This window comes from Podarcis muralis, chromosome 7 (assembly GCF_964188315.1).
Source record: "Podarcis muralis chromosome 7, rPodMur119.hap1.1, whole genome shotgun sequence".
Taxonomy (NCBI): domain Eukaryota; kingdom Metazoa; phylum Chordata; class Lepidosauria; order Squamata; family Lacertidae; genus Podarcis; species Podarcis muralis.
In genome coordinates, this window is record NC_135661.1 from 58,496,467 (window position 1) to 59,626,589 (window position 1,130,123).

Here is a 1,130,123-nt window from a genome sequence, read left to right on the forward strand (position 1 = left end):
GCCCCGCCTGGCCCAGGAATGCTGTCCCAGCAACGCTGTATCACTGATATCAACAGGATAACTCCTGCAATCTTTACCACTAACTTCAGAAGAGCCCAACACACTTTAATAGACTATACGGTGAACCAAGGTTGTAGGGGAACTTTTCTATCCAAGAAACTTAGCAGAACAATTTTGTGCCTGTCATCTCAGAAGTAAATCCCACTGTGTTCAATGGGACTTACGGGTAAATGCGCATAGGGTTGTGACTGTGCTGACTGGGGCTGGTAGGCGCTGCGGTTCAAAACATCTGGAAGGCACCAGGGTGGCAAAGGCAGTGTAATGGGGTGACCTTTCCATTCTATCAAGCACACAAATAATCCTAGAATAATCTAGGACCAAATGCACCAGCACCTCAAGGCTCCTGCTTGTTCTCCCCACCATTTATATACAAATAAAACCAGAGGGCTTTTGTTAATGAAGGACACTCCTGTCATATGCTATATAAACAAAAAGAGCTGGTGCCCTTCATATGCTTTGAGCTTCAATCAGCCCCAGCCAGCACAGCTGTATTGTGCTAGTGCTATGGGAGCTGTTGGGAATTGTAGTTCAAAGCACCTGGAGGGCACCAGTTTTGGGAAGGCTGCCATAGTAGCTAAGAAACTCAAGTTTCCAGATAATTTGACCTGAACCCCTCTTGTCCAGCTATAATCATTAGCTTTATATTGCCATCTGTGCACATGACACTTTACAAAGAATAGACCCTTGGCCTGAAAACTACACAAGCGAGACAGCAGTGAAAGGGGAGGCAACTAGGCCTAAACTGTTCATCTCCTTTTCATCCTATCTTTCCTCCAAGGAGTGCTTGCCATCCCCAGGGAGACTTGCCTGGCACATTGGTTGTTATCTTACATACAACATAAACCCTATCTTATTCACTCAGGTCTTTGGTGGGTAATTTTAATTACTGGTTGTGGGTCACCACCACCATAATTTTAGAAATATTTTTAACTGCCACCCTAGGGAGTTCTTGCTTCTCTTATTAGTTGCACAACTAACTAAAGACTAATTTGTTTTGAGACAATTTTTAGTAGTGAGCAACAAATAATAATAATAATAATAATAATAATAATAATAATAATATACATAATGGCAAACTGTTCTTATTTGTAGGAGAAAGGCAGTACACAATTTGTTGAAAAGAAATAAATACATTTAAGCCATGAACATCTAGTCTTCCTTGTATCTTTAGTCTTTAGTGTGTGTTGAAATTTAGCCTATACCTATCTTAGCAAGGCCACTCTTGTGCTCCTATATAGCTTGTGCTATTTATAGAGTAGGATGGATATTCCTCTTTTTTCTCTTTCTTTCTCATCTATCTATTCCTCCACTCCCTTGCTCCACAGGGAATTTCCAGAGGAAATACGCTTGGCTGATAAAGCAGCCAGTGAATTCATGCCATCTGCTTTCAATCAGTGACTCTCTGAGAGTCGGCTTCACACAAGTTGGTGGGTCCAATTATTCTAGCATAAGGCTACCATATACCTATATTTCAGAAAGAATGCTTAATGCAGTACACACGCATATAGAATCATAGAATCATAGAATCATAGAATCATAGAGTTGGAAGAGACCACAAGGGCCATCGAGTCCAACCCCCTGCCAAGCAGGAAACACCATCAGAGCACTCCTGACATATGGTTGTCAAGCCTCTGCTTAAAGACCTCCAAAGAAGGAGACTCCACCACACTCCTTGGCAGCAAATTCCACTGTCGAACAGCTCTTACTGTCAGGAAGTTCTTCCTAATGTTTAGGTGGAATCTTCTTTCTTGTAGTTTGGATCCATTGCTCCGTGTCCGCTTCTCTGGAGCAGCAGAAAACAGCCTTTCTCCCTCCTCTATGTGACATCCTTTTATATATTTGAACATGGCTATCATATCACCCCTTAACCTCCTCTTCTCCAGGCTAAACATGCCCAGCTCCCTTAGCCGTTCCTCATAAGGCATCATTTCCAGGCCTTTGACCATTTTGGTTGCCCTCCTCTGGACACGTTCCAGTTTGTCAGTGTCCTTCTTGAACTGTGGTGCCCAGAACTGGACACAGTACTCCAGGTGAGGTCTGACCAGAGCAGAATACAGTGGCACTATTACTTCCCTTGATCTAGATGCTATACTCCTATTGATGAGGCCCAGAATTGCATTGGCTTTTTTAGCTGCCGCGTCACACTGTTGGCTCATGTCAAGTTTGTGGTCAACCAAGACTCCTAGATCCTTTTCACATGTACTGCTCTCAAGCCAGGTGTCACCCATCTTGTATTTGTGCCTCTCATTTTTTTTGCCCAAGTGCAATACTTTACATTTCTCCCTGTTAAAATTCATCTTGTTTGTTTGGCCCAGTTCTCTAATCTGTCAAGGTCGTTTTGAAGTGTGATCCTGTCCTCTGGGGTGTTAGCCACCCCTCCCAGTTTGGTGTCATCTGCAAATTTGATCAGGATGCCCTTGAGTCCATCATCCAAGTCGTTGATAAAGATGTTGAATAAGACCGGGCCCAAGACAGAACCCTGTGGCACCCCACTAGTCACTCTTCTCCAGGATGAAGAGGAACCATTGATGAGCACCCTTTGGGTTCGGTCAGTCAGCCAGTTACAAATCCACTGAGTGGTAGCATAGTCAAGACCGCATTTTACCAGCTTCTTTACAAGAATATCATGGGGCACCTTGTCAAATGCCTTGCTGAAATCAAGGTAGACTACATCCACTGCGTTCCCTTCATCTACCAGGCTTGTAATTCTGTCAAAAAACGAGATCAGGTTAGTCTGACATGACTTATTTTTCAGAAATCCATGCTGACTATTGGTGATCACAGCATTCCTTTCTAGGTGCTCACAGACTGTTTGCTTAATGATCTGCTCCAGAATCTTCCCTGGTATTGATGTCAGACTGACTGGGCGGTAATTATTTGGGTCCTCTCTTTTCCCCTTTTTGAAAATAGGGACAACATTTGCCCTCCTCCAGTCTGCCGGGACTTCGCCTGTTCTCCAGGAATTCTCAAAGATGACTGCCAGTGGTTCTGAAATCACATCTGCCAGTTCTTTTAATACTCTTGGATGCAGTTCATCTGGCCCTGGAGACTTGAATACATCTAGACTAGCCAAGTATTCTTGTACTATCTCCTTAGTTATTCTGGGCTGTGTTTCCTCTGCTGAATCATTTGCTCCAAATTCTTCAGGTCGGGCATTGTTTTCTTTATCGGAGAAGACTGAGGCAAATAAGGCATTGAGGAGTTCAGCCCTTTCTGTGTCCCCTGTTTGCATTTCACCATCTTCTCCTCTGAGTGACCCCACGGTTTCTTTGTTCTTCCTTTTGCTACGAACATACCCATAAAAGCCTTTTTTGTTGCTTTTAACCTCTCTAGCAAGCCTGAGTTCATTTTGTGCTTTAGCTTTTCTGACTTTGTGTCTACACGTGCTGGCTATTTGTTTGAATTCCTCTTTGGTGGTTTCCCCCCTTTTCCATTTTTTGTACACATCCTTTTTTAATATATATGTGCTAGCATTCTCCCTCCAAGCTGGGAGTAGATTTGGAGCTGTAGGGGGTATAGATTGTGGACTGGGGAAATGCTGAGTACCACCTAGTCTGCAAACTAGGGGTTGTGCCTATGATGCTGTTGCTTGTATCCTGAGAAAATTCCTTTTATCCAGAGTGTAGCCTTCTGTTATTTTACATCTCTATAGATCCCAATCACAAAACATAAATTTGTAGTAGCACATCTCTTTGTTTAAAGCACCCCTCTCCCTGGCCACAAATTCTCCCTTCCTCCTCTCCCTCCCTCCATTTGGAGTCTTTCTGGGGCAACTGCCAAGAAATGCAGCAAGCCCAGGTGGGATCCAAGGGGTAGAGGACACAGAGGGGCTTTTTGTCTGCCTTCTTCCAGCTGCTACCTTTGACAGTTGTTTTGCAGCTGCCCTCACTTAAATTATTTATTTACTTAACTACATTTGTAGAACCATATTTGTATAAGCTCAAAACATAAAATGTTCACATACAATAAAAATAACAAAATCAAACAACAAAATTCTGCCTACAAAATTCCAGCAGAAAGCATAAAACCAGATGTCTGAAAATCACACATGCACAAAACCAAAGCCACAGATTTTTTTATAAAAAACAAACAAACCCCTGAGGGAATTAAAAAAAAGTCTTCACCTGACACCAGAATGTAACCACAAATAAGCCCCCCTTTTCCCTTGTGTGCCATGTTTTTCTTTTCTAGATTATAAACCTGTAGGCTAGGGATTGCTTGTTTTGGTAGTATGTAAGCCTCTCTGGGAGCCTTTTTGGCTGAAAAGCAGGGTACAGATGCTCTAAATAAAGAATATATGATAGGGGTTTAGAGGAGTCAAAACATTTCACAAATGTACAGTGACAGGCTGATGGGAGTTGCAGCCCAAAACATCTGAAGAACACCAGGTGTCATGAACTGGCAGGACAATGAGGAGAGAGGACAACCCAACAAGATGTGTAGCCATGACTGGTACACACCGGGGCAAGCTGGGGGTGGAGAAGGAGAGGTTGGGGGCATAGAAAGTACTCAAGGCCAACAGAGGGTGGCTAGGGGATGGGGGTCAGTACACAGGAAGCAGAGGAGCAGGACTCATCCACAGAGCCAGAGGGGCCCCTGTGTCTATGAACACAGCAGGCTTGGAGGCATAAGAAGCAGCGGGGGGTAGCTGGCTATGTAGGGGCTTGTTAGCTCTGGAAGGAGGTGTGTGAGTCCTCAGCTGGAGTAAGCTCAGGAAAGGTAGGGTCACATGCTTTGTCAAACCCAGATGCTGCAGTCAACATTCATGGTATAAAATTGAAGTATAAAATTGGTATAAAAATGAAGTAGGAGGTGAGGAGGTCTGCTCAGCTTCCCACATTGAGGGACCTTGGTTTGGATGTTCTAGGAACTACAGGATTACTTTTTGGGACTGTATGTACCAGTGGAGTCTTGCTGCCAGGTGTGCTAGGGGTTCAGGACACCAGGAGGGTAAAGACTGTGCTAGAGCCTTCATACTGTTAAGGCATTACATTTTCTCAATCAACAGAAAGCAAAATTAAAACATGTTTCCCATGCAATGCTCTTTCTTAGGGCCAAGATGCTTTTGTAAAGTTTACTCACAAGTGAATCCCATTCAGCAAAGATCCTTTGGAATGTTAACTGAAAGTGTCCTCCTAGCATGTTATGCCCAATATCAGTTTGTTCCCAACCTAGGGGGTGTGTTCTATTCACAATACAACAGTTATTTAAAATTATTTCAAGAAACTGCATTATGAGCCCCTTGTGGTCCATGTGCATCAGCTGGAAAAGTGGAATAAGCCCCACCCATGGTGCTGATGCACCCAGTGGCCCTCCACACTGGTGCCATTCCGTCAGTGTATGAGGGAGGTTTATATATATGTACACTGAGATATGTGTGCAGAGATCCTCCATGCAAGGGGAGGAGGATGGCCTTGCTTGGGCCTTGCTTTGGAACTCTTCAAGTCGTTGCCCTAGAAGTGAATACAAAACTAAGCTAGATGGATCAGTGGTGTGACTGAGCATCTAGACAGGTCTTTGGTCTGATCCAGCAGGACTCTTCTTAGGCATAGAAATTTATCAAATAAATATGGACCATAAAGAAGGCTGATCGGCAAAGAATTGATGCTATTGAATTATGGTGCTGGAGGAGATTCTTGAGAGTCCCATGGACTGCAAGAAGATCAAACCTATCCATTCTTAAGGAAATCAGCCCTGAGTGCTCACTGGAAGGACAGATCCTGAAGCTGAGACTCCAATACTTTGGCCACCTCATGAGAAGAGAAGACTCCCTGGAAAAGACCCTGATGTTGGGAAAGATTGAGGGCACAAGGAGAAGGGGATGACAGAGGACGAGATGGTTGGACAGTGTTTTCGAAGTACCAACATGAGTTTGACCAAGCTGCGGGAGGCAGTGGAAGACAGGAGTGCCTGGCGTGCTCTGGTCCATGGGGTCATGAAGAGTTGGACACGACTAAACGACTAAACAACAACAGCAACAGGTATATTTATCTCTTAATTTGGCTTTGTTCAAATATTTTATCAGCCTTGAAGCTTGCTATAGGGAAGGGTCATAACTCAGCAGTAAGTACGGTACATTTTTCTCATTCAGAAGGCCACATGTTCAACCCCTTGGCTGCCAATTAGCCACTGGGCAACATTCAAGGTGCTAGTGGTAGTGGTATACAAAGCCTTCTACAACCTGGGACCAGGTTACCTAAAATATTATCACCTCCCTTGAATACTTTACCAACTATTGTACTTGCAGGAGAGGGCATCCTACTGATATCACCTCAGCAAAAGCTCATTTTGTGTGATGTCAGAATTGGGCTTCTAGTGTGGTGGCATCTCCTACCCTTTGGAACTTAATCCCATTACATATCAGATGGGCGCCATCTCTACTGTCTTGTTGGAATCTGTTGAAGACTTGCCTCTGTGATGGACAGGCCCTGGGTCTGCCTCCAGGTGACCCAGAGACCAGTGTTTGCTGGTAGGACCACCACTCAATCCAAACAGAGAGTGGGGGAATTTAAGTGAGGTGACAGTTTAACCATCAGGTAGGGACTCTCCATGTGTATGAGAGAGGGACTATATGTGAGGATAGACAGTGACTGTCAGTGTGGGCAGTTGGGGTTTGAACTATCTGAGTTCGGTTAACTGGGCAACCCAGTTTTAAATCCTTAAATCCTTCGGTTAACTGGGCAACCCAGTTTTAAATATTAAATCCTAGAAGGGGCTGAGCAGATGGGAAAAGCCTAGCTTGCCCACTGCTTTTTTTTCCTTCCTTTTTAAAAAAATGTTTAGGGGTACTCTCATTTTCCTACTCATATTGAAATACTGCCTCTCAATGAGGCCAAACTTAGATTCACAAACTATTTAAGGGTATGCGTACCCCTGTGTCCCCCCAGAAAAAAAGCACTGACCTTGCCACTTGTTCCGATTCAGCAATAAACCATGGAAACCATATGGGGCAAACAGAGGTGTAGGTGACTTCATGAACTCTGGTGTTTTGTGCCTAACATGTGAAACCACCAAGCCCGAAATCTAGAGAGAGTGTAATTAAATAAACATTTCAGTTTTATTCCAGAAGTGCCTCCTCATCCTTTGAAGCTCTGAGGATTGAGTGGACACTGGGCAGAAGTACAATACCTAGCTGCTGTTTGATCATAAATGCTATGACAAATAGCTATTCAAGACCTCTTATGCATTAATAACAGGGAGTTTTTATCTATTAACTCAGAAAATTGGAAATTGGTCATGTTGCCCTGCTCTTATCTTCAGTGAGGGTCTCATTCAACAACCCTTCTGAGTGGAGATGGTTATTTCAGCCAGTATCCATACTTGATTTGAAATTGTTTTTATATTTGTAATTCTTTTAATATTACTCTTTGAGTTGGTCCAGAGGGTGCAACTGGTGCAGAATGTGGCGGCTAGGTTGCTTGTAGCGGCGAAACTACCACCAACATATAGCAGCACCCTGCTTATCGGATTTGCACTTGCTGCCAGTCTGTTACCAAACCAAGTTCAAACTGGGATACTAACATTTAAGTCCCCACATAGCTGAGAACCAGGTTACTTGAGAGGCTGCCTATTTTGCATCCAACAGGCCACCATGGTCTGCAGGAAAGTTTAACCTGCATGTTCCAAAAAACTCGGAAGCCCCTTCCACAGAAACTCGGAACAGGGCTTTTGTGTGGTTGACTGTTTTGTGGAAGAGCATACCTGTCCAGTTCTGCCAGGCAACCACTATCTGCACTTTCCAGAAACAACTTAAGGCATTTTTGTTCCGATGGGCTTTCCCTAGCTGGATAAATGTACTACGAGTCTTGTTTTAAATGTATTTGTTGTTCTTGTGCTTTTAAATATCTTATGTGTAAACTCACCTCGAGATGGTGGTTTAGAAGGCGATTAATTTATTACTCATTATAATGTAAATGATTTTAACTATTTTTGTACATGCAGTTGTTTTAACTGTTTTACAGATTTTTTTATGGTATTGTGACATTTATCCAAGATGCTTTAAAGGAAGTAATTCGTGATAGAAATAATATGATAGCTGCATTAGTATGTAATGAGAGTGTCTAATAACTATAAAGGAATTCCTTCTGGCTTGCTGGGTAGACTTCCATCCTCCCTTTGGCCCTATTAAGAAAAGCTGAGGGGCCTCAGTTGTCCCCAATCTGAGGCTATGTGCATTATCTTGCTAGCATCTTAGAGGTTCACGATTATGGAGATATAATAACCAAAGCAAGCAAGCAAGCAAGCAAGCAAGCAAACCTTTAAACCAATACACAGAAATATTTCCTTCCCATTGTTACAGGAAAAATCTGAGGGCTCCCTTGGACAAAAATAAAACACCAACCAGAGCAAATTGAAGCAAATCAGCAGCCTGTAGGCCTGGTCTTTATTGAAGAAAGACTGTCGCGACAGGGTGCTCCCCTCACTCGCAGGTGAGAGGAAAGACCCAGAAAAATAGTGTGCAAGGTCTTATAAAAACTTTTGAAATTCCCCTCCTCTAGGTCAAGCCCACCCCCCAGAAACATCATGCATATATTACAGAAAGGAGGGGTTGAGGGAGGAGTTGGTGGTAACCTGAGTATCTTGTCACCTGGCTGGTTCCTCCTTTCCCCCCTCCCCATGAGTCACTTCCAGGAGACAAAGGGGAGTTTGCAGTTTCCTGCCCCCTGAGGGAAGATCTGATCATTGTCCTTTGTTTCAGTCCATGCTGAATCCACTCCCATATGCAAGTTCTTTGTGGTCTTGATTGTCTTCTGTCTGGGATCATCTGGGCAGGGCTCCTGCAGATGTGCTGAGACAGTGAAGGGATTTTGGCTGACCAGGGTCAAACCCCCCTCCCCTTTTGTTAGTTCTTGTCATATGGAGTAAAATAAAAATGGAACAGTGCAAATCCAATGTATGGTTGATTTTCTATGAATTTATAACAGAAATGTGGCGTATGTAGTGTGTGAGTGTGTGTGTGTATGAAGTTTGTACAAGCAGAATGATTGGGGTGGGGGGGGTTCCTGCTACAGTTCCCCCCTTCGGAGATAAGATTGCAAAGGTGGCTACTTTGCAATCCTTTTCTCCGCACAATTTAAGGTGGTAAATATTAACCTGCTATTCTCCATGTGTCCATGTGAACGTGAAAGGGACTTGGATGTCATGCTTCTTAAGGATATTTGCATAGAAATATAATGGTGTAACAGTGCACATAGTTAGACGTAGGATATCATGTAAAATTAATATTTTGTTGCTCAGTTACTTGTGGCATTCTAGTACCTTGGAAGAGATATTTTCTCAATAGTGGCGTATGCTTTACATTTAGCAGGAAGGTCCACTAATGACTGAAAAATGCAGTTTGCTTTGTCCCCCGCCATTTTTGTGTTCTCAGGTGTCAAGGTAGCTCTTCTATGGTCTCACACCAGCATGGTGTCACAGCAGTGGCAATCCCTGGTGAATCCACTTAGGGCTTTCATATTAACCATGTTGTCTGGCACTCACCACAGCTGGCACAGGTTTGGGCACGTCCTGAGGGAAATGTCTTCGCCTTGGCCAGTCTATGGGATTTTTTTATTATAGGCTGTGGTCTTGCACTCATGGGACGTTGCTCACTTGCACTTAAAGGACCAAAAGCTAATTGCAGCCTGGATACACTTGCCCAATTCAAACTGAGTCCAATTTGAATTTATCTTGCCCCATGGTTCTCAACTTTTCAAACCAATCTGTTAAACCCATTCTTAAAGGGCACTTGTCCAAATAAGTCAATTTAACTCTATAAGGGATTATTCCTACTAAACCAAAGCATATCCACCTTCATGTATCTTAGAAGCTTCTCATTAGTAAAGCGAGTTTTAGCACATTTTTTAAATGGGTAGGGAAGGTTGGCATAGTGCCAGGTAGAACAACGAAATATGGTTATAAATTTATCTAATTCTAAACATTGGACTACATAATAGCCTGGTCTCTTAAAAGGCATAAAATGTTTGAGAATCCTCCACTGGGTTGTAAGGAATAAGACATTAAACATAAAAACAATTATACAGAAAAATAGGCCCAAAAATAGCCCCCCCCCTTTGTGGAAATCACACTGTCAGACACATTTCAACATTCCTACATAATAACATATAATACAAAACAAACTAATTAAATATCAGTTGCATATCTTGACACAATTGTGATCTTTTACGTATGTATCTTTTGAATCCTGGAGCACAGAGGCTTGAGTTTCAAAAGTGAGAAAATGTCCTTGCAATTCAACTCCTCCCCCCTTTGTCAGCCCCACTTCCCCTTTGAAAGAAATTGCTGTGGCCACTTTGAGAACTTTGGCGTCTGTCGTTGCTGCTGCAGGTAATAGTCTTGTGGTGGCGAAGCTTTTCCTTGGATCTGTAGTAGCACATCTGTAGAAGTGATATCCTGTAAGGGGCAGGGTTTTGGAGACTTAAAAGACAAGAGTTAGAAAAGAAGGGGCAAACACTTTGTTAATGGGGTTCACATATCCTGTTAAAAGGGGAAATTATTTCATGTGAGAAGTCTGTCAGGAAATGCTGTTCCTAAAATGCATAGGCATATACACACACACACACAAAAACTGTTATAAAATTTAAATCCCATTGGGGAGGCAAACTACTCAAGAGAGGAACTCACAGTGGGAGTGCTTTGATATTTACCTGTGAAAAGAAATCAGCATGTCAAGACCTGAAACCTGGCAACCTCTTGACCCTTGATGGTCCAGTACCCAACCCCTTTGTCTTAATTAGCCCCTAGAGCAAAAGACACATCAAGGATGATCTCCCCCAATGGTTCCAAGTTCTTTTCATAAGGAAATTTGGATAAGCTTCTCCCTGCAGGCAAGCTCTCAAAACCTCCTCTCTCCACCCTACAGTTCCCCCTCCTTCCTCTCTCTCTCTCTCTCTTTTTTTGACTGATCTAGCCTCTGTGTATGTGCAGAGTTCATGTCTCAGCAAACCTTTTATACTATTGAAAATGTTGCATCCTTTGGCTAAATTACCATTTGAATAAGGGAAGGAAAAGGGTAAGGAGTAGATTTTAAAAATAGGGTTAGATTTTAAAACAAAAAGGGGAAACTCAGCAATTCAAGTATTCACCAAAGCTAGCAATTGCAGCCCAAGCAAAGGACTGCTTCCTTTATGTACAGGAAAGGGCTAATATCCCTCTGGTATTCACCAAAGCTAGCAATTGCAGCCCAAGCAAAGGACTGCTTCCTTTATGTACAGGAAAGGGCTAATATCCCTCTGGCTATTCGTGGAACAATGCCACGCCCTTATATATGGGGGAAATGGCCAGAGAGTCAGAATTCATAGGATTTTATTAATATTATTATTATTATTTTAAATATTCTCAGTCATTTCAGCCACACCATTTGCAGACAAATTTTTTCCTGCCCTTTATTTACAGGATTGGTCAAGGCCCCCATATGTATTTGTATGTGCTTAAACTTTGAATTGACTCTGAAGTCTGATCCCCCCCCCAATGATAAACACTGTAATCAGCTTGATATTACCAGTTGTGCTTCAAAACATCACAGCTTCACCTCTCACCTTTTAAGACTAAAGAGCAAAACTAGGCTGAATTTCAACTCCATCAGCACGCCAGAATTTAAGAATTACCCTCCAATGCTTGCAGACACATGTTCCTTCCACACAGCCACAAATTGGGAGAGTTGAAAGAGACCCTGGGGTCATCTAGTCCAACCCTCCAAATATAGAGTTCACAGCAAGATTCCACAGCAGGATTTGTACTATCAAAGAGACATACACATTTAAGTACAGGTTTACAACTGGGAAAGGAAACATCTATGCTCCTATCATGTACTAAGGAAGAGGAAAATAAAAGTACCCAACTTTACACAGAACCCCTTTTAGCAGATCTTGAGATAGTTTGAGTGAGTTTGCTTCCTTAGACTAAAGAATGCAAGTTCTTAGAGAAATTATCTTTAAAGGAAGATTGAAGTGAACATTTTTCCTAAGATAGGGAGAGGATCTCTTATAAAGCAAAGTTAATTCAATCGATATAACCACTCACAAATAATTAAAACAGCCATAGATTTGATTTAAAGGGAACACAAAAGTGAATAGGAAAGTGAGATGCAGGGTACCTTGGGAAAGATTGCTCCCCCCCTCTTTGCAGTTTCCTTTAAAGGAAGCTTACTCGGGAGTAAATTTACCTGGCACAGAAGTAAGAAGGGAGGAAAAAACTGAAACAGATAGAATGAAACAAGGGGGGGCATTTTCTGAGAAAAGAGGCCAAGAAGTCTTATAGAGACTGATATTTGGACTGGACTCATAGAATTTTGCTAGCCATGGAAGCCTCTACATTTAATAACAATTTTCTTAGAAAGAACACCATCCTTTCATAGGCATGTGCTTAATGAAATACATACACTGCATTTTAGCTTGAGAGAGCAGTTGGCTCAACTAGGCTTTTGCAGCAGAAACATTAGGTTTTTTTCACAGCACATTTCAAAATACTGAAACAAAAGACTGGAACACGGATGTAGACTCACAAACTCAAAAGTTACAACAAAACATCATTTACCACTAGACTTAAAATCACCCTCCTCTTTTAAACTAGTGGAAGGAGGGGAGGTAATCCTCCTTTCAGAACACAGGTAGCATGTATACAGGATTTTACCACTTGGGAGGAAAACTCTTTTTTTTAGAGCTTTTCTCAAATAACAAACATTTGCACACTTCATATGTAAATACAAACCCTTGGAATATTTCTAAATCCTTGAGATCATCTCTTATTCATTTATTATTATTATTTTATTAACTAAGATCTCTAATGCGTGGGCTCTCAGGCTGGGCTGTTATTATATCTACTGCCTTCTGAGCACCATTAAGTTTTCATTTTATGTTCTAGCTTTAGGTCATAGTTTAACAACACAAATTTGATGTTTTCAGCTCTCCCTATGGGTTCACACCCTGATTTTGTTGAAGGATCCCTGAGGTGGCTGCTGTGCCCTGGGTTCCAGGTGGTGAGCCTAAGCCACCCACTAAAAGTTACAACGGTCTCATACTTTGTACTTGAAAGACCATATTGCCCCTTTTTTATTTTTATTTTTTCCCCAATTGGAGATGACAAGCTGGAGGGGCATATTAGAATCCTCTCTGGGGCAAAAAGGCTTCATGGAAGCTTTGTTGCCAGGAGGAGTCCAGCTAGGGTGTTTAGTGAGCTCCCATTCTCTCATATGTTATTATTGGGCTTTTTTTCCGTTAACGAAGTACACTAAAGACAGAAAGAGTGGAAACACACACACAAGGGAGGAGGACAATGGGAAGAAAGATTCTTTCAGTATTTGGAGTATCCTTGACTTAACACAATCCCTACTTATTTCTTGACCACAAATTATTTGCTGAAAACGTCAAGCCTGAACGGAAACCTAAACCACGGGTCTCTGCCCGGAAACCTTAACCACGGGTCTCTGCCCGGAAACCTTAACCACGGGTCTCTGCCCGGAAACCTTAACCACGGGTCTCTGCCCGGAAACCTTAACCACGGATCTCTGCCCGGAAACCTAAACCACAGCACTGTTTTTTTCAAGACTAACCCTAGTGTGGGGCCCCAATTGTGAACCTCCCCTCTACCTTCCACAACAGCCTCCTGCCTAGCCTTTGGACTAAGTTCAGATTCCTTACTGAACGCCTGCGCAGTGCAGTGCCAGATCAGGACCCGAGAAAACAAAGTTTTGAAAGGAAACAAATGACCTTGCGTTCTCACGTACCCGGGTCATCCCTAACGAAGGTCGCCGGGCAGGAGGGGCAGCTTCATTTGCATAAACAGGGAAAGCAGAGAGAGGTTTGTAGGGACGCCCCTGGACGACTCCGAAAAAGGACGTCAGAGAAACAATAAGCACCACGTTCTCCTGGCCACACTCCGAGAGGAAAACGGGGGAGAAAAAGGAGAGAGAGATTTGTAGGGGACGCCTCTGGCAGACTCCGAAAAACGACGTCAGAAAAACAATAAACACCACGTTTTCCTGGCCACACTCCGAGAGGAAAACGGAGAGAGAGAGAAAAGGAGATTCAGGATTTGTAGGTGTAACGTTGGAAATAAAGGAGAAAAGTCCGGCTGTTGTGGAGACGTTACTTTCCACCCCCCTCCCAATGTATTTTCTTCAGAACCATACTCACGTTCGAAGATGTCCCCCGTGGATCCCAGGATCCTTTCCCCTTAGCCGGCTTGACCTTGCCTTTGCTTCCTCTAGTTGGGCTTTTGGTGACGATTGATTACCGCCCGCAAAGAGGAGGCAGGGAGAGGAAGAAGGATCCCGGGGCTAAGGTTGCCCAGTGGCGCCCGATCCCCTCTATCTCCCTCCTCACCTTTGCAGGAGAACCAAGTGTCCCTGAGAATGGTCGCCAACTGTTACAGGAAAAATCTGAGGGCTCCCTTGGACAAAAATAAAACACCAACCAGAGCAAATTGAAGCAAATCAGCAGCCTGTAGGCCTGGTCTTTATTGAAGAAAGACTGTCGTGACAGGGTGCTCCCCTCACTCGCAGGTGAGAGGAAAGACCCAGAAAAATAGTGTGCAAGGTCTTATAAAAACTTTTGAAATTCCCCTCCTCTAGGTCAAGCCCACCCCCCAGAAACATCATGCATATATTACAGAAAGGAGGGGTTGAGGGAGGAGTTGGTGGTAACCTGAGTATCTTGTCACCTGGCTGGTTCCTCCTTTCCCCCCTCCCCATGAGTCACTTCCAGGAGACAAAGGGGAGTTTGCAGTTTCCTGCCCCCTGAGGGAAGATGTGATCATTGTCCTTTGTTTCAGTCCATGCTGAATCCACTCCCATATGCAAGTTCTTGGTGATTTTGATTGTCTTCTGTCTGGGATCATCTGGGCAGGGCTCCTGCAGATGTGCTGAGACAGTGAAGGGATTTTGGCTGACCAGGGTCAAACCCCCCTCCCCTTTTGTTAGTTCTTGTCATATGGAGTAAAATAAAAATGGAACAGTGCAAATCCAATGTATGGTTGATTTTCTATGAATTTATAACAGAAATGTGGCGTATGTAGTGTGTGAGTGTGTGTGTGTATGAAGTTTGTACAAGCAGAATGATTGGGGTGGGGGGGGTTCCTGCTACACCATTGACACCTAACCCACCCCGCGCCCGCTTTATCACAGCGCCTCAAGATGAGGGAACTACAATCCCCATCAGGCCATAGGCACGGGGCATGCTCTGTGGGAGGAGAAGGGTAGGGGGCGATGAAACCGCCGCACAGGCGCAGCTGAACTTGCTGTGCTAGCTCCGCCTTCTTTCGCTCGCGGCTGAAGCTGCGATTGGCGGCTGGCGATGCTCGGGGAGTTTGGGCGGCTCCTGCGAAGCGTGTGTCTATGTATGTGTGTGTGTCAGGCTAGGTAGAGCCGTGCAAGGCAAGGGACCGGCTAGAAGGTGAGCAGCACAGGGAGAATGGAAGCGGCTGCTACTGCGGTTTTTGGTGTCGCTGCTCCGCCTTTGCATTGAGGGGGAAGAGGAGGAAGCCTTTCCTGGCTAGCCGTGCGTGAGCATAGGTGGGCGCTGCCAGAAAGGGCCACTGCCCTTCTCCTTCTCCGGAGACTGCTGGACCTGGGTGGTACCCGCCTCTTCTCCCCCCTCCCATTCCCCCCCCATTACAGGCTTAATGTGGGGGGGGGGGAGTATTGGCCCAAGAAGCCTATCCTCAGCTTCTCCTGTACCTGTGATATTTCATCTTCTGTAGAAATCAGTAGGAGGTGAAGGCTGTAATAACAGAGAGAGAAACCTTTTTGTCACCTGTGAGCGTCTGTGTGTCTCCAGGCAAAGGTGCTGTTTGCTGGGGTAACGGAGCAAAAAAGGGGTGGGGAAAGTTGGCAGTGCTAGAAAGACGTTGGAGCCAGCTTTGTATGAGAATTGCACCTTTCCTCCTTGTCCTTGTAGTTCTGGGAGAGAGGTAGTGGAAGCACCCGGTACCCTGGCTGCTCTTACGTCCTATGCTCCAAGGTTGAGATCTTATATCGAAAACAGTTGCCAGGGCTGAGTCTTGAATGACGCTGAAGAGGGTGCTTTCGTGTGTGTCTTTGGGACTTGCCTGCTTAAAAGGAGACCCGCTGGGGCTGAGTCTCTGTGGCAAGCATGTGTGCGGTGACCTGGAATTTCCCACTGAAGGCAGATTCTGGGTGCTCAGTAGGGAAGGGCAATCTGTACAAGCTCAGAGGCACTGTCCCTATTGCTTAGTGGCACTGGACCAATTTGAGACATTTGAAGTGGGAGCTGGATGGCACTTATTTTGCAGGTTGAAAGATCCAGCCTCAAAGTGCTGGACTTGGTGTCCCTGAGCTTTACAGAGCTGTGATCTTGTGTTGCCTATGAAGGGAATTCTCCAGTGCTAAATTTCTAGGAACAAATATGTGTGGGCAGCTTGTGGGTACCTTGATGGTAAGGGGAATGCACTCTGTACGGTGGTACCTCAGGTTAAGTACTTAATTCGTTCCGGAGGTCCGTTCTTAACCTGAAACTGTTCTTAACCTGAAGACCACTTTAGTTAATGGGGCCTCCTGCTGCCGCCGCGCTGCCAGAGCACGATTTCTGTTCTTATCCTGAAGCAAAGTTCTTAACCTGAGGTACTATTTCTGGGTTAGCGGAGTCTGTAACCTGAAGCGTATGTAACCCGAGGTACCACTGTACATGCTTTGGGGCTCTTTATTTTACTTCTTTTAAGTCCTTGCATTTCCAAAAGTGTGTTCTGTATTCATCATTTTGGTTTGGTCTGTGGCTGTATTGGCATTTTTCGTAAAAGGGTCCCATTCCATCCCCTCACTGTTTGCACACAGTGAGGGTGGGACAGAGGATAGTGTAGGCATAGGCAAACTTGGCCCTCCAGATGTTTTGGGACTACAACTCCCACCATCCCTAGCTAACAGGACCCGTGGTCAGGGATGATGGGAATTGTAGGCTCAAAACATCTGGAGGGCCAAGTTTGCCTATGCCTGGGATAGTGTGATAAGTTTGGTCCCCTGGATTGTCAAGGCTACCTTCTTGCCAACACATGTTGCAGTCCCCGCTTATACTTGCATGCTCTCAAATTTAGAAGAAAATGAGATCTTATTCTATGTACTGACTTTGTTGGCATCCATTTGTCTCAAGGGACAAAGGAGTGCTCCTCCAGGAGTGAAGTCAAACCACTGTGTTTGCAGCACTTAAATGACCTCCCTGGGGCGCAAGCCTGGGTAATGTGTATGGAGGACCTGGGAAGCCCAGACAACAATAAGCCCTCCACCTCTGAGCATAACTGATGTCCAGAGGAAAACAATTGGCACCAGCCTGGTTGCAGGACTTGCCAGAAGGAGGCATATAAGGTGCCATCCAACTTAGGGACAGATCTCTGGATTTGTGTAGGGTTTAATCCTTCTCCCAAAAATATCCTGCAAGGCAGTGGAGGCTTAGGATCAGAATTTCCTTCTCCCATCTGTCCCTGGCTTCCCTCTACAGCTTATGCAGAAACCACCTTCTTGACTGTTGGACCCAGTATTGGATTTGTTTGCTCAATCCTCCAGAGCCTGTCTTCACATGCAGGGAAGTCCCTAACTCAGGGAGGGTTTGAGGCCCATCAGCTACCATCACCTGGTTTAGCTGGCCAGTGGAAGCTGTTCCCAGGTAGTGGCTGTTGTCACATGCTGACAGTTTCTAGGAGCTATATCTGAGAGCTGAGTTCAGGGTAGGGACTAAAGGTGGACAAATCACCCTAGAAAAGCATGATGTGTCCCCAAGCTGAAGTATTGCCCCACCCCTAATATCCCATAGACCCCTGTACAGTGGTACCTTGGTTGTCGAACTTAATCCATTCTGGGGGTCTATTGGACACCTGGAACTGTTCGAAAACCAAGGTGCGGCTTCTGATTGGCTGCAGGAGCTTCCTGCACTCAATCAGAAGCCACATTGGATGTTTGGCTTCCAAAAAATGTTCGCAAACCAGAACACTTACTTCCAGGTTTCTGGTGTTTGGGAGCCGATTTGTTTGGGAGCCAAGCCGTTTGACAACCAAGGCACCAGTGTACTGACTGCAGCAACACTAATGTGGTGGTTTTAGGGATGAAACTCATCTATAGTCTCAAAAGGAATTTATAGTTGCATGCCTTGATTCTCTTGCCTGCAAAATGGGTGCCTCATCCCAACTGTGTTTCTCTCATTTTTATTCTAGTAATAGCAAAGAAAGGCTACCATTGTGTCAGTAACACAATAATTGTGATTTTCCCCCCTGCCATTTATTCTTAACCTCTGTAGTGAGGACTGTTTTCTTCTGTCTGCAGCCAATTTGTGAAGGAAAATAGGTTTGGAATAGTTATGGCAAAAAAAATGTGGAAAGTGAGATTTCTGGAGAAGATTATTAAGGAGAGTTAGACTGGAGAAGCGGAGGTGAGGGGTACTGAAGGAGATGTGGTAGCTCAGAACTGACAAAAGCATGCAAGTATTTCAGGGGTGAAAAGGCTGAGTGATCTCCCGGATGCTCCAGTTTTTGGTGTGTGTTTTCCTTGCTGGCTGTGCTGAAAATTCTTTGTTCCTAGGACTGACTGGCTTCCCCTGGAGGGTTATGCTACACAAGCCACATGGTTGAGGAGGAAGAAGAGTCTGCTTGGGTCCTAATGCCCTCTCTGTAGAAGGGTGACCTTGCATAGTTTTGGACTCTCGCAAGAGGAATGTAGCGAGAGAAGCTGCATTCCTGTTCCCACTTTCTCTGCTCCTTCAGGCACAGTGATTAGATATCCCATTAAAAAGCACAGGTTTTTCTCTCTACTTCTCCATTCCACTTGTGCATTTTAAGAACTCATATATGGACAAATAAGTCCTATAATCCTGGTACACCAGCTGGCTGCTTAACACCCCTGATGAATTTGATGTTCAGATTCAGGCCTATCTGCCTTTTGTGGCAGGCGCTGTGGGTTAAACGACAGAGCCTAGGACTTGCTGATCAGAAGGTCAGCGGTTCGAATCCCCGCGATGGGGTGAGCTCCCGTTGCTCAGTCCCTGCTCCTGCCAACCTAGCAGTTCGAAAGCATGTCAAAGTGCAAGTAGATAAATAGGTACCGCTCCGGTGGGAAGGTAAACAGCGTTTCTGTGTGCTGCTCTGCTTCGCCAGAAGCGGCTTAGTCATGCTGGCCACATGACCCGGAAGCTGGACGCCGGCTCCCTTGGCCAATAAAGCGAGATGAGCCTCGCAACCCCAGAGTCGGCCACGACTAGACCTAATGGCCAGGGGTCCCTTTACCTTTACCCTTTTAAGGGCTCCTAAAATATGTTAAATGGTGAAGGAGTTGATAGCCAGACTGGGAAATGCATTTTTCTGCCTGCAACTGTGGAGAGCATCTTTTGGACCAGACAGTAGTGAGCTAGAGATGAACCAGTTGTCCAACTTGTAATTGGGCAGTTCCATACATCAATAGATCATTGAAAGCCACTTTTAGCATAATGTGTGAATTGGCAATGCATGCTGACAAACCCCTGAATGGATACAATTCTCCTAAATCAAGCCATTTTCAGACAATCTCATGCTGATTAGTCTGTGGGGAGATTAGACGATGTTGCATCAAGCAAATGTTATCTCACACGATTTCCTCACCACTTAACACAAAAAGTTCAAAGTGGGTTTGTTGTGCAAGAGCTCCAGAGCAACTTCAAATGCACTTCCTGAATTTGCCAATATTTGATTGAATCTCATCTGAAAATAGCAGTAGTCTGAAAGCGCCCTAGTGTGCTCAGCTTCTGGTTGAGGTGATGTGTTCAGTATAGGTCAATGTAGATGGAGTATTCAGATTACTGGGTTTTTAAAGGTTTCTTGCCAGCATATGCATCAGCTGTTCTGGATGGGGTGGGGAGATACACTACTATGGGGAGGGACTGTGCACGAAAGGAAAGGCATTTCTGTGCTGATGTTCTGTTCCTGCATTTTCTTTCAGAGTCAAGAGGTAGTTCTTTGCTGTAGGAGCAATGGAGATGCAATCTTACTACACCAAACTCTTGGGAGAGCTCAATGAGCAGCGGAAGAGGGACTTCTTTTGTGACTGTAGCATCATTGTGGAGGGGAGGATTTTCAAAGCCCACAAAAACATTCTGTTTGCCAACAGTGGTTACTTCAGAGCTTTGCTGATCCACTACATCCAAGACAGTGGCCGACACAGCACTGCTTCCCTGGACATTGTTACATCAGAGGCCTTCTCAATTATCCTGGACTTCCTTTATTCAGGGAAGTTGGATCTTTGTGGGGAAAACGTGATTGAAGTTATGTCTGCAGCCAGTTACCTGCAGATGACTGATGTTGTCAACTTCTGCAAGACATACATCAGGTCGTCACTGGACATCTGCAGGAAAATAGAGAGAGAAGCTGCCTTTTATCAGGCTGACAGTGGGAGCTCTAGTTCTGCTCGAGAGGGCACGTCGTATGGGGCAAAGAGCCAGTGCTCAGCGTCAGTTTCATCTCTGCAGGAGAAAGAGAGGGTTCCAGATTGCCAGCGAGACCCTCCCTGCGGGGAATGTTGCAGCTGCCACCCCATTCAGCTTGTAGTCCGGGACCCTGTAAGCAGTGACTCTCCAGATGACACAAATTCTTCACTGCCCAAAGTGGTAGAACCCAAAGTAGAGTTTGATGCAGACGAAGTGGAAGTGGAAGTTGGCGAGCGACTGCAGCAGTACCCAACACCGCTGACGATTGAGCAGATAGAGGAGGGGCTCCATAGTGGCCAGGCCATGGACCTGGCATGCAACAACTATCACATGAAGCAGTTTCTAGAAGCTCTGCTGCGCAACAGTGCAGCCCAGAGGAAGGACGATGTGGTCCATCATTTTGTCCGCGGGTTTGAGGGTAGGCCAGAGGATGCAGGAGTGCCCATGAGTTCCGTGGTGGACATTCACAATGACTGGTATGGAGAGGATGCAGGTGAGATCAGATCCCATGAGGCTGGATGAGATTCTTCTGTTGCAGTGGATAGCTTTCTGGATGAAACTGTAGAAAGTTATACCTGCAAGGGGGAGCAAAGAATAAACATACATCCTGTTTTGATGACTTGTAACATTGCCTTGGCAGTGCACAGTACCAAGAGTTCACTTTCATTAGGGCCAACCAGAATGTTACAAAATCACAAGCAAGTTTTTCAGAATGGGCTGGATATTGGGCAAAAAGGGGTGGGGTGGGCAAGGGGCTGCAGGAGAGTAAAGGAGGAGGGTACAATATACAAGCCTACAAATCTGCAGCATGTAACAGTCTTAAACTCGAGAGCAGAAGTCTGTTAACCAGACTGAATTAGCTGAGACTTTGCTTGGTGTAAAACAGATTTCAGGTGGTACTGAGGACTGTTGGGGAAAAAAGAAGCAATTACTATTTGTCCCTTTATCTATATTTTAAAAGCCTCAAACAGTTCCCTGGGTCTGTCTCCAGCACCAAATGGAATGCAGGGGTCTTTTGTAAGCAGGTTAAGAATTCCATTGTGGTCTTTTTGTTAGCAAAGATGGAGAATAATTTTAGATGGTACACTAAACAGTAATTCAAAGCCAAATTACGTGGCATCACTTCATGGTTGGAGGGCATATATAGCCTGCTGCCCCCCTCCCCAATGTCCTAGCTTCAGGTCGTAAAATACCTTTTTTCTTTCAGTTTGAAGATTTCTCTCCTGGAAGGTTAATAGAGTAATCCTATTCGAGTTTACTCCAAAGTAAGTCCCATAGAATTAATTGCAGCAGGAAATTGCTGGACTGCAGACTTTTGGTAGAAATAAGCAGTGTTTATAACAAGCTTGAAATATCAAGCCTTGGGTGAACAGGCACAAACATCCTTATGAATAAAAAGCAAATTTTGTAGCATTTATTTTTTGCTGTTGATATGCAGAAAAATGGTTTGCAGTAGTATGTTGAGGCTGGGCAGGCTAGTAAAAAACCATGAAAAAGAAATGTTTGTTGACTCGGGCTTGACCTATGCAGACAGTGGAGCAATAAGAATCTCCCTGCGAGTAAACAGTCAGAACATCGGGAAGAAAGATTCCAGGCCTGCTAGCTATCACTTTGTGCTAGTTTTATACTTATAGGGAGTTGCATTTAGAAATGTTTTACCACCTGCAGCCTGAAGTAGTGCAACCTGCAGGGGTAGTCCAGGTATCAGCCTTGTAAGGGAAGTTTGGCCTTAATTTCTGCCAGAATGAAATGGCCGACTATACTGCCTTGCTTCAGGCGTGTGGGTGAGGGTGTGTGAAGTATGAAAGCAACTTGATGCAAGTAGAAAGCTAGCATAACAGGTAACAAGCAGGACCAGAATCTTTCCTCCTGATATTTTTGTTTTCTATTTGCAGATTTTTATGTGTGCATTTTTCCAGGACAAGAGTTGCTATGTTTCTGTGTGGAATTTGGATGCATTTCCCCCAAAGAAAGCAATTCTTTTGCTGGGAGATTACATTTCCTTAGGTTCTTCTTGACCCAGCGCCCTCCAGCTGTTTTGGACTACAACTCCCTTGGCTGGGGTTGATGGGAGTTGTAGTCCAAAACATCTGAAGGCACCAGGTTGGAGGAAGGCTGCACTAAGTGAATTCCCACCACACCCTGATGCTGGGTCAGCTGTAGCAGTAGTGTTGTGTGGCATGTGTGTAACCTCCTCTTTCTCCCTCATATATTCTAAACCATAAAAAATGTGCTTTTCTTCAGTTACCAGCATTTTAAATTCTGACCCCTCTTCAAGAACAGCGAGTTGACACCTCTGAAATGCTTCTGTTTCCAAAGGTGATGTGCTGGTCGTGCCGATCAAGCTGCACAAGTGCCCATTCTGCCCATACACGGCCAAACAGAAAGGGATCCTGAAGCGGCACATCCGTTCACACACGGGCGAGAGGCCCTACCCATGCGAGATATGCGGCAAGCGTTTCACACGGCAGGAGCACCTCCGGAGTCATGCTCTGAGTGTAAGTCAGAGATGTGCAACAAGAGGCGAGTTAAAGAGGAAACTAAATTGTGGCGTGGCTGGTGCTGCTGTCACTCCCAGGACTCTGACAGCAGAATCCTTAACACCCGTTGATTTTAAAAAGCAGACTTCAACTAGTGCTAATACGCCCAGGAACCTCACCAAAATGCTGGAGAGGATGCACCTCCACAGGCACATACCTCCACATGTGGTGGGAATGTTCCAAAACCCAACTATTCTGGACAAGAGCCATACGAGAAATATGCAAAATAACTAAGCAAGTATTAGAAGTCACCCCAGAATTGGCCCTACTAAACATCTTCCAAGATAATAATGCCCACTACATCATAAAGAGCAGCCAGAATCATCATAGCCAGACACTGGAGAGACCTGTCAGGAGTAAGCATGGACCAATGGTACCAAATAGTATGGGAAACAGCCCTATTAGAAAAACTAATCAATAAACTGAAACTGACACGGGGACAAATAGAAGAAGACGCCTTCACCCCGGTATGGCTCCCCTTTATCACATACGCAGCCCAACAAGACAGTGACAAGAATCCACCAACAGCATACGAATCAATATGGCTAACTTGATTCAAAAACACCCGCCCACCCCACTCACACATGAAAACAAAGTTCACCACAGCCAGTCACAAAAAACAGCCACACCCTAGGCCAATCCCAACCTCTCTCACCACCAAACAAACACAAGCGAATAGTAAAGAGAACCCGCATAAGCAATGCTGGCACAAAACCTCACACATGCATTAAGTAAAATAGAAACATCGTCACCCAACTCCACCCCCACTCACCATGGCCCCCTCCACCTCTGTCCCCCTTTTCATCCTAATGTAACACTAATGTCTCAACAAATGAAACTGATCTGTAGAAAATGTAACTTGAAAATAGAGACATTGCACATAACTTTGTAAACCAAGAAATCTTTAATAAAAAATAAATTTTAAAAAGCAGAGTTCAAACCACTTGTAGGGAACCTCTGCCCCCAACCCCCAGTATAATTGGGCCTGGCATGGCGCTGACTTTTGTCCAGGAGACGATTTTCTCCAAACTGATAGCCACCTGCTCCACACCTGGCATTGTATGTGGCAACCATTTTGACGTCCACTTTGTCCCATTTGCAGGTGGGGTTTGGATTCAGACCGCCCCTGGAAATGGACTTTTGCCCTGATCAGCAGTTAAATGGATCCCTTCTGAACCTTGATAGGTGGTTGGGGCTGCTGACCTGTCAAAATTGATCTGTGGGGAGTGCAGAGCCTGGCCAGAAGGCCAGATCCAGTTCAACCTGTCATGCTTGTGCCAGCCACTGACCCTTCCTGCTTTGTGTCATGATGCTCCAGGTCCATCGGTCAAACAAGCCAATCATCTGCAAGGGCTGCAGGAGAACGTTTACAAGCAGCCTGTCCCAAGGCTTGCGCCGCTTTGGATTGTGCGACAGCTGCACTTGTGTTACGACTACGCACGAGGATTCGATGCCCATTAACCTCAGTCTGATGGAACCTTCGTCTGAAGGCCAAGAAAAGAGCGACCCAGACAACGACTGGCCCATCTATGTGGAATCTGGTGATGAAAACGACCCCCCTGAAGATGATGATGCTGACCCTGATCCTGACGACAAGCAGGATCTCCATCGAGAAGCACTTATGTAGCAGCAAAAAGAGGGTGGGGAGATGTAAATTCTTTTTCTTATTTGATTTGTCATCTTGACAGCCGGAAAACTGCATATTTATCCCAAGTTGTGAAGTTTGTGGGGGTTTTTTATATGAATAAATTCCATTTCCTAGAACAGGTAGGAACAACTGGACTTTTAAAATTCTGAAATGTCTTTTTAACTTGTTAGTGCTGTGCGCTATACCTTTGAAAGGAATTGTGTGTCCAGGCTGAGCAGAGGCTATGTTCCTTGCAGACCTTCTTCCATCGTTTGGATATGAGGCCAGGCTTTGTCCCTTTATGGCCAGTAATCTTCCATGTTCCTGTGATCTTGCCTCTTCCCCCACCCCACCCAGTTTTTGCCTCTCCCTCTCTCTCTCTCTCCTCTCAGGATCTGGGTTTCAAACTTAATTCCGAGCTGCTGCTCTCTTTCCTGGACTTTTAATTCTACCTTAGAAATGTAGATGAGGACTTAATCAATGCAAACAAGGCTAAAAGTCCACCACCATTAAAGCATATCCAAGAATGAACAGTTGTGTATACATAAATCTAGAAATGGCTCTTTTTATACAGTATTTTATTTTTTACTATACGTTTATAAAAAGTAAATACTGACACTTCTGTTCATCCTCAAGAAACCTGCGAGGAAGGTATCTAGTCAGGCAGCAGATAAACAGTATGCAGATTTCTATGGCAACCTTCTTGAGGGTCTGAGCCATTCAACCAGGCACTGACCGTTTTCGTAGTGCTTGAACCGGGAAAGGCCTTTCAGGGTTAGGCCATATATCTACTACTAGCCTCATACTTTTGATGAGTTTTGAAGTGGGACCAAACTCAGTGGTACAGAAAGCCCCAGGTAGGATCCTGGCAACATCACCAGCTAGAAGGATCAGGTAGCAGCAGGCAGTAGGAAACAAAGTCACTGCCTGAGGCCCCATTCTGGAGAGGAACTGCTGCTGCTGTCACAAATCAGCATAGAAAATAATGGGCTGGGTGGACATACCTTCCTATGAATTAGAGTATTTTTGTTACCAATCTGTCTGGAGACAGGTCCATCTGTTAAACATTTATTTAAGTAGGTAATTACTGAAGATGTTCTTCTCATTGTGCAGGCCCATTTTTTTCCCTTAAGAAAAAACCAAAACAAAACCAGCATGCCTGCGTGCCTTTAATGGATTTGCAAAATCGCACCTGCTTATATCTCTTAAGCACCAGGAGAGCAGACATGGCAGCAGCAGGAAGTCCCTCACAATGAGGGGAAATGTGAGAGGGATAAATATAAAATCCTGAAGAGGATCTCATGAAATGCCTGAGAGCTGGCCATAAAGATGCTTGTTGGAATTGCAAGAACCTCAGTTTCCTCCCCCTCATTTAAGCAACAAACTACTCAAGGCTACAAGAACACCAGAGTTCTGGTCATTGTAGATGGAGATGGCATGAGTTGCCCCCTTCTCAAATAACTATACTCATGCAATTATTGTAAAAAATGTGAATAAGCAAGGTAGCTGGCCGCTCTTCTGCTTATACGACTTCTCTGACGTAGCCCCTGTGCTCTGGCTGTCCTACAAACCCCCCGCCCCCCCGTATATGTTCCTGCTACTTGTACAGTCAGTTGGTCGTATTTGTTGATCATCGTGGTTTCTACATTTGTACTGTCTCATGAATTGGTCTTGAGTACTATTCCTTGTTAAAATTTTCAGCTTGGGCTCCACCCTTTTCCTGTTGAATGGCAGGAATTGGGCTTCTTGAAGGATGTGAGGTTACTTGTTTTACTTTTCTAGTGCTGAATTTCTCTAGGCTATTAAACTGGCTGGAAAACTGTGAAATGTCTGTAGACATAAGATAATGAAGATACCAAAACTATCCAGTTAAAATCAAGGTGCATAACTGTACATGGCAGTTCCTAGCCATCTTGGTCATTTGAAAGATTTGGGATTATACCTAAACCTGCTTACCTGAATGACAATGGCACACTCAGGTTGGCCACCAGTCTTACAGGTCTGCCTTAATGAGGCTGGTGTTCCTGTTCTGTGTTGGGCAGCTCTGATACGGACTGTCCTGCAAACAGCATTCTGTCTAATTTGTGATGCTTGATGGATTATATTAACTTTTAACATGCAGGTTTCTCCCACCTGCTTCTTCTTGAAATGAAGGTGTAAATTTTCTTGTGCATTCATAAAACACTACTGTAGAAGGGGTTATGATGTCATAAATGTAGCATTTTTATATCATCATGAGATTGTGCAGGATGAAACAAGGCAAGGAAAGAAGCAATAATCTTTCTTTTTTTAAAAAAAAGTTGTAACTGTATAGCAAAAGAAAAAAGAAAAAAAGATATTTACAATAGGCTCCCTTTTTCCTTAAAAGAACCAAGGCTCTGAAGACCACTTTTGTAAGGTGTCTTTCTGAATAGGTGAGATTTGCATAGTTATTGGAAAACACAGTGAGGGGGGGGGATGTAGTCTGATCTTTCAAGAAATTGGTCTTGAGAAACAATTTGAAAGGTTCAGCCCTGAATGTTAGCAATGGCTTTCCCCAAAGCTGAGCACAAGGGAGCCTGGAGTTTACAAAGCAGTTGAAGGTGCTCTTGAACCTCTAATGAACAGAGTTGCTCATTGAATGCAGGTTAGGGACACAATTTGTGCTCCTAACTCAGGCTTTGCCAACCTGGTGTCCTCCAGATGTTGAACTACAACTCAGCACGTACAGCACAGTGTGTTGGCAGAGGCTAGCTGTATTGCAACATTTGGAGAGCCTCAGGTTGGTGAAGGCTATTCTTAACCCATTAGCTCAGAACATTTGGGATACTTGCTCCTTTCTGTCCTCATTCGGACAGCTTATCACTTTGTTTTGAGTTCTTTAGAAACCACTGAAGACTTGTGATGCCCAAGATTTGTAATGGCTTGTATGCTAAAACTGATATGAGTGGCTTTTCACACAGTGCGTCCTGGAGGTGCATAAGCAGAACTAGGAGGAAATGGACCACCCTTCTAGATTTGAGAGATGTGGATTCCTTTTAGGCTGCTTCTTTTGATTCTTAGAGGTTTTCTTGTGTACCTTGTGAGTAAAGAATGAATCTGTTGACATTTTTGTGTTATGGGAGTTGGAGTGGAACAGATTCCAATCTCATTCCTGTTAGGAGACTGCCAAAATAAGATTTCTAATTGTTTCCAAGTGGATCCCATGTGTCATCTTGTGTTTAATTGAAAATGATGCACTTGACTTGCTCATCTGTGGCAGGTGTTTTGTAAGTGTAGTACATGCTGTGATTCTAGCTCACTTCCATGACGTGTCCTTGGAACCCTCCATTAAAAGTGTGCAAGCAAAAGAGATACTGCAGTTCTAAGAGACAATTTCATGGTGCTTAAAGAAGAAATAAAAAGCCACCTGAGCTTGCCATAACTAATTTTGCAGAGGGAGTTTCCTCCCCCCCCAAGTGTAATTTCCCTAGTCCCCCCCCCCCCTACATAAATATGCAGTTGGTATATTAATGGCACATTGTACTGCTAGGTAAACCTCTTCATCTTGCAATCTTACTCCTGTCCTAAATGTTCATACTGTACTTGGAATTAAATCCCATTGATTTCAGTGGAAGTTGCTTTTTAAGCATTTATGGTGTCTGCCTTTCAGAAATTCATATGCTTGATTTTGTTAACAGTGAATGGTAACTTTATAGCCATAGCCCTTTTTAAACTTTTTTTTTTTACAAATGAAAGTTGAGATTAGGACCAATCTAAGAATATAAACATATATTAGAAATTATGACTCTTTAGGGAAATAATTCCTTTAATTTATGAAGTTTTAATCAAGGACTGCAAGCTAAATGGAAGCAAAAAACAAATTACTTTAAGTAAACAGAAAAGATCTTGGCTGAATTTCAAGCAGACAGCTCAATGTTCTCACATTCTGCATATGATATGACTCTTCCTGTCATCTGTGTTAACTTGATTCTGTTCTGCAGGCATCCTATTGAAATCAATTGGACCAATGCAACAATGGATTGTGTGTGAATTTCTGAAAGTGCAGTCATATCACAGTTTGGATTTGCTGTAAGTGGATGTACTGACACAGCAACATGGAAGAGCCCTGCTGGATCAGGCCAAAAGTCCATCCAGCATCCTGTTCTCTCAGCAGTCAACCAGATGCCTGTGGAAATCCCACAGAGAGGAGCCAAGCGCAAGAGCAACTCTTCCCACTTGTGATTTCCAGCAATTGGTATTCAGAGGCAAACTGTCCTGGAAGGTGGTACACAGCCATTCATGGCTGCATGAGTTTGTCTAATCCTCTTTTAAAACCATCCATGCCTGTGACTATTCCTATAGTTTTAACTGTGTCCTGTGGGAAGAAGTACACCATCAGTTTACAGGTTACTTTATATAGCTTCGTAAGGAAAATATTTGTAAAAGCTGCTCTGTGCTCCCAACGAGCTTTCAAAATCCTACACAGAACAGAGCAAGGGTAGGGAGAGATAAGGCTAGGGAGTGACTAATGCCATGATTACGGCTCAAGTACAAAGCTCTTTAAAAAAGTTTCCCTGAACATCTCAAAGAAAGATGCCACATTCTTAGTTGGTCAGGTAAGAGCTTGCACATAACTTAAGTCATATGCGCTTCATTGGCAGCAGGTGTTTTTTGCACATGTAGTTCTGATGTGTGTGTGCACCAAGAGCTGGGAGGGGGTCTTCTGTTTAACGCAGTCAGCACAGCTCTGTGTTCACATTTCCACTGCCTGCACGGAGCTGCAACTGATATTACAGGGAATGGAGTGACTCATATTCCCCAAACTTGAGTTCTATGTGCCTGTGGAGCTTTGGACTGGAATATGGCCCATTTGACCTGTAAATTATAAACGACTCAGAAGCCATTTTGGCATATAAGTGGCTATATAAATAATAAATAGTAAGGGGGCCAAAGGTGTAAGAATTAAAGTGGTCTTGGTGGTATGCAGGGAAACGACCTGATCCGATTGCTTTCTTAACATACCAGGGCTCAAGAGACTAATCAGAACTGTGTGTTTATCTGTGGGTCCCTAAAGGGAAAGTAGTACTGAAGTGCCATCACTGCCTGCCTAATTTCTGGTGTCTCCTTTCTGATGTTTGACTTGTGTCAGGGTAGATCAGAAATAAACCAAAGTTGAGAATCTGCAGAGACCACCACTATAGCAGCTATTTTTATTTTGTCTTTTTCTTCCCGGGGAGGCGGGAGAAACAAATATGAAGTGCTTTTGTAATTTTGTTTCTGCAGTGGTGCATTATCAAGTCTTGTATGTTTAAACTGTTTATGTACTATACATGTTTATATAACTGTAGTCCAGTACTTTTATAGCTGAAAATGTGAAAAAATAAATATCAAAATAACATTGAAATAACGGTGCCGCCTTCTATTTGTATGTAAGGTACTCAGCTGTGTAAGAAGGTAGTTTGGGGTGCACAAATAGTAGGGTGGTTTTCCAACCCACCCACTTCAGATGTAGACTTGGAACAGAGCATTTGCCTGGTGCTCCTGTGGTTGGAGTATCAGACTAGGAATTATTATTATTATTATTATTAAAATTATATACCTCCCTTCACCCGAAGATCTCAGGGCAGTTCTCAAGATAAAAGTACAAAATAAATTGATTATACAAGAACTAAACTAAACAATAACCCCCCTTCCACAAATACATTTTAAAGGCTGTAGAATATTAATCAGCCAAAGGCCAAAGAGGAAATTATTCATATGACACCTAAAGATGTATAATGAAGGTGCCAGACAAACCTTCCTGGGAACGGGGAGACCAGGGTTCAAATTGCCAGTCAGCCCAACCACTAACTCTTAGCCTCATCAAGGTAGGCTAAAATGGGCAAGTCTCATATGCTAGCTTGAGTTGCTTGGATATAAGTGTATAAATTATACCATCTAGGGTAGCCATATTTCAAAAAGTGAAAATCCGGACACAAGTTGTTTGACTTCCCCCCTCTCCCCGCCACCAAAATCTACCCTTCAGATCTGCCATGCATCCAGATTTTCCCAGACATTTTTTAAAAAAGCAATTTCCGCCTGGACGCTGTTTACAAGGGCCAAATACCAGCTATGACCGGGAAGTTCTGGCCGTATGGCAGCCCTACCCTTGGCAGACTGTAAATGCAAGAACCCCAACCGCATACATAAAGGGGATCTGCTGGTTGAAGCAGCCTTTCTTATGCACACAACCAATAGGGATGCCCTTCTGGATATGAACTGTCATATGCACTGTGATGCTCATCCAGTCTCAGTGAATTGGTTGAATAGGTCTTTAGTGAGTCTGGGCGATGTGTGGTCTTTTCTAATGGGGAGGAAAGGAAACCAGCTTCTTTTATGGACAACTAGAACTTGAATTAGAGAGATTGTCATGAGAAGCTGCCTTATACCATGTCAAACCGTTGATCCATCTAGCTCAGTATTGTCTGGTAGTGACTTCGCAGGAGGTGCTGGAGATGGAATCAAAGACCTGCATGCAAAGCAGATGCACTGCTAATGAGCTGCTGTCCTGACCCATAAATAGAAACCAGTGGGACACTCACCCAAAGGGGGGGGGGGACCATGCAGTCACCAGTGCAAGCCCTTTTTCTGGATTTATTTTTTCCTAGGGGAAATCCCTTCATAGAAACATGCTGTCAGCTCTTGGTGGCTGTTTCAAAGCCCATCTTGAGCTCAAAATGGATCAAAAGGTGGTGGATATGAATAATCCTAAAAGCGTTCCCTTTTTTAAAAAAAAGTGTTGCAATTTTCAAAGTCATTTGCATGCCCAATTATTTTTCCTGCTGGGAGGTTTGTCGGTTTTAGGTCCCCAAACCATTTCCCTTGATCCAGGAGGAACTGCCTCTACCCTTCCAGCTAAGTGAGGGGACAGATTCAAGAGCACCGTGAAAGGGCAGGAGGTCGGTAGAGTTTATTCGTTAACCAAAGGCGTTTAACCATTCAAGAGTCCCAGTACACAGAGACCAAGTGTTTCTTGTTCAGCAGCCCCGGATGGCTCGCTGGGTTTCCAGCCAAATCCACGCAGCACACCGTGTCTTGGCCCAGCTCCGCCTCGGGGCTTACCTATTCTCCAGCTAAGCCCTCACTTTCCAGCTTTGAGGGCGAGAAAGGAACCGCACCATTAAAACCAAGGCGGTTCGGAGCTGCAGCAGCAGCGGTCGTTGACCTTTTGAGCAGAACAGAGCCCGGCGAGGGAGGCCCGTCTCGAGGGGCTCCTCCAGTAAGTGCCCATTTCGCGTGGCTCCTTTGGGCTTCGAGAGGCGCGCCCGCCTGGAGCCGCCTTCGAGACCCCGGGGAGGCGAGCGCGCTTGCGCCCACTGGAGAAGCGGGGGGCAGCCGGGCGCCCAGCTGGGGCTGGCAAGGCGAGGCGGCGGAGGAGGAGGCGGCGGCGGAGGGGAGGGGGAGGCGCCCGCGCCGTCGGCAGGCGCAGAGCGGCGTGCGCGCCTGGCCCCTGCCGCGCTCGCTGCGTTGCCCCTTTAATTGTGTCCCCAGCCCTCGGGCGTCTCTCTCCAACGCCCACGTCAGCAACTACCTTTTGTTTCTCTCCCGGCCGGGCTGCTCAGCGCTTTGGGGCGGCGGCGCCCGGCGAGGTTTCGCGCCCTCACCCGTCGAACCCCGAGCCAGCGCCGCTTGCAGAGCCCCGCCGCCCCGCGAACGCCCGCCTCGCCGCCGCCCAGCCCGTGCCTCTGCCGAGCGGTAAGTCAGCGGCGCCTCCGCGGCAGCGCCAGCAGGCCGAGCAGGGCGTCCTCCGGGCTGAGGCGGCTCTAGAGTGAGCCGGGCGCGCCTCTGCTTCCCCGGCTAGCGGAGGATGTCCGGCCGCGCTGCCTCTCCCCCCTCCTGCGCGGCGCCCCAGTCGGGCAGCGCCCGGCCAGCCCCGTCAGGCGGGCGCCATTTGCTGCCGATGCCGCCCCGGGCGCGGCGTTCGGCTCGCAACAAAGGGCTGGCGAGGGACCGACAGAGTCCTCCCTGCCGCGCGTGCGGAGCTCCGAGCCGGGCAGGGGCACCTTCTGCGCCCGGGCATCGAGTGGCGGCGGCGGCAGCGGGAAAGGCCACGCTAGGCAGCCCGGCTGCGGCGACGGCTGGGAATTCCGCATCGCCTCCCGGCGCCCTTCCCAGGAAAGGCGGGCGGGCGGGCGGGCGGGTTGGGTGGTGGTGGCGGTGGTCCTCCTCCCGGCAGGGCGCGCGGACCGGTCCCCCTCTGGAGGCGACGCCGGGGATCGGTCCCTGGTGACTTGGCGGGCGCGCCTCCAGCGCCGTCGGGCGTCCCTGGCTCCCGATGGCCGAGCCTCTAGCTCGGGGTGGGCGGGCGAGAGACTGACGGCGCCCTCTGCCAATGTGCGGCGCTGGCGCCCCTTGTGCTGCCGGGCAGGGCTAGGGGAGGACCGGCGCTGCCGCGGTGTCAGCCGCCTGCTCGGAGGCAGCTCCTCTGATTGCAGCTTCCGCGCCGCCGCCTAGGCGCCCTTTCTGGCGGCCAGCGCGGCGCACCTGGCGAGCGGAGGGTCAGCCCTGCCGGTGGATGCGGGTCTGCGACGAGAGGGAGGCGGCGGGAGCAGTGGCTCCCGCCGGCCCCTGAACGCCACACACTCGGCATGCCAGCAAGTCCCGTTTCCCCACTTTTCGCCTCCAGGCTGGAAGGACGCCTGTCGTCTCGGGGGCCCGGATTTGGCGAGCGGAGTCTCCAGTTGCTGACCTCTGCGCTAGAGTCGCGGAGCCCCGCGGTGCGAAGGGCTGGGGCGCTGAGCGGTGTGACAAGGCGTCGCGCTGCTAGCTGCGGGCTTGGAAAGCAGCAGTCCAACCCAACTGGCGTGCCCGTTGCAGGTGAAGCCCAGATCGGCTGCCTTGGGAATAGCGATCCAGCTGGCTACTGTCGGGACTGAGAAGCAAGCGCCAGCCCCCTCCCCCCCCCCCCCCACGACACAAACGGGGCATGCAATTAGGGCATAACGGGGTGAGGGACAACTTCCATGTGACAGTTTGATGATGGGAAGAAAGTAGTGATTGCTTAGGAATGGTGGGTTGCGCTTGCTGGACCTCTAAATAATGAGAGCTTGCAATGTTAGGCAAACTGGCCTTGCATGTGATTCCGGTTTCACAAGCTGTGTGAGGGGATGCAAACCTGTTGGCATTTAAACCAACTGACCTTACTGCTCTGGGGTTTCATGTAGGCAGATGTTGTGAGTCTGGGGGCTTCCAGACAGGGGCTTAATTTGCAAACTGGTTGTTGACAGCAGGGTTTCTCTCCCCCCCCCCCCCACAATTTATTGGATTTCCCCCAGAATGGGTAAATCCAGATTAAAGTGGGTGGGAGGAATACAGACTGCCATTTTGATGCCGTATTTTATCTAGAAAATTCAAACAAGCAATTGAAATGTGCCTGCTTGAGGAGTATCCATCTCACAGTCATCACCCAGAGAGATTCAGTCTCTTATATGTGGCCAAAATGTCCAGCTCATCATAACTGAGGTGAAGGACACTGGCTCCTTCCATCATGCTCAGCTCCACAGAGGCAAAGATGCTGGTGTACAACCGTGCCCTTATGGTGCAGCTATTTTTTGGGCTCTGGATACACAAGTTAGGAAGCTGCTACAGGTGCGAGAGAAAATGCTGTGTACTGAGCACCCCTTTCCTGGCCCCTCTGGATGTTGATGGACTCCAAATCCCATCAGCCCCAGTCATCGAGGATGATGGGAACTGTAGTCCAGCAACATCTGAAGGGCTGCATATCCCCCACACCTCATTCAGAAGTACTTAAGAGTTTCAGGGGGACTCTGGTTCAGACCAGGTGTGATGTGAAGTGCCTCTCAGTACAGTATTATTGTACATTTAAATGTTTTATCTTCTCCCTTAGTTCTAAAAAGCTCAAGCAAGCGTACCTCTATTTTATCCTCATAACAACCCTGTGAGGTAGGTTAGCTGACAGAGAAAGTGACCAGCTCCAGCTCCCAGTGAGCTTCATGACCAATTGGGGATTTTTGAACCTGGGTCTCCCAAGCTGCACCCCAGCACTCCAGCCAGCACACAACACTGATTTGTATTTATTTTTACTTGAATTCAGTTGCAGAAATGACCATGTTGGTAACTACAGTATGTTTGAGACCATAGCCTGGGGCAGATTAGCCCTTTCACTGCCCTGCCCCACTAAAGACACTAAAAACAGGCCAACCAGTAGTGGACAGTTCTTGGAAGTGTGCTGGTCAGTGGTGGAGCATGTGCTTTGCATACAGAAAGTCCCTGGTTCAATCCTTGGCATCTCCGAGTTGGGCTGGGAAAGGCTCCCATTCGCTACTCATTGCAGACAAGACTTGAGTAAAGTTGTCTAATGGTCTGACCTCCCAGTGGCACCTTCCCAATGCTCACATCCAGTTTGGCCCTTGAAGATTGCATTCTGTCACTGACCATCTTGTGCTCCACCATGTCTCTGTGAATGACTGATAATCTTGCAGCTGCGGTTTATATGTTGCCAACAGAGACCTGTTTATTCTTTTTTTTTTTTTTTTGTAGAGCAACACAACCCTGTTTGAGAATGGAGATTTCTTCCCATCAGTTTCATCTCCTGCAACAATTAAACGAACAGCGCAGGCAAGACTTATTTTGTGACTGCAGCATTTTGGTTGAGGGGAAGGTCTTCAAAGCCCACCGGAATGTGCTGTTTGCCAGTAGTGGCTACTTCAAAATGCTCCTTTCACAGTGCTCAAAGGAAACCAGTCAACCAACAACCGCAACTTTCCAGGCATTTTCTCCCGAAACATTTTCCGTGATCCTGGATTTTGTATATTCAGGCAAACTCTCCCTCACTGGCCAGAATGTGATTGAGGTCATGTCAGCTGCCAGCTATCTGCAAATGACTGATGTTATTAGTGTTTGCAAGACATTCATTAAATCCTCCTTGGACATCAGCGAGAAGGAAAAAGATCGCTATTTTAGTCTCTCGGACAAGGAAGTGAACTCGAATGGCGTGGAGCGTTTATGCCTGTATGGGACTGGGTGGAGAACGGAGAGCAGTCCCCCTCATTCGCACTTAAGCCCAGATCAAGGGACATGTATAGTGGGTGGAAATTCTTGGACCAATTTCAATTATTATCCAGCCACTCAGAGAAATGCCCAACAGCTGTCCAAGCATGACCAAAGGCAAGAACCCATGAAGAAAACCAGTAGACATATAGGGCTGCCACAACCCTCCGATGTCCCTCACTATAAGGCAAGTAAACTTGAAGAGCGAGTTTCAGAGCCTATAAGCCACACTTCTCCATCTGAAGAGGACGTCCAAATTGATTCAGAAGGTGACTCTGGCCATTCCAGCTACCAGTACGGCCAGGGATCCGACACCGTCCCCAGAGGCTCGGCTGTGTCACAGCAAGAGCATGATTCTCCACACCCTGCTGGCAAGTCAAAATCTTCCAAAGGGGATGAGCCATACCCTAGCATGCCCTCGGTATTGGGTGTGATGGGGAACTGGGCAGATGGTAAGGATATTAATTTAGCATACAGTCAGTGGTCTTCTTGGCCCTTGGCTGCATAAAAGTTTATTATTTTACCTTTTAAAAATGAGTGTCCTTTATCGGAGGTGAACTAAATTTTGCATGCAAGGAGAATGATTCAAATGGATCCAGCTATCATAATTGCAACAATGACCTCATTGTGTGTTGAGCAGTCTCCTTTTTCTGTTCAGCTTACTCAAGGTAGAGGTCAAGTTTTGTGGGATACGGTTTTGACGACATGAAAAATAAAACTGCTTCTTGCACCCGCTGAAATCCTTCATTTTTGTGTTTGGGCTTGTGGTACCTGAAGCAGATTTCCTCCCCTCTCTCCCTGCAGCCAAGGGCCTGCACTTTTTAAAAAGTCTTGCTGCACCACTGAGGCACCAGTTCTTCCCTCCATCTCTTCCCCCATCGTAATGCCACCTGTAGCAAGATGCTTCTTCTCCCCGCTGCCTGGCAGGGCCAGTTGTGGTGCCACCCTCCTCAGTAAGATCATAATTTATTAGCAGTGCTTCCTAGGATTGTGTGTGTTCTTTCAATAAAGCATATCTGCAACCCAGCTCTTTTGCTTTGTGCTTTCTGCACTGGTGGCAAGGAAGACTGGGTCTTGCTTAATTTCCAGTGGGGCTGTTATGGGAGACAGAAAAAAATACATCTCTTACACCACTTTTGCGGAGAGAGTGCAGAGTGGGGAAGGCTTTTCCCACTCTGCAGAAGAGGGCTTGGTGTAGCCCCAAGGAAGTATTGCTGTCTGAATCAGATGACCAAATGCCTCCCACCAACACCACCACTTGGACTAGTGCTTTAAAGGTTTTGCTTGACCATTCAGATATCAGTTCCATCTGTTCCCCTAAATTGTATAGCCTTTGCTGTATGGTAAGGCCAGCCATGATGGAGCAGGGGAACTGCCCCTGGCAAGGAGATTCATAAAGCCCCTTCAAGAGGGCTCTGTGTGTTCCGGTGACTGCAATGTGCAAGAGCAGAATGCCGTATTGGGTGCACAACAGAAGGGCTGTAGCTCAGTGGGTGTAAAGCACATGCCCTGCATGCACGAGGCCCCAGGTTCGATCCTTGGTGTCTCCCTTTAGAGCTGGGAAAGATTCCCACCTGAAACCCTGGAGAGCTGCTGGCCTGTAGACAATACTGAGCTAGATTGACTGGTCTGATTCTACATAAGGCAGCTTCTTGTACTAAATTCAGCATCCTGAAAATCCTAAAAAGGTGAAAGTGTGTGGGTCTCAGAATCCAGAGTGTTGCTGGACATGGTCTCTTGTGGTTGCATGGTGTTGGGGCAGGACCCGACAGAGTTCACTACAGCTTCTAATAACTAGCAGCAGCAAGATTGGGTAGAATAAACACAGGCAGATTAAGTAAAATTGCATAATTTATACCCATTGCAGAACTTTAAAAAAATAATAATAATAATACAGTGTTTGCAGTCTTGAAGTCAGTTACTTTATTTTGACCAAAAGTGTCACTGTGCTAGGCGTGTTACAATTTTTGCAGCATTTTAAAAGCATTGCTTGGTACTCACAGATGATCTGCCTAGGATGAGGTTCAAATGCCCCTTCTGCACTCACGTGGTAAAGCGGAAAGCAGACCTGAAGCGCCACCTTCGCTGCCATACGGGAGAACGGCCGTATCCGTGTGAAGCATGTGGAAAGAGATTCAGCAGGCTGGATCACCTGAGCAGCCATTTCCGAACAGTACGTTGGCACATGTTGTATTTTGAGATGATACACCCCCGGTAACTACTTAATATAGAGATGCATTGACTTGCATCTGTCTGTTTTTAGGAAACTTGCTTTATTCTGACGCCGGGCTTGTCTACATATCTAATTTCCTAGGAGGACCTATTTCTCAGTATGCCTCAAATCTTAATCCCAATGGGGCCAGGACCTAAACAAAAAAATGTTAATATTGGTGTGATTCAGCCACAGTAAATCTCTTTGAATGCCCTTTAATTTCAGTGGTAGAGTTCACCATATGCTGGGTGTCTCCCACTGAAGCCAATAGAATGGCAAAGTGATAGTTAAACTCTGGAACTCACTCTCACAGGAGGCAGTGGTGACCACCAACTTGGATGGCTTTAAAAGAGGAATAGACAAATGCATGGAGTGGGCTCTCGATAGCTACTAGCCATGATGCTTATGCTCTGCCTCCACAGTCAGAGGCAGCAATATTCCTGGAAGCCATAGGAGGCCAGAGGGCTCTAGGGCTCTGGTCCTTCTCATGGGTTTCCCATAGGCATTTGGTTGGCCACTGTGAGAACAGGATGCTGGCCTAGATGGGCCACTGGCCTAATTCAGCAGCAAGGCTCTTCTTATGTGGTCAACTTCAGCTGGATCATGCCCTATATTGTTTCTACTGAATTTCTAGAGTGCCCTGTCTTGAGAGCTAAAGGCAGAAAATCCTAACATGATGATAAAAATGTGTGAGTAAAATGCCTTGTAACACGAATGTGATATGATGAGTAAAATTGCACAATATAAAACATTGTACCGTTTCTTTTCTGCCTACCTTAATCTAAGCAACCATTTCTCCACCACCATCCGGAATTTTCACTTTCAGTGATTTAAAGAAATACAAAATACACAAGTACATATTCTACGGAATTTATTGCTCAGTTAATCACTTAGTACCTTCCCCCTTTCTTCTTCCTGTTGCAATAGATGCTTATTGTGGATTACTGAAATTATAATAAATAAAAAAACTTGAGTGAATAGACATAATCATGTAGGGCTGCTGATAGGTGGCACAGGGGGTACTAATGCACTGGACCCTATAGCCAGCAGGAGCCCCAGAGCATTCATTAAAAAAAGTATGTGTCTAGCCCTTTTAGAAAAAATGTTTTGAAGCAAAATGTGCAGGTATCCTTATAAGTGATATCTGTGAGATGTTCCAGTCTGGCTGCTCCTGACTTTCAATGAGTAAAGTCAGAGCTGGAATTGATGAGTTAGTTGTTGGGACACCAGGCTATAGGACTCTAAAGAGCTGCTGTTTTTACCTTTAGTGTACTTTTCTTGTCCCCCCCCCCCCTATATTCCAGTGCTCTTTCCTTTTTTCCCTAGCAGCCAGCAATTTCCTGTGGTGGGCTTGTCTGAGATCAGATACTCCCTAGATGTTATTTTCTATAAATACTACTATACAATAACTGTGTGTGGATGTTAAACTCTGCCCCCAAATGACATGTAAGATGTGAAGCCTTTGCAACGAGGCATAGGCAGCAGAGCTGAAGACTTAAGATCTCACTAAGAATAAAATGTAACTTGCAGTACAGCACTGTTCATGTCTCCTGAAAGCCTCTTTGTGTTTAACTGAGCAAACCCACTGCTTAGCGGGCACAGTATTGCAGCCTAGGCTTTGGTGTAGGGTGGGCATTGGGAGAATTCAGTGTTCTTCTGCCTTTAACAATTGTGGGGTAGGCAAGTTAAACATTTTCTAGTATGGAAATACAATTATGGGAACAGCTTCACTTACGGGTATAGGGCGATACACAAATTTAATAAATAAATAAATAAATATGGGTACACAAGGGAGTAATTTGTAAGAGAGCACAGTATGTGAAGTGATACAATGATTTTACCACTACACACTGTGGATGTTAAAGCAGGAAGTTACCTTAGCTCACAGTTTCTGTGCCTTGGGGATCATGAATTAATTTTGAATAGCCATATCTTGAACCGAAATGATTTTTTGTATCCCGGAATTCTTCCTTTTCACCACGCTAGGCTGCCTGGATTAAATTTTAGTAGCTGCCTCTCGATACTGAGAGCATTGCTGTATGGAAGGGGAACAAATCATTTTTCTATTTCCCTTTTGAGCAGTGATCAGCATTCTCCCTTTCAATTTTCACAGATCCATCAAGCTTGCAAGCCCATCTGCAGAAAATGCAAGCGTCACGTGACTGAGATGACGGGGCAAGTGGTCCAAGAAGGGACGAGGCGCTACAGACTTTGCAATGAGTGCCTCTCCGAAGCTGGCATAGACAGCATCCGCATTGATTTGGACACTGAGCCACCACCTGAGTTCCCGCTAGAAGAGGACAAGGATTCTAACTGGAATTACGGTGAAGACAACAGATCCGATGTGGAAATTGTAGAGGACGGGTCTACCGATTTGGTCATCCAGCAAGTGGACGATAGCGATGATGAAGCTGAGGAAAAAGATATAAAACCAAACATTAGGTAGTTATGAATGGACTGGATGTTAAATAAAAGTTCCCCCTTTACGTTGTCATTCCTTTGTTTTGACCATTGACTCCCAACCAGCCTGTGGTTAACATACAATCTATTATATAGGCTTTCTATGACTTGGGCTAAACTTGCATGCATTTATGGACATGCCATTGTGTCTATATTGAATTTAGTTACTCAAGGGTATCAATATTTTGTTCCATAAGCAAGCATACATCCTGAGATGGTACCATGTATGAACAATTACCTGCTGAAGTGCGACAGTGATAACTTTTGATAGAATAAAATGGATCTCTTCTAAAACCTTTTTCAATGTTGGGGAGCACTTCAAAATAAAGTTAACAGCTTCATTGTAAGTTACTCTATTAAAGCTTTTGACAGCGTGAGGGTTTTGTTTTTTAAAAACTGCAAGCATAACAAGGTGCAAAGATAATTAATTTATATTTAAATATACACAGTCACACACACTGCAATCCTATGCATGTCTACTCAGAAGCAAGCAAGTTAAATGGAGCCTTTTCCTAGGTGAATGTACATAGAATGCATAGAACTGCAAATGTTGCTAGATCACCCAGCTATTTGAGTTGTTGCCTTGTTCTAACCTGGCACATCGCTCCCATCCCCCATTCTTCCAAAGGAAATTTAAGTGGAGAACAATGCATAATCCTTCTCCAAAATGCACAACTTCCTTCAGATGATTATTTACTGAGAAACATTAGGGTAATTCAGCCTTTCAGAACCAACTCTCTTGATTTCAACATCTTTGAAAAGCCAGCTTTTTTATGTCTTGCAAGCAGCAGTCACTATTTTCAAATGCAGAACCAAAACATGTGGCAATTCAAATGTTTCTTTGAAGTTCTTTGTGCGTACCCATCTTTGCCCACCCATTTTTCAAACTGGATATTTTAAACCTGCACTATCACTAAATTTGAAACGGGTACCAATGTTCTATCAATTCATCTCACAGTGTGACCCTTTTAAATAAATCGCTATAATTGGTTCATTTACAGAAGGGAGTCTTGAGTCAAAGGGTGCTTCCAGATGGGTGCTTGCTGTACTATGGGTGTTCCACATGCATTTCTTTTTATTTTTTTGCAGCATCCACATGCTGGCATCAAAATGCCAGCTATATTTTTTGCCATTTAGTTGTGATTTACCCTTTCTAGGAAAAATCAGGTAAGTTATTTTTAAAAAACACCACTGTTGCTAGTGCCATGTTTATGATATCTGAATAACCCATTTACAGCATTGCCTAGAAGCACCCTAAAGAAAGCATATTGAGTAAGCAACATGGTATTCCAGAATCAAGCTATAAGCAGGATGTGGGAAGCAGGTGAATCTTCTGAACATATTTATTTTCCTCTTGAAATGCGGCTGCTGGGGGCTCTGATTCCTGTGCTGTATGACAGGGAAGCTCCTATAGCAGGCATAGGCAAACGGCCCGCTAGATGTTTTGGGACTACAACTCCCATCAGCTAACAGGACCAGTAGTCAGGGATGATGGGAGTTATAGTCCCCAAACATCTAGAGGGCCGAGTTTGCCTATGCCTGTCCTATAGCGTTCCCATTTGATGGTCAGGGAGGCTTGCAGCACCTATTCCAGACAGGCTTCCTTGGCGCACGTGCAGGCAGCCCCGAACAGCTGAAGTTGCAAGTGTGGAAGGGAGGAGAGGAGCTGAATTAGGCGTGGACTGTTTACGCTCCATTCATGAATTTATATACCTCGCCTTTCTGCAACAGCACACGAAAGGCGGAACGAAAAAGGTGCCGAATAAGAGATGAACGATGCAACCTGAAACCATGACCGAATGCACCCTAAAAACAAAACCAACCAACGAAACAAAATGCAGTTGAAACCTAACAAGCCGCAGCTGTAAACGCAAGTAGCTCAATCCAAGACTGAGCATTTGGGGGTGGAGGGTGTTTCTCCTCCAGCTCCTCTTTCTCCCCACAGCTTTAAATCCAACCTGCCCCGCAACGGTGCTAAGGCAGGGAGGGCAGCCTGGACCTTGGCTTCGTTTTCTCCGTAGCATCATCGGGGGGTGGGGGATCGCGGGGGTCAGTAGGCGAGGCTGAAGCGCAGCCGGGAGAGGAGACTATGTCTTAAAGGGGCGCGTTGCCCCTTTAAACGCCGCCCCTGCACCTCTTTCTCCGACGCCCACACCCGCGTTGGGAGACACCCCCCACCACGACCCACGAAGAAAGAACAAGGCTCCCTGCTGCAAGCGATCGGCCCCTGTGAGGCTGGTGGCTGCAGTGTCCTGGTTTCTGACATTTCTCTCCCACGCTCCTTCCAGGGGGGGGGGGCTTTCCTGGCTGTCTTCCAGCCACTGACCAGTCCAAAACCAGCTGAGCTTCTGCCACGCGTAGCGTCCCCGCGGCTCAACCTCCCAGCCTGTGTCCACCCCAGGAAGGAATCGATCTCACGCACTGTTTCTCTTTCCTGCAAAAGGGACTGTCATTGGGTTTTTGGGTCGACAGCACCGGCGCCCTCGGAGGAGGCCCCTAGAGGAAGAGCGAAGAGGGTCTTTCCCGCCAACCCCACCTGCCACTTGCCCCGTCGTGGCTGATTCTAGAGGACCCAGCTGTGTGGCTGGCAGCACCTAGTGTTGGTGATGGACCGGGACCATTGCCCGGCCACCTGGCCTCCCTCCCCTCCCTCAAACACCCGGTAATTCAACATCTACTAGCCAGGATGGCTGCTGCCCATTGGGACCGGTAGGGCAGAAGGCAGGGAGCCCAACAGTAGGTGGCGCCAGAGCCAATGACAAGCAGAGCCAATTCATACTAGTTTTGTCTTTCTCCTCCTCCCTGCTGAGTTTTGCAAAGGCAGCACTCAGACTAAGGAGGGGGGGACTGGCTGGCAGTGCCCCCCTCTGGACTAGTTGTAAATAAGAAGGCAGAGAGGTGGGGCAGTGTCCCATCAGCCCCCTTGGGCCAGCCTCCACTAGACTGTGTACCTCCAATGTCAGAGGCTTAACACTGCAAAATAGGTCATTCAGATATCACAAAGGGGGCCATGGGCCACTTTTTTAAAAACAAAGAAAGAAACATTTTTTTTATTTTTTAAAACAGAAAAACCAACCATCGCCATCACTTAGCTTAAGTCTGCAATATAGTCCATACAAACAATGTCTGCATCAATTTAACACAAACACTTCAAAAGCCAGACTATACAACGTGTTGTCTATAATGTGGGGTGCCGATACAAAAACTCTCATCTGTAAGTCACATTACTGGCAAAAAAATGGCAAAAAACTGCCCCACCTGCAATAATACATCTCTTCAGTACTGATTTCTACAGCCACAGCAGGCACTACAACTCTCCAAGGGTTTGACTTTACCCCCAAAGGCACACTCCTCCATTGTTTCCCAGGAAAGAAGGGTGCCAACAATATGGTTGTCCTGACTCATGGACTACCTTCTCAGGGTCGCCAGGTGGCTTTTCAGCTTTGTGGGAGGGGCTACCAGGAACTGGGTGGCAGGGACTTACCAAGCTGCTTCTGCTTCTCCTCTCCTCCCCTTGAAGGGCAAGATGCTTCTCCAGGAGGGTTTTCCCTGCTGTGTGGCTGGCGGCCAGGGGAGGCCAGGGCAAGGTCACCTGAGGAGGAGGACCAAGAAGAGCTTCCATGTGCGGTTGTTTGATGAATGCTGGTGAAAACTCACACGAAGTGCTTGCAGGATCAGCACCCTGGTGTATTGCTTTGCTGTTTCCCTGGCATCAGCCTACCTTCCCTGGTGTCATGGCAACCCTTGTGTCACACTGCAGAGTCATGTTCTCGCCTGCAGAAAGGTCATTAAAGACCCGAGCGACAGAGGATCTCTGTCTTCCCTGCTGAATGGTTTCTTCCTGTGCCCTGACCTTCTTGCTTTGAGCTGAAAGGCCAGCTATGGTGGCTGGTCAGTTACTGTGGAAACTTTCAGGGTGTAGAGCTGGAACAGCCCTTTAAGAGGGAAGTCTTCTACTTGCCAGTTTAGTGTTGAACAATAGATATGAATTCCCAGGTGCAGCAGAACTACCACGTGGACTGTGAGGCTGCTGTTAACCACATGGTGAACCTGGAGCTCCATGCCAGTTACGTCTATCTTTCCATGGTACCTGCTTGCTTTTTCATCTCTCTTGCGCTTTGAGGGAGCATCACCAGAGAGAAGCCCCTTTGCCTTATGCATGTCAAGTGGCCTCATGTGTGCCGTTGCAGGGGGCTGAGAGTTGTGTCACCCAAGTATGTTTTAACTGAATATTTCATGGGGCTGGTGCCAAAAGCATCACTCAACAGTGGCTGGTGCTTGGTGGGGTGGAAAGCAGGGAGGTCAGCAGCAGGTGGCGCTAGAGTGAATGTCAAGCAAAGCCAACAAACACTAGTTTTGTCCCTACCCTTCTCCTCCCTGTTGAATTCTACAAGGGCAAGAGTGAGACCAAGGAGGAGGAGGAGGAAGCTGGCAAGCAGTGGAACCCTGGACTGGTTCCACGTCAGAAGCCAGGAAGGTGTGGGTAGTCTGAGAGCAGACTGAAGTTGGCGTGGCAGTGCTGCATTCACCCCCATGGACCAGATTCCACTGGCATGACAGCTGGTTGGACCTGGTCACACAGGAAGGCACAGAAAAGAGTCTGCAGACAGGCCGTGATTACCTGGAGCAACAAAGATATCTGAAATCAGGGCCACTGTAGTCATCATGCAGCTACCCTCTCACTGGCATTGCCTGTAAGCACATGGTGGCTGGGGGAATGTTGGTGTTGGCCCTGCCTGAAATCCAAACACTGTTTCTCCCATGAATCATATTTGCAACTCCCAGCATTTTAAGCAAAGCTACTGTTGGTCCCTGGTATGGCAATTAGTGTCCCCTATTTCCTGTCACGGGTCAGGTCAAAGTGTAAAGGCTGAGGCATTTTCCTGGGCTGCTTTAGCATAACAGCCTTGTTAACAACAAGGTGCATCATAATAAAGACTGAACAGTTTTGCCAATATTGACATTGATTTATAATTCTTAAGATTTTAAGAAACCGGCTGGAATTGTCAGAAAATTCTAACACTTGCCAATGGAGTGTTCTCAGTGAATGGTCAAATTTCATGCTCCCTTCCATGTTTTAGCAGCAAAGAATTAAGAAAGCCGCCAGGCACCTTTGCCTAAACCTGATCCACAGATGGTTGAAACAGCAGCTAAATTGCTGCATAGTCCGCTTAATGGATGACTGGACTTTTCTGTTTTTCTCCCCCTCCCTGACCTCAGTCCTACTACTTCAGCCGTGATGATGTTGCCCTCAAGCATGTAGCTACATTCTTGAAAGAGGAATCACTCAAGAAGAGGGGATATGCAGAGATGTTTTTGAAATACCAGAACAAGCGAGGGGGGTGCATCATTCTTCATGACATTCAGGTGTGTGGTGTCTGCTTTCTTGATTAAAGTGGCCAGCAATTGAGGCAAACTAGTCCATTCCCTGTGGTGCCACAGTCAGGGCATCCGCCTCTGTTTGGTTTACCAGTGTCAGGATGTCTATCTATATGCTTGTATATTTTATTTTACATATTTTGCTTTTTAAAATTAAAAAAATAGTCTTTTCACATGGAATAAACATACTTTAAAATACAATAAACTCAAACAGTATCAGCAAATCTCTTGTTCCTTGGAAAAAGGTGTAACAGCAGCTTGAAGCTGGAACCACTACTTAGAACCCATTCATAATGTATTTTAAAGACTCTAATCCACTAGGCCTTTCCAGATGTTTCTGTGGGGCTGGGCAGGTTGTCTTGACTGATGGTCACATCTCAAATGGGAGATGGATGGATTCTATATGTTGTAGAAGGATGAGGAACTTATCTTGCCTTTGTCCTGGTTACAGGCTACACCTGAGCACATACCACAAGTCTATTGTCAGGCCTGTTGCAGAGCACCAAAATTTAGCTATTTCTAAATGAGTGGCTACCAGCAACAGTGCCAACATCACCCAATGAGATAAATGTTGATTTGATTAATTTATTATTCCTAGCAAGGCTAACAAAGGCGTTGGATTTATACTACAGATTAATCTGATTTCTTCAAAGACTGCTGACCAAAAGCAGAACACCTTGTCACGGCACCACCAAATATGGATGATGTCTATCTATATGCTTGTTGATACTCCCAAAGAACTCTGATAGGAAATTAGGGCAAGGCCTGTCTTGCTAACCCAATTCTTCTTCGGCCTCTCCTTAACAGAAGCCGGAGCAGGATGAGTGGCAGTCCAGCCTTGAAGCCTTCCAGAGTGCCCTGCGGCTGGAAGGAAAGGTGAACCAAGGTCTCCTGGACTTACACAAGCTGGCTCTGGAGAAGGAGGATCCTCATGTATGTCACCTGTGGTTAGTGAGCAAAATTAAAATGGGTAGACATTTGGGGAGAATGGAGGACCCTGAAAAGGCACTTAAAAGCTCATTCTAGTCACCTGGTGCCCTCTGGATTTTTGGAGTACAACTTCCACCAGCCTCCAGCTAGCATTGCCATGCAAGTCTGGGCTGATGGGAGTTGCAGCCGAAACCAACTGAAGGGCACCGGGTGGGGGAAGGCTACACTAGAATCTCTAAACAAAACATGTAGACCAGGAGCTGGCCCAACATTCATAGACAGGCAGCCCCCTTGGAAAGACCATTTCATATTCTCAAATATTGGCTTGAGCCAATGACAGCTCAGGCAGAAGCCTTTCCCAGCCACACTATGATAATACACAAGGTCACTTTCATGAGTGAACTTGGGCCCTGGGCCCTTGAGCCTTTTAAAGCAGGTGCTTCACCCCTGAGCTATGAGCCCTCTGCTCACAGCGCTCGTCTTATCTAGTATCAAAGCCTTTGAGCATTCAAAAATCTCCTTTTTTTCTGAGCTAGCAGATCCCAGATGTGATGAGGATGATCTGGGTTGGGACTCACCACCAGTGACTGTTTCAAAAGGAAAAGGAAGCGCAAGCCCTGAGCAATTCTTCTCCCTCCCTTGCTTGCCTTCTCTGTGCAGCTGTGTCACTTTCTAAAGTCTCAGTTTTTGGAGGAACAAGTGAAGGCCATCAAGCAGTTGGCAGACCATCTATCTAACTTGAGGCGCCTGGGAGTGCCCCAGGATGGTTTGGGAGAGCACCTCTTTAACAAGCTCACCCTGGGGGCGTGCAACTGAAATGGCAAAGGACATGCCCCAAATCAGCGGCTATTTGTTATACACGATGCCCTTGCAATAAAACATGGATGTCAGTTGAACCCAATCAGAAAGGTGTGTGTGTGTGTGATTTTGTGGGGGGGGGGGTATGTGGGACTTGCAAGATAATGTTGCAGCACAGAGTGCTCCTTTTCAGGAGCCCAGCTAGCCATGTAACCATTATTTATTAATTATTATTATTATTAATTAAATTTATATTCCACCCTATACCTGCAGGTCTCTTGTTGGAAGTTTCTATTCATTACTTCTAATGCAATAATATTGCCAACCAATAAAACTACTGTATGCACACAAGTGTGAACTTACGTTTTGTAAAATGGATTTTATTTTTACATGTTTTTTAAAAATAGTTCTTTTAAATTAAAACCAAGATTCTCCTGTTTCTGTCATTTACGTAAATAGATGGGTGCCTGCTCCAATCAATACACCAATAACCTCACACAATTGTAGAGCTAAGTGGAACACATCAAAACTGAAATCACACACAAATTAACACAGAGTACCACTCTGTCTACACCTCTTATGATGTCTTCTCTTCTTATATGCAGCTATCATCAGCCTAATGCCCACCAGCTGTTTTGAACTACAAGGCCTATCAGCCTCAGCCTGCAAAGCCATGCTAGCTGAGACTGATGGGCATTGACGAAGGCTGCCTTCTAGAAATATTTTGTACCCTCTCCTGACAAAAAATGCTGGATTTGTATCATGGTGCAAAGGGATGGCCCAGTGTAAGACACCTGCCACCAAGATATGTTCCTCTGCAAGCCCCATGAAACAAATGCTGCTTATAGGAGACTGGGACCCGTTGCTTCAATCCCAAGGTGTGTGTGTGATAAGTCTGCAATTCAAGTTATGCGTGTGTGTTCATATAGATTGTCAAAAACAATGCTCTCCTTGGGGGTGGGGGAAAATTGTTTGTGTGCTCTGTTCCTTTCCTCTTTCCTTTCAGTGGAGACATAATAGCTCTGATCTTTAACTGTGGTTAAGGCATTGGAAGTGTGGCATTGACTGCGAGGCTCCCTTTTCCCCAGCATGCATGAATTCCCTTCTTCATCCCATGGTTTGGTTTAACCAGCAGCAGTTGGTGAGGCAGTGCAGGTGGGGTATCTTGGTTCTCCTGGCCTGCCAACACAGCAGGTCACTGTGGAGAGGGGAGGACTGAGGCATAGGGAGCTTGGATCCACTGCCATGTGCCACACCAGCCCAATCTCCCCACACCTCACCCTCTGATAAGCACCAGCAACCTGCTGTTAGGAAGCCAGCCAAGCAAACGTGCCTCACCAGCCACTACAGCTCTAACCATGGTGTAGTGCAGGCACCCCCAAACTCGGCCCTCCAGATGTTTTGGGACTACAACTCCCATCATCCCTAGCTAACAGGACCAGTGGCCAGGGGTGATGGGAATTGTAGTCCAAAAACATCTGGAGGGCCAGGTTTGGGGGTGCCTGGTGTAGTGTAATGTCTGAAGCAGCATTAATTAGGAATGCTAACCAGGAATTTTTTTGGTAACCCTGTTCTGGAACAACCTATCTGCTAGGGCAAACCATACCGTTGTTGGTGGGAACTAACACATGAACAAGAGAAGAGGAAGCCTGAGAGGCAGGCTTCTGCCATCTCCTAACCGCGGTTGAAGGTGACTGGGAACATTATGACAGCATCAGACTACTGTTTCAAATGGCTTTGTAAGGGGAGAGGATTTAGGCTAATTTCCTGGCAACTTCTCACTGGAGGAAAGCAGCATTTTATGGTGGGTATTTTACAATGGGCTATAAATGACAAAAGAAGCAATAGAAGAGGTAGTATTATTAAGACAGAAGAGAGTGAATAATCTTAAATCCCTGCATTTCCTGTCACTAAAGAATATTAGTCTCCCACCAGAGTAGATAAGGAATTAGAACCCAGCATTTAAAAACCACATTATAGGCTGCAGTACCAGATCATGCTTGGGCTAGTAATCAACACATGCACACCATCTTTTCAATGCTTCCTGCTTGATGCATCAGCCTCAGTAACACAGCAGAGCTGGACATTACTCGGGAGTCTTCTATTCAAGCTGCTACATCCAACCTGATGCTCCTCACCACTTTGGTTCATTTAGCCCTCTGCCGAGTCATTTCCAGGAGGACAAACACTTCAATTAGGATGTACAGCACTTCTGGTAGATAAACCAGGGTGATGCAGTTTTTTGTGGTACTTTGTTTAGATATCAATAATGACAAAGACCTCGGGTGTTTCATCCTCATGAATCTGCATTGCTGAATAGGTTATAGCTTTGACCTCTGTGCCCTGCAAGGGAAGAAAAAAGACAATTTGAGTCTATGAGCTCAGCTGCACAATGATAGGCAGAATCTCTGGTAGGTCTAAGAATACATGAATGGAAGGGGTGATTTGTTAGCTAAGCCTGATTTGTCTCTGGGCCTCTAGTACTCAGGAAGGAAAACGACAACATTCATAACATACCTGGGGATGCTTGGGCAAAGAGAACTCTTCTCCCCACCTTAAAGAGGGAAAAAGGGTAACGATTATTACAAGGTTACTGAATTATGTCACAGTGCAGGAAACCTCTCTGGTCATTTTACGAAAGACATGTGGAACAATGATGAATGTTTAGGAAAAGAGGAGGCCATTTTGACACTCCTAGCAGCCAGAATGATTTCCCACCCAAGAACCTAGAGAGCTATGGCATACAAGGCTCTCTACTCCAGTTCCCAAATGGCCCATACCCAGGAGACAGTGCAGGGATCCATTGGAGGAACACTGTCCCACATGCTGAAGTGTGAATCAGGAATTAAGAAGGCCAAGACAGCTCCTGGCATCTTCAAAGGCCTCCATTTCTTCTTCAGAACCAGGGATTAGTTTGAGCCCTTACAGCAAAGCAACATTGCCAAAGCGGAAACATGCATTCTCTTTAAAGAAAGCAAACTCTTCGCTGTCCCCATCCAGGAAGGATCCTGGAGAAGCCCATGGTGAGAGTCAGTGGGGAAATAAAAAGGCTCCTGGCACATGCAAAAGGACACCTGGTACATACTCTATGGAAACTTTCACACAGAGCCAACATGTCTTGACTCCCTGGCATTTCCATCAGCATTTTTAAATGGCATGATTCCACTTAACTCACCCAATAGATCTTATTCTGAATCTTATTCGGTCAATGTGGAGCACTTTAACTTCCTACAAAATGGGGGAGGGGAACAAACATATAATTAGTTGATTTCAAACAATTTTAATCTTTCACATAGCTCTAGTAATAACTGGAAAGGGTACCAGGTATTTCAGTTCCTTGCAGAAAAATAAATCCCAACCATCTACACAATCTCAAGGCATATGAAAAGCAATACATTTCAGAAGTCAAAGGTGCTTCTCTTTCAGTCTGTATAACAATTTCTTTCTCCCCATTCTAGCATCTTCAACTTCTTCTATAATCTAACTAGTTTTTCAAAGAATTTCCAGAACTTCGATCCATAAACTGTAAGCACATTGCAGAGTTCACCACCCGCTACTTTGAGGAACATCATTGTCCCTTCTTTTCTGTTGTTGACTATCAAGCCTGGAGAAGACTTCGGTGAAAGTTGAATGCTGGCTCCCTGCTTTATGATTACAGTTGGTGCTAATAAGGATAGTACAGTAATGTTCCTTTTTAGATTTTCTCCTTAGTTTCTTGATGCTACCTCAGAAATTAATGGATTCAGGCAGAATGGATTCAATACCTTGGCAATGCAACAACATGTGACCAAACTGTGACACTGTGCAGAACACATTCCTATAATTGAGAAATATCTCAAGACTGTAAGGAGGAAGAGAGCCAACACTCACCCTGGGAATGAAAAACTCATTGGCGCTGAATTTATAAAGCCACTCATCCAGAAAGTGGAAGAGAAGAGACAGCATGTCATGTCCTGTTGGAGAGAAGCGGGGGGGGGGGGCATATTGGGAGCTTTAAGGTGCAGGACTCCCTCCAACCCAGTATGTGTGGCAAGCCTTCCTAATGACAGACAGATGTCAGTGTAGGCTCAAACTCCCACTCAAATCCCCTTGCACCACAGATCATGGCTCAGCAAGAGATCAGAGAGCCAACCCTTGCGTGGGGACCAATAGGACAGCTCACAAACCATGGACCGTATCTTTAGGCGTCAGGCAAAAATGTTTTTCTCTAACCAGGCCTTCAGCTTGGGCCAATTAACATTCTGTGTCTTTTTTAATGTGTTTGTGGAAGGGGTGTGCGCGTTATTGGTTTGCTTTTGTTTTTATTATGTATTTTGTGTTCTCATTTTGTATTTTTATGCAGTGAACTGCCCTGTGATCTTCAGATGAAGGGTGGTACACAAATTTAATAAACAAATAAAAAATAAATAAATGTCATGGTTTTTTGTTGTTGCTCTGCTTGCCTCTGAGACTGAACATCATCTGGATAGCTCAGTTAGTTAAAGCGTGGTGCTGATAATGCCAAGGCTGCAGGTTTGATTCCTGTAAGGGACAGCTGCATATTCTTGCATTGCAGGGGAGTTGGACTAAATGGTCCTGAGGGTCCCTTCCAATTCTATGACTCTATAATTCAAATTCTATTATTTGAAGCTGAACTTTCTGCTTGCCTGTTTCCTGCTTGCAAAAGCATCACCATTTATACTTATAGGCCTGCTATGCTGAGTTTAAGCAGTCCAATTTCAGTGAATCCTGAATAAGCACAGGCCTCAAACTATAGGGTGTTACTCTGTTATAAATGTGTTTGGGAAACAGCAAGTGACAGTTACGCTGGCAAAACAGTAAAGACAATCATTTGCCACTGTGTTTATTAATCTGTACTGCTGTAGTTCTCAAAGCATCACCTTACCCTCTGCTTCCACCTCTACTGTGTCCAGAGGTTCAACCGTCTCTGTATCCGTCATGTATCCAAACATGGCCATGGCGCATTGTTCAAATGCTTCTTCCAAGGTATCTCCCCAGGCATGCAACCTAAAAACACACATACACATTACAGGGCAGTAGTTATAAGCAAAGGATGAGAATGTACAAGGAAGAAACTTGCACTAAATATAGGAAAGAACAGTTGGCTCCACTTCTAACAAGTTCACTATTTGCAGTTTAAGAATTGTCCATTCTAAGAATCCGCGTATAGTAGTCACCCTTGAAAACTTTGTACTGTACTTTGAATTTATGAATTCCTAGCTTCATCCTCTGCACAACTAGGAACTTCCTTTGTAGGTGGAAAATAGAGCAGCAGGAACATCCAGCACACAATAGAAGGTGTGCAGCATCAATCCCTGCTTCCCCATATTTGTTGCTGTTGGAGCTTTCAAGAATTGTGCTAAAATATGAACATTGTGGGAATGGGGGGGGGGGCTGTGAGAGGTAATCTGCTGCAGACTCTAAGAAATCTGGTTTGCCATTTCTTGCACTTGGCACTTTTTTGGGTATTTTTTCTTATTAACATAGAGTGATAGCAAAAATCCAAAACAGCCTTGTGCTGAAATACAGAAGCCATGACAAGAAAATATAACAACAAAACTCTAGGCATACATCTCGTTTAGAGGAGTTACAGATGGCACACCACCCAACCTACTTCACTCTGTAGCAGACAAGAACTGTGTAAAGAAGTAACGCACACACACAACTCATGAGTTAATTATATATGTTGCCATACTTCCCAGCTCTTGGCACTTTTGATGAACTGGATCTTGGTTATATTATTATATGGAAAGGCAATATACAAACTGAAAATACTGACAACACTGTTCCCCCATTGAAATCCCTGAGGCTTTTGGGTTTTCTCATATAACCCCATCTATTGGGATAATGCCAGATACCTTTGAAGAAAAGCTGTTGATTCAAGAGGTAGAACGTCTGCTTTGCACAGAAAAGGTCCAGATTTCAATTCCTGGCACCTCTTGGGAAAGCCAGGAAAAGTCTTTCTCTGAAACCCTGGAAGGCTGCTGCCAGTCAATGATCGCAGATGCACCTGAGCTTAATGGACCAAAAATCTGACTCAGCAGCGGACAGCTAACCCTGTTCCATGTACCTGGGCAGATTTTATCTAAGCAGCACACTTGTGCTTGTTTATACAGAAAAGGTCAGATGTGCTATCATCAGCAATGGGGAGAATAACTGGTGAAATACGGTATTAGCAGGGTGGGAAAGTACATGCATTATGCAACCGAGGAATATTTCCCCCTTAAAAGATTATTTGGGTCATTTTGCTTTTTTTTTTTTTTTGCCTTCTCATTGTCCCTGTTAGATTGTAAGCTTATAAATAAATACTTACTGCACATCAGCAGTATGATCCAGATCTAAATAGGGATTAAAAATATGAAAAAATATGAAGCTACCTGGGGCAACTTAAAATAATTTATTCAATTAAAAAAAGAAAAAAAAGAAAAAACTGATCTAAAAGACCAAGATAGGGAGAATAAGCAGTCAGAACAAGAATATTCTAAGCACAGTAAATTCATTTACACGTACAGCATAACAATACATCGCAAGAAGCTGACCCTTCTAGAGTGAGGACAGGGGGTGCAGCAGGTTCGTGTCACCAAAAAGAAAGTTAAGACAAAGTGAACTGCACAGAAGTATATTAAGCCCTCCACAGCAAGCAGTCTCAGATTTTATTTTCGAGAGCAAAACTTCGCCTTGTCTGCCAAGTTTCAACACGCTCTCTTAGCCTGGGGAACACCAACGCTTTACAGGAGGGCAAAACTTTCAGCATGCTGGACAAACCACAAAGTGACAGTGTGGGTCCAAATAAATAGCATTGCCTTGCTAAAGATTTTGGTTTATTTTCTCCTACAGACCCAACAGAGCTACGCTGTTTATGGGTGTGCGGAGCCAACGTTGTTGCTCCAATCCGCCGCCCCCTCACTTCTCTCTCCGGGGCGCAATACAAGACTCCGGAGAAGAATCCCACCCAGCAATGCCCTGCAGCCTGTACTCGGCACCCTCTTCCCGCCCCCGGTTCAAGATGCACAGGCACTCGGTTTGTGGAAACTCTGGAGCTGAGCCCAGCGCTGCATTTCCACCAAAGAACTATAAATCCACGCACAGACTAAGACCGCTCAGGAATATACTCACATTCATACTTCTTATTGAGAGGAGGGTACTTCGTCTTAACGATTTTCTGGTCCTCTGTCAAGTTGTAGTCCCGGTAGTTATCTGCCATGGCTTGCTGCTTTTGCCACGCAAAATTCAATTCACTTCCTCCTGTTAGGACAGAAGAGGCGAAAGATGGCCTCCTTCCTGCCTAAAGCATGTCAGCCGCAGCCAAGCCCGCATTTAAAGGAACAGTTCCCTTCATTACAGATCTCTCTGTATCATATTTGTATATCTGTATCCATGCTGCTTTATTAGTACTTCCCCCTCCCCTGAAAAGCGGCAATTTGAAATTTTGTGCTTTTAATTCTTAGACCTACACATCGACCTGGCAAAAAGACAATTAAACAAGATGCTCCCTTTTCCTGAGCTATACTTGCTGTTTTTAAACGAAACATTCAAACCTGTGTGTCCTTCAACAGCTGACTGCTGTCAAGCAGAAATTCATTAGGAGAAGCTTTTCCTGGCATATATGCCAGTGCAAGGGCAGGGAAAGCTTCACCTGCTGGATATGTGCCTGGCCTTATACAGCTGCGAAAGGCACAAGAGTGGCCTAAGAAGAAGATAGTTGACAATCCTTTGGTTCTTTTTTTTTTATTGCTAGCGTAGTAACGGTGCCATAATTTTAAGGTTGGCATGTGTATATTAATTTTATTCAGTACGCTTTCATTCCACCCTCCCAGAACCATAGAGTACAGGATTCTTCCCTTCACAACCTGGTTATCACCACTGTAAAATAGGCAAGGCTGAATGATGGGGACTGGCACACCATCACTTAAAGGGAATTTGGACCTGGGTATCGTCAGTCCTTGTTTGACACTATTCTGGAACAAAGCAGTACACAATAGATGATCACTCTTTTTTTAATAAATAAAAATATATTAAGAAATATGCTACATGCTTTAAGCAAATCACGTTCCTCTCACTCTTTTGGTTAATCTCATATTGGAAGTACTTCATCTGTTTTGAGGTGATTATAACAAGCCCCACTATGCAATGGGCCTTACTCCCTGGATGATGTGCATATACGTGTTTACTTACTTATACCCACTTATATATAATGTAACAAATACAATTAGACCATTTTGCTTTTTTGTTGGCATATAAAGGGCAGGCATAAATACACAAAGCACCTGACGAAATTTATTTTATTTCTATGTGCCAAAGCACTTGTGAAGTTGGGCATTTTATGATGTTAGCTGCTCTGAGCCCAGCCTTGGCCGGGGAAGGCAGGATACAAATAAAAATTTATTATTATTATTTTTAGATTGTTACTCCCATTTTATAAGTGGGAGTGCGGAAGCAGCCACATGTACCTCAAAAGCCAATAACATTCAGTAGATTTTTTTCAGCTATCACATTTCCCTAATCTCAGCCCAAAAGGCAATGTTTGCTCCTCCAATCGACTCGTACAACCACCCCCGTTTCGCAAGAGCGGCCTAGCAACTCTCAGGCCGCCTAACCAAAAACAAAATGGCGGCCCCTACGGAAGCTTCGGCAAGCCACTGCCCTTCTTCCGCAACGACGAAACGTGAGGAGGGGAGGGGAGGAGAGAGCGCGTGCGCCATCCTTCCCTCAGCGAGCACGCCCACTCGGCCCCGCCCCTCCTCCCCCATTCCCGCCGTCGTGATTCGCCGAGAAGATCGCGGCGGCTGGGTCTGCGATTGGACGGAGTTGGCGCGAACCCGTCTCGCGCGCCACTGCCATTCTGAAGTGAATTGTGAAGGGGGGGAAAGGAGGAGAACTACGACGACTCAGGAAACAATAGAGGAGCGCTCAGCAGCCCAGCGCGGGGAGCACGAGGCGCCTAGTGAAGGGCGGGCTGAGTCCTGAGGTAAACTAGGAAGGCCGCGACGTCGCCGGCGCTCCCGAAGAGAGTCGGAATCATGGCGGATAAAGAAGGTGAGCGGAGCGGGCGCTGCTGAGGCGGGAGACTCGACTAGGCCTCACTCCCCCCCTTCCCCCTCCCTTTCCGGCCTCTGCGCGGGCCCTGGCAGAAAAGCGCCTCGTCCAATCCCCGCGCCTGCTTCCTCGGCCCTGCCCCCTTTCCCTGGGAGCCGCCCAATGGGGCGCTCCTCCCTCCTTTCCTGGCAGCTTCCCTCCCGCCCCCTCCTCTTCCCTCGCCTCCTTCGTGGTTCTCGGGTTATTTGCGTGGAGCTGCTTTGTAATGAGGCGGGGAGGGCTGCAGGATGGCTCAGGTGGGCTTTTCGCAAGGGCGGCTCGCCGGCCTCTCAACCCCCCCTCCCCCCATGGGCCTCGAACAAACTGCGGCGGTTCCGCCGGCGGCGCTTCTCCAGCCGGGGAGGGAGACGCTCGCGAGGTGGTGGAGGAGGAGGAGAATTGGGGCGCGGGAGGGGTCCCACCGCCTCGTAAATTTCTGCTTCTGGGGTGGTGGTGGTGTTATGTAGCATCATGTGTAGAATGTTCCTTTTTCTCCACGGGGCACAGGGCTGCGTACATGGCTTCCTTCCCGTCTCCTCTTCCCCCGCCCCCGCTTTAGATTCTCAGCAACCTGTGAGGTACATTAGGTTGGCGGGAGGGGGGGGGGAGGAGAGTGTGTCTTAAAGGCACAGGGCCCTAGAAAAGAAAGAGAACGATGCCATTTCTTTTCACACTTTCTCTTTGTGTTCCAAACAGCCTAGATGGGTTGTTCTGTTTTTAAGAAGTGCTCTTCTTTAGAGAAGGGAGTGAGCAGATTTCCACGTTGCTGGTTTTTTGTTTTTTAAACTAGAACTCTGAGATACACCTGAAGCCAGATTCAGGCTAGTGTCTAGGGGGAAAGAGGCACAATGCACAGCTAAAGAAGAACATGCATAATCCAGGGATTCGCTTTTAGTAACAGAAGTTAAGCTTTCATCCTTCAGCAAGCCACTACCTATCCCAGCCCCCAACTTCTTTTGTTTAATAGTGCCATTTAGTCAGGGGAACCTTTTTCATTCTTGGCATTGCTCAGATTTTGAGAGTGAGAAGTGCTTGCAGCAAATTGTCCAGAGGTCACTCCTCTACTTTCTGTTTAGCCTTGTTTTAGCAGTGTTCAAAGTGCCTCAGTTCTGTCACCTAAGTAATCAGTACAAAAGCCCTGTAAAGTAGATCTTGCTCCTCTTGCAGGTGGGAGGTTGAGAATACAGTAATTTGTCTAAAGCCATCAATTGACTTAATGATATTATAAATGAACTTTGTGTGGAGATGGTTCCCAATGTGTTGGCATCAGTCTTTCTAGAGACACAATGGAGTGTGTCTCCAGGGGTGAAGTCAAACATTGAGGGGTGCAAACCTGTGCAGTGTGTATGGAGGTCCTGGGCTGCCCAGAGGTCAAGATCCCTGTCCTGGCCTTGCTGATGTGGTCCAAAGGAAATCCGAGCAATATGTTTGGCATCAACTTGGCTGCAGGAGTTGCCAGAAAGAGGTGTACAACCTACAGTTCAGCAATCCTTACAGCCACATCGTAGGAGTTATATCTTAGCTGCATATTACAAGTTGGGGACTGATAAATGCTGCTTAGAGAATTCCTGCCTAATTTTGAATCACAGATTTCCTATCTGAGGTCTTACATAACTACTGCTTTGCAATAGAATTTAACTTCTTGTTGCTGTTCAGATGTTAGTTTGAAAAAAAACTAAAGCACAGTAGAATAGTAGCTCTGATGCTCTTTAGGAGAAAGCTTTTTTCTATCCTGTTTGAAGGAAAGTGAATGCAGCATTGCATGAGTTTACTTGTAAACTATGTTATGATGCAACTGACAAACATGACTTACTTAGTGAAAATGATTCCTCCTGGCATAGAAAAACAATACCATGATTAACAGTGCATGATTATGTAGAAGTAAGTTCAATTGTGCCTAATGGGACGTATTCCCAAGGAAGTAAGCATAAGGTTGCAGCCATGGGTGATCTTGCTGTCCTGCTATGCTCCCTCAGTGATTGATCAGGGTGACACAGTTTGGGGCATGGAAGAAATTCCTGAGTACAGAAGATGTGAATATCTTCCTCTCTACCCTAAATTCTAAATATATTTTGCTGGAGAGCTATGGTATGTGCCCATAAGGTTTTTAGGTTTGTTTACCAGCATTAATTAATGCATTCTTTTCTTATAATTATCAGCTGCCTTTGATGATGCTGTGGAGGAGCGAGTGATCAATGAAGAATATAAAATCTGGAAAAAGAACACTCCATTTCTCTATGATCTTGTAATGACCCATGCTTTGGAATGGCCCAGCTTGACTGCTCAATGGCTTCCTGATGTAACCAGGTAACACACATGACTGCAGCATAAACACTCATTTAGTTGATTAAGGTCTATGCAACATAGAGGCTTCCTTTTGAGTAAACATCCATAGGACTATGCCTGTGTTTCTTTAGTATATGAACAAGTTTGTTTAAGTAAGGGCCAGTTTGTGCACACCAACATTAAATCAGGAAATTTATAACTGTAGCTTCTTGTCTTGTTCAATCTAAGAAACTGGTTAACAGCTCTGGAAGAAGCCATAATATTATATCAACTTCAAATCCTGGTTTAGTATACTGGATTCTGAAGCTGGAAACTATAGTTAATTGGATGTACTGGTTTGGTTGTGGCAGAGGGAGGAGCAAAGAAGTTGAGCATTTCTGACTGATAAACAGATGCATGATGGAATGCAGCCAGCATGTTAGCTTCTTTGAATTTGAGTGTCCCAGAAAGGCAATAAATATTTTAACATCTATTGTAACTCTAATTGCTACATTGTTTTCCTGCTTGCAATGTTTCATATTGTTGGGTAAGGAAAACCAGCAACTCTAGTCTTAACAGTTTCTGTAGTAGTAGTACGGGAAATTCACATTGACTCTATTGGTGTTCCTAACATTCATGCCAGTGACCCTAATGAGGAGTCAGTCCAAGTAAACAAACACCCTTTGACCTCATTGTTCCATTGTTCTTTTATGGCATTGTAGACCTGAAGGCAAAGACTTCAGTATTCACCGGCTAGTTCTTGGGACCCATACCTCTGATGAACAAAATCACCTTGTGATAGCCAGCGTGCAGCTCCCTAATGATGATGCACAGTTTGATGCCTCACACTATGATAGTGAGAAGGGAGGTAAGAGAACAAAATGGGAAAGAAAAGTGGGTTTCTTCCTGAATCTTCCTAATGATTTATCTTATTAGATTAACAAGGCACAGATCTTGGAGAGGACTGTTTGTGTTAGGCTAAGATAAAAAACTAAACTAACAAATGGCCCAGTGACGCTTTAGTTTCCAGGATGTATTTTCTGTCCAGAAAATTGGATATACATTAAACAGTGCAACTTAGTAGATGAAATACTTGTCTGAAATTGAAGTCTTGCTGTTACAGGAATTATGTTTCAATATTTGGTTGATTAGCAATATGTTGGCTTACTGCTGTCTTGAACTTTTTTGCTTAATGAGTGATATAACATGTTACAGAGTGTAAATATGATATGTCAGCAGTGTTGTACCTATTTAAATATATATTAATTGGAAGCTTTCTAAAATCATATTGCTTAAATATACTTTGGGATATTGTTTTCCAAATGTAAACAAAAGACATACTGTATTCAAAAAATACCTTTTTTTAGTTCCATAATGTCCATATGGCATAGATTCTTGGTTTTAATTGGTTTATTTTCTAGTATGAATGACTTGAAACATGTAGCTATTATAGAAATGCCTTCTTTATTTTCAGAGTTTGGAGGATTTGGCTCTGTTAGTGGGAAAATTGAAATTGAAATAAAAATTAACCATGAAGGAGAAGTGAATAGAGCACGCTACATGCCCCAGAATCCTTGCATTATTGCCACAAAGACTCCATCCAGTGATGTACTTGTGTTTGATTATACCAAGCATCCATCTAAACCAGGTATTTGTCTGTTGTCATATCTGAACCTTGCTCCTTTTATATATGTACTTTGGGGATAAAATAAATTGATAGGCCTTGTCGATTCCAAGTATTGTATTGAGATTCTTTTAAAAGTGTTCTCATTTGTTGTATATTAATGTATGCTTTGTTTACTGCCATTTAATTTAGTTTTGTTGGTTGAATCTAGCCTAGGAATGTATAGCAGGAAAATTAATGATGTTCAGGATACAGAGACTGCTCTTTAGTTGTTCACTACAGTTGTTGGTCTCAGAACTGCCTCAGAAAGCAAGACACTTGCAAGTGAGGCCATACTAATCTGATTTCATGCTGGAACAGAATTTAAGAGTCATGTTTTCAGATAATTTATTAAGATTTGTGATGGACAAGCATAGTTTGAAAAACTTGAAAGCAGAACAAAGAAAAGGTTTAATTAGGAAAAACAGTATAAGTTCAGACAAATAGAATTAACATAGGCTGCTGAAATCTGTGATGGGGGGGTGAATTTTAAGTGACATCTTGTATTGTCCAACTAAATCAGGGTGGATAATTTTTTAGCTCCAATTTGACATGTGGGCAGGGGTGCCCACCTTTTAATAAGCAGCTTTGCAAGGCTTCCACCTCTCCTTTTTTAAACTTCCAGTCTCAGAACTTTAAAAGGAGTGTTGGAAAGGCCTGTAGGGGCTGTATTAAAGTCTTTTGCCAGAGCGCTTTTTGAATCATCCTTCCCCTATCTCCTTTAAATGAAAGAAGAGGATGGTGGAGACTTTAAAAAGTACTATTAAGGACTGCTTTAAAGCGGCCCCTGTGGTGCCATTTCTACTATAAGCCAGGAAGAAGATCTGACCATGTGTTTTAAGTGATTAATTTATCCTTATCTGCTATTTTATAATACTACATGAATAATGCAAGCAATAACCCTATCTCCTTTGCAGACCCTTCTGGTGAGTGTAATCCAGATCTACGTCTTCGTGGGCATCAAAAAGAAGGCTATGGTTTGTCTTGGAATCCAAACCTTAGTGGTCATCTGCTTAGTGCATCTGATGATCATGTGAGTATTGTATACTTAGTTAGTCCAGGTATACATAATGTACATATCTGCCAAATGAATGTTTCTTATGTTAATGTATTTTCCCATTTTATCTCTTTAAGACCATTTGCTTGTGGGACATAAGTGCTGTTCCAAAGGAAGGGAAAGTGGTGGATGCGAAGACTATCTTTACAGGCCATACAGCTGTGGTGGAAGATGTTTCCTGGCATTTGCTGCATGAATCTCTCTTTGGATCTGTTGCTGATGATCAGAAACTTATGATGTAAGCAAAGTTATATATTTTGTTCACATTGAATTATTTCCCCTTGAATTCTCTTTAAAAGTTGGAGGGATAGGCTCTTGTTAATATTTACACTTGCAATTAGTGTGTGTTAATCGGTCCATCAAAGGTGTTTCTTATCTTGAATTTCGTTTTTTACAGTTGGGACACCCGGTCAAACAACACTTCCAAGCCAAGCCATTCGGTGGATGCTCACACTGCTGAAGTGAACTGTCTGTCTTTCAATCCTTATAGCGAGTTCATCTTGGCCACGGGATCAGCTGATAAGGTGTCTGTCCAGAATTTGCAGAAAACATTGCCTAATCCATAGTTGCAGAATTAAGGGGATTGTTATACTGTAGAACAGTATGTGTTGTGTCGAATGGTCCTAGTCTGTGGGGCTGTGGGCTGTGTACAGTACAATAAAGGAATATTCTTATTTATTAATTATGCTCTGGTTTTCCTGGTCAGACTGTTGCATTATGGGATCTGCGAAACCTGAAACTGAAGTTGCACTCCTTTGAGTCACACAAAGATGAAATATTCCAGGTAAGCTCACATAATATGTGACATCATTTTCTGATCATTTGACAACATGGCTGCTCTTAAAAGGGTATTTGATTTTTCCTTCTCTGAATTGGCCTTGCTGTTAAAGTTTCAGACCAACTATTGACAGGTTTGCTCATCTCTGTGTTAGTTCAGTTAGAAAACTTACTGCAGATATGTTGATTTTTCTGCTTGTGGAAAAAGCATGTTTCTGATCCTTAAGCAGCAGATTTAAAAAATTGGAATGGACTATTCGGGCAGTGAGGTTTAAGTGACTGACTTGGCTGACAGAAAAAAACATTGGCAGTTACAAAGAGAGGGTTAGAAGACCAGAATAAGTGTAGGACAAGGTTACTTATTTGATGACTCAGAGTACTAATTTTCTTCATTTGTTATGGTGATAAAGTATGCATCAGTAAAGTGTGCAAGTAATGACTAATGAAGACATTTGGAGACTTTTTGAGTTCCCTAAATGCATCCCATTTGATGCATTGCACTTATTCCCAGGAGTGGAAAATATAACTAATAGGTCTGGTGATACATCTTAAAGACTTGGGTGGTTTCATGATATAAAATCCCTGCCTTCTTTCAGACATTTTCTGAAAACTGCTGTCGAAACAGACCTTCAGAATATGATACTGTATTTTCTTTAAACCAACCAGTATCTACTGAGTTTTTAAATTATGTTTTATAGATAGATTTAATTTCATTTTATATGTTGTAGTCTGCCTTGTTATATTTTATGAAAGAGTGGATTATACATTTTCAACTAATTAAAGCGTGTTTAGCTTTCTGGTCATTATGATTGATGGTATCCCTCCTCTGCTCAACTAATTGTGTAGCATATCTGAACTATGAGCAGTTTTCAAGAGCAGAATAATAAATAGGGATATTAAAGTGATTGGCTGGCATTAATGAACAGTTATTGTTTGATATGCTGTGTAAGAACAATAAAAATTGCATCAAAACTGTGATAGATACTAAGGCAAAATGTTCTATCTCATCCTAATTGATGCAGGTTCAGTGGTCACCACATAATGAAACCATTCTGGCTTCCAGTGGTACCGATCGCAGACTGAATGTTTGGGATTTAAGGTAAGCCTCAGATGTGTGTAGTGTTGTGGAAATGCTGAGTTCACCAGAAGTGCTTTTTGTGTGTCTCTAAATACTGTCTTCTGTTTCAGTAAAATTGGAGAAGAGCAGTCTCCCGAAGATGCAGAGGATGGCCCACCTGAGCTGTTGGTAAGTGAGAGTTTTGGTGTTGCCACCAATTCTCCCCCCACTCCCCAAGAAAAAAATGAGATTTTATGCCTTTGTTTGGGCTTGGTCAGCTGGTGAGAGGCTGGCACTTGTGTACACCATCCTTGATCAGAGTTGAGTAGTCCTAATGTGGTGTTTTATTCTGCTTTGCATGTACTTTTCCTTCCATGAACTATTTTTTAGCTTCCTGAGTGGCAGCTTCTTGCTGACACTCTCAGCTAATCTATGAATGAGATGCTTTCTGAGTCCAGGATACTTTCTGTGACTCTTCTTCCATCTCAAACCCCCTCCCCCTAGCTGTGAATGAATTAAGCTCTGCAGTTGAGAGGGTGAGGGGGGGGGAATAGAAATAAAAATGGATTTAGCTCATTTGTGGAGTTGTTACTTCATTGTATTTTAGACCTAGGTTTGGATTTTTATTTTAAAATTTGCCTTACTGATAGTCCAGCCTTTATTGAAGATTGGAGGGTTTTATGTTGGTAACCTACTATAGGTATCTATATGATTCACACATAAGAATTGCAACCCTGTTCTTGAAATATGTATTCTGTATTGGAATTATGTACTTAAATAACTATCTTATTCTCAATGTTAGTTTATTCATGGTGGTCACACTGCAAAGATATCTGACTTCTCCTGGAATCCAAATGAACCCTGGGTAATTTGTTCGGTATCAGAAGACAATATCATGCAAGTCTGGCAAATGGTAAGTACTTGGTTGATTATTTGAGGGGAAAGTGAATCGAAAACTGTGTGCACAGAGCACCCATAAGATGCATATATCGTAGATTCCGGCGTATTAGGTGACTCGGCATATTAGACGACCCCCCAAATTGGCAGCTGCAATTTGGGGGTTTGTCTTATAAGCCCAGTTGCCTAATACGCTGGGCAGCTATGCGCTAGGAGAAAGCCGCCCGGCGCGGAGCCGAGCCAGCCGCCCGCTGCTTCTGAAGCAGCAGCCAGGAGTGCAGCCTGCCACCCTAGCACAGAGCGGAGCCCGCCACTGCTGCGGCTGCTTTGGAGCTGCCATCGCAGCGGGGGGCGGATACGCCCCCTGACTTCTTAACCTCTTTTTTGGGGTTAAAAAGTCGTCTTGTACACAGGAATTTATGGTAATCTCAAACTGTAGAAGGAAGTCTGTCTTCTTAATAAATATTTGGCAGAATAATGACTGAATCCTTGTGTCTGATAAAGGTATTGAATTTGCTATGTGTTGGAAGTTACTTAGGGTAAAGTTTGTCATTGTAGTGTTTAGATTGTGCCCTTAGAATAGGAATTTGCTTAACTGTCAGATTGATACTTCTATCTAATTTTTCATTCCTCTCTCTCTGTATAGGCAGAGAACATATATAATGATGAAGATCCTGAAGGAAGTGTGGATCCAGAAGGGCAAGGCTCTTAGATACTTGACCCCTTCAATCCTTGCTGTTTGTTTCCTGTTGTTGTCCTCTCCCTGCCCTGTTCTCCTAAGTTTCTTGAGATTGTCAGCTGTGCCGTTTTGCGAGAGACAAACACATGCACTGTGCATTCAACAGCCCATCTGTAGATATTATCCATCAGCCTTGCTTCTAACTCAGAAAGTGAACTGTTGCTGTTGAAAGTTGAACCTGACTTGAGCTAGCATCACAGAGTGGCTTCTTGGTTGACAATTTTTCACCTGAAAACTCATTGATTGAGAGCTGGTGTACACAGCCTGCTACAAGAAATTTTAACATAAACTATGCCTGAATTGTTTCAGTACAAGCGTTGGTAAGATCTGAATGTTTTCTACTGAGGGGAATTTTAGAGTAGAAGCTTCTCTCTATTTTATTTTTATTGGTCCCTCCTGATAAAAGAATATGTTTAGAGCTTTAGCTCTAGTCTTGTTTCAGATACAGATAAATCCAGTGCAGGGTCACCTATTCTTAACTTTGTTTCTAGCTGCTGTCCTTGATTAGAGTAAGTCGGTCTGTCCAGATAATGCCTGAGTTTTCTTCATAATACTTTGGTCCTTCTATCCTTTTCTGATGGGGCAACTTAGGATGTGGATATGAATATGGTAGTCACCTATAACTGCACATTACTTTGCCCTCTTGTGTGTTTCTTGAACTGTGTTCTATTATCTTTCCTTTCTGTGGTTTTTTTTTTAACTGGGGGGACCACCAAGTTATGAAAGTGTTTGTTTTCAGCTGATATATGTAATAAAGACTGATATAAAGAATGATTACATGATATTTCACCTTGTATCAGCACATCTCCTGTGAGGGTGAACTGTTCCACCAGCAGCCCATTTAACTTTCCATGAACCATACAAGTGCTTCAGATTAAATAAATTTGGTTTTCTATGTGGGATGTGATTGTCTTTTCTTTTTAAAAATATCGACACTTTTAAGTTTTCTGGAACCAAAGTGGTGGCTTAATTGTGCGGCTTCTAAATTGTTAATGAAGTACAGTTATGCTAAAGAATGGAACGGAATGATACATTATGAAGTTGAAATCTTGAAATACATGGAAATCACTTTGCAACTGGCAATGAGAGTATGATGTAAAATTGTAGAACTTGCTGCTGCCTGTGTTTTGAGGAGGGTTGAGAGTGGTGAGCTGCCTGTTGAAAGAACCAATTTGATATGATCTGCTAAAATAATACAATAAGCTGGCCACCGGAAAGCGCTGGGTATGTATCATTTAGTAGTTTGCAGCTGGAGATGTTTAGGTAACTCCTTTCCAGGTTAAAGTTGATTCCTACAGGTGTCTCTGGTTCTTGTTTCAAACTGGATTTCCTTTGCCAGCTCAACTCTCTGAAATACCCTCCACCCTGGGCTGGATGTCAGAACCTCTCAGTTTTCATTCCCACCCAGCAGTTCTTGCTTGAAGGCATTCAGTAAACTTGTCATTTTTTCCACCTACCTGACACTGTTGAGATGCAGAAGGAAGGCTTGTGCCCAAATCTCCTGACACTGTAGGCCTAACTTTGTACTTTGGCTTGGATGCTGTGTCAGTGGGAGAATGGAAGTAATGCAGTTACTTTGGCCCCAGTGGTTCACATCATGGTCGTCACCTTTTACAGGTTTTATACATAACAGTCAATAGCGCTCCACTAGTGTATGTTGCAGGTCCTTTTATCCTAAGTGTAGAACTTAGAATTGGGTAGTGTAGAATAGTGTAGAATAAAGTGTAGAATAGGGATGACTATTCACCTGCAGTCTTCTTAAGTGGATTTTCAGTCTGTTGAACCCTGTTGCTATGTTATCAAAACAACACTGATTTTTCATCCATTAATAGCAAAATGCTCTATGTGCGTATAAAAAAGCATTTAATTAGGACTTCTGCTTCCTATCCATAACATGTCAAAATTACAAACTGTTGCCTAAAATAACTAAACAATCCTGTTCTCAAACAGGTTTTGTACAGAATTATAACATTAAAGAAAGGCTGATTAATGTACTGACACGTCAGCTTTACACAAACCTTAAACTTGGAAGTTGTGCATAATGCACATCTGGTATCCTGCTGATGTGACATCTGTCCAGTGTAACTACCAGGTTTCTGACCATTTGCAGCCCTTTTTATAATAATAAAGATGCAAACCATCATAGTTTTGCTTATTGGCTGTGTCATCAGATGGAGAGGATGTACTATCATTCCCACTAAAGAGACAGCAAGTAAGTAAGGAAGGGGAAGGGTGTCCATGCTTATAAATCCATGATTCAATCTTGGTCTTGTTTAGCTTCAGGCTTGCAGAGTTGTCCATAGATTTCTAAGCAGTCTCTGTAGGGATTGAAATTGAGTAACTAGTTGCTCAATGAAATAACATTTCACAAGGAAATTAGATTTCTTTGCTGTTCTTTCCCTTGTGGGACTCTCATCGTTCCACTCAGCTTATTCCAGAGGTCGAGTGGGAGACCTGTGCTCATGACACCCCACATCTTTTGCCCTCCATCCAATCCTACCTTTCCAACAGCCTCTCTGATATTGCTGCCTAAATGTTTCAGCAGTATTTCTAACTGCACTATCTCCTGTGACGTGACCTCATTCATTTTCATTTGTCACCATCTACCCTACTGATTAAGACATGAACCCTTGAGTTTCTCTTTTGACACTTCACTTTTGCCTCCTGGCTCAGTCTGTTGCAGAGTGGTATACAATGGTGGTTGCAAACCTGGTGCTTGTGGCATCAGTTTGCCCAGTAGTGCTGCTGTTGTGTGTGTATGATTGCACTAGCTCTTAAAGTGGTTCATCTTTGCCTCATGTCTGTTGGCCTGAGCACACCCTCTTTTGCCCATTCAGTCACCTTCCCTTCCCTTTCTGGCCCCTACAAGAAAATAGGAGAGGGAACAACACACTGACTAGAAGAAGCAGCTGACTACAAATAGGTAGATCAGGTTGTTGACCTGAGGGGCAGGGCGTGTATGTGCTTGAATCAATAGGGCATTTGCTACTCCCATCTACCTTGTGGTAGCAGGCACTCTGTCTACAGAGGCCATTCACCCCCTTTTCTCTTTTTGCTAAATGGGTGCTAGAGCTGGCAAGCCCTTTATCTGCCTTGTCCTTATGACACTGGCTCATTTTCTTGTGGAGGCACTTTCCCCTCCTTATTTTCTCATCACCTCCCATTTTTGTTTTGCTAAACAGAGAGGTTGCAAACTAGCTGATCTTTACCTGTGCACCTTATGCTTATGGTGTTAATGTGTTCTCTGGCTATACATGCTGTTTAGGGTCTTTTTGCTGAACATTGAGGAATATTGGTCACAATTTGCATTTGTGCTTTTTTCCAAGGAGAGGGAGAAGACAATGGTTCCAGCAGGACATTTGCCTTTTGTGGTGCTGGGCACATTTTAAAGCAGTAACCTTTTAAAAGGTTGTAAAACTTATGCAGACAGAGCATTACTGCATATGTTTACATTTATGAAAATAAATGATAAGCACCAGTACTACTCTCAGAAGAAGAGACCAGAAAGATGCTGTACAAAGACAGAATGGTTCCAGAAAACAAGTAATTTTGGAATGCTTTCGGAAATATAGAGACCCTTTTGCTGGCAAGCACTACTGTGCCGTTTTGGGTGTCTCTTACAATCACTTCAGTTAAAAAGGCTACATTTTGTTTGAGAAAATGAGAGCGAAAAGGCAGGCTTGTGCTTGAAAGTTTCCCCTGAAAACCTTTGTTAAATGGACAGGGAAATGTCCACATTCTCTACACACTGTCCAGAATTAAAATCTTCAGCCTTCTCCATGCCTAAACTATCCTATGTTATATAGTGTTGTCCGTTGCAAAGAAAGGAGCTTTTGAATGGCCTATCCAACAAGAATTTCACATTCTATTACAAAGTCTAGACCACCTCTTGTTAAGCAGAATTAAGATAGTAATTCTTTGTTCACCTGGAAATCACACCATGACCAACCTGTGCTCTTGTGAGTTGAATCATCTTGGATCATGAAATGTTACATGGTTATATAAACTAGGTGCCTCTTACACCTTTGGAACCCTAGATTTGTTCCCTTACTATCAGACTCTATCCATTAAGTCTTGCTGGGGCCTAGGGCAGACTTTTCACTTTATTTGGATTTTACTCTGCCACTGATAATACTTGTGTTCTTCTCCTGTGTTTTGGACTGAGCATAGGGAAGGGAAGTTTATAAAGGCCACACAATTCTCTCATATTCTTCTACCTTTCAATTCCCCCAAAATGGCAACATCACATTTCCCTCCTCCTTCACACCTAACTATTCTCATTTGTTACACCTGCTTAATAACCTATATTTATGAAGAAGCTGATCTTGTGTTTGTTGCTCTGAACCCCTTACAAAGGAACTTCTCTACCCAGACTATGTGGACTGAAGTCGTTCATGCCATTCTCCTGCATGTTTTGGATAGGGACTGATTTCTAGGCCAGCCCTACCAAAGTGACAGGAGCCTGTCTGCCAGAATAGAGCTAGGCCCTCAGTGGGAAGCAGTCCCCTACTATATTTGAGATATATGTCCCAGGTCAGTCATATTCTAGAACATCCTATTCCCCAAACACAAAGGGTTAGTCTGCACAACACAGAGAGATATCTTGAGCAAGCATGGTAACTGGAAGGACCTATAGTGAGAATTTGTCACTCCTTTCTCACTGCTGCTTTCAGATTTTCTTGCAGGCTTTGCTTTCATGTGGATAGTGTTTCAAGAAAGATAGTAAAACCTACTTGTAAATTGATAGTTCCTGGTGTAAGCTGGCCCTCAGCTCTTCCAATTCTTGGTTCTTCTTCTGCTGAAGTTGGACTCCATTCTTCAGCTCCCTCAGCCTTTCTTCCATCTCTTCCACCTGGTCCTGTGGATGGAAAAGCATTGAAATGTTTCAGAAAGGAATGTAGCCTGCATTTAAAATTCATCATGTAGTGTTTTGTACCTGATGTAATCAGGGCCAACATATGGCTGATAACTTAATTATTCTAGAGGGCATCACATTTTGCTGTCCAAACACATATTTCACATCAGAAGGAGGAAAACCACAGCATTCTATCAGAACGGATCAGTTTAAATTGTTCATTCCCTTTTGTGAATTATATGCTTAAAATAAAAATTTGTTTTTAAGATAATAAAAGTGTCTGTGGCTTATATAAATTATGCAAGTTAATTTGACTAACTTGTTCTGTTAGTCATGTGCATAGCTGGGAACCAGGAAAAACTCTTGCTAAGCCTTCCTTTGACTGTGCAGGTTTTACCTGATGTTGCTTATAAACTTTCAGTCTCATCTCTGTAGCCTGAAAACTAAAAATGTCTCTTTTTATATATTAAAAAGGAGACATCTTTGGTTCTTGAGAGACTGAACTCTATGCTTTTTCTTAGGTAGTTTGGATTCCCTCCCCTTTTTTTGCAGCCTTCAAGTAGAATTCTCATCTTTTTTAAAGCTGTCAGACTGAAATTAAGTTTACTCATCGTTAAACTATCTAAAGACCATCCACCTCACATAAGTGGTTCTGCAAAAGAATGCAATGTGTGGATGGAGCCACCCAGTTTTTGTATTATATATAATTTGCCTTGTAGCTCCTTGGTTGAAAGGCAGAATAAAAATAAAATATTCTCAATTTTCCAGTTGTGCATAACTTGAAGTAGGATTGAAGAAGGAAGGAGTTGCCTTCACAATGCAAGCATAACATATTGCTCAGAAACCAACTGAAAGCAGAGTCCGACTCATTACTGATGGCATGCCCTTGCCCCCAGCTGACTGAGATAATGCCAGCCAAACGGCAACTATGCTGATTTGCACTAGCTAAAACTGGCAGCATAAGAACTCAAAGATTCATGAAGTTGGTGCAGTTCAGATAAATATGGTAAGTGTTGTGTGAAATCTTGGGAGGATTCCTCCAGAGCAGATTTTGGGGACAGTGGAGGAAGGATGGAGAAGCCTCATTGTCCTAGTGGACGCCTTCGTACTACAACCGATCTCTCCCAAAGTTTCCACCCACCTTGTATCACTGTGAAGTCTAGAAATTTGCTGGTGGAGAGAGAATCTCATGTTACTTGCAATGCAAAATGCAGAATATATGCTGAATGCCAGACTGGTTTGTGGGATTATTTCAGCCATACAAAAATATACCACAGCCACTGCTCAGGACAAATTTGTTAGAAGGCTCCGTGTTTGAGCCCGGAAGTCTAAATTATTCCTATTTTATTGGAGTTACTTTCCTCCATGGATTGAAGATTTGTATTTTTAAACTACCTGCATGTTATCTTATACTTCAGCTGTGACATTTCCAGGGTTGACTGCTAGCCAGTGCTTGATTTTCAACCGTCCCCCAATCAAGACAGGGAGCCTTAGAACTCCGGCACAAATGGCGTATATAGTGAAAGGGTTTAGTCCCAAATGCTGGCATTGTGGTCAGGAAAAAGGACTATATTCACACATGTGGTGGGAATGTAATCTGGTTAAGGAATATTGGCAAAAGATTATAAAGGTAATTTCTGATTATTTCAAATAAACATAGAAGTTAATAGGGATTTTCGGGAATACTGGGAAATAACAAAGTAATAAGCAAGAGTTGTACAAGATTATGATTTTAGCTGGAATGGCAGTTATTGCTTTGGGATGGAAAGAAAAGGCCAAATGGAATATGGAAAAATGGAATGATTATGTTTTTGAATACGTACAATCAGAAATATTTGCACAGATAGTGGCAGAGGATAGATGGGCAAATAAATGCCAAAGAATCACAAATAAATGGGCATTTTACAGGACCTGGATAGAAAAAGGGGAAGCCAACCATAACATACAAGCTCGAATGAACAGACTGTGTATATTGATAAAGATATGAAGAAGGAAGGCCTGACCAGGGGCGGGGGGAGGGCTGGGGGGGGAGGAAGGGGGGGGAAAGTAAACCGGATGGTATTTTGAATTGATTTTGTTATGTAAGCCTTTTTTCAGAAACCATATATATTAATGTTAAGTAGTTATGCATTGTAGTATGAATGAATTTTGTTTTGTATTCTTTGTTTTATAGAATACATATAATAATGTTATGTTACTAAGCAAATTTAATAAAACAGTAAAAGGAAAAAAAAAGACAGGGAGCCTTAGTCTTCAACCATTAGTGGGGGTGCAGGGTGTCTACACAGATGGCGCCAAGGATGGAGTCACAGTGGCAAGCCATGCATTATTTCAAAGGCATTTTCCTTACACTTCCCGTATTGCAGTACTCAGGCCTGGTTCTAAAGCTGAACCCTTGGTACAAATAAAGCACTGCTGAGATTCCTGATGTTACACAAGACTCAGTTGCCCTCAGAATTCAACTTGGCTGAATGTGTCATAGGCCGTTCCTACCCATTGAATGCTTCTTGCCTGCCTTCCCACAAAAATAGGCTGCTATTTGTGTGGTTCCAGAGAGGGATCTCATCACATGGTTTGAAGCAGGGGTGGTTAACCTTCTTTAGGCTGAGCCCACATGCCGTCAGTGGGTGTGGCCAAAAGTGCCCACAGAGGGGCACAGCCCTCCTTCCCCAGCTGATCCTAAATAGCTGAGAGGAGGTTATTGCCCCCTCTCCACTCATTAAGCAACCAGCGAGGGAGTGATTTGAGCTCTGTTCCACCCATTTCAGTGCTGTGTGTGTATATAAATATGTGTATACGTAAATAAAATTTGGCACTGCCCAAAGTGACATCTAGGAGAGGGCAGGTGTCGGATCTGGCCTGAAATGGGGTTTAGACACCCCTTGTAACACTCAAAAAAGAAGTAAATAGAAAAATGATTGGAGCCCAGTTTTTCAATATGTCCAGTGTAAGAAGAGGAAATGAAAAAACCAAGAGCGATCAGGGTGTTGCTCTTCCTTCAGCTTCGAAACAGAATAAGCAATGTTAAAAGGAAGTTTAAGTAAAAGGTTCTGCGGCATCTGTTTTCGCATGTACCTTGGTGAAAAGCTGCTAAAACCTCTGCAGGGATTATGGGAGGGATTATACAGGGTGAGTCTTTTAAAAGAGGCCCCGTGGAACATGTTTAGTCTGTATCCATGGGGCCTCTTTTAAAGGACTCACCCCGTAGAACCCAGCCTTTGGAGGAGCTTGCGTATGTGAGTAGAAGGGGTGGTAAAGAGCAGTCACATTTGCATGGCAAGGAATGTGTCTCACTCAATTCCTGTAAACTTCATTGGACCTTAGAAAACCCTAAACCTTTTAATATGCAGCATTTTCTACCATCTGTAAATAAACTTGAGTCAAGGAAGGCAACTGAGCCTCGTAGGAGCTGTTGATGGTTTGGTAAAATCCAGATATGGATGCTGGCCAGGCTAGTCTCCCCCCTCTTCCATTTAGAAGTAGTTCTTATTTTTAAAGAAATAGCATTTACACATCAGCCTTGTTTCTTGGCATGACTGTGTCAGTGCATTAAGTGAAAGGTCTACCTAGTCCATGGTTCTGTTTCCACAGTGGCCAACTGCATGCCTCTGAAAGTTCAGAAACAGGGATTTAAGGCCACAGTGATTTCTCTGTTGTGTCATTACCAGATGCTGGTATTCTGAAGTACACTGCCTCTGAATGCGGAGGTGTCATTTAGCGACATGGCTGAGAACCACCAACATGTCTGTCCTCCAGGCATTTGTCTAATTCATCTAAAATAGTGCCTTTCACTACAGATCAAGTATGGAACATAGCAAGTCGGTTCATCTAGCTCATAACTGTCTAACACTGAGTGACATCAGTCTTTCCCAGCCCTACCTGGAGATGCCACAGATTGCATCTGGGACCGTCTATAGGAGCTGTGTCACTGAGCCATGACTCCTGTATTAATTCCATATATAAATTATGTGTTAATGTGACATTTTAATAAGTGTTAAATGTGTGAGGTGCATCTAAGACTTAGCATCTGTACATGCATTTCCTGGAAGGCAATACTTTATGCTCGGTAATTGTTTTTTAAAAAATCAATAAAGTTTGTAATAATAATAAAAAACACGTGGGGAGATATTTTGGGATAGTCTCAGCTGGGAAAGAAATGATTAAGCCCACTCTAGATGCAATCCATCCTGCTGAAAATCTCTCTCCGCCCCCCATTCTGGATTTAGGCTTGGGAGAAAAGCATTTCTGATTGCAGTCTTAAGGAAGAGAGGATGCTGTGGGCTGGTTGACTTCAAAGCCCTCCTATTGGCTCCCAATAGGTTCTTTTCCAAGCCAAATTGTGATGTCTGTTTGAGGGGCTCCCTTGTATGAAAAACATCTTGCATGCACAGTATTAATATAGTCTACCTGATGTGCTAGTTCTTTTTACAGGAAGGAAAACGTTTAACCTGCTCCTTCACTATTTCTCTCTCTTTGAGCTGATAGCTAGATATACCGCTATAAAGGACCAGTCAGACAGAAATTTCCCTGGTACAGCCTGACAGGAGTGGCATCTCATTCTCCCAATAGTGTGAGCTCAGATATTCTGGAGTGTGTGTCATGGCAGGCGGCATTTCATCAGATAGGCAGGTGCTACATCGACCTGCTTGGCAACTAGCTTTAGAGCAGGGGAGGCTGCAAGGCTGTTAGGCAGCCTTTTCCAACTGGTGCCCTCCAGGTGTTTTGGACAGTGACTTCCATCCTCCTTCCCCATTGGCTAATGTGAGCTGGAGTCCAAATCATCTGGAGGGTACCATGCTGGGAAAGGCTGCCATCAGGCATACCTTGTACTGAAGAACTTCTTCGTCCCGTTTTTGCTTAATGAGCAGGATCTGTTGCTCCAGGTTTTTGTTCTGCAGCAGTAACTTGCTGACCTCTCCCTGCAGTGGCCTCAGAGTTTCCTTTAATCTGTGAATCTCGCCCTGTGTCTTTTGCAAAGCCTTTCTGCTGGCTTCTCTCCTTTCTAAGAGGCGCATCAGCTTAGGCTCATACTGTTCTTCCAGGCCCTGACGGCTCTCTGCCACAAAGCTCTCAAACTCCATGGAAAGCCTCCTGCTTGCCTGCAGGTAGCAGCTGCTTCTCCGCCTCCTCGGAGCCTTCAGCTGTTCTCTCAACTGCTCCTTCTCTTTCTCACAAGTCTCTCTCAATTGGGATAGCTCCTCTGAAAGCTGGCTGACCCTGCTTTCCAGTTCTTCCCGGTAGACAGCAAACTGGGCCACGTCGTGCCTCCTGTTTTCCAGCTGGTACTGGCACGCCACACATTCCCGAGTCACCCTAAAAAGCTTCTGTTTCACTTGCCGAATTTCGTCCCGCAGACTGTCCCTTTCAAGCTCCACCTTGGCATGCAGCCTGTAGGCTTCGAGGATCTCTCCATGGGCTTGTCTGATTTCCTCAAGAGCTGGTTCCCGTAGGAGCATCAGTTCCCGAATAAGCTGGTCCCTCTCCCTCTCCAGCTCTTCCACTGCTTCAATGCACTCCTGAAAATGCTTTCCGAGATCCTCAATGCTTATGTCTTCTGCATCATAATATACTTCCTCGTCTTCCATGTCTTCCTGCAGCACCACTGGAGAGCCTGTGCTTTCTGTGTCTTGAAGGAATGGTATGTTGATGGGGTCCATATACATCATCTCAGGGGTGTCTTCTCCATCAAGCTCTAAGAGTGCTCCTGGAACCCCAGCACCTAGCTCTGAGAAGACTTCTGCGTTGTCCAAATCCAGAACAGGCTCGGAGTCTGCCATCACTTCCCTGGAAATAAAAAGCAATAATGGAATCAGACCTACAAACGGCTGAATGACGGAGCTCATTGAGCATAGGTAGGCATTTGAGAAGAAGCAAATGCGCCATCCCTCAGCTGAGAATCCTGCAACTGCACAAAGCTTTGAAGAATTTGATGCTTTGTTACCAAGGCCAAGAAGTTAGATTCCTCCCCCAACTTCTCACCATATACCCCAGCTGTTCCCCTAGAACAATGTTTCTCATAGTGTGGTACATATACCCCCAGTGGTACACAAAAGGTTTTCAAAGGGTACATGGCATACATTTTTATTTTGCTTTTTACCAGAGTTTTTTTTAGCTGCAGAAAACAATTCATTAGAATTTAGTATGAGAATGGTGTGCTGTATTAAAACTACCCCCAAAGTATCTTTGCCCAAGAAGGGGTATGCTGGAAAGACTAAACTCTCAAAAGGGGTATGCAGTTATTGTAAATTTGGGCAGGTGTGGAGGATTCCCTGGTCCTGAATGGGGTAACTGTGCCCCTGAAGGACCAGGTGCGCAGCCTGGGAGTCATTTTGGACTCACAGCTGTCCATGGAGGCACAGGTCAAATCTGTGTCCAGGGTAGCTGTCTACCAGCTCCATCTGGTACGTAGGCTGAGACCCTATCTGCCTGCGGACTGCCTTGCCAGAGTAGTACATGCTCTGGTTATCTCCCGCTTGGACTACTGCAATGTGCTCTACGTGGGGCTACCTTTGAAGGTGACCCGGAAACTACAACTAATCCAGAATGCGACAGCTAGACTGGTGACTGGGAGCGGCCGCCAAGACCATATAACATCGGTCTTGAAAGACCTACATTGGCTCCCAGTACGTTTCCGAGCACAATTCAAAGTGTTGGTGCTGACCTTTAAAGCCCTAAACAGCCTCGGTCCAGTATATCTGAAGGAGCATCTCCACCCCCATCGTTTAGCCCGGACACTGAGGTCCAGCACCGAGGGCCTTCTGACGGTTCCCTCACTGCGAGAAGCCAAGTTACAGGGAACCAGGCAGAGGGCCTTCTCGGTAGTGGCGCCCTCCCTGTGGAATGCCCTCTCTCCAGATGTCAAAGAGAACAACAACTACCAGATTTTTAGAAGATATCTGAAGGCAGCCCTGTTTAGGGAAGCTTTTAATGTTTGATGTATTACAGTATTTTTATATATTTTTTTTGAAGCCGCCCAGAGTGGCTGGGGAAGCCCAGCCAGATGGGCGGGGTATAAATAATAAATTATTATTATTACTATTATTATAACCCATAATTCTCTTGGTGCATCAGGGGGAAAAAATCCAGGCACAACAGTTATCTAATAAAAATATCAGGACCATTAAAAAAATCACAAAGGCTTTTAAAATTTGCTCTTAATGAAGTAGTATACCATTGTTGTTCCTGTAACAATTCTACATGTTTAGAGACAACTTGTAACCTTGTTGAACAAGCCTCTATATGCTGAGTTGAATGTGGTAAACTAGGTATGACTGAATAAATTTTGGAATCAAAATCTGCTTTCTACCTTGGCAGTAAAAATATGACAATAATTTAAAAATTGTCAAGTCTTCTGCTCATTAATGATACTCCGGATCTGCTACCCAATGGGATCACCTTACTCTCCTTAGTGATAGCTTAACTCTAACTCCATGGGTTTTAATGAATTTAAACCTGCTTAAATTTAAACTGTGTTGCAATGTGTTTGTTTAACGTATGTATCTGTGATGCTGCATATGTTACTTCCTTCAAGTTCTCCTCAAAACTCAGCTTTTCCACAAAGCTTTGGTCACCCCTTCCTTGCCCCCATGCCATACTGTAACTAAGGCTAAGTAAATACACCTGCCACCATTCTTCCCCCTATTGCATTGTTTTCTAGACTGTAACCAGCATGGGGCAGAGACTTATTCTCTTACTCTTTATAAAGTGCCATGTATATGTATAAAAAGATAGATACAAATATGGGTCTAAAATATAAATAACAAGTAATGGCTTGTTCTAAGAGAAGATTGGGGGTAGGGGAACCCTGACAGAAATACACTGACCAGAACAGCTATATTAAGTGAATAAATAAATATACTTTGAGCATGTGTTGTATTGCGTTTTGACAAATGGAGAGCAAATGAGCTAGATGTGGGTTTTTTGTTTTGTTTTGCTTTGTTTTGTTTTTTGCCAGGCTACTTAAGTACCAAGGGGTCAGTTGGAGGGGAAACTATGTTGCTTTAAGTCATTGATTACTGAAAAGAGGGCAGCTTTTTTTATTTTAATTGAAAATGCTGACGCAGCCTCAGATGTACAGAAGAGAGTGCCCAAATGAGCTCGCATGCACGCTCTGCAAGATGGCTGAGGATGGATCAAAATATCACAGCAGGCAAGGGATATTATTGAGGGCCCTGGTTTCCAAGCAAGCAAGCGTTGTAGAGTAGAGTCATCCCCTGAAGGAAGAGGGTGTGTGCAGCAGCTGTCCACAGATGAAAGACCTCTTCACAAGATAAGGCTTGGGTGAATGTGCACTGTGTCAAAATGGCAGAGAAGGAGGTGTTTAATCTGCTGTCCTTAAGAATGTGGGGCGCCTGAACAACTTAAAGAGGTAAATGTTCTGAAATAGAATCAGCTGTAGTGAAATACCCGATGGGCAATGTGAGCAGCACATTGAAGGGCCAGTTGGGTAACATGCACTTTAACAAGGGGAGCAGGGAAACTTCCATGGAATATTTAATGGGAGAGCACCTGCAGGGTGGCCCTGCCATCAGGATGTCAGAGGAGGAGACAAAGGACACATCCCAGGGGCACTAGCCCCCTGCCCTCCAGAGGCCCATTGACATTTCAGTAAGGTTGGTACAGGAGAGCTTCATGGCAGATGGTACCCTACCTCCTGTTAAGTTGTTGGGGAAGGGAGTGCCATTTCCATGTTCTACTTCAGCTCTGAGCACCACTGGAGATTATTTTCAGAGATAAACCTTCTCTTTTCCCAAATAAGGCATTTTTCCACCCTTGTGAAAACAGCAAAGTGAAGCAGCCTTCACTTCCATGCTTGCTATTTCTGAATTAGAACCGGAATCTGTCACCAATCATCTATCTAGCAGCAGCACGATTCCTTCCTTGTGAATATTTTTTCACAGGCAAATGGTCTCGCTTTCCACCCAGGCAGATTCAGACAGTCCCTGCTTCTCCCCCCTCCTCTCTGTAGCAGGCTGTCGTGCATCCAGGCTGATATTTCTTACTTGGGCAAAGAAAAGAAACGTACAAAGCCAGGGGAGACAGCCTCTTTCTCAGTGGTCCAACAGCGGGTGAAGGCACTGTACCTTTCTTCCTTTTTCCAGTCAGGCCTGCGCTGGCCACAAATGGTCTGGTAGGCAACCTAACTGAGCCCACCCTTAATAAACCTGATGCTTTCGAATCTGAATTATTCTCCAACCACACCCCGTTTCCAAAACCGTTAGGTTGCTCCCCTCTCCCCCTTAAATGAGCCTAGTCCTTTTTAGCTGGGAGCATCTCCTTTCCAGCTACTAGAACAGAAAAGAGAGCCCACGCTCACCAATGAATGGTAGCAATTTAGCTCTTCTTACCTTTCTCTCCAGGAACCAAGTTCCTTGTGCCCCCGGCCGGACAGGGTTTTGGCATGGGGTGGGTGTGAGGTTATTAATAAACAGTGCAAGAAACCGGAGCCCCCGGGGCCACCCCCACCTCAGTCTCTCTGGAAACGGCTGTGCAATTCTAGTGGAAAGGCTGACACCAGATCCCTGCCTACGGAGTGGGGGGGTGGGGGAGGAGGCGGGGAAGAGGAGGCGGCCGGCTGGCAGGCCTCTCCACTCGCCTCCCAGTGCCAGAGGCAGAGTGGTTGGCGCTTGGCTCTGTCTGAACTTTCAGCAGCGGCAAGAGGAAGGCTGTGTTGGGAGGGGCTGGGAAGGAGCAAGCCTCTTTAACCCTCTCTAGTTCCATCACCCCCCCCCCCTTTGCATGTATGTTGGCAGCCACATGTGAATGCTTACATGAAATACAGGAATGTCTAGAAACTGAGGAGACACCTGTGCATGCCAAGGGTCATGGATGTGTGCTTTCCAGTACTCGCTCCTGTTATGTTCCCAAGGTGTGGTGGGCAGGAAGACTAAATGTCTGGTTTTGTGATGGGAGAGGGAGAGGGGGAGAGGAGGAAAGGATGAGACCAGAGTAGTAATGGGTGGGTGTTAGGAAATGCATAGCCTTGCTGCGCAATCTTTTGTATGCCAGCTCAGTCCCACTGCGTTCTGTAGGGCTGCTTCTTAGGTAGGCATGTACAGTGGTACCTCGGGTTACAGACGCTTCAGGTTACAGACGCTTCAGGTTACAGACTCTGCTAACCCAGAAATAGTACCTCGGGTTAAGAACTTTGCTTCAGGATGAGAACAGAAATTGTGCGGTGGCAGCGGGAGGCCCCATTAGCTAAAGTGGTACCTCAGGTTAAGAACAGTTTCATGTTAAGAACGGACCTCCAGAACGAATTAAGTTCTTAGAATCATAGAAACATAGAATCATAGAGTTGGAATAGACCACAAGGGCCATCGAGTCCAACCCCCTGCCAAGCAGGAAACACCATCAGAGCACTCCTGACATATGGTTGTCAAGCCTCTGCTTAAAGACCTCCAAAGAAGGAGACTCCTCTTAACCAGAGGTACCACTGTAATAGGATTGCAGGTTAAGAATGAACTTTAATTGGGCAAAGATGACTAAGGTAGCAAGCTCTAAAGGGTGGCTGGCAAAATATGAGGGGTTTGAAGGAGCAGAAGGCATCACAGAGGAGTGGCAGGAGAACAGTCCTAGTATTACTGTACATTAATATGGCATCATCCCTGCAAAAGGCATTTGGCCTTATGTAGCTCCCCCAAGCCCTACTTGCTAACTGAGCTCTTCCTGCCTGGAGGACAATTGTCCAGGCAGCAAAATGCATCATTCAACACCCACGGGCAATAAGCCCGCCCTGCTGCTGCTGCTCAGTCCTCCTCACTCAGCTTTCTTCAGCTTCCTTGTCCAGGGATAAGGTTACTCGCCCTGGCTTGCTCCCTTCTTGGCTTTGAATTTCAGGTCAGAAGTGCAGTTGCACTGTGAACCCATGCCTCTCTTGGCTAACTACACAAAGCATATTTAAGAGGAATAAAGGGTTATTTTTTAAAATAATAATAAAACACCGAGTAGTGCAAGCCACATGTCTCTCCCCTCTATTTGTGGAGGCGTTTGACTCAATAGCGTAGGAATGCTGTTAACTTGAACAATGTTTCGTGTGTGTATAAATACCCACCTAAATCTATCTAACGTTAAAACTGCCAGCAAGGTTACCAGTGAGGGTCAGCTGGGCTGGTAGAAAAGAGCCTTCTATGGCATAAAAATAACAAAAAAGGAGTCAACTTGTGAAATGGCAAGCCCAGACACCTCTTTCTAGTTTATCCTAGAAATAACCTGTTTGGGGAAGGGGAGTAGAGGGACATGGGAACTGTTGTGGGCTGCAATCAGATGCCTTGAGTTAGCCCTGCTGCTCTCTGTTTGTGGACATAGCTAGCAACCAGATGGTGGTGTGTCATCTGCAGGGGAAGGGGGTAAGCAAGATGATAAAGCCTGAGGCGATGACCATTTCCAAGGACAATGCAACTTATGGCAGATTCAGAACGTGCTGTGCTCCAGAAGCAGAGATAGCCCTGTCCTAGGGAAAAATGTAGTGGTAAATTTTGGACAGCAGAGTGGGGTTTAGGAGAATTGGGGCAGGAAGGGAAGTACTTAGAAAATGAGTTTAGTGGCAACCCTACCCGCTAGGGGACTAGGTAATATCAGTAATTTGAATAGGCAATTCTCCTTCAGACCCTAGTTTAAACACTCTTCATTAAATTTTCTGTAGTATTTCCCCACTAAGCCACATTTAAAGGAACAGCCCTATAATACACTTTTGTACCTAGCCAGTATATAGGAGTTTGGTGCACTAACTTTTTGCCCAATTTGAGCCTTCATGAGTTCAGAATGACTGGAAGAGATCTGCAATGTACTGAAATAATTTGTGAGCGCATCATGGAAAAGATGCAAATTAGATAGCACAAAATGTAGATAGAATGAATCTTGTTACTCAGGTTCTACTTAAGCAAGAAAAATTAGCTCCCAGAGCCCTGATATTTGATCTACTAGTGCATGGTCTGGTTGTTGCATACTTTCAAAGAGCTGGATAAATGGATAAAACTTTGGTGTATAACAGACAGTTCCTACATCAAATTTTTATCCATCTATCCTGCTCTTTGAAAGTATGCAACAATCAGACCATGCACTATTAGGACGGAATAGATTTTATCACCCACCCACTGACATTTTCTATCAGTGACAACACTCACAGTACCTTTCTGCTCTGTGTGTGATGTGTTTTGCTTCGTGTGAACTAGCCAAAGTCAGTGCATAGATGTTTAAGAATTCTTTAATACTGACAACTGCACATTCCTTCACAGGAAAGCCATATTTTCCTTATTTGGCAGCATTAAAGAAAACCTGCATGCACATAGCTAATGAAAACAAAATTATCATGTATAACTATCTAACAGGGTAGGAATCAATGCTTTCAGTGAGGATAAGTTATATGGAAGCAAAGTTGTAAACAAACAAACAAACAAGGTACAGCCAATATAACACCCACCACTATAAAGTAACACATTAGTTTAACTACACACATTGCAGAGAGAAAGGAATGTTGCTACAACAAGCCAATTTGAAATGGAGAGCAGAGGAATAAAAATCCACAGAACTAAAACGGTGCAAAATCATAACATTGTTTAGAAAACTGGGTATGTAAAAAGGCATCTGCTTGGTGCTGGAATGATATTAAAGTAGCCATTTTGGGATGGTGTTCCACAACTAAGGGACCACTGCTGAAAAGTTCCTCACCTGGTTGTATCTCACCTGGCATCAACACACAAAGGAGCCCCAGGTGATGATCTCAGGGTCCAGGAGCATGTGAGATGAGGCAATACTTCAGGTACCAAGGACACAGGCCATGAATAGCTTCAACAGTCAAAACCAGCAGTTTAAATTGAGCCTGGAGATTGACTAGGAGTCAGTGAAGGTGATAAGCATAATATTTCCATAACAACCTGCCCAGTCCTCATTAGCACCCAGGCAGCGATAATTTCTACCAACTAAAGTTCCTGGGTTGTTTTCAAAAGTAGCTCCACATACAACAACAGGAGATTATCAGGGCATGGATAATTGAAGCTGCATTCTGTCCAGGTAGGGCTGTAGCTGGTGCAGCAGTCTAAGGCTCTGGGTGCTCCAAGCCTCAGAGGCCACGTGCCCCTAATGACAAAGGTGGGTTGACAAGCACCCCAAAGCTTCAGACCTGTCATTTTAGGGGAGAGCTGGGGGACAACTTCTGGCCCTCCAGATGTTGGGTTAAACACCTGTTATCCCTGATCATTGGCCGTGCTGGGTGATAGCAACACTTTAACAGTCGTTGGTACAATTAATGAACAGCCTAGCTGGAATGCAATGATCTCATTCACATGTAACATTAAGCCAAACTATGGCTTAGTACAAATCAGCAAATGTGTGTGCTGCTGAAAACGATACCATGGCCACATTGTTCCTCCTGTAGTGAATCTGCTGCTTGCATTGCACTGACCTAAGTTGTGGTTTCATAGAATTGTAGTCTTGGAAGGGACTCCGATGGTCATCTAGTCCAACCCCTGCCATGCAGGAATCTCAGCTAAAGCATCCATGACAGCCATCCATCCTCTGCTTTAAAACCTGCAGTGAAGGAGATTCCACTGTTCTACTGTCAAACAGCTCTTACTGTCAGAAAGTTCTTCCTAACATTTAGTTGGAATCTCATTTCTTGTCATTTGAATCCATTGGTTCAGACCTGGCCCTCTGGAGCAGCAGGAAACAAGCTTGCTCCTTCTTCCCTGTGACAGCCCTTTAGATATTTGAAGATGGCTATCACACCTCTTCTCAGGTTCCTGCAAAATACTGACAGTCTGAAGGGGCTGAGGGAGAGAGAGGTGGTGCCATGGGGAGTTGCAGGTACAGTGGATGCTCGTGTTGCGAACGTGATCCGTGTGGGAGGCACGTTCGCAACCCACAGCACTGCGTCTGCGCATGCACGGGTTGCGATTTGGCACTTCTGCGCATGCGCAACCTGAAGCGTCTGTAACCCGAGGTACGACTGTATAAGGAAGAGTCTTAAACTGCACTCCTTTATCCAAATTTCCAATTATCTAGTCAGCAACTCTTTCGGAGAATGGCCTATAATATCCTTTTCTCAGGTGACCAGCCACTTAAGCACATTTGGCACAAATGAGGTTTTCTTCCACCTCCTCCACACCCTTTCCTCAAGCCCAGCAGAAGCATTCATTCTGTTGGTTGTCCTGCACCTCTTCCCTGTATCTCCCTTCTTCTTCCTTCTCCTCCTTCCATCATCAGCCAACTGCATTTTCAGCCTTCCAAGTCATTAAGCAAAATCGATTTGTATTTAGCAATCTCTGTGGCTCGCTGCTAGCTAGAGACTCCCCACCTCCAGCTCCTCCTCCACAAGGAGGTTTGTGTGCAAACCACACTCCATTGGCAAATCAAGATCCGCTGATTTAATTGCTTCATTTTCTTCAGACTGACTTCCACAACCATGAAAAAGAGAGAACACAAAGCTTGCCTCTTTCCGTCCAAATCCTTGCTCTTTTGTCTTTTGTCTTGTTCTCTCTCTCTCTCTCTCTCTCTCTCTCTCCCTTCTCCCATATCGCCTGCCAAAATAAGGCAGAATCACACACACATTTACAGTATAGTAGAGAAGTTAGTCTGCAGTCTCCATCTTCGAACTTCATAGCAATAACATCCAACCTTGTTGTTGTGGTTGTTGTGGTTGTTATTTCTGGTTTGATTTTTAGTTTTCCTCATCCCCCTGCCCCTTGCCTTGCATAGCATCTTGCCTGATGAAGAATTCTGCAAAAACCTGACACATATTTGTGACTTTTTAGTTGGTACTGATAAAGTTACTATCCAATTCTGGGTTATTTATGTCAGTCATCCATTTGACTTGCTATGGTTCTGGGGCATTGTTGTTTGATGAGGGTACTGGGAATTATTTGCTTAAATATCTCATGCCCACCTGCCCCACAGAATTCCCAGAGCTGCTTAGTGAAAGGGAATGACTGTCACACCAGTGTATATGCCTGTAGTGCAGCCTTCCCCAGCCTGCCGCTGCCCCCCTCCCCAGGCAATGATGGCTGGGGCTAATGGGAGCTGTAGATCAGAACACCCGGTGGGAGAAGGCTGCTGCAGTGTCCGTCACCCCAAGATCCACTACCACCCTATGCATGTTCTTAGCACTCCATTGGTTTACCCAGCGGTGACCCTGCTATGGCACAACTCCTGGGGCGTGGCTGCTATTTTCAGGTGGGATGTAATCACATACAGTGGTACCTTGGGTTATATACACTTCAGGTTACATACGCTTCAGGTTACAGACTCCACTAACCCAGAAATAGTACCTCAGGTTAAGAACTTTGCTTCAGAATGAGAACAGAAATCGTGCAGCAGCGGCACAGCGGCAGCGGGAGGCCCTGTTAGCTAAAGTGGTGCTTCAGGTTACGAACAGTTTCAGGTTAAGAACGGACCTCCAGAACGAATTAAGTTCTTAACCCGAGGTACCACTGCACCAGCAAATTCAGGTAGGGCAGTTAAAGTTGATTTGGCGTTCTTGCAGAAGAAATCTGTTTCCTGCTCTAAACTGGACTTTTTTCAATAATGAAAGTAACGGCAAATTGCATGGGAAGGTGTCTCATGACAGTTGTTTGATGCCACATTGCATAGCCTCCAGATGAGCAAACTGGAATGAATGCTCAGTGAACAGCTGGCATAATGTAAACTCCCTGCAAATATCAGGATGAATGCTGAATGAGCAGGTTGTCTGGAAGCAACCTTTTCATTTAAATGGAGCCCTTTCACTCTTTTACCCCAGGTGTAGAGATCTCCCCCTTTAGTGTTCCTCCTTCTTTGCTGTCTCCCTTTCCTGATTCCATCAGAGCTCTTCAGTGATTGTTTCCCTCATTTTCTGTGTGCTGTTTTTACTGCCGCTGGCTGCTGGGAGGTGCAGGCAGAAAATGGGGCTTGGATCTTCTCCAGTTTTTCAGGCGGAACTTTAAGTCCCGCCATTATTCACCCTTCAGCTTTTTGCTTCTGCTGCAGGGGAAGCCCAGCCCATCCATTACAGAACAGTTGTTATTTATGTAATTGCAGAAGCACTTAAGGCTCAGGGTTGGCATCCACAGACTAAGCGAAAAGGGAAAGTTGTATCAAGAGGCACCCTGAGAACAGGTTCAGCATAACAGCAAACCACCCCTTGCCAGGCCCTCATTGCCAAGAGGTAGTCAAACGGCTTTCTCTCAGCCTCAGCCCACACACACCCGCCCAATACTCAGCAAACAAATTAGACATGGCCTACCAAACAGGGTTGTTGTAAGGACTCATAGAATTGGAGAGTTGGAGGGGACCCTGAGGATCATCTAGTCCAACCCCTGGCAATACAGGAATCTCAATTAGATCATACAGGATAGATGGCCATCCAACCTCTGCTTTAAAACTCAGGACAAAAGGGAGAACAAGCTAAGAGGAAGGCGCTTTTTGGCAAACCCTCACCATGATCAACTCCTGCCTGGAAACCTATGTCCCCACTGTGGAAGGATGTGTGGATCCAGAATTGGCCTCCACAGTCACCTACGGACTCACTGCTAAGACTGTTCATGGAAGGCAATCTTACTCGGCTATGAGTGATCGCCAAAGAAGAAGAAGCTTAAAAACCTGCAAGGAAGGAGAGTCCAAAACCTCCCAAGGGCGTCTGTTCCACTGTCTATGCTTATGAAGTGTTTTATGCTGCAACAATAATTTTTCTTCTTCAAAAATGTGACATAAATAGTCTCATATTTACTTGAAACACTTATAACAATATTATCCTGCCTTTCCTCCAAGAAGCATGGTCCTACACCCCCATTTTATTCTCATAACAACCCTGTGAGGTAGGTTAGGATGCAGGTAGTTACTGGTCCAAGGCTGCTTCCACTATGGTACTACAAGCTTCCCCAACCTGGTGCCCTCCAGATGATTTGGGGTACAATACCACCAGCCCCAGCCACCATGATCCACAGAGAGCATTAGAGTGATTTTGTTCTAGCAGAGCTCTTCCTGTGACTTCATGTTGAGGGTTCGTAAAGGAATTCCACAAGGGGGACTTTTCTTGCCCTACAAACAGAGTGGTCAGAGGAAGCCTAGGACAGGCCCCCTAAGGGTTGTGTAGTAGAAGAGGGGATTTTGGCAGGGTCAGCTGCTTGCATGGCCAATATCCAAAGGGCCCTGGCCTCATTTTCCTCTGGTCATCCTACACAGAAATGAAGGGAAGGGCTGGGAAAGTGCCCAAAGGCAGGAGAGTCAGCTCCCTGGGGTCTCAGTTCTCAGTCAGGAGGGTACCGCAGATATGGATGATTGGTCCCTTTCCCACTAGGGGAAATGCTTTGCTCAGCTGCCTTTAGCCAGCTTTCCTACTTCACCTGAATGCTGCAGGCCCAGGAGATGCCCTGGAATCATGACTTTCTCCCTCTGCCTGTTCCTGAGAGAAGAGGCTGCTGATAACATTTGGATCATGTTCTCCTGGGGAAAATCTGAATCACCACATTTGCTGCAGCTGTCGGTGACGATTTTCCAAAGAAGGGAAGATTTGCTAGGAGAGTGGTCTCAGTTTTGCATCATGTCCAGAGTTGCAAGAGTCGCCCTTCCCACTCTCTCTGCCTCCTCCTCCCCCTGGGACCTGGCTCTGCCCCTCCCCTCCAGAGGCTGATGCTGCTGGCAAGAAAGGCTCAGAAACAAAACATGGGCTTGCGATGAGGATTTTGGTGACCCTTTTGGGAGGTCGAGGCACCCCTTTGGCCACAAGAGGCCGCTACAGATACAGATATCGGCGGTGAGATTTTTCTCTCTGTGTGTTTGGCTCACACATAACAAAGTAAATAGAATGCAGTGGAAATGAAAGGTTTCAAGGCAATACTCGCTGGTCACTAGATCTCCCAATTCTCTACCTAAACCAGCTGCTTATCATACATTTCCTCAAATTTATCTCTTACTTTGTCAACAGTGTGAATAAATTCTGTATCCTCACCCCTTGGCCAGTTTCCCTCTCTAATCCTAGCCTACCTCACAGGATCGTTGTGATGATGAAATAGGGAGAAGGATGGACCATGTGCACCACCCTGAATTCCTTGGAGAAAAAGTGGGATAAAAAACACAATAAATAAAGGGTGAGAAACAGGTCAGTGGCCCAAACAGATAAAGTGGTACCCCTGAATGCTAGCATGTCAAAATTTTGCTCTCTGCCCTTTTATTTGGGTGTCCATGGGGTCACGAAGAGTCGGACATGACTAAACGACTAAACAACAACAACCTGCATCATAGGTAAAGGTAAAGGGACCCCTGACCACCAGGTCCAGTCGTGACCGACTCTGGGGTTGCGGCGTACATCTTCCGGGTCATGTGGCCAGCATGACTAAGCCGCTTCAGCCAAACCAGAGCAGCGCACGGAAACGCCGTTTACCTTCCCGCTGGAGTGGTACCTATTTATCTATTTGCACTTTGACGTGCTTTTGAACTGCTAGGTTGGCAGGAGCAGGGACCGAGCAACGGGAGCTCATCCCGTCGCTGGGATTCGAACTGCTGACCTTCTGATTGGCAAGTCCTAGGCTCTGTGGTTTAAACCACAGCGCCACCCGCGTCCCAACCTGCATCACGCACCAGGTTAAAAACATATATAATGCAAAAACAAAACTCCGAAGAAAGTGTTGCCATGTCAACAGCCACAGCTGCAAATTCTTATCAGGCTGGGTGTGGCAAGAGTATTTTCCACTCTTCCCTCCTCCTCCCCCGCCTTTCTTACCTGCCTTGGAACCCATTCAAGGATATTGGGCAACAGGTGAGCATGCAATTGGCTGCAAGACAGAGCACGGATGGGGAGGGGGCCAACTGAGCAGGCAGGAAGTCATCAAGAACAAAGGCGTCCCAGAGTGACCTGGGCTGGATATCCAAGCAGCAGGAAGGGCAGTGTGGGAGGGGACCAGAGCACAACCAATGAGGTGGGATAGGTCTAAGAGCAGCCAGCCTGATGTGCAGCTTCATCCTGACAGGGGCCATGGCCAGGTGTAGGAAAGACTACAGGCTCTCCTGCGCCTTGAGAAATGGAGGAAATGCAATGCCGGCAGTTGTTCTTTGTCATGCAGACTGCACCTACTAAAACTGCCTATTCCACTTGGCTACTCATGTGGGAGCCCAATCCCATTTTCATTCTGGGCCTCTGGATGATGCCGGTTTGGTGAAAGTACCAGACAGGTTTGCCAATTAGCCACAGCTACAGAGACAATGTTCTTCCCCCTGTGCCTACACCGTTTTGAGCACTTAATTCTCCCCTCCCTCTTTTATAAATGCCACCATTAAAAGCACCTCAAGGACTGGATTTTGTATTGTAACTGAACTCAAAAAGAACAAACCTTTTGCCTGCAACTTTGTGATTGCAGAAAATGAGCCTACAAGGAAGGGAGACGACTCACCATGGTTTATCCATCTAATTGTCTGTCTGTCTGTCTATCTGTAGAAGTTATGTGGTTTTCTATTTTGCTAGCCCTGTTTTGGAAAACAACAAGCTGTGGTGTGTGGATTTGTAATCAGGCCAGTGAAGAGGACTTGGCAGCTAGCTGGAGGTGTCTTAGCTCAGGGGTGCAGCACCCTCTTTGTGAGCAGAAGCCCCCGGGCATCTGCCGCTGGCATCTCCAGTCAAAAGGATCCTAGGGACCAAGACAGGGAAAGATCCTTTCCCACCTAAGATCCCAGTGAGCCAAGGAAGGCATCACTGAGTTAATGGCCCAACAGTGCAAAGCAGCCTCCCACATCAAGGCCACCACCCTGCGTTGAGTAATCATGGCAGTGTGTAATCAGAACCAGTGTGGTGTAGTGGTTAGAGCAGGCTTCCTCAACCTCGGCCCTCCAGATGTTTTGAGACTACAATTCCCAGCATCCTTGACCACTGGTCCTGCTAGCTAGGGATCATGGGAGTTGTAGGCCAAAAACATCTGGAGGGCCGAGGTTGAGGAAGCCTGGGATGGAGTGTTGATCTAGGTAGGACCTGGGAGACCTGGGTTCAAATACCTACTCAGCCATGAAGCTGCCCTTTCATCAGTAATAATCTCTCAACCTAACCTTCCCCCACATGGGGATAGTGGGGTAACTGTGTATACCACCTTGAATTCTTTGGAGGAAAGGCAGTAATAATAAATAATTTTAACTAAATACTGCAGATGGGAAGCTGAGGCTGAGCAAGAGGAGCTTGCCTAAGACCCACCAGTGGGACTACAGTGGTGCCTTGGGTTACATATGCTTCAGGTTACAGACTCCGCTAACCCAGAAATAGTGCTTCAGGTTAAGAACTTTGCTTCAGGATGAGAACAGAAATCTTGCTACGGCAGCAGCAGGAGGCCCCATTAGCTAAAGTGGTGCTTCAGATTAAGTACAGTTTCAGGTTAAGAACGGACCTCTGGAACAAATTAAGTACTTAACCTGAGGTACCACTGTATAGCAGTGGCTGGATTCAAAGCAGGAAATTCTGACTCATTTCTCTCTTCCTCACTGCAGTAGTCACTGCCGATGGAAATGTTAAAGATATACGCCTCCCTTTTTTACTTTGTTGCTAATTATGGGCGCTGTTGTCTGCTGCTTTTGTATGGCCCTGATTACATGTGGATTAATGCTAATCATTTTGGATACTGGGCATCACCTCTGCAAATCGGGTATTTGCACCCAACAGGGTGCAAATTGGTCCAGGGTGGGCATTTTCAGGAGTGGTTGGATCATCACTTCTTTCAAGTGTGCCGGAATCAGTCCCTCTCGCAAAGATGTGTTGGCCACACCCTGTCATATCCCATCAACGTGGTTTAATAAGCCCAGAGGTGCAAGGGTGAAGGGAGCATGTCATTGGACACATCATTGGAAGCACCAGGTGCACATCATCAGGCTGCATAAACTGAATCTGCAGATATTGTGATGGACACGGCACTGGAGGAAACTGCAATAAATGTGGCATTGAGATTTCTTTTCGGTTTTGATCATTATTGATCATTATTTTGCAACAATTTGGGACCCACAATCCCAAACAAGACAGTATCAAATGAATAATAGTATCAAATGAATAGTAAGTTTGCAAAAATTTGATACTATGCCTTTTCCTGTGGCATTAAGATTTCTAGGGAGGCAAGTGACTTTATCCTCAAAGTGCTTTGCAAACCGGTCACCATGGGCTTCCAAAGGGTCTAAAACCTCCTTCTTTTCATCCAGCTGTCCATCAAGAGCATTGGACAGCAGACTGAGTTGGCCTCCTAGTCAGTCTTTCCCACTTGGTGAAATGTACTGTATTTCTATTTAAATTATATAAACTGTTTCTAAATTTACACATAAAATAGCATATGGGAATTTTATGCAAACAAGGGTCTGCCATCTTTTTTGATGAAGCATTTTCTCTTTTTTTCGTGATGCCCATCAGTTTTTAGGATGGGAAGGTAGCCATCTTCCGTACTAGGGAGGAAGCCCCACTGAACACAGTGAAACTTACGTCTGAGTAAACATGATTTAGGGTAGCACTGTAAGGCCACAGGCAGACAATGGTTCTTCAGAGAGGTGCTTCCCATGGTTTACACACATTTCCCTTATCCCTCTGCCACCTCTCATCAAACAGGTTTTGTGGAGTTTTGAAGCAATTCCAAACCTGCTAGACTCTACAGAGAAATGTACACACCACAATCAACAATGACTCTTTCAGCTCTTTGGAAACAAGCGTCTTTCTCCAGGCTTCAGTTTTCTTCTTTGGTTTTCTCTACAAGACACGGACAGAGAAGCAAATGAGCAAAAGTAATGGTAGTTGGAAAAACTCACCCATGCCATATGAATCAGCATACTGCTACTTGTGGTTCATTTTCTGAATTGAGGGCTTGTGGGGGGTGGGGAATGAAAGGCACCTGGATCCTTCAAATGTCATAACAACTGCAGATTCGTAAATAAAAACCTGAGAATCTGGGGAAGGCTTTGTGCAGCAGTGAGTGTTTGTATCTGGACACAGCCTGTTCCCTTCCATGTCATACATTCTGTATAGAAATTTGCCGTGCTGTTCTCTAGGCCAGCGTTTTCCTGTCTATATATCTCCCAGATGTTCGCCTTCTGATCCTGCCTGCCTGCCTGTGTATGTATTGTTTCCATGACTCTTGCCTTGGGTGTTTCTATGATTGTGTGTGTGTGTGTGTGTGTGTGTGTGTGTGTGTGTGTGTGTGTATGCTCTCTCTCTCTCTGTCTCTCTCTCCAAGGCTCTGGCTCTGTGTGTGGGCCTCCCACCCAGATGCCCAAAGCCTCCTGGATCATCCACGGTCTCCTGGGGTGGGGGTAGGGGGTGGGGAGCGGATGAGTGATATGACTCAGTACAGCCCTTGTTCTTATAATTTCAGGGTGTGGCACCATTTGCTCTCTTTGTTCTCATACAGGGTTTTTTGTTTTGTTTTTTTGTCTTGGCATCAGAGGGATTTTTGCTGTGCAATCATCCAACATCCGCTCTGCTGACTGGGGAGGAAGCAACGGGGAATGGAAGAGCTCTGGCTGAGCTTGCTCCAGGCTCATTCGTTTTGCCACTTGTGCTTCTCCCTCTCTGGACACATCTACGGAGACTGAGGCTGCTCAATGCCCTGTTCTGTAGTTTGGCTTGCATACTTCCCTCCCTTCCCCTGTTCCTCTCCTCTATTCATGCCCCCTCCAGCGGTGAGGCAGGCCAGCCCTGCTTCCTGGCTTCCCATCCAAAAGATCCTCCTCCCACATCTGGGATGTGAACTTGTTGCTCAGACTGCCTGTTAAGCTTCCTTGTGATGTTTAGTGGCTCCTGAAGCATTTCCTAACTTGTACCTGCCTTGGGGATCAACCCGGGAGGCCTTTTGGAAGAAAGGCAGCTGTCTTCCAGAGGGTGCAACCTTTTGGGACACCCCATCTTGAGGAGTCCTACCCCAGGGAGATCTGCCATGCATTGCCCCTGTTCTGTATTCAGTGTCTGGTGACACCTTGCTCAGTTGCCCTTTTAGGATTATTGGTCTGAATCTGATTGGGTCTTATGCTGGCATTTTATCCTGCTCCCCTGTGGTTTGTCTTACAGTGTACTATTTTATTGTTTTCTCCTGTAAGACGGTTTTGAGAGCCTCGGCTGTGGGTTGGCCAGTGCAAGATTTAAATAACAAATATCACTGGGACATCACAGCAGACATTGTAAGAGGTGGAGTTGGGTGTGCTGTGGCGGCTGTGGCAGGGGATGGTTATAGTAAAATATGCAGGGATGTATGATATGTAAAATGAACCATGGATAGAGAAGGAAAGTCATTGACTATTTAAAGTTTGTAATATGTTAATTTGAAATTGTAAAACAGAAAATTTGATTAAAATTATTACAGAAAAAAGATGGAAGTTAATGTGCCAAGGTGAACTATCTTGAGCAGTGATGGCCAAACTTGGCCCTCTGGCTGTTTTGGGACTACAATTCCCATCATCCCTGACCACTGGTCCTGTTAGCTAGGGATGATGGGAGTTGTAGTACCAAAACAGCTGGAGGGCCAAGTTTGGCCATCACTGATCTTGGGCCTTTGCTAGCTGGAGAAAAGTTTGAGGGCTCATCCAAACTCAATCTTTACTGCTGAATTGGACCAAATGTCAGTTGGGTTTCCTGTAGATTTACGTTTGCTCTGATTCAGCACTAATGAGCGGGTTTTCCAGGGGGAAGTTGTGGGGCAAACAAAACTGCTTGGACACGTGCCTAGAAAGCATGGAACAAGCAGAAAGCCACTCAGAGCCGTGCTTTTTAGGCACGGGACGAGCAGATGCGTGCTAAGTCCATTTGGATTGGTCCAAGGCCTGAAATGCCTTTTCACTGGCAGGGTTATGTTCTTTTCTGGGGGGAAAAAAATTTACCCCAGAGAATTTTTAGAAAGTGGAACAAGGGTAAGGGACAAGTAAGGGTGATTGTGTATGGACAGCGGCCCAGAATTCTCTAGCCAATGTGCTACAGTGTGTGCTTAGATTTACAGGCATGATTCCTTCCTGCTAACGCTGAAATACTCCAGAGAACTACAAATCTATAAATGGGATCTGCTGGTTCTAAGCATACATGTAAATATACGTGTTCAGTCTGACTAGCAACAACAAAGTTCTGGCAAGGACAAGAAACTAAACTCAGCTTCCCAGAGCCTGTTATGAATAAGCTACTCTCCCCTCCCAGGGGCACCTGCTGCCCCGTCCCACCCCCACCCCCTCCTCCTTTCCTAGAGCTGGATAAATATAGTCACAGTTTGCAAGCACACTGGGGGGAAAATATATATATATAATGGGCCATGCAAATAAGTGGGTAAATATGAGGTTGTAGGCTCTGTCTCTAACCAGACAGGAGCTGTGATTTAATGTACACTCAGTTGGCAGTAAGCCCCACTGAACACAATGGAACGTACTTCAGAGTAAGGTGGCAGAGGGTTGAGGTGAACAGCATTGAAGTGTGGCCTGAAGCTAAAGAGCCGTAGTTCAGGGAAGAGCATCAGCTTTACATTCAGAAAGTCTTGCGCTCAATCTCTGGCATCTCCAAGTAGGACTGGGAATGTCTCTTGCCTAAAATCCCAGGGAGTCACTGCCAGTCAGTGTAGACAATATAGATCTAGATGGACAGCTAGATGGAGTGCCAATTTAAATGCTCCCACACCTGAGGAAGAAAGCTAGCACAGTAAAAAGGAGTTTCCAGCTCCCCATCTATCCACTAGGCTTATTTCCTACTTTGCCAGGAGATGTTTCGTGTACCTGTCTTTTAGAAGAAGAAGAGTTTGGATTTGATATCCCGCCTTTCACTCCCCTTCAGGAGTCTCAAAGCGGCTAACATTCTCCTTTCCCTTCATCCCCTGCAACAAACACTCTGTGAGGTGAGTGGGGCTAAGAGACTTCAGAGAAGTGTGACTGGCCCAAGGTCACCCAGCAGCTGCATGTGGAGGAGCGGAGACGAGAACCCGGTTCCCCAGATTACAAGAGTACCGCTCTTAACCACTACACCACACTGGCTCAGTGGGGGGACATTAAAAATTACACCCTACGCCTCCCATTTGGATGTATTTCCTCCTGGCTTTGCAACACATGTACATATAACCAAAGAGAGATTTGAACATATGTCAACCACCATGAAGGTCTATGTCATCAGTTCAGGGTTGCTGGGTTGTTGTTTTTTTTTGGCTACTGATGAGCACAGTAACCCTCTTGGAAACTACTCAGAAGAGAGCTCACATCAGGGTTCCTACAAAGCTGGAATGACAGCGCTCCCTATGCTTGCTGTGTCATGACTGAGGCTTTTACCATGAAGCCAAAGAACTGAGTCCTGGATTCTGCAGAAAGTTGCAAGCCTTTAGATACCGTGGCTGAATGTTGGAGGGGAGGAGTCTGACATTATGTCTTTCCCAGCCTCATTACTTCCAGAGTCATCCATCTGCAAGCTTGTGTGTGTTTATATGAGATGGGTATTATTTTCTTCTTCAGTTGCCTTTGATTTCAGGTTATTTGCAGCACTGGGGGATTAAAATGCAGATTTAAAATAACACAGATCCAGAGTCTGACTGCTTCAAGAGAGACGAAGGGCTGCTTAAGGCAATGCCACAGACTAGACTTTGGGGAAGCATATTTTCCCCCCAGGGGGTGCTGGGCGGGCGCAACCCCTCATTGATCATGAAGCTCTTCTCTTGCGGTGTGAAGTGCCACCATTTATTCTGTAAGAAGTGGCTCATCCATAGTTTCTGTTCTTTGTTCAGAGAAGCCCAGAGTCAAGGACTCCTCTGGTCTTAGTGGGCCCCCATGCTTCAGTTCCTTCCTGACCGGCTTGCACAGTTGGCTTCCTCATCTAACAGTTGGCATGGCAGTGAGAAATGTTCAGCCTGACTCTAATATGGCATTCTCCTATGTGCAGAGTTATTTATGATCGAACCTTTAAACATTCATCCATCTAATAGCCTGAAATGGTACATTCTAAGAGAAGCTGGTGAATTAATATGTATGACAAGATCCCCTGGTCCTCCTGGCATAGAGAACTATTCTGTGATACACACCAACCGAGTGTGAGATTCCAGGGTTCTGGGTTCCTTGTTTCCTTTTGGAAAGGAGGCACAGCAGGGACTGTGGTGTCTTTATGATATATAGTTTATTGTCACATATATACAACATGAGCTTAAAATGGAGGGACTCACAGCATTAACACTCCAAGAGGTTCTTGCTTCTCCCATGGCCACCGTCTTGGATGCCGGCAGAAATCAGCTCAACTTGCTGCGTTTAACAGACTGCAACTATTTTTCCTCCAGCTGCAATCCTGAAAACAACTGCTCTCCTTCCAACTCTAAAACTCCACTTCAAAGGCTTTTGGCTTTCTAACTAATTCTGAGTTGAGGGGAGGGACACAGAGCCACTCCATTTGTCTCCCTAAAGTTGCATCTTCTGTGGGCCATTACCAGGCAGGCTACTGGCTTGTATTTTAACATGCCAAATCCAGTGTAAGTAGAAGGGGAGTCCAGGCACCCCAGAAACTTATAACAGTGTGTATGGCAAGATGTCCTGGTCTTCCTGGCATGTAGAGCTATTCTAGCAATAGACAAGGCATTGGTGGGTACTCTTTCCTGAAAGAAGCCACATTCTTAGCCAAGCTGTACAAACTATGCAAATCAAACATATTTGCATATTTGTGTTTCTGTTGCCTTCCTTATACTGCTTCTTTGCTACTACTCATGGAGAGAGGGAAGGGCACTGAAACCCCACCCTCAGCTTCTGTGATTTCATAATCTCTTCTCACTCGGGGGTGCCAAATTGAATAAAATATAAAGGGACAGGTAAGCCCTAGCCCACATAATTGATCACAATATGTGGCACATACACACCATTTAAATGGCAAAACCCATCAATGAGTGGGAGGGCTCAGCCACCTCAAATATTTTATGATGGCTGTGTGTGTGTGTGTGTGTGTGTGTGAAGGGACCTCGGCCCCTAGGAGTTGGCTCATAGGCCTCACATCCACAGGAACTAGAAACCTGCTTTGCAATGGTTAGAGTTACTGAGCAGCAGGAGAGCTCAGGTTTATGGAAAGCTGCATTATGTGCCTGGCTCTATATTCGGCAAGCTTTTTCTGCAGAGGTCCTGTGGCTGGGACGGGGCGATAGGGGATTGGGGGGGCAACTCCCATCTCTTGCGGGGGCACAATTAGTGCCAGCACCGTCCGTTAAGAGTTTGGGTGTAATCTTCGACACCTCCCTTTCCATGGAGGCGCAGATTGCAGCTATAACAAAGGCGGCATTTTTCCATCTCCGCCAAGCTAAGCAGTTGGCTCCTTACCTCTCTCGCCCTGACCTAGCCACTGTGATCCACGCGACGGTCACCTCCAGACTGGATTATTGTAACTCGCTCTATGTGGGGCTGCCCTTGAGACTGACCCAGAAACTCCAGCGGGTGCAGAATGCTGCAGCGAGACTCCTTACGAGGTCTTCGCTGCGAGATCACATTCACCCGGTGCTATACCAGCTGCACTGGCTCCCGGTGGAGTACAGGATCAGGTTTAAGGTGCTGGTTTTAACCTTTAAAGCCCTATATGGCCTAGGACCCTCGTACCTACGGGACTCAACTAGAGCCAGGGCTTTTTCGGCTGTGGCTCCGATCTGGTGGAACACTCTGTCACAAGAGACCAGGGCCCTGCGGGACTTGACATCTTTCCGCAGGGCCTGCAAGACAGAGCTGTTCCACCAGGCCTTTGGCCAGGGCACAGCCTGACTCCCTCCCTCGGCAATCTTCGCGGAGCTCTGGCCCAATGGTTGCTAGTGGCTTGAATTAATTAATTTTTATAATGAATGATTTTAGAATGTTGTTTATGGTGTACTTTTGTACTGTTTTATTGTTGTTAGCCGCCCTGAGCCCGGCTTCGGCTGGGGAGGGCGGGATATAAATAAAATTTATTATTATTATTATTATTATTATTATTATTATTATTATTATTATGTGGAACAGGAAAAAACCACACACACAGTGTTACATGTATGTAACAACAGAGTCTTGACGGCAAAGGCTATGGGAGCTCTCCCTCCCATCTGCTCTGGGGAAGGAATTCTACACACACACACACACACACACGCACACGCACACACACCCCAATTTAACCACCGAGTTCCTTTCCAGCAGCTGTTGCAAATTATGCCAAACATCCAGTGCAACCTTGGTTCTGCTGGCTAGGATGAGTCCCTCGGTCAGTACTGATCTCTCAGAGGTTTTCTTTGCTGTCCTGGGGGTCCAGTATGTGGGACAGGGAAGGGATGCATCCTGCATCAGCAGCTTTTATGGGAAGGATGTGGAACTGGAGATGTTGGGGGAGGCAGGAAGAGGAAAGAGAAACGGGGCTGGTGGGTGGGTGGAGGAATCCTCCCTGTGTCAGCAGAGAAAGATGAAAAAGCAGAGGCCAGAGGGTGCCACCCACCCACTGCTTCCCATGTCCTGGAGGAAAAGATTTCTCCAGACAATGGAGTCACTATGAGAGACTGTGGCACACACAGAGCATGCGGGGGGGGGGGGGGTCGGTCTGCTCTGGATCTGAAGGACAAAGGCACATTAAAGGGGTTTCTTCTTCCATTGGAAACAGCCAAGTTCAAAGATGGCGTGGGATGAAGATGGATCAACAAAGAATCTGTGTGTGTGTGTGTGTGTGTGTGTGTGTGTGTGCTGCATGTAACTGGAGAAGACACACATGTATCAGATCCCTGGTCAGGATAAGGCAGAGGCTCTGAGCAGTGAGAAGGACTTACCCAAAAGGTGCTTCTCCTTCTCTGTTACTCTTTTTCAGGCTTTGGCCCACACTCCTCTCTGCTCCACTTCATTCACTATTTTGCCATGAGATGTGTGAACTCTGAGGTCTGCAGAAGTACATCCCCCCCCCCCAAGTCCTAGAAGGAGGACTCCCTCCCCATCTCAAAAAAGCCTATTGAGGAGTGAGTAACCTTTGCTGCTTGAAGCGACATAACGCTGAGCATCATATGGAAGTAAAAACCAGAAAACTGGAGGTGAGGGAGTGAATTGGCCTGCTTGTGTCCCCTTTCAGTTCTTCGTACCCTGGAGGGGAGTGTGGCACCTGTTAGGGGATAAAGAGGAAACACTGCAACTTTTTGTTTCAGATACAGTCTTCCCAATGATTACCACCTGGTCTCCCTACCCCTCAGCACTGCATACAGACAGACTGGGAAGGGCAGGGGGCTTTTCCTTACTAGCCAGCCCTCAAAGTCTGTCCAGCTGCTTGGCGTTTCTTAGCCCCATTTCCCAGGAGTCCAGCTCTAGGGGGGAAAGTTAAGAACAAGGAGACTCTGGATTTACTTACTCACCTCCCCACCCCAAATAATCTTGTGGACTATTTTTAGAACACAAAAATGTAGCTTAGTCATGCAATCTTAGCACACGGGGAAAGCTTTTAGCGAGAAATTCCAGAGAATAGTCTTTTAAAACCACTGAAGCCAAATGCCAAAATATAAATTTATTAGGGAAGACAACAATTGCACACCGGACTTTGCAAACGTTACCAGTAACATCAATCCAACTTAGCTAGTTGCAGGTTACCTTCCTGAACAGAACCTTGGGTTTCAGAACATTTGCAGAATTCATTTGCAGAAGAGGTGCTCTGACAGTAAGCATATTTGGACCCACAACCAGATGTTTGGACTTCCACCTGGTCAGCAACCTTAACTGCACAGGGTTCCTCATGTTTGGTAACCCCCATGTACACACAGCTGCACAAACCCAGAAGCCCCCTTTCCCATGTTCAATAAATGTGCAAGTGTTGGGTGACTCTGGAGACAAAGCTAGCTGGCGCCATCCCCTGTTCAGTTGTTTGGAGTTGTCTGAAAAGGGCTGCTTTTGAGCTTAAATCTGAATCTCTTGTCTCTTAGGCCGTAACCATTTCTTGAACTCTGTACAGCCACTGAGAATGCCTTGTTCTGAGTTGCTCTCTCCCACTACTACACAAACATCTCAATTCTTCTTCTTTGGCGATCACTCCAGGTAAGATTGTCTTCTATAAACACAGGTTTAACAATGAGTCTGTAAGTGACTGTGGAGGCCAATTCTGGATCCACACGTCCTTCCACAGTGGGGACATTGGTTTCCGGACGGGAGTTGATCATGGTGTGGATTTGCCAAGCGTGCCTTCCTCCTAGCACATCTCTCCCTTGCGTCCCGAGTTCGAGTGTCTTCAAAGCCCACGACGCCTTTGATAAAGGCTGTTCTCCAACTGGAGTGCTCGAAGTCCAGTGTTTCCACTATATTTTTTAAGATTTGCCTTGAGACAGTCTTTAAACCTCTTTTGTTGACCACCAGCATTACACTTTCCATTTTTAAGTTTGGAATAGAGTAGTTGCTTTGGAAGACGATCATCAGGCATCCACACAACATGACCAGTCCAACAAAGTTGATGTTGGAGAATCATTGCTTCAACACTGGTGATCTTTGCTTCTTCCAGTACACTGATATTAGTTCACCTGTCTTCCCAAGTGATGTGTAAAATTTTTTGGAGACACTGTTGATGAAATCTTTTGAGCAGTTGGAGATGGCGTTTATAAGTAGCCCCTGTTTCACAAGCATATAGTTTACAATCATTTTGGTTTCCCAGCGAATGTCCCGGTCCTCAAACACTCTGCACTTCAGTTGGGAGAAAGCCGCACTTGCAGAGCTCAGGTGATGCTGGATTTCAGCATCATTGTTGGCTCTTGTGGAAAGATAACTGCCTAGGTAGGAGAAGTGATTGACATTTTCCAAAGTTACACCATTGAGTTGGATTTGTAGTGCTGCAGAGGGGTTATTTTGTACTTGTTGGTGCAGCACTTTGGTTTTTTGGATGGTGAGTGATAGGCCAGGCTTTTCGTAAGCTTCTGCAAAGATATTTAGGATGGTTTGGAGGTCATCCTCTGAGCCTGCGCACACTACGTTGTCATCAGCATACTGAAGCTCTCAATAAGCAACATTACAAACTTACTCTTAAGTCTTTACTCCATGTGTTTGTGCTAACATGTTGGTAACATTTTTATTTTTGCTTTTTGGGTTAAAGAATAGTGCTTTTGCAATTGCTTCAGTAACCAGTTTCACTTTTGCCCCATTAAAAGTGCCCCATTAAATCTATTTATCTCCTCCACCCCCGCTCATTGCTACATTTCGGGAAAACATATTCAGCCACTGTGACTGTGAGAGAAACCCCAGTAGGGATAGCATGCCTTATTAAAATAATTTTTCCTTCTTCTCTGCTGCCAGTGAGAGAGACACAATAAAATGCTGCTTGTAACACCTGGGCACCCAGGTGTCAAAGCCAGGTGTTGGCCTAGCAGCCGAGAGTGTTCTTGGCTTCCTCCTGGACCCCAAGATCAAGATATAGGGTCCTGCTCTGTGTCCCATCTGAGAGATGCTTGGAGGGCAACAATGGGAGGTCTCTCCCGTGGTAGCCCCACCTCACCCCCTTATGGAATGCCCTCCGCAGGGAAGATTGTCTGGGGCCAATGTGGCTATCTATTCCCCACCCAGTGAAGACCTTATTATTCCTGCAGGCATTGAGGCAGCATGAATGGACTGACTTTTGGTGGCTAGTCTGGGGTTGGTTTTTGTGTCGGATGTTGGTGGCCATTTTAGGGTACAGCAGTACCTCGGGTTACATACGCGTCAGGTTACATACGCTTCAGGTTACAGACTCCGCTAACCCAGAAATATTACCTCGGGTTAAGAACTTTGCTTCAGGATGAGAACAGAAATTGTGTTCCGGCGGCGCGGCAGCAGCAGGAGGCCCCATTAGCTAAAGTGGTGCTTCAGGTTAAGAACAGTTTCAGGTTAAGAATGGACCTCCAGAACGAATTAAGTACTTAACCCGAGGTACCAATGTATTAGGTGATTATTTTGGATCAACACTTTCAGTATATCAGCCCATGCATTATTTTAATGAACCTTCTGTACAAAGTGCTTTACTAGACTGTAAAATGCAAAAAACACACAATATATAATATAATCTACTGTACTTTTATGCTATTGTCTTGTAAATGGGTTTGGGACTCCGTTTAAGGACTCCATACCCTCTCTTCATTTCCATAAAGTGATATATATCTAAAAACTAACATGCCCCAAGGGATCCCCTCAGCGGCCAGGGTCTTGGTCCCAGGAGGTATAAACTTCTTAGCAGTAAATGCTCACCAAGGACAGCAGTGGGATAAGGTGCAGCCCAGACCATGCAAAGCAAGGTCAAGCACAGAGAATCAGTCTAGGTTCAAAGCATCATCCAGAGACAAAGTCAGGCAGTGGTGCAAGGTCAATAGCAGAGGAGTTCACATAAGATACAACACAGCAGTGTATGAAACTCAGGAGTGAGAGCAGCCAGACCTACATTGTTTCCAGAAATTGGAAGGGTCAAGGAGGAGACCTTATACACTCTGGCTTTCTAGACAAGAGTATACTACTACTGCTGGTAATAAAGGCATTTCAGGGATTGCATACTCATGAGCCGAGCAAAGACTCTGGTCTGTCGATGCATGCTATGCTGTTTCTCTTTTGCCTGGCCCTTATGGTGACACTGTTCTTGAGGATTGAGTGGTGGCTCCACCTCCTTCTCCCAACAACAATTCTTCAACACTGATTGCAGGCGACCTTGCCTGCTCCCCAAGGCCCTTGACCTGCAGAGTGTCTGGTTCGTTTTCTTAGAACTCAAGTGTCCAGCATCAGGTCTAGGCTAGACATGACACCAACTTCAATCTTTTTCTCACATTTCCAGTATTTTCCTGCATATTTCTTCACTGAGGGGTCTTGGTTTTTCTGAATCCCAGTGTTAAGAGTGTCATGGTGCAGGCTTCCCAGTGAACTCGTGTCACATAAATTCATATCCAAGGTCACCCCATTTCAGGCTTTCACTTTTCCTATTTTGCACGCATAAATGTTTTGATGGTCACAGTAAAATGGAGAATGAGATACCAAAGTGAAATATTTGCCTGGAAGTAAGGTTGCAACTCCCCCGCTTTTCTACTGGCCATTCTCTTGCACCATTAATAGGAGTCTGATATGCCGAAATTAAGCAATGAAGATTTTCCAGGCTGTCAGCTTGATCTCCATTCTGGGAAAAGATCCACTCCTTACCTTTCTACCTGCCAGGCAGCAGGAGCAGTAAAGGTAGTGTCAACCCTAAGGGCACCTAAGCCTTTTAGCACATTGAAGGTCAGTTTAGAGATTGAGCTGGGCAATGCAATCCTCTACTTTTCCCTGCAATCTGCATCTCCGCCCAGTTTCAAGATAGCTATAAACTCTTAAGAAAGTTCAGCGCTGTTTCACATGCAAACAGAGCAGCCGCCCTTATCAATTCTGGGCCCTTTGAATTCCAGGGCGACCAGTGAGATATCACTGTGCTTTGCATGCTGGGATGGGGGAATGCCTTCGGAAACCTCCCATTTGCAAAAGTGAGTTATTTACAGACAATTAAAAAAGTAACACCAGCACTGTACATATATTTTATTTTCATTTATTCATTCGAACATTGGTATTATGCAGGGGGAGGGGAGCAAGAAGCATGATAAAAGCTTAGCTCTCGCTTTTGCACCACACACACACACACACACACACACACACACACACACACTTGCTTATGAGAGATTAATGGCCACTGAGTTCAATGAAGGAAGTGTGCATTAAAATGCAGCCTAATGATGCTGTCGCTTTCTTAGGAATCAATCCAACTGGGTTCAGTGGCACTTACTCCCAGGAAAGTGTGCACAGGTTTGCTGCCTTAAGGCTCATCCTCAGGTCTGTTTGCCCCATGTTTACTTCCCTTTGATTTCCGGGAATGGGTTTGAGAGGCTTTCGTTTCATCTCGTTGCCTTCCGTGGGAAAACCCACTGCTTAGCACTAAACAAATGTCAATCCAGAGAAAATGCAACTGTTGTTGTTATTGTTGTTGTTAAGATTTTATATACCACCATTCATCAAAAAATCTCAAGGTGATTAGCAAAATAAAAGCACAAATTAATACTCAAAACAGAAGCAACAAAACAATAACAAATCCCCCCCCCCATTCAGTAGTAAACAGTGGGATTTTCTGGGGAAAGTGGCAGGACGAAGGAAAAACCTCTCAGACCCATGCCTAGAAATCACGGGACAAACAGAAGTGTGTGGCTTGAAGCTTGTGGAACAATTGATTATTTGTTCTGGTGCAGAACCTGCAGGTGTATCCTTGAATGAGCATACACATGTTATGCTCAGTTTAAGGCCGCCTTCCCCAACCTGGTGCCCTCAAGATGTTTCGGAATGCAACTCTTGCCAGCACAGCTGTGATCCCATCAGCCGCACTATCTGACAGATGTGCTGGCTGAGGTTGATGGCAGCCGTAGCCTAAAATATCTGGAGGGCACCAGTTATGGGAAGGTTGATTTATACTGTGGAATCTACAGCAATTCATCTACTGTATTTCAAAATCTCTTGTTGAGAGGGATCGGCCTCAAACATCTCTAAGGGGAAAAAAGCAGACTGAACTATTTCTGTGAGTTTGGTGGATGCTGGAGTTGCTCAGCATCACCTCAGCAGGAGAGGCAGTCACCTTTTTTGGGGGGCAGGGAGGGAGGCAAATTTCTTGTGATGCCTTTTTGAAGCACAAAGAGTCACCTCCTTTCAAATCTGTCTGAGCCGGTGATTCAGACTGCCGGTTGGGGTATTGAGTAGCTAGGATAATACAAAATCATTTACACAGTGATAAACTGGGACACTAGCAGGCCTGGATTTGTGTATTGCTCCTCGCTGAATGGAGCAGGCTGATTAGAGAGGGGAGGCTGTCCATGGACACATTCCCATCCCAGAGTAATTGCTGGAAGTAGGGAGAGGAAGTAATAGGATTTGTAACACTGATATGGGGTTTCTTAGTCACATGAGTCAATAAAGCAAAGAGCTCAGTTCTCCTTTGACAAAGGCATGAGGGGGACAAATTCTTATGGGCAATATAACCCAGCAGCAAGTTCTCTGTAAGCCTCATTGAAGTTACACAGAGCTGTGCAAGAGCATGTAAACCCATTTCAACCATTTAGAGTTTAGGCAACAGACTAATGTGTTGAGCAAAAGGCCTTTGCAGTTCATCAACTCTCAAAATGGAGAATGCAGATTTTAGACATTGCAAGTACAACTGAACATATGCGCTGTGTTTAATTGATAGACCATGTAAGGTAAAAAGGTAAAAAGTAAACAATCCCTGAATGGTGAAGTCCAGTCAAAGGCAACTATGGGAGTGCGGTACTCATTTCGCTTCAGGCCGAGGGAGCCGGTGTTTGTCCACAGACAGCCTTCCGGGTCATGTGGCCAGCATGACTAAACTGCTTCTGGCGCAACGGAACACAATGATGGAAACCAGAGAACACAGAAACGCTCTTTACCTTCCCACCATAGTGGTACCTATTTATCTACTTGAAATGGCATGCTTTCAAACTGCTAGACTGGAAGAAGCAAGGACAGAGCAATGGGAGCTCACTACCATTGAGCAGATTTGAATTGCTGACCTTCCAATCAGGAAGCCCACAGAGCCACCCACATCCCCTGATAGATAATGTAAGGGTTGCATTGGCTACAGTGTTGGCGTCAGGAAAAAAAATGGAATATTTAAATGAGAAATGACCAGAGGAGGAATGACCACTGGGAGGAGCAGAGAGAGAAGAAACACCATGGTGCACCTGTAGCAACACAACCGGACGCCTTTATCTGCCACAGCGGCAACAAGACATGTCCTATATTGGTCTCTACAGCCACAGCAGGTGCTGTAACTCTCCAATGGTTTGGCCTCAAACCGAAGGCACACTCCTCCACTGTCAACAGAGACAGACAGATGCCAAAAAGATGACCTTGAAGGGCTGCGGTTGGTACTGGTGCATTCACACGGAAACAGCTTCCTTTGGTGTTCTCAGGGGCCACCCTATTCTTCAGGCAACAACTGGGGGGGCAGGAAGGCTGTAAACCCCTTAGCTTGAGAAATGAGCAGTCTGACTTCCTGATGAGCATCACTAAGCAGCAAAGACTTCATAACAACGAGAATGCAAGAGCTCAAGAACAGCATTACACAGAAATAAGTGCTGTTACATATGCACAATTCCCCAAAGAGATGGGATGACACTGAAGTGCTTCCTTCTGTTTCTTACATTTCCTACTTATTATGAGTGAAGCTGTGGGCAAACTAATCTGTCATATCTCAATTAAAAAATTTGTACATTAGAACATATGCACACACCACAAAACCTGCTACAAAAATCAGGCCTGCTGATATGATGTGAAGCACTTTTAGGATTCTCTTAACTTTGTCCCAACACAGAACTGCAATGCTCAGGACTCCTTGTGGAAACTGTTCATTGTTATTTTGGTGCAGAAGCAGACACGGAACCAGAAGCAATTCCAACAGAGTCAAATGGAGTTTCCTCATGATTATAGAGGCTTGGGATTGGTGGAGCTATTGGTGAAGAAATAAGTCCTGAGATTTACTGCTAGTCACCATGCTCAGGGCTGCCATTTTGCTTTGTGCCTACTGAACTTGGAGCAAACAAGGTGGTTCACACAATATCAAATGCTATTATTTATTAGTGGCCATAAGTCACAGCATGGCTCACAAAAGCACAGAAGCACGGCCACCAATTCCGCCGCCGTGTTGAGGCAGTTGCTCCAGCCGGGAGGGAGCCAGGACGTGCCCAGGCAAGAGACAAATTGAGCAGTGCCTTTGACACACTCACGGTTGAGGTAAAAATTAACAGAAACCTTGGGGAGGGTTTTTTTCCAGCTCCTCAAGGCTCTGCCTCTAACAAGAGCTCATAAATTACAGCTGAAAGGTGTTGTTTGCTGTGACCAGAGAGAAGGAAAGCAGCGATGTCAAGTGCAGGTTAGCAGAGGTGTGACTGTCCAGGCTAGAGAAAATTCCAGCAAAGGCCTTGCCCTCAAGCGAAAGCACAAAGTGAGTGTTAATGAGTAATGAGGATAAGCTCTGTGTGTTTCACCTCTCTGGAAAGTTCCAGAATCACAAAGCAGACCTATCTGAAGCAGCAGATATAGGAGGTCCCAGGCTGTGCTGGCTGAGGCTGATGGGAGTTCTAGTCCAAAAGAGCTGGTTTGTGAAGGCTGCCATAGCTTATTTACTGCCTGGACTGTGAGCAAGTCTCAGTCTCTCTTTCTCTCTCTGCTTCATCTGTAACATGTCAAAACAGTGGTCTACCTCACAGAGGTATTTTGTGAGGGGACCAAGGGAGGCATCTGTACGCTGAGTGCAAGCAAAAATGATCGAGAGGAGTGACACAATTTTCTCATGGAAGTGAACACTGAGATCCTCACCAGCACTTCCCTCCCACCCAAATTCCAGTGTGAGTTTCTACCTGAGAAAAACAGTATTGGCAAAGTGTTTATCAGAGAAGCTGAAAATGAGCTGAACAGCACCTTCTGAGCTCCTGAAGAAAACTAGTTTCCTGTCTTGTTCCTGCTGTGCCATCTTAAGAGCAAAAAGCCTTGGAGCCTGAGGCTTAAAAATGGACTAAAACTGGCTCAAAGTGCAAATCTGAAATGAAACTTGGCTCTGTCCTCCTCATCCTCATGTGGAAATTGAGAGTCAGTGAATAATAGCCTTTCCCAGTTTTGATCTTTGGAGTAGCTGGATTGGTGACTCGCAAGGGGTGGGGGTGGGGGTTGGAGAGAAGGAGGGGAAAAAGACTATAACTTTGGGCACTGGAAAGTGACACGGAGCCTCTTTCCACTCTGCTCTCAGTTTCCACGATGGGGTGGGGGAAAGTTTGTGAGCATTGCCATTCCGCATACAAAGCTGCCTGCATGCTGGACATCCAAATCTTATCACCCAGGAAAATTCTCCCCAGTGTTTTGGAAGGGCCTACAAGAGGCCATTGATCACTTTGGCAGAAGCCTCAAAAAAAGCTGCTGCTTGGTTTAACAGTAGTCACTCTTTTACTGTGAATCATACTTCAATTTAGGTATTTTGAATAGGATCTTTGATCTATAAAACAAGCATTCCATAGGTTGGTGGGAGGAAGAGAAGAAGATAAAATTCCAGGGAAGGAGAGATTCCCAAGGACAGGGAGGCAACTAGGTGAGCTGTGTGTCCGCTCCTCACCAAAGGACACTCATTGTATCTGTGGGAGTGTTGAGACCCTCCCATCCTGCTCCCCCACCCCAAAGAAGTGAGCTCAAAGTACAGCTTATTTTTCTTATTTTTCTGTTTGCTGCCTAATTATGGTTCTGTATGTGTACTTCTGGGAAGGTGTTGTGGTCAGTTCTGAAGTGCAGGTGCTCCTTAAGACAACCCCCACAGCCTTAACAAGTTTGGTAATGTACTGACAATCTGGTCTCATCCAGACTTCCTGTTCTGCTGGATTTTTAAGCACAGGTCCACACTTTAAAGCTCCATGTCCAAGCACTCTTTTAGTTTGTTTCTTCCAGAGCTTTCCCCATGAAAACCCACTTTTCAAGGCTGAATTGGAGCAAATGGCCATCTGTGAAAAACCCAAATTGCTGTTTGTTCTGATTCAGCAGTAAAGAGCGGGTTTTCATGGGGAAAGCACCATGGCTAAAGAGACAGAGAGTGTGTAAGAGAGAGACATGGAGCTTTAAAGCACAGGCCTCTATCTAGAAAGTATGGAACAAAGGTTAAGTGTGGCTGTGCGATCAGTGCAGACCTTTCAGCCCTGGTGTACTATGCTGATGTGGAGCTGTTTTGGCCCAAAGCTGGGCCCTGGTCCTTCTGCACTTAGGTCTTGGGAAAGACCTGAAGAATCACTGCTAGCCAGAGAAGGCAATGCTGGCTAGGACCAATGGTGGTATGAGGCAGCTTCAAATGTTCATATGTGACTGTAGTGAACAGGTGGTTGGTGATGGGATGAGATTTGGGCCAGGGAAGCCAAGGTCGATGGTGCCCAAAGTGGGAGGTAAACAATTAAATGGGAAATTTAAACCTGTCTCAGTTATGCCCAACAGTGCCCCACATTGAGCACTGGAGACAAATGGCAGAAGTGTGCCTTTCCAGAAGTCTGTGAAACAGGCTTAAAAGGTTTGCATGCTCTGTTTGGTTTGTTATCACAACACTCTGTACAGGTGAGGTTGGAGGAAGGACAGTTGCTGCAAATAGCATCTCTCTGCAGATGGCCATGGGATGATGCTTGAAGTCCCTCTTCCAACGTGCCTCCTTTAAAATACAATACTTTATGGCCATTCCTTGAACTTACCAAAGGGTTTGCAGTAATTTAGGCAGGCTGCTGTGTCAGTCCTCAGAAACATGGCTTTGTTTTCAAGAGGAGCCCAAACATCCTGCTCAATTAAGGAATGGACAAAGGAGCTTTATGCATGTACAGAAACAGCGATTTCTCTATAAAAGGCTTTTGCTTAAAAAAAGATCTAGACTGTGCCTCACATAGTGCTTATATGGTAAGTACATGTGTTCATTCCAGGGGTGCTTCCTATACACGTCTTGGAGTTCAAAAGTGTGGGGAATGTTGTGCACGCATCCAAACATACATACATACATACATACATACATACATGGTGCACTCTTTTAATACGGAGCATTATTGGGGAACCTCATTTGTTGCCTGGTGGTGTGTGCATATGTAAGCAGTAGCCTTTGGTTTCTTCTCCACTTCCTGCTACAGAGATTTATTGCAATAGTTCCAGAAACAGAAAAATAATGTAGGGTGGAAAAAACAAAAGAACCGCTGTGCACCAGTTATTATTGTTAGTAATTATTATTGCTACTCACCCTTCACCAAAGGTCCCAGGACAGGTTGCAGCAATATGAAATACAACATTAAAAACAGTTTAAAACAGTAATAATAGGATGCATCACAGCATCTTTAGGATGCATCAAAGAAGCAAACCACACGCTCAGAGAAGCTGAGTCATATACACACAGCTCTCATTCCTAGCCCTTCTTGGCAGCCTTCCTCAGCCAGCTTGCAATTTGCCTGTTTGTTAGCAAATGTGTTGATACACTTGAGAAACTATGAATCTGTCTTGCAGAAATTCTAGTTTATGCCACAGTCCACATGCTTAGATTTGCTTGTACTGGAAGAGGTTCCTGCTTCTATAGGTTGCGTTCAGACACCAAAACCAGAGGGCAGACTTCCCCCCTATAGAAGGACCAAGCTGGCTCATGCAACATGGCAAGCCAAACTATGACTTGGCAAGATTGCACGAACATGCAGGTGCCCAGAGTCCTTCCTGCTACTTTTTGCTGCTTAGTCGGTGAGTCATCTGAACTGGGACTGGTAGTTAAGGTTTGTACTTGGCTACAGCTCATGGTTAGTGAGGAGAGAGCTTAACCCACAAGTCCTGCTTTGGCCAACATGCTAAGCCACACCTTGGCACAGCAGCAGAAAAAAAGGCTGGGGAAGAGCAAAGTGACTGCAAGTTCCTTTCAGGGAGTCTGCCTGTTCTCACTATACCATAGCCTGGCCTACTGAACCAGGTCTTCATTGTTGCATTATGAAACAAAGGAGAAAGCCCCCAAAGATATGAAAAAGCAGCCGACAAAAGCACATGAACCCCTAGAGCAATGAAAATGGCATAAAAGTTATTTATAAATAAACAAAACAAGATCACTTTTGTCTGTTGTTTTTCATTGTATTCTGCACAACTCTGCAATATTTTGACTCTACACAATTATGCTTGTTACTCTGTCCTTGCTGTTTTCCTTCAGGCAGGGCCGGCTCACCCAAGACGCAAGGTGAGGCCACAGCCTCAGGTGGCAGGGTACATGGGGGCAGCAGACTCCGATGCAGATGTTTACCCCCCCCATGTTCCTGATGCAGAGCTTTGCTCATCCCTTCTTCCTTGGCTGGGAGGGAGGTGCTTTTTTGTGGTTTGCCTCAGGTGCCAAAATGCCTTGGGCTGGCCCTGCCTTCAGGAACAGCCATTGCTCAGTGGCAGAGCACAAGCTCTGCATGTAGAAGCTCCCAGATTCATTCCCTTGTATCTCCAAATAGGGCTGGGAAGGAGCCATGCCTGAGACTCCGGAATGAAAGCCACTGCCAGCCAGTGTCAATAAAATGACAATACTGACCTAGGCAGACCAATGGCCCTGCTTGGAATCAGGCAAGTGTAGCACACAGGGTGGTTAGCATGATAAGAGCAGCTGCAAGTCTGACCTGGAAAGGTGGATTTAGGATAGGATAGGAGTGATGAGCCCCATAGATGGGTTCACGAAAAACACAGATAACCCAGTTGACTTAATGGTGCTGTTCTATTTTATTTTTTTATCCTGAATGATTAGACAAAGAACAGGAGTGGGAAACGGACGGCATGTCTACTGTAGACAAATAAAGGAGTGGTCCAAAGTCCATGGTTTTCTTCAAAGAACCTAGAGGTTGCTTGCTGAGGGTGGTAGGAATTCTTTGTTAAAGATAACAGAATCATCAAGGGTTTTTTTGGGGGTATGGTAGACCATCTAGCCCACCCCCCTGCTTGAGTCAGGATCACAAGCCTAAGGACACCTTGGTTGGAGCCATAACAGTGTAACTCATGACCCCTTTAGCTTTTGCAACTGAAGGTATGTGCAGCTGCCTGTGATTAAGACGACCAGCTCTGCTCCACAGTGGCCAGTCTTTCTACCAGTCTTGCCCATGGGATGGAGACAGAGTGCTCCCCACAGCACACAGGAATCCCCTGCATCTTGACCAGATGAGAAACAGGCACCAGCAGTGCAGGACTGGAAAGACTATGTCCCAGCCAGGCTGGTGTCCCTTCACGCTCTCGTGCCACAGGTTGACCCCTCATGGGCTAGGATGCCATTTCTGCACGCCTGGCCCTGGCAGGCACACATCATTCTCTTCTGGTGAACAGACATTGGCTCTAGTCGCTGCAGTCTTCTGCCAGTCACTGGCTATCTGGGCTTTCCTTTCATACCCAGAAGGAATTGGCATGGTAGTTGGAAGCATGAGGAGGACAAGTGGTTTCCACTAGAACAAGGTGCGCCCATTATGTGTCCCTAGATAAGATGTTTCTGGATCCAACCATTTTGATGGAGGAATTAGAACACATGGGAGTCAAATGGCACAGCAACAGAGCTGGCAGAGTTTGGATCATTTCCTCTTGGGGTGCCTTAAGGGTCCCAGGGACATTGGTGATCACCAGAAATATTACTTTGTGAAATCCCCCCTTTATTTTGTGATGGTGCTACAGACATCTAGCATGGAATTTGCAGCAAATTGGCCGCATCAGAGGTGTGTGCGTGCAGGATTAGAGAGAGTTTCCATGGAGGGTGCCCAGTATGCTAATTACAGTACAGGCCAAAAAAGTAGAACTTTTAGTCTAAGACGACAGAGATCTTTAGGGACATTTTAGACCTGCGGTGAAAACTCAGGGCTTACCTCTGCACATGCTCAACTGCACTTTCGTCTTGATTCCTACAGAATCTAAGAGCCGGACTCTGGTATGGAAAATAGACTCCGGGGCTGATTGGCGTGGAAACTCCTCATAGGCAGCGGCTAAGACTCTGGTATGGAAAATAGGTCCCGGGACTGAATGGAAGCGTGGGATCTCCTTTCAGGCAGAAGCCCGGCCAGCCCCCCGCATACCCCACGCCCTTTGCCAGGTCCAAACCTCTCGGGTCTCCCTCTCTTACTCACCTAGACAAGGGAGGGCCCCCATCCTCGCCAAGGCGCGTGTGTCCCCGAGCTGGAGACGGGAGCGGCGGCGGCGAGCTGCAACGAGCGCGGCGCGGAGGCGGAGTGTCGGAGGAGGGGGGGGAGCCTCTCCACACCCCGGCGCGCTCGGCAGGCCCCGCCCGGCCACCCCACACGCCCTCCCGTCCGGGAGAAACTTTCCCCGGCGGCGGCTGCCTTTGCGCCTTGCCGAGCGGGGGACGCGCGCACGAGGGGCGGGCATCGGGGCGCGGCGGAGCCGGGAGAGGCTCCCCGGGGCCCGAGAGCGGGAGCAGCGGCGCGTCGGGGAAACTTTGGCGCGGGAGCGCGGGGCGCAGCCGCTGGGCCCCCCTCCGGAGGCGAGAAAGAGGCAGGGCGTCCTGTGTAGCGAAGCGGGGGCCTCCCATGGCCAGCCCGGCGGCGGCACCGGCTCCCTGCCGCCAGTGACCCCCGGAAAGCAAGCGGCGGCCGCGGCGGTGCAGTCGTGCGCCCCCCGCGTCCTCTTCACGTTTGGGCGCCCGCCAGGGAGATGTCCGGGAAGAGCGCACCTGCGGCGGCGGCGCTCGCCGAGGACACCTGGATCCCCGCGGAGAAGGGAGGCGGTTCCCCCGCCGCCTCACCCCCCAAGAAGAAGAAGCCCAAGTCCGGCTCGTCTAGCCTGCGCAGGGCCTTCAGCTGGCTGCGGGGCAGGCGGAAGAAGAAGCCGAAGGGCCCTCCTGGCGCGCCCCCTGCGGAGGGCAAGAAGCACGACGAGCGCCACAAGGGCAAAGGTAAGGCGCGTCGGCAGCGCGGGTCGCTAGCCGGATCCCAGCTGCGGGGCGGGAGGGGTCTGAAGAGCGCTCTGCACATGCTTAACGGGTCTTCCCGTGCTCTTGCTTCACACTTGCTAGGGTGGAGCCGGGGTGAGTGCCAACCTGAGCCAAGCCCTGGCCTGGGGCTGGTCGTGCTTCCACGGTGGCGACGGGAAGGCGCTCTGCACATGGTTAGCTAGACTCTGTTTTATGAATATTTCCGCATGCTCAAGGGATACGCCGTGGGACGGAAATCGCGTGCTAACTTGGACTCGGCCCCTGTGATTTCCTGGCCTAGACGAAGCTCTGAATTTTTGCCAAAGGTTGTACAAGAATAGAGCTGAGTTCAACTGCTTTAGCTCTGCACGTGAACAGTGTTACAGTGAATATGTCGCCCATTCCCAGTCCGCTCCATGTAACTAAAAATCGATTCCAAGGTGAAGCCCAAGTTGCCTAAAGTTGCTTTCCCTTCCTGAAACGTTTGTCCTGCTTTATCAATCCTTCACATGATCCATGACTCTGCCCCACCTTACTGAAACCAGGCCCCAGTTTTAGCCCATGGCTGAGTGGGCTGCCAACAAATCCCCAGGCAAGCCTTTATAATGCCATTCTGACCAGCCTTCCGCCATTCCTTGACTTACTTCCTCATGCCAACTTAACCCATTCCCTCCTTGCCTTGCTTGAAACAGGTGTGGGTGGCGCTTCGAGGACTGGGGCACAGGCTCAGGGCACAAAGTTGCATAAATGTGCAGAGTGCCCCTGGGCAAGTCAAGATGGCCAGTGGCTGGGCTCTCACCTGCATGGTACTCACCACCACAACTGAGAGAAAATGTGTGTGTTTTTTAAGTTCAGAAGGAGGAGGAAAGGGGCATGGGATCTGCAGCATGGCACAAAACAATCTGAGACGTAGCCCCTTGTGCTACAACCCAGGGGGATTTTCTTGTCCCCATTTCCATCTTTTTATTTTAAAGAGTGCCTGTTTGGAGCTGTGGGTCATCATTTTGACTTTCCTCTTCAGCAGCAAAAGTGTCTTTCTGTCAGCACGGAGTGCAGCAGGTCCTAGTTTTGGGTAACCTGTTTGTGTATTTGCAGGGAGAGAGCTGCATTTGGTTCTTCTGGGGCCTGGGCAATTGCAGCCAGCTCGTTCTTTCTAGCAGTGTGAGGTGTGGGCCTCTCCTTCCTACCCCCCATTGCAAATTCCATTTCTACCCAAGGCTGTTGCTGGTTCAGTGGGCATGTTCCTTCTCCCTCTGACTCATGAGGTCAGAGATCCTGAGAGAAATCTGGAGCAGCTCCAGATGCTTCCCCAGTCCGCACGGCTGTTTTGCACAAGCTGAACTGCGGCTCTGGCCCCACCCTGAGCCTGTCTCCACTATGGTTTTTTTTGGGCTTTTTTAAGAATAATAGAATTGTAGAGTTGGAAGGGTCATCTAGTCCAACTCCCTGCAATGCAGGAATCTCAACATAGTTTCTCCCCTGTGAATGTTTGTTGATGTTTTCTAAGGTTTCCACTATCAGTGAAGCTCTTTCCTCTCTCCATACATCCAAACGGTTTCTCCCCTGTGCACACTGTGATGTACACCCAGGTTGGTGGGAAACAAAGGAAGGAGGCTGCTGTACTGTTGTTGGAAGCGCCCCCTCCCCAATTTACTTTGATGTGGAGTGAAGAGGTGCAGAAAAACTCCACACGATGTGTTGGCATGGTTGGTCTTTGTGAACATGCCTGTGCTGAGTTGGAGTGAACCAGATCCCACAGGTGGCATAAACAGTAATAATAACAACACTGACAAACCTATTGCAATGTCCCAATGGAGCATTTAAGCAAGTGAAAAGAGACTCCTCCTACTCTGGCCAGGTTAAACCACTGTTCTGAGGATGGGGAGGGGGGGCGACCTCTGGGCTGCTGCCATCACCACCCTTTAGAATCAGAAGAAACCCTTTTGGGAAATGGGTGTGTACCTGTGGTGCTGACCCAGGGAGGCATGCCTGATTGTGACGTTGCCAAACTCTGCATGCTGATTGCCCTGTGTCCATGACATCATAAGCAGCTGGATGTTGTTTTTGTCCTGGCACTCTGGCAGATGTGGCATTTGGCATTCTAAAGAGCTCAGGAAGCCTCTTGGCCAAAGAGGGATGATGAGCAGCTACTTTTTAGACCCATCGACCCAGAAGCTTCTCTTGGTACCGGCTTGGTTCAGAGGAACTCTGGCCTTGTCTGGGTGGTCCTTTGCTTTACTCAGCCCCAACCACACTGCTTTTCTTGTAGTGGCAGCCTGCTCATGTTAAGAGACCTGTGATGTGCTCTCAGTGTGAACTTGCGCTATTATCTGCCCATTCCCTTCCAGCGCTGCCCATCCCCTGCCATGTGTCTGTTGGCTTCCAGCCCCTGGTGAGCTGCTCCAGATGCCAGTCTTTTCACAGAATCATAGAAATGTAGAGTTGGAACTTGGAAGAGTCCTCCAAGGGGCATCTAGTCCAACCCCCTAAAATGCAGGAGTCCAACCTGCCTTGGCCCTTGAGCTGCTTGCTCCTTTGTCCCCTTGTCCAGGTGCGCTTGTGCTTTTCAGCCCTGGTAGGGCAGACAAAAAGCCCAAGGGACAAGGTGATCACGAATCAGCACTGTAGCACTTTTCCAAAGCAAACAGGCACCATCTTGGTGTGGAACATGAGTGAGACATGGAAGTCCTCTCCTGGTGTCCCTCCACTTGGCACCAGGGTACCATGTTCAGCTCTGAATGCAGAACTGAGGTGAATACTGGTTGTTGAACTCTCAAGAACGGCATGAGAGAAGCTGGAAAGAATCCAAAGAAGAGCATCTACCATGACCAGAGGTCTGGAGAATATGGGGAACGGCTTCAGTGCAGAAGCGATGGCTTGCTAGGTCAGGCCAAAAGTCCAGCTAGTGCAGCTTTATGTTCCCAGCAGTGGGCAGCCAGATGCCCTCCTTCCTCTCTGCCCCAGGAAGCTTACAAGTGATTGGGCACCCTTTGCTGTTTTGGCTCAGCACCTAGGACCCCAGTTGCTGCTTCAGTTTGAAGAATATAAGTCTCTTGAGAGGAGACTGTTTTCAAAATACACAATGAGTTACCTTGAGAGGACCAGGATCAGTTTCTTCCCTTGTCTTCTGGTTGTATTTGCTGGGATTGTATTTGCAAGAATTTGGGAATCTGACATTTGTGCATGGGATCCATGAGGCTTTACTGAGGAAAAGTCTGAAATGAGATACTTTTGTGAACATCCCCTAGAAAAGGCAGATAGTCACTTTAAGTGCCTTAAATTTATCTTTTTATGGCTCCTGTCTCTCTTGTGCTTGAGGCGACTCACTACATTATATAAAAACAGCACACATCAGATCCCCGTAAATCAAAGAGTAAAAACCTTCAAGGACAGTAACATAGGTGAGCAGCAGTTTCCTCTGACACGCCTCCATCAGCTCCCAAGAGCTCTCTTGAGGGGGCCATTCTGACAGACCCTCTTGAAAGCCAGACCTTCTTGGGCAGTGAACATGGTGGGAATGAATGGCCTCATTTGAATATAGCAATACTGCAAGTATTTATTTTTCTTAAAGTACATATCCTGCCTTTCTCCCACCGCAGAGCTTACATTGATATGTACACGAGGTTCCCAGGCAGTCTCCCATCCAAGCACTGACCTGATAAACTTCAGCAAGGTGCTGCTGCCTTCAGAACATACCTTGGCTTTTGGTGTTTTGGGATTGAGCTGTGTGGTAGTGTAGTGTAGTGGTTAGAGTGTCAGACTAGGACCCCTCAGAGGTTTTATTATGATCAGTCAGTATATAAATTTTGTTAAATAAAAAATAAATAAGATAATTTTATGGGAGTTGAAGTCCAGCAACATCTGGGGTCCCAAGAAAGCTGCTTTAGGGAGACACAAACCACACTCACTCTGTTGGGAAGTAACACCACACCAAGAGTTCCTGCCTGTTACTCTTGCTTGTGATTGGAAGGAGGGATTGGGCAGTGGAGAGCATCCGCCTGCTTGAGCCCAATAAGCCATACACCAGGGCTTACCATGACGTGCAGACTTGCCCCGATGTGCGTTTGACCTTCTCAAGACAGGCGTACTCTTCTCTGGATCAGCTTAGAAACCCCAAAGTGAGTTGGCTGCAGTTTCGCTTTCTATGGCAGTTCACCACCCATCCTCACAATTCCTGCCTCTGCCTCTTCTTCTGAGTTCTGTTTCTCTACCCTCTTACAGGCACAATTTCCAAATATTGATTCTCAGCACTTTTGCTAGAGTTCCCCCCAAGAAAAGGCCAGAGAAGTCACAGCCCTCAAGATTCAGTGCCATTGCATGATAGCAAATGCAGATGTACAGACCTCTCACTTCTTTACTGCTGGCGCCCTCTTCAATATTTGTACATGGGCACTGGAGGGCTTAGAGTTACAGGGAAGCATGCTGAAGGGGCTCACTGTCCAGTCAGTGCAGAAAACATTGCCCCCCTGAGTCCTACCCTTAAGAGGGACCCATGAATTTCACTCTGATCCTCAGTCTAATCCAGCCTTCCCCAACCTGGTGCCCTCCAGATGCTTCATTTTTATCTGCCACAGCTTATGTGAGCTGTAATCCAAAACACCAGGAGGAGATCAGATTGGTCTAATACTAGGGAAAACAGCTTATGTCTCTGCTTGTGGGTCTGTAGGTTGGTGGTTCGAGTCCAGCCAGGGATAGCTGTGGGCAGGATTCCTGCATTGCAAGGGGTTGGACTAGATCCTCAGGATCCCTTCCAATTCTACAATTCTATGAGTCTATGATTCTTTGACCCTCCGGGTTCATAGAACCTTTCCAGCTATGATTCTATGACTTAAGGCATCCAGCCCCCTGCCTGCCTCCCTCCCCCCTGCAATGTAAGGATTAGGGTTACTATAACCCCTTATATTGCAATTTATAATTTGATGTGCACTCTGCTTTGCATGGGTATCTCTAGCAGGCAATCACAAGTTGGAGCAGCTTTTGTGCAGGGCAAGTTTTGTTTCTCAGATTCTGGGGGAGTGGAGAGTGCTATTGACACTTTGGTTTATTTAATTGCAGACTGTTGGTAAAAAAGAAAGGCAATACGTCACCTGCCTAATGCTTAGAAGTGAAGCCAGAATATCCTGCAGGTTCAGGGATTACTTATTGATCAGTTCCTTCATAAAAGCAGAAGCATCTGGTTGGCCACTGTGGAAAAAGGATGCTGGGCTGGATAGGGCTATGGCAGGCATAGGCAAACTCGGCCCTCCAGATGTTTTGAGACTACAACTCCCATCATCCACGACCTGTTAGCTAGGGATGATGGGAGTTGTAGTCCCCAAATATCTGGAGGGCTGAGTTTGCCTATGCCTGGGCTACGGCCTCATCCAGGCTCTTCTTGCATCTTTGAAGATGTAAGCATACCTCTTTGGTGGGACAGAGGGATGCTGCTCCAGTGGTCAGACTGTTGGTTTGGATAGAGTAAGTGACTGGAGCATAGCTTTGCAATGGGGAGCAGGGCTGTGTGTTGCACAGGCCACAAATTCAGAATCATGGCTGTTCTAGGTGGGGGCAAATAACCACACTAGTTTCTCAAAATATATACCTTTCTATACATCCTGCCTCTGGGAGACCATTCCAAAGCCCTGAGGCCACTGGAAGAAAGGCTTCCTGAGACTGACCTGGCCTCCTGAAGCGATGGAACTCAAGGCTGGGAACCTGAAGTTGTTATTTACCGGCTCAGTGACACATGTGAAAGGAGGGGATCCTGCAGACCCCAGGCTTAGAGGGGTTTTTAAGGTCAATATGACCACAAATAGTCTCTAGAACTGTTGGACCTCTTGGCAAGGAAATGCAAAAAAAGAAAAGGCCAAAGTTATTTTTTGTGGTGCCCTGAAACAAATGTTGGATTTAGTTGATTTTAGTATTGTATTTTTTATTTTATTTTGGCTTATATTTCTTCACAAGCCATTTTGTTTGTGTGGGGAGGGGTGAATTCCTGAAAAGTGGTCTACAAATCTGTTAGATGAAAAACAAAGAGGGACAACTGCTTGAAAGCAAGGTTCAAATTGAGTGCCTCCTGAGCAACCAAAAGTGCTTGAAACATGTGGGCAGAAGGATCTGCCGGTGGAAATATTTAGGATTACGTAGGTGAGAGGGAAACAACCATCGGGGTTCTTTCCTTGCCCTCTTTCAGCCACGCAAGATGGCTTGTTACGATTCCCATGAGCTACTGCTGCTGGATGAAATCACCAAAGACTGTCATCACAACATACTCTCTGCTTTCAAGAAGCATAACGCGGAAGAGCCACACCCTGTTCAACCCTTTCAGCTCCGGCTGCTGAAGCTGCTCACCTCCTACCAGGCAGGGCTCAGAAGCTGCCATGGCCTAGTTAGGAGATGAGCTTCCCAGGGCGATGGTGACTGCCGGCCACGTGGCCTTGGGTTGGTCACGTTCTGTGTTGTGGTGGGTGGCAAGGCCTTCCGGTGCAATTCCAGCTGGGCAGGAACTTGGGGACTGGTTTATAGCACCTTCTGACAGTAGAGTGAAAGACCTATAAAAATTGAGATGGTTATTATTAGGTTTTTACTAGTTTCTTTCATGTAATTTGGGGTGCTGCAGCGCATCCCACTATTGGGCAGTGTGGCTGAAGCTTCATCTGCTCAGGTGGGGACTGGATCTGCTGCATGTGGATGGCGGTCAGGCTGGGCACTGCCAGCAGTTACAGCAGGAGGCGGCTGATGGCCCAGATGGCAAGAGGACCATTAAGTTTCCAGCTGAGGGTGTAGACCAGCCTTCCCCAACCTGGTGCCTTCCAGATCTTTCAGACTACAACTCTCACCAGCCCCTAGCATTTTATGACTATGCTGGATGAGGCTGATGAGAGTCTGAAATGTCTGGAGGGAACCAGGTTGGGAAAGGTTGGCAGAGAGAGAATTTCGGCTCCATGCTGACTTTTCTGCTCTTGAAATTATGCTGGTGCGTACATTTATGTTCCCGCTCCTTGATTTGATATCTCTTTTGTTCTCAGTCTTCTGTCTGGCAAGACAGGCACTAGGTATGTAACCACACTAAGAGATGTGTCTGAAATGTAGGGAATGGAAGAGAAATCAGTTTGGCCCACATTTTGAAGCAAACCAACCTAATATGCTAGTCTTGAACACAGCTGTCCATTGGATTACACCCTTCTCTGAATTTTGTAGTTCTGGTTCAAAAGTGCACAAGAATGCCTATTTCATATGGGTGGGTGGGGAAAAATAGTACAAAATGCATATTTTAGGGGAAGAATTGTGTGTATATGTTTTCAATCTCCAAAAAGCCTATGGATGGAATGGACCTAGGATTGACTCCATGCAAAAGTAGCATCCCTTTCCAGGATAAACATTTAATGAGAGTGTATTATCAACACTTCCTCTTGTCCTATGCCTAGAAAGTATGGGTCTGAGTGGTGTTCCCCTTGCTCTGCTCCTTTCCCAAGGAAAGCCTGCCCTTAAGTTCACAACAACAACAATCTGCAGAAACCCAATGGCTGTTTGATCCAATTGAGCACTAAAGAGTTGTTTTTCCCAGAGGAAAGCAGCGGGACAAGAGGAAATGTTTAAAAGCCCTGAGTCAGACCACTGCCCTCAGAAGTGCTGGCTCTTTTCCTGTCCTGGACCTTGGATCCTTTTTAACTGGGATTGAACCCAGGTCTTTCTCTGTGCCAGGATTGCTCATCACCACTTGTGCAATCCAAAGGTTGCATGCCTGGCACGCTCTGCAGCATTGCAAGGGATCCTGCACAAGTCTTGGACCACTTGCTGCTTCCCTGCCACTGATGTTGCCATGTGCTGCTTCCACAGGCAACAACTTTGCCTGCTTGCAGAGTGACGGTCTGGCTGAGCTTGCTGACAGCAACCTTGGTTTGCTGCTCAACCTTGAACTGAACTCGGATCCTTGCACACCATTCAGCTTGTCACCAGCACTGCTAAGGAAAGGGCAGCTGCTTTGCCCCTTCTAATTGCTTCTGTTCCTTCTTTCTGTATATTGCATCTAGTTTACAGGATACTCTGCAAGGCATTCCCCTCTTGCTCCCTTTTTACAGGCTGGGGTGTGGATTTTCCCTGATGGAGCTGGGCCTTCCAGGTGTTGAAAAATCTATGCTCAACTCTGTTTGTTTTTTCCCTTTGTGAACCAGACCCCACCACTGTGGGTCAGCCAAGACCAGACACCTGTTGCTCTAGGCACCCAAGAGGGATCATCGCAAAGGGCCTTGGCTCCACAAATATGTAAAGGGCCTCTATGCTGAAATCCAAACCAGTTTGAAAGTGATTTAGATGTCACACCTCCTTCCCTCCACTCACATGTACTGGTGTTATGCTCAGTTTTGTGCAGGGAGGGCAGGGCACCAGTTCCCTGGCTGAGATTCCGGGCAGTTAAGGCGTTTTCCAAGGGCTTAGTATATGTACTGTGGCAATAGAGGTTTTGTATACCAAAAGCAAATAATTAAACTTGGCCCAGTGGCATATTGGGAGCCAGTGCAATTTGTTTAGCAAAGGCATTACATGTTGGGGCTTAGGGTGCTGTGTTAAGCAATCTGCAGCAGCTGCAGCTTCTGGACCCACCTTAAGGGCAGCCCCACATAGAGTGCCTTGCAGTAATCCAGCTTTGATATTAGCAGTGCATGTGGTCAAGGAATGGTCATAGTTGGGATACTAGCCGAAGCTGGCGAAAGAATACTCTATCGCTTTCCAACATACTTGAGCTTACCTTATTGTATCCTCCTCACAACTACTCTATGGAGTAGGCTTAGGCAGGGGGAGAGGGGCTGAAGTCACCCAGTGAGCTTCCTGGCTTGTTGGGGCTTGGTGTCCAGTTGAAGGGCAGCCCACTCTCCTTGGCTGTGCAATGCCTCCTATTCTGGACTAATGAATACAGCAGGCAGGGGGGTAAGTGCAGGTATGTGGCACAGAGCCACAAAAATATCCCAGCACTGCCGTCTGCCCACAAGCCAGGCATGAAACAGGATTTCTTGGCTAAGCTGCCCATTCTGAAGACTCGCAGGGCGTGTTCACGCATGAAGTGCTTGGTGAAATTTTGTCTGGTGCTTGTGTTCTTTCTTTTTTCTTAAGAAGAAAACTCTCAAATGCTGGGCCAGGTGATTTCCTGGGACCAGTTTGTTCCCATCTATCTACTGCAGTAGGGACACGGGTGGCACTGTGGGCGCTGTAGGACTTGCTGATCAGAAGGTCCGCCGTTCGAATCCCCGTGACGGGGTGAGCTCCCGTTGCTTGGTCCCTGCTCCTGCCCACCTAGCAGTTCGAAAACATGTCAAAGTGCAAGTAGATAAATAGGTACTGCTCCGGCAGGAAGGTAAACGGCGTTTCCGTGTGCTGCTCTGGTTCGCCAGAAGTGGCTTAGTCATGCTGGCCACATGACTCGGAAGCTGTACGCCAGCTCCCTCAGCCAGTAAAGCGAGATGAGTGCCGCAACCCCAGAGTCGGTCACGACTGGACCTAATGGTCAGGGGTCCCTTTACCTTTATCTACTGCAGTAGAACCCCCAGAGCCTCACACATACATCTCCCTTGCTTCATATGTTAAAACAGCCTTTCCTAATGGCTGGCTGGGACTGATGGGAGTTGTAGTCCAAAAGCATCTGAAAGGCTGCATTAAGTCTTCTCCCTACCACCATATGAGGGCTCTTGAGTTGCCCCCTCCTCCTTAATGATTGCTCCAGCATCCTGTGTTAGCCACACATCCATCCACTCTGACTGTGCCTGCAAGCTTTAACAAATTAATTGGTGCAATTTGTCAACGGATGGTTTAAAAGGCACCTTTGCTGTAATTTTGTAATTTGTATATTTATATAGATGCCATTGATTAAAGACCAGGCTGATTACAGAATCTTTTCTTGACCTCTCTACCCGCTGCGAGCTGAGATTGGGGGAAGGCCAGAGCTGGAAAACTCCTTTTAAAAATTCCTCGCTGTCATGTTGCACAGAGTGTGAAAGCAGCCTCTGCCAACCTGGCGCCCTCCAGGTGTTGTTGGACTGCAAGCTGGTGTGCTGACCTGGGGCTGATGAGAGTTGTAGTCCAACAACATTTGGAGGGTGCTGGGTTGGCAAGGACAGGGGCAATTTAAAAAAAAAAAAGATTTCTATGTGACTGCCTCAAACTATATCTGATTTCTCTGTGCTCTGGAGACCAGCTAGGGAATTCACACAGGTGCCAGCTGTCAGAAAAGAAAAAGCAGACTGCATTTGTGCAGTGCAGAGTTGTCATAATGAAACAAACTTGTCTGCAAGGAAGGAGTTCCTCTTTGTGCCTGTCAGTTGGAAGTGGGCTTCTGTGACCAAAGAGAAGAGCCATTGTTAATATTTCCCAAAGTCTTCACTGTCGTTTTAGCAGCCTGCAACTGCATATTTATTTGTCCTCACGGGCTGCAATTGCAAGGCAGAGTTGGTCTGTTTTAATAAACAGAAAACATGTGTGCACACAGATGCCTCTTCCTTCCACAGCTCAACCCTGGGTTATAATAGGGGGCCCAGACTGAGGCTGTTGGTGCTTAGATCTGGGTTCGGGTTCTTTTTGTTTTAAAAGCAAGCGGAGCTCTTGGCTTGGCTGTTATTTTGTGGCAAGGAGTTCCACAAGTCAGTTGGTGGGAAGAAAAGCTGCTCCCTGCTTTTCCCCCATTCCTTTCTTGGCCTGGGCATCCTTACCTGGAAACAAGTAAGCAGAAAGCTTCCATAACAGAATGCAGAGAACTGTAGTTTCTGCTCAGAGTTGCAATTCCCAACACACTTCGCAAACTTCATTTCCCGGGGTTCTTTTGTGGGATCCCTGAGGTTTAAGTGTGTGTCTCATGTGGTGTGCACAGGATGAGAGAATGCATAACATTGTGCTGTTGAAGTATCTTCCCTTCCCTCCTTTAGGCAGGCTCCTGGTAACTTTTATTTTTAAAAGCCTGAAACAGTCGGGGACCCTCCCTCTTTATACAAACATTCATCCCAACTGCTGCTTTTAAACTGCATTTTCCCCTACAGCTACCTGGCTGAGTTCCTCTCTTCTGTTAATAAATAGTATCCTTGCCATCTCTTGGCTCCTCAAAAAGGAAGGGTACAGTCCGCTTAACCCTTTCATGAATGACAGGTTACACAACCCGGAAGTTAAAATTCAGCCTACTTTGAAAAATGCCTTTTCCAACAAATGGGATTATTCTCCTTCTCCTCCAACCCCAGCTGTGCATTTACACACATAGGATCTGACATTGCATTGCTGCAAAACCTGCAAGCATTGAAATACGTGGTCTTGTGTGCACTTCATTTTCATCACAGAGCAGTGCTAGTTTGAAGCTCATGTCTCTTTTCCTGTACTAGGAATGCCTGGGAATTTGAGTGGGTGTGAAATTTAAAGAGAGTTTGAGGTTACTTCGTTGAATCACAAGGGATGAAAGAGACCTGTAAGCTTGGTCCAAAGGCAGGATGCCTATGGGCATCAACGCCACCCCCTCCGCCCCGAGATCTGACTCCCATAATCCAGGCCACAAATGGCATACCAAGGCATCTGCAAAGCAACTAGATCCAGATGACTCAAGCAAGCGAGTCCAGTTCAGTACTGTAGAGAAAAGGGCCATTCTGCTTCCATACAGTTCCTCTTCTGAGGAACACTGGCCAAGCTACCCAGTGTTGGAAACTCAGATATATTAGCTAGACGCCAAATGGCTCATTAAACCAGGGTTTCAGTCGCCAAAACGGAATGCCTAGTTGTCATTTTTGGGCTAGACATCTCAAAAGTCGTATTTTTCAATATGACTTTTTGGCTCCTGAAATTCTTTCTGATCAAATATAACAAATAAAATTCTACAGGATGTGTTGTCAGTATCTGAAAACAGTCAAGACCCAAGGATCCCCAGGCATGCACCTCCAGATGGTGGAGATGTCAGGCGCCATCCTGGCAACCAAACATCTTCACTTGGTCGCAAGTGGCCAATAGCCAGGTGCAAAATGGTAGATGGTAGATTTCGAGGGCTGATGATAGTTCTGTTGGAGGCAGCATGCTTCTGAATGCCAGTTGCTGTGATGCACAAGTTGGGAGAGTACACTTGCTCTCAAGTCCTGCTTTTCAGCTTCCCATTAGGGCATCTGGTTGACCACTGAAAGAACAGGATGCTGAACTAGATACCCAGCCCCTTAATCTACTAGGGCTCTTTTTTCAGTTCTTCTAGGTAGGCTTATTGATCTGCCCGGCGCAATGGCACCTCCTGCATCAGTTGTGGACCCCTTGTCTTAACTGTGTAATATCAGTGGGGCGGGGGAGCGGCACAGCACACTTGGCCTGGTTTCCAGGCCGTTCCCAGACCAAATGATGCCTAGCAGCAGGGCTGGGGAAAATCCATCAGAGCTGGGCACAAAGTGGTAGAGGGCACAGCTCAGTGGCAGAGTCCCCTGGGAAAGGGGAAGAGTCCTGCTAGGGAGCCTAGAGAGTCTTCCCTAAGCGGAGCAGGGAATGCCAGATGGATCAGTGCTCCACTTCATTCCAAGGCAGCCTGAAGCAGAGCCGGCCTGGTCATTAGGCAAAGTGCGGCAAAATGTCTTGGGCCAGCTGTGGCTTCATGTGAACATGAAACAGCAGGTGAGAGCAGGATATAATAAATCAGCATCTATCTATCTATCTATCTATCTATCTATCTATCTATCTATCATCTATCTATCTATCATCTATCTATATCTATCTACCTATCTATCTATCTATCTATCTATCTATCTATCTATCTATCTATCTATCAGATTTCTTACCTGCCATGAAGCTGTAGGGTTGGTCACAACAATATAACTTGCAGTTCAAAAAACAGTTACTATAAAACCATTACAATGATAAAAAACAAGGAAAACCATTACAGATGAACAGAAGAGTATACATTCAGCAGAAATAGGTGAGTCCCACAAAACAGAATATTTTAGCTGTCAAAAGCTGGGGGAAAGTGTTGTATCTTTTAGCATTAAGTCGGAAAATGTGGAAAGGGAGCATTTTCACTGAGACGGTTTCAAGGAGAAAGGGTTTAACTCTCCCTAATTTGCAAGGGCCGGATGCTGCAATTTCTTCTCCCACCCTCCATTGCTTGGCTGCTGTTTACTTTTCTGTAAAAAAAACCCTCAATAGTGCATGTTAATTGCACTATTAAGTCATTAATTGCCCAATTAAGTCACATCTAATTTGGTCCTCAGGTAACAGTGCTAAAGGGATCCTGGCTCAGAGGTAGAGAACAATTCTGGGTTCAGAGGGACCATTGGCTTGGCCAGGCATAAGACAGCTTGCTAAATTCCTAAGATAGCAGTGGCTTTCCCAAATGAAACCACCCAATGAGGCTGAGATGGGCCTGTAATGGAGACTGCACTCCTACCTGGCACTGTCTCTCTCTAGCTGCATCAGTCTACTAAGCAACCAGGACGCATAGGAAGAATGCAGAGATGTGAGATGTTGGTGACAAGGTGATGTGTGACAAGATGCCATTTATTTCGTAGGGTTCAGTTGCATGCTGTGCTAGAAAGGCTCCCTGGTTCTTTCAGCTGTTACTAAGCACACTGTTGCTGGCCTCAACCTTAATTGCTTAAATAGTTTCCAAGTGTTTGTGAAATAATTTTGTTAATCTGCAGGGCGCAGAAGGCCAAGAGTGACATTTCTGAAAATGTGGGCAACAGGAATCCAGTGTCTGGTTTGAGCTGGAAACCAGGGTGAGCTTCTCAGACTGAACAAAGAGAGGTGTGCCTCTTCTACCTGGAGGGGAGGGGGAAGTGCAAGAAATGCTTTTGCAAACAGCATAATCTGAGATCTGATTTTTTAAACTCACCAAATTGTTTTGGAGTCAGATTTCTGTGTATGAGGAACGTGCTCTTTCTTAAGACAATATGATCATTGACATGGTCTCTGGCACAGGAGAGGGTGAGAAATGAAGGTGAAGAGCTGAACAAATATGAATTAGAACGGATTTGACTTGTCAAACCGGTGTAGGTGCCTTTGAGTTTCTGTATTTCTCCAGCTTCAGGTGAGGAAGTCAGGGGCAATTCAGTTAGGGCTGCCATCTTAGGCACCCTTACCTGGGTGCAAGTCCCATGGAACCCAGTGAGCTGACTGCACGGAATCAGGTGGAATGGGAAACTTTTCTTTCCATCGATTTGGATCTTGGTTTCAGCAGGAGGAAGGCACAAGCCGCAGGGACCGAAATCAGGTCTCAGCAGGAAATAGCTGGCAAACGTTTAGCTTATTTCTGTTAATGATTTCAGATCTTAACTTAGGCTTTTTGGTGTTAGGCTTTTGTTTTCACCCAGAAGGGTTTTTGTTTCCTTCTTGAGGGACCCAGAAACTCAAGTGCCTTTCTGTAAACTGCTTAGACTCTCCCAAAACTTGGTTTCACCCGCTAACCCCCAGTGACCCATAACATACTCAGGAGTTTCATTTAATCAGCTTTACTCATTAAGCTTTCCTTCCATCCCCTTTTACAGATTTCAGCCCTTGGCAGGGAGGGGGTGTCCTGCTGAAATAAATTCCAGATTTGGTGCCCATTTTTAGGGCAGTGCAAGGCTGCCAGTTTGCATACATCTGCTTTTCATACATTCTGTTTTCTTTGAATTTTGAATTATTGGCAAGGGGCAGGACAGATGCTGCCATGGCATCTTAGGCAAAGGTGAAGGACCCCTGGACCGTTAAGTCCAGTCGAATTTGACTATGGGGTGTGGAGCTCATCTCGCTTCAGGCCGAGGGAGCCAGCGTTTGTCCGCAGACAGCTTTCTGGGTCATGTAGCCAGCATGACTAAACTGCTTCTGGTGCAACGGGACACAGTGACGAGTGCCAGAGCAGCACACAGAAATGCCATTTACCGGCCCCTTCCCACTGCAGTGGTACCTATTTATCTACTTGTATTGGTATGCTTTTGAACTGCTGGGACAGAGCAAAGAGAGCTCACCCCATCACACGGATTCGAACCACCAACCTTCTGATCGGCAAGCCCAAGAGGCTCATTGGTTTAGACCACAGCGCCACCCACTCCCTTTCATGGCATCTTAAAGGACAGGGTGGGCAAAGAATAACAGCTGCAGGGGTGTCCTGTGACCATTGGCTGGGGCCGTAAGTCAGTGATGGTAGAGCAGAATTTGCATTTGGGTGAAGGAGAAATCCATTTGAAATAGATTTACACATGGATTTTGCTGGGTCCGATCCAATTGGGCTTCGCTTGCAATGGATTGCCTCTCATATTCAGGACCTGCTTATATGCCATCTGCCTGTGCAATATCTGGTGTCCTTTCTTTTTTTTTGTAAGCCTGACTACATAGAAAATGACTCATTCTTTAAAACATAGATTGTACATATAAATGTATATAAAACAGTCAAGCCCTATGCTGTACAATATTTTGTGCAGAAGAATGTTACCAGTATATTAATCCATATGAGCTTTACAAAGTAATATGCATTGTTGTATGCATCTGTATATGTCCTGGTTACTTTCTTCTTTATAACTTGTGTATAGTATTGTACGCATAATAATATAATTTGTGAGATTTCCTTGTATTTGTAGCAGAACAGGGGACCTCATATCTAGTCAAGATTAAGGAGCAAGTTGGGGTTTGGGGTGGGGAATCTCTTGAGATAGTCAGAAGATTGCACCCCTTTTTGGCATGCCGAAAGCCCAAAGATTAGAATCTATGGCATTTTAAAATAATTTTTTGAATAGGGCTGCTGGGAAAGAAATACAGCCCCCCCCCCTATTTTTCTGAGACCTTAGAGTCCCACTGCTGGCCTGATGCTAGGCCTGGCTCAGTAGTACAAGACAGCTTCCTGCATTCTCTGAAAGACTTGCCGAAGGCCCTTCCAGGATGCTGACATTTCTTTAAAAGCACTTGTGATGTGATATGTAATTTGAGTATTTTCCACCTGCCAATCTGCCTCGATCAGGGATAGACAATGTGGTGCCCTCCAGATGTTCAGCAATCAGCTGTAGTTGGTAGATTGGGATCTCTTGTGCCCTTGGCAAGGAGCTGTATTGGCACCCCCCCCAGCCAACCCCCCCCCAACACACTTTACCGCAATAGCCACATTAGAAGTGACTACATTTTACTTGACCCAAATACTCGAAGCATCCAGAGTGAGTGCGAGGGTGAAGGGCAAAAAATAAAAATAAAAGTGCATGTCTTTATGCTGTGAGAAGAATGGGAAGTTTCTCCCACATTTCAACTTGCTGCGACAGGGGCGTCACGTCAGCACACACATTTACACCATGCACTCCATAGTCTGATAGGTGATTTTTTGCACCCAAGCTCATCCCAGGCCTGTGTCCCAGCAGAGTTTGGTTTCACCAATCCCTAGGTACGCCTCTGGCAGGCAGTATGGTCAATGTTCAGGGCTGACGGGAGTTTTGAGTCCATCAACATCTGGAAACCCCTGGCCTAGTACCACAGAAGACCATGGGATATATTGGGGAACCCCTAATCACAGCAGGATCTTCAGCCTTGCTCCAAACTGCGAGCAAATGTTAGGCCATGCCATAAAATGCATGTACTGCTGGACTGTGAAGAAAAAAACTCAGAGCAGTTCACAAAAGAATAAAACAATAAAATTGTCAATAAAAATGGTTAAAGCAGCTGTTTAAAATGTTCAAAAGATAATTAATCAATAAGCAAAGAACTGATTAAAACACAAGTCAGCATTCTACATATCTGGGCAAGCTTGCCTGAAAAGAAAAGTTTTTAGTAGGCACTGAAAAGAAGTGAAGGTGCTTGCCTGCCTCATATCAATAGGCAGGGAGTTCCAAAGTGTAGGTGCTGCCCCACTAAAAGATTGATATATTACAACTGCAGAATGAGGATTATGAGGCACCTGCAACCGTACCAGTTCCACTCTTATGCTCAGGGGGTTCTCTGGTGGATGTTGCTACACCTTCACTGGTAAACGTAAGCGAAGGCGGCTGCAAACGGGGGGATATTTAACCTGGTGCCCACCAGAGATGGGCTGAATAATACTAATAATAATAATTTATTATTTATACCCCGCCCATCTGGCTGAGTTTCCCCAGCCACTCTGGGCGGCTCCCAATCAGTGTTAAAAACAGTACAGCGTTACATATTAAAAACTTCCCTGAACAAGGCTGCCTTGTCTTCTGAATATCAGGTAATTATTTATCTCTTTGACATCTAATGGGAGGGCGTTCCACAGGGCGGGCGCCACTACCGAGAAGGCCCTCTGTCTGGTTCCCTGTAGCCTCACTTCTCGCAATGAGGGAACCGCCAGAAGGCCCTCGGCGCTGGAACGGTGGGGGTGGAGACGCTCCTTCAGGTATACAGGACCGAGGCCGTTTAGGGCTTTAAAGGTCAGCACCAACACTTTGAATCGTGCTCGGAAACATACTGGGAGCCAATGCAGGTCTCTCAGAACCGGTGTTATATGGTCCCGGCGGCCACTCCCAGTCACCAGTCTAGCTGCCGCATTCTGGATTAATTGCAGTTTCCGGGTCACCTTCAAAGGTAGCCCCACGTAGAGCGCGTTGCAGTAGTCCAAGCGTGAGATAACTAGAGCATGCACCACTCTGGCGAGACAGTTCGCGGGTAGGTAGGGTCTTAGCCTGCGTACCAGGTGGAGCTGGTAGACAGCTGCCCTGGACACAGAGTTAACCTGCGCCTCCATGGACAGCTGTGAGTCCAAAATGACTCCCAGGCTACGCACCTGGTCCTTTAGGGGCACAGTTACCCCATTCAAGACCAGGGAATCCCCCACACCAACCCGCTCCCTGTCCCCCAAAAACAGTACTTCTGTCTTGTCAGGATTCAACCTCAGTCTGTTAGCCGCCATCCATCCTCCAACCACCTCCAGGCACTCACACAGGACCTTCACCGCCTTCACTGGTTCTGATTTAAAGGAGAGGTAGAGCTGGGTGTCATCTGCGTACTGATGAACACCCAGTCCAAACCCCCTGATGATCTCTCCCAGCGGCTTCATATAGATATTAAAAAGCATGGGGGAGAGGACAGAACCCTGAGGCACCCCACAAGTGAGAGCCCAGGGGTCTGAACACTCATCCCCCACCACCACTTTCTGGACACGGCCCAGGAGGAAGGAGCGGAACCACTGTATGACAGTGCCCCCAGCTCCCAACCCCTCTAGACGGTCCAGAAGGATGTTATGGTCGATGGTGTCAAAGGCCGCTGAGAGATCCAGCAGAACTAGGAAACAGCTCTCACCTTTGTCCCTAGCCCGCCGGAGATCATCAACCAGTGCGACCAAGGCAGTTTCAGTCCCATGGTGAGACCTGAATCCCGATTGGAAGGGATCCAAATGGTCCGTTTCCTCCAGGCGTGCTTGGAGTTGTTCAGCAACCACCCGCTCAATCACCTTGCCCAAGAATGGCAGATTTGAGACTGGGCGATAGTTGGCCAAATTGGCCGGGTCTAAAGATGTTTTTTTAAGAAGCGGTTTAATGACCGCCTCTTTCAGCGGGTCTGGGAAGGCTCCCTCACAGAGGGAAGCATTCACCACCCCGCAGAGCCCATCGCCCAGCCCTTCCCGGCTCGCTTTTATCAGCCAGGATGGGCAAGGATCAAGGAGACAGGTGGTCGGTTTCACTTTTCCAAGCAGCCTGTCCACATCCTCGGAGGTAACAGACTGGAATTGATCCCATGTAACAGGACCAGACAGAACTCTAGCACTCTCCCGCCCTGGCCCTGCTCCCACGGTGGAGTCTACCTCCTTCTGAATCTGAGCGATTTTATCTGCAAAAAACTTTGCAAAAGCATTGCAGGAGATCTTGGGGTCCCTACCAGGCCCCGGTGGTACAGGTGGTTCCGATAGATTGCGAACCACCTGAAAAAGTCTCCTGCTGCTGTTTTCTGCAGATGCAATGGAGGCGGCGAAGAAAGCCCTCTTCGCCGTCGCCATTGCCACTTGGTAGGCTCGACGTTGAGCTCTAACCCGTGTCCGGTCTGATTCAGAATGAGTTTTCCGCCACCGGCGCTCTAGCCGTCTCAACGATTGTTTCATCACCCTCAGCTCCGGGGAAAACCATGGGGCTGTCCGGGCTCCATGCAATCGGAGAGGGCGCTTCGGAGCCAGACAGTCAATAGCCCTGGTTAACTCCGCATTCCAGCGTGCCACCAGGGAATCAGCTGAAAGGCCATCAACTTGGGATAAAGCATCCCCTACCACTCTCTGGAAGCCAATTGGATCCATTAAGTGGCGGGGGCGGACCATCCGAATCGGTCCCACCTCCCTGCAGAGGGGAAGGGTTGCGGAGAAGTCCAGTTGCACCAGGAATGAAGCAGCTGTCACCATTTTCATTTTGCGGGGAAGGTAGTGGCAGAGGACAGCCTACCTAAGGCCCTCTTATGCATGGCACTAGCACTTGCATGGGCCAGAATGTGCAAACTCGTAAGCTTCACAGAACTGTTTGTCATAGGTGATAAATAATGGCCGGGTTTGCACATTACATTTAACTGTGGTTGAAGAAACCATGAGTTGTCCCAGCGACAATCAACCAAACCATAGCTTGTTTGTCCAAAGTCGGTTTTGTTTCCCAGCTGCTCTTGCTTTGTGCCTTAGCAGTTTGGCAGTTTTGTAGGGAAATTGCCAAGGAAATCGAAAGGTGACAGAAAATTAAAGCGGGACAGACTGTTGGGGAAAGAGAACAAATGAATGTGCATGGGTGAAGGAGTAAATTGAGATAGATAGATAGATAGATAGATAGATAGATAGATAGATAAGCTTCAGGCAAGTAAAATTATAATGCTTTTGACTGTAAAGGTCTTCCACAGGTATGGTGAAGGATAGCTAGATTCTGAGTCACTTTTTTGTCCTCCCCTAAAATGCTGCCGCCTTGTGGACTCTGTCAGTCAAGGCTTCCACCTGTGCCTGGGCATGGCCCCAGAACATGTAAACCAGGAACAGGGCTTTGGAGCATGTGCAGTATCTCTCTCCTGCTCCAGTGAGCACCCCCAAGTCAGAGGGGTGCAATATTCAGACAAACTTTTAGCTGGGTCACCCCTCACTTTTTGGAAATAAAACCCTTCTGGTGACAGTGGAGGAGTGAGATCGAGAGATGGAGCTAGGAGGCAGCAAAGCTGTCAGGGCAGGAAGAAGACAAGCGGCCACCCCCCCACGCGCCCCTCCCCTTTGCCTGCTGCGATTGGCTCCGTGACCAAGCAAGGGAGGGAGCAAGTGGGTGCTGAAAGCAGGCAGCGACCCAGAGACACAGGGATGGGAAGGCAGAGCTGAGCCCTGTGCGCCTCTCCCTCTTTCTCTCTCTCTCTCTCTGCGCCACGGAAACCCAGCCAAGGAGAAAGAAGGCTTGCCTGGCTCAGTCATGTAAGCACCCTGTTCCTCCTCCTCCTCCTCCTCCCAGCAACAAGGGGGTGGGTGGGGCAGGGTGAGGAGGAAGAGACGGGGAAAGGTGCCTGTTGCACCTACGGGCACCATGGGCAACTCGTACCACAAGTGGAGCCCCCCAAACGCCAAGGGCTGGTCTCTCTGGAACTTTGGCCGCTCCGCAGGGCTGAAGACAGGTACGGGCTTGTCAGGTGGGGAGCCTGCGGGAGGCCTGGCAGGGAGGGTGTGGCTGGGGAGTTGCTGTGGGGCAGCCACTTTGGGGAAGGGACCGAAAGGGGCAAATATCCTCCTGACTTACCCCCGCCCCTGCCCAAATCTCCAGAGTACAAAACTCCTCCGTGGGCCCTTAACTTCCAGGTTCATCCCTCCTCAAAGTGGCAGATACGGTGGGGGCGGACTTTGGCTTTTCTCAGGTATGAGGGGGACCTAACCTGGCATGTGCTCAGAGGCATTCCTGTCATCACATGCTCCAGAGCAGCTTCCTGTGGCTGCTGGGAGTTGTAGTCCAAAACACGGAGCCGTGGCCTAGCTATGAAGTCAGATTCTAGGGTTGAATCGGAGCTCTCATTGCTCCGGCAGCTCTGAAATCTGAGGTCCAGAGATGCTCTCCTACACCTGGCTCTTTACCCTGCTGTCCCAGAGTTCCTGGTGCCTCTTGCTTGGGGACCCAGCTAGGAAATTGCAGCTGGGAAATACACTTCACCATTGCAAGATCCTCATGTCAAAATGCTAGGGAGACGGTCTCCCGGTTTCATTGAAAAAGCAATTTGCGAAGGTGTTCTACAGTCCTGAAGGAACCAAATCTGAAATTAAACCAGGGCTCAGTTTTTATTTTATTTATCACAAGATCTGCATAACACTTGTCCGTTGGCAGATTTGTAAGGCAGCTACGAAAGCACCAGAAAAGACCCAGCAATATTTTTTTTAAAATGATGAGTGTAACAAGCGTGCATTTGCAAACACATGTGTCACATAGGAACACTGAACAGAGAGCCAGGTTGGGCTGTGGCTTTTGGTTTGATCGTGCATTGAGTGGCAAACTTTGGGTTGTTGTTGTGGTTTCTCCTTGTTGGAGCTCCTTTGCTGTTTCAAAAGAGCTGCTTCCCTGCCATGTTCTGAGAAACCTGGGGGCTGTCCTTGGGCCATCTCTGGTGTTGCAACCAGCCCTGAGGCTGCTTTGTGGGTTTCTAGGGCTGGTGCTTTGCTAATATAATCACCCCACAGAGGAGATCACTCCCCTGGAATCAGCCTAACTAATGTGGAAGAACTGTTCTTCTGTAGAGTCACTGGCCTGGATTAGAATATCCTCTCCATCCATTAGGAAAAAATCAGAAGGCCAGGGAAACGCAAGCTCTTCCTCTTGCTTAAAATCTTTTAGAGCCTTCCACCCTTTTACTACTTGGTGTGTGAATGCCATCCTCAAAACTAAGGTTGCCAACTGTTTTTCTATCCTCTGTGCCTGAACCTCTAAAAGAAGCCTTACAGGTATTAGCAGAATAGAAAGCTTATCTCCATGTTGTGAAGAGCTCAGTCTATAGGTTTCTGCAGATTATTCTGATATTAAAGGCAAAGGAGCAGGGCTCCTCCACCCCACCCAGGCCAGCTTGTAACCCCAGTATCCACCTTCTCATTCACACCCAATATTACCAGCCGGTATCCGAAGGCCATTGTACAAATCCAGGTTTGACTGCACTTGGAGTAATGTTTCAGTTCTGGTCACCTCACCTCCAAAAGGACATTGTAGAGTCGATTCAGAAAAGGGCAACCAAAACATTCAAGGGAATGGAGCAACTCCTCTATGAGGAAAGGTTGCAACATTTGGGATTTTTTAGTTCAGAGGAAAGGGCAAATAAGAGGTGACATGATATAAGTTCATAAAATGATGCGTGGCAAGGAGAAAGCGGAGAGAGGAAAGTTTCCCTCCCCCTCTCATAGCACTAGAACTCGTGGACATTCAATGAAGCCAAATGTGAATATTCGGGACAGATATTTAGAAAGTATTTCTTCATGTAGCACATAGTTAACTGTGGCGTTCCCTCCTGTGAGAGGCAGTGATGGCCACCGAGTTGGATGGCTTTAAAAGCGGAATGGACAGATTCATGGAGGAGAAAGCTATCTGTGGCTCCTCGCCATGATAGCTGTGCTCTGCCACTGCTGTCAGAGGGAGTAAATTTCTGAATACCAGTTGCTGGAAACTGCAGGGGGGGGGGGGACGGACAGTGCTGCTGTGCTCAGGTCCTGCTTGCATTCTTCCCATGGGTAGCTGGTTGGCCACTGGGCTAGATGGACTATTGGCAGCAGTGATGGACACTGGACTCTCAAATTTCAGCAGTGCCCTGTGTGATGCAAAAAATCGGCACCCCGCCCACCACCTTTCACGCTCCATTCTACAGCATTAATGTGGTGCCTCTTGCAGTGTGGCGCCCCGTGTGGCCGAACCCTAAAACCGCCTCTGCCAGCAGACATTTATATTTTCATCCAGCTGTTTCTCTGTGTTTCAGCCTCCCCCAATCTGAATGCCCTCCTGGCTGGGGCTGATGGGAGTTGTGGTCCAAAACAGCTAGAGGGTACCCAGGTTGAGGACTGCTGCTGTATTCATTGCTTGTTCTCCTTGCCCCACCTCTTAGTCTCCCTCCCCATTGTCAAAGTATAGATTAAACATGCAGAGCAGCTGACACCCCTCTTATTTGCTTATGCCAACTTGCAAAGTGTCAGATACATTGATGGATTACAATAATAATAATATTATGTTAATATCTTGATACATTTTTTTAATGCCGCCTTGGGTACTCCTGTGTGTAGAAAGACGGGATAAAAAGTCCCCTGCTTGTTTCAAGGATATTAAGAAGCAGCTAATTGGTGCTCAGGTGTCCTTGAGTGTGCTGAGCGCTGGTCTTTTGGAGCATAAGGAGAGACTGTGGCTGTGAATACACTTTGTACTTTCCCCCCCTAGCAGGCTGGTAGTATAAATGTTGTTTGCCTAATTAACAGCCGCTGGATTAGGGACTCAAAAGTTCACTTTATTTTTCAGTCTGTTGATGCGCTTGTGGTTATAGCATGTGATGGGGAGGTCAGGACTCCTGAGTTTTTGTTTTTGGTGTTGCTGCTGATTCAGGGAAGCCAAGGCCTCTTACCTCCACCCCCACAAAACAGGAATTTCTGTTTAGCTGATGTTTTTCCCCCAAATGAAAACCTTGACACAAATGGGGTGATAATCCCTGTAAACAGGATAGTTTAGTTCCTTAATTTTTTACCATACAGTGCTGTTAGTTTATTCCCCTGCACTAAAGGCCCCTCTCCCCTTCTCTGTTTAACAACAAAGCTTACTGTTTTTTTAGAGGACAGGTTGTTGCAAATGCATTTCCCCATAAACAAAACAGGCAAATGTTAGAGGATCTTCCCTGGTGATGCTGATGTTATTGTACAGGGATGATGTTTGTTTTCCCTCCAGGCGCCCTTGGGTTCCTGATCAATCTGCCTGCTAAGATAAACTGTACTGAAGAACTGAGAAATGAAACTTTTAAATGTTCATTAAATCTGTGCTAGGAAAAGGAGCTTGCCTCGTTCTTCACCCACCCTTTTAGTATGGATAAATCGTAATTCATCTCTAAAATGTGAGACTCTTAAGTTTGTGAGTTGCTTGTTGGTGATGGAAAGGCAGAAGCACTGGGTATTTAAAATAATAAAATCTTCCGCTTCCCATGCTGAGCCTTGGCACCAATAGCACAGCCCAGGGTTGGCTTGAGCATGATTGACTCAGATTAAGTCCTGCTTTCCTGGCTGTATTCAAAGCCGTGTGGTCACCTGGTCATGTGCCTCTAAAAGCCACCTGACATGCAAGAACCTAGCAAGTGAAACTTCCTCCGCAACTTATTTGATGCGAGGCTCCAGTGAAAGGCCCAGGGGGAGCAGGACCAATAAAAATAGTTGGCGGCCCTAACTCAGAGTTGCCACTTGTAGCCAAGTATGAGAAGCACCTTTATGAGTTTGATTTGGGATGTGGGATGGCACCTGACTTGGCCCGATGTCTTGGCAGAAGAAAGGTTGCTGAGAGTCAGACATGGATTTTGCAGACTTCCTGGGCTGCTTTCTGAAACCCTTCTGTGAAGTGACCTTGGCCAAGACAGCTCTGCTTATTTGCCTGCTGATGCGTCAGACTTTCCAGGCAAGGTATTTTGCAAGATGTCGTTGGAAAAACACTGTGTGACACGTGTAGCAGTAATAGTGGTGGAAGAACACCTATTGCAATGCCAACGTTTTGGCTCTTGGCACTGTACCAGGCCTTGCTGAAGAGAGGGAGAAAGCCCTGGGCATGGATGGATGGAGTGGCGGCTGAGTCATCCTTCAAAGTTGGCATTGCAGGAGTACCCTTGACGCTGCTCTTTGGGTGATCAGATGCCAAGGAGGAGAGCTGAACTTTTGTACTTTCCATTGAAAAAGGAATCTGGGCAGATGTGGCCTTTCTGTCTTGCAGGGACTTGAGACAAACAGGTGCCTACAGAAATCCCTGTTCTGTGCTCCTGTTAAACCGCCTGCCCTTCCCATTCCACATGTGCAGTCTGCAAAATTTCCCCATTTTGGAACTACGATTACATAAAGGAACAGGCTGAGGGCCAAACTAGTCATCACACCATTTGAGCAATGAGCAATTGTGCAAGTGCTTTTTTATATTTTAAAAACTGGATAGCAGATACGGCATTGGGATTGGGAATGCAGGAGGGTGGATCTGGCAAAGTGTTAAAGGCCCCCTTCCCCTGCATCCAGCAGCATCCTAATCTGCAGTTTAGTACGGACAAGCCAACACCATCCACAAATTGCTAATTGCCTGAATGGTGTCATGTCTAGTATGTGGAGTCCTTTGACCTTGACCTTCGCGATACTCTGTGAAGTGGGCGAGACTGCTCCGCAGCAGATGGTTTGAGGTTTGCATTGGGCTCAACTTGTTGCTTGTTCCAGCGCTTTCCTTCTGATTTCTCAGGGTTGACTGTAAATGTCTTACAGTGTATGGCCGAAGCTGAGGTTGGTTGCTGAAGTGGCATACAAGGTATACACAGCGGGCCCAGGTTCAAAACACTCTCCAGGACATACAGGGAATCCACACAGTTTAGAGGTGACCTAGGAAGCTTGTGCATGCAGATGCTGGGCAGAAGAAAGGGAAGGGAAATAATTTTAAAATGTCATTTTTTAAAAGAGAGGGACTTAATTTAGGGTTAGCCCGTGCATTAAGCAGCACGGCAACAAGCAGGAATTCTGCAAACTTTCCCGCTTATTGTGTTGTGGCTTCCAGAGACTGGGATTCAGAAGCATTATGGCCCCCAGCTGTGAAAGCAGAGCATTAGCTGTTGATAGCCTTGCCCTCCATTAATCTGCCCAATCCTCTTTTAAACCCATCCAAGTTGGTGTGGCCATCACTTTTCATGTTGAACTTGTTGCTCATGAGATGCTGCTGGACTCCAGCTCCCATCATCCTGGCCTATTGAGCATGCTGGTTGAGTCTGATGGGAATTTGAGTTCAAGAACATCTGGCATAGACAATTCTGAGCTAAGTGGACCAATGGTATTAAGGCAACAGCTTCCTGTGTTCCTAAAGCAGACTTTGCCAACCTGGTACCCTCCAGATGTTGTTGGACAACAACTCCCATCAGCCCCAGCCAGCCAACAAGGCTGTACAAAACATTTCACATCCTGTATAGAAAGGGATGAGTGGCATGATCCCAGACAATAATGATAATGTTGATGATGATAATTGTTGTTGTTTCTGTTTCCCTAAAGGAGCCGAGGGTGGCAAACAGCACCCCCCTTAAAAAACAAAAACAAACCCAAACAAATCTCCTCACAGCTGAATAAGTTCAAGGCTGCCATTTGCTTACAGCAGGGGTTTGCTGTCAAGATAGAACATGAGGGCATGGGGCCACAGCACTATACTTAAACCTTTCCTGGGGTTAGGGTAAGAAAGAGAAGTTTAAATATTGCCAGTGCCTCAGAAGAGAGCAGTCTTTTATCTCAGGTAGGCCTGTGTGTTGTCAGTCCCCATAGCAATCCAGCGAGATGTGGGCAAGGCCAGACGGAGGCCCTTCCTTTCAATGCCACATTCATCCCCTGACAAAGGAGGAGACGGGGCCTCTGCTGATAAGGCATATTGTGGCAGAAGAGTCGGCCACATGTGTGAACAGAGAGAGGGCGATAGCAGGGAGTGGTGGCGGTGGGGCAGGCGATTGTCTGGAAAACGTGGAGCGCGTTTTGGTCTGTTCTCAGTCCTAGCGCCATAGCAACCGATCATCGGAGGCCGCAGAGCAAAAGAATGTGCATTGTGTGGCTTCAGCGGTTTTTCAGGCGCTCAGCTGGGATCGATTGGTGGAGGCCGAGTTGTGTCTGCCCCTGCAGGATGGTCTAAGGCTGCCTGCCCCCCCCCCAATTCTCCGTGTGTAGCAAAAAAAGGAGGGGCAATGGTGCGGTTGGCTCCCTGTACTTCCAGTCTCTCAGAAATGGGAGAGTCTTGGCCGAAAAGCGGGCAGGAGAAGTTGTTGCCTCAAAACAGTGAATTAATTGGGGAAGGTGTTGTCATTGTGGGACACAGTCCACCAGGGCATCCTTGAAATGAGGGAGAGCAAGTAGAGGTGTGTGTGTGTGCATGCGCTCAATGCCCATGACTGTGCCTTGGTTCCTCGTGTGTAGGGATTATATGTGTAGGACTATTATGGGAATAAAAAATGTGGGTGGGGGAGGGTTAGAGCCATTTTGGAGGAAATATTACATAAAAATGCATTAAATAAGTTGGATTTGATTCCCTTGCCCCCGATCAACTATGTTTACAGAAGTACATCTGTGAAATTGTGTCATGTTCAGAACAATAGATTTCACCTGGAAATGTCACTGGACAGGCTGGTGCACTCTGCACATGTTTAGCGGTGTTCCCTTCTTTGTTTTGTTGGCTGAGCCCTGGCACTGACTGCAGACTGTAGGGTTGTTCATTTGCCCAGCTGGTTTTTCCTTTGCTCCAGGAAGCTTGCAATGTTTCTTCTTCCTCATACCAGGACCTTAGCAATTAAGTGCTTGGATGCATTAAGCAGCCTTTGATCTGAGCGATGGTCCAAGACTTCTTCCGCTATGCCTTTGGCTGCTGCATCTCCTCTAGGTGGCCAGAAGGGGGCAGAAGCAAACTCAGAACCGAGGGGTGGGGGTGGAATTCAAGCAAACACCCACTGAATATTTTGGTTCTGCCATCACTGGGCATCGCTTTGACCCCTAATCCCTAAGATTGAGGGACCTGGTTCAGTTATTTAGTAACGACAGAAAGGCACTCTGCACAGGCCTTGTGGCACCCTTTTAAAAAAAATTATTCATAGACTGAGCCCTGGCACAAGTTAAGCCCAGAATTAATTTGGAGAGTTAATCAGGGGGTGTATGTGTGTATTTTCAGGTAACTAAAATGAGATCTCAGGTTGGGCTCAAGTCTTAGCCCTTGAATGCTCAGTTCCTCTTTCAGTACCACCCTGGTTTGGTGCCCCAAATATTGCACTGCAGTGCATTGCCTTGGAAACTGCCCGGTTTCCTTTAGGAACTTCTGTTGCCCATGCTGAGCTGGGAAGTACCGTAGTTCCCTCCTGCCCCATTTGACTTCTGCTACCACATTAGCTGGAACCCCTGCTAGGAAGACCTTGGAGGCTATGGAGATAGGAGAGCAGGATCACGCCCTTATGGGGGATGGGCACACCAGGCATGCCACTGAGTCATCCTGGTGGAATGCAGCCTGTGGCCAGATGCCACCCATTGGGAACAAGGTGTGTGTGTGTGTGGGGGGGGAAACATCTGGTTTACAGGAAGGGCTGCTGCTCAGTGTATCCAAAAGGTCCCAGGTTCAATCCCTGATCTGATGGCATCTCCAAGTAGGGCTCAGAATGTCCCTTGCCTGGAACTTAGAGACCTTCTGCCAGTCGGTATAGAGAGTGTTGAATCCTGAGGACCAGTGGGTCTAACTTGTGGCAAGGCAGCATCCTGTATGCTTATGTGACTTGAAGCACAGAGGGGGCGGGGTTTCCCTGTCTGGAAGTCCCTGTCTGGAAGTGCTTCGAGGGGCTAGTGTAGGACTGGGGAGTAGATTGACTGACCCCACCTGAAAGCCACCAGCCCCTTTGGACTGCTTCCTCCTGGACCTTTGAAGGTGACTTCCACCATGCCCCTTCGCAGGCACAGAGATGCACCACTGGGCATTTTTGTGGGAGAGCCATCACTATTGTGCCATTCAAACATGTGTAGTCCTACCCAGGCAAATTCACAGGACTGTAGAAGTGTCTAGTCCCAACTCCCTGCAGTGCAGGAATCACTGGCAAAGAATCCCTGACAGATGGCCACCCAAACTCTGCTTAAAACTTCCAACGAAGGAGTGTCCACCACCTTCCTAGGGAGTCCGTTCCACTCTTACCACCAGAAAGTTATTCCTAGGATTTAGTTGGAATCTCCATTCTTGTCATTGGAATCCATTGGCTTGGGTCATCCCTTCTGAAGCAGCAGAAAGCAAGCTTGCTCAGTTTTCCATGTGACAGCCCTTCAGATATTTGAAGGAGGCTATCATATCCCCTCTGTCTCCTCAGCTGTTAATCCTCTTTAGAAGGGTGTGTGTGTGTGCAGAAGGAACTTCTTTTTTTTCATCTAAGCCAGTTTCCAGAATGAGAAGAGAGGTGTGCCGTTTGAGAGGAAGAGCCCCAGCTGATGGGCAGCAGAATAGCACCTGCTTGGCAAGTAAAATGTCCCAAGGTCAAGCCAGTGGCATCTCCGGTCAAAAGGGTAGCAAGGCTGGGGAAGGCAGTTCCTGTTATTGTTTGTTGCTGTTGTTGTTAATTTTTTACTTGCCCTTCACCAGCAGGTCCTAGGGCAGGTCATAGCCATTTCAAAGTCAGAATTAAAAACAATTAAAACAAATTGCAGCCACTGGAAGAGGGTGGGCCCTGAAAACATACATCTCACGTGTCAAAGGACAGGGTGAAAACAGTGCATCTTCGGCATTCCCCGAAAGCTGCCGTCTGCACCTACCTCTGTGGGGAGGAGGAGGGTTCCATTAAGGGGCTGATAGCTGAGGTAGAGCCAGCCCTTCTCCAACACAGTGCCCTCCATATATTTTGGACTACAACTCCCATCAGCACCTGCCAGCACAGCTGTGTCATCCAAGGCATAAATTGTGCATGCCAATTGCCAGGGCCACGAGGTTGGCAAAGGCTGAGTACTGAGCTAAATGCCGTAGTGGGCTGACTCAACACAGGGTACCTCCATGTGGCAGAATTGTACCCCATTGCCCTATTTGTGATGTTGTAAGGGATCCTAGGGCGCCTGTACCTTATAGATTCTGCTCCGCTCCAATAACACTCAAACAGAGCTATTACATCAGTTGTGTTCTAGGCTTTTTGTTCCTTGGGACTCTTGCATATCTAGTTTAGGAGAGGCAGTTGTGATGCAGCCCCTTCCCGTAGCTCCCTGAGTGATGTGTGGTCTGAATGTGATATCTATCGGTCTATGTCTGTCTGTCTGTCTATCTATCTATCATCTATCTATCTGTCTATCTATCTATCAGCTATCTATCTATCTGGAATTTGCCATATATACATACATATATATACCGTATTTTTTGCTCTATAAGACTCACTTTTCCCCTCCTAAAAAGTAAGGGGAAATGTTTGTGCATCTTATGGAGCGAATGTAGGCTGAACAGCTATCACAAAAGCCAGAACAGCAAGAGGGATTGCTGCTTTCACTGTGCAGCAATCCCTCTTGCTGTTCTGGCTTCTGAGATTCAGAATATTTTTTTTCTTGTTTTCCTCCTCCAAAAACTAGGTGCGTCTTGTGGTCTGGTGCGTCTTATAGAGTGAAAAAAATGGTGTGTGTGTGTGTGTATATATATATGAATGAATATATTCATTATATATTCAAAATATATTATTTTTTTGTTGCAGTTTAATCCTGAATATATCCAAGAACAACCATACTGGTGACCTCCAGTTCCCATCCGTCCAGCAGTACCATGCAGGGACTGATAGGAATTATAGTCCAAAACACCTGGAAAGCCTCCGGTTGAGGAAGGCTGCACAAGAGCATTTCTTTGAGTTTTGCTGTGAACACGATACACTGCCCACGGAAATCCCACAGCAGAGTGTGATTTAGCTGTGAATCCTACACTGGAGGGGATTGCACTCAATAACCCTTTGGGTCTCTTCCAACTCAACAGTTACATTATTAAATTTCTATACCGCCCTTCATCTGAGGATTACAATAGAGAAACACAAAAATGCATACCATAATAATAGACAAAAAGCATACCCCCCGCCAGTATTATTGTTTATTTAATTTCTATGATTCTGTGACTCCCTGGTAGGGAAAGGAGATCACTTGTCCTGCCTGAAATTGAGCTTGTGTGGCGTGGGAAGACTGAGAAGGGACTGGGACATCCCTTCCCTCTCAGATGGTGACCTCTGCTTCCCATCTGCCTAGGAAATATCATCTGGCCCTGGGCTGCTGCATGAACAGGCTCAGTTCCTGCAGCAGGAAGAGTTCCACATGCTGTGTTGCTCCTGGGGTTCCCTCTCCTTGGATGCCGCCCTTCTGTGGCCTAGCCTGCCTTCTCAAGTGGCATCGCAGCATGAAGGCAGGCAGGCAGGCAGGCAGGCAGGCAGGCAGGCAGGCAACCTCCTGCCTTTTGCTGTCTCTCCGGCTCTTCCTGTTCAGCCTGGGAAGTCTCCATTTAGACATAAACCTGTTTGGTAGCTTTTCTAAGAATGGAGGGGAAGGCAGGGAGGCCGACGGGCTGACCCAGGGAGGAGCAGGGGGTGATGATGTGGCAGCCTGCCATCCAGGTGCTAATGCTATAGTGCCCAGCTCTCCTTTAGCCAAGGCCCAAAAGCACACTCTGCCTGAACTCTCCAGGGCGGGGAGATGTGCTGCCCTTGTTGTGCACTGTGGCACAACAAGAAAACCACCCCATTCTCTGGCTCGCTTTGCAGTCGTGAAGTGCCAGTGCAGTGCCCATGAGTGTGTTTCCTGGTGGTGCCCACAGCCTCCCCCTCTCTGGCTGAAATTAGGCTTGAAAGAAGCCATTCATTGTAGTCAACAGGGGGGGGGTTGTAGTACAAACCGGAGGTTTGTATATATTATGAAACAGAAAGTGATTAAAATAAGTATGCAAAGTGAATGCCAACAGATATGAAGGATGTGCAGGTACCTGGATGGACAGCTCATTGGATTACTTCCGGGAGAAAGAAAGGCAGGGAAAATTACTGTTGTGGTATAAGGAAAGAGGCTGGGCACAAAGCAGGAGGAGAAACCGAGATCAAAGTGGATATAATTATTATATTCCATGGTGCAACCTGCTTGGCTTCCGTGGGCGCTGAAGCCATCTACAGAGGTCATCTGAACTTTGCGTCTTCAGGACGCGTGTGGCGATTGTAGCATTTTGGGTGTCGTGTGGGAACCTCAGAGAACCATTCCCCTCTCTTTGCAATGCAGGGACATCCATGCCTCAAAACCAACCCTGGACCTCTTGATGCCATTATTCATAAATCATTTTCTAGAGCACTTTTTGGCATGCGCGGAAGTCCATAGCTATGATCTCATCTATGCTCGGTTGTCTCCTGCTGGCTGTTTCCTCCTCATGCTTGCTGCTTTCCGAACACATGACAAATTTGGCCCCAGGAATCTCCTGCTGCTGCTCCAAGCCGGGCCTGAGTTTTGTGATGTATGAAAATTGGAATGTGTTTGGGGAGAGTGACGGAGCTGGGGTTACAGAGTTCAGGCGGCAACATGCACGTTATTCTTCATTTCGGTGACACATGCTTGAGCAAATGGGAATGTAAGAAAGAAGCATGTGCAAAAAAATTATTTATGCCAGTGCTTATTGGAACTAAAGACCTTCACTTGAACATCCACTTTCATTTGCAGAGGAGAAGCATGTGTATGAGGGATGATCTTGCCACTTCATGGCCTGTGCAAAACCCTCCGGACAAGGGCTTCATAGTGTTGATCATCATGCAGGGTACAGAATGGACAGGAATTAATAAACTATAACTGAAGTAAGAGCAGAGAAAATGAGGTGGGAGGGCTGACAAGAAATATATTATTGGTGCAAGAAAGAAAGTGATCGGGAACTCTGAATTATAGGGGTGGGTCACACATGTCCCTACCCTGACAGTGAATTTTACTGAATGCAGTGGGATTTTCCACTGGAATGGTGGTTGCATGTGTGTGAGCTTGTTCTGTAGGACAATGTTGACTTTGGGACACCAATTGGCAACGTCAAACAGCTGGCTGGATCACACTTGCATGTCTTGTTACATGACAACCACAACATTGCATGTTTGGGATTTTGTTTAGTTTAGTTCAGTTTCCCTTTAGAGACAAGGTGAGCAAGAGGTGACACGGAGAAAGTGAGCAGAGGAATGTTTTCCTCCCTGTCTAATAACACTAGAACTCATGGACATCCAGAAATGACTGGCTCATCTTTTAAAAATGTAAACGATTAAATAGGCCTGTTAGCATAAAAAGGCCTCCCAAGAGATGCCTGAAAGTTCGCAGTGAGGATGTTTTATAGTGCAACCCCTAGTGTGGCTGTGCCATATCATCAATAGTCCAAAATGCACTTGCTTTTCTGTATTACTTCCTCTCCTCTCCCCCAGAATGCAGGGCACAAAGTGCTCCACATCCATTCTCTCAGTAACAGCCTTCCAAGGGTGTCTAGTATTGCTGGGGCCGTAACTTCAGTGGTGTGGCCTGAAAGGCCCTGTTGATTATGATTGCCTGTGGATGCAAAGCGGTGTCACTGTAGGCTGGGTTGGGCAACCCTTTGTCTCTCAAGAGCTACTTTCTCAAGGGGGTAATCTGCCAAGGGGGAGGCTGCATGCTGATGGGGAGGCCACCCTCTTTTCTCTCCTCCACATCCAGAGGACTGCAGGGGGAAGGACTGAGTTTGCAGAGGGCTTCTGAACTTAGGCCAAGGGCTGTGGATTGTCCTCCTTGGCATCTTTGTTGTGAAAGGGTTAAATCAGCCTTTGTCAACCAAGTGCTGCAGCTGGGGCTGATGGGAATTGTAGTCCCAAACCTCTGGAGGGCACCAGGCTGGCAAAGGCTGCCCTGTATACCTTACACTGGAGAACAGAGGGGGAAGCCAGTTCAGTTTTAGACCAGAAGGCCTGTGTAGACACCCTTAAGGAGTTCAATGACTCATCATTTGAACCAGGGACATCCTGGTTCACAGTCTTTTCGGTGCTGCCCCAGCATCACACAGCACCACAATCTAAAGGTGCCTCATTTATGCCAGAGGTTCAGGACCGATGAGCAAGTCTGATTTGAGATGAGCCACTGGCTCTGTCTGGGCATGTTGCTGGCAGAACAAGAGGCTGCAATTGAAAGTCAAATTCAGCAGGAAATCAGCAGCTATTTCTGGAAAGCCTGGGAGGGCTTCTCTCCCTGTTTAGCCTCTTTCTTTTGATATTCTAGTGCCCAATCAGTCTGGGAGAGAATCACAAGAGACAAGGAGCTTGCTTGGGGTGAGTGAGGGGAGCGGGTCACAGTGAAACCATTTTGCTCCTTGGGAGAAGAGCAAGGCAGGTGTGCAACAGTTACCTGCACTTCAGATGCTTCTGTTTTAATTCAGTTCAACTGCTGCAGCTTCCCCCAAAGAATCTTGGGAACTGCAGTTTGGTGCAGGGTGGGGCGGGTGATGATGCTTCAGAAGCCAAGAAGCTCCTAATCACACAAGGCTAAGAGTCAAAGGGGCACGTGGCACGTTAAAGACTATTATGGTTTTCTGCATCCTTTGCCCTACAGGTGTTTTGTACTGAAATAGACCATCACCCCAGGCATTCTGGCTGGAAATTGTCCAAAACATCTGGAGGGCAAGCACCAAGTTGGCAAAAGCTGCCCTACTTCTTCAGAGTCAGCTTAAGAGCTGCATTGTCCAGAGCACCAGGAAGAACTTTTCTTTCTTTCTTTCTTTCTTTCTTTCTTTCTTTCTTTCTTTCTTTCTCTGGAAATATTCTCTCCCACCCCTTTTGCTAATGGCATATGAATGTTTATTTCTGCCTCAATGGTGGTGTGGCTTGATCATCTTATGCCCTGGACTCTAGGTAGCCATGTGCATTACTTCCATTGTGAAGCACCACATTTCAGATCCTCCCCACTGCCATTCCCTGCTTTGCAACTGCTTCTACGTTCCTGACATGTTAGAGCAAGAAACAAACAAAAAAGCAACTTAACAAGCCTGGTTTTTTTTTAAAAGGAAAGAAATGCTCTGAGCATGTGCAGTTACACCTTTGAAGCATAGCACAACAGGAGTAATCAATCAATCAATCAATCAATCAATCAAAACAGAGGGTTTTTGTTATGCTCTGTTGACCCATAAACAAAGTGCAACTACAAAATCACAGCCTCCATGGAGCCCATTACTAATTATTAACACTGGCAAGCTAGCAAGTCTGAGAGGCAGGACAGCATTCTGACTTATTGCTCGCTGTTCTGGGATAGATTTATGAAGTCCCCTTAAGGAAGATGCTCAGTAGGGTCTGTAACAAAGGGAGCCGCCGCCTGGTAAGAGGATAAGTTATGAGTTCTCTAACCTCTTGATAAAAATCTACAGTGGATGAGAGACTGTTTGAATCTCCAAACAGTTACAAAGACAGCACATGCCCTTGAAGGGAACTCTGGCAAATCTAAGATTTTGGAGGATGAAACAATAAAATGAGTGAATGAAATTGCTTTTTTATACTTAGGTATATTAAGGGAATTTGTATATGGCATATGCGCTTGATTGAGGCAGAACCAAGTGAGGCCCAGTGACTACAGGAATGAAATGGAGTTTGATTCTCTGCCTTGAGGCTAAACACATTTATTTGTGAATAAGTACTCTTCTGATGCAGAAAAGGAATACCGTATTTTTTGCTCTATAAGACTCACTTTTCCCCTCCTAAAAAGTAATAATAATAATAATAATAATAATAATAATAATAATATCTTTATTGTCATTGCCCCCTCTCGGGGACAACGAAATTACTTGGCTGCTCCATCCACCCAGGTAGGGCACTCCACACAAAATCAAAACAACTATAAAAACACTAATTAAAACAATACAGTATAATACAGCAAGGAAGATTAGATGACTTTCAAAGTCCAGGCTTCCCATTCAGGGCCGAGATCGCTCTGGAGAAGAAGGGGAAATGTGTGTGTGTCTTATGGAGCGATTGCAGGCTGCGCAGCTATCCCAGAAGCCAGAACAGCAAGAGGGATTGCTGCTTTCACTGTGCAGCAATCCCTCTTGCTGTTCTGGCTTCTGGGATTCAGAATATTTTTTTTCTTGTTTTCCTCCTCCAAAAACTAGGTGCGTCTTGTGGTCTGGTGCGTCTTATAGAGCGAAAAATACGGTATATATATATGGAAAAGAACAAAAAAACCATGAACGTGCTGCAATAGCAACCAGTGCCAGTTCTGCTATGCTCCTACCACCCTCTGTTGGTGGTCATTTTGAGGCAGCAGGGGCTGGGCTAAAGAGCCCTAGACTTGGGCTCAGAGACCCAGCCCTGCTCAGCAGGTAAACAGAGACTGCCTGGACCTGGGTTGCTATAGGGTTTTTATTTTCTATTTTTTGCCCTTTAATAATTTCACACAGGCTGATAAATAAGTATTGTAGAGCAGGGGTAGGGGATGTCTTTCAGCCCACAGGCTGCCTTCTCTTATGGGGAACCTTCCAGGAGCCGTCTAGGGGCAGGTGATAACAGTAGCAACAACAACAACATTTATACCCCACCCATTTAATTGGGTTGCAATGGATGTGGCTATTAACGTTGTACAGTAAGGCTGCATTACAGAGCCACACCATATATTTACAGCATGTCCAACACACATTTAAAGTGCATGACTTCCGCCAAAAGAATTCTGGGAACTGTAGTTTGCTGGGAATTGCCACTGTGAGCAGGGAAGCTAAAGTAAGCTCTGTGAGCGGGGAGCCATGTGCATTGAGTGGCTCTGCCCATACAACCCATCCCCTGCTGCAAAGAAAAGGCAAGGACACATCCTGACTAGGCAAAAGCACTTGAGGGCACGGAGCAGGGCTGGGGAAGGGTGCAGCCTTGAGGGGAGTCCCAACAGCTGGACAAAGAGGCCCAGAGGGCCAAATCATTCACCACTCGCAAGCCTAAGGTTTCCAACTCTTGAAGTGGAAGGTGGCATTTGCCTAGCAGAGTCCCGGTCCTGGCTGCATTTCCTTGAGCTACACTGTAAGGAGAAATCTCAAGATTGAGACCCAGAGATTCATGGGTAATGGTGAGGGAGAAGGGGAAGGCCCAGAAAGAATGCAGGAGTCTCTGTATCTGTCTCAGAAGCCCTGGGCTGGACACAGCCACCTTAAATAGATGATTAGCTTGGCTGGTGTCTGAGGTGGTTGTTTCGTGATGCCATCAAGTTACATATTTTTGGAGCAATATAAACCTAAGTAAAAAGCTCCTGCCTGAAGGAAATTACAGTCGCAAGTAGACAGAGAGAAGGCAAGGCTGAGGAGAGGAATGTCTGTAATTCCACCTAGATGGTTCCTCAGGGTTGGGTTCAGTTGGGGGTGAGCACTGATAAGTCCTCGCCCCCAGGAACTCTCCCCAGGTCATACACCTTACTGCCCCTGCCTCCCACCCCCAACTCAGTGCTCTCCATATGTTTTGGACTATAACTCCCATCAGCCTCAGCAGGGGCTGATGGGAGATGTAGTCCAAAGCATGGCACAGGGGCAGGCATTGGCTTGAGTAGGGTCCCTCTCCATCCTTCCCCCCCCATCCCTGTCTTAGCTCCCCATTTGGTCACCCAAGTGCCAGATGACAATGGCTGTTGCTCCTGGAGAATGAGCCAGCAGCACCTCTTCTCTCTCCCGGCCCTGCATGCTTGGAGCGCCCCTTGCCTGAGTGCCTTGCCGCCTGCCAGATGGCGTGGGCCTGACCTGCCGGGGTCTCCTCTCTTTCTAAGTGGCCTGATGAATATTCAGCTGTGGGGTGGGGGGGTGAGGTTCTCCAGAAGGGTGAAAAGAGGACCCTGACAGCTGGCAATGAAAGGACTGAATTTGCTCTGAAAAGAAAGTAAGAGGAAGAGCTGAGGCTGAGCGGAGTTTAAGAAACAGAGAGTCTGGGAGAGGCAGGCATCCCCAGCTGGAGAAAACTGCTGCAGAGAAAGGAGCCTGCATTGATGGCACACATTTCTGCATTTGGAACTTCTGGCTCTTCAGTCCTGGTGCCTGAAATCTGTCTGTGGGGGAAATTTACTCTGCACGCCCTCAGTTGCACATGGGGATGAGGGCCTCTCCTGTGTGGGGAAACTGCTCCTTGCTATGGGTGTGGGGGACGAGTGTTAGTACAATGGAGTCCAGGCACAATGCAATGTTCACACATGGCAAAGAGGAAAGGGAGGGGAGAGAGAGTCGCAACAGTTCCAACTTGTAGCAAGAGGATCATAGGAAGCGGCCTTATACGGTGGTACCTCTGGTTACATACTTAATTTGTTCTGGAGGTATGTTCTTAACCTGAAACTGTTCTTAACCTGAAGCACCACTTTAGCTAACGGGGCCTCCTGCTGCTGCTGCTGTTGCGCCGGAGCACGATTTCTGTTCTCAACCTGAAGCAAAGTTCTTAACCCGAGGTACTATTTGTGGGTTAGCGGAGTCTGTAACCTGAAGCGTATGTAACCTGAAGCGTATGTAACCTGAAGCATATGTAACCTGCGGTACCACTGTACTGAGTCAGGCTCACTGGTCCATCCTGCTCTGTGTTGTGCAGTCAGGGGACTTCAACCTTTTCAGACCTGGTTTTAACCCAAATGTGCATTTGGGAACCTGTTTTTTTTTTAAAAAAATTACCATATGTTTGCATAGTGCTCCTGTTGCAACCCACCTTGAATCAGGCCCTGTCCCACCCATCTGTTGAAGAGCAGTGGTCTACACACTGACTGGCAGCAAGCGTCTCTCCAGGGGTTCCAGCAGGCATCTCTCCCAGAGACGCCAGCGATTGACTCTGGGACTTTCTGCATGCAAGGCAGAAAGCCTAACTTTCTAAGCTGGTCTTCCTAAGGCTCCCAGAGGGGATTCATGTGTGCACATTTGCAGCTGCTTCCTCACTTTCTGGCTGCTCCTGAGGAGCCTGGAGTGAGGCCACTGTGAGGGGGCTGCCTGAGACAATGCCCCCTCTTACTGTGGCCCTTTTGCCCCCCACCTCCAGTCAACAGGTGAGGAATGGGTGCTCCTGCGAAGCTGCCCAAGTTGTGTACAGTTCACATGTTCGCTACTCACTAGTTGTTACTGTTTTTACATTTCCAAACCTATTCTCAAAGCTTTTTTGTTATTATGCTCCAAAAGGCAAGCCTTTACAGGTGAGCGGTTTCCCGAGTGCTTGCGCAGCCTCAAGCTAAAGCGGTTTTGAATGGGGTACCCTGGGAGGAGGGAATTGGGCCTGCAAGACTCGGCTGTAAGCCTGGAGGGTCCGCGTCCCTTCCTGCCGCCCAGATATTGCGGGGGGGGGGAGGGGCTGGGAAGCGGAGAAGCCCCCCCGCCCGCCCCCTCCATTGTTGCCCGCGCCGCCTTCTGAGGACCCCGACGGCGCTGGCGGCGGCGGCGGCAGCAGGAGCGGCGCTCTCTCTCCTTCGGCGCCCAAACCCTCCCGGGGCGAAGCGGCGGCAGCGGCTGCGCTGGTCCCGCCCCGGCGAGGGAGGCGGCCGACGAGGGATGCTGAAGGAGAAAGGGACGAAGAGGCGCCTCGCCTCACCGTCGAGGGTTGGCTGAAGAAGAAGAGGACGCCGCCGGAGCAGCTGCAGCAGCCGCCCGGAGCGGGCCGGGCCGGGGGTCGGGATGGTGGTCTTCCTCGGGAGGAACCTCCCGTCGCTGCTGAAGCTCTTCAAGAAGAAGGGTGAGCCGGGCGCGGCCGGGGCAGGGAGGCGTCCCGCCGGCGGGCTGGGCACCGGGGAGGGAAGCGAGCGAGCCCGAGACCCCCACCCTCCTCAGTCTTTGTGAACTTCTTCGGGGTCTGCAGCCGAGCGCAGGATCGGGCTTGCCCGGGGATTTCCCATTAAGCCCCCGGCCCTCACCCCCGCGCAAGGGTGCGTAGATTTACTCGAGAGTAAGTCTCACCACCATCCGCTGCGCGCGCGCTTAGGATCGCAGCCCTGCAGTGCAATCCTTACGGGTCTACTCGGAAGTAAGCCCCACGCGCTTCTTTGGAATCGGGACTTTGGGGTGGGGGGTAAACTCGGGGAGGCGGCTGACTTGGGGGGGGGCAGCTGAAAGACCGGAAACTCTGGGCGGCGGAGCTTGCCCTTTGTCACCGTCGGGATGTTCGGCCCGGGGTTGGCTTTGCAAAGGGGGCTTGTGTCTGTGGAGCTTCGGGGAGGGGGCCGGGGGGAGGGATGTGCCACCCTCTGCACGGCGTCCTTGGGATCCGCTGCCTGCGTCTGCCCCAGCCAGCGGTGGGGAATCTGCGTGGTGATGGAGGAAGCATCCCCTACCCCACCCAGCCTGTCTCTCCTGTGTTCTTTTCCAACAGGGTGGAGGTCCGTTCCCCCCACTCCCCGGTTGTTCTCAGTTGCCTTGTTGAAGCCAACAGCATCCAAGCTTTTAGGAAGCAGGGCTTGTTTGCCCATCTCTGCAGCGATTCTGCAGCCTCCTGCCTCTCCCCCCACCTTTCTCCGCTCAGATTTTGTTTTTCTCCTCTTTGGATGCTGGAAGCAAGAGAGGAGGATGAGTTAAATCTGATTCGGCAGGAACTGAACAGTTGCGCGTGTGGCGGCGGCGGGGGGAGCTCCCTTCCCTTTACTCTTTTTTCCCTCTCGCTGGCCGAGGGGTAGAAATTGCAAGGTCAACGCAGCGTTCCTGAAGCATCTCAAGGTGCACTTTGAGAAGCAGCCTAGCCCAGTGGTTAGCCCAGGTGTAACCTTGTGTGGTCTCCCAGTTCCACATGGCTTTTCTTTATCACAATGCTGGCCGTACATTAAATATGTGGCTGTCTGAAGAGACACAGAGATAATTTATGTTCATATTCCCCACCCCAATCTACTGTTTTGCGGGTTTTTGAGACTACAACTCCCATTAGCCCCAGCCAGCATGAGTTGTAGTTCAAAACAGCTGGAGGGGCACCAGGTTGGAGAACATTTTAAAGCACCAGGTATTCTACTTGTGGGAAAAAGTTGCAGGAATCCAGTTGACCTGGGTTCAGAAGTTCTTCTCATTGTAAGGTCAGGCAACATTTAACAAAAGATTGGAGGGACTTTTGCGAACTAAGAGCATTACTTAGAAGTGAGGAGTACCTCCCTTCATGGGCATAGCCAGGATTTTTGTTGGGGGGACAGGCCTTTTGCTTGTGTGGAGGGGGGGCAGAACCCCCACTGTGTATTATTGATTTTTGGGGGGGCAGCTGCCCCTCCCTGCCCCCCCCCGCTACACCCATGCCTCTCTTGAAACTGAAACCATTTTTGGTGACACATCCCACAGCAATATGAACAGCCTTGGAACAACCCCAGCTTCTACGGGCTTCACTGAATAAGGAGGTTTAGGCACATATTAGACCTTTGCATGCTTTTATGTGCTTTGATGGGCAGATCCTGATTCACCTGCTGCCCATATCTGCTCTCAGAACACTACAGTACTGCTAAGTCTCAGTTTAGATGATGAGATCAAGTCCTGTGCAGTTCCTGGTTGCTGTTTGGCATCCTGTCTCTGGTATCCTTTTGACCTCAGAGCCCCTCCCCATTCTGTTCCCCAGCTGTGTGGTTCTCCATGGGTCAGGCACCCTAGACAGGTTCCTTTTGCTTTCCAGAGAGAGGTTGGTGCGGAGAACCTGCTTTATTTGCTTTGTTTTGCATTTGCCCAGGGAAGAGAATGGAGGTATGAGCAATACTTTAGCAAAGAGGCTCCATCAGTATTGATCTTGCTCTTAACACAGAGAACAAAGATGGAGCTTGGGGGGGGGGGGCGAGTGGCAGAACCAAATCCAGTGCAGAGTCAGCATCTCCAGGCCTGCAGGGATCGAGGTGACCTTGGAGAAAAAACGGTTCACTTCTCTCTCATCTCAGCATGGGGCTGGGGGCCTTGTGTAGGCAGGGAGATTCTCCCATTCTTTATTTTGTCTGGGTTTTCTGTGTGTCGGCGATGATGAAGCTGTGGCCCTCCAGATGTTGTTGGACTCCATCCTCTGACATGACCAGTGGGCAGGGATGGTGGGAGCAACTCCCGAAGGGCCACAGGTGCTCAAAGCTTTTCTTAGCTCCTGTTGAAATCTTGTGATGTTGGTAGTCTTTTAGGGGTTGGTGTGTGGAGTTCCCTGCTCCCATTCCATAGCCCAGTCCACTGAGTTCTTAGCCAAGGGGCAGATCCTGGTAGCTCATATCCGGCAGGCACTTTTCTGCTTGTTGTCTCTCCTGATGACTTCAGGCTCTCCAGCAATGAAGCAGTCTCTTTCCTGTGGGCTTGGAATGAACTTTCTGCGTTAAGGTTGAGCCTCTCATCATCAAGACGCAGAGGAATGTTAAGTAGCCTAATTGCTAGCTTTGTGTTTGTTTCTGATTGATGCTTAGCGCTTGAGAGGCACATAATTGCTGCCATGTTTAGAGGTTCAGTCTTCAGCATCCCAAATATGAAAGGATATTGGGGGTGCGAGCTGGGAAGGACTTCCCTTCTGGGATATTGCCGGGTGTGGGCTATGGCAGGGGTGGGGAGATGGGCCACAAATCTTTTTCTGAATGGCCCAAGTGGTTCTTGTGGGTAATGAACTTGGGGAGAAATTGAATGCGTATGCATGATCTGGGTTACTCGGTGGAATATTTGTTCCTCAAAAAGTCAGATAAATTTATCTAGGGAGCAATAGATAGGGACCATTGAGTAGATTTGTAGCAAGATCAGGTGGGGAAATTAACGGGGTAAGTTAATTGAATTGGACCTGATTTGGATGGCTTGGGATGAGGTGCAAATGAATTTATTTGGGGTGATTTGCATAGGAAATTCTTTGGTTTTCATTCTACAACAAATGGAGATCTATACGTATCAATGAGCACATGCATGTCCTATGCAAGTGCTTCCAGTCTCTTTAAGTACATAGCAACACTGCTTCACTCTACCTGGACCAGGAATAAACAGGACTGGGTTACTTAGACAGGTGGTCCAATTTGTAAGGTGGTTTCAAGGTGCTCTAACACCACACATAGCTCTTCTAGGATACTCCCAACTGCACCTTTTTCAGGCAGCCCTAAGTGTGAAAAAAGGTGTAGTGAGTGTACAAACAGGTATTGGAAGAGAGGAATAGTCACTTCCACCAAAGGGCAACCTCATAATCTGGTTCATCTCCCCTTGGGACAAGCCCCTTAACTGATTGCCCTCTGTTTAAATGCCAAGCTGTATGCTGTGGTGGAGTTCCATGTTTGGCACACTGAAAATAATTAATATTTTTGTACAAGCAGTTGTGAGGGGCCCTGATTTGAATCAGGGCTGTGGAGGAGGGGTCTAATCAGAGGCCCCCAGTCTAAATCTGCCTCCGTTGGAGTTGCTATTAGCCAGAGAGGGAAATTGTGTTGGTTTAAAACCCACCACCCTTTGTGATGGGCCTATACGCACTGAGACTAGAGTGGCAGACTGGGCTGGGGGATGTTGCTGGAGGTGCTGCGCACTTTTCCATATATCTCCATGTTTTGCAATACCTCCCCTGTGCAAGCTGTGTGGCCGTTGCCATTCTGGTGCCCACCAGATATTCGGATGACAGTTCCTATCAGCCAGGTGATGGCTGGGCTCTAGTTAGGCGTTCCCAGAGTATCAGCCAGCAAGTTGGGTTATATATAACTATCTAAATACCTCTTAAGAGCTGAGTGGGTGGGCAGAAATGCCTGGGGAGTTCCCGGGGTGTGTTTTGACTTGCCAGGGTAGAGGCATGCAAAAGCCTCCTATAATTGTTTGGAGACAGTGAAGAGTTTTGCACGAGGGCTTTCCTCTTGGCACAGTTTCCTTTGGCAGCTAGATTCCCCACCCCCACTCTGAAGACTCAGGCAGGGTAATGGTGTTTTGTCTTTCAAACCATTTTCATAGAAAAGGTTAAGACTAGAGTGGAACATACTGTCTGTCTTTCTAATAGTAAATGGAAAGGCAGGACTTTTTGCACGGCTTCATTCTGTCCTGGTGTAGGATATTCCATTTAATCCCAAAACTGCCAGTAAGGAGTGTGTTGTTTTCACCAACCATCCTGTGAAAGGAAAGAGCTTCCTTTCCAGTCGGCCTCTCCTGTCTAAATGATGGTGCCTGCTGTCAGTTCTCCCTACCATACCTCTTCCTAAATATGCCTTTTAACAAGCTATTCCATCGCCTGCTTTTGGCTCTTCCACACACAACTTTTGGCCAGTGTGTCCTAGGCTGTAAATAAGTGCTCTGTACAGGAACAGAGTTGTGTGTTCAATAAAAGAGTCGTGGGAATACTCATCCATCAAAACGGGATACTTGCTTTTATTGTGGTAAAAGATCAGCAGCTGATATTCTTGGCACCATACTGTAGTCTAAAAAGACAAAGTTGTTCCCTTTGTGGCATCCTGCTTTCTAGCTGGCCAATAATAATATAGTTGCTTTATTTCTAAAAGAATCCCAGGTTGTGGGGTTCTGACTAGTCAGTGGTTGTCCAGACTTAAAAGTCGTGATTTTTGCCTTGATTGGATTAAAGAAACAATCTGGGTGGTTTGGGAGAGTAACCTTTGCCTTGGTAGAAAGGGCAGGGGGCCGTTTTTATGCTTGCGTGCAATTCCTTTCTCAGGAGGCAGGCCAGGAAATAAAAAACAGAGAGAACCACCAGCAGCTTAATCCCCTACTCAAACCCCGGGGAAACATTTTCCATGCAGGTCCCAGCTTCAATCCCTGGCATCTTCAGGTAGGGCTGGGGAAGAACCCCTCCCTGAAATTCCCAAGAGCTGCTGCGAATCAGTATAGATGGTCCTGTGTTTGATGGACCAATGGGCTGACTCCAAATAAGGCAGCATCCTGTGTTCCTATGGCGACTGGCACACAGGAGCAAACTGTTCCTCTTTCAATAGGCTTGTTCGGGAATACACCCGATATCTGCTTCTCTGTCCTCCCGTCCCTCTGAACTCACCCCCCCCCTTCTTCTGGAAGGTAGCTGCTGTTGTTTTGGTGTGTGGCAAAATGTGCTGAGCACTGCCCCTTTAAGCTGGACTGCCTCGCTGGTGCTGTGTGTGTGTGTGTGTGTGTGTGCAAGGTGCACAGATATTTCTGGTATCAGTCATGTGATCCTGCCCTGGGGTGCTTTCGCTTATTCAGAGCACTGGCTTTAAAGGCTCAGGCTTTGGACATGCAGAGCCTGCAGCCTCCCACTGCTGAGAGCAAGGGCAGTGAATGCTGGTGTCAGATCACCTCTGTCAGTGGAGAAGGGTTGTAAAGAGATCCCAGGGGCTGTCATGGTTACACTGGGCAGGGGGTGGCTCTCCTGCAGCAGAGATGCAGGCGTCACTAGTTATTCCTCCCAGCAAAGTATTGGTACCTCTGGATGTGAACGGGATCTGTTCCGGAGCCCCGTTCACATCCTGAAGCGAACGCAACCCGCGTCTGCGCGGGTTGCAACTCGCCGCTTCTACGCATGCGCGTGATGCCATTTTGAGCGTCTGCACATGCACGAGCGGCGAAACCCAGAAGTAATGTGTTCCGTTACTTCCGAGTCGCCACAGAGCGCAACCCGAAAATGCTCAACTTGAAGCAACTTCAACCCGAGGTATGACTGTATTGCTTAAAATATCCCTCCAGTTTATCCTGTTCCTCCACTAGGCAAAGTGGCTCATCATTGGAACGTAAACATCCACAATAGATCACTGAAATCATGTATGACAAGAGCAAGAGGCCAATGGCTGCAATCCTGAGTGCACATTTACTTGGGAGTAAGTCTCTCTGAACTCTATTGGACTTGCTTCTGAGTAATGCACAGCAAAGCTCTGCAAAGCTGGTGTCTGCTTGACTGGTCACTGGCTGTTCTTGAACCCTTGACCCTCGCAAGAGTTCCATGCAATGGCTGGGACGAGGCGGGGGGGGGGCACAATCAGCACAGGTACCACTTCTGATGTTTTTGCAAAACTCCCCAGCCCCTGGCTTGCATGTGCTTGGTTAAAATACATGTCACTAATTATGCATAGCTCAGGCATTAAAATACAAAAGACTTAGATGAACAGTGGCTAATACTGTCTTGGTAGTGATGACAATGGTCTCAACCATAATTGTAGAAGTTGTGACAGCTGATAGTAATTAGCTGTTTATAACTTTGGTGTTATGACATAACTGTGGTGTTGTGACAGTGTAATCATTGTGACAATGATTATGTATTGATAAAAAGATTAGATGTCCACATTCCCATGTCTCTGGGTTAGCGGCACCATTCCTTGCCTTTGTGGGATCATGGCTATCCACATTTTACTGCGGGGCAACTGAGTCTAAGACTTGCCCCTGCCTTATGGACAGGGTGCTCCACCAGCAGTGATGAAGTGCATGGTGTGTGTGTGTGTAATAGGTTGAAAGCCTTTCCTCCTGGTGCTCAGGATTTGGCACTTAGGGTGCCTGGATTTAGTTTCTAGCCTGGGAAGGTTTCAGTTGGTGGAACCAGATCTCAATGGTAGCACACCTGCCTTGCATGCAGAAGGTCCCAGAAGGTTTGACTTCCTGGCACCGCTGGCTAAGAGACTCAGCTCGCAGTTGATGGGCAAGACTCTGCCTGATGCCATGGAGAACCATTGCCACTTAGAGCGAGCCATGCAGGACTATGTGGGCAAGTAGCCCAGCCTGATGAGTTTACACCTCCTTTTTGAATTGTGTTGTGGTGGCAGATCTTGGTGGAACAGAAATCCACCTGTTGTTCTTGTTACATCAGGGATTCCAGGATTCTCCCCTTTCTCTTTCCAGGGGCTGCCAAAGCTGAAAATGAGAAGCGTCTGAGTGTCCAGTACAAGGCAAGGGACGAGCGGCCTGACAATGTTTTCTTCCCCAGCAACCGACCTCCACACCTTGAGGAGCTACATATCCAGGCCCAGGCTGGGCTCAAGTCATTGCAGAACCAAGGTACTGGGTTGCGGGGTTGGCAGGAGGGAGTGAATGGGGACGGATGTGTTAGGATGGACACCTAGGCCATTTTGTCTCTGAGGACTCTGAGCTCTCATAGAATCATAGAGTTGGAAGGGACCACAAGGGTCATCTCATTCAACCTCTTGCAGTGCAGAAATCATTGGCCCAACGTGAGGCTCGGAGCCATGAGATTAAGAGTCTCATGCTCTACTGATTGACCCCTTTGCTCTGTTTTCCTTTCATAATACTCTTGGCACAAAACCTCCCTGGCCCAGGGTCCTCTGGCTGGGGAGCAGTTGTTTCTTTGCTCTCTTTTGTCACTTGGGATGCTAAACTATAGCATCAGCCCTCCCTCACGGTAAATGGTACTCATGTTCAGAACAGCCTGGGACTGGGCTGTTGCGAAACCACAGCTTAGTTTGGTCAGAAACAAGTAGCTGTGTTGGCCTGATAGGAGAAAAACTGCAGAGACAGTTAAAATTGTGCCTCAAAATGCAGCATGCAAACTGTAGAGCAGGGTCACCGATGTAGTGGCCACTAGGTGTTGCTAGACTACAAATCCCATCATCCCTCAATATTGACCATGCACAGAACTCTACCACAGGCAGTGTGTGTGTGTGTGTGTGTGTGTGTGTGTGTGTGTGTGTGTGTGTTTTGTGGGGTGGAATACAAGGGGAAAATATAAGAAATCTCTTAACACAGATACCTCCCCCCTTTTTAATTAAATACAAACTAGCAACCATTTGGCCTAATGTGTAACTTGAAAGTTTGAGTGGTGCAGAATAGCTTTGTGTGGGCTTCTCAAAATGGATCAGCATCCTGTCCCAGCTGAATCTGAATCAAACTTTGTGCCCTGAGCTGATTTATAGGGTCTGGGCTTAGGCCTGTAATTTGCCACCAAAAAAGCAACCACCTCTGTGTACATGCAAAGTACATTTCCGATTTCCGTAACTGCTAAAGAACTGCACCCTCCATGAGCACACCTGAGCCAATGGGAAGAGGTCCCTCTGCTCCAGGCATGGTACATCTTGTTTAGAACTGTGGCTGTGAGGAGTCCCATCTGCCTCCTTATACTACTGGGTGGGGTTCCTCCCTCTGCCCCTGATTGTGGTTCTGCCCACGCTGGAGATCAAACAGCACCTGCCAAGCATGGAAAGGCGGTTGCAGCTGCGCAGTGCCGGATGGGCAGGTTGCCGTCTCGGAGCAGAGTCCAGTGCCTGTGAGGCCAGTGGCCTGCCTGCCAGGGAGAGCGGCTGCCTGCTCTCTTCCTCTGAGGCTGGGCTGGGTCATGAGCAGGATCTCCAGGAGGGAGCTTGAGAAGCCCCTTCCCTCCCAGGGCAGCAGGAGAGGCAAGCAGGTGGGAGACTATTCCTTCCTGCGTCCTCTTCTCTGCTCTCCGCTCCCGGCACTCTGGATCAGCGCTTAGTGGCCTCCAGCCCTCCCCGGGCTGGCAGACGATTGTTTTTCTGTTGTTGCCTTTCAGAGAAACACAAGCAGAGCAAGAGGGTCTGGGACCACAGTGACACCAGCAGCATCCAGGTAAGCCGGTTGCATGTCAGGCAGCAGCTTGCGTTGCCCTCTTTCCTCCACAACCCCCATGTGCACGTCACACCCTTGCAGCGCCGTTGCATATTTTCCATTGGCCTGTGTTGTGCTAACTTGCAGCGTCTTCACCACCACACCTGCCACCCTGAGGATCAGATACCCGGGAAGCCTTGGGGTTGTTTTCCCATACCCCTCTTCCCTCCGCTGCAAACAGAAAAGCATTTGTGCTGTGTTCCTCCAGCCGCGGCATCCTCTTTATAAAATGATCCTGATTTTGCACAATATGAGATCAAGAGCTGATCTTGTGCCTTCTTGAAATTGCCCAGAGGTGGATGAGGGAGTCTGGCAGCTGATGGACCCTGCAGTGGGACCTGGGATCGCTCGGGAAGTTCTTCTTGTGGAAGGAGCCAGCAAATGCGGAGCCTCCACCAGCACCGAACTCGGGTGGGGTGAAAGCTGGCCTCTTCTCTTCTGTTTATCTTGGCTGTAACCTGGTGGACTTTGTCCCCAGCACTTTCCTGCAGCTGCACTTCCCTCCTCCTGGCTGCTGATTCCAGCAAATCCTGCCTTCAGCTCTGCTTTCCTCGCAGATGACCCTTCCTGAAGGGGTCTTTGCTTCTTGCTCATGTAGCCCTTTTGGAGTTCAGGGAATAAAACTAGACAGGTTAGAAAGAGGAAGCCAGACTTCAGCAGAGAAGACTCTTCTGACCTCTTTGTTCCTTGTGTTCTAGGTTATGCAGAATAGGTGAGAAACACCTCTCTGTGTGTTGCACAAAGCAGTACCAAATCTGTGATTATTAATCAGCAAAAGCTTTAAATCTTTTTCTTTTTCTTTTTTAAAAAAGAAACAATGTTCTGGCTGATTGGTAAACCATATTGGAATATCCCTTTTTCTTCTCAAAAATATATTTGGTTGTGCAAAGGAATTTGAAGCAGCAAACAATCTCCTGCATGTTCTGGCCACTTGAGTGTTCAAGCGGACAGCTGGTGCTAAATTGAAATTCTGTAACCTGACAGTAAAACCAACCAACCAACCAACCAACCAAGAAACCGAATTCTGCAATCTGCATGAAGTATGTAAAGCCCCCATTCCTCTGGCTTTTGAGATTTCAGCAGGCTTTCCAGAGCACTGTCAAGCATTTCCACACAGCCACAAGGCCTAGAAAATTTAAAAAGGGCACTTGAGACTCTTAGCTTCATGCTGCACCCCGTGCCACATCCTTTGTTTACATGGAATGGCAGGGCTTACGATGTCCTGATCATATAGCTGAGGAATACTGGCTAAGTGGGAAACAAGCACCCAGGCCTTGTCATTGTCGGAGAGCATGCCTGCGGTTGGAGCTTCACCGACTGTTTTTACAAATGTGCAAAACCAAGGCAACTTCTGATGTGCCCTTTTACACTGATTTCATGGTCCTTTAATCAGAAAGGAGTTTGTGCCCTTGAAAGCAATGCCAAGGCCGGCCCAATGGCTTGGCTTCTGTCAAGCAGCGCCACCTGGCGGACAGGAAGGATGGTCCTGTCTGCAACTTGCTCCCTCGCTCATTTCATAGAATCAGAGAACTGTAGAGTTGTAAGGGACCATCAAGGGTCATCTGGTCCAACTCCATGCAATGCAGGAATCTTTTGCCCAATGTGGGGCTTGAATCCACAGCACTGAGATTATAAGAGGCTCATGCTTTACTGACTGAGCAATTAATGCTTCTGTTTTTTTATGGAAGCAAGAGTGGGGCACAGCAGGCAGACTCCTGGGGTCTGCCTCTTCCTTGCCCATGGAAGGATCCTGGGTAGGATGCCTGTGAGACCCATCTCTGGGCTCCAAGGGGGAACCTTCTATTAAGGTTACCAGATTTTTTTCAATGAATCTGGGGACACTTTTCAATTTCAATGGATTTTGTATGGGGAATGATTTGTAAATCCAGGGACTGTCCCTGGGAAATGGGAACCTTACCTTCTATGGGTGAACAGGACTTGGTGGGAAATTCACCCTCTTGCCTTCATTTCCTTCCCTCTCGGCATGCAGTCTTCCCGCTCATCCACAGAGGGTGACGACCTCTCGATCCGGAGTCAGACCCCATCATGTGCCACGGAAAGCACCTCCGAGGATGCCCTCTCGGTCCGCTCAGAGATGATCCAGAGGAAAGGTACTACTGCCAGAAGCCTTGGGTTCAGGAGCTGGGCTTGGTGCAGGGAGGGAAACTGCAGCTGTTTTTTCCAGAGACCACCACCCCCCCTGCTAAATTTCAGAGGGTCTGCTTGAAGGAAGGGTCAAATTTAAAGTTGAGCTGTGAAATATGCCTGTGTTGGGAACAAGCAGAGATGAGAAACTTTGCACATTAAGGCCCTCCACATTGGCAGACGTGAGCCATTTGACAGAGCATGCAGGGTTGATATAAGGTCTCTTTTGCTTCCTTTAATTCATTCTCCCCCTCCATTTTAGGCTCCACCTTTCGGCCACATGATTCGTTCCCCAAATCCTCAGCGAAGGGCGAGAAGAGGAAGAAAGAGCGGAGGACCACTGTTCTGGGTCTCCCCCAACATGTGCAGAAAGAGCTGGGTAAGCCCAGTCACCTTGGCAACTTAAAATGTAAAAATAGTTTGGCTGCAAGGGGGGAGACTCTGCCTTTGCTCTGCAAAATCTGAATGTGAAAAGTGGAAAAACCGCAATCAGGGTGACTGATGGAAACTGGATAAGTATGCATGGACTTAAGTGCACACTTGAGTCTGGCGGTGTAAGCTGGGAAACTGCTTTGGCCAAACTTGTGGATTGTTAGGCTTGGCTGGGTGTGGAAAAGTGATTTGTGCACACTTGAGGTGGGATGAGATGTGGGAGCAGGGAGAGGCTCAGGAAGCTGGATGCTGTTTTGGGGCAGAAGTCTGACGAGAAACACAGATGTCTGGTTAAATATATGCAAAGCATGTGCTTTGTACTCTTAACATGCAAAATGAGTTAAAATATTAAACCTCAGCAGCACCACTATGTGAGTTAGTAACTGCAGGGGTTTGCTTCCAAGGGTTCTGAAAATGTGTATGCTCAAAACACTTGGAACTGCTCCAGTGTCAGCATCCCTTCCAGAGCCTGTGCGCTGAGCGGGCCTTGACCTCCAAGCAAGGCTGAGAGCTTAAAAGCCCTTCCTGCGCTGTGAAAACGAGGCACAAAAGAGCTTTTAAGCTCTCTGCATTGCATGCATTTAACTTGTGCAATTTGAACCGGCCTGCCTTCAACTGTGCAAGGTTTAAATGACACACGTTAACTGCGCATAAGATGCCACCATGCTATATTTTGCAATGTGGAGACTGGAAGTTGAGAGGGAGTTGACATGTTCCTGGTCATCCACTGAGCTGACGGCTCACTTGGTGCTGGGACCCTTCCAGCACCAGGACAGACCCTTCTTTCCCCCCCATTCTCTTCTCCTGGCTGGTGGGACCTGAACCCAGGAGCTTCAGCATGCAGTGCTGGTGTCCCACCACTGGGACTTCCTCCTCCACCTCATCAGTTACCCAATAAGGTGACTGAGAAGCATTTATGGGACTTGAGAGCACTGGGGTTCATTTCTTCTGCTAGCGCTATATAGTTTTCCCCCACTGGCCCCTCATTCCTCATCTCCTTTGTGTTATCTGCTTCAGGCCTGAGCAACGGATATGAAGCGAAGAAACGCCCGGGCAGCATTGCTGTCCGACCTGATGCGACCCCTCCGGCCCTCTCGAACGGTGGCGAGGTCCACGGCAATGCCATCCACATCCCCACCGTGGATGGGAAACTACGGCCCACTGCCATCCCCAAGGGCGGTGCCCACATCTCCCTGCAGGTCCTGGAGGCCGACACCGCCCTCCAGCGTCACATCAACTGCGTCTATTACGATGACTCACTCCTGGGGCGCAAGACGGCGGCGAAGCTGTCCCCCTTGGCCAGGCCCAAGTCTCTGGCTGTGCCCTGGATGACCACGCAGCCAGGCTCCCCTGAGCTGCTGGGTCCCGTCATGTCCATCTCTCCACAGGGCACCTACCTGTCGAAGATCATCCCCAACGCCGTCATGCCTCCCATGGTGGACGTCATCGCCCTCTCGCGTAACAAGGTGCGCACGCTGAGCCGCTGCAGCCTCTCGACTGCCAGCCCGGCCTCCGTGCGCTCAGTGGGACGCTTCCCTTCTGGCCCCCGCAGCCGCGAGAACTCCTCCTCCAGTGACAACTGGAGCCATTCCCAGTCCACGGAAACCATCGTTTCGAACACCTCCACCATCTCCTCACACGGGGGCACCGACAGCAGGAAAGGCGAGGCCAGGCCTGACGGACAGGTCCGGGCGGCGGCTAGGCCCGACTTGGACCAGCTCAGTACCTTCAGCTCCATGAGCGGCACCAGCTCAAACTGCCACGGCGGCAAGGCCGCCCCTGCCTCCCCCCACCTCCTCGGGGTGCGGCCCCCCGGAAGCAGCGGGCGGGCCTCCCCTGCCTACAGCACCGGCAGTGCGGCGGAGGGCTCAGACAGCATGAGTGTGTGGAGCGACCGTTCCTCCACCCGCAGCGTCTCCCTCAGGAAGATGAAGAGAGCCCCCGCACCCCCGCGCAGGACGTACTCCCTGCACAAGAAGGCTCAGCAGCTGGAGGCCGAGGGGGCACCCAGAGCGATGGGCCTGCCCCCCATGCCAGAGCGCAGGACCCCACGGGAAGGCAGCGAGGCATGGGCTGCGGGGCGGCTAGGGAGCCCCAGCCTAACCGGGGACGACGAAGTGTTCTCCCCGTCCTCGCAGAGCGAGACCAGCAGCCTCCGTTCCGACAGCCTGGCCTGCTCTCCCAACATCTCTCACCGGAGCCCGACCATCCGAGAGGAGGGGCAAGTGGATGAGACGTCGGAAGTCCCCTCGAAGCACAGCTCCCCCGACCACTTTGGCCGCACGATGTCGCCCTCCAGCGGGTACTCGAGTCAGAGCGGCACGCCCACCCTCCACACCAGGGGCCTCGTCGCCCATGCCTCACCCTCCGGGAAGAAGAGGCCCCAACCAAAGAAGCCGGAGCGGGTCTGCTCCCTGCAATCCCCGGGGCCCTCCGTCTCCTCCTCCCTGACATCCTTGTCCTCCTCTGCCTCGGATCCAGCCGCTGTGGAGGGGACGGCCCCGCCTTCAGCAGGACCCTCTGCCAATGCTGCCCCCGCTCTGAATAAAATGGACAGGTTCCTTATCCCTCCTCACCCCAAGGTGCCAGCTCCCTTCTCCCCTCCACCCACCCAGGGCCAACTGGCGGAACCCAAACCTGCCAGTGCCCCGGCCCCAGCGGGCCAACCTCACCAACAGCCCGCTGTCCTCACGAAAGCTAGTCGCGGGTCGCCTCCTCCGTCGCCCCCTCCAGCCTACCACCCGCCACCACCCCCAGCGAAGAAGGCCAGTGCCATTCCGGAGGCCCCAGCTGCCCCTGCACCTTCTGAGACCGTGCCGGATGCTCCTGCGGATCCTCTGTGGCCCCCTCCACCCCCACCCGTGCCCGACGCCCATGACCTCTCCATGGCTGACTTTCCTCCCCCGGACGAGGCCTACTTTGTGCCGCCCCTGCCAGAGCCCCAGCTGCAAGCTGTGGGGACACCCTCCCTTGAAGTCACTGTGGCAGCTCCTGCGGAGAAGGAGCAGCCGGCCAACCAAAGAGCAGCCCTTGCGGAGGAGAGCCAAGCGCCCGCCTCTTCGCCCTCCTTCTCCACAAGAGTGTCCTCCAAGATCCAGCAGCAGGGGGCGCTGGACGCTGCACCACTGCCAGCTCCTCAAGCAGAGCCGCCACCACCTCCCAAGTTCCCCGCGGCAGGAGAAACTTCCCTCCACTGGAAGCCCACTGGCCCGGCGGCAACAACCTCCAGCCTCCAAGCCCAGCCCAGCCTTAAGAAGCCTGCCGCCAGCGCCCACCCCGACCTCAAAAAAGAGCCGGCGTCTCGCAGCAAGAGCAACTCCACGCCAAAGGAGGACGCCAGCCTCCCCATTGTGACCCCTTCTCTGCTGCAGATGGTCCGCCTGCGCTCGGTCCACATGGACACCCATGCCCCTGCTGCGAGCCCAGCTGCAGCCAACCCAGTGGCGGAGCAGAATGGGCCGAGCACTGGGGTCAGTGGGAAGCTGGGGCAACCTGCCCCACAGAAGCCTGTCCGCAAGTCGCTCTCCTTGAGGGCCCCGAAGGACAGCGGTCCGTCTTCAAACCCCCTGCACGATGCCGTGCGCCTGAAGGCCTCCACACTGTCTTCCAGAGACGCGCCAGGCCTCAGAGGGGCTGAGAGGAAGGCTGGCCACCGGCTGACGCTGCCGGCTTTCCCCACCGCAACAGCTGCTCCCACCGGCGAGGCGAAAGAGGACCAAGTGTCCCCCCACCACAAGTCCCCGGCTTCGACGGCCAGCTTCATCTTCGCCAAGAGCCCCAAGAAGCTGGTCATCGACACCTCGGCCTCCCCAGAGGCCCAGGCCAACCTGAAGAAGAACCTGGTTGCGGAACTGATGAACGTCTCTGGTCAGCGGTCCACGGCAGCCCTGGGGCTCCCCCAGCAGGGCTCAGGAAAGCCCCAGGCCCGGAAGATCCCTCCGCCCATAGCCAGGAAGCCCTCGCTAGGGCCAGGCCAGCTGCCGTCTCCCCGGAGCCCCAAGCCAGCAGGAGCTGAGGAGTTGAGCTCCACCCTGCCAGTGGCTGGGGACAGGACTAAGAGTGAGGGGTCTGGTCACCAGGCCGCTCTCCTTGGGGATAGCAGTGACAGCCCCCCGGCAGGGCCTGCGACACCACTGCAGAGCCCCACAGCACAAGGTAAGGGGCTGAGCAGGGTGGGGATTGAGTGGTCCCGATTCAGCTGTGGCAACACACTTGATATTGGAAGGTCTGTCCTGGGGGTTGTTGGGCAACCGTTATTGACTGACCATGGTGCTTTACACTCACACCGTTTGACCAATGCAGGCCCTGATTTCTCGCCCTTTTTCTGCCAGTCGTGTTGACTATGTCTCCAGCTTCTTCCTGGGCAAGAACAGGAGGGGGTGGGTTGCCATCATGCCTTGCTTGGGGGCTCCTAGTAGTAGGAAAGAGAATGCTATGCTAGAGAATTTTTTAAAAATCTAATTATGTATTTTGTTTTACAGTTGCCCAGTGATGTAAGTGCAGCATTACTGCTGTTTGTTACAGTGTAATCCTTCCTAAAACATAGTACAATTGCGTCTTTCACAGGGGTTATGTTCTGGGGATGGTGCATATACGTAAAACGACACACCTGGTAGCATTTACCCCCACCCCCCAAACAAAGCAGAGAGCTTTTCAGTTTTTGTCTCTGGTGTGGATTCTACACAGCTCTCTTGCTTCCTTTCTCCACAGCTGAGGAACTGAGGTTGAGGGAGGGTTGTAGGCTTGGTGGGGGGGCAGTCCCGTCGCAAGGCGCTGGATTCCAGCTCTGAAACCCATTGCCTCTGCTTTTCTCCTTGCAGATTTACAGGAGGAGATGGCGTGAAGGGAGACCCTGCAGCGTGGTTGCCCCTGAAATACAGGAATTGAAAATAATTAACACACACAGAAAGAAAAAAAAAATCTCAGGGACCTGAGCAGGCCAGAGGAGGTCCTGGATGCGACGAAAAGGAAGACAAAACAGCCTTAGCCTCTGATGGCCTTGATATTTATGCAAAAATTGTGTTGGTTTCACTTTTTCTTCAGTAATACGGCTTTATTTTACATACAGAGACAAAAGTAGCACAACACCCTTCCTTGCTGCCGCCTCCTCCCTCAATGGGGCAGCTTTTCTCAGCTGGGGTTTTACTTTTCCCATTGTGGGGTGGTTGTTTTATTGGTGCATAAGGAAAATGGCTTTTAAGAACAATGGACAATGAGGACGGTTTGCGCTTCCTGCTCCCCCTGCCCCATCCCAACGAGAAGCTGGCAGAGTCGAACCAACCTGGGCTGTGTGTGTGTGTGTGTCCCAGAAGAGCCCCCTCCCTTCTTTTCTTTTTGTGGTGGGGTTGGGAGCATCGCCTGCTTTTGCACCCCTGGAATTGTACAAAACAAGCACTTTCTCAAATCGAGGCTGGAGACTACAAGGACGGCTGCGTATGGAGAGCTGCGCAGGCTTCCCAAATGCTGCTGGGGCCCAGATCCTTTCTGCTTCTCTCCTGTGTGCTCCTGCAAAGAGATTGCACTGAAGGGACCCTGCAAGTTAGCCTTGCTGTTCTAGTGGCGGGCCATGTGGTGATGTACCTGGCTAGCCCAGGTAGGGTTCCTTGATGCAAACTGGTCCCTATCAGGCAACAGCTGATTCTGGGTGGAGGGTGAGCTGCACTCTTCCCATGGGAGACAGCTAGGAGGGGACCTAGTATAATTCCACCATAGCACAAATAGGGACACATAATTCTTCAACACTTTCTCCTTTCTCAGACGCCACTTCTGTTACCTTCTTTGTGCCTAGAACTGTCCCCCAAGGGTGGGTCGTCTCCTTGAGGGTCCAGGTACGAGAAACCTTTTGAGAGGCTCACAAGACCTGAACTGCCTAGCAGGGCATGTGCAAGAGGTGTGTGCTGGGCTAGCTGGTTGGTGCCTTTAGCAAACAGCTGGGGTGGCGGGAGGGGCAGCCAGAGCCCCTTGGAGCTTAGCTCTTCACTGCCAAAACGCTAAAGGTCCGGGGCATTTTGCAGCAAAACATTCCAGGCCTAGAGCATCCTACCTTGGAGCAAGGGGATTGAATGGGTGATTCGGGGTGGGGTAGGGTGGGCAAAGGCTCTTCCATTCGGCAAGCAAAGCTCTCCTCCTCCCCATTCAGCATGGTGGACGTGGTGTGATTCTGGCTTTGGCAGTATCATTTTCTTTGGTGAATTTGAAACTTCCTGGAGGGGAAGGGATGGCAGGAGGTCATCAGGTAAGTATTAAGGCAGCTTTGAGAGCCAGCCTGGGTCAGGGGTGTGTGTGCATCCCTTGCTAGAAGCCCGCTGGCTTGCAGAGTCCAGCTTCACCCAGGGCACACCTCCTGCTGCAGGCAAATAGTGTGTTGAAGTGGATATGGTTGCCCCCTCTCGTCAGTGGCGTGTTGCCCTGATGTTGGCCACGAAAAGGTGCAAACTCTGCAAGCGGTGCCAGGGGCAGGGAGAACCTCTCTACTCCCAGTTGCTACATGAAGCTACCAAGAAGGGCTGGGCATCCCAGGATCACTACTAAACCTCTAAGGAACACAAGAATTCATTCAAAGGGTTTGTAGGCTGACTAAGCGCTCTGTGTGCACATAATCTTTGATGACAAAAGGGCGTTGGATGGTTGCTGCCGGCCAGGGTAGACCGAGCCATCTTTGCCAAGTTGCTGCCTTCCAGATGTTCAGGAATGGCAACTCCCACCAGCCCCTGCCAGAGCAGTAGCTTCTGCTGCTGGGAATTGTGATCTAAGACACCCAGAATGTAAGTTAGGAAAGGGCTGGAATAGAGCACTGAGCTGGCCAGGCAACATGGTCTGAAGTAGTTGCCTGTGTTTGAAAAGCCCTTCTCCGAAATGTGATGGCAGGTGATGGTTTTTAGGCACCCCAAACTTGTGGCTGTTCATTCATTTTGCCCCCCCCCCAGCCTAGGGCCATTATTAGGTGGCAAGGTGGCACCTTGACTCAGCTGTGTGTTGCCACTATACCACCCCCCCTGCTCCTGCCCCCACCAACCTGCCTCCTTTTCCTGGTGCTGTACTTACGACCGTGTGTGCCTGATGTTATAAACCCCAGCAGTGAGCCTCTCCCAGGAAGCGCTCTTTTCCTCTGCTGGAGACCTCCCCACCTCCCCTGAACACCTTCTCCAGGCTACATCAGCTGTCAGGAGCTCATGCCTAGCTAAGAGGCTTTCCTTCTCGCCCCTCAAGCGGGGTGTAGGGGTGGGAATATCGTAATTTCCCTCTGAACCTCAAGTTACTCTTGCCCCAAGGCTGCAGCCTCCTCCCAGATTGTTCTGCCAAGAGCCAACACAGCACTTTGAAGGCAGGAGAACAGACAAATCAGAAGAGGAGTTTGGTGTGGGTGGGGGTGCCCCAGTGGGGCTGGGCACAGCATTTAGAAATGACACCAAGCACCTGAATTTGTCCCCCACCCTCAATGCCTTTGTTTTCTATTCTTTAGGAACATTAGACAACTGATTTATATAGACTTTTGAAGAAGAAGAAAATCTTGGGTCATTTGCTTTTGATTTTATCCCTCATGATTGTAAAACAGGAGTGGGAGAGGGAGCTACCTTTGAGAAAGGGATGAGAGGGGGAAAGATGGTGAAATACATTTTTAAAGACTGTCTTTGTAAAGATAAATTAAAGCTTGCTTGCTTGCTTGCTGTCTCTCTTACCTTTTCGCTGTGGTGTGAATATATTTGTTGTGGGAGGATGAGATTTTATTACCAACAAGAAAGAGGGAAGAGTCTGGAGTATGTGCGTGCGGAAGGTGCTGGTGTGCAATGGAGGAATCCCAAGAGCAGCCAGGGCAAGTGAGGTCTAACCTAAGGTTACCAGATTCCCCCCCCCCCCTCATGAATCCAGGGACACTTTTCAACTTCCTGCTAAATAGATGGATTTTGTCAGGGGACTGATTTGTAAATCCAGGGACTGTCCCCAGGAAAGGGGAATGTCTGGTAACCTTAGTCTTAATAATCACACCCTGCAGCAGAGGGGATGCAGTAAGTGTGTGCAACCATCCACAAGTGATCAACCCACTTGCTGGCCATCCTGCCTGATCAAGCAGAAGTTTCTCTGTCTTCCATCTGGTGGGGGTGGGAAGGCGGCTTTGCAGCTGAGTGCATGAGTGCACATCATGCCGGCTGGAGCTAATGGAGGTTGTAGTCCAGAACAAACCTCCGTAAGCATAAAAAATGCAAGTGTGCCGGTTACAGCAAACGGAGGTTTGCTCAAATCCCTCTCATTAAGCATGTACAGGCTCACTCACAATAAAAGCAAAGTCTCCGAGTGCTACCACAGTAAATATTTCTTATGGAATAAGTTTCTATAACCTACATGCACAAAATGATCTCCTTGTGCAGATAGATTCATGGTAAAAGGTAGAGGCAGATGGTCTTGAGTCTGGACACTTCTACCATGAAAAGTGTTCCTGGTTTGCTTTTTATGGCAGCTGCTCCAGCTCCTCATGTCCCTCTCTCACACACGCTATCTGCCTTTGCCAACCTGGTAATCTGCAGATATTCTAACCTACAACACCCATCAGCCCAATCAAAATTGTCCAAAACATCTAGAGGCACCAGGATGGGGGAGTCCGATTTAAAGTACTACAAGACTCTTAGCTATAAAACATGCCCATCCCTCTGCTAGTCAAATAACCAGTTAACTACAACTACATGGGGTTTTTATTACCTTGTGACATTTCCCTGTGAAAAATAAAGAACTATTTGATCCGTTACCAAGCATGTTAGAAAGCAAGTCATCTTGGACTGAATGCACCTGCTACCACAGAAAAGCACCAGGAACCAGATGGTGCGACCATTTTATTTGGGGAAATGACAGATGATTTGGAATTCAGTGTTTATGCCAGATGGACCTAACCGTTGCCAATCTGGTAAGAGATCCTCTCCAAATTTTGCCAGCCTGAGTCCAAGCTCAACATCAAAGACCTCCTGTTTTAAGCAGAATATGACAAACATCCTGGAAGGCATGTGGACCGACCCATCATAAGAGGGCAGATCTGTGCCAGCAGCATTTCCTCTTTCTCCTACATCTGGAGAGGTTTCCGTCACCACCAGAAGTCAGAAGGACGAGGCCATTGGCTCTTTTCTCCTCATTATAAATAAGACGTGCCTGGAGAGAGGGCCTCATTGCACTGGCCACCCGCTTCTAGGTGCCCTTCCCCATTCTGTCCATGTCAAAAGATGGAAGCCATGTCGATTTTTTCATGGGTCAGGTCCAGCTGGGTTGGAATCTCATGGCTGGGAGTGCAATGTAAGTATGGAGGATGTTTGTCGGGCAATAACTGGCACGCATAAGCTGAAAGTGCGAGGCAGAGGCAGCTAGCGGATGCTGCCGCTTTTCAGAGTTTTGCAGGTGAGGTTCCCCAGTTTGGTCATTAAGTTCTTCCCCTTCCACTGGGCCACAGAAGCCTCAGAAATCTGGAAGTCCGCCTGAGAAGAGAAAGAAGAGGCAGGGTGATTTCTCCAGTCCTGTCATGCTGAGGGGCCACAGCTCTGTGGCAGAATACTTGACAGTGCAGAAGGTCCCAAGTTCAATCCCTGGCAGGTCCAGAAAAAAACTTCTAATCAGGAATCCCGCAGAACTGCTGTCAGCCAGCATAGGCAATACCGAGTAGGATGGGCCAAATGTTTTATGCAATAGGAGCAGCAGCAGGAACAGCCTCCTATGTCGACATCAGCTTTGGCTGGCCTGCTGCTCTTCAGATGTTCCAGACTACAAGAGTTCCAGGCAGCTGAGGGAAGTTGTAGTTCAAAACAACTGGAGGGCACCAGGTTCACACAGGCTTGTCTACCTTAGTTAAACATGGTGGACAAGGGAAGCCAGACCTTACTAGCCTAGAGGAGGAGGAGGAGGTGACAACCCCCTTGATCCTTTCGAGCAAATGTTATTTTTATTCTAAAATATTCACATACTACAACCATATATTATCAAGCTAACCAACACACCGCCCACTCCCTCATTAACTGCTTGGGACTGCTTTTATTATTAAATTTAAAAAATGTATTAGATTCCCTCTCCAGTTTAAAAATGCATAATGGGGCACCAGCATTTTGTTTTCCGAAAAGAAGTTGCAGGAACAGGTTTATTCAGAGCCCCCAAATTTTGCACCAGTTGGGAGGCTCAATTCTCCATATTTAAGCAGATCAGGGTCGACTTGCCCTTTTTGCAGACTCTGTGCTGCTCCCTACTAGTACGAGACGACCCTCTGCAGGCACGGCACACGGCTCCGGAGCCCTTTCTACCTGCCCTGTGGCAGAAACTGCCCTCCTGCAAGGACAGTCACTTAGGATTGCAGCGCAATTCCTGGACTAAGGAATGTCTGGCTTTGCTTTAAGCCAGTGTGCCTCACGCTGGTTGGAGCCAACAGGAGGAGTAGTCCCCAAAACACCTGGAGGGCACACAGTTGCTCAGCTGCCCGATATGGAGCCACCTGCCACTCGAAGGAGCCTCTTCCCTGCTCACCTGCAGCTTCTCAAAGACCTTCTTCTTGGGTTTCAGCTCCTCATCAGGCTGGCCTTCTTCGTAGCCCTCCACAAACACCCGCTCACCGGGGCAGGAGCCAGCTGGGGGGTCCAGGGGCTCTATTTGGCAGGGCTCCCCAGCGCTGGAAGAGGAGGACAATCATGTTAGTGGCAAGCAGGCTTCAGTTGGCCTCTCGCCTCGCCTAACAGGAAGAAATAGCCAAGGGACAACTAATGCCTGCTTACGCCCCCAATAAGTGGAATGTTGATTCATTTGCAGCCCCCTCTGCATGAGCCAAAGTCTGCCTGCCCCACCTTCTACTGCACACACCTGCAAGCGCAGAGCAGCATGGCCTGGGACTCCAGTCCCCGCATCTTCTGAGGCTTCAGGTTGCACACCAAGACCACCAGCCTGTCCTGCAGCTCCTCTTTGGGCACGTGCTCCACCAGGCCACTGACCACCGTCCGTGGCTCAGGCTCCCCCACATCAATCTTCTCCACGTACAGCGTGTTGGCATCAGGATGCTGTGAAGGGAGAAGGGCGGCGTCACAGCCCTTTTGTGAAAAGCTGAATGGCCCCCTCCAGGGTTGCAGGCACCCCACAATCTCCCATGCACCCCAAGCCCAGTACAGAAGCCCGGGGAGCGTGATGGAGACCTCTGCACGCGCTCTCAAGAGTCCTGATGCCAGCACCCTTCTGTCAAGAAGAGCCCGTTTAGTCCTGCATCTTGCTCTCCCAGAGGCCAACCAATTGCCTCTAGGAAGCCCCCTGGCAGGCTTACCTTCTCTACGCTGAGCACTCTGCCAACACGAAGGTCCACCCGAGATGGCACCACTTCCTCCGGGTCAGAGTTCTTCGTGGGGCCTTTCGCTGAAGGCTCTGCAGACAGGGAAGGGAAGCGAGGTTTTTAGGGAAGCTGCAGTTACAAAGACTGGCAGCAGCCTGGAGAGACTAGGCCTCAAAAATAGTGATGGACAGGAGACTGATAGATGGGAAATGAAGGGCCCTGTGAGAGAAGCAGGGTAGAGAGAATCTTCTGGTGTGGGAGGCTGGGAGAAGAGGGGGAAGCTCCCAGGACGGAGCTGGGAGGGTTCACTCTTTTGTGGATAGAATAGGGGGTAGGATCCAGTTGTGACAGAGGGCTTTTTATTTACTTTTTCCTCTTTATTTTCTTCCTTATTCTTGTTTTTTTAATCTTTTCTCTTTAGATTAGCTTGGCTTTTATTGTATTTTATGTAAGAAACTTGCAATAAAAATTGATTTTTTTAAAAAGATGCTGGTATCCTCTTGCATGAGGAGAGGAGAATTAAAGCAATGGGAAGGCATGGGAAACAGAGTGGTGCAAACGACCCAAGTAACTGAGCAGGAGTCTATTTCAGAGAGAAGTCAGACTCACATCCAGTGTTTGCATATGCCAAAAAGGACCAAGACAGACAAGGGGGTCTGGTCAATTGAAGTGAACCCAGGAAGGAGCCACGCCACAGGAGAGGCACTTAGCAGGCCCACTTGCTTTGCAGACAGCGAAGGAGGCAAGTCAGATCTTCCAGACCCAGGCAGGGCCTTGTGGGGGCGGAGCGGCATCTGCATCAACCTGCCGAAAAGAACTTGCAGGGCTCAGAGAGTGCTGGAGCATCTGTGGGAATCTCTGGAGCCTCAGAGGTGGAGCCCCTGCTTTGCATGCAGAAGGTCCCAGGTTCAATCCCAAGCAGCATCTCCTCCAGGGAGGGCTGGGAATGCCCCCTGCTTAAAACCCCGGAGAGCCTCTGCCAGCCAGGGTCAACAGTACTGAACTAGATGGACCAATGACAGATGCCTTTCAGCCCTTACTTGCTTTGGATGGATCAGGATACGCAGAGCTGGCCAGTTTCTTCATTTGTGAGCTGTTGAACTTCTCTCTGATGGGCTCAAGGAGCTTGTTCAAGGCCACCTCCACGGAGTTCTTCAAGTCCCCAGGGTGGACAACCTGCACCCACGGAGGAAGATGGAGACCCAGTTAGTCCTGCTCTCCCTAGAGGGTTCTCATCAGTCCCCAGCGCAGTTCCCAACAGTGGGTGCAAATCCCAAAGCACAATCTGTTGGGCAGGACCCAGCGGAATGGATGAGAGTGGTGTAAAATGAAAGCCAATGGGGCTTCATGGGAAAAACATTCCACATATTGCTCAGCTGGTAAGACAGAAATTAAAAGGGGCAGAGAGTCTGATTTATGCAGAACAGCAGTGTTTCTGTACACCTGACCTATGCAAATTCTGTGAGAATGTCTGGTTTGCAGTCATTACGACTGCAGAGTTGTTGCTTTAGGGGATGTGCAACACAATTCTTTGTCAGTCTAGAGCCCCTCCCTGTGACTCAGCTTCCCCCCACGGGCCTCTGATGCAACCCCCCGGGTGGGCATGCAGAGCAAAAGGTCGGGGTCTCCCACCACCAACACACAACTGCTGCCAGGTCTCAGAGTCTGCCTGGCAGGATAGCCCAAGCCCTTCATGCAAGTATAGCAGAGCCGCTCCACGAGGAGGTGCTTCCCACATACAAACCAACAGCAAGGACCCCAGCAGCCCCCCACCCCACCCCTGGCAGCTGGCCACCTCCCTACCCCACCGCCACCCCAGTGTGTCACCTGGTCAGCAAAGTCTTTCTCGAGGTCTCCGTAGTGGGTGTAAGTTTGATTCCCTCCCCACTTCTCATCTCGAAGAATCACAAACTCTGCGGCGGGGGAAAAGAAAGATTTGAAGATCCACTTTAACAGAGTGGTGTGCATTTGAGGAGTCACAAGAACACTGCAGGTATGGGGGCTTAGTATCCAAGGTCCTCAAAATGTCAGTTTTTTAAAAAGCTTCAAAGCCCTTCAGGTTGCAGGGGACACACTGATGATGGCGAAGGAGGACCAAGACCAAGGTTCCCTTCCCTGCCCTCCCCGCTAGCAGCAGCAAGGTAAATCCCGGTTCTTCCCTGAGCACATGACCACAAAAAGTATTTCAAAGGAGCTGATGGCAAAGTAGATGGATCCTCTGTTGGGTGACTTACTCCCAAGTATAAGCGGGTCTAGAAAGGGTTTGAGGCCCCAACCATCAGGCTATACTGGTCACCCTCATGTACGTTCCAGTTCTGGATGATGCATGTTCAGGAGAACCAATTGGTATGGGCTGTTAGGGGAGCAGGGAAGATGGTCATGGGCAGGGAAGACAAGCCCTACAAGGGAAGGGCAAAAAACCCTGGGCATGTTTAGCCTGGAGGAGAGTGAGTGGGAATGTGACAGCCCTTTCAAACACCTATGGTGTATTTCTCTCACACATACAGAGCAGAGACAAGGGCTTGTTCTTTGCTGCTTGCTGCCCAGAAGCCAGAGCTCATGTTGCAGGAGGGGAGGGTTTGGGTAGCATGCTAGGATAAAGAGCATTTTGACAATGGAGCCAATGAGCTAAAGGGATGGGCGGGATTTCCCTGGCCAAGAGGTCTTCAGGCAGAGGTGAGCTGGCCGTCTGCCTAGCTTGGACATTCTGGTATGGAGCAGGGGGTGGACTAGCTGGCATCCAGGGTCCCCTCCAGCTCTGTGATGCTACGGCTTCCCTTCACAGGAAAGGAACTGGCCTGCATGCAAGCACCACACAGACCTTCCGTGGTGCCACTAAAATGCCCTTTTAGTGATTAAAAGGGAGCCTTTCCATTACAGCCAGGAGAGAAGAGAAACTGCCAGACATAAGCAGCAGGGCATGCTGAATTTTTCAACTTTCAAATTCCAAAAAGGAAGGGTGCTAAAATGTTGTAACATGACTTGGGAATTCAAAAGATATTTTGGTTAAATTAACAGAATTTAGTTTTGCCTGGTACATAAAATGTGTGTAAAATTGCATAGAAATCATTAAAAATGATGGCCAATCTACTCGCTGTTATTAATATTAAGCATTACCTGACGTTTTCAGAAGGTAAAATTAAATTTCTTTGGTTTTCCAAAAACAGTTTACGTGCTTCATCGTCAAATGTAGACTTACCAAGCTAAAAAGAATAGATTTGAATTCCTCATACCAAGGACATAGTTTTAAGACCCCTCACTGAAGAAATTTGAAGAAAAAAAAGTTTCACCCCCTAAAATGACACGCTCTAATATTCAGGCTCTGCTACATACTTGGGGCTTCAGGTAAGCAGGGAGGGGACACAGGTGGAAGATGAAGGGATGTGACCCAGCTCTTCACCTCTAGATTCGCCTTTCAGCCAATCAGGTTGCCTGCTACTCCCCATAATAAAATCCCCTAGCTCCTCCCCCTTTTTGCTGCTTGGAGACACTTACCTGATCTGAGTGGGAAGAGCACATGCTTGATGAAGGACAAGACCCCGTTGTTCTCCACATTCCCCGGCTCGCAAAAGGCCTTCTTGAGCTTCTTCTTCACATCCTCCTTTCGATCCAAGAGATCAATCTTGGACTCCTGGATGAGGGAAGGGAGGGGATGCTCCTTGAATTAGCTCCCAGGCACAGCAGGCCACAGAAGTGTACTGGGACTAGTCAGTTTTTCACAGATGGAGGAATCATCCTGAGATGGGAAAGAGCCTGGGACCACAGCTACAACTTTTAGCCCACCTATCTGCTAGAGCAAATCCTTTTGAGTTAAAGGATTTAACTGGATTAACTGACCAGCAGATTTTCCATTTTTACATAAACGCAACAGATTTCACCAATCTGGTGCCCTCCAGATGCTTCAGACAATAACTCTCATCTTTGTGCTGGCTGGGGCTGATGGGAATTGTAGTCCCAAGCATCTAAGAGCAGAAGGCACCAAGACAGCAAAGACAGATTTGCGAAAACCATGAAGCGTGAACATCACCTAGGAATATTGTGTTCTAGTTTTTTCTCAATTGACACTAGATAATTCAGTGCAATTCTGTTACAATTGATTTTGACAGCTCGATGACTACGCTCTTTAGCGACGAAACGTCAGATTACCAGAACGACGTCTGAGCACTGAACCACTGGTATATCACAAGTGGACTCTTTATTACTGCTTTTATAATTGTTTAAGATAAAATCTATTTTGGAAAGAGAGGAAATGAGCACTGAACCACTGATATATTACAAGTGAACACTTTATTTACTGTGTCTGCTATTGTTTAAGATAAGAAACTACTTTTGTCATTTTAATGGACATTCATTGCTTGTTTACAGACAGCTGCCTTGGTGATATTATCTTGCATGGATTGCAGCAGTCATTGTATAACCACCCTGTTCCTAGTTTTTTCTCAAGCAGGGCATCCTCAATACAGATGCCTGCTGCTCCCTCCCCACCCCTCTTAACCCCGGGCTCCCAACCAGAGTGTGATGCTCAAAACTGCCAAGTAGGAAATAACTTAGGTGGTGCTTTAGGATCTCTTTATGATGAACTGGCCACCAGTTACTTAATTTTCAAATTGAATCTTTTACTACCAAAGGTAGAATATTGCTTTTGGATGTTTTATCCGATTTCCTTTTTCCTTTCCGTAATGCTGAAGTATTTCAAAGACTAGAAAAAAGAACCCTGCCAATGGGGACTATCGGCAAGGCATCCCTGCACATTTTAAGAACTCCTCCTTGCAGGATTTGGCTGCTAGGGGCAAGAGTCAAGCCGAAGAACCCACCTCTTCTGAAGAACTCATCTTGCTGCCTGTCAGTCCTGGCACCATGGGGTTCATCAGGTGGATGCGCTTGGCATAGCCCAAGGAGGGGAGGTACTAAGAGAGAAACAAACATACAGGGATTTAAAACAAAGGCTGAAGATGGAGGGAAAGTGGGATGTTCAAGTGTACTATCTGCCTCCCTGGAACCCAATACCTTCTCTGTGGACTGCAGTTTACACTGTGTTCTTACACAGCACATTTTCCATATCCTAGTAGGTTCTGCCCCCATGTTAACCAGCCAGGGGGAAACAGGGAGAGAAAGGAGGTGCCTTTTGCATTTTCCACCTCAAGACCCAAAATATCCACACCTAGCTTACCCTGGGGGCGCAGCGTGTGATCAAAGGGAACACAGGTTTAGCTAGCTGAACCATCCCGGGGCCTTCAACACCAATTGCACAGTGCTCCGAAGAGGCAGCCAGGCAAGTGTCTCACCTTCTCTGCAAAAGTGAAGATTTTCCTCTGATCCACTCCTCCAAACTGCGCATCGACTTTGAGGTATTCTTCATCCAGTGCCTGCGGGGACACACAAACATAGATAACTCCCTGCAGACCCCACTGATTTGGGCAGACTGGTTGCTTCTTTCCTGCCCCAGGGATACCCCTGGGTACTAGCATCTCTTGCTGCTGCTGGAGCCAGAGACAAACTGTGAAGAAAACAAGAATTCCACCTCTGGTCCAAGCACAACCCATTTCCCAGATTAGGATTTTATTCCACAGGCTTCAGGCTGAGTGAAGCAAGCACCTGGCATCCTCTTAGGTCCTCTACTAGTCTGTTCCTGAAGCATATTGATCTTCGCAAATTGATACTTCACATATCAAGGACTTCAGAACTATGTTCATAAAAAAACCTGCCACCAAACAGGTGCACCCCAACCTTCATGAGGCATGGTGTCTCCACAAATAGAACCATCCATACTTACTGGAACTTTTACTTTCTTCCTCCCCATCCCTTTTCGGGTCCAGTATTGCAGTGTTCCCCAGCCTTGGGCCTCCAGCTGTTTTTGGACTACAACTCCCATCATCCCTCGCTAGCAAGACCGGTGGTCAAGGATGATGGGAATTGTAGTCCAAAAACAGCTGGAGGCCCAAGGTTGGGGAACACTGCAGTATTGGACCACTTCGACCGGATATCCCCAGCCGATGTGGATAGACTCCTTCGAGCTGGAAAGCCCACCACCTGTCCTCTCGAACCATGCCCGTCTTGGCTGATTAGAGCGTGTCCAGATGAGGTGCGGGCCCTCCTGGGGGATATCATCAATTTATCCCTTGGCACGGGGACATTCCCAGGGGAACTGAAGGAGGCAGTGGTGCACCCGCTCTTAAAGAAAACATCATTAGATCCTTTAGATCTATCCAATTACCGCCCGGTTTCGAATCTTCTGTTCCTGGGTAAGGTGATTGAGAGAGCGGTTGCTGAACAGCTTGGTGGGTTTCTGGATGAAACATCGGCTCTGGATCCATTCCAGTCCGGCTTCCGTGCTGGTCATGGGACCGAGACAGCTCTGGTTGCCCTAACAGAGGATCTTCGTAGACAACTGGGTCGAGGCGGGTCGGGGCTGCTGATTCTTCTAGATCTGTCAGCAGCTTTCGACATGGTCGATCACGAACTCCTGGACCACCGCCTTGCTGACGTGGGGATCCAGGGCACAGTCCTTCAATGGCTGCGCTCGTTTCTCTCTGGTCGGGGACAGAGGGTGGCGCTTGGGGGGGAATTGTCATTGCGCCACTCCTTGGTGTGTGGAGTACCTCAGGGTGCGATACTCTCCCCAATGCTTTTCAACATCTTTATGCGCCCCCTCGCCCAGCTTGTCGGGAGTTTTGGGCTGGGTTGCCATCAGTATGCCGATGACACCCAACTCTATCTGTTGATGGATGGCCATCCTGACTCGGCCCCAGACACACTGACCAGATGTTTGGAAGCTGTGGCTGGATGGTTACGTGGGAGCCGGTTGAAGCTAAATCCTTCGAAGACAGAGGTCCTGTGGCTGGGACGGGATGATATGGGATCGGGGGGGCAACTCCCATCTCTTGCGGGGGCGCAATTAGTGCCAGCACCGTCCATTAAGAGTTTGGGTGTAATCTTCGACACCACCCTTTCCATGGAGGCGCAGATTGCAGCTATAACAACTCCTTACGGGGTCTTCGCTGCGAGATCACATTCACCCGGTGCTATACCAGCTGCACTGGCTCCCGGTGGAGTACAGGATCAGGTTTAAGGTGCTGGTTTTAACCTTTAAAGCCCTATACGGCCTAGGACCCTCGTACCTACGGGACCGCCTCTCCTGGTATGCCCCGCAGAGAAACTTACGGTCTTCAAATAAAAACATCTTGAAGGTCCCAGGCCACAGAGAAGTTAGGCTGGCCTCAACCAGAGCCAGGGCTTTTTCGGCTGTGGCTCCGATCTGGTGGAACACTCTGTCACAAGAGACCAGGGCCCTGTGGGACTTGACATCTTTCCGCAGGGCCTGCAAGACAGAGCTGTTCCACCAGGCCTTTGGCAAGGGCACAGCCTGACTCCCTCCCTCAGCAATCTTCGCGGAGCTCTGGCCCAATGGTTGCCAGTGGCTTGATTTGAATTAATTTTATAATGAATGATTTTAGAGTGTTGTTTGTGCTGTACTTTTGTACTGTTTTATTGTTGTTAGCCGCCCTGAGCCCGGCTTTGGCTGGGGAGGGCGGGATATAAATAAAATTTATTATTATTATTATTATTATTATTATTATTATTATTATTATTATTAGTGGAAGAATAGCACAACTTATGGAAACACACATACAGTGGTATCTTGGTTTAAGAACAGCTTAGCTTATGAACAACTTGGATTAAGAATGCTGCAAACCCAGAAGTAGGTGTTCTGGTTTGTGAACTTTGCCTTTGAAGCAGAACATGTTTCACTTCCTGTTGAGTGTGTTCCATTTGTAAATTGAGTCCCCTGCTGCTATGGGAAAGCATGCCTTGGTTTAAGAACGGACTTCTGGAATGGATTAAGTTCGTAAACCAAGGTACCACTGTATGGCCTTGGGCATGTGAGGATATTCATTCTGAGCTATTAAAGCAAGAAAAGGGGTGCTACTCTTATGCTACCCTTATGCTATTCATATAATCAGTTATCAGTAATCAATATATTCACATATGCTCACACATAACAAGGCTTACAGTGATTTTTATAATCCATTTTGAATCAAGAAAGCTTTTCCTAAGCTAACTGCAAACTGCTTGGAACCGCAAGTCCAGAACCGACCTTTTACCTAGAAACATCCTTGCACCCTAGAGAAAAGGGGAAGCCATGAATCAGAAGACACTGGTACAAACTCCCCCTCAAATCCAGGCTAAAATGGTCTACAAAACAGGAAGGGCCAAACCACAAAAACTCCCTACATGAGGCAGAATGCATAGGGGGAGGTAGCGCCAGGAGATTCCCTCCCTGAGTCTCATTTCCCCGTTCTGTCAGAACTAGGGAAAAGGTCAGACTGTGCATCATTGTGCAGACAATGGAAAGCAGAAGTTGGGAGTGAACTCTGTGCACGGCCAGGGGCATGGCAAGAAGCGCTAATTGGTTATTTTTCGCTGGCGTGCGTGACTGTCTCATGATTGTCTCATGATCTGTGATTTGCTCAGGTATATAACCTCAGGATTTGTATGCTTCGGGGTCCCAGTCCTTTGGAAAAGATTCCAACTGGGTCCTTATTGCTCAGCAATAAAACCTCACCTTCTTTTTCTCCAAAAGCTGTGTCTGTCTGATTCTTGTTCCACCCTAAGTGGGTACCACTACATTTTCACGTGCTTCACTATGGTAGGTAAAGGGACCCTTGACCATTAGGTCCAGTTGTGGACGACTCTGGGGTTGTGGCGCTCATCTCACTATTGACAGAGGGAGCTGGTGTACAGCTTCCAGGCCACGTGGCCACCATGACTAAGCCGCTTCTGGCGAACCAGAGCAGCACACGGAAAGCTGTTTACCTTCCAGCCGGAGCGGTACCTATTTATCTACTTGCACTTTGACGTGCTTTCAAACTGCTAGGTTGACAGGAGCAGGGACTGAACAAAGGGAGCTCACCCCATCGCAGGGATTCAAACCGCCGACCTTCTGATTGGCAAGCTCTAGGCTCTGTGGTTTAACCCACAGCACCACCCATGTCCCTTGAGCTATGGTAGCCAAGAACAAAAGAAGCCCACATCTCTTCCCCCCGCCTCCTCCAAGATGACGTTAAACAGGTACCTGCAGTCCTGGATAGAGGAGGCCACTGAGCAACGGATGCTCCACCTGCTTGACCACTTCTGCCCCGGCTTTCTTGGCATCATGTTGGGTGACGACAGAGGACAGGCGGTAAACATCTAGCGTGTATTCTCTAAATACAAAAGGCAGGAAGTTAGTGTGGTGGAATGTCCTTCCCTTTTCAGAACTACAAGCAGCTTAGGAGCCTTACCACTTGCAGGTGGATCAGATGTAATGTTAAGGACATAATATGAGATTGGCTGCTGGATCGGGACGAAGGGGGCCCATTTAGTCCAGCTTCCTGTTCTCACAGTGGTCAGACAGAGGCCCCAGTGGGGAGCCCAGAAGGGGGACCTGAGAACAGCAACACTGTGTATGTTTCCCAGCAACTGGCATTCAGGGGCATGCTGCCTCCGACAGTGGGGGCAGAACACAGCCATCGGGGTTAGTAGTCACTGACAGTCTTCTCTTCCGTGAATGTGTCCAGTCCTCTCCCAAAACTAATCAAGTTGGTAGCTCTGACTGCCTCTTGCGGGAGATAATCTGGTCTCCGTCTCTCCTCTACCCTCCCTGTGCAGATGAGGCGGCAATGGAGATGGGGGGGGGGGAATCTCTATGCATCTCTCTCGTTTATGCATAATTTTATATGTCTCTATGCCGTCTCCTTTTACTGGCACAACTTTTCTTCACAGGGGAGTCACCTTGATTATTTTCTGAAACTTTTCTAACCCCACAATATTCTTTATGAGGTGAGACAATGAGAATGGCACACAATATTCCAAATGTGGCCACACCGTAGATTTGTATAATTGCATTATGCTATTGGCAGTTTTGTTTTCAGTTCCCTTCATAATGATCCCTAGCATGAAATTTGCCTTTTCTTACAGCTGCTGCACACTGGGTTGGCATCTTCACTGAGCTATCTACTAGGCCTCAAGGTCTTAGTTCCTGGCCAGTCACAGCCAGTTCAGGCCCCCATGAAATGAATATTTCTTTGTCCCAATGTGTATCACTTTACTCTAGTTTGCACTTAACTGCATATGACATTATGCTGCCCATTCACTCAGTATGCAGAGGCCCTTTGGAAGCTTCCACAATCTCATTTTGTTTTAACTAACCTGAACAGTTTACCGTACTTTTTGCTCCATAAGACGCACTTTTTCCCTCCTAAAAAGTAAGGAGAAATGTGTGTGCGTCTTATGGGGCGAATGCGGGGGCGGCAGGAAAAGCCCCCAAGAACCGCACACAAGCTCCGCGCGGCTCTTGTGGGCTTTTCCCCAGGAGGGAGAAGGGACTGATGCGGCCAGTCAGTGCCTTCTCCCTCCTTGTAGAAAAGCCCGCAGGAGCTGCGTGCTCCTTAAAGGGTGCGCGGCTCCTGTGGGCTTTTGCGGGGGTGTTGCCATAGCCACGTGCAGCCCCTCCGGCCGGGAGAGGCTGCGCGCGGCTATGGGGGAAGGGAAGACAGCCTAGAGAGGTATGCCTGAACCCAGTCAGACTGTGGTTAGCCTTAACGATGGTGGTTAGTTGAAAACTGAAGCGAAAGCTTTCCATCTTCACCTTGTGGCTGTGCCAGAGGAGTGGGGACCACACAAGCCCAATGCTGATGAACGTAATACTAAGCTTAGCTTTACATCCAAATCCCAACATTAAACTGGCCAAAGGACTGCCAGACACATAAAATATTCAGTCTAGAGCTAAATATCAAGATGGAGGATTTCCTGGGGAAGGCATTCCTAATCCTAGACAGCACAACAGAGAAGGCACCAAATAAGCCCCACATAGTGATGGGATATGCAGCGGGGCCTCTCTTGATGAGCTCAGAGAATCGGCAGACGTGTGGCATTTTAAAAGAGAATGTGCAGCACCCTCAGTTTCTCCTATGCCACCTATGGGACTCTGGCAAATCTCCCCTTCCAAATCATCCAATTGGCATCCAATTAAACCTTAGCAGGTTTAGGAACTTTTCTCAATGAAAACTTTAAAACCACCTGGGGAGTTCTTACAGGTGCTAATCCCTCTGACCAAGGAAGTTCCCATTTGTTGTTCTGCAGCTCCACACTGCCTCAAGACAAACTTACTTGCTGAGCTGATAGTCAGTCCCCCGGATGAACTTGAGCTTTTCCAGAGGCACACCTATGCTCTCCAGCATTGCCTTGATCACGTTCTCATAATATTGGGTGCGCAGTTCCAGAAGCTCCCATGGTGCCTTCATATTGTCAAGGTATCCATGGAGGTCAGCAAACAGAATTGTCACCTGAGAGAGAAGGGGCATATCAAGCAGGAGTGCCTTGGCCTTAACGCTAACCCTTCCTCTATATGCACTTTGAGAACCAACAGGAGCTCAGACCCAATGCCTGCACACCTAGATCAGCCATCCCCAATCCTGAGCTGTCCAGATACTTTGGACTACAACTCCCATCAACCCCAACATAATTCAGCCATGCTGGCTGGGTGCCAGGTTGGAGAAGGCATGAAGGGGAAAATTGCCTTCCAGAGGCCTTTGAAAGGCAGCAGATCCTTCCTCCCCACTAGGATGACTGCCCCATTGCTACTTGAAAGCAGCCAACAGACCAAATGTAAAGCAGAGCCCAGTCTCACCTCACATCCAGCCTTGAGGAAGTCCGCTATTTTGGTCATGGGTACAAAATAGGCTATATGAGGCTTGCCCGTCGTGGCTGTCCCCCAGTATATCTTCACCTCCCGTTCTTTCAAGATGGCCTTCAGCTTATCCTCTCCGAGAACTTCCTGCAAGCAAAAGAGAGATGTGTTCAGCATCTCAGCTGGAAAAGCAAGAAGCAAGCGAGAAGGGAATGCTAGGGAAGCCAAAACCCTGCAATGAAAGGGGATATATCTTTATTTAAAACATTTATATTCCAGCTTTTATTATCAGATTCTAGAGTGGTTTACAAAATATAATAAATGATATATATTAAAACAAGAATAACTCAAAACATCAATATAACACCCACAGTAGAAAACTATAAAATCATATTGAACAATAGGGGGCAGGTAAAGCACTAGATCAGCAATTCTCAAAGTGCAGAGCATGAAACAAGTCTCTTGCGAGCCCAAAGGATCCACTAATAGAGTAGGCATGGCTTATTCTCTTCCAATAAGCCTCCACTGGGGACAGATAATCCTGCCCCCAACACTGAATTGGGCGTATCACAGTCAATCACTTGCTCTCAGGAGAGGCAGGTGCATTGCTCTGGGCAATGAGTGATTTAAATATGGGAGTCATCCATTATAGTAGAGGAAAGTTTGCAGGTATGGTTAGGGTTAGTCACAAAGTGAGTCTTGTGTGACTCAACAGCTTGCTTCTACAGATGATCCTAACAAAATGACAGGCTTTTCCCATTACCTGTTCTGCATTCCTCTCTTTCTTTTAATGCTCAGATTGAGCAGACATGTAGCAGTGCAAATTGTAGGGAAAGCCCTATTGCTAACACATTAAAACCTCATGAGATACCATCACAAGTGGCAAACCCAAGTGAAAAAGCAATAAACCAAGGTCAAACAGCAACCCAGCTCCACAACCACAGGAAACAGTTAAGACATGTGGTTTCTAATCCTCATTACCATACATGTTCCAAAGACTGGAGTAAGATATTAATAACCCAGTTCTTCTACCGCAGACAAGCACTTCTGTGATTTGCTGGAAAACCTTATTTGTACATGGGACCTAGGAATCATCCAGAACTTTCAGGTTACCAGTAGGGCTGGGTATATATCAATATATTGTCCAAAACTGGTTTGAAGTCCATATCGTGGTATCGGTTTCATAATTTTTGATCTGACAATATATCATGTCATATCGTGTGCTATGCAAAAAATCACAATGTGGGAGAATAAGAATAATAATAATAAATTTTATTTATATCCCGCCCTCCCCAGCCGAAGCCAGGCTCAGGGCGGCTAACAACAATAAAACAGTACAAAAGTACAGCATAAACAACATTCTAAAATCATTCATTATAAAATTAATTAATTCAAGCCACTGGCAACCATTGGGCCAGAGCTCCGCGAAGATTGCCGAGGGAGGGAGTCAGGATGTGCCCTGGCCAAAGGCCTGGTGGAACAGCTCTGTCTTGCAGGCCCTGTGGAAAGATGTCAAGTCCCACAGGGCCCTGGTCTCTTGTGACAGAGTGTTCCACCAGATCGGAGCCACAGCCGAAAAAGCCCTGGCTCTAGTTGAGGCCAGCCTAACTTCTCTGTGGCCTGGGACCTTCAAGATTTTTTATTTGAAGACCGTAAGTTTCTCTGTGGTGCATACCAGGAGAGGCGGTCCCGTAGGTACGAGGGTCCTAGGTCGTATAGGGCTTTAAAGGTTAAAACCAGCACCTTAAACCTGATCCTGTACTCCACCGGGAGCCAGTGCAGCTGGTATAGCACCGGGTGAATGTGATCTTGCAGCGAAGACCTCGTAAGGAGTCTCGCTGCAGCATTCTGCACCCGCTGGAGTTTCTGGGTCAGTCTCAAGGGCAGCCCCACGTAGAGCGAGTTACAATAATCCAGTCTGGAGGTGACCGTCGCATGGATCACAGTGGCTAGGTCAGGGCGAGAGAGATAAGGAGCCAACTGCTTAGCTTGGCGGAGATGGAAAAATGCCGCCTTTGTTATAGCTGCAATCTGCGCCTCCATGGAAAGGGAGGTGTCGAAGATTACACCCAAACTCTTAACGGACGGTGCTGGCACTAATTGTGCCCCCGCAAGAGATGGGAGTTGCCCCCCCAATCCCATATCGCCCCGTCCCAGCCACAGGACCTCTGTCTTCGAAGGATTTAGCTTCAACCGGCTCCCACGTAACCATCCAGCCACAGCTTCCAAACATCTGGTCAGTGTGTCTGGGGCCGAGTCAGGATGGCCATCCATCAACAGATAGAGTTGGGTGTCATCGGCATACTGATGGCAACCCAGCCCAAAACTCCGAACAAGCTGGGCCATGAAGCCAACCAATGCCTCTAAATGGCTCCATCCTTATTTCAGAAATCGTGATATATCAGTATATTGCGATGTTTAGCTAGTGATCTATCATGATGTTGAAAACCAGATATTGCTCAGCCTTAGTTACCAGACATCTGAGTCAACAAGGTACAATGTAAAAAATCCAGATTAGGAATAAGGTACTGTGGCAGATCAAGATCTACTCAAAGATGGCTGGATGATATGCTATGGGATTCAGACTGCTTTATCAACAGCAAAAAGTCCTCCAACCCACCCAGCTGTCAGAATTCCTAATTTGTAGTAACTCAGATGTAGCTTTGTATTTGTATATGCCTAGCGTGCCAATGGGGAGGCACCAAGCACCAGAAGACTCTCCCCTAGAAATCTTAGTGTTGTGCCCAGCCCAAAGCTTTGTTTTCACACAAACTGCACTCAAGTTTTGAAATTTCTAATTCTCTTCCCAGAGAAATTCCATCCAGATACGAGGCTAGGGCATCTCATAGGGGAGAGGCTCCCAGTGTAAATAATTTGGGGTGGAAGAAGGCTTATTTCAGGAAGCAAATGTTCCCAATCCTTAAGTTTATTTATAACAAAAGAAAATAATTGGGGTGTGTGTAATAAAAAACCTATTTTGGAGAACAGAGTGGGGCAAACCTTTGATGCTTATTCAAATTACTTTTGCACCCATATGTGGAATATTTTTTTAAAAGCCTCATTTTCAACCATTCCTACCGAAGTACCTGCAAATTTCGGGTGATCAAGTGATACTTCTCCTGTGCTGTCAGTTCATGCCCCATTGTGCCAGCAGTTGCTCACCCACCCTTATGAGCTGAAATTGGAAAAAGAAATGCATGTTAGGCAATCAAAGAAAAACAGGTGTGAGCATCAAGGAGGTCTCCTGCTTCCTCACCAGGCATTCCCAACACAAGCCAAATTTCTCCTCTCCCAATGGCAGAAGGTTAGGGGAAGAGAAGAAGCCGGCAGAGTCTGATACAATTTCATGTCCCTCAAGGCAAGAGAAGAGGGTCAGAAAGCACCACATAACAGCTGAACCAGAAGCCTCCTTGTGCATGCCCCCCCCTTATTTAATGGGGTGGTCTTGGTAAAAGAGAATCCCTAGGAATTCCTACATATTGCTTGTGTAAAGCAGAGGCTGCTGATCCCCACCTGAATCAAGTATGCTTAAAAAACAACAACCAAAAACAAACAAGGTAGGGGATCCTGGAAATGACAGGCCAGTTAGTTAAATTTCCATTCTGGGCTCACTGGTGGAAAGCACTGTTGAACATAAAATTACCCAGCAAAACCAGAATGGCTTCTCCAAGGGTAAGTCTATTTTGGGAATCTATTAAGAATTCTTTGAAAGCGTCAATTAAGCCTATAGATAGATCCTGATCAGTCTCAATGTGATTTGCGATTAAAACTACTGAAAATGCCACGATCACTTGCCACCCTCATCCATGAATTTGTCTGATTTATTAGTATCACTGCTATTATGTAAAGCAGTGCTTTTATCCTGCTCTTCTCAAAGGGGGGGGGGGGGGAGTCTCCCAGGGCAGCTAGCAGGCCCTAACCCCTAGGTTGCAATCTGAAAGAAACGGCAAGAAAGGGGGGAAAACTGAGGAGGGGAGATGGAAAAAGAAGCAGCAAAATCAGGCCCTGGGTCGTCGTCCCCCTTCAAATCCCCTTCAAAGCCATCAGCCCATATGGTGGCAGCGAGTCCCACATACTAACTCGGGGCCTTCCACGCCATCCCTCGTGATCTCCCCTCCCCCCACCTACCCCTCCTTGGGCGCCCGGGAGCTCCCAACGCCCCCCCCCCTCCCTCCGCTCCCTCACCTTTCCTTTCCTCTCTCTCTCTGACACACGCCAGCCGGGATCTGCCTCCGCGTTGCATCAGCTTCCTTGCTCTCGGCGCTCTGCTTGCCAGCCTGGTGGCCTCTGCCCCGCCCCGAGACTGGAAGGGAGGGGGCGGGGCTCCCACCGCGGCTGCGCCTCTGGCTCGCTCGACTCCTTCCTCCTGCGAGTGGGCTTGAAAGAGCGGCCGGTGGATGAATCGGTCGGCGACCCTGAAGCCTTGTGTGAAGTAGAGGAGGAGCAAAAGCGACGGCAGGGAGCTTAGGCGCCGCATCCGGCTCATTGCGGGAAGTCAAGATGGCGGCGGGTAAGTGTGGGAAGCAGCTCTTTCCCTCCGCCGCCGCCGCCGCCCCCCTCTCACCGGGAATAAGGGGGGCCCCGCTGGGGGGTGACGTTGTAGAACGCAGAGCTCTTATTTTGGGAAGGTTTGAGGGGGCGGACTAAGTGGGTTGGGGGCTGGTCTGGGCTTCCGCTCCCTCCCCTATCCACGGAGGTACTTGCGGTGCAAGGAGGCGCTCTGAGCCACTGCTCTGGGAAAGGAAGGAGGGCGAGGCGGCCTGGCCAAGTGCAGGGGAGACCCGCAGTGGAGAGCAGGGGGAGGAGGAGGCACCGAGGAAGGGAGGCGGGGGAGACTCCCTCGCTTTGCAGAAACTGCAAAAAACGAGGCAGGAGTTGGGTTTGTTTTTGTAGCTCAGGACGTGCTTCGCTTCTGGTGTGCCTATGGCGGCCTCCCCAATTATCCCCTAGTCCGTCTTTCCAGGTGCTGCCCCCTCTCCACAAAGGGCCATAGAACTGTAGAGTTGGCAGGGGTCCCAAGGGTCATCTAGTCCAACCCTCAGCAAGGACCTCTGCTTGAAAACCTCCATTGAAGGAAAAGCCACCAGCTTCCCAGGCAGTCCATTCCAATGTCAAGCAGCTGTCACCACCCGCAAGTTCTTAGTGTTTAGTCAGAATCTCCTTTCTTGCAGTTAGAATCAGGTGGTTCGGGTCCTGCCCTCTGGAGCAGCAGAAGACAAACTTGCTCCATCTCCCCTTAAGGGGTCCCTGTGCCAGTCTGAGAAAAGGGGTGGTGCTCTATCACTGAATTATGGTCATTTCCCATTACCTAAATAGCAGAATTCAGCAGAGTTGTGTTGCCCCAACAGGCTTTAATGAATTCTAAAGCACATCTTCATTTTAGTGTAGAGTTGCTGTCTTGTTTTGCCCACAGATACAAAGTAACATGAAAGATTAGTGTAACAGCAGCTCATTTGTTCATAAGCTGGTGAGGTGCAGATTTCCTGGTACATGCTGTGGAAACTTTAAATCTCAAAGTAGACTTCCCTAGAGAGTCTCTGCCAGCCAGAGTAAACAATACTGAGCTTGAGGGACAAACTGGCTGAATTGGTCATTTAAGGCAGGTTCTTCTGTTCCTTTGTAACACGGTTAAAAGTTACCGTATTTGTCGCTCTATAAGATGCACCAGACCACAAGACGCACCTAGTTTTTGGAGAAGGAAAGCAAGAAAAAAAATATTCTGAATCTCAGAAGCCAGAACAGCAAGAGGGATCACTGCGCAGTGAAAGCAGCAATCCCTCTTGCTGTTCTGGCTTCTGGGATAGCTGCGCAGCCTGCATTCGCTCCATAAGACGCACACACATTTCCCCTTACTTTTTAGGAGGGAAAAAGTGAGTCTTATAAGAGCAAAAAATACGGTATCCTGACGTGTTTGTAAACTGTAAAAGTATCAAATCTGAAAGTGACTGAATTTTCTTCTTGTTCCAATTTAATGTTTTAAAAATACTTGATTGTTATTGGACAGTGGCCTTGTTTGCACTTTAATAATAATAAATTAATAATAATAATAAATTTTATTTATACCCCACCCTCCCCGGCCAAGACTGGGCTCAGGGCTGCTAACATCAGGTATAAAAACAAAAGTGAATATGCAGTCTGCAAGTGCACAGGGAGACAAATGAGGCAACATTGCTCCTCCTTGCACCTGCAGTGCTACTGGGAGCTACTAGGGTTGTGTCTGAACATTGGTTTAGTAGTTCCAAACAAATCACAAGCCAGAATTCAGATATAATCGTGTTTGGATGTGAGCTGTATCTTAGATCTCAATAATGCAGGAGTGGGGAAGAGCAAGGTGACTGATCAGTTGCTTACAATGTTTTTTTGCCTCACTTGGAAGCAATCCTCATAGAGAGCAGTAACACTTTCAAATAAATGTACTTAAAGCGGAAACCTTAATTTTGCAAAGGGTTCAAAGAACCATGTAAAGTTAGATAACTAGTATTCCTATTTACAGGTGATTGTAAAATAGAGTTCTTTTTGAACTCATACCTGATCTAGCATCTCCAACTCTTTAGCACTGGACCATGTTGGCTCTTAAATTTACATTTATAAAATGTAAACTTTGGAGTGTGTGTAATAAAAAAGTATACCATTTAACTATCTCTATGAAAATTTCTTTGTTTCATTTTTTAGTCAGCTTTTCTGATTTGTATGTGAGTTAAATAATGTTTTATTAGAACAGCTGTAATGAATCTGAGTGAGACATTTGTTAGGTAGTGTAGTCTTCAGAGGAGAAGAGCAATTGCAGTGGAGTAGATTTCTTCTAGCACAGATGCAGTTGCAGGGGAAGGAGAGCATGAGATTTCTTCAACTAGCTTCTATTTTGTCCTTTTCTTTCTTGCAGGCAACTGAGAACCACTTTGGCTGAAGGGAAGCCTTGAGTATAGATTTCCCTTGCTTGGCTTCTTCTAGTCTGGAGTGAACATGGTAGCAAAGGGTTACTTTTAAAAAGGAAAGAAAGAAAGAATCAGTGCAAGCAGCATCATGGCAAGTAGCACTTTCCGCTCCCGTTTAAATCTAAAAGTCACTTTCTTAAATGATTTAGTTTCCAGGAGCAAGCGGTCCTTCGAAGAGTTTCAAGAGGAGGAGCAACCAGACACAAAGAGACACAAACTCTCCTGCTTGCCTTTTGGTGCACTTGCAGACCCTTCCTCATCAAGCAATGGAATAGCAGTTTCTGCAGTGTGTTCTGTGACCACCAATGGACAGCCTGATAATAGCAACACAGATGACATACTAGATGACAGCTTACTGGATCCTTCAGATGGGGAACTCTCAGACTTTTCCACTGGACTCACTTCTGAAGCTGAAGATGAACTTTTGTCAGATAGTCAACCACGCTGCCCGGAGACCTCGAATTCCAAAGCATTTGAACCAGATGCAGAACATGTTAGAATTTTGTGTGCATTAGGATCTTCTAGGCCTTCTGGTACTCTAGATCTAGAGTCTAGAAAAACAGAGCCACTGTCTCCAGCTGACCCTTTAGTCTGTTCAAGTGCTTGCAGAAATGACTCTGAAAGTCCAGAAAGTGGGAATGACTTGAGCACAGGGTCTCAAAACCAAGCTGGATTTGGTTTGGATTCAAACAGTTCTGTTCTTCCAGAAGCTGTGCCAGTTGCAGCAGCTGCCTTGAGTCTGCAAAAAGAGAACAATGTGTCTGGGGTATTGGATAAAGAAGCTGCTCAGGCAGCGGTAGACGATAACTTGGAAAGAGTGAGACAACTCATGGCGAAACCTGAGAGAGCTGAAGGGCCCTGCAAGGAACAGGCTTCCCTAAATCAAAATGACCTAGGAAAAGAGAGTGCAAACAGCCCACCACAAGAGGCTGGAGATTTGGATTCTGCTGGCTTGCATGAAGAAGCTGCACCATCCTGTTCCACATCCATCGGTGATCAAAGAAAGGCATATATGGAAGGTCCCAGCATCAAAGAGCCAAACTGGTCAGCACCGCTTCTCCTGGTGCCTACAGCTAGGCTTGCTTTCTTGAGTCTTGGTGTGCTATGCTCTCCTTTCTCCTCTGCATCTGTTGTGCGGCTCTGCACCCTGGGTGGAAGGGGGTTGTATGTGATGTTTGTATGTGTACAAGAATGCTAAAGCCTGACAGGGCTTTTCATGTATCATTTATTTAATAATAATAATAATTAATAATGTATCCCTTTGCCTTGCACTAGATCAGGCATCCCCAAACTCGGCCCTCCAGATGTTTTGGGACTACAGTTCCCATCATCCCTGACCACTGGTCCTGTTAGCTAGGGATGATGGGAGTTGTAGTCCCAAAACATCTGGAGGGCCGAGTTTGGGAATGCCTGCACTAGATAGTAGCAAGCACACAATTAACTGCTGAAAGGGGTTCTTGTGTTGTTTATATGTCCCAAGCACCACATAGATTGCTCTGTTTATATTCTTCTATTTCCACCCTTCTCCCTTCTTCCTTCTGCTGCAATGCTCTGTTTCCAGTTTTCCTGCCAAAACATGGAATTCTCAGCCGTGGAAGGTGTTGCCCACTTGCTGAGATCTTTGACAGCAATGAGGGCTATAAACCTTTCCACAAAACCAGGAATTTAATATTCTCAAGAGATCTTGCATATATGTGGTGGTGGTACATGATGCCTACAGTCTTATGATGCCTTACATCTTGCAAATGGAGAGAGTTGTGGAAATGTGTCTTATTTAGATTATGGCATCCATGTAATGCTGCCTTGTGTATAAACTGATTCTGCCTTATTTAATAGTTTATTTATGATATATATATATTTATTCTTGAAGATGAGCTAAGCATTGCCTCCTCTTCCCCACATAATTTTGTTGTTTAACAGATTTTCATCGAACTTTACATGGGGTGTTTTAATTTTTGTGAAAACCATTGTGGGAGATTTAATTTTTCAAAAAGTATACCCTCCCAAGCTTGGAACATTTTTTCATTTGTTCAATTTAAAAAGTATGTGCTGCTGAACTGTAAATTAAACCTGTAAATTGACTCCAAAAGATATGCATTAAAATAGTAAACAAAATTTAATGTTAAAAACAAGTTTATGAAAAGCCAGATTAATAAAATCAATAGCTTAAAGTTTATGCTAAATTATGGATTGAAAGTACCCTTCAGTTATTGCAAGGTGTAAGGAACAACCTCTAAAATCATGCCCTCTAGTCTTAGTGTGCTTAAATTCTCTCAGTAACACATCATATTTGTCTAGCAGATGGCTTTGCAATTCTTAGCAGTTTTGTCATTTTCTCCCCCATCCTCCAGTCCTGTAAGGCCCCGATATCGGATATACATTGAAGAGGCAAAACTTGAGTCCAGCAAGAACAAATACATCAATGCTGTCCTTGCCCATGCTCAGCATGCTGAACTCATAGGTAAGCTGGAGGTGGAATCAACATTTTTCTGGGGTTCCTTTTTTCTGCTGGCATAAAGTGTTGCCATTGGGTAAGGGTTGATTCCGAAAGTGTGTCTCTCCCCCCCTTCTCTCTCTGCTGGAGCTGGAGACCTGGTGGCATGGAATTTTGTGCAATTAATTTTTGCTTTTGTACAGTGGTGCCTCGCAAGACGAAATTAATCCGTTCCGCGAGTCTCTTCGTCTTGCGGTTTTTTCATCTTGCGAAGTACGGCTATTAGCGGCTTAGCGGCTATTAACGGCTTAGCGGCTTTAAGAAAAAGGAAACAAACTCGCAAGACGTTTCGTCTTGCGAAGCAAGCCCATAGGGAAATTCGTCTTGCGAAGCACCTCAAAAACCGGAAAACTCTTTTGTCTAGCGAGTTTTTCGTCTTGCGAGGCATTCGTCTTGCGGGGCACCACTGTACCTGCCCCTCAACCTAATTGGGGTGAGACAGGAGTTTTTCACCTGACCTTCCCTCATATTTATTTATTTATTTATTTATTGCATTTATATCTATCCTTCCTTTATCCTGGCTTTCAGGGGATTAACTCATCTTATTACTGCAAAAAACTCTGTGAGGTAGTTTCACTTAAGAACGAGCTGAAAGTCTGAGACGTCTTTGTGGCTGATCAAGGGTTTGAACCCACATCCCACAAGTCAGTCCATCCGTCCGTCCCCCCCCCCCCCCAATTCTAGCTACAGTGGCCTGACACTCCTGGGGCAGGCAACTTGCCTTTCTTGCCAAAATATCATATGGCCAATTTGCTCAGCAGCACTTTTGTGATACTGGATGCCAGTTCCTTCTGCCACAGTGTGCACTGCATTGTAAATTAGTGGTGGGCAGGATGGAGGTCAAGGGAAGGACACAGGTTGTTCTAGATGGCCTTTAGATTCTTCGAGACACTCTCCCTGGAGTTGTAAAGAGGAAGGCACCCCCCCTCTGCCCCCTATCTTCCAATGGTGGTTTATTTATTGGTTTCTTCGGGGGCAAATGAAGAGACCTTTTCAGGAAGACCAGTTATGCTGCTTCTTGCCCAAACCCATTCAGTCTGTCTGTCTGTCTCTCTGCACATGCAATACTAACAAGGTGCTGGGCTGCTTCCAGTGTATGGATTGAGGACAAATCATGTGGGCAGAAGGAAAACTCTAATTAGGATCCTACTTTTCTTTTTTCACTGTGCCTTTCAAATTAATATGCAATGTGTACATTCAGAGTTCTGGCACGTCACACCAAAATTGCTCACGAATGCTTCATGTAATGTGCACAAGCTGTTTGTTTATTAGCACAAACATGTATTATCTTGGGTAGCTTTAGGCATAGAATTGGTGGTCTGGCATGGGAAGGAGAGGCAATCCTAGGCTAGAGCAGGAATCAAGGCTCTTGGCTGCTGCTCAAAAAGGGCTCTTTAAGTAGCTCTGAGTTTTGCTATGAGCCTGGAGATGGCTTGAGAGCAGTTTCCCTGTGGCACAGTGCACCAGTAAACGCTAAATGGGAGGGGGAACTGGGGGGGGGGACCCTTTCCTGCGCCACTGCCTGGTAAGGACAGGCAGAAAACAGCTGAGTGATGGATTTAACTCCTAAAAGAGGCCCCTCTTACAAGTCAGAACTTAGGCTGCTGTGTGGCTCTCCTGGCAGAGAGCCTGGGAAAATGAGCAAGGACAAAGGATTACCTCTTGTATGTGCGGGTTGGGTTATGACCATGGATGTTGCACTTCTCCCATGGTATGTGTCCACATGTGTGAGAACACAATGCAAGGCCAAAGTCATTCCTGCTTCTTGCCAGCAGGTGGTGCCAGAACACAGTGGAGGAAGTAGAGCACAGCCGGAATGCAGCCAGAGAATGACTTGACTGTGGCTGACTGGGCCTGTTAACCTGTTGTTGTTACCCTGGGCATGCAGCTTCCACTGGCTCTTGGGGACAGTAGGGGGTGGCAGTGACCTCACCAGTCTTTCAGTTGAGCCTTGACTTGGTTTTTAAAACATGGGTGCATTAAAGGTTAGGGCTTACTTCATGCATGGATGCATTGAATCGGTTATGAGGCTTTTTAAATGCTGGTGAATGTAAACATTGGAAGCTATTTCAATATCCCGGCTTGTGATGGGGAGGCAAACTCCCGTTGCTAGCAACTCTTTGCAAGTAGCACTAGACACCCTCAGCTTCTGCACAGCCTTCAGGCAACTAAATCATCACTGGTGTTGAAGACATTGTTTGCTCCAGTGAGCCAGGGAGGAGCAGGGTATAGGTTTGTGGAAAGATTTCTTACTTCCTGCCTTTCCCTGACTGAAATTCTCCGCTCAGGAAATTAGCTTTTACAGGTCATTAGCAGCATAATGGGGCATTTCAAACAGTGCATCTACAACCTGCTGTCCAGAACACTTCTGAGGCCTCCCTTATCCTGAGTTGGTATGACTCATCCTTATTTGGAAGATCCATTCTAAAGAACAGTGTGTTTCAGTATTTCACAGGAAATTTAATTTGTGCTTCCACAGTAGCCATTTCTTCCCCAAAACTCAACATGCATGTTTAGACCATCACCATAGGATCCTTACATATTTGACTTCCGTTGTTTAATTCACTGCCTAGCATAGCGTTCCCCAGTCTGGTGCCCTCGAGGTGTTTTGGACTACCAGCACCCAGCAGCCTCAGTCATACATGGTTCAGCTGTCTGGAGTTGAGAGCCAGAGGGCACCCAGTTGGGGAAAGCTGACCTAGAATGTGGCTAGTGCCAAAGATGCATCTTTTAACTTTATTGAACCTCAGGGGTGGCCTATGTGGTACCCTCTACAGCAGCTTCCATCATCCCTAGCCATTGGCCATAGTGGCTGGAGCTAATAGGAATGGAAGTCCAACAACATCTAGAGGGCATTGCATTACCTACCCCTGTGGTACCTGATGCAAACACACTGGGTTGCATTGCCTTGCTCTGCCAAATTTCAGATGAAGTCAATGAGTTGCAGCAGCTGATGTACACCGTGACTGCTGAAAACCGCTACGGGGAACCCGGATTTGCACACCCAACAGACCTGACCGTAAGGTACTGTGTCACCCTTCATGAAACCAAGGGCAGCAGGACCCCAGTGGCAGGTTTACCTCCTTAAGAAACAGAATAACTTGCTTAAAACTGTTTTCAAGAAGATAAAAAAGCTGCTGAACGAAGAGTCTGTGGCACTTTAAAGAGTGATGCATTTGTTATAAGCTTTTGTGCACTAGAATCCTCTTCAGATGCATTAAGTCACAGTTACCTGTTTGGGGGGTGGGAATAGCAAACATTCGGGTCAAACAGCATTGAAAGGGGAGAGAAATGCAGAGTGGTAATTTGCAACCACAGTAGTTGGTGTATGAAACAGGGGAGGACTATTGCTTTCCTATCCTGGTTGGGGGCTTCCCAGATGGCCCTGGCTTACCTCTGTCGGAAACAGTGCCGGTCTACATACGGACTGATTCAGCAAGGTGTAGTAGAAGAAAATCTTCCAAAGGACAGATGGGGTTCAGGCTGGGTGGGATGGGGTGCCTCCTTTGCATTTGCACTTGCTTTACATTGATTTATACTTACTGTTGTTCTACCCCTAACCTGCAGGAACTATGCACAGCGAGCTAAGAGTACAGACCACAGATGTTCCCTTGACCAGTGGGTCGATAGGAACAATCGCAACCTCCGTCGTTTTGAGAGTGTCCCTGATCGCTTCAGGCGCAGCCCTATCCCAAGCTAGAAGTGTCTCACCATTGAAATTAAGTTGTCTTTTATCTGCACTTCGAAGTTGATTGTCAGCTTCATTATTATTATTATTAATTTCAGTTTTTAAGTTAAGGCCAGTTTATAGTTTGTTTTTGTTAGAAATTTTTGTTCAATTTGACCTTGAACTTGTCCTCTGCCAAATGTTTTATATTTTGATGTTTCACCAAGCAGTTTGATACTGTATGTTGTGGCAATTTTTATAAATGCTTGTGCCTTTGAAATATCTTGCAGTGTGTTCTCTTTCTTCCCCCCTGCCTCCCAGTGGGTGATTGACTGGTTTGCATGTGCAGCTCAGTTATATGTTTCTGTACCATTTTTAGAAGTCTGGAGGTGAATTAAGACATGAAGGGTTACAGGCAAAGCATTCATTTCACATTACACACAAGAGTTTTGTAATCGTGGCAGCTTACACATTCAGTTGCCAAGGCCTCAAGTAGTGAGAGATGGAGAGGACCTTTAGGGGTGAATGAGAGGTATTATTCTTCCTGTCTGTGAAATGGGTCTTACAGATGGGCTCAGAACAAATTGACGTCCTTCAGTGCTGCATCATTCCCTTAAAGAGGGAACTTGTGTGGTTTATCACATATCAATTTGGAAGCAAAGCAGAGCCTCCCCAAAACAAGGTAGTGATTTCTGTGCATTTGGAGGCAGGCATCAGTTATCTGCTCACTACCACACCAGTGTGACTGCCTGCTGCCCCCAGTAAGAGAATGCTACCACACTCTCAGACAGACTCTCACTTGTGCAATAATTTTAGCTAAAAAAAGAAACCGCATGTTTCCTGCTACTCCGGTCTTTGAGGCAAGTTCCCACCTCTACCCCTCTCTGCTTGCTAAGGAGCAAGAGGAAGAGATGGGGTCTTTTCTGTCATATAGGAAGCTTTGGAGTAGGAGAAATGCATGTTTTCATCCTTTTTGGAGCTTCAGGGAGCTTTCGATGAGACTCTCCTCTCTCCAGCAAGTACAGGTTTCGAGTGAAGGGTAAATCTTCACCAGGGAATGGGAGGTATAAGATAAAAAATGTCCCTTTTGCCTTCCCTGCTTCTAAAGTTTTCAACCCCCAAGACTCATGCGCTCTCACGCACCTCGGCCTGAACAAGATCACTGTTCCAGACTGGCTTGAACGCTGAAGACAAGCACCTCCTGCAAGATTTTGTTTCAGGTTCAGCTCATGGGACACTTTGTAGGTGTGTGCGGTGTGCTGGCCTTTTGTATCATTGAGCAACTCTGAAGCTTGTTTTTAAAAAGTGTTGGACAAACCCAAAGAAAAGGGTTGGTCTGTTGGTAGCTAACAGCCAACATAGCTTTGCAAGGAATGCCCCTTCATAATGAGGAAGGGGGGAGACAGAGAAGGTGTTTTGACTTTTCTACCTCCAGTATCAAAAGGTAATGTGACTTTTTAAAGTACAGGATGAAGGAGCAGGAAAAAATAATTGCAATGAGGGAGTGTGAAAGAGAGTAGTTTTTTTGCTCTGCCCAAAACTGCCACTACTGTGACAGTTTTGCAAGCAGTGCCTTGTGCAGGAGGAGACCTGGAAATCAATTGTCCTTTTAAGGAACAAAGGTAGAGGTGCTGAACTTCAGTCATCCTCTGACAAAAAGCTTCTAAGGAGGACTGTATGTGTTTTCAAACATCTTGGGATATTTCTAGGGCAACTGTCACAGTCTAATTGTTTGCTAGAAATTAGTCTCTCCCCAGCCCTCCGCTCCCTGCAAACAGTCTGTGAAACTATTACTATGCTGTATGGCAAAGCATCATCTTGAGTCCTTTTGGAATCAATTGCATAAAGCCTGAATCAATTGAGAGTGCATCAGGGCCCGGTCTTGGTGTGTGGGTACTCTTAAGTATATTTTGTTGGAAGTTGCCCAGAGTGGTTGGGGCGACCTAGTCAAATGGGTGTCATATACATAATAAATTGCAAATGAAGTCCCCGTATTGTGCGAGTTCACTCCTTCATTGCATTCACATGCGCTCCTAAAGCTGGAAGTAGGCGGCGAATTCTAATGATGTAATTTGCACTACAGCTGGAACTGGGACAGAAAATCGCTCACAGCTGAAATCTGGATTTCCCACCTGCCAAGACATTTAATTGGATGTCCATTCTGAACTGGAGCTTGGCAATTGTTGGAAACAAATGCGGGGCAGGGGAGAGAGATTACCATTTTCCATGGAGTGTTATGTTGTAGTCAATCTGGTACGTAGGATACCTTATAACAAGTCAGACCCTTATTCGAACAACAATCAACAGCGGATCCCAAGGGTTTCAGGCAGGGGTCTTTAGACTCTACTTGGAGACTGAACCTGGGACATTCCATGTATGGTGCAAGTCCTCTGCCATGATCCCTTACAAACCATTCCTGTGGTTCAGTCCATACTCTTCTCAAATAATGCAGTACCACCTTGGATCTCATTTTAATGCATTTTATCTCTGTCCTCCTGAAATCTCCCCAAATACAGCCAGCTCTGTTGTATCCTACAGCATGTTCTGATTGCATCTCTGCTTTAAAGATCTCTCTGCAGAGAGTCTGAAGGTGCTTTTTGATCGCTTGACACTCATCTCTCTGAAGCGTGGAATTGCTTTCAGCCTGTGTTTGTTTCTTCTCTCGCTAATGGCATTTATTGCCGCACATTTTAAAAGGCTGCAATTACAGGGGATAATGATATCACACACATACTCATATGCACACCCCAACACTTTACCACTCGCAGGATGCCAATTTGGATGCTGAACATGGAAAGGGTAGGTGAGTCTTGACATCCATTTTCCCACTTTAGGTTCTAGTTGTGGGAGGGGGTGGGAGGGGAAGCTGTACTGCTTTAAGGTGTGTCAGACCTGTGTAGAAGTCCTGACAAGAAGTCCAAAAGGCATGTGGTGGATGATGTGCCAGATTGGGACTTCACACCCAAGTCATACTATGCTGTCCAGGGGGGGTGGAAATACTGTAATGTGGAGGGCATACTCTAGGAGGTCTGGAGGTAAGAACCATCAGTGGACCCTCTAGCTCAGTGATGGCCAAACTTGGCCTTCCAGCTGTTTTGGGACTACAGTTCCCATCATCCCTGACCACTGGTCCTGTTAGCTAGGGATGTTGGGAGTTGTAGTCTCAAAACAGCTGGAGGGCCATGTTTGGCCATCACTGCCCTAGCTGCTGTGGCTAACCTTTGACCACCAGATGTTGCAGGACCAGATGCCATCTTTCTTAACCATTGGCCATGCTGTCTGGGGTTGATGGGTGATGTAGCCCAATGACACCTGGAGGACCACAGGTTTGCCTCAGCATCCCCCTTGCCGCTCTTCATTTTCTCCCCCTTCTGCCTTCACCTGTTCCCAATGAGCCATGGGAGATCTTGCCCTCCCCCTTCCGTAGTATGTCCTAAAAGAGTTGGGGGGAAGCCATGGTACTGGGAAGATCAGAGACAGCGTCTTGTCTCTTTTGTGCTGCTCCTAGCTTCTGGGGCCTCTGAGTGAAGTCACAACCCCGTGCCCCTTTCTCCAGCTCCCCTCTGGGCTGTAGAGGAAGTGAGAGGTGAGCTCTTGCTTTGTAGCCCTTTTGGCAGACAAGCAGGAAATGAAGATGGCTGTTGGCGGGCCCTCTACTGGCCTCTGCCTGACCCAACCAACACCTGGCACTGGCCATGAAAGGATGTGATCAGGGAAGTCGCTGTGCAGCCCTTGGAACACAAGGGGCACACACACCGGTGGAAACTCGGTACCACAAATAGAGCACAGAGCAGTAGCCAAATTAGGTCGAATGTCCACTGCTTGCTCAGGAGTCCAGCTGGAAGGAGGCTCTCCTTTGGCAGCCAAAGATGGAGCGCTAAATCAAACCACAGTCCCAAACTACTTTCACTCCCTCTGCGGGTGGGGCCTGAGAAACAGCTGAGTGTCATGGGAGCAAACTGTAGTATCCTAATAACTAGAGCAATGTCAAGCCTGTGGGGAATGTCCTACATGGGGAGATAACTCACTCGGGATGGAGTTCAGATTGTGGGTATGTTTGAAATGCTTCCCCATCTCAAAAATTGTGCCTCTGTGGGAAGTGAACATATCAGAGAGCGAAGTTCTAGGCTAGCCCTGAAAAGCTACATTTCTATGTGCAGGGAGTTGTTTTTGTTTTAGTGCAGGAAGCCTCCCTTGCTACTTGCTAACTCAAACTGTAGAACTCCTGTACAAGGTGTTACTGTGTGCTTATTTTGGGAAAGTCTCATCCCACGAATCTGCCATTTCAGAAAATGAACCCTTCGAAATCTGGCTAAGAAAGCTCCCATCTCCCCATGCAAAAAAACCCAAACCCCAATATATCATGTTTTTCACAAGGCCAGACTGAGGATCGGCGACCTTTCGAAATGTCGATCTCTTTACACTCAAAGGAGATGTTCCTGTCACTGTACATTTAAAAACATGGTTTATTGCTCAAAACTGTTATCACAGGTAACAACCTTTCTGTGTCTAACAAGGCAGACAATCTGCTCTCGGCCATCGTTTTGGCAAGAACTGAGGGGAGTGAGGCCTTTCCTCTGTTTTGCAACACATTGTGAGTAGCTGTTAATTAGGTGGTTCTGGACAACAACTCCCATTAGCCCCTGTCAGCCCAGCTGCGTCCCCAGCGTCCTCAGCACTCTACAGCCAGCATGATGGAAATTGTAGTCCAAAACCTCTGGAAAGCACCAGGGTGGTGCGGGATGCCATCTGCCGGCACCTTGTGTGGAAGTCGATGGGAGGGGCTGGTTGCAAGTGGCTCTGCGTGGATGTTGGAAGCTTTAGAGCAGGCGCTGACTTAGTCACCGATGAGAAGAGACACAATTTTGAAGAGGCACATTAACACCATGACAGAAACTGAAGCAACTAGACTTCTCCACCTGCAGATGAGCAGGCCCTTCCTGAGCTGAGTGAAGGCAGAGATGAGGGGGACCGAGGAGGGCCTGGAAAAACACAGCAATGGAAAAAAGTCATGATGTCATCATGGAGACATCATCTCTAGGAACACTACCTAGCATTGATACCATGCTTTAGAGAGACCAAAGCACTTTGTCAGACTTGTTATCTCCACAGTCCTTACAGCAACCCTGCAAGGTGGGCTTGAAGAGCCTTGCTGGATGGTTCCAGGGTGTGTCCATCCAGGCCAGCAGCCTATCTCTCACTGTGAGCCAGCAAAAAGCCCCTGAGAAGCCCCATAGCAGGGTATGAGCAGAACAGCCTCTCCCTCTTTCCCCTGACAAACGGGCATTAAGTGATGCACACAGTCTCAACATGGGGATTCCCGATTTATCCTCCACTAAAAGGCCAGTATTATCCCTATGCAACCAATTAGAGGTTGAGGGGAAGGATAGTGAGCTAGCTGCTAGTGTCTTGTTCAAGCCAAACACAGAGTTTGTGACTGAAGAAAAATCTGAAGCAGAGATCTGAGTCTGACTGCCTCCTTTTTCTTCCTTTCTTCTTCCTTGTCTCCTGTGCCTTGAGCCTGACATGCAGACATTTAGCAAGTGGAACGGATTCCATGGCTTTATCAATGTGCCAAGAAGTAATACATCCCTTATTAATTTGGGAACGCGGAGTGTGGGCAGGGTTATTGTTACATGCACAGGAGCAGGGCCAGGGAAGACAATGGCACCCCAACCTGTGGTCACAGCTCTGTCTGGTAATCACTCTGCATACAAGCCCTTCTCCCTCCCTCCCGGCTAGTTTGCACATAAAACACTAATCCTTTGTTTGTTTAAGAAACAGTTAACTGTAACACAGATGATCCTTCAAACCAGGATTTGTTTCTTCAAAGTTTAGTATGTTTTCCACCCGCTCTTGCCTCACACCTTTGTAACTTGCCACATGTCTGAGTGATGGGGCAAAGCAAACCATGATTAAGGACGGGTCCTGAGTATGCACATAAGACCAAAGCCATGGTTAAAACTATTCAAGGCTTGTAAGCCAACATCCACGGTTTGCTGGTAGTTGACCATCATTAAGTTGCTTGGCAAGATTAGGATGGTCAAGCAAAAACCATGGTTAATAATGTATAGTTTAATAAATTGTGGCTTAGTGTTATGTGTGAACCAGGCCAACCGTGGAACCGAACTCCCCTGATAGGCCAGTTATTGAGCTCAGCAGAGGAGGAATTAAACCTCAGGCCAAGCCAACTTGGCATTTTGAATGAGCAATCAGAAGCCCATCTCTTCTCCCAGCGTGGACGCAAGGCTTCCTGGAGCAACATGCAGAGGGCTTAATACTGAAGCACAACAGGGGAATCTTCCTCCTCCTCCTCCCTTATCACCTTCCACAGCATTGCCACATGCACAGATCTGTCCACTTTCAGCCATGAAAAACTTATTAATTGCCGAAAATTGTCCTCCACTTCTCCCACCTTTCTGTCCGGAAAGACCAAGGCAGGAATCTGGCAATTTGATTAACCCTAGGGGCAAGAAAGAAGTAATGGAAAAGAGAATTTAGGATATGCCTTGCCCTTGTTATACTGTGGGTGAGATGACTACCCTACAGCACACCAGATGGGTTTGGGGTCAGAGCTCCAACTCAGAATGAGGCAAGTTTTTTGAAATTCCAGTTGGTGAACACGTATGGCTTCCTACACACAAGAACTGTGCCTGGTTTTTTTAGTCTAGCTCCCCCTGCTACATGCATTGATCATGCACATATTCCTGGTGCATATCACATTCAAATCCTTGCTCAGCAATGAAGGATACTTGGCGGCCTTGGGTGTGTCACAGCTTAACCTACCTCACAGGGTTGTTGTGAGGCCAAAATACTGCTCTGAGAAAGGAAAGGTCAGGTTCAAGTAAGTGAACCAAATTGATGATTCTCACATTTTGATTTTGTAGAAGACATTTTTAAGGGATTAAAAAAAGTAAGTCTCGTTGATAAGACACAATAAGGCAGTGATGCTAAGTAATGACAAAAGTCATAATTTACAGCCCCCTTAAAAACAACCACAGCCCACCCCCTAAATCTAACAGCATCCATAAAGGAGGACGAACCACCTTGAGCTTTTGCTGGCCAGTTGGAGTGAGTTTCTACATGGAGTTTTTCCCTCTCCAACCAATTTCAGCTCCTGTCTGAGAGGCTTTGGCCTCCGTGGTCTCTCATGCACTGAAAAGCAGTGCAGTCGCCCTGGACACTGCACTTCAAGGGATGCCACAACAGTACCATAGAAATGAGTGCAAGAGGTGGGGGGTGCCAAATTTTAGCATTGCACAGGGTGCCACTGAAATTTGAGAGCCCCAAATCCACCCCTGCACTGACAAAGTTGCTGGGATGACTTGCAGAGCAGCCATCCCATGTTGGTGCGAGGCTCCCCTATACAAAGGTGCTTGCCTTTGCATCAAGCAATCTTGGCACAATGCGAATTAAATTGGTGTGTTTGTTTGTTTTCAAGGATCGAAGTGTAGCTGCTTTGGCACACTGTGGGCGGATTACATCAGACCCGGCTAAGAAGAAATGGTTTGATAAGCACAGATCCGAAGAGCAGATTACAACAGGTTTCACAGCCATTTCCTGCTTTCCAGGGAACCCCTGGGAATCGTAGTTGGCATCTATCAATTTTGGTGATGATGGGCCTTGGCATCGGCAACAGATAATTCCCTGCACTAAAACTAGAGGGTCATCCAATAAAAGTGACAGTGATTTTAGCAGAGGGGAAAGAAAGCAGGGCTTCTTCACACAGAGGATAATTCCCTCCAGGCATCTGCTAATGGTGGTCACCAGCTTTCATCCCCTTAGTTTAGGACTGGGGGAATCCATGGAGGGGCCAAGCTGTCACTGGTGATTAGCTTTACAGGCATAAAATCAATCCCCCATGTCCACAGGCAGGACTAGCTACAAGGGGCCAGCAAGAGAGGAGGGCCACCACCACAGTTGTGCCCTGCTTGTGGGCTTCTTAATCGGCTCCGGGCTGAGTGAATTCCCAACTAGGTAGCCCAGGGACTTGGGACCTGTTGGCTGATGGTAGATCCCATCAGCCCCTGCAGCCAGCCTGGCCACCCGTCAGGGATGGTGGGAGTTGTAGTCAGTAGCATCTAGAGGGCCACAGGTTCCCCACTCCCAAGACCACACCTCAGGCCTGGCTCAGCAAGGTTCTTCTGAATTTGTATAATCTCCAGCTCCTCACCAAACTAGTATTCCCAGGATTCTTTGGAAAAGCCATGACAATAAAGTGGAATAAAACCAAAACAAGTTTGCAGCCTAGATGGGGCTCACCCTGGGAGAAAAACAACAGATGTTTCCACCATTCTTCTCTATAGTCGTCGTCAGATTTCTTTGCTGTTCTACAGAACTGGAAGATTTGGGGTTAGGGTTTTGTGTGTGTGTGTGTGTGGTTTTGTTTTTTGCATTCTCTGTTGGTTATCCAGTTGGAGAAACAACATTAAATATACACCAAAACTTGGGGGGAAATAAGAAACTCACAACTGCTCAAAGTAACTTATAATAAGCAGCTAGCGGAGTCCTGAGAGTCCAGGTGGAAAAATGTGTGCTTCTGGTTTCTTTGTCTTTTTGTTTAAAGCAGCCTTCGCTAACCTAATGCCCACCAGCTGTTTGGGACAACAGCTCACTTTGTTGGCTAGCTGGGACTGATGGGACTTGTAGTCCAAAATAGCTGGTAGGCACCAGATTGCCAGAGACTGTATTAAAGACACAAAATTGAATGCCTGCAAACAGTTGTTTCTACTTAAAGCACAAATGGCAAGACGTCTGCGTGGGATTCCTAGCCAAAGTCATTGGTTTGGTCTGTGGTCAGAGGGGACAGAGCGTTCTCCAGCGTTGTCACGAAGAGATGGAGGCAGTCGTGTCTGGAATCCAGGATAGCATTTCCTACGGTAAAACTGAGCTGTGGTAAGAAGAAAGCAAACCAGGAATGAGCTGGAGCATTTCCCAAGAGACGAATGTTTCAGGACAAGACAGAGACAGACGGTCAAGGTGAAAGATGACGCTCCTCCTAGCCCCACCAGCAAATGCCCATTTGTTGGTGTGTGGGACACAGCCTAGTTCAAAGTATGCTGTAGCTCAGTACATTACCGAGTTTCTTTTCTATCCCACATGGAGATGGGCTTGTTGGGTTTTTTCCTCCAGGGTATGGAAGGAAAGGCTTGTGCTACAGTCTGCAGCAGCTGAACAGAACTCTTTCCAAACAGCTCTGAAAACCTTTCACTTCCCCAGTTGCCAAATCTTGGAGGGAGGGAGGGAAAGAGACAGAGAAGGAGAAACGGAGTCCATCCATCAGGCTGTCATGCTTCAATGATATTCACTGAGGGCTTGTTTTTTGGAAACTAGAGGGGAGAGAAAGAAAGAAAGAGAGAAATATAAGGTACCCAGGAATGTGAAGTCAATATACCCTGGGGGAAATTGAGAATCTGTAGTCTGAGGGCTGGAGGTGAAGCTAGGATTAAACAGATGGTGTGTGTTTCACTTCCATTTTAGTCCTACAGTGCAAAGCAGAAATCGAGGGGGCCTGGAGTCAGTCATGGTTATGTTGAAAAGGCTAGCAGGATCAATGGAAGGCTTGCATTTGGAAAACCATGAGTTCAAGAAATGCCAACATTAGATACCTTGTTGCATTACTGCCTCTGACAGTTTTCTGGTGGGGAGGCATCATTGCAAAAATCTCAGGGGCATCTCTCCTTGGCAGCTACAGCAGCTCATGAACAAGGAAAGGAGAGCTGAGAGGGTGTGTAGCCAGGGAACAAAGATGGAAGAGGTCAAGGAGGAATCTCCTGTAGCTCTGAACTAAGAGGAGGCGCTTCCTCGCTACAGGGAATAAGCAATCAATCCACCTTTCACACTAAATCTGTATAAATCAGTGTTTGCCATCCTGGTGCCCTCCAGCAATTCTGATGGAAGTTGGTAGTCCAAAATTAACTGGGGAAGGCCACTATAATTAATAACTATAATTCTGAAGATATAGTGTTTCTTTTGTTTTGGGATGTTGCATGCACCTCAGCAGGCACCATCTTTGAAGGAGCATTTCCCTTATTTCTCTCTTGGGGGGTGAGAGAGAGAGAGAGAGAGAGAGAGAGAGAGAGAGAGAGAGAGAGAGAGACTCTTCTAAAGACTTATAAGTGTTATTTGTTAATAGATTTATACCCTCCTGTTCTGAAGATTTTTCTTTCCCAGGGCAGCTTTACAACATACAGTCAAGCCAAAGCAAAATGCAATCAATAAAAAACTCTTGATTCAGCATTTTAGCACCAGACCAGAAAGACTGGGTGACGCTCACCAGTTGTGTCAGGGGGGCATACATGTTGGAGCTGCCATGAGAAAGTATCTCCCTTTCTGACTTCCTTTGGAAACACCTAGAGTTGTGCAATTGTCATTGTCCCTTTGATTAACACACTGAGGTTTTCCAACATGGCGGGGGGCCCTTATGTGTCCTTAAGTGACCTTTTCTGCTACTGAAGAGACCGTTGCTGTGGCATGAATAATTCCTCCAACAGCAGAGTTAGCAGAACATGAAGGAGGTTTGTCAAAAGTTGATGCAGGGTCATGGCTGGCAAGGGCAAATGGCTACGGCACGGGGAAGCTGGAAGCATCAGCACAATTAGTAGAGGTGAAGAAGATTTTATGAAGTTTGGTCCATTAGAGGCAAACCCTAATCCTTAGTTGGCATTGGCCTTTGACAGCATCCCCCACCTACCTGGTGGATATTCCAAGCTCCTTCCTTGAGTCTCGCTTTCTGTTTTTGAAAACCTGAGTGTCTCTCTAGCTCTGTTCTTTCCAGAAATAAAATGGAAACGGTGCCAGAAGCCTTTGAACTGATTGCTCAGGGAAATGTTAACCCCTCCAGGGTTCTGGCCAGTGCCTACAGAAGCACTGAACTGAGATAACTGACTTGGCACATATTGGCCAGTCCACCTAGGAGCTGGATGTGAGGGTTTGTATATTGTGTTGGGCTGCAGGGACAGGACAGTGGTCTTGCTGGTGTCCGCCCAGCTGCCTCCCTGACTGAGCTGCCAGAGGTGGTCTCTGGTGTGGTGTGGAGAATCCCAGGACACTAGCTTTGGGGGGTCTTCAATATCCATGTCAATACTGCCTTGTCTGGGCTAGCTCAGGACTTGATGGCTGCTGTGACAACCAGGGGGCTGTCTCAACACCTCATGCACTTGACATATTGCAAGTCATACTCTAAATCTGGTTTTTACTTTAGCGAGATGGAGAAGGATCCAACGGGGTTTTTTTGGGGGGGCCTGTTGATTATCACCTGGTTGTTATGGGTGGATCACTCCCTGGTAAAGTTTTGCTGGTAAAGGTCCAGCTCACCCATGAGGCAGGGTGAAGGAGCCACCTCGGGTGGCAGAAACCCCTGAAGCAGCTCCCCTGTGGGCACACTGCTCGCTCCACCACCTCTGCCAACATTGGTGTCGATTTCCAGAAAGATCTTGAGAGATCTCACTGAAATCTCGCAAGATATTTAGATGTCACATGGTGCCACTATCGCCCCAAGCAAATTAAAAAGAGACGAAAAAGCAGGAAGCAGACACACACACCCAAGGTGCATACATCTCAATTTAAAAGTAAAACTTTAAACTCAATTTAAAATTAAAAAAACCAGGAGGGGCATGGGACCTTGGCAGCCACCAGGGTATTTTTGAGGTTGCCATGGTGCCCGTGGCCGTCACTGGGCTGGCTGTGTGTTCAGAGGCAGAACATGGACTTTCAGCTCCAGTCAAAGCAAAGGCTACTTTTAGAGAGGTTGGTTGCCTTGCCTCTCCCCCCTCCCCAATTCCTGGCCCTTCTCACCTTGCTACGCAGGAGGCCCCCGCTCTGGTGTTCGGGGGTGCTGTTTTCTGAGGTGCTCTTGGTTTTCTCCTTGTTGTTATTTGGTTCGTTGTCTTTGATGATGTCGTACTGCCTGCAGAACAGGGCGATCACCCCTGAGGGGGAGAAAAAGCATCACAGGTCCCTCTGCCTTCCAGAAGGGCAACCAGGAGTATCGCCTGAACACCGTTTGTTCCTGCGGCAAACCGTGAACCGCCTGGGGCCCTGCCCAAGAAGCTGTGGCTGACTCAGCTCCCTTAACCAGGCCAAGGTCTGCAAGGGAGTGCAGCTGGAAATAAAAAGGTAGCGCCTGCCAGCTCCCATCTCACCCCAATCCGACATGAAGTTTAACTACATGGAACTGTATTTGTGCAGAATGTTCCATGTCACTCCTTAGTTGTCTCCTCATTAAAAATGTAGACCTATCTCCCCCAACCTGGTGCCCACCAGATGTTTTGAACTACAACTCCCAACAGCCTCAGCAGCACAGCCATATGATGCTAGGGCTGAAGGGGACTGTAGTCCAAAACATTGGGAGGGCACAAGGTTGGCGAAGGCTGCTTTAGACCTTCTCTGGCTGTCTCTTTGGTGTTACTCTGTCAAGGTCTATTATTGGCATTTGTACATATTTTTATATCACAACTGAAGAAACAAACATTATTCCTCCCTGTCAACTGAAAACAAAATAACTGGGACAGGCATGATGGTGACGGAAGTGTTATAAAATATCAGCCACATTAGAGGGAGTGAATATGAGGGAAATTATTCACTCCCTCTATCTCAGGCTGTTTTGTGGAGCCTTTAGGGTTCCGTCAACATTTCTGATAAAGTTAATTATTGGCAGATTAAAACCAACCAAAACACAGCAAATATGAACGTTCCATGGCCTCACAGCAGCTCAACCAATAGCACCAGAGGCTTCATGGCCACAAGGATAATACAGCAAAGGCTCTCCAAATAGCTAATATCTATAGTTGCTCAGGGATGCGGGTGGCGCCTGTGGGTTAAACTACAGAGCCTAGGACTTGCCAATCAGAAGATCGGCGGTTCGAATCCCCACAACGGCATGAGCTCCCATTGCTCGGTCCCTGCTCCTGCTAACCTAGCAGTTCGAAAGCACGTCAAAGTGCAAGTAGATAAATAGGTACCGCTCTGGCGGGAAGGTAAACGGCATTTCCATGCACTGCTCTGGTTTGCCAGAAGCGGCTTAGTCATGCTGCCCACATGACCCAGAAGCTGTACGCCGGCTCCCTCGGCCAGTAAAGCGAGATGAGTGCCACAATCCCAGAGTTGGCCATGACTAGACCTAATGGTCAGGGGTCTCTTTACCTTTACCTATAGTTGCTCAGCTTGCACCAGTGAGTTGCCCATCGGGATAGACTAGTAGTAGCCAATATGTTTGCCCTCCTAGCCACCCCTGATTATAGGCCATGCTTTCTGGGGATGATGGGAGTTGTTGTCCACTGCCTACCTGTTATACGTATAACCTCCGGAGGAATTATTTCAGGTGGCAAGTCAAAGGGTGGGCTGGCTGACCTCAAAGGTTACACAATTCTGTTTTAAGCAAAGTAGTTTTGGAGCCTCACTTGTGCGAAGGGGCTGGAAGGCAGCCCTGTCTGCTAGCAAGCAAAAAGCAGGTGTTTGTTTGGCAGGGCACACACACAAGGGTGGTGGGGAAGAGGAGGGCAGTGGAAAATTCCTTCATCTCAGAATCCAGGCTGGGCACCGGTGACAAACGGAGGGGATGGCAGCATTTCCCACAACAGCCTCCGTGCTTTAGTGTGCTTGAATTGGCAGGCTTTCTGCTTGCGCGTTGCAAACACGATGTGACGGCTGTAGCAGGAAAGGGCAGCAGTGCAAATGACCCATCTCTGCCCCCGTAACACGCTCCGAAAAGAGGACACGTTTCTACGCTCTTGGTAAAGACTAGATTCAAGAGGAAATGCTGCCTTGTGCTTGTAAGCGAGGCCTTGGTGCTGGTTCTCCTCTTTGAGGAAGGCTTTTTTGGAGAGATTAACATGGCCAAATCATCAGCCCTGCAACTCAGTTCAGGGGATAGAGCAGCCTTCCTTACCCTGCTGCATCAGGTCAGAGGTTTTGGCCTACAATTCCCATCAGTCCCAACAGGCGTCACATGATGCTAGGACTGATGGGAGCTGTAGTCCAAGAGCAGGTTGCACCAAGATTGTGTAGGATCAGCTCAAAACATCCCTGCAAAAGTGGAGTATTGTGTTCAGAGAATCCTAACATTGGAAGGGACCACAAGGGTCATCTGGTCCAACCCCCTGCAATGCAGGAGTCTTTTGGCCCAACATGGGGCTCAAACCCACAACCCTGAGATTAAGAGTCTCGTGTTCTACCAGCTGAGCTATCCAAGGAAGTATTCCACTCCAATAAGCATGTTCCCTCCCATGAAATTTATGCAGACGCCTATCAGCTCTGGATTGAAGTGATGGCGAGCCGGCCTGGAAGCCAGACCATCTCATTCGGAAACCCCTATAATACCAAATAAATGGAAGGCTGATAGGAATGGAAGGGGGAGCCTTAGATTTGTTCCTTCTGCCTAAGCTCTCAACATAAAGCAATTAATAAGTTATTGCAGAATATGTCAGCTTGCAAAGCTACTTCTGTAGGGCTGTCTGTTCAACAGCTTTGTTTTGTACCCCTCTGTGCACATCTTGTCTACAAGAAACCAGAAAGTCCTTTGGCCAGGAAGCTGGAGAGTAGGAAGGGAGAGGCAAAATTTGTCCCCAGAGAAGGATGTAAATTATCCCGTTTGCTGTCTCATTGATTTGCTGGCCTGCTTGCTTCACCTGAAACGGCCCTCCTTCCCCCGTGCTTCCAGCGAAAGCAATTGCAAAGCTCCCTGGCAGAGTGTTTCTGCTTTTCATAAATGTTTCATACTGCAGAAGGGGCAAAAGCAGCTGTCGATGGAGCTAGGGGGCTGAGCACAGAAAGCAAACAAGCCTGAGCTGCCTTTTGCATTAGCTCGTGCTTGGCAAGTCCCAGCTGGCAGGAGAAGGCAATGCAGAAGCGGCATGAAGAGGAGCCACCTCAGAGCTTGCTTTCAAAATGCCAGGGACAGGTGAAGCTAGCAGGGAGCTGGGTTGCTGTACTACAACTGGGAGTGAGAGCACTGTGGGTCCAAACAACTCTTCCTCTTTCTTGGCCTCAGCCTCTGCAATACTGGGGAGATGATGAAAAGAATCCCATTGGACTATCTTACCGAGCTGACCAATTTATTGTTACATGCAACCCTACCCCTCTCATCCTAAGGTGATGTGACATCCAGCCCAGTGAGGGAGGGGAAAGCCCCCCACTTGTCTCCATGGCAACAGAGCTCATTGTTGAGATACAGATGATGGGCACTTGGCTGAGCAGCCCAGGCCATCATCTTGACAAACAAACTGGTCTGACAGGCTTCCTCTTATAGATTTTAGCCTCTCATACACAAGATCACAGATCTGAAGGAACCTACTGTATGTCTACCACCCAGACTGACTCCTTCCTGAAACCTTCAACATTATTGAGCCTCCCGACTTGTAGGCAAGTAGGTTTTGCAATATCCATTCTTAAGTGAGCCGTTTGTGGGAGTGGTATACAAGAGCACAACAAGCAATTGTTATTCCACACTTTCCAGCACATTTTCTCATCACTTTCCTTACTGCAAAAGTCCTTTTATTTGGGGGGTGGGATGGAAGCTATAGGAGGAAGCTTGCAGAACTGGTCAGACCAGTCCCTTTGTCAGTGTAATGGCCTTAGCTGCTCAGCTCAGTATCCTGCATTTGCATCTGAAAACAGCAAGCTCCCTTGCCATAGAAACAAATGGGTGGGCCTTTCCCCACCTCTCCTGGCTGGATGCCAGGGTCATCCTAGGATGGAGAACAATAGGCCAAGCGGGGCCGTGTGGGGGTGAGTTTGGCTGGGCTGGAAGCTGGACAGAGAGGCTTGTCTTGTTCTGTGCTGAACCCAAAGCTGTGGCTTGGGGCTTCCCTGGAAACCTAAAGGAGAGGCAAGATCTATGGAAGTGTTAATTAATTAATTAATAATAATAATAATAATAATAATAATAATAATAATAATAATAATATATTTATACTCCACCCATCTGGCTGTGGGCACCTCCATCCTATACTCAGGTTGTATATATATGTAAATAAAACCATATATCCTAAAGACACTGCAGTCTCCAATGACCTTATTGCACCCTGGATAAGTGGGATAGAAATGTAAATAATAATATTAATAATAATAATAGGACTTTTATGATGGACTTTTATCTTTGTAAGCTGATTTGCTCAGGGAACATTTATTTATTTTTGGCTGAGGAGGTAAAACAGCCTGATATTCAGCGCTTTTTTCCCTAGAAAAATAGGTGCCGGTACTCACCATGAAGTTGTTACAGTATGTGTCACACTTTTTAACAACAATGGGGAAAAGTGCCGGTACCACGCACCTTTGAGTATCCCCTGGAGAAAAGCACTGCTTATATTTATGCCCATTCTGCAGATGGAAGGTGGGCTGATGTTGAGAGTGAGAATTTGTTCATGGCCAAGGCAGTATTTAAACTGGGGGCTTATCGCTCACCCCCTTAAGTCGGTTCCATGCAGCCTGCTTAATGAGCATTCAGCCTGGCTTGTGTGCAGAGAGATTAGGCGGTGGCAGCTATTGAATGATAATCCACCTTGTTATCCTCCTCTTTCCAGTGCCTTTCCCTATCATGGTCCTTATCCCATCCAATCTGTCCAGGTGGAGGGGAGGTTTTGTTTCACAAGAGCTCCAGATCAGTTTTAATTGTGCAGCCTGATGTGACTGAATCCCACCCGTAAACAGTGACTGTATGGGAAACGGCCTTAGACACTACTCTGCATTGGCTCTGGGAATTATTCGTCAATATGTGCAAATACACCTAAATATACAGAGCAGTTGAGACGGATGGAAGAAGAGAGACAATAAAGAAAAGGAGTCTCTGGGCATGTGCAGAAAGTACAGGCTTCCTCACCTGAGGCATCTGATCAAGATCTGTATTATGAGGCATCTGATCAAGATCTGTATTTTAAAATGAGCTTAAAAAGATATATTTGCAAATGTTTGTATCTTTCATGCCAGGCAGAAAAGCAGCTGGCTGAGTACTTTGGCAGTTGTTTATCCTCTTGAACAGGGCCCCACAGATTTATAGCAGTACTTCAAAGTTGTAAAAGGAAAATTACAGGCTAGGAGCAAAAGGTCATACTGGCCATACATATTACAGAATACAATCAAGCTGCAAAAACACTAATTAAGAGTTGGTAAATAGTAAGAATTATTGTGCCTCCCATCAGATTCGAGCCACATCTTCCTAAGGTTAAAGGGCAAGAGCTAATAGGAACAGCAGCTGGCTTGAAATAGGAACAGCAGCTGGCTCGAAAGGGGGGTGTAAATTTAAGGGGTTGCTTTTGGAAACTGTTTTTTACTAAGTTCCTTTTCAGTTCTAAAAAGCTATATATGTTAATGTATGAAATATATTGGCTTAAATGTAAGTATGCAAAGGATTTAGAAAGTAAGAAATGTTAGATTCTTATGTTAGATTCTTATTTCATTGATGGTGTGTGAGAAGGTGAACCCAAAATCTCTGTTACCATGAGCCATCTGTTTTAGCCATCTGTTTTGCAGTGAATAGGGCAATAGGGCAAAGATGATCTGGTAATTAAGGTGCCTTGTCGAGGCAAATGTAAGATATATGGCTACTTGTCTGCCATTTATGGATAGAAGGAAATACAGCTCTTTGTCTCCCATAAAAGGTAATAGGAAATGGGTGTATCTTTTATGATTGGTTCTAGCAAACAGCCAATAGGAATTTCAACCAGGCTGATTGGACAGAGGCAGCCAAAGGAGGAGCAAGGGGGCTGGGCTGAGGAAATATAAGTGCTGGCCATCAGGGCTGGAGTGGGCAGAGCTTTTGGTAACCATATACCACTGTGCCTATCATTTATTTGTCTGACAAATAAATTATTATTTTAATTTCTCTATTGCTGTGTTGAATATTTCATTCCAGCTAAGCGTTAACCACAAGCAGGGTGCTACACACCTACACCACACATCTGGGTTTATAGGGGGTAAAAATGTGAGGATATGAGTTCAAGGCATGTCCAAGCCTTCTGTTCTTACAAATGACTCACACTGGCAACAACCCACTAGCAAACTTGCAGAATTATAGCAGAAGGGGCTTGAATATTTATGGAGACTATAAACTAGACTCTTTTATTTATTTTGACAGAGCAGGAACCATGATGGGATGGTGGGGAGTTGCCCCTCTAACTCTTCCATATGTAGTCTTTCCTTATGACATCTCTTAAGAAGTCTAAAAGGAAAAGCCCAGTATTGCAGGTTAATCTTAATTCCAAAAGCAGACCTTAGATTCAACACACATTTAAAGCACGTCACATTCCTCAAACCTGGGAAGCATGGTTCCCCCTTGCAGACCTGCGATTCCCTCCTTATCAAATTCCCAGGGTTCTTTGTGGGATGTTCTGTGTTTTACATGTGTTTTACATGTGTTTGGATGTGCTTTGAATGTACGGTGTGGATCCTTGTTTCCTCATAAACTGGTCACACATCAACACCTACAGTTCTATGTTTCTATAACAGAGGGAGCAGTTTTGCTTACAGGAAAGTTTTCTTTTTGTCTCTCCACGCCTGCCCTGCCCCTCAATTCCTGGTAGTAGATTTTAAGAGGATTGGGGCTTACTGCCATTCTGCTGGTTTATGCTCTAATAATGCTTCAGGCCATTTATTGTTTTAACAATTCTGTCATTTTAACAGGGGTAGTTAAACAGGCACTCTAGTAAAAAATACTAATAACACAGAGAAACAGGAGAGGATTGCAAGGCAGACACAGGGTGATTTACACTTGATTTGTCTTTTTAGACTTCTTCAGCATTTCAGAGAAGGCACATAGTGAGAAATCTTGACTGGCTGGCAATTTTCAAGCCTCTGATGGGACAAATAAAGGCAAAAGAGTCTTGTGGCACTGGGGACTATCCAGGGAGGTGAGTGGCTATTTTGAAATTATTTCAGTTCCTAACAAGTCCTACCCCCAGGGACTCAGCTGTTTCTCAGCTAAAGAAATAGCTATTTGAGTGTGCACCAGATGGCGACAGAAAGCAGGAAATTTTAAAACGCAATTTTCCATAGAGATTTTTTTTCTTTTGTTTTAACAATCTAACTTCTGACTTTTTTTATAGCGTTTCCCCCCCTGTGTTTAGATCCACCCCAGGAAACAAGCTGGATAAGAGCACATTGGAAACACAACAGAATCTAGAAAGATAACAACCATACATGTGTGCAAGCTGGGCTAAAGTTGGTAAAATTCTAATTATCTCCATACTTGATTATTGTCAAAGCACATGTAACCCAAATAATTGCATATTCTTCCTCATTCATCCCTCCCTCTGCCCTCTTTCCTCTGCTGTCTGATCTGTGTTCAGTTTTAGACTGGAAACATAATTGGGGCAGTGGCCTCTCCTCTTGTACTTTTTAAAGCATCCCATGCACACAGACGAGGATATTTTGTGAAAATGATTGCCCAGTTATGTCCACCTGTGCACATGTCTTCAGGGTCTTTTTGTGTGCACAAAATTCTCTGTCCAACCCCCCCCCCCAATACATGCATTTATTCTGCATGCATTTAGGGGACTCCTACTGACCTGCCCACATGAACAAGACCACAACAATGATGAGGATCTCCCCGGCTCGCAGCTGCTGGTTTTTCTCTCCCATCTCCTTCATCGTCACCTCATCTGCACAGGATGGGGGAAGAGAGAGAGAGAGAGATGGCAGGTGGACCTTAGCTCCATTCCAAACATACCCGCAGATTTTTACTACCCTAAGCAAAGAATTGGGCAAAGAGTTGACTTGTGAAGCACAGCTTTCAAGTATGCAAGGTATCCCTAGGTGAGAGGACCATGTGGCTTCCCCCAATGTACCTCAGAGCCTCTGATAGCAGCCTTTGCCAACCTGGTGGTGTCCAGGCATTTTGGACCACACCTTCCATCAGCCCCAGGCGGCAGCATCCTGTGGCATTGCAGAGGCTTTTTAGATAGACACCTCTCAGCTTGGAGAAACAAACCATGGCACCCTCAGCCCCTCCCTCACAAGGAACCTGGTCAAGGTCTCCCCAGCTATGAGAAGATATGCTGTGCTTCTATTTAATTCATAGTTATTATTTCTACATGTGTATAAACAAATAAAAGCAGATCTGTGTCCTCTTTTTGAGCGATGTGAGTGGTCATCCTGTCCTAACTCAGAGTAGACCCCTTACTGGCCCTACGTCATTCATATCCTTTCATTTTACTGGGTCTGCACTGAGTAAACCTTATTTTGGTACAACCCAGAGGATTTCAGAATGTTCAAGGTTTTCTCACACTTGAGTGATGAGCAACTTCTACCCCCTTCTGCCTTGCTAGGTGCTAGGTCAATCGCCGTCATCCCGCGCCCCCTGCCCCCGCGCACTATTCTGTTCCTCCTTGCTGTTTTCCCAGCCACCAAACTGATTTTTGCAAACCTGGAAAGGCTGCTGTGGTGCCTGATGTGGGTGTATACCTCCCTAACCCTTTTGCACAAATCCGCACAATGCAGAGCCCACCCCCCAATACACACGCAACAGATTCGCCTTTTGTTCCAGCTGGGCAGGTGCTTGAAAAGGCCCAGTAACCCAAGGGCTGTATTGTGCACCTGGCAGGTCGCAAGGCAGGGCTGATGCATTCCCTCTTGGGCAGAGGTGTTGGCAGCGGCAGCAGCAAATGTTGCACAGCCCCAGTTTAGGCCTTCCAGCTGCTTGCTTCCACTTCCCAGCTGTGCTGAAAGCAAGATGTTCATCTGACCAGCTAGAGGGCCCTGGAGGAAGGGGCCACAGCAGTGGACACCCTCCCCTGGAAGAAGCAGGGTGCACAAAATGAGAATTATCTCCTGCTGGCTCTCACCTTCTTCTGGTACTCCATCCCAGCTGACAGCAGTGGCTCAGTGGGGTCCCTTTGCCACTTCTTGCAGCTCCACTTCGCTGCCCTCCTGCAAACAGTGTCCCTTGTCTCCCACCTCCCGGGGCCCACAGCCTCCTCCTGACTTGCCTTTATTTTTGGAAGCCAGTTTCTCCGCTTCCCTGGGGGTCTTGAAGTGGACTGGTTCGCTGGCTGGACTCTGGCCTTGGATGCTGATGGACTGGACGTGCACAATGTACTCGGTGTCCTCCTCCAGGTCCCAGAGGGAGCACGAGCGGGTGGTGGTGTTCACCTCCTGGATGAAGCGCAGCATCCTGACATCCTTCTTCTGCAGGGGGAGAAAGCAAAACACCCACATATTCCAAAGGGCCAAATGGGAAATGGCAGCAGCAGGTCCCATGGTTTAAACCAGAGCCTGTCCCAATCAGAGGCGTAGCAAGGTCAGGTGGTACCCGGTGCGGAAAATTCTTTGCCACCCCCCCATTCAAATTATTAAAAGAAGGAAAAATAAGATACTAAGAGTCGCAAGTGTTATTTTCTGGTTCATTTACTGAACATTGTGAGCATAAACAGCTTTGGCTTAGCAGCCCAGGAGGTCGTCCGCAGTGCCCGCGCGCCCCAGAGCCCAACCGCTGTTGGCAGAGGCTAAGGCCACTGGTTCAAGGACCTGCCTCCCAGCTGCTTTTGGTTCCTATGTTTTTGCAAGAGATCATTGCGACACAGTTTAGTGACTCCTTTCGACCACTCTCCTCTCCTCTTATCAGGGTGGTTGAAACAGGAAGCAGCGGCCTGCAGAGGCCGCCACAGCGACCCAAAAAACCCCAACCACTGCTGGCGGGTGGCTAAGGAAGTCGGCCTTGGCAGTACCAGCCCTTTCCTTGCCTTCGCCCTGCCCCCAGCCGGAGTCGATTGGCCAGCTGGGTTGGGGGCGGGGTGAAGGTCCCAAGGCAAGGAGGTGGCATCTGGGACCCGGGGAGCCCTGCCAACCTCTCAGAGAGGTGCTACAATAAGCTTATTTTAAAAATACTTGTTTTCTCCAATTTGTCACCCCCCTCAGTTGTGGCACCCAGAGCAGACCGCCCCACCGCACCCCCCTTCCTATGTCACTGGTCCCAATCATATGCTTGCTGCTTTGAAATAACTCGTTTTTGCTTGCAGGACAAGGTGTCAGAAGACCTTTAAATCCTGATGACAGGGGAATGTCTGAATGGAAGGAGGGAAGAGAGAGTTATTGCTTCTTTCTGAAGTTTGATTGACAAGGAAACTCTTTAGGCAGTGAGTTGCATCAGCTTCTTAATTACTGTAACAGTTTGTTAAGGTTTCATATAAATTTATTCAGGTTTGTGTATATCTTCTATTTTTTACATCTGTTAAAAATAGGAACTGAAAGGGAATGCTGTGATTTGCCAGGGATAGTCAGAATATTATTTATTTTATTTTTTGTCAACTAGTGCTACTTTTATAAGGATACGTACATCCCATTGTTAAATTCTTGTTTTAAGATCCGATGACTAGATGCAAAGAAACAATTCGGAATCTGAGGTTGCTTCCAGACAACCTCTTTACTGATACAACTGCACAAAGTTGCTGGTAGGTTAGACAACATTGGCTGTTTATTGAACCTCCATTCTGATCTTGCAAAAAGTCCAGTTTTAAGGGAAGGGATTTTGCCACCTACCTGCTGGGAGATGGCAAATCCTATGACCACCTCTTCTTCCAGGACGTCCCAGGTCACAACAGCTGAGTTGGCTTTCAGGAGCTTGACTGTGACATTGACTGGAGCAGAGGGGCTGTCTGCAAGGAGAGGGAGATTCACATCACATGAATGGAGAAGATGCTTAGCAGGAGGGAAGGAAGCTGGAAGGACTTCTTCACACCACACATGATTAGCTAATGGAATTGACTGACAGAAGAAACATAATAAATAACAACAACAATCTATGGCTTTTTAAACTGCGGGGGGTTTATTGCTTTTATTTGTTACTATGTTGAGCATTTTTGTGTTTTTATGTTATAAACCACCCTGTGTTCCTTTGCTGAAGGGCAGTATTATTATTAGGCACTCACTCCCACCTGAAGAAGAGCTGATGGTTGCTCATACTCGGGTGGTTTGGAAAAATGCAGAAGGGAAATTTGTGGAGGCAACATGTCTGGATAGCTAGTAGCCCTTACAGCTAAATGGAACCTTAGTATTTAGAGGCCATGCTTTGCAATGCTTCTTACCAGTAGCAGTGGATCTGTATCAAGAAGCAATCACTGCACAATTAACTCCCATGGAAACACATCACCTGTAGTCTCCCTAATAAATGATGCATCTGGCAACTTTGCCCAGGACTGTTAAGAGACACTCCAGCAAGACCTCTGGATCCATTAGCCTTCTCCTGCACAGACCCCTGCCAGTCTTACAACAACACCTTAAAAGATTGGGAGAATGTAGGCAGCATGCTTTGAATGAAGAAGAAGAATTATGCAGGAATAATGGTAATGAAGACTCTGCCGTGTGTGTGTGTGTGTGTGTGTGTGCGCGCGCGCGCGCGCATGGATCTACATATGCAGCACAGATAAGCCCCTAACTAGATAGGCGCTAGGAAAAACACACTGGTTTACACATTAGAATATGCCCTAGGGAAAGGAGGGAATGCAGGCAAAGGCTGTTTTGTGTACATTTAGCCTCACAATGGTCCTAAGAAATAGGTAAGACTATGGGCTTTCCATACCTCATCTTACTGTGGATTTCATCTATGTGGTGCTCCCCTCTAACTGTTATTGCCCCAAGCTTTCCCCTCCATATATCCAGAGAGTCCCTATATGCAATTGATGCAGCTTTCCTATATGAATTTTCAAAGCAAAGGGATTCTCTGGATTTAGGGAAGAGAAAGTGTGGGACAGCAGTAGCTGGATAAGAATGTCACACGGGCAAGGAGGCACAAGAGATTCACAATATGCATAAGGATGAGATATGGGTGGGTCCTGAGATGTAGAGAGACAAGTGAATTCACCCGGAGACAGGAAAACTCACTTGAGAAATCTCACATGAGGGGGTGGGCAAAGGGAAGCAAGTAAGAAGGTATCTTCTTCCCCTCTCTCTCACTAACTGCATTGCTCTAATTCCAAAATTATACTGGAGCAAGATATTTAGTTGCCATTGGAAAGCCCAATCCCAAGTGAAAAGCAAGCCAGTAAATTTGGAGCCTGTTACTTAACAGGGTCTGCAAGATTCCCAGCAGGTGTGAGGAGGCCAGCAAGAAACTAGCCAGTGGCCCATTCGCTTACCTAGAGCCTGTCACTGTTTTTGATCATAGCTACTCTTTGGGATTCGGGAGGAATACAAGGTTCTTAGAAAAAGAAAAAAGAAAGCATATATCTAGTTATAGGATGAGCATGTCCATTTCTGCTACAGCTGTCTCATCACTGCCTTAAGCTTTACTTTTAAAGCATTACTGTCAGGGCTGCCTCAGGTCCCAGCTCACAAGAGACCAACGCCAAGTCCAGTTTATATACAAAAATGTTTATTGAAGTCCATTGTACGCTCCACAGCCGAGGCGCGCAGCCCCACGTCTGTTACGCTTAGACCGCTGAAGTCCCCTCTGAGTCAGTCCCTCCTCTGCACCAGTTTAAGAGGGCTGTGCTGCTCCACCTCTTCCTTTTTTTCCTTTTCCGCAGGGTCTTCCTGCCCCCTGGGGTTTCGCCCCTCCTGGATTCCCCTGACGCTGAATCCCCAGACAGCTCTTCCCCCCTCCTGCGTGCTTTGGGACCTGGCTCCTCCCCCGGGCTCCCTGTTCTTCCGCGCGCCTCCACATTTGTTTTTTTTTTTTTTTAAATATTTTTATTGCGTTTCTTTTCATAAATTTGTAGATTCCAAACCATACAGAGTAAATCAAATACAAGAAACAATTTTTGATTTTTTTACAAAGAAAAAACATTGTACTTCCCCACACCTTCCAGATCTGCATTCTTTGTAATGACAATATCAGCAATTTGTTACCTTATTTCAAACCTTGTTACAACTTTCAATTATTATGTATCCGTATTCAATACATTGTATCTCAAATTTGTTACCTTAAAAATAAACATAATATGTTTGGTTCACTTTGTCTTTTTTTTTTTTCTCTTTTATCACTTATTTTGCCATTTGCTTAATCATATTTGCTAAAGCATAACATTTCCAATAACATGCACAATCTTAAGATTCATACAATTTGTAATGTTTTTGCAAATAGTCTTTAAGTTTTTTCCAATCCGCCTCAACCGATTCTTCATCCAAATCTCGGATTCTGCCGGTCATTTCAGCTAATTCCATGTAGTCCATCAACTGCGTCTGCCATTCTTCCATAGTGGGTAAATCTTGTGTCTTCCAGTTCTTAGCGATGAGAATTCTTGCTGCTGTAGTAGCATACATAAATAACGTTCTGTCTTTCTTATGCACTTTCTGGTCCACCATGCCCAGCAGGAAGGCCTCTGAATTCTTGGGAAAGGTATACCTAAATACCTTTTTCAATTCATTATAAATCATTTCCCAGAAAGCCTTCACTTTTGGGCAGGTCCACCAGAGATGAAAAAAAGTACCTTCTGCCTCCTTACATTTCCAACATTTGTTATCTGACAGGTGATATATCTTAGCAAGTTTGACTGGGGTCATGTACCACCGGTATACCATTTTCATAATGTTTTCTTTCAGGGCAGTACATGCCGTGAATTTTATTCCGGTGTTCCATAACTTTTCCCAGTCTTCAAACATAATGTTATGTCCAACATCCTGTGCCCATTTTATCATAGCAGATTTAACTGTCTCATCCTGTGTGTTCCATTTAAGCAGCAAGTTATACATTCTTGATAATATCTTAGTTTTTGGTTCTAACAATTCTATCTCCAAATTCGATTTTTCCACTTGGAACCCAACTTTTTTATCCATTTTAAATACCTCTTGAATTTGAGCATAGTGTAGCCAGTCTCGCACCTTATTTTTTAATTTGTCCTGGCTCTGCAACTTCCAATTGTCTCCAGTTTTTTCAATTATTTCCCAATACTTCGGCCAATGAGCCTCCATATTGGGCCTTTTTCAGGCCTTGGCCTCCATTGGTGATAGCCACCTCGGAGTTTTACTTTCTAATAAGTCTTTATATTTCATCCAGACTGCAAAAATTGCTTTTCTGACAATATGGTTTTTGAACAGTTTATGAACTTTGACCTTGTCATACCACAAATATGCATGCCAACCAAAAGCATTATCAAAACCTTCCAGATCTAGGACATCAGTGTTTTCCAGCAAAAACCAATCCTTCAACCAGCAGAAGGCTGCAGCTTCGTAGTATAACCTCAAGTCCGGCAGGGCAAACCCTCCTCTTTCTTTCGAGTCAGTTAATATTTTGAACTTTATTCGAGGCTTTTTGCCCTGCCAGACAAACTTAGATATGTCCTTCTGCCATTTTCCAAAACATTCCACTCTGTCCACGATCTGTAGGGTTTGGAACAAAAATAACATTTTCGGCAATACATTCATTTTTATAGCTGCGATTCTACCCAACAAGGAAAGTTTCAATCTTGACCAAATTTCTAAATCCTTTTTAATTTCCGACCAACATTTTTCATAATTATCTTTAAATAAATTCAAGTTTTTGGAAGACAAATGAATCCCTAGGTATTTCACTTTTTTCACCACATTTAGTTCTGTTTCTCTCTGGAACCCCTCTGTTTCTGTAGATGTCAAATTTTTGGTCAAAACCTTTGTTTTTTGTTTGTTTAACTTAAATCCCGCCACCCGGCCAAACTCTGCTATAAGTTCTAGAACTCTTTTTGTACTGGGTTCTGGCTCCTGTAATGTCAAAACTAAGTCATCTGCAAAAGCTTTCAATTTATATTGTTTCACTCCGACCTCTATCCCTTGTACCAGCCGGTCCTCCCTAATCATGTTCAGTAGCACCTCCAGGACTGAGATAAATAAAAGAGGGGATAGAGGGCACCCTTGTCGTGTCCCTTTTTCAATTTTAAATTCCTCCGTCACCACATTGTTCACTATTAATTTAGCTTTCTGTTCTGAATAAATAGCATCTATTCCATTTTCAAACCCCCGTCCCACTCCCATCCCTTCCAAGTTTTTCTTCATAAACATCCAAGATATGTTGTCAAATGCTTTCTCCGCATCAATAAAGATTAACACCGCCCTTGTGTTCCTGTTGGTTTGCAAAAGTTCCAAAATGTCAATGATGTTTCTGGTGTTTTCATACAAATGTCTACCAGGGAGAAAGCCTGCTTGGTCCTTATGAATTACTTCATTTAAAACCTTTTTAAGTCTATTTGCCAAAATGTCTGCAAATATTTTGTAATCCACATTCAGGAGTGAGATGGGACAGTAGTTCTTAAGCTGCGTCTTTTCAGATTCTGACTTAGGTATCAATGTGATGAAGGCTTCTTTCCACGTTTCTGGTGCCCTCTTCCCATCCATAATCTGGTTGCATACTTCCATCAAAGGTTGTATCAAATAATCCTTCAAAGTCTTATAATATTTGGAGGTAAGCCCATCCGGGCCTGGAGATTTGCCTAATTGCATACTCTGAATGGCACCTTCGATTTCCTGTGGAGTTATTTTAGAGTTCAAGATTGATCTTTTATCTTGAGTTATTTTAGATAATCCATTTGTCTTAAGGAATTGTTCTATCTCGGATTCTTTCTGAGGCCCCTGTGCGTACAGTTCTTTAAAATATCTGTGAAAGCATTTCCTAATTTCCTCTGGTTTCTGGATCATTCTTCCTTCAATCTCTAGATTTGTAACTGTGTTTAACTTTTGTCTTTTTTTCAGCTGCCAAGCTAGCAGCTTTCCACATTTATTTGCTGATTCAAACGATTTTTGCTTCATCTGTTTAATTTTCCATTCAATTTCTTGATTTATTAATTTGGAATATTGTGCTTGATGGAATTTGATTTCTCTCAGCACCTCCTTTGACTTTGGGTTAATTCTTAATTTTTTCTCTCCCTGATGTATCTTCTCCAGTATTTTCTCCTTCTTTCCATTCCAGAGCTTTTTCTTGATTGAGTTTTGCTGTATGAGAAACCCTCGCGCGCCTCCACATTTGAACTTGGCGCGCGTTCGCAACCTCCAACCTTCCTCTTGACAGTTACACTACTCCCTGCAGTACTCCCCTCCCTTTCCGGGAGGATGTCTTGCTCCGATCTCCCCTCCCTCTCTGCTTTCGGATCTGCTTCCCCTGTCACACTGGAATCTCCACCCCCTTCACTGCGCTCTGGCGGAGAAGCCGGTCCCGACTCCCAGCTCCCACTTTGGGTTCCCCTGCTGGTCCCCTGCTCCTGACGAGTCCCCCCTGTGACTCCCCTCGGCCTTACCACAGGCGCCCCCTTCTGGGAATCCTCCGATTCACTTGAAAGACTCATGGAATCCCTCAAATCATTGTCATCCTCTTCCTCGCTGTCCTGGGATTCTTCCCCCTCGCTCTCCGTCTCTCCCCTCACCTGTGCCTCTGTCCCTGAACCCCTGACAATTACTTTTAAAAATAAATAATCGTGGATTAGAACTTAAGTCTTCTCTGAACAGCCAACTAGATGGATGGGTGCCAATTTAGCAGCTGCTCCTTTGGCACGCAAAAAGTAGACAAAAGGGATTCACAGCACAATCCTGCACATGCCTACTCTGAGTAAGTCCCAATGAGTTCAGCGGGGCTTACTCCTCCCAGGACAAGCGGGCACAGTCTTGCAGTCTCGGCATGACTGCAGCTGCATCCTGCTGTTGCAGCTGAGCTCTCCCAAGGGCAACCAGCACGAGAGCTCAGCTCCCATCCCCGCTGGCCACTCTGAAGGGCCAAAAAGCAGCAACCTTCCTGGCTGCAGTTGAGAGCCTTTGAGCTCTGGGGCTTCCTAAGCTGCACTTACGGTAAAAGCAGCAAGGGAGCACAGCGGAATTTGTATCAAGGCCAGGCAGTGAGGAGTTTGTAGGTCACTTTGTTCCCGTTCTGCAGGGTGCACCCCCGACATTGTAAAAAGCTTAAAGACTGCACAGCCTTTCCAGAAGGGTCAAGGGATGCCGAAAGCTTTTTAGCAGCAAGCGAGAGCCACGGATGGTGGTGCACTCATTGTGGAACTTGCGTTGCGCCCATTTGCACTTCACCTTCCCACACACTCTATTCATACAGACACACAACACTCATGCGAACACACACTAGCACCCACGCAGTCCAAGAGAGAAGTCAAAAGCCCTCCCACCCAAGAGATTTGGAGGTTTCAAAGCCTGCAGTCTCCAGATTCCTGCCTTTTGTTTTCCATTTTTTTCTGCAAATGAACAGGCATATTATGCATTCATTCATGGTTCTACGCAGCCATAGGAAGCACCCTAAAAGCTTACTTTTATTTTGCGCGCGTGTGCGCGCGCACACACACACACACACACACCATTTGCTGTGGGTTCAAAGTGCTTCCCATATGTAGTCATCCTTGCAAGAAACCTGTGAGGGTGAAGAGTGTCCAGATCTGGGGGAACTTGAGGAAACAGGGCCTTAGATAAGGGCACCGAAGTTTAAGATGAGATTTGAACCCAGGGATCCTGCATCAGCTCACACACTTACCAACTGGGGAAATTCAGGGAGGACTTTTCAATGGCTTAATGCAGATTAGCCAAAGGAACCTCAAATCAGAGGCACCCTGCTGCCCTGCTAGTTACCACTTCCCAATCTGAACGACGAGCCTGCTTACAGATGTTCCATAGACATGGCCAGATGCCCAATTCTGGAGCTATCAAAGAAACAGGTGGCAATTCCACACCGAGGTGGGGATGATTCTTCACCAGTTTGGCTGCAAAGACCAAGCTCCTGTGCCAAAGTGCCACCACCTCTAGGCTGGGCCCCTGGCCTGGATGTCCCTCCAGCCATTTGAAGCTATAGCTAAGTGGGCTGGGCTGGGCTGCCTTTGTCTACTTCCAGGCATCGCTTAGTGGAACCTGCCAGGAAGCTCTAAATGTCAAGATGCCATCGTGGCAGCTTTCTGTTCCCTGTGCCGTGACCTTTTCTGCAGAAATGAGAGGCGTAAGAACATGACCTGCAGTTCCGTTGCTAAGTTTTCTGATCTCTATTCACTCGCTCACTCGCTCAAGAGCTGGAACCTGACCACCCCTCTCTCGCTCTCATTCTCTTTCCTCCTCTCGGGGCTGTGGGGGTCCTTGTTTCCTTCTTGGAAGTGGAGGTGTGGATATAAAAGGGTTTCCCGCCTTCCTCATGCACTTTGCTATTCAGAGAATTCTTTTTTGCACTCCTCTCTGTGGGGCTCCCACATGGAGAATAATAGCGTGCCAACTTTATGGGTTTTTTAGCAAGGACTGAAAGCACTCTCCAGAATGCCTTAGTGACAAAGGTGCACACAAAAATCCTGCCATTTATTTGGACCTGGAGTCACGCAGAGGCCGTGGGAAGGAATGATGGATGGGGATGGATGCTGAACCACCTTGTCCCCCTGCCACTTTGAGAGGACAAAGCCCCCCTGGCAGCCTGGCCTTTTGTTCTCGAAAGGACAGAAGAAACTGCTCTGAAAACCACTGAGCAGCAAATGGGGCCAGAGGCACCATAATCTTAGGCTTCCAGCAAGCCATGGGTGGGTGTAGCTGGAGCCAGCAGCCAAGGTGGGGGGGGGGGGGTTAGAACGCACTCCACCCCTTTCCCAAGAAGTTGATTTCTAAAAGAGGAAAGCACCAAGCACAGAGATTTTCAAGGCTCCACAGTTCGGGGGGGTGGGGGTGGGGGGATGTAGGGCATTGTAGAAGCAGCCTTGTCTTTTACTTCTGAGCCCTAGGTTTGGTGGAGGAATTTGATGCAGTTCACATTTAAAGGCGGACCTACCCTAATCCACACTTTCCCAAACAATAGGCAAACCGAAATGCAGCCACCCTTCGAAATTTGCACTTCTCCAAATGTTGTGGTGCCGTTCTCCAGCTGAGCAAAGTGGACAGAAATGCATATAGCAGCACAGAGTGTGCATTCAAAATGTAAGAGAAAATAAGATTCAAAAATGCATTCTCTCAGAGGAAATCACTTTGCAAAATTGTGTATATTATGCAAAATTGCATAGGAAAATGTGTATATCAGAGGAAATGGGCACTAAAAAATGCTGGTTGATTTTCATGAGGCTTATTTATTTTATTTTTTTTAAAAAAATGCAAACTGATATGGAAATGCGGAGACTTGAAGTGAAAGGGTGGAAAAATGAGAACCCGAGAGAAACCAGCTTTCATGCATCCCTATTTCTGAGAGAGGGGGAGAGTGAGTGTGCATGCTGGAGACTGATAGCACCTTATGCTATATCAGTTCACACACACACACACACACACACACACACACACACACACACTGAGCAGGAAGAAATAGGTAGGCACCCTGATGAGAGTGTCTGCCTTCCCCACTGCCTGGCTTAGGGCAATTTGTGGCACAGTGTTGCCGCCTTCCCCCTCTCCCCCTCTAAGCCACCCAGCCATGCCCTGCTCCCTCTTCCCAGAACAGACGCAGTTTAGGTAAATGCCTCCTTTTAAACTCTCCTCCCCAGTATGCACAAAGCTCCTTCCTCTGCATGTAACTCCGCTAGCTCCCTGTTGCTGCTGCTTCCCCCAGCCTTTGCTTGCCTTCCTTCATTGCCTCCTCCACTGTCACATTTCCAGATTGCAAGGTCCTCGGGGCAGCAATCTGTCAGTTTACCCATGTCGCTTTGCAAAGGGCCATTTTTCCAGCAGGGTGCCACTCTTGGACTCTGCACCCACCACTCACTGTTGACGTCCTTCTGTTTTGGTTGGGAGGCTGTTGCCTGCTGGCTCAGAGGCCCCCTTTCCACCCACATTAACAAGCTTTGCATCAGCTTGCATGTTCGGCTCTAATTAAAGGAATCAGTCCATCACCCTCAGGGGAGTAGCTTCTAACAAAGTATTTGGCAAAAAATTGCTAATTTGTCTGAAATGGCACTTATAAAATAGATTCTCTTACTAGAATGTCTACTTTCTGGCCCAGGAACTAAAAATCAATCGTCCCTGTTCCTGAACAAGAGAAATCACTGCTAATGAATCTTCTCCTGTTTCTATTTGCTCCAGTCTTAACCAGGTTCATCTCAGAGTGAGGAAGAAGAAGAAGAAGAAGAAGAAGAAGAAGAAGAAGAAGAAGAAGAGGAGGAGGAGGAGGAGGAGGAGGAGGAGGAGGAGGAGGAGGAGGAGTAGTTTGGATTTGATATCCCGCCTTTCACTCCCTTTAAGGAGTCTCAAAGTGGCTAACATTCTCCTTTCCCTTCCTCCCCCACAACAAACACTCTGTGAGGTGAGTGGGGCTGAGAGACTTGAAAGAAGTGTGACTGGCCCAAGGTCACCCAGCAGCTGCATGTGGAGGAGCGGAGACGCGAACTCGGTTCCCCAGATTACGAGTCTACCACTCTTAACCACTACATCACACTGGCTCTCTGAATAACTGAATAAAACAGTTTTGGGCAATGTGGTGTCCTCCAGATGTTTTAGACCCCCCCGACCTCCATCAGCCTCAGCTACCAGAGCTGACTGGGGCTGATGGGAGTTGTAGTCCAGGTTGGGAAAGGCAGAAATTGCCTTCTTTCTTTTTCTTCTGTCTCCACAAGCAAAACCACCCTCCAGATGTTTTCAGACTACAACTCCCATTATCCCTGGCCATTGGCCATGCTGGCTGGCACTGTTGGGAGCTATAGTCTTGCAACATCCAAGGGGCCATGGCTAAAGGCCAGATTGAATTGTGTATTGTCTTAAGAAACTCACATGAGTTTGCAACTAGTTTTCTGCTGTGTAAAGGGGAATGCATTCCGCTAAGTAAAGGAACTTGCTAGCTCAAGTTAGGAAGGATATTAATAAGCAATACTGTATATCCTCTCCTGCCACCCTGAACATTCCCACACTAATGTCCTCATTCAATTGTCTTTATTTTGCCTTTGAGGGTGGAACAAGCCTGCTCAGTTCAGAGGGACTTACTGCAAAGGAAGTGTACAGAAGTGTAGTTACCCTGGAATGATACTGAGATAAGGCAACTAACTTCCCAGATAAATCCCTCAGTTAATTTGCCCCAAATCACTAAAAACCAGCTCTTCTTCATTTCATTTATCCCAGTTAAGGTCCCAACAGATCCCATTTCAAATCAATTCAATTCCCCTTCAATTATCCATATCCGTTACCCTTCAAATCATCTCTAGATTAAAACATCTAAAATTCATTTATTTCCCCAAATACAATCCGACTGGGTAACCCAAATGTTTCCTCAGTTCAATTCCCCTCCCCAATCAATAGTCCACCAGAAACATTTGGGGTGCTTAGAAAAAGATCCAGGGCCCATCTTGTCAGGAATATGAAATGAAGGGGCAGGAAGCGATAACGGGTATGAGGATGTTACAAGCCCTCAAAAACAATGTCCCTGTCTTCACCTCTGGGACACTGGAGGGAGGGAATGGCCTTAGTCCCAACTCTTATAATCTAGGATGAGGTATTGGGGGAAGGTATTGGGGAAATTAAAAGACGCCTGCTTCTTGGGAGAGAAGCAATGGCAAACCTAGACAGCATCCTTAAAAGCAGAGACATCTACCTTGCCAACAAAGGTCCATATAGTTAAAGCCATGGTTTTCCCAGAAGTGATGTATGGAAGTGAGAGCTGGACCATAAAGAAGGCTGATTGCCAAATAATTGATGCTTTTGAATTATGGTGGTGGAGAAGACTCTTGAGAGTCCCATGGACTGCAAGAAGATCAAACCTATCCATTCTTAAAGTAATCAACCCTGAGTGCTCACTGGAAGGACAGATCGTGAAGCTGAGGCTCCAATACTTTGGCCACCTCATGAGAAGAGAAGACTCCCTGGAAAAGACCCTGATGTTGGGAAAGATGGGGGCACAAGGAGGAGGGGATGACAGAGGACAAGGTGGTTGGATAGTGTTCTCGAAGCTACCAGCATGAGTTTGACCAAGCTGCAGGAGGCAGTGGAAGACAGGAGTGCCTGGCATGCTCTGGTCCATGGGGTCACGAAGAGTCGGACACAACTAAACGGCTAAACAACAACAAATTGGGGGAAGGAGGCTAACTGAGAGTGGCTACCTAGTGAGTCCATGGCTGAGGTAAGATCTGAACTGAGTACCAACTACCTCCCGCAAATTCAGCCCCTCCATGGCTCCCCATCTCAGTGTCTCTAGCCAGCTAAACTTTCCTTGGGCAAGTCTTCAAACCTCAGCTATGACAGTCAAATAGATCTGGAGATTTAGACTGGAGATCTGGTAAAATGGGACCAAACATTTCCATTAAAACTCAGCTTTAATAAAGACTCACAGCCCAAATGCAGGACACCCCTCCCCTTGACCGCCCTTCAAATGTGACATCTCTGTGACCATAACAATTCTGGATAGCACCGCAAGCAAAAATGCCTCTGATGTGGGCACATGTGAAAATATAACGGCCTGAAAGCCTTGCTGCTGATCACCTCCGGTGGAAGCACATGTTTTGTGCTGTAAGGATAAGTCCATTTCACTTTACCTGCCCTAGGGCCCATTTGCTACACCACCACTCTAGAGCCTTTAAAGATTGTGCACAGTTCAGTTCCCTCTTTCATCAGCATCTGAGTAATGGGCAGCACTTCTGCAGCGGCTTAAGGGACCAAGCCAGGGCTCACCACAGAGGCCTCAGGCCTGGTGTTATTACAGAGCTAAATCACATTTCCAAGCTGTAAAAATGACTTAAATATTATCTTAGCAATTGCCCTGAGCAGACAATAGAAATTAGGGGAGGTGGGGAGAAGGACTTTTCCAATGAGGCTTCTGCTCCAGTCAGTGGCGTAGCGTGGGTTGTCAGCACCCGGGGCAAGGCAAATAATTTGCGCCCCCTAACCCGTGGATTTGCGCCCCCTAACCTGTGGATTTGCCCTAACCCCAGATGTTGCGCCCGGTGCGGCCGGCCCCCCTGCACCCCCCACGCTACGCCACTGGCTCCAGTCAAAACCTGCAAGTTCTCTGGCAGCATGAGTCTTTTCCCTACGGAGCCAGCTGCCAAATTAACTTTTTCATTCCCTTCTGGCATCTGCACACCCCTTGTTAAATGAATCCTGCTCTTCTGTTCTTTGATCTTAGCTTATGGATAGGGCCAATAAAGTGGTGCAAATTAGCCGTGTGCCATTTGCCAAAAGATGGCTTATGAACACCTCAGGGAGTGAGGAAGAAGGCGATCACGTTGTGCCCCCAGATTGCTAAAGTCACCACAGGGAAACTAAATCGTATACCATCCGTATGAAGACCGTTTGCATCCTTCCGTCTTTGCACAAATCACTCAAGCCAACAACAGGTTTGCACTGTGTTAGCTGTAACTGTTGCTGTCAGCAACCAATGTCTGAAACCTGGGCAATGATCCCTGGGCTTGATTAACTGCTGGGAAGGAAGATTTGAAATAAAACACTTTAAGGTGGCCACTTACACATCACCAAGGAAGTGGAGATACATTGTCAGAAGAAGGACACAGATTTGCATCAAATGGGCATATGTTAATAGATGCATATTAAGAAAATAATAATCTGCAATTTAGATAGAAATGCAAGCGGGAAAGTCTGTGTCCAGTTCAGTTTGCTGTCGGTACTGTTGGCAGACAGCTTCACGGCCTCTCCTGCTCTCTCTCCTTCAAGGCCCCTGCCCTTATGCTTCTTTATATATAAAATGGACTTGGACCAAACTGCACACCCACACCCAAAATGCAGAGGGCACTTTCAAATTAGAGGACTGCCCTCTGTGAAGGAGGAAACATGGGCATCCTCAAAACATTGGGATTTCTGTCCCAAGCTAACACACATTTGTAAAGTAAAGCTGGGTTCTGTATAAATTATGGAAATGAAAGAAAGGGACATGGATCTACACGTACAGCACCAAAGCCACACCCCTGACCATTGAACTCAGCTTCTTCCAACTCTTGGGATTTAAACAGACTTTGCCCATGTCACTTCTGGCTCATCTTCACAACAGTAAAACTAAGAACCTGCTTTCTGGTTTCTGAACACAATATCAGATTTTGCACCTTGTTCTTTTTCTCTCCCCACAGACTCCTAGAACACACTCTCAGTCCTGCCGTTGGGCTTTGCATGCCACCATAGAGCTGCACAGTGTCACCCAGCCAGCTAAATGCCCACTGGGAGCTCCATAAGCTTCCTGTTTTACTGTCTGTCCTGGAACTGCAGAAAGAAGGAGATTGTCAAGCACCTGGCTGGCAGGCTACAACAGATGGCTAACGGGTTGCCCTCAGCATGGTGGGGCACAAGTGTCATCGGAGGTTGGGGGCAGTGCTTAATTTTGAGAAACAGAAAGGTGCTGGGGTTCAGTCCTTGCCATGTGCTTTGGACAGAAATCTTGCTCTTGAATTCTAAGAGAGCAGGGTTACCCTGTAGCTGCCCAGTGCTGAGGGAGAAGTACATGGGCAGAGGTAACTTTCGTTATGAAAGGTTTGTTCCTATCTGCTTTATCAAAAAATGGTGAACGAGGGTGACATGCTGGAAGAAGGGTGCCTGCACAGAGCCACAGTCCTATCCCTCTTAGGTAGGAGGATTTTTGAATGGCAAATGGAGGTGGCCCTATGGTTAGGCAGAAGGAGAGCAGCCATCCTGAAGGGATGGATTTTGCACACTATGAATGGTGCTGATGTGGGATAAGTTCCTGCTGGCTTGTGCTACATGTTAATTGGGAAGCAGGGGGCGGGCGGGGGAGAGAATGCCATATGGATGAGTTCATAATGTACACAGTAAAATGTTTGTGGAGGGTTTGTATGTGTGTCCAGGAGGGCACAGAGGAGAAGAGGAAATCAGCAAAAAACCGAGTCCTTTATTTCATCCCATTCCTTTATTCAATCTCAGCTGCTTGAATCTGAGGTGAACTAAGGATAAGGTGAGAGGAGGAGGAGGAGGAGGCCATGGCATTGGTATGAAAAAGGAGAAATGGGTGGCTATTAGAATTACAAAGGACTTTTGGGAGAGGGTGTGTGTGCCACATCTTACCCACAGTCACCATTTTAAGGACACCTTCATAAATCTCCAGCAGTGCCTCCCAGACAAAGTGACTTCCGGAGTCCCTTGCTCCTTCACAACAGAAGCAGTCAAGGACAACCGTGTGTCTGTTACGTCTACTTCAGCATGGGCAGCAAGAAGCAAGGCAGATGGGCATTGCCGGGGGTGGGGGGAGGAGATGTGCTCTGCCTGGAGAGAGCATGTCACCCCATTAAACTAGGGGCGGCATCCAGCAGCATGAGACATGCTTGCCATCTGCATTGCTTTGAGGTTGCCATTTCTTTGCAGTTAGAACATGAGCAAAATGCATTTTTGCATGAACAGGAAAAGTCCTTTGGGTTGGACTTTTGGGTAGGAAATTGCTGGTCACTGGGCAGCATTTATCAGAACCAGACTTATTCTGCTTGAGACCCTGCTTAGCTTCGGAACTTGGAATGTGGGAAGCAACATAAGAGAAGAGGAAGCATGTGCAGAGTGTTTTTCCTAATACGGATTAAAGAACCAGATGCCACCTGTCTAGAATTGGGGAGAAGGGTAGCACAGGAAAAAATGTGTAATGATCATGTGACCTGTCTGTTTAGGAACTAAACTTGAGACAGAATATTTGGGGAACTGCATTCATAGGCCTCACTGTGGAACTGAAACAGTCACATGCAGAATGGAGACTGTATCTGAGGCAACTTCTTCAAGCAAGTTCTAGTTGCATGAAGCTCTCCATGTGTTACATCCTCACAGACAGATAAAATCAGTTAGCAGAGACATCCAACTCATCCCAATTTGTGCCAACACCCCCTAATTCTAACTTGTGGTTATAGAAGTATGGTTCATTTGCATACTATATTATGCAAAATTATATGACACAACTTCACTATTCTGATTGCAAAATGTATCCCAGTTATTTTCAGTGAATCTATGGTGACTAGAAACTTGCTAAAGAACGTGATTTGTTTACATTTCAGGACCCAAAACTCTTCTGTTAAAATTTTGGATTCCATTGTGGTGTGATGGGCATGGGATGCAAACAGACCTGCACCTTATTTAATGCACATCCAATTTCGGCAGTTTTGAAACTGACTTGAATATCATGAATTCCTTCCCCATCCCCATCCCCCAAATCAGGAGGGCGCTAAGAACACTTTGCCAGTGATCCTTATGGAAATACTGTGTTGTATGCTTGGGAGGCCTTAACAAGTCACACTGCTCTCAGGTTTGCTGTGTGGCCATGCCTGGCGGGAGGTGGGGGGGAGTCCATGGCTTGCTGGCAGAGCACCTCCATTGTGTGAAGAAGGTCCAATGTTTAATCCCTGGCATCTTCAGGTAGGTCTAAGAATGTCCCCTGCTAGAAACTCTGGAGAGCCACTGCCAGTCAGTGTAGACTACACTGAGCTAGATGGGCCAATGAGTTTAGCTCAGTAGGGCAGGCAGCTTTCTATGTAGAGCATGAGACTCTTAATCTCAAGGCTGCAGGTTCAGGCCACAACTTGGGCAAAAAGATTATTGCATTGCAGGGAACTAGATGACCCTCACAGCCCCTTCCAACTCTACAGTTCTATGATTCTATTATTCCTGTGCCTGTTCACTGCTGTATCAGCTCCCAGAATCCAATTGATCCAGATATCCATGATCCCCTGAGTTAGATACTTTCATCCACCAAAGATCACACAACCATGACAATATCTTCCAAGCTTCAGGATCATTGCAGGATAAAAGGAAGAGCACACACTATGGGCCAGCTTGCAGCCCTGCCTAAAGTACCAGGTAACAAGGGTGCTCCTGGGCAGAGACAGACTCCTGATGTACTCTGTGCCAAGACAGGGAACTTCTGTATCCTGACAGCAGTTCAGTTTTAACATCCCAGTGCAAGGGACTCTGACAGCAGATCTCTCTTATCTGCCCCACCAGGACAGCTTGCAAGAAGAGGGAATGGCTGAGCACTACCTGTATAGTGGCAGGAAGGAAGACTGCAGCTGATCAGCCCCAAGCAATCAGGTGGCCCAAGACACCAACAGGGGCTCTGTTGCAAGAACATTCATCGGCAGGGGCTGCTGCCAGGTAAAGTAAATGAAGCAGTGGGCCCTCTATGTGTCTTTGATTGCAGAAGGCTCACTGCTGGCCAAGGCTGCAGCCATTCACCGTCTTCTTTCCCCCAGAATGCATCTGGGCCCTGAGACAGAATGGCCCAGATGGCATCCTGCAGAAATGCAGCTGGTGGGTGTCTGAAGCCTCAGCCAGGGCTTTACTTTGCTTCTGTGTGCCCAATGCATAGAAAAAGGAGGAAAAATGAGAAAGTGATGTCAGTGACTGTCAGTAGCTCTAGTACACTCTGACAGGCCTGGTAACTAAAGAAGCCACAAAGGCTCTGGGGCCTTGCGGAAACCAAAGGCTATGTGCCTGTTTGGCGCTGCATCACCTGCCTCTGTGCCTCTGAGAGTGGCCTGCCTACTATGGAGCATAGGCAGTATGGGGGTGGCGACAGGGGGCAGGCACTCCCCCAATAAGGAGCTTATACTGCATTTCTGAAATCCTCTCATTAACATATGGTATCTCACCCACCTAGAAATATACTTTCCCCCTTCCATACTGCCACCCCCTGAATTCTTTTTCAAGTGCCACAGCTGCTCTGGAAGTCAACCATCAGCTTTGCTCACCTGCCCCTGGTTCTTCAGAGTCTCAGGTGCCACTTTTGGACTTGACCCCTGCCTGCCATGGACAATGCAAGCTGCTTGCCTTGCTGGGCTCTGACACCAGAGATTGGGATGGTGTTTTACCCCACAAACAGATCCATTCATTGAGGTCAGATTCCATAACAACTCTGGCAGCAGAGAGCAGGAGAGGCTCTGCAGTAATACAGCACCTGCCTTAGCAGAACGTACACAGCCAAAATGAGAGACGGAGCATTAACTTGTGGAATATCACTGTTGTTTACAACTTTTCCAGGGTTTCATTTTCCTTATCAACAAAGCTGGGAGCAAACCTTGGCAAAAATTTAGTAGGGCCACTGTGGCTCAGGGACCAGATCTGTATTGTGGGCTACCAAGTGACCATCCCTGCTCTACAGTGTCTTCTCAAACCTTCACACTACCTGACCATTCCTCTGGTCCCGGGGTCACATATAAAGGCACAGGAGGCTCCCACCTTGCTGAAGCTAAGCAGGTCTAGGGCTGGTCAGCGCTTGAATGCACGACTGCCTGGGAAACATCTCTTCCTTGGATTCATTATGGAAGAAAGGTGGGATACAAATGTCAGTGTGTGTGTGCCTGCACACACAAAACTGCCTATAATAAGGCAAGCCATTTCTAGGCTCAGTACAAGGTGCTGATTTTAACCCATATGGTCCTATGGAACTTGGGGTCAGGTTACCTCAAAGGCCACCCTATCCCTTACAAACTTACACTGAGATCTTCTTCAAAGGATCTCCTTCAGGTTTCTGCACCTATAGGGGCAAGGTACATGGTCAGCCTGAGAGGGCCTTCTTGTCACCTTTGGGTCCTTGCCAAGCACTGAACTGGATGGCATTTGGAGAAAGACCATTAAAAAAATATAGCACTTTAAACCATTTTAATCTGGTTCCTAGTTGCTGCTGCTAAGTATTGTTGTTACAGTACTGTGTTTTTGTTTCATTTTTCAAGAATGTTATCCACGGAGAGGTTTTTTACCTGGAGAAGAGTAACAGAAATACATCCACTAAACAAAGTAACAAGAGCCCCAAATTTTCAAAGCTGGAAATTCTCTTGGTCTGTTATTTGACAAGTTCCCTTTTCTGAGGTGTCACAATTTGTAGCCCTCCAGAAATAATGGAGTTAGCAGAAAACTTGACCTTGTGGTCTACAACGCATCATCACATGAGCTATCAGCATCCACAGGACAGCTCAGGTCTTTCCAACAACATTTCCCAGTCTATGCATCTGTTAGTGAGGCTGCTGCCGAGCACCCTTCTGAGGCCCTGATGTCCTCCCATTGGAGAATTTCTTAAAGCCAGAGGCAAGCTATGAAATTACAAGTCAAATACCTGTTCTTTTCACAAGACCTATTAAACTGTGCTTGTTTAATGGTCTGCTCCTCTCTCCTAGAAAGTAACTTAGCCTTAGGGAAGAGCAACTCTGAGAAGCCTGATGGGTTCTCTCACAAGTTCAGTCTTCACAGCCAATATTCCATACGCATAGCTCTTCTATCTGTGGGTTGAGGATCCAGCTGATTGTTTTTGGTGGCCATATTTGGCTGATCCGCTATTACCTTGTCTACTATGGTATCTGGACACTAACCTATCAAGGATGCTTTACAGGAGGGCAATTTTGAATAGAAGCAGCTATTATGTGAAATTCTCCATCTTGTCTCTCCAGGGCCCTCCCTAGTCCTGCATAGGTCTCTCCCCCTGCCCCCACAAATAAGAAGACTCGCAAACTAAGGCTCTGTAGAACCAAACATGGGACAGAACAAGGCCCATGTAGTTCAGGAATCAAATTCTAAGAGTAACAAGCCACATGCCTGGTGCCGCATGAGCTGGTTCCATATGATCATCACAAATCATTTGAATTATAAGAAAGGGAAGTCACTTCGGCTACCTACTGGCTCCTTTTTCTCAAGCACAGTTGGACAAAAGGAATAGGAGGTTGGAGGTCAAGTCTATGATTCCATCTCACTGCAACAAGTAGGGGCTCCTTGAGACTCTGAGCATGACTAACAGCTAGTAAAAACTATACTGCCCTGCCCTGCGCTGATCCCTCTTTTTAAAGGAAATATCTTAACAGAACTCTCAGTGGTGCTTTCTTCACCTTTCCTTAATCATGTAACAATGAGTTCCACATGTTAAGCACACATCCCCCCTTCCCTTTGTTGATCCTTCTCAACTCTTCTGTCATTGGATGGTGAAGCCATTTATGAAGGGATGTTCAAACGTTGCATGAGAATACAACAGGTCTGGGAAGTTGAGGAGAATTTCTTTTCCTTAAGAAATGGAGCACACAAACCCAGAGAACGGCGGAGGGGTGTGTGGAGGCAAGAGTGCCTACTACCAGTACCCATTCTTAATACCCCACCAAGGAACTGCTTCCCCTCTTACCTGCATCCGCCAGACAGAAGCCGGCACAGCTGAAATAAACCAGGAGGGCTGCATTGATGTAGAGAAGCAGTTGATCCATCCTCCAGAGCGGGTCCATCCTGCATCCACATGGGAATGGCTGTTTCAGCCCCAGAGGTCCCGATCCAACATGGGGAGGGAGGCAGGCAGGCAGAGAGCGAGAGAGAGAGAAAGAGGGTGCCCCTTCGGCTCCCCTTGGCGGCCGACTCCGATCAGAGGGACGCCGAGGAGCCCCGCCAGGCTCCCGGACCCGGCGCGGACATTTCAGCACCACGGACAGCTCCGCGCCGCCGCCGTTGCCGCTGCTTCCCGGTCCATGGCTGGCTTCTCCCGGCGGCAGCAGAAGGGCAGCGCCGACTTGGGGCTCCCGAGGCCGGGCTGGTCTCTCTTCCTGGGCCCGGAGAAAGTTTCTGGGAGGCGGCGTGAGGCAGCTCGGCTCCGCGGAGGAGAAGCCAGAGAGACGCGGCCGAGCAGCTCCTGTTCCCGCTCCTGATGGTGCTGCTGGTGGCGGCGGCGATGGCTGGAGGAGCCGCTGGGTCCCTGCAAAGTGCAAACGTGCCGCCAGTGGGCCGACTCCTCCACCATCAGCCAGGCAGCTCCATCCAGGGGAGGCAGCGAGAGAAAGGATGTAGGCGCCCCCGACGCTCCCCCTGCCCTAACGACAGCCACGGGCGAATCCGGACTCGCCTGCCAGCGTCCCCGGCCCAAAGCACGCCGCCCTCCCCGGGCTGGGCGATTTGTGCTCCGAGATCCTACCAGGCGGGAAGCGGGGGGGGGGGGGGGTCTTCAGTCCCTCCTCCTCCTCCTCTTCCTCCTCCTCCTTCTCCCTTCCCTCATTAACCTTAATGGGAGAGCGACACTGTTTGAAGGGGAAACGGATCTCGCAGGTCACCACGTCTACACACACCAATTTTTTAAAAAGAGGGAGGGAGAGAAAGATCATTTATTTAAACCTTCCCCGCTGGAAGAGGTTCCGCTGCGTGTGTCTCGCTTGACTGGAGGGAGACAGAGGCAGGGAGGTGAGGAAGGAAGGAAGGAAGGAAGGAAGGAAGGAAGGAAGGGAGATTGATGGCTGGGGGGAAAGTGTCAACTCCCAATTCCCTTTCCCAGTTGGAAGGATGTCCTCTAGCACCCTTGGGGAAGAATGGACCTGCAAAGGGGTTGGGGGTGAATGTGGGGCATCCTAGCCAGAATCCATAAAACATCAGGGGAGACTGTATTATATAACAACAGAACAGCAGAAAGTGGGCCACAGACTGGGGTGGCTTGGTGGGGGTCCCCTTTCCCTTGAGGCTTCTCCAAACTTGAAGCTTATTAGGAAGAAAGGAGGATGAGAGGGAAGCACCCAACAGGAAGACATGAGGGAGTTTGTGGAGGGAGAAGGCATGAAAGGCTCCCTAGGGGAGACACCCATGGCCTTAAATGGTCTAATAGCACAGGTTAATTGGGGCCATTCAAGGCCATCACATTGGCAGGAGACTTCTGAAAAAAGACCCAGACCTGGAGAGTCTTACAGTCCTGCCAAGTTATCAGTCAAATTCCCCAGCATAATGTGAGTTCAGTGTGGAGGATGGTACAGACACCCTGGAACACAAAAATGCCTTTGCTTCCAAAACTGCAAAGGATAGTTCACCTGACAATAGGTAGAGGGGAGGCTGTGTCAGTGTAAAAAGAATGGCTGTGGGGTGGCGGCGGCTGCAAGATAAAAGCAATGAGATCAATCCAGGAAGGATGAGACTCTCAATGACTACTAGTCCTGATGGCCATGCGCAACCTCTACCTGTTGAGAGGGCTGCTATTGCACTCAGGTCCTGTTTCCAGGCTTTCAGAAGCACCTAGTTGGCTACTGCTGGAACAGGGTGCTGGACAGGGTGAGTCTCCTCTGGACTGATCCAGCAGGGCTTGCCTTATGCTCTTATATGTTAATTACCCCACAGGTCCTTTATTCAGTCAGTCAACCACTTTTAAATTTATATTCCACCTTTTCTCCAAGAGCTCAGGGTAGCAGGGACATTTCTCCCTTACTGTGTCCATTTTATCCGGTCTTCATGTCAAGCAATAGCTTCAGGTGACTAGACAGGTGAGCTGAGCAATACCCAACAGGCAAAAGCACACTCTTTGGTCACATCATAATCTGATCTGGGGATATTCCTTCCCCAGCCTGGCAGGGCTACTGGCCTGGAGACAGAGCTGTGTCCAAGGCTGGCTGAGGTGATGGAAGGCATAGTGTGGAGAAGTTGGATAGGGAGAAGTCCACAGCACCATAAGAGTAGTTTTCAGGGCCAGTCAATGAAGCTGAATGCCTCAAGATTCTAGGCAGGCAAAGGAAAGGTCTCCTTCTTACAGCACAGAATCAGAATAATCTTTATTTGCATCAGCCACTAGCCATAACAATAAAATAAAATGTACTGAAGATAGAGGTAAAAACTTAACTATACAGTAGAAAATACATTTTAGGGATTACATCAATAAGCAAATAATAGATCTTATTCTCATTGCCCCCACTAAAAGCCTTGCAGTTTTTGCTGTCATCTGATCATCTTGATCTGCTAGAAGAAAGGACACAATAGCAATGGTTGAGCGACCCGGCATGGACAATAATAGAGGGGTGATAACCTCACTCCTCCAATTTTTATAAAGAGTGCAAGCCAGAAGCATATGAGCCACTGACTTGATACTGCCATCTCCACAGGGACATAACAATTTTTCCAGTGAAATTTTTTGAAATTGACCCTCAAGTACAGCCGAAGGCAGTATATTCAATCTTGTGAAAGTGAAAGCATGTCTATATTTTGGAATTGTTAAATTTTGCAGATAGGGTGCCAAGGTGTCAAAATGACTAGGTGAAAAATAATCATACCACGGACAAAATTTGCTTCTTGTGGCCAGATTATTCTGTCTCTCGATATCATATAGGCGCTGTCTAATTAAACTATTTGCTTTACTGAAGCCCAGTATTAATAACTGCTGATAAACCAGAAAAGTAATGCTTTTGGTTGACAATTTTAGTCCAAGCACTCTCATGACAATCTTATGATACTAGTGGTAGTAGACCAGTGGGGTTTAAATTTAGGCAGGGCCAATAATTAAATGTCCTACGCCAAACCTGTAATTCAAGAGAGAGGAGGTTAGCCTCTAAGTGCAATGAAGCATTTGGAACACAGGATGGAACAGGAAAAAAATTGCCTTAGAAACTTAGATTGAACAGCTTCTGTAGATCCAAGGTGAGGGCCTGTCCAAATCTGAGCCCCATATAATAACTGTGCTAGGGGTTTAGCTTTAAACACTTCAAGGGCTGATGGTATGTGATTGCCACCTTTTGTAGGGGAAAAAGCATGTCAGAATTTTGGCACTTTGGGACTCTTTTTGCTTTGCATATTTCTGGTGTGCTCCCCATAATCCTGTTGACTGGAAAACAAGGCCAAGGTATTTAAAGACTTTACTTGTTCTATCAACTGATTATCGCACAAGTGGTAGTGATGGACACCAATTTGGATGGCTTTTTAAAAGGATTAGACAAATTCATGGAGCATAAGGCAATGGTGGCCATGTTCTGCCTCCTGGGTCAAAGATGGTATATGAGAACAGGGTGCTATTCTCATATACCATCTGCATGGGCCTTTGATCAGACCCAGCAGCCTCTGAGGAACGCTAGAATTTGTGCACATCCAGCGAAGCTGAATGTTGGAAGAATCAGGATTGATAAAAGAAAGGACTTCATGGTTAAACCCTGGAACTCACTCCTACAAGAGGCAGTGATGGTCACTATCTTGGATGGTTTTAAAGGAGGATTAGACAAATTCAGAGAGGAGAGGGCTATCAACAGCTATTAGCTACAATGGCTGAGCTCTGTCTCAACTTTTGGAGGCAGCAATGCTTCTGAATACCAGTTGTCGGAAACCACAGGAAGAGAAAGTGTTCTTGTGCTTGAATTCTGCTTGTGGGAAGATGAGCCATCGGTCTGATCCATCAGGCTTTTCTTATTTTTTTGTGTTCTTATGTTCTCATCTTCTCATCTCTAAGTCTTTTGTGAACCTCACCTGGAGTTTTGCTTCTGCAATGTGTTTTAAAGGGATATTCTTTTACAAGTTTACACTTCCAATCAGCACTTATCATTTTAAAAATGGTGACAATGTTGTTTACCATGTTCACTTTCCCAGCATCCATAATAATAATAATGATAATAATAATTTATTTATACCCCACCCATCTGGCTGGGTTTCCCCAGCCACTCTGGGTGGCTCCCAACCAAATATTAAAAACACGATAAAACATCAAACATTAAAAACTTCAGATGTCTTCTAAAAGTCAAATAGTTGTTTATTTCCTTGACATCTGATGGGAGCGCGTTCCACAGGGCGGGCACCACTACCGAGAAGGCCCTATGCCTGGTTCCCTGTAGCTTCACTTCTCACAGTGAGGGAACTGCCAGAAGGCCCTCGGCGCTGGACCTCAGTGTCTGGGCTGAACGATGGGAGTGGAGACCTTTTGAGACCCTTTGAGGAAGGGCCCTAGTTTCTCATTTCAGACTTGGAAGTCTGAAGTCCCTCAGTTTCTGAAGCAACAAAGAGCAGAGCCTTCTCAACGTTGGTGCTTCATCACGGGAATGCTTTCTCCCTGGCTCCAACCCTGGTCAAGTTTATGAGGCTGAACACATCGCTGCTCTTCCCATTTTTTTGGATGAGAACATATGCTTCTGTCACCCCTGCCTCGGCCATCATTGTTTGTATTTTTATTTAAAATATTGTTTAACTGTCCTTCATCAAAAGGTTCAAGGGCAATGTATAATGCATGACTAAAAACTAATGCACACATGAGATACATGAATATTTGCTTGTTCTTACTATTAAGTTGTGTTCAATACAGTTGTAGCTAGGCAGTCACTTCATAACTCAATCTGATTAAACAGGTAGGATACAAGTGTTTTTCAAGTGGGGTAACCTTTAGGTGAAGACAGAAGGAGGGCTTTGACTCAAGTCTACAAGACTGATTTGGACCAAAACTCCCTGCCCCGCATGAGATCTTCTGATTTCCAACCTGCTGTGAAAGTGTGTGGAGGTTGCATTAGCTGACCACAAGTCTCCTGAGGCACACCAATGCTTTATCAGGAAGGATTAATGCGCCTTGTGCAAGAAGGCTGCATTCTAAATGCAGAGCTATGTGCATATTAGATGGGGCATGGAAATTAATGTGCATTTAGGTTAATTAAACTGGCAGGGGCCTGATTTATGGTAACTAGTTGATGGGAACAGAAGCAATTTTCCACTCTCATACATGAGCTGTCAAGCAATATGTCACTGGGTGGGAAAGGCCAGTTCTTGGCACTGGTAGGAGGTTGTGTGGAAAGCTTGGGGAGAAATAAAAGCAAAGCCTTTGACTCTGTTAATCCCACACGTGAGTCAGAGATTAAAAGAGGTTTGTGCCTGTCACAAGCGCAGCAGCCTGTTTCAAAGGCTCTCCAGGTGTCAGAGATCGGCTGCGAGCTGCTGAGCAATCAAGCTGAAGTGCAAGGCCAGGCAGGATTAGGCCAGAAAGGTAAAACCCACAGGAGAGTCCATCAGGAGACAGAACCACTTGCGGGCATAAGCGGAGACTAGTAGGAAGAAGAGAGCCAACAGGGGTGTTTGCAGCAACACTTGGGGGGGGGGCGCGCTCAGGCAAGGCTGGAGCAAAGGCAGCATTGCATAGTGGTCAGAATGTTGGACTGGAACTGGGAAGACCCAAGTTCAAATCCCTACTCAGCCATGAAGCTGACCAGGTGGCCTTGGAGCAGCCATAGCTTCTCAACCTAATCTACTTCACAGGGCTGTTGTGAGGATAAATTGTAGGGATAATGTATTCCATCTCGAGCTCCTTGGAGCCAAGGCAGAAGATTTAGAACTAAAAAAACCAATAACCTGGAAACACTGCAGCAACTTGTCTTGGGGCTCACTTAAAGCAACCTCAGCAGGATCAGGCTGGGATCAATCTGTGTTAGGATACCAAGCCATGTGAGACCTGGACTGCCACAGCCGCTGCACACCCCTGCACATCAGTAAGGTGCTTCATTGGCACAACTAAGGATATTGCTGTCCCTCAGTTGGACTGCTTCATGCCTTTTTGCAAGGGGACATTTATTTCTGCTGGAACATCTACTTCTTCTTTGGTGATCACTCATAGCCGAGTAAGATTGTTTTCCATAAACACAGTTTTAACAATGAGTCCATAAGTGACTGTGGAGGCCAATTCTGGATCCACACGTCCTTCCACAGTGGGAGTTGATCACGGTGTAGATTTGCCAAGTGTGCCTTCTTCTTAGCACATTTCTCCCTTGCGTCCTGAGTTCGAGTGTCTTCAAAGCCCACGACACCTTTGGTAAAGGCTGTTCTCCAACTGGAGCACTCGCAGGCCAGTGTTTCCCAGTTGTCAGTGTTTATACTACATTTTTTTAGATTTGCCTTGAGACAGTCTTTAAACCTCTTTTGTTGACCACCAGCATTAAGCTTTCCATTTTTAAGTTCAGAATAGAGTAGTTGCTTTGGAAGATGATCATCAGGCATCCGCACAACATGAGCAGTCCAACGAAGTTGATGTGGAAGAATCATTGCTTCAACACTGGTGATCTTTGCTTCTGCCAGTACACTGATATTAGTTCGTCTGTCTTCCCAGGTGATATTTAAAAATTTTCGGAGACACCGTTGATGGAATCTTTTGAGGAGTTGGAGATGGCGTTTATGACATTCATTTCTGCTGGAACATAGCCAAGATCAGGGATGAGACACCTTTGGCCTGGGGCCAAATGCAGTCCTTTAGGTCCTTGGAACTCCTCTCCCAAGCCACACCCCTCTCCACAAGCCACGCCCACCACTGCCCCTGCTCTGCACCCTTCTTGAATGTTTTTGCCTGGCTGGAATGTGGTCTTGAATTTGAATCATACTTGCTTGTCTGGAAGGAGGACAGAGCAAGCTAAGTGTGTATAGAAACCAGCCTACCGTACAAAGGTCAGAATCACATTTGTTGATCTGCCGACTTTTGCCTCTGGCCTCACCTGTGACTGATTTACAGCTTGAGAAACAAAAGCGACTCCTTCTAGTTAGCAGGAAAGGGCAACACTAACACTTCCTTTTCCTTTTCCCCACAGAGTAAACACACAAGAATTGAAATAGAACCCCCCAAAAAATAATCAAGGAGGCGCTTAAACTCGCAGCCCTGGTGATTAAAATTGGCGCTCCCTAATTAAAATTGGTCTCTCGTGATTAATCAGCTAAACTGTAGTTGGTTCATCTGCTGATTAAACTGATTAAAGCTTGTGGCTCTAATGAAGGAGTGGGAAAAGCCACTCTTTAAGGGGTAACTAATCTCAAGTGCCTGCAGCAGCAAACAACATCCTGGTCAGGATGCAAGCAGAAAGAGCAAAAACCAAAGTCACCCCACCCCACCCCCCGCGCCCCAAGCAGAACTGACAACTAAGCTTCAAAGCCAATTTACGTTGCTGAATGAAACACATTTCCAATACCTCTGACGGGGATGTTCCCCATGGCCTGCCCACTGCTTTTCTTCCTGATGAATTATAAATCCGATATTAATTGCGAGATGTGTCATTGGAGTTTCAGTGATTGTCAGTCAGGGCTTTTATGTGCGGGGTGGAATTTTTAGAACTTTTGTGTTCTGCTAACAATGAACAAAGGAAGCAGATGTAAAAAAGAAGAAAAGAAAAGAAAGAGGGCAGAAACTCAACAGGAATTAACAATGTACCGCATGCATAATGTGCTTGTGCCACAAATAGCTGGCAGGTTACTCAAGCAAGTGAGCCAAGGGGCATACACAAAGGAAAGTGGAGGGAAACGGTTAAGTGAATCCACTAAGGCAACAGGACTGGGTTAGAGCAGAAGAGAATTAGGGCCGCATCAAACATTCATGTGGAATCCACAGAAAAGAAATCCATGTGCAAAGGCACATGAGGGGCAGGTTAATAAACAATAAACCATTGTTGTTGTGGTTATGTCTACACGGATGGGGCCTGGAAGAAGGGAATCAAGAAACACCAAATATCAGAACCAGGCCACTTTTTTTTTTTTTTTTACCAAAGTATGCACAATTCACAAGAGAGACGTCCTGTAGGTAGAGGGAAGGGAACTTCTAGGATAGCAAACAGGTGTGTTTTTCCAGGTCCTGACATGGAGCCATTTCTTCTTGAGAGTGGACATGCCCTGTCTACCTTTTCCCCTTCTGAATTTTGGAACTGAATGCTCTAAAGACTGGAGATCCACAGACGCTGGGCAGTTTGAAAACCAGCTGTCATAACCTTTTGCTGTGCCTGGACCAGACAGAGTGTGTTTGGGCTATGGGCTCCCAACATGTAGCAATTCCTGACCATGTATCACACTGGCATGACCTAACTTTGATTTGGTATTCCTGAAGTGGAGAATGAGAAAATGCAGAGGCTGGAAATCAAAAGAAATGGCTTGGCTTGGCTTGGCTTTTTAAATGGACTCTACAGCCCGTTGCATAAACAGACTATCATTTTGGGATTTGTACCAGGCAGAGAGAGGGGAGGTGCATCTTCCTTGCTCCACGTCTGATGCACTGAGAACATTGATGAGAATTCATGTCAAACTCACTCTTGGGCAACCTCCAAAAACGAAGGCTCCCTGGACGCAGGCCAAGCAGGCCTCCTTCTCCTCTGCCTCCCTCCTGCATCTGCCAGACACCTCCTGGAGCCTCACCACTGACAACTGCCGCAACTGAGGGCTTTTGTGGGCACAACTGAAATAAATGTAGAGTTCCTGCACGGTTTGCAATTTAAAGGATAACTGCAAGTGGGAGAAGAAGGCAGCGGACAAACCAAATCTTTTCCAACTCTGCAATATCCTTTTTGAGGTGAGGCAGCCTGAACTGTACTGGAAACAGTACATTCAAAGTGTGCCCACTGTTCTTGCACTGCAGTTGTCCTGCTCTTCCTCCTGTGCTAGCTCAGTGTGTCTCCATCGGGATGAATAGAGGTCTAGCCATTTCAGATGGAACCCTCAGATACTTGAATCCTGGAACCAAACAAATAGCAATGTCACTTTCTTATGGTACTTTTAGCACTGTGGGATCCCAAAATTAATGGGAAAGTCTCCAATGAGTCCAAAACTGGTAATGTATTACAAGCATCTTATTTTTAAAAGCCAATGTGTACTATTTGATTTATTAATTGCTGGAAAGGCTACTTGCATTTCTAGAACCGATTATATTTTATGCATCTTTCCCCCTTGAATTTACCTACAATAATAAAAGAAAATACAGATTACTCGCATCTTATGTTCCTGGCCATCAAGTATATAAGCAAAATCACATAAAACCAGAACAACCCCTAGAAAGACACTGAAAAACTATTTTTTAAAAATCACTGCATGTGAGGGACAAACGTTGCTCTTAGTCTTCCTCCTCCCTCTTGCTGGATGATGCTTCAGATGATATGAGGACCGGGACTGGGTTGACCAGCTGTCAGAAGAAGTGCTTGGCTGTGGTTCAGATCCAGAGATGGGTTGTGTGGCCACATCTGGTGGTGGTAGTGGTTTCTTTGTGAGGAACATGGTGATTGGCAGCTGATGCTGTTCTTTCTCTCTCTCTCGGCATAAAATATAGTTATTTATTGATACTTATTCAAAGGTATACAGAAATACATACCCGTTACGAAGTATCTTTTTTATAATATACTGAAATAAAACAGCTACTTAATATAACATAAAACAAGGGTGGAAAGGAGAAAAGAAAAAGAAAGACTTAAGGAGAGACAAAGACAGAGAGGAGAGAGACAGAGCTGCTGTTGTCTCTTGAGCTTGTCCAACATTTCCTTGTAGGGTCTCGTAAAAGGTAAAGGTACCCCTGCCCGTACGGGCCAGTCTTGACAGACTCTAGGGTTGTGCGCCCATCTCACTCAAGAGGCCGGGGGCCAGCGCTGTCCAGAGACACTTCCGGGTCACGTGGCCAGCGTGACATCGCTGCCGTTTACCTTCCCGCTAGTAAGCGGTCCCTATTTATCTACTTGCACCCGGGGGTGCTTTCGAACTACTAGGTTGGCAGGCGCTGGGACCGAGCAACGGGAGCGCACCCCGCTGCGGGGATTCGAACCACCGACCTTTCGATTGGCAAGCCCTAGGCGCTGAGGCTTTTACCCACAGCGCCACCCGCGTCCCTTGTAGGGTCTCAGAGGGTCTGTAATCCCATGGATGATCTTGAGGCTGTGTTCCATGGAGGGGTCAAACTATGCAAACAGATCATTTACATGCTTTATGACTTGGAAGAGTTGAGAAAGTTTCTGCAGGGTCCAGTTTGCTGGCTCCTGCTCTCCAAGCGCATCCTCGCATTCCGAAATCAATCTGACCTGTTCCTTCAGCTCTTCCACTTTCAACACCTGTCGGGCCTCAATTAGTTCTTTCACTTCTTCCTGGATGAGGTCAGCAAAGCCATCACCACCCACTTCCCTGACCACCTGCACAGTGTCCTCCACCTCACTGTAAATGCTTGGAATACCCTTGAAATGGGGCGCACATTCCTTCCACATGCATTTATTGTTTCGGGCTTGATTGCATCCATTGATGTAAGTGATGCAACAGGCAATGTTGAAGAACTTTTAGCATGCAGTGAGGTCCCGATCCATCACATCAATCATCCAGAAGAAGGTGAGCTTCGTGTAAGCAGCCCGGAAGCAGCAAATCACACTTTGACCCAGAGGTTGGATGAGGGGAGGTGGGCGGGAAAGACAACCTCATCCTCACTGTGTGCAAAGTGGAGTGTCTTGTGGTACCCAGGACCATCGTCCACAAGCAGCAAGACTTTAAACTCCAGGTGTTTCTCCTTGAATTAACACTTTGTCTCTGGAATGAAGTATTTGTGGAACCGGTCCAGAAATGATGATGCAGTCACCCAGGTCTTTTCATTAGATTGCCAAAACACAGGAAGGAGATTCTTGTTCTTGCCTTTTAGGACGCAGGAGTTTTGAGCAAGCCTGGCTTTATTAAGTGCCCAGCTGCAGTGCCATAGAGCAGCACAGTCCATGGCCATAGCCAGGGGGGGGCAGCTGCCCCCTAAATAAATAAAAATACATAAAAATACATAGCTGGCTGAGGTTCTGCGCCCCTAACAAAAGGCCTGCCCCCCCCAACAAAGATCCTGGCTACACCCATGGCATAGTCACTCAGTCCTTTGCAGTTTAGAAGCCAGGAGCTTGCTTTTCAGCTTTGGCAAGGTAAGTTTGCTCAGGCATTTTCATCCAGAAGAGCCCTGCATTGAATCCAGAATGCAGCCCTGTCTGCATTGAAGACGTGCTCTGGACAATATGCCTTGACATCCAGCAGCCGCTTTAGTTGTGCAGGGTATGTTTTTGTAGCCTCTTGTTTGCAGACGCAGCTTCCCCAGTCATTCGGACATTCTTAAGTTTGAAACAGATCTTAAAGCCATTAAGCCAACTGGGACTGGCTTTGAATTCCTTGGCAGGCTGGTCGCCATCTGTGGTGAAAGATGTGAAGTGGTCATAGAAGCTTAGAGCCTTTTGGCACAAGATGCTGCCATCCACTGGCTCATGTCTTGCAGTCAGTGCCTTCACCAAAGCCTTGTCCTGCACTTGGCTGGCCTCCCTTGCAGTCAATGGTGTACGTGCTGCCACAGCTCGACGCATCTCTTTCTCATGCACCTTGATGGCACGGGTACTGGGCACATTCCTGCCATATCTGCATGCCACAGCACATACAGACATGCGTCCCTCAAGCAATCCAGCACAGCCATTTCTCTTCCAGCATGGCAACCACCCTCTGCTTCTATGGTTTCTCAGCAGCAGCTGGTGAGGATGCCTTGTGTTCTGGGGCCATTCTCCAGTCTGAAGCTCAGCCAACCACCACTTCCAACACTCCAAACCCCTTCATTGTCTCTCCAAAAAAACAACACAACCCCTCTCCAACTGCCTCTTCCACACCCAAACACTCTCATGAAGCTGCAGGAATTCCTGCTCTCTCACCCACGTTTCATGTGTGTTTGCTATTTTCTTATTTCTCTCTGGAGTGTGGTCCCCCCCCCCCCCCGGCAATGCACATAAAGCTATGAACACGTGTCTTAAATAAGCGTAAGATGTATTGTGTAAGATTTCTGTATTGCAACAGAATTTAATTTGGGGATCAGACTGTATGTGAGGGTTTGGATAGCAGCAATCAGGTGGATAGTAATAATCAGGTAGTTGTGAGCCTGAAATATGGCAGCCCTCTGCCAGCTGGTTTACCTGGCCGGAAGGTGAGTGAGGAAAGTCCAGCCCCTGCAACCATTATGCAAGGAAGGCATGAACCATGGGGATTTGCTGCCACCTGCTGCTGCCTCATGAGACTGCACCCTCTGGGGCAAGGTAACTTGGGGCACTCCCAGACAGCCTGATTACTCTATCTTCATTGTTTGCAGGTAGATTAGATTATGTGGGATCAAAGGAAGGGCTATTCCACACTTTCCAGTTCACTCCTCCATCACTTTCCTTATTACAAAAAGTCTGGTCTTTCGGGAAAGCGGGTTTGTTGTTCTGGACCTCCTGATCAGCAACAATTGTGCAGCCTGAATTTGCCAGTGGCAGGTGATGGAATCCCATCCAAAAATAATGACAACCTAGTCACCAATGATTAATTAAGTATCAAGAAACAGAAGAATGAAGTCATGGTGCCGCTAGAACCCTTTCTTCCTTCCAGCCAGCCAGCCAGTATGGTGTAGTGGTTAAGAGGGGTGGACTTGTAATCTGGTGAACCGGGTTCGCTTCCCCGCTCCTCCACATGCAGCTGCTGGGTGACCTTGGGCTAGTCACACTTCTCTGAAGTCTCTCAGCCCCACTCACCCCACAGAGTGTTTGTTGTGGGGGAGGAAGGGAAAGGAGAATGTTAGCCGCTTTGAGACTCCTTCGGGTAGTGTTAAAGCAGGATATCAAATCCAAACTCCTCCTCCTCCTCCTCCTCCTCCTCCTCCTCCTCCTCCTCCTCCTCCTCCTTCTTCTTCTTCTTCTTCTTCTTCTTCTTCTTCTTCTTCTTCTTCTTCCTCCTCCTCCTCCTCCTCCTCCTCCTCCTCTCCTTCCTTCCTTCCTTCCTTCCTTCCTGCCATATTCCTGATCTTTTCATTTGTGCCACCTGAATGGTATAATACTACTTCTTTATGTCACTGGCTTTTTTGGCAGCCAACTATCCCCTCACCCCTTGCTTTATTTACTGTCAAGCTTGATGAAGAGTTCGGGAGAATCTCAAAAGTTTGCACCCTATTTTCTGACATTTCGGTTGGCCTAAGAAAGCTTTTTCCCTAATATGGATGTTGGCATTTGCAGCTTTATCATTTCTACTACCTGACTGGCACTGTTTTTCTCTTGGGTCAATGGCCTTATCTCTTCCTGATTTCTTTCAGATCAGCTGCTGAGTTCAGACTCTTCAGCTAGCCCAAAATGTAGCATCTAATTCCGCCAGGAGCTTTGCGGAAGCTGCTACAACTACAATTGTTCATCCTCCTCCTCCACCACTGGCCTCCAGCTTCTTCCAAGTCCAATTAAAAGCACTGATCATTGCCATTAGAGCTTATTGCCATTAGGATAAGAGACCAGGGTACTTGAAGGACCACTCCCCATCCTTCATGGACTTTGGATGCCAGACATCTGGTGTCCTCCAGATAGCCATGTTGGCTGGGGCTGGTGGGAGTTAGTCCAAAACATCTGCAAGGCATCAGGCCATGGCAGGCTTAGGATTTGGCTCACTGCTGAACAATGTGCTGCTGGTCATCCACTGTGTGGTTTGGCTTGGTTTGATGTGTGGTTTTTACCTCATTACATGATTGCTCTTCAATTACATTGTGCCTCACTGCTTTGAGCATCTTATTGTGAGCTGGGAAGGCAGGCCATAAATACTATAAATAAATAACTATCCAGCTTAAATGGAGTGAGGTGCCATCTAAACAAGGCCTTGTAAAAACATTCGTTACAAAACTTGACCTTAGGTACAGTTTTGTCAAAGCTGGGCTCAAGTTTCAGCTCTTTCTCACTCTTTTTCCTATTAAGTGCTGGATTTTTCCTAGCTCAATCCAGAATGCTTCTGTACAGTTTACTCAACAGCCCACCTAAAGTCTTTCCTGGAGCAAACAATTCGGCATCCTTTTTTATTTCACAGGGGCCAACCAGGCCTGGCAGCAGCACTCATCAGGTCTGGCAATAGCAAAGGGTCCCAGAGGGTCAGAAGGGCCCTTCACTGGCCTCATCTGGTTGCCTCACCCTCCCAGCCCTCCCTGCCAGGCCCCTAGTTGGCTGTTCCAGCCATTGCCAGATGGTGGCAGAGCCACTTTCGAATGGGTAACACTTGGCTCCTGCCCCCAATGGCTGCCCACCATCTTAATAGACTTAAAATGTACTGCCCTAGCTTATAGATAATAATTATAATACGTATATATTTAAGATTATTTCTACCCCACTCTATGAAATAAAGCCAATGGATCTATTGAAAATATATAGATTAGAACTATAAAATCTATAGGTCTCACAGAGCTGCAGCTGGAGCCTGGCATTTTCCATCAATCAAGAGGGGGGCAGTAGCCCCCAAAGATGCAGGCAGGACCAGCCAAGCTTCATTCCCATTTAGACATTGCCCTCTGCTAAAATGTCATGCCCGGGTGTGTGTGTGTGTGTGTGTGTGTGTGTGAGAGAGAGAGAGAGAGAGAGAGAGAGAGAGATCTTCAGGGAGGAGAGAGCTGGGTGGCATTGCTGCCCCGGTGGGAACAGCAGCAGAAAAAAAATACTGCACAGTTATCGGTTCAGTGTTTTATGAGTTTGGTTCATGAAATTCCATTTTGTTACTTGGGTTGCAAGAATCAAGTTCAATAAAAAATACTTTTTAAAAAGTTTTTTGGGGGCAGATATTGGGCTCATTAGAAACAACCATGTTGAGACGCCCTCCCTTGAAGCTGGCACTGGAGCAACCTGGCTCTCTTCAAGGTATGAGATGACACCAAGGGCCCAGAGGCAATGCTTAAAAACCTTTTGATGGATGCCCCAGTTGAGCAGGTTATCATTAGCCCTAGTACTGTGCATAAACCCTAGTACTGTGCATAAGGGACATGGGTGGCGCTGTGGGTTAAACCACAGAGCCTAGGACTTGCTGATCAGAAGGTCAGCAGTTTGAATCCCCGCGACGGGGTGAGCTCCCGTTGCTCAGTCCCTGGTCCTGCCAACCTAGCAGTTCGAAAGCACGTCAAAGTGCAAGTAGATAAATAGGTACCTCTCCGGCGGGAAGGTAAACAGCGTTTCCGTGCGCTGCTCGGCTCCCTCGGCCAATAAAGTGAGATGAGCGCCACAACCCCAGAGTCGGTCACGACTGGACCTAATGGTCAGGGGTCCCTTTACTTTTTACTGTGCATTAAAAAAAACCACCAGTTTAGGTTAGGAGTTGTATCTCTGCTCTCTCCACAGAGAGGAAGAGGGAAGATCTTGCATAATTTGAAAGCAAATCACATTTCTTCTTCTTCTTCTTCTTCTTCTTCTTCTTCTTCTTCTTCTTCTTCTTCTTCTTCTTCTTCTTCTTCTTCTCCTCCTCCTCCTCCTCCTCCTCCTCCTCCTCCTCCTCCTCCTCCTCCTCCTCCTCGTTTATGTGTAGATTTCATTAATTTATCCGGAGACGGTTCCCGCATTCCCACCGCTCTGAAACTGATAAGCCAGGCAACGCAAACTCCCGGGCTATTGCCCAGGCAGCCAGAAGGGGGAGCTCCATGATCACAGCAAAGAAGGGCGTGGCAGCCTTCCAACCTTTCAAACGATGCTCGTCGACCGGGGAGGTCCAGAGATATCCCTGCTTTAAGGGATTGTGCCTTTAGGAGCCTTCTGAGTGCAGAAATTTAGGAGGTGAAGTTATTCTCTGGCATGGTGGCGTGCGTGCGTGCAGTGGGGAGCTTCACCGAATTGATTTCTGTGTGCTCAGTACAGGGTCAGTAGAAATCGGTGGTCTTCCTGCAAGGTTGGCCATCTGAAAGAGCTCTATATAAAAGAAAGCTCATCCTTCCAAAGTGGATCCTGTTGCCATGGATACCTTGTTCCTGTTCATCTTGCAAAACCAGGAAACCCCTTCGAGTTTTTGCATCTTACACAGAACAGCAGTCTGTGGTTCCCCCCCGGGGGCGGTGGGGGAGGGGGGATAATATACAGAGCTTGACATCCTCTGAAATCTCCAGCTGAAGGGGACTGGTGTGAGCAAATCAGATAAGGTGAGGTCAAGAAAGGGAGCCAAATGTGCTTGTATACCTATAAAGCACATTCAAAGCACATTTCTTCCCTCAAAGATTTCTGGGCTCTGTAGTTTGCTAAGGGTTGCTGGGCAATGTAATTCTGTGGGAGGTTGTTTAAAGGCCTAGTGTTTTCTCACCCCCCCCCATCCCACCCCACAGAACAAAAGTCTTTAAGTCATTCCCATACAGGGTCTTTCTTATTGGTTCTATTACAGTGGTACCTCGGGTTACAGATGCTTCAGGTTACAGACTCTGCTAACCCAGAAATAGTACCTCGGGTTAAGAACTTTGCTTCAGGATGAGAACAGAAATCGTGCGACGGCGGCGTGGCAGCAGCAGGAGGCCCCATTAGCTAAAGTGGTAACTCAGGTTAAGAACATACCTCCGGAATGAATTAAGTTCTTAACCCGAGGTACCACTGTATAGTGGAGCTGCACCCAGGGCCATTTGTCAGGTTGGCAACAGAGTCCTCTGTATGTCTACTCAGAATTGTGGTCCATTGAGTTGAATGGGGCTTACTCTGAAGTGAGTGGCTACAGAATGGCAGTCTGCATGTGTTGAATATAGGAACCTGCTCACTGGACATATCCCTCTTTCTCCTTCCCAGTGTTACTGCTGCCTAGAGATGGTGATGGAATTCATTTCAGTTCACATTTAAAGCCGCACCTAAATAATTCACACTTTGTCATATGTGACCCTTGTTTTCCCATGCACTTCTCCAGCCAAGTCATCTGTACAGAAATGCATCTACTGGAGTGAGGTGCAAAAGAAAAGTTCCTATAACAGTGAAGATAACATACAAAAGTGTATCTTCAATTTGTGGCATAATGGTTAGTGTTGGACTGGGACCTGGGAGACCAAGGTTCGAATCCCCAATCAGCCATGAAGCTCACTGGGTGATCTGGGGCCAGTCCCCATCTCTTAGCCTAACCTACCTCACAGGGTTGTTGTGAGGATGAAATGGGTTGGAGGATAACCATTTATACCACCTTGAGATCCTTGGGTGGTGCTATATAAATGTAGTAAATAAAAACAAGCAAACTAATATCTTGTTAGGAGAAATGGCTTTGTAAAAATGTGTACATTGGGAGAAGCCCACACTAAAATGTTCATTAATTTTCATGAGAACTAAAAAATAATAATAAAAAAAATCACAAGCTGGTGTTGAAATACAGAGAAAGTGAAAGGAACCAAAATTGACAGGCGTTTGCCCAGTGCTCCTGCTTGCTTCACTCTGCCTTACTCCAAAAACCAAAGTAGGAAACAGAAATGAAACAAGCCAGGATAGCTGTCAACTTTTCCCTTTTCTTGTGAGGAATCCTATTTGAAATAAGGGAATTTCCCTTAAAAAAAGGAAAACGTTGACAGCTATGACCAGGACTGAGAGTCTGATGCATACTGAGTATATTAGAGGAGCTTTAAATGCATGTTTGGTGGGTAGAATATAAGAAAGGTAGAGGGTAAATAAATATCCATATGTGAGAGATTGGTATTGGTTCTTCCTTTACCCTCTGGGTTTCAGGGTAAACTGTAGAGCTATCAGACTTACTTATGAATCATCTACTTTAATCAACCCAATTTCGAAGGTGGGGTGGGGGGCAGGACTTGCAGAAGGAGAACAAAAGCGGGGAGCCCCAAATGACTCCATCATGGTTTGCCTAGAAGGCAGGAGAGGAGCAGAAGAGTTTCTTGCTCAGTGTCAGAGAAGTTGGGATTCAGTGGCTGTGCTTATATGTCATCTTCCTTCCCGAGAGCTTCCAAGTTGAGGCATGACATGGAAGAGTAGGAGGCTGTGGATGTGCACAAACAGCCTCTTTCACAGGCTTGAAGGCAGCACAGCCATGCCATCGCGGCTCACAGTACGCCTGCTTATTTGCTAATTATTGTTCTTCCTGGTCAAACAGATTTTGCAGGGGGCGGTAATACAGCTTCAGGGTCTGGGGAAGGCAAGTTGGTGATAGCCATCCCTTGATTTCTCAGCATCTGGTGGTCACAGGTAGACTGGCTTGAAACAAGGATGCTCCACTTAGCTGATAGTCACTAGCTGACCTCTCCTCTGCAATACATAGCTAATCCTTTTTGCTTAAAGCCGCAAATAATTGGACGTGCATTTACATTGCTACAGGGCAGAACTTTCATTTATCTTTGAGGACTTCTTCTTAAACCATGAAGACAGCTATTGTGGCCCCCCAGGAACTGAACTGGAAACTGCAATCACCATTTTAATATGTGAATAACACCACACAGGGAACTAAAGGGCAGAGAGGGTTGCCAACTTTTCAGCAAGCCTCTGTTCCTATGCCTTTGACAGCAGCTTGATACGCAATTACGTATCAAGATACAATCCTGTGCCTGTGAAAAGCTCCCTCTGGGAAACCCTGCAGATCAGTGTGCCCTGGCAGTCTCAGGAGCAGGGTCTGGCTTAGAAATTGGGAAGGGGGTGGATCTCCTCTTTCTCTGCATCTAAAAGAAGCCTTGAGGATCTGCTCCATATAACCAAAAGCTCTCCTGCCTTTCCAGAACAGAGACCAGCAAGCAGCCAGATGCCTCCAAGCTCACCTCCCACGCCTGCCTTCTGCTTGGTGTAACCCACGGGTGCTGCATTCATTGTCAGCGCTCCACTTTTTCATTGGGACTCAAATGTTTATTCATCCCCCCCCCCCACCTCCTGGTGGAAATCCTGAGGACAGCCTGTCCTGAAGCCTGATACCAGAGTAGCAGCTCCACACACCTCCTCCGTTGCCAGTGAGAATGAATAAAACATGATTGTCTGAATCCGCTCTCAGAGGACAAGGTGCTGGAATGGTTGGAGGGTTCCTGTCATCTCCTCCGAGAATTAATTTTCTCTTGTCGTTTTTCTCTCTGGTTTCGGTTAGACTGGGCTCCCTCCCTCCCCCCCCGCAGCCGCCGCCTGTTCTCTGGGGTAGCGTAGAAGGAATGTGCTGTTCAGAAGAAAACAGTGGAACAGATTCCTCAAATGCAATGTTCAGATTCACATTTCCTTCCCATTCAGAGAGCTCATGTGCAAAGTCACGCCTGGTGCTTCAGCCGGCTGGCCTCGCAAATGCATATTTAGGGTGGAGTGCCAGAATGTATCAGAAATGTTCATAGCAACGCACTGAAGGCATCGGTGCTAGTGAAAATGAAGACTACCTACACTTACAGAATTAAACGGGTTTAATGGTAATGCCTTCTCCATAAGGAACTCTTGATATTGCGATTCTGTGACCTGGATTTGCACGGCACGAGAGGATTTCTGGATGTTCAAGGCCACAAAGTGGGTTTTTAGAGTCTTCATATCATGAAGACTTGGATCTCCACCTAGCTTCCCACCTCAAGGTTTGAACCCGGCTTCCATCAGATAGCTCTCGCTTAAAGAAATGTAACCTTTCTTCTGAAAGGCATGTCTTGTATTGATTTCTCCTCAGTATTTTGCATACGCCGACCTGGTTTGAGTGATGCTAAGCCAAACCATAGCTGCTTAGTGCCAATGTGTGAGCCTGCAGGCTCCCAGGGAAAAGATTCTGACCTTGTTGCTCCTGCTTGGTTGTTATGCGGCTGCACCAAACAGAGCTATTTAGCCATGGCTTGCTCTTCGTTTGCTGCTCATGGTTTGTCTAGGAGAGCCATGGTCTGGCTTAGCATGACATGCCAACCAGGCACATATCTTAGTCACCCTCGCAACATCCCTGCAAGGCAGGCAATATTATTAGCTGCCTTAGGAGGGCCCATCTAGCTCAGTATTGTTGATGATGGCTAGCAGGAACCCTCTGAGGTTTTAGGTGATGCTGAAGATTGAACCTGAGACCGTTTGCATATAAAACAGGTGCCCTGCCTCTGAGCAGGCCAGTGCTAAGATGGATGGGGAGGAGACTGGCTTGTATGTGGAGATATGGGCTAGGGGAGGTCATAAAAAAGAAAGAAATCCTTCCCAGAACTATAAACTTTCCCCACTCTTCAGAGATGCCCCCTTGCTATGTAGCGATGAAATGCTCAGGCTTGGGTGGGTGGGTGGGTGTATTATCTAGGTCCTGGAGAGCAAAGCAGGGAAGATCGTGAGAGAGAAGGAAGGAAAACTGGTGCCCTCCAAGGACCTGAAGAACAGCATTGGCACAAGGCTTATGGACCAGTTCCAAGGCTTTCAAGCCTGAAGAGGCATGATCTTTCTGCAGTGGTCTTCTCCAGGTGAGGGGGTCTCCAGAGGTTTTGGACTACAACTCCCAGCACTTAGGGAAGACAGTCTTCAGGAGTGGAGAAAAAACTGTGTTGTGGTTCTTACTTGCCTATAGTTTAGCCATGTTATTTGATGGAGGTTGCTCTGGGTCCCCTGAGAGAAAAACCTTAAAACCATATTTCTGGCACACAGTAAATGCCTTTGTTACCATACTTCTTCTCCAGTGCGCATAAAAAGAGGAGGGTCCCTTTTTCTTCAGCAGCTGCCCTGCTTTGACATTGCCCTCTCCTCTCCCCCCTCTCCCATCTCTGAGCCCGTTCTGACCTTGACCATTGCTGAGCTTGGAGCACAGATACCATGCCCACAGAAGTAGAGAGGGGTGCATGCTCGTGTGTGTGTGTGTGTGTGTGTGTGTGTGCGCGCGCATTGTCCATTATTAAATGAATCCCCCGCCTCCCACAACCGAAACCGCCTTAAGTCTAGATTTAGCCAGAGTACAGCTTCCATTTCAGATGAGAGCAGAGACATCACAAAAGGCTTTGTATTCCAGGAAACCTCGTTAGAGGTTTAAATTATACGAATGGGCTTTTGAGCAGAGATCCTCATTATCTGGGCATTTGCAATTAATCCCCTGCTTTCCCATTTCTCTCTCTCTCTCTCTCCCCTCCCTCCTCTCCTCCCCCACAAATGCTCCGGATTCCTGGCTCCACAGCCCGATTTACCTTGACTGTCCCTTTCGATTTTGTAGGGTCGTGTGCAGCACCAGGACAGGAGTTAGAGATGTATGTTGTGGGTGATAGGGAAATATTGGAGATGATTACAAGCAAGCCCTGGGGATAAAGCCAGCAGCCCAGCCAGACAGTCCCTCAGGATATTTGGCATAATTTTCCCCCTGGCAGAAAAAAAGGATATGCTTTGCACTCCCTGTTTTTGTGACGCTGAAGGGTTTTTTCCCCTTCCTTTTGGAGAGAGTCCCACTAAGGTGATTGCTAGAGGACAACAAGGCCTGGAAATAAGTCCATCAAAGTCACTAGCCTGCTTCCTTACACAGATCTAGCCTAGGGGACGAGGGGAACAGACTATCCTGTTCTCACCGCAAAAGGGAAAAAGGCAATCCAACTCTTCCAGATTACTAAAAGCCCACACCTGGTCACCTGGAAGCCATCCTTACTCACCATATTTAGTAACATCTACATGAAACCAGGAGGGACGCGGGTGGCGCTGTGGGTAAAAGCCTCAGCGCCTAGGGCTTGCCGATCGAAAGGTCGGCGGTTCGAATCCCCGCAGCGGGGTGCGCTCCCGTTGCTCGGTCCCAGCGCCTGCCAACCTAGCAGTTTGAAAGCACCCCCGGGTGCAAGTAGATAAATAGGGACTGCTTTCTAGCGGGAAGGTAAACGGCGTTTCCATGTGCGGCTCTGGCTTGCCAGAGCAGCGATGTCACGCTGGCCACGTGACCCGGAAGTGTCTCCGGACAGCGCTGACCCCCGGCCTCTTGAGTGAGATGGGCGCACAACCCCAGAGTCTGGCAAGACTGGCCCGTACAGGCAGGGGTACCTTTACCTTTACTTTTTACATGAAACCAGAGGGACACGGGTGGTGCTGTGGGTTAAACCACAGAGCCTAGGACTTGCCAATCAGAAGGTTGGCCGTTCAAATCCCCGTGACGGGGTGAGCTCCCATTACTCGGTCCCTGCTCCTGCCAACCTAGCAGTTTGAAAGCATGTCAAAGTGCAAGTAGATAAATAGGTACCACTCCGGCGGGAAGGTAAATGGCATTTCTGTGCGCTGCTCTAGTTCGCCAGAAGTGGCTTAGTCATGCTGGCCACATGACCCAGAAGCTGTACACTGGCTCCCTCAGCCAATAAAGCGAGATGAGCACCGCAACCCCAGAGTCGGCCACGACTGGACCTAATGGTCAGGGGTCCCTTTACCTTTACCTGAAACCAGAGTGAGGTCAGCCATGGTCTGGGAACTGGGTATCATCACAGGACTAAGCTCTGTTTCTTCTCCTTTGCATCTCATTCAGGTGAGCCAGCAGATGTGCTGAATTGGCGCTTGGGACCAGTAATGGCCTGCATGTGGTCCACTCAACTGAATCTCATTCCTGACAAAACTAAGGTACTGTTGGTCATGCTTCTGTCCAGGGTCACCATCTTTTCTGGAGAGGTTGCACAACTTTGAAGGAACAAGTTCGCTCTCTTTTGGAAGGTGCATTGATCCAGATTTGTCTCTTGAGATCTCAGTGGTACTTTGTGTGCCTCACCCGCTTGGATAGCCTTTGTAGGCTGCTAACTCCCACTCTGCCAGGTCATTATGCTGCAAGCTTGCCAGTTCTGTGCTACTTTTGTAATCATTTATCAGATCTGAATACATCTGCACACTGGCAAAATCTCGGTTGAGCCGGTACGGTGAATAGACTAGTTATTCTCCCCCACCTAACCCTTGCAGGGTTGTTGTGAAGATAAAATGACGGGGAGAGCTGTGTACACAGCCTGGAACTCCTTGGAGAAAAGGCAGGGTAAGAATGAAATAAATAAATGTCAAAATATGGAAGCAAGCGTGAGATAACAATTTCATAAACGGCCGTGACAGTTAGGGCATTGCCGTAAGAACACTCAATCACCAAAATAGCCTGTGAATAAGCCGCCATGGTCCCTGAATTCTCCATGCCACCAATTAAAATTGGCTGCACTGATTAATCAATTAAGGCTGCTTCCAGATGGACTGCTGCTAGTGCTAATCAATCATTGATCTTCCTCTGGAAGCTACAAGCAAAATTGCAGTTGGCTTCAGACACTGTTGGGGTTGTTTCACAACTTCCCTCTATACTTATCCCTCTATGCTTTGCCCACACCACTGGAGGTGACACTGCTGCTGTGGGGAGGGGGTGGCAGCTAATTTCACCCGAGCAACCATTGTGGGTGTGCACAATACGAGCAATCCTTTGAAATAACAGTGTGTATTGAGTGCTGTGTGTGCTTCTTCACTTAACAGTGATTGCCGATCAATGCCCATTAAATCACTGTGAACTGTAGAGCTGAAAGGGACCCCAAAGTTCATCTGTTCCAACCCATGGCTTAGGGCAGGGGGCCCATTGTTACATCCCAGTCTCTGCTTAAAATCCTTTAACAACTACTGCCTTCTCACGCAAATCTGTTCCAAGGTCAAACAGCACATACTGTTGGGACATTCTTCCTAATGTTTAATCTAAATGTGTTTTCTTGTCCAGGTCCTACCCTCTGGAGCAATGGCTGATGGGAGTTGTAGTCCAGAGGGCACCAGGGTGGCGGAGGCTGCTCTAGAGCAATACAGATGGAGCATTTGCTCCACTATCTGCCCTTCAAGATATCTGAAGGTGGCTTCCATACAACCTGTTAAATGTCACTTTTATCACCTCCTTCAACCTTTTCCCCAGACCCCCATCATCATTGCAAGGGAGGCACTTCTTGCATTCTCAGTTGTGCAGGATATTGTACACCAGTAGTAATGCCTTGGATTGGTCCCATTGGTTAACTAGCAGCCAGCGCAGTGTTCTCAAGATCTTTGCAATCTGATCTCTCTTCCCTGCCCAGGCAACATCCTGCTACAGCCTTCAGGCAGCCCCATACCCAGTGCATTGCAGCAGTCCAGACTGGAGAAGGGTCATTAGAGTTTGGGTTACTGATGCCAGGCTATGTAGGAATAGCAGTTCTCCAGCTTGCTGGGGCTACGAAAGCTGCTTACTTTCACTCAGGTTCTTCCTGTATTTATTTCTGCTAAAGCAAATGTTTCCCAATTGCCCTGTGCTCTTTCCACCCAAAAATAAGGGAAATGGAGAACTTGCTAGGCTCTTCTGTCTAAGAAGGGGTTTTCCAGCAGCAAACACTGCTCAAGGTTGGCACTCTTGGAAATTCTCCTTGCCGTGCAAAATCTGTGACTCGCGTGCAAAATCTGTGGCAAGGTCGGCACTCTTGAGTCGGAGAAATTCTTCTCCAGCTGCCATGGCAACTTGAGGGAATACCTGCAGATTTCCCTCCAGAAAGGGGGGGAGAGAGGGAGGGGGAGGGAGGGGGGGAAAGGCTGCCGCAGCATCTGCCAGCAGGGTCCTGGGAGGGTTCTTCTCTGCCCCTGGGAATCTTTGAGCACAAGAAACTAGGAGGAGACTCTTGTTCCCTTGAGAGGCAGACAGGAAGAAAACTGCAGAGCAGGCAGAATTCTGGCAGCAACTGCACAGGAGGACAAATGGGGACTGGGGAGGGTGGGGAGTCTGTTGGGGGCTGGTGGCCTTGTGGCGTTAGGGAATAGGTCTTGGTCAACTCAGAGGGAGGAGAGATGAGACGACACACTTATTCCATTCTGGATAATGTAAGCCTCAACTGAGAAAAAAAAATCAAAAGACAGATCTAGGGTTGCAAACTGGCAAGCACAAAAAGGACCCACGAACCCCACAGATCAAAGCACAGCTAGAAAGGCCCGTTAATAAGTTGGCAACCATACCGAGTCAGGCCATTGGTCCGAGTGGCAGGGGGTCTCCAGGGTTTCAGGCTGGGGTCTTTCTTTCCCAGCTCCACTTGGAGATGCAGTCAGGGATTGGGCATGGGACTTTCTGTTGTGTGGAAAGGAGATGCTCTGTCACTGAGACTGTGGCTTAGTGTGGGGAGCTAGGAGGGGAAGGCCCATAGCTCTGTGGCAGGGCATCGGCCTTGCAAGCAGAAGGTTCCTGGTTTGGTCCCCAGCATCTCCACATAGGGTTGGGAGGGACTTTGACCTGAATCCCTGGAGATCTGCTGCCAGTCAGCATTGGCAATGCTGGATGGACTAATGATCTGACTCCATATGTTATGAGTTTGGGGAGGAGGAAGTAGGCTGTATGTGAGATCCTTCTAACCCCTGGATCCAGCAAGTGCTAAAATATAAGCCAGGCTAGCTTCCTGTGTTGAGGTGATCACCTGGGTGATGGGTCATTCAGGTAAACAAAGGAAAGGGGCTCTGTGTGAGACGGCAAATGGGTGGGAGCTTCCAGTTAGTTAGAAGGACAAAGCCAGAGTTTAGAGCTGATTTGCAGTCAGGTGGGCCAGAATCAAAGCAGCAAGCAGGGAAGCAATAGAAACAAGACAATAGTTGATTTCTGTTTGAATCAAAGGCTGTACTTACGGGAGAAACAAGACTTGTTTGAGCTGTTAATGCTGTGAGCTTCTCCATCGTAGGCTCAGGCTATGTGTGTGTGTAAAAACAAACCATATACAGTGGTACCTTGGGTTACATATGCTTCAGGTTACATACGCTTCAGGTTACAGACTCTGCTAACCCAGAAATAGTACCTCGGGTTAAGAACTTTGCTTCAGGATGAGAACAGAAATCGTGCTCCGGCGGCGCGGCAGCAGCAGGAGGCCCCATTTGCTAAAGTGGTGCTTCAGGTTAAGAACAGTTTCAGGTTAAGAACGGACCTCCGGAATGAATTAAGTATTTAACCCGAGGTACTACTGTATCATAAAGACACCACAGTCTCTGCTGTGCCTCATTTCCAAAAGGAACCACAAAGTGTTTGGAACCCCTGGAATCTCATACCACTTGGAGATTGGGGTGGCATGCAACAAATCCAAGGCAACTTCCTGTGTTCCTGTGTTCCTTCCAGTTGCAAAGAGTAGGTGCTCCTGTGCTTTTTATCACTGTACAGAAGAGGAGTTTTTGTCCAGTGCAGCTAATTGGGCAAGATTGAGAAAAGTGAATGTGGTTCTAACCTCTTTTAATTAAACTAACCCCTTTTTTAAAATGACAGGTTAGTGGTCATTGCAACATCCTGTAACAAGGAGTCCTATGTATTAATTGGTGTGCTGCCTGAAGAAGCCCTTCCTTTTGAGCATCCTAAAGTTGCTGCCACCCATTTGTTTGGATGAGTTCTGGAGCTGAGAGAGAGAGAGAGAGAGAGCGGGCATTTCTGCTTTTGTTTGAATGACTAAAATAGACTAGACATCAGAATTCTGATCACCGATCTGCATTCACTGTCTCCAGCATCTCATCTGTCTGCTCCTAAAATCCACTGCCTTCATGAATGTAATTGGCCACTATGGTGCACCCATCCACATTCATCATCCTTTTCCTAAATGAAAAGGTTTTTCTTCGTAAGGAAGATGCTACAAATGTGCTTTCTGGATCATTAATCTAACAATGTTTGTTAGACAAGATTAACATCCAGTCCAGCTTGCCCAAGCCTTCTACTTACGACAGACAGTTGCTCATGAGCAAAGCAAGAAGCTGATGGCTGGTGCCCATTGGGACTGGAAGGGTGGGAGGCAGGGATCCCAACAGTAGGTGGTGCCAGACCCAATGGAAGGCAGAGCCAACTCATTTTAGCGTGGTCCCCATCCTCCTCCCTGCTAAGTTCTGCAAGGAGCAGCCCTGAGACAAAGGAAGAGGAAGGTATTTGCTTCCACCCCATGGACTGGTTGTAAGTAACAAGGTGGAGGGAGGGAGGCTGGCAAACGGCAAACCATGCTTGGTACATTCACCCTAATGGGCAAGCCTCCACTGAAGCTGATGGCCTTCCATCCAACATCTTGAAGGTATTTTTGTACCTTCTCTAAGGCTGCAATCCTGGGCACACTTACTAGGGCAGGTATGGTGAACTTGTCCTCCCCACCACAACATGCTGAGACTATAGCTCCCATCATTACTGGCTATTGACCATGCTGGCTATGGCTGATGGGAGTTGGAGTCCAACCACACCTGAAGTGCCACAGGTTTCTTATCACTGTGCAATTGAAGTCTATGGGATTTTTTTCTGATTAAGCACACAGAGGATCTGGCCACACCTTCTCCTTTTCTACTATATTGCCCTCCTTGGACAAGGTTCTGTCTCCATGGGTTTTAGTGCCTAGACTGCCTTCCAAAACCAAATGGGTTCACATAATTGCTTTCCAGGGATAATGAAGTGTGATGCCTTTCTCTTCTTCTCCAGGGCTATGTGGTATGCACCATGTGCCCTGTTTTCTAAACTGCTGGCAGCAGGCCCCATCTCCCTCCTGAAATCCATGCCAACCCAAGGGATTAGCATGGTTTTAGGGAACGGTTTTTCGAATCGGAAATGGGATGCTTTCAAATCGCTCTGCGTCAATCATTTTGCTGTCACTCATGCAGCAGAGGATTAAAATAGCTATGAAGATGATTATCGGGGGGAGGGTGATCACCTGCTTGGGAAGTAGGGGAGCCAAACAGACCCCCACAAACCAGGGAATCTTTGTCTTTGATCTGCATAGAAGCAGTACAATAAGGTACCTTCAATATCATTAATGTTGCTCCATTTTGTTCATGTTCAGTTGCTTCACCATGAAGATTTACCATGAATGGTAATCTTTTTTCTGTCCCTAACGGTCCCTTAATAGAACTGTTTTGAACCTTTTTGCAAAAAATGCATCCTTCTCAGAATGCACATTATTTTGTGTATGGTTTCCCCCCCATTTGCCACCATTGTGTCTATTTGTATTTGCAGGTCCTTAATGCAGGGGATCAGAGGTTGCACTGAGGATCTGCTGGTTGGTCAGGCCTGTTGGAAAAGACAACCACTGTGGTTAGAAAATAGTATCCACCAGCAGTACCAGCAGCAGTTTATTAGGGCACAGACTAGGATGAACAAGACACCCCATCTCTTAGAAGCAATTGTGTATCTATGCATCTGCAGTGTATGTATTGTTGTGGGTTAATTCCCGAAGCAGGTGACACCTATTGATGAGAGCAATTTAGGTTGATTAAGCAGGTCAGTGTCATCAAACCTTTCTGAACCTCTTGTGTTCACAAGCTAGGAATTTAAATAGAAGCCAGAGTTTCAAAGCACAGCAGTCCTTGATCATGGTCTGGCTGGCTTAGATGCTTGACAGAAGCAAGGTGGTTCTCTGCTCTGGAGCCTGTTGCATCCTGGGTCCCTGATATTAACATGGGGATTTGCTCTGCCCTTGCTGCTTGAGCTCAAGGCTGGCCTGAGACATTTTATTTCTGCCCCGCATCCCAAATACAAATACCAACTTCAGGGGATATATTTTTCTCATGATCACAGCAGGGGAAGGAAGGAGTAAAATGTCCTGCTCCTGCCAGCTGCAGTTCCAATAATGAATAACATCACCCCCATCCAGGTGATGCAATTTCCTTTTTTTAAAAAATCTGCATATTAGTTTGGCCCAGACTAGGAAGTCCTTGCTTCAAGTCCTTCCTCCAGCATTAATTCACCAAGCTACTAACTCTCAGACTCTGTTCCTCCATTAGGAATATGGGGGTAATAACCTACCTTGGCTCACCTTAAGGGTTGTTGTTCTAAGGATTGCTGAAAGAACACAGGAAATGTGCTTTGAGCTCTTTAAGGCTATGTACACACTATATCTTTAAAGCACATTAGAAACACATTTCCCCCTTCAAATATTGCTGATCCCTGTGATCCCTAAGGGTTGCTGGGAATCATAACTCTGCAAGGGGTAAAGGATGCACCCAACCTAAAGCTTTCTCTGCTTTGCTAAGCAGCGGCATTGCTGTCACGCAAATTCCAGAGGGGCTGCCCTTTGAGTCCGTAGCACCTTAAAGACTAACATTTATTGTGGATTAAGCTTTCATGGATTAGAGTCCACTTAATCAGATGCAAATACAGCCAGTCCCCCACTGCTCCTGGCCAGGATGCCCGTGTGGCAAAACACACCACGAGAGATCAGTGGAGTACGACAAACAGTGTCTTGTTGTTTTTTCTTTGTTGCTTAGCATTCTCTGGGAATCTTGTTAGAGAGATGACTCCCCAGCCCTGCCCAGCAACATCTTCCTAAAGGTTTTATGGTTCCACCCAGAACTGGAAATGGGGCTGTAATTTTAATCACTCTATCAATGTTTATTTGTGTAATTTAGAGCAAGGATGCCTCTTCCTCCCATCTGTCCAGGCCATCTGCTTCTTTCGTCACTCCCAAACAGCCCTGCCTGGCCTTTGATTGAGATGGTGCAGGAGTTTAGGGAAACGGGGGGGGGGGGATTTACCTGATTCAGAAAGTGCCAAATGCTACCTGATGAGAGAGTGGGCAAAACAGGTGGATGCAATGATAGACCAGCCTGGCCAAAAGTCTGCAAATGCCACTGGTCCACACCATGTTTTGCTTGCCTGCCACTATGAAGCATTTGTGGCACGTTGGTAGCCTGAAAGTTGGAGGTGGGGGAAAGAAAGCTCAGGGAACTCGCCATAGGCACCCATTAGCTTGTATCATCAAAAGTGCAATACTCTTCAGCTTCATCTCAGACAGCTTCTTTTTTGTGTCCCCCCATTAGAGGTTCCCCATTTGGGGGGGGGGCGTGTTCAAAGGCTGCTAGATGCAAGAAGTTTTGGTGAGCCTTGAAACTAACAAATCCATAGATTATCAAAACCACTTCTTCAGGGATTAATGCATTAAAGTTTCTCAGTTCTTTAAAAAATGCACATGGAAATGAAAGTGGTCAGCTGACATGAGTGGACCTTTGCTGGTCTCAGGGTCCCAACCAATGCTCAGCCCTGTTACTCTCTGGGGGTGGTCCTGGAAAAGGGGTAATGCAGAGGGTTGTACAAGCGTCATTGGAGCTTTAGGAACACAGGAAGCTGCCTTATTCAGGATGAGACCACTGGTCCAGTATTGTCAACACTGACTGGCAGCAGTTTCCCAGGGTTTCAGACAAGGTCTCTCCCAGACCTACATGGAGACACTGGGGGTTGAACCTGGGACTTTTTGCATACAAAACAGAAGCTCGGTGTGTCTAATGAGTGTCCCCTTTTTGCTCAGTAGCAGCTGTGGTTGGCAGGGCCCAAAAGTCCATTCAATGCCCTTCAACCTCCCACTGCCCCCACCACCACTTGCTTTGATGGTTATGGTGGCTTTGTTTGGTTTTCTATCCACATGTGCAGAGCAAGGAGTTACATCAGGTAAAGTGAAGCAACAGCCAACACAGGAAATTTGAAGCAGAGAAGTGACAGCCAGTGCAGGCACTTTGAAGCCCCCCAACAGGTCTAGTGCAGATCCCTGATTTCAACAAGCTGCAGAGCACAGGAGACTGCTTCTCACTCATGTTTTTAAGCTCCTGCTCTCCAACACAGAGGGCTCTTTTCTCTAGGGCTGCCCTAACACTACCCTTGCCTCATGATTTGCAAGAAGGCAGGGAAGCTGCGTCTTCCAAGCCTCCCCTGTTGCCCTCTGGCCAGGTCGCTGCTCTTCAAGGAAGTCACAGAGGCTTCCAAAGGCACCTGCCCCATCATGGCGTGGCGTGGGTGGGGGCATTTGGACTTTCTGTCCAGACTTCAGCATATCTCTTCGGTGGGGCCAGCTACTTCCAAGGAAGGGTCCCTGGGGTGGCGATCTGAAACCGATCTAAAACAGATGTGCGTTTGCTGCCAGGGATGTTGCAATGGATGCTCCCCCCCATCGCACCCCCCCTCTCTCCCCGGGGTGTGGGGGTTAACCACCACCTTTCTCTTCGTTCCCCCATTTTCTCTCCTTTGCAAATGAGGAAATCGAAACATGCAAATCGCTCCCCACGTCAATCATCCCCCCATGTGAATCAAAGCTCCCCTCTCCGCTGCGGGGGGGTGGGGTGGTGGTAATTCTCTGCAGAGTCCTGTAGGCTGGGCGCCTCTTGCGCCCAGTCGGACTGTACCATCCAGGCCCCGAGAAAGGGGAGGGAGGAGGGTTGCTCCGGGGGTGGGCGCCGCGGGGGCCGGCTGCATTTGAAGCCGGGCAGGGGGTGGGCGAGAGGAGGGGGCCAAGCAGCGCGTGTCTCGGCAGGCAGAGCTCTGCGGGTGTGGGGCCCGGGGGAGCCCGACGGGTGGAGCCTGAGGGGCCTCCCCCTTCTCTTTTCCCACGTTTGCATTTGCTAGAGCCCCGAGGACCCCCCCCCCCGCCCCGCTAAGCCCCGGCAGCGGGCGGGCAGCGCCTCCTCGTCGCCAGCGCCGCGGCTGCTCTGGATGGAGCAGCTGGGAGGAGGAGGAGGAGGAGGAGGAGGAAGCCTGGCGCTGCTGCTGCTGCTGCTGTTACCGCCGCTCGCTTAGGAGCTGCCTCAGCCGGAGCCAGCCAGCCAGGGAGCTGCCAGTGCCCGCTTCGTCGCCCAGGTAGGAGGGGAGGCGGGCGAAGTTGCAGCCAAACGAGCCCGGGAAGGAAGTTGCCATTCCGTCCCCGCCGGGGGCAGAGAGCGGCCGTCTAGGAGAGATTGCACCGGGCGGCGGGTTGCATTGCGTTGCGTCGCACGTGGGGGTGAAAGGAGCCGGGCGCGTCGGGTCCCCTCCCTCCGATGCAGGCTCCTTGCAGCGAACGAGGGAAGCCCTTTGGCGGGGAGATTCTCCCCGTCTAGGATCGTAACGCTCTTCGTGGGAAAAGGGAGAAGGAGCTCTGTCCTGACACGCCTTTCTTCCCAACACGGATCAGCGGTCTTCGTAACAGTTGCTTGCAACTGCGGCCGGGGGCGGGGAGGGGGGCTGCTTCCTGCACAGGAGGGGAACTGCACTGGGAAGGGCGTCCCCCATCCCGTAGGAAGCGCAAGAGGGCCCCCCCCCACTCCCCCGAGCGGAGAAGGGCTAGGCTCTCCCACGGTGGAACTCATATGTTGCTCCTCAGTGGCAATTCATGGGAGGTGGGTTTTTCATTATTTTATTTTTTTGCGAGGGGGTGTTGAAGAGGAGAAGGGCTGGGTAGAATGTATATGGAAAACAGGGAGGAATTCATCGTTCCCTCCCCAGGTTGATTAGAGGCACGCGTTGAGTATTTGCCCATGCAAATATGGGGCGGGGGAGCAGGAATGGGGCAGAGTGAAGGCATCCCATTTGGAGTGCCCCACAGCCCCGTGGGAAGGGAGAGGGCATGGATTTCTCCATCCAGATGTGTTACGCAGCAGGCACCCAGCACCAGATGTTGCTCTTCCAGCCTCTCCATCCAGTGGGCTATACATACCTTTATCTCTCATCTCCCTTTATTTCTTCATTGAATTGTAGATTTGGAAGGGACCCCTAGGGTCATCTAGTCCAGCCCCCAGGAGCACCAACTCTCCTTTCCTGAATCCGAGTGCGACCTTGATATATTGCAGTGTAGCATTGTCTTGAGCATCCCCCGAACTGGAAGGAGTTAGTTCAGTTTCTAACCTAAGCCCCCTTGCTTACAGTGTTCAGTTTCTAACCTAAGCCTTACAAATTGCTTACAGTGTATGATTAACTGATAGCTTTCACTGGCACAAGATGATGTGTTGACGGCTTCTAACTTCGATGGCCTTTTAAAAAAAGGATTCAATCAATATTTCTTTTAAAACAAACTCCCCCAAGCCTTTCTATCCCACCTTTCTTCCACAATGGACCTCAAAATGGCATGTGCAAGATTTCCAAGGGGTCCCTCCAGGCACTAAACAGACCCACACCTGTTTGGCTTCAGCAGCTTCCTGTATCACATGCCTCCAGACCCATGTTGCTGACTCTTAGCCACAGATTGAAATGCGCCCCCCCCCCCCCACATCCAGAGGCAGTCTACCTGTGAAGATCTGGTGCCAGGAACAAAGAGTAGGGAAACAAACAATCACTTTTATGCCCTAGAGCCAGGTGTTGACTGTGAAAAAGGCAAATTCCATGCTAGGCGTGATTAGGGAAGAGATCGAAAAATAAAAGTACAGTATCATAATGAGCTTTTGCAAATCTATGGTGCAGCCACAGTTACAATACTGTGAGCAGTTTTGGTTGCCAAATCTCAAAGGGGGTATTGGAGAGCTGGAAAGGGACCGCGATCAAGGCAAGAGCTACTTCCCAGCAGGGAAAGGTTACAACGTTTGGAGATTTTCAGTTAGGAAAAAAGTGAATGAGGGTGTGTGTGATAGAGCCGCCTTCCTGAATTTGCTGCCCAGGACTGATAGCAGTTGTAGTCCAGAGCATCTGGAGGGTATCAGGTTGGAGAGAGCTGTTGTAGAGGAATATAAGATGGTGCATAATGTGGAGAAAATGGGGGCAAGGAGGAGGATTTCTTCGCCTTTATCGCAATTCTAGAACTCAGGATCATTCGGTGAAACTGAGTGGAGAGGAAACAGGCAAAATGAAGTACTCTGTTGTTCAGGAAATAGTTGAACTACGGAACTCACTGCCACAAGATGTCATGATGTCTACCAACTTAGATGGCTTTAAAAGGAAATCAGATAAGGAGGAGGTTAATGCTACTGGTGGCTACTAGTCCCAATGGCTGTTCCCTGGAATCACAAGTAGAGAGAGTTCCTATTGTGCTCAGGCCCTGCTCGTGGGCTTCCCAGAAGAGGCATCTGGTTGGCTACTGGTAGAACAGAATGCTGTACTGGATGAGACATTGATCTGATGTAGCAAAGTAGTTGTTGATGTGCTCGTGTTTTATAAGCTGCTGGTGCAAATTCTCTCTAAAACTGAAGCAACATCAAAGCTCCCCTCACAAGTGTTTAGGATTCTGTGCAGAATGGTGGTGGATGGGGAAATAGTTAAAGGCTCCCAGAAGTCTCTCTCTCTCATCCCAATATCTATGGGTATATGTTTTATGAGGGAGAGGTAGTCGTGTGTGTTCCATTTTTCTAGATGTTTTGGTTTTTCGCAGTAGCTGGCTGCGGGTGGGGGACATTTTTCTGGATGGATGTAGAGATGGAGATGCTTAAGGATTGAAAGGCCCCTCTCCACCTATGCATGGATACTGTTAACTGCTCTTCTTGGTAATCTGCAGGCCTCTCTTGGGAAATGCTCTTTTTGTGGAATTTTTCATTGTAGATGGCAGTGATTGTTTGGTGCAGGGATCTAGCTGGGGGTTTTTTTTGTACTTAAGCTTAAGGGTGCTTATGCTAGCAATGCACAATTGCAGTTTTTATTAAATCAAGGAGAAAGTAAGGTGACTGTAATGACTTTAAATGCCCTGGATGAAGGCTGAAAGAATCGCAGGTGCTCAATTAGCCTGGCACCTAAAAAACTGGTGCTAACACTTAGGCATCAGAAGAAGGAGATCCGCCCCCCCGCCCACCTGCTCTGGATGGTTTGAGCAAAGCAGAAACCACTGAAAATACCTGCCCATGTTGATAACTGCAACTTGATTTACACATCAAGCAGAGGGAAGTGGTTCATTCCAGTGCTAGAATTCTGAAATGTGCTACCAGGCTGCTTGGGAGATGACCCTTAAAAAAAAAAAAGTGTGTTTTTAAATGCTCCATGCTAAAAAACTAAACTAAAGTACCTCCCTGCTTGGGGAAAAGCAGCACATCAAAGAGATGGGTATGCTAACCCTTTCTGCTTGATGAGCTTGCTTTCTACACCAACAGCTTACCAAAATTCTGTCACCTCATTCTGTGCAATGTGTTGAACAACTCTGGATTGTGGACCCAAAGGGCTGGTGTCAAAATAACATTTGGTAGCGAAGGGAAGAATTTGAAGCATATCCATGCAGTTGGTGGGAGGAGTGGGTCTCCAGAAGTGAAGTCATCTGTGTGCGTGCGTGTGCGTGTGTACAGTATATGCGCAGTGCTTTTTTCTAAAAAAAATGTTTAGGGGTACTCTCATTTTGAGTCAAGAAAACCACCATTTTATAGTTCAAGTTGGGAAAAATAAATACAGTAAATGGACAAAAGTACAAAGATTCACAAAATGTTTAGGGGTATGTGTACCCCTGCGTCCCCCCAGGAAAAAATGCTTTCTCTCTCTCTCTCTATATATATACACATATGTACACACACACGAATGAGGTGATGAGATGGGTTATTTATGCAATTTCCCCCATAATTTTCCTGGAATCCTACTGGATCCTGCTTGTCGGTTTAACCATTGGAAAGTTAAGAGGATGTGAATAAGCAATTTGGATGACATTTTCCTTTGTGGATGTGCTCAAGGGATTGCGTCAGGAACTCCTCCTGCGAACGCCAAATGTTGCATTGAAACAGACCCAGGACAGTTTTGGGCTTTGGGGAGAGTGTTTCCCTAGATCCTGCAGGAGAGGGCTGTAGCCTCCATGCTCTGATCTGGGTGCATAGACATCTGTCTGATCTTGCAACAAAACACTAGATTAGCTAGACCGTGGCTCTGCTCCAACCAGTCTTTCCTTATGTGTTGGGGTTTTTTGAAGTGTGTGTGTGTGTGTGTGTGTGTGTGTGTGTGTGTGTGTGTGTCCCCATTTTGAGCAAAGGGAATGGGAGTGGTGGTGAACCACATTGCACATTTCCTCTGTTCACCTCTCTCGCTCATTTCTTTTCTCTACTTCCCCTCGCAACCCTTCTACAGGGTCCTCAAATGGGTTGTGGGGATTGTGGGACTATGACTGTTCACAGTAAGGATGACCAAATGATCAAGGACTGCCAGTTCATTGAATCTCCTCTAGCGAGCAGCCAAGCATACACCCTGTACAGACCTGAACGAGTATCCCAAAAGGAATTGTCTAGAATCTTTTCTTTTTCCTGCTGGCTCCTCTCTGGGGCCAGTACTGGGCATATTCACATGACCAGTGGAAAGTGTTTAGTATCTGAGATGATGGGGAATGTATGGCTCACGATCTGGAGTCTTGGACTGAGTGGGCAGTTTGCTGCCAATTGCTGTTAAACTCTCTTGATTGAATTATTTCTTTTTCAGTGCCTCAACCTCCTTCCTGTATCTCATCTTCTTTGGGTGAGTATTGGATTGTCATTAAATGTGGTGTGTACTGTAGAGCTGTGGGAAGCAGATCCTTGACAGTTACCAAATGGAACATCACCCAAAATCCTTAATGGGGTGTTATCAAGGATAAAGGTGGAGAAATGTAATGTAATGTGTTTGGGTTTCCGGGGTCTCAGAAATATGACCAGTCATTCGACTTGTATTTATTAACACTGCCTATTGCAACTTTCGCTGTGTGACCAAGAGATCTAGAAACTTTTAACAAAAATGAAAGCTGAGATTCTCAGGATGTGCCTCATTCAAATATGGAAGTGCGAAGGAAGTTGTAGAAAGAAGACCTTGCAGAGAGGTAGGAAGGAAATTCCTTCCTCTCCGAGAGCCAGTGTGGTGTAGTGGTTAAGAGTGATAGACTCGTAATCTGGGGAACCGGGTTTGCGTCCCCACTCCTCCACATGCAGCTGCTGGGTGACCTTGGGCTAGTCACACTTCTTGAATTCTCTCAGCCTCACTCACCTCACAGAGTGTTTGTTGTGGGAGAGGAAGGGAAAGGAGAATGTTAGCCGCTTTGAGACTCCTTGGGGTAGTGATAAAGTGGGATATCAAATCCAAACTCCTCTTCTTCTTCCTGTTCAATACCAATCCCGACTGACAGGCTTCCAGCACAGCTTACTGAGAGATTACAAATCACAATTGTACAATAAAGCTTGGGGGTGGTTTGCCTATGGAACAAGGCAGCTGTACAGCAGATAAAATTGCAACACTTAGAGAGGTAAAAAACTGATCAACCTAAGCCGAATAAACTAAAGGCTTATGAAATAAAGGTGTCTTTCCCCGGGGAGAATATTCCAGAGTCAGGAGGCCACACCTGAAAAGGCCCTACTGGTAAGATATGTTTTCTTCATCTAGCCCCAATCAACTGGCTGGGGATGATGGGATTTGTAGTCCTAAACGTCTAGAAGGTGTCAGATTGAGGAAGACTAGTTTAAAAAAATGGCAACTAAGTTTCATTATGATCCTCAGAAAGTCTTAGAATAGAGCGGTGATGGTTTCTGGAACCTGGTAGCCTCCTGATAAGTGCAATTTACATAATGTCTGAGTTGTCAGCACATAGAAAATGGAACGAGTGTTGTCCATCATTAGGCAGGCATTTCCATGAAAGTGGATTCAATTCTTTATGAAGCAGCAGAGGTGTTGTGTTCTGAGTTGTCTGCCCACTAGGTGGTGCCATCCATCCAGCACTGGGTTCTAGAGCAGAAAGGCCAAAATTCCTTAAGATTAGCCAGAAAGAGCTGAGAGTGGCATCCTTACAGACAGAAAACAACAATAACAACAACAACAGCAGCAGCAGTGGTGGTTGTAATAGTAGTAGTAGTAGTAGTAGTAGTAGTAGTTTGGATCCTTGCTATGTTAGGAATTCATTGCTCCATCCATTCAGAATCACGAACGTCTTCCTTGATTATCCTTTTTAAAGTCCAGATTATTGAGACTATAATTCCAGGGATAGTCTGCTGGAAGGGGTTAGTAAAATATGAATGAACCATCTCTCTCTCCCCTTCTGTCTCTCCATGATATTCTCTTTTGCTTTGCTGAAAATAAATTTCTGCTCAAAAGGGAGCTGACCCACTTCTGCTAAAGCTTCCAACACAAACATTGCTCAAGCCGCGTTCTTCCAGGGTGGGGCTCCGGGTGTGGGGGAGCCTAGTCTAAAGGATGGCCCCCTCCACATGTGATGAAAGAAACCCTCCTCCCCTGGCAAAACCCTGAGGGAGGCCAGGTATAAAGGAGGAGCAGGCTTCGCTGCTCCTTCCAACGGTTACAAGGAGGAGGCGGGATCTTGGCAGATCCTGTCTTCCACACCCTAATCCTGAAAGGCTGCCCCTGCAAAAAAAAAATCCCCTAGCCCCACACACCCCTGTGAAAGATCCAGGAGTCCTTCACTGATCATGGTCACCAGAAAGACTTTGGCTTCATAAATCAGATCCCTGTTTTATGCAAGCAAAGCCCCACACATCCCTGCTCCTGGATATGCTCAGCATTTCCAAGTCTGTATTTCTGCTTTGAATATATATTTTTAAGCTTGGGGTGTGAATGGGAGAGAGGATGTGAGCTTTCTCCTGCAGGTAAAGCATGCACACGTCCAAAGACAAACTTCTGGATATTGTTTTGCATGTAAATGACCCCTCCAGTGCACAGAGTACCTCATTCTTTTGGAGCGCGAGCAACCAAGAATGAAAAATGCAGGCCAACCCCTGTGCAAGGCCAGGGAAAGGAAAAGCATTTCAGGTTGTTGAGTCTTGTAAGAACAACGGAAAAACCCTGCTGGATCAGACCAAGGCCCATCTAGCCCAAGCTCCTATCTCCATCAGTGGCCAGTTGAATGTCTCCAGGAGCACACTAACAGAGTGTGAAGGCGGCAGCCACCCACTCTTGCCTCTCCCAGCATTTCACATTCAGAAATAGAGCACCTCTGAACACAGAAGTTCCATTTAGCTGTCAAGGCTCATAGTTGCTGCTCTGTGGACCCATTCCACGTATGCATTTGTCCAAGGAGAGCCACGCCTTTGCTCAGTGGCAGAATGCACATGGAAGGGTCTCGATTCAGGCCCTGGCAGGATCTCAGCCAGCAGGAAGACCCATCTGTGCCTGAGACCCTCAAGAATCCCAGGCAGGCAGGCAGGCAGGCTGAGTGGACTTGTACATTTGCAGCTATTCTTCTGTTGGTATGTTTTAAGGAGGCATCTTGTGATAGCAAGCTAATAAGTCTCTTGTGTGAAGCACTCCCTTTTTACTGTCCTGCTGCTGTGCGCAGGAGACAGGATACTGGGGTGGTGTCATCCCCTCACCCCCTGCCCCAGGTTTGTGTGGGAAGCATCTTCTCCTGGGGAGTTGCTTTGCCACTTTTAAATCTGACAAGGTGGGCAGCCCTTGAACCCTACGTGTGGACTTCCTGTGTGTACACGCATGGGTCTTCTGCACACAGTGCTGAAATGGGTGGTCAGCTTTGGGTGTGACTACAAGTTGATCAGCCACTATTGCAAGAGAAGCCACACCTCCATCCTTCCTGAAGATGCTGTTACTGATTGCAGCTCTTTGGGTGAGCCGACCAATCACTAGACAGCAGCTTAGAATGTCATTTCCTGGCATCTCTGGTTACAAGGCTCTCAGGCCTGGGAAAGGACGCCAGGTGAGATTTTAGAGCAGCTTTTGTTCACCTGGTACCCTTCAAATGTTTTGGACTACAATTCCCTCAGTCTCAGCCAACACATCCAGGATCTTGGGATCCTGCTGAAAAACTCAGTGAATGTGACAATCTGGTGTGTAGCTTCTACAAAAGGGCAAACTCTCAGGGGAAAGGTGCCCTTATCTATGCTGTGGCCATACTTGAAATACTGTTCTCAGTTTTGGTCCCTCCATTGTAGATCTAGGGAATGACAACCAAAATGATCAAGGCATCTGAGACAATTCTCCTTTGATGAAAGTTTTCAGCATTGCTGGTTTGGGGGCTTTTGAGAGTAGGGAATGGGGGACTTTGTAAAGTGATACATAGAGTGGAAAAAGTGGTTGGGAACATGTTAAGAACATAGGAACCTAAGAAGAGCCTTCTGGATCAGTCCAGCATCCTGTTCTCAAAGTGGGCAGCCCGATGCTTTTGGGATACCCACAAGCAGAACATGAGCACAAGAGGCTCCCCTCCCTGGTGGCTTCCAGCAACTGGTATTCAGAATCATTAGTGCCTCTGGCTGTGGAGGCAGAACTTAGCCCTTGCGGCTAGTAGCCATTGGTAGCCTTCTGCTCCAAGCTTTTCTCCCTCTTTCACGATGGTGAACTCTGGGTTATCATCCAATGGAAGCAAATCTGAGCAGTTAAAAGGAAATACTTCTTCACACAGCACACGGGGAAATTGTGAGGTTTGTTCTCACAATATTTGGTCAGCTTAGACCATTTAAAAGGGATTATTCAAAATACAGTGGTACCTCTGGTTGTGAACGGGATCCATTCCGGAGGCCCGTTCGCAACATGAAAAGCCCGCAACCTGAAGCGCCAGTGTGGTGTAGTGGTTAAGAGTGGTGGACTCGTAAATCTGGTGAACCGGGTTCGGGTCCCTGCTCCTCCACATGCAGCTGCTGGGTGACCTTGGGCTAGTCACACTTCTCTGAAGTCTCTCAGCCCCACTCACCTCACAGAGTGTTTGTTGTGGGGGAGGAAGGGAAAGGAGAATGTTAGCCGCTTTGAGACTCCTTAGGGTAGTGATAAAGCGGGATATCAAATCCATACTCTTCTTCTTCTTCTGCGCATGCACGAGCAGCGAAACCCAGAAGTAACCCTTTCCGGTACTTCTGGGTTGCCGCGGGACGCAACCTGAAAATACGTAACATGAAGCAAACGTAACATGAGGTATGAGGTATGACTGTAATGGAGCATCAGGATGCCTATGGTTACTAGTTGTGATGGTTGTGTACCACATCCAGGATCAGAGACAGTGTGCCTCTGAAGACTAGTTGCTGGGAGGATGTTGCAGTTGCGCTCACGCCTTGCTTATGGTAGGCTTCCCAGAGGCATCTAGGTGGCCACTAGGATGCTGGACTGAATGGGCTTTTAATCTGATCCAGCAGGGGCTCTCTTCAACAGAACAGAGGGGAAGAATGTGCCTCTATATCCACTGCATGTATTTAGTTATAACGGTTAGTTAGTTATCCTTCCCTTTCTCCCAAGTTTGGTCAGGGCAGGGTGCACAGATCTCTCCCACGCAAAATGTTTGTTCTTGCACAAGAACCCTGTGAGCTTGGTCAGGCTAAGTCACATGGTGGGGATTTGAACATGGACCCTCCCCAGTGTTTGTCTGACACCAGCCAGTTCACCACACTGGTCGCTCGGCAATGGAAGGAAGCGAAGGCAGCCCCTTCTTCCTCCGACTCCATTCACTTGTGATGACAGTTGGGGAGACCGACAAAGAAGGAACAGAGGCAGCAGGGTAGAGCCAGTGTGGCGTAATGGTTAGAGTGTCGGAATAGGACCTGGGAGACCAGGGTTCAAATCCCTGCTCAGCCAGAAAGCTCGCTGGGTGACCTTGGGCCAGTCACTGCCTCTTAGCCTACCTCACAGAGTTGTTGTGGGGATTAAATGGGGAGGCGGGGAACCATATACGCCACCTGGAGCTCCTTGGAGGAAAAGGTGCGATACAAATGCAGTAAAATAAATAAGGTATGAACAGGGTCCCTTCCAAGCAAAGCCAACTGTCTGCCTTGTTATGAGTGCCTCTTCTGTTCTGGCCCCTCTGCTTGAGAATCAAGTGGATTCCACTCCCGGTTAGATAAGGGATTCTGGTTTCTCACCCTGCCCACAAACAAACACAGCTTTCCACTTCAAGGTCCCCTTAAGTGAAACCTTTCCATCTGAAGGGAAGTATCACTGCCATTAAGAGCAGTTTAAAAATGCATCAAGTCAGCCACAGCCATATGACAAGAAAATTAAAAGAAAGGAAAAAACCACAAGGAAATGTCCACCCACACACAGAAGCCAGGGTGGGGCATGCTATAATTTTTTCCTGCCTATGGAAACCAGTGGAAGAAAAAGGAGAAGCCCAAAGTGGTGGTCAGCTTAAAAACGAAGAGAGAGAAAACGTAACTCCTGCGTCTAAGCTCAGTCATACATTCTCTCTCATCCATTCCAATGGGATTTGAATGTTTCTAAGGCCTTTCAGAGCTTGCTTCTGGTGTATTCTTAGGAATGCTAGAAGGTTGAAACTGTCAGACTGAGAAGAAATAAAGACTCTGTGCGAAATCCTCCCTTTTTCTCCCCTACCCACCATGTGAATACAAAGGAGTGTCAAAGGCGTAGAGTCCTGTGTTTACAAAAGGGTCGCTCTTAACATGGATGAGGAGGAGCAGCCCTTGGCCAGAAATTTCATGGTGGTGGTACAGAATCGCTGGGAACTATAGACAGATAGCCTGATTCATTGACATGAAATTTTATAAGGAATTTGGAAGGAGTGCCCTCTGCTTTGCGCTCGTTGACTAGAATACTGGAAAATGGATTTCTTAACCATAGAACTGTGCGGGTTAGAACATGGCCTCTGCTGTTTCCTTATATTCCCGCAAGTAAATGGGCTGGAGACTTGACTTTTGTTTTTTAAGTATTCAGGGAATTGATTTATCTATTAAAAAGAATTATATACTGCCTTATCATATGTGTGTGTGTGTGTGTGTGTGTGTGTGTGTGTGTCACAGCGGTTTACAGCAATATAAAAATATGGAACCATACAGTTCCAAGAACAAACGGAGTTAAAAGAAGTTAAAACCAAAAGAATTTAAAGCAAACATCAGTAGAAGAGGCCTAGAAATATTTCTGTGAGGCAGGCCAGTTCTAGGTTTAAGGGGGCACTGAGGTAAGTCCCTCTTGGGGTGTCCCCTCTGCTATGGAGGGGAGTTTGAAGTTGCTTCTGGTAGGCAGTAGCAGCACGAGGCAGCTGGGTCCAAGCGCCCTTTATATTTCCCATAATGCCCTAGGGCAGGGGTCTGCAACCTTTAAGACAAAAAGAGCCACTTGGACCCGTTTCCGAAGGAAAAAAAACACTGGGAGCCGCAAAACTATTGTGACATTTAAAACAAATATATCTCCGGAGCCGCAATCTGACAGCGGGCGGGAAGGTGACGTCGGGACAGTGCGTAACTAACGCACGCATCGCCCCCATGTGACGTCACAGCCAGTACAGCGCCCGCCACAGTGGGGAGTGTTGGGGCACACAATGCGCCTCCTCCCCTCGCTAGTATCCGCCCCGGAGCCGCGGCAAAGGTGTAAAAGAGCCACATGCGGCTCCAGAGCTGCGGGTTGCAGACCCCTGCCCTAGGGCAACATTCTAGGGCCATCTTGGGACATCTAATGGGGCCTAGGTTGTTTCCAGTTCTGGGCTGGAAAAATTATCTGAAGGTGGGAGAGAACAAGGGCAGGCATACAGAGCAAGCCAAGTTGGCTGCTGGCTCTGGGTTTTCCAGTAACCATAGGCAGCCCAATGATGAAGGCAGCTCTAGCAGTTGCTCGAGGGCATCCTTCACCAACCTGGTGCCCTCCAGATGTTTTGAACTATGGCAGCCTTGCTGAGTGGGGCTAACAGGAGTTGTAGTCCAACACAGATGGAGCGTGTGGGGTTGGCGAACACTCTTCTGGCATAACCTCCCTCATAGGATAGTTGTGAGGACAAATTGGGCAGGGGGAGTTCTTTGGAGAAAGTTAATTTAGCTGGGTTTTCAGCCTTGCCCTAACAAATAAATGAATCATCCCCATTCTCCACGGTGAGTTTGCAGGCTCCCTGCAGCTGTTGTAACATCCCATCCATTATCAAAATGGGGCTTTCTCCATCCTGGAGTGCTTCTTAGTTTGGAAACTGTTTTGTGTCCTGGAGGTGTCCCCTCCTTCCCTCCTCTCTGGTCTAAATATATATTCGCTTTTAGAAGGAAGCTGCTGGGCAATGTGCTGGGCCCTGACCATCCAAATGGCGCCCTTTTCCTTCTGGGCCGGAACACGGACCCAGCCTAATTGCATCTGTGCTGTCATTCTCCTTGTGCAGCTGAGCTTGTATGAAAAATTGCGCAGCTGCGGCTGCTGTAAGAAATAGATGGAGGGGAAATGAATCCAGTCTTGAGAGCTTTCTTTTTCCCTTCCCCAAAAGGCAGGCTCATCTGATAGCTTCAAATCAGAGATCCGGTTTGAGCAGGGGTGGAAATAAAATGTGCTCTTGTATAGCTTTTTCTTTATTTATTTGTTATCACCCTCGGCTGATAAGCCAGTAGGTGAGAGAACAGGCTATGTTTTTGCAGAGAGCCAGTTGCTGCTTATTTGTACTGAGTTGCATCCTCTTTTGTTCCAAGCAGCGTACAAATGTAATGAAAGAGCAAGGTTTAATTTCTGCAAAGAAAGACACCAGGGGATCGGTGCTGTGTGGAAGCTTCTTGCAAAGCTGACCTCTAAGCCGTGTGTGTGTGTGTGTGTGTGTGTGTGTGTGTGTGTGTGTGTTGCATCTTTTAGATTAAGCTGTGGTATGCATTGTGCACTTTGCACATGATCAGAGATGTTGTCTTCATTATTTCTTCTTCACGTTTATTCTAAGGTTGAGCTGTGGCTCAAATTAAGCTCAGTGACAGAGACTGCGAGCTTTTGGGGTGGAAAGACAAAATTAAAGGCAAGGTGAGGGGGGAGGCTGGGAGAAGGAACAGCATTGAAATGGGAGGTCCAGAGACATGGATCAGGAATGTGGAGGCCTTTTAATTCGGGATTGCTGCTTTGGATTCATGGTGCCCTCTTTGAATAGCGTCCAGATATGTAGCAAGCCGAGGGATGCGGGTGGCACTGTGGGTAAAACCTCAGCGCCTAGGACTTGCCGATTGCATGGTCGGCGGTTCGAATCCTCGCGGCGGGGTGCGCTCCCGTCATTCGGTCCCAGCGCCTGCCAACCTAGCAGTTCGAAAGCACCCCCGGGTGCAAGTAGATAAATAGGTACCGCTTACCAGTGGGAAGGTAAACGGCGTTCCGTGTGCGGCTCTGGCTCACCAGAGCAGCTTCGTCACGCTGGCCACGTGACCCGGAAGTGTCTGCGGACAGCGCTGGCTCCCGGCCTCTAGAGTGAGATGAGCGCACAACCCTAGAGTCTGGCAAGACTGGCCCGTATGGGCAGGGGTACCTTTACCTTTACTTATGTAGCAAGCCAGAATCTATTAATTTGTGAGTAATTACTAGATCAGTCTTCGTCAACCTGGTGCCTTCCAGATATTGCGGACTACAGGCTGGGGCTGATGGGAGTTGTAGTCTGGGATATCTGGAGGACACCTGGTTGATGAAGATTGGGATATCTTGATGAAGACTGTTCTAGAGGCACAGTTGGAAAACCCTTTCCCCTTCACACACTTCCCTGCCCCCTCTTCTTGCTAGTAATATGCGGACCTTTCATGAGGTCTCTATGGGCCTTTCCACACAATGGCTGTGTTGAAAAACCTTGGTGGACTGCAGTTTGTGGAAACCAAGCCTTATGAGGAACGGTGGATGGAGCTGGGTATATTTAGCCTGGAAAAGAGGAGACTGAGAGGAGCAATGATAGCCATCATATAGCTACCAAATATCTAAAGGGCTGTCACATGGAAGACGGAGCAGGTCTGTTTTCTCCTGCTCCAGAGGGTAGGACATAAACCAATGGATTCAAGTTACAAGAAAGGAGATTCTGACTAAACATTAGGATGAACTTTCCGACAGTAAGAGCCATTTGACAGTGGAACAGACTCCCACAGAAGGTTATGCACTCTCCTTCATTGGAGTTTTTAAAGCAGAGGTTGTACGGCCATCTGTCATGGATGCTTTAGTTGAGATACCTGCTTTGCAGGGGGTTGGACTAGATGACCTTCCAACTCTACAATTCCCATGAACACAGAGGTTGCTCCTGCGTCACTCCTGTCATGAGCAGCAAACCACAGATCCCTCTCGTAATGTTGCATCCAAACTGCAAATTAGCTCAAACAAGCCACCTCTGGGAATAAGCCTTGTGGGTTTGTGTCATGGCTTGTTAGGAGCAAAACAAACTGCAGTCCCCCATTTCAGACAGAATGGTGGAAAGTGTGGGATGGTGACTTGTTGCTCCCACTGGCTGGTGGGGAAGGGCATAACCGGAGCAGTGTTTGTGTGTGCAGGAAACCATTAACTTTAGCAATAAACTGTGAAACACCACGGGGATACTGTATACAAGAAGAAAAACAAGATGAGTAAAACCAGATAAACTTCCATGGACCATGAGTTTCATCTGGCAGGTAGGTACCTGGTCTGAGCCACTGTGCAATAGACCTCTGGCACATGTGGCACCACAAAGGGGGTCTCCCTAGATGATTACTGGGAATGGGCAAGTAGGGAGGAAGCAAGGTGGTCCTGCAGAGAGCCTGGTCCCAAGTTGTTTAGGAATTTATAACCTTAAATTTGACCCAGGAGCGTTCCTGCAACACTGGTGTTAGATGTGGTATCCCTTCATGTGGGAATGCAACCAACGAGGCAGAATGTGATCTAGCAACCATTTTGTGGCTGTTGCAAGTTCCTTGTTGATGACATCTGTGGAGTACTTTGTGTACACGCCGGGGTCAGAAGGAGGTTTTAGTATTTGCAAGACAGTGATTTATGTATGTATTGAATTTATACCCCACCTTTCCTCCAAGAAGCTCAAGGTGGCATAATACATGGTCCCCCCCCCCCCCAATTTCATCCTCACTACAACCCCGTGAGGTAGGTGAGGCTGAGAAGACTGCAAATGAGCCACAAAGACTGGATTAGAAGGCATAAACTTTACTGAGCCACGTGTTGCTTCCCAACAGTACACAAAATGGAAACTAGTCAAATCTTACCATATTTTTCGCCCTATAGGACGCACTTTTCCCCCTCCAAAAATGAAGGGGAAATGTGTGTGCGTCCTATGGGGCGAATGCAGGCTTTCGCTGAAGCCTGGAGAGTGAGAGGCATCGGTGCGCACCGACCCCTCTCGCTCTCCAGGCTTCAGGAAGCTATCCGCAAGCCTTGCGAGCACGGGGGAGCCCCGCGCCTGGGGGGGGAAATAATTTTTTTTCTTTATTCCCCCCCCCCCCAAAAAAAAAAACACAGGTGCGTCTTATGGGGCGGTGCGTCCTATAGGGCGAAAAATACGGTAACTTCCTTTCCCTGCTGGTGCCACCCAGAACTGATTCCCCCCATACTGACATTTTTAAATCACTTCAGTTCTTGTTCACGTTACAGAGGTAGCCTTGCAGTGTGTGTCTGTGAATGGAGCAGGGAGCAGGCACAATGCTATTTGTCCCAGAGCAGATTCCCAAAACGGTGAGCCACTCACCTTTGCTGCTGCTTATAACTTAGGAGGGGGCATGTATCTTGATAGGCAAGGCCTCCCTTGACAGTAGCACCTGGCATTGCTACATCCACAGCTTGGAACTTAGTTGACTGGTGTCTGTTGTTGTTTAGTCATTTAGTCGTGTCCGACTCTTCCTGACCCCATGGACCAGAGCACGCCAGGCACTCCTGTCGTGCTTCGAGAACACTATCCAACTATCTCGTCCTCTGTTGTCCCCTTCTCCTTGTGCCCACAATCTTTCCCAACATCAGGGTCTTTTCCAGGGAGTCTTCTCATGAGGTGGCCAAAGTATTGGAGCCTCAGCTTCAGGATCTGTCCTTCCAGTGAGCACTCAGGGCTGATTTCCTTCAGAATGGATAGGTTTGATCTTCTTGCAGTCCATGGGACTCTCAAGAGTCTCCTCCAGCACCATAATTCAAAAGCATCAATTCTTTGTCGATCGGCCTTCTTTATGGTCCAGCTCTCACTTCCATATACCACTACTGGGAAAACCATAGCTTTAACTATACGGACCTTTGTTGGCAAGGTGATGTCTCTGATTTTTAAGATGCTGTCTAGGTTCGTAATTGCTTTTCTCCCAAGAAGCAGGCGTCTTTTAATTTTGTGGCTGCTGTCACCATCTGCAGTGATCACTGCCTTGCCGTGGTGAAGGGGCTTGAATAACTCAGAGAAGCTATGAACTATGCCGAGCAGGGCACCCAAGACTGGTGTCTAAGTGGCAGCAAAGCCCCTTTCCCCAAATTTGGTTGGTGCAGCTGCCTCTCCCCGCTATGGAGAAGCATGACACACCAGTTATCCCTGCTTTGGTCACCTCTAGGTTGTAGTTCTGTAATCTGTCATAGGTGGGGCTGCTTTTTAAAAATAAGAAGAAGAAGAAAAAGAAAGCTCTGCTGACCTAGAATATTTATTCATTTATTTTGTAGCATTGTTAGGTCACCCACCCCTCAAGTCCTCTGGGCAGGTTATTGACTTCAACAAATGCAGAGAAAGTAAAAAACAATATCAATGCATTATTAATACCATGTTTAATAATACGCCTCTTGGCAATTAATTCTTTCACCTTTCAGAGTTGCTTGTGTTCTGTGTAAGCTGGATTTATCAGAAAATCTGATAAATGAGCACAGAATGTGGATTCCTGAATATCTGAGCTTTCATTTAAAAAATTAAAAAATAAAATAATCAGATGTTAGTTTGTGTATGGAAGTCCAAATAAAAATTAAAACTATTGTGTACTTTCCTGAGGAATTGACAAAAGGTAGAAATGGGAGAGAAAGTTGATTCAGTTCACAATTAAAATAGAATGCACCTAATTTACTCTTTCTAAAACGTGTGAACTGAGACAGCTTTCCTTCAAAATTCACAGGTCTGTCTCTGAATTTTGCATTGCTTAGCAAGAAATTTGTAGGTTCGGCAAAATGGCATACAAATATGTGTATATATTATGAGAAATTTGCGCTAAAATGCTGGTTAATTTTCATGGGACTTTAAAGAATAAAAAAAAGTCACAAGTTGATGTGGAAATGAAAAACTGAAAGAAACTAAAATTGATGCATTTGCCCAGCCCTAGGTGCAAACTGTCTGTTCATGCAGGGCTCTTTTTTGAGCAAGCCCTAAAAGGTAAAGGGTAAAGGGTCCCCTGACCATTAGGTCCAGTCGTGACCGACTCTGGGGTTGTGGCGCTCATCTCGCTTTATTGGCTGAGGGAGCCGGCGTACAGCTTCCGGGTCATGTGGCCAGCATGAATAAGCCGCTTCTGGTGAACCAGAGCAGCACACGGGAACGCCGTTTACCTTCCTGCCAGAGCGGTACCTATTTATCTACTTGCACTTTGACGTGCTTTTGAACTGCTAGGTTGACAGGAGCAGGGACCGAGCAACGGGAGCTCACCCCGTCGCAGGGATTCTAACCGCCAACCTTCTGATCGGCAAGTCCCAGGCTCTGTGGTTTAACCCACAGTGCCACCCGCGTCCCTGGCAGGGTATAAATGAATGTTGGTATACCATGGGCAGTCGTTCCATTCCAAACTCCCTCTTGCTTCCTGCATTTCAGTTTTAAACCTCCAGTCCAACCATGGGGAAGCAGAACAGCAAGCTGCGCCCGGAGATGCTCCAAGACCTCCGGGAAAACACGGAGTTCTCTGACCTGGAGCTCCAGGAGTGGTACAAAGGCTTCCTCAAGGACTGTCCCACCGGCATCCTCAATGTGGAGGAGTTCAAGAAGATCTATGCTAACTTCTTCCCTTACGGTGATGCCTCCAAGTTCGCTGAGCACGTCTTCCGCACCTTCGACACCAACGGTGATGGCACCATTGACTTCCGAGAGTTCATCATCGCCCTGAGTGTCACTTCGCGGGGGAAACTGGAGCAGAAGCTGATGTGGGCTTTTAGCATGTACGACCTGGATGGGAATGGCTACATCAGCCGGGAGGAGATGCTGGAGATTGTGCAGGTAACCTTTGGCCCTCCTCCTCCTCCTTCTCCTCCTTCTCCTTCTCCTTCTCTTTCTCCTTCTCCACACAGGCTCTCCAGCTCCCCCAAAACTTTCCCAGCAATGTCCATGAAAAATATCCTGAGCTCCCTCTATTGTTTCCTGCTTCCTTCAGTTCTGGGCGAGGTTTTTGTATTTCTGTCTTGAAGGTTATCGCTTAAGAAAAACCTATCCGATTTCAACATTGATCTCTTTACCTCTGACAGCTTTTGAAGTTGTTATTTATGCAGCTTACTGCAGTATTTGTAGAACTTACGGTGCTTGGTAATGTTGTCCTAGGAGCATTGTCACGCTTTGCTGGTTTTTAATCTATAAAAAAGGACATGAAGGTCGAAAGATTGAGGAAATGTTGCCTAATAGAAAGTGGATTAGTTGGGTGTCATTCTAGAGTGAATATTTTGAATAATTTCTTTTATGTGACTGACAGGCGGAAAACCGGAAGTTGTTTTTATTTCTATTCTATTCTATTCTTTTTTTTCTCCTCTAGTGTTTTCTTTTCTCTTTCTCTCTTTGTTTTTATTTAGATTAGAGATTAGATTAGTTTATTCTGAAAAAGCTTTAAAAAAATCTTATTTTTAAAAAGGGATGTGAAATTGGAAGTTGAGAAAGAAATTGTAACACGAACAGATTCATGTTAGACACCCCACAGAACTTTGGGGGAAAGTGAAAAGTGCTGATGAGCTCATTGCAGACCAAGCTTATCACTGAGGGCAAGTGCTCCAGCTGATCCACCTCTAAAGCCATCCCTGGGTGTATCAGAGCATCTGACAACACTCTTCCCTCCAGCTGTTTTGGACCACAGTTTCCTGCTGTCTGGGGCTGCAGGGAGTTCCTAGAATCATAGAATCTTAGAGTTGGAAGGGACCCTGAGGTCATCTAGTCAGAGCAGAAACCCCGTCAGAGCAGGCTGTCCATGGGTGGTCCATGCAGAGGTGTCAAAGGCAATTCTGGTGTCTCGACACCAGCAATGAGTGAATGATCCAGATGCACCCAGTGCAGATCCTCAGTCTTAAATCAGGCTTCTGGGAAGGAGGTGAGACCAAAGCAGCAAATCATGCAGAGAAATGACAGGGAGACTCCTCCATGGTGGGAACTCTGGCTCATGGGAGCTCTTTCAGTGATGAATTTTGTCTGGGAATTGTTGTCTCAGGGTCTCAGATGGGCAATGGAAGTCCTAATTGCTTATAGTATACTAGAGGCAGAAATAAGGGCTTGAAGATGCATGTCATGAGGTGGAGGAAAGAAAAAAACTTTCCCCTGCAGTACATTGGGAGGTGTCAAGTGAGAAGAAAGGAAAACAGATGCATTCTCCCCACTCTCCAGAAACATTATCTCCCCCAATATATAGCAACGAAATGCACATTTTTAGGGTTGGCTGGAGGCTTGCACAGGAGCTGAGAATTCACTGCAGCATTTGATGTAGTTCTCATTTTGGTTGGGTTTATTTCAAGCCGCCTTTCTCTTCCCACCTACCACTCACTGTTTGAAGGGAAGTGTTGACATTGCCTTTTTCAACCCCTAAGATATGTAATGCAGGAGGACCAAAATAGTTCTGGATAACTGGACCCTAAAACTCAACAGTTTCAGAATTTCCCCCTGATTAAAACTGGCCCTCACTTGCTTAATCAACCAAAGCCATAGTTGGTTAATGTGCTGATTAAGTTGATCAAAGCTTGCAGTCCTAATTGAAGGAGTGGGCAAATCCAGTCTTAAGGGGTAATTAATCTTGAGTGTGTGCCGTTAGTAGTGATGATTTAATCTATGCTTCAGTTGATTAACGCACAAAGCTTTAAGATATGTACCGGTACTTAGGCTGTGTTTATCAACAGTATTTGCAGTGGCTCAGAGTAATTCCTTGGAGGTGTGGGTGGGTGGATGACCTGTCAGTGAAGCCCAGGGGTTTTCTCCGGTTTTGTAGACAGGCCTTTCCTTCATGTCTGTCTGCTTCCCTTCTTCTGTTCCACACACTCTCTCTCTGCCTTATTCTCTTTCTCTCCCCCTCTCTCTGTCACTCTCTAAGCACTGCTGCAGATTTAAAGGAGGATACGCCCGACAGAGGAGATGGGAGAGCTGCTTTTCATGGAAATTTAATCGGCAAAGGGAGCAGATTAGCTGGGGTGAAGGGTGCGACTGGCTCGCCCCTCATGGATCCCTCTGTGCCAGGGCACTCTGGCAACTCCTCACCCCACCCTTCGCTGCCCACTAGACGGGAGGAGGGCAGGAGGGGTGGAACAGCTGTTCCATTTCTGTGCCACAACAAGATGAAATGAGACATGGAGGCTTTAATCCCGAGCAGTGTCAGCAAGTCAAAGGAAGCCGCGCCCCCCCCATCAGTGATTTGGATGGGAAATTAGGTCCATATTGCAAGATGCAAAGCTACAGACCTCTCAAAGGAGCCCCAGGGCACAGCTGTAGAAAAGTCCATCCCTAATAATTTTGGTAGCACTCTTTAAGCAATTTTTCAGAGGGATTTGTCTTGCGGGATTTGTCTTGCAGGTCTTCACAGCTCCTCCCCAAGAGATGTCAGAGCATCACCTTCATCATCACTATTCCTATTATTCCTCTTCCCATTTTTCAGGAGATGGAGCTGAGACTGAGGAAACTAGGCCTTCCCAGTGGGCACAGGCGTGAGGCTTGGATCCTGTCCCGCTTTTGCCCCATTCCCCTCGGTGCCTTTTGGCTTCATCTTGGCTTTTACCTCATCATCTAGATAAGAACTAGATGTTATTCAGTAAACGGGATGCGTTTGCAGAGAAGGAGCAGAGAGGGATCAGAAGTGCTGAAGCATCACATTTCTCCATCCCTTGGTGGTTAAAATTTGGAGGCCTCTTGGGACCCAATGAAGCTACCTCTGACATCTCAGGAATGCCCTAAATGGAACTCAGCTGGAAAGGTCTTCAGTAGGAAAGAGGCTGAATTTCACAACACCTTCACCAAGGCTGTTGCAGTGGAGGCTTTTTGTGTGTTTAGGACAGCTACATTCTGGGAGCAGAGACACCCCGAACCCCTGACAGATGAAGCAGGTTGGAGCAGGGAAATAGTGGAACAGAAAAGTGCCGTTCACCCCCCACATTTCTCCACTTTGTCTCCTCCCTTTTCTCTTCTTCTTCCTTTTTTAAAGTAAACTGCATCAGGGACATTAGTATACACATGTGATACATTCGTGCAAACCAAGGGCTATGTACACACGGCCGTTTACTGTGGCTCCAGTGCGCTCCCACCACAGGGGTTAGAAGCAGAGCATGTGTGACGTTAGCCACAATCCTGTAGTCTTTTGAGAAATATCCCTGTTCAATATGTTTTTCCTCAAGCCAGCTTTCATCTGATTTGAAAACACAAACCAGGGTTTATGGTGAGGTGTGCATTGTTCAGACAGCTGTTGTGCATGCGCAGACAGCAGCTTTGTCAGAAAGGAGTTCAGGTGGGATTGCAGGTTTGGGGAAACAAATTGGGTCATGTGCATCAAGCAAATATGCTCCTGTCCCTTCTCTGGTGTGTACAGCAATGTGCAAATGCGGCTTGTATGCATTGCGGGGAAGCAACCTCACTCCATTTTAAGCCATGAATGTGTTCATAGCCTAGATCTCTCTCCAAAGAGCAGCCCTGGTCTTCAGCAGCTTCCTGGGCTGTGCCCTGGTAAAAACAGGCGGTGGAGCCTGCAGGTTTGGTGGGTCCAACTCTGGTGTGCTTCACAAACTGATGCCTCCCAGATGTTTTGGGCTGCAACTCACTGGCTGATGGGAGCTGTGGTTCAAAACATCTGGGCACCACGTTGAGGAATGCTGTCTTACACCCAGAAGAGAACCAGGTTTGATTTCAGCCTGCTGCAGCTGTTGTTCTGGTTCTGTGTCTTTTCAAACCACAATTTACTTTGAACATTCCTCTGTGCAGCCAGAGTGGGGGAGGGAGCAGAAACCCTTTGTAAATGAACTTGCCTTTGGGGATCCCTTTTTATTCCATAATGCTGACATGCATTATGGTTGTTTTTGATCCCATCCGGGTTAAAGCACCTGCTTTTTGGGAGAGAACAGGTGGGTTCCCCACAGAAAGCAAGAACTAGTCCAGATTGCTTGGAGGCAGCCGTGAATCTTTTAACTGGGTCTTGGATATTTATAAATTGGAGCTCTAAAGTGTCCTTGGCAGAGAGAAATTGGAGCACCTGGGAGGGTGGCTTCTTTTTTGTGCAGGTGAATTAAAGCTGGGTGTGTTCCAAGATCAGTCGAGGGTCCCATCTACCCATTCCTCTTGAGAGGTAGAAAGAATAACAACATCCCCTTTCAGGTTGAAAATCCAGATCTGTGAAGGATCCAACCGTCCGGGGCTGGCAGGAGTTGCAGTCCAGAGCAGTTCAAGAGCACCAGGTTGGGGAGGCTGACCTTGTAGCAAATGGCTGCCGTGAACATCAGTGAGGGAGTTGGTTCAGCCAGGTGTTGGAATCCTGGATTTCAAACCTTTATCCAAGATGTGAGAATTCACTGGAAGGGTCATCCTATGTTCCCTATCTGTAAAATGGGAATGACAAGGGCTTGCAATGATGATGATGGTGATGATGATGATGATGATGATGAGTGCCACAAAATAATCAGCGATCAGAAATCCACACTTATTTTGGTTTGGTTTGAAGTATCATGGCCATTTCAGGGTTGGCTCTGGACCCTGATCTGTCTATCCGGAGGGGCTTTTGTGGAATTTGCTAGGTACTCACACAGAGCAATGAAACATGGTGAGGAGGAGGGCTTGTGCCCTACTTTTCCTGAGGTTGCTTCCTTAGACAAAAGAACTCAGCAGCATCTTACGAGGTTATGGAAATGCAACACAGACCAGTCACCTTGATCTCAGTGGCAGCTGGCCTGGGGAGTCTGCCTCCCTCCAGATGTTGCTGCACTCCAGCTCCCAACATCCCTGGGCGTTGACCTCGCTGTCTGGGGCTGATGGGAATTGGAAATCCCACACAACATCCAGAGGGTGCCAGGATGGGAACATTTCCTCCCCACCACTTCATACTAGAATTCAGGGTCACTGAGTTCCAAAAGCAAGTCACTTGACTTCACACAACACACAGCCAGCTTATGGAACTCACAGCCACAAGATAGTGGTGTAGGGTCAGTCGCTTAGACTGACTAAGGGTTTGGCAAATTCACAGAGGATAGCCTTTCTGTTAACAGCTGTCTGCAGAGGTAGTATAGGAGACAGCAGGGGAAAGTGGACGTCGCCTCCAGGTTCTCCTTGGAAGCTCCAGGACACTTCTGTTTCCAGCTGCTGCAGGATGCTGGTGCAATGCCTGTGTTCTTACTGAATTTCCTGCCTAGCTTTATATTGCCATCTCCTGGTGGCAGGAGAGTATTGCATGTTTGCATTAAGGGTTGCTGCTGCTGCTGCTGCTGCTGTTGTTAACCTGGGTTTGCCCTCCTGGACTCTGATCTTGCCCCATGCAGGGCAACCATGCAGAAGGGGTGGGGTGGTAGTGGTGCTGGTGGTGGGAAGACTGACAGAGAGACAGAGACACTTCCCCATCTGTCCTTACAGTTTGTTTTCCTCCCCATTGAATCCTGTCCTCAATGTTTAGAATATTAATTACCAATTTCTCCAACCACGCAATGCACACAGCCTCCTGGGAAACAGCAGGCCTGGGTAAAAAAGAAAAGAAAAGAACATTATTTTGTAAATGCTGCTGTTTTATTTAATCAAGTCTGCTCTCCTTTCTTCCTTTTGGCCTCCGAGCGCTTGGAGATTGCACAAACATAGTGGCATTTCTCGTTGACTCTTACCCAGGGGGCCTCCACCACTCCTTAGAGAAGCCTGCCGTACCCTTGGTCTGGCTGGGGCTGATGGGAGCTGTTAAGCATCTGGCGGGCACAAGGTTGGGGAAAGCTGGCTTAGGGCAAGAGATACTAGGGTGGGGAGAGGATTAGACATGCATTAGATGTGGGAAGCTCCGGAGCAAAACCAGGAAACCCAGAGCTGAGCAGATGGTGCTGGCAGCTCTTGAGTTACCAGCATCGCCCAGCTTGCCCAGACAATGCTGGAGAGGTCACAGGCTGCTCTGGAGGGCCCTCCCCATCAACCCCTGCCATCTGCGCTGTGCTGCTGGCCTGGCACGCAAGGAGGCTGCTGCATTTCACACGCTTTCTTCTGACCCGTGGCAGGAATCTTTGCACAACCTGAAGATCTGAGATGGGCCTGCCTGTGTGTGTTAGTGTTGCATTGGGAAGGTTGGGAAAGTTTTTGTAGAGTTTCTGGCAGACCTTATCATAGGGGCAGCCAATGTGACGCCCTGCAGAAATTTTGGACTACAGCTCTTGTCATCCCCAGCTAGCAAGTCCAATGGTCAGAGATGATGGGCGTTGGAGAGAACAAAGTTGGCCTGCCCTGTCTTAAAATATGAATTCAGAGGTGTTGGGAACGCTCAGCAGTCTTTTCCCCTGGAAATATCTCCCCCGCCCCCACCCCCGGCAACAATTTCAGAGGCTTGGGGGCTGGTTGTGACTATGCACTTTTAAGAGGAGCCGCATTCTCCATTCTGCATGGCATTCTCCTCTTTATTGATCTGCCTGAAAGGCAAAATAGAGCTCAAGAGGGAGAACTCCTTGCTTAAGCTGACTGTCCCCACAGGGCTGCAGCTCGGAATTTGTGTCTCAACTGGTTCCCCGCTCCTTCTCCACAGGCCATCTACAAAATGGTCTCGTCTGTGATGAAGATGCCTGAAGATGAGTCAACTCCTGAGAAGCGGACGGAGAAAATCTTCCGACAGATGGATACCAATAATGATGGTAAATGAAAGGAGAGAAAGATTAAGAGGCAACCATCATCCTTAAATCCAGAGCTCTTAGATGGAAAGGCAGGCATGCTGATTAAATATATCAGTTGGGGCGGGGAGAGTGACAGGAGGATGACCCACACAGTGATTTGGCAAAGCTGGAGGTCAAAGGTGGTGGGAGGCAGGGAAGGAAAGCCAAGACGCCGTCCTGCTGCAAGGACAGGTTTTAGCATCTGCTTTGCATGCAGAAGGTCCTAGGTTCCATCCCCAAACGCATTTCTGTGTAGGATTGGGGAATGCCCCCTGGTCTGAAGCCCTGGAGAAGGAAGATCTCTTCCTGCTAACTCACCTGCAAGGTGGTTGCCACTTGGGAACAACCAATCTAGATGGTTTGGACAACAACTCCCATCAACCGATGTGAGTGCAGCTGTGAGATGGATGGATGGATGGATGGATGGATGGATGGATGGATGGATGGATAGCTCTGGACCCTACATATAAATATAATGCAGCAGCCTAAGGGAAGCTAAGCAGGTGCTCAGGTGTGGTCACTGGCTGACCTTGGAGTCTTGCCATGGGGAAGAGGTAAGGTAATAAACAGTAAAACAAGGGGAGAGGTGACAGGAAACCTCCACATGCTCCTTGTGATGCTGAAAGATGAAAGGGCAGCCTGAAGAGAAAGGTTGTTAACTACGCACTGGGTTGGACAAATTGGACATGGCAAATCTTTGATCTCAGGGAATCCCATAAAAGGTGGGGCTTCTGGGAGTCCCATGCCACGCACAGGTGTGTGTCAGGTATGGGCCCTGATCCCTGGTCTGCCGCAACCAGTTCTGAGCCTGTGACGTTCTAGGCTCCCTTCTGGACGGCGTGTTCATTTTGCTCTCCCCTGTCTTTCCTCCCCAGGCAAACTGTCCCTGGAAGAGTTCATCAAGGGTGCGAAGAGTGATCCTTCCATTGTGAGGCTGCTGCAGTGTGACCCCAGCAGCGCCTCCCAGTTCTGAGCGCTCCCCGCCCTGTCTTCCCTGTGCAGCAGCAGCGGCAGGACAAGGCGGCTTTCGGAAGCGGAGGCGGCACCACCACCACCACCTCACTTGGCTCACGGTCTCTCCCCTCCCCCAAGGAGGTGACCAGCTTCCCAGTTCTCCCCTTGGGGTAACGGACATGTCCCCAAGGAGGCAAATGGCACTGCCAACGTATTTCTGTCTTCTGACTCACAGGTTTCCTCTCTCCCCCTCCCCTGAACACTGTAGTTGTGTGTGAATGTGACACTGATGTGGGGGGTGAGGGCTCCTGTGTGGTCAGGACAGTGGCAGCAAGAAGGTGGAGCACACAGGCCAGCTCATTTCCTGAGGTGTTGGCATTTGGGTTTTGCAAACTGTTTTCCACACCTGACTGCTGCTTGTGATGCACTATAACTGTGACTGCATGTGTGTGTGTGTGTTTGTACGTCTTTAATTACAGGAGCAGAATATGCTGCCTGGGGTCCAGTTCAGCCTCCTGAGAACCTTGCACTGTCTCTTTCTGTAAAGCAAGCCCTCTAGGATTTGGGGCTGCCAAGGGAGACTCTTGGGAAACTGAATGAAATCTCAGAAGGAAGGAGGAGATGGCGGGGGGGGGGGAGAGATGTTAAAAGATACGATGGGACAATGAGCAGGACTAGCAGTGGTCATTTGCTCAGTACTCTGTGTAGCTGTTGGCTTCTCGACCCTGGCTAGGAGAATATATTACGTATAAAACAGCCGCTGCCAACCTGGTTCCCACCAGATGTATCGGACTACAATTCCCATCAGCCCCAGCCAGCACCTATTGGCTGGAGCTGTTGGACGTTGTCACCCAATACATCTGGCAGGCACCAGGTTGGCACAGGCCAATGTAATATAAGCACAAATATACATGTTCACATCATTTAGGAGTATCTCTTTCCAGTATAGAGCTAGTATTTTTCGCCTACACTACATGCAAACCTTGGTTGTTGTCTGAGTCACATGGAGCAGTCTCACACTTTTCAAGGGTGCTTGAATGCAAACAATCCTGTCTCACTGAAAGGTGCTGGGCCTCGATGGCCTTCAGGTGCCCGCAGATCAACATGGAAAGAACCTGAGAAGGACTCACACATTGACAGCATGTAGGGCAATTTATTTAGGTGGTTCATTCGTAACTCACACCTTCCTTGCGGGTTTGTTTCAGGAAGGACAGAGCGTCATCCTTGACCTCTGTTTCAAGCGCCACTGAAAGGAATAGCCCAAGCCCCCTTCCTTAACCCTTCCCACATTTGTTGTCTCAGGGGGCACACCTTAGAGCACCTGGTGCAGTCGGGAGGAGCCCCTCCATCGGACCCTGAAAATCTGCAAGGGACTCCTCGGGTCTCAAGGCTGTCCATAGAGGAACAGCTACAGAAGCCAACCCCTCAACAGCCAAGGTTAAGCATTCACATCCCTTCAGCACTTTCACATGTCTGTAGTTTATTTATCAGTTTTATTTATATCCCATCTCCCTCTCTGAAAGATGTCCAAGGCAGTCAGTTATCAACATAAAAACACAACAATATCCAGTGTACAAAAATAATAATAATAAACCCCAGTCATACAACTCCAGTGCCTACCCCCATCCAATGGCCTGGGCAGATAAAAACGTCTTCAATTTCCTGCTGAATTGCAACTCATTACCAAACTTAAAACCATGGAGAGACCTGGTCTGAACAAAGACATTGGATTCTTATCTCATTATACATGACAAAGCCATTTTTCACCTTCTCACCCCTTGCTTTTTCCTGTAAGACCTATTGCAGTCGTTAAGAGTCGTCAACAGGCTCATCACAGCTATCTGCCAATCACCCATTCCCACCACCCTTCTGACTATATAGAAGGATCTGGCAACTTCTGTTTCAGTGTATCTGAAGAAGTGTGCATGCACACGAAAGCTCATACCAAGAACTAACTTAGTTGGTCTTTAAGGTGCTACTGGAAGGAATTTTTTTTGTTTCAATTTCCTCTTGAGCACAACCAGTTAATCCTTCACCACCATCCTTGTAAGGTAGGCCAATCTTCTCATTCCCTGTATTACAGATTGAAGGCTGTGAGAGAGCAATGACTCAGTTAAGACCAACGAATGGGTATGAGATTTGACCCAGGGTATCCATATGCTCAGTTGGTTAAGAGCCTGGTGCTGATAATGCCAAGGTTGCAGGTTCAATCCCTGTTTGGGACAGCTGCATATTCCTGCATTGCAGGGGGTTGGACTAGATGGACCTCAAGATTCCCTTCCAACTATACAATTTGATACACATGGATGGCTCAGATTCAGCTAGCACTAATAAGAGAGTACTGAGGCTTCAATAAACAGACACGTTGTCCATGTTGCATGTTTCACCATGAGCTTCAGCGAGGCAGTTCCTGTTGCTGCATTGTGGGTGAGAGATCAGAAGCAGGCAGCTGGGCTACTACCTGTGCAGGCTGGCCAGATCTGGCTGCCTCCCTTCCCGGCCAAGAACCATGTAGGGCTTGGCCACACAACCCATGGGTGTGTGCTTTGCAAATAAATAAATGGGAAACCTGGAACCAGGCAATCAAAATCTGTTCCTTTGCATACATGTGCCTAGTGAACACCCACCCACATTCCTGCTTCTATGGAGTTGGGCTTTTATTTCTGCTCTTGGGGAGGGCAAGCAGGGAGCAACAATTACCAAGAGCTGAAAGTCCACTTTAAATGAAGGCTGGGGTTCTCAGGGTGTGGCTGCAGGAGACACCATGGGGAGAGGCAGCAGGTATGGCGTGCCCAGATGAATCCCAGCCTACCCAGGAGAACTGTTGCACTAATGAATCAGTCTGTTCCCCCCAGACCACTCACCCCAATGGTCCTCCGGCTCTGGAATACCTCTTTGTTAACCCACCCATCTCTAGAAGCATAGAGCATGCCCAGACAACAGCTTTAGACTCCACCCGCCACATGTGCACTGAAGTCCATTCTTCCCTGCCCTGCTATTTCAGTGAGTATTTGCAATTGGTGGGGAGGGGGCTCAGTGGACATGGGCTTAGAACTTTAGCAGTAGGTTGGAGAGTCTGTGCTCCTGCATGCGTGGCAAGCAGGATTAACTGGGTGAGGGAATGTGAAGGCACCCCAGTCAAATACAGTGAATGGTACAGCCCACACAACTGTTTCTGAAATGGAGGGCGTCATCACAAGCTTGCTGTCCAGCTCTACTATCCAAGATGTGATGGAATGTTTTATGCTGTTCTGCGTGGATGAATAGTAGGAAGCTAAAATTGGGGGTTGGTATTCAGAGGGGCCCTGAGAGATGGTGCCCTTTGCAATTGACCCCCAAGGCTGGAGAAGAAGCAGAAGGAGCTGTGAGGCAAGAGGAAATGGCCAGTGGGGCAGAAGGTGGTGAGGTTTGTCACTGTTTGCCATGGCCTCTGCCAACCTGGTGCACTCCAGATGTTTTGGACTACAACTCCCATCAGCCCCAGCCTCATGCAACCATATGATGCTGAGGCTGATGGAAGTTACAATCCAAAACATAGAGGGCACAAGGTTGGCAGAGACCGATGTACAACTTGTTTAGCCGATTAATTAGCTGCCTCTTAACCCGTCAATGTTTAAATTAAAGCATTAAATTTAAATTTCCCAAATCTTCAATGCAGATGGCCCTTCTAACATACTGAAGGCAGTGTCAGTTTAATTTACAATTTCACAAACAAATGCTACCACGCCTTCTTAGAAGGAAAAGGCCGTCTTCCATAGATCCGTTTCCACTGCCTTCTAAATTAATGCAAAATAGCTTCCAGGAATTGCAGTCCTTCCAGTCAAAATTTGTCCCCCCAATTAGTCCAAGGAAGCATTCGTTGATCAATGCCATGCCACCCACCACCCTCCTTCTTCAAAGCGGGCTGTTTGCTCACGACAGAGCTCCAGTCCCCCTTTCTACCTCAGAAATGGCTGAGAGTATTGCCACCCCTCCGCTCTGGAGAAGAACCCAGCTCCACCCCATTGCAGAAGTGGAAGCATCCGTCCTTCATCCATCCATCACAGGAGTGCATGCAGGAAGCAGGAGGGGGAAGGGAACCACAGGCTTTGTTTGTTTTTAATAGCTTCAAAAATAAAAGGTTTTTTTTGTCTCAGTGCAATGGCCCGCAGAGTCATTTCAGATGCTCACAGGAGCCACGTGGGCCCGGCAGCTCCCTTCCTTCTGGAGGAGAGGAGCGCTTGGGGTCGATTTCTCAGCACAAAGCACCAGAGTGCTAATCAGAGCAGTAAAAGGTTTGGGCCTCAAGGGAGGCCACTGTTCTCCCGCTTCTGGAGCCCAGTTGCAAAGCTCTGGGCCTCGCCCACTGCGGAGAGGAGCACGAGGGGCCACGTCCATGCAGACTGGAGCGAGGCTGGACCGCGAAGCAGAGGAAGCCACCAGATGACACGGCAAGAGCAGCCGCAATCTGGGCGGTGGCAACAACTGGCCTCTAGAGCCGCGCCGTCTCCATGCGGTCCAACCTCAGGAGATTGTGGCCCTCGCAGCTTTCTCTGGTCTCAGGCATGACAATCTGCAGGGAGACCTATAAATCAAAAAGGCCGGAATTAACAACAGTCCAAGTGCGGCAAAGCCACTTCAAGGTCATTTCTGTTTCTCAGAATGAATTTGTTGCTGTTTTTTAACCACACAAGGGAAATCTCACAGAAAACAATTGCTCACCGAAGGGGTAAATACTCAAGCTTGTCACATGAGGGAACAGTCATCACATGGCAAACTGGGCAAGGGGGCAGGAGGAGTTCATCAGATCAGGAAGCTCACTTGTCATGACAGTTAACCAGTTGTTCATGGGTTCGGGGGGGGGAGTTTGTAGATAACAGACATCTAGATGATTGGACCACATTCCTTTGATTAAAACTTTAATGAGCGTTTGGAACAGATCCCATTGGCATTCATGAGAGTAAATACGGCAGCTAGGTCACCACAGATGTCTGTGATTTGCCACTGTCTCGTATTCAAACAGCTCTTCTGGGGTCAGTTGAAGGTGCTTCCTTTTCTGCCACAGTTTCCCCTTTGCCTTGATTGCAGGGCAAGACTCACTCAGGACACCAGCTCCAGAATGATAGGGATACTTCTGCAAGATCTTGCAGGAACTTGGGACAGCACTGCAAGAGCGTCCCCAAAAAGGCCCACCAAGAGGGCCTTGTGCCGCCCCCGCCCCCTGGCAGCAAGACGGAAAGCTTAAAAACACTGCCATTCCTGCATTTCACTTGTGGGACTTCAGCCAGCCGACCTTCAACCATGTGTGCTTGAAACAATGCAATTTAAATGTGCATAAGATGCAGTTGTGCTATATCAGTTGCTGGGAATCACAGCAGTCAGGCGCTGCTTTGTGGGCTCCCCAGAAGAGGCAGGATGGGCCCTCTTTGGCCAGATCCAGCAGCCAGGCTCTTCTTATGTGCCAAATCAGGTCACAGTGTCACTGTCAGGGTGGTGTATATGGAGCTGGCACACAGACACACTGATGCACAAATGATAGAAAGGTTCTGTTATTGGCAGGTATATTGCAAATTAGGTACGGCCAGAATTAACAAGATGCAAATTTACCCAATGAGTTGCAAATTGCTAATTATTTGACACTGGCCAAATTATTCAGAGGTGGTTCAAAGGCCCCTGAGGGCTTGAATTTGAATATTTGACAAGATTCTGACAGGCGTAATTGGATCCAGAAGTTTCAGGGTCCCAGCTGCATCAGAGGAGAAGGCCAGCGTTAAGAGCCTCGGCTGCCCTGCGGAATTGCTTTCAGTTTGCAGAGTAAAGGCTCTGCAGACCATTTGCCTACCGTCTGAAGCTGCCACCGTTAACTCGGCGCCCTCTAGATGTTCTGGATCTCAGCTTATCATCAGCTTTAGGCAGCACAGCCACCATCACTGGGGCTGATGGGGAGCTGTAGTCCGAAACATCTGGAAGGCTTCCAAGCTGGCAAAGGCCAATGTGAAGAATGGAAGCAGGCAACTGACATAACCAGAGGGGCCGGTAGACTCCCAGCAGCCAACGAGGCCAGTGGGTTAGGGTTAGAATTGGTGGGGCCCAGCAAACCCTGGAGGGCCACAGATGTTCCCTGCATTGTGGCATTTATTCGCTTATTCATTGCATTTATTATACTGCCTTTCTGCCAAGGCACCCTGTGAGGTTAAAAGGGTTAAAACAAATGATATTACATGTAAAGTTGGGTGGGGAAGGGGACAGTCCAGCTAGAGCAGTCCCCAATATGATCTTCACCTGCCTCCCTCAGTCTCAGATCTTAGATCCTGCCTCTAATTTATTTGTTTTATTACACAGGTGGGGCACCTCTGGCCCTCCAGATGCTACTGGACTGTCATCAGCCCACCTTAGCCAACAATCCAGCAACATCTGGAGGTGCAAGGAGCTATCAGAATTTGGGAGTGGTGGTAGAGTGGGGGAATCGCACAGCAAACCCTTCTGCAAAGTACATGATCAGAGGAGACAAGAACCTGAATCAGGAGGGTGGTGCAAGGAGACTTGTACCTTCTTCTTGCGTGTCCGCCTGTGACACAGCCTCAGATTCAGGAGCGCAAGGGTGATCAGGAAGCATCGGATGCTGAAGATGATCTCTATGGCATCCAGGAGGAAGGAGATGCTCCAAAGGACCAAAGCAGAGCTCTGTGGGGAGGGAGGAAAGAGGGCATGGGGGGGGCTTCACATTTTTGGAGTCAAAAGCCAATGCCTCATAGAACCATGAAGGCAGGACCTCTGGATCACCTAATGCAGCATTTGCAATCAACCCATGCAATCCAGGGCCAGAGTATATCACAATCCCACAAGGAAACGCAAGAGATGACCCAGCTAAGGTCTTGCATTAGCCGAATGAGTGTGCATGGACTCTAGAGACTGCTGCAAACTGCAGAGGATCCTCAGCAGGAAAAAGGAACAGCATTAAAGGGTCCCCAGAGGTTAAGAACTAAACCATGCTAGAACCCTAACGTTACACTAGAAGCCTTTTATAATCCCGCCCCCTCCATCTTAGCACCTCTCCCATTGCTTCTTCCAAGAGCTCCTTCATGGCAGGAGCCCACTTGGCAGACTTACATAGACCCGGGTGGGGTCAAAAGGGCACTCGTGTGCAATCTGGATGATATCCACGTTGGCAAAGGTGCAACGAGCCAGGAGGGATCGCCCATTGTTGATGAATGTGTAAACGATGGCGACGGCCAGCCCCACTGAGCAGAACAGCGAGAGGAGGGCACTGCTGATGCTGAGGGAGAAAACGGCCCATCTCTGCAATGGAGAGAACACAGTGGTGGGTCTGCTAGTCAAATAGGCCAGGCACACATGCCTTGCTGCAGCAGGGAGCAAGGGGTCCAAATCCCACCCAAAGTGACCATGGGAAAGGACGCTCTAAGGTCGGGGTGCATCATCTGGGAGCTGAGCATAGAGCTCGGGTTTCTTGGACACCCACAAACTCCCAGGAACATGCAAAGTGTTTCTTTCACTGTTGTGTTTGGGCTCTCATATCCCTTCATTCATTTATATATTTCTAAAGATTTGTGGACAGCTTAATCACCACTCTCTCAAAGCCAAATTGAGATGCCAGGCATTAAATGTGACACACCTCAAAACCCACAGCCTGGCTTCTATGCCCGTCCCCTCCCCAAGCCAAGCATCCCCACACCGAAATTGACACAGCCACCATCCCAGAAAGCGGGTCACCCCCCCCCCCCGCTCCTGGAGCAGAAAGGAGTCAAATAGATTGCAAGGTAGCAATGTGGAAACCAATCATTCTTGGGTGGGGCTCTTTACTCCCCCGATTCTTGAGCTGCAGCCAGTGGGGATATTTTACAACTTCTGAAGCTATCAAACTTTCCATGCCATCATCTCATCTCCTGGGTGGGGCAGGCAGCTGAGCTGACAGTAACTTAAGATAGGAGAGTACTTAGCTGGGGGTGGGTCTCATGAAAAAGAGGGTCTCCTGCCTGAAGGTCAAGGCTTGGATAAACAGCTGGGTGTAACTAAGAGCCTTGAAGGGCTCCTCCACTCGGAAACATGACCCGCCTCTTAAGGGAGATGCCTCTGCTCCAAGAGAGGGGTTTCTTACCAGTGATTTCCGGGATACATATCTGGAGAGCACAATTGCTGCTATTCCGCAGGAGATTGTCTGCAAAGGGGTGACAGATGACAGGAAAGAACACACCGCAAAGAGTTTTACAAGGTTACAAGCTGGGCTGTACGTGTGGGAAGCCAAATCCCCAAAATCCAAATGGTGCATTCAAGGGGCCATATGTGCGAATAAAGCACATTTGAGAACTTTGCACCATCTATTTGCACGTGGGGGACTAAAGAAGAGGGCAAAAAGGAGTGCTCCCCCAATTTTGGCTCTGGCCATTCCCACAGCAGACCAGAAGCCCCCAACCTCAAACAGAACACAGGTTCCCTACCTTAAAAGCACATCATTTCCCCCACCGTAAGAGTGAATAGCAACCATTTATTTGTATGGAAGTGAGAAAAGGGGTTGACTCAGCTACACCATTGGCGGACTACACTGCAAGATACTACTACAACAACTTTTAATTGCTCTCTGCCAACCATATCCCAAACTGGAGCACATTAAGTTCATTTCCTAGAACTTCAAGGGCACCCTCTCTGCCTTTGCAGAGCTGACCCTGAGAAGGCACATCAGTCTTCCCTCCTCCGGCCAAGACCCTGCAAGGAAAGGCGTACCAAGATGGCAGAGATCACGGTCACAATGTTGGAGATGGCGTACTGCAGGGAAATGGTGTCATGCGGGTTGGCAATGTGCCGCAGCACCGTCCCATGGACCAGAGCGCTGGTGATGAAGTTTAGGTGGCCAATGACTATCAGGATGAGTCCTGTTTTCATCAAGAGCTTCTGGGCGCTGCTGGAGTCAAGGTGACCTGAAAGAGAGGAAGGCGAGGTCTTTCTTCCAGGACTGAGTCTGGCTCACAAGCCACTGTCTCACCTAGACCCAGAGCATGGAATGTTGCAAAGTAAAACAAAGCCAGAGGAAAATTATTATTTATTGCATCCTTATTGCCCTGCCCTTCCTTCCATTGGGAGCACAAAAACAAGCTAGTTAGAAATTTTAAAAACCTCCCCCTTTCCATGCCAGGCATCATGTCTCCCTCCCCACGCCAGTACTTACCCTTTCTCCAAACCAGGGGCCAGCAAACTTTTTATGCAGGGGGCCGGTCCACTGTCCCTCAGAGCTTGTGGAGGGCTGGATTATCTATCTATCTATCTATCTATCTATCTATCTATCTATCTATCTATCTATCTATCATCTATCTATCTATCTATCTATCTATCTATCTATCTATCTAATCTATCTATCTATCTATCTATCTATCTATCTATCTATCTATCTATATCTATCTATCTATCTATCTATCATCTATCTATCATCTATCTATCTATCTATCTATCTATCTATCTATCAATCATCTATCTATCTATCATCTATCTATCTATCTATCTATCTATCTATCTATCTATCTATCTATCATCTATCTATCTATCTATCTATCTATCATCTATCTATCTATCTATCATCTATCTATCTATCATCTATCTATCTTTTAAAAAACCAAATTGCTGTGCACACTGCGAGGGGGACAAGTAGTCCTCCTCCTCCACCACACACACACACACACACACACACACACACACACACACAACCCAGCCACCTTCTTGGTTTGCTGCCTGCCTCATTCGCTGAAGGGCTGGCAGCGGTGGCACGAAATGGGCTTCCTCCCCGCCTAGAGAAAGCATTCGGCCCCCAGGCCTTAGTTTGCCGACCCCTGCTCTAAACTTTAGTTTAGAAAGTTCAGGTCCCAAACATCATAATCTTCCCACATAGGGAGGGAAATTTATTTCAGCTGCTTGATAGCTGCCTTTGTTGTCCTTTTCTGCCCCTTCCCCAATTCTACAGTATCCCTTTTGAAAGGTCACAGAACTATATACATGGAAGACGCCAAGTCTGGCTGTGCCACAGATTTGTATAAAAACATCACGTGAGTTGATGTAACGTGGCAGTTTTATGTTGATCCTTTCCTAAGAATCCCTAGAATGGAATTTCCCTTCCACACCCCACACCCCCAGGCTTCCATGTGCTACAACATTTTCACCAAGTTTTCCTGAAGTGATCCTGCTCTTGTTCCTGCTCGGTCACTGCCAGCTTTGACCTCCAAATAAGGTATATATATATATATGTGAAACTGGATGTCGCTAAAGCCCACTGCTTTCTTCCTCTCCTTTCTCTGCAATGTTGTCATCTGCCAGAGGGCCAGAGCAATTGACAGTTTCTCCTTGCTCTGGCAAGCAGATAATGAGGCTTTCAAGTTTTATTATCAACTTATTTTATTAAACCCTGTCCTTCCCAAGGAGCTCAGGGTGGCAAACACTTCAGTAATAAAAAAATACTTTTAAAAATAAATAAAAACATTTAATTGAAGCTGAATGTTGGAAGATTCAGGACAGATAAAAGACAGCTGTACTTCATGCAGCTCATAATTAAACCATGGAACTTGCTCCCACAGGAGGCAGGGATGGCCACAGACTTGGATGGCTTTAAAAGAAGATGAGTTAATTCATGGAGGAGAGGGGTCTCCATGGCTGTGCTCTGCCTCTACAGTCAGCAGCGCTATGCCTCTGAATATCAGCTGCTGGAAACCACAGGAGAGGAGTGTTGCTGTTGCTCTCAGGTTCTGCTTGTGGACTTCCTATTGAGGATCTGGTCGGCCACTGTGAGAACAGGATGCTGGACTAGATGGGCCATTGGCCTGATCCAGCAGGCTGTTCTTATGTTCTTGCCTTTTAAGCACAAACTGCTTAAAACATCTAAAACAATACTTACATTATTTTAAGATTAAAGATTAGGATAAACAAAGAGGGGAAGGATATGCTGAACTAACAAATTGAACTGGAATACAAAAAGGGAGGTGTGAGGAGGTCCGGGAAATAAGCAAATGAAAGAAAGTGATGGAAAGATGGAATTGTTTTTTATCTATTTTTAATTTGTATTTTTCTTTTTTCTTTTTTCATTTTGTAAAATTCTAATAAATATCTTTTAAAAAAAACAAAAACATCTAAAACAATACTTTAAAAAATCTAAAAATTTAAGAACAGATGTGACAAAATCATGTGGTCTGGATATGTCCTCTGAAACAGGAGTTTTCAGCAGGCATCTAGAGGAGCACAGGAACGGCACTTCTCTTATGTCAATATTTGATTTGTTAGTCACCTAAAACAGGGTAGTTCTCTAAGCAACCTACAATCAAGTTTTAAAATTACAAAATTGTTTTAAAATGGCCATGAATTTTTTTTTTAACAAATCAATATATTAAACATGGAAACATCACCAACCTTCACAAGAAAACAAAGAGGTTTGTGAGAGCTTAGCATAGTGGAAGTCAAGAGAATGAGGAAACTAACCAAGTAGAGGCTGGGTACTGCTTCCCTTTTCTTTGACGGGGTTACAACTTCATGCCCAGCATGAATTGTTTGCATTTCCAGTTAAATGCTAAATGCTCCATTTAAGCCGCTGAAGGTCTTTTGCTAAAGTTCAAGGTGTTTTACAAGTTGAGCCTACCAGTCAGAAGCTAGCACCCCTGAGTTTAAGGGAGTTTACTCCCAGGAAACCATACACAGCACTGTGGACTTGCTATAGAACATAAAATAGCTAAATCCATGGATCAGCACAGCTGCTGCCTGCACTCCTTGGTGTGTGTGTGTGACTGCAGGAGGTGTCATGATGAGCTCCTGCTCTTGTACGAGAGTGGTACAGCCCAGCAACCCAGTGCCATGGACTGGTGGGCAATAGTGAGTCACCCTAATCCAGATTCTGATCTGCCTTTGGTGGGAACTAGATGTGCAGGCAAGCAGATTTTTCTTAACGGTGACGAGGCAAGCCACACACCACAAGTTCAATGCACAGGGCTCAGGATTCCTCAAACTGTGGGCCTTGGGCCACTTTCAGGTGGACTGCAGCACCCCAGCCTGTGCAGGACCTCCTCACTTGCCCTGCCAGAGCCTTTGAGCTGGACCAAAGCCAGCCTCTCCTGCTGTATAAAGGCAGTCCCTGGGAGACAGAGAAGTTCAAAGGGGAAGAAGAAAGGAAGGTCTCCTTCCTTTGAAAGGGCCAGAGGTGCTGAAGGAAACTAGAAAGTGAGATAAAAGCCTTGAAGATGCTATTCTCATACAAATTTTCAGAGCACTTCACAGCTTCAAGCCAAACAAAGTGGGGTCCAGGACAAAAGCAGAATAAAACACAAGCTTTGGAAACAATAAAATCAATTCAACAACTTCCAAAACCAGCAAAAAAAAATTATCCAATATAAAAATGATAATCCATAAATGGTTGGGGGAAAGCCTTCCTAAATAACAAGATATTCAGTAGGTGCCTAAACATCAACACTCCAGACACCTGCTGGATTTCAGCTGGTCATTTATTCCAGAGAGCTGGAACTCAGACACTAAAAGGCCTGTTTCTAGTACAGGCTAAATGCAACTCTGGGGCAAATGGCACTCTCAGTGGTGCCTCATCTGAGAAACACAGTTGCTGGGCAGCAATATAGTGGCGAGGAGGAAATAGATAGAAATAGAGAGACTGGAAATAGAAAGAAAAGAGGTAAGAGGGGAAAGCTGTTATCGGAGGAAGAAACGCATATAAAAGATCAAGGGAAGAAAGGCATTGGCAGTGAGGGTTTTTTGAGGAGGTAGGGATAAGGCACATGCCGAGTGTGATAGGAAAATGAGTAAAAAATACTTTTACTAGTGTGGCAGACACAAGGGCTATAGGGCTTTCCTGGTGGTGGCCCCATGCTTGTGGCCCCACCTTCCTACAGAAACTACGAAAGGCCCTTTCAACACTCACATTCAAAACAAGCTATGAGGGCCATTTTGTTCCCTTCTGCCTTTGTTTGACAACATTTTAATGCCAGTGATTCTGATTCTTATGTTTCTAACCCCTCTGCAAAGTATTTTAAATGTATCTCCTTTGATTGAACATCACCTTGGGAGGTCAAAGCCCTAAGTGATGGAATATAAATAAATACTTTAAATAAAGAGGTAAAACATTGCAGATTTGGTAGGCTCCTGATTTACAATGCCTATGCTGATAGGCACCTGATATTCAGAAGACATCTTAAGGCAGCCCTGTTCAGGGAAGTTTTTAATATGTAATGCTGTACTGTTTTTAACACTGATTGGGAGCCGCCCAGAGTGGCTGGGGAAACTCAGCCAGATGGGCGGGGTATAAATAATAAATTATTATTATTATTATTATTATGCTGTGTTTCAGCTGGAGTTACCACAGACACATACAATATCTCCTGAAAATCAAGATGAAAACAGGACAATTGGAGGGTAAACCATCTCCTTCCAGGGAAGGAGGATCTTGCTTGCTCTGACCGACAGTCCCAACAGCTGCTGCCAGTCAATGCAGACAGTACTGAGCAAGATGGACCACGAGCCTGAGTCAGTACTAGACAGGCTCCTGTGTTATGTTCTTATAGCTCAGTGGGTAAAGCCTTAAACTCTTAATCTCAGGGTTGTGGGTTCAAGCCCCACATTGGGCAAAACACTCCCGCATTGCATGGGGTTGGACTAGATGAGTCTCAAAATCCCTTCCAACTCTATAAATCTATTATTCCTGTTGGGGAGCCTGGGGTCCTGCAGATATTAGACTCCAACACCTATCAGCATGGCCAGGGACGATGGGAGTTGTAGTCCAACAACTTATGTAGGGCTGCAGATTCCCTAGCCCTGGGCTACATGGACCAAAGGTCTGATGCAGGAGGCTATTGAATGGCTACATCTTGGACCGACTCTATGGTGGCACCATGCTAACTCCCAGAAGCCTCAGCCAGGCAGATGGAAGCTTCTGGCAAAACAGTTTTTAAAAAATTCCTGTAAGACCATAGAACAGGTTTTAGGGGACCCACTTTTTGCTGATTTATCACACTATTTGCTTTTTTATGGTGACTTTGTACTTTTCTTATATGTTTGGAGAAGGACAGGCCAGAAATGAGACTATAAATCAAGATACACAATGTACTACCACAGGGGTGTCAAACTCAAATTCATCGGGGGCCACATCAGCAGTTTGGTCACCCTCAAAGGGCCGGTGGAGGTTTCCTGTGTAGAACTGTAGGCTTAGGCCCTTTACTTTGCCAGAGGATTGCTTACCCGCGTCCCCAGGACCGAGAAGAGAATAAAAAATTCCAGGAAAGTTTCTTCTTTGGAGAAAAGAGTTTTATTGCAAATCTGTGCACAGAGACAGCCAGCAGAATATAGTTTCTGAAATCTGACTGTAAAGCAATACGCATCTGCAAGCCTTCTTATACTTTAGAGTATTTACCCACCTCCCAGACCTCCCCCCAAAACTTCCCCAATCAGCTGGCAAGTTTTCAACTTATTCCTTATATGGCACATCTATATTTGCTGGCTAAGGCTGCTAGCTAAGCACTTCCTCTGCTGGTTAAGCATTTTGTCTGCTCAGTAAGCACCCCCTCCCACCTCCTTGTACACGTGTCTTCTTTTGCTAGCTAAGCATTACTTAAAGCAGAAGCAAAGCAGGAAACATCTTGCTAGTGGTTTTTAGTTGACAGCAGTTTTTGGCTAGGCAAGGAACGACCTTCTGACCTGTAGCTAACATCAGCAGTTTCAGATAGCTGGTTAGACAGGAAACGGCCTCCTGACCTGTCTGATTTAGACTTTGCAAATAACTGCATTTTTGAGTTTGAGCTTGTGTAACCATCCTAGCAGAGTGCCGGAATTTACTATGTGTAGATAATATTAATGATTAACCGTTCCCCTCTCCCTTCACTCCCTCCTCTTCTTCTGAACAACCTAATACTTAGGTTCGTTCTGGGGTATGGGCCTATACTCCCTCATCACAGCGATGACTGTGGGTCCTAGCTTCCGTGACAGGAGTCTTTGCATCATTTGCTGCAAGCATTGCAATAAGCAGGGGATACAGAGGCAAAGAAGCAAAAGGATTAATAGCGGTCCTGCTAATAATACTATAACATTCCTGAGCCAACTGCCATCAGGGAGCCAGGAATACATCCAACCCCATGCATCACTCCCTGTGGCTTTCAGCGGGTTTTCAGCTATCATTGTTTCCATGTGGTTGATGGTGGCTGAAATATTTGCTGACTGGTCTGAAATGTACATGCAGCAATGGGAATGAATTAAGGCACAAACTCCGCCCTTAGAGGCAAGGACTACATCCAAAGCGTAACGATTTTGAAGGACTACCTCCCTTATCTCTGACATTTCCTTATTAATTGCCTTTAAGGCCGAGATGGTGGAGTTAAACAAAGCCTCGGTCCAGTTTGCCAATCTATGCAGATCCCGGTAATTCATGGCTACACCCAAAGGGGGTGTGCTCATTGTTGAAGAGCTCACTGATATTTGTGCCTGACTACCTGTTGAGCCTCAAGGATGAGAGTCCACTGGTGAGCTGATGCTCCTACTACGTGGGTCAACTTTTCTGCTAACCCTGATGGGTGGATTGAACCACTTGTTTAGCAATTTCAATGCACACCTGGTTAAGGCTCCCACCCCTGCAATACTTGCATTAAGATAGGTTCCGTCCCATCTATCGCCTGGATTAAGAGTAGGACCTGGTCTATCAAATGAGGTTGGTACAATGCTCTACCTCCCAGATAACAGTTGATTACCCTCCCACAACAACAAAAGCGGTCCAGAACTCGATAGATTTCGAGCGTCTCTGCAACTTCCCGTATGAGCACTATCCACGCTTGCTGGACAGTGGTGTGGGAGAGGAGCCACAACGGGGCAGTGGGGTGTTTCAATACGGCTATCTCATCAATCCCCAGTTTCCAATAGCCAAAGAGCACGCCATCTCTTACCACCGGCAAGACGAACCAGTCGTAGCAGAGGCTAGCAGGCCAATAAGGGCGGTATGGCTCAGTGGGGTCAGGGCTGTGGGACATAGAGCAGATAACAAAAAGAAAAGAGAAAGTCCTTATGGAAATATTAAATGTCCTGGTGAACTTCCTGGATTAGTCCCGGCACGGAGTTGGGGACGCTGCCCGCGGGCGCCCTTCCCATCCAATTCTTCAGCTGTGCGTTGAGATATCAGCTTCCGGTGTGATATCAGCAGAGCGGTCGTCTGCCAGGCGTCTGGAGATGGTCAGCCGAAGGGAGTTCTCTGGATCTGGAGTTACTGTCCAATCCGAGATGGCTTTCTTCACTCGAGTATGGTGGACCCACGGGGTGATGCCGGCAACCTTCACAGCAGTAGGAGTAGAGAGTAGCACGGTGTATGGTCCCCTCCAGCAGGGCTGTAGGGGGGCTCGCTGCCAGTCTTTCACCCACACTTCGTCACCTGGCTCGAACTGATGGAACGGTTCAGTTAACACACATGGGGTGCGAGCCTGGGTCCACCTGTTGAGATAAGAAAGAACTCGGGAGAGTGACTGTACATAATTATTCAGTTGCACATCTTGGCTAACATACGGATTTAACATTCTAACATATGGGACTGGTCTCCCAAACAGAACTTCAAAAGGTGACAAGTGGGTCCGTTTTGACGGAAGACTGCGGACCCTGAGTAATGCCAAGGGCAACATGGCCACCCAATTAGACCCGGTTTCCTGTGTCAGCTTGGACAGCTGATTCTTTAGAGTTCTGTTCATTCTCTCTACTTTTCCAGAACTCTGGGGTCTATAAGCAGTATGCAGCTTCCAGTTGATCTGGAGCGCTTTTGCCAGCCCCTGTAGGACTGCATGAACAAATGCTGGTCCATTATCAGATCCTATGGACCTTGGCAATCCATAGCGAGGGATGATTTCCCTAAGCAGGCACCTGGTTACTTCAAATGCCTTTTCAGTCTTTGTGGGCCATGCTTCGACCCATCCGGTGTAGGTGCACACTGCTACCAGCAGGTAGCGGTGCAGTCCACAACGGGGTAATTCAGTAAAGTCCACGACAAGATCTTCCATAGGTGCCGTTCCACTGTGCTGAATCCCTGGGGGAGCCAGTGGTCCGGCTCTGGGATTATTCTTTTGACACAGCAGGCATTTCCTGGAAATCTGGGCTGCCAGTTGGTAGAGGTGGGCTATATAGAAGCATTTTTCCAGCTGCTTGGTTGTAGCATCGGGTCCTATGTGGGTTGAATCATGGTACCTCTGAATTATTTGCCGCGAAAGAGACTCTGGAATCCATATCCTGTCATCAGGGGTAAGGTACCATCCTTCTTTGGTCAATGTCAGTTCCTGGGCGTCTGCAGTGTCCCTTTCCTGCTTCGTGTAAGCTGGCTTGTCAGCGGTGCTTAAAATCTCTTCTGGGACCAGTGCTCCAATGATTGGAGCTGGGGCCAGTTCCCGGGCTGCTTCCTTGGCCACTTTGTCTGCCAATCGATTTCCTCTGGCCACTTCCCCTGGTCCAGTTGTGTGTCCATAACAATGGATAACCGCTACTGCTTCGGGCTCCCATACAGCATCCAGAAGGTTCAACAAGGCTTGTGGGTGGGCCACCTGGCTTCCTCTGGAGGTAAGCAAACCTCTCTCTTTCCATAAGGCTCCATGGGCGTGTAAGGTCAGGAATGCATACTTAGAATCAGTATAGATGTTTATCTTCTGTCCCTTTGCCAGGCTCAGGGCTCTGGTAAGTGCAGTTAGTTCTGCCAGCTGGGCCGATGTTCCAGGCGGGAGTGACTTTGCTTCGACCACCTGGTCGTCCAGGGCTACCACTGCATAGCCTGCTTTTCGCTGCCCAGCCTCGACAAAGCTGCTTCCATCCACAAACCATGAAAGCCAGTGGGGGTCTGCTTCGTCTTTGAGATCAGGCCTGCTGGAATATACTTCGTCCATTACTTCAATGCAGTCGTGCGTCTGCTCCTCACCTTCTCCTACCGGCAACAGGGTAGCTGGGTTGAGGGCGGTGGTGACCTGGAACTTCAAACGTGGGTGCAACAATAACATCTGGCACTTTCTCATTTTTGCTTGGGAGAGGAAATAGGTGCCCTTCATGTCAAGCAGAGCTGGGACTGCATGCGGGGTCACACAAACAGTGTCTTGGCCAAAAGTAAATTTGTCTGCTTTGTTCAATAGGGTGGCTACTGCCACAACTGCTCTCATGCACGGCGGTAAGCCTTGTTCTGTAGGCGTCAGGCGCTCAGATAGGTATGCCACGGGCTGCTGCCAACTTCCCAATTTTTGGCATAGCACTCCCTTTGCTGTTCCCTGGTCTTCATCCACAAACAGGGAGAAAGGCTTTTCAGGATTTGGGATGCCCAGCGCTGGTGCCTGCTGCAATGCCCTTTTCAGATCCTTGAAGGCCTGTTGTTGCTCTTCCTTCCACACAAAGGGGTCCTTTTCAGTTCCTCTGGTTGATTCATGCAGAGGCTTGGCAATTGTGCTGTAGTTTGGTATCCATATTCTACAGAATCCTGCCGAGCCCAAAAAACCACGAAGTTCCCTGCGATTCTTTGGCTCTGGAATCTGGATGATGGCTTGCTTCCTTTCTTCCCTTAGGGTCCGTCGCTGATGGGATATATCAAATCCAAGGTATTTTACGATGGGTTGGCATATTTGGGCCTTTTTCTTAGATACTCGGTATCCTGCTTCAGCCAGATGATTTAACAAGTCCTTGGTGGCTTCCATACACGTGTCCTCGTCTGAACAGGCCAAAAGAAGGTCATCTGCGTACTGCAACAGAATCCTGTGTGGGCTGGTGGGGAAGCTAGACAGGTCCGAGGCCAATGCAACCCCAAAAAGGGTTGGAGAATTCTTGAAGCCTTGTGGAAGCCTTGTCCACGTATATTGCACCTTGGTGCCTGTTCCTGGATCCATCCATTGAAATGCAAACAGGGGCTGACTTTCCTCTGCCAGACGGCAGCAGAAGAATGCATCCTTCAAGTCCAGTACCGTGAAATAGCAGGCAGTAGGAGGTATTAAACTCAACAGCGTGTAAGGATTGGGCACATTGGGGTGGAGGGTTTCCACGGCTTGGTTAACTAATCTAAGGTCTTGGACCGGGCGATACGAGTTATCTTCCTTCTTCACCGGCAAGAGTGGGGTGTTCCACTGAGATTGACACTGCCTCAGGATGCCATGGCGAAGTAACCGTTCCAAATGTACCCATACTCCTTCTGCAGCTCGCCGGGGGATAGGGTACTGGTTCACAGCCACAGGGTTGGCGAACGGTTTGGGCTTGACTATTATAGGTGGGATGTTCTTTGCCATTCCGGGCGGGTTGCCTTCTGCCCATACACCAGGGTTAACCTTTTGCAGGAGGTCTTCTGGGATAATCCCCTCCTCTTCTTTTACCATCATTAAGCGCCAGTGTTCCCTTAAGGGTACCTCTAAGGAGAACTCGCCTGCTTGCCCTGTAGTCATTGTCACTTCTCCTGTCGGTTGAAAGGAAATCTGGGCTTGCAATTTTGATAGCAGGTCTCGGCCCAATAATGGGATGGGACACTCTGGTATATATAAAAACTTGTGTTGGACTACTTGGCCGCCCAGGCGACAGGCAACAGATTGCAAGAAGGGGGCTCTTTGTGATTTCCCTGTGGCTCCTATTATGTTAATTGTTTGCTTGGTGGGCTTGGACACTGGCATGGGCAAAACAGAGTGGGCGGCTCCTGTGTCAACCATAAAGGGGATAGTTTGGTTCCCTGTTTGTATTTTGACCATGGGCTCACGGGAACCTAAAGCAGCTGGGCCCGGTCTGTCCTAGTATTCTTCCTCCTCCTTCAGGCTCATCATGCCGGGCTGCCTTTGGGCTGAGGGGTACCAGGGAGGTCCCTGTCCACGTCCTCTACCCCTGCTGGCATTTGTCGATGACCAAGGTCTCAGTTCCTGTCCAGGTCCCCTGGGGGTTGGGCCTGGGGCTCGTTCTCCTCGTCCTCTCCCTCCTAAGTGGGCCTGTGGGCATTCTCCTTTCCAGTGCCCTTCCTGCCGGCAGATGGCGCACTGATTCCTCCCCAGGCGGCCTTGCCCTCCTCCCCGGGCACTTCCTCTTTTCTGAGGGATGGGTGCGGTGGCCTGTAATGCCATCAACTTCTTTGCTTGATACTTCTCCTTTTTCTTTTGTTCCTCTTCTTCCCTCTGATTGTAAGTGGTTTGAGCCAGTTCTAACATCCACTCAAGGGTGTGGCCTATGAACCCCTCGTGTTTTTGAATTTTTCGGCGGACATCGGGCGCTGCCTGAGCTACAAAAGCAGCCTTTACAATAAGGGCGTTGGCAGCCTCATCTGGGTCTACAGGAGTATACTGACGGTAGGCTTCCTTCAGGCGTTCCAGGTAAGCCCCTGGGGCCTCTTCATTCCCCTGCACTACCTCTCTGACCTTCACAAAGTTGGTGGGTTTCCTGGCTGCCCTCCTCATACCATTTAACACGTTCTGGCGGTAGGTAGTGAGGGTTTTCTGGCCATCAGCAGTCTGATAATTCCAATTCGGTGTACTATCAGGGTATCCTATTATAATGTCTGGATCCGGTGTTCCCTGTGCTCTCATGTGTACTCGAGCTTCAACATGGATTCGCCTAGTTTCTTCTGTGGTTAGCAGCGCATCCATCAAATACTGCACATCATCAAAAGTGGGATTATAGGTTTTAAAAATCCCTTCAAACAATTTTATAATTTTAGCTGGGTTCTCCTCAAAGGAAGGATTTTGATTTCTCCAATTACAAACATCTGCACTTGAAAAGGGTATATGCTGGACCGTGTAGGTCCGTGGTGCCTCCGCCCCACCAGGCCCTGGAGGTCCCGGTGGGTCATAAACCCTTCGGAGGGGCATTACTCCGACCCCACCCTTTTTCTGTGCCTCATGGGACTTATGGAAGGCTGCCCTGGTTGCTGCTTCTATCCATTCCTTCTGCCATTTCTTCCCTTGTGTTGAGGAGCATCCTGCTGCAGCCAACACGTGGGGGCTAACATCCACTTTTTCCGCATAGGGTTGTACATACTGTTGCAATCTCAAAGACTGATACTGAGTCCACTCTCTTCCCTTCTTTGCTAACTCAACCAATCCCTTTACAAATTCCTCATCATCCTCTTCTTCCTCTTCTGATTCATCAGCCTTGGGGGGTTCAGGCTGGGGGCTAGCTCCTCCCGGTGCTTGGGGACCTGGGCCTGGGGGAATTGCTAGAGGGGCAGTTGGTGGAGCATAGGGTGGTGGCGGTTTGGTGATTCCCCCCTCCTCATCTTCTGGATCTTGTATCACCGGGGGCTTTTCTGCCTTCCCTGCCGGTCGAACTGTACAAATTGTATTTCGTGGGGCGTCGCCTTGGCAGGCTTTCAACCACGGTGGATTCTTTTCTACATTGATTTTCCAAGTAGAAATGTAAGGGATTTGGTCGGGGTGGACATTCAATATGTTCTGATATAATGGGCTGATTAGTTGCAAATCAAAGCTTCCTCCTGATGGCCAATTAGTTTGTGCGGGCCAGTCAACTTCACATAATGTCCTCATTCTCTGTTTTCGCAATTTGATTCCCCAATCATCATGCTTTGTGGCCGCTTTCCAGTTCTTTAAAAAACATTCCAGAGGGCTACATTGGCTTGCCCCAGACCCCATTTTTCAGATACTCTGCACCTAATCCGATTGTAAATTCTTTCACACTCCACACGATACAGATTGTGATCTGCCGAGGTCTCCCTGACAGAAAATGCACAACCCTGCAATCGCTCGGCCAAGGGGAACGCTGAGCCCCGACCCACACTTGACAATTCAGTCACTAGAGTATCTTGACATGCACCACACAACATACAAAACACACCAATATAATTCCAACATGTAACACACCAAACACATCAAAATAATTTTCCCTCTGTTTCCCTTTTACCCAACCTTACTGGCGGCACACTACTGCAATCAGCCAGTTCTCCCCTCTGTTTCCCTTATACCCAACCTTACTGGCGGCCCTCTGCACAACCAGGTGAGGCTTGATCAGACCTCGCCCCCCCTTTTCCTTGGGGGCCCACGCCCTTTCCCTTGGGCTTACCGTTTTCCGCTGCGGATTCCCTCCTGGCCAGTCCTCTTTCCTCCCTCGACCGAGGTCCCTACTCAGGAGCGGTGTGGCCGGTTTCCCCCACGAATCTGTAGGGTGCGCGCTGAAGCCTGCAACCTCCGGTCCGAGCTGTTCACCTGGTCGAGCCTGGCTCTTCCCGGCCCCCCCTGGGGTGGGGCAATTTCCCGGCCAACGCACCAAGCTGTAGGCTTAGGCCCTTTACTTTGCCAGAGGATTGCTTACCCGCGTCCCCAGGACCGAGAAGAGAATAAAAAATTCCAGGAAAGTTTCTTCTTTGGAGAAAAGAGTTTTATTGCAAATCTGTGCACAGAGACAGCCAGCAGAATATAGTTTCTGAAATCTGACTGTAAAGCAATACGCATCTGCAAGCCTTCTTATACTTTAGAGTATTTACCCACCTCCCAGACCTCCCCCCAAAACTTCCCCAATCAGCTGGCAAGTTTTCAACTTATTCCTTATATGGCACATCTATATTTGCTGGCTAAGGCTGCTAGCTAAGCACTTCCTCTGCTGGTTAAGCATTTTGTCTGCTCAGTAAGCACCCCCTCCCACCTCCTTGTACACGTGTCTTCTTTTGCTAGCTAAGCATTACTTAAAGCAGAAGCAAAGCAGGAAACATCTTGCTAGTGGTTTTTAGTTGACAGCAGTTTTTGGCTAGGCAAGGAACGACCTTCTGACCTGTAGCTAACATCAGCAGTTTCAGATAGCTGGTTAGACAGGAAACGGCCTCCTGACCTGTCTGATTTAGACTTTGCAAATAACTGCATTTTTGAGTTTGAGCTTGTGTAACCATCCTAGCAGAGTGCCGGAATTTACTATGTGTAGATAATATTAATGATTAACCGTTCCCCTCTCCCTTCAGAACAGCCGGCGCCGCTAGAGGGCAGACGTTCTCTGGCTTGTAGGCTGCCGCGCATGCGCTGAAGAGGCGGCTTTCTTGTGCCAAAAAAAAAAAAAGCGAGAATAAAAGGTGAAGGCTGGCGGCCGCCGGCGGCTACACGGGCCACATGACGAGGTCTGGTGGGCCGGATCCGGCTCGCGGGCCTTGTGTTTGACACCCGTGTACTACCATATGCAAAGATATACAAATTGTACCGAAAAAATACACCTTTTCTATTTCCAGCTCCACTGCATCTTTGCCCATTAACAACAACCATTTATAATAATAATAATATCTTTATTGTCATTATTATTATTATAAAGATATTATTATTATTATAAATGGTTGTTGTTAATGGGCAAAGATGCAGTGGAGGTTCTTGCCAGGTTGCTGGTGTAGTGCCCAATATACAGAATGATATACATTTCATTTACTGAAAAATGCTGGGTATGGGGAGGGAAGAAGCAACACAATAGGTTAACAGTTACAAGAGTCAATGGTTAGGAAGGCAAGTAAACCTAACTCAGATGCAGGAACAAGTTTGGAACCATTCTCAATATTCCCCTGTGGTGCTTATCTGCAGCTATACAGTATTTGCACTGTGTGCATACTTTATTGCTCTTTGGACTAGGGCACAGGGAAGGTCTCTCAGAGGCGTGACTGTAAGCTAGGCCGATGTTGTTCAATCTTGGGTGCCCTGACACTGTTGGACTCCCATCAGCCCCAGCCCCCGAAGCCAATGGGATGAAGTGAGTTGGCGTTGAACAATATCTGGGAATCTAAGGTTGCAAAACCACTGGGTCGGGCTGTCAGGTGTCAGCTGGGAGTCCCCAGCCACAGCCTGACAAAAGGCACAACTTCCAGACCTCCAGACTTGTCAGGCGTTCCAGGCCTGAGGATCAACACTTCCCTTCCAGAAAGGAAGTGAAGGAACCTCAGTGGCTGTTCGTGGGGCAAGCTCCTCTTTACCACAACTGTGTTGCAGAACAGAAAGATGCAGAGCCACCTTCCACAGATCAAGGCAGAGAGACAGAGACAGAGAGAGGAAGTGGGGAGACAGACACCTTTTCAGAGGGGAAATTTCACACCATTGGATCAAGGGTTTATGGAGAACATTCAGGCATGTTGACTCAAGCTCCATAAGGAAGTCCCAGCAAGGTGGCATTTCCTTTGGAAAACAAGTCCGTGTCTTTAAAGATTAACCACTCGTTAAACAGCAAACAGCAATCAAGGTCATCTTCCTGCTAGAACATCCCAAAGTCTACAGGCTGCAAGTAGGGTTTTTGGGTGGGGGGAGGGAGGAGAAGGTAAAATTGCAAAGGACATTCAGCGTGCTAGTGGTTTAGACTCCCGTTTTTGCTCTTGCAGGTCAATGTGGTAACCGGTGGGGGCAGGTACTTGTCAAGAATCTGTTCTGGAAATCATCTTTGTAGACAGGTGATTTCCCAGGGCGCACAGTCTTCCTCCCTGTTTTCTTCACTTGTCAACATTTCACTTAAGCACCTTAGGCACAGGTGCCTGCCTTTTGGGCAGGGGGGGAATTATGAAAATTTGTAAAGTCCCATGTGTGTTGATGGTTCTAACTAAAGCTGTTTTTAAAGAACAAAAACCACCAAGAGCTGAAGAAGAAAATAGGAGTTCCATTTTTATTCTATTAGCCAGCCTTAGGGAAATCACTTTCTCAAACACTGTGCCTTGACCTCATATACTACTGAAACCCAGGATCCTTTTGGATGCCACAGAACAGCCTTCACCAACTTTGTGCCCTCCAGATGTTTTGGGCTGCAACTCCCATCAGTCCCAGCCCAGGACCAGCACAGCCTTGCTGACTGACACTAATAGGAGCTGTAATCCACTAGCCAGAGGGTGACCAGGTTGGCTGCCATTGAAGATGCTGAGCCAAACCTCTTAAGCTGTGTTTGGTTGCATCGTGGGACACTTGGCACTGTTGCAAGGAAGCCTGAAGGTACTGACACCTTTCTAGGGAAGGGAAGTACCAAGGGTCTGCCCTGCCCCGCTTGCCTTTGACTTTGGAGAGGAGCCAACTCACCCAGCCGACACATCTTTGCAGTTTGGGATCAGGCCATCAAAATACATGAGTGAAAGTCCTCTGTTCTCGTTGTCTCTGCAGAGCACCTGGGAGCTGGCCTTGTTGCAGCTGCAGCTGCCTTGGCACTTCTTGACCATCCACCTATTTCGCGCTTCTTCTGGTGCCGCCTGGCTCTCAGCATCAACCCTCCTCCTCCTCCTCCAGCCCTACAACTGCAATTTGAAATCAGCTCTTCCTGTTTGACCAGCTCTCCAGGCTCTAGAACAAAGGGCCAAACTCCACCTTCTCCTTCCCGCAGGAAATGTGATTCACCTTCCAAACCCCACCCACTCTGGAGTTCCTTGCTCCAGCCTTCCTGACTTGCTCCCCAGGTATGTCAGCTTGACTTAACATGCTCAGACTCCAGTAGCTTGTCTGATCTAAACTTCCCACCCTGCCCCCTCTGCATGCTTTTCACTGCAAGAGTGTTGGTATTTATTTCTCTTCCTCTCAGCTGCAAAACATTTGAGACAGAAAATGTGGCTCATGTGCATTCCAAAATAGAATCAGGAGTGTCATTCCAGAGCAGTAACTTGAATATCTTTTGATCAGCCCTGCATTTCAAGGTGCCCAAACTTGCAATTCCGGATGTCACAAATTCGAAGGCAGCCGAGTCAGGTGCACAACAATCTTTCTGCATGTCTATTCTTAGGGCCGTTGGCTTCTTGGATTCACTTTGCTGTAGTGCCACCACCATTTGCCAGACAAAAATACACACACAGCAATTTGTAGCTCTTATGGTAGACTACGCAGCCAGCACTGCTCTCGCAGAAGCCACTTGGTCCCATTCCTCACACGCTCTGGAAAGCCAGACCATAGTGCCCACTTTCCAACCTCCAGAAGTGCGTTAGAGTCAGAATTTCTTTGAGAGGATTCATGCAATTGAGTTATTGCAGCACCTTGCGCATTTCGTTTTCTGCATGTTCTGATTGCAACACCCCCCCCCCCCGATTTCACATATATATGCAACTGTGCTCAGAGGAAACTGCGTATTTACTGCTCTTTCCCTTTGTTTGTTGTAAAACATTTGAAAATAATATCTTTTAAAAGTTAATTATGTTTACCAAGAGATACAGGAAGGGCAAGGAGCAAGCAGGCGCACAAACATCTGGTGCTCTTCTAAGGCAACGTGAGCCATACCACCAACAGCAAGTGTGCTCTGGTAATTTCCTAAAGCTGGCTGACTGGCTATCTATCTAATTTTATATCACCCTCCATCTGGAGATCTCAGGGCACTTCACAGCATAAAAATACAAGATAAAAACACAAAATACATAATAAAAACAAAAACAACCCAATACCTCCCCCCCCCCCCAAATCCCCACATTTAAATGGATATAGTATGTTTATCAGCCAAAGGCTTGGTTGAAGACTTCTCTTTGTCAGCCAATTGGCTCCCAGTACGTTTCCGAGCACAATTCAAAGTGTTGGTGCTGACCTTTAAAGCCCTAAACGGCCTCAGCCCAGTATACAGTGGTGCCTCGCAAGATGAAAAGAATCCGTTCCACGATTCTCGTCTAGCGCTTTTTTCGTCTTGCGAAGCAACCCTATTAGCGGCTAAGCGGATTAGCGCTATTAGCGGTTTAGCGGCTATTAAAGGATTAGCGGCTAAGCTGCTAAAAGGCTATTAGCGGCTTAGAAAAAGGGGGGGGGAGCGGGAAAAACAACGCAAGACTAGCAAGACGTTTCGTCTTGCGAAGCAAGCCCATAGGGAAAATTGTCTTGCGAAGCAACTCAGAAACGGAAAACCCTTTCGTCTAGAGGGTTTTCCGTCTTGCGAGGCATTCATCTTGCGGGGCACCACTGTACCAGGCAGAGGGCCTTCTTGGTAGTGACGCTCGCCCTGTGGAACGCCTTACCATCAGATGTCAAGGAAATAAACAACTATCTGACTTTTAGAAGACATCTGAAGGCAGCTCTGTGTAGGGAAGATTTTAATGTTTGATGCTTTGTTGTGTTTTTAATATTCTGTTTGGAGCAGCCATGAGTGGCTGGGGAAACCCAGCCAGGTGGGCGGGGCATAAATAATAAATGTTGTTGTTGTTGTTGTTGTTGTTGTTGTTGTTGTTGTTGTTGTTGTTGTTGTTAGAACCTGAACTCGTCCGCCCAGTCTGTATGTCTCTTTTACCCAATTTCAAACTGAGGTGAGTGAAGAGAGAGCAAACCACTTAGGAACATATAGGAAGTTGCCTTATCTGGAATCAGAATATAGGCCCAGCTAATTCAGCTTTGTCAGCAGTGACCGGCTCTCCAGGTTTCAAACAAGGGACATTTCCCTACACCACCTGAAAATGCAATGGGTTGAACCTGGGATCTTCTGCATGCAAGCAGGTGCTCTGCTACTGAACTATGCCCCTTGCTTTCTTCCTTTGCTGCATGGCTTTTAGCTTTTCCATCTCATTCACCAATAGGAGAGTTTGGCTTGCACTGCAGATTCTGGGATAATCAGCTATACTATCAACGCCCACCAGCTAAGTGCCTTCAGCTATTAAGCTGTAACAGAAACCTCAAGAGGTTGCCAATTTTTCACATCACACAACAGAAAGAGACAGAACAGACTCTCAGAGCTGGGAAGGACCAAAATGCCTAGTTCCAAGTGTCATCCATTCCCCAAAGCCTCCCTCAGATCTCCAGACAATCCAGATCACTAGCAGAGAAATTTCAGGTACTCACGGAGGCCTTGTTTCAAAGGACTCAATAGAGCAAGTGAAGCTGCATTGCAAGCAAAATGAAAGCACACCGTCACCACATGCACATCCCGGAATCATAACCAGTCTGGGCTAGAGGGAGATTCCTTCTTAAACACAATTGTGTGCTTCAATAGGATTTTTTGGTGGGAGCTGCTGAAGGTCAAGGGTATTTTAACATTACACTCAGGGAGTCTCCAAATTTCCCACATCCATAGTTATAATGTTAATACCATGTTCAGAGGCTACTCACTAACCAGCACATACAGTCATTCAGCAGCGGGGGGGGGGGGGGGGGCGGGGGGAGAGATGGGATTGCAGGGCCTCTCTGTCCACACTGCTCCTCCTTCAGCTGTTATCTACAGCAACCATTCCACCAGGCTGTAGAAGTGAGATGGGACTGTGGAGCCTCTCAGCCAGCATTACTGGAAGACAAGCAACTTTTGGCTCCTCTTCTCCTTGAAGTATTTTCATTTTTGCTGCTCAGTTAAGGAATAAATAGCACCTGAGTTTACTTTTTTCCATTCTCCTTCCCAGTCCGTTTTCCTTTTGAATGTCATGTATTGAGATTGCAAGCCTGGGGGCAAGGACTAACATTTGTTAAGTGCTCTGGGAGCCTTTTGGGGGTAAAGAGCAGGATAAAAATGCATTAACACAGAATCATTCTCTGTCAGGCCCTGCTTGTGAACTTCCTAGAAAGATTTGGTCACCACTGTGGGAGATAGATAGGGACTGGTCTAGCAGTACAGATCCTGTGCCTTATTCTCTCACCATGCATAGGGCTGCTATCAGTATTCCAACTGTGTGTGGGTTTTTTGAGAACTTTCATTGTAACTTCTGTATTATCTTCTACATGCCACCATCACTGGTATGTCAGGGACACACACAGTCAATTATTCACATCGGCAGTATCGTGACAGTCATTCATTATTAGGTTCAAATCAGATTGCACCCCATCCATTTCTGCACAGGACTACCAAACTGGTGCTGCTCTGTACTGCTGCTCCTTCTCTAATTTTAGAATGGAGCAGTAATGACAGCTATTTCCTCTCCTTGATTGCACTTGTTTTAACTGCTCTGCTCCAGAGCTCATTAAGGAGGAAAAATGCTGAAATATTTAGAAATTCAAACAGCAGTTTAACAGTTGGGCATCTTGCATAAGGCTACAAGAATAGAAGTGTAGGAAAATTTGGCTGTAAAGTGCTTCAGTCATGAATTTTGTATTGTGGAGGCAGCATTCACAACTAGCCCTTGAACTGTAGTGCAAGGGGGATGCAGGCTTCAGGCCGGATGCAGGTGTCTTGTCCTGGTACACAACACTTTGTATACCAGATACCAGAAACTGCTCAGGCAAAGAGAATGGGAAACTTGGTTTTGGTTACTGAACAGTGAACTGCTGAACAGTTAAGTCAGAGCAAGTACATGGTACTGGATCCTCAGGACCTATACCACTTCAGAATGAAAGTAGTTGTCACATTTTTAATACATATAACCTTCCTCCCAAACATGAAAAGCTAGTGTTATCAGGAGAAAGTTTCCATTTTCTACATGCAGGAAATGTTTGACAATGGGGAGCTTTCAAATATGCAAAACAAACCCACAAAGGCTTGAGGGGACTGTACCACATAGTATTCCTACATATTTGGATCTCCACTTTGCCCTCTGAGAGGCATTCACTCTAAACACCTCTGCATGAAGGGTTAAGGGTGTGTGGGTGGATGCGCATGCGCGCACAGAAAAGCAAAGCTGCTGATACAAGGACCAACAGGATGTGGAAGAGTCAAATAAATAAATAAATAAATAAATAAATAAATAAATAAATAAAATAAAAAAAAAATTTCCTGAACCCAATGGGGCTATTGCTACAGGACATCTGTTCCACTTCATCCCTCCAGTCACTTGCCACACTCCAGTTGCAAGCTGCATCAAGCTTTCCTCTGGACTCATTTCCATCAGGCTATGCCTCCTAAATGAAGTGTATTGTTGTCAAGTGTACTTATCACTTCAATAGTCTCAGAGCATTCAACACCACAGTATCACTGAGTGCTCTGTCATGACGCAAAGCAAACTTGCAACTGCAGGGACCTAAGCAGCCTCTGGAGGGCAGCAAATCCAAACCTTCACCTTACTCTTGTTGGAAGTATGTGTGCCACACCCAGGCTTCTACACAGCAGCACTAATCAGACTGAGTTAGAGGTACATCACTTATATATTTTATTTATTTATTTTTAAAGAATGGCAAACTGCCACATGCAGCGCCTTACTTGGATGTGTCTGGAGTCTTGGAAGCTTGACTACCCTACGTTCTCCTACAAATGGACCTTGAGCTTGTTTGGAGGTTCTAGCAGGGGAGCGCAGCTATCGTATACCCTTGACCGAAGAACAGCACACTCCTTCTATCTGGGATGGTCGTCCTCTTCCACCGAGCGCGCAGCTTCGGGAGGGACGCACATGGAGCGGTGAGGGAGGAAGGGGACACCCGCCTAGCCAGCCAGATCAGCCGAATCAACCCTGGCGATCAATGGGGTGACAGATGTCGCAGCCAGATCGCCCTCACATCCCATCACTTATATTTTAGGGCAAGGAACAAGCTTCACCAAGGCAGGAGCGCAACAAGGAAAATTCAGAACAACTTACTAGTCCTATGAAAAGGGAGGACAGGATCCACTATGAATGGCAACAGGAATCTTTATTAAAGGCGTTCTTTAGGCGTATGTTTGGCAGACATACGATGTACACGCACACTTTTATGTACACTCTTACACAACTCACAGAGCATCACCAAGCGCTTGAACCAATAAATTAAAAAAAAGAGAGAGATCAAGGGTTTATTATCGTGTAAGAAATGCCATTTCCCCAGAGTCAGGTTAGGGCAGCAGTCTGGGGAATCAGAAACAAAAGCCAACAATGACATAATCACCCCCACTCCTGGGTGGCCCTCACCATAGTAGAGGCAGTAACAATCAGTGTGCTTCTTCTCAGGAGAGAGCGGCCTCATACTCGGGCCTCAATGCACTCCAGCGTAGAGACTCTCTCCTCTGGCCTGTGCCCTTCTGCTTGGGCACACTGGCCAATATGGGCACTTGGGCTCTCAGCACCTCTGGCGTTTGGGGGATGCAGGCAGGCAGCAGTCTGGGGATAGGGGGAATCACATTCATCAGAGGTAATGTCAGGCACATCGTCCGACTGACTGTCTGAGCTCTCCAAGTCACTTCGGATGCTTTCAGGCTGTGCTAGAGTGATGTCCCAGGTTTTGCTAGCAATGCAGTCTTTTTGCTCACAGCTTTGGTGGTTGCACATCTGCTCCTGCTCTTCTTCTGCTTCCTCCTCCTCATTCTCTGCCATCTGAGTGTGAACATGGAGAGAATCCTCTGTGCTGCTCCCACTAACAAGCTGGTAATGGCTCGGCTTGGTCTCTATGTCCACCTGGATCTCCATATTATTACACTCTCTGTGGAAGGAGGAGCCCATGTGAGTTCTAGGAGACAACTTTTATTTCAGAAATATTTATTGCAATTCTGGAGTTCTGGCAAGCTAACATTTCTAATATAGTTTTTAAAAACCTACTACAAAATAAACAGTATAATACATGAACAAGGCCCCACAACGCATTGCTATGTATCCCTGACGTGTGTGCGCTACCTGAGCCTGTGGCTAGAAAAAACCCAAAATGTTAGCATCAACAACATTAAGTCACTGCTCCAATGTGGGTCCATATGTGTGCACAAAAACATACACTTAAGACACATAGACAGACAGATGTTTTTTAAACACTGACAAAGTGCAACCATAAGAATAAACCCTGCTGGATCAAGCCAAAGGCTCATCTAGTCCTGCTCTGAACCTCACTCTTGCAGCCTGCAACAGCGGTACAACCAATTCAACATAATGAGATGGCTAACTCCTGCAAGTGATTTGAACTGTCATCCTGAGTTTCAGCAGCCTTCCCTGATTCTAGGTCACACACAGAACTAAAAAGTCCTGAAAACATTCCACATAACTTTATGAAAAAGTTGTTGCTTCCCACTAGGTGCTGCAAGCCTATAAGAGCAGGCAACAGTTGAAGTACACTGAGAGCCCATAGAAATATGTTAGCTGAAACAGAGTGGCAAGAGAGGTACAGTGGACCCTCGGGTTACATTACCTTCGGGTAACGTAATGTTTGGGTTGCGAACATGGCAAACCTGGAAGTGTATACTTCCAGGTTTCGCCGTGTGCGCATGCACAGAAGCGCTCTATCGCGCTGCGTGTGTGTGCAGAAGTGGCGCCTCATGTTGCAGACTTTTCGGGGTACATACGGACCCCCGGAACGAATTAAGTACATATCCTGAGGGTCCACTGTATCTGAAAATTTACTCTTTAAGTTAGTCGCAGAATAATGAATGTGTATTCTTATGTCTTAGCTTCCGGTTAATTTTTCACTACACACTAATCAGCCCCTGCAGCTAAATACTTCTGAATGATCTGCAGAGAATGATAGTCAACAAAGTCCACACCAAGCCACATTCATCCAACTTTCCATCCAAATCTGCCATACAAGAAAAGGCTCTTCTCACTAAATGAGGTTTTCCATAGAAAACAAGTTATGGTGACTTCCTGCCAACATCTTTTAACAAGATCAGAACAAAAATGATGGGCTTTCTTCAGAGACCGATGACCCCATTACAAACACAAACTAACTGCATTAACATACCTGTCTTGGGGGTTGTAAGAACTAATGATGGAGCCTGCCATAGCTCGCGTGCTGGCATTGTCACTGATGGCTCCAAGGCTGACCGAGTCCTTCGGGAAAATCTCTTTCTGGACATCAGCCTGCACTTCCAGCCTGGGCAAGGGACAGGAATTTATTAGGTTCTTTATACTAATGTAGCTCTCCCACCTCACTTGATGTTTGACTACACAAAGGAGTTATTTAATTCACAAGAATTAAGCATAAAGTGACTCAGTTTTAAGCAACAACTTATTTTGCTGAATTTTGCTTTGTCTGTTTTTCTCTAGAACAGGATTAGGTCATGTCTGTGGTCATGACTAACAGTTCCTGTGTAGCACGTTCCCATACATTCTACAGTCAAATTCTGGGCTGTACATTTGGTGCTGGATAGAGATTTGATTACACAGCTGCCTATTTCAGACACTGGATCAGAGGAACAGACCTTATAACCTTATGATTCAGGAGGCAAGCTTTCTTGTCATTGTGCCAATGGGATGTTAAAGTATGCAAGACAATACATGACAAAAGGACAGAAAAGACTTAACCCAATTCATTTTTATTTCCAATCTAATAGAACCATGAAGTAAGAACAGGGGACATTCTTGCATGGGAACACCTAGCATGGGGTTGTGCAATACAAGCAAACTAGGTTTACTTATGACTGAGTCTCAAACCCATGATATCACACACAGGTGCTGTAGCCTAAATGAACTTTTAATTACCTGCTGTACTTTCCTTTCCCACCCAAGAGGACTCCACCGCTCAGGGTGCCCCCCGAGAGCGCAGCAAAGCTGGCTGTCTCACTGTAGTTGCCCTGCATGACACTGAGCCCATCAGTAGGGCTCCCACTGGTGCTCAGCACACTGGTAAGGCCTTCAATGCTGCTTTCCCCAATGCTGGGATTCTTCAGAGCCCTCCAAGCATCCGCCACTAGAGACAATGAAAAATATAAGAAGGAACATAACACAAAAGGTGACTTGACAGCAGCATTCCTACATTAGTCAGTTGTTCTATGTAAACTAGCATACCTGGAAGCAAAACAATGAAGCTGAATGAATTTAGTAGTTTTAAATATTTTCGTCCCTATCAGTTTGGAGCAGCAAGTGAGGAATATGTACAAAGTAATGTGTTTGTAATGTTAGCAAGAAAGAGAAAGAAAATCAAACTGACCTTACAAGTTCACCCCATCAATTATCTAACCCTTCCACTTGCTGCTGGATACAGCTGTTAAGCACAGTCCTAGTTGTTTTTCCCCATCAAGATGTAAAAACACAGTTACTTCTTTACCTGTAATTGGCCCATCATCTTCATCAAACTCGATTTTGACTCCTTTCCCATTGGCTGTGCTAACTCCACAACCACCACCACGACACAAAGAAATTGGCACAACGCCATAGACATATGCCAACATAATAGGGACTCCAATACCTGGAAAAAAGAATAAAAGTTAGTAGGAAACCAGAATCCTGCAAATACAGGTACATGTCCTCTCTGCACATTCTTCAAGGACAGGATGAGTGACATCTCGCTCATTCTTACCACCATGAAAGTGCTTAGTCAGAGACTAAGAACACTATCAACTGGAGAGAAGAGTAGTTTGCATAGATTACACAGATGGCTACTAGAAGAACATCAGTAACATGTAAGTAGCTTGCCTTTCTTTCTTGCAGTTTGTGCGCTGTTCCATAACTGATTGAAAACCTCGGGAGAATGTCGCTTTCAACTGCAGTACCAGCACAAACTTTCACATCAAGGATTAAGCGAGCATAGTGGGAGCTTTGTAGTATAATAGACACACCCAGGATATCCTGAGAAAGTAGCCATTTCTCAATTGATATTTGTGATTATAGGCTGTTTAGCCAACTAGCAAAGCATGAAAGTTGAAACAACCAAACAAGAGAGCTTTGAGACCAGTTTGCCTTTGACTAAGTCACAACAAACATTTTATTCTAGCAAAAATCCTTGGTTCTATGAAGATAGAAGACAATTATGAAACTGACACCCAGTGTGTGCAAAGCAAACTTCCTGTCATTGTGGGGGAGGTGGGGAGATGAATGACTTTATATCTCAACTAAGGTGAAAACAGGAAATAGATTTCGATTAAAGGTGAGGTCTGGTTGACAAATCACCTTGTCCTCGTGAAAGGCAAAGCTTAGCAAGAGAACAGGGATAAATAAAATTCTTCTAAAAACATAATTGTTAAAGAGTGAGAAAATGCTGATCTATGGCAGGACTGAGGTGGAGGAACATGGGCCCAGAGGGAAAATATCAAACATTAAACATGACACAGGGTCTAAACTTTAAGAAGTAGTAAATATACAAAAGTATATCCATTTTGCATAAGAAGACCTCCAAGTGGAAGGGTTTTGTTCATTCAATAATATCAAGTTTAGTTCCTTGGAGGTTATTTGGTTGGGATGTATCTACTAAACTGTGAGATCAAGGGACTATAAAGTATGGTGAGGAGTTCTGATATTCTTCTCACCCTATGTCAGATTAGAAATGGAAGCATCTGTACTTGTTGTTCTGGGCACAGTGAAAAGACTCTTAGCGCTGTAGAGATAGCACATAATACCAGCAGCAGGTATTGCGAATCACAACAACAGATCTATAGAGTTGCAGTTGATATTAATGTAAAAGCAAACATCCTCTAGATCTATGAATGGAAACCATATCAAGGGTATCAGCAAAAGAAACCATATAAATCTACTGGGCATGGATAAAGGAAGCAGAGCTGCTTCGTTTTGAAAGCATGCTCTGTTGCTTGGACACAGCTGCCTATTTAAGTAATGTTAGGGAAGGTATTGACCAAGGCTCATTTTCAAGGAAAGACACACAACTTTTTATTGAGTTATTATTTCAAGCAAAGAAGAGAGTGACAACGTTCAACCTCATTCAGCATGGCTTATTGTAAAAGATGCTGTGGTACTACAAGAGCTGGAGGGCACCATGTTGACTGCCCGTGCTATAGAAAACAGAGGTGGTGCATGGCAACATTAATATAAGTGATAGAAAACTCCATAACTATATAGGGACAGGGAGGAGAAAGATAGTTTTGTTTTCCTGAGCTCTCTCAAAGGAAGTCCTTAGCTGTACCACTTCCGCAATGCCAAAAGATTACTGAGCAGAAAGGAATTCACTCCGCAAAGCATGAACATTGACCACCACCACCCATCCTAAGTTCTGCAGATGCTCTGCAAAGGCACTGCATTGCATCCTCAACTTAAATATATGTGTTCCATGTAATTAAGTTATAACCCATCTAAACAGTGTTGGGGTTTGGAAATTCTTAACGCCGCTGTCAGACTGAAGCAGTAGCCAAAGCATATCATCCTGTGCTTTCTAACACAGAACTCATCTACTTACCTACACTGACAGCAGCAATGACAGGCGACGCAATCACAGATAAGGTTACACCACCAGTGATGGCCAGGTTCCTCTTGTGCTTAGAGGTTTTTTTCCCCTCATACCTGCTATGAATCTGACATAAGAAGAATCAAGGATAAAACAGGCAATGCAACACAAAGAAGAATGGCATTCTAATGCAGCTCTTAATAGTTTATAGCAGAGATGGATTCTCCAGGAAAAAAGAAGAGAGGCTGAAGGGCAATCTAGAGGTGGAAGTCCCACCCTGTCCATAACTGGACAGGCTGGCAGAAATCAGAGCAGGGACCATCAACAAGAATCAATGCCACAAAATCAGCAGCAACTTCAATGAAACTTACTATGCAAAGCCGCAGGCAATTTGCAGTTGGGCTGGCCACACATGTGTTCTAAGGAAAGATTACCCACCCCAGGTCCCACAATGCAAACTTCAATTATCACTGAGATCTCTCCACCTGCAACCTAAGAGTAGCCTCCTGGATCTGACTATAGGCCCTTCTAGTCCAGCATCTTGTTTCTCAGTAGCCAACCAGATGCCAATGGGAAGTCCACAAACAGCTATGTGTACAAAAGCCCTCCTCCACTGTCATTACCAATGATTGATATTCAAAGGTATGGTGTAATATATTGTATGGTCCCTCTTAACTATCAGGGGAACCACCACCACTTTTGCACCTCCCCTCCTCCCTGCAAAAAAACCATCAGCATATACAGTTGATATTCTTACCTTTCTTCCAACATAAACCGGGATTCCAATGACCATGGCTGGAATGGCAATGCCAGCAATGAGGGAAATACCCACTGGCGCACCAATCAATGTTCCGAGCTGCCAGAGAATCTTCTTTTTACGACTCCATGGCTTCTTGCCCCAGAATGTGCAACCAGAAGGACTGCAAGAGATTTTATATTTGGTCTTCAGAGGAACAAGATTAAAAAATGGGGGGAAGGCAGACACCTGCCCACAAAGGTTCTACCAAACCTCTCCCCTCCTCTTCCGGTCCAAGTAGCTAAAGGTGTGTCTACAGCACAGATGGGGAACTGTTTCGACTCTTGCGGCAGCGTTAGAAACTGAGATATGAAAGCTAGGAGCTAAATGGCACCTTAAATCTAGGTTATGCACACAACAACAGAATATCTAGGTGCGCTTTTTTAATAACAAGAATACAAAAATAAAAATGAATGAACTGCAGCTAAGGTCTTATGTTCATTTTTCACATGGTCTAGTCCTCATCTGAAGACTGCAAAAAAACAAGGCCATTCTTCCCCTGCCCACCCCCCTAATATTCTTAAGAGGGTTTCTTTTCCGGTCTTCAGAGAGTGGCTGGAAATGGAGAGGCAGAAAAAAGTCATCCTTTCCTTCCACTGTGCAGTTTTAATCTGAAATCTTAGGCTCAGAAACTGCTCTCGCTAATGAAATTCGCTGTCGCAAAACGCGCCTAGAACAATGGGAGTTTCGAATGCTGCTCTGAGGCATGCATTCCCTCGCTGCCAACCCTCCAAGGGCCACATGCCAGCAGTGGAGGGAAGGGAGGGCACACTTCTCACAGACACATAATACGCACACACATGTATGTACACAGTACACAGCCCCCACCCCTGCAGCTGATCCATGTATAGTCATGGGTAAAAGAAAGTGCACCTCCTTTGAATTCTGTGGTTTTACATATCAGGACATAATAGCAATCATTTGTTCCTTAACAGGTCTTAAAATTAGGTAAATACAACCTCAGATAAACAACAATACATGACATATTACACCATGTCATGGTTTGTTTAACAGAAATAAAGGCAAGATGGAGAAATCATGTGTGAAAAACTAAGTGCACCCTTACTGCTTCCATAGGAATTAAGAGGCTAAATAGCAGACAGGGGCTGCTAATCAAATGCCCTTGCTTAATTGATCATCAGCAAGTGTGCCCACCTCTATAAAAGCCAAATATTTTAGCAGTTTGCTGGCCTGGAGCATTCAGGTGTGTTTTAACATAATGCCAAGGAGCAAAAATGACAGAACGCTCTTAGAGAAGCAAGTGCTGCTGCCCATGAAATTGGGAAGGGTTCTAAGGCCATCTCCAACCAATTTTAAGTCCATCAGTCTACATTTCTAAGTATGAGAACACAAATCAATATTTTATCTGTTTTGATACTCCCACAGCACAGTATCTTTTGAGTAGTAAAGGTTTTGGACCACAGCAACATAGCTCTAGCAAGGTAGAGCAGCTTGAGGGCAATTTACCCTGCAACTTACCTGAGGTAATGCAAATCAGAGATTTCCTTCATACAAAGCCAGCAGAATTCACAGCCACATACAGCACAAGTCATGTGATTACAGCTGCCATCATTCATCTTGATGATGTAGGCACTGCAACGTGGACATGGCTTGATGTCATCTGCTATGGAAATGAAAAGGAGAATCCAATCAAATTTTGTGCACCTAAATAAATCCCAAGAAGGAATTGAAAATCTTTGAGATCTTCCATTGTAAGAAAGAAGGTGAAAGAACCACCACAGTCTTACTCTTCCAGCCCATCCTCCTTTGAATGAAAAAAAGTGTTTAAATCACATGGCAGGTCAAGATTCAAAAACCTCATTGTTTCTAATTCAATTGACTGTGCTTAGGACCATGGCCTGACTCACTTATTTACCAAATTTAAATCTCACCTTTCCTTCAAGGAGTTCAAGAGAGAATATGCTCCTCCCTTCCACCCCCATTTTATCCTTACCACAATCCTGTCATATAGGCAGGGGGCGGACTGAGAATGAATGTCTGAAAGTCACTTTGTAAGGTTATTGCCTGAGAAACTCATTCTTAGTTTAAAAGGGTAAGAGTATCCTGGGCCTGACAAGTAATTCATCCCTGATATTTTTAACAAGGCTGCATAGGATCATAGCTCATTATTACTGCAAGTCCTTTAAATTCAGGAGGTCCCAAATTCAGTCCCCAGCATCTCTAGTTATATCAAGTGATGGGGAAAGACCTCTGCCTGAGACCTTGGAGAGCCACTGCCAGTCAGATTAAACAACACTGGGCTAGATGGAGAAACAGTTTGACCTAGCAGAAAGCAGCTTTCTATGTTCCCAACTCCACCAAAACACACTGCTGTTGCCAGCATGCAATTTGAAGAGGTAAAAGTTTTATAACTCACTTGAAGCAAGTGGGTAATTTAAAACAGAGGTGTGGAATCTTAGACCTCGGTGCTAAAAGCATCCCTCAAGGCCTCTCTATCCAACCTTGAGATTCTTCTCAGGCCACATCCCTTATTCTCCTCAAGTAGTTTTGCCTGTCCAGAATGTGTCCTTGAACTGTGATGATGCTTCCTGCTTGCCTAGATAGAGGAGTGTATGTGTATGTGTATAAACCTTTGCCTTTTACATTGCTGAAATGTAGCTACCATACAAAGGTAAAAGCCACATTTAATCTAGTCAATCTCTTTCCCAGATCTTCACACACAACTGCAGCAACTGGCAAGTAGCTCACTGGTACATACCTGGTCCAGATTCTTGTCCGTAACTGAGGCCTGAGGTGTGCTTTGTCCGTACCCGCAGAGTTTGTGCTCTTTGTTGGCGGGCCATGTCGCAAGTTTGGTTTGGGTGCCATATCTGCTTGCAGTGATAGCAAAATTCAGTCTGGCAGCCTTCTCTCTCACACGTCAGTTTGGGGCAGCTTGCACATCCATAGGCAATAACAGCATAACTAAGCAAAAAAGGAAATGGGAGGACAGTGTTTTGTTTGGGACTTGTATTGACAAAACTGGACTATGTGAAGTAAAGCCACAAAGACAACGGTCTCTGTACAAATCTACTCAGCCACAATTAGCCTAGCTTTCTCAGATTTACTACCTATATCTCAGCAAAAATTAAGGTACTTTATTCGATGTACTGTAGTTAACATCTACAATCTAACATATTGTTCTCTTCCTTGGCGAGAACAAGACATTTACTGACTTGCTTGTGTAACATTCTAAGAGCTCTAACCATGAGAAGCCTGTCATAATAAAGTTAGTTTTCTCCCCATCTCCCTTAATGGGCTTATAGTTAGTACTTTGGAAACAGAAGCACCAATTGGCAAACAATTTCTACCTGAGCACAAAAAAGAAGTCAGAAGAGGGGTAAAAAACAATTCTTTGTCACAGAAGCTACCCACCACACACACAAAAATGACACAAGGAGGTTGTCTAACACTGTAGTCTGCATATTTTGTAAGGGTCAGAAATATCACCCTTGTTACTCTTCTGGCTTTTAATTCCCAAATAATTCAGGTTGCATGACTATTTCTCAGATCTTGCAGCATGAGAAATCTGGAATAGTCCACATGATTCACAACCTGTGGGAGCTGGAGAAACCATTTTACCCAAGTGTAGCACAGTTAGAAAAGGTGACCATCATATACCTACATGCCAATATGCAGATTCAAAAGACAGAAAAGGAGGTCCATGTATGTCTGTAGGACTGCTCTATATTTCTAGTATACAAAAATGCCCAGTACCAGCAGAGAGGCAGATTTAAATATATTAACTAGCACCACCTGTTATCAAATGGATTACCCTCAATTCATGCAAGTCCTCAACAAAAACAATTATGTTTCATCAGGAGATACAGAAATATGCATGACTACAGAGCATGCTTCCCTTCATTCTGCACTGTCAAAATGCAGGTAATTTCAACTTCCCCAGCTCAATCAAATTCTGCAGAACATGCAACCAGAATAAAACATGTCTAGGGTTTTTTTTGCAATGTAGTTAACTTGCACAAGTTATTCTAAATGTAACATTTTTTTTAGTGGATGTGATTCCAGAAAGCCATAGTTCTTACACGGAGGACAGGGCTGCTTCTGGGGGGAGGCCATGCGCTGTACAATTTGTATGCAGCTGCTGGGGAATCTATACTTCCTTTTTGTCAGTTTGATACTCTCCTAGCAGGTGGGAAAAGAGGCTTTGACTATCCCAGCTCTTCTAAACTGAGTCCCCACTGGGGAATTAAGCCCCCTCTAGCCATTCCACCCCATCATCATCAGGAAGACAACTGCTGTCCTACAAGAATCATCTTTCACAAGGAGAGCAAGAGGACAGCTGATAACATCAAGTTCAATGACATAGTGTTAATGACAAACCTTTCAGTCTTGAAGGTACAGAAGCCAATAATTAATTCTCAAGTCTCCTTTAATCCATTCATGTTTTGCCTCTTAACTACCCGCATTTCCACAGCCAAAACTACATTGAGAACAGAATCTACAAGTGGGACCTGCAACAAAACACTGAAGTGCTTTTATTTAAGGTTCTAGCCAGCAAGCCAGGCCCTTTTCCAATACACTGCATTCCAATTCACATGCCTACACCCACCCTGTTTTCTGGGTATCTCCCCTCACTCCATCGGTTTTCAGCACCTACTGAGCAGTCTCAGTCTTCATATAACCATTTGGTTTTAGTGGGTCTAGGCAGGAGGAGAGTCACTGTGGTTCATAAGCTATCACTGCATTCACCAGAGAACTTCTCCCCATTGGAGCAGGCTTAGATGGCCTGCACCTGTTGTTGGGCCAGATAGATTGGGGTTGCTATCAGATGTTCTACCCACCCTGCTGCTAAACAAACAGCTTCTCTGACCCAGCTGAAGGAGGTGTCCTTGACTGTGGTGTTAGTGAACCCCAGGACTGTTCTGGAGAATTCAAAGTTCATGCCTAATCTGCCTCTACTGGACCAGCCTCCACTGCATCCATGAAGCTGTCTCAGCATATTTTTGCACGGCCTGACATACCAGATGGGATATAACTTTGATTTCAGTCTTTGCCACAGGGTGTGAGAGAGATTGTCTGGAGATGTGAAGGTATTGTTATAGCGCTGCTGTTAGATCATTTCTTGATGAGATTTGGTGTCATTTCTTATGCAGAAAGAAACTAGATTTATTTTTCTACTTGATTCTTTGCATCCCTCAGGTTTGAATACTGAAATTGATTATAGTTGCTTTCTATAAGCCATAAGCCAACCTAGCAGTTCGAAAGCACCCCCAGGTGCAAGTAGATAAATAGGGACCGCTTACTGGCGGGAAGGTAAACGGCGTTTCCGTGTGCTGCGCTGGCTCGCCAGATGCAGCTTTGTCACGCTGGCCACGTGACCCGGAAGTGTCTCCGGACTGCGCTGGCCCCTGGCCTCTTAAGTGAGATGGGCGCACAACCCAAGAGTCTGTCAAGACTGGCCCATACGGGCAGGGGTACCTTTACCTATAAGTCATTACTAATGCTTGTATATATAACACCTGTTTATGGATAAAGTTTGTTTTACATTTGTTGTTTTAAAGGGGTAACTTTAAGAAGAAAACCTCACAGCTGCAGATTTCTGTCACCTGTAACTAAAATCAATGCTGCGCCTGTCTATATAATCTTACATTGTAACAGTTGTTGTTCACTGCAGAAACCACTATGTTAGAAGTTCTATCATCTTGATACTTCATATATGGTATGTACTTCTATAGCACAATTGTTTATATAATTTTAATTTGTTAAAATATGTTGAATTATGACATTATATTCATTTATATTACTTAGAATATGTACAATGGATGAAGCCCAGGAGGGCGAGTTCCATGACTTTGATATACTACATATGAACATGTACCACTGATGAAGCCCATGAGAGTGAAACAAGGCATTATTTCGGAAATCCTTGTCAACACTGTGGAACTGTAGTAGGCTCCAATTTGGACTTTATGAACATATGTGGAACAGAAACTAGAAGACATTTGGTCTTTATGAATGAACTGATTTATTGGGACTTCCATCTATATTATTGCACTTTGTGTGCCGTTTATGTGCAAGATAAACATTTGATATTGTGATAAGAATATATAGGAGTATTGTTTATGTGAATGCACAGCCGGTTACGTCTTGTGTGTTTGTCAAATGTATTTCATGTAACGCAGGCCTTGATGTTGTTTTGCGAGATTTGGTGTCATGACAAAAATCCCTCCCTGCAAGCGTAAAGGGTCTATCAGAATGGTCTGCCATTGAAGACTTATGGAATCCAACTGATTCTTGATTGCTCTGGGGATGTTTCCTGTCTTGATGTGGAACGGTGAGATGAAGCAGGCTATCAACAAAATTGCCCTCAAGCCCTCTGTCTGACACTGTGGAGCCTGAATAACACTGTGGTTCTCTGCAGAATTTCAGACAATGACATAGAACAGATGATAGGTAAAGCACATTTGGCCTAAGATGTGATGTGAGAGTGACTGAACATAATTGTGCCTATTGTGTGGTGGTGAAGGCACCAAAGGCTTAACTCGCTGCCACCACTGTGTCCTCAAGTAGCTGTCCAGCAGATCTTTTCAAAGTGGCATGTGCTTTACAGTGGTGCCTCGCAAGACGAAATTAATTCGTTCTGCGAGTTTTTTCGTCTTGCGATTTTTTTGTCTTGCGAAGCACGGTTACGGAAAAGTTTTGGGAAAGCTTCAAAAATCACCAAAGTCTTCAAAAACCTCAAAAAAGGCTACCGCACCGCGTGCTGTGAGTTGCTCCTCGAAGTCAAGTCGCAACTGTATTAACGGTTTTAAGAAAAAGGAAACAAACTTGCAAGACGTTTCCGTCTTGCGAAGCAAGCCCATAGGGAAAATCGTCTTGCGAAGCAACTCAAAAAACCAAAAACCCTTTCGTCTTGCGAGTTTTCCATCTTGCGAGGCATCACTGTACTTATACCTGCTCCAGCAAAAAGTAGGCTGGGACTCTCTGAGGCCTGCTGTGATAATTTTGCTAGGCACCAAGTAAAGGTAAAAGCATTCATCCCCACAGTGATCTGAACACCAAAGTTAGAAAGGATATTGGTGAGGTTTCCAACTCATCATCTGGTTTAGTCCTGTAGGATCAGTTTCAGCTAAAGAGGACTGAGGATGTAGAAAAGATATTTGTAACAGTTTGTCCTACCATATCCTTGCCCATCAAGGCTAATTCAAGCTAGCAGGAATGGGCTGGCAAGGAAAGTCCAGGGACTGGTGAATGTGTCATTATGCAATGGGGTACTTTAAGGCAGACAACCTTAAAGATGTGGTTGTGTGACCACTCCTCAATAAGCCCTACCTGCAAACCAAGGTTTATGATTTACTACCTCCTGAACACAGGTTCTCCCTTTTTAGCCAAATCAAGAATGGTGGAAGTCCTAACACAGGCTTATTGGAGGATACTGATTATCTTGAGCCATTCCAGACTGGCTTCAGGTCATAGTATCCTCCTGATCAGCTTTGTAAGATACAAGTTGAGGGCACGATATTGCAGTGGTTCTGGTCCTATCTATGGGGTTGGTTCCACAGCTTCCTTGCAGTTATGCTATGGGGTGCTGCAGGGCACTATTCTATTGCCAGTGCTATTTAACATCTACACATAGCCATAGGAGTGGTCATTTGAAGTTTGGAGGCAAGTTCTATTTCTCTACTACATTTGAGTCGTGAGTGTCATGCATTCAGAAACTGAATTTGAATCTATCCTGGCACTTGCTGCTAGCCTCTTGTTTCTGCCAAAGTTTTTAAAGTGTAAAGCAGATTTTTATATAAGCAAGGCACTGGTTGCAGGGTACAGAAGGTACAAGAAAGGTTTAGATGCATGGCTAGGCACAAGTGAACACATTGAACTAACAAACAGCATGCCCCATCAGCCTGTTGAGGAGGGGGGGGGTGCTTTTAGTGTGTGTGTGGTAAGGAGCTGGAGTCTTTGGAGTGAGCAAGCAAATTAGCATTCCCCTGAGTGGGTTGGAACTGTGGTTTGTTCATGCAGGTGCCAGTACCTCCATGCCCTTGAAGACAGAAGTGGAGTTAGCTCCGCATCCAACCTACTCTGTTGCCTCCCCAAAAGGCAGCAGCTCATCACTAACAGGAGGCAACATCAGAGGTGGTTCCACAATAGCAGAGGTCTGACTAGAGGCAGCTGTTATCACAGAAGAACAACATATCTCTGTCAACCCACTCGATCCCTCCCCTGAATCCAGCTGTGCAGTCATTGCCCCCTCCTTTAGTTGAGATTCCTGCATTACAGGGGGTTGGACTAGATGACCCTCAGGGTCCCTTACAACTCTATAATTCTATGATTCAATTCCGTGGGATCCCAATTTCATCTTCCACAACCCACTGGGACCCTTCTCTATATTGCCAAACTTCAACTCCCCAAGTTCTTATTTTTCATCTGGATTGGACCAACCACTCCGCAAGACTTCCACAGGAGTCATGGCAGAATCCTTAATGAAGTACATTGTGGGTGGGTGTTTTTGAGTCTGGAAATAGGGAAATCTGCCAGTTCTAGATGGGGTTGGACTCCTTTTGGAAGGACAAGTGCACAGTTTGGGGGTACTCTTTAATCCATCTTTGTCACAGGAGGCCCAAGTGACCTCAGTGGCAGGAAATGCCTGGCAGGTCTAAGTATGATTACAGGGATACCCAGCTACTGTGATCAACATGCTGGTAACCTTACAATTGGGTTACTGTAACACATTCTATGTGGGCTAACCTTGAGGTTGGTCTAGAAGCTGCACCTAGGTTGCTGAAGCTTCCTACTGCACACATGTAACATCAATACAGAGGGATCTGCAATGGCAGTTCATTAGCTGCTAAACAAAGTTTTAAGTGTTGTTTTTGACCTCTGAAGCCCTAATCAGCTTGGGAACAGATTACAGTATATTCAAGACTCCCTTTTCTTTATAGTCCATCAATGACACTGTGTTATTTGGGTGGGGCACTTCTGACTGCACTGCTTAGTTGGCTGGAGGGACAACTATTGTGGCACCCATTTTGTGGAATAAGCTCCCCATGGAGATCAGGAGAGCAGTGGTGATAGGATAATTTCACAGATAGCTAAAGACCATTCTGTTTATCATGACATTTTCCAACAGCCAATTTTAAGATATTTTTGGGTTCTAGCTGCTGAAAAGATATGACTATCTAGTATTTTAACTGTTAATTGTATTTATTTTATTTATTTGCATATTTTGAACTGCTTTGAGGTGCACAAATTTATAAATAAAAAGCTGTATGTATACAAATATAACATAGTATAGTATAATAGAATAGAATAAATATAATATATAATACAAGTCAATAAAAATAGATATAGAATCCTGCTTCTACCTTGACCTCAAGTACCAATCTGCCTACCACCTTTCACTTCCACTGACTGAATGAGAGCTAAATACATGCCCCACCCTATTCATGCTCTGCTCTACTCATTTACTGGTAATTCTGCCAACACAATGAATTTATTTTAATGCCCTGAAATTTCCCCCTCAACCTCAGGGAAAAATACAAAGCAACGAATGTCAGACAGCAGCACGAGCTGACTACAATGAAAAAGGTAGTTCCAGATTTGTATGCAGATCTAACTGTGCACTAGAAGACCAACATTACCATGGAAACACACCCTTGTGTTATGTCTGCAGTTTACCTCCCTAGGCAGAATAGCTAAGCTTGCCAATTTATGAAGATGCTTGAAGCATGGGTGGGATGCAGAAACCATGAGGATTTTGCATGCTATTTTTCTCAGAACATGCTTTTACTGCAGTCTCACAGAGAAACTGAACTATGAAACCTATGTGACAAAGATTTTCTACAAAACATGTGAGAAGCAGGGAGAAAGAAATCATATGCATCGTTCTGAACCCACACAGATTACTGACAGCTCTTAGGTACTACTTCAGGCAGCACATATGCTATCTTGGCACCATGTACAATTGACTTTTGTGTAAATGTGACAGCTATTTATCAGAGCACATGCCCTATCCCACTGTCTCTTCCAAATGTTTTTTACACATAAAATCCCCCACCTGATAGCTGAAAAATTGATAGCTGCTGTTCAAGCAAGTGATATGCAAAACTGCAGCTGGATTTTGTGCAACCAATTTTTTTGATACTGTATTCTAACGGTATTACTAGCACTAGCAGCTGCACTGCCTGCTTGTGCTGCTCACCAACCCACCTAACCGCCCCCCACATTAACCCCCTAGAGCAGGGGTCAGCAAACTTTTTCAGCAGGGGGGTGATCCACTGTCCCTCAGACCTTGTGGGGGACCGGACTATACTGGGGGGGGGGGGGGTTAATGAATTCCTATGCCTCACAAATAACCCAGAGATGCATTTTAAATAAAAATTACACATTGCACTCATGTAAAAACACACTGATTCCAGGACCGTCCATGGGCTGAATTTAGAAGGCAATTGGGCCGGATCTGGCCCCCGGGCCTTAGTTTGCCTACCCATGGGTAGATCTGTGCTCTTTCTCCATCTTTCCCTGCCTCCCGAAAATTCTATGAAGATTCAACAATTGCAAAGGGGGAAGGAAAAGCAACGGTTAGGGCATGGGTAGGCAAACTAAGGCCCGGAGGCTGGATCCGGCCCAATTGCCTTCTAAATCCAGCCTGCAGATGGTCAGGGAATCAGCGTGTTTTTACATGAGTAGAATGTGTCCTTTTATTTAAAATGCATCTCTGGGTTATTTGTGGGGCACAGGAATTTGTTCTTCCCCCCCCCCCAATATAGTCCAGCCCCCAAGGTCTGAGGGACAGTGGACCAGCCCACAGCTGAAAAGGTTTGCTGACCCGTGCCCTAGAGCTTCCCCTTCCCACCCCATGCAATTCCAAAGCTTACTTTTCACCTCTCAAACCCCATTTCTGATGCCAGTTCTCTCTATTTTATAGACTCACTTTGCACTCATTTCATCTTCACCCCCTTGTCTGTGCCTTGCCCTCTTTTTGTGCAACACCCTTACATACAAACCAACCGCATGGTAATCTCGGGTACCTTCCTCTTCCAACACAGAGCAACTAAGCACCTTTTTCACCTTCCACTCAATTATGAAGCTATTCCCTCTTATTCTGCAGACCCTTTCATGACTCTGCTTTAGTCTTCAACCCCATTCCCATGCCTCTTACTACCTTTTTGCAACCCCTTTTACACTCCTATTTTTACCATCACCCCCTTTTTTATTCCACCCTCGTCCTCACTTTTCTCAACTCTCCCTTGCACACAGATCACCACTTGCATGCTTTCTCAACTCCCCTATTCTGCAGCCCCCTTTGTGGACACACACCATGATGATATACATTACTGTAACTTTAAAAATGAGTAGAAGCTTAAAACCAAGACTGTCAGTTGGGCTGTTCAGTTTTAAAGGATGTTGTACATATATAGATGTTTGATTGTTAACAAACTAACTCTTCTAAATTACTACACTGAATCGGGAACTTCATGTTGAAGACAACACATGGTATCAGGAGTGACATACATTCTGTGAAGCTACTATGGGATATTTGAGGGCTCAGCACCCTTTATTTCTCTGAGGAATGGAAGAGAGAGAAGTTTGAGTTCAGCAACATGGAAAAAAATACTGAAAGAGGAAAAGAGGTTGTTTTAAACTGGTAAAAGTTTGAATAAAGCTGTGGTGAAGTAACCCTGGGGTGGTGGTGGTTGTGATTTTAAACAACAGCAGAGGTTTGAGTAAAGCAAGAATGGAAGACCACTGAGGATTTTTGCTTGTTTTAAACCAAATCGGTTTTAAGAAAGAGAACAAGCAGAGATGCATACAACACAGAAGCTAACAGCACAAAGCTAAAGCAAAGCCTTTCAAAACTCCCTTCTCAGTGTACTCAAACCCTGTTTTAAACTGCCACTTTGCCCCACTCAGTGTCACCCCTGCTACTCTACTCAAACTTCTGCCATTGTTTAAAACCACTTTCCCCCTCATAATGCCTCTCTTCTTCTTTTTTTGCTACCATGCCATGGCAACCTTCTGCGCAACCTGCCTATAACTTTGCCCCTTACCCCACCCTTATTTCATGCAAATCCAGGATTGTGATGAGGCACTACAAATGGGGGCTACATTCTTACATTGTTATTATATACAGAGAAATGTAAAACATAACACTTTAATATGGAAAAGGTCTGGTTCATTATCTCTTGCCTGTTTCCAGACTTTTGGCAGGGGTGGTATTTCATTTTTAAATGAACTTCTGCAAATTTAAGAACAGTGTATTTTTTAACAAAACAAAATCTAGATTCCAACAGTGAACATCATGAAACCCACCAGTATCTCAAGATTGTTACAAAGGATACAGTGCTGAAGCTTCATTCAGAATGTTTCTGGGTAGTCTTCAGGGTCTCTATGTACAAACTATTAGCTTAGAATACAAGGCAACCAGATAGGATATATTTCATTTCAGTGTTAAATAGCACACTAACCTTCAGAACCCTGCCACAGAAGTAGCACTATCTCAAATAAAACAAGTTGGCGGCATCTATCCAAGAGCAGGGTGTTCCATCAGCTTGTTTTATGTTTCCTATCAAATCTGATAAATTTTGCATCAGTTGAATAGAGGAAACAGTTAAGTGATAACCAGATTCTTGCTAATTAAGCAAAGCAGAAAAACTGCCCAACAGTATTTAGTGGAGCTACCATGTGGGTGGTATGCTTGCCCACCTTCTTTTGATCTCTAATTCCTATAATTATGCAGTACAGCATAATTTGGGACTGCCCAGCAACAACATATGCATGCCAGAAATCAACAGAATCAGAAGCAATTACAACAATTCCAAGAATATTCTGCAGTGCCCAGTACATTACAACTTCCCTTACCCCATGTTTTAAGATGAATGTTCTAAAGGACAACTTAAAGAATCATTGCTTGTACTTTCCATGCTGTGTTAAGAGAAACTTTGGGAGGCTGATTTAAAAGAAAACAGAAGTGAAAGTAAAACAAGACTTACTCAAATCTCATTCTGACTAACTGCCAAAGGCTAGGCCATTTCCCAGTTACCCAACTGGATGTTGAATCACAATGATTCAACATTTCACCACCTGCATCCCCATACATAAAATGCTTTCTTACCAGAATGTGCAAGTTTCTATTCTTACTTAAAGTCATTGTTTACAGTTTCCTCCACTATTGTGAAAGGATAGCTTAAGGCTGCTGAACTTCTCAGCATACAGAGGGGCTGGGAAAGACCCACAATTCCCTGGCATTTTAGAAACAGGAACTTTTCAGTAAAAAAAATTCCACCACAAACCTGAAATACATGCAACACTTGTGATCAGAAAATTTCAAATCAAACTCCCCTTGCCCCTACTTCCAAGGATCACCCACTCCTCCTCATCTGTAACATTAACCCCACATCAATAAATATTCATTAGTACTTAAACAAGATTCTCAGGAAAATAAATTTTACTGACAAAATGATTCTGAGCAAAGTCTACCTGCAACTAAGTAGACAGGAATGACACAAAGTACAATTCACACCTCACTGCAGGACCTAGTTAATTAACTACCATCAGCAGTGCCAACCAGTCCTTGCCAAGGATTCAAGCCACAGAATGATTTGGGAGTATCTAGATCACCATAAACTGGGACTTTCCACAGCTGTCTGACACATTATCTTCCCTCTTGATGGGCCACCCCTCCTCTGTTACTGAGACCAACAAGTCATAGTCTATAAGGTAACAATAAACCACAGCTTAAGATTTGTTAAGGTCTTTTGAAGAAGGGCAGTTTATTACTAACCACCACCACTCTTGGTTTCTTAGGTTTGTTTATGCTCCTTGCACTGGGGAGGAGAAATGTGGGATCAATCAAGCAGCAGGTACTACTCGTTCATGCTAAACCACAATAACCCAGAGATCCGAGCTTATCTTTACATGCCAACACAAAGTGTTTGAGATAGCATTTCCATTTCATATAAGTATTCCTCTTGAGGATTTGTTGGCCACAGCATAGAGTGAACTGTTTCATTATAGTCTGCCCTTTAATAAATTTCTAGAGGCACAAATCCTTGTAAATGCAGTTAGTTTTGTTTACACATACATGTGCTTCCCTCCATTACTTATGTGTTTCCCTCCATTCACAGAGGGAAAGACAGTCCTTAATAAACACCTCAAACTTTAAAGGATATACTGATCTTGTAAAGTTTGTGTCTTCCACGTGTTTTCAGTCTGCACCAAGATAACTGATCTTACACATACATCCTATTTCCCTATGACCGTGTTCAGTATTACCCAGGCCCTGTAAAGAGTGTTCACTCAAGAGATGCAGCTCCCTGGGTCCTCTAAAGGTTTAGACTACAATCCTATGAGGAATGTATATGCTGATTTTTAAATACTTAACGCAGGTTCTAGCACATCTTTGGCACTTCCAAATTATCTGATAATGAAAGTTTTGTTTTCATTTTCACTTTCACTCACACCTATTCCTTTGCAAAATTATAACCATTAGGCAGCAAAAGTAGCTGCCTTAATGAGATTGGAGAAACTCCTTTATTAAGGGCTGCAAATGATTGGAAGAAGCTAAGTGCATTCAAATTGACACTTCATTGCTGGACATAGTCCTGCTGGTGCACTGCATGCACTTGATCAGCAATGGTTTAGTCTTAAAAAATTCTGCTGTTTGCCACCATTTCCCCTAGGATATTGAAAGAGACAGTGTGAGCAGTTTGGGAACAGGGCACTTACTTGTCTCCCTCTGGACAGAAAAAGTCAAATGAGGCACCATTGTTGAAGCAACATTCCCCGTACTACACTTAATTTCTATAGGAACATGGAGCAGTCTGGGCTCCTTTCAGAGGAAGGGCAGGACAGAAACTTAATAAAATAAAATAAGTGAACAGTAATTAAAAATACAATACTTATTACTGCATACAATGTTCTTAGTGTTCAAGTGTTTTTCAAACACTCCTACAAGTCAGAAAAAATATAAAATAATGATGTTAACTTTATTGCAGATAAGGGGCTAAAGCTAAATGGCTTGCTATGACTGTTCATGGCAGGTGAGATATGAACTATAGACACAATTATACACTATTTCCCAAATGAAGCAGCGGTGTGTGAACTAAACAAGAATATAAAATCTGCAAAAACCACCCACAAAGCCTCTGGGCTTAATTCCCAAAGCCCTTATCCCCAACAGAAAAAAGCCAGAGGATGCTCTTCACGCCCCTTTTTCTTATATTTCCATCACTTTGCCATTTTCTCTCTAAACTATCCACTTTTATACTGTAAACTGTTGATGGCAGAGTGACATACCATTTTTGCTCATTTCACTCTAATGCACCATGTATTCAGCTGGTATAGAACATTGGCTTGGCTACAAAGACAATATTTAGTCAATGCAAAGGCACCTCCCCTGCACCTTTAAACTTTAAACTGCAGCTAGGGCTCAGTGACATGACCTAGTAGTGCATGCCCGTCTGTAAACCTTGAAACCTGGTACACACCCTGCCAATCATGGCTGGCCCTTGCTTTCACTCTGAATTGGTGCAGGACTAAGCAGCTTGGAATCATGCTGTTCTTAGGTTTACTGTCCCCCACTGGCAAGAGCCCGCTAGGTGGTGCTGTCTGGAACCTCACCCACCCCTATCTGTAACATGGGGGGCAAGATCCAAACGGCCAACCGTTCCAGGGTTGTTGTAAAGATCACAGCAGGCTAATACAGATACAATTTACTTCCCATAACGGCCACCAAAGTAGCAGCTGCTGTTTTTACTTTATTATTATTATTATTATTATTATTATTATTATTATTATTATTAAGCGTGTCCTTCCTCCTGCCCCTGCCTTTGCTCTCTCTCACCCGCAGTCCGGGGCCGGGCACCACCTGCAGTCCGGGTCGGCGGCCAGGCAGCGGCGGAGCATGAACTCCTCATACTTGGCGACGAGGTGGGGCGAGTCGCGCAGGAGGAGGCGGATGTCGGCCGGGTTGAGGCGCTCGCTGCACTCGGGGCAGCTGATGTTGACGCGCGACTCGGTGATCTCGATGCGCAGGTACTGGCGGAGGCACGAGCGGCACGAGCGGTGCGGGCACGAGAGGAGGCGCGGCGCGTTGCCCGCCGGCTGCCGCACCAGGCACAGCGGGCACTCCAGCTCCGACGGGGAGGACTCCTCGCCGCCCTCCTCGCACTCCGCACCAGAAGACGAAGACGAAGACGAAGACGAGGTGGCGGCAGCGGCAGCGGCGGCGGCATCGCCCTCCCCGGTAACCGCCGCCGAAGGAGCAGGAGGAGGCTGTGGCGGCGGCGGCGGCGATGAGGGCGGCGGCGGAGTGGCCTGGGTTGATGCTGCGGTGGGGCTGGCGATCGCCGCCGCCACCGCCTCCACCACCGGGGCGGGCTTGGCTTGAGGCGGCTCTGGCTTGGCCTTGGCCTTCCGCCGGCGGCGGACTCCGGCCCCGGAGGCTGAGGACGAGGCGGCCGAGGCGGCGGCCGAGAAGACGCTTTGGAAGCTGAGGAGGCGGCGTCGGCCGCGGCTGGTGCCGCTGTTACTGCCGCTGTTGCCGTCACCTCCTCCGCCGCCGGTGCCTCTGCCGCCTCCTGCTTGTCCTGAGCCGCTCTTGGGGCATTTGGCCGGCGGGGCAGCCGCGTGTATCGAGGTAGAGCGCGGCGACTCTGAGTCCTTCTCTGAGCCCATCGCGAAGGAGAGGCGGACGGCCGGCCGGAGAAAGCGGCGGCAGCGTCGCCCGCTCGGCTCTGCGCCTCCTCTGAGGTGAAACGAGAGAGAAAGGGGAGTGAAGCGGGGGGAGGAGAGAGCGCATGCGCGGCCGATGGCCCGACCAACCGACCCACTGACTGACTGCTGAGGTAACCCAACCGCCGCCAACGGCCTTCCAGCTCCGGCTGCGCAGGCGCATTCGCGTCAACTCCGCACAACTCCCTTTCCTTACCCAAGCTGTCGGCTCCTTTCGCAATGCGCATGCGTCCCAAGCGGGGGAAGGCGACTTAAGAACCAACGTATTTTATGTAATTACATGTAATGCAGGCGTTGTGCTTTGAGCCTACGAGCTGCTTATAAAGAGTGAAGGTCCAAAAGGAAGGCTCGTGAGGCGCTCTCCGTCTCAGAGGATGGGCAGGCAAAGCCTTGTTTCTCTGTGTGTGCAGAGTTCATGTGAGCCTCTGCTATTTTTGCCTTTGCCTCCCCCCACAAAAAAGACAGTGTATAAGTCTTATAAAATAAATACTGGGCCGGAAGATGTTCAGGTTGAGGAATAGCATCAAACAACTCTAGCTGGCTCCAACGCCTTTTTTTTTTTTTTGCCTAAAGTAGGTTTTCTAAATGCCACACGTTCCAGCTGTCACCCCAAGCCCCTAATTTTGCCCCTCCAATTGACAAAGGGTGTGGGGCACAATTCTCATCATATGGGCAATAGCAAAGCACATGCTTGGCATGTAGAAGGCCCAGGTTCTAGCCCTGGCATCTCCCAGCCCCCTGTTCCCCTCAAAGAGCTACAGTTTCCAGTGATTTAACAAACCCGGAGAACTCAGAGAATTGTAATTCTGGGAGCGAAATAGGGGACCTCGACAACTCTCAGAATCCTTTAAAAACTGCAACTCCGAGGATCACCATCCTTAGCTCTTGATAAGCCTGTAGTCGTGACAAGAGCCAAAAAGTCTCAAGCTGCTCCAGGTAAGCCTCATCTTCCATGATGAAATCCCAAACGACCAAGATCCTTCAGTTTCTTTAAGTTACTTGTTTCAGCTTCCTCCATTTCTGGCTGCTTGATTTGTATTTATAGCCAGACGCAACATATTATGTACTCTGTGTGTGTAATTATACATGCATGACAAATGCCCTTTAGACACTTGTCCTCTAGTGTCAGTTTTTCTATGCACAGTGAAAACCAGAAGCCTAGATCATCTGCTCCCATAGCTTCCAAAGCTTGTTAATCCCATTGGAAGCACTTGCTCTGCACAGGAAACACCAGCAGGAACCCAGGAACTGGGGACCTATTGTTCTTGAGATGCCATGACAGACGGTGCATTTCTCTCTGTCACTGGGAACTACAAGGTGAACCCTAGAGTTTGCATCTCCTTTCCTGGCTGAGGGTCTGGACCAGCAGCTCCCTGTTCATCTGTTCAAACATCACTTGTTTTTTCACTACAACTCGTAAGATCTGGACACCTAATAGATACATGGAATCAAATTTGCATAAAGGTCTTCAAGTGTGTTCTACCATTCAGCTTCAGTCTTGCAGCCCCCAGCCCAGTGGGGGACTTTCTGTAATAATGAATAAACCACATGAGTTCCAGAGGAAACTGCATGGGAGAGATACATATACAAGGGGATATTTGGGCAAATATTGCTTCTTGCACTACCAAACTCAACCCTTTGGGTTCTGAGCAGGCAGCAAAAAGCCAGAAATAAGTTTTCACCTATTTCAGTAAGAAATTTCCCACCCTTTTCCAGTGTAAGCTGAGCCCTGAAGGGCTACTCTAATATGGAGGTCTTGCAATACTTCTGGAAGGTGTTTAGTGCGGTTGTTCGAAAACCTTTTCCCCACAGACCACCTGAACATCGCTGAGGGTCTTGGCAGATTGTTTTAGCAAGTGGAATATGCTGTGCTAAATGCCATATGGTTTTTAATTGTATTTGTATTGCTTCCTTTATTTCTTATATATTGCATTTTATGAGATACAGGCAGCAATACAAATAAAAATCAATATGGATGTTTAATGCAATGCATATGCCATTTCTCTTCTTCAGCCACAAATCCAAACACTCCATGGGCCAACCTGAACGGAGCTTTTCCTTGTATGGGGATGGATGTGTTGGGGAAAGCTTTACTTGCTTAAAATTTTGTCCTGATGGCTTCCTACTAAAAGTATAGGAGGGGGAGATGCATCATGGTAAGAAATGTAATCTAACAAAAAAAATATTAATATGAAATCTTGGTTGCTTGAACATCCTTCAGTATCTCAAAAAGAGATCTAAATTTATGTATTGATAATCCATTTATTTAAATTAATGGGCAGTTGATTATTCAACCAAAAATCTCCGTTTGTAAATTTTTGGCACCCTACTCCAGTAGAATGAACATAGATGAGGTTGAGCTTAGGGAGACTTTATAAAAAGTATAAATAAAACCCCACTGATCAAGCTGTCAGGTGGGGAAGAGCCCAATTCCTAGCCTCAATGGGCTGAGGTTTTCCTTTCTGCAAGTGTGCTGCAAGTGTCCAGCATTCTTTTCTCACAGTGGCCAACCAGATGCCTTTGGGAAGCCCACAAGTAGGACCTGTGTGCAACAGCGCTCTCCCCGGCTGGCGTTCCACAGCCACCGCTATTCAGAACATCAATACCTCCACCACTGAAAGCAAAACACAGACAAACATGTGGACACTTGACAAGTCCTGTCCTGTCCACAGCTAAGATCACAGAACTTGCTATATGCAAGCCCCAAGTTAAATTTTCTTTTTGAAGTAGCATTACTTCCTTTCCTGCCCCGCACCCCACTTAGAACACAGCTGGCTGTGGTTTATCCTTCTGGTTTCTCTCTTCGGGGTTCAGGTTGCTATCGGGATTTAAATCTTCCCTGAAGCCTGTGCAGGACCTGAGACTTTGCAAGAGAAACACGTCACAAAGAACTTGAGCCTATTGCTGCAACCAGCCTCCCACAGTTCCCCACACCCAAAATCAAGGGACAAAATTGTTCAGGTACAAAAGTGACAGCCATTTTATTGAAGTAGCAGGTGGGCCCTAAAAGGATGGCAAGTAAAAGAACTGGAAACTGCAGTTGTTTGAGGGCAGGGGGAGTGTTCTTGGTTCTGATCTTTCAATATTTAAGTGAATACTACTCTGAACAGTAAAGCAGGCAGCACTGCCCCATCCAGAAGGTGATGACTTCAGATGCCAATTGCTGATGCAGGAATTCTGCAGCATCTCTGCAGCGGGAGTGATTGAAAGAGCCGTTATACCTGAGGCCAAAATTGTCCACCCCAAGTGGAGGCTACGTGGAGAAAAGGCACAGCAGAAACAAGGACTTGTGCACAGCTGGAACTCCTGGGCTTAGAGAAGCCTTTGAGCGGCTTTCTTGCAGTGCATAGTCTGCTAATTTCTGCGCTGTGCCTCCAATGAACTTCCTAAATCACTGGGACCATCCAGGGAAAAACAACTGGGTCCAAGATAGCTTCCCCTCCCTGCCAAGTTAAATTTTTACAATGCAACTGTCTAGAGTCAGAGCTATGGTGATATCCAGCCTTTACAAGCCCATTTCAACACAATACAGTACACATTTTCCTCCCTAAATTCTGGTTTGACTTTCTTAAAACAAAATTCCTGTCAAGTTACCCCTTGTGCTTCCTGCCCCTTTCCTTGCCCTCCCTTCCTTTGCCCCCTTGGCTTGAAGGCAAAAGGGTGAGGGTGATGAACATGCAGCATTCGATGGTGTTCTGTCCTGTCTCGTCCACCTCCTGGATTCATGCGGCTGAAATGAAGACAAAATATAAAAAAGAGAAATGGTCCTTAAGAACTCAAATGGAATACTTCTTTATGGCAGACAGAGAGAGGATAAGAAATCAAGGAGGGCGGAGGTTTGGGGTATTTAACAAACTTGTGTATTGCCCTTCATAATATTTATCCCAGGGTAGCTTGCAATGCAAATTAAAACAAAAGAGCAATAAAGATGATGGTGGGTGGCGAATGGACTGGCAGTTGCAATGGAGCTAAATGGACTGGCCTGTCGTTGTTGGGAAGTTCTTGTTCTTAGGCTCTCTTAATAAAACCTCCATCCCCTACAGGAAAACTAGCTCTCCCTTCACTATTAGATTATAACGGCCTTCCTTTAGAAGGCCTCAAAGGATTCCCAGTGTACAGACCAAAGCTGCTTACGCTCAAGGGATTGTTCATAATCTTAAACTAACAAGGCACCATCAGTGTCTCAGAGTCGGCAACAAAAGCAAGCCTTGGACCAGGTGATTTGCAAGCTTGATTCAGTTGCATCCGTCTCCAAGCAAAGCCATGCAATCTGTGCCCCCAGAAACCTAAGCACCTGAGTAGAGTTCTCTGTTTGGATAAGAGATTAAGGCAAGAGCAGCCATAGGTTGGGCGCAAATGGGAAAGGGCTGCAACCCCATGGGATGAATGGGTCTTTTTAAAATCACAAATTCTGTGAAATGGGCCTCCTCTTGGAAAGAGATTCTCTTTTTTATAAATCACCATTTTGAGAAGGTGTAATCATGTCCCATTCTTTTGAATCCCATGAGAAAATATCATCAAACATCAATTCTGAGAAAAACTTTACAAAAACAGAACAAAACATTTTGAGGGGTGAGAATGATATGCCTCCCCAGTGCCTTCAGATAATACAGTGAGACAAGGCAATTTAGATTTCAGGACTGTTATCAGGCCATCAAACAGGCAAATATTTTCGACTAAACTACATAATTTCCATTGTGAATTTTCTTTTTTCAAAGCTGCAAAATGCCTCTCAATATACTCTGCAGTTCAATGGGTTAAAGTGTTCTTCTCACTGCTGCATTTCTTGCGCAGCAAAATACTATTTCAGCCTATTTAATCAAAAGAGGAGCACAGGTCTTTCAGAAGAGTCATTTGGGAGCAAAAATGCATTTAAGAACAATGTAAGAACAATTAAAGGAAGGATAAAAAGAGAGAAGTGGAAAAAAGACAAGGACACAGGTCAGTGGACAGGCACAATGACTTCCCTCCCCCCACACCCACCCGCCAAGGACACTCTATACTTTACAGTCCCTGATCTATCAAGTCAGCTACACATACACAAGGACAAGAGAGCTGGAAGGTTGTGAGGCTAACTGGCAGATATAAATGTGATCCCAGAGGAAGGCAGCAACATCCACACATGCTAGAATTTGCACCTTTATTGAGTTGCAGCAAAACACAGGAAAAGACCCCGGCAGCCACAAGAGCCAGGTGAAGGCGAGCAATGTAGCTGTAAGCTGGCATGATGAGCCCCGCAGATGGAAGCACATTATGAAATCAGAGTTCCCTCCCCCACCCTCCGCACGCCAGCAACATTGCCGCTCGTCTCAAGAAAACTCAAGTGCATCTCAAGGATATCACAAAGGCAGGTCAAGTTTGAATGAGAACAACAAGGATCCTTCAAAGCAAGATTGCAAAGGGGAGAGCAGGGGCTCCATTTCCATATCACTTCACTGAAAGGCAAGAACAGGGTCACTCCCAGCCAGCCTTCCCCAGCCTGGTGCCCCCTGCCTCCGTGTTATTTTGGAGTACAACTCGCATCAGTTCCAGCCATGCTGAGAGTTGCAGTCCATACCATCTGGAGGGCACCAGGTTGAAAAAGGCTGCCTTGGCGGGATACAAAGTCAATTCTCATGAATAAATTAAGTGTGCCAGGAATACAGGGCAACAGCATCCAGGCTCTGCCAGACCATTGTTAAGTGGGTTTTCAGTTTCTTCACCACGAATACAATCTGGCCCACATTCTGGCGCCACCGCTAACCTGCCAGAGGAAGGTAAATGGGAGGGAGTGTTGATTGTCTTGCACCTTTGCCCCACGGTGGCACAATTCAGCACAAAGCCTAGGAACCCTCCGTCTGCATTCTCACCTTGTCAAACCAGTCCTCATTTTGCCATCTTATGCAAGTTATGGCTTGTACATTAATATACTAAGCCACAAGCACACACACAAAACTTATGAAGTTATGCAGAGTAGATGCTTCCACATATGGGCTTCCTATTTCAGGCTTTCATCATGAAGTTGTAGAAGTATTGGATATGCACCGCACTTCCAGTGATGTGCTGGTTGTAGAGTTTCCGCTTGGCCCATGGAAGAACAGGATGTGCCCGTGTCTCTTCACACAGGTGCACACATCTGTGCTGCTTTTGCACACCCCTTCTTTAAGCTGACATGGCATTTAATTTCCTGCAGTTTTAGAGCCAAGGACTTAGGACAAGGCCAGCCAGCAACTTTGCTTCCTGCCCACAGCTGCTAGTTTGTGACCTTCAGAACTCCTACAACATCGCACCGGAACAGGAGAAGCGGCAGCAATTTTCCAGTTTAACCCTGTCGCCAAGATGAGTAGCAGAGCGCTTTCACTTTTGACTGAACAGGCGCAGCAGCCTAGTTCCCAGGTTCCGGAAAGCGGAGCGTGAAGCTACTGCGCCCCCTGCAGGCCACCTGCACACAGCCCAGAAGCTCTTCAAAAAATATATGCATACAAATCGGAGAAAGCACGGCATTTCCGTTTAATGGGCAGTATATAAACAGCCTTCCTCCCTTGCAACTTGGCACCTCTCCTACAGAGCTTGCTTGTGCAGACCCCAGAAGACAGGAAAGGAGAAGGAAGCATCAGACAGGAGAGCCCTAAACAAACATAACCAGGTCTTTACATGTTGCTTTTGAGAAAGCTGCCAGGATGCTGGCAAAAACCACATCAGGGGACTGGGAAGCATCCACAGCCGTATGGATCCCACGCCTGCTATAGTAGTTAACCAGCGGCGACGTCTGGGTGTGGTAAGCCTGCAGACGAGTCTTCAAAGCTCCTTCGTTGTCATCTGACCGGCGTATCAAGGGCTCCCCAGTGACCTAACCAAGAGCAAGACATAAAAGCAGGGATAGCTAGTGATCTGGACAGCAACACCCGTGTCACCTCTGAACACTGACCATGCTCATCATAGCAGGCCAAAAGGACCAAAACTTCAGGATACTGCAAGACGCGAGAGCCTTAGCAAGCTTAAAACCTGATGCTACTAGCTTGATGACTCCCAGGAAATCTCAGGTGCTATTCCAGTTTTCATCAGAGCTGGCCCAAGATAATCTGGTGTTCCAAGCACCTAAACTGTCCAGCTTAGGAGGTGCCCCCCATTATTCCTTGTACTGTTGCAGAGAATGCTGGGATGCAAACTCTGCCTAGGGCACTTTGCATTAAAAGGGGGGCAGCAGAATTCTGTACTCTTATTTTGCAGAATTTGTTTTAAGGTATTTTGTTTAATTTATTTTGTTGCTGCTAACCATTGGAAGGGACCAGAAGCTATTCCACTCCCTCAACCAGTGGAAATATTATTTCAGTCTTCCCTTTGGATACTGAGATGTTGCCTACACAGTTTCAAGCAGTCTTTCAGAGCCAGGAATGCAGGAGTCAAATACGTGCCCCCACCGCTGCAAGACACTGGTCAGGCTCTGGTGAGTGAAACAGTCCCACAGGTTCTGCTTTGGATAACCCCTCCCACTCTGCCCAACAATTCTGCAGAAGCTAGAGATATGTTCGGATCTGCACTTCTGATTCGATTAAACTGCAAAATTATCAGAGGATTCAAAGTCTAAATGCAATATCCATCATCAATTGGGAATTCAGTTTTTGTTCTGAATGAATGACCCAGTCAAGACTGAAACCATAGCAAGACCTTTTTAAAAAATTACAGTATTAAATTAAATAAACTAAATAAGTCTATCCAGCCTCCTGAAGGCATCACAGAGCAATCAAAGGCATACTGAATGGAGCCCCAAAAGGGAAAATCAAAATGGGAAGGTTACATACATCATCCTTCATGTGGACCTTAGGAGGATTGAATTCCTCATGGTATGAGCGGCCACTTGCTGGGTGAATAAGCCTGAAAGAGACCACAGCAGTCAGTCAAGTGCATTTCAGAGCAGGTCAAGGGGAGGAGTTATGGAGGACAATTTTCTTCAGAACTAGAACTACAAGCATTTGGATCAGGCATTAGGGCTGATACTGTAGCATCAGTGAATCTAAACAGGTGGTCAGTCCTTGGATGGAGACCACTGGTTTTTTTAAATTAAAAAACACCTGTATTTATACCCCACCTTTCTTCCATCAGAGAACACAAGATGACAACACAGGATTCCGCCATCCAGACTAACCATATTTAAAACCCTCTTGGGTTCAATGTATAACTATGAAATAAGTTTTAAACGGGGTGTGGAGGGGAGACACCATAGCAGAGGTAGGGAACCTGTGGCACTCCAGATGTTGGTGGGAATCCTGCTCCCATCAGCTTCAGAAAACAACATTGCAGAATGCATCATGTGCCCTCAGACAGTGCCCATGGGTGCAAAGGTGTCACTGCCTCTTCCGTTATGAGATGGAAAGCAGGGCTAGTGGAGGTTGTACATGGAGCGGAAGGAGGAAGCTGGAGGAGTGGCACTCTATCCCACTTCCTCCGTCAGCTTTATGTGTTTTTCAATGCTCAGGTTAATTCTACTGGATCCAACTTTTAACCAGCTCCCTTGGAAAAGCACACTTTCTCTCTTTCTGTCTCTTATGGTGTGTGTGTGTGTGTGTGTGTGTGTGTGTGTGTGTGTTAGATTTGCAGGAGGGGAGAGATAAGTGGCCAGAAGAGATTGTACCCATGGCACTCACTCAAAAACACCAATGTTCCCACAGGCTTAAAAAGGTTGGTGACCCCTGCTGTAGAATATACAGAACAAAAACATAAACTTTAATGGGGGGAGTGAACAGAACCCTTCAACAAAGGGTTTCCTTGTAATTCTATTAGCACTGCAAGCAAGAGCTATCTGCTCCCCACACATTGCACAACTGCACTCCTAGTTTTGTTTTATAAAGGTTGTAACATGCAGCACCTAGCTTTTCTGAGTGGCTCAGCATATGGAAACTCCCCTCCCCACCCCCACCCGTTTCCCCCAAAGTGGCAGTTACCGTCCAGTGATTCTCCGGATGAGTAAGGAGTCAGCAACACTGAATTCAATGACAGAATCTAGTTTCTCTTTTCTCTTTTCCATGAGCTCATCCAGCTGCAGCATTTTAAGAGAATGGAAAGAAGAACTACTTTTAAAATGCACAGAACGAGTGGATTCAGGCCTAAGAAAATCTCCTCTGAAACAAGAAAAATGAAGGCAGCTGGATCCTCAGCAGGCCTGGAGCTCAGCAATGGAGCCCAAACTGAGCCATTCCAAAATAATTATCTCCATCTATGCGCCCACATTTTTCCAAACAGAATATACACCTCCTCCCACTTTACTGTGGGGCGTTACAAAATAGCTCCCTTCTGTAGTTTGCAATCCACTTCATCAGATGCAGAAGCACTGGCTTTAGTTGTAACTCATGATTGCTGGGGAAGGGAGTGTGGTCTTTGCCAGCAGTGAGGTCAAAATGAAGTGAAAGGGATAAGTATGTCATTAACAGTGATCATTCAGAAAATTAAGTTGTTGCCGATAACACAGACATCCTGGGCATTGACAAGCCAATTAACACATGCCCTGTGATAAATATCCTTTGTACAATAGTGTTGCCAGGGTCCAGACCTGGTGGCAAACCCAGATGCCAGCTCTGTCCTTGTTTCTACTCTAGCAACACAGTCACAGTAACTTCCAATGTCAAAGGTTCATTCACTTGTTCGTCTTCCAGTTTGCTACATATCGTCCTCTGGCAGCAATGCTCTTCTGCATTCTACACAGCCAAGCGTTCTGCCCAGGATGTGAACGAGGCTCCAGAACAGATCCTGTTCGCATCCAAAGGTACCACTGTGCATGTGTTAACCAAGAGCAGGATGTCTGCACTATCACCAAGTGTTTTGTTTTGTTTTGTTGGTTGGTTAATGGCCAATATTAATAACATATGTACTTTTCTGCTTTTCATTTCATTTTATGCTCAAGTGTTTACAGTTACACACACACACTTGAACTCTGGATAACACTTCATCTGATGAAGTGGGCTGTAGCCCATGCAACCTTCTGCCACGATAAATCTTTAAAGTGCCACAATACTCTTAGTTGGTTCTGCTGCCACAGACTAATGCAGCGGCACTTCTGGAAACTCTTATCCCCAATCTTAGAAGATCCAAGGGCAGGTATCAGGAATCACGTACCATCTCTGCTTGTCGCACTGTGCGAGGAAACCCATCCAAAAGGAAACCATTCTTGCAGGAGGGCGTCTCCAGGTTTTTGTCAATCAGCTCCACCACCATTTCATCACTCACCTTACAATTTGGAGTGGGGTGGGGGTGGGGGAGGGAGAGAGAGGGAGAGAGAGAGAGACGAAAATGAAGTCTTGATACAGTGTCACCAGCATATCAAACATGCTTACCCTACCCACAATACTTTTTTCTTCCAAGAAGTCCTTGCGGCTATAAAGTAAGTTTGAAACTTGAAGTGCAAACACACTAAAGGATCAGAAAACAAGAAGACAGAAAGGATAGCTTTAAGACCTTGTGTTGCACTCAGGATATCCCAGTTTATGCAACGGCTAGTGCAATATTGCACCTTTGATTTCAAAAGAGGAGCCACAGAACAAAAGCAACATCCCCACAATTGCAAACTCTCTCTATTCAAAGTGCACCACAGCACAGAAATTGTGCAGCCTGAATGTGGCTGGGGGTGGAAGAGGACTGTCAGTGTCAAGGGTCAGTGCTCTGGTGTTCCTACTCCCAGCTAAAGATTGAACTAAGTGATCTTATGATCCCTCCCACCTATAACTTTCATGAAAGCTTCAGATTTTAAATTTCCTTTTATTCCTATGCACCAGGAATACATATATAAGTTTCTGGTGTAGTTCTCAGTACTGAAAAAGCTACTGTTATCTCCCATCTCAAGACCTGGGTGTGGTGTGCAGTCAACGCAGCTTATTGGCTGCAGGTAAAAAACCACATTATCTAGAATATCCAGCCATGCCCACAGTGCTCTTGGGTGTCTTAGGCCAGTGATAATCACAGTGGTGGCTTGAACGGAACAGATAAGCATTATCCATCACAGTCATGCTCTAAAACTGTAACTCTGAACAAAGTCTTGTTTGGAAGGCCACCAGCTATGACACAACAAAATGCAGGCAAACAGAAGAAGCCATCCACATGCAACCCTAACCATGTCAATGAAGACGTAAATCCGATTCAATAGCGCTCACAGTCCTAAGTGAGGTTAGGACTATGGTCCTAGACACCAAGTCTTGGTCTAAAGATGTCTACGAAGCAAACAGAGAGGGCAAAAGGGCATCTTTCATCAGTTCAGCTGCTGGCATAAAACTGGAATATGTACACTTTGATCCAAAGTATTATTTGTAAAAGGTCAAACAGCAGCTAAATGAGCTAAATGAAATTTACAGAGGTGCATTTGCCAACCTGGAACCCTTCTGATGTTTTGACTGCGGCTGACAGGTGTAGAGGTCCAAAACATCTGGAGGGCACCAGGCTAGCAAAGGCTAGACTAGACTACTGCTAGTTCAAATATTTTTTGTTGCTTCAAATAATGTCATTTCATTAAGGTTTTAGACATGAAACATTTCACACATTGACCAGGAAAGGATGGAGATGGATGGAAAGGAAGACAGAAAACATTTGTTTCCCACCAATTCTTCCTGGTTTGTAAACTAGACTGCTTTTATCACAGCAGTCAGGAAATCTAAACTGTACGATGAAAAATTTAAAAGGTAAAGAGGCACTCAAATTTCTTTAGCCAGGAACGCCAGGAAAACTACTTGAACAAAAAAGAAAAGAAGGCAATGCAATTGGAACACCAAGCCTCACTTCCTGCAACCAGTTCATAAATCAAAATCCATGCCCAGGGCGATGTGTGACACGACTCCACCGGGCGGTGTGCTGAACGTGTCCACAGAGGTTCTGTGCTCAACTCCAAAACTCTGTGGACACGTTCAGCACACCACCGTTTCCAAATCGTTTCCAACTCTCAGTCACATAAATCAGAGGCCAAAGAACATCATTACAGCATCAGCTGGTGCCAATACTCAATTTACAGAGCAGTTTTCAAAACCACTGAAGCTATTTAAAGGATATGGCCAAAGGCAATGGCTCAGTGGCAACGACCCCTCTGTACCTACCAGCTTTCCAGCATCCATCGTCTGCTTCAGCTTTTTGCCCAGCGGCGAGCCAGAAGCCACCATAGCTCTCAACATGTCACCTGTCGCCAAGTGACACACACAATAGGCCTCAGCTAGCCGAGGGGCCTGCACGGGAAAGAACAAAGGAAACTTTAGGGGGAAATTCACAGAGCAGCAACTGTAGGAAATAATTTTGGTGCATATAATTGAATTACATAGAAACTATGTTCACATGACCACTACAATACGGTAGAAGCTTTACTGTGCCAGGTGTGTAAATGTACTTTTTGCACTAAAGCCTGCAGCGAAAGTTGGACCACTGAGTCCATCTAGCTTCGTTCTCTCTCAGCCCTACATGGAGACGCTGGAGAATGAACCTGGGACCTCCTGCATGCACAGATGCTCTACTATGGCCCTTCCCCTGTTGGAAGAAGGAAGCCTGGATTATAAGAATTGCTTTGGGGAATAAACTGAATGACTCAGTGGTGTCAGAGACTGCTAGTGAGAAAGGGATGCAGGATGAGTGTGTGAGGGAAGAAAGGGAAACTCCAGTAAGAGCCAAGAAGCAAGTAAGGGAAGGCAAAGATGACCCTAGAACAGCTCTATATAATTTATTCTGGATTTTAGGATTGACTCATAGAACCAGTAGAGGCCTAGGTCCAATGCTTAGTCCAATGCTTTTCAGCTAGTCCAATGCTTTTCAGCTGTCTCCATATGTTGCTGGACTACAAACTCCCACCACCTCTGACCACCGACTACTAAACTATCTGGAGATGATGGGAGCTGTGGTCCAACAACCTCTGAAGGTCAATCTAGTCCAACCGCTTTTCAATGCAGGATGCAACTACTTCATTTGTGACTGACTGGCAGATGTACAGTACCTGCTTAAATGCCTCCAATGAAGGAGAGACCGCCACCTCCCAAAGCATTCCTCTTAGGAAGTCTCTCCAAAAGTGCAGTTAAAATCTTTTCCCCCTGTAATTTCCACCCCTTGGTTTTAGTCCTGCCCTCTGGAATAATGGAGAACAAGTTTGCTCCTCCAAACTTTGAACTTCCATCCCCCTCAAATGCATCAGAGTGAAAGTCCTTCTCCCGCTCTGATCAGATATACTAACATGTTTCCTAAATTGTTGATAACTGAAGCACACTCCCTCCTGTATTAAAACTGGGAAGCCCACTTCACTCATAGAGGGAAGGAGGCAAGTCCAGACCACTGACTCATGCAGAGACACAAGGATCAGTCGACTGACAGCAAAGAATTCCGCTATCAGGTGCAATCAAGTGGTATCCAATGCAGATATGAGGGAGCCTGACAGGGAGGAAGCAAAGTCAAAGCAGTGAGTGCATACACAGACACTGAGGACAACCTCCTCCGATGAGCACTCTAGCCTCACAAGAGGCTTTAGTAATTTGTTCACTTCTTGCAGCAGGGCAGCCGTTCCTTCAGGGCATGCTACTTTGCCCTGGCCCACAATTTTTATACACTAAAGAATGCTGATGGTTTTTAGACAGGCAAGCAGCTGAAAGCCAGTTTTGCAAGAAATTATTTCAGACATGTGATAGTGCCCCACCCAGCACTGTACAAAGGGCAAGCTGCTTGCCTTCCAACAGAGCAGAACGTAGATTAGTTGGGGCAAAGGAGAGAGGTGGTTTTTTCACACAGCAAATAAAGTCCTACTCCAAACAACTTTCTGTTTTTGACACCCCAGCTTTAAATGCAGCGGCTTACATATGCTGCAACATCTGAGGCTGCACATCTTCCACAGGAAGTAAACCTCCCTCCACAACATGGGATAGAAAAAAGTCCCCACAGCTTCAAACACACTTTTCTTTCTTTCAGAGTATGGGCATGTGTTGTGTAGTGGTTAGTTGGAGCCAGGCTTCAAATCCCTGCTCAGCCATGAAGCTCACTGTATGACCTTGAGCCAGCCATTGCCTCCCAGTCTAGCCTACCCACCTAATAGGGTTGTTGTGGGGATTTAATGAGGAGGGTGAGAAGCACTAAATAAATAAATCTCACCCTACGCAACAGCGACTCCTGGCTATGGCAGTTTTACTCAAAACTAAACAAAAAACTCGGCAGTTACGTTTAGAGTAGTACTAAAGCCCTACAAAGCAGGAACTTGCGGCAAAGTCCTATTCATTCGGGGGACTTGCTGGAATAAAAATGTTTCCGGGAAATGTCCTGCGCTGGAAAGGGGGTCCCTGCACAGCCTGGGAATCCCGGACTCCTGGGTTCCTTAGAGGAAGCGGGGAAGGGGCAAAGAGGGTCGACTGGGGACCACGCAGTGCGGCTGCTGGACCGTCCACAGTCAAACGGGACGGGAGAGAGAAAAGGGCAGGAGCGGGGGAACTGGGGAAGTTCCCTCGGGGAGGGGCTGGGCATCCCGGACGCCTGGGTCCCCTCACCTGGGTCCCCTTCCCCGCCCCAGGCGGCCCGAGCAGCACAGCCCGGATGCCTTTGCGGACCCCGCGGCCGAGGCTTCCTTCCGTCCCGCATTCCTTGCTCGGAGCCATCGCCGCGATCCTCCTTTGCCGCCTGACCCCGGAGAAGGCGTGCGGAGAGGGCCCGCCCCCTGCCGGGCCTCCCATTGGCCCGCGCTCCCGGTCCCGTCCCTGCATGGCGTCCCTGTGGCCCAATAGCTTCGGAACAGCTACGGGCGTACTTGCTGCTGATTGGGGGACGCGAGGGTTGAAAGGGGAACGCGAAGCGGCTTAGCTGCGCCTGCGCGCTCTCAGCTGAGCGGCCACGTGTGAGGCTGCCTTTGGAAGGGCTGTTTGGGCAGAGATACTCCTCTTCCCTGCAAATCTCGAGAATTAGCTCTTAGAATCATGGAATTGTAGAATTGTAAAGATGGAAGGGATCCCAAGGGTCATTAGGTCCAACCCCCTGCAATGCAGGAATCTCAGCTAAAGCATCCATGATCCACGGGTTAGGGGGCGCAAATTACTTGCCTTGCCCCGGGTGCTGACAACCCACGCTACGCCACTGGGTCGCGCTGTGGTCTAAACCACTGAGCCTCTTGGGCTTTGCCGATCAGAAGGTCGGCAGTTCGAATCCGCTCGCGACAGGGTGACCGTGTTGCTTTGTTCTAGCTTCTGCCAACCTAGCAGTTCAAAAGCATGCCAGTGCAATAGATAAATAGGTACCGCTGCGGAGGGAAGGTAGACAACGTTTCTGTGCACTATGGTTTCCATCACGGTGTGATGGAAGCGGTTTAATCATGCCCCGGAAAGCTGTCTGGACAAACGCTGGCTCCTGGCTCCTTCACCGCATCCCATAGTCTCCTTTGACTGGACTTTAACCATCCAGGGGTCCTCTATTATCACTATCACTGCTTTCATTGATGTTTTCTAATATGTAAGTAGTTTTAAAAAAAAAAGTATATGAAAGCTTGTTAGCTAAATAAATGGTGCTACTATATAAATGCTACTATATCACCATCAAAGTGCATGGAGCTTTAGAGAAGGGGCGGACACACTGGGATCGACTTCGACTAGATGGTCGATTTGTAAGAGAGGGTGTTTCTCGTATTTATTTTTGCATAACATGTACAATATGTATGAAAAGGGCATCAGAACAAATACACACCTTGTTGAAAAAGCAGGAACATAAAATTATCAAAAAGCAAAACTATTATAAGGCTACCAACAACTAATACTGAAGAAAAGAAAAGTTTGAAGGGCAAAAGGACATAGGGCCAAATAAAGTCATATCGTTGGAATCTGTCTGTCTCGGGAGACAATGGAGAAGTGCACCTTTGGAGGGAAGTCAGACTGCTGGAAGCCAAACTTGGCAAGAATGAGATGCTGGATAGCCTCAATGAGAAAGAGTTTTAACAAAAATATTTATTCCACCTGTATATAGGGCTGCTGAAATGAAGAAACCTGTGCAGCACTGGAGTTCTGTGTGAAACGTGAGATCAGTGCAGTTCTGGTAATGAAACCAAATTTATTGGCTTAGAATATGCTCAGAAGCACCCTGCCCTTTAATTCTAACTGCATGTCTTTTGCACCTGGCTCTGGTTGGTAGATCATGGGATTCTAGTGGGAAAAAGCAGATTCTGTAATCTGCTCAACCCCTTACTTTGCCTAATGTAAGAAGACAGGTCTCTGGGTGAGATGTTTACAGTCTAATATTTTGCAGGCTTGAGAACTTATGGAGGGGAGGAGAAGCAGAACATAGTTTCTTATGCAAAAGGACCCAGGTTCAACTCCTGGCATTTCTAGGTAGGACTTAGAAAGACTCCTTCCTAAAACCCTGTAGAGCCATGGTCAGCTGTTTTGGCCCTCTAGCTGTTTTGGGACTACAATTCCCATCATCCCTGACCGCTGCTCCTGTTAGCTAGGGATGATGGGAGTTGTAGTCCAAAAACAGCTGGAGGGTCAAGTTTGGCCATGCCTGGTGTAGACCAAATTTCCATTGGCTCCAGCGGGATGTGCCTGATGGGAGAGGTAGTTCCTGGCAGAGGATCTCTGCCGCCAGCACTCCAACCTTGGTGACCTTTGTGCCTTGAAGAACATGCAGTTAGCAACCAATTGAGCATAGAGTCCATAGGTCTCCTCTTGTCCCATTTGAATTAGAATAAAAGTGCTGTGAAATGAGGCCATTAACATTGAATGTAGCCATATTATTGTGATCATTGTAGTGTTCTTTAATTTAAAAAAATGCTACAATCCTACATGGGACTCTCTTGTGATCATTTGTAGAAGCTTTGACGAATGCTTATAAATCAGGGATGCTCCCCCGGATGGTTTTTGCCTTTGTTAATCAGAATGCAACCTTTCTTCAGTGGTATGTGGGGCGTTTATAAGAAAAAACTGTTTGTGGTAAGCTCACCCTCTAATCCAGCAAGAGATTCAAGCTCTTGCCAATCAAGTCTTCAAAAATATGACTATTTGAACTATTTTCCATCCGAAATGTGCAGACAAATTAGAGAGCATGGCATGTATAAAAACAAATTCAGGATCCTCCAGAACCACTGAGTCAAGGCTAGGATGGCTGCATTGTTGGTTATTTTTGCTTGTTTCTCCAGCTGTGTCTTAAGGTCAAGAACTTGCCTTGAGAGGAGAAGCAGAATAACCTTGTTATTGCTGGAAGAGGGATTCATTTCTCCCTTCTGGCAAAAATTCAAGGATGCATTGTTAGTGCTGACGGTGGAGTAGATAAACCCCTCAAAAGACATGGCTCAAAAATTAATACAAAAGTTAAGCATTGAAGAGTACATCAGTTCTGACAGGCATAAACTCGAAATGGTTAGAGTGTTTGGCTATGACCTGGGAGACTATGATTCAAATCCCCACTTAGTCATGTTCAATGGGTGACTTTGGACCAGTGACCATCTCTTAGCCTAACCAACCTCACATGGTTGTTGTGAGGATGAAATGGGGAGGAGGAGAACCAGCTTAAGCTTCTTGGAAGATAGAAGTGGTATATAAATGTACAGTGGTACCTCAGGTTAAGTACTTAATTTGTTCCGGAGGTCTGTTCTTAACCTGAATCACCACTTTAGCTAATGGGGCCCCCTGCTGCTGGCGCGCCGCCAGAGCCCGATTTCTATTCTTATCCTGAAGCAAAGTTCTTAACCTGAAGCACTATTTATGGGTTAGCAGAGTGTGTAACCTGAAGCGTATGTAACCCGAGGTACCAATGTAATAAATAAATATTATTTGTACACTTCATTGGACTGTCACCAGTCTTTAAAATGTCTTAAAATTATAGAGTTGGAATGCATCCCTAGGGTCATTCCTGCAATGCAGAAATCCTGCCCACAGCCATCCCTGGGGGGACTTGAACCACCAGCTTTCTGGTTAACAGTCAGATGCATTGACCCCTTGCACCAAACGATCAATTGCAAGCATTTTCATTAATGCTTCATCAACTGCATCTGTTTGCATTGAAGCAAAACAGTAGGTCTGAAGAAGAAAAAATATATATATTGCTTATAGATGATGCTCACTTGAGTGACCCCCACAGAAGATGAATTTCCTTATGCACGTGTGAGAGGAAAAGCACCCTCAATTTATGTGAGTATAAGTATTGGCAACAGGTTTTTTAAAAAGAGAAAAACATTAACTCTTAGAAAACACCATGACTTTCTCTTCTCCCCCAACCTCCAGCTGTTACACCAGGAGGATTACAGTAATTAAGCCAGGCTGTCAGCAGCACAGCACACAAATCCAGGCCAGGAAATGCTTCACTCTGGTTGCAGCCTCAAAACTACAGAATAATGAGGGATTCCCTCCAGAGGTAATTTCGCAGCCACAGAAGGATTTTCTAGACCGCGGCAGGGAAGCAATGAACTACACCCATCCAGTGCTGTGCACTGCTGTCCTGATTCAGACAGGGTGGGCAGAGAGACAGCAGCATTGCAGCAGTTGCTGTTGAAAACCGTACTAAAATACACTGGGTGTAAAGTGTTAGTTGGCCCAACTGACACAAGGGAGGGCCAGTCAGGGGAGGCTGGCCATGATCCAGCAGATGGCCACATGCCCTCTTGGAGAAAGGCAAAAGGGAAGAATAATATTGCCCTTCAACTACTGTGTTAGGAAATGCATGTGATTCTGCCCATCACTAAAAGCTGAAGCCGGTAGGTTTCGGGGTGTGGGTATGGCATATCAAGCTCCGCTGTGCAGTTTTAAACTGCTTTGAGGTTTTTGTTTTACAATCAGGTGGTACATAAATTTTATAAAATAAATCACCCAAACATCGCACCCTGGATTTGTGACCAGTGGCAGAGCTTTATTCAGCCTGGTCAGGAAGCCCACATTAAAGCAAATGCCTTCTTTGCAAGCGGAGAGGTGCTGGGGACCCAAAAGCCACATCCCTTGAGTTTGGGGAGCAAGAGAAAGAAACTTGCTGCCTCTTTCACAAGCCTAAGCAACTCATGCAGGTCAGACACAAGTTGGGCTTGACCCAAGCCAAGCGGCTGCCCCAGTGGCGGCACCAGAACCTCAGGCTCCCCTGTCAGGTTGCAGGGCTGAAATTATTGGGTGGCATCATGCAGCCATTTGGAGGGACACACAAATGTTTTGGACACCAGCTCTGATCTACTTCAGTTCTGCTGGTTGGGAAAGCCATTCCACCACCAGCAGCAATAACACACATCCCCACCATACCCACATTAGCCTGTGAAAGTGACAGCTTCCCCCCTTCCCCAAACTCTGGGATTGTCCTCCGTGCCTTGCCTGTAGCTGCACCTGTGTGCAGCTGAAGCTGGAAGGAGAGAGAAAGAGAAAAAGGAGGATGGAGTGTCTGTGCTTTGTTTTCTCTCCTTCAGCCAATCGGATTGCTGTGCTTGGTTGCCAAGGCTACCCTTGTGAGCAGAGATGGAGGGGGCAGCTGCCTATATAAAGGACCAGCATTCCTCCTGTGTCTAAGATTAGCTGGAGCTGCTTTGCATGGTGTAGGCTTTGGAGTGGGGGGAGGAGGAGGAGCAGCCACTGCCGAAGCCTATATTTACTCTTGGGAGACCCATGGGCAAAATCCGTTTAAATGCTTTTTAAGGTGGGTGGAGGGGTATTCTGGGTACCAGGGTGGGTGGGGAGGGGATGGAGGCTCAAGGGAGAGAAGAGGGATGGTAGTGTATCAGAGGGAGGGGGCAGGGAAGGGAACGAGTTTCTTGCATGGTTGACTGAGCTGTTCTGGTAACCAGGTGGATTTCCTGCCCCACATCCTCCATATCCCCACCCCCACCCCTTACAGAGATCTCGGATCCCCAGCAGCAACTGCGCCTCGGGGTGTTGCAAAAGCTCAGAGTTCACCGGAGAACCCCCCTGGCATTACACCTAGCCACCCAGGAAGGAGGAAGGCTTCGGGACTTGGTGAGGCCTTGGGAGGAAAGGATGGAGGTGGGGTGGAGTGGAGGGTGGGGCGGGGTGGGGTGGGGAAGGGCGCTTCCCAGGGAGAGGAGGGAGAAAGGGAGAGGGACAAACATTGCAGGCACACCTTCACCTGAAATGGGCACCTTTCCCCCTCCCCAAACCCCAGGTCTGCACTTCACTATTATTAATGTGGGTTAAAGACACAATGCCCCTGTTTTGTTTTTGTGTTTTGTGGCAGGGGGAGGAGACAGAGAGAGAAAGACCTTGACGTATATATGCTGTTGTTGGCAGGTTCAGGACAAATAAAAATAAAGTCCTCCTTTATGCAGCTCATATTTAAAACCATGGCATTTGCATGGCCACCAACTTGGATGACTTTGAGAGAGAACTGGGCAAATTCACGAATATTACTGTTGTTGTTATTATATTATTTGTTATTATTAATCACCTATCCACTGTAAGGTCCTCAGAGCAGGTCACAGTGTTAAAACACAATACTGTATGAATAACAATTTAAAACAACTCGCAACCATAAAAATAAGGCAGTTCGTAAAATCATACACTTCAAATGTCGAAAGCCAGGGTAAAGAGGTGTGTCTTCAGCATTCTCCAAAAGCTGTGTAATGAAAGTGGCAGATGCACTTCTGTGGAGAAGGTGATGCACACTTTAGGGGCTGCCACTGAGAAGGCCGTTACCCCCTAAGCCTTTGAGGGTAGAGGAACAACCAGGAGGGTCTCCTCCACTGACCTCAGCACCCAAGAGGTTCTGAAGGGAAGCAGATGGTCGTTCAGATATTTAGGGGCCTGTGTTATTTGGGGCTTTAAACACCAACATGAGGAGCTTGAATTGTGTTCAGAAATGACCTGGCAACCAGTGCAGCTGCTTTAAAACAGGATTATATAAGATTTAAGTGGAACCCCAGCCAGTAATCTGGCTGATACATTTTGGACCAATTGAAGTTTCCGAATTGTCTTCAAGGGGCTTTGCAATAATCTAGAGTGCATTGCAATAATCTAGTCTGGAAGTTACCAGAGCATAAGAGTACAGTGGCCAAGTCATCTCTGTCCAAAAGGGGCAAAAAAGCTACAACACCTTTTGTTAACAGCCACACATAGAAGCTTTTCCTATGCATCCCAGATGCCAGCTATATCCCTTAATTCCAAAAAGCTCAAATCAGTGATTCTGACTTATCGATTGCAGGGCTGTTCCATTGGCTCAGCTGAGGCAACAGTAACTTTAGTCTCTCCATCAATGATTTCCATTCTAGTCAGTTCAATAAATGCTAAGTGTCTGAGTTTTCTGTTTTCCTCTTCCCTCCCAATCACTTTTCCTTTTGTGTCACATCTTTTAGATTAGAGGGCAGGGAGTGTCTTATTACTGTAAGCTGCTCTCAGAACCGTTTTTGGCTGCAGAGCAGGGTAAAAATGGCTTGGGTCCAAAGTGCTACTCAGAATCATGCAAGGTATTTCTGTTATCTAGTGGAATTCGCTTTTTTAAAATATGAAGAAGTGTTTTTGAAATGTTCCTCATTGCTGTGTGACATGAAAAGACTGTGATTCAGCCTAAAGTTGGTTTAGAAATTATAAATTCAAGTTTAATTGTTTATTCCCAGGTAAATGGGAACAGGATTGTGGCCTTAGCTGATGCTTTGGTTAGGTTAATCATTTTTAAAAACTCTTTAATCAGCTAAAAAGGGGGCTCACAATCAGGCCACATATTTGAAAAACATAAATTATATTTAATAAAAGTTTCTGTGCAAAAACCAAAACCCCTGCAACCAGCTAACAGTGTATTAAGAGAAACATTTCTCCCTTGCATGGAAGGAATGTCTCTTCAAAATGATGCCTGCTATGGCACATGTGTGCATCTGCGATGCTCTAATCTCTTGCCCCTGAACTCTGTGCAGTGCCCCAAAGAAGATAAAGGACAAACTCTGCAAGATCCACTTGTCCCAACATGAGAAGAGAATGGAACAGATGCAACAGAGGTCAACAGAGGCTTGGTGAACTCCTGAAAGGCTGTGCCTTCAGCTAGGGAAAATCTCTTTCTAGACATCCACGTTTCTAGTCCTCATGACTGGTCATGAGGAATAACTTGGCTCGTGCCCATGGAGGCAATGGAAGGCATGGCTGCTGAGCACCTTTCCTTGGCCTGAATGGGAGAGGAGGAGGAGCCTGCCTTAACTGTTCTTCTCCTTCCTTTTCCTTCGCAGTGTGTTGCATACTTAAAAACTATACCCCCTACTGACGGAGGCTTTAGAAGCAATATCCTCCTTCGACAGTAACGATGACCAGGTACTTGGATGAATCGGACATCATGATGGTGGAGGAGGGCTTCACCACCAGGGACTTGCTAGAGAATCTCCTCCTGGAGGTTTCCCAGGCGGTAAGAGGCAGGGGCAGTTGACTTACTGGGTGGGTGGATTGTAGCCCTTTTGGTGTCTCTGCATCCCATTATGCTCTGTCCATACTAGAGAGTATGACGCTATCATGTGCATAGGGGAGGGAACAGTTTACCTGAGCCTGTCATTTTTCCCTCTCTTTTTTTTTAAAAAAAGTTTTATAAAAATTGCACTAACATGCTTCTTAAATATCAGCGCTATTTCATGATGATTAAAAAGGAGAAGGAAAATTGTAATAAAATGACCTGACAGGAAAGACAGAGCACAAGTGCAGGACTCCAGGTTTTACAAGGGTTGGGAGCAAGTTTCCTGACCTTTCGGTTTGAAATATATGCTTGAAAGTCCATGTGCTGTTCCTGGCGAAACCTTGGGAGCCACAGGAATAGTAGCTGAGCAGGATTCCCTGGGATCAGGGCAAGGATCCTGCTTCAGGGCCCTTCCTAACACTTTGCGTCTCCCCCTTTCTCTTGCAGAAGCAGAATAAATCACACAAAATAAGAGTAGCCAGCTTTGTGCAGGTGTAACTTATACAGGTCTCAAAATTCAGCTTTTCATATGGAATAGTTGGAGTGCAGAGATTTGAATTTATATCCCATTTGTAGCCCACCCTTCCTCCCAGAAACGTATGCTGGGTAATATGAGAGCTTCCAGTTTTATCCTCAGAAGAACCCTGTGAAGGGAGGCAAGACTGAGAAATGGTGATGGCCCCAGAAGGCTCTGTGGCCAAGTGTGGGTCCCCTGAACCAAGTGGGTGCACAGAGCCCAAGAAAAAGGCAACCGCTTTAAGTGAAAGCTGTCCAAAAGGCGAACAGCATGTTAAAAACAATTGGGTCAGGATCTCTTGACTTTCTTTCCTCTTTTCCAGGGAAGCCAAGAAGCCTTTTTTGTGGCAGATCTCGAGGATGTGGTGAAGAAACATTTGCACCTCCTCAAGGCCTTGCCCCGCATCAAGCCTTTCTATGCTCTGAAGTGCAACCGCAGCAAAGGAGTGGTTCAGATGCTGGCAGGGCTGGGAGCCGGATTTGGCTGTGCCAGCAAGGTAGGAACGTGGTGGGAACAGGGCAACTGGGCTCCCTTGGAGAAGCAGCTGGATGCATGCATTTTTGTTTGGCGTGCATTGCAGCATATGCCTTCATTACTATTATTACTACAGTGGATGCTCGGGTTGCATACGTGCAGGAGGCATGTTCGCAACCCGCAGCATTCGCAACCCGCAGTGCTGCGTCTGCGCATGCGTGGGTTGTGATTTGGCGCTTCTGTGCATGCACAAAGAGCAATTTAGTGCTTATGCTTATACGCCGAAACCCGGAAGTAACCTGTTTCGGTACTTCCGGGTTTGGTGTGATGCGCAACCCGAAAACACGCAACCTGAAGCATCTGTAACCCGAGGTATGACTGTACATTTATATCCCACCTTTCCTCCAAGAAGCTCAAGGTGGTGTATACAGAGTTCTCCCCCCTCCAATTTATTCTCACAAGACTAGAGAATGGAGAGACTGAGGGCAGCACCAGCATCCCTCTTGAGAAAATGTTGCTCTCCTGCAAATGGCTGGGAGGAAGCCTGGCTCACAGTGCCTTCCCCAGCTTGGTGCCCCTGGCTCACAGTGCCTTCCCCAGCTTGGTGCCCTCCAGATGTGGCTGCTGGACTACAACTCCCATCAAGCTTCATTCAGCATGCTTCACTTGGCTGGGCTGATGGGAGTTGTAGTTCATAACATCTGAAGGAGCACCAAGTTGGGGGAGTCTGATGTAGGTGAAGAGCCTATTGCATCATCTTTTTTGAATATTCTACCTCTTTCTTCACCCTTTCTACTGCAAGAGTTGAGTCCCAGCAGCTAACTGGGCAGGATGCAGTCCGGACAGAAAGCCAGAGATAGGGATATTGTTGCTAAGGTTGCTGTGCCCAGCTGGGTGCAACAGGGCTAGACAGGGCTTTACACCTTTGCCGCGGCTCCGGGGCAGATACTAGCGAGGGGAGGAGGCCACTGTGGCGGGCGCTGTACTGGCTGTGACATCACATAGGGGCGGGGCGTGCGTTAGTCACACACCATCCTGACGTCACCTTCCTGCCCGCTGTCAGATCGCAGCTCCAGAGATATATTTGTTTTAAATGTCGCAATGGTTTTGCGGCTCCCAGGTTTTTTTTTCTTCGGAAACGGCTCCAAGTGGCTCTTTTTGTCTTAAAGGTTGCAGACCCCTGGGCTAGAGGAATGGCTGGGAGAAGGTTGCAAAGGAAACAGCTGGCAGGCAACAGAGCCTGGATCAGAAAGATTCAAATCCTTGATTTAAAAAGCCTGCAGTTCCCTCTTTCCAACAGCCCTCCTGGTCGTGCAGGAAAGAGGGAGTCAGTATGTGTTCCTCTACAGTTCCCAGCCACCCACTGCCTACACTGCCCAGTCAGAAGAGTCCTTCCTTCCAACATCCTTTGTTTTGAACTTTCAGGCAGAAATGGCCCTGGTGAAGAGTATTGGAGTCCCGCCGGACAGAATCATCTGCACCAGCCCTTGCAAGCAGATCTCCCTGATCAGATATGCAGCTAGCCAAGGGGTGCAGCTGATGACTTTTGACAATGAAGTGGAGCTCAGCAAGGTAGCACGGAGCCACCCGTCTGCCAGGTAAGGCAGACAGCACCTGTGGGCATAAATATATATACAGTATATGCAGGAGGGAACAGTTGCAATGGGCAGAAGAGTCTAGCGCAACAAGCAGAAGCAGTGAATCTTAAAGGCGTTGATCGCAAAGGATATGGGGCCTTTGCTGGAACCACCAAAGGTTTCACTTTGCAGTTAGAGAAAAAGGGCCAGGTGTGTGAAGTTGCAGGTCAGACTGGAGCAAACTCCCTGTGGAGTAAGATTCAGGTTTCAACCAGATTCTGGGGTTGCCTGCAGACTGTTTTTATTTTGCGAGAGGGATTCAAGCACATCCTGGAAACTTAGGTTCACACAAAGTCGATTAATGGACTCTATCGCTCTACAGCAACAAATCCACTTAAAAAGAAAATTAAACTTTTGAGGTTAGGAAAGTGACAGGGAAATGCATCGAAAAATGTGGGATGAATAAATGAATAATGGGAAGATGTATAAACACCACACAAGCAAATCAGTTGTGCACCTTCCCCTTAGAGATGTTTCTGGCACCTTCATTATACAGTTTTCGGTGAATGCTGAGGACAATTTTCTTTGCCCTGACTTTTTAGGTGCAGATTTTTAGGACCCATCTTATTTCTCTAATTGTAAGATGTTATAAAATGTTTTTTTAAAAATGTGTTGTAAAGTTGAGTTTCAATGTTGTAACCTGCCCTGGGACCTGAGGGACTGAGGATAGAAACTTGCAGTCTGAACTCAGGAGATTTGCTGTGTGACTCTGCAAATCTTTGTCCCAAAATTCAAATACACTGAATATCTGGATTTTGAAAAAAGGCGGAGAAGAGAGAGAAACAATCAGCAAAAGAGGAGATATAAAAAAATGGGATATTTTAAAAATAATTTGCCCTTGGTGCAGAATTGGAGGGGAGGCAAGTGCTGGGTTATCACAAGCATCTCCTGGAAAGCGACTTTGAGTCTGTACTGTGCCTGGCATGGTGTTGGCTCAGAATAAGCAATATACCACAATTGTCACAGTCATCGTCTGAGTTTGCCCTCCCCACCCACCCACCTTGTTCCACAGAATGATTCTGTGCTTGGCTACCGACGACTCCAGGTCCTCCACCTGCATGAGCATGAAATACGGCGCCACACTTAAAGTCTGCCGTCACCTGCTTGAGACTGCAAAGGAGATGAATGTCGAGGTGGTTGGCATCAGGTAGGCTGCAGGTTTCCTTGTGCTCACTGAGGAGAGGGGAAGAAAAGGGCACTCTGTCAAGGCTCACTCCTAGGCAGCTGGCCTCAGGCCTCTTCAGCTGGCCCCCTACCTGGACCTCTGGGTCTTGCTCTGTAGCTGCCATTGCCATCGCCCCTGCATCTTCCCCATCCAGAGTTTTCGGCCCATGTCAACAGCTGAGTCTTGGACACACCCTGTTTGCTTAGGACGCAGGGCAGAGAGCAAACCACTTGGGGCAGAGCCACCTGCATTGTTGGGGGCTTCCATGAGCAGCTGGGTGGGTGGGAAGAAGTAAGAGCCCCCACCCACATCAGGGCAGTAGCTTGAGGTGCAGTTATAATAAATTAGTCAGTGAGAGACTTTTATCATATTTTGTGGCAATGTCCAAAAGCAAAGAAAAAAGAAAAAAAGAATGGTTGGGAAATGATTCATAATAAACAGCCTCTTTAGACCCTCTTTTTTATTTAAATTATATTTTATTTAAGTTATATGGACACGTAAAGAGCAAGTGGCAGGCATGATCAAGGCTGCCAGCACATAGGAGAAAAAAGAAAAAAATAAGTATTGGCTGGACAAATTAGAGGAATGCATGCTCTTATGGGCAAAATGAATGCATTGTTTTAGTTAATCACTTCCCTTGAGGCACCCCAAAGTGATTTGGCAAACCATGCTCTTATCAGAACAAGAGAATAAACACTGAGATGGGATAGGTTTAATGAAATCTGGGCTTGCTCCACTAAGTATTGCAGAAGCAAAGCACTCTATCCAAACAGGCAGCATTGTTTTTTGCATCCATCTAGATGTTGGTCTGGAAATGAAGTATGTGACCTGTGTTCTGTTACTTTTAAGTTAATTTGTTTTTTTCCTGTGCACCAATTGTTTGAAAACTGTGGACTTTTTGCACACATATCTCCAACAGATCTTGGGGGATGTGCATATCTTGACTGGATTTTGTACATGCATATAATACGTGTGTGTGTGTGTGTGTGTGTGTGTGTGTATCTGTATATATGTACACACACACACGAAATGGTTTGACAGTTTTGAAAAGCTACTCACCAGCCCACTTGCCTTCCTTTCCAGCTTCCACATTGGAAGCAGCTGTGCCGACCCCCAGCTCTTCACTCAGTCCATAGCAGACGCTCGCCTGGTCTTTGAAATGGGTGCAGAACTAGGCTACAAGATGCACCTCCTGGACATTGGAGGGGGCTTTCCTGGTGCTGAAGAGTCCAGAGGGCGCTTCGAAGAGGTACGAGTCTTGGTTCTCTCTTCAGCAGATGGCAAATAGGCCAGTTTGGGGGAGTGCTGGCTCTGGGTGCGCAAGACCTGGGTTCAAATTCCTGTTGAGCCAAGAAGCTTGTTGGGTGGCCTTGGACAAGTCACGATTGTCTCAGCCTAGACTACCTAGTGTGAGGATAAATGCAAGATGCTGAAAAAGCCAGAGGGAAGTGGCAGTGGAGGGCGGGTGTCTATGAAGGCAAGTGGGGTACTCCCCCCCCCCCCATCACAGTCTGCCCCCAGCTAGCTACCACCTAGTTGCCTTCTTAGTAATAAGCAGTCCAGGGGGATGGTTTTGCCTGTCATTGGCTCTGACTATGCCAGACTTTGCTCTGAGCTTCAAGGCCTGCTAGAAAGGAAATATGAGCATGTCTCTGCTTGGAACGCCAAGAGGCACATTGGAGGCTCCCCTGCACCACCATTTCACCCATAATAATGAGACATATTTTGCTAGTGAAAGTAACAAACATCTTCTACAGCTAAGGAGACCTAGTTTCTGAATGGACACAAGACCTTGAACACTGTCGTATTTTGGTTGCCATTTGCCCCAGTGAAACACATCATTACAGATGGTGTTAACATTTAAAAAGAGGTCATGTATTTGACCAATTTTAAGGGAGGCCAAAGCAAAGTGTGTGAATGGCATCACATCTTGTTTGACACCATACACACACATACCCCATTGCATATATTCCCAGGTAGCCTGTAAAGTTCTGCCTAAGACTGATTCCTGCTCCCCCAATGCCATCAGCACTCAGAATGCATTGCAGTGATTCCTGCATTGCAGGGGGTTGGACTAGAATAGATCACCCGTGGGGTCCCTTCCAATTCTACAATTCTATGACTTGAGTCCCACATGTTTGTAACAGCTGGATGTGGACCCTTCTCTCCCCCCCCCCTCCAGACAGCAGCTGTGGTCAGCTCCGCCTTGGACCTATATTTCCCAGAAGGCTGTGGGGTGGAGGTCATTGCTGAACTGGGGCGCTACTATGTGGATTCAGCCTTTACCTTAGCGGTCAACATTGTTGCCAAGAAGGAGGTTCCCCTGGACCAGCCGGGCTCTGATGGTAGGTTTGGTCAGTTTCCGTCTGGATTCTGCAATAAGCGTGAGAGATTATTGCCAGACACCCTATAGGGAAAAGAAAAAGGCCTTTGCCACCACCACCCCATTACCTGAGACAGGGAATGCCAAACCCAGGGGCCAAGTGTGGCCCTCCAGGCCTCTCTGTCTGGCCCTTGAGACTCTCCCTAGCACAGGCCTCCTTTCTAGGCCACACTCGAGGAAGCCCTTCTTCCTGTCTCAGCAACACAGGGCTGTCCTGTCTATGAGGCTCAGTGGACAGTGGATCTGGGCTTCCGAGGAGCTCACTGCTCACACCCTCCTGTGCTTGTTGCCCCTGCCTCCTCCTCAGCTGTCTCCTCAGCTGCTGCCATCTCCTTTACAGACTCCTTTTTTCCTCCCTGCCACATTCAGCAAGCCAGAGCTTCTCCAGTTGCTTCAGGCAGTGCAGGTGGGGATTTTCTGTTTTGCCTCAAGCAGCAAAATGTCCTGGGCCACCCCTGCCACCAACATCTGAAGCACATCTGACAGGAACAGGGCCTTTTCAGTGGCTGCTCCCAGAGGCTTTGGGACTTCTTGCCAAGGGAGACTCACCAGCCCAGTGACTGGTTACCTTCCACCATCAGGCAAATACACTTCTATTTGGCTGGGCCTTTGATGCATATGCTGACATATAAATACGTTGCAATTAGGGGTTTTTTTAACTGGGTTTTTTTAAAATTGATTCAATGGATGTTTCACTTGCTTTGTGTTTATGTTTATTATTTTTTTACTTTGTATTTTCTTGCTATTTCATTGTATTTGTATTATTGCTGTTAGCCGCCTTGAGCACTGCTTGGTGGAAATGCGGGATAGAAATTTAACAAACAAACAAATAAGGCACCCCTGACTTGGCCTCTGCTGCATTTCCTCTGGCTGTCCCAGATGAAGACCCCGGTGGCAGGAAGAGCTTCGTCTACCATCTCAACGATGGCGTTTATGGCTCCTTCAGCTCAGTCATCTTCAACAACGTCTGCCCAATCCCCATCCTGCACAAGGTACAGAGGGTTTTGTAACTGGCTTCCTTAAGCAGAGCCACAGAAGGAGAATGTGGCTCTCACCTGGCACCAAAAACCATTTGCAGGTTTGCAGCAGGGGTGGTCAAACTGGAAAGCCCAGCGAAGCAGCACCCTCGGGTGCCAGAGTCGCACAAGCCCCTCCCTCAGCAGTGCCACCATCTTGGGACACTTCTCAATGGTTGCTGCTTTAGGGTGGGATTCAATAGTAAATAGCTGATGTTTGCGGGTGGGCAAGCTTCCCTTTGCACAGATCGGGCACAGTCTCGTAAAAGTGAATTGTGACAAATTTGGGAAGAAAGCAAATGAATAGGCCTTTTTCGTGGCAGTAACTTAAGTCCAATTGGTTTCAGTGCAACTTGGTTGCAAATACCTTTTTTTGGATTGTGCCCATAAACTGCTTGTTGATTTCCAGTGATGATGTTTTTTAAACATTGTGGGAAGTGCCTGTATTAATTTCAGACTTTACTCCCTTCCTCCTGACTCAGAATTCTGGTTAGTTTTGGGGACAGAGATTCAGTAAGCTGGAGAATTTCCACTTTCTTTTTTAAAATACATGTTTCTTGTCCTCATAGAAATTCATGCAAGGTCTGGCTAGCCAGTCATAGCTGTTTCCTCCACTTCTCTCGATGCAGAAACCCTCTCCAGATCTTCCCCTGCACAGCAGCAGTTTCTGGGGACCGACTGGGGATGGGCTGGACTGCATTGCGGATGGCATGGAGCTCCCAGAACTGCACCCCGGGGACTGGCTGATCTTTGAGAACATGGGGGCTCACACCATGCCAGCTCCCTCAGCTCTCAGTGGGGCCCAGCAAGCACAGATCTACTACACCATGTCGAGAATGGCCTGGTGAGATAATTTCCCAGAACCCCTTGCGAGGGGGAAGCAGGAGATTGTAAAGGTGGAGAAAGCTGTGGCCCTCCAAATGTCGCTGGGCTGCAACCATTGGCCCTAATGGCCAGGGCTGATGGACAGTGGCGAAAGAACCCTCTCTGGCACCCGGGGCGGGACGCCCCACCTGGTGGCACACGCGCGGCAACCTGCCGCACACGTGCGGTCCGTACGGGATGCCGCTCACGCGGCGCCCATACTGACTGTGCGTGCCCTCGGCTGCTCTACAGCTGGGGGCAGGCAGGGACCATCTTGTCACACACCCACCTCCAGAGTGGCACCCGGGGCGGCTCACCCCCTCCACCTCCCACTTCGTACGCCCCTGCTGATGGGCACTGTAGTCCAGTGGCAACAGGATGGCTGCTAGTTCCCCAGGATGGGAGGGCTTGGATCTGAAACACTTTTAGAATTCTTAAAATGCCACAGAAGCTCTGTTATTAAACTTTTATAAAGGCAAAGGAGTGCCATTTGCACCTGTGCTTGTGGGCAGGTGGCAAATCACACTGGATTTCTTTAAGAGCACAGGGTTGAATGAGAGCAAACTGAGAATTGTCTGCTGGCAGGAGAGGGGCACCAGTTTGGAAAACTGAGCCAAGAGAGCAACTGAGTCCTTTCTCTTTTGTCTTGGGCTTGCTGCGGCCCACAGGGAAGCCGTCCAGCTCCTTCAGGGGAAACTGCTGCACCCGGAGGAAGAGGACCGGGAGAGTACATGCACCCCCCTGTCCTGTGGCTGGGAGATCACGGACACCCTGTGCGTTGCCCCCGTCTTCACTCCAGCAAGCATCATGTAAGCCGTGCCAAACATTCACCACGGGGGCCAGACCCTCCTCCCAACAGAGTCCTGCCACACCTTCTCCCTCTCTCCCTCTCTCTCTCTGGCCTGCCTGCCTCCCACATTTTCTGCCCTTGAGTAGGAGCTGTTTTTATCCCCACCCCCCAATGCTGTGTGGTTTTTAAGTATGCAACATAAATCCTGTTCCTCCTGATCTGGGCGTCTCTTGTGTTCTATGCATGAGTGTGCAGAATGATCATAGAATCATAGAGTTAGAAGGGACCCCAGGGGTCATCTAGTCCAACCCCCTGCAATGCAGGAATCACAGCTAAAGCATCCGTGACAGATGGCCATCCAACCTCTGTTTAAAAACCTTCCAAGGAAGGAGAGTCCACCACCTCTCATGGGAGTCTGTTCCACTGCTTAACAGCTCTTACTGTCAGAAAGTTTTTCCAAATGTTTAGTTGGTATCCCCTTTCTTGTAACCTGAAGCCATTGATTCGAGTCCTACCCTCCAGAGCAGGAGAAAACAACCATGCTCCATCCTTCATTTGATAGCCCTTAAGATATTTGAAGATGGCTATCATGTTGACTCATGCTTAGCTTGTGGTCCACCAAGACCCTTCGATCCTTTTCAATGTACTGCTAGTAAGCCAGGCGCGCCCCCACCCCCATCCTATATTTGTGCATCTGGTTCTTCCTGCCTAAGTGCAGAACCATATATTTGTCCCTATTGAAATTCATTTTGTTAGCTTGTGCCATGTTCTCCAATTTTGTTAAGGTCATTTTGAATTCTGATTCTGTCTTCTGTGGCATTAGCTACCCCTCCCAGTTTGGTGTCATCTGCAAGATCTAGTTTAAAGCTCTCCTGATCAGATTCCCAAGACTCTTGGCAAGCACATTCTTGCCAACTGCTGTGAGGTGCAGCCCATCACTCGCCAGAAGCCCTACCTGAAGGAAGCGGAGACCATGATCCAAGAAGCCAAATCCTTCCTGACGACACCGCCTGCGCAGCCAGTGGTTGACCTCAAGCATTTTCCTCTCTTCTTGGGCCACGACCTTCAACAGGAAGGAGTGATGAAAAGGCTACCTGTGCCCCAAGTCTCTTCAGCTCCCTGCCCAGTGTCTCATAGTCCTTTGCTATGTGTTGCAGGCTATGTGTGGCAGTATTATTTGTACCCACATGAATCAGAAAAAAGGGGTAGTGGTCAGTGGGCTTTATAAGACTTGGCAGCTTCTCCGTCACATTAAAACACCCCCCATGACATCCTGTTTCCTCCACACATGACTGTCTCTTTTCCCCTAAGTAGGGAGTCACCTATCACCACCACTCGTCTCCTCCTCCTCCTCCTCTGGGGAGTAGCAGGAATCATTCTATGGGCTGTGCCTTCCAAAGGCTGCTTGGAGTGTTCTGAGGTCTGATTCTGTTGTTCTCGAGTCTTCCCCTCTTGTTTATTGGAGCTTATTTTGATATTGTTGGGATAACTTACAAAGGCCCGGAACTTATTGTTCCTACTCCTTCCTCCCAGCTTGTCAACGTAGCAAATACGTTATCAGCACACTCATCCACAGTCAGTACTTGGATCTGATGGGGTTAGATCAAGAATGGAAAAAGACTCCTCCAAATCCATCTCTTCCTGTCTTTTTCTCAGGTGGGGGGGAATAATCGTTCTGTGCTCTGCAGCTTTCACAGCCACCTTCGGGTCTTCTGAGGCTGCCCTAGCTCCTCTGGCCCAGAATCAGTGTCTAAGGTGAGAGCATGGTAGCGATTCTGCAACTCTAATGACAAAGTGTGGTTTGAGACTGCCCTATTTCTGTGCATCACATTCCTCCAGGGGTTAGACTCTTGCAATGGGCAATCTTCCTCCACCCTGGGGGCATCTATCTTGATGCTAAATCTCAGTCAACTCAGATTTATCAAGTAACTTTGCATGTTGTCCTGTTGCTTGAGGTGTGGCTAGGTGGGTCTCAGGTGTTAGTATTTCATGCTTCCGATGCTGCAGATGAGATTGGTGCAAATCACATGCCTGTCTGGGAAGAGTGTGGGAACGGAAGACGGCCCTGTTTGCGAGCTCAGGTTGTAAGCTCCCAGGATCTGCACTGAGCTAAGTTTGACTGCTGCTGGTTGCTAAGTCCTCCCTCAGCCTGGCTTCCTCTCAGCTGTAGCTCCTCCCCCTCAGATCCTGTGTTCCCACAGAGCTCCTCCCCCTCAGATCCTGTGTTCCCACAGAGCAATCAGCCACGCACACACACACCCTCTGGCTCACAATGAAAGAAAAGCAATCAGGAAAAGTAATCAGGCCTCTAGCAGAGCACTCAGCCACTCCCTGAGGCTTGCTATCAATCTATCAAACTTCTAAACAGCTCAGAAAAGCAAGCAAGCAGCCTTACTTCAAATGACACAAGCTCACTCTCTTCAGTCTCCTCCAGCAATCCTTGTCCCTCTTTGTGAGGTCTGGTGGCAAGCTCCCAGGACCAGTGGGTGCAGCTGGGGCATAGATTCAAAGGAGGGTTTGCCTGCAGAATGGGCATTTCTCTGGTTTACAATAATAAACTCAGTGGTAGCGCTCCAAACCAAACCAGACTTCCCCTGTGTGGTTCTGCCTACCCACAAAATGGATTTTTCAAGATCATTCTTAAGCTATAATAATAATAATAATAATTTATTATTTATACCCTGCCCACCTGGCTGGATTTCCCCAGCCACTCTGGGCAGCTTCCAACAAAATATTAAAATACAATAGTCTATTAAACATTAAAAGCTTCCCTAAACATGACAGTGGTCCTATGCATACCTAGCTATGAGTAAGCGCCACTGAATGCAGTGCAACTTCTGCTGCAAGGCAATCCTGTGCATGTTACTCGGAAGTCAAGTCCCATTGTGTTCCATGGAGCTTGCAGTTAGGCAAGTGTGCATGAGGGGGATAGATTTTCAGGAGTTTTAAAGGGGGAGGAACTGGGAGCATGACAGAGTGCCTAGCAGGGATGATATAAGCTAGTTTAAGGCCCTGATTTTTTAAAGTTCCAAAGCTTTGACCCACTTACAGCAAATAACACAATTCTTACTCAGTTTATATATTTCTTATGCAATCAATTCACATGCATTAAAATACACCTGGGCTTAACAACAAGGGCATGAGTCCAAAATTTGTGCCTGCTTCCTGTTAAGGCGCAAAAGTCTTAAAATCAGCCCACCCCAACCTTGTGTCCTTCACCTGTGTTGGACGACAGCTGTCATCAGCCCCAAACAATACAGCCATGATCCCATTAGCCCTGGCATCATATGGCTGTGCAGGCTGGTAGTTGTGGTCAAAAACATCTGAAAAGTACCAGTTGTGAGGGTGGGGTGCTTAAAAGCTTCCCTTAAACCTTGTGCTGTTCCGCCTCTTGCCAACAGGGCACTGAGGGGAAAGGGCATGATAAAATATGAATACAGTAAAGGAAGTAATGGTAGAGCAGAGGCAGAGGAAGGCTCTGCCAGCACCTGCTGGTGGCCTTGTGGCTGTCTTGCCATCTCTTGTCTATGATGCTGGCTGTTCTTTCCCATTAATTTGTGAAATCTCTGTTTTGTCTCTAGATATAGAAAAATTAGAGTGATACATAGGATAAACCTTTATTTGGTTTTGATTTTAAGCACTTGCTTCTTAGCAGTTAACTCAGTTGAAGACACTGGGACTTACTTCTAAGTAAACACAGACCACAAGGTTTTTTACATGCAGTTAAGCCCTGGATTTGGGCTGGGAGAGGGTGGTGCCCAGATGTCACCTTTAGAGTAGCTGCTTAGGCCTTGCCAAAATAAAGTGACCACAGAGTTGCATATATATTGCATGTATTGATTTAAAGAGAGATGCACATCTTAAAATAATTACTATTATTTAAGTAGAAATACATCTCAGCTTAGTGGGAAAGACCAGGTGGCCTGCTTTGTGCCTGCTCAGCCTGCTGTTCAGGTGTCATTGAAAGGCTCCTACTCTTCCTCCTTAGGTTTCTTTAAACTGAATTTGGACCAGGCAACCTTCAGATATTTTTTTGAAAGCATTTGTACCCTGCTCCTCAGCCAAAAAGGCTCCCAGAGTGGCTTACACACAATCAGCGAAGGCTGTGTTCAGACTCCCATTGCCTGTGGTTTATTATTGCATTTATATCCCACCTTTTCCTCAAAGGGGCATACATGATTCCCCTCCCCCACTTCACTTAATCCCCACAACAACTCTGTGAGGTAGGTTAGGCTGAGAAGCAGTGACTGATTTGAACCCTGATCTCCCAGGTCTTAGTCCAACAATCTAACCCCTACATCACACTGGCTCACTGTCCAGTGCTGGGTTTTTTAATCCATGTTCACACGAAGGCTATCCAAAATGCGTATGTCTCCTTTACTTCACTGTAAAAGACTAGTGTTTGATGGTTATGTTTCTCAAACCTTAAGCTATAACTAATTCATCTCTAGTCAAGGTCTGAACACCTTTGCACAGGCTAAAGACATTCCTGCCCAATCAATGTGCACTGACTGGTGTGTACACAAACAGAAACAAATCTGATACAAATGGAGCCGTGCTGATGTGAACAGCAAGGAGGAAAGAGCTGCAAAACACATCAGGGCAAGGGGGACTTCACTGGCCAAAGGGAAATGAGATGGGAAGGGAAATGGGGAGCATACTTTGGGTACCAATTCTTACAAAGTTATTTGGTAGCTGAAATGGAAACACTCCAGAGCTAGGAAGAATCTGGCGCATAGCTGTCAACTTTTCCCTTTTCTTGCAAGGAATCCTATTCAGAATAAGGGAATTTCTGTTAAAAAAAGGGAAACGTTGACAGCTATGATCTGGTGGAGCTGGTCTTTATAACAGAGCTGTGGCAATGTGAGAGCGGAGGTCTGTCCTCTGAGAAGTAGGGCATCTGCCTACCTCAATTACAACCCGAGGGATCCTCCTCTTTTCCTCTTCTGGCATAAGGATTGGGCTGGCTGGATATCCAAACTGGCCTCAGCCCCACCTTTAACCTGCAGCGTTAACATCGGAGTACAATGCAGATTACGTTGTCTTCAGCAACACCTGCCCACCCTCATAGATCTCAGTTGCAACTGGGTGCGAGTTGGCAGGACTAGTGTTTAAATTCTTTAAAAACCAACTTACTGAACAAAATTAAACTAGAAACCTGAATAATAATAATTCATTACGTTTATATCCCACCTATTTTCCTTTCTAAGGAGATTCCCTTCCTCATTTAATCCGTACAACGACCCTGCCAGGTAGGTTAGGCAGGGGAGCTGTATGGGGATTTGAACCCTGGTCACCCAGGTCTTAATCCGAAACGCTCACCACTGCACTTTACCGTCCAACACGCCTGCTGCCCGTTCACGTTCTGGCTTTCTCAGCCCGTCCCTGGAGGCCGCTCTCACTTCCCTCCCACCGGCAGAGGGCGAGGAGATTCGTTCTTAAAAAATGGTTTATCCAATGTAAGCCCGGAAGTTAACTCCCGAGACGGCGAGTCACTCTTCATTTTTCTGTTCTCTGTGTCTCACGTACACGTAATCTGAGCGGAATCCTCCGCGAGCTCCGGAGGGAGCTGTGGCTGCTTTACGTCCAGCCGCGACTGTCGTGAAAGCGAGGGGCACGCCTGACGGCAGCACTGTCGCGAACGCTCGCAAGGACAGGTAGGTAAGGAAGGCCGGGGGGGGGGTTGTTACTCAGGTGTAAGGGGCAGGTGGGAGGGGTTGTGTGGGAAGGGTATCAATTTCGCTCCCCCACCCCGTCTGCCTGCGGCGGGGAGGGACAAGTTGTGTAGCAAAGTTCCCTGCAAGGTAAAAATTCAGAGCCAGTACTTGAAGCAGGTTCTGGGGTCTGTTACCTATGCCTTTGGCGGAAGGGTGGGCGGTAGTCTGAGGGAGGGTCGCCCCCAGAAGAGTTTGCTGCTCCTTGAGGCTCCCCTCAGTCCCCGGTGCATGATAGCGCCCAGGCTGGTCGAGGTAGCTTAGAAAGCCCCTTCCTCTCTTCCTCCTCCTGGCAACAAAAACGCCATAAGAATAGTTTAGAGCAGTGGTTCCCAAATCTTTTTGGGGATCATCCCCTCACTGTACCCCATAAAAAGCATTATTCAGAACAGCGGTTTGTACGGTCCACTAAGGAAGATAGCGCAATAAAATTCAAAACAGTAACAATTAATTGCATACTTATTCAAAATTCAATTAAAGATATGTAGTTTAATTCATTCAACAAAATCGATGAACTTGATTCAGTGAAACCAACTTTTCAAAGTTAGATAGTCATTTACACCTCCAGCACCCCCTGCTGCTCTCCCTAGGTAGCCCACATTGGCAACCACTGGGTTGGTTAAATGCACTAACCATGTGCTGTCTGTTTCAACAGAGGCTAAACCATCGATTTGCTAAACTTCTGGAAACTTTGAAGCCGGGTGTGTGGGTGTGAAGCGGGATGTAGTCTGGGAATATTTTGAAGTCTGGTGGGGAAATTTTGGAGGGAAATGAATTGTTTTGAAACATCTTCTCATTGGATTTAAGCTTGCTTTAAATACGTAAATGTTTCAGGTGTATTTGGCAAACTCACAGATTTTACAGTTTGGTATATAACGGTTTAAGACTCATTTACTTAAGGGATCACCTTACCTACATGCCACTTTGATCTGCAAAACTTTAACTTCTACAAGTGCCATACAGTGTTGGATCCAAGTTTATGAGTAGTTCCTTTAGAGTAGCAACACTTCAGCTTTAGCTATGGAACTCCCCTCCTATTGACACGAGGCAGCAACATTCACTACCGGTATATTGTTTTAGATGCCTCCTGAAAACTTTGTTTCAGTGGGCCCATTCAGGCACATGACTTGGAAACATGTGTTTTAAAATTTGAATATGTTTTGATTTTATTTTTAATCATATTTCCTAGTGTTTGTCATATTGGGCTCCTTTGAGAGGAGTGTGGGAAATAAATGAAATAGTGTATAAGTTTACATGGAGTTTAGAAATATGATTGCATTGATTTTCTCCAGATGGTAATTGCAGCGTATTCAGCATTAGAGAGGGAGCAGTATGGTGCTATAACCATTAAGTCCTTAAACGTATCTTGGATTTCTACCAGTTATGGAATTATTATTTTGAAACCATCACTATTATGGGGGGCGGGGGGGGGGAGAGAATTATCTAGACTTGGAAACCTCTCCTTATTGTCAGCATTTACCAGACACAAAAAACCTACAGTGAATGTCCACATCACAAGCATTTTTTCTTCTTCAAACTCTTTCCAAATCTCTGAGAAATAAAAAAAATATGCACACACATGTATGTTTGTGGGACACACTTTTTCCCATTCCTAGCTGTGTTAAAATCTTTGATTTCTCCATTGATTTCTATGGTCAGCTCTCGCTTCTGTCCCTAGGGACATTTAAAAATAGTTTCTCAGTGTGAACTCGGGGAATGACCTAACCGAACAGTGGAGTAGTTCTATCTGTCTCTTCCTTTGTACTTCTTCTCTAGCCACTCAGTTCCATTCCCAGCCACCCAGTTTTCATTTCTCCAGCCAGTGTTCCTTGCCATTGAGTAACCTAGGGACTGTGAAGGTTTTTTCCCATTAAAGATTGATTCTATCATTGCAAACCTCATAATTACCCTGAGTCTGCTGGTGTCTCCCCTGTTTTGGTGCGGGGGGGGGGGGGAGAACTGTACTGCAGAACTAGCACACAGCCCTGGGTGGGCTTTCACCCCCAGAAAGGTGTGGGCAGGTGCTGTGGCTGTAGCCCTACTTCCTGCTCCTCATTACTTGGTTCAATGGTACAGTAAGTGATGCTAGCTGACCTCACCTCTGGTAGCTCCTAGACGTTGCCAAGTGTGTTATCCATATCCTCCACTTGAGGATGTGTTAGGCGGTGTTTTTTTAAAAAGGAGAAAAGAGAGCATATTAAACTGGAATATTTTATTTATCCACCACTGCCACTTCAAAGATGAAGGCAGTCAATCATCAGATTAATTTGTTCCTGCTTGAACATGCTCACCTTAAAGCCTTTCTTCCCAGAACTTCCTGCTTCTCTCTCCCCTGGTCTAATGTTCCCCCTAAGGAGGATTTCTTCCTGAGTCACCTGGCTACTCTTCAGCTACACACCTAGCTATGCACATTTAGGATCATTTCTTTATTGGTGTTTTTTTCTCCCCCTCTCAGCCATGCCACTTCTCGATCTCCAGAACCAACTGGGCATTGATGTTGACAGGTGGTTGCTCATCGGGAGTTCCAAGCAGCCCCACAAGCAGGCCAGTTTGTGCTTTGCCTTTCAGAAGGAGTGGCTGGAGTGTTCTGATGGCATTGGATCTGTAAGGGCAAAGAAGGAGTGCCAGCAGGAGATGGAGGATCTTGCTGAATGTCTAAGCAAGAAAAAAATGGTGAGTGGGAGACCTGAAGCAGGGACTCAGGGCCAGCAAGTGTGCATCTGTGTGCAAGGAAGTATTTGTCTGTTTGCTTTTCTTACTGCTGGAGTATCTGCAGAAGTTGACTGCCTCTTCCCATGTGCTGCTTGAAAGAGATGGTATGGACAGTTTTGGGGAGAATACAAATGTAGTAAGCTTGCTTTCCCTGGGCAGAAGTTATTAGTAGGCAGCTCATTTCAAAGGCAGAATTCTCTTGTATTCCCATCCATCCTTGATGCCATGCAGAGCTACCATTTGTCTTCCCAACATAAGGGGCAAAGGAAAGAGGAGCAGCTGTGCTTCCTTCTCACTGCAGTGAGAACATTAGAGAGGTAGAGTAATTCACAACTGTAGTTAGTGTGGGTGTAATAAACTGATTTGTAATTGAGGTCCAAAGCAAGTGGTTGACTTGGGGTAAGGGAATAGCCTTTACTCTATATACTGCTAACTGCAAGCAGGGTCTGCGTTTTGTGCGCTAGTGTCGGGGATCCATTGGTTGACCCCCCCAAGGGCAGGGCTGATGTGTGATGCTGCCTTGCAGTGTAGTCAGGCCAAATGGCCTGGTAAATTCTGACTCCTGAATTTTGCCAGTACAGTGGTGCCTCGCAATACGAAATTAATCCGTTCCGCGAGTCTCTTTGTCTTGCGGTTTTTTTGTCTTGCGAAGCACGGCTATTAGCGGCTTAGCGGCTATTAACGGCTTAGCGGCTTTAAGAAAAAGGAAACAAACTCGCAAGAACTTGCAAGACATTTCGTCTTGCGAAGCAAGCCCATAGGGAAATTCGTCTTGTGGAACGACTCAAAAAACGGAAAACCCTTTCGTCTAGCGAGTTTTTCGTCTTGCGAGGCATTCGTCTTGCGGGGCACCACTGTATATGGGACACCTCTTGAGATGCTATCAGGATGGGGGAAGCAGGTGGCATTCCAAAGTGTAAACTCCTGTTGGGTTTGTGGATGTAAGCTGGGAGAAAAGTTAAAATATTTTCCAAGCCGCAGCTTCTTGCCATCTTTCAATGTAACTGGCCCACCCCTTTGAATGTTTTCATCATGCAACGGGAGCAAGGTATTGCTGCTTCATAGCCTCTCTCCTCTCCTCTCCTCACCTCCCCCAGCCCCATCTGTTGTTAACAAAACTGCCCATCCCTAACTGGGCTTCCCACATCTCCATAGCTGAGAGTGCAGCGTGAACATCTTGGTCAGCTGTGCAGGCACCTCAGGAGTCTGGCAGACCAAGATCATTTTGTGGCAAGTAGAGAATAGCAGGCCATCTGGAGGGCAGCCATGTGTGGGAGCCCATCAAAGCCTTTTGCTAGTAAGGTACCTCCTGGCTCTCCCTCTGCACCTTGATGCTGAAAGATTCTGAGACTTTGATCTAAAGAGCAGAACTGCAAGACTGAAAGTAGCAGAGTTGTCAGTCTATTTGAACTCAAGATCGGCTTATAACCCACTCTAAAAAAAATCTTGTGTATGTCCGTTTCCCCCCTTCTCTCCCCACCCTGATCTGAGTTGAGCAGGTGCAACTTCTCACAAAGGAGTGGCAAAGCAGTCTCCTCTTTTGCACAATTTTTAAAGGGAAAGGGGTTCCACGTTTTCCCTTGCATCTGGTCACCCTCCAGTGAGTTAGAGCACATTAAAGGGAGTGCGAAATCTGAGACCTTCAGCAATGGGAACATGCTCCTTTACAAATCCCTACGTGCTCTGACCTGCTGGAGAGGGCAAGATTTAACTCAGAAGGTGACATCCCAACTCTCTCTTCTGTTCCTTTGGCAGGTGAAGCGAATGATGGCGATTCAAGCACAGAGGGAGAAGCTGATAAAGGAGGGAAAATACACCCCTCCTGACAACCATTCTGGCAAATTTGACCCCACACCTTGAACTTTTGCTGCTTACCCTGGAGGAAGCAGAGCAGGAGTCACTTCCCAGTCTCTCTTCCTTTTTTTTTTTAAGAGTTCTATCACTAATGTATCAACAACTTCTGGTTAGCATGGAGACAATTGACTTTAGTCATTTTCCTTTAGCTGCCAACCGCTCCTCTGTGTCTAGTGAAGTGGCAGACTGTTCCTGGCTTGAATAAAACTGCCTCTTTGGGTCTTGAACATTAAGCTTGAGGTCGTTTTCTTTTCCCCCATCTTTGTTATTACAGAGCTGCAAGTGGCCATTTGCTTGGAATCTGTGAAAGTGTGGAATGCACAACATGGAAGGCAACCACCTCAGTCAGAGAACATGGCTGGGGAATCTGTCATTCCTGATGTTGCTGGGATCCCAACTCTCAGCAGCCCACACAGCCTAGTGGTCAGGGTTGATGGGAGTTGTAGCACCACCAAGAGAGAGGTTCTGCATCCCGATCTAGGTGCTGAAAATGTTAGCTTCCTTCCACCACTTGTTCCTGCTGTCTCAGACAAGCCTGTCTGTTACTACATTTACCGGTACATCTACCTGTCTTCTCTCAAGCAGCTTAAGGTACACAGTGCCCTCCCCTTTCTATCTTCAGAAAAAATGTGTGGAAGAGGTTAGGTTGAGAGAGGGTGACTGACCCCAAAAGTCACATAATAAGCTTCATGGCTGAGTGAGGTTTTTAACCTTGCCCAGTTCTAGTTTGGTGCTGTGGTTCTGTCAGATCCTTTGCTTCCCATCCACACACCCCCATCTCTATGTTTTCTGCTACTTCTTGGGTCTAGAGCAGTCTTCCCATCTCTGTGCATCAACCCAGCTTCCCCATGTTCCTCTTGGTTAAGTTTGCCATGAAGAAGACATATTTTGGGGTGCCAATAATGAGTGCAGTATAAGAAAACAAATGGATCTGGACTGATAGTCAGTGGGCTTCTACAGTCTGTTGGGCAGTCCTCTTGCACCATGGGTGGGAGTTGTGGCCCATGTCAAGTTAACAGGTGTGTGAGTCATTTGGACTCTTCCCCTTTGAGTAGCCCTGTGTTAACCTCTCCTTTTGGCTTGTTCACTTCCATCTGTTCAGACTCTTCCTTGATCCTTCCTCTTTTGCATTACAAATTCACATCTTTTCTAGCAGAGGGCCATTGGACAGAGGGTGTTGCCCCCACAGCCTCTATGGTGCCTAGCATACGCTCATGGCCCTGCATAAATAAATAGCAACCATTTTCCTTCTTACAGACCTCTTTAAGTGGAGATCCTCTGTTGAGTAATTGAATTCTCAGAGAGTGATGTCCCACTCTCTAACATAAAGAGTGTGCAATAGTTATTTGTGGCAAAAAGGCTACCAAATTGCCCAGAGTTTCTTGTTTTGTTGCCAGTCAGTAACTTGGGAAGTTTTATTACTGGAGGAGGCCAAAGGCTTCTGGGATTTCATTCAGGGAAACAGGAGGCCTCTGTGCATTTGGGTCTCTACCAATCTTCTGCTTTCATGCTTGGTGGAATTCTCAGAACCCCCTTTTCTCTTCCTCAAATCCCTTGTCTCAGTCTCTAGCTAGCCAGCTATATCATTTTAGGAGCTGTCATGTAGTTCTGCAAGTCTGAGGTATGCAGGGACCAGCTGTTTGGTTGCCTGATCTTCTGCAATACCTGTATTGAGATTTGCAGGTTACTGCAAAGGATTTGGGCCAGTTTTAGCTGGATCAACTCATGTTTATTTACAGGTAGAGAGCTCCAGGCTGGGATTCTGTTCCCTTCTGCCATACCTACCAGCCTAGAACTGTCATCTGTCATCTGCTGGGAAGCAAGGAAATGTTGCTTTTAAACCTTACCTGCCACTTCAATAAAGTCACACAGTTCCCTGGTTGCTCCATGTTTACCTTTCTGACAGGCGCTCTCCCCCCCCCCCCCGCCCCAGCCTGCCTGCCTGTCTCTGTAGATACATAAAGATTAATAATAGGGGCTGTGTCCCTGCTCACACTGCTACCCAACCCCCTGCCATTCCCCCCTCATATTTGCCCATAGAGCAGGCACCCCAAAACGTGGCCCTCCCAACTGTTTTGGGACTACAGTTCCCATCATCCCTGACCACTGGTCCTGTTAGCTAGGGATGATGGGAGTTGCAGTCCCAAAACAGCTGGAGGATCGAGTTTTGGGGTGGCTGCCATAGAGCTTCCCCTTCTCACCCCGTGCAATTTCTAAGCTTGCTTTTCACTTTCCCCAACTCCATTTCTGAAACTACTACTCTCATATTCTGCAGCCCCACTTCACATCCATTTTCAGCTTCACCCCCAAGTCCATGCCACCTCCTTTTCTGCCCCATTTTTTCCTCTACCCTACTCACTTTTCTCAACTCTCCCTTGCACACAGATCCCCCCCCCCAAAAAAAAATTCCATGCATTCCTCCTCTACCATGCAGGCCCTTTGCAGACACCCTCTGTAACCTTAAGATGAATAGAACCTTAAAAGCAAGCCTGTCAGTTACCTTGTTCAGTTTAAAAGGGTAAGTTCAGCTGATAGAGGTTGCACATATATGGATGTTTGCTTGTTCACAAAATACCTTTTCTAATTTACTATATTTAATATAGAACTTCATGTTGAAGACAATACATGGTATCAGGAGTGCAATACATGATTGTGGGAAGGTAATTACCAGCTGGTGAGCTTGATGTCGATACCAGCGAAGATCCTCGAACAGATAATTAAACAGTCAGCCTGTGATCACCTCGAAAAGGATGCTGTGATTACTAAGACTCAGCATGCGTATCTCAAAAACAAGTCACGCCAGGCAAATCTCATTTCTTTTTTTGATAAGAGTTACAAGCTTGGTGGATCATGAGAATGCGGTAGACAAAATGTTATCTTGATTTCAGTAAGGCTTTTGATGAAGTTACGGTTAGGTGGATTTGTAGCTCGTTGACTGACCGTACCCAAAGAGTGCCACAGAAGACAGAACCAGGATTAAAGATTGACTTAACAGATTGGAGAACTAGGCCAAAACTAACAAAATGAATTTCAGTAGGAACAAAATGTCAGATTCTACACTTAGGCAGGAAGAACCAGCTACACAAATATAAGATGAGGGACATCTGACTTGCAAGTAGTATATGTGAAAAGGATCTAGCTACGAGCTTAACATGAGTCAACAGTGATGCAACAGCAAAAAAAGCTAATGCTATTTTAGGCTGCCTCAAAAGTAGTCTAGTGTAAGGATCAAGGGAAGTAATAGTACTGAAGGCAGCCCTGTATCGGGAAGTTTTTAATACCTGATATTTTACAATGTTTTTATATATGCTGTAAGCCACCCAGAGTTGTTGGGGAAAACCAGCCAGATGGGCAGGGTATCAATAATAATAATATTACCACTCTATTCTCCCTTGATCAGACCACACCTGGAGTACTGTGTCCAGTTCTGGGAATCACAATTTAAGGATGTTGACAAGCTGAAACATGTGCTGAAGAGGGAGACCAATATGATCAGGGGTCTGGAAACCAAGCCTTATGAGAAATGGTTGAAGGAGCTGGGTATGTTTAGCCTGGAAAAGAGGAGAGACTGGGAGGAGATACAACAGCCATCTTCAAATATCTGAAGGGCTACCACATGGAAGATGGAGCAAGCTTGTTTTCTCCTGCTCTGAAGGGTAGAACTTGAACCAATTGCTTCAAGTTACAAGAAAGTAGATTCCAGCTAAATATCAGAAAGAACTTTCTGACAGTAAGAGCTGTCTGACAGTGGAATGGACTCCTTCAGAAGGTGGTGGACTCTCCTTCATTGGAGCTTGTTAAGCAGATGGTCGTCTGTCATGGATGCCTTAACTAAAATTCCTGCATTGGAGGGAGTTGGGCTAGAAGATCCTTGTGGTCCTTTCCAACTCTACAATTTTATGATTTGAAACTAACACAACAATGCCTTTCCCAGCTCCATTCTCATGGCACTCAAACCTTGTTTTAAACTGTCACTCTTTCCCTCAGTGTTACCCCATCATCATTTACTCTGCAATTTTTTAAAAATCACTTTTTCTGTTTCCTTTACTCAACTCTCTGCTGTTATTTAAAACCATCATTTTAAAACTTTCCTTCTCTTGACAATGCAAATCCAAGACTGATGCAGTACTGCAAATCCTCCAAGTGTGTGTGTTACCTCCCACATTACAACTGCCATATACTAATATTCAAGCGATATTCAAGGGAGCAGGTGGTGTTGTGGTCTAAACCACTGAGCCTCTTGGGCTTGCTGATCGGAAGGTCAGCGGTTCAAATCCACACGATGGGGTGAGCTCCTGTTGCTCTGTCCCAACTTCTGCCAACCTAGCAGTTCGAAAGCACACCAGTACCTCTGTGGCGGGAAGGTAAGTGACATTTCTGTATGCTCTGGCTTCCATCACAGTGTTCTGTTGTGCCTGAAGTGGTTTAGTCCTGCTGGCCACATGACCGGAAAGCTGTTTGTGGTCAAACACCAGCTCCCTCGGCCTGAAAGCGAGATGAGCACCGTACCCCATAGTCGCGTTTGACTGGACTTAACCATCCAGGGGTCCTTTACTAATATCCAACCAGTGGACCCAAATATGGACCCTTATCTAGCCAAAATGGCCCCCATTCTCTCTCAAGAAGGAAGTCTCAGCATGTTTGGGGGAAATCCAAAGATTGCAGCAATAGAATACAGTAAATGTTTAGGGAAGAAAGCCAATGAGGACTGAACATGCTCAGTGTGTGCACAATGCTGGCTAGCAGGGGTGGTGTAAAATAGTAAAGTATGCTGGCTGGGGCTGATTGGAGTTGTAGTCCACCAACAACTGGAGGGCGCCAGGTTGGTAGAGGCTGAAATAAGTATCCTAGAAGAGGGCATGTTTGGCTAGGACCATGAACAGACTCACTCTTGCCTGCAACATTTTATTACAGCTTCCACTGGGTCAGGATTAATTTTGCATTCAAAGTGCCCTGTAGCACAGAGTCCCTCCAGCAAAACTGGACTCCCTGTGATGATATATTATCACTACTGTAATGTGGAAAGTTCCCAAAACAAATTGGGAGTACAAATCATTCAGCCTTTGAAATGCCCCCGTCTGCCACCCCCAGCTCCAGAGAGGATGAGAGGAGGGAAAATGGATAAGGCAGAGGCCAAGCAGGACCTTGTGCGTTTAATCTTTTTTAATTGCTAAATCTTCACCCTTGTGTGACTTGTTTCATTCATTAAGAATGAATTTCACAGGGTGTGAGTGTGTGACACATTTAAGAAATACAACAGGAAAAAATTCAAATACCTGTACATTTTCTCCTGTGTTTTATATGAGATGTTATAACATTATCTAAGGTATGTATGTTAGTGTGTGGCTGGTGGTTGTTAGAGGCCCCACAACACCCCTCCCCCCCCCAAAAAAATTGCATTTAAAACCCAGAATTCTGAAGGTGGCAAACAGAAAAAGCAGAAGGATTGGATTTAACTGAGTGTGTGAGAAAGAGACATGTCCTCCCCCTGGTTAGCAGAATCCATAAATTTAAAGCAAAGAGTGTGTGTTCTCTCTCTCTCTCTCTCTCTCTCTCTCTCTCTCTCTCTGCAAACACAGTCATGAGCATAATGCTCCCGTCCTCACACTGTGTGTAGTCAGCGATAAATCCTCACTTGGCTGAGTGTGTTAATTCCCCCCGCTGCCCGCAGAGGAAAGCAAGCAGCTAATTATGCCAGGCTGCCTTTCCACAGCTGCGCTCTGGCCTTGCAATGAGGCTGCAAGATCAAAAAACCAGAGGCCTATTGGAAAATGGGACAGGACAAGGCAGATCAGGTGCTTCATGCCCTGACCACTTCCCTTTCTGTTCCACCTGCATTCCAGGCATGGAGCAGCAATGCTTTGAGGGGTGCTTGTGAAAAGGCATGTAATAGTCTACCTGTTTTATAACAGGAGCAGATCCACAGCAGGAAGTTTTGATGGAAGTGCTGACTGTGAAAATTGTTTTCTCCATTCTATTTCGCTTAATGTTTTAGACTACAACCCCCACCAATCCCAGCCAGCACAGATGTGCTAGGTGGAGTGATGGGGGTTCAGCATGAAAACTGCCAATATCATAACGCCACTCCACTAATCTGTGGTGCAACTGCACTTCGAATATCATTCTGCTCGCTGCACCTCAAATAGGACATGTCAGAACCTGCATTGCAGGGGGCTGGACTAGATGACCCTTGGTATCCCTTCCAACTCTACAATTCTGTGAAATGCAAAAGGGGTCAGGAAAGGGCACCCAAGGTTATTCAAGGTCCTGAAAGACCTACGTTGGCTCCCAGTACAATTCCGAGCACAATTCAAAGTGTTGGTGCTGACCTTCAAAGCCCTAAACAGCCTCAACCCAGTATACCTGAAGGAGCGTCTCCACCCCCATTGTTCAGCCCAGACACTGAGGTCCAGCTCCAAGGGCCTTCTGGTGGTTCCCTCACTGCAAGAAGTGAGGTTACAGGGAACCAGACAGAGGGCCTTCTCGGTAGTGGCGCTCGCCCTGTGGAACGCCTTCCCATCAGATGTCAAGGAAATAAACAACTTTTAGAAGACATCTGAAGGCAGCCCTGTTTAGGGAAGTTTTTAATGTTTGATGTTTATCGTGTTTGTAATATTTTGTTGGGAGCCACCCGGAGTGGCTGTGTATAAATAATAAATTATCATATTATTATCATTATTACAAGGAGCTGGATTCCATTATGCAGAAAGGGATTCCTCTTTCTTTCCAGTTGTGAAGTGGAAGTGCAGCTAAGATGTTGTTGTGAAGGACCACCCCTACAAGGTGCATCTTATTTCCAACAGACCAGCTGGTGGCTCCTCTTCTTCTTCAACTCGTCCCTCGGAAATTGCTCCCCTTTGGAAGGTGCAGGCCGCTCCCTCCTTGCTCATGTCCCAGATGGATTAATTACTGTAACACAGATGGGTCCTGCAGCAAGGAAGCTGCTTGGTGTGCCCCTGTCAAAGTTTCATTGGTGGGAGACACAGATGCTCCATTTCCCCTGTTAGTGACAGACCAAAGGAGCTAGAAGGGAGCAAGGGAAGGCCAGCTCCCAGGGTGCACCAATTGCAGCATCTAACAGAACTTCAGCTCTGGCTGTGAACTTGTTCTGCAGGTTTCTGTGGTTCCTCTTCACTTCAACAGGACTTGTACAGCAGACCCTTCCAACAGGCTTGGGGGGACTGCTTTAATGAAAGGTATGGTGCTGTGCTGTTTTTATTAGTATGGTTTTAATAGATTTCATATATGTCTTAATTCTATCAATGTTTAATTTTTTTAATGATTTTTTTTTCTGTTTTTAGTGGTTCTTATTTTTAATAAGACCTCACTGAGCCCTGTCGGGAGGAAAGGCAGGGTATAAATAAATATATAAGAGTAAGAATAAGAACGGTGGCCATGGGATAGCCCGTGTGAAAAGGTAATTCTGCATCCAAATTCTGCAGCTTATATGCATTAGGCAAATAAGGCACATTTTCCATTTTAAACTTTGACAAACATGAATGAAAAATTAATGGGAAGACATATAAACACCACAGAAGCAAATCAGAATGAATGCTCATTGTCATATAACCTGCTCAGTAAAGGCCGGACATAGTATAACCTATCCAACTTTATTAATAAAACAGTAGAAATAGGTTTTTAAAGAGTGAAATGGAGTTTGCTCTATTATACAAACTTACATGCTTGCTGTTTTGCATATATAATGCTGGCTTTGCCAGTCATTGAGTTGTGCCCTACAACCAAGAATCTGATTGCTCTGGCCCTCAGATTTCAGCAGATATCACCCATATGCTTTGATATATATATTTGCCTTAATGAGGGACAGAAACTTGATCCTTTAAGCAAAATCACTGAACTGTGCCCACCGATGGCACATTCCTAACTTTTCCTTAGGCCAGCCTCTCTCCTGCTCTGCCCTAAGGCTGCCCAGCAAGCTCCCTTCCTCCTCCTCCTCCTCCTCCTCCTCCTCCTCCTCCTCCTCTTCTTCTTCTTCTTCTTCTTCTTCTTCTTCTTCTTCTTCTTCTTCTTCTTCTCCTCCTCCTCCTCCTCCTCCTCCTCCTCCTCCTCCTCCTCCTCCTCCTCCTCCTCTTTACAAACACAGTCAGGGCGATTAGGAAGATGCCAGAACAGAAAAGAGTTGAAGAGGTGGACCAAAAGCAGCTCTGGAGGAAAAAATAATAAAAACAGACATCAAAGAGTCCTGCCATGAGAAGGGAAACAGGGGATGTACTGAATGTTGGTGCAGGCTGTGAATGATATAAATAACCATTGACCCAAATCTGTTTAGTACTCCCTTTGAAAACTCATCCCTGGTCTGGCTGTATGCAAACTCTAGAATAGTGCTCTATACCCTCCAACATTTCTCCGATGAAAATAGGGACGTCCCATTCCATAATGATTATTTTACTATTTATACCCTACACATCTTACTGGGTTGTCCCAGCCACTCTGGGCAGCTTCCAACATATATAAAAACATAATAAAACATTAAGCATTAAAAAAAACTTCCCTATACAGGATTGTCTTCAGATGGCTCAGGGGTTGGATAACTCCATACCCTCCAACATTTCTCCAGTGAAAATAGGGACATCCAAAGAAAAGTGGGACATTCTGGAATCAAATCAGAAACTGGGACGGCTTCTCTAAATCAGGGATGTCCCTGAAAAATAGGGACACTTGGAGGGTCTGGTGCTCCGAGCTCAGAACCACTAAAGAAAAATAGGGGAGACCCAGGAAATGCCGTGATTGGCTTTTTACCCAGAGGACTCAGTCCTGGAACATGTCAGGATGAATAAAGGAGGGTGTGCCTTGGAGCATGCAGCGAGCCCATATCCCCACCCTGGCCTTGCTGCTGAACAACCTCAGTCCAACCTAAATTACCAAGGGTCAAGTAGGACTTCCAGAGCAAAGAGCAAAATGTCCAGCTTTGCTCGAGAGCCAGATGATGACTGGCCATTTTGCCTTTGTGCAAAGTCATTTGCCACAACGATGCTGAAATAAATTATGAACCAGAAAGTGAAAAAATACAGTGGGAACAGAGCTGCAGTGTGATGCCACTTCCAGAGGCTGACACACACTGTCGTGATAATTGCTAGTTTGCCACAAAGAATGTGAGGGGAAAACTGCACTTAAAATAAGACAAAGGAAGAGAAGACTAAGCTCTTTTAAAAAGAGAGAAAATCATCATATCTTGCAGCATTTGCTAGCATCCATTCCGGTTTGAGTCATCCAATCAAGCACAATCCAAGTACTGGAGGAAATATTTAAATATCTTGAAAGGCTTTTGCATCCCAAGAGACTCTTACAGATCAATTCAAAATGTAAACGGCCATTAGGCTTGGCAGATTGGGGGCGTTGTGGAAATCCACAGCAGGGAGGGCCAATTGAGGGGGGGGCAATGTTGCTGCTGGAGTTCAATTCCAGTTGTTGGATTAAGCTAAGAGCTAATGAGAAAAAAGAAAGGAAAATATAGATTGAGAAAGGGACAGAAGAAGAGTGACACCTAACAGTTCATGGAAGGGTGAGGAAAAAAACATACAGTTCTTGCTGAGCAAAATGAAACAGCTGTGGATGTTGATCTGGTATTTGAAGGTATTTTTAAAAATAATCACCAATTTTAAGTGTTCCAAAATCACCATATTAGAGCAATTTTAAGACAAAACAACACAAAATAGTGTGTAAGTTTCTGAGTTCTCCTGAACTCTTCATCAGGCTGGAAAGTACACAAATGGAGGTGATAATATAATAATAATAATTTATTATTTATACCCCGCCCATCTGGCTGGGTTTCCCAGGTGAGGAGAAGAGAGGCTGTCTGTCAGTAATTAAAGTATGTTTCCTTTGAAATGGTATTTCAGAAAGCAGCCTGGCCAAAGTCCGAACTTCCTGGGGAAAAGTTCTTAACAAAGTAAGCGGATCTTGTAAGGTCCTGCCTTGTGTTATGTGAATTAGCATAAATGTTTGGTCTGTACTGTTTTTAATTAATCCCACACTTCTCTCTTGGCGTGTTAGAGGATTTGCCTTAATGCTAAAGGCCTTGGACTAGATCCAGGAGGAAGGCAAGTGTGGTAGTGGCAGCAGCTTCACCATGTGCTTCCTCAGAAAACCTTTTTGGGAGTTTTTAATACATATAGACATGGCTATGCCCATGCCTGACTCTGTCATCCTTTCAGGGGGGTTGGTCCTTGGGTGGGTCTCTATGCAACTACTCCCTGCACTGCTGGTCTGAGAAAAGAAACATCTCTGTGAATGCAAAGAACAGAGCGAAAGCCAATGAAGAGTCGGCATATAGGGGGTTAGCCGTCATGGGAGAGAGAGGGCATAACACCACCTAATCCCACAGAACAAGCTTGTTTTAGGAAAACAAACACTGGGTCAGCACTCTGCCGCCAAACAGCAAGAACCACTCTCTGTTGTTTGTTCACAGCAGTTGGCTTTTAGAGGTTTACTGACTCTGAACACAGAAGGTCAACAGGAAATCCTATGCCTGTCCTAAAGAAGCTGTCATTTTAAAGTTCTCCAAGAGGTGTACATATTTTCCCCCATCCCACCACCGGCTCACCTCAGAAAGACGAGAAGCTGTGCAAGAGCATGGGAGCGTCTGTTCATTTCTGTGGGATGTTGCACAAAATAATTCATTGGAAGGGACTCCAAGGGTCATCTAGTCCAACCTCTTGAAAATAGAGGAATCACAACTGAAGAACCCCTGGCAGGTGACCATCCAAACTCTGCTTTAAAACCTCCAATGAAGGAGAGCCCACCATCTTCTGCCCCACTGTCAAATGGGAAGCTGCCTCATCCTGACGGCTGGTCCATTGATGGCAGCATTGTTTACTCTGATTGGCAGTAGCTCCTTGGGGTCTTGGGCACAGGGGGGGGGGTCTTTTCCGTCCCATCTCTGTTCATTCTTATCTATATTTTCATAATTTGATTATGCTTACTTGCTTTTCCAAGTCTGCCGATTTTATTGGTATTTTCTTTATGAATATTTTATATTTTTTTATGTGAACCACTTAGAGGTTTGTTTGCTTTTACTAAGTGACACATTTCGTTAAATGAAAATAAATAAAACTACCTGTTACCTGACTCTCTTAATTGGAAATGCCAGGGATCAACCCTGAGACCTTCTGTGTGCCATACCTTTGCAATATGGGCTCCCCACCCCCAGCTAAATGGTGCTTTTTGAGGAAGCTGCTGTGGTCCCACAGCTTGATTGGGATTCCTTTCATCAGGCAGGTGCATCAGTGTTTATAAACATAAGAACCTAAGAAGAGCCCTCTGGATCAGGCCAATGGCCCATCTAGTCCAGCATCCTGTCCTCACAGCGGCCAGCCAGATGCTTCTGGGAGCCCCCAAACAAGTGCAAGAGAACTCTCCCCTCCTTTGGTTTCCAGCAAGTGGTATTCAGAGGCATGATGCCTCTGGCAGTTGAGGTCAACACGGCCATCCTGGCTAGTAGCCATTGATAGCCATCTCCTCCATGAGTTTGTCTAACTATAGCCATCCAAGTTGCTGGTCATCACTGCCTTCAGTGGCAGTGAGTTCCACAGTCTGCCTGAAAAAGTACCGGTATCTGTCCTGAATCTTCCAACATTCAGCTTCATTGCATATTCATGAGTTCTAGTGTTATGAGTCAAGGGGAAAACATGTTCTGCCATGCACTCCTGAATGGCACATACTTTTTTGGGCACAGGCTGATTTTTTGAAAGTAGCAGCATTGCTCTGCTACTTGCAGGGAAGGCAATATCTTCCACAGAGAGGCAGCAGTCTGATTTTCTTTCCCAGAAAACTAGGTTTCTGTCCCTTAAGTTTAATTTGAGGCAGGGCTCATAGGCAGCACCTGTTTTTCAGAGCAGGACTCTGGAATTTGTGATTGTTGTAAGACGGCCACCTGTAAATAGCCACTCCTTTGGTTCACCTTTGGTGAATCATACTCCCTTCCAGGTGAGCAGGTGGAAGAAAACATTTGCACTTTGGGAAAGAGCTGATTCTTTCCCCATTTATTCAAGTGCCACAAACGACTGTGTAGGCAGATGGACTAACAAACAACGGTCTGCTATTTTTTGTGGACTTCCTTGCAAGGCTTGTTGTAATAATAAAAGAAGAGACGGTAATTGAGTCACCTACAGAGTGCCCTTTCCGTTCTGTTAAGTAAGGTGATCATCTTGCAGTTTGGAAAATTCAGTGTTGCAGGAAAAGAGATAAAGCTTCCATGTTTAGAGGGAGTATACCTGGGGGTGGGACAAGCAATAGGAGAAGGCTGTTGTCTGTTAAAATAGGCGGGGGTTGGCCACAGCAGGAATGGGAAGCTGCACCAAAGGCTGGACTGATTTGGGAGCAGACAAGCTCTTCTGATACTCCCTTGGAGGTGTGTGGGATGGGTGTGATTTGTGTCAGGCTGGTGTGACTTTGGAAAGCTCCAGAATAGTGCCAGCTTCTATAGGAAGGTGTGCTATCTATGGCAAATGATGGCTGCTGCATGAACCTTATCTGATGCCAAGCTGTGCATAGAATTTTTGAGGTTCAGCAGATAACAGGCCTGACACCAGTTCCACAGAGGCTCCTGTATGCACATGGAGTCCATGGTGTGGCCAGGCTCTGAGATAACTACATGGACGGAAGGCATTACCTATCCCTCCGAAAATGTGCATGGATCATCGTTTGCCAACCTGGTGCCCAACTTCCATTAGCCTTAGCCAGGCACTGTCTGTATCCCAGAACCTCTGGAGGGCACCAGGTTGGCCAAGGCAGTGTGTTTGGGGGGGTTGGGGGTCCATGATAAGTGCTAGGCTGCAGGCAGGGAGCAGCTTGGATGGGGGGGGGGGAGCGGAAAGAGAGAGAGTTTGAGATTTGGAAGAGGATGCCAACTACGAGGCTCAGGCGTGGGCATTTCTCCGGGGGGGGGGGGGGATGCCTCTGGCCGCTCTGCTGGCCTGGGTGTGGGCCTTCTCTAGGGAGCCTCCGCCAGCATCTAGGGGGAGTACCCATGCCAGGGGGCTAATTGTGGGCGCTCTCCCCCCATGATCCCCTTCCCCGTCGTGGCCACCTGTGCGTGTGGACGGGGAGAGGGTCGCGCCACCCCTCCGTCCGCGTGGGCGCGCCTGGCCGCGGGGCGGTCCCGATCCAGGCTGGGCGAGGGGCGGCGTCTGCGCGCTGCTGGCGGCGGAGAGAGGGAAAGAGAGGGAGGGACTGGCGGTCGGCGGTTGCTCGCTCGCTCGGCTCGGGCTCCTGCTCCCGCCTTCCTTCCTCTGCTGGCTGCCTGGGCAGTTCGGCCATTGTGCACGCGCGGAGGTCGGATCTGTGCGCTCCGACCCACTCAGGCCGCCTGGTAAGGTTAGACCGGGGGGGGGGGGACAGGCGGTGTATGGAGGGGATGTAGGGAGGGAGGGCGGAGGCGGCCGGGGCATTTTCTCTCTCCACATCTCCTCCGCGCCATGGCACTCTGGCAGCATCTGGGGGAGGGGAAGGGGAGGGGAAGGGGGCACCCTGTAGCCTGGGGGTGGGAGAAGGGAATGACCTGGAGGCGGGGGAGGGAGGGAGCAATTAAATGGTGCCAAAGCAACAGCCCCCCCCCCCGCTTCCAGGCAAGGATGCTCCCTCCTCCAGCGGCATCTTTGCACCTGCTGCTGCTCCAGCCGCAGCCCCCAGACCCAAAAGGCTGGACGGGGCGGGGCAGGCACCGATCGGAAGGCAGAAGGCGAACCTTTAAAATAAGGGGGGTTCTGTGCTGGATTTGTACCCACGAGCCCACGGGTCGGTTTCCTTTGCGCGCCCCTCCCCCGGCCCCCACCGAAGCACCGAGGGTCGCGTTTGTGCCTCCGTTGCACGGAGCCTCGGCATGCCGCCGTCTACTCCCACCGGAGGTTTCTGGGGTGGGTGTGTTCCCCAGGAACCAGGCACCCCAAAAAGGCACCCTGCCTTTTCATTTCTCCCCACCCCGGGTTGCCCTTGCAAGGCGTAGTAGTCGCCCGATGGGCTTGTGGGTTTGCCTGTCAGATGGATGCCCATTGAAACGGGCGCGCAGGTATCCCCACTCCCAGCAATGGAGGGGGAAGGGTGCTTTACTGGGGCGCGGGGGGAGAACAGTGAATGGAGGCTTACAAATGCTCTTTGTTCTCGACTATTATTTTCATTGATTACAAATAGGATTCCAGCCTCCTGTTCCCAATTCCTTGTTTTGAATTACCCTCCCCTTCAGAAATCATAACGGTAATAGCATCAAAATGGAAACGAGGGTATTTATAAATGGTGCTAGCAGATAATGAGGTCTGAGGATCGGGATGTTGTTGTTATTGCTCCATCACACTAAATGCACAATTTCGCTTTTTAATGGCCCTGCAGGTTTAGAAACGGGTATTATTTAGAACTGTGGTTCATCATCTCTTTGATTGCGTGTGGATTTAAAAACATTTATCCTCCACCACTCAGTCTAGGGATGGAATTATATTTTGCATCTGATGGCTCGTGATCAAGTGGATTTTTCTTTTTTTTCAAAAAACTGTTTCCAAAGGGAGGGGATCCAACTGGATTCCAGCAGTTGTGGCTTTTTTGTTTTTGGCATATTGTTGAATAGAATCACTGTATTAAAAAAAAAATCTGAAGAGAGGGATGCTTTGAATGGAGGCAAAGGCATTCAGTTTATTAGTACAGTAGCCTTCTTGCATTTCTCGTGCCCAAGATGGGGGATTCTCTCCCTCTCTGTCTCCCTCTCTCCTTTCTCTCCCTCTCCCTCTCTCCCTCCCCACATTTCCAACCCCCTGCTTTTAGCACCTTAAACTAGAGCCTTGTAAGGCTGATAGTAAGGATGCATCCTTCTGGCATTGGTGCTCAAGAGTCCAGGGTTTGCAAAGGAGGAAGGCGTTCTGCATTTATGAGAAAGGAGGACCACTTGGCTGTCAATGAGGCTCACCACGACACAGCAGTGGTACTCCAGGAAGCTGACAATTCCTACAAGGGAAAAGCCACACAGCAAAGGGTCTAGGAAGGGAAGCATGCTTCCTTTGAGGGACCCTGCTCTCATTTACTACAATTGTAAAAAACTGTAAAAATCCTTAGCACCAGTGTGGACAATGCCCACTTTGTTCTCCATGTTAGCCGAGTTGGCCAGACCTGAAAGAGTCACACAGGGCTTAATTGGGATTTCCCTGGACTCAGATCTGTTTTCAGTGCCAAGTCTGAGCCTTGGAGCATATGAAATGGTATTGATGTGTGCCTTTGAGCATATGCAGAGTGCCTTCTGATCCCTACTGGCTGGAACCATGTGGAGCAGGGACTTCCTGATCAAGGAATGTGGCTTCCAGCAGGGGTGAAATACACAGTCATCCCCAACTGCCACAAATATACGTGTCCTAGTTGACAGTTGCAATGTAAAGCGCTGAATCTCTGCAAATGGGGACAGGCATATTCTCTGTGGTACCTCCTCCCCTGCATCAGCCTGTGCAGGGGTAACTCCAAGGCACCTTCAGCATAATTGGGGTTTCTTAGATGCATTAACATCTCCACACCTCACACACCCCACACAAACACACAGAAACCTCATGCCTAACTTCCATAGAAGCTGTATACTTGCCTGTTACAGCCCACAAAAGGGGGGTTACAATTTTCAGTGCAAGAGCTCCATCCTGTGACATGCAGTGTGCATGTGTGAAGTGCCTTCCCCTCACTGTTGAGAAGCTGCAGCCCCCTCCAACACGTTGGGAGTTGCAAGACAGGGCTTCTAAGACAGCATTCCCCACCACTCTATCTGACAGGCGAGGCATGCATATTTTATTTTGATTTAAAAATGGGAGGCATGCCTTTGTTTTTACTTTGAAAAAGAGCCTGCCCCTTACATTTCTCTGTGAGTAGCTGCTGGATGGAGGTGAGCAGGGACTCATGCAGAGAAGTAACAGACAGCCTCCTCTGAAAGTTTGAACATGGCTGTTCTATGGCATAGGGCAGGAGTAGCCAATGGAGTACCCTCTAGATGTTGGACTATAGCTCCCATCAATCCTGACCATAGTCATGCTAGCTGGGGCTGATGAGCGTTATCATAGCATTGTAGAGTTGGAAGCGACACCGAGGGCCATCTAGTCCAACCCCCTGCAATGCAGAAATGTTGGTTGGTCCAACAGCTTTTGTAGGGCATTTGTTATCTATCCCTAGTATAGGATGTGACTCCTAGGTGCCCTGCAGCTCTTTGTAGAAATTAAGTAACAAGACTAGGGCCAGATCACACTGGAGATGGGCCAAGATGAACAGGGAGGCTGCAAGCGGTTGGACAGATCCGAACTCTTTTTATTCTTTCTAAAGTCAAGTTTCTAGACCTCATGGAAGTGAGAGTTGAAACCAATGTCCTGCAAAAGCACTGAAGCTCTAAAAGTTACCACTCACTCTTTTATGACTTCCTGCCATGTTGCCCTCTCTGTGTCTTCTCTTTTTCTTTTAAATATGTTTTTATTATTTTATATAACAAGGACACAGAAAAAAATTTGGCACCCAGTGCAGAGGACTAATTTTCTTGCTTCCTACCATCAACTAACTACAATGTGTATTTTGTATCTTTAAATGGTCTTCTTCATATGTTATCCCAAAATGTCCGTCCATGGCTTGCCGTGAGCATTGGAGATTGTGCTTGTCCTTTATTTTAATTTCCACAGAGTACAAAGCAGTCCCATTGTGCAATAAAATCACCCATAGGCCTTCGTCCGGTAGTGGCTACAGACCTTTCTTTTCCATACCTCTTTGTTCTTACAGACTTCACCAACCTTCACCAACAAGGCAGCCTTCACCAACCTGGTGCCCTCCAGATGTATTGGACTCCTCTCAGTCTCAGCATCATATAACAGTGGTGACTGGGGCTGATGGGAGTTGTAGTCCAAAACATCTGGAGGGCACCAGGTTGGCAAAGGCTGATCCATGCACATTTTCAGAGGGATAGGTAATGCCTCCCGTCCATGTAGCCATTGCAGGGAATATGAATCAACTAACCTAAGAGCTACCCTGCTGGTTCAGGCCAAAGGTCCTTCTCTTCTAGGTTCCTCCTTCCCACTCTGGCTGAACAAATGCCTCTGGGCAGCTCACAAGCAAGGGGTTAAGGCAAGCCCAGCCACCGAGCCAGTAGCCATCCCTGCATTATGTAGCAGCCAATCCTTTAAATTAATTATGTGTCACGTGGATGAGAAGACTTCTTTTGGTCTGTTCTGAATCTCCTGCCAACCCCTTTCCTTGGCTGACCCCAGAGTTCTGGAGGTGTTTCCTTCACGTCATTCCTGGGCAAAACCACCCGCACCCCTCATATATTTGGAGGAAAATAGGGGGAAATGAATTTGCTTCGTTCAAAAAGAACATCTGCGGGATGTTTAAAGCACAGGAATCTCAGGGCAAAACATGCAAATGTGCATAATGGCTATTGATTTGCATAAGCTGTTAGGAGCACAGTCTTTAAGATTCTTAGGCAGATGTCAAGGTTTTCAGGCACAGAGAATGTTCTGTTTTTGGAGCGAAGGAGGGAGATCAACTTGCTCTTGGTTCATTAGCACTGTGTAAGGTGCAATGCTTTCCGGGGCGGACTTTGGTAATCTTTTGTACTATGGTGCCCCTGAATGGATCTTTTCCATTATGAGTCTTCTCAATTTTGCACCCTGTTGGCTTGGTGCCCTGTGGGGGGGGGGGACTGCCCGCACCACCCTAAATCCAATGCTTTGGAGTCACCCTCTTGCCAGGAGATATTTGTAACCTCATGGTAGTGGAGATCAAGGACCTGGGGGCTGGACTAGATGGGAAGGGCTGTGCAGCAGAGCATGTTTAGAGCTCCACTCCCTCACCACTGCTTGACTCCACTTGTCTGTAGGGCAGGTCCAGCTCCTTGCAGCTCAGGGGGTTGTGGTAAAATCTGACGGGCAGGTGCTGTTCCTGACACAATCCATAGCCAGGTCTGGTCTCAGACTGTACAACACTAATGAATTTTTGGCCCACAGAGGCACTGTAGCACCAATACCAAACCACCCTTTTTGCTCATTGAAGGGTTCTGATGGGCTCAAAAGCTTGCTTGCTATTTTGTGACATTTTGGCTGGTCGTAATAAAGGGACTTTGCTCCCCAACCCCATCCCAGAATAAAAATGGCACGTTAACTCTTAGCTCTGCACGCTGGTGTAACCTACCACTTCCACTACTGAGACTATGGAAATGGGTTTGGCAGGTTTCTCTCTGAGAAAAGCTTATTTGTTTGGCATGCAGTGGGTAAGCCAAAAGTCCCCAAGGAGATGTTCCTGCTGTGAAATAAGTGATAGCACTTTGACCCCACCTGCCCTGCTCTGCTATGCCACTAATGCAGCCACACCACACCCAGGAACTGGGCCCCAGCATAGCAAAGGATTCTGGAGCACCCCAGGGGAGACAGTGCAGTGTCTGGAGGGCTTTGGCTGGTCCTGCATGTCTAGGTTTCTGTTACTTCCAGAAAGCTGGGTAGCTGTAATTCTTTGGAAACTATTTGGAGAGTGGCTTCCACAGTGGTAGGGTACAAGCTTGGTTCTCAGAGGCTCCCAGTTTCAATCCCAGAGAGGGATGGAAAACTTGCCACTCAGAGCAGACAATACTATGCAAGTTGGTCTGACGGTATAAGGCAGCGTCATCTGTTTGAATGCTCACATAACACGAAAGTGTGGTGTAACTTGGCAGTGGTCCTCGTTTGGATGTGTGAGCCCAGCTCAGCCAACTAACCATGGCAAGAAATCACCATGTGCTAACCTGTTGGTTTATGAACCATGGTTTGTTTTAACTACGATTGGATATTCTGCTTGGACAGAGCAGCCTTGCTTAAGCATGGTTTGCTTGACTACCCCATCCTAGATGCTCATCAGGCTACAAAAAGATGTCAGCTGTTTTCGTTTTCCCATTGATTAACAAATCCGTCACCATAAATTCACCCACTCACCCATTGGCTGTTATGTGCCTTCATGTTCCCACTAACCTGAGATGTGTATGCAGCTCTGATAATACAAATGTCTTTGTTACTTTTACTGTGTGAGTCGCAGCTGAGTGCAAAACTGTGACTATGGAATTAAATTGATCAATTAATTAATCAGTAATTGTAATAATCATGCTGATATTCCTAGGCCGGCTGTTCCTAAGGATCGGCAGCCCCTCTGTGCCTCCTTCCCTCCTTCGGGGCCATGTCGTCCTCCGACGAAGAGACCCTGAGCGAGAGGTCTTACCGGAGTGAGCGTTCGTGCCGAAGTGAGAGGTCCTATCGGAGTGAGAGGTCCGGCAGCCTGTCTCCTTGCCCACCGGGGGACACCTTGCCCTGGAATTTACCTCTCCATGAGCAGAAGAAGAGGAAAAGTCAAGACTCTGTGCTGGATCCGGCAGAAAGAGCCGTCGTCAGAGTAGCCGGTAAGGAAGCTGGTTCAGTGCCATTGTTTCAGGGAGGGGAACCTCAGGGCGGGGGGAGGGACAAGTGTGGACCTTGAAGCCTCTCTGTATGGCCCTTCAGACTGTCTCCAGGCCACTCCCCCTTTTTCCAAGCCACACTCCTCCCTTACCTTGCTTTGTACCCTCCTGGTGTCTTGTTCCCTCTCTAGAATGTGTCCATGAACTTTGCTTGCCTGGATGGAGGCTAGAGACACTGTGGAGAGATAGATGAGCCTACTATACAAAAGTAATATTTACAACCCTTGCCCCACCCACTTTTGCCTCTGCCCTTCCTCCCAGTACAGTGGTACCTCGGGTTAAGTACTTAATTCGTTCCAGAGGTCCGTTCTTAACCTGAAACTGTTCTTAACCTGAAGCACCACTTTGGCTAATGGGGCCTCCTGCTGCCGCTGCGCTGCCGGAGCACAATTTCTGTTCTCATCCTGAAGCAAAGTTCTTAACCTGAAGCACTATTTCTGGGTTAGTGGAGTCTGTAACCTGAAGCGTATGTAACCTGAAGCGTATGTAACCCGAGGTACCACTGTATATAGCTTTCAGGAGATTGCCCAGAAGGGAATGTCACCCTTGAACTGAATAAGGTTCCCCACCCCTGCCATAATTTAAGGAGGCATTGGTTGATACCTACACAGTTTTCTTTAGAGCAGGGTTTCCCAAACTTGGGTCTCTAGCTGTTTTTGCACTACAACTCCCATCATTCCTAGCTAGCAGGACCAGCGGTCAGGGATGATGGGAACTGTAGTCCAAAAACAGCTGGAGACCCAAGTTTGGGAAACCCTGCTTTAGAGGCATGTCAATTCCTAGAAAGTTGGATAAAAGTGAAGATGACAAGGCCCAGGGTCAGGAATGTGACCTCTGCCTATCAAGAAGTTTCAAAATGCTCATGCATTGGGGTCCATGTTCAAATGCTGGTGGTGAACTTCAGACTCCAGCATGCCGGAGCAGATGCGCACACAGCCCTACCTGAAAAGCTGTCTGTCTGAGAACCACTTGGGAAAACTGGGCTGAGTCAGGGGGGTGAGCCACAGTCTTATTGTCACATTTTGGGGCTGAGTCACATGAGTAGGACTGAAATAATTTAGCTCAAAGAACTCATGTCTCCCTGCAGAGCTTAGCACTAGATCAGTGTCTCCCCAATGGCACACTCCCCTTTAATTAAAATTAGAAGCACGTCTCACCCAAGGACCTATTTGTTTTTTGAATGTAAAAGGGGGAGGATTTCCTGCCCTCAGAGAAGCCTACCCAGCCTCCTGTGTTTCTGTGGAAGATGCTGTTCTTAGGCAAACTCAAAGACTGGAGGTGATGGGTAGCAGGGGAAGGAGACCTGAATTAGAGCAAGTGAAACCCAAAGAGAAGGGGGCGTTATCATTCCCATAAACTTAATTCACTTGTGCGTATGCCAGTTTGAAATTGCCCATTGCATCACATTGAGGCTAGGTTGGTGGCAGGAAAAAGCTACTGGGAGGATGGATGTGGCACAGAGGGCAGTTTTAAAGTAGCCAATTGGCTTCCAGTGGCAACTCCAGAAAGACAAGAAAATGGGTTGGGATGAATGCAGTGGTTGTCTCTCCTCCTTCCCTCTTTCCCTGCATCTTCCTGGTACACCCTCCCACCCCCACGTCTCCCCCAGCTGGATGCATCTCATTTCCATATCGCTGCCTCTGTCTTGGGTCTTTCTTTGTCAGTCCTGGGCTGAGCACTTCCACAACCCTGGCCTCCTCTCCAAACAATCCACTCCCTGTGACAGGCTCCTTTGCTCCCTCCTCAGGCATGACAATGGCAGCACTGCAAGGAGCAGTGAAGTGGTCACTAAAGGGGACTTCATCAACTGACCCAGGGTCAAGGGCGTGCTGGGGGCCACCCAAAACCTCTCAGACGGGGCAGACACTTGCCCATTGCTCTGGACCTTGCTGGGCCACCTGCTTCTGTCTTTGTGACAATGCAAATGTTGTGATGTGGTTTTTGTAGCAGCAGTGCAAAGGCAGTGAAAGCTGTGACAGTGTTATGGAAAACAGTGTTATAGAACAATGGAGGAAGGGTGCAAACCTTGTGGCCTTCTGCTCTGGGGGCATCAGAATGGCTATGTTTTCTGGGGAAGGGTTGTAGATCAGTGACAAAGTGTTTATGCAGAAGGTCCTGGGTTCAAATCCCAGATGAGAGGAGGCACCCTGCTTGAAGCCTTGGAGAGTCCCAGCCAGTCAGTTTAGAGATGAACCACTTGCCACTCAGTATAAGGTAGTTTTTTTGTGGCGAGATTCAGGACAGATAAAAAAGAAAGTACTTTTTCATGCAGCACATTGTTAAACTATGGAACTTGCTCCCTCAGGAGGCAGTGATGGCCACCAACAGTGGAAGCTCAATGCTCAGAGCTCCCATTTCATTTTTTACAGGATACATACAGCTATAGGGGTCCCAGAATGGATCAAGACTAGGTGCTGAGAGACATGCTCATTTTTTTTATCCAGGTGGCATTCAATTTGGAGGTGCTTTTTGCCTCCTGGAACAAAACATCCAGGCACCTCATGGTACTCATCTACTTGCAGCCTTAGCTGCTTCTTTTCAAATGAAATTGCTGCTATTATTTCATTTATACCTCACCTTTCATCCAAAGGAGTCAAGGTAATGTACGTGGCTTTCCCACTCTCCATTTCCTCCCTGTGAGGCAGGTCACCCTGGTAGCTTCCTGGGGATTTGAACCTTAGCTTCCCAGATCCTGACCTAGTGCTCGGCACCACTCTGGCTCACATTTGTGAAGAAGTTTCACAGCAGCCTTGAGTCCCTTGTGAGCAGAGAACATTGGGGCCCTCAGCTGCTTTAGTGACCTTGATTTATTTACAAGTATCCAGGTTGCTCCAGAGGGGCAATATTAGATCTAAAACAGCACAAGTCCCCCCAAATGTAACAGCATACCAATGCAGACTCCCCCTCAAGGTAACTTCTTCTCAGCCAGCTTCTAAAGCCAGGCTTCTTTTCCTTTTTCTCAGTCCTTTTCCTTTTTTTTCTTCATCCTCAATTTGGGCAGGTAGGGTAGGATACAAGTTTCAGCAGCCTGGAGTAGCCACTCACTCATCCAGGACTATTAATTAAGCCTCATCAGCTATCAAGATGTACAAAGGCTGTTTCCTAGTTCTGCTGGATCTCTCAGCGGCTTTTGATACCATTGACCATAACATCCTTCTGGACCCTCTAGAGGGGCTGGGAGCTGGGGGCACTGTTATACAGTGGTTCCACTCCTTCCTCCTGGGCCGTGTTCAGAAAGTGGTGTTGGGGATGAGTGTTCAGACCCCTGGGCTCTCACTTGTGGGGTGCCTCAGGGTTCTGTCCTCTCCCTCATGCTTTTCAACATCTACATGCAGCCGCTGGGAGAGATCATCAGGGGGTTTGGGCTGGGTGTTCATCAGTACGTGGATGATACCCAGCTCTACCTCTCTTTCAAATCAGAACCAGTGAAGGCAGTGAAGATTCTGTGCGAGTGTCTGGAGGCAGTTGGAGGATGGATGGCGGCTAACAGATTGAGGTTGAATCCTGACAAGACAGAAGTACTGTTTTTGGGGGACAGGAGGCGGGCGGGTGTGGAGGACCCCCTGGTCCTGAATGGGGTAACTGTGCCCCTGAAGGACCAGGTGCGCAGCCTGGGAGTCATTCTGGACTCACAGCTGTCCATGGAGGCGCACGTCAATTCTATGTCCAGGGCAGCTGTTTATCAGCTCCATCTGGTACGCAGGCTGAGACCCTACCTGCTCACGGACTGTCTCTCCAGAGTGGTGCATGCTCTAGTTATCTCTCGCTTGGACTACTGCAATGTGCTCTATGTGGGGCTACCTTTGAAGGTGACCCGGAAACTACAACTAATCCAAAATGCGGCAGTTAGACTGGTGACTGGGAGCGGCTGCCGAGATCATATAACACCAGTCTTGAAAGACCTACATTGGCTCCCAGTACGTTTCCGAGCACAATTCAAAGTGTTGGTGCTGACCTTTAAAGCCCTAAACGGCCTCGGTCCAGTATACCTGAAGGAGTGTCTTCACCTCCATCGTTCCGCCCATACATCTTGATAGCTGATGAGGCTTAATTAATAGTCCTGGATGAGTGAGTGGCTGCTCCAGGCTGCTGAAACTTGTATCTGCCTGGACACTGAGGTCCAGGGCTGAGAGTCTTCTGGCAGTTCCCTCGCTACGAGAAGCCAAGTTACAGTGGACCAGGCAGAGGGCCTTCTCGGTAGTGGCACCCGCCCTGTGGAACGCCCTCCCACCAGATGTCAGAGAGAAAAATAACTACCAAACTTTTAGAAGACATCTGAAGGCAGCCCTGTTTAGGGAAGCTTTTAATGTTTAGTAGGTTATCGTATTTTAGTGTTCTGATGGAAGCCACCCAGAGTGACTGGGGTATAAATGATAAATTATAATATTATTATTATTATTATTATTATTAGTAGTAGTAGTAGTAGTAGTATTAAGAAAGGGGGAGAGGAGGAAATTTTGCATCTCTGAAGAGCATGTTTATAAGAATGCAGTGAATAAATACAGATAACTTGTTGGTCTCCTCTGAGTGTCCTGGTTCATTTCCAGTTCTCTCATGGGCAATCACTGCTTTCCTTTCCTCAGCAGGCCTGCCTTATTCCGTCAGTCTAGTGGGCATCAGGTAAATGGTTCAGAGGCAAAATGGCAACAAAGGCAGCTCTGGCTGACCCCTTGTGCTGTCACCATCTCCTTAAGGGAGACATTCCCATGAATGCAGCAGTGGATGGTGGCTGTCTTCAACATTAATGACACTCGCCTCATTTAGGGGCTGGGGGGAGGATAGCTTTCTGCTGGAATGATGGATTGAGCTGCTACACCTTTGGGGGAAATAAGCAGTGTTAATACAGTCCCATACTCCAAAAGAAGTAAAAATGGACATTGGGAAAAGGGGCCATTTGTTGTGGGTCAGTTTTTACGAGACATAAATTGTTCAGACAAGGGGTGCATTGGTCATCCTACTGCACACTCAGGAGTTGAATGCACATTGTTGTAAACTTAGGGAAATCCATTTTGTTTGATTGGAAAAGGGGGCATTCGCATCAAATAAGAGACATCTGGCAAGCAGATGTTTTAATCAAACTCTAGTAATTTAATTCCACTGTTCTTGTCCGAGTTTATCCTCTGTGATTGCAGTCCTTCCCAGGTTTATAGCAGCTGTAGGTTTTGATAAGCCTGCTGTCCACTTCCTTGTCCAAATCATTAGCAAAGTTGACATGTTCACACATATGAAGTGCAAATATAGCCATAAGAAGGAGCCTGCTGAATCAGGGCAAAGAGCCATGTAGACCAGCATCCTGTTCTCACAGTGGCCAACCCAATGTTTCAATGGGAAGCCTGCAAGTCAAACAGGAGTGGAACAGCACTCTCCTCACCTATGAGTCCTAGCAGTTGGTATTCAGAGATATACTGCCTCTGACACTGGAGGTAGAATAAAACCATTATGGCTAGTAACCATTGATAGCCTTGTTTTATTGCTATGGCCAATAGCTGACGCAAATAGAGATTCATTCATTCATCCATTCATTCATTGATAGCCTTGTCTTTCGTGAAATTGTCTAATCCTCTTTTAAGCTGTCCAACTTGGTGCCCAACACTGCCTCCTGTGGGAGTTTAACGTTGAACATAAAGAAGTACTTTCTTTTATCTGTCCCATTGAATTGTAGAATGGTAGAGTTGGAAGAGATCCTGAGGGTCTTCCAGATTCCATTTCATTGGATGTCCACATATTCTAGTGTTGTGAAAGGAGGAGAAAAACTTTTCTCTATCCCCTTTCTCCATGCCATGCAAAATGTTTATGAACTTCTATCATTTCACCTCTTACTTGGCCTTTTCTCTAAACCAAAAAGTCCCACATGCTACAGTATTTCTTCATAGGGGAGCTGCACCATCCCCTGGATCATTTGGGCTGCCCTTTTCTGAACCTTTTCCAGCTCTACAATATCGTTTTTGAGGTGAGGTGACCAGAACTGTACGCATTATCCCAAATAGAGTCACACCACTGATTTGTATAATGGCATTATTATATTGGCAGAGGGACGTGGGTGGCGCTGTGGGTTAAACCACAGAGCCTAGGGCTTGCTGATCAGAAGGTCGGTGGTTCGAATCCCCATGACGGGGTGAGCTCCCATTGCTCTGTCCCTGCGTTTCTGTGCACTGCTCTGGTTCTCCAGAAGCAGCTTAGTCATGCTGGCCACATGACCCGGAAGCTGTACGCTGGCTCCCTCAGTCAGTAAAGCGAGGTGAGCACCGCAGCTCCAGAGTCGTCCGCGACTGGACCTAATGGTGAGGAGTCCCTTTAACTTTACCTATTATGATACTGGCAGTTTTATTTTAATTTATTGCCTAATAATTCTTAGAGTGAAATTGGCCTTCTTCACAATTGCCACATGCTAGGTCTACAGCTCAGTTGACCCCAAGGTCTCATTCTTGGCCAGTCACTGCCAGTTCAGACCCCCATGAGCCTGTATGTGGAATTAATGACCCCCCCAAATGTGCATTACACTAGTTTACACTGAATTGCAATTGCCTTTTTCCTGCCCTCAGTTTGGAGAGATCCCCTTCACAATCTCTTTTTGGTTTAACAACTTCAAACAATTTTGTATCATCAGGAAACTGAGGAGAGAACTGTCCCCTCCTGCTGCAGTCCTAGAAGTGTCATCTCTAGACCAGCTCCTCTAGGCTAGTCAATAGTTACCGGTACAGTAATCATAATCTTACATGCTGCTTAAAGTAAATAAGCAACCTCTTGTATACCCCAAATGAAGCATCTTATTTCGTCAAGCTTTATACAAGAAAATTGTGTGTTGCCCTTTGACAGGTTTATGTTGTTAGCATCTTTCTTGAGAAACGAGGGAGTGCGCCTCCAGGGGTGAAGTCAAACCGCTGTGTTAGCCGTACCAAAGTATCCTTTCTGGGCAGTGTGTATGGAGGTCTTGGACTGCCAAGACAACAAAAAACTCCTCTTGGCCTCACTGATATGGTCCAAAGGAAAGCAGAACAATATGTTTAGCACCAGCTTGGCTGCAGGAATTGCCAGGAGGAAGCATACAATTGCCATTCAACCGTCTTATGGACTCCACTCCGGATTTGTGTAGAGTTTACTCCTAAACCTTTTCTTCTCCTAAAAATATCCTGCAAGGTACCAGAAATTTAGGAACAGAGCCTTCTCCTAGATGGGCTGCCTTCCCAGGTTGACGAGCCCTATATATGATTTATGTATTACATTTCTATACAGTGGAACCTCGGGTTGCGGACGTAATCCATGATGGAGGCACATCCGCAACCCACAGCGTTTGCATCCTGAAGCGCCATGTCTGTGCAGGCGCCGGCACGATTTGGCGCTTCTGCGCATGCGTGAAGCATGATTTAGTGCTTCTGCGCATGTGCGAGTGGAGAAACCTGGAAGTAACCCGTTCCGGTACTTCCGGCTTTCCCGCGGTCCGCAACCCGAAAACACGTAATCTGAAGCATCTGTAAAATGAGGTATGACCGGACTGCCCTTCAACCGAGAATCGCAGGGCAGTTTACATTATAAAAACACAAAAATACATACCATAATAACAAAAACAATACCCCCCCCTTGCAGGATAAAAGGCCACATATTGTTAAATTAGCCAAAGGCCTGGGAGAAGAGAAATGTTTTTGCCTGGTGCCTAAAGATATGCAAGTGAGTCTCCTCAGGGAGAGTATTCCACAAACGGGGAGCTATTACAGAAAAGGCCCATACTTGTGATGCTACCGTCTGGACCTCTGGTGGAGGAGGCATACAAAGAAAGGCCTCAGATGATGATTGCAATAAATCTATTTGTTTATATAAAAAAAACACCACAATTTGAGAGCTGGAATTTGAGGACTGGGAGGGGGATATTGGTGAGGATATTGGTTGTGAATATTTTTGCATTCCCATTGTGATTTGGTGCTCTATACTATTGGGTGCTCTGTGTTATTTGCAACTATTCTAGTTTCCACCTGGGAACAGGGATGTGCCACTAAGAAGCCCAGGAGCAAAGAGGTGATTTTCTTCCCTTTTTCCTGGGGGTGGGTGGGAATGAGTTCCTTCCCGAGCCTTGTTAGTTTGCATATTATTAATGCATTTAAATACATGCAACTTCAATAATAAGCACTTGGCAGAGAGTCGTGTTTGGTGGGGCTGTGGTGGAAATATGATGTGTGTGTGAGAGGATAAATGAAAGTTAAGGACAAACAAAGGAGAACTTTGTGCTCCAAAACATGCTTAGGAAGTGAATGGTAATTGACAACAACTGTCATTAGGTAGCATTGAGGCCAAATCAAAATGCAGACATTTGAAAGCAACAGGGAGGCAAAAATGCAGGTCAGGCTGCAGCTGAAATTGTGCAGGACCCGCCCCCCCCCCCCCGCCCGGTGCTCACTTCCCTGTCGTGCTCTAAGCATGACAGATGCTTTACTTATTTTTAGGGTAAAGTTGGCAGCTGAAATAAGCAACACTGTGCAGAGTGTCTTTTCTGGAGATGGGATGTTCTAAAAAAAGGAGACCTGGTTTATTTTTCTGGTAAGCTGATGATCTGAAGTACATGATTTGTCTTAAAATAAACGAGTCTCCTGAAAATAAGGGACGAATTCACGTTTGCCTCATTTAGGCAAAGGTGAAACACTTGGTAAATAATGCCAGGTAGAGGCTAGATACTGTAGACAGAGCCAGCTTATAATTTGGAGGCTCTATTAATTTGCACATCTATCGCTTAAGCTTATGGGTTTGTTTGTTTTAGTAACAACCACCTGGGGGTTATTGATAGTGAGGAACCTCCCTTTTGGACCATCCAAGATATGCTTTGGAAATTCATATTCAGTAGTATTTAAAACATTCTGCAAGCGCTGTGGTCTAAACCACTGAGCCTAGGGCTTGCCAATTGGAAGATCGGCAGTTCGAATCCCCACGACGGGATGAGCTCCTGTTGCTCGGTCCCAGCTCCTGCCAACCTAGCAGTTCGAAAGCACGTCAAAGTGCAAGTAGATAAATAGGTACCGCTCCGGCAGGAAGGTAAACGGCGTTTCCGTGTGCTGCTCTGGTTTGCCAGAAGCGGCTTAGTCATGCTGGCCACATGTACGCCGGCTCCCTCGGCTCCCTCGGCCAATAAAGCGAGATGAGTGCCGCAACCCCAGAGTCGTTCACGACTGGACCTAACTGTCAGGGGTCCTTTACCTTTACCTTTTTACAAGCTTTAAAAAGAAGGTAAAAGGTAAAGGTACCCCTGCCCATACGGGCCAGTCTTGCCAGACTCTAGGGTTGTGCGCCCATCTCACTCTATAGGCCGGGGGCCAGCGCTGTCCGCAGACACTTCCGGGTCACGTGGCCAGCGTGACAAGCTGCATCTGGCGAGCCAGCGCAGCACACGGAACGCCGTTTACCTTCCCGCTAGTAAGCGGTCCCTATTTATCTACTTGCACCCGGGGGTGCTTTCGAACTGCTAGGTTGGCAGGCGCTGGGACCGAGCAACGGGAGCGCACCCCGCCGCGGGGATTCGAACCGCCGACCTTTCGATCGGCAAGTCCTAGGCGCTGAGGCTTTAACCCACAGCGCCACCCGCGTCCCCTCAAAAAGAAGGTAATAAGTTTCAAAACCAGATTTGTCACACATTTGGAGGTTGCTTTTTTTTAAAAGGGAAAAAACCCAATATCTTCTACTGAATTTTTGTCTCCTGAAGTTGAAACCCCATAATCCCTGCCCCCCCCCTGCAAAGTCTGATGGAAAGTTGTTGAAAAGCAATGAAGCTCTGAAATCTGGGCTGAACCCCTTTAAAGACAGGCTGGATGGCAGCTGCAAACATTTCTTGACCAACAGTCACACCCATCCCACCTGCTTTTAAAGGTGAGACTCAATTACAAGTCTCTTTCTTCCTATGAAGCTGCTAAGGAGCTTTGAGGCACCCAAGGGTAGTGGATCTGCTGCCAGTGGCAGTGGCAGTCCTGGGTATTGGTGATGGGAAGGAGATGAGCCCTCTGGCTCTCCCGCCTCCTTTTCTGTCTGGCCAGCACCCTCCCCTATTGATAGAGATTCCCTCTGTTCCATGAATGGGGCAGGACAGGGAGCTGGAGGGACTATGTCCCCTTCCCATGTGTCTAAGGCACACACCCATTCTCCCTCAGGCCACTCTAGTCCCATGCCACTCAGGATCAAGGGGCTCATGACACCCAGGCCCACTTTCTCTCCACGGTCCTGCAGCACAGACTACCTCTGCTAGGCTAGGCAGCACTGGAGGTGTTTTGCACTGATACAACTGAGGTCCTGTTCCCACCCTGCAGCTGCATTGCATCGACATTTCACGACTGGCCCTTCTTCCCCTTCAGCAGGAAAAATGCTTGCCAATCCTACTTCATCCTGTGCACTTGCAGATGAGTGACAAACAAGATCATTTGTATGGGATAGGCAAATCACGCTGACATCTCTCCTTTTGTACTTCAGGGTGCTTGAGTTGGGCTGGAGTGTGCCAAGTAGAACACTTTAAAAACAAAAGAACAAAATGCTTCACCAACCCACTCTGAGAACTGGTTAAGAGCATGTGCTATGAACTCGCAATCCCTGGGTTCTGAGCTTAGCCCTGAATTGACACTTGCTCTTTAGTCAAGCTGCTATCTCTCAGCCTCAGTCCTCAAGCTGTAACAGGTGTCTAATAATTCTGGTCTACATTACAGCATTCCTGGGATTACTGAGGTAGTGTTTATTTGATGCAATCCTATACACATTGGCCTGAAATTCAGCGGGGCTTACTTCCATGTACACATGTGTAGTATTGTGCTGTCAGGATGCAGGTAGACAGGACAGTGAGAGCGGCAGGACCCAACCCAGATATTCCCAATTTCCTACAAAGTGGTGTGTGGGTGTGTATTTATAAAGTGTGGCCTGGAGTGGTTGAGTCCTCCGCCACCCACCTTTTCTATGACAAACCACTTAATCCCTATTCCTCCTCCTTTTGGGGTTACTTTCAGTCACAAAGTTTCAAGGGTGAAAATGGCTTTTTTGAAATGAGTGCATTTGGGGGGGGGGGGTGAGCGTAGGTGCAGAGAACCATGGTGGGTGTCGTAAGGGTTCAGCTCTCTGCATTGTACCTCAGTATCGCCTGCAAGGGATGCAGAGGCCTCCTCCCCTCAAAGCCCCAGCACCTCAAGTTTTGCTTATGTAGTCTGCATAGGAGAACACCAAAGAGAATTGTCATGCCAGTCAGCTCATGAGAGATTGAAACTGGAATGGAATAAGGCGCTTTTCAGGTTGCCATTGCAACGCAGATGGCTGAGTAACCATTCTGTTGGTTGCCATGGTTACAGAGAGAGTGGGGGGAAGGAAATATATATAGCTGACTACTCCTGGTTTGGCTCCACCTATCCCCGTCCGTAAATAGGATCATGGGTCTCAAGATGCCCGTTTTGAAGGGAGTTCTCCCCCTCAGAAAAAGTCTAAGGGTTTTTTTTGGGGGGGGGGTTAAAGTTGTTATTATTATTATTGCATGTTATAATGTATATAAAACAGAAGGAACAATTACAGCAACAGACAAAAATTGAAAAATGAAAAACAATGCTATAAAATATGCACATAAAGGTAAAGGTAAAGGTACCCCTGCCCGTACGGGCCAGTCTTGACAGACTCTGGGGTTGTGCGCCCATCTCACTCAAGAGGCCAGGGGCCAGCGCTGTCCGGAGACACTTCCGGGTCACGTGGCCAGCGTGACAAGCTGCATCTGGCGAGCCAGTGCAGCACACGGAACGCCGTTTACCTTCCCGCTGGTAAGCGGTCCCTATTTATCTACTTGCACCCGAGGGTGCTTTCGAACTGCTAGGTTGGCAGGCGCTGGGACCGAGCAGCGGGAGCGCACCCCGCCACGGGGATTCGAACCACCGACCTTTCGATCGGCAAGCCCTAGGCACTGAGGCTTTTACGCACAGCGCCACCCGCGTCCCTAAAATATGCACATAGAATGAGTTAAAATAAAAAAGGAAAGACTGTCAACTTTATCAAGTTGAAAGTTTTTTAACACTTTCTGTTGTGAAGAGAATATTATGTTACAAAGGCAATGTCTTCACTGGGCCTAGTTTTTTTTAATTGTAATAATTATTATTCTGTCTTATGCCAAAGAATGTCCTCAATCACTTTGTGTGTAGGACACTCATTCACTTCTGAAAACCCCCAGGGTTGCTCCAAAACATTTTGGTGCTCAATGCAGAAATGGAGTATATAAATTCAATCCATACATTGCCCAAGTGACTGCCCCCATACACAAACTGATAAAGGGCACAATTCAGTGAGTTCTCCTGCACAAGCAACTTTGCTCTCTCCTGTGTGTGCCACAGCTACGGGTAAGATTTGCCTGCCTCTACCTGCCACTCATTGCAGCCCCACCAGCCTGCGGTCTTGTGTCATCACAGGAAATCCCACAAAGAGAATCTTTGGACTTTCCCGCTAATTGACCCTTGATGAAAGTGTAGCTGCTTTTGTGCACATACAGAGAACTCTTTCACCCTGCCTCAATCTGCACACCTCCATTTCCAGCAGGAGACAAATGGGGCCCACAGCAGTCAGGAACTTATCTCATACTTCACTCCTTTTTTGTGTGTGTGTGTGTGGGGGGATGACCCGGCTTTAATTCCCAGGCAATTTCTGCCATCCCCTTTATTTATGTCAGTGGGCACATCCTAGCTTCCCAAATAACAAAGTAAGCGGTTTCTTTTCTGGGGTCTTGCACTTCTCAAGATTTCCCACCAGATGTCGCTCAAACTCTTCAATTCATTTGCTGCCAGGTCCCTCTTCAACTATGACAGATTCTCTTCACCGAAAGCAGATCATTGCACATGACCATCATAGACATCTATTTTTGCACTGATCACATTCTGGGTGAACAATGGCACAGGCCTGAGCTACTTCCAGCCCACCTGCCGGGCAATGTGGCCTTTCTTGCCTCCTGCTTTTGTTTACTGGCACTCTGCCTGCCCCCCCCCCCCGCCTCACTATCCCAGCAGGTTTGTTGAATTCTTGGTGGAATGTTTTTGGCTTGGTGGGACACAAGAAGCTGAGACATGGAGGAGTACCAGCAGCAACACTGACCTCTGCCCCCCCACACACCTTGGCTTAAGGAAGTGTTAGCTTCTAACGCTACCTGGTTTGGGAAGATGCTAATTTATTAAGACAAAGTGCCTAGGTAGCAAAACAGCCACCCCTGCAGGGTGTCTGCAGAAACAAGGTGGATTTCTCCTTGAACCAGCGATGTGAAGAATGCCTTCAATGGGGTGCAAGGTCTGCTCAAGGAAAAAAGCCGGAGGAGCCAGTTTGCAATGCAGATTCAAGCTCAGGAAGGTTTTGACAAGATATATGGAAAATGAAGGGAGAGGGGAAACAATTTAAGCAAGTGAACATAGGATTGCAGTTTACCGCTGCCCATACCTCAGAAATACCTGGTGCTCTCCAGGTCCATAAGAATACAGCAGTTAGCAGCCCGTGGGAACCATCAGGAAGGCACTGGGTTGCCAATGACTAAATACTTGCCTACTTCAAAAGTGGAATAAATGGCATCATACAGCTCATGCTGAATGCTTCTGACTCTTGGCAGCCAGAGGCGGATTTAGGGGAGCACGACCAGTTTGGTCACACTGGGCACAAAGCCTCAGGGGCGCTGCAGGAGATGCCATAACAATGCTTTAGAATGGAACATGAGTGTTGGGGGGTGAATGTCGGTGTTGCACAGGGTGCTGCTGAAATTTGAGACCCCAAATGCTGCCTTTGTGGCAACCCAGCCTTTTGGGGCTCTGTGATGGGGCTTCATCCTTCAAGGGGCCTCGTCTTGCACCAACCATCAACTCCAACAGCATGCAAAGACTATGACATGGCCACTAGTTTGGAACATTCTTCTAGTGTCAGTGAAGTGTGGGACCCTGCAGGACTGGCAGAATTGATGCCATTATTGGGACCCGTAACTGGATACAGACAGGTGAGAAGTTAGGATTTGGCAGCGTGTGGTTGGAAGATTCAGCTGTCAGGGCAGGTGAAGGCCAGGCCAGGGGTGGAGGTGGGGTTCTGGTGAAAATGATCAGTTGCTGGCGCAGCCCTGCTATTTGGCTGAGTTGAGGTGGATCCTAGGAGGGCAGGGTGGGCAGACCTCTATATGCCGCATCAAGCCCTCAGGTGTGATGGAGGACATCACCAGGGTAGAAGTTAAATTCAACAGCCTGATCACCTACAAGTACTGGAGTGGGTGTGCACTGAGTGTTGCAGCATCTTGCCTTTCCTCCTAAAAGCAGCAAAAGGGCTTGGGATCAGTAAGAGGGAGGGCCTACCACAAATTTAGATCTGGGGTGAGTTCCTGACTTCTTTGTCCGCTGCCCCCCCATCCTTTTCTGTTTCTTTCGCCAGAAAGGATTCCGTGGTACTTGGGTGTGGGCTGTCCCCTCTCCCTCCGGGCTTTGAGGCTTCTTGGATTGTGGACGGGGGCAATCCAACCAACCCCTTCTGGGTTTGCATCCCGCCCTTCTACTCTTCTTCGGATCTAGTTTGCATTTCTGTCCCAGTCTGTCCTCCTCTTTCCCTTTCCGCCTCTAGTTCGGGCCGTTTCCTCGCGCCTCTCTTCTGGATCTCGAGGTCTCCTGACACCCCGGGGCCTTTCCCCTTGCCTTCGGGGCCCTGGCTCCGGTGGTCGCACCTGATTCCCGGCCAGCCCAGCTCCTGATGCGGATCCGCCCCAAGTGGCGCCAGCCGGGTTCTGCCCTCGCTCTGCCTCTGCAGTTCCGCGGCCGGCCGCCGGGCGTCGCCTCCGCCGCCACTCGGGCTGCGCGGGGCTGAGCAGGCTCCTGCCGGGCCGGCAGAATAAGAAGGAGAGCCGCCGAGCCGGGGGCTGGCCTGGGCCTCCCTGACAGCAGCGGGTGGAGCCTGAGCCGGGAGGCCGGGAAGAGAAGGAGGAGGAGGAGGAGACGAGGCGGAAGGAAGGAAGGAGCAGCAGCAGGAGCAAGCAGCAGGAGCAGAGCCGGCGGCAGGGAGACGCCGACGCCGCGGAGCTCCAGCGCCCGGCCGCCTCTCGCCTTCCTCGCCCGACGCGCAGCCAGCAGGCAGGCAGGCAGGCAGGCACCAGGCTCGGCACAAAGGGATCGCCGCTCCCTCGCCCGCGCGCCCGCCCGCCAGCTGGTCTGGCCCGGTCCGGGGCGGGCAGCGCCATGGCCGGCTACGTGCCGGGCAAGCTGCCGCTCAACCGCAGCCAGGAGAAGGAGTTCGTGCAGGCCTACGAGGATGTCCTGGAGCGCTACAAAGGTGGGCTCGCGGCTACTTTGGAGAAGGGAGCGGCACCGGCGGTCCTTCCCTTTCCTAAGCGGGCTGCCTTAATCACACACACACAGAGAGACCCCGGCCCAGGTGGGCCCCCCCTGGGGCGATAGGGATGCTTGGGCGGGGGAGGCGCCGAAGGATGCTAAAGTGGGGGGGGGGGCAAGGAGAGGGTTCCAGCCTGGCTGTCAGAATTCCTGCCGGGGAGGGCGGCGGCGGGGAAGCCCGGTCCGGTGCTGGCGGTGGGGGGCTCGGCCGCGGTCCGGCTGGCTCCTCCCTGCAGCCTCTTTGCCTGGAGATCCCTTCCTGCCTCCGGACGCTGTTTGCCGGCTTGCTTCGCGCAGCGCCTCCTCGCCTGCATTCTCGGGCTGGCCGGGGAAGGGCTACCTGCTGGCTCCGCGCCGAAGTGCGGTGCTGGGGTGTGTGTCTGCCGGGGGAGGAGGAGGAGGACGGCGGCGCCCCCTCCCGCTCCATCCTTCCAGGCCCGAGCAGGCCGGGTCCTCCTCCGCCTCTCAGCCAAGGGCTGCCCAGAAGCGGCTTTCCCTTTGTTGATGGGCCCGCAGGCGAGCCGCGTGCGGGTCTCTCGCAAAAGGAGCGCCTGGACTTGCCCCACCCGGGGCCTCGGGAGCTCTCCCTGCCCCGCTTGGCTGCTCCTCTTTAGAAGAACGGAGAATGACGCCTTCCATTTAACTTTGGTTGCCGCTAAAGCAACAACAACGAGGCGCCTACACGCCCTTCCATTCAGATAACCGCGGTGGGGTCATAGGAACTCAAAAGCCAGTTGCTGTCGAGGCTCATTGGTGGCGGCCCGTGTGATTTCTGGTGTGGTTTGTGGGTTGCACGAGCGGGCGGTGGGTGTGCACCTTCCCATGTAGACTCTCTTTTCTTCCTTGATGTGGCTTAGACGTCTGTCTGTCTATCCCTGCAGGCATGCAGTACATTATTAGCATCACCCGTATATTCTTCCCTTTCCTACCCGATTTTCCTCCAGGTGTTTTGGACTCTGCCTCCCATCACCTCCTCGCTGGGGCTGATGGGAGTTGTAGTCCAGAACACCTGGGGAGTAGGGTGGAGGCTGTCCAAAGCATATGCATTGTGCAGTCAATGAACTTAGCACAAGGGAGTCAATTTTTTTTTTGCGATCAAAGCGGATATTGGCGTGGGAGTCTCCTTTGCTGAAAGGGCTGCCATTCAGTCACAGAGCATGTGCAGAAGGCCCTAGGTTCAGTTCTCCAACCCATCTCCAGGTTGGTCTGGGAAAGGACTCCGCCCTGAGAACCTGGAGAGCTGCTGCCAGTCAGTGTAGACAATAAGCTAGACAGAGCAATGAATTGCCTTGGTATAAAACGGCTTCCTGTGTTTTATTGGTGAAGTCCGTGCAGAGGGAAAGTGGATCTGGAAGATACAACAAGGCAGCTTCCAAGCCTACCATTTCCCCCATAAACTTGGGCGGCATAGCTGTACTAAACAGTTTTTTTTTATGGCAGGTGGGTGGGTGGCATAATGACTACAATCCTTTCACCTGTTCAAAACTTCTTCTGTATTAAAAAAGATGCTAAAAGTGAGGAATAGCTCTCTATACAGTATCGAGATTTCACAACGTTGGGGGATGAAAGTAAAAACTGGGAAATCCACAATGAAACACAGGTTTTGTCCTGCTAAAACGGCTGCTGGAGAGTTGAGTGCTTGCTTGTCTAAATCACTGCTGAACTCAACTGACTTCTTTTTCTTCATTGGGAAACTGGCTGGGTTGCTGCCGTGATTTGGTGTCCTTGCCATACTGCACAGTTGCACTTTGCTGGAGCTCACTTCCCTAATCAGACGTCACTCTGAGATAGATAGTGCAAGAGAGGGAAAAACGCCCTTAAGAACAACCTTGCAAACTGTCCAGACTGGAACTGGGTGCTGGAAAACAGCATAAGAAAGCGTAGGTCATGTGAGACAGTATCTGGTGGCCGCTCTACAAAGTTGCCAGCTTCAGAACTTTGTGTTCTTCGTAGATGGTGAGAGCAAACTTCAGGGTTGCTGTTAAATAGCTTCTAGTTCCAATAAAACAGCTTTCCCCAACCAGGTGCCCCCCTGAATGATTTGGACTCTGTTTCCCAGCAGCCAGTGGGCTGGGATGATGGGAGTTGTAGTCCAGCAGTGTTTGAAGGGTCACAGATTAGGTGTCCCTGAACATCTGGGGTATTATTTGCCATGCCTAGTTAGGTTGCTTTTTCTTGAGAAAAGGGACAGCCTTATTTCTACTGAACATTCTGGTTGTGGGGTTGGAGCATCCCAATGCAAACTCTGAAAGCTTATATGCTATTGGTGGTAGATCTTAAATCAGTGATCCCTTTCAGCCTCCTCTTAATGCAGTATGCTCCCAGAGGGTCTGTATGGTGCCAACTCTCTCCTAGCCCATATTCAAATCTTCCATTTCCCCTGCAATTCTCTTGCTGAATCCCCAACTGTCTTACCATGGTTCAATCTTGTTAGCTTTACCTCTGCTGTCACTTTAGGCTAGTTTTCCCCAACCTGACTCCCATCTTCCCTGACCATTGATTTGTGCTGGGTGGGGCTGACTGGAGTTGTAATCCAACAACATTTGGAGGGCACCAGATTGGGAGGTGATGACTGTACATTTCTGGGGGTGCAGTGCCTGTCTTGTTTTATCTTATGATGTAAAATGCTGCACACTGAATAAATAATGGCAGCCTTTTTTTTAAAAAAAAAAAAAGGTCTTCAAATTAATTTTTAAGCAGTTGCTTCTCCTTGATTATAAGTGGATTTCTCTGCCAAGTTAGATGAGGAAAGCGCCTTCTATTCCTTTAAGAAAGACCTGGACAAAGTCATGGTCTTCCTAAGACAATTGCCTAGCAGGTGCTGATGGGGACAGACACTGAGAAGGTGATGGTGATGCCTGATGCCTTCAAGCCCTGGTCTTGAGCTTCTGAGCAAGGGAGTATCTGGGTGGCCATGAATGGGATCCTGGGCTGGATGGATCCCTGGTCTAGCAGGCTAGTAACGCAAAGGGCATTGGGTGTTGTGAGCCACTGCCCTTTAAACAACAGGCTTATCTGATGGCAATTGAAAGTGAGTGAGTTACAGGGTGCGCTGAAACTTGTCTGGTGAGGTTAAAACACTTTCTGAAAGTCAACATTAACTCTCACCTTCAGGCCAAGTTAGACAAGTACACACACACACACACACACACACACACACACACACGTTTGACTGAGAATTGTCTATGGGGTGGGAGAGGAAGGAAATGAATGGCAAACTTGTTCTGCACAGGAAAATCTATTTTGCATTATTAGGGGAAAGAGGGGAGGGAGCACCAGTAGAAGCAAATCCGTCTTTGGCCTTAGCTTAACAAATTGGGCTTCTCTTTCATTGTATGTACAGCCCTCAAGAGCAAAGACTGAACATATCCTTGGAAGAGACATACACACACAGACAGACACGAAAAGGGGGTGGGGATGGATTTTACAGCTTAAACATTAATTTCCCTTTGCTGGGCCGGCATCGTAAACAAGATTATTCCCAGCTGGGCTGAGCCCCCTTGTGAATTCCAGGGCGGCAATTGGTTTTCATTAACCAGCATGTCACATTAGCCAGAACTGCGCTTCTCATGGCATGGACCATTGTCTGCTTGGGTGTCTCTTCTGGACAGCCTTTAGGAAAATGACCCTGCGAAAGAAAGAGGGGTGTGTGTGTGTGTGTAGAATTCAAACCACTGAGTGCATCTGAGCCCCAAAGCAGTTTTCTTACCATGCTTGTGGAAATGAAGAGGCAAGCTGCCTCAGGTAGGGCAGCAAAGGAGGAACTTTTTCTCCTTTCTTCTTTTTCAGTCACCCCTTTGGAATATACAAAAGCTCTTCCTCCGTATCACTTTTATATGGCACTTTTAATTTAATGAGCAGAGCTATGCACTGATTGCTATGGGGTCTGACATCAGATCAGCCCTTTGGACCAGCAGCCTTGAGAGGAACAGCTGGCCCACCACACTCTTTTACATTTTTATTTATTTGTGATATTTATGTTGGCTGTGTGGTTGCATGTTTCTCTGTGTGCCTCACAAAGATAACATGCCAGAACATAATATTTAAGTATATGTGGAAGCAGGAAAAGAAAGGACCATAGTTTTAATAGAAGAGCATCTACTTTGCACGTAGAAGGTCTCAAGTTCAATCTGCCATGGCATTTCCAGGCAGGGCCAGGAAAATACTCCCCATCTGAAACCCTGGAGAGCTATTGCTATTCAGTGTTAAGGTGCTGACTTAGATAGACCAGTAGGGATGAGGGTGGCACTGTGGTCTAAACCACTGAGCCTCTTAGGCTTGCTGATCGGAAGGTCGGCAGTTCGAATCCCCACGACGGGGTGAGCTCCCGTTGCTCTGCCCCAGCTCCTGCCAACTTAGCAGTTCGAAAGCATGCCAGTGCAAGTAGATAAATAGGTACCGCTCCAGCAGGAAGGTAAACAGTGTTTCCGTGTGCTCTGGTTTCGGTCACGGTGTTCTGTTGCGGCAGAAGCGGTTTAGTCATGCTGGCCACATGCCCCAGAAAGCTGTCTGTGGACAAACGCCGGCTCCCTCGGCCTGAAAGCAAGATGAGCGCCACAACCCCATAGTTACCTTTGACTGGACGTAACTGTCCAGGGGTCCTTTACCTTTACCTTACCTAGATAGACCAGTGGTTTGATCAGGCAGTTTAAATCTAGTCCATGAGGACTAGAAGCTTTATTTTTTTTAGGGGGAGGGCTATAGCTCAGTGGTCTTAGAGAAAAGGCAAGCATGTTTGGAGGTAGGTGTTCCAAGTACCCTGGTCCCAAGCCTAATACTTTGAAGGGAGTGAATTCTCTCATTCACTGCCTCTGGCGTGTTCAAAATAAGACCTGGGGGTGCAGGTCCCTTTGCTGGTCTTGAAGAGGGCACAGCAAAATGCTTGACATGGCCAAAATGTGGAGTGCCTCATGCCCCAGGATCTGCTGCAGTGTGGCAGAGGAGGCTGGCGTACAGCCTCGGGGAAGGGCCACCATAGCTCAGTGAATGAGCACCTGTTTTTGCATGCAGAAGACCCCAGGTTCAGTCCCCCACAGCACCACTTGGTAGGGCTGGGGGAGAGAGCTGCCTGAAACCCTGGAGAGCCACTGCCAGTCTGTGTAGGCAATGCCGAAGTAGATGGTCTGAAGTTTGACTCGATAGAAGGCAGCTTACTCTGTTCTTTTGTGTGCAGGCAACTATATAAGGCCAAATGTTGCTGGGGTGCTCTGGAATCAATCCACACTGCACCCCACATTTATGGTGTTTCCAATTTCCTTGCACTGTTTCCCTAATGATGTAGAGGTTGAAAGCACTGCAAATACTGGTGGCTTGGATCTTGGGCAGCATGAAAATCCAGTCGGGTAGGTTTTCCAGACGATTGTGAAGCCTTGTCTCCCTTTCTGCTGACAGAGGATAATAATATTGTGTTCACGTGCTAAGCAGCGTCTGTGGGGACCTGCTGCTCCAGTCTAGCCAGCCAGAAATGAGTTGTAATCCAGGCAACGTGATATAAACTGTACTGCTCTGAAATTGGAACGGAGAAAGAGGGAGAGAAAAATGGGTGGTTGTGAAGAGGGGGAGTATCTGTGTGGTAAATTATCAAAAGCTATGGCATCATCTACTGTGCCAGTTTGCAAGGCATCCCTGCAAACTGAACTCTGTGGTCCAATACAGCATTCATCATTGCATATACAGTCATACCTCGGGTTACAGACACTTCAGGTTGCGTTTTTCGGGTTATGGACCCAGAAGTACCGGAACGGGTTACTTCCAGGTTTCGGCGGTCGTGCATGCGCAGATGCACCAAATCACAATCCGCGTGTGCACAGCTGCGGGTTGCGAACGTGCATCCCGCACGGATCACGTTTGCAACCTGAGAGTCCACTGTACTGTATTGAGTGGTTTTGTGGTGACTAAGAAATAGGAGTCCTTTTTTTGCCTCACTGATCCTCTGGGCTGTTAATGTTGTGTGTTGCACAGAGGTAGTATTGCCTAGTCATTCTCCACTGAGAGGCCTGATGTCGATGAGATCATAAGAACATTCATACCAAAAGCCATCTCCTCCTCCTCTGCTATGCTTCTGTCATTCAAACTCCCATTACTGCATATTGCCCAAGAGTTTCAGTTGTCACACCGGTCTGTGATTTTTGCCCTATGGAAAAGGAAGAGATGTCCATGTTTCTGATTGCAGTGAGGTGGAAGTGGCCTAGCTATTTGCTAGGTACCAAGTCAATTTGGAGCTCCTCACCCCCCCTGCAATTGCTGAGCTCCTGCTGCTCCTTTCCCCCTCCCAACTCTCTGTGCTCCATTTCGCCTTGCAATGATAAACACAATTCCTTTGTGGTGATGGAGGAGAAAGTCTTGCTTGGTGAGCGTTTTGGTTCCTGCAGAAGCTCAGCCTGCAGCAAGTGGCCTGTTCTGCTTAAAGAAGTGGCAACACTCCCTGCCTGGGGAGCGCTTCTACCTCCCAGGTTGGTGTTGCTGGGCATTGAAGCACCTTTCCCACCTTGCCTGAGCAGTGGGTGGGAAGGACGCTGTATCTTAAGTGCTGCAGTTCTAGGTGGAGCAGCTGCGTTGCCTGTTCTTTGCACGCCAGGCGTTTTCCCTGAAACTTGGAAAATGACATCCTGGATGCTGATGGTTCAAACTTTGGGTCATACTGAAATATCATCATTGGGCTTTCCTGACATGGGGGCTGAGGGAGCCTAGGCTGGGACAGAAGCCTGCCAGTAAACACCAGTTGAAATGGAATGTGAACCTAGGTTTTTCCAGTCCAAGTTAAGCACAATGTCCAGTGCACCAGGAGAGAGAGAGGGAGAAGAAAGAGAAACCTTTAAGAGTTTTTAGCTACTCTATATGAACTGAGAATTCTTAGAACTGGGTGGCTGCCAAAATTACTGGCCAAAATAACGCCCCCCACCGGATGCTAAAACAGTATCATTCAATCACAGTTCTTCCCCAACCAGATGACTTCTCAATATTTTGGACTACAACTACAATATTTTGGACAACAACTACAATTCCCATCAGTTGCAGTCAGCATAGCTGTTGTAGATGGGCATTGTAGTCAAAAGTACCGTATTTTTCGCTCTATAGGACGCACTTTTTCCCCTCCAAAAATGAAGGGGAAATGTGTGTGCGTCCTATGGAGCGAATGCAGGCTCCCTGGCTTCAGTGATAGCAAGGCAAAGCCTCCGAAGCCTGCGCTCCGGAGGCTTCCCGTTGCTTCCGCTGAAGCCAGGAGAGTCTGCTCTTTGAGGCTGGGGGGGGGGGGGAAAGCAGCGCTTCCCCCATAGCCAGCCCCAGAGGATGGGGGGCAGCAGGAAGGCGCGCGATGCCTACCCGCTACTCTCCAACCCGGCTTTGAGGCTGGCGGGGGGGAAAGCAGCGCTTCCCCCATCGCCAGCCCCAGAGGATGGGGGGCAGCAGGAAGGCGCGCGATGCCTACCCGCTACTCTCCAACCCGGCTTTGAGGCTGGCGGGGGGGGGGGGAAGCAGCGCTTCCCCCATCGCCAGCCCCAGAGGATGGGGGGCAGCAGGAAGGCGCGCGATGCCTACCCCCTACTCTCCAACCCGGCTTTGAGGCTGGCGGGGGGGGGGGAGCAGCGCTTCCCCCATCGCCAGCCCCAGAGGATGGGGGGCAGCAGGAAGGCGCGCGATGCCTACCCGCTACTCTCCAACCCGGCTTTGAGGCTGGCGGGGGGAAAAGCAGCGCTTCCCCCATCGCCAGCCCCAGAGGATGGGGGGCAGCAGGAAGGCGCGCGATGCCTTCCCGCTACTCTCCAACCCGGCTTTGAGGCTGGCGGGGGGGAAAGCAGCGCTTCCCCCATCGCCAGCCCCAGAGGATGGGGGGCAGAAGGAAGGCGCGCGATGCCTTCCCGCTACTCTCCAACCCGGCTTTGAGGCTGGCGGGGGGGAAAGCAGCGCTTCCCCCATCGCCAGCCCCAGAGGATGGGGGGCAGCAGGAAGGCGCGCGACGCCTTCCCGGTACTCTCCAACCCTCCTGTGGGCTTTTGCGGGAGATGGGGGAATTCCCCCACCTCCCGCAAAAGCAGGCAAAAGCTGCGCGCTCTTTAAAGAGGCTCCGTGGCTTCTGCTGGCTTTTCTAGGAGGTGGGGGAATTCCCCCACCTCGCAGAAAAGCCTGCAAGAGCCGCGCACCCTTTAAAGAGCGAGCGGCTCTTGGGGGCTTTTCCCCAAGGAGGGAGAAGGGACTGACTGGCCGAGTCAGTCCCTTCTCCCTCCTGCGGGCTTTTGCGGGAGATGGGGGAATTCCCCCACCTCCGCAAAAGCAGGCAAAAGCCGTGCGCTCTTTAAAGGGGCTGCACGGCTTTGCTGGCTTTTCTAGGAGGTGGGGGAATTCCCCCACCTCGCAGAAAAGCCTGCAAGAGCCGCGCACCCTTTAAAGAGCGCACAGCTCTTGGGGGCTTTTCCCCAAAGAAGGAGAAGGGTCCCACAGGAGTCACGCGGGGCTCCTGTGGGCTTTTGCGGGAGGTGGGGGAATTCCGCCACCTCCCGCAAAAGCAGGGAGAAGGTCTTGGGAGTAGCGCACAGGCTGCGTGCAGCCTGTCCACTGCTCCCAGAGCTGCGGTGAGGGGGAAATCATATTTTTTCCTTGATTTCCCCCCCTGAAAACTAGGTGCGTCCTATGGTCCGGTGCGTCCAATCGTGCGAAAAATATGGTATCTAGAGGCTACTACGTCGGGGAAGGTTGCAATATCTTCATTATGTAGCAAGGAATTTCATAGATAATGCTTTGGCCGCTCTGCCTTTTAGCAGGGTTAACCTGATCATCTGGAAGCCTAGTGGGGATATATATTTTTAATAGCTCTGTTGCCAGGGGACTGGGGACTAGAGCCTCATGTTGAAGGACTTTATGTTAGGCTTATTTGGTCTGCCTGTTGAGGAAACAAGTATGATGGATGATTGTGTTCTTGTGAGGAGGATACACCCTGCCTCTCCTTGCCTGGTTCCAGTTGTCTGTCCAGTTTGCTAGTCCCTGCGTTGTTGCTGGAGGGAGTGATAAGTAGCTCAGTTTTGTGCCCTCGATCAAGGTGGCAAATGTCTACCCCAGCCAGCATGGCTAGTGGTACGGGTGATAGGAGTTATAGTGTAAGGATATCTCCAGACTCTCATTATTGTGTGGGAGGAATTCAGGTGCATACCAGAAATCTAGGTTTGTGCAGTTAAAGTGTCCTAAAAGACTCAATTGTCCTAGTACAACAAATACACACACAAACAAAAATGGGACTTTTTGCAGTTAGGAAAGTGACAGGAAAAAATGCACTGAAGAGCGTGGGATGAACGAATGAATGAATGATTAATTAATTAATTAATGGAAAGACAGGTGAATACCTTGCAAGAACATCAGGATGAGTGTTCATTATTGTATAATTACCTTGTCGGAATGAATGGTCAGTAAAGACCAAACATGGCCTAAGCTCCTCATAAGCTTTGTGCAAGCCAATCAGAATGAATGTGGAATAAACAGGTGGTGTAGATAAGAGTGTAATGTGGGGTTTATTAAGTGCTTTCTGGGTTCCATCACATGGCCACTGCTGAGCTGTGGTTACTGGGAAGCCAGTTGCGTGGGCCTGCCTTCCAGGGTGATCTGTGCTTGCAGCAGAGGGCTGTTGCAACGCAACCTGGAATATAGGAAAGGCCAATACCTTTGCACTTGACTCTTGTTGTGGTGAGAGAGGAAGCCATCTATCCGTCCCCCCATCTTCAGATGCTTTGCTGGTCCATCCTGCTGCACAGCTTTCAGGCTGAGGACTGCCTCAGCATCTCCTTGCTGGACTGTCGCTCTGTTGGCATCCCTAAAAATACCCTGTCTTCTGAAAGTTCTCAGGTTGCTTTGGTGGTGAAGTCTTGGGTCCTGAGTGGGAATGTTTCGTTCTCTATTTTTGGAGATTCTTTGGCTGTCTTGGTTGGGGAAGGAGAGGCGCCCTGCCTCTAGGGATGACGCCTGCCATGGCCCATCCTTCTCAGCCTCAGCCCCCCTTCCTCCTTTCATGCTGCCTGAATTCCTACCTGCTGACAGCCTTGGCGTGGCTTGCTCTGGGAGGGGAAGGTGCATCGCTAGGAGCAGACTGAGAAAGCCTTTGATCTCTTCTCCCTGGCGGATTTACTGGATGGCCTGAGACCAAAAGCGCTGAGAATTGGCTTGTTCTGTTGCCTCTCCAAATTAAGTGCTGAACCTCAATGGGTGTGAAGGTGCTTCTGGTGTTGCATGGTCACAGAGAGGGGCCTCCAGTGGGGCCCAGGAGGCAGCGTGGGAAGGGCCTATGGCTTTGTGTCTACTGGAAAGCTAGGTTCTTTGCCCTCTGTAAAAAAGACGCACATTTGCTTACATTGCGAAACTGCAGTTTTCATGATTTGGCATAATTCTGCTTCTGCTTGTCAGGAATTCCACAGGGCGCTGGTGTCCTCTCTAACCACCTGAAATCTTAATTTGGGAACTCCTTTGGCTTTTGAAATTTCACTAGACATATTTGCTCACTTAATTTTCAAGCATGTTGTTGCAACCCGGAGGGGCTAGATGCTTGTTTTCTCCAGGAACCTTTGTTCTTAGGATGCAGGATTCTGCCTGGTGTGTGATGCTGCTTCTGTTCTTCCACAGACGTGGGTCGTGAACATGGATTGGAGTGATCAAGCCCTAGCCTGCAAATTGTGATATGAGGGAGGACTGAAGTCTTGCTCTGTTGGCAAACTTCTTTTAAAAATTGAAAAAAGTTTCCTTCGGTTAGCTGTGGATTCCATCAGATATTGTTGTGCAGCAAATTGCTTATGTGGCTTACTGAAGCCATGTGGAGCTGTTTGCTCTGCAGGGGCAGTGCTCTGGGACAGCAGCTGATCTCTGCTTGTGGCCTCTGCATCGCGGTCTGTGTGGGTGGAGCTGGTGGGTGTCCCTGCCTTGTGCTGTGGGGTTTGACTACAAACCCTCTAAGCCCCCTTCAGCTTGTACGATTCTTCCTCCTGGCCTGCAGGCTTGTCGAATCTCCTTCTGGGTTGCCAGGATGCCCAATTAATTTGTTGTGCAATGGCTGTTGGTACCTCTGCACAGCTGGGTTCCTGGCGCTGTTTCACTGCCAATTCTTGCCTAAAGTTGTGTATTAAAGTTTGGCAATGGAACAAGGGACAAGAGAGCAGGATTAAGGGAGGAAATCTGGGCCAAAAAGGTTTCTTACAACAAACAATTCCTTACTAAATCCCCTTTGGGCACATGGTTGACTGGTTTTTGTGAAGCCAGCAAAAATGCCTCTCTTTGCTTTACTTTGCAGCAACTCTTTAGGGGATGGGCTGTGCTCACTGGTTATGCACCTTGTCTGCATGCAAGAGGTGCCAGTCTCAGTCCCCAGCATCTTCAGGTGGGGCTGGGAAAACTCCTAGCGCAGTCCCTTAAGCTGCTGCCCATCTGTGTAGGCAATCCTGAGCTTGATGGACTAATGGTCTGAAGCAGTATAGTTTCCTATGTTCCTGAACCTCACCTTGAACATGCTCTCTGCTTGAGAGTTGCCCCCTTCTCTCCTCCAGGCTCTTGGCTTGGCAGGCTGCGGAACCGATTCGCTGTGCTTATTAATTCTGCTTGGGCTGATTAATGTCTCTGAGCTGGTGGTGAAGCAACGCAGTGGGGCCCCCACACGCCCAGCCCTCCAGCGCAGCAGCAGAGAGGCTTCCCACACCTCCCAAGCTTGGCCCAGTTGTGTGGGGCTGATGGATTTGCACATCCTGGCAGGTGTGTCTCTTGTCGAGTGAGCTAACTTCCCTTTGAAGATTCTTTTCCCATTGCCTACCTTGTGCTATGTAGGCCCAGAACTAAACACAAAGTTTTCCAATAAAAATAAAGAAGTGAATGTGAGATTTATCTTGCAGAACTGGGGCTGCTTTGAAATCAACTGGGAGTGATGGCAGAAGAGAACAGGTGCACTGTGAGCTGGGCTGCGAGCTCCTTGTCTCCAGACTGAGACGCTACTGATTTGGGGTGGATCTCTTCAAGGCTGTCTTCCCAGGACATCAGCTAGGACCAGCCTTCGCCAACCTGGTGTCCTGCAAATGTTTTGCACTATGGCTACCACCAGCCCTGGGCAACACAGCCGTATGATGCTAGTTCAAAGCATCTAGAGGGCACAAAATTGGCAAAAGCTGGCCTAGATTCTTGTCTCTGGTTTTACTGGGTCTGACTTAACTGCTGGAAGGTCCTGTGCCAGTTCACTGCTGATTCTATTTGCCTGATGGAAAAAGATGGTGCTGGTGACTTCGGAGTAAATTGCAAGCACACATCCTCCTGGGCAAATAGGGCAGACGTGAAGTTCGTTGCTGATGTTACAGCAGGAACAAACTGCAGCCAAGAAGAGAAAGATATGCTTCTTGCATGAAACCTTCACAACCACCCTTTGAAGGTAGGCCAGGGCAGGAGAATTGGACCCAGCCCTCACAGGCCAAGGTTGACGAATTACCTGACCTCACAATGATGTCAGGTGACCTGTTTTAGCCCCCAGGGATGATCCGCTGAATGTCTGTGCCTACAGGGCACCATGTATGGGGTTTTTGCAGGCGCTGCCAGTCAGCCGTGCTTGCAATCCCCCCTTTAGCCGACCTGCATGTTTACCCACCCTATCACACCTGATGTCATATGGTGTATGGCAGGTGGGTGTGGCTTCGCCAAAGCAGCCTTGCAGACCTGAGATCCCTTATGTTTGCGGGGCAGGACTTTGGCCACTTTTGGTGTGTGAAGCCACTGGCTGCTTGAGGCTTCTCAGTGGGAATCATGGCCGAGTGTTGATGTGAAGAGCAGAGGCCCTGGTCTAACTCCATCTGCTGGTACCTGTGTCCCCAGGCAGACTAGACTGTGTTTTGAAAGGCTCTTTCAAAGACTGGTCGCTGCTTGTGGTACTTCAGCTCAACAGATCTGACAGGTTCTTGTATGTTTTCCCTTTTATTTCTTCTAAGCACAATTGTCTTGGTTTCTCCTCTGAACTCCATGGTGCTGTGGAGCAGCGTTGAGTAAGCAGGTGTGCTTCCAGAGATGTGCTTCTTGAGTCACAAAGGATAAACCCCCAAACTGTCCCTTTCCCACAAGCGGCTGGATTGTTTCCTTCATCTCTTACTTCAAGGGGCCCTGGAATCGCTGGCTTCTATCTTGCATAAAACTGTTGAGCTTGGTGCTTTTGATAAATTACCACGTAGCTTTGCCCTGGTGCCAGGTTAACCTGAATGATGCTGTTTTGTCAAAGAGCTTTGGACTCCTTTCATAAAGCAGGCGCAGGAGTTGCTCTCTTGTGGGAGGGAGGGAGGGAGGGAGACTGCAGCATGCGAAGGAGAAGACTGCACACACCCTCCCCGAACTTGTATGGGGAGTGATGCTCCCAAGGCAAAAAGGAGTGGGAGACAGACACAAACAAATATTGGTCTCCAAGCTCCTGGATTCAGAGTTGCTGCTCTACATTCTAAGTCTGAAAAAGGCTCCTCTTTCAGATCCAGATTATTTGGAGAAATTGGGTGTTCTGTGCCCATCTGTAAAATGGGTGGGTTTCCCTCCAATTGTCTCACAGGCACTGGGACCAGGAGTTCTCCCCTAAAGTTGCCAGGTCATCAGTGGTGACCAGCAACATTATCTTGGCAACTACATGGAGCAACTGTAATGTAGTTTTCTGTGCCACAAGAGTCACATATTTTTGAAAAGCTGATAACACAGGGAGCCAGGGAGTGTCTCTTTTGAAATGTGTGTTGTTTGGGGGGTGCAGCTTTAGTTTGTGCATTGGAGGGATTGCTCGCTTTCTCTCTCTCTCTCTCTCTCTCTCTCTCTCTCTCTCCCGCTTTCTCTCTCTCCCTTCACCCCGCAGCAATCTGTGGCCACTGAGTCCAGGCAAAATTTGTAAACCTGACTGGGGCTTCATACCCTCCAGCATTTCTCTGATGAAAATAGTGACGTGCCATCCCATAATGATAATTTTACTATTTGTACCCCACATATCTTACTGGGTTGCCCCAGCACTCTGGGTGGCTTCCTACATACCGGTATATAAAAACGTAATAAAACGTTAAACATTGAATGCAATCCCGTATAGGGATTTTAAAAAAAGATGGATCAGGGATCGGATAACTCCATACCCCCCAATATTTCTCCAATGAAAATAGGGACATCCTATGGAAAAGTGGGACATTCTGGGATCGAATCAGAAACTGGGACAGTTTCTCTAAATCAGGGATGTCCCTGGAAAATAGGGTCACTTAGAAGGTCTGGGAGTTTTATTTATGGAGGAGAGGTCTTTCTACGACTTTTAACTATAATGCTGGACTAGATGATCCTCAGGGTCCCTTCCAACTCTGCAATTCTATGATGGTTATGTAGAGCCTCCATGTTCCAGGACTGTGTACCTTTAAGAACCAGTTGCTATGGGGCAGCAATAGGGCAGGGCTGTTGCCTCCCTGCTCTGCTTGTGGGCTTCCTGCAGGCATCCACTTGGGTGCTGTGGGGAGCAGGATGCCAGATTAGGTGGACCCACTTGTTTGGCTGGGGGTTGGTTGTGGTTGAAGTGATGGTTCAGTACATCGTAAGGGTTGGTTTCTTTCCTGGCGTACGCAACTCCATGAGTTTGGTGACTAATTTCTAAAGACTTGCATCTCCCTGTTAGGCACTTCTGGAAATCAGGCTGGCCAATCCTGTGATTTCTCATTGATGAGTGGGGAATCACTCTGCACATGCTCAGGGGCATTGTCTCACTGCCATGTGCTGCAGGGCTGAGCCCTGGCATCGTCAATTGGTTCCTGGGCTGCGCTCTGCTGAGCCTTGGCTCAGACTAAGCTCTGGTTTTCCTCCTCACTTCCTTGCAACTTTTCTTCACTTGGATGGGACCGTTCCAAGCTGCTGAGCTGTGACTCTTTTGGGACAGTGCTTTATTTACTTTTTCTGCAAATGAAAATCTGGTTGCTCTTCCAGTTTCTACTTCCTGTTTTCCGACAGCGCAAACCCAGCATCCTGTATAGAAACCTCTGGAGTCTTAACACTGTGCTTAAAAAAAAGAAAAGAAATTGGCATGGACCGTGGTGGGAGGGGGAGGTGTACTTATTTAATATTGCACTGGAATCCTCGCTCTGCACCACTCCCCACTCTCTCCCCCTGCCTCTGGGGCAATATCGGCACTTTTAAACCAAAGCAATCCAAGTTTCCAGGGCCCCCAGCCAAATTGCTAGGATAGGGATGCAAGAAGTTTGTGTTTAAACAGTGCTTAAACGCTTAGAGGCTAAAGCTATGAGGATGGAACAGGTGGAGAACCTGCATCCCAGAGTTTGTTTCTCTGGGGCTGCTGGAGAGGGAGATAGACTAGACCAGAGGGAGCGGTGGAAGGCTCCCAGGGAAAGCCTCCTCTTGGAGGAGAACGCTGATTTGTATGTTGTACTGTACTGTATAGGGCAGGCATCCCCAAACTCAGCTCTCCAGATGTTTTGGGACTACAGTTCCCATCATCCCTGACCACTGGTCCTGTTAGCTAGGGATGATGGGAGTTGTAGTCCCAAAACATCTGGAGGGCCGAGTTTGGGGGTGCCTGGTATAGGGCTTTACTTTTTTTGCATTCTCCCAATAGTGTATAGCAAGGGTAAAGGTAAAGGGACCCCTGACCATTAGGCTTAGTCGTGGCCGACTCTGGGGTTGTGGTGCTTATCTCGCTTTATTGGCCAAGGGAGCCGGCGTACAGCTTCTGGGTCATGTGGCCAGATGACTAAGCCTCTTTTGGCGAACCAGAGCAGTGCATGGAAACGCCGTTTACCTTCCCGCCAGAGCGGTACCTATTTATCTACTTCCACTTTAACATGCTTTCGAACTGCTAGGTTGGCAGGAGCAGGGACCGAGCAACGAGAGCTCACTCTGTCGCGGGGATTCGAACCGCCGACCTTCTGATCGGCAAGTCCTAGGCTCTGTGATTTAACCCACAGTGCCACTTGCGTCCCTTAGCAAGGATAGGGGAGCCAAATTTAACCTCTCTGTCAGGCCACACCCTCTCTCCTCTGGCCACGCCCCTCGCCAACCCTGCTTCACACATCCTGCTTGATTTCTCTTCCTCCAAGGATGTGGCATACACAGTTCTCCTCCTTCTCATTCAATCCCCACAACAACCCTGTGAGGTAGGTTAGGTTGAGAGGCAGGGACTGAATCAAGGTCATACCCAGTGAGCTGCCTGGCTAAGTGGGGATTTGAACCCTGGTCTCCCAGGTCCCAGTCCAACACTCTTAACCACTGTACCACACTGGCTCTAGCTTGCTACTGTACAAGGGTAGAATTATCTTTAGTTTCTCTGCCCACTTTTGCTCATTGTCCCACCCACTGCTGGCATGTTTAAGGTGTTGATACAAACATGTAAGTGCCCCCTCTGCAGTAACTCAAAACAAGGCTTTTAGCTGTCCCTGTCCAGATATGACAGGCTGCCACTATCTGCACTTTGCAGAAACAATTGAAGGCAGCTTTTATCCTGACAAACCTTTCCAGCTGGATGCTAATGTCTCTGCCGTGGGTGTCTATTTTCTATTGTTTTGTGTTTTAAATTGTTTTGTGCTTCTTTTTGTTTGAATTGCACGTGACGTTAAGACAACTGTGTAGAAGTTGATTTATGCATACATGATTCATAATGTGGCCACTGGAAGGGAATATGGTCCTCAGGTTGTAAAAGTTCCTCACCCTTGCCACACAGCTTGGTTTACTTGCCTGGGTCCCCTCCGCTTTTGATCAGGATTCCAATACCACAGCAAGGAGAAATAACGGGCGCAGAAGGCAAGAAAGGGTTAAAGTGATAGAGCTGGTTTCTAGAGTGGAGAGGCAGATCATAGAAAAAGACATGGCTAGAGCAAACTGGGAAGTGGCAAGAATCTGACTGGCCTGAATAGCAATGTGAGCAGCCTCCTATGGGGTGGGGGATTGCAATTGCACAGGTATGGGGGGGGGGGTGCGTGGGAAGACAGCTTAGCCAGGAAAGCACAAGTTCGGTGATGAACAAAATGTGGCTTCCCCCACAGTAAATGCCCAGTGTGGAAGCAGCCTTGGATGGTATCACACAGTTGGTGTGTGTGTCCCTCCCTCTATTATTATTATTATTTTATTTTATTTTCATTTCTATACCGCTTTAAGAAAAATCTCCACCCATTGCATCTTCCCCCAAGCCCCCACTACTTTGCCCTTGACAGCACCAGACAAATTTACTCCTGCCTTCCTGCAAATATAAACACATCTCTCTTTTTAAAATATGGTTCCTCCCCATGTTGATATTTTTATTTCTGTTTGGTGGATGAAACGATTGCAGCCTTTTGATGTATCTTTTTAATTAAACATTTTTCAACGAGACTTAGGGAGGCTCTTTGAAAGGATTTTACGCTGCAGAAGCTGTTAAGTTGAGCTGTCCTTTCTGTGCAGGCCGGCAGGGATATATGCGTGCTCAGGAGGGAGCATTTGTACCTTTTGGTGCCTCCTCCCCACCCCGTAGCCTGAAGTGGTACAATCCAGGAAAAGCTTGATCATGTCTGTTGATACATAAACGGGTTTAAGACATGGAACCCAGCCTGGAACTATGTAGATAAAAGGGGTGGGGCTATGCAGTTAGAGAATGGATGACTCCCTCCTGCCCTCCCACCTCAGACGGGGTTGGGGGCAAAGTAAGCCTTTGCAGTTGGTGTCTGTGTCTTCCTCTGTTCCAGTAACAGATTATGCTGTCAGCATAAGATTGTTAGTCTTGTTACTTGTTTCTGGAAATCCGCATAAGCTGTACATGGGTGTTAAGGATCAGGCATTCTGATTTATTTATTTTTTACAAAAGGAAAAGCTGGGGAAAAGAATCCCCACCCTCTCCTGATAAGATGTATGACACATGCTGTCATATGCAGGGTGCTAAATCATCTTGAACCCGCCTTATCCTGAGTCAACCTTCTAGTCCAGCATTTCTTCCTCCCAGTAGCACTGGCATCCCTCCAAGGCCTCGGAAAAAAGGCATTTGCTAACATTGCCACCTGATAAAACTGAAGGCATTGAGGTCCATCTGATGGCATTAAGGACCATCCTCTCTCACTGAGCTACAATATTATTATTATTATTATTATTATTATTATTATTATTATTATTATTATTTATTACAAGCGTCTCCCTGTGTATACATGAAGTTGCCTTACTCTGAATTGAGCAATCGGTTCATCTGACCCAGCGTCATCCACTCTGGCTGGCAGCTGGACGGGGATGGGACGCACACTTTCTCATCACCTGTTACTAGGGCTTCTTTTAAGCAAAATTTCAAACTGCTCAGTGCTGTGTGCTTATAATTTGAATGCAAAGTGTGCACCACTACAACACACTAGTGCATTTTACTTGTGTGTGTGCACATGCTTTTCTGCTAAAGTCTCCTTCAGTGATGTTTAGAAGCCTACACAGAGTGGGAGAAAATCCTCAGCTGGCAATTTGGCATCTAGAATGAAGAGGGATCTTGAAGAGAGAGTTGAGAACTCAGACTTCCTAAGTGCCTCTTAGAGGTCAATATGCTGGGGACTCTTGTTACTGTGATAAATCTAGATGAGAGATTTACCTCTTTTCAAAGCTCAGATTGGATAATTTTGTGCTGTGATTATGCTTTCAGGCAGAAATGTTTCATGTTGCTTTGCCCCAGTAAGGTCTCTGTTAAGAATGCCACACTGGATATTTCTGGCATTACCACTGCTGTTATCATAATACTTGCAACCTCATATGCCTTGCCAGGAAAGGGGGGTCCCTGCAATTATTTCCTTCCTGGGTACAGACATTGGTGAATACTCTGCAGAGACAGAGCAGCCATGGTGCCTGTGGGGAGGGTGTTTTCTGGGGGTGGGGAAAGAAGAAATGGGCTCCAGGGCAGCCCAGGCCACTTAATTTACCTTTTGCATTGTTGTCACTTTTTGCATTTGCATCACCTGACATAATACATACATGACTTGAATTTTTTAACGGCCCCCCCCCCCCGGTGACTGCCCATTTGAGTCTGGCTGCCAATTGAACAAAAAATAAAAACCCACCTGCCTGTTACTTGATCCATTTAAGTGGGGATTCTGGAGCTTGAATTTGGGACTGCGTGCATGCAGAGTTCCTGCACTCAGCTCTGGCCCCTCTTGAAACTCTGCCCGGAGTAGTTTCGGCTAACACTCTCCCCTTTCCCTTCTGTGTGTTTCCTTTATGTGCATCTGGAATTCAGCGAGAGTAAATTTATATTCTATTATTAGAAAAAGAAATCACCAAGGAGATGTGTGAGTCTGTTCAGCCAGTCAGTCCAGAGAGGTATCAAATCACTCTCTAATTAATATTTTAGAAAACCTTTTCCTCTTCTGGGTGCATCACTGTTACTGGGATGGAAGGGTGATCAGGGAGGTACAGAATCTCAAAATACTTGTTTGATTCTGTCTTGAGTGAGATATATAGAGAGAGAAAGAGAAAGAGAGAGTGACCCACCTTTGCTGTAGGATCCTGAGTGGTGTGTCACAATGACTGGGCTGGGAGTTCCCAGAGTGGGGGTGTCTGTTGCTGACTCCAAACCTGGTGGGGCTCACCAGAACCCAGGCTGAGCCAGAGTAGTGTGTGCCTAGGCACATGGGATTTCCCCCAAAACCGAGAGCATCGTGTGGCCGTCCAGGTATTAATGAACTCCCATCAGCCCTAGGCAGCATTGCCAGTACAGTAGTCAGAGATGAAGGCAACTGAGCCACATCCAGAGAAAACAGCATAATTGTATGCCAGCTTCATTGCCATAATCTGAGCTCTTGCCCAGTGTTTTACAAGTATCCAGAGGGTGCCTTGGCACATAGGAAGCTGCCTTATGAGGCCACCTGGCTGGCAGCAGCTCTCCACGGTTTTGGGGAGAGGGGATGTCCTGGCTCTTCTCACCAGACTCAAAACTTGAACTATCACCACGAATGGAAGTTCTAAAGGTTTTATTTATGGAATCTGTGTAGCATCCCAACATGGGTCAAAGGATTACAAATTGCTTAGGCATGGCAGAGATCTCCAATTTGGAGACCCTTCCACTGGATCTGGACTACCACGATCCAGGCTACTGGGGCTCTTCCCTGCTCAGCTTCTCATCCCCCAGCCTGATAGGACCTCCCCAGCATCCTCCTCCTTTGACTCTTCAGTTTCCTCCCATTCCTCCCTCTCCAGGATGTCTCCATGGGAAGCCTTTCTTGTCGCCCTGCTCCCTGAGCTATGACTGGTGATGCTTGGGACTGAACCTGGGCCTGAACCTTCTGCATGCCATGTTTGGGGTCTGCGGCCTCCAATTGGCAGAACTGGCATGGTTACATCTGCAACATAATACCCTTTCTTCCTGTATAAGCACTCGATTTTATAGTGCAGCATCGCTTACACTTTGGAACTCCCTGCCAATTGACATGAGGCAGGCACCTTTGCTATATAATTTTGGTGACTGCTAAAATATTCTTGTTTAGACAAGCCTACCCAGATCTTTAGAAAGTTGATGCAGGTTTTAGCTTTCTGAACGTTTTAAATTATTGTCAATTTTCTCACTGATATTTTTATAAATTGTTTTATCTTTTTTTGGAAACCGCTTTGAGGTTTGTTTGCTTTTACAATCAAGCAGTGTATAATTTTTTTATGAAATAAATTCCCACTGTTCACAAGTTTCTCCACCTTCCCAACTTTTAAAAGCCCCCCTCCCCTCCACAGACAGTCTTCCCTCTGGGCTCTACTTGGTTGGAAGCCAGCTGCAGCGGAGCAGGTTTGGCAGCTCAGGATTGCGGTAGACAGAGGAAGCCCTCCAGATAAATGGGCGCAGGGTTTCTGACAACTGTACTTTCTGCCAGGAAGCGGTCTGAGCAGGCTATTGGCTGTGGGGTGTCCCCCTTTTGCTCAGATTTTTGCTTGTGGCTCCCGCTGGAGCCGAGGAGGCCGAAGGAATGGACATCTCATCCTCTTCAGCTGTTTTGGATGCTGTTGGGTCTCGCTGAGCACAGTCTGATGGGAGATCCTTGGGATTCCAAAAGCCAGGAGGCGGCTGAGCCCCCGGGGGGCACCCCAAGAAGCAGAGAGCTCAGCTCCCCTCCCCTCCCTCCTCTTGCTTTTGGGATGCTGAGGCCATTTCCTGTGCATGGCAAGCAGTCCTGGGTTTCCAAAGCCAGCTGGAGCAGCCCCTTTCTCTTTCTCCCTTTCCCAGTCCTGGAATTCCAGACATGCTTCTTCAGAAGGAGGGAGAGAGAAGCCTTGTCAGCATCAATGAGTTTAGCACTGGAGCAGGCAGGGAGTTAACCACTTCACAGCTGTGCAGGAGTGGACACCCCAGGCATGGAAGTATGGTGGTAGATGGAGAAGTGTACCCATATCCCAGTGCTTTTATGGCTGAAAATGCATGTGCTATAGCATCAAAAGCAAAGGGATTTTTCATGTGTGTGTGTGGTCACTTCTGGCTTTTTTCTGGAGATGCTGCTGCTGGAATCCTTGGCTTCTTAAAAGGTGCCTACAAAGTTTCACTCCTTGTTCTGAGGCTGCTCCAAGGCATTCTTCCAATCTAAGGGGCAAACCCCAGAATCCCTTGCCGTGTTGCAGACGGCCAATCATGACTCCCAATGTTTTGGTTATGGGCTGTCATTCAGAGCCCGAGAAAGAGTGACTTAATAGTACATGGCTTCTCTGAGCCTATGTAGATTACCTTCTGGCCTTTGAGATCAAATGGGGCATCCTTAAACACCGTTGAGTCCAAGCATTTATCTTTAGTGTTGGGAGTGAATGTTGCTCAGGTTCAATAGCCCTGCTTATCTGTCTTTCAACCCATGTTTTCAAGGTATTGACTTCAAATGTGTTCCAAGCATGTAGTATATGTCTGGCTGCACAGAAGTAAGCTGGCCCAAATCTGTTGAAGACTAGTTGTGTCTGCTCACTTCTGAAGCTAAGCCACTGTGCATGTCCCCAGAGACACTGTCTTTGTTATTACCACCCTTCACATTTTCTTGGACCGAGCCCTGACACTGAAATCTGGTTCAGGGTCTTCATTTTGGCATATGTTAAGCTGACCCAACTCATTAAATGGGTAACACAGTGGAAGAATATTAGTTAGATTGTTCACAAAGTCTTATTTTCTTTCTTTGTTCCCCTTCCCATTGCACTTCTTGTCTTGGGGCTGCGTGTTTGTGTAGGGATGTGGAGAGGCCCCAGGCCCTTTCTGGCCTCTTTGCGGGCCCCCTCCAATTGCCTCTCTGGGCCACCACCCCTCCCAAGCCATACCTCTCATCAGCCTTAATTTGAGTATTTTACCCCACACCCCACATTGAGTATTTTACCTTGCTGGGATGTATCTTTGAACTCTGCTAATGCCTCATGCTGGCCTGGATGCAGAGCAGTGTGCAGAAACAATCTTGCTGTGGAAAGGCAAAATTTACATTTACAGTGGTACCTCTGGTTACGTACTTAATTTGTTCCGGAGGTCCATTCTTAACCTGAAACTGTTCTTAACCTGAAGCACCTCTTTAGCTAATGAGGCCTCCCGTTGCTGCCGCGCCGCCGGAGCACAATTTCTGTTCTCATCCTGAAGCAAAGTTCTTAACCCGAGGTACTATTTCTGGGTTAGCAGAGTCTGTAACCTGAAGTGTATGTAAGCTGAAGCGTATGTAACCTGAGGTACCACTGTATTGCTTTGCTCACTTTTACCTCTGGACTTACCCACCCCTGGTGTGTGGGCCCAGGAAGGCTGCCCAGAAGGGAATGTGGCCCCCAGGCTGAAAATGCTTTCCCCTCTCCAGTCGAGTGCACTGAGCTTGCCTTGCCACCTTTGGTGTGCTCACCACAGCCTGCCAGTTTTCTTGTGATCTGCTGGAGACTTCAGTTCCACGCAGCTCTGCCTGATCTTTTCCTGGCCACTGTTCCTCCAGCCCCTGACCTACTTTCCCTCCTCACAATTGAGTGTTTGTGAGCAGGGGGAGGGAGACAAAGAGACAAAGAAATGCTAAAAAAGTTTCAAGTTACTTTTTATCATCTTGGAGGGGGGAATGCAGGCTTTGAGCGGTCAGTAGTCTGGGACAAAAGTGAGCTGAGGGCACCGTCCGATGGCCGTGGTGGTCTGGGTCATCGATAGAAGCTTCAGCTGTGCCCAAACCACCTTCTCCCCAGGCCAATAATTGTAATTTTGCTTAAACAGCCATCTGCCTCCTTTACTTGCCAAGGAGCCTGTGCAACCCCCTCCAATCTCTTTCAATGAGGGTCCAGGAAAAGCAGGGGAACAGGGAAGAGGGAGGGAGGAACCCTTCCCGCTTCTGTACAATAAAATTGGACGCTGACCAACCTGTTCCTCTCATGGGAGGCCAGCTCTGCTCTTGCTGTGGCTTCCAAACAGTGCCAGGATGTGGCTTTGCAGTGGTGGGTGGGCTTCCAGACCCTCTTCAGAACTGCTGAGGAGAAGACAAGGGTGCCATGCTGTTCTGGTGGAGAGTGCTAAGCGCAACTGCTCCCCACCCCCTTGAGCATGTCTTTGGCACTTCCTAATTAGCAAAGAAGCGGTTTTTTCCAAGTCCTAATGGTCGTTTGTCTCCAATAGGCAGATGACACCCAGCTCTGCTTTTCTGTTCGTTCCATAAGCAGCAGAGGCAATGCAGGTTCTGAATCGGTGCATAGAAGCAATAATGAGCTGGAAGTGAAGCAAAATATTGAAATTAAATCCAGACAAGACAGAGTTTCTGTTGCTAGGCATTTCCCAGGTCCAGGATTTGGTGATACAGGCTGTTTTGGACAGATTTGCAACCCCATGCTCCCTTGAAGAAGCAAATGGGGATTCTTGGTTCTGCTAGAACTGTTATTGTCACTTGAGGCCCAGGAGACCTCAGTCACTAGGAGTGCCTGTGCCTGCCTTTGATTGATGTATCAACTAAAGGCTTTTCTGGACAGGGACAGTGGTGTCAGTTATCCATGCTCCTGTAATCTCCAGGATAGGCAGCTGTAACTAATTTTATGTGGGGCTGCCCTTGAAAGTGATCAACTTGTGCAGAATGTCATGGCCAGGGTTTGGTGGGCAGCAGGGAGTCAGTCACGTGTAACTCTCAAACAGCCAAATTCATTGCCAGTTATCTTCCAGACCCACTTCAAGGTGCAATTAAAACCCTGAATTGGCCTGGGCCCCAAATATTGGAGAGAGCAGCTTCTCTCATATCAACCTGCCCATACGTTAAGATCAGTGGAAGAGGCTCTTCTGCTGTTTCCTGCATGACATGCATTCCACCAGTGGGAAGGTGAGATCCAGTGCATTCATGATGGAGGTGGGGACTTGAATCCATGTTTCCCAGACCAAAGTCAGGCTTGGTTGATTCTTGGAGGTGGAAGATCCTCCCCCTGTTGACTCATGTGGTGTTTGTCCTTATTGGCTGCTGGCTTTCCATGCAGTTTGGAATTTTTTTCACCTTTTTATGTTCTTGCACTACAGCATGGCCAAATGCTTAAAGCGATGCAATTTGCAAGGAAAATCTACTTAAGGGAAACGAGTAGGAGGTCCAGTAGCAGCTGCTGCAGGTATTGTTGCATTGGGTATTCAGCTGCGCCCTCTTGCAAAGATTTGTTTGGCCCAGGTGTGAAACAGTCCCTTGAGCATCCTTGCAATAGCGTGGAGCTCCAGTTGTATCACTCCCATGTTGCATGTGGGAAGTTGTAGTTTTTGCTTACACACCTAGGATCCTCCTGTTGAAGTGAGTTTTGGACCCACATCTTCCAACTGTAAGATAGTGAATCAGTTTGGAGTGGTGAAGGAAGCACATCATCACCCCCGGTTCTCAACAGCTGCCCTGCCAGGCTTCCTTTGGTCTTACATGCCCATTGTTGTGGGGTACATTGTCTTAATCTCCTTGCCCCCAGCCTTCTCTGCAACCACCAGCCCCAGGTAACCCAAGTACTACCTTGACTCCACAGCTTGTTTAAAGGTAAAGGTAAAGGTACCCCTGCCCGTACGGGCCAGTCTTGACAGACTCTAGGGTTGTGCGCTCATCTCACTCTATAGGCCGGGAGCCAGCGCTGTCTGCAGACACTTCCGGGTCACGTGGCCAGTGTGACGAAGCTACTCTGGCGAGCCAGCGCAGCACACGGAAACGCCGTTTACCTTCCCGCTAGTAAGCGGTCCCTATTTATCTACTTGCACCCGGGGGTGCTTTCGAACTGCTAGGTTGGCAGGCGCTGGGACCGAACTACGGGAGCGCACCCCGCTGCGGGGATTCGAACCGCCGACCATGTGATCGGCAAGTCCTAGGCGCTGAGGTTTTACCCACAGCGCCACCCGCGTCCCCAAGAACGCAGCTTGTTTAGATCATGGTAAATAAGCTTATAGCCTTACTGAATTTATTTGCTTTGTATTTGTGGAGGGACCAGTCGCTTGGCTCTAAGCTTTGGCCCAGCCTGCCTGTTTCTTTTCAGGGAAAGGCCACAGCTTAGTGGCCAGGCACCTACTTGAGACTGCAGAGAGCCACTGCTTATTGGAGGAGACAATCCTGAGCCAAGAGAGAGCACGCTCTGTGTTAGACAGCTTCCTTTTGGGTTCACTTGGTTACATTTATAAGGGTGAGCAGGTTTTGTTTGGGCCGAGCTATTGCTATCTGGGCACGGAGACTTTTATTGTCTAGCTGTTTCGTTTCCAGTTGATCGGAACCTTTCGGGCTGGATCAACTTAAAGATTGATTAAGTCCAGCCTTCTGGCATTCATGCAGATTCCTCACCCACCCAACAAGGACTCTGTCTGCCCTTTGGAGCGAGGCAGATCCTCTTCCCAGGAGGTTCCGCCAGGCTTAGAGCGAGTGCTGTGCTCTCCCTTCCGCTTGGCCTATCGTGAGCGATCAGGTCTGCTCTCGCTCAGGGAAAATGAATGTGTCCCTCCCTCCCTCCCTCTCTCTGTGGTTGCTGCAGATCAATAAATCAATCCCTGAGTAAGGGCAGTGTCCCCCATTGATGTGAAGGCAGATGATGGTGCCATTCCAGTGGAAGCATCAGGGTGAGTGGAGGGAAGGTGCTAATTCGCCAGTCTCTGCTTTGTGTCTGCTTTTCCAGCTTTGCCATTCTCTAAAGAGGCTTGGAATGGAAATTCCTAGGGCACTTGGCAAATCTGCAGGCACGGAGCTGTGCCATTTTGGGTTCCTGTCACCAATGTTGCTGGGTGGGGTGGGGGTGATTAAGCGGGTGGGCTTTAAATCCCCCCCCCTTTTGTAGGCCAGGGCCATCTGTTTAGGAGCCGGCCCTCTCAAAATATCTTATCCAGTCCCAAGCCTGGTTCCAGGCTGCAACATGCCACAAATGCAGGGCTGGAACGTTGCAGGTGGATGTGTACAGAGACAACTTAGGCAAGTGAGCCCAGCCACAACCTGCTGGGAACAGGCTCTCCCAGGCCACTGGGCACATGATCTCTATTACTGTGGTACCTTAGGTTAAGTACTTAATTTGTTCCGGAGGTCTGTTCTTAACCTGAAACTGTTCTTAACCTGAAGCACCACCTGAACCTGAAGCCTCCTGCTGCCGCCGCGCCGCCAGAGCATAATTTCTGTTCATCCTGAAGCAAAGTTCTTAACCTGAAGCACTATTTCTGGGTTAGCGGAGTCTGTAACCTGAAGCGTATGTAACCCAAGGTACTACTGTACTATTGAGGGGCAACTCCTTCCTTACACCAAGCAGGGTGATTTCCAGACTCCTCTGTACAATCTGTTAATTCAGCATTTAGCTCATTTTGCTTGCACAAAGCTTGCACAGAGATTAGATAATATTTGGGCTTAATTGGGCATTCTTTCCAATTTCTTTATGAGGCAGTTATATGGCAATGAGATTTCATCCTTCATTCACCCCGATTTGCTTGTGGGGTGCTTACACATCTTCTGGTTAGTAATTCATTCATCCCACACTTTTCTTCCCATCACTTCCCAAACTGAAAGAAATTTAAAAAAGCAAAAGCGGATTTGTTTTGTTAGGATGGAGAGCAGCTTTAATTCATGGAAGGTTTGTGGTACGGTTGAATCTTTCTTGCAAAATAATGAGTCTGGAGGCACATTCAGTCATCTGTGCGTGCTCCAAAGTCCTTCCACCAAGCTTTTCCTAAAGGGAAAGAGTTGAACGTAGCTGTATAACACCCAGTGCTCCACCCCCGGTTGTGATGTTGGGATGGGTGTGCACTAGGTGTTTGCAGCAACAGAAAATGGCTTCCTTTGACCCAGCACCTGCTTTTTTAGCAAAGAGATCTTTGGGCCCCAGAGGAGCAATTGTGCCTCTTGGATTCCTGGGCAAACAGCTGCTGCTCAGACAAGAAGCAGCAACTGGTGTCCAATGCTACTTTTGCAGCAAAGGAAACTGATACGGTGGCCATTGTGTGCTGGTCTCTGCTGTGCCCTCCTGCTCTTGGGGGCCTCCTTAGAAAGATGAGAGCCTGGAAAGTTGGCTTGTTGATCAGGGCCTGGTTGCCATTTGTGGCTCTTCTAAGAAATAACACTTTAAAAACACACATGTGTATTATTTTCCATGTAAGTGCTTACCTGAACAGATCCCCACATTCTTTGTTACCTTGGTATACACGGGATATAAGGGCCATTGCCTATTTTAAAAAGAGAATGTCTCTGGCCGTGTGCTGAGTGACTTTCCAGCATGGCTGAGGAATCACAGCCTCTGCCCCTTTTGCATCCGGAGCGTTGCAGAGGGTAGAACGTATGTGTCTGAGTGTGAAGCTTCTAGGCTGGGTGAGCTCAACACCATTATTTGGGCTAGTAGTGCTTTGCATTTGTCCTGGTGCCATTTTTCTCTAGAAGCCTGAGTTCAAGTCTTTGGATTTCTGCTCTCCAGCCCCAAAAGAAATGCTAGACTCTCTCCCTGCTTGGACAGAGCACAGCGTCCTCAGTTTTAATCACTGGTCGAATTTGCTAAGTTGCATGTTTCAGCGCTCAGTCCTCTGTGTGTGCAGGCAAAACGTCTGGTTCTGTTGGTTGCTCCTGTTACCTTCCCAATTTGGCCCACTTTGCGCTGGGTTTTAATGGAGTAAAAGGGAGGAAATTCCATTGGGACGGAAGGAAGTGCGATAACATTGAGTGCCTTTGCAACAAGGCTGGTTCTGGTGTATAAAAATAGTGTTTGGGTAAGCAAGCACTTTGCGTTATTTGTAGTCTGAGTGAGGAGGCCTGGCAGCACCCACAGATGCTTTTCAGAGCGGCCCCAGCAACCCTCTTCCCACTGGGACCTTGCAGCTCTGCAGGCGGCTTCTGTGTGGGAGAGGAGGAGAGAAGACATTTGGCATTTCCACTCACGGTGAGGTGGGTCAAGCCTGCTCCCTGCAGGGTTCAGCTGCACTCCCTCAGATAGCATTCAGCAGTCCCTGGTGCGGAGACCGTGGTGGCTGCCATTGCTAAGGAGACTGACGTGGGAGGCTCTGTGGAGCGAGCTGGTGATTGGAAGAGTGGGAGGCTGGCCACGCAAGTGCTCGAGCAGCAACAGAGAAGCAGGGGGGAGAAGGGAGGCCTGTGGGTGGGATGTGGGACTCTGTGGACAGGCTTAGGCAGCAGCACTATGCCAAGCTCACACCTAAACCCCTCAGCTGAGTTCTGCAGCTTGCATTTTGCATCTTTCAATAAATGGGGGAGGAATATTTGTGTTTTCTCTGCTGTGGTTAGATATTATGCAATCAAACTTCCTTTGAAAAACCCATTTGCTGCATTGAGAAGGCCAAAGTTACGCAATGAGGGAAAATGTTCCGTGGATTCCAGTCACATTCCACTTGGATCACCTTTTAGGCTATTTGTTCCCAACGAAAAAGCCTTCTGAAAAACAAGTACTGTAGTCTTTTTAATGACTTTGCCATTTGCGTGCAAGCAAGAATGGCCGGGGGGGGGGGGGAGAGGTAAGCAAAGAGGGAAGAAGCCAAGGTGGGCTTCCTCTGTAGCAGGTCTGCATCACCGTCATGTAGGTTTGAGCTTATCTTCCTGTCTAGGATCCAGTTTTATGCCAGCACATGGCAGAGTGTTGGGGGATAGTTGCATGCAAGAGGGACAGGCCCTTCTGTGTTTTGCTTGCTGCATCCCCACAAATCCATGTGTCTTCATGCAGATTGCAAAAAATTGTGGCTTCTCAACACCATGTGTTGTATGGGAAACCACAGCAGCTCCTGTGGAATTTGGGTTTTTATCCATGCATATCTGAAGAATGAATATGATGTGGGAATCCTTCAGAGGCGACACGGAAGGTGTCTGGGGAGGCATAGCTGTTGATATCCAAACAGACCTTTGACTACTGCTTGCTTCTGCATATCCCATTTTCCTCCAGCATGTCCCCCCCCCCCATTGCCAAAGGCCTTTCTGACTTTCTGAGATGTATCAAATGACCATAAATTGTATTGATTCATCTCATCAGAGATACAAAGTAATAGTTAGCAAAATTAAAAGTGTGTGAGTGCAGCCTAGGAAAAATCTGGTTCAGATATGACCATAGCCACACATTCCAGTAGGTAGCCTTTAGGCAAGGTGCTTCTCTCAGCTTGACCTCAGAGCCCCCCCCCATCTGCAGTGTGAAGACAATAGTACTGATCTACCTTACAGTGGCTCAAAATGTAATGCAAAGCCATTGTTTGTTTGACAAACTATGAGCTATCTCTCAGATGATCTAGCAAACCATGGCTCGTTTCTCCAAGGTTTGTTTTGTTTTCCATTTTGTACCTTTGTGGCTGGAGCGAAGCAGCCAAATTATAATTAAGGAACCACTAATAAATCTTAAACCATTATTAAGTAAGGGTTTGGGGTTTGCATAGAACACTGAGCCATAGTTTAAAAACCCCACATTTCTAAGCCAATGAAGAATCATGGCTTCAAATTTTGGTTTGTTGGTAGATGCTGGGGAGACTTTGGATGATGAAACAAACCATGGTTTAATAAGCAATAGTTTAATAAACAGTTGCTTAGCATTGTGTGCACACCAGGTCAGTGTTGGCATTCAAATTGCTATACACTAAAATGTTATAATAATACTAAGCATTGTGGTGACTCTCCTCTTTTGCATAGAGAATATCCAGTTGCATTAGTTCCATGTGCCTTGCTGCTTGGTGCTTCTGAATAACTTATTTGAAATCCCACTTACTGCGTGGATGAGGCCTTTCTCTCTTGCATATTTTCTCCAGCTGTGCCATTTCTCTCTCCCTCTTTCTGTGTGGTTTGGTTTTGGGGCGGGGTGGCGGTGGAACCCTACACCTCTCCTTCGCTCACAGATGGGGCCTTTCTACAGTGTCACTGCTGGTTTGCATAAAGAAGAGGGAGGCGTGTGGCTACGTATGGGGTTGGCTGACACCCAATGAGGTTTTTAATGCACACTTCACCTCAAATAAGGAAACACAAAGAGGGCCGTAACACAGGGAGGCTGGCCGGGTGACATCACTGCTCAAAGAGTGACCAAAGTGCAGTTCTTGTCTGGTGGCTGGTTAACTTGGAGCAGGACGGGAGGCTGGCTCGGACCTCCAAAGTGACTCTGTGGATCTGTGCATTAATTCTGCACCCCTTTGGGACATGGTCACGGCGCCTTCCAGCTGAAAGGAGGGCAATCCAGTGGGCAGATGAACACCGAGAAATACCGGAAGTTCCTGGATGGACTCAACAACCTGAAAGGTACAGACGCAAGCGCCTTTATTTCTCCCCCATTGGAGTGTGTGTAGAAAGGAGCAAGGTAGCTGAGTCAACTCTGTCACCAGGCTCAGGAGGGAGCAGAGCCCGTTCTCCGGTGAGCACAGGTGCCTGGGATAGGAAGGAATAAGCTCCCAAAGGCTGGCGACGGACAACAGTTTTGCAGCCAGTTGAAGGTGGTTTGCCAGGCACTTCACTTGACTGGAGAGGGGGGCAGCTGTGCACAAGCGTTCCTTTTGTTCCACGGCTGCCTCTGGTCAAACAGGCTTTGCAGGTTTTTAGGACTCAGTAAAAACTGCAAATCCTTTTGGCCAGTGGTGCAAATGGGATGTGTGTCTGTATCGTGAGCAGCAGCAGCACCAGCGATTTCCTCTTAAACCTGCCTTCAGCTCTCTGAAGAGCCATTGTCTCCAGCTGGAGACTGGCTTTGTGAGTAGTCAGGCTGGAAGGGAAGCGACTGTTCTTCTTCTGATTACGGTAATCTCTGTCCGCCTCAGGTCGGCTGTTCTGTTGGTGGGGCGGGGATCGACCCCTGTCCTGCTTTGTTCTTCAAGAGGTAGCTGGTCCAGCCTTTGTCCTGGCAGTCCCACCTTGTTTCCGGTACCCATTTCTCCCAAGTGATGCATGAGTCAGAGTTTAAACATGAACCTCTTTCCTGCAATAGCTGAAGGCAATGGCTTTATAGGGACAGAAAAGGATCTAGAAAGCATTTGCTCTTTTACATAAGAAAAACAACTCTCTTTTTTCTTAAAAAAAATGCTGCATTATTGCCATTCCTTGGAATCCAGAGAGGGCTTTGCTAAATAACACCCTGAGAACTTTGCTTCTTCCCTCTAAATCTACCATCCTTGCTATGTTCTGATTTGCAGAGAAGTTTCCAAGCATTTTCGCTCTGTGTGGTTTTTTTTTTTTTTGGGGGGGGGATATGGATGGACAGACACGTAAAGCTCTTGTATGAACCAGGATTGTAGACCGGAGGGAGCAGATGGTGCTATGTGATCCTTTTGTACCAGGATCGTGATGGATGGAGACACTCCTTGATGCTCCAGCCAAGCTCTCACTTCCCAGCTCCATTTTTTTCCACCTCTTTCCCCCCACCCCACCCCCAGAGGTTGGGAGAGGGGATAAATGTTTCGATGGACATTTGATCAAGCTCTGGCCTCTTGAAGCAGGTGCTGGATGGTGGGGAGGGGGGGCACTTCCACAAATGTTCAGTCTGCGCATGCGGTATGTGGCTAGTGAGATACTTGGGCATGCGCTGAATTGCGGCTTGGCTCTATATGCCTTCCAGATATTTTTGCAGCAGGGCAGTCTGTGCCATGCTGGAGATGTTCAGAGCCTTCTCAAGATTGATTGCCATGCCAGTTTGAAAAGGCAGAATGATGCAGGAGAATTTGCTGTGCCCAAATGCTAAATGGTCATACTTGAAATGTTGCTCCGACAGGGGAGATGGCAGGGGGTTTGACTGGCTTATTTGTAGCGGGAAAGGATTTTGGTGGATTCCTAAGGCTGATGCTTGTTTTCACCAGGTTATGTCCAGCCACTCTTTTGGGGAGGTTGCCTTCCCCTTGGACCCACAGCCACATATTTCCCATCCCCAGTTGTCTGCAAGCTCCTCTGAGCAGCAGAGAGAGAGGGACAGGAGCAGCTGCAGTGGGAAAGGGTAGAAGTTGATTCTAGGAAAGAGCCATAGCTTGGTGGCATCCCACCAATGTTGCATGCAGATGGTCCTGGGTTCAGTCCCCAGAATTTCCTCCTAAGTCTGGGAAATAGTCCTCTCTTGAGCCCCCAAGCAGCCACTGAGAATTGATGTTGGGTCCGACCATCACTTTGGAACTCCCTGCCCATTAAAACCAGGCAGCCAGTCTTTGTGGTTAAAACCTTTTTGGTTAGGCGAGCCTATCCAGATATGTCAGTGTCAATGTGTTTCAATCTTTTCTTTACTGTTGTTAATAATGTTTTAAATTGTTTTAAACTGTTTTATCTGTAGTTTTAATATTTCACATAAACCGCCCAGAGATTTTGCTGCAATCAATTGGTGTCTGAGCTTCCCCAAATGAATAAATAAATCCACCTTGAGCTTTACAGATCTCGGTGGACCTACAGTCAGATTCCTGGGTGTTGCAGCTTCCTGCATCCCTATGGGCAAGGACTTGGAGGGGAATGGGCAGGCAGCTGGGCTCCATGGCTCAAACCTCCTCTGTGTTGGCAAGCAAAGAAGTCTGCTCTCGACTCTTTCGCTGGCTTGAACTGCAGGAGAATATTGTGTCTTGTTGGGGCTTCTCATTAGTCAATGTGTTTTGGCCTAGTTTTCTCTCTCTTTCCTGTTTATTTTCCTGGCCTCCAGCAGGGCTCCAGAGCTTTCCTGGGGTAGTCCAGTGACCCATTTTGACTTGTTGTGGCCTCTGTTCCTTCCGTTCCCTGTTGGAATAAGGGTGGTTGGTAATGGCAACTCCAGCGGGGAAGTCTCCCCGAACAAGCCTGTGTTTCAAACACAATCTAAATTTGAAATGGTCGTCCTGCAGCCAGGCTTGTAGACAGCTGCTCACCTCATCGTCTCTGTTGATTTAAAAATTGCCTCTAGGAGACCAGGAAGGAGATGTGGAAGACAGTTCTTTTTTCCCCTTTTAGGTGACTGCTGTGCCACAAATGGTTGATATATAGTGTGGGGTGTTTTGTTTTTTTGTTTTTGTTTAAATGGGGCAGTCTTTGACTTGTTTGAGGCTGTGATGGAACCAAAATACGACAGTTTCCTCAAATAAAGCAAGTTATAGGAGCTGAGGAAATCAGGAATTGCCTTAAATGGGGACACAGGGGCTAGAAACAGCTTGGAATCTGCCATTTATTATGATGACTAGTAATAGTAGTAGCACCAGCAGCAGGAGCCGACGCTTTCTCAGGCTTAAAAGCATTGTTTGGGAGAAAGGCACTCCTTTCTCCTTTTGACTATTATGCTTAAGCAATGATCCGCCATGACTCAAATGGGATGCCGGAGAGCTTAAATTCAGCCCTGGCTGTCCATAATTTTTCTCTGGAAGTTCTCTCAGCTGATCATGATGTTTTGTGTTGCAAAGGTGAGCTGTGTGTTTAGTTTAGCTCAATGCCAAAGAGGCTGCCCTCTGCCTGTTTCCACATTCCCACCTGGCTCTCTGTCACTTTCACGTTGCCAGACTTAGAAGAGAGGCCTGTGACCTCCTATTCCTGCATTTGCCATACAAGAAGAGTTAATCCAGTTCACTTAAATTGGAAGGGCTTGTGCGTGTGCGCAGAAAGAGTGTGTTAGAGAAGAGAAAGTTGGGGCTGTGTCCTTCATAAATGTTTTTCCCCCCCTGTCTCTACCCTTTGCAGCTGGTGTTGGGGAATCAAGTGTAAGTCAAACTCCTGCATGGTTCAAGTAGTGAAGCAACTGTTTGGAATTAAGGGCAAGCCTGGAGACATTCTTTTAACACACACACACTGGTCATATAACCCTCCCCATTTGGCCAGCACATCAGCAGCTGTGATACGGAAGTGAGTTTGGCAACTCATTGCCAACCAGCTGGCCTTTTTGTTTAAAAGTACCTTTTTAAAAATGAACGGTATTGCATACCTGTCTTCTGCCCGGTGCTGGGCCTTCTGTTTTTCTCCACTTGGCCCAGCTTACCTTATGTTCCACTTTTGCTCCTCCTGCATTCAATTCTGCATCTATGCTGGTTTAGGGCTAGGCAATTAGCAGGTCGCTGCTGGATTTGTGGAAGAGACAGCATTTGTTCTCCTGATGCAGTCCCTGCTGTGTTCCTCTCCTCTTGGCTTGTAGACCCTCTCAGGGAAGCAGAGGAACTCTGGCCTTTGGACTCAAGGAATGCTCAAGGAGCTTTGGCAAAGACTGTGGCCAGTGGGGAGTGGGAAAGACCTGGATTGCTGTGTGGCTTTTTGACATATTCCTTTGGGACCCTGCTGTCTTGATAGCCTTCTTCACTTTTTGATTGTTTTGAACCCACTGTGCTGAAATTATAATGTCACTGTTTTATATTTCATGTAAGATAGTTTGAGGGATTTTTTAAAAAACAACAACCAATCAAGCAGTATGCAAATTTCATGAAATAAACAAATGTTCACATGCCTGCAGTGCTGTTGCTGTTGATGTCACAGCTTCCCCACATTTCTGCAAAAGGCCTTCAAAGAGATTGTAGCCCAGAACTGTGGTATTTGGTAGCAAAGTTGATTCTGTTGAATTTGGACTCTGGTCACTGGAACATCAAAGTAACTGCCTTCCTTTTAGGTGTTTGGTTGTAACTGTTTTTGCTGTGCTATTGCCAGAGGTGGCTGTCCTGCAAGGACTTCCTTAGTGTTCATTTTGCATCTCTTTGGCCTCTGCATGGAGATGGGACAGACCTTGGTGTTTCATGGTTACCTCACTGCCCTGTTTATCATGTACCCTGACAGGTAACCCTTCACGCATGCGTCAGAGAGGGGGCTAAGACACAAGTGCTTGTGCCTCAACTAGCCTGTTAGTCTTGTAGACTTGTGTTCAAATCCAACCAACAATTTATTGGGTTGCTCCAGCTGCTCTGTGCAACTTCTTCACAATGAAATGAAATAAAACCTGGTGCATGAATTCTGAATTCCTGATTTACTTTCAGCTTTCAGGGTGTTGGGCAGGCAATCCTACAGATTAAGTTGGGCAATTGGGGATGGATTCTACTTTACACTGGTCCCAAGAATGAAGCAACTGCTGTGCTTAATTAATATGACACATGGAGCTTAAATCAAGCTCTGCTACAGCCCCAGAGTTAGTTTAGAATGTTAGCTTTTATGTCTGAAACTTAGAAGCTGCAGAACCTCTGAGTGTGTGCAGAATACCTTCTCATCACTTGAGAAGCTACAGGCATCCCTGGGTAGACTGGGGCTCATGGCTTCCAGGCTGAATGATGTGCTGGGGCAACCCAGCCAGATGGGCAGGGTAAAATAAAATGGTAAATTTTGCACTTTTGATGTGGCCTCTTTCTAGCCCCACGTGACATACTGAATGCATGGGATGAAGACTGGATCATCGCTTCTCGGCCTTTTGGCTAAGATCAAGGGGATGAAGACTGGATCACAACGTTTCACAGATTTGGTACCCCCTAGTGGGTCACATGAACAGGTCCATGGGGAGGGGAGAATGACCCACAGATGCTGTTTGGATTACTTCTGCTGTGATGCCATGATCCCGTAAAAGTATTTTGCTGATATAATTCTTTTTGTACGTGAGGCCCTTGCGAAATGTGATACAGTTCTTAAATGGATTGAAGGAAGATACATCTTAGAATCTAATGTTAGAACTTGGATACTTAGAATAACCTGTCCTGGCCTTCTTATGAAGGGTGGGATATAAATAAAACTTAACAAAATAAAACACCATCCATCTGTCCTGCAGATGGGTGGAATGGAGAAAACACCTTTGAGCCTGTGTGGAGTGCCCTTTTTGTCACCATGAGGTCTGTTTGGAAAAATCTGCCTATACGTTTCCAAGCCCAGTTCAATGTTGAGTCAGCTCCAAATCTCTGAAGGAACCCCTTCCCCTCCTCCACCTGCCCAGGCTTTAAGTTTGGTACTAGAGGTTCTTATAGTTGTCCTGCTATCAGTGAACAATGCTGTGTGAAAATTTGGGGAAATACCTTTTTGGTGGTGGCACCCCATCCCTGGAATGCCCTGTTGCGGTGTGTCCAGTGCTCACATTCCTTGGTTTTTTGGCACTGGCTAAAGATGTCCAAGGTTCTGTGTGGAGTTGTAATATGGTTTGTTACTGTATTAAAAATCTGCTATAATACATAGCAGCTATATCATTATGATAATGCTTTAGTAATTTTTCTCTGATGTGTTGGATTTGTTTCTTTTTGCAGCAGTCATTGTGATTTGTTTTATGTTATAACAATCCTGGGATTCTTAAAACAATGAAGAATGGGTTTATAAATGGAAGGAAATGAAATAAATACGGTAATTATCTCAACCTTAATTTCTTTTTTCAGTATAGAGGTTTTTTTTATTTTGCCCTTCCGGTGGCTCTGCGTCTTTTAAACTGCCAAAACTGTACTTTAATAATACATTAGGACAAATACGTTGTAATTGGTATACTTCATTTTAGTTTATGGCGTGTGAATTTCTGCCCTTCTTTTGAAGAGCTCAGGGCAGTGTACATAATTCTGTCTCTGACTGGCACAACAACCCTTTGAGGTAGGTTAGGCGGAAAGGTAGGAACCTGGCCAATGGTCACCCAGGGAGCTTCATGGCTGAGTGGGGATTTCTGAAACAATGTGACTCCAGTATTGATTTTTGTCATGTAAGCCATTATGGGGGCTTTTGGCCAGTTAAGTGGGAGCTTGCATTTGAATGAATAACAATAGGAATATTCCCATTTTGATCCATGCTGAGTCAGCAGTGTTCCCTCCCCTTCATTCCCCAGAGGGTCCTCGCAGAAGCAAAGCCCTCCTGTTAATTGTCTTATTTGTTCCCTTAGGCTGAAAGTCACATTGCTAATGTAGGTCACTGAGCTTTCCAGGAGAAATTTCCTGCCTCAAGTTTTGATGGGCAGCAGCCATGACGGTCACTGCTCTTGAACAGACCCACACACATGCACACGCCCTGTGCAGAGTGCCCAGTGGCTTCCTGTTTAGCTCACGTGGAGGGAGAAGCTCTTTTGACCAAGATTTTATTATGGCATTGTCTCCCCAGATGTGGGTTTCACTTTCTCCCCAGCTGGCTTGTTGTTTTCCAGCAGGCATAGTTCCAGAAGCCAGTAGGTTTCTGGACCACTTTTCCTCCCCTGTGTGCCTGGGCCATTGTCCAGGAAACCTTTGGACCCTTAAAATGCTTCTGGCTAAGCCTTCCTACGGAAGATGGCTTCCTTCAGTCTATCCGCCCTAAAGCAGTCTCAGAAAACAACTGCTCTCTACTATTGAACGACCATTCAGGGGGGCAAAGGTGTGTCTCTGGGGGGTGAGGAGAGGGAAAAGCCCTGCTTCATAGCTCTAAAGCTTTGTTCTCCATTAAGGAGGAGCAGCCCCTTGGCATTTTCTTACCTGACCTTCTGTGTGTGAGTTTCAGGGGTGGGGATTGGCCAGTGTTAATGACACCAGCCTTTGCCAACCAGGTGCCCTCTGGATGCTACTGGACTACAACTCCCATCATCCCCTGTCAGCAGGGGCAGATGGCAGTGGAAGTCCCAAACATCTGGCCCAATCGCCTTCTAAAACCGGCCCGCGGATGGTCCAGGAACCAGTGTGTTTTTACATGAGCAGAATGTGTTCTTTTATTTAAAATGCCTCTCTGGGTTATTTGTGGGGCCTGCCTGGCGTTTTTACATGAGTAGAATGTGTCTTTTTATTTAAAATGCATGTCTGGGTTATTTGTGGGGCATAAGAATTCGTTCATTATTTTTTCCCAAAATATAGTCCGGCCCCCCCACAAGGTTTGAGGGATAATGGACCGGCCCCCTGCTGAAAAAGTTTGCTGACCCCTGGTCTTGAGTGTTTTATACCATGGGTTATATTGTTTTACGGTGTGTTTTCTCCTTTTGTTAACTTCTAGGTGTGTTCTCTGTCCTCAAAAGCGCCTTTTAGAAATGGCCTTTGCTTCCTTGAGTTTCTGTGGGGTGCCCGCTTCTGCCTTGAGGCTGCAGCTGTGTGTCATAATTGGACATGTAACCAGTAGCTTTCCACTGGAGTCTCTCTGGAGTGTGAGCCAGATGTTCATGCAGTAAAGTGGGTTAAGTGCCAGAAATTGGGCTGAAGCACAAGCAGCGTGCCCCCTCCCTGCCTTTTTGCTCTTTTGGGGTCACTGTTCTGAATGCAGTATCACTGACTGGTGATGAAAACACCATCTGCCCCATACCATATGTCCCCGTGCCTGTTTCCCTAAAGATACACTCAAAACCCAGTCTCCTGACCCAAGACGATGCTAATGTCTGCCCAAGGTGGATAACTGTGTCTTCGGATGGGATTTATCTGGTCCTCCGACTCTTTAGTGGCTGTGTATTTACTGAATTTGGGCGTTCCCTGAAATCATACCTGCTAGGGAGTGTCCATGTTGCTTGGACTGATTTGGCTAGCAAAACAGGGCTGGGTTCTTTTGGGCTCTGAATGTAAGAACATTGTTTGAGATCTTTGCCCAAGACCTTCACCACCCTTCAGCTTCCCTGAAATAGGTGGTTAAAGTGTTTTCCCAGGGTATCTGTTTCAAGTTACTTATTGCATTTATATTCTACCTTTTTCTCTGAGGAACTCAAGGTGTGGTGTATGTGGTTCTCCTCAATGCAACAACCCTATGAGGTAGGTTAGCCTGAGAGATGGTGTCTGGCCCCCAAGGTCACTCAGGGAGCTTCATGGCTGAGTGGGGATTTGAACCCTGGTCTCCCAGGTCCTAGTCCGAGACTCTAACCCAGGGGTTGGCAACGTTTTTTGAGGCCGGTCTGATCCACTCCCCGGCAGACCCCGGCCGGAGCGTGTGCACCTATGCACTCAAGCTATTTCCGGCGCTCTTCCAGGTTGGAAGAGCGCCGAAAATAATGTGTGCATATGCGCATGGGCGCTCCTCCGTTCCGAAGTGTGCTGGAAATAGTGTGTGTGCATGCGTATGTACGCTCAGGTGTGCACACACTATTTCCGGCGCTCTTCTAACCCGGAAGTCGGTCCCCGCAGCAAGAAACAAAATGGCACCGCAGGGGAAAAAGCACAGAATCCCCATGCCATTCCACGGAACGGCCGTGGGCCAGTTCCAGGAAGGCTCATGGGCCGGAACTGCCCATGGGCCCTGGGTTGCCGACCTCTGCTCTAACCATTGGGTGCAACCAAACTCAAACCTCTTGTGCTGCAGGGAAGGGGAGAAAGGGATGAGAAAGTCTGTTCTGAGAATGTCCGCCATAGAGAGCCTTAGAAGGCTGACTTTTCCGCCAGGGCTTGAGAGCGATCACCAGTTCTCAGGAGTTAGAGGTGCTCTAATGAAGGCATTGTTCCTTCTAGCCTTACTTCCTAACTCTCTCCCCGCCCCCTTGGTGTCCTGCCTGGGTGAACAGGCCTTGCAGGTTTTTGGAGTACAACCGAAACCTGCAAAGCACATTTGACCAGAGACTACAGAGGTGTGCCAGGAAAGAAGAAGAATTCATGTTTCATGAGCGGCAGAAACAGTTTTGTCTGAGCCAAGCTGCATGTTGTGCTTAAGCCTGTGCCTAAAAAGTCTGCTTAAGACCAGCCACTCTCTGTCAGCAAAAGCTCTGTGTGCACCACAAATTCCAGATCATGACCAGGAGGAGAGCATGACTCTCTTCCCTTCCCCCCATTCTCAGTGCCATTTTCCTGCTGGAAATCACCTCTGAAGGTGCTATTTGCAGCAAACCACTTTCAAACGAAGTGGTTAAAGACAGGAGCTAGGAGGAATTGACTGCTTGAATCCTGGCCCCGGGGGCGCCATCAGGTGGCGTCTGGGGGGTAAGCAGGGCTCAGGATGCCACCTCCAGTCCCCCACTTCCAGTGTTTATTTTCCATATTTTTGCTTTTTTGCCCAGTCATGTGTTAATTTCCTTGAATTGGAAGCAGTTGGGGCCGCTCAAGGTGTCTGTGTATGATAAGACAGCCTGAGCTATGACTGTGTGTGTGCGCGCGTGTGTGTGCGCCTTGAGGCTTTTCTACCCCCCCACCCCCATCCCCGGGGCAAGGGGCGCGATACTTTGCAGCATCCCAGTGCTGTCTTGTGGAGATGGGTGGGAAACTGCATGGATCAGGGTGGGTGGGTGCAGTCCTAAGTATTCCTTGATGGCCTGTGGTTGAAGTTTTGTCTTTCCTTCCTCACTCCAAAATGAAAGTTGGAGGCTTTTTAAAGGCTCCTGGGGATGCAAAGGCCACCCGAGAGCAGGTGAAGCCTGGGGACTTCCTGCCAGAGCAAGCTGGTAAAATTCCTATTTTGAGCTTGCTTGGTGGTTTTAGCCAAGCCCCTTTTCCTCTCAGGCTCGGCTCCACACACCCTTTTGCTGCAGCCTGGGGATACCAGCACTGGCCTACGTTGCAGGGCTGTTTTATAAGGATGGTTGGGAGGACATGGGTGCAAGGCGTGTGTGTGTGTGTGTGTGTGTGTCTGTCTGTCTGTCTGTATGTTTAACTTTATTTTAAAATTACCTACAGAAACAATGCAAAGAATTGTACTCATTAGCAGGTTTTGAGTAAACATTTACAAATAACAAAATTTATATAAATTATAAGATTATGGTAAATAAAAAAAATGAATGCACAGGAAATAATCAGGATTTGATACTGTGTTAGAATAAACCAGAAAAGGAGGTTAAGGGAAGTCTGAGGGGAGGGAGGGGAGGGACTATTTGGGATTGATGAATTATGATATATGTCATAATGTAATTTTTTGGGGGAAATGGAAAATGTAATAAAAATTATTACAAAAAAACCACATAAAAAACTTTATCTTAAAATTCTATCCCACTTTTCCTCTAAAAGGGAGCCACGGTGGACAAAAAACCAAGAGTCATATCAATGCAATATTTTTTTAAAAAATTGAAATGTTTGAAAATGTTAAGAACATCTCAAAATATTGTTAAACAGCTACATATCCTCGCAGGTAATAATTTCAAGGTTGCGCGGAACAGGTATCATTCAGCCATCAAATGTGTGGATGAACATGAATAACGAGGCAGACTGTCACCTTACCAGGGAGAGATTTCCACAAGCGGGGAGACACCACCAAGAATGCCCTGCTGAGTGTCAGCAGCAGCACCAACAAGACATTTATAAAACTGTCCCCATACCTACTTTTTAAACCAAGGCTGCCAGGGGTCACACTCTGGCTCCTGGCCTCCTGTTCCACCAGAGCTTTATTGCTACTTTGGGCTGGGCCGACTGTGCTCCAGGCTTCCTGATCATCCTACTCACCAAGTCCTAGAAAGCTCCAGCCTCAAAGTTTGCTTTTGGCTAGTATGAGCAATTTACCCATGCTTGGCAGGAATTCACAAGGTGCACAGCCTTGTTGGCTGTGGCGCCAGGTTTTGAAATCCCCTCGCCTGGCTTCACATGGCCAGAACTGCATTTGCTAAGGGGAAGTAGCACCAAGAGAATCCCAGACTTGAGAGCTGTGATGCGCTGGGCTGCATGAACAAGCGCCTTGTAATGTTTGGTGGCCTCTTTGTGCTGAAATCAGCCTTCTTCCCCAACCTGGTGCTCTCCAACTGCCTTGAATTATATGGCCATATGATGCTGGGGCTAAAGGGAGCAGGTCCATGTCATCTGGGGCCAAGGAAAGCTGTAGTCCAAAGCCGCTGGAGGGCACCAGGTTGGGAATGGCTAGCCTGGACCCAAGCTAAGCAAAGAAATGTTAGCATTTGCATGATTTAATTGGGTTTCTAATGGGCAAATAGGTTTTAAGACAGGAGAGCAACCCTCCAGGGAACAGAATACTGATCCTTCTTTGCGTTTTGATGATCACAAATTCCTGATCGCTACCTTGTGACTTTCAAGGTTGCATTGAGGGGAATAGGGAATAGAGTGGGGAGACTCTAGTGTAACAAGTGGGGGGCAAAATGCCCCTTTAAAAGTTTCCATGAAACGAGCCGAGTTTCTGCTTCTGGTGAATGTGCCTGATTAGGAGAAAAGCGAGGTGAGGGGGATTTCCACCGGGAGATGAATGGTGGAGGTTTCTGTTTGCATAAACACGCTTTCTGTTTGCATCCAAAAATCTCTCCCTCCCTCCCCCCTACACACACACACACACACACACACACACACACGGAATCCATGCAGCGACACAGGCGGAAGCAATGGTGCTGCTGCAGCTGGAACTGTCTAGCAAAACCAAATGAGAATTCGTTCAGCTGTTCAAATTAGAACTTGGCCAGACACGCGCAGGGTTTTCATGCTCCACATCTTCAGCGCCAGTCGCTAAAACAGCAAGGAGAATCTCTCTGACAAACCGATTTATTTTATCGCAGCAGGAGGCCTTCAAGGACTACTGCCCAGGTTCTCAAATGTGAGCTTTTGTCATGCCAAGTTGCCTTCCTTCTTATTTCAAGGGTCCTCCCATTGTCTCACCATGGCAAGGCCTCTTTTGAGAGAGGATTGCAGCCTAACAACCCTCAATTTCAGTGCCTCACCCTCAGCTGGGGAAGTGTGGAGCCTGGCGCTTTAAGCCTGCAGGCCCACCTGTGAGGTCTGAATGGTTGGGGCAGTTAACCTGCAAAGTTGTCACAATGCAGACTGTAGCCCTTGTTGACTCAATTGCACTGACTTAACTCGGCAGTGTAATGCAAATCCAAATAATTGTAAGCCGCCCAGGGTGGCTGGGGAAACCCAGCCAGATGGGTGGGGTATAAATAATAAAATTATTATTTATTTCTTATCTGCATAACTATATGTTCTTCCCTCACATTCCCACAGTGGATTCATTAACAGGATTTGCAAGACTCAAGCCTGTTTGGGATCCTTCTCCATACAATGTTTGCTTTGGAAGCAAGAGCTATACACTGAGAAGGCCGCCTCCTGCTTCTCTTCCTTACGTGTTTGCAATCTATGAGGTCTACCAAGAATGACCTCTTGAGTTTACCTTTTCTCAGCATGGCATGTAGAAAGATGATTGCAGGGGATGCTTCTCTGGTGGGGTTTTTTATTTCCTCGGACTTCTGCAAATTCCTGGAGGATCAGGCTATCCATGGGTACTAGCCAGGGTGGCTACATTCTGCCTCTGCTGCCAGGGGTACTATGCCCTTGTATACCAGTAGCTGGGAATTGCAGGGGAGGCACAGTGCTGTTCCTTTGGGTCCTCCTTATGGGAGTTGTAGTCCAAAACACCTGGAGGGGCACGTGTTGGCTGGAAAGTCTGGAGGGCATCAGAGCTGCTCTAGCCACATTCTCAGAGCAGCGGCTGGACCAGAACAGCAGCATCCGCAGGCCCCTTGGAGTGATTTTTGACTCACTTGAGTGGTGTTTGTGTTTGTGTTGGAAGTGGGTGGCCTGCCTGCGTGGAAGATGTTACAAAAATACACTCGGAAAAGGCCCAGCATACCAGAAAAAGACGCAGTGTGGATGGTTCCCACAAGCCTAACATTTTCATATTTCCCATCTCTGCCAAGTAGCCTCTGGGTTTGGTGTTAGAATAACAGGCTTGTTTGTGAAGACACCGCAGCTTTTGTTCAACTGGCAAAAAGGGCCTTTTTCACTCCCTCATTCAAGGCTGCTTTCTCTCTCTCCCCCCACTCCTCTATTTTTCTTCTTCTTTCCTGCTTCCTAAGCTGCTGTGGGAAGGTTGGGGAGCGTTTGAAGGGGATTCCTTGAAAGCACCCGGACGCTTGAGAAGAGGGGAATTGAGGGGGCTCAGTGAAGCAGAAGGATTTATGGGTTCATAAGACGCGGGTGGCACTGTGGGTAAAACCTCAGCGCCTAGGGCTTGTCGATCGTATGGTCGGCGGTTCGAATCCCCGCGGCGGGGTGCGCTCCCATCATTCGGTCCCAGCGCCTGCCAACCTAGCAGTTCGAAAGCACCCCCGGGTGCAAGTAGATAAATAGGGACCACTTACCAGCGGGAAGGTAAACGGCATTTCCGTGTGCTGCGCTGGCTCGCCAGATGCAGCTTGTCACGCTGGCCACGTGACCCGGAAGTGTCTGCGGACAGCGCTGGCCCCCGGCCTATAGAGTGAGATGAGCGCACAACCCTAGAGTCTGGCAAGACTGGCCCGTACGGGCAGGGGTACCTTTACCTTTAAGGTCCCATTGCACAGCCGAGGCTGCCCCCATACTTCCAATAAAAATCCAGTCCACATGCAGGGGCCACAGGCAGATGCCAACCCACCTGTGTCGGGGGAAAGCAGCAAACGGCCTCCAGAGTCACTGTCCAGTTTGTCCAGGTCTTCAGATGGACACTGAGCCTGAAGTGAGACACTTCTGTGTTTCACAGAAGTGTACCGGCATATTCACAGAAACATGGGTTGTTGTGGAGCATGGCTAGGCTGCTGACCTTGTGGGGAGGGCTACATTTCTTATGGGGTTTCAGCTGTAGGTGGGGCCAGATGCAAAGGTGGGTGGCTTTTTCTTGCTTTCTGCCACCTGCATGAGATTAGGCTGGGGGATGGAGGCTACCAACCCCACCTGTGGGAATCATCTCCAGGAGGGTGTGCAGCTGGTGGCCATCTCATGTTTGCCCTCAACATCTGGGTATTCAGAGCTATACTGCCCTTGTCTGTGGAGGTTCCATTTTATCTGAAATCACTAATAGGCAGGGCTTTTTTTCAACTGGAACTCAGTTCCTGCACCTCTTAGGTGGGCACCATTGCCATTATAAGAGAGCAAGGGAGGTGTTCATGGTGAGTTCCAGAACCTCTTTTTCTAGAAAAACTGCACTGCTAATAGGCATTCGTAGCTCTATCCCTCCCCGTATATTAGTCCCAACCCCTTTTTGATGAAGCTACAGCCGGTCCCTTGGCCTAGTTGTTGTCAATGAGGATGGTGACCAAGGGCAATTTCTTGCAGGTGTGTGGCTGTATACTAGGGTGGCTTTGCATTGCCTTAAAAGTCCAGGGTTGCTTTTTAAGCAAGTTCAAGGGTGGGGAGAAGGTGCTCTATGCAAGCAGCACTGCATCTGCTCAATTTGTCCTGCTTTTGGCAATGCTGTGTGCCCACACGGAGCCAAGGGACCCATTCTCCTGGGTCAGGCCCACCTTTTTCCAGCTTGTCCTCCTTTTGCCCTGGTCTCCCAGGTAAAGAGGCATCACACACACACACACCCCTGCTCCTCAGTTGGTTGTGCCTTCATGGGAGGGAAAGTGGGAGGCGCTCCTTCCTTTTCACATAAATCTAGAAGGGCCTCTGGCCTGCCATCATGTCTGGTGCCCTCCCCCTGGGGAACCCCCACATGCTGGCAGCTTCCAGGGCTCTGCTATAAACAGCGATTAGTTGCTTGGGGTTCGAGGCCTCTGAGAACTTCACAAAAGGTCTGGCCTCGCTGCCTTTTTTCTCAGGACTTAATTAATTCTCTGTCAGTCTGCACGTCTCTTTTCTTTTTGAATTCTCACCCCCCCCCCCAATTTTTTTGTTTGCTTTTTCTGCTTGCAAAGTTCCTTTTCTGTGGCGGTGCTGCGGATGGGTGGGGGCGTCTTTCTGCATCCAAAACATCTCCACACACCCCCTCGCATCCACACCTTTTGCGAGCAGCCCACGCCTGCTCCTTGCCGCCTGCTTCTGAAGTTTCCTCTTTCTCTATTGGCCAACACGGAGGTCTTCATTCCTGTCTGCCTCCATGACTCCCTCGTTTCTCTGCTCTGTTACCAAAACTGCCCTCCTCTTCTCCATTCATTGTGTCTTAGTTTCCACTATCAACCTCCCTACCCCGCTTTTTAAATATTCAGGGTGATTTTCAAAAACTGTTTGTACAGTGCCGTCAATGTACTTTGTAGAGTAGCATGAGTTAAGAAAGGGGGGAAAGGGTACCTGCCTGCAAGCAGCTTGCAGTGCTGGGGGAAAAAGAGGGGACAGGAGAGCCGAATTTTCTCTTGTCAGTCTTGAAACACCAGTATCATTTGAGTGACCCACACCAGAAAGATGGAGCAAGTTTGTTTTCTCTTGCTCCAAGGGATAGGACCCGAACCAATGGATTGAAATGACAGAAAAGGAGAATCCTACTCAACATTAGGCAGACGGTAAGAGCTGTTCAACAGTGGATGGACTTCCTCAGAAGGTGGTGGACTTTCCTCCACTGAAGGTTTTTAAACAGGTTGGATGCCCGTCTTTCAGTGATTCCTGCATTGCAGCGGGTTGGACTAGATGAACATTTGGGGGTCCCTTCCAACTCTGCAATTCTGTGATTCTATGAACTGGAGTTTTGGTCCATGTGAGTCAATCCTAGAGGCCCCATCTTCAATGCAGAGGGGAGCTGGCTGCCAGCTGCGTTGCTGATGTGCAGGGCAGTTGCACAAAAGCAGTGAGTGCGCACGTGGGCACTTGTCAGGCATCTGCTGGAGCTTCACGGCTGGCACATTTTTGGAATGCCATTTCAGCAGCAGCTCCCCTCGGGCACTCTGGAAGCCGTGGAGGCAGAGGAGCTGTAGGGTGTGGGGATCTGCCTGGGCTGGCAGGAGCAGAGTAGTGATACATTCATGTTTACATCAGTGCTCCTTCTCTCTGCCCTTGTCTTGCCATGCTTCTGTAGAGAGAGGAGCTGCCAATGGAGGCTTCCTGCTGGAACGGAAGAGAAGCCTCCTTCCTTGAGGGCCTTAAAGAAAACCCTTCATAAACACAAAAGCAGAAATGTGCTCTGTTTGCAATAAAGCACAAGCGCCAAGCTTCTTCCTGGCATTTTTTTAAGGGGTGGGGATGTTGGCATTGCCACTGTGCAAACTGCAGGATGCTTTGAAATTGGGGCAAGACAATGGGCGCAGCCAGGAATTTTGTTGTGGGGGGCAGGACCGATGTGATTGGTCAGTTAGTTAAGTATTTCTATTGCTTTACCTGATCTAGGAGGGGCAGATGCCACTCGCAGCCCACCCCCTGGCTACGCCCATGGGCAGGACCCCCTACCCAACATGGCTTTAGTAAAAGGTCCCTCAATGTTGGTCCCAAAAAGAGAGAGAGAGCTACCTTCAGACTTCCTGTAGTAGGTAGGGCTCTCTGGTGGCAATTCTGAGGAAGAAAACCTGAAATGAAGAACAGTGCATTTCCAAATGCTATTCCTGAAATGTCTGGCTTGAACTGTGGACTTCTTACATGCATGGGCTACCAGGCAAGCCTTCTTCGGGAAGAGAGCAATTTGTAATTGGTATGTTACTATTAAGTAAAGAAAAAATTAGAATTGTGGAGTTGGGACCACAAGGTTCATCTAGTCCAACCCCTTGCAATGCAGGAATCTTTCACTCAGCATGGGGCTTGGGGTTTGAACCCATGTCCCTAAAATTAAGAGTCTCATGCTCTACTGAAGTCTCACAGGCTTAGTCAGTTTGGCAGGTACGATCACAGGATAGCTCTGCCAGGCGGGATCCCAAGAGCCACTTCATCGCTGGACAGGTTTATAATCACTAGACAAATTTATAGTAAGGAAACCACGTGTGTCTCCCCCAAAGTGTGATATGCAGACAAAGTGGAAATTCAGTGGAAATACATTATTATTTATTTAGAGCATTTGTACCATAGCTCTTCAGCGAAAAAGGCTCCCAAGGTGAATTACATACAATTAAAAAAAGACATTTCCCTTGCCATAAAAAATAAAATAAAAAATGACATGCAAAGCAAAAGGGACAGGGAGGGAAGAGGAAAATAAAAAACTTGGGTACCACTTTCTATACTGCTGTTCCTATATTGACCAGTTGGCACAGTTCAGGGGCAAGAAGTGCCTGACAGAACTGGCCCTCCAGCAATGCTGATGAAATGAGCCTATTTGCTCCTTGTCTCCCCATTCTGCTCCTCCCCCCCCCCCGCCAGTCTTATGGAATGACTGCCCCCCCCCATGACAGTGAAGAGGAAGGAGGAAGAGGCTGGTGGGGCTGGCCTGTCACAGCAGAACCGGTGGAGTGAGCCCTGCTCCTGAGCTCTCTCTCACATACTACAGTGTATACAGTGGTACCTCGGGTTACAGACACTTCAGGTTACATATGCTTTAGGTTACAGACTCCGCTAACCCAGAAATAGTACCTCAGGTTAAGAACTTTGCTTCAGGATGAGAACAGAAATCATGCGGCAGCAGCGGGAGGCCCCATTAGCTAAAGTGGTGCTTCAGGTTAAGAACAGTTTCAGGTTAAGAATGGACCTCCAGAACGAATTAAGTTCTTAACCAGAGGTACCACTGTACTGTCTTACTGTGTGAAGATACCCTCATAATAAATTGTCTTGTATGGCGTGGCCCTAAAATGCTATCCCACCCACCCCCACCACCAAGTTTACTAGTTACTTCATTCTTCAAGGGACAGGCCTCAGTTTCTTTCTCCCGCCTTTGCCCTGGCAAAGGTCCATTTCTCATTAATCCTTATGTATAGTGTGGATGTGGAATTTCCTCTTGGAAGAAAGCAGCTCTGTTTCTGAGATCTTCGGCAAATCCTTCGAGCTCTTTGTGTTCTCTCCTCCATCAGCTCCCCCCCCCCCCCGACACTTCAGTGATGTTGTCTTTGTGGTGTGGGAGTTGGGGGTGGACGTGTTGGTGCCACACAGTATTATCGGGATGTAGCAAAAGGTGTGTTGCTTCAGATTCCGCAAACTGGAACCGTATTGTCCTGTCAGATACCTGGCTTCAGATATAGTGTATAATAGAGAGGGAAAGCTCTGATCCCTCGTTGTGGTTCTCCCTTGCAGGCCTGATTCCTGCTAGCTGATGAGTTTTCCTGCACTGTCAGGGTTGGAACCTCCAGTGAAAAAAGATGGGCGTAAACAAAGGCTGCATAATGAAGTCCGTCAGGCCTTGGGGAGATTAAGAGGCTGCCGGCGCAAGCGGTGCCTCCAGCTTTGCCAATTTTTCCACTCTGAGCTTTTCAGTTTGGCCAGGCTGTGGTGAGCGTGAGAAAAAGGCTTCTGTGAGCATTGCCAAAAATCATGAGAGGAGCACAATCCACCATACTGCGCCTGGAAGTCCCTGCGGTCCTTTGACAGCCAGCCGTTGTCCTGGAGATCCAAGGACTATCTTTGACTGGCTTCCTTTGTATGCCTGGGGATCTGCAGCCAAGGGTTTAACCTGGAGCCTCTTTCTCTCCCCTCTCAGGAGAATGCTAAAAACTTCCTCAAGGTGCTGGTGTTGCCACAACTGCATTTTGGCTGTTTACTTTTTGGGGGTGGGATGGGAAGCAAAGAGGCCTCCTGTTTGTGCCTCAATCACAGCTGAGCCCTCTTATCTCTTCCTGCACCAGCAGAACCTGCCTTTCCTTTCCTTTTCAGCTGGACAAGGTGAACCAGGGCACCTTCTCTGCCCGCCGACACCTGTTCGTTCCCTACTCTCTCTTTTTTTCATCATTCCAGTGCTCAGGCAAAGGGAGCCTAGATTTTTGGTGCTTCTGTGGCACACACTTCACACAGATGTCTCTGGAAAGGCATGTGGTATGCGAGATGTCCCAAGAGGCAGCAACCTAGATGAGGGCCCAAGGCCAGGGACTACAACAAGGCCACAAGATCTCTCTCTTTTGCAGCCAAGTATGAGCTGCATACTTGTAGGACGTGGGTGGCGCTGTGGGTAAAAGCCTCAGCGCCTAGGGCTTGCCGATCGAAAGGTCGGCGGTTCGAATCCTCGCGGCGGGGTGCGCTCCCGTTGTTCGGTCCCAGCGCCTGCCAACCTAGCAGTTCGAAAGCACCCCTGGGTGCAAGTAGATAAATAGGGACCGCTTACCAGCGGGAAGGTAAACGACGTTCCGTGTGCTGTGCTGGCTCGCCAGATGCAGCTTGTCACGCTGGCCACGTGACCCGGAAGTGTCTGCGGACAGCGCTGGCTCCCGGCCTATAGAGTGAGATGAGCGCACAACCCTAGAGTCTGTCAAGACTGGCCCGTACGGGCAGGGGTGCCTTTACCTTTTATGAGCTGCTGTGGATATTTCTATGCAACCGTTGCCCATTGACAGGGGCTGCTGGGAGTTATGGTTCAAAACATCTGGAAGGCAAAGAGTTGCTGTATCAAACACTGTGCTGGTAATAGACAGGCAGCATACACAGCTAGGTCTTTGGCTCCTCAGCCTTGGCTTGCCTTAGTCTTTGATCTTCATCTGCATAATGGGAATAATAGTTACCAACTTTTGCACAGTAGAGGGGAAGCACAATGAAGCTTGCACATGGGAAGCCCCGTGTAAACAGAAGTGAGTAGTAGGCCAGGGCTGGAGGCCAGAAGGAAAACTGGATGTGTGGTGGATGTGTTGCAAGAGTTGTATGATCTCAAAAACAATGCGTCTTGAGGAATACGGAGCTCTAATCCTTGGGGGCAGGAAGGTGGAGATCCCAAAAGAAGTCTGCTTACCCTCATATCCCCCCCCTCTTTAGAGTAACACAGGGAAACCAATTGAGAGCACGGCGGTGTCTGATACCCATACCTTGTTATCTGCAGAGTGGAGAGTGCCCGAGGATTGAAGCAAGTAAGACAGGCTGCACTATTATTGGTCTTTAACCCTCCAAGTTCACTGGCTAGATCACCTTGTGGAAAAATCCACCTCGTTAACAGGCAGAGATAGTAGTCACTCCTCTTTGAGCCAAGTGTGCTTGTTTTGAAAAGGTCCCGAAGGTTTTAAGTTGTCATCTTACTTTGTGTTCCTCTGATCCCTGGAGGATTATGATGCAGATAAGGTTAATCTCCCCTATTGGATCAAAAGGATACAAAGAGGTACACACACGACTTCAGCCATAACATGCTAAAAAGGTAATTGCTGCTCAGCTGTAGGTCTGCCTCCTTTCTCCTCTGCCTGATGATACTCAAGAGACTTTGTTCTTTTAGATCTACTTATTTTGAATTTGGGCAGGATGGTTATAGAAGTGCAGTGGTGCAACAGGCAGCAACTACTTTCATTGTATAGGCAAAGAACATTAAGACTTTCTTAGAATGACTTGCTCTTTTGTAACTTTGCATTCTCAAGAATCACCATTCTAGGAATCCTTTAAAATGCAAAATCAGATTTGTGTTGCGTTCCGTTTTCAGGAGAAGTCCCTCCCCACACTGTCACACAACCAGTGCCCACTAAACTTGGGGAACATCTTGGATAGTTTTTTTGGGAAGGGACTCCCAAATGCATATCCCATAGGGGAGTCACAATGTCACTGTCTCCCCTCAAAAGACCTCCTACCCATCTAGCATATGGCTAATTGCGTTCCTAAGCACCATTGTAGATCCATGATGAAAAGGAAGCCTCTCCTTTCAGTGTGCAATCAGAATTAATCTTTTGGTGTGAAGTGGCTGCTGAAAAGAGGAATTGACTTGAGCTTTTGAATCCTTGATTCCAGTAAGTTCCCCACCAGGGTTCCTCAGAGTTCATATTTGTATGTGAAAAGCCTGTTGGACAGCTGACAGGGTACTGGCCTGTTCCAAGGATTGATGTGAGTGTGTGTGTCTCAGGGAGAGAGAGAATGAAGGAGAGAGTGTCCTTGTGTGGTGTCTTGAAAAATATTTTTTCTGCTTCTGTATGAGGGTTGGAAAGGCCTGCTTCCTCTCTGGCTGTTGGAATTGAGAGCCTGTTCAAAACCGATTCTCAGAAAATTCTTTGGGAGTTAAACATTTACCCTTGATGCCCTTAAGGAGGCTTATAAAGTCTGGTGGTTACTCAAAAGGAAGAGGCTCTGCTAGCAAGGGACCCTCATCTCTCTTCTCACTTGTGGTATTCTAATATAAATTCCTTCAATATTTTGAACTGCTGCAAGCTGTACGGTGTCCTGCCATTGTGCACACCAGCCCTCTGTTTGGGACTACAACTCCCATCAGCCTCAGCCAGCACTGCCACATGTTGCTAGGGCTGGTGGGAGTTGGAGTCAAAAACACTTGGGGGGCTCCCACGCTTTTGCCTGCCACGATGAGTATACTGTTGCCTTCCTGTGAGTATGATATGCCTGAGCCCCTCCCAGCTGTGGTTGGGTACCCTCCTGACACCTGTGTGATAATCCTTGCCCCCTGCCCCTTTTCTGGGTCTGAGAGGAAAACTGGGGGATTGGCTGCTGCCTTGTCTAGGGGCCTAGAGCCTTTTGCCACCCTTTTTAACTCTGCACTAGAGTCGGGGTATCCCTGGCCTCAGGGACAAGTGGAAGGTTAGGATCCTGCTGATCACAGCCTGTTGCTTGGTTACCAAGGGCAGTTCCAAATTGTGGACTGCTTAGATATGGGAACGGATCCTTCCCCTGACCACAGCTGTTTGTTTAGATGGGACCCTTTTGGCCAGAAAGAGTAGAAGCCATGAGAGGAGACTTGCTGAAACGGGCATATACTGCTTAGAGCTGCCTTTCCCAGGCTTGGGGGCCTGGATGGTGGTGGACTACATTTCCCATCAACCCTGATCCTTGGCCATGACAGCTGGTTGCAGATGGGAGTTGTGGTTCAGCAACATCCAGGGAGCCGAGGTTGGGAATGGTTGGCTCAGGAAGCCTTTTGGGCCAGTATCTGTAAACACCTATGATTCACCTGCAGTGAAAGGCATTTCAAAGGGGAGCCGCGAGATGTGACAGCCATGGAAGGAGGGGCGCCTGGGAAGCTGGGTGGAGTCCCCGACTGTCTCTAGAAATGTCATCTTTTCTTCATGACTTTTCTCAAGGCTGCTGGCTGGGAGCAGGGAGGGCATGCGTGGCTTGATCCATCTCCTGCTTCTTGCCTGTGCTTGCAGGAGGGTGTAGCCCATGTGTGTTTGTGCTAAATGCCTTACTGCTGACTGCATAGGCGGGTATATACCCAGAGGCCTGGCCAAAAGGTAGAAATCCAGGCGGGTCCTGAGGTTGGCATCTGGGTCAGTTCAAGAGGATGATGATAATCCCCACGGCTCAGTGTAATTATTTTAATTAAATAATAATTTCAGGAAAGTAAACGACAACCGTAAAACTGGAAATAACACAAATTCAGCCACAAGCTTCGGCCAGAAAGCTAGGCCATTTGTACAAATTTCATGGAAGGAGCTGCAGAGCATGAAGGCAGAGAAGGAGTCGGGAGCAGTGATCACAGCCTTAACAGAAAGGAAAACCAACAGGGTATCCTGTGGCATCTTATTGTGGCCTACACTGAGATGGACTGAAGTCCATGTGATTTTGCTGCAAGGGACTAGCACGGTGACCCCATGGAAATTGCCAGAATGTGTCATTCCTGATCTTAACCAACTGCTAGAGCAGAGGGTGATGCTGAGAGCCACCCCATTCAGTATCCAGAGTGAGTCACAGACTTTTCTGTTGAAGCTGAACATGATGGAGACTCTAAAATAGCCTGTGCCATGCTCTTTCTAGTGCCTGTGGTGAGTGCCCTGAAGTGGATAGCATTTAGAAAAGTCATCTGTGGTGTAAAGCTGGGGGTGGGCAACTTTAGGCCCAGGGACCAAATACAGCCCTTTGGGCCCCTCTATGGACTCAGCTACACAGGTCAATTTATAACATTATAAATGTGACACCAGATCGTGCTGTAGAGCGGAAAGTCAATGGCAGATTGCCTTGGAAGCTCCCCCTCAATAGCATTTATTTTCCCATAGCATTTTTTTATATCTGTAAAGATCCAGCATAAATCACCCTCAAAACTCTCCTCAGGCCACACTTCCCACTGGCCTTGCGCTGAGTGTTTTGGTCTGCCTTGAGTGTGTCCTTGAACTACGATAAACGTGTCATGCTTGCTTTGATGAGGATAGAGGTGTGTGGCTGTGTGTGTGTGTGTAGGTGTAGAAATTAGCATACTGTACACAGGTTGAAAATTGCATTGGTTGCTCCACCCACTTTTGCCTCTGGCCATCCCCGCCACTGTCATGTGGCCATCGTAAGGTTGCTCAGAAGGGAATGTGAGACCTCGGGTTGGAAAATGTTCCTCACCCCTGGTGTGGGAACTGTTGAAGGAGTATCAGTGTTGGGTCAGGTTGAGCAGAGAGTGGTGAAGAAGTCTCCCTGAGCAGCTGGCAGCAGCAGCAGCAGCAGCAGCAGCAGCAGGTAGACTGGGCTGGTGCTTGCCTCTTCCCCTTCCCCAGTTCCCACACAGCTCAGGAGAGATCCCGGAGGGCTGAGGGCAGGCGGGTGGCTGGCCTGTGTGGGAATGACGTCTACAGGAGCAGAGAGGTGCAGCCAAGCGAGGTTGGATTCCAGGGCTGTGCACTCATGGCTGAACATTGTGCAGATTTGCTAGGGGGGAGGGTGTCAGGGGGGTGACAGCGAGTGAGAAAAGGGAGGCCAAATTCCAAACTGGCTAACCGAAATACCTTTAGTCAGTAACTTGGTAAGCTGAAACACTCTTGGGTAATGATGTGAATTTTCAAATTGAAATATTGCTTGTGCTTTGCAGGCAAAAGGTCCCAGCCTCCACCCCTAGCATCCTCTCCCGGCAGGGCTGGGAATTTCCCCTATGCCTGAAACAGCTGCTGTCAGTCAGTGTAGACAATATTGAGCTTCATGGACCAGCTGTATGACTTGGTAAAAAGGCAGCAGGTTCCTATGAACTGCATTCCACAAAGATGAAATTTTGGTCTCTATGTTCTGCTGATGTTTTGTCTTGATTCATTTATCAAGTTTTTTTGTTAGGTTGTTTAGACAACAGCTTTGGTGGTCTAAAGTCCACTCTATCTTATTCATGAAGTGTTATTATTCTCTACTGGCTGGTTGAAGGCAGATGAGTTTGTTGTTGTTGAGCAGTGAGGTAAGAGGGCACCGAAATGCAAAAAGTCCACAGGGTTTCCTAACACAGGCAAAACACACAAAGAGAAAAACAAACATTAACAACAAAATAATGTAAGTTCAACTCAAGGAGCCTCTGATAATAAAGTCAAAAGAAAAATAAAATATGTGTGAATGAAATTGATACAGTGATACACAGGGCATAAAAACACAACTTATATTGTACAATGAAGGAAACAGGAAAAAAGAAAAAGGTCTTGCTTGTTTACAAATATTTCAAAGGGATTTGCCACCTGTGTGAATTCAATGTCATATATTTATTAAACAACCCCCTCCAAAAGAGAGGATCTGCACCACCCTTAACTGCTCAAATATTATAGCTCAGCTTCTCTGAGATAGCAGTGTCAAATTAATAAATGTCTGTAGCAAAACTAGAAGCCATTATTTCCATTCAAGCCCTTTACAAGCTGCTTGATGGCTTCAAGTTCTGTTGAATCATGCTAGAACCAAAAAACCCTGTGGGAGAATGGCTCCTTTCAGTTCGTGAGGGTTCTGAGAGGTAGGTAAGGTTTATTTGCTTTGTTTGTTTCATAAAATTTATACATTGCTTGATTGTAAAAAAAACCTGAAAACCTAGAAAAAGTGGTTTACAGGAACAACAAATTCAAAAAAACCTATAACCATACTTTAAAATATACAAAAGTTAAAATACTAAAACAGATTAAAGTGACCTCAGCTTTCTAAGCATCTGGGTAGGCTTGTTTAAACAGGAATGTTTTAGCAGTAATCGAAAAAAGTACAGTGAAGGTGCCGGCTTGATCTCAGTAGACAGGAAGTTCCATAGTGCAGGTGTTGAAATGTTCTCTTCCTGGCTTCGGAGTTCCATTGTTTCAGATTTGTGTCCATTTATTCTTTTGGGTAGAAGCCGACCTGTTTGTCTTTCATAGAAAGCAGAAGAGCGCTGCGTAGCAGGTGAATGAGCCCCAGTGCTCTGGCTGATCTTGCTGCCAGGGTGGGCGAAGGGGACTGAGTTGGCACCTGGGCTTTTTGTGGGTTCTTGTCCCTCTGTTGTGGTGTTTTCTGTGATGTGGCCTGTTGCTAGTGAGGAGCAGTTTTTAGGTTAAGCAGTGGCAGGCCTAGCATCTAAGGCTGCCTTCCCTAAGGTGATGCCAGCCAACTGTTTCAGACTACAGCTCCCATCAGCCCCATCTTCTGCAGGCTGGGGCTGATGGGAGTTGTAGTCCGATACAGCCAGAGCTCACAACGTTGGTGAGAAGGCCGTCCTAAGGCCTGTGAAAGGGAAGTATCATTGTCCCTGGATGGAGGGTAGATCTCCGGTTAAAATATGACAAGCTTCATAGTTGTGTCTGCTGCTACAGGGCAACATGGCTGCCTTTCTGGAAACTGTTTTATTCAGCTACTCTGAAACTTGCAGCAGAGGGAGGGGACCATTGCCCCTTTAGATGTTCTTAGAATCCAACTCCCATCAGCCCCGAGAGTCGATGTGGCCAGTAGTCAGGGGTGACATGGCAGCTGTAGTCCAGCAACCTCTGGAAGGCTGCAGATTGCCCATAGCCCTTGCACATGCACATTCCTTGTCTCTACAACATGCTCTGTTTTTGTCATTTCAGCAGTATATTTTCGGGAAGGAGTAATTTTGTTGGATAATGGGGAATTGGAAATGCTTGCTGATCCACCACTGGGTGTCTATCTGCCTTCTGCCAACCCTGGCCTGGAGAACTCAGAAAATGATGTTGGGAGCAGCCATTGTAATAAGCAGAGTTGCCAGTGGGTGACTTTGATGGGTGAAGGTTGATGCCTGGCCCATGGCTCATTCTGCAATGTAGTTGCTGATCAGGGCAATGAATCTGCTGGTTCTGGGAGCCGAGACACAGGTCTCGGATTCTCTCTCTCTCTCTCTCTCTCTCTCTCTGGTTGTGTTGGGTTCTTAGGAAGGGACAGAGTTCCCCATCCTACAGGGAGAGAGGCTGTCGTCATGATCTGGGTGTCAGGGGCAGGACTCAGACTCCATTATGCCCAGTCAGTTGGCAGTGCCTTGTCTGACATCTAAAGACTGAAACAGCCCACGAGGAGGTGACTCGGTTCATGTGGGCTTTGTGTCTGCTCTTGAATTTACGTGGCATCTGTTGGCCACATCCTCTTCCCACGGCGCATAGAGTGGCACCAGCAAGCGCAGAGGGTTCCAGAGGTTGCATACTGAATCTAGTTTCTCAGAGGTGCTCAGGCTCCTAGTGATGTTCTCCTCAAGGGAGGAAGTAAGTTGGGTTTGACATCCTGGGGGTTTATGAGGGTAACCTGTGGCTCTTAAATGTGTGTGTTTTGAAATGGCTGAGTGACACAGAGGGAGACACCCCCTCTAGCCTGCATGATAAATGATGTCCTCTCTGAGCAAGAAGTACTATGGATGACTCAGGGTCTCATGTGTGAGATATTTATACAGATTTCCTTGTTCTACATGATGAAAGCACTGTTGGAACCTCACAGACAGGTTTCCTGTAACTGAAGGATTAAAATCCTCTTCCTATTCTTACCCTCACCCCACTGCCTAATCAATTTCTGTTTGCATTTATGAGCACAGTGATGCTGAGGGAGACCTGGATTTGAGAGCTTAGGGTCCTTCTTTACATTTTCTGGGTTTCACTTTGACTGGGCTGCAAATTTTTTTGGGGTGGGTGGGACCCCCCTGCCCTGCAAAGTTTTGGACTACAAATCCCATCAGCCCAGGCAGCATGGCCGTGTTGTAATGGGCCAAAACATTTTATGGAAATCATAGAATTGTAGAGTTGGAAGGGATCCCAAGGGTCATCTAGTCCAGCCCACTGCAATGCAGCAATATGCAGTTACCCCATACATTATCAGCACCATACTCCTAACCAACTGAACTAGAGAAGACACACAAATGGCTGGATTTGGAGGACACCTGATTGGGGAAAGTTGCATTAGGCAGATTCAGAGTGCAGAGGACTCTTGGTAACAGCCAGCTATGGTGGTTAAGTGGAACCTCCAGTTCCAGAGGCAACCTACCTCAGCATTCTAGATGCTCGCTCAAACTGGAGCAGGCTGCTTCCTCCATGCCCTGCTTGTGAGTGCACCTGAAAATGGCTGGATTCTGGCCACAGCTAGAGATGGCATGACATTCTTTGGTGGACTATTGGTCTGGTCCTGAAAGATCTTTCTCATGTACAGTGGTACCTAAGGTTAAGTACTTAATTCGTTCCAGAGGTCCGTACTTAACCTGAAACTGTTCTTAACCTGAAGCACCACTTTAGCTAAAGGGGCCTCCTGCTGCTGCCGCGTCGCCGGAGCACGATTTCTGTTCTCATCCTGAAGCAAAGTTCTTAACCTGAAGCACTATTTCTGGGTTAGTGGAGTCTGTAACCTGAAGCGTATGTAACCTGAAGCGTATGTAACCTGAGGTACCACTGTACTTCCTTTGCAAGCAAGTTTCAGCCCTGGCTCTTTTCATTTTGGAAATGAAGAAAAAATTATGAAAGGCCATATATACATGGCAATTCAGGTGAGCAGCTTTGCTAACCCACAGATACAGTCCTGTAGCCCACACTTCCTGCGGGACCCTTGGGTAAAAGAAGGTAATCATGAGGAGGGAAGCTGGATGGAAGTCTGTGGTAAATCCACTTCTGGTTGTGGGTTCCAGAAACAGGCTTACTACTTTCCCCTTGTGATTTTTTTTAAAGAGTGTTCTTTACTTTAAAGCAGCCTTTGCCAACCTAGTGCCCTCCAGATGTGCCAGACTATAAACAACATCAGCATCATATGGGATCTGGAGGGCACCAGTGGCAAAGGCTGCTTTGAAAGTGCATGCTATTTCCTCCCCAAAGAGTGCACTTTTCTCCCCAGTCTTAGAAGACCCCATTTCATGGCTCTTGCAGCCCCACCGCATCTGTCTGTTTTCAAGCAAAGTCATGGAACCGTATATTTTGTCCATCAACCTCTCTCTGCATTAGTCTCCCTCCCTCAAACAAACTATCCGCTATGCAGCTCTGCGTACTGGTCCTGAATGCAAGTGGGTCAACCATGCCTGCACTGCTGGCTTGCGGCTTCTCTGTCTCTTCCCGGCTTGTAGTGATAGGTGATGCTTTTGAGGGTTCTCTCAAGCCCCCTCCCTTCCCATCCAATAAATTGCATGGGTTGTCGTTTGGTGCTTCTGCAGCGCCATCTGGCGGACGTTGCAAAGAATGGGACAAAAACAGATCACATGCTTTACTTAAAACGAACCGCCAACAGCAAAACTTGCACCAGATCATACAGTTGATTATACAAGTTGCGTAGATTTGCATGACTACTTTTGTGCATATTATTGGCCCCTACTAAACAAACAAACAAACAAACAAACAAACAAACAAAACAAACCTATTCCATTAAATTTAGGGGAGTGGAGGGGAAGGAACCTTCCAGGGCATTGTATACCCTTGGAAATAAAACAAAACAGTGAGAGCATTCCCCACAGACTGTGTTCAAGCATGCCTTCATTACCATAAGGGTTAGGAAGTTGCTTGAAAAAGAGGAAAGCAAGCTGGGATTCTCAGAAAGCTATAGTTATTATCCAGTGCTGCAATTAGTAGATTTTCTACAATCTTGTGGAATTGTGGTACCCCTTTCCCGAGTATTACACCAGAGAAATGAGAAAAGGTAGGCAGTGCCTTCTTTTGTGTCCAGTTACTATGGACTGATACGTACACAAGCCTTTGAATTGCACATAATTGCACCACCAGTTTACCAATCCAGTAGGACATTCGTCTGTTCATGACTTCTCACATGTTCCTCCTACTGTGTTAGTCATTTGAGGCATGATGATGATCTGAAAATAATATGGAATCAGTGCTCTCACAGTTACCTAAACTTCCCATACTGCCCTCCTGGAGATGTTTCTTATTTTCCACAGTTAAGTAACTGTCTATCTGCACTACTTCTTTCTGTGTGGAAGCAGTAGTCTCCGCGGAACATCTGTCCTTGATGAGGCCAAAGGCTGCTGCTGCTGCTCTTCCTGCCATCCCTATTAGATCGCACCATTGTCCAGTTTCAGGCTCTCCTTCCTTGGGGACGAGTTTCTGATCTTTTTCTGCTCACATGCGGACCTTAAGACCCTCTGTGTTACTGAAGGTGGGTGTCCCCTGTGAACAGGTTCAATTTCATGAAAGTTTCTGATAGGGCAGTCTGTGTCTCCTGGGATACACAAGCAACCCATGTAAAGCCTTCTTAGCAGCAGCATCCTTTTGACACAAAGGAACTCCCCCCCCCCCTGCCTTGCTGTTCTGGTTGTATGTTTGGATTTGAACTGACTCTGCAGTGGTAATCTTTGCTAAGCAATCAGGTACTTCAGGAACTAGTTTGGATTCAGCTTCAGGAGTTTGTGGCTTTGTGCGGTTTTTGGATAACTTGAATGACTGGGTCCGATCCCTGGGGATTATGCTAGGTGCACTTCTGCACTGATAAAACAAAATGCAAATTTTGCTTCAAGGTGACCTGTATTCTCCCATTGGTACAGATGAAGCTAATTAAGCAGACTGGTGCTCACTTTCTGGTTTTACATAATCTGATACACTTTTGAGTTCCAGGTGTTCAAAAGGCTAGGGATTCCTTTAGCAAGGACTTGAAAAGATACAGATTTTGCAGCAAACCAATAGATGAAGAAGCTATTTGGAGTAGCAAAGGCCTTTGTTACTATTCTTCCATTCCTTCTTCTCCCCACTCCCTCTCTAACATTTCACTACAAGAGCAATGCCTGTCATTGTAATCAGCATAAATTACAGTGGGGCTGGATCTCAAGCGTGTACCTCTAGGATTAGATCTCCTCCCTCTCCTGTGCCCGCCGATTGGAATTCTCCACTGTAGTCAAGAGTAGGATCCATCAGTTTGGCAAAGCTGTGGTGGGGCAAGGCAGATCACACTATAATCTAGCATATTCACGATATAATATCTGACATATATTAGCAGTCCCCTCCCAAAAAAGTAACCCAAAGTGCCTCCCAACATCAGATGAACATTAGAACCGAATATTAAAACCTGAACTTTTGCAGGTGTTGCCAGTGCCACAGCTAAGGCTGAGCACACGTAAGCAGTTTGGGCAAAGCCGCCTTATGAGTTTGCAGCCAAGATTTGCACAGGGCATTCCCCACCTTGCACCCACAACCAATCTGCGATGCCCACTTGCAGAGAGCAGCTTCTCTCAATGGGAGGGCATTTTCAGTTCTACAGCTGAGTTTGGGAAGAATATAAAGAAGCAGGTTTCGGGCTGGGAGGAGTGGGGAAAGTTGGTTCTGTGCTTGGTGGACCTGCGCTCTCTTGAACTGCTGGAAGCTTCTCACATCTGTTATAAGGCCCCTGATGCTTTGCAAAGTCACCAAGTGCTAGGCTGGGGAAAGTGTTACTCACCAGGGAAATGTCAAGTAAGTGTGCAGTCTGGCCTGACACACACGCGCGCACACACACACACACACACTGGTCTGAGCTGAGCCAGAGGGTGACTCAGCTCTGAGAACGGAAGAGACATCTCTTTAAGAATTGGCATAAAGGGCTGGGAGTTTTGCAGATGAGAGTTCCACAGCAACTGTCTCTTTCGGGAAATGAATAAACTGCATTTGTGCATCTTTTAAAAACTCTGACTGGAGCATGTGGCAGTTGTGGGTCATTTGTCTTCCTTCCACAGGCTGCCTCTTGAAGCATCTGGCACAGAATCTGAATCCCTTAGAAATGCTTGTTTTTGTTTTCTTGTAAGGCAATGTTCCCTAGCTCTCCTTCTTAGGGCAGGACCATGGACTTATGTGCATGTGGGGGTGAATTGGAACAGGGAGGGCCTGATTCTCACATAATGCTGTGCCAGAGTTTCTTTAAGCTATGGTTTGTTGAACAAACCACAAGCTGCCCCACAGTTGATCCAACAAACCTTGGCTTGTATCTTCAAAGTTTGGTGTGTTTTCCGGCTGCTTTTGTAGCTTGGTACAGTGGTACCTCTGGTTGCGAGCGGGATCTGTTCCAGAGGCCCTTTTGCAACCTGAAAAGTGTGCAACCTTGAAGCACCGTATCTGCGCAGGTGCGTGGTGTGTTTTGGCGGATGCGTGAAGCGCGATTGGCGAGCCCTGGAAGTAACCCTTTCTGGTACTTCCGGGTCACCGCAGGACGCAACCTGAAAAAACGTAACATGAAGCAAATGTAACATGAGGTATGACTGTAATTGTCTGGGGTGGGTGAGGTGGCCAACCAACCTTCCTCAGCTGAGAGAATTGCTATCTCCTGTCACTTTCCCGCAGGGGCTAAGTAATTCCTCAGGACACTTAGACCAAATGCACTGTCTCTTTTTCTCAAGGGAGCAAAGAAGTTCAATTGCCTGGAAGTGAAAATGTATTTCCCTTTATTCTGGCCTATACACTGTGTTGCTTTCAGAAGGAGTTTAGCCTTTTTAAGCTTAGTAGACAAGAGTCACCACCCGCCACAATTTCAGCATCTGTAGTCAAGCACAGCCCACCTTGGGGGCATGAGACTGGAAATCTCTCTCTCTCTGATAGCACAAGCCTATTTTTTTAACCAGTTGATTTCTTTTGTCCCTTCCTTGCCTTTTACAGAATATGCTGTACACAGGGACTATAAATAGGCCGGCCTTCCCCAACGTGGCGTCTTCCCAGACATTTTGGACTACAGCTTTCATCAGCCCCAGCCAGCACAGCCAACGATCAGGGTTGATGGGAGTTGTAGTCCAAAATATATGTAAGGGACCAGGTTGCAGGGTAGCAGGAGGGGATGGAGGCTACACTAGGATGTTTCACAGGGAACTGGCAGAAAATGACACTTTCCTTGCTTGGTGGTGTTGGAGGCTGAAGAGGTAACAGGGTTTAGTGAGCAGGAAGAGGCTGTGGCAGAGAGCAGTCCAGAATCAAAGGCAGGAGAGGAGGGAGGACAGGAGATAGAGATGAGTAAGGCTGCTGAAGACGCAGTGGAGTCTCTCCCTCCTGCTGCAACCAGTTCCCCTCTGTCCTTGTCTCCCAGGACCAGAAGAGGTATGAAGAGGGAGGAGCAAAGAGAGACAAGACAATGGAGCCTTAGGCTGCTGGGAAAAGGAACCAGGGGAGGCACCTTGGAGAGCTGTGGGAAGATGGGAACCTTCATTCCTCACAACTGCTTCATTGGGGCAAGATCTACTGGGAAGAGTTGCTGTGATCACTAGGCCTGCACTGTTTTGTGTTCTTTTGAATGAAGAGTTAACGTCACTGACACAGGGTGTTTTATTGCTGGCCTGCCCCTGACTCCAACTCCTGGCAGTGCTGCGGGCATGTAGTGGGAGGGAGAGCATTTGCTCCTCTAGACAATTTTGAACTGATTTTTTCCTCTGAGGATCATTTGGCTGAGCTTGGACCCTGTCCTTGTTGGAACCCATCCCCTTTTAACCTCCTGCCTCCCTTCTCTCTCTCTCCTTGCCCAGCAGGAGCCTGTGGTTGTTTGCATACAATATTCTCTCAAACTGGACGTGTGCAGAGAGCGCCTTGTCCTTCTGCTCCTGGGTGGCTTCTGGTGGCTCTTCCCTCTCTCTCTGTGTTTCATTTGGACTGTTGTGATGGTCGAGGCTGTTTCAGTTGCTCAATTCACAAGAGAGGCTTACTGTATTTTTAACAATTTCATATGAAAAAGCAGCAGAACGGGCACAGTAGCCGAGGAAGCAAACTGCACAATCAAGTTTATTTCTGGTTTTTCTTCACAAAGGGTAGGTGGAGAAAAATCCTTCCAGCACGGTGTCCTGGCGCTTTGGAGTGGGGGTTCCCCCAAACTTTTCCACACATGCTTTGAAATATGTGCTATTTTCTTCATCCTCCCACTGGTCTCTTCAAGCCACAACTCCCATCTGTTAATTCTCTGGGCGAATATTTACACTGCAGAGGATAGAGTAGAGTGACATTATTATTTCAATAAGTCCACAAACTAACGTGGAAGTTTGGAGAACTGACTTTAATAATGGAAATATAAGGAACTGAAATGGATAAATTTTCCCATCTGTAGGTGACCCTTTGGATATCTTATCTCCCAGGCTCTGAAATGTCTTAAACCACAGACAGTGGAGATGACTGGATTTCCTCTTATCTTATTTTGACCTGAGACCCAGATTGGAATCAGCCTAAATTAAAAGCAAAGAATCCAGGAAGCCTGTGAAAGTAGACATTTTTGGGGTGTACTTGTGGAAGAAATAGCAGCCTGGACAGCAACTCCCCTCAGCCCCAGTGGGGATGGCGGTGGAGGGCACTCATTTGGGGAAGGCTTTCTTACAGTATCCTGGCATGGGGGGTGGGTGGGTGTGAAAATATTGTGCTTGTTTAAATACTACACTTGGCTTTTATGTAGCGTTTTCAGAGTTTTTGCTTTTTTACATATCGGTGAAAACCTCCTTTTGAGGGGGAAAAAACAAGAAATGGGATGCACAGTGTCAGGTTGTCTCTAAATGGAGCCAGTTGGGAACAATCGCCCACTGTCTTCTCCCTTCCCTGGCATGGTGAGCTTGCCCAGTGACCCCAAATGTAGCCACTGCGAACAAAAGTGGCAATGTTTCCCCTCCGTCCTTGGAAGACATTGACTGCTCTATGGATTTGCATTTCTGAATAGGAAAGATCAGGATTTCTTAACCTGTGGGTGCTACTTGCCTATATTGAGCCTAAGCATTGAAACCAGGATAATATTATTACAGTCATACCTCGGGTTAAATACACTTCAAGTTGAGCGTGTTTGAGTTGCGCTCCTCGACAACCCGGAAGTAACAGAGTGCGTTACTTCTGGGTTTCGCTGCTTGCATATGCGCAGTTGCTCAAAATGACGTCACGTGCATGCGCAGAAGTGGCGAAAAGTGACGCATGCGTGTGCAGATGTGCCGTCGCTAGTTATGTTTACCTCTAGATGCGAACAGGGCTCCGGAACGGATCCCGTTCGTATCTAGAGGTACCACTGTATTAATATTCGTATAGTGCCACCAGTGTATAATAATAATAATAATAATAATAATAATAATAATAATAATAATAATAATAATGCTCTGCACATAATTAAAATACCCAGAAGGTCATACAATCTACAATTATTTATTATTTTGTTTAGCAAAATGCCTGTGGGCAAATGGGCATGTATGGAGTTGCGTGAGTGAAGGAAAGGCTTATATCTCGCAAGGGCACCTGTGTGTGCAGCACATCACTATTTCTGCACATAGATGTGCATGGCATGTACACATACACTGCCTTGGGAACCTTGGGGCTGCCTACACCCACATGGTACAGCCCAACCCCCTGGATGTCTTTGGAGGGACTTTTCCAGTCCATCTGATGTGAGGTGGGTGGGGGATGGTGACGGCAGAAACAACCTTTTTTGAAAGTGGCACCTCAGCTTTGGTACACTCTCCCCATAGACATCAAGAGCATAAGAAGCAAACTCCCAAAGCTCAGGGCTTCACTTTTCCCCCTAGGAGTAAATGGTACTCATTCAGTTATGGGAGAAAGTGAAAAGGACATCATTGTGATGGGGTCTGTCCTTGTTCTCAGCTCCAGGGGGCATTGAGAACCAAGGCTTTTGCCATCTGCATAGCCACACCCCCTCATCTGCATAGCCCAGCCCTCTTGCCCTCCAGCTGTTTTGGACTCAACTCCCATCAGCCCCAGCCAGCACCTACTGAGGTTTGCAATTCAATGAACTAAAAAAGCACTGAGCCAGCTGGTCTCTCTTTTCCCCCTCCTGTCATCCGGAAGGGCTGTATGGGAGGCTGCTCTTTAGGCAGCCTGTCCTGAGCCAGCAGAAACCCTGCTCTGCCTTGTCTGTCCTGGCTCCTCAAGCAGTCCCTTCCCTGTTCTCTTCCAAACAAGTCTGCTTGGAGAGTGGGCATTCCAATGGGCTTAGGAATGGAAATTTAAGAGCATGACGCTCTCTCTCTTGAAGGGGGGGGGGGGGGAGAGAGGCTGAAGTTGGTTCATTTCATCACGTTGGTGGATGCCAAGGAAAGATGTTTGAGTCACCCGGACGCTCATTTGCTCACTTTCTCTGTCCGGAGTCCCCTTGCTCCGTCCGGCATTTTTGTTTTGGAAGCAACAGAGGGCAGGCTGTTTCTCCCCCACCCTATGGGTTGATGAGAGAAGAAGAGAACCCCCCCTCCTTCCAGAGACAGCTCTCTCGCCTCTCTCACTCTTGCTCTCTTTCTCTCCTCTGAACTGTGTGCCTTTGCTGTTCTCGCCCGCCCTGTTCCGTGTGATGCTGTGTCTGGGCACTTGCGGCCTCAAGAGAGGAATTTAAAACTCGGGATCTGTGATAACGGCAGGGGAACCAGGAGGCAAATGCCCCTTTTGAATGGCACTTTTCTGCCACCCACTGTGTTCGTCTTGAGTCACGTTCTTGGAGTTGCTGGGATCTTGTATTGGACGAAGAGCAGGAGGCAGGAAGGTACTGTTATTTGAGGACCAAAATGTTCTCTCTCTCTCTCTCTTTCTGTGTATATGTGTTTGTTCTTCCACCTGACCTTGTTCAAAGCAGCAGTCCTCTTTTTCTGCTTGATGGCAAGAGGTCAGGAACAGCCCAGAAGCACTGCTGGGTTGGTGATGTCATGGAATATGCAGAAGACTCTGCTGGACACACATAAGAGAAGCTTCCAGAGGGTTAGACTTACGAGACTCTTTGTTGCACATAAGAAAGTTTCAGTACTTCCTTTAACTGTCAAAGAGCTCTGGGAATTGTAGTTCTTTGAGGAAACTAAATGAGTTGTCAGTTGACTCAGGTGATGCCCATGACTTAGCCCCTCTGCATGTCACCAGTGTTCATTGGTAGAAGAGCATTCTGATTTATGCCACAATGATAGTTTCCTAAGTGACAGCACTATGTGGCTATGTCTCTGGGGCCTTGTGTACATTTCTGCCTCATTTCTATGAATGGGGATTTTCAGTCTTACACTTCCTTAACATTCTGGTTTCCACACAATATCCCAGAGCACCATGCAAACCTAAAACTCAGCACTTGAAAAACTCTTTTTAGCACAAAGGATTAGAGAGCAAAGAAGAACAGGTGCCGCTGGGGAAGAATCAGCATGGCTTCTGCAAAGGAAGATATTGTAGAGCTGGAAATTCAACTTCATGTGCAGAGGCAGTGAAAAAGGCAAATTCCATGCTAGGGATAATTCAGAAAGGGACTGAAATTGAGACAGTGATATAGGAAGGAATGCTTATACAGTCATACCTCGAGTTGTGTTTGCCTCACGTTGCGTTTTTTCTGGTTATGAACATGGCAAACCCGGAAGTGTTTACTTCCAGGTTCACTGCTTCGCACATGCACAGGAGCGGCACTCTACTTACAGACTTTTCGGGGTGCGGACAGCACCCCGGAATGGATCGCATCTGTATACCACTGTATACCCATTAAAGTCTATTCTGTTCCAGCTTTGAACTGGGATGGGACTAAAGCCACCCTGCTCTGCTTCAGTGCAAATTCTTGATGGTCTGATCCATTTGCTCTCTTTGTGCTCTGGCTTCACCTGCTGTTTGGGGAAGCAACCTTGAGCCTCTTTGTGGGAAGTCCCTTGATGAGTGCCGGACTCAGAAGTCAGCGGATGGCCCAAGGAAGAGGACTGAAAGCACAGGAGTCCAGTGAAGCTGGGGGATCCTGACTGGGGAGCGTCTCCAGGGAGGTAGAAATGGGAAGCAAGTTGAGAAGCAGCCCCCAGCACAAGGAACTTCATGCACATGTCTGGGTAGACCATAGGTAGCCAGCATAGTGCCCTCCAGATGCTGGACTTCAGCTCCCATAAAGCCTAGCCAAGGACAGTGGGAGTTCTGAGTCCAACAACACTTTGATGGCAACATGTTGGCTACCTCTAAAGCAGACTAGCTCAGGCAAAAGGGTTGCACTTGAAATGTTCCCAAAAGAGTAATCAGTGACTAGGTAGAGGATCGTGGCTGGGCCAGACAGACAGGCAGGCAGGTTGCAAGAGAGGAAGCCTGATCATGAGAAAGTGATTGCTGAGTGTCTTTGCTTGAGAGATCACAGTTATAATCTCTGATGGAAACAGTTTTTCCAGAGAGACATGGTGACTTGTGAATGGCCCAAGATCATCAGCAAAGTGGGGGGTGGCCTTTGCAACACTGTGGAAATCCTTGTTAATGTTTTTTTGGGGGGTGTATTGAATCATGGTTGGGTAAAGAAACCCTCTTCTAGAAGACAACTGAAGTTGAAGGTGATCCTAATTTACAATAGTGGTTGGTAATTACAGAACCTAGTGATGTATGGAAGTAAGAGCTGGACCATAAAGAAGGCTGATCGCCAAAGAATTGATGCTTTTGAATTATGGTGCTGGAGGAGACTCTTGAGAGTCCCATGGACTGCAAGAAGATCAAACCTCTCCATTCTTAAGGAAATCAGCCCTGAGTGCTCACTGGAAGGACAGATCCTGAAGCTGAGGCTCCAGTACTTTGGCCACCTCATGAGAAGAGAAGACTCCCTGGAAAAGACCCTCATGTTGGGAAAGATGGAGGGCACAAGGAGAAGGGGACGACAGAGAACGAGATGGTTGGATAGTGTTTTCGAGGTTACCAGCATGAGATTGACCAAACTGCGGGAGGCAGTGGAAGACAGGAGTGCCTGGCGTGCTCTGGTCCATGGGGTCACGAAGAGTCGGGCACGACTAAACGACAAAACAACAACAAATTACAGAACCAGCTGATGAGCATTGCTCTGGTTTAACTAAGCTCAGAATAGCAGGATGTGATTTTGTGTGTGTGTGTTAGGGATGGACAGACAGACACAGCTCAGCAAGAGGGCAACTGCTTTGCATACAAAAGGCTTCAGGTTCAATTCCTCTTAGCATTGCCAGTTATAGGGCTGGGAAAGATTCCTGCCTGAAACCCCGGAGAGCTGCTGGCAGTCAGGTAAATTGGCACAAGGCAGCTTTCTGCATCCCTATGTGCTGTCAGTCTTTTTCTTTCATCAAGTGCATGTTTCTGGTTAGTCCCTTGCTATAGAACCCCTTGAGAACCTGGAACCCAGTTACCTATCCTGTGTATCGGATCGGAACCTGACTGTTTCATAAGGCAGCCTTTGTGGTGTCCAGCTGCAGATCTTGTAATTGCTGGAGGCTTTGCAGCAGCCTTTCTCAAGCTGGTGTCCTCCAGACATTTTAGACTACAATTCCCATCAGCCCGCCACATCACCATGTAGCCATGATGGCTGGGGCAGGTGGAGTTGCAGTCCAAAACACCCAGTGGGCACAAGGTTGTAGAAGGCTGCTGTAAAGAATCTTCCAAAGGGCACAGCTGGGTCCGTGCTTTGCTCTGTTTGAGAAGTGCCTTTGGTTTGTTATTTTTTCCCATTGCCGTCTTTTTGTGCTGAGCTCCTCCGGCTGCCCTGAGCCTCCCTCCCTGCTCCCCCTTCCGCCTGTTAGGCCAGCCCAGGTCACTGACAATAGCAGCTTTGCTGTGGCCTCTGTTCTTGGCCTTGGTCAGGAATGCCAGACGGTTGGTTGGTTATCTTCTGGATGGGCAAGGGGGGAATGTGGGCAAGGGTGGGATAGCGGGTAGCCAGCCAGTGAGGCAGCAGCGGGGGCTGCTGAGAGTTGAGCAGTCGGGTGGTAACAGGTTGCTTATCAGAAGGACTCTCTGGGAAAAGATTAAGCCGTTGAAGATAAGCTGGCAAGACCTTGATGTTGTTGGTGAGAAGGAGCAAGGGACTTATTCTTAGCTCAGTGGATCGGATAGTGTCTCTCTCTCTTTGTGTGTGTGTATGTTGGGGGTGGGAGCGCTAATCTCATTAGATACCAAGATCTACCCAGGAGGAGTAAGGCTGGGTGACAGGCTCTTAAGGGAGGAGAAAAAGCATCGGACAGAGTGGAGTTATTTCCTGGGTGGCAGTGAAGGAAGCCAGAAGCTGATGTTTTCTGCTGGGCCTGGTCGCTGCCAGGGTGCTTAAGTGATGCTGGAGCATTGTGCTTAACTTGATGGAAGTGGGGAGCACTCAACTTGGGTCAAAGAGACTGAAGTGGAGTTATATTTAGAAGAAGAGGAAAAGGAAGATGACTGATAAGCTAGCCCCCGTTATCTCTGCCGTGGACGCTCCAAACCATTGCCCTCCTCAAATGGCGTAGTCTTCTGCTGAGCTAGTGCTTTTGCAGAGCTGAGCTCTGGAAGTTTTGGGGGCTGTCTTCAGCTCGAGGATGTTTTATTTGTGAAGATGCTGCAGGCCCCCAATGAATGGAGAGAAAGAAGAACAGCCTATTGTTCTGCCTTAGTGTTTCAGTCCGTCTGGTGACTCTGGGAGTTCACATTAGAACCAGGAGGCAAACAGCCTGGAGCTGCATTGCTGAGTTCTCTTGAGAGGTGCTGGCTGGACCTTCTGACTCCCACATGCTGCTTGCTGCATGGAGGTGGCAACTTGGGTGTGATGGGGTTTTGGCTGGAAGTTGGGATTTTTATAGAGAGAAAACTGAAGAACTGGAAAATTCCTCTTCTGTTCCAAGTCCCTGAGTAGTCGTGAGTTGTCCTTTCCCAGTGTGTCTTGGATTTGTACCTCTTGCTCAACCTGAAGAAGAGAATCTTTTTCTCAGTCTCTCTTTTTCTCTCTTGAGGAGTGGTGGACCTGCTGAATGCTTTTTGCATCTATTTTGACCTGATCACCTCCTTTCTTGAGTGCAAAGGTGATGGTGGGAATAGGAAGTTTCCACCAAGGACATTGTAGTGACTGAATGAAGTGTAACCCATTCTGGGGTGCGGCAGGATATTGACCAACCTCCTTGCCGCTGCCGAATCTTCATGCACAGCTGAGGCCTGTGCCTGCCTGCCCCTTTGAGGTCTGCTGATGATGTGGCTATTTTGAAATATTTGTGCTGGACACCGGATTATTTTTGTTTTGCTTGTGTCTCAGAGGGTTTTTGCTGTCTCTCCCCAACTATGGAAGACGTTGGCACCTTCTTGCAAAGTGAACTCCTTTCTCTTTGAAGCCTCTGAGGCTCCCTTCTTTGTGGGACTGTTTGCAGAGATGTTCTGAAGGGAGGCTCATGCGCGCGCGCGCTTTCTTTTGCTGCTGATCACGAAGGAGGAAGCTGTGGGAGGAGCTGTGGTGAGGAAGCCGGCAGCCAGGGCATGGGGCTAGGAGACCACGTTGAGGATAACAGACTCCGGGGGAAACCAGGAGTTGGAAGAGCTCTCTTGCAAACCAAGGACTTGATGCCAATGGCGCTGGGCTCTGAGGGGTCCATGTGGCACATCTTCAGAGGGGAGAGGGAGCTGAACGCCCACCTCGTGTGCAAGATGTGCTGCTTTGGTTAGTACGGCCTCCTCGTTTGTTACATCTTCCTTGATGATGGGGGTGGGGAGTGGAGTGCGTGGCAGCCTCATCCTAAGCATGGCTACTCAGAGGTTACTCATGGTTACTTCACTTGCTTCCTATAAAGTGTCCTGAGGAGTAAAGCCTGATCCTTCTGTCACTCTCATCTGACTCATGCATGGGACATGCCATCACCTAATATCTTTCTGTTTTCCCTTTCTTTTTTTAATTCCAGCCTTGTAGGAAGAGAATTTGGGGCATCAAAGGAAGGTTTCTGGGGGAAAGGAAAGGGGGAGCAGAAAGGGCTGTGCTAAGAGCAGAGGCAGCTGCTTTGAGCAAGAGATTTTGGCCACTGATAGAGGAGGGGTGGGGGTACAGAACTGATTCATAGCTGGGGCACAATTCACCAGAAAGGGGAATCCTGTGCAATGGGTGGAAATGGTGTGACTCTAGTTCACTTAATCTCAGTGTGACTTGCACAGGAAAACTTAAAACAGAGGGTTGGGCCTTGACTTCTAATGGGCTTTGCTGCTGCTTTGTAACAAGGGACTATCTTTTCCACACATTTTTGTAACCATAATTTTGTTGGAGAAACGCATTGCAAAATTCAGAGAAATGCAAATTTTGAAGGTTAGCCATGTTTCAGTTCACTTGTTTTGGGAAGTACAAGTTTGGGAGCTTTGCATTAAAATGTGAACTGAACCAAATTTCTCCCCAAGTCATGTAGTAGACACAGTTGTTGTCCTCCCTCCCTCCCTCCTCAGTCTTTTCTGCTGACTGGTGAGAATATACTTTCTCCCTCTTCTGAAGCCATAACTAGACATTGGTTAGTTGATAGAAATGCAACACTAAGTTATGATGTGATAAGGGAAATTTAATGTAGCATGGAGATGGTTTTCTTCTGTAAAGGTACATATTTTCTGTTCTTTGGTGGTTTTTTAGGAATGTTCTTTTTGGGAACCACTACCTGCAAGGATGGGGAGACTGTGGCCCTCTAGAGGCAGGCTGGACTCCAGCTCCCATTAGCATGGTTAATGGTCCAGGGATGATGGGAATTGTAGTTCAGCAAAATCTGGAGGGCTGCAGTGTTCACCATCCCTGATGTACATATTGTTTATGTTAAGTGATAATAAAGTAAACATATATTGGGGATACATATACAAAATCATTTTTTATTTTTTAAAAATTGATTATATGAGTACTTAAGTGAAATAGTGAAGAGCATATGTTCCTTTATTTCCCCAACCTGTTGCCCTCCAGATGATTCAGAGCACAGTTCTCAGCAGCCTCTGCCAGCATGTATCATGGACTGGCTGGATGCAGAGGGAATGGTGGGAAGCACCAGCTTCTGAAGCTCTGAACCTGGGGATTGGTGGTGGGACAATGAGTAGTCAGAGGGAGAAGAATGGGCAGAGGAGGTGTTGGAAGTTGAAGAGGTGACTGGGTTTCGTGAGCAGGAAGAGGCTGTGGCACAGAGCAGTCCAGAATCAAAGACAGAAGTGGAGGCTTGAGAGGAAGGGGGCCAAAAGGCAGAGAGGAGTCAGGGGGTCTCCCTTTCCTGCTGCAACCAGCTCCCCTCTTCCCAGTCTCCCAGAACCAGAAGCGGTATGAAGATGGAGGAGCAAAGATAGGCATGGCGACGGAGTCTCAGATTGCTTGGGAATGAACTGATGGGTAGGAAGGAGACTTAGGCAAGATCTACCGGGATGCTGTGCTCACTAGGCCTGGCCTCCTGAGCTGACCTCGTTTCCTTGAATAAAAAATTAACTTCACTGATGCTGAATGGTTTATTCCTAACCTGCCACTGACACCTGCTCCCGACAGCTCAGCCTTGCTGGCTGGTGCTGATGGGAGTTGTAGTCCCCACCATCTGGCGAGCACTTGCTTGCAGGCGAGCTGCTTTCAAAGGCCATCACTGACCAGAGTGCAGAAGGCATTAATAAGCCAAGACAGAAGCGTTGTGGGGCAGGATTCTGGGTGTTGTTCTGCAGGTAACCTTAAGAAAATTGAAATGTTTCTGAATTCCCAAGAAAATGTCAGTGCAAGTAACTCGTTCACAGCTGATTATTCAAATATGCTGATTTTCCCCCAAATGAGAATATAGTATCAATGGGTAGAGATTTCAGGGTATTCTCCCAGTAACCTGCTGGAGGTGCGTCTTCTGGGCTGGTGTCCTATCTGCAGCCACCCAATAGCACTGCAGCTGAGTGGACAGAGAGGCATTTGGGAGCCATCAGGTCCCGATAAGATTTGGGGAGGTCTTTAACCTTACCAGGGACACGGGTGGTGCTGTGGTCTAAACCACTGAGCCTTGGGCTTGCCGATCAAAAGGTTGGTGGTTCGAATCCCCACGACAGGATGAGCTCCGGTTGCTCAGTCCCAGCTCCTGCCAACCTAGCAGTTCAAAAGCACACAAAAAAGTGCAAGTAGATAAATAGGTACTGCTCCGGCAGGAAGGTAAACGGCGTTTCCATGCGCTGCTCTGGTGTCGGTGTTCCATTGAGCCAGAAGCGGCTTAGTCATGCTAGCCACATAACTCGGAAAAACTGTCTGTGGAGCGGACAAAGGCCAGCTCCCTTGGCCTGTAAAGTGAGATGAGCTCTGCAAACCCAGAATCGTTCATGACTGGACTTAACTGTCAGGGGTCCCCTTTACCTTTAACCTTACCAGTGCAGCCCCCTGAAAATGAAATGAGTCTTGCAGTTATGATGGGAGGAACTGATTTTCTTGAAATAGCAAATATATTTTGAAAAGCGTTTTGTAGAGCATGGGTGGCTCACCTTTGTTTGACCTGAGAGCAGCTCTCAAGGTTGGCTGACCCTCATGGTGCTCTTTGTTGAAGTGGCTGTGGCTACACAACATGCGAATGTCAGTAATAAATAGCCCATCCCTGGAGAGTGATTAGAATGGGGTTGCCCCGGGGGTAGGGGTAGGGGCTTCTTGCTCCTTGTTTGCTTTTTTAATCTGCAGATGTTTAAAAATCTATACAAGGCCCTTTGAGGAAAAGACCCATTGATGTTTTGGCTAGGCCCCCACAGAAGGAGAGTCCTTGAGCATGACAGCCTGTGCGCATGAATCACAATAAATTGTGCTTGCTCCTGGATCTTGATTGCAGAGAGGCCAAAGGTCAGGGCTGGGTGAATTTGTGCTGGAGATGATAGGACTCAAAAAATAAAAAATTGAGGGGTGGGGGGGGGAGTGTGTGATGGGTTTGTTCCCCAGAATATGCAGAGTTGTGATGATTCGCACAGGGCACCAATGCCCATGGATCTTTATAGATCAGCTTAAGCAGAGAACAATAGTAGGTTCCTTCTCTAAGTATAAATTAGGCTTCTCCAACCTGGTACCCTCCAGATGTTTTGGATTACAACTCCCATCAGCCCCAATATAATTTAGCAGTGCTGGCTACAACTGATGGGAGTTGTAGTCCAAAACATCTGGAATGCACCTGGTTTCATAAGGCTGATGGAGTCTCCTTCCTTGGAGGTTTTTAAGCAGAAGTTGGATGGCCATCTGTCACAGATGCTTTCCTACTCTACAATTCTATCATTCTGTGAACTTGGGCAATGCAAGAGAGGAGAAGGGGAGGCAGGAAAGGGAATTGTTAGAGAGTAACAAGGAGTGTGTCACTTCCAGTAACCAGGCCAAGATGTGTGGTGTGTTGGATTTTTTGGGCTCTCATTTTAATTCTAAATTAGTCTGGAGTCTCATAATCAATGTTTGTGAGTAGCCTCACAAAAAAAGCACTGCTCATTATTGACAGCATTGCAGACCTTTTAATATGTAGCCTTTGTCCCCTTTCAGGGTCTGTTTGGAGTGTTGATGAGGGAAGTACTTATATAGCAAGAATTTGCTAGTGAAGATGGAGTTGGTAAACCTTGGATTCGGTGTGCAGCTTGGCTTCCTTGCTGAAGTTGCCTGGAGCTGTTTGCTCTGCAAGGGTCCTCTGGTGGTGTCCCCCACCCTACTGCACAATGTGCTCTGGGTTGATCTGGGCTGTGGGGATGGCCCTATGTTTCACACTGAAGTTGGATTGAAAACTTGGACTCAAACGGCTTTGATTATCTCCCAAACATTGGGAAGGAGGGAGTTGGCTGGGGGAGGGAGTTGCTTGTAGCACAGAACTGGTGGGCATCTGCTCCAAGGTGGGAAGGGTGCTGAGAGCGGAACCCTCACCGCCCATATGAGATGTATCTATAGTCCGGGGTGCTTGGATTTTAAAAAAAGCTTCAGGTGTCCTTGGGTTGAGCTTGAGGGCCTAAAATAAATGTTAAATCCCTAAAATCCAATGAACCAAAATACAGTGAAAGAATAAGCCGCTAATTGCCTGCATTGTTTTAGGCTCTAGAAGGGTAGCTTCTTACAACCGATAAATGCACTTGGTTTATGTCGTTTATAAAACCTCTGCGCTCAGGAAAGGCAGCAAAAGGTACAGGCTGAGACCCTCCTTCGAGAAAGCAACCTGTGTCTGTGTGTGCATGGTTTGGCCTCTCCCTAAGTGCCCTTGAAGGCAAGCATCAGCTCCGAGAAAAGCTTGTGATGCTGCTGCTTGTCACCTGCAACACGAAATGCTCTTTGTTTTTCCAGGTGACTGATTTGCTAACTTAGGCCTCTCTCTCTCTCTTTCTGCTCTTTTTAACAGATGAACGGGATCGGGTCCAGAAAAAGACTTTCACCAAATGGGTGAATAAGCACCTGATGAAGGTAAGCACGGTGCTGTTTCTGATTCTATCTTATCACTACCAGCAGCCAGCATGGTGGGGCAGAACCACCCTCCCAACACAGGTGTTGCTGCAGTTTACCTGGGCAAGGCACCATGGCAGTGAGGTTGGTGCTGCACAGGTGCACTGGCAGAGCCAGCCGCATGCTCCTGCTGTTGCGTCTGCACAGCCCCAAATTCCCCACTACCCTCTCTTGCCCTGGCTGCCTCCAGGTAAGCTGCAGTGATGCTGATGTCAGGAGGCTCCCCACTCTGCTGGCTGCTACTGCTTAGAACCCAGCAGGAGCTTGTTAGATTATCCTCTCCTCCTTTATTTATTGTTTGCACCATGACATATGGGACGCGGGTGGTGCTGTGGGTAAAAGCCTCAGCGCCTAGGGCTTGCCGATCGAAAGGTCGGCGGTTCGAATCCCCGCGGCGGGGTGCGCTCCCGCTGCTCAGTCCCAGCGCCTGCCAACCTAGCAGTTCGAAAGCACCCCCGGGTGCAAGTAGATAAATAGGGACCGCTTACCAGCAGGAAGGTAAACGGCGTTCCGTGTGCTGCGCTGGCTCACCAGATGCAGCTTTGTCACGCTGGCCATGTGACCCGGAAGTGTCTTCGGACAGCGCTGGCCCCCGGCCTCTTGAATGAGATGGGCGCACAACCCCAGAGTCTGTCAAGACTGGCCCGTACGGGCAGGGGTACCTTTACCTTTACTTACCATGGCATATGCTCAGTTTTGAAAGGCTCTGGGGCTTCTGTTATGCATATATCCCTATTCTCGGTACTGAGAATAGTAGTGTGCATTCTTTTCTTTTTTTTGAAAATGTAAGGTAAAGGGACCCCTGACCATTAGGTCCAGTTGTGGCCGACTCTGGGGTTGCAGCGCTCATCTCGCTTTATTGGCCGAGGGAGCCGGCGTACAGCTTACGGGTCATGTGGCCAGCATGACTAAGCCGCTTCTGGCAAACCAGAGCAGCCAACAGAAACACCATTTACCTTCCCGCTGGAGCGGTACCTATTTATCTACTTGCACTTTGACGTGCTTTCGAACTGCTAGGTTGGCAGGAGCAGGGACCAAGCAACGGGAGCTCACCCCATCACGGGGATTCGAACCGCCGACCTTCTGATCGGCAAGTCCTAGGCTCTGTGGTTTAACCCACAGTGCCACCCACATCCCCATTTGAAAATGTAGCATGCTCTTAATTCTTATGGCAGCAGAAACAGGCTTTGAAGTTTGAAATGTCTAGCACAGAGCTTAGTGGTGGTGGATGATCTTTTAACTTTTCTGTAGTTAGCGCAAAATGGGCTGTAGTCATGTCAAAATGGAATATTGCCATGAATCCTGCTCCTCCTCATCTTGCTCTTGAGTTTTTCTTATCACTACCCAAGAAACCCAATGGGCAGCAGGAGGTGCCCACTGCTTTGTCTTGCTGCGTTGCCTGGGGCATTCCTCAGGCAGAGCATCTGAACAGGTGTCTTCTTCCATTTCGGTCCTACAGGTGCGCAAGCACATCAATGACCTCTACGAGGACCTGCGAGATGGCCACAACCTCATCTCTCTGCTGGAGGTCCTCTCTGGTGTCAAACTGGTGAGTTTCCAGGACCCCCTCGACCCCTTTAGCCACCCCTTCTTTTAGCAATCAAAGCAAAATTATCCTGCTCATCAAACTCCTAACCAGGGGAATATAGGCTTTCTGTTTCACAAGACATGGAGACACAGGTGTATTTTATTACACTGGTGCTACCTTGTGCCACCCTGTAATGCTGGTCTAGGCTGGAGACTACCAGGAACTGAATCTGGTACCTTCTGCAGACCTACCATATTCTCCCCCACTGAGCTGTGGTCTAAATGTTTGGTCCCGAAGCTGTTTCTGATTCACAGGCTCTTCTGCTTTCAAAAGCAGGGACCCTTCTTACCTCTAGGTCTCACTTAAGGTTCAGCAGAGGTGGGTTGGTTCCCTTCCCAGCCAGCACCCTCACTCTGCTTCAGTTGAGTGTTTGCAGTGGAAATATCTATATTATTATTATTATTATTATTATTATTATTATTATTATTATTATTATTATTACTATTATTTGAGGAGGAAGGGGAAAGGACCCTGTTGTTGGTGTTTCCCCCTGCTTCTCCCTGTGCATTTTGTGTGTGCTGCATTTTACTTTTCTTTTGGGGGGGGGTGTATGTGTGTGTGTGCCATTTTCTTCTACTCGGTGTCATTGTCTGTCCGCAATGGTTGTTAGCAAAAGGAATCCTCAGTGCAGAAGACCCTTCGGCTGGTGAAAGTGCCATCCTGGTGTCGCACGAGCAGCGAAGAGTGCGAAGAGGAGGAGGATGAGGAGGATGGTGACGCAGTAGGTCAAAGTCCTCCTTGGAGCAGCGTTAACAACAACTGGCACCGGGGCACGCTCAGATAATCCAGGCGTACCTGAGGTTTTGGGCAGGGATCACCTGGGCTGTCTTTTAAGAAACAGAGAATGATTCTTAACACTGATGGACTCTAAAGGCACGTGAGACGTTGCTCAAGCTATAAGCAGGCATGGGCCTGGTCATTGCCTGGGTGGGTGACCATCTGGGACCTAGGTGCATGCTCCCTTGGGAAGGGCCATAGCTCAGTGGCAGGAGATCCCAGGATCAATGTCTGGTGGTATCTCCAGCAAGGGCTGGGACAGAGCCCTGCCTGAAACCCTGGAGAACTGCTGCCAGTCAATGTAGACAATACAGAGCTTGATGGACCGATGGGTCTGACTCAGTATAAGGCAGCTTCCTATGTTCCTGTGAGTGAAGAAAGGCAGGAAATAAATTCAATTTTTATAAAGTATTTAATATCAGAAATTACTATGCCATTGCCCCTTTTGCTCAATTAAAAAAAAATCCTAAAGGTTTGATTGACTTTAAAACACTCTAAAGAATTCATTGGGGTAACACTGGATGTCCAAAAAACACCATATGCATTCTCTCAGTTGGTGTTTACTTGGACATAGTTGAACTCTGTAACTTGCTCCCACAGGAGATGGTGATGGCCACCAAGTAAGATGGCTTGAGAAGGGGACTGGGCAAATTCATGGAGGCTAAGAGTGTCCATGACTACTAGTCAGCATGGCTGTGCTCTTCCTCCACAGTTGCAGGCAGTAATGCTTCTGAATGCAGGGACTGGAAACCACAATGGGGAGCTAGATGGGTCATTGGCCTGATCCGGCAGGCTCATGAGAAGAGTGTGCAACCATGTTGCTTCCCGTCTTTTCTCCCCTGACACCAGCCAGGTGCCTTTAGCTGTTCTTGACTACAACTCCCAGGAGCCACAGCCAGTATGGCTCTGCTAGTTGGGGCTCATGAGAGTTGTAGTTGAAAGCAACTGGAGGACGGTAGTTTGGTAAAGGCTGCCTTACACAAACAGCCACAAGTATAGTAGTGGTACCTCAGTTTAAGAACAGTCCTGTTTACGAACTATTCAGTTTATGAACTCCGCAAAACTGGAAGTAGTGTCCCAGTTTGTGAACTTTACCTTGGTCTAAGAACAGAAGCCGAACAGTGGAAGGGCACCGGCGGCAGGAGGGCTCATTAGGGAAAGCGCTCCTCGGTTTAAGAACCGTTTCGGTTTAAGAACGGACTTCCGGGACGGATTAAGTTCGTAAACTGAGGTACCACTGTATCCTAGCTCAGTTTTGCTGCCCAGTGAAATTAAAGCAAATTCCCCCCAAAATGTGACCTTTTCTTCCTCTTCACAAAGTGCTGGTTTTGTCCCCTCCCCCTTCCATCTCTCTGTTGTGTGGGGTCGATTTCTACTGGGGTTTTAAACATCCACTGGATTATCTGTACATGTTTTCTGGTGCCGGTAGCTGAGTGTGTTGATACTAACCCACGAGGTGTGAGTGCATGATGGTCTGTCTTAAGTACAGCAGATCCTGCACACTTCAACGAACATGTTATGGGCTCGCATGTGTTCTATGTTCTTGTGAGCACATGTACATCCCAGGCACATAGGGATGTCAAGTCTCTTCCTCACCGCCTCACAAGTAGAAAATAACTGTTTATGATTAATATGGAAGTCCAATGAAGGAAGTCTCTTTTCTGTTTGGGGAGGCAGATCTTTGTCCTTCCAGAAGGTATCTTATGCCTCCATAAGTTGCCATAGAGTAAAATGTAACTGCATGCTGTTTGCTTGCCCTTGTTTTGAACCACATTGTTCCTTTGAAATGTTATTGCAGAGGATGGGATTCTGACACTTGTGTGCAGGTAGTTTGTCCATCAGCATCGAGTTGTGGGGAAGGGATTGCACCCCATGAGGTGGAGTAAAACAGAAGAAGGCATGTGCCTTCCATGTATGAGGGGCCAGAGCAGAGTTGGGTGGAGCATCTTTGAAAAGAAAGCATTTTTTGGTATCCTGAACACACTATACGATTAAGCCACATTTGAAGCACATCCTTTCCCTCAAAGAATTCTGCACACTGCAGTTTACCCCTCAAAGTTCCAAGTCCCAGCAACCCTTAACAGACTACAGTACTCAGAATTCTTTGAGGAAAGTAATGTGCTTTAAAGGCATGGTGTGTATACAGCCTGTGAATGGTCTTTCTAAATCTGGCTTCCTCTGTGCTTTGAAGTACTGGGGGTTCTTTTGTGGCCAGCTCAGCTGAAGGAGTTAAAAACAATGGTGTTAGTACAAGTTGCTGTGTTCTCTGCTGCCTCCCCCTTCTGGGGTCACCCACTCATTTTGCTTCCTTGCTGACAGGCTATCTTCTGACTTAGAGAGCTTCCTTTGGTCTCTGCTTCTTCCTCATTCTGCTGTTTATCTCTCCCTCCTCACTGCTCCTGCTGCAGTTGCTGCACATAATTGCCCGGGAGCCATCTGGGTAGAGGCAGCCACACTTTGCCACATGGGCCAAAAGGCACTGGGGCCCTAGGCTTGACAACATTTGGGGGCCCTGACTGCATGGGCAACCCATATTTTTAAGGGTAGCATGAGACACCAAGATCCCAACATTCTCCATGAACCCTGGAATCATGCAGCAGAATTGCTCGGTTGTCTTGGGCTGGCGCCGGTGTCTGAAAGCTGCTGGGTTACTTTCCCTTCGTGCATGCAGAACAATGCAATCCCTTTGACCCACATTTTCTCTTGACCCCACTCACCCCACTCACCCCATTTCTGTTCTACTCTAAAGGCTGTTGAAGTTGTCTTCAGGTGTCCTGGTGATGAGAGACAGCAGAGGTTTTAGACTAGGTTTCCTGACTCTTTAAAATTTGGTCAAAAGCAGCTGTTGTGGGCAGGGCAATCTGGAGCTCATTGTTTTCCTGGTGCTCTCTTCCCAATAATACCTCCACCTGAAGTAGCTGTTTGCCCTCTTAGGGGCACAGTCCGTGTTTCCAAAAGCAGCAGCTGGTTTTCATCTGGAAAACATTGAACAGGGGAAAGAGTTATATACCCCTAACCTCTTTCTCAGCATGATAGGCCCAGTCTGGATCTGCTGCTTCTGTGAGCTGTGATTCACCCAAATGCAGTTGTGGGTTTCTGCCATCTCTTTTTGTTTGGTCCTGAGTTACCCTTCAGCTCAGCTGGGGAACATGTGAGCCCTGGGGGTGCCCATTTTCTGTGAAACAAGGCCCAGCACCTCATACAGGTTGGGAGTGCAGCCAGTTGCCACCATGCTAGTTCTTCGTTCTTGTATTTTGTATGCAACTCTGTTTGAAGTTAAGCTGGAATTGGATTAGCATTCTCTCTGGCTTGATCCACTAAGCTGAATGCAGCCCACCTGTTGCCATGCCCTGTGCCCTGACAGGTCCTTGGCCACCTTTCCCTGTTTTTGCAAGTCCCAGATAGGCTGGGAGCACAATAAAGAGGCTTATGGAGCTCATGGTTGGCAACTGTGTTCAACTTGTTGGGTCCTCCTGCAAAAAGCTACCATTTGTAAGTGTTCTCAAGCTAAGGTGTGCTTTGCCCACCTGTTGATTGTGACATTTTTACAAATGAAAAACAGGAGCCCCTGCTATCAGCTGTTGACCTGCTTGCCTCTTTCCTAGCCATCTTTCTCTGTCGAGTTGCTTTGCTCTTCCTACCTTTTCGAATGAAAGCTTTTAGCCCCTGCTTGGGCCGTTTGCAGATCTGAGAACAAAAGCAAAGAGGCCTTTCATCTGCTGAGGGTCTGGTCTTCTTTTGAGCTGTGCAACCACACTTTGCATTAGTAGCCCATGCTCAGGTCCCTAAGAGAAAGTGAGGAGGCAGATTGAAGGGAGTACCCAGTGTGAGTGTCAGGACACCTCTCAAGTAGATTCACATTTTTTCCTGGAGTGATGGAGGAGAAGGTTTGCCGGCTGGCTGGAGATGAGTCCTCATGTCTTGCTCCAAGGGGTGCTTGAGTTGAGTCTGCTCTGTGTCTCTTTCAGCCACGGGAAAAGGGCCGGATGCGCTTCCACCGACTCCAGAACGTGCAGATTGCCCTGGATTTCCTGAAGCAGCGGCAGGTAAGACCCCTCCCCAACACACCTTTCATGGAAGACAGGGCTGTCAATGGTTATTAGCCAAGCTGGTTATGCTCTGCCTCTGCATTTGGAGGCGGCAGTGCTTCTGAATACCAGCTGTTGGAAACCACAGGAAGGGAGAGCGCTCTTGTGCTCTGATCCTTCTTGCAGGTTTCCCACAGGCATCTGGTTGGCCACTGTGAGAACAGGATGCTGGGCTGGTCTTCAGATAAATTTAATGGCAAGAGAGCCTGACCAAGAACTCCCAGGAATTGTAGCTAGCATAGTGCCCTCTGGATGTTTGGACTGCAACTCCCATTGGCCCCGGGTGCCATGCTGGCTGGGGCTGATGGGAGTTGTAGTCCAAAAACACCTGGGGGACACCAGCTGGACCAAGACTTGCCATCTTAACTGCCTCCTTCTGAAGGTAGCCCTGTTTAGGGAAGTTTTTAATGTTTGACGTTGTCGCTTTTTTATTATTAATTTTCTGTTGGGAGCCGCCCAGAGTGGCTAGGGAAATGCAGCCAGATGAGTGGGGTATAAAGAATAAAGTAATATTATATTATATTATATTATATTATATTATATTATATTATATTATATTATATTATATTATATTATATTATTATAATTACCAGGATTGTTTGGGGAAAACTGTAGCAGTTTGTGTGACAATTCCTTGGACGGAACTGGGAGTGTCTCCCTGTTTCTGTGTGAGCTGACTTAATATGCCTGTCTCAGGGCTGTTACAATTGGGTGGGTGGGTGGGAGCACTGTCTTGTCAGTGTGCCGGAGCAGCGCAGACCAAGGTGGTTTTGCATTGGCTGACGAAACTCTGCCCACGATCTCAGGCAGCGCCTCCTTTTCCTGCTTGTTCTGTCCTGATGCTTCTGTTCTAAAAGGAAGATGATGACAAGGGTGAGGAACGGAGGTGAGATTTATTACCCCGACTCCCTGGGGCCTGCTGGCTTAGATGAAGGCACGTGCCCTGCCCTGGGGAGTGTTAACAGCTTAATGATAGCTCCTCGCCCAGTGTTTAAAAGGAGCAGCAGAGTCTTGCTGGAGGCTCTTGGTAGCTGGTTCCTCCACACAGACGCTTCGGAAAAGCCTCCTCCATCTTGTTATTTCAAAGGGCAGGAGAAATTGCTTGTCGAGGCACATTGTATGCAGGGCTATAAAAAACAGAAGAACCACCCCAAGTACCCCATAATTCCAGGGTGAGAAACATACAGCCTCCAAGAACCGTTGTGAATCCTCAGATCACTCTTCGGTGCTTCTAGCCTGTGGCCCTTTTTGTGTGGTATTCAATCGCACATCAGCAAATTCAGGTTGTACAATTAAAGTTGGATTCGTGTTCCTGTGCGACCAACCTGCTTTCCCACCCCCCTGAAAGCCATTGGGAAATAAACTGGAAAGTATAACAATTGCTTGACTCAATACAAGCAAATCAGAATGGATGCTCAATGTTCAGTGAACAGTGCTTGGGTGCTGCTCTGCACATCCCTGCCCAGAAATACTCGTGTCTGAGAAAAGTTTCATGTTTGGATTTGGGGAACGAGGAGGGATTCTCCCTCACAGTCAAGATCGATTCCACACAACCCATTTATTCATTCTGATTTATTTGCAGGGAGGTTAGACTATGTTGGCTGTTTACTGAGAACATAGGAAGATGCCTTCCTATGGTCCATCTAGCTCAGTATTGGCAACACTGGTTGGCAGCAGTAGCTCTCCAGGGTTTCAGGTAGAGAGTCTCTCCTGGCCCTTTGTGGAAATCATTAGTGCAGCAATGATTTTCCTGTCGCTGTGGAGTGTCATAGATGCTGGAGTTTTCTAGCTGGCAGTGGCATAGAGCTGGTTGACCAGAGTCACATGATTACCTCAACTTCTGGTCTGTAACTTTCCTATCTTGGCTTGAATTACTTGCAAGCTACCAATGGAGATTATTAACAAGATGTATATATTATTTTTAATAAAGACCCACCAAAAAACCCAACCTGAATTGCTTACATAAAATAGTGTGAAACGTTCATTTTAAAAAATTGCAATAAAAACAGACTTAAAAAAATTATCAAAATAGAGACAACAGCAACAAAAGTTTTTAGCTGCTATCAAAAATGGTACATTGAAAGTGCCTCCCAGTGAATATCCATAGGCAGGAAGGTGCCCCTGACCTGCAAGCTCCTGGTTTGGTCCTTGCTGTACCCAAACATTTTGGTGCTCTCGGTGGCAGCCAGTAATTTGGGTCCATTCAGCAGGGTGTGGACAGTCTTTGAGGGATGGGAGAGGAGAAGGTTTAAGATGGAAAGTCACATATTTTGGCACTGAGGCAGTTTGAGTCCCTAAGCTTTACTTTGCATGGGGCCAGGTCTTCTTTCCCTACTGCACCGCCCTCGACTATCACTGGGCTCAGGGTCAATAAATCCTTATGAATGCAAGTCACAGTTCTGCAAGTTTTGGCTGAACTTCAGAGTTGGTTATGGACCATAATGCAGTTCATGTTTGTGATCAATGGTTCAGACAACCATTGTGAGCACATTTTGGGGTACAGTGCAAGAGAGCATCATTGTCAACTATTCTTCAGCCATTGGCTGGGCTTTGAAGAAGCATTTCACCTTTGAAGCCTCTCCCTGCCCCGCCCCCCCTTGCCCCTGTTCCAAAACTCTGTGGATAAACGAAGCATTTCCTCCAGTGTCAGGTCCTGAGGCAGTTGTGGTCTGAGGTTTTATTAACTGGGTTGGTTGTGTAATGCAGAGGGTGGGGTGAGCAAGTTTGGGCTTGCGTCTTACGTGGTCGGCAGATTTTTTCAAAGATAGCATGGGAGGCGGTGAAGGGATAAGCAATCTAAATCAGATTGGCGAAAGGCAGCTCTAAAACACTGCCGTGAAATATATGGGCAGAGGCCCTTGGAGAAATGGGATATCTGAAACAAAGCAGGGACCTCGGTTCACTCAGGGAGAGGCGGTTCCCTGATCCTATTGCAAAGCCACTCCCCACTGTGCAGTGCAGTGGAACTTGAAGGGGAACTATTTGCTCAGTGCTAGAGCATGTGGTCCGTGCATGTTGTGTCCCAGATTCAGTCGCTACCATCTCCGAGGACCTCCAGTAATGAGGTTGAGAAATACATTAGAAAGCTGCTGCTGGTCGTCCAGTTAGGCCAGCCTTCCCCACCTGGTGCCCGCCAGATGTTTTTGCTGGGGCTGGCGGGAATTGTAGTCCAAAACATTTGGAGGGCACCAGGTTGACAAAGGCTGAGTTAGACAGCACTGGGCCAAATAGACCAATAGCAGCTTTGTGTATTTACCGTACATTGGTGTTTGAGGGATTCTTTCCATGTTTAATGCTAGGGGCAGCATTGAAGACTTGCCAACTGATGTGCACTCTCAAATACCTGCACATGTGTGTCCTATAGCTGAGGAGTTTTAGAGGCTGCAGAGCTACCACTCAGCTTGCTGGTTGGTTATGTTCTGCACAGGTGCCTCCATTTGAAATCTGCATAGAGGTGGAGGAGCAGAGGAAGAGAGAGGGAGAGGGGTAAAGGAAGGCATATACAGAGGGAGAGGGCAGACACTGAGTTGAGTCTGCACACATGAAGGGATGTAGTTTCAAAAACCAAGGCGGGTGGATGGGTGTTCATTCATTCATTCATTCATTCTCAGGAGCTGCTTTTGATAGGCATTTTCAAATAACATAGTTGTTTCATCACAACATTCCTTATACTGTACTCCTTTAGATTTTTGAAAGTGATAAATCAGACTTTTAGATTAAAAAAAAAGGTTAGGATTAGGTTAGGATTATGGTTGATAATAAATTACAGGGAAAGAAAGGAAGAGGAAGAATCATATTAAACTATTATTATTTTATTTATTGCATTTCTATCCCACTCCCCCCCCCCAGGAGCTCATGGTGACATCCATGATTTCCCCCTTAATCATATAATAGAAGGAGAGTTGGAAGGGGCCCTGAGGATCATTTAGTCCAACCCCCTGCAATGCAGGAGTATGCAGCTGCCCCACATAGAGATCGAACCTGCAATCTTGGTGTTATCAGCACCAGGCTCCACCCTCATTTAATCCCCTAAACAACCCTGTGAGATAGGTTAGGCTGAGAGGAAGTGACCAGCCCCAGGTCACCAAGTGAGCTTCGTGGCTGAGTAGGGATTCGAACCCTGGTTTCCCAGGTCCGAGTGTGACACTCTAACCACTATACCACAAAGGAAAAGAATTATATGATGCTGTGTTGTCATTTTTAAAATCCTGTAATTATTAAAAAGCACCATTTTTTCTATAAAATTGTCTTCTTGAGTATGTAATAGGGCCATAGGGACCAGACACAGGAACCAGACACACCCAAATCTGATGAGAGAACAGCCACTCTTATGGGCCAGGATTTTCAACACGGCCAATCTGTAGTCACACACATATTTCTCAGAGCCTGAGAAGTCTCAAGAAACACCAATTTCAAATTTGCTGTGATCAAAATGCAAGGAGCTGATGGCTTGTGGTTTCCTTTTGTTTATTTTCTCGAACAGTTTTTGTTGTTTGTAGTTTTTCTGCCGCTACGATATGCTTGTTCCTTCTTCACGGTAGGGGTCCAGAAATCCCAGACACTCTAGGTGGCGCTGTTGAGCTACATCAGGCTATTGGCGTTAGTAACGCCCTAATATAAGAGAAAATGCAAGAATATCATATCAGGAGCAAACACTGAGCAGGCCTATTTTTAATGTTAATATTGGCACACACTGTATAGACATTATGCATTAAGCATGACAAGGAGGGAGGGAGAGAACCTGCCTCCTAAAGGTGCCAGGTTGGCCCAGTGAAAGAGAACAGCCTTCAGAGATGAAAGTGGGAGTCGTGCCCTTCCTAGTGCGACTCACCCTGTCAGGACTCTTTACTTTGAATAGTACTGACTTCAGGGGCTTGCTACCACAATGGCTTTAAAGAGAAAGGACACCTTTTGGAGGAGGATGTCTGGCAACTGCTATTAGTCATGGTAAATAAATGAGGCCTCCATATTCCTTTTGGGGGAAATATTTGTGGGAATAACAAACAAGTAGAAATGAATGGTATAGCAGCAGTAATACCCAGAAGCAGTATTAATACCATAAGGAAGTGGGGTTAGACTTGTTTGAGCACATATACCCCAGAATTGTAGAGGTGGGAGGGAGCCCAAGGTTCATCTAGTGCAGCGCCCTGCAATGCAAAGGAGCACAGGATCCATTGTCATGTATAATAAATATCTATTTATTTTATTTCATACCATTTGTATATAAAAAAGACCAAAGCAATAAAATTACCACTAAAAAAATGACAGCCATAACTTAAGACATACAGAAAGTTAGAACCACAATAGAATAGACTAAAACAAATTAACATCTGGGTAAGCTAGTCTAAATAAGAGAATGTCTTCAGCAGGTGCCAAAAAGAACACAGCGAATGTGACTGCCTGATATCAATAGGCAGGGTTGTTGCCGCCACACTAAATATACTTAATAAACAGTAAAATAATGAATCATAGAATCATAGAGTTGGAATAGACCACAAGGGCCATCGAGTCCAACCCCCTGCCAAGCAGGAAACACCATCAGAGCACTCCTGACATATGGTTGTCGAGCCTCTGCTTAAAGACCTCCAAAGAAGGAGACTCCACCACACTCCTTGGCAGCAAATTCCGCTGTCAAACAGCTCTTACTGTCAGGAAGTTCTTCCTAATGTTTAGGTGGAATCTTCTTTCTTGTAGTTTGGATCCATTGCTCCGTGTCCGCATCTCTGGAGCAGCAGAAAACAACCTTTCTCCCTCCTCTATGTGACATCCTTTTATATATTTGAACATGGCTGTCATATCACCCTTAACCTCCTCTTCTCCAGGCTAAACATGCCCAGCTCCCTTAGCAGTTCCTCATAAGGCATCGTTTCCAGGCCTTTGACCATTTTGGTTGCCCTCCTCTGGACACGTTCCAGTTTGTCAGTGTCCTTGAACTGTGGTGCCCAGAACTGGACACAGTACTCCACGTGAGGTCTGACCAGAGCAGAATACAGTGGCACTATTACTTCCCTTGATCTAGATGCTAGACTCCTATTGATGCAGCCCAGAATTGCATTGGCTTTTTTAATGAATCTATATGCAATTTGTGCAAAGGGTTTCAGGCTGAATCCTCAGCACCTGCAGTTAATATCTTGTACCCAGACCCAGACAAGGAGAGGCCTTTTCCCAGGATCCTGGAGAGCTGCTGCCAGTCAAAAAAGACTTTACTGAGCTAGGTAGGCCAATAATCTGGCTCCGTATGAGGCAGCTTCCTGTGCTCACATGCTTGTGGCATGGGTATTGCCATGCTGCCTTCCCTGCTTGTGGTCTTCCTGCAGGCACCTGGGGTTGCATGGACCTCCGGATGGGCTATGTGGGCCTTTGATCTAAGCCAGCATGATGCCTCTGGGGTCCCAAGGCTGTCAACCTTCCCCATCTTGGTGCCTTCCCCGTGTTTTCAGTTACAACTCATCAGCAAGACTGATGGGAGTTGTAGTCCAAAACATCCGGAGGACACCAGGGCGGGGAAGGCTGTCCTAGGCAATGAGGCAGCAGCCAGCACTCTCTGCTTTTTCACCACATCTTCATGTTTGGTTGCCTTCCAGGTGAAGCTGGTGAACATTCGCAATGACGACATAACGGATGGGAACCCCAAGCTGACACTGGGGCTGATCTGGACCATCATCTTGCACTTCCAGGTAAGAAGTTGGTTTCTCTCATCTTTGAACATCAGACAGAGAGAGATGCATACTGCATCTGGGATCCAGCTCAATTCAACATCTGTAGGGTGAGGCCTGCATTTTATGATGAATCCTGATTGGTCTGTTAGCATATCCTAGTGTCATGGAGACCAGAACGTTAGAGAATATGCAGCTGCTCTCGCTGATTGTTTGCATAATTCATCCATTAATGACTGACCATGTGAGCATGTTACAGGCCTTTTGATCAGCAGTGAAGTAATTGGGAAGGCTGTTGTTTGCTTAGCTGAGCTGGAGATCTTTGGAGTTTTTTGGAGTGCTGGGGATGGAAACTGAAAATTACTGCCTTTGAAGGAGGGATGCTGTGATCCCACATTAATAGGACAGTGTTCCTCCCAAAATAATTTTCTGCAATTAATCCTAGGATTTTTGTTCAGCATCTGAGGCAGCTGTGCTTCCTCAGCTTGGTAGATGAGTTTGGGTCTCTGCTTAGGGTCTGAACATCTCAACACGTGTGTTGGTGGTTATTTGTTTCTGAGAAGTAATTTTGTCATAGGACAGAGATGAGGAGCCTCTGGTCCACCAGATGTTGTTGGACTGCAGTGCCTATCATCCTTAATTGGCTGATGGCAGCTGGAGTCCAACACCTAAAGGGCCAGAGGTTTCCTACCCCTGGCATGGGATAATGCAAATAATACTATATTCCTAGTGCAGCCATAAGGAGAACATTATTTCCATTTCACAGCTGGACCATGTTTTGCTCAAGGCCACATGCAGAGTCTATGGTGGGGGGTGGGGACTGAGCCCAGGTCTTTCCATTTCTCTCCTTTGTCGGCTCATAAATTTGCAAGCAAGTTACATCATGCACATTATTGGCTGCATGTTTTTCAATATTTGTTTGCAAGAAATGGCTATATTTTATTATTGGATTATCCCCACAACACCTGGATGGTGTCAGTTGAGAAGTGCCTTCAGGCATAGCAACTGTTTGGTCATGAACTCTGCTGTGATAGAGTGACAGGTGAGTCGCCTTGCTGTTGGTATGCTTTGGTGGTGGGTGGTGGTCCTTGTGTTGGGAAGGCTGTCAGGAACTGCCATGGGATGCCAGTTGGGCCAGGAGACCAGCCATTCTATTCTCTTGAGTAGTTCTGTTAGCTCACGTGTTTCCTGTAGAACTGAGTAAATAGATATTTGTCTCCACCCTTTTGTCTGATGGATGTGAGGTTTTCCGCCTTGTGGCATTCTGCTGGGACAGTTGTGTTTTGAGTGCCAGGCCTGACTGGGAGAAATGCTCCCCATGGGATGAACATTGTGCCCTACAATCTGCATACATGGTACTGCTGGCAATCCATCTGTGGACACCTCCTTCCACCCACACTGTCTCATCCCACCAATGGAAACCTGGTTCACGTTCCTAGGAAGTGGGGCAAATTTGATGGCAACTGTGGGTGAGTGAGTGCCATTGAATCCGATTTTATTGAAGTACCAGTAGATGCCCTCCTCATGGTTGCTAGGTGTGGACTAGAAGCCTTTTTTCTTTAAAACACACACAATTCCTCTTTTTGAACTATCATAGCAAAAGAAGGCACAGTAGATACCAAAACAAGTGACATCTACACATTTACTGCAAATCTGTATTTATCAGATACAGGCCAATATTTTAAACCAAGAAAGAGCCCACAAAGAGTTTGGACTTGGAGCTGGAGATTATTACGGATCATTCCGTCTGCCACATTGGGTGTGAAGGAGGATTAGCCCAGGCTGGGCCGCAACATATTCCGGAGTGTAGAGATCATGAGGCCAACCCCTTTGCAGAAGCTAGTCAGGTTTGGGTCTGGACAGTGCCTGGAGACCACATTCAGGATTCATGTTGGCAGGATGGCAGGTTATATTCAGGCCTTTAAATTTTTAAGATGAGCCAGTCATTTTTAGTATCATTCTGCATTGTTTATAATGGTATTTTATGGGTTATTTATTTATTATTTATTTAGAGCATTTGTACCCCACTCTTCAGCGCAAAAGAGTGGGCTTACATACAAATCAATTTAAAGGTCATCTGGAGGGAACCAGGCTGCCAAAGGCTGATTTTGAGGTTATTGGCTTCAAAATCTTACATATACTTCTGGAAAAGGTATTGATTCCCCACCCCACCAAAAAAAACCCTCCACATTTGATGTGAGGGATCTTTGTTGTCTGTGGACACTAGATGGTGTTGCTGTACTGAGAAAGAAGGGGATGGAAGAGCTGGAGGGGTTGATGGCAGTGGGCCTCTGTGAGCCTGCATTTTTTGGTGCCCAGGAAGTGCTTCAGGGTCCCTGCTGCTCCACTGACTCTAGATGAGAACAGCTACCAGCCCTGGGGGGGGGGGGGACTAGTCAGTGAGAATGAGCTTGGCTAGAGCTTAACAGCTCCCAACTGGAGAGTTTTTCTGGGATATCAATTGCTTGTTGCAATTCAGGATGAATCCTTTTCTCTCCTTTGCATCCCCCCACCAAACTGGAATTATGGGGATTCTTTTTGGCAATGTGGCTGTCTTGTGGAGTAGCCCAAGGATCAGTATTGGGACCTGTGCTTTTTAGCCTGTGCTTAAACAATCTAGAGTTACAGGTGAGCAGTGAGGTGACCAAGTTTGCTGAAGATACTAAATTGTTCAGGATTTTTAAAACACAAAGAGATAGTGAAGATCTTCAAAAGGACCTCTCCAAACCGAGTAAACAGGCAATAAAATGGCAAATGCAATTCAGTGCAAACAAGTATAAAATGCTGCATGTTGGGGCAACGATTCTTAAATCTCACATTTATTTTCTCATGGGGTCTGAACTGGCAGTGTCAGGCCAAGAATAAAACCTTGGGGGTCAGAGTGGCTAGGGCAACCCAGTCAGATGGGTGGGGTACAAATAATAAAATTATTATTATTGTTATTACAGTGGTACCTTGGGTTATGAACTTAATTCGTTCCGGAGGTCCGTTCTTAACCTGAAACTGTTCTTATCCTGATGTGTGCTTTTGCTAATGGGGCCTCCCGCTGCTACTGCGCCGCCAGCACACAATTTCTGTTCTCATCCTGGGGCAAAGTTTGTAACCCAAGGTACTACTTCCAGGTTAGTGGAGTTTGTAACCCAAGGTGTTTGTTACCCAAGGTACCACTCGGGTTATTATTATTAGATTGGATAGCTAGAAGACATAAACCTGGTGTGTTGCTGAACAAATCTTTGGTGTAGCCACATTTGGAATACCATGTACAGCTCCGGTCACCTCACCTCAAAAGAGGATATTGCAGAGTTGGAAAAGTTTTAGAGAAGGGCAACCAAAATGGTCAGGGGTGCAGCGACTCCCCTAAGAGGAAAGGTGGCAATGCTTGGGACTTCTTAGTTTAGAGGAAAGGCGAGTAAGAGGTGACATGATAGGAGTTTATAAAATTATGCCATGGCATTGAGAATGTGGATAGAGAAAAGTTTTTCTCCCTCTCTCATAATACTAGATCTTAATCATGTAGTAGCTAACAGTTTCAGGGAGAAGGTGGGCCAAAGCTGAAAATGAGCTCAGATTTGCAGATGACACCAACTAGGAGGGGTAGCTAATGCTGCAGAAGTCAGAGTTGAGACTCAAGATGACCTTGACGGATTGGAGAACTGGGCTCAAACTAACAACATGAATCTCAGTAGGGACAAGTATAAGGTTCTGCACTTAGGCAGGAAGAACCAGCTGCACAAATATGAGACACCTGGCTTGCCAGTAGTACATGCGGAAAGGATCTAGGGGTCTTAGCGGGCCACAAGCTTAACATCAGTTAACAGTGTGATGCAGCAGCAAAAAAAGCTAATGCTATTCTAGGCTGCATCAACAGAAGCATAGTGTCCCAATCCTGCTCTATTCTGCCTTGGTTGGATCACATCTGGAACACTGTGTCCAGTTCTGGGCATCACAGTTTAAGAAGGATGTTGACAAGCTGGAACATATGCAGAGGAGGGTGACCAAGACGATAAAGGGTCTGGAAACCAAGCCTTATGAGGAATGCTTGAGGGAGTTGGGTATGTTTAGCCTGGATAAGAGGAAACCATCTTCAAATATCTATTTGCAGCCATTGTTACCTTGTTCACAGCCTTCTGTTTCTGCTTGTGGGTGGATGAGGGGAACCACCAGCTTTATCCAAGCAGAGGCAACTAGTCTGCTAGTCCCTCTTTGCCACTCTGTGTTGGCCCTTTCATCACCGACTAGTGTTGTGCTGGAAGACATTTGTCCCAATCCAGCTTCTGTTGGGGAAAGCTAAATAAGGAGTAGTTGGGTAAGAATGCCAATGGGGCTGAGCATCTGAATGGGCATCTAATTGAAAGTAATGCAATGTGCATTGTGAGGTACTGGAGGGCAAATAATATCTCCATCTGTAGAGAGAGTGGCTTGGCAAAGTATATCACTCCCGACCAATGGCAAAGTCAGTTAGTGTACATATACGGATGAAAGAAGACAGATTTATTTTTTTTAAAGGGACATCCTTTATTTGTGTAATGTGAAATCTTGCTCTAATATGTTAATAAAATTACTCCTCAACACTACTTTGACAAGCATATTGTGATAATTTTCTTGAAAGAGAGAAAGAAATGAACACCATGTGGATAGACAGGTAGTACATCTGAACACTCCCAAACCCTGTCCTGCCACAATTGGCCTACCCTTTTTTCTTGCCACCCTTTACTGTGAAATCCCAGAACAGGTCACAACAATTTAAAAACACAATATCAAGACCAGTTGAAACAGATTACAAAAAAGAGAACAGGGTTGGTCCTAAAGTATATTTATCAGTTGCATCTTCAGCATACGACAAAAACTACATAATATATATCTGACAGTTCATTGTTCATGCATGTGCTGAAGCAAGATCTTGCTTATTATCAAAAGCTTTTGCTGCCATAAATGTATTAGTTTTTAAAGAGTGCCTTTTGATGGAAAGGCAGGAAACAAATTGAGCAAAACAGGACTCTTGGGCTCTATAATTTCATGCTGGACTCTGTATCACGAAGCATCCCCTCCCCCTTTCCAGGATTTTCAGGACTGTATGCCAACACCTTTGCTGTTGGGGTGCGGCACAGTACAGTCTTTCTACACCTTGTAATTGGAAGAATATTATTTGCAACATTAGAAATCTTGGTGCTTCAGGCATTCACTCTCAGCATGCATCCAGTGCTTTTTCTTGTAGCAGAACAGCACATATAGACCAAATGGAGTCCCTCTTAAATTAATTTGTTCCCAGTTAATTTCCCACACAGATCCTGTTCTGAAATAATAATAATTATTATTATTATTATTATTATTATTTATTTGTATGTATATCCTGCCTTTCTCCTAAGCTGGAATTCAAGGTGGCTTATGCATTTAAAAGCATTACAAAGCACAAAGTAAGAAAAATGAACTACTTAAAAACAATAATTAAGATACATCATAACAGAAAATCACCTCCACTTATTGCCCCCAATTCACCACTACAGTAATACCTCCACGAACGTCCGCCTCGTCTAGCGTCCATTCCAGCGAACATCTGCGGCAAACCTGGAAGTACCGGAATGGGTTACTTCCAGGTTTGCCGCTCGTGCATGCAAAGAAGCGCTAAATCGTGTTTCGCGCATGCACAGGAGTGCAAACCGCTCTGCGTGCGTGCACAGATGCGGTGCTTTGCCCTGCGTCCTTTTCGGCTAGTGGTTGGGGCTCCAGACGGATCCCGGCCACAAAACAAGGTACTACTGTAAAGATATACATATATTATTCCCCAAATTGATATCCTACCCACGAGGTGCTCTGGGAGCTTTTTAAAATCCACCCTTCCTTTTTCGTCATTTTAAAAACCAACGCCTTTGCCATAACATTGCAACAGCACCACGTGGTGGTATAGGATATGTTCCACTGAACTTGGTGGGATCAGAGTGTGGGCAAATGCTGTTCCCCCAAATTGTCAGAAGTGCATGGAGCCTCTGAAGATAGTAGATGCTTCTTCACCCCTCCTCCCAATGGTCCCCCTGCCAACCTATCCATCCCCTTGCCTTTTCCTTCTCTCATTCTATCTGGGAAACCCCACACTGACAACTCATAATAAACTACACTTCCAAGATTTCTTTGAGGGAAGCCATTACTTTTGACAGGGTATCCTAGTGTTTTAGAAGTATGGTGCAAATATGGCCTGAGTTCAAAATGTGGCATTGCAGCCCTGCTACATTTGGGGGTCCCCCTTCTCATTCCACTTCGAGGGGCCCTGAACTTCTGCCCCAAAGTCCTGCCCCTGACAGTGCTGCCGGTCTTATGTGCAAAGAGGGGTCTTTCCCTCAACTCTCTGCCAGAGTTTCTGCCCTCTTTCAAGTTGTTCATCAGGCTCCACGCATATCCTCCATTGGACAGAGGCTCAGAATTGCCCTGCCTCCCTCAGTCAGGTTGGCCAGAGGCATGAAGGATCTGAATTCCCACTGGGTCATGCTGTTGCCATGGCAACAGTGTGGGGGGGACAGCAGAAGGAAGATAGGGGTGGCAGCACTTGCTTGCTACTCTTGAGCAGCTTGAGAAAGGCAGCAGAGTGCAGTGCTGCATGGGTACCAGGGAATATTTTTGTGGGTACATCATGGCCCACGGGTGATGTGTTGGGGAGCCAAGCCTGGATCCTTGACTTGTTTAGACTGCTCGGTTTTGAGTTGCATTCTTGTATTGCATCCTTTTCCAAATAGAAGGCCCCCCTGCCACCTTGCTTTACCTCAGTGTGGAGGCCAACATTGTAGGCCATTGCTACTGGTGCTATATAATACATTTTGTAAGCATTTGTTAGAACTCCATCTTCCACTGTGGCAGCAACTGCACTTTGGAATTCCCTGCCTATTGAGATCAAGCAGGCTTCTTCGCTGTACCCTTTTTCGGGCCCTGCTAAAAGTGTTCTTGTTTCAGCAAGATGCTTAGGAAGTTGAGGTAATTTTAATCACTTAGTAGTATTTTAACTTTTGCATGTTTTAAAGTATAGTTGTTAATTTTTCTTGATGTTATTGTGTGTTTTTGAAAACTGCTTTGAGGTTGTTGTTTTTTCAGTCAAGTGGTATATAAATTTTATGAAACAAAGAAATAAAATAAATCTCATATTAAGCAGCTCTCTTGCCCACTTCCCTTTGGCCCTACCAGTTATATTTTCATTTATGGGTTGGGCTGAGTAGAGCGAATAAGGAAGGACAACTGGAAGGATGGGATTGATATTGATATTGATATTATTATACAGTGGTGCCTCGCAAGACGGAAAACTCGCAAGACGAAAGGGTTTTTGGTTTTTTGAGTTGCTTCGCAAGACGATTTTCCCTATGGGCTTGCTTCGCAAGACGGAAACGTCTTGCAAGTTTGTTTCCTTTTTCTTAAAACCGTTAATACAGTTGCGACTTGACTTCGAGGAGCAACTCATAGCACGCGGTGTGGTAGCCTTTTTTGAGGTCTTTGGTGATTTTTGAAGCTTTTCCAAAACTTTTCCGAAACCGTGCTTCGCAAGACGAAAAAAATCGCAAGACGAAAAAACTCGCGGAACGAATTATTTTTGTCTTGCGAGGCACCACTGTATCCTACCTTTTACCCCAGACCAGGTGGCTTGGTGGCTTATAGATAAAAATGCACGACAGATAAAATACAAAAAGCTAAACACATATAAAAGATAATCATTAAAAAGTAATTATACATATTATAGGTATTATAGTATGTATTATAGGTATTTCTTAACTGCCCTATTATGACAGGTTATTGTGACCCATATTCTGCTGATGTTTCACTGTTGTTGTGATTATTGAGGCTGTTTAGTTGTTTTTCCCTCCCAGCCCCCTCTCTCTGTAAGTCACCTGGAGACTATTTTTGGATTAGGTGATTAATACACCACATCACATCAAATAAGTAGCAATCTGTGCCCCCAGACATGGAATTTGCCATGTAACTTCCCCTCATATTTACCATTTGGTGCCCACAACAATGAAAGTGACATTTAAAATATGGGCTCCTAATGCTAATGCACGTTGCTGTGTCCCTGTGAGCTAGATGCACATGATAAGTGATTCTTCACATTGTTGAAGCTCTTGTTCATTTTGGAGTGTGGCTTTTGGCATATTTATCTGGTTTTGCTCTGTCCATACCACATAAGAGCTGCCCTGGCTGGGAAGATCCAATTCACCTGAATGACCACCTGAAATTTGGCACATAATGCACTGAAAGCCTTGTGGGGTGGGTGGTACCATTTTATCACTCCATTTATTTATTTGAAGCATTCTTTTTAAAATTAGTGCTAACACTTTTCTGGCTTTTTTCTTTTAACAGTGAAATACCACTTAAATAAGAGTACCAGAACACTATAATGATAATTATAAAAAAGGAGACGATAAAAAACCACCTTTCCAGTCATTGTCTTTCTAGCTAATGTGGTTAACAATTGTGACTAGAAAGTCTCCCATCCTCCTTTAAAAAATAAGAAAGCAGTATAGGATTATGGGATTACTCAACTACAACACACTTTCATTTACATGGAATTTCATCAATATTTTAAAATATTTATAGCAGGAAAAGCATGTTAGTGCCAATGAAAAGATCAATAAAACAAATAAACAGGGTGATTAAACTTTGCAGTGGGTGCTATTTTAAGTGTAGCCTTCTTCAGTCTGGTGCCCTCCATCTGCTTTAGACTGCAGTTCCTGTGGCTGGTGGGAGTTGAATGTGCTGGAGGTGAATGTGCCAAGCTGTGGTAGATTAATGTCTCCTGTAAGTCACTGCCCACATCAAAATCCCACCCTTTAAAAAAGACAGGATCACCAGGGTATTTTGCTTATATTGAGCCTCTGCTTCTGTTCTGGAAACTCACTATGGATTTTCTGTAGTCTGAGGGTGCTTCCAGATGGGTGATTTTTGTGGAATGGGTGTTCCTCATGCATGCCAGTTATACCCAGCACAATACTGTTGAATCAAATGCCAGCCCATATCTGCACCCCCATCCCATTTAACCTGGATTTACTGGAAATTTGATATCATTGGTCTGTTGTCTGCAGACCATTTGCTATATCTCAAATGACCTGTTGATAAATTAAGCACCTACCTGGTAGCACACTAAGAAATGACGGTAGAACCAGAAAGACAATGCAGGGTGACAATCACCAGGATGGTGGCATAGTGTGGATGCACCATAAAAAATAAATGATTGACACATGGCAATTTTGCACATCACTTAGTGTGGAAGCACCCTGGACAGACATAGAGGTGTCCCCCCCACTTATACACAATCCACTAGTTCGCAACCGTGTATATATGCGATGCTGGGTAATTAATAAATGATTTAATTAAACCCGGAAATGGTGGGAGAGAACTGGAGATTCCTCAAGGCTTGCGAGCAGACCCTCCCCAGAGCCTGAAGAGGACATCAGTGAGGGCTGAGGAAGCCCCAAAGAAACTGGAGGCGCAGCGGGGCTTTGCTTAGGCTGCGCAACCTCCCTGCCTAACAGCTGTTGCGCTCTGTTGCGCAGCCACTGCTGCCACTTTTCCGTGCATCCTCCAACCTCCAGGTGGCCTCAGAGCTTTAATTCTAGTTGTGGATATTTTTGGATCCAGTATTTTTGATATCGATTGACTGTAATCACTTCGCAGGTGGGGGGGGAGGGAACACCTGTAGACTTTCAAAACTAGGGCAGAGACTGATATGAGGCCTCCTTCCCAGTGGCGTAGCGTGGGGGGTGCAGGGGGGGCCGGCCGCACCGGGCACAACATCGGGGGGGGGGGCGCGCTCGCACACGAGTGCTAAAATCCACGGGTTAGGGGGCGCAAATTACTTGCCTTGCCCCGGGTGCTGACAACCCACGCTACGCCACTGCTCCTTCCTCATATTTAATTTACCACTTAACTCTCACAAGTGGTAAATTTCTAAAGCGATAGGTGCTAGAATTCTACATTCTGTCCCAGAAGGCATTCCCCCCTAATCTTAGTGTATTTATTTTATTTATTTAAAACATTTATTTATTTATTTAAAACATTTATATGCTGCTTAATATTTGAGAATGTCATAGCAGAGTAAAGAAGACTAGCAGCAGCAGCAGCAGCAGCAGCAGCAGCAGCAGCAGCAGCAATAGTAAAATACAATAATACTCTTTCTAATATCCACAGTGATCAAGCAAATGCATCAACCACTATCAGTCATCAGAGAATGCCTGGGGGAAATAGGGAGGTAGGAAGGTGTTTAGCATGTGCCAGATGAATAAAGAATAGTTCTGCAGGGGATGATGTGCATTTTGGGGATGGGATGTATTTACTCAGTAGGTGAAGCTGAAATGGCAGTCCTGACTGGCGCTGATGGGCATTGTAGTCCAGAATGTATGGAGGGCACCTGGTGCAATGGATGCTGCTTTGATTATCCAGGGACACCTTCTTGTTAAACAGTCAGCATCCCTCCTTGACTTCTGGACATCCCAAAAACCTTACCTTCATATTCATGATCAAGGGAGATTGTAAAATAATGTTTACTGTGACGATTTTCAGGGATATTTGCAAGTTTCAAATGCCTGGCTATCAAATATTATCGGTGTAACTGAGCTGGAGAGTCCTCCCCCCGCCCCAAACACCTCTTTCCAGCTTTCATAATGTGTATCTCCACAAATCCCTTGGTTGTTATTGCTCAGATTTCTCTTTTCTGTATCGAACGCAGCAGCAGCAGCTCTGGGCATTCTCTTAGTATGCACAGTGTGTTTGTCTCCTCCTGGGATTTTTCTTTTTATGTCTCTCTGCCCCCCCTTCTTTAAATGCTACCTTCTCTCAGCTCAATATCTTTGTTGTTGCTGCTGTTTTGCTTCTTTCTGCTTTCTGTTTTTTAAAAAAACTTTGCTCCCTGATTTCCATCTATCTGTCTTCGTGCCACACCCCTCACCAGCTTCTCTCCCCCCCCCCTCCTGCTCGCTCCCTCCTGCTGCCACCTCCCAGCCTCTGTCTGGCTCTCCGCTTTCTGTTTGCCTTACGGAGGGTAGCACTCCCATTACCTCATATTTGGAGAGAGGAAGCTGCAGCCAATCGGGGCTCCGTCTGCTTTTAGGTCAAGTGATTTCTGAACTGCAGTGAGATGCTTCGAATGTGTCTTCCTCCAGCTCCCAGCCTTGTAAGATGGCTGTCTGAAAACGGCAGCAGCTAGAAAGGGAGAATCTTGGTCTGTGTGCGTGTATGTATGAGTGTGCCTGCAGTAGTGGTGGTTTTTTGTTTTTTTTAATGTGCATCTAATCTGATGAAGCGGCGGTCAGGATTTATCCAGGAGCCTGGTGCCAGCTTAGCTGCATTGTCACTGGTGTCTTGCGCACCAGGGAGATGGGGAATACTCTGGGTTGTGTTAAAGAGCCGAAAGATCAAGCTGGGGAGGCAGGGAATGCTCCCCTCTCCCCCAGAAGGAAAGCCCGCTTCAAACGGAAGAAGAAGGGGAAAAAGAGGACGGTGCCAGAAAGCGCTGATCTGGTGGCAGAGGGACCTTCTGCAGGGACTGAGATTGCTGAAGAGAAGGAAGAGGAGGCAGCGGCAGTGAAGTTCAGAGCCTCTTCCCTGCGGGAGGAGGATGGAGAAGACCTTGCCGAGGGCTTACATCAAAGCCTTGCCCCATATGGGGAGGCTTGCCCCACTTTGGAGCCAGAGGGGCTGGAGCAAGGGCATGTTGTGCAGGTGAGGGAGAGGTTCCAAGGGAAGCTTGAGAAAGCTGACCTAGTGACAGAAAATGCCTCCTCTGTCTGCGGGAGCCCAGGGGACTTTTTGGAGGAGGGCACCACCGTCATCGCCCGCCTGTTCGACAACCCAGCAGAGCAAAACCGTGAGAAGGTGGCGAGTCAGCTGGTTGCCTTTCAGAGGCTGGGATCTGGCAACAGCCGAGCCATTCTGGTGCCTTTGCAAAGGGAGGCTTTGGGTAAAGGACCCACAGAGAGTGACACGGGCACTGTGGTGGTGTGCAGGTCTTGGGAGCAACCAAAGTTGGAAACTCCAGCAACTGTGGTGGAAGAGTCTCATGGGACCTGGAACAGTGAGGAAGGGAATGAAAGTTTATCAAGTGCCACATGGGCTACTTCTTGGACTGTGGAGAAGGGCACAATCTCGGAGCTGTCCACCCCATCACCTTTGGTGGATCTGGTGGAGACTGACGGCACAGAGAAGCCTCAGCGGACACCATTTTTGCAAGAACCACCTGTTGGGAAGGGAGGGGACAACAGCTGGGTGAAATTGCCTCCCTCCCAAAGCAAGTCTTCCTTCAGTGGGTCAACCTCCAGCACCTTCCTGCGCTCCTCAGGATATGGGAGCGACTCAACCCACCACCAGCAAGTCAAGATGCCAGGGACTGAGAGGACCTCTCTGTTGCTCTGTGGAGGTTGCCCCACTTCCTCTGTGGGAGGAGAAGGCCCTAAATGGCAGATGACTGCAAATGAGAAGATTAGCCCAGCTGCAAGAGGGGTCAGTGTGGGTTTATTTTCTCTTCCTCTTTGGGATCTGGGAGGGTTATGCATGCTAGGAACAGCAGTCTTACATGGTGGTACTTCCTGATGGGAAAAGCCCTGGGACTTGAGTTGTCCTGGAAGCCCCACCCCCTGTTCTTGGGAGCCCCACCCCCAACTTCAAGGCTTGTAAACAGGCTGCTTTGCCTGGGGTTTGTAAAAATTGCTTCCAAGCTCAGACCGGGCAGCCTTTGTATATTGGAAGAGATCCCACCATCCCATCCACTGCTCTGGCCATCAGTGATGCAGAATTTTAAAAACATAGGTTAATAAAGGAAGTTGTGGACTAGGCTGCAAAGCTGTTCCAATTCCCAGCTGCCTAGAATTGGTTGTAGGCGATGTGTTGTAGGAAAATGCACTCCATACATGTGCAGGGGAGCTCTTTTGTCTCTTCTGTTTAGTCCCAGAGTTCAGATCTGGTGTGGGAAAAGAGACTCTTGCTCAGAGTAATCCCCCTGCCTCTCCCGGGGCTTGTAGATTTGTACCTTTATTGTAATGTATAAAAGAATATTCCCAGCACTGCCTTTGGCTCCTCTACTTGGGTGCCTGTTTGTCATCTCTCCCTAGTGCTTTGTGGGTTTCTAGAATGATACTGAGTCTCAAGCCTATTTGAAGAACACACTTTGTGTCCTCTTTCCTCAGCCCATATGCAACATAATTTAACTTGGCGAGGAAGGAAATGAACTCTGCATGTACTCAGTAGTGCTCCTGCCTCTGCTACTACCTCAAACATTATGGGGCTAAGTCCAGGATGAGCAGGTGAACTTATTTAGATCAGGCAAGAGTTGCTGTTTTGCTGATAGACCCTTTTGGTGCATTTCTGTTTTGTAAACAAACTTAAAAATGGTAAGACCGGGCAGGAACGGAACTTGCCTGGTTTGGCGTTGGAGCCCTTCTGTGATGCAGGCAAAGGTCAAGGATTTTTGGTTGTGCTTCAAGTAGTAATTGCTTTTTATGTAGCCAGAAAGACTACTTACATTGTTCCAATGTCATCCTTGGTCCAGGTTTCCTCTTTGAGTTGTGGGTGTGTGCACATGTACATGGGCTTTCACCAGGAAACACCCCCCTGTTTCATTTGTTAACATGTATTTTAGCTGTCAAAACTCTGCACAGTAGCTGCTAATTTATAATGGTGTGCCCCTAGGGAGAGGGAAGGGATGTTGATTTCAAGGCATTGTGTCAGGGCGTGGGGGGAGATGGGTTAGGGGGCAGGCAAGCCCTAAAACTGCATCAAGATCTGGCATAAAATGCCCAAGCAATTTGGCATGGACTTTCCGACGATGATGTCATTATAAAAGAAGAAACCAGGTCATATATCTCTTATTAGATGTCTCTATGGAATTTTAATGTTAAAAGCAATTATTGTAGGACGGAGGCTGTTGACTAATGCAGTGTGATGGGGGACAGATGGAGCTGGCAGTTCTCAAGCCTGTTTGGTCACCAGAATTTACCTATATGCTCAGGAGTTCTCTAAAATGAGAGGCACTAGCTATCAAGCCCCATTGAACTCCCACCCCTCTCCACCCTGCATGGAATTGGGAAACCTTTTCACTTTATAATTCTTGATCGTTTACAGCAGTGGTGTCTAAACTTTTTCAAACAGGGCCAGATTTGATGAAGTGAAGGGCCATGAGGGCCAACTGAAGGGCCAACCAAAGTTATTGACCTTTTTTTAGGATTGAAGTTGTTGAGGTTTTGTTGTTTTTTAGGATTTTACCCCAGAAAATAAACTGCCATGGGGCCGAATTAGGCCCCCGAAACGGACCTTGGGCATGCCTGGTTTACAGGATGGGTTGTAGTTATTCTGTGGTGAGGGGTGGGCACTCTGTACATGCTCAAATCACACTTTTCTCTGTTACTTTGTATGTCATTGATTTGCATTTTGCTATTAGGAATCAATTCGGAGGTGAGCAATTTTTCACATATTGCCCAACAACATTTTGGTGCATAACATGGTATGGCTTTTTTTGTACCTCTCCCATCACTGCTTCTGTGGTGAGATTTCAGCATGGGATGGGACTGGCCTTTTTTTTCAGGAGCTCAACATGCTGTGTAGGTTGGTGGGGAGTTCTCGTCTGTTCATTCCTCTCCTTGCAAGCGAGCTGGAAGGCATTCTCGGAAGAGCAGTACAGACGACAGAAGGGTTGTGGAGCACTTTTGGCAAGGGAGAAGAAGCACAAGGAACTGGATGTATTTAGCATTTATATCCTTTCACCCAAAGGTCACAGGACAGGCCCCAACACAATACAATATACAATCATATGCCCCTCATTGATAACTCACTAACAAAAACTTCTTAAATGGAGCACTTCATCCAAGTAAAAATTACCTCTCACATGTGAAGAAACATTTATTTTAGCAGAGAGAAGTTTAAGTGGGGAACAAAATAGCAGTTTCCAAGTGCTTACAAAGCTGCCATGAAGTAGATGGAGAACAGCTGTTTACTGGAGATGGCCAAGAACCTGTTGGTTCTCCAGCTTTACAAAGCAGTCAGGATTTTACTGTCATCAAGCAGTTTCTTTTGCAAGGGAAGGAGTTGTGCAAGGCTAAAGGCCCAACCAACATAGTGCCCCAGGGTAGCCCATGCAGACGTAGCTACCAGCAGGGAGCTGGGTGTCACTAACCCTTGGTACACACACAGCACACACCCCTATGTGTGCAAATGTTTCTGGTCCCCCAATAGCCCACCAGTTTGGGAGGTGGCAAAAAGAAAGAAAAATCAAAGTAGATGCAGCCCTGGAGTGAGCAGAGGGACACATCTTTCGACCCAGCATCTTGATGGGGATGCAAACTGGCCATCAGATTGATCGTTTTATGAGTGGGGAGGTGGCAAGAAGCCTCCCTCCTAAGCTGATCTGCATGAATCATTTGAGGAAGGTGATGTGTGCATGTGTGCAAGATGTTGGACTACAGCTCCCATCAGCCCTTGCCAGCATTACCAGTGGTCAGGGATTGTGGGAGTTGTATTCCAGCAACAATTTATTGATTTATTTATTTCACAACATTTACATACCATCGAATCACATAATTGTAGAGTTGGAAAGGACCCTCATTTAGACGAATCCCCTGCAGTGTGGGAACCTCAAATATTACATACCGCTTGATCGCAATAACATTTGGAGGATACCACGTTAGCTAACCCTGCCACAGTCTAAATTTATTCAGATCAAATAACACAGTACTTGGGCAACAACTGATTTGCACTGGGGTTACATTCTGAAACCACATGTGCGCCAGCAGGGCCCATGCAAGCCCTCCCAGTTCTGCCCCCGCTTTGCCCTTTTCCACCCCTTTTTGTGACATTTTGGGGTCACTCCTGCATTTGGCACAATGCACATGTGCACAGTTGTGCACATATCAGACACGCCTAAAACTGTCACAGCCTGTGTTATCTAACACTTTTCATTGCACAAAGTTTCAAAGCAGTAGCCATCTTTGTATCAATTTGTTCTGTGGTTGTCCTGCCTTTACATGCTTGGGCATTTTAGTTTCAACATAATTGCAGCATTGCAGATCCTGTAAAACCAATCGAACAGAGAGGGAGCCACATACACCTTCAGATAGTTTGCAGCTGATAGTTTAGCAGCTGTTAATGTAGAAACCACTTCAAGGTTGCCCATCTCAGCTCCTCTGCTTCCAGGTGGGTGCCTCCTAATGCTACCCAACCTTTGCTATTACATGTGGAGCTACAAGAGCAATTGCAATGGACTTTTCTATGCTGTTGGAAGATCTTGCACTTATTTTACTGTATACATCCTGCTATGTGCTGTCCACACTATAAATGATTATTTTAATTATCACTAAAACATGTTTAATACTATGCCATATTGCAATATCGCTGCATGCTGCAGTATTTGGTGGTACAGTGCTGTATCCTACATTTTTTAAAAAGTCAGAAAAATGTTTTAGCAATAATTAAGAGATCAGTTGAAAACACATGCAAGAATACTAAGCAAGTTCATGCCCCTGAATACAAAATGCTCAAAACCTCTGTAAAACAAGGGTTAGTAGGCTATTGGACAAAACAGTTTTTTTCTTCCTGATGCTGTCTGAAGGTTAAGGTCCAAAATAGTAATAATCATTTTAGAGTTCAGATAGTGGGAAGGCATCACACAGGACTACCTGCCACATGCAGTCAGTAGATGATTGTGGGGAAATCCAGGGGATATCCTAGTATTTTTGAGGAATTGGCAGATTCCTGGGTCCAGATAGGATTTGATGATAATAAATACAATATGGTACCTTTTTGTGGCTGTAAACCTACAGCCATGTGCCTAAAGCTCAGCTTCATTCAACTCAGTAGAACTTACATCTGTGTAGGCATGTATAGGATTGTGCTGTGTGCCATTTGCAGAGTTTAACATTAGGGTCTAAATGCTCTTCTCCAATCTGAGGATGATGAGGATTACCCAGACCTTGTGATAATCAGTTGAGGCTCATCTTCGTGTGTCTCCTTCACAAGAGGTCTGGAGGGTGGCAACAAAAGAACAGGCGCTTTTTTGGGGGGGGGGCAGTGGTTCCCCACTTGTAGAAGGCTCTCCTGTTGTAACATATTTTAGGCACCAGGCAAAAACTTTCCTCTTCTCCCAGGCCTTTGCTAATTAAGGAACAAATAGCCTTTTAAACTGTGTGGGTGTTGTTTTTTATTGTTACTATGTTTTGCGTTTTTGTATTGTAAACCGCCCTGTAATCCTCGGATGAAGGGCGGTATAGAATCAACAACAACCAAAACAACAACAACATCCCACCTTTTTGCCAGAGCTGGAACTCAAGGCTGCTCACAAAAATTAAAACAAACACAAATAAAACACACTTAACTCAGAACATATAAAAAGTTATAGTTTAAAAGTATATAAACTATTGTTGGAATTTTAAAAATGTTTTTAAAAAACCAAAACCTATGCTGATAGGAAAAAAGAAAGTGCAGCATGCTATTATGGAACCCTTTGCTTAAAAACATTCAGTTTCCCAAAGCCTGCCAGAACAAAAAGTATTCTCCAGTCAGCAGAATGACAAGGAGGCAGCCAGTCGTGGAAGTTCCAAAGCCTGGGAGCAGCATTGTCCTCAAGAGTTCTCTCCCACATAGAATAGGATCCATTAACTAAAGTTATTGCTAGATGGATGTGACTCAGTTTTAATAGTGTGTGTGGATTAAGTCAGGTTATATATATTTAAGGTACTGTAACTGAAACACATTTTTAATCATTTTCCTCCACAATCCTCAGCATTGGCTTCCATTCTAGTCTTGTGCAGGGCCGTAGCTACTGGGAGGTGGGGGGAGGGGAGCTAGGTTTTTTGGCCCAGGTGAAGCCTCCGGAGGGACGCCATTGAAGCTCCCTGCCTCTCTCTCTGTGTGTGTATGCATATGCATGTGTGGGCACTGTTAGAAACAGAGATATGAAAGCTAGGAGCTAAATGGCACCTTAAACCTAGGTTATGGGCGCAACCATGGAATATCTAGGCACACTTTTCAATAACAAAAATACAAAGCTGAAAATGGGTGCAAATATGTGTAGGGGAGTGCCAAACTGGGTCTTTGACCCTGGTGAAATAAAAGCTAGTTTCACCCCTGTCTTGTGGAAAACCCTCACAGCAGATAATGGGGGTGGGGGTGGTTTGTAGAGAAAGCTAGAAGATAGATCTAGTTAACCCTTCCATTGTAGGCTCCCTCCTCCCATCTGGAGGTCTGGAGTCCTAATTTTCAGTTTTAAGGTATGTTTGGATCATATTTTGCTGTGCTGAGATGGGGACATTCTATTGATTCCCTGGGAGTGGCAGCTTTTTTGCTTTCCTAGGGGAAGAGCATGATTCTCTTACCCTTTATTACCTTTATAATCTTTCCCCCACTCAAGGTTTTATTTTTTATTTTTTAACCTAGCATTTGCAAACTGCCAAATGTGTGTTCTCGGTTCTATTCTCACCATCAATTCCTTAAAGCCTTCCTTCCTTCCTTCCTTCCTTGAATAATTCCAAGGGCAGATTCTTCCGCTGAGGAGGTGCCCCGCCCCTCAGTAAGCAGCACCACTCTGGAAGATGTCTTTGAAGCTTGTTAGAGAGGCGCGAGGGCAGCCATTAAATTATCATGATACTCCAATCTGAATTGGCATGAAAAGGCTGGGGGGCTGGAGGAGGGTTGGCGAAGGGAGCTGACGGTGAATGTCAAGCCAGGTTAACCAGGCGCTGCCTCTGTATATTATATCTGCTATCTGGCTGAGGTTGCTGTTATTCCAAAACATTGTGGAAATATCCCGGGGCTCAGCAACATTTTATGTCTGTCTAATTTTATTTTAGCTCAACAGTGATGCCTAGGAGGGTGATCAGCTGAGTGTCACTTAATTCAGTCACAAATGCTTCACCATTGTCTTTGGTAAAATGAGGCTTCATAGGCCTTGGCCAACCTGGTACTGCCCGGCTGGGGCTGATGGCAGCTACAGTGGTGCCCCGCAAGACGAATGCCTCGCAAGACGAAAAACTCGCTAGATGAAAGGGTTTTCCGTTTTTTGAGTCGTTCCGCAAGACGAATTTCCCTATGGGCTTGCTTCGCAAGACAAAACGTCTTGCGAGTTCTTGTGAGTTTGTTTCCTTTTTCTTAAAGCCGCTAAGCCGTTAATAGCCATTAATAGCCGCTAAGCCGTTAATAGCCGCTAATCCGCTAATAGCCGTGCTTCGCAAGACGAAAAAACCGCAAGACGAAGAGACTCACAGAACGGATTAATTTCGTCTTGCGAGGCACCACTGTATAGTCCAGAATAGGGATAGGGGAGAAAAATCAGTTTTGGTAGGATTTTAAAGCAAATCTACCTAATTCACACTTCCCAAAACAATACATGAACCAAAATACAGCTACCTGTCAAAATTATTATTTTAAAAAAGAATACATTCCGAAGGCTTGTTCTCTGGGAGAATGAGGCTCCCTGAAGCCAGATAAGCCTTCTGAAATAAGGCAGTTGGATACTGTAGTACTTTGTATTCAGTGGAAATTGGGAAAGGCTATTGCTATAGCAAGAAAGGCCAAGTGCAGAAGACATAATACTTAACCCTGGTTAAGATCCTGAATGATGATGCTGTAATACAGAAGGTTCCTTTGGACTTTATTTGTTTTTTGTTGCCCAGCCTATACTTGTGCACTTTGCATCCCCAAGGATTCATCTGGTCTTCTAAAGCAGGTGACAGAATCTGGTGTTACCTGGTATCTCTAGTTTTAGTGGGGAGTGCAGGTCCAACCATTCCAACTTCCTTCTGAATCACTTGAGTAGTTGTTTCACAGTGTAGGCGTCTGAAATTTGGGGTCTCCCCAGTGTAAGTGTTATGGTCATGTGACCTCTGGTTTCCCTTCAGGTCTGTGGCAGACTTTTGAGGGGGGTGGGGAGGGGAGGCTTTCTGAGGAAAGACGTTTGACTGAGAAGAGCAAAAGCCCCACAGAGCCGTCTCTGAGGTAGCAGCTGACAAAGACGGGCTTTTCTATGTGATAAGCATGCCCGTGTCTGGAGAGAGAGAGAGAGGCGGAGGGGGGAAGCTATCCACAGAATACAAATGGCGAAGCCGCCTTCCTTTGGCTGTGTGGAGCAGGGAGAGAGAGGCCTGTATTTCCAGCCATCTTCCTGATCTCTTGTTTCCAAGGCAAGATGCCACTGTAGCTGATCAGGAGTGGAAATAGGACATTGCAGGTGTTTCCTCTGGGCTGGAGGAGGTTACCTGGGTCTGCATTTGTTTCTGGGCAACCTTCTGGGGCCAGTGGCAAACAAGGACAGATCAACGAATGTTACAGCTAATGTTGACACACCCACCCTCTTTGTCTTGCGTCTAGGCAAGCAAAGAGGCATTACCAGAATTCAAAGGCACATTCCAGCTAGGCAAAAATGCTTAAAAAGGGGTACAAAGCAGGGCTGGTGAGGGACATGGTCTGGGGGGCAAAGTGTGTTGCTGGGGAGGTGGTGTGATACAGAGACAGTCCTGCAGGCTAGGTAGAGAGGCTTGGCAGGGCATATTTGGCCCCTTGGCCAGAGTTTTAAAGAACCGAATAGAATGTGACAATTCTCTCATTTTATCTTCCCAAACTGCCCCATGCTCAGGGCTAGGCTGTGGGTGTTGGTTTTGAGGTGAGTAACGAGCCCAGCCAGTGGTAAGGACCAGTGAGTGAGGCAGGACTGACAGGCAAGCTAGGAGTTAAGAGGACCAAAGCACGATCAAGGATACATGAGCAGGCCAAGGCTTTGTTGCTCAAGCAAGGCTCAGCTATACTGCTTCCTGCACAGGAAGATCCAGTGGTGAGCCCTTGTGGTCACACAAGGAAGCCTGTCACCTGTACTTCAGTGGCTCAGCACATGGGGCAGCCAGTTACAGGATTACAGCAACTCCTGTCACCTATAAGACTGGCTGCACAGGAAATATATGATTTGCATAGGACCACCAACTGAGCTTTGTGGCGGGGCATGGATTTGAACTTGGGTTTCCTCAGCCTGAGTCCCAAAATATTTATGCTGGACTACACTACCTTGGAGACTATTAGTGCACAGTCTGTGTGGTGTGGCTCCACGATTCCTCTAGCAGGATGCCATGCTGCTGTGATAACATTTAAACCCAGATTCAGGTAGGTAGCCGTGTTGGTCTGACGCAGTCTATACACACACACACACACACACACACACACACACACACACATATAATGTCCAGTAGCACCTTAGAAACCAGCTAAGTTTGTTCTGGGTATAAGCTTTCATGTGCATGTGCACTTCTTCAGATACTATCTGAAGAATTGTGCATGCACACGAAAGCTTATACAGTACCCAGAACAAACTTAGTTGGTCTCTCAGGTGCTACTGGACAAATTTTTAATTTTTTTTATTTATTTAAACCCAGAAATCACCACATGGGACAAAGGACCATGGTGGATGTTGCTGTCCTTCTACTGTGCCTTCTGGAGTGTACAGGGCTGGTTGAGGAGCTTCCCACCAAGCCTCAGAACACTTTCCCCCAAGCTGGTATCCTGATATCTAGAACTACACCTCTCATCAGCCCTAGCCACCATAGTCTTCAGTGGGAGTTGTGGTCCAAAACAACTGGAGGTCAGCATGTTGGTGAAGGCAGTGTATGAACTGGCTGTGAGCTGTGGTGATCCAGGAATATATTCTTTATTTTCCCCCAATATGACTATGTGTGTCTCTTCTTCCATATTTCTCTGGACTGCCACAAATTGGGACATGATACAGAGGTACCTCGGGTTAAGTACTTAATTCGTTCCGGAGGTCTGTTCTTAACCTGAAGCACCACTTTAGCTAATGGGGCCTCCTGCTGCCGCCGTGCTGTTGGGAGCACGATTTCTGTTCTCAACCTGAAGCAAAGTTCTTAACCCGAGGTACTATTTCTGGGTTAGCGGAGTCTGTAACCTGAAGCGTATGTCACCTGAAGCGTATGTAACCCGAGGTACCACTGTATTGGGTTGCTGCCAGTCATTTTGAGATGTAGTGCTGAATGGGTTTTGCTTACTTAGAAATCCTGAGTGGTGGCGGTGGTGTTTTGACCTTCCCCCTTCTGGATGAAAGAGGCACTTGACATGTACACAGAGGAGATCTCATGATTCCATGCATTCCACGGCCCCACATGCCCCATAGGATCTTTTGTGTGCTGCAAAAGCCCAAAGTGGCCAAGAGACCGTGAAGAAAGGACTGTGAAAACGGGGTGACTGCTGCCCCTGTGCAGCAAGGAAGCCACAGGTCTGAGCCTGGTTCTCCTGCAAGAACTGGGTCATGCTCCTTCATTTCCTTACAGACACAGTGGCTGGTAACTCATGTGCTATCACTGTCACAGTGATGGTGGGGGTTCCACAAGTGCACTCTCTGAATTGCCTGTGATGACCGCACCTGTTGGTCTGGTGAGTGCTGACCCCAGTGTAAAGTGGAGGGTTGGGGGCTCATCTCTGACCTCCTGCTGGGCTTTGAAAGTCCTTGGAGAATTCTCACTGCTTTCATAAGTCCAGAGTGAGACGCTGGTCCTCCCTGGGGTGGAGACATAGGTAGAAGTGGAGGTAACTTCTGGCTGGTTACTAAGCCCAGCCCAAATTTGTGTGCCCTTGAAAAAGGACAATTTTCTAGTAGATGCTAAATGTGCTGGATTTTTTTCCCTTCCTCAAGCCCTCCTGTAGATTGCACTAGTGGTGGGAGGGCCGTCACCATTCTAAATTATGGCACGTATTTCATTCCCACCGATGTGTTGATCTTGTGAAATTGGCATCCTTCTCTCAGCCAGCTCTTGCCTGCTTACAAAGTGTTCCTTTGATTAAGGAGCGGCAATCCAGCTCGCCGTGGAAAGAGCTGAGCCCCACCCTCTTTCCCAGCGCTCGTCTCGTGCCTGAAGGTGTGCACGTTCCATCAAGTGCAAAAAGCATTCGGCAGCCCCCTCCCCTCTCCCTCTCTCCCTTTTATTGGAAACTGGGTCACTATGCCATCACCGTTCCTCTGAGTGTTCTTCCAGCCGCCTGCCTCGATGAAGATGGGGCTTGGCTCCCAGACAGAAAAAGAATATGGATCTGGGGACCGGTAGGGTCTGATGGAAGCCTTGCAGCATATGGGGCAAAGGCCCAGGAAGCATTTCATGCTCTCTCTCTAAACTGCTCCCTTTCTGCTCTGGAGGCAATTCCCTCTTCCACCCACTGCATTGTGTTGCCAGCAATCCTCTTTTGGCCCTCAAATGTTGTGAATTAAGCAGACCTCTTAGGTTTAGCTAGCAGAGAACCAAATGAAAATCGCCTTTTCGCTGCTTGCTTCAGATCCCTTTTCCTGCCTGCCCCACCTAGTCCTGCTTTTGTTGCTGAAGGAGAGTTAGAAGCATTGAGGATTAGTGGCACCCTGGCTTAGGAATTTCTAAGGGGGAATTGGCTGCGTCCAATGGGACTGGCAGCAAAATATCAGTCCCCTGCTCTTAAATGGATGTGGTGCAGGCATAGTACAAAGGTAACACTTAATCCTGGTTAACATACCAGGCATATCATGAAACCAGGGTCTCAGCCAGAACCTGGATTTGAGGGCTTATGCCTGGCATTGGGACAGAGAGACAGAGTGGGTGTTGCTGGTGTCTCATCTATCCAGCTTTATCTGAGCCAGCAGATGTAGTTTCAGGGTTGAAGAACCAGGGATGATTCTTCTGGAGGACTTAAACATTCACACCAGGGTTACCTTTGTTTAGGGCTTCATGGCCATCATGGGTGAACCTTAATACATTACTGCTCTGTTGCATTTGGTAGTGTGTGCGCTTGATCTGTGGTCTGCTATAGAACAGGTGTGGAGTGATCTGCTATTACGAGGGGGTGTTCGTTTATTTTGCCATGATCAGAACAGGGGAGGCTTGGCTTGACTTGGTGGCAGCACATCCTTCCTGCAGGACCATTATTATGGTTCACTTCTGGAGAATTAGATAATTAGAGGAATTACTGAATGCTTTGGGGGACATGACTGGTGATCTTGCTGAGGCCCTGATAGCACTATGAAAAGATGAGATGGAGAGGGCCATCCATGTGATTGCTCTTAGTGCTGTAGAGCCTGTGAGGCTCTTTGGTCTTCTGGGGAACTATTAGCCAGTGAAGCAGGCTGTTGTGCAAGTTCTGCAAAATGATGAAAAATGATGAAATACAAATGAGAACAGGACATGGCTGTGCTTTCCATGTGGTAGTGAGGGCAGCAAGACAATCTGAATTTGCCACCTCATTTTGCATCCTTAAGGAGCTGTCCAGCAGAGTTGTTTTGAGTTTGTATTAAATGTAAAGATCCTATCCCAGCGAAGAGGGGGATGGGACCCTCTGTCTCTTACTGTGACAAATTTGCAAAGCATTTTGAGGATAAAGTTGTTCCTGTCAGCTCAAAACGAAGGTATGGCTGGACCAACTTCTCTTTCTCATTTTAGAACCAGCTCTAGGACTGGAAAATCATTTATTGGTACCTAGAATTAAGTAGACATTTCTGTAATTAGGGCTGTTGTATTTATTGTTTTCAGGAGCTATAGATTTGGTGTGTTAAAGGGAATTTTGTTCCCGCCCCCCCACTGAGATCATTGTGATGAAAGGTGGTTTATAAATATTTTAACTAAATAATATAGTGAAGTAGAAGCAAGACTAGCTTCAGTCTAGAGAACCTGGAGAGGTGAGGGAACTGCCATGACTGTGATTTTCTCAGTTCAGGTATTATATAGAGTTAACATACATTACATTTCCAAGCACACTTCAAGCTATGGAAGCCTGTACCCAGGTTTGTGACCAACTCTTGGCTCTCTCTCAGGTATTGAGATGTAAAACTGAACCATTTTGAAGGGAAAACAAACTAATTCTTTAAAAAAAATATTATTCTTGAAGGTGTTTTATTATTGAGTCTGCTGTTTTCACTACTGTATTCTAGTGATACTAGTGGTTTTTAATAGTGCTGTGTCTTTCTAGTGCTGTTTTACAGTTCTGTTAGTGTAAATTGCTTTGGAAACTAGTTTGAAAAGAGGGCTCTATAAATAACATAAAATAATAATAAACAAATAAGCATGGGGTCCGCAAGGGCCATGGAAACATCAAGCAAAATTGGTTCTTTAGGTGAATCTAGCCACTTCTTTCAGTTTCCTAAGTACATCTAAAGCACCTCCATCCACACTGTGTCCACACTGGTTTGTATAAAGAATATGCACCACAGCAGCTGCACAATGGCACATTTCTCTCTAATCTGTCTGATTGCACAGAAATGCACAGCACAGTGGCTGCTTCTGCTTCTGTGAATCTGGAAGGGGGATGGGTGGGATGTTAAGCCATCTGCATTCATCATGGAGGAGGGGGAATACCCTGATTGGCAGGCAGTGGCTCAGTGGTGGACAGATGTTATCTGAACTGCTGGCTGGCACAGGGCTGGCCTTCCTCATCACCCAACCAAGGAGAAAAGTCCTTTAAAAAATACTTGGGTAAATAAACACTTTTAGGCCATAATATAGCTGTTACTTTCAGTTTCTGCAAGTGTTACATGAAACATGCTAGCCTCCTGAAGCTATGGCCAAGCTTTGGAACAAGATACATTTAATAATAACACAGTCTGACTCAATGAGATAACCCCTTCCAAATTCCTGGTGCTCATTGGCTGGGAGAGCAGTAGTAGGTGAAGCCAGAGCCAATGAATTCAAGTTTTGTCCTCGTCTTCCTCCCTGTTGAGTTCTTCAAGGGGTGACCATGGGACCCATGGTGGGGGCTGGACAAGGACAGATTGAGACTTTTGAGCCAGTGCATCATTCACCCTAATGCACTAGCCTCCACTGCTTCATCAAATATCTCCCTTTTCTGCCTGTGCCAGAACCACAAGCCAGCTCATCAGACAAAATAATATCCATTAACAGACAGATGAAATGTAAAGCTTCTATACCAGTTAAAACAAAGATAAGATCAACCAATGAGCTGCAATTAAACCAGCCAGAAAGCTCAGCTCTCTCCCTTCTGCCCCTTCCTCAGCACCCAAGGTGAGCTGGTTATCTGGCTGCCTGAGGCCACTGGCTTACCTTTACATGCAGCAAGGCCATCCTGCCTTGACCATGCACTCTCACTCCAAAGTGTTTCCTTGCCATAGAAGCTGCCTTACATCAAGTCAGACCCTTGGTCCACCTAGCTGACATTGATCGTCAGCTGCTCCACAGGGTTTCAGACTGGGGACATTTCCTAGTTCTACCTGGCAATGCCATGGGCCATTGAACCTGGGACCTTCTGCGGTCAAGGCAGTTGCTCTACCACTGTGCTACAGCCCTTCTTCCCCCAGTAGTTTCATTGCATCAAATGAAATGACTGCTTCAAGGCTGTGGTCTTCTCTTCCAGATCTCTGACATCTACATCAGTGGAGAGTCGGGAGACATGTCCGCCAAAGAAAAGCTCCTTCTATGGACGCAGAAGGTGACGGCGGGCTATGTGGGAGTGAAGTGCACCAACTTCTCATCCTGCTGGAGTGATGGAAAGATGTTCAATGCTATTATTCACAGATACAGGTACGTGTCTGTTTCCCCCGCCCAGCTAGGAGGGCAACCTGGAAAAATGGGAAAACTTCTAAAGCTAAAATGAAATCACGTGCAGATGCTAAATGCTCAAATTCTGTGGTTTGAGTCCCAAATACTGAGATTTCTTACTTTAAATTCTGAAATCTGATTTTGAATACACTTAGAATGTGTTTATCTGTAGCAGAAGTTTCTGACAACAGCAGTCTGCAAATGTGGAATCACATTTTTTCCCCCTGTCTCCTGCAGGCCAGATTTAGTGGATATGGAAAGAGTTCAGATTCAGAGCAGCCGAGATAATCTGGAACAGGCCTTCGAGATTGCAGAGCGGCTTGGGGTCACCAGGTTGCTGGATGCAGAAGGTGATGATGGGGCAAGTCAGCTGGGCAAATGCAGTGACTTTTGAGCAGTAGACGTGGCATTCTGTTGATGCTTCACTATACAACCTGGGTGCCTCTGAGTAAACTCCACATGCTGACCTGCTTCTTATGGTTTCATGGCCAGCCTAATGGGTGCTGGTGGTGGGAAATCTACCACTTTTTGCTGGTCAGTCTTGTAGTCGGCAGCCTCCTGTCCATTTCCTTCCAAGCCCCCATCCATCTTTTCCTTGGGAAGGGAGTATGCTGTACTGGGTGCTGCTAGCCAAAGGTGCCCGTGGTACTTTCACCCAACAGCATTCAAGATACAAGCACAATGCCCTATCAGAGGGAAGGGTTGGCAGGAAAGAGAGTATTTGCCCACTCTGGAGCGTGAAATGTTGGTGAGCAGGTGTGGAGTTGCTAGATTGGTTTTGCCTTGGTTGCACAGCAGCCAAACAACCCCCAGCTCTCCGCCCAGATTTGAGCCAGGGAGGTGGCAAGGAATGCTGCACACCCACCAGGTGATCCTCACTCACCTCTGCAACTTCAGTATTTTCAGGTGTAAGGCCTGTTGCTGATCATGCTTGCCAGTGAGCCATGCTTGCCAGTTACCCTTGCCATGGCAAGCAGAATGGTTGAAACTTGATTAGGATAGGGCACAATTGTTGTTGTTTAGCACTATTCTGTGTATGTTGTGCATTTAAGGAGTTGCATAAGTAAAAGGACAGGTAGCTGCCTGCAGAGGAGCTCATAGCCTAATTTTTTTACTGTGGAGTGAAGGTAAGAAATGGAGGGAGGAAGAGGCACAGGAACAGTAGAGAGGATCGAATTATGTAGGACCTCTAGAAACACTGTCAGGCATCTATTTATTTTACTGATTTGAATAAATAAATAGATTTGCACTGATTAATCAAGTAAGGCTTCTGCTTAAGATTCATGTCAGATCTGAAGCTCTCTCTTAGAGTTGATTTAAACATTCAGCAGAATTTCATGCTGCTGCTTTCCTTGGGTTGCGTGTTTAGCTGCTCTGCTCTGTGTGTATGCAGGATGTGTGTTTGTGTGTGTGTGTGTGGTTTATGCAAAAATGCATACGCTCCTTTTTGCTTCAAAAAGGGCTGGTCAAAGTGGCTTACAGAATATGAAAACAAGCATAGAAATGATTAAAGCACATTTAGCAGACTAAAGGCAGCATCAAAGAGGGAAAAGCACAGAGCCAAAACTAAAAATAAATAAATTTAAATTATTCAGAAAATTTCATTCAGAAAATCAGAGTGCCAGGAAAGAAGAATTCTAGGCTAGCTTGTTTTCATTGTGCAAGGAGTATTCTTTCCTCCACAGTAGAGCTTTGAAACCTTTAATCACACACATATGTGAGTATTGAAGTTGTACAGTCCAGGAAAATCTTTATGTGGTTTGGCTCCTGGGATGTATTTTTATGAATAGGAACACAAAGCTAGCTTTCATGCTTCAGTTCTTCTTTTCAGTCCACCCATTTGACTGCTTCATTCTTTCCCCTTTTTTCTAGATGTGGATGTTCCCTCACCAGATGAAAAGTCTGTGATAACTTATGTGTCTTCAATTTACGATGCCTTTCCCAAAGTTCCAGAGGGAGGAGAAGGCATCAGTGCCACCGTAAGCTTTGCTGCTGCTTTTTCATTCTGATGAGACCATCCTGGCACATGAATAACTTTTGGAATGGGCCATTCCAAAATGTTTTGGAAATTGCTCTCAGGAAATGGATAATGTGCATATGTTGACTTGGATGAACGGGTGGGCAATTAGCTGGGGGGAAAACAGGAACCTTGACTAATCAAAATTTGGGCAATGTGCTTCTACAGTATTGGGAGGAATGCTTCAGAAATCCATACCATACCGTTATATGTCCAACCAAAATGTCACAAAGTTGAGTGCAAGATTTGGGTTCTCCAGAACTATTTATAATGCTTGATGGTAAACAAAGAGGGAAAGAGGTGGAGAAAAATTTGATGGTGAAGCCCTCTCAGTCTGCATCTTGTAAGAGTTAAATTGGAGTGAGGGGTGAAGTAGCAGACAGTCAGCTGAGGCTGTACCTGCTGTTTAGGTATCAGGTACCGAGGCCTCTTGCATAGCAAAAAAAGATTGACTGTGGCTGTTCTGCTACCTATGTAAGTTGAAACATCATTACCTAGGTCTGTCCTTTATCCTTACGGGAAACACACAGGTTCCTTCAGAGGCAGACGACACAGAAGCTAGGTGGGCTTGTATTGACAAAAGTTGAGGTTGGTGGTTTGCTCCATTACAAGAAGAAGAAGTCAATAGAAACCCAATCAGGTAGCCACACCTAGCAGTTAGAGAGGATGTTCCCCCTGAGAATAAAGTTCCATCTTCAGGTGGCATAAAATCCTCTCCCTTCAGATCAGGATCCTATTCCTGAATGGATGTGTAGCTCTGAAAAAGCATCACAAAAAGGGAAAGTGGTTGTCCTTTTACTGCAAAAGGCTGGACAAAGACTTGCAAAGCTGAAAACTACAGGAGTGGCTGTTCCTGGATACCTGGGACTTGATGGCCCTGTTGCTGGGTGATTTCTGGCTCTGTGGCTCTGGTACTGAGGCATCTCTAGGCAACCCCATTCCTTCTTGACGTTTGCATAAACCCTGCTTTTTAAGGCTGTGGGCCATTCCTGCTGTATATGTAGACAGGCTCTGAGACCTTGACCCATACCAAATTGAATGAACACCATCTCTGGCAGCAAGCTGGGTGTTACCCTGATACAGCATTCTGAGACACTCAGTGGAAAGCATGCATCTGCATGTCTCATCCTTTCTCCAATTTGGCTTAATATTTTGTCTACTGTTCGTTTAGAGCAGTTGCTTCCTAATCATTTATCCCACATAAAAGGCTGTTCTTTCCCTCTTTTTCTGTAGGAAGTGGACACAAGGTGGTTAGAATACCAGAACCATATAGATTCTCTCATCTCCTGGATCAAGCAGCACACGATAATGATGTCTGACAAATCTTTTCCCCAGAACCCTGTAGAGCTCAAGGTAAACTTCAGATCCATTTTCTCTAGCCATGCCTTGTATGCTTCCTTATGTGAGCCCCCCACTCTGCCCTTCACTGATTGATTATTGTTATCTTTCCTCAAAATGGTGCATGGGGCAAATCATAGCTCAGGTTCGGTTCATACAATCCCTGAACTGACTTCCAATGATAGGTACAAAGAGCCACTAATCCCCAAAAGATCAGAGAGATTCTCTCTTCCTCTCAGCCTGTGTCATCTGTAGCAATCTTATAATTTCTATTGTGTGTGGAGGTCACAGTTGGGGAGAGAAATTTTCACTGGTGAATGATCCAGAACTGACACTGCGAATCTCTTGCTCATGTAGACAGTAGTTACTAGTGTAGGACAGGTGCCCTTGGGACTCCCCATGTGCCATCTGTGTGTCTTCCTCAACTGCCTGGTTGGAATGTGCCCTTGGATTATGATAATGCCTTTTCCTTGTCTAGGTGGAGAACAGAGGGGTGTTTGTGTGCCTGGCTTTTGCATGGCTGGAATGCAGACTGCTGTGCAAAGGGTTATACCTGTTGCTCCACCTGTTTTTGCTTCTAGACCAACCTCCTAGTGGCATGTGTCCATTATAAGGTTATCTCATAAAGCGACCCTTGGGATGAAAAAGGCTCCCTGTCCACATAGTGCAGAGTACAGTGATCTGAAAGCAAATACTAGGAGCATGCTAGGTGTTTGTGGATCAGAAGGCTGGAAAAAAGGGGGCATAGCTCATGAATTAGAACATCTGCTTCGTATGCAGAAGATCTCAGGTTCAATCCGCAGCAGTCTCTCCAGGGAGGGCTGGGAAAGACTGCCTGTTTGTGACCCTGGAGAGTCACTGCCAGTCATCATAGAGATTACTGAACTAGATGAACTGATAGTCTGAAAGGAAGCTTTCTGTGTTTCTAGCCATAGATGACTCAAGTGAGTGAGCCAAGTCAGGGCAAAACAGTTAGCCAGTCTGTTGAGGAGACAGATAATGTTGATCCCTGGAACCCAGATGTTGGCAAGATCCATCCACTAAGGCTCCCCAAATGAAATTTAAGCAGGGACTGGGGTTCACCTTGCATCTTGGTTGAGACTAATGACAAAGACCCAGGCAGCACTGAGCATCTCTCCCAGTTTCCCTCCATTTCTTTTTGCCTTCTGTCTGTTCATTCTTCAGGGATACTCTGTGGGTGAGGTTGGGACACCTTTCCCCCTACACTGTGAGGGTTACTAGATGCTGCATATTTCCCCCACTTCCACGAGTAAAGTGATTTGCTGCATGACGACCCCTTTGCTCTCTATTCTTGCAGGCACTTTATAACCAGTACATACACTTCAAAGAAACAGAGATCCCAGCAAAACAGCAAGAAAAACGAAGCATTGAGGATCTGTATAAACTACTGGAGGTGAGACAGGTTCTTGGATGAACAGGCAGTTCTCTTAAACATTAGAAAGAGTTTGGGGGACTTTATTCACATTTGTTCAGCTTGTGTTTATCCTTCAGCAGCCTACCCAGCCTTCTTCATATATCTCTTTGGTTTTTGTCCTTCCTAGTCCCAACCTTATTCTTAAAAAAAAAAATGTTTGTTCCTTGGTCTTATAGTTTCTTAGCCATTGTCACATCTTCCTTATTTGCTAGAGTCAGGGGAAGACTATCACAGTAGGAAATTACCTAGGCTCTTAGCATCCCCGAGGCTTTATCTTTATTTTATTTTATTTATTACATTGATATCCCTCCTTTTTCACCTAGGGGCTCAGGGTGGCATATATGGTTCTCCCCTCCCCACTCCCCATTTTATCCTCACAACTGTGGTAGATTAAAATGAGAGGCATAGACTTGCCCAAGCTCATCCAGTGTGAGCTTTGTGACTGAGTGGGGATTTGAAGTTGAGCCTCCCTGATAGCCCATCACTCTAACCACTACACTGTACCACGTTGGCTCTCATCTTGGCTTGTGCCTGGGTACCGGTAGAGTGAGTCCACAAAGGCCAGTCTCTGGGCCTGAAGAAACAATTCCTCTTCATTTGTGCTTTCCAGACCTGGATTGAATTTGGGCGCCTTAAGCTGCCGCAGGGCTATCACCCCAATGACGTGGAGGAAGAATGGGGCAAGCTCATCATAGAAATGCTGGAACGTGAGAAGTTGCTGCGGCCAGCCGTGGAAAGGTAGGTGAACTGTTGAACGGGATGACTAAGAACACCCTTTCCCAGCTGGCAATGAAGTCCTTTCTGATGTAGAAAGTAGCATTAAAAACAATTAAGCAGATGTCATAATCAATGGTATATAAAACATAAATTCTAATGAATAAATATTCCACTTTTAAAAGTGTTTTTCTGGCTTTCTGTTTTAATTATGGTGACTGACACGCTTCCTACAGGTTGGAGCTGCTGCTACAGATTGCAAACAAAATCCAGAATGGGACTCTCAGCTGCGAAGAGAAACTTACCCTGGCAAGGAACACGCTTCAAGCTGTGAGTCTTTCCCTTCTGTTATTCAGCTCTCCCTGATATTCTCTCAGATCCACTCCTGCAGGGTCTCAACATGACAAATGAAGGCAGTCAAGACCTCTCAGCTTTCAATCAGCAACAAAACTTGTAGATTCTCTAACTAGGAAAATGCACATATAGAACCAAAGGTTTGGGTGGCTAGAAGAGTTTAATATGTTGGATTTAACACTGCCTCCAGCTCCCAAAGCTTCCTCACTTGTCTATTATCCCCCCTTGCTATCAGGAACACACAGCTCTCTTATCTGTAGGAGCTGGATGATGTATTCCTTGGTCTTTCCTTAGGCCTCTCCGTCCTGCCTCCATCCTTCCCACAAGCCTTGCTCCTCTGCCATTCTTCCTCCAGCCTCTGTGTTTTTGCCTTTGGCTCACTCAGCATCCTACCCACCAGCCTCATTACCTCCAATATCTGAAGTGCTCCTTGCCCCTCTGCCCACTTCAGGCATGAAACTTGCTCTCATTTCTAGCTCCCTTTCAAGTGCAGCCAAACTAGATTTTCATTCCCTGCTCAGATGTAGTACTTTTGGCCAACATTGTATATTACTTGACATCTTAAGGATAAACTAGAATGTTCATGAATATTCCACAACATCATGTCAGCTCAGCTCAGTGGGACTTGCAAGTGATGGCTATTTATTTGCTTTTAAAATATGAGCTTCTGCACGTTAGTCAGATCTGCTTGTCCTAGAAATACACTGCAACGTGAGAAACTCAGTAATAACCTCAAATCCTCTCCTGCCAGGATGAAGCGCACCTGGAGTCGGGCCAGTTGGTGCAATATGAATCTGACGTCGTCATGTACCTCCAGGAGTGTGAAGGGCTCATCCGCCAACTACAGGTGGATGTTCAGATACTCCGGGACGAGAATTACTACCAGCTGGAGGAGCTGGTCTTCAAGTAAGGCGTTTCATGTGTGGAGCCAAGGAATGAGGGTGTGGGTTATATTCAGCTGGGCTCAGAAGGAGCATTGGGTGAACAAGAATGTTCTGATAGGTGACATGCACTGTTAATGCAGTCCTGGTGGTGGTGGTGGAACGAGTTTGGCAAATTTAAGCCAAAAGTGTCTTGGGGAAACACCTTATTTGGGGCAGGGGGAGCAGAAGAGTGTAGTATGTTGGGTCATCTTTCAAAAGCCCTTACCCCATCCTGAGGAAGTGTGCAGAAATGGGGTGGTGATGGTGGGTGGGTCTGGCTCATGTGTGCAGGAACCTGCCCTGGTTGGAGAATGACCTTGTGATCCCACAACCTCATCGACATTCTCCATTTTGCCCCCTCTCGCTTGGTTTCTCTCCCAGGATTGTGAGGCTTCAGGACGAACTGGTGACATTGAGGCTGGAATGCACTAACCTGTATCGGAAGGGGCACTTTTCCTCCCCCTCTTCCTTGGACTTTGTCCAGCCTTCCTCCCTGAGCACCAGGCACCTTAAGGCTGAGCCCTTGCTGAAGGGAACGCACACAACAGCCATCACTGCCTCTACCTCCTGGTTCCGGAAGCCAATGACCCGTGCAGAGCTGGTGGCCATTTCGTCCTCCGAAGATGAGGGCAACCTCCGGTTTGTGTACGAGTTGCTCTCTTGGGTGGAAGAGATGCAGGTGTGTTGTTTAATGTTAAACAAAACATAATTCAGGTGATGAGGTGTTTGTGTGGGCAGAACTGATGATGTTTTCAAATGCTTGGTGTGATCACTTAATACTCATTCTTTAAATCACTTTATTGTTTAAGGAGGCCTGGTTTACACTGTCTTTTGCCAACCTGATATTGCCTAGGTGTTTTGGACTTCATTTCCCATTGGCCAGTACTAGTTTAGCAGGGTAAAATGTACTATAACTTTTTAATCCTCCATCAGACAATTCCTTGGGAATGTCTAGGAAAGTCTTAAACTGGCTTTAAATTATGCCCTGGCTAATGTTCTTGAGCAGCTTCCACGAATGTCTCTCTGAGTGTCCTTGAGAGGTCGGTCCAAAGTTGACTTAGTTAACTGCATGTGCCCAGTTTCTTTTAATGGGACACAGAAAAGGAAGCTGTCCTTAAGTTACATATTCTAAAAGAAGCCCCATGAGAAGAACACTGCTGGAATAAGGCCAAGCACCTGTCCAGTCCAGCATCCGGTTCTCACAGTGGCCAACCAGATGCCTCTGAGAAGCTTGCAAGCAGGACCAGCATTCAACAGCACTCATCCTCCCTTGTGCTCCCCAGCAACTGGCATTCAGAGGCATACTGCTTTCAAGTGTGAGGGCAGAATAAAGTCCTTTTGGGTATTAACCTTTGGGCTAGTATCCCAGTTCACCTTGGTGAATTTCTTGATAGCCAACATTTTCCAGAAGAATGGCATGACATGGTAGGAGTGTGATGCTTTCTACCTCTTAATAATTGGGTGCAGCAAGCAAGGGTTAGCTGTTGTTGTTTTTGCCCATAATTCAGCTGGGAAATGCTGACAGCTTGCCTCTTCTGTGCTGGTTTCAGATGAAGCTGGAGCGGGCTGAATGGGGGAGTGACTTGCCAAGTGTAGAATCCCAACTGGAAGTCCAGCGCCATGTCCACAGCAGTGTGGAAGACCTAGGCTCCAGTGTGAAAGAGGCCAGGATGTATGAGGTAAGCAGGGACACCTGGGATGGGGTGTGAAGAGCGGCAGGACTGGTTTAGCTCACATCATGAAAGGCGTGGAGGTTCCAGAGCAGCTCCAAAGCAGACAAGCAAAGTGTTGTTGGAGAGCATAATGTGGGAGGAAAGAACTGGAGGAGGAGGAGCTGATTTTCGCTTGGAAGAAAGAAGCCTCTGGCTTCAGGAAGGGGTTGCTTTAGAGTAGCCTTTCCTCTCTAGCTTGCACTCAGCTCCAGATGCTTTGGATGTCAACGCCCACCACAAACATGATGGTTGTTGGAGTTACAGCCCAAAACATCTGGAGCTGGTCACCAACTTTATGGGGAAGGTGGCCTGGGGGCCTTTATATGCAAGCTATTTACACTTGGTTTTGGAGAAGCAAAAATATAAATCTGTAGAATTGGAGAGATAGCCAGGATTTCTTTTGTTAGCTTGAGTATCCTTTTCTGCCCCACCAAGTTCATATTCCTGAAAGGAGTTCTCATGCAGTTGCTGCTGGACTGGGGCCTCTGGGGTGTGTTGCTCTAAGGATAAAATTCATTCTAAGGCAGGGGTTGCCAAAGTAGTGCACTCCAGAATTCGTTGGACTCCAACTCCCATCAGCCCCAGCAAGCATGACTAATGTTCACGAATTATAGGAGTTGTAGTCCAGGGACATTAGGCTACCACTGCTCCAAGGGGGAAACACATCTTGGGACAGTCTGTGTTTGTGGAGGGTTTTGATGGTGTGAAAATGGGCCCTGAGGAGGATTGGGAATAAGTTCCATGGCTAAAAGGGACACATAGAAGTCTACTGTGCTCAGACTTTATTGTGCTGCTTTCAACAGGCCATCTGCCAGGGATTATTAGCTGTGATTCCTGCACTGCACGGGGTTAGACTGGATGATCCTTGGGGTCCCTTACAACTCTACAATTCTATGATTCTATATTTTATGATGCATGCAAGATTTGGGAAAGTGGAGAGATAAGGAAGAGACGAGAGAATTTCAATAGGACCTCCAGCTTTCTGTGCATTTCTAGTTGGACATGTAACTTTTGAGCTGCTTCTGATTCTCTTCGTTTTCTCTTCCTCCTGTTTTTCTAAGGGTAAAATGTCTCAGAATTTCCACACTAGTTACACAGAGACACTGGGGAAGCTGGAGACCCAGTACTGCAAACTGATGGTGAGTTGTATTTTGGGTTGATTCCTGTGTAGCCAGCGAAGTGTCAGGGAACCTCATTCAAGTTCACAAGTTGTTGGAAGCCCCTCAAAGCTGTAAATTGCAACTTGATTCATGGAGGCTTAAATTTTTTGCCTGTGTGCCTGAAACCCTTTCTGTGCAATCTCTTTTAAATAAAGGTTTGTCTGTTCCTTGTTTTGTGGTTCACAATCTACCTCACAACTTCAAGGAGTGCTTCTGTGGCAGAAGAATGAGAATGTCTCCCCTTTAAGAAGCACTTGCTATGCAGTCTTTTCATTGATTTAGTTAAAGCATTTTTCTCCTGTGCTTCACCCCGCTGTCACTGCCCCCCCAAAAGAAAAGAAAGGCTTATATCAACATGAAGTCAGTTCCTGCCCCCCTCAGATTTATAACTCAAAAGGAAAGGGGATTGGAAAGAATGAGAAAAAATAGCAAAGGCACAACTTATTAGTTACAGAGTTGTAATGACCAGCTGGAATGGCAAGAGTTCAGCAATTTGAGGACCCTAAAGTTGATCCAATGGAGAGGCCTTGCATTTCTGTCTCTCCCTCTGCTTTGTTCCTTGGGGGAAATATCATACAGTGATACCTCAGGTTACATACGCTTCAGGTTTCAGGTTACAGACTCCGCTAACACAGAAATAGTGCTTCAGGTTAAGAACTTTGCTTCAGGATGAGAACAGAAATCATGCTCCGGCGGTGCGGCAGCAGCAGCAGGCCCCATTAGCTAAAGTGGTGCTTCAGGTTAAGATGGTTTGGTTTTTAAAATAGAGAAGGTGGACCCCAGCACATGTGTATCAGTAGCCATTATTTGCAAACAGGACCTGGTGCCTCTGCAATGGAAAAGGGACTCATGGGTGTTTCCTACTAACCCTAAAATGTAATAGGAGAGCATGTAAAAAAAGGTTTGAAGAATAACTTGACAATGTGGGGATTTCTGACAAGGCATCTGGGAAGGAGGGTGGTCAGCATCAGAAGAGCCCGGCTCCTGGTTCAGGCCAAAGGGGGTCCTGCAGTCCAGAATCCTGTCCTCACAGTGGCCAGCCAGAAGCCTTTGGGAGGCCCTCAAGCAGACAATCCCCAGAGTGGCAGGAAATGTAACAAAGTATGTTGTCTTTTTGCAGGAAACCTCCAGCTTCCGACTGCACCACCTCCAGAGTTTGTATGGGTTTGTGTCTCGAGCGACGACTGAGCTAATTTGGCTCAATGAAAAGGAAGAAGAGGAGCTGGCCTATGACTGGAGTGACAATAATCCCAATATGGCTGCCAAGAAGAATTATTTCTCGGTGAGTAGGAGGGGCTGGATGTGGCCAAGTGTTTGCAGTGTCTCTATGGTGTTCTGTATTCTGGAAGCGGCAGAGTTCCACATTTTTCATTTAAGCTCTGTGTTCAGGAAAACTTACAGGTTTCAGTTTATTTTCTCAGAAGTGCCTTATTTTGCTTGTGCTTCCTTTTGAAATTCCCTGGTCAAGTTGCTGGCTGATAGTTTTTCTCAGAGTAGACCCATTGAAATGAATGAACATGAATGAGTACATTAATTTTAGTAGGTCTGCTCTGAGTAAAAAATAATAATTGACTATCACCCATAGTGCCAGTGAGTTTCGTCAGTTTCCAAAACTTTATTTTACCTTAAAATTTTATATCCAACTTTGCTTATATGTTTGAACCAAAGCAGCTTATAGTAAAAATGGGGGGGGGGGGTATCAACAAAAATGCTGTTCAGCCTGAATTAATAGTAGTAGTATCAACAACCCCATTGAAAAGCAACCCCCACTCTCAAAAAATAACTAAATCAAGCCCAAAGGCTTTCATAAAGAGGGAAGTCTTAGCATGGATGCAAGTACTGGGGCTTAGCAGGCTATTGCTCCATAAAATAACCAGCCTCCCAGTCATTTAGGGCTTTAATGGTAAGAAGCTTCAAAGACCTTGAGTTGATGATCGCCTTCATGGCCGAGAACAGATTTAAGCCTTGGTTTCCCCACACCCAAATTTTCTGTTCTTGCTCAAATGTGAATTGCTGTCAATGCTCAGATTTCTTGCAGGCAGTGGGGCTGTAAAACAGCTGTGGCCAGCCTATGGCTGATCTACAGATTACATTATCCCTGACCAATGGCTGATGGACGTTGTAGTCCAGCAACATCTGGAGAGCCACAAGTTCCCTTTTCCTGCTGTGAAGTTTCATGGCTAAACTTTCCAATACTGCCGCACGTCTACGTGCCTCCTGCCAGTCTTCCTGTGATGCCTACCAACAGTGAGGCAAACCTATTGTCTGATTTTGCTGTAGGGAATGTTATTGGTCCTCTTTGTGTTTCTGCTATGCAGGAGCTCACAATGGAGCTAGAGGAGAAACAGGATGTGTTTCGCTCCCTGCAAGACACAGCTGAGATACTGTCATTGGAGAATCACCCAGCCAAGCAGACTGTGGAGGTAAGAGATCGCTTGGAGGGGGGCATGCTTTGGGGTTGTGAGCACTTTAACATGTGTGTTATGCAAGACAACTTCATAGGATACCTTGATGTATTTCAGTACGATTGCATCTTCTGCGCATTACCGTATTTTTTGCTCTATAAGACTCACTTTTCCCCTCCTAAAAAGTAAGGGGAAATGTGTGTGCGTCTTATGGAGCGAATGCAGGCTGCGCAGCTATCCCAGAAGCCAGAACAGGAAGAGGGATTGCTGCTTTCACTACGCAGCGATCTCTCTTGCTGTTCTGGCTTCTGAGATTCAGAATATATTTTTTCTTGTTTTCCTCCTCCAAAAACTAGGTGCGTCTTGTGGTCTGGTGCGTCTTATAGAGCGAAAAATACGGTAATTTCTGCCTTTTCAGCCTTCCATGGTTGAAGACAGGCTGGCTGGTTGAAATTGCACAGAATAAATGCACACAAGGTTTTCCTGGCTTGAAAAGAGCTTTTCACCTCTCTGCCTTGCTTACTGGGCAAGACCATCTTGTCATGCCAACTCTGGAACCTTGGGTATTGTTGCATGAGATCTTGTGGGAACTCAGCCAGCCCTATGGGATTGTGCGAGAGCATCCCAGAGCTGGTGCACTGAGCGGGCTTTGCCTGGTAAGCAAGGCAGAGAGCTTTAAACCTCTTTGTGTGAGCTGGCACGACAAGAGGGCCTTGTGAAAACAGCTGTTTTAAAGTTTTTTGTTACAGCCAGTTGCCCCTTCCTGTATTCCGGACCATAAGCCTTGATTGTGTGGCCGATTTTACTTTATTTAAAATATTTCTTGACTACCCTTCATCCAAACAGGGTGGTCTTACAATGGGCATGAATAAAACCAGATACTAATTCAGCAAAGGTCTGAGCAGGCTGTAGTTGTTGTATGCAATTGTACAAAAAACGCTCTTTTGTCTGTTGTTTGGTTTTTCACAGGCATACAGTGCAGCAGTGCAGACTCAGTGGCAGTGGATCAAGCAGTTGTGCTTGTGTGTGGATCAGCATGTGAAGGAGAACACAGCTTACTTTCAGGTACAGGGAATTCTCCGTGGCTGCGCATCAGCAGTTAACTCATGAAGTCAAAACTAATGCCCTGTTGAAAATTTCTCCCCCTTTTTTTCACCCGTTCTCCATCAATTAATCAGAAAAGAAATGGCATTCAAAAATGATTAAATGGCAGAGGAAATATCTGTGATATTTTCATGGATGGGGTGCAGGGATTTTCTTACACTTACCTTACTTTAGAGGTGAGTTTAGGGATGTGTATGAATGTCTTTTATGTCATTCTACATCTCTCTAGTGGTCTGCACTTCGAAGCCTCCCTGGGTGTTTGCTCTTCCATTAAAACCCAGGAAAAGGACACCATAGCATTAGCTCCTCCCATGGGGTTTTTTTTTTTTCAATTCTGCAAGTATGGACAGCCAGGGAGGCTGCAGAGTGCTGGAGGAATGTTTACTAGAATGAAAAACACACATACCTCCTGCATGACCTTGTAATGCTAAGGTAAGGTCAAAACCCTGCACCCACCAGAATTTTAAAGGAATGCTTAAGTTCCCCAAGAGACAGCATAACTTAAGCTTCTTTCTCAGAGGAGGAAATGTTTGAGTAACTGTAGGATAGATATTGACACACCATGAGTCAGAAGACACTCAAACGCTGCTGCCGCCGAGCAGTACAGAACCCCACCCCAGCCTAACTAGTAGTGAGAACATTTCTTGCTTATTTTCCTTCACTACTACTGCTCCCACCATCTCTTGTCTTATTTATTTGTTAAAAGGTTTATATCCTGCTATTCATTGCAAGTGATCGTAGAATCTTAGAGTTGGAAGGGACCCAAGGGTCATGTAGTCCAACCCCCTGCAATGCAGGAATATCAGCTAAAGCATCCATGACAGAAGGCCATCCAACCTCTGCTTAAAAACCTCCAAGAAAGGAGAGTCTACCACCTCTCATGGCAGTCTGTTCCACTGTCGAACAGCTCTTACTGTCAGAATTTTTTTCTTTATGTTTGGTCAGAATCTCCCTTTTTGTAATTTGAACCCACTGGTTTGAGTCCTACCCTCCAGAGCAGGAGAAAACAAGCATGTTCCCTCTTCCATGTGACAACCCTTTAGATATTTGAAGAGGGCTATCGTATCTCCTCAGTCTCCTCCTTCCCGGGCTAAACATACTTCAGAGTAGGATCAAATATAACAATACAAAAACATACAATCAACCCATCTCAAGCTTTCCTAGTAGAAGAGTAAATCAGCTCTTGGCTTGTGTGATTTGGTAGCAGCATGGAGGTTGCAGACTGTGCAAATTCCTGGCCATGCCAAGCAACTAGAGAAAACGTCCTCCTTTTAGTTACTTTATTAGACAGGCATCAATATAGCTTATCTTGGGCTTGTTTTCTCAGAATTGGATCAGGATCAAGACTTGTTAATTATCTTGATCATGTTCCATTCTTTAGAAAACAGGTCCAAAATGAGCCATACTGGTATGTCTCTAATCAAATAACCCAAAGGAGGCTGTTTTCTCTGGTTACTGGCCTTCCTTTTTCATGATGAAAATGCCTTTGAGCAAGTTGAATGGATGCTTTCTTTTCAGTCTTTCAAGTAAACATGCAATAAGAAACCTCTGACTGGTATTTTGACAAAGGGGAAACGTTTTTGTGCTTTTGCAGTTCTTCAGTGATGCCCGTGATTCAGAGACATACTTGAAGAACCTCCAAGATACCATCAAACGGAAGTATTCTTGTGACTGCAACACCAGCCTGACACGCCTGGAGGACCTGCTCCAGGATTCCATGGTGGGTGCTCTTTGGGCAGATCTCAAGGTCATACAGATTTTGGCACATTATACCAGAATCATAGTTGCAAGAGACCACAAAGGTAATTGAATCCAGTCCCTGCTGATGCAGGAGATCATCTGCTGCAGCACCCCTAATACCGGGTCATTCATTCTCTGCTTTATAATCTCTAACAATAAGAGTCCACACCTTCCAAGGCAGCCTCTCAAACAGCTTGTACCATCAAGAAGCCCTCGCCTCAGATCCTTTAGTGCCTGACATACGTCAATTTGTTGTGATGATCTAACCCTCTCAGTAGCATCCAAGAATCCTCAAGTTTTTCCCCAGTAAATTTGCTTACATTGCATCTCCGCATTGCTTACTTCTCTGTGCTTTATTTTAAAAAGTAAAAAAAAATGTGCACGTCTTTTCAAAGTCTGCCTATTTTCCTTTCAAATGTTCCCAGAACTGCATTGTTTAACTATCCTTGTGTTTCAGTTCCACTCCCCACTATGAAATGCCTACTTGAGTGTGACCTCTAGCATGCTGTTTATTTTCATTTTGCTAACTCTTCCTGCTGCTGCTATGAGCACATGATGGTGGCTTTTGCCATTGACTGTCTACCACAAATGGCAGTCGTTCACCAGAGTCTCGGGCAATAAGAATTCGTTCCTGCAAAGCATGTGCTCTATCACTGAGCTGTAGCCTCTTCCACCTTACACTGAGTCAACCTGTTGGTCCATCTAGTCCAGTGTTACCTCCTCTGACTGGCAGCAGCCCTCAGTGTGCATGTGTCTTCACCGCTGTCTGGAACTAGGTAAAATACAGCCATCGTGAGCAAGCAGATGTATGGGAAATAGTACTGCTGTAGTCCCTGTCCATATAACTCAAAATATCAGTGTTTGATGGTTGACAGCAACTGGGGAAGTAGGTAGAAGCATTTGGCCACCATGACCTTTGAACGAGAGGAGCAGGCAAATGTGAAGTGTTAGAGCTGTTCAGTGCAGGCTTTGCTGACAAAGGTCTTGGCATAGGGTTTTTGGCAAGAGTGGGGCAGCTCGATGAATGGAAAGGGTATTGAGATGAGGAGTAGAAAAGAAGGAAAAGGGGGTGCAAGACAAAGAGTGTTGGGAGACAGAAGGCAGTGCATGCGCAGGATGAAACAGAATTGTAGAGCTGGAAGGAACCCAAAGGCTCATCTAGTCCAACTGCCTACAATTCAGGAATCACAGCTAAGAGCTGTGAAAAGGAGCACATGAAACCTGCTGTGGGGAGGATTCTGAAAACATCCTCCCTGAGATGTGTTTATCTCTGCAAATCCCTCGGAATGTTGTGCTTGCTGGGGCTGATGGGAGTTGTAGTCCAAAACCTCTGGAGGGCAGCAGGTTGGAGAAAGTGGGGAGGACATTTGTGGGTGGCAGAGGCAGCAGCCTCTTCTTGGATATTGACCCAACTTGGAGATTGACTCAGAGTTTCAGGCAGGAAGCTGCACAAGTTTAAAAGTAATGGGTCTGGAGGCTAGTGTGGACGTTGTGAAGGAGCCAGCACGCGCAACTTAAGGACAGGCTGCTGCATCGTAGACCCACTAATCTTACTGCCGTTCCAAAGCTGCAAAAGAAGATGGGTTCCTTGAGCCACGGGAGATGCATCAGCACAAGGTGGAGCCTGTCTCTGTCTTGCAATGGTTCTGACAGAATAAAAACATGGGACTGCTTCAGTTGTAGACTTTGAGAGCCCGTGGGAGGCAGCTTTTGTTGCAAAGGTTCTTCATAGGCAGTCAAAAGGGAAAGCTTTGGCCCATGTGTGAGACGCTTCCTTTATCAGAATAAATGAGTTAAAGTTGTATTTCTTCCAACCATGCTCCCCTGGGACAGGAGAAGGTAGCTTGTTTTAAACCTTTTCTTTCTTTCTTTCTTTCTTTCTTTCTTTCTTTCTTTCTTTCTTTCTTTCTCTCTCTCTCTCTCTCTCTCTCTCTCTCTCTCTCTCTCCACACATCATTTCCCCAGCTTTCTTTTTTCTATCAGGTTTAAAATTGCTTAAGTACATACATTGAAACTACCTGAACAATCTTTTTCACACAGTTCTCATGCCTTCTTTTATTTCACCTTTTTACAAAAATCCAGGTAGTTTTTCTTTCTTTTTCCCAGTGAAAAATGATGGGTTTGGGCCTTGTTGCACTGTTCACTGCTTTGCAGATAATTCTGAATTTTGAACCTAGTAGTAATGTTTTAACTCTGCATGCAACTTTCGGTGTGGCAGGGGGTGAGTGGGCAGGGAGGACTTGGAGATAATTGGTCCTCTTGCCTGGAATAGTATTAAACATGGATTGTCTCTGTACTCCCTGCCCTACTCCCACTTCTGCTTGGAGAAGTTGCAAATGAGTGTGTGTGCGCACATGAAGACATGGACACACATACAACCCTACCTATACTTGCCCTTTAAAACCCAAACTTCCATTGATCAAATGCTAGCTCCTCAGAGGGCAGTGTGGGCATGAGGTTTCTGGCCATTCTTCTCCTGCCTGTCCTTGCCCTTCTGTTCCATCCATCCTTCTTGCCTTTCTAATTTTGACAGGATGAAAAGGAGCAGCTGATCCAGTCCAAGAGTTCTGTTGCCAGCTTGGTGGGTAGGTCCAAAAGCATCGTGCAGCTGAAGCCACGAAACCCTGACCATGTTTTGCAGAACACCATCTCTGTGAAGGCCATCTGTGATTATCGCCAAATTGAGGTGAGCTGATAACAGCTGATGTGAAACTTCCTTTGGATTCTGAGTGTTCTGTTTATTCCCTAAATCAGACATCCGTGAGTTTAAATCCAGGCTCTTCCTCTTTGAATTTATAAACCTCTCAGGTTTCAAAGCCAGTGTTCAGTGATGGCCTTGAGATAGTATGGTATAAGATAATACATAGGCAAAGCGATGATGATGATGATACATTGCAGTGTTTGACATAAGGATTACTGTGACAATTTGGCTGAATTTGAGAACATACTGGTATAGCTTTATCAGAACAAACAGTGGTGAACTCCAGGTTTGCAGTTTTAAGCTTCCAGTTGAAGCTTATACTAAACTTTGTTTTCCTGTAATGAGGGCTAGTTAACGAAACTAGGGTACCAAACCAGACTTAAACAACATGGGAAATTATAGCTTGTTAGAAACCATGAAGAAAATATGAGTTCTTAACGTTGGCATCTGAATGTGATGTACACATGGAATGCTTTCAACATTAAAAAATGTTGTACAAAGGCCCAGTAATATTGCTGTTTGTGCATGGAAGTTAGGGTGAGAGTCAGTTCTTGGAGCATGGATGCCAGGGTTGCGGGGAAGTGGTGGGGTCACTTAGATTTTGATTTAGCATTTGTAAGAAGAACCAAGTCAAGAACACTTAACTTCAGTTGAGCAAAAAATTATTTCAGGTGCCCTATTTCACCACTGTAAGAAACTAACTAGAGAGTCTTTGGCATCTCCGTCCTCTGAGATAGTGAAGAATAGTTGGAGAAGCTTCTGCTAAGAGTGTTTTAGCTGCAGAATGAGGTTGGAGTATAGTAAGTCCAATTGCAAGTCTTTGCATGGGTGGGGGTGGGGAAAATGATCGATGATGATAGATAGATAGATAGATAGATGATAGATAGATAGATAGATGGATGGAGGGAGGGAGCGTAGAGGAAACCCACTCTCCATTTATTTATACTCCCTCCCACCTGTGCAAAACTGTGTTTGCAGGCTTACCTGGCTTTGGGGAAATGGCATAAGGGCTCTGGCAGCATCCCAGAGCCCTTGTGCCACCAACCCAAAGCTGGGAAACAGCCCTCCACCTTGCAGGAGACCTGATTCAGGGGTTCCTGATTTTATGCATTTTTGTCTTTACACATGGAACCCGGAAACCGAACCCTTGCGTAAGATGGGGGCTTACTGTATGTAGCCAATATGGTGCCCTCCATATGTTTTGGACTACAACTCCCATCAGGCTCTGCAGGCATGGCCAATGGCCAGGGATTATGGGAGTTATAGCCCACAACATCTGGAGGGCACGTTGGCCACCCCTGGACTACATGATGCCCAGGATCACTTTGTGGGAGAAGCGGTGTGGGGAGGACGAGGGGTGACAGTTTGACCATCTACTGGACCAGTGTTCCTTTTGTTGACCACGCAGATCACCATCTGTAAGAATGACGAGTGTGTGCTAGAAGACAATTCCCAGCGAACCAAGTGGAAAGTGATCAGCCCTACCGGAAATGAGGCCATGGTCCCATCTGTTTGCTTCTTGGTGCCGCCTCCTAACAAAGAGGCCATTGATGTGGCTAGCAGGTAAAGGGATCTTTCTTTCCTTGAGCAGTGCCAGGGTTCTTATTGACCTGGGGGTTCTGTAGGTGTGTGCATGTCAAAGAAAACAAAATGTTTGCAGCAATTTAGTGGGGGGCTGGGTCTGCTGGCATGTGTAACATAAACTTTTGTGGAAAGGAATAGTTTTCAACAGAGCTCTACATGTGGAACAAAATCTAGCTACTGGGGCAAAGCGTACAGAAACCTAAGATCATACCTTTTGCCCCTTGAAGATTCTTGTGGGCCAGATGGGTACAGCATCTGTCTCTTTCTCCCAGAGCCAGAAAACTTCCCAGGCAATCAAACATTTTGAAGTTGGTGCCTATGATTTTGCCGTGGCTCTTTAGCCTAGGGGTAGGGACAAGTTGGAACCTTTTTTAGCCCAAGGGCTACATTTATTCTGGGCAACATTCCAGGGGCCACATGCCCATCCTGGGTGAGGCAGGAGGCAAAAGTGGGCAAAGCAACAAATGTGAAAGTTGTCTTTTTACAGTAGGCAAATTGCTTTGCATGCCCAGACAACCCTCTCTATCCTCCAGCTAGCCAAGCAAGAAGTATCATCCAGGTTCAATGACTTATTTCAGCCAGGCAAAAATACTCGAGGGGTGTAGATGAGGAGGGTGTGTCCTGGGGGGAATCCTGAAAGCCAGCTTGGAGGGCTACATGTGGCCTCTGGGTCTGATGTTTGTCAGCTGGCTTCTAAAAGTGTTATGTTGGAAATGGATTGGGGGGGCAGTGGTTGCTCAATTCTTGCCTTTTGTGAGAGGTTGCATTTACCTTTTGAATATGCTTGGAATATGAGGAGCTGCTTTGAACCGTGTCAGAACAACATTTCCAATACAGTGGTACCTTGGGTTACATACGCTTCAGGTTACATACGCTTCAGGTTACATACGCTTCAGGTTACAGACTCCGCTAACCCAAAAATAGTACCTCGGGTTAAGAACTTTGCTTCAGGATGAGAACAGAAACCGTGCTTTGGCAACGTGGCGGCAGCAGGAGGCCCCATTAGCTAAAGTGGTGCTTCAGGTTAAGAACAGTTTCAGGTTAAGAACGGACCTCCGGAACGAATTATGTACTTAACCCGAGGTACCACTGTACTGTCTTTGCCTGACCCATGCTGGGATGGAGACTTGCTCCCCCTGGCCTTCCTGAGTAGATACAGTGTAATATACCATAATTCAGAAGGTTGATGTCCACATGGTGCTACAGACACCCAATTTTGAACTGCCTTCCAATTGTAGGGTGGAACAGCTGTACCAGAAGGTGATGGCCTTGTGGCACCAGCTCCATGTAAACATGAAGAGCCTTGTTTCCTGGAACTACTTGAGAAAAGACATTGCTCTGGTGCAAAGCTGGAATATGGAGAAGGTAATACTGCAAGCCCCAGAGTGATGCTTGCCAGTGAGATAAGGGTGTGCACATGCCAACCGTAAAAGTGGCCTCCGGATTGGGTGGAGCTGGACAGGAAGTTAGAAGGTGGTGGGAGGAAATGGGAAGGTAAGGTTGGGTAATAATACAAGACTGAAGAATTAACGTGTGCATGGGGGTGAGGGCAAGACCAAGGCATTACCTTGGCAACCAAAGACTTCCTTTAGTAAAATCAGCCCAATAAAATAAGAAGTTGTTTTCATATGCCACCAATATAGTGCCACTTCACAGCATAACCAAAAAGAACATCCTGCTTAAACTCCTGAATTTAGAAGATTATAGAATGATAACTAACCACCTTTTCTTCATATAACAGCCCCATTACACAAATATCACCCCTATTCTTCCCTTGGCCACTGAAAGCCAAAGCCAGCTCAAACAAATACATTGCAGAGGAGGTAGCTCTGCCACTCTGTTTCTTCAAAAACAATAACAACTTTGGGGTAGTAAAGACCAACCAACTTTATTGTGGCATAAACTCTTGTGGGCTAAGCCCCATTTCACCATATACCTGAAACTTTGTGTTATCTGCCAAAGTAGGTACTGGCCCACAAAAGGTGATGCCATAATAAGTCTGTTGGTGATAAGATGCTACAAGACTCTTTATCCATGTGAATCAAAAGCAAGGAAGGTGCCTTAGATTTGTTTCATACATATGTTGCCTCCTACTCAGAGCTGGTCTTGTGTATGTTGCTTGTCTCCAGTGAAATTACCGTTACTGGCCAATAGGCACGCATGTCCTTCTGAGGGGGCAATAACATTGCTAGCACCTTTGCAAAGTTAAATAGAGTCCAGTATGGTTTCTAATTGGATGTGGGGGGCATGTATTGAGATTTCTGTATTTCAAGGGTTTGGACTAGATGACCCTCGGTGTCCCTTCCAACTCTAGAATTCTAAAATTTTACGATTCTATGAATTTCCCAGCTTGAAGCAACAAACACCTGCAAAACTTGTTTGACTGGAGCCAGCAATGAGACAAAAAATAATGCCTACCATTTTCGGCGTCTTTGCTTGTACTGGCCTGTGGCTCCAAGCGTTGTTCATCTTCACTTAGCCCTCAATGTGAACATGTCCCCTTTGTGTTTGTGTGTGTGCAACTCACAGCTCAGGGCCCTGGCCCCAGGGGAATGCCACCAAACCATGAGGAGCCTACAGGTGCACTACGATGATTTCTTGGAGGACAGCCGGGATTCGGAGCTCTTCTCTGTAACAGATCGGCTGCGCCTAGAGGAGGATGTGGACTCATGCAAGGAGCACTTCCAGCAGCTTTTGCAGTCAATGGAAAATGGTAAGCTGTCTGAGCCTAGATTAGCTTTGCCAGCCTGGTGTCTCCTTCCTTCCATCAGCTCTGGGCTTGGTGAAGCCTGGCCTAGATGATTAATATTCCATGGCTTGGTTTTAACTATTTATTTTGTGCTTTTAGCCCAGGGGTCAGCAAACTTTTTCAGGAGGGGGCTGGTCCACTGTGCCTCAGACCTTGTGGGGGGCCTGACCCCCCCCCCCTCCTGAAAGCACACACCCACCCCGCTGATGCCACTCACGCTGACGCTGACGCTGCCTTGTCTTCAGCTGTGTCAGCATCCTCTGTCTTGGCGGGGCACAGAGCCCATGCCGCTGGCCTGGGCGGCAGAGGCAGCTTCCACACTGCTGCCACTTCCTTCTCACTCGGCCGCCTCAGCAGGAAGGAAAGAGCAGCGACCAGAGGTGTCCACGGCTTTTGATTGGCTGCAGGAGCTTCCTGCAGCCAATCAGAAGCTGTGCCACGTCGCAGAAGTCAAACTCTGTGTGGCAAAGCCTCCGCATCGTGCCTGTTTAGTGTGGGGACTGACTGAGTGGGCAGCAGGGTTCGCAAGGTTCGCGCACCAGATTAACGAGCCCGGTGGGCCGTATCTGGTCCGCGGGCCTTAGATTGCCGACCTCTGTTCTAGCCTGTATTTTTATTTGTGAACTGCCCTGAGATCTTCCGATGAAGGGCGGAAAATGAATGAATGAATGGGAATATTTGCAGTGTGAGAGATGGAAGGAACAATAACTGTTTCATTCAGGGGTGACTCTGGCCGCCAAATCAATGTTTTTTCCGGCCCCAGGAGCTCTCTCCTGTTTTGACCAAGATGTGGTAAAAGTCTTGAAGGAAATAAACATGTTTTTCCAATTTTGTCACTCTTTGGATCTTGCACATTAACTTGCCAGCTGCACCTAGCTGTAGCCATCTTCAGGTGTTTTACTTGACAGTAAAATAAACACAAGAGGGGCACTATAGGGATGAGCAGGCTAGCTGTACCCCTTGCAAAGTGGAGGGCATCTCCTGTACGTGTGGAGGCTCCCTACACATTTCATAACCCTGAAAATCAGGGATCTCAAATATACAGTCCTCTAAAGCGGATTCTAAGGTTTGATTCATGACACTGTACTGTCCACTGTAACCAGCAGTGATTCCCCCAGGGTCTCTTGCAGATGAAGGCCTTTATTTCCCAACCCTGCTATCTTCTGAGGTCCTTTCTAATGGAAGATGCAAGGGACTGGGGCTGGATCTGTGGCCTTCTGCATGCAAAACATGGAGCTTCTATTGAGCTTCCAAACAGCAGTAGTATTTGACCCACATCTGAGCACATGAAACAGCTGGAGGAAGATTTCAGTTATTTTGCTTTTGTTGTACATGTGTGAACAGAGGACAAAGATGAGACTGCTTCTCGGACATACCTCTCTGAGCTGAAGAATATTCGGCTTCACCTGGAGGAGTGTGAACAACGTCTGGTGGGCACCATCCGGACGCCAAGCAGCACAAGAACGGATGGGGACGCCCTGCAGGAAAACACTTTCCGGCTTGCCGAGCAGGAGGTTGGTGTTTTATAGTCTTCGGGGAATATTCCAGCTTTTGGACAGTATGACTGAAAAGTCCCTTCTTTGACTTGTTACATCCCCCAGCTTAGTTCTTGCCCCTGCTGACCGTTGCTGTGAAGGCAGATATGTAGCATGAAAGGTCAGCGTCTCTGCTCTTGCTCACTAACACCTGTTGGTCTCTGCAGAGATTGAAGGAAGATTTGAATCACTTGAAGGATGACATGGAGCAACTTTCTGAGAGATGCACTATTTTCCTGCACAAGTCTCCAACGGGAACCAGCACCCCACATCTTCGTTCTGAACTTAACCTGCTAGTGGAAAAGATGGACCATGTCTACGGGCTCTCAACTATCTATCTGGACAAGTGAGTTCTTATAGCCATCTTGTTATCAAGCCAAGAGAGGGAACCAGTTGTTGCTGTATGATAAGAACCTACCTACACACAGACCAGCACAGACCATTGGTCCTTCTAGCTCAGTACTGACTCTGAACCTGAAAGCTTTTACATACAGAGTGCGTGCTATGCTGTGGTTACTCTGTAAAATGTAGAGACCTTTTGGCTGTTAGCATCCTAGTACATGAAGAGTAGTTTATGCAATCCCCTGGAATGCAGTGGGGCTTATTCAGTCCCCTAGAATCCAGTAATTTTTGGAGAATTCCCAGAGGAAATGACCACTGGATTCCATTTTCTCAAAGCCAGTTGCTTCTGACAGTCTAGCAACACTAGAATTCTGAGATCTATGTTGAGTTCAACTGATGCAGATCTTAATTTTGTATGTACTTGCAGTGAAGGAGGGAGGCCAGGAATGGCAGTCATTTTGGGAGCCCCTTAGGTTGCGGTGACATCCACCCACTTGGCCAGATACAAGCATTCTGATGTGCCACCAAATAAAAGCTTATCATAGTTTCAGGAAGTGAAGTTTCCCTTTTTATATCTGATAGGTTAAAGACTGTGGACGTTATCATTCGCAATACCCAAGGAGCTGAGTCTTTGGTCAAAGGGTATGAGGTTAAACTGAGCCAGGAGGAGGCTGTGCCTGCGGACCTAAGTGCCATTCAGTCTCACCGAGCTACATTACAGGTAAGCTTTTCCCTCCACCAACTGAGTCCTCTGGGTGGGGGGGATGCCTGTCTCATGTGGCTGCAAATTCTTACTGTCCTGATGCAGCTTATTGCTGCCTGATGGTGAACAGCAAACAAAACAGCTGTGCCTTTCAGGCCATGTTGCTCCTCAGGCTGATGCTGATAGCTCTTGGCAATGAGTCTGGCTTGTGCCAAGCTGATGAACACAGCCTCTTGCATCTCCTGCCCTCTAGCGTCTGCCTGCTTCAACAGATGTACTTTGGATCTCCCAGCCATTCTGTGGGTGGACAAGAAGCCATTGTGTATTGAAGAAATGTACATACCCTCCTTGAGCCAAATAGTTCTTTTTGAAAATTTTTTTAGCAAATACCTTTTAAGATCAGTAAATGAAGTTAGGTATTTACAAATGCATCAGCTTGAAACAAACAATGCAAACATTATTTTATTCCAGCGGCAACTAATCTGTAGTCCTCCATATGTTGTTGGACTCTAGCTCCCATTAACCCTAGCCAGCATGGTCAGCAGTCAGGAATCAAGAGGGGTTGCAGTCCACCAACATCTGGAGGGCCACAGGTGTCCCATCCCTGTAACAATAAGCTGCAGTTAAATTTAAAGCCTGAAGGGAAAGACTCGGATTGGCAGTTATGTGAATTCAATGACCAGGTACTGTTAAGTGAAGCCATGGTTTAGCACAAAGGTGCAAGTTTCCAGGGAGAATGCAGCTGCTTGGCTCTTCTTCTGGTCCTGCTGCTGCTGGCAACATGGTGGTGGCAGGATTGGAGGAGGAGAAGAGTGACCACAATCACCTGTCCGGAGGCCCACAAGCTTGCCTGTTTTGGCTTAGCATTGTGTGTGAACTGAGTCAATGTCCTATTATTTTTATATGCTTGGCTTTGTAATCACTCTCTACACAGATGTGGTATTTTTAGTTCTTTTTAACGTGTATTGATTGAAATGATTATGTATTTATCATTTTAGCTATATAATAATATGCCCCGAGTTCATTGAACAAAGAGTAGTATAAAACCTTAATAAATAAATATTCACAGCACTGCAAACCTAGTGCCCTTCAGACATTTTGCAGAACAGTTCCACACAGTCCCAGTCAACATGGCAGTGCTGGCTGGGGCTGATGGGAGTTGCAGTCCAAACACATCTGGGCGTCACCAGGTTGGTTAAGGCTGACCCAGAGGATGGGTTCTTGCAGCCTGCCTATTCTTTATTTCAGTCATTCTCAATCGGCGCTTCTCTCTCTCTTTCTCCATTTTTAATGCTGCAGCAATGGATCCGTGAAGTGAACGATAAAGGCAATGTCTTTGCTATGTTGGAAGATGACTTGGCAAGAGCTAAAGTTGTGACAGACCAGCTGTACCGTCTGAAGCAGGAGCGCAGTCCGGACTTGGAGCGCTACCAGGAGAAAGGGAGCCAACTCTGGGATCGCTGGCAGAGGGTCAGCCTACAGATCGAGACTCGGTGAGAAGAACCACCTCTGGGCAACTGCTTTCTCACTGATAGGCTAAACCCACACTTCCCTATTTGTTGCCCTCCCAATGTTTCAGACTGCAACTGCCAGCTACTCCCTTTTTGTTTTCTGTACCCTGCTCTGGGATTCCTTGGGTAATAAATGATTTAAAATAAAGGAAAATTAAAACAAAAGAGAGAAAATAATGCCTACCCATACCCCATATCTTACTGCTTTTGAGAAGGACATGAGCCAGTTCTTGCACAGGAGAACAGAGAAGGGTTCTGCAGAAGCTTTTGTTGCCGTTTCTGCTAGGCAGGAAGGGGTTAAAGAGTCTTGCAGGGAGTGAGGGTAGATGCCAGTGTTGCTGCTGTCACCAGATCAAAATATGGCTCTTGGTAAAGATTAGTTCCCCAACATGGATTTACACTGGAATTATAGGTTGTTTTAGCGCTCATCTAAAAGTTCTAAGTGCCAAATCTTGCAGGATTCCACCATTCTAGGTCTTTAGTAAACCATCCCAAATTGCAAGCCTCTACAGGGCAGAACGGGGGACGTGGGTGGCGCTGTGGGTAAAACCTCAGCGCCTAGGGCTTGCCAATCGCATGGTCGGCGGTTCGAATCCCCGCGGCAGGGTGAGCTCCTGTCTTTCAGTCCCAGCTCCTGCCCACCTAGCAGTTTGAAAGCACCCCTAAGTGCAAGTAGATAAATAGGTACCGCTTTATAGCGGGAAGGTAAAACGGCGTTTCCTTGTGCTGCACTGGTGCTGGCTCGCCAGAGCAGCTTCGTCACGCTGGCCACGTGACCCGGAAGTGTCTCCGGACAGCACTGGCCCCCGGCCTCTTATGTGAGATGGGCGCACAACCCTAGAGTCGGACACGACTGGCCCGTACGGGCAGGGGTACCTTTACAGGGCAGAACCTAATCCTCTTTTCTTTTTTGCTTTAGAAAGTGCCATACACAGCAAAACTGTTCTTACATCAAAGCAATATTGTTCATGCAACTTCGGGCTCGTAGTTTTATCTCACTCACATTTTCTCTTCCTCCTCTTCATCTCTTGACAGCCGAACAGAGCTGGAGAGTATTGAGGAAGTACTGAGTGATTACCGGAACTGTCATGGGGCACTGATCCAGTGGATTGAGGAGACCACAACGCAGCAGGAACTGATGAAACCTGGACAAGCGGAGGATAGCAGAGTCCTTTCAGAGCAACTCAGCCAGCAAATGGTAAGGCCCAGAGAAAGCCACTGTTGCTTAAGCCATGGTCAGCTTAACAAATCACAGGTTAACTACAAGTTATTCAACCGATGATCAAACAAATCATGGCTTGTTTCTGCGGAGTTTGTTTTGCTTTCCAGCTGCTCTTGCCTCATGTCTTTGTAGTGTCTGAGGGTGGGGAGTGACCAAACAAACCATGCTTAAGGAAGGGCGCTGGGTTTGTGCGTAATGCAAAGCCCTAGTTAAAATTCATAAGCTTTAGGATTCATGGAGAACAAAGCAGTTAATAAATAGATTATTAGTGACTGCTAGTAATAGAATCATAGAATTGGAAGGGACTACAAGTATCATCTAGAACAACCCCCTGGAATGCAGGAATCTTTCGCCCAACAGGGGGACATGAACCCACAACCATGGGATTAAGAGTCTCATGTGCTACTAACTGAGCTATCCCTCTGAATACCAGTTTCTGGGAATCAGTGTGGGAAGACAGCTGTTGCATTTGGGTCCTGCCTGCTGGTTTCCCAAATGCATCTGGGAAAGACTATGCTGGACTAGATGGATCTTTGACCTGATCCAACTGGTTGTCTCTTATAGCTTTTTGAAGGAAAAGAACCATAAATTAGGAAGGCGGGGGTGTCCCTAGCTCAGTAACCGACTGATAACTGTAGGGATGTTCTTGTTGGAATCATTAACTCAGTAATTAAGTGAAGTGTGTGGGCGGTGTGATGTGAATCTGTAGGAAAGAGAACACAGAGAGAACAAACCTTCTTAGAGGGCAGATAAACCTTCCAGTTTGTCACCATGATTTTAACATTGCTTTTCTCTTGCATTTAAGGCGCTGTTTGCTGAAATCGAGGCAAATCAAGCCAAACTGGACCAGTGTCAGAAACTATCTCAGCAGTACTCAGCTGCTGTCAAGGTAATACGATGGCTGTTCTGACTTGAGTCTGATGGGAGTTGTATCTGGAGAGCACCAGATTGGCAAAGGCGGATTTAGATGGTTATCTGAAATGCAAATGACCGAACCACAAGAGATATGTGGGTACTTTAAAGTTATCCCATGAGTTCTGGGAGGATTTGATCAAAAACCTTTTCAAAACCATCATTTTATTTTCCTTTCCTTTCCTTTTATTTCTTTTCTTTTCTTTTTTTTGAATCTACAACTTAAGAGGTTAAAAATTGACATAATTTGCAGAACTTGCAATATGACAGCCAAAATAAGGAATCTGGACATAAACGGACAAAGGGTGAATGGGAAAGCTTTGGGGAGTATTAAAAAAATGATGCTAAAATCAGTTTACAAGTACAGTCGTACCTTGGTTTTCAAACAGCTTAGTTCTTGAACGTTTTGGCTCCCGAACGCCGCAAACCTAGAAGTGACTGTTCCAGTTTGTGAACTATTTTTGGAAGCCAGACGTACAACAGGGCTTCCGTGGCTTCTGATTGGGTACAGGAGCTTCCTGCTCCCAATCAGAAGCCGCGCTTTGGTTTCTGAATGTTTTGGAACTTGAACAGCTTATATTCGGGTATTGTCTTTTTCTCTCCCCCCCTCCCCCAAATTTTAAAAGTGCGGCTTATTTGCAGGTGCGGCTTATATTCGGGCCAATACAGTATATGAACAGCAGTCAACTACAACAATGGTCTAGAAGGGATAAAAGTAGAGTGGATAAATAAATGGAGATGCAGCAAATTTAGGTTTATTATGAATGCCATGGAATGCTAGGTTGGGAAGTCTGTACAGAAATATTGTATGTGGGGGAAACAAGATGTGTGAACAGAAAAATGGAAAATGTAATAATAATAGGTTAAAAAGATTTGGCATGTATACAGAGAGAACACATTGGCCCAGTTCACATGTAATGCTAAGCCGAATCATAATTTAGCAGGTGGATTCCTGGGTGGGGGGAGAACACAGGTCCTGTGTTCCTCTGTGGTTGTTTTGCTCCTGTGCTGCATTGAGCTAAGCCATGGTTTGGCTTAGCATGTATTCTGAACCTGGGCTTGTGGTTTAGCTCTCCGCAGACAAACCAAGAACTTTAACTAATGTTTATCCTATGGTTTACAACTTGTGGTTTGTCCGGAGAGCTAAATCCAGTAGCCTGGTTTCAGATGACACGTTAAGCCAAATCACAGCTTAGCTCAGCATAGCACATCAGCAAAACAAGCATGAAGTCTCAAAGCCTCTGCAATCTCTGTGGGAGGGCTCATGTTTCCTCATTCATGCTAAGCCATGGTGTGGCTTTGCGTTACATGTGAACAAGGGCATTGTGTGCCATCTTTAGTTTATTTATTACTTTTTCAGGAATGCCCTTCATGCCAAGGAATCTCTCGTATACACGCCTGCCCAATTTGCTTTGGGATTCTGTTTTTCATTTTCTGCTTTATGTGACAGTACTAAATCTGGGGTTTGTGAACTGAAACCCCCATGTTTCCATTTTTGCATTGTCAGGACTATGAGCTGCAGCTGATGACGTACCGTGCGTTTGTGGAATCTCAGCAAAAGTCCCCCGTGAAGCGCCGGCGCATGCTTTCCTCCTCCGATGCCGTCACGCAGGAGGTGAGGGGCCTGGCCGCTGCTGGCTAGCGTGTTCTCTAGGCTGGAAGTGGAGTGGGGCAGGGGAGGCGAGGGCTTGCTCAGTTTCCTGAGTAGATGGACATGTGGCACTCCTGCCTCTCCTCCTGAACCCGTGTGTAAAAGTTTCCACCCTCACTGTCTTTTCTGTCAGCCACAGAGGCTCTAAGCTCTAAGCATCAGGGTCTGGCATACGTAGACTTCTTGGAACCACGGGTTCAAATCCCTACAGGGATCGACCCAGCTCTGCCACCTGCAAGGTAAATAAAGAGCACCATGCAGTTCGCTGTGTGTGGATCTTTTGGATGAGTCCAAGGGTGCTTCCAGATGGGTGTTTGGTTATCAGATTGGTGCTCCTCATGTATGCACAGTGTTTTCGCAGCATCCCCAAGACATTGTCAGCATCAAAATGCTAGCCTATATCCCCCTTTGCCCCCCCCCTTTTGATCTGGATTTTTAATTTTTAAAAACCCTGTTGCCAACCACCCGTTTGCAAATGAAGCCCCTGTCTGGAAGCATCCAAAGAAAAAGAGCCAGCAAGAGAAATCTCAACTGGCTGTTGCTCCATATGGAAGCCTGGGGTGCTGAGCAAGTCGCCTCTTTGAGTTTCTGCACTGAGTTTGTGTTGGGGGTGGCCCCAAGTGAGGTTTTTTGATCTTTGCTTCCACCCTGATGAAACAGATTGGGGCTCTGCTTCTTAGAATCATAGACTTGTAGTGTTGGAAGGGATGCTGAGGGTCATCTAGTCCAACCCCCTGCAGTGCAGGAATCTTGAAAACCTGGCCTTTTCCTGCAGACCTCAGAGCAAATTGTTCCCTGGTAGCCTTGCACAGGACCACTTTACAAGGCTAGAATTCCTTAGCTCCAGCATACTTCCACACAGCCAGAGAGAGAGAGAGAGAGGGTGTCTTGGTCCTGCTGGCAGAACTGGGCTATGTCAGGCTATGGCTGTCTTCCTCACCCTAACATTTTGGGGAGAGAGATGTATAGGAGAGAAGCATCCAGATTTCACATCCATGTGCAAGATGGCAGAGTTCTTCTTCCAGCTAGAAACCACCCTGGGGCGGCTGTCAAAGCGGCCTTTCTTCCTTGAAAAAGCAGAGAGGCTGTCTTCAGCATTTCTTCCTTCTCCCGTTCCGTATTTAACTGTTATTTTAAGATGCACACATGCTCTGTCTCCAAGATTGCTGCACTTCGCTGGCTCTGTAGAAATGTCCATCAGATTGTGCAGTGAGTGGGGGCATTTCCCTGTTCTGCAGAATGAGAAAGGCTGCATGTTCGGAGCAAAGTGGGAAGTTGGATACTCTGTCATTCATTGGCTTTAGCAACCACGTTCTTTGTGGTGTTGTTTTTCTCCTGTGTTCTCTCTCCACCCCACCCTTCCAGTTCATGGACCTGCGCACACGCTACACAGCTCTGGTCACATTGACCACGCAGCACGTGAAGTACATCAGTGATGCTCTCCGGCGCCTGGAAGAGGAAGAAGTAAGGATATAATTTATAGTGGCTGCTCTGTGGTGTCTCCATTGTGACTCCATTGTGGCCCACTGGGGTTAGGCAGTGGGTTTTGCCACATGTGATCTTGGGAGTTTTAGTCCCTTTCTTTTGAAGGCATCAGGGCTGCAACAGTTAGAAGGGCTCTTTAGTTGGCATGGAGTCACAAAACCATCAGCTTCTTGCTAATACTTGCAGTCATTCCTTTCCCTAAGCTTTATGTGAGGAGTTGTTCTTTTCTAACCATCTCTCTCCCTTGCCCTTCCTTAACCCAATATAGTTGCCATTTAGTTTTTTCCTCAAGGACCCGCCACTTCTGTCTATGTATACTATGTATACATTAGGTCCTTGCTTTTCAGTCCCCTGTCCAGAGATTTTCCCACTTAACCCCCCTCCCCCAAACTCCTGTGTTCACACATATCCATCTGCCTCCCCACCAACACCATATTCTTACATTGTATGTAACCTCCAACCAGGTTAACTTTCACTTCACCCACAGAATCTACACTGTGTCAGTGTTTTGTTCTTGATACATATATCCCAAGCAAGTGATAATGTTTGTGAGCATTCCGTGGCTTAACAGCTTAGCTAATATCTAGCAAAGACTTGCTGACAGAGAGCCAGCACATTTTTTAGCATGTTATGCCTATAAGAAGTATTTGATTTTGTTGCATACATTTATGTGGCCATATTCCATCTCTCTTTCTTTTTTCTTCTTGCAGAAAGTTGTGGAGGAGGAGAAGCAAGAGCATGTGGACAAAGTGAAGGAACTCTTGGGCTGGGTCATGGGTTTCAAACAGAGTGCACAGTTCAAAAGTGTCCCACCAAAGGGCAAAGAGCTCGGAGATATTGAGAAGTCCATCTTGGAGCAGCAGGTGCGTAAGGGCAGGGGGTGCCTCTTACTTCCTTTGATGTGTGTGTCAGCAATACCAGACTAAGCCTAGGTCAATCCTGCTGGGTTTATCTCTCTAGTGGGCAGTAGGACATTGCCAGGTGGGTTGCTAACTCCCAGTCACTTGAAGAAGGCAGAAAACGTCTTCATTTCCACTGGATGTGAGCTCCTCCACTTCCTCAGGGGCTCAGTTCATTTTCTGCTTTGCTTGAAGTTGGATTTATTTTTTCATTTTTGTTCTTCTAGCCTTAATGAACAAACTGTTGTGTGAGTTTTTGCCTGAATAAACCTCTATCCTTCTGGAAATAGTCACTGATTTTTGTCTGGTTTTCCCCCTTCTCTCTCTGAAGCTGTTTTCTTCAGAAAGAATTCTCTGCTTCAAATATCACTCCAAATGGAGGTTCATTCTTTTTACTCATTAGCTGGTTTCTTAAATCCCCAAATTATAACTGTGACCTATTTTGAACTTCTGATAATTTTTTTTAAGACAATAGCTGATTAATTCTGATGCTGGGAACTAGTGATCTATTTGGATTTACTAGTCCAGTCTGTGTTGATCTGGTGCCCTCCAGATGTTTTGGACTATAACTCTTATCAGTTCCAGCCAACATTGCTGGGAAGGCTGCATTGAGTCACTGGCCCTTGAGCTTCTTCCAGTGCTTGGACATGTGTCACTAGATCTTAGAGATGTGTCACCCTTCTTGCCCTTCTGAACATAGTCCTCTCCTTCTTCTCATCAGGTTCTAAATGAGGAATTGGTTACAAAGCAGGAGCAAGTCTCGGAAGCTATCAAAACTGCTCAGATCTTCCTTGCAAAGCATGGACACAAGTGAGTTGGGAGAACGTCAGTCAGAAAGAATTAAATTTGTTTGGTTTATTGCATATTTAGTTGTTGCAAGGGGTGGGGATGGAGTTTAAGCTTGCATTTTCCCTATTTTTAAATTCACTTAACTTCTCGGAGTGTTTTATGCTATCATCCTGAGAAAACAAAGATGGAAATTGGAAATGGATGTCCTGTAGAAGCACAGGAGCTAGGGAGGAAATTCCCAGGCTGTCGTTGCTGATGGAGTGTTTTTGACTTGACCACAGAGGTGTTAGTTTGCACCTCAATGAGGCAGCACATGTTTTGAATGTATAAGGTGCCAGGGTTGACCTCTGCATCAGGATTCCTGGAGCCTGCCAGTTGGAGTAAGCAGTATAGGGCTAAATTGGCCACTTCCTCCACTCAATATATTGCAGGCCTGAAGCTATATTGCAACCCATGATCTCAGCAGGCATCCTTTTAGGGTTTTACAATTGCCGTGCTTATATCAAGAGATGTCTCTTATGTGCCAACCTGCAGGCTTTCTGCCCAGGAGAAGGAACACATTGTGACCCAGCTGGATGTCCTCAAGAAGACTTATGACCAGCTGTGCTCTGACTCCACTGAACAGCTCCAGCAGCTCCAAAGTCACATGGCCCAGGAGACTGCCCATAAGGTATCCCTCCTCTCTCCATCCCAGGATCCTCCCCTGTTTGTGATATTCTTTCTTTCCCTCCCCAGGGGTGGGAGAGAGAATCTGTTCTTGGCAGCACTTGTCCCTTCATCCACAGCTCTGATGGCTTTTGAAAATCCATATTAGTCAGCTCCATCCCATTCTCTCCCATCTTCTGCATTCTGAAGAGGTTCCTCCTTTGCTGAGTTGGTTTCTGAAGGATGAGACAAGAGAGAGTTTCATAAACTTGTTGATTTGGGCAGATGACAGACTAGGGTTGTCAGACTCCTTGCCCATGGAGGGCTCCTGTGCCACTGGAATACTCAGGTTCATTTGCAACCATGCTAAAGTGAAGAGGAAAGCTGCTAGCTGATGCATTCTCTTAGGAAAAAATATAAGACTTTGGCCACCCCATCTTGTTTGTTCAGCAGTACTCTGAAAATGAGTGCATTCCCCATGTAATCTGGGACTGGAGATTTCCAAGGATGCCTTTCACCTATGGTGGTGATGATGAATTGCATTATAAGCTTTGCAGCACTGCTGCAAAAGAAGTTTTCAGCATGAATTTAAAGGCATAAATTATAGTAGCCTAGAGTTTTGCAGACCCAGTTTAGGTGAAGAGTTCAGGTGTCAGGGGCAGGTAAGTAGGCAGGTAGCAAAGAAAAGAGAGATAGAAAGAGAGAAAGGATCAGAGGCTGTTCCAAGACCCAGTAGCTCTTTAATGGCTGGGCCAGCTCTGCTACTAACAGTTCTGATTGGGGGTGTGGGGGGAGAAGCTAAGGGGGGCAAGTGAGGTCATGGAGTAGAACAGAAAAGCCAGCAAAGGGAACCAAGAACCTGACTTAAGTATAATGCATTCTTCTAATCTGAAGCAAACAAGAGGAAAACAAATCTCTTTCTCCCCCTCCTCACCTCCCCACCCTCATGGGATGACAGTGCTGTGTTATTCCAATAATCGGATACTTCACTGCCAGAAAATATTTCATACATTTCTTCCACACACTTCTGAGCTCCACTTTATGCCACCCTCCCTTCTGGCAAAAATGTCTTTGAACACTTGTCCCATCTGTGTTTCTTGGTTTGTTCTTCTGGAGTCCTGCCTGGGTATACTCTGTATATTACATGTACGTAAGTGTGGTATTCATGTGTCCAATGCAATATGTATATCTGTGTGGAGTTATGTTTTGACGCTTGCTACCTCCCTGTGTCTTGAAGCACTAACGAACCTATTCAAGCAGGAAGAAAGCCCTGTTGCCCTTTTTAGTATTTGGGCTAAAGGTTGTATGGGATGGCAGCATTTCAGTAAATATAACCACTTCTGTCACTGAAGCATTAAAATGTTGTTTTAGATATATGTCAGTTGCCCCCTGATCTGAAGACCACCATATCATCTGCCTTCCTGCAGCACCAGCTGTACAGGGGTAGGAGGTTCCATGGAAAAGGCCATACCGATCTGTTCACGTTGTTCCCTCTTGTAACTCACTGGGAGCCAGCACACTTTGATTCTGGCTGCCCACTGCAGGAGACCCATGTGAACTAGCAGGGGTCTAAAGAAGAAAGGCCAGAGTGGAGCAGAGTGACCAGAGAGGGATGGATTTTTCCCAAGGAAGCTGTAGACCTGCTGTCACCAATGTGGCTCCCTCCAGATGCTTTGGACTGGAACTTTCGTCAGCCCCAGTCCTGTGTGATTGTGTTGACTGGGGTGAATGGGGCTGAGGCCCAAAACATCTGGAGGGTACCAGGAGGGTGAAAGCTGCTTTTAGACATCTCCACTTATGTGTGGATTTACCTTTTACTTTGGTTTGAGTGCATCACAATTGTAGAAATCCTTTGGGGAGCCATTTGAAAACCTTTTTTGCTCATGGAAGAATCTCTAGATCTTGGTTGAAAATGTCTGGTTCAAAGCAATGGGAAACTGCACGCCAAAACCAAAATGACAGAACTCTCTGCATTGAGCATGATGTGTCCCTGTTTGGTTTGTGTTCATGTGGAATTACTGTTCAGATTAACTGCCATCCTTGCTTCCAATTTTGTGTTGTCGTTTTTTAAAACTAACAATCTGGAGGTCACACCAAAAGCCTCACTCAGGAAATGAGAAAAAGTGGTGTGTGTGTTTTGGGGGGGATATTGTTCTTTCTACTTTTTTGTGCAAAACAAACAGTCGCATGCCGGATGCTAACACCCCCCAGCTTTTACACTGTGTGTGCCATACGGCTGAGCTGCTCCATAAAGGCTCTGTCTTCTTTCACTGCTCACGGCAAACCCCACAACTCTGGTAAGTAAAAAGCCTTTTATGACTCCTGTCCTTCCCTTCTTTTCTCTCTCTTTTCTTCTCTTGCTGATTTTAATATCTGGATGTGCATGTTTGGAGTCTTGATTATGGTGCAAGAAGGCTTTGTAGGCCTTTCCAGTGGGTCCCTGGAATGGAGCTTTGTCAGGGCCACCTCTTAGCTCTGCCAGAAAGAGCACAGCCTCTTCTTAGGAAGTCTGAATGCCTTATCAGGCTTGTTTGCCTGCAAACTGCACCCATGGTCTGGATGGCAAGCAGGCCTCCATGGACATAGTGAAGTCCAGTCCCCAGCCAATATGGCATCTGTACCACTCCCCCAAATATGAGTTTATGTGCAGTTCAGGCTGGAGATGGCCAAGGTGTGGTGATTCCACAAGTCTACGTAGTGCTACACCCCCTCCCTTTTCCCAGCTAAACTACCTTCACCAGATTTTCGATTTAGTGCAAAAGTGCAGGTTAAGAGTCCATGAAATTCCCATTGTGTGCTCTAGGGGATAGAGTTCTGGGCATATTGGGAGGCTCTTAGTTCAAACTGCAGCATAGCCATAAGCTCAACTGCAGTGTCCTTGGGTAAGTCACTTCAAGTCATTTCTATAAATATCTGTGGTCTCCACTACATATATTCTGTCATCCTTAGAACTGACACCCCCCCTTTTGTATCTCCTCAAAGGAGTATCGTTATGCTCCTTCCCTCCATCACCTGTGGGGGTGGGGGTGGGGTTAGGCTCAGCTTTTGAAAACTTACCGTGATGAGCCTGTGACCTAGTTTGCACACAGTGCTAAACTTGGCATTTTGTGCCAACTCTGCCAAGTAGCTTAATTTGTTTTCTTCTAACAATCCATGATTTCAATCCATGGTTTATTGTTCACTTACAAACCTTGGTTTGTTATAACTATGGCCTGGTGTTACAGGCAAACTCAGCATCCTTCCTTTGCCGTGGTTTGTTTCAGTCAGATGTTCAACAAGGCAAGAGGAGTTGGAAAGCAAACCAAACTTTTGAGGAATAAATTGTGCCTTGTTTGACCATCTGTTAACTTGTAGTTGACTGGTGGGTTGTTAAGTAAACTGTAGCTTAATCAAATCATGGCTTAGAATCGTATGCAAACCAGCTTATGTTTGGAAGAAACACATTGAGATGTGTTGGCCTCCTTTCACCATTAGTTTACCAGCTAAAGCATCTCATCTGCAGAATACAGTAGTTGCCCTGAATGAGCCGAAAGCGCCTCCTGGCTTGCCCTTCCTGTAACTGCAATTGTGATGGAGAGATGACTAATGGCAGACAAGCTGGGTCCTTCAGGCAGTTTGTCTTCCATGATCTGCCTCCGCACAGAAGACTAAGGAATCTCAGGGATGTTGTTGGGAAATCACTGCTAGATGTAGGTGTGAGCAGTGTCTGAGGTCCTTGTTGCACCTTGATACCTGTTCAAGTTGGTTCCAGTGTTTTCACACACACACACCCCTTGTCCATAGTAATTGCTTATTCAAGGCTGGATTTTGACATGTCATGAGACAGGGCTCTGAAGCCTTCTGAAACACCATGGTGAGGGTGAACGTTGTGCTGAAATGTGAGAGGCTGCCATTTAAGTGGTCAGGGGAAAGAGCTCAATGGCATGGCTGCCTCTTCTTCCATGGTCTGCCACTTTTCATGCCCGTGTGTGGGTACTAAGCTTATGGGAAGCTTGAGGAGGGGGCTAAGCTTGTGCCACTTCCCCTCCTCCCTTTCGCTTTGCTTCCTGTTGGTGACCCTGTCTTGTGGCTCTTCTGTGCAACCTGTCTCTCTTTCTGCATATATAAATGCCCAGAGGGTGGCGAGTGCATGGCACTCTCTCTCTTTCCCCATCTGTCTTTGTATCTTTATGTGGAACATCCTGGCCACTCGGTCCATCTCGCTGCTTTGGCTGCTTTGCTCCTCTTGATGGGTGTCCGAAATGTCTCAGAGTAGCCACTTATGGCTGGCTAGATTGAGCTCCAAACAACTTCCGAAACCAAAATCTTACAAGAAAAATCCTTATCCATTGGGGAATCTGCTCTCTAGTACCTTAAAAGACTGAGACATCATTGGACTTGGGGGTGCTTTATAGTTAACAAACACCTTCATAGTGGCTTCTCTGTTCTTGAACTTTCCCCCCTCTTTCTCCCCTCTCCCCTCCCTCTCTTTAGGGAATTGAGACTGTGGCAGGAGTGCTGGACCTTGGCACGATGGAAGTCTTTTCTGTTTGGGGGGCCATGCAAAAAGGTCTCCTAGACCAAGAAACAGGCCTTATACTGCTGGAAGCCCAGGTGATCACAGCTGGCCTTGTGGTTCCCAATACCAGTGAAAAGCTCCCTTTGGCAGAAGGCCTGGCACGAGGTATCATAAACGACAGGATCTACAAGCTACTGGAGGAACTGCAGAGTGCCGTCCAGCTGGTAGACAACACAGATGCCAAAGGGAAGCAGCTTCTTCCACTTGTGGCTGCAATGGAAGATGGAACCATCAGTGAAAGCGTTGGGCTGAAAATCGCAGAAGTGCAGATTCTCACTGGCGGATTTATAGACTCTTCCAGCCAAAGCAGGATCAGTTTACAAGAGGCTCTTCAAAGAGGAAGCATTACCACCCGCCTTCATGGGAAGTTGGTTTCCCGTCTGAGGTCTTGCAAGGACTTGATTGACCCCAACTCAGCCAAGAAAATTAGCTTGAGCAACCTGATGCAGCAGTGCATCCTTCACCAGGAGACAGGACTGAGGCTGCTCCCAGTGAAACAGCTGGCAGGCGGGATGGTGAGCTTAACTTCAGGCCGAAAAGTGAGCATCTTCCGTGCAGTTCAGGAAGGGCTAATAGAGAAGCAGGTGACTGTGAGGTTGCTGGAAGCACAGCTCTTTGCTGGTGGCATTGTAGACCCCAAAAGCGGCCACCGGCTGACTGTGGATGAAGCCATAAGACATAATCTGATTGACCAAGATCTGGCTTGTGCCCTTCTGGTCCGACAGCTGCAGACAGGTGGCATTATAGATACGGTTACAGGAGACAGGCTTTCGCTGGATGAAGCAGTGAGGAAAGACTTAGTAGCATCAAGAATTGCTGTAGTGATTCTAGAATCCCTTTGGTCATTTATGGGTCTTCTGCAGCCCAAGTCAGGTGAGATTCTCCCTGTTACAGATGCCCTGGAGCAGGGCATTTTGTCTTCTGAGCTAGCCCATAAGATTCTAAGCAAACGGCAACACATTGAGGCACTTTTCATACCCCAAACCAGAGAGATCCTGACCTGGGAGAAAGCTGCTGATTCTGGGATTCTGGACAGAGATGCCATCGAGAAACTGAAATCAATCCACCTTCCTGATGTCATGCCAAACATGCCCCTTGCAGATTCTCCAAGCAGGCAGGAAAGGAGTATCCCCCCCTCAGATAGCCCAGGGGACGTTAAGAACCAAAGCAAATGTCCACTAAGAAGCTGCGAAGAACGGACATTGTTTCATTTGATGACTCACAGCTATGTCAACATCAGCAATGGCCAAAAATTGCTGCTTGTAGATGGGGAGTTAAGTAACCTTGCTGAAATGCTTGTTGCAGCTCAAGATAATGGATCTAATGCCCATCCCTTAAAAACTAGTGAAAGCCAACCCCAACAATGGGATGATTTTGAGGACGGGAAGACAATAACTGTGGTTGCTAAACCCCATAATGAATTCGCTTTGAAGGAATTTGAATTTAATTTATCTGTGTCCAAAGAAGAGTTTGAAGGATATATGCCCTCAGAAATTTGTCCGTCTAACAAAACACTTGAAATAGAAATTGGAAAACTTCCAGTGAAAGAAATAGAATGTGTGAATGTAAAGATGCCAGAGATGGAAGTGGATCCTGTGGGAGACCTTAAAAGTGAAATGGATGACTCCAGAAGAGAGCAAAACCTGACGACAAACCAGAGCAGGGATGAAATTGAACTGCCAGAGTCCAAATCCATCAAGGACTCCAGCTTTGAAATGGAATCCACAGATGTGGAGATCTCGTGGGAAAATGTTACGTTTGCAAAAATGCAGGCAGAAGAGATGGCTTTCAAAGAGTGGGAGACTGGTATTGAAATATATCCTGTTGAAAAAGAAACCGTTATATCCACTGTTGATTTGGAGAAACTAGAGGAATCTCAAAATTTGAAGGATAATGCTATTGAAAATGTCACTCTTGCAGCAGAAGATGCAGCAGGTGCTGACCCTGTGAACTGGCTAAGTATTAGAAAAGTGAGAAATGAATCAGTTGAAAGTCTTTATCAAGCTGAAGGGAAATCTACAGATGACCATATTATTGAAGAACTGTTGAGTACGGAAGGAAAAATGGATCATTTCCATCAAACTGATAGTTCTGCATCCCCAAAACTGTCCACAGACTTGGGAGAAGACAACACCCTTAAAATATTGCTGATGCAGCTTCAGGATGGTGGCATAATTCATGAACAGACAGGGAAGAAGATGCTCCTAGATGAGTCCATTGCCTGTGGAGTTGTACCCAGCCATACAGCCATTAAACTGATGGACAAGTTGAAAATATTCAGTGGCTTCTTTGATGCTGAGACCTGTGAATCATTAACCACTGAAGAAGTCATTGGTGAAGGACTGATGGATGAGAAACTTATGCAGAAGGTGCTAGCATCTGATCAAGCCATAAGTGGTGTTATAGATCCACTTCGAAAAACCATTCTCTCTATCAAGGATGCATCTGAGGTTGGTCTGTTGGACAAAGAAACCGCTGCACGAATCCTGGAAGGGCAAGTTGTTACCGGTGGGATTGTTGACTTCAAGCGTGGCAAGAAAATGTCAGTCACATTGGCTTCTAACCATGGCCTCATACAGCAATCTACCCAAGAAGATCTTAAGAAACTAGAGAAAGCATCTAAGGGGAAAGGTACTGACGATGCAACCAAAGAGAAGCTAATCACTTTGCAGGCTGAAATAGGAGGCATCTTAGATCCTAAAACTAAAGAACCTTTGACAATCACCCAGGTTGTGGAAAAGGGATTTCTCGCCAAGGAGAAAGCCTTCCAACTCCTGACCAAGCAGATAGCTGATGGAGGGATTATTCACCACAAGACAGGCTTGAGACTTTCTGTGGAGGATGCTGTGGAACATGGATTGATTGACCAAGGCTTCTATGAAGATCTCACAAAGGCAGAAAGTATATGCTTGCATCAGTACATTCATCCAGAAACAAAGGAACCTATGCCCTTGCCTCAAGCCGTATCCCTGGGATTAGTCAGCTCAGATTTTCAAAACAATGTTCAAGAAATACAAGCCTCAACTGGAAGCATATTCGACCCTGTTTCTGGGCAGAAGATTATATTGGCTAAAGCTGTGAAGGAAGGACTCTTGCCCAAAGCAGTTATGGAGAAAGCCATTGCATCCTCTGAAATGAAGCATGCAATAATTGATCCAGAGAGCTGTAGCTTGGTCTCCTATCCAGAACTGGTCAGGAAAAGCAAAATTGACATTGAGTCAGGGCAGAGATACTTGGAAGTTGTTCCATTTCGAGACCTCAAAGATGAAGTGACTGGGAATGTACTCTCATATCCACAAGCAGTTAAGCTTGGCAAGGTAGACCCCATGCTTGCATTGAGGTTGTTGCAGGCTCAAGCAGACACAGGTGGCATCATGGAGACTTCGACTTGCCAAAGGTTGACACTGGCATCTGCTTTGGAGCGAGAAGTGCTAGATAAAGATACAGCTAAAGCCATTGCTCTTAATCAGCTCTTGGCTGGAGGAATTATTGGTACTAAGAGTGGAGAACGAGTGACGTTAAAAGAGGCCGTTGAGAGGGGCTTAGTCAGTGAGGAGTTAGCCAGCACAGTTAAAGAAAGTGTTTCAATAAGCAACAATAGATCTGAATGTGAGAACCTGGAAGAACGTGAAAAGCAGCAGCCTCAGCTGTTGCTGCAAAATGGGACCTCCATGTCTGAAGTGTTAGGCGTTTGTGAATATGCTGCTGAGAATCATGACGAGAAAGAGACTCCAGTGCCTTCAGCTATGGAGAGCAGCCTAACTGGTGATGCCACTAACAACTCTTCAAAAGGGATTCAAGAGATGGCAAAAGAAGTGGTTGAATCAGTGCCAGCCTCCTTTCCTTTTCCTACTGCACTGGATAGTTTGGCTAGTCAGCTTTTAGCAGAAGGCAGGCTGGCTCCTGAGCTTGCCTATATGTTAGACCCAGCTGATGCCCTGAAAGTTAAAGCCCAGAAAAAAAATATTAGGAGGAAAAGCAAGTTGAGAGGGAAAGAACTCCTGAAAGGCGAATGGGAAAAGCAAGGAGGAAACGATCAGGTGATTGAAAAGAAATTGGAAGGAATTGTGTCTCAGGAGGAGAAGTTTGGGGTGAATGTGATGATGCACCAGACAATTAATGGGGACCAGGAACAAGACAAGAGATTTACTCAGGAAGAGAGTGATACTGCAGCCATTGTCCTCCAGAAGAAAGCTCAGGGTATCGTACACTTGGAACCTCTGGAGGTGTCAGCACCCAAGAAACTCAGTTCTGTAGGTCAGACGGAGGAAGAAAATGATTTCATAAATTCTGAAGGACTTCCTGCAGTTGTAGAGCCCAAGAAACAGGCCTCTGATGAGCTGCAGTGTGCGGACATCAAGACTGAACTACCAAGCCCTGGATCTCAATTAAGACCCTCGGATCTTCTCACTTCAGAAAGTATTGACTTAAAAAGCACCAAGAAGAAGAAAACAAAAAAGAATAAAAAGCAGTCTGCTGCCCCAGCAGAACCACTTAGGGCGTGTGGCTCTTCCCAAGAAAGGCCATCCCCTCTTACCCCAGATTCCAAGGAAACTTTTATGAGAAGGATCAAGGAGGAGTTGGCCTCTGGGGTTCTAGAATCATTCCAGGAGAATATATCTGACAGGGTGACCAGCAGCCAGACCACAATAGAACAAGTGGAGGTTGAGAGACTAGATCCACAGACATTTGGAAAAGAGAACAAGCAGGACAGAATTAAAGCAAACATCACAGATGATCAGAAAGTGAATGTTACCCCAAAGACAGATTCACCCAGACAGTTAACAGAGCAAGAGACTAGAACTTACCAAGATTCCTTGGTAGAGGTAGATAATCTGGAAGAAAGTGTATCTCAAGAAAAGGCCAAAGAACCAATTATCTCAAAGGTCCCAAAAGCTAATGTGCCTACTAAGGCAGATGGCACAGAATCCTCAGGGCCTTCTGCACTCAAGACAGAACCTGTGCAAAACAGAGAGACCCTAGAGGACAAAATAAGTCATTATCATTCTGTGCCTTTGCTCAGACAAGAGGATGCTGTCCAGGAGCTAACTAGAAACTATGGAAGTGCTGTTGCCAAAGGAGTGCCTGTGGATGCAGAAGCAGAAGAGATGAGGCACATTGGTTCTATGGGAGACAAGAAAATGGAGCCAGAGGCACAGATGCTGCAAGCCCAAGAGCTTCCAGAAAGCAAGAGGGGTATTTCTAGGCAAAAAGCACCTGTGCAAGACACTGAAACCTCAAAAATGACCAGAGAAAGCAAGGATGCTGATGAACCCACCTGTGTGGTTGAAGGCAGTGGGGAAGAGAGATGCCAAGATGCCCCCAAACCTGCCAAGGTAGGTGGACTTATTAATCTCATTTATTCATATTGTAAAGCTAGCTGGACAGCTGAAATGAAAGTATATCTCTTGAGCAGTGGTGTAGGGTGGGTTGGGGGACACAGGGGAGTGCATCTCTGGGACTCTCTCAGAGCAGCAACAGCATCTACCAGAACACCAGGATAATTTATGGAGCCTCCTCACTCTGGTGAGTAAATGAGGCACTAATGAGGCTTTCAGGTTTGTGACAGATAAACATAGAGGAAGTCAAGAACACGAGAAAAAATAAGCAAGAGGCTAAATGCTTCTCTCTTTTAACTTCATGCAAGCAGTTGAAATTGTGGCATTTTCACTTTTGCCAAGGTGATTTGCATTCCTGGTGAAATGCTAACAGCTGCATTTCAGCTCCTGGAAGATTATTATTAGTATTATTATTAGTATTATTTTGCTGAAGCTTAGTATATTTTACCCGTTGAATCTATGCAGTCAGGAGGGAGCACCTCTACATTTAAGGAGAGCTGACTCCCCAGCAAACTGTGGACATGATTGCAGTCACACTTATCTTGATGACTTGGGCATGGATGGCTCTGGGGGCTGCCATGGTACACTTCAAATTCTACCACTACACCACTGCTCTGGAGGCCAGGTAGTCAGCAGTGAAGGAGCAAGCTAAACCAGGCCCCCTTCCCTTCGGTGCAGCCCTGCCTATGTCTTCCTTTACAGTTGGCCAGCTTCAGGGAAGAGGGGCAGGTGGAGAGGTGGCTCTTTCCTCATCATAGTTTGGAGCCTGACTTGCCCCCTAGAAGTGCAAGGAAGAGGACGTTACATGCCCAATAAATGTGATATAGCGGGTGGGGGAATAGGGTACCCTCCAGATGTTTTAGACTCCAACTTCCATCAACCCAAACAAGTATGGCCAATGCTCAGAAATTAGGGCAGTTGGCTGCCCCTGAAATACAGCCTGAAAGTCAGAGGTGGGGAACCTCAGGTCTGCAGGCCAAGTTAGGCCCACCAGGCAGCCCAGGCAGGCCTCAGCAGCTGTTTCTGGCCACACTACAACCTCTAGGCATTCAGCTGACACCACATGGTGTCAGGTGTCCTGTTGGTGTCATGAGGCACTTGCTTGTATCAGGGGGTCTTGAGTGGAAATGGTCCTGCCAGAAAGCATTTGGTGCCAAATGTAAGGATTTCTTAACCAGATGTTGGAAGGTTGATAGCCAGGTAGACTGGTGAGTCCCTCCTGGGAGAGAGTCTCAAGAAGACGGGCCACTATCAGGGAAACCTTACAATCTTTTTAGAAATTAATATTTTATTAAAAAAATGAAATCTGGCCCTACAAGAAACAGAGTTTTTAGATGAAATAAGCTAGAACCATGCAAATAGATTGTTGTGCTTTGTCTGTATCTCTCCTATTCTGTCTAAAACCTGTGTTTTAATGCCTCTGACTCCATAGGCTCCACACAGCAAACAGCTTTGCCTCAGCTATGATGAGAAATTGGTTGTGCTCCTGTCCAGAGTGCGTGACATTGAGATGCGCATCCAGCGGGTTCAAGTTGCAGATCTGAGTTCAGCAGCACTGCGGGAACTGCTTCGCCAGGCTGAGGTGAGAGGAGTGGCTTTGGTTTTCACACCTAAAGGTCACTTTCCCCAGTGGGCTGGCCACTATGGCAATTCACAGGAGAGCACCTCTGTTCCCTGTCAACTTGCTGTGCCTGTAAGCTTCTCCGGGACTTCTGAAGAGTCTTGTGGCACCTCAAAAGGCTAACACTCAATCAGATGAGTTACTGTTGCTGTTCATTCTTTTCACATCCTCTGTAGTTTTTGCAAACTACTTTTTAGCCTTTGGTCTGATCTACCCCTGTGATGTAGATCACACTAGGCGAATGAGGCTGCGAGAGTATTGTGTGTGTGCACGCATGCCGAAAGCTGTAGAAGGGAGTTCAGGGCCATTGTGAGAATTGAACCCTCGTCTACACCCTTAAACCAGATTACAATTGTTGGTTTTGTTTTTTACTCGTACTGGATTGAACTATTTGGACCAAATCTTGCTTCATGCTTGGACGATGACACATGTACAAGAGCTTCTTGGGCTCTGCTGCTTGGACAGGATTACCATGACCTGAAAAGAGTTGAGAAGCCTTAACAGCAGACAGGGGGAGTGTGAGGCTCAAGTTCGTTCCAGCCTTGGCAGGACCATTTGTCTTGCTTAGATGTCTGCTTATAGGTACCCTTTTGCCCCTTAGGCCTTGGACGCAGAGCTGAGGAACTTGTCGACTCCAATGAATCAGGAGCTGGAGGCAGTGAAAGGGATTGTATCCGACCCTCCCTGGGAAGTCCCTGAGCAATTACTGAAGGCTTTGGAGAAAGATGCCAAGAACCTTCAGAAGTCTTTTGGCTCCGTCAGCGAGGCCCTGGACTCTTGGCTACTGAACCTTCGTGCTGCGACAGAAGCAGAAAAGGTACTGCACTCCTTACAGCCTTCCTTTGGCAAGGAGGCTCCATGTTTGTTCAAAGAAGGTGCTTGCCGATTCTATGGAAAAGGAATGTTCTGGGAAGCACAGGACCCACCCTTCCAGGGTCCTTCCAGGCAGGTGTTTATTGTGGGGTGACTGCTCCTCGCGCATGCAGGAGTTGTTGTTTTTGCAGCATCCACACATCATTGGCATCAAAATGCCAGCCTGTATTTCCCCCCGTTTAATCTGTATCTACACAATCTGGGAAAAATACAGTGTTAAAAAGGAATCCTGTTGCAATATCCGAAAAACCTTTTTTACAATATTAAATTCCTCTCTGGAAGCAACCCATATTTTTCCTAGAAGGGGTAGAAAATGGGCCATTGTATGCAAGCAAAATGGAGCTGCAAAGGTCTCATGTCTGAATGTCCCCCCCCCCACACACACACATTGTATAAGTGGAAGTTTGTTTTATTCATTCGTTTCACAAAATTTATATACTACTTCATAGTAAAAATAGACCTCAAAGTGGTCTACAAAAATGATAAACTATAAAATTATCAATAAAAAAAATCAACCATTATACACAGTAGACTGAAAGCAGATTAATACTCATATCAACTTTCTAACTCTGTTTGTCCTTAACGTGCCATTAAGAGCATAAGAATATAAGAACAGGCCTGCTAGATCACGCCTACACCATCTATTCCAGCATCCTGTTCTTGCTCTCTTTGTGGCCATCAGATGATTTGGGGGAAATGCCAAATAATTAAGTGGTGTCCTGGGCCTCAACCGTACATTGTCCCACCTCTGAACACTGCCTGTTTGGAGTGTGTGCATCTGAGTTTCAGGGGCCACTTCATGCGACAGTTTTTGTGGGGGAAGATTCACCCATGCATAATTTTCCCCCCTTAGTTTTTCTTTTCTCTGTTCTCTTGCACAATGACTCCTCATGCAGCAATAGGAATTTCTTGCATACTGAAAAAGACTTCCTTTATTGCACGCCCCCCCCCCCGGTGGCAAGCATTGTTTAAAAAGCAGCTATTGCTACTGCTGCTATATGTGAGCCCATTCACAAGAGCTCTCCTACCACATGGATCTTGAGGGGAGAGTCACCTTGTGGAGACACTTTTGCTTCAAGAATAGGCCAGAGTTTTGCGCCTGTCAGCTAAAATGCCAATATTTGTTAAGGTTCTGCATCTTTGGCTGACATTGGTTTGCCCTTTTGTTCCTATTCTGGTTTTAATTATTATTTCTCTGTTGTTTCATTTTGAGGCTGAAATCCTAGCGCAGCATGGGAAGCTGCAGGGCAGGCTCCAGGAGCTGCTGAGCTGGGCGTCTGACACCACAGAGTTACTCAACCATCTAGAGTCCCACACTAAAACTGATGCCAGCAGCTTGAATTCCTGCCTCCAGAGCTACAAGGTAGTTGCCATAGCAACGTCACAGGCTAAGCCTGACTGGGAGGGTGGTAACTTCCCACGGAGGGGGCGGGGAGTTCCTGGTTGTCCGCATGCTAACAAGGGGACCTATACTCTCTGCTGAGAGCACCCTTGGGACCAGTCACTTTGGGCCTTCTCCCTTGGCTCACTTCATTTCAACCATGAATGCAATTATCCTATCAGCTACTCAATATTTGTAAAAAGGCATATGTTTAGGAAGTTGTCCTCAGTATTTACAAACTCATTCTGGGACCTTTCCAGTTCTGCAAATAACAGCCACATGAGAATGGCCCTGCTGTATTGGATCATTGGTCTGTCTGGTTGAGAGTGTTGCTCCCTTATGGAGCCAGATGCTTCAGGGTATTTCACAAACAGGGCTGTTATGGTGGTAGCCATTTCCTGCTAGTTGCTAGCCAGCATCCTGACCACCAAAGGCTGCCTTTATGGAAATTCTGGTGGATGAATTCGGAGGGCCAGAGAGAGGCTGGTAGGCCTCTTTTTTCTTCCCTCATTCATCCCCACCCCCACACCCTCCACTTTTCTTTCATTGCCCTGAGTTGTCCTCCTTTTACTCTTGTTTTTCCCCCCACCCCACCACCCCACACCTTTTGGCAAGATTCAAGAACTCTGCTTAGTGGAGACTCCTTGCTTGTCTAGACAAAGCTCCACACACACACCATGCAGGGGGGTCTGCATTATTATCTAAAAATGGATCTGTGATGGCAATTAGCATCACCCATGCATTTTGCGCCAGTAGACATCACAACCGTTTGTGCAAGACTGTGAGTGTTGTAAGTTATAACCATTTATGGTTATGAATTGTGTAGCTTTATGATCTGGCATTTGAAAAAAACACAAATATTTCCTCTTCTCTGCCTGGAGCTCTTGAGAGCTTTTTGTGGGTGTGTGGCATGCCTGAGTTTGCAACTGGCTCCTCCCAAGATAATATGGCTGGGAAGCCAGACCTTAAGCTGTATGACCTGCTATTTGGAGAAAGTGGTAGGGCTGCCAGCCAATTCCTTTATACTTAGAAAAGCCTTTGCCAATCTGATGCCCTCCAAATGTTTCCGACTACAACTCCCATCATCCCCAGCCTACGTTGGTTTGACTTCGAATGTAACATTGCCAGGCATTTCTTGTTTTTCCGGGTGATGAGAAGCTCCCCAGGGAAGGGTGGGTTTAGTTTCTTTGGGATGGGAAGGGAAACCAGACTACACCCTGAAGTCTTAAGGTGTAGTTGTAATGTATATTTTAAGATATAACAAATGTAAAGAGAGCATTTGGGAAGCAAACCCAGACTTCTGCATCAAGCTGCAATTCCACATCAGGTTCCCAGGGAGAAAGAGCTTGCACCCTGGGGTGCCTCTAAAGTTGTGTGGGAATAATTTATTTCACTTCTCATTTAAAGGCAAACCTACCAGCTATGCACATCCTGAAACAATATGTGAACTGAAACACAGCCATCCTTTGAAATTCACATTCCTCCGAATTTTGTGTTCCTTTCCAAGCAAATAATTAGTACAGAAATGCATATACTAGGGGAATGCATACATAAATGCATATATTAATGAAAATAGCACATTAAAATGCTTTATATAAGAGGGAAATGGCCTGCAAAAATATGTTTATTGGGCAAAATTACATAACAAAAATGTGTGTAATTGAAGTGTATACTAAAATGCTGTTTAATTTTCATTAGGACTTAAAAACCACACACAATCCGGTGCAAAAATGTGATTGGGAAAAATAAGAAACTGAGAGAAACTTAAATTGACAGACTGACCCATCCTTAGGTGCTTCACCTTCGCCCACTCACAAATTCATGGTGTGTGGGAGACAGAGGGGCAGAGAACGAATTCAGACTGGCTCTGAGCTATTTCTCTGCCCTTCTCCCTAGTAAGTGTGTCAATTTCAGACTATCGGGGAAAGCTTCCTGCCTTGATGAAGGACCATTAAGCCTCTTTTGTTTTAAAGTCTCCGGTCACTTGGTCATTCAAGCAGGTGAAACTTGCAAAGGTATCCTGTGGGTGACTGAAGTCTCAGAGTGGCTACATTTTCTCCCTCTCTTCCCCTCTCTTGACATGGCCAGGAGCTGAAAAGGCCCCTTGCAGATACCAAAGCTCAGCTTGATGCAACAGCCCTTGACATTCAGTTCTTCATTTCTGAGCACGCTCAAGACTTGTCCCCGGAACAAAGCAGGCAGCTGTTGAGGCTGCTGAATGAGCTGCAGACATCCTTCCGGGAACTTTCTGAGAGGCTGGCCACCCGGGCAGAGGTCCTTCAGGTCTGTCTCCAGCAAGCGGAGCAGACAGATCAGGTGACAGTGATGGAGTGGCAACCTCTTTGCTGTTTCGTATTTAACAGGGAGCAGAATGTGTGTCTTTTCCTTTTTAACCAAGCTGCCCTTCCTACAGTTTCTGTACGCATCCTTTTGCAATTAAGTTGTGGCATCATAGAGTGCATCAGCTGCTGCTTCAAAGCAGAGAGATGCCTCATTTCTGTGTCTCTCTCCTTCCATCCTCCCTTTCACAGAGTGAGTCAGGACTCCAAATAGGTGGCTGTTCTAGGGACAATGGGGGACACCAGTTAAGCTGGTTTCTGTCATGGCGGTGGGGCTGAATCTTGCCTCTCAATAAGGAAGGCTAAAGTAATGACCTGGATGGAGCAAGAGGGGAGAAAGCGGAGCATTCAAAGCAACACATTTGTGACTCAAGTGTTAGCCCAGGGTCTGGGGGACTTGTTGCTAACTGTGGTTTTTAGCTGTAATAGATGTGCAGATGCACAGTATGAATGCAACAGTCACAGTGGTCCAATTTTGCGCATGAACAAGCAGCCTGCTAGTTTATGCTGCAGAGTCTACTGCGCTCCTCACTTTGTTGAGTTAGGAGCAACAAACCATGAGCCCTTCTTTAATATGTTGTGCAAAATGCTGCTCGTGGCTTGTTTATCTCCAAACAAGTCACGCTTAGTAAGCCAAGAGACTGAGCACCAAGCTTTGTTTGTAGAGGAACAAACCAGGAGTGCTGGTTTGTATGTTATGGTTTGTGGCAGGTAGGTGGAACCTTTGGCCTGCAAGTCTGTTTTCCTCCAGCCATGCCCACTTTTCTCTCACCTCCATCATCTGATTTCAGGTGTGTCAAGAAAATCTGTGGGTACAAAGGAAGAACCTTTGCAAGCAGTGCTTGCTTTTGGTAACTGTTTAAATTTGGGGTGGTTCCAACCTGCTGGTCAAAAGGGATCACCATTACCTATGCCTGGTTTAGGACTTGACACAACGTATGAACATGGTGGAAATAGTGCAGAATACACAATTGCACGCAAGGCCCACTCAGGGCTGCAGTTTAATCAAAACCACCACCCCACCACCCGTTGTTCCTCTGGCTTTTCTCAGACTGGAGAAAGTCTCTTGTGAAAAATCAGTATAGTCTCTGCAAACATAGTTACCCTTAGGAAGCATAAATATAAATGTGGAAGGATTGTGAGCTCAGCTCAGTTCTGGTGTTTAGAACCCACATCAGAGACACTCGCAGGCTCCAGTTGGTGGGTCTTTGGGTTCTAGCGAAGCACAAAATAGATTCAGCAAGCTTGAATTCTGCCCTCCACTGATCTAGAGAATGTAGAGTGAATATTCTAAGAACAGGAAGAATATCTGCTACTAAGAGCCTTCTGTGCTTCTGAGTTCAGCAATGCATCCACTTTGGCCCTTAAGAAGTGCACACAAGGATGCTCAATAAAGGCGTGCTTTTGCAGCCCCCATAACTGCATGCCCCTGCCTCTCTTTTTCCTTCAGACACTGCTAATACAAGTAAGGTTTTGTTTAACAATTGTCCCCTTGTAATGTGTGCCTATTCTGCCTCTCTTCTTTTTGTGTATGTGTGTTTGTGTGTATTAACCGTTTTGCTTTGCCTTTTCAGATTCAGTGTGCTCCCATCCCTAATGCGAGAAGATCTTGTTATGCTGCTGAAGAGTGCTTTTTTAGCAGTGCTCTTTCCCCCTCTCCTCCTCCTCAAACTGCTTCTGTTATTTGGCTTAAGGAATGTCTGAAAATGAACAAAAAAAGCCCTGTTTTTCATTTGGCAGAAGTTTGTATGTTTTGATCGTAAGGCACCAAGGGAAAGACAAATTGCACACTGGTTGAAAGAAGGATGGCCCAGGGTCACACATCATGCTCAATGACGCCCTATTTGCAGGACTCCCAAGAGGATAATCTGGGACTTGGTTTGGTGCAGTGTCCAAAATTCACTCACATTCACTCTGTCTCTCTTTATCTCTCCCACTGTTCCCAGAAATAACATTTTTTTGGGTTTATAGCAGTTGTGCAAGGTCATTTAGCACAGCTTGTTATTCCCCAGGTATCTTTTGTTCTTGAGACTGGGATGCAAAAACAGGGCTTCAAGCAAAAGTTGGGTTAATTGCTTTCTAGCCCTGACAGCATAAGCCAGAATAACTGCCTCCATGGAAATGATTTATGTTTGGGTTCAGTGAATGTGTTTCCCCCACCCCTCAGTGGGAGAAAGAGGCATGAAAAGTGTTACATTGGAATGGGGGAAAAAAAAAAAGGATTTTGCAGGAAAGGTCTTCAAGGAGAAGACCAGATTCTTCCTTCCTCCGATTTTCCTGCAAGAGCCACGCAGATTTTGCCATCCATTTTCCCTCTGATAGGTCATCTTTCAAGGAAAAAGCCATCAGGTCAACATCAGTCCTTGATAAGTGGGCTGCTATATGGGAATAAAAGAGGGAATTAAAGGCAGAAGAAAGAACCTGGATGGCAAATGACTCCATTTTAACCCATATACGCTTTGATGTGCCAGACAATGGACCTAAATGACCGTCTAGAGCAAAAGTAAAGGGTGAAGCAAGAGAGTGTGTGAGAGAGAGATGATGCCTCTTGCGAGCCATTGACTGCATCTGCTTAAGTGCTTTCTGTTTTGCAACTTGTTTGGCTTGCATTTGTGGTTTCAACAGTTGAATTGACAGGCATTAACAGGTGCTTTGTTTTTGTTAAACAATCCAAAATCTAAACAGACACTTCAAGAACAGCAGGCAATACGCAGCCAGAAACTGGAGGAGTTGTGCACCTGGATGAACCAGGCTGAGCACAGACTGGTGGATCCACAGGGAGCAGCGAGGGAAGGGGACCTCTCTGTACTGCAGCAGAGCCAGAGTGACGTTAAGGTGAGAACACAATTACAGGAGGCTGGATCGCTGCACTGTGTTTCCCTTGATGGAGCTGGTAGGCCAGGTGGCAAAACACACCTTGTGACCAGGCTGGTTTGCTGGGTGTTTCTTCTTTCCACACTCCAGCATCTGCACTCATGTTTTGTTCTGTCTTTGTTACAATGCAAGGTGTGTGGCTTGTTTATTTGCTTTGTTTCGTTTGTAACACATCCCTCAAGCCGGTAATCCCAGGGCAGAGGAGGTGCACCATATATAAAAGCAAACTAACAATTCAACAGTTCTAATAAAATCAACAGGACAGCATGAAATCTAAGCAGCATAATCTCTGCTCAGAAATCAGTAGCCTCTTGCCTCAAGAACTCAGCATCATTACAAGTCTGAATACCAGCTTACAGTTATGCCAGAGATGGTCACTCTCTTTGCTGCTCTTTTGATTTCTGCCATTAGGACTTGCAGAGAAGCCTGCACAGCCGAGCAGCCTCTTTTGCCGGTGTCTTGAAAGCGACAGAGGAGTTCCTGGAGGAGAACCGGACCAAGCTGGACCCCAAGGAACTGGCATCCCTGCAGGAAAGGCTCTGCCAGGCCAAGGAGCAGTACCAGTCCCTGCAAGAGAGGACGGAGGCGGCGCAGAAGGAGCTTGAGAGTGCTGTGAGCACTGTGGTGCAACAGCAAACAGAAAAGGTACAGCACCACACAACCTGGAACTGGTGTGGAAGATCCCTCCTTCGCATTAGGAGGGAGTTGGGTAAACTTATAAGAGGCTGTGTGTTATCCAGTGCTCTGTGAATTGTAGTGGGATGCTTCTGCGGCATGCAGAATCCTAGCCCATATTTACCCATTCTGTGCTTTGTAATCTATCAGCTTCCTATGCATTCTTCTCTCTTTCCAGATTAGAGCTGTCAAAGACTTTGAAGAAAATAAGAGTAAGATTGAATTTCTTCTGCACTGGGTGGCATCACTAGAGCAGCCCAAGGAGCTCACAGAAGCTGAACACCACCGAGTGGGTCTAGTGACTGGAAGAGTCCAAGATAACCCTGATGGTGGATTCAAGGAGGCCGACAGAGTTGAAGAAGATCTCACTTTGCACTATGAGAGCTTGAAGGTTGGTGGGGTCTGCTGGATGGAGGGTTGAGTTAAAGATCTAGGTGTAAAATCCAGCTAAGCTAAGAACACATTTGCTGAAAGTCAGGAGTGGGGAACCTTTTTCATCCCCATGAACCGCATTCCTTTGTGGGGAGCTCTGACTTCTGGCGGAAGTTGGTAAAATCAGGATATGATAGCCATGTTCAAATATATAAAAGGATGTCACATAGAGGAGGGAGAAAGGCTGTTTTCTGCTGCTCCAGAGAAGCGGACACGGAGCAATGGATCCAAACTACAAGAAAGAAGATTCCACCTAAACATTAGGAAGAACTTCCTGACAGTAAGAGCTGTTCGACAGTGGAATTTGCTGCCAAGGAGTGTGGTGGAGTCTCCTTCTTTGGAGGTCTTTAAGCAGAGGCTTGACAACCATATGTCAGGAGTGCTCTGATGGTGTTTCCTGCTTGGCAGGGGGTTGGACTCGATGGCCCTTGTGGTCTCTTCCAACTCTATGATTCTATGATTCTATGATTCTATGATTCTAGGATAGTCAGAAAGAACAGCTGAGGGAGGGAGGCCTGCCCCTGCTGTCCCCCAACATTTGCCACCTGTGGCAGTTGCCTCATGCTGCCTAACAGTAGGGCTAGCCCTATGGGCTCGATACTGCAGAACTGTATGAAGGCTTTGCATTTTTGAAGGTGGCTGCAGTTTCCCTCCCTAGCCTTGTAAAGGGCCCAGGTTCTAATTTCACGCGGTCAGTGTGGACTTGATGTACTACAGCCTGGTTGTTTGCTGCTGTTGTTCCAGGTCCGCCATCAGGAGCTTCTCTCTCAGCAGCAAGAAGTCATTCTAGCTACGCAGTCAGCCCAGGCCTTCCTGGACAAGCAAGGCCACAATCTTGCCCCGGAGGAGAAGCAGAGGCTGCAGGCGAGGTTGGAGGAGCTGAAGGGACAGTATGCCACCACCTTGTCTCAGTCTGAGGTGCGGCTCAAGCAATCACAGGCGCTCCGGGATGAGCTGCAGAAATTCCTCCGGGACCATGTGGAGTTTGAGGCTTGGCTGGAGCAGGCCGAGCAAGAGCTGGAAAGGATGCGTGCAGGAGATGGCAGCCTCGAGTCCCTTCAGCCCCTGCTCCAGCGGCAGAGCAGCTTTGCAGAAGATGTAATCTCACACAAGGGGGATTTGCGCTTTGTGACAATGTCCGGGCAGAAAGTGCTGGATGCAGAGAAGGTGGCGGCAGAAGCCGGGACTGCTGGAGGGCCTCCAAGGCCTGAGGTTTTAGCTACCGGGGTGCTGGTGAAGAACAAGTTGGACGATGCCACCAAACGATACAGCTCTCTCCATTCCAAGGTACAAGAACAGTGATAAAAAGAAGGTGTAGACCTTTGGATCTAGAACAAGCTGGCCATAGGACAGTGGTTCCCAAAGGTTTGGGGCCAACACACGCGCACACACACACACGTTCCATAAACTCATCTCCAATGCCCCCCCACCTTTTTAAAAACAAACAAAAAAAAATTGTTATTCAGAAGAGCAGTTTGCACAACCCACTAAGGAAGATAAGAACACAATAAAATTCAGATAAGAATTTTGCATGAAAAATAAAATAGCAGTAAAATTTTAAATACAAAGCATGGAAGGTGGGCACTTTGGGAACCACTGTGATATGTCTTCATTCCTGGAGCTTAATGTGGGCCTCCCATGTTGTTGATTTTTTTATGATTTGTACATAGCCTTGGTATAGCATAGTGACAGAGTATTGGACTACATTCTGGGAGCCCGGGGGTTCAAATCTCCATGTGGCTCACTGGGTGACCTTGGCCAGTCGCTGCCTCTTAGCTCAGCCTAACCCACAGTTAACACGATGATAAAATATAGGAGGGGGAGAACCATGTCTGACACTTGAGCTCTTTGGAGAGAAGGTGGGATAGAAATATAATTATAAGCTACTGATTGTGGGAAATTGGAAAGTGAGCTTTCTAATCCCTTATGATCTCTACAACTGACCATGGTTGCCATCTTGGCTATCCATCTGTGTGGGGTGGGGCAAAACCTGAACCTTGCTATTGCACCGTAGCCTTAGACTTACCGCAGAACCATTTGTGACCATTGTCTCCTTTTCTTGCAGTGTACTGCTCTTGGTTCCCATTTGAGTATGCTCCTGGATCGCTCTCAGCAGTTCCAGGACATAGCAGAATCTCTCCGGACGTGGCTACAAGAGAGCGAAGAAGCTATGGCAACTCTCCTGTCGGAGCCTGTTTCTTCAGATCCAGCCATTTTACAGAGGCAGCTTGCCAGTGCCAAAGTAAGTGAACAGGGCTCATGGCTCCCCTGGCTTAGTCTTGTTGTTAGGAATCTGGGTTAGCATATGGGGTTGTACATTACATATATGGCAGCCTTCACCAAAACTGCTACCCACCAGATGCTGTTGGATTCCAATTTCCATCAGCCCCAGGCAGCACGGGCAGCAGCCAAGGATAATGGGAGTTGTAGTCCAACAACATTCAGAGGGCACTCACATGGGGAAGCCTAGTATGCTGCCTTGCTTGATCTCAGTCATAGAATGTGTAGCCCCCAAAAGAGCACAGACGTGTGCAAAGTACATTTTCCTCTACACTGAATATTTCATTCATCCATTCATTTCATTTATTCATCTCATAATGAAAATATTTCCCGGGGTGACTTACAAAGTGATATCAACAAAATAAAAGCTTACAATTCAGGAATAAACCAATTTAAACCCACCCAGCAACAATTCAACAAAAAAATCAGTGCAACGTGACCAACGTATGTCAATAACCAATGACCAGTTCACTGCCCGTAAGGCACTGCCTACCCCCAAAAAGCTTGGCCCAGTTAGTTGCCATCAAAGTTGGCAAGATCAATGATGGTTAAAAACACAGAGTGTCCATGATGATTAAGTATATTATGAACATAGGAAGCTGTGTTCTATTGAGTCAGACAATTGGTTGGTCTCTGGCAGCAGCTCTCCCAAGTTTTCAGGTAGGGGTCTCTCCCAGCCCTACCTGAAGGTGCCCAAGATTGATCTGAGGACCTTCCATGTGCAAAACAGATGCCCTGCCATTGACATATGGCCCTCCCCAAACCACAGCCAGGATTTATTGAGATATTATATCAAAGAGCTGCAGGTTATTCTTCATGTCTGTCTCTGCTCTCACTGCCATGTCAATTGCAACAGCACCTGCAGGAAGACCTTGCAGAGCACCAAGTGCCTGTAAAGAGGCTTGAGAAGGCAGCTCGGTCCCTCTTGGAAATACACGAAGCGCCCTTACCTGATCACAGAGGCATTCAGGAAACCACAGGTAAGGATGGAAAGAGCTGCTCTCTGGCCCTTGTTGCTCTGTGGACTTCCCAGGGGGGTTCTGGAAATGGGAAGGTGCTGTTTGAGTTCACCACCTCCAGCACCAAAGTGCCTTGGGCTGGCCAGCTCTGAGAAATAACATTTCTCAACCTCCTTAGTTGGCCTTTTACACGGCTGAGTGATTTGTGGCAGCTGGACCCCACATGATCTATGGGGTACTGTACTGGAAGCCCTCCACCCATTTTGATTTTCCGCACCCAGTTTGTAATGGATTTGGTGCTCCCTCAGATTCCCTCGTGAGCCGTTTCCAGAACCTGTCCTGTCAGATGGCAGAACGCTCAGACCTCTTGCAGAAGTCCATTGCCCAGTCCCAGAGTGTGCAGGAGGGGCTGGAGAGCCTCCTTCAGTCCGTGGCTGAGGTAGAGAGGAACCTTCAGAGGGAAGACGTGGCTGCTTTCTCCTCCACCTCCATCCAGGAGACCCTCGCCACAAACATGGTAAGCCGGGGTTTGTCTTTGCTTTCTGCCCATGGTTTTCTTCCCAAATATTTCTGTGCAGGATAGACTAAAGTATTTTTATGCACACTTTGGAATGCACCAAAACTGCACTGCAAAAGCAAGAGACATGCGTAGTCCAACAGGGAGTTGCGTTCCAATCCACAATGAAGTTCAGGATTGGGTCAGTTGGCTGTGAAAAGCGAGCAGAACAGAATTCCTTCCCCCCAATCCTTATGTCTGCCTGCCTGCCCTTGTGTGTCCGTTAACAGAAGCTGAAGCAGGACATCGCCAGGCAAAAGAGCAGCCTCGAAGCCACCCGGGAGATGGTGACCCGCTTCATGGAGACCGCCGACAGTGCCACAGCTGCCGCTCTGCAGAGCAAGCTGGCCGAGGTGACAGAGCGCTTTGGCAGCCTTTGCCGGCAGCAGCAGGAGAAGGAGGACGCCTTGAAGCATCTCCTCCCCAAGGTGGAGCAGTACGAGCACCTCTCTGAGAAACTGCATCAGTTCATGGAGAGCAGGATGCGGCTGTTGGCCTCAGGAAACCAGCCTGATCGTGACATTGCTCACTTCTCCCAACAGATCCAGGTGAGATGATGGTGGAGAGAGACAGTGATGGGGGACCAGGCATAGCTCAGGAGTGGAACCACAGGATTGTATGCACAGGTGCCTAGGTTCAGTCCCTGGCACTTTGAGGTGCAAAGCTGGGAAAGGCCTTTGGGGACTTGATGGACCAAAGGTCTGGCTCAGAATAAAGCAGCTTTTACATGCATGGGAATGCAGCATGCTCAGAGTTTGAACACTGAAAACGAGGGCTCATTTGTAATCCTGATTGCTGGGGAAGAACGTGTGTGAGAGAGCAAGATGGAGGAGGGAAGGAGTTTGTGAATAAGTGGGTGTCTCTTATGTGGATGGGTGTGTAAGTGAGGGAGAGTGGGGTGGATCCACCCAGCTGCCTTTTGCATTGGCCCTGCCCGTTGCTAGCATGTGGCCCCTAAATGTTAATAAGGAAGGAATATGGCCCTCAAATTGTCCTTAACTTAAAAGTTCTATACTCCACCTTTCCTCGTTGGAAGCTCAAAGTGGCTAGCAGTACAATCAAACCATATATTGACAATTGACTTTCACTAATAGGAGCCTTTTAATGCTCACTTTACCTGGTATATGCAAAATTTAGAGAAGTGTGAATTTCAAAGGATGGCTGCATTTTGGCTTGTGTGTTGTTTTGGGAAGTGCAAATTTGGTATAATTGCCTTTCAGCATGATCTGAATAAAAATTCTTCGCACACACACACACACATGCATATCCCTTCTGCCTCCCCACAACACCCCCAGTCACACACGGCTTCCAGGAGCTGACATGAGCTGTGCAGTCTCCACTGGTGGCTTTCTGTAGTGAATTTGTCCCAGAGGACCAACTTGGACCTGTGTGTTGGGCACTGCTCTTTGTTCTAATGGCAACATTCCATCCACCCCTGCTTTGTTGCCAGGAACTGAATTCTGAGATGAAGCAGCACCACGAGGACTTGGACACATTGGAGCATCTGACCACGGAGCTGAGCTCTTGTGGTTTTGCAGCAGCAAGCTCCTCCTCACACCAGGAGAAGGTGCACAGTTTGCGGAAAGACTTCATGCAGTTGCAGAAAGCAGCAAGGGAACGGTAAGGGGTGCTCTTTGCTGCTCTGTGATACAAAGGTGGTGATGAGCAGACACTCTGCAGCTCAGGGGTAGAGCATCTGCTTTGCATGCAGAAGGACCGAGGGTTGTGCCACATGCACAAGAGACAGTGCAAGTGGCCCTGCATCTTGTCCTTTGCGGAGGTGGAGGGCATGTTTGGAAGGGGGCCAAGATCCAACTTCGTAATATGGCTCCTTTTACAACTTAATTCCTTTCCTGCCAGTGTGGTTTCCAAACAATGTGGCTGGTGCTTAGTCGTGAATTTTTGCTCAATAGAAATTCACACCAGTTGGAGAAGGAATGTCAAAACCAACATGTATCTAAAGCTTGGTTCTCCTTCGTTGTTGTTGTTTTGTTTTTAATGAGGGCTGCTTTGACTTTTTTTCAGAGGTCATGTTTTGGAGGGAGTTGTCTGCTTTTTTCTGGTGGGGGGAAAGTTGTCTTTTCTTTGGAATGGAGGATGTCTGAGCATCATCATTTTTTCTTCTATGGAATGAGTGTTTTCTCGTGCCTGTGATAGCTTCTTAGGTTTCCAAATGTGTCCCTGGGACCACAAAGATGGAGAACCCCTCTGTCTAAAGTCACAGCCTGACAAAGACATGTCAAGGCAATGCTTTTCCTGGGAACACCAAGTTTATTTTCTTTCTCTGCTGGTGGTAGTGAGTTAAAACCTACTTACCTCACACCAGAGACAGAGGCAGAGAGAAGGTTGAAGAACAAAGCTGTCATAAACTGACATTTTGATAACTTGAAGGTTTCGGGAAGGGTGTAGACCATCTCTGCCTCATTGTTTTCTCAGCATGACTGGGAGGTGGTGGTTGGCTTTGGCAGAATTTACTTAACAGGAGAACTTAGTCTACATGTCTGCTCACTTTTCTGTGGTGGGTGGATAACCTTGTGGTGGGTGGTGGGTGGATAACCTTGTGGTGGGTGGGATAACCTCTGTTAAGAACAGAGCATGCAGAGGCTGAGATTTCCTTTCAGTCCTTAATCCATTGGACTGAGCAACAATGTCCCAAATAGGTGGTCCAGTGTTGCAGAAGGAGCAGTAAGAATACTTGGCATATATGCAGGTGTTAAGTGTACTTTGGACATTGTTTTTCTCATAATTCCTTACACAGCAGCCCAACACATTTTGGGAGCAGGAGTTGAGGTTGAGCCTGCTGTGGTTGCAGACTTTTCGGTGACTTAGAATTCATCTGATGGAATTCATGCTAGGAAAAGGGCTAGCAGAGCTGGCCCACTTTTTTACCTGCCTCCTTTCTCTCCACTTCCCAGAGAGAAGGGCGCATCCTCCTGCCAAGAACAGTTGGACGAATTCCGAAAACTGGTTGAATCCACGAAACAGTGGCTGAAAGAAACAGAGGCGACTATCCCAGCCACAGAGGCTTCTTTGGGCACCCATGAGTTGGAGAAGCGGATGCAGCAAATTGAGGTGGGCAGAGAAAGAAGGAAAGAGTCCCAGAGCCTGCTAGGGAAGATGTGCTCTTGAGGGAGGGAGATCACAACAACATAAACAGAAGAGATTCACTGCATCTGGGTTGATGGTCTGAACAGGGGCTAGTTTCCTCTGAAACGGCAACAAATACTGTACAGGAAGCTCTTGGGGGGACCCTCTCTTGTAGGCTTTCTCTAGTCTTCCTATAGCCAGAGCTGTGGTGTACTCTGTGAACGAACAAATCACAATTCTGCACCTCCCCCAAAATTAATCTTGAGATCTGGGTTGTAGCATTGTGCAAATGATATTTGTCTTTTGTTCTATCAGGTAGCCTCTGAATGCAGAGCGGTTTATAAATTTTGCAATAAACTAATTAAATTAAATTAACCCAAAGGGCTGCCCAGGTGGGTGATGCATCCCAAGTGCTGGGCAGACACACCTGTTAAGCATCAGCAAGACTGATGCATTGTGTGCCTTCAGGCCGTGCCCTGGGCCATTGCAGGTTTGTATCAGTTTGCTTGTTTTGCAAAATATATTCTGCTTCTGAGGTTGACCTGAGGCAAAGAGTTATGCTGAGCACCATGCTCCAGTTCCTGAGTACTAGAAATTCTGCTTGCCCTTTCCCAACCTGATAGCTGGGACTGAGGGGAGTCAGTATCCAAAACATCTGGAGACCACCAGGTTGGCAAAAGCTGCTCTGCCCCTCCCCGCTTTTCTGTTGAGACTTAGCAGGATTATGGCCATCTATTCAGGCCTGTCTTCACATCATTATGGGTTCTGAAAGAAAACATGGAAGCTGAAGTTCTCCAGATGTTGGATTTTTGCATCCAATAGTACTTTGTGCAGTGGAACTGGTGGAGGATACCTTTCCCTGGGGCCCAGCCTGGTGTTTCAGGAATTGCCTCCTTCCATAGAAAACTACCTGAGAACTTTCTGCTGTGGCCCCTTCTTTATGTTTCCTGCTCCCCCTTCACCCATCAGTAGGTAGGGATAAGAGAGAGGTCTTTCTTGGGTTGCGGCATCCAGATTACAGCATGCCTGGTCCCTTGGTTGCCCAGCCTTAGGCAGGCATTGAAAACACACATGTTTTGCTGGGCAATTTACATTATTTAAATCTGTTCTGATAGTTTCCCATGTTCTAACGTTATTTCATTTGTTGTTTTGACAAATTTGTAAGCCGCTGTAAGTATTCACTTGATGTTAAAGGGATAGGTCAGATATAAATGTGCACCAGGGCCAGCCAAGTCTTGGCATGCCCTACTTGCCTTTGGCCACCTTCTGATGCCTGACTGTGATCTCTTTAACAGGTGATCTTGGAAGAATGGACAGGGAAAGGTGTTCTTGTGGATGAGATCAACCGCAGGGGGACGGCCTTGGAGAGCCTGATAGTTGAGATTACAGCTCCTGATGCCCAGTCCAAATCAGGTGGGTGAGAGAGACAGGGGCACGTGTCTTCAAAGCTGTTTGGAGACCACAGAGACAGCACAGTCCTTCCTCCACTTTGGGAGCCCTCCTGACTTCAGTTGCTGATTTGTCCAAACCATAGAAACTTGAGGTGTGTGGCAGGGGATGGATTGGGGAATAAGCCATAAGGCTTGTCCTGATTCAGCAATTCTGCACTCTGCATAACATCTTGGAAGCTCTCGCCCATTTCTGGCATTCTTGTTTTGTGTTCACATTGATGGTCAGAGGCGATGTGGTGAAGCACTTCAGTCCCCAGGCTACCTTTGTTAAAGGATCTCAAGAAGACCCATTTCTGCCTGAAACTTCAGCTGTAGTACTCTATTCAATCTCAATAGATTTTATTGCATTAGCCGTGTGGCCATAGCATGATATACATAGAAATAGCAACATAAAATGGGGGTGGGGAGGTAAAGGTAGATATCGTCCTGGGCGAATACTTAAAGGAAAAAAGAGAGAGAGATAACAAAAATGACAGGGGATTTAAAACATCGAGTGACCGATAGTACAAAAACAGAAAGACAAAAAAAACAAGAAAAAAAAACTGCTGAGGCTGGAGGAGGGTCGTTAAAGGGTACTTGGAACTACGTTCGATTGTGCGGCGTATCGACTGCAGCTGTGGTGTTAAAGAAGAAGTTAGTGCCGCTTTCCTCTTCATCACACTGAGCAGGAAGTTAGCTGTCATCTCGGTAATCCAACAATCAGAATCCTGCAAAAAAAGGGACACTATCCAGGGCTGGATTGGGAGATGAAACTTGTTCACGAGAGGAGTTAAAAACAGAGATCTTTCATCTGTCCAGTTGCGACAGAAGAGCATTACATGTTCCATAGTCTCCAGAGCCGTGTCATTACAGGTGCATGTTCTATTTGCGATGGGAACTCTGGAATAACGACCCGACAGAACTGCTGTAGGAAAACAGTTGAGACGGGTACAGGTAAAGGCCCTTCGCTTAGCCTCCGAAGAAATTGTGAAGCAGTATAGAGGGATCCCTTCAGGGGGTGGAATAGCTAGGGCTAGGCCTGAACACGGCCCTCTTGCATGGGCAGCTGTGTTAGAGAAGTCAAGTTGCTGTAGCTTCTTTTTAATTGGAGGTAGGGCCGCCGGACTGATACACTCTAAGTTAAGAACAGTTTTGCAATTCAGATTGAGAAGAGAGCGGAGTTTGAGGTTAATTGTAGTTTTCCAAGGAGAATTATGAATATCTCTTAGGATCAGATTGGAAAAACCACCTCTAATTCGAGCATCCGATGCTAATAGGTGGGAGCTATAGGAAATGGCTCGGCTCCATGCTCGTTTTACAATTGAGGGCTGGGCAAACTCAAGTCGTAGGGCTGCACCTGAGACACATCTTGGGACGCCGGAAAGAGATCTCAGAAACATATGAAGTGGGCGATCCAAGTTACCTGATATTGCTGTAGTCCATACTTCACAGCCATATAATAATTTAGGGACAACTTTGGCATTAAATATTTGAATTGCTGCTGGAAGGTGTTTGCCGCCCTTCTGGTGGTAAAATCGGACAATGGCGTTAGAGGTTGTGGTTGCAGCGAGAAAGGCAGATTGTAGATGGGTGGTCCAGGAGAGATTATAAGTGAATATTATAAGTGAATATTAAGCCTAGATATTTAAAGGCTTTTACCTTGTCTAGGTAGCCACCTGTGATCTTAAGCGGCTCCAGCTTGAGTTTGAGTATTCCAAGTAGAGCAGCCTTCACCAACCTGTTGCCTTCCTGATGTCTTGAACTACAACTCCCATCAGCCCCCACCATACTAGCTGGGGCAGATGGGAATTTTAGTCCAAAACATCTGGAGGACACCAAGTAGGTGGAGGTTGCTCTATTTATTTAATTTATACTCATTTTGGGATTTTTATACTGCTCTTCATTCATGATTCCAGGGATTTTTGCAGCACATAAAGCAGCAAAATACAGCAAGTTGCTATAAAAAGTAAAAAAAAAAAAAAAACAGTAAAAGAATAAGCAGAGCAGCAGAAAACCAGAATTTCAAGTAGTAAAACATTTTAAAAGCCTAGCAGACTAAAAAGAAAAAAAAGATGAAGACTTGCATGACCCCATAGTATAAATGACACAGGGCTGAGCAGTTGTCCCCCAGCGCCATCTTCTGGAAATCACCAGAAGTGGAGTGAAACCACTGGATGGCCATTCCCACAATTCCTAACCTATAGAGGTGACCTAGAACACACAGGAAGTCATGAGTGGTCCTGGATATTCAGTATGGTAGCACTTTTCCATCACTCTCTTGACATAAATCATTTATCAGGGTGACCAATCTGGTTTCTATGCCAAGACCCAGATTGAATTGGGGGCTTGTCCACCCTGGAGTTTACGGTGTTTTTGCAGCTGTTTGCGTCTCCATTTAATACGTGTAACCCTTGGACAAGATTAAATTCAATACTTCTTCCCTTGCAGGAAATTAGATTCCAAACCACTCCACTTGCGGTTGCTGAACATTTGTTTTGGTATTTTTGGGTGGTTAGATTAATTGTCACTTTTTGCTACTCTCTTTTCCATGCCCACAACTTCCTCAGTGTTTTCATCGCTTTTCCAGCTGTTTTTGCAACTTTCCCCAGTACACTCCAGAAGGGAACTTTTTTTCTTTTGATCATAGAATCTTAGAGCTGGAAGGGACCCAGGGGTCATCTAGTCCACCCTCTGCAATACAGGAATCTTCGCTAAAGCATCCATGACAGATCCAACCTCTGCTTAAAAACCTGCAAGGAAGGAGATTCCACCAGCTCTCGTGGCACTTTGTTCCACTGCCAAACAGCTCTTACTGTCAGAAAGTTTTTCCGAATGCTTAGTCAGATTTGCACAAAACCAGAAAACTGCACAAGCAAACCACATTAAAAATGGCTACAACAGATATCTTGTGTAGCAACCTAAAAAGTGTGTGCTGAGAATTATCAATGGCTTTCATTTCTTTTCCACCCTGCTGGTAAGGGCATGTCAGGAGCTTAACCCTATATATGCCCCTTCTTTCCCTCTCTCCCTATTTTCCTTTTGATCCCCTCGATTGCACAAAACCAGAAAACTGCAAGAGAGAATTTACAATTGCCTGACTGTGCTTTTGCACACTTCTTGGGCGGGGTATTTTTTTTTTAAGAACATGGTGTCCATGCAGCTATCAGCAACATGCCCTGTTGGTACTTAATTAGCATAATAGAATCAACAAATTAGAAGGCAGGGATGACCACAAAAGGGAATGCCTTTTGGGTATGAATGGGGATGACTGAAGTTGTTCCTCAAGTACAAATTCAAATGTGTGCAATTGTGGACCACTCTGCTCTGATTTGAATGAGGTGGGGGAGTGGATTAACAGCTAAATAATACTCAAATGTGGCAGTTGTGTGGCCACCATCTGCTCAAGCACCTTGCTCAGGAAGAGGATGTTCCCTCCTGTCTAACAGGTGTTATCCATCCTTGAGGCCTAAGGTGACTTTGGTTTTCAAGAGACCTTCTCTCCTAAAAGCCATCAATTGCCACCTGGATGCAGGCAGTTCATTTTCTTCTTCTCCTAGATGCAATTATCCATGAAGGGCAAGGGCTGAGCAAGCATGACGTAGGCCACACCTCTACACGCCCCTTGTCTGAATCTTCAGGTTGCAGCAGCTGACTGCTGCTCAGTGGTAGAGCACATGCTTTGTGTGAACCACTCTGAGATCTATGGGAGAAGGGCAGTATATAAATTAAAATAACTAAATAAATGCTTAGTGTGCGGAAGGTCCCATTTTTAATCTCTGGTGTCTCCAGGGAGGGTTGATGAAACGCTCCTGCCTGAAACCACGGAAAGCCCGCTGATGGACCAATGGTCCGACTTTCTATAAGGTAGCTTCCTCTGTTCCAATGAACCCACAAGACCCGAGCAGACAGAGTCCTGGACATGCCCTTTTGTCTGAATTGCTTGTGGCAACTAGGACTGTGAACTCAGTTCAGCCTTTGCTCTGAAAGCGAATTCCTTAGAATATGCTTCTCTTTTGGCCTCACGGTGTGTCTTTTGCACCTGGGTCTGTTAGTAGATCTTGGGGGTTTATTAGACCTCTGCCCTCTTGTTCTCTGAACCATATATAGCCCCCCCTGGTATTTGGTTCCAAGGACTCAATAAAATGTGGGGGAAGAAGTAATGAGAAAGCTGTGTGGTCTTGTGCTGTGCTAATTTTGTTTATGCTGAGGCTTTTTTCTCCCAGTCACATCCATCATTCTAAAATGAATTGTGGCTCAGTTTGTGCATGAATTGGGCAACATAATAGCCACCCAAATACTGCTTTTGTGTTGTTGGCTCCGCACTTTACAGTGTTAATATATGCAAAGGTCAGCCACATTGGTTTCCCAGGTGACAGGATTACTTCCTGCTGCAGCACCAAGCCACATGACTTCATGGAGATTGTTCTTTGGTGTCTTCCTTGTTGTTACCCAGGCAACGACAAGGAACTGAGCTTCAGGCAAACACCCAAAGCTAAGGTTGTGACATGTCACTACCGGCTACTGAAACAACAGTGAACCACATTTGGGGTTGGGATTTTATTTACACACAGCCTTTTTCATAGAGAGGTTCCGTGAAATGTCCCACATTTGGGCATGTGTGGCGATATTTTTGTACCAGTGCACAACTTTAATTAAAAATGAACAACAAACTGGGAAGTGCACTAGAGCAAATGTTTTCAGCCAGTTTTCATATTTTGCAATGGGCATAATGGAGGCTTGTGCTTTTTTGTCTTGTGGGGAGAAATATTCATCTCCATCTGTTTTTTGTTTGTTTGTTTTGTTTTAAATAAAAAAGTCTTATGCAAGGGTGATAAAAAGGTATTGTGCAAGAGTTCTACATTGTTATTATGGATTCTTTAGGCTGATATGTGTACTACAATCACAGTCTTGCAGAGCTTTTGAGAGAATATCTCCTCTGAACCCGGCATTTGGCCATCAGTGGAAATGAGGGCCTTTTGTTTGGTATTGGGGGCTGCCGGAAACAAGCTGGTAGAGTTGCACTTGGGTGAGGATCCAGCAGAAGTCAGGTTGTCGCAATAGACAATCTCCATGGAAACGTCCCCCCCAGATGAAACACCCACAGCAAAAAATGTGCTAACGAGCTTCCACACCAGCAATCACTGCAGAAGTATAATGAGTTATTTCTAACCATATTACAACAATGGTTCCAACACCTTTTGGGGCCACTGCCCCCTTGACTCCATAAACTCATCCTCGGTGCCCTGTACCCTCCTACCTTATTAAAAGCATTATTCAGAATAGCAGTTTACACAACCCACTAATAGCACAATAAAATTCAAAACAGGAACAATTAATTGCACATTTAATCAAAATCCAATTAAATCTATTTAGTTTAATTAATTCAACAAAATTGATGAACTTGATCCAGAAATGCCAGCTTTTCAATGTTTGGTAGTCATTTGCACCTCCGGCGTCCCCCTCACCCCCCACCCGTTTGCCACTTGGCAGCCCACTAAGCAATCCTGCTCCCAGGGCAGTATTGCCTACTTTGGGACCCAGTGTTTTCAAAAGTTTGGGCTACCACTTTGATGCTGCTGAAGCTGTCCTGTGGATGCTGTAAAAACAGCAACATCCCCTCTCAGATGTTGGTCTCTGTTTGCACATAGCCCCTTCGTGGCCTCCTAGAAAGGGCTGTATTATGGCCGCAAAGGGCACAGCTTACATGTGTTTTCAGGCACCCGTATTTCTAACATGTTTTGTCTCTGTCGTTTTGTCTTGTCTCCCTGTTGTTTCGCTCAGGTTCTGTGCTGCCCGCTGGGGGAAGTTCTGTAGGCAGCGTTAATGGATATCACACCTGCAAAGGTGAGAGAGCCCAGACTGTTGTGCGTGCTTGTGTGAGTTGTGTCCTGTGGCTGGTGTTGTCCTGTTGTTCTCTCAAACTAACAGGGAAGTTGGTAAGGCCGAGGCACATGTTGCTGGTTGCCCTGAAGAAGAGCCTGGCTGCTGGATCAGGCCATAGGGGACCCATCGAGTCCAGCCCTCTGTTCTCACAGTGGCCAACCAGATGCCCCAGTGGGAATCCCACAAGCAGGACTTGAGTATAGCAGCAGCTCTCTCCTACTGTCTTGTGATTCCCAGCAGCTGGTATTCCAATGCATCCTCTATCCCTTATGGATGGAGATTGTGTTTGGGTGCCCACTGTTGTCCCCTGTATTCAAGGCAAAATATCACTGGTAGAGCACCTGCCCAGGTTCAATCCCCAGCATCTCCAGGTGGGAAAGTCCTCTGTTGGAAACCCTGGAGAGCTGCTGCCAGTCAGTCCAAGCAACACTGAGTGAGCTGGACCAATGGTCTGACTTGGTATAAAGCAGCTGGAGAAAAGAAGGTGATGCTGTAACCCCAGAGCGTGTGTCACCTCTGTCCGAACTGTGGGGAGGGGAGAGGACATGCTGCAGAGTAAAAACTTTGCAAGGGTCCTTTCCCTCCCCCTACCAAGCCTCACCTGGTGTCCAAGGAGGATACCTTCTCACAACAGTCTGGCTGCTTCACCTCAAACCAAATTGTGCGGCCTGCCTGCTGCTCCTCCGGCCTAGACGGTGGGAGTCAGAGCAAATACTGAGAACTTGCAGAAGAAGAGCAAAAGGTTTTTCTGTCTGAGGTGAATATTTTGGGAGAGGGTTTAGAACAGCCTCCCCACAACCTGTTGCTGGACTACATGCAACTGGGGCTCATGGGAGTTGTTGGCTAAAACACATGGAGGGCTTATTTCAAGTGCCTTTTGGAACTCGTGTCTGGTCTGTTCTCAAATGCATGGCGAATAACTTGGCACTTCCTGTTTCTGTGACTTCATTGGCCCTGCCTTCCATCAGAATGTATGGAAAGCACACATTTGTATGTATAGCTGGTGTGCCTGTGAACCACACAGGTACAACCGCACAGGTACCCCTGGAATCACCTCAGCTGATCTGCTTAGGTGTCCTGTCTTTGTCCATATGAACACATCTCTAACTTTTTATCTTTATATTACCATCAGTATGGAAATGAAATAATTTCTCCAGCTCTGATTCAGTCCTCCCCCTCTCTCTTTTTGTTTTGTTTAGATTTGACAGAGATCCAGTGTGACGTGTCAGATGTCAACCAGCAGTATGAGGGGCTTGGTGCCACCTTACGGGGGCACCAGGAGCAGCTGTCCTCCATGTTGGCCAAGATGAGAGATGTCCAGGAGGAGGTGGGCTCCGTGCTGAAGTGGCTGGAGTCAAAGGAGCGGGCCTTGACCGCGCTGGAAGCTTCCTCCTCCCCTACCAAGTCAGAGACGATGAGGGCTCAGGCAGACCATAACAAGGTTCCTATTGTTTTTCATACATACCTTGATATCCTGCTTCCTCACCTTGTTTGCAGCAGTTTGTGATAATATAAGGGGAGAACGTCCATATATGAAATAGCTTTCGGGGGGGGGGGGGAATATGACAAAGAAACGCAATTTGGAAGTGGTCATTTTTATAGATCTGGCACAGGAGGTTCTCTTTTATAAGGCTGATCTGACTGTTGGTGCTGGTGCATGGCCAGCCACTGAGCTTAATGGCAAGAATCTAGTTGCACCATAACAACCACAGGTGGTTTAAGGCCCTTATGCGCAATCAAAGAAAGTAAGCAGAGCCCCAGACATAGCATTAAAAAGGGAGTACAGAAGGGAAAGTGTTTTTATTTTATTATTTATTTATTTAAGTTGGTAGGCCGCCCTCCATCCACAGATCTCAGGGCAGTTCACAACATAAAAATGCAAGACAAAAAAAAATACAAAATGCATAATAAAAGCAAGAGCAAACTATGTATCCACCACCCACAACACATTAAAAGGGGCATTGGGTGTAATCAGCCAAAGGCCTGGATGAGGAGGATTGTTTTCTCCTGGCGTCTAAAGGAGTATAATGAAGGTGCCAGGTGAGCCTCCCTGGGGAGAGCATTCCACAAGCAGAGAGCCACTGCAAAAAAGGCCTGTTCTTGTGCTCCCACCCTCAGTTCCCCTCATGGAGGAGGCACATGAAGAAGGGCCCCAGATGATGATCTCAGGGCCCAGTTAGCTTCATACGAAGAGAGGCAGTCCTGAAGGTATTGCGGTCCTGAGTCGTTTAGGCTTTATAGGTCAAAACCAGCACTTTTAATTGGGCCCCAAAACTAACTGGCAGCTAGTACAGTCAGGCCAGTATCTCTGTAATATACTCAAACCATCCTGCCCCGGTGAGCAGTCTGGCTGCTGAATTCTGCACCAGCCGAAGTTGCCGAACCGTCTTCAGAGGCAGCCGTATGTATAACGTGTTGCAGTAATCTGAGGACAAGAAGGTAAATTCCTGACACCAGACATGGAGGAAGTAACTGAGCAAAGTTCATCTGATCTGTCAAAGAGGAAGGCCCAGCCAAAATGGCACAGTGTGGCCCTAAGCAGACAAAAGGTTCAATGCTAACAAACACTTCTGAAGAGCCATCTGAAACTGATGAATGTATTTTAAAGATAACATGTCCCTTGGATAACATGGCTGACTGGATGGTGGTCTTGCAGCCCTGAAAGTCCAAATTTGGAAATCTGCTACTGTAACTGACTCAGTGGCGTAGCGTGGGGGGTGCAGGGGGGGGCGGCCGCACCGGGCGCAACATCTGGGGGTTAGGGTTAGGGGGCGCAAATCCACGGGTTAGGGGGCGCAAATTACTTGCCTTGCCCCGGGTGCTGACAACCCACGCTACGCCACTGAACTGACTTAACAAAACTGGAGAATGAAGCACTGTCTCTCAGGATTGGCAATCAGTCAGAGTTGATCTGACTGGTGATACTTTACAAAGCTGCGTTTATAAACCCATTTTTATGTGTTGTGAAAAATTATTGTGCATTTTTCAAACTGACTTGCCCTGAGAGTTTATTATTATGTGGCTTTGCATTATGGCCTGTAATATATTTCTGGTTATCAGTGAAAGTGTTGTTGGGTGTGTTGTCCTTTTCAGAAAAGCGTGCTTATTTTATAGTATTTTCTAGATTCTGCCCTTCATGAACAGGCCCAGCTTGAAATGCATGTGGCACTTAAATCCCTTGGAAATGGCAGCCGTTTTTCTTCCCACGCACCCATCCACCCCACACCTTGAGATTTCTGCTGCTTCATCAGATCCACAAACAAACCATATTCTGTTTCTAAGAATAATAATAATATTGCAATTGTCTCTTGTGGCTCTCTCCCCTCCCTGCCCATGACCCTGTAGGCATTTCTGGCTGAGCTGGAGCAGAACGCTGTGAAAGTCCAGAAAGCAAAAGAGTCTCTTTCTGGACTCCTGGAGAAATATCACGAATCACCAGAAGCAGGAAATTGGAAGCGGATGCTGGAGGACTTAAGTATGTGACCCAGAGACCTCTGAGAAACTCATCTGGGGCTGAGCAAGACTGGGCCAGTTCTAGAAAGGCAAAGCAGAGCTCAGCTGAAATGTAGACTGTGCAGTGGGTGGTGCCGTGGCAATCGGGAAAGGACTGTAGGCTAAGGGGAAAGTGTGGAAAGCAAGACAAGGAAGCCAAAGGTCCAGGGAGTTCTCTTAACTCTAGTGCTGTGGAAGTGAATGAGAGCTGGCTGCCTCAGATGGCAGATGCTGAAGGGCAGGGAATGGCAGCGAGATGGCAGACAGCAGCCTCCTCTGTGCTCCCTAAAGAAGTCTGCTACGCTCAGGACGATGCTGTCCTATCACCAGTATCAAAATAAGATTCAGCTACCATACAGTCAGCATCTGTGTATGAAATGAGGGGTGCCATCTTGTCCTTGCCTGTAGAAGCAAAATGGCAGGTGCTGGCTGGGGAGGGGGAGTCATTTAGAAATTATGTTACTGACATTCTTGGGGTATCATCAGATAAACCTTTTCGGTGGCAAGCAGGCCAGCACATCCTGCTTCTGAACAAATCAGGCTATCACAGAGTTAAGTGGAGAAAGCATGTGCAGCAGGCAGAGAAGAGCGTTCATCAATCGGGGGGTGGAGAGGCTGAGAGAGGAGGTGTGTCTTAGGCAGTTATCCTTGGTGTGAGAAAAGGGGCCATCCTAAGTGCATGTGTGTGGGTGTGCATTCATTTCCCACAGGGTTGGCCCAGTGGCTTATTCCACTGGAATGTGCAGCTCTTTCCATTTGGGAGCTCTAGCCCCTCCCAGGCTGAGTGCTTGGTCTCTCTCCACCCCACTCCCTGTTCTGCATGCAACAGAGGATCCACACTGGCCGGAGAGATGGAGTTGCACAAGGCCCTCCTGAGTAGTGTGTAGCAGTTGCAGACCCTGAAGCCTGCAGTTGTGGGCATGCCTTATAGTCAAGGGTTCCCTTACCCTCATATTTGGTTGTGTTTCCTTTTCCAGACTTTCCCTTGCACATCCCACTCCAAATCTGGGTAGAACAGGCTCATGTCCTGGCCAGTTTATAATGACATTTTATTTCTGAAGCAGCCAGAAATCGTTAGTTAGCACAAAGCATGATCTGGTTTTGAATGAGTGTCAGAGCTGATTGTGCCTGTCAGCTTGCCCAAGCTACTGCAGTCTTACTGTTGTTATTTTGCGGGAATGCTGTGTGATTTCCCACCCCCACCCCCACGAAAGATGAAGCCTGACATTTTAAATGTTTGCTTAAACTGTAATTCATATTTGCAAAAGAATATTGAAACTGCTTTATTTGCCAAAATTTTCCCCTGAAAACTTTTTTTTTTAAGAGCAGTTTTAAGAGCAGTTCCACCTCTGTTTGTTGAGAGGAGACACTCCCTGTTTGCATAGGAACTGGACCAATGAAAAGCATTGTATGGAATCTTTCCAAAAGTTCATGGAGGAGGCTCTGCCATTCAGCTAAGATCAGGTGCACCACCTCGTTTTGCGGATAGGAGGAGCCCTTAGTGTGGGGGTAGGACAGAGTGTGCGCCTGTGTTAAATTTTGGGTTCAGTCTGCAGTATCTTCAGTTAAATCAGGAGGGACAGACTTAACCTTCCAGGGGGCCACATTCTAGCCATACAGGGCAAGGCCACCCCACACTCACCCCACACCCATATTCAAACACACATGCCTGCTTGCTGTGTCGACCATGTCCCAACCACCTAGGTCCATGTCACCTGGGGAGGGGAGACCTGGGCTCATTTGGCCCATGGGCCTGAGTTTTCCCACTCCTGCTGTAAATACCTGATCAGGTAAGTCCTGAAAATTCCCTTAGAGGTCCGCCTTCACCCGTAGCCAATGAGTCCTATGGAAGCCTTTGTGGCGGGAATGTACCCAGTCATGGTGTTTCTGGCATTCAGATTCCAGGTGGGCACATGCCAACCAGGTGACAGCAGAGCGCCAGCAGAAGTTGGAGAAATCAGCCAGTAAGCTGGCCAGCTTCCAGGTGGCTGAGGGCCAGCTGCGTCCCTGGCTGATGGAGAAGGAGCTCATGATGAGCGTGCTGGGCCCACTCTCCATCGATCCCAACATGCTGAATGCACAGAAGCAGCAAGTTCAGGTGAGAAGCCAGCAAAGGCATTTTATGCAACCAGGTTGAAAAGAGTATGGTGGTCAATGCAGGTGGAAGTGACTACAGGAGTGCACCATGCTGGTCATCGGCCAGTGAGAGGGAACTGTTGACCTTTTGCACTGCACTGTCACCACTGCAGATGGCCTGAGCAATTGCAGCTTCTAGCCCAGCAATGATCAGTTGGTACAAGGGGTATATTTCCACCTGTCCCCTGGCTCATCAGTTTGAGCAGCACAGGGTGCCTGTCCTTGCCTACCTGCTTTCCAGCTCCAGATCACTAGCCTGGACAGAAGGGGCGCTTGTGTAGAAATGCTCAGTTTCATTGAACAGCAGGCCCATCTCTTGCATTTGCCTTCCTCTCCCTTGGATTATGAATCATGCTGCTAAGAAGAGGCCTGTAGGCAGTCAAACGCTCGAGAGGGTAGGATTGTCGGGAGATCTCCAAGCTTATACAGTTTGACTCTCAGTCTGCAACTTGTTTATATGAACTGTAGCAGCAGCAGGACAAATAAGGCAGGGGAGTGGAATGTCTTTTGAATGTCATCATCATCCCTGACATTTTTTTAAAGCTGAAATCCTGTTTCAAGCTGACTTCCCACAGCTTCTTTCCAGAAACTCTACAGATGGTTTATAGCAACTCAATATGCTTTTAGTTGTGTGTCAGCCAACCTAAACTCTTGCAGCAGACTAACTTGTTTAATTGATTCATCAGCTGACATCACATACATTTGCAGCTCATTGGATGTATCTTCCTCAATGAAGAGGACAGTTCATCTTTGGCTGCCTCATTGCTCAGACCTCAGCTTTCCAAGGAGCCTTGGACTTCCTTGGAAGCTTATCAGGGGTTTCTCATTCAGAATCAAATCAGGCATGGCAGGCAAGCTTTCGTTTACCACTTACCTTCCAGTGTGCACTCTCAGGGAAATGTTAGGTGTGCTCCAGGATCCACTCAGGTCATGTGAGGCCATCTGGAACACTTGCAAGAACCAAGAGTGTGTCCTGGAACAGGGGTCAGCAACTGGTTGATCTCTCAGTTGTTCAACATTAGCAACAACAAAATGACTTTTCTCACCTAATTTAGGCTGTTGAAATGGAGATGGCTAACAGGGAGTGGATTTTTTGTGCAAAAGGACTGGGCTCGGAAAAAAATGAGCTCAGAGGCACCCTGGTATTTAATTCTAACTATGGGCTCCTCCAGACATTCCATTTATTCAGCACTCATATTAATTTGTTTACATCGTGGTTCAACTATGTCTGGTCTTCATTGTGTACTCCTTCTGATTTATTTGTATATATGCCATTTAGCATATCTTCTGCATTCACCCTGACTTGCTTCCAGGGGATTTACACATCTTCCTCTTAGTCAATCATTCATCCCACAGTTTCCCCCATCATTTTCTGCGCTGCAAAGTGGGACTTGTTTTATAAATTGGAGTTTGTGTAAAAAATGGATTTGTTGCACTTGGGTGACTGAACCCTTTAATCCACTTTAAATGCCCCAAATAGGGATGGTCTGGAGGCACCCTGCATGTCTTTTGCACCCGACTGGATGACATCGACTTGCAGCAAAATTATACGCTGGGGGGAGGTGTTTGTTCGCCCCAGAACATTGGTATCACTTTAACTTATTGCGTTCCATCATACCTCTCCTCCCTTTCGACTGTTGCCCATAGACTGGCCTTCACCAAAGCGAGGTTCAACGTTTTCCCCTCCAATGTCCTGAGACATAGATTCTCAAAGGGCCAAGTCCCCGCCACGTGCAAATGTGATAAGGTGACGCCGGAGTCGCTCCAGCACATTATGTTCACTTGCCCCCTGTTCAATGTGCCACGGGCAAATTTGTTGGGATCAATCATACAGAAACTAGAGGGTACCCCACCAAAATTCCACCTTGCCCAAATCTTGCAGGATAAGGATTCCCACACGACCCTGAAAGTGGCTAGGTTCCTGGTCGCTGTCCTCTCCCAAAAGCGACGCCAAGGAGCGCTACAAGCTAATTAAGGCGTAGCATGCCTTTCCATCTTATAGTATTTATTGTTATAGTGGTGTTTTAGCGACTGTTTTTTCTTTTCCCCACGGCACAAGCTGTCACTTATGTGTTGTTTTTACCTGTATGGGCCTATGGCCGTAATAAATATTATCTATCTATCTATCTATTCACCCGGCTCTCATTGGTAGATCTTGGGGTTCTGGTGAAAAAACAGATTAGATCCAACAAGCCTGAAGTCCACCTCCGCCCTAGAATCCTTTGCAGTGTATTGAGGGGTAGAACGTGTTCTCAGATTAATTAATGTGAAAATGGGAAGTTTGGAAACCACTGATATTCTCAGGAAAGGCATTGCTTACATCACATCACATATGTGCTGCTTGATTGTAAAAAACAAAGCACCTTCTAAGTGGTTTTACAAAAATTAAAAGAAACATTAAAGTTATCAATAAAAGCAGTTAAAAGCAAGTAAGGAGGCACCAGAAATTGTACAGCCTGATGTCAATGGGCAGGGAATTTCAAAGTGTAAGTGCTGCCACTCTAAAAATTGATTTATTGCAGAATGAGCATTATGCAGCACTTCTAACAGTATCAGTTCCACAGTTCGAAGCAGCTGAGTGGGCATATATAGGGTGATCCTATAAGTAAACTGGTCCCTGGCTGTTAATGCCAGTATATAATAGTAACGCCTTGAAAATGGCCCAGTAGTAACATGAAGTCATTATTTTCATCAGGTTTAAGAAGGCAGCCATTCTTGGTCCCCTTTCGGAGCTTGATGTATGGGTACCCCCGACAAAAAATTAAAAATCTGGCTGTATAATTTGGAATTAATGTGATTTGGAATTAATGTGATTTGATTGGCCTGTTAATAAAAATTATATTAAAAAAAAAAAGAAGGCAGCCATTCTTTTGGTGCTTTAAAAAAAGTGTTTTATTATGCAACCAAGACTGACAGTGCTATGGTTGCATTCTCCTTGGCTTCTTTCATCTTTTTTTTTAACCATCTTGGTCTCTCATTAAAAAACATATGCATTGTTTCTCTACCGCCCTCCCCCATTTTAGTTTATGCTGAAGGAGTTTGAGTCCCGCAAGCCCCAGTATGATCAGCTGAATGAGGCTGCCCAAGGGATACTCACCAGCCCCAGCGAAGGGTCTCCATCCATCAGCAACATGCAGGAGGAGCTCCAGGCTGTCAACCAGAAGTGGACTGAACTCACAGAGAGGCTCAACTCGCGCTCCAGCCAAATCGACCAGGCCATTGTCAAGAGCACCCAGTACCAAGAGCTGCTCCAGGGGCTGTCTGAGAAGGTGAAGGCTGCTGGGCAGTGCCTGAGCACCCAGTCCACCATCAGCACCCAGCCGGAGACTGTGAAGCAGCAGCTGGAAGAAACGAGTGAAATCCGGTCCAACCTGGCACAGCTGGAAGAGGAGATCACAGAGGCTCAGACCCTATGTGATGAGCTCTCAGTCCTCATTGGGGAGCAGTACCTGAAGGATGAGCTGAAGAAGCGCTTGGAGACAGTGGCCCTCCCTCTCAAAGGGCTGGAAGATTTGGCAGGTATGGAAATGAATAATTTGAAAACATGGGGTCATCAGGTGCTATATAACACCATTTGCAGAATTTAGAAACACAAACAGCATTTAGTCGAGAAGGAGGACTCCCAACAGCCAGGAAAGTTGTGTGGGCAATAAGGACCCAATAGATCCTTGGCTCACCAGATGTGGTGAAAGGCTTAACCTCAGGGCTACTCCACACATTATGAAGCAAACTCAGTGTGTCACCAACACAGGCCCAATAGGAAGCCCCAGCCAATGCCACTTCTCATGTGTATTTTTCCCTAATGCATGAGTAGAAGAAGTGGGATGGTTAGCTGGGCTCCATTTTGTCTTTCTAAAAAGAATTGGAATCCCACCCCATCCCATTCTGACCACTGCCTCTATGTAAGTGTAAGGTCTAGAAAGCTTTTTTTAAGGAAACAGATGTTCTGGGGATCCTACAGAATCAATAAAATTTCCCTCAATAGACTCTATGTTCTGTGATTTGTAGCTTCCTAGGTTTATAAGATTGCCTTACCTTTAATGGTATACCAATTTGCTTTTTCACTTAAAGGTGCTTATTTACAAAGACTGGAATGTAGATTTGTGCATCAGGAACATTAGGAGAGGTTCCTAGCTTTATGAAATGCATGTCTTAACAATGTATTCCTGCCTCCTCCAATTTTCAGGTGACCGGATGAATCGATTGCAGACAGTGCTTGCCAGCTCCCAGCAATTCCAACAGATGTTTGATGAGCTCCACACTTGGCTGGATGACAAGCTGAGGCAGCAGGCACAGAGCGGGCCCATCTCAGCTAAGCTGGAGAGGCTGCAGTCTCAGATCCAGGAGCAGGAAGAATTCCAAAAGAGCCTCAACCAGCACAGGGGCTCCTATGAATTGATTGTGGTAGAGGGCGAGTCTTTGCTTCACTCCATTCATCCCGGCGAGGAGAGAGCCAGTTTGCAAAGCCAGCTGGTCAACCTGAAAGCAAACTGGGAGGAGCTTAGCAAACAGATCACAGACCGACATGCTAAACTCAAGGACTGCTTACAGAAGGCTCAGAAATACCAGCGTCATGTGGAAGACCTTTTCCCGTGGGTGGAGGACTGCAGGTCAAAGATGCTAGAGCTGGAAGTCACTCTGGATCCAGTGCAACTGGAAGCCACACTCCTGAGGTCAAAGGCTATGCTGAGCGATGTGGAGAAGCGCCGCTCCCTTCTGGAGATACTGAACAGCGCCGCTGATATCCTCATCAATGCATCAGAAATGGATGAGGATGATGTTAGGGATGAGAAAGCTGGGATCAACCAGAAGATGGACGCTATCACAGAGGAACTCCAAGCAAAGACCGGTTCCCTGGAAGAAATGTCGCAAAGGCTGAAGGAGTTCCAAGAAAGCTTTAGGAACATTGAGAAGAAACTAGATGGGACAAAGCATCAGCTGGAAATCTATGAGGCTCTCGGCCCACAGGCCTGTAGCACTAAGAACTTGGAGAAGCTGAGAGCCCAACAGGAGGTTATCCAGGCATTGGAACCCCAGGTGGATTACCTGAGGAATTTCACTCGGGGCCTGGTGGAAGATGCTCCAGATGGGTCCGACTCCTCCCATCTCTTAAGTCAAGCTGAGGTCGCCCAGCAAGACTTCAAAGCAGTCAAGCAAAAAGTTAACGAATGTTGTCAACTTATGGAGAGCAAGCTTGAAGGGATTGGCCAGTTTAATAATCATGTTCGGGAGATGTTCTCTCAGCTGGCTGACCTAGATGACGAATTGGACAGCATGGGCTCTGTTGGGAGAGACATGGACAGCCTGCAGTCTCAAGCAGAGGATGTCCATGAATTCCTGGGCAAACTTCAGAGGCTGAGGCTGGATATCCAAGCTTCTGAAGAGAAATGCAGGCAGATGTTGGATGATGAAGGAAGTCCCGACCTCATAGGGTTGAAACGTGAGCTGGAGACTTTAAATAAGCAATGTGGCAAACTGAACGAAAGAGGCAAAAGTCGCCTGGAGCAGGTGGACACAACGCTGGCTCGCGTCAAGGACTTCTATGACAAACTAAAGGAGCTGAACTACATGACAGCCACAGCCGAAGACAGCGAAGCTTTGCAGTGGGTCGTTGGGACAGAAGTGGAGGTCATCAGCCAGCAGTTGGCAGATTTCAAGGTAAGGACCTGGCTATGCTGCAGGTAGCTTCTGGCTAATGCTGAATCTACTGATGAGTTGTTTTTAATGCTGCAACCCACCCTGGGACCTTAGAGTGAAGGGCCTGCACTGCTCCATGGGTGAAAATTCCCCCTGTGCTCATTCTTTTTTCCCCTTTCCTTTTTGCCATATATGATCTTTCAGCTTACCTTAGCAGTTTTTATACAAACGAGGAAGATAAAAGACTTCTAGAAATAGTATAATCTTATTTTTAAAAGACCTTTATCACTTGTTTGTATATCACTTGTTTGTATAAACATGGCCAGCTTGGACAGAAAACAAAGAGCACAGGGTGAATTTCCATCCGTGTCATTCTCCCTGGGTGACTCTTTCATTCGCATGAGCAACTTGTGTGGTCCAATTTAGGAGGCTCTTCATTCATTAAATCTTAGTGTATACATGTATTGCAACACACTAAAAACTTAATATGTTGTGCTTAAAAAACATCTGTCCCTCACAACCCACAGCGGTCAATGACCCTCCACTTATTTGGATTACTTATTCTAAATATTTAACTTGAATTAGGTTTGAATATTTTAACAGCTCTCAGCTGCCACAGGTATTCTGTGAAAAGGCTCTTGATATTTAGAAGCATGTGAGACATAATGAGGGACGCAGGTGGCGCTGTGGGTTAAACCACAGAGCCTAGGGCTTGCCGATCAGAAGGTTGGCGGTTCAAATCCCCGCGATGGGGTGAGCTCCCGTTGCTCTGTCCCTGCTCCTGCCAACCTAGCAGTTCGAAAGCACAAAGTGCAAGTAGATAAATAGGTACCGCTCCAGCGGGAAGGTAAATGGCGTTTCCGTGCACTGCTCTGGTTCGCCAGAAGCGGCTTAGTCATGCCGGCCACATGACCTGGAAGCTGTACGCCGGCTCCCTCGGCCAATAAAGCGAGATAAGCGCTGCAACCCCAGAGTCGTCCGCAACTGGTCCTAATTGGTCAGGGGTCCCTTTACCTTTACCTTTAAGACATAATGAACTGCACTTTTGTTACTTTTGTAGTAGTAACTCCTACACCACAGAATGAGAAGTGAATCAGTTAAATCATCAAATAATTCTGTATTCTTCTGCTCACTCCATGGGGAGGTTGCCAGAGGCTTCCTTTTATGACTTGGTGGTCTGACCTTACCTTCTTCATCCAGTGGGGGCAGGAGTTTCTGCCACAACCCAGCACTGGACGCAATTCGAATTGTTGAACCATTTTCAATGCAGAGATGCCACAGTTTCCTCTGAGGAAACAGACTGGCTGTTGTCCCACTGCAGAGCCTGGACCCAGATCAATGAATCACAAATCATGGAGGAACATCCTCTGAGGGTGTGTCTTTTCTACTTTAAACAAAAGTCTTGCTGGCTGCAAAAGTGAATTGTTCTTCAGAAGTCTGCGAAACGCTACTCTTGAGGATGTATTGTTGTGCAAGAACTCTGAGCCAATTGCCTTGTTGGGCTTGCTGTTTGTGGCAACTGACTTGAACACACAACTTTTCCACTTGCCAGGAAAGACAGGGGACGTTTTAACAATCTCAGTGAATCACACCATGAATTGATCTCAGTTGGGCATCTGGTGCTGACTCAGTTAAGCATAAGGCTCTGGACTCCTCCTAGCCTGAGTGCCTTTGATTGGAAACTGAGATTGAGCAAACTTTACATTGAGAAGGAGCTGTCCTCTAGCTGTCCTGGCTGATATGGAAAAGTTGGGAAGGGGCAAGGACTGTGACTCGGGTTTTCTGTGTGGAGAGTAGAAGGCTCTGTAATTTCACCCTTGATATGTTTATCTATTTAATAATTTCTGCCCAGCCGTGATGCATGAATCAGGCAGGGTGCATTATAACAAGTAAAATTGCAATTGCGGGGAGAGACAATTAAAATAGCTATTTATTTATTATACTGGTTAATATTTAGAATTTCTAAGTGATGTACATAAAATGATTTTTTTTAAGCCATACAAAGAATAAGAGCAATTATCATTCATCCTAGAATGCCTACCTTAAAATGCTTGCTGAAACAGGAAAGTGTTTGTCAATCACCTCAAGTTCGGCAGGGAGGAGGCCTGTCTAATCTCAGTCAGGAGCAAGTTTGACAGGATTGGGGTCCACAATACTGAACTGCATGGCTGTATCTGATGGCATACAGAGCCTGGGGAGTGGACTCCCCAATTTTTCCAGTTCTAGTAACTGGTAACGTATATCATCTGCACCAAGGAAATCCTAACCCTTCAATCAGAATAAATTATTATTTTTTATTAAACTTATTAATTTTTATTTCTTTTACAAAAGCAGCTCACAATAAACACCTACATTAAAACTGACATGAAACAAAATGAAGAAAAATCTAAAAAGTGATCATATTTTTAAAAGACAGAATTAAAACATTATGTGCATGCATCATTTGAACATTATGTGAAAGTTGTTGTGCTTCCAAGATTTCAAGTTTTCAAAGGATAGAGAGGAGGGAGATTATATTGACTAACTATGGGTAGCCTGTCTGGTTCTGGGGCTGATGGGAGCTGTAGGATGAAGACTATAAACTATTGAGAACACTGCAGGTCACCTAAGGCTCCCCTGCCCTTCCACATCACACTCCTACCTGATCTCTGGAAGTCCTTATTAGGTTTCACCTGGCCACTTCACAAAAGAGTCTCTGAAAGGTCTAGAAAGTGCCTGAAATTCTGTTCAGCACTAGCAGTGTGTTTTTTTCTAGAAAAATTGGTGCTGGTACTTGCCAGTACTCACCATGAAGTTGTTACAGTAAGTGTCCTACTTTTTAACCAAAGATGAAGAAGTGCTGGTAATTACCAGGAATACAGAAGGACTGCATAACTTGCTTGTTCCTGATGATGATGTTGGTGGTGGTGGTCTCTTGCATTTCCATGCGCTCTGGCAGTGGCGTAGCATGGGGGGTGCAGGGGGGGCCGGCCGCACCGGGCGCAACATCTGGGGTTAGGGCAAATCCACAGGTTAGGGGGCGCAAATCCACGGGTTAGGGGGCGCAAATCCACGGTTTGGGGGCGCAAATTACTTGCCTTGCCCCGGGTGCTGACAACCCACGCTACGCCACTGCGCTCTGGTTTCCGTCACAATGTTCCGTTGCTCCAGAAGCGGCTTAGTGACACTGGCCACATGACCTGGAAAGCTATCTGTGGACAAACGCCGGCTCCTTCGGCCTGAAAGCGAGATGAGTGCTGCACCCCATAGTCGCCTTTGACTGAACTTAACCGTCCAGGGGTCCTTTACCTTTTACCTTTATACAATAAAAAGTTCCAAATTGATTTGACAAAATAACAACACATAAAGCAATTTAATGCATAAAGCAGTTCACTCAGAGTTGGTGATATGAGGACCGGGTCACTATGATAGTTGTCCTTCGTCACACACACACAAAAGGAGAGTTCAGATACCTCCTGAACTTGCTGCGGGGGAAAGGAACTTTGAATGGTTTCCCTCATCAGCATGAAATCACACCCTGGGCTTGTAAGTGTTTTCCTTTTGGACAGAGACTGGAAAGGCGCCAACTCAGAAGCTTCTCTTCCTAGAGCTTGCAGCAATTCTGTGACTTTCTTCTCCTGTTCTCATGTTGCAGAAACCGGGATTGGCAGCTGGCTGGCTGATAAGGGGGATCTGTGTTGTGCTGAGCTCACAGGAAGTTAGAACAATGGGAGGAAAGGATTTGTCTCTGTCGGCTATATTTATACCCACAAGAGGGTCTGTGACTGGGCAGAGCTTTCTCCTGAGGCTCATTTCCAAAGCTTGGAGAGCAGAGTATCCCCCTTCTCAAACATCCTATGAGTGCAAAATTGGTTTACCTTCTCCTGACCTTACCTTCACCACCCTTAAATAAAAACCCCAAGCTTGCTTTTTACCTTGAGTTCCCTATTGCAGCATTTGCAAACCTAGTGCTCTCCAGATGTTTGGTGCTGCAACTCCCATCAGAATCAGCCTATGTAAGACAAGAGGGCCCTCACAATCTGATTTTTCTTCCTGTTGCTTTTTTTGCTCTGGTCTGTTGCCCCCGCTGCTGCTGTCGAGGCTGCAGATTGGCAGAGGGAAGTGTTAAGAAGGGAAGGAAAAGGCTATCCTTGACACAATTTGCAGTCCCACCCCCCAAACTATCAAAATAGCCGTTCATTTCTTAGCGTTTAGATATGAGGCAGGTGCTTAGTGGGTGGTGTGAGCAACGTGCAGCCTTCCAAGTGCTGTTCCCAGTCACTGAGCGCTCTGTTATTCCTGTCCTGGAGAGAATTCTTTATATCCTTTGAAGGCTGGCCCAATACATTTTGGCACCTGAGGTGAACCACAAAATGGCACCCACCACCACCAGGGAAGAAGGGGTGAGTGAACAAGAGTAGAGGAGACCACCAGCAGCACCCATTCACCAAGAGGATGCTATAGAGGCAGCCGGGGGGGGGGGCAGATTTTGTCTCTAAGGTGTACGCTTCAGCTGTTGATGCCACCATGACAGCAGCTGCAGGGATGCATTCCTTGGAGGCTGGGTTTGCTGCCCTGCGAATCCTACCACCTGAGGCAGTTGCCTCATCTTGCCTTGTGGGTGAGCTGACCCCTCCTTATTTTATCCTCCAAGCTTCTTCTGTGAGGTAAGCCAGGCTGAGAGCTGGTCACTTGCTCAAGGTCACCCTGTGACTTTTATGACGTAGCACTCTGACCACTACACTGTGCTGATCCTCCCAATTGCTCATTGACCTCTCCTATCCCCAACCGTTAGCACTTGACTGTGGGCAGCTGAGCATCTGTAGCACCTATTGCAAGTCCTCATAGGTTTGGGGCCAGACTTGGAGAAAACACTGGGACAGATTCACTGGAGAGCCAAAGGCAAAGCCAGTTGCTCTCCAAAGTTAGTCCAAAGGGGAAGGACTGGAATGTGTGTGCAGGCAGAAGGGCAGCAGTGGGGGATGGCAGGGAGACAAACCCAGAAGTTCAGAGCCTGGTTCTTGCTCAGGTGCAATAGGTCAGGCCTCACCTGGAAGTATTTAAAGCCTGAACCAATATCCTTGATTAGGTCCCCGAGAGGGCAATACTTGTCCTTTTCTACATGGCCTTCGTCCCTGGGCGGCTCATTCACCACAAGAACAGCCAGGACACAGAGCAAGAAGGCTGCTGCTGGCACAGCCTTTCGTATGCTTTCATGTTTGTGATGCCTCAGGTGAAGTGATGGCATGAAGGGGGATCTTTGCTAGGGGAAAGAGTCATGAATGTCCCTGGGACTCACCAGATCTGGAGAGCATCAAATTCAGTTTTGGTTTTGTTTGGCAGCTTAGACAAGTCACATCTGCTGCAAAGACTTGCAGCCAATAACTCCAGAGTAAAATTGCTTCTCAAATGAAAACTGCCAATACTGAATTAGTAATAGCATTTATACAACACTTTTTGTATTTTCAAAGCACATTATCTCTGTAATCTTTAAACCAGTCCAGTGGTATAATTAGTGCTAGTATATTAGAATTATCTGCCCTTCACCAACAATTGCAACAATTTGGAATTCAGTATTAAAAGCGGTAAGGAAAAAAATCATGTCACAGGAATATAAGCCTTTGTTACTGCCCCATGTTGCAGATGTGGAGCAGAGAGGAAGGGGAGAATTATGCCTTGCTTAATGCCAGCTAATGAGATAGGGGCAGAGATGGGTTGCTGCTGACTTAATCTCAGCTCACCAAATCCACCCTAGGCCAAATAGTGTTGATATGATTCATGGAAAGTGCTCAGGCTTGGACTCTTGGTGAGTTTTGTGAGAGAGGGACGGATGTCCCTGGTGAGTGCTTCTGCTCAGTATTTGAAACTCCCATTGTTCTAGGCGCATTTTGTCACAGGGAATTTCATTAGCGTGAGCAGTTTCTGAGCTCTGGGTGTAGTACTGCACCTAAAATTTCAGATTAAAACTGCAGAGTGGAAGGAAAGGACGACCTTTTTCTGCCTCCTCACTTCCAGCTACTCTCTGAAGACTGGAGAAGAGACCCTCTTAAGAATATTAGGGGGGTGGGCAGGGGAAGGACTAAACCATGTGAAAAACGAACATAATATTTTAGCTGCAGTTCATTCATTTTCAGCTTTGTATTCTTGTTATAAAAAAGCACACCTAGGCATTCCATTGTTGCATCCATAACCTAGGTTTAAGGTGCCATTTAGCTCCTAGCTTTCATACAGTATTTCAGTTTCTAACACTGCTTCTGCTGTCTGAACTTGGTTGGTGCGGTCAAAAAGGTGTGCTTAGTCTGTGATGAAGATCACAGTCGGTGGGATGCTATGGAGGAGACAGGGCTTGTGGCTTGTGCAGACCTTAAAACCTGAACCCTGTAGATAGAAAGTTATGGAGGAGGGTAGGTTAACATTGGGATGGACGCCTGCAAGCAGAGCTGCCTTGGTGTTCCCCAGCAGAAGCTTCTGAAGAGTCATTGAGAGGTAGCAAAGAGACACACAGAGAGACCAGATGGCTGGTTCCAGTCTATTGGAGCTCTGTTTTTAATCTGCAGTCAAACCATCCATTGCCTAATCACTCCAATTATTTGATTAAGAGTGCAAATTACCATGCGCAGCGTAGGGGGATGGGACTATGACTGGTTACCAGGAAATACATTAAAGCATCCAGCCAGACCCAGAAAGGACTTCATGCAAGGCTGATGTTCATCTTCAGTTGCCCCCCTCCGCACTTACACGTATGCCAATGTAATTCCACACTTGCTGCTACACACCCAGAAATATGGTTGTCTGGTGCTTAATAAGCCTCGGGAATGTGCCAGGCACCGTACAGGATGCCAAAGAGACTCCAATCGTTACTAAGAGAGAGGCTTGCTTATTTCCTAAAAGCAGCTTTCACCCACCTGGTGCCCTCCAGATGTTTTGAATTATAGTTCCTATCAGAATTCCCTATGCTGGCTGGCACTGATGGGAATTGAAGTCCCAAACATCTGGAAGGCACTAGGGTGGGGAAGGCCAATTTAAAAAATATTTTTAATCCCACCCTTTACTTATGTATATTTGCCAGGGTGGCATGAGTGGGATCATGAGAACAATAAGAACCAGCAAAACATTTCAGAAAAGTTCCAAGATAATGAAATACTCAAACTATAGCAAAAACAAGCACACACCTTCACTTTTCACCTTCAGATTCATCTCTCTTGCTCCATCTAACAAGGCCTGTTAATCAGCCTGCTTCATAGCCCAAGAAATAAATACCTATGACTGAAAGAAACTCTGCAGATGCTCAGAGGTACTCTCCCTTCCAGCCTGTTTGCTAGCCAAAATCCATTTCAGTGGATGAATATCTCACCCTAGTATGTTGCGGAGTCTTGGCACTGAAACTGAGCCCTGCACTTGTCCCTTATCCTCCCCCCCCCCCCCGCCTCAGTGTCACCTGCTTTGTGCAGATTGTAACCCCGCCGGAAGGGGCCCAAGCTGCCCCTGTGGTCTGGCTAGTGGTGGGATTCAAGAAATGTATTAGTGGCAATGATGACAATACATGCAAGGATTTCCTGTTCATGAGCTCCTTTTCCCTACAATGGCCTTTTTTGTTTTGGGAGAGAAAAGAAGCCAGTGCCCTGTTGGAAATGGGATTTTGCATATTGGCAACCCTAAAAGAACCATAGCCTCCTCCTTCTCCTCCTCCTCCTCTCCCCCGCCCCCAAGTCCTCCTCTCTCCTTTTTGCTGTCTGTCTGGCTGCCATCCTTTGCCAGCTTTGTATAATAACTGCAGGAACAAAGGCGCTGTGGCCAGAAGGGGGATGAAATTGAATGCAGATTTTCCAGGTGGTTTCATCCACCCAAAAGCTGAAAAGCACCTGCGTGCTCTTGGCAGAACGGGAGTTCGGCTAACAATAGAGCCGTTTTGTGGGGGCGGCCATGAGGGAGAAGGAAGAAAGGCTAGATCCATCACCACACACCAACATCATCACCTTTGCAGGCTGAGTGGTTGTTGTTTTATTCTGAATGGTTTGTGCTTTTCAGTTTTTATGCAAAAGAGGCAGATAGGGGCTCCTGTGTGTTAAGAAACAAAAAGGCACAAATGGTGATGTAGGACAGAATAACCCATCATTCCAGCCTGAAACGGACCGTGAGTGAGGCTAGTCTAGTCTGCACACAAAGCCTTCCTTTGCCTCTGTGATCAAATGTGCAAACCCTGGTGTGAGCTGTGCTTTAAGAGGGTTGCAAATGCCCACTAGTTCACCAGTCATTACCCCTGACTTCCTTGTCCACAAAGCTAGGAGTGGTGATCCCTTTCCCTCTTGCAAATGATCTTTACCTTTCATATAGGATTTAGTTACACTTGAATGGAAGGGATTTTACTGCTGAATTAACACTTCCGAACCTATCATCTCCCCACCTTTCTAACACCTTGCAACTTAGATGTGCCTAGGAGAATAATTATTTTGCAGCTTTCTCCATCCCTTCCTTCCTCTCCCCCGCCCCCTAAATCTAAAGGTCGATCTGTGCTGATGTCTTAAGGGAAATTATCTACATCCTGCACCCAAAACAAGTGCCTTTCCAGTGTTGAAGATGATGTTGGGGTGGACCTTTCCAAAATGCTTTGGATGGTTGCTTCTGTGGTTGGGTTAGCCCTGGGTACTGCCCTGCACTTATCCCCACAGTTGCCAGGGCTTTTTTTAAAAAAAGGAGGCTTCATAAAAGTTGACATTCTTTGGATGCCGATTTTGGCCATAGAGAACCAAGGCTGACTTTGTCAGGGCAATTGTGCAGAATGCAGCAGGCCATCATTTCAATTAACATAAGGTAGTCCTTTAAAGTAGCCCTAGCAACCTGGTGCCCCCCAGCACAGCTGTAGTCCAAAGTGGCTGAAGTTGGGAAAGGATGCTTGAGGGTGTGTGAAGCACTGCACATACCTAAACCTTATGATGGCCATGCAAGACACTTTGAAATAGGTTAGGCAGTGAGTTTCATGGCATAGTAGGGATCCGAACCCGTGGTTGACATTTTTATGCCTGTAACTTGAAATCCTAGTTTCTCTGTGTGGCTGTATTGGCCCTGCTGGGTAGCAGGAGGAGGAATCGTCTCCTCTGTAATCCTGGTGTCTTTATGGATGCTGTGATGCTGATAAATCCACCCTTGCTCATTCCTCTGCCTTGCCAGATCGGATGGCCCAGCTGGCAATATTTTTAACCCTTCTCTGATGTGCATTGGCTCCTTCCAGTCCAGCTCTGAACAGCTGGGGGTGGGGAAGGGGTGGGAGGGAGGTGAACAGGGTAGCTATTTTGTTTTCCTTGTTGGATGCTTTCCAGGCCCACTTAAATTGTTGCTGTTGCTGCCACTGCTTTGCTGTTTTGAGGGCCAGCATCACCCAGCAGAATGCTTCCTCTTCCCCAGCTGCCTAACCTTCTTTAAGTCTTGGCACCAACCCCTCCAGAGGGCAGCGTTAGAACTGGGGCTGTGGGCAATTCTATCCAGTGATTAGAGAGCAGCAGCACCTGGGCCAGAGAGACACCCATTTGGCTGGGTGGCCTTGGACCAGCATCTAGTGCTCAGCCCGTGGGGTGTTTTTCTTTCCTCCAGGTGCTTACCAGGTTCCTACCTGTGCCTCCCATTCATGACTTTCCAACATAGTGCCTCATTAAGCAGGCACTAACCTATGCACCTTTGTTCTTGGTTGGATGGACATCCTGTACTGCCCCTCACTCAAAATACCCCACTGTTGCTGCTCTTCTCTTATCAAAGCTTTTTTTTCTTCTTATAAAATAACATAGAATATGCACATTTCTACCTATTCATCCATCCTAACAATAGATGCCAGGCTTTTCCAGGGTGGCAAGGTGGTGATGATGTATTTCTTCTAGCAGTGGAAATGCTGCCAAGATCAAGGTTTGCATGCAACCTACCCGCCCTGCTTCTATGGGTGGTGCCTGTAGAGGTGTATATAAGGGTGAAGAAATGATCTGTTGTTGTTTTCCAGTTACCTGACCCAGTGAGCTCAAGAAAAGGAAGGCTCTGTGTGTGTAGCGGGGGGGATTCCATGCAGAAAAAAGGGCCCCTGGTCTTCTCCATCTGCAAAATGGAAGTGAGAGGACAAACAAGATGTGCCTTGCATGTTAATAGTGCTTTATAACAGAAGACTGAAATGAATTAGGCATTAATCAATGTAATTGACTGCAGAGTTAAAACTGTGGTTGAGTTGGGGCTCTCCCATGTGAAATAGTTGCTGTTCTTGGAAGCCAGTTGAATTGGGGGGCAAGGGAAGGGCTCTGGGGCCCCGGGGCCCCTGAAGTTTTTTTGGGGGGGTGCCTCAGGCGTCTCCCGTTAATGCTCTCATGGAAAAAAAGAGAGGAGGCAAAAGGGTTTGGTGTGCCTGCTTCTGAAAGGGAGGTGCATAATGCAATCCATCTGTGTTCTTCTCTGGTTGTTCAGGAAGAAGTTAGCTTGCTCTCAAATCCCTTCCAATGCCTTGGCCAATGAGTGCAGAGGCACTGGCATTATCAGCAAGGTTTAATTTTTTTAGCTTAAACTTTAATCAAATCAGACTGAATTAATTAAGTCACTTTATATTTAGACTCCTTGTATTTAAATATTTGCTTATGGTTCCTCCCCCTTCTTGCCAGCATACACCTAGGCACCGTTCACATAAGTAACAAGGGGATGGCGCTGAGGGTGGCAGGCCCCTTCCTAATGTGTGAATGTGCAGGTGCTGCAAATAGATCTGTGTGCAAGCAGAGATGTTCTCCAGCTCCAGTAAGAAGTCTTAATGTGTTGTGTCAGGCAACACCCTTCTTACTCAAGGAATAAAAGTGCTTTGGAAGAGAAGCCAGCAGGAACCCAGACAGCCTCCACTTGCCAAAAGCAGCATTGGCCAAAGAATCTTGCCATTGTTCATTCTGTGAAAGACAGGGGGGGAAACCCTGATTAACCATGACCTTGGCCTTTTGGTGGGAGGTCAGTCTTGCAGTTTGCGCTCTCTCTCTCTCTCTCTCTCTCTCTCTCTCTCTCTCTCTCAGGATGAGGTGCAATCTGGCTCCCATGGGAGTTGATGCTGAACTCAGTTTCTCCCCTGTTTGCTTATTTGTTAATTAATTTTCTGCCCAACCCTTGCTCTGAAAGGAGCCCAGGGCAGTAAGCAACAAGGTAGTAAAACAATGCAATTACAATAAAATAAAAACCTCTTTATGAACATTAAGGCTACCTTAAAACATTTTAAAACAGCTGCATATCCTCACAGCAAATAATTACAAAGTTGCTGGGAAGAGCATCTTTTCAGTCAGCAAATGCCCCCTGAATATAAATTGGACACACTAGGGAGGTCATTCCAAAACTGGGGATCCACCACCAAGGAGGCCTTGTTACAGAGAAACATGAGCCGGGCAGCACCACAATCAACAGGGTTTCCCCTTCTGATCAAACTTGTGCTAATAAGTTTTCCAGGCCCAGAATGTCCTATTTGGGGGAAGGGCTGTTGTGAAAGGGATGCTGTGCAGTTTTGCCTCGGATTCTTCTTCTGGCTGCATCAGTATAGGAAGCCAGTAGTTCCTCGTCAATGTTCCTTTGCCAGTGCAAGGAAGCAAATAATGCCAAGGCAGAAAGCTCTAGGTCATTATCAGTGATGGAAAGACAGGCCTATCCCCATGGCAGAGCAGTGTACCCAGTCCAAACCACTAGTGCCCCACAAAGAGGGAGCAGGTACCCAGGCTAGAGTCTTCTCCCAGGACTTGTTTGCAGTGCAAAGTTCAGCCCTGCAACATGCGAAGTAGCAATAAGCAAGATTGCTTCTGCTTATGTGCTGAATGTTTCTCCAATGGCTAACCACAGTTAGCACTCATGCACAGCTGGGAAGAGTGAAAAGGAGGAGTGGGAATCCTGGAAGGACCACCTGATCATATAACAGGGCCATTCCCCATAGAGTTCAGAGCACATAATGCCCCAAGTTGAGAAAAGGCAGATGCAGATTCAGTAACTGGAGGGTGTGAGCCAAGCACCTGTCCACTGATTGATGATTGCTAGCATTTCAGCACTTTAGAGCAGCCTTTGTGGTAGCTGAGGCTGATGGGAGATGTAGTCTGACCAGGTTGGCAAAGGCTGCTTTAGATGGGTGGGCATTCAAGAGCCAGTGTGGTGTAGTGGTTAAGAGCGGTAGTCACGTAATCTGGGTAACCGGGTTCGCGTCTCCGCTCCTCCACATGCAGCTGCTGGGTGACCTTGGGCCAGTCACATTTCTTTGAAGTCTCTCAGCCCCACTCACCTCACAGAGTGTTTGTTGTGGGGGAGGAAGGGAAAGGAGATTGTTAGCCGCTTTGAGACTCCTGAAGGGGAGTGAAAAGCGGGATATCAAATCCAAACTCCTCTTCTTCTTCTTGCCTTCTTAACAGCTCTCAAGCTGCCCTGTGCTGGAAGGCAAGTTGGCCTTGTGTTTGGGAAAATGTGTGCGTATCTAATTTGACCCTTTGGTAAACAACATAAAAGGATGCTTCATCAGCTCCCATTGCTTGCCACACCTTCCTGTTGTAGAAATCAATCAGCAGCTGAGTTTGCCAAGCAGAGTAGGGAGGGAGAGTTGTGTTTCCTGCAGGGTGCGTCCCAGAATGGGCAGCAGCTGTGAGCACTGTAGTGTTTGGCATGGCAAGCCAAGAGGCTGTTTACTTAGCAGCTCTGCAAAATACCCGCTTTATCTGAGGTTGGCATCACCAGGGCGCTTTCGGTTCCCGACAACAAACTAGTCATTTATGTCTACTTACATAGTTTCCCAAAATTTGAGGCAACACAGTTTCAGAGACTAAGAATGAGCAGGTGACTCATGAGCTGGAGGCTGGCGACAGAGGTTATTTTCCTTAAGAAAAGGAAAAGGAGATAGAAGAGTGTATGTTGTATGTACAATTGGGTGCCCAGGGCTCAAATTTGGCATCTTTCGCCTGGAAGCTCTGTTCCAAAATCTCCAGTCTGATAAAGCAAGCTACTTAGTAGCAAGAAGAATGCACTTGGTACATGTTTAAAAGAAAATTAACCTTAAGGAAACAAGCCCAGGGTTTAGCTCAGCTGAGTGCCAACCCAGATGAAGCATCAGAGGGGGCTCTTAATCAGGTGGGAGACCCAGGAGAGGCCTGAAGTGCAGATGGAAGATTGCAAGCAGAATGCCCAAGGACTGGATGAGCTGCAAAGGTGGGAAGCTTACATAGGGGTCTCCCAGCCAATCAGAAGGCCAGGCAGGGTTTCAGTTTGAGGAATAGATGAAGGCATGGCAGTGGGAAGGATCCACCACTCCCTGGGATGGCTGAAGTGACGGCTACTCTTCAGTGTAGCATCTAGTGCTGGAGAATGAGCAATTTTAGGTACAAATTCTTCAAAAAAAGTAAATGTTGGGCAACCAGGAGGAATGGCCACTGAGAGGGTGAGTTCTGAGCAAGTGGGAAGCCCAACTGTGGCAGTTCACAGCTGAGTTGATGGAGTGGCCCTAATCCTGTCACTTAAAGTGGTCTTTGCTGGTGCCAAATGTCACATTTGAGGACACCGAAAACACTCTATCTGAATGGTATTATAACCAGGATTGCAGGACATGGGTTGGTGTAATATATAGACCAGTTTTCTTCCACTACTCCCCAAAGGAACAAGGGCTTGCCGCCACCACTGTGAGATGATATTCCTTCCAATGGCAGAAAGAGAAGCTTGTATTGGAGCTGCAACTTTCTTTCAGTGGTGTCGTGCTTCCTTATTTTCTGTGGATGAAATATACTCCTTAAATGGACCATGCCAGACTGTAGGGCTCCAGAAACTTCCTGGTTTTGGTTTTGTTGCCTGGTGGTTGTTTAGCATCTAGCAAGGCTTGATCTGTGCCTGGTGGGCTTCAGTCAGTTTGGCACTTTGCCAGGCATGGCCTGGTTGGGCTGCTGTGGGGAGCAATTTTCTGCAGTGCACCCTAGGAAATTCGCTTGCAGAAATGCTAACTCTGGCTGTTGGGACAAGGCTACCTTCCTTTAACCACAGTCTGCAAGAAGAGAAGAGGCTTTTCTTCTTAGGAAAGCAGGATTGTAAGGTGCCTGAGACCTGACATGAAATCAGTTTGAAGTCTGTCATGAGCAAAGCAGATAAAAGGAATTGCCCAGTGCAGTGCAGTTGGGTGGGATTAGCCTGGCAGCTTTTGTCTAGAGCACGTTTGGAGCTGAGGGTTTAGCCTTGTGTCACAGCTACCCCCTATGTCCACAGAAATGTAATTTCCTCCCCTCAAAGATTGGTGCAGGCAGAACTGCTGGATCTAGGCTGGAAGAGGTTGAATGGAGGAGGAAAGATAAAGTAAATCCCTTGTGTTTCGTAAGTCCTAGCCGAGCGTGAGTGAAGGAGGGGCTTTAAAATAAATTATACAAATCCCGCTTCTTTCGTAGGAGGGTGTGTGCTTGCGCGAAGGTGCAGTGTTAAGTTCTGAATTAGCATAATCACAGAGAGCTCAGCACTGGGATAACTTTAATGCTCCTGGCTGTGGTTGTGGAGGAGCACCTCCCTGTGAAAAACTTTGTGCCTGTAAATCAGCCATGCCTTGCTCGGGTTGATGGGAGTTGTAGTCTTAAGACATCTAGTGGGTACCAGTTTGAGGAAGATTGCTGCAAAATCTTCATAACTATCCTTAAAAAGAAGAAGCAGATAAGATTGTAAGGTCACTGACAAAAAAAGCAAAAAAAAAAAGGTGCTGTACATTTATGAACTGCCAAGAACCATAATGGCTAACTAGAACTTCCAAGTGCAGAGGCAGCCTACCAGTAATACCAGAAACCTGGGACAAACTGTGAGGATCAGCCTATTTTCCTCCTGACCTGCTTGTGGCCTCCCAAGATGCCTCTGGTTGCTTATTGTTGGAAACAGGATGCTGGGCTGAGATGGACCTTTGGCCTGACTCAGCCAAAACTGCCCCCCCCATCTTTCCCCAATAACCCCATCATAGTCCAGTCAAAGATCGCTGAATGGGCCTAGGAAATCAGGGGGTGTTGTTTGAATCAAAGCCTGCTTCCACTGCCATGGGCTTAGCCTTGGAGTGTGTGAATTAATCCTGGGAGATTCAGGACAGATCAAACAAAGTACTTCATGCAGCATATAGTCAAATTATGGAACTTGCTCCCCCCGGAGGCAGTGATGGCCACCAACGTGGATGACTTTGAAAGAAGATTAGACAAATTCATGGAGGGGAGGGCTATCAGTGGCTACTAGCCACGATGCCTATGCTCTACCTCCATAGTTGGAAGCAGCAATGCTTCCATTGTGCCTGAGCTGTGCTTGAGGGTTTCTCATAGGAATCTGGTTGGCCACTATGAGAAAAGGATGTCCACCTGTGCTGGACTAGGTGAGCCTGATTGAGCAGGCTGTTCTTATGTTCTTTCATTCTAAAGAAGTGAACATGTTACTGGGCACGTGCTGAGTGAATTCTCACCAGTGAGCAGCCTCAAGCCGCTCACACACCAAGGTGGAATAGTGAAGAATGCCTTCTAGCCTAATATTGGGTCTGGGCCCCTCACATTTTAGAAATTAAGTCTTGAGGAAAGTGCTTTGCTTTGCTGCTTACTTCCAGCTGCTAAGTTGCATTACGAGGGACCTAAAAATACCCATCCAAATACCCTCCTGATGTGGCTTGCCCGTGCAAGCAGTTTGTGTTGTTGCCTGGAGGAGCTGTTGTGCAGTTGTTTAGCAGATAGGGGTAAGGAGGGTGCTGAAGTCTGCAAATGGGCAGTGTGGAGGGGGGTGCACTAGGCAAGGCCCATAAGCAAAATACAGGCTGTGTTGTATACTTTTGCATGCCCAGCAAGCCCCATATATGGAGGTGCTCTGCCTTCTGAAGGAAAAATAGGGAGTTTTGCTGTAATCCTTGGTGCCGTTTAACCATCAACAGTCTTCTTATGCCTTGTTTGTGAAACACAACCCATAGTTTAAGACTTGAGCTTCAAGCTTTAATTGATTTAATCAGTAGATCAATCAACTAAATCTTTTGCTGATGAATCCATGGGAACAGATTTTAATTAGCAGAGTTTAAAAAAAACCACTTACCTATTCTGAGGCTATTTTGAGTAGTGTGCCACTGCCATAAAAAAAATGAGAAAAAGAAAACATTGAAGGTGGTCTTCTCCTGTTAATAGTCTGCTTTAAAATGCTGCTGCTGCTGTCTCAATACAGTACAAATACTTTAGACTTTGGGATCTCCTGCCTGAAACCCTGGAGAGTCCCTGCCAGTCCGTGTAGACAGTACTGTGCTAGATGGGCCCAAGGGTCTGAGTCAGGAACATGGGAAGCAGCCTCATACCACCTGCCTTGTGAGTTATCAATTGCCATTCATTAATTGCTCGACAGCCCTACTTAAGATCAGTTTGTAGGATTAATTTGCTCAGTGGCTCACCAGAGCACAGTCCTGGAATCTGCTTGTAGCTACAAGTCACATTCCCCAAACATGTGGATTAACACTGTGCTTCTGAGCATGTAGACTGCTTTCCATCCATGGCTGAGCTACTACAGCAAACCCTGTGATCAGTTTAACAAGGCAAGGACCCAGGTGCAACAGTGGGCAAAGTCCTAGCTCCTCCTTTTAAAGAAATGCTTTGTGAAAAGCTGCTGGCTACAGAAGGAAACCAACTTTGGCTTAAAAGTGCCCCCCCCCCTAACCAAGTTATTGTCCTCCAGGCATTTTGGACTACCACTTCCAGCAGCCCCAGCATCACATGGCCATGCTGGTGGAGTTAGTCCAAAACATCTGGAAGGTGTCAGGTTGGGGCTGTTAGAAAGGATGAGCCTCTTGAGCCAACAAACCTTTGCTGTGCATGTGGGCTTGGGAGTTTGCTTGAATTTGCCTTGGGATTCTTTGCTCACCAGGCTGTAGTCCCACAAATAAACTGAAATTAGCAGACGTGCCTTTGGCTTGTTCTCCCTCCCTCTCACGCCCTTCCTTCTAAATTGTCGCTAGGGGATACAGAGTCTGGAAGTTCCATCATCAGGTAAATATAGTTCAGTGCCACAGCTGGCTGCTTGGTTGGTCTTTCTACATCACACTGCAAGAAATGCAAAAGGAACCATGGTCCCCATGGATCCCTCAGAAATCTTGAACTCCACCCATCTCCTACACCTGAGCCAATCTTCTGGGTGCTCAGAGCATCTTATTGGAAGGACCCCAGAACACTCAAAAGTGCTGAAGACAGTCATAAGGAAGTAGCCATTATTCATTTAAAGGAATGCCCTCTTGTTATGAACCCAAAAGGATCCCCCCCCCCCACCAGGTAAAATGTCCCTCCAGGTTTTTGAAAAACATATATAGGAGCAGGGAGGCATTAGTTCCTACTCTCTCCAGGCAAGGAAGAGGCATTATCCAAGTTCGAGGACACATTTAAGCCAGGCAAAACTGCTCTAGGATAGTGGTTTTAGGCAGGACCAGTGAAAGGTGTGGCCTGTGGAGACTCCCAAGGACCAGAAAGGGGGGTCTGTAGTATTTAGACTCCAGGTTCCCTACCCCATCTTAAAGAATCAGTTGGGGAGGGAGAAGAGATATTTCAGATTCTTAGTTGCCAGAGCTGAAATTTTAGAGACCATTTCAAGGAAGTGGGTGGAGTGGAAGAAATGTTACCATTCTTATACGTGGGCATCTTGTGTGAGTTGTTGCCACTTGGAATTTTTCCAAGACCGTCAAGCAGGCTTGAAGTAATGCCAGTTCAAAGCAAATATTTCAGCTTCAAGAGAGTCAGTTCGTGTGATGAAGGACAGACCAATTTCGATGTCAGTATCTTTATGTGCATATTTGATTTTAGTGGGGAAGGGGATAGGCCTACATTCCCTCTTCCAAGGAGGAGGGGAATGAATGTATATTGGCACTCCTTTTGTTGGCATGTGACCTGATGAGGAAATAGCCAAAGAATTCCTGGCTGCAAACTCAACACATCGTCCTTTTATAAGTGAGGGGGGAAACCTCACATGGAATTCCTCAGATTCTTCCTGCAGGAAGCTGGGAGAGCCGTTAAAAAAGAAAAACTCGCCCTGCACAATTGAAGGCAGTTTGAACAGCGAAGGCGGCGGTGGCACATGAAGGGCCTGCTTTGGTGAAACTACTGGCCAGATTATTGTTGCAGCTGCATCCAATTATTACAGCTAGCCTAGACGTTCTTCTGTGACTGTAATGTCTGGCTGTCTGCTGCGCTCTTGAGCCAAGCAAGGGAAAGGCCAGGAAGGGGGTCTCTGTGTGCACACGAAACAGTATATTGGCTGGTGGTGCTCTGGGAAGAGAGAAGGCTGGGCAATCTCCCTAACCCTGTATGCAGCCGTTTCTATAGGGCTTTTTGGTGGTGAAATTTCCTGTTTGGTATAAATGATGCAATGAAATCTTGGTTAATGAGATGAATGCTCTGTGGCACCAGAATCCAAGCAGATAATCTGGATCAACTTTACTTGGCCCATCCCTTAACTGTTTGCCAAGTTTTCTCCCTCGCCTTGGGGGAGGAAATCATATTTAAAGTTTGATTTGATTGACAAGAATTGCTCCTCCCCCAGAATTGCCTCGCTGGATTGTGCACCTGCTCTATGCAGCATACCTGTGGCCTGGGTTGCTTCGGTTGATTGTGGGAGGAAGCTCCTAGGAGGGTAATTTCTTGGGTAGGAGTGTGAGCTATCTTTGCATGGAAAGTGAATTGCACTCGCCCACTTCTCCCCCCACCCATACAATCCGGGTTCAGTTGCTGCTTTTACCGGTAATCACAACCTTGCAGGTTTTGTGGGGAGAAGATGTGTGAACGTGCAGTTGCAGATGAGGCAACTGCTTTTTGCTCTTTGGCCATGATTTCCAGATCGTATAATGAGGAAATCTGTGCTTTGTCAAGTGTTCACTGTGGGTTCCTCAAATCAAGGTCGACAATCTTCCTTGAAAGAGTGTTTGCCCCAAGACTACCAGCAACTCCCTTCACCAGCCACAGAGTGTTGCAGGCTGTGCTTTTGGTTTCCAGGGAGAAGCCCAGAACACCTGGTATGAGCTGAGAATGATGCCCTCCTACATGACAAGGTGGGCAAAGTTCAATGTAGAAAAGCTTGAAAACTGTGTGACTACAAGGAGTTGGGACTATTGAGCATTAAGGATTCAGGGCCTCATTGAGGCAAACGCCTGTGCAATGTTTCTCCTGCCAGCTCCTGCAGTGTTGCTAGAGCTTAGAAACCTTCACCTTTGCTTGCTCTTGGTGCTTTGTTTCTGCAAATAGTCATGTTGCAGGGAAGCCAGATTGGCAGGGAGTGACTTGTTAAAAAGTGTTTGCACATGGTCAGAGGCGCTCCAGCCAGGGGCTCTTGCAGTAAAAACAAGTACGCTGTGAAGATCCATGACCCAAACTGAGCCTCTGGATGAGCCACTGCAGGTCACTGCAGGGCTGCTCTTTTCACTCCTTGGGGTGATGCTGCCTACATTTCACCCCACCTTTGGTGTGTGGGTGTGTGTGTGTGTGGCAGCAGCACGACCAAAATGTGCTGTGATTCATTAATGCAACCCCACCCTAAAAGGTAAAGGTACCCCTGCCCGTACGGGCCAGTCTTGACAGACTCTAGGGTTGTGCGCTCATCTCACTGTATAGGCCGTGAGCCAGCGCTGTCCGCAAACACTTCCGGGTCACGTGGCCAGCGTGACGAAGCTACTCTGGCGAGCCAGAGCCGCACACGGAAACGGCGTTTACCTTCCCGCTAGTAAGCGGTCCCTATTTATCTACTTGCACCTGGGGGTGCTTTCAAACTGCTAGGTTGGCAGGCGCTGGGACCGAACTACGGGAGCGCACCCCGCCGCGGGGATTTGAACCGCCGACCATGTGATCGGCAAGTCCTAGGCGCTGAGGTTTTACCCACAGCGCCACCTGCATCCCTTGCAACCCCACCCTAGCTACAGCTAAAGTGGGAAGCTTGCTGCATTTCCTCTCCATCTGACCCCACTTACCTGTCTCCATTCATATTGCCCTGAAAATTTAAAGGAGGCATGGAGAAGAATCACAGCATTTCAGGTGAGGCTTTACACCTTACTAACCAAGGCTTACTCCTCACATGCTTTTGTTTGGAAGTGTGCAGTACCATGTGGGCTGATTGTGGGTGTGATGTTGTGTGAGAAAGGCCCCCAAAAGAGGAACTTTTTTATTCTTTGTTTCACAGGGCTTAATCCTATCATTTAGTTAGAAGCAGGTTATGTTAGGTCTTTGCTATGGCCCTCCTAAAATGGTGTGTTGCAAGGGAAATGTCAGGCAAATGCCTTTGAAATCCAACTATGAAACATTAACCCCATTTGAAATATCCTAGCATACCTTTGTGCAGATATTTCCACATAAAGACACATCTTGACTCTGTCCTGCTGTTTTCTCACACGTGCACACCTGTGCTTTAAAAAAAATGGAAGTGAGGATGCTTTCATACACAGTGTTGTCAAAGCTGTAAGGTTGCAGGAGATTTAAATGACCTGCAACTCCTTAGCCAATTGCTGGATAGCAAATAAGAGCTAAGGAAGAGGGATTTACTCTGCACAGGTACCTCCCCTGTTCCATCATATTAATAAGCTCATCTGCAAGTTATTTCCCCTGCCCTCTTCTGGAAAAACCCAACGCCAGCAATTTATAATAGTGGTTGTTTTGTATGCCTAGGAGGAAGACAGTGCTGAGGTACTATCATTTCCTCCCCCTAGTGAAAATTGCAGCTTTGTGAGGATTGTTTGCTCTGCACTCTGCACATGTTCAAGCGGCGCGTTCTCACGCTCCAACGAAACGTCTCTACTATCTTTGCGGCACCAGTGTGCTACTCGAGGCAGAACCTTATATTTCTCTGGTTTGGGGGACGGTTGTTTGCAGAAGAGATTCGCTGGCAGTCGTGCGGGCGGTTGCTGATCGCAAGGCGTCTCTCCCGCCCCTCAAAAAAGTCTTGGTCTCCGCGAACCGGAGTCAGCGGAGGGGCGCGCTGGAGGGAAGCAGGGCGCCGCTGCTCTTTGTCAAGGGATTTGCGCTGCGACCCCCGCCCCAGGCGAAGGGGGCAGAGGAGGAGGGGGAGACCCAGACAAGGCGCGGGAGGGGTTGTTTCTCCCCTTGAACCAGCAAGATTCCTTTTCTCCCCCGCGGACCAGGCTCAGCGCCCAGCCGCCTTTTCCGCTGCTGAGCGGGGCTGGATTTCCGCGCCTCGATCCGCCCGTGGCCGTTGGCTTCGCCCAGCCCGCCTGGGGCTCACTAAGGCCGCCCCCATCCTACCTCCTCCCCGCTCCGCCTCGCCTCGCCTGCTGGTCCCCGCCTCCTTCCTCCCTCCCCTCTCTCCCTCCCCGCCACTCGGCGCGTCCCCTCCCCTCGGAGTTGGCAGCTCGGTGGCCCAGCCGGAATCTCGCAGCCGTTGGCGCTGAGGGCCGGAGCTCTCCTGCCGGAGTTGGGCTTCCCGGGCGGGGGGCGGACTGCTGCTGGGTCTCGCCCCGCCGGCCTCCTCCAAGGGCGAGCAAGAGGAGCGGCCTGCCAGCCAGCCAGCCAGCCGTCGCGCGCTCTGCATCCCTCCATCCGAGCGAGCCTCGCCGCGCAGCCTTTTGTTCCCCCGGCAAGAAGTTTGTGCGCTGAGAAGGGCCGTGACAGCTGCAGCCCCGTTCGGGAGCACAGAAGAGGCGGCGGCGGCGGCGGCTCCTGCTCCTGCTGCTCGCTTGACATGCAGCCCACGGCTCGGCTCGGCGGGGACGGATGCCGGGGGAGGCGGGCCCCGCTCTTGCCGCCGCCGCCGCCGCCGCGACGCACAAAAGGCTCCAACTAAACTTCCCTCCTGGAGAGCGAGCAAGCGGGGAGAGCTCCGTCTGCGCGGCCCGAGCATGGTAGGAGCCGAGAGCAGCCCGGCGAGGACACCGGCAGCCGGCTGTCCCGGCCCGTCCCCTGCGGGGGCGCCTCTGCTTCTGTCCGCCGGCTGCCGCCGCCCTTGAGCGAGGAAGGAACGCCGAGCAGACTTCGCCACGAGATCCCCGATCGCTCCCAGACTGTACGGGGAGACCTGCCCGCCTACCTTCCGGGGCCTTTGCTAGCGGCGCTGAACCAGCTATCCCGCCCGCCGGCCGAGGATGCTGGGCAGACTGGAGGCGCCCGACGTCGCCCGGCATGAAGAACTTCCTGCGCTGGGACCGCGAGGGATCTCCGCCGCCAGGCGCAGTCCGAGCCAGCCGCGCCGCGCCGAGGGGCCGGCGAAGCAGCCTCTGCAAAGCGCAGTTCTGCCCGGGCATGGAGGCGCGCGGGAGGCCGGGCCTTTGTTCCGCCAGGAGAGCGCGCTCTGCGGCCGCCTTCCCGAGAGCTGGCCTTTTCCTCGCCGCCGCCGCTGCTGAGCTTCCGACCGGGGCGCCCTCTGGAAGAGGCTTTGTCGGAGCGGGCTGGAAGACTTGCCTTAAGGAGAACAGCCCTAGCGAGCAACCGGAGGAGGCGGAGGGCTTGCAAATAGCAATCGGCAAAAACGGCTTTATGTGTTGGCCTTGGACTGCTAGCGTTTCCGCAGGAGCCATGGAATGCCTTGCCTCTTTCAAGGACTTCCACGGTGGAAGATGACTTCTCTCTGGAAAGCTCTGTAACTTCTGTAGAATACAAAATTGTGGCCTCCCAAGTCGTTATTAGGGATTTTCAAAAGACACCCTGCTCCACCATAGTCTATTTCATTTTGTTTTCAATGGAGAGCTTGTGAGGCAAGGGAGGGTTTTTTTGCTTGTTGTGGGACTCTTCTCTGCGGGGTCCCCCCCCCCCATTCTATTCTGTTCTGTTTTCTTTTATTTTTTGAAAAGTATGGGCAAGCCACTCAGCAGGCCTGACTGTTTAAGGCAGAGTCCTGCTTGCTTGGGGAAAGGAGAGGATGAGGATGGGTATATAGAAGACTGTTACGTCCCTCAGAGGTCCATCTACGACACCATGAGGATAAATGAGCAAATTGATCAGGGGTCCAAGACTAGCCAGCCTTCCAAGAGTACCCTTGAAAAAGGGGATGGCAGCACAATCTCTAGCAATGGGACTTTAGGGGCACCAAGTGTCTTTGAATCAAAGGCACCCGAGAGCAAAAAGTTAGACGAGAGGGTCATTTTTGATGCCTTGAAACTTAGCAGTGATGTCTCCAAGTCAGCACCGGCACCCCCAAGGCGGCGGCCAAACCCGGAGAAGAAGGAGAATGTCAACAGGCGGTCATGGAAGTCCTTTATGCCACCCAATTTCCCCGAGTTTGCTGAGAGAATTGAGGCCTCTTTGAGTGAAGTCTCAGAAGCTGGAGTTTCCAACCCATCATTGCAAGAGAAGCAGGAGTCCACTGCCATGTTGGCAGAGAGCCCTAGGCAGTCCGACCAGGGGGAATGCATGTCAGAGCCGTTGACCCTGGAGCACATTCCCAAACTGTCTGGAGTTCCAGAAATTCAGGAAGTGAAGCAGCTAAGCGAAGCCTTCTGCGAGTTGTCTCAGGATGAGTGCCAGCCTCTTCTGGGACCAGAGGACATGGTAGTTGACCTGACCGGCGGCAGGCGGCGGGACCACAGGCTCTCGAGCGCCACGTGGCCAAGGGTGATGAAAAATGCCATCAGAGCTGGCCTTGGCAGTGGGCATCATGACACCTTGGAGGCAGACAACACAGACTGTGTCATAGAAACAGTGCCACTGTCTCCTTGCCTGAGTGAAGAGCTCCTGGACCCAGGGATGAGCATTCTCATCGCCCCCAACCTCCGGGAAAAGACTGAGTCGGAGCTGAGGTTTGAGGAGGATGAGCGATTGATCATGATGGAGGCTGGGGAGGAGTGGGAGGAAGGCTTGCTGTCAGGGAAGGCTGCTGAGAAAAGAAGTTGTTACTTGACAGATATTTCTGAAGAAAAGGAACAATTAAGTGTTCCAGCCGTGACAGTTACGGAAGCTGTAGAGAGTTTTGCTGGTGTCCAAGGGACCTCTAACCACCCATCTCACTGGCAAGAGCTGTGGGATGACTCACAGCTGCGAGCTGTCAACTCTGCTCCCGTTCCCCAGGAAACGCACCAAGACTTAAACGCTACTCTTGAGGAGGAGGAGGAGGCTGGTGCCTGCAATGCTGAAGCTGTAGCAGCCGAAGTGGAAGAGGAGGAATTTGCTTCTGGCCTAGAAGCCTGTGCCATCTCTCTTGCCCCAGAGCAGTTCTCTGACACGGATTCTGTGCAGATGTTCCTTGAACTAGAAAAGCTTTGCATGCTTGAAGAAGGAGGGGATGGAGTGGCTCCAGGTGATCTGGAGGTACAGGATGCTAATCAGTGTTCAGAAGGGCTGGACATGCAGAAGGACTTGGCGGGAGCCTCCCAGCCCTTGACTCACCTTGAAGTCAGCATGGCAGACTCTGCTGTGGTCTCAGATCTGGAGGACTTTGATGCCACATGTGGTTCTCAAGCAGTAAGTACAGCAGAAGCTACCCTTTCAGAGTGCTACTCTGAACGGGAAACTTCTGGTGACTCTGAAAAGGTGACGTCTTCGAGTCCTCCACTTGAAAAAGATGCTGTATCCCAACAATCACTCTCATCCTTAGTTAGTCAGATAGAGGAGTATGGGGCAGAACTGTTGGCAGGTCATGACCCTGCAGAAAGCCAGAGGGTCAAAGGATTGTTGGACTTTGCCATGGGTGAACCTGTGGCTTCAGTTGATTTCCCTTGCTGTAGAGAACCACCTCCTTGCATCCATGTTCTTGCCATAGGCAGAGAAACTGAGCAGCAGCAAATGCAGCCTGTCATTTGCTATGGAGCAAAGGAGGCATCCCCGAGCCATGATGAACTTGCCACAACTGCTGAGGAGCTGGACTCCCAACCAGATTTTGACTTGGCAAAAGAGATGGTGAGCGCTATGGGGAAAGAGCTGCAGGCTTGCGATGAGCTCAACCCATCAGAAAGGACTGACTTCTCCAACTGGGATGTCCCAGAGCTGGTTTCTGAGGATGAAGTTGCAGAACTGGATAAAGAAAACCTCCTTTGTGGGGGCCACGTTAGTGACATGGAGGATGTAGATAGTTCCTGGGTGCCTTCACAAAATGAGTTTGCATTGCGGGACTCTGAGGAGCCTCTAAAACATGTAGGCTCCTCTGAGAACTTGAAGGCTGTGTGTCAACTTGAGCCTTTAACAAGGCTGCTGTGTGATGGAGAAGTGTCTGCGAGTGCAGCCCTTCTCCAGGAGGAAACACCAGAGGTAGTTGAGCAGGGAGCAGCAGCAGCAGCCAAAGGCAGCCCAGTGGAAGAGAAGAGATATTGCTTGGAACCTGGAGACTTGGAGTTCCTTTTTGGGCAGAGCAGGGACAGTGAGATAACAAAGGATGAGGAATGTAGTGCCAAGTTTGTGTGTACCAACTCACAAGCTTTTGTTGAAGATTTGTTTGCTGCACAGCCCAGTTCAGAAGACTTGGCCTCTTCTTTTGGAGAGGAATCTGCTTCTGTCAGTCCCCTCCCTAGTGACAAGCCTCTTGATGCACCTCCAGATAGCCCGGAGGAGCTTGTTGACCCCTTTCCTTCTGCTGGAGTGGGGCCTTCCATCACTGATGGTCCAGCAGCTGTAACATGTTCCACCCTGCCTTTGCCATCCTCACTTGCTTCAACCCCAGAGGCAGGGGGGCCTGTTGTGGATGCTGCCTGCTTGTCCAGGTATAAAGAAGTTTGTGGTCAAGATGGCCTTCCAGGAGTCACTTTGGAGCCTGAAGCAGAGGACCTGGTACCATTCTTACCAAATGCAGAGGAGATGCCCTCTGCTTCTGTGCCATTCTCCTTGGAAAATATGCCTCTAAGTAGAGAGGAACAGCCTGCTCTGGAAGAGCTGGCCAATACCACAATGTCCACCTCCACCAAGGAGCCTGTTCAGGTGGCCCAAGGGATTAAAGGCCTTGCCATCTCTATGTCATTGGGTGCAGATGGTGTGCCAGAGCCACCAGAAGTTGGTTTCTCTCTAGCACCTGGAGCAGTGTGGGATACAGTTTGCAGCACACCACAGCTGCCCTCTTCTGCAGCACCTGAAAGTGGAGAGGAGGAGCTGACCTCTGCTGTGCCAGACTCAGAAAGTACCTCCTTTTCTTCCCTCCTTGCTGAAGGGCCTCCTGCTGAAACGGATGGATTGGTTCCAGATAATGAGGTATTTGTTTCCCCTGGTCCCCACACGCTGCCATATCAGACATAAAATTACGTTTTTTTGTAGGAAGGGAGTTGGGGAGGAAGTGAGGAGTTAATCCATAGTTGACTGACTGATGTAATTTGGAGTACAAAGCATGCCTGACTTTTGTCCCCTTTTGTTAAAATTTGGGTTCTCCTTCCCTTCCCTTTGAAAGGGGGTTACATTTTGTAGGCAGATTTAATGGTCTTGATAGAAACTGTGTTGGGTTGGTGGGTTTCTTTTTCTTTTCAGGTGTGGGGAGGGTTTCAAACAAGAACAAACCTGTCATTATCTTGCTTACGTAAAAATATTCTTGCCACCACCAGTGTCTTGAACTGACTTATTCAAGTAGCATTATGTTCATGCGCTTAGAAGCAAATTATACATTTTCTTCTGAAAGATTGTGATTAAGTGTGGGTAGCTGCAGAGCTCATAGATGGGAAAATGTGTTGCTAAGAGGGAAATGGTATAAGGCAAATTCCGGCTAACAACATTACATAAATGATAAAAACCAACCAACTGCCTAGTCAAGGCTCTTTCAAATCCATAGAGAAGAAAAGAAGTTGCTGAAAACTTTTTCTTTAAATCTCCAAGTAAAGAAGGGGTTTGGAAAAGAGAAGCTTTTGTGCCAAGTCTGTTTGTAGCACCAAACGTCTATAAAAGGGCATTGTTTTCTTTTGGATACTGATTTTGACAGTTGTCAACCAAGCTAAGCTAGTTTTTTGTACTTTTTAAACTGTCATGACGTTGGTTTTTTCCCCCTACCCCCCTGCCTAGGAACTTGGCTTGGTTGCAATTTCTCACGCTTCAGACAGTTGCACATTTCAAAAACAAGAAAAGCAGAAGTAGCCAGAGGCTTGAGAAGGGCTATGATGTAGTGTTCAATTCACATGTGGAAAACAGTCTCCAACTGTGGGCAAAGGGCTGAGTTTTTCTCAGTGAAAAAATGCAGCACCCACAGCCAAGACTGTACAGTTCAGACCTGTAATTAGGAAGAAAAGTGGGGGGGGGAGCAGGGGATGCCAAGCTAAGCCAAACTGACATGAATTATCACTCTGGGTTTATTACAGTCTGTCCAGCTGAGTCTGAGGAGAGAGAGCTATCTGAGGAGAGAGAGCTATTTGATAGAAAACATTATCAGTCCTATGGTGCCCAGAGTGGGAGATATTTGCTCAACACGCCAGGGTCAAAACAGCCAGGGGAGTATATGGAAGGTGTTCTTAGCTGTTGCCATGGTTGGTTCTACAGGGGAGAAGAGAAGCTATGAGGGGTTATGGGGCATTTCACACATTGCCAAACTGTTGTGCTGCTAGATATGAGATAGGATCTCCCACTTTTTAATATGGTGCAAAGCAGCTGTGAGCTCCCAAACTGGATTGTTGGAACTGCACTAGGGAGAGAGTGTTTAGCTGCCACCACTCACTCACCCATCTCTTGTTTTCCTGATCTAATCCTCCATTCTCACTTTAGCTGTGTGATGATGGGGGAACCTGCAAGTACATTAGGCAAGAAGCCATGACTTCTCCTGGCTTTCTGATTGGTGTGTCTGCATGATACATTTATTGCAAGTGTGTGTGTGTTGCATTTGTACTTGGATAAAATATAAACCAGCTGTTAGGTAGGAGAAAGAGGTCAGCAGGTTTACCGTGAAGAATGGGAACAGGATACTAGAAATGGGTCTTGAGAGAAGCATATTGTAAATGAAAGCCTGGTAGCATCATTAGGAGGGCAGGGAAGCAGAGAATAACAAACGGATGAATTCTGTGTATTTTCTAGGTAATTCTGCAGGACTTGCTTCCAAATTCATTCATTACATTTATATCCCACCTTTCTCCAGGAAGCTCAATATGGCCTACAAGCTTCTCCCCATTTCTTAATCACAACAACCCTGTGAGGTGGGTTAGGCTGAGAGTGAGTGGCTGGCCCAAGACCACACCCAGTGAGCATCATGGCTGAGTGGGGATTTGAAGCCTGATTTCCCAGCACTCTAACCACTACACCACACTGACTCCTGTGAATAGGAACACTGACTGGCATTCTCCACCCCAAACACACACACATTTAGTTTCTCTATTGGGCGAACCCAAATGTCACAAAATGGTACAGAAGCTTTTAAGTTCACCCAAACTTTTCGTTGGTCTAGATGGGAAGAAGGTACTTTTGTCAAGCCATCCATTTCTGCATCTGGTAAGAGTCTTAAGATGAAGAGTGGGAAGAGGTAGACCCCCCCCTCCCCTCCCCTCACATATTTACTGTCTAAAAATGGCCCTTCCCAGTGTAGCACCGTCAGGATTTTTTGAACTACAGTATGGCTGTGCTGACTGGGGCTGACGGGAGTTGTAGGTCAGTGTGTCCTGAAGGCGCCATGTTGGGGAAGGCTGGTGTGAGGAAAGGGGCCACATGCTGGCCCTCCTATTGCAATGCAGTTAGTGTCTGCCCTCCCTTTTCTTTTGCCCTCCAGTCTTTCCTCCTCCTGCTGCTTTTGCTTCTCTGAATCAGGGAAAGGTTTGCGCCTTTGTCCAAGTGAGAGCTAGCCAGCCAGCGCTCTGGCATCCTCTCCGCATTCTGTATTTGAAGCTCTAAGCTATGCTTCCAAGTATTTTCTGCCGAGGCGGTTGTTAAGGCTGGGTTTTGCGTTTTTAAGCCTCCCCCACTAAACCTGTCTCTGGTTTCTGGATCATTCCCACCCAAATATGGCAGCTGTTCCTGATTGCGGGTGGGGGTGGGGATTTTGCTTGAACAGAGCGAAATGCTTTGGAGTCCTCTCCTGTGTTCGTTTTAAAAATAAGTTTTGTATTTGAGGTTATGGCCGGACCGTGTAGGAAGAGGTGGCGGCATGTCCCTTCAGAGAGCTTGCATGCCTGGCTTATCGGTCTGGTGTGTGTGTGTGTGTGTGTGTGTCTGGCTGCTGTTGCATGTAGGAGGGCCCTTTCCATTTATATCTATCTATAAAATATATAATATAAAATAAGCAGTCCCAGCAGAAGGGCTGGGTGAGTCGTTTGCTGTTATGTTGCCATCAATCCTTCTTATGGCAGAATGGCTCTATAGCTCTGGACAGCATCTTCATTTAATATCCTGGCATGTTCCCATTTCTGGAGACAAGTTGCTGAACGTTGCAAGGGAGGAAAACATTTTCCCCTGACTTTTCCAAGCTTTAGATCCTTTCTGCCTTGCATCGCAGCTGTCTCGCTCAGGGCCCTCTGTAAACCATAGGGAAGTTTGGGCACAGTTTTTTTTGGAAGTGGCTGCTAAATCTTTAGCTGGCTGCAAAGCTTTAGAAATGTGATGCTGTTCCTCATTTTCTTATGAACAGAGCAATTTGTTGCTTCAGTTTGGTGGTTTTTGCTGCTGATTTACTTTTCATGTGCCACTTTCTCCCTGGGAGCAAAGGGCTCCTTAAAGATCACCAAAAACTACCTTGCCAGGTGTTTTGGACTACAACTCCCATCATCCCTCACCATTGTCTGTGTTGGCAGAAGTGGGGGTCCAGAGCACCTGGGGAGGCTGTGAATGAGTATGAGTGTGCTTTTTCTTTCTCCCACTGCTGCTGCTGACATTTATCATGACACCCCTATGAGGTAGGGCAGACTGATAAATAGTGGTGATTCAGAGCTATTGGATGAATAAGAGACTTGGTCTTGGGAGTTTTGTGTTCTAGCAATTACTCAGCAGCTTAAAAAAACCCCAGCAACCAGGTACTAAGAAATTGGGGGGGGGGGCATGTTGCGTAATGCACTGCTTGAAATTTGAGTGTTTTTTCAGCTCTGGACCTTAATACATTCGGTCATAGTTAAATGCCCTGTGGGATTTAATCACACATCTATTATTATTTTTTTGTTATAAAACAAAAGTCTGTAGTTGGAAGTAATTGTGTTTAAATGCCACAGCAGATGAATTCTACCACTTACACCTGAACAAATCATGCATTTTAAAATGATATTTACAGAATTGCTGTGTGTTGACTTGATCTTTTGGAAAGGCACCTGATAAATCTTGTTAATAATAAAAAAAGGGGTTCTCCCAATGAAGCATGAGAAAGAGGCTCTTCTGGGTGGCGTATCTTGGCAGGATCCCAGCAAGACAAAGCTCTCTGTTATAACTGAACCAATGTCTGTAGCTTTTGAGTAACACAAAACTCCTTGCCTAGACCAGATGTGTGGAACCTCAAGTTGTTGCTGAACTACAACTCCCACCATCCTTGGTCTTCAGCCATGCTTTCTGGAGCTGATGGGAGTTGCAGTTTGGCAACATCTGGAGGGCCAAAGGTTCCGTGCACCTGGTCTCAGTGATACACCAATAGACGTTGGCCCAATAAGAAGAAGCATTAAAGACAACTTTTTGTTTTAAAATGGAGGTCCAAAGGAGGACTGCCAGGATGTAGGAAGATGCCTAATCTTAAATCAGACTATTGGTCCATATAGCTCAGGAGTATCTACATGACTGGCAGCAGGTCTCTGGGGATTCTTTCCCACCTCTACCTGGATACAGTGATGTATTTATTCTGTCTTCTGTCCCAAGCAGAAAAGGTTTGCTGCCTCTGAAATAAGGTGTGCACAGAACTGTCTCTTGCAGTGCATGATGGCAGCCTTCTTGCAAAGAGTAAGAACCAGTCCAGGGGCTGCATGCAGCTGGTGTGGCTCAAAGGGCATGGGGAAATGGGAGGCTCTTCTGCCCTTCTACTCGCCTCCTTCTGAGGAGAGGAGTTTGCTCAAGGGCAGCTACCCTTTGAGTGTCACTCTCAGTGTGGCCTCTGACCACTTCAGGTGCTCCTCACGCAGCTGTCTTGCAGGGCAGTGGGGAGGTGGTAATAATAATAATAATAATAATAATAATAATAATATATTTATACCCTACCCATCCAGCAGGGTTTCCCAGCCACTCTGGGCGGCTCCCAACAGATTAAATGCAATGCCTTTGATTTGCCACCCTGGGCAACTGCCCTGTTTTCCTCCTGTAAATACAGTATGCCCGGAGATGCTGGGGATTGAATCTAGGAACTTCTGCATGCAAAGCACTTAATTATAAGAAGAGCCTTGATAGGCCAGAGGAACTGACTAATCCAGCATCCTGTTCTCTGGCTGGCCAGCAAGATGGGAAGCCTGGACCTGAATGCAGCAGTGGAGGCAGAGCATAGCCATTGTGGCTAATTGCCATTGATAGCCTTCTCCTCTGTGAATTTGTCTAATCTTTTTAAAGCCATCTAGGTTGGTGACTATTCCTGCATCTTGTGGTAGGTGCTCTTCCATGCAGGTACAGCCCTTCCCGTAAGTTGAATCAATGTAAGCTGAAGAAGGGACTGTGTGCTTTTTAAAAGGAAGTTCTGGAAGAGAAGGGGCAGCAAGAGGAGCGGGAGGCAGTTGGGAAGAGAATGAGGTGCTAGACCAATCAAGCAGGAATGATATGGTCAGGTGAGGGGGAAAGAGGCGCTGGAATGACAGTTGATGTTTCTCCAGGACAGCATCAAACCTTCAGGTGTTTATTGACTCACATAACTCCTTTGTGTTCATTAAATAAAAAAGTAGTAAATCCAGCCCTCTATAAAGAACTTTGAAGATCACAGTGAAAATTTTGCACCAGACATGGAAGTGAGGCAGAAGGGATTGGGATGCAGGTTTAGTAAACTCATCCTTTGCTCTGTCCCCACAAAAGGAAGTTGCAGCATAAAGTATATCCTCCTTAATTTCCATCTGCCAGCTTGGCTTTGGGCCTCTGCTGTTTAGCAACCATCCAGGGCAAGCAGTCCTATGTCATCTGCCACTGTGGCTGCTGTTGATGGTTCCTTGGAGTTTGCCCAGCTCTGCGTGAAGCAGGCCACTGTTCTTCCCATTCCACAGGGAGGGAACCAAGTGACATGAAAGAGTAACATGCCGTGCGCTCTATCATGGTATATTATCAGAACTCCCAGAAACACACAGGGCTTGTCGTCATCACTGAGATCAGTTTACATGTGCAGCTGGGAGTTAACAAGCTGAGAACCGGGCAGTCCAAAACATATCTAAACTGGTCCTTAGTGGGCTAAGGGTCTCTTTCCAGGGATGCTTTAGCTAGACAGTGATCAGTTTGGATGAGATTGCCTTCCTGAGCCTTGAATAGGCAGTGCAAGTTCCAACATGGAAGCATCTTTTGTGTAGGAATTTGTGGACATATGAATCTCTCTTGATTCCAGCCATTGGATTCTTCCCTACCTGTGATCATCTGTATTCCTGGGAGTTGCAGAGGTTTGGCGTTTCATGTGCCCACATGGCTAAATGGCCTCTTCTGCTGTAGTGTTCCCAAGTGAAGGAGCTACCTGCCTTCCCCCTTTTCTTAATTCCTCCTCTGCTACCATTTCCCCTTCACAGGAGCCTCCCTTTCCTGGGAAGGAGAAATGGCAGCTCTTTGTCAGAGTCTTGTCTGTCATCACGTACTTTTCAGAAGATCCAGGGCTCCCTGATAGGATCAGCCTTCTCCTGATTTTATCTCTCACATCCTTCCCTCCCTTTATTTCTAAACCTTGCTTTGCCTTATGGTGCTTTTTTTTCTCACAAGGTCGTGGGAAGATCTTGGAGATTGAGCAATTGCACCCATCTTTCTTTTGTCTTTTTGAGTGATAATGCAGCAAACTTTCAGTATGTTTATGATACCTTGTGCATGTGGAAGGCAGTGTATAGGAAGCAGTTGTGCAGCTGGTGTGAACATGCTATGGAATGTGGTGCTCTCTCCAGCAGTGTTGAGAGAGGGAAGTGGATAAGTTTTTCTCCAAGAGAGAGTGAATTATGCCTGTCAAGCTTACAGAGGAGTGTAGGTGTGTAGCTAATCTGGCTTTTCTGGTGCAGGAGGTGGTGGTGGAGAGAGATGTAGATGCTGGCCACTTTGCCTTCTAGGAGCACATGTTGTGTTTCAGTACAGCCTCATTTGTTGCCATGACTTTTCCTCCCAGCTCTAAATGTAACAGAGCTAACACTCTTTTTGTCTATCAGGTTGGCTGGCTGGTTTTTACAGAGATACCCTTTATAGCTCAGCTGCACACAGTATTTTCTTTCTTTTTGCTTGTGTTTAAAACCTTTTTCCAGAAGTGAAACAAAACTCCAGATTCCTCCTCAAATACCTTTATATCCTCAGCTCAAGATACTGATAGCCAATTAGTAAGCTAGTCCATTCTCATTAACTTGCTATGTCTGCAAGCTTCATTCATTGGTTGGTGTGATCTGTAAATGAAGTCTGGCATTCATATGTAGGAGATGCTCTCAGCCACAGCTGGAGACAGAATGAAATGGTTAGCCAGTAACCTCCAGGGATTGCCCTAAGGCAGCCTTCATCAACTGGGTGTGCTCCAGATATTTTGGACTGCAACTCGTATCAGCTCAGCCAGCACTGCCAATATTCAGGAATGATGGGAATTGTTGTCAAAAAGTCTTGGGGGTACAAGGCAGGAATATAAGTTTCCACCGTCCCAAACCTGGGGACGGGGTGTTGGGACAGAAACTGTTTGAGACGTCCATTGATTGAAAGTGGAGTATTTTGACAGCTAGAAAAAAAATAAAGAGAAACAAACTAACTTCAACGCTACCTTCTGCATTTTTGCTCTTTAAAGAAACAAAGCATTTGAAATTGAAAGGGGCTTAAAATCGAAAGTAACTTTCTTTGTTTGATACTTTCTTAAAAAAATGGATACAAATAGAAATTGTGTCCCCTAGAGGGAGCCTGTCAGTTTGCGGTTACAGCTCTCCACTAAAGCATCATCTATATCTCACAAGTTTGTTGTGAGGATAAAATTGGAGTGGGGCTAACCATGTACAGTATGCTGCCCTGAGTTCCCGGCCTGATAAATAAAATGGCTAAGTAAGGAAACTGATGATTTGTGATGGAGGCTGACATCCTTTGTCTCTCTCCCCCCCTCCCCCGCTTCCATGTTTCCTCAGACGTTCCAGAAGGAGCAAGTTGACCCACTTCAGGCAAAACTGCAGCAAGTCAATGGGCTCGGACAGGGACTCATCCAGAGTGCGGGAAAGAATTGTGACGTCCAGGGCTTGGAACATGACATGGAGGACATCAACACCCGCTGGAACACCCTCAACAAGAAGGTGAGCTGCACTTGGTGGCTCCTCGGCATTACTAACAACGTCCTTCTGCTGGGAGGGGTGGTGGGATACAGCCTGCAGGCACACAAGGTGACCACCTTGCAGAACTAACCAGACCTGAACATGGTTGATGCCTGGATGGGAGACACCTTGGGAAAACCAGGTATGCCACTTTGGGTTCCACGATGGAAGAAAGGTGGGATTTAAATGCACTTCAACTATTTATATTGCATGGGAGCTGTTAGGATGCAGGAGGAGGGTGCCTGCCCATGAGCAGAGTGAAGATCATTGTCAGTGAAGTCCAGGCCACCTAGTGCTAGGCATGGAGAATGGATGTGGGCCTTTCCAAACACACACACACACACACACACACACACGTGTCTTCAAGTACTTTTCTATTCCTGTGTATAAAAGAAGGTAAAAGGGGCACACTTAGGGAAGTGGCTGGGGTGGGAGATAATTGTGTCTCCCGGTGGATCTGTCCACCATTGTGAGTTGTGTTTGCTTCTCTCTCTATAGATTCATTCTGGACTCTGTTCCTTGGTCATCCTAGAGAGTGACCAATTATTGGGAAATCGATTTTTACATAAATGTTATTAGTCACTTTTTTATAAAAAAAAGAACTCAAGAGAAGTAATGTTCTACCTTGCAGGGTGACTGTGAAAATGAAGCGAATCTGAGAAGCATTTTCCAAATGGTTGACCAGTAAATGCTTCTGTAGCAATATATATGTGTGACTGTTATGTTCTGGCAAAATGTAGGTGGCGCAGAGGATTGCACAGCTGCAGGAAGCCCTGTTGCATTGTGGGAAGTTTCAGGATGCCTTGGAGCCTTTGCTCAGCTGGTTGGCCGACACGGAGGAGCTCATCTCCAACCAGAAGCCGCCATCTGCTGAATATAAAGTAGTGAAGGCTCAGATTCAGGAGCAAAAGGTGAGGAGTTGGGGGCCAGGGGACCTTGAACTCACAGAGCACGGCTGGCTGGCAGGACCCTCCATGGCCTCTCTCTGCTCTGGGCACTCAGCTCCACCAGCAGCCCCAGCTGACAGGAAAGGTTTCACTTGCTTTTCTTTTGGCAGACGGCTTCTATCTACCACCTGTGCCATGTCAAATAAGCAGGAAAAGGAAGGAAAGAGGCTGGTAGTTGGTGAGCTTTGCAGAACAGAGAGGGGACAATATAGGGGGCAGCCACCCAACCTTTAGTGTGGAGACAGCCCCCACTAGGAATGGCATAAAAGGCAACCTTTGTTGGGTGAGGTCTGGGAACTTGAAGTTGATGGTGGTGAGTGAAAGGGGAGAAAGAGGGCACAGTTAAAAGCGGTGGGAGGGAAATGTGAGTTTAGCAGAGGGAGAGCCCTGGGGACTGTTGGCCTTACTGAAAGCAGAAGGGCAATTCCATCCTTAGCAGAATAATTATCACTTTCTAATACTTTATTCCAAAGCTGCTCCAGCGTCTCCTGGATGACCGGAAAGCTACTGTCGAGATGATCCAAGCAGAGGGTGGGAGAATAGCTCAGTCTGCTGAACCAGCAGACAGGGAGAAGATAGTTGCCCAACTGGAGAGCCTTGGAAGCCACTGGGCAGGACTTCTCAGCAAAGCTACAGCCAGGTAAGCTACAAGGCCTGTAGGATGCAAGCTTGTCTGTTGTAATTTAGCACTGAAGCGAGAGAAAGTGACCTTTGCTTTGCGCTCTCCTCTCCCAGCAAAGTATGCTTTGATGTTCTTTTGGTAGGCTGCCTTATACTGAGTTGGACCATTGGTCCATCTAGCTCAGTACAGGCTACTCTGATTGGCAGCAGCTCTCCAGGGTTTCAGGCAGGGAGCCTTTCCCAGCCCTGCCTGGAGATGCTGCTGGGGGCTGGACCCCTGGGGGCTTCTGCATGCACAGCAGATACTCTGCCATTGAGCTGTGGCCCTTTGCTCTGGTAACCCTGCTGTTTCATAACATGAGTTATTTTATGAACTGTGACTGCCTGTGCATTGCACACAATAACTTTGCAAAACAAGCTGTTAAAGATGCCGTCTCATGCCTGTGCTCTGAATAAAATCACTCTGAACTTCTGCGCCATATGGCTAGGACATTGCAACTGAGTGTGGTTAGCAGGACTGAAGAATACAAACTGTGTCCGCAGGATGGGATGCACTACTTGCAGGAGAGTCTCTTGCTTGTAAAACTCACAAAAAAAACCACAACCTGTTGATCCTGTGAGTCCCAGAGCACCATGAGCAGCACGTGTGGAACACGCTTCTGTGCCACAGTATTTCTTTCTTCTTTAAAATATTTATCACCTGCCCTTCACTCGAAGGTGCCAAGATAGAAATATGTGCAGTATAAACCAAAATCAAACTATAAGATTAAATCAGCATAAAACAAAAATACAGAATTCAGATACCAATTAAACCAGCAGTGGTAGCAGATAACCTTTGGCCATCCAGGGCCAGTCCAGGATGTTTTAATGTCTGTGGAGGGTTATCCTCAAGAACTCCCTTGCAGATGTAAGAAAAAGGGGAGGGTCACCTTTCAATGAATGGTAGCTGCGCAAGAACAGATAACAGCTGTGGTTCATTTCAGAGGAGGCAGGAGAACTTTATGTTAGTGGATTTTGACCTGTGCATCAGCTCTGTGTTACTCTCTGCTGCCCTTTAGCTTACCCCCAAGCTGCTAACTCACCCTCCTTCTTTCAAGTACTTGGGGTTGGGATGGAGTGTTTCTTCCAAACCCAATTTATATTGGCACACCTGTGGGCTCATCATTACACATGACTGCATGCATACAGCTTTCCCACATATGTGAAGCAACCCACAGACAAAAAAAGGGGGGGGGCTAAGGAACCATGTTCTGGGTATAGAGAGCTGCAGGTTCCCTCCCTCCCTCTGTCCCTTGAAGTTTCTGCTTTGCTTTGGGGAGGGGGCTGTGTGTGTGCGAGAGAGAAGCTTTTCTGCACAGCTCTGGAATTAGATGGAAGTGTAAAATCCAGGGAAAGGGTTATCATTAATATTTTTTTAAACCTGGCAGTTGCATTCCAGCAACTCCACAGAGAGTCAAGTGCAACATCTGTGAAAATGGCCTATATCAGCAATTTCTTCAAGCTGTATGTCTCCCCCCCCCCCCTTGGTTTTCCCACATTTCCTAGACAGGTTTCATTCACATGGAGAAGGGGGAACCCCACTCCTCCTTAGCCCCACCATGTCTAAACATGAGATTTCAGATCATCAGATCTTTTGCATGGGGCTACAAAAATTACCAATATTTTCACTGAACCCACAATTCCCTTTTTGGTCAATCATCACCTCTTTAGGCCCCATCAGTGTATATATCATTAAGGTTTTGGGCGTTGTTTGTTTTTTGTTGTTGCTTTGCTTTGCTTTGCTTCATGCATCTATCACTTTATTCATATATTATTTTGTTACCCCCTGCCCTGTTTTGGAGACATCCTTTTGGAGCTCTTCACAGCCCACTTGGTTGTTCATCATACTGAATACTTTGGTGTCATCCACAAACTTTGTCACCTCCCTTCTCACTCCTGTCTCCAGAGCATTCCTGAACAAGTTCAGGGGCACCATCAGCTCCAATGCACAGATCCTTCAGGAACTTTACTGCGTGCTTCCTTCCTTCCATTGTGAGAACTGTCTGTTTATTCCCACACTCTGTTTCCTGTTCTTTAACCAACTGCTGATCCTTAAGAGGATCTGTCCTTTCACCCTGTGACTGCTGAGTTTATTCAGAAGTGTTTGGGGAGAGGGACCTTGTTAAAAACTTTCAGGAAGCTATGCAGTGTCTGCCAGACTACATGTTTCAGCAATCTTATTGGCACTCTCAAACTCCAAAAGGTTGATGAGACAGGCTCTTGATACATTAATCCTGTCTTTAAAAAAAGGGGAATGGAGTTAATGACCCTGGAGGCTCTTGCCTATCCTTTGCCAAGATGATGCCCTCCAGATGTTGGCTTGGGCTGATGGGAGTAGTAGTCCAAAACATCTGGAGGGCATCACCTTAGCGAAGGCTGTTCCAGCCAGTCCTGGAAGTCTTTTAAAATGCTTTCTAGCAGAATCCCTGGTGCAAAAACTGAACCTGGTTATCTGCTCAACTTTCTCAGGATAAATACTCTGGGTGCTCATTTCATTCTTTGTTATTGCAGGAATGGCAAAGTAGCCTCATCTTCTTCCTCGCCGCCCCCCCCCCAAAAAAAAAATTGTTCCTGATGGATTTGTTTTTTTCTCGCCACAGGCAAAACCAGCTGGAGGAGATCCTGGTTTTGGCCAAGCAGTTCCACGAGACATCAGAGCCCATCTCTGACTGGCTGTCGGTGACTGAGAAGAAACTGGCCAACTCTGAGCCCATTGGGACTCAGACGGCCAAGATCCAGCAGCAGATAAGCCGGCATAAGGTGGGCGAAGGGTTGCCAAGGAATTGTGAAATGTGGGGGTGATGGGGGAGCACTGTGTGGTAGGCACTTCAGTAAGTATAGCTGCTGCTGTGGAACCTGGGTACCTGAATAAGATTGGGGGGGGGGGGAGGTTGGAAACATGCATGTCATATCGGAACAATCCTTAAGCCAAGCTCAGTTGGTTGGAATTCAGGATGAAGATTCTCATGGTTTGTATCGAAGCAAAATGCAGGAGAAGACTGCCGGTGACTACTACCCATGATGACTTACGTTCTGCTTTCGCTGTCAGACACAGTATACCTCTGAATAGCAGGTGTGGGAATCAGAGACAGGTAGAATGCCAATACACTTGAGTCCTGCTTGCAGACTTCCTACAGGCATTCATTTGGCCAGTATAAGAGCAGGATACTAGTCTGTTGGACTAATCCAGCAGCAGGGTTGTTCTTAGGTTTTTAACTTTAGTAGTTCCTACCATATTGCCCATATCACTAAATCCTAGAATCCTGCACTTGGTGCAATCCTAGATGGGTCTGCTTGGAATATGTTCTATTGGGTTTAGTGGGACCTACTCCCAGGCAATTGTGTATAGGACTGCAGCCTTAGAGTGTTTGAACACTTGAGTGATATCACGTCAGCTCAGCCAAATGCAAGAAGGAATCATTGTTGGTGTCAATCAGGAGTCTCTGGGTAGGAAGAATCCTGGCTCATTAGAAGGGAATTGTGTGAGAGATACACCCCACCACACACACCTTTTCCCAAATTCAGTAACTTTTCCTCTTTAAGCTATGAAAATAGCAGCCGCAGCTATAACCCCTGTCCATGAGATTACCTGGCCTCCGGAGAAGAATGAAGCAAAACTCCCATCTCTCACTTTTCTTTATTTAAACAATTTATTTCATATATTTTATTGCCCTCGTGGGTGGATATTTTTACTTTGAGTTTGCATGTTCACCAGACACGCTCATTTCTCAGTTTTGTTTTAGATTTGTTTCCCGTTTATTCCATTTTCAGTCATAAGTTTCTGTCTGCTTGTTTTGTGTTCCCCCTTCTCTTAAACCATCTCACGGATCTCCAGGCCCTCGAGGAGGAGATAGAGAGTCATGGCTCAGCTGTGGCTCTGGCGGTCAACACTGGACAGTCCCTGGCCTCCTTGAGCTGTCAGGCTGAGCAGGCCTCGCTGGCTGAGAAGCTTGACCTGCTTGAGTCCCGGTATGCAGAGGTTTGCGACCGGTGTGGCCGGAAGGCTGCCCTTCTTGACCAGGCCTTGTCCAACGCCCGGCTCTTTGGGGAGGACGAGGTGGAGGTGCTCAACTGGCTGGCTGAGGTTGAGGACAAGCTCAGCTCAGTGGCCGTCAAGGATTACAAGCGGGACATCCTGCAGAGGCAGCATGCCGACCAGCTGGTACTGACTCCTTTTCCCATCTTTCATGATGTATTATTATTATTATTATTATTATTATTATTATTATTATTATTATTATTTTATATTTTCCCCATCTTCCATGATGTATTCTTATTCTTCTTATCTTTTCCTTTGTTTCTGAGTCTTTTGATTTTGATCTGGGCCATTAATATCTCCCTAGAACACCAGCCCCACCCTTGCCCCATACAGCCACCACACAAACCAGTGTTATTTCTGTGCCAAAGGGAAAAAAAGAGAGAGAATGATGTCACAGTTAAGCCTTTTAGAAGGCTGCCACCCTCTGCTTAAAGCAGCCCTTCCCAAAGGCGCTCCCCATAGGTTTTCAACTACAGCTCCTATCAGCCCCATGATCCTGGGGTTGATGGGGTTTGTAGTCCAGAACATTTGGACTTGGTTAGGAAAGGCTGGTGTAAGTATTCCTCCTAGCTTGATGCAATGGTGGTCTGCCTAGGACTCTCCCTCCTCTTCTGTTTGGTAGAAGTAGTGAGCATCAGCAATGCCCTGCCTTCCTTAGGCTTCAGGCTGCTTCTGTGTCCCCTCCCAGAGGCTTCCTGTGTGGAAGGGAGCCACAGGTGTCTCTTGGGTGCCGCCTTTACTCTGTCAATGTGCTGGTGTTGTTGGAGCCCCAGTGGGGGAAACTTGTTTTGGTCAAAGAGGAGCCTCTCCAGGGGAACTTGCCTTTGACACAAGGTTTTTTCCCCACCTGCCTAGGCCTTGAATGATGAGATTGTGAACCGCAAGAAGAATGTAGACCAGGCCATTAAGAACGGGCAGGCCCTTCTGAAGCAAACCACAGGTAAGGCTAACCAACCTGTTGCGCTCCCCACAATCCTTCCTGTCATTCTTCATTGACTCCTCTGTGCCAATGGCTGCAGAACATAATACAGTGGTGCCTCGCAAGACGAAAAGAATCCGTTCCGCGATTCTTTTCTTCTAGCGGTTTTTTCGTCTTGCGAAGCAACCCCATTGCCGGCTAAGCGGATTAGCGCTATTAGCGATTTAGCGCTATTAGCGGCTTAGCGGGCTTAGCGGCTAAGCTGTTAAAAGGCTATTAACAGCTTAGCCGCTTTGAAAAGGGGGGGGAGTGGGGGGGAAATGGCGAGACTCGCAAGACGTTTTCGTCTTGCAAAGCAAGCCCATAGGGAACTTCGTCTTGCGAAGCGCATCGCAAACGGAAAACCCTTTCGTCTAGCGGGTTTTCCGTCTTGCGAGGCATTCGTCTTGCGGGGCACCACTGTACAACTTTCCCCCCCAAAAAGATTCACCCACTTCATTTCTTATTTTCTTATAAAGGGTTGCTTCAGGCAAACAGGAGTGGGGTTGAAAGCAGGGGCTTTAAATCCCAAGTATTTGCTGCTTTTTGCTTAAGAAGGCTTGTCATTTTCTAGAACATTAAGTATAGAAATTGTTTTATTGTTTTTAGCTTATTGAGTCTATAACATGTGGGGAGTTAATCTTATTTTATTCTACTTCGGTAGCTTTTGTTTGAGAAGTAGTTTCTAAGCCTGCAGATAAAGAGGCAAAGCAAAAGAAGTCTCTAAACCAAATGACTAGGGCTTGCTGCAGCTAAACACTTGGTGGCTCCCTGCAGGGGAAGAGGTGCTGCTCATCCAGGAGAAGCTGGACGGCATCAAGACCCGCTACTCGGATATCACCACAGCCAGCTCAAAGGCCCTCCGCACTCTGGAGCAGGCCCGCCAGCTGGCCACCAAGTTCCAGTCCACGCATGAGGAGCTGACCGACTGGATGGGTCTGGTGGAAGAGGAGCTGACGTCGGGTGGAGGGCACTCTCCTGTCGGGGAGCAGATCCCTCAGTTCCAGCAGAGGCAAAAGGTCAGGAGCTATTCCACACTCAGGCAGAGTGTTTTCAAAGGAGAGTGGGCTTTGGTAGTAACAGGGAGTGTGCTAAGTAGTTAGTAACTAACAGACCAAAAACTCACAAAAATGTGACCAGCTTGTAAGTTCCCTAGGACTTCTCAGCAGGCAAGAAGCCATTGTTACTTTACCAAATGAGCCTCACTGTGTAACCTGTTGTTTGTAGCATCAGAGAGGGAACCTTCTCAGTCTGCAATCCTCCTCTTGGAATGTGTCTACAAGTGCTGACTTCATGGCTTGCTAATTGCTCTACTGTATTTCCCTGGGGTTTTGTTTTTGTTTTGTTTTGTTTAATGTCCATACTCCCAGCTTTGTGTGATATTCTGAAGAGTTATGGAGAGCTTAGAAGCTTTTAGATTGGTCCTAATAAAGGCATTTGCAGACTTTGGAGGGTTTTTTAATGGACTGACACAGCTATGTCTGCTTTTTAGTTTAAAGCACCTGCATGTAAAAGTGGTTGTTATCATACACTGGCCTGTGAGCCGCAGCCAGGAAGATGCCTTGCCCACTTCTGCTGGGATGGGAAATGTTCTTTCCTCTTTCCTTCCACTACAAATGAAATACCTCTGTCCATTTCAACAAATGGAGGCCTGGATTTCCAACATCAGGGGGCCCTGTGCCGGTCTTTGATCATGAAAAAATACCCTTCTTGCACAACCCAAAGGGCAAGTGGATTCACAACCACAGACAGCTGGACCTTTTTTCCTTTTCTTTTCCAGGAACTGAAGAAGGAGGTGATGGAACACAGGCTTATCCTGGATACTGTGAACGAAGTCAGCCGTGCCCTCCTGGAGCTGGTGCCCTGGCGTGCCCGCGAAGGGCTGGATAAGTTGGTTTCGGATACTAATGAGCGCTACAAGATGATCAGTGACACCATCAAGCAAAGGGTGGAAGAAATAGATGCTGCTATACAGAGGTCCCAGCAGGTAGAGTTTGAGAGTTTGATTTTAGTGGCCCTTGTTTCTTCCCTCATAAAGACTTTCTATGGAAAAAGGCTTGGTGCAGAGAAGGCAGGGAGTGGCCAGGCTTCTAAATTAAAAAGAAAATAGGTCCTGCTCCTCCACACAGATGACAGGAGACTCTGCTATCAATAAGCTGTAATAGGGACTGGAACAATGTGCCACAAACACAAAACAAGAACTAAAGATATGTGTACAGCCAGTCAGTAAAGCATGTGATCTCACCCACAGGATGCACATCAACTCACAAAACATAATGTTTCTTTATGGAGCATATTATCAGGGAATCAAACATTTGTAAAATCAGTTTATTTTTCTAGCCTGTCTTGGGTGGTCCTTTTTCTGGGCTGTCTTCTGCTTCGCGGACAGAGTAACACTAGCGAGGCCAAGGTCAGTTTCAAGGGTAATGAGTGAGTCATTGATGGAGAATTGGATGAAAACAGAGTTTTCACTCGAGAATAGTGAACCAAAAAACCACAAGCTTCAGCTCAACTTTCTCACACACATTCATTCATTTCAGATACGGAATTAACTCCATAAATCTCATCTCTTGATGAGTCAAGTGCCTGAAACACTAATGTTGATTCCTAAGAATTTTCCATCTTTGCACAGGGCTAGTAGTTTTAAAACTTTGATATCTCAGCACTTATGAACTTAAAATTATTTTCACACACTGCTCAGAAGCTGCTTTCTCTCACGTGGCCATTTGGGTGCTGATGATGGACTCATCACCCCTGTCATTGACCTTACTAAGGAGAGTCGGTGAGTCCCAGCAGCATCTGGAGAACAGCATTGGGGCTTGTGGATATGTCAGAAAGCAATGTTGTGGCTAAGAGGAAACTGCAGCTTGGTCCGAATGTACTGCTTTAGCCAAAATCTATCCTAACTTCCTTTCCCCCACCTTACTCTTCATTTAATGCTCATGCAGCCTCATAGTTGCCCCACATGCAAGGGCAGATGCCAGGCTTCTTCCGGTTTGTGTCTTGCCGGCTCTAAATTCTCCTCTCTTTCCCCCGGACAGTATGAGCAGGCAGCTGATTCAGAGCTTGCCTGGGTTGCTGAGACGAAACGGAAGCTGATGGCGCTTGGCCCAATTCGCCTGGAGCAAGACCAGACTACAGCCCAGCTTCAGGTCCAAAAGGTGCGGGACTCTGGGTTGAATGGATGGAGTGAGCTGGAGGACAAAGTGGTACTTTTAACCATGGCATTGCAGAAGAGTAGATGATAGCCCTGAGTGCTGGGAAGCCAGCAGAGAGGCTGGGTGCTTCCAGGGAAGAATAACATGGAAGCATCAGCATCAGCTGGAGCTCTTGAGATTTCTTGAGGCATTGGGAGTTGTGTGGTGGTCTAAAGGCATCATGGATGAAACCATGGGTTAGGTCCAGACTTAGCCATGCTTCCTGCCCATTGAAATCACCACAGCAGATTAGTAATGACTGTCTTACATAGTCTGCTGATTTCAATTGGTCTAAAGAATGACTGGCTTTTTCTGGAACCAATTCAGTGTTTGGGTTTTGATCTCAACAGGGATAAGAAGGACAAGGGGGAGGGGGGGATCAGCGGGCTTGGGTGGTTCTGAATAAAATCTGAGTTGCTGTTCAGATTGGGCAGATTGGATGAGGTGTTGTGGGCAAGGGAGTTGAAATAGAATTTTTTTGGGGCGAAGTGGGGGCATCTGGACTCCAGCTTAGCAGAACAGACTGTATCAGGGCAATATTGCATCCAATTCTGTTCTCATATTTTTAACGGGCCATTTCCTTGATCTGTTTTTTACCAGTCGGGGGTGGGCTTTTTGCAGTTTTTTTATTTTACAGCTTTGTTCTTCAAGTTGTATTTTATCTTATTTGTTGTTAATTGTCTTGGGTACCACTATATGGATGGGTGGGATAGAAATTTAAATTGGCCTCCCCCACCCTGGTCCCTTCCAGATGTTTTGGACTACAACACCCACCAGCCAGCATAGCCAAAGGTTAGGGATGATGTGAGCTGTACCCTAAAGGCATTTGGGTGGGAGCACCTGGTTGGCAAAGGCTGATTTGAATAATACTAGATGGTTAGAGTTAGGCAGACTTGAACCCTATGGCTCTGATAAGTGTAGGCACGATGGCTTCAGTCAGGCCAAGAATGACATTGCAAGATGGATGCAGGGTGCTTGCGCCGTCTGTCATCACCCACTTCTTTTTAAAGAAAATTGCTTTGTGCTTGTTCAACCTTTCAGGCTTTCTCTATTGACATCATCCGACACAAAGATTCTGTGGACGAGCTGCTCAGCCAGCAGAATGAGATCTTTGGAACCTGTGGGGAAGAACAGAAAGCCACATTGCAGGTAAACCTCTTGTCCTGCATGCACCAACTTGCTGACCTCCAGTTGCTTTTGCACTACAACTCCCAGCAGCCCCCAGTGCTGGCTGGGGCTGGTGGAAGTTGTAGGTCAAAACATCCAAAAGGCACTGGGTTGGCTAAGGCTGCTCTAGTCAGAGACAAGAAAGCTGCAGAGGGCAACACTCAGCCAGGGGCCAGCCTTGTTGTACTGGTGCATGTTTTCAGTGGTCCTGCCCCTGGCTAGCCAAGTTTTTTTGTTTTTTGTTTGCTAGTACTTAGCTACTGGAAATTGCATCATGCATTTATAGCCAGTAGGTAGAAATGTCTAGTTAGCGCAAAGCAAAAGGCGATTTGGTGTAGTGGTTAGAATATTGGACTAGGACCTAGGAGACCAGGGATCAAATTTGAGCCAAGAAGCTCACTGGATGACCTGAGGCCCGTCATCATCTTTCAGCCTAACCTACCTCACAGGATTGTTGTGAGGATAAATTAGAGGCAGAGAGCCATATACACCCCTTTGAGCTCCTTGAAGGAAAAGTGGGGTATAAAACTAATAAATAAAAAGAATCCAGTTGGTATCCGCTCCATGCATCTGCTTTTGTTCTTTGACTCAGATAGACCATTTCCCCTCCTCTTAAAGTATATTTTATCCAAAATACAGAGTACCAAGTGATGTGTGCCTGTTGGCTAGTGGCAAGAGCTGTGTGAATGGCCCAAGAGGCAGCGTGGGGAGATTTATTTAGGAAAACAGGCTGGTACATAATCCAGTCATATCAGAAAATGAATACAGAATGGAGCAGACCTGCTGACCTGGGTCATGAAAACCGTCACCCGACATCTCTTAGGCCTCTTAATCCTTGCACCTCTTCCCTGAGCTTCACATCTTACTCTTCCTGCAGGAGAAGACGGAGTGTCTTCTGAAGCAGTACGATGACATCAGCCACCTCAATTCAGAGCGCTACGCCCGCTTGGAGCGCGCCCAGGTCTTAGTCAACCAGTTCTGGGAGACCTACGAAGAGCTCAACCCTTGGCTGGAAGAGACGCAGGTGTTGATTGGGCAGTTGCCCCCTCTGGCCATTGACCACGAGCACCTCAAGCAGCAGCAGGAAGACGTGAGGGTAAGAAGGGGGTGGGGGCATGAGAGAGAAGCATGAAGGCCCAGACCACCAGCTTTCAGTTTTGTAAAACTTAAGTTTCTCACACCTGTATAACCTGAGATATGAGGCTAAATTTGCAGGCTTTGGTTTTCTCTTTTGTGCTTGTGGTGGGGGGAAATAGCCTGCTCCCCACTTTGCGTTGACTTTCCCCTCAAAAAAAAGTTTTGCAGACGCCCATGGTATGAATCTGTGTAGCTTAAAAAACTATAGACCTTTAGAACTCTGATTGTGAGAAGCAAGCAAAAGTCCCTCTGTGTTCGGGCAATAATGCAAGCCCCAAAGTTGCTGAGCTTTACCAGGGGCCCTTCCTGAGGGATGGAAGTTGTTTGCAAGCGGACATTTGCAAGTTGAGGGAGGTTGGTGAGCAGAACATGTGGAAACTGGGCAGCCGTCAACTAGAGAAGCAAGTGGGTTAGGGAATGGAGGCAGGGGAAAGACTGGAGTTAGTGATTGGTTGGGTAGGAGGGTGAGGGTTTTGTATCCCAAAACCCTGTTGGAATTTTGGAAAGACAGTTAAATTTGCCCTGGCAACTCTTTTTGGGTCCCCTTTGGATCACCCAAGGCAGCATCTTATTGCTGAAAACGGTAGAAGTAGTTATTGAATCATGTAGTGATAAAAGATCTCTGCAATGCAGATTATGAATTCACTCTGGGACGGATTCAGCTAACCTAGTGCAGTAGCAGAAGCCAGCACAAGGACTCCCACTAGCACAGTGAGACTCCTCTCTGCACCCTATGCCTCTCCCAATTCCACTCTGGAGTTTTTGGGAGAAACCCAGAGCAGCCCTGGGGGTGGGGGAGGGGAGATAGCTCCATCTGCCTAGCAGAAATGCGTGCTCTGACGGAATGATTGCATTAGCGCGACCTTGAATTCCACCCAGTCTTTCCACACTTTATTTTAGTATATATTCAGTATATTTTGAAGTACAATTCCCACCAATGCCAGCTAGCACAGTCTGCTGGCTGCAGGAGATGAGAATTGTAGTCCAACACCTCTGGAGGGCACCAGGCTGGCTTTGAGCATTACGGCTCGAGGTTAATATGGTCTCTGCATCTTATAACACGATGCTGAGCAAACACAAATTCTTTAGCTTTTTGGAGCCAATAAACACAGCTGGTTTGATTGCAGAATCTGCTCTTTTGTTTGATTTGTGAACCTGGGATCACAGTGTAGTGAAATGCATAAAGCAGGAGGTATCATCTTTGAGTCTCATTGCAATTCTTCGCTTTGCAGCAACTGAGAGAGTTGATTGCAGAACACAAACCCCATATTGATAAGCTGCTGAAAATCGGGCCACAGCTGAGTGAGCTGAACCCAGAAGAAGGAGAGATGGTAAAGGAGAAATACTTGACGGCAGAAGCCATGTACTCCCGCATCAAGGAGGATGTCCGCCAACGGGCTCTGGCGATGGACGAGGCCGTCTCACAGTCAACCCAGGTTTGTGATTCCCTGGCTCCATCCTTCAATGATTCAGTGCAATCTGTGGGTATCATATGGGGGGCTTAGGTGGAGATTGTTTGCAATCTGCCCTCGCTGTAGAAGAGGAGGGGGATATACTTAGCCGCCACCCCCTCACCTTTTTGAAAGATCACAGTCCCCACAAATGCATTAGACTTACCAACTCCTCAACACAACATAAGAAGCTGCCTTAGTCAAGCCAGCTCAGTATTGTCTACACTGACTGGCAGGGGTTGTTGAATCATAGAATTGGAAGGAACTCTGATAGTCATCTAGTCCAACCCCCTGCAATGCAGGAATCTCAACTAGATCACAGAATGACAACTTCTTCCTCCTGTTCCAGGATCCCCAACAACCCTCCCCCTCCCCCAACTCCGCTAATAGCCTGGAACAAAATTTTTCTTTAGGTCCTTTGCTGAAGCGAATAACTGCTGGGCAGGGGCTGGGTTGGCCCATGACATAGGAGGCAGTGAGTTCCTTTGCTTAGGGGGGTGAACCCGTTTTCTCACCCGATCAGAGCAGGGGTGGGTGGGGATGAGATCAGTGCAAGGGGAAACTACATTTAAGTTTGGCAAAGGATTTTTGTTAGGCACAAATCCCTTTGCTGTTGCTAATTTCCTTTTCTGTGTCATGTGATTTTGAGCTTAAGCCAGGAATCATACAGATTGTTCTTATCACCTCATTTCAGACTCTCCCCCACCCCATGCAATTGTCTTGCATGCTATTCGGAAGTTAGTTGGTAAAACTTTAACCACTGTTAATCTATGGTACCCTAGCCTAGGTTTTGTTCTGTGTTTCATCTGTTTAATATATTGAATAAAACAATACATTTTTATTTCCCCCCCCCCCCCACGTTCCGGTTTTTGCTCATATATTAACTCTGAGTTGTTGTTTTTCCTCCTCCTCCTCCTCCATTTCCCGTCTCATCTCCCCTCCCATTGTGGATTTTGTTCCCTGTTGTGTGTTTCGGTGCCTGTTCCCGTCTTCCCTGCGTGCTCTTCACATTTCATTGTTGTGTTGACTGCACCACACCATGACAGATTGGAGAGGTAAGAATCCCTCCTCTTCATCACATTGCAATCCTTCTCCCCTCTGACATACCAGAAAAATGATGTCTTCATTGGCTAGCAATTTCGCTCCCCTTCTTTGCAAAGTGGTTTTTTGCATGTATCTATTGTCGTCTGGAAGTACTGTTCGGTTTTTGAAGCACAAAACACCCTCCCTTATTTTGTAAAGCTTAAAAACCTCCCAGGTGCAACAGTATTTAAATTCCTTGATGTGAATTCTTTTCAAAGTACATCAAAAAGTTAAATGGTTGGCTCAATTAGGAGTGGACTCCCCCCTCTTTGGAAGTCTTTTTGCAGACTTTGATCCAGGCAGAAAAGCCAGTGGGGTATGAAAGCATTAAGCTTCAGAAGGGGTGGCAACTGGCAAAGGTTTGCTCTTGGCCTCATGCCTTTCAGCTGCTGTTCGGTTGAAGCAGAATCCCTGTAGCTCTGTAGTTGGACCTCCCTCCCTCTCCCTATAACTGTATTCTCAGGAGAAGCACCCCCGCAACATGCCCATCGCTGCAAATTCATCTAAGCTAATTACGGATTGCTCTTTGAGGAGCTGTTTTTGAAGAGGGAATGATGCAGCTAATGGACAGGATCCAAAGGACTGTGTGATTCACTCCTGGTTCTCAGACAGCAGCTTCTCAGCCATGCCCCATGACTAGCTGCTTTTGCAACCATGGGGAATGTCAAAAACAGTTTGTGACATGGAATGAGGAGGTTGTGCTGGCTGGAGCTGGTAGGAGTTGCACTAGAGGGCACCAGGTTGGGGGAGGTTGTTCTATGTATGCACACTGGTATTTCATGCATCTGATTATGGTGACTCTTAGCACTTCTTTGAAGGGTTCAGAGCATTCTGCATACATTATCTCTAAATTACAACAGCCTTGTGAGGCAGGCCAGTTTTATGCCCATGTTGCTGGATGGAGAGGGGGCGCAGATTGAGGGTATAGTGGCTTATCTCGGGAGCACCTGCTGAGTCTGAGATGACATTTACTTTGGGAATTGCTTGGCTTTCACTCATCACCGCTGCAGTCAACATGAATGGAGAAGGCTCTTGAAGCTGTGCAGGATTGTGCCAGTTGGATTGTGATGTCAGAGGATTGCCCATCTTTTTGCGCAGAGCGGATTTGGTTCCTGTAAAAACAATTTCAGTTAGGGCTGAGTAAGATGGCTCAAATCTTAAGATCCCTGTGCATGTCATTTTGGGGAATGGGTGGTATTCCAGTATCCAGACAGATTCCTTCAGGGGAAGACTTTATTCTGAAAGCTTTCTGGATTATGAAACCAAACCAGGAATCCATCTGCCGTCAAAAATCACACCCACACAAATAAAGTTTGAAATTGCCTTACTGACCAAACTCTTAAACCTATATAGATGTTGCTTTTGTTCAGTGAGGGGCATGACAGCAACCTTTTGTGGTGGGGAGGGAAACAGGAAGCCACCTCTGGGATGAAACTGACATGCGTTTATTTACCTATTCAGTTAATTTCTGTACATCCCCTTATCTGCAGATCACAGTGTGGGTTACAGACAAGTCTATCAAAACCATAACATTCAATTAAAAAGTTAAAAAACAAATCATAGCTACGCAGCAGATAAGTTATGCATCTAACCATACATAAGAGTGTTGGGCTAGAAGCCTGTACTGATTGCAACAGGCACTGCTTCTGCTGCTCCTTTTTGAAGGGCCTGTAGATTCCTGTTGGCTGTTCAGTGCAGCCTCTCAGTCATTCCCTTGCTAAGCCTCCTCCTTCTTCCTGCTCAGTTCCATGACAAGATTGAGCCCATGCTGGAGACTCTGGAGTCCCTCTCCTCCCGCCTGCGAATGCCTCCACTGATCCCAGCTGAGGTTGAGAAGATCCGAGAGTGCATTGGCGACAACAAAAATGCCACCATGGAGCTGGAGAAGCTGCAGCCGTCCTTTGAGGCCCTGAAACGCCGCGGGGAGGAGCTGATTGGACGGTCGCAAGGTGCAGACAAGGACCTGGCAGCCAAAGGTCAGGGGGATTGGAACTGTCACATGTTCACTCCTTTCGGTTTTTTGTCATGCAAATTCTTATAGTCCACATGTTCTGTGGTATTAGAAGGATTTCCACCCCCGACTGAAAGAGATTCTCATTATTTTGGTTTGTGATGTTTCCTCCATTTCAGAAATCCAGGATAAATTAGACCAAATGGTGTTTTTCTGGGAAGACATCAAAGCCCGGGCCGAGGAACGTGAAATTAAATTCCTGGATGTCTTGGAACTGGCAGAGAAATTTTGGTATGACATGGCTGCCCTCCTGACCACCATCCGAGACACACAGGACATTGTCCATGACTTGGAGAGTCCGGGGATTGACCCATCCATCATCAAACAGCAGGTTGAAGCAGCAGAGGTAAGGATGGCAAAGGCAAACATTTCTGCAGTAGGCAAACAGAATGGCCTGCTGCGCAAGGCATGGAATAATACGCTCACCTATAATAAATAGAAAGCCTCCCAAGGTGAAAATGATTCAAATAATCCTATTTAAAAGCAGAACAGATTTCTGCTCTTCGGTCTTTAAAATCTCTGCATGTAGCAGCTTTGGCAACTGCCTTGCATATTGTTATAGCAAGGTATGTGTGCTGCTGCCTGAGCTTCCTGCCTTTTTTCTTTAGAAATTTAATCTCTGATTAGAAGCGCAATTTAATAAACAAGATGGCTTATAAATGTGTGTTGTGAGTCACTCTGGCAACCCAGATGCCATTTTGGAGCAGTGCTTGCTAATAAAACATCAACCACTGTGGTGACCTTAATCCTGCAGACAATCAAGGAGGAAACGGACAGTTTGCATGAAGAACTGGAGTTCATCCGGATTCTTGGGACTGACCTGATCTTTGCCTGCGGTGAGACAGAAAAACCAGAAGTGAAGAAAAGCATAGATGAGGTGGGTAGATTGTGGCCCCTGGGCCTCTCTCTCTTACCGTTGGACCTCTCCCCAAGTAACACACCCTTCCTCTGTCACACATCCTCTCGCCAGCCTGGTGTCACACCCTCCTTGAGTGCTGTTGCCTTGCTAGAGGCATGTCCTTGAACCCTGATCATGCCTCTTGTTTGCCTGGATGGAGGATAGAGAGGGTCATGTGAGTGTGTGTAGAAACCAGCTTGGTGCCTGCGGCTCCCCTGTCTGAATCCAACCCTGTGCACGGTGCTGCCTATCTGGCTCCCACACTGGCAAGACGCCCAACCCCCAATGACCTCTCCTTGATTTTGCAGATGAACGGTGCCTGGGAGAACCTGAACAAAACCTGGAAGGAGCGGCTGGAACGGCTGGAGGAGGCCATGCAGTCGGCAGTGCAGTACCAGGACACACTGCAGGTGATAACGGGTGGAGGTGGAGATGATGCACAGGGGTAGGGAAGGCGCAGAGCCAAGGGAGATGCTTTACCAGACCACTGGTCCATCCACACTGGCTCTCTAGGATTTCAAGCAGGAAGGCCCTCCCAGCCCTACCTGGAGATGCCCCCAGGGATTGAACCAGGGTCCTTCTGCATGAAAAGCAGCTACTCTGCCACTGAGCCATGGTGCTTCCTAAGACAAGCAGGGATCATTTCTAGATACTGCCTGAAATGGATTCTGGCTCTTAATTCTGAGCATCTTTCATTGTAGTGCCAGGCTTAATGCATAAACATCACAGAGTAGTCTGAGGAACACCAGATTCTTGGAGGGTGGGAGGGCCAGTGTCATTTTAGTTTACTGATTAAAGGTTCTTATACACCTGCCTTTGCAAACCTGGTGCCCTCCAGCTCCCATGTGCACTGGTTGAGAGCTAGTGGGAGTTATTGTTCAAAACATCTGGAGGGCACCAGGTTGGCGAAGACATTAGTAAAAAAATAGCTCGAGGGCTGACCAGGGCTTGGTGCCCAGTTATGAATTATTAGTCAAAAATGACAGCATCTCAGAATAGTACTTAGACCTTGGGCAGAATAGCTAAATTCTTCCAAAGGCCAGAGAGAGAGCAGGTATGTTTCAACCTGGTGGTGGAATCCCAGCAAAGTTGTATCAATCTGCACACCTGAGGTGAGAGAGTTTCACAACCAGACACCATTACAGAAAAGACCTTGCTTCATGTAATTTAGGCCTGATTCTATTATAATAATTGTAAATGGAGCCTCTGTGTATAAGGGCAGTCTACCTTAGAGTGGCTGATCCTGGGGAGAAGCAGCAGGGGATGATCCAAATCTTGCCTGTCAGCTTTCCACTGTTAGGAACAGGATACCAGGCTGGACATGGATCTTTGGTCTGACCCGGCAGGGTTATTTTGTATTAAGGGCCAGGCATCTCAGAGGAGTAGTTGAGCCTATGAGAAAGAGGAGAGGCTGAGGGAAAGGGTTATGAACTGGGTGCTGACTCTTTTCATGGAGGCCACAACGCTGCGCCTCTGGGTGGTAGCTGGCTGGGTCTCCCTTCATTTGTGGGCCTGCTCCCTTTTCAGGCCATGTTTGACTGGCTGGACAACACAGTGATCAAACTCTGCAACATGCCCCCTGTGGGGACGGATCTCAACACCGTCAAAGAGCAACTGAACGAGATGAAGGTGCGTGTGTTTGTGCACTGTGGTTTTTTTCAAATGGTGGGCGGTTTATAAATTCTTTAAATAAATCTTCGATCACAGTCCTGAGCGTGAAACTCCCTGCTTTCTCCTTCTTGGCAGGAATTTAAAATGGAAGTTTACCAGCAGCAGATCGAGATGGAGAAACTGAATCACCAGGGAGGGCTCATGCTCAAAAAAGCCATGGATGAGACAGACCGAGACATAATCCGGGAGCCACTGACGGAGCTGAAGCATCTGTGGGAGAACCTGAATGAGAAAATAGCCCATCGGCAGGTATGGTGGGTGAACTGTCAGGGCCTGAGGTGTGGGTAAAACCTTTAAAGCCCTCGCTCCATCTGAAGATGGCTTAGGTTCAATTAAAGGGTCTGGCTATCACCTTTTGAAGCCCCAAAGGGTCTCAGACCAGGTTACCTTGAGGGCTGCCACTGCTGCTTCCTCCTTGGGCCTGGCCAGGCCCTCCACTGTATGTCCCATTGCTAACTGGAGTGCTAGAGATTTGTGCAGCTTCTGTGCTGATGGTCTTTTGTCGTCTATTAAACACTCCCCCCCCCCCCCCGCGCTTAAGCTGATGTTTTGCTTGCCTTCTGTCTCCCTGTTTTATTTTTACTTGTTGGGTCCTGTTATTTATTTGCCTGTTTTTGGTATACTTTGCACTATTTTTAAAGTACTGCAACCTTAAGTGCTCCTCCTTGGTGCATAGGAAAACGGGATTTTAAAAATCCTATAAAATAAATACAAACACACACCTAGCCTTTTCTTCTTAAAATAAATTCCTCTTCTCACCTTGTCTACAAACAGCACAAGCTAGAAGGTGCCCTCTTGGCCCTTGGCCAGTTCCAACATGCGCTGGCTGAGCTGATGGCCTGGCTGACCCACACCGAAGAGCTGCTGGATGCCCAGAGGCCAATCAATGGCGACCCAAAAGTCATTGAGGTGGAATTAGCTAAGCACCATGTAAGTACAGGGGAAGGGGTTTTATATTGTGAACCACCCTGAAATCAATGGATGAAGGACGATATACAAATTTTGTAGTAGTAGTAGTAGTAGTAGTAGTAGTAGTAGTAGTAGTAGTAATACTTACAGACACAATGCTGGCTCTCAGAGCAGTTATTCCAAAAGAGATGGGTCTTTCTCCCAACAACCCACTTTCTGGCCCACTGAGCCACTCCCCAGAATCAGGGTCCACACTGCCATCCCATGCCAACCAGCTCTGCCAAGATGTCTCCATGGGGCTCATGACAATTGGTTTATCTCACTCAGCATTGTTTACCCTGACTGGCAGCAGTTCCCCAGGATGTCAGAAAGTGTCTTTGCCAGCCCTATCTGGAGATACCAGAGATCCAGCCTGGCACTGTGTGCATGCAAAGCTGAGCCACAGCCTTTCCTCTAGCTGGGGGTGTTTGCTTGGGCTTGACATTTGGTCAGTTATTGCCAGTAACTTGCTGCTGATGCTGAGAGTGTTTTGTGAGAATATCCAGGAAGCCTTGTCTCGTGTGCTTTGCTTCCTGAGTTTGTACACCAAAACCAAGATGCAGGAGACTCCAGCCATGCTGATTGACAGGGGCTGAACTTGGGTCCACCATCTATCACCACCATCCTTTGCTAGTGCCACAGAGGCCTGCAAGGGCCCTAAAGCATTTTCTCTTCTCCACCTGCAACACCACACTAGGTGCTGAAGAATGATGTGCTGGCCCATCAGTCCACAGTGGAGACAGTGAACAAGGCTGGCAATGAGCTCCTGGAATCCAGCGCAGGGGATGATGCCAGCAGTCTCCGGAACCGCCTGGAGACAATGAATTCATGCTGGGAGTCGGTGCTGCAGAAGACAGAGGAGCGAGAGCAGCAGCTGCAGATGACCCTTCAGCAGGTCAGCTGGGAAGAGAGTTAGTTAGGCAAGCAGTGGGTGCTCTTCAGAGCCCTCTCGTTCCTTACATTCCTCGCCCAACATTTCAAAGGAGCCACATTCAGGCATGCACCTGAACACACATACGGTTGAGATGGGAGTGGGGAAGGTGGGGGCACGTCTCGCAATGAGCACCAAGGTCTGTAGGGTTTCTTGGCGTGTTTGTCTCCCTACAAAAAGGAAGGCTTCCAATTGCAGGGGGTTTCTAAGCAAGTTAATTACCAATTCTTTAAAAATCAAACCACTTCAGACCTTATCACAAATTGAAGTTCTCCCTATAAGAATAACTGAATCTTCAGTGCACAAGTTGACATTATGCTTTTATATTATTTTGTTTTTTTGTAAACCATTATAACTATTTTTTGGGGGGGGGATGAAGGATGGGATAGAACTCCCTTGTTAAATATACAAGTGAAAGGAGTTGTGAAGAGCAGCTCGTGCCCCTGGGGGAGGGGATTTGGAGGGGGGGGGCTTTTGTGTGCTACCCCTCCTCCTGGTTATTTATTTATCCCTTTGTGTGTTCAGGTGATTGCCCACCAAGACTTGCTCTGTGGCTGGACTTGTTTGGGTGTACAGATGAGTCTTTCCCAGCCGCTTCCTCACTTTGGAGACGATTCGTTCTTTGAGCCAGAGTCTTTTTGGGGATGCTTCTCTTACTTCTGGGAGCTAGACTAGAAGAGGATGGCTAGAAATAGGCTGGGATTTGAACCTAAGCTTATGCTTGGCACTTTGGTTTTGCTTTTTGAATTTCACTGCCCCAAAATGTATTTCTGTACTTTTGGTTTTAAAAATCCTGGTACCTCCTGCTGAGGTTTCCGAAACCATCAGAGTGAATTGCTTGTGCCCTTCAGTCCAGCATGTGCTTTGTGTTTCCTTGCAGGCTCAAGGTTTCCATGGTGAAATTGAAGACTTCCTCCTCTGGCTCACGAGGATGGAGAACCAGCTGTCTGCCTCCAAACCGACAGGTGGGCTGCCAGAGACTGCTCGAGAGCAACTGAATGCCCACATGGTGAGTTGTGCTGGCCGAACTGATGCCTGGAATGAATGACCCCTTAATATGGGAGGGAAGGATAATGTGCATCACAGGTGGGATGTGAAATACCTAAAAGGGAAAGCGCCAGAGAAAAAGGAATGGGGGAAGGCTTGGTTAGCTACATTCCAGCTTACAGTGCACAGCTGTATCTACCTAAGCTACTCATGGATGTTCCATGTTGTTGCAGTCACTCAGCTATCAGCTGGCATCAGCAACCCTGGACCAGCACAAATGTGACGTTTTTACACGTAAGGATGTCACAGAGAAAAATGTGTGCACAGTCAGGTGTAAAGATTATTCACCAGTGGGAACCTACCCCCTAAGTTTTGAAGCCACAAGCGGGAAGGGTGATTTTTGTAGGCCTAGCTGCACACCACATGCTTAGAGTAACATGAAGCGTTGGCCCTGAGAAGCTGGACTTGGCAGACAACCCCCAGAGCCAAGTGCACCTGGCAAACAGCAGAAGCAATCTTCACACACAACTGTGCTATTAGGTCTTGCCTATGCCACGTGAACCCCCATGTCAGGAAAATTTGTCCTGCAAAGCATCCCTTGTTTACGATGCCTCTGTGTTGTGCAGGAGCTCTATGCCCAGTTCAAAGCCAACGAGGAGGTCTACAGCCAGCTCCTGGCTAAAGGGAGGCTGATGCTCCTGAGCCGCGATGATTCTGGGTCTGGATCAAAGACAGAGCAAAGTGTGGCTCTCTTGGAGCAGAAGTGGGGCCTCGTCAGTATGAAGATGGAGGAGAGAAAGGTAATGTGCTAGGAGGGGTGCGGGTGTACCAATCACCAAATCACTGTACTCACATTTGCATGGTGCAGAGCAGGGGACTCTTGTGTGAGTGCCACACAATTCCTAGCTTGCGCAGGAAAGCGAGGCTCTGCGCATGTGGAGCTTCATACAGAGGAACTCTTGGGACTTGAGGTGGTATTAAAGAGGTGTGTGTTTGAAAAGGGAGTGGAGAGAGAACCTTGCTTTGGTTTTAATCCAGCTGTTTCACAATTTCATTATTGGTAAGTTGTGATGGTCCAGTAGAGCAGGGGAAGCTAATGTGGTGCCTTCTGGCTGTTCTCGGGCTCCCAGCCTCCATGAGCCCCAGCCAGCATGGTCAATGGTCAAGGATGATGGACACTGTGGTGCAGCAGCATCCAGAGGGCACCACATTGGCTGCCCCCCCCCCCCCCAGTAGGTGGTCTCTTCTTGTTCTGATGCTTTTTGTTGGAAGAGAACCTGGCTCCACAATGGCTTGGATGAAGGGGAAGAGTTATTAACATTTGAAATGTGACCTGTTAATATGCAAGTCACGTTCATCGGTTGGACTGAGAAGGTCCAGCCTAGAAGGAGTCTCTCATTTATTACACAATTGTGGTCTTTGTCTCAGAAGCCAGCATTTGTGAACTTTGGCTGGTGCTCCTTTCTTTCTGCCTTTTGTGCTCATTCTGCTGCTTTTTCTCCCCCTTATTTTAAAACTCAGTCCAAGTTGGAAGAGGCCCTCAGCTTGGCAACCGAGTTCCAAAATTCCCTGCAAGATTTCATCAACTGGCTCACCCTTGCAGAGCAGAGCTTGAATGTCGCTCCTTCACCCAGCCTCATGTTCAACACAGTGCTCTCACAGATAGAAGATCACAAGGTAATGATGCCCACCTGGGTGTGCATGTGTGCATCTGAGGGAGGGTGGGGGGAGCTATCTGACTTGAATAGTGAAGCTGCCAAAAGGTAGAGAAAAACTTAATTATTTAAAATAGCTGTGGAGTATTGAGAGAATTCAATTAAAGTTCTATAATTGTATCATAGTCACAAGTGCTCGAAACTTGAGAAATGAAATAAGAGCTAGATAATATCTTCTATCCACAGCAAGAATAGACAATAAGCACTTCCACAAGAACAACAATAAACAATGCCTAGGTATAGCAGCCAAATAAGGAAAGACTTTAAAATTAAAATAGGGAAATATAGGTGTTTTCATAGGTGTTTTCAAATAACCAAGTTTTTGAAACTGCAAGATAGATAGATACTAACATATAATAAAGAGGAAAAGCTGTCATCATGCTGCAGTTTGTTTGGCTGCCAGTAGGTGGCACTGTGAACTACAGCGTGACGACAGATTTCTGAGAGTTGCTGGGCTCTTCCATTGGAGGTTGAGAAGGGAAGCAGAAGAGGGAAGGACTATGGTCCAGCTGAGTCATGGAGGAACTGTCAGGACAGGCTGGGGTAGCTCCCCCAAAACGTCTGGTCTTTTGCTGCTGCTTGCTTAACACCAATGATGCCATTTCAGTACCACTGGAGAAAAAAAGAGAAACAGAGGCAGGTGGGCACCCCAGGCAAGCTGCCTAGAAATGGGCAAGGCAGGGCAGCTCCCCAGCAACCATCCCACTCGGTTGCCACCCACCACTGCCCTCTTCTTTGTCTCTTCCACTGAGGCTGCAACAGCAACTTTGGTGTGAGGCAGGCAGTATGAATAGGAGGGTTGGGTGGATGTCTAAAGCAAGGAGGCATTTGCAAGTGGCGGTGAGTGAAGTGAGCAGTAGCATAGCCGTGTGTGTGTGTGTGTGTGTACGTGTACATACACAATCATAAAGTATGACGCATTAACAAATTAATAATCTGTAATATTAAAAATGTGATTTACAATCAGTTAATAAAAATTAACTATCAGTTGTATTCTACCAACTTGTATGCAGAGTACACCTATTGAAACTAGTGAGCCTAAGTTAGTCAAGGCCATTAATTTCAATGGGGTCTAGTTTGAGTAAAAGTTAGTTGACCACAACCCCAGGCTTTTACTACAGTGGTACCTTGGGTTAAGTACTTAATTCGTTCCGGAGGTCCGTTCTTAACCTGAAACTGTTCTTAACCTGAAGCACCACTTTAGCTAATGGGGCCTCCTGCTGCCGCCGCGCTGCCGGAGCACGATTTCTGTTCTCATCCTGAAGCAAAGTTCTTAACCCGAGGTACTATTTCTGGGTTAGCGGAGTCTGTAACCTGAAGCGTATGTAACCCGAGGTACCACTGTAGTTCCCTAAAACAAGTGATGGGGCTTGTGAGATGGGTCAGATTATTCATTTGTTGCAGGTAGGGAACTGGAGGTTGTGTGTGTGTGTGGCTCACTCATGGCTACCCAGTCAATCTGTGGCCATGGCAGGCCCCAGCCTAGTCTTGGGACTCCCTTGCCAGCCGTAGTGACTACAGTTGAGCTTTGTGCCATCTCACCTTGTAACAAAACCTCCATCCCAAATGGCCTTCCCTGCATTATGTGGTGCCTAAGAGACCCAGGAGAGCAGCTTTCATTTTTTCCTTGTCAGGTGTTTGCCAATGAAGTGAACGCCCACCGGGACCAGATAATTGGCCTAGACCAAAGTGGAAACCAGCTGAAGTTTCTCAGCCAGAAGCAGGATGTGGTCTTGATCAAGAACCTCCTGGTCAGTGTCCAGTCACGCTGGGAGAAGGTCGTCCAGCGGTCAGTGGAAAGAGGGCGGGCTCTGGACGATGCCAGGAAGCGGGCAAAGCAGGTGAGGAACAATCCTTTGTAGGCTAGAAGCCAGGGAGGCACAAAGGGCACCAGCTCAGAGCTACAAAATACTTCTGTTCCTCTTGGGCTCACTGAGGGCCTTTGGCGTAATGGGCACTGTTTGCAGAAGTATGAAATGTGGGTCAGGTGTTAGGGGATGGGGGCAGGTGAAAATTGGCAGTGAGTAGTGGAGTTGGTGCTGCGCTGGCTCGCCAGATGCAGCTTCGTCACGCTGGCCACGTGACCCGGAAGTGTCTGCAGACAGCGCTGGCTCCCGGCCTATAGAGTGAGATGAGCGCACAACCCTAGAGTCTGGCAAGACTGGCCCGTACGGGCAGGGGTACCTTTACCTTTACCTTTAGTGGAGTTGGAGAAGCATGTGAATTCTAATAATAAATTAAATGGAAAAAATTAATCTTCATAGTTCCATGAAGCTTGGAAGAAGCTGGTTGACTGGTTAGAAGATGCAGAAAATCTCCTGGATTCTGAGCTTGAAATTTCAAATGATCCCGACAAGATCAAACTGCAGCTCTCTAAGCACAAGGTTAGAATTGCATGTGAAACAGTTCCTTTGCTTCTTGTGAAATTATCTGTAGTCACTGGCCTCATTCTCAACCTATGTTTTGGGTGGGTTTATTTGGGAAAATCAGGAGTTCCAAAAAACCCTGGGTGGCAAGCAGCCTGTTTATGACACCACGATCCGGACAGGAAGGGCCCTGAAAGAAAAAGCTCAGTTCCCCGATGACAACCAGAGCCTGGACCATCTCCTTGGGGAAGTCCGTGACAAGTGGGACACTGTCTGTGGCAAATCGGTGGAAAGGTGAGTGCCTGAAAGGGCTTCCTAACAGGTAACATCCTGTAGTAAGTTGAGGTGCCTGCAGGTCCTACAAGGGGGTGTTAGAAGCCAGCTTTAAGTCACCTATTTGGATTGGGTGTGAGGGGCATTTATCAGCATCAAGACCTATATTTGACCAGTTTGTATACTGACTGCACATCCAGTCAGAGCAGTGCAGGGGCCTTAGCTAGGTTCCTGCTAGATTTGCTCAGGATGCATCTGGATTCTCCCAGGCCCTTGCTGGTAATCCACACTAGTCTGTTCTTATTTGCTTTGGATTTCCCCCCTCTTTATTATTATCATTGTGTAGTTCTTGGTTTTTTTGTAATTTTTACATTGTGCTGTACACTGCTTTATGATTTTTAAATGCAACGCCATGTAATTTGTTTTGATAAATAAAACACCTTAACACACCATTTTTTTAAAGGTGTGCCTAAGGCTCTGATTACGCCACATTTATTATGGTGCCCAAGGAGGTGGCCAATTGAGGGGAAACTGCAACACCCACTCACCCCTGCATTTTTCATTTTTACAGGCAGCACAAACTGGAAGAGGCCCTTCTGTTCTCTGGCCAGTTCATGGATGCCTTGCAAGCTCTGGTTGACTGGCTGTACAAGGTGGAGCCCCAGCTGGCTGAAGACCTGCCTGTCCATGGGGACCTGGACCTGGTCATGAACTTAATGGATGCTCACAAGGTAACGGCTGCTGGGGGACAGAGCCATCCATTTGGAAGCCACTTCACACTGTGTAAGCCTCAATGTGTTATGGACTAAGGCAGTGAACTGGAGTCCCTGTGAAAATGTACTTGAGTTTCTAAGTTTTACACCTCACCCTTCATCCCAAAGGGAGCCCAGGGCAGCTAACATAAAAGAATACAAATATAATACAATAACGCATGAAAATGTTTAAAACATCATTTGGAACGTAATTAAAAAATGGGAGCAGTTAATACCTCCAGAGTTTTGAAAAGTGCAAGGCCATTAGAACCAAACTGCCTTTTAATGAAAATATACTTGCAAAAGGTCCAAGATCGGGTTTACAGGTCTCCAGATAACTATCAAAAAACAAACTTAGTGCTCTTTACAGGGGTGGAGAGCTTGGAGAAAGAGGGTGCAACTATGCTCTGTTCCCCTTGATAGGTCTTCCAGAAGGAGCTTGGCAAGCGAACAGGCACCGTCACGGTTCTCAAGCGCTCAGGCCGGGAACTTATTGAGAACAGCCGCGATGACACAACGTGGGTGAAAGTGCAGCTGCAAGAGCTAAGCAACCGCTGGGACACCGTCTGCAAGATGTCTGTCCTGAAGCAAACTCGGTTGGAGGAGGCCCTGAAGCAGGTAAGAGACGGAAGCAGGGTGGCATCATCTGCAACTTGCACATCTCTTTGGTCCATACCAGCCCTGTGACTCTGTTGTATCTATTGCTCCACCCCTTTTGCTTCCGGCCCCGCCCACCACTGGTGTGTGTCCCCCTACCCGGGAAGGTTCCCTGTGAAGGAAAGTGGCCCTTAGGCTGAGAAGAGTTCTCTATCCCTGCTGTATGGCAACTCAAAAGGCCTTTGCTCCATGGGGAAGGGTTCACTGGTGCTGTTTCTCCTTTCCAGGCAGAAGAGTTCCGGACTGCTGTCCATCTTCTGCTGGAGTGGCTCTCTGAAGCTGAGCAGACCCTCCGCTTCCGGGGAGCTTTGCCCGATGACGCAGAAGCGCTGCAGTCACTCATCGATGTCCACAAGGTGGGTAGCTGTTCAGAAGAGGGAAAGGCGGGAGCCTGAGGGGATTGCTAGGCAGCCAGGCTGAGCTGTTGTGCCTTTACACTTTGCTGCAGGAGTTCATGAAGAAAGTTGAAGAGAAAAGGCTGGATGTGAACTCCGCTGTGGGGATGGGGGAGGTCATCTTGGCCGTTTGCCACCCAGACTGCATCACCACCATCAAGCACTGGATCACCATCATCCGAGCTCGGTTTGAAGAAGTGAGTCACAGAGGCCTTTGCTCTGCCTCTCAGCATCTGCAGCCAGCAGGAATGGAGCTGAGAGACTTAATAATTCTATGACTGTATAAGAAGAATAATGCATTTTGAATCCCCTTCCTACCTTGCTTCAGCTGCTGTGACATCATAGAATGTTCATGACAATGCTGGCTACTGAGATGAGAGGAGCCAGCTACAGAATGTAGAAATTCACTGTAGTTCCTAAAATGCTTAGGTAGAGGTGCTTTTGTTTTGATTTTATTTTTGGAACAACCAAGAGCTTTTTATTTATTTAAATGGGGGGGAAATTACTCCACTTTTTGAATGAACCTTTTCGGAGTAGCTTGTGAATAAACATAATATGATAATCACGTAAGAACACACAGCATACCCTTAATATTTTTTCTGTATACTCCCTCCATCTTCAACTTAAAGCATTTTTCAGTCTTCTCCCTTAGTCTAGATTCTAGACTAGTTTATCATTGGCACCATGAGTACAAGTTCGCTCCTGGTGCCCTAAGTTTGTAGTGTTAGTAGGTTGTAGAGCTTGCAGGGTAAAACACAAGATCCAGGTGAGCTAGAGGAGGGGAATGCAAAAGTGAAGAAGATGCTTAGGCAAGGGAAGGGGCATGCGAGTAACCCAGAAAGACATACCGCTGCCTTCCCTCCCTGCAGAGATACCTCTTGTTTGCTGCCAACTACCCTCCCTGCTTTTCTCCTCTGCCAGGTTCTCACATGGGCAAAGCAACACCAGCAGCGGCTTGAAGCAGCCCTCTCAGAGCTGGTGGCCAATGCAGAGCTGCTGGAGGAGCTCCTGGCATGGATTCAGTGGGCTGAGACAACGCTGATTCAGAGGGACCAAGAGCCAATGCCGCAGAACATTGACCAGGTCAAAGCCCTCATTGCAGAGCACCAGGTAACCCTGCCCTGGTTGGCTCCCTCTTTGCCACCTTCCAGAAAAGAGCATGCTGTGTGTTTGAGAAACTCGTTCACAGTGGCTTTAAAGTGAAACAAAGCGCCTGACTTCATTCTTCCTAGCTGTGTGTGAGCTTGCACTGCTTTGGTTTTGCCATGGAGTAGGTCTCCACATGCCTGTAAGCTTAGAGCAGAATGGAGGGTCATTGTCTTCCCCTTCAGCTCCTACTGCTTAGAGGCACTCTGGCTGGTGCCCCCACCCCCAATCCTGGCTCACCCTCTTTTCTTTTGACCTCTAGTGGGCTATATATATCTATCTAGCACAGGCTTTCTGAACCTGATGCCCAGCCTTTCAGACTACAGCTCCCATCAGCCCCAGCCTTGGCGCAGAGGAGCTTTCCCTAACCTGCTGCTGCAGATGTTTTGGACTCCCAGCAGCTGCGCTGGTTGAGGCTGATGAGAGTTGTAGTTCAAAACGGCCACGTTGGCTGGGGTTGATGGGAGTTGCAGTCCAAAACAGCTGGAGGGAAGACTGATTTAGCAGTGCCATGCAAGAACAAACAATGTGGCATTAGATGCAAGATTTGGGTTCCTGAGAATTTGGTGCTTAATTTTGAGAGTGAGGTACTAAGTTCCTAACCCCTATGGTGGCAAAGATATGCATGAAGGTACATGGGCAACGGCTGGTGAAATGTTACTATCCAAAGAGGAGACTGAACAAGAACAAGAGCCAATCTGGTGTAGTGGTTAGAGTGTTTGGGCTAGGGGCTGGGAGACGATGGTTCAAATCCCCACTCAAGTAGCCTAACCTACCTCACAGGGTTGTTGTAGGGTTAAACAGGAAAGAATATAAATGTGATAAATATTTATGTATCATGTACTTGTGTATGGCCTTTCATCTGTAGATCTCAGGGCAATTCACAACATAAAGATACAATAAAATAGAAAATACAATATAAAAAACACAAACTGCATAACAAAAATAAGTGCAAAAACAAACCAATAATCCCCCCCTCCCACAACACATTTAAAAGGGTATGAGATGTTAATCAGCCAAAGGTGCTTTGAGTTGTTTGGGGATAGGACTGCTTACATTAGCAAAAGGACAACATTTAGTTGCATAGTAACAAAATGCTGCACTCTTCTTCTACCTCTAATCATCTTTCCTACTGCATTTTCCAGTCCTTTATGGAAGTAATGACCCGAAAGCAGCCAGATGTGGATCGCGTCACAAAAACATACAAGAGGAAAGCCACAGAGCCGGCTCATGGACCTTTCATTGAGAAATCCCGAAGCAATAGTACGTTGGCAACCCTTTGGGCAAATTTTAAATATTTGGGGCCTAATTCATTTAGGGCTTTAAACACTAAAAACACTAGTAGCATCTTGAACTGGGCCTTGATCAAGAAATAAGTACTGTATATGTGTTCAGGGACACTCCCATCATCAGCAGCATTATGATTATTACTTTTATTATGATAATTACTGAAGCTACTACTACATATTCCATGGCTGAGACCAGTCTTTAAAACAAAAGTCTGGGCTGTAGCTCTGATGTGCCTTGGCTCAGGTACAAGCTTGGGGTGACTTTCTGCACCTCCTTGGACCAGGAGGGGCAGCCTTTGGCCTAGTTTCATAAGCCCTTCGCAAGCAATCATTTCAGGCCTCAGGAGTCTGTCCCAGCAGCCTGCTGGGCAGGGTAGGAAGAGAGGGGAAGAGGCGTGAGAGAGCAGTGGGGGGGGGGCGTAAGAGAGAAAGAGAGGTGGCTCCGCCTACCGCTGGCTTTAGCCCTGCCCACAGTCAGCATGTGGTCCCCAAGGAAACACAGCCCTTGTCAGGAAACCTGCTACCTGTCCCTGCCTTCAAACGCCCCATGCAGACTGCAGGGTTCCTGTGAGTTGATATGATCTTAGTGAAGTTTCCAGTTTCATCTGCAGAAGGAGAGCTCAGCCTTTCTTCCTGTGCCCCTTCCCCATAATTTTTTCATTACGCCCCTTCGCTTTGCTCAATTTCTGCTATGTTTCCTCCCTGTCCCTGTCTTTTTTTCCTCTCAGGAAAATCCCTGAACCAGACAGCCCCACCCCCAATGCCAATTCTATCCCAGTCGGAAGCAAAGAACCCGCGCATCAACCAGCTTTCGGCCCGCTGGCAGCAGGTGTGGTTGCTGGCGCTCGAGCGGCAACGCAAGCTCAACGATGCCCTGGATCGGCTGGAAGAGGTAACCACTTTCCCTTTTTCATGTGCACAGGGAACCCCTTCCCAGCACGGCAAGCAAAGCCCCAGCTGAGAGAAGCTGGGTCATGATGGTGCAGCAGTTCTCCCAAAGGCCCGGCTTCCAGGGGTTCTATACAGAGCTCTCTTCCTGTTTGGAGCAAAACGAAGGTGCTGCTACCAGTTTCCAGCTACAGGAACTGTAGCTTCCTGGTTTTCTTGATGGTGCGCCTCACTCTCCCTTCAAAGGAAAGGCAGTGGGTGGAAGCTTGTATATAGCCTTTCCATCTCACTTTGGGGGAAGGAGATGAGTGCAGTGAGGCTGGAGCAGGGGAAGGCAAACTGCCTTCTCATTTCCTTTTCCAAACTGGCCCTGCTTTAAGGCTGCTTTTCAGGGTCTGCAAGTCTTCACCACATTTCCTCTTGGTGCTGTGGGGTGTGCTTGTTGGGGTGAGCAAGCCTAGACAGGGGCCTCACCTATCCCTGCCCCCTAAAAAGGAGAGCAATATCTTGGTAGTCTAGCAGCTAAACCACTTCATGATTATTTTGCCTTGTGTAAGCTAGAAAAGTGACTGATTTTTAATTTATTCTATGCCACTATAATAATAATAATTACTATTTCTGTGCCTCTCTATTCACATATGAGTTCACAGTCATTTACAATTTGACAATACCAGCTAGATAATTAGCGAAGGTGAAACCACTGAGGCAAAACAGGTAATGCAAAGTCTGTACAACAGCAGCAGTGCCCAAAATGGAGAGCAGGGCAAAGGGGCAAGTGTGGAATTTGTATCTTGACTGATTTCCTCCCAACCATGCTGCTTTCGGGGAACCAGGTCCAACTTTTCCAGTCCTCCATAGCCCTGTTCAGGCATTACTCACTAAAAGACGAAGAAGAAAAAACACAGATCGATGGGAACTGGCAGGGCATACTTTTAGCCCATCCCAAATCCATGCAATTGCTCTTGACCCCTTGCCCTTGGTGTACAATTAAGAGCCCTGGTGAAACAGGATTCTCAGTTGCCCAGGAAGCCATTAGATGGCTTCTCCCGCTACAGACATTCACCCTAAAGACATGAGGGGCCAGGGCTAAATGCACAGCCCCACTGTACCCCTTCCTTATTTTGGTGAGTTTGGTGTCAATCAGGCAAATCCTACACTTTGAGAGGAGAGAGAGCTGTGCTGTTGCCTCCTGCATCTTAGGAGATGTAAATATTTGTGGATCCTCTTTCCAAGTGAGATGTGAAACAGCCTTTCCTCTTCCCTTCTCCAGCTGAAAGAGTTTGCAAACTTTGACTTTGATGTATGGCGGAAGAAGTACATGCGCTGGATGAACCACAAGAAGTCACGTGTGATGGACTTCTTCCGGCGGATTGACAAAGACCAAGATGGGAAAATCACCCGGCAGGAGTTCATTGATGGCATCTTGGCATCCAGTAAGCCCCCTAACTCTTTTAATGCTTAAAACACTTTCAGCTGCCTTTACCTGCTGACTTTGTTTTTTCCCCCAGATTGAGAAGCAGGAAGCAATTCCTGCTTAGTGTCAAGCAAACAACCCTGCCTGCAAGAAGAGCCATTGTGGTGCAGTATAGTGTAAAAACTGTAATAAAAGTAATAGTGGTTAGAGTGTCGGACTAGGAACTGGGAGACCAGGGTTCAGTCACTGCCTCTCAAAGATGTCTGACAAATCTTGCATTTGGGATCGGTAATGGAGTTTCCATTTGTTCTCTCCCATTCAGAATTCCCCACTACTAAGTTGGAGATGACTGCGGTAGCTGACATCTTTGACCGTGATGGGGATGGTTACATTGACTATTATGAGTTTGTAGCTGCTCTGCACCCTAACAAAGATGCTTATCGGCCAACAACAGATGCAGACAAAATTGAGGATGAGGTAAGACATTTTGATAAGGCAGCAGGGATCCAGGAGCTATGGAGATAGTTAAGCTGTTTCAATCCACTATCAAAACCACTATCTGGTCTCCATGCCCTAATTCAATAGCCCCATATTTTTCTCCTGCTATCCTCCCTTGTTACTTATTTTCTAGTTTGTAAGCACCTTGAGAAAGGGACCTGTTTTCTCATACTTTGCAAAGCACCACATGCATGGACAGTGCCATAAGAATAATCATAATAGTCACAAGTGCCAGCCTTCATTTGCTCAGGGCTGTCACATCTCTTTTACGTATATGTAAAAAGTCAAGGAATCAAAATTCATGAGAGTGAGAATTTGAGTCAAGAAGTGAGAGACTTTGCCAATGCAGTAACATCCAGGTGTGGAACCCCCTCTGCTTTAAAGTTCAGCTGGTGCAAACCTTTGTTAAATTCCTAGGCCAGCTGGAGACCTTCCTCCTCCTCCTCCAGGCCTTCTAAATTTTACATATGTAGCTGCAGAGTTCCAGAGAGTTGCTATGAAAAACAGTGGGAGTTGTTTTCATGGTGATAATTGTATTTTATTGCTTTGTTGTATTTTAACTTCTTGCAACCCACCCTGAGATCATTTGTGATGACAGGAGGGATATAAATCTTTCAAGTATATAGTAGAACGGGATTTTGAATCTTATCTGGGGAAGGTAGTGTGGTGCAATAAGTAGACCCTCAGACTTGTTCCACTGGGGTCTTGGGTTAAAATCCCTCCCATTCAAGCATGTAGCTCACCAAAACAGCCATAGTCCAGTCACCACTAATCTTCCTATCTTCACAGGGTTGTGATGATGAAGATAAATTGGGACAATATTGCCCACCTTTTTCCCTTTGTGGTTTTTCAGTAGGGACTGTCTTAAAGTAAAAACAAAAACCTTTCAAACCAGTTGGAGAGCTTTCCTGTAGTTTAGCCTAATGGAATCTCTTTTCTTTCTACCCAACAGGTGACCAGGCAGGTGGCTCAGTGTAAATGCGCAAAGAGATTCCAAGTGGAGCAGATTGGAGAGAACAAATACCGGGTAAGCTGAAGGGGGCTTTGCTTGCATTGACAGTTGGGGGGGAGGGAGGTTCCTCTGGCAACCTGATAGTTTCATTGTAAAGGGTTAAAAAAAAAGTTCTCTAATTTCATTGTGGACCCCCATTTCATTTTGTAGCAGGGAACTCCATGATTGACTGGGAGGGGGGGCAGGAAGTGTTTCCTTTTGCCTGTTTTACTTTCCAGCCCTGTGTGTTCCTCTGAGATTTAAACACAGTCCTTCTGAAAATGCTCATGGGGGACATCTGTGCTGCTTCTGTTTTTGTCTCAAGTTCTCAGAGTCTTCCACTGGCAGTAGAACCATCTAGCTTAGCTTCCCCACGTGCCTGAACTGCGTGCAATTTTATCTGCGGTGCAAACAATCTGAGCAGCCACTTGTTGGTGGCTGCATTTTTAAGGAACAAAGTGGGGGTTATAATTATCACTTGGGTTGGCAAAATGTCTTGAGCTTGCCCTGAATTTAGCACAAGAGCGGAGTGTGTAAAATAACCAGCACTGGCCCTTGTCACATTTCTAAAGTGTACAAGATCTTTGGCTTGCTTCGTTAATATAAATGTGTATAAAAGGGAAGTACCAAAATGTGACGTTTAGCATGCTGAGTAATGTCGAGTATACACATCAGTGGTACTTGTGGTTAACAAGACATTTTTCATAGTGATGCTCTGTTAATGCTGCTCAATGTTTTTTGTTCCCTCTCTCTCTCTCCCTCCCTCCCTCTCTCTTTCATTTGTACTTTCTTCTCCTTTGTAGTTCTTCCTCGGCAACCAGGTACAGTGTGCCTTGCAATGCTGTCTCTACATCCTTTTATAGATTGTTTCCCTTAAAAGAATCGCATGTGTTGTCCCTTTACAAACTGATATTTTCATTGCTATGGGTGGTTGTGCTGGTGTGGATGCTGTGGTAAGAGCTTGTCTGTATTAACAGCCAAGATTCTGGTATACAGTGACATAATGATCAAGGGATGGAATGGAAGCAACGCTACAAATGTGCAAATGCCCCCTTAGTGACAGACACAAACATGGGCACTCACAAAGGAACTTCCCTGTGATTTGTGTGCCAGACACTTTTTTAGAAGATTGAAACTCTTGGTAGTGAAGCAGCCTTCGCTAACTTTGTGCCCTCCTGATGGTTTGGACTGTGACTCCAATCAACCCCGATTGTGCTAGTTGGGACTGATGAGGGTTTCAGCCCAAACCATCTGAAGAGCACCATATTGGCAAAGTCTGCTTTAAAATAACTCATATTTGACTTCTTGTGCAGCTAAGCTGGAAAACTGTGCAGGCAGGACTGAATGCCTCAAAACTGGTTAGCTAACTCAAATGGGCTTAAGTAGCCCTTGAACCTGTTTTTGTAGTACTGTTTTTGGGGGACAGGAGGCGGGCAGGTGTGGAGGATTCCCTGGTCCTGAATGGGGTAACTGTGCCCCTGAAGGACCAGGTGCGCAGCCTGGGAGTCATTTTGGACTCACAGCTGTCCATGGAGGCACAGGTCAAATCCGTGTCCAGGGCAGCTGTTTACCAGCTCCATCTGGTACGTAGGCTGAGACCCTATCTGCCTGCGGACTGTCTCGCCAGAGTGGTACATGCTCTGGTTATCTCCCGCTTGGACTACTGCAATGCACTCTACGTGGGGCTACCTTTGAAGGTGACTCGGAAACTACAACTAATCCAGAATGCGGCAGCTAGACTGGTGACTGGGAGCGGCCGCCGAGACCATATAACACCGGTCTTGAAAGACTTGCATTGGCTCCCAGTACGTTTCCAAGCACAATTCAAAGTGTTGGTGCTGACCTTTAAAGCCCTAAACGGCCTCGGTCCAGTATACCTGAAGGAGCGTCTCCACCCCCATCATTCTGCCCGGACGCTGAGGTCCAGCGCCGAGGGCCTTCTGGCGGTTCCCTCATTGCGAGAAGCAAAGCTACAGGGAACCAGGCAGAGGGCCTTCCCGGTAGTGGCGCCCACCCTGTGGAACGCCCTTCCAGCAGATGTCAAAGTGATAAATAACTACCTGACATTCAAGAGACATCTTAAGGCAGCCCTGTTCAGGGAAGTTTTTAACATGTGATATTTTATTGTATTTTTGGTTTTTATGGAAGCCGCCCAGAGTGGCTGGGGAGGCCCAGCCAGATGGGCGGGGTATAAATAATAAATTATTATTATTATTATTATTATTATTATTATTATTATTATTATTATTATACCAGTCTCTGAAGCCCATTGTTCAGCCATAAGAAGTATTAGAGCACAATCACAGTTTGATTCTGTAAGCTCAGCCATAGTCCCACATATCTGAGAGATCTAGAGAAAGGATTCCCATTGGAGCTGAGCACTGCATAATCCTATGACTTCAGAACCTGCCACATAACTTTGCTGGTGGGGGATTGATGGATATTTTCAATCACTAGCAACTGAGGCTATGCTGTTAACCACCAAAATAAAATATCCAGAACTGACCAAGGACACATAGAGCAGAACATACTGTGCATGCAAATCTATACCCCTGAGGCGTGTGAATAGCAAGCTCAGGAAGCTAATTATCATTTCCATTGTGTACCTTCAGATTTCTAATATCATACTTGAGGCAAGAGGACACATTTTTCTTGCAGTTCTTCACAAGTTTGGTCCTTCCACAGTACCATCAGAGCAAGATACCAGCAGGATACCTAGTTCTTAGAATGCAGCATCTCTTGGTTCTTCCAGGAGGTGTAACTTCTGTGCCTCTTTCACAGAGTTGAAATTCTTGCAATGTATTCTGTATACCAGTATCTGGATGCCTTCCAATTAATTTTCCACCGCTTTTTGAATGCAAGCGCTGAATCCATTTGGATAATTTCCTTCCATAATTAGCACTAAAGCTTCAAGCCATCTGCATGGATCGTGTCAAATAACTCAAGGCTTCAAGAAGATAAAATGAAAAAAATGCTTCTCATTTCCTCCTGCATAATTTTTAGCCAAATCATAACTCCAGAGGGAGTTTCAGCAATGCAGAGAAGAAATCCATTTTAAACTTGTTTTGTGAGATACGTTCTGCCCCTCTGTTGATAAGATGGTAGGAAACTAATGTCTTCAGTTTGCATTATGGATGCTGATCTTTGCAGAGCAGATTTCTAGTGAGGCAGGACATGCTGTTTAGTCCATTGGTCAAGGCTTCAAATTGTGGAGATGTCATACTGCTAGTGGTCATTTCAGTAAATGTATTTCTGATCCTTAAGGCTACCACTTTGCAGGTTTGCACATCTCTGGCTGCTGCAATTAACTCTTCTGCGTGGTGGTGGGGATGTCATGTACCATGAATTTTATGGGTCTTCAGATCTGGTGAAGGGCTTCTCTCCTTTTTGATGAGAGTGATTGGTGGGATTCTGTTACTGAATTTCATGAGAATTCCAGTTGTCCCCTCTCCAGAAATCAACTGTATCAAGACTGGCATGTGGCTGAATTCGAACCATGCTCCAAACAACACCCCCCCCAAGTCCTTTGTTGGGAAATTGCTCAAAAGTTCGAAGTTCTGGCTTTATTTCATCTTCCACATAACACAATGGTTACAGTTGGCCCAGAGACAAATGGGCAAGCCTTTAAGGGAGCACAATAGATGTGCAAACACTGCAGAGGAGATACTTCTGGGCACTACCTCACCCTGAGTCCTCTTTGGTCCACCTGGTCCATAGCATAGCCTGGTCCATAGCAACTGTCTAGCCGATCATCTCCAGGGCAGTCTCTGGCAGGAAGAGAGAAAAGGCCTTTCTCATCACCTACTGCTTGGCTGATTCATTTTAACCTGAAATGCTTCCAGGAATGGGCTTTTGGGCACAGAACAGGTGCCCTGCCACTGAGCTGAGGTAGCTCCAGCAAAACAAGGGTGCACCTCCTTCATTTTCATTTAGTTATAATTAGCAATGCATTAAAATGGATCCATTCTGGTTTTATTAACATCATCATCACCATTATTTATTCATATACTGCTTATAGACTTCTGAGTGGTTTACAAAGCATGAAAACCAGTTATACAAACATTTAAAATATAAACATCCATAATAAACCCATTTAGACATTAAAAAAAATAAATTCTTAAAGGCAGTTAGTAGGTTCAGGAGAGAGGCCCCAGTGTCAAAGCCCATCCTGCTGCAGTCCCTCTCCTGAAGCGGCCCTGTGCTGCCACCTTTCTTTTTTAATTGCAAGGGGTCTTTTGGGCTCCTTTGTGGGTTCTCATCTAAACCATTTCCCCCTCTGCTGCTCCCTCCACAGTTTGGCGATTCGCAGCAACTGCGGCTGGTCCGTATCCTGCGTAGCACAGTCATGGTTCGCGTTGGTGGAGGATGGATGGCCCTGGATGAGTTTTTAGTGAAGAACGATCCTTGCAGAGGTAAGAAATGGAGAGTGATTCTTAACAAACATGGGGCTCTTAACCTCCCCCAGTGTAAGGCTTTGAGGTGTCTGCCGTTAAAAGTGAGTGGGCCAGGACCACCCATGGAGCCCAGCCCAGCCCAGCAGGAAGTCTTCTTGAGGTCAGTCAAAAGATCAGCCTAGCCAAGAACTTCTTGAGGAGGGTGACCTGTGTTGATGAGTGGGAGAGAAGTGCCAGTGAGGTTCTCTTCTGCAAACGCCATGATATCTTGGGCAGACCCTAGTCCATCCTGAATGTCAGCATAAGTACCAATAAGTACTTGACTAGGACTTCCTATGTAACACTCACATGTTGGGGCGGGGGGAGAAGTAGAATGCATCAGAGCCCCCACCCTCCCACCCACCTCTTCACATCTGTGGGCTGAGCTCTCTTCTCGTACCCTTTCCATTTTCCCTCTAAAATGGCTGTCCTGCATGCCAGCCAGCGTGTAAGAGACTTCTCCTTGCCTTTTTCCTCCTCCTCTTTGACCCCCACTGCTGTTTGTTTTTCCTGCTCTATCTTTTCTTTGTATATATGTATTTTCTTTATTCTAGTTCACCACCCGGGAAGTAAAATAAAACGCTCTGATTCCAGCTCTTCGATTGCCAGTCAGTCTCCGATAGGTTGGCGGTTTTTCTTGGCTTCCTCTCACTACTCCTCCTCCACTTGTTGGGAATGGCTTTGCTTCTCTAACCTGCCTTGATCTTCCCCATCATCCCCTCTGGCCCAGAATAGTACTTTGCTGTAGTGAAGGGCATGGGGTGGGGACAGAGAGAGACAAAGAATATTTTTTTTTGGCTGGTTTGGGCTGAAAGCTGCAAGTTGAGTAGGCTTCACAGCCCCTGCCTCATCTTGTTCCTGTCTGTCACATTGGCCCTGAAATCACCACTCACTTTTTCCCAAGGGTTGCAACATGTATCCTCTGCACCAGCTTATGCTCGCAGCAGCCTTGATGGGTTCAGCTGAGCAAGAGCAGCTTGCCCCGAGTGAGGAGCAGGGATTTGGGCCCTGGTTCAACACCAGACTAGCTTCCTTTCTTGCCTTTTCTGCATCTCCCTCAATCCCAAAAAAATTTCCTCCCCTTTCCTATTATATCATTTACCTTTTCTCCTAGAAATTGCCTGTAAGTAAATATGGTGTTCTGTAAGACGAAAGGCTGATGTTAGAGGCTTGTGAGGGAATGGCTACCCACCCAACCCTCCAGCCTGCAGTCTGGGCCCCCTTCCTTTGAAGACAGGTTATTCCTTCTGGCCTGTGGCTGTTGGGTGGCCATTTCCCCCTTCCCTCCCATGATAGTTTGTCTGAATGCGGCTGCATGCTGCCATGTTGTAAAACATCTGGGATAGTCTTCGCCAGTCAGTGCTTTCCAGATGTTTTGGACTATAACACTCATCATTCCCAGCTAGCATGCACTATGAAAGATGGGGCTGGTGGGAGTTGTAGTTCAAAGCATCTGAGGGCCTAGGGTTTAAGAAAGCTGCTCTAGGATTTGTTTCTTGATTGCCTCTTGGTATTGCTGATTCTTCTGTTCCTGGTGCTGCTCTTGAGCACTCCTGCTAGGCATCCGCAGATTGTTCTGACGCAATCCTAGGGGTGCTTCCAGATGGGGGTTTATCATGGAATCAGTGCTCCTGATGCATGCAAGTGTTTTACAGAGTCCACACAACATTGTTGGCATCAAAAAGCCAGCTTGTACCAACTCTGAATTTGATCTTACTGGGGAAAATCTGATAAATATATATATAAACCCAGTTACCAACAACTCACTTGTGGTATCTCAATAGCTCGTTTGCAAGCTAAGCCCCTCTCTGGAAGTCCCCTTGGCAGCTGCAATTGCTTGTCTTGGAGTGGATAATGTGTGAAATCTCCAGCTGCCCCTTTTTCTGCCTGGCAAGGCTTTATGCATGGTGTCTTGCTCAATTAACAAAACTGCTCCTTGCTGTGTGTATCTGTTTGTTAGGTTTGTTGCTGTTTTTCCTGTAAAACTGAAGAATATGCTTGCTGTTTTGCTATGAAGCAGGTGGTATAATTGCAGAGGAAGGAAACTGAAAATTGGGGAAGGGGTGTAGCTCAGTGGGAGAGCAACTGCTCTGCCTCCAGGTGGTCCCAGGTTCAGTCCCTGATGGCATCTCCAGGTAGGGCTGGAAGAGACTCCTGCCAGAAATTCTGGAGAGCCGCTGCCGGTCAGTGTATGCAATGCTAAGCTATGGGGATCAATGATCTGACACAGTATAAAGCAGCTTCCTATGTTCCTGTATCCTGGTTGCAAATTTTAAGTCAGGTTTATTTCCTTCCATTTCTTGAGAATCAGGTGAAAACGAATTGAGAGCTCTTTGGACAACACTTTGTTTCCCAGACCTCTTGCCGCATAAACTTAGCTAAGTGTGCTGTGCCAGCAGCTGAGCAAGCTCTGCTTTGGGTCAGCAAGCTTCCCACAGCTGGGGGGGGGCATAGAATTGTAGAGTTGGGTGGGAACCCAAGGGTCTATTCACCTCCGCAATGCAGGAATCTTTTGCTCAGTCTGGGGCTTGAACCCACGACCTCGAGATTAAGAGTCTCATGTTCTGCTGACTGAGCTATTCCAGAATTCTTTGGTGCTGAACTGAGACTGGGTAAAGGAGACCCCCCCCCCACTCCAGAGGATCCTTCACTAGCCTGTAAAGCAGATTGTACAGAAGGACGTGAGTAATAGATGGCGTTGGTGGTATAGATGAGACGGGCGCTGTCTATATGTGCTTAGAGGGTGCATATCTGAGTCCTTTCAAAAGTGTGTGGACTTGCCCTGTTGCAGGCTGAAACACCACTGCTCTGAATGATGTTTGTGGTGGGGGCTTCTATATGAGCTACAGAATGCTCCTAGATCTTTCCCCTCCTAGGAAGACTTTTCCTCTCTATCTTGAGACTTTTAAGCTGCTGCTGGTGTAGCAAAGTGAGAAGACCAAGGGGTCTGTCTCACAGAAAATTAACTGGAAGGAGGAGGAAAGAATCCAAAGCACACCCTAGCAAGCCTGCACCAGGGAGTCAGAAGCATCTGGCTTTGCCTGGCTTTGCCCATCTGTTTATATTTCAGACTCTGGTTTCTTTGGCTTTTTTTTCTTCATGTTTTATGGTGGTTCCTTCCCTACAGCTCGAGGAAGAACTAACCTTGAACTTCGAGAGAAATTCATTCTCCCAGAGGGAGCTTCTCAGGGAATGGCGCCATTCCGGTCCAGGGGGCGCAGGTCAAAGCCCTCCTCTCGGGCAGCCTCCCCAACGCGGTCCAGCTCGAGCGCCAGCCAGAGCAACCACAGCTGCACTTCGATGCCCTCCTCCCCAGCCACACCTGCAAGCGGGACAAAGGTGAGAGGGCTTCTTTAACCATTAAAAATGGCTTCTGTCACTCAGTTGCTCCAGGACAGGTACAGGCCTCTGAGTGTCCAGTGGGGCCTGTCCACAGAGGACAGAACTCTCAGGGTCACTCAAACATTTATTTCTGCCCACGATGACAATGAAATGCTGTCACATCCAGGTGGGTAGAGTGAAATGGCGGAGTTCCTCTTCCCCTCCCCTCCCCTCCCCCAAATTACACCTGTCTGTTTGTGTCTCATTTTAATTTTTGGGCCATCCCTGGTTTGTTTTCTTGGCTTCTGTGATCCTGGGAAGTTTTTCTCCCCTGACGCTTGGCCTGGGTGAGATGGCCACGTTGGCAGTGGGCACAGAGCACAACCCCTACTTGTGTGACTCCCATCTCGTCGCCCATTTTGTATGTTCCCTTTCATTACCTGTTGGGTTTGTTTTTTTATTTTATTTTAGGGTTTATTTACTTTTCTGTTTTTATTTTCCTTCCATCCTGTACACCTCCCTCCCCTCCCCGCCCCATCCCTCCTTTCCTTTCACTCCCTTCCCCCTTCCCTCCCTCTCCCTCAATTTCTCTTTGGATTTTCCATTTCACAGACTCCGCATCACTTCACTCGCAGTTATGACAAACCCTGGTTGGTAAACAGCAAGGCAGGTACCCCTTTGAGGGGCTACGATAATGCTGACCTCCACCTGTCTGCTTCTGAGGTAGAGTATGGCTTACATGGGCCAGTCCCTGTTGCAAAAGGAGGAGCCCCCTTGGCTTCCTTTTCCCCTCTCTTAATGCTTTCCTTGTTATAACAGCGCTTGATAACACCTCTTTCCATGCTAGGGCTGCTGCTGTGTTGCTCATGGGGCTTCTAACTCTGGTTTCTTAAAGACAAAAAGATTTGTTCTTCGAAATACTCTTTCAAAACCAACAGAACGTTAACACACAGTTTGCAACCAGTTTGTGTTGAAACAACAAACATTTTCCCAGAAGTTCAAAGTGAGAAAATCTTTCAAGTTTTGGGCTGTTTTAGAACATTAAATGAAAGAGATATGATAGAGGAGGATACCACTTAAAAGTCAGGAGTCATGGATAAAACAGCCGAATTAACACTTTGAAAATCAGTGCCTGTGCCTGTATAGAAACCCCTCAATTTGTTATCCCACATACGATGCAGGTGAGAATGTTGGGAGGGGAGAAGCGTCTTAGAAACATCTGCCTGGCTGCTCTTGGAGGTAGGAGGCTGGGTTAGATGGACATCCTTTTCCCTCCCTCCTTCCCTCCCTCCCACCAGGGCAGTTCTTACAGTCATGGGAATGTAAGTCCCAACCAAACAGGAGGAATGGGGGTGGTATTAATGATAGGCTACCGGCTTGGTGTCCATATAAGTTGCTCAGACCTGAAATGATTGTTGCTTCAGTTTGCTTTTCTCCAACTGGGTGCCCTCCAGATGTCTTAGATGACACACTGTGCTGGTGATCAGAGTCATACTCCAAAATGTTTGGAAGGCAACAAGTTGGTGAAGCTGTTTTCGGAACATAGGATGCTGCCTGAGTCCATCTAGCCCAGTGTTGTCAACACAGGCTGGCAGCAGCTCTCCGGAGTCTCTGGCAGGAGTCTTTCCCAGGCCTACCTGGAGCCGCTGTTGGGGACTGGACCTGGGACCTTCTGCATGTGCAAAGCATGTGCTTTAGATTAAGCATTCCCCTGCTTTGCGCCACTAGAAAGGCAGAGACCGTTGGTGCACCAGCATTGGACTCCCTCTTCACATCTAGTGCTTGGGAACTGGAGTTGGGAGGATGCTTTTTCCTCCAGTTTTTCCTCCCACTGAAATAGTAGCTGGCATCCTGCTCTGCACCTGCTTTAAAGAGGCTGATGGGAGCTGCAGCTGTGGTGTCCAAAATGAGCAGGATCCCCGCCCACTCCAGTTCCGAGCTGCTCTCTGTCCTGCTTCTTCCATGGGGCACAAGTAGAACTGTTCAGGGCCAAGTGGATCCCCTGCTCTTTCTAGACAGAGGTGTGATGACTTGGACTAAACCTCACCAAAGGTGCCTTCTTGCTGCTCATGCTCCTCAAGTGCTCAGGAGCTTCTTTTCTGCCCTTTTTAGAGACGGCAAGCACAGGGATCCAATTAATGAGCCTGCCATCCAGCGCTGGGTGGTAAAGAGGACTAATAGCAGAGAATGGCCTTCTTGGTGTGTCTTGTCTGTCTGCTTCTCTTCTTGGCCCGCAGCACCTTAAAGGTCATGAGGAACATGGGGTGGGTGGGCAGGCAGCCCTGTAAATGTGTTCATGTCCATTAGCAGAAAGCAAAATGGGCAGGTGAAGAGCTGGGTGTCCACAGAAGTTCCCACGTGGGACTTCTTGGCTACAGCAGCCACAATTCGGTCTTTCTGGGTTCTTGTTTAACAACTGTTGAGCCCCTCTGTGATTCATGGGGAGGGGACAGCAGGACTTGATGCTCCTTCATTCCTTGTTGACCTTTAAGATGCAGTGGGGGCTGCAGTCTGGCTGCTGGAGTGCAGGGATCCTCTCAACCAGCACCTGTTTAGGAAGCAAATGATGACTGTTGAGATAAACGTCTCTTTCTCCCAAGGTTGTTCCCTCTTCAAGCAGCAAGCTGAAGCGACCCACTTTCCACTCCAGCCGGACTTCTCTCGCTGGCGACACCAGTAACAGCTCCTCGCCAGTGTCTTCAGGTGCCAAAACTAGTCGGGCTGGTAAGTGCCTTTCTGGAAGTGACACAGTCCCTGCTTGTATGCTGCATGTATTGCCTTTTCATTCTTTGTTTTGTGAATCACTTCGGGGCTTCCCTTGGTTGTGGGAAACAATGAACAAAATTCAGTAAACTGAACAGGTGAACACAGGAGTGGGACTTGGGTCAAGCTGCTCTGAGTTGCAGCCTCTACTTCTGTTAGGTGGGATGAGTAATTCCAACCTCCCTGATGAGGGTTACTTCCAGCGGGGGCGGGCTGGGGGCTCCTGCTGCTAACAGTCTTCACTCTGCCCTTGTAAGCCTCAAGTGTACTTGCAGCTGGTTTTCTGTGCTCTTAGGAGCATGGCCATTTCTCTGTGTGCACCAGTCAATGGGTCAGAGCTGTTACAGGTGGTGCCAACTGAAGTTCAGCACACTTTCGCTATAGCCAATTCCATTTATGCAAAGTTTTATTATTTTAGCCCGCAACCCTGCCTCCACATTGCTGTGCATAGGCCCTATTGCACTCGGTGGGACTTCTGAGTAGAAATATATATGGGATACACAGGAGCTTTTTGTTGAGAAATTAATAGCAAGTGAAAGCCCCTGTGCTTCAGTGATTCCTCCAAGACATAAGGAAGCCCACACATGACCCTGCCTGGCCACAAAGTGGAATGAAGCACCGATAATGATACAGCAACATCAGCCAGTTTGACTGTCACCTCCACTGGCAGCGAGGCAGTTCCAGAGCAAGGGGTCTCTCTATAGAGAGTAGTACACTGAAATAGGTTCAGCTATGTTGTGGGGAGGGCCCGACTGCTCAGGCATCAACTGCTTGTGGTAGCTGTGAGAGCCACCGTTCCAGCACACACAGAGGATGTCTAAAGGGAAGGTGGCATCTAGCTGGAAAACAAGATGGGGGCTGCCCTCAAGGGACGGAGGAATAGCATGTTGTAAGGCCTTCCTGGGCTTCCATGGTGGTGATGGACACATCTGTTTTACTTTTCAGATCCTAAGAAAACGAGCAGTCGCCCTCAGAGCCGGGCAGGGAGCCGGGCAGGGAGCCGCGCCAGCAGCCGGCGGGGCAGCGACGCATCTGACTTTGACCTCCTAGAGACACAGTCAGCCTGCTCAGACACTTCCGAAAGCAGCGCAACGGGGGGGCAGGGCAGCTCCCGACGGGGCATGGCAAAGCCCTCCAAAATCCCCACCATATCTAAGAAAGCGACCACAGCCACCCCCAAGACGCCAGGCCCCAAGAGATAATAATAAGACCCCATGCACACATCTACACATACACACACACACACACACACACACAAACAAACAAACAAAAACCTGTGTCCATTTTTTAACCCTGCTTCATACATTGGATGTATATTTATTCTACATGGGAGAAATTATATTGTTAAAAGTGTAAAAGATTAATTGTGTTATGAAGCTGCCTTATTTTGTTCTGTTAATTTTCTTTTTTTGTAAGTTACTATTTTCATGTGAATATTTATGTAGATAAAACTTGCCTTCTGGTGACCTCCTTAGCGTGGGAGGGCCCAGGGGAAAAAAATGAAATGTGGGAGAGAATAGAAGCAAGCAAAAGGTCAAGATGTGAAAATGTAAAAACAAAAAGTTAAAAAAAATTTATATAAATAGGATTTCTGTGCAGTGCAGGAAGTGATCCTGCTTTATCTTTTAGGATTATTTCCTAAATGCATCTTTATAAAAACTTAACTTGCTGTCTCAGCAAGGTAAATTATATTTAAAAGCAACACCTGAATATCCAGCAGTGTTCAAGGAATTCTTTCTTTCTCTCTCTCTCTCTCTCTCTCTCTCTCTCTCTCTCTCTCTCTCTTTCTTTTTTTTTTTTGTAAATCATGGATACCTCAAAAAGAGAGAAATGTGAGGTGAATGGGATCTGGGGCTTCTGTTTCCAGTTTTTAAAAGAAATCATTGTGGTTTTACCTGAAGATAAAGTGGAGTAAGTTTGAACTAATAAATTAAAAAAAAAAAATTGCACACACGCTACATACAAGTAAAGATGTTCACTAAAATGCTGTATTTAGCGAAATGAAAGTACTGTCAGCCGCTGAGCTTTTAAAGAACAACTAATACTATGTTTTCAATATTTTACACTTGAAGCTCTCCAGTAGCATCATACCTGTGTGGACGATGCCTGGGGTTGGGGCACACACAGCAAAACCTTTGAGCAGTGGAGCCAAAGAGGGGAGTTCCCACAAAACTTGGTTCTTCTCTCACATTGCTGTTAAAACAAAAAAAAACTGACTTCACTTTTTAGTTCACAAACTGCTATTTAACTGCATTGTTTCCTATTTATTGTCTCAACTGGTTAATGCCACTTCTGACCATACTGACGTCCAAGAGGCCCCTCCACACTGCAGGGGAGAAGACGACGACAGAGCTGCCTTCAACACGCACAGGAGCTTGTTCTTGGGAATTTTAAAGCGCATCACCAGCAGCCCCACTTGTGCGCCGCCCCCTCCGCCCCCCAGCTCGCTTTTATATGATCATTTTTTCCATTGTGGAGGGGAGAAGAAGGGGAGGGATGTTTTAAAAAGTAAAGCCAACTTTGGGACAGTAAAGAAGGGGGAGGGGCAGGGAGTTGGGGGCTACTTGGTCTTCCTGTATTTATTAACTTTTGCTCTTTCCCCTGCTCTGACTGACCATATTGCTGTGTGATTCTCTCAGTTGGTTTAATTGAGCCAGAACCTGAAGCTCTACCAATGAATTGTTTAAGAAAAGAAGACACTTTTTGTATTAAAATTGCTTGCAGTAATAATAAAAAGAAACTTGCCTCTTTTTTTATGCCATGGAAGAAGCCACTGGATTAGCATTAAGAGTACAGGTGTGTCTTCCCAGCCAATCACTTCTCCTCTGGCACAGAATAGAGCCGCCTGCTTTCTCTGTGATTATTTGTCCGAATGCGGTGGTTCCAAAACTCTTTTTGAGCCTCCGCCACTTGGTTCCGTAAGATCATCCCCAGTGCCCCCTGCCCTATAAAAAACATTGAGAATGGAAGACAACAAAATTCAAATTCAAAACAGTGACAATTAATTGCACATTTATTCAAAATTCAATTAAAACTATTTGCGTAATTCAACAAAATTGATGAACTTCCAGTGGTACCAGCTTTCCAAACCCTTGCCTCTTACCAATCCCCTAGGTAATCTCACTGCCTCCCAGGGGGCAGTACCCCACCCCATTTGGGAACCACTTCCAAACCATAGAAGCCAACAGATGTGTACCAGACAACCACAAATTATGGGCAAGTTAACCAGTCCACTGTCTCCTAAAGGGCCTGTGCAGTAAGAGAGACCAACTCACCATGCTCCTGGCTGTTGCACTTCTAAAGGGATGATGTTCCATCTGCTCTGCCCTTTCAAAGCACAGGAGGGCAACTCACAGCAGCGTTTGGTTTTGCTTTGTTTTGTTGTGCAGTTGGGAAACTGGACATGTTAGGTGAATGTGTATATGAAGCACTTAAATGACAGGCAGCGTCAAGGACAGCATGTGTACAAATGATAAAAGGACAGAATGTGCTCATTTCCATACTTAGACTGCCCAAACTATATTGGGAGCCTGTGCAAAGCCCAAAAGCAGGACAGGAACACAAGAGAACTCTCTTCGTGGTTTCCAGCAACTGGTATTCTGAAATATTACTGCCTCCTACCGTGGAGGCAGAGCATTGTTGCAGTTGATAGGCTTATCCATTAACTTGTCCAGTCCTCTTTTAAAGCCATCCACGTTGATTGCCATCACTGCCCCCTGTAGGAGCGAGTTCCATAGTTTAACTATGCACCATGTGAAGAAAGATTTTCTTTTGTCTGTCCCAAACCTTCCAACATTCAGCTTGGATGTCCAAAAGTTCCGGTGTCATGAGAAGGGAGAAAAATATTCCACTTTCTCTATTATACTGCAGCCAATACAAATCACCTTGTCTGTGGTCCCACAAAGCCAATGGTAGCATGTTGCAATGGATGTAAAGATGGAAGTTTGCTGTTTCCACAGATAATTGGGCCCTGCTTTTTTCTTTTTGAGCAAAGCACTTGCATTTATGAACTTGAAATTGGCAACATGGGGTTTGACAATAATTATGTAGAAAATGATTACAGCAATATTATTGTAATCTGGCAACCCTGCAAGTAAGTTGACACTGCCCTCCAGAGCTGTGGAGTGCACACACTCAGTAACCCAATACTTCAACAATTAAAACATTTCTTTTTTCCTGGCTTTCTTGGAGCAATGCTACCGTCACAATTTCCCTGCCCTATAGACACAAAGAGAACTTCAACAAGGGAGGAGAAGCAATTAGTGAGCAAATCCCTGAGCAGCATTGGAACTTTCAGCCGACTTCCGAATGGGCAAGACCAGCTCGCAACATCTGTGTCCTGGCAACCATGTAAACACACAGGCCTGGAATCCAGAGCCACAACTGCCCCTTTTTAAATCAATACAAATGGGGTTGTTCTTCCAGGGCCCAACAGGGAACAAGCAAACAAAGTTGTCAGTTGTTCTCCAGGCTCTGCTCCTCTGCCTTTTCAAGCAGCCTAACATCCAGAAATTGTGCTTGGAGTAGGCGGCCACATGTAAATTTCATATGTGTGAAGAAGAGATTTGCCGACAGGAGGAGCCCCGATCAAGGGGCAGAGTCATGCCTAGTACACAAGGTTCCCCAGTTCTATTCCTGGCATCCCCATATCTAAAAGGCTCTCAGGTGCCGGAGCTGAGCAAGGACTTTGTTGGGGGTCTTGGAGAGCTAGACTGTCCTAAGCTGAATAGACTAATAGTCTGGCTCCATATAAGGCACATAGATGCTCACAGGCAAGCTCAGCTTCTGAAGTTTTAAAATGCTCCTAATCCTAGATGCACCCTTTCTCCAACAACTTCTCTTTCCACTGACTTCAGCTAATAGGCCACATGCTGAATCCTTAGTGTCGTGCACCAGGGAGATGCAGGGCTCAACTGGATTCAGGGTGCCAAAGGATCAAGTGACAGGTGCACCATCCTAGAGGACCTCCCCCCCCCCCCGAAATACCCCAAGGAGGTCATTATGTGGATTCCACTCTTCCCCACTTTCAGTATGGAAACCCCTGAATACTAATCCAAGTCATGCCATCTGTTTCCTACCCTTCTCTCTCCCCTTCGTCATCACCTCAGTTAATTTAAGTTTGAACTGGAAGCTCTTTGAGGGCAGAGATGCTTCTTTTCCCTGCTTATGAAACACTGCTAAATTCTGCATATGTGTATTGATGGGGCTGCTTTTAATCATAATAAATAGGAAGCCAGATGTCATACCTTGCAAGAGGAGCCTCACTGGAACCACCTCTTCCCTGACACGCAGCAGATGAGCGTCTCTTGGACATTCTGCAAAGGAGAGCAGAAATGCATCTGAGTCTGAGGGAGGGATGGACTGGGTGGGTGCTCAGCTACACTCCATGCCAGTTGGGGCCAGGGTGCAGTCAGGTCTGGAGGACTCTGAAAAATCTGACCCAGTGGGTCTGTTTCCCCCTCCCAAATTGTGGCTGGGGGTGTCAACACTTACTCCGAATAGTCTCTTCTCGAGGGCCCTAGCACAAATCAACTGGCAGGAGAGACTCCCACCCACCGCGTACCTCTGCCTGCAGCCAAGTCCAGAGAGGCACCACAAGGACCTGCTGCCTGCTTCACAGTGAGTTAGGCTCAGAACCCCATTGTCATGGCAACCATGGGCGCCAACTGCCCTCGGCCCCAACTGCCACTTTCAGAATGAAAGAACTGGGGTGTGGTTTTTTGGGGGGGTTGTTGGGAGGGGAGTTGCTGCTCTTGGTTTCTTGTATCTTTATTTTAGATTTTGCTGTGATTGATGTGGAAATTGTTCAGTTTGGTATTTTTAAAATATTTTATTTATTGTTTAGGACTACCTTTGTTATGCTGAAGTTGTGTATTTTTTTCACATTGTAAGCCACCGTGAGCGTGGCTTGAACTGTAGAAAGGTAACATACAAGCATGACCATTACCTCAGGACCGCAAAACAGACAAGGTTGCCCAAAAAGGGCAAGGGAGGAAGAGGAATTTGACCAAAAATAAGCGAAATGACCCAGTCATCTGAGGGGAAAGAGTTTCATGAAATTGCCCCACCACCAAATCGTTTCACTGGTTCTTTGGCATGTTTTCTTTGGAGAAAAACCAATTGAATTCTCTGGGGCTTAGTTCTTTACTGCTCAACTTCCTCTCTTCCATCCATGCCCCACTCCCATGATATGGAACACCTATTAAACCTTTTAAATAAAGCTGTAGAGGCACAAAATAGTTCACATTTAGCTAAAGGTCTAATACCGATCATGTGACTTTTATAACAAAAATACGCCACTATCAGATCAAGAAATACAGACTAAACTAGGAAACTTACAAACCCCTTGGCTGCTACTCCACCAAATCCAGATTTTTTTGGCTAACCCAATTACCAGTATAGCAGCCACCCTCGTAATATCCCCAGAAGGACAAGGACCAGATATAACATTTATAAAATTCTACTCAGTGCATCAGTGGGTTCACTTGATCCTATCAACATGAATGCAATTTTGGCTATAACCTTGAGCCAGCTCAATGGAATGGACAAAAAACCTATTTATTTTGGTGAGTGATAGAGAATTAACCTCTAGGAAGCTGGCAATGACCCATCCTGGTGCCTCACCACATTGCTGGAGGGGCTGCCCAACACCCGGTACAACACTCCACATGAGGTGGGGTTTTACAAAATCCCAGCCTTTCTGGAATGTGATATTCCAAGAAATTAATAAAATAACAAAACAACAATTGGAAGTCAAACCAGAATTAGCTTCCTCAAATATATTTCAAGACAACAATCTGGATCTACATAATAAAGGATTAATAAGCCATTTAGTACAAGTGACAAGACACAACATAACCAGACACTGGAAAGACCTTTCTTACACAACAATAGACAATTGGTACAAAACAGTTTGGGAACCATCGCTCCTTGAGATATAACAAATAAACAACAGTTGACATGTGGACAGATCGAGAAAGATGGCTTTATCCCGGTGTGGTTTAATTTCATAACATATGCTAGTATTCCAGAAAATGAACAATCAGCATTTGGCTCAATCTGGTTGAAATAAATGTAAATTTAAACATAAATTATTATCTTCACTTTTAACCCCCATCTCACTTTCATCACTATACCAACACTTCATTGTTTCATTAGTAACACAAGAGGAAAAATGACTATTATACGCATACTGAATCTAAGCACAACCACAAGGGCTCCTAATTAGACATTTAGTCATGTGATGTTGAATGTTATCCGTTAACTCTGTTCTATCCTGTTTCCTTTTTGCTTTCATTTAAACCAATTCACGAACCAATGTATAAGTTATAACTTATACATTGACGACTAATATTACTTCAAACTTATTTTTGTGATGTACAATTGAAAAGAGAAGAAGAAGAAGAAATTGTTAATATTTAATCATAGGATTGCAGGATATGGTCATTGTTGACAAAGATTTTTCCTGTCTTTGTCTTTTCTCAGAATGAGTTGCCAGGGCGGGGGCAGTGAATCCACTTCATAAAAGTGTACATTGTGTCACAGACACTCTGCTGTCCACTATAATGGCAGCTCCAAGTGAACAGCAAAGGAGGCAACCATTCTTTAAGATGGCAGCTTTTACAATTTCCTCAGAATTCAAACAGCACCTCATAACAGGGATTTCTGGGGGAAACAAAATGGCAGATTTTCCAGTTCCCTTCTCCATCAAAGAATATTGTTTCATCCCCCAAAATATTGCCAAAACAAAACAGTTGTTATCAATGTAAGTGAAACAAACAAGAAATAGTTCAGCCAACCCTAACTTAAAAATGAAATTTCTCTCATAAGGATGTGTTTAAATGTGTGTTTTGATACATATAAGCTGTCACCAACTATGTCATGACATTCAGAGAAGTGCAAACTCCCATGTATAGCTAAGTTCTGTCCCCCCACCCCCACATTTTGTCCAAGATCAGGTCATTTCTTGCAGGAATTTGCCAAGGTCAATTTCAGCACGTTCCCCAAGCCTGATTAAATCTTGGGAACAGGGACTGGCCCACTCATATAATAGTGGAATTTTGAGTGATGAAATTTATGGATAGTAGTTTCAGAACAGTCTAAAACCATTATTTCCCCCTATATTGCGTCCCCCTATCCTGTTGTAGCAGAGTATGTTGACCATCATGGACTTATTGCAGAGGGGTGGGTGGGTGCCATATCTATATAGCATTGTTATATTGCTATTCTGCGGGTGGTGGTGGAGAGCTTCCAGAATGGCTTGCAAATGTTAGTGATGAGACATATCATAAAAGGAAAGAGCACAGGGAGAGAGGATTGTTATAAACTCAGCCTGGAGAACCAATCTGAGAAGTCCTACCAGCGCTGAGAGTTCCCGGGAGGGTCCTCTGTCGGTCGGGAAGAAGCAGAATTGCAACCAAGCAATTCAGAGCAAGACGGCTAATAAGCCAGTTAAAACACGATGACAAAGTTCCTGTGGGTGCGCTCACATTAAGTTGTCTCACAGCTCTTTCCACGCTACCTGTTTATATCAGCACAGCTTACTCCCTTTGTGGCGGGGCGTGCCTTTGCTCTCTGCACAGGTGTTCACACCTTGGCCAGAGATTAATTAGGAGCGGCTTAAGGACTCCAATCGGCGTGAAGCTGCCTGGTTTGAGAAGCAACGGCTTCGAGCAGCAGTCTCTTATAACAAAGTACGGGATATCATACACGTGCATTTTGGAGAACTGTGACCACGTGTGAAAACCCCAGCACCTGAGACGCAGTCAATGCACAGTCAACGGGAGTGTGAGTGAGCACAACCTTAAACTCCCATCGCCCCCGACAGCTAGAAAAGCTGGCTGGGGCTAATGGGAAATGGAGTCCAACAGAGCCACGATACCTTTGACCTGCACAGGCGGTTCTTGGTTCTTCTTGCACTGATCGTAAGGTAGCAGCACCTGCTCGCCCAGAGAGCTCTAGTCCCCGAGATATGCCGCACTGCGGTCTCTCTTGTCCTCTGTGGGTGCCCCCAAGAAAGGGGGCGGACACGCCACCCCCCCCCTTCAGGCCGCGACCAAGCTGCACTTTTGTGCCGCCATCATGGTTCTGCCTCTTCGCGGCAAAAGAATTGCGGTCTCTGCCCCGAGGAGCTGCCCGTCTGGGTCCCAGCAGCGGAGCAGCAACAGCTGCTGCTGAGGAGGCGGGCGGTGCCGGCTCAGGCGGGTCTGTGTGAAAGAAGGCGGGGAGGTGGCCCTCGCAGCCGCGCGGCCTCCTCCCGGGGCCTCGCGGGGCGCGTCAGCGGCTCGGGAGCCTCCCTTCCCTGGGAACCGATCCAAGGGAGCTTCGCTCCTGGCCGCGGGGGAGGCACTCTGCACGCGCTCAGGGCCCCTCACCGTCGCTCGGCGGAGGGCAGGGCTGGAGCAGGCGAGCGGCCGCCCAGCCCGTCCGACGAGCAGCAGCACGTGCTTCCCGCCTCAAGCCGCTTAAAGGGCCGCCCCGACGGCCGCGGCGCGCCGGATCCGCCTGCGCCCTGGCCGGGCTGCTGCTGCCACCGCCGAGCTGGGCGCCAGGATGCGGCTCCCGCCGGCCCCGATCCCCTTGCTCTTCCCCATGCTGCTGTTGCTGCTGCTGGCGGGAGAGCCCTGGGCCCGCCGGGCGTCGAGCCGCGCCGCCGCCTCCTGCCCGCAGCAGCAGCAGCCGCCCCAGCAGCGCCGGCTCAGCGGGCGAGAGCGGCGCGAGATGCAGCGCGAGATCCTGGCCCTGCTGGGCCTGCCGGGCAGACCCCGGCCCCGGACGCGACCCGCCCCGACGGGCACCAAAGCCGCCGCCCGGCAGCAGCAGCAGCGGCAGCCGCCCTCGGCCGCGCCGCTCTTCATGTTCGACCTGTACCGCGCGATGGCAAGCCAGGACGACGACGACGACGACGGGGACGACGAGGGCAGCCCCTGGACGCCGAGCTGGGCGAGGAGTCCCCCGCGGAGCCGGGCCGCCGACGGCGCCGACACCGTCATGAGCTTCGTCAACCTGGGTGAGTGAGCAAGCGAGCGCTCCGACGGCGCTGCTCTCGAGGAACCTGGCATGGGAGAGCGGCCGCCCTCCGACGCCAGGGGCTGAGAGCCAAGCGGTGGGCGAGGCCGGGGTGGGTAGAGGGTGGTCTGCAGCCGGGGACCGCCGTGCGGACCAGTAATACTGTACAGTAATAACAAAACCCCTAAATTCGGCTACTGGCGTGGAGAAATAAGGTTTTGTGTGTGTCAGGACGACTGGCTCTTCTTGGGTGCTTCTGCATTCCTGGGCAGAGGTAGCCCATTTTCTGAATTACAATACAGTGGTACCTCGGGTTAAGTACTTAATTCGTTCTGGAGGTCCGTTCTTAACCTGAAGCACCACTTTAGCTAATGGGGCCTCCTGCTGCTGCAGCGCCGCTGGAGCCCGATTTCTATTCTTATCCTGAAGCAAAGTTCTTAACCTGAAGCACTATTTCTGGGTTAGCAGAGTGTGTAACCTGAAGCGTATGTAACCTGAGATACCACTGTACTGAGGTGGAGGTGGAGGTGGAGGCAGGGAACTGAACTATTATTTTGCTCCTGGATCCAGCTGAGTTACCTTCGTGTTCTAGTCAAAAAAGCAAGTAGATCTTAGAAACTGCAAGTCTACCCATCCTTGGCCTCGTCTAGGGTGTGCAAAGGGCCAGGTGGAATTCAAGGTCTGCAGATTTTAGGCTGTGCAAGCGGCAAACTGAGAATGAAGTAAATTTGCACCTTTTGGGAATGTGCACAGGATTGCAATCTTGGTGGCATGGTGGAGCCCCACAAAATGTCATGACACTTCATTCCCAGACTGACTTTGGGGAGGAAGCTGTCTGTTGAAAGGGATGGATCCATGGGGTGGGAAAGCCCTTCACCCCAAGCAAGGCAGTCCACCCAGCAGTCTCTCCAACAGACCTGCGGGGGGCGGGAGGGAGACTGACAGCGGCAAAATCTCACCCTGAGAAGAGAAAGCAGACAGAGCAGCAAGGTGTTTTCAGGGGGTCCTAGAGGAAACTTAAGCTACTCACTGAGCACTTGGGTGAGGGAAAACACCAAAGAAAGGAAGCAAACCTCCCCACCCTTCACATGATTCAGGTCCCACCTTCCAAATGTGGGGTCAGCAGGAGTCACCTACTTCCAACAAATCTTGCAGAAAAAATTGGGGGAGGGGGAAAACGCACCCGTCACACTCCATTGGCAAGAAGAGCAGGGCAGAAATGTGATCATTAACAATAACAACAACAACAACACCCTTGCTGTCCCAAGTTGGAATAATACAGTAAATGAAAGAAGCCCCCCACAGGCAGAGTTGGCCAACTTGAACAAAATATGGGGGAGACAGGTAAGCCCCCCAACATAATCACATGATGTGGTGTATTCACACCCTTTGAATGGCAATACCCATCAACTTTGAAGGGGGTGTCCCAGCCCCCTCAAATATTTTATTGGGGGGGTGAAGACCCCATAGCCCCTGGGAGTTGGCTCCTATGAGCATCAGAATTTCAAGCACAGGGGGCAGAGATAGAGAGACTGCATGCATTTTTATACAAGCTGAAGGCTTCAGGAACTTCCCTACCACTTGATGGCATATCATTGTTTTGGCTTTATTTTGGGGAGGCATATCAGTCTGGATAGCAGAATTCCAACTTGTCTGTACTTTGAGGATTATAGGACTAGTCCAGATTCACAATCCATCTTAGGGTATAATGTTATTTGGCTGTTTGCAGCCCGGGGGTGGGGGCAAACAGACGGCCCTAGAAGGACCACTGTGCAATCCATCCAGGAGCCAAAGGGGTCCTGTGGCCACCCTGTGCTACATCTTAGTACAGTACATTCAAATGATTCTCTCTCTCCAACTCCCTGTGTATAGACTAGCCTGGTGCTTTTTGCTGTTGTTTTTTCATTCTGTTTTTTTATGGGGATGTTGAAGCATGCAGCCACATCAGGACCAGCATCCTGATAAGCTTGATGACTTAACTGTGCTGATTGTGCCCTGACCTGCCCTCATGCACATGTTGCCCCTCTGTAACTTGCAGGTGGTGATTTTTAGCAGTGAGTGACTGGTGGAGCCTGGGTGGGGGGTTCTCATGGTGAAATGTAGCACAACTGCCTTTTATCACAACTAGGAAGAGCAATGTGGCCAAGCCAGAATGTGTTGGATGGAGAGCAGGGGACTCAAGGGCTTCTTTGCCACCTACTGCCAAGCATCCCTCTTGATGGGGGTCACTGCTCCATCAGCACTCAAGGGCAAGAGGGAGGAAAGTGGGGTGGATTGAGAGCCAAGGTGGGGCTTCCCCTCTGGCTGGACCAGGCTTGCAGCCTTGTGACACTTGGAGCAAAGCTTCCAAGGAGTCCCATTCCAGGTGACAAGCAAAGAGGCACTGGAATCCTGTTGAGCCAGTTCTTGTGCCTCTGAACTGCTGACTTACTGAAACTTGGTTGTGTGAGCAGTATATGAAGCGGCTGTTCCTTAACCTGCATCCCTCATGTGATACTTCAATTTTGAGCTGGCCCTCTCCTGAGGGTACATGGTAGGTAACAATTCAAGAACCGGTATGAAATAGATGCAATCAGATTGAAATGTCTAAGTTGGCCTGAAGGAAGCAGCCTTGAATGGCTTCTTTCCCTCCCAACCCTGTCCCATTACTAGTTTATGTGAGACACAATCCTCCCCACATTCATTGTCCAGCAGCACAGTCAATCGTGAGGCAAATATGTGGGTGCTTCCAGGTGGGCCTTTATTCTGGGATGGGGGATCCCTGCTCATGCAAGCTTTTTGCAGCATCCACACGAGGTGGTTGTTATTAAAATGTCAGCTTGCATTACCGCCCTATTTAAACCATTCAGCATTACATGTGAATGCTGCCCATAGTATTGCTTAAAGTGGCACAATCCTGGTCTAGCTTTGCCTATTCTGCCCCTGCTCTTGCCAAGCAGTGAGAAAAATAGGGTAATGATTAAAAGGCCCGCCTTGGGTGGCAGAACACAGGCTCTGATCCAGCTCTTGTCTTGCATTTGCACATATTAGCATTCCAAATACGGGAAGTGGGGGTTACATATTAGCATTCCAGATACTGGAAGTGGGGGATACATATTAGCATTCCAGATACGGGAAGTGGAGGGTACTTCTCTTCCTTCTCACTGCACCCCACAGCGGGAATCCCGCCCTGTAGCTGTTGCCAAATCCCCCAAGCAATACTAGGAAGCTAATTAAAGCACATATCCTAATTAGCTTTGAAGTGTGTGGGAAGAATCCACATAAGAGGCAGGTGACATTTGTAACTGTGGGAAAGGTTGATGGGGAAACATTGATGTGCCTTTCTGTGGGTTCTGGCAAAAAAAAGGAGGGGAAGGAAGACAATGTGCCCTTTTAAATGTTTTTGGACTACAACACCCATCATTTCTGGCCAGTTGCCAAGCTGGCTAGGGCTGATGGGAGTTGTAGTCCAGCAAGATGGAGGGCACCAAGTTGCCTGCCCCTGTTTTAATGAGAGGGAGGTGGTGCAAGCTCCCAGAAGTGAGAGGTCTATTTTGGAGGGGCTCTTGCACTCATAAAGACTATTGTATGGAGGAGTTAGCCCAAATGCACAAAGGAGCTTGCTTTGTGCGCAGAATGCACAAGAGGCACCAAGTTAGGCCTCCAGAGGGAAATCTTTATAAATGGCTTAGAAGAGGAGTCCCGCTCCCATCTGCCCCACCAAGCTCAGTTTTTCCTCAGCCAGCCTCCACCTGCCTACCTTCTCACTTGCAACCTCTCCAGGTTTGTGACACTGCCTGCCATGTCTCAGTGTTGCTCTTGCACAACTAAGGAAGGGAGAAAGAAGGGGACGAAAGTAGAAGCAGTTGGTTCTGCCTGCTGTCTTGGAAGCTTGCTGTGCATTTCCCCATAGAAAGCAGGGTACCTTTATAGTCCACCTACTGTATAATCCACTGGTACACCTGGAGTGTTCAGAGCCTCAGCCACTACCTGGATATATCCAGGTGCAGACTCCAACCTAGCTGTGAACTTCGTCTTCAAAAGAACAGGTTGTACTCCCAATCGTCAGTTTGTCACCTCTGTCTTCCCCACCACTTCAAGATCTCCACAGCTTCCTGTGAAAAGTACCTTTGGGAGACCCTGAATGACTGGAATTTGTCGTGTAAGATGAATTGCATTTTTTAAAAAAAACAACCCAAACCCCTCAAACTCTACTATTCATCATTTAGCAAAAAGGAAGCCACATCTACCCTTTTGCCAAGTTTGTGAGGTGATGCAGGTTTGTAGCAGTTTCTGAGACAACACAGGTTCAAGTCTTCCCACCAACTGGTGTTCCTTTGGCTATCAACACAGTGGCTTGTTCATCTGGGCAGAGTGCACAGAGGGCTGTAGCTCCAGCAATACCAGCAGCATTGCACTTTCATTGTGCAAAAGGTCCCAGGTTCAATCCCAAATGGCATCCAGGTAGGGTTGGGAATGTCGCCTTTCTTAAACTCTTGAGAGCTGCTGCCAGTCAGTCTAGGCAATATGCCTGACTTGGTATAAGGCAGCTTCCAGTGTTTGGGAAGGGAATAAAACCACCCTCTTACCCGAGACCATTAATGAGATTAGTTCCCTGCTCGTATATCACTTGCTGGTTTTTAGGGTTTGGAGTGCTTCTGGAACAAGTTGGTTGCTTCCCAACAGGCTCCTGCCCGAAGCTTTTAACACACCGCAATTTCACACTCTACGTGCTCTGGAAATGTGGGTTAATTTTCTTGATAACCATAATTAGTGGGTTTTATCTCTTCATGGCTTACAAACCAGCTATGCTCACCATTGAATGTTGCGGGGGGCGGGGGAGCAAATTCTGATCACGGACTAGCAAAATATGTTGGCATAAACTTAAGTAACTAGGAAATAGAACCAACTTCAGCCTCATTTAGTTTGGCATAATTTGTTCCTGGTTTTTAAACATTCCAGAATTCTTGGAAGGGAAGGGGCCATAGAGAAAAGGATTGAAGAAGGAAGGAGAAAGACACAGATATATTTTGGAGTTCTTTCATAGACACAAAACTTGCCCTTTCTTTTGTTTGGTGAAAGGCATTGTATATTGTGCTGATGGCGTTTCAGAACAAAAATCTTAATTCTATACTACACCTCATTTCCATTGTTACACAACACCACTTAAATAGGCTCAGGTTTGTTTTTTTTGTTGAGCAGATTCAAAGGAAAAAAAATATGCCAACATCAGACATTACCCGTTTTAATGAATTTCTCTATCTTTCATACAGCCTTTCCTGTATGGTACAAATAAAAGATGCCAGCCTGTCCACGCCTGTTCAGTGCAGGGCGAGTTCATCTTTGGTAGCCTCCCAACAAGGAAACATATGGGAGGCCTCTTGCACCAGAGAAATTCTGAGGACGTTTTAAATTTAGGATTCTCGCTAGCCGCCCTGATTTCCAGCGGAAAGGGCAGCTGCATCGCGCTCCCTGCCTCAACCGCAAGAGCTTTGGACCAAATGCCAAGAGGAAACTGAGGTTGTCTTCTGGGAGTCGCTCGCTGTCCATGGTGACTATTTTTGGGCAACGCAGAAAGCTTGGGGGAGCCACCCAGTTTAATGGCTTGCTTATGTCCTAGGAATGATGGAGCTGGGCCTGCTGCATGGGCCTTGCCTGGGCTCTTGGCAGTCTTGCCAATAAAGTCTTTGGGCACAATCTTGGGAATTTCACCTGCACAAGCACCCCCTCCATCCAGAAAAGAGTGGGAGTTTGCATCTGCTTCCTCGTGGCTGAATTTTGCAATTGGATAATCAGCGGTTGCTTCTGCTGCCATTGTGGGTGGAGCTGCATCTGCCAATAAACTTCCTTCTGTCAAAGCAGTGCTGTTGCCTCCATAGTTCAGCAGAGTTGTAATTTGAAAACAGCAGCAGACTCTTAAAAGGCCAGTGAGACTGCCTAAAAACTGTGGCTATTTCCCCAACTTCTAGGAATTTAATATCAATCTATCTAAATGGATATTAATGTTTAGTGCTCTTTCTCTAGAAAAAGAGGTGCCGAAACTCACTATGAACGCCTCTTTTGTTCTCTTATAAAGGCAATGGTGCCCACCTGAGAGGTGCCGGAACTGAGTTCCAGTAAGTTCTGGCTCGAAAAAAGCCCTGTTAATGTTCTATATTATATACTTAATATAACATCCAAAATATATCTGTTTCCCAGAGAGCAGCACAGGAAAGGAGCAGTGGCACGCAGTCCTGGCATCAGCACCTGGGCTGGTTTGGGCATTCCTGGACAGGTGCTGCTCACTGTAGTGGGGGGGGGCAGATAGCCATGTACGCAGTTACAGGTGCTTGGTTTTTTTGGTTTTTGGATTTTTTTGTTCTTTAAAATACAGTATCCTTTCCTACAACAAAATGATGCTTATTCCCAAGTAAATGTCTTTAGCACCAGGCCACTCTACTTTTTTGAAGCAAGCTCTACTTTATTCCTCTAGCCATTGTGGTGCTATGATTTAAATGACTTTACAATGCAAATCTGCCCATACTCAAGAGTTTTTCTTCTTTAAAAAAAATCGGGGCCAACGAATTTTTCTTCTTCTTGTTTTTCTTTTTGCTTTGATGTACCAGGAAGGTAGAAGCAATTGTTCTGGTGTGTGTGTGTGTGTCAACTGAAGTAACATGCAGGGTTGGTTAAAGCCATTAAGTCCAAATTCACCTATTTGTACCACTGGCTGAACCCTTCCTCCTTGCAGGGTCCAAACTCCTGCCAAGCTATTCTACAGCTTCCCCCCACAAGTGGAAGACTTTGGGCTCTCAAATTTAGCAGCACCCTGTGCAATGCTAAAGTTCGGGGGGGGGGGGGAGCGGCTCACGCTTCATTCTACATCTTGTTTGGGCATCATCAGCACCCAGTGTGGCCAAACCAGTTGTGCTATCCTAAAACTGCCTCTGCCCCCCCTTGTTGTAGGAATACAGGAAGTTGCCTTAGACCGTGTCAGACCAATGGTCCATTGAGCACAGTATTCTCTACACTGTCTGGCAATGACTCTCACGGCTTTCAGGAATGAGGGTTCCCCAGCCCTACCTGGAGACAGGCCTTCTCAGAGGTCCAGAGGGACCCAGGCCACTTCTGAGGCACCAGCCATAATAAAAATGAAAAACTACAACACACAAATAAAGTACGCAGAAAAAAGAATGAGACATAATCTGAATGTTTTTCACATTTAACAGATGCTTTCCTAGCCTTTTTCTGTGCACATGCACTAACTATCGAGGGGGAATCTAGCTTTCATGCAGTAGTGCTGCTGATATTAAGCCCATTCAAACACTTTTGCCCCATAGCTGAATGGGGATAGTTGTTTACCTGCTTCAACATGTTGAAACATTTTGGCCTGATGTACAAAGAAACAACTTGTGAAAGTTATCCGATGCTAAAAGCTTAACAAGCTGCTGGATTGGAGCCCCGCTTTGAGATGGAGGCCCAGGTTAAACCTCTCTCCAACTCCAGTTGAACCTGGGGACTTTTGCTCTGCCCCTGAGCTGCAGTGCTTCTTATCCGGCTCATCTCCCCGCTCAGTAGTTGGAACCCTTGAACAATTAAGCCTTTGAGGGAGGTCTTGACTTCGGCATGCAATTTTAAGGTTCACATTCCACAGAGGGCTGGCATTTTGTTCACTCAGCAGGGACAGGGAGGAAGCTCCCAAGTATGACAGTGATGGCCTCCCTAGTTCTTTATCCTGGCATCTGGAGGCAGACTGCCTCACACCATGGAGACCCCATGCAGCTTTCGTAGTCTTCCAGTTTATGAATTTGTGGTGCACTTGGGTCATTTTGGACTCTGGTTTATTGCAGCCTCCCACTTTAGATGGTCCTGCGTATTACTTCATAGTGTGGCAAGCCAGTGCTTCTGCTTTTGAGGCCACAAGTATCCACCACCACGCCTTGTGGTTGTGAATTCTGCATTATTTTCCCCTTTAAGAGGCCAACTGAGGGTCCCTCTGTTGTTTCCACCCCCTGCCACTGCCAAGACTCCCTTGTGGCAGGCTGCTCCTTCCTCCCCCCCCCCCCCATTTTCTGACTGTTGCAATGGCAAGGAGTGGTACCAGACTATATTTGAAATAAACGGTGAACAGCCCAGAACAAACTAGTGCAGCTTTTGGATTAAACCCACCTGCTGCCTCATCCTTTAAAGTTAAGAGGGCTCCACCTCAGAGGTTCCCAGGCAGGCAGCTGCCAGTTGGGGTGGGAAGCCAGGCCCGATGCCTGCAGCAGGTGCCGTTTCTGTTCCTGGTTCTTGCAAAGCCTGAGGCTGGCTAGAGTGACTTCTCTCATACCCACTTTAGAAGGGAGGCAGTTGAAGGGTCTCCTGGGAGAGCATAGTGGGTGTTTGGCAAGCTGGCAGGCAACGTGGTTGCCTCTCAGAGACAGTGTAATTGCTGGCTGGTGGTCTTCAGCTGCGCTTCAGCTGGATTTGGTCTGGCCTCTTGTTTTTGCACATAAGGCATGGAACAAACCTCAGTGCAGATAGGAGAGGATTATGGTTGCACTGATTAGGTGGGAAAAGATTCTCCCTACCCACAAGAGAGAAAACTCTGCCCATATTCTCCACATAATGGCACACAGGAAGCTTTTCTTTCAAATGCCAATACTGGCAACTCCTAAATTCCTTGGGATCCAGGCCTCGAAGGAAGCCAAGAAGATTTTTAAATTTCTGGAGACCAGCATGTGGAACGAGGGAGGATGGGAAGTCAGGGGCAGCCACTGGGGTGTCCTCCAGACCTTGTTGGACTCTCAACACCCATCAGCCCTGGCCAGCTTGGCCAGTGGTCTGAGATGAGGGAAGCTGGGTTGCCAAGAACATCTGGAGGGCACCACGTTGGCATTCCCTGAGCTAAGGAGGCGCGTTCAGCTGTCTGGGCTTTTTCCTGTACCACGTATGGAATTTTTGATGCTTGTTTTTTTGTTTGTTTAGATTAATAAGGGTGAGCTGGAAAGCATGTGGGAAATGTGTGGTAAGAGGTTGGAAGCCAAAGGAATGGTATTCAGTGATCTAGTGCTTGGGGCGTCCCAGCGCTGCTATGGACGTCTAGCAGAGAAGAAACCATGCAGGAAATAAACTGAGCTGTGGAATGATAGAAAACTTGCTTAACCTGTGTCATGAATATCCCTAGGGCCACTGGCCCAAGGCATTTTGCTGTTCATGGGCGAGGGGCAAGATGGTGCCTCCTCACCTGCTACCACTGGCAATGGGATCCTTAACCCTGGGGGTAGTGGTGTGGGGCACCACATCCTCCACTGTCTTCAACTGAGGAGGCGCAGAGCAAGTCCATCCACTTTCCACACTTCAGCATCTGTCACCTGAGGCAACTGCCCCATTCTGCCTTATGATAGGGTTGACCCTGAATATTGGAAAGCTAGAAAGGCCCTTTACAGGAAGAGAAGTTCAGGTCAAGAAGCCTCTTCTTTTCTATGTCTGCTCTTGGGAAGATGGGCAGTTCATCATGGGGGCCCAGATACATCTTGGTGTATGTACCTCAAAGTACCTGTTAGGTCGCAGGGGGAGAGCGAGAGAGATGGTTTGTGCCCATGAAAGTCTGGTTGTGTAAGCATCTTATATAAGGCTGGGGGGCTGAAGTGTTCCACACTCTCCCTTCCAGACAAAGTCTTGCATTCGGCTTATTTTTTTGGCATGGATTCTGATAGATAGAGTTCTTTCAGCATCTCATTCGAATATATTTTAAGACTTCAGATTCTTTATGTGGTTCGGTGTGCCAGAATTTCCTTTTAATTTAGTGTCCGAAAAAGGCACATGGACCACTCTGAGGCAGCAGGGACTAGTATAATTACAGTGGAGGTGTAATTTATAGAATAAAATGACACTGACACACACACACACACACACACACACACACGGCTGAAGCTAAAAATACCTTGAAACTGGCAGGGGTGTAAAAGGCGTCCTGTATGCAGACCTGCAGAGATTTTTTTTATGAGGCATGCTGGAAGATGTAGAAAATAAATATACTGGAATTATCTGCAGAAATGGAAAAGGTGCTGGAAGGAATGGAGTTTTGTTTGCGTTTTAATGAGAAACTATCTAGTTTGCACTTCTCAAACCTATATATGAGCTGAAATACAACTAGCTTTCAAAATTAATACTTGGTCAGGAGCTGAAGCTGTTGTGGAGAAGCTTTTAGTTGAAATCTACCCTTAGCCATGAAGCCCTGGTTTGGGGCCAGGCTCCCCACAGGGTTGTTGTGAGGACAAAATAAGGCTGCTGCCCTTGGAGATACAGTGGGGCACAAATATGAGATGATATTAAAAGCACACTTAAGTAGAGCTGCTGAGAGGGGGAGTTTCCACTGAGAAATCAGTGCCTGTCTGCTCCCCACCCTGCACTCCCCAGTTGCACTGCAGACAATGGTGGGGCACAGAGCAAAGCCACCCTGGGATCTCTTAAGAGGTGGGCCATCATTGGGGAGGAGCAGGCAGTCCTTTAGATTCCCTGAAATCAATCTATATGGGGCAGCCTTCCCCAGCCTGGTGTCCTCAAGGTATTTTGGACTACAACTTAAGGTTACCAGATGTCCCCGTTTCCCAGGGACAGTCCCCGGATTTACAAATCAGTCCCCTGACAAAATCCATCTATTTAGTAGGAAGTTGAAAAGTGTCCCCGGATTCATTGGAAAAAATCTGAACAATTCCCATCAGCCTCAGCATTCTACAGTTGTGCTGGTTGGGCCTGGTGGGTGCTGCCTGGACCATCTGTAGGGTACCAGGTATAGGACTTTAAAGATGACAGCCAGCTGTTAGAGTGGGCTTGGAACCGTACTGAGAGCCGATTTAGATGACAAAGGAGTCACATACTCTGAGTAACAAGCTTCTGTCAGCATCCCGAGAGCTCCATTCTGCATCAGGCATTAAAAAAAACACCACCCACGTTATTAGGCCAACCAAAATATCACAGAAAGAGTAGGCAATCTTTTGAATTGTTCAGAGCTCAACATCAGGCCAGATAGTAAGCAAAGCAAGTGGGGGAGAACATCTTAGCTGATGGTAACAAAAGAATTTGCTTTCTTTAGCATCCAGCCTAATGAAGAGCTCTGGGGGACTTGAAACTAGGTGTAGTCCTAATATAGATCTTAATTTTTTGTCTGGACCAACACAGCTAACCTTTTTTTCTTTTTGTTCTGTGCCAGCTGCAGCTTCTGAACATTCTTCAAAGGCAGCCCCACCTAGGGCACAGTGTGGTAGTCCAGCACATGAGAGCCCAGCTGTGCCCAGGCTCAAACTTGAACCATGATGCTCCCACTCCCCACCCCCAATCTCACAACAGGACAGTAAAATGTGTTTGTGCTTGAGCGACACAGGAGGGGAGAGTGCTACTGTGCTCAAATCCTGCTTGCAGGTTTCCCCATAGGCATCTGGTTGACCTTTGCGAGAACAGAATGCCAGTCTAGATGGGCCATTGGCCTGATCCAGCTGCAGGCTCTTCTTATGTTCTCATGAAACACCCTCAGCACTCCCAAAATGTTTTGGCTGCTTCCTTTGCCTGTGGTGAGTTCTACCTCCTCCTCCTCCTCCTCCTCCTCCTCCTCTCCTTCAGTGACAGCAGAGTTGCCCATCCCTCCTTGCCAGGCCCAGACCTCTGGCCAGGAAGAGCTCTGTGTCCGCATCCGCCCAGGGTCGGGCATCCTGCCAGAGTCGCCTTTATTTTCTTTAAAAACAAAATGAGGAGTTTGTGGTGAACCCAGTAGCTGGAAGGAATGACTTTTAAAAGACAGAGATGCATAATTAAAATCTCAGCATTCTGTTTGGGAGAAGGGCCCTCCGTCGCTCACTCCCCTTATGTAAACATCCAGCCTGACATGATGATCAGAGTTAACAAAAGAGAGTGGAAAATATGAACCAAACACAAAAGCAATTAACATGCCAAATAACATCAAGCTGTGTTTTCTGTAGCCTCAAACTATTTTGATTTCATTATTAAAGGACACAGTCCTAGGACTTTCCATCTAACATGGTTTTATTAGCAAATGATTTAGAGAAAGATAGCAGTGGCTAGAAGCTAGGAATTGGTGCCGTGTCTGTAGAGTACACAGCATCAGTGTTTTGGTGCTGCCAGAGCAACTCCTGCCTCTCCTGTGCCTCAGTAGTACCACACAAGGGCCTCTCTGCCATGCTGGAATGGGTTCAGAGTTACCTTATCAGAAAACTATAAGTCATACCCATTTTACTGCATTTTAAAAGCCATCTATCCACCTCAAAACATATGGAGGTACAGTGGTACCTCGCAAGACGAAAAACTCGCAAGATGAAAGGGTTTTTGGTTTTTTGAGTTGCTTCGCAAGACGAATTTCCCTATGGGCTTGCTTCGCAAGACGAAAACGTCTTGCAAGTTTGTTTCCTTTTTCTTAAAACTGTTAATACAGTTGCGACTTGACTTCAAGGAGCAACTCATAGCACGCGGTGTGGTAGCCTTTTTTGAGGTTTTTGAAGACTTTGGTGATTTTTGAAGCTTTTCCAAAACTTTTCCGAAACCGTGCTTCGCAAGACGAAAAATTCGCAAGACGAAAAAACTTGCAGAACGAATTAATTTCGTCTTGCGAGGCACCACTGTACAAACAGCATTGGAAGTGGGTTTGCATGAAGCTGCTCCAATATCATCATAAGCATAAATCATCAGTGTCCAATGCAAAGGATGCCTACATGGGTCTCAAAATTTCCATTTGTAAAGGCAGGGCTAGGTGGGATGTCCTTGGTCACCAGATGGATTAACCTTCAGCTGCAGGTGTCAGTGTAGGCTCTGTTCTCCCTCTCAATGTTCCTTAGTTGTCTTTCAAAGCATCCAGTGTCTTAGGTTGGTGACTTTTGATGGCTGCTTCCAGATGGGTGTTTATTGTGGGATGGGTGCCTCGTGCATGCCATCCTTTTGCAGCACCCTCATGGCATAGTTGGCATCAAAATGTCAGCCCATAATCCAGATATCCCCTTTCCATGGAAAAGTCAAAGAGTTTTTAAAAACCTGTGGCCAAGGTTCTGTTTGGGACATAACAATGGCCCATTTGCAAATTTAGCCTGCATGGAGACGCCCAGAGTGTTTCAGAGCAGCAGCAAGCGATTATCAGGATCCCCCAGTGTAGATGAATAATGGTCATCATCAAGAATCCCTGAAAGGCAGTCCTGAGAGAGAGAGAGAGAGAGAGAGAGAGAGAGAGAGAGAGAGAGAGAGAGTGTACGTGCACACATGCGTGCGCACACACACACATGTTTGTTTGTTTGTTTGTTTGTTTGTTTGTTCGTTCGTTCTTCTCTTTCACCTTCCAGCCATGAGAAGCTTATGGGGTATGGCCCTCCCCCAGGCTTGGTTTCCTTGAGGAAAGCAGCCACTGGAGGCTTAGGGTGTTTTGTAATATTTGTGGTTATTTACAAAGGCACAGATAGGATATAGATGGAGACACAGCTTAAACTCTCCAACAACAGACAGCCAAAGTCCACTAGGACCCATGTACCTACGGGACTGCCTCTCCTGGTATGCCCCGTGGAGGACCTTAAGGTCCACAAATGACAACATTTTGGAGGTCCCAGGTTGCAAGGTGGTTAGATTGGTCTCAGCTAGGACCAGGGCCTTTTCAGTACTGGCCCCGACTTGGTGGAACGCTCTGTCACAAGAGACTAGGGCCCTGCGGGACTTGACATCTTTCCATAGGGCCTGCAAGACAGAGCCGTTCCGCCTGGCCTTTGGTTTGGACTCAGTCTGACCCTTATGTTTCCCTCCCCTTATGGTTTTGATTTATGGGCTACTTTTAAAATGAGGCTGCATTTTAGATTGCATTTTAACCTGTATTTTAAATTGGGGTCCCCCCCCCATTAGGTTTTTTACTGTAATTTTACTGATGTTAGCCGCCCTGAGCCCAGCTCCGGCCGGGGAGGGCGGGGTATAAATAAATTTTATTATTAGTATTATTAGTATTATTATTACTACTAGTTCCACATCAGATAAATCAATGAAATAAAGTAGGAGGAGAATAGTACTTGGATGTACATTAAAAGATAAAAATATTTGCCTAACCAGTTTTAGTGGGTCAAAGTGCATTGGGATGTGAAGATGTATGCTCTTAACCCTTTGCTTTTAAAAACAAGCACATGATTGCTTTAAGTAATAAATCCCAGAGAAGTTATTGCCTAAGTTCTTCCCCTCACAACCCTCCATCCTGCCCTGGCAGTTGGTTAGGAAGAAGCATTTCTAGGAAAAGGGGTTCCCCTCCCCTTTCATTGCAGAGTGCCTCAAAGCTAAATAACGTCTCTATTAAACTCCCATAATCCTGTAAACAGATGGGAAAGAACATGTGGGTTTGGTTTAGGTTTGTCTTCAGTGTTTGCAAAGTACTAATGAACTTCATTTACAATCCCCAAGGTGAGAAATGTTCTCTGGGTGCCTGGCCTGCAGGCACCATTAGTGGCGTAACAGCATTTTTTGGAATGTGCAGGAGGCAGGTCTCAGCCTGAAAATAAAGGGCAGATTAAAGTAAAGAGTGCATCTGAGCACATGAAGGTTGCCTTTCCTTTTAATAATCATCATGAGCTACACACACACACACCCCATGGGGTAAAGGTATCTAACCTTCTATTCTGACTTGACCCTCAGAACTTCTGTTTTTAGACATTGCCCATGAGTGCAAAAACAGTGTTTTTACATGCTCCTGTGCTTTATAATATGGTCACATTCTTAAATGCAGGGGTGGTAGTCTGGGAGCACACAAAGCTTTTGAGACTGTTGTCTCCTCACCCCCTGAACGAATATAAAATTGAATCCATTCAACTATCACTGCATTTGCTTGCTTTAATGCCACCCTTCAATTAAAAAGTCCCAGGGCAATTTATAGTAGGTTACAAAAAGGCAGCAAAATGACATTAAAACGATGTTCCCAAGAGGAAAGGGCAGCACGGAAAACAATCAGAGCAGAGATGTTAAATGATCAGAGATTAAAAGCCAGGAGAACTAAAAATGTAGTTGCCAAGTGCCTAAAAATACGGCCAGCCCAATATGTTTTGACAAGATGCCTCCTCCACTTCACCCCTTGGACTAGCAGCTGAATCTTATTTCAACACTAGCTGTAAGGCAGAGACCTCTATCTCATATGGCTAGCTTAGGGGTTGCCAGGTAAGCAGTGTGGCACATGCACAGGTGAGCCCTGTCCTCCAACATCTTCCTGCTCCCTGCTCATCACATTGCTCGGCCAGACAAATGCTGCAGAGGCAACACCCACATGTGCCATGGGAACAAAGCAGCAACGTGTTCACGTACATGGGGCCAGCTGGAGAGTATGGCCTGTGCTGGCTGCCTCTCTGCCTGCTCACTTGGCCAGGGGCCTTTCCCAGCACTGCCATGTATGACATGGGAGCGGAAGATGACTAGGCCAGCCCAACCAGGCCCACATCCCCACCAGGAGGACAACTCAAGAGGAATAGCTGGGAATGCTTGGGCATGGAGAAAGTGGGTGGAGAGAAGTTCTTCTCCCTCTCCCAAAACTCTAGAACTCGTGGCCATCCAATGAATCTGAATGTTGAAAGATAAAAGAAAGGACTTCTTCATGCAGCACATGGTTAAACTGTTGAACTTGCTCCCACAGGAGGCAGTGGACAAAGTCACAGAGGAGAGGGCTATCAATAGCTATGCTCCACATCAGCAGTCAAAGGTAGCAATGCTTCTGAATGCCAGTTGCTGGAAACCACAGGAGGGGAGAGGGCTGTCGCATTCAGGTTGTGCTTTGGGGCTTCCTGTTGGGTCCTCTGGTTGGTGCCAAGGGCACCTTTTGGATGCCAGCAGAAGGCGGCAAACGCTTTGCTCAGGTGCCAGACCTGCTTCCCAGTTTGAGAGGTTTCTGTCAGTGTAGCTGAGATGACTAGAAAAATGGCAAAACAAGGAAAGGATAAAGTGTGTGTGTGTGTGGCTGGCTTAAGCAGACAGCTCCTAAACTTGAAGATGTTTGTCAGACTTGGAAATAAAAACAAACACAAGCAGTCCAACCCCCATCAAGTTCTCTCTGCCTCGGTTCCCTTAATTGGGAAGGGAAGTATTCCTTTGGAAACCGCAGCCCACCCTAACCTCTCCTGGCACGTCACAGACAGTCGAGCCCTTTTCACACACCAAAAAAGGGGGGAGGAAAGCAGCTGTTTTCTCCCAGCTAACCGCCAGGCTTCTGCATTGCTACTTAACAACCACTAAATTCCAGGATGCTAGAGTGCCTCCCCCAACCTGCTGCTCTCCAGATGTTTATCTGGGGAGCATCAGGTTGGCGAAGGATGCCCTATGGGATGCTAGAGAGTGCAATTCTCTCCTAATTCTCCTGACCGCTGAGCTGCTGTGAGCTGAAATCAAAAAAGGTACTGGGGGATCTTACTAGTGTGGCCTGAGAGACGGCTTTCAGAGGTTTTCTTTGAAAATAAAGAGGGTCAATGGCATTTGTTCTTGTGCATCCCTTGTTCCCCTTGCCAGGTCTTGAGTGCCAGTTTCATGGGCATAGCCAAGGGGAGGGGCAGGGGGCAGCTGCCCCCCTAAATCAATGAAAACCAATAAAAATACATAGCTAACTGAGGTTCTGCCCCCCCCAAAAGGCCTGCCCCCCTAACAAAAATCCTGGCTTCGCCCAGGGCCAGTTTTATTCTGTTACTCCTATAGCGTGTGCTATGGATTAAGAGCTTGCAACCAAAGGAGATTCTGCCATTATTTTATTTTATTATTTTAACGCTGCATCTCTCCAGCTGTAGCTATCTGTTTTTTACCATATGAGGACTGTGCTTCTAAGCCATGGAAGAACTGTGAGACATATTGATTAGTCAGGAGGGGAAATTCCCTGTGAAAAATGTGACCCCTAACTTCATGATGCTTTAGCTCCCTCCTTAGGAGGAGGACATGTGTTTTATGTTACATAGATTGACTCAGATCCATTGCCTTTGCCACCCCTCAACCCTCAGTCGACAAAGTTTTCAGAAGGCATTTTCTCCTGGCAGATTGGGTGTGTGCTAAACTTGAATGTATTTTAAACTCAGTAAATAGAGCCAGTGCTGTGTAGTGGTTAGAGTGTTGGGCTAGGACCTGGCAGATGGAAGTGGAAAGCCCTACTTACCTGTGAAGCCCACTGGGTGACCTTGGGCCAGTCACAGTCTCTCACCCTCACAGGGCTGTTGTGAGGATAAAGTGGGGAGGGGAACAACCAACTTCAGTTCCTTCGGGGGAACGTGAAATAGAAGTGTAGTAAATAAATAAGATTTGAGTAATGTGGAGTGAAGGCTAAAGTGCATTCCAAGCATAGCAAAAGGACAGCATCAAACTGTGTAGTGAAAATTAATAAAACAAATCACCTCCATTTTTTTAGTTAACTGATATTTTATTTAGCTATTTTATTAAGATTTTACTGGTGTTTAGCATTCTGGTCTTTTAAATGATCATTGCATTGGTTTGTCTTAAAAAGTATACAACACTGTGATAACTATGGTGGCTTGCTTGGTGCCATCATATATCTTTAGGCATCATGCAAAAACCTTCCTTTATAACCAAGCCTTTATCCTTTAGTTATCTGTGGCCTTTTAGAAGTGGGTGGGATATTTTTAATGTATTTCTTTTTGCTCTTCGTTTTAATGTATTTACGTGGGTTTTTTTGTCTGTCCTCAGTTGTAAGTCACTTTGGGTTGCACCAGGCAAGTTAAAGCGACTTAATTCAGTAAACAATAACAATAGAGAATGTGGCTTGAAGATGTCCCAATAATCCATGTGTTTGGGGGGGGGTGCATGTGTGTGTGTGTAATCATGTCCCAATTCTTTGCAGTTGAACTAGATTGGGACATCTTCCACCAGAAGCCTTATTGGAAGGAATTCAGGTTTGACTTGACACAGATCCCAACAGGGGAGTCTGTAACAGCAGCTGAATTCCGAATTTACAAGATGCAAAGCTTCAGTTGGCATGTCAACAAAACCCTTCACGTCAGCATATATGAGATTGTCCAAGAACATTCTAACAGGTACAGTAAGAGCAAACCAACTTCTGACCCAGAACACACAACTGTCAAACCATGGGGACTAATAACACTGTTCAACATTACAGTCCCATTGGAGCAGGAGTAGGGAACTGCTTGTAGCCCAAGGGCTGAATTAAAACCCAGCCAAAACATTTGCTGAGTACCAGGTTGGGTAAGGTATTTGTGGGTAAGGCATTTTTTTTAAAAAGCCAAGCCAAATCAAAGAACAAACATCCTCCCAAACACCAATTCCATTCAACCATACTTGCAAAAGTTTCATCATGAGCCTCACAGAACATATTGGAAGTTAATGCAGTAGAAAAAAATTGGGGAGAAAACCACATATCCAATTGCAGACTCCCATCAGATACAGCAGATCTGAGGAGCTGGGAGATGGAAGGAGGAGCAGGAAAGCAGTTTCTGGATGCTGCAAGCTGAAGGTGAATAGCATTTCAGGCTCATAGCAGCATCCTTAGAGGCAGAAGCTTCCTCTTGCTTCCTGGATAAGAAGAGAGCAGCTCAGCAATTTTATGCCTTAGTCAAGTTGGGAAGCAGTTCTCAAGCCATGCCTTGCATGGCAGCATATGTGGAAAGTTGTAGAAAGTCTGGCTTTGCAAAAAAATTGCCCCCAAATTGCCACAGTAGCTGGGATTGGCATAGGATGATCTCACATGTTGATTGCCCCAAATGGCCTTGTGGGCTAAATGAGAAGGCCTGGGGAGCCTAACTAGATGCACAGGGCCAAAGTCCCCCTCGGCTGCACTTAGAGGTAGTATCTCACAGGAAGAACTCCTACACCACATTTGTCTGCAGGTAACAACGTTCAAGTGGGAGTCATAAAGGAGACATTCCCTGTGGGTTAGGAACATAGACAGCTGCCTTACTCAGTGCCAGATCATTGGTCCATCTAGCTCAGCAGTGACTTTCCAGGAGTTGCTGGGAATTGAACCTGGGAACTTCTGCATGCAACGTAGATATTCTACCACTGAGCTACATTGCTCCCTCAAAATATAGTCATTTTTACAGAATAGGAAGTTCATTTACACCAAGTCAGATCATTGGTCCATCTCTCAGTAACGTCTACACTGACTGGCAGGTTTTCAGAAAGGTGACATTTCCACCCCTGCCGGGAGATGCCAGAGATTGAGCCTGGGACCCACTGCATGGAAAGCAGATGCTTGACCACTAAGCTACAGCCCTGCCCAGTATTCTCAGGGCTTTCCAATTATTTTAAAATTTACACATACAGATGCCAGACTCGGAATGCAAAAAGGTTTACTAGGTAGGGAGAATCCCCTGTGAAATAGAGGAAGTTATTTTTAAATAAATGCACCCATACTACAAGTGCACCATGCATACAAATATTAAGTGAACAAATGCAGAAAATAAGAAGTAACTGCTGCAAAGAAAATTTCCTTGTCAAAACACTGTAAAATCTTGGGGAAGCTCGACAGTAGCTTTCGCCAACCTAGTGCCCTCCAGATTCCATCAGCCCCCAGATAACACATTCAGATGATGCTGGGAGTTGTACCGCAAGTCTTCCAGGGGGGCACTAAGTTGGGGGAGGCTGCCTTGTATCACAGTGTTGTTTTTCATTTCAAAAAAGCCACGCATTTTTTACTCCGAGCAGTTGTGCTCATACTTGCTTTCTGCTACTCCAGGGACTCAGACCTGCTTCTCTTGGACCTCCAGGATATCCTGGCTGGGACAGAGGGTTGGCTGGTGTTCGACGTCGCAGCTGCAAGTAATCACTGGCTGTTACACCGCAAATACAACTTGGGCTTGAGGCTCTATGTGGAGACAGAGGACGGTAAGGCTAATGGGATTTTTTATTGATTTATTTTTTTGCAGTTTTTAGGAATTCCATTTTGTGGTAAGAGTTGTTGTTATGTTGGCTGTAGAGAACAAGAGGAGCAAACTTGATAAGGTGGTATTGCATATGGAACCATCTTCTGTTCACGTACGGCTTATTTATTTATATTTAAAAACTGTAGCGCTCCATAGCATAAAAAACAACAAATAGGTTTACAAAAGTATCCATATGTCAGAGGCTTAGTGCTGTCCAGCTGGCCATAGATAAGACTCCGGGCTCCCAGCCAGTTCCAAACAATTGATTTATTTGACAAAGTTCAAACGTACATCTCCAGCGTTTCCATTAGCCTCCTTCCCCTTGGGAGCAGTTGCTCCCTCTAATCTTACTTCCTCCTTTTTCGCACCCAGCATGCAAGTCTGCGAAAACTCCTCCCCTTACTTCCTCTGTGTACAGCATGACTTGTCCCAGGCTCGTCCTCCTCCCCCTCTACGTCAGACTGACTGTCAGACGACAAGCTGCTGATAATCTCTTTAGGCTCTCTATAACGGCTGGTTTCTGTCCTTTCATCTTTTCCCGTTTGCCTCTCCCTGACACCATATATCCAAAAGGCAGCAGCCAGATTACTGGGGTTCCATTTAGATCTCCTATAGCCCCCGGTATATGAAAAGAAAAGAAACACTACTTACCAAGCAGCAAAACTCTAGGAAGAGCGAGCAGCTGGTGGGGCAATAATATGAGACAGTTGGAAAGCCTTGAGACCCCTTGGTGGAAAGGCAGGATACAAATTTCAACAGTCAAATAAGATTAAATGTGTAGTCCAATACATATCAAAGTTGGAAAGGCCTAAAAAAATGGAAGCTAACTTTTCAAGGAAGGAAAAGCACATTATGACTATAATCCGATTTCCATCTAGTCATTTGTCCATCTTTGTTGTTGTCATTTAGTCGTTTAGTCGTGTCCAACTCTTCATGGCTGCAAATGCCATTTGCTAACAGCCAAGGAAAGCACCAGAGTCTCTGTGTGCCTGGTCTCCCTTTCTCCCTCTTCAGGATTCTTGTCCTCCCTAGTGGGGTGCTCTGGGCAATGACCCCTAAACAGATTAACACCCCCACCTATTAATCTGATGTACAGCAGTATTAACATAGTGGAAAGGGTTTGTTTTTTGGATTCTGCAGGACAGAGTGTTGATCCTGGATCAGCTGGCCTCTTGGGTCGCCGCGGACCGCGCTCCAAGCAGCCCTTTGTAGTGACATTTTTCCGGGCAAGCCAAAACCAAGTCAGAGTCCCGCGTGCAGCCAAGCACCTGAGGAAGAGACAGCACAAGAAGAGCCACAGTTTCCCGCACTCAAACAGGCTCCCAGGAGCGTTTGGTAAGGAGCAGAAGGGCTGGAGAAGCAGCTGTCCTTAGTGAAGGACAGTCGGACTTTGCCCTCAGGCTGGGCCACAGAGGGTCATTTGTTCTGTCACTCAGGCACATGTCTTCTTCAGCTGCAGCCCCAGCATGGACTCAGAAACAGGCTACTGAACCAGGCATCCAGCAGGCCCTTCAGTGCTGCGAGGTGACTGGCAGGCTGCTAGCAAGAAGGGACCTAGGATGCTTCCACCTGGAAGCTTATTGTGGACTTGGGTCTTAAGAAATGGGGAATCAGCCATTGCTTCTTCACCCCAGAGTCCTAGATTGTAAATTGATGCCCGCCAGCACTTGGCAGAGACCAATTCAGTCTGTGCCCGGCCTCCATCTTTGGAATGAGTCTAGATGCAGAGTTCAGGGCTTTCCGGACTGATTTTTTTATTCCATCCCCTGTGACACACAGAACTTTCTGTAGCACCTAGGAAGAGATCTGGAGAATTCTGTTGTGGCTTTTGGGTTGGTCCTAATAAAGGCACTGCCCAGCACTGGCTAGTGAAATATAAACCACGCCAAGTTAAAACGAATGATTAAAAACCACAAGAAAGATCCCGATGCAACCAAGTGCCAAGGAGAAAAGCAATTGGCTCGAAGCATAAAAACATAAGCAGACCTCTGCTGGATCAGGCCAATGGCTCCTTTCATCCAGCATCCTGTTCTCATAGTGGCCAACCAGATGCCCCAGTGGCAAACCCCTAAGCAGGACCCGAGCACAAGAGCCCTCTCCCCTCCTGCAGTCTCCAGTAACTATATTCAGAAGCATTGTTGTCTCCAGCTGTGGAGGCAGAGCACAGAGGTCATGGCTAATAGCCCTTTCTGAACAGCCTCAAGGTGGGCACCAACACAGAGAATGGCCAAGTCCCCTTGGCATCAGCTGTGCCCCTCAGGCCACACCCCTAATTCAGATCCCCCCCGCCGCCACCCTGGAACCATTATTAGCAGCTGGTGGAGGGGAACCTCCAGGCATCCATTGTGTTACCTGTAGCGGCGACAGTTTTGATAATCAGGGTGATGATGTGAGAGTAGAGTTCCTGGTCCTGGTCTACTTTACCAATCCACCCCACCAACAGTTGCTTTAATAATGGTAGTAATGTTGAAAAAGATGCTGGAGACATATTTCCTCTTCTTTCCCATCTCTTGTGGCTCCGAGGCTTACCAGGCTCATCAACTGGCTGCCGGGGCTTGGCAGGTAGCTGAGTCCATCAGCTGCTCAACAGTGCCTGTAAACTCCTTTGGATGCAGCCCCATCTTCGCCTGCCCTAGACCCAACATCATTGGGCAAAGGGCAAGTAGGCACAGTGTTGTTCAAATGGCCCGCTGGGGGGCAGAGGTTGCCCACCACTGCCCTTCCATGGTGCAGATTTCCCTTTGGCTTATTGCCCTTTCAGTGAATGATAAGAGAACCACCTGCCTTTTGATGGACATTCTTGGTCTTTTCCCCCCAGATGATGTCCACATTTCTGAAGGGCGGCAGGTGTGCAGAAGGCACGAGATGTATGTCGACTTTCAAGAGCTTAAATGGATGGTAACTATTTTAAAAATGTTCTTCTTTACATAAGTCATTTCCCCCAGAAAAGTTAAATATCCTAGCATCACCTTCCCCTTCTCCTTTCCAATCTTTTCCGTCTTTCTGAACCCATTTCTTTCAAAGTCATGGCAGGTTTATATAGAGCATATTTTCTCAGGGATTCCCAAGGTGGCAGCCCAGAAAAGTGAATCGCTGTTCCTATAAGCCCAGTTTGTATGCACCCAAGCACACCCACACCCCCATGCAGGAAACCACCCCTAACCCACATTGTTGTGGCAGAGTACCGATCTCTGTGTCTCATTCTGATCAGCAGCTTACAAAGAAAATGTGTGGCTTAGATATCAGAAGTTTTGGGGACTCATGTAGATCTCTTAAAAAGAAAAGAAAAAAAGACTACCAGTGCAGTCCTAGAGCTAGTACAGGCCAACGGTGAAGATGGCAGTAGTTTCACTGCTCTGCTAGTGCCCTTCCCCGTGGTCTCATGCCAGCAGGGTAGAAATGAGCTCCTCCATCCCTTTCAGGGTGGATTTTTTTAAAAACAACAACCCTAATTTCCCTTCCACTGGGAACAAAAAAAGGGGGGAAAATAAAGGTGAAAGGCTGCTGCAGATTTGGGGGCTAGGAAAGCTTGGATCCTTCAGATTCGTCCTCCAACATACCCCACACTGCCCCCAACACAAACCTCGCCAACATTGGAGGGCTGGCGTCTGAAGAGCCAGGGTCACAGACATTTCTGTGGTGATGGGGAAGGGAATTCAGTGGTGTCTGATCTCTCTCCCTGACCTCCTTATCATTATCATTTTATTGTTTTATACATCACCTTTCATGTGAGTCTCAAGGCCATTTGCAAACACACCATAAAAACAACTAAAATGGTTTCAAAACAATACCAAAAGACTCCTGAGGCAGAGATGTTTTTACCCAGTTGAAAAAGCCTTTCAAAATATAAATGTCTTCCACTGATTCTGGAGGGTGCAGATAGCAGGTGCCTGTTGTATCTCAGTGGAGATGCTGTTCCACCCTGGGAGGAGCAGTCACACTGAAAGCCCTGCTCGGAGCTGCTGTGGAGTCAGCTGCTGATATTTTGGGGACTTCAAGCAGAAACTCAAATGCAGCAACCAACTGCACCCCAAGATTGAAACCTAATTTTAGGAAAACTGCTAAAGTCAGAGAGTTCTTTAAATGCCTTTGCTGTAGGTAAGCTTTTTTAGCCACACCTTCTCCTAAGTTATTTTGCTTTGTTCTTCCAGGACTGGGTGATTGCCCCACGGGGCTACTCCGCCTTCTACTGCGCAGGGGACTGCGCTTTCCCTTTGGACTCCTGCATGAATGCCACAAATCATGCCATCCTTCAGTCCCTGGTCAGTGTCTCCACATGGCAGAGGGCACTTTGGATCAAGAGAGGCAAGCTAGAGGGGATTGTCTGTAGGTGTTGGGAAAGCCCATAGCTCAGGAGCAGAGCAGGTTCAATCCCCGATGGCATCTCCAGGTAGGGCTGGGATAAGACTTCCGTTTGAAATCCTGGAGATTTCCTGCCAGTTGACAGTACCGAGCTAGAGCTTCCTGTGACTTTCTGATCAGAGTTGAAGAAATGGGATGCACCCTTGTTCCGCTATCGCCCCTAGGTCAGTAGCTTTCACTGATGCCTTTAGTACACCTGGTAGTGTAGGGGACTGGATTGGGCCGGGCAGTTCTCTCTCCTACAGCTTGCGGGCCAGGTTTGATGAATGAGAAGGGTTTCCCACTTGACAAATCATCTGATGTCACAATGACATCGGGAGACTTGGTTGTGCTTTAATTATCTGGCATGTCCCTCGTGTGTGGCAGATGCTCCAGGTCCCAGCCTTTCACTTGCAGCATCTTCCCTCCTGTGGTCGAGAACAGGAAGGTGAGATGACTTTTGTCAGGGCTCTGGTGCAAGGGAAAGAATTAACGCCCCTCACCCAAATCCTTAATGCTCCCTTCAACCCCAATCCTGATGACGTATTTCCTTTTCCTGGCTCCTATTTTTTTAAAATTACAAAGAGATCTATAAAATACAACCACACATCTGACGTATAGTTTGGCCCTTAGTGAAGCTGAAGCATAGACTCCATGGTGACCTTCCTTCCTTGCAGCCCTCAGGGAGTTCTGGTGCCTGGTGGAAATGCACCTGTGGTGTATCTTTGGACTACAACTTCCATCAGCCCCAGCCAGTAGGGCTCTGGCTCCAACTGACTGGGTTTCAAAACAATCACCCTAGTGTTTGCATGGGCAGGGGACAAGTCAGGAGAGGCAGAGGGAGCAAGCTTGCGATGCTGTATCTCTCTCACCCCAGCTACAAAAGCTGTTTCCCATGCACAAAGATTGTTTTCGAGCTGAAATGAGTTCACTTGCTCTCTGGACCCAGTGCAACCCCAGAGACCTCATACATTGGGCCTTTAGACAGGCAATTGAGCGTGAAGCAGTCTTTCCCTGAAAAGCAGGTGCTCTCCAATCGGTTCTTCCCTCTGTTGCAAGAGCTTCTTGTTCACTTCATTGGGGTGGGGAGGCAGTTCCAGGTGCATCCTGATCCCTCGAGAGGCATCGCGATAATCCCCCACTCCCCTTCAGCTGGAATTCAGTGGGATAAAAGTAGATGTGCAGTGGAAGCAACAGCCGCTGCAATCTGACTTCCAGCCCCTCAATAGTTGCCTTCCAGCGATGGTGCCTTGAGAGAGGCTCCAACATAAACTGCAACTCAAGCTGCCAAACGGTTTTGAATAAATATTTTTGCCAACGCGGACAAATAACCTACTCATGGAAATTGATGCCCTTTCTCCGTATAAACAAGTGCTGCTTTGAAGTTTTTTCCTTCTCCAAATCAAGATGCTAGGGTGGGGGAGGCTGGGGGTGTGCACATTCAGCCTTTGGACCTCTGGGGCTGGTTACTCAATGCTCCAACCAAGCCGGACAATTTCCGGTGGAGGAGAGCTCCAATGACTGCATCTCCCTTTAACTCCATTTTCAGGTTCACCTGATGAAGCCTGAAACAGTCCCCAAGGCCTGCTGCGCACCCACCAAGCTCAGCGCCACCTCCGTCCTCTATTATGACAGCAACAACAACGTCATCCTCAAGAAACACCGCAACATGGTGGTCAAGACGTGTGGCTGCCACTGATGCCTGGCTGGACATTGGACTGCTGCTGCATGCAGGAAAGAGGCAGGAGGGAAGCCCTGACAGTCTGCGGGCCCTGAGCACCTGTGGAGAGGAAGGGGACTAAAATCTTGCCACTATGCAGTAAGTGAAGGAGTCGGCTCTTCCCGCCTGACCTTGAGCTGACACAGACTCGGGCTGTTTGGCTGGAGGTCAGTTGGTTCACATCCTCAACAAACTGAACAATCCCCCACAGAGGAACCTTTGCCAAGCAAACTAAAACATGATCTGGCTGCACGCATAGGCCTGTTTTGTATTCTGTGCCAAGACCCCGCCCAGTTCCTGCACTGTAAATTAAATTAAACTTTAAAAGCCACGGTAGAGAAGCATGCAAATTAGGATGCCCTGTTTGTACACTTTATTTCATCCCTGATATTTTCAGGGCTTTTGAAACAGAAGGCAGTCCAAAATCTTGCAAGGAACAGCATGTGCAAGCATTGGTCAATCCAGAGAGAGGAACACACTTGGGGAGTGACGCCTTTGACTTTTGGGGATGCTGGAGCTTTTTATAAGTCCTCCTGCACATTATCAGCTCTATCTTTGGCTCTGAACATGAGAGCCACACTTTCTTTGAAACCCTGAGGGTCCCAAATCTCAGGCTTCCATGCAAACCATGTCCACATGAGGAGAATCAGAGGCAAGGAACAATCCTGGCAATTGGGGGCTGCCACCATGTAGGGGAGACTGCTCTGTGGCGCCCCATCAAAACCCAGGGCCTCTGCTTCAGCTGACAGTGTCAGACCTTTTCCCATGTGGCATTAAGGAAGGTCTGCAAGAGACCTTTTGGAAGGCTCTGCAGAGGATGAGGTTTTCCTTAATATGGAACACCCTAACTAACCCTGTTAGTTCAAAGAAGTGTCCCTCTGGTGAAATGGGCTAGAGAATGTGGCTCTCCTCACCCACTTCCTCTCTTTGTGTGTAATGTAGCCAATGGGTTCCAATCATCTGGGGCATTTCCAGAGAGTAGGCACCCCTCCCCTCTCACACACACCTCACTTCACCCTGGATTAACAGCCAAAAAGGACTCTGGGCATTTTCAGGTCTGCCAGATTCCATTCTTTGCTGGAGGTGCACCTTATGCTAGAACCAGGTTGTATAATCAATCTGGAAGGTGTTGGCCACATGCAGAAGAAAATTATGTCCAGTGCCCTTTGGGGGCTTCATCCAAGCTGAAGTGGGAGCTGCACCCCCTTCCCCGCAGTAGAACAAATGATTAAGGGCACCGAGCATATGGAGCAGTTTCCTTGCCCCAGGCCTTCCTCTTTGCAGCAAGTCTTCCTTTGGACGCCACAACCCACAGAAATGTCTTCATTCCATCTCTTTCAGCAACCAGCTTTCCCGACTGCCTTGCTCAGCACATCTGCAGCCAGGGGGGTTGCTTGTTCCCTTCCTAAAGAGAACAAGGAACCATTTTGCAACTTGCACATAGCTTTGCTCAGAGTAATTATGCGCGTCTCTAAAGCGCCCCAAAGCACCCCCTTACTCACTGTCCCCAAGCAGAGGATCATTCAGTGACTCCCACACCACAATCTCTCTGTAGGCCAGGAAGATTGTGCAGAATCCTCAGCATTTCCAGCTTGATCTGTTGGGCATCTCCTTACATGCACCTGAAGAGCCAGTTCCTCTCCCCAGCAATTAGAGGCACGGCAGCCCACACCCATTCCTGTGGGTCTGTGGCCTCAGTTCACTCCCTTTGGCATAGCCTGTTACAGCTCCAGTGACGCATAAGAAGTTAAGTAGGGAGAGCCTGTCTGGATTAGGCCATAGGCCCATTCAAGTGTAGTGTTCACTTCCCTCGAATCTCACAGCCATCGCAGCAACGGCCCATGCCTGTCTGCTCCTGAATCGGTTCCTCAGTGGTACATTGCTGCTTCTAGACACAAGTTTCATTTTTAGCCATCAGTGATGATTCCAAGATGATAGGTCTTAATCTTCTTTTTAAGCCACTTATGGTAGAGACTGTAACAACATCCTGTGGCAACAAACCCCATAATTATACATTGTGTGAAAAAAAAATCCTTTCCCTTGGTTGTTCAGAAGGTTTTACCAATCTGATTCTCTACTGGATATATACAGCATGTCTGGATTACAATTTTTTTTTTAACAATGAACCATGTGTGTTCTGGCTACTCCAATTTCAACCCACCCCACTTCTTGCAAGAGCTCATCAAAATTTGGACAGGGAGTTGGGAAGGAGATGCTGGTGGCAGTTTACCCCATCAAGTTTGCTGGAGCCAACTGTACTCTGAAATGTATTGTGTGGTGAAAGAAACTGGTACTTAAGGGTATGCTGCTTTGGCACATGGAGGTTCTACCCTGGCTGATAACCACTGGGAGCATAAATAGATCTAAACCTCTTTTAAGTGAGCTATTTTAGGATGGCTAACCTATAGAGTTTAGAGGGGCATTAGACCCATTCACAGAAGGCCTCTCAGTGTGATTTCACAATGATTTCTACACAATCAGTGCCACCTAGGAATGTTTTATCAGTCAACAAATAAATTGAAATAAGAAAACAAACACTAGATTATCGTTTAACGTTGTATATAATGTAACCACCAGCTCTCCAGATTTAGTGGTGAAAAGGTGGCCATGCTGGCATCTTCTGGGCACAGGACATAGGCTGGTAAGACAAAGCACAGCTTCACTGTAGATTTGGGATATTAAAGTTAAGGTCTCAAACATCTATTGAAGTTGTCTAACTGCACCAGGTCTCATTAGGTCTGAGCCAGGTTTTCCTAGATCTAAAGAATCTCCACAGTACCTTTTCAATCTCTTGAAAACGTCCAGAAAAGGACAATGCAATGTCTCAGGGAGGCTTTTTCCTGTGATGAAAGAGTTCGGTTAGAGAAGTCTATAGTGTTTTAACCTAAAAAGTTCTAATTGTAGTTCAGAAAGACAAACATGGCTGAACTGGCAAGAAAGTTTAAAAAGCTAAACTCTTAAAAGGCCAGGTGTAAAAAAATAGCTATAATTTATTTATAGGAGGAAAAGTTCTGTACAAAATAGATTTCTTTAGAATCTACAGATCTCAGTAAGGACATACAAATACACTTTTTGTAACCAAGTGATGTGGTGCTCTGCTCATTTCGTTCACACATATTCACCACAGTCCGAGATGATAACTTTTTGCTTTGGTTTCCCATCTTTGCTGCCTTCGGCCTTTATAATAAAGAGAGAGAGGAGCAGATGTTAAAGTCAGGTTAAAGGAAGAAATAAAAACGTGCTGGGACATTTCAGTCCCTCTGGCTTTCTAACCTCGATCTGCCGCACCACGTCCATTCCTTCCGTCACCTCTCCAAAGACCACGTGCTTCCCATCCAGCCAGTCAGTCTTATCACATGTGATGAAGAACTGTGAGCCGTTGGTGTTGGGGCCAGAATTGGCCATGGACAGCAAGCCTACAAAGACACAAGCCATCCTTTTCAAAATTTCCTCCAACGCTGGAATAAAAAAATCTATCTGTGTGTTTGTGTGTGCGTGCGCATGTTTATAACAAATTGAGGAGAGGGGAACAGGTGACAAGACAAGGAGTTGAGGCTGAACTCCTGCACCTCCAGCTTTGGAAGACTAGAAGATACTGTAGCATCTTCTAAACCTGCATTTAATTATATATTTAAAAAAAGCCAACTACCACCATTTGGGAGATATAAACGTTTCACACTTTGCATTGTTGCAATATATCCCCACCCCGCCCCAAAATCTAACAGCTCCCACTTCCTTTAATTCTTTGCCTGGAAACTTGAAATTTGGAAGATTATGTAAAAACAAATACTCTTAGAATAAAGCTAAGTAAAAGAAACAATTCTGCCTCATTTGCAGTAAGCAGTGTTGAGGAACCTGGATTCTTTTGTGCAGAGCTACAGTGGTGCCCCGCAAGACGAATGCCTCGCAAGATGGAAAACCCGCTAGACGAAAGGGTTTTCCGTTTTTGAGTTGCTTCGCAAGACGAATTTCCCTATGGGCTTGCTTCGCAAGACGAAACGTCTTGCTAGTCTTGCGATTTCCCCCCGCTCCCCCCCCCTTTTTCTAAGCCGCTAAGCCGCTAATAGCCTTTTAGCAGCTAAGCCGCTAAGCCTTTAATAGCCGCTAAACTGCTAATAGCGCTAATCCGCTAATAGGGTTGCTTCGCAAGACGGAAAAACCGCTAGACGAAGAGAATCGCGGAACGGATTCTTTTCGTCTTGCGAGGCACCACTGTAGCTTCAATGCAAGAAGTGGGGGACCAGGTGTCTTGGGCAAGATGGCCTTAGGAAGCCCACTTGACTATTTGATGGTGGTGGCTGGTTGGAGTGAAGGGAAGAGAGGCAGGAGGATAACAACACCCCAACTACCCCTGCACCACCACAGAGCAGACTCTGGGGCATGCTCCAACTTGGCACAAACCTGCTGGATATTATTAGTATTCATTAATGTATGCATCTGCCAAAATAAGCTTCTAAGTCATATACAAATTATGAAGTGGTTATGCTAATATTAAAATATAAGCATCGATAATTAAAATACACAATAAAATAATTCTAAACAACACAGCAATTAAAGCAGGAGGCTCAAGTCAAAAGATCAAGAGAACCTCGACTCCAAACTGCCTGACCAACTCGAGGGCAAATAAACGCACCCTCCACCCCAGCAACTCTGTGACTTACCTGCCCCTGTGTGCTTCAGGATAAAGTTTTCATCATCAAATTTCTTCCCGTAGATAGATTTGCCCCCAGTGCCATTGTGGTTGGTAAAATCTCCCGCTTGGCACATGAACTGAGGGATGACACGATGGAAGCTGCTCCCCTTGAAGCCAAAGCCCTTTTCATGTGTGCACAGGCAGCGGAAGTTCTCTGCAATCCAGGAGGGTCAAAACAGAAATGTTCAAAATTGAGGAGGACAACGAAGGGGGTTATGGCAGCTAGGGCTGGGCAATATTAGGTTTTCAACATCACCAACCCAACATCGCAGTTGAAAAGAGCTGCATGGGCCCCAGCCTGCAAGGCCCCAGTTGAGACTACTTCAGCTTGCTCTCTGCAGGAGCTGAGGTGCTTTCAGCAATGCAGCTGGCCCCAGCCCACTGCTCAGCTGGAGGGCATGAAGGCTCCCGTCCCCCCAGCTGAGCTAGCCCTCCACTCCCCAAGATGGAGGGAGCCCTGTGATGGAGCCTGACAGGCTCAGTTTGCAAGGCTCCCTTTGCCAGCAAGGTGTGAGGGGCAGGCAAGCAGCCTCCTTTTCTTGGGAGAAAGAAGTTGCTTGCTTGCCCTCTCCTTGCCGGCAAAGATGGAGGCATCACTGAGAATAGAGCCTGACAGGGATCCTTCAGCTTCGCCAGCAAGAGTGTGGGTGTGGGTGCATGCAGCCTCCTTTTCCTATGAGAAAGAGGCTGCTTGCTTGCACCCTCCCTTGCCAAAAAACAGAGGAAGCACTGCGACGGAAGCTGGCAGACTCTGTCGTCAGGGCTCCCTTTCACCTGCGCTGGCATGGCCCTCTCAGCCAGAGAGCGCAAAGACTTGCCCCCTGGCTGAGCAAGATCCCCATCCATCTGACACGCGCGCATGCCGGAGGGATGGGGGCTTATTTGCACACCTCAGCCAGGGAGCGCAAAGCCTCCCACTCCCACCCACTTGCATGCTAGCAGGAGAAAGATCAAGGCTTCCTCAGCCGCGAGCGGTTACAGTTTAACGGAGCTCCCATGCCGATGTTGGCTCGCACGAGCCACTGGCAGGTTGGGGGCTCTGTAAAACTGCTTGGCTGTGGCGAGGGCAGCCGTGCACTTGTCAGCCAAGCAGTTTAAAGACTCGGAGGGAGGAACAAGCTGTATCGGCACCTGGCCAGTGCAGCTTGGTTCTCCCTCTGTGTTGGCATAAGGGGCAGACCGCGATGGCAGTTTCACACTGGTGAACGCACCCAGCTCTGAGTCCTTCAGTGGCCAGCTGCAGCTTGTTTCTCCCTCACTGTGCTGGGCACTGGAGGGACAAGGGAACAGTGGAGGTTTCACTAGCGATATACCGCTTAGTGAAACCACATTCGCAGTCTACCCCTCATACCTGTCCTGGGCAATATATATCGCCCAGGCCTAATGATAGCTACAAAGATAGCCTCGTATCATACAACAAAACGTAGCTGAATGAGGTAATAGTTCAGCCTCTTCAGTCTTCTTTAGAATAATTCTACTATACTCAGTGCTATTTTTCTAGAAAAAAGGTGTCTGGACTCACCATGAACACCTCACTTATTCTCCGATAATGGCAATGGCACCCACCTGAGAGGGGCCAGAACTGAGTTCTGGTTAGTCCTGGCTGGGGGGAAAAAGCCCTGACTATACTGATAATTTAACTGAATTCCAACTGAATTTTAAATTTTAAAAACAATTTAAAAACAAAGCAACGGTATCTAATATATGCAGAAATAAACAACAATGCCAGTACTTCCACTGCAGGAGAAAAAGAGACAAGTAAAATGGCATTTCCCCGTGTTTGCAGAGGATGTAGAACACAGTAAAGGAGAGGGGCTTCTTTAGCTCACATCAGAGCAAGGAGGAAGATAAGGGAATAAGTCTGCTGCTTCAGGAAATGGCAGAATTTTAATGGATAAGCAGGAAATGACAAAATGATTCTGTTTTGACTCAGTCTTGTGCTCAACTGGGAAAGAGGGATTTGCAGCCCAGGATAAAAGAAACAATGCTAGAGAACATGTAACTACTTGAAATCAAATCTCCAGGGCCAAAGGAAGCTTACAGATGTTACTTCAGAGCTGCTGTGTGACATCTAATGATAGTCACACTCAGAGTAGACCCACTGAAATCAATGGGTCGACTCTGAATGCAATGAACATTGGATATCAGCAAGTGCCTGCCATCTGTGGGAATTCTTAAGAGAACGGGTGAGGTGCTGAACTGTCCTCCAACTTCAAAAAGCAGAGCGAGGCGGATCTAGGCAATTGATCCGAAATACTGTGGGGGGAAATGTGGGGTTTCCAACCTGCCACTGTACAAAAAGGAGCCTTTTCTTACCGGTGGTCATAGGTACAATATCTGATCGTAACAGGATGTTCAATCGACCAGCAGGCTTGTTTCCAATCTTGATGTCCATGTAAACCTGGGGGTTTGCCCTTGATTTTTTTGCTGGTGGTTCACCCTAGAAGAAACACAGAGCTTTTTCCAAGTCCAAAACCCTAGTCACCTCAACCATGAGTTTGAAAGCAACCTCAGCAAAGCCACTATCTCTATGTGACCAGCCTTAGTAGGATTGTTGTAAGGTTTGCTGTGATAATGTACAGGAAGCAACTAGATACTTCAAAGCACTTTATAAAGGTATTATTATTATTATTATTATTATTATTATTATTATTACTACTACTACTACTACTACTACTATTGCTGCTGCTGTGATCTCTAAGTGAATTTTGCCACCTCTGAAAGCAAAGAAAGCCCTCTTAAGGTTTGTGTGATGTGGAAGAAGAGCATGCCATGCCTCCAAACTGCACTCAGTTGTCAGGCAACCTGGTGTGCACTGGCGTAACACTACCATCCATTGTGCAGGTAGGCAAAGAGGCTGTGCAGGCTAAACTTGGGGTACTCTGCAACTTAAGGGGGACTGAAAGTGCTCAGCAAGTGCAACAGATTATTAGTAACAAGCCCCCTGTGTAGATGTGGCTCAATAGTTATGTCCCCCCAAAGATGTTGCAACTACAGAGCGCTGCATCCTCCCACCCACAAGCCAAGATCATGCCTTTGTACCTCCTGTGCCTCTGATCGGGCAGGCTCTGCCCCTTCTTCCTCCACATTCTCCTCCAGCGTCTTTCCTGAAAATTTCTTCAGCCAGTCATCATCTGACCAAACTGTCAAAGAGAAACAGAAGGGGGAAAAAGAATCTAGTATTGATCTTTTTGCCATCAAGGTATAAAATACAATGGTTTCCTCACACACAATAGCTAAGACTATCAGCTTGTGGCACCAATCTGTTCCATGCCTCACCTGGGCGGGAGGATCCTTCCTTAATCCTCATCGGCTTGGCCAGGTTGACACGAATAGTTCTCCCAAAGAGCTCAGATTCATTCTAGAAAGGGGGACAGTATTATTTAATGACATACTTTTATCCCACCCTTCTGCCAGAGTTCAAAGCAGCACCCCTTCAGTTTATACTCGCAACTACCCTGTGAGGTAGACTAGGCTAAGAGGGAGCAACTAGCCCAAGATCACACCCGCTGGGTGACAAATAAGTCACTTTGCCAATTAAGTGGTATATAAATTAATCATTAATAAAAACATCATAGAATTTTCCTTCCTGGCAGTTCAGGGGGAGGGGAGGAAAGCAGAGGGCATTGGGCACATGAGCCCAATGCTTTCTGTAACACTGGTTTAGTGTTTGTGAATCAGGCTAATGCATAGCAAGGAGATCTTTCAATTCTTAGTTCTCAAAGGCCACCTGAAACCAACATTTTTGCATGAGGAGGCTGTGTAAAGCACCCCAGAAGGGAGGCCCAAGGTGTCTGGGCTGCTTTCTTCCCATGAAATGGAATCCAGAGCAGGGGCATCATTTGAACTTTCCAGAAAAGTAAGTAAGATCAATTTACCATATTGTCAATGGCGGCTGCAGCATCCTAAAAGGAAAAATATAGATTTTACTATGTGCTTGCTTGCTCATCTAGTTCACTCCAGCTTGGTGCCCCTATGCCAAGAAGTATTAAGTGTGTGAGAGAAATTGTTCCTAGGAGCCACAAGAAGCAGGATAGTCAGGCACATTATCGCTACAGGCTTACAAAGACAGAAATACACTTTTGAACACCAGTCTACAATTCTGCCCATTCACAGTTTCAACAGTCGCATGCTCTGAAATTTAACTGGAGCAGCAGGAATGTAATGAGGAATGTAATGTAATGATTCTGCATGGTTAAGCAATACAAGCTTCTGTTCCACTGTAATCCTAATGGTGCCTTCAAACACTGCTTTCTGACCCAAGATACATTTACATTTACTCTCTACCGCTCATTCAATTTTAATTATTCAAGCAACTATAAAAATATTCCTGGAAAATCAAGAAGTTTCCCCTGCCATCAAAGGCCTTGATTATCTAATGGCCAACCCTTCCTTCTTTGTTTAAACCCAGCCACTACCCAAGTCAGCACCCTTTTTTACCACCACCACCCCACCAGCAGTTCAGCAAATGTGAGGGGAAATGGATGAGCAAAACTTCAACAAATCTGAAAATCCACCTCAAAACTCCCCCCTCTGCTATTCCTCACCTCAGCCAGCTCAAATTCAATGAAAGCAAAACCTCGATGCTTTTCTGCAGAAATACAAGAGAAAAGTTAGCACTCAAAGGCTCCAACGCAGACAAAAAACAACAACATAAGATTGCAAAGAGAAGCAAAATATCTCACACTGACATTTCAGAAGCCCCGTCCAATTGATTTATGGCATGTTACTAGTAGACCATTTAGTGAACAGAAGTAAAATGCTCAGAAATTCACTTTCATTCTACCACCTGGATGCTGTTTTTTCTCAGAGAATATAGAAAGTAAGAAGCCACAAAGATCTTGGCCTAGAAGTTCTGTTTTTTGTCAGGACCAATTTATAAGTACAAATCTAAAACCAATCTGCATCATGCTGAAGTAAGAATTCAGAGCTAAACTCCTAAAAATAATAAAATAAAAAATAATAATTTATTTATACTCCACCCATCTGGATGGGTTTGAACTAATCTAAGATCGAAATGACTGGAACAGAACAACACAAATAATTAACAAACACTGTGGAGTGAAATTATAGATGGTGCAAAATATTGGGCACACTCTTTTTCATATATGGAAAAAATGCTTATGGAGCTCATACACCAGAAGCTTAAAGTCCAAAGAGGAGCTCTGTGTGTCATCCAGGAGTTATGATGAGCAGTTGAAGCTCATGAGTCTCATTTGAGAACAAGTACAGTATGTTATGCTGTCAAGACTAAACCTAAGGATACCTCACCTCGGTCACAGTTTGGAAAAAGCCTTAGCATCTGAGCCACCTGCTATTAGAGTCCACACTTAAGGCATACAATATCAAATGTAATGTGGTGGCCTAAAAATTCAAGTATTTCCTTAGGAATCCAAAGCATCACTCCTGTCCATGGATAGACCTCGAGTAGGAGGATGCAAGAGAGGACAGGGCTCCAGCATCTTGAGCAGTTGTGCAAACGGAGCCATTTCAACAGGCACAGCTTCGCATGCCAGGTGTGGTTTCCCTTCTTTTACACAACTGTTCAAGGTGCAGGGTCTCTGTCCTCTCTGGCATCTTGCCCAACCTAACACAAAGGGCCCATTTTCAAACCCACTTGGAGGGGCCAAGCAGGAATTTGGGGAAGAAACATCCCACGCCAGAGGGAAACGCCTTTCAAAGCAACAGGAATCACTGCATGCCGAGGGTGGCCATGATAGAGCTCCTGCACCTTCAGCATTAGCCCTGCAGCAGAGAAGATCCCCGCATGGCAAAGTTACCACCTGCAGAAATCCTCTCTCGGCTCAAGATGCAGGAGAAAAATCCCGCCCTCCAGCTCAGCCTTCCCCAACGCCGGGAACTCCTCCCTCCGCAGGTTTTGGACCGGGGCTGATGGGAGTTGTAGTCCAAAGCCTCTAGAAAGCCACCCGAGGCTGCTGCTGCTGTAGCTACGAATCCAAGCGCCCCCTCTTCCTCCTCCTCACCTGTTTCGTAGTCCAAGGGGATCTGGATATCCGTGATGTCGCCGAAAGGGATGAAGGCTGCGTGGAGCACCCGCTCGTCCACCTCCTCCGCCAGCCCGCCTGAAAGACGCACGAAGGCCACACGCTTAAGTCGGGGGTCCCGGGGGTCGCCAACCCCTTCCCCCTTTCCCGCCGCCGCCCCCTTTTCCCCGCCTCCCGAGCTCTCACTCACCCACATAGAGCACCCTCTTGGTAGACGCCATCTTTCTCCTTTCCCACAATCCTTTTCCGCGCCGGAAGTAAAACGTCATCGCTGCGCGCCTTCGCCCCAGGGAAGCCGCTCTGCAGCGGGGCTCCTCGGGCAGGGCGGGGCGCTGTTGTGCCCAGCCCTAGGGGAGAGGGGGGCAGGACCAAGACCCCCGCCTGCAATCCTGAAGAGCCACTGCTGTCAGTCAGTGTGGACAGTACTGCGCTTGGGGGGACCCAAGAGTCTGCACAAGGCGGCTTCCCATGTTCCGATTTACTTCGGCCCTTTTGATCAGAGCCATGAGGACTAGAATCTCTCCAAGCGCCCTGCCTGAAACCCTGGGCAGCCGCTGCCCATCAGTGTAGGCAGCACTGAGCTAGAGGCACCTGGAGTCTAACAGGTACAGGCAAAAGTTTGTGGGTCACCCGGGGCCCAACAGGCAGCTGTTCATGCCTGCAGTGAGACGTATTTCCATTGGCAGCCTGTGAAATGCTATTACTCCGTTTTTCACAAAGAAGCCCATAACTGGAAAAGGTGCAGAAAAAGGCCATCAATGTAAACACAGGATTGGCGCACCTTCCTAACAAGCAAAGCTAAAAACGTTTTGACAGCAGGGCGGCTAGTTCAGAGAAGGGGGGAAAGGCAGCTAAGGAAGGAGATGAGTGGTAAAGAAAATACATAGAGCTTCCTCCTCTCGCAATACTAGAAATCAGGGTACCCAATGAAGATGGGTAGCTAAGCATGGAAACCAGAATATGATAGCCACCAACTTAAGGTGGCTTTAAAATGAAATTGGATAAAATGCACAGGATACAATTTTACCAATGGCTACTAGTAATGATGATCACTGCAGATGGTGACAGCAGCCACGAAATTAAAAGACGCCTGCTTCTTGGGAGAAGGGCAATGACAGGCCTAGACAGCATTTTGAGAAGTAGAGACGTCACCTTGCCAACAAAGGTCCGTATAGTTAAAGCCATGGTTTTCCCAGTAGTGATGTATGGAAGTGAGAGCTGGACCATAAAGAAGGCTGATCACCAAAGAATTGATGCTTTTGAATTATGGTGCTGGAGAAGACTCTTGAGAGTCCCATGGACTGCAAGAAGATCAAACACATCCATTCTTAAGGAAATCAGCCCTGAGTGCTCACTGGAAGGACAGATCGTGAAGCTGAGGCTCCAGTACTTTGGCCACCTCATGAGAAGAGAAGACTCCCTGGAGAAGACACTGATGCTAGGAAAGATGGAGGGCACAAGGAGAAGGGGGCGACAGAGGACGAGATGGTTGGATAGTGTTTTCGAGGTTACCAGCATGAGTTTGACCAAACTGCGGGAGGTAGTGGAGGACAGAGGTGCCTGGCGTGCTCTGGTCCATGGGGTCACGAAGAGTCGGACATGACTAAACGACTAAACAACAACAAACTAGTAATGATGGCTATATGCTACCTTCAGATTCTAGAGGGCAACTGTTTTGGAGCTTTCTGGAGGCATCTAGTCAGCCACTTGTGAGAACAGAACACTGGGCTAGAGAGGCATTTGGTCTGACCCAGTAGCCGCCTCTTGCATATCTTTCTTGAACAAACAAACTTAGATCATTTGAACAATTGTCTTCTATAATGACAAAAGGAACAGAATAATACAGAATGTTAATTTCATTAGTGTTTCCTAAGCTGTAGCCAACTGATTTCTTTACCAAAGTATCTGCTCACTGTTGAAATGCATAGGTGGGGATCCGAAGAGCTATTAATAAGCTCACCCAGGAGAGCTTGGGCATGCCATAGGATTCCTCTGCCTCTTAAAATAGCAGGGCCCTGAGCTATATTTCAAACAAGATTCTGAAAAGCCTCTGCAGTTTCCATAGTGGTCTGATACAAAGAAACAGATTTGTAAGGCATGCAGAACTACCTGTGGTTCTTTAGATCTTAAATATCAGAGACTGGGTATCTTTTCTCAGGTTACACTGGCATGGCCAAACTTGTCCCTCCAGCTGTTTTGGGACTACAATTCCCACCATCCCTGACCACTGGTCCTGTTAGCTAGGGATGATGGGAGTTGTAGTCCCAAAACAGCTAAAATAGAGGCTTCCCAAGCAGCCTGGGCAGTGCTGGTAGTTGGAAAGGGACCTGGGAAGTCATCTAATCCCAATCCAGGGTGTAGATTGCAACATTTTAACAGATACATGGCCTCTGCTTAAATACTTCCAAGCAAGGGAGATCCCAAAATCTCCCGAGACTGACTGTTCCACTGTTCTTTATTTTTTTAAAAAAAATTATTTTCAATGCAAAATTACAACAAAAATTACAAACAAAAAATCCAAAAAAAGAAAAACAAAGCAAAACGAAACACGCCTACAAAGAAAATCATGCCATCATAATAATCTTTACCTACATATACACATATTGACTTCCTTCAATATGTGACTGTTCCACTGTTCATCAGGAACATTTTTTGTAACGTTTAAGCCAACAGTTCTAGTCTGCCACATGAGAGCTCTTCAGACCACTGAGGATTGCTATCACATCTTCTAGTAACCACCTCCCAGCTCTTTCAATCATGACTTGGTTCCTAGGCCCTTCACCCTCCCCTGGAGACACTCATGTCAGTGTCCTTAAAATGTGAGGCCCAGAAATAGTATTCCACCTGTGGCCTGGCACACAATTAAGTGGACTGCTAGACCAGCTTTATGTCAGTAAAACACATGTGTACTTGCTCTCAAGCTTACAATTTATAAGACACGACACAAAAGGGGGAGGGAGGAGAAAAGAAGTTAGTGCAGTTGCCAATTCTTAAAATAACTGGGTGGGCTAGAAGCATTTCAGGTAGCCTGTGGAATGGCTACTGCTAGGTAAGAGTTGAGAAAGAGCCAAAACGCATCTGGTTTCTCAGCAGAGCCAACAGAACACCCCTGCTTCTAATCTCTCCCTCTGCCACATTCTGATGGAACTTTTTATCCTCAGATTTGTGCATTAGGCTTCTGTTAACGCAGTCCAATATTGCACAGCCTTTTAAAAAAGCTATACTGCACAGTTGACTCATGTTCAGCTTGTGATCACAATTATACTACCCACATAGATGTCAGCCTTGAAAATAGAATGCTAATGTCAGTCAAGTTGGTGCTGTGTGGCAGCATGAAAATAAGGGGAAGCAAAAGGAACTCGCCCTCAATAGTGTTTGTATATAATTCCTTCACTTCAACCCAGCTTTCACCGGGGTTCCTACCCAAAGGGGTTTGTACTCAGAATAATTTGAAACCTGGAGGCCACATTATCAGGAGGCTTGAAGAAGACTCGGGCAATTACTTGAAATATTTTAATTATTTTATTGATAACACTTTCCAGACTTTGCAAACAAGATTGTTTGATCAAAACCAAGAACCACAAATGAAAATGTTCAGTCAGAAAAATGTAAGTGCCTGCTCATGGGAAGACAAGGTAGCTGCAACCCTGGCTTCAAGAAGGAAAACTTGCATATTTAAATCTTGGAAACCAAAAGCAGTAGAGGATTTTTCTTTAATTTTTATTTTTGCAAATAAGGCATATTAACTTTTTTTACACACTGGCAATGTATTATGTCGCATGATATTGAAATGTGCAGTATAATGTTATTTTCTAAACAGCTTCAGGTGGTTTCTTCAGGGGGCTCATTTGGCTTTCTACAACCTATAAAGAGAGAAAGAATGCTGTAATGCTGAATTAGTTCCTCAATTTCTTCCTAGTTACCCACTCTTCAGACAGTGTAATTCTGTATGTTGTTGCACCTCACAGGTTTTGAGAAGAACATAGACATTTTAGGGTTACTTTGCAAAGAAATTATGGATCAAGGTGAAGTACAGGTTGAGGGGAGGAGAAATCAACCCTGAATTCTGTTAAAGTTAAATTCTCTACTGATTTTAAGTAATTACTTGAGATTATCAATTGAATCTTTATGCAAACGTTTTGGTCTTTTAAAGGATATAATGATAGCCCATGGAACCTGGGACAATTTTAACATTCATTTTTGCAAACACAAGACAAGTTATCCTTATCGGGTAAGCCTAGAACCAAACCATACTTGCTTTCTTGATGCAGCTTTTTGGCACATACAAGACAGAAAGATCCACAGCTTCTCCATATCCACTCTCAAAGGCAAGTGACAGCTGTGAGCAAAGAGAAGAACCAGGCCAGCTGGAATACTTACCAGCCTCCCTAGTTACGAGGTAGCAGCAACTATGCCCACTTTCTGGGCAGCTTCTTTCTTGGCTTGGTGAGCTTGCAGCACTGCCACAGCCTCCTCCACCTGGGGCAGGAAGAAACCAGGTTCACTATCACTCACCCAAGAAAGCAAAAAGAAGGATACTCCTCCTTGAATGTATGCGGCAGAGTAAAGAGAATGGGGAGAGCCATTACCTTCGAACGGAGGGATTCTGGGGATTCTAGCATGTGCAGCAACTCTGAATTGTCAATCTCTAGCAGCATTCCTGTGATCTTTCCTGCAAGGCTGAGATGCATAGCTTGAATGAGCGGGAACAAACGTTCTCCTAGGGAAGCAAAAGTTAAGCCAGTCAAGAGGAAGGGTGTCAACTTCAGGCTCACACAGCCAGGGCAATGTGGGGGGAAGAGATCCTTGAGTCTGAAGGTATTTTCTGTACCACCCAGTCAGCTAGATGATGGGTGAGAGACACTGTGTTGGCCAGCATGTAATGGCTTTTTCCACCTGCCCTGTCCCACCCTCCCTTCATAAGGGAGCTGTTTCCAGAGGAAGAACTGTGAAGGGTGAGAGACTCCATTTCACCTGTGCTGCCCCACCTCCAACCAACCCAAGGAACCTTCAGTAGGGAGTTGATGCCACAGGTGTCATGTAACATAATACACATAAGCAGCATAGAAATATAATCAACTGCGTCAAAGGGACCGTGACTGGAGATCAACACAGAAAGCAGGTATCTTCCTAAATCATAATATTAAGTGCCATGGGATATCAACACACATTGATTCTGTATGAAGTCCTCTATGAAGCTTCCCAGGAAAAGCTCTAAATGGGAGTTGCCCACCACCCCACCAAACTGGAATCGATAGCTTTCCAGTACAATCATTTACAATCTGAGAAGATATTAAGCTATTATGTACCCTGTCACTTCTGTACACATGTGCTTAACATATTGTAAAGAAACTTGCTTTTACAAGATTTTGCCTATGGCACTTGTGCCCCAAATCTCAGAGGGACAGAAAGGATTGGCTTACCCAGCATCTGTTTTTGCTCCTGGGGAGGGGCAGCAGCTAGCATAGATGCAGTTAAAGGCTCTTGTCCTTGCACATGAACAGCAGGCTGAGGGGCCTGTAAAAGAGAAGAAAACTTTTATGTTGTGAACACCCCTGAGATCTACAGGTGAAGGGCAGTATATAAATTTAATAAATAAAACAACACAGTAAGAAGTGAAAAGGGAATCGGTTCTTTGTTTATTTTAAAACAATAAACTTATCAAAGAATTATATGCCAAAAGTTCTCTTTTTAGAAGTCATATCTTAACTAAAATGTTCACAACAGTAGTATATCATTCTTACAAGAACTCTTAGTTTTGGAAAGAACTTGTTAAAGGGAATGGAACTACATAATCTCAAAATCCCCAAACTTTGAAACTGGGGACGCAAGAGGAAATGTCTGAATCTTATCAGCAAGGTTCTTTAATAAAACAGCAGGAAGGGGCTGCTGGGAAAACAGAGCTTCCATAAAATGCCTGATGGAATAGGTCTTTGTCAAATGCCTGAAGTTCAACAGGGCAAGTGGAGAAGGTTGCCTGTCTAATCTCAGCTGGAAGGGCCACAGTACTGCATAATGGCTTCTGGTGGATACAAGCCATGCATCTGAGCCATCAAGAACCACTAACAGAGACTCCCCTAAATAACTCTGTGATGAGGCAGGAATCAGGCAGTCCTTAAAATATCCTAGACCCAACATATTAATGGCCTTGTAAATTCAGAACTTTGACTTTGTCCCACAACCACATGGGACAGCGACTGCAAGCTTTTAAGCTTTGGTGTAATATGTTGGCAGTAGTCTGCCCGCACCAACAATCCCAAGGTAACTTCACTTTATTGTTTTATTCACCCTGTCCTATTATGCTAAATACAGACTTGAAGCTAGCGAAGCAAGCACCTGAAGAAGTTTCTTTAGGTTAACTCAGTTACCCTGCACAAAGCTGGACTGTTGATTTCTGCCAAGACTATACATGTTTATGGCAAAGTGTCTGAATTATATGCCATTTTTATGTCATAACAGAAACAGTTGCTTACATACAGAATGCTTATTAAACTGCCCGCTGACCACAGAATTGGTTGAGATTCAGAATCATGCTGCATTGCAAACAAAGAGGAGAAAACAATCTGCCACATTAAATTTAAGAAAAGCAGGTCTGAACCAGCATGATAGGAACACAGACACTGTTTTAGCCTGAGACTGAAAGATCTGACCATGATTTTCCTGAGCTCTATAGAGGAAAAACCAGAACACAGATATTCCCTGCAGTCTAACACTGATGTTTCCATGCGAAGCCTCTTGTGTTACCTGCAAAGGCTGTACAGCTGGGTGGGGGCTGCGGACACTGGAGGCATATTTGTATGGTGGAACAGCCCTTGGAGCCTGCGCAGCTACAGGTGGTCGAGGCGCTAAATTTGGAGCTGTGGCAGGAACCCCTGGGGTGTTTTTAAAAAAGAGGTACAAAATGGAGAATCAGAAGGTTTTTTTTAAAAAAAAGTCAACAGTATCACATATCCCTCTCAAAAGCTCAAGACAACATAGCTCCACTACCATCACTTTATCTTCACAAATAAACTGTTTGCAGATGACATTAGACCAGATTGTAAAGCAAGCTACGGCTTAATAGGAATGAGCAGCGTGCTAATGCATGCTTCTCACACGTTCCTGTGCTGCTGCTCCCCTGCTGCTGACAAAACGAGCCACAGTCCAGCTGTCACGCTGTCTGAACCTGGGCTCATGGCTTGTTTCCTCCAAACGAGAAGTGGTAACCAAGGTTTGTTTGTAGCTCACTGTTCACGATTTGCTGGTGCATGCTGCTCAGTCGCATTAACATGCAGATTTTTAAAACTATGGCTTAACTTTAATGTGACATGCAAGTTAGGTCTGGGACTGACAGCTGAGTGTGGAATTTGAGCCTGGTGTCCCCAATCCTAGTCCTGTTAAGCAAGTTTATTTGAAATTGGGGGTATTATCTGTCAATTCTAATAAGATTTGCCTTTTAAGTGTTTGTTACCCTGGGTTCCTTTGGGAATGAAGGGCAGGTTATTTTGGTAGCAAAATTCTCTGCTACCAAAATGTCTATAGACAGACCCAACTACCTTACTGACTGTCAAGTGTCATGCAACACTATCAGGTGCCCTCAGAAGGAATGGTCAGCAGAACCCCACCACTCTTTGCACACACCAGAAAACAGAATGATCTACCTTCTATCCACATCCTGAATCAGCTTCTATAAACCAGTAGGAAACCCTGCAAGTCCAGTCACTTACCAACCCTTTGGGTTGCACCAGGCATGCCACGTGAGGCTTGTGCATTGCTCGCTGGAGCCAGGTGGCGTAGGGCTGGTCTTGGTCCAGACTGGCGCATAGTGTTTGGCATTCCTTGGAAGCCTAGAGTGTGGGGTTTTTTTGGGGGGGGGGAGGCAGAGAGATAGAGAGCACAAAGTTACTGGTCAATCACAGTGGGGCAATACAACTGAACTAAATTGTGGCAAGGACAACCACAGGGATTAGACATTTGTGACACACAGTTTCTGCCAGGCTACCATATCCTGGTAGATCAAAAAAGGAGATGACTGCCTTTACAAGGATGGTCAACTCCTGGCTCAGGGACCTGATAAGGCTGCCCCAAGCAAATGTTTCTTCCCCCTGTCACACAAGACTATTTTTGGCTGTAGGGGCAAAAAAGAAAAAAACAGATACAGCACAGGGTGGGTGGATTCAGCAGCCTGATGGGGATGCAAACTGCCCCCTCCATACTTCATTTCCTCATCTGATCTGCACAGGACAGCTACTTTTCCTGTATACATGTGATGTCTGCACATGTGAGAATGTGGAATGGCCACACTAACCCACCACCGAAATGTGACCCCCCAGAGTTGGCCAAGGGTAAATGTGGCCCTTGAGAGAGGAAAAAAAAAAGGTTTCCTGCCTCTGCCTCCAAGGTCCAAGTGGCTCCTTCATACTCACCTTGAGGTCTCCCTCCTTGCTGCCAGCGTGGGTTAGGCCTCATCTGAGTCATCTGATTAGGTGCATAGTAAGTGGGTCTGTTCTGAGCCTGAAAAGCAGAGCAGGGCATGCAGTCGCATTGCAAAATTACTATTAACATTTATCAGTTGCTTTAGACAAAAGAAAAAGTCTCAAAGCAACTTGATAAATGGTTCTTAAGCAGGTTTAAATGACCCTGTTCATATGTTCCAACCCCCAATTCACAGGAAAAGTGGGGGGGAAACATCCTGTATGCTTCATTCTCCAGTGACCAAGAACCTACAAATTTTAAAAGGTGATAGTTTTGCTTATTTCAGGTAGTTTAATATGCCGTAGACAGATCATGTATCAAAGCTAGTATTTTGGACAGAGTAGCTATAATCCTTGAAGAGCCACAACCCATTTTTGCTGGGACTTACCTGGGGCACAGCTGGCATGAAATACCCTCCTGCAGCTGGCTGGAACTGATTGATGATGGCATTGGCAGGCAGGGCTCTCATTCCAGCAATGCGCTGCATGTATTGGTTGGTGAGGTGGGCTTTCCGCTCCTCCTTTCTCTGTGCCAATGCAACATATAGTGGTTTGGAGCCCACAATGCGCCCATTCATTTCCGTTACAGCTTTGGTGGCTTCTTCCGGAGAGGAAAAGCAGACAAAGCCAAACCCTTTGCTTCGCCCGTCTTCCAGCATCACCTAAACAAAGGTAGTTTTTAAAAGCAACTCAGGGAAAGAAAGACTCATGCTTTCTGCACTGATGCTGCGTCAAGTTGCCTAAGCTGGAGGAACACTGCCATGGGTGGGCGGGGAAACACCTCAAGATGGCAGTGTTAGAGGAGTCCCATTGTTAAGAGAATTCATGCAACAGCACTCTGCAAACGGTTCTGCCCACTGGCTTTCTGCCAGGGATAAGTTTGTAACCACAAACAGGACACACAAGAATAGCACTTTGGAAGCAGGCTTGCTCAGTAACCCCAGCCAGCCCTCTCCCTGCCCTTAGTTCACACATGGATGATAACTTTATCCCTGATCTATCACTTGCTAATTAACAGTGCAGATGAAAACCACCACAGGACAACTGCAGGCTTTAACACCCAAATGGCAGAACCTGAGGTACCCCTATGCCTCATCATGTGACTTGCACAGCACTGCTGAACTTAACCCAGGAAACTGCCCTGCATAAGCCCAATGTTGCAAAGGTGTAGAGACAAGCCCTCAACAAAGAGAGAAGTGACTTGTCTGGATTTGCTTTGCATTGCTTTAGCACCATGTGTCCCCAGGCCTACACATATTCTGCCAGGCCTGGGAAAGATTCAGGTGCAGCCCTCTCACAACAGCAGCAGCATGGATCATACAATCATCAGAGGCAAAGCTGCAGGTAATTTCACTATCCTCTTGCCCCAGAGGTTTCAACACATAGCACAAACCAAGTTTGTTTTATGGACAAGATGCATCCAAAGCAGGTTACCTGAAATTAAGTCCCACTGAGTTCAGCAGGTCTTAACTAAACATATTTAGGATTGCACCCTTAGGCAGATTCCTCAACAGTTCCTACTTCTGAGGGACTTTCATTTATGAAGCCTTACTGTGTGTCTGTTAAATTCCATCCAGTCTTTACCTTGGCACTTGTGATAGACCCAAAAGGAGAGAATTCCTTCCTCAGCTTCTCATCATCAATTGTATCATCCAGGTTCTTAATATATAAGTTAACTCCCTAAAACAGAGAGAAGAAATTGGCATGCCACAGTAACAATGCAGAAGGGGACAACAATTCATCTTTACAAGCAGTAAACTACAAGCAAAGCCAATACGTACTGATTGATCTTTACAAACAAATAACGTTCCATCACCTGCTGAAGGCAAACCCCCCCCCCCCAAAAAAACTGAAATGTTACAGAGTTGTAGAGGCAAGTCTTTTGTAAGAGAACATAAACTTGCCTGGATTTCCTCTGCGTTGCTTTAGCATCACATGTCCCCGGTCCTGCACCTCACAGCAAGGAGCGGGAAAGATTCAGATGCAACTCACATCAGCCCCCTTCCCTGGATTTGACTTTCTTCTATGCTACATACAACCCACGTATTGTTACTACCATCCAATTATTGAACTTACTCAAACAGGACCTTCAGCTGATAACCGCTACTCATGGAACCAAAACCTTCACAGGTGGCCAATCCCACTAAGTGTCACTGTTTAATTTGACAGTATCCATCTTATTTGACACAACAGAGAATGTACAAGGAGAACAGAGTCCAGATGGCAATCTAAGACAAATCACACCATAATGGTTCCATTCCACAAATGTGCGATGTTAGAAACCTAATCAAATCAGGAGCATATTCCTTTTACCTGATACCGGCTGATTCTCTCTTGTTTTAGCTGCTCAAATTTCCTTTTCAGCTCTGCCTGGCGCTCCACTTTCTTCTGTGCCCGGCCCACAAACACCATTTTCCCATTGATATCTTTTCCATTCATTTCTTCCACTGCCTGTAAGGGATTTCAAAAGAGTAAATGTCTCTAAGATGCTGAACTGGTTACAAACACTCTTATTAACACTCCTATTTCTTCTCCTGGACTAACAACCCCATCTGAAATTTGGCAGGCTTCATCCACTCAGTAGTGGCAGACATCTTCCAGTTCTGCCAAAAATTAAAAAGGGATAGCCATGTATTGATTTCCCCATCCGTCAACAGGGAGACATGCAAAGCTACATGAAACAAACCAGAGTGAGGCTACCCTTTGGGCTGAAAGCAAAGGGCAAGGTCCATCCAAGCCCCCAATCTAAAGCGGGCTCCTTTTTTTTCATGTGCCACCCCTAAAAATAATTGCAGAACCACCACATTTTAACCATAAATAAAACCCTTTAAAAGTCCCAAACCACCTTGTTTTGTGGTTGCAGGAAAACAGCTGACAGATAGTAGAAAACAGTTCCAAGGCATAAGACTGGCTCTGTGTTTGGGTGCCACCCATAAACATTTGTTGAATGCCTGTGTTCCAATCCAGAAGGAGGTAATGCATATTCTGTAACCCATATACCTTGTTGGCTTCTTCGTGCTTCTCAAAGCTCACAAAACCAAAGCCTTTCGACTTCCCAGTGGGATCTGTCATGACTTTAACACTGAGAGTCTTACCTATTACCAGAAAAAGAGAGTTAGCAAAGGTAGCTTACAGCAAAATTTCAAGGAAGAGCTTTCAAAATGAAAACCTGTAGCTTAAGGATTATTCCCTACACCAAGTCAACATTGATGCTTCAAATTTGCAGGGATGAGACCCAATGTTTACAATATCTCCTAGGAGAAACACCCTATTTTATTCTGCTCTGCAATCTTTCTTTCCTTTTCCCTTTATTATATTTTATTGCCAGGAACTATTAGATAATCTCACGCATAAGAATTTAAACAATTTTGCTCTCAGAAAGAACACCAAGTGCTGAAAAATAAGTTCTCAATCCTCTCTATATTAATTTGCTCCAGTGAGTACATGGATAATAACCAAAGAGTTTAAAATGGGGGGGGGGGGGGGGTTTGTAAATGCTAAAAGGTAAAGTCATAAACAATGTATTACATAAAAGCTTAGTTAATGAAGCATTATAATATGATGACAAACTATATATACGTATTTTTTAAAACTATCAGTTCAGCATATCTAACACCCTTCAAGTTCAGATAGTTTAAAGGCAACAGCAATGAAGAAGGTAGGAAGAATGGCCCCTGCACTCAAGGATGCTTTGTTGGCATCTTTTCAGCTCTTTCAGCCTTTGGCTTAGCCGTAAGGGATCACTGTGACTTCCTGAAACCAAACCCTTGACTGTCCTTATGCGAGGATGCTTCACGTGCACAGCACCCAAGAGCCTAGATGATAAGTTCAAAAACGAGTCAACAAAATGGTACCAGCTATGATGGCTTCAGAATGTTAACAACTTGCTGCTGGAATATTTACCGTATTTGCTGAAAAGCTCCTTCAGCCGTTCGTCATCCATGTCATCCCCAAAGTTTTTAATGTAGACGTTGGTGAACTCCTTTGCTTTGGCTCCCAATTCTGCCTCACGCTCTTTACGGGATTTAAATCTCCCAACAAATCTGGATGGGGAAAAGAGAAAAGCTAAGATGAAAAACGCTCCCCTGCCAACAACAGAAAAGAAAGGTTAAAACAAAAACTAACAAAAAAACAGGCAGCAGGTAGGTGTGAGAAGGGCAGAAATAAATAGGGTAAACAACCAAGCGGAAAAATCCAGTCCTGATATGGAAGCAGCAGCACAAAAACACCCACCCAGTGCTACTCAACAGGGCAAACCAGAAGGGAGTCAACTAAGCCCAGCAGCAGGGAGGCAGAAAGTGAGGGGCAGGCCCCTACGCCAGGGGGAGTAGGCTGTGGCTCGGGCAGGGAAACTCACCAGCCCTGGAGTAGAGAGGCAGCAGGCCAAAGCTGGGCCAGGAGAACCAGCAGCCTTGTGGGTTAATACTGAGATGCATCACGGCTCATGCGGTGGCTGCCGCTGCTTCTGGCCGAGACACTCACACTTTGCGGTCGTTCAGCAGCATGCCATTCATCTTCTCAATGGCCCGGTCCGCAGCGTCCTGTGTCTCAAAGTGCACAAAGGCATAGCCCTTAGAGCCATTCTCGTCACACACCACCTGCAAGGCAATTGGGCAGAACTGAATAGCATGTACCAGCACCCCAAGGTGTTGGGTTGCTCACTTCTCTTCACCTGAACTGAGCTTCAAAAAACCTGAGGCTTTTTGCACCAAAATTGTGCAAAAAACACTTTTTTGCACCAATATTGTGAATGAAATCACAAGAGCTGTTGTTCAATGTTTAAGCAAAGTTTCCAATCAAGGAAAGGAAATGAAATGCAGTTAGAACACCTGGCAAGAACTTCTTGTCTCCAGATCATTTAAGCGATCTTTTTACTAGATTTCCATATTGCAACTTAACTTACACACACACAAAAATCCTATTCATTTTACATGCATTTAAGACCCAAACCACCTCATATGTTGAAATACATTTAAGTAGATTTTCCTGGAATCCTGGGAAGATGAAAAGTCTCACCTTGCAAGAAAGTATATTCCCAAAAGCCGAGAAAGTGTCATAAAGTGCCTTGTTGTCTATGGATTTGTCCAGGTTCTTAATAAAGACATTCCCTACACCTGATTTCCTCAAGGAAGGATCACGCTGAGACCACATGATGCGGATGGGTTTCCCTTTGATCACATCAAAGTTCATGGTGTCCAGGGCTCGCTCAGCTGTAGGATGAGAAGCAATAAAAAGACTGTCCTTTGAGAAAAAGGAAAGCAATCCTTCACAAGCAGGTGTCTCTAAATAATGTCAACCTTATGGACATTCATTCTCTACCCACATCACACATTTAGGCAACCTTTTTTTTTTGATAATTTGTGTTTTAAATAAATAAAATATTTCCTTCAACTAAGCAGCAAACCACCTGAAGACTGAGAGAAGGGGTGGAAAGGTGTGTTTATGTACATGCACATCTATGCAATACTCAACATCTGACTATCGCCAATACTGACTATGACCTCTGCAGGTAATTCAGTAAAGGTAAAGGGACCCCTGACAGTTAAGTCCAGTTGTGAACAACTCTGGGGTTGCAGCGCTCATTTCGCTTTACAGGCCGAGGGAGCCGGCGTTTGTCCGCTCCGCAGACAGTTTTTCCGGGTCATGTGGTCAGCACGACTAAGCCGCTTCTGACGCAACGGAACACAGACGCCAGAGCAGGACACGAAACGCCGTTTACTTTCCCACCAGAGCAGTACTTACTAATCTACTTGCACTTTTTGGCATGCTTTTGAACTGCTAGGTTGGCAGGAGCTGGGACTGAGCAACGGGAGCTCACCCCGTTGCAGGGATTTGAACCACCGACCTTTTGATCAGCAAGCCCAAGGCTCAGTGGTTTAGACTACAGCGCCACCCGCGTCCCAGGTAATTCAGTACATCAGCACTAATATGGACAGGTCCAGGAGCACAGTGCAAATACTGCACCTAGTGTATGTAGTAGCAAGCATACTGATGGAATGATTTTCCCTAACCAGGTGAGACAGGCAGGAAACATGCTTGGTGCATATCCAAAACTTGCCAGTGCCAGGTTTTTTTTTATAAACAGCAACAAAAGACTTGGAACCAAGTTGGTATTACCATGTGTACTTCAGCATCACTGCTTTATTCGCCATTCGGGCATTATTATGTATGTTCACCCTATGCCAATACAGAATCAGAGAAGTCCTACTCGAACTAAGTATATTCTAAACATATTCTAAAGCTTCAGCAATGTAGACTCTCCCTTAACTCACACTAATCCTCCTTCAGGATTCTATTTCTGTACTGAGTAGCATATTAAAAGGTTGATGACATATACACACCAGGATCCTGTTCATAAAATTCAGGGGCTTGGGACTCAGTTGCACGCCAAGTGAGTAGCAGGAAGGAGAGAGCAGGCAAGCCTGAGGCTAGAATGAGAATGTGCTACCTGATATGCTACCCACCTATTTGCCTCTAACAGGCAAAACTGTCCCAACTGGGGGTGGGGGAGGAACCCATGCAGGGCTTTCCTGGCTGCCTCACCTGACAAAAAAGAGCCCGGGTAAAGCAGGGGGGGAGCACGCGCAGCAGAAATCAGGAGAATGAATGAATACAGGCTTAAGATTTCACATATGTCCACAGAAGCACTCTTTACGAAGCTAATCATATGCCTTATTTACCAAGACCTCACCTACAAAATTAGAAAGCTGCCTGGCCAAACTGAACTAAACACCTGTGGCTTCTTTTCCCTGATATAGGATATTCTAAATATAGGGAGACTGGGTGGAAAAAGTTAGCTAATTTAATGAATCACTCATCATTCTTGACTATACCTCAAAATGCATGTCCTTATTAATATTAAACTGTCTGCATCTCAAGGGGGAGGCAATGCTGTCTTTTTTGCCATCAATTCATTTCAGCGCCTTCCCAAAGTAAGTTTCCCCTTTTACCAAAAATAGTTCTCAACAAGTATGCGCAAAATACTACACAGAACCCTTAAAATTAACCCTCACTGGCTGACCACCTGCTGTTGTTGCCTAGAGTTGTGTTTCAAGTTGTCCATTGCATCATAGCATGATGCAGACCAGGGTTGTCACGAGTAGTGCTTAAGGGGCGGCTTGCTTCCACCAACACTCCAGGTCACGTTACCAGGCAGGTGGTACTGAAAGCACCTACTGAGCAAGACATGAACACTACCCAAGAGTGAGCCATGGCTGACATTTTCAAGGACTCCTACCCTCATTCTATTCCCTTACTGTCAATCATTTGCCGAAAGGGGGGGGGGGAGGGGGAGGCACCATGATTTTAGTTGAAAGGGAAGATTCAGTTGTGTTGCTTTAACCAAAAGAATTCCATTTCAAGTGGCACCTCAGCCCAGCTAGTCAAATTTGGCAGCGTTTATTTATAGCAAGAAGAGGTGCTCCAAAGACATGTGTTGGCAAGCACAGCAACCCTTAGAATACACCACTTGCAGCCGAGAGGGGATGAACAGTTGGAAGTAGGCATGCAACAAGAGGTTCCACCACAGCACTTGTTGCACCGTAAATATGCTGGACTCCTTGCCCTGCAGAGGTTCCCTAGCAGCATGTGACCATGGGCTTTGAGATGTTGCTGTAAAATAAACATTCCCCCATGCTCGAAGTCATATTTATACAGCACTGTGGCAGATAGACTGGCAGCCTTCTGAAACATTTACTGAAAAAGGCTTTTCCTTTTCTCTACAAACCTCCATCGTATTCAAGTTGAGCTTCCACAAAATAGAATTCCAGGTGATGTACCCATGCATTTATCTATTTGATTTATATCCAGCTTTACAATGCATAAAAGCTCCTCAGTGAACTTACATGAAATAATTACATTAGGGCTGCTTCTCTCACACAGTATTCATCCAGGGTAGCCAATATGCTCTCTCACCAAAACTCCGTATATCAGTCATTAGGGTACTGCAGCTCTTCCAACTGCTTTTTATTCTCAACTTCCTAAAACTCTTGGGCCCATTTGCCTAACTGCAGGCTCCTTTAATTCCTTCCCCTGTAGACTGCAATGCTCAGGCAACTCTAGTTTCAGCCAGTGCTTGTTTCTGGGAGACCACGTGGCTGGAAGGAAATGGTGAGAAGCAAGTGGTGTGTGCAGAGTGCAAACTTTGGGATACCATAATAAATACTCTTGATTTGCCCCATACTGTACTTACCATCAGCTGGTTGCTGAAAGTTAACATATGCATATCCTAGGGAGCGACGAGTTATCATATCTCTGCAGACACGGATGGAGAGCACAGGACCCGCAGGACTGAACTTCTCATACAGCATGGCTTCTGTGACATCAGGGTGCAGGTCACCCACATAGAGAGATGCCATCGGGTAGCTACTTGCAGCTGTGTTCATCTTTCACTCAGAGGCCCAGATGCTTATGTTAAACTTTTTTTAAAAGTATTTTTTAATATATATTTTTTAAAAAACTTCACTAGCTTTTAGAGGAATGGGGTCAGAGCTAAGAGGAAAGGCTGAAGAAATGCTAGAAAGTATTGGAAAATAAGGGAAAGCAGCTATAAGAGAAAAAAGCAGTGCAAATTTCAAAAATATAACTAATATTTGACTTGATAAGAGGACTGAATCAGATTTGGGTGGAAATTTGTACAGAAAACTAATTTAAGGGACCTGAAATGTTTCAAAAAGCTGTTTAAATGTATTTTTTAAAATGAAATTTCCAATTCTGCCTTTAAAAAAACCCGTATATCTTTCCCTTGCAAAATGAGCAATTGTGGATTGTATTTTAAATTTGTAGTTTAATACTTCTGGATTAACTTCTTTCCCTGTCTTCCAGATATTAAAAGGGTAACTTTTTAGGTCAATAACCCTGTGCCATTTTAAATTAATAACTAACAGCTGTTGCCCCTATAAGAATACTTTGCAACACAGATAAAATCTGGTTTAAAAAGACAACAATATGTATCTACCAAGGCCTGGTATGGCTTTAGTTCTTTTTTTAAAAAAACTTTTAAAGGGCAATTTTAAAGGGCAGGAAAACAGTACAGAAGGCCAAGCAGATCAAGACGAAGCGAGAGACCTGCAGTCATTAAGAGGGAGAACGAAGGGTAGTGGTAGGAGAGGAGAAAGTGCGCGGAAAGTGGGGCGCAGGGGCGGCAATGAACTGGGGAGGTGGCAAGGCAAACCTGGGCTCTGGCTTCAAGGAAGGTGAACGGGGGAAGAAAAGAAACGGGGTTCCGACCCACGCTGGGCGGGCCGGGTGGGGGAAAGCGATTCTAGGGTGGCGGAAGGTGGGGCAAGGAGATTAGAGGCGAGGTGAAAATAAATAGGAATAAATACGGAGGGGTGTTGAGGGGGAAAAGACACACCAAAGACGATTGAGGGGGGAATTAGAGGCAATTTGGGGGTTATTAGAGGCAAAGACAGACAGGCAGACAGGCAGAGAAGCGTCAGCCAAAAGCGGCCCCCGCGCAATTAACAATTGCTTAATTATATTATTATTATTATTATTATTATTAAATTAATTACCCTCCTCCTTATTCCTGTTTGTTATAATCAATTTTTTCCTTTGGTTTTTTTTTTCTCTTTTGCTGTTTTTAAGGCTTTTTTTTTCTTTTTAGGGTTTTTTTCCCGCGCCCCCCTCCCTTCCTCTTCCCTCCTCGGAGGCTGCGAGCAGAGAGGGGGCAGCGCTGGCCGACCAGGACCCTTTATAGGCCGCGCCGAGGCGGGCCGCCGGCCGAGGGCGACGCTGCTGCTCGTGTTGCCGGCGCCGCCGCCGCCGCGAAGGCTTCTGGGCCGCCTCAGCGACAAGGAAAGCGGGGAAGGAAGAGCGGAACACGAAGCGGGACGGAGGGGCCGCCGCCAGCTGCAGCGCCACCGCCTGGCCGGAGGAGGCGGCGGCGGCGGCGGCGCTGTTTTTCAGTCTCTCTCCTCACGCCCGTTTTTCCCTCACACTCGTCGCGCCAAGGCGCCGGGAGGCTTCCCCCTGAAATCACGTAGTTCCTTAAGGATGCTGAAAATTGTAGCTCTGTGAGAGGGAAACTACAGTTCCCAGGTGGCTGAGTGCGGGGTGCAGCATGAAATGTATGGTGTTGCGACAGATGCACATCCAGTACACATTTAAAGCACGTTACTTCCCCGCAAAGAATTCTGGGAACTGTAGTTTGGGTATTGTAGCTTTGTGAGAGGTGAAATACAGTCTCCAGGATTCTTTGGGGGAAGTGGTGTAATTTGATGTGTGGTGTACCTCTCTCTCCTCATATATTAATCTCACTCTCACTCAAACACCACACTCCTCATTCATATGCATCCTTCTGTCAGAAAAACATGGTCCATGATTTGGCATTGAAAGGACGGGGGGGGGGCAAGCAAGGAGGGGAGAATTGTGTGCCACTAATCTCAATATTATTGCTGCTCAGAATATTTATAACCCACTTTCTATCCAAAGATTTCAGGACTAGATTTTTTCCTGAAGCAGCTGATGACATAATGCATTTGTTCTTATCTGTTGTGTTTATTGTATTGAAATAGAAGCTGTCAGTATTTTGTGGGAGAGACTCAAGCACATATCACAAAAATTTAGGTTAGCACAATTAAAGTGGATTAAACTGCTCTGTTGGCTTAGTACAAATAACCTACCAAAACAAAGGTCAGGGGTTAGGAAAAGGACAGGGAAATACACGGATAAATATGAGTTGGGCAAATGATTAACAGGAAGTATCCCATAAATCAGGATAAATTCAAAATAAATGCTCATTGTTGTATAACCTCCCATCAAACAAATCAGAACAAATGCTCAGTGAAGTCTGGACATAATCTAACCTCTGTATAGGCTTTGTGTAAGCAAATCAGGATAAATGCTGAATAAATGGGTCATCTTGAGGAGCTCAACCTCATTTTAATCTCCAAAATTTCCAGGCCTTTCATGGCTTTGCCAGCAGGAGACAAATCGAAGGCTGTGTACATTTTTCGAAGAGCCAAAACGATCCTGTGATTCCACTGTGCATATCACACTTAGGCATAATGTAGCTGGCATCATCCTGTTAACTTACAATGGCAAAGCCAGAAACAAAGTATAGCCTGTGTGAGTGGAAGCCATGGCTCAGTGGGCCCACTGTCTGTGTAGACAAGATTGACCTAGACTTGAGATGTAGCAGCTCCCTCTGCCCCCCAAAAACAGACAGAGCAGCATTGACAGCCATTCCCACAGCATCCCCAGCAGGGCAACACCCCCCAAACACAATGTCACGCCCCAGTGATGTTCTGGATATCACCTATGCAAAGGTGGTGCCAATGAAATCACAGCAGCAGCAAAGGATGCCTATGACGTTGCCTTGCCCAGTGAACACTCCTTCAACACACACCAAGATGCCAGGCAGAGGAGTGCCTTTCCCCTGACACAACCTCCCTAGTTAAGAAGAGGGGAGGGTGACAAAAGAACCACCTGTAGCCAGAACTTTCTGGGTGACCCCTTATAGAGAACATCTCAAGTTCCTTGCACAGTCATGCAGCCGCCCAGTAAGGAGCACCCATTTGCCAGCCAGGCAGCAAAGGAGGCTCCAAGATCCCAGTCAAAGCAGCAGCCAGCCAGCCTCCTGGTCCAATGGGTAGGAGGCCTGCAGAGAGGAAGCCTCCCCTTCGACATAATAGCACTCCACGAAGCAAGCTCATCGCAGGCAATTGTAGGAGCTGCCTTAACCCTGATAATGCCTTTTGCTTACCAGTATAGAGGTGAAAGAAGGGGGTGCGAGTATGTGTAGAAACTAGCATACTGTACAAAGGTAAAATTTACTTTCATTGCTCCACCCACTTTTGCCTCTGGACCCACCCACCATGCCCTTGAAAGGTGTCCCAAAGTGATCTCAGGGCTGAAAACGTTTGCCCACCGCTGCTGAAGAGGGAGAAGATGCAGAAGGGGAGCTATGAAAGCAGTGAACACCATTTCCTCCCTCTCCCTGTGTGTGTGTGTGTTGCTCCAAAAAATTAGAGGGAAGTACATCAGCTGAACCAAGCAAAAGGCAAACAACAGTATTATTTTTTTACTGGAAGTACAGCAGCAGATGGTGACTTTTTGCTATTACGGTGCCACAACAGCATGCTCAGCCTCTAACAAGCAGGAAAAAGGAAAAGGGTTTATAAAGCTGAAACAGTGCAGATTGTCCAAGCACTACCCACTCTATGTTCCTGTCCTCTTGACACTTGCATGCATATGGCCCAGAGGAGAGCACTCCCAGTCCCAGCGGCAATGAAGGCATGGTAGTCAGGAGGAAAGAGCATTTTCCTTATATAGTGGTACCTCGGGTTACAGACGCTTCAGGTTACAGATGCTTCAGGTTACAGACTCTGCTAACCCAGAAATAGTACCTCGGGTTAAGAACTTTGCTTCAGGGTAAGAACAGAAATTGTGCGGTGGCGGCGCAGTGGCAGCAGGAGGCCCCATTAGCTAAAGTGGAACCTCAGGTTAAGAACGGTTTCAAGTTAAGAACAGACCTCCAGAACAAATTAAGTTCTTAACCTGAGGTACCACTGTATAGACTGTGTCCACAACATAATCAACAAATTGCCAGGAAAGGTTCTTCTAATGTATGCAAAAAGCAGGACTGAGGGTTGAGTTCAGCTTCCCTTTTTGATTTTATTCAAGAGAAGGCTGCTGAAAATCTCTCTCTCTCTGGGGGTGGGGGGAGGATCACAAAGGTCCATAGTCCAGGAATGGCAGAGCCTAGCAGCTTTCCCGTTTTTGATTCCTGGTCCTTGAGCAGAAGTGTTCAGAACTGGAAGTGGTGGAGGCATGTAAACTGGTGCTGCTGGACTGTGAGCCAAAGAGGAGGAGGATGAAGAGAAGAGAAGGGCTGCAAACTGGCTGCTCCTGAGGGCCGCTGCCTCCCTCGGCCTCTCACTGGATGCACTACTGGGGGTGGCTGTTGTCATCAGTGGGCGATGCTTACTCTGTTGGGATGATGAAGTTCTACTAAACAAGGTGTTAGAGCAGACTGATGTGAGAGAATTTGGAATTTGGCAAATAGGTGTTCCTCCCAGCATGGGGCCCAGATAGATTCCTGATGAAGCAGCCAGGACAGCCAAGCCAGGGTTGTCCTCCCTCCTGAGGAGATGGACTTGGGGGGAAGAAGGAGCTAGAGATTTATGGAAAAGCCAGCAAGGCCAGGACTGGAAGGGCAAGAGGAAGGATGTTGCTCTAGGAGGAGGTTCCATTTCAGCCACATAGTTGTTCAGGTGGGAGAGGAGGTGTAGCTGGATAGAATCAGTGCCACTCTGCTCCTTGGCGGTGCCCAGGTATCTCACTACTTCTGTAAAGCATTCACGAAAACCGATCGTCCTGTAATCGACTGCCAGCACTCGAGCATCTAGTGTTTTGAAAATAAAAACAGATACGCCGCCATTACTTCCCTCAGCAGGACACACATGACTTTGATGCCCTCTGAAATGAGATTTGGAGTGCAATCCTGCCGGCTAATGCACTTTGCAAGAGAGTTTAAGGCACATATGTTGCCTCCTGAAGGTACTTTCTGTCAGGAGATGCCACTTGAAATGGACTGGCAGAGTCAAACACAATGTGGCATCATCTGTGCAGTTAGTAACCATTATCTGATTAAATGTTGAAAAAGAGGACCAGGCAGATGCTGCAGCAGGTCTCCAAGTACAATCAGGACTCTGGCTACAGCAGGATGGAGGTGCAGGGGGACTTTAACCCTTTGCCACGCACACTCTGTAAATCTGTTCAGGCAATTGCTTATTGGGGTCACGTCTAGTTTGACCTCAGACCACAATAGAGTGAGATTAGTGCTGGGGAGCCATTTACACAAAGCATAGCTCTACATGCTAACTTCTATGGTTGACTGAAGACATTTTGTGGCCCCTGAGGCAGAGCAGCAAATGCACACCCACACACCCAGTCAAGGAGCAAAGTACTCCCAGACATGCCCAGAACTGGCTTTAAAGGAACATTTTATTTTATGTCAGGAGATAGCCAGAACATAATCCATGCTACTACTATGCTGCTTGCCTCATCTTCCTGCAGGGCCAAAGATAGGGAACCCCAAAGCCCCAAAAACTGGAGTTGGATATTTGCTACGAGGCCCAATACATCCTCTGGGTTTTTACATGCTTTATCTCCTTTTTTTATGTATGTGATATACCCACGTGGAGTTACTTGTACCCTATGATCGAAAGATCGTTGGAGAAGTTTAGACAGAATGGCAAGCGGGAGGAGAGCTGCTTCTGCTTCCGCCACCCCCCAGCTTCTGCCACCTGAGACAGCTGCACTGCTTTGCCTAATGGTAGGGCTGGCACTGCTAATTGCAGCAGCAGCATCTGACTAGTCTCCATACATGGGGTGGCAATAACATAACACGGATGGCAAAGACTTGAGCAGAGTCAGTTTGTTTTTTTTACCTGTGTCTCCAATGGCATGAAGCATTTTTAAGTGATCTACCGTCATCTGCAAGATCTCTGCTTTCTCCATTTTGGAAGAGCCCTGTTCATTGGAAAAAGAGGACTCCCATTATATGAACACAGATTGTAATGTGTGATAGTGGCTGCTTCCAGAGCACTAGTACTATGCGGAGGGATCCATGCACATACCAGAAATTTAGATGTGCCTTGGGATTTGCTGGGGTTATACATTAATAATATTGTGTGCATATATGTATAGCAGAGTAATTAAGGTAAAATTAATATGTGAGATTTATGTAGGTAAGCATATTAGATGAATTAGATGTGTTTGGTTGGGAGGGGAAAGAGCATGCTTGGAATATTGGAAGTGAGAGGTGAGAGGCTGTACTGTTTTTAATATTCAGTTGGAAGCCGCCCAGAGTGGCTGGGGAAACCCAGCCAGATGGGCGGGGTATAAATAATAAATTATTATTATTATATATTATTATGGGATAAGGGCTTGAAAGGGAGTTCCAAAATGTGTGCCTGGCAGCTGGGAGTTTACAGCTGTTAGCTGGTATGAGAGGTGGAGGTATCTGGATGATGGCTGGGTTAGTTTGATAGAGGGTCAGCATTGTTATTCCTTATTGTATTATATGAGCCTAAGTAACCAAAACTGAACATACATTTATATATACTGAGTGATCATAAAGCCTTTGATTATACCTTTAAAAAATAAATTATAGCTTCATACACACATGTCTCTTTACTGGGCGACGCTAGAGGTGAGAAATATTCAGATACTTGGTATCTGTGATGGCAGCAGAAATAAAGGGAGTTGATAGAAATACCCATCAGAAAGCCAGCTCAGGTGGTCATGTGATCCAGGGTAGTTGAGGAGAATCTAAGGGTAGTGTCAGGGAACCACATATGGCGGGGGGGGGGGGGGAGCGGGGCATGGCATGAGGTGCACAACTTAAGTGGATTAAAGTGTGCTATTGCCCTTGTGCAGTGATGGCCAAACTTGGCCCTGCAGCTGTTTTGGGACTACAATTCCCATCATCCCTGACCACTGGTCCTGTTAGCTAGGGATGATGGGAGTTGTAGTCCCAAAACAGCTAGAGGGCCAAGTTTGGCCATCACTGCCCTAGTGCAACTTATATATATATTTAATGCATTTATATCCCACCTTGTTCTCCGAGCAGCTCAAGGTGGCAATTTTGACTCTCTCTCTCTCTGTTTTATCCCCCAAGAATCCTGTAAGGTTAGGCTACCGGCCCACAGTCACCCAATGAGCTTTATGATGGCCAAGTGGGGATTTGAATCCAGGTCTCTCCAAGGTCCTAGTCTAACCACTTTAACCACTACACCACAATGGCTATCTTCATTTCTTTCTTTCTTTCTTTCTTTCTCTTTCTTTCTTTCTTTCTTTCTTTCTTTCTTTCTTTCTTTCTTTCTTCCTTCTAAAAAGAGGATTTACTGCTGTTCGGGAATACCAATACTGTAGTTATGTTCACACTGCCACTTACTCTGCCATTAAGAGCCAACTCTAAGGGGCTGAGGTCCCTTCAGCCCCCCCCCCCAAAATTTGACCCCTCCCCTCAAGTTGATGAGCATTGCCATTCAAATAGTGTGCGTGTACCACATCTTGTGATCAGTTATGTGGGGTGGGACTTAACGGGGCCTCCTCAATATTTTATTCAACTTGGCACCCCCATACTCTGCCCATATCCCTTGGGCTCCCACTGCTAAGCTTTGTGTTGTTGTTTTTAATAAGATATTTATTAGCGTTTTACAAAAAAGGATAGGTTTACAGAATAAAAGGTTTTAAAACAGAAGTTAACAAACTAAAAAGAAAACATAGAAGAGGGGGGAAAATGACAAGAAAAAACAAAATACAAAAAACACATAACTAAGAAAAAATTTAAAAATAAATCCATTTTTTGATATCTTTAAGCTCATTTGCTTGTTTCCTTGACCTCTTCACACCTCCCCTTTTTGTATTCCCATTTACATAATCAATTCAGCAAATCCTTACCCTCTTTCATTTATCTTAACTCTATATCTTAACCTATTATGACTATACATTTTTATCCATTATCAATCCATATTTGCATATTCTTAATAACCTTGTTACCAATACCACTTATTTTCAATCCAACATCATTTTAACATTCATTAATTTTACAGTATTTCTGCAAAAACCACTGCTAAGCTTTGAAACCACATTCCCACAACATTAGCCAGAATCCAAAAGAAACATTTAGTTTATCGACAAATACCACTGTTTGATACATTTTCTCTCTCTCAAAGCAGCTTCAATCCAATAAGAAAACGTACATGATCATCACTTTGTACTTAGGAATGGTGTGAATATTTGAGTCTGCCATTGCCTATGAATGGACTGAACATCCATACACAGATGAAAGCTTAATGAATGCAACCAAAAAGGTCGTGCACATTGGGTTGAAGACACTCCCCCCTCTCAGAACTACACAATGTCATGCCAGTGCAGCTTGAACTGCAGCAGGAGGGGGACAACTTAAGCCACTAATGCGACCATACCAAAAGCAATGGGGAAATGCACTGCAAAGTGTACGGCGGACAATTCTTTAATGGGAAGATGTATAACCACCACACAAGCAAATCAGAATGAAAGCAGCATGAATGCTCATTGTTGTATAACCTCCCTGCAAACCAATCAGAACAAATGCTCAATGAAGACCGGACATAGTCTAACCTCCACATAAGCTGTGTGCAAGCAAATCAGAATGAATGTTCAATGAACATGTATTCTGGAGGAGACTGATGTCAGAACTTGGGGGGGGGGCAGGAATTTGATAGGGAGATGCACTTACCTGCTTCTCAAAGGCAGTGGGAACCAAATGCCGTAGTTCAGATAGGCTGCTGTTAATGCGGTCCCTGCGCCGTTTCTCGATTATCTGTAAGGGCATCATGGAAAAGGACAACTCTGCATCATTCATTTGCACCATGCACTTCATTGAAGAGGCTGGAACCCTCTGGACACTAACCCAGGAGTAAGTCCAGAGAACTTACTTTTGAGTAGACATTAAGTAGGCCTTAAGTTTTTGATGTCTACATTAAGTTCAGAATTCATTTTAAAATTACATCATTTTTTAAAAGAGAAATTCACTGTTGCTGAAACTCAAAAAAAGAAATACAAACACTTTAAAATATAAAAAATGTTTTAAAATTAAAAATCAATAAATCATCAATCTTTATCCACTCTGTTTAATGTTTAGCCCAGAAGAACTTTGTGTGTAACCACCCAACTATTTGCAAGCCACTTTTGATGGCAAACCATTCCAAGACAGTTAACAGAAATGTAGAAACAATTCAGTAGTCACATAATTACATAATTAGTGGAACAGCAGCACAATAAACGCCAGCATCAGATCACTCTGGCCAATCATCCTTGTTGTTGTTTAGTCGTTTAGTCGTGTCTGACTCTTCGTGACCCCATGGACCAGAGCACGCCAGGCACCTCTGTCCTCCACTACCTCCCGCAGTTTGGTCAAACTCATGCTGGTAACCTCGAAAACACTATCCAACCAGTTATCATCCTTAGGGCCCACTTAAACACTGAAGTGAGGAAGCCAGTTGAAGTTCTCAAGAGAGGGCATTCCAAAGATGTGGGAGGCGAGCCATGTAGAGAGCTCTGAGGCAGCAATTTACTCCCCCACTCCAGCAAAGTCCTGGGGATGGAGGACCATAAACAGATATTGAGGTCTGGCAATTCTGATCAAACAGTGGATGGTCTTGGGACCTGGGTTTTAATTGCCCCTTCTCCATAGGTGGACTCCTGGGAGGGTTTTTTTAGAAAGTCATTATATTTCAGCCAATTTCCTCAATGTGAAATCTAAATGATAGCCGCCTACCCCACTGGTTGCTGTGAGGGCTAACAAAAGGGAATGAAAGTTATTTTGCATATAAAAACCATTCTAAAAATAAAATAAAAATAAATCAGGTTTTAGATCATGCAGCACTCACCCCTCTCCACTTCTTTCTTGCTTGTACATGAAAGATCCTTGTGGGGGATGGCGAACTGAGAAACAACATCAACAGATCCGGTGAGAAGCATTTGTGGCTTTAGCACTTTTTGACTAGACTACGATTCCATGCATTGTATTGGGCTGCCCTGAAATACTGCTTAGAACAGGGTAGTCCAACCCGCAGCCTTTTTTGTTAACGAAGGCGTGTACATCTGTTTGTGTATTAAATTTGTTTAATAGTTAAATATATTGTGTATTTAATTACACATATTTAATTAAATGTATTAATTGTGTATATTCAATAATACGAAATATACTACATAACTTTAATTTACAATATGGAAATTTAATTCAGTGTGGGGCCCGCAAGTTGTTTGTCAAAGTATTCTTGCGGCCCACTTGGTATGAAAAGATGCACAGGCCTGACTTGGAAGCTGCTGCTAGGCCATGAGAGTTGATTTGGTGGTCCAGAATTTGAATGGAGTATGGCCCTAAATCAGCTTGCATGAGGATATATCTTCCGCTCAATGGTAGGAAAATTAGGAATCTCACACAAGCTGAAATGAAAAAACTTGGTACTCCCATCTGAGTTCAGAAGTCAATACTCGCCATTTGCCCCTGAACGGGAAATGAAAGACACTCATGCAAAGAAGTTTCCCATCAGTGCCAAGTGCTATAAGGAAAAAAATCCTATAACACGAGGAAAGCAAAATCTATGAACAGCTCTGTGTTAGAGTGTTTCTGAAGCTGCCTCTAGTGGCTTCCCTCTGGGCAATTGGGCATGGACCATTCAGTGGTACCAGACCTCCTGCCTCCAAATGATGCAGTTCCATTCATTTGGCATCCCCACCATGGAGGTGTCCCCTTACCTGCTGCATTCTTCCTCCTCCTCTTTTCCCACCACAATGGGTGCATGATCCAAGCCTGTGTCCGACAAGTGCTGGCCCTCCTCCTCCTCCTCCTCCCAGCAGTGTCTCTTCATACTGAGACACCTGAACAGTGGACAAACATCCTTCTCCTTACTCTGCCCGGAGCAGGTAGAAGGACATGGGGCACCACTTCCCTTTCCCTCCTCCAAGGGGCACAGGGAGGTGCTAAGATCTTCCCTCTTCAAGACATAGAGAAATGGGCTCTTCTTTCTCCCCCACTCAGAGATTTCGCCTCTCCTGCCTTCCCTTCCTTTTCTCAGCACATCTTCAACCTTCCTGCATGGTAAGTGAAGTTGCTCCCTCCCAGGGGTGAGAGATTACTGGCTTGCTCTTGCTTTCTCCCCTCTCCTCTTGATGGTGGAAATCCGGGGGGGGGGGGGAATCTTCCTGTAAAAGAGCAGCCTGTGTGAATTGCCTCTCCATCCCTCCCTCAGCCTCCACTGATTGGTCTCAGCTGCAGTTTAAAGGATCAGTGACCATCCTGCCAACAGAAAACCGTGGGAAAGAGGCGAGACTGATAAAGCCCTGTTTCAGGAAAAGAAGGAAAGAAAGAAATGGGGGTGGGGTGAGGGTGGGAGTGGGGGTGGTAGAGAGAGACCTGGCACATCATGTCTCTGCAACTCTGCTGGGCTGGAGGCTGAATAATTTTTTAAAAAGATTTTTCAAGGCTCTTGACTGCAGGAGAAGACTTTCTTCAAAGGACTATTGACCAGGATCAGTTAGAGAGCACAAACAGAAGGCCCCGAGGTGGTGGAGCTATTAGGGCTTAAGGGGAGAGAGTACTTTCCTAACCACACCGAAGGATCTCAGGGCCAGCAGCAGCCCACACAACAATCATAAGCTACAAAGCACCAAGAATGGGAATAAACCCTGCACAATCTTAAACATGTATCCCAGGATCCTCAGCAGCATTTCAACGGACTCTGGGATGCACCTTTCAGCAAGGGGCATAGGAAGCTGGCTTATGGACCCGTCAGACCCACTGGTCCATCAGTGTTGTCTACACTGACTGGCAGCAGCCCGCCAGGTGTTCCCTCCCAGCCCAACCTGCAGATGCTAAGGGACCTTTTGCATGCAAGGCAGGGCTGTACCACCCTCCGGGGGGGAAGCAGTTTGGCAACTAACTGCAGCTGAAACTGAAACTCTGAAGAGCCAGTGACAGTCAAAATAGACAATACAGTACAGTACTGAACTAAATGAGCCAGTGGCCTGGCTCAGTATAAAACAGCTTCTGTTGTTACTCTTTCATTTTTGCCTTTGGTAAAGAAACATGGCAGGCTTTATTTTGTTTCAAAAATGTGTTTCTCTAGAGGCAGCTGTGGGACAACAGGATAAGGTGCGTGTCCACCACAGGAAACAAAATTTCCCTCCAAAAGCACTTCCTGCTTCCTTAAAAACCATTACCTGTCTCCAGCTGGGTACTAACAAAAACTCATTCCCTGAGAAACATGGTGCACTTTATATGACTGATCCCATTATCATGGCACATTTTCCTTCTTCTGGACAGAAACAGAATTGCTCTTCACTGCCAGCAGCCCTCCCCATACAACCTTTCTGGGCTTTCTCTGAACTTTTGTCATGTCAGCTCAATTACAGCGCAATTGGTTACATGTTGTCTCTGGGATTACTCTGTGTTATGAGTGCAGCAGAGACTGCAAAGTGACTTTGTGGCATCTGAATATAGACTGTATTTTTAATCAAGGCTTATATTGGCTTATATTTTGATCAGATTCCTAAATTCACAAATGTTTCATGCCAGGCAGAAGACCAGCTGCTTAGAGAACCTTGACAATGTTTTCCTCCTAGACAAGGGGCCCCTTTGATTTATAGCAGAAAACAATTCTCAAAGTCGTAAAAAGGGAATTACAGGTCAAGAGCAAGGTTACATAGACCCAACATAATTAAGAGTTGGTAAATAGTAAAATAAAACCGTTAAACTTGAGCCACAGGACAAAAGGCCAAGAGCAAAGGAAGAGAAAACAACTGGCTGAAGGGGGGGTGTAGACTGGAGAGGCTTCTTTTTGAAGCTGTTTTTTACTGAGTTCCTTTTTCTACTTTACAAAGGCCTTATTCCTTTTAAGAGGCTACCTGTGTTGTGTATTAAGTATATTGGCATAGATGTAATTATGCAAAGGATTTAAGAAATGCTAGATTCTTATTTCATATAGTTGTAAGAGTTGTATTTATCCTGAAATTAAGTCAGCCACCAGCCTAGCCCCCTGCCAGACAAGAGACGCCATTGAGCACTCATGACAAATGGTTGTCAGGCCTTTGTTTAAAGACCTCCAAAAGGAGATATTTCATTGATGATGCATGAGAATATGAACCCAAGGTCTCTGACATCTGTTCAAGATAAAAATTTAAGATTAACCATTTGTTTTAGAAGGCAATAGGGCAAGGAGGGCAAGAGGTGAGCTGGTAATTAAGATTCCTTGTTGAGACACATGTAAGATATATTACTACTTATTTGTCATTTATAGATGTAACAATATATAGCTCTTTGTGTTCCATATAAGGACAGGAGGATATGGGTGTATCTTTTTGTGATTAGTTATAGCAATCAGCCAATAGGAAATCCAACCAGGCTGATTGAACAGAGGCAGCCCAAGGAGGAGCAAAGGGGGCTGGATTAAGGGAATATAAGTGCTGGCCATAATGGCAGGAGGCAGGCCAGAGCTTGGTAACCATATACCACTGTGCCTCTCATTTATTTGTCTGACAAATAAATTATTATTTTAATTTCTCTATTGCTGCGTTGAATATTTCATTCCAGCTAAGCGTTAACCACAAGCAGGGTGCTACAACTTAACTCCTTTATAATCAAAACCACATTCCTGCCTGCCAGAGCTCCCAGCCTGCAGTGTGGTCAGAAGCCCTCTATGTGCCAAGCAACCCCGCTCCTGGATTAGCTCATATTTGTAATGATATGAAACAGATACTGTTCTGAATTTACTCACACTTCAGTTGCAATGGAGACCACAGAGGAGAATGAATGAGAATTATTAATGGCCTGATAAGGAGGTGCCCGGTTAAATTAAAGATGCTGTCAATTGGATTAAATGGGAGGAAAGAGACAGAGATATTCTAGTAGATGAAGCACACTTTCTACATCATAGGAGCCAACTTCTGGGGGCAGTGGGGGCTTCGGCCCCCTCAATAAAATATTTGAGGGGGCTGGGTACCCACAAAGGTGATGGGCATTGCCATTTAAATGGTGTGTGTGCGCACTGTGTCATGTGATTGATCATGCGAGACGGGGCTTACCTGCCCCCTCCCCATATTTTATTCAAGTTGGTACTTCTGTTTGACATTTTCCCCTTGATCGGTCCAAGATGATAAAGGTTCTGGAAGCTGAGTCCTATGAGGAACAGTTGAGGTAGTTGGGTATGTTTAGCCCAGAAAAGAGGAAACTAATATGAGATATAATGTTGTTGTTGTTGTTTAGTCATTTAGTCGTGTCCGGCTCTTCATGGACCAGAGCACGCCAGGCACTCCTGTCTTCCACTGCCTCCCGCAGTTTGGTCAAACTCATGCTGGTAGCTTCGAGAACACTGTCCAACCATCTCGTCCTCTGTTGTCTCCTTCTCCTTGTGCCCTCCATCTTTCCCCAACATCAGGGTCTTTTCCAGGGAGTCTTCTCTTCTCATGAGGTGGCCAAAGTATTGGAGCCTCAGCTTCAGGATCTGTCCTTCCAGTGAGCACTCAGGGCTGATTTCCTTCAGAATGGATAGGTTTGATCTTCTTGCAGTCCATGGGACTCTCAAGAGTCTCCTCCAGCACCATAATTCCAAAGCATCAATTCTTCAGCAATCAGCCTTCTTTATGGTCCAGCTCTCACTTCTATACATCACTACTGGGTATATAATATATATAATAGCCATCTTCAAATATCTGAAGGGCTGCCGCATAGAAAACAGTTTTCCATTTGCCCCACAGCTTTTCCCTGAAAATACGTTCTTTACCTCTGAATTGGAACAAACAGCAATCTGTGAAAATCTGATTGCCATTTGCTCCAATTCAGCAGTAAAACACCGGTTTACCTGGGGAAAGCAGCAGAAGCGGGGAGGGGGGGAACTGTTGGGGCTTGGACCTGAAAAGCCCAGACCAGAGCCTAGAAACATGGCACAGAAGTGGGGATGAGCCCCTGCATGCAAACACACACACACACACACACACACACACAGTCCTGACAGGAAGCCTCCCTTCATTTTAAGGACAGGAATAACACTTAAATCCGTTCTTCTTGAACTTTACCAAACGGCACCAGATCCTTCTGCCTCTCTTTCTGGTGGTTCAGTAGCGCCCTCTTGTGGCACCTGTTTGGATTTTCTAATTCAGGTCTGCTAGCTGACAGCGTGGGTGGCGCTGTGGTCTAAACCACTGAGCCTAGGGCTTGCTGATCGGAAGGTCGGTGGTTTGAATCCCCACAACAGGGTGAGCTCACGTTGCTTGGTCCCTGTTCCTGCTAACCTAGCAGTTTGAAAGCACGTCAAGTAGATAAATAGGTACCGCTCTGGTGGGAAGGTAAACGGCGTTTCCGTGTGCTGCTCTGGTTCGCCAGAAGCGGCTTAGTCATGCTGGCCACATGACCCGGAAGCTGTACACCAGCTCCCTCGGCCAATAAAACAAGATGAGTGTCGCAACCCCAGAGTCATCTGCAACTGGACCTAACAGTCAGGGGTCCCTTTACCTTTAACTGACATATGCAGGTAACTCACATCTTATGCAGGGGTTACGCTCCAGGTATGGTATGCATATGTAAAAACATGTATATTTGGACCACCTGCTTCGGAGGAAGTTGTTCCATGCATTTACAACTACATTTGGACCAGAATACAATATGCTGCCTTAAACCCTTGGGAGTTATAATATATCAAGACAAAGGATTAAGCTAAAAACAAAGAGGGAAAGGATTTGCTGAATTAACTAATTGAACTGGAATACAAAAAAGGGAGGTGTGAGGAGGTCAGGGAAACAAGTAAATGAAAGACAAGATATGGAAAGATTGATTTGTTTTTAATTGTTCTTTATTTTTTATTTTTTTGCATTTTCTTTTTTTTTTAATCTTTTTCTTATTATTGTAATTTTGTCTGAAACTTTAATAAATATCATTTTAAAAAAACACAACAGAATACAATATGCTGCCTTAAACCCTTGAGAGTCGTTCAACCATCAACTGGGAGGCTGACTTCCACTGCCAGTTTCAGGAATAGGAGAGTCCTCAGGCAAGAGGTCTCAGCAAGGAACACAGAGCTGGCAAGCTGAGAATTTGTTCCAACTGCATCTGATCTTTTTGGCTGTTTTATGTAGAATGAAAAAGATGGATCTGCTGGGACAGCCCTGGCCCCTTTGCTAATCTCAGCAAAAGCCTGACCTCACCACTGTAGGGCTGCTTTGGGCAAATGCCAAATGGAGGATTCCAGTGGTGCCCTGGGCAGGTGCTGCAGACTCTGAGCTTTCATTTTAAAAGAAAGAGTGTTGTCCCCCAAGATGGCAGCTGAACAAATCACTACAGTGGTACCTCGGGTTAAGAACTTAATTCATTCTGGAGGTCCGTTCTTAACCTGAAGCTGTTCTTAACCTGAGGTACCACTTTAGCTAATGGGGTCTCCTGCTGCCGCCGCACCACCGCTGCACGATTTCTGTTCTGATCCTGAAGCAAAATTCTTAACCCAAGGTTCTATTTCTGGGTTAGCGGAGTCTGTAACCTGAAGCGTCTGTAACCTGAAGTGTCTGTAACCCGAGGTACCACTGTAATGGATATAGAATTCTTGTGGGTTTATACAGTCCAATAGTCCTGCCTTGAAGGGAAATAAAGCATTAACTTTTGATGGCTTTAAACTGCCTTCTTTTTTTAAGTTCCATAGTTTTCATGTTAATTATTCACTACCTGGGTTTTAATTTTTTTATATTTGCATGCCCAGAGTACTTTGGGCATTTCTGTAAAAAGAAGAGTCCTTCAATCATACATTCTGTACCAATAAAGCAACAAATTTAATGTTAACAGCAGTGTATTGAAAAGAAGAGGTTGAGTCCCCTCTTGAGCTTTAAACAGAATATCAGATGGCAGGGGCACCCACAGGAGGCTCTCCAGTGAAGGATTTGAAGCATGGGTCACCAACGTGGTGCCCACCAGCGCACATTCACCTGCAGAGGTCTTCCCTGGTGCCCGCAACTATCATCGCCCTCTCCCTGCTGAAATTAGGCTCAAAATAAGCCTTTTGTTGTAGCCAATCTAAGGCATTTTTCCAAGCCAAATTGCAGTGCGGCAGGAGACAAGTACAGGAAGGCCTACCAGTGGGAGGTGGCCCATGAGGGAAATGGGGCACTGCCCCACTAACCTCAGTCTTCCCTCTGCCAGAGCCCACCTGCCTGTCTTCTCACTTGCAACCTGTCTAGAGGGTGGCAGTGCCTGTTGGCTTCCTCCTCCTTATTCTCAGCTTTGCCCCTTGCAGGGAGGTGAATGGGGACAAAGTTAGTTGTCTGTTGTCAGAGCTGCCCCAGGTCCCAGCTCACAGAGGACCAACGCCAGTCCGTTGTTATATATATATATATATATATATATATATATATATATATATTTGTATTTTTAATCTCCAGGGATGATATCAATAGATTTTAGATTTTATTGCGTTAGCCGTGTGGCCATAGCATGATATACATAGAAATAACAACATAAAATGGGGGTGGGGAGATAAAGGTAGATATCGTCCTAGGCGAGTACTTAAAGAAAGGGGGGGGGAAGGGGGATAACAAAAGGGACAGGGGATTTAAAACATCGAGTGACAGATAGTACAAAAACAGAAAGACAAAAAACTGCTGAGGCTGGCGGAGGATCATTAAAGGGTCCTTCGGCTCCTCAGATTTGTCCTAGCTCCATTGTCCTTGTATAATAAGGCTACTTGGAGCTTCGTTCGGTTGTGCGGCATATCGACTGCAGCTGTGGTGTTAAAGAAGAAGTTAGTGCCGCTTTCCTCTTCATCACACTGAGCAGGAAGTTAGCTGTCATCTCGGTAATCCAACAATCAGAATCCTGCAAAAAAAGGGACACTATCCAGGGCTGGATTGGGAGATGAAGCTTGTTCACGAGAGGAGTTAAAAACCGAGATCTTTCATCTGTCCAGTTGGGACAGAAGAGCATTACATGTTCCATAGTCTCCAGAGCCGTGTCATTACAGGTGCATGTTCTATTTGCGATGGGAACTCTGGAATAACGACCCGACAGAACTGCTGTAGGAAAACAGTTGAGACGGGCACAGGTAAAGGCCCTTCGCTTAGCCTCCGAAGAAATTGTGAAGCAGTATAGAGGGATCCCTTCAGGGGGTGGAATAGCTAGGGCTAGGCCTGAACACGGCCCTCTTGCATGGGCAGCTGTGTTAGAGAAGTCAAGTTGCTGTAGCTTCTTTTTAATTGGAGGTAGGGCCGCCGGACTGATACACTCTAAGTTAAGAACAGTTTTGCAATTCAGATTGAGAAGAGAGCGGAGTTTGAGGTTAATTGTAGTTTTCCAAGGAGAATTATGAATATCTCTTAGGATCAGATTGGAAAAACCACCTCTAATTCGAGCATCCGATGCTAGTAGGTGGGAGCTATAGGAGATGGCTCGACTCCATGCTCGTTTTACAATTGAGGGCTGGGCGAACTCAAGTCGTAGGGCTGCACCTGAGACACATCTCGGGACGCCGGAAAGAGATCTCAGAAACATATGAAGTGGCCGATCCAAGTTACCTGATATTGCTGTAGTCCATACTTCACAGCCATATAATAATTTAGGGACAACTTTGGCATTAAATATTTGAATTGCTGCTGGAAGGTGTTTGCCGCCCTTCTGGTGGTAAAATCGGACAATGGCATTAGAGGTCGTGGTTGCAGCGAGAAAGGCAGATTGTAGATGGGTGGTCCAGGAGAGATTATAGGTGAATATTAAGCCTAGATATTTAAAGGCTTTTACCTTTTCTAAGTAGCCACCTGTGATCTTAAGCGGCTCCAGCTTGAGTTTGCAGGAACGAGTGAAGTGGAGGACTTTCAATTTTTTATAATTAATATTAAGAGCTTCCGCCTTACAATAGGCGATAAATGCATTAACTGTATTTGCTAGGTCTGCAGCTGTTCTGGATAAGATGACGGCGTCATCTGCATAGAAAAGGGAAACAATGGGGTGCCCTGCTAAGTGAGGAGGATACTTAGATGCTAGCTTCAAAGGGGTAATTGCATCATGAAGATAGAGATTAAACAGTAAAGGGGCCAAGAGACAACCTTGTCGGACACCCTTGGCTGTTGGGAATGGAGTTGTAAGGGAGCCGTTGGGATCACTTCGGACGCAAGCTGTGGTGTTTGAATAAAGGGAAATAATTAGGGAGAGGAGGTGCGGATCAATTCCCAGATGGGCAAGTTTGGACCATAATCTCTGCCTAGGAATGGAATCAAAGGCGGCCTCCAGGTCCATGAAAGCGGCAAATAGGTGGCCTTGCCTTGGTGCAGTGTATTTACTGGCAAGGTGATAGAGAGTTAGACAGTGGTCCATGGTTGATGCTGACTTTCGAAAGCCAATCTGTTCTAGCGGTAGAATGTTCCTCTCCTGGACCCATGAAAGAAGTTCTTCCAGTAAAACAGCGGCAAATATTTTCCCCGGAATAGATAATAAACTGATGGGGCGATAGTTCCTAGGGATGTTTGGCTGGCCGCCTTTGAAGATCGGAACTATTATAGCTTCTCTCCAGGAGTCGGGGATGTCTAGGGCGGAGGAGATAGCGGTGAATACAGGAGTCAGCTGTTCGCTCCACCAAAGAGGATCAGTCAGGAAAAGGTCCAACGGGACCATGTCTGGGCCGGGGGCCTTATTCCTTCGCATGGACATTATGATGTTGAAGATGCGAGTTGAGGTAAAGTTTATTGAGGAAGTGGGACTAAGAGAACAGGAACAGAGGTCCGACGGGGATTGAAGGAAATCTGTAAGATGATTTGGAGAAGCGAAACTGGTTGAATAATAGGCAATCCATTCATCAGCGGAAATCTGGGTAGCTGAGTTGAGTGGTGCCGAAGGTCTAACTAAGCGCCAGAAGGAGCGGGAGTCATGCCTCTCTACAGCCAAACGAAGAGTGGACCAAGCCTCAAGGATGTGCTGCTGTTTCTTGCAATGAATCATGTTTCTGTATGTCCTTTTAATATCTATGAGCTTTGCACGGGTTTGGGGGTCGTTGGAAAATTTGATGATTCTGACCATTTTCCTAATTCGCCTTCTTAGGGCTTTACATTCCTTGTCAAACCAAGGTGATTCAGAGAAGAGGCGTTGGTGGATAGGCGAGGTGGTGGTTATGTAAGTTGTTGAGAAAGCATCGATTAATTTCCGGTATTGGTCAGCGGGCAGAATTGGGTCAGAGGGAACTGCAGACATATCAAATGATTTTTGTATGTCCAGGGCAAGAGAGGAACTGAGGCTTGTCCATTTCTTTGTTTTGTATACAGGGTGGCTTTGTGCCGTGGAACTATAGTTTGAGGGGGCTGAAAATGGCTCTATTAGGTTTAACAATAGAGTCAATGGAAGGTGGTCACCACCAAAATATTCAGCCACTTCCATTTTTGTAGAAATTGAGAATAGCTCCGGCGTCAATAAAATGTAGTCGACAACACTGGTTCCCCGGGAAGTGATGCAAGTTAACTGCTGCGAGGACAAGGGAGTAATGTTACCATTCGCGATGCAGAGATCGTTTTCCATGACCAATTGGGCCATCAGCCTCCCCGACGCATTTGTTATAGGATCAAGAGAGCATCTGTTTCCCCAGGGGGGCTGCAGGGGATTGTCCAGGAGTGCTGCGAGAGATAATATATCATCGTCGTTGGGACCTATTCTTGCATTAAAGTCGCCTAAGAGGATTTGAGGAAGTCCTGGGTTAGTTGTTTGAAGATCATGGAGCCAAGACGAAAGTTCAGACCACCTTTCATTGCGGTCGAAATCATTAATTACTGGGGGCAGATATACTGTAGTTATCAACCATGGGCTTTTGATCTTTGGTAGATGGATCTTTATAGTGAGAAAGTAAGGGGAAGATTTAATTTCCTCGCAAATAGTGAGGGATAAACTGGTTGAAATAAGGCAGGCGAGGCCAACTTGGGGGCGACCCCTGTTGGTTAGTTTACGAGCACAGGAGCTAAAGGAGCAATAATTTGGGAGAGCGATACTTTGTTGGGACCAGGTCTCTTGGAGGCACACAATGTCAAAAGAAGAGATGAAGTTTATTGCCTCAGGATCCATTTGCTTTGTCGCCCAGCCGTTAACGTTCCAGGAGACAATTTTAAGGCTCTGGGATGGATTGGATGCGTCTTTCAAGGGAAGAACTGCTTTTGCTTGATTTGTGAGTGAGGATTGAGTCTGTTTATATCTAATTATGTTGAATTTCCGCGGAGATAGGGAGCCGGCTGGTGTTTGCCTCTGGTCTGATCTTTGTCAATTATTTCCCAAGGTGCTTTTAGGGATTACTCTTTTATGAGCCGGCCCATTGCTCTCCATGCATGGCAAACTAGCCAAGTGTTCTATAGTTTCGGCTGTTAAGTGTTGAATACTGACATTAGTGGTCACCGGGCCTTTGAAGTGTGTTATCTCTTTCCGTAGGTATTCTTCCGGTACCTGATTGTGGCCTAATTCTGCCTCGTCTAGGTACCTCAGCTTGTCCCAAGAGCCTGGTGAGTTCACCTTAGGGATGGTTCTCCTTATTGGAGGTGGTGTAGTGTTCTCTTCAGTGTGCTGGGCTTCCTTGATTGGAGGTAGGTTAATCTCAGCCATTGTCTGGAGGTAGCGTGGCCGACAGGCCGCTGGGTTTTGTTCTTGTATAGGGTTCAAATTATAGGAAGCCTGGTCCTTTTTATGGGCGTCCACATTGATTTCCTTATTTATATCTCTCCCAGCCAGCTTAATTCTTAGCATATCTAGTCTTTCTAATATTTCAGTTTGTATTGGAGATGGAAAATGGCAAAATTGCCTAATTAAGGTATTTTCTTCCACGGAGAAAAGATCCTCATCTTCATTCTTTTGAAGCTCTTGTTTCTGGAGACCAGGCCAGGTTTTGGGAGGTTGTTTCTCCTTACTAGGGTTTGCATGCTTTGCTTCCAGAAGGGGATTCAGTGGTGCCTTGTTTTCAAAAAATCTGAGAATTTTTATCTGGGCCTTTAAGAATATATATCTTGATCTGTAGATGAACTTGGCCAGGTTCTGGTCTCTAAATGTGATCATTGCTCTCATTGAACAGCCATCATGATGCAAATAATCTACAGAAGTAATGTCATATGGCTTTACTGCTCCTGGCAATATATCATTCAGAATGTTCAAGGAGCACATTCTTCGATCTTTCCCTGTAAGGAAGCCCTTTGGTTTTGGGAAGTTTGTAAATACCAATTTTTGGGGATTTAAAATCAAGTTCCAACTTCTTGTCTGAGTAAAGGCTTGCCCATCTTGTATAATGTTGTCATCGCGATTGGGCATTGCATCGTCCCCATTTCCCGATTTGCTAAGCGGTTTGCTGCCTTCATTGTTAGGGACCACTTCTCCCCCAGAATCTAGCTCACTGAGTGAACTGTTACCAGAGCTCTGGGACGTTGCTTCCATCCTCCCATTTAGTTCTGAGCTCTGGTTCGGAGATGCCACCTTATATTAAATAGTCATATTTATTTATGAGTCACCTCATATTAAATAGTCTTTATTGAAGTTCAGTTTCTCATTTACAGCCACGGCGCGCAGCTCTACGTCTTAAACCCTAGACCGCCGAAGCTCCGTCTGAGTCTCCTCCCCCCAGACACCAGTTTAAGACCCTAGCCTTGCTCCACCTCTTCCTTTGTTCTTTCCTCCTCTGGGTCCGCCTGTCCGCCGGGGTTTTCCCCTTTCTAGACTCTTCTGACGCTGAGTCCCCCGAGTCTTCCCCCTCCCTCCGGCGGGCTTTAGGACCTGGTTCCCAATCCGGGCTTCCTGCTGTCCCGCGCGCCTGTACATTTGAACTTGGCGCGCGCGCCCAGCCTGCCACCTTCCTTCTGACCGTTATACTGCTCCTGTCACTGCTCCCCTCTTCGGGAACGCTAGCTGGGCCTGACTCCTCCTCCCTGCTTGCCGGAGGAGACGCTGACTCTGACCTATGGGACTCTTCCCCCCCACTACGCTCTGGTGGGGAAGCTGGCCCTGATTTCCAGCTACTGCTTTGGGAGTCTCCGCTGGCCCCCTGCTTCTGGTGTGTCCCCCCTGGGACCCCCCTTGCCCTGGCCATCGGCGCCCCCTTCTGGGAATCTTCTGATTCACTGGAGAGGCTCATGGAATCTCTCGGGTCACTGTCATTCTGCCCTCCGCTGCCCTCAGATTCCTCCCCCTCGCTCTCCATTTCCTCTCTCCCCTGTGCCTCTGTTCCTGAGCCCCTGACATCTGTGTAAATACATTTCCTTGCTTTGGAAAAGGAGGTCTTTCCTTGCAGTCTGTAAAGCCTTTTCTGATGCTCCCATGGCAAAGGCATGGATCATGTCATCTATAAATAGTGGGCACTGTCACAGGAATGTGATGCCTGGCAGAGGCTTCCAGTGATCTTGGAAGAGATGCAAGCCAAGGCTGCCCTTGCCTTCCTGGTGCTGTGCCATCTTTCATCCTGCAGAGTTCCCACCATCTGCCAGTCTCCTTCAGATGCTCTTTCCCCAAAGCAGCACAGCCAGGCCTCTTTTTCTTCCTCCTGGTGCAATGGGGCTGCTGGCATGCCAGTCTCCTTGCTTCACAATACTGGAACAACCTGTGGAGAACTGTGGTTCCCAGGCATCTACCTTCAGCAAACCCCTTGCATCCTGCCCAAAATTTCATAGGCAAAATGTTTCCCCTAATACAAGCATTTTTGTAAATATTGTTTGAAGAACTGCATCACAAAATTCATATGTGAATCTTGAAGAACAGCTGTATTTTGGTTCTCATACGGTTTTGGGAAGTGAAATTTTGATATATTGATTAAATGCACACTGAATGGGATTTCTCCTCCATCTCTAGTCTGGCCACACCCACTTTTGGCCGGACTCAACTTTGGAGGGTTAGTCCTTGGGCGAAAAAGTCTGGCCACCCTTGTTGTAGTATTTATTTCCAGCTATTTTGGGGTCTTAATGGAGAGAGGTCTTTCCTTAGAGCAGTGGTGGCCAAACTTTTTTCAAAGAGGGCCAGATTTGATGAAGTGAAGGGCCGTGAGGGCCGACCAAAGAGCCAACCAAAGTTAACCTTTTTTTTAGGATTTTACCCCAGGAAATAAACTGCCACAGGGGCCAGAATAAATTGACCGGTGGGCCAGATTAGGCCCCCAAAACAGACTTTGGACATGGCTGCCTTAGAGCATATCCAGAGTGCAGAGGGGATGGATCATGGTAGCTAGGCTGTCTTTCAGGGCAGCGTGTCTTCCTTCGCTGGTCTTCTCTGTGAAGATTATGAGGAGGAACCTTGGGGTGAGTTTTGCTGGGATACTGCCCCTGAAAGCCATTGTCTTCAGATAGCAGAGCAGAGACAACGGCCTCTGAATCTTGAGTGTATGACAAAGCGTGCCTCTTATCAAACGTTTCAGTAGCTGGAAAGGCAATGGTGCCAGATGCTCCTTCTCAGAAATATGGGTGTGCAATCTGAGTGGGCCTTCTAAATTTAACAGGCCTAAAAATAGGCAGAGCTTGGGTGGGATTCAAATATGCACATTGGGATGGGAGGAAGCCTGAGGCAGTGGGGGTTTTAGCCCAGGGCGGAACCCAAATGCAGAACTGGCAATGAGAAAAAGGTGGCATTTGTGCTCACGTTGGCTTTGAATACACTTCTCAAATGGTGGGCCAAAAACCACCCGTAACAGTCCCACAGCCTACGGGGGCTCCTCACTCCTCTGCCCCCCCCCCATGGCCATGCAATAGTTCTCCAGTTGGATGGGTGCCAGCACCAGCAATTCCCTGGATGCCAAGTGAAGGTGGCCGGGAGACAGAGATGTTGGCGAGGGGCGGGCGGGGGGGGGGAGGTCATACTCCTCCTTCTCTTCCTTTGAGGGAAAGAGGCCAAAGGAAGTAATAAGGAAATTAGAAAGCAAGGGAGAAGGTTTTAAAAAAATAATACTGTAATAAATTGGGAATGAGACTGGAGAACTGCTTCTGTTAAACTACCTATTGCAGGGGTGGAGAGCATTTTTTTGCCCAAGGGCCACATTCCTTCTGAGGGCCGCATGCCAGTGCTGGGTGGGGCCAGAGGCAAAAGCTAGCAAAACAAGAAATGTACATTTTACGTTTGTACAGCAGACTAGTTCCGACACACATTCACACACACACACTGCTCTGTCCTTCATCCTGGCAAGAGTCATGATCAGAGTTCAAGGGAGCCAAAAACAACCAAGGGGGAGTAAAGCAAGACCAGGAAGGAGGGTGGGCAAGGGAAAGGGGTGTGGCTTGGGCAGGGTCCAAGGGCATTTGCACCCCACTTCACGGCCAAGGTTCCCCACCCTGGTCTACAGTGTACCAATAACCCAATACTAATGCCCAATAACCCTCCAATGGCAAGATGTGGTGGATATTCTCCAGTAAATGGTACGATAACTTGGTTTTGATTCACAAGAAAGGGAAAATTAGTACTATGCTAGAGGGGGTGTTGCTGTCACCTAGTTCCCTGTCACTCTTCCAAGTTTCTAGTCCTTATGTTCAAGAGCACTTCAGCTTGCTATCAACATACCAATGATGAGTTCACAAACAGGAGGGGGAACGAATGGTAACATAGACAGAATTTATTACAGATAACACACCCAGAAGGACAGACAGTCATTGATTGCATTGTTTCATTCCTAAGCAAAGCCGCCAGCAGACACAGAAGCACGACCTTTCGCAGCCTCCGCCTGCTTCCACTGTGGCAAATGGGCAGTCAAGCAGGGAACGGCTCCCCAGATATTGCCCCGTGTTAACAGTACAGCCCATGAACACAGCAGGGAAAATGCAACACTGGTTAAAAACGGAAGATGCCACATTATTCAACAGACCTCTGGAGCCCTGCTGAAAAAAACAGGGGGTAAGTGGTGGAAAGCTCCCAGACACACTTGGAATGGGAAGGTTCCAGATTGTGTATTTATCACATTTATAGCCTGCTTTTCCTCTAAGGGTGGTGTATGGGCATAGGGGTGTTAGGTTAGGCTGATTGAGACTGATTTTTCAGTCTCTAACAGTGACCAGCAAGGCTCAGTGGGGATTTGGACCTGCGTTGTCATAGTCCATGTTCCAGCACCATCCACTGCAGCACACTGACTCAGGAACACAGCTTTCATTTACTGTCTTTTCTCAAAGCACGGAGAAATAAAAAGAAAACACAGATCATCCTGTGCTTGCTCTCTCTCCTTTTTGCTTGGGGTGGGGGTGGGGAATGCTCAGACATGGAGCATTAAAGCACAGGCCTCTGTCTGGAAAGAGCGAGGCAAAATGTAAGTGAGCATAAGCTGGCTAGAGGTGAAGCAGATGCAGATTTTAGGTTGGGGCAGGCATGGGGCATTCACAAAAGCCACATTTGATGAGCAAATTGGAAGAATGAAGCAAACTTGCATTCATATGTGTGTTTTGCATAATTATTTAGCTTCTGTTGGCCATGAGAGATCGGGGAAACATAGGAAGCTGCCTGATACTGAGTCAGACCATTGGACCATCTAGTCCAGTACTGTCTACTCTGACTGGCAGAAGCTCTCCAGGATTTCAGGCAGAGGTCTCTCAGATGCCAGAGATTGAACCTGCGACCCTCCACGTGTAAGGTGGATGCTCTAAACACTGAGCTGTGGCCCTTCCTGATAAGAGTTCTTCCTGGAAAGAGTTTTATGGAGCATTTTTTTCTGTTGGCAGGCCTCCTTCTCAGTCAATCTCTTTGAGGCGCCCTTGGACAATCCATTTGTGATGGGCCCCATTGGTCATCACTGCCTTTGACCGTTTTTGGGGTGCTCAATGTGGGTTGGGCACATTGTTGGGGGTAGTCTCAGGAGGTCACCCCATGGTCAGTCTCACCACCCAACCAATGCTGGCTCTCTGAGGCTTCTGATTCCAGATAAATTCCATCAAGGAATTGCACACATGCTTTTGTGCTCATCCTTGCAAACATAAGAGCTAGAAATTGCTGTTTTTCTTTCAAAACTAGTGTTGAAAGCTGGGAATTTCACAACGCTTAAAATGGCACCATTAGCAAATTCTGCACAATGCAACTGTTGAAGCGTGTAATAAAACACAGCCCCCTTGCGGCAGCCCGCAAGAAAAAACAGTACATATCATGAAATTCAAGAGCAAAAGGTGACAATCAACCTTGAAGCATTGTGAGTGGATGGTAGGGCAGAAGCAAAAGTCTACCAGCAGACACTGACAGCAATGGTGTGATGGGCACGCAAGGTTATGGTGAGGCAGAGGGAAGAGCATTTCTGTAAAGTGCAATGTGTACAGGTAAGTGTAAGGAAGCCTTCTCCCAAACAACCTACCCCAAACAAGACACCTGCCATCCCAACCCTTTTGGTTCTAGTCCTCATGGAAGGTGTTCTAAACTTTTCATCTCTCCATAGAGATGTTGCTCTCAGTGTATCAAAGGCTGGCCTAGCCCAGTCCCACTCTTTTCTGCTACTTGCTATTCTCATTTTGTTTCGCCTGTGCCAAGCGCCTGGATTTCTGAGCCACCCCGTAAGGGACGTGGGCTGCGATGGTACCCATCTCCTTTGCCCCTTCCACATGGAACATTTGGTCATCAAAGAAGATGTGTGGGCGAATCTTCTCCAGCAAGGGTCCCTTGGGGGCGCCGGCTAGGAAGAGGGCTTCGTCTGTTTCCAGCCCCCAGCTCCGGAGAGTCTTTAGGGCACGGGCTCCAGAACTGGCCGCGCTGCGTGCCGTGACGAGGTACGTGCGGATGGGGCACTCCAGGCGCAGCCCCTTGGAGTAGAACTTCTTCTGGAGCTTCCCAAGAGCTTCCAAGAAACCTTTCAGTGGCCCCTGGAGAGGTGAACAGACAAGGTCAACCAGAACTTCCTTCCTCACTCTCCATACAGTTGGAAAATAAACCTCTCTGGCTACCCACACAGAGTCTGCAATTGTTGCAAGGGTTCTGTTGCCATACTACTTCTGTGAAAGAATAATGATGAGTCCCCATTTTGTATTTGTTCTTTTTTTGTATAGAATGGCTGCTTTCTGTAAGACCAGAGGCTGGTGAACATGTTGTCCTCCAGATATTGTGGGGCTCCCAACCCCGCAAGAAGCAGAGCCAATGGCCAGGTATGATGGGAGTCTGAGTACAGCTCCATCTGAAGGGCCAATGGCTAATTTAAAGATTAGACACTGGGTTATTTGGAGGATGTTCCTTCACAGGAAAAACTAAAATACAGTGGTACCTCGGGTTAAGAACTTAATTCGTTCTTCTCCTGAAACTGTTCTTAACCTGAAGTACCACTTTAGCTAACGGGGCCGCCCGCTGCCGCTGCGCCACTGCCACACGATTTCTGTTCTCATCCTAAAGCAAAGTTCTTAACCCGAGGTACTATTTCTGGGTTAGCGGAGTCGGTAACCTGAAGTGTCTGTAACCAGAGGTACCACTGTACAAGCACAAGGAGAGTGGCAAAGGAATCCTAATGACTCTGGGAACCTGGAACTACTTAGTAAAACAACTCTCCTGCCCTTCTCATTGGTGAAGAGGTTGGGATGGGGAGCTGGAATGGTATATGTAATAAGTAAAGCAAACAGAGGGAGAGTTGAGAGGTAGAAACCAGAAAAAGTCAGGATGAAGAGTGCTGCAGAGAGCCTGGGCTCCATGGAGAGAAGAAACAAGAAGATGCACAGCCTGTGAAGAAGGATGAGCTGAAAGAAGCTGCTCTATGGCAGGAATGGGAAAACCTTGGCCCTCTGGATGTTGCTGAGCTACAACTCCCATCAGCAAGTGTGACCTTTGGCCAAGGATGATGGGAGTTGTAGTTCAGCAACATCTGTAGGGCCAAAGGTTGCCCACACTGGCTCTATTGCTAAGTACTGGCTAAAGTAGGGAGACAGTCTAAGCAAGGTTTGAATGATGCAGTTTCCCCCCATATAATTTTCATAGCCTAATTGCTCTTATGGTTGAAAGATTAAACTGTTTTAAGAACAGTTACAAATCAACTAAAAATAAATTTCAGAAATAGATTCACCTCCTCTTCCTCCTCATTGTGGTTTGCAAAAAAAAACCCAACCCCCCCAAAAAAAAAACTCTGCCAAAGAAGCAAGCAAACAGGGAATCAAACAACCTGCCTGGCTCCTGAGCTCAGCCAGCTTGTGGCCATCCCAACATTTCCTGATAATGCATTTCTGGGTATTCTCAGTCATACCTGAGCCAGAGGCTTGTTCTCATAAGTCTTCTCATGCTCAAAGAACTTGTCAAGGCCATGAGCCTTCACAATCTGCTCAGACTCGTCTGAAAACAGCACAGCGTCTCCATCGAAGGCTACACGCAGCTGGTTCTCTGAAACCTGCACGTCCCTGTTGGAGCTGAAGATGGTGGCTGCAGCAATTCCTTGGGGAAAGAAGAAGAAAAGGATCTAGCGGCACTTTCTAGAAGCTCAGCCTCCTGGTGGCTCACACTTCAATTTCTGCTTTTAAAAAAAATATGTAAAGGTCTGTAAAACCCAAAATGCTATATGAGTTATATTGGAGCAAACTAAACAATATCCTCAATGTGGTGTGATGAATGTTAGGCGTGGGGACCTGTCAAACGGACTGTGGTCAGGCAGAGTTCTCTCCAGTCTTATCTGAAGAGAATAGCTCAGTTGGTAATCTCAGGGTTGTGGGTTCGAGCCCCACTAGGGCAAAAGATTCCTGCATTGCAGGGGGTTGGATGAAATGACCCTTATGGTCCCTTCCATCTCTACAATTCTATGATTCTGTCAAGGAAGCAAAGCAACCCAGGACCATCCTCAAAAGGAAGTAGCCCTAACCTCAACCGTTTCTTCTAGGCAACTTGATTCTGCATGTAGTAAACAAGCTCTTGCTTCCCATCTCATACCACAGGCTACCTACTACCTACCTACCTACCTACCTACCTACCTACCTACCTACTACTATCATAATGAGGAAAGCCTCATAAACCTATTGTGAGCCCTCCCAGGATCATGCAGTCTGCTAGGGGAAACAGAGTTCAAAGAGCCCACAAGACTGCACGTGCAAAACTAGAGTACCTGGGGTTTCTGGGATGGAGGGAGGAGAGTCACAACAGAAAAAATAGTTTAGGTTTTAACCCACACGTGCCAACAGACCACACACTCGCACACACGGGTGACTTCCTACTCCCTTTCCAACAGCAGGCGAAGGACAACAAACACCTTCACTCACCCTCTTCTATGGCTTCACTCACTTTCTCACAGTCAGATGACAGGTACAGGTTGGTGTGGTAGGCCTTCAGGTAGCAAATGGGGCTGTTCCCACCTGTCATGCAAAACCTCTCGATGAACAGGTCTGGAAGAGAGAGCAAGAAGAAGAAAACATTGAGGGGAGGAAGAGAGAGGCCTTGGGAAGCGCAATCCACCAGCGGATGTAGCACCTGCACTGGTTCCTTGGTTGCCTTTTGACGCCAAAGTTTTGTTGAGCTGTTTGTCGGGAAATCCAGGTGGCATCTTTCAAAGGCAGCACTCTGATGTACTTATTTACCTAATTTACTTCCCAAAGCTTACCCAGCTTTGGGAAGGCAGTGTGAGGGCTGTGAGGGTGCATCAAATGTTGCTGAGGGCCACCAAAAAAGGCCTGAAGGGCTGCATGTGTCCCTTGGGCTGTGAATTGGACCACCCCATTCTAACACCATCACTGAGATACATTTACCAGGGTTCTTTATGGGATGGGGACTCAAGACAGTTAGACTGGTATAGAAGCAAGACAACTTGGTAGTTTGCAAATAGGTGACAAGTAACCCATCAATTGCTTGGGTGCTTCTGGTCAAGGGAGGTGGCTTCCGGTTACTCACTGTAATGGTTGATGCTGTTGATCAAGCGGACTCCCACCTGAGCGTGGTTGTTAGTCATGAGGACGATGTCGAAGAGCTCTTCGCTCTCTGGGTAGAGCACCCGCAGCTGCATGTTAACAGCTTCCAGTGCCTAGAAAGTCAAAGATGGCAGAGCAGTCTGGCCAAGAACACAACCGGACTTCCTTAAATAAAACAATAAACAGGTGGGGGAAGGAGGCCCCAAACCATCAGTACAGTACTTACTGTCAGGTGAACAGCTCATCTTTCAGATACTTTACATCCTTTTTTAATCAAAAGCATGCAAAAGAAAAGCAGGGGAAGCCCTGATTGTGCACCTGAAGCTGCCTTATATGGTTTGGTTCTTCTATCTACCTCAATATTGATTCTGACTGGCAGTGGTTCTCCAAAGGCAGAGAGAAAGTCCCTTTTCCTGCTCACCTGCCACCTGATCCTTTCAGGTCAATGCTGGGAACTGAACCTGGGACTTTCTGTAATGCAAACCATGGGCTCTCCGACTGAGGTCCCTCCCTAAAGCACTGTTAAGCAGATCCCATTTCTCAAAGCAAAGAGAAGTTTCAGGGGTTCCAGTGCTTGCTGGGTTTCAGTACCCTTTGGAATGGGGGGTCACAAGAAGGATATTGGTGTTTAGTAGTATTTGCACATAGATGGTAGTATGGCATTAAAAACCCCAACAGACTCTCCAGTGCCCAGAGTCTTACATTAGACCTTCAGGGAGACACCCAGCACAAGGATATTGTAGCATTGCAACAGACCACAACCCACATTTCATTGGATAATCATAAAACCTCCACCTGGGCTAATTTACTGATAAGTGACAGCCAGCACTTGCTTCATCCCCTTATCTTGAACCCAGATTCTGATGTTTCCATCTGGAGGTGAACAAAATCATCAGAAAAGGAAAAGACCTTGACGAAGGGGAAGGCTGCTCCAGGCAGAAAGGGCTCATTCTCGTGATCCAGCTGGAATTTCACGTAGGCCTCCACACCCTGCTCATTGTAAATCTTCTGCTCCTCTTCCATACGGAAGAGGGCTCGTGATGACACAGCAATCGTGATGGCATTTTGGGGCTTTGGCTGCATGAGAGAAAGAGAAAGAGATGGTAGTGCCCCATGAAAGACAACAGGCCTATCCACGGCCATATTGCCTATGGCACCCAAAGGGAGCTTCTAAACACCAGGTGCTCCTGTTGAGGACAAATATCAAGCGATGATGGCCATCAGCTTCATATTCAACTTGTCAACATCCCAGAGCATCTGACTGGCCACTGCTGGATGCAGAATGGACTTCAGTTCGATCCATTAAGGCCATTCTGATGGAATTTGATGTCATAAAATTGTACATACTTTATATTATTCTAATTCAGCTTTACCCAGCCTGGTAACTTCCAAATGTCTGTGACTATACTTCCCATGGTCCTACTGGTTGGGTCTGATGGGAGTTGCATCTGGAGGGCACCAGGTAGGGGAAGCCTGATTTAATTCAATAATATAGTATATTGATTGTCATAGAATCAAAGAGTTGGAAGGGACTATGAGGGTCATGTAGTCCAACCCCCTGCAATGTAGGAATCTTTTTGCCATGTAGAGGAAAGACACTGCCTGCATATTTTTCAGTAGCAATATAATCAAGAGCTTCAGGTCATACCCACACCTTCTACTTAAAGCTAGGACCCACTCAGCTACAACTTTCAGAGATGACCTTGGCCAGTCACAGTCTCTCTGTCTAACCTACCTCACAGGGTTGTTGTAAGGGTCAAATGGGGAAGTGGAGAGCCATGTACACTACCTTGAGCACCTCGGAGGAAAGGTGAGATATAAATGTAATAATTGGTGATACCCCCACCACCCAACATCATAATTTCCCAGAGGCATCCACATATATAAATTAGCACATGCAAATTTTATGCAAATTTTGTGGTTGAAAGCCAACCACAAAAATGAGGGCAGCAGCCCTGACATGGAGAAAAAATGGGGGGCTTGAAATATAATTTATTTCAGGCCAAACTAAAATCCTTCCTGGGGGCATTATACAGTTATGAACAACATAAAAAGTAATGGAACAGTGTTTACAAAATATAATAATGTATAACACTTTATCATTATCTCGTGCTAAATGAATAAAAACATATCAAATTACTTTTGTAAAAACAATAGGGAAGATAACTTAAAATGCATTAATAAAAATAAAAAAAAAAGAAAACCAAATGAAATACAAGATTCCGGGGGGGGGGGGGGGAGCTGCCAAAAACCTCAATTAGCAAAATTTCAAGTGTAACCTATATCTGAAAACCATTATTATTATTACAATTTATTACCCTCCTTTCACCCCCAGGTCCCATTAAAACACAACATTACTATTAAAACACAATGATACACAATATTAAGAACAGTTTAAAACAACTTAAAATGTATACAGATATGTATAAATAACCAGCATACAAACAAGAAGAAAGCAAACTATATAACCAAGTACCTAACAATGGCCCTGCAGGCAGGAATTTTTCCCAGCCCCACCAACCCCATCTAACTCCCACTGACTGATAACTGGAGGAAGAGTCTGTACATCATACTAGAGATATGGCTTGTCTCCCATGGATGAGCAGAATTAACTCATCCCAGGAGTCACACTCTCTGTTCTGGGAAAGAGACCAAAGACAGCACAGGAAGTGGAAGTCAAGAGCTACAATCCCCCCCCCCCTTGAGAATAATTGACACTTTGGGTCAAAAAGTTTGAACTGGACACTCTGGGAGAGATAATATGTGCAACACTGCAAATTACTCCGCATTTTCTTTGGCAGGATCCTGCAATTTCATGAGGCTGGTCTCTGCCCTTTGAAATAGCAGCATGATGGCTTTATTTATTCACTGGATTCCACTTCCTATAAAACATCTCAAAGTGCTTTAATAATAAAAAGCATATATAAACAATGTCCTAGTTAAAACAGTTCTAAATGCAATATAGATGCAGACTGGGGTAAAAAAAAAAAAAAAAAATCCACCGCAATGACCTGCTGAAAAAGGAAAGCCTTAACTAGGCAACAAAATGACGACAGAGGTGAATGCTTCTGCTACTGAATGGCTGCTGACTGGGCAGCTCTTGAAGGCAGACTGACAGAGCAGCCCTTAAGTTGGCAGTCCTGTTGATGGGAGATCCTGTCTGGTGTGCAAGTGCTAATGTGGACAGGCAAGAAGGACTTTTAAACCAGCAATGGTTTTAAACCAGCCATTTCTTACCCCCACCTGCTCTTTTGCAAGCTTAATTCAGACCCCGCTCGGCACCTGAGCTGCAAGACCAAAACAGAGGTCAAAGACCTTGGGAAATCTGTGTAAAAGTAGAAACACCTTCCTAAGACCACCTCTCCACATTTCAAAAAGGCAAAATATGAGGCATTATTGGGCCATTAGTTGTTCAAGGTAGTCAGCTATTAACTAGTTATTAACATCCCTTCTAACAATAATTCTCAATAATGTGGGAGCCATGAGTTACTAATTAGCTAAAATATTATTTTAATAGCTCTTCAGGGGTTGCAGGGCGATTAAGTTTTATGATCCTCATATGAGACCTTCATCTTCCTGCTCAGCTCCTGTTTGCACTGACTCAGCTTCTCCAGCGCTGAACACCTTCTCGCCTGAAGCATGCTCACATTTTCTTGGATGCCAGGATTCAACATCCACCAGACGGACTACGCTGACACCGTTTCCCCCAGTCCCCTTCTCTGTTCTCTTGCATGTGGCAGCCATTTTGTGTTATGCTGCACCCCCACAGCAGCCATCTTGTTACTGACACCCATAGCAGTTTCTCAAAATCCCAGATTTTGCCCCCAAGTTGAGAATTTGTACCACAGAGTATTCCCAGTGCCAGGAAATAAATGTTTTTAGTTGTAATTGCTGTTGTTGTTTTTAATGCCTTAACTGTTTTAGGGGGGAGGGATTGCTTTGTTTTCAAACTGTGTATCAGCTTGCTGCCCCTAGCTCCTTGGAAAGGAAGGGTGGGATACAAATTCAAGGAATAAAATTAAATAATAAAAAATAATAATGGCTTCCTGCTGCAGTGCCCTTTTCTGGAGTGCCTCACAGCCTTGCCCACCTGTCAAAATGACCTTGGGTGCTGGGACAGGTTAGTATCCAGCCTACCCACCAAATCCTGTTTCTTATCCCTGCTGTAGGCATAACTCCCCTGAACTCTCCTTGCTACTACAGATGGTTTTAGCGTTGCTCTAGTTTTTAGCCCTCTGGGTTTTTTTTCCTTTTAATTATTTGATTTTCTTGTTTGTGTCTGTTTTATTTTTGTTTGAGGCTGCCCTGAGAGCTCTTTCAAAAAATAATTATAATTTGGTTTAGTTGTCTCTGGCTGGCAAATGAGCCTGTTAGTTGGCAGAGCTGAAAAATAACTGATCTTGCTTTGTCTGTGTTGCTGGGATGACCCCACCCCAGTGCACCAATTGCCTTTGAGGTCCTGAGCCTTGACCTTATAAAAGCGACACAACAGAAGTTTATAAAATTTGACATGGCATGGAAAAAGTGGATAGAAACAAAGTTTTTTCCCCCTCTCTCAAAACACTGGTTCTCGTGGAAATTACAATCAATGTAATTTCTGATTGTTTGTAGAAGGGATGTCCTCCTTCTCCATGCCAAAATGCAAACCCTTAAAAGAGATGTTTCTTTCTGATTCTGGGTCTCTCTTGCCTCCTTGCAAAGGAAGGGAACTCTGTTGCAACAGAAAGATAAAGATCTGCCTTGCTTTCACTGCATCCTGCCTCCATCCATTCATCTCTGACCAATCATAGAATTAAGGGCCTTGGTCCCTTGGGGAGTTAGGCAGCAAAAGCAAACCACCCCTATTTTTCTATATCAACAGTAACGTACAGGCTCTCCATCTACATACCCATTTTGCCTTTTGTAATAACAGGCATTTCACTAGTTAAGAAAACCATGCAAGTCTTATTCCTGCGTTAATCTCTCTTTGTCAGGCTCTCTCTTATTACGGCAGACAAACCTCAGGACCTGTGACCCAGTGCACGTGTGACCTTCAGCAACCTTCAGCTCTTGCAAGGATGCAGGAGATGGCAATACTTCCGAGCAAGCCCCATTTATCCTAGCAACAGCCAAGGTTGCACAAGGTCAGGGAAACGCCAATGAGATGTCTGGATCTAGAAAGCAGCCCCTGGCTGGCAGGGAGGAGAGGAAAGGGGCTGGCTGCATAAATGCAAACAGAACCTGGCAGATTGAAATTGGGGTGGAGAGAAAAATGAGGTCAGCTCTCTTCCAGACCATCCTCTTCCTCACTCTCTTGACTGGGGTGGAGGATTAAGTTTAGTAGAAAGATTAATGGAACAGAGAAGGGAGCAATTTGGTTACATTTGCTGGGTTTCTGATCCGAGCCTGGCGTCCCAAAAGAGATCAGAACACCATTGCATTGTACTAGGAGACAAGGAGGCAGAGTTACCATCAAGGAACGCAAGTCATTTCACAGCTGAAAGCTGCCAGGCAGCCAGAATGGAAGTGCTAGATCAGAGAAATGGTGCTCTATTAATCCTATTAACTCCAGGAGCCTCCAGGAATATAGAGTGCAGAGATAGTCAAGTGAGAAATTTGCCCCTGGGAGTAAAAAACAAAGGCATGGAAGGGGGGGGGGGGAGGCCTCCAGCCAGAAAACCTTGTGTCAGGTGCATAAGGATTGTGGAGGTCAAACCCAGACTGTATTTTGCAGGAGGGATGGAAGAACATACCAGAAATGTTTGGACAGCTGAAGTGCTCCATTGCCCTAGCGCAAGTGTGGCACTCTCCAGATGTTACTGAACTACAACTCCCATCACCCCTAGACACTGGCCACACTTGCTGGGGCTGATGGAATTGTAGTTGAGCAATAATTGGAGGGTCAGAGGTTGCCCACAGCTGCCCTTTTTTTCCATAAAAAGAGAAGACCTGGTATTTTTCAGCTGCTCCAGGTGGAATTTACAAGAGGATGTGATTTCAAGTTGTAAGAATTTCTTAAAAGACCGTTTAAAAAGAAAGTGAATTTTCGCAATTAAGAAAGGGACAGGGGAAATGCACTGGAAAGTATGAGGTGAAGCAATGGTTAACAGGAAGGAGTATAAATGCCCTGAAAGCAGTTCAATAAAGACTGGATAATAGTCTGACCTCCATGTAAGCTTACAGCTCATTTACACTTACCTTTTGAACCACAGGTTCGGTTAGTGCTTTCCCACTCTGTGTCCAAGCACTTTGTTTTGTTACTTTCCTCAGGAAAACCCACATTTTAACACTGAAATGGAACAAACAGCAATCCGGGTTTTCTGCAGATTGCCTTTTGTTCCAAGAGCAGGTGTTTATGGGGAAAGTGCTGGGTGTGGGGAGGGGGGAGCATACACTCCAAGATTTCTCCAGTGAAAATAGGGACATCTTATTCCATAATCATAATAATTTTATTATTTAGTCCCTGCCCATCTAACAGGGCTGCCCCAGCCACTCTGGGTGGCTTCCAACATATAAAAATAATAATTAAACATTAAACTTTTTTTTTATATAAAAAAAACTTCCCTATACAGGGCTGCCTTCAGATGTCTTCTAAAGGTTGTACAGTTACCACTTATCTCCTTGGCTGAGGGTCGCATAACTCCATACCCTCCCACATTTCTCCAATGAAAATAGGGATGTCCTAAGGAAACCGCAGTTTGATCTGCAGAAATCAACAGAAGAAGCTTTTTAATATAGGGTTGCCATATTTCAAAAAGTGAAAATCTGGACACAAAAGTTGTTGAGCTCTTTTTTGGGGGAGGCACTTCCATATGCCCTGGTTTTCCTGGACATTTTTGCCGATTTTCAGAAATTCAGCCCAGATACTATTTTCGACGGACAAATCCTGGATATGTCCGGAAATTCCAATTGTATGGCAGCCCTATTTAATACACAAAGACAAAATATTATTGCCCACTAATTAGTGTCACAAGTGATCATGGGAGAGCAATGAATTTGGGGCAAATCGAACTGGGGGTGATCAGGATAACTGGGTAGGATATTAATTTGGGGACCGAACTGAGTAAAAATGACTTCATCTCGAAATGATTTGGCAGCCGTGAATGGGGTGGTGGTGAATGAAATGATTCTGAATAGGATCTACGGGGAAATTAATGGGGGATAAATTAATTGAAGAGGAACTGACCTGGGGTGAGTTGGTCTGTGAAAATTAATTTAAGAATTTATCTGGGGTGAGTTGGATGAGAAATTAGCTGCCTGGCCTTCTATGGCATTTAAATTTGCATCAGTTAGATAAAGGCATCAGTTTGCATGAATTAGCATAAGCACATTTTATGCACATTTTTTCCAATGGCCCTACACTCCGTATATTTTACCTATCAAGAAAAGACCACACTTTGGACCTGAGCTGGATGGTGCTGGGACTTCCTTTCTCCCTCCCTCCCTGTGGCCAGCTTTCAGGCTAGCCTGGGGCCCTTGGGTGGGGGGCTGTTTTTCAGCAGTCCAATCTCAGCATTGCTGAAGTGGAGCCAGTCCGCGAGCCACAAGGGCCAGCCAGCTGGCAAAGGCCACCAGCATTTGGGCCGGGAACCGAGAGGGGGAAGGGAAGGAACCTGCCTCACCAGAAGCTTAAAAATCTGCAGAGATGTGGAATTAAAAAAAACTGCAAGGGAGTGCCCCAAACAAGTACCAGGTACAGGGCAAAACTAGATGTGAAAAACCCACAAACAACCCCCCACTTGAAAGGCCACCATAAAAGGTTGTGGAGGTGCAAATCTGGTCAGAGCAGTGCAGGAGGGGAAGCATTTCTCTTGCACGTGGGAGTTGACTGGAGCAGTGCCCCTACCTCCTTTTGATCGGAAAATAAGGCCCTACCCATTCACTGTTCTGGAAAGTAAAAGCAGTCACCAGAGCAGCTTCGTCACGCTGGCCACGTGACCCGGAAGTGTCTCCGGACAGCGCTGGCCCCCGGCCTCTTAAGTGAGATGGACGCACAACCCTAGAGTCGGACACGACTGGCCCGTACGGGCAGGGGTACCTTTACCTTTACCTTAATGATAGGGCCAGCCCGGAGCCAAACAGTCAGATGGCTGGAGTGGTGACATCGTGAACTTTGGAGATGGACAGGTGTGAGTGATGGCTCTGCCCATGGCTTGTGAAGCACTTCGGCACAATTCATATCCATTTCAGTAAGGTTTATATAGGTGGCCTTGGTAGGTCCTCACCCAGGTTAGTCTGTCAGGTGATGCCAGTTGGACTGGCTGTCTCCAGCAGTCATGCTAGAAAGAAACGCTGATACTCAGGCTACCCTGAGACATCTGGCACTCTCCTGCAGTAAACAGAAGGACCAGCCTCAGATGGTGATGATCCACCACATCATCCAGAAATAATACTTGGGAGTAGCAGTTTTTAAGCCTGGTGTGTGTGTGTGTGTGTGTGTGTGTGTGTGTGTGTGTGTGTGTGTACACACAGACACATCCACCTGCTGGGCATATGAACTGGCAAAGGGTTCTTAACGGATGGAATGTGTGTCTCAGCCCGCAAGGTTTTGACCTTGGTCCCCAAAAGGAAGAAGGCACACTCTGTTTTCATGGCTACATCTACTCCTTACTCCCTTCTCCTGCTTTATCTCTGCAGCTGTCATGGGCCTCTTCCATGCAAGCGAGAACAGCATCTTCCAGGAAAAATAACATTCTTTGCTGAATGCCCGTTATCTCGATGATGCTGTACAACATGTGCCTTTGATCCATATACTGAGTCGGATCACCAGTCCATTCCAGTTGGTATTGGATTGTGTTTAATTGTATTTATATGTTTTCTTCATATTGTGAACTCGCTTTGAGGTGCTTCATAGGAACCAATTCAAAACTGAAATGAATAACCATCATAGATCGAGTATAGACCTGTCTGCTCTGTCTAAGAGTAGACCCCTCGAGCCTAAGGCACCCTTCCCCAACCTGGTCCTCTCCAGATGCTTCCGATTACAACTCCCAGCTGCTGATCCAGGCCGGTGGGAGTTGAGCGAGGGCAACTTTCCCAGGCCTCTGCAATCCTTTAACTGGACATGCTGCAGGCTGGGCCTGCAAAATCTGTGTTCCACCTTTGAGCTGAGGGCTCTCCCTTCCCTGTGGCCACAGCAGGTGGGCCTCCCTCCACCATACATCGCCTATTTTTATTTTATTTATCACATCCCACCTCTTTCTCCAAGAAACTCAAGGTGGCATACATGGTTTCCCCTTCTCCATTTTTATTCTTACAACAACCCTGTGAGGTTGGTTAGGCCGAGAAACAGTGACTGGCCAAAAAGGTCACCCAGTGAGCTTCATGACTGTGTGGGATTTGAACCCTGGTCTCCCAGCCCTCCAACACTCTACAGTTGGAGGTAGCCAAGCAGGGAGATTCAACAGGTTCCCTCAGCTGACATTTCCTGTTCCCGAGGATGGGTTTTCTCTCTTTCTCCTTGCACCCAGCCAGAGTGTCATATTCTTTATATGTACAAGCATGCAAGTAAACAAGCCACCCTGCCAGGCAGGCCACCTGCTGACCCTTCCTCCCACCCCAGTAAAAAAGAAATCTCTTACTGATTTGGGTTTCTTTTTGGGGGAAAGGTTTTCATAAAACGCCCGGGCATCTTCCCATCCCTCCTGCTTCGGCTGCCCTCCGCCGTTGGCTGCTTTGCTGCCGGAGTCTGGGGGGGCTCCTCTGCTCTCTGGGGGCCCAGCTCTTGCCGGGTCCATCTTCCCTCCTCTCTGCCCTTCCAGGGGAGAAGGGTGGCAATGGCAACGAGCAGCTTGTTTTCCTCTTGTCACAGGACTGCCTGCCCGCCCGCGATCAAGAGCCGGTAGCCCTTTGGATGCAGCTCAGCAAACGAGGATGAATCAGGCAGCAGCAAAGTCGCTGTGTCTGTGTGTGTGCGGCGGCGGCGGCGGCGGAGGGGGGGGGGGTGCAGGCACGTGTGCACAGATTGCCGTGTGTGTCCGTCCCTCAGAGAAAGCTCTTTATAAGGGATCCCATGAACCTCCTGGGCGTCCCTCGTTGCCAGATCAAGTGGCCGAGTCACTTAACCTCCTCAGGGCAGGAACTGCTGCAGCTACAGTACTGGCAAGCTGTTCCTGATCCCGTTGCAGGGAAGTGTCCGTCCCCGTCCCCCCCGGCAATCTGGAGTGTTTCATTGCAAATCAACATGCAATCGCAGTTAAAAGGAGCTTGGCACTGCAAATAGTATATTCCTGAAAGAGAGAGACTTCTCTAAAAGCTCCGTTCATGTTTTAAGCATGAGAGCAGGTGAATAGAAATAGTTAGCCTATATAGAACTAGGCTGGAGAAAGAGGGTTTCCTCCCTTTTATAATGCTAGAAAGCACCAGGATGATCCAGTGAAGGTTGAGGGAGTCAAGGCTGACCAGAAGCAGCTTTTCTTCACACATCAGCACACAGCTTGCACTGTGGAACTCCCTGCCACAAGGTGCAGTGATGGCCACCAACTCGAATGGCTTTGAAAAGGGGATTACGCAGCTGCATGGCTATTGGTGCCTCCCACTACCAATGGGAATGTGTGAGCTAGAAGGCTGATAGGAGTGTTCAGGCAAGTAAAATGAGAAGGGACTCTGAGGTATGGCTGTGACTTTGATCTTTCTGCACAACCTTCTAGGATTGACAGGATTCTCTCCCCCCACCATCAGATCTTCTTTCGGTGTCTGTGTGCTACGTGTGTCAGTGTCTCTGTGTGTACTGAAGGGTCTGTGTTTGTGTAAATGTCAGAGGCCACCCACTGACACAGGTTGCCAGGAGCAATGCTGTGCGCCTCAGCCCCCAAAAGGTTCCTCTACACCTGTGGGAAATATCAGTTGGGGGGGGTTGTCTGTGAGGTTCCCTTCGGGGCATCTGGTGGGCCACTGTGGAAGCAGACATGTCAGGCCAGATGGGCCTTTGGTCTGATCCAGTCGGACTCTGGCTGTGGGGGATAACCCATTGTTAAGAGAAAATACTCCGCACATGCTCAGGCACAACATAGCTGGAGGAGACCAAAGGTTCAACCAGTCCAGCAATCTGTTTCTTGTCAGTAGGCAGGCAGATGCTCCCAGGCAGCTCACAAGTGGGGCATAGAAGAAAGCACCCTACCCTCTTGTTTGTCGCACAGTATCTGGTAGACTGCCTCTGAATCAAGAGGCTCCACTTTCATTTCCTGGCCAGTTGCTGCTGATTAGACATCTTCTCTGTGAATTCACTTTTCCTCCCTCTTCTTTTCACTCTAGCCGGAATAAGCTCTCAGCACTAAAGAAAGGGTCTAATTTCTTTGCCAAAGATGGGACAACCACTTTCTGCCAGCTGGATGCTTTGTGCAAATGGAAATGTTCAAGATGCTGAATTTTGCATTATATACCAGACACAGCCTTCACAAGGATATGCCTGGGAGACACACCACAGTTTATTGATACAAAATTGTATACTTTTTAATTGTCAAAAGCTCTAAGGCAATTTAGCTGGTTTTAGCTACCTCGCTTTTCTGCCTCACACGGTGCTTTGCAGGCAGTTCAATGGACTCTGTAGCTCACACCATTCCCTTTACTGCCACCTGCCATCCACCTGGAGACCAGCATAGCCACAGGCACCCACAGGTGTGTACTGCACAGATGCAAAATGAAGCAGACACTGTACAGCTGGTGCAGCTGATGAGGACTGAGCCCTGCTGTATCTTGAAGAGGTGCTGCCCAGAAGAAGATGCCAAGGATGGCTATGTTTGCCAAGATCCTTCCCTCTGCTGCATAACAATCCAACCCAGCCAGACCTGCCTGGCTTTTCCCCAGAGAGGCACCCCAGCAGGATCCCTTCACCCACAGTGCTGTCAGACTGGCCCTGGGGACCCCACAGCCCTTTCCTCTGCTGCATCCAATTTCAACATCTAGACACCTTCTGGGTGAGTCCCCTGAGAGCCTGTCCCATAACCTCTAGATAGTTTTCACGCTCCACAAAAGATGTGTGCAACATACATTTCTTCTACTGGAGGAGTCTATTTGGAACTTTGCATAGCATCATTTGGCAGGTGTGGGGGTGCAGTCCCCCTCCTCCCCTCAAAAATCCCTGCTTTCTCTTTTTCTCTCTCTCTCTCCCTTTGCACAAGGCTGGTGTCTGCTCTACCCAGGAGAATGACTAGCAGATGCTTTGATGCAAGTGCCCAATGATAATCCCTGCAGGGTATGTGGTTATGTAATGCAGTCCAGTTTATGATATAAAAAGGAGCTTAATTTTCCACGGCTAAAACACTCTCATTAGGATAAAACCACAGTAAAGAAGTTTTCGCCACAGTCACTCTCTCTTTGTCCCCTCCACACACACAGACCCACCCAGCAGAATATATTTTTCACCAATACAAGCTCTGGGTGTTGAACACCTGGTTGGCACAAGGAGCGTGAGGGGGGTGGCTTCACATTTAGTGGTGCAGTGATTGCCAGGGAGAGGGAAAGAAAGAAAGAAAGAAAGAAAGAAAGAAAGAAAGAAAGAAAGAGACAACACCTCTTGCATTTCTGCCTGGCTATGCCACTGTTGAAAGCATGGCGCTTCTACCAAGAAGTGAAGGGGGCAAGGAATGAAAGCAGGGGTTCCCAAATCTTTTCCAGCCTTAAACTCATCTCCAACAACCCCTACGCTACCTTATAAAAAGCACTATTCAGAACAGAGGTTTGCCCAACTCCCTGAGGAAGACAATAATGACATAATAAATTTCAAAACAGGAACAATTCATTGCACATTTATTCAAAATCCAATTAAAACCGTTTAGTTTAATTAATTAAACAACACTGATGAACTTGATTAAGTGATACCAGTTTTTCAAAGTCTGACCATTATTTTCACCTCCAGCACTCCCCACTGCCCCCTTTGTGCTCATTCTGAGGTAAACTGCCCTCTTTGGGAACCACTGAATTAAAGGATCGGGATGGAAGCACTTGGCAGGACCCAGAACCAAGAAGTAGTTTTGGCCCCTAACAAAACTCAGGTGATAGTAAGAGGGGCCCCTCATGAATCAAGTTGGTGGCATCCCCCACCATCAAAGGGTGCCTGCGTTTATGGCTATCCAGAAAAGTGAACATAATAGGGGTGGGTGTTTAATGAATCCTATCTTGAAGCAAGATAGGGGGAGATGGATTTCCACTAGTGGACAAAAACTTAAATGCGACCAGCAGCCCTTGTGGGGCACATCCCTGCCTCCTACCCTGTATTTACTAAAGGCTCATCCATAGTGCTGTTTAACGTGGATAGTCAGAGCTTCCTGTTCCTCCTTTAATTCTCTATTGTCCATATTCTCCTCCAAAGTGCTGCCTTCCCACACATTCCACTCCTTCAGACCGGATTTTCTCATATCAGGGATACTCCAAAAAGGAAGGAGCATGAGACAATCTGGATTGAGGAAGGGGGAAGTGTGGGAAGCCCATGATTTGGAGGAGAACAAAATATGGATAGTGGATAATTAATAGAGGGACAAGAAGTGTTGAATATTGTCATTAAGCAACAGTAGAAATGGGTTCTCTGATATGTTTGTACTGTACACACATATATAAACACACACACATCTTTTCTCCTTCTGTGAATCTGACAGAGTCTCAGGCCATGCTGGCTGGGGCTGATGGGAGCTGGAGTCCAAAATATATGGAGGGCATCAGGTTGGGGAAGGCTGTACAGTTATCACTTTGACCAGAATGACTGGGGGAAGCAGAAGGAAATGTTGCTGCTCCACTCTGACCCCTGTGTTCAAGCCCCCAAACCATCCTTTTCTTCCAAGAGCCATCTCCCACTCTTGATGAGCTGCTCATCATTTCTTCCATGACCCAGCCTTAGGGCGATTCCAGACTGCCAGTCTTTTAGGGTGGGATTCAGTCACATACTGGCAAATTCAGGCACTCTTGTGCAACAGACGTGGCTGGCCCACCCATGAGGTTACTAGGTAAGGTGACTGCCTCAGGCAGCAGGATACACAGGGATTCTAATGTAAAGCATTACCACCACCACCCCTTGTTCCTGATGTAGATTTTCACTCAACCTTTCTTTTCTGGAAGTGAGGGGGATGTTTGTGCCATTTTGTGATTCGCCTCAGGTGCTAAAATGTATTGGGCCATCCACAGGAGCTAGTAGGATGTAATGGTTAGAGCACTGGACTAGGACCTGGGATATCAGGGTTCAAATCCTCACTCAACCATGAAGCACACTAGGTGACCTTGGGCCAGTCACTGTCTCTCAGCCTAACTTACATCACAGGGTTGTTGTGAGGATAAAATCAGGAGGGAAAGAACTGTGTGCACCACCTTGCGCTCTCTGGAGGAAAGGTGGGATATAAATGTAATAAATAAAATCAAATAAACCTATCCTCCCTGCCCCCAAGTCGGAATTTCTGGTCTTACTTGGTCAACTTCTGTTTGGGCTGTGCCAAGGTGTGGTAACTGAATATTTATCTGTACAATAACTACATAAATCTCACACACATAGAAATTGAGCATGCCAGGGAGAAAGCTACCCTCCACCTTTGTCCTTGACATGCTTGCTTTCTCTTTGCAGGGATTTACTTAATTTCTTAGTGGAGGAGCTTAATTAATGTGTTGTTAAGCGACCTTCCCTACTCCTGCAGTCTGCTGTGGGCCATTTTGGAAGTGGGCCAGTTTACCACTTTGGTGAGAAGGATGGGCCTAGAATTTGCCAGGGAGAGGAAGGAACTCAGAGCAAGCTCCCGATGCCTCTCCCTCTCGCAGATCCAGCTATCTGAGCCCACTGATTCAATTTCACTCCCTTTAAATATAGGTGCTCTGCTTCCAGCTGTGGCTTGCTTCTCAAAAGACGTGACAAGGCTTCAAGCTTGCTGACCCCCACCCACGGCACCTTTTTCTCAGAAGCAACGGGCTCAGTAGTGCCCCCCAAGCGATGCTGCAAATGTATTCTGCACCTTTTCTGTTTGCTGTTCCTTTGCACATTAGGAACATAGAAAACTGCCTTATATGTGGAGAACTGAATCTGGGAATGGAAAACTGAGAGAACCAAAATGGGTGGTTCCTTCCATCCCTACCTGGGACCTTTTGCAGGCAAACCAGATCCTCTGTCACAAGCCACAAACTACAACCCTTTTTCACATTCCAGATCAAATTATCTCCTGCTGACCAGAACGATTGGACCATTTTGATGCAAACCTTCCCCTGTTCTCTCCCACCAAAGCAATGGGGAATACAATAGAGGGGAAGCGGAAGGGAGAAGGGCAGAGGTGTTTAACAAGGTGTGTCAAATAATTTGTAGTGTATTCAGAGCTATAAGCAAACTGTTTTGACAGCACCAGCTCACTGTCAAATGGGGAAACAGTTAGGCTGTCTTGCTCTGTGCTGGACCCAGAACTGTGAGTAGGGGCTTCCCTGAAACCCTAATGGGAAGATAAAAGCTGTTGGTGTGCTAATGCTGGGAGCCCACCCATCTCATTCTCAGGTTGTACATATGTGTCAATAAAACCAGACAACCTAAGAACACCACAGTCTCCATTCACCTCCTTTCCAAGGAAATAGAAAATCCCAGGTAAGTGCAGGCGTCCCTGTAGTCTCTCGCTGCTTGGAGATTGGGGTGTCCGCAAACATGACACATTAAGCGCATACACACACACACATCTTTGCTGGCAGGGATGTTGGCTGAACGAAAGAACAATTGACACAGCTGTCTGGAGGGTTTGTTGCTCAAATCCAGATCCCACGGTGTGTGTGTGTGTGTGTGTGTGTGTGTGTGTGTGTGCAGGGTGGGAGAGAGTCCTGGGAATCCTTCAACATTGCCACAAATGTTCTCGCAGGAGGGGGAGGCAGAACGTGGGATGGAAAGTGTGATTTGTGCTTCTGGTGAGTCACCCTGAGCAGGTAGGCAGGCAGGCACGACGAAAGACATTGATTCTCAAGGCTGGCTCATCCCTGCGCTAAATGGTGACACGCAGCACCACAGACACGCTTGCAAAGCAGACAGCTCTTTGAGTTCCAGCCGCCCAAACGCACGTTGGAAGATCAGTTCTGCCTCCGGGCCAGAAAAGGATCCCACGTGGGACAGCATCAGATCTGAAGAGCCCTGCCAAAAGGCCCATCTTGTCTAGCATCCTGTGCTCACACAGTGGCCAGCCAGATGCCTCTCTGTACAAAGCCTGCAAGCAGGACCTGAGTGTAACAGCTTTCTCCCCGCTTGCAATTCCTTGGCTCCCTGCCCTCAGGCCGGGAGTTGGCCTTTTCCGTAGTTTCCAGTGCCCTCTAGTGGCTGTTAAAAGCCATGCCCACAGGATAGTGTGGCTTTACAGTGGTACCTTGGGTTACATACGCTTCAGGTTACATACGCTTCAGGTTACAGACTCCGCTAACCCAGAAATAGTACCTCGGGTTAAGAACTTTGCTTCAGGATGAGAACAGAAATTGTGCAGCAGCTGCAGCAGGAGGCCCCATTAGCTAAAGTGGTACCTCAGGTTAAGAACAGTTTCAGGTTAGGAACGGACCTCCGGAACGAATTAAGTACTTAACCTGAGGTACCACTGTATTAATGTTGTGTTTTAGGGTGGAGGCCAACAGAAGTGACAGTGGAGCCTGCATGTCAGGGGAGGAGGATGGTGTCTGAGAACAAGTGGGGCCATGCCCCACCAACCTAAGCTTGCTCTCAGCCAGCCCTCCCCCTGCCTGCCTTCTTACAGACATCCAGTCCAGGTGAGTGGCCCCAGTTGTCAGCTTTCCCTGCCTTTGTGGAACCCAGGGGAGAGTAAGATGGGGACCAAGCCAGAATGAGTTGGCTCTGCCTGTCATTGGCTCTGGCGCCACCTACTGTTGGGCCTCCTTGCCTTCCTCCCTACCAACAGCAGCTGTATCACTTTTCATACTGCAAATGTTCTGGGGTTGGCTTTTTTGCTTTGTATTTTAGTCCTGCTTTTGTTGTGCTACAGCCCCTCAGACAGCGATAACGCAGGATCAATGTTTAAACCATAACCATAACCCAGGTCCAAAGTAAGGTTTGCAAATTTCCCCTTCATTTCCCCCGTCATGCAAGAGGAGCTCCGAGAGCCACACAGTGTTCGTTCCATATTTATGAGAAATCACTTTTTTAATGTGGCAACACCTATTCTCTGGAAATTCCGGCCTATTGATATTAGGCAGGTGCCTTCATTGTACTGTGTTCAACGCCTCCTAAAATCTTTTCTAAGGCAATGTAATTTTACCATGTACATTTGTTTTTTAAAATATGCTGATTTTATCTATATTTTGATAATTTTATTATGTTTACTGTTTTAAAAGTCTAATGTTAATGAAAATGTTAACAAATATTTAATACCATTTTATATAAGTTGTGAGAATTATTAAATTATCATATATAAAATTTGTTAAATAAATAAAACAAATAAATAATTACTTTTCTTTCTTTTTTTTAAGAAAAAGAGGCCAAGTTCTAAACTTCCACTGTGTTGGACACATTTTATTTCCCCCAAGTAATTTTTTTTTTAAAAAAAGACTATGTATGTATATATTTATAAACAACATCACAATTTCTAAACAATTATTACAATATTCAAAAACCACAACAAGCAGACAGGACAAGATCTCTAGAATAATCTTCATTTCAGGATGGGGACAATGAAGGGTGGAGGTAGCAGACCTGGGGATTGGCTGTGGGTCCATATTGTGGCTGCATTCAGGTGTAATGCTAAGATAAACCACAGCTTGGTGTTACAAGAGTGAGCCTAGGTGAGCCTCAAGCCCAAGGACTCTCCACTCTGGTGCAGCTGCAAAGAGGTGAGTCAAACCTTCTGCTTCCATTTTAGATTTTGCTTAACCACAGTTTAGTGTGCCATCCAAACCTTATGGTGCAGTTAATCTTACTATAGTTTGAATTGAAAGAAGCCAGATTCCTAAATTATGGTTTGAAGTTGGCTTGTTTCTGCTAAGTATCGTTAAGAGTTAATTTAGGCAGTTTCAGATGACACAGGAATCTGCAGTTAATCAGACGTGGAAGGTTCTGAACTCCTCCATGCAAATTGCTAGAGAAGGTGAAGGAAGGGGGAGAAGAGAGTGTGTAAGGAGACTTGCTGTGGCTCATCCTCCTAAGGCTAAACTATTGCACAGCACTAGGTCTGAACCTTGGTCTTAGGGCTCATCTCTATGCAATTTCACTGCTTTGGAGCTGAGTCTTTGGGAGAGCTCAGCATAGCCAGCCCACTCCCACCTCCCAGGTCTTCTCCTGCACCAGGTGCCCTGCCAAGAGTGTCCCAAAAATAATAACAATAGTAATATTTTTTTCCACTTGATTCCTCTAGTTGGCATTACAGAGGATCCCCATATTTATTTTACCCTTCATGTCTTGCCTTCTTCAATGCCTTCTTCACTTTTGCTCAAATTGGGGCATTTTCTTTAAGTTTCGCCCACATTTCATGCCTGGAAAAACGGGCTAACGCGGCTTCTGTCACAGTGCAAGTTTGCAAAATTGTAAACTTTCAAGGAGTGAACAAGAGGGCACACAGCCCACCCACTCACTCCGGGCCGAGAGCTTCACACAACCACATTGCCACAGGCCAAATGCAATCTGGAAGAGGGGTGGGAGAAGAGGGGGTGGGTAGGGGGGCGAAGAGAGGGCTGTCTAGGAAGCGCAGCAGTGTCCCAACAAAAAGCAGAGACTCCACCCACCAGGTCCCCCCGCCCCAGCAATTCTGACATAGGATTGTTTGGCTCCAAACCAAATCTGTTTTCATTCAACCTGGGGGCAAAATGCATTCCTCGCCTACAGTAAAATAACAAAACAAAACCCAGTATTATCTTCTACACTGCCAGTGCACCAATGAGGCAACCTGAAGCAATGGGCAGCATGCTCCACAAGAGACAGGAGATCCTGATCCCTGCTGCCATTTTTCTTCCAGCTGCCACCCTTCTCTGGCCTTGGTGGCAACAGCTTCCATCTCAGTTTTGGATAAACCAAAGACACAGCTGAAAGGCAAAGCCAGGGAGAGTCTTGGTGAAAAGGGAGCATTCCCCCCAACCTGGTGCTGGCTACATTACTGCTGGTCTCCTTCCAGCAGGCCTGGATCTCTCTCCGTGTGTGTGTCGGCAGTGTGTCTCGCCTCAGCCACCAAAAAGGTCTAGGGCTGGCCCTGCTCTTCCAGACCAGGGTGATCAGGTTAAGAGTAGGGAACAGGAGGCTCTGGAGATGCTTCTGGAATCCGACTCCTATCAGCCTCAATCAGCAAAACCATCTGTCAGAGGTGATGGGAGTTGGGGACCACCAGCAACACCTGCAGGACCACAGATCTCCTGCATTAGGTTTCTGCCAGCATTCAAAGCTGGACCCTAAAAATGCAAGCCTCAGGTTCTGTGTTTCAAAGGGGCTCCCTTTGCAGCCAAATATAAAATATACAATAACTATATTTGCAATGCAGTTGAGCATCCCCTACCCCCCAAAAAACCTGACTGTTGTCTCATGTTGGGTGGAAGAAGGAGAGATGCTTCAAACATGGAATGCCAGAATCCCAGAATCCTACAGCATTTCCCCCACCTATCATTGATTCTTCAGCCCTTTTGAAATGCAGGTGTTTCTTCCCCCCTGCGCATTAGTAGATGGGATGGCAAGAGCGAAGGATTCAGGAAGAGCAAACACAGAACACCCTGCATTTTCAACATGGCCATCTTAGGACAGTGCTACCCATCACAGAGCCCTCCAGATGTTTTTGACGACAACCATCAGCACTAGCCAGCACCAGATTGGAGAATGCTGCCCTATGATTACCCAGAAACACTTCTTACCTCTGGCAATGGCATCCCCTTCAATGGCAGGTGGCGCCACTCTATTGTCAAGGAAGGGAGGAGAAGGAGGAGAATCTAGAGGGGGAAAGAATACCTTTGACCCATTGCTAGGACATTTTGCTGCTGCCATTGATTATTCATAGCTGTGAAGAAAGGGGTAGGAAAGGTGTTGAGGGGAGAAATGACCTGTTCCCCATTTGGGGCTTCAAGCTGTGTGTGTTGGGCAGGGGGGATTACAGGGCAGGGGAGGGAAATGGCTGCCCCAGAGCTGCTGTTCAAGGGGCACATCTGAAGATTACGTTAGAGGGTCACCGGAGGGAAGAGATCTGCCCTAATCCTAAGAGCTACAACTGAAGTGAAGGATAACAGACTTCTGAGGATTACAAGACCTTGCAGTTGTCAAGGATCATGGATATATAGGCAAGCCATCGAAAGGTAAGTTGGCCTGTATGTTCTTGGGAATGTCCGGGTGCAAAGGGGGAGTCAAGAGGGATGACGGGCCCCAGAGATGGTGGGACCAGAGGGTTGAGACGGAAGAAATTCATTCTAATAGGACCTTGGTGAGGTCACAAGAGCAATGGCCAGAGGAACTGTGCAAATTATGAGCTGCAGGCCCCAGGGGATTGCATGGCGGGGCCTTGTTTGGGGCCCAGGAGGCTGTGCGAAACACAGTGCCTCCTGTCCCAGGGAGTGGAGTCTGCAGCTCCCCAGGAGAAGGGGGGAAAGATGCAAGGATGGGTAGGCCAGGCCAGGGGAGGGCGGGGGGCGAGTTGTGCATTGGGACCCTCCCTCTACTTCTGCATGTCACACTGCAGCAGGAGGACAATGGAAGGGTCACTCTTGGCGGCTTCTTTGAACTCTTCCAGGGTGATCTGGTCATCTTTGTCTTTGTCCATCTTTGTGAAGATCTTGTCGACACGCTGCTGCGGCGTCAACCCATCTTGGTTCATCCTCATCATGATGACGGTGCCCACCATCTTGTAGATGGCCTGGAAGGCAAAGGAGAAAGGACTGAGGACATGGCTCTGTGGCTCAGAGACTCTCTGAGGTCTCTGTAGCCAGGAGATATCTGCTAGGGACTAGTCTCAGAGGGCAGGTGGAGGTAATTGTTGTTATCAGTGTCTTGCCATCCCAGGAAAAGAGCTTACCTGGCTGTCTACAGGAGGCTTCCTATGTAGTGCTCATGCCCCAAACGAGTTTTTGTCAACTTAGGGCCCTCCAGAGGTTTTGGACTACAACTCTCATCAGCCCCAGCCAGCCCTAACATCTGGAGAGCGTTGGGTTACCAAAGCCTGCACTATATTAATCTAATCCACCAGGACTGTGGAAGAAACACATCCACAGAGATTGCTAGCATTCTCCCATACCTCAATAATCTCCAGCATCTCCAAGCGTGTTATCTTGCCGTCTCCATCCAAGTCGTACATCTCAAAGGCCCAGTTCAGCTTTTGTTCAAAGCTTCCCCTGGAGGTGACTGAGAGAGCGCAAATGAACTCCCGGAAGTCGATGGTCCCATCCCCGTTCTTGTCAAACGTGCGAAATGCATGCTGGGCAAACTTGGAGGCATCGCCGTAGGGGAAAAACTACAAGGAGATAAGATGGGATAGGAGCAGCCATGAGAGGGAAAGCAGCTAGCAGCAATCTGGGAGGCCAGTGGGCAACAGCCGGGCAAGGACTTGGCATAGGCCACCTATATTGGATTCAAGCCTTTTCCAATTTAAAGCCTAGATGGGAAAGCTCTGCTTACAAGCTGCACCAGCATCAGCTGACAATGGCAAGGCAACATTGCAGAAAATATCACAAGCAGGTTGCAGAATTCATGCTCTGCTCCCCCTATTGTATTCATGGTGCAATTTCCCAACGTGGAGATCACAGAATCATAGAATTGTAGGGCTGGAAAGAACCCCAAGGGTCATCATGTGCAACACCCTGTAATGCAGGAATCACAGCTTAAGAATCCTTGACAGACATCCAAACTCTGGTTAAAAACCTCCAATGAAGGAGAGTCCACCATTGCAAAAGTCTGAGGTTTCAGGACATTATTGCAGCTCAGAGACACATTCCAGCCGGGCAAAAACAATGAGTGTTTGGAGGAGGGCCACATTCAGTCGCTGGGAGGGCCTGAGGGTCCCTGTCTTGTGGGAACAAGCTTTGCTGCTGTGCCAGGCTCAGACAGCAGGACCTCACAAGGCCCACCAAGGCAGCCCCTGCATCCTTGCATAGACCACGGACTCCCTGCCACCGCCACCATACCTTGATGTAGAGTTGCTGGAATTCCTCCAAATTGAGGATGCCTGTGGGGCAGTCCTTCAGGAAGCCCTTGTACCACTGCTTCAGCTCTTGCTCATTGAACTCAGTGCTCCTCACCAGGTCGTCCAGCATCTCTGGAGCCAGTTTGCTGTTGTGTTTGCCCATTGCTGGTTCTGGAGAAAGAGCGACATGTCATCAGCGATAGTAAACCCCTGGCTTATGTGCAACAGATAAAACAACAACAACATGGTATTCCCTTGTTTGGCCCTCTGCCACCACTTCCCTTCATCAGGGGACTCACAGCATCCACTGGAGAAAAACATACATTGTCACATAGCTCTCCCCTCCATTTCTCTGCCCCTTGACCTATCAACCCACATATTGCAGGCAGGGTCAGACTAATAAATTTTCCTGCCTGAGGCAAAGGACAAGATGGTATCACACATCCTTCCTGTATACGGAGAATGACTGATTCTTTCCTCAGTACAAGCATCCTCAACTGCACCTTCAGGGAGCAGGCTAGTTTTTTGGGGGGCAGGGGGGGCAGGGCATGTGATGTACACAGCACTGCCCCCGAACAAAGAGGAATAGCTAGAGACAGTCTCAGGGGGAACAGTTGGGGGTCTGCCATTGCTGCCCCTCCAGGGACTGACATCTGAGGTGGTTTCCTCCATTTGGCTAATGGCAGGACCGGCCCAGACCACAAGGAAAGCCAGCAGCTCAAAAGAGGGTGCTATTCCCCCCCCCCCGGACTTCCTATACAGTTTAACAGACGGCCTATTTTGGCAGAGATGACGAATCCTCCATCGCCAGCGAGGGCTCCCACGCAGCCTTGGCACTTCTTCGCTAGTTCACTCTGAACAACAGATGGCTGACGGGAAGGCGCTCGCTTCTGCCATCCTTGCATGGGGCTCTCTCTCCATTTCTTCCCTTGGAAGTTAGCTCAGAAAAAAAGCCCCTGCTTGGATGAGTCTCTCTCTCACTCGTGACAAAGGCGGCCTTTTGTGCACTGTTACAGCACGACACACACGCGCCATCCAATGTACCATACACGGAAAGCACTATTATGCCGCTTTCAAGCGTCACGGCATCCTCCGAAGAATCCTGGGAACTGTAACTTGTTACAGGTGCTGGGAGTTTTTAGGAGACCCCTATTCCCCTCACAGAGCTACGATTCCCAGAGTTCCCTGTGAAAGAGGGATACAAGTCACACTGGAAATTGTAGCTCTGTGAGGGGCATAGGGTTCTTTGGGGGAAGATATGGCTGTGGAATGGTAGTTCTTTAGATGAATGTCTGTTCCGTGTGGCTGATTCTTATGTAAGCAAGCATCAGACTGCAGCCCTGATGGTGCCCTTAGCGTTCACATGTGCAATAATGCAGTTCTGCCCTGAACCAGCGCCTCCCATTGCAGCTTTCTTCCAACCTGTCTCCCTCCTCTGCTGCCCTCATCCCCCCCCCCCCCCCAGCAGCCTTGGCAGGCAACAGGTTGGACAAGGCTGCAGTACAAAGATAGGCACGAACCAATAGCCTGACTTCGTAATTGGAGTTTGTGTTTTGAAGAAGGTGTCAAAAGCCTGGAAACGATGCCTTATGAGGAACGGCTAAGGGAGCTGGGCATGTTTAGCCTGGAGAAGAGGAGGTTAAGGGGTGATATGATAGCCATGTTCAAATATATAAAAGGATGTCATATAGAGGAGGGAGAAAGGTTGTTTTCTGCTGCTCCAGAGAAGCGGACATGGAGCAATGGATCCAAACTACAAGAAAGAAGATTCCACCTAAACATTAGGAAGAACTTCCTGACAGTAAGAGCTGTTCGACAGTGGAATTTGCTGCCAAGGAGTGTGGTGGAGTCTCCTTCTTTGGAGGTCTTTAAGCAGAGGCTTGACAACCATATGTCAGGAGTGCTCTGATGGTGTTTCCTGCTTGGCAGGGGGTTGGACTCGATGGCCCCTGTGGTCTCTTCCAACTCTATGATTCTATGATTCTATGAAAAGGTGGAGGCAGGTGATCCCCTTGCCCACATCCCCCTTCCCCACCTGCTCAAGCAAAGGAGATGCAAAAGCCTTCCCTTCCCTTGCCAGGTAAATTCCCCTCTGTCACTTCTCTCTCGGTGCCAAGCAACTGACGAGGGCACACTTCACATGTTTGCCCTCCCCTCTTGCATTTCAAGAGATAGCTATTTTGTTGACCTTCAGGGAAATCAAAGGCTGGGAGGAGAGATTCCATCCTCCGGTTCGGTTTTTGCTCTTGAAGGCAGCTGGGATCAGAAGTGCTTCCGTGCAGCAGTTTAGAGGCAGGCAGGGTTGTGGTTGTTTGCTGCACTCACACAACCTTGTCCTCATAAAATTGCCATCCCATACCCCCCCCCCCGCCCCCATTTAATCCAAATCTAGGTTGTCACTGCTTTGCTTTTGTTATTGTCCTTTTTTTTACTTATCAAATTTTCCATGAAAATGGTAGATCCAGATCAAATGGAGAAATAACATACATTTTGATGAGAAAAATGTGATATGGACACGGCAAAGCTTGCATGCAGGAACAGCACTAAGCACACAATAAACTGTTGTGTGGTGAAAAAGGTGTGCCAGCCAGCAGAGAGGAGTGGGGTGATATGGCTGGAGACCCTAAAAGGAAGCCTAATTCTTTCTTTGTCTCTGCCCAGCTATTACATCCAACACCAATCGTGTATCCATGCAGCCTTCCATACGCACAAGAGGAGGAGAAGTGGGGGATATTTTCTGCAGAGAAAGGTTGACATAAGAGCCCAGCTGGAGCAGATCAAAGGCCTGGTTCTGCATCCTGCTTCCGACAGTGGCCAGTCAGAACCCCCCAGGAAGGCCAGAGGCAGCCCTTGCCTTACGATTCAGAGGTAGGTTCCTTCTGAACATACCAGCTGCCTCGTCCTGAGGCTGTGTCCACACTAGGGCTTTAATGCATGCACGGGCCAATTTTCCCATGTGCGCATTTGTGTGCCATCATGCACCCATGAGTGCTTTCAAGCTTGATGTTTCCAGTTCACATTGCAATTTTTGTATTTGTTCCTCCTGAAGGACCCTAATAAGCACAGGAGTGGCCAGTCCATCCTGGGGTGTATTTGGGCTGTGTGCTGTTGTCCACCCTCCCTGAGTTCCAGCCCCTTTGCAGACTGAGTAATTGAAAATTGGTCACATCTCTATATACTTATCGCCAGAAAGATGGCTCACCTCCCCCACCTCCACACTCTTAAGTCTGTGCTGTTCTCGCTTGTTTGCACACATGAAGCAAATCTTATGGTTTGGGTTTTTTGTAAAAAAATAAACAAACAGCTGTTTTGTGCTGGAGCAGTTTTGCAAGAAAGAGCTGCATTTTTATAATACAGAAATAAAAGAAAATTGTCACGCATGCAGCATCCTTTCCTTTGGGCTGATGGAAACAAAATGGGAGTAGGCACCTAGCGAAATGTCACAGCACACATCAAACCCACCCACCCTGCATTTCAGTCTCTGATCATGAAAGGGAGGCTTTGCAGCTCTGCCTGTAGATGCCCTGGGGCATTAAACCTGGGAACGTCTGCATGCAAAGTATATGCTCTAACCACTGAACCATAACACCATTCTGTAGAGTTATCACAACTAGCAGCCACTGATAGTCTTATCCTCTATGAAGTTGTGAGCCTCTGCCATGTCCCATTCCTCCCCCCCCCCCAACTGATTTCTAAACAAAAATGCTCCAAATGTTGTAGGTTTTGCTCATGGTGCAGCTGAAAGACTGCTGGGCTTGGAGGTGGGCAGGAACTGTTTAATTTCCAGATCAGGCAGTCTGAAAGCTCACATCCGTTTTGCCACAACAAAATGGGACTTGCATTTTAAAGGGCTCTGAAAAGCTCTATAGGTGACATAATGTGTTGCGCTGTATTCCACCTTAGGCAAAATGTTACATATCTGTATAATACACACAGGCACACACTTGTGTGAATAAATAGATATTTCGAGAAGAGAGTATCCTTACTTCCAGACTGAGGAAGAGCTCTGTGTAACTGAAAAGCTTGCAGCTACATTGCGAACCTTTGCCAGCCCTAATAACGGCTCTGTTCCACCGTCTCTGTAGATTTTGCTCTAACAGACCAAAATAGCTACCTCTTTTGATTAACAATAAAGAGATTATGAATAACAGCTTCCCTTTCAGGCTTTTCTGATTCCCCCCCCCCCCCCGGCTCCTTCACTGGGGTGTTATGTTCAGGAGGAGATTTGGGGCAGAGAAGAGAAGGGACAAGCATCTCAATACCCATCCTTGCTACACATAGCAACGGGTGCTGAGGCTGCCATGGCAACAGCTGCACTGTAGTGAAATTGTTCCTAGCAGCAGCAGCAGAGCACATCCCTGAAGCTACCAGCCAACTCTTTCATCCTTGCATGTCTCCCCATTTGTTTCCCCCATCTTCCTTCCACAGACCTTATTTGATTCAGCCAAAAAAGGCCCCCTGCCCTCCGCACAATTAAGCCATTTTTTTTCATTTTTCTTTTGAAGGAAGACCAGAAATAGAAGCAAGCAAAAGCATTCTGATCCCACCCTGCAAGCAGTTATTATGTTACGCCTTCTCTATGACCCTCAAGCACGGCTTGTCTCCCCACATTCTAAAACCAAGCTGCATCCAGCTGATATGTATTTCGGCGCTCGTGTCACACGAAAGGGCTGCCCAACAGCTGCATACAGTATATTCTCATTCTCCCTCTTTCAAACACGGATGGGGAACCTGTAGCCCTCCAGCCAGCCCCAGCCAGCATGACCAAGGGTCAGGGAATCATTTTCCAACAACAGCTGGAGGGCCAAAGGGTCTCTACTCTTGTTCTTTAAAACAAAAGCAAAAACCTGTTCAGGGAGCAAGTTCAAGAGACGAAGAGGAAAATCAAACCCACCGGCTATTTTGCGCCAGATATTACTGGTGAGCTGTAAGGGTTTGGTATTGGAGTGCTAACAAGAAATACATGGAAGGGAGCACCTGTTTACTTTTTCAACAGGGCAGCCTTCCCCAACCTGGTGCCCTCCAGATGTTTAAGACTGCCACTCCTAGCGACCCCAACTAGACAAGAGTTGCAGTCCAAAACACCCAGACGGCACTAAATGCCAGAAGGCTGCAATAGCTGGTGTTGCTTCAAGGTCATGTCACTGGACTTGTCTGCATGGGAACATTCAGAAGAGGGAATTTTTATCTCCCTTCTCCCCTTTTGCTTCTCTCTGCTATTAATCAGCCAAGATTAAAACGAACCCAGTAAAACTCAGGAGGTAAATGCTGCATTTTTCACTCTATTTCTAAATGCGGTCGAGGATAAGACATTTCCCTTTGAACTCATGATTCTACTCTGTTTCTCTAAATTCTTCTGCTTTGTTGGCAAATAAGCTAAGTTGTGCTTCCATGGCAAGAACCCCTTGGCAATAACAGCTGTGCTGGCTGGCGCTGATGAGAATTGTCCTCCATAACATCTGGAGGGCACCAGCTTGGGGAAAGGCTGATATAAATGTTGCCAATATTTTTTGGGAGCTAAAATGAAGGTGAAACTGGCCAAAAGAAAATATAGGTTTGGGGGAGCATATTTCAGAACAGGAGGCATCAAACTGAGTGTTTTGCCGTCTGCTGGAAATGGAAAGGAGGGTGACTTCTTTAAGCCAGCCTTCTCCAACTAGCACTCTTCAGATGTTTTTGGACTTCAACTACCATCAGCCCCAGCATCATTCAACTGTGCTGGCTGGGGCTGATGGGGGCTGTAGTCCAAGCTGAAGCCAATCATGATGGCCCTCCAGAGAGAGTCTCTCAGCCATATGCAACAACGACACTACAGACGCCACAGCCGAAGACATTTCATTCCTTGTGATGATGCTCAAATCTCTCTCTCTCTCCCTCTCTCCCTCTCATCTCACACAACACACTTCTTCCCAGGGTCAGACACCAATTCCTACCTTCGTCAACACCCAGCCATGGTAGCACCCAAAGCAGACAACTTCACCTTGTTGCATGATAGGTCTGACCCAGAGAATTTAGTGCCCACATTTCTGGACTGCAGACGGGGAAATCCTCTCACTCCCCCAAATTAGAACCACCAGTTTGAGAAGGAAAAAAGTCCTCTGGTCCTGCAGCAAACAAAGGCCACTATACACAATGGTTGTATTTTTTCCATGCTCTTACCTTGCTTACTGCCACACGTGCCTCTGTCTATTTCTTTCTCGCAATGCACCAAAGCCTCTACTGTGAAGCGAAGGCAGAACCAACAGCTGGGGTGTGAATGCAGATTTGCGGCTGGACTCAAGGAATCTCTGTCTAGTGTGTGAGCTGCAGAAATTTGCCTCCCTTTCTGGTCGACACACAGCCCTTCTATGCTGGCTGGGACAGGGGGGAATTATTTGCATAAGAGAACAGGAAACCTGTTGTAAAGGAGGCACCATTTGCATGACCCTCTCAGATGCAGAACTTAGCCTGGGAAAGGTGGCTTTTTGAGTTACCTTGAAAATAGAGCAGGGGTGGGGAACCTGTGCCCCCCCCACTGACCCTCCAGTGCACATCAGCCTCAGCCAGGGATTATGGGAGTTGTAGTCATGCAACATCTGGAGAGCCACAGATGTTCTCCACCCCAGGAGAGGGTGAAATGGCACCAATGGATTTTAAAGGTGCTCCTCTTAATGCTCATAAGCTGATCACGCCTTCAAAAGCTGATCAGCGCTGACATTGGCCCCATTAGCTACACTAAGGAAGTCCTGATGTGGAATTCCCACCATGTCTTTACCTGCCCCATCACCTGATGTCACACTTGATGCCAGTTATTGGGCAGGTGGCTGTGATTTGGGGGGGGGGGACAGCCTCAGGAGCCTAATCAACTGGAAGTCAATATCCTACTACTGTTTTAGGAGTGGGAGAAGTGAGGCACCATTTTGAACAAAATCTACTTCTGTTCAAAAAGGGATTATTTGTCCCAGTTATAATGTGTAGGTTAGGTGAGGATGAGAGGTATGGGATGCTGGAGAGTGGGGTGGGGCAAGAGGCACAGAGCTAGCTAAGGAGCACACGCACACATTACGGCAGGGCAGAAAGCTCTGTGAGGTCTGGAGATTTTACCCCTAACCACTGTGCATCCTATCTGAGCCCTCTTCTAAATCCTAAGCCTTAAGCTGTTAGACGTTTTCTCTGCAGTCATGAGGGGCAGAAACTTAAAAACGAAGAAACAAACAACCAACCAGAATAACAGAACTGCACAGCTGGAAGGGGGCCCAAAGGTCCAACCCCCTGTGTTGCAGAAACCATAGCTAAATAATCCCTGACAGATGGTCATTGAACCTCTGTTTAAGGTAAAGGTACCCCTGCCCGTACGGGCCAGTCTTGACAGACTCTGGGGTTGTGCGCCCATCTCACTCAAGAGGCCAGGGGCCAGCGCTGTCCGAAGACACTTCCGGGTCATGTGGCCAGCGTGACAAAGCTGCATCTGGCAAGCCAGCGCAGCACACGGAAACGCCGTTTACCTTCCCGCCAGTAAGCGGTTCCTATTTATCTACTTGCACCCGGGGGTGCTTTCGAACTGCTAGGTTGGCAGGCGCTGGGACCGAGCAGCGGGAGCGCACCCCGCCGCGGGGATTCAAACCGCCGACCTTTCGATCGGCAAGCCCTAGGCGCTGAGGCTTTTACCCACAGCGCCACCCGCGTCCCGAACCTCTGTTTAGAAACCCTCTAATGAAGGATGGTCCACCACCTTCCGTGGGTGTCCATTCGACTGTCGAATAGCTCTTACTGTCAGAAAGTCCTTCCTAATGTTTAGTCAGAATCTAATTTCTTGCCATTTGAATCCACTGCTTTGAGTCCTACCCTCTGCAGTAGCAGAAAATAATCTTGCTCCAGATCCCGGGAAAAGTGACCACACCCCATACTCCTGCAATCTGTGTGGGCAGCGCTGGGTTTAGAGAAGTGCGAGAGTTTCCCCCACAGGGCACCAAACCGAGGGGTTGCAAAATGATCATTATCAAACCTATATTTATATGGGTACCTACTCTAAGTTAGGGGGTGCCAATTTTTGTCCTTGCTCAGGGCGCCCCTGATGTGGGGCTGCCTTTGAATAGGACTCGGAAACTTCAACTGGTCCAAAGTGCAGCGACCAGATTAGTGGGTGGTGCTCTATTTAGATCTCAGATAACCCTTGTTTTAATACAGCTGCATCGATTGCCATTTCAATTCCAGGCCCAGTTCAAAGTGTTTGTATTAAAGCCCTCCAAATATCTGAAAGACCGCCTCCTTCCCTACAGACCCCCTTGGGTGTTAAGATCAGCAAAGCAGGTAGTTCTGCTGCCCTCAGAAGCTCAGGAGTGGCAGCGGCTTGGAATAGGGCCTTCTCTGTGGCAGCCCCTAAGTTGTGGAATGTCCTCCTCACAGGAGTGTATCTGTCTTCACCCTGGCCTTTGACACCTGAAATCTACATTTTTGGGACCCACTCTATTTCTGTGATCGTTAAGTTGCCCTAAACTGTTTTTAATGTTGCATTTTAAATTCTTGCAACCCACCCTGTGACCTTAGGATTAAAATCACCACCACCACCACCTTCATTATACCTAATAAACCAACACCTCAAAGATGGAGAAGGCAGGTCAGTGAGGTTTCAACCCCTTCCTCTTCCCAGAACCCCCAGTAGGAAAAAGGAAGCTCCAATATAGGTGGGTGAGAATCTCAACCTGGGCCAGAGATGGCTTATGAAAATGGAATTGCATTATGGGAAACCTTAGAGGACAAGAAATGTCCATTGCCCTCAACAAGCTGTAAGTTTATCACAGCAACAAACAGAAGGAAACACTAACCGGGATGTCAGATGATAATTGGATGCAAGGCACAGTTCTCCACCAGTGCCACAAAACCATTAGGACTGTTAACTACAGTTAAACTAGGTTGGCTATGAATTCCTTACATATACCAGAGTTGCTACATCAGATGCAGAGGTAACTACCAAGAGTGACAACCCTCAATGACAAGGGGGGAGTTGGAGAGTTTGCATCAGATCAGAGGAGAGACACAGCTGAATGTGGCCACCCCCAACCTGGTGTCCTCCAGCTGTTTTGGCTACATTTCTCATCTGCCCCAGCCAAACATCTATGGTGAACCAGCTTAGGGGAGGCTGGCTTAGAGAAACCATTCTGCCCCATCTGCAACAGTAGAACAACACGGATCTGCCTTGCAGAGGTGTTGTAAGGATGGAAGGATCTGTCAGTTTCCCTTTTCCCAGTTTCTCATTTTTCCAATTTTACATGCACTTCTCCTGGTTTATGCAGCAATTTCTGAGATTTCTTCTTTTTTCAAATCCTCGTGGAAATTCTTCAGCATTTTAGTGCAAATTTCTCCCAACAAATACATTTTTGCCTACAGTTTTAACTTATGTAATTTTTGCAAGCAATTTCTCCTACTATAATGCACTTTGTATGTTGCTTTCACTGGTATTATATTCATTTTTATACCCATCTCTCCCTAATATATGCATTTTTGTAATCATCAGTTAGTTAGAGAATTGCATTGCAAAATTCGGCTATGTGTGAATTTTGAAGGGTGGTTCTGTATTTTGATTCTCATGCTGTTTGGAAAGTGTGAATTTGATACATTTGGTTTTATAATGAGAGCTGAGGGCTTAGCCACACTTCCTCTTGTCCTGCTGCTTTCCCCTACTCTTTAGTGCTCAATCACAGCAAATGGCAATTTGTGTTTTCTCTGGATTGACAGTTGCTCTGATTTAGAGCTAAAGAGCAAGTTTTCCCTGGGAAAGGAGCAAGGACATGGGGCAAACCACTGGAACCTGTGCTTTCTAGGCACCCGACAAGCAGAGGTTTGGATGAGGCCTGAATCGAACTTCTCCCCCATCCGTCACTGTAAGGATTACAAGATAACGCATGGACACTGGAGACTCTTAAAGCATTATACAAACGCCAAAGATTATGCTTTCTGCCTCTTTTGTTTGCTGGGACCCTGTTCTGATAGGAAGAGAAACTTCCTCAACATCCACCCATGGAGGGAAATAATTTATTGAAGTTCTTCCACTCTCCCTGTGTCTGTGTCTGGTAAAAGCCCTTAAAGTAATCTTCCCCATTTCACAGAATCATAAAATTGTAGAATTGGAAGGGACCCGCATAGGTCCTCTCGTCCAGCCCCCTGCAATGCAGGCATCTCAGCTAAAGCATCCATGAGAGATGGCCATCCAACCTCTGTTTTTAAACCTCCAAGGAAAGCGAGGCCACCACCTTCTGAGGGAGTCCATTGCGCAGTTGAACAGCTCTTAACTTCTTTCTTTCTGATGTTTAGTCAGTACAGTGGTACCTCGGGTTCAGTACTTAATTCGTTCTGGAGGTCCGTTCTTAACCTGAAATCGCCGGAGCACGATTTCTGTTCTCATCCTGAAGCAAAGTTCTTAACCTGAAGCACTATTTCTGGGTTAGTGGAGTCTGTAACCTGAAGCATATGTAACCTGAAGCGTATGTAACCCGAGGTACCACTGTATCTCCTTTCTTGTAACTTGAATCCAAGTCCTTGTCTCCAGAGCAAGAGAAAACAAGATTGCATGATCTTCCATGTGGCAGTACTTTAGATATTCGAAGATGGCTCTCATATCTCCTCTCAGTCTCCTCTTATCCAGGCTAGTCATACCCAACTCCCTCAACCATTCCTCTTAAGGCTTAGTTTTCAGACCCTTGATCATCTTAGCCGCCCTCCTATGCAGATGTTCCAGCTTGTCAATAGCCTTCTTGAATTGTGGTGCCCAGAACTGGACACAGTACTCCAGGTGTGGCCTGATCAAGGCACAAGAGAGTGGAACTATTACTTCCTTTGATCAGAACACTATACTTCTGTTGATGCAGCCAAAAATGGCATTAGCTTTTGTTGTTGCTGCATCACTGTTGGCTCATGCTAAGTTTGTGGTCCACTAAGGCACCCAAATCCCTTTCACATGTACTCCTTGGCAAGCCAGGTATCACCACATCTTATAAGATGATTCTTTACTATGGGATAGGAGCCCCTCATGCATCCAAGTTTTATGTAGCACCTATATGATGTCAATGTCATCAAAATGCCAGCCTGCATCTCTCTCTTTCCCCACCCTATTTAGCCTTTATGGGGGAAATCCATGCCTGAGGTGTATCTCAATAACTTGTTCACAGTATTGAGCCCCCACCTGCAAGCACATCCTGCCCACCTCCAAAATCTCCCCCATCCCTGCTTTTCTTGCTCATTTTTCTAACTGGTCTCAGGCAACTTCCTCAGGAGTGTTGCTAAGTCATTAAAGGACGTGGGACTCAGCCAGTCTATAACACACATTTGCATAACATATGCATATGCTAATTTTTTAATGTAAGGATGCACATATAAACTGATTTTCTGCTTATATTTAAAATGGGCAGGGTCAGACAATCCTGGTGCAAAAGGCCCAGGGCCCAGGTCCTTGCCTAACAACACCCCTACCACTTCCTCATTAGATTTAAAGCAAAAAATACTTTGCTCCAGCCTGCTATCCTCCCCTTGGAGGTGGATTTTGCAAAGTGGTGGGCTTTTATTCTGGAAGCTGCTGTTTGGCCACCTCCCACTTCCCCATCCTATTCCCGGTGGCAGATCTTGGGGTCTTAAAATTTAGCGGCACCCTGTGCGATGCCAAAATTCAGCGGTCCACCCCACCTCTCACCTTCTATTCTATATCATGGTTGCAGCACCCCCTGCGGCGCCCCTGAGGCTCTGCACCCACTGTGACCAAACCAGTCACACTCTCCTAATCTGCCTCCGCTATTTCTCTATTTGCAGAGAAGGGAGTCAACCTAAGGCAGCTGCCCTCCTAAGGATTCTTGCGCAGAGGTCCCACAAAATCAATGAAAGTTTCCTCCAAGCAAACCTGCTGAGGACAAGATTGCCTCTAGGAGAATGGAGACCAACAGCCTTTCAGTAGTGAAAGTAAAAAAGGTAAAGGTACCCCTGCCCGTACGGGCCAGTCTTGACAGACTCTAGGGTTGTGCGCCCATCTCACTCAAGAGGCCGGGAGCCGGCGCCGTCCGAAGACACTTCCGGGTCACGTGGCCAGCGTGACAAGCTGCATCTGGCGAGCCAGCGCAGCACACGGAAACGCTGTTTACCTTCCCGCTGGTAAGCGGTCCCTATTTATCTACTTGCACCCGGGGGTGCTTTCGAACTGCTAGGTTGGCAGGCGCTGGGACCGAACGACGGGAGCGCACCCCGCCGCGGGGATCCGAACCGCCGACCATGCGATCGGCAAGTCCTAGGCGCTGAGGTTTTACCCACAGCGCCACCCGCGTCCCATAGTGAAAGTAGAAAGTCCAAATAGCCCCAGTCATATGTGCTAATAATAAACATGAGCCACAACCCACTGGGAAGTTCTCCTGCACAGGCTTATTTGAAATGAATGGGAGAAATTGTGAGCTCAGAGGCACACCAAGATTTCTTCCAAGGTTGGAGGACTGAACCCAGAGCTCCAAACCCCCCACTTCTTCCTTTCACAAAAATGCTTGATCCCTTACGAAACCCCTCACAACTCTGACTGTGGGTTCTATTTTGCAGAAGACTGGTCTTTATTTGATGCCTGCTACTCTGGTCTTAGTTCTGGCTTGTAAATACGCACCTATGGTGAATAAGACAAACCTCTGGAAGACCAGGGCTGCTTCCAAGCAGAGAAGTGTTTTGCGTTCTGAAAGAGAGTTGGCACTTTCCCTCTCCTCAGGCCATTGGTGTGCCGTAAATGGCTTCAGTCAGCCCTGCGTTGTCTAGTAGGTTTTGCAGACTTGCTTGCAAGGATATCTGAAACTGTATTTTTATGGAGGACAGAGAGGGAATCCTAAAAGGGCAACAGTCTACTGACCTCTCCAGTTGTTCACTTGAATGAGTAAGACAATGTTTGTGAGTGCACAAAGCCACTGGCCTCAACCGATGTGCCAAGGCTTTAGCTCCAAGAGATTAATATGTGCACACTAAGTGTTCCTATTTAAGTGCCCTTGTCTTCTGGTACTTCTCCCAGATAAATCATTAGCCCTTTTAAGGGAAATGTCAGGATTCACCTTTTCCCTCCCAACAAATCCTGGCCATACTTCTGCTCTTCAGGGTTCAGCCCCCCTCTTTTGGGTCATTAGGTCTCTGTAGGCAGAATGGAGACCTTACGTGGGTGTATCAACACATGCACGGCAGCCTCAAATGCCCAGGCCCTGTCTCCTTTCGAACCCTTCCAAACACCTATCCAGTATTGCTGAATGTGAATGTGTCGAGCACCCGCTTTTTCACAAGTCCAGGCAGATTCATCCCAAGATTAAATGCTCTATTGCATGTTCTTAGGAAACTGCCAGGGCCACTTTGCTTAGCAGCGCCTGATTCAGAGGCTGTCACAGGAGAGGTCACTGCAAAGTAAAGGAACACAGCCACCTCCAGCAACCTGTGGGGGTTGAATGGTGGGGTGTTCAGGTGCTGCTGCGTGAGAATGGGGGGTGTTGCAAGTACAGGCAGGCATTCCTATTTTTGTCTGTGCAGTGTTGGAAATCAGTGCAGAATGGGCACGAGGATTCCCCCTCAGTCTTTGGAGACCACAGTCAAACTGCAAAACTGAATTGCCGGTTCCCTCTCCCTGCCCAGAGAGGAGGCCACATCACACACTTCCCCCTTCGCTTCCTTCCTCCCTCTCCCCATCTGCTAGCTCCTAAAGGCAGGAACGTTCTCCCTCTACCACCACCGCCCCCCCCTCCACTGCAGTGCCAGCCACTCTGAGATTTTATACGCTCAGACACGGAATCCACAAAGTCTGTTTCCTTTTTGAAAGGGGGTGTTGAAGAGAGAGGGGAAGAGTGATAATTTGGGAAGGGGGGATTGCTACAGGGGCAGCAAGGGGTTTGGATGGAGGGAGTATGCCAGTGGGGTGGACTGTAAGGAGGGTTTCATCTGAGCCAATGTGCAGAACCCATTTTGAATTTCACATGCCAGCCCTAGAACATGCAATGGTAGAAGCATCAGGTCATGGGTATCCCTAAGCATGTGCAGAGAGCTTTTCCTCCCAGGCAAGGGAAACCATCCCACTCCTATCTGTTTGGGATTAGGGTGGCCGGACTTCCAATAAAAGTTGATCCCAACCCCCCACCCACCCACTCACTTCTCTGCCGAGGAATTGAGCATATTTTAAAAGCATCTGGTATTTTCCATCGGTTTGGGGTAAGACAGCTTTCCTGGCATAATCGTGGTGAAACAGGTGAGTGGACCTCACTTTGAAGCTGTGTGCTTGCTAGACACCTGGGTGATACCTGCATCCCCCTGAATTAAAGGATAGACAACAGGAGATGCCCTGACCAGAAGAGAGAGGACAAGGCAGATGCCATAAATGCAGCACTGTTGATAGGGATTGCCTTCCTTGTAAAAGCATCAACACACACACACAAGCAAACACACACACCCCATTGCTCTTCCCAAACCTCTGGGACTGATGGGGTCACCAGGGCTGTTGCTTACCTTGGTGGGTCTGCCTGCCCCCAGGGGATGCCCACCTCAGGTGCGAAGTTTGAAGAGCAGGAGGGAGCGCTTAAGCCATCCACTGAAGGAGATGCTGCCTGCTGTTTTGACTGCTCCTCTTGCTGCTGCTGCTGCTGCTGCTGCTGCTGCTGCTGCTGCTGCTGCTGCTGCTGCTGCTGCTGCTTGGCACCTTCTTCCTCCTCCTTCACCTGCTCTGCCTTCTGAATTGCTTCTCCGCCTCCTCTTGTATCAGTATGTGCCCCTCCTAACAGGGAGAAGGGAGGGGCCCCACTGGCCTGCCTCTCAGCCTCATTGGCTGCAGCGAGTGCCTGTCAGCGCACACTGCTCCAGGTGGGGCTCTGCCTTTTGCTCCTGTTCCTCAGCCCAGACCAAGGCTGAAAGGAGAGCTGCCAGGGCACGGTGCCCGCCTGGCATCAGGCAAGTCCCAGCCTGCTTGCCTGAAGGGCTCTCCCGCCCGACCCTTTTGTTTTTGGACAACAAGGGATGCTCATAAGTCACAGTGCTGGAGACAGATGCATAGTGCTTGGAGGAAAGTAATTGCAGCAGACTGCCAGCCCCAGTGCCGAGGCTCAGTTGCTGCCCTCAGGACCCAGAAGCCCTTAGACAGAGTTGGAAAGACATCCTCTAAAAAGCCTCAGCTCTCCCTGATCAGGGTTCGTTCCAGCCCTTCTTTAGCCTGATACTCACACACAGTCACAGCTACATGCTGTGGAAAGGGGCAGAGGGGCAGAGCAAGCTGCTTTATCCCCAGTCAGTCCATTGCTCAATCTAGCTTAGTACTGCCAACACTGACTGGCAGCAGCTCTCTGGGGTTTCAGATAGGGGTCTCTCCCAGATCTGTCTGGAAGATGCCATGGATTGATTGATTCCTGCATGCAAAACATGTGCTCCCCCACTGACCTACAACCACAGGGTGAGCTCCCGTTGTTCGGTCCCAGCTCCTGCCAACCTAGCAGTTTGAAAGCATGTCAAAGTGCAAGTAGATAAATAGGTACCACTCCGGCGGGAAGGTAAATGGCGTTTCCGTGCGCTGCTCTGGTTTGCCAGAAGCGGCTTAGTCATGCTGGCCACATGACCCGGAAGCTGTCTGCGGACAAACGCCGGCTCCCTTGGCCTATAGAGTGAGATGAGTGCCGCAACCCCAGAGTCATCTGCGACTGGACCTAGTGGTCAGGGGTACCTTTACCTTTAAGGAACCTTTGGCCCTCCAGATGTCGTTGAACTACAACCCCACCACCCCTGGCCACTAGCCATGCTTGCCGAGGCTGATGGGAATTGTAGGCCGGCCCCACGTGGAGAGGCAGAGGTTCCCCATGCGTGCTTTAAAGTAAAGGCAGTGTCTCTGCACATGCTGAGAGGCAGTCTTGACTTCCAGTCTAAGGCTGTGTTGGCACTGCAGATATGCAGTGGGCTGACTCCTGACTAAAGTCACATTACATTACATTTATAGCCCACCTTTCTTCGAAGAAGCTCAAAATGGTGTACAGTACATACTTCTCTCCTCACAACAACCCTGTGAGGTGGGTTAGGATGAGAGTGAGTGACTGGCCCAAATGAGTTTCATGGCTGAGTGGGAGTTTGAATCCTGGACTCACAGATCTTAGTCCCACACTCTAACCACTGCACCACACTGGCTAGTTAACAGAGCCTTGGAGATGAGCCTTGGAGGTGAGACCCTCCTCCTGCTTGAATCTGGCTGGAATATTTGGGCAAGGAATGGCAACAGAGCAAATAGGAGTTCTGGGTAAAGTAAACTCTGGACTCTTTTTCCAAAATGGAAGTTGGGATTCCAAGTTCTGCAACAGAACAGGTGGATGGGAACCCACAAGATAGGGTGTGTGGTTGTGTCAAGACTGAGGGAAATGATGGTATAGAGTTTGGATTTGATATCCCGCTTTATCACTACCCGAAGGAGTCTCAAAGCGGCTAACATTCTCCTTTCCCTTCCTCCTCCACAACACTCTGTGAGGTGAGTGGGGCTGAGAGACTTCAAAGAAGTGTGACTGGCCCAAGGTCACCCAGCAGCTGCATGTGGAGGAGCGGAGGCGCGAACCCGGTTCCCCAGATTACGAGACTACCGCTCCTAACCACTACACCACACTGGCTCACACGAATTTAATGCCCAATACAGGATCTCGAGCAAGCTTCCCCAATCTACTGCCCATCCCTTGGGGGCAGTGTAGGAGTTGTAGTCAAAAAGTATATGGAGGGCACCCGGTTTGGGAAGGCTGGGCTCCTGCACACTCCCTTGTTTTGTTTCTCCTTTCCTTCCTCAATGCCTTTTCAAGTGTCAGCATTTGCTCTGTAACTTCCTTGGGGAAGGGCCCTTTGGTTGATGAAATTCTAAAGCGAAAAGTAAATTCAATAAACTACTTTGTTGTTAATAAACAAGCAAAGGCAACAGAAGCAGGTCCTGTAGATACCCCATGACTTGAAGGTTACTGGATGGGCAATGTATCTTCCCTTTTGACTCTGATCCTTTAAGGAATCCATGCCAGTTGGATGGCCTGGTCCTTCCCACCCTTTGAGTGTGAGGAAAATCAACTACCTCTTCCCTTGCCCCACTGTTGTCACAATCAGCAGGAGCCCTCTGAGACCAGGCAGCTTCACTCTCCACTCAGCTCCTGGGCAGGACCGAAGTCTCACCTGCTCCATCACTACACAAGGTTCAGACAGAGGGAAGGAGATACAGTTTCTTTTGTGAGAAATCTGTCGTCATGATCTTTAAAAAGAGGGAGAAGCAGATTTCAGAAACAAATGTGAAGCATTTCCATGGCAACTGCCCATGATATGGAAGATTCCCCCCCCCTTCCTCCTCAGTGCTTTGCTGCAACAGCCTATCCTGAAGGTTACAGAGACATATATTTTTTTTGAGGGGGAGCTTCTTTTATAACCAAAAGGGACCTATTTGAACAGAAGGAGGGGGCCGGGCTACCTCCGCTGGCCCCCCAAAGTCAGCCAATCCTGTTTGAAATGTCACAGAGAAACATTAAAGCAACCGAGACAGTAGAAATGGCAAAAAGGGGCATCTCCCTGAGGACAGCCATAAAGACTAGGGGCTAGGGAAGGGCCCATCACTCAGGCAAAGAACAGCTGTTCTGCATGCAGAAGACATCCAGTTTCATCTCTGATATCGCTAATTAAAAGGGTGCAGTCACAGGGGATGCAAGAGACCCTTCCCTGCCTGAGACCCTAGACAAAGTAGGAAATTTGGGGCACGACAGACTCAGTGTCTGAAGGCTTCATACGTTCACTAAGCACATGCAGAATTTAGTGGGAAGGACCGTAGCTCAGGGATACAGCACCTGGTGGCAGCTTGGCATGGGACCAGGAAACCTCTGGAGAGATGGTGCTGGCCCCTGTGGACAAGCCTCCTTTAGCTTTGGGTCCTCAGGTATTATTGGACAGCAGCTCCCACCAGCTCCAGCCACCTTAGCCAGTAGTCCAGGAGGTTGGGAGTCACAGGAGCCAACTCCTAGGGGTCAAGGTCCATTCAGCTCCCCCCAATAAAGTATTTGAGGAGGCTGCTCCCCCCCCCAAGTTAATGGGCATTGCCATTCAAATGGTGTGCATGCGCATTGTCTTGTGGCTGATTATGCAGGGCTTGGCTTACCTGACCCCCTCCCCCCCGCCCATATTTTATTCAAGTTGGCACTCCTGATGGAAAGCGTAGTCCAGCAACATCTGATGACCCAAAGAAGGTTGGTGTAGACAATCCTGAGCTGTACTGGCCAAGGCTCTTGGTGTATATCAAGTGTAATTAACCCAGCTGCCTGCATTTTTGGACTGCCATGTGGGGGGGGGGGCTGTCATGATGAACTCTTGCACTTCAAAATTTACCATTACACCATTGTGAGTGTGTGTGCATACCAGGGCTGGCTGGTGCATTAGCTTTGATGAGACAATTCCAGTGCTTTCCCCTTCAAAAACCTGCTCTGTAACACTGAATATGAACAAAGAGCAATTCGGGTTTTCTGTGGATTGCCATTTGCTCTGTCAAAGAGCGGGGTTGTGGAGGGCAACAACAATACCCACTTAGACAAGGCACTTTAAAGTGCAGACTGGTGTTACCAACAGGTTTGTGAAAGGGGGGGGAGAGAGAGCTATCAATTAAAAATCCCGCAACATTTCCCACTCCCCTTTCCATGATCCTCTGAAGCCTTGAAATATTTATGAAAGATTAATTGAATCATATAATTTGTGAGGCCAAGGGAATCCAGGATCTCTGACTGTTGGGGTAGGGGAGGCAGGATCCACCTTCCAAAGCATTAGCAATTAAGGTGGATTGTGTTTTGTTGTCCCCATTCCACTTCTGGAGGTCAATAGATCATTGGCTACTGGATCATTTTCTCTGCCAGCAAAGCACACACATTCCCCAAGAGCATGGAAGAAGGAGGATGCAAGGGTGGTGGTGCAGATTATTTTTGTTTTTATATTACAGTCTTTCAGCAGAGAAAAGGCATTGCTTTTCACCCATCAGCTAGATGCAGAATTAAAATGCAAGCACTGTGTAGCTATGTTTGGCAACACCTTTTGCTACAGCCAATATCTATCTATAATGTATACTCAACAGTTTGTCCCATGGAGCAAAGTTCCCTTGCAATATTAGTTAAAAGTTTTTTTTTACTTTCAGATTTGGCCCTTTTTATTGCTTCCTGTGGAGTGCAAACTGGGGGATCAGTGGTGAATTGTCTCTCAATAGAAGAGGACTAATTAAGCGATTAATTTGGACAAACAGGCCAAACCTTACGCCAAAGAATAAACGGACATAAATCTGACTTCAAGAATCACAAGACAGAGAAACCAGTAGGAGAACACTTCAATCTCCCAGGACATTCTATACAAGATCTCAAAGTAGCTGTTGTACTACAAAGGAATTTCAGAAATAGACTGGAAAGAGAAGCTGCTGAATTGCAACTTATTACCAAACTTAAAACCATGGAGAGACCTGGTCTGAACAAAGACATTGGATTCTTATCTCATTATACATGACAAAGCCATTTTTCACCTTCTCACCCCTTGCTTTTTCCTGTAAGACCTATTGCAGTCGTTAAGAGTCGTCAACAGGCTCATCACAGCTATCTGCCAATCACCCATTCCCACCACCCTTCTGAGTAATACCCCTCCCCACCTTCTCACTATATAGAAGGATCTGGCAACTTCTGTTTCAGTGTATCTGAAGAAGTGTGCATGCACACAAAAGCTCATACCAAGAACTAACTTAGTTGGTCTTTAAGGTGCTACTGGAAAGGGGGGAAAAATTTTGTTTTAATTAAGAGATTATTCATCACTCCTCCCACAACTGCATTGGACAGGAAGGAATAAAATGAGCTGAATCTGCAAAGAGGAATTTTTCTGTTAAAGCCACAATAGCCCTTAGAAGTCTCCATCCCACGTTGTTTTTCCACACTTGGTACTGCAATTGTGTTTTGCTACAAACAATCACCCTGAATCAGGGTGTCATGCAGGGGCGTTGCAAGGGGGGTGCAGTCAGGCCCGGGTGTCATGCCTGGGTGTGTGTGTGAAAAAATCCCCCCCGTGCGGATTGGTGTGGTGGTGCTCTCACCCCCGGCCGGCAGATCACAATTTGAGCAATCGTCGTTGTGAAAATCTGCCCGCTGATTGCACAAATACGTCCAACAATCAGCCTGGCACCGCTGGCAGGCGCTATTTGCACCCCCTGGGTGGTGGTTGCATCACCGATGGGCGCTTTTATGCGATCGGTGGTTGGTTTATTGCGATTGCCAGGTGGCGTTGGCACCCCCGGCGGGCCAACCCTCTCTAAAAAAAGGTCAACAACTCAGGGCAACGTTCCCAAAAATGCAATGTGGGGTGACGACCAAAAAAAATCGCACTGGGTACCACCTGACCTTGCTACGCCTCTGGTGTCATGGACTGGTTGGACGCAGAGGAATGGTGGGAGGAAGCAGCTGGAGAACCACCAAGGGATGAAGGCTCAGAGCCCAGGAGTGGTGGTGGGAGAATGATGAATAGTAAGAGGGGAAAGAAAAGAAAAGACTGGAAGGAGGAAGCTGAAGAGGTAACAGGGCTTAGTGAGCTGGGAGAGTCTGTGGCAGAGAGCAGTCAAGAAGCAGGAGCAGAAGCTGAAGCAGGAGAGTGGAATGAGGGAATGAGATCAGCTGGGCTGGTGGAGTCACGAGGGTCTCCTCCCTTGTCTCCCAGAACCAATTGCTTGGAAAAAGTCTTGACAACTGATTTCATGAAGAAAGACCACTGGGAATGAGCTGCTCTGCTCATTAGGCCTGACACTCAGCCAAGTTTGTGGAGGTCATGTTTTTGCTAATAAATAGTTAACTCCATCTTTGACGTGTGTGATCACTGATTGGCACACTCCTGTGACACACAGTCTGGTTTACCCTCTTATGTTGTCTTCAGGGTTACTGCTATTGTTATAATTAGTATATTTATTAGTTCTGTTTTATTTTGGTGGACATACCGTACATTAATTCAGGTTCTTGGTGCAATATTAAAGTGGTGGCTGCTTTTAAGTAATTCCTGTGTGTATAGTTTTGTCACATTATTTTCCTATTTTTCTAAACTTGTGTGACCCATTACAGCTTGCTTTAAAAATGTGGAAGATAAATTTTTTAAAATAACTCATTACATTTTGCCTCATCCATGTTTCATTGTCTGTATCTTAAGCATTCCATGCCTTCTTAAATATTTGTTAGCTGCCCTGAATGTTTCCTAAAACAGAAATTGGGAAGGGGAAACTGCCTTACACAGAGTCAGGCCATTGGTCCACCTCCCTAAGTACTGTCCTGGCTGGCTTCCCTGGTTTCAGGCAAGGGTCCTGACTTGGAGATGACAAGGACTGAACATTCAGCCCTTCCACAAGAAAAGTAAATAATCTACTACATTAGAAGCTTAAATTCTAAGACACTTGATTTGCCATGACACTGGATCAATACTGAATTGAAAAGTAGAAGTAGCTGTGTGAGCCCATAAGAAAAATGTCAAAATGTGACTTTTATTAGGCCACAAAAGGGTATGCCAGTTTTTGAGCTCTCCAGAACTCTTCACCAGATTATATAGTAAATGGGAGGCAGGGGAGAGAGAGAGAGAGATTGGCTAGTTATGAAGCCGGAGAGTCTGCATTGGGTACAATGCAGTAATCTGTTACCTGATTACAGTTCTAGACAAGATGAGTTATCAAATACATCTTGAAGCTAGGTAGTTTTCATCCTGCTCTAGACATTCTGCAGTTGCTTGCTGACCTTCGGCAGCAGCAGGAGGCAGTCCTGCCTCTTATTTTTCCAAAATACCCCTCTCTTTTCAAAACAGAACCTCCAAGCTAGAGCCATATTTGAAAGGATGTCATGACCAAGGCGAGACCAGCAGAGGGTGCAGGAGGACATACTGTAGTTATGAGTTTTTTAAATGCTCATTTCTACAGAATGAAGCAAAAAGTGGTGGGATTCTGATCATAGCTGTCAACTTTCAGATTTGAAAATAAGGGATCAGCAGCCTCGAAAATAAGGGACCAGCAGCCTCACCTGTCCCGGGGACAGTCTACGGGATATCTAACAATCCGGGATAGCAGTGGGAAGCAACGGGAAACGGCGCTGGAATAAGGGAATTTCCTGCAAAAAAAGGGAAGGTTGACAGCTATGATTCTGATCCATCTATTTTCAGGCATCCGGAAGTCAGAGGGCACTTGCCCTCCGTGAATTTGCCTAATCCAAGCCATTCAAGTTGGTGGCTATCACTATCTCGTGTGTTTTTTTAGTAGTAGCAGGCATCTAACAAATGTAATCAATAAACAATCTAATTTAGAGTACAGTGATAACCTCTACACGGGGCTGTTCGAAAACTTCAGCAAGTTCAGAATGTTGTAGCCAGGCTATTGAGTCAGGCAAATTATAAGAAACATATGACACTCTGCATTAAAACAATGGCATCACTGGTGACCCATCTGTTTTCCAGGCACAATTCAAGGTGCTAGTCATGACCTACAAAATCCTACAGTGGAAAACCAGTGTGGTGTAGTGATTAGTTTTGGGCTAGGACCTGGGAGACCAGGGTTCAATTCCCCACTCAGCCAAGAAGCTTGGACGCACAATGCCAGATTGGGCAAAGTCATGCCAAAGCCATGCGCCAGGCTGCCGTGCTGATTCAAAATGGAGCCCGGCACCAAACACATAGGAAGATTGTCTCCCCCTCAGGAACCCTCATTTTGAGTTGGGCCCGGATACTTTCAAATGTATCTATACTGGTACAGATTGGAACCGTCACAGAAGATTGGGCAACAATATTTTCAGAACTGTGTGAATTGCTGCACATTGGTCTGGACCATTATGCCAAATTTGGTGACGTCCCAGCAAATGTGGTGACAATGTCTTCAGAGCTATCCAAATTAGTGCAGTTTGGCCAATCACACCAAAAATCAGGTGATAACACGCCAAACTCATATTTCAGTCCACCATCTTGATTCAAATGGTGCCTGGCATACCAGTCTACAAAGACCACTGCCCCCACCCCATGAACTCTTGTGCCGAGTTTGGTGATATCTCCAAATCGACCAACAACTTTCCAAAATTTACAGTAGACACACACACATGGGATGCTTCAAAGAATGGCAAAAATATATTTCTAGATTTATCTGGCAAGGGAAGAAACCAAGAATAAAATATAAATTACTATCAGATACGAGAGAAAGAGGAGGTTTCGCTCTGCCAGATTTGAGATTATACTATGAGGCATCTTGCATTTGCTGGATCCGGGACTGGATAATTTTGAAAAATGGAGGTGTGTTAGATCTAGAACGACATAATAATAGATTTGGATGGCATGCATATTTATGGTACGACAAAGTGAAGGTACACAAAGGCTTTCAGAATCATATAATAAGAAAATCATATTTTAAAGTATGGGAGAAGTATAAAGATTTACTAGAACAAAAAACACCCTGGTGGCTTTCCCTGTTAGAAGCACTGTCTGTGAAGAAAGTAAATATGAGGACAAACTGGCCAACATATAGAGGTTAACCAAGGTAGAAAACCAAGTAAAACTAAAAGATTTTAAAGAGGTGAGAGAACAGGTAACAGATTGGTTAAAATACCATCAATTAAATTGCTTTTTAAAAGCAGATAAAAAGAAATGTTTTAGTTATGAATTATCAAAATTTCAAAAAGAGATTTTGGAAAATAACTACTGTCTGAAATGTATGATTTGCTCCTGGAATGGGATACGAAAGATGAATAGGTAAAATCTGTGATGATAAAATGGGTGAGAGATGTGGGACATAATATACAAATGGCGGATTGGGAGAGGCTATGGAAAACCGATCTGAAATTTATGGCATGCTCATAATTGAAAGAAAACTGCATGAAAATGATGTATCAGTTGTACTTAACCAGAGTTAAACTATCAAAAATGTATAGAACAAGTAACATATATGCTGGAAATGTAAAGAAAAAGAGGGTACCTTTTATCATATGTGGTGGAACTGTAATGTAATCAAAAAATTCTGGGAAATGATATATAATGAAATGAAAAAATGTTTAAATTAATCTTTGTTAAAAAAACCAGAAGCTTTTTTACTAGGAATTATAGGTACCGAGATTCCAAAAGAACAGAATAAATTATTTATGTATACAGTGGTACCTCGAGTTACAAAGGCCTCAGGTTACAAACACTTCAGGTTACAAACTCTGCTAACCTGGAAGAGTTACCTTGAGTTGAGAACTTTGCCCCAGGATGAGAACAGAAATTGTGTGCCGGCGGCGCAGCAGCAAGAGGCCCAATTAGCGAAAGCATGCCTCTAGTTAAGAACAGTTTCAGGTTAAGAACAGACCTTCGGAACGAATTAAGTTTGTAACTAGAGGTACCACTGTACTACAACGGCTGCCCAGATATTGCTAGCCCAGAGATGGAAGGAAGAGACAACCCAGACAAAAGAAAAATGGCAGACCAAGTTGATGGACTATGCCAAAATGGCAAAATTAACTGGGAAGCTTAGGAACCAAGAAGACAAGAAATTTATAAAAGAATGGGAAATGTTTATAATGCATATGCAAAATTATTGTAAACAGGTTAAAACATTAGCAGGATTTTAAATACACTTGTATTGTAATAGAAACTATAGATAACTTAGGAAAACGAAAATTTTGGAGAGTACTGATATGCAGATGAAAACAGAATTAAGAGGACCCACAGATGGGATGGGGGAAGTCAGGAGATTCAGAGTAATCTCAATATGTGAATGTGTAGGACATTTAGATGTAACTTTGCCACCTTTCTTCTTTGTTTTTTTCTCTTTCTCTCTCTTTTTTGAAAATCAAATAAAAAATAATAATAATAAAGATACACACGCATGGGAAAGACTGCATTTTCCCATACAAGTTTGCCAGGAGAGGCTTGTCTTTTTTTGTCCCACCGATATCCGAAGCACATCTAGTGGAACTCAAGGGAGAGTCTTCTTGGTGGCTGCTCCCAGGCTCTGGAACTCCTTGACAAGGGAACCTGGCTAGTTCCATTTCCGATGGCCTTTGGCTAGTAGCCAAATGATTTTTTTATTTAGACCAGCCTTTGGCCCGTAAGCTGACTTGAAAATATTTTGCATTTTGTTTAAGGATGGGAGAGAAATTTGTTTTGGCTTGCATGTTAATGCAAACCTATCTAATTCATACTTCCTGAAACAATATGTGAATGGAAACGCAGCTATCCTTTGAAATTCGCAATTCTCTGAATTTTGTGGTGCACTTCTCCAACCAAAACAGGAGTACAAAAATGTGTGAACTGGGGGGAAATGTGCATAAAAATGCATATATTCGTGAAAATAACATACAGAAATGCATTATATTATGGGAAATAATTTGCAAAAATGCAAACATTAGGCAAAATTACATTAAAATGTATCTATTATGAGACACAAGGGACGCGGGTGGCGCTGTGGGTAAAAGCCTCAGCGCCTAGGGCTTGCTGATCAAAAGGTCGGCGGTTCGAATCCCCGCAGCGGGGTGCGCTCCTGTTGCTCGGTCCCAGCGCCTGCCAACCTAGCAGTTCGAAAGCACCTCCGGGTGCAAGTAGATAAATAGGGACCGCTTACTGGCGGGAAGGTAAACGGCATTTCCGTGTGCGGCTCTGGCTCACCAGATGCGGCTTTGTCACGCTGGCCACGTGACCCGGAAGTGTCTCCGGACAGCGCTGGCCCCCGGCCTCTTAAGTGAGATGGGCGCACAACCCTAGAGTCTGTCAAGACTGGCCTGTACGGGCAGGGGTACCTTTACCTTTTATTATGAGACACGGGCACTAAAATATTGGTGAATGGTTAGGTCTTTTACTTATTTATTTAAAGCAAATTTATGTGGGAAATGGGGAGGACTGAAAATGGGGGGAGGATGAGAAGCAGAAAATGACAGATTTATCCACCCCCCAACTTGGTTTGAAATGGTTACTTTCATTGATGCTTAACTTGCCTTGTTTTTATTTTATTAATCTTACATTTGATTGCTGTTTAATTATTAGATTGTATTGAGTTTGTATTGTTGTTTTAGCCAACTTGTGCAACATATGGTGGGGAAAGGGGGGGGGGCAAACTGAACAAATAAAGGAAAAACAAAAGAACTGGGATGTGTCAAACAGGGTGCTAGTGTGTTGTGTCTCTTCAAGCATCAGACCCTGGGAGAAGAAGGCCTCCTCTGGAGGACAGCTTGATCTGGGCATCCCTCCTGATTGGCTCACAGGGAGGGGAGGGTTTTATTGTCTGGTCGGAGCATCTGTCCTGGGGCAGTTACACAACAATGTCCTGCACTGGTCCTCATTTGCTTGTTTACACACCTTCCCCTTGATCATTCCTTCACCCTGCCTCTTTTTTGCAGCAAAAGGTCTGTTGTTGCTTTTTTAAAAGTGGAATGTTGCACCAGAGCTACAGAACTGCCCTGAGATCTCTGGGTATAGGGCGGTATATAAATTCAATAAATAATAATAATAATAATAATAATAATAATAACCCTTTAGGTAAAGGTAAAGGTACCCCTGCCCGTACGGGCCAGTCTTGCCAGACTCTAGGGTTGTGCGCTCATCTCACTCTATAGGCCGGGAGCCGGTGCTGTCCGCAGACACTTCCGGGTCACGTGGCCAGCGTGACATCGCTGCTCTGGCGAGCCAGAGCCGCACACGGAAACACCGTTTACCTTCCCGCTAAATAACCCTTTAATCTGCTTTAACTGAGCATTATCCGCTTGGATCCCTCCTGCAAAATACTGGAGGCACCCCAAGTGTGGGGGAAGGGAACCAGCCCCAACACAACCATATCTCTGCATCCAATAGTAGCCTGAGATGCAGAAAATAAACAAGTGGTATCTTTTGCTGCTACTTCTCCCCATGCCAGGAACAGTTCCTCTCGCTAAATGTTTATCCACCAAGTGGCTGTTAAAGGCTTGAAAGCAGGGAGAGGGACAAGCCCCCTCCCACCTGCATTCCTTCCCGGGAATTATTCCAAAGATATTGGGGAGGGAGGACTATCACTGGAGAGAGCGTCACAATGGAACCAGCCCCTGGTGTCTCTTAGCACTCCTCCTCCTCCTCTCCTTGGGAGTATGGCAAGTAGCAAGAGGTATCCTGGAGCCAGAAGTCAGAAGGGAATCTTGTGCAGATAACCTCCAGGGTCAAGCTGCAGAGCTGAGAGAGGACCCTCCAGGAGGAAGGGAAGGGTGTCGGTGGGGGTGGGAGAGAGGAGACCCTGCCACGATCTGACCTGGTTTTTCCTAGAAGCCTCTTTCCTGATAGGTTGCAGCATCAGTTGCACACGGATGAATCTTTTTTTGCAGGGCTCTGCTAAGCACAGCTATGACCATATATGGGATAGTTGAGGATTGGCTCACAGCAGCAGCAACAGCGGCGGCGGCATCTGAGGTAGAGAGAGGAGGGGGTCCCCGGTGGGCAGTTTTCTGTGTCACTGTGCAGCTTCCTTTATACGCACAGTCAGCTCCTTCCAAGCAGTAGTATTAGTAGTATTGTATCCCCAAGGGGGGCAGGGCAGGGCCCCCTTGGATTGCTTCTTGCTGCGTGCGCTCGTGGAGAAAAGCTGCCTCAGAAAACTTCCGTCCGTTTCTGAGTACAGGGAACTGAGGGAATCAGAAAGGGTACGGAACAAGACCCAGCAAAAATAGCAAGCAGGAGCTAGCATTTAGAGGGTGCTTCTAGAGTGCTTAAAACACTCCACATACTTCACCACAGTTGCAGGGGGTTGGACTAGATGACTCATGGGGTCTTCCCAACTCTACAGTTCTAACAAGCCTTCAGAGGTAAAGGTAAAGGGACCCCTGACCATTAGGTCCAGTCGTGACCGACTCTGGGGTTGTGGCGCTCATCTCGCTTTATTGGCCGAGGGAGCCAGCATACAGCTTCCGGGTCATGTGGCCAGCATGACTAAGCCGCTTCTGGTGAACCAGAGTAGCGCACGGAAACGCCGTTTACCTTCCCGCTGGAGTGGTACCTATTTATCTACTTGCACTTTGGCGTGCTTTCAAACTGCTAGGTTGGCAGGAGCAGGGACCAAGCAATGGGAGCTCACCCCATTGCGGGGTTTCAAACCGCCAACCTTCTGATCGGCAAGTCCTAGGCTCTGTGGTTTAACCCACAGCGCCACCCGCGTCCCAACAAGCCTTCAAAACAGGCTTATATCCTTATCTTAAGATGCTGAATATGGAAGGTGTTAGCCTACCTATGGCCACCTTGTGGGTTTGCAGGTGGGAGGGTGAGATATGATTGGGGAGCCTTCCTAATTCACCAGCCGCAAGGCAATCAACAGCTACTAGCCGCAATGGCTCTGTTCTACCTCCACTGTAGAGGCATTATGCTTCTGAATATTAGTTGCTGAGAACAGCAGGTGGGCAAGGTCCAGCTTGTGGGCTTCCCACAGGCCTTGAGTGGGCTGCTGCAAAATTAGGCTGCTGGACTGGGTGGGCCATTGGCCTGGTCCTGCTACAGGCTCACCTTATGTCCTTACAGTAATGCTCATGTACTAGCGGTCTTTCCAGTTCAGTGCAAATATCACAACACATTAATGGAGAGTGGTTAACCTGGAGAGAAGCTTTCATAGCGCATAGCATGCAGTTCATCCTCCTAGAAACTGAAATTGCTCCACCTCCATAGTATCACATTCCACATGGCTCCTAGTCTGAGATATACAGCTGAAAGTAAGGGGGCACCCGCAGTGTGGGCATCAGGAAAAGGGAGTGTGCTAGGCAGGCAAGGCAGAACTTGGTGGTCTCCCAAAGTCACCCCTTTCTGCCTTGTGGACAGGGAGCAGGCTCAGGCAGGTGAAAGCCCAGTGGCCTTCATCCTTTGGAGGCTGAAAACAGGGAGGAGTAACACATTTGTTCACTGAAGTGAGACAGGACCGGGAAGCCTCTCTCAACCTGGTGCCCTCCAGATGTTTTGGATTGGGATTCCCATCTGCCACAGTCATCATCAGCCCCAACATCATTCAGCCTGTGGGGTGATGGGAGCTGTAGCCCAAAGCATCTGGAAGGCACAGGGTTGAGAAAGGCTGGCTTAGGACCACATTGCCCATCATGTTGGCCTCCATCTCCTTCAATGTCCTCTGCACAGGAGCATAATCTCTTATGCCTTGTCCCCTCTTGAAAATCCCGGCACTGAACACCCTCCCAATTTTTTGTTTGTTTCACTGCTGAGATCCATCGTGAGCTTAGGATGTCCCTAGAAATGCAGCCCTTTGCACCTCACAGCGATAATTACAGCACAGGCAACAATTTGCATTTTGTCTTTAAACACTCCAGTGGGACCAAGCAGTGATGAATTTCAGGGTGGAGAGAGAAAAGAAGATGTCTGCCCATGATTGGCTGTCTCCATGGAGATACAGGACTGACCGAGCCACCAGTAGAGATGCTGAGCAAGGCACGGAGGACGCCCAGTCACACCCTGCCTGCCTGCCTGCCTGGTGCCTTTCCAAGGGGGCAGATGCATTTTGCCAGAATACCTCAGAGCATCCAAGCAAGGGGGTCTGTGACTGGTGTGGCAAAGGGGAAAGTTGCCTTTCTCAGTCCAGGTGGGTTGGATGCTGCAGCCTACAAGCAAATGTGTGGGAAGCATCCTGAGGACAGGTGTGCTCTGACTACGGACAGAAGCAATGCAAGTAGCAGTTTGAGGGCAACAGTATCTGGATTTAAAGAGTGTGTGTCAGAGAGGTGCCAGAGGCTATCAATGAGTGCTTCCTGACGACCACTATTTTGCAAGAGGAATTCAAGCATATATCAGATTTAGGTTTGCACAATTAAAGAGGATCAAAGCATTTCATTCATTCATTTCATAAAGTTTATACACCGCCTGATGGTAAAAGAAAACTTCAGAGCAGTTTACAAAAAGATAAAATAATAATGGCAAGAAAAAATCACAACCCTACGTTAAAGCATGCAAAAGTTAAAATACTAAAGCAGATTAAAATTACTTCAACTTCCTAAGCATCTGGGTTGTGTAAACAAGAGTTTTTAGCAGGCACCAAAAAGAGTACAGCCTGCTAATCTCAGTAGGCAGGGAGTTCCAGTTTAAAATAGACAATAGGCAGCAAATCCCAAAAAACACCACACACAACCCAGACCTTTTGCGGGGTGGAATGTGACAGGAAAATGCAATGAAACATGTGGCATGAACAAATGCTCACCAAAGGTCAGACATAGCCTAACCTCTGTGTAAGCTTTGCGCAAGCAGATCAGGATGGATGCTCTGTAAATAGTTACCTGGAGGAACCTGATGCTTGTGGCCATGCTGCAAAGGAAGGATGCTCTCAGACTGGAGGGCTCACAGTGGCTCCCACCACCCACAGCAACAATCCTGAGAGGATCCTGGTGGAGCACCTGCAGAGAGGTTGCAGGAGTGCATCTCCTAGGAGTGGCAGAGTGGACTGGGTCACCGTACCTGGGGAAAGGTAGCTTCCTTTCTCCCCAGGGTTTTCTGTGGATGGCCATTTGCCCCAATTCAGTGGTAAAATGTGGGTTTTCCTGAGGGAAGCACCAGGACAACAACAAAAAACCTACTCAGACATGGAGCTTTAAAGTGCGGACCTGTGCCAAGAAAGCGCTACACAAAAGGACGTCTGGATGAGCCCTGAGTGATGTGGAGAAAGCCCACTTCACTTTTGCAGTTGTGCCACAAGCTCTGGGACTCAGCCCTGTTTGCAAATAAGGTCTCTGTTCCAGGTCTGCCCAAAAGGGTCCTTCACTACACCCTACTCTGCATCAATCACCATTCAATATTTTTCAGATAGAATCCAGACCAAGGGCCAGGTGGCTTGATATGCCCAGATGCAGAGTTTGCTATATATGTACCTACAGTGGTACCTCAGGGTACATACGCTTCAGGTTACAGACTCCGCTAACCCAGAAATAGTGCTTCAGGTTAAGAACTTTGCTTCAGGATGAGAACAGAAATTGGGCTCTGGCAGCACGGCGGCAGCAGGAGGCCCCATTAGCTAAAGTGGTGCTTCAGGTTAAGAACAGTTTCAGGTTAAGTACGGACCTCCGGAACGAATTAAATACTTAACCCGAGGTACCACTGTACTAGCCGCAGTGCCTGGATTCTACCTCCACTGCCAGAGGCAGCATGTCTCTCTGAATACCAGTTGCTGGGAATCACAGGAGGGGAGAGTGCTTCTGCCATCAAGTCCTGCTTGTGGGTTTCCCACAGGCATCTGGTTGGCCACTGTGAGAACAGGATGCTGGACTAGATGGGCCTTTTGTCTGATCTGACAGGGCTCTTCTTACCTTCTTATATCTAACCAAATAATTAAAATCAGCACTGGAGCTTCAGCGAGGGAATTCAAGTCCTAGATATCTGCTTTCTCGGCCTGTCAGAGGTATGCCATCTTGCCTCTTCCTCAGAATGCCATCTTGGATCCAGTCCACTGAACCTACATCCTACAGTCAGACCCTGTAAGGCTTAGCCCATGCTTCTTTCCATCCTACCCAGAGAAATGAATTATTCCTCGCTGTGGGGCAACTCCTGCGTTCTGCATCGCCAGCTACGTTCAAAGGCGGAGAGAGTAGTAGTGGCTGCTTGTCAGTGCCGATCAGCATCACCTGGGTTGCCACTTGCCTAAGATGAGAGATCTGGTTCAGGAGGCTAATGCATTCATGTCAGGCCCGGAGAAGCAGAAACAGCCCCCTCCCCACCACGTTCCCTCCTCGACCATCGTGCTTTGGGAATGGGGCCAAGACGCTTCCCTTTCCCTTTTCTCTGGGCGACAGCAGGCAGCTTTTGTGCCCCAGATTTCCGTGCCCCTCCCTCCTCGTGGCATTTGCAACCCAAATGGATGAGCCAGCAAAACTCCAGCCTCTGCAGATCACCCGGCCTCCTCCTCCTGCTGCCTTCATTCCAAGCGGATGCCCACCACGAGCTGAGCATCCCTAACCGCCTTCAGAGACAGCTGTTGTCATCATCACCAGGGTGTGTCCAGAGGGCTGTTGCTCTAGAGTGCACAGCTGTGAGCCTGGCGGGAGGGAATGCATGCAAGCAATTTAGAAATAGGAGGAAAATGTGGGAGAAGAAAGTAATCTTCTTTCCTCACTTGCATTAAATCAGACCTCAGGATCACCCACTGACACTTAACCACCACCAGGTTCACTGGGCCGGACCTACCATTAAGCAGAGTAATACAGCTGCCTCAGGCGGCAGATGCTTCGGGGCAGCAGTGCCAGGGAGATGCTGAGGTGTGCCTTGCCTGCACTGCCTTAAATTAACCTTCTGTTCACCCACCTCCTGCTGTGGTGGATGCTGCCCCATCAACAGTGTTGAAATAAGAGCTAACTAGTAATCTAGTAGGCTTCTGTACCTAGATGGGGAGGGAGCATAATCTTGTCTTTTGCTTCAGGCAGCAAAAAGTTTGTGACTGGCTCTGAAGGTTCTAGTCAGGAAGCAGAAGTTATGGAATCTGCTGCCACAGAATGAAGGAATGTTAACAAAGACAAAGAATGTTAACAAAGTCTTGCAATAGCCTTTACCTAACCTCCAGGTCAGCGTGGCTTATGAGAGTTGCAGTCCAGAACACCTGGAAGGCACCAGGTTGTGCATGGCAATCTGCGGCCTCTGCCACTACAGATGAGACAAGGTCAAGGACCTTTGACATTGTCGGTTCAATTATTCAGTGACACAAGGGGGGGGGGATCAGGTGGATCTGTTTAAAAATTGTGCCAACAATAATTTTTCTTTTTGACAAAGAATTCAGAGCTCGTGAATTCCTAATGGTGCTACCCATGGCAGGTGGCAGTGGCATGTGAAGACACTTCTGGACGAGTTTCAATATGTTTAATAGTTACTTTCTGAAGATGTGAATATGTTGGAATTCTTAATCCAGGCCCATCATTGGCTGAGATGGATCTCATAATTATGCCTTTTGTTGGGTCACCTGCAAGGTTTTAATTAAGTTGCTTTTTATTGGCTTGTGCTTAATTTTGCTTCATTTCTCACCTCATTTGCTATCTCATGTCCATCTGAACAGGCTCTGGTGGTTTTAAGAATGGAATTAGACAAACTCATGAAAAATAAAAGCTCTGAGACTCACTCTGAGAGCCAGTGTGGTGTAGTGGTTAAGAGCAATAGACTCGTAATCTGGGGAACCGGGTTCGCGTCTCCGCTCCTCCACATGCAGCTGCTGGGTGACCTTGGGCCAGTCACACTTCTTTGAAGTCTCTCAGCCCCACTCACCTCACAGAGTGTTTGTTGTGGGGGAGGAAGGGAAAGGAGATTGTTAGCCGCTTTGAGACTCCTTCGGGTAGTAATAAAGCGGGATATCAAATCCAAACTCCTCTTCTTCTTCTAAATGGACCTTCTTTGGTCAGAAGCAACTGAGCTGCAGTTCTTCCCCAAAAATATAAGTAATGAATGAGACATAGGGCTCATCCAGACATCCTTTTGTGCCACACTTTCCAGGCACAGGTCCACACTCTGTGTCTGATCATTTTTATTATTTTGACCTGGTGCTTTCCCTGGAAAAACCTGCTCTTTACTGCTGAATAGGAGAAATGACAATCTGCAGAAGACTGGATTCAGCAGTAAAACATGGGTTTTACTTGGGGAAAGCACTGGGACAAAAAATAAAACTGTTTGGACATGGAGCTTTAAATCCTAGAGCTGTGCCTAGAAAAACTCAACAACTTGGGCTGCCCCACCCCCAACAAAAATCCTGGCTACACCCCGAGTGAACCACTGACAACAGGCCAAAGATCTGCCTTTAACCAAGATTCTGATTTGGGGTTGTTATGCATACAGCTCCTGTCTGGGACAGGAGGGACAGGCTGGATGACCTCTTGGGTGCCTTCCAGTTCTCCATATCCTGAACCCAGGCTTCCCTTGCCTGGCTCTTGAGACTGAGAGAGCGAGAGAGGAAAAGAGGGCCTGGCACAGCAAGGCAAGGGTTAATCTGCCCTGGCTTCCTTGCACTGCAGACGTCACAGATGTTTTAGAAGGAGGGGAGGGGGCCGAGTAGTGGTCTATGGTGGTCTTTGTGATACATTTTATACTGATAGCAGCAGCTGCACCAGCAAAGCTCCCTTCGTTGGATTGACACACACAGGGAGGGCAGCGCTCCTTCTGCAATCTCTCTCTCTCTCTGCAAAGGGGCTACTCTTCCCAGGCACAAGCAAGGATCTGCAGAAGATTGGGAGAAATATTATTGCATCCTCCCCAGCGTGTCTTTCTGAGATCTCTGGCTTTGCCTTGTCGTCCTCGGCAGAAAGGTGGGTGTCTCTTCCATTGGCAAGTGGGGAGGAGGAGGGGTGCGAGGACGGAATCAGACGAACTGAAATAGAGATTTTAAATTATTATTTTTTTGCAAGAACAAAAGATGCATATGAGCACCTGGTATTTCCAGAGCAGTCCAAAACAGGATTTCTCATGAATCTTCCTGGCTGGCGGCCGGGGCACCCTTTCTACACAGTGACAGGGAGGGTGGGGGGAAGAACTGCTGAGTTGGGTGGGGGTCAGGGTCTCCCCAGTAGATTTTCTGAGCTCTCTTTATGCAGGTCGCCACCTGCTCGCCCACTGGCTTTCTATGCTGAAAACCTGGGCACCATCACGCTCCAGGGTTGCACAGCCTCAGCGCTCTGTTCCCGACCCACACCCTGTTTACTGTTGCCGTCGGGCGCTGAGCAAAGACGCTCTGGTCCCCTTCCGTGTCCCATGTGCAGGCAGGGATGGCGCTGGGGTAGCCGCTGCCTTTGGAAGAAAAGCACGCTCCCCATTTTGTGCCGCGCAAGGCCAGGGTCTCGGTCTCCCTCTGATCTGTGAAATGGGTGGAGCGCAGGGAGATGTGCTGTGCCTGTGCCCCTCTCCTGCAAGGCGGCACTCATCGCTGCTTCATCCTTAGCCCCCTGCGGAATTTTCTTTTCCCCCTCCCTGCCTGCAGTCGCAGGAAATGAGATGCCAGCGGCAGCGGCAGCACATGGCTCTCTCTGCCTCTCCTGGGGGGGGGGGGGGATTAAAAAATAGCTGGGTCTGCTCAGTGAGATTCTTTTGTGTGTGTTGGCCAAGGAAGGGCTCCTGGTTGCTGGAACGCAATGGGCTTTTGTCAAGAAGTTCTGCCCATAAATCGGTACCCAGGTGGTCCAAGGTGCTGGTTACCTTGCAAGTGATGCTGCTGACCGGTGAGTGTGTGCAAGGGTGACTATTGCAACCTGGGATAGGGATGGACTTATCAGAGTGTGTCAGCATCTAAATTCACCTGTACAGCTCTGTCTTCCTCCCACTGACATTGGTCCAGACAGAGGTCAAAGTCTCCTGGGATACTGAGCAGATAGATATAGAGAGTCTATTGTCTATTCTGTAATAATGAATGAAGATTCAGGTTTGGTCTCCCTTGTCAAACTGCACCCCCCCCCCAGCACTCTTTACTAGTTCCTAGAAGGGAGACTTCCTCTGAAGTGTGGGGGATAGGCAAACTGCCTCCATACACTTAGAAGCATTGAGCTGTCCCCTGTTGGAGGCCGGAGGCTGGACCAGGTGGTTGCTAAGGTCGTTTGGATGCTCATGTTCATATGTGCAAAGAGCTTTTCAGGTGCATCTCCCTCACAGCTGGATGAAGGCTACAGGCAACTGCCCCTAGGAATAGGTCGTAACCACTCAATAATTGTTGGATGTCTGGAGTGGATTCTGTTTGGGAGGATAATTATAGATGCTGCAGTGAAATCTACACTATGGGAGCTTCTCTTGGGAGAACTCATTAAGGAAAAAAAGGGGGGGAAACAGATCTGCTCAAAATCCAAGGCCTGCCTGGGGTTGATTTAGGTCACTCATTGATGGAACTTAAATGAGTGTGTTCCTTCCACAGCCAGCTTTGTGTCTCCTTTCTCACAACCTCTTGAAGCCTGTGAGTGGTCTCCTCTGTAGTTTCCCCCTCTTCCATTCTTTGTCTGGAAACAAGAGCAGAATCTCAGACTCTGGTCTCCTTCATGCATTCGCTTGATATGGTGAGAAGAACAAGGTGCATGATTCAGGCTTGGTGTTGGCTACGTGAGATCTGGGGCACTAGGCGCTTTCCTAGACAAGAAGCAAAATGGCCCCAACAGCATATGCAAAGGATTTTGGTGCCCCAATGAGCAAAACCTGATTGCACATCTTGGACCAGAGGAAGCATGTGCTCCTAGATGGGGATGAAGAGGTAGCAGCAAAGGCTGGTCAACGACACATTGGAGGAAAGTGCCAGGCTTTGCTCGGTGGGCCTGGAGTTGGAGCCTTTGCCTCCTGGTATCAAACAAGGTGGAACTCAAGATTCTGAATGAAGAGCTGATTTAATAGAAAAAGAGGAAGCTGCCTTAAACTGGGTCCAGTCTAGCTTAGTACTGTCCATATTGACTGGCAGTGGATCTCCAGGGTTTGAGGATCCAAGCCACTAATGCCATTTCCCCTCTTCCCAGAGCCAGGTCCCTCCTTCATCCTCGAAGCCAGTCTTTCTCCAAAGCTAGTTCCCTTCCAAACAATTTAGAGTCCAAATCCATGCATGGTTAATGATTAGGGATGATGGGAATTGTAGCATCTGGAGGGCACCATCTTGGCTGCTGCCTATGGCACAGGTCAGTCTTCTTCCCCCATCCTGGTGCCCTCCAAATGTTTTGCTGCCCCAATGGGCAAAGGAACGCAGCCAGCACAGCTGCAGAGGGCACCAAGTGCAGGAAGGTGGCGGCTGCAAAGTGTAGGCTTGCCTGATTTGGCTGCAGAGCACGGTGACAGTGAACTGGGAAGGTCTCAGACTGTGAGCAGTCAGTTTGCTCCTCCAACCCACCCCCCTTCCCAAACCACTTCGGTGTGAACCTGCAGAATTTATTTGCCTCTGAGATGAAACACTCCCTTCCTCCTTGGCAGAGCAGGAAAGGAGAAGCAGAGGGGTGACAAGGCGATGCAAGCCATTCTCCCATCTCAGTGCTGGTTGCCAGAGGCAAGGGGTGTGTGTGTGTGTGTGTGTGTGTGTGTGTGTGTGTGTGTGTGTAACAGACCAAGAAAACCTGGGTGGCATAAAACCTATGATGTGGTGTGCTTCCAGACAAGGGTTTGATGTGGGATGTCTGCTCCTCATGCATTCCACCTGACACCATCAGATCAAAATGCCGGCCTGTATCCCCCACCCCATTTAATCCACATTCACCCTTTTGAAGGAAAATCTGATAAGTTTTTTTAAAACCAAAACCATAACCTGTTTCCAGTCACTCATCTGTGATATCTGAACAACCAGTTTACAATATTGTCCCCATCTAGAAGCCCCTGCAGAGACCATGAATTGTGTTCCTCTACCCAACTCTCAGGACAGACTGCTTCCTCCAGAATTTACCTTCCTGGATCAAAACATTTGGTTCTCCGCTCCCAAAGGCTGACACCTGCATCTCCTCACCCCTTGCAAAGCCCAGAAGGTATTTGGCAAAGTCTAGAGAAGGTGGACATAGCGCAGAGTGGAACCAGAAGCAGGGCAGGATCTAGAGCAAGGAAGCGGGTTCCAGGCAGCTGGTCAGAACTGGGTAGTGCAGGTGAAGGGAGACGTCCCAAGCAGCACAGAAGGAGACTTCACAAAATCCCCATAGATGGCGCCCAGCAAAGGAAGCCACCAAGCATTTACAAGCACAGCAAACTGGCACAGAAGCATGAATTATGGCGGCAATGCATGGGTAATGTCCATTGCAGGAATCTGATGAACAGGTGAGAGGCTGAGTCAGACTCCTCACCTGAAAGGTCACAGGTGCAACCAGTACGTCCTACTTCTCACGAGGGAGGCTGTCAGGATATCCCTTTCCAAATTCTAGTGAATTCAAGGGGTCACAATACCTTCCACGTTGTCAATCCTGACTCAAAATGGAGCACAGGAAGCTGCCTTATACTGAGTCAGACCAATGCTCCATGTAATTCAGTAGTGTCTACACTGCCTGGCAGCAGCTCTCCAAATTGTCAGGCAGGGTTCTCTCCTAGCCCTACCTGGACATATGATTGAGGACTGAACCTGGGACCTTCTGCATGCAAAGCAGATGCTTTATGTCTCTCCCTGATCAAAGCAATTATCAAAGGCATCCCCATTGGAGAGATCTGGGACCAAGTCACAACACCAGCATGCAGCTCCTGGCTCTGTTTCCCCTTTTCAGATGACAAGAGTGCTCTGAGCATGTGCAAAATGTCTCACCCCTTGGCTTGCTCACATGCACTGGAACTGAGGGCTAGGAAGCAGCATGAGCCCCAGCACCTCTCTCAGAGTACTTCCCTCTCACGTCCAGCTCCCACTCACACCATTTACTCATGAGCAAGGTTGCCAGTGGGCTCATTTTGCACCATGGACGCATTTTGGAAGCCCCCCACCAACCTCCTAAAAGTTGGCATAATTAGGAGCACAGAACCATTAACATTTGAGCATGCATAATGAGGGTCTGTGTAGCTCCCCTCCATTTTGTACTGATGCAGGAAATTGAAAAACCAAAGCAAATTTCTATTTTGAAAGCCCTCCTTGTGCCCTTCAGAAGGGGGAACCACAAAGGACTCACCAGAGCATGTCTGGCCTTGTGGCACGTTTAAAGACACTCTCCCCCCTCACAAGCCCCTGAAGTCAGTTAAATCACTGTAAACAATGCAAATAATCTGACCATTAGTTTACTTTCACAAGAGACACTGCTTGTGCAGAAGGGAGGGGGAACGAAAGGCAGGCCAAGCCACCAGCCTCAGTGACTGCACCCTGCAGCAGAGGCAGTTTAGGATAGATCTTAAGTCACGTCTAGGGCTAAGTTCACAGGGGCAGCTTAAAGCTGTGTGTCCTAGGTGTGCATGCCTTTTTGCATTGTCCACAAGATGTCATCCTTACCCAAGTGTTAGCCTGCATTTTCCCCACCCTCTTATTCCACACTCTCTGGGCTCACCCACACTTCCCTGGGAAAACCTGATAATTAGCACTGAACTGGAGCAAATGTCGGTTGGGTTTTCTCCAAATTGACATTTGCTCTGATTTAGTACTAAAGAGCAGGTTTTCCAGGGCAAAGCAGCAGGGGAATGGCAAAACTGCTCGGAGCCATGCCTAGAAAGCATGTGACAAGTGGAACACCGCTCAGACCCGTGGACAAGCCCCCTCTTGTTTAAAATTACAAAGAATTGTGAAGAACCTGCAGCCAGGGCTTACCTCCTCATCTACTGGTCTTTCTTACAAGCTTGCTGCTAGGTGCTGAAACTGCAGGGCACACACCTTCAGGAAACGAGAGGCTGAACAACACCAGCAGCCTTGCAGAGAAAAAGGAAGTTGCTCGCGTTGCTAATGAATTTCCCAGACTCAGGGAAATGAGAAGAACTGGGAACTTATAAGTAGCAATAGCAGTGGATTGGCCCTCAGTTGTCACCTGATTCCCTGGCCCAGGAGGATTCTGGGACGTTGTTCATAGCCCCCACTGGAACTACCTCTGGTTCCTTCCTCCAACCCATGGAGCCAGTGCCTGACCTGGTTCAAGCCCCGCAGCTCCTGATACTGGTTGCATAAAAGAATGTTACAAAAATGTGTTGGAAGAAGACCTGGCCTAGCTGTCCCCCCCCCCCCCAATCAATGAGGGTGGTTTTAAAAAGAAAAGAAGATGATTTTAATCTGATAGATATTTGCTATGACTTCTATGGATGTTGCCCGCCAGTAACCTTCATCAATGCTACATTACACCAACAAGAGGTCTGGAGTAGAATGTGAAAAGAGAAAGAAATGATCAGGTGTGGACAGCATTGTCTGTGAGCCTAGAAATAAAGCAGTTTGAAAAATGAGACCTGCCTCTGCTCAGTTACAGAAACATGGTGTCAGAAGCAACCAACCCTTGCGACCACCACTTTCTGCAAAAGCTGAAGAAAAGCTCAGGAAAGGCCAGGAAGGACTTAGCTAACTTTCAGCCAGGCTGCAGTTAAAGTTCAAGGGTTGAGGTTCATGAAGCAAGTGCTCTGCAGTATGAAACAGACAGTGGAAGCCTTTTTGAACCAGGAAAAATGGGTTTTTGCAGTCAAGGACCTTCAGATGCTGTGAACAGGTCCATCCTGTCTGTGCACACATTGGTACATCCCCATGCATCATCTGGGGATCCTCCAAGGTGGGCCTCGTAGGAACTGCCTTGGAGCAGCTGCTCAGTCTGAGTAGGTCAAGTAGCAGCAAAGAGCTCTTGAGCAGACTAATCAGGAGAGAGATTTAGACACCATTCTGCACACTGCAGGGGGGGGGGGCATGCACAGAGCAGAAGACAAGCTCATGTACCACCAAGTTGGGTGGCCAGGTGCGTAGGACAGCTCTCTTTTGATACACTTGCCCAGTATCCTTAATTGACCTCTGAAATCCTAGTGGTTTGAATGGTTACAAAAGGTTTGTGAAGTGTGTGTGTTTGTTTGCATAAATATTTGCATATATGTGTGTAGTTTTCTAATGCTGTGTTTTGCTCTGTTGAACTGCTGGGACCCTGGCAAGGTGGCTGGGTTTGTTGCTGGTGATGTTAGCAGCAGCAGTAGCTGTACACATTATCAGGAGAACGGGCACCTTTCAGTGCATGTAGACAAAGCTCTTGACTTTTTTCTTCAGAAGGACTGCTTGGTGGTCAGAGCTTAACCTCCCACTCAAGCCATGATCTTGCAGGTGGGGAGCTTGATAAAACTCTGCCTCTGTCCTCCAGCACTTTCCAAAGAGAGAGAGAGAGGGCAGGACTTCAAGTGGGTTGCAGAGTGCGTCTCTCCTGCCCTTTCCACAGCTGCTCCCATAGGAGAAGGCTACTGAATCTGGGAAGGGGAGGCTCAGGAATCTCAAAGTTCTTCAGAGGAGAAATAGACATGGATAAGAAAGAGGAAATGGCTGTGCAGTGGTGCTATCCTGGTAAAGCAAACACAGACCCCAGCCTGGATTGGGCCAGAGTTTACAACAAGTGACTTCTTCAAGCATTCACTGTTCGCTACAACATGTTGTGCCCATGTTGTGCTTCCAGAGGCTGAACAGTTGTAAGGAAAGTTGCAGCTTGAGTCCACAGTGAACAGTTCCAATGACCTGTTCATGACAGGTGAGGAAAATGTTGCCAGCCAGAAGCAAAGGGGGGTGGGAAGCAGTAGACTGAGGGTGATAATGCACTGAAGTTTGAGGCAAAGGGGGGGGGGTGAATTTCACAGCAATTTCCCTGCTAGGTGTTCACATCAACATGGCTTCAATTTGTTTTTGTTTGTGTACACACCAGGGCAAAGTGAGGGGGGCAGGGGGCAAGGATATATTTACCCTATACAAAGGTGTTGATAAGAGAGAAATCAGAATCAGCTTAAGGGCTCTGATCAGTGTGAAGGTAGTTTGAGAAACAGGGCACCAAACAGGAGTCTTTTGTAATACAGGATACATATGCATTTTGGATATTGTTGTGTGAATGTGGATTAAAACCCTGCTCAGCCTTCCTCTCCCCTTGTCCTGTTTTACCTCTAGACATGTGGATATAGACAACAGTGCCTTTCTGAATGCATAAAGACCCCTGCTTAGCTAGAGCTGGCTTCAAAACATCAGAGATTGGGGGAATGCTACTGCTGGGAAGGAAATGCCTTTTAGCCTGCTGGAATGGCCAGTGCAGGCCCTTAGGAACAGATAAAAAGACAAGGCCTCGGCCCTTTATATCAAGCCCCTGTGTACCTGCCATACATCCCAATGGGGCATGTGATGTGGAGGACCTCCTCATGGACTGTGTCCAAATAGTAAACTGATAGGTCATGAGGGATAAACCACCATAGCAGAATAACTCCAGGAATGGAAGAAGTACTTTATGCTTCTACTGAATAATGCTTGCCTTGGCCCGTGTGGCAATGTGAGGGAATAAAATGACTGTTCTGTGGTCAAAGAGCCACACTGTGGCCTTTGGTCATCACCCTCTCCATTCCTTCTTGTGTGATGCACTTGATGAAGTGAATACTGTACTTTCTCTCTCTATCTCTGGCACACATGCATGGGGTTCAGCTTTCACAATTCCAGGTTTCCACCAAGGACACAGCTTCATTTCAGGCACCTTCGATCAGCAATTTGAAGGCGAATTGCTTAGCTCATGAGAATGGTCTAAATCTGGAAGCCTAACGGTGCGTTTTCTCTCCCCCCGCCCCCTTCTCTCTCATGCTGCAGGATTCTCCCAGTTAATGAAGTGTTTTATGAACCCTACATAAGCCTGCTTCTTGCTGTAGAGGTTACTGAAGCATCACAAACTGAGGTAAAAAATATAGCCCCCTTTGCTGCTTGTGTGATGCAGGGACCTATCCAGTCTTAGAGTTCAGAGGGCACTGGGCGAGGCCTAGAAAAGCAAGTGTAAAGGCAGGTCTTCCTCTAAACATGTAGCAGAACAAGGTGGCAGAATCCTGAGGGAGCGGAGTGCACTGTGCCACATCAGATGGAACATAATATTTTTTAATATAAAAAAATACTCTTATGTAAAGAACTTGCAATCAAAAAATGAGAGTTTGGGGGTGCAAATAAGTATTTCTAAAATGTGACAACTCCCCTCCCCCACCTGCATTTTGAAATTTGCAATCTGAAATTATAACCATCCATTCTGCTACATCACAACTTATTTATTTGCAATGTTTACAGACCGCCTTTCACCACAGATTGTCACAAAGCGGTTTACGCAAAAATCAATAAATATATCAGTTTAACACAAACCAAAATCAGATAAAAACATAACTTGAATAAATGAACTTGAACAAATACACTTGAATAATGTACAATTATTTAAATACCTGCTGAAATAGAAAGGTCCTTGAGAAGTGTTTGATTGAAGTCCAGTAGAGAAGGGGTCTGTCAGATCTCAACTATTGGGGAGTTCCACAGAATCAGGCCCACAATATGGACTGTCTGGCCCTTAGGAGACACAAGCCATGCATATCTGAGCCACAAGTGGTGCTAAGTTCTTCTTTAATGCTAGGGGCTGCCTCGCCTTCTCACTCCACTTGCCAACTCCACCTGCCCCTTTGCCAACAGACCTTTCCCCACACTTGACCCCCCCTCGCTTTACACCTCACCCATGCCCTTGCCTGTGCCCTCTCACAGCTCACTCTGCACACCCCCACCCCAGGCCCCACCACCTTTTAAAGGAGAGTGAAGTGCTTCACAGAGCAGCTTGCTAAACTGCTGTGTGAAGTGTTTCCTGCCCTCCATTAAACCTTGCTGCAGGCCCGTTGGTTGGTGTGGCTGTCTATTGGCAAGCCACGCAAACTCCAGAGCATGACAGCACTTTACATTTCTATGTATATAGACAGATAAAGCAAGGATACTCACTTTGTAGGCCCAAAACAAGTGGCTTTTTATCCACAAGCTGGCTAACACAGGAAAATGAAAGTAACCACAAGAAGAAACTGAAGGATTGAGTCTTAGCTCCAACCCATAATAACTGGAGACAATATTTAACTCTGTAATTACCAATTACTACATTGGGTTCCTGGGGGACGCGGGTGGCGCTGTGGGTAAAAGCCTCAGCGCCTAGGGCTTGCCGATCGAAAGGTCGCGGTTCGAATCCCCGCGGCGGGGTGCGCTCCCGCTGCTCGGTCCCAGCGCCTGCCAACCTAGCAGTTCGAAAGCACTCCTGGGTGTAGTAGATAAATAGGGACCGCTTACTGGCGGGAAGGTAAACGGCGTTTCCGTGTGCGGCTCTGGCTCGCCAGAGCAGCGATGTCACGCTGGCCACGTGACCCGGAAGTGTCTCCGGACAGCGCTGGCCCCCGGCCTCTTGAGTGAGATGGGCGCACAACCCTAGAGTCTGTCAAGACTGGCCCGTACGGGCAGGGGTACCTTTACCTTTACTTACATTGGGTTGCTAGCAGTGATTCCCTCAAAGACCTCCATGATCAGGGGAAGTTATAACTCTTTTAAGTGTCCTGGGCCCAAGTTGTTAAGGGTGTTGTAAATTAACACCATAACCTTTAACTTGGTCTGGTAGCATATGGGCAACCAGTCCAAGCTTTTAAGCACCAGAGACCAGAGTTATGTGCTGGCAATAGTCTGTCTCCACCAACAGTCTAGCTGCAGCGTTTTTCACTAGCCAGCTTCCAGACAAGGCCCAAGGGCAGTCCCACATTGAGTGTATTGCAGTCATCAAGTCTTTACTGCTTCATTCGTTGTATGGTTAGGTCAGGCTTACAAAGCATTCATTGGTGCACAGTAGCAAGGAAGCAGAGAGCAGAGAGCCGATCAGGAGGACAGGTCATTGACCAAGAGACTCACTTTTTATCCAAAGCGCAACAGAGCCTTCTCCCAGTCCCAGGCCTTTCCTGATGATCAATGACTGCCAGGCTCAACTCACATGAAGTCACAAAGAACTGAAAAGAGTCACTATTGTTAGTGATGCCAAGAAAGGCTTCACATCACCCTGTACGGTATCAGGCATAGACCTTGTTGGGCACTTGCCAAGGCCCGCACACTTGCAGGGAGAGCCACTGCAACTCTCTGGAGACTCCTAGCCCTGCTGCAACTCCTCTTTGCTGTCACCTGCCTCCTCTGAGCATGCCAGCAGCAGCAGCAACGCACCCTTAGCGCTGCCTCGTGCTTTCCCTCTGGGTGATTGTATGGATTGGGCCTGGAAAGAGAGGACAAAGTGAGCAGGCAGACATGCTGTGGAGGAGAGGGCCCACTGAAAGTGCCTTACCTGAAACCTAGAGCTGCCCCAGTAGAGAGCTTTAGGAGAGCAAACTGGGCTAGTGGGTGGCTACTGCCAGGATCAGATTATGGTCTCTCCTTGGCAACGAGTGCCCATTCATACCCTAGTCAAGGGGTGGGGAAATCTGTAGCTCACCATACGTTGTTGGATTTCAACTCCCAGCAGCCCCAGCCAGCATGGCCAAAGACCAGGGATGATGGGAGTTGTAGTCCAGCAAAGATGTCTATGGCCACAGGCTCCCCAGCCCTGCTGTAGGCATTGCGTGGTGGAACTGAAGCTGCTGAGGTACGGTTGTTCTGCTGCTGAGCTGGGAGGAAGGGGAAGTCCAGTGGAGGCTGAGGGCTCTGGAAGCACGCAGAAAGCTCTCACAGGAAGTCTGAGGTGCAGCACAGCACACTCTGCTTCCCTCTGGGAGTCCAAAATAGAAAATATAGAAGTGGTTGTGGGATTTCCACACAGACAAGGCTGCAATGAGATGTACAGACAGAGCTGAGCTGCCTGCAGCAGCAGCAGTGACACGTGCCCTCTTCACTCACTCAAGCCCTTCAGAGAGGACCTGTTTGAGGACAGAGGGCTCTCTCTGAAGCAGGTAAGCTGGGAGGTCCTGCTTTCCCAAGGGTGCTGTGGGCGGGATGGTTTAGGAAGGAGAAAGGTGGTGGTGAGAAGCATTGAGGAGGAGGAGGGTCTACACTGGGCCAAAAAGGGGCTATGGACAGGGACCCCATTGGAAAAGGGGCTCTCAGTAAACACCTTTAACTCAAACACCCATTTCTGAATTTTGTACCATATATCTACATGGCGGAAGTGGTGCTGCTGCCACCCACCTTAGAACAGGCCGTGTGACCCAATCGTGGGCTCTGACCCCTCAACTGAAGACCAGTGTTTCTGAGTAGGGGAAGCCAGTGTGGTGCCCTCCAGAAGTTCCCGCACTCCCAGTTCCCACCCTCACTGACCATTGGCTATGGGGGCTGCTGGGAGTTGGAGTTCCACACCTGGAAGGTACCACATGAGCTGCTCCTTCTCCTCTAAAGGAACTCTGTGCTCAGAGGGGCTTTCTTGCAGCCTTTCTCTTCCTCTCTTTCTCAATCTCTCTTTCTTTCTCTCTACCTCGGTTGTTTTCTTCCATCTTCTGTTCTGTTTCTCCCGCTCAGGTCTGCTGGCCATGGGCAACCTGATAAAGGTATTGGGCAAAGATTTAGAAAACTGTCCTCATTTTTTCCTGGATTTTGAAAGTAAGTCCCATGCGCAAAGGAGGGACGGGGGTGGTGTCTGTGATTACTGGCAGAAGGAGTTGCTGTTCTCCACAAATTTTGGGGGTCACACTTTATAAATATTTGAGGTGGTGCCAATATACTTTTTTAAAAAAAGAAGAAGACTTTGTTGGGAAGCAGCAGGCAGTGTCAAGCAGACACTGTAACAGACTGGGCATAACTACACTACAGATTTGCAATTTAGCTGCCATGGCTGCTCCCAGAGAATCCTGGGAACTGCCCCCCCCCCCCGCTGTCTTAGCTGAACTGCAAAGTGAATGGGGTGGAAGCTGGTTTGAGGGAAGATGCATCAAACCACAGTCTTTCACAGGAAACTTCAGAATAGATATGGATTGTGGCTAACATCATGTGTACACAGCTTCAAACACCAGCAGTGGGAGCGCACTAGGGCCAGAGTAGACAGTCATGTGTACACAGCCTAAGAAGAACTTTAACCTTGCAAAAATGGCACTTAGGAAGAGAATATTAATGCATTATTATTATTATTATTATTATTATTATTATTATTATTATATGCATAGAAAGTTAAGTTGCACTTTTCCTGTTAAAAGCAATAGGATGAATATTAGTTGTGACCAGCCCATCCAACATCCAACATGCCCTGGTGTTCCCAGTCAGGTGTGGTAACTAAAGTGTGAGCTGAGAACTGGGCAGTCCCTCCTTCAAATCGTGTTCACCGCACTCAGACCACTATTTATTGGCATTGGAATTTCCATCTGTAATATGTGGATATTAATTTATCTGAAAGAGACAGTTAAAGGAATCCTGTGAAAGTGTATCTGATTCACTCTTGAGTACTTAGAAGGACTATATTAAGTATTATTGTTTCCAAGAGGAGTTGGAAAGAAATATCTTTCTCTGTCTGAGGGCCAATTTCCACAACTTTTCAAACATGTGCCAAGTGTTTTACAGTTGACTGTCTTCACAATATTTCTTTCTTCAGAAGAAATTCATAGACTGACTAATAATAATAAAAATCTTTAAGTGGTACAGTGGTACCTCGGGTTAAGTACTTAATTTGTTCCGGAGGTCCGTACTTAACCTGAAACTGTTCTTAACCTGAAGCACCACTTTAGCTAATGGGGCCTCCTGCTGCTGCCGCGCCGCCGGAGCCCGATTTCTGTTCTTATCCTGAAGCAAAGTTCTTAACCTGAAGCACTATTTCTCGGTTAGCGGAGTGTGTAACCTGAAGCGTATTTAACCTGAAGCGTATGTAACCCGAGGTACCACTGTATGCATAAAATAATATAAAATAATTATCAATAACACAGAAACAAAACCAGCAGCATTTTAAAAACAATACACCTGCAAGGAATGCCAGGGTTTGATAGACTTATCAAAAACTACTCAAGGAACTTCATAGCCAAGGAGAGATTTGGGCCTTGAACTCATGGGTCTAATCCCCAAACTCTAGGGTCAGTGACATCTTGGACTCATCAAAGAGGGAAAAGAAAAGGCAGCCTCTGATCTGGGCAGCAGCAAACCATTTCGTGCCAGCTGTTCTTATGCCCTTTCTGTGCTCCCAACCTGGTACCCTCCAGATGTTTTGGTCTACAACTCCCATTGGCCCCAGCAGCATATCTGTATGATCCTGGGGCTGATGAGAATTGGAGTCCAAATCATCTGGAGAACACCAGGTTGGGGAAAGCTGTTGCAGGGCTTTGTCTGTTGTTCCCTTTCCAAAAAGGTAAGGACTGATTCACAAATGCCCTGCAGCATTTCTGGCCTGTTGCTATGGCCACCAAGGCTATTGGGTCCTGCGAAGCAAACATGACCGACACTTGTGCCAATGTGTGGGCTGAACGAAGGCCTGGTGGCTAAATGGAGTCCCTATGTGGGCAAATGCTTTGGCTGCCATCATAAATTCAACCTTTGGTGAGACTCTCCCAAACTTGCCAGGCATAGGTCCTGTTGAACAACCAAGCTCCCCTTAGCCCCCAAATCTGGTTGGAGAACAGTGACTCTTGTCCTCCTCTGTTCCTTATCATTGGTCTTCCTCCCCATCAGTCAATGCACATCTCCATTCAGGGGCAGGAAGAGGTGGGGTGGGCCTCTCTATACTCAAACATGGACCATCAACAGTTGTTTATTTTCTTCCCCTCTAGTCTAGCCTTCGCCAGCCTGGTTCTCTTCAGGTGTTTTGGGCTACTACTCCAATGGGCTGATGGGAGTTGTAGTCCAAGTACACCAGGAAAGAACCAGGCTGGCAGAAACTGGTCCAATTAATTGAGAATTGACTAAAACATATCTCTGAATGCTACAAAGTTTGTGGGCCTGTTCACCTCATCACCAAGTACTCGCAGCCAAATAAGCTGTAACGTCTGGTTAGTGGTCCTATTTGAATGTAGAAATTGTTTGCTGAATGACTCTTCCTGCCACCCAGAAAGGGGCACCTTTCCCAGTGACATTCTCCCACAGACCTCTCCTTCCTTCCCCACCTCACTACCCATCATGCTTTTCTCCCTCTTGTCTCTTCTCTTGCAGGTAGCACATGGGGAACCTTCTTAAAGTGTTGACTTATAACGAGCTTGACCAAGGCCCTAATTTTTTCCTTGACTTTGAACGTGAGAAGGGATTTTTTTATTTTTTTGCCTTTGTTTTCATTCATGACTTTCTTTCATTGATTTAATTCATGATTAAAATTGATTTATTTCGTTTTGTGTGGAGGTGTAGAGGCAAGGGCTTGTATCCTCAGGGCAGTTTCTTGTGGATTCAGCGCTGCTCAGGCATACAAATGGGTTTTTTTTGCAGCATCCACACAATGTTGACCTCACCAAAATGCCATCCCATATCCCTATCCAGATTTACCACTTCCACAAGTTATTTACTTACCAGATTTCTCATGGAAATGGTAAAAAACAAAACAAAAATTCCATATTAAAAAGGAGAATAATATGGGACAGTATTTTTGTGAGGTGGGTGTCATGTGGATGCTGCAGAAACATTACTGAATGAGCAGCACCGAGTCAGCAATAAACTGCCATGTGGAATTCCCCAAGAAGCTTCAGGGTGAGATCTAGAGAGGCAGAGGAGGGAATCAGCAACCAGACAAGATAATGGCTGCTGGGCTATGCACAGCAGAAATATGCTTCTGTTGCAGGTGCAATGCCTTCTTTCTGGCAAGATGATAATGATATAGCAGTGGGAAAGGGCAGTAGCCAATCACACTGAGAGCAAAGGAGGTGGGGCAAGGGAAGAGATTGGTGGACCTTCTCAGAACCCTGGATAGTGGACAGTTGTTTTCTGAAGAGGAGGGTGATGGGCCAGAAAGTAAGGCTTCTCCTCCAGCAAAGCGCCAAAAGCTCCCACATTTGGAGACGTCCTACAGGCAGCAGTCTGCATCTCCTCCAGAGTGGCGGCCTGACTGCAGCCACATTTCCAGGATTTGTTAGAGTTGTGCTAGCATCTCAGTGAAGAGGCATTTAGCAGCCCTGCGGTGTCCAGACAGCATTGCCAAACAATTAACTTTCGGGGTTCGAATGGCACATTGCCACACCTCCTCACAAGCAGACGCCAGCCTGGACCTGGACTGCTGTAGGTGTGCTCTGTGTGCCTGACCCACTCCCACTTCTCAAGCTCCCATAGGGTGTGGATGAGACCTGCTGGGCCCTAGGACTGCTGAAGGTATGCAGTCTGGGGAGAGAGGCATGGAAGACGAGTTAGCGCTAGATAAGGCAGGCAGGCCAACAGTCCTGGAGCCCTGCTTTGGGGAGGAGAGTGGTGGGCAGCTCACTGCCTAGGATGCCATTGGCTTAGTGCCTCCTAGAGTTTTGTTTTTTATACTTTGTGGTTTCTTTTTGGTCCTCCTGTATATTTATTTTCTAATATTTTCCTGGTACAACTAAGGGCCAAAGGTCTGTGGCAGCCCTCCCCAGCTTGTCACCCTCAAGATATTTTGGACTACAGTTCCCATCAGCCCCAGCCAGCATGGTTGTATGAGTCAGGGTTCGTCCATATTTACGTTTGTCCTGTGCCTAGGAAGCACATGTCTGGGAGGTTTTCTGCTTCTCCCATGCTTTCTAGGCACACGTCCAAGTGGTTTTCAGTTTGCTTGGCCGTTTTCTTTGGGGAAACCCACTCTTTAACCACTAAATCAGAGCAAACGTCAATCCGTGGAAAACCCAGTTGACATTTGTGGATGAGCCCTCGCTGAGGCTCATGGGAGCTGTAGTCCAAAATGTCTGGAGGGCTACAGATGGTAAGGATGGTCTGTGGGCTTCCCAGAGAAAGACATGCAAGAGAGGGGCTCTGTCGCAGCTCACAGGCCGGGCCATGGCTTCCCAGTGCTCTTTGGGGGCTGCCCAAGACCTCATCCCCTCCCCAGGCGGTTGCACAACGTGACCTGGGTACACCCGACAAGCCTTGCCCATGATGCCAAGGGGTTTGGGGGGAGGCAGAACTCTCTGGTTGCAAATAACTACTCCCCTGGTCCCCCTGACATTCCTTAGGTTGCCCCCCCCAACCCCTGACCAGGCCGAGGGAGCTCTTGGATCCCCTCATTCCAAGCAAGCCATCCCAATGTCCCTCCCTCCCTTCCCCCTGGGGCTGGGCTGAGAAAGTGTCCTGCAGCACGAGTGTCCTAACCTCTCCCTTTCTCTCTGGGTGGGGTTCGCTGCAGATGCACAGCCCACAGAAGCCGAGACAGCTGTGTGGAACCAGGTGAACGCTGTCCTAGAGGAGGCGCAGACCATTCTGGCGGAACTGCAGTCCTACACCGGAGCTGGGCAAGAGATCAGAGAGGTACTAGGAAGAGCCTGCTGGATCAGGCCAGTGGCCCACCCAGTCCAGCATCCTGGTCTCACAGTAGCCAACCAGATTATTCAGTGGGAAACCAGCAAGCGAACAAGAGTGCTCTCCCCTCCTGTGGCTTCAGCAACTAGTATTTAGAAGCATTGCTGCCTCGGACTGTGGAGGGCAGAGCATAACCGTCATGGTATTACCTGAGCCCTTCCCAAAGCTGACCCCCACATTCCAGAGCTAGGAGCAATGCTAGCAAATGGTCTGGATTCCCCCCCCCCCTCCCCACAAAGATTTTTGTACTTTTGCAAAGCTAACATTTCAGGAATAAAACTTAGCATCTTGTGTTACTTTATCACAGGCCATCCAAAACCCCAGTGACTTGCAGCTCCAAGAAAAGGCATGGAATGCCGTGTGTCCCCTTGTGGCAAAGCTGAAGCGTTTTTATGAGTTTTCACTTAGACTTGGTAAGTGCCCTCCCACATCCTAGCAAAAGGGGGCGTTCTCTCATTTTCTCATTCTTCTCATCTTCAGTCCAGTTCGACGCACTTCCACATTAGTTTGCAAACCTCTTAAAAAAAACCCATAAGGAAACAGTGGCACATGAAAATGTCTTTCTTCCTAATATCTGGGTACATGACTTTGTTTAGCATATACATTTTTAAGAGGCAATTTGTCCCTAATACAATGCATTTCTTTATGGTGATTTCAGGAAAATACTTGCTTCTGCATGCCCTTCTCATTACTATTAACGTTTTTGGTGTGAATTTTTAAAGGAGAAGCTGTGCTTTGGTTCCAGAAGCAGAGCTTTGGCAGGTTCACGTTAAAATGTAAATTGCACTAATCCTGCAAGCTGTGCAGGGATTGGCCTGGTGAGGGGGCTGCTGCCTAACTTAACCATCTCCCTCTTTCTGTCTCTCCCAGAGAATGCCTTGCGGAGCTTGCTGGAAGCTCTCACCAGCCCACCTTACGCCCCGACTCAGCACCTGGAGAGGGAACAGGCTCTCGCCAAACAGTTTGCAGAAATCTTACACTTCACCCTCAGTTTTGACGAGCTCAAGGTACGTGTGGGAGGAGGCGGCCGCCAACAATGGTTGGTCCAGTGACAGCAGGGAATGTGATCTGAGCATAATAACAAGTAAAAAACCTCCCACAGGGGCTTCTGACTCTTGCTCCTGTGGAACAATATTAGGCACTTTGCACAGCACCCACTGTGGATGGTTGGCACAGGTGCAGGTGTAGCCTGCAACACACACACACACACACACACACACACACACACACACACACACACACCATCACCATCCTTTTCCCTTCCATATGTGGAGAAAAGCCTTCTGCTTCATCTTCTGCATCACCCCTGAATGAAGTCTCCCTTCTCTGTCTCCCAGATGACCAATCCTGCCATCCAGAATGATTTTAGCTACTATAGAAGAACCATCAGTCGAAACAGGATCAACAACCTGCAGGTAAGGAACGGTTCCTTCCTTTCCCTGGGAGGCAGAGTAAAAACCCAGGCTGGGCAAAATGAATGGAAATTCTAATGGCAAAGGAATGGTGGGAACTTGAAGCTGCCATGCAAGTGGAAATGTGCAGAGATGCCAGAGCAAACAGAGTATGTTCACTTGAGAGCCAGGGCTCATCCGCACTTCCTCTTGACCCATATTTTAATTGCCTTGTGTACTGATTAATTACCTCAGGTCCAAGAGCTTTTCTTGTTCTTCCATGGCTGTACCTTGCAAAAATCCAAACTTACCTGCTGAACTGAAGCTCAATTAAGCAAAATCACTCTTTGGATTTTCTGCATATCCGATTCAGCAGACAAGATCGGATTTTTGCAAGACACAGTGAGAAAAGCTCTCGGATCTGGGGGAATTAATTAGCACACAACACAATCAAATTAGGGGTCAAGCAAAAGTGTGGATGAGCTCTGTCAAGAAAAAGAATAATGGAAAGCCAAGTGGGAGGGGGAATGGAACGGAATGACTGGAAAAGGAGAGAGACATAGATGTAAAATGAACTATCTCGTCTGGATAGGTGGTTTCCTGTTTCACACTGAGAAGTTATTTTTAAATGTCCCCAGGGATGGAAATGAGAGCTGTCCGTAGAAATAAACATAGAAATTAAACATTTTAAGGTAGCTGGGGTTGGGCAACATGGTGCCCACCCTCTACCACCAACACACACACACACAAGTAACAACAGAAACAACCTAGTAAGGACTGAGCATGCCCAGTGGGCATGGAATGTTGGCTGATTTTGGTGGGAAGGCGATGAAAAACTGATGGAGTAGAGTGGCTGGGACCTTAAACAGAAGCCCTCCATGCCGCAACGTTTTGCTGCAACTGATCTCCATTCCTGCCCTGCAGTTAGACGCTGAGAGTGAGGTGAACAACGAAATGGCCAACCGGATGTCCCTCTTCTACGCAGAGGCCACCCCGATGCTGAAGACTCTCAGCAATGCCACGACCAAATTTGTTTCAGAGGTAAGTGATGCCTCTCAAGGCACAGAGAAGACAGAGGCAAGAGTTGCCAAGACCACCTTAACATGACAGCCTGCTGCAAAGTCCAGGCTTGCTTGGTTGTTCATGCAAGGTTAACGCTGCACACTGGCCTGGTGGGTTGATGGGTAGAATCCACCCCAAGGAATCTGTGCTGTGGTGGCACAGGGACTGGGGCTGCCTCTCTCCCTTCAGATACTCTGCTTGCTCTCTCCCTGGGGAGGAAGAGCAGGGGGTAATCAGCATGCAAACTGGGTCTCCTTTCAGAACAAAACTCTTCCCATTGAGGACACGACTGACTGTTTGAGCACCATGGCGTGTGTCTGCCGGGTGATGCTGGAAACGCCGTGAGTACAATGCCCTACATGATTATAGGCCCCAAAGGCTGAGCAAAGTGGCCTTCAGGGTTGCACACATACAGCAGAGTCTAAAAAGCCACACAATTGACAATTGCAATTAAAACCCGACTAAACTGAGACCCCATGTTAAAAATATGGGGTTACTCAGAAACTGCAATTAATCCAGAATGTGGCTGCTAGACTGGTGACTGGGAGTGGCCGCCGGGACCACATTTATTATTATCATTATTATCAAATGAATGTGCAAAAATGTAAACAAAGAGTCACCAAGGGTCACCGTACAATGGGATTGGTCAGCCTTCTACATGCCGCAAAGCAACTTACCTGGTGAGCCTCTCTAGGGAGGGAATTCCACATCAGAGGGGCAAACACTGCAAAGGCCCTGTTCCTGGTCACCAGCATTTTGACCTCTGGACCAGGCATCTGTAGCAAGCCCCCACCCACTAGATGACTTTAAGGGACCCATACATCTTTTTAGAGTCTTTAGACTGTGTTTAGCAGTTCCATGCTATGAGCTCCCCAGGAAAGCTGGGAAGGAAATGTGGGGCATGGAAGCTGGCCCAAGGAGGCTTGTTCATGAACCTCTTTCTTGTTTGCAACAGGGAATACCGGAGCCGCTTCACCAACACCGAAACTCTCCTTTTCTGCATGCGGGTGATGGTGGGGGTCATCATTCTTTATGACCATGTCCATCCTGTGGGGGCTTTCGCCAAGACCTCCAAAATTGACGTGAGTGACATTTCTCTCTTCATATAGAAACATCAATCAGAGAAACTCAAGGAGCTGACAAGCCAGCCTTTGATGACCTTGACCTTATTGATGTTTTGGACTACAACTCAGCAGCCTCAGAATAATATAGCCTCAACGACTGGGGCTGATGGATGTTGTAGTGCAAAACACCTGGCGGGCACCAGGTAGGGGAAGGCTGGAGCCTCCAGTGTTTTTAGTGACAATTGATCCTCAATTAGCTTTTAAAGGGAAGGAGGAGCAAAGATCCATAGGAGCAACCAAGCATCAGAAGAGCCACGCCGGGTGGGACTTTCCATTCCAGTCTAAATGCGGGGTTTTCACCCTCTCTTGCTGCACCTCCCATATCCACATGTTCTGGAAGACCCTATTTTGCCTTTCTCAAATCTCGTGAATCTGCTCACAGGCAAAGGGACTGTTGTCAGAATAAGTGGGTGCACTTTTCCAACATTTCCCCCCTTTGAAATTTGACTAACAAGGGTTTTTTTTCTTTTTCTTTTTTAATGCCGGTAGATGAAAGGATGTATCAAGGTCTTGAAAGACCAGCCTTCCAACAGCACAGAAGGCCTTCTGAATGCACTGAGGTAAGGCAGCCCAAGAGGCACCTTTGAGGAAATGGGCTTTGGCAGCCAGAAAAGGTCTGCTGCAACTCTCAGAAAAGAACTGCAAGCGCGCGCACACACACACACACACACCTTGCACAAGCACCAGGATTGCACTGGGATGACTCTGGCAGCCTAGGCAGGTGCTGGAGTTGAAAACAGATAGCATGGAAGAATTTTCAGAAACTGAAATTGGTTTTGTAGACATGAGCAGTTCTTATTGAAGGAGTGCTGTGGCAGGAACTGGAGAAGTTGACTATTACTAAATGACCATTGACTTGGCTTCACAGAAGGAACTCCCTCGTGCATTGCCCTCACATCACAATTATCCTGTGGGGCAGACCATTATTCCCATTTTACAGCTGGGGAGTTGAGGCCAGCAGCCCTTCCAGTGTTCATCGCACAGGAAGGGCTGGCCTGAATCCTGGATTCCAAACTAGCTCATGCCCACCAGCTTTGGTATCAAGGGAGCTGCAGTTTCTCAGCACTCAGACCACTGTATGCTGTTCAGGGACACTGCATCTTCCCTGTCCCAAACAACTGGCACTTTAATTGCTTTGACCAGCATCACAGAAACCTACCTTTTAGGTCCATCCAGATGTTGCTAGACTACAGCTACCATCATCCCTGACTATTGGCTATGTTGGCTGGGCCTGATGGGAGTTGATGTCCAACAGCACCTGGAGGTTAAGCTATTGGCTACACCTGGGCATTCAGGTTCCTACCCTCTAGTCACCGGCAAACCCCCCCTATATCCACTCTTCCTTTCTGCCAAACTAGTCCCTACTAGGAAATCCCACATTTTTACCTTTGGTCAAGGGCTTAGATGTGCATTGCACCTGTTCCCACAGCGGCCAGAACAATTGGCTTCTTTTCTCTACAACTGGTGTGCCCTTTCCCACTGCCTCCCTGCTTCTTCCTAGGTACACCACCCGGCACCTCAATGATGACACCACATCCAAGCAGATCCGGGCCTTGCTGCAATGAGCACCCCCTGCAGTCGAGGGGTGGGTGGCATTCACCAGAGACCCAGAAGGGGATTTCTCCATGGAACCTTCAGCAGAAATTTTAATGTTGACATATTGCTATAAATAACCATTGGCCATCATATTCGTCATTTTGTAAAAGAAGAAGAAGAAGAAGAAGAAGAAGAAGAAGAAGAAGAAGAAGAAGAAGAAGAAGAAGAAAGAAGGGGGGAGATTTTAAATAAATATATATATATATATATAAACAAATAAATATATATATATATATGCACACGCACACATACATACACACACACATATATATAAAGTTATGAGAGATAATCCTTCCAGCTCAGTGCCAATCTGCCCCATCTCCCAAGACACTCTATGTTCAACTCTGGCAGAAGTGCAGCTTTGCCAGAGAAGCGCCATGTTGCCAAGGCCGCCCCTCTTCACCGTTCCAGTCCCAGTCCCACCCATGTTGATGTGACATGTCTAGTTCTCAGCCCTGAAAGGCTGACATCGAGTCTGACCAAGCTTCAGGAGGGACAAAGGGGGCAGGGTTTGGCCCAAGCTGGAAAGAGCCACCATCTTGGAACCAGGTGGAAGGTCTGTTCCTAAACTCTTGAGAGGTCCAGAGATGGATCTCCTGAACTAGCCCAGACTCCAGAGGAGGGTGGGGGGCTAAGTGAGAAAGATGGAGAGATGTTCTCCTGTTTAAGATGTAAATAATGTGTCTGGAAAATGACTGTTGATCAGGAATGACTAGGATGATTGATGCAGGATGATGATGATGGTGGACATCATCATTAAAATCTTCAACACTGATTCCATTCAAAATGGCTCAGTCACACCTTTTAGATTTTTAATATAAACAATTAAAATCCACTCACCTGTTATTTTGTACATTTTTGTGTCAAATAAAATAAAAAGAAAAAAAATAATCTGTTGTGTGAGAGACTTGGCTGGTTGTCTGTTTTGCTATGTTGGCAAAATGCACATGCTCAGAGGGGTCCCTTTTTATTATTATTTCATGTTCCAAACAAGGCTTGGGCAAAGGTGATCAAAAGTGAGATTTGTGTCCATGTGTGCACAAACACATTATTCAGACATGTTTGTCAGGAGTAGGGAGTAATCTAGGTGGATAGGGAGAAGAAAGTGACAAGATGTAAAGTGGTTGTGTAATCTGACCCACAGATCTGAGCACAAAAGCCACATTCTTTCCTTTATCCAAAATAATAGCACAACAGAAAAAAGGGTTCACATCAATATATTATACATAATCAAAATATTGTCAGTACTTAAATCAAGCCTTAATAGCTCAAGTAGCTGGGCAATGTATGGGCATACCCACACACCTGAATAAGATTTAAAATGTAGGTGTGTTTCGATATTATCTTCACCATCTGCTATTACAAATCAGGAAACTCATCCTTCAGAGTTTTCAGAGCACGGTCCACATTTCCTTAATTTCTGACTCTTGATTAAAAAACAAAACAGTATTTGTTGACTAGTGGGTTTAGCATCTCAAGGCCATTCACCTCTTTCAATGCCCATCATGGTCTATGAATGGCTTTAAAGACCTCTTTTCACCCACTGATAAATAACAAGATTGTGCTCGCCAGATGTTCTGCTGTGCTGGCTGGGACCAACAGGGGTAGTTTGAAGCATGTGGAAGGTACCTGGTTGGGGGAGGCTACATGAGACTACTGGACTATGAATAAAAAAGTACAGTAACTTATTTGTTGTTTTAAGCTAGAGCCAGGTACCTTGAGGGAGGGGAAACTCTGGATTTCCAAATGCTTCCTCTGGATACAAAACACACAGCCACATTGTTCCACTGACACTTGATTTATGTCAATAAAGAGTGACAATATTTTGGTAATACTGGTTGATGCTAACCTTTCTTCTGGCTAAAGCTCAATCACACTGAATCCGATCAAAATCAACTGGGCTACATTAGCCACAGCGACTAACTGACATCCCATTGTTATCCAGGGCACAAGGGCAACACGCTTCCCCTGCCTTGAGGTCTATTTATTTATTTATTGAAAAGTTTCTATACTGCTTTCCATTTACAGAAAGAAATGCCAAAGTAATTGACACAATAACAAAGCAACAAAGGGTTGCAGTCAACTAACTTTTATTCAGAGCAGACCCGGTGAAATCAACAGGTCCAAGTTATGCATGGCCATTCATTTGCATGGGACTACTCTGATTAAAACTTAGTAGAATGCAACTCAATGGCTGATAAACAATAATCGCCACAATGCCTGGTATTAACAATACGAAGGGTCAGGGAACACCTGGGTGAACAAGTATGTATGTCTCCAATGGATGGGGGAAACACCTTGCAGGTGGTGCCAGCCTGATCTCAACAGGGAAAGCCTTTTGCATGAGAGGTGCCACAGTGAAGAAGGCTCTCCTTCACACCCCCACAGATAGGACTCCATAGGTCATGCTATGGTCAAAATGGCCCCAGCAGCAGAACCCGGTGGGGCCTGAGCCATCTATATGTCAGAAGATGGACCCTCACACCCATCAGGTTGTGGTGGTTAAACTCAACACTGTGGTGTAGTAGAGGCAGCCCCACCAACCTCAGCTTGCCTTCAGCCAGCCCATACCTGCCTGCCTTCTTGCTTACAACTAGTCCAGGGGGTGCTCCTGCCTGGCAGTTTCCTCCTTCTCCTTCATCTCAGTGCTGCCCTTGTAGAACATGGCTGGGAGGAGGATGGGGACAAAACTGGCATGAGTTGGCTCTACTTGTTATTGGCTCTGGCGCCACCTGTTGGGATCTCTGCCTTCTGTTCTACCAGTCACAATGGGCACCAGCCGCCATGCTGGTTTGTGGCTTGTGGCTACAAGCACTGTTTTGCTCAATCAGCCCAGCTGCCTGTCTTGCCTCCCTTGGCAGGTAGGGGGCACTTGGGTACCACAAACAGCTGGTTAATTGCCTTGACTGTGGCACTCTCTTGCCCAAACTGGAGCTGTGCTCTAGGCCTGCACAAACATGTGTATTGTACCCATATATTCTTGGTGCAAACCTGGGTTTCATGTCATGTGTGAAAAAGCCCTTAGACCACTTTTACAAACAAGCCCAGCTTTCCCCAACCTGGTGCCCTCCAGCTGTTTTGGACTACCAAACTGCCCTGAGATCTTTGGATGAAGGCCGGTATACCACCACCAACAACAACATCCTACACTAAAAATGTGGGATGGATCTCCAAAGAAAAATATTGCATTCTAATCAGTGCAACTGTTTGTTCATATTGTAGGCAGATCTAGAAACAAGTGAAAATGTGCCCTGCCCCCTCTCCAATCACACAGGCCCAGGAGAAAGACCCACCACTGTGTTGGACCATATGAAAGTTCAAGGACCACCCAACAAGGGATGTTCATCTTTCCCACATTTTCTACCTTTCCACGACAATTTCTTTGCTGAGGGGCCTCTGTCCATTGCAAAGGATTCTGGGACATGACCACCCATAGTATGCATTTGAGTCATGCTCAGCTCCATGCTGCTGCCTTGAGCCAACTGACAGATTACACCCACCCAAGGCCCCCCTTGTGGTTGTGCAGTGCAGGGGATAAGAGCTGACGCTCCAAAAGGTTTGCCTGTCATAACTGAGCTTCTCTGGGGTACCACAGTACGTATTTGGAAAATCCCTGATCTAAGCTTATCGGTGGCACTCGCAGACATCTTCCCGGGCATGAGCAGGATGTGGGAGAAGGGTTTCCAGGGAACAAGGCCTTGGTTTCCAGTGATCCCAGAGCCCTGAGCACCTCTCCCCTGAGAAGCTAAGCAAGATACTTCCTTAAAGTGCACACACTCCACTGTGTACAACGGCAAACTTTTCCAGGCAGCCAGCCCAAAGCGCTGCCTCCTGGTCTCAGGCAGCTTGCTCTCCTAACCGCCACTCTCCCGCTCCGCTTCAAAGAAGGGCAAAAGTCCAAATTCCGAGAGGTTGCATTTATCATGCATGCAAAGCAAATACAGTGGGTGAGTTTTGCCGCCAAACCTCCAAGGCTTTCCCGCCAGGGAGCTGCTCTCTTGAATCTTTGTCGTTGGTTTGACACAACAAGCACCTCGGCTTGGAACTGCCCCAAACCAAAGCCACCAACATCTCTGGGGGCATCTTTACGCAAGTCTGAACCAGAGTTTGGGCTTAGCCCCAGAACCTATTTTTAATTAAAAGTCTCTGTCTTAAAACATCCCAGGAGGACAAGAACATCAATATTTATTTTTCTAAAGCACTTGAGCCCGGTCTCGCCAGGTTTTGGCTCCAGAGCCTACCTTGAGTGCTTAGGTTTAACCTGTGAACTTGGTGTTGGAGAACTGGGACTACAAAACCATCTAATCCTCTTCAAAAGACAGACCTACCTGCACTTTCCCCTTCCCTCCAGGACAATTTGTATAGCTAATAAGGAAAAGGATGACCCTGGGCCTCTGCAGACTGCCTTTCCCTCAACTCAGACCAAACTGCAGATTCCAGGATTAAGGGACGGTATTGCCAAGCAGACCACCCGAAAGTTTCCAGCTGCAGAGGGCAGGACTACAAGGCAATGGTGGCTCGGGCCTGTTGGGCCTGGTAGGGCAGAAAGCAGGGAGCCCAACAGTAGGTTGCACCAGGACCAATGACAGGCAGAGCCAACTTATCCCAGCTTTCCCTCCACCCTGCTGAGTTCTACAAGGACAGCAGTGAAATGGAGAAGGAAGCTGACAGACCCAGCCTCCCCATGGCCAGGTTGCAAGGCAAAAAGCAGGCAGGTAAGGGCTGGCTGAGGGCAGGTTGAAGTAGGCGGGGCAGTGCCCCATTTGCCCAAGCAACAACTCAGAGCCCAAGAACAGTCCCTTTGGTGGCCTTGGATCACGAGCTCCTTCACTAGCACCCTAGGAGACCCTTGGGCTGCTGGGAGCAGACAGAAGGTCAGTTGGCAACAATTGGGAACTGGACCTGCCCCACTGGTGGAGGGGGTTAGGGCAGGCAGGGGGAGGGAGTGACGGCTGCAAGGGGGAAGCTTCCGTCAAAAGGTAGGGAAAGCCATAGGAAACTGAAGACGGCGGGGAAAGCGTGGCAGGTGTGGGCCAGTGTGAGAGGAGGGAGAAGGGAGAGAGAGCTCTTTGTTGCAGGTGGTTTCTCCAACTGTTGAGCTGGGCCTGGAGCCAGCAGCCAGGGAGGGCAGGACATTCTCCATTCATGCACACAGGGAAGGGCCGTGGCTCAGGGGAGAGAGTATCTGTTTCACATGCAGAAAGTCCCATGTTCAATCCCGAGTGGCACCTCCAGGCAGGGCTATAATGCTTTTGAATTTCCATTCTTGAATATCCTTTACCTGCTTAGAATCCTTACAGCAACCCTGAAAGGTAGGCTGGGGGGAGAAAGGAGGAAATGAGAGATGTTGGCATCAGGCCACCTTGTGAGTTAATCACAGAAGTCAGATTCAAACCAGCAGCTTCCTTGATAAGCAACTCAGCCCCTCCCTCTGCAATAGCTCCTTTGTGTCACTCCTGATATTCCTCCCACCCACCTGACCCCCTCCCCGGAGCTGATGGGAGTTGTAGTCCAAAACAGCTAGGGCACTAGGTTGTAGAAAGCTGCTCTGCAGTCAGCCAGCTGGAATGTTTTGCTTTCAAACTTCTGGCTTGAGACAATGCACACAATTGCTCTTTATGCTTCCTGGAGGGGCCTCTGTTTGCTTTACACTCTGGAGTGCAGCCTTTGGGGAGAACAGCTGTGGGGGGGGGGAGAGAAGGAGCACTAGATAGCATGTGAGCCATCGCTGCACAGCTGCAAAACTTTGCAACCTGTTTGCAGGGGCAACTCCTGCCATTGGAAGTGAATACTAAGCATGCAGAATCAGCAATATTTATTTGTTCGCCTCCACTTAAAAACATTTTTGAAATGTCATTCTGAATTGTGCCAAATTTCTGTAAATGAGTAAAAAAAACCAAAGTGTTCCTATTCTAGTGTCAACCCCTGTCCCTTATCTCTGAGAGGTTCCTATAGACCTGCCTTCTCCAAGCTGGTGCCCTCGAGATGCTTTGGACTACTAACACTCCAGACCGGTGAAGCCGGGGTTTGAAGACCATCAGTCTCTGCCTAACCTACCTCACAGGGTTGTGAGAGGTAAAAAAGGAGGAGAGAACCGTGTGTGCCACTTGGAGCTCCTTGGAGAAAAGGTGGGACAGTAATGCAGTAAGAGAGAAAAGCAGTCCCCAAACACCAGGTTGGGGACTTGGGGTGGCAGATCTATCCTTAGACCACTTCACTGGCCTCCTTCTCACAACCACTATCCACCTCTCCTTCCACAGTTTCAGAGCTTTTTGTTCTGCTTACCTAAATGTTCAGTCCAACCACCTATACACCATCCTGAGATTTAATCTGGGGACCTGTCTCAGGTACCTTTTGCCTCTTTCAACTTAGCAAACAACCCACGCCTTTTAGACATGCTTCTGTATGCTGCTTTGATTGCACTTTTTTTTTTTTTTTTTTGAGGAAAAGCAAGGCATAAATGTCACAAAATAGACAAAGCCAACCCCCGACCCCATTACTTTTAATGCCACTACGCCTTCAAGCTACCTTGAAGTCACAGCTGCTGCTAGCCAGAGACCCCCATCTCTCTTTAATTCCCTTCTTCCGCATGCTAAAAGTGGCTACTTAGGGACGGCCACTCTGCACACACCCAGAGGCATTCTGCTTCCTTTTATGCCACATTTTTTAAAAATTCAAGGCAGGTTGTGCAGTTGAACTTTCAGACTGAACCCCCCCCCCCCCAATTTGCAACAAGGGAGGCTGCGGTGAGGATGGCTGGGGGTCAGTGCATGTGTAAAACAGGGTTTGCGTAAAAGATACAGACAGAGGGGAGGGACGGTGATGGTGGGCTTGCGCTGCCTTTTAATCCCACTGTAATTAATGACCTTATCTTTGGCCCAAGCCATTTAGCTAAAGTGGCTGGAGGAAAGAAGGGGGGGCGCACAGGGCGGCCAGATGGGAGGCTGGCATTTGTCTGCGGATTAGCTGTAGGCAGATGGAGCTAAGTGGCCTTCCTAGTCCCCACCCCCTCGCTACTCTCCCTCTCTCTCTTACACACACACACAGAGGGATTCCAAGTAATAACAGCCCCAAACCTGAGAAAGTACAACTGGTGATTGTGCCCATGGGAGTAAATGCCAGAGGGCTTTTTGATCCTTGCTGTTTCTTCTTCTGTAAGGGGCAGGAAAGGATATTACTGTATTTTTTGCACCATAACACTCACTTTTTTCCTCCTAGAAAGTAAGGGGAAATGTCTGTGCGTGTTATGGAGGGAATGCCTACGGGTGGCATGCCTACGGATTTTCCTCCTCTAAAAACTATGTGCGTGTTATGGTCGGGTGCGTGTTATAGAGCGAAAAATACGGTACCTTTGTGAGCTCACTAGGCAGACCTACTGATTCTCCATGCAGCGTCTATCCCTAGTGGCATCTCCAGAAAGGGCTGGGAGAAATTCCCTGCCTGTCAGTCACAGTAGAAAACGCGGGGCTAGATGGGCCACAGGTGAAAGGAAGCTTCCTCTACTCCAAGACCTTTGGGTGCCTAAGGCAGGGAGCTCAAATTCTCCCATTAACTCACAACGGGGACATTTGCACAGTTCATGGCACTTCTCTCTTAAGGGCACCCCGAATCTGCCCCCTCTCTGGGCCAGGCCTTGCCTGGGCACAGAGTCAGCTCTGGTCTTTGGTCTGGGCACAAACAGGCTTCCTATTTCACACAGCTTTGTCCTGCTGCGGCACAGCTGCTTGCCTAAACTACCCTCACCAGGCCACTGTGCCAGCCTTGACACAGCACTGCTCTGCAAAGCAACGGGCTTCCTGCATCTCCACAGACCTATAACTCTCTCCCTCCCTCCCAGTCCCCAGGTGGAAGCCTCTTTGAAACAAAGCCTGCTCCCAAGAGGGCAGTTCTCCATTCTTGACCCCATTAAGCATTTCTCCAGCAGCCACAGGAAGGCCTAAACCAGGGGTCAGCAAACTTTTTCAGCAGGGGGCCGGTCCACTGTCCTTCAGACCTGGGGGGGGGGGGGCGCGGAATGAATGAATTCCTATGCCCCACAAATAACCCAGTAATGCATCTTAAATAAAAGGACACATTCTACTCATGTAAAAACACACTGATTCCTGGAACGTCCGCGGGCCTGATTGAGAAGGTGATTGGGCCAGATCTGGCCCCCGGGCCTTAGTTTGCCTACCCATGGCCTAAACCTTTCAAAGCAGTGATCTCCAAAGTGGGCAGTACTGCCCCCTGGGTGGGGGATTCCCTGGGGGGCACTAAGAGGCAAAGGGGCAGCAGGGGGGTGTTGGAGGTGGGAATGACTATCAGAATTTGAAAAGCTAGTATAACTGGAACAAGTTCATTGCTTTTGTTGAATTAATTAAACCAAATAGATTTAATTGGGTTTTGAATAAATGTGCAATTAACTGTTGCTGTTTTGAATTTTATTGTGTGATTATCTTCCTTAGCGGGTCGTGTAAACTGCTGCCCTGAATATTGCTTTTTATAGGGTAGGGGCGTAGGGGACGCGGGTGGCGCTGTGGTCTAAACCACTGAGCCTAGGGCTTGCCGATTGGAAGGTCAGCGGTTCGAATCCCTGTGACGGGGTGAGCTCCCATTGCTCGGTCCCTGCTCCTGCCAACCTAGCAGTTTGAAAGCACGTCAAAGTGCAAGTAGATAAATAGGGACCGCTAACCAGCGGGAAGGTAAATGGTGTTTCTGTGAAGTGCTCTGGTTCACCAGAAGCGGCTTAGTCATGCTGGCCACATGACCCAGAAAAACTGGGTGCTGCAGTCAAGCTACATCTGGAGGGAGAACAGGTTAGCAGCAACCCCCAAGTTACTGGGGAACCTTGCCTTATGGTGACATTTCCCTGTTAAAAACAGATGGAACAAAATCTGAGAAGGTGAAGCAGCTTAAAATGCTCGGGGATGTTTTGCAGCAGACCGTTTCCTCACATGTCTTCTTCCTCTATTCCCCAAAAGGATGCTCAGTGGATCTTTGCAGACACGCTGGTCCAATAATAAAAAGTCACTGTATTGGAATGTTTAAAAATATAGCCTTTATCTTTTTAAATTAAAAAAAAATAGTCAGGAGGTAGAGCAGCACGCTGGCATTCATGCCTGGATCAACTCGATTATTTGCATAAAATGGAACTGTCCATCTCTGGAGAAAGGTGATTCGGCATTTTTTAAATGAAAGATCCTTGGTGAGGGTAGGATCCTGCCTCCCGGGCCAGCGTTCCCACCAACAACCTTCCTCCCAAAGATGGAGTCTACATTTCACAGGCTTCCACACTCCCATCCTTCTCCTCCTCTCTCTCGTTCCCACCAGTCATGGCACTTTCTTCATGGCGCTTTGTGGAAAGGGGATCTGAGGTCAAGTGTCGCTGCTGCTGCTGTTGCTGCTGCTGCTGCTTCTGGTGGAAACGGTGGCCTTTGGATTTTATGTGCTCTGCCAACACAGGTTAACAGGAGATCATTTTGGAAACAAAACCATGAACAGTGCTGCTTTTATATAAGATTGCAAAAATAAGAATACAATACTGTTTATTATAAACACACACTCGTTCCACACACTGAATGTGTTTTGTACCTTTCAGGGTGGAAACTACAGAGAAATCGGTGTGGTCTGAGAGTCTCTTATCCAAATCCTCCAAGCAAAGTGCTAACCAGAAGTTCCATCCTATATTTCAATTCTATTCTAAATGTATGATTGTGTGGATATACTGGGCACTGTACAGTAAAGGTCAATCATGATTTTGGCCTGGTCTACACATCTGCCACAGGTAGGTCTGAGATAACAGAGGAATCCTGAGCTAACAGTCCCACTGCAGGAATCGTATTTTTGAATGCTCTCCAACCTAAAACACACACACACAAAAACACAAAACTCCTTGCAAGAAGGAAAGTGACACAGGACAAAGAGGCCTGGGGTCCTAGTCTGTCTTTACTTGCAGGAAAGTTTTTTGTTTTTGTTTTAACATGGGGCAGCATTCAAGAATGGCATTCTCTACCTGAAGAGTTAGGTGATTCTTGAGAGAGTCACTTCAGACTGCAGAGGCCGCCTTTTTTAAAAAAAATAATGTTCCAAATAATATTCCATCATGTAATAAGCATCTAGTAAAAACAAGGGGCCATTAAGGACAGCATTGCATACTCAATCTGGCAATCTGATACAGTAAATGCCAGGATTCCACCACTTCCACCTACTGCCTCAGGCAGGCATAGGCAAACTCAGCCCTCCAGATGCTTTGAGACTACAATTCCCATCATTCCTGACCACTGGTCCTATTAACTAGGGGTGATGGGAGTTGTAGTCCCAAAACATCTGGAGGGCCGAGTTTGCCTATGCCTGGCCTCAGGGTTTATCAGCTCTAGGCTGGCCTATGAAGAGGCATGGAAATAAGGTACTAGACTCCTGGGCTGGTAGAGGGAATTGTAAAACAGCAGGTGGGGAGGACATTTCCAGATGGTTTTCACTTTTGGAAATGATCCCTGCAAATAAAGGTAGAAATGTTCTAACACAGCCAGTTCTCATCTCATGAGCCAGTTTTCTTCTTGTAGGGAGGCATGTGTGTATATACATATATTTAAATCTTTCTAAAAAGAGGGTTCTTTAAGAGAACCATGATTTGAAGTGATAGATGCCATCATATCACTACCAAGCCAGTTGGATGCATGTGAAGACCACAACAGACTCCCATTGAAAAATAAATCTTTCAGACGTTACCTGCAAAACAAGCCTTTGGCTTCTTTGTTTCTGCTGCACTAAAAAAACCCTTTCAACTCTTCCCGCTGCATTCATAAAGGACTGAATTACAGACAGCCTTCTAGATGTTTTAGACTACCACTCCCATCAGCCCCATTATCACATAGCCCCGCTGGCTGAGGCTGATGGGAGTCGTAGTCCAAAACGCCTGGAGAAGGCCAAGCTCAGACAAGAAAATCAAGCGCATCCCTTTCACCTTCAATGGCCAGCTTCCTGCTGTTTTAAGCAAGTGGAAGTAGCTTCTCCCTGAAGAAATGCTAATTTCTCTCCCCACACCCCACATTTAATACAGAAGCAGATCACTCCTGCCTTGCATGCGATTGCTGGGTTCAAGATCCCTTTGCCCAAGGAGGCAACTGCTTTTACAGCTACAGTAGTGGAAAGTTCGGGGGGCGAGGGGAAGATGGGAGAGGAGGATAAAATGACAGATGGCGGCTCCTGGAAGGGTTTATGATTCTCCCCACCCCCTTGTAAATTGGCTCCTTTTATAAGAATGCTGTAAACAGCCCTCCAGGAGCTGATCACTCTGGCAGGCAGGAAGAGGTTGAGGAAATTTGGGGGGCAGGGGGCAGGGGGTGGGGAGCAGGGCTTTGTTCCAGGGAACTGGGAGAGCTTTGTTCCTTTTGCTCCCTCCCCATTCCCACCCCATCCCCCGGCCACGATTTCCACCTCCCCCCACCCAAAACCTCCTGCAAGCGCAATCCTTTACCTTTCCACTCTCTCTCCCCGATGATGACTCTGCTGCACAGCTCACACATGTGCCACCTCCGCTTGCCCTCCTGGGCTTCCCCTGCCTCGTCTGCCATCGTGATGGGCTCGGCCGGTGGCTGCCGCCCCTTGTGAGGAAATGACATTTTGGACCAGTGGTTGCCAGCTGTCCCCTCGGACTCATCCCCAGCTGCCCCCTACCCTGCCCTTTAAAAAGCATTGCTCAGAATAGCAGTTTGCATGACCCACTAAGGAAGGAAACCACACAGTAAAATACAAAACAGGAACCATTTAATGGTGCATTTGTTCAAAACCGAATCAAAGGCATTTAGTTTAATTAATTTAACAGAATTAATGGACTTGGTCCCGTGATACTAGCTTTTGGAAGCCTAATAGTCATTTACACCCCTTGCCTCTTAGCACCCCGTCTAGGGAATCCCACAACCCCCCAGGAGGTGGTGCCATCTACTTTGGGAACCACTGGCTTAGAAGAATGGTCCAGCAAAAGAAGAGGGTGACAGAGGGGCTGCCCCTCCATTCCTTAAAAGGCAAGCGGGCCCCTGGCCTCAGAATTTAAGCAAGCCAGGCCTCTTCCCACCCTGTGAAGCTTCCCCACAACTCAGTTCCAGATATGGGGAGAGATGGTCAGTGGAACTCATTACATGTGAACTAAACTGGACTCTGCAGGAGCTCAAGAGGCCTCACTCTCTTCTTCAGCATTTTACCAGGCTGGATATGTGTGGAGAGAGAGTGAGAGAGGAACCCCTGAAGGAACTCAAGATGCCACAGGTTTCTTTTGCCAACCTGGTGCCTTCCAGATGTTTCAGACTACAACTTCCAGCGCTGTCTGGGGCTGATGAAAGCTGCAGTGGAAAACATCCCGAGGGCACCAGCTTGGTGAAGGCTACATTGCACACATGCCCTAGGGAGTCCCTGTGGGTAACCCAGGGCCAAGAGGTGATGCCTGACCCTGGTAATCCTATCTTTTGCCTGTAGCCTGTTTATTTTCCCCACAGAACAGAACGGAGCCAGAAGCTAGCTGCTCTCTGCACTGCCTCCCTGCAGCCCCAGCCATTGCTTGGTCACATTAAGGTGTGACAACCCCTGGACAACTGCTTTCAATTTATTTGCAAATTTATGTACCCTCACATAAAACGGGCAAATGCATGTTTCAAGTCACATAATAAACTGCCTTATGCAGAGTCAGACCATTGGTCAACCAGCTCAAAATCGTCTAGACTGGCAGTCACTCTTGAGGATTTCAGACAGGGGTCTCTAGAAGTGCCACTAGGAATTGAACCCAGCACCCGGGACCTTGTGCTGTTGAACATGCTGTTGAACTGAATGGAAACAGTAGCCAGAGTGCTACCAAAGTCAGCATAAAGTGGAAGTGGACGATTGCCACAGTCACAAAAGAGGAAACTTCTTGAAAATGAGAGAACTGGTAAGAAGGAAGTTGAAACGGAAGGTCAAAAAGGTCAAATCTCTGCAGAACACTTGGGGGTGATTAAAAAAAATACAATCAGAGCTCATCTAGGATGCATCTGTGAGCTGCAGGTTCTCAGCCTGGAAAAGTCCATACTGTAGAGGTGAAGGAGGAAGCCAGACAGAATGTCAGCAGCTAGTTATTTTCTTTCTTTGCTTAGCAGAAATAAGGTTTTCAGCAGCAGCAAGGGGACATTTGGAGGGGAGAGCACTTGGGTCTGTCCACATCAGCACATGCAGCCCCCTCCATGGACAGAATGAAAAACACCTCAGCAAAGGCTCCTGAGAAAACTTAGCAGTTTGCATGAGGTAAGAAGACAGGCCCTTTACTAGATCTGTCCAAGGTTAAAACATAGGCAGCAGAGAATAAGAATAAATGGGCAGTTCTCAAAGAGGTAGGAGAGGTGAGGTCCCTCCAAGGGGGCCTGGGCTCTTTCATTTCTTCATTAATGATCTATAGAGTTAGGGGTGAGGGGTGAGGTGGCCAACTCTGTGGATGACACCAAATGATTCAGAAGGCAAAAAAAACAGATTGCAAAGAATTCCCAAAGGCTCTCTCCAAACTGGGCAAATGGGCACTGAAATGGCAGCTGCAGTTCACTGTAACTCAGAACTGTAGATTTGCAAGGCACCCAACAGGTCTTCTAGCCCGACCCCCTACCATGTAAACCGATCCATAATCATGAGATGAGGCACTTCTGGCTGCCTTGAGGCTTCTGTGGGTTCCTGCAGGTCCTCCTCAGCTGCATGGAGGTTCTCCACAGAGCTCCAAGCCCCACTCTTAAGAGACGGCTTCCCCAGAGTTTGGGTCAGGCAAGGTCCTGCAAAAAGGCATCTCTCTCGTCCTCTGGCCTTAGAGTGCAACTGCCAGTCAGAGCAGACAAGACTAGGCTACAGAAACCAGGGAGCTGACTCAGCATAAAGGTGGCTTCCACTTTCCTAGCATTGAGTCTCTGTTGATTTGAAACTTTTTTATATGCTGTTTCTAGCTCCCCTGCCTAGCAGGTACCTGGACAAAGCTCTCCACGATCTGCACGGCAGGTTCCAGCACTTTCTCCTCCCACTGAGAGAGATCCGAGACTTCCAAGCCATAAACAGGGGGCACGTTTGGGCCGGGCCCTAGAGAGACCAAGGTAAGAAATCGGGGGGGGGGGGGGGGGGGAGGGAAGGCAGCAGTGAGGGTCAGCAGCCTGCCCACCCCAATTGCCAGTCTGGCAGAGGTCCACTTGCTCCCACCCTGCCTGGCATAAAAGCAGAAGGCTGAGCAACAGAGAGGGCAACTTCACATTATTCCTCAAGGAAAGGAGAATGGTCAAGCATCTTTTGGAAGGGGGGAAACCACCACATGGGTACCAAGGGCCCCACCCACCACTGAAGTCTGGCCCTTGGAATGTTGCCCAGAAAAGAAAAGGATCCCCCAGCACCCCAATTTAAAGAAAGGTGCAAACCATTGTGCCTTCTTCCATGAGATCTAGAAACGTGTTCTTTTCAAAACAACTTCTGCTGTAGGCATTCCAAATCCTGCATCAAATTCGTACCATGGGGCCTGCAGTCTCAAATCCCCGCCTGAGAAATCCAGGGGTGTGGCAGCCCACCCCGCTCTCCACTTCCTACCTCCATCTCCTGCAGGTTGCCTCCAGCCAAAAACTCCTCCTGGTTTCCCCCCTCCAGCTCCTGCCCTTCTGAGGTCCAACTGCCAGCTGGCTGGGCAAGCTCAGTGGCACCAGATGAGACAAAAGGCTTCCCTAGTGCCAAAACCTAAGCAGGTGATGCCTCTTAATGCCCTGACCACAAAAACCACCAGCCCAGGGAGCACCTGTCGGCTTTTTGGCTGGAGAGGGAGCGCGGGCAGCGCTGCACCTGTGCCGGGAAAAGCCTGGGCCATCGACCCAAAGCCTCTTCTTGTTCCTCCTCCCTTCTTGGGTTTCTTGAAGGCTCCTCCCCACCCCTGCCCCCCTCACCCTGCCTCACAAATCTCCCAAGGACCTTTCAACAAGTGCTCGGCTCCCAGCTGTCAATCTTGGCTCTCCTCCAAGCCTGGAGCAAAGGGAGGGAAGTCCGGTTGGCTCCCAGCCAGAGGAGGCTGTGCAGCTAGCCAGGAAGGAGCCAATCGGATTGGGAAGGGCAGCTGTCTCTCCCCCCCCCCCCCCCGTATTTCACTCCAGGATGATTCAATGGCAGGGGGACACAGTGTGTGTGGGGGGGTCTGCATAGGATCCCAACACATTTCTCTCTCTCTGCCTGGCCGGTGACTGACAGGGAACAAGTTGCTTACTCTGCTTACAATTCACAGGCCTAGGTATGGCCTTAGGCCCAGCCTGCATAGGGAGAGACAGGGAAGTGGATCAGATCAAAGGCAGGGCTGGAACTAGAAAGGAAAGCCACACCCTCTTGAGTAGGTTGTGGGTGAGGGCTACGTCACTTTAAGGAGAAGGCACTCTACACATGCTCAAAGGAACAGAAGAGTTTCACAAAACTGAGCACTGGCAGTTTTTGAGGTGAGGGCAGAGGAATCCGGGTGAGCATTGGCCCCAATGAAGACCCAAGAGAAGAGGGGGAAATGCAGACTTCAAGGAGGCAGAAATAGGAAATGGAGGGAGGGGAGGACAGCCGGCAGAGAGCAAAACGGCAGGAGAGAATGGAGGCAGGAAAGAAGGACTTACGTCTCAGGAAGCGGTTCCGGACCCATTTGTTCTGCTTCCGGGCGTACCTTTTGGTCACTATCTTCAGGGCCTGGATTCCTAAAATCATAAACAGAGGAGAGGTCACAGAGGACAAGGACCCTGGGCAGGGAGCAAGCCTGGGAAAGGGGACGTGCTCACATACTGCAAGAACTGATGCCCCAAGGGGGCAAAGGACAGATCCTTCTCAGCAAGACTGGGGAGGAGAAAACACCAAAAGAACCACCCTCCCGCAAAGAGTCTGAAACTGCAAGGCAGCGTTTACACTGAAAATTAAAACCAGCTTCAAATCAGCCCAGCTGCTAGCCACTTCCCTCAAAGAATCTTGCCCATGCCACACAGCTGCTGGGAATGCTTTTCTAGAGGTTCAATTATTCTTCTCTGATTTTTTCTCTGTGTTAGCTACACTGACCTAGATGGGCCAAGGGTCTGACCTGGTATAAAACAGTTCCCTACAGATGCAAAGTAGGGTTTTCAAAAGCTGAGGAACGTTTGTTCCATCCACAATACATAAATCCAAAATGTATGGCCGTGAAACCCAAAACTCGCTGGCCAAATGTTGAAAAACATTGCCCATCCCTTCCCTGCAGCAAGAGCAGCCCCTTTCCTTCCAGCCCGGTCCCCACCTTGGTTCAGGAGCTGCTGGCTCATCTCCTCTGAGCACTTGCCCTCTGCAATCAGGAACTGGTGGAATTCCTTGAAGCCGATGGACTGGAAAATGCCGTGCTGATAATCCTGGCTGAGGCAGAGGAAGGGGGGAAAGCAGGCAGGTCAGCCTGTTCTCCAACGGCAAAACACCACAAGCCCCTCTGTGCACTGGGGGCTGAGATCCAGGCTGGCCAGTCCGTCAGGGGACAGGCACACCCGTTCCAGCCATTATGAGCCATGCACAGGGTGCATTTCAGATCAAGTCTCAGCACTTCAGAAGAAGAAAACCGCTGCATGGGTGCTTGGTGCTCTCGGCCACTCCCCGCCGCCCCCCCCCCCCGACATCCTGCAACCACACAGAGTCCCAGCCTCTGACCTCTATCCCCATCCTGGGTGGATGAATGCCAGGACAGGAAGTGGCAAGGCGGGCTGTGGGGGGAGATGGGAAGAAACTCACCTGTTCTCATCTACCCTCTCCTGGTTATATCGCTGGTGGAAGTTCCGCAGCTCTCCCAGCAGCCCAGCCTCCAGCATCGCATCCACCCGCTGGTCCAGCCGTTCTTCTAGAACTGAGGAGCACCCAGAAGGTTAAGGATGCAGCCGCGCAAAGGCACGCCCACCCCATGGAACAGGTTGGGAAATATCGCTCTGGATGCCACAGGCAAAATCAGGTCACACATGGCACCAGGCCACATCATCCACCTGATCTCAGAGGGTGAGAGGGAAGCAGCATTGCTATTTCCTCCTTTTGTTCTCTGGAATAATCTGGTTGGTTTGGAATTTACTGGGGGCTGGGGAAGTGGCCCACCTCTCCAACCCCTGAAATGGACCAGGTGATTTTTTAAAAAAGCATACTATGCAAAAGCCAGGAATATTCACATTTTGCATGCAGATTAAGCGGGCCTTGTGAAAGGATCAGAAAAGCAACATTTTCACCACTGCCCAGGGGGTGGAGGACAGGTGTAGGCAAAGAAGGAAGAAATACTCAGTCAAAGGGCTGTGGCCTTTAGTCCCTCCCTCTTTTTTACCTGCCTGCTCTGCATGTAGCCAGAGGATGCAAGGGTTGGGGTACTTCAGGGGGCCGCTCAGCGGCCCTCCCCCTTCTTCCTGCTGCTGCTGCTGCAGTAGCTCGCTGTGGGGGATGCCCGTTTTTTCAAACACTTGCAAACTCCTGCAGGCGAGAAAGAGAGGCAGGTTGAGTGGGCAGAAGAGCATTTGGCCTCCCTCCCTCAAGCTTCATGCCCGGTGGGGGACAGGCATGGCTGCCTCAGACAGGACCGTCATGAGGCAGAAATCCCCCCCTCCCCATCCCTCTGGCACACGTGAGATGCTTTTGAACGTGCAAAAATTTATCTTTAGAGCATTCCTTTCCTGTTGGCCACAGCCAATCTTGACAATTGCTAGGACAAACCAGGTCTGGAGAAATCTGCAGACCTTTGCGGTTTGTGGGACTCCAACTCCCATCAGCCCCAGCCAGCATGGCCACTGAACAGGGATGATGGGAACTGCAGGCAGCAACAGTGGGGGGGGGGGCACAAATTCTCCACCTGCTGTCTTAATGTGGGAGCCCAGGGGGGAACCCTGAGGCCCTTGCAGATGTTGCTGGCATGCAGCTTCCATCTGCTCTGACCAGTGACCATGCTAGCCAGGGATGACAGGAGCTGAAGTCCAGCCACATCTGGAGGGCATCAAGTGCTCAAGCGCTGGGAAGAAGGAAGCTAGCTGAGCAGGCCACTGTGAGCCCCAGGAATCCACAAGGCACCTAGGATGCATACCGCTTCTCTCTAAGATGCAAACTCCTTTGCTGGAGAAGGGCAGGCAGCACCTTTCAGCTGAGGAGCAGCTCAGCTCCATTCTCCTTCTGGGCTCACACAACTGCCTTCCTCTGCAGCACGGTACACAAGTCAGGGGGGGTTGCTTTTTGGAGCTGTAGCAATGGAGAACGCTGCTACCCCTGAAGGCAGCTTGGTGGACAAGTGTTCATGCAACAGGACTCACATAAAAAAGCAGGTATTACCATGAACAGCAAGACCGCCAAGGAAGGCAGTCCAACGTGACACAAGCCCCAAGGAGCCCACACAAAAACTGCTGCCAGAGGCCAGCAGGCCAGTAACATGATATCTCAATCAGCCGGATGCTGCTGCCTCCCCCCACCCCCAGCGTAGGGAGCAGAACAGCCAGCCAGCTTTTTGTGAAGTCACCACAGATGCCTTTAATGGCTACGGTGAAATTCCCAGCATTTGTGTCGACGTTGATATTAGCTCCTAGTTCCCAGCTGGGCAAAAAGCTAAGTGCTGCGCCCAGACACAAAGATGAGTGAAGCATCTTGCCTTTAATAATAATAATAATGAAATTACATACTGTCCTTCATCTGAAGATCTCAGGATGGCTCACAAGACAGGCTGCACAGCCTCCTGATGGTGGGTGTTGTGGGTGTGTGATGTTTGGGGTGAGCACAGGGTTAAACGTCTTCCCCACGTTCCCTGATCCTAAAGTGTGGCCTATTGCACAGGGCAGAGAGAGTGTGTGCTCTGGCATCTCACAGGGGACAGTCTCCAGGGGGTGGCCTAGCCCTAACATAGGGTAGTTCAAGGCTCATTTGGGATATGCATGTAAACTTCCGTTCCTTACTCAGGCTGTTGTAATAAAAAAGGAACTGGGAACAAAGAAGTCACTCCGGCCTCATGCATAAAACAGCCCCAGTCCTTGATTCTGTGCTCAGCTTGTAAGGCAAGAGGAAGGCGGCTCCACCCCACTCTCCCAAATTCTCAGGAGAAAATCATCCCCAGCAACCAGCCAGCCAGCCAAGAAGTCCCGGGGCTATGCAGGACGGCTCTGGCTCAGCCCCATCCCAGACACACCCCTGATCCATGTGAACAGGGTGGGTGTCTCTCTGCCTGGCTCCCAGGCAGGGCACGGCAGGGCAGGTCCGGCTAAGGCAGCAAGCTGAGGCTCGTTGCTGCCCCATTTCCCACAGAGCTGCGGCACGCAGTCCAGCCGGAAAGGTGACTTTCTCTCTTGCTGAAGTGAAAAGCATCAGCCAACACCAGCAGAAGAGCAGAGCAGCTGGCAGGGGGGCGCGGGAAGGGGTGTGTGTGTGCAGCGGCTGCTTTGCAGTGCATGGAACAAGAAGGCAGGAGGGGAGGGGAAGCAGTTCACCTCCAGGGCAGCCTGCTTGAAGCCCTGGAGGGAGGAGGCTCTGCAACCGGGGAAGGAAGAACTGACTGTAAAAAAAGAAAGAGCATTCGCTGTAGGCCAGGCAGGAAGAGTGCAGAACCCCACAGCTGGCTTTGTGGTCACGGCTGTGCAGGCAGGGAGAGCGGAGCTGGGATTCCCACTTAGGCTCAACCCCAGAGCCTGTAAAGGAGAGGAGACATGTAAGGCAGAGTGTGCAACTCTCTGGTTTTTTTGCAGACACCAAGGGATTAACACAAAGCATATAATTGCTGCGGGCTTGCATGGCGTAGTGAATAAGATACGTGATTAAAATGGCTATTAATAGCAACAAGGAAACAGAGCCTCCATGCTCAGAGGCAGTGTACCTGGGAATAAGAGAAGCTGGGGGAAAGCATCAGTGGAGGGCAAGGGCTTCCCAGAGGCCTCTGACTGACCAGTTTGGGGAACAGAATGCTAAATGGACCTTTGGGTCTCATCCAGCAGGCCTTTCCTGATGCTACATTCTTACAGAAAGCTGTGCCTGTTAGTCACCCTTTTGCACTGACCACAGGTGACCAGGTGAAGGGGGTAACAAAGTCTACCTGGCAACTGTGGCTACCAGCTGGAGAAACAGACCTGGCCATCTTGCGCTTATCATGGGGGTGCAGTTTGGCTGCCATTCTGGGGTCCACCTGGCTCAGTCGGCGATGGAGCTCTTCGCCATCTAGTTTCTCCAGCTCCATTTTCCGATCCATAGTCCCCTCTGCGGAGCCTGAACTCCTGGCCACCTCCTGCAAGATTATAAACCATGTTCACCAAAGCTTCTGAACGTCACTACAGAACCAGGTAACCTGCAGCTTGCAAGGGGGTGCCCTCCCACTCTTGGCAAGGCGGGCCAGGAGGGGGCAGCTGACCCAAAAGGAAAGGGCCCTTCCTTACGCCGCCTCAGGGATTAGCAGGCTGTCCTGCTGAAGGGCCAATGGCTGGGCAAAAGGGGCCCCCAGAGCCAGTTGCAGCGGTGAGAGAATTTCACCAGCATGGGATGGTTTCCAAGGTTGCTCCTTCTGTGCTTTTCCCCCCTAAAAAAATATGTTTAGGGGTATTCTCATTTTCCTACTCATACTGAAATACTGCCCCTCAATGAGACCAAACTTAGATTCACAAAATGTTTAGGGGTATGCATACCCCTGAGTCCCCCCAGAAAAAAAAGCACTGGTCCTACTCAGGACTGACCCAGTGAAGTTAACGGACAAAACTAACTCAAGCTGATTGTTAGCATATAGAGTTAGTATGCAATAGCAGAAGTTAACTTGAGTGAAATGAATCCTTACTTGGAGCACACCTTTATAACTGAAAGGCACTCAGGAGGAGACTTGGTATGAAAAAAGAATGCTTAGTTTATTCAAGGAAGTACTATAGAATTCTTTCCTAACTAACTAGGGAGAAACAAATAAGCCCTACTTGCTCCTTTGTTCTCAGAAAATACATCCAAGATGACCTCATGTCTCAAGGTCCAGAGGAAGTGTGAGCAGGAGGAGGAAGTTGTAAACAGGATGCAACCTAAGATTATCAGTCTAAACTTTAAAGGACAGAGAGGTCAACACAGAGGTTAAAGGTACAGGGATAGTCTGGGAATCTGGAGGTCTCATGCTCTATCTGTTTAAATACCATGCAAACACCTTTCTGCAAGCTGAGTTGCACCCAACATGAATTTCATTGGGAACATAAGACGCTGCCTTATAACTGAGTCAGACCTTTAGTCCATCTAGCTCAGTACCGACTACCCTGACTGGCAGTGGTTCTCCAGGATTTCGGGCAGGACACTCTCCCAACCCTACTGGAGGTGCTCAGGATTGAACCTGGGACCTTCTGCTTGCAAGGCAGATTCTCTACCACTGAGCTATGGCCCTTCCCCAATGGGTCTGCTCTGAGTAGGACTTAACTGAATACCACTCATGGCCTTGCAAATCTCTCTAAATACATGGAGCTGTCAAAAATGTCTATGTGACTTGGAAGCTTGCATCCTCTTCTTGTGACAAAAGTTGAGCAACAGGCTCACAAAGGAACTTAACAACAGCAATCAGAAAGTATTATGAACAGCTGAATGAATAATGAACATTTGATTGGCTCACAAACAAATGAACAAAACACTTCTTTAAGATAGGAGAATCTGGGCTAAAACTTGCACTGGAGGAGAATAAACTGCAGTATCAGTATTTTGATATTCTGCAGTCACAAAATTCTGCAAGAAAATGGAGAGATTTTGCAAATAATTCTGTAACTGCGGATTTTATAGGACCTGGGGGCATGTTATGAAAGTAAAACTGAAAGGGTCAAAACTCCTATCAAGAGGCCACAGCATGCTGCTGACAGAATGCCCTGCAAGAAGGTGCTTGTGGAATAAATAGCTCAAGCAAGTAAGCCAAATATCTGAGAGCAAAAGGACACTTGGTGAAAATCCTCTCTCGTCCCAAATGTGCTGCTCAGCGAGGCCCCAAGAGTGGACCAGAAGCCCTTCTATAAAGTGATAATTTTACTGAGCACACTTCCATCCGTACTATCCGACACCCCTCATCTTATTGAAAAAGCCCCTGCTGCTGTTGCTGAGTGTGGCATCAACCCCTGAACCCAGGGCCAGCAGAAGATGCCACAGATACCTTGGTGTCAATCAGAATCTTCCAGAGCAGGGACTCAATGTAATAGTTGGTCCCTCCAACCACAATGGGGATCTTCTTGCAAGCGAAGATGTCTTCAATGTAGGCCATTGAGGATTACAAGCGAGAATGGCAAGGAACAACCCCAGGAAAAACAAGTGATGCATTTAACAAGGAAAAAAGGCAGCCCTGAGGACAATTGGGCAATTTGCCTTGCCCTCAAGGGCCGCCCTGAGAGCAGAGGCTATGAGCTACGCTGTATCTCTGAGCTGCAGGCATTGAACATTCCTTGCAACAGAGCATGGCAGATTCCTGACAACTAAAGTCACACTTTGTCTCTTGAGCCCTCTCCTCATCACACAGGCCAGTGAGCCTCTCTATTCTCCCTGCATTCAGTGCAGCTGCCTTCGTCGTCCTCAGCTGCTCATGGTACTTGCTGGCACCCTTGTGCCAGCCTCTGCATCTCTAAAAATGATGGTGCTTTTGCATGGGCCTAAGAATATAAGAAGAGCCCTGTGGGATCAGGTCAATGGTCCACCTAGTCCTGTATCCTGCTCTCATGGTGGCCAATCAGATGCCCCAATGGGAAGTACCCAAAGCAGGACCTGAGCACAAGAGCCCTCTCCCCTCCTGTGTTTTCCCAACAAGTGGTATTCAGAACAGTGCAGGCAGAGCAGAGTCTGTACCATCAGCAAGACTGGGACAAGAACAACAGGCAGTTGAAGCTGGAAGTGCACAGCACAACTGTGTGCTCTCAGATTTCCATTTATTTTAAAATCACCAATCTAACTGCAGTCAAGAAGGCTACTGTAAGTTCTAAATCTACTTCCATCCATTATTTCTTTCAAACAGACCACCCTAGCTTACTTTATATACTCTTAATTTCCTCTGTTATCTCCAATATTTCCTGCCAAAGAGTTCTAACCTTGGAGCAGGTCCAAAATACATGTATAATACCTGCTCCCATATTTCACAATCTTCCACAATTATGGTCTTGTAAACTCTACTTCTTCAGGAAAGCAGGTACAAGATATCATCTGAAGGGCATTTCGTGGGCATTTTCCTTCAATGTGATTGAGATAACTTTTTTTTTTTTTTTTTTTGCATTCTTCTTATATAACCAGGTCCATTCCTTCTTAGTAACTGAATCATTCTTGCCATCCTTCTTCAAATTTAAAGTCAGTCTGGTCTAGATTTAATAATATTTCATGCCATCCGACTGAGATTCCTCTACTACTAAAGGCATGCATTAAATGCTTCTGTCATTTTCCAAACTTCTTTTTTAAGTGCTTAATTAGTGTTTCTTAATTAGTGTTATTTTTTATTTGTAAGTATTAGAATATGCAGATTTCATCTCCCAGAACTTCCTGGTCATGTAATTTTGGCATTCTCTCTCCATAATTTCTCAGCTGGTCTAGACCAGAAACAAAGCATGACTCATGATCTCTTGGTATTGCATTATAAAAGATCAAGGTCAGTGGTGACTTAGCGTGACTTAGTTCACTTTTCAATTTGTACCAGACAGTATATACTGATGTTAGATCTTTCCACAACCTCCTTCCTACTAGATCCTGCTTCCGGCCACAAATGGTTCATCAAAGGCATTTCTGCCTCCTCTGCTGACTTCCCTGATTCACAGAATCCTAACAAGAATCCACCAGGAAGGGCACAGACTATTTGCTGCCCATCTCAGCTGGAAATGAGCATTTTCCAGCTTTTTCCTTTTCGTTCTCTTACATCCATTATCTGCCCCTCACCATCTCATCATTCCCCAATTCCGCTTGCCTGCTCAAAGGCAGATGATACCGCCTAGTCGCTGTCCTGTACTACACCCCAGAAAGACACTCTCCCTGTGAAAGGATATGAGGGCCGTGGCCTTGTTGCGGAAGTCTATCACGGTGTAGTTGGTGACCAAGGGGTCCACAAAGCTGATCATGTGATGCCTGCACAGCCGCTGCTCCTGAGGAGAGGCTTTGTTGGTGATGATGTCCAGGCCTTGATACACCTGAGAGAGGGAGATAAAGAGACAGGCAGACTTTCACACTCACTTTGGGCTTAGTTTTATAGATAAAATAAGATCCCCCTGTTTTGTTTTATACTGGTTTCAATGCATATGTTTGCTTGCTTATTGTAAGCTGCTTTTGTTTGGAAAGAAAAGAAAAAAGAAGTGACTAGTAAGTTTAAAAAATTAATTACCGTACTTTTCTGTGTATAAGACTATGTTATTTTTATTCAAAAATCATGTTCAAAATATACATGGGTAGTGCATTGTGGGGACGTGGGATTGGTTGCTGCCGCGAGTTGGAGATTGTTATTGGTGTCTGTTGTTATTGGTGGCTGCGGCAAGGGCTGGTGTTGACTGGCTGTTGCTACGGCAATTGGACGGGTGATTTGCTCTGCCCCCCCCCAAAGGCTCTATAAAAAAGCTCAGCAATTCTGGGGAATCTCCCGCCCATTTTCTTAATTTTAAATTCCCCAGAATAGGGGGCGTGTTATACATGGGGGCATGTTACACAGTTCTCACAAAAGGGGCGGTCAGCTGCTGTTTGGACCATCCCACTGCAGAGCTGCAGGTTACCCAGGGCTGAAGGCTCCCCAATACAAAACATCCATTTCACAGGAAACTAGCATGTCAGGAAGAAGGAAGCGAGCCAAGCCAGCACCCTGACTTGCTGTGTCTCTATGGGCAGGTGCGTGGAGTTGGAGGTCGATGGATGGGGATGGGGAGGTGTGTGTTGCAGGGGGGGTAACCTGCATGTACCTACAGAGGAGCATTTCTTCATGTGAAATCTGAAGTGGCACAGCCCAGATGCAGGTTGTGAACCAGACTTCATGTGCGAGTAAAACTTTGGGGTCTTTGGGCTGGTTCCTGATGCTCCTGGACAGGATGGACTGTGGTCCACTGGAAGGAAGGAAGGAAGGAAGGAAGGAAGGAAGGGCTGGGTTCCTAGGGGAGCACAGCACACACTTACAGAAGGTGGCAGCAGGTCACTTGCCTATACCTCTAAAACAAAATAGTAATAAGTGATAGGCAATGGACCTCCCAACAGCTGCAAGCCATGATAGCAATGTTGCATCTTCACTGTTGGAGGCAGTATCTCTCTGTATACCAGCTGCTGGGAGTCAGAAGTTGGGAAAGCACAGCTGCAGTCATCTAGCTGGCCACCATGCAAACAGGATGCTGGACTAGAGGAGCTCCCTTTGCCTTGATCCAGCAGCCAGGCACTTCTTGTGTTCTTATGCCCAAGACCCTCGAGAGCTACTGGCAGTCAGAGAAGATGACACTGGGCCGTAAAATGGGGAAAACGGTTCGGAGGCACCGGGGGTGGCAGAGGTGGCAAGAAAGGAAGGCAAAGTGGCAGGAAGTGCCAAGAGAAAAATCATCACCTATGGTCTAATGCTGGGGTGAGCAACCCCTGGGTCCCTCCAGATGTTGTTGGACTCCAACTCCCATCATCCCTGGCCATGGGGCACACTGGCTGGGGTCTGAGCTGTTTGCAAGCAGGCAGGGAAGCTCTGCAGGCTGAGAAACCAGAGAGGAAGAAAGAAGCAAGCTTGTTTTCTGCTGCTCCAGAGGGTAGGCCCTGAACCCACGGATTCAAATCACAAGAAAGGAGATCCCTTCCTAAGCATTAAGAAGAACTTTCCGACAGTAAGCGCTGTCCAGCAGTGGAACTGACTCCCTCAGAAGTTGGTGGACAATCCTTCACTGGAGGCTTGGATGGCCATCTGTCAGGGATGCTTTTGTTGTGAATCCTGCACTGTAGGAGGTTTGACTCACTAGAAACTATGAAATGCTTGAAGCCACATTTCCTCTGTCAAATCTTTGTCTGCGGGGGTCTCTTGATATCACCAGTGGGGGATGCACCAACACTGGAGACAATCACAGCACAAGCTGCAAGACTTGGCACTGCTGCTCACGATGAGTTTACATGTGCCCTAATGACCCAGTGCTTCAACACAGCACAGCTTGCCCGGGTCAGCCTGCTCTGCTTAAGACCCAAAGTTCACCGTTCGGGCAACACGGCTCTCCTTTTCTCCCTCTGACCATGTCAAAACAGCATCTTCTTGGGTGCTTGGTGGGGCAGACCCAGAAAAAGAGGCATGTGGCCCTTGTGTTTGATCTGGAGTTGACTCTGCAGACAGAGCCACAAGCCACACAGAGAGCAGGCAGGTACCCCAAACCCACAATTGTTTTCACAATCTCTTTCTGGTGCAATTGACTGAGACCTGGTATTCTCCCCTACAATGTCTGAGGGTGTGCCCTAGAAATAGTCGCAAGCCTCAGAACACAGCAAACACAAACATGGCGATCCTGAGCATGTAGAGTCCCTCACCATTAAGGAACCACAACTAAGGTGTGCTTATCTGAGCTTGGGAGTGCCATTGTGGGTCAGGGTCTGTCAGAGAGCTTGGTGTCCTACCCACTCTCACTGTGGTGATCAAACAGGTACAGTGAGCAGGGAGAGGAACGGAGGAAGGCAAAGGCAAGCAGGAAAGCACCTCTGGGCAGCCAGGCACAGCAGAGCAAAGAAAGGGAGAGCCACTTCAGAGGGCTGGCCGGACAGCCCCTTTCGGAAAAGGCTTTACATTCTCGCAGCAGATTAGAGGCCCTTATAATAGAACCTAATAAGGCAGACTTACTTTTAAGCCGCTATTTGTGCATGTCATCAGGCAAGCCAGTAGGCATTTCGTGCACAAGGCAGCCGGGAGTTTGAGCTCCCAAACATCAGCAATAAGAGGACAATGTGGGAGGGGGAGGAATGATGCTGGAGATGTAGGGGGTGGGGGATAAATGCCATTCAGTTTGCATTTGAAGCTGAATCCAGCAATTTTGCACTTTCCGAAACAACATGAGAACCGAAATGCAGCCCTCCATCAAAATTTTCTCTTATCCCAATTCTGCAATGTAGTTCACTAAAGAATGTTTACAAAAATGTATGCAGTGCATGCATGTACCAGGGGAAAGTGCATAAAAATGGATATATCCGTGAAAAAAATGCACTGCATTAGGAGGATTTGTGTTTATTCCAAGAAATCCACACTAAAATACCCAAGACTTTTTACAAATTGCTGCAGCAATGTGGAGAACTGAATTCATGACTGGAATAAAGAGAAATTGAGAGAACCAACATTGACATCTCTATTGAAGAGACAGTTTTATTATGCTCGTTCTGGATCCAGACTATGTCCAAGATTGGCACAACCCCACACCCTGTGTACATTTTGAGCTCCCCCTTTTTATCAGCTAAAACACAGTTGTTAACCAGAATTTAGTCTGAAGAAGGATGAGTTCAGCTACAAGACTCCCTAGGACAGAAGGGAGGAAACTGCATGAGGTTTAAATAGCCCCCAGTTGTGGAGCACTGGGCACCGCACTGGGGCAGCCCCATCATGTTCATAGAGCTTGCAATTTATGTTAGGCAAGTAAAACAGGGGAGGGGAAAGGGATTCATTGATAAGTTACAAAAGATTTTGGGGAACAGCTGCTCCTGTTTCATCACTGTTGTCGTGTTTGTGACCCCTTCCCTCCCCATCTACCCTGGCTGAAAGAGAAGTTGGCAAGGACAAGCCAGCCAGCTCTCTGCCACACCCACCAAGGCAGTTCTTCCAAAGAGCGCCATTGTCCCACCGACAGGCCTTTGCCCCAGCATTCATTCTCACCAACACAGATCTCTTTAGTGCTATAGTCCCTGATACTGGCCTTGCACAAAGGGCTCCGGTGCCACTGGCAGGGCACAACAGGCAGCATCTGCCAGGGCTGCTCTGAGAGGTCCCTGGAGAAAAATGCAAGTCAGAAGGAGCCTCCGCAGGAAACCCAGCCAAGCACATGATGTGCAAAGGGTGCCTGTCCATTCATGATGTGGGTGTCAGAGCTGAGAACAGGATGAGGCCTCCTTTGTGTGGGGCAGGCTTGTGCTCTGCTGTGTAACTTCGAGGCTCCCGGGGCAGGGGGCAGATATGGCTAGCGCACAGGATGGTTTCTGCAATTTACAGGACGTGAACAAAGAGCAAAACAAAGTAAATCAGAGGAAGAAAACTTAAAGCAGATTTAGCTCTCTTCTCTTTGGGTTAAACCACAGAGCCTAGGACTTGCCGATCAGAAGGTCGGCGGTTCGAATCCCCATGACGGGGTGAGCTCCCATTGCTCGGTCCCTGCTCCTGCCAACCTAGCAGTTCGAAAGCACGTCAAAGTGCAAGTAGATAAATAGGTACTGCTCCGGCGGGAAGGTAAACGGCGTTTCTGTGCGCTGCTCTGGTTCGCCAGAAGCGGCTTTGTCATGCTGGCCACATGACCCGGAAGCTGTACGCTGGCTCCCTCGGCCAATAAAGCAAGATGAGCGCCGCAACCCCAGAGTCGGTCACGACTGGACCTAATGGTTAGGGGCCCCTTTACCTTTCCCTTTCCTGACCTATCCTGGCTTTGCTTCTCCTCCACTACCACCTGCCTCTCTTCCATTGCATGACCCTCTTCTAACAAACTATAAGTCGATTTTTTTCTAGAGGTGTACATGTGTCATGTTTCCTTTTCCATTTTTTGCCATTAAAAACCCCAGCATCATTAAAAATTGACCAATAGTGACTGTGTTTTTTTTATTTGTGTGGAGTGAGTGAGGACTTTCTTTATCATTTTCGGCATCACCTGTAAAGAAAACTCAACAGCAAGTTTGGCGGGCACAGGGGGAGTATCAGGGTCATGGAGGATTTTGTGTGTGTGTGTGCAGATGAGAGCATAGGGAGTTGGAAGACAATAGAATAGTGATTGGGGCAGAGTTAGTGTGCTGAGCCTTACTGCCCCCCCATGTTTACTCTGACCTAACTGCAATGCCTGAAGAAGGTTCATGGTTACAGTCTCTATCTCAGTGGACAAAAACTGTCTAACGGAAATTATAAATTAGCAGAGAGATCAACTTTGACATTTTCAAGTTTGCAGATATGCAAATTTCACCTGACCATGTTACCAGATGCTCCAGCTTATAGACATCATGTACAAGGTAGGGATGGAGAACCTTCCCCCTGACCCCATTATTGACAGACATAAATGTAAAAGGAGAAGGCAAAATTATGGAAGTGCAAAGAACTGAAGAAGAGTTTACTGTCTTAGTCCACTCTTGCACAAATCCACAGCCCAGCCCTAAGGCTCACCAGCTGGTGTGTCAAAAGCCAAAGTAAAGAGGTGTGTCTTCAGCATCCTTTGGAAGCTGTATAATAAAGGTGCCAGACCTCTGGTTGATTGGAAGTGGCTCTTAATCAACACAGTCAGTCTAACTTTTGTAGGAAGGTAGTTTCAAAGTCACTGAGCAGCCACTGAGAAGGATCTTTCCTCACCAAACAAGACTGGGAGAAGGGCCTCCCGCAAAAATCTCAGAGCCCGGGCAGGTTTGTGCCCTGTTGGCATGTGATACTGGGGGCAAAGGTCACCAGTGCCCCAAATTCCCTACTATGACAACTCTTTACCTCTTCAGCCCAACTTAATCTGCAGGTGATGCTTGGCATTAGGAGCCAGTGCAGGCCTTCACATTCCATGCATGCTCAGAAGCACTCTCTCCATTACTATACAATGGTACCTCGGGTTAAGTACTTAATTCGTTCAGGAGGTCCGTTCTTAACCTGAAACTGTTCTTAACCTGAAGACCACTTTAGCTAAGGGGGCCTCCTGCGGCTGCTGTGCCGCAGGAGCACAATTTCTGTTCTTATCCTGAAACACTATTTCTGGGTTAGCGGAGTCTGTAACCTGAAGTGTATGTAACCTGAGGTACCGCTGTACATGACTGACAGATAGATAGATAGATAGACAGACAGATAAATTAGAATTTATCTATCTATCTATGTATCTCTATCTGTCATAACATCCCTTCATCCAAGGATCGCAATGCTGCTGACCCAGGGTTGAGTCCTGGCACAGAAAAGAGGTTCCGAGGCTAAGCCCTGCCTCCCCTTTTCCCTTGCCACCAGAGGCGCTTCCTTCTTGTTGGCCCTGGGCTGGCCCGGCTGTCGCGAGCAATGAGCTCTGCACGCGCTTGCTGATCCCCTCGCCTCCCAATTAGTACCAGGCAGGGACGGGGTCTCCTTCCCTCTGTTGCCTGCCTGCCTGCCTGCCTGCCTGCCTCCCTCCCTCCCTCCCTACCTGCATGGAGTCGGCGCTGATGATCTCCCCGCCGAGGCGGCGGCCCAGCTGCAGCGCCAGGCGGGATTTGCCGGTGCCCGTCGCGCCCAGGATCACCACCAGGGGCAGCGGCCGCGCGGCAGACGCCATTGTGGCTGGCGGGCGAGCGAAGCGGGCGGCTAACTCGCCATGCGCTGCAAGGCCTCGGCCGCTTTGCGGTAGCCGGAGGAGGAAGCAGGCCGCGAGGAGGCGGGGCCGCGGCCGAGGGGGCCGGGACGCCCGCCTGCCGGGCCCCAACCAGCTGCTGCCTGTGCCTTCGCCATGCCCGCCTCCCTCGCGGCAAGCCGGCCCAGCGCGGGCAGAGAGCATCCGTGGCCATTGCTGCTGGTCCTGCCGAGAGGAGCCGGAAGATCTGGAGGGCCGCGCATGTGCCTCGCCCTCCGTAAAGCAGCAAAAACGGGCCCTCCTTTTGCAAAAATAATACTCTGCACATTCCCAGCGTCCAGGGCGCCGCTTCTCTGATAGTCTGCAGAAGCACAAGCGTCTTCTTGTGTGGCCGAGGCTAACGGGCTGTTTATTTCAGGGTTTCCTGTGAGAACAGGATGCTGGCCAAGGTGCGCCTCCTTTGGCTTGATCCAGCCCGCTGTTCTGATGTACTTGGGCTCAAGGTGATGCACATAGTTCCACTGCCCCAAGGTCACCCAAGGAGCCTCATGGCTGAGTGGGGATTTGAACCCTGATCTCCCAAGTCCTAGCAAGACACTAACCATCAATCCACGCCGGCTCTCCTCTTAATGGGGGCGGGGGGGGCGGGGAGAGAGAGAAGCTAACATCCTTTGTAAAGGAAGGTTTCACTGCAGTGGCGTAGCGTGGGTTGTCAGCACCCGAGGCAAGGCAAGTAATTTGCGCCCCTGCCAGGTAGGGGCAGAGAGCTGCGAGTGTGAGCACGCCCCTCCCCCAGATGTTGCGCCCGGTGCGGCCGCCCCCCCCCCCCCGCACCCCCCACTCTACGCCACTGTTTCACTGTGACTACAGTATCCTGCTCTGAGCAGGGGGTGGGCTGGGTGAGCTTCAGGACACCCTGAAACACTTTATCATTGTCTACAGATGGTATTGGTTGCCAATTGGCTATTTGTAACATAGAATGGCACCTCCTGTTGAATGATGGCTTCTGTTGCATGGACTCCATTTGTCTGTTCCGATGAACAAACAAATCTGGGCTCAGTGCAACTGTGCCATGGACAGGCATGCAGAAGAGGTGAAGCTGGAACGAATCACAGGATAGGGAACCTTACCAATATTGTCTAAATAATGTGCCTGTTAAGGCTGTGGCCCTTAAAACCTGTGATTTCCGAGCATTTTGGCACTTGAGTGGATATGAAAAGCTCATAACAATATGCTAAGCCAGGGATGAGGAACCTGTGGGCCTCTGGGGGTCACTGAAGTCCCATCAATCCCAGCCAACATGGCCAATAGCTAGGAATGAGGGGAGCTGTCATCCAAAAACATCTGGAGGGCCACAGCTTTGATGTAGTGCAGGGTTTCCCAATCTTGGGTCTCCAGCTGTTTTGGGGACTACAACTCCCATCATCCCTAGCTAGCAGGACCAGTGGTCATGGATGATAGGAATTGTAGCCCAAAGAGCTGGAGACTCAAGTTTGGGAAACCTTGATAGTGGTTAAGAGTCTTGAACTGTGATCCGGGGGGGGGGGGGGCAGAGTTTGGATCCCCACTCAGCCATGAAGCTTGTTGTGTGATATTGGAACAGTCACTCACTTTCAGCCTAACCTACCTCACAGGTTTGTTGTGAGGATAAAATGGGGACTGGGAGAAATCATGCATACCACCTTGAGTTCCTTGGAGGAAAGGTGAGATATCAGTAAATCAAATAAATCAATGATTAAAAAAGGCTTCCCATCCCTGCATTAAACCCAAAAGGTTCTTTTTAATCACATCTGTCTATGATGAGGGCTGATGGGGATTATAGCCACATGCAAGGTGATGAAAATGAAGGTTGAGGGAGGGAATATTACCATAGCAACCATACTGGAAGGTGGGGGATCTAACATTGGTAACTGGGTGGGAAGCAGAAGCTCTGCAGAAGCATAAAGAGATGAACTTGTGACCAAAGACAGGGAAAAAGGAATTGTTACTGTAGCAACAGAGTCAGGAAGAAAAAAAGGATAGGGAGACAGTTGCCAGGGTGATGGAGGCTATCGTCAGGGTAACAGAAGGGGTTCTGTGATTTTCTGCCATGACAACAGGGAGGAGGCGACTGCTCTTCTCCTAGCAACACACATCTCTTGCCATGGCAACAGAGGGAGAGCAAGGATCCCTTTTCAAAAGCAGAAGAGCTCATTGGCAGAGATGGGATTAGAGCAGCCTCAGCCAAACTGACACAATAATTTACTAACCCAGGCACGAACCCACCTCCCCGTCACCCTTTATGCAAGGCGATATGAAAAATGCATGAAGTTTTACTCACCCATGTGTCCAAAATAAATAACACTGCTGTCTGAAAATAAGTAACAATGCTTTCTGAAAAATCATTCAAGATGTTATAGAGGAAGACTTTGAACCAGGCTTTCTTTGTTTATGTGTCTATGCCTATACATGCAGTATGTTTGGGGTAGCATTATAAGGAAGATCTGTGCTAGATTTTTAAAAATGGGCTTCTGGTCTGGTTACACTTTGAAGTCAAAACAAAAGAGGTTCAAAGACTACCTTATAGAGCATAGGTTTGGCACACAAAAGTTCCCAGGTTCAATCCTCACTGGTGTGTCCAGTTAAACTTTAGGAAGGCAGGTACCTGGACTGAGAAAATGAACTATATCTCAGTGGTAGGCTACCTGGTTTTGCATGCAGAAGATCCCATCTCCAGGTAGGGTTGAGAATGTCCCTTCTGAAACTCTGGAGATTGCTACTAGTCAGTGTTGACCAAGGCCAGGAAGCCTGCAGCCTTCCAGAGTTTATCAACCATCCCCAACATCCTTGAAACATCTGGATGGCCACTGTGTAGACAACACTGAACTCAATGGCCCAGCTTGGTATAAGCCAGCTTTCAGTGCCAAGTGCTGGCTCCAGGTTTTGGAAGGCCCTTGGGAAGGATCCCTCCACTGCCCCTCGCCATTGTGGTATCTGCCGCATACATGCTTTTAATCTGCTTGCTGGCTTGCCAGAATCAATGAGCGAGCAAGTATTGGCAGCTCCTCTTCTTCACCATCACTCCTGTTTGCTTGCACATCCCTTCTGGGTTAGAGCAAGCAAGAGGCAGGTGAAAAAGCTGGTTACAATGGCGGGGGGGGGCTCATGGCAGTGGTGGGTGTCTAACCATATCTGACACTTTTACCACCACCCTTCCCTCTTCCCCAGAGCTTAGGAAGCTGCCAGTCAGAAGGGCCAACACCTGGCTAGATCACCTACCAATGGCTGATCAATGTGAAGCCATTTTCTCCCTCCCTGCCACATAGAGGTGTCTTCTTTCTTCTAACATCCAACACTACCACCCTGGATGCTGTTCTGCTGTCATGTGAAGACTGCTAGGTAGGATTCCAACAGGGCTACCCATCTATAGTTTCCTCCCTTTGGAATTATGATGCTGTTTTTGGTTACGAGTAGAGGTGTGGTTTTATTTCATGTTTGACAGCCTTAAGTACTCCACTTTGGCATGTAAAGGCAGGAAGAAACCCTGCAAATAAAGCTCCACTTTAAGAGAGTTCATTTCATGAGAATCCTGTTGCTCTCTTCTTCCTATAAGGGTATGATCTGCCCAAGCTGAAAACCCACACAAGCCCATGGAATGACAAGAGAGAGCAGGATGTTTAAGGTTCTTTTGCTCCATGCTACATGTGGTTTACATGCAGAACGTCTCAGGTTCAGTTCCCAGCATGTTCAGTTTATGAGCTGCTAACCAGAGCCAGCAACATAGTGTTCAGTTGGCCAGCCTAACTTTGTACTTCATAGGTCCCAAGGTACAATTCATGCTACTAAGATAATTTATTGTTAGTAGTCACTATGCAACATATTAGCATGAGCATTTATTGTGCCATTGAAAAATGAATTGTCAGTCTTCATTAATAAGACATTATTTCATTTTGTTTTGGACCTTGATCCAAATTCCAGCTCTGCCACTGGGAGGCTCAGGTAAATCACAACCTCCTACCCAATACCCCATCTGTAAAATGGGAATATCAGTAATCTACCTCACACTGAGAGCAAACAGAATTGTAAAGCACTTGTTAATAAGTCTGTTTCATCAGTGGTGCCTATTTTTAGAAGCCACAGAGCTACTGAAGTCCTGAGGCACCTGACCTACATACCTGATTTTGCAATGGGACTCAGACATGCCCCAGCCTCTCCTTAATCTCCTTAATAAAAGAGAAACCTTTTCCCATCTGCTTGTGGAGGATTCATGCTTTGATTTTCCTAAAGTGCTTAGTCATCGTCTACTGCAAGGGTAGGCAATGTTTTCATGCCGAGGGCCACCTTCTCTCAGGATTGAGGGCCAAATGCCAGGAGAGGGCAGGGGTGTAGTTTAATGAGCCAGGCATGAAGGGGTGTAGTTAATGCTACTCCTACTCACGAGTAGAGTCACTGAAGATAATGAACACGACTCAGATCCATTTATTTCAATGGATCTTCTCTACAGAGGACTTAGTGGGATACAGCCCAAAGACCCTTTTTCATCCTGGCACCTTAGATTACAATGCTCAATCCTAGACAGGTCCATTCTCAAATTACATATGCAGAGAGGATTTTCCTTTAGTACAACACACTGATACAGCTGCTGTTCTAGAAGTGCGACCTGTTCAGCTTGTTCTAAAACTTCTCAGAATGAGGGGAAGAAAACTTGCTTCTTAATGCATTGTGTTGAGATATGAGTAAAACCCAAATGTTCTTAGGCCCATTTGCCTTGTTTAAAAACACCCCCTCAGTAAAGATGTGACAGGAGAGCCTTTCAAAACTGTGAAGGTGGCTGTCATATAGAAACAAATTGTCACCATCTGTTGGTTCCAATGATACTGGTAGAGAAATACTGTATAGACTAAACACAAGGATGAACTTCCTAAAGGTGCAAGCTGATTCTCCGTGAAAGAGCCTGCCTCTGATAGTGATGGGTTTTTCTTTTTTATTAGAGGTTGTTGAGCTAAGCAGAACCAGGATGGCTCTGACAGAATCAGAGCTGAAAGCATCCCAAAGTTCATCTAGCCTCAGTGCTTCAGAGAGGGTCTGGTCCATCTCCCAGCAGAGGAAAGAAGATGTGCAAATAGTTAATCACCTCAAATACACAGCTTTTTACATTTTCTACTACTGCTGCTGAAATACTGTCTTCCATTTATGTCTTTTTCTTATCCCAAGATCATCATAAGCCTGTAGAATACTGTAAACCCCCCCCCAGGTCCTATATAAACATAAAAGAATCTCCACACATCAAGAGCAGCAGAAAAAGAATTCCTGCCTACACTCTCTCTTATTAGCTGCATGTGGATGGGTTGATTCAGCTGCGGGCTATGACAGCTCTCCTACTTCTTCTCCGTTTCCCATGCTCTTCCTTCAGAGCACATGCCAGAACCATGCTCCCCTGGTTCTCTTTTTCCAGGATATTGTCCAAACTTTCTCCTCTTCCCCTCCTCTACATAACTAAACAAACATGCATTCAACTAAATTACAAACACGAAGACTGATTTATCTTTGCAGATAAGGGTCTCGCATACATCCCTTGGCTCAAAAAGGGAGGGGAAAAAAGCAGACTCAGCCTGTCCTTTTCGAGATTCCGTTTATTTAAGAAGTGCGAGGTAACAAAGAAAGTGCTAAGTCTGACCACCCAGCGTTGAGGCTCCAGCGGGCCAGTCAAGGAACGCCTGAAGGAGCCCCCAATGCATTGTGGGAGACCAGTCTGCGCCCACCAAACTGTGTGCAAGCCAAGATAAAGGGTCATCCATCACCTCCAGCTCTGGCCTCTCCCTACCCAAGAGACAAAGGAGGATGGGTGGGAGGGATCTGCATAAAAGGGAAGGAGGGAGAGGGGGGGTAGCCCCAGCCAGCCCAACAAAAGCTGTTAAGGACCTGGCAAAACCAGAGCAAAAAACACAACACCACATTATCATTGCTTTCTTTCTCTTTATGCATGGGACTGAGGTGCTCCCTTTCCTGGGGGCGACACAGTGGAACCTAGCTGTGAGTAAACATCAATTAACGCCACACTGCACATTTCCCCCAAAATATATTCATGCAGCCCTTTTATTTCCAGAGAAAGGGAAGGTGGAGGGGGAAAGGCTTCTCTTAGTCTTAAGAATCAGTAGGACACCTTCAGTAGAAAACTTCTCTATAGGGGGCAGTTGAAATTACAGTGTTCCCATCTAGGGACTCCCTTACCCACCCACTCTACCAAAACACCCTTAAGATGTCCAATAGTCTCATTATTGGTGCTTGAAACTTGGGACCAGACCATTGACTTAGGAAATCATTTTCTAGTCAAAACAGAAGTATTTTTTTCCTGCTGAATCTCAGTTTGAACGATCTCATCTACAAAAGCAGTACTGAGAGCCCTCTACCCACGGTTTTATCTTTGAAAAGCTGGGAGGAAAGAGAGAACAAGTATTTTACAAAATAATTTCTAAAAAAAAAGTATAAAAATAGTATATCTTAAAAAAAGCCATCAAGTATAAAGAATCAGGCAGTCACAACAATGGATTCTAGGATATACAAAACCAAAGACAAGCAGCTGCATTGCCCAAGTGGAAAAATAAGTATGAGGTAAATGAAATCCAAGGTGATCTCAGTGCATTTCCAGTGAAGGAGCAGTTCGGGGGGGGGGAGGGGGGGAGAATGTCTTAAATGCACACATCAAGCCTCTAACAGTTATTGAGAGAAGGTTCTGCACCCCTCCATCTCAGAAAGAGGAATTACCCCCGAGGGGCAGATTCAAGGTTGACACAGCAAGACAGCAGTCAGGTCTCATCACTGGACACAACTGATTAGAAGTTCACCTGAATTAATCCCATTGAAACCAATCCACTTTGGGGTCTATTATGCTGATGCCATTAAGGGCAGAATCACACCATACATTTTAAAGCACGTGTTTTCACCCAAAGAATCCGGGGACCCAAAGAACTTTAGTTTGTTGAGGGTGCTGGGAATTCTGGCTCTGTGAGAAACTACAGATGCCAGGATTCTTTGGGGATTGGGTGGGGGAAGTCATGTGTGCATGGTGTAGATCTGCCCAATATTTTTTTCCACCTCAAGTGTGAAAGGCACTGATCTTAGCCTGAGGGGTCATCTAGCTGTAGATCTCAAGCAAAAGCCAGATTTAAGCTGTCTTCAAGTGTCAGCTGTGAAATAACTTCACATAATGTGACATTCTCCACCTGGTACCCTCCAGATGTTTTGGGCTACAACTCCCAGGACATCAGAGGTGGCGACATTTAAAAATTCACCCATAATAAATTCCAAGAAGGGAAGAGAGCTGTCAGTCCTAAACAACATTGGAAAATAGGGCGGGGGAGTGTGCTTGGGAGTGGGAAAAAGTCTATTGTGTAGGACCATTGTAAGAAAAGAAACAAATTGCACAAGATATCTGTCTTCTTAAATGCCAGTGGCAAGAAGCAGAGCCTGGGGAGAAAAGAGGGTATGTAGAACTATCCATAGCCAGTGTTTACAATCCAACTTTGGGGGAAACAGAAGAAGCCTCTTGAGAGAGACAACTGAAGGGTCCATCTTTGCCCCAGCTTTAGAAATGGTGACTCAGGCCCCTCTGTCAGAAAGTACTGTGAAGCATTCCACAAGATGCTTTTCCAGAGAAACACTCAGGCTTCTGGTGATCCCAGCCGGAATGGAGGCTCATTCAGCCTGTGAAGAAGTCAGCATTTTGCTGTAGAAGCTGAAGTCTGAGTAGCTAAACCCCGCTCAACCCCACTGCCCTGATCATCATCACTCCTGCACAACTTAGGAGATTCTCCAGCACCCATAACTGGCTAAGAGAGAAGACCAGGGTGGAAAATAGTGTATGGAATGCAAGCCCCCATTTGTGTGCACCAGCTGCATTGCATTCTGGGATCTGCAAGTCAACAAACCAATTTGTTTTTGTTTGGTCCCCCCCCCCCCCACAAAAAAGTGCAGAGATCAGGCTGGCAAGCAGTTTGGAGTTCCTGGCAGCTAATGCGCACTCTTGAGGTACGAAATCCGTTTCAACAGCTGAAGCTGATGCAATTTTAGCAGCTTCTTCTCAGCAACCATCTGCTGCTCTGCTTTGAGTAGTGACTGCAGATACTCTGACGCTTTGCTCAACACCACCACTTTGGGGGTTTTGGGGCAGGTGGCGAGACCAGGGACCTGGTCCCTCAGCGCCAAGAAACGCGAGCGGAGGTCGTTGCGCCGCTTGCGCTCCAAGTAGTTGTGGTTTTTCCGCTTGGTCACGTCTTCACTGTCCGAACTGGGAGCGCTCCCGGATTTCAGGAGGAAAGGTTCAAGAGAGGAAGGCTCTGCCACTTGTCTCAGGGACTGTGCACCACCATCCTCCTCCTCCTCCTCCTCCTCTTGACTGCTTTTCTCCAAGGCAGCCGTGCAGGAACAAGCCTCGGGTGGTGAGCGGGCTGCGTAATTGTGCTGCTGCTGGTGGATGGATATGTGGAAACGTTTCATGCAAGGGTCCAAGGGGTCAGCCCGCACAGTGATGGTGACCGGCTTCCTCACACCCAGCGACTGCCTCTTCTCAACCGTCACCACGTCAATTTCTTCCCCTTCTGTGTACAAACAAGAGGGAACAACCCATTAAACCTTGGCAAACACCACAGGCTGTTTCAGACAGTAACACACAAGTTAGCACACCAGGGTGGGTTTCATGCGGCCAACCAGGTGCCCCCCAGATGTTTTGCACCACAGCTTCCATCAGCCTCAGCCAGCTTGGCCAATGGACAGGGATGATGGGAACTATAGCCCACTTTTTTATCACCACGAAAATCAAGGCAGCATACATACATTCAAGCTGTACTGAGGTTACAAGGCAGCCTCACTGACTAGACTCAACCTGCTTCGCTTCAAAGCCAGCTCTGTACATCAAGTGGAACTGGATTCCTCAAAGGGTCTGGGACCGATTCCCAGTTCCTTATTCTAAACAGAACTGCATGAGGTGTCTAACGAATGAACCAACCTTTCTATGCCATTGCAAGATGTAACAAGGTAGTGGTCCAAGCATTTTGAGGGGAGCAGGTGTTCAGGAGCATAAAAGCATGCAGCTCCATTTAAAGTAAGACTCTGGGAAGCAGTAACCAACATCAGCTGCATCACAGAAGGAGCAGCACATTTGGGCAAAGTCATCACCTTCCCAGAGCCTATCAAAGGCTTCCTAAAGATTTCTAAAGCCTCTCTACTTTTCCTCCTTCCTGAATCTCAAATGGAGAACTTGTACATGCACACACACAAGGGTGGTGACAATGGTTTTGCTCAAATCTCAGTGGAGAATGATGAAGAAGAGATGGGGACCTGCACCAAATGTTGTGGACGGGGGGGGGGGGGGGTTGAAGGGACTGAAAACAAAGGGCAAGGCAAAGCCCCACCTTTCTTTTAATCCCTGGCTCCAGGGATGCTATGAAATCTGTTTCTGCAGAATCAGCAAAGAGCCCGTCTACTGATGTCTTACTATTGAGCACTGAGGCCAACTGGGGACAGGTGGGTCTCTTCATCTCTTTTGGTTCCTGAAGCTACCACACACAGCAGAGGCTGAAGTAGGAAAGGACTAGGAAGATGCACAAGCCAGGGGGTGAAGTGCAGGGCAAAGGGGTCATTTAAGATGCACCTGCTGAGCCAGGTTCCTCCTGCACCTCATAAGCCATATATAGAGATGAAAACTAACTTTAAAAACTGATTATCAAGTTCACTTGTTTTCTTTTCCCCTCCTTGTTTTCATTTATCTTTTTGCCTAAAGAGCAGAATAAGTATGCTTTTAAATTAACGGTGAAGTTACACAACTCAGAAAATGGTAAACAGAGCTCCAAACACCACATCAAAACCCACCAAGTAGTGCTCATTTTCATATGAAGAACACCCAAGATGAAAGATAAGTCATTAACTCATGGCCAACCAGAAGGTTTTCATTTTTTTTAAAAGGCAAACTGAAAAGTCCTTCCCAATCTACTACCAGAGCATCCTAATGTACTTATTGCCCACTCCATAAAGTGTTGGGCATGGTTCCAGATTCAAATCTCACCCTATAAGCTGCTTTATTTTGAGGGCAAAGACTAGATTCTTAACCTTTAGCATTTACTGAAAGGCTGAGCGGTCTGATCTACCTTCTCTCAAGCAGTCTGACTTGGTGCTATTGCAAATGTAATTCCTGCAGGAATCCTGTGGCACTGGGAGCTTCATTCTGGGGAGGGATGAACATTTCTGTCCCCAAGGGTCTGTTAACAATTGCAATGGAATGGAGGTTTTTTGTCTTTGTGTCCCTGGAGGGGAGGGGAGGGGGTGGCTTTCCCAAAGGCAATTGTAAGGGACAAAAGGCCAGGCCATCATCAAGGCATTCCTATGTTCCCCATCCCCAATTAAAAAGACTGGGGGCAATAGTCACCATTGGCCTGGAACAAAGTTTAGTGCTAAAGCTCTATCTCTCCCCCAACCTCCACCCCCCAAGGCTCTTTCATTGCCCATTGGAATTGTAAATGAAGCAGGGAATGGGGAGAGATGGCCTTTGCCCCTACAGCTTCACACTTCAGGAGGGATTTGCTACTTTTCAGAAGTAGTAAATCCTGTTCAAAGGATTCCATTCCCCTGCACAAACAACCTCCCCAACACACACAGTGGGCAGCCCTCCCCACTTAGCCAGAGATGCACAGAAAGGATCTCGGCACCTCCCCATCAAGTATACAGGAAGGGGGTGGGAAGAGAAGGTCCTTTAAAGGCCTTTGCACAGAAGGCTTGAGTGACTTTCAAAAGATTCAAGTTATACAGCCTTCAGACAAAGTGGTCAGAGTTTTTTTAAAGAAAGAAGTTTAAGGGGAAAGGTTATCACAGTAGAAAACAAAGAGATCGGTTCTGAACTCACAAAGCGAAGTCCCGCTAGTCTGCATGAGCAAGAAATCAGCCATCTGGTTTACTGCAGCAACAGCTTTCAGAGGAAAGCGTCTCCCTATCTGTGTTGGCTGGAATTAAGTTCTGCTAAGGACAATGGAACTTGTATGCCTAAGACAGCCTGTGACAGGTTGCACATAGACAATGTTTCCTAGAAACTGACCAAGGGCCCTTGTGGAGAAAACTACAGGAGGCACATTTTTCACAGAAATACACAATGAAAATGATTTCAAGTTACACAGAAGGTGGCGTCGTGCCTACTTAAGAGTTGGAGTCATTCAAAGCATGTCTCCAGCATTTCACATGTCACCTACTAAGGGTCCTCTTGCTTGCTCCCAGGAACAAGGCACATAGACAGTCTTCTGCGGGACGCATGTCTAAAAACCATTCTTACAAGGTTCTGTGACAGCTCGCTACCATGAGGCCCCCAGGAGAGTGCAAGACACTCTTGTCCTCCTTTTTCAAAAGCTTAAGCACCATCATATGCACAAGAAAACCACCTCATGTCACAAATGGGGAATGGTGCAAAAATTTTAATACTCTTCAGAAACATGGGTGGAAGGAATTCACTGCTTCTATCAAGTCAGCTCACGATGGCCAGCACTGATGCAGAAGCGCCAAGTTGCGCGCACACACCCAAGATTGAGGGTGCAGAGGAGCATTGTGCTTGTGTGATGTCACACATGCAATGTTGTCGTCTGCAGAAGCCAGCCACTGAAGCTGAGATGTGCTACTGGCCTCCTTCCAACCAATAATGAGGCACCTTGGCCCCCTAGAGTTGGCATGCCTGCACTGATGGGAGTTGTAGTCCAAAAGACCTTGAGAGCACAAGGCTGGGGAAGAATGGCATAGCGGAAGTCAGCAGTGTGATTTTACCCCATCTCTGTGCCAGAGGTTCCAAGCCATTAAAGCCCATGGCAAATGGAGAATCACAGCCAGACAATGGTAGCAGCAGAGCATACAGTGGGCACTCCAGCCTGCTCTGTCTGCTTAATTCTATGGACAGGGAAAGGTCTCCTGCAGCAGGCTCAGTTTCAGCAGGGCTTGTGCCCCACACCCTCCCAGCCCTCCACATAAGTTCTCATCCACAGTGCACACTATCTGGTCCCCGAATTGCATTGTTTAAGCCTTGTTTCTGCTTCCATTAATTTATAAATAAAGAACACAGGCCAGCTATGCCCCCACTTTGCCTTCCCCCCACTTGCTTTGAATTTTTAAGTGCTCTCCTTCTAAAACTTGCATTGGGCAAACAATCAGCACTTTCCCATTAATAAAAAAAATGTGACTCAGTGAGAACAACCTTCTCCAAGCATCCTGGCAATCAGCCAATAGCAGTGCTTGAAACACTGCTGTTACCTACCCTCCGTCTCTCATTGGCATAGTGAGCTATTGAGAGTGCACACACACAAACACTTGCATCTGTTGCTTTTTGTCCCAGGAATCATGTGACTGGCTGAAAAAAACAGCATCTGAAGGAGGAGCCTAGATGCTGATGGGGGTGAAAAGTCCAGGTCAGCAAGGGCAAGCACAATTAAATAAATCAATAACATTCCCCGCCCCTTCTGCTAATTGAGATTAAGACCTGCTTCTCCTAATGTAATTAAATCTTATACCCAATTTGTTTCTCAACCCAAGCCCTATTCAGGCTCTATAGTGAGTCATATAAGCAGTCACTGCTTACCCAGTGACTCAGCCCTACAAGGATTAACAACAAGGCCAGAGTATTAGAAAGTGTGCCCATTTCAAGGCTATGTCAGTTTTTCAAGGGATAACACATGCCACAAGTTTATTTATAGAAATGTTAACCCTGAACACAATATTCATGTGGTGTTCTAGTTGGGGCTGTTGGGAGTTGCAGTCCTGAAGCAGGTGAGAGTTTGCAAGGGGGACGGACCAGGTTGGCAAAGGTTGCTACAGGCTCACAAAGAAGTTTGCCCCCTAAATATGTTGGTGTGTACAGAAAGTCCTGGTATTATTCTGTGGTCTGCCTACAAATGAGGACTGGATGTGCAAGCGAGGTACATCAATCCAAACAGAATGAAAGCATTTTTAAAAACTTAAGATTTAAAAGCATTGAGATCAGATTAGCCAAACAAATTGGGCTGGGGGAGAAGGAAGAGGTTGTGAAATTTCCTTCCTTAGAGACTTGAAAAGACAGAGGCAGGCTTCTAGCTGTGAGTAGTTCAATCCTGCATAGGAAGCTACCTTATACTGTACCAAGGCAGTACTGTATTGTCTAGATTCTATACTGACTTGCAACAGCTTACTAGGATTTGAAAGGATTCTCAGTTCTACTTGGAGATGCCAGAGATCGAATTTCAAACCCTCTCCATACAAAGGTGATGCTCTACCAAAGAATTACGGTTCTTCCCCATTGATGTTGACTCCTGCATTGCAAGGGGTTGGTCTAGATGACTCTTTGGATTCAAAGACAGAAAGGTGGTCTTTATGATCCCATTCACACACACACTGCCCTTGCATGCCTCCATCAGAGGATAGCTGAACAGCAACTCATGTGCCCAGTGGCGTAGCGTGGGGGGTGCAGGGGGGGCCAGCCGCACCGGGCGCAACATCTGGGGGTTAGGGTTAGGGGGCGCAAATCCCCGGGTTAGGGGGTGCAAATTAATTGCCTTGCCCCGGGTGCTGACAACCCACGCTACACCACTGCATGTGCCAATAATCAAATGGGAATGACCTTGCTTCCCCAACCTTGGGCCCTCCAGATGTTTTGGACTACAACTCCCACCAGCACCAGCCAGTGGAGATGCTGTTTTGGACTGATCTAGGTTAGCAAACTCAGCAAAGTAGTGGTTACATGTCAACTGATGCACTTATAAGCATAGATGAGGGCACTTACGCAACAAAACTTTTATAACATGCATAATATGGCTGGTTCCCCTTGGCTGCAGAACCTGACCTGAGACTGCATTCAACATTTTGTGGGAGGAGGGGCGGTTTGCAAGACAATTCTTGTATTTCCCAGGTCAAATCCTTCCAGAGCCTTTGTCCATCACAGGTCCACTGTGGCAACCCTCCAGACTCCACAAGCATAAGAAGCTTGCAACACCAACCAAGCCAAACTTTTTCAATAAACACAGGTTTATAGACAGCGTTTACAACCTGAACCAGGAAACTCTGGAGAAGCCCGCCCTGCTGAAATGCAACCTCTCAAAGAAATGCTCTGTATCTTGGGTCTCCCCACCCAACCTCCTGGAGTGGTGGAGGGAGTTGTGCAAGTGGCGCCTTTTCTTCTCTTTTCGGTCCTGCGGCAGGCACCCCCCTCCCCCGCCGGCTGTGCTAAAGGGTGCTAAATTGGGAGAGGTGGGGAGGAGGAAGCAAGACAGATGGGTTGGGCTCACCACGTTATGCAAGTCCCAGCAGCAGCCTTGGGAAGCTGGGCCGGGACGACAATGCACACTTCCCCCTGAAAGTAGAACCTCTGGTGAAGAAGTGGGGCGGGAGGGGGGCAGAGTAAATGCAAGAGCTCGGAGAATTTTGCAATAAAAGATCCCTCCAAGGGGACTGCAGAATTCTGCACGGAGACCTGGGAAGACAGGGGGCGCAGTCCAAGGGGCGTCACGGGAAACTAAGAGCGAAAGGAGCCTTTTGTCCCGGGAGAGAAACTTTCGGCGCCCAGCCAGAGCTGCAGGACTGGGTGCCCCGGGGGGGTACCGTGCGGTCCGCCGCCCCGCTCCCCGGCCCGGAGGCAGCCTTACCCGATTCGCTTTGGCTCTCGGAGCCGGAGGAGGGCGGGAGCTTGCAGTCGGCGGGCCAGGCGAAGACGGCGCCGGGGGCCACGCACAGCCCGCCTAGCGCGGCGTCGTGCGGTGCTTGGGCGGCGGTGGGGGCGGCGGCGGCGGCTGGCGGGCCCTGGGCGGGCGGCTTGGCGGTCAGCTTCTCGCCCATGGCTTTCTCCAGGCGCTCGCGGGCCGAGAAGCCGCTCCACATGCAGTCGCGGAGGACGAAGGCGCTCAGGTTGCCCAGCAGCCGGCCGGGCTCCAGCAGGTAGTCGGCGGCCGCGTCCTCGGCGGGGCCCGGCGCCAGCGGCGAGGCCGGCGGACTGGGCAGCAGCTCGAACTTCTTCCAGATGTCCTCGCTGGGCGCGCTCGAGCGGTGGAAGTCGTCGCCGGGCGACTCTTGGTGGTCGTAGAAGTAGGGCGGCGCCGGCGGCGCCTGAGGCAGGTCGAGCTCCATGGCTTGCTCGCGTCCCACCTGCGACGGGAGCTCACCTGAGCGCAGCGCGCGGTAGGGCGCGCTCCTCCGCCTGGAAAAGTGCAAGCGCCGGGCTCTTTCAACTAAGAAGGCGGTGCCGCCGCCTGGTTTGGTAGCTTAGCCTTTCTGTGCTCGCTCGCCCGCTCCGCTGCCGAAAGCGCGGCTTTTCCCGCTTCCCCGCCCCCCCAAAGCGACCCAGTCGGGATCGAGGCGCATTGTTCGCTCGCTCCCTTATATCGCGTCTGGCGCCTCGAGCCCCGCCCGTGCCACAAGCCGAACCAATTAGGAGCGCTGGATTTGCACAAGGGGGCGGGGGCAGACAGCGGCTCGCTCCGCGGGAGCTGCTCGCGTTGGCCCACCTTGCTGCGAAGGGAGCGGGCGAGCCCAGCTGGAGGTGCAGAGCTGCTGCTGTTGGGGCACAAGTGCCAGGGCTTCTAGACAGGTGTTTATCGTGAAATCGGCGCTCTGCGTGCAGACAAAAAGGAAGAAGAAAAGTGCAATGCCCATACACATACCTGGCATCAAAATACCATATTTATCCTTTCTGGTAAAAAGCCGTTGGGATAAAACAAACCTGTTGCTATCCTAGTGGCCCCTTTGCAATAGCTCAACAAAGTATTTGCAAAGTATGCCCCATTCTTGGGGGAAAGCAGTAGCTCAGTGGTAGAGCATCTTCTTTACATGCAAAAGATCCCAGGTTCAATCCCTGACATCTCCAGGTAGGGCTGGGAGAAATTCCCTTCCTGAAATTCTGCAGAGCTGCTACCAGTCAGTGTGGAAGATGCTGAACAAGATGGACCAGTAAAAGACAGCTTCACTCATTCCTATTGGGAGCAGTTTAGGCATAACCAGGAAGCAAGACTCTCTGCACATACTCAGTGGTACTATTTTTTACATGTTCCAGGACAGAAATTAAGGGACGCAGGTGGCGCTGTGGGTTAAACCACAGAGCCTAGGACTTGCCGATCAGAAGGTCGGTGGTTCGAATCCCCGCGACGGGGTGAGCTCCCGTTGCTCAGTCCCTGCTCCTGCCAACCTAGCAGTTCGAAAGCACGTCAAAGTGCAAGTAAATAAATAGGTACCAGTCCGGCGGGAAGGTAAACGCCATTTCCGTGCGTTGTTCTGCTTTGCCAGAAGCGGCTTAGTCATGATGCTGGCCACATGACCCGGAAGCTGTACTCCGGCTCCCTCGGCCAATAAAGCGAGATGAGCGCCGCAACCCCAGAGTCGGCCACAACTGGACCTAATGGTCAAGGGTCCCTTTACCTTGGGACAGAAATTAAGCTCTAGTATTCATATTACTCTATGACCAAAGCTATACCACACCAGGATGGCTGCTAAATCCATTGCATGCTCAGCGCAGGCAGATCAGGAAAAACAACACCACCAGAAAGTACACAAGTTGTGTAAAGAAAGCATACATGCCCACCAATTAGGGACTGTGTCGCTTATGCCACACATGGATGGAGGGAGCCAACCAACCAACCAACCAACCAACCAACAGAGGCCCCATGTCTTTCAAGTCACCACACCTACAACAGACAAGAAACACAGAACTACGCAGCAACCATCAGCACAGCCAAAGGAGCCCTGTGGTGTTGTCTGTTAAAGCAGCTATCAACACCTTGGGGAAGTTACTGGTTCATGTGATACCATGTAGTTTGCAAAACAGCCACATAAATATATACAGGAGGCTGCCAATTCAATCCTTCCTTCCTTCCTTCCTTCCTTCCTTTCTTTCTTTCTTTCCCACAAGCCATCATTAATTGAAAAGGGGATAGCCAGTTAAGTTGTGCATACACTAAAACAAGGATGCAGACATACTCCCAGGAGCACTGGTTCAAATACTGCCAGGGGAAATTAGAGCAGGTGAGGCAGAGAGTGGTGCTTCTCCTAAGGTTCCTGATGTAGCATTCCCATTGGTCTGGCTGCTTCTGGAGGCTCCAGGCTATGCCAGTCTGACTGGTCAGTTGCCTGCCAATCAGGTCCTGGCCCTACCCCCAGGTAGCTGCCCCTCTCTACCTGATTGGCACCACTGCTCCTTCCTGTGACCTTACAAGCATATAACTGGGCTGCACCAGGATCATGGAGAAATACTCAACCATTATTTAATACCATGGTATGCAGAATAAGACTAGGAATCATAAGACACCCATGTTTCTAAACTTAACCGTAACTTGGTAAGGCATGATTTTGATCCTGTTCATCTGCACAAACTTCCTCCAACAGTATCTTAGACTTGAAACAAACTGTAGGCAGTGCCGAATCCCATCCCACCCCAAGCTGGTGTTTGCTTTCATCTTATTACAGTATTTTGCTTTTCTTTTTAGCATACTGTCTGATAAAAGATTCTGAGTAACTTAAAAGCTCACTCACAACCCAGGGAGTCATGGTCTTAAATGTGAGATAGTATTCTTAATGTCCCTGTTGTTGTTCCTGTTCCTGTTCCTGTTGTTGTTGTTGTTGTTGTGTGTTTTAAAAAACAGCAACAGAGTAACCTGAGTTGTTTAATGAATCTATAGCTTTATTTGTTTGCAGAGAGCATAGAGGATCTTGGCTATTTAATGAACATTCATCCTGATTTGTTTGTGAGGAAATTAGATTAAGTTGCATTGAGCAAGTGTTATCCCAAACTTTCCAGCGCATTTCCCCACCACTTTCCTTATCATAAAAAGCCCAGTTTTCAAGTAAAGCAGGTTTGTTTCGCAGGAGCTCCAGATCAGCTTTAATTGTACTACATGCATTGCGGGTATGTGATTAAATCTCACCCCAAAATAACAATAGTTTTGATTTGGTTTGATTAGCACTAGCATGTCAATGGATGCCAATGAATTGTTTAGGGTGCTGAAGTTTAACTCACTGTTCAATGCTACCATCATCTGGTAACTTGATGGCATTGCACTGGAAAAACGTTCTACATTGGAAGCTTCAAACTCAAAGGGGATGGGGGAGCCAAACTCCTTGCAAAGCAGTTGCTAGTAATAGGCTGCACTCAATTGTTTTTGCTGCCCAGAATGGCACTGTAGGCTAGCTTCTAAAATGCCTTTTGCTATACTGCTCCAATGTGTTGCCAAAATGAGAGTCAGCGTGCTGCAGCAGTTAGGGCACTGGACCAGGACCTTCATGGATCCTCATAATTTTTACAAGCACTCCCTCCCCAAGCCACCATCAAACAGAAGCTGGCATTGATTCTACTGTTGTTTACCTTGGTGTTCCATCCTTTCTCTATTGAGCTTAGCATGGCATACACAAGTATGTGGGATACCTCACTTTATCCTCATAATAAATTGTGAAGTAGGCTGCACTCAGGCACTGACTAGCTCAATGTCACCTAGTGAGGTTTATTGCAGATCAAGGATGTGAAGTCCCAACATGGTGACCACTAACAGTGCAATTTGTAGTCTCACTATTCTGTTTATTTAAAATGTGTATAGATTCCTTTTTGAACAAATTGTTTCCAAAAGTGGTTTCCAAAAATATACACAAATCATTGTATAGTTTGAAAACCAGTTTAAACATATTTACTGTACAAAATGTTATTAAAATCAGCATGAACTAATATGACTAACTTGATTCTAATAAACTGGGTTATTCTATGTGCTGATACTCTTTGCAGTTCATATATCTATATTTATATAGATTTATATATTTGTAAAACATCAAGCGGTGGAGGGAAAAATATGTACAGTACTTCATGTACGCCAGACTGCTATAAAATATGGGTGTTCTACCATATGCCTCATTATTTGTGTATTCAGTAAAGTCACACCAGAATGCATAAAAATAAAATTTTTTGATTTTCTTTTGGAATCTTGTAACTTTTAATTTTTATGTCAGTTTTTCCAATAATGTTGTTTTTCAGATTGCATTATACCATTGGTCCATAGTTAATTGTAATGATTCCCACATCCTGGCAATAGTTGTTGTTGCAGCAGTTAACAGATGTGTTGAGTTCTTTTACAATACAATACATACTGTATTGTGATGACATGAGTTAAGTAGAGCCAGTCCTGGGGTCATGAGGACCGTCTGCCTTGTAATTGTAATTAAAATTGTAATTAATTGTAATTCAGCAGAGGAAACACAGCCCAGAATAACTAAGGAGATAGTACAAGAATACTTGGCTAGTCTAGATGTATTCAAGTCTCCAGGGCCAGATGAACTGCATCCAAGAGTATTAAAAGAACTGGCAGATGTGATCTCAGAACCACTGGCAGTCCTCTTTGAGAATTCCTGGAGAACAGGCGAAGTCCCGGCAGACTGGAGGAGGGCAAATGTTGTACCTATTTTCAAAAAGGGGAAAAGGGAGGACCCAAATAATTACCGCCCAGTCAGTCTGACATCAATACCAGGGAAGATTCTGGAGCAGATCATTAAGCAAACAGTCTGTGAGCACCTAGAAAGGAATGCTGTGATCACTAATAGTCAGCATGGATTTCTGAAAAATAAGTCATGTCAGACTAACCTGATCTCGTTTTTTGACAGAATTACAACCCTGGTAGATGAAGGGAACGCAGTGGATGTAGCCTACCTTGATTTCAGCAAGGCATTTGACAAGGTGCCCCATGATATTCTTGTAAAGAAGCTGGTAAAATGCGGACTTGACTATGCTACCACTCAGTGGATTTGTAACTGGCTGGCTGACCGAACCCAAAGGGTGCTCATCAATGGTTCCTCTTCATCCTGGAGAAGAGTGACTAGTGGGGTGCCACAGGGTTCTGTCTTGGGCCCGGTCTTATTCAACATCTTTATCAACGACTTGGATGATGGACTCAAGGGCATCCTGATCAAATTTGCAGATTACACCAAACTGGGAGGGGTGGCTAACACCCCAGAGGACAGGATCACACTTCAAAACGACCTTGACAGATTAGAGAACTGGGCCAAAACAAACAAGATGAATTTTAACAGGGAGAAATGTAAAGTATTGCACTTGGGCAAAAAAAATGAGAGGCACAAATACAAGATGGGTGACACCTGGCTTGAGAGCAGTACATGTGAAAAGGATCTAGGAGTCTTGGTTGACCACAAACTTGACATGAGCCAACAGTGTGACGCGGCAGCTAAAAAAGCCAATGCAATTCTGGGCTGCATCAATAGGAGTATAGCATCTAGATCAAGGGAAGTAATAGTGCCACTGTATTCTGCTCTGGTCAGACCTCACCTGGAGTACTGTGTCCAGTTCTGGGCACCACAGTTCAAGAAGGACACTGACAAACTGGAACGTGTCCAGAGGAGGGCAACCAAAATGGTCAAAGGCCTGGAAATGATGCCTTATGAGGAACGGCTAAGGGAGCTGGGCATGTTTAGCCTGGAGAAGAGGAGGTTAAGGGGTGATATGATAGCCATGTTCAAATATATAAAAGGATGTCACATAGAGGAGGGAGAAAGGTTGTTTTCTGCTGCTCCAGAGAAGCGGACACGGAGCAATGGATCCAAACTACAAGAAAGAAGATTCCACCTAAACATTAGGAAGAACTTCCTGACAGTAAGAGCTGTTCGACAGTGGAATTTGCTGCCAAGGAGTGTGGTGGAGTCTCCTTCTTTGGAGGTCTTTAAGCAGAGGCTTGACAACCATATGTCAGGAGTGCTCTGATGGTGTTTCCTGCTTGGCAGGGGGTTGGACTCGATGGCCCTTGTGGTCTCTTCCAACTCTATGATTCTATGATTAAAGATATTTCTGTAATCAAATTTTTTTTGTAAATAGATTTTTCCAGAACTTTTCAATTTTTGGACACTCCACCACATTTGCTGATATGTCCTTATAGCGGGACATCCTCTCCAACACATGGGAGAACTCATCGGTTTTATATAGCCTAGGCTTCTAGGTATTAGGTTCCAGCTCTGTGCAATTTTAAGTAGTCTTTCTCTGGTCATTGCTGCTATGGATTTGTGTGGCACTTTTGTCCACATTTTTGTCCATGCCTCTTTTTAGAGCCAGTATAGTGTAGTGCTTATGAGTGCTGACCTAAGAAGAAGAAGAAAAAAAGAGTGCTGACCTAAGGTCTGGGATAACAGGGTTCATAAACCGCACACAGTCATGAAGCTCACTGGATGACCTCAGGCCAGTCACTGTCTCTCAGCCTAACCTACTACACAGGGTTGTTGTGAGGATAAAAAGTGGAGGGAGAGCACCATATACACTACCTTGAACAACATGGAGGAAAAGTTGGTAAACTGTATAAATGTAATAAATAAGACAAACTTGAAAGAACAAATGGAGTGAATCTGGCTCACTCAGCCTACCCATGAGGGAACACATTATTATTTACCCAGCCTTTGTTTTTTGGGAGGGCAGGTAGATAAAGGATGAACACAGCAAAGGCCACAGACCTGAGTTTAGTGGGAAGGGCTTTGAAATGTACATATTTTGGGGTAACCTTATTGCCCTTTCTTACCTACTTTAATGCTGTTGTTCATTACTTTGAGGCACTTAGGTTAGTGTGGTATAATGCTTATACAGTATCAGACTAGGACCTGGGAGAGACCAAGGTTCAAATCCCCATTAGGCCATGAAGCTCTCTGGCTGGCTTTGGGCCTAGCCGACCTCACAGGGTGGTTATGGGGGTTAAATGATGAGGTGAACCATGCATGCTACATAAGAGCTCCTTTGAGAAAAAGGTGGGATATAAATGCAAGGAATCATAAGAATAAAAAAATCAAATTAAGCAACCAAGCATGTTACGGAAAGACTGCCCTCATATAAATCCTCCTCTTGGCCCCTCGTAAAATGCCACTTTTTTTCTGAGGCCCGTACAGGGAGCCTCACTATATTATACAGAAGACAACATCCTGCGCCAGCATTTCGAGAGCGTATCACCCTAAAGACTTTCTCGCCAACATTGGGAATTGTAGTCCCCCCTCGGCGATACTTCTATGCCAACTAGTCTAGCTGGGGCTGAAAAAAACTCTACCTCCCGTCAGGCCTAAGGGTGGCTCCTGCGGACGTAGAGAGCACGAGCGGGAAAAGGGGGAGGAGAGAGAGCGCGAGAGTCGGCGGGGCGGAAGATAGTCGATGACGGGCTCCTGCAGAGGCATGCCGGTTCTTGTAGTATATGACGTGAAAGGCGTCCGCGGTACAAATAGGCCAGGGTGGGCGGAAGAACTACATCTCCCAGCGGCTTCAATTAGTTCGCTCCTGGCTGGTAGTGCTGCGCGCGCAGGACGTCTGGGCCTGCTGCTACTGCTGCGGTGGTGCGCTGTGAGGTAGGCAAAGGCGGGCGAGAGAAGAAGGCCGCGTCTGAACGGTGAGGAGGAGGCCGCGGCCTGCGGATTGTTGTTGTTTTTGGTTTCTCCTCCCTTAAGATCGAAAAAGATGGCGAAGGATTATGTTTCTACCTCACATACCCCAGGCAGGGGGCTGCTGAGGTGGAGCTGGGGGGGAGGGGCGAGTGGGGGAGGGGTATCGCGTGCCCTGGGAGGAGGTCGGTTCGCGAGTAGGCCAAGGGGTAAATGGAGGGGGCCGTTATTTCTGATAGCAGAGCTGAATCGGGGCTTTTTAAAAAATCGCCCCCGAAAACCAGACGGGGTTTTGGCAAATCCACCTAGAAGTGTTGGCGGGAGAGGTACCGGGAAGGCGGCCTCTGGTCCTGTCCTCTCCTTTCGCGATTGAATGGATGCCGACATATTTTTTTTAAAGCAGTCTGCGCGCGATCGGGTGAGGGGGCCGCTTCCCCTCTTGAGTCAGGTGCCACAGCACCCAACCCCCCCTTGCGTGCAGTGTTTATTGTCTGTCCATTCCGTCTTCCCCATCGGCATTCTGCTTTTCTTTCTCTAAAAGGGAGCTGCAAATTAATTCACAATTAGATACGAATTAGCTTGTGTCTACATAGTGTGAGGAGTGGTCCTCTAGATCAATGTTTCCCAACCTTGGGTTCTCCAGCTGTTTTTGGGCTACAACACCCATCATACCTAGCTAGCAAGACCAGTGGTGGTGGGGGGATTGTAATCCGAAAACAGCTGGAGACCCAAGATTGGGAAACACTGATCTAGATGATGACGATTAATTCCTAGCTCTTTGTAGCTGCAGCTCCCACTCCACGTGGCCTTGTAGTCCAAGGACACTGCAGGATCGCAGCTTACCTACCCCTGCCAGCAGGACCTTACAGGACCCAAAAAGAGAAGAGAATGTTGTAGTTAAGTCTGATTTCAGTAGGGCATGGAAATTAGGGGCTTTCGGTTCTAAAAACTCCCTTGGGTAGGTCACTTGTGCAGACTGTTGAGCAGGCTTTGGTTCTGCCACACACCAGCTGTTAGGTGGTACAGCTGAAACCTGCTTTCCTTTACCAATGTAATATTAGGAGTGCACTTCAATGATGCTCCTAATTGTGCATTGACAGCTGCATCTCTGCCTTCCTCACATCGTAGGTGTATAGTAAGTGGGCATGATTTGGGAAAAGTGGCCTAGCAAATGAAATTTTAGACCTTGTTTGGCCAGATTTAGCCTGTGGGCTAGAGGTTCCCCACCCCTGACATAGTTAAAAAAAACAATTTACTACATTTACTTCTGAGAATAGAACTCAAACCATCAGGATCATATTACATGAAAAGGGTTTTAGGTTAAACATTAGGAAGAGCTTTCTTACAGTGCAAGCCGATAAAAGGTATTTTGAACTACAAAGGTCACGTAAATATTGGGTGACAATATTGAGTTAATACGAACCCCTAAACTATGGCCCTAATGCATAAGAGAATGCAGTTTTTCCGGAACAAATTTAACACCATCATCTGGTCAGATAAACCACTTACCAAGGTACCTCCATCTTGTCTAGATTGAATATCAGTCAATAAACCCTTATCCAATCCTCTACCACACCTTCAGGGCACAAAGTCTCACTTAAAAGATGAAAAAGAGAAACAGCTGGATGCCTTTTTGTGTATTGATGATACCTCAAGAAAAATCTCTGCAGACCTCTCCCAGCAGTTTTATGTTAAACAGAGTTAGGGGCAGGGAGGGGAATAGAATTGTGTAGACCCCTGGAGTGTAATAACTAAGGGGCTGAGCCACAGTTCCCCAGCAGAACTCTCTGGAATTAGCCATCCAAATAGGAGAACCACCACTATGTGGTATCTCAAGCACACAGTTCCGATATATTATCCTGATGGTCAATGACATCAAAAGCACCTGAGAGGTCCAAGAGAATCAACGGTTTTGAACCCTTTGGTTTTCAGAAAAAGCCATCCTACAAATTGCTCAAGGCAGTTTCTGTCCTAAAACCTTGCCTGTAGCCTGATTTAAATGGATATAGAGAAACACTTTTATCGAAGCACTTTGCTCAGGGCATGTTGTCAACCAGCCTATAATTGTTGACATTTTCTAGATGCATGCTAGGTTTCTTTATGACCAGTATTATAACTTCTGAAGTGGAAGTTAGAAACACCCTGCCTCCCCTGTCGTCTAAGACTAAGACTGATTCCAAGGAGCCCTCACACTCCACCCTTGGAGATGGATTAATGCCATTGAATGCCTAAAGTTTAACTTGAGCAGATACGTAAAATTTCCAGAAATTTTGAAGCCATGGAGAGGGGGACAGGTTTTTGGGGTGGGTGATTGTTTGGGGGGAGGGAGAGAAACTACTTTTCTGGGGAAAATGCAATTTTTTGTTTTGTTTCCAGTGCTCCATATTGAAAATCACTTTGTTACTTTAGGAACCTAGAATGCATTTTGCATAACTTGGTTTTCAATAGAATGATCATGTCTGTTATATTAAAAGTTCAGTTCTTTACAATCATTACAAATTGAATTTATTAAAGTTTTGTTTTTGTTTTTTACAAATGGGGCTACAAGCTGCTAAACTAGCATCTCTTTGGTTTTGCTAGTTTATGAGGAATGGGCAAAAACAGAAACCAATATTATAGTAAAACAAATTATTATTCAGAAAATAACAGTTAAGCAAACATAAAGCATTCATTTCCATTAAAAGAGCTGAGAAAAGGGGAGGGGGAACAAAACTCATTAAATTTCATGCAGTGTTCATTGTCCCATGTTCTAAATTATTGCTATCAGTTCCTCTTTCTTTATCTTAAAAGTTTATTTCCAATGTATGTTTGAATGTAGTAGTTGAAATGAGATATTTAAATAAGAAAAAAGAAGACAATAACATGAATAATTATATTCAAACAAATTCGGTTATCTGATAGTCAGAGATTTAATCTTAAATCCCTTGTGATGGTCAGATCTTGTTTATAGAGATGTGAAGGCCCAGAAAATGAAATGTTTTCTTTTAGAATGATGAACAAAATGTTTTAAGACACAGTGTTCATAAATTTAGTCTCCCAAAATGATTTCTAAAGCTCTGTTAACAGAAAGACTTTTATGTAAGGCTTTGTACAGTATCAAATCATTACAGTTCCTATACACTGAGGACAAGCAGGTCCTGAGCTGTACATAGAGCACAGTTCTAAAAAGCAAGAGTAAGATACATTTTTGCCTCTTGGGAGACACTGTCATTGTTAAAAGAGAATAAAGGATTCAGTGCATTCTTTGCTTGTAGCTTTCTTGTTTGGTCTGTTTCTGTCCTCTTGACTAAGCCTCAAAGGACTGCGAGCAGGAAAAAGTACAGAGCAACATAATTTTGTTGCCATCCAATTCAGACTGCTGCAAATCAATTGGATCAAAGATTCAAAGGGATAAATGTAAGTGATAGCACTGCTTCTGCATTTGGCTAGATTACAAAACAAGCAGCATTCTTAGGGTTTGATATTTGAAAGGTACCTTCCAAAGGTACAGAGAGCAGAATTATATTTATGTATTTGGCCAAGTAATGCAGTCTGGGAATCTGCACATCCCTCCTGCAGCACAGTTGCCAGATCTTTCCAGTTTGTTTCAATCTGGGCATTCCTTCACTTTTAAGAGGCCCATGATAAATACAGTAGGTACAAAGGTGACTCTCCATGGATACTCTGCAGCTGAGTTTTGAAAGATTATGATCCTTATCTTCAAGTGTGAATTATTAAAACTTTTATTAAACTGACATCCTATATTAAATTCAGAACAAAGAAGCAGGCCAGTTTTAATTTAATAAGAAATGCAATTCTCAGCCAATTTTTTACTTATGCAAGGTGCACTTTAAAAAAATATTACCTGTTATCACCAGCATGTGATTTAAGTCACCATCATCACAGTTTGTATTTGCCCATTACACAAAAACTATTTTAGTACTAGTTCTGGCTCATTTAACAAGATAGTCTAGTATAACAATTGCTGTGATTAAAGGTAGCTGCATCAGTGAATTACTGAAAATTGTTCCCCAAAAGGTCTGCCACATTTTTCTTCTTAATTTTTAAAAAATGTCTTCAAGGCTGTCTAGACATCTTTTTTTAAAGGATTTGTAAAGCATTAACATGTGAGCTTGCAACTAATGTAGAATTCTAAATACATAGCATAGTAGTCTTTATATGCTGGAGTTGCAATGGTGTGTATTGGTCAGCTTGTCTTGGATCAGCTGCCATTACACCACAAACTTAATTCTTTTCCTGTGTAAGAATACATTAACATTCTGATGTCCCATAGGCATTACTGGAACTGTTACAGATCTGCAAACCTAATCCAAAAAACTGTTATTTCTTAAGGTGGCTCATTGCCATTTTCAGAAGTAATTGTTTTTCATTGTGGTGGGAAGTAGAGAGAGACACAGTTCTGTTTGGCTGTGACAGAGAAAATGAGTGTGATGTAAGAGTTAACTGGCACCAGTGCAAAAAGCTGAGACCCCATCGCAGCCTAGGTCTCATATCATACTCAAAACAGTGTGCTTCTTCTGATTGGTTGAATGATTTACTATTTCAAGTTTTGGGTGTCTCTTTGCTATAAAGCACTCAGTTTCAAAATTCCTCCTTGGTGTGTCATATCTTGGGCACAAATTTTGTTTTCCAGTGATGGACTGAATTTACAGTTCTAATTCTTTCCTTCTTGCCAGCATGTGTAATGTGTCCTTTAAGGAGTTTGAGAACAAATGCTCTTTCCTGCTGATTTGGCAGGGTCTCCTCCCCATATTTCAAAAGTGTCTGTTAAGTTCACTTGGTTATCTGGATAATTCATAGTGAACTATATGTAGTAGATATAATCAGGAGAAAGAAGAGTGTCTTCAGTCTTTTGTACTGTGGCTGTTCTTAATTATTTTGTGGAATCGAAATAGAGATGAGAGTGTTCTGTTGCTCCGAAGCAGCTGAATACAGTGGAACCCCGGTTTTCGAATGTAATCCGTTCCAGAAGTCTGTTTGACTTCCGAAATGTTCGAAATCCAAGGTTTTACTTCCGGGTTTTCGGAGTTCAGCTTCCAAAATGTTCGGCAGCCAAGACTTTCGAAAACCAAGGTTTAACTGTACATAATCAGTGACCATCAGCATGTCATTCCATATGTTAATTATGTGCCAAGTAAAGTACTATCTTTTGTGTGTCCTGTATCTGACAATCTATTCCATTAGATAACCCCGAGTTCTATATGAGAGGAAGAACAACCTACCTTCCCTTCCACACTCTGCATATTTGTAAAGGTAAAGGGACCCCTGACCATTAGGTCCAGTCGTGGCCGACTCTGGGGTTGCAGTGCTCATCTCACTTTATTGGCCGAGGGAGCCGGCGTACAGCTTCCGGGTCATGTGGCCAGCATGACTAAGCCGCTTCTGGCAAACCAGAGCAGTGCACGGAAATGCCGTTTACCTTCCCGCCAGAGCAGTGCCTATTTATTTACTTGCACTTTGACGTGCTTTCGAACTGCTAGGTTGGCAGGAGCAGGGACCGAGCAACGGGAGCTCACCCCGTTGCGGGGATTCGAACCATCGACCTTCTGATCGGCAAGTCCTAGGCTCTGTGGTTTAGACCACAGCGCCACCCGCGTCCCTAATGATATTGGTAGTTACATTTTAAATCACTTTTCTAGTGATTTTGTAACATCTTTCACAGTTTCTACATTATGGGTTTATTGAGCTATACGTCATGACTCCAATATCTCCCAGTGTGGAGGAATCTTTTTGGAAATCTACTAAATCACAGTATCTTCAGCAAACTTGACCTCCTCACTTCTCAAGGCCTTGTAGATCCAGGGATAGAGAGGTAACTTCAATTTTGCTTGTTTGCTTCTGTACACATATCTGACCTCAGGTTTGAGGGTTAGAAATCTTGGGTTGGTTCTAAACTGCATTTTGAGGAACACAGGGAAGTTACTGATCAGACATCCATTCACTTACCTTTTGTTCTTTCTCTGCTTTCTGTGATAGTAACTTCTGAAGTCCTTACTAAAGCACAAGTCCTATCTGAGCTGCATGGCCCTCTATCTTTTCTCTATCCTATCGTTTCTGGCAGTGGGCCGTGTTGCTAAGCCTGTGGTCCTCAAGTTTTTAAGAGATCTGGGATTGCTGTCTCTGTTTTGGGCTGATAGGTCTCATTTGAAAGTATTTTTAGGCACAGGTTTTCATGGCTACAAGTAATACAGGACTTCATTGCTTCTGTGGTCCTATCAATGTGCATTGCCCATTGTACAGTATCCTGGGATAGGGCTTCTCAGTGGTGGCACCTTGATTCCCTGACCCAGATTTGCATTCAATACAGTGGTACCTCCAGTTGCAGACAGGATCCGTTCCAGAGCTCTGGTCGGATCCTGAGATTTCCGCAACCGGAGGGACTGCTTCTGCTCATGGCGCAGTAGAGCGCATGTGTGCGAGGCGAAACCCGGAAAAATACTTTCGGGTTTGCCGCATACATATCCCGAAGGATATGTAACCAGAGGTGAACGTAAGTAGAGGTACCACTGTATAGCATTAAGCAGATCGTTCTGTCAGCATAAGGATTTCTGCATGCACAGTGGAACAGTCTTCTCCTCTCCTCCTCTTGTGCTCCCCTAAATCTGTTCTAGGGTTTCCCCATGCCCTTCAGAGAAGATTTGGAGGCACATGCAGGGTTCCTTAAGACAATTGTTCACCCAAGCTTTTGGGAGATCAGTGCCTGGTGCTAGACTACTTGATCTGATTTATCTGCTGCTTTATCATTAATGCATTTTAAACTCTTGCTTTTAATGTATATTGCTGTTTTGTTGTTGGTCTTTAAATAGAATAAATAATAATAATTAGATACTCAGAAATGTGGATTATATAAATACAGGTGTTGTGTGTTTGAGTTTAATTGCAATATTTTATTTTGCCAAGCAAAGTCTTCAAAATATTTGCAAGGGAGAAACAGTGACATAGGCAAAGTCAGCCACCTCATTAGTCCTTGCTTGGACCTATGCTTATTGTTTAATTAAAATGAACCAAAATGGGTTACTTCTAATCTGGTGTTTAAGAGCAGGCCTTAACAATAAATCTGGTCTGAAAATTCTGAACTCTATCCCATAAAATGAAAGCAGATGAGAAGTTGGCAGCAAGTTATCTACTTGGCAAGATTAATCTCTCTTCACCAAATTGAGGTGGAAGGATTAAATCTATAGCAAGATTCTAAGTAGTATTGAATCTTGTTTTGGCTCTCTCCCTTTGCTGGGATTTGAGCAAGTCTGTTCTTTCTTTCCTTTTTAAGGACAGCTTGCCAAATGTAGCACATATGGTATTGTTAGGCCTTGGTTTACCTCTGAGAGGAGCTGTAGCTGGGATCCAATTCAGGTGCAGGTGGGTAAAAATCAGAAAAGCAATAGATATGGTCACTTGGCAGGCTGGGAGTCTGGCAGTGCATCAAGCAGATGAGGATCAAAGGGTTAGCAGTAGGAGGTAGATCCAGGCAGAAGGCTGAGTTCCAAGACAGCCATAGGTTGAAGGGGCAGGGGCAGTGTCAAAAGCAGGTTGTGGTAGCAATCCAGTCTTAACACTCAAAGGCTACCTAAGAACTAAGAATGCTGGTCACACAGTAAGGTGCTGGACACCCTGGTTTGAAACCCTTGACATCTTACACCTATCCTTAAAGCATGACGTGATTCTGGACTCCTTTGGAAGTAAGGGCAAGATATAAATTTATATAAATTTAGATGATGTATATCTGAGGGTATGTCCTGCTCTCCTTATAAGGCTAGAACCTCAAAAGAGCAGTGTGCGCGCTTGTCTCTCCTGGAGAAAAAAATGCCCTTAGGCTAAAATGAAAGATGTGTGTCTGTTATATAATCCAAATAAGAAATTTGATAGTTTAATTTGTTCATGCGCATAACAACTTCACATGCTTCAGTTGAAAAAGATATTGCAGTATTGTGGCTTCTAGAAGTACTAAGTTCTCACTGTGCTGCTTTTTTCTTTTCTGGGGAGGTGTTTCCCTCTGTGTGCGTGTAGTACTTCTGCATAGTGTTCAAAACTCCCATTGTGCTAGGCACATTTTGTGACAAGGAATTTCATTAGCGTGAGCAGTTTCTGAGCTCTGAGCGTAGCACTGTGCCTAAGAGTTCAGATTAAAACTGCAGAGTAGAAGGAAAGGACGACCTTTTTCTGCCTCCCTACTTCCAGCTACTCTCTGAAGACTGGAGAAGAGACTCCCTTAAGAATATTACGGGGTGGGCAGAGGAAGGACCAGACCATGTGAAAAATGAACATAATACTTTAGCTGCAGTTCATTCATTTTTAGCTTTGTATTGTTATAAAAAAGCACACCTAGACATTCCATTGTTGCGCCCATAACCTAGGTTTAAGGTGCCATTTAGCTCCTAGCTTTCATATCTCAGTTTCTAGCACTGCTTCTGCGTAACTTGGGTTTAACTCTAGCACACTGCTCCCTCTTGCTTGTTTCTTGCTGGTTCTGTTTTGGCCCCAGTCTTAACAGCATGGCGGTACTGATTTCAGTATTAGAGAGGATAATGTGATTGCTTGGCTAATAAGAGCAATGGTCCACAATTGTTAGTTTGGCAACTGCTGTTTGTATGGCTCCAGCAATGACTACGTGTCCCTGCAGACACAACAGACAGAGTCCCTTTCCCTAAGTTGCTGGTGCATCAGAGCGTACGTGGAGTGGGTCTTTTTCTCTTTTAAGGAAAACAAACTTTTATTGAAGAAATAAAATTTCTTCTATAGATATATTTTTGTACATTTTAATGATAGATTTCTTTCTAACACCATACCCATCAGTTTTCAACTAGATGCTTATGCTCCTCAGTAGTATACCGTAATTAAAAACCACTGGTTATGCATGCCATGATACAGTGGTACCTCCGGTTGCGAATGGGATTCGTTCCGGAGGTCTGGGCGCACCCGGAGGAATTTGCAACCGGAGGACAGCTTCTGCACATGCGCGTGGCGCAGTTTAGTGCTTTGCACATGCGTGAGCAGCGAAACCTGGAAAAATATTTCCGGGTTTGCCGCTTTCGCAACCCGAAGTTTATGTTACCCGAGGGTAACGCAAGCTGAGAGGCCACTGTATTTATTTAAATTTTGTTTCGTAATTGTTCATTAATTATCTTGAAATCTTATATTTTATTATATAACCCTTTTTGATGTTGTGAACTACTTTGAGCAGAGTTTACCATGGAAAAGCAGCATACAAATAAAATCAATGATTATATATAGCTGCCCAGAGACTGAAATTATGATATTAATGATTTCTATTTGGTCCCTTGTAAACATCTGCAAGGACACTAAAAAAGAGTGGTTTCACAAAGCAGAAGAAATTGCTCTGGCCCATAAATTGAAAATTATAATACAGCAGAGTTGTTATTTGAATATATGTGTGCTGAGTCACATACAAAATTGCCCAAATCCACATGTTCCGCCTTTTCTTATTCTTAATAAAAGAGGCTTGTTCTGAATAGGAATTTAGAATTCATTGAGAAATACAACAGACTCATCTGGTGCTTTTCTTGGAAAAAGAATGGAAGAAGCTTAAATGGAAGGATTTGTTTAAAGGATTGGAAATCATGGCAAATGCAACAGGAAAAATGGATTGTAAGATACCGAACTAGGTGCAAATGAATACATAATATGAAAATAATTATGGATGCATCAGAGTGAAGAGATTCTTGTGCGCACAAAGATGAAAACATTCACAGTATTGTTTAACATGGAGGAATGTTTGTTGAAGTTATTGGAGGCAAAGCTGTTATGTTTGACTAGAGGAAAAAAGCATGGTTGATATTTATTAATAATAGAAAACCCCTTTTGGACTTTTTGTGTGGAAAGGAAAATGAATGAATTTGAGACATTTGTGTCTACAAGATGGGAAAATATTGCTTAGCAGAAAGTAGAACAGTTGGATGTCATCCTAGAGTGAATATTTTGAATAATTTCTTTTATGTAAATGAGGCCAGAAAAGTAGAAGTCCATTTTATTTATTTAGTTTTCCTTTTTCTTCTGTTCTTTACTTCTTTTAAACGTCTTTTTTCTCTCTTCCCCCATTTGTTTTCCCTGGTGTCCTCTGCTCTAGGCCATTATGGGGGCCTAGGATTGCACAAATATGAAGGTGATAGGTGAGAGACTGGGAGAAGAAAGAAAAGCTTCCGGGTGAGAGCTGGGAGGGTCCACCACTTTCTGCATCAGACAAAGGTTAAGAGCTTCCTTTGAGAGAGAACTCTAGGTTTTCTTTCCTTTTCCTTTTCCTTTTTCCTTTCCTTTTAAATTAGTTTCCCCCCCTCTTATTGTATTATGAAAATGCTTTAATAAAATATTATGCAAAAGAGAGAGAGAGAAATACAGCAGACTCCTATCTGGTTAGGACAGACTTCAAAGGCAACACGCCTCTCCTGGGGAGAGGCCATAGCATACAGTGGTACCTCTGGATGCGAACGGGATCTGTTCTGGAGCCGTCTGCGGGTCGCGATTCGCCGTATCTGTGTATGTGTGTGATGTCATTTTGAGCATCTGCGCATGCGCGAGTGGCGATACCCAGAAGTAACGGAACACAGTTGTCGCAGAGCGCAATCGGAAAACACTCAACCCGAAGCTACTTTAACCCGTGTATAGCCCAAAGCTAGTGGCTAAGGGTTAATCGCTGCTTAATTATGGCAAGGTGTGAAGATAATAAATGGTCTGTTTTTAGGTGCAATACAATTAAAACATCCTTTGAGATTGCATACTGTGCCCTCAGTGCTTTGAGATTGAGATGGAACAGGTGGTGACTTCTTGTTTTTAAAAAATTGCAGGTGGATTGATAGGACTGACTACATTGAGGAGTGCTCACTTTACTGCCACACCTGCTGGTGAGGGACTTCTGGGCTTTGTTGTGTTGAACAAAAGGTATGTTTTCCTCTCCAGCTTAAAAAATAGCATAAAAATTGAAGCCTTACTTGCCTTTGGTTTGCAGTAGGAAAGCAAAGCAAACAACTTCCAATTGCAGAGTCCCAGGTTTCCCTCCCCAAACACTTCATAAGTGTAAAATACAAAGCAACATATCCTTTTATGTTATTGATAACTTTACACTACAGCATGCAAGTGATTTGATTTGCAGACAAAAAGAGCCTGGTGTAAAATCTTTCTATGCACAGAGCAACTTTTTGCGGGAAAGTGGAACTTGTGGACTGCAACTGATTAACAGTGGAAAATGAGTGGCTCAGGGATTAAGATGATTTGAGGGTCACAGTATGTGCAAAAACTGCTATTGTTTCCAACACCTGGTATTTCTTATGGCTTATTTTGAATCATGGAACATAGTTAAAACAGGGAATCATATTTTTCTAATCAGTATATAATTTTTCAATATGTATGTTTTAATTTAATCAGTGCCTTTTGTCTGGGAGTACGCAGGGGTACACACACCCCTAAACATTTTGTGAATTGTAACAGGAGAAGAAACTAAAGTTTTTAACATTTTTCGTTTCTTTAGCACAGTGAATCGTCAGTTCCGTTGCTACTCCCGATGGCGGCCTCATTTCCTGTCATGGTGTTTCCTAAGTCTCAGACGGAATGAGAGTACAGTCATACCTCGGGTTACAGACGCTTCAGGTTGCGTTTTTTCGGGTTACGGACGTGCTGAAACCCAGAAGTACCGGAACAGGTTACTTCTGGGTTTTGGCGGTAGCGCATGCACAGAAGCGCCGAGTCGCAACCCATGCGTGTGCAGACGCGGCTTTGCAGGTTGCGAATGTGCCTCCTGCACAGATCACGTTCACAACCCGAGCGTCCACTGTACTCCTAAATTTTGTTTTAGAAAAAAAGCACTGCATTTAATTATACCTTGCTGAGGTCTTCAACTGACTGCCATTTTTGGAGTTGAGATAGTGTTCTCATGGTACGTCTAGAGAGGTGACCCTGCACTTGGCTTGCCCATGTACATCATCTACAGCTACAGGCAATGACCAATTTGCATGGGGGTAACGTTCCAGGAACCCCCCCCCCCCAATACATGCATTGACAGGGCCTGTATAAGCCTGTTCTGCCCCGTTCTACTCCTTTTGTGATGATTTCAGGTCACTTCCAGGTCAGCATGATGAACGAATGTGCAGTCACACACATATTGGACGTGCCTAAAACAGTTGCTGCCTGCATTTGGTTTGCCAGCACCTTTCCGCTAAGCACCTGCTCTTTGTGTATGCCACGCTATGGTTTTCCTCTTGTGAATTGATTGCAGGCAACAAGGGTTGCCTAGCAGGCAAGGCAGTTCTGGTCCTTTCTAACTGGGGCACACTTTTTCCAATCTGCTTTGTTCTGATTTCATTGTGCTCCCAAGCAGAAGTTAAGCCTCTCTATTTTTTTTTTTTTAATTTTTTTTTTAATACTTTATTTACGAAGAAATACACAGTTTACATATTACAGACATATACATATACATATACAAATACATGTTACAGACATATACATATACAAATAAAGAAAAAAGAAAAAGAAAAGCAGAAACAAAAAATAAAAGAAACAAGCAAGACATATACAGTTACGAATAACAAAAACTTCAGTCCAGCTTAGTCTTGGAATTACCAATTCTTATATTATTTCTACAGTATTTCTAAAACAGTCTACTTCGATGATATTAATTATCGTCTACTGATAAATTATTTATTCCCTGGATCGACTCAAAATAAATTAAAAATTTGTTCCATTCGTCTTTATGTTTAACTGTGTTGTTTGGACTTATTTTCCGTGTTAATCTCGCTAATTCAATATATTGATATAGCCTTATTTGCCAATCTCCGATTGTGGGTAGGTCCGGGGTTTTCCATTTTTGGGCGATTTGGATTCTTGCCGCGGCCATAGCATACTGAACAAAAGTTTGATCTGTTTTCTTTATTTCTTTTCCAATCATGCCTAACAGAAACAGCTCGGGGTTCTTGGGAAAATTATACTTCAAAATTTTTTTCAATTCCTCGTAGATTTGTGTCCAGAATTCCTTCACTATTTCGCAGGTCCACCAAGTATGAAAAAAAGTCCCGACCTTGTCCCTGCATCTCCAACATATATTATCCACACTTTTATACATCTTTGCTAACTTTGCCGGAGTTAAATACCAGCGATATGCCATTTTCTCTAGGTTTTCACGAAGGGCTACACAGGCTGTAAATTTTACACCTTTCATCCAGAGTGTCTGCCACTTATTATACTCTATATTATAACCAAGATCTTTTTCCCATTTTAACATCGCTCCCTTCACCAGATCTTCTTTGGTGTCCCATTCTAATAAATGTTTATACATTTTCGACAGGATTTTGTCATTGCTTTCCAGAATTTCTACCTGAAACCTTGATTTTTTCTCACTCATCCCCACTCTCTTATGTTCCCCCCATAAGGCATTGATCTGGTGAAAACGTAACCATTCTTTTATTTTATTTTTCAATTCCTCATAGGGCTTCAACTTCCATCCTTCCTCAGTCTTCACCAGAAGGTCCTCATATGTGTATCTTTCCTCATTCATGTTAATTTTCTTTATTTCAGTTATTTCAGTTGGGGAGAGCCACCATGGAATACCTCTTTCAATCAGATTTCTATACCTCTTCCACACTTCTAGTAGTGGGCCTCTAATTATATGACTGGAAAAGCCTCTGTGAATCTCCCCTTTTTCTTGCCAGAGATAGGCATGCCACCCGAATCTAATATTAAATCCCTCCAGATCCAAGAGGTCTGTATTTCTGAGGGTGGCCCACTCCTTTAGCCAGCACAAACAGGCTGCTTCATAATAGAGCCTGATGTTCGGGACCGCGAATCCACACCTGTCTCTTGAGTCTGTTAGATATTTAAACTTAATTCTGGCTTTCTTCCCCTGCCAGATAAACCTGGACAGGGTTTTTTGCCAGTTCTTAAAAAGGGAGGTACCTTTAATTATCGGAATGTTTTGAAACATGAATAACAGTCTTGGCAAGATGCACATCTTAATTGCAGACATCCTCCCCGTCCATGAAAGTTTCAATCTATGCCAAGTGTCTATATCCTTTTTGATTTCCTGCCAGACCTTACTATAATTATCCTCAATTAAATTTATATTTTTTGGTGAGAGCCAGATTCCTAGATATTTAACCTTATTCACAATTTTAATACCGGTCTTTTCTTCCAATTGTATTTTGTCCTGTTCAGTCATGTTTTTTACTAGACTTTTTGTTTTATTCCTATTTAATTTAAAACCCGACAGTCTGCCAAAGTCCTCCAACAGTTCTACAACCCTACTTGCACTGTCCACTGGACTCTCTACGGACACGACCAGGTCATCGGCATAGGCCTTGAGCTTGAATTCTTTCTTCCCAATTCTTATCCCCCTCACATCATCTGCCTCTCTTAATCTATTCGCGATTATTTCTAGAACCATAATAAACAGTAGGGGGGACAATGGGCAGCCCTGCCTGGTGCCCTTCTCAATCTTAAAGGATTTTGTCAGGTTGTCGTTTATAATCAGCCTGGCCTGTTGTTCTGAATAGATTGCCCTGATGCTTTTCATATAGGGACCTTCAATACCCGCCGTTTCCAAGCATTGTGATAAAAATTCCCATGAAACGTTGTCAAATGCCTTTTCGGCATCTATAAAGATCAGTGCAGCCGGGACATCTATTCTCATATCTAGGTACTCAATGATATTTAAGATGTGGCGGACATTTTCTCTCTGATGTCTATTAGGGAGAAATCCCACTTGGTCCTTGTGTATATACTTCGTTAAAAGTTTCTTGAGTCTGGCAGCCATTATGTTAGCAAAGATTTTATAATCGTTATTAAGCAACGAGATCGGTCTGTAATTTTTCATATCTGTTTTGTCTTTCTCAGTTTTTGGGATCAAGGTTATATATGCCATTTTCCACGAGGCTGGAATCTTCCCTCCCTGAAAAATATTGTTAAATACATCTTTGAGCACAGGGACTAGATGTTCTTCTAATGTTTTATAATATTTTATAGTCAAGCCATCTGGCCCGGGGGCTTTCCCAATCTTCATCCTGCTGATAGCCTCCTTGATCTCGTTTACTGTAATCTCTTTATTCAGTTGCACTTTATCCTCCTCTGAGATATATTTCCCTTCATTTCTATCCAGATAATTCTTGATTTCTATACTATTTTCACTTCCTCTTTCATACAACTTTTCAAAAAATTGAGTAAATCTATTTTCTATTTCCTCTGGGTCTTCTATGATGTTATCCTCCACTATTAATTTATTTATCACATTCTGTTTCTTTCTTTTTCTTAACTGCCAGGCAAGTAACTTCCCCATTTTGTTTGCAGACTCGAAATATCTCTGTTTTGTAAATTTAATTTTCCACTCTATCTCTTGATTTAATATTGCAGAATATTGAGACTGGAGGACCCTAATAACCCGGATAGCGTCAGGATCTGTTGGATTTATGACCAGCTTTCTCTCATGATCTCTCAGTTGGGCCAGGATGTCCTCTTTCTTACTTTCCCTTACCTTTCTCCTGTAATTGTTTTGTTGTATTAGGAGGCCCCTCAGGACCGCCTTGCTGGCGTCCCAGACTATATCTATGGGGGTTTCTTTATTCAGATTTAGCTCTAGATATTCTTTTAGTGCACCTTTGATTCTTTCTCTCACCTCTTCATTATCAAATAAGTTCTCACACATCCTCCACCTGTACTGTCTCTTCAGTTCGCTTTTTATTTCCATGTCTAGGGCACAATGGTCAGATACCGTCCTGGGAAGGATCTCACATTTTTTTACCCTTGTAGTAAGTATTCTTGTTAACCAGATCTGGTCAATTCTGCTCCAGCTCTGATGGGGTTCGGAATAGTGCGTGAACTGTTTAGAGGTGGGGTTTTTATGTCTCCATATGTCAACTAGGTCTAAATTCCCTTCCATGTCATTAAAAGACTTCGGTAATTTCCCCCTATCCAATTTCCCCTTCTTCTCACTCCTATCCCACTCCGGCATCGGGACACCGTTCATATCCCCGAGCAGGATTAATTTATGCGCTTCCAACTCTAACAACATACTTTCCAGTTTCTCAAAAAACTCTGCTCTGTTCGAGTTTGGGGCATAAACCGTCACGATATTGATTTTTTCCCCTCGGAAATTTAGTTGGATCCCCAGGATTCTTCCTTCCTCATCTTTACAGGTCAAAATTGGTTCCCACTTCTCTTTAACATATATTACCACTCCCCTTTTTTTTTTAATATCTGAGTTAATAAAATCGACTCCTAACTTTTTATTCACCAGTATATGTTTGTGTTTCTTAGCAATATGGGTTTCCTGAAAACAGATTACATCATACTTCTTATTTTTCACAACTTTCTCAATTTTATTCCTTTTGACCTTCTCGTTCAGCCCATTAACATTCCATGATAAAAGTTTTAATGTGTGTGTAATTGTTTACCTTTGTCCGCTTCTAAACCTTTAACCAAGATCACAAACTATGGCCTGTCGCCTTGGCTTCCTAGAGGCTCCCCCTCTTCTGCCGTATCCCTTCCCACTACGGCCTCATCCTTATCTTCATCTGATTCTTCTACCTCCTCTCCAGCTCTTCTCCCCTCATCTGACCGGCTCCTTAAATCTCCTTCCTCTTCCTCCCCCCTGCTCCTTGTTCTGTTCTCTACTTTACCCAATTCTTTTTCGTATCTTCTCAAAAACTTGTCCGCCTCTTGCACCTCCAATAGTCTAAACTTTTTCTCCTTATAAAAAAAACTAATCCCTTCCGGGAACTCCCATCGAAATGGAACCCCGTTCCTCCTCAGAGCTGCTGCCACTTGTTTATAACCCTCTCTTTTCCGGAGTAGCCTGACTGGTATTTCCTTGTAGATGATGATAGGCCTTCCACCAATTCTTAGTCTGTTATTATAACTCTTTCTCAGGACTAAATTTTTCATTTCCAAGGAACTAAAGATCACCAGACAGTCCCCCAGGAATTTACTCACGTTTACATGTTTAGGCCTATTCATTCTGTATACACTTACTACGGAAGATGCCATCTCTTCCTCACTTATGCCTAGCCAGTTAGAGAGTTCCTTTATCATCTTCCCTCTTATATCCTCGTTTTTATCCTCTGCTACTCCCCTAAATTTAAGATGAAGCTGCTTTAGCCGCATGTCTGCCATGGCTAAATTGTCCCAGATCTTATCTTGAGAGATGCATAACTCCCCCAGCTCTTCTTTTACCTTCAATGTCTCCTTTTTTTGTTCCCTCATCTCTTTCTGAAGCTTTTTATTTGATTCCTCAATCATATTAGACTTAGCGGTAAGATCTTGAATTTTGGTTGAGAGCTCGCCAACTGCTCCTTCTATTTTTCTGTCGATCAGCTCCTGGACCTCTCCTAGTTTGTTTTCCATATACAATGTGTTTTGCCTAAATTCCTCCTTTATTTTGGCCCACAGATTATCTAAATCTTTGATTTCCTCTTGCCGCGACAGCTTTCTTTCTCCCGGTGTCCCACCCCCTTTTTTCCCATCCTTTCCCGCCATTCCCGGCACTCCCCTCCTACTCCCCTGTCTTAACTTCTTTCCACTTTCCGCCCTCCAATTAAGCGCAATTATAGACAGGGAATGTCAGTAATCGGTGGGAGTTAGTGGTGGGAACCCTCTAAAATAGACCTGAAAAGCAAAGATTCTAGCCGAGTTAAACAACAACCTCAAAAGGCAATGCTCCCAACATACACTTCAAACGTCCCAGAGCAGAGGTTCCCTGTTCGAGCCGATGGGTGGAGGTTGTGGGATGGGTACTTCCCTCTCAGCTCCTGGTGATCTCTTTCCTTGCCCAGCTCCGGTTCCGCTCCGCTTAGGCTGCCCCGCCCTCTTCACGCAGGCAGGCAGCCTCTCTAGTTAGCAAACAAAACAACAAAACTCTGTCTATTGGTAGTTCATGAAGGTATGGTAGTTATCTCTTTGTTTCATAATAAAAATAAGGTTGTTGGATCGTAAGTATTATTAAGTTTCGTCCATGAAAGATATCTTTAATTCACATTTTCTTCCCAACTCCAGAAAATAAGTGTAGTCTGCAGCACAGATTTTTTAAGCATTTAAGACACTTACAGTTTTGCACCCTTCATTTCTAAGACCAGTGCTTCTCTGCAGAAATTCTGTTCTTCAGCTCCCATTCTTGGTTAATCATTAGCATTTAAGAGCCAATTTCAACCAAGCTAAAGCAATAGCAAATGAAAAAAATCAGCATTTGATAAGCTTACTTCTGTTATCAGCATAACAGCAAACCCCAAGATTAGTTAATTTCAGGAAGTGCATGGACAGAAAGTTTCCTATTCCCGACTCATCTCTGCAGTGGACCCACCCCCCCAAAATGCCTTGTTGGAGGGTCGGGGGGGGGGCCTCCTGAACAGTGTAGGATGGGTTAGGGGATTTGTCTAAGGATTCAAACCAATGAGTCTTGTGGCAACTTAAAGACTGGTTCATGAAATTGTGGTTGTTTCTCAGGTGACACAAGGCTCTTTATTGTTTTTGCTGCAACAAACTAGCACAGCTTACCCCCCCCTGGAAATTTCTGCTGACAGATTTATGTGGCAGTTAAAGCTTTATTTGTCTTGGCGTATATGATTGTTGAGCACAGCAATTCCAGACAGAGACTCTAGCTTCTGCGATCAATGTGTGGGCAGCAGGAAGAGGAACAAGAGCAGTGGCTCATTCGAAGGCATGGGTGGGAAATCTTTCTGGCCCAGCAGGTCAGAATCTATTCCCACCCCCACAGGCCAACTTTGATAGGTAGATTGTCCTGCTAACCTCTCAAAAGTCCCTTGCATAACACTGGTTGTCAGGCACTTGGGAACCAAAGTGCAAGGGGCTTTGCCAGCCCTTTGCTTGGCAAAGCCTGGAGCACAAAGCTGCTTTCTGCAGACACCAGCTGCATAGTTGAGTTCCACATGGGGATCTCACTCATGCACCCAATCCTGCCATGTCTCTTCCTGCTACACACCTGACCACACAAATGATGTCAGGTGTGGGGCAGGTGGACACTGTTTGCAGTTGGGACCTATGCTAAGCCTGAATTGGCCCATGGGCCAGAGGTTCCTTACCCCGTGCTAAGGCTTGGTGGACCTTATGCAGGATATGGGTACAGATGGTAACTGTTCTCATATTTGTTTTATACTTTCTATCTACCTTTCTCTTTTTTAACTTAAATGCCTCTCAAAACATTACTTATTTACTTTTAATTACATATGGTATGCAACAATTACACAAAATGAAAATGAAAATAAAACACAACAGCGAACACTCAGAGAACTTCTCCAAGCACACTAACAAAGTTATGTCAGAGTGTATATTCCAAAACCATTACAAAGAAATAAATATTTTGATGAACACAAGTTCATATGAAGGTGGGAGGAAAGAACAAATAATAATAATTTAACTATATTAAAATAATTTAAATAGTACTACCTTATGTCTCATTATTTGTGTAAGCTATAAAGCCACCCCAGACAGCATAAAAAATTTTGTGTTACTTTTTGGAAATCTTTTTAAAGCCATGAGGACATAGCAGGAACATGATAACCTATTTCTAGTGCTTGCTTGTGAGGCTGACAATGCAAGCTGACTTTTTCCCTGCCCTTCATCCAGAAGGGCTCTCAAGCAGCTTGCAGTTTAATAAAAACATTCACAGTCTTTGCCCCCAGGTTTGTTTGCTTGTCAGAAAGCAGTATGATGATACTAGGAGACCGACCAGTAGACAACTAACTGAATGTTTTCACAGCCATAGCCTTTGTAAATTTTGCTGGTTGTCTCTCCTTGCAGGTAGTGGAGAAGTGTGAGATTACTACTGAGGTGTGTTCAAGTTTGGTAGGCTTATACACGGACACTTGAGAAAACAAAGTGGTTTGTGCTAGAGTAACAGATTTGAGGAAGGCTTAATTAGAGTAGCGCTGCCTTTACACCTTTCTTCAAGGTAGAATGGTTATTGTGGATGTTCTCATGTGAGCAGCTGCAATATTAACAATTACTTTTATTTTGCAGAATTTTTTTATTTCAAGTGGAAGGAGACAGTGCCAGGCAACCATCAAGTTGTGACAAAGCAGTCCAAGTAAGGTAGGTTGCCCACAGGGCTTGAGTGTGTATGTTGCATAACCTTTATGCAAATTTATTTAAAATATTTATAGACCACTTTCTGACCAGGCAGGGTAGAACACAGTTTTTAAAAACATGCCCAAAAAAGCCAGTGGATTGTATCCTGCATTAGTCATACTCCAAGTAGACCTATTGAAATTAATGGACCTGATTTAGTCATGCCCATTAATTTCAGTGATCCAACTAATGTTGGATACAACTTCTATCTTAAATACCGTGTAACACTAATTCTTGTTATGGACTCAGTCCATGGCAAATCAATAAATGGGTTTCATCATAGGGATGCATCCTTAGAAGTTTTTAAGTAGAGGCTGAATGGCCAGCTGTTAGGGATTCTGTAGTAGTGGATATCTTGCATCAGCAGGGCATCAGACTAAACCATTTTATGTTTTTCCAATTCTGATTTTTTGACTTCTTTGTTTATTTTTTACATTGTGTAAGTTCATTATACGTGCTCAACTATATTTAGGGCCTTGTTTTTTTAAAGTTCCTATTGCTGCTGGTAGAGTCACACGGCACACCTCTGAAAATTGTTTTAAAGGTCTTATTTCCATAAAAAGTGCTCATTCTTTTTTGGCAAAGAATGAGATGTACATTACATTTAAGAGATTCTTCATGTTTATTTTAGTGTTTTGTACAATTCTGAAAACATTTCTATAAAAATATATTTTTTAAAAGTAGAGAGCTGTGGGCCAGAATTTGTAGAAATGCAGCAGTTAATTGACAGCCAAATGTTTAGGAAAACTCCATATGTTTAGGAATTTCCATGCTCATGATTTCCTATATAATCTTAATAAATGGGGTATTATGCTGTGTTCTGTTGCTCTTTGTTGTGCCTGCATTATTGAATTCTCCTTGCGGGGGGGGGGTGTGATAGCAATGAGGGCTGTCATTATGTGTGTTTGCACAGGCATACCTCGCTTTATTGCGCTTTGCAGATATTGCTCCTTAGGAGGATGCGGGTGCAACTACAGGCAGCCTGGCCATTTCCAGGGGAAGGAAGCCTCCTGCTGCCACTGTCCCTCTTCTGACCACGAGATTGGAGCTGGCTAGGGCTGGAACCAGGTTTTTCCCCTTCCACCCCTGCAGCCTGGGGGGCCTGGCTTAATAGACTACAGTTTAGTGTAAACCAGTGGTGGCCAAACTCGGCCCTCCAGGTGTTTTTGGAATTACAACTCCCATCATCCCTAGCTAACAGGACCAGTGGTCAGGGATGATGGGAAATGTAGTCCCAAAACAGCTGGAGGGCTGATTTTGGCCACCACTGGTGTAGACATAACTTTTATATGCACTTGAAAACAAAAAAAATTGGTGTGACTCGCTTTATTGCAATATTCACTTTATTGTGATGGTCTGGAACGAAACCTGCAATATCTCCAAGGTATACCTGGACTTTAAAATTTTACCACTACACCCCTGTTTTTATTGGGGGGGGGACATGTGGCCCTTCAGATGTTGCAGGACTGCAGTCATTTACCAATGATGCCTGGGACTGTTGTGAGTTGAAGTCCAATAACATCTGGAAGGCTGCAAATGTTCCCTTTTCCTGATTTATATGTACAAATCTAAATAGCATCATGCGTGAGAGGTATGCATCTGTAAAAGTTGTAGATTTTTCTGGCATATTTCAAGGAAGAACTAAACTGTGTGTGTGTGTGTGTGTGTGTGTGTGTACATATATATATATATGAATGAGAGAATGAATGAACAGGCTCCAAAGAGCACATATTTCAGTGGCACGCGTGTGTGTGTGTGTGCGTGTGTGTGCGCGCGCGCGTGCATGCCACTGAAATATGTGCTCTTTGGCGCCTATTCTGATTGTCATCTCTTTTTTTATCTCTCCCCACATTTATATCCTGTTGGGTACATGTCAGCAGAGGCTGAAATCTTTAAAATCTAATCTAGGGCTTCTTGAACGCTCAGAACACAGCTGACTCTGAAATAGGAGCACTTGTGCTGGAGTGGGAGGAGGGTGAAGTGTTAACCCTTGAGACCACACTGTCTGGAACTCAATTGTGTTGTTGCTTCACTCTGTTTAATTGCTTGGAATGTGTATAGGAGAGTGTGTGGCAGAAACAACATCTGAATTTGTCCCTAGTTTCTAAGAAGCAAAAGTATTCCCAGTTAAGGGGTGACTGATGAATGAAGTCAAAACATACTTTGCTGAACAGAACTTGAGCTTCGGTTTGCTCTTTGTACAGTGAAAGTGATGGGCCAGGCCAGGTGTTAGCTTATAGAGTTAGGTCTACTGAACAGTCCTGGCAGAAGTAGAGGGAGGATTTCAGGTCCTCACTCAGGATTACTTGAGGTATGCCACTTTACCCGTTACATTTCAAAAATGGCTTGGGAATGTAAGGGAGCACTCACTCTTTTTATTGCTACCCTAAATTAGAACTGTGCTGGGTTGAGGGTGAAACGAGTCTTGTACCAAGAGCTGTTTTGTGGATTATGTTAAAGTTGCCAATTTTGAAAGCAAAAATTCCAAATATGATTTATGGAAAACGTTTGCAGAAATAAACAGATTCGTAGTAAGTTGCTTTTTATAGGGTTTCTGCAAGTGTTTTATGTTTGTAGTACTTTATAAAACCAATTAAAAAGATAATGCTTTTTTCTATTTTGAATTAGGATATTTTGAGTGGCATTGAATAAAGTTGCTTCTCATTTGTATTGGTATTTGATGTTTTCTCTTTAAAATTGTATGTTTTTCTGTCACGTGCTGGGTTTTTCCCTGGGTGTAAAACTGGACACACACAAAATCGTCATTGAGAAACCACCTAATCATTCTCTGCTTTGTTACAACTGCGTCATGCTGATGGTTGATTTGCCCCTGCTTATTTCTATAATCGTGGGATTTCCGTTTGAGATAATTTTGCTACATTTCTTCCTGTTAAAATTATTAATTGATTATTCAAAGCTGTTGAGTGCTATAGAGAAACTTCTTTTCCATCACCAACATTTGAACCCTTGAAATATTTGGAAGGGTTCCTGATTTATTTTGGCTGCAACAAGAGTCCCTAGTGGCTGCTTGATTGTAACAAGTGTATAACTTGGTTTACCAGCGGCAGGGCTTTTCAAAGAGTCGGCACCTCATCCATTGGAGATAGTATGTAAGTGTTCTTTTGTCTTAAGTGCGTTAGTTGGTGACTGTTAGGACTCCATTCTCACCACATAAAGGAATAGTTACAGGAACCTGGACATGTATAGGCTTTGTGATTAGTAGACTTAAATCAAAAGCAGGATTGAAATTGTTGTTGAATAAAAGGGTGTCTAAACTAGTCCAGAGACTTCTCAAGTTTTCTGGTGTTCTTTTTAGAGCTAACTTGCAAAGGCTGTTGGATATATGTTATTTGCTTTGCAAAGAGAATTTTGCTATTCTTGAACATCTTCAAACAGCCAAGGAGAGAATCTGGAAAATGATTCATTTGTTGTTGTTTTTATTTTTCCCTCTATGTTGACAGAATTAAGTGAAAGGAGTGAGAAAAAATGTCAAAAACAAATAAATCCAAATCGGGGTCCCGTTCCTCTCGTTCAAGATCTGGTTCTCGATCCCGCTCCCGGTCTTTCTCAAAATCTCGGTCCCGATCCCGGTCTGTTTCTCGATCAAGAAAACGCAGGCTCAGGTAAGTGCCATTGCTTGCTTCTGATGGTGTTGTGTTCTTTTCTTTTTACCTGAGGGGAGCCCTGCACAAATGGGAATTCTCCTGCGGAAAGCTTTTGCTAGATTCCAGTTTATTCTACCATCTTAAGTTACTTCCTTTGTCTGCCAACCAGTTCTATTTTTATAACCTTACCATCCAAATAGCTCTTGCTCGGCCATGAAGTGGGTAGCTTTTTTAACCCAGTGTTCTCTGTGTTTTGGTTGTACTAGGCCCTTTTGAGTTGTTGTTTTTGAAGTTGGTTATTGTCAAACGTTCTGAGCAAGTGGCCAGTTGCCTCTGGAATTATTCTGACTTTGAGAAATGCCTAAAATTGCAGAGGGAGCAGAACAGAGGGGGTGTATCTTTACCTGTTCTTCAGCAATCATAGTGAAGTCTGTGCCCAAGATTTTACATTTGGATTTCTATTCAATCTCTTTAAATGTCCTTGTGATTAGATTTGTAATTGCAGGAACTTTGTCTCTAATGAAAAGTTACTGATCTTAACTCACTGCTCAGGATATATATATCTAAGAATGATGCAGCAGAGAGCTATATTGCAGAGAAAGGTTGATGAAGATTTTCGCTATTGAAAGTTAGGAAAGGGTACTAATTCTGTGCTTTTCCAGTTGGTTATTTAAACCTGGACTGTTAACAAGAAGAACAACATTCTGAATAATTTCTGGGATCTGTTTATTGGCACATCCTGCAGAACCAAACCCCACTTGGCTGTTCATTGTGTTGCTTTACTTTTCAGAAGATTTTGAGTCTCTAGTTAGATTTTGTTTATATCAGCCATTTATTTTGTTACCTTTTAAAAATAATGGTAAAAGGCACGCAGATTTTCTGTAACTGTTGGGACAGAAGCATAAGTGGCTGTTAATAATTAGTGTGTGTGGTTTCTGAGAAAGATACAGAAAGGGAACAGTAAAATGCAACAGGGGGTGGAGAAAAGGACAATGCCAGAAAGAGGAGAGGAGCGAAAGCACAAACAATCTCCTTACAGAGGGTAAAAGCATTAGGAAGGGCTTACCAGTAGGCTGGGAATGTCCGGCTTCATTGAGGGGAGCTCTGCCAATGGAGAATGAGCCCAGCATGCAAAATGTCGCTGGTTACAGACAGATTTTGGAGAAACTTTTATTATGCATATGACTTGGCTGGAGAAGTAAAATGGAAGAGGCTGGGGAATGCATATCTAGGAAAAGTATAGAAAACTCACTGAGGTAGGTTTCCTGCCTTACGTAGGCTTCATTTCTTAGGGATAATAGGCTTGCTGGTCAGAATCTTGTTGTGGTAGAGGGAAGCAGCTTGGGCAGCTGGTTGCGTTTGGTGTCTTGACTGCAGAGAATGTGGCTTGTATTACATTTGTGTCTTTCTCCAGGGAATTCCCCTTCTCTGCCTCAGCTCTAGTCATAATCTATTTAGTTCTTTGTAGGAGTCGTTCCACTCCAGTAGCTCTATTTTCTGTAGTGGCTTTGAACCCATGCAGTTACTCAGCTGCAAGCTTTGGGGAGAAATAACTTGCATGTTCTCCCCCCGCCCCCCAGCTGCACAACCTCAGCTGCATTTCATGTGCTGTGTCTTTTCAAATGATTTCTCATGAACAGCCTCCACAGATCTTTGAAGGGAAACTTTTCATTTTCCATGCCTCTTAAAATGGCAAAATGGATTTTGGAAGGATCAGGCAACAGGTCCCTCAGCTGTTAATTGATAACAAAATGCAGTAGCTGTCTAGGGACTGGCTCCTATGTGGGCTGTGGAACACCTCATAATTAGCTCATTTTCACTGTCTGCACCAGGCTGTGTGCATGTCTATTCCTTCTAAACGTTGCTGAAACTGTTTGCGAATGAGACAGAATCCAAGGTAAGCTGCTCTGGTTTTTTTCTTAATAGTAAAAGAGGCTGGATTCACAGAAGAAGCAAGGCGGCAACTTCTCTTTGTGTAGAAATTGTACCAGATGTTGTTTTAGACTGCAGACCTTGCTTTTCCATTTTTAAACCTGTTTTCATTTGACTGTGTAGCTCCTCACCAGCACAACTTCTTGTTACATAATCCTTGCCTAATCTCAGATTAGTCATCCATTTGGGCTATTCTGGTTTGTGGTTCTTCGGGGCTTCAGTTGCAGTTTTGTTCCCTGCTCGGTCATCTCCCCACCCCAATCCTTCAGTTGGGAGATGCAGCGTCTGGCCTTCTTTTTCCTGCAAAGCACCTGCTATTTCAAGTCTCACTCCAGCATTCATGGGCAGCTGCACCCCATTTGTGAGCACCAGTGGGATTTATTAGTAGCTTTGTATCAGTTGTTACATGAAGTGAATAGACTGCAAGAGTAGTGCCCAAGCCAACATCACTCTCTGAACTTCATGGCTAAGTGGGGACTTAAACCTGGATCTGTCTGATCCTAGTCTGGCACACTATAACCCAAACAAAGGGAACTTAATCCTGAAATTGTATCTTCCACATCATGCCCCTCATACTAGATACGTCTATTTAATGTGGTGTATTAAATATAAAAATATACTCAGTCACATAATATTGCTTTAAAAATCCACAAACACAAAAGACTTGAACCTAAAAAAGATCTGTTTGTTTGAGTAGTGTGCCCTGATGGCAGAAAGTTGCTGGCCATTTAACTCCTTTATTGGAAGACAGAATAATGTCTGATACTTCATTTCTTGTTCAATTTTTCTGTCACGTGTGGGGGAAGAGAGCTTTATGTTGCCTTTTAAAAACAAAAACAAATCATCCATCAAGTGGAATCTTGGTGGGTTATAGTAGATAAAACTGAAAGGTTACAAATAACTGTTTCCTCTTTACCCTATTGGGTACATTTGCCCCATGCTGCAAATTGAGCTCTGGGAGGTGGGTGCTCTGAGGATGGCCTTCTGAGGGAGAAAATGCTGCTTCCTCTGTGTCTGAAGTGGTTTTGTAGGAAAACGCTCATCGTAGCAATAGCAACTTTGTTCCATCTGCATTGCCCTGCATTGCTGAGGGTTGTTTTTAAGGAAGGAGTGCATACTTATCATTATGAGATAGAAGCTGGAGATGAGCTAAAGGAAAACCCATGCATCATTATGAAAACAGGTTAATGTCTTTGTATTGCAATCAGAATGCTGTAGTACTGTGTGTAGCAATTTCCAAATACATTTTTCTTTTTCCTCAGTTCTAGGTCCCGTTCGAGATCATACTCTCCATCTCATAACAGGGAGAGGAACCACCAGCGGGTCTACCAGAACCGGGATTTCCGAGGGCATAACAGAGGTTATCGGAGACCCTATTATTTCCGTGGAAGGAACAGAGGGTTCTACCCATGGAATCAATATAACCGAGGTGGCTATGGAAATTACAGGTCCAACTGGCAAAACTACCGCCAAGCCTATAGCCCTCGTAGGGGACGCTCACGTTCTCGGTCACCCAAGAGGAGATCTCCATCCCCAAGATCTAGAAGCCATTCAAGAAATTCTGACAAGTCCTCATCTGATAGGTCAAGGAGGTCTTCATCATCTCGATCCTCCTCTAATCACAGCAGAGGCGAGTCCTCCAAACGTCGGTCATTGAAGGAGAAGAAGTCTTCTTCCAAGGATGCCCGGGGGTCTCAGGGTGCTGGAGACAACCAAGGGGATGACACCAAGGAACCGCCCTTCTCAGGAGGAACTGCACAGGATGCCAAATCCTCAGAGGGATCGAAATCTTGGCAAGAAGTGGGTGCTTATGGCACAGGTTCAGCATCAAGGGCCTCTGCTGTGACAGAGTTGAGTCCAAAAGAGCGAAGCCCAGCACTAAAGAGCCCTCTCCAGTCAGTTGTCGTGAGGCGCCGTTCACCTAGGCCAAGCCCACTTCAGAAGCCCAGTCCTACATCTTCCAACCCTTCACAGCTGGGCTCGACTCTGCAGAGCAGCAGTTCCTTCCAGGCAGGCTCACATCAGTTTGAGCATAATTTAGCAGGCCTGAGCCCAACAAGGAAAAGCCCTGTGTGCAAAAGCCCCACAGCAATCAGTTCCATTTATGGGGCATCTCAGAAGGAGGAAATGGGGATAGCCTTCTCCAAAAGGCAAGTTGTCTTCATTCCTAAAATTGATTGTTTGATTGATGTTTTTCTGACTTTCAGCTGACTGTTAGATTGGCACAATTAGGCTAGCCATAAGTAATGTAAAAAGTTTAGTCTCAGGTAGTCAGAAGTTGCAAAAATCTGTTGTGAAAATAATAAAAAGCAGACTTAGGTAATAGTGGTAAAAGTATTGTTTTTATTAAGTATTGTATTAATTGCTGTGGTATGTGAGATACTATTATTAACACTATTTTTCAATCTCTGATTTTTTAATGGAGAATTACTCAAGGTGGCATACAAGATAAAAATAGTCATGTGGAGTTTTTGTACAATTTCTTAGAGCTTCAGAGAAGATTTAAGATGGCTATTTGATTTATAATGTACTAAACAAAACAAAACAAAAAGTAAACCATGCCATGCTAATGTATTTGCTACATACATATCTGAAGAGATCTTTTAGTAGCCAAAGGTAGTTGAACTGAAATATTTTATTGTGGGAGGAATTAAATAAATATACTTGGTGCATTTTAATGTTGTATTTGACCTAGTGCATAGCTTTACTTGGCAATTATTATTAATTGAATTTTTTAAAGATTAATTTTACCATACCTGAAGTGGTGTGTGTAATAATATGCACTTCCAAGAGATAGTTAACTGAAAAGTGAATTACAACTTCGATTTTGAATTTTACTAGTAAGGTGTCCATTCCACAATTTGGCTTCTGTTTATTCATTGGGCTAAATTATACAACTTATTAAACCATAGTTTACTGTTACATGCATGAGCTGTTGTATGACACGCCCTCCCCTCTGAGGTGTGGGGAGAAGGTGATTGGAAGTATCCAGTTCCAGTTTTAAACTAACAAAAAATCCTGATTATGTCTAAACTCTGGTAGTTCTTGTTAGTCTAACTATGGTTAGATCTTAAGGCACAGTTTGGTCTTGGATTGCTTGAACCAATCTAAGTTCCTAGAGTTTGATATAATGGAGAGTTTTGATTAGTTTAAAACTGTAAATGGAATCTTTCAACATGAAATTGGTATACAAGTCTGTAGATTGTACAATTAACCTAAACCAAGGATTGGACAGCCTGTGGCCCTCCATGTGATGTTCAACTCCCATCAACCCCAGCTATCATGGTGGGTGGTTAGGATTGATGGAAGTTCTAGTTCCACAGACTCTTCAAGACCTCAAGTTGTGCTGTCTTGTGGTTTAGCATTGCTTCCATACTGGCCCATTAAATTACTAGTTCATTTATGAAACAACAAATGTCTAAAAATGGGAAATTTTCTCTGGAAAAAATATGACATTGGGAAACTTTATATAATTCTTCATCCCAGTTCAGTGCAGCATGTATATATATATTTTACATGTTTCAAACACAAAAATAAACCAGCAAAAGTAATGTCACGTTAAAAACCTTGGCAATCAAAGAAATTCAAGGTGCACAGTTGAGTAGCTTGGTAGACATTCCTGAAGAGGATAATTCATAATATAGATGTGTCACCTCCTTGAAAAGTGTTTGCTCCCTGGCAGATCTTGCATTCTGAACAGAAGGAACACAAGAGTTGCAGCCAGTACAAGAAAGAATTGACCTTTCCATTTTGCATGTAACTGGTTTCTAGTCTGCAAGTAGGAAGCTGAATTATCTCCCCAGAAAGCATGCATACACCTCTAGGAATTTGTCTTACTTTTACTGTACTTGGTGTACAGCACTAGTGGTCACTTGTGTAAATAACTTATGGCTACTAACCATGGTAGCCAAAACTGCAGACTCTGTTTTGGATGACCAGAGGATAGGTGCTATTGGGGTTGGAACTCGGTATCATGATGAAATTTCTGTTAAACAGCAGGAGTTAGAACTTCAATCTGCATGGCAGTTATTGTTTTCTAACAGAAATGAAACTGCTGCTTTAAAATTGCAGTAGTACCTATGGAATAGAGCTTGGTAGATTTTGTAATGACAGTTGCCCCTTTATATACCAAGTTCATTTTTATCTAAGATGCAGAATCAGATCTACATCTGAGATTGTGTTAAGTATTATTACACAGCTGCCTAATTTGCTCATTTTAAAAGGATGGTTGCTGCTTATTTCTCTCGGTGTACAGCAGGTGTAAAACCCTTGGATTTTTCCCAAGGGAGTCACAAGCTGGTTTATGGTAAATAATCCAGCACAGTTACATACAAATGCATTTTTAAAAAGCATTAATCAATAAATACCTTTTCAGTAAAAAAGAAAGTAAGTTGTTTTTAAGTTCTCCCAGTGTGTTCGAGAGGCGGTTTGTAGAACTAAGATTTGTGCATAGGTTTTGCTGTTATGTAGAACAGGTGTTTCCTAAACCCTTTTTAGAAGGAGTGGGGGAGAAAATTGTCTCAAATTTCTTGGCACTGGCTTCAGATTTTCAGGAGTCAGCATTAGATGTGTAGGTGTCAAGTCTTGTAAAATAGAGTACTTAAAAAACCCAAAAAGCAGATTACCAGGCACCACAAGTGTAAAAATTTAGGAGCAGAGGCCCACTTTTGGAAATATACGAGAAGACTGTTAAAGAATAGGTACAATGTTTGTCATCCCCTGGAATCTGCTGGTGGACTCAGCTTCCAGCAGATACAGAAAACAGCTGTCATGGAGCCAATTTTTGCATCTAGTAAAACTTATCCAGCACAAAGATAGTTGTTAGTAAATGTGCTTTGGGCAGGAACATTACTTGAATCTTTGCAAATACATTCCCCCCAGGGAGTCACACACACCAGTTAGTACAAGGAGCATTGTTTTGAGGCTTTTATTGTTTTTAGTTGTTTAGTTGATCTCAGCAGCTATACATCCATCTGTTTAAGAAGCGATTGTATTGTTCTCAGATGCTCCACAATGATTTTTCCATTCTCAATTTTGTTACATCATCAACCAATGTATAGTTTTAAAATTCACCTCCAGTTGTAATTAGAAAATAGAAACTTGCCCATATAGTTTAGATATATGCCAATCATCATCCTGTCAGTTTTAGTTGGGGATTGACCATCTTTATAATATTGCTGAGTATTCGTGTTCCTCCCAGCCAATTAAGCATTTCCCCCCCGTTAACCTTTTTGCTTTTATTTGTGTTTTGAATTGTCTATAGCTTCCATAGGAGACTTTCCTCCAAAAATTTGAAGTAGCTTTTGAGGCTTTTATTTCCACTGTGTATTACTTAAAAAGCACAGCAATCCAAGGTGAAAATGTTGATGGGTTAATTCTCCACAAACAGGTTTGTAAGTGAATGCACAGGTTGGGTAAGATCTTTTACGTATTTCCTGCCTTCTAGCTATGGCAAGTAGGTTCTTAAATACGATTTTATTGGTTTTACTAAGCTTTGTGTGTCAAAGTTCTGTGACCTGTAGTGAATAGGTGTACTAATTTTAAAGCATTAAGAGTTAGAAAAAAGCTAAATAAAGCTTTGTATCAGTAACACAGGGATCGTCTGCTTTATCAGAACTTTCTAAGAGCTCCTGAATTGACTGTCTCTCTCACTTTCTTTTTTAAATAGGTATTTGGAAGAGCAAAAAGCTGAGAATGGGAAAGACAAAGAGCAGAAACTGTCGAACATGGAAAAAGAAAAAATGAAAGAGAAGGGAATTTTCTCTGACCTGGGATTAGCAGATGGTAAAACAAAAACAGATCCGTATGCCTCCAAAGCTGATACAGAAAAGCTGTATCGTGGAAGTCAGTCCCCAAAGCGCTATAAGCTCCGAGATGATTTTGAAAAGAAAATAGCAGAGTTCCACAAGGAGAGCCACTATGGCAAAGAGGAGGCAGATGAGCCCGAGAAGAAGGTTAAAGGCAAAGGGCGAAAGGAATCCAATTTTGATGAGGATGAGGACGATGAGCCGAAGTTTCTGTCCAAGACGTTGTCTGCTTCCAATAAAAACCAGGAGGAAGATCGATCAGGCAAATGGGAAGGCCTAGTATTTTTGCCTGGAGCCAAAGAGAAGCAGAGGAAAGCTGAGGAGGTGGAGGAGGAGTCCTATGCGGAGCAGACCAAGAAGGAAGAGAGGCAGGTTGCCAAGAGAGCAGAAGCTGGGCACAGAGGCTTTGTTCCAGAGAAGAATTTCCGAGTTACCACTTACAAAGCCAGCCAGGAAAAGAATGCTACATCTCCTCCTCCACGAAAGACTTCAGAGGGCAGAGAGAAGCTGGGCACACGGGGAGAGGGCCTGGCCACTGGCAAGTCTTCCTTTTCCATCACTCGTGAGACCCAAGTCAACCTCCGAATGGATTCTTTTGATGAGGATCTTGCACGGTGAGAGGCTCAGTGTGTCTGCCCCACAGTTGGAATAAAGGGTTAGGGGAAAGTTAAATGGGAATATTGCTCTGTACTGTGTACAGCAGTTCTCCAAAGAGAGTAAGCAAGCAGCCTAGTCTGCTCACTGGTTTTTATTATTTGGAACATATGGGTGGATAACAGAGCCCAGAGATTCTCTTTTTTAATGTCAATGTGCCAGAGTTTCTCACTTGCCATGGCTGCATATGAGTGAGCATCATGCTGGTGTATGCTTCCCATTAGGTCCAAGCCAAAGAGCATGGTTTGCTCCTCCCTAGCAAGCCACAGTCGGTAAGCCAACAACAAACGATGTCTTAAGGTTGGCTAGCAATCATGACTCCTTAGGGAACAACAAACCACAATCCTGGGTTCAAATGTAACAGGAAGCCAAAGCTTCATGGTTTGTTTCTCCTTCTCAAGCTAACAGAGAAGCAAAGCGGGAGGCATCTGGCAGCACGTACCAGCACACTGCTTATTCACAATAAACCACAATATGCCAGAAACACCAGTTTATCATTATGCAAATGCAGCTATTGCCTAATCCCAATTTTTTTTTGGCAGTGGAGTGACAGGGAGAACCAGAGCATATGTCTCTGTAAAGGACCAAAAAGAAGAGCAGATCACAAAAAGCTTGCAAAAATGGGGTGCTAGTCAAGGGGTGATATTCAGCTGCATTTTATTCAGAATAGACCCATTGAACTTTAAGTTACGTCCATGCATTTGAGTCAAACTTAGTTGAATACCACTCTAGCTTTCAGGTAGAACAAGCCATATAACTACTACTACTACTACTACTACTACTACTACTACTACTACTACTAATTTTGTTATTTGTACCCAGCCACTCTGCACCTCCCTTCTGTTCTGAGTAGATGGGAGGGTGGATGTCCAGTCCTGACATCCATTGAAATGTGGCCATATTTAAAGACATGTGCTCAGTGCAGGAGAGGCTGAGCCTGTGAAACACAAACTTGAGCAAGAACAGCTAACAGTCTCTTGTGTATTGTGGTTTTTTCAAAGGATATTTGCTGAGAGCTTTCATGGGTACCATAGGAGGTACGGATTAGCACACTGGCATGTATGGAGACCATGTTACCAACCCTTGCCCTAATTAATAAAGTCCAAGGGTCACCTGGAGCAGGCGAGCCAATCTACAGCAGAAAACAGCCCACCACCTTCCCAAGCCCTAAATACACTTTTGAAGCCTGAGCAAAAGACATCTGAAAGGACACTTTGTTGGGCACAACTTCATGGTGCACATCATCACTCCTGCTGATAGCCATGGTAGTCCCAATGCCTGTAGAGAAATAATGCAGGGATGGACAGAGGAACATATGTGAACCTGCAAATAAAGCCTTGGAATAGAGAGTTGTATCCAACTTAATTATACTCAGAGTAGACCCATTTGAAATTAATAGGCCTAAGGTATGTCTAGTGTTTTCAGTGCATCTACTCTTGAGTAAAACATTGCTCCTAAATTGATCATGAAGTGCCTTCAGTGACAAGTCTTTGAACTGAACATGTTGTTTCCAGGCCAACTGTTTGTTCACTGGCCTCCCCACAAATGAATTCAAACAATCTTGTCCCCCATAATCCAGAGAGTTGGTGCGCAGCAAAAAAGGAAAAGGTGCTTGACAATGGAAGTGGAACACAGCTAATAAACTTGCATAGTTAGACAGTGGTGTATTTTATTCCTCATACTGTTGGCTGTTGCTATTGATTTACTTGACATTTATACAAAGGCAAGTGTCTTGTGGCACTGTAGAGACTAACATTTTTTTTGCTGATAGGAGCTTCTGTGGACTGAACTCTGTCCATCCAGGCCAAAGTGTACAGAATCTGCTTCATCTCAAGAGTTCCTTGGGCCACCACCCTCTTTCTTAGTTGCTCAGCTGCCACAGTACAGTGGAACCACAGTACAGTGGAACCAGAAGCCGTTTGACTTCTGAGGCATGTTTGAAAACAGAAGTATTCACTTCTGGGTTGTCGGCATTTGAAAAGCCGAAACGTTCGCCTTCCGAAGCGTTTGACAACCAAGGTTCCACTGTACCTTCTTGTTTTGTTCACTATGCCAGACAAACAAAACCACCTCTCTGGAAGTAGTTGCTTTTGGAGGTCATAACAATTAATGAGCATATCTTTGTGTGTTTCCCCACCAGCCCAAGCGGGATTTTGGCACAGGAGCGCAAACTGTGCCGTGATCTGGTGCACAGCAACAAAAAGGAGCAGGAGTTTCGCTCCATTTTCCATCACATCCAGTCCGCCCAGTCACAGCGGAGTCCTTCGGAGCTCTTTGCTCAGCATATTGTGACCATTGTTCACCATGTGAAAGGTGAGTTGCATTTGAGACGGGTGTTAGTTTATTTATTGCTTTAAAACATTTCCATCCCACCCTTTATTGTACAGAATGATCCCAGAGTGGGTTACAACTGCCAATAAAATACTGAACAAACAGTGAAATGCAGATCACGGAACAAATTCTAAAAATATAAAACTTTTGCCAAAGTGTTGCTTAAGGAAAATACAGTTACTCCTGGAGTTGGCCTCTTGCTGTAGATCCATAGAAGGAAGGAGAAGACACTATGCAATCCTGCTTGTTTCGCTGGAGCTCTCTCTCCCTTCCTCCCTCTCCCGATGAAGCTTATTCACTCTTGATTAGTGCTTCATCTTGCAGTTGGGAAGAGTGAGAAATCTATTTTAAAAATTCTTGTCTCCATTTCACCTCTTTGTTTTATTTTCATTTTGGTCCTTCTGAGCTGTTCTGGTTTATGTGGGCTAAGTGGCTAATTGGCAGCCCCCTTCATTTTCTCTTTCCCCTGGTTACACTACCGATAGGGGCATGGTAAAAGTTTTATCTACAGCTTTACTCATAAGGGAAAGAAAAGTTTTAAAGTAAGAGTTCACAACTGAACGCCCAAATTCTTTCTTTGGGTTTTTACGTACATTGCTTCAGCTGTGCTTGAAAATATGTGATTGGAAACTTCAAATGGCACCAACGGTATCAGTGTATGTGGAAAAAATAGACATTCTTCCCTGACAAGTTCTCTGTTGGAGAAGTTGAGCTTAATTAACAGTATGGAGTTTCTCAGCAAAAAGGGCAGCATGTGGTGTGTGCATTCCTATCCACTTAGTGTCCATCTCTTCTCCCAAGCAGTCTGCTTTACCTGAATATCTAAAAGCAGGATGGATATTTGAGATGGGGATAAAGTACTAAGGTACCCTTTTGATATTCCGTAGACTCCTAGCCACCTGATACTTCCCCTCCCTCCGAAAAAATTAGATGGATACCCAGCCAGGGAAGATGACAATAAAAAGACTGTGTCTCAACTTTGAACATTGGACTATGGTATAAAAAATTGTGGAAGATTGCAATAGCAGAAAAAATAACCCATCTAATCCACACGTGGAAGAGAAAAGAAAAATCTGACTCCTTTCATGATATTTGGCAAAACATTATTACTTGCACAAGTTGGACTATCATGAATATGGTCCCTCTCCAGCCAATCTTCAGATTTGGAAATCAGGATCAGTTGACACTATGGTTGCAGTAAGACTGTCACTGTAGGTTTTCCTGTACAAAAAGATAAAGGAAAGTATGTATGTTAACAATCTGCTCAAGCTTGTAATGCTTTGCTGATCTTCATATGATGTCAGCCTTGTATTGGATCTTACATTTGAGACTTCCCTGGTGTTTTAATTATTCTTATATGAGTAAAGGCAATTTCTTTCAAAAGTCTGAACTGCTTAACCTGCAGACAGATGGATCCGTCTCCTTCTCTCTTTTCTCCTGCCCTTCACCTTTATGTCGTTTGCTTCCTGAATCTGTTTCAGACCCTCCTGCAGAAGCCACTTTTATATTGTCCTAAAGTATAGATGCAATGTTAATGATGTGATATTTCCTCACTGCATATCAACAGAGCATCATTTTGGGTCTTCGGGAATGACATTGAATGAGCGCTTTACAAAATACCTAAAACGAGCGGAGCAAGAGTCTGCTAAGAACAAAAGCCCTGAAATCCACAGGTGAGTGCACCTTTGCATGTAATAAAGGCAAGGTTTGGGGAGAAAATGTGCACCCTTACCACAAAGAGTCCTCAAATGAATAGGCTTTGGCATAACTCAGCAGCACAAAAGCAGGCAAACTACTAGACAAATCAGACTACTATCTGCCAAGTGTAGAGTTTTGACATGTACTTTTAAAATCCCGATTTAAGAGACTTTTTGAATCGTAGCCATTAAGCAGCATAAAGGCTTGCATTCAGCTACTAGGCATTTGCTTGCTTATCATAAGCAAGTGCTTCTCATCCAAGGCAAACTCTGCCTTGCCCTGCCACTGTCTTGGGTGCCTATCCAGGAGAGAAAAAAAGGACTTTGATTCAAGCATACTGAACCCACAACAAGAATAAAGTACGGAAATCAATAATTTGCTCCTCATGGTGAGGCAAGGACGTTAGAGACCCAGTCCTTACAACTGAAACTCTTAAGCAGCCATTTTTCTGGCCTTCAGCGGGTGATGCCCACATAATTCAGCCATACTTTCTGATGGAGACTGAATTCTGAACCTTTTATCCATTGGAGGTTCATTCATTAGAGTGAATGGAGCACTGGCTAACCAACCTCAGTCTGCTCTCAGCCAGCTCTGACCTGCCTGCTTTCCTCTCATTTACAGCTAGTCCAGGGGGTTGCCCTGCCTGTCAGCATCCTCCTCCTAAGTCTCTGTGTTGCCCCTTGCAGAACACAGTGAGGTGGATGAGGACAAAGTTAGAATAAATTGTCTCTCCCTGTCCTTGGCTCTGGCTCTACCTACTGTTTTGTCTCCCTGCCTTCTGCCCTCCTGGCCCCAATGGACACCAGCCACCGCTGTTGCTATCAGAGTCTGCACGAATAAGTATGGCTTTCAGAGCAAGAAAGAGATAAACAACTCTTCGTTGTATCCATAACTCTTTAAGGTGCCTTAAGGTCCTGTATTGTTTATCTTTGAACAAGTCTCTGTCGTAGCTGAGGCTTACCAGCATCAACTTGCCCAAGGCCACTAGGGAGTCTCGTGATGGAACAGGAGATTGAATGTTCTATCCACAAGTCAATTCAGCCCTGAAGTTTTATGTCTGTCATGTGCCATTCCTTACACTATAGAACTAAGGCCTAATTTATACATTCCCTGAATGCAAAAGGGAAGGGCCTTTTCCTTGACCTTTTCTTAATCATGCACGCTCTTTTTTTCTTTTCTTTTTTAGGAGGATAGACATTTCTCCCAGTTCCTTTAGAAAACATGGATTCTCGCAAGAGGAAATCAAAAGTTCCAAAGAATCCAGCTACAAGGTGACCTGTTGCTTTGATCTGTAGTGAAACAAAATGTGTGCACTTCGGGCATGAACTTGTTTTTTATAATAAAAAAGTGATATTTTTGTTTAACTTGCTCTCTACTTAAGTTTGTGTTTTTCTTTCAAGGATGGGCATAATTCTAAAAATGAACTACAAAGGGTTAATTTTTATTAAAAAAAATGTATCAACAACCTTTGTGAAGTGGTTAGAAATATGGTAAATGACCCCAAAGTCAATTGAGGTTGAGCTTGAGACAAAAAAAATGGAATTTTGGAAACAAGTGACCTTGATGATGGAAGACTTTTTGTGATATTTTGCTGCTTGTAAGTATGACTAAATCACTTGTCTTACCCGTGATATTTCCAACCATGTTTTCAAAAAGACGTGCATGTCAGGAAGAGAGGAAAGTAAATCAAATCCATATCTGAACCAAGCACACAGATATTTTTTCTGCTAATGTGTTTTCTGTTGACTGCCACTAGTTTATTTTAAAATGCTGCTCAGAATTAAAAACACTCTCCTGGGGGTCTTTAAAACTATTACGGGCAGCGAAACAATTATATGCCCCTAATTTTAAAGGAAAAAAAATGACCATCTTGAGTTGAAGCATTGTCTGTTCACTTTCATACACGTTTGTCTTAATGGTTTTTAGCAATGCTGTTGAAGGGTTTGCTTTCATGTCATACCTGTGTTCTCAGTTTCTCCAAACACACTTGTTGCGTTTGAAAGATATTCAACTGCTGGATTTGATCTCTCTCTACCACACCATCCGACAGTGAACATGCTTGTGTGTGTGAATAGACACATACTTCAGGTTTACAAACAGTCAGGAGCTCCTTAGACGACTTCTTTATGAAATGGAACTACACAAATGGCTACAACAACTGATCTAGGTTCTGCGGGTGAATGACATTTGATGGTGAAACAAGTTTCCATTCTGGCAATGACAGATCGGCTTTGTTTTATGAGTTGAAAAGAGAGTTCTCCTTCACTTATGGAAGGCAAAAGAACAAATACAGCTCCTACATTCAGCCATGCCAGCTTCTTTATTTTAATCAAAAAGTAGGCTAGAAGCTTGTGTAAGTAAAGTACTTAATAGAGAGCTGCTACCCATTCTTTTTGAGTTGAGGCGAAACTGATGCTCCCACTTTTCCCTGCCCTAGTTATTCCAAAGTCTTGTGCTGGACTGAAAGTTACCAAGTTGAAACAAGAAGCTCCACTGATTGACTGTTTCAATAAAAATCAAAGAGATCTGTAACAATTCAGAAATGACTTTGATCCTACTGCTGTTGACTGAAGATTTTTGTTTGCCCATAGAATTTAATCTTCTCACCACTTTCTCCTGTTCTTAGCCATTTCTTCCCAGATGTGCCACTTAAAGTATCCTAAATAAGGACAGGGATGATGAAATAGTGGGATGAGACATACCTGTGTCTTTTTTGTGTTTTGTTCATGGGAATCTCATTCCATAAAGTGATCTCCAAGGATATCTTAACTTTTCCAACTACAGCTCCAAGCACACTGTTGATGCTGAATAAATGTTTGCTGTTTATAAGTATTGCTCAGAATAAGTAATAGAGATACATTTATCTTGCACAACGTGTTCTGCTCTCAAAGTTCAAGTTCCCCCAAAATTCAGGAGCTTCTTGGCAATGGAGACAGGGAAGGGTGTGTGGAGACTGGATTGTAGCTGAATGGTAGAAGCAGAAAGTTCTGTTTTGCAGGGGGTGGGAGTGTGCAGTGAGCACAGCAGTGCAGAACACCTAAGTTTTAACTCTTGTCCCCTAGAAGCCAGGCCAAGCTTGGCTACATTTGGTTGCTGAGTCTTCAGCAGCAGGTGTATGTTCAAATCTTTTTTCTGCCATCGTGAGTGTGAGAAACACGATGCCTCGTTTTTGTGCTTACGGTGCACAACTCTGAATTTGAGAGGTTATGCTGATTGAGAGCAAACTATGCAGCAGCCCCTTCAAGGCTCATTATGGATCTCTCAACAGCCAGTGGTGATTGGAGGGGGGAGCACACTCTGGAAGCCTGCCTCCCCAAATAACTCCTTCATTGGTTCTCTGGAATGTAGAGAATTGGCTCTATTATGATACTGGAGCTTAGACGGCCTGCACATTTCCCCTTCACTTTCCATAACTGCAGCCAATGTCTCCTGCAGTGAGAGGAGGGGGCGTCCCTTTCCAGGCACAGGGAAGGAATTCTGTTGTTCAGTCAATTCCCTGTAGAGCACAAGAATCTGTCAGAAGAGGAGAACACAGTTCTTAGCTTTGGCATATACAGATCATTGCCCCTTGAGCCTGTTGTTTTTCCTTTGGACATCAAAGGGTCTTGGCTTTGGCACCCAGTTTTCCTCCCTTGATTTGATTAGTAATTACTTACGTTTGGCATAGAGAGAAGTGGATGCAGAAAGATTGAAATCTTTTGCGTGGATCTTGTGAAGTCATTCAGTCTGTGTATTAGCACCAGCATAACTTCCCTTGCTTGAGTATTTTTCAGTCCTGAGCAAGGTAAAAAGGGATGTAGTTGTTACGGAATTGCTTAAGGCTCAGGTGTCAAGTCTTTCCCCTGTTTTTCTCTCTGCAGGCCGAAAGCAAATACAAAGAGGACCCAGTTGACCTGCGCCTTGACATTGAACGGCGTAAAAAACATAAGGAGAAAGATAAGCGAGGCAAGTCGAGGGAATCGGTGGACTCCAGACCCTCAAGCCATTCACGAGAGAGATCAACGGAGAAAACGGAGAGGTCTCATAAAGGGTCCAAAAAGAAGTATGTAGGAGGAGAACATTCTCCACTTCTTCCTTCCTTCCTTCCTTCCTTCTTTCCTTCCCTTTTATTTTAGATGCCACACACAAGAGTGATAGTGAGCTGACATAATGAAACCCCACATGGAAGAAGCTAGCAGGGAAACATTTTCAGCCCAAGGGTTGCATTTCCTCAAGAGGAACCTCCCCAGGAAGTGCATGCCAGGGTGGGTGGGGCAGTGGATGCTCAGTAGGATATGTTCCAGAGGTTTCTACAGTCCCACGTGCAGTTATCCAGCCTTGCATCCAAGCAAGTAAGAGGTGCTACCACAGTTCAAGGTGCTACCACAGTTCAAGGAGACTTCCCAACCAGGCACAAACACTGAAGGAAGGTGCAGAGCAGAACCAGTATGGGGTGTGGCCTTGTAAAAGTCCCAAGGGCCAGATAGTGAACCCTGGAGTTTCCCCTTCAGCCCCTGAGCCTGAGGTCCTTCCCCTCACTGGGCTAGTTGATGATACTTGCTAGGATGCAGCAGGTGTCAGTGTGGGGCTGTCCTGTTACATAGCACAGGCTTCTGGGGATGTGAAAAGTGCTGTTTTTTCATCCAGGCTTGTTAGGCCTCAGCTGTTGGGTCCAGCCACCCCCCTCATGTGCATTGCCTGTGGGCTGTACACTGTACCATAAGGTCTGCAATAAGTAGGCAAGCTGTTCCAAAAGGGATGCTTGTCCATCATCACTGATCTTCTCATTGAGCAGTCGCTAATAAGCCTCCAAGGAACCAACCCTACATTTTCCCGGAACACAGTTTGTAGGGTTACTTATTGAAAGGACACAGGCAGGCTAGTCTAAGTGCTTTTCAAGTCAATGTCTTTTACACTTATTTATTTGTTTATAAAAATATTTAAGCACCACTAATTCATTTTTTAAAGTTATAAATGTACATTTGTGATTGTTAGCTTAGCCTTTCCCCCTAGACTTCAAATGCAACTTCGCTCTTTCAAGCTAAGAGGAGTGGGTGTAAGAGAGAGAAGAGCTCTCTGGATCATTGGATGGGGCATGCTAGCATTGCTCAATGCTTTCCTGTCTGCATTTCTGAAACTTCCATTTTTGCAGCAAATAGCTGTGTGTTTGGGCCACTTTGGGCTGAATGAGGCACTGATCTTGGACACCACTATGCTGCCCAAGCTTAATAACAGTGTGTGTGTGACGTGCACCTCTGTTGCTGGATTGCACTGGAGCACTAGAGAACAAGAAGCCACTCTAGATAAAGGAGGGGAGACTGTACGCTTGCTTTCATTTTTGATCTGGAATCTCCTGACACAGAGACCCAAATTAATGATTCTCTTCAGTCATTGGAGACAGCAGGTTATAAGCAGGGTGGTTGCGGAGGCAGGGAAATCCCTGCTTTTGGTCTAGGAGAGGGTAGGGAGTATGGTACTCTCCTATTTGTATATGGAAGCATTGTCCAACATGTTGATCAGGATCGACTTGTAGATCATGTGATTGTTTCTCGTCAATCTCTGTAGATTTCTCTCTCTTTCCAGAAACAGCCCTTTCTCTGAGGAGCCAGCGTGCAGGGCTTCTCTCTCTCTCTCTCTCTCTCTCTCTCTCTCAGAAGGAGGAGAAGGAGAAGCAAGCGAGCGGAGGTGTACGCAGATGTAGAGGCTGGGCAAGAGAGAGAAGCCCTGTGCACTGGCTCCTCAAGAGAAAGGGCTGGCTTGGGTCGAGAGAGAGAGAGAGAGAGAGAGAGAGAGAGAGAGAGAGAGAGATATGGTGCTGGACATTCCAGGATCCAGCCCTTGAGGAGAGGACTGCCTTGTCCTCCCTCCCTGCTGACAAGCTCTCTCTCACTGAGCGCGGCAAGGCTTACTCCTGAGTAAACACACAAGGGACTGGGGGCCCTTCTTGGCTGCTGCCATCCCACTCACACGGGGAGGGGTGGTGTGTGTGTGTGTGTGTGTGTGTGTGTGTGCGCGCGCGCGCAGCCCTGCGCACTGGCTCCTCAAAGAGAGAAAGGGCTGGTTTAGGTTTACTCGAAAGGAAGGAGTAGGTTGGATCCAGGGGAAAGGGCTTCTACAGGTTTCATCCAGTTCTTAAGGTGGTGCTTGAGGGCTGTCAACTCTGCAGTTGAGTTTATCCAATTTATGTTTCAAACTATGGGGGAAACCACTGTGGCTGACATGTGCCCCTGACTCATTTGAAAAACAGCAAGAGACTGGGGCACTTTAAAGACGAGCTTTTGTGAACTTTTGTGCATCATGTTCTGATTATGTAGAACCCTGTCCTCAATGTTATTTTCTTATGTTATTGCAAGTATACAAATTATGTATTTTTTAAAAAATATTGATTTATGATGAACTTTTCAGGTTTTATGGAAGGGACTATCATTTGTTACTATTGTTATCATAAGCCCAGCCTAGTATAATATGTTTAAGTTGAAGAATGACAATGGGAGAGTGTGGTAGATCACTGCCAGTTTTTGATATTGGATGGTAGATCTCAGGCTACTTTTGGTTGGACATGCCCGGTATATAGCATGTGGTGAAGTTGCGGGGAGAGGTGGAGGAATGACTGACGTTGAGGCAGTAGAGATGTGCCCTCCCCTGACATTCATATCTCTCTCTCTTTGCCTCGACTTAGGAAGCACCGGCGTGTGCGGGAGCGATCTAGGTCAAGCTCCTCGTCATCACAGTCTTCCCGCTCCTACAAAGCAGAGGAGTACCCCGAGGAGACTGAAGAGCGAGAGGAGGCTGCCCCTGGCTTTGACAAATCCCGCCTTGGGACCAAGGAATTTACGGGCCCAACTGATAGGGGCAGAGCCCGGGGAACCTTTGTAAGTTGTCCTTTTGGAGGGTGTGTGCTCTGGGCCCTTGTTCCAGGGTGATAAGTCAAAATATTTTTGAATTGTGGCAGAGCTGGAGTGTGGACAGGCACCTCCCAGCTTTTGAAAGGGGTTCAGTGTTAGGTGTTGGCAGCTACCCAGTGTAAGGGAGTCGTTCTTGCTTATAAAATTTGTCTCCCCTCTTCCACATATTTACTGAGCACAACTTCAGGGTCTTTTTCAGAAGAAGTTTCCTATTTGTGGTGAAAGGGCAAACTTTTTTTTTAAACAATATGATATGATATACCAAAAGCAACAAAACCATAACATTATAGTGCGCATCAGTTGCTCAAGGAAGTGTAAGGAGCCACACCCAGAGGCTCACATCCAGACCCCAAAATCAGTCAGAATCTGAAGGACAATTTAACCAAGAAGGGGCCTAGCTAATAGGTTGAGCCAAAAGGGTTGGGTTTGTTTTAGTAAATGGGAGTATTATAGCACCTCTCTGCCCAGCTATGTAATGCAAAAAGGGATCCCAAGTGCCTACGGATTTGTCATGTTTACTTAGCCCTCAAAATAGTGCTATTGGGTCAGTTTTTTTCTGGAAAGACAGTAGCCCACACCTTGAATACAGAAGTGTGATCTAGTGATGGGCAATTTCCATTCTATGTGTTGCTAAGAGAGTAACGATCAGGTCTGTGTGTGTAGTGCTCCAGAAATCATGACAGGCCATCCCAGGCCCAGCCAGATCCCCTTTCTTTCTGTTGCTCGCTTTTTGATGTTCCCTTTCTTCCTCTGCTCCTGATGACAGCAGCAGTTCCGGGCCAGGGGTCGTGGCTGGGGAAGAGGGACCTTCTCTGGCAACAGCAACAACAACAACAGCAGTGGCGGCAGCGGCAGCACCGACTTCCAGAAGCGGAGCAGGGAGGAGGAGTGGGACCCCGAGTACACCCCCAAGAGCAAGAAGTACTACTTGGTATGTGCCCTGGGGGTGAGATGGGCATGTGGCTGTGAGCTGCCTGCACAGAAGTTGTCCCTTCCACCAGGTGACAGGCCCCAAGTTGGTCTTGCCATCATTGTCTCCTCAGCCATGCAGCATTACTGGAGGGCTTATTCGCAAAATGCAGAGGCGGGGGGGGGGCATATTCCAGGGTGTTTATCCTCCCCTGCCTGTGTGGGAAATGTAGTAGCGGCCCCTGGGGAAAGGAGAGGGAGTGGACAGAGGTGGGGCCTTCTGGTGGGCTGTTGAGGAGCTCTGTATTTGTTGACTGACAAATACCTTTTTCTTTTTCTTCTTTTCCCTTTGCAGCATGATGACCGTGAGGGCGAAGGGGGTGAGAAATGGGTGAACAGAGGCCGGGGAAGGGGCATCTTCCCCAGAGGGAGGGGCCGTTTCCTGTACCGAAAATCGAGCACCAGCCCCAAATGGGCCCATGACAAGTTTAGTGGTGAGGAGGGAGAGATTGAGGATGATGAGAGCGGGGCTGAGAACAGAGAGGACAAAGAGGCCCTTCAGTCGGTGGCGGAGTAGCAGTCTCGACAAGTGGAAAGAGGGTCCTGAGACCCTGAAGCAGCAACAGCTGTTGGAGGGGGGACTCTGTCAGTCTGGACTGTAATTGATCCTTATTGACTAGTTGAATGTTCTTTTATTTTCTCTTTTTTAATTTTTCAGTGATCTCATGGAGGACAGTGGAGTGAGTTCTGCCCAATACTATTGGCAATCAGTTTTTGCGCGCTCGCTCTTTTTAATGTGATGATACATGTGGGAAATTAATTCCCTGCTCTTTGTTTTCCCCCTTTCTTCCTGTTTGTGGATATTCTTTTTTAGAAATCCTTTATTTTAAGCGTTTGCATATATATACATATAAAAACAACACCCCTTAAAATGGTTAACTTCAGAAAGGCGTTTGTGGTTCTTACATATAGAAGAAAAATGCATGTGAATAAACATCTGACTAGAAACTGTTGGGACCAAACTCTGTGGTGTTCTTAATTTAAAGGAACTTTCCCTCTGCTTGAATTTGGAGTCGTTTCTCTTTAAAGAATCGCCTTTTGTTTTTTCCCTTTTTGTGCTGAAGTTCTAAAGTGTAGCATGGCACAGTTGAGGGGGAAGGACCCAAGCTCTCCCCACCACAACCACCAAAATGCAAAACTGCTCTTGGCTAATGTTAGCAGCATCTTGGTCCGTTCACTCTAGATTTCTTGCATACCCTCTTTGCCTCCAATTGTGAATCTGAACACTATTTTTGGGGTCACATAGTTTTCTAAGAAACTTGTGAATATACTAGGTTTTAAAAAAGAAAACCAGACATATAGCATGAGAAATGAGGATTTTTTCCAGTATTTTTATTAATCTTTTTATAAAGCAATTTTGACTCACTTCTGTGATGGCCATGGGTAAGTTGCTGACAGTTGGTTTTGTGATTCTCTTCAGCTTTAAATCCGCAGCACTCGAAACATGTCGGGCAGGTGATGTGCTCACTCTCCCAAGCCAGCTACAGAGACTGTAGTTGCCCTATTGAGAAATCTGTCCCCCTGGGAATGAGACTTTGCAGCGCTTCTCTTTGTTCCCCTTTTCCTCTCTGTGCTATAAATAGAACTCATTTTGTGGGACTGGTGCAGTTCTTGCTTAGCAAAGCCTGCAAGCTTTTGTTTTGACTCCTTGTTCAAATAAAATTACATTGAAATGGACCATGCAGACCTTTTTTTATTGCTCCTTTTATTGAGCCACCACCTCACCCCCACCCCAAAAATATGGTTGCAACATAACCTTACATTAAACAGGGCCAACATGATAGTGTTGGGCAAAAGAAAGAAAAAAGAGTTGTTCAAAGCTCCTTAAGGGTAGCAGAAAAATGCTCAACTTGCCACCCTTGATCCCAGTAGCCATATGTTTAACATTGCAAAGAAGTGTGTGCATCCACAGAACGTGGTACATCTGTAGGGCTCTCCCTACCTGGTTGCCCAAGATTCCCAAATGAGTGGAAGAGCCTCCATCCTTTTCTCACCCAAAATGCCTAGCTGATGTGGCCTTGTAAAGCACTTTATTCCATCTCACATACTCCTGGAATCCCGGGTGTGGGGTTGTTTTGAAGTCTCCTATAGAAAAGAGAGAAAGTGGGGGAGCAAAGTATTAGAACTGGAGGCTGCATTTGGGTTCTACAGATGCCAGTGTAGAAGCCAGTGCAATGTGAAGGAGAGAGTGTGACCAGGCAGTGCATAAACAAAAATGCCTGTAGGCTTTCTAGATACTGTAATTGGCTTTGATCTTTTGTCAGCCCATCAGCTCACATAAGGCAAATGTTAAGGATGGGTCCATGTGCATACTTGGGAGTTTTCTTGCTTTGTGGAATATTTCCTTTCTGTGAGACACACCTCCACACACAAAAACCCTGAATGGCCTGGTCTATAAATTATGCAAATTAAGAAAAAAGCCTTTTGTTTGGGAGGAGGGTGCACTTAAGAGAGAACTGTTCAAAAGACTTGAGTGGCGTATTAGGTAGGTGCAAAGTTTAAACCCTTCGGGAAACGGTGGGGAATATTGGCGAGCCCTGTTCTTTCCAGCAGCTATGCTTTTTCCCCCTTCCAAGTTTTTAATTAAAACACCAGTCAACCTGCCCTGTTGCCTGAAGCCATAATTAGAAGTGAATATAAAAATGTGCTGGCAGTTCTCAGAGCTCCTGTGCTGGGGCACTGTGGCGCCTGCTGGGCAAGGCAGGTGATGCCAAGGAGTCTTCTGGCTCAGATCTTTTAGATACTTCATTGCACTTCCATTCATTCTTCCTCTCTTTCCTCCGAGTGAGGGCTTACCCTGGACCCTTTAGGTTGCTGCACAACAAACAGGGATTATGAACATTTCTGTCCAAACAACAAGTCGTCTGCACCACAGAGGCTCTGGATTGTGTCATGTTGAGGGCAGCTTAACACATTTAAGAAGTGGAAACAGCAATTCTGCAAAAACACAGCTGGTCCCCTGATTTTCTCTGCATGGTGAAGAGAAGATTTCTACCCCCTTCACATGTTACAGGGTCTGTCTACTGTGTTCCCAACACATGAAGTGACTAAAAAAACCACCAGCCTGCGAGTTGTGCTTTATGAGTCTCTGGGTCTTGAAATTTCTTAAATGGCACCATTCCCAGGCTGGACCTTGGATGGCAACCAATCAGTTGAGATTTGGGTTTACCCTGTCCTACCTTTAAAAATTCAAAGTAGGGACAGTCCAAAGTTCAAAATGACATGCTTTAGTGGCTTTAAGGCAGCAGGGTGGTTTTTTAAAAAAACAACACTAGAATGGTATTCTTGACCCAGCCCATCTGACCCTGGTAGAAAATGATTAGCATTGGGCTTTTCTGGATCTGGTGAATGATGGCTGCAGACCCTACAAAGAGCTGCTGGAACACCTTTTTGCAGGCCGCCCCAATGGTGGATGATTTTGGTCGACCAATATTACTGAGTGTGGCAAAGGTGAAAGATGTATTTGAGATTAGAACTAGTACTGTACCTTGAAGTGTGCTTGACAGCAATTCTACAGAAAATGCCAGAGCATTTGAGTCATGTTCTAATCAAAAATCCATATTGGGGCAATATCATTTATTATTTGGAGTTCTCCAAAACTTTACACCAGACTAAATAGGTAGCTAGTTGGTCCTTTGTGTGTCTCAGGTGGGGTGGGGTCCAGAAACCACGATGCAGTAACACTTTAATTACAGTCAGTCAAATTATCACAGGGTTGTGAGCAAGCTTTAGTGTAGAATTCTCCAGCAGGTTGGAGTAAAGTGCACAGCAAAGTGCAGGCAGGAGTTCAACATGATGTAAAAGTCCCTAAAACGTACAATGTGTAAGAGTCTTTAAGATGGAATGCAGGAAGAGCTGTTTAGGCATAATTAGATCATTAAAATGGGGGAGCAACTTTCCTTGCTGTGGCATTAGTCCCGTGGGGATCTTGTACCAAGCAAGACCGATCCATTATTCCTGTACAACACCTCTGGTAGCCTATCTTGAGACTTTGAATTCAGACTTTGGGGCACAACATACCAAATATCTCCCTTTCCCGTTTAACATCCAACCCGAAAAGGACTTCCAAGAACCAGTAATGCTTGTTCTTGGCTTTGACATTTGGGTCCTGCTATAAAGGTATTACTCTCAAGGTGGCTCAGTTTTTTTACAAAGTCCTTATGATTTGAGGGGGAAAAGGACTGTTTAGATGTAAGAAGGGCGTGGAAGCATTGTTCTAAGGCAGACTTCCTCAACCTCGACCCTCCAGATGTTTTTGGCCTACTACTACCATGATCCCTAGCTAGCAGGACCAGTGGTCAGGGATGCTGGGAATTGTAGTCTCAAAGCATCTGGAGGGCCGAGGTTGAGGAAGCCTGTTCTAAGGGTTGAGTTTTCTGGGTGGGACTCTCCCAGGTCTAGGAAACTGGAGCAAAACCTATTCCCTCATCTGTCTCTAAAGGAAACTTTCTTTGGGACTGTCCTTCCATAAATCCCCTGGCCAGGAAGCTAGAAGTTACCTACCTTGAGCAAAAGAATCCTCTGCAGCCTGGTTTCCATCAAATGTGTTGCACTAATGGGTCAGCTGGTTGCCCATTAAATGTTAGGTGCTTATTTTATGGCACTGTAAATTGCCAGAGAACAAACAGGTACTTCTGCTTGTGTGGGGTCAGGCAAAGTTGGTATGACATCATCTCAATAAAAAAGCCTAATTTGTGGGTGGTTGGCTGCGGGGGTGGGGATGGGGAGGCAAAATGTTCACATACAGAGTTGCATTCATGTCAACTAACTTACTGTGCATTTAGGTTCCGCAGCGCCAAAGAGATAAAATAGATCTAAGTCTGTACTGGGGCAATACCTTTGTTAGGTCAATCCAAATGGAATAAAACAGTGTGCAAGCTTTTGAGTTCCCTGGAACTCTTTATAAGCCTGGATGCTTAAAGGGAAGCAGGTGTGTGTGTTGGTGTTTAAGAATTAATGTGTTAGGAGCTAGCAAACATTCAAACGAGGTGCTTTCAGGTGCTTGCTAGTTTCACGTTTCACTGCAGCCTCTGAGTCTAGAAAGAGCAAGTTCATAATGGCCTAAATGAGGGGGATGTGTCTTCCCAGGAGGCTGTGGTGCAGCATGAAACCGGAAAACACCTAGAAGTGAATGTCAACTGGCTCCTCCCCTACTCAATCTTAAAACTCACCAAGTGTAGAGATGTTGTTCATGGTTTATTTGATTTGTCACCTAATACAAAATCTCTTTATGTGAGTTACACAATTAAAAAGCAGCCACCACCAACAAATTAACAATACCCAAACACACAGAGAGAAACAGCAATTATTATCATAATGCCTCGGAAGTCTGGGAGAAGAGGTACCTCTTAACTTGGTGCTGAAAAGCTGTTAATGTTGGCTTCAGGCAGGACTGACTGGAGAGAGCATTCCACAGACAGGAAGCCAGCACTGAAAAGGCCTCCCTTTTTGCTACTCTCTGAAGCTCTATTGGAGAGACCACCAGAGAAAGGCCTCAGGTGATGACCACACTGTGCAGGTACGTTTAAGTCAACAGCCTTCTTTCTTTTTCTCTTTCCCCTTCAGGTCCCCCCCCCTTGACATCAACACCACTACTTAACATGACTTTAGGGGTATATGTCAATGTTAAAAATGAAAGAGGGAGCTATAGTCAATAAATCAAATGTGGCTGTCCTGTAGATCTTCAGATGTTGCTGGACTGCAACTTCCACCATCCACACCTGCTGGCCATACGGACTGGGGATGATGGGTGTTGTAGTCCAAGACATCTGGAGGACATCAAGCTGGGTTAGGATAGCCCAAGTGAACAAGACACAATTCACCTGGTGCCTAAAAGCTAACAATGAATGTGCAAGGCAGGTCTCCCTTAGGAGACAGCCCTGTTGTGATGATGCAATGCTAGGAAAGGCTCTCCAGTTATCATTCGCTACCCAGCTGACCACCTATTGTTAGGTTTGGTTCTGTGAAACCTCCATTGCCCCATTAGCTTGATTTGTGATCTAGAACGGCTTTCCCCAACCTGGAATCCTCCAGGTGTTTTGGACTACAACTTCATTTTGAATGCCTATAATTGTGCTTGGCTGCCTTGGGGCTGGACACTAGATTTTATTAACTGGTACGCCTCAGGCAGGGTTCTTGTAATAAGTTAGATTCAAGACATTATCAGAGTTGTTGCATCTTAGTTATGCTGCGTTGTTGGACTATTTGAATAAAGCATTCCAGTATCAATCAAGACACATTTGTTGGGAGCAGGGGAAGGGCATCAAGACAATTCAACAGCCACAAACAGAGAGGGAGCTGAATGCATTGAGGAAATGACATCTTACTGTTATTTCCTTGCATCCTCGGGCCAAGTGTGTCATTATCTGTCATCCCAAGACAAGTTCAGTAACCCAATCTGTCACCCAAGTGCTTGGGGAGCGACAGGCCTGGACAAATTCCTCCTGTCCATTATGTTTCAGGCAGGATGTGAACTATTCCAGTCTTGGTCATCTGCAGTGCCGTCACCCAACTTCTATGGACACTGTTTGGGGTCTGAGCAATAAAAGCAGGCTGAGTTTCTGTGTGGGTGTGCCCTAGGAGCTCTTTATGACTTTTTCGTGTCCCATAGATACTCCAGCCAGTTGTTGATGCAAAGAGGGGCTCAGGTGAGGCAGGGACACCAGGCATAAACAGAATTAACTGCCACTTTCTGCTAACTGGAAGAGGATTTTCCCCCAATTGCAGGTATTCAAAAGATCTTGGCCTTCCAGTATTTTGAGTTCTCCAAAGCATCTATGCTAGAACTGCAAAGGAATCCATAATCATACTATGTAAGGGGTGTTTTTCATCCCAGCTTTACCACCATCTCTGTGCGTAGGTATGGCCTCTAAGCATATTTTCCAGAGGAAATGTGTAAATTGAGAAGTTAAACGTCTGGGACTTCTTGTGTGGGAAGCAACCTGAGGCAGGGTGGGAATTCATTACTGTACAGAGGCAGTCCTCTTCATGGACACATCCTCTATTTGAAGGGCTGTCTACTTTCAATATTTAAAAAAATAATCAGCGAGGATCACAGGGGCCTTGAGGTTGTGCACATCTCACAGTGAGCAGCACCTGGGCAGCAAAATGAGCACTAAGTGGAACTATGGTGGAACAACAGTGGAATAGACTATTTCTATTTAACTTATAGCAATTGTTTCTAAATATGTATCTATGCATATAAGTTAGCATATGCAAATTTGACACCAGAAAAGGTCCTCTCTTGTCCTTTTTTGTGTGATGTGTTCCTCCTTTTTTTTTTGGCCAATGCCTGAGTGGCTGTTCCCGAGGGCTGCTGTGCCGCTTGTGAGTGTGTGCAGGGCTGAAATTGGTCTTCGGCACAGCAATTTCTTCCAGACTTCAGACCAATCAGCTGCTAAAGTTTACTAAACTGTCAGGAGGAGATTCACAAAGCAAAAGTAGCCATTTTGGAACCTAATAAAACCCCCAAGATCTCTGTGAGGGATGCTTCCAGATCGGTGTTTGATGGTGGATCCTCAAACAAGCAAGTTTTTTTTGTAGTGCCCACATGACATAATCAACATCAAAATCCTGTATCTTCTTCCCCTCATGATCGGGTTAACCTCTTTTTACATTTCCAGGGAAAATTCAGCAAAGAAGTAAAAAACACTTGCCAGCTACTTGCTTGTGATATCTCAATAACCCATCTGCCAATTAACCTGCCACACCTGGACCAGAAGCATCCAAGGATCAAGTATCAGAAATAGGGAGCAAACTTTCAATTGCCCAGTAATCAGGCTGGTGGTTAACCAGAGCATGGGGGGGGGGGAGGTTTGTTGCTAAAGCTAGACCATCTGCACTGATGCCAGTCTTCAAATGGTGTGTGGGTAAAAGCAGCAGCAGCGCTTTCAAAGACCACCTTTTCATCTGTTCTGTGCAGGATTCAGGTTACACCAAGGGATAATGGAATATCAAAACACACAGCAGCAGATTCACCCCTTTAAAAAAAATAAAAAACAGAATCCAGAAGTTCTCTAGATCTGTCTCCAGCAGGAAGTGAAACACCCAGGTTCCTTGTGAAAGATAACAACAGCGAATAAAAATGCGGTGTTTTTGCACTGCTGGAAATCGGTACAGAAGAAAGGAACTCTGACCATGCACAGAGGGCCTATTGAGTAACCACACCCAGCTCCTGAACAGCTGCCAGGTCAAAGGGTGTGACTTCAAGTTGGAACAGAGCTCCAGGGCCTCTTTTTATTTTTAGATACGGCAAATGCTCTGACGGTACTGAGCCATACTGTACAACAATATTGATACAGCCATTTAATGCTTCCCTGTCAGGCCTTTCCTCTCCTCTCAGTGACATTTAGAGTGTAAACTGCTCAAGTCAGGGGTTTGTCCTTTTAGTTAGGGTATCTTGCCAAGGAGTGGCTCTATATAAATAGTAAGTTACAATGGCAGAGATGCCAGTTTTCATACATCCATTTTACCCTGAGGCTGGGAAAGATGGTGTGCCTAAGTAAGGCAGCTTCCCCCGCTCAGGTGCAACCACCCACACTTCAGGCCTGCACGTCAATGCTTAGCTCCCTCCTCATCACAGGTAGGCTCTGCCCATCTATTTGGGGCAAGCAAACCCCCTGGCCTGGCCTACCTGCCCGGTAGCAGCCTGGAGCCCTCCCTGCTCCTTCCTGGGCTCTCTCAGGAACCCGCCTCGCCTGTTTGCCTAGTCTGGGCTTGTCCCTCCCTTCCGTGTGTGGCAGGCTTGTCCTGACGGGCCTTCCCTCCCAGCTTCAAAAAGGGAGTGCCTGGCTTCCTTCTCCCACTTTTCCCAGGAAGGCACAGCTGGCTGGATCTATGCGGAGGGAGGCAGCCGGAAAGTGAGGAAGGAGCTGCCATGGGTAGGTTTCAGGGGCCACCTACAGGGAATGGGGCTGGAGCTGGAATGATTTCTTTATTGCCTGGGCTTTCCAGATGACAAATCTCACAGGTGCTGCCAGCTGCCACGTCTTACACAGCTGTGTGATGGCATACAGTTCTGTAGGATCACATTTCCTGTGAACACTACAATTGATACATAACACTGAATTGGCTCACTGCTTCAGTGCTCTGGCAAGTCAATGATTTAAAGGGCATTATTTTTGTAAAATAGGTTTGTTTAATGTGAGTCAAAGGGGAACGGCTATAATGTATATGTGTTGTTGTGGCTGGGATTTAGATGGGTTTTTTTTAGCATTTTGAGTTTGTGAGGATTATGAGGGTGGCAGTCCGTTCCAGAGCAAATAGTGTGGGCACAGGGTGCCCACTGCCAGGCCCACTTCAGTGGAGCTTACCTCCGACTCCACCCCAGTGGGGGTCCCACCTTTTCCACTGAAGTGATGAAACTGAACTTGCTGGGGGAGGCTTCTGTGTGTGCCTGCGTGCTTGGCATAACAGGGAAACATGAGAATCCCTGCGCCCTCAGGTAACTGCTAGGACAGAGCAAAAAGAAAAGTAAATCAGGCTTCATTGTAAATGATGTAACTGTTATTAAGGCATAATTAATAAAAGGGTCCCTGCCCCCATTTTTACTGATGGTTCCCCTTGGCCACAGTCTCTGTCAGAGCATCACTGGGCCCCTCTGCCTCCATCCAGGGCCCCCCTGGCCCAGCCAGGTCTCCCTCTGAACTTTTGCCTGGCTAAAGAGCTTGGCTTGGCCTTCAGTGTATGTTCAGTGCTTGAATTTAACAGGGAGAGGCAGAGAGGGTCTGGCCAGCCCCTTTTTCCTCATTCAGGCTCCTGGTTTTAGCAGAGTACTGTGTGAGATTCGGCTACCATTGGGAGGAGTCGGAGCTTATCCACTTACGTTTCCTCCGCTCTTTCCAGACACAGTCTGCGCTTTGAAGCTCCATGTCCAAGCACCCCCCTTTTTTGCTTTCCCCACAAAAACCCGCTCTTTAAAGCTCAGTTGGAGCAAACAGCAATATGTGGAAACCCAAAATTGATGTTTGATCTGATTGTGCCTTAAAGAGCAGGTTATTGTGGGGGAAAGTCCAGGTCAAAAATGAAGAAACCATGCTTGGGCAATGAGCCTTTAAGCATGGACCTGTGCCTAGAAAAAATGGGGCAAAAGGTTAATGTGGATAAGCCCCCAGAGAGTAGGGCTTGTGGATTTGGTGAAGGCTGCTCTCTGTCCTGCCTTACTGCACCCCCAGGAGAAAGAACCTAGGATGTACCATCTGGTTACTGGGGTCCACTTAAGGTTGCTTTGGGGACCAGCTGGAAGTTGATGCACTGGTCACTGGCTGGCCATTGCTGCTTTATGGAAGGGGCCCCAGCCTCACAACCCTGTGAAGAAGCTGCTTCTGGGACAAGGGAAGTAAATACCAATCACCTGTTTGGAAAAGGTTGGGCCAACCTGGTGGCCTTCAGATATTTTGGGCCACAGGTCCCATCAGCCCCAGCTGGCTGTTGCCATCCATAACTGCTTCTTGTGAATGGTTTCCTGCCTCATTCCAGGTGCTTATACAATAATCTCAGCAATATTAAATTATCACCAATTATAACAGTTATCCCTGTTTAACATACACTTAAGCTCTAATTATCACGGACCGCTTTCCCCCCCTTTTTTACATTGCACTGCCATTCAACTCCCACTTCATGGTTTGTATCCAACATTAGGCCACGTTTGCACCATACATTTAAAGCACTATGGGACCACCTTAAACAGTCATGGCTCCCTCCAAAGAACTCTGGGTGCTGTGGTCTGTTATGGGTGTTGAGTGCAGAGCTACAATTCCAGGAGTTATTAAACAATCAATCCCCCTTCCCAGGGAACTCTAGGAATTGTAACTCTAAGAGAGATATGGGTCTCCACACCCATAACAAGCTACAGCTCCCAGGATTCTTTGGAAGAAGCCACAAAGTTTTTAAAGTGGTATCATAGTGGAGATTGTGGATCTCCCTCTGTGGAGGCTTTTGAGAAGAGGTTGGATGGACATCTGTCATGGATGCTTTAGTTTAGATTCCTGCATTGCAGGGGGTTGGACTGGAGGACCCTTGGGGACACTTCCAACTCTACAATTCCAACCGTACAATGTACGGTGTGAATGTGGCCTTAGACCGCAGTGCCAGATTTAAGCTGGTGCAAGCAGTTCCCCTGCACAGGGTGCCGAGCCGAGGGGGTGAAAAATAGTGCACTTGATAGCATGCAGAGAATGGAAGGCAAGAGGTGGGAGGGTGCTTCAATAAACTCGAATTTCACTAAGCACCTGCAAATTTAGGTTGCACAACTGCAGCTGATTGGGAGGTTTTGTGCAATGATCTTGCTTCTCTCAAAAAATTAGACTTTTGCAATAAGGAAGGTGATGGGTAAATGCACTGGAAGGTGTGGACTAATGATTCTTTGGTGCAGGTTGTGCACACACTAGATTTTAAAGTACATTCTTTCCCTCAAAGGACTCGGGGCTCTGAAGTTTAACCCTCATAGAATTACAATTCCCAGCAACCCGTAATAAACTACAGTGCTCAGAATTCTTTGAGGGGGAAACGTCCTTTAACGGTTCAGTGTGTGCATAGCTGCAATGTTGCCTAACCTCCCTGAGGGCCCATCGGAATGAATGCTCTACAGAAAGGTCATCTGGGAGTGCCCATAGCTGAGCGAGGCTGCTGGTATTTTGGGGAAAACCTTCTTCCTGCTTCTCTCTCTCTCTCTCTCCTCCTCCTCCTCCTCCTCCTCCAGAGGTCTTGGTCTTGGTGGACTTTGACGGGCAGCTGGGTGATGAGCTGAAGATCACTGCCGGCGACATCATCCAGAAGGTGCAACCAGGCCCTGAAGAGGGATGGCTGCAAGGGGAGCTGGAGGGCCGGGTGGGGCTCTTCCCTCGCCAGTTTGTGCAGGTGAGCATTTACACCCCTTCCCACTCCAGGCCTAGGCATGTCTCCTCGGAAGTAGCTTAGTCCCAGGTAAGTGTGTGTCTAGGGTGTGTTAAGTGTGCTCTTGAGAAGCATGAGGAACAAGTGGAGACAGACTTGCGTGTTTGCAAACATGCCTGTCGCACCTGTCTCAGAAGGGCCATTGGCTCAGTGGGTAGGACATCGGCCTTCCATTCAGAATCTCTGGAATCTCCAAGTAGGGCTGCGAACATCCGCTGCTTGAAACAACTGCCATTCAGTGTAGACAGTATTGAGGTAGATGGACCTATAGTCTGACTTAAAAAAAAGCAGGTTCCTATTAGGGAGCAACAATCGGGTATGATTACTGAGTGACCAGTCAGCAGGGAAACTGGGATTTGCCATGGCCTAAATGCATGAAAGGGACGTGGGTGGCACTGTGGGTTAAACCACAGAGCCTTGGGCTTGCCGATCAGAAGGTCAATGGTTCGAATCCCCACCACGGGGTGAGCTCCCGTTGCTCGGTTCCTGCTCCTGCCAACCTAGCAGTTTGAAAGCACACAGTGCAAGTAGATAAATAGATACCGCTCCGGCGGGAAGGTAAACAACGTTTCCGTGAGCTGCTCTGGTTCACTAGAAGCGGCTTAGTCATGCTGGCCACATGACCTGGAAGCTCTACGCCGGCTCCCTCCGCCAGTAAAGTGAGATGAATGCCGCAACCCCAGAGTCATCTGCGACTGGACCTAACGGTCAGGGGTCCCTTTACCTTTAAATGCATGAAAAGGCCTTTCGTTAGCCCTGGGACCTGTGCCCAGTGGCATTATCCAGCAATGAACATGAGATTCCCTCACTGGAAAAGAGTGCCTCTGAGCATGTGACATGCACCATATACCTCTTACCCCTGAGCTCCTACAGAGTGAGCACACACACATACAAACTGATGGCTAGCACAGCTGTGTCTGTCTCCCGACCCTCAGCACCTGCCACCTTAGGTGCCTACCTCACTCTGCTGAATGGCTGGACCAGCTCTCTGGCGGCCAGATGATGCAAAAGCGGACAGGCACCTCCTACATCTTTAATTGCTGTATAGCTGAGGGAATTTTGGCAGGTGTGACTTGCATGACAGATTTCCTCTTCTTTACAACTATTAAAGGTGCAAGAACACCACAGAGCGAGAGACAGAGTTTTTCAAACCCAAACTGAGCCCTTCTGGCACTGGGCATTAGAGCAGTGAAGCAGTTCTCTAGCAACAGTGTCCCAAGGAACAACTTCAAGGCACACAACGCCATGACCTTGCTGAAGCTAAGCAGGTCTGGTTCTGGTCAGTACCCAGACTGAAAACTGTGGAACCAAACATATGCCGTCTTGAGTTCCATGAAGGAGGAATGGGGGGAGGGGCGGATGTAAATGTAAGAAAACCAATAAAGTGTCCGGGTGAATAATCATGTAGAAGAGGGAACCTACACCTTGCATGACAAGCTGCCCTCTTCTATAATAACAGTTAAAGGTCTAGGAGCCCCTTCTTCCTTTCCACCCGAGGCCTGGTCCTCCAGACTTCTCCTCCCTCTTCAGCTTTGTTCTATTCCTGCAAAATAACAAACTGGGTATTTGCCTCCTGCTGGATTTCATGGCCAAATAATGCAAATTATTTCCCCAGCTAATTTGCACCCCTGAGGACAATTTGTTTAAAGGGAAGCTGCATGGAGCTGAGTAAGATGTGCTTTGTTCCCCCAGTTTCACCTTGTAAGGGCTGCAACACACCCATGTCTGTCACCTGCCTTCTGCCAATGTTTGCCTGGCCTTGCGGCTGCTCAAACAAGACAGCTGGGCTGGTTGCAGAGGAGAAGGCTGTGTGGAAATGGGCAGCTGTGCAAAGCCCCTGACTCAATGCGCATGTTGTGTGTCACTGCACAGACTGCCCCACATCTGAGCCAGACATGTGCGGAGCCAAACAGAACACCCTTGTCCAAATAGCCAGTGGGATCAGTGGCTGGTTCTTTACTAGGCTGTGTTACGAGATAAATAGCAGGGCTTTGGCCATCAGGTGCCCAAGGGGGGCTCCAGGCTGCAGCTCTTTTGTAGGAGGCATTCAAGCCAGTGTGGCATCGTGGTTAGAATATTGGACTAAGACCTGGGTGACCAGGTTTCGAATCCCCCCTTGGTCATGAAGCTCACTGGGTGATCCAGGGCCAGTTGAAGTCTCTCAGCCTAACCTACCTCACAGGGTTGTTGTGGGGATTAAATGAGGATGGGGAGAGCTATGTACTCCTTGAGCCCCTGAGAGGGAAAGGTGGGATATAAATTCAATACAATAAATAAATAAGCACTTTAGGTTTGCATAATTAAAGTGGATGTTGCCCTAGTGCAGGCATAGGCAAACTCCAGCCCTCCAGATGTTTGGGACTACAATTCCCATTATCCCTAGCTAACAGGACCAGTGGTCAGGGATGGTGGGAATTGTAGTCCCAAACATCTGGAGGGCTGGAGTTTGCCTATGCCTGCTAGTACAAACAAATCCTCCTTTTAAAAAGAATCAGACTTTTCCATTGACCTGAGGGCAATCAGCTATCTTAGGTGGTGTGTGCAGGCCAGGCTGCATGGTGCACACAATTCTGCCCTCCAACATCTCACCATTGCTCACTCCCCCAAGCTGCCTGGGTGGCATTGCATCACATGACCAGAACAAAACACACACAGAGAGGCAGTGCCTGCTGCAGTGCATGTCCTGGGCTGACTGCCTCCTTGGCTGGGAATGATGCCAATCGTAATGCATGGGAGAAATTCAACCAGGCAAGAGGGTCAACCAACGCAAGCAGCTAGCAACAAGACAGCATGCCAGGGAAGAGGTTGACTATTGCTGCTCTCCTGTCCTGCAGGATCTGCCACTCGAGGCAGGTGCCTCCCTCTACCCTGACAGAGCCAGCCCTGAACAGAATGCATGTGCAGAGTCTTATGCACCATGGATTGTACTGCATGTGGGCCACTATGGAGGCCCACCTTGAATGCAGGCCTAGGTGACCTCAACATCTTTCCCCAGCTGCACATCTCTGAACATACAGAATGTCAGCACAGGGTTAAGGCCACTTGCGCTAAGTCCCCCTGCCCCCACTCCCGTTGCTGAACATAGACAGCTCTTGGGGGGGGGGGTCTGCACCTGCCATTCCAGTTCCTGATTTCCTCAATAAAGCTCCAGTTCCTTGTAGGTTGCCAGGTAAAGGTGTCTGAAAAACATCCTCCCCCCAGTGCATCGCTCCTGGCAGACAGGTGGTCTGTCCTGCCACCATCAGCTAGAGTCCTCCTTTGTGGCAGGAGGGTGAACGGGATGCCCCAGTCCACACCCATTATTCTGTGAAATAAGATAAAGTACCAGTGAAAAGCGGGCACATACACACACACACACACCCTGGCAAGGAGCACCTTTGCCTCACATGCCATAAAAGTGACACTCCTTCCCCTTTCACCAAGTCCCGCCTTCCTGTTGCTCCCTAATTGTTCTCAGGGCCTTTCCCACTTTATCAGGAGCTTTCCCTGCTTCAGATAAAGGGGACCCCTTCCCTTTCTGAAAAATGGGGGCTTGTTGTTTCTGCAGTGGCAGGTTTCCCACAGTTCCATGGGCAAGTTGCCAGGTGACGTTATCAGCTCTTAGCTCTATGTGTTTCTTTGTTGGAATGGAACCCAATAAACAAGCCTTGCAGGCAGGGTACGAGGAGGCATGAGAAGAAGAAAAACACATGAAAGCAGGCATCGGCTTTTGACTTCAATACCTGCGTATAATTGCCCTAACTCTAGGATAAAAGGCTTTTCAAACAACCACTTGTCCTCCCAACAGCCCTCTGAGGCAGGCCCATTTTACAAATGACAAACTGAGGCTGAGAGGCAGGGACTTACCTGTAAGTGCTCAGTTAGTTTATGGCTGAAGAGGTGGGATTTGAACCCATGTTAAATCCAGTATCTTCAGAAGACCCATCAGGAAAGTATCTGTCCTAATGTTGTTGTTTTAAAAAAAACATGCATTATAGCCCATCTCCAAAGAACTCTGGGAATTGTGGTTTATGGAGGTGTTGATGGCTATGTGGGACTACAGGTTTGCTGCCACGTGGAACTACAATTCCCAAGGTTCCCGGAGGAGGGAGGAGCCAGAAGGGCCGTTCCATTCTGCTTTGTAGTATAGACAGGTGACAAGGTGTGTGTTGAAGCACTTGAAGCCACGCCCACTCGCCGCCCCCTATATACCTGAGGTAGGTGCCTGCTTTCCCCCGCGTCCTCTCCAGGATGGCCGTTTTGACCCAGGGCCGTTATCTTTTCCGCAAGGTAAAGGGGGAGAGGCCTCTTCTGATTTTTGAGTTCTGAATGTTTCTCTTTTCCCGGGGGCAGTTCCTTTGCAGGCTGCACTCCCACCTGTTCAGTGGAGCAGGCCGGCCAGCCATTCCAGTGGTGATGCTCGTTTGCTTTGTCTCTTGAGAGCAGGGAAGAGAAGCAGGAAACTCCTGGCTTTTCTTCCCAACTTTGGTTCACCTCTAGTGAATTTGGGGCTAGCACTGAAGGCCCTTCACAGTTAAGGGCCAGGTTCCTTGAGGGGCCACCTGGCCCCTTCACTACCCAGGAAGTCACTGTGTTCTATGGGAGACTAAAGACCCCCAAATATCAGATACCACTGCTCCACAGTGGCTCAGAGCAGGGTGGCTGCCTCTGTTCCATGCAACAGCATCCCAGCTGAGAGATGAGAGGGACCTGATAGCTGCACAGAAGGGAATTTGGCCCCCATAAGCTTTCGCAGCTGGATGCAAAGGTGTTCATTTTTCACTGTTTTTAAACCTCTTGTCAGTTGGAAGGGAGATGTTCTGCTTGCAAGGCAGACACTCTTCTGCAAACAGAACTTCTTGGGCTCAGTCCCCAGTGGCATCTCCTCCAGGGAGGGCTAGGAGAGACTCCTGCCAGCTGCTGCTGCCAGTCTGTGCAGACAGTGCTGAGCTGGATGGGCAAATGGTCTGACTCGCTATAAGGTAGCTTCCTATGTTGCTGTCGGTTTTTTGTTCTGTTTATATATGTTTTATGGTATGTCTGTTCCTTACCTCAACACACATGTAAAAGATTAATAATTAATAATTAATTAATTAATTAATTAATTAATTATTAATAAAGATTAATAAAGAGTAAGCTTTTCCAGAAACTTCCACCCCCCTGTCCCTTTGACTTATGTTGTATAACCTGTGAATAGCAAGTTGTGTGTTTAGATCCTCTTTCTAAATTATGTGCTTGAATCAATTGGAGAGGAAGCATGAAAACATGACTACAACAGGAAGTCTCAAACTGCCAGCTTTGTGCTAACTGGACGTGGTGATTTAACATCACCATTAGCTGTGATACCTGCTTGGCAGGGGTTTGGACCAGATGACCATTGGGATCCCTTCTAACTCTATGACTCTATGCATTCTCTGACAGCCAACAAGTTGTTGGGAATGGTTGGAGGGAGACAGGAGTGCAGTCTGGACACAGAAGCCCTTTCCACATATAAAGTGACATGCATCACATAATTTGTTGACATTGAATTGCATTTGCCATTTTATTGCTCATTTGCTCTGTTTGGAGAGATTGTTTGTGATCCCTTTTTGTTTTAGCTACCCTGAACAATTTAGTGTCATCAGCAAACTTGGCAACCTTAAGCTGGTTGTTTTGAGTCCTGGCTCTGTGTAAGAAACAAGATGCTGGAGGGAGACCCTCCCCTCCCACCCCTCCAGCCTGCTCTCTCCTCCTGTTGTCTGACCTTTTCTTTGTTCCTAGTCACGGGCACCTTTTTCTTCCCCTTGCCTCAGGAAATCCCAGTGAGCCTCCGAGCTGATGGCACCCAGCGATACCCCCGATCCATCCGCAGTGGTGAGTGTATTTTTTTGTTTGTGGAGGAGGATAATTTAGGCCAGTGCTGCAGCTTCAAACTAAGGACAACTGAGGAGGGACTATCTTTAAAAGGATCGTAAAAACTTTTTCCCATGACTTTTTCCTCTCTTTTTTTATATATAAAAAAGCAAAGTTCTATTTAATTGAGTGCTGGTGGGGGGTAGGCAAGTGTAAGGTGGTATTTGTGGCCTTTAGGAAATCCAAGGACCTTGCTGGAGGTTCTGTTTATGTTTCAGCACAGTACCTGTGGGGCTTGGCATTTTCTCAAAGCGGTATGGGTCTCTTTCCATCAGTGCTGCAGCTAAGGCAGTTCAGAGTTTGAACCAGTGGCTCTGTGGAGCATGGCCAAAGTGCTGCCACCTTATTTCACAGCTGTGAGAATGTTATCTCCTGGACTGCTATATGCTAATCTTCTGCATGTCCAATAATCAGCTGCTCTTGGGTGGAATTTCACCAAATAAGCTAAACACAGGTTTTATTGGTGTTACTGACTAAGGGTTAAACTGCTGCTTTTATTTTGAAAGGGGGGGGGGGGGGACACACAACTGCACTCCCTTTATTATGCACAACCAAAATGCCACAAAGTAGTGAGCAAACTTTTGAGTAAGCAAAGGTGTTGGTGTTGGGGAGAGTGGAAAATGGCTTGGTACTGAAGCCAAAATGGCTGCATAGGACAGAGGTCATCAAAAATTCAGTTTTTTGCTGTATGGTCTTGAAAGGAGCATGGGTATGATAGCTATGATGACCATCTTGAACAGCACAGAAGTTCTCGCTACTCGGCTGAGAAGGCTGGGTGTCACACTTCAGTGATGAAGCACATACTTAAGAGTCCTCTTCTCTCTCTCCTGCCTGCCCGCATTTCATTCCTTGCTTTTCAAAAGCTTCTACATTCCTGAGATGTTGGAACAAATGGCAAAATTGTTTGCCATCATTGATTTTTTAAAACAGAAAAAACAAACATTTTAAGCACATGCAGTTAGAATTTGGGTTTGCTTTTGCTGCACTGATGCGCAACACATCGATTTTGGAATGAGCACTGTTTTTGCAGAAAAGGATGGTATATATTCAGATTTAACATGTGCATCTGAAACCATGTATGTGCCCTGACTATAAAAGGATGGACTGCTGCAGGGATCAGTGCCAATTGGGGCCTGAAGCCTGGGGCATGGCCATGACAGGCTAGTGGCAAGTTCAGCTCTTGGCTTGCTTCCTTTAAATCAGCTTTCCCCAAACTGATGCCCTCCAGGTGTTTCAGCAGGACAGATGATGGGAGTCGCAGTCCAAAACGGCCAGAGGCCAACAGGTTGTGGAAGGCTGCTCTTGATTAATCCTACTGGGCTGTAAGAGCAAACGGATCTGTCAAAATTTATCGAACTTCTTTTCTGCATTCTTTGTTCCTAGAGTGCTTCCAGATGGGATGCATTTGTGAGATTGTCCTTGCTCAGGCACACAGGTTTTTGGCAATGTAACCAGGCTATGTTGTTGACATCACAGATACAGTTTATCACCCACCCCCATTTAATCTGGATTTACAATTTTCATGGAAAACTTTCTTGCCAGTGATCTGATCATGATATTAAGAGAACACCTGCTCCCAAGAACGCATTCCGACTCTTTAAACCTACATATTTCTTTTACAAGATTTACTGACAGCTTAACCCACAGCTTTCCAGACTTTTCATGTTGGTGACACACTTTTTAGACATGCATCATTTCGCAACACAGTAATTCAGTTTTACTAGCAAACCGGAGGTTAAACCAGCGTCCCTTTCCAGTCCCAGGAGGAACGCAGGGAGCCAACACACTAATGTGTCCCAAGATAGTTTGGAAATCTCTGGCTTAACCAGAAAACAGTAATAATCTCTCAGCACTTGACCTAAAATAGTATAAAATAATCATAAGAAAATAAGATCAATGGGCTTTAAAAACAAGTAGAAATAATAAACATTATATAAAATCAAGCAGTGTTTAAGAGCGAATATGCACAATATAAACTATGTCTGGGTAGGCTTGCTTAAATAAAGCTTTTAGCAGGTGTCAAAATCAGTATAATGCAATCACCTGTTTTATATTACTGTCCTGCCACTATTCTCCAAGGCAAGTTAAATTCATGGGAAAAGAAGAATCCCCCTCTGGTGCCCATCTGGAATTTGGCTGTGCGGTCATGTTCTCTGTTCTCTTTGTCTTATTGCTTCCTGCCTTCCACATTTATCCTTTCTGTAGTCCATGCTGTGAACAAGCTGCCAGCTGCGAAGGAGCGCTGGTGCCGGGTCACCTTCTCTTACACCCCAGCAAAGGACGATGAGCTGGAGTTGTGCCCCGGAGAAGTGGTGCAGATCTTGGAGGAGGTGAGGTAGGGGAGCAAGTATGTGGTAGAAGGATGGGGAAATGCTGTTGGAGGCTTAGGGTGCTTCCAGGTGAAAATTCCTTGTGGGTGCCCTGCTTCTCATTCATGCCAGGGTTTTTGGGGTGGATGTTTTTGCAGCATCCACAGGGCACCAATGCCATCAAAAGGTTGGCCTGTATTCTCCCTCCACCCCCAGTTTAAGACAAATCTGTCATTTCCTGTCTAATTATTAAAATCATTGGTTGCCAACAACCCATTTATAATATTTGGCTTCTGCCTGGGAGAGATCTTCTGCTGTCTGCTATTATCACAGGCCATCTTCTTCTGATCCCACTGGCCTTAATCAAAAGTGTATCAAAATGAAGGGGAATAATAGTAGGCTACAAGTTGGATTTCTCCTTTTCTCTCCTTGTCCCCCTACCCAATGAAGTGCCAGCTTATACCATATGCACCAAAGCAGCCTCCAAATAGAAAGGCACTTCATCTGGTGAAGGTGCTATTGAGGCAGTCTTACTCCTTTGGCAGTTGTGTGTCTCCAGTCCCCACCCCCAGATTATGATGCCCTAAAAATGAGTTGTGAAATTTGGGAGGCTCCCTCGAACTGCAAGTGGGGAAAGCATTGCAGTTGCACTCGGGTCCTGCTCAGGAGCTTCCCTTCCTGTTGGGGCACCATGAGGGCACCATAAGCCTGCATTGCAGCCTTCATCTTGTGTCTCCATCAAATCTCTGGGTGCATCCAGGGAGGTGGGAGGTGGTTAGGGGGGCACCCGATGTATCTGGACAGGGACCCTGGGACTCTTTGCCTGACTCTTTGCCACTTCTCTTCTGTGGGCCCGTGGTGGGTTGTGCAACAGGAAGGCGGAGGCCCTTCCAGAATGACAACGGCTGTTTTGTCCTCTTCCTCTGCAGATTGAAGACGGCTGGTGGTTGGGCAAGAAGAACGGGAAGTTGGGAGCCTTCCCGTCCAACTTCGTACAAGAGCTAAACAGCTTGCCTTCAGGTGGGGGAAGCACAGGGCCTGGGGTGGGCATGTTGTGGAGGTGGGTGGGGATGGGGGCACCGGTGCCTCTGCAGCCTCTGTGACATAAATGTTGGGAGTGGTGCAGAGCTGAGGGGGAATAATCTGAATTGAATGTGGGTGCTCCCTTTTGGTTGGGGCTTCCGTGCAATCCAGGAAGCACTCCCCCCTCACATCTTTAGGAGCCTCAAGATCTGGTTAAGGTCTGTAGAGGGGGGGGGGGAAGGGGTAGAGAGGCCGGGCCTAACTGGAAGTGCTAACCTCACCCCACCCTTCTTCCCTCAACTGTCAACTTCCAGAGATGGTTTTTGCAGAGCCCAAAGTTGGAGCGGGGAAGCAGCGCCCCAAAATGACCAATGAGACCTTCGTCCTCAGTGAGCCGGAGAAGGTGAGCGGAAGGAAGGTGCTTCCGTGGCATTGGGACCAGAAGGGCTTCAGGTGCCCTCCTTCACAGAGGACGGGGCTGTGTTTCAAGGGGTCCTCTATTTGAAAGACCCTCTGGTCCGTTTGAACCAGGGATGGGGGGGGGGTAATTGATGTTGTCTATCGACAGTTAGCACTTTGACAGCAAGACTGAGCTGGCACACTGTCTGGATCACACAACATGCTCAGCAAGACCTTAGGCTTTGTGGGTCTAGGCCGCTGCTTTGCTCCCTTTTGCTGCCACCCCCTGGCACTATGGTTTGTCTTAGCACTAGATGTCAACCAGATCATAGATCACCAGGTCCCAGCCTTCCCCACAATGATTTCCGCCCCCCCCCATAACATTTATACACTGCTTGATTGTAAAAAACAAAAAACAAAACTCAAAGTGGTTTACAAAAAAAAGGTAAAACAATAAAACTGCCAGTGAGGAAAATTAACAATTTAAGACTTTCGAAAAGTTAAACTAGCAATAAACTCACATCAGCTATTTATTATTATTACTCTTATTGTGAGATGTGTTGCATTTCTATTTAAATTAAAGTCATTCTAAATATTAGCATATGCAAATCGGTGTCCTTGTTTTTGTTCTTCTTCTTTTGAGGCTGCATAAGTAGTTGCCTTTCCCCTGCAGCTCTCTGGCGCTGCTTCTACAAAGGGCTTCTCCCGTGGGACAGCTGTGCTTTGTACATTGATTTTTTTATGGAGTATCTTCATGACACCATGAGCAAAACATCTCTTTCTCGTGTTTTCCCTGCTCAGCTTCTGTTGTTGTTTTCCCACGGAGCATTTTTTTAAAAAAGCACACTGGAAAACGGCTGTGCAGTTTCCCCAGGTGTGAACAACCCATCACATGGCTATGCAACAGCCATTCTTGGTAACTACAGCCTGCATATACTATTCCAGCCCAGGGTGTGGCTAACTTGCGACCTGCCATATGTTGCTGAAGTGCAATTCCCAGCTGACTGTTGACCATGCTGGCTGGGGTTGATGCGAGCTAGAGTCCAACAGTATCCGAAGGGCTGAAGGGGAAGCTCTAACCATTTCCTTTTCTATGGTCCTCTCTCTGTCTATCACCCCTTCAAATAGCATTGCCTTTTTAGCTGTTTATCTTCCCACCCCACCTCCATTGTTAAAGGGGCAATCATGATCAGTGATGCAGCAAGGTGGGGAAAGGAAATATTTAACACTGCCCACACACTGTGGTCCCAGTTAAAACGATCCTGTCCCCACATTTGGGGCTGGGGAAAAGGGAAACTTTCTGTCCTGCTACAGAATGTTTCCTGGATAAAAAAGGTCTGGAAGCAGTTTTGCTATTTTACTTGCAACTTAAAGCAAAGCAGCAATGACTGAGTGCTACAGAATTGTCCATATCTGGAAGCACCCTTGGACAATGTCCTCTGTTTAAATCCAGGGATCAGTGTGTCTATTTTTTTGGGAGGTGGGAAGCAATGAAATACCTTTTACATTGACCCAAGTACCGTAAGTTCTTAAGCCAGTTTTCTCTTCAGAAAATAACCACTGGGTCAAGTTTACTGCTCTCTGCTAGAGAGAAGGGCATCATTTGCTAGCTGGGGCTGATGGGAATTGTAGTTCAAAACATCTGCTGGGCAACAGGTTGAGGAAGCAACTGCTGGTGTTTCTTTAGCAGTGGTCAGGTGCTGCACAGAGCTTGTGTTGGTGTCAACAGCCTTCTTTCTTATTTCCACACCCCTTTCTGTTGCTTCCTGGATCCTGCTCCAGGTGGAGAACACCATGGAGAAGCCTATCCCTCCTCGGATGCAGGCGAGTCCCAAAGTCCAGGCTCCGCAGACCAGTGAGTTGTGACCAAGATAGACTTCTGCTACCTCAGAGCTGCCTTTGTTGGGGGGGGGCACTGGGCCCTTCCTGCGGTTTTCAGAGAGGAAAATGAGGCAGGGAACGCCTATTTTTCCATTTCAGTCTGGAATGGGGTTGTTGCAGGGGAGGAAAAAGGTGGCGTAGGGGGCCAAGCTATATTAGGGTGTGCAAGGCCCCAGGTGGGAGCCTAGAGTGAAGTGATGGTTGCAAACATCTGGAAGGGAGGGATAGGGTATGGGGAGATTAACCTGATGCCCTTTTGTGTGGGAAAGCTGCTGTGGGTGTGTGGATGCTGTGGAGGGCTTAATTTCAGTGGACAAGTCAGCCCTCTTTAACTCAGTGCTGTCTAGATGTTTTGGACTACCACCCCTTTCAGCCCCAAGCAGCTGATGGGAGTTGTAGCTCAAAGCTGCCATGTTGGTTGGAGCTGATGGAAGTTGTGGTCCAAAGTGGCCATGTTGGTTGGGGCTGATGGGAGTTGTGGTCCAAAGTGGCCATGTTGGTTGGGGCTGATGGGAGTTGTGGTCCAAAGTGGCCATGTTGGTTGGGGCTGATGGGAGTTTGGTCCAAAACATCTGGAAGGGTACCCAGCTGGGAATGGTTGCCTTCAGAGCACTCAGACCAGAGCAAGAGAAATATCCGAATCCAGGGGTGTCTGTGCTTTCCTCCACCTGCAGGTGACGCTCCTGTCTATTGCCGAGCCATGTTTGATTACGAACCAGAGCATGAAGATGAGCTCCTCCTCCGGAAAGGCGATTTGGTCCTTTTGTTGAGCAAGGTGGGAGTCCTGGGGAAAGTTGGGTTGGGTAACTTCCCCGATGATATGAGGGCCACCCACAAAGCGCCCTGGCCCCATCTCTGCTCAGAGCTAAAAGGGCACAGTGTTTTCAGCTCTTAAGAGCTGCTTTGCTGCTGGATCAGACCAGAGACCTATCTAGCCCCATCCTCCTGTTGGCACCCTAGATGCCTTTGGGGAAGCCAGCAAGCAGGCCCTGAGTGTGGGAACCACTTACTCTCCCTACTTGGGCTCCCCAGGAACTGGTACTGAGGAGCAGACCTTATCTTAAGGGTGGGTGGAAGAAGCTGGCACTCTGGAAGCAACCCTCTCTGTCCTCCAGTTAACTGTTCTAAATCTTAAATACCCAAACAACAGCTATTTCGCATGTGTTCTAGGGGGTGTTAGTGACCACTGATACTATATCTGGAACTTCTTCCCCAAAACTGGCAATTTGGGGGCATGACCAGATTTAATGAAATTTATACACCGCTTGATTGGGGGCAAGAGAACCCTCAAAGCCGTTTGCAAAGAAGACAACACACACAAAAATGACCTTAGTGAGATTAACAGCAATAATTTAAGACATTCGAAAGGTTAAAATAACAAACGACTCACATCAACTTCCTAATGTTTCTGCGTAGGCTTGTCTAAACCAAAAAAGTTTTTAGTAGGCACCAGAAAAAGTAGTGTTACCTCCTGCTGGGTGATCCAGTGAGGGATCCACACACACACCTGTGTTAGGAGGGGGGGGGGAAACACCTTATCTTGCTCCTGCCCTTGACTTCCAAAAGCATGCAGCAGGTGGAGGAGGGTGAGAGGGGCAGAACGTTTGCCTTGCATAATGAAAATGTGATTGTTATTTTTGTTTGCTGATCAGAAGATAAGAGCTGTAGCCATTTTCTTTCTCTTGGGTTAGAACAACTCCTGAGAGCCTGGCTGGGAAGACGGATAGGGGAAGACTTCATGAGGAAGTTTGAATCAGCAGAGTCATAATATGAGAGATAGGTTTGCAGGTGGAAGAGGTGTATTTTGGTTTCTGCTCACCTGTGTACAGAAAGCAGCACAGTCTTTTAAAAATGTACTAGTATGGAATTAATATGATGAAGTATGAAGGTGGTTTACCAGGAAGATGAAACAATAGGATTCTCAATTAGACGTGGGACACAATATCAATTTTGCACTATGGGAGCAGTTATGGAAAGTAAATATAAAGTTTGTGGGACACAATATCAATTTTGCACTATGGGAGCAGTTATGGAAAGTAAATATAAAGTTTACAGCATGCTACACACTAAGAGAAAGTTCTATGAAGATGCTGCATAGGTGGCATCTGACACCAAATAGACAAGCAAAAATGTCAAAATCAACAAAGGGCAATTGCAGGAAATGTAAGACAGCAGAGGGATCCTTTTACCACATGTGGTGGAAGTGTAATATAATTAAAAACTACTGGGAAATGATCTATAATGAACTAAAAAAACCTTCTCTGAAAACCCAGAAGCATTGTTGCTGGGGTTAATAACAACAGAAGTGACTAAAAAAGAGGAAAAACTTGTTCCTCTATGCGACAACAGCTGCACATGTATTACTAGCACAAAAATGGAATTAAGATAAGGTACCAACAAAAGAAAAATGGCATATTAAAGTGTTAGAATACGTGGAGTTAGCAGGGATGACCCTTAGAATAAGAAATCAAAATGATGAAAAATATAAGGAGGACTGGATATCCTTTATCCTATATATGAAAAAGTATTGCAAACAAACAATTAACCTAGCAGGATAGTAAGATTTTCAGCAGTGTAAGAAAAAACTAATGTGTATATAAGTAGTTGTGATAGACGGAGTGAACCAAGAAAACACGAGAAAAAGAGGACCATGGAAGGAGAAGAGAGGAGGTCAATGGAGGAATGCATTATAGTTTTCTGTTTATTTTTCGATATCCTAAAATTGTTATTTCTTTTCTATTTCAGAGTTTTCTTTTTTGTGTCCTTTGCATTATTTCAGTTCGCTTACTTGATATGGAATTGTATCAGAAACACAAATAAAAATATTATTTTTTAAAAAACAATTATCAATTAGAAGAATTAATAATGATTCAAGATTTTCAAAAGGTGAAAACAACAGTAGGCTAAGGACAGATTACAACAATTTTTGGTGCAACTGAACTGAATGATTCTTCTTGATTAAATTCATTGTTGTAAAATAATTCTGTGTGCATATCCTTCCTTTCCTCTTCCTTGTTGCAGGAGACGGCGGATATGGGCTGGTGGGAAGGCGAGTGCCGTGGCCGGAAGGGGCTTTTCCCGGACAACTTTGTCATGCCTCTGGCCCAGGTGGAGCCTGAGGTAAGGAAGTGGGTGGCCCCTGACCTCCCTTGCATCAGGAGGAATCGGCAGGGCGGAGGGGAGATGCTGACTGCTCCACACAACACTGAAGCACTTTCACAGGCTTGGAATGGCTGAAGGGCCACAAGGGAGGACTGCAAGAGCCTCCTCATCCAGCCAGCTTCTCCCTACCCTGGTGCCCTCCAGACAATTTGGACTACAGCTCCCATCAGCCACAGCTGGCATAGGCGGGCACCAGGTTGGGGAAGGCTGTCCCGACAACCAGCCTAAGCTGCCACATGCAGTTGCTGGCAGAATCTGCAGGCTGCCGTGTGCCTTTGCTCAGCATCCGCCTGGGCACTGTAAGGTTCACTCCCATCCTGCAGGTTCCCTTGTCTTGTTCTCCCTCCCCTGAGCCTCTGATCTCCTTGACTTCTTCTGCCTCTGAACTTGTGCAGGAGTGAAACCCAAGCCTGGCCTGCCTTGAGGTGCTGAGGCTGCTCTTTCTTTTTGGGTGACTCATCACCAGCGCCTTCCTTCCCCGTCAAGCTGCTCTTTTCTCTCTTCTACAGATCAAAGCCAAGGTACCAGAGCGGAGGAAGGACTTCGGTAAGTCACAAGCTCCCACTTGGCTCAGGCAGGGGATTTTGTAGCTCAAGGGGGTTGCCGTCACTGGCCATTGGATCTCTGGCTCTCTTTATTTATTTATTTATTTATTTTAATGTCCGGGTGCAAGCAGGGGCCGAGGGGGAGTCAGTCAGGGAGAGGATCATAGCTCTGTGGCAGAGCACAATGTAGAGAAGGTCCCAAGTTCAATGGTCGCATCTCCAGGGAGGGCTGGAAATGCCCCTTGCCTGACCACCTGGAGAGAGGCGCTGCTGCCAGTCAATGTGTAGAGGACCCAGGAAGCCGTCCCTTCTTCTTTCCCCATCCTCCCTGATGCCTGGTTGGGGATCTTGTGGCCCTCCAGATGTTGTTGGCCTCAACTCCTATCATCTCCCCTGAACTTTGGCCAGGCTGGCTGGCTGGGAGCTGGCAGCTCATCTGGAGGGACACAGGTTCCCCTGGCCTTGTTCTTCTTTTCCTCCTCACTTCTCATATCACCTATCTTACAGTACTTTCCTTTTTTTTTTTTTTGAAAAATAGAAAAAGCTCCCAAGCCAGGGAAGAAGGTCCTTCAAGGTAGCAAGGTGGAGACGAAACATCCTGGAGACCACAAAGGTGAGGAGGCAGCTGCTGGCTGACCTTTTGCAGAGGGCCAGGGTGCCTGTGCGGAGCATGTGCAGCCCTGGCTTTGCACAGCAACAGCCGAGACAAAGGCAGAGGTGTGCATATCTTCCTCTTCCTGTTGTGGTTTGGTGCTTGCTTGTGTTCTGAGCAGAACAATCATGTTTCTTGCAAAGTGGAGCAGAAGAGTTCCCTTTCGGAGGGCAGTCCCCCATTTCGCAGGGTTGTCTGGCCCAAGTCTGGTTTAAAGATACAGTGGTTAAGTACTTAATTCGTTCCGGAGGTCCGTTCTTAACCTGAAACTGTTCTTAACCTGAAGCACCACTTTAGCTAATGGGGCCTCCTGCTGCCGCCGCGCTGCCGGGGCATGATTTCTGTTCGTATCCTGAAGCAAAGTTCTTAACCTGAGGTCATATTTCTGGGTTAGCAGAGTCTGTAACCTGAAGCGTATTTAACCTGAAGCGTATGTAACCCGAGGTACCACTGTAAAGAACAGAGCAGGGTAATCCCTGTGGAACCATTCAAACTTGAATGCACAGCTGAATTGCAAGTGCTGCCTCACATCCTTACTGCTATTCAGAGCCTCCAACTTCAAAGTGCAATTCAAACCCCGCCAAATAGCATGTGTGCAATTGCAAAATGCATGGACAGTCTCTTGCCTCTTTGGAAGGAACACAGGTCTGCCTCTCTGCTAGGCATTTACCCCTCTGCTTTGGCAATCTTGCAGCAGAAAGAGCTGCAATTGCTTACTTTGCAAAATGTCAAGAGCCTTTTCCCTTTTCACCTGCTCTCTGCTGGACAGCTGATAGGTGGGAATATTGGCTGTGGACCATATCCTGCCTACAGGTCAAGGGTCTTCCTTCCCTCTGTATAAATATTCATGCTGCTGAGGGGAAAGGTATCAGATGTAGATTATTGACATTTAAGCTAGAATTGGATGCAGCACTCCATCTTCCCTGTTCTGCTTTTAGAACAGGCCCTTTCCATGCCTTCTTTTTTGCCGGCAGGATGCTGAAGCAAGACTTGGGCTCGGGCATGATGCTGTACTGATCTCTACCCCCCCCCCCCGCAGGTGTACCCTGGGCTCCTTTGGGAGAAAGAGCAGGATACAAACAGAAATAATAATTTTAAAATTAATAATAAAATCATCATGGCCTTCTTTGCATGGTTCTGCTGAGGATATCATGAGCAAAAGATTATTGAAATGCTTCCTTAGGAGATGAATTGCAATAACTGTGTGTCCTAAGTCATTCATTCATGTCTTGCAGACTCAAAGGAACAAAAGAAAATGGAAAGCCCTAGGCTGACTCCTCTTCCGGTCAAGAAGGCAGCTCCCCCTCCTCCAGTGCCGGCTAAGACCAAACCAGCCCCCAACCTTCCCCACAAGTAAGACATGATGAGTCTTGGAAAGAGTGTGTGCACATCCTCTTTCCTGGGATCGGCCAGCACTTGATATGAACTCATTTTGAGTCATTAGACATGGTCCCAGAACCAGAAAAGCAAGTAAGAGGCAGGTAGAATTTGCCACCTGAGGCTGGAAAGAAAGACATCTGGTTTAGCAGAGTGTGGCGTTTCCAGGCAACCTCAAGCATTGGCATGTCTCTGTTTAGAACAGGGCACTTCTGGTGCCCTGCCAGGCCTAGATCTTTGGGGGATATGCCCTCCTAAGTGGGGTTCACAATGCTGGTAGGAGGGAAGACTGGGAGCAATTTTTAAATCCTTAGCTATTTGCTTTCTGGCACAGCAGGTGTTTTGCACGTAGAAGGAGGCCCCGGCTGCAGTATCTAGCCAAAAGGATCAGGTAGTGCTTGAGGGAAAGGCCTCACTCTGCCCCAGACCTGGAGAGTGCTGCCAGTCAGATGGATCGGGCCACTGTGGTAGATTTCTTCACTAAATACAACATTGTAATGTTGAGGCAACTTTGACTGGTCAAAGCAATAACAGCTGCCAGGGAACTCACAAAAGTGGAGTCCACAAGTGTATATACAGTGGTGCCCCGCAAGACGAATGCCTCGCAAGACGAAAAACTCGCTAGACGAAAGGGTTTTCCGTTTTTTGAGTCGTTCCGCAAGACGAATTTCCCTATGGGCTTGCTTTGCAAGACGAAACATCTTGCGAGTTCTTGCGAGTTTGTTTCCTTTTTCTTAAAGCCGCTAAGCCGTTAATAGCCGCTAAGCCGCTAATAGCCATGCTTCGCAAGACGAAAAAACCGCAAGACGAAGAGACTCGCAGAACGGATTAATTTCATCTTGCGAGGCACCACTGTAGAAGCATTCACTCTGTATATGTGTAGAAATTAAGTTGCAATCTCAGAGGAGAGGCATGCCTGCATTATCAGAGCTGAAGAATAAGGTGCCTACTCTCTATCAGACTAGCTCAAGGCCGAACACTCTTGACACATTCGTAATACAGCCTGAATAAGCAATTTCTCCCAACAATATCCTTTCACAGTTTTTACATCTCTTCGCATGTAGGCTGCCTATCAAATCATATACAGTACTATAATTTCCACTACACAGCTATCCTCAACCTAGTGTTTTCCAGATGCTTTGTGCTACAACTGCAACTCCCATTGGCCTCAGTCAGTACCAAGTTGGCAAAGGCTGGTGTAAGACAGCTCTGTGTCTTATGGATTCTGATACAGATTTTGTGATAGTTGGAGGGAAGTGATAAATTCATGTGTTATCTGGATTCATCCCTCCACCCCCCCCCTGATCCACCTCCACTTTCTTTTAACCAATTAGATGCAGTTAGCTGGCTTGGGTCTGGGGTGAATTTGCTGGGTGTACCTGCTTTGTTTCTGTGGCTTTAGTAGTCAGCAACTCTTCACTCACTCACTCATTCATTCATTCATTCATTCATTCACTCACCGTATTTTTCGCTCTATAAGACGCACCTAGTTTTTGGAGGAGGAAAACAAGAAAAAACATATTCTGAATCTCAGAAGCCAGAACAGCAAGAGGGATGGCTGCTTTCACTTGCTGTTCTGGCTTCTGGGATAGCTGCACAGCCTGCATTCGCTCCATAAGACGCACACACATTTCCCCTTACTTTTTAGGAGGGAAAAAGTGAGTCTTATAGAGCAAAAAATACGGTATATGCCGCTTTTCCACACACAAAAGTCATACTCAAAGTGGCTTACAACAAATAAAATAGGAATGCATTACAAAATTAAACAGCCGAAAACCAATTTCATAATAACATAGTAAAACAGCACAGTAGAAAATAACAGCATTTCAAGCAATATAAGTATAACAAGACTACATAAACAACATCCAGAATCCAATAGCAAAACTATCCACAGAGCTTTTATAGTTTCACCTTGGTCCTAGAAACACCACTTCCATAATGTGGCTCACAGTCCTTCTGCAGCAACAGGTTCTTCTGGGGTTTCTAAAGGCCAAGGGTGTGGGTAGCTGGAAACACTCCTCCCATGATTTCTCTTTGTGTCTCTCTCTGTCTCTGCACATGATGATGATCCAGATCCTTAGGCATTCCAGTTCCCAGCACAGCAACCCCTGTGGGAAAAGGAAAATGCAAGGAGAAAATAGCAGGTAGGTGCCTGCCCTTTAATTCCTTCTCCCACTGTCCAGTGTCCTCCCCTTTTGTAGGGGCTAATGACTTCTGTTTTGAGCCTTTATCTTGACAAAAAAAATCACTGAGGATGTGCAACCTCACTGTGAACTGAGCATCTGTTCTGATCAATTTGTGCAGTGGTGATATGACATCGCCCCATGTTGCCCGTATCCCACACTTATTGGGTGTTTCCCCCATCATTTTTCTTACTATTCCCCCCCAACAAAAAATCCATGTGATGGGCAGGGCAGTGAGCACACAGGAGGGAGGATGTTGCAAAAGAGCCCAAATCCAGCTTAACTGCACAACCTCAGTTTGCTGGTATATGATTAAACCATTCCCACAAAATGGCTGCCTGGAGCTCTTGTTTTCCTCTTCTTCTCCAGAGTCGTGGAGAAGCAGCTTGGGGTCTGGCAGGGCATTGCAAACCCCAGTCCATGCTGTCTCTTCCTGGGCTTGCTTTGGGAATGATGGATCTCCCTCTGACCAGTATTGCACTCCCTGGCTGAGGTTCTGCAGTAGCTGTGCTTGCTCCCCAATAGCGCCACTTTTCTCCATTACAGAGATCAACACTTTTGATGCCGTCCTTGTTCCCAGTGCCAAACTGAGCCACCCAACAGCCAGCCGCCCTAAAGTGCCAGGGAAGAGGCCACCCAGCCAGCTGATGACCGGCTCACTGGTGAGTTGTTGCCACCCCCTGCCCACCTCCAGCCAACTGTTCTCAAGGAAGGAGGAAGAGAGCTGTTAAAGGTGCCTTTTTAAACAGCGGCTGCAGAGCAGAGGAAGCAAAGCATGTGCTCTATGTGCAGCTTCCCTCATGCTTGATCCGGAAGCTGCAGTTAGTGCAGAATGCTGCAGCATGATTGCTGTCAGGAGTGAGACCTCATCAGCATACAGCACCTGTGCTCAGAGATCTGCACTGGTCACTGATTTGCTACCGGGCCATGTGCAAGGTGTTGTTATTGGTATATAATGCCCTGAACAGCTTGGGACACGTTTACCTGTGAGATTGCCTTACCCCATATACGCCTGTTTCGATCTGCAGAACTGGTGCTGTCACAGGTGCCATGTGATGCCTGCTCTGCATTTGTACAAAATCAAACTTTTAGTGTGGCTGCACCTACACGTTAGAACCCCCTCCCTATTGATATCAGACAGGTCCCTTCGCTGCACTCTTTTCGGCAACTGCTAAAAACATTTTTTGTTTAGTAAGCCCTATCCAGATGTGCAGGATGTTGGTGTGTGTTGCAATCTGTTTTTAGTTTATTGCTTTTTTTTAATGTTCTACATAGTTGCTTCTAATTGTTTTAACTGATAATTATATTGTTTTATTCTGTTCATAAACCACTTTGTGGTTTTTCACAATTGAGTGGTGTATAAATTTTGTGAAATATAAATTAAAACAAGCATATTTAAATACAAATTAAAACATGGCTAGTCTTGATGATGGCTGGCACCAAATCTCTCTCTTATTGGCTGTTGCAGGACGAGATGGGATCAACCCAGCCCTCGAGCTCCACAGAGAAAGCTAAAGGCCCTGAACTGGTGAGTTGTGTGAGGTAGCAACACAATAGGCTTAAACTGGTTTAAACAGTTGTGCGGTCCATGGTTTCCTCCTCCTTTCTGGGTACCATTTTCAGGATCTTAGCCCAGAAAAGAGAAGACCGAACGGTGACATGACTGCCATCTTCAAGTATCTGAAGGGCTGTCAAATGGAGGATGGAGCAAGCTTGTTTTCTGCTGCTCCAGAGGGGAGGACCCAAACCAATGGATTCAAATTATAAGAAAGAAAATTATGATGAAACATTAGGAAGAACATTTTTAGAGTAACAGCTGTTCAACAGTGGAACAGACTCCCTCGGAAGGTGGTGGACTCTCCTTCCTGGGAGGTTTTTAAACAGAGGCCAGATGGCCATCTATTGGGGATTCTTTAGCTGAGATTCCTGCATTGCAGGGGGTTGGATTGGGTGACCCTTGGGGTCCCTTCCAATTCTACAATTCTAAGATTCTCTGATTGGTGGGCTTCAGCCCTCCATCACCTGCCTTTGTTTTACTATGGGGGTTGGGAGCCTTGGCCCATGGAGGAATTGAAGCATCAGTCCCTTCCAACCCTCTCTGTCCTGTATCTGTCTCTCACCTGGCAGTTGAAGGAGCAGTCCAGTTACACCAGAGAAGAGCCTACAGCTCTAACCTGTGAGGCATCACAAACAGAGGAACAGCCAGCATCTCTGGATGATCTCAAGGCAGAGCTCCGGTCTCTGAAGACCATGATGGACCTGATGCGTGCACAGCATCGGTGAGGTGGGCCAGCGGTAGGCAGGTTCCTCTTCTCTTCCAGGCAGAGATTCCAGAAGCTCTGGAGAAGCCTCTCCTGCCCACAAGTGGACAAGCGCAAAGCAATGTCACAAGTCATGCATTCAGCTTGGTGGTGTCATTGTCCATCTGTTCAAGGCCTTCCTGAAAGAAGCCTTCCTGGTGCTTTTCTTTTCTTTTTTTAAAAAAGATATTTATTGAAATTTTCAAAATATTACAAAATGAAAAAAGAAAAAGAAAAAATACAAAATACAAAATAAAAATAGTTAAAAAACAATTCCATCCTTCCATCACTTATCTTTCATTTGCTTGTTTCCCGGACCTCCTCACACCTCCCTTTTTGTATTCCAATTAAACTTGTTAGTTCAGCAAATCCTTTCCCTCTTTGCTTATCCTAGTCTTTAATCTTAAAATATTGTAACATTAATTTTTTACCTATTAATAATCCATTTTTTCATATTCCTTATAGCATTATAGCTAAAAACCACTTAACTTTTTATCCAAAATCATTCTAACATTCATTAATTTTACAATATTTCTGTAGATAGTCTTTAAATTTCTTCCAATCTTCTTCCACCAACTCTTCTCCCTGGTCTCGGATTCTGCCGGTCATTTCTGCCAGTTCCATATAGTCCATCACCTTCATCTGCCATTCTTCCAGAGTGGGTAGATCTTGTGTCTTCCAATACTTTGCAATAAGTATTCTTGCTGCTGTTGTTGCATACATAAAGAAAGTTCTATCCTTCTTTGGCACCAATTGGCCCACGATGCCCAGGAGAAAGGCCTCTGGTTTCTTCAAGAAGGTATATTTACCTGGTGCTTTTCAGCTGTCTTGATCTCCAACTCCTATCAGCCCCAGCCTGCACAACTGTACTCCCACCAACCTTAGCATCATGCAGCTGTGCCGGCTGGGGCTGATGGGAGCTGTAGTTCACAACACCAGGCTGGGGAAGGCTGGCTGTAGCTAACTTGTTAGTGTGTGTTTGTACATTTCTTAAGGATTCTCCCACAACAATGGGGTGGAGGAGAGCTGGTCCTGCCCCCCCCCCCCAATTCACATCTCTCCTTCCTCTTGCAGGAAAGACATGGAGGATCTGAAGGTGGAGATAGGACGTGAGCAGACCAAGCGGGCCGCTTTACAGGTAGGAAATGGCTTTGGAGGGAGAAAGAATTGCTGTTGGGATACATAGCCAAAGCCAAGCAGGGCCGGCCTTGCCATAGTTACAGGGGGGCAGCTGCCTCAGGCCACAGATTTTGGAGGTCATGAAAGGCTGAAAACTGTTGTTTAATTTATTGGTGGGGGGGGGGGTTTACATCCAGCAAGAGATAATTGTGGGGTTTTCTGCCTTGGGTGTCGAAATAAACTTGACCAGCCGTGACTGGAGGAAGTACAGCCATTTTGCTCCGCTGCCACAGGCTCCACAATGTCTAGCTGTTCCTGTGCTTGGATTTGGGGAGCTGTGCATGGCTCACTTTTGTTTCTTCCTTCCTTTGCAGGCAGAAATTGAGTGGCTGAAGCAGACGGTGCCTGTACCTGGGTCACTGGACAGTAAGCGCCACGCACCTGGAAGTGGAGCCATAGAGCTGGCAGGCCCTGCCATCCCATCCTCACATACTCCCAACACTCCCTCCGCAATCTCTACCAAGGACTGAATGAGCTGCACTGCTGCAGCTTCTCTGTCTTGGCTTATCACTATTGAACTCTTAGCTGAATCTGTACCTTTTTTGGTGGGGGGGGGGGGAAGGATACCCCTCTGCTCCACAGCCTGTGGCCTTCCCCATCTCAGCCACATCCAGAGAACCATATTGGTGTGTGACTAGCAGTGCCTGACGCCACCCATTTTGTACTTTCCTCCTGCCTGCTTCAGGCGGCTGCTCTGTGGCTGAGGACACCTTGCTCACTGGGATGGTCTAGCAGCAGTTACTATGGCAATGGTGCAGTGGGTGTTTGTCAAGTGAAACCAAAGGTGATCAGCATACCTTTCTTTCCTGCCCCCATACCCTCCTGCATCCCCCTCCATATTGGCCCACAAACATCAACTATGGATTCAGTTCATTTTTTACCCTCTGAAGCCAGGCCACAGCTAACTGGGCTGGCTTGTGGCACATGAAATTTGGCCTGGCTGCCATAGCTTCTCCTGCCAATGGGCTAAGATGCTTCAGCCATGCAAGAGTTCTTACAGATCAAGCGACTGCTTTCATTGGATGGAGCTAAACTGTTTTGGAAGCAGTTGGTTTTCTTTGCAATGTGGGCAAACGTTTTCAGTCTCCCTTCAGAAGCAGTCATATAGCTTGCCATAGGCTGCACCAACTTTCTCCAACCCTAGTGCCTTCCTGCTGCCATGGACTACATCAGCCTCTGCCTAGGTTGTCCTCTTCTTAATATGTCCCAGTGGGGAGCAGTAGGTAAACTGCCCAGTCTCTTTTTCAATTGCCCCAGGACAGGCAGAGAAGCATGTCTGAAGAAATCTGACTCTCTCATGGACAGTTCCTTATACAGTAGATGAAAATACTGAAAACTCTTTATGCATAACTTTTTAACATTTAATTTAAAATAAAAATATTTTTCTATGCAATTGGTTGGTTTTCCCGTGGGTGTGGGTGTGGGGAGTATGTATAGATGTTTGGATCTGGGTGATGAATCTCCTGCAAAAAAAACTCTCCTCTGTGAATATGGCTACAAGCCATGATGGCTATGCTCTACCTCCACAGCTAGAGGTAGCAATACTTCTGAATACCAGCTCCTGGAAGCCACAGGAGGCGACAGTGCTCAAATCCTGTTTGCTGGTTTTCCCCAGACACCTGGTTGGTCACTGAGAAGAGGATGCTGGATCCAGCAGGCTCATCTTATGTTCTTATGTAACAGAGATTCAATCATACAGGGTGAGGGGCAGCCTGTGAGTGTTCCAGAATAGAATTCCAAGCATCTGGAAGAGAAAAAGGGCAACAAAGTGCAAGAAACCATGGGATGAATAAGCACAGAATCAGAAGAATGAACAGAGCGACTAGGCCTATAGCGGGGGCACCAAGGCCAAGTGATAGGAAGCCTGATCATAAAAGACATGAAGCTTATAAAGTATTCTAGAGTTAATAGCTAACCTTGCTTTTTAATTGCATGAAAGCTTTTGAAAGAAGGAAAAGTCAAGTGAGCAAGAGAGGAGTAGCTGCAGGCCTATTACTGGCTCCTGGGTGTTTACCATCCTCAGGGCTTGTTCCATGGCTAGAAAGCGCAAGCCCAAGCGACTTTCCACTTGTCCCGGTGCTTTCCGCAAGAAAACCTGCTCTTTAGCGCTGAATTGGAGCAAAGGGAGCAATGGGGGGGCGGGGGCGGGACCCAAGTGATGTTTGCTGATTCAGCGCTAAAGAGAGGGTTTCCGCGGGGGGAGGGGAGGGAACGGGTGGACAAGACATCTTTGGTGCACCTGGAGAACAGCAGTCAGTTACAGGACCCAGAAGATTGGGCCAGTGTTGGGGAGGCCAGGTGAGAGTAAGCGGCAAACCGGCTGAAGCCCAGCACTAAGGAATCGGAGAGAAACACATCCCCTTTGCAACGTGGGCAGCCTAAAGAACAAAGAGCGCGCCTAGGCAGCGCCACCTCGCGACTGCTCGTGGGAACTGCAAGAATACGAACGTGTGGTTTCGCTTGTCGCGCATCGGAGACGTCATCGGGAAGCGCGGTTGCCTGGGCAGCCAAAGCCGAAGAAGATGACGGAGAGCGAGGAAGAGCAGCAGGAGCTAGTGCTGAGGAGGAGGAGGAAGGTGCTGGTGACGCTGCAGGTACCGGAACCAGGATGGTGGGTGGCACCGGTTGGCATGGTGGACCTGTCACTCAAGGCAGACCCGGGGCTGCTCGTCCTCATGGTTTGGCTTCCTATCGCGGCCTCATCCCCCTGAGGACCCTGAAAAGGAGCAGCAGCCCTGGGAGGGCGGGAGGCTTGGTGCGGGTGCAAAGCAGGCGAGAGGAGCTTCTGCATGCAAAGCAGATACTCTCCCTTCCCAACATGGCCTGTTTTGCGTAAATACACATTTCACCCATCCCATCCCTTTCCTCAGTGATTCCCTTGCAGCAAATAAACTGCTCTGCTTAAAACATTTTTTGCTGCTGCTGCTTTTAAATGGAAATGGTGGCTTCTGTTAAAGAATGCCCAGAGGGAAAAGTTCTCAAAAGTGGTGGTGGTAGCATGTGTAATATATAAATATGCACACATACATATGCCTTTTGCTCCTCTTTCTTTCCTTTCCTGCCTCCAGCATCTCCTCTCTTGGGATTGGGGTCAGGAGCAGAGTATACTAGGACTGCCAACTTCCTAACTGGCCTTTCTCCTGCATCTTCCACAGCAGCCTGGCAAAGATGGAGAGAGAAAAACCATCACTGTATAATTCCTGCTTGTTGGGTTGCTTTTTAAAGGCACAAGACCAGGAAGTGGGGGGGGGGGGGGAGTCATGGCAGCCCTAGAAGACTGGCCTGTGTTATATCCAGGCTTGGGCTCATGGCCTCTAATTCCTTCCTAATTTGTGATTGTTATTTTTTTATGATTCATTTACTTCCTAGGCTCATGTCAGGGGTTACCTGGTCAGGAAGAGATTTCAAAGCTTAAAGGGAGAATATGAGAGCATCGTCAAGGAGATTGAAGGGGATCTGGATTGGCTGAAGTGGAACCGGCATTCCATGCCAGTGCCAGTGTTTCTTCCAAAGGTACAGTTGCTGGTTCTTTCTGCTCTTGGTAGAAGCTGGCAGTGCTTTCACTGGCTTTTAATTGCACCAGAAGGAAAGAGAAGAGGAAAATGAGAACTGACTTCAGTAAATGCGAGGGTGCTGCTTACTGTTGCAGCCTTGTACTGAAAATGGTGCTCTTCTTCCTCTGTTTTATAGTCTGTCCAGAAACCAATAAAAGCCAGGGAATTAAGTGTCCAAGAGCCAGGAGCCAACAAGAACAAGTTGCATGAAAAGGAGACAGAGCTTTGTTGTCAAGAGCTAATCTCCGAAAAAGACCCTGATTGCAAGATGCAGCTTCCTAGCAGCCTTCCAGGTGAGGTGGTGGCTGTAACTGAAGCTGAGGAGGAGTGTCTTGTGGGCAGGCCCCCTGGGAATGCCTGCAGCCTGCCAGGAGACAATGAGGAAGGCCAGCACCACAACAGCATGTCATCCGAATGGAGCAGCATGATCCTCGACATGGAGTCTCCAAGGCTGAGCCAAGGTAAGGCATGTGGAACAATTTGAGACTCCAAGCTCCACCCACTGTCTTCCTTTGCTTTGCAGTAATTACTGTTTTTCTCTGTTCTTCAGCATCATCACCCAACATAGTGCTTTTTGCTTATGCTGAAAAGGCAGGTCCCTGCCCCAATAAACTTACCTGGTAGTGGGGGGGGGGGACAGGGAAGAGGAGCCAACAGGAGGGGAATGGCAAGGGGGAGGCAGACTAAGAGTAGTTTCTTGACCTTTTGTTGTGCAGAGCTTCATTTCCAAAAAGTACCAGAGATGCCCCAAGCTGTGCCTGACCTCCAGCACTACCGAAAGCACCTGGCCATGGAGCTGCTGTGGCTGCAACAAGCGATTGCCAGCCGTAAGAACGTAAGAGCTGGTTCTCAAGGAGCCATGGGGTGCCTTCTGTGCATGGGGAGGAGACGCTAGGAGAGCAGGTGCTGCGGTGTGGAGCTGTGACTTCTTGTTCACACCTTTGTAAGATGATGCCTACAGCACCCTCCCACCATTGAGAAAAGAGCTGGTGGGTCTGGGATGATTCTTCAGCTTTTGCTTCTTTTAAATTCAGTGGGTGAGTGCTCAGCCACAAATAGCTAAAATTATCAGAGGCAGTATCCATTGGAGTCTAAAGGTATGCTGGTGCTTATTAGTGTTTAATATTCATTTCAGAACCAACAGTGCACTAGGTGCTGTACAAAGGACAAGACTTCATCCACAACTCATTTCCTTATTTCTCCCTTTTCTCCCTCTGTTTTCTCCCTCTCTCCCTTCTTCATAGTATTTGATCCTGAAACAGAAGTTGGGGAGCCCAGAGTGACTGCCGACTTGGAGGTCTCCAGCCTATGTTCCCAGTCACACAGAAACAGATGTAGCTGTTCTTACCAGCTATCAGGGGGAAGAAAGCATTGGGAGAGCAGCTCCCACCATAACTGCAGGGAAGGGCTTGTGGTTCCCTGGAGCTGGCTACTTTGCACGGTCCCAGCTTTCATGCTTGTGAAAGCAAGTGAAGATTCTCTTCTGATTTTTCATGTCACAGCTTTGCCTGTTGCGGGTGTGTCTCTTAGAGCAGGGTTCATTGTGGAAGGGGGCTGAGGGGCTTTATGGGGGTCGGAAGACATTGTTCCAGTGCGAGTCAGACGGGCAAGTCCTGTCTTAACATAATCATTTTTCTCAATTCTTGTTCAGACCATAACCATTTTTGCTTTCAATTTGATAATGCCCCTGGGTCTCTTTCCTTTTCAGTGAGACAGCTGGAAGAGGTGAGCCAGGCAACCTCTCTCCAGTTTCCCACTGTATAGTATATATAAAAGTAGGTTTTAAACTGCAGGGTGTTTTTTTCCCCTCCAGGACCTTGTTTAATATTCCTTCAAGAATGCAACTTTCTTTCCATCATTGAATCCCTACTTCTCATCCAGCATTTTTGACCCACTCCTTTGACACAAGAATGATGAGCATTTATTAGTGAGGGCTGATTTTACCTTCATTTTATTGCTACTTAAGTTTGCATACAATATTTTATTGCCACATTTTCACATAAGGAGCCATTTTTGTGAAACCTCCCTATATGGAAAAATTACACAGTAGTCACATGAGAAATTGCCCCTTTACAGCCCTCTGCTATGATAACGTTTTACACAAACTATTTATTCCTTGAGTGATACTGAGGCAGTGATGTTGCCACATGCAAACCACCACACTCTGTGGAATAAAGGTGAAATATCGAGACATGTGTCTTCAGCACAGTTATCTTCTTAAATCTTTGCTTTCTTATTCTTCTGTACTTTGCTACATTAGCAGTATATACACAACGACAATCTACACACATGGGATGGGTTTCTGAAGGCTTGGACTCTCCTGTGTGAGTGTCTGAGGGCCCTGCTCCTTCCTGCCACTCACCATCTGGCCCAGGGCGGGGCCTGAAGGACTCACAGGGACTGCTGCGTTCTGCTGCCCAGGAGGACTCTCCTGTGTGAGTGTCTGAGGGCCCTGCTCCTTCCTGCCACTCACCATCTGGCCCAGGGCGGGGCCTGAGGCCTCATAAGGACTGCTGCGTTCTGCTGCCCAGGAGGACTCTCCTGTGTGAGTGTCTGAGGGCCCTGCTCCTTCCTGCCACTCACCATCTGGCCCAGGGCAGGGCCTGAAGGACTCACAGGGACTGCTGCGTTCTGCTGCCCAGGAGGACTCTCCTGTGTGAGTGTCTGAGGGCCCTGCTCCTTCCTGCCACTCACCATCTGGCCCAGGGCAGGGCCTGACAGGACTCACAGGGACGGTTGCTGTCACTGCTGCTGCGGCCCAGGGGGATCCGGTGGGGCGCAGAGTTCCTTTTAAAATGTTTTAAAATTTTCCTTTTCCTTTTATTTTTTTTGTATATGTGGGGACGGGGATGGGGGTGGGATGGATGTTTAGTTGGGAATTTGTTTGATTTTAATGGATTTGTAATTTTTATAGTTTTTCATTTGTATTGCTTTTTGTTTTCTGAATTTTGTTTGTTTGTTTGTTTTTGTTTTTATTGTTTTAAGGTCTTATTTTGTTCTTAAGGGGAAGGGTCAGGGCTGCCGGGGAGTGGGTCCCAGCCAACAAAATGGCTGGGGTATGTTCCACAGAGGGGGATGCGCTGGGACAACCGATCTCAGTGATCACGGGTAGGAGGAGGAGTTACGCTAAGACCAGACCATGTCATTACAGAGGAGGCAGGTTTAGTCGTTGTCTGAGGACTATCCCTGCCTCCGGGTCTGGTCCTGTCTGGACGGATACTAGAATCAGCAAGGGATACCCACATAGCCTGAAGGTGCTGCTGTGCAATGCCAGGTCAATGATTCATAAGACCACTGCCATCCATGACTTGATCATGGATGGAGGATTTGACCTGGCTTGTGTAACAGAGACTTGGTTGGATGAAGCAGGTGGGCCTGTTCTTGCCGCTGCTTGTCCACCGGGTTTCTCTTACGCACAGCAACCCAGGCCTTGTGGGCGGGGAGGGGGGGTTGCAGTGATTTTTAGGAAGTCATTAGTGTGCACCAGGCGTCCTGTTAGGAAGACCCAGTTCTCTGAGTGCATGTTCTGGAAGTTGGGCAATAGGGGCAGTACAGGATTCCTTTTGGTGTACCGACCTCCCCGCTGCACCAAGGATTCCCTGCCCGAGCTGCTTCAGGTCGTGGCGGATGTTCTCCTGGAGACACCTAGTTTGGTTGTCCTAGGGGATTTTAATATCCATGCCGACACGACCTTACAAGGGGCCGCTCGGGACTTCGTGGAAAGCATGGCCTCCATGGGGCTGTCCCTGAATAACTTTGGCCCAACCCATAGCCGCGGACATGCCTTGGACCTGGTGTTTACCTCCATGGATGTTGGTGTTCTGACACTAAATAAAAGCGAAACAAAAGAAGTGCCTGGTGCAACTTGACTTCTCCGCGACCCTTCCCCTCTGCAGGGAGGTGGGACCGATTCGGATGGTCCGCCCCCGCCACTTAATGGATCCAAATGGCTTCCAGAGAGTGGTAGGGGATGCTTTATCCCATGTTGATGGCCTTTCAGCTGATTCCCTGGTGGCCCGCTGGAATGTGGAGTTAACCAGGGCTATTGACTGTTTGGCTCTGAAGCGCCCTCTCCGATTGCATGGAGCCCGGACAGCCCCGTGGTTTTCCACGGATCTGAGGGCAATGAAACAATTGTTGAGACGGCTAGAGCGCCGGTGGCGGATGACCCATTCTGAAGCTGACCGGACACAGGTTAGAGCTCAGTGTCGAGCCTACCAAGTGGCGGTAGCGACGGCGAAGAAGGCCTTCTTCGCCGCCTCTATTGCATCTGCAGAAAACAGCAGCAGGAGACTTTTTCAGGTGGTCCGCAATTTAGTGGAACCACCTGCTACATCGGGGCCCAGTACGGGCCACATGATCTCCTGCAATGATTTTGCAAAGTTTTTTGCAGATAAAGTCGCTCAGATTCGGGAAGAGGTAGACGCCACCGTGGGAGCAGGGCCAGGGCGGGAGAGTGCTAGAGTCCTGTCTAGTCAAATTGCGTGGGATCAATTCCAATCTGTTACCTCCGAGGATGTGGACAGGCTGCTTGGACGAGTGAAACCAACCACCTGTCTCCTGGATCCTTGCCCATCCTGGCTTATAAAAGCTAGCCGGGAAGGGCTGGGCGATGGGCTTCGTGGGGTGGTGAATGCTTCCCTCCGTGAGGGAACCTTCCCAGACCCGTTGAAAGAGGCGGTTATTAAACCGCTTCTTGAAAAACCATCTTTAGATGCGGCCACGATGGCCAACTATCGCCCAGTCTCAAATCTTCCATTCTTGGGCAAGGTGATTGAGCGAGTGGTTGCTGAACAACTCCAGGCACGCCTGGAAGAAGCGGACCATTTGGATCCCTTCCAATCGGGATTCAGGCCTCATCACGGCGGGCTAGGGACAAAGGTGAGAGCTGTTTCCTAGTTCTGCTGGATCTCTCAGCGGCATTTGATACCATCGACCATAACATCCTTCTGGACCGTCTTGAGGGGCTGGGAGCTGGGGGTACTGTCATACAGTGGTTCCGCTCCTTCCTCCTGGGCCGTGTTCAGAAAGTGGTGGTGGGGGATGAGTGTTCAGACCCCTGGGCTCTCACTTGTGGGGTGCCTCAGGGTTCTGTCCTCTCCCCTATGCTTTTCAACATCTACATGCAGCCGCTGGGAGAGATCATCAGGGGGTTTGGGCTGGGTGTTCATCAGTATGCAGATGATACCCAGCTCTACCTTTCTTTCAAATCAGAACCAGTGAAGGCGGTGACGGTCCTGTGTGAGTGTCTGGAGGCGGTTGGAGGATGGATGGCGGCAAACAGATTGAGATTGAATCCTGACAAGACAGAAGTACTGTTTCTGGGGGACAGGAGGCGGGCAGTTGTGGAGGATTCCCTGGTCCTGAATGGGGTAACCGTGCCCCTGAAGGACCAGGTGTGCAGCCTGGGAGTCATTTTGGACTCACAGCTGTCCATGGAGGCACAGGTTAAATCCGTGTCCAGGGCAGCTGTGTACCAGCTCCATCTGGTACGTAGGCTGAGACCCTATCTGCCCGCGGACTGCCTCGCCAGAGTGGTGCATGCTCTGGTTATCTCCCGCTTGGACTACTGCAATGCGCTCTACGTGGGGCTACCTTTGAAGGTGACCCGGAAACTACAACTAATCCAGAATGCAGCAGCCAGACTGGTGACTGGGAACAGCCGCCGAGACCATATAACACCGGTCTTGAAAGACCTACATTGGCTCCCAGTACGTTTCCGAGCACAATTCAAAGTGTTGGTGCTGACCTTTAAAGCCCTAAACGGCCTCGGTCCAGTATACCTGAAGGAGCGTCTCCACCCCCATCGTTCTACCCGGACACTGAGGTCCAGCACCGAGGGCCTTCTGGCGGTTCCCTCACTGCGAGAAGCCAAGTTACAGGGAACCAGGCAGAGGGCCTTCTCGGTAGTGGCGCCCTCCCTGTGGAACGCCCTCCCACCAGATGTCAAAGAGAACAACAACTACCAGACTTTTAGAAGACATCTGAAGGCAGCCCTGTTTAGGGAAGCTTTTAATGTTTGATGTATCACAGTATTTTAATATTCTTTTGGAAGCCGCCCAGAGTGGCTGGGGAAACCCAGCCAGATGGGCGGGGTATAAATAATAAATTATTATTATTATAATTATTATTGGAGGGTGGGGAGTGCTAATGTTTCTAGATTTTTAAAAAAATAGAAAAAATGAAGACTAGACATGTTCTGTGGCCACAGAATACTGATTTGGGGGGAGGGGTGCTGCTGATGGGAAACTTTGTGGGATAAAAGATGGTGGAGTATCTTGCACTCAACACTGCAACCCTCACCTCCCCCCCCTCCACCTCCTTCTTCCCTAACCTTATACTGTATACAACACTGATGTTCTCATATGAAATGTAACCAATCTGTAGAAAAGACTTTACAACCGGAAAAAAGAAGCAATGCACATACTTATGTAAACCAAGAAAATCTTTAATTATTATTTTAAAAAACAACAACCAACAACCACTGCAACACTCTGTTGCAAGTCCCGCGTGTGTACAACTAATTACTCTTTCTTGAATTCATTGAAAACACCGGGGAGTTTCCGAAGAAGAGGGTAAAGCTGTCCACACATGATACTTTGCAAATGCAGCCAACACAAGATTTATGCTTTGCCCAGAGTCACCAGGGGTTTATTTCATTCATTTTTCTTTAGTGCTGGAGCTCAAGATGGCCTAGAAGCCTGTGCTGTCATTACAGTAGCTTGGGCGGGTGAGGAGCTGTGGTTGCACAGTGGCAGGGAAAAGCCACTCTGCACATACTCAAATGCAGTATTGTTTTTATTTGTTTACAATCATTTAGACATCACCTGTACAGGTAACAACTTTCTATGGTGGCTTATACTATGATTAAGAAACAATTAAAATAAGCATCAAAGAGTAAATCCACAGAAAAAAATCTAGGCATTAGCCTAGACCAGACTTTCCCAACATATTGTCTTCCAGCCTAGTCTTTCTGCATGCCCTTCTGATCTTAACAAATTATGGGCCAGAGAGCTGGGCTGCCAAAGCCAATTTCAGTGCTTAGGCAACTTCACATAGGCCTAAGCAGTCCTTCAGATGATGCTGTTTGGGGCTTTACAGTTCAGCACTTCCATTGTCTTCCTCCTCTGTCCTCCCTCAGAGCTCTGCATGTGCACTAGCAGGAATGCCTGCACTTTTAGTTCACCTTTGCAGAAAATTGCTTTCTTGAGCACTTTGAACAAACCCTGCCCGAGTTGAAAATGCTCCTTATTGCACCACTAATGTGAAGGCACCCCCAGAACTCTCAAGGGTTCTGCTGTGGACAGGCTGGCAGGAGCACCCCAATGCCAAGTCATTCCACCCAGGGCCCACTGCCAACCAGTGGGGCTAGAAGTTAAGGAAGACAATGCTTTCCCTTCAGGCCTTAACAGCTCTAAGCTTGTGCGGAGTCCACTGGGTGCCTCCAAAGATGCTGTGTGTGTGCGTGCGCCCTACGAGCAGAGACAGCATTAGCATGGAGAACTGTTGCCTTCCACAAATTCTTCCCTTCTTCCAAGACGGTTCTCATGATGTCTCATGTACAGACCCGGCTATGCAGAGTGCAACTCCCAAAGCTGTCAGTAGCATTCCCAGTGCTGCTCCTAAAGGGAAAAAAATGGAAAAATAAGCAAAAGCTCTGAAAGTGATCCCTGTTGCTATCCACTTCAATGAAACTTGCTCATGGAAGAGAGGTGCATATGGCATTCATTTATATGCAAATCTTGTTGGCTCTCTATGAAGAAGGGCACAGTTGTAAGAAGGGCACAGCTAGAGCTGACAGGGTTGGCATCTGCTCAAGAAAAGAGAAACCTACTTGCACCGCCAATGTCTTCTCCAAGAACCTTCCCTGTTGCTAATGTGAACATCAGAGCCAGAGAGTTACAAAGAGGTACAGCCAAGGTCAGGTCTGAAATGGAAGAGGGAAAGGGTTACCATTGAAGCATCTGATCTAATCAAACAAATATGAAATGGCTCTGGGATGGAAACAGTACATCCTCAAGCAGGAAAGTGTCTGCAGGGAAGATACTTCCAGACTGACCTATGATAGTGCAGTCCCTTGAGTAAGTGAAGAAGATTGCACAGATGGGGGGCTTAATATAGCAACAGGTTTTAGGGTTTTTACACTTACCAGATTTACTATTAAAAAAGTAAATCCAGGTTATATGCATGAAAAATAATGGGCTGGCGTTTGTGCCAGAAATGTCATGTGGATGCTGCAAAAAGCTTGCATGCGGGAGGAGCCGCAATCTCACAATAAACACAGAAAAGCCACGGTGACTGTGACTCTGTCTACACATGCAGCACAATGAAGTGGTAGAATGTGCAGGTGACAGAGTGAATGATACCACTTCAGGCTGTAGGTGAGGGGTGTTGTTTTTGAATGCTCCCCTTGTGAAAAGCATTCTGTCAGTAAACAAACCAAAAATTGAGCAGGTTCTAAGCAAGCTCAGTTCTTGTTGAGTTGGCTCTATCTCTGCAGGTTTGTTAGTGTTTTTACACAGGGGAGCGTTCAAAAATGGCACCCCCCCACTTGCAGTATGTTCTATTTGAAACTTGCCACAAAACAGTAATCAAGACTTGGAAGTGTCTGCATCTCTTCCCCAAATATCACTCACATCCTCTATAAGCAGTAATTAAGGACCAACCTGTAGATCCTAAAGTAAGATAGTAGACAAAAGAGCCACACTGGTTGAGCACAAATGGCACCACATACTGCAAAAATGAAAAATAACAGCATGGTCAGACCTCCAGGATCACTGGATTTGAAATGACAATGAACTGCAATGAGATCCTAAAAAGACCTTAGCTGCTAATACCTCATTTCAGGCTACTGCAGTGTTCATCCATGGTTCCCCAGCTGTTGCTGACCTACAATTCCCCAGCCCACTTCACAAATGGTGAGGGATGATGGGAATTGTAGTCCAACTTCTGGGGAACCAAGATTGAAGAATACTGGTCTACTGCAATGTGTTGTAAATGGGGCTGTTTTTGTTAATAGCTGCAACTGATTCAAAATATGGCAAATGCAATTTTAACTGGAATGGGTCACTGGGAGCAAAGTATATCAATTCTGAAAGTTCTTCACTGGCTACCAGTTCTTTACCAGTCCAATACAAGGTGCTAGTTTCAACCTTTAAAGCCCCTTACAGCTTAGGACAGGCATCCCCAACCTTCGGCCCTCCAGATGTTTTGGACTACAATTCTCATCATCCCTGACCACTGGTCCTGTTAGCTAGGAATCATGGGAGTTGTAGGCCAAAACATCTGGAGGGCCACAGGTTGGGGATGCCTGGCTTAGGATCTAGGCATCCTAAGAACCACCTACTCTCATGTCACCTCCAAAAGCAAGTATGATCCCACCCAGTAGTTCTCTGCTGTGTTCCCCCACATCAGAAACCTGCTAGGTGGCAACAACAGTGAGCTTTTTCATCTGTGGTGCCTCAGCTGTGAAGCACCCTCCCTTGCTTCATGTCTACTTTACTATCTTATGTACCAGGTTAAAACATTTTTACTCTCAGGCATTTAAAGATCTGATGTTTTAAATTTTGTGTTGCTAGAAAATTTGTCTACTCTGCTGTTTTATGATTGCGATGTTTTAGTAATCTTTTGAACCACCATCTATTTTACTATACATGCATTTACTGTAGTTTATTGTACTGTGTTTTAAATTGTACCTTGAATTGCCTTAGGATACCATTTTATGAAAGGCAACATACAAATCTCATGAATAAATAACCACATTTTATTTCTGCTTGAGTCCAAGGCTGTAGCTGTGGGAAAAGCCCTCTTGGGCTATTGATGCTGTGAATCCCTCCATCATAGGCTTAGGTTGTATATATGTGTAAAGAGACCATACATCATAGACACCAGAGTCTCCAGTGTGCCTCATTTCCAAAAGGAAACACAAACCCTGGGACCACCTGGGAATCTCACACCACTTAGAGATTGGAGTGGTGTGCAACAATACCTTGTAATTGAGGCAAAGGAATTTAATTTCTGCCAGCAGCTGTAGAGTTCTGCTCTCTCTCTTCACTCGCTCCAGACCCTCAGTTCCTCTTTTCAAAAATGGATTGGTTCCTCCCCAAAGAACAGCCACCAAGACCAAAGCAGCAACTTCACCTGCAACAACACAGCGCTCTAATCCCCACAGTCTAAGAATTGTTTTCAAGAATTTTTCAATGCATGAGTTAGGGAATGATTCAAGGTTCAGCGTCTAACAGTTCCCCAGCACCAACACCATTTGACGTGGTACCAGAGCCCCCACACCCGTAAGACTTCCAACAGCATAAACTACAGCATCAATATATGAGGTGATGGGAAGCCCTAGATCAAAGGTGGTGACCCTGTGGTCCTCCGGATATCCCTGAACTACCGGTAGTTCCCATCACTGCAGACCACCAACCCTGCTGGCTGGCGCTGATGGGAATTTGAAGTCTGGAGGGCTGCAGGCTCCCCATCTCCACTTGAGAGAAGGGGAGGGGAGAGAAAAAGAGAAACTGATGCTGAACTTAGTGTGGTCCCCTCGTTTTCTGGTAACAAATCGCACACACTTCCCTCTCCCCGCCTCAAAACTTTTCTCCCAGTCTTTGTGAATAAGAACCCTTTGATGACGGAAGAGATTTCAAAATCAGTTTCAAAGCAGGTAGGGCGAGCCTGCGACCCTCCCGATTGGCCATGCAAGCTACGGCTGGCGGGAACAACGGCGGCCTGCAAATAAATCGAACAAAGACCATCGCAAGGTCATGCGCGTTACTCAGAAGGACTCCCTCCCCTCCCTCCCGGTTAAGAGGGCCTCGTTCCCAGGTCACCGTCCCCCCACCCGGCCCTTATTTCTGTGGCACCGGAAATAACTTCCTCACCCGGCGACACCATGGCGACAGACCCGACCACAGTCGAGCAAGAGGCTAGAGAGACGCGCAGCTTGCTTTTCCGGTACGAAACGGAAGTCGGCCATTGACGCTCTCTTTGGCAGAAGACGGGGCGTCGCTCTCTCTTCCTAGCTCTATGCTCGGCCAACGCCTCCCAAGTGGCTCAGGCGCTTGTGACGTCCCTCCAGTGAACTGTACAGTATCTATATTTCCGACCTGTTAGAGAAGGAGCGCGCGCGCGAGGGGGGAACCATAGAGGAGATAGCGCTAGAACGGATTGTTATTCTTCTCACCGCATAGATAGAACGAGACTGGGATCTTTGTTCGCTTTCTGCTTGTGTGTGTTTGTGATCTTCTTGCGTGACGCACCCTCCCCGCACGCGGGGAATCCTCAAATGGAAACCAAGCTTTGGATGCACCTCTCTCTCCTTTTCCTATCTCTATAATCCCGCTGCCGGGCTTTTCCTTCCGGTTTGATGCCGGAAGTGGTTCCTCTGCCTTTTTCGCTCGTGGCGCCGTTGCTGTTCCCGGTGGCGTCTCTTCACCGCAGCCATGGTAAGACTCCCTTTCTCCCCCGCCGCCCTCCGGATTTGTCGAATTAGGTTTCTTAATTGACCCTGGCGTTGTTTCGCTGCCTGTGCGCTTTACCTGTAGGCCTGTATAGGCCGCACTGCTGGTTGTTTTCATGCTTGTTTCTTTCGAGCCCCGCGCAGAAACGGGACGCGTGTCCGTGGGCGCGCACGACACTTTCGGAAGCTGCCACACCCCAAATCCAGGCTGCCTCCTTGTCTTGTTTATATTCTCCCCCCAACCCACAAACGCCGACACCCCCCTTTTATCCGAAAACCCGCCTCCTTCCTTGCTCGGTAGGTTTAAAAAGTAGTAATGGCCGAACTGTTTCCTCTACAAGGCAGTGAGGGGGGAGAGAGAGCGCCTTGCGATGCTGTTGAGACGACAGTTTTTCCCTTCCTTCTCTCCTCGCCCTCACCCCCTTCGCTTGCCTAACCGAAATGGCCTTATTCGAGAGAACTTCATATTGCAGACCCTGTGCTCGGAGACTCAAGTTGATTGTAGTTATTTGTGGTTTTAGTGACTAATGTTCAGCTCAGCAACTAAGCTGAGGAGCCACCTTATTTTTATGATTTGAAAGTTGTTTTAAACTTCTTTTAATGTTGTAACCCACCCTGAGACCTTAGGTTGAAGGGTGAATAATAAATAATAAGGAATATGTGATTTAATAATACATTTCTTCACAGAAACCCATATTGTTGCAAGGCCATGAGAGATCAATTACTCAGATCAAATATAACAGGGAAGGAGACTTGTTATTCACAGTAGCCAAAGATCCGGTATGTTTTCCTCGAACTGTTCTTTTCTACACCTTTCTCACAGTTGCATCTTCTTGCTGCCTTTAAAAAGTATACACTGTTGCCTATTTAGCGTATTATTTTCTCTTGTCCTTTTGAAAGGAAATATTTTGTTGATTTGTCATTAACCATATAAACAGTTCTCCCACTACTTCCCCCTCACCAAAACTCAGTGCAAGCTTGTTTGCTTCTCACAAGCCATTAAGTAGTCAATAAATTGTCCAAAATCAGGTAGACTTGAGGATGGTAATTTTGTTCTTGTCTTTCTGTTTTGGGTGCATTTTCATAATATGATTATTCTTTTATCAGATTGTTAATGTTTGGTACTCTGTCAACGGGGAGAGACTCGGCACATACAGCGGACATACTGGCGCAGTCTGGTGTGTGGATGCTGACTGTATCCTTTGGTTTTAGAAATCTGTGTATTTGAGACCCTTTTTCAAGTATTAAGTTGAGATACTTTTGAGAGACTTTGCAGTTGGAGTGAACATTTCAGAGAGTAGTGAAGGCATCACCAATATGGTGTCCTCTGGATATTTCTGCATTCCCTTCTCCCCATATCCCTGACCATTGATTGGCCATTCTTGCTGGGGCTGATGGGAGCTGAGTCCAGCAACATGGGCACTACATTGGCTACTCCTGGAGTAGTGGCTTGGCCTTACATTAATGCCAATGTTACTTTTGACCACTAATTTGAGGATTCTGGTAGAGTAGCTGCCTGTACCATCAAAGAGACAAGGGTCGTAGTGCTTGGCTTTCACAGACAATAACCTAATTCAATAGGTTAATTCAATAACCTAATTCAATAACTCCTCCTGGGGAGGAGAGCGGTCCCTGCAGAGGCTTGGGAGGGAAGCTATGCGTCTGCCAGTCTTATGGTTGGCGGGGCGCAGCTGGTGGGTGTGTAGGGAAAGGGGAGGCTGCCGGCAAAGCTGCACAGCTCCCCCCACTCGCTGGGGTGCCCCTGAGAGGCCGGCTCCCTGGCGCGATGCACCACTAAGCCCTATGGGAAAGACGGCTCTGCTGGGCTCCAGTGTGGTGTAGTGGTTAAGAGCGGGAGACTCGTAATCTGGTGAACCGGGTTCGCTTCCCCGCTCCTCCACATGCAGCTGCTGGGTGACCTTGGGCCAGTCACACTTCTCTGAAGTCTCTCAGCCCCACTCACCTCACAGAGTGTTTGTTGTGGGGGAGGAAGGGAAAGGAGAATGTTAGCCGCTTTGAGACTCCTTCGGGTAGTGATAAAGCGGGATATCAAATCCAAACTCTTCTTCTTCTTCTTCTTCATCAGATGCATGAGTTCGACTAAGAGGCTAATGATTTAGTACAAATACAAATATGATTTTGAACATATTAGCAGATGGTAAGAATAACCCTACAGAACACCTACTTTTTAAAGAATACAGATTGGTTAAAAGAAACTTCCTGGATGCTTAGATTCATATGAAAGATGTTAAGGTTTTGCCCCAGACACCTGACAGAAGTCACCCCAGAACTGGCCCTACTAAACATCTTCCAAGATAATAATAAACAAGCAAAAGGCTTGTGCAGTTGGATGAGCCATGTTTTGGAATTCATTTAGTATGGATACTTGAAGCTGTGCAGTAAGTCATATCCACCTCCTTCTGTAAGCTGTACATAATTGCGTTGGGGTTCCTTAACTGCTCCTATAGGGGACACGAGGCATGTGCTGACAGGCTCTGCAGACAACAGCTGCCGGCTCTGGGACTGTGAGACAGGTAGAACCTCAAACAAAATCTTTTGTGGTGTGATGGGAGCACTGTGTGTATTGAGGCAGGGTGGAAGATGGCTGAGGCTGATGGGAGTTGTAGTCCAGAACATCTGATGGGTGCCAGGTTGGGAAAGGCTTGATTAAAAACCTATCAACCTGAGACTGACTTGGGAGAAGGTCCCACTGGAATTCATTTGGTCTTGCCTTTGGGTAAACGTGTGGGATTGAACTCTAAGCTTGGCAGGCGCTTATCTGGCAATAAGAGGTGGGCTGCAGCTCACTGTGTTTGCATCAGTAAGATACCAGCATCCAGCCCTCAGCATCTCTGGTTCAAAAGCCTCTGGTAGCAGAGCTGGGAAAGCTCTCTGTCCCCAATCACCCTACTCCTGTGCCTGAGGCCTTGGAGAGCTGGTCAGAGCTGACGGACCTGGTATGCAGAGATTTTCATACCTTCCTTCAAGTTCTTTTTATGTGTGATGTCTTTTCCCTTAGGGAAGCAGCTTGCTCTGGTCAAGACCAACTCAGCCGTGCGTACCTGCGGCTTCGACTTTGGAGGGAACATCATCATGTTTTCCACAGACAAACAAATGGGCTACCAGTGTTTTGTGAGCTTCTTTGACCTCCGTGACTCCAGCCAGATTGGTGAGGCCACCAGGTGGAGGGCTCAGGGTTGGGGTGGGTGGCTGCCTCCCCTGCCCTTTGGCATCTCTGAATCTCACCCAGTTTTGCTTTGTCTGCAGAGGACAACGAGCCATACATGAAGATCCCCTGTAGTGATTCCAAAATCACTAGCGCTGTTTGGGGTCCCCTTGGGGAATACATCATTGCGGGACATGAGAATGGGGAGTTGAACCAGTTCAGTGCAAAGGTTAGTGTGGGTTGGAACTGGGAGCCGCAGCTGATAACCAAATGACAAACCACATCCAGCCACTTGGATGAGGATTCTTTTTTGTCCAATGTGCTTTGCAGTCCTGTTGAATTATGTTTATTTTCCCCTCTTTTTTTTTAAAGAGGAACTTGGATGAGTTGTTGTTATTTAGTTTAATGTTTTGTATTATTTCTCTCTTTTTTTATTGTGTAAGCTGTTTTGGATGGGTTTTGCTCAGAAAAGCAGCCAAAAAATGCTTTAAAATATTGTTTACCATTATAACCACCTTCTGAGGTAAACTAGATTGAAAGGGAATGATTATTTGAAGGCCATCCCATGAGCTTCAGTTAGGGGTTGCTAATTCTAACAGTTACCATAGTAATTCTGTTTTGTAAGATTGGTGCTAATGACAACTGCTATAACTATAGTAGCTAACAATTTGAGCTGGTTGACATCGTTCACCTGAGCCCTTCCTTGTCTGCAGTATGGTGATGGTAATACTGTCCCATCTTACAAGATTGTATGAATTCTTGAGCCATATGTGAAATGCATTGAACACTGTAAATATGTTCTATTAGTGTTACTGTTGTTGTTATATTCAGGACTTGAGAAAGATGTGGTTTCTCCCTCCATTGGTCTGGAGGCGCTCAGTTTCCTTCACCTCTCTTTCCTCTCTTAGTCAGGAGAGGTCCTCATGAACGTCAAGGAGCACACCAAACAGATCAATGACATTCAGACCTCTCGAGACATGACCATGTTCATCACTGCCTCCAAGGATAACACTGCCAAGGTGCGCCCTTCATCTTTCCCTGATTTGCCCTCTTTAAGTGTGGAATTTGGGATTGGTGAGAGATTGTCTTAGCACTGTGTGCGAAACCCATTAGTAGCCACTGAGAGGCAAAAAGTTCACCCCGAAAGAAGCTTCTCATACTCCCCATTCATGTTTTAGCGCACTCGGAAGTGCTGGAAGAGAAGGCTTTTATGAATAGGTTCCACTTCCACTGTTGGAGGCAGTACATCTCTGACATCCCGTTGCTAAGAATCACAGGTGGAGGGAGTACTCTTGTGCCTGAGTCCTGCTTGCAGGCTTCCCATTTGGGCATCTGGGTGGCCACTGAACTAGATACGCCATTGGCCTGATCCAGCTGCCAGGCTCTTATGTTTGATATGGCACAAGAGTTGCTTGCACCAAGTATCAGTTTCCTGGTTTGGAATTGGTAGCACAGCCTGGGACTCCTGTCTCAACTGGCCAAAGGACTGAAGATTGCTTAAATCAGTGCATGTCATAATGCACCATCAAGCAGAAGCCACCCTCCTTGGCTTCTGAGGGCTGTTTTGTGCTTGCTGCAGCCACCGCAATGGGCTACCTGCTGCCATAGCTATTAGGTGGTCTCCGCAGTGGTTGAGAAGTCTGCTTCGTGTGCTTGGCTGGTTAGACATGATGCTGTGGCATTCCCAGGGCGGGCGACTGGGACCTTTCCCAGGAATCTGATGCTTTATGTCTTTAAGATATGCTTGTGCTAAGAAGGCTCCTGCCAATTCACTTCTTCCTCTGCAGCTGTTTGACTGCACGACGCTTGACCACCTGAAGACGTTCCGGACAGAGCGACCAGTGAACTCCGCAGCCCTCTCCCCCATCTTTGATCATGTATGTTGGTGGGCCAGATGGGGCACCTCTCACTTGTCCTGGGGCATCCCCACCCCATGGGTGACAGGGATGCTAGACTCTGTGCTACTTTTTGAATATATGTTGTTGGTTGTGCATTGCCTCCTTTGCCAGCTCTATCTGGCTTCAGTAGGATTGTGTAGGTGTGATGTGACAATATACTGAGAGATGGAGGGGCAAGACTCAAGAGTGAAAGAGCAAGCAGGGAGCATTAGCTAGGCTTCCCCATTTCCCTAGCCCTTGGAGACACTCAGGTGGGCCAGAGCTTAGAGTATTGATTATCATCCCTGTTGTCTGGTTGCTGGGAGAGTTCCTAAAATTCAGGTGGGCACTGGAACACCAGTATATTATTTATTTATGTATTTAAGTATTTATTATTAAACTTATTGGTCGCTTTTAAAAAACCAAAGTTACCCACAGCAACTTACAACAATAAATAACACATACATTAAAACCAGCATTAAACAGAACAGGAAAAAACTCTGAAACACATTCATATTTTTTTAAAAGGCATATTTTTAAAATGCCCCACCCACTGAAGGAGGTCACAGATAATTAAAAGCCAAAGGCCCGGTGGAAGAGACATGTTTTTTCTCTGGCGCCTGATGGTATGTAATGATTGTGCCAGGCAAGCTACCTTGGGGGGTGGGGAGCACTCCACAAGCAGGGAGCCAGCACTGAAAAAGGCCTCTTGCATGTTGCCACCCTCCAGACCTCCTGCTGTGGGGCCCCATGGAGAAGGGCCTCAGATGATGATTGCAAGGTCTGGGTCAGCTCATATGGGGAGAGGTGGTCCTTGAGGTATTGGGGTCCTAAGACACATAAGACTCTATAGCACTAGCTGCAATTTCTGAAGCACCTTCAAAAGCAGCCCCATGTACAATGCATTGCAGTAATCTAATCTAGAGGTTACCAGACTGTAGACAGAAGTTAGACTATCCTTGGTCAGTATGTTTTGCTGTGTGGTAGAAAGCGAAGACATCGTGTATTGGGCTCTGAGTCCTTGGCCCATTAACGCATTACAAAGGAGTGTGTGACTGAGGTGTTCTCTCCCCACCCCCCATTCCCTCTTTGGCAGGTGGTGTTGGGTGGTGGACAGGAGGCCATGGATGTGACGACCACTTCCACCAGGATTGGCAAGTTTGAGGCCAGGTGAGCAAATTATGGCTTCTCCTATTCCTGCAAAGGGGTGATGGGGGCGATGCAGTCAATTCCCCAAGCAACCAGTAGGCAATGGTTACCTCTTCAGTGAGGTATGTTGAAGATATTCTCATCATCAAAATCTGGGCTCTGCTGCTTGTGTCTCACTGCCTTTTCCTTTGTGGTTCTAGGTTCTTCCACCTGGGCGTTGAGGAAGAGTTTGGGAGAGTCAAGGGCCACTTTGGCCCTATTAACAGTGTCGCTTTCCACCCTGATGGAAAGAGGTAAGGGTGTCCATCTCCCTGCGTTCTAAGTGGGTGTGCATCTCACCAGGGTCAAATGTGGAACTCCTGGAATTGAATCTATAACTTTGTCTCTGCTTTTTTTCTGATTTCAGTTACAGCAGCGGTGGAGAGGACGGCTATGTTCGCATCCATTATTTTGATCCCCAGTACTTTGAATTTGAGTTTGAAGTTTGAACCAGCCCCATCCTCCTCCCCTTTCTACAGTTGCCTTCTGGATCTCTGTCTGTTTCTAAGGAGGTTTAGTGGAGATGCACAGACTGAAGCAGAGAACAGTGCACTATAATTGCTGCTGTGTTCTGGGGAAAGGCGAGAATGTCCAGCTTCTTGTCTGTTCTTGGGAACAGCTGCTTCCTGCCATGCTTGGCATATTTATAAAAGTTATACAGAAGGAAATAATAAATCCCCACTCTTGTTTCCAGCTACAGTAGGAGTGTGTTTGAATTTCTTAGCTGCTTATTTCTTTGTTACTCTTTTAACACTTGGTCATTTTTATGCAGATTTGTTGAAGGGGAATAGTTTACATGGGCCTTAGGATTTGGGTGGCCTCGCTGCAGAGTTTTCCTTCATTTCTCAAGATGCACATAACTCCCAGGGCATTTGTAGTAGTAGTAATGGTACTGACTGGATTTCTTACCCATCCTTCACCACAAGGTCCCGCAGCAAGTTAAAGGTAAAGGTACCCCTGCCGTACGGGCCAGTCTTGACAGACTAGGGTTGTGCGCTCATCTCACTCTATAGGCCGGGAGCCAGCGCTGTCCGCAGACACTTCCGGGTCACGTGGCCAGCGTGACAAGCTGCATCTGGCGAGCCAGCGCAGCACACGGAACACCGTTTACCTTCCCGCTGGTAAGCGGTCCCTATTTATCTACTTCCCCCCGGGGTGCTTTCAAACTGCTAGGTTGGCAGGCGCTGGGACCGAACGACGGGAGCGCACCCCGCCGCGGGGATTCGAACCACCGACCATGCGATCGGCAAGTCCTAGGCGCTGAGGTTTTACCCACAGCGCCACCCGCGTCCCTCCCCGCAGCAACTTACAACCGTATAAAAACAGAATATTAAAATCAGTCAGAACAACTTACAATCATGGAGGAGAGGGCTGTCAATGGCTACCAGCCATGCCTATGCTGTACCTTCACAGCTGGAGGCAGCAGTACTTCTGAACAGGAGTTGGAAATGGCAGGATAGGAGAGTGCTCTTGTGCTCATGTTCTGCTTGCTCATTCCCCGTAGGCATCTGGTTGGCCATGGTGGGACATTGGCCTGAGCCAACAGGCCTTACAATCAGAAGAATAGGGCAGGTACTGTACTAAAAAGACGCATCTCAGGTGTCCAAAAACCAGAATAAAAGGCATAAACGCTGTCATTCTCTTGTTGGACCAAGTGGCCCAGCAAATGCCTTGCATGCAGAAGGGCCAAGGTTCAATTCCCCATGGCATTTCCTGGTTAAAAAAACGGGCCCTTGGCAGGAAAGTGAGGGAAGCTCTTGCTCTGCTGGAGACTTGCTCCCACTTGGAGTAGACCAAGCTTTCCCCAAACTGATGTTTTGGACTCACAACTCTCATTAGCCTCAACCAGCATGAAAACCACTTGGAAGGGAAAGCTTGGGAGAATGGCCCTGGGCTGGATGGACTAACTCATGGCCTGATTCTGTAGAAGGACATATTCAACTAAGTTGTGATTCTGGAGGAAACTTCGTAGTTTGTTTTTAAGATCATATTCTGGAGGAAACCCTACCAAACTCTTTGCCCACTTGCCATACCCTAAGCACAGGATTATTTCCTTGATGAGAAGCCTGGATAATTGGACTACACAAAGATCTGGCAACTTGTGTAGACCAACATGAAGTGCCTTTTAATTGTCAGACTTTGGTGACCAGCTCTGTATCCAGTGGGGAAATTCTCCTATTTACAAATCTGTCACACACAAGGGCTGGGTTCACAACATGGTTAGTGACCAGCACCATTTACTCTCCTTGATAGCTCTGTGCTTGCTGGTTTCCAGCACGGCAGAAACCAGGCTGTGGCTGATCTTTTCCTACCCAGTTCTTTGGTTTCTGCTTTTGAAATGGCTTGTGCTGCAGTCTGCTTTGGTGCCATCCCACTCAGTCTTCCTGTGTGGACTTCACTATTTTCTGAATCTCTCCCCATGCGTCATCTAGATGGTGGGATGAGCGGACCCAGCGGAGGAATAAGCCTGTAGGAAATTGTTAGATTAATATCTATATCCTCATATACAGCAGGTTGGAAAAGTAGTAATTAAAGATATTTCTTCTTCTACTCCCCTTCGACTCTGGGCTCTTGCTTTGATTGGGATGGTAGCAGTATTACCATAACAGTAATAGTCTGGAAGAGGAATATTGAGTAAAATGCCGCAGCTGAAGGAATAGGAAAGGTATTTGGATATCCCAAATGGGCATATTGTAGCATAATCCGAATCAGTCAGTGAAATTATGCAATAAAAGGTTAAACTGACAATTTGATTGCACCACAATTGCAAAGGACTAAAAGGAAATGTTCTTTGAAACCCCAATGTATAAGAGAAATTGCTAAAGTTAACTAAGGTTTCTTTAAAAGGAACCCCCCCCCCATTTTAAAATGTTTGTAATGGAAATTAGCAATACAAAGTTGTCCACACAAAACGATGTGGTTTTTTAAATAAAAAATAAAGTTTCAAGTCCTCAAGAAGACTGAAAATTTGCCAGCCCTGGGTTCCTGCTAGTGCAATGGGCCTTCCCCTACTCCCTCCATGCTTCAAAGCAAGTTGAGGGAAGGAGAGAGGAGGTTTTTCCATCATGTAACCAGACACACTTGTGCTGATGAAACATTTGTTTTAGTGCTATATTGAATTCCTCTCATAATTCTGTCCTGATATGGTGGGGGGCTTGGGTTTGGTTACAGACCACAGAGTCCAAATAAAGCAAGTTGATGTCCCTATTTTGAGAGAGAATGGGCTTATCTATCCTACCTTGCCAGAGCAGCAAACTCTGCGGCTCCACGGATGGCCAGATAACCAAGGGGTTGTGTGCATAGAGCGGATTCAGGAACTCCTCCCCTTTGCTGTTCAGCCAGGGCCAGAGTGAGTGCGTCTTCTCCTTCACTTCACAGAGCTTCCTGCAGGGGAAGATAGTGACATTTTAGTCCCTCTTGCGGGGTAGTTCTGAGCTAGAACAGTCTTCACCAACCTCTGGAAGAAATCTGGTTAGTAAAGGCTATGCTAGAATGTGGAGAAGTGCTTAATAATAAATACCCAGGTGCTGCACATGTTGAACTACCCTGCAGTTTGGGGGTAGGAGCGGAACCCTGGAGGGAGGGTCTGGCTGGCTGGCTGGGGGTGTCTGAACCAGAAACTTGAGCACTCCTGTAAGGGCAAGGAGGGAGACCTTGTGGTTCCCACCAACAGCCAATGTGGCCAGTGATCAAGAATGAAAGACGGCCACGAGTTCCCCGATCCTATCCTGAGATCTACAATGACAATGAATCCTGAGATCTTGACAATAGAGAGGGCTGGTGTGAGCAACTGCAATCGGATGTGCGTAAGCTGTTTTGTACTTGTAGCTTTTGGGTGCCCCTCCCATCTTGTGGCTGCATCTCTGTTTCACCACATGGGGGTTGCATCCGTAAGAACGAGTAACCATGAAAGCACGGTGGCAATTTCTCACCTGATGGTGACATTTCCCTGTGAAATTAGATTGTGTGTGTGTTTTTGCTATTTGTCGCTCTCTCCTATACACATAAAAATGTAAGGGTGTCACCACACAGTCTCCATTAGAGGATTTGTAGTGCCACACTACAAACCTGGTTTTGCATGAGGCCAGGATGGGAGGGGGGAGCAAAAGAATAGGCAGGTTTAAAAATGGTGGTTTTAAACAACAGCAGAGGTTTGAATAAAGCAGGGCTGGCAGGAAACAGAGGAGCTGTGAGGGGATGGGGGTTTGGGTGAGATGTATAGGGAAGGATGGGGCTGGAGTGGTTGGCAGAGGTGCAGGTGGGGTTGGGGAACAATGCAAGCAGGGGCACCAGCCTCTGCATTTGTGTTTGTGTGTGTCTGGATTTATATAATCACTCAACCTGCACAGGGCTAGTTCTTTTTAGGGGCACCTACCATGGTGCAGGACGTGGGTGGCGCTGTGGGTTAAACCACAGAGCCTAGGACTTGCCGCTCAGAAGGTTGGTGGTTCGAATCCCCGCGATGGGGTGAGCTCCCGTTGCTCGGTCCCTTCTGCCAACCTAGCAGTTCAAAAGCACGTCAAAGTGCAGGTAGATAAATAGGTACTGCTCCAGCAGGAAGGTAAACGGCGTTTCCGTGTGCTGCTCTGGTTCGCCAGAAGCGGCTTAGTCATGCTGGCTACATGACCCGGAAGCTGTACGCCGGCTCCCTCGGCCAATAAAGCGAGATGAGCACTGCAACCCCAGAGTCGGTCACGACTGAACCTAATGGTCAGGGGTCTCTTTACCTTTACCATGGTGCAGAAGTGCTGCCTTTCCTGCTCTTCACCTCCACCATGTGGCGCTGTAATGTATAAGAGCCAGTAACAATGCAAGAGTTGCATTGGAATTTCCCATGACCTTTTGATTGTGTGAGCTTGCTGTGAACACTTGAGCTGTTGCCATCAATTTTTATCCTAGCCCTGACTGCCATTAGATTGGAGGAGTCACAGTTCAGGAGCAGGACACCTGTGTACCTTCTGGCAGTGTGGGGCCATAGCTTAGTGGCAGAAGGTCTACTTTGCATGTAGAGGGTCCCCTGTTCAGTCAATGGCATCTCAAAGCACAGCTGGGCAAGACCCCTGCCTGAATCCGTGGCAAGCTGCTGCCAGTTAGAGTATGCTTGCCAGGCCTCCCCCATCTGGCCTGTGTGGCCATTTCAGCCAAGCCTTGCCCACCTGCCCCTATAAAAATAAGGATGCCACTGGGCCAAAGAGGGGCTTGCAGGCCAGCAAAGCCCAGGGCACAGGAAGCCAACCATCAGCTCTCAGCTCTATGGTTTGAAGCCCTGACAATCACTGGGATCCTGTCCACGGGCATGTTGATGGAGATTTAAAGATCTGGCTGGCTGGCTGGATCCAGTACCCCACCTCTGGTGTAGAGAGGACCGAGTTAGATGAGCCAGTGATCTGACTCTATAGGGCAGCTGCCTATGAAAGCTCAAATTCCCAGTTCAAATCATTGGATGACATTTTGAAGACCTGGTCAAGCTGTTTGATGCCCACCCTGCTGCCGAGCCTCTTTGCCTCTAGTCTCAGTATTGCTCTCCCAACTTTTGCCTCACCTTTCTTTCTCATTGTTGCACAGGAAGGTCCCATAGGGAGACGTGTAGCTGTGCTCGAAGAGCGCCAAGAGGAAGCCCTCGTTGAACTCCAATGATAAGGGAAACTGGCGCCCCAGTTGCCAGACGCAGTCAAGGAAGAGGAGGAAGGTGGGCGCCTCATGCTTCAGACGGACATGGGAGTAGGCTGAGTGGGCGCAGCGGAGGCAGAACGGATGCCCAGCCTGGGAGGAGAGGAGGAGCAGGGAGCAGTGGGCAGGTGGGAAGATAAAAAGGGGGTAGCTAGTCCTTATGGCCTCCTGTGTGCATGCACAATCACATGCACACAGGAATGTACATGTAGAAGAAGAAGAAGAAGAGTTTGGATTTGATATCCTGCCTTTCACTCCCCTTAAGGAGTCTCAAAGCGGCTAACATTCTCCTTTCCCTTCCTCCCCCACAACAAACACTCTGTGAGGTGAGTGGGGCTGAGAGACTTCAAAGAAGTGTGACTGGCCCAAGGTCACCCAGCAGCTGCATGTGGAGAAGCGGAGACACGAACCCAGTTCCCCAGATTACGAGTCTACCGCTCTTAACCACTACACCACACTGGCTCTCACATGTGATGGCCACACATACCTCTAGCACACAGGCTTGCTTAAATGGCTTTTAGCAGCCTTCACCAATCTGGTGGACTCCAGATAATTTTAGACTACAACTCCCACCAGGCCCTGCTAACACGGCCCAGTTCCCACCAACCCCAGCATCATACAGCCATGCTGTCTGGGGCTGATGGGAGTTGTAGACTGACCTGGCAAAGATCCACCATATAGAAAGATCTGCTCAAGGCTACCGTACAGCCTTCACAATTAGGAGCTAATGGTTGCCTTATCCTTTGTGGAAAAGGCTGGTTTATAACGAGTCAGTACGTAAAGCCAGAGATAAAGGGTGTGCGGAGGATAATCCCATAGGATCTGAAGATGCAGGGCAGCAGGACACCCTTCAGACTGAGCCCTGGCACTTGAAGCCCCACCCAGCGCAGGTACCTGTATCCACTCCCGTTCCAGCAGCCCCTGGAACCCAGCGAGTGTCCTGCAGTTGGGATCCAGGATGACCTGGGCAAGGGCTGTCACCAGCAAGGTCGTGTCCGTTCCTTCGGCTCCGTGCACCAGGACGCAAGCCTCCTCCCTGTAAGCAAGCCGCAGAATGCTCAGTAGCTTGGCACCACCCTGCCCAGCCCAACAGAAATGGGGTCCTGCTCGAGGGACCTTTCCTCCCATCTTCTGACCCCTCCTTTCTAATTCCCCTTTCTGGTCTATTCTCCACCTGCCTCTGCAGAGTTCACCTGAGCCCCTGTTGCCCCAGCCTGCTGCAGAGGATGGGAGAGAGGGAGGTGTCTGGGTCTCCCCGCCTGCATCAGTACCTGTCCATGCACTGGGCCGCAAGGCAGGCGGTGCTCAGGGCTTCCTTGACGTGATACAGCCATTTGGAGGCTTCAAGCTTGCTCAGCCAGCGGTCCATGTTGTGGGATGGGTCGTTGCAAGCCTCCACCAGCTTGATGAAGCTCTCTTGGAGGGGACGACCCCTGGGGGGGGGGGGGGTTGGCAGGAAAGGAGCAAAGAGAGAGAGAAGGAGACTTGGTCAACATGTGGGGGATAAGCCATTCGGTGGCTACTAGCCATGAAAGCTACATTCCCCTTCCACAATTGGAGGATGGATGCCTCTGCTCATCCCTACTTCCCTTTTTGCCCTTGTTTTTAAAGCTCCATGTCTGAGTATTGTTGTTTTTTGTCTCTGCACTTTCCCTAGGAAAACCTGTGCTCTGCTGCTGAATCGGAGCAAATGGCAATCAGGTTTTTTCGTGAATTTGAGGCAGGAGGAGAATTAAGGACAAACACAGCCGCCTTTTACTTTTTGAGCTATTAACTTGTTTGGTTATAGATGGAGCTTTGAGGGGGTTGGTACTGTTGAAATCGTATTTTTTTAAATTGTTGATCTGAAATAATAAAAAAGAAATTAGTCTGGGACCTGGAGATATGTAACTTGATCCCAGGCCCATCATCAGTGATATTTCCTGTACTATCTCAGCAGAAGAAATTACCTGTAAACCAGGTGATGCCTGCAAAGTAGACAGAGCCACATAAGCACAGACCACACCCGGCTCTGCTTATTCTCCTTTGCACTTTAAGGAGAACATCCATCTCTTCCCTTCTCTTGGACTTTTTCTTTTAAAATCGACTTTCCTTTCAAAATCGGTTTTTCATTCCATTTGTGCCCTGGTATGCCCTGCTTGTTATTTTATTTCTCACATTCATACCGCACCTTTCCTGCAGGGAGTTTATACAAATGTGGTTCCCCATTCCCTGTTTTATCCTCACAACCACCCTGGGAGGTAGGTTAGACTGAGAGAGACGGTCACCAGCCCAAAGCCACCCACTCAGCTAGACGGTTGAGCTCTGATTACCTACTGCCCCATTTCATTTCTGGGGCCCAGAGGGCATGCTCACCTCTCCAGAGGCCGGTGAAATCTCTTCCAACCAGGATAGGCGCTCCGGTGCTCTGTGCCTCCCCCCAGCATCCTTGCCTGCTTGGCTGCCTGCGCTGACCTGGTCTCCAGGACAAAGCCGCGGTCCCCACCTGCCAGCACAGCGTGCAGCAGCAGTTCATCCTTCCGGCAGCGCTTCCGGTTGGGCCCCACCAGCGGTTGGCTGCTGCGGAGCATCACCTGCCAAAGCAACATGAAAAGGATGGTGGGGGCGAGGGGGCTTCTGTGGCGGCACTGGAGCAGTTCTTTTCTGCTCTCTTGCCCTGCAGTGGCCGTTGCAAATCCCTGCAGGAACACTGCCATAGGGGCCAAGGGAGTCCATCTTTTCTCATCTGTTTTTAGTCTATTGCTGTTTTAGCTTTCTGGAAGTCTTAAATTATTGCTGTTAATTTTTCTCATTGATGATTTTATTTTTTGTGAACGACTCTGATTTTGTTTTGCTTTTACAATCAAGTGGTGTATAAATTCCATGAGGTGGTAATAATGATAATAATAATATCCTTTGCAACAGGGGCGGCTCTAGCTCAGTAGTAAAGTGCAGAAGAAGAGCCTGTTGGCCCATCTAGCCCGGCATCTTGTTCTCCCAGTGGCTGACCAGTGTCAGCCCTTCTGCGGTTTCCAGGAACTGGTATTTAGAAGCATTTCTGCCTCTGGCTGTGGAGGCAGAGCACAGCCATGATGGCTAGTAGCCATTGATAGCCATGACCTCCATGAATTTGCCCAGCCAAGTTGGTGGCCCTCACTGCCTCCTGAGGGAGTGTGTTCCATAGCTCCATAGCTGCTTGAAGGAGTTTCCTTTATCTGTCCTGAATCTTCTCACATTCAACTTTGCAAGTTCTAGTGTTATGGGGGGGGGGGGGAGTTTTTCTCTTCCCACGTTCTCCATACCATGCAGAATTATATAAATTCCTACCGTGTCGCCTCTTACTGAAAAGTCCCACCCGCTGCAACCTTTCTCCACAGGGCAGGCTCTCCATCCCCTCCTTGATCATTTGGGTTGCCCTTTTCTGAACCTTTTCAAATGCCACAGTATCTTTTTAAAGAGGATAGTCCTTTTGCTTTCATGCAAAAGGTCCAGGTTCAGTCCTCTGATGGGGCTGGGAAAGGGCACCCCTGTCTGAAACCCCAGAGAGCTGCTGAGCTGGCTAGACTTTGCCTCAGGCTCCCTTCCTGTATTCTTTCCCAGACCATAATTGAGCAGAGAACTATTTTCACTAGTGGACCAGTGGTCTGGCTCATGGCAAGGGAGCTTCCTAATGTAACTGCACAACAGATTACAACTGTGCATCAGTTATGCAAGTTCACGTTGCACCATTTCTTGCCTAATTCTTGCTCCGAAGGGCAGCTTACTAATTTACCAAATAAGTGACATGCTGCTTTTTTTTGCATAACTTGCTCAGCTTCAGACAAAACATGCAAGCTTGTTTTCTGAAGCTCCATCACCACCACTCGCCACCGCAGAATAACACAGGAGACTAGGAGTGGGTTGTCTGTGGGAAGATGGGTACAGGAAAGAGACACTGGACTCACAGTCCCATTCTTTTTGTGGTAATAGCTGAGGATGGGGAATCGTCCCCCGTGACGGAAGCGGGCACTCTCTCTCAGGGCTCCCTCCTCCACTTTGGTTGGCACGATGACAACGGGTGGGTAGCTGGAGCAGGCCCCAAAATCCTCATTGACGTAGCTGAGCCTCCAGGCACCTGTCTGGGAAGTGGGTCAATGTCAGATTGTTTCTCATAGCCTGCAAGGCAGAGGTCTGGAACTGCTCTCCTACAGCCAGAAGCAGCCCAATTGTTTGGCACTGAGCTCCTCCCTCAGCCTCCCCATTGCCTTTGGTGTGTGTCCGCCAACCCCCACAGTGGCAGGTTGGTGTATGTGTGTGTGTGTGTGTGTGTGTGTGTGTGTGGTGCGGTTTTCTTTAAACTGCAAGGAAACTTCAGGCCAAAGGAAAGGATCAGGGCAGTTAAGTTGGAGGACCCCTTGTTATAATAGCAGCCTTAAAAAAAAAGTTACATTTAATCAGGTTTAATCATGTGTAGATAAAATAAATGATTACAGTGGTGCCCCGCAAGACAAATGCCTCACAAGACGGAAAACCCGCTAGACGAAAGGGTTTTCCATTTTGGAGGTGCTTCGCAAAACGAATTTCCTATGGGCTTGCTTCGCAAGACGAAAATGTCTTGCGAGTTCCTGCAGGGTTCCCCCCCCCCCTTTTCCCAAGCCGCTAAGCCGCTTAACAGCTGATCCGCTAAGCCGATAAGCCGCTTAACAGCTGATCGCTAAGCCGCTTATCAGCTGATCCGCTAAGCCGCTTATCAGCTGATCCGCTAAGCCGCTTATCAGCTGATCTGCTAAGCCGCTAAGCCGCTTATCAGCTGATCCGCTAAACCGCTTAACAGCTGATCCGCTAAGCCGCTTATCAGCTGATCCGCTAAACCGCTTAACAGCTGATCCGCTAAGCCGCTTATCAGCTGATCCGCTAAGCCGCTTAACAGCTGATCTGCTAAGCTGCTTATCAGCTGATCCGCTAAGCTGCTAATAGCGCTAATCCGCTAAGCCGCTAATGGGCTTGCTTCGCAAGACGAAAAAACCGCAAGACGAAGAGACTCGCGGAACGGATTCTTTTCGTCTTGCGAGGCACCACTGTATATACAATTTTTAAGGTAGATTCTATATAGCTGGTCATTTTTTGAAATGGAAGTTTTATTCGGAAATTGTCAGGTCCAGTGTCAAGTAGAAAATAAGATATAGGGAGAAGTTAGAATTAAGTAATGGAAAAGAAAGTAATAAAATGCACCATGGAAGGGGTGGTGGTGAAGAGGAGTCAATATTAATTGTGTGTTTCTTTTATTTGAAATGTTATTGTTTCAAGTGTAAAATGAAAAGGAAATTTGAAAAAAAAAGGAAATTTTATCTGGAAATTGTCAAGTCCAGTGGCAAGTAGAATACTGTTTCTTTTGATGCTGTCATCCAGTTGGGTGTCCCCTCCAGGGACTAAATGTCCCACCACCCCACCCTTTATGGGATATGGGGAAGAGGCAGTTCAGGGCCAAGAGTTGGCTATCGGGTGGGATTGCTTGCCCTGCCCTAGGGGAAGAGGAGACATTTTGATGGGTGCCAGGGTGAATGGTGTGTGTGTGTGCTCTGCGCAATACGGCTTGTGGTCCACACTAACTGCAAGGCTGGCAGGGAGTGAAGGGGTGCTGCTCCTTTGGACATGGAGGGGAGGAAAGTTGCCCCCCCCAGCCGTCACCCCTGCTTTTCTCTGCCTCTGCAAAACCACAGACCCTCGTGACTCACATCTGCAGCTATTTGCTGGTAGAATTCCTCAAGGCGGTGCAGCCCCCACCCGTCTTCCAGCTTCATGTTCTGGGGTCTGTAGAAGAAGGGGTACGTCATCATCACTGACTCCACGGAGGAGAGGGCCTGCGAGAGAACAAGGGCGGTGGATCATCCCCAGGAGCTTTCCCCACACCTAGCCTTCACCAGTCTGGGGGCCTCCAGATGTTTCAGATTGCAGCTCCCATCGGCCCCAGCCAGCATGAGGCTCATGGGAGTTGTAGTCCAAAACATGTAGATGGCACCGGGTTGATGAAAGCTGGCTGAGACCAATTGTGTCTTTTTGAACCAGCAGCGCCCCCACAGACCCCGCCGCTGCCACTTACCTAAACAACCTGCTTAAGGGGCTCTGGGTCTGCCAACCATGGGGAAGAGGGAGCGGCACAGACTTAAAACATCTCCAGTGTCTAGAATTATTTTTGTAAACTGCTTTGAGGGTTTCTAAACAATCAAGCGGTATATAAATTTTAGAAATAATAATAATTTGAAAGCCCTGAGCTTCGTGAGTTGCAGCAGCCAAGAGTTTGTGCAGGTAAAATTGTCAGATGGATGTGTGTGTTCTCCTGCACCAAAGCACCTTCTCTTTATCTTGCGGGCTATTTCCCCACCCTTTTTCTGTTTGGTGCTGTTAACGATAGAGCAAGGCTGGGCTGATGCATCAGGGTGCCAGCTTTTACTCTAAAAAGAAGAAGAAGATATTATAGTCCTTATGGCTGCAAAGAGATGCTTGGAACCATATGGGCAAGCATCCCAGAAGCCAGAGAGGGAGATACTGCAAAATAATAATATTGGGGTGTGTGTCTGGGCGTTAGTGTTCTGCATTGCCCAGCCACACAACTATATGTCGTTGAGCAGTCAAGGCGGCATTGGTGGCCTTGAGTGCATCTCGCATGACATTCTGAATTGTGCTGCATGCGCAGCTCTGGCTTCTCAGAACTGGATCCTGGGGAAGTGATGACCTTTCCTGCCATCGCTGCCTTGCTGCTCAGGGACATCCCTCTGGAAGGGTTAATGGTGCCTGATGTGGAAAAATAACTTGGATCTTTTTCATGCTTTTCCACCTCTCCGTATTGTTTGCCTTCCAACAAGGAAATCCCGAGGTGAACAGAGGCTGCCTTTGCTAGCGGGTTAGTGACGAACAAATAAACAGGCCAGCAGCAACTCTTGCCAAAGAGCCAGAGAGCCTTTCAGTGCTGCCTGCGGGATGCAAGCCAGCCCCTCCTGCAGCCAGTCTTGCAACACCCCCCAGTCACTTCTGGGTGCTTCTAAGGCAGCGGTCAGCAAACTTTTTCAGCAGGGGGCCAGTCCATTGTCCCTCAGACCAAGTGGTGGGCAGGACTATATTTTGAAGGGGAAAAAAGAACGAATTCCTATGCCCCACAAATAACCCAGAGATGCATTTAAATAAAACCACACATTCTACTCATGTAAAAACCTGCTGATTCCCAGATCATCTGCTGGCCGGATTTAGAAGGCGATTGGGCCAGATCCGGCCCCCGGGCCTTAGTTTGCCTACCCATGTTCTAAGGCCAGTGTTTGCAAGGCAAAGCTGCCCCGCCCCCCGCCTGCATGGGAGCAACTCAGGTATGTGCCTGGGAGGTGCAAGTTTCCCCCTTTCCTATCAACGGGGTCCTTTGTGGTCACAACATCAGACTGGACCTGGGTTCCAATTCTGATGCGTGGTCATGAGTCAGTGACCTGGAGCTTCTCATATGTTCTAGGAATAAAACGGGTTGTGGGCTGAGTTCCTTGGAAGAAATTCAATAAATAAAAGTTGCTGTTATAAAGACGGGTAATTTGTGTTGATTGGCAATACCGCAGCACTTCATTTTTGCTTCCTTTTTTTGGGGGGGGTAGAAGATAGTTGCAGCTGCAGGCTGGTCGCAACTGGCCTCACCAGAGACCCAGCCTGACAAAGGAGACAGAGAATGGTGGGGGGCAAGTCACTTCTCCCAACCCTGGGCAGAATAGCCTTCAGACAAATCCCATTGCCTTGGTTTCTCTTTTCCCTTTTGGGTTGGCTCCCTGCATTGTTCATGAGGCTGGAGTTTGGGCAGAGGGCAAGCAGTTGCTGATCCCTAATCTGTGGGAGTTGGGTATGCTTAGCCTGCAGAAGAGACAACTGAGAGGTTGTCAAATATCGTATTTTTCCGTGTATAAGACTAGTTGGTTTTTTTTTACCCCAAAACCATGTTAAAAATTTGGGGTCGTCTTATACATGGGTAGTGCTGAGGGGTGATGGGCGATTGGTTGTAGCCACGCCTGTTTGTTGGCTGCGTCAAGGGCCACTGTTGATTGGCTGCTGGTGCGCCAATCGTGAGGACGATTTGCTGCTGCTAGCAGCAACCCGGTGGCGACAGTTGGCTTCTGCGATGTGTGCTATCGTCTGGGCCAGTCATTATGGTGAGTAATTTCCGGCAATCTCCCCCCCCCCCCCGCCCAAGCTAAACAAGTGTGGGCATCCATCTCCCCCCCCAAAAACCTCAACAACTCTGAGCAACTCCCCCCACAAAAAGCTCAACAATTCTGGTCAATCCCCTCCCCTTTTCTTAACTTTGAGTCCCCCAAAATAGGGGGTCATGTTATAGACAGGGGCGTGTTATACATGAAAAAATATGGTCTCTTCAAATATCTGAAGGGCTGTCCCATGGAAGATGGAGCGAGCTTGTTTTCTGCTGCTCCAGAGGGAAGGATCTGAAACAATGGATCCAAATTACAAGAAGAGAGTAGTTTATTATAAGTGGTAAGAGCTATTTGACAGTGAAATGGTTTGTTCTTGGATTACTCGTACCTACGGGACCGCCTCTCCTGGTATGCCCCACAGAGGAACTTACGGTCTTCAAATAAAAACATCTTGAAGGTCCCAGGCCACAGAGAGGTTAGGCTGGCCTCAACTAGAGCCAGAGCTTTTTCGACTGCGGCTCCAACCTGGTGGAATGCCCTGTCGCAAGAGACAAGTGCCCTGCAGGACTTGACATCTTTTCGCAGGGCCTGTAAGACAGAGCTGTTCCACCAGGCCTTTGGTTAGGGCACAGCCTGACTCCCTCCTTTGGCAATCTCTACAAAGCTTTAGTCTATGGTTGCCATCAATTTGTATTTTAATTAATTTTTAGAATGTATTTATAATGTTGTACTGTTTTAGTGTTGTTAGCCGCCCTGAGCCCGGCTTCGGCTGGGGAGGGCGGGATATAAATAAAATTTATTATTATTATTATTATTATTATTATTATTATTATTATTATTATTATTACTAGTTATAGTTTGGGACTGAAACTACGCTAAGCCAGGGATCATTGGTTTCTCCTAAGTGTGACTGGGGAAATGCACAACAGCCCGGCTTAGTGCATGCATGACTAACCATTAACTATGGTTTATAGTGACATGTGCACTGGACCCGTGTGTGTGTGTGTGTGTGTGTGTGTGTGTGTGCCCCTAGGGCCCTGCAGATGTTTTGAATGACAGGTCAGCCCAAGTCAGCACTTCCAGATATTTCTGGCTACATACACAACCACTGTGCTAGCAGGGGTTGATGGGAGTTGTAGTCCAATACATCTGGAGAGCACCTGGTTGAAGAAGGCTGGTGTACATCATGCATACACATGTACCAGCGAGATCTGCTTTTCTGGAGGGGATAGGTCTGGTCTAGCAAAGCCTCCTGCCCCCTTTGGCTGGTTGAGAGAGTAGGCCACTCAAGCTAGCAACCCCAGGTCAGGAATGCTGGTTGCGGGCCACCATAGCAGCCTAGATTCAGGTACTGACACTCACAGGCTCAACTTGGACCCTCCACACTTACAGATTTTTAAAAAATAGAACCAGAATTTAAGTTATGTCTTTGCCTTCCTGTTATGATTTGGGGGAGAGAAGGGGAACCTTAGTTACTCATCCTACCCTCTAGTTGTCATTTTGAGCTGCTACAAAGTGCTTTTCCTTCCCTCAAAGGCCAAGGTAATTTAATCTACCATTGGAGGGGGTCATAGTTGTCAACTTTTCCCTTTTCTTGCGAGGAATCCTATTCGGAATAAGGGAATTTCCCTTAAAAAGGGGGGAAAGTTGACAGCTATAGACTATCCCTGCTACCTTTTTCCAAGGAATTTGTGGGCTGGCTGTGGCAATGACAGGCACTCTGCGCATGTTCAGAGGGCATTTATCTACATCCAAGTTCAGATAATGGGATGGGCATGTTGTTCACCTCAATGGAGCTGGCGATATTAAGACACTCCTCCATCCCAGGAATCTCCAGCTGCAGAATTTTCAAGTCTTTGCATTTGAGCGTGATGGTGCCCGAAGCGTTCGCAAGCCTGTAGGGGGCAATGAAATAAAAGGGCAGTAAATAGGGGAAGATCCAGAGACACTTTTCTCCCCCCCCCCCCAAAGCTTCTCTGCAGCAGAAGAGGCAGCAGCAATGAGCATGGTGGGTGTGGAGGCCTTTGGCCACAATCCCAACCAGCCGCACACTCTGGGTTTGAGATGGGCAGGAAGTCACATGAGCAGCCTGCTGGGAGCGACAGAAAGCAAAGCAGAGAGGGGAGAGCTGGCTCAAAGAGCAGAAATGTCTTTTTGAATGGTCGAGAGAGTAGGCCACTCAAGCTAGCAACCCCAGGTCAGGAATGCTGGCTGCGGGCCACCATAGCAGTCTAGATTCAGGTACTGACACTCACAGGCTCAAATTGGACCCTCCACACTTACAGATATTTTAATCTACATTAAGCCAACAGCAACTGGAGGGTGCCATGTGGGCTGTCCTAAACAATACTGAGCTAAATGGAGCAGCTGTATGACTCAGGATAAGGCAACCTCCTATGCTGTCTGCAGATGGAAGGATTCTCCTATTATTATTATTATTATTATTATTATTATTATTATTATTATTATTATTATTGCTACTACTACAAGTTCTTGCCCACCCTTCTCCACAGGGTCCCAGGGCAGGTTACAGCAAAATACAATGTTAAAATCAGTGTTAAAATTAATAATAATAATAATAATAATAATAATAATAATAATAATAATAATAATAATTATTATTATTATTATTATTATTTATACCCTGCCCATCTGGCTGGGTTTCCTCAGCCACTCTCGGCAGCTGCCTTCAAATGTCTTCTAAAAGTCAGCTAGTTGTTTATTTCCTTGACACCTGAGGGGAGGGCGTTCCACATAGCGGGTGCCACTACTGAGAAGGCCCTCTGCCTGGTTCCCTGTAACCTCACAGTGCTGGAACCACCAGAAGGCCCTCGGAGCTGGACCTCAGTTTCCGGGCAGAACGACAGGGGTGGAGACGCTCCTTCGGGTATACCGGACCAAGGCCGTTTAGGGCTTTAAGGGTCAGCACAAGCACTTCAAATTGTGCTCGTAAACATACTGGGAGCCAATGTAGGTCTTCCAGGACCGGTGTTATATGGTCTCAGCGGCCACTCCCAGTCAGCAGTCTAGCTGCCACATTCTGGATTAGTTGCAGTTTCCAGGTCACCTGGATGCCCCACTTAGAGTGAATTGCAGTAGCCCAAGCAGGAGATAACCAGAGCATGTACCACTCTGGTGAGGCAGGTAGGGTCTCAGCCTGCGTACCAGAGCTGGACACAGAATTGACCTGCGCCTCCATGGACAGCTGAGAGTCCAAAATGACTCCCAGGCTGCGCACCTGGTCCTTCAGGGGCACAGTTACCCCTTTCAGGACCAGGGAGTTCTCCACACCTGCCCGCCACGTGTCCTCTCAAAACAGTAACATAAATAAAATAAAATAATTTTAAAAATAAATAAAATCAGCATTAAATAACTCAGGTGGTGGGAATGGCCAGGCCGTGGATACTTAGAGGTGAGGGATGGGCACACTGCACATGCTCAGAGACACATTGTGATTCTTCCACATTTCCTGAGGCTGAGCCCTGGGGAGCTCTGCTTCAGATTATGCCTTCCTGGGCTATCACCCACTTTGCACAATCCCCCCTCCCCCCCTCCGCCCTGGCTGTAGGTGCAGAAATCAAGGGCAGGATAACTTGCACGTATTTCTCCCTGTACAAACAGGGTTCAAGAAAATAATGGCAGGCATCTTCCAGGCATGAGGCGGGTCTTCTGGAAAAGTGGGGCCCAGGACTGCTTCAGGCCCCACACCAGTTTGGCAAGCAGCGCAAGCTGAGGAGCAGACAAACACTAAGCCTCTAAGCTGCGGCCATGCCTTGCAGCTTGAAATGGAGTTAAAAGGCGAACCTGGTTTCTGGGGGGGAGCCGTTAGTCCGGGCGCTTTGATACCAACTTAGATTCTGAACGCTGGGGAGTCACAGGAAGGAAAGAGGAGAGGTTAGCATTGTGCCACAGGTGCATGCAAGAGGCTGGTGTTCTGGGTGGCGGTTGCTGGTTTGATCATCATCTGACAAGGAGCCAAATGTGGGGGTCATTTGGGGGTCATTTGGCCCAGCATCTTCTTGCCATTCCAGCAGGGTTACCAGCCTTTCTCTCCCAGCCCTGCTCTTCTGCCTTTCACAGCAGCCTGAGATGACGATATTAGGAAGGCAAGGCTCTTTGCCAGCACTTGGTTCAAACAGCACATGCTCAGTGTCCACACATTAGGCTGCTGTTAAAAGAGCAGCGGAGCGCAGCCAGGGTAAAAGGTGGCAACTGGGCCTTGGAGCAGAGGAAAGGAGTAATTCAGTATTATACAAGAGGAAGATTTTATTCCCCATGTTCCTAAAGCATTTTCTTCTGATAGTACTGCTAAGCACAAAAGGATAGCTCAGTTGGTGCAACATGAGACTCTTAATCTCAGGGTTTTGGGTTCAAGTCCCAGGTTGGAAAAATAGTCCTGCATTGCGGGCGTTGGACTAGATGACCCCTGTGGTCCCTTACAACTATACAATTCTATGCTTCTATTGGTGTGTGAATTCATGAGCCAGGACACTAGCCTGAGGTGGGCACGATAGGAACAACATAGGAATATAAAAAGCAGCCTTACACTGAGTCAGACCATTGGTCCGTCTAACTCAGTATTGTCTACACCGATTGGCAGCAGGGTTTCAGGCAGGGAGTCTTTCCCAGCCCTGCCTGAAGATGTCCTTTGGGAACTGAACCTGGGACCTTCTGCACACCAAGCAGATGTCCTGCCACTGAGCTACAGCCCTCCCCAGAGCTTTGCATCATTTGCTAATATTTTGCACTGAGGTCACTTTGCAAGACCTCGATCTGGGCTCAGGTTTAGGCTCAGCAATGCTTCTCTTAAAAACTGCAGCTCCGTTGCAAATTGTTCTTGGTGTGGGGGAATAGAAGGGGTTCTGATTTGCTCAGGTTCTGTAAGGCTTAGTTTGGTTAGTTCACAACCCGGGGAGCAAAGCAACAGCATTTTGATTTCATGCATATGGGAGCCTCAGTGATTCTTAACAGGTCGAGTGATGCTGGGGCTGGGGGTAGGAGAGGTATGATGTGGGAGAGACAGTCACCTTTTCTCAATGGCGTCCACATTGCGAATAAGAAGCCACAGCTCAATCTGGCCCTGTTCCCCGTTTCCCCCTGGCTGGGAAGATAGAAGGAGGTGGTGACTGGTGATGCAAAGTGTCCCTTTGACAGATGGGAGTCCTGGACGTGACAGCACCACATGGTCCACCTTGGTGGTCTTTATCAACTCTGCAAACTCCATGGTAGGGAGAGGCTGGGCCCAGACAGCAAATGTGTCTGTTTTGCTCCAGAAAGTCCTGTGGACCTGACTGAAGAAGAGAAAAGGCCTTCCAGGGGAACCTGTTGGAAGAACAGACAGATATGACAGATGCAGGTGAGTCAGAACAGCATTTAGAAGACCAGATACAGTTATGTGACACAAACTCTCAGCATTTCTGCCCAACATACAGATTATGCACACTGAGCAAAAGTTTTGGTATGGAGCTGATGGGAGTTGTAGTCAAAAACATCCGAATAGCACCTGGTTGGGGAAGGCTGTTTTTGATCAGGATGAATGAGGACTAAATGGGTCGTCTGGTGTGGGATGTGAAACAGAGCAGTCAAATACAACATCCCTAGAGTGGACATAAAAAGAGGATGTCTGGACTAGCCAGTCGGAACTTCCTATTTCCTCCTGGGCTGGGACAGACTTCCTCTGCATGTGACTAGATGTGGGCGTGACCTTACCTGTGCAGGTAACAAAATACCTCAGAGGAGGCTGCCATCTATCTCTCTGACTCCATTTGTCAAAGAAGCAACATCTGCTTAGCCTAAGATGCTCTCTAAGATGCTTCCAGCCAAGAGAGGACAATGGGGCTATCTCTTCATGGGACAGATTCCAGGTGTACATATTTTGTAACATAAGTCTGCCTTCTGGGATCCATTTGTGAACAGAATGTGAGTAAACTATTTTATATACTTTTATACAAGACTATGTTGTGTCTATCTATTTAGGGGGAATAAAGGGGAATTTACCAGGAAACTTATTTTAGAGGCTTATAGAAGCCTGGCAAACGCTATCCGCTGTGCAAGTTTAAAAAGGGCAATGTTACTCTGCTAAATTGTAGAACTTGTTAACACAAGTTGGAAAGGATATAATTAAACAATATATCCTCTCCTGCATCCCTGAACATTCCCACACCTGGAAGGGCTTATAAGTCTTTGTATAAAATAACCAAAACAGATTGACAGTAGTAAGCTAGAACTCAGCAAAAGGGACACCTTCCCAGCTTGAGAAAGAAGCGCAAGATAAGAACTATTGGTTTGAAACAGGAGGGCTTCCCATTGCCAGTTTTATTCAGACAGTTGTGTGACAAGCAGACATTCAGCAGGTGATACTCTCCCCTGGTATGCAGGGAGACGGATGAAAAAAGTATGGGCTGCCGAATTTCTGTTCTTAAAAGGCACAGCAGCCCTGCAATGGAAAGAAGAGGAAAGTTGGCCGCTGTGTTGTCTTATTTTCAGGGGGCTGCAACATCATAGCAGTCTGCGAAAGGGAAGCAAAAGGAAAGGAAAGGAAAGAGAGAGGTGCCTCTCTGATGCTTTGTTCCATGTTTCTCTGTTGATGGTAGTACAGTGATACCTTTAGTTACGAACTTAATTCGTTCCGGAGGTCCGTTCTTATCCTGAAACTTCTTAACTAGAGGCGTGCTTTCGCTAATGGGGCCTCTTGCTGCCGCTGCGCTGTCGGCACATGATTTCCGTTCTCATCCTGGGGCAAAGTTCTCAACTCGGGGTAACTCTTCCAGGTTAGTGGAGTTTGTAACCTGAGGCGTTTGTAACTCGAGGTACCACTGTACTCAGATATCTACATGGAATTCAGACAAGGCTTGTTACTCAGGTGAAGGTCTGGGTGCAGTTCAGGCCATAGTGTTGCTGTTCAGCTTGACTCCCGAACCCCTGCAAATTTGCTTAAGTAATAAGACTCAAAGGGTATATTCAAAAAGAAAACAAAATGGTGAACACATTGTTTCCAAGAAGGAGGAAGCAAAACTGGTGTGTCTGTGTCCTTTCCCCTCCGTCCCTCAGCTAGAAGCCTGACTCAGATATTTCAGCTAAAATGGAACAGCCTGCTTCTAACATTTTCACAATTTCTATGCCTCCGGGGGATTAATGTGCCAAAACCGAAACAAGGATTCAAAGACAGATTCCTAAAACATTCCAAAGACTGTTTTGAAAGTCATTGTTTGGCACTTAAAAATCATGCAAAGCGACCCCAGTCCAGATACGTGCTTCTCTGACAGCCGCTCACCATACGGAAACATGTGAGATGTGATTCCCTTTCCCAACAGGAGATTAAGCAATAGAGAAAAGCCTCGTCACCTGCTTAATTTCCTTATCTCAAGCTCTGGCCTTCAAGGTTCCTCCTGAACAGCACAGTCTGGCTTTGGTGGGGGTGGGAGGGATTGCTCCCTGCTTCCCTTGCTCCCAACCAGGTGATCTGGGCTGAGATGTGATATAAAAAGGTATAAATAAAACCAGAAGAGCTGTAGAGCCCTCACAGCTAAAGGTGTGCTAAATAAACGAAACTAAGAAATGTAGCTCATCCCAACGTGGAGATAAAGCCACAGGAAAGGCTACACCTGCCTATAGTGCAAGAAGAAGAAGAGTTTGGATTTGATATCCCGCCTTTCACTCCCCTTCAGGAGTCTCAAAGCGGCTAACATTCTCCTTTCCCTTCCTCCCCCACAACAAACACTCTGTGAGGTGAGTGGGGCTGAGAGACTTCAAAGAAGTGTGACTAGCCCAAGGTCACCCAGCAGCTGCATGTGGAGCAGCGGAGACGCGAACCCGGTTCCCCAGATTACGTGACTACTGCTCTTAACCACTACACCACACTGGCTCTCTGAACCCTCTGAACCTTTACCTGGGCCATCTCAAGACATTTTGCTGCCTGAAAGAAAGCAGCAAATGACTCCCCAATTCAAGCTGCAAGAGGCCTCAAGGCTGGTTGGAATATTTGGCAACCTGAAGCAGACAATCCCACAAGTCATATTTCCCCTTCCCTGGCAGACAAATGCTAATAATTCATTTTCTACCCTTTCATGACACCCAAAATCTGCTGACAGAGGCAGCCTGTTCCCTCCATCTCTAGGTAGGGCCCTGATCTTTACTGTGTTAAGTGAGGCTTGCTCTCCATGTGTTTGCATGCCATGCTTCTGCTTTGAAGGCACAGGAAGAAAGGATGGAAAAGTAACAGTAATATTTAACAATGCTCCGTATGTTTATGAATTTATTTAACTTCCTTATAATGTTGTGGAATTTTGTTGACTTTTAAAATGCTTTCCTTTGAGAGCCGCTTTGAACATTAAAAAGAAACCAAAATGACAATATATGGGATACCCACATTTGGAACAAAATCTGCCCAGGTGCAGGGCCTGCTTTTCACATGCAGGAGGTCCTAGGTGTAACCTCAGAATGGCTGGGAAAGAAAGACCCCTGTCTGCAACCCCCAACAATCATCATAGGCAATCCTGAGCAAGATGGGCCTATGGTCTCATGCTGCATAAGACAGATTTCTACCTTCTTCTTCACATAAAGGCAATACATACATTAGGCTTCCATAATGTGTGATTGGCGGCCAAGCACGCCTGTCCTGTTCCTGCAATGACAATAAAAGGAAGAGGTGCACCAGATCCCTGGGCATGCCACCATATGTGGGCAAAGGGTAGAGTTGCCAACTGACCAAGAAAGAAAAGCAGCCTGGTCTGTTCTTTTGCCTTTCAGAGCAGCTTGAAGTGCATCTTTTAACGAAGCTTTTAACAGAATGAAGATAAGCATCACCTGCTAACAGGTGTACAATATGCTGGGGTTAAAACCACAGCTACAGAGCCCTGCTGAAAAGTTGACAGCCTGACTGGTGGATTGCATTGAATCTGGGGGTCCACAATGCGTGCTAAGCCTGCACCGTTTATCACAGCAGTCCTTAGAACAGCCACAGCCCTGAAAGGTGGGCCAGTGTTCGTTTTTTAAAGTGAGGGCCGTAAAAGGATCCTTGGCTACTAGCTGGATTTATGTGAATTTAAGTCAGACCTTGGAGCCACCTAGCCAGTTCATCTCCTCTGGCCAGCAGGGTCATCTTCCCAGCCCTACGATTTGGGAGCATTTAACTAGAGGTTCTGGGGATCATCCCTAGACAGAGCAAAACAGCCTCTTAAAAAGCCAGCAAAGGGGTCTCCCTGCAGTGGGTGGCCCCCTTCCCTTACCTGACAGCTGGATTTGGAAGCAGAGCCCTGTCAGAACCCACAGGAGATCTTGCTTGGCAGAAGTTGGGGGTCAAGCTCCTAGTGATGAGGACCGCAGGGGGGCAAGATGCAGAGCCTGATAATGTGCAGGGCCTGCTGGAAGTGCCATGGCCAGAGAGGGGTGCAGGAGGCAGCTGCTGCTGCTGCTGCTGCTGTTGAGAAACCTTTCAACAGCTGTTTTGCTTCTCAAAATAGCTGAGGAGTTCCAGCATGCTGGCTCTTAGATTGTGAAAGAGAGAGGAAAAAAAAGGAGAGCATGCAACAGGAACTGCACACATAGCCGTGTGGGAGAGGCTGAGAAGCAGAGAGAGAGGGAGGATATTGGGTTTAAGGTAGCCTGGCTATAATGTTTTCTTTTCCGTTTATTTATTTTTTCCACTGTCAAGGGACTTGACGGGTGAAGATTGTTAGATAAACTGGCAGTGCAATTAAACTACCACAATATTCCCCCCCCCCCGGGTGCCTTGATAGGCTCCAGGCAGATGGTGGGGGGAATGGGGCTTGAAGATACACAGAGAACCACAGGAAGTGAAACTCTGGCAGCGTGGGGGAGAGAGAGCTCTGCAGGCTGGTGTGCTAAGCTGTCTTTTTATCCACACGCTTTTCGACAAGAGAGGAATGGAGTAGAGCCTTAACTTTCCTACTGAAATATCCTGCAAGAAAGCAAAACAAAACCCTCATGCTGTGCAAATATATTGTTATGAGCTTGTGGGTGCCAGACACTTAATCCCCGGACCCAGAAAGTGTTAAAAAGATAAATAAGCCAGACTAGTTTCCTCATGAGGTAATCGCCTGGGAGATGAGCTGTTTAGAGACCTAAGGAAAGGTAATGGGCCACTAAGAAGACAAAGGCTCTGTGCCAGATGCAAAATTGGTGGGGCCCCTCCAGTTCTGAATTTGTTAGAAGACAAAGCCAGAGTCTGAAGTAGGGTTTTGGGGGACTATGATTTGACCAAGAGGTGGGGAAAGGTTGCAGGCTGGTAAAGGAAGCAAGCGGGAGAGAGGGTCAGAGTAGAACGATTCTGTTTGAATCCAAGGCTGTGGTAGAGACAAGACCCTCTTGGGGTGTCCATGCTGTGAGCCCCTCCATTGTAGGCTCAGGTTGTATATATGTGTAAATAAACCATATGTCATGAAGACACCACAGTCTCCGCTGTGCTTTATTCTCCCAAAGAAACACGAATCTTGGGTAGGCACCTGGAATCTCACAGCTCGGAGATTGGGGTAGCATGCAACAATATTGAGATTTCATCCCCTGCAGCATATTAGAGATTGAAAACAGGGCCACTGCTCTCCTGAGGGGTAGCTGGGCTTTTCTCTTGCTGCAGAAACAAAGAGCTTTGTGGCACCTTAAAGACCAATGCAACAAATTTATTCTGGCATAAACTTCATCAGCTGCATGAAATCTTATCCTAGGTTGCTTCATTTTGAGGGCGGTGGACTGTAAACAGTGAGGTCAGAGGGAAATGAAATGCAGAAAAGAGCAGTGAAAATTGCATTAACAGTGACCTTAAACCACTTGTTGCTGGCATCCAAGAGTCAATTAGCATAGGTAGTATGATAAAAAATCCTTTGTCCCAATTCAGTCTACAAGTGATAAGGTGGAACCCCTTGAGGAATTGCAATGCAATGAATTTCAACTTGCCTTCTCCCTTTGAAGTTTATTCCTTCCAGGCTGGCCATTCTCCAGTCTCTTGCATGCTGTGCTGGGAGGTTGAAATGCCCTAGTCCCCCTTGCCTGAAGGCTCTGTTCCATCTGTTGTAGGCAAATTTTATGCGTACAAGCATAATTTTTATTTTTAATTAACCTCCCCCCCCCCTCTTTTTGGTGATGCCTTTCCTTCTTTTTGGCAACGCAATAAGCGGTCCTCCTAACTGCAACTACCTTTGGCCCCATGATGGGAGTTGTAGTGCAAAACATCTGGAAGGCGCAATGTTGGACATTTTGAAGGAACCAGCACACTGCTTGGCCCTTTTCTGCCATGCTTTAGGACACACCTCTCATTCCATTTCTTTGTCCCTTCAGTCCAGACTTCCTGTTCCACCTTAAATGCAGTGCAGCTGTGCTCTAGCAGCAAATGAGTCACCAGCTTAACTTGACCTGACCAAATGCCCTATGGCCCAGCAGAAGGGAACTAAAGCAGGGGTAGGCAACCTAAGGCCCATGGGCCACAAGCGGCCAATGGGGGTCATTTAACCAACCCACGAGCCACCCCTGAACCGAGCTGCCCACTCAGTGAGTCCCCACACGCTGCACTAAACCGGTGCAGCACAGCATGGGGACTCGCTTCCGCGATGCCAGAAATCGCATCTGCGCAAACACAAATGCTGGAAATTGTGGGCACGGGCGCTCACACACAAACACAATCCGACCCACAGAGGGATCTCTGCTGGAGTGAACCAGCCCAGGCAAGGTAAACCTTGCTGACCCCTGGACTAAAGGGAGCTCTGCAGAGGCTCTGCAGAGACTAGTTGTGGGCATCCTCAGAGCCCATCCATGTCCATATCATGCCTGTTGGGTGCTGGAATTTTAGTGGCCTCACCAAACCTGCGAACAGGGAGCACAATGCAAAACTTCTCGCCCTGTAGGTAAAAAAAGGTAAAGGACCTCTGGATGGTTAAGTCCAGTCAAAGGCGACTATGGGGTTGCACCACTCATCTCGCTTTTAGGCCGAGGGAGCTGGTGTTTGTCCACAGACAGCTTTCTGGGTCATGTGGCCAGCATGACTAAATTGCTCCTGGTGCAATGGAACACCATGACAGAAACCAGAGCGCATGGAAACACCGTTTACCTTCCTGCCACAGCAGTATCTATTTATCTACTTGCACTGGTGTGCTTTTGAACTGCTAGGTTGGCAGGAACTCGGACAGAGCAATGGGAGCTCACCCTGTCATGGGGATTCAAACCACCAACCTTGAGGGCTGGACAGAGAATGCTTTTTCCTCAGCCGGGGGAGGAAGGTGTGTCTGTGGATATGCATGCATGTGCCTGTGCTGTGCTGTATGTGTGTGTGTTGTGTGGCATGTGAATGGATGTGGTTTCTGTGCTCACTTTGATCACAACCAACCTTTGGCATATGGGCCCTGGAGAATTGGCCAAGAGGGAATGTGGTCTTCAGGCCAAAAAATATTCCCCACCCCTGCCCTATAGGAACCCCAGTCTCCCCCCACACCATTGGAGCCAACTGGGCGCCTTTAAACAAACAGGCTTTTCCTACAGAGAGTGGAGCTGGCAGCTCAGAGAGACCCACAGTGCCTATTTAAAGCTCAACCAGAGGTCCACTGGTGCTGGAGCAATATCTGGCTATGTTCTTCCTCCTTATCCAATGCGACCCATGCATAGAGCTGTCCAGGGTGCTATTGAATTCTAGACTTTTTGCCTTGCCAGAACATGGACCTTGCTCTCCTTCACCCCATCTTGCTCTGCTCGCTTGCTTTGGGTCAGAACCTCTATACTTCTGAGGCCAATGCATGGAACCGAACAGAAATAATGCAACATTCTCTGTCCCCCTAATCATAGAAATTGCTGCTGGTTGTGTCTGTGCTCTGCTAGTTCTCACATGATGCATGACTGCAATGTATGGGTAATTCAAAGTGTGCTAGAGTTCACTGGCAAACACTATGCTGCACTGAAGTGCATCAAGTAGCTATTTTCTTACTGGTCAGCAGGTGGTGCTATGTTGGAATTGTTGTGCTGTAATTAAAAGGAGTATTAAAACATAAGCAAGCTGGGTGAGGGCCACAATGCAGAGGGACAATAAGACTTCGGAGGGTAGTTACCTGAATATGTTGCTAATCCACTATCTCACCTTGATTTTACTGACATGTCAGCTGAACGAGGGCACAATTTGCTATAAAATGCCCTTGAATCTTCTGGAGTGACCTTTCGATCTTGGCTCCTTTTCAGACCTGGGTGGAGGACCCATATCTTTTTCTCTGCTGACAGTAAGAGTCAGGAAAGGAAGGAGTGCTGTTGGGATTAATGGCTTTACACTCTCGCTGTCTTTTATGTCATTGAAACTTCCTTTCAAAGAACAGGGTGTCTCCTCCCAGTTGGAGACAATAAGTCAGGACCAAGAGAGAGAGAGAGAAAAGGCCTCCCATTAACCTCTGGATAATTAAAGTTCCTGCTTTCTTTCTTTTATTGCCAGGGCTTTATTGTTCCAAGAATAAACAGCTTTCCTCTATGCACGGACACATATGACACAGAGCGAGTGGGTGACTGAGGGAGCCGGTCTGTCTTGGAAAGAAAGCCCTTTGTCTGCGCACCTCTGCGATGTCTTTGGTGAGGTTCAAGGAGTTTGGGGAAGAGGAGGAGAACTTGGAGGCAGAGAACCTGGACAGCGTCAAGGCCTTGACGGCGAAGCTGAAGCTGCAGACCCGGCGCCCTTCCTACCTGGAGTGGAAGGCTCGCGTGCAAAGCCCCTCCTGGCGGAACGGGCTCAGGACCCTGCCGGAAAAGCAGTGCGGAGAGACGGCCGGGGAGGACTCTCAGGCCCCCGTCCCTTTGAAGACCATTTGTGGGTTCCCCACCATTGGTGATGCCTTGGAGTGGCTCAGGATGGAGCTGGTGAGTATTTTCCCAACCTTTCTGGGGGAAATGTGAGCACCAGAGCAACTAGCCCCAGCCTTCAGGGGCAAGTCTGGAGCAGGGAGGCAGAGGAGGCACCTCCACCACCGGTGGTCGCAAGCTTTGCAAAGGCTGCGTCCTGGCAAGACCTCCCCAGTGGTCTTCTATGGCATGGCTCACTCCACTGGCCAACTTGCATCTGACCGTCTTTTTCAGTTCTAGCTAAAATATTTAAAGCTTCAGGCAGTGAAGTAGTACAGTCCAGGTACATACCAGTAGGTGCTCCCTGTACAGTCCCTGTTTCTTGGTACCTGTTTTGTCTCGAATTTCTGCTTAAAGTTTGTAGAGTGAGTTACCGGAGTTGCCCTTTTTCACAACTTTTAGCCCACCTCTACAGCAGCCTTCCTCAACCTGATACCTAGATAATTGGGACTACAACTCTCATCAGCCCCAGCATCATAAAGCTCCACTGTAGTGGAGGAGTGGGTGAACTCAATGATCAATGTACACTTACGAAGACCAACTGAACTCTGTCCTGCATTGTCTTTCATTTCACGCAGTGTATTTGCTAGGTTTGTCTTGAGCTTTTGGTAAACTGCTGTAAGACAGTTATGATTTCCTAGCATATCTTTAACCACGTAACAAACACACCCCGTTCTGTGTTGCTGGAGGAAGAGGGGGAAGTTAATGAATATATAGAGAATATGTAGACGGATAAATGAAACTACAGTATCTAGAAGGCAGAGTAGCGCCTGCAGCAAACAGGGCCAGCCCAATATATTTTGGTTTTTGAGGAACAGCATTAAACATTGCGTGTGTGTGTGTGTGTGTGCGTGCGCGTGCACACACACACACACACACACATACACACACACACACACATATCAGGGTCCCTAAAATTCAAGCCCACCAAGTTATTTTGGCACCTGAGGTGGAAAAACCCATTTCCTAGTAGTAAAAAGATACAATAATAATTCAAATAAACTAACCACTTTGCTTCAGCTGCTTGGCTCATTTTGCTTCATGGTAGGGCTCATCCTGACAGCAGTGTATAATAATTGGGGTGTGTGTGTTTATTTTTGGCTTAAGACTTGTTGTTGTTGTCATCCGTCTGCTTCAGGAGACAAGGGAAGATTGGGGGTTAAGTCAAACCATTGCTGACCCTTCAAGTGTCTCTATTTTCCAGGGACACCCCTGATTTAGAGAAGCCATCCCGGTCTCTTATTTCATCCCAGAATGTCCCACTTTTCCCTAGGATGTCCCTAATATCATCAGAGAAATGTTGGAGGGTATGGAGTTATCTGACCCTCAAGCTGTCTGAAGGCAATCCTGTATAGGGAAGGGTTTTTTTTAATGTTTTATTGTGTTTTACATCTGTGGAAAGCTGCCCAGAGTGGCTGGGGCAACCTAGTGAGATGTGTGGGGTATAAATAATAGAATTATCATTATGGAATGGGAATATTCCTATTTTCATTAAGGTTGGAGGGTATGCCATTGGAGAGTTACAGTGGCTGCTGTGAATGTAGAGATGTCAGCTGTATGTGGGCTGTGAACCCCTTACACCCCCTTTAATTCCCCCTCCTCCAACTGCTGCCTTCCCACATGTCCTCCTCCCTAAATCTGGATATTCCCTATGAAATTGATGTCCTGTTTCGATTTCCAAAGCATAGGGAATCTCTGGATGAGAAATTATAGGACAGCAGTAGCTGGAGGAGAACACTGCATGGACATGTAAGAATTAAAGGAGGAACAAGGGGTTCACAGTCCACATTCAGCTAAAGTGTGGATGGGCCCTAAGACACTGAACCAACGAGTGGCACACTTCCTGCACCTTCCATTGAAGGGCAAGGCGGGCACTGCATTTTGCTGGACAGCAAGCAGTTGGAGTCCCAGGCAAACAGGTGCTCCTTCTGGTGGGCTGGCTAAGTGAGGTTTGTGCATGCCAGCCTCCTAGGTGACAGAGGCAGGGTGGCTGTTGACTTGGCATCCAATTTGCTCTTAGCTTCTATGTAATGGGAGGAACCACCTCCGTGGCTGGATCAGCTATGGTGGGCGTGTTTGGGAGGGAGGTGACAGAGGCACTTTTGAGTTTGCCTGAGCATCCTTGGGAGGGAGGATCTCCACCCTGTAACCCACTGGGACCCTCCTTGAGATCAGAGGTCTCTTGGGGTTCAGAACCTGTTACCCCACCTTCCTCCAATTCCCCAAGCTCCTCACACTCCTCCTCAGGGTCTGACCACCCTCTCAAAGACACTTCCACAGGACTCAGGACAGGACATGGCCTTTTTCTGATCCAGCCATGCTCTTTTAATTTTCTTATGGGGTGTGTATGTGTTGCCTCTCAGGCTTCATGGTTATTCTTTTGCTTCTCTCCAGCGGGAGATGCAGGCCTTGGATCACCAGTTGGCACGGCAACTAATGGGCCTGCGTGCTCAGATCCACCGACTGAAGGTGGAACAGGCCTGTCACCAACACAAGGAGATGTTGGACGACGCCACCTTCGAGCTGGAGGGCTGTGAAGAGGACTCTGACCTGCTGTGTAACATCCCACCCAAGATGGCGTTCCTCTTGTCCACACCCCTCAAGCACATTGGAGTCACACGCATGAACATCAACTCTCGCCGTTTCTCTCTGTGCTGAGGGGCCTTGCTTGACCCCTCTTCTGATTGCATTTTTAAGGCCTGCATCCTTCAGCAAGTGATACACACGCATAAACCCATCAGTTTCCAGGGACTCACACAGAGAAACCTGGCATAGGTTTTTTGTTATGGGATGGAGAGAGACAGTTTCTCAAAAGGCCAGAGGCTGCCTTGTCAGCAGGTGGTTCTGTGCAGCTACCAACTGCTTTGTAAAAGAAGGCATTTTTGCTGCAGACAGTAACAGGCATCTGCCTGGCTATTGAGTATCCTCAGATCCACCAGCCCTCACATTTGGGGATGGGAATGTTCGAGGATAGGACCTTCTGAGTTGTCCCCCCTCCCTGTCACAACTTTGGAATGCTCTCTTCAGGGAAGCCTGCCTGGCACCAGACCTGACATCCTTTCAGTTCCTTTGCATTTCCTCAGGCGACTGTACTCCAGCTTTTATTATCTCTTCCTGTTGCCCCTGTTTTATTTTGTATTACCGTATGTTATTCTTAATACGCGTTAGCCACTCTGAGAGGCTGTTGCGTCAAGAGCAGGTTACAGACTTCAAATAAACAGACAAATAAAATGTTTGCTGGTCTCTTTGTACCTGTTGTACTTTGCCACAACGCTTCACCCACTCCACTGTTCTAGATACAACTTTGCACGGTTTGTTTCAACAGCCCTATGCCTGAACAAAATGTGTTCTGTCTGACATACGTTCATTTGCAGATTAAAAAGCTGAGCAGGTAATGAGCAAACTGGAAGGTGGCCATCAGTCCCAACAGCAGCAGAGCCCACAATTCTGAATGACTTTTTCAGAAATAGCCAGATCCAAACTATGCCAACTGTTCTTTTCAGACATGGAGTAGCCACCAGCCATCAAGGTCCTAATTTGCACCTTCCAGTGCAAAATAATGCAAACCCCTAAAATAGGGCCAGCAGATCAAGGGCTGAACATGGCCCTCTAGGTACTGTCGGTACCAGGGGTGCCAACTTGAATAAAATATTGTGGGGGCCCAGGTAAGCCCCGCCCCACATAATCAATCACATGACACAGTACACACACAGCATTTGAATGGCAATGCCCGTCAACTTTGTGGGGGCCTGGCCCCCTCAAATATTTTATTGTGAGGGCTGAAGCCCCCTCGGCCCCTAGGAGTTGGCTCCTATGGTCGGTACTCTCCCAGGTCATGACCCTTAGCCACACCCACTCTCCCCAGGCCATTGGGTCTGCTGTGTGCACTCCTTGAATACTTTTGCCGGGCTAAAACGTATTTTTAAACAGTTATGATTCCTCTTGCCTGAGGGATGTGTGCATATGGGTATGTGTGCAGCTTTTGAATAGCTGGAATGTAGCCTAATGTACAAAGTCAAGCGTTTGCCTCTGGCCATGCTTACTGTTGGTATACGCCCCCAGGCAACAAGGAAATGCAGCCCTTGGGAATCTTCGCCCCTGCCCTAAAGAAGGAGAGGGCCACCTTGCATATAATAACATTTCTCCAACACTAATACTAGAATTAATATCTGGGCTTCCTGGGAACAGAGCCTGGTTCTGTCACTATATATTTATTGAAAAGCATTTATAAACCCCTTAATGTTTTAAACATTTCTAAGTGGTGTAGAATATAAAAACAAAGAACATCACTGAAACAGAAAGCAGAACCAGGTTCTCTTCCCAGGAGGACTCCAGAACAGTTGGTTCCACAGTCAGGGCCGCTTGTACGCCTGAGGCACTGGCAGCATTCACACGTCAGAGTAAACCACAGTTAATGGTTTGTTGTGAATGCGGAGAACGCTTCCGCTTTGCTCTGACCTCAAGGTACATTCACATCAGTTGTTTAAAGTGCAGTGAGGTCATTTCTTCCCTTCTGTGGTTCAAGCTGCATTTGCGCAGAGCTGCCTTATGTGCAAATTGCCTGTATGGTACTTAGATCATTTAACTGCTCCTGTCCCAGAAATACTCACCCTCCAAGAACTTGGTGTGTTGAGTTACATTCTGTGGGTTGCCTTCCTTTAGGCTGAGTGTCATAAGGCACCATTGCTTTAGCTACAGTTCTACATGCTGAGATGGCAGAAGGCAAATTATTATAATTGTAGAGTTGGGAGGGACCCCAAGGGTCATCTAGTCCAACCCCCTGCAATGCAGGAATCTAAACTAAAGCATCCATTACAGATGGCCATCCAATCTCTCCTCAAAAACCTCCAAGGAAGGAGATCCCACCACCTGTAGGGAGAATCCAGTCCACTGTCAAACGAGGTAAGACGTGAGTCTGAGAATCTGCAGCCCAGTCAGGGAAACAGCATGTGGGAAGCCTAGGCAGGTGAGGGCGGCAGTTGGATCAAACCAAAACATAGTAGGAAGGTTGGCACTGATGATAGAGCAAGATACACTCAGCAAAGTGACTCATTCAGAAACAGGTGGGTGGGCTCGATTCTTACAGCCAAAAGAGCTGGAAGAGTCGTGGGAGATCAGTAACTGGGTCTCCCAATGCTTTCACTGTCACCTCATAGCAGCCACTAAGGGTGTTGGGGTTGGCCCTCTAAATTTAGAGCAGTGCTGTTCGGGGAAGGGGTGGCTAACCCCTTCCCCTGATTCAAAGGCATCCCCCCATTTCTCTGATCAAAATACTGCCCCTGCCCTAACCCAAAGTTTTTGTTATCCGCGGTAGGAATATCTACAGGCATGATAGAATAGCAACCCTGTGATAGAAGCGTCTTTCTGTTTTCAGCAAACACACTAGCTGCTTCAAAGAGAGTGATTTAAATTCAGGAAAGAGCCCCCAGTGCTGCTGGTCCAATCACATCTAGTGCCTCCCTGGGCAGCTTTAAAGTTGGAGGTTGGGGCAGGGGGGACAGCATGGGGCTGTCAAATCTGAGCAGTAGTGCAGTTAGGGAAAATGTACAAACTAGTTAAATATATGTTGGAAGTGTAAGGAAAAGGAGGGGACATTTTATCATATGTGGTGGGATTGTAATGTAATTTTTAAAAATTGGGAAATGATATGCAACAAATTGAAGAAAATGTTCCATTTAACATTTGTTTAAAAACCTGAAGCCTTTTTTTGTTAAGAATTGTAGGGAAAGATCTGCCAAAAAAGCTGAAAAACAGCTTCATGTATGCGACAACAGCCATGAGAGTTTTAATAGCACAAGGATGGAAGACTGAAGAAACCCCAACTAAAGAATCATGGCAAGAAAAATTGATGGACTATGCAGAACTGGCAAAACTGACATATAAGCTATGGGGCAAGGATAACTGTGACTTTAAAGATGAAAGGGAACCCTTTACAAAGTATTTGAAGACGCAACAAAGCGAACTGGACTCCTTGGCTGGCTTTGAATAAACATTCGCAAACGTTTTATTGATAATAATCAGCTAAATAGTTTGTGTAACATGCAGGAAACAGCATTCATAGAGAAATCAAAGACTGGAACTGAGGGAAGACAGGGGGTGGGTGGGTTTTGCGTAGGAGGGTGGGGGAAGGAGGAAAATTGGGGGGGGGAAATAAGGATGATATGTTTCTGGATAATAGGTTTTCTTTTAATTTTGAATAAAAAAAGTTTTTTAAAAAAATAAAAATCTGAGCAGTAGTTTGCATCTCTTCTGCGTCAGCATTTATGAAAGTAACCCTTAAAAAGAAAGATCTCATGCACTTCCTCTCATATTCATTTCACTGCTTCTCAGGTCTGGAAAGGCCCTGGTTTAGAGGCACACATAACCGATAGTGATCATTCTGGCTAAAATGCTGCTGCTGCTTATTTGTATTGAAATTTACTTTGTGATAAAATTCAGGTTGGAGGAGTATGTGGTTGCTTTTTGGGCGGGATGGGTTGAACTTCTGTATTTGTAGCACTTTACTCAATAAAAAAATTATCTCCTTGTTAAGAGTGTGGAATTTCACATGCCATGTTTTGCTTGGGAAAGATGGAGGGCACAAGGAAAAGGGGACGACAGAGGATGAGATGGTTGGATACTGTTCTCGAAGCTACCAGCATGAGTTTGACCAAACTGCGGGAGGCAGTGGAAGACAGGAGTGCCTGGCGTGCTCTGGTCCATGGGGTCACGAAGAGTCGGACACGACTAAACGACTAAACAACAACAACAAAGATCACGAAACCGTAAGCAGGGCCTGTCTGATGCATCAGGCCAATGGCACCTCAAGTCCAGCGTCCTCTTCTCACAGGCCTTTGGGGGAAGCCTGAAAGAAGGACCTCAGTGCTATCATCTGAAGAAAAGGAACAACTGGCCTACAAAACTCATACTCTTCAAACACGGCGCATTCATCTTTTACAAGGTGCTACAAAGGCCCTACGTTTTCTTGTGGGGGTTTTAAAAAAAATTATGTGCAGAATCTCTCTCACATGTACTGTTTCTTGATCACGCTCGTTGCTTGCTCTCAGGCCTTTTTGTTTGGTGACTCTGCTCTCCCAAATGGCGAACAATGCGTCTGTGGTTCTTTTAGTAAGCTGAAAGGGTAGGCCTGGGCTTGGCATGAATTAATAAAACTTCAATGGAAAAGAAACCCCAAACTTCATGATTCACCAACCCTTTGTATTTTGCTTTAGAATGAAAAGAAACCCTCTTTTTCCTTTCCCTTTTCTTTATATTGTCAGCTTTTCTGACCTTCAGAACATGAGAGCAACCTGTTGGTTCAGACCAATGGCCCATAAAGTCCAGCATCCTGTTCTCACAATGGCTAACCAGGTGCCCCACATACCACACGAGCACAAGAGCACTTTTCCCTCTTGTGGTTTCAAACAACTGAAATTCAGAACCATTGAAATTCAATGGTCTCCAACCATGCAGACAGAGCATCATGCCCTCCAACATTTCTCCGATGAAAATAGCAACGTCCCATTCCATAATAATCATTTTACTATTTATACCCCACACATCACACTGAGTTGTCCCAGCACTCTGGGCAGCTTCCAACATATATAAAAACAGCAGCAGCAGCAGCAGCAGCAGCAGCAGCAGCAACAACAACAACAACAACTGTTATGTACTGAAGTTCTCACCCTGGGCCAGCAGGGGGATACTGTAGATAGTTTTCACTCAGGTCCACATATGCAAATAAGAAATTGAAAGTGACGTTCAGTGATTGGATAGTTACAGAAAGTTGTTACTGTTGCATTGTAGTGGAGCTCTATATAAGCAGGCTGGCTGAACCGTTCAGTTCTGTTCTGTTCTGGGTCTGCGAATAAATAAGAGCTGTTTGAAGAATCGCTGTGTCGTCTGATATGTTCACCCACAACTTAACAACAACAACAATAATAAATTTATTGAATTTATATACTGCCCTATATCCGGAGGTCTCAGGGCGGTTCACAGAACAAACATTAAACATTAAAAACTTCCCTATACAGGACTGACTTCAGACAGCTTGGGGTCTGGATAACTCCATACCCTCCAACATTTCTCCAATGAAAATAGGGACATCCTAGAAAAAGCGGGACATTCCAGGATCAAATCAGAAACTGGGATGGCTTTTCTAAATCAGGGACGTCCATGGAAAATAGGGACACTTGGAAGGGTCTGCAGCAGGCACCCCCAACCTTTGGCCCCCCAGATGTTCTGGCCTACAACTCCCATGACCCCTAGCTAACAGGACCAGTGGTCAGGAGTGATGGGAATTGTAGTCCAAAACATCTGGAGGGCCAAAGGTTGGGGATGCCTGGTCTGGAGCATACTACCAACAGCTTTCTCTTCCATGAATTTGTGTAAAGGTAAAGGTACTGTACCCCTGCCCGTACAGGCCAGTCGTGTCCAACTCTAGGGTTGCGCGCTCATCTCACTCAAGAGGCCAGGAGCCAGCGCTATCCGGAGACACTTCCGGGTCACGTGGCCAGCGTGACTAAGCGGCATCTGGCGAGCCAGCACCAGTGCCGCACACGGAAACGCCGTTTACCTTCCCGCTATAACGCGGTACCTATTTATCTACTTGCACTTAGGGGTGCTTTCAAACTGCTAGGTGGGCAGGAGCTGGGACCGAACGATGGGAGCTCACCCCATCACGGGGATTCGAACCGCCGACCTTGCGATCAGCAAGTCCTAGGCACTGAGGTTTTACCCACAGCGCCACCCGCGTCCCTTTATGAATTTGTGTAATCCTCTTTTAAAGCTGGCCAAGTTGGTTGCCATTACTGCCTCCTGTGGGAGGGAGTTCCAGAGTTTAACTAAGCACTGCATGAAGAAGGACTTTCTTTTCCCACTGTTTCCTTGCATTTATTGATCTGCAGATAATGCTGTGAAGAAAGGCCCTGATCTGCTCCTCCATTTCTCTGAGCCGATCTGTCACATATCACCTGCAAATCTCTTCAAATGCAAAACAGGTACTTAACATGCCTACCTGAGAGACCTGAAGGACACTGAGCACCTGTCTCTAGGGTCCCCTGAAAGCCTTTAAAAAGACTGAGCTGCGCTTGCTGTTTTTGTTCCCTCCCACCATCAGGGATACAGACTATATCCTCATGGTCTAAAAAAAAATCTGAAGTTTAGTTACTGCAGAAAAACAACACTTAAATTACAGGTCTCTAAGATACAGGAGTGGGACGCGGGTGGCGCTGTGGGTTAAACCACAGAGCCTAGGACTTGCCGATCAGAAGGCCGGCGGTTCGAATCCCCGTGACGGGGTGAGCTCCCGTTGCTTGGTCCCTGCTTCTGCCAACCTAGGAGTTTGAAAGCACGTCAAAGTGCAAGTAGATAAATAGGTACTGCTCTGGCGGGAAGGTAAACGGCGTTTCCATGCGCTGCTCTGGTTCGCCAGAAGCAGCTTAGTCATGCTGGCCACATGACCCGGAAGCTGTACGCCGGCTCCCTTGGCCAATAAAGCGAGATGAGCGCCGCAACCCCAGAGTCAGCCATGACTGGACCTAATGGTCAGGGATCCCTTTACCTTTACCTTTAAGATACAGGAGGATCCCAATCATTTCTTGTCAATACAGTGGAATTTTATTTCATATAGTATATTTCTTTATTATTTCTTTTAGTTATTATTTCTTACATTTATTAGATACCTTCTCTCACTGCAGGCAACTCAAGGTGTCTTTGCAAAAACAAAAGAAAGCAACAAACAAAACAATGCAAAAAATAATAATTAAAACCGGGGCAGGAGAAAAAAACAAAAACATTAAAAACAACCCCACCCTGCTTTAAAAGGCCATAGATTGTTAATATCCAAAGACCTGGTTGAAGAGGTATGTTTTTGCCTGGTGCCTGGGGAAAGCATTCCACAAATGGGGAGCCAACACAAGAAAGGCCTGTTCTCAACTTGCCATCCTATGGATCTCTCATGGAAGAGGCACACAGAGAAGGGCTTCAGATGAAGATTACAGGTTCTGTGTCAGTTCATACTGGAAGAGGCAGATTTTGAGGTATTGAGGTTTAGTTTCAGATATGCAGATAGCTAGAGAAATATGGTTGTTGTGATTTTAGATTAGGTATTAGTATATAATATGTATGCTTAGTTTTTGTATGCCCTTGCCTTTATTTGGATATATTATTGAACTTTTGCTATTGTTTACTTTTCTCTGTGGTTCCATAATAATTTGAAAAACTAATTTTAAAAAAAATAAACAAAAGCTATATCTGGTTGAGGGGCCAGAATCAAAGAGGGTGGGGGAGAGCAGTCTAATTAATTAATTAATTAATGGCATTTATATCCTATCTTTCATCCAAAGAGCTCAAGGTGGCATACATTTCTATGCATTTAACAGTTTTTGTATACTGCTTAATAATATGTTATGAAACCCCTAAGTGGTTTACAAAGCATATAAAATATACATTAAACTCTCCAATAAAACTAAGTTTTTAAAATGTAAACAGAAGCAACTGATTTAAAAATATACATTATAAGCTAAAATTACATACTAAAACCTTTTCCTCTCTCCTTATTTTTATCAATAGAAAACCCTGTGAGGTAGGTTAGGCTGAGAGACAGTAACTGGCCCAAGGTCACTTGATTAATTCAATGGTTGAGTGGGGATTCAAACCCTGGTCTCCCAGGCCATATTTCAACTCTCCACTCCAACCACTATGCCTCACGGGCTCTGCTTGGCCTGAGGGCGTTTGTGGTTCACTGTCTCCATCCAGCTTCGTTCCAGAGGCACTGTGCATTCCCTGATTTGCCAGATGTCAACTATGGACCCCACCAGGAACCACAGAGATGTGGTATGGGCAAGGCTAAGAGAACAAAAGGACCATAATGGCATCGTGAGCTACTCACCGAGTGGCCCAAGTCTTTGTCCACTACTCCATGCTGGCCTGGAGGCCAAGACAGCTGCCACACAGAAACATGGAAGCATTCACAACATTAGCAGCTGAACTAAGCTCACAGGAGTCCCCTGGGGTTGGATAGGAGGAACACAATGTGGGACATGGGATCCACGTGGGGCCAGTATCACCATCCAGCACGACAGCAGGGAGGGCTTTGAAGTTGGCAGGAAACCTCTGGGTTTTCTTAGCAGCCTTGGAACCTTTTGTGGTCAAACAAGTGCTGAGAACAAGCTTCTAGAGCTGTCTGTGCAAAGCACTCGGAGGGCAGGAAATCAGCAGAGAAGGTGGCGAGAGAAAGAGAGAGAAGGACAGGGTATGCGTCTGAGATCTCCTGGAGCCTTTTGGCACTCTAGACACACTATGATTCACTGCCCAATGTGGTGAGGAAGAAGCCATTTCCCTCCCTTTCAATTTGTGGGAACCGGAGAGAGACTAGTTTTCACAATCCCTGCTAACAGGTAAGTGATGGAGGGCAAATATGGCCAGGTGAGACGTGGACAAGGACCAGGTAGCCCCATATAGTTCTCAACTCTAGGCAAGAATTGTACACACAGACACAGGAATTCTCTCCCAAGGAAGACCTGCCAAGTCGATTATATTTGTTCTTTTATGTGGACATTAAAACATTTTATTTGGTTGTGGTGGGGAGGCTTCTGAGTTAAAAGCGTCATAACATTATCTCCCATTGTTTATTTCTTTAATGTAATGATTTTATTACAATTTCAACATCTGCACTGATCTTTCTTTCTTTCTTTCTTTCTTTCTTTCTTTCTTTCTTTTGGGGCCCTGTAGGTAGAAAAGCAGACAGTGCATTTAAAATAAAAAAATTGAAAAAGATTAGCTTAAAATGAGAGGCACAAACCTTTAAGCAAGCAAACACAAACCTTTTCTCCCTTTAAAAATGTAGACATCAATATACATATGTTTGTGTGTGTGATATGTTTATAGCCTTACTGAGTGAATCTCAAATATCACATAAAGTTTACACAGAAATGCAATGTGTGCAACGTAAATTATGTATATATCCACATAAACACAATAAAGATACATGACAATTAAATGAATAAGAGAGAAAAAAAGAGATGAAAGAAAACATTTTTGTAAGTTGCCTTAAGTTTCATTTTTTAAAAGATATAGTAAACCAAAATAATAATAGAATTAATAGTTGAGGTGGATAAAAGTGCTTCAGTACAAATATTGCATTGTGTTAATTAATGTGCATACTATATAATAATGTCTATTGTACAGGCTGAAACAGCAGTATTTAACATTTACATAGCACTTGAACCAGCTAGAATTCTGGGAGTAAGTCCCATTGAAATAATAGGAGCATGAAGAGATATGCACTGTAAGAGTGTTCAAAGCACCTTGAATACCCAGTCTTGTTGCAGACCTTCACCCACCCTGTAAAGTAAGCTCTGGAAAGCGCTATTACTACGGGAGCACATGTTCCAAAAATGTTAAATCTGAATTACTCCCTGGCAAATGTGTTGCAGACTGCGACGCCCATGAATGCGTGTGTGCAGCTGAGGCAACACTGGAATTGGTAGTTCTCTTCGTCATTGGTAATCCCCATAGTTCCTGCAGTGCCCCACACCAGCTTTCAGCGATTGCATTGCTTATTTAATTTATACCCCAACTTTTCTCCAGGGAACTCAAGGTGGCATACATGGTCCTCCCTGTCTCCATTTATCCTCACAGCAACCCTGCGAGGTAGGTTAGGCTGAGAAGCAGTGATGGGGCCAAAGGTCATGCCTCATGGGAGGATTTGAACCCTGATCTCTTACCTCCTTGTCCAACATTCTAACCACTATATCACACTGGGAAAACAACAACAATAATTAATACCCTGCTACAACATACTGCATTTTTATAAAGTTTTTCTCAACCATTGCACCATTTTTAGATTTCCGCCCCAGACCTGAGTCCTTGTTTATAAGGAAAGGGGTGCCATATCCCCTAAAGACACCACAGTCTCTGCTGGCCTTCATTCCAATGAAACCAAACCCTGGATAAGTTCAGAAACCTCTGGAGTTTCTCACCCCTTGGGATTTTGGGGTATCTCATGTAGGGGCTCATTTTGCAGCTTCGTACAACACACAAGCAATATGATTTATAACATTTCAGTCTTTTTCTTCCAGAATAATTATAATATTTTCCCAATAACAAATGATTATTATATTTATTCAGGGTGAACGTCACCCTCTTCCTCCCTTAAATCTTGATACATAAGGTAACGTTGTAGGGGAACTACAACTTGGCAGTTCTTTAATTTGCTCGGCGAAACACAAAGACATCAACTTTAAACAATTTTTTTGATCTTGGGCTTTCCAATCCTTTTGATCAGATGAACTGAAATAATTAACGCTATAAACACCCAGTGTAAAAAAACACAAAGCTAGGCTATGCCTGATAGATATCCTTCTAAATCATTGGTAGTTTTAATAAATGTATTGTAATCCTGTTACTATCTTCTCCTGCAGATCAAGGATCTAATCTAATCCTTAATCAGGATCCTTAATCTAATCCTAGAGGGTCCATCTACTTAAGCATTCTTCGTTGTTATAGTAGCCTGTGACTTAAACATAAACTGAGTTGTATTTTTTACCTTCACCTTAGCTATAGTAGCAGTCGTTAAGTAATCAAACTTAGCTATAGCTATAGTAGCAGTCGTTTAGTAATCAAACAATGAACAATATTTTGACAGAAGTTATTCTGCTAAAGCCTGGATTTGCTCGCTAGTGCATAAAATTGGCAATTATTCTATTCCATTACCAAAATCTAAAAACTGTACTGAAAAGTGAACCTTTACTTCTATCAATAATTGGCCCAATCCTCGTGAACAAACCTTGTTAGACTTCAGGGAGGAACATGCAGTGATAGGCGATTTTTGTTTTGTTTTTGTACTTTCAAACCATCCCACTCCCTTAGCTGTCAACACTTGAATCATGGGTATAACCAGACTTCCTCCCACATACTTAGCAAAGAAAAAAGAAAAAGAAATTGTGCATCATATTGGAAAGATTTTCTAGTTCTGGGTTTTCATTACCTCCCACAGTTTTATGCGTATTTTCTTGTATCAGGTTTAGGGAAGTTTCAAACACTAGACATTTAATTCCTCATTCACCTAGGTTTTGTGGGGCATCCACATGATGTCAGCATTCAACAATTTGCCCTCCTGTGTTTTCCCTATAGTTCTTCCATCATTTCTCAAGATTGCAGAAAGTCCAAATTTGAATAGAAGCGGTTACATCATATGCAGTATAGCAGGGTCCCCACCAGAATGATTCATCTGCTGCATGTTTTTATGTTGATATTTCTTGAAGAATGTGAAATACATTTAAAAAAAATCAGGATGATCCTTAATAAATAGCTGACACCTTATAACTTCTGCACAGGCAAAGCAGGGTGAATGCTCAATAAACAGGAAATCTGAAGGTCTTCTTCTTCTTCTATGGCTATCATTCGTAGCCAAGTAAGATTGTCTTCCATGAACATGGTCTTAATAGTGAGTCTGTAAGTCACTGTGGAGGCCAGTTCTGGATCCACACATCCTTCCACAGTGGGGACATAGGTTTATGGGTGGAAGTTGATCATGGTGAGGGTTTGCCAAATGTGCCTTCCTCTTAGCTCGTTTCTCCTTTTCGTCATGAGTTCTAGCGTCTTCAAAGTCAATGACACCTTTGGTAAAGGCTGTTCTCCAATTGGAGCGCTCGCAGGCCAGTGTTTCCCAGTTGTCGGTGTTTATACTACTTTTTTTTAGATTTGCCTTGAGAGAGTATTTAAACCTCTTTTGTTGACCACCAGTATTACGCTTTCCATTTTTAACTTCGGAATAGAGTAGTTGCTTTGGAAGACAATAATCAGGCATCCACACAACATGACCAGTCCAGCGAAGTTGATGTTGAAGACCATTGCTTCGACACTGGTGATCTTTGCTTCTTCCAGTATACTGGCATTAGTTTGCCTGTCTTCCCAAGTGATGTGCATAATTTTTCGGAGACACTGTTGATGGAATCTTTTGAGGAGTTGGAGATGGTGTTTATAAGTGGTCCGTGTTTCACAAGAATTCAGTAAGGTTGGTAGTACAATAACTTTGTAAACAAGTGTTTGGGTTTCTCTGCAAATGTCCCTGTTTTCAAACACTCTGCACTTCAATCAGGAGAAAGCTGCACTCACAGAGCTCAGGTGATGCTGGATTTTGGCATCAATGTTGGCTCTTGTGGAAAGATAACTGCCCAGGTAGGAGAAGTGATCAACAATTTCCAACATTACACCATTGAGTTGGATTTGTGGCGCTGCAGAGGTTGTTATGTGCTGTTGGTGCAGCACTTTGGTTTTTTGGATGTTAAGCGACAGGCCAAGCTTTTCGTAAGTTTCTGCAAAGATATTTAGGATGGTTTGGAGGTCATCCTCTGAGTGTGCACATTCTACGTTGTCATCAGCTTATGAAGCTCTATGAAGGAAGTTACCGTGACCTTATTCTTTGCTTTCAGTCTACTCAAATTAAAGAGCTTTCCATCTGTTCAATATATGATTTCTACTCTGATGGGGAGTTTCCCTTCAACAAAGTGTAGGATCATGGCAATTAAAATAATGAATAGAGTTGGGGCGATAACACAACCCTGTTTAACACCTGATTCCACTGTGAATGGTTCACTTTGAGAGCCATTGTTATCATGGAGGAGTTGAATGATGTTCACAAATTTATCTGGGCAGCCAGTTTTCAGAAGGACAGTCCATAGGGCATTACAGTTTACATTGTCGAAGGCCTTAGGTCAATAAATGCCATATACAGGGGTTAATTTTGTTCTCTGCATTTTTCTTGAAGCTGTCGAGCAGTGAAAATCATGTCCACTGCCCCCTAGAAAGTCTAAAACCATTTTGGGATTTTGCCTCTTAGCTCTCCCATCTTCTTTAAGGGGCCTGGTTGTGACAGGTGTGTGCTGACATATTGAACCTATTGCCACACAGGGCACCTTCACTATGACCTTTCTAGCCTGTGCCATTTTATCAAGCTGTATTTATTTAAAATATATATTCTAATTAGTGTTAACATGCATATATATATATATATATATATATATATATATATATATATTTGCTTTCGTAGATTTTCACGGGTACAGGAATGTACCACAAAACCACAGCTCGCCCCTATACACGAAGCCAAGCCAGAGCACAACTAAATGTAGTACACCCATCTTCTCAGAAAAACTCTTCACAAAGTTCAAGAGGTCAAGACACAAAGGCTTTAGCAACTAATCCACACCTAATGACCCACCTAAGTGGTACTCAGGATATCACTCAAGAAATCACTCAAGATATCCCTCAAGCAATTAAGGAACAAAAGAAGAAAAGGCACACTAGCCTGGGAACTTCCTCTCTGCCCAGAACCTCCTCAACAGTATTTATAGGAACTCAAACACTGAGATCCTGCTCTGTTCCAGTAACAAGAAGCCGAAAGCACCAGCCTGAAGATGACGAGTGAGACCTCGTCGAAACGTCGCCTAGACACCCCAACTTTTACACGGGAAGATACCCGAGGACACCAAAACCTGCATATATATATATATATATATATGAAAAATTAAATTATTTGTGCAATAAGATTTAAATGAAATAATATTTATGTACTAAAGTTTTAAAATCACCATCTCCATTAATTTGCATGGGAGAAGGTAAGGCTGCATCGCCAAAATGAATAGTGAAAGGCACACAGACACTCATCCTTGGTCCTGGGTGCAGAGCAGGATGTTGCCTGCTCTGCACCCAGTTTTCAGAGGTGCAGCTTTCCCCAATCCATGCCAATCATTGAAGGCAGCCATGTGGTTTTAATAGCGTTTGTTTAATTTGAGCACTATAACACCTTTGTGTGTACAGTGGTACCTCGGGTTACAGACGCTTCAGGTTACAGACGCTTCAGGTTACAGGCTCCACTAACCCAGAAATAGTACCTTGGGTTGAGAACTTTACCTCAGGATGAGAACAGAAATTGCGTGGTGGCGGTGCGGTGGCAGCAGGAGGCCCCATTAGCTAAAGTGGTACCTCAGGTTAAGAACAGTTTCAGGTTAAGAATGGACCTCCAGAACGAATTAAGTTCTTAACCCAAGGTACCACTGTAATTTGTAGGAGTGTGTGATCACTATTGATATAGAACAGAACATGGAAGAGAAACCTTTGTAAACTGAGGCTCCGCGGCGGCAGATGGTTGTGGGACAAGCAGGTGTCTGGATTTTTACCTCTTTAAATATGGCAACCCTGTTGTAAATGACTCCCCCCTTTATTTCACCCTGCCTTTTATGCCTCTGTGTGTCTACTGGGTTGGGATTGGGCAGGGCAGTGGGTGGGACAGGATGGGACAGGACGGCCAGGTTGAGAGCCACACGAAACTTGAAAACTATGGTAAATTAATTGCCATTCTCCCATTTTCATGCATGTTTCCCTCCACTCATGCACTGTTTGCACCAGTCAGGCATGAATCCATTGATCCAAATCTGGGGTTCCTTTTGACCCCCACCCCCCAATTATTCAGAACTGCTAGCCAGTGATCAACCATAGCTGCTCTATGAAACCAAATTATATGGATGGAATAAATTTCCAGGGGGGTTGAGGATCCATCCACATACTACATGAGGTGACTGAACATAATGAGACATGTTAAAGGTTATGTTTATGCATTTATTGATTTCCACCCACTGGGCAATCCTGCATCAAATGAAACAGCCCCATGTCTGTGTTATGGCAAAACCAACATTCATCCATGTGTCAATTCTAAGTTCATAGAATCTCACCCAGGTGTAATATTCACATGTCTAAATGCTGTATAATGCAAACAGGGTTAGAGGTCAGCCGCTGGTTTAAAACAGAAATTGTGTCGAAGGAATCTTGGTTTTAATGTATGTCATATGCTCAAATCCACACCGTCCTAACCTTCCGGGTGTTTTTGGACTTCAACCCTGCAAGATCTGGAAGGTCTCAGATTTGCTGGTTTTTGTTTATACAGTGGTACCTCAGGTTACATACGCTTCAGGTTACATACGCTTCAGGTTGCAGACTCTGCTAACCCATAAATATTATCTCGGGTTAAGAACTTTGCTTCAGGATGAGAACAAAAATCGTGCTACGGCGGCACGGCGACAGCAGGAGGCCCCATTAGCTAAAGTGGTGCTTCAGGTTAAGAACAGTTTCAGGTTAAGTACGGACCTCCGGAACGAATTAAGTACTTAACCCGAGGTACCACTGTATAATTAAATCATAAAATCATAGACTCATATTATGCTTTGTAATATTTTTACGTGAGCCAAATATAAAGACACAACCGGGGTGCCAACTTGAATGAAATATGGGGCGGGGGGTAAGCGCCGCCCTGCATAATCAATCACATTATATGGTTCACGCACACCATTTGAATGACAATGTTCATTAACTTTGGGGGCCCCCGGCGCCATAAAATATTTTATTGGGGGGGGGGGTGAAGATTCCTCAGACCCCAGGAGTTGGCTCCTATGGACGCAACAGGAATAACAGATGGTGGAATGTGGGGTGGACTTGCAGTAATAGTGTTAAGGTTGTGAGGAAAGCAAACAACAACAACAACAACAACAACAACAACAACAACATAGGACACCCCATTCCTGTTCTAAGAAAACTCTTTCTCTCTCCCTCTTCCCACAGTGTCTCCATTTAATTCTTTTGACTTGATGAATGTTATCCTTAGCAGAACGGGGACGTGAACCTGACTTTATAGCCTGCCTCTTGTTTTCCCCATGCAGAGATTATGGGTTGCTGCTGCAGTGACTACGATGATGACTGGGAGGAGAACATAGAAATTTGTGAGACATGCCATTACCCTATTGACTCTGCCACCAAGTCCCAGGTGAGAGACTTTGCAAAAGTTGCCACACAGTAACTAGATTAATTGTATCACTCCTTTTCTTAAAAGCCCACACTAGCTCCTTATCAGGTTTTGCATAAACTTCAAGACCTAGCTGCTCACTCTCCCCACTCTGATAATAAGCCCAATTGCACCTTTCTACTGTTTAATCCATTTCCTGCCCCAACCTGTCCATTAAACTGCAATGCATAATTTTAGATGCTGGAATTCAAGTTGTATGTCAACCTGCCCCAGCAGGGCAACTTTTAATTCTAGCCAACTCTGCATAAAGTGTTTGCCCCACTTTGCTTCCACATAAATTTTCTCATTAATGTGACAAAGCCCAAGAAAAATAAGGGGGAAGTCATAAAACTATAGGGCTGGTGGGAAACCCGAGGATCACTGCTATGGAAGGATCCTTGATTTGAACTTTGTTTCTTCCACAGAGGCTGATTTCCAATGGGTCGGAAATGTACAATCCTCTGATATCTTGCGAAACTGTTCCTCCTCCCAGCTCACCTCTTCAAGGTTAAAATCTTGCCTTTCTTCCAACTTCTAACTATAGCACAAAGACTGTCTGGATTTATTGGGGATGCAAAAACGGTCTTGGAGTGGATTTGTCAAATAGGCAACTCAAGAGCAGAGACCAACTAGGCCAGGGGCCATTGCCAGTGTAGTGGTAGCTAGCAGAGAGAGGCCCAGACCACTGTGCTCTCTGTCTTGAAAGACCTCCATTTTAGTGTTATCTGAAACATATCAAAGGAGCCTGGGGTGAACTTCTCTGATTGCTCTACAGGCACCACTAAAAACATTCCTCCCACCCTCTACAATGGTGAATGCTTGGGTTGTTTCTGTGATTGATCCAGTCTTTGCTTGTTTAATAAATTTCTGTTCTGGTTTTCCATGCTAGCACATACAAACCATTACAACAATCAAAATCATAGTCAAGCATAACACAACTAGCAAGACTAAGGTCAGAATAAGGCAGACTAAAGACATTTTTAAAACATCTATACCCCATGGAGATGAACCTTGAGGGTCCTCCACAAAGCAAGAAGAGAGAGGGGCCAGCAGGTCTTCTTGGGAAGGGCATTCCACAGTTTTGGTGCCAACACCAAAAAGGCCCCGTGATTCAATCTTGAGACATGAGCAGGATCACATTATGACATGATAGCCCCGGAGAAAATATTAAAGTCCTTCATGGAGTACAGCCTTCTCCAGCCTAGTGCCCTCCAGATGTTTTGGGTTACAAATCCCATTAGCACAGTCAGTACATGCTGGCTGCAGCTGATGAAGGTGGTGTTCCAAAACATCTGGAGGGCACCACGTTAAGGAAGGGGGGGTAGTGGATGTTATGTAAGCTGAATTCAAAATAACATCTCTTCTAATCCTGAAACCTGGTTTGTCTTATAGTGACATGCTGATTTTCTTTATAGATAAACTGGTGGTTGCATTATATGATTATGAGTCGCTGCATGATGGAGATCTGGTGCTCCGGAAAGGTGAACAGCTCCGGGTACTGGAAGAGTAAGTCTTCTACCACGTTAGAGTGTCACCTTTAGGTCTGGCACACCAACAAAATAATCATCTGTCACACCCAAGCAGCAGCAGCAGCAGCAGCAGCTGCATTGTGGGTTTGCATCCCATGATACATGGCCTTCTACCATGCCATTCAGAAAAAAATGTTGACCTCTTTTGACCAAGACACTATGGTTGAACACGCTCATACTTAGAATGGTAGATGCCATAAGTTGGACGTTCACTGAAACAGTGGGGGGAATTCCATATTTTTCGATGGTTGAAACCCTTATCATTGTGTCTGCTGGCATTTGGAGTTAAATGCTCAATAGAAGCTGAACTGAATAAAGAAATGAAAACAGACCCCCCCCCCCCGGAAGCAAATACAGTGGTGCCTCGCAAGACGAAATTAATTCGTTCCACGAGTTTTTTCGTCTTGCGATTTTTTTCGTCTTGCGAAGCACGGTTTCGGAAAAGTTTTGGAAAAGCTTCAAAAATCACCAAAGTCTTCAAAAACCTCAAAAAAGCTACCACACCGCATGCTATGAGTTGCTCCTCGAAGTCAAGTCGCAACTGTATTAACGGTTTTAAGAAAAAGGAAACAAACTTGCAAGACGTTTCCGTCTTGCGAAGCAAGCCCATAGGGAAAATCGTCTTGCGAAGCAACTCAAAAAACCAAAAACCCTTTCGTCTTGTGAGTTTTCCGTCTTGCGAGGCATTCGTCTTGCGAGGTACCACTGTAACATAGAAATCAGCATTAAACTTGTGGCTATATTCCACTATATATTTGGAGGTGGCTTTCATGTCTTGTGAAAGCAGAAATGTAATGCAGAAACTAATAGCTATGGAAAGATTGGGGGAAATGGAATTAACTGCCGTGTGAATGCAGCCCATGTGTGTTTGCTGGATTAGAATCAAAGGCAAAGGAACTCATTCAAGGTGACACAAGACTATCAGGTTTTGGTCTGTTCTTTCCCTTTGCCTGATGGATGTGGGATCAAGATCAAGCAAAGGTAGGAGAATGACTGGTATTCAATTCTTCCCCTTTAGGACTGGGGAATGGTGGAAAGCGCAGTCTCTCACCACCGGGCGAGTGGGTTACATTCCAAGAAACTTTGTTGCCAGGATGAACACCCTGGAGCAAGAGCCGTGAGTAAAAACATCTCCACTTTTCTCCACATGCAATGCCCCTCCAAAAACCCAATTAAATAGAAAGTAATCAACTGTATGATATTTTACAGTGCCATCCTAGGCATGGTTGTCCCAAAGAGTTTAATGGTGCTTAAGTGTGTAGTCAAAAAGCGCAATCTTGGATAGACATGTCTACTCAGGACCATTCCTCTGAAAGTAAGCTACAACCTTATACCCATTAACTTCCCTGAGTACATCTCACTGAACTCAATGGGACTCATTGCTTAGCGTGGCGCTGTTAGTTAATCTGTTTGTTAAGGAGAAGGGCATGCAGAAGGCCTCATATTCACAAATGATTGGTGTGACTGTGACCTTTGGGTTCTCAAGATAGAGTGGGTGCTGGAAGGGGTGTTATTCCTTGGAAATTTTGTTTAAACACACACACACACACACACACACACACACACACACCTGAAAAGTTGAACATTTTATTGATTAATGTTTTCTTTTGCTTTAAATTAAAATGGCTGTTTCCTATCTGAAGCATACTGAAAGGCTCAAACTCTGTAAACCTCTCTGTGCTACTTCTTTCTTGCAGCTGGTTTTTCAAAGCTCTCAGCAGGAAGGATGCAGAACGGCAGCTCCTGACCGCAGGCAACACGCACGGCGCTTTCCTCATTCGGGAGAGTGAATCCACCAAAGGTAATCAACAGCCGCCGCCACTGTGCCCAAATTAGGGGGCGGTGGGGGGAAGAGGGCCCTGGGCAGGCATGTGAGTCACACCCACCCACCCACCCACCCCACACATGTATCCACATAGGGTCATTCTCTCTCTCCAGGAATTGTAACAGAGGCTGGAGAAAGATTTAAAAAATTTAAGAGTCTGTGTGCACACTTTGCATCCAGTGTGCTCCTGCTTCTGGTTTGGGAAGTGGTGTGTACACATGAGATGTAGCTACAATCCACATCTATATTGTTGTTTCTTATGAAATACAGTGGTACCTCGGGTTACAGACGCTTCAGGTTACAGACTCTGCTAACCCAGAAATAGTACCTCGGGTTAAGAACTTTGCTTCAGGATGAGAACAGAAATCATGCAGTGGCGGCAGCAGTGGGAGGCCCCATTAGCTAAAGTGGTACCTCAGGTTAAGAACAGTTTCAGGTTAAGAATGGACCTCCAGAACAAATTAAGTTCTTAACCCGAGATACCACTTGTTATGTACTGAGTTGAATAGGATCCAAACTGCAGCAGTCTGATTGGTCTTAGAACAATGCAGCAGTATGATTGGTTGGCAGGAACCACCCAATCATGCTCCAGATAGAAGTGAATCCACAACCTGATTGGCTTACAGTAGAATTCCAGAATTAGCCAATCATGCGCAGCCCATTGTGTAAATAATGTATATAAAGCAGACCCCTCAGACATTCATTCATTCCTCCTCACCACTATGAGCTGAATAAAGAGCATGAAATCACTTTGCAACTCTGAGTATATTTCACTGGCGACGAAGGTGGGATCCCGCTGAGCTGACTGCCACACACAGCACCGCAGCACCGCCACCTGCCGCACCGCTGCCTCGCACCGTGTATCCAGGCTTCAGCTCCGGGACACAAGGAACTCACAATGGCAACCGACAGCAGCTTCTCGCCGTTCAACCCAGCATCTGGAGACTGGGAAGCGTACGCCTCCCGTTTCACCTTCCTCCTAGAAGCCAAAGGGGTCACCGATGCAGAAGACGCCAAGAAGAGGGCAATATTCTTCAGTGTCTGCGGAGAGGAGACGTTTGAAATCGCCCGGGCTCTCCTTGCACCTGAAGATGTTGCTACTGTTCCATACAAAACAATAATGGAACAGCTGAAGGGGCACTTTTCACCACAGCCCTCAGTGGTGGCTTGTCGAAATGCCTTCTACGCAAAGCGGCAAGCCCCTGGGGAAACCATAACTGGGTTTGTGACCTCTCTCCGCCAAGCTGCCCGGTTCTGCAACTTCTCAGAGCTGGAGAACATGCTTCGTGACCGCCTCGTCGGTGGCCTGAAGGATGAGAAGCTGCAACGACGCCTCTACGCTAAGAAGAACCTAACGTTCCAGGTCGCTCTGGAGGAGGCCCTGGCAACGGAAGCTGCCGAGAGGTCGACGCAAGAGGCACGGCCGAGCCAGCCATCCCAACCAAGGGTCCACCACGAAGACCTCACCGACGACTCAGGATCCGACAGGGAGGAGGTGCACAGAGTACAGCAGCGCACTCAAGCAGCCCACATACCACAGCTGCCTCGACGAGAAGGAGGGAACTGCGCAAGCTGTGGAGAAAGTCACGAGAGGAGGACCTGCCGTTTCCGCAACGCAGAGTGCAGGCAGTGCAGAAAATTGGGACACATCGCCCGGGTGTGTCGGGCTCGGCCCACCCGACGCCAGGCATCAGATGACCAATCCAAGAGCCTCAGGTCCCGGGGCCCAACGCACCAAGGCAACTCAACGGAGCTCACGGACTTCCAGGTATACCAGTTGCCCCACCCCAACGTAGAGAAAATTTATGTAGAGGTACAGATAGAGGGGGCCCCATGCCGCATGGAGCTTGACACGGGTTCAACTCTATCCATAATCTCGGCAAGGACCTTAAGGAAACTGTGTCCTACTGGGGGTCCCAAACTCAGGCCAGCCCCATTCACCCTCCGGGACTTCCAGAAACGTAAGGTCCCCACAATGGGGGTGGGGACCTTCAGGGTGCAATACCGAGGGCGGACGCGGCAACTGGACTTGCTTGTGGTCAAGGGCCCCTACATTAGCTTACTGGGATTGGCATGGTTTGGACCACTGGGGCTAGCCATCACCGGGGTGAACCACATGAGCTTACAAGTGGACGTGGACGCCATATGCAAGGAATTTCCGGGGGTTTTCGATGGGAAATTGGGACAGTATACGGGGCCCCCCATTGCTCTACAGCTTGACCCCGCAGTACGACCGGTCAGGCTCAAGGCCCGCCGGGTCCCGTTCGCCCTGAAACCCCGTATAGATGAGGAATTGGACCGACTCGTGGAGCAAGGAGTGCTGGAGCCGGTGCCTAATGCCCCCTGGGAAACCCCAATCGTCACACCCGTCAAGCCTAATGGTTCGGTACGCATCTGCGCAGACTACAAATGTACCATAAACAAGGCCCTCATGGCCCATGCATACCCAGTGCCAGTGGTCAGCCATGTCCTTGCCACCCTGGCTGGGTCGAAAATTTTTGGCAAGCTGGACTTGGCCCAAGCATATCAACAGCTGCCAGTAGATGAGGCTACAGCAGAGGCACAGACGATTGTGACGCACAGAGGAGCGTTCAGGGTAAAGCGGCTGCAATTTGGGGTCAGCGTGGCACCAGGCATATTCCAGAATCTAATGGACTCTCTCCTTAAAGGGATTCCTGGTGTCACCCCCTTCTTCGATGATGTGTTGATTGCCGGGCCCACACCAGAGGAGTTTGAGGACCGCCTCCGCACCGTTCTGCACCGTTTCCAGACGGCGGGTCTCAAGGTGAAGCGGGAAAAATGTCTACTAGGAGTGCCTCAGGTGGACTTTCTGGGATTTATGGTGGACGCAGAAGGGGTCCACCCGACTGGGGACAAGGTACGGGCCATTTGTGATGCCCCAGCGCCCAAGAACAAGACTGAACTTCAGGCCTTCTTGGGACTATTGAACTTTTACCATTCCTTCCTTCCCCACAAGGCGGCGGTAGCGGAGCCCCTACACAGACTCCTGGACAAGCGGGCCCCTTGGGTGTGGGGCCAGCGTCAGGAGGCCGCATTCCAGGCAGTCAAGGACTTGCTTGTCTCAAACTCGGTCTTGGCACACTTTGACGAGAGGCTGCCGGTGGTGCTAGCATGCGACGCCTCGCCCTATGGCATTGGCGCTGTCCTGGGACACCAACTCCCGGATGGAAGAGAGGTACCGGTGGCATACTTTTCCCAGACACTCAACGAAACCGAGCGGAACTACTCGCAAATCGACAAGGAGGGTCTGGCAATCGTGAAGGGAGTAAAAAAATTCCATGATTTCTTGTATGGGCGGCCCTTCACCGTGGTGACTGACCACAAGCCGTTGCTTGGCTTGTTTGCCCCCGAAAAGCAGACCCCCCAAGTGCTGTCTCCTCGCGTCCTCAGGTGGTCAATTTTCCTTGCCAGCTACCAGTATGCACTGATTCACCGCCCTGGGAAGGCGATGGGCCATGCGGACGCCCTCAGCAGGCTACCACTACCGGAAACAGGCCCCGACCCAGCACCTGCACAAGAGGTTATGAGCCTGGAGCTGCTTCCCGACCGCCCCATTCAGGCACAAGAAGTCGCACACCATTCCAAGAAAGATAGGGTCATCTCCCGGGTCCTGGACTGGGTGTGGAGGGGATGGCCCAGCAGCAGCCCCGGGCCAGAATTCGCCGGCTACACAACCCGCAAACATGAACTGTCAGCCCACAAGGGGTGCCTGTTATGGGGAAGCAGGGTCGTTGTTCCCCAGCCCCTCCGCAAAAGGGTCCTCACAGCCCTACACGAGACACACCCAGGGGTAGTAAGAATGAAAGCCCTTGCCAGGAGTTATGTGTGGTGGCCGGGGATCGACGGAGAGATAGAGGCCTGGGTCAAACACTGCCAGGCCTGCCAAGAATCCCGCCCAGATCCCCCAAGGGCCCCAGTCCAGTCCTGGGAGTCCGCCCGAGCACCATGGTCACGCCTGCATGTGGACTTCGCTGGCCCCTTTCAGGGGAAAACATTCTTCATAGTGGTGGACTCCTACACCAAATGGCTGGAAGTCGCACTGGTACCGTCCACTTCTACGTCCGCAGCCATCCGGGTACTACGCAGGCTGTTTGCAACCCACGGGCTCCCTGACACTCTCGTCTCAGACAACGGGACTGCATTTACGTCAGGAGAATTCCAAACCTTCACAGCGCAGAACGCCATCCGCCACATCCGTTCAGCGCCATTCCACCCGGCCACCAATGGCCAAGCAGAACGCATGGTGCGGACCACCAAGGACACCCTTCGCCGCATGACGCAAGGGGATTGGGAGTACCGCCTTGCCACATTCCTTCTAGCACAGCACAGCACCCCCAGCTCAACGACTGGCCGGAGCCCCGCTGAACTACTAATGGGTCGGCGCCTTGCAATCAGATTGGACCGCCTTCACCCCGATAGAGCTCAGGATGAGGTAGGGGTGGGGGAAGGCAGGAACCCCCGGACCTTCGAGGCCCAGGACCCAGTGTACGCAAAGAATTTTGGGGCAGGCCCTGCATGGGTACCTGCCACAGTCACCAGGGTCACTGGCCCCGTGTCGTACGAGGTGCTAACAGATGGGGGGCAATGCTGGCGCCGCCACTGCGACCAGATACGGCGACGATTCCCGGGAGAAAACCAGGAGGAGGAGGACAGGTCAGAGGAGTCCCAAGGGAACAGTGGGGCAGTGAGGCCCATAGAGCAGCAGGGGCAAGCAGGAGAGGCAGAATCAGTAAATACAGAGAGGACCCGTGAGGCCGAAAGGACACCGGAGCTAGAACCACGACTGAGCGAGCCGCTTGCACCAGACCAAACAGCCCCATCACAGCCAGCATCCTTGGAACACGAGCCACAACCTGAACCCCGGGCCAGGGAACACCCCAGGCCGCAACGCACACGTAGGCCACCGGCGTACCTTGAGGACTATGAATGCGACCTCCCGGGCAGGACTGGAACTTAGAGGGGAGGGGTGTTATGTACTGAGTTGAATAGGATCCAAACTGCAGCAGTCTGATTGGTCCTAGAACAATAGGATTCAGAATGCAGCAGTCTGATTGGTCTTAGAACAATGCAGCAGTATGATTGGTTGGCAGGAACCACCCAATCATGCTCCAGATAGAAGTGAATCCACAACCTGATTGGCTTACAGTAGAATTCCAGAATTAGCCAATCATGCGCAGCCCATTGTGTAAATAATGTATATAAAGCAGACCCCTCAGACATTCATTCATTCCTCCTCACCACTATGAGCTGAATAAAGAGCATGAAATCACTTTGCAACTCTGAGTATATTTCACCACTGTACTGTGCTTTGGCATATTTTCCCCCAAGCTAGCTTTGCTCTGAATAGAGAAAAAGAAGGTCCTAGCTGCGCTGTAAGATGGGAATGTGTACACAGCCTGAGTTGAGAGAATTTCCCTAACCTTCCTTTTGTACACACAAACACCCCTTTCATCCCGCCATTGGGTGATAGCTTACCAAGCCATGCTCAGGCTAGAGCCACTGAGATAACAGGATGCTGGCTTAGATGGGCTATTGGCCTGATCCAGCAGGCTCTTCTTTAGTTCTTAAGTTCTAAACCAGAGTGTTCAGCAGGTATTGATTCTTGCTACTTCTTGAATATTATCTCATTGGTATGGTGCCTGGCTGGACCACTTTGAGGGTGCTGTTCCATTCTGTTGGAAGAACCAGAAGAGATTCTTAACATTTGAGGAAAATTTGGGGTTCCTGTTGAAAATAAAATATCTGAATGATTTTGCGATGTACAGTGGTGCCCCGCAAGACAAATGCCTCGCAAGACGGAAAACCCGCTAGACGAAAGGGTTTTCCGTTTTTGAGTTGCTTCGCAAGACGAATTTCCCTATGGGCTTGCTTCGCAAGACGAAAATGTCTTGCGAGTCTTGCCATTCCCCCCCCCCCCGCTTTCCCCCCCTTTTTCTAAGCTGCTAAGCTGCTAATAGCCTTTTAGCAGCTCAGCCGCTAAGCCTTTAATAGCCGCTAAGCCGCTAAACCGCTAATAGCGCTAATCCGCTAAGCCGCTAATGGGGTTGCTTCGCAAGACGAAAAAACCGCTAGATGAAGAGACTCGCGGAACGGATTCTTTTCGTCTTGCGAGGTACCACTGTACATAAAATAATTTTTTTAAGATCAGCATCATTTTCTTGGAGTGTGGGTCCACAGAGGGGGAAAGAGGAAGGGCCAGGGGGACAAAAAGCTGAGGGGAAAATATCTGTGAAATTTTGATGGAGAGGGAGGGAATCAGCAAGGCAAGTGCTGGGGGAGTGGGGAGGAGCCCACATGTCTCTGGGTATAAAGGGACAAAAGAAATCCAGGATCCAACCTCTTCACTCTGTTTCCTTGTGTGTCTCCTCAGGTTCCTTTTCCCTCTCCATCCGTGACTTTGACAAGAACCAGGGAGAAGTCGTGAAGCACTATAAGATCCGCAATATGGACAACGGTGGCTTCTACATCTCCCCTCGCATCACCTTTGAGAGCCTGCACCAGCTGGTGGAGCATTATATGAGTAAGGCTAGAGACGCCACCCGACCCTGAAAGCCTCTCTCTGCCTGTCCTGGCTGCTGGGAGGAAGGACACTGCTCCTTCTCCTGGAGGGGGCTCTTGTCCATGAAAGCTGGTGCCACCAATACATCTGTTGCTCAAAGCTAGCTTTCACCCATTTGGTGCCCTGGCCTGGACTGCCCATGAAGCTTGGTGAGGCAGTCACCTTAAGTGGCAGGTTGGGGACAGCTGGGAGGGGTAGCAGATCTGGCCCCACAAGGAGCGTGACACTTGCCACCTCCTGTGCTTGTTGCCCACTGCTGCCACAGGCTATGGAGGGCGAATCACAATAGCTATGCTCTGCCTCTGGTCAGAGGCAGCAAGTGCTTCTGAATACCAGCTGCTGGAAACTGCAGGAGGGGAGAGAGCTCTTGTGCTCAAATCCTGCTTGCAGGTTTTGCACAAGCACCTGGTTGGCAACTGTGAAACCATTGGACTAGAGGGCCATTGGCCTGATCCAGCAGGCTCTTCTTGTGTTCTAATGTTCTCTAAGCCGAATGGTGTAAACACATCTTCTGCTGCCCGCCCCCCTCCCCCGTCCTTCAGCTTCTGTCTTTCTTTCGTTTCTTCGCAGGCAACACAGATGGGCTTTGCACCCGCCTTGGCAAGCCCTGCCAGACGCAGAAGCCACAGAAACCCTGGTGGCAGGATGAGTGGGAGGTGCCTCGGGAGAGCCTCAAGCTGGTGGAGAAACTGGGAGCCGGGCAGTTTGGAGAAGTTTGGATGGGTGAGTAGCAGGGGTGGCAGCAGGGAAAGACGGGTGGAGGCAGGGGTCATCGGCATCCTGCTTGCCCATAGATTTCAGCCAAGGAACCTCAGCTTTGATTTTGGAAAACCCAGCAAGTTTCTAGCCCTCATGGCGATAAGATTTAAAGCATGTCCAGCAACATTTCAGTGATTAAAAAACGAGGACAGCCTTGGGGTCCTTTAACACCCCAGTTCTTCCACCAGACATCCATTGGTCCCTTCACTCAGCAAGGGTGCCCTTGTGGAGGTACATGCATTGCCAGGTGCGATCCCAAATCCTGGCTCCAGTCCTCCTGAGCTGAGATCCTCACTCTGTCCCTCGGCAGGTTACTATAACGGCCACACAAAAGTCGCCATCAAGAGTCTGAAGCAAGGCAGCATGTCGCCTGAGGCCTTCCTGGCTGAAGCTAACCTGATGAAGAAACTGCGGCATCCCCGGCTGGTGAGGCTTTATGCTGTGGTGACCCAGAAGCCCATGTACATCATCACTGAGTACATGGAAAAAGGTGAGGCGCTAGACAGCATTACATGCTCCTTCACTCTGGCAGAGCTTCATTTTGAGCCGGGGGTTCTCCAGAGACTCCAGCCATGGAAGGGCCGTAGCTCAGTGGAAGGGCCTTTGTTGTGCATGCAGAAGGTCCCACGTTCCATCCTGAACTTCTCCTGGCAACGTTGGGAGAGAGTCCTGACAACTTGCTAGTGTCCAATGCAGCAGCAGGACAGCAGACAGGGCCTTCTCACCTGCTCAAGATGGTACCATTGACTCCCACTGCCCAGAATTTCCCAGAAATCAAATCACTAACATGACACTCCCCCCTTCTGCAGTTTCTAAATTTGTCCAGTCCTCTTGTAAAGCTGAATTTCTGGCCCCCACTGCCTCCTGTGGGAGGGACATAGTTTAAGTATGCAGTGAGTGAAGAAGTTTTTTCTAGTCTTAGAGTGCCCAACCTAAGGCCCTCCAGATGTTCTGGACTGCCTGTGTACTGATGGCGTTGCAGTCCAAAGCATCTATAGGTCTTCAGGTTGGGGAAGGCTTGTGCTTCAGGGTTCTTTTCCTGTTGGGAGAGATGACTGGAGACAGCACTCAAAGGAGAGCATTGATACCTCCGTATTTGCACAAACGTTAAGCATGAGGGAACAGGCAAGCATCCAAACTGAAAGTGCTTATCTTTAAAGCAGTTTCTCTGAAGGCAAATAGCCAACTAAGGCTCCTTCTTCCATGCAGCAAGAATACAGGAATGTTCCCTTGATTGTTCTCTTTAGAATGGCTCAGAATATGGCTCCAACGTATTATAAACAGCAGATATGTCACCTTAAGTGGATTCTGGCCCATTAGGCACGAGAGAACTTGAAGCTGGCAGCAAGAGGAAACACAAGGGCCTCTCCAACTTTGATAGGCAAGCAAAGCTCAAGTCTTTGTTTGGCTGACCACACGGCAACCTCACTGCTTCTTTCGTCCCTACGAGAGCCGTCTAACACAGTAGCATCTAGCCACCAAAGCTGATCGAGGATGCATCTTTTAGGCGTTTGTGCACACTGAGAAAATATCAGTTGGCCACCGCTGTCTATTAGCATGCAATCAACCTTTGCTGTCCATTAGCATGCAATCAATTGACCTTCACTGCCCATTTGTGTGCTACAGAAAGATGACCCTCAATGTATGACACCACACAACAGTACCTCTGAATGTTATAACCACTCTTCGTTCAGATTTGGGCTGTGCCTGGGATAGAATGAAAAGCAAGAAAAATATGGAAAGGGAGTAAAATTAGCCGTGGGGTTTTTTTTTAATCCCCTGCCCATGACAGAGGGTGCTGACTCCCATGTCCCCACTCCTCCTCCTGTTCTCCCTCTCTTGTATCATCAGATTTGTTTTAGACACTTCCTCTGCGGTGCCCTTTGCTCTAGATTAATGGAGGTCAGAACCCCAGCTCGCTTGCTGGATTTGGCACAAGGCAGTGGAGAAAGAGAAGGAAATTAAAGGTTATTGTGCGACACAGCTACAATGGGAGCAGCCTGCCAAGGCACAAAAATAGCCAGAGGATTTGGGAGGGGTTTCCTGCTTCTCAAAGCTTTTACCACCCATTTTGGCTCTCATATGTCCCTTCAGCAGGCTGCACAGGAGATGGTGTCTGCTTAGAGCTGACATTTATCCTTCTACTTCTCCATCCATTATCCATCATCATAAAAAATTGTCAAGCATCACCAACAAAGAGAAATAACAGAGTCTTGCAATCTAAAAAGCCATGATGACACTTTAGGGGGAAAACGGGAGAAGAGCAAAAAGGAAAGAGAATAAATGGTGGGATGCCAAAAATGCATAGCTGTCAGCAAAGGTCAAGGGAAGGGTCTCTTTCTCCCTCCAGCTCATGCAAAGAGGCCGCCTGGCCGGCTTCTAGGAAGCTTGTGAGCCTTTTCAAGACGACCTGTTCGTTGAGCATCTATCCTGATTCATTTGCACAAACTTTGCAGGGAGGTTAGATAACACCAGTTGTTTATTGAGCGTTCATTCTGATTTGTTTGTGGGGAGGCAATTCAAAGAAATTGCTCTCACACTTACTGGTGCATTTCCCGCTCCCCCCCAAGTCCAGGGTTCTTTGCAGGTGGGTTTCTTGTACAGCATCCACTTTAATTAGACAACCTGAATTTTCCTGTTAGCAACTGAACCCCCAGCCCCCTTAGTGATGGTCTACAAGCAGCACACATTCCCTGGGGTGAACAACATATTCAAGTTCACAACCACAGCTGAGTGATAGCAGCTCAGAACTCTAAAATAGGTCAGCAGAACTGTGCAGAGATATACTTCACATATTTTAATAGGCTTTCCCCCTTCCCCATACAGGAAACTTGGTGGATTTCCTCAAAGCTGTTGAAGGCATCAAGCTGACCATTTATAAACTGCTGGATATGTCAGCACAGGTGAGGATAAAAGCGGGCAAGGAATAAAACCTGGGAGGATGGTGGAAGAGGACCAGTTGGTGGGAATATATGATATGGAGAGATGGGCTGGGTGTTTGGATTGCATTTCCTAAAAACTTAATTTCAGCACCAGAATAAATGTGATGAAGGATTTCTGGTGGGAAACAGAACCTAGAATAATGACCACATTACAAATGAAACATGGAGTGTCTAATCTTTCCATCAGATAATGGACTTAGCTTACCTAAGACATAGGTAATAAGGTTTTATTTAACTTTTGGAGTGCTCAGTGCAAACTGCCATTTTTCTTGGTTCATATCTGCTGCTGAGGGGACGAGGCCCAGCACCGTCACAGAACTACAATTCCCAGAGTTCTGTGCAGGAAGTCAGAATATCCAAAGCAGCTGAAAGCCAGTGTCAGACCTGGAGCAGGAGTCACATGAAACCCCTTGGGTGACCCTGACGGTCACTATCATTACTGCTCAACCTGTCCTACCTCACAGGATTGTTGTGAGGATAAATATTTGTATGTGAGAAAGGCTCATGTGCCAGCTTATGTTCCTTGGTGCAGAGCTAAGATATTAATGAAACAAACATTAGAAAACCAAGGACACACAGCCGGGAAGAAATTTGCCCTTGTTGAAATTCTGCCCGCTGGGCAGCTGTGAAAAGCACACAACATCTGCCAGACAAAAAGGGGGAAGATGCATCAACGGAGTGAGTAGAAAACTGCAGGGAAAGTTGTTATTGGTTACATTCACCTGTCTGGTGCAGTGGTTAGAGTGATGAGGGTAGACCTGAGTTCAAATCCTGCCTCAGTCATGAAGTTTCTTGGAGACTGTCAGCCATGTACTATCCTCAAATGACTATCATTCCAACCTACCTAACAGGGGAAGGAATCTTATACTGGGTTGCTGGGAGAAAGGGAGCAGTGGGATGAAATTGCAATAAAGAAATATGTAACAACCCCATCCTCTTCTCTCATAAAGATAGCAGAAGGAATGGCCTTCCTTGAAAAGAAGAATTATATCCATCGTGACCTGCGAGCTGCCAACATCTTGGTGTCAGAGATGCTCTGTTGCAAGATTGCTGATTTTGGCCTGGCCCGGCTTATAGAGGATGAGTACACAGCTCAAGAGGGTGGGTCTTCTTCCTCAGCCTGGTCTTGTCAGCTGCTGCTTACCTCTTTGTGACAGGAAAGGGTCCTTGCAGGGTCCAGCCAGCTGGTACCACCCCCAAGGTGTGAAAGGCATATGTTAGACCCCACGCCAGACAAGGATGTCTGCTTGTGAATGGACTCTTGTTGAATATATATATATCTGTGTTAGTTATCTGCGGCCCAACACAGAGGCGGGGGTGGGGTGAGAATGTGGATTGGGATCTACTGGTAGATGACTAATGGATGATCAGGAAATAGATCAAGGGAGGTTTCCAATTCCAACTCCCCACATTAGCGACAATAAATGGCTTTTCTCTTCCCCTCTACTTAAACCAGACTCCTTCCTGAAACCCTGGAGAGCAGCCGTCAGTCAGTGTAGACACTACTGAGCTAGATGAACCAGTGATCTGACTCAGTGTAAGGCAACTTCCTATGGCAATTGGTTCCAACCCTTAGTCAAAGGTTTTTTTCTTTTTGGTAACATAGTTTTTTATCCTTGTCATCTTTAAACATTGAGTTATATCTTTGATTACATTAGAGCATATCAACATGCAACAATTACATAAAAAGAAAGCAACAACAAACACTCAGATAAAAGTTTCTGAATGATTTAACAAAGTTGTGTCAAAGTGTATATACCAAAATTACTGCAATTATTACAGTTACGGCAATATGTATAGTAAGCTGTATCACTTAGATTGGTGAGCATAAGTAGAAATTTTCTTGCATCAAGTGTCACTAACAATCACATCACAAATTTACCTCTGGCTGTGCCTCCCCAGTCACTATGGTTGGTGGACATCTAGTAAAAAAACAACAGCACAGATCCTTCCAGCTTGAAGGCTGTCCACAATTGGCCTAAAATGGGGTTGCTGTGGGGTGGGGGGAGGACAGTTTTACAAAGCTTCTTGAGTGGGGAAAATTATTCCTTGCCAGAGGTGACATGAGGCTGAGTGGCCATTTTACAAGCCTGCACAATGTGGAATTACTTTATTTCACAGGTGAAAATATCCTCACATGTGCAGTTCCCTCTGTTACATGCCCACACCATCACAGGCAGTTTTTCTCTGCCAGAACTTTCTACCAACCCGGGGGCTAGTGCCTTTTATGGACTTACCGTATTTTTTGCTCTATAAGACTCACCTTTTCTCTCCTAAAAAGTAAGGGGAAATGTGTGTGCGTCTTATGGAGCGAATATAGGCTGTGCAGCTATCCCAGAAGCCAGAACAGCAAGAGGGATTGCTGCTTTCACTGCGCAGCGATCCCTCTTGCTGTTCTGGCTTCTGAGATTCAGAATATTTTTTTTCTTGTTTTCCTCCTCCAAAAACTAGGTGCGTCTTGTGGTCTGGTGCGTCTTATAGAGCGAAAAATATGGTATATGTGCAGATAGACTTGCTGAAAAGGTGATGTGCTTGCATTTCATGGCACACACACCTGCATAAGTACTGGAAGCTGGATCCCTAGAATGTGGGTCATGATGCTCCTCTCCCCCCCCCCCCTTTGCAAAGTCTTATGGGGCTCGGTGGTTCAGCTGCTCTCCTGCCCCTTTCCCACTGCAGGTGGGTGAAGACATATAATAAACACTTGTCCCCATTCCCCATCTCACAGCTTGGCAACTGACAGCCACAGCTGCTTAGCCTAGGCCTTTGCTTGAAGCAATAACTCACCTCTTGAGGAAACCAGAGCCTGCTGGGGTGGCGGGGCTGCTTTGTGTGTGAGAGAGAGGGAAGAAGTGTGAGCAAGTGCTTTGCACACAGAGGCTGCGCTGGGGGGGCCTGCGGTTTTGAGCTGAAGCAACCTGTAGCTGGAGCTCTCTGAAGAGATTTTTCACCCAGCAGTGCAGTGAGGAGAGAGCAAGGCCCGCTTCTTCCTCAACCTGGTTCCCTCTGTTACATGGAGAGCAGGAGAATCGAGTCTTCAGAAGGAAGCCATTTCTCCTCCTCCATCTTTTTTGGGGGGGAAATCCAGTCTAGTCCCTCCCCCCCTTTTGTCTTGACCGAGGTATAGTCAAGCTATTTTAAACGAAATATATTACACAGTGGCTTCAGAATTGGTGTGTGCATCTGTGAGAGAGAGTGTGTGCGCACGCTCACACACAAAATGTTAGGCACCAGCAAAAATGATTCTTTTCCACCCGTCCTTTGGCCTTCAGTTATATGTGGCCTCCTTCAGTGTTACTTCTGCCTTTTTATAAATATGAATGTACTTTTAGCTGTGAATTGTTTTAGTTCCATGTTGTTTTTAATGTATGTGGGATTCTTTTTTTGTAAGTTGCTTCAAGTTATTTTTTAATAATAATATAGAACCTTTTGCCAACCTGATACTCTCTAACATTTTGGACTACAACTCCCATCAGCCCCAGTCAGGGAAGCATTTTGGCTGGGGCAGATGGCGGTTGGAGTCCAAAACATCTGCCAGGCACCAGCTTGGTGAAGGCCGGTAGGACACTCCCTCTAGCGCCAGAGGCAGCATCCCTCTGACTGAGTACCAGTTGGTAGAGATCATGGGTGAGAAGAGGGCTGCTGTCCCACTCACATCCTGCTTATGGGCTTCCCATTTGATTGGCCGCTGTGAGGAAGATGAGCCTTTGTCTGGATCCAGCAGGGCTCTTATCTTCTGACGAAGGTCTAAATGAGATCCAGTTCCTATCACCTCTCCTCCTGCTTATAGTCAGTAGCGTTTATATTTCCAGCCTAGGTTACCTGAACAAGCAGCCAGAAATATTTACCAATAGTACAAATGTGAATTTTGCATCTGTCCCTGCAAATCTGCATTGGGAAAGGTTGTAAGGATGGGGAAAAGAAGTTTTTGCTCAGGACCAGGTTGTAGGTCTGCAGGGCAGTCATTGGTGTCAAGTGGAGGTAGAGCTCCTTCTTGTGGTCAGCGCATTAACAGCCACCAGTTACAGCACCAGGAAAAGTACCTGAATTCTGCACCAAGGATCATATAACCCTGCATTCTTTGTGTATTTCAGGAGCAAAATTTCCCATTAAGTGGACAGCCCCAGAGGCTATCAATTATGGGACATTCACCATCAAATCAGACGTTTGGTCATTCGGAATCTTGCTGACCGAGATCATCACCTATGGGCGGATTCCTTACCCAGGTCAGAATTTCTCAGCAGCAAAATGCAACCATTTCCCCTCCTGCACAAAGTACTCTGTATCCACATGGACTACCAGAGTCCTTTATGAAAACAAAACCACAAAACCCTTCTCCTGCCTTGCACTGTGAATTCAAAAATTCAGCCAGAAAGCCACACTAAAGTCTCCACTGGTGGAAAATTGGGAGGAGGAAAATCATTCTATACAGATAGTCTTAATAGCTGGAAATAAAATGGATAGGTGATCCGCAGCACTGGAAAAAAAACAAACATTTCCGTAAACTCTTTCCTTTGGAAAGCAAATGTGGTGTAGTCGTTTGAGAACTGGACTAGGAGCTAGGAGACAGGGTTCAAATCCCCACTCAGCCATGGAGCCCACTGTGTGCTCTTGAGCCAGTCACTGTCTCTCAGCCTAACCTACCTCACAGGGTTGTTGTGAGTATAAAATGGAGAGGGGTAGAAGTGTGTACTCCACCTTGAGCTCTTTGGAGAAAAGATGGGGTATAAATGTAATAATGAAATAAATAAATAGAACAAGCAGAAAAATAGCATCAGCTGCTGGCTGGAATAGATGGGAGTTTTTAGTCCCAAACATCTGGAGGGCACCAGGTTGGGGAAGGCTTGTACATGCCTTTTGAAATCTGACCAGAAGAGCAAAGTGAGCAGATTCATAGTAGATGGCTATTAATGGCTATTAACCACAATGGCAATGCTCTGACTCCACGGTCACCTGCTTCTGGCAGAGACTCTTTGCCCTGTTGATGACTTTATTGATGGGCCCTCAACCTGTGTTTGTTTGCTGAACAACTTGGCCATTATCAGGTGGGTAGGACACAGAAGCTGAGCCCAGCTATTAAGAGTGTGCCTCTCCAAGCACTGATTACATTCCAACACTTACTAAATCTAGAATTTATGGGTGCCTGACACCTACAAACTCTGGCACCCAAAACTCATAACGGTATTTTGGAATACTCCTTGGATCGAACATTTTGTCAGTTAAGCTGTGTATGCACTGCGCCTTTGAAGCACATTCCTTCCCTCAAAGAATTATGGGACTGTAGTTTGTTAAGGGTGGCTGAGAACTGTGACAGGTAACCTACAGTGCCCAGAATTATTTGAGGGAAAGAATGTGCTTCAAATGTGCTTTGAAGGTACCACCTTAGTTTCTTTAATGCAAAATGAAGCGATGGGGCAGGTGCCTGCCTAGACAAAGTCTTCTTTGGGGCGGCCTGAAATTTTTTCCATTGAGCATATACCAGCCTCAACCTAATGAGTTTGCTATGAGCTTCCTGAGTCACCAGGATGGTTATAATATTGCACACAAAGCTTCTATGATTCCCTGTCCCACCTTTTCTCCCTTGATCCTTTTTTTGGGTGGTAGTGGTGGTGTTAACATCAAGTCTGAGGAACTATGAAACTCAAAAGCCAATTTGCTGTTTTGCCGTGTTTTTTAGTTGGTCCAAATACAGGTGTGTGGGACGCGGGTGGCGCTGTGGGTTAAACCACAGAGCCTAGGACTTGCCGATCAGAAGGTCGGCGGTTCGAATCCCTGTGACGGGGTGAGCTCCCGTTGCTTGGTCCCTGCTCCTGCCAACCTAGCAGTTCGAAAGCACGTCAAAGTGCAAGTAGATAAATAGGTACTGCTCCGGCGGGAAGGTAAACAGTGTTTCCGTGCACTGCTCTGGTTCGCCAGAAGTGGCTTAGTCATGACCCGGCTCCCTCGGCCAATAAAGCGAGATGAGTGCTGCAACCCCAGAGTCGGCCACGACTGAACCTAATGGTCAGGGGTCCCTTTACCTTTAATACAGGTGTGAGGGATCTTGCTCTTTGGACCCCAGAATTGGCCTGGATGTCCTTGGGACTACCCTGCCTCCTAGTCTACCCATATATGCTACGATCTTTCCCAGGCTCCTTCTAACATAACACTTGGTGTTGTGGCTGTAGGGATGAGCAACCCAGAGGTCATACAGAATTTGGAGCGAGGCTACCGGATGCCAGCACCTGAAAACTGCCCAGAAGAGCTGTACAAACTGATGCTTCAGTGCTGGAAGGAGAACCCTGAGCAGCGGCCCACATTTGAGTTCCTGAAAGGTGTCCTGGAGGACTTTTTCACTGCCACTGAAGGACAGTATGAGCAGCAGGTGTGACAATGGACCTCAGAGCATCCCGAACAATACAATGCAAAATCTCCCTTCATGTTGCTCCCCTCCTCCCCCACCGAGGCATTTTGTAGCAAGATGCACCTTGAAGACTTGGAGGAACCTGATGTATCCCAGACCTCAGATGAAATGACACCCTTTGAGTGAGACTTAGATGCCTTCCCTCATAATCCCTGTGGAGGAGAGATGAGGGTGGGGTGGGGCTGCAGCTATTATAGGGAAACAGTTATTGCTTATATTATTTCAGATTTTCAAGGACGGGGTGGGGGGAACCTTCTAGGCTAATCCATGAAGAGCTGACTTTAAAAAGCCCTTGCATTCACTCTTTTAATAAATGCTGAAAAACAACAACAAAAACCAGAGTTCAGTCCTGCATGGAAAAAAATAAGATGTGATTCAATAATCCTAGATGCTGTGATTTATTACGATATACAGTGGTACCTCGGGTTAAGTACTTAATTCGTTCTGGAGGTCCGTTCTTAACCTGAAACTGTTCTTAACCTGAAGCACCACTTTAGCTAATGGGGCCTCCAGCTGCTGCCGCTCCGCCAGAGCACGATTTCTGTTCTCATCCTGAAGCAAAGTTCATAACCCGAGGTACTATTTCTGGGTTAGCGGAGTCTGTTATCTGAAGCGTATGTAACCTGAAGCGTATGTAACCCGAGGTACCACTGTATTCTCCAGGGCAAAGACCTCTCCGTTTTTAATTTTGTATTTGTTTTGCTTATGTTATTCTGCAAAGTGCCACACATAATGATGGTGCTGTATAATTAATTAGCAAACAAAGTAAAAAAAATACAGATAATTGCGAAGGCATGCTGTCCATGCTCAGAGGCACCTGCTTCTCTGTGACTGCCATGCAGCATATTCCAGAACTAAGCACTGGCTATGATAACATGATCTGGGATTGATCCTGGATGAGCTTAGTTCAGTCTAAGGACTCTTGCTCTGGAATGAATGCATAGCAAGATGCTGTGTTAACTGTGCAAATAAACGGCAGATTTTATTCTGAATTTTTGGCTCTTGCAGAAAACAAAAATGGTAAAGTGCTGTCTCTCTCTCTCTCTCTCTCTCTGTGTGTGTGTGTGTGTGTGTGTGTTTAGATTTGTGCTGAACTGAATTAAAGACTTGGGCAGCGCTGGGTACTGTGGTTGTCAGCCAAACCCACTCACCCTGCTCCCCTGGTTATGTGTGCAGTGCATTGACCCATGATTTGCAGGGGAGGGCAAGATTTGGAGGTCCTCATTCAGGGCAGGTGAAGCAGAGAAGGAGAAACAGATTGGCTGAGCTGAAAAAGGAGGAGAGGAGGAAAATAGAACCTTGGAGATGGGGGAGCGAGAATTTGGGGCTTTGGTGGAGAGGGAAGGAAAGGTATGCTATAGGTATACTGTTTTCTCTTCCTTTGGGCCCTTCCAAACTGTTGCTATTTTTAGCTGAAATTCGATCGCATACCTGCAAATTCAGGTTGTCAATTCAAGTTGATTAGCGCTCCTGCACAACAAACCTGATCCCCCAACCTGGACTTTTTTGCAATAGGAAAAATGATGGGGAAAATGCACTGGAAAGTGTTGAACAGCAATTTGCTTGGTGCATCATTCTATAACCTCCCTGCAAACAAATCTGAATGAATGCCCAGTCCTTGTCTAACCTCTATGCAAAGTTAGTGCAAAAGAATCGGGATGAATGTGAAATAAACAGGTCATCAGAAAGCAGCCTTTATGTGCTAAACATGCTAAGGCTGCACTCTGGCACAGGATTATATAATTGTAGTGCTGGAAGGGACACCAAGTCCAAACTCGTGCAATGTGAATAGCATCCTGAAATGTCATGGATCCTCCATTTTGCTTTAAGATGAACACAATGCTATGTTAATTTTAAAAAATATGACACAAACACATATTTTCTTTGTAAAATATAACTTTTGAAAATTATATTGACCGATTGCTTTTAGAGATTTTTATCCCAAGGTATATTTACAAATACACCTCTAAGCCATCTACAATTAAAATCTATAAAAGGCCTGAGATAATAAATGTAAATTTACGGGCCTGATATGTTACAAACGTCAAACTTCCAGACCTAAGCTATCTAGCAGCTCAGGTTTAGCAATCTGTCTCTTAATAAACTTTGAAGAGGGGCGGCGGGGACATGAAACTCAGGAGTTGTACCGTGGAAGTTTGACAGGGGGGAATCTACGCACCATTAAAGGTATCACGGTGGGGGAAGCATGCTTAGCCTCCCCCACTATGATAATGGCACACTCCAGCTTGAAATTTCACATTCTTTGTTGGGTGAGGAGATGGGCATCTCCATTTCCTCGGCGCGGGGGGGTTGAAAGAGAGCGATTCACAACCACCCCCTATCTTATGTGGAAATGGTATAATCCCGTCATACGTACACCCCTTTACTTTTCCTCTTGTGGCGAAATGGTACAGTCCAAGCAACTCCTCGCCGCTCGATCTAACCTGTTCGCTCGAAACGCCCCGCCTCATCAGACTTCTCATTGGTCGCAGGTCGAACATCTCCACTTGCCATAGGCTGTGGAGATTGGAAGGGGCGGGGATGGTGCCCCCTCCCGCCGCCGCCCTCCCCCAGGCGGGCTCGGTTGCGTGGCGGGACTCGGGTCCGAGCTGAGGAGGCGACGGGAGGCGGCGGAAAATGGCGCTGACTCAGGGGACCAAGCGGAAAGTCTGCTACTACTACGACGGTGGGTCGGGGGGTTCTGGATTCGCGGACGGGCCGACGAGGGAGCCTCTGGACTGGGGAGGGGGCAGCGGAGGAGGAAGGCTGGCGGTGGGGTGGGGGAGGGGCAGGCTGCTTGCAGAGGGGGCTGCTCGCTATGGGGCGCGGAGGAGGCAAGTTATAGGGGGGCAGGGAGGAAAGCAGGGCCGGTGCAGCCTCCTGGTTTTTGGGGAGGAGGAAGGGAGGGGATGAAGGCGAGGTGGGAGTTGACGGGGGGCAGCGATGAAAGGAGCTAGCGAGGAGAGGAAACTTGAGTGAGGGTCTTGTAACCTGGGGGTGGGGAGGGGGGCGAGGGTCTTGGGAAGCGGGGACGGAGAGAGCCACAAGGGGGAACAGTTATGTATTTCATCCCTGGTTTTGCTCCAAAGGAGCTCCAGGCGGTGTAAACGCTCTCCTTACTGTCACAACAACCCTGCGAGGTAGGTTAGGCCGAGAGTAAGGATTGACTTGGCCCAAGGTCACCCACTGGGACTCGTGCCTGGCTCTCCCCAGTCCTAGGCCAGGCCAGCTGCACCGCACCAAGAATGAGGGGGTGATGGTGGCGGCGGTTCTGGAGAAGGGGAAGGAGGGAAGTGGACTCTTTAGGGGCATCAAATAGCGCTCAGCGTTTGCAGAGCAGGCGTCCGAATCACTTTTTGTTCACTCCTTGTGATTTTGGGCATCCTTATGCCAACTTTACACAGTAGGCCGGCATTGTCGGTCCCCTGGTCTTGCAGAAGGTGGGGCTGGAGGCGGCGAGATTGGGGGTGCCTTCCCTGAGGCCCAACTAGTGAGTTTGTGAGAAAGGCACTTGGGCTCCCCGACTTCTGCTCTAACCGACCCCAGCGCTGAGGAAGACTTGGGAGGGCAAGAGCAGGGAAATGTGAGTCTTGCTCAAGGAAGTTGGGTGCACAGGTTGTTGTGGGTGGAGTGAGACGGAAGGAATAGTGAACAAGGTTTTTGGGAAGATAGGAGAAGGTGGGTGTTGTGGGGGCAGAGAGGATGGCTCAGGAAGAAGGAACAGTGGTGATGTCTTGGGGTACGGGTGAAGATGGGGTGGGTGAAGATTTAGGGAGCATCAGGGAGGGCTCCAGGGAGAGAGGACTGTGGAGATGGCTTATGAGAGGGCAGTGGGCAGTGTTAGAAACTGAGATATGAAAGCTAGGAGCTAAATGGCACCTTAAACATAGGTTACTGACGCAACAATGGAATGTCTAGGCGCGCTTTTTTATAACAAAAATAAAGCTGAAAATAAAAAACTGCAGCTAAAATAATTATGTTCACTTTTCATGTGGTCTAATTCTTCCCCTGCCCACCCCCCTAATATTCTTAAGAGGGTCTCTTCTCCAGTCTTCAGAGAGTAGCTGGAAGTGGGGAGGCAGAAAAAGGTCCTTCTTTCCTTCCACTCTGCAGTTTTAATCTGAAATCTTAGGCGCAGTACTGTACCCAGAGCTCAGAAACTGCTCACGCTAATGAAATGCCCAGTCGCAAAATGCACCTAGAATAATGGGAGTTTCGAACACTGGCAGTGGGCTAATAGCAGGGAAGTCAGTCAAATAGGAAAACTGGATGGTGGGAAACAGGGAAAACCTGAGCTAGGTAGGACAGACTTGCAAATAAGCCCAGTAGAGTTATTGGTCTTCAGACATTTCCTTTAGCTTACATTCTCACACATATCTCCTTTAAGGCAAAAAAAGTATCATTTTCAAGTTTGCCAAAGGTTTCCTGTCCGGTTGCTTGGAGGTGGTCTCACTACTGGGTATTAAGTGGCTGTTTAAAAGCTTATGGGCAGGGGAAGATGTTCAGTGGGATTGGTGCAGGGGCGCCGACTTATAAAAAATATTGGGGGGGCCCATACCGGGGTCCTGCCCCGGGAAGTTTTCTAAGCGAATGATCAACGGGAGGTTGTCTCGCCTCGGCTTTCCCCCTTCTGGCCAGCGGCAGCGGATTCTCCCTTCCTGAGAAAGGGGGCGGCGCTGGCGGGCTGGGAGGGGCCCGGGTGGGCGGGCCATGGGCAGCCGCGCCAGCGTGAGCGAGGAGCGCCTCGGGGTTTCGCCGGCACTGCGAGCAGGTAGGAGCGGGGGGCGCCGGGGGCCGCGATGGCGGCGGAGCGCGAGAGGCGGTGGCGCGACGAGGGCCGGGCGGCAGCATCCCGGGCGGAGGCCGCGGAGGAGCGAGGCGAGGGCAGGCAGCCCCCAACCCCCGAGGGGACTCCCGGCCGCGGCTCCCCGGGCAGCCTAGATCTCGTCGCCGCTTCGCCGCCTCCGCCTGCTTTCGCGGGGAAGCAGTGCGCGAAACTAATAATTTTCTTAAATTATTGGGGGGGGCAGAGCCCCCCCAAACGAATTTTTGAGGGGGCTCGGGCCCCCTCAGGCCCCATGGAGTCGGCGCCTATGGTCATTGGTGAGAAATTAAGAGGGGGGGAATTAAGAGCTTTGCAGAGGGGGTTTTGTGGTGGGATGGGGGGAAATGAGAATTGTAGTGTTGAGATTGGTGCTTTGGGCAGGCAAGAAATGGACAGTTGGTATGGTCTGAGTTGTGGAAGAGGGGTAATTTTCAAAGTGCCTTGGAAGAGGAACTGGTGATATATCGGGGTTGATAGAAGTAGAAATCATACTGTTGATTGGGGAGGAAGCTCCTATGGAATGGACCTAGAACTGGTTACCCACTCACCACTTCTAAAAGCTCCTTCCAAACTTCAAGGCTGTTTCGCTCCCAGGGGACATTCAGGCCTTTGATTTCCTCCCCAAAGTCAGCAGCACATTATCTTGGATTTGTTGGTGGTGGTAAGAGTGCATTGTATCCTTATAGGATGTGGTGAATTCCACCAGGGTGCTTTCCCAGATGCTGGGGTATTTGCCTTCACACTCTGGCCAAATCTTACCCAGAGCAGTTTTCCTTCTACCTCCTTCTCTTGGCAGTGTTTCAGCAGGAGATGCTCCTGCTCTTGCCTGTTCTTTTCTAGGCTTATCTGTTTGCCACAGGCTTGGCTGTATCCACAACGTTTTGCTGCCTCTGAAGAACTCCTGTGTCCTGGTTTTTACACCAGTTTTAAGCACTTCATCTCTAGCTGAAGCTATTTCCTCACTTAGGATAGGGCAGATCTGGATCACTTGTTCCTCTCAACAGTATGCTTGACTCTTGGGGAAGATGGTTCCTGGGTGTGGGGGAAGAACCCTTCTTTGTGCAACAGTTTTGTTTTCTGGAAGTACATTGGCAAATAAAAAATGTGACTTATATTTGCATTTCCTTAAACACATACATATGCACTTTTTGGAACCCTATCTTTTGGAAAAGAAACTGGCTTAGATAATGCAGGCTTAAAATCTGCTTTCTTTGACAAAAATGAAATGAATGTTCACATACAGCAGCCTTCCCCCAACCTGGTGCCTGCCAGATGTGTTGGATAATGCAGGCGTGCCTCGGTTTAAGAACAGTTTTGGTTTAAGAACGGACTTCCGGAACGGATTAAGTTCGTAAACTAAGATGCCAGTGTATGTTTACTTTCCACAACTGAGCTCTGCTTTGACCTTGAATAGGTATCAACTAAGGGATTGGCTCTTCTGTATAGAATCTAGAAGGGACCTGCAACTAATCAGAAATGCCAAATTTTCCCTTGGTATCCGCTCTTGAGAACAGAGCATTTTAGAGCTAGTTATTTGACCAAACTCTCACCAGTGTCCTTAAGAAATGCCTTTATTGAGCTGCATTTCCACGTGATTCCCACTGCAGTTTTGGATGCCTGCTACGACAAGGTCCCATATGCAGACAAACTGTATTTGTGGTCAATCTCTGGTAGAAGACATCATTCATCATGGTTTGTGCTGCAGGAAGCTTTGGCACACTCTAAATTTTGAGCAACAAGAGGCCTCTGGACATGTACGTGCACACACATGTGTCCTGGCTATCAGAGTTTCTTTTCTCTGCACAATTCCCCTTTCTGGACACATCTTAAGCCCTGTCCCATCTTTATTCCCAGCTGCAGCAAACTCAAGCAGCATTGCTTGAGCAATCAGGCCATTGCTCCATATAGTGTGCTTTTGTCTGCAGACTGATAGCAGCTCCTTAGGAGAAGGGTGTATTTCTCAGCTTTACTGCTTGAGACCTTATTAATTGGATATGCTGGGGATTTAACTTTGGGCCATCTGTATGCAAAGTATTTGTTCTCTGCTATGATGCTCACATTCATTCCTTGTTAACATTCCTAAAGTTGTTTACATCATAATGTGCATTTCTTTTCTTCTTGTGTCTCAGGTGACATTGGAAACTATTACTATGGTCAAGGCCACCCTATGAAGCCCCACAGAATCAGGATGACTCACAATCTCCTTCTGAACTATGGCCTCTACAGAAAAATGGAAATCTATGTAAGTTTCTAACTACTTATTTAAAAATCCACAATTTGGGGACCAAGATGCTGCAGGCTCCAGGAGAGGAAATCATGGTCACCTTGCTCCTCTCCCCCATTTTTCTGCTGCTGCGCTGTGTTAAGGCATGGCTTGGTTTAGCATGTAATTCAGACCCAGACTTGTAGTTTAACTCTCTCCAGACTAACCACGAACTATGACAAAGGTTTATCTGAGAGAGCTATACCACAAACCCCAGATTCAGATAACACGCCAAGCCATGGCTTAGCACAGTGCAGCAGCAGAACATGTGTAGAAAAGCAAAGCAATCCTGATCTCTGCTCTAGGAGCCCAAATTCTTGCATATTTGTATTAAGCCATGGTTTGGCTTAGTGTAATGTGCAAACCAGGGCATAATAAGAAGGTGTCACAGACAAGAAACATTCTTAATACATCAGAACAAAAAACTGTTTCAGCTACCCTTATTAAAGGACATGGGGAAACAGAATAATCCACTTATTAACTAAACTCCCCCGAGTTATCACAAGCAAATGAAACTTCGCAAATAATAATGTGTGTTGGGAGGTGGACAGCCAATGACCCTTTGCTACAGCATGAGTGGCCCGGTGGGATGTAAACTTGCTGGGCTGGAAGTGGTTTGGGACCTGCAGCAATGGAGTTCTAGCAGTCTGATGCGACCTCTTAACTCACAAAAACAGGAATGGGAGGAAACTGATGAGGAACCAGACAGCAATAGGGTTAGAAGAAAAAAGCTGGAACAGCTGATGGGAAGCTGGGAATAGCATGTAAGACTCCCTTGCCATAGCAGGATTGGCTGCTGGCACTCCTACAGGAAAAGACAATTGGGCCCCACCCACTAGGTATGCCCAGTCAGGACTTTTATCCAGAGGCAGGCACAGTGAGATGAAGGGAGTACATTCTGGCTTATGATGAGGCCAGAATTCTCTCTCTGAATTCTGAAGGCACTCTGGCATACTTTTTGGCTTTCCATTAAAATAGTCTTGCAGACAAGTCCAAAAAGTTTTCTAGCCCACAGTTTTTATTCTCTCTCCTGCTAATGAATATCAGTAAGTGATTTGAGGCAAAATACAGACCCAACCATTCTTAATCTCACATATTGTACAGAAATTGATACCCGTTTTCCACAAGGCTGTTGGAGATTCCATTCCACCTTTTCTGTTCAGACATAGAACTGTTACGTGTCACATGTCTGTTTACATTCCAACACAGTTTGCTGGTGTAAGTGGAACTTCTGCTGTATTGCTTTTGCTTTTGACTCTCTCTCTGAGAAGATGACAAGGAGAGATGACATGTTTCTTTGTCCTAATTTACATTTAATAAACCCATAGTCATAGTATGTATCCACAGCCTCAAGCCTCTCCTGTTTGTGCAGTTTGCTCTGCTAAGTAAAGTGTGCCCATGTCAGCAGACCTGGGTCACTGATATATGTCGGAACCAGAGGTCGAGGGATATTCGCAGTGTGACGGCTGGAGGGAGACAATCCAGCTGGGTGCTAGCCAGCTGGCTGTTCAACCCCCAGATGCCGACAAAGGCAATCCTAACTCACGTGGCTGTTTACAGACCTGCCTTAAAAAATATACCATCAATTTGAACAACACACTGATGCTTAAGCTTATCAACGGTAGACATACAGGTCTGATTGTACCTGGATTGGTGAGCTCTCTGCTCTTTAGGTTTTCCTACACAGTCCTTTCCATCAGTTCCTTCATTCTACATTGTATGGTAGAAGTAGAAACTAGACCCTCCCATTGGGTTCTCACCTTTCCTGTACTGCGCAGACTCTTGAACAGAAATGCTGCTGGAAAGCATTATTGGTAGAGTCTGAACTATGTTAACATTTTGTTGCATTATTTAGGTGTTTCTTTTAACTGTGTCATTACAGCGACCCTATAAGGCTAGTGCTGAAGAAATGACCAAATACCACAGCGATGACTACATCAAATTTCTGCGGTCGATTCGCCCAGACAACATGTCTGAGTACAGCAAGCAAATGCAGCGATGTATGTTCTGAGTGTGATTATTTTATCTTTGCTGGTAGTTGGAGCTGAAAGGGAACTTTCTCCACACAGTAATCTTGTTTTTGAAAATATAAAAACTATGGGTATAGATAAGATATGAGCAGCAGAATTTGGTACCTGCAATAGTAAAATCACTTCGTGTTGTCATCAGCTTGTACTAAGCTTCCAGAAACCATTAGGGATAACACTGGCTTACCCTAGTAGGACAGTAGCTGTATTCATACAAAACAGTATAAAATAAGTACATCAAGCCTTGGGCTTGCATACTCCCTCCTCCTCTTTGCCCCCTTTATTTGTCCTCAACGTGAAGTTCAAGCTTTTAATATCTACCACCTCTGCACAAAGGGACGCGTATGGCGCTGTGGGTTAAACCACAGAGCCTAGAGCTTGCCGATCAGAAGGTCGGCGGTTCGAATCCCCGCGATGGGGTGAGCTCCCGTTGCTCAGTCCCTGCTCCTGCCAACCTAGCAGTTCGAAAGCACGTCAAAGTGCAAGTAGATAAATAGGTACCACTCTGGCAGGAAGGTAAACGGCATTTCCGTGCGCTGCTCTGGTTTGCCAGAAGTGGCTTAGTCATGCTGGCCACATGACCTGGAAGCTGTACGCCGGCTCCCTCAGCCAATAAAGCAAGATGAGCACTGCAACCCCAGAGTCGGTCACGAGTGGACCTAATGGTCAGGGGTCCCTTTACCTTTACCTTACCTCTGCACAAAGGGGTGGAGATGTAGGAGACTCAACGGAGAGGCTTATTCATGTAACAACAAACCATTGTTTATTAGGTTTGAAGTGTTCTGAGCTACATGAAGCACCTTAAATGCTGTATAGTTACTAGCTAGCAGAAAGTCCCTAGCACTGCCTGGAAAAGTAACCAATTTTAAAATGGATTTTTAAAAGGATAGTGTAATTTGTGAGTTTTGGGGCTCCAACCCAAGGAAATCTGTGGATCTGGCTATGAATCAGTTTGTGGGAGTGGGGAGAGAAAATGTTTAATTAGGGTTCATTTGGTCTGCCATCTTGATTCAACATGGTGTCTGCCTTCCAAACATAGGCAAAAACCACTTCCTCCACCTCAGGAACCCTCATGCTTTGTTTGGCACCAGTATGTCAAGAGGCATCTAGATTGGTGCAAGTTGGAAGTGCTCTGTCAATTTCGGCAAAGTCCTGCAAATCGGGTGGCAGTATCTTCAGAGGTGTCCAAATTGGAGTAGTTTACTAACATGAGTTTGACCAAACTGTGGGAGGCAGTGGAAGACAGGAGTGTCTTGTGTGCTCTGGTCCATGGGGTCACGAAGAGTCGGACACAACTAAATGACTAAACAACAACAACAAAGACCTGTCACACCAAAAATCGGTCAAAGTCACATCAAAGTGAAGCTTTAGTTCACCATCTTGTTTCAGAATGGCACCCAGTGTCCAAACATTAACAAAGACTGGCTCCACCACCTCATAAATCCTCATGCCAAGCTTGGCAACAAAATCTTGAGAGGAAGCCAAACCTATAGAGAGCAGATGGACAAACAGATAATCCACTTTCCAAAGTACCGGTATATATAGTAGATTTAAGCTCCCTCTTTCAGTTCCATGTGACTCCAGCAGGTGGCGAGTTACTCTAGCGTTGATTCCCACCCTTCTGGAATGCGTTTGTGTTCTGTGCCAAGGGACAGCTTTTACAAATACAAGCTCTTGTCTTGAGTAGCCAACAGGTTGATATACTTTCTCCGCAAGCACCCCATTTCAGTGCATCTGCTCTCTAGTTGTGCTACATGTTTGGATTAACATGGGCAGGTTTGAAGGGGAAATATTGTCCACCCAGTTTACAGTTTTGTGACTTTCTGCCAGGTTCCCACTTTGCCTCTCCTCTTCATCCACCCTTCAGATAGGTTAAAGTACTGTTGTTGTCTCAGGGAGAAGTTGTTTCAGAGTTCTGATAGCTCTTTCTCCAGTCTGTTAAGGCCCTTAAGTTAAATCTTGTCTCCTCAATGTTTTCTTTTTTCTTTCTTTATTCAAGTCAATGTTGGAGAAGACTGTCCTGTGTTTGATGGCTTGTTTGAATTTTGTCAGCTTTCTACAGGAGGGTCAGTTGGTAAGTAACAGCTACCGTATTTTTCGCCCTATAGGGCGCACTGGCCCATAGGACGCACTTATTTTTTTGGGGGGAGGGAATAAAGGGGAACCCCCCCCAGCCCCAAAGAGCAAAGAAGCCATGACAGCGAGTGGGATGGATCCCGCTCGCTGTCCTGGCTTCCCTTTTAGCCTCGGGGCTGGGGGTCCGGGAGCGAAGGCGAGGTTGCGCAACCTCGCCATCGCTCCCGGAGCTTGCGGGGCTGGGGGCAAGGGAAGCCCGAGCTTACCCTGACCCCAGCCCCCAGAACGGGTCCGAGAGCGATGGCGAAGGTGTGCGCAGCTTCCCCATCGCTCTCGGAGCTTGCGGGGCTGGGGGCGGGGGAAGCCCAAGCTTACCCTGACCCCAGCCCCCAGAACGGTCCGAGAGCGATGGCGAAGGTGCGCGCAGCTTCGCCATCGCTCCCAGAGCTTGCCGGGCTGGGGGGATAGCTTCCTGAAGCCTGGAGAGCGAGAGGGGTCGGTGCGCACCAACCCCTCTCGCTCTCCAGGCTTCAGCGAAAGCCTGCATTCGCCCCATAGGACGCACACACATTTCCCCTTCATTTTTGGAGGGGAAAAGGTGCGTCCTATAGGGCGAAAAATACGGTATTTTTATTTTTATTTTTTAAAAAGGATGAATAAACTGTAGCTTGAAGTGTGAAGAATATATCTCTAACGAGGTCTTAAATGTTGCTTAATTAAAGGGGCAACCCTGTGCATGTTTACTTGGAAGTTAGACTGTATTTGGTGGGGCTTATTCCTAAATGAGTGAAAATAGAATTGCAGTCTATTCTTATGTCTTGTTTCTGTTCTCCTTACGCCTGAAACTTTGGGAAAATTGGGATTCGAAAACAATGGAACGTGCACTCCACAACCTGAGTTCTGATAATTTTGTTGGCAAGTGTGTTTACTATTAGGTTTATTTAGTAATCATCCTATAACTTGGTTTTCCAGGTGATGCAGTTAATTTAAGTTTTGAAAAGAAAGCCACATGGAATACCACAATCGAATCAATACATACATATATAAGCAGCATGGAGACTAAATCTCTGTGCAGCTTTTTTTCAATCCGGGGGCACCACCCCTGAGGTTGCCATCTCCCTTGTAGATTGAGGGGAAACCTGGCAAAGGATTGTTTATAAGCAATTCTGCATTCAGTTGTAAAGTTTGAGTGTCCTCTGCAAAGTTTTAGGGTTCCTGCTGTACGATTCTTTGCTATCTGGTTGTGTCATTGGTCTGAAATTCTCTCTACAGCCAGTGCAGTGAAGCTGAACAAGCAGCAGACAGACATTGCTGTGAACTGGGCAGGAGGCTTGCATCACGCCAAGAAGTCTGAAGCCTCAGGCTTCTGTTATGTCAATGACATCGTTCTGGCCATCTTGGAGTTGCTAAAGTATGTACAACAATTTACCCCTGAAGCTCTCAGAAACAATAGTCTCAGATCTTGCAGAGATGATAACAGCTCCTCCACTATAAGTTTTACTGCGTTTTACTACTGATTTTTATATGATTATATTATAATACCTCTCTGAATTTGTCATTCTGAAATGAAAATATCTTCTTGGACTGTACTGCTTCAAACTGCAAGTGGAGAATTGCTTGATTAATCCAATTCAAAAATAGTTTAACACAAGGAAAGCTAGCTAGATATTGGGTGAAAACCTCCAGTTTAGCCTTATTTCCAGCATACTGGTTTTATATGCACAGGGATTTCTTTTTCCAGGGGGAAATGTTCAGCTGCTTGAGTTCTTGTCCCTGAGGTGGCCCAGGCAGTACAGCTAGTGACTATTTTGCACAGGGGTTATTTTCCAGACCCCCGTGCATGTCAGCAGAACCCACGTAAGCCCCCCCACCCCTTTTGTGACATTTTTGGGTCACTTCTGGTTTGGCAAAATGCGCACATGCGCAGTCACACACATATCAAACACGCCTAAAATGTTCTCTGCCTCTAGTCCATTGATGCTCCTCAGTCTTCCATTTTCATGACTGTCCCTTGTGCAATCGACTGTATAACCGATACAGCAGTTTTTAACTCTTTTTTTCCTAGTCTGTATTTCTTGTGAGCAAAGTCAGGGTAAAGAACTTCATATGTACACTTATGGGATCTGACCTGTAATCAGGAAAGATAGTTGGAGATTGTGTCAAAGAAAGCTCAATGAAACTGTTTTGGCAAGGAGATTCAAGGCAGGCAAAAGAAAATTGCTTCTTCACCCAAGACATAACAATTGTAGGGAATTTGTTGCCACAATTTATGGTGGTAGCCCCTAATCCAGATGGGTTCTAAAGGAGATTCGAGTGACAAATTCATGCAGGATAAATTTGTCAGCAGCCACTAGTGTTGATAGCTGTATGGCACGTTTCAGTTCAGATGCAGCATGCTAATACAGGGGTTGGCAAGGTTTACCGGCCATGGGCCAGATCACTCCCGTGGAGATCATCCGTGGGCCGGACTGGTGCAGCGCGATGCCTGAAATCGTGTCTGTGCATGTCCACAGCACCGGAAATCGCTTCTGCACATGCCCAGACGCCGAAAATCGCACCTGCACAGAAGGTCTCCAGTGGTTCATATTAATCTGAGAACCTCAGAGTCCCAGAGAATTTCAAGCAGCGATTTTCGGTGTCTGGACATGCGCAGACATGATTTCCAGTGCCGCCCAGCGAGTCACCATGCTGGTTTAGCGTAGTGCGCGGAGGACTTGCTGAGCGGGTGGCTCATAGGCTGGAAAACGGTCTTCGTGGGCCGCATCAGGCCCATGGGCCACACGTTGCCGACCCCTGCGCTAATACCTTACATCCTACAACAAGTAAAGAAGCTGATACGGGGGTATCAGGCTAGTGGGATGATTTCCAAACAGTGCTCCAAGGAACCTTGGGGGCTCCTGGAATTTTATTGAGGGTTCCTTTATGGGAAGATGGGTCCCTGCATACAGGTTTCTGTGGCTAACCAACAGCTTTATGCTCCGTTTCCCTTCTTCCCTGTCATGGGCAGGTAAGTGGTTTTGGGCGTTGTAATGCCAGTCTGACAGCCCCTTTCCAATCCCAGGTACCACCAGAGAGTGTTGTATGTCGACATAGACATTCACCATGGCGACGGTGTGGAGGAGGCCTTCTACACTACAGACCGTGTCATGACGGCATCTTTCCATAAGTATGGCGAATACTTCCCAGGAACGGGGGACCTACGGGTGAGAACGGAGGCTGCAGCAGCACCTCCCTTGGAAGGCTGGCTGAAACAGCAAGGTTCCCCTGTGACAACTCCCAGGCCCTTTGATGAAGAGAGCAGCTTTGTTCATGAGCTTCTCCCGTTCTAAAACTAATGCATAATGTTCACCAGGCACTCACAGTATTAGTTGCCTCCCCTTGAAAATATCTACAAGCAGGGGGCTGTATTTTTCATGCTATTGTGATTGCAGCAAGAAAGCTGGCCACAGAATTCTGAATCCAGAGGATTGCCTCTCTCTCCCACCGTACCCAATCTCTAAAACTGTGTTTTTAGCCCTTTACATATGAGGGAAAGCTTTTTTTTTTTTTACCAGTATTCCTGGTAAAATCTCAAACTGGAAGGAGTGTGGCCAGTATCATGTGATCAAGTGGTGGGACTTTGCTCTTCTGTAGGTCCTTTTCCCTCATCTGAAGCCTGCGGACATAGAACAGATTACCACAAAGTAAGCTAGCTTGCATATTTGTTAAATCTGTGTATTTTAATCAGGTAAAAGAGTGGGGTTCCACTAACCTCTCCCCAGCTCTGTTTTATTGAATACTGATACAAAATATACCTAGCCTTGCCTTTTCTAAATTGCTGTGTTCAGATTTGTTGCAGAGAGGCAGGTCTGAATGAGATGTTGGCAGTTTGTGGACAAGGTCTTCTCAGTTGCCCTCTTAAATTTGGAAAAGCAGGACATGCTAGCCCTTGGGTGTCCTATGCAAATTGAGGAGAGCAGTGCTGTGAGGGCAGTGAGACCTCCAAAGGCCAAGAGACACAGCCCAGGTTATTTCACAGTGTCTCATTCCCTTTACCCTCTAGGACATTGGTGCAGGCAAAGGAAAATATTACGCAGTCAACTACCCCCTCCGGGATGGGATAGATGATGAGTCCTATGAAGCCATCTTTAAGCCAGTAAGTTTCCCTTTCTGGAATGTTCCTTGTGGTGGGATATTCTTCCTTAGTGTTCCACATTTCTGCTCACTAAGGCAAGGGTGATGTCTCCCAATCTGCTCTTCTAGCTTAGAGATGAGGTGGGTGGGATCCTTCTTCCATTGTGCTGAGCTCCAGAGGGGGACTAGAGAGAATGGCTGTGGTTTGGAGCTAGTGGGGGCAGTAGATTATTTCCTGACTTCTTGCAGGAATGCATCACAAAAAGTAAGGAATTAGGACTGCAATCTTCTGCCCACATACATACTTGGAATAAGCCTACTTGAATGCAGTGGGACTGACTTCCTAGTAAACATACGAGCTTGCACTGAAGGGGAGGGGTTCTGATAATCAAAATGTGTGTGCACTTATGTGCTTGCTGCAGGTCCATCCTGCTCAGGTATGCATCTGGACTCTCTCTCTTCTTTGACCAGGTGATGTCCAAAGTGATGGAGACATTCCAGCCTAGTGCTGTTGCATTGCAGTGTGGCTCAGATTCCTTATCGGGGGACAGGCTGGGTTGCTTTAATTTGACCATTAAAGGTAAGCAGGCTTATTCAGGACCTGCCTTGCTCCTCCATGTGATCTAAAGAGGCCCTATTGAGGAGATCTGTCTTAAAAGTGGCTTATTGGGTTGCTTCTGCTGTTGGGCACACGTAGTTGGACAGTTCATTATTGTGCGGAAGCTCTCCACCCCTCTCTCAGCAACCCAACACCCTTCTTCCCTTCTCTGCTTCTCTCAGGTCATGCCAAGTGTGTGGAATTCATCAAGAGCTTTAACTTGCCCATGCTGATGCTCGGAGGGGGCGGCTACACCATCCGCAACGTGGCCAGGTGCTGGACCTATGAGACTGCTGTAGCTTTGAATACAGATATTCCAAATGGTAAAGTCACCTGCCTTTTGATTTCTAGAATACCTTTAAAAGATTCTTGTGATGTTGAGCTCTCTAGAAATGGACTTTGAGGGGAGCCAGGCCTGCATGCAGCCTAGTTAGACATGAGGAGGAGTTGGGCTTTACATGGGATTTATAGCAACGAAACTGGCAACCTTTCTTAGGGCTAGAAGAAGGTCTCCAGTGGTTCATATTAATCTGAGAACCTCAGAGTCCCAGAGAATTTCAAGCAGTGTAATGTGATAGGAATTTTGCATTGCAGCTGTGTGCATTTGGGGTAGAGTAAACGCCACCCCTCCAAACAAGCCATATCTGCATCCTAAACAAATTATGCAGATTAAATGTTTTTGCATGCATTTTCTTTCACTGCTAAAATGGTGGCAGCGTCGTGGAAATGTGAAGAGTCTTCCTTGACAGAAGCATTTTCTGCCCCCTTCTTCATTTGTACCTGCCTTTTCTTACAGCCAGTATTTGAATTGCCTTGATGCAGACCCAGTAACATTCTGTTTGCTTTTTTTTAAAAAAAACTTTCTGCAGAGCTTCCATACAACGATTATTTTGAATATTTTGGGCCGGACTTCAAGCTCCACATCAGCCCTTCCAACATGACCAACCAAAACACCAATGAATATCTGGAGAAGATTAAGTAAGTTTGCCTTGCTTGTCTCACGAGTGAGGCTAGTCACTTCTGCTCTCTGTGTTTTTGTTTTTGTTTTTCTCGTTGTCCCTTTCTGATGGCTCTCTGGTGGGCCCTTTGTGATTGCTTGGCCACAGGCAACGTCTCTTTGAGAACTTGCGAATGCTTCCCCATGCTCCTGGAGTCCAGATGCAGCCGATCCCAGAGGATGCCGTCCCAGAGGACAGTGGAGATGAAGATGAAGAGGATCCTGACAAGCGGATTTCCAGTGAGTGCTTTGGGGCTGTGGAGATTGCTTGCTGCCTTGGATCATGCATAGGCGGGTGCACACTTTGGGTAGTTAGAGCAGGGGAAATGTGCAACCTTTAGCAGGATAACAGTAGAGGAACCAGTCCCTTTTCCGGTCAGTGGGGACCGTCCTGCCTTAGATATGCAGCCCCAGCCAAGGAGCAATTGCCACCTCTGGCTCTTTGTAGGACCCATAATGTGGCTTAGGATTGTCTTTCCCCTCCGTGTTTCATTATTACAATTTGTAATCTCAGAGCCAGGATTGGCTGACCTGGAAAGAGTGGTGGTCCACCAAATATCCAATAACATTGTGTGCTTCGAACAGTGGAACTTTGCTTTTGTCTCTGTATGTGTGTGCACTTTCCATCTATAGTTTTTCAGTTACTCCTGAAGGCTCCCCTGCCTGAAACCAAAAGCCTGGTGCCTCTGATACAGCCTTTTCTTTTCTTCTCCCTCCAGTCCGCTCATCAGACAAGAGAATAGCTTGTGATGAGGAATTCTCTGACTCTGAAGACGAAGGGGAAGGTGGGCGCAAAAACGTCGCCAATTTCAAGAAGGCCAAACGGGCAAAAATGGAAGAAGAGGAGAAGGAGGAGGAGAAGAAAGGAGGTGGGGAAAGCCGCAGCTTAACAGCTACTGACTGACATTTTTACTGTTTTTCAGGGTTCAGTCCCCTTCTGCTGAAACCACTGGATATGCTTTTGAAAAATAATTATAGCTGGTTCTTACATGTGGCCTGGGACGCGGGTGGCGCTGTGGGTAAAACCTCAGCGCCTAGGACTTGCCGATCGCATGGCCGGCGGTTCGAATCCCCATGGCGGGGTGCGCTCCCGTTGTTCGGTCCCAGCGCCTGCCAACCTAGCAGTTCGAAAGCACCCCAGGGGGAAGTAGATAAATAGGGACCGCTTACTAGCAGGAAGGTAAACGCCGTTCCATGTGCTGCGCTGGCTCGCCAGATGCAGCTTGTCATGCTGGCCACGTGACCCGGAAGTGTCTGCGGACAGCGCTGGCTCTCGGCCTATAGAGTGAGATGAGCGCACAACCCTAGAGTCTGTCAAGACTGGCCCGTAAGGGCAGGGGTACCTTTACCTTTACTTTTTTACATGTGGCAGTCTCACGTCCAAGGAGCTGCTCAAGTCCGTACCTGCTTTGCTCAGTAATGTTGCAGCACCAGGTACCCCCAGACCACCTGTTGAGTACCTATAAAGTAGTGTTAAGTGCTTCTGAGCATGTGCAGAGTGTGTTTCTCTTGCCTCTGAGTAGCTGCCGACCAGCCTATCTTGCATTTTAAGAGATTCTATGTGCGGTCTTGTCTGGCTTTAGAAAGGAACCACTGTAGGCAGCAAATGGTGGTATGGATGTGACCCTCTTTTTCTGAGCAGCACCCTGTTCTTCAAGACCCCAGCCTTTGGGAGGGGGCGCTCCCAGCATTCCCAAGTATGGAATGCCTATCTTTCTTTTGCATTGCTTTCTTTTGGTGGCAGCAAGATAACTGCATTTGACAGCGTAGCTGGCTGCAGATTTCATAAGTAACCATCTGCCTGCAGGAGCATATCTGCTGGTTCTGTGTTCCCAGGGAAACAGCAAGCTTAATGGTGGCTGCTTTGTAATTTGAAAGTTTTACCCCTGTCATGTTGGAGAAGTGACAATTCCCAACTTTAGAAACAAAACAATCCATTATTGGAGTCACTAGAACTTTGAAAATCTGTATATGACCCTTTGAAGGATTAATTAATTAATTTCTATTCCCATCTTCAGATCCCTGTGGTGTAATATGTATATATAAAATCCAAATGTTACATTGTTTAAGCCTTGGGGAAAGAGGAATGTTTTTGTCTGCCTCCCAAAAGCCAAGAGGAGAGGGGGCTTCCTTGGGCGCAGGGAGTTGCAGATAATGAAGAAGAGGTGACCACAAAAAAGCCAGCTTCTCCTGTGCCTGGACCTCTGGAGCCCGAGACCAGGCATAGCAAACTCGGCCTTCCAGATGTTTTGAGACTACAGTTCCCATCATCCCTGACCACTGGTCCTGTTAGCTAGGGATGATGGGAGTTGTAGTCTCAAAACGTCTGGAGGGCCGAGTTTGCCTATGCCTGCCAATACACTCCGAGCAGAGCCCCAGCCAAAGACCTACAGCATCCATATGGGAGAAGCCATGTCCAATGGGTAGGGTATGGGGGGCAGGTTAGAAATTGTAAGATTAGGCAGCTTAATTTACTTTAATTAATTTGCACAATTTGCTCTGATTTTTACCACCACATCCCACTCCCAGTGTTACGAAATGTTCAATCACCTTTCTGACTTGTGAGATTTCAGCAGGCCTTGTGCACACACTTCCAAGCATATGTCCACAGGCCTTGAAACTTGTTCCTGCTGCTGTTATTAATTATACAAAAGCTGAGTTTGCAAAAATCCGAATTACCTTTCTTGTGGAAACTGGCCTATTTTTAACAGATTGATAGTGCTGTGTTTTTGCTTCTTTTCCATTGTGTTTTTATGTTGTGTAAACTGCCTTGGGTGGGCTCTGCCCCAAATGTTGAGCCCTCTCAAAAGAATCATTTTATAAATAACAATATTAATAAATGTAGAGCTCTTGGGGAGGTTAGGAGGAGGATGGGCATAGTGAGAGGCAACAGGGCATACATTTCAGAGAGAAAACTAATACAAGAATATTAGGGCAGGCTAAAGGCCGGAGTTTGTGTCCAAGAATCATTTCTGCACCTATTTATATAACTGCATGCCATGATCTCTTACAGAAGTGAAAGAGGAAGAGAAGGCAAAAGAGGACACGACAGAGCCCAAAGGGTGAGACCCCTTTCCCCTCGTTTAAATGGTGTTGCTGCTTGTTATGTTTGGAAAGTGAAGCTCTTTTGGTTCAACTCTTGAGCCTCCCAAGTGCGCATAAATCTTCATAACCAGGTACCTTGCTGTTTGAGCAAACCATCTAGCTGTGTGCATGAGCAGCTCCTTGCCTCATGGCAAAGCCATGCACACATAGAGGCAGCCGTACCATGAAATAAGGTGAGGCTGTCTCTTCAGGCGGTAGATTTTGGAACCTTTTTAAGAGCGACACAGGAGGAGATGGATGGGCCATTGAAAGGAAAGAGGACCAGTGTAAGAGCATAGGAGCTAAACCTTTTGAGGATGGTGTGAGAGTTCAGGTTTGTTAGGCTTCTCAGTTTAACATTTGTAACCTTTGGTACCTGTTAACACACTGCTTCTTCCTTGCCTTTATCCCACAGCATAAAGGAAGAGACAAAATCGACCTAAGAAGCTGGCAGACGGGTAACCCCTCAGTCCCCTGGTTCCCTGGATTGGCCTCTCGGGTACCTTCCCATTCCACAAGATTTGTATTTTATATAAGTTTCTGTAGATATTTCTATATAAATATTTTAGGGACTTGAGACGCAGGTGGATTTCCTTGCTGCGATTCCCTGGGGGTGAGGAATCTGCTTGGTACACAGTCCTACTCGGCCTCAGGGGTACAGCTTGAGTGGAACCCTTATTCTTGCGTTCCTGCTGCCGCCTCGTTGGGGACATGTGTGTGTTTGTTTTTTCATTTTTCAAAAAACTTTAAAGTCTCCCTTTCTCCTGCACCTTCTCTTCTTTTGAAACTATGGTCTCCCCTTGGAGAAACATATGCTCTGGGGCTTTGGGTTTTTGTCTTTTGTTGTTTTCCTTGAATAGTTTTTTGAGGTATGGATACAGCCATAAAACTTTGGGAGGCTTTTTTGGGGGGGGTGGCGGGGGGGATTGAAGCTTCAAGTTTCAAGCAGCACCCATGAAAGAATCGACTCCGTTCTGGGTAACCACAAATTGATGCTGCTCCTCAGCATCCCAGAGGCGCAAGTTAATGGGTGGAGGGGTAGTTGCAGTCAGCACCTCCAAGGAACAGGGAGTCCTCTAGGGCATGGCGGAAGTGTCAGTGGAAGTGCTTATTAATGTGAAGTCTCCTCATGCTGTGGAGAGGAATATGCATTTTCTCCACAGAGGACAGTGCAGGAGTGAAGGTTCCTCTGTTCTGCATCAAACGCTCCTCACTGTGAACTTAGCACACATGGTGCTCACTTGTCTAATCCTCTTTTGTCCTGTCATGGCCTTACCCTCAGAATCTGTTCCAAAACCTATAGCTGGCATGTGCAGAAACTAGCCAGTGATTCATAAGGGCATCTTTTTTTAAAAGGCCTCTTAAATATCACCATATTCTAGGAGAAAAGTTCTAGGGGTGGTTTTGGTTACACACGCCAGCCAAGTGCAAGTGGTGGGGGTGGAATTTTTCAGTGGGTTGTGGGATTGGATTGGAAGGGGGAGCATCCTTCCAAAGAGCGCCACCGTAAGGGGTCAATCTCAACGATGCTGCTAATTTAGCCATGTCACTCTTGGGGCAGAGGGTGGGGTGGGTTGGGGGGCAGGGAGAGAAAGGTTTTTATTTTTTTAAGCCTCTGGTTTAGCTGTTTTTTAGTCTCTGGGATGCAAGATCCATGCAGCTCTTCGATACTCGTATTGGTGAAATGAAAGATCATTGTATTTGTCTTTTGGGGGCAGGGCAGGGAAGATATATATATTGTGGTTGTTTTTTTTAAAAAGAACTTTTTATTTTCATTTTTTTGAAGAAAAAGCTTTGTAATAAAATTGGTCTGTTTCTCGGTTTTGGGTAGTGAATTATTTTCTGTGTATAGATGGAAAGAAACCAGTAGAGGCTTTCCTGCCACCTCATGATCTCAACAAAGCAGGGAGCAAGAAAACCTGGCCCTGTTGGCTACTATTGTGCCTTCTGCCAGCTTCAGCTGGTACATCCTTCCTGGTTATCTATGCCTTGGCAGTGTCCATTTTCAGCTAATCAACTGTTACATTTGAGTGGTTTTTGAAGGCTTCATGAAGTTGTTAGTACAGCCTCCAGGTTTTAGGCTATTAACCAGGCATTGCCAAGGTCAGCATATTTCACCAGGATTTATGAAGAGCTTTAAAGTGCCAGTTGTAGTGGTTTCTTTCTGGGAACAACTCAAGGTGGTGTTTTAACCAGTTTAGGATTCTGGAGAATCTCAAGGATGGTCTGTTCCTATATGAATCTGCCTATATAAGGCGATCTGCTAAAATCAGTACAGATCCAAGACAGTTTAGTGTTAGGGCTAACACTTTTAAAAGTCCAGCTGTGCCATCTATTATTCCTTGCTTCAACTTGCTGAATGGAGGCCCAGCCATGACTGAATCTCTTCTGTCTGCCCCCTAGGCAGGCAGGCCATGGAAGAAAAGATTTTGTCTGGAAAGCCTTCCTGTCTCCATTTGCCAAATACCAATGTTGTTGAGCACCAGTTTAAAAACTTTTGGAGCATCTTTTCCCTTTAGCTGCTTATGTGTGTATTTATGACTATATATATGATGTGAGCTGCTGTAGATGCCTGGTGAATTAGAATAAGGCGATGTGACATTTCAAGCAGGTGGTCTTTATTTTAGTAAAGCTTTTGACAAAGTCCCCCATGGTATTCTTGCAAAGAAGCTGATAAAATGTGGGCTGGACAAGGTAACTGTTAGGAGGGTTTGTAGCTGGACCAAACCGTAAGTGCTCACAAATGGTTCCTCCTCTTCCTGGAAGAAAGTGACAAGTGAGATGCTACAGAGTTCTGTCCTGGGCCTGTTGTCTTTATAAACAACTTAAAATAAATTGAGGGGATGCTCATCAAATTTGCCGATGACACCAAACTGCGAGGGATAGCTAGTGCCGCAGAAAATAATCTGAATACAAGATGACCTTAACAGATTGGAGAACTGGGCCCAAACAAAATGAATTTCAATACAGAAAAATTTAAGGCTCTATACTAATGTACTACTGGCAAGCCAGGTGTCCCCTGTGAAAAGGATCTATGGGTGAGTGGACCACAAACTTAACATGAATCAACAGTGTGATGCAGCAGCAAAAGAGAGAATGTTATTCTAGGCTGCATCAACAGAAGTATAGTGTCCAGATCAAAGCAAGTATTTATTTGATTTATTGAATTTATAATATTAAATTGCAAGTAATAATCCCGTTCTATTCAGCCTTGATCATACCACACCTGGAGCCCTGTGTCCAGTTTTGGGTGCCAGTTTTAAGGATATTGACAATCTGGGTTGTGTGCAGAGGGCAACCAAGACCATAAAGGGTCTGGAAACCAAGACACATGAGGAACGGTTGAAGGAGCTGGGTATGTTTAGCCTGGAAAAAGAGAAGACTGAGAGAGATGATAGCCATCTTCAAGTATCTAGAGTTGTCACATGGAGGATGGAGCCAGCTTGTTTTCTCCTGCTCTGGACGCTAGGACCCAAATCAATGGATTCAAGTTCCAACTAAACATCAGGAAGAACTTTGTGACAGTAAGAGCTGTTCAACAGTCAGTGCAAGATGTTGGTGGTGCTGGGTAGGTAACTGAAGGCCGTTAACATAATTAGCAGCTGAATCCCTTTTCAAAAGTTAACAGCAGGCATATGGACCTGCACAGCCTACCCACTCTCACCTTTTTCCAGGGGGAAAAGAACACCCATTCACACAAATAAGTTTCTCTCCTGCCCAACCCAATGAAAATAGAAGTATGGAAGCCCCAGTCTGAACCAGGACCAGCAGGGCAGAGGGTTTAAAAGGCTAGTCTCCAACCTACCCATACAGCCACACCATACCCTTCAAGTTTCTTTATAAAAAGTGTCATTTCTGCAGTTGTAAAATTTACGAGTGTTGTTTACTTGGACCATGTTTCTACAAACCTCACATCTTTACCTAAAAACATGCAAACTAGGATCAACCCAGAAGTCCCCTGGGCATCCACATGACTCTAGGAATGGAAGAAAAGTAGAAGTGACCATTCCACTATTTGGCCCGGCTGCTGGTATATGAAGGTAGACTCCCTCTGAACACGGATGCTCTAGGAGGTAGCATGGCTAGCAACTCTTCCTTGGCCAGTTCCAGATGCTTTGCTTTTTTCACATGTTTTGTAGTAGCCATCACCCGCATTGTGTGTGCAGTATGCACTCTAGAAGTGAATAGTTCATTCTAATTACAGCCTTCATCAAAGTGCCGGCTTTACTTGCCCTGGTCTGCAGGTTGGCCACACACTTCCTGTGCACTTTAAAAGCAGCAATCTGTTCCACGAAACAAAAGGGATGTTTTTCTGTATTCCTGCTAAACAGCTACAGACACCTGCACAAAAGTCATCTTCTAGATGTCCACCTGCCATGAATGTGCCATTTCGGACAAGGTAAGAGGTGAAGAACTCCACAGGCTGTTTAAATAGACAAGCACTTTCCCAGAACATACTACAGTGGTACTTTGGGTTACAGACGCTTCAGGTTACAGACTCCGCTAACCCAGAAATAATTCCTCGGGCTAAGAACTTTGCTTCAGGATGAGAACAGAAATCGTGCTCCGCCGGCACAGCAGCAGGGGAGGCCCCATTAGCTAAAGTGGTGCTTCAGGTTAAGTTTCAGGTTAAGAACCGACCTCCAGAACGAATTAAGTTCTTAACCAGAGGTACACTGTGTATATTAAAAATTCGGGGTTAATGATAGAATTGGAAGAGACCACGAGGGTTATCTAGTCCAACTCCTTGCAATACAGGAAACCGCATTCCCATGAGCTCTGGTTTCCATCAGTATTCCATTGCACCAGAAGCAGTTTAGCCATGTTGGCCACATGACCCAGAAAGCTGTCTTTGGACCAACGCCGGCTCCCTCAGCCTGAAAGTGAGATGAGCACCACACCCCATTAGTAACTGGACTTAACTGTCCAGGGGTCCTTTGCCTTACCTTAATACAGGAATCTTTTTGCCCAGCATGCGGCTTGAACCCATGTCCCTAAGATAAGAGTCTCATGTGTTGAGCTATGGTGGGGTGCACTGTTGGTATTCTCCCTTTCCAATATATGAGCAAACAAGATAATTCTCAGCCCTGCAAGTTATTGTATGACCCTGGGACTCTCCATTACTTTAGCTTATGTACTTTGCAGGTTGCAAAGGTCATGTAGAAATTTGAGGGGATGGGCATTGGAGAAGAGAAGAACTTGAACTGCTACATTAGATTACTAGAGGAACACACCAGTTAAACACCTCTAAGTACACTTTTGTGGCATTCTTGCATATGCAACAAGGCCACGAAACTAAAAGAAAAACAAAACTGAAGCAAATTAGAAGGGGGAAACAGCTGCATGAATAAGCCTCTCTCTCAAAAGGATATTAGAATTGGCAGTGTCCTCCATTTACTATATTTGACACACACCCTGTTTTTTTGATTTGAACAGGTTGGTTTTAGATCTCATTTCAAAACAAGCTGTTCCAAAAAAATTTTACATACTGCCCAGAAAGCAGGAATACAGTATACGTAGCCCCATAGCAAATCTGAAAAATATTAACAGCTGCAGTGGTTAATGAAATACACACAGCTATTGTGCTGTGAAGCTTGTTTAGTCTATTGCAACCCATTTTTAGGTAGTTTTTGTCACACCAAACAGCTATACAGTTAAGTACCCATCCAGTTTGCCGCCTTCACCTTAAGACTCTTGCTCTCCATCATACAGCAAAGGCAGCTGAAGCATTACAATGGCCGTTAAGAGACATCTCTGCCTGATCATGTAGGATGACTTAAAATGGCTGCCATGCTGACTACACAACATGGGTGATGCTGGCTTATAAAGAGTGCCTCCACCAGGCTGCTTCCCTCTTCCAGAGGAGCAAAGCTCTAATCATTCGTACTCAAGAGCAGGGTCCCCGAGAATGTAGGCAGAGGATAAATATCCAACCCCCCTTTTTTTACTCACCTGTAAGCTACCTGAGGCACCAGAGCTCCATCAAAGCTTGACTTCTGTTAGATGGTCACTGCTATTATTGGCCCAACAGCAAGTAATATGGACAGTTTTATCAGTAGGTAGACATCACTCAAGGTGTGGCACCCATCAGCATTTGCAAATTCAATATTTAAGGTAGATACTGAAGCCATGTTCTGTTTGCTTTGGGGCAGGGAGAAGGGGAAGATATAGGTATGTATAGCATCAAAACATACCTAGCTTGCATCAAGGAGGGGAGGGGAGCCATTAACATGACATTTGACCTCCCAATCGAGTAAGGCAGCATGACAAGGTGAAGTTATTTCTTACCTGCTAAGCAGGGAAGGGGGGGGGGGACACCACAAATTCATTGCAGGCCAGAAAGGGACAGTTTAACAGTATTTGGGGGCTGCTCAATACACTGAAATTAACAAAGTGGCTATAGCAGATCCTTCAAATATATAAAACAGCGCCTCTAGACATCTCCCCACTAGGCAGACTGCTGATCTTCCTTCCAAGACTAAGCCAAGTCTTGGGGGTTAGGATTCCTCCCCTTCAGAAAATGAACTTTGTGCGCCTTTTGTGTACTATTCCCACAGGGATACTGGCACATTAAGACACCCAGGATGCAAGCCTAGGCACTCTCACCCCCAATTTGCAAACTACTTCTGGAGTGGGTGAGACCAACACCCAGCACTTGTATATGCAACTTGCAGATCCATACTTTGGAAAATGTGAAGAATGAACGAATGTAGGTAAAGGGTGTATTCCACACCCACCACTGACTGAGGAATCCCAATAAGGGATTTGGGAGCTTAGCAAGTAAAAATTCTAGTTTTGTGTCAACAGCAATTTGACAGCACTCCTGAATAGACAGCCAGCATTCCTCAGATAAGAAGGACCCAAGTCTAATCCATAAAGGGGTCACCATTTATTCCTTTCAAATGTTACAATAAGACCCATACAACTTTTTTTTTTCATTTAGGAGTTAGAAAATTGCAGATCAGAAGTTGGGTCATTAAAAAATTATTTACAAAGACAATGAAACAAAAAACTGAAGTCACAGCATACAGCCAGCACTCTCCCTCACCCCCTGCCCCCCCACCCAAGTGCCCCCCCTAAATAAACCCCAAAGAAGTTCTCCCTCTGAAGTCAAATTAAACACAGTGGACTTACAAGCTTTATAGTTTAAAGCCAAGAGCAAGACATTATAAAAAACTAACCAGATTAGCTTTTAAACTGTTGGTTTCTATAAAAAGCACAAAATACTTTTAAATGAAGTCAGAACCAGGAATGTAAACCAAGAAGAGATAAAAGAGAATATCCGTTTTGAAGAACGGTCAGTTGCTGGTTTATTGGACTCCTTTTCTTTTTGAAAAAGCTGCTTTGAGGATTAGTAGAAACAGAAGATCAGAGAGAGACCAGAACCCGGTGTTAATATCTGGAGTCTCATTAAACTGAGCAAATTTCCAGTTGCATCCAGGAACAGTATTTCCTCCATAAGAGTTTCAGAAGGATCTTAAGAACGCCTACTCCTGAGTGGTAGCGGTGGCTGTGCTGGGCACCAAGGATCCAAGTTGGTTTTTTGCTTAACTGTGTTGGATGAAGAGTGAGAAAAGGGGGAGGGGGACACTGGAGTGAAAGCTTGTCAGTTCTACGCCGAGAGACTTGTGTTTGTGGCATTGTGTGTGGTGAGTGTGTGTTGTGTGAACAAGGCAGCAGTTCCAAAGGGGTTACTGGGGATGAGAAGGATGGCACAAATAAGTCTCTTTTTTTCTTTTTCTTTTTAAGTTAGGTGGACATCGTTAAGCTGCCTCTACTCTTCCTTCTGCTCAGCAGGTGCAGGACTGGGCTCCGCCTCTGCTGGTTTTGAGGTCTCTCCTGGCTTCGTGTCCTCCTGGCTCTCGCTGGGTGGCGGCTGCTGCTGCTTCTCTTCCTCCTCCTCTGGTCCTTCACTTGCCACTTCTCTCTTGCTCTCTGCTTCCTGCTGGCCCTCAGGGGCGGCCGCCGTAGCAGCCGGCTCAACTGGGGCGGCCGGCTTCTCTTCGGGGCTCTCCTCTTTGGTGGCGGCCTCCTGCTCCGACTCCCCTGCAGCACACGCCAGGTTCTCCTCCCCCTTGGCCTCCGCCTTGCCTTGCTCCTCGCTGGGGGAGGACACGGCCGAAGCATCTCCCGCTTCCTTCTTGGTCTTCCGGAAGGAGATGCCGCTCAGCTTGAAAGACTTCTTAAAAGAGAACTTCTTCTTCTTCTTGGGGGTCTCTTTGGGAGCTGCGGCCGAATCCGTGGCCCCGTCTGCTGGCTTGGCTTCGGCGCCTTCGGTGACGGGGGCCGGCTCGATGGCATCACCGCTGCCCGCTTCTAACTTGGCTTCCTCCTTGACCGGCTCCGCGGATCCGTTGCCGTTGAGCGGGGTGGCTTCTCCGTCAGCTTTGGGAGACACGTCCCCGTTGATCTTCACGTGGCCGTTCTCCTGATGGGAGAAGACAGAACTCGCTGTTTTTACAGGTCTCAAGCCAGGTTGCAAAAGGCATTTTATTCAAGGAAGCTAAACCACTAAACCTCAATGAGAATTGCAGGAAAACCAACCAACCACCACCGCAGTACTGCCAGGCAAGGCAACCCCAAGGTTACACAGCCTCCCTCCCACTTTTTGGCGTTTCTTGCACATGCTTCAGGGACACACCCAAGTTGCAGGTAACCAGAGTGCCCCTGATGCGGAGAATGTAGGACGGAGCCTTGTAGGACAGAGTAAGCCCTGTTTAGGTCACCCTTTACAGGAGACCCCCCAAATACTAGTTGCTGAAGGAGAGCAGGAGAGGGAGATTGTGCTGCTTGTGGGCTTCCTGCAAGCCACAGTGGGTGCTGTCAAGGTGGTACCCTTGCCTGATCCAGGAGAGGCTCTTCTATTCTTAACGGCAAGAATAAAAATGCTTTGGATCTGTTTGCTAAAAGCCTAGTGGTCCCTGCTGTTGGCATACCCAAAAGGAGCCACCTTCTATAAACCGAATTCCGTTCCTCTGCACCGCCCCCCCTCCAGCAATTTCTCCATAAACACGGGGTAGGGTACATTTCAAGGCGTCCCCCCTCTCAATGCTCTCTGCGATTTGTTAGGATCCAGCCGCCTATTTGAATGGCAGTGCAGAGAAGCAGGAGGGGGGCACAGAATAGAAAGAACCCCATTCTACGCTACCACAAGGTGGCGCCCGCGCTCCAACAGCTTCTAGGGGCGCCCCGTGCGCGGTTGCAGAGGAGGGTGGGGGAAAGAGACGAGCGCCCGCGGGAAGCTCGCCTCGACGCAGGCAGCCAAACGCGCTCGGGGCGGCGGACGGACTACGAATCGGGAATTCCCACCCCATTCGGGAAATTGGCCCGCTGCAGTTTTGCTTTCCAGGCATGATGTTATAAAAAGCCCCTTGGATTTCTCCCTCTGACGGTGTTTGGGGAGAGACCATGGGGCGCGTCGGCGAAGCCCATTTCGGGGCTCGCCCGCGCCCCACGACTGCACAGAGCAGTTCCTACCCCCTCGTACAAAAAGGCTCCTCTGTGCACGTTCTACTCCAAAATCTGGGTCCCACCCGAGTCCAAAGGTGGCGCGGCGACGCCTTTTTCCAGATCTCAGCTTTGCACTAAGAGCGCGCGAGCACGTCTATGTGCACCCTAGTCCGGCCTTTATTTTGCAAAATGCAAAAAAGGCTAGCAACCGCTTTGCTTTGCAAAATGCAAAAAGATTCGCGGCTTTTTTTTACACCCCCCCCCCAAATATGGCACGTGCTAAGCACAATATATTAAGTAAGCGATCTTCTCTGCTCTTCACCCCACCCCTGCCACAAAATGAAGCCCCTCATCGGCGAGGGTTTTTCTGCCCCTCGATCCGAGTTATGCGGCGCGGCACAGCGCAGCCCCCTCCCCTCCCCCTGCCGCGGGTCGAGCCAGCCGGGTCCTTCCTTTGTTTCCTCTGCAAACAGCCCAGCCGCAGCCGAGCGAGCGAAGGAGGGAGGAGGGGAGGGTCTCCGCTCCTTTCGCCGAGGAGGGAGCGCCAAACAAAGGCGGACCACGGCGCCACTGTCTCCAACGGATTGGGGGGGGGGGGCGCGGGAGAAAGCGTAAAGAGGGGCGCTGCTGCGCGGATCAGAACAGAGCTATAATTTTTTTTAAATCTCCTTTTAAGCGAGGCGGTCGCAACTGAGCCCATTCAACGAGCGTGGCGGTTCAACGAGTTAAAAGCTGCTCGGAAATTCAAAACGCGCGTCCGGGGAAAGCGCACGGCAGCCAGCGCGAAAATAAAAGCGTCCACTAGAACGTGGCGCGGGCGGCCGTTCCTTCGAAGCCCAAAATCCGGATCGGTGCGATTGGGGAGTGGGGGGCGCAGGGAAGAGATCGAGTGTGACTATCTCTTCCCCCCTCCCCCGAGTTTCAGCCTAGACAATGGCATGGCGGGGGGGGGATCTCTAAGGAGGCTGTTGGCCCCGTCCAGGGCGCGTTAAGCTGAGGATCCAGCGCAGGGGCGAAGAAGGAGACCCACCTGGCCGTTGGCCTTGGAGGGCGAGGCGTCCGCGGCGGCGGCGGCATCCTGGGCCATCACGTCCCCCTTGGCGGCTTTCGAGCTGTGGCTCCCCATGGCTGCTGCGGAGCGAGGCGAGTCACACCCGAAGACGGCTCCGAAGTAACAATAATCCCAGGACGGAAGGGCGGGCGCTGGGCAGGAGCCCCGGGCGCGCCTTTGGCCAAGGCTCCCCCCGAGAGGAAAGAGCGCCCCCGGGAGGAGGAGGAGGAGGAGCTGGGATCGGGTCCGACGGCTGCGGCGCACCCCCCTCGCTGTGCCCACTCCGGCTGTGCGCGACCGAGCGACCACCTCTGCCGCCCGCCTCGTCGAAGCTGCGCTGCTTGAACTGCCGAGGCTGCGCCAAAGCGGCGGCTAATAAGAGCGCCCGGGCGGGGGGAGGCGGGGCCGGGCATTTAAACCCCCGCCCAATGGGAGGCAGAGCCAGGCCTGGGGAGGGGTCTCTCCCGCTGGTGGGGAAGCGCTGGCGAGCGGCAGGGAGTGGCACGGCTGGGCAAGGGGAGACCCTGGCCCGGGGGAGCATAAGCCAAAGGGATCGCCGCCGGGGGGGGGGGCCGGTCTGGCACGTGGAGGGCGGTGGTCGGGGTGGGGCGGGCGGGGAGTTTTTATTGGCCAGCCTCTGGATGTTGGATGGATGTCATGGTAACCTTGGGAGTCGTGGCGAACAAGAGTGCGCCTGAGCGAGTGCAGAGCGCACCTCGCTCCTCACAGCAGGTGGACAAGAAGTGCTCTCCAGGTGTTTGTGAACTGCAGCTAGGACTGGTGGGAATGACTGCAGCCTGAAACGTCTGGATGCTTCTGGATCGCCTGAGCTGGAGGAGTCAGTTCCAAAGGGCTGCACTGGATCACTGCTGCTGCTCTGCCCCTTGGGTTTGGGCTCCATCTAAAATGAAGCCAAAAGCCCATTGAGTACAGCATTGTATCCTCAAAGCAGCTGCAGGACCAGAGTGCAGCAGCAGCAGCACTTCCCACTTGTGATGTCCAGCAATTAGGGTATTCAGAGGCATCCTCCTCCCAGTAAAGGTGGCCATCCAACCTCTGCTTAAAAGCCTCCAAGGAAGAAGAGTCCACCTCCCTCTGGAGCAAAAGGAAATGAGCTTGGTCCACCTTCCACATGACAGCCCTATAGATATTTGAAGATGGCTCTCCTATTGCCTCTCTTCTCTTTTCCAGGATGAACATACTCATTTCCCTCATCTGTTCCTCATAAAGCTTGGTTTCCAAGACACTTTATGTTCTTGGTTACCCTTTGCACACGTTCTAGTTTGTCAATATCCTCCTTAAATTGTGGTGCCCAGAACCGTGGGAGTTATTTATATTATACAAACCCCACCTTTCTCCCTGACAGGACTCAAGGTGGCTTAAAACAAGAATCGCTAAAAACATAGAAAAATCAAATAATGAAAAAACAACAAAACACTGATAGAATTAAAAACTATATACATATACGAAATAGGTTTAAGCCATACAAATAGTTGAAAACAGCACGGCACCAGCCCTTTAACTAAAGCAGTCAATTCCCAAAAACCTGTTGGAACAACAAAGTTTTCACCTGCTGGCAGAAGGACAACAAAGAGGGAGGCGGCCTATTTTTTCTAGGAAGTCTGGCAGCAGAAACTGAGAAGGTCCTCTCCCATGTCCCTACCAAGAGAAGGGCCTCCCCTGAAGATCTCAAAACCTGGGCAGGTTTGGATGAGGGAGTGTAGTCTTTCCAATAGCTTGGACCTAAGCTGTGTAGGACTTTATAAGCCATAACCAGCACTTTGAATTGTGCCCAGAAACAGACCCGTAGCCAGTGGAGCTGCTCTATTAAGAGAGTCCTATACTTCCCTTAACTAGCCCCAGGCAACAATATGGCTGCAGCTAATTGAGTTGAAGTTTCCGAGTTCATTTCGAAGGCAGCCTTGTGTAGCGCATGCTACAGTAATCCAAGCAGGATGTAGCTAAGGCATGTATCACTGTGGCCAAATCAGAAACAAATCCAGAACGGGGGCAGCGGGCGCACTAGCTTTAATTGTGCAAATGCACGGCTGGCCACCACAGGGACCCGGGCATCCATGCTCAGGGCTGAGTCCAGGAACATCCCCAAACTGCAAGGCTGTGTTTTCAGAGGAAGCGTTACCGCATCCAGTGCAAGCTGAGTCCCTGTTCCCTCTGTCTTGTCAGCGTTAAGTTTCAATCTGTTCAGCCTCATCCAGTCCATTCCTGAGGATAGACACCGGTTTAGAACCGAGATGGCTTCCTTGAATTTTCATAGAAAGGAAAAATAGAACTGAGTGTCATCAGCGTACTGGTGGCATCCAACCCCGAAACTCCAGACAGCCTCTCCCAGTGGTTTCATGTAAACGTTAAACAGCACGGGGGACAGAACCAAACCCTGAGGGACCCCACGGGCCAATGGCTAAGGCATTGAACAGGAGCCCCCCAGCATCAACACCTGGGTTCAGCACTCCAGGAAGGAACAGAGCCACTGTAGAACAATGATTCTAAGTCCCATCCCAGCAAGGTGGCCCAAAAGGATACCACAGCAGAACCAATAGGGACACACTCTCCAGTCCAGTTCTCAGTATAAATCATCCACCTAAGCGACCCAAGCCGTCTCTGGGTTCATCATAGGAGCCAACTCCTAGGGACTGAGGGGTCTTCGCCCCCCCCAATAAAATATTTGAGGGTGCAGGGGGCCCCCAAGTTGAAGGGCTTTCCCATTCAAATGGTGTGCGTGCACTGTGTCATGCGATTGATTATGCAGGGCAGCGCTTACCTCAATATTTTATTCAAGTTAGCACCCCTGGGGCTCATCTTGTCCCACTGCTTTCCCCTGGTTGTGGGGGGCAGGGAGAGAACCACTCTTTAGCATGGCAATTTGGGTTTTCTCTGGATTTACATTTGGAAAACTCGTGGGTTTTCCCTGGGAAAGGAGCGGGGTGAGGGGAGAACCGCTCAGACCCCCTGTTTTCTAGGCACGGGACATGCAGAAGTGTGGATGATCCCTCAGTCCCATAGCCAGGCCTGAAACCTAATTGAAATGGGTCGAGATAATCAGCTTCCTCCAGAAATCCCTGGAGCTGAGATGTTTCATGCAGTTTTGGGCTTAAGGGAGTCCCATGGTGAGTGGTCATCGCAGCACAGTAAGACAGGCCATCTTCAGGGGCCCATTCCATCAGGTGTCCCTGGCTTCCCACACACTGATGTTCAGTGGGTGGCAATGGGAGGGGGGATGTCTGTGAAAAGCTCTTCCCCATCAAGGGTTACCTGGCAGCAGCCTCAATGTGCATTTCATCTTTACTTTACACCCTGCCTTTCTTTCCAGAATCTCAGGGTAGCGGACATTCCTTTCCTCCTCTATTTTATCTTTGCAACTGTGAAAGAGACAGTGACCGATCCAATATCATCTTGTCTGCTTCTTGGCTGAGCAGACATATGAACCTGGGTGGGACCTTCCCACTCCTGGTCATAACCTTTTTATTGTTTCAGTGCTGCTGTTTTATTCCTTGGTTATTTTAGTCACTGTGTTATTGTTGCTTTAGATTTTATTGTCTATTGCTTTGTCAGCCATCCAGGAAATATTCTTTACTCTGAAAAAGAGCCCAAATTATCAAAATGAATTTCATTGAGGAAAAATGTGAAGTTCTGCATTTGGGCAGGCAGAACCAGATGCACAAATATAGGATGGGAGACACCTGGATTGCCAGTAGTATATGTGAAAAGGATCTAGGGGTCTTGGTGGACCACAAGCTTAACATGAGTCAATAGTGTGATGCAGCAGTAAAAAAGCTAATGCTTTTCTAGATTGCATCAACAGAAGTCTCATGTACAGATCAAGGAAAGTAATAGTACCACTTTGTTCTGCCTTGGTCAGACCACACCAGAAATTCTGTGTCCCTTTAACAAGGATATTGACAAGCTGTAACATGTGCAGAGGAGGGTGACCAAGGTGACCAAGGGTCTGGAAACCAAACCTTATGAGGAACAGTTGAAGGAGTTGTTATGTTTACCCTGGAAAAGATGAGACTGATAGGGAATATGAGCCAATGAATTCAGGTTATAGGAAAGGCGATCTGGAAGAACTTTCTGATGGTAAGAGATGTTCAATTGCACAATGGACTCCCTCAGAAGGTGACAGGCTCTCCTTTAAGCGGGTTTTAAGCAGAGGTTGGATGGCCATCTGTCATGGATGCTTTAGTTGAGATTCCTGCATTGCAGGGGGTTGGACTAGATGACCCTTGGGTCTCTTCCAACTCTACAAAATGAAAGAGCTGGGTGTCACCTGAAAACATGGAAGATGGTGCCACATGCTAAAGTTGCACTAGGTGACCTTTTCCAACGCTGCAATTCTGTGATTCTATGATCCTATATCAATTTATGGATGTAAGAACATCTATTCCAGCATCCTGTTCTCACAGTGGCCACCCAGATGCCCCACATGCGGAGCCCAGAAGTAGGTCCTGAGCCTAAAAGTCCCCTTCATCTCCCAGAGCTACGTTTATTATTCACAGAGAACCATGAAGACTGTAGCTCTGTACTACAATTCTTAGTACCCTTAACAAGCTACCCTTCCCAGAATTCTTTGGGGGGAACCATGTTTGATTAAAGTGGTATCATAGTCTTTAAATGTTTGGTGTGAACATAGCCATAGTTTGAGATATCGAGACAATTCCTTTTTTCTTTTTTCTTTACCCTGGAATGTGTGAGAAGCATAGACCCTCAGAAAAGTTTTAGGCTTGGCACATATCTGCACTTGGAGAAGATGGAGAACGTGATCTAATGCATGGTTCGGCTGATTAATTCACTAGTGGAAATTGATTAAAGGCCAAGGACTACCTGATACATTGCAACATCCCTGCCTCTTCCCTTTGGTGAGTGAGATTGACAACATTCTCTCCCCTCCTGCTAGAGCTCTGCAGGCATCTCTTAGGTCCTCAGCGCCATGTGTGAATCTTCTCAGGGATCAAGGGAAGCCCCTGAAACGGCGGTCAATAGCTGTTGTGCTTGATTCAGCCACATGACCATGTTTTGTGTTTCTTTCTGAAGTAGAACTATCTCTCTTGATTTAATTAAGAACCTAAAAAGGTTCTTCAGGCCAGTGACCTATCTACTTCAGCATCCTGTTCTCAGTGGCCAACCAAATGCCTGTGGAGAACCAGCAAGCAAGACCTGAACATAAGAGCACTCTCCCCTCTTGTGGTTTCCAGCAAACAAGCAGCGCATGGCTAGCAGTTCCTGATAGCCTCATCCTCCCTGAATCTGCCCATTCCCCTTTTAAAGCCATCTAAGTTGGCGGCCATCGCTGCCTCCTGCAGGAGTGAGTTCCATAGTTTAACTATCTGCTGCATGAATAAGTGAGTTCTTTTATTTGTCCCAAATCTTCCTTGGAGGTCTATGAGTTCTAGTGTTAGGAGAAAGGAAGGGAACCTCTTCCATACCCACTTTCTCCAGCTCCGTACAGGAGAGGGGCAAGGCTGTGGCATCGACACCACCACCACCTCTCCTCCACCCCTGGGTCAGACCTGGCTCAGGAACAGAGCTGCAGCTAGGTGTGAGGAAGCACTAATGAGGGAGTTGGGGGGGGCAACTTGGTCACACACCCTCTCAAAAATGTACCCGGGGCTGCAGCCCCCCCACTCCCTCCCCCCAAAACTACATTCCTGCTGCAGCCAGATCTTCAGGAATTCCTGTTCCTTGTCTTTCCTCTCCAAACCCTTGAAGAACCAGGAGTCTCGTCTTGTTCTCTGGAGGGAAACCCTTTTGAACCATCTCTCTCTATCCCCATGCACTGCACTTTGTTTGAATTTGATATAAATTATTGTGGTAGCTGACAGACCTCCCACATGTAACCCTGAGTTATCATGTGCGTATTCCATCTTCACAGCCACTTCATGGCCCGGAGAGCTAATGGAAGAACCAGATATTGCCCTTTGCTATCAATTTTTTTCCATGCTCCCTACCTCCTTCAAAGGCCTTGTGGAAAAGGCTGGCGTGGCCTGACATGTTTTTTACCTGGTGGAAATTTGTTCTGGATTCTTGCATGCGGAGATCGTTCAGGACACACAATCCAGACAGCCTTCTCCATCTAAAGAGCTTAGAGAAATTGAAATGGATGGGCAATGCAATCAAAAGCTGGGAATCCCACTCCGCTGCCAACCTTTGTTAATTGATTGAGTTGGCTATTAACATTAAAAAAAACAAAAACCTCCCAATGCAATTGATTTATCCATTGAGCTCAAACTGTTCCCAAGTGTCTGGGCTCTTAACTGAGTTAAGGCAAGGAGAGGAATGGTGCTGCACGAAATGCTGACACTCAGGATAAAGGAGGGAAAAGTGAGGAGAGTGTGGTGCCTTCCATTTAGATTTAAAAATAGCAACGGAATTAGCTAATTAGATCTCTCCAGGGAGCAAATTCCAACAGGGAGAAAGCCAAGCTGAAGCTGCAGGAGACCAAAGCCACAAATGTGCAGGGGGAGAGAC

The 1,130,123-nt window shown here is 46.9% G+C and overlaps 37 protein-coding genes, 3 long non-coding RNA genes and 2 other non-coding genes across 119 annotated transcripts; 19 read left to right on the forward strand and 23 right to left on the reverse strand.

Moving 5' to 3' along the window:
• Nucleotides 1–15,317: 15,317 nt before the first annotated feature.
• Nucleotides 15,318–29,985, forward strand: ZBTB8B (zinc finger and BTB domain containing 8B). 3 transcript variants are annotated; one of them, XM_028739150.2, is made up of 5 exons: nt 15,385–15,568; nt 19,967–20,943; nt 22,770–22,948; nt 24,309–24,630; nt 28,580–29,985. In XM_028739150.2, exons 2-4 carry the CDS (start codon nt 19,998–20,000, stop codon nt 24,615–24,617), a joined length of 1,434 nt encoding a protein of 477 aa, XP_028594983.2. In that variant the 5' UTR covers nt 15,385–15,568; nt 19,967–19,997; the 3' UTR covers nt 24,618–24,630; nt 28,580–29,985. The 3 variants fall into 3 exon arrangements, with proteins under 3 accessions (XP_028594982.2, XP_028594983.2, XP_077787976.1); XM_028739149.2 differs by having other exon boundaries at nt 15,318–15,449; nt 24,309–29,985; XM_077931850.1 differs by having other exon boundaries at nt 15,386–15,568; nt 24,309–29,985.
• A 5,154-nt stretch (nt 29,986–35,139) lies between these two features.
• ZBTB8A (zinc finger and BTB domain containing 8A) lies at nt 35,140–40,673 on the forward strand. 2 transcript variants are annotated; one of them, XM_028739146.2, is made up of 3 exons: nt 35,140–36,079; nt 37,631–37,800; nt 39,953–40,673. In XM_028739146.2, the coding sequence occupies exons 1-3, from the start codon at nt 35,140–35,142 to the stop codon at nt 40,283–40,285; spliced, it is 1,443 nt and encodes a 480-aa protein (XP_028594979.1). In that variant the 3' UTR covers nt 40,286–40,673. The 2 variants fall into 2 exon arrangements, with proteins under 2 accessions (XP_028594979.1, XP_028594980.1); XM_028739147.2 differs by having other exon boundaries at nt 37,631–37,841; nt 39,953–40,142.
• A 1,154-nt stretch (nt 40,674–41,827) lies between these two features.
• Nucleotides 41,828–47,540, forward strand: LOC114601714 (ferritin heavy chain A-like). The gene is made up of 4 exons (XM_028739141.2): nt 41,828–44,385; nt 45,520–45,666; nt 46,486–46,611; nt 47,269–47,540. The coding sequence occupies exons 1-4, from the start codon at nt 44,284–44,286 to the stop codon at nt 47,422–47,424; spliced, it is 531 nt and encodes a 176-aa protein (XP_028594974.2). The 5' UTR covers nt 41,828–44,283; the 3' UTR covers nt 47,425–47,540.
• Nucleotides 47,541–47,760: 220 nt separating this feature from the next.
• On the reverse strand, nt 47,761–54,800 carry ZBTB8OS (zinc finger and BTB domain containing 8 opposite strand). 3 transcript variants are annotated; one of them, XM_028739138.2, is made up of 7 exons: nt 54,523–54,800; nt 53,720–53,744; nt 52,292–52,413; nt 51,277–51,359; nt 50,582–50,634; nt 49,924–49,960; nt 47,761–49,749 (listed from the first exon to the last, which is right to left on the reverse strand). In XM_028739138.2, the coding sequence occupies exons 1-7, from the start codon at nt 54,608–54,610 to the stop codon at nt 49,663–49,665; spliced, it is 495 nt and encodes a 164-aa protein (XP_028594971.1). In that variant the 5' UTR covers nt 54,611–54,800; the 3' UTR covers nt 47,761–49,662. The 3 variants fall into 3 exon arrangements, with proteins under 3 accessions (XP_028594971.1, XP_028594973.1, XP_028594972.1); XM_028739140.2 differs by having other exon boundaries at nt 54,531–54,651; XM_028739139.2 differs by lacking the exon at nt 53,720–53,744 and having other exon boundaries at nt 54,523–54,670.
• A 1,363-nt stretch (nt 54,801–56,163) lies between these two features.
• RBBP4 (RB binding protein 4, chromatin remodeling factor) lies at nt 56,164–65,831 on the forward strand. Of its 2 annotated transcripts, none has more exons than XM_028739136.2 (12): nt 56,164–56,442; nt 58,641–58,788; nt 59,469–59,614; nt 60,221–60,394; nt 61,327–61,442; nt 61,544–61,704; nt 61,864–61,990; nt 62,173–62,250; nt 63,266–63,342; nt 63,432–63,489; nt 64,103–64,213; nt 64,844–65,831. In XM_028739136.2, exons 1-12 carry the CDS (start codon nt 56,427–56,429, stop codon nt 64,907–64,909), a joined length of 1,278 nt encoding a protein of 425 aa, XP_028594969.1. In that variant the 5' UTR covers nt 56,164–56,426; the 3' UTR covers nt 64,910–65,831. The 2 variants fall into 2 exon arrangements, with proteins under 2 accessions (XP_028594969.1, XP_028594968.1); XM_028739135.2 differs by lacking the exon at nt 56,164–56,442 and adding an exon at nt 56,584–56,738.
• Nucleotides 65,832–66,782: 951 nt separating this feature from the next.
• On the reverse strand, nt 66,783–79,377 carry SYNC (syncoilin, intermediate filament protein). The gene is made up of 4 exons (XM_028739137.2): nt 79,139–79,377; nt 74,615–75,575; nt 69,670–69,794; nt 66,783–67,254 (listed from the first exon to the last, which is right to left on the reverse strand). Exons 2-4 carry the CDS (start codon nt 75,566–75,568, stop codon nt 67,194–67,196), a joined length of 1,140 nt encoding a protein of 379 aa, XP_028594970.2. The 5' UTR covers nt 75,569–75,575; nt 79,139–79,377; the 3' UTR covers nt 66,783–67,193.
• Nucleotides 79,378–97,689: 18,312 nt separating this feature from the next.
• Nucleotides 97,690–112,722, reverse strand: LOC144328439 (uncharacterized). Its single transcript, XM_077931854.1, has 2 exons — nt 112,301–112,722; nt 97,690–98,787 (listed from the first exon to the last, which is right to left on the reverse strand). Exons 1-2 carry the CDS (start codon nt 112,720–112,722, stop codon nt 98,754–98,756), a joined length of 456 nt encoding a protein of 151 aa, XP_077787980.1. The 3' UTR covers nt 97,690–98,753.
• Nucleotides 112,723–112,844: 122 nt separating this feature from the next.
• NHSL3 (NHS like 3) lies at nt 112,845–168,931 on the forward strand. 3 transcript variants are annotated; one of them, XM_028739125.2, is made up of 7 exons: nt 112,845–113,085; nt 159,342–159,497; nt 160,984–161,039; nt 163,069–163,189; nt 163,486–163,602; nt 164,673–167,810; nt 168,476–168,931. In XM_028739125.2, exons 1-7 carry the CDS (start codon nt 112,845–112,847, stop codon nt 168,496–168,498), a joined length of 3,852 nt encoding a protein of 1,283 aa, XP_028594958.2. In that variant the 3' UTR covers nt 168,499–168,931. The 3 variants fall into 3 exon arrangements, with proteins under 3 accessions (XP_028594958.2, XP_028594960.2, XP_028594961.2); XM_028739127.2 differs by lacking the exon at nt 112,845–113,085 and adding an exon at nt 133,483–133,599; XM_028739128.2 differs by lacking the exon at nt 112,845–113,085 and adding an exon at nt 152,014–152,328.
• Nucleotides 168,932–172,463: 3,532 nt separating this feature from the next.
• On the reverse strand, nt 172,464–190,888 carry YARS1 (tyrosyl-tRNA synthetase 1). 2 transcript variants are annotated; one of them, XM_077931852.1, is made up of 14 exons: nt 190,789–190,888; nt 189,685–189,773; nt 186,599–186,745; nt 186,079–186,254; nt 184,004–184,133; nt 180,216–180,296; nt 179,745–179,837; nt 178,426–178,561; nt 176,758–176,843; nt 175,971–176,106; nt 174,925–175,022; nt 174,474–174,667; nt 174,144–174,285; nt 172,464–173,110 (listed from the first exon to the last, which is right to left on the reverse strand). In XM_077931852.1, exons 2-14 carry the CDS (start codon nt 189,739–189,741, stop codon nt 173,000–173,002), a joined length of 1,587 nt encoding a protein of 528 aa, XP_077787978.1. In that variant the 5' UTR covers nt 189,742–189,773; nt 190,789–190,888; the 3' UTR covers nt 172,464–172,999. The 2 variants fall into 2 exon arrangements, with proteins under 2 accessions (XP_077787978.1, XP_028594962.2); XM_028739129.2 differs by having other exon boundaries at nt 190,784–190,872.
• A 105-nt stretch (nt 190,889–190,993) lies between these two features.
• Nucleotides 190,994–199,976, forward strand: S100PBP (S100P binding protein). Of its 3 annotated transcripts, none has more exons than XM_028739130.2 (5): nt 190,994–191,108; nt 193,482–194,577; nt 195,885–195,994; nt 198,955–199,051; nt 199,595–199,976. In XM_028739130.2, the coding sequence occupies exons 2-5, from the start codon at nt 193,622–193,624 to the stop codon at nt 199,725–199,727; spliced, it is 1,296 nt and encodes a 431-aa protein (XP_028594963.2). In that variant the 5' UTR covers nt 190,994–191,108; nt 193,482–193,621; the 3' UTR covers nt 199,728–199,976. The 3 variants fall into 3 exon arrangements, with proteins under 3 accessions (XP_028594963.2, XP_028594966.2, XP_028594965.2); XM_028739132.2 differs by lacking the exon at nt 190,994–191,108 and adding an exon at nt 192,671–192,929; XM_028739133.2 differs by lacking the exon at nt 198,955–199,051.
• Nucleotides 199,977–208,072: 8,096 nt separating this feature from the next.
• Nucleotides 208,073–241,747, reverse strand: FNDC5 (fibronectin type III domain containing 5). Its single transcript, XM_028739124.2, has 6 exons — nt 241,546–241,747; nt 222,162–222,277; nt 220,613–220,811; nt 219,194–219,286; nt 211,491–211,624; nt 208,073–209,023 (listed from the first exon to the last, which is right to left on the reverse strand). Exons 1-6 carry the CDS (start codon nt 241,640–241,642, stop codon nt 208,982–208,984), a joined length of 681 nt encoding a protein of 226 aa, XP_028594957.1. The 5' UTR covers nt 241,643–241,747; the 3' UTR covers nt 208,073–208,981.
• Nucleotides 241,748–272,705: 30,958 nt separating this feature from the next.
• HPCA (hippocalcin) lies at nt 272,706–302,785 on the forward strand. Of its 2 annotated transcripts, XM_028739121.2 has the most exons (5): nt 272,709–273,047; nt 277,530–277,565; nt 290,470–290,868; nt 297,572–297,677; nt 298,571–302,785. In XM_028739121.2, the coding sequence occupies exons 3-5, from the start codon at nt 290,491–290,493 to the stop codon at nt 298,666–298,668; spliced, it is 582 nt and encodes a 193-aa protein (XP_028594954.1). In that variant the 5' UTR covers nt 272,709–273,047; nt 277,530–277,565; nt 290,470–290,490; the 3' UTR covers nt 298,669–302,785. The 2 variants fall into 2 exon arrangements, with proteins under 2 accessions (XP_028594956.1, XP_028594954.1); XM_028739123.2 differs by lacking the exon at nt 277,530–277,565 and having other exon boundaries at nt 272,706–273,047.
• Nucleotides 300,110–323,838, reverse strand: TMEM54 (transmembrane protein 54). Of its 3 annotated transcripts, none has more exons than XM_028739120.2 (6): nt 323,600–323,838; nt 307,368–307,561; nt 306,745–306,804; nt 305,739–305,927; nt 305,144–305,312; nt 300,110–303,213 (listed from the first exon to the last, which is right to left on the reverse strand). In XM_028739120.2, the coding sequence occupies exons 1-6, from the start codon at nt 323,610–323,612 to the stop codon at nt 303,188–303,190; spliced, it is 651 nt and encodes a 216-aa protein (XP_028594953.2). In that variant the 5' UTR covers nt 323,613–323,838; the 3' UTR covers nt 300,110–303,187. The 3 variants fall into 3 exon arrangements, with proteins under 3 accessions (XP_028594953.2, XP_077787979.1, XP_028594952.1); XM_077931853.1 differs by having other exon boundaries at nt 305,178–305,312; nt 323,572–323,836; XM_028739119.2 differs by having other exon boundaries at nt 305,178–305,312; nt 323,600–323,833.
• Nucleotides 323,839–328,995: 5,157 nt separating this feature from the next.
• RNF19B (ring finger protein 19B) lies at nt 328,996–351,988 on the reverse strand. 2 transcript variants are annotated; one of them, XM_028739116.2, is made up of 9 exons: nt 350,992–351,988; nt 337,906–338,111; nt 336,666–336,807; nt 335,148–335,310; nt 334,403–334,517; nt 332,324–332,464; nt 331,759–331,966; nt 331,019–331,150; nt 328,996–329,776 (listed from the first exon to the last, which is right to left on the reverse strand). In XM_028739116.2, the coding sequence occupies exons 1-9, from the start codon at nt 351,822–351,824 to the stop codon at nt 329,320–329,322; spliced, it is 2,397 nt and encodes a 798-aa protein (XP_028594949.2). In that variant the 5' UTR covers nt 351,825–351,988; the 3' UTR covers nt 328,996–329,319. The 2 variants fall into 2 exon arrangements, with proteins under 2 accessions (XP_028594949.2, XP_028594948.2); XM_028739115.2 differs by having other exon boundaries at nt 336,666–336,810; nt 350,992–351,982.
• Nucleotides 351,989–354,834: 2,846 nt separating this feature from the next.
• On the reverse strand, nt 354,835–366,509 carry AK2 (adenylate kinase 2). 2 transcript variants are annotated; one of them, XM_028739118.2, is made up of 7 exons: nt 366,341–366,505; nt 363,932–364,057; nt 361,971–362,081; nt 360,803–360,897; nt 359,663–359,735; nt 358,515–358,710; nt 354,835–355,611 (listed from the first exon to the last, which is right to left on the reverse strand). In XM_028739118.2, exons 1-7 carry the CDS (start codon nt 366,446–366,448, stop codon nt 355,604–355,606), a joined length of 717 nt encoding a protein of 238 aa, XP_028594951.1. In that variant the 5' UTR covers nt 366,449–366,505; the 3' UTR covers nt 354,835–355,603. The 2 variants fall into 2 exon arrangements, with proteins under 2 accessions (XP_028594951.1, XP_028594950.1); XM_028739117.2 differs by lacking the exon at nt 354,835–355,611 and having other exon boundaries at nt 358,352–358,710; nt 366,341–366,509.
• Nucleotides 366,510–366,942: 433 nt separating this feature from the next.
• AZIN2 (antizyme inhibitor 2) lies at nt 366,943–383,247 on the forward strand. 6 transcript variants are annotated; one of them, XM_077931856.1, is made up of 13 exons: nt 366,943–367,292; nt 369,881–369,958; nt 370,052–370,181; nt 371,637–371,755; nt 373,969–374,141; nt 375,023–375,196; nt 376,600–376,772; nt 377,824–377,958; nt 379,060–379,225; nt 380,159–380,321; nt 381,239–381,351; nt 382,005–382,219; nt 382,908–383,247. In XM_077931856.1, exons 5-13 carry the CDS (start codon nt 374,043–374,045, stop codon nt 383,050–383,052), a joined length of 1,383 nt encoding a protein of 460 aa, XP_077787982.1. In that variant the 5' UTR covers nt 366,943–367,292; nt 369,881–369,958; nt 370,052–370,181; nt 371,637–371,755; nt 373,969–374,042; the 3' UTR covers nt 383,053–383,247. The 6 variants fall into 6 exon arrangements, with proteins under 6 accessions (XP_077787982.1, XP_077787983.1, XP_077787981.1 ...); XM_077931857.1 differs by lacking the exon at nt 366,943–367,292 and adding an exon at nt 373,663–373,743 and having other exon boundaries at nt 369,459–369,958; XM_077931855.1 differs by lacking the exon at nt 366,943–367,292 and having other exon boundaries at nt 369,461–369,958.
• On the reverse strand, nt 377,852–388,479 carry LOC114601697 (uncharacterized). 5 transcript variants are annotated; one of them, XR_013393683.1, is made up of 6 exons: nt 388,365–388,479; nt 387,938–388,032; nt 383,985–384,092; nt 380,263–380,349; nt 379,036–379,376; nt 377,852–377,984 (listed from the first exon to the last, which is right to left on the reverse strand). It is a non-coding gene; the product is annotated as an uncharacterized LOC114601697 (long non-coding RNA). The 5 variants fall into 5 exon arrangements; XR_003707805.2 differs by having other exon boundaries at nt 379,036–379,380; XR_013393684.1 differs by having other exon boundaries at nt 388,352–388,435.
• A 77-nt stretch (nt 388,480–388,556) lies between these two features.
• On the forward strand, nt 388,557–393,542 carry NDUFS5 (NADH:ubiquinone oxidoreductase subunit S5). Of its 2 annotated transcripts, none has more exons than XM_028739114.2 (3): nt 388,557–388,686; nt 391,199–391,416; nt 393,211–393,542. In XM_028739114.2, the coding sequence occupies exons 2-3, from the start codon at nt 391,201–391,203 to the stop codon at nt 393,313–393,315; spliced, it is 321 nt and encodes a 106-aa protein (XP_028594947.2). In that variant the 5' UTR covers nt 388,557–388,686; nt 391,199–391,200; the 3' UTR covers nt 393,316–393,542. The 2 variants fall into 2 exon arrangements, with proteins under 2 accessions (XP_028594947.2, XP_077787985.1); XM_077931859.1 differs by having other exon boundaries at nt 388,582–388,690.
• Nucleotides 393,543–406,514: 12,972 nt separating this feature from the next.
• MACF1 (microtubule actin crosslinking factor 1) lies at nt 406,515–703,564 on the forward strand. Of its 29 annotated transcripts, XM_077931870.1 has the most exons (102): nt 406,515–406,636; nt 412,405–412,681; nt 503,808–503,869; nt 505,368–505,457; nt 506,107–506,217; nt 510,242–510,319; nt 516,946–517,038; nt 543,343–543,509; nt 543,765–543,877; nt 545,400–545,506; nt 546,778–546,897; nt 548,201–548,296; nt 548,928–549,055; nt 549,268–549,361; nt 550,137–550,291; nt 550,690–550,987; nt 551,859–551,987; nt 553,082–553,159; nt 554,301–554,462; nt 555,499–555,603; nt 556,555–556,650; nt 558,284–558,409; nt 560,963–561,115; nt 562,539–562,693; nt 563,953–564,079; nt 565,244–565,427; nt 566,808–566,977; nt 567,166–567,344; nt 567,923–568,061; nt 569,343–569,536; nt 570,590–570,752; nt 571,582–571,665; nt 573,196–573,303; nt 574,705–574,803; nt 575,535–575,687; nt 576,445–576,533; nt 577,047–577,182; nt 581,631–587,051; nt 588,487–588,636; nt 589,277–589,492; nt 590,762–590,911; nt 593,018–593,245; nt 595,954–596,103; nt 596,554–596,787; nt 596,996–597,208; nt 597,994–598,536; nt 599,315–599,491; nt 600,386–600,509; nt 600,797–601,005; nt 601,275–601,592; nt 602,495–602,664; nt 603,960–604,116; nt 605,427–605,544; nt 611,343–611,405; nt 612,644–612,885; nt 614,790–614,919; nt 616,835–617,034; nt 620,096–620,591; nt 621,259–622,730; nt 656,689–656,850; nt 657,609–657,779; nt 658,289–658,455; nt 661,076–661,235; nt 662,311–662,637; nt 663,370–663,454; nt 664,250–664,491; nt 665,253–665,459; nt 666,514–666,633; nt 667,711–667,818; nt 668,714–668,932; nt 670,206–670,409; nt 673,252–673,483; nt 673,638–673,864; nt 674,273–674,395; nt 674,725–674,826; nt 675,944–676,045; nt 676,163–676,336; nt 676,862–677,017; nt 677,733–677,930; nt 678,847–678,975; nt 679,580–679,753; nt 680,475–680,630; nt 682,303–682,509; nt 682,933–683,052; nt 683,159–683,328; nt 683,879–684,038; nt 684,483–684,677; nt 684,944–685,072; nt 685,165–685,308; nt 686,033–686,221; nt 687,403–687,520; nt 688,275–688,438; nt 689,705–689,867; nt 690,171–690,325; nt 691,299–691,373; nt 692,141–692,158; nt 695,632–695,749; nt 696,325–696,393; nt 698,898–699,109; nt 699,704–699,814; nt 701,692–701,815; nt 702,800–703,564. In XM_077931870.1, exons 2-102 carry the CDS (start codon nt 412,462–412,464, stop codon nt 703,054–703,056), a joined length of 22,785 nt encoding a protein of 7,594 aa, XP_077787996.1. In that variant the 5' UTR covers nt 406,515–406,636; nt 412,405–412,461; the 3' UTR covers nt 703,057–703,564. The 29 variants fall into 29 exon arrangements, with proteins under 29 accessions (XP_077787996.1, XP_077788011.1, XP_077788000.1 ...); XM_077931885.1 differs by lacking the exon at nt 696,325–696,393; XM_077931874.1 differs by lacking the exon at nt 506,107–506,217.
• Nucleotides 703,565–704,605: 1,041 nt separating this feature from the next.
• On the reverse strand, nt 704,606–707,528 carry LOC114601692 (uncharacterized). Of its 2 annotated transcripts, none has more exons than XR_003707802.2 (3): nt 707,418–707,528; nt 707,101–707,169; nt 704,606–704,799 (listed from the first exon to the last, which is right to left on the reverse strand). It is a non-coding gene; the product is annotated as an uncharacterized LOC114601692 (long non-coding RNA). The 2 variants fall into 2 exon arrangements; XR_003707803.2 differs by having other exon boundaries at nt 707,348–707,474.
• A 3,208-nt stretch (nt 707,529–710,736) lies between these two features.
• LOC114602908 (bone morphogenetic protein 8B-like) lies at nt 710,737–741,228 on the forward strand. The gene is made up of 7 exons (XM_077931891.1): nt 710,737–711,863; nt 729,648–729,840; nt 731,499–731,647; nt 732,826–733,020; nt 734,504–734,583; nt 735,837–735,947; nt 737,576–741,228. Exons 1-7 carry the CDS (start codon nt 711,407–711,409, stop codon nt 737,723–737,725), a joined length of 1,335 nt encoding a protein of 444 aa, XP_077788017.1. The 5' UTR covers nt 710,737–711,406; the 3' UTR covers nt 737,726–741,228.
• On the reverse strand, nt 740,719–748,762 carry PPIE (peptidylprolyl isomerase E). Its single transcript, XM_028739107.2, has 10 exons — nt 748,635–748,762; nt 748,424–748,522; nt 746,987–747,030; nt 746,318–746,344; nt 745,719–745,800; nt 745,482–745,582; nt 744,756–744,879; nt 742,408–742,593; nt 741,020–741,162; nt 740,719–740,923 (listed from the first exon to the last, which is right to left on the reverse strand). Exons 1-10 carry the CDS (start codon nt 748,711–748,713, stop codon nt 740,855–740,857), a joined length of 954 nt encoding a protein of 317 aa, XP_028594940.2. The 5' UTR covers nt 748,714–748,762; the 3' UTR covers nt 740,719–740,854.
• Nucleotides 748,763–751,947: 3,185 nt separating this feature from the next.
• PABPC4 (poly(A) binding protein cytoplasmic 4) lies at nt 751,948–766,271 on the reverse strand. Of its 3 annotated transcripts, XM_028739105.2 has the most exons (16): nt 765,089–765,228; nt 764,742–764,993; nt 761,914–762,107; nt 761,380–761,495; nt 760,801–760,940; nt 759,898–759,992; nt 759,211–759,348; nt 758,482–758,577; nt 757,287–757,559; nt 756,850–756,937; nt 756,151–756,270; nt 755,189–755,316; nt 753,868–753,961; nt 753,034–753,164; nt 752,825–752,923; nt 751,948–752,307 (listed from the first exon to the last, which is right to left on the reverse strand). In XM_028739105.2, the coding sequence occupies exons 3-15, from the start codon at nt 762,085–762,087 to the stop codon at nt 752,837–752,839; spliced, it is 1,680 nt and encodes a 559-aa protein (XP_028594938.1). In that variant the 5' UTR covers nt 762,088–762,107; nt 764,742–764,993; nt 765,089–765,228; the 3' UTR covers nt 751,948–752,307; nt 752,825–752,836. The 3 variants fall into 3 exon arrangements, with proteins under 3 accessions (XP_028594938.1, XP_028594937.1, XP_077788015.1); XM_028739104.2 differs by lacking the exon at nt 764,742–764,993 and having other exon boundaries at nt 765,089–766,271; XM_077931889.1 differs by lacking the exons at nt 751,948–752,307; nt 752,825–752,923; nt 753,034–753,164; ... (5 more) ...; nt 759,898–759,992; nt 764,742–764,993 and having other exon boundaries at nt 758,476–758,577; nt 765,089–766,271.
• Nucleotides 758,050–758,184, reverse strand: LOC114603671 (small nucleolar RNA SNORA55). The gene has a single exon (XR_003708143.2). It is a non-coding gene; the product is annotated as a small nucleolar RNA SNORA55 (small nucleolar RNA).
• On the reverse strand, nt 758,750–758,882 carry LOC114603670 (small nucleolar RNA SNORA55). Its single transcript, XR_003708142.2, has one exon. It is a non-coding gene; the product is annotated as a small nucleolar RNA SNORA55 (small nucleolar RNA).
• Nucleotides 766,272–768,907: 2,636 nt separating the features above from the next.
• Nucleotides 768,908–776,288, reverse strand: HEYL (hes related family bHLH transcription factor with YRPW motif like). Of its 2 annotated transcripts, XM_028739066.2 has the most exons (5): nt 776,155–776,288; nt 775,284–775,338; nt 774,131–774,214; nt 771,294–771,375; nt 768,908–770,245 (listed from the first exon to the last, which is right to left on the reverse strand). In XM_028739066.2, the coding sequence occupies exons 1-5, from the start codon at nt 776,265–776,267 to the stop codon at nt 769,497–769,499; spliced, it is 1,083 nt and encodes a 360-aa protein (XP_028594899.2). In that variant the 5' UTR covers nt 776,268–776,288; the 3' UTR covers nt 768,908–769,496. The 2 variants fall into 2 exon arrangements, with proteins under 2 accessions (XP_028594899.2, XP_028594900.2); XM_028739067.2 differs by lacking the exon at nt 771,294–771,375 and having other exon boundaries at nt 770,123–770,245.
• Nucleotides 776,289–790,946: 14,658 nt separating this feature from the next.
• On the reverse strand, nt 790,947–806,118 carry NT5C1A (5'-nucleotidase, cytosolic IA). 2 transcript variants are annotated; one of them, XM_028739063.2, is made up of 6 exons: nt 805,737–806,118; nt 797,086–797,253; nt 796,160–796,289; nt 795,535–795,657; nt 794,535–794,719; nt 790,947–793,176 (listed from the first exon to the last, which is right to left on the reverse strand). In XM_028739063.2, the coding sequence occupies exons 1-6, from the start codon at nt 805,890–805,892 to the stop codon at nt 792,811–792,813; spliced, it is 1,128 nt and encodes a 375-aa protein (XP_028594896.1). In that variant the 5' UTR covers nt 805,893–806,118; the 3' UTR covers nt 790,947–792,810. The 2 variants fall into 2 exon arrangements, with proteins under 2 accessions (XP_028594896.1, XP_028594897.1); XM_028739064.2 differs by lacking the exon at nt 805,737–806,118 and adding an exon at nt 799,824–799,865.
• Nucleotides 806,119–813,578: 7,460 nt separating this feature from the next.
• HPCAL4 (hippocalcin like 4) lies at nt 813,579–832,855 on the reverse strand. Of its 2 annotated transcripts, none has more exons than XM_028739061.2 (4): nt 832,644–832,855; nt 818,176–818,345; nt 817,290–817,505; nt 813,579–816,911 (listed from the first exon to the last, which is right to left on the reverse strand). In XM_028739061.2, exons 2-4 carry the CDS (start codon nt 818,335–818,337, stop codon nt 816,714–816,716), a joined length of 576 nt encoding a protein of 191 aa, XP_028594894.1. In that variant the 5' UTR covers nt 818,338–818,345; nt 832,644–832,855; the 3' UTR covers nt 813,579–816,713. The 2 variants fall into 2 exon arrangements, with proteins under 2 accessions (XP_028594894.1, XP_028594895.1); XM_028739062.2 differs by lacking the exon at nt 832,644–832,855 and adding an exon at nt 824,334–824,430.
• A 19,170-nt stretch (nt 832,856–852,025) lies between these two features.
• Nucleotides 852,026–874,906, forward strand: LOC114601682 (CYFIP-related Rac1 interactor A-like). Of its 7 annotated transcripts, none has more exons than XM_028739059.2 (12): nt 852,026–852,382; nt 860,257–860,341; nt 863,932–864,012; nt 868,670–868,791; nt 869,150–869,255; nt 869,713–869,849; nt 870,180–870,257; nt 871,158–871,274; nt 871,557–871,636; nt 872,251–872,377; nt 872,909–872,979; nt 873,921–874,906. In XM_028739059.2, exons 3-12 carry the CDS (start codon nt 863,943–863,945, stop codon nt 873,982–873,984), a joined length of 972 nt encoding a protein of 323 aa, XP_028594892.1. In that variant the 5' UTR covers nt 852,026–852,382; nt 860,257–860,341; nt 863,932–863,942; the 3' UTR covers nt 873,985–874,906. The 7 variants fall into 7 exon arrangements, with proteins under 7 accessions (XP_028594892.1, XP_028594891.1, XP_028594888.1 ...); XM_028739055.2 differs by lacking the exon at nt 863,932–864,012 and adding an exon at nt 866,536–866,615 and having other exon boundaries at nt 852,030–852,382; XM_077931895.1 differs by lacking the exons at nt 852,026–852,382; nt 863,932–864,012 and adding exons at nt 853,190–853,288; nt 866,536–866,615.
• Nucleotides 874,907–883,029: 8,123 nt separating this feature from the next.
• TRIT1 (tRNA isopentenyltransferase 1) lies at nt 883,030–919,104 on the reverse strand. 3 transcript variants are annotated; one of them, XM_077931894.1, is made up of 11 exons: nt 918,981–919,104; nt 897,956–898,098; nt 896,097–896,193; nt 894,076–894,230; nt 891,312–891,454; nt 890,741–890,852; nt 890,262–890,374; nt 889,618–889,695; nt 887,964–888,073; nt 885,471–885,597; nt 883,030–883,444 (listed from the first exon to the last, which is right to left on the reverse strand). In XM_077931894.1, exons 2-11 carry the CDS (start codon nt 898,027–898,029, stop codon nt 883,266–883,268), a joined length of 1,188 nt encoding a protein of 395 aa, XP_077788020.1. In that variant the 5' UTR covers nt 898,030–898,098; nt 918,981–919,104; the 3' UTR covers nt 883,030–883,265. The 3 variants fall into 3 exon arrangements, with proteins under 3 accessions (XP_077788020.1, XP_077788018.1, XP_077788019.1); XM_077931892.1 differs by lacking the exon at nt 918,981–919,104 and adding an exon at nt 904,222–905,002; XM_077931893.1 differs by lacking the exon at nt 918,981–919,104 and adding an exon at nt 899,481–899,596.
• Nucleotides 907,678–919,695, reverse strand: MYCL (MYCL proto-oncogene, bHLH transcription factor). Its single transcript, XM_028739053.2, has 2 exons — nt 918,981–919,695; nt 907,678–912,941 (listed from the first exon to the last, which is right to left on the reverse strand). Exons 1-2 carry the CDS (start codon nt 919,456–919,458, stop codon nt 912,355–912,357), a joined length of 1,065 nt encoding a protein of 354 aa, XP_028594886.2. The 5' UTR covers nt 919,459–919,695; the 3' UTR covers nt 907,678–912,354.
• Nucleotides 919,696–926,586: 6,891 nt separating this feature from the next.
• Nucleotides 926,587–972,339, forward strand: THRAP3 (thyroid hormone receptor associated protein 3). Of its 5 annotated transcripts, XM_028739040.2 has the most exons (14): nt 926,587–926,723; nt 937,512–937,605; nt 946,675–946,746; nt 950,244–950,405; nt 953,582–954,469; nt 957,988–958,740; nt 960,921–961,093; nt 962,679–962,784; nt 963,996–964,080; nt 966,670–966,851; nt 969,468–969,660; nt 970,460–970,624; nt 970,958–970,982; nt 971,321–972,339. In XM_028739040.2, the coding sequence occupies exons 4-14, from the start codon at nt 950,269–950,271 to the stop codon at nt 971,344–971,346; spliced, it is 2,733 nt and encodes a 910-aa protein (XP_028594873.2). In that variant the 5' UTR covers nt 926,587–926,723; nt 937,512–937,605; nt 946,675–946,746; nt 950,244–950,268; the 3' UTR covers nt 971,347–972,339. The 5 variants fall into 5 exon arrangements, with proteins under 5 accessions (XP_028594873.2, XP_028594867.2, XP_028594872.2 ...); XM_028739034.2 differs by having other exon boundaries at nt 970,958–972,339; XM_028739039.2 differs by having other exon boundaries at nt 970,463–970,624; nt 970,958–972,339.
• LOC114601678 (uncharacterized) lies at nt 961,099–977,114 on the reverse strand. Its single transcript, XR_013393689.1, has 4 exons — nt 976,989–977,114; nt 976,008–976,128; nt 972,605–972,747; nt 961,099–962,332 (listed from the first exon to the last, which is right to left on the reverse strand). It is a non-coding gene; the product is annotated as an uncharacterized LOC114601678 (long non-coding RNA).
• Nucleotides 977,115–979,385: 2,271 nt separating this feature from the next.
• On the forward strand, nt 979,386–1,006,828 carry LOC114601677 (CD2-associated protein). Of its 2 annotated transcripts, none has more exons than XR_013393688.1 (18): nt 979,386–979,541; nt 982,361–982,518; nt 988,326–988,386; nt 990,631–990,755; nt 991,664–991,754; nt 992,072–992,160; nt 993,939–994,011; nt 994,712–994,812; nt 997,059–997,157; nt 997,709–997,745; nt 998,283–998,357; nt 999,632–999,749; nt 1,001,847–1,001,917; nt 1,002,503–1,002,618; nt 1,003,425–1,003,484; nt 1,004,084–1,004,240; nt 1,005,331–1,005,394; nt 1,005,750–1,005,788. XR_013393688.1 is itself a non-coding variant. In XM_028739042.2 (18 exons), exons 1-18 carry the CDS (start codon nt 979,538–979,540, stop codon nt 1,005,903–1,005,905), a joined length of 1,650 nt encoding a protein of 549 aa, XP_028594875.2. In that variant the 5' UTR covers nt 979,386–979,537; the 3' UTR covers nt 1,005,906–1,006,828. The 2 variants fall into 2 exon arrangements, 1 of the variants encoding a protein (XP_028594875.2); XM_028739042.2 differs by having other exon boundaries at nt 1,004,084–1,004,235; nt 1,005,750–1,006,828.
• A 1,071-nt stretch (nt 1,006,829–1,007,899) lies between these two features.
• IQCC (IQ motif containing C) lies at nt 1,007,900–1,011,180 on the forward strand. Its single transcript, XM_028739032.2, has 5 exons — nt 1,007,900–1,008,029; nt 1,008,805–1,008,948; nt 1,009,126–1,009,450; nt 1,009,706–1,009,824; nt 1,010,234–1,011,180. Exons 1-5 carry the CDS (start codon nt 1,007,958–1,007,960, stop codon nt 1,010,270–1,010,272), a joined length of 699 nt encoding a protein of 232 aa, XP_028594865.2. The 5' UTR covers nt 1,007,900–1,007,957; the 3' UTR covers nt 1,010,273–1,011,180.
• Nucleotides 1,011,181–1,015,416: 4,236 nt separating this feature from the next.
• TMEM234 (transmembrane protein 234) lies at nt 1,015,417–1,020,580 on the reverse strand. 3 transcript variants are annotated; one of them, XM_077931899.1, is made up of 6 exons: nt 1,019,870–1,020,130; nt 1,019,611–1,019,717; nt 1,018,978–1,019,129; nt 1,017,656–1,017,722; nt 1,016,824–1,016,916; nt 1,015,417–1,016,611 (listed from the first exon to the last, which is right to left on the reverse strand). In XM_077931899.1, the coding sequence occupies exons 1-6, from the start codon at nt 1,019,962–1,019,964 to the stop codon at nt 1,016,535–1,016,537; spliced, it is 591 nt and encodes a 196-aa protein (XP_077788025.1). In that variant the 5' UTR covers nt 1,019,965–1,020,130; the 3' UTR covers nt 1,015,417–1,016,534. The 3 variants fall into 3 exon arrangements, with proteins under 3 accessions (XP_077788025.1, XP_077788024.1, XP_028594866.1); XM_077931898.1 differs by lacking the exons at nt 1,019,611–1,019,717; nt 1,019,870–1,020,130 and adding an exon at nt 1,020,172–1,020,580; XM_028739033.2 differs by lacking the exon at nt 1,019,611–1,019,717.
• Nucleotides 1,020,294–1,027,377, forward strand: EIF3I (eukaryotic translation initiation factor 3 subunit I). The gene is made up of 11 exons (XM_028739030.2): nt 1,020,294–1,020,433; nt 1,021,135–1,021,227; nt 1,021,555–1,021,642; nt 1,022,916–1,022,981; nt 1,023,467–1,023,616; nt 1,023,715–1,023,842; nt 1,024,522–1,024,632; nt 1,025,401–1,025,490; nt 1,026,587–1,026,660; nt 1,026,840–1,026,932; nt 1,027,046–1,027,377. The coding sequence occupies exons 1-11, from the start codon at nt 1,020,431–1,020,433 to the stop codon at nt 1,027,125–1,027,127; spliced, it is 978 nt and encodes a 325-aa protein (XP_028594863.1). The 5' UTR covers nt 1,020,294–1,020,430; the 3' UTR covers nt 1,027,128–1,027,377.
• Nucleotides 1,027,378–1,028,777: 1,400 nt separating this feature from the next.
• LOC114601669 (myotubularin-related protein 9-like) lies at nt 1,028,778–1,045,762 on the reverse strand. 2 transcript variants are annotated; one of them, XM_028739020.2, is made up of 11 exons: nt 1,045,511–1,045,762; nt 1,044,288–1,044,347; nt 1,042,270–1,042,378; nt 1,038,042–1,038,167; nt 1,036,272–1,036,445; nt 1,034,704–1,034,921; nt 1,033,620–1,033,781; nt 1,033,243–1,033,384; nt 1,032,221–1,032,441; nt 1,029,917–1,030,062; nt 1,028,778–1,029,145 (listed from the first exon to the last, which is right to left on the reverse strand). In XM_028739020.2, exons 1-11 carry the CDS (start codon nt 1,045,705–1,045,707, stop codon nt 1,029,054–1,029,056), a joined length of 1,647 nt encoding a protein of 548 aa, XP_028594853.2. In that variant the 5' UTR covers nt 1,045,708–1,045,762; the 3' UTR covers nt 1,028,778–1,029,053. The 2 variants fall into 2 exon arrangements, with proteins under 2 accessions (XP_028594853.2, XP_028594854.2); XM_028739021.2 differs by lacking the exon at nt 1,044,288–1,044,347.
• FAM167B (family with sequence similarity 167 member B) lies at nt 1,040,462–1,057,536 on the forward strand. 2 transcript variants are annotated; one of them, XM_028739023.2, is made up of 5 exons: nt 1,040,462–1,040,483; nt 1,045,757–1,045,839; nt 1,049,232–1,049,454; nt 1,053,901–1,054,319; nt 1,056,696–1,057,536. In XM_028739023.2, exons 4-5 carry the CDS (start codon nt 1,054,026–1,054,028, stop codon nt 1,056,957–1,056,959), a joined length of 558 nt encoding a protein of 185 aa, XP_028594856.2. In that variant the 5' UTR covers nt 1,040,462–1,040,483; nt 1,045,757–1,045,839; nt 1,049,232–1,049,454; nt 1,053,901–1,054,025; the 3' UTR covers nt 1,056,960–1,057,536. The 2 variants fall into 2 exon arrangements, with proteins under 2 accessions (XP_028594856.2, XP_028594858.2); XM_028739025.2 differs by lacking the exon at nt 1,049,232–1,049,454.
• Nucleotides 1,057,537–1,065,422: 7,886 nt separating this feature from the next.
• LCK (LCK proto-oncogene, Src family tyrosine kinase) lies at nt 1,065,423–1,094,148 on the forward strand. Its single transcript, XM_028739019.2, has 13 exons — nt 1,065,423–1,065,679; nt 1,072,997–1,073,100; nt 1,073,544–1,073,625; nt 1,074,534–1,074,624; nt 1,075,666–1,075,764; nt 1,076,345–1,076,448; nt 1,082,864–1,083,013; nt 1,083,623–1,083,775; nt 1,084,122–1,084,301; nt 1,086,638–1,086,714; nt 1,087,704–1,087,854; nt 1,090,848–1,090,979; nt 1,092,921–1,094,148. The coding sequence occupies exons 2-13, from the start codon at nt 1,073,002–1,073,004 to the stop codon at nt 1,093,121–1,093,123; spliced, it is 1,521 nt and encodes a 506-aa protein (XP_028594852.2). The 5' UTR covers nt 1,065,423–1,065,679; nt 1,072,997–1,073,001; the 3' UTR covers nt 1,093,124–1,094,148.
• A 1,471-nt stretch (nt 1,094,149–1,095,619) lies between these two features.
• On the forward strand, nt 1,095,620–1,114,961 carry HDAC1 (histone deacetylase 1). Its single transcript, XM_028739018.2, has 14 exons — nt 1,095,620–1,095,842; nt 1,100,111–1,100,223; nt 1,102,127–1,102,244; nt 1,104,271–1,104,345; nt 1,105,620–1,105,758; nt 1,107,409–1,107,550; nt 1,108,390–1,108,482; nt 1,108,932–1,109,040; nt 1,109,241–1,109,381; nt 1,109,928–1,110,036; nt 1,110,165–1,110,295; nt 1,110,775–1,110,924; nt 1,113,069–1,113,117; nt 1,113,555–1,114,961. The coding sequence occupies exons 1-14, from the start codon at nt 1,095,794–1,095,796 to the stop codon at nt 1,113,580–1,113,582; spliced, it is 1,446 nt and encodes a 481-aa protein (XP_028594851.2). The 5' UTR covers nt 1,095,620–1,095,793; the 3' UTR covers nt 1,113,583–1,114,961.
• Nucleotides 1,114,962–1,120,013: 5,052 nt separating this feature from the next.
• Nucleotides 1,120,014–1,123,997, reverse strand: MARCKSL1 (MARCKS like 1). The gene is made up of 2 exons (XM_028739017.2): nt 1,123,620–1,123,997; nt 1,120,014–1,121,567 (listed from the first exon to the last, which is right to left on the reverse strand). Exons 1-2 carry the CDS (start codon nt 1,123,713–1,123,715, stop codon nt 1,120,914–1,120,916), a joined length of 750 nt encoding a protein of 249 aa, XP_028594850.1. The 5' UTR covers nt 1,123,716–1,123,997; the 3' UTR covers nt 1,120,014–1,120,913.
• Between the last annotated feature and the right edge of the window lie 6,126 nt (nt 1,123,998–1,130,123).

Excerpts from the sequence above, each read along its gene's own strand:
- ZBTB8B (XM_028739149.2), top strand. The coding sequence starts at position 19,998 with ATGGAGATGCAATCTTACTACACCAAACTCTTGGGAGAGCTCAATGAG. Across the intron at positions 20,944-22,769 it reads CTGGTATGGAGAGGATGCAG|GTGATGTGCTGGTCGTGCCG; the intron begins GTGAGATCAGAT and ends CTGTTTCCAAAG. Across the intron at positions 22,949-24,308 it reads TCCGGAGTCATGCTCTGAGT|GTCCATCGGTCAAACAAGCC; the intron begins GTAAGTCAGAGA and ends ATGATGCTCCAG.
- ZBTB8A (XM_028739146.2), top strand. The coding sequence starts at position 35,140 with ATGGAGATTTCTTCCCATCAGTTTCATCTCCTGCAACAATTAAACGAA. Across the intron at positions 36,080-37,630 it reads GATGGGGAACTGGGCAGATG|ATGATCTGCCTAGGATGAGG; the intron begins GTAAGGATATTA and ends TGGTACTCACAG. Across the intron at positions 37,801-39,952 it reads TGAGCAGCCATTTCCGAACA|ATCCATCAAGCTTGCAAGCC; the intron begins GTACGTTGGCAC and ends CAATTTTCACAG.
- LOC114601714 (XM_028739141.2), top strand. The coding sequence starts at position 44,284 with ATGAATTCCCAGGTGCAGCAGAACTACCACGTGGACTGTGAGGCTGCT. Across the intron at positions 44,386-45,519 it reads GTTACGTCTATCTTTCCATG|TCCTACTACTTCAGCCGTGA; the intron begins GTACCTGCTTGC and ends CCCTGACCTCAG. Across the intron at positions 46,612-47,268 it reads TGGAGAAGGAGGATCCTCAT|CTGTGTCACTTTCTAAAGTC; the intron begins GTATGTCACCTG and ends TTCTCTGTGCAG.
- ZBTB8OS (XM_028739138.2), bottom strand. The coding sequence starts at position 54,610 with ATGGCAGATAACTACCGGGACTACAACTTGACAGAGGACCAGAAAATC. Across the intron at positions 51,360-52,291 it reads AGTAGAGGTGGAAGCAGAGG|GACATGACATGCTGTCTCTT; the intron begins GTAAGGTGATGC and ends TCTCTCCAACAG. Across the intron at positions 49,750-49,923 it reads CTTTGCCCAAGCATCCCCAG|GGCACAGAGGTCAAAGCTAT; the intron begins GTATGTTATGAA and ends CTTCCCTTGCAG.
- RBBP4 (XM_028739135.2), top strand. The coding sequence starts at position 56,708 with ATGAGGCGGGGAGGGCTGCAGGATGGCTCAG. Across the intron at positions 56,739-58,640 it reads AGGGCTGCAGGATGGCTCAG|CTGCCTTTGATGATGCTGTG; the intron begins GTGGGCTTTTCG and ends TATAATTATCAG. Across the intron at positions 60,395-61,326 it reads CAAGCATCCATCTAAACCAG|ACCCTTCTGGTGAGTGTAAT; the intron begins GTATTTGTCTGT and ends TCTCCTTTGCAG.
- SYNC (XM_028739137.2), bottom strand. The coding sequence starts at position 75,568 with ATGGCAGACTCCGAGCCTGTTCTGGATTTGGACAACGCAGAAGTCTTC. Across the intron at positions 69,795-74,614 it reads AAGAAGTTCTTCAGTACAAG|GACCAGGTGGAAGAGATGGA; the intron begins GTATGCCTGATG and ends TTCCATCCACAG. Across the intron at positions 67,255-69,669 it reads CAGGAACTATCAATTTACAA|AGACTGCTTAGAAATCTATG; the intron begins GTAGGTTTTACT and ends CAATCCCTACAG.
- LOC144328439 (XM_077931854.1), bottom strand. The coding sequence starts at position 112,722 with ATGGGAGGCCCCCGCTTCGCTACACAGGACGCCCTGCCTCTTTCTCGC. Across the intron at positions 98,788-112,300 it reads GGGGGCCCTCCCTTGTCTAG|GTGCCACACTCCCCTCCAGG; the intron begins GTGAGTAAGAGA and ends ATCCCCTAACAG.
- NHSL3 (XM_028739125.2), top strand. The coding sequence starts at position 112,845 with ATGTCCGGGAAGAGCGCACCTGCGGCGGCGGCGCTCGCCGAGGACACC. Across the intron at positions 113,086-159,341 it reads CGAGCGCCACAAGGGCAAAG|GGGCTGCCAAAGCTGAAAAT; the intron begins GTAAGGCGCGTC and ends TTCTCTTTCCAG. Across the intron at positions 159,498-160,983 it reads CAAGTCATTGCAGAACCAAG|AGAAACACAAGCAGAGCAAG; the intron begins GTACTGGGTTGC and ends GTTGCCTTTCAG.
- YARS1 (XM_077931852.1), bottom strand. The coding sequence starts at position 189,741 with ATGGGGCATGAACTGACAGCACAGGAGAAGTATCACTTGATCACCCGA. Across the intron at positions 179,838-180,215 it reads TCTTCACTTTTGCAGAGAAG|TACCTCCCCTCCTTGGGCTA; the intron begins GTGAGACACTTG and ends TTTCTCTCTTAG. Across the intron at positions 176,107-176,757 it reads AGAAAGACTTTGCTGACCAG|GTTGTCCACCCTGGGGACTT; the intron begins GTGACACACTGG and ends CCGTGGGTGCAG.
- S100PBP (XM_028739130.2), top strand. The coding sequence starts at position 193,622 with ATGGCAAGTAGCACTTTCCGCTCCCGTTTAAATCTAAAAGTCACTTTC. Across the intron at positions 194,578-195,884 it reads AGCATCAAAGAGCCAAACTG|TCCTGTAAGGCCCCGATATC; the intron begins GTCAGCACCGCT and ends CCCATCCTCCAG. Across the intron at positions 195,995-198,954 it reads TCAGCATGCTGAACTCATAG|ATGAAGTCAATGAGTTGCAG; the intron begins GTAAGCTGGAGG and ends GCCAAATTTCAG.
- FNDC5 (XM_028739124.2), bottom strand. The coding sequence starts at position 241,642 with ATGGACCCGCTCTGGAGGATGGATCAACTGCTTCTCTACATCAATGCA. Across the intron at positions 222,278-241,545 it reads CTTCTGTCTGGCGGATGCAG|ACAGCCCCTCTGCTCCAGTC; the intron begins GTAAGAGGGGAA and ends CTCTCCTTGCAG. Across the intron at positions 209,024-211,490 it reads GGGGCCTCCTGCGTAGCAAG|TTTCCAAAAAACAAGCCCTC; the intron begins GTGAGAAGGGCC and ends TCTCCCCTCTAG.
- HPCA (XM_028739123.2), top strand. The coding sequence starts at position 290,491 with ATGGGGAAGCAGAACAGCAAGCTGCGCCCGGAGATGCTCCAAGACCTC. Across the intron at positions 290,869-297,571 it reads AGATGCTGGAGATTGTGCAG|GCCATCTACAAAATGGTCTC; the intron begins GTAACCTTTGGC and ends CCTTCTCCACAG. Across the intron at positions 297,678-298,570 it reads GATGGATACCAATAATGATG|GCAAACTGTCCCTGGAAGAG; the intron begins GTAAATGAAAGG and ends TTTCCTCCCCAG.
- TMEM54 (XM_028739119.2), bottom strand. Across the intron at positions 305,313-305,738 it reads TTGACCCCACCCGGGTCTAT|AGCTCTGCTTTGGTCCTTTG; the intron begins GTAAGTCTGCCA and ends CCCTCCCCACAG. Across the intron at positions 303,214-305,177 it reads GGCGGACACGCAAGAAGAAG|GTCTCCCTGCAGATTGTCAT; the intron begins GTACAAGTCTCC and ends TTTGATTTATAG.
- RNF19B (XM_028739115.2), bottom strand. The coding sequence starts at position 351,824 with ATGGGCTCAGAGAAGGACTCAGAGTCGCCGCGCTCTACCTCGATACAC. Across the intron at positions 334,518-335,147 it reads CGGTTTATGTTGGAAGAAAG|ATTCATAGCAGGTATGAGGG; the intron begins GTAAGAATATCA and ends TTCTTATGTCAG. Across the intron at positions 329,777-331,018 it reads TCTTACAACCCCCAAGACAG|AGAGTGTAATAATATGGAGA; the intron begins GTATGTTAATGC and ends CTCCTTCCACAG.
- AK2 (XM_028739117.2), bottom strand. The coding sequence starts at position 366,448 with ATGGCTCCGAGCAAGGAATGCGGGACGGAAGGAAGCCTCGGCCGCGGG. Across the intron at positions 360,898-361,970 it reads CAGTGCGACAAGCAGAGATG|CTGGATGAGCTCATGGAAAA; the intron begins GTACGTGATTCC and ends AAAATGCTGCAG. Across the intron at positions 359,736-360,802 it reads ATCCGGAGAATCACTGGACG|GCTTATTCACCCAGCAAGTG; the intron begins GTAACTGCCACT and ends GGTCTCTTTCAG.
- AZIN2 (XM_077931856.1), top strand. The coding sequence starts at position 374,043 with ATGACCAGGTACTTGGATGAATCGGACATCATGATGGTGGAGGAGGGC. Across the intron at positions 374,142-375,022 it reads TCCTGGAGGTTTCCCAGGCG|GGAAGCCAAGAAGCCTTTTT; the intron begins GTAAGAGGCAGG and ends CCTCTTTTCCAG. Across the intron at positions 380,322-381,238 it reads GGACCAGCCGGGCTCTGATG|ATGAAGACCCCGGTGGCAGG; the intron begins GTAGGTTTGGTC and ends TGGCTGTCCCAG.
- NDUFS5 (XM_028739114.2), top strand. The coding sequence starts at position 391,201 with ATGCCACTTCTCGATCTCCAGAACCAACTGGGCATTGATGTTGACAGG. Across the intron at positions 391,417-393,210 it reads GTCTAAGCAAGAAAAAAATG|GTGAAGCGAATGATGGCGAT; the intron begins GTGAGTGGGAGA and ends TTCCTTTGGCAG.
- MACF1 (XM_077931860.1), top strand. The coding sequence starts at position 528,361 with ATGGGGAATACTCTGGGTTGTGTTAAAGAGCCGAAAGATCAAGCTGGG. Across the intron at positions 545,507-546,777 it reads GAGAAGGCATCAGTGCCACC|GAAGTGGACACAAGGTGGTT; the intron begins GTAAGCTTTGCT and ends CTTTTTCTGTAG. Across the intron at positions 674,396-674,724 it reads TGAAGAAAAGCATAGATGAG|ATGAACGGTGCCTGGGAGAA; the intron begins GTGGGTAGATTG and ends TTGATTTTGCAG.
- LOC114602908 (XM_077931891.1), top strand. The coding sequence starts at position 711,407 with ATGCGGCTCCCGCCGGCCCCGATCCCCTTGCTCTTCCCCATGCTGCTG. Across the intron at positions 733,021-734,503 it reads CAGGCTCCCAGGAGCGTTTG|ATGATGTCCACATTTCTGAA; the intron begins GTAAGGAGCAGA and ends TTTTCCCCCCAG. Across the intron at positions 735,948-737,575 it reads ATGCCATCCTTCAGTCCCTG|GTTCACCTGATGAAGCCTGA; the intron begins GTCAGTGTCTCC and ends CTCCATTTTCAG.
- PPIE (XM_028739107.2), bottom strand. The coding sequence starts at position 748,713 with ATGACGTTTTACTTCCGGCGCGGAAAAGGATTGTGGGAAAGGAGAAAG. Across the intron at positions 748,523-748,634 it reads CAAGAGGGTGCTCTATGTGG|GCGGGCTGGCGGAGGAGGTG; the intron begins GTGAGTGAGAGC and ends TGCGTCTTTCAG. Across the intron at positions 741,163-742,407 it reads CCTGAAGCACACAGGGGCAG|GCTTGCTGTCCATGGCCAAT; the intron begins GTAAGTCACAGA and ends GTGTCTTTGTAG.
- PABPC4 (XM_028739104.2), bottom strand. The coding sequence starts at position 765,281 with ATGAACACAGCTGCAAGTAGCTACCCGATGGCATCTCTCTATGTGGGT. Across the intron at positions 760,941-761,379 it reads CTGCTGAACGACCGCAAAGT|ATTTGTTGGGAGATTTAAAT; the intron begins GTGAGTGTCTCG and ends TTCCCCATCCAG. Across the intron at positions 759,349-759,897 it reads AGCACGAAGAAGCCAACAAG|GCAGTGGAAGAAATGAATGG; the intron begins GTATATGGGTTA and ends AATCCCTTACAG.
- HEYL (XM_028739066.2), bottom strand. The coding sequence starts at position 776,267 with ATGAAGAGACACTGCTGGGAGGAGGAGGAGGAGGAGGGCCAGCACTTG. Across the intron at positions 774,215-775,283 it reads CAAGAAAGAAGTGGAGAGGG|ATAATCGAGAAACGGCGCAG; the intron begins GTGAGTGCTGCA and ends ATGCCCTTACAG. Across the intron at positions 771,376-774,130 it reads CCACTGCCTTTGAGAAGCAG|GGCTCTTCCAAAATGGAGAA; the intron begins GTAAGTGCATCT and ends TCCAATGAACAG.
- NT5C1A (XM_028739063.2), bottom strand. The coding sequence starts at position 805,892 with ATGGACCCGGCAAGAGCTGGGCCCCCAGAGAGCAGAGGAGCCCCCCCA. Across the intron at positions 796,290-797,085 it reads CAGCCTTCCCCTTCGTCAAG|GCACTGGAAGCTGTTAACAT; the intron begins GTCTTTTCCTTT and ends TTGACTTTCTAG. Across the intron at positions 794,720-795,534 it reads GAGTGAAGCCATAGAAGAGG|GAATTGCTGCAGCCACCATC; the intron begins GTGAGTGAAGGT and ends TCTTTCCCCAAG.
- HPCAL4 (XM_028739061.2), bottom strand. The coding sequence starts at position 818,337 with ATGGGCAAACACAACAGCAAACTGGCTCCAGAGATGCTGGACGACCTG. Across the intron at positions 817,506-818,175 it reads TCCAGCAACTCTACATCAAG|TTTTTCCCCTACGGCGATGC; the intron begins GTATGGTGGCGG and ends ATCTCCTTGTAG. Across the intron at positions 816,912-817,289 it reads AGATGCTGGAGATTATTGAG|GCCATCTACAAGATGGTGGG; the intron begins GTATGGGAGAAT and ends TTTGCCTTCCAG.
- LOC114601682 (XM_028739058.2), top strand. The coding sequence starts at position 866,543 with ATGGGGAACCTTCTTAAAGTGTTGACTTATAACGAGCTTGACCAAGGC. Across the intron at positions 869,256-869,712 it reads TGAGTTTTCACTTAGACTTG|AGAATGCCTTGCGGAGCTTG; the intron begins GTAAGTGCCCTC and ends TGTCTCTCCCAG. Across the intron at positions 872,378-872,908 it reads CCAAGACCTCCAAAATTGAC|ATGAAAGGATGTATCAAGGT; the intron begins GTGAGTGACATT and ends TAATGCCGGTAG.
- TRIT1 (XM_077931892.1), bottom strand. The coding sequence starts at position 904,569 with ATGCTCTCTGCCCGCGCTGGGCCGGCTTGCCGCGAGGGAGGCGGGCAT. Across the intron at positions 894,231-896,096 it reads AGATTCTGATTGACACCAAG|GAGGTGGCCAGGAGTTCAGG; the intron begins GTATCTGTGGCA and ends ATAATCTTGCAG. Across the intron at positions 889,696-890,261 it reads CCAGCAGCTCCTGAACCAAG|GAATCCAGGCCCTGAAGATA; the intron begins GTGGGGACCGGG and ends TTATGATTTTAG.
- MYCL (XM_028739053.2), bottom strand. The coding sequence starts at position 919,458 with ATGGAGCTCGACCTGCCTCAGGCGCCGCCGGCGCCGCCCTACTTCTAC. Across the intron at positions 912,942-918,980 it reads CGAGAGCCAAAGCGAATCGG|AAGGGGAAGAAATTGACGTG; the intron begins GTAAGGCTGCCT and ends GTTTGTACACAG.
- THRAP3 (XM_028739034.2), top strand. The coding sequence starts at position 950,269 with ATGTCAAAAACAAATAAATCCAAATCGGGGTCCCGTTCCTCTCGTTCA. Across the intron at positions 962,785-963,995 it reads AAAAGCCCTGAAATCCACAG|GAGGATAGACATTTCTCCCA; the intron begins GTGAGTGCACCT and ends TTTCTTTTTTAG. Across the intron at positions 966,852-969,467 it reads CATAAAGGGTCCAAAAAGAA|GAAGCACCGGCGTGTGCGGG; the intron begins GTATGTAGGAGG and ends GCCTCGACTTAG.
- LOC114601677 (XM_028739042.2), top strand. Across the intron at positions 991,755-992,071 it reads GCTAAACAGCTTGCCTTCAG|AGATGGTTTTTGCAGAGCCC; the intron begins GTGGGGGAAGCA and ends GTCAACTTCCAG. Across the intron at positions 998,358-999,631 it reads ACATCCTGGAGACCACAAAG|ACTCAAAGGAACAAAAGAAA; the intron begins GTGAGGAGGCAG and ends CATGTCTTGCAG.
- IQCC (XM_028739032.2), top strand. The coding sequence starts at position 1,007,958 with ATGACGGAGAGCGAGGAAGAGCAGCAGGAGCTAGTGCTGAGGAGGAGG. Across the intron at positions 1,008,949-1,009,125 it reads TGCCAGTGTTTCTTCCAAAG|TCTGTCCAGAAACCAATAAA; the intron begins GTACAGTTGCTG and ends TCTGTTTTATAG. Across the intron at positions 1,009,451-1,009,705 it reads GTCTCCAAGGCTGAGCCAAG|AGCTTCATTTCCAAAAAGTA; the intron begins GTAAGGCATGTG and ends TTTGTTGTGCAG.
- EIF3I (XM_028739030.2), top strand. Across the intron at positions 1,022,982-1,023,466 it reads GCTCTGGGACTGTGAGACAG|GGAAGCAGCTTGCTCTGGTC; the intron begins GTAGAACCTCAA and ends CTTTTCCCTTAG. Across the intron at positions 1,023,843-1,024,521 it reads TGAACCAGTTCAGTGCAAAG|TCAGGAGAGGTCCTCATGAA; the intron begins GTTAGTGTGGGT and ends TTCCTCTCTTAG.
- TMEM234 (XM_077931898.1), bottom strand. The coding sequence starts at position 1,020,565 with ATGAAAACAACCAGCAGTGCGGCCTATACAGGCCTACAGGTAAAGCGC. Across the intron at positions 1,019,130-1,020,171 it reads AGTCTCGTTCTATCTATGCG|GTGAAGTTGCTGCTTTGGTC; the intron begins GTGAGAAGAATA and ends GTGTTGTTGCAG. Across the intron at positions 1,016,917-1,017,655 it reads TCTTACTTTAGGATCTACAG|ACCTGACCTTGGCTGTACCT; the intron begins GTTGGTCCTTAA and ends CTTCCATTTCAG.
- LOC114601669 (XM_028739020.2), bottom strand. The coding sequence starts at position 1,045,707 with ATGGAGTTTGCAGAGTTGATAAAGACCACCAAGGTGGACCATGTGGTG. Across the intron at positions 1,044,348-1,045,510 it reads GTGGACGCCATTGAGAAAAG|CGTTCAGAATCTAAGTTGGT; the intron begins GTGACTGTCTCT and ends GTGACTCCCCAG. Across the intron at positions 1,042,379-1,044,287 it reads GGCTCCCCCCCAGAAACCAG|GCTTGCGAACGCTTCGGGCA; the intron begins GTTCGCCTTTTA and ends TGCCCCCTACAG.
- FAM167B (XM_028739023.2), top strand. The coding sequence starts at position 1,054,026 with ATGTCTTTGGTGAGGTTCAAGGAGTTTGGGGAAGAGGAGGAGAACTTG. Across the intron at positions 1,054,320-1,056,695 it reads AGTGGCTCAGGATGGAGCTG|CGGGAGATGCAGGCCTTGGA; the intron begins GTGAGTATTTTC and ends GCTTCTCTCCAG.
- LCK (XM_028739019.2), top strand. The coding sequence starts at position 1,073,002 with ATGGGTTGCTGCTGCAGTGACTACGATGATGACTGGGAGGAGAACATA. Across the intron at positions 1,083,776-1,084,121 it reads GTTTGGAGAAGTTTGGATGG|GTTACTATAACGGCCACACA; the intron begins GTGAGTAGCAGG and ends GTCCCTCGGCAG. Across the intron at positions 1,087,855-1,090,847 it reads TGAGTACACAGCTCAAGAGG|GAGCAAAATTTCCCATTAAG; the intron begins GTGGGTCTTCTT and ends TGTGTATTTCAG.
- HDAC1 (XM_028739018.2), top strand. The coding sequence starts at position 1,095,794 with ATGGCGCTGACTCAGGGGACCAAGCGGAAAGTCTGCTACTACTACGAC. Across the intron at positions 1,105,759-1,107,408 it reads GCCATCTTGGAGTTGCTAAA|GTACCACCAGAGAGTGTTGT; the intron begins GTATGTACAACA and ends TTCCAATCCCAG. Across the intron at positions 1,108,483-1,108,931 it reads ATGAAGCCATCTTTAAGCCA|GTGATGTCCAAAGTGATGGA; the intron begins GTAAGTTTCCCT and ends TTCTTTGACCAG.
- MARCKSL1 (XM_028739017.2), bottom strand. The coding sequence starts at position 1,123,715 with ATGGGGAGCCACAGCTCGAAAGCCGCCAAGGGGGACGTGATGGCCCAG. Across the intron at positions 1,121,568-1,123,619 it reads CCTCCAAGGCCAACGGCCAG|GAGAACGGCCACGTGAAGAT; the intron begins GTGGGTCTCCTT and ends TTCTCCCATCAG.